This window comes from Corvus hawaiiensis, chromosome 26 (assembly GCF_020740725.1).
Source record: "Corvus hawaiiensis isolate bCorHaw1 chromosome 26, bCorHaw1.pri.cur, whole genome shotgun sequence".
Taxonomy (NCBI): Eukaryota; Metazoa; Chordata; class Aves; order Passeriformes; family Corvidae; genus Corvus; species Corvus hawaiiensis.
This window is the reverse complement of record NC_063238.1, coordinates 28,321,527-29,474,959: the sequence shown is the minus strand read 5'-3', so window position 1 is coordinate 29,474,959 and position 1,153,433 is coordinate 28,321,527. Positions and strand designations below refer to the sequence as shown.

At 36.2% G+C, this 1,153,433-nt stretch overlaps 2 protein-coding genes and 2 long non-coding RNA genes across 9 annotated transcripts; 1 reads left to right on the top strand and 3 right to left on the bottom strand.

Moving 5' to 3' along the window:
* Positions 1-134,257: 134,257 nt before the first annotated feature.
* Positions 134,258-165,378, bottom strand: LOC125317222. The gene is made up of 2 exons (XR_007199980.1): positions 165,043-165,378; positions 134,258-134,493 (listed from the first exon to the last, which is right to left on the bottom strand). It is a non-coding gene; the product is annotated as an uncharacterized LOC125317222 (long non-coding RNA).
* Positions 165,379-184,722: 19,344 nt separating this feature from the next.
* On the bottom strand, positions 184,723-186,302 carry LOC125317339. Its single transcript, XR_007200026.1, has 2 exons — positions 185,583-186,302; positions 184,723-185,159 (listed from the first exon to the last, which is right to left on the bottom strand). It is a non-coding gene; the product is annotated as an uncharacterized LOC125317339 (long non-coding RNA).
* A 46,247-nt stretch (positions 186,303-232,549) lies between these two features.
* On the top strand, positions 232,550-845,055 carry CSMD3 (CUB and Sushi multiple domains 3). Of its 6 annotated transcripts, none has more exons than XM_048286478.1 (71): positions 232,550-233,455; positions 313,506-313,728; positions 341,326-341,438; positions 385,743-385,937; positions 422,336-422,543; positions 453,182-453,294; positions 477,572-477,880; positions 489,664-489,741; positions 494,362-494,449; positions 505,956-506,080; positions 508,383-508,504; positions 527,830-527,933; positions 536,202-536,314; positions 582,084-582,266; positions 583,420-583,746; positions 591,572-591,766; positions 595,987-596,125; positions 600,854-601,041; positions 603,487-603,675; positions 611,733-611,849; positions 618,659-618,874; positions 619,476-619,664; positions 628,759-628,928; positions 636,853-637,009; positions 640,301-640,492; positions 641,250-641,376; positions 641,922-642,124; positions 659,565-659,756; positions 663,445-663,583; positions 665,652-665,839; positions 678,440-678,634; positions 698,841-698,957; positions 726,998-727,111; positions 727,902-727,997; positions 728,862-729,065; positions 732,359-732,483; positions 734,802-734,898; positions 735,825-735,929; positions 740,915-741,033; positions 743,051-743,120; positions 745,298-745,414; positions 750,376-750,585; positions 752,038-752,226; positions 755,381-755,558; positions 757,001-757,146; positions 760,115-760,195; positions 761,333-761,446; positions 765,612-765,800; positions 766,193-766,339; positions 768,874-769,062; positions 773,426-773,611; positions 774,967-775,161; positions 776,873-777,046; positions 787,154-787,327; positions 788,701-788,874; positions 792,387-792,572; positions 795,746-795,919; positions 801,668-801,850; positions 803,441-803,617; positions 807,295-807,474; positions 811,173-811,346; positions 817,846-818,019; positions 818,278-818,351; positions 826,524-826,635; positions 827,913-828,092; positions 831,397-831,462; positions 833,523-833,681; positions 836,901-837,013; positions 838,859-838,946; positions 841,382-841,517; positions 842,908-845,055. In XM_048286478.1, exons 1-71 carry the CDS (start codon positions 233,278-233,280, stop codon positions 843,065-843,067), a joined length of 11,121 nt encoding a protein of 3,706 aa, XP_048142435.1. In that variant the 5' UTR covers positions 232,550-233,277; the 3' UTR covers positions 843,068-845,055. The 6 variants fall into 6 exon arrangements, with proteins under 6 accessions (XP_048142435.1, XP_048142434.1, XP_048142438.1 ...); XM_048286477.1 differs by having other exon boundaries at positions 727,899-727,997; XM_048286481.1 differs by lacking the exon at positions 477,572-477,880.
* On the bottom strand, positions 702,318-705,184 carry LOC125316976. Its single transcript, XM_048286484.1, has 2 exons — positions 702,939-705,184; positions 702,318-702,562 (listed from the first exon to the last, which is right to left on the bottom strand). Exon 1 carries the CDS (start codon positions 704,663-704,665, stop codon positions 703,838-703,840), a length of 828 nt encoding a protein of 275 aa, XP_048142441.1. The 5' UTR covers positions 704,666-705,184; the 3' UTR covers positions 702,318-702,562; positions 702,939-703,837.
* Positions 845,056-1,153,433: the final 308,378 nt, after the last annotated feature.

The window sequence follows — 1,153,433 nt, the reverse complement described above, 5'->3', positions numbered from 1 at the left end:
CTACATGTATGTGGAAATAAAAGGCTATATCCGGTGGTGCTGGGAGATCTGGCTGCTCTCATCTTTAACAGGTCATGAAGAGAGAGGGAGTATTCCCAATAACAGGAGAAATGCACATATTGTACCTATCTTCCAAAAAGTCCAAAAGAACAGTCTGGGGAATTACAGATCAGTCATAATTTGCTCCCTGTGAAAATCATAGAACAAGGCATGTTGGAACTGCTTTTCCTCAGACTGTTTTATGTATTTTTACATTGGACGAGAGAGCTGACTGTCTTTGTCATTTCTCTGGTTTTCTTTTGCCTAAAGCTGCACAGAATGCTGCAGTAGTATCAATTGTTTGAGTTAAAGAAACAATTTTTAATGAATTAAAATAATTTAAAATTATTTTTATACGAATACATTTTAATATTAAAATTATAAAAATATATACAATTCTGCTGTCTTTATAAGTTGAATGACTTTCTATGTGACCCCTTCATACAGTCTCTAGAGACTCTATTCTACTTCAGTTACTGCCCACAATCACACCTTTAGGTTTAGTTCACAGCTGTATCTCTATGTTCCATTAGCAGGTGTTCCTTTTTTCCCACTACCTTCTAAAATTATTATTTTCCTTTCTGTGGACATCCTGGTAGTCCCAGTGCTGTCACTACTTCACTGCTTCTCATTATTTATGAGAGATTCCATGATACATCTACAAGACATAAGTTAGCTCCAAATATTCAGTTATGCCTACATGGAGTAACATAGCAGCTGTGGAAGAACTATTTCAGATTATCACTTATCCCCAGCGTGGTTTCTCAGCAAGATTATTGATTACTCAGTTGATGTAAAGCACTGCACTGACTCAGCCGTACCATACATAGTTATGGGACTAGCTCATATTTAACTAATTTAAATGTATCTGAATAGTTGCTATGCTACTTGGAGCAAATATTTCCTACATATCTAAAACTAAACAGGTTTTATATAAAAACAAACAAAACAAAACACTTAAGGAGTGTGTAAACCATGCAAATAACATCAAAACCACAGTAGATAGTATAGATAGTTTTAGAAAAGTAAAGCAAGAAATAAAATAACCATACACTGTCATTCGTAAAGAAATATCAGCATTTCACTTGGTGCCACTAAAAATGACTCTATTTGTCTTTCATTAGTAGTATGGTTGGAATTTTTAAAAGTAATATTCTTTAAATCACATGAATTAAGATATATTAAAATCACTATTCAATGAGAGAAGCATTTAAAAATATACTCCATTCTGTTCCCTATTCTATACCTTCATTCCTGTGTTAGACCCATTTTACTGTTTTCCAGTGAATTCACAAATCTTGAAACAATAAGTAGAGTCACGTATTAAAAAATATAGACATTTCTGTATAGAGTAGCTCAAAATAGCTCACAGTATGGGGTGTCTATTTTTTGTTTCTTCATTACTACCAACACTTTTTCCCCATGGAATTGTGTAAGTAAAATGTAACAGAATAGCAAGAGAGTTTCCAAAATGTACAGTAATTAATTAAAAGCAGGCAAGTCCTGCAGCATTTAGGCCGGGAGTCAAGATGATTCCATGTTCCAGTTTCAGCTATGGCAGTCACTGACTTTGGACAACTTTGCTGACTTTTTCTCCTTGTTCCTTATTCAGCTCAGCTGCACAGCTGAGTAAAAAGCAAGTCACAGTGACAGCTGCTGTGCCTAACCCATACTGTCTGGGGAAATAAATTGAAAAGGAATAGGGAGGGAAGAGAACACACAAAGCCACCTACTATCTCAAACCAGATAATTGCAGAGACCAAAAAAGTGTCTAAATAATGTGCACAATCTGAAAGTCCTTACTGAGCATCACCAAGATCCTTCTTGTTGAGGAGGCTTTTAACCTCATAAAAAGATACTCTTGCTGACATTTTATTGTGAGGTGACAAAGCACTGTTTAATACCTGGCACTTGTATTCTACCTTCTGTAAACCCTGGTTTCTGCTTATTATAATAAACATGTTTTATTTAAAATTTTATCAGGGCAATGCTAAACACAGCTAGTGCTTGACAGCCTATGTGTAGTCGATGAACTATGAGCAGTAAAAGTTTGTAACAATGTAAAACCTTGCTAAATTCCCACTGTCTCTCTAATCAGAATTGATTCAAACACTGTGAGAGCAGTTTCAGTGCTCCATCACTGAGCAATGTCAGGATTGAGACATACTGGTACAGCAGTGTGGAAAGCACAGCAGTGCTGATATCCCTTTTGCAGCAGACACCATTTCAGCTTCGGTAACATACTCATCATCAGATTGGCCTCACAAACAGTGGCAGCTTGTGTGTTTACCAGTGGGTTAATACCACCTATTTTGAGTTTTGTGCAGAATGAGAAGGAAGTGCAGTCTGCGGTTTGAAACTTTAGGTATACATATGATTTCAAGCAAATAAATAAATTTAGTTAGATGCCTAAAATTTGGTATCTGAATTACTAGTTAATAAATGACTACTCAGTGTGATGTTTTTCTCCAAGAGAAGGTAAAACCCCCAAATCTGTTACAAAAAGCAAGAAAGCTTTGTTTTGTTCTGTTTTACTTGGTACAGTTTATTTCTCAGTCCATGGTGAGTCTGTTTAGCAGAGAGAACAAGCATAAGGTGCCCATGAATGAAGGGCAGTAGGCAGTTTCTCTCATAGTGTGCCCTGCAAATGTTCACAGATTTCACGCTCCTCTTAGTCTTTAGCTTAGTCCTCAATGACAGGTCACAACCATAAGGACATCTGTACTTCAACTTGGTCCCTAGATCAAGTCTCAAATTTTTTTTTTTTTTTTCACTGCCATACGTGCTAGCAGTGCCATTCTGGCATTATGCCCAACTACACAATGTTTGTTTACAAAGTAGTTTTTAGAGTAACCAAAGGTAAGTAGCACACTTGCCCTTTATCACAACCTGCTTTATAGCACTATATGTAATTGTGAGCAGTTTATTGCAGAATTATTAATCCTACTTAAGACAGCAGAAGACAACATACTGCTGTGAGGCATCTTGCCAGAGACTGGTGATTTAAATGCTGTGATGTCAACACATTTTAAAGTTCACAGTTTAAGTGTCATTGTTATCTAACCTTTATTTATATCTTATGACTGGCAAACACCGAGGTACAGAACAAAACTCTGCATGATACAGATACAGCTGAAAATATAACACAGCCCAAGTATTGTCATTTCTGAATGAACTATAAACCTGATTTATTAAATGTACTCTATCAAGGCTACACCAGGAACAGAGTGGTTACAGAACCTCTTACATTGTAAGAATGTATAATTATGATTCCTCCTTAAGAAGAAAGGGGATTTTTTTATAACATACTTAGTATTTTTCAATGTGCTGGGCTGTGTAAAACTGATAATGAGTTGAAAATTAAGACTGTCAGCAGTACATTTTACAAAAGAGCACATAAGCCAGTCAAATCCAGAAGCTGTAATGAACATTTTGTTTGGGTTCTGGGAGGGAAATGGGCTGAGCTGAGCGATTTGGTTTTGGGGTTTTGTTCCCTTGTTTGGGAGGAGGACCAAAAAGGAGAAGCTCATGGGGAAAGGATATTGACCACCTTGTTACAGCTTTACAAAGCAACACTTGAATTTCTATGACAGAAAAAAATTTTGTCATTATCTTGCAATTTAAACTACTATAATAAACATCAATATTCAATAAACAATACTCTTACGATATATTCAATATTCAATAATATTCAATAAACAATAATCAATATGCTTTAGCCCTCCATCAGCTCAAATTCCCAATGGACTCAATGGTAACTTTGCATTTGTGAGGACAGATTATGGCATACGCCTCTCTGAAGGAGGCCAACACAAACTTTATGCAGCACTAAAATCTATCATATGTGTTATTTTGAAGGCTTATGTCCTATTTAGATGATATGAATATTTTTTTAATCTCAACCTGAAACCTGCAAGTTTTTCTCAGAAATTATACTTACCACTCTCGCTGTAGTAATCATCACCTTCTCATAGGTTTTTTAGTATGGCATGGCACCACATATGCCTCCCTTACTGTGATAGCAGTCTCATTTGACATAACCTGCTAATTTAACATGAAATCACTTGGGCTATGTTAATGTAAGGTATGAGAACACTCATTTCGATAGGATAATTATATTAATGAACAGTGAAAGATTTCACCCATTCATTAATTAGTAATAATAAAATGAAAGTCAGTTTTACAGAGATAACTGCAACAAAATAAATGTTCTTGGCATTAAGCACAGATATCCAACTACGTTTTAAGAAAAAAAATCGTAAGTGTTTTCTAGATCCATCTGCAAATGTAAATTATGTTAACACTCATTTTAATGATTTTCAATTTTTAGCTACTCAAATATTTATCAAATATTTTCTTTAATAATTGGCAGCATGTTCTACTGAGGTCATATTCTGTGTCAGTTACTGGACAAATTCTCTATGCACATTTTACTTGCATTGAGCTGGACATCTTGAGGAGTAAGATGCTATTTGATGACATGAATAAGATGTTAGAACATGTCTGCAAATGCTCAGGTAAACTAGAATTTGGTCACAGTTTAGCAGTAAATATTTTCAGAGAAATGATAAATAATCATGCAACTTTCATTTTATACTTTTATTTATCTCAGATGCAGCGCATTATTCTGAGTGAGGTTGGGGGAATACTAAGCAAAGAAAACTAAGTACCAGAGGTAAAGAAAAAAAATCACTCCTCTACAAAGGATAAGAGTATTAGGCCTGGACTTTTGATTCAATCTGTAAGTGATTAATACATATTATCAAGGAGATAGGTAGAAGCAATATGGTAACATGAACAGGAAATCTGAACTGATCTGAACTGGACAGATGAGTACTCTAAAAGCTTTTGATAGTAGTTGCTTGTGAAGATTTTTTATTTTCAAAGATATGGGAAGAATCATGCAGATTGCTGGGTAAGGGGGACAATTAAATAAGAATATACAAAGAACATTGTGAAAACAATGAGATTTGGGAAATCAATCAATATGGGAGATTCACTATAAAGAGAAATACATGGAAAAAGATTGTCAACAAGAAAATGTTTACACCAAAAAGGCAAAGTAGGTAGCAAGGTCTTAACTCATGTACCACCTTATTATCAGGATATTCATATTTTGGGGGAAAAAAGCAAAATTAAGTGAACAATTTATCTGCATGAACATCTGAAAGAAAAAAATGCTCACTCTTACCTACTTATTAATTCTAAATGCCCAAACAAGAAAGACCTCCAACTTGAATATATAAAAGAAGTACGAGTGGGATTCAATACATTATGTTCATAGAATCATCATCTTCCTTCTCATAATAACTTTTTTTAATCTGTTCTTATTTAGAGCTTCAGCTGCTGTCATATATGTTGTAATCATAGTGTGAGAGATACTCATGTGTAGCAATAAATTGTTTGTTAAAACATGCAGGGCAGTTTCTTTTATATCAGTGGGCATGTTTGTAGAAATGACAGATAAAAAGTTATATTAGAAATAAAGATATTAGAATAAAGAAATCATCAGCAGAACAGGAGAAGCAAACAATGTTCCGACAGAAGTCTAATACTTTCAAAATTAAAGACTGAAATGGATAAACGTGATAGTTGAATGTTAGATACTCATAAGGTTCATATTTCTTCAGTGAAAATATTATCTCCCAGTCTCTTGCAGCTCTAGCAGTGTACAGCTGAGAATGATGTTCATATTTTGGTTTTTAGTTCACTATAACTTTGTTAATCTATGAACACTTGGGTTTGTCTTCAACTTAACATCTACAACAAGATGTAAAATGAAACACTGAACTGATGACTAGATAAACACATATGACAAAGGACATGGTTGGTGTAATATTAGTGTATCACACCAAAATTATTACTCCACAGAAATATTAGACCCACTGCATTCAACTTATGAAGCAACTTTCTGTTGCTCATTCAACCAGAAGAGCATATTTATATTTTTCTTATTTAACACATTCTTAAATTAGCATTGTAAAAGTGTAAAGAACTCATAGAATGGAAATCATTGACAAAAAATGTTACCAGCTTTCAAATGTAGCATGTAAAAATAAGCCTTATGTTGGTGTTTACAAACAATTTCATACAATTATTCTAAGCCAATCACCACAACAGAGTTCACAGCTGCACAGAGATCACAATTTTTACCTTGAACCTTGCCTCCACAGCTCAAAGCTGTGAGCACTTTGTATGGCTGTCTTTCTGAAGTCAAATGGAATTTGGCAACCTGGTATATTTCCAGCTTTTATTTCGATGTACTAAAGATGAGTTCTTTTGACACTTTGCTTCTTAGTCCCTTAAGTATGCATTAACAGCATACCATGATTTAGAGGAGCTACAAATTACGAAATAAAGCTGCTTATGACATCAGTGTAAGTCAGCCTGTGAGTGTGAAAGATATTGGAACTTACAGTCTTTGAATCCTTTTTCAATTTAGTAGTTTATTTATTTATTTCCATGCATATATATTTTTATAACCTTGGATGAATAAATACATGTGCATACTAGTATGTCTGAAGCTTATTTGAAGCATTTTGAAGCTTATTATTAATGGGATTTGTAGACAAGCATCTCTGTCACTTGCTGTTAAAGGAGAGATTGCTCAAACTATGTATCTTCCAAGGAGAGGATACACATATAAATCCTTCCTTTTACTCATGTACAGATGTTAGTAGTGGAAGAGATTTTCTAGAGATGCATCTCATAACTATTAATATTCTCTGTCATAGTATAAAATTATAAATAGTTCTATTTATGTTATACAGATAAGGGGGTGTTTTTGTGTAAACCAAGACAGCCATTGACTCAAATTTCAAACCACTTACATTAAAGAAGACAGCTTTCTATTCGGACAGTCTTATGGCAAAGCCTACAGAATTTAAGTTACAGTTGTGGAATAAAAGGGTTTTGGGATGCCTATGTATGCATCCACTGCACTTGGTTATTTATTATTATAAACTAGGAGTTTCCCACTTTGTCTGCATAGAAGAGCCAACAAACCGGCCTGAGACAAAGGACTCATCTGCAACAACCTGAGATTCAGGCAGTCATAAAGATTCCCCCAGCAGCTCGTGCTGCATCTGCACAGACTGAAAGACATTGTTTGTGTGGTTGATTAACCCTCTGGATGGAGAATGTGGCCAGAGACAGCCATGGGCCATTCCTGATATAAAACTGTTGGAAATTGTATATAAAAAGGGTTCTTGTAAATAGCCAGTAGAAACTGTGCTTGCAGATACAAAATGTTCACATAAGACAATCCTCTTCACATAGATGAGATAGTTCAGAGATGTTTTGCACAAAGTTTAATACAAATAATAGAAATTAATCATGCTGAGGGGGTTGTGTGGGACCACGGCCCAGATGGACATAAGAACAGAGCAGATCAGCGGTTTGAGGAGCCCCGTTCAATCCAGCTGGATGTCATTGTAAGGACTCTTGCAACAAAGACTCCCATCACCCTCTGGACTGTGACCAACCATCCTGTCACAGAAATTCAATTCCCATTATAGTATTCAAAAGATCCCAACAAATTAGCTTTTGTTTGTTTGTTGTTTTGGGGTGGTTTTTTTTGTTTAATAGGCATTCTGACCATGAGTGAAACAGTGTTCAAGCCTGTGAAAAACATAAAAAGGAGAACACTGATGCAATACACATGCAAACAACACGGACATGGAAATTCTTGTACAACCTTTTCTTATGCTGACACATTTTCTGCTTCACTTCCTACCTGTGCTCAGAGCAGTAACTAGTGTTAAAGTAAATGGCAAACAGTGAACAGCAGATAAAAAAAAGGCGTGAAATTAGCATCAACTCTCCTTAAAGTAGAAGGTTTAACATCATCTTTAGAAAAAAGAACTGTACTTCTCTTTTATTCCTTTTATGAGGAAAAAATAATGATCAACTGTGCATCTGAATTAGTAGATTTTTTGCAGTGAACTTTATACAAATAGCTAGTGCTATCACAGGTCTTTGTGATGATTCCTTTAGAAAGATAATACAGATGAAAAATTCAGCAGATGAAGTGAAGTGAAGGTGAGGTAATTGTCAGAGTCTTCTCTAGGAGCTATTTCAAACTCAAGATCAGTAAAATAACAAGCAGTAGTCCAGGAAAATTATATCTACATTTCTGGAATAAGTTATGATCATTATTCAATATCTAGTCACACTTCAAGGTAAAGCTGAAAAACCATACCACTGTATTGTGCAGGAATAATATCTATCAGTCTATCAGAAACAGTATAATAAGATCACTATATCACATAATTACCCACTTGTAAATTCATTGCATCTATTTCTTATCTTGTTTTTCCTTTGAAAAGCCATAATGAATGAAAAGTAAAAATTGAGAATCCTTATTTTTAATTTAATATTGTACAATATATTCTATTTTCTTCCACGGAGAAAATCCCAGTAAAACTAATGGATTTGAATGGATCCAGTAATTTCATATCATAGCCTAATCTATCATAAGTTGTATTTTTAGATATGCAGTCCAGGAGCTGTAAAATTTCTCTTTTCTTGTAGGAAATTTTCCATCTGAAGAACAATCCAAAATAAAGCTTGGAGTATTTTACTCTTGTGAGATGCCTGGAATTTTTTGTTCCTGGTGCAGCATATCTTACAGCTGTCAAGACTTTTATCCTAAAATTTCTGTGTTGCATTTAAAAGCACTTTCCATTTTGTGAGTGCAAATGTAGGCAAAGAGGACCCAAAGCTATTGTGTTTTTATAGGTTTTATCTTTATATCAAGGAGAGAAAGAATGAAATTTATTAAGAATCAGACTGAATTACTGATTTAAAAAATAAGACATGGGGAGTGAGGGTGTTCCAGTTCAATATACCGATCATAAAATGAATGTGAGCACTTCAGGGATGAAATATGCTTGAACATACAGAGAAGTGACAAATAGAAACTTACAGTCACATTCAGAATTAAATTAATAATTCTTACCTGAAGTCCTCATCCTCTATTTTGCCTTCTAAGCACCTATAAAAGGTACAGTATGCTAGTCAAAGGTTCCACATATACCAAATTTGTTGTCCAGCTCCTGTTGGTACCTAGGGGGTTATCTACATGACATCTTGGTATGCAACACCTTGGTGTATTTTTCTATTACTCCAGCAACATGGTATCTTTTAAATTTTGCTTTTTCTATATGTCTGTCTCCTCACTAAATTGATTTATTTTATTGATTGGGTGTAAGCAATTGGTACAATTTGTGGATTATATAGTTTCTTTGCCATATTCTGTCATTTAGCCTGGTTATTCTCTATTTACATTTTTTTATTAAACATTTCACGTATGCTAGTGTCAGTGTGTTCCTTTCTTTCAGAATCTTATTTCCTTGTCAACAGGTCTTTGCTTGGACTTCTATTTTCTAAAGTATACAGGCAAATCCTTCTTTGTAATTCAGACTTGCAGACCTGGATCATTTTGTTTGCCCCCTTTCAATTTCAACAATGTATTCCTTATATTGAGAAGAATAAAATTGAATGTGATATAAAAAAAAATCAATTCAATTTTTAAACCATTATCTGGGGAGCAACATAAAGTGCATTATTAGCAGTGTATTTTTTCTTTGAAATCAGAATTTGTTGTGAGATGAATTTAGGTCTCCCTGACTGCAATAAAAGTAAATGGAATATAATGGGCCAAAGTGTTATACAGTACAAGCCTTTTCAAGCTAAATTTTGTCTCACTGTCAAGTGAGCCTGATATGTTACCACAGGCATTAGTACATCTAAATTTATAGTAAATGCAAACTCTAATGGGAGATAGGGTGCCAAATCAAAAGAATCTGTGCAAAACTGAAGTAAATCATTTTAGGTATCTATTGTAGTCTCCAGCTGGAGCTTTGTGTCATCATTAATATCAGGTTTTAAAGGTATCACATATATACAAGGTGTTGCATGGAACAAATTAAGTTAGGAAAGTCTAAATTTTATGATTATTCTGTGGCTTCAATTATATAGATCCTTGGAGTTGAAATTTATGTTGTGCATTAGAGTAGTGAAGTAACATTCAGAATTTTAGAGAAGGATGCAATGTAAAAGAGAATAAAAAAAGGATGATGAAGGAAATGACAATGAGCATCCTACCACTGTTCTTATTTAATTTTTGTATTGAAGTCTTACTGTTTCACTAAAATAGCAGAATTTAAGTTGATGATTAATTAATCCAATGAGAAAACAATATAAAGATTGGATCACTTCCTCTCTACCCTTCTCTACTTGCTGAACAAATTGATGGCTGCATTCCAACACGGTGATGTAATTCATTTGTATCTTAAAATGAAATCTTCGATATGACCCACACTGTTGGGTTTTTTTCATCTGAGACAACAGTACCATTAGATGGCACTCTGGGTAAAGTTGAAAAATTACTTTGTAAGGCTGTTGCAACTCAAGTGTTTAACAAAAGCACAATAAAAGAGAAAATAGCAAAATTTTAATCAAATGAGAATATATTCATATTCATTATACTTTCAAGAGTCTATGTTGAATGTCAAAGAATTATTTGGATATTATATTTGAAAACAACATTTTTATCACCTTTTTTTTCTTTTAAATGAGAGGTAGTGAATGCTTCCTGTAAGGAAGATATACTAAGTTGTTCTTTTTTAATCTCATTTTCAGACTTCCAGAGGAGATTTTAAAGGCAAAGGAAAGAATGTCTATATCTAATTATGTAAGACAAGTATCTCACAACATGAACATTTCACAGTATTATCACAGGGATTGAAAAAGTAAGTTACCTCTCAGATATATGTGATTATCTCATGCATATTTTATCTGAAAGTGAAAGCCTGAATTTTTTTTACTAATACTAAGTTTGGCTTTCCCTCACTTTGTATGTATAAGTATTAGAGTACAATAAAAACATGATTTTTAAGGATGTTTCAAGATTTTTTTTTTCTTGACAAAAGTCTCCATGTGAAAAAGAAGAAAGCAAAAATTCTGAAAGTCAAAGCAGTCAATTATTTAAGGGAAAAATTCCTCTCCTAGAACATCTAGACTAGTCTATCTTTTCATCTGAGTCTACCTGTACAGACATCCTACATCCTGGTAGAAACAAACCAAATAGAATATTTAAGTGATGATACACTAAATAAATATTTTAAATATTGTCCTTTAACTCCAAAATTGCCATTACTTAAACTCAAACAGCCATGATTCCAGTGGAATGCTGTGCAGTTCCAAAAGTACACTTTTGGATGCAGAGCTGGGTGAAGGCCTTAGTAATTAAACTGTTACCTGGCTTGTTTCCTATGAAAAGTTGGATTGCCAGAGTTAGAAAACCTTACACTTCAGAGGTTCAATTCTACTTTCAAGCTGTTCTTAATAACTTGTTTTCAACCAGTATTCAAAAATGATTCACCAGATGTAATCTCTAGACACCTCTATCCCAAATAAAGCATCACATGTATTTCAAGCAAGTGCCATGAATTCCAAACTAGACTTTTTATCATGAACACCAGCTAATATGCTTCAGTCTGCTCTATTTTGTGAAGAAGAGCACATGAAAGTTAAAGAGCTGGAAATGTCCTCCATATGCTTTTGGGGAGCAAAACATCCTCTGTAGTCTTCTTGTGCTTTAGCCATGTGAAGCTAAGTTACTAGAAAATCACATTCTGGAGGCTCTCCAACTTTTTAGGGTCAAGTTGTCAAATAATTTATGCCATGGGGACTTCTGGGTGCTTAGAAGTTCCTTAGGAAATTTTGAATAATTTATGATGGGTGAGTGATACTGTCTCCTTAACATAAGATAAGGAAAAATTTAGGATGTATTAGTATCCACTAATAGCATGTATTTAGTAGTAGTATCCACTCACAATAGGACATGTAACAATATCATCTAATAGGAAGATTGATTGATATTTCAAAATTAATCCCTGTGTTTTATACCTTCTTTCTATCCCCAGTTTTGGTGAACATTAATTTCTTCTCCTTCCCATCCACTAGATAATTTCCACAAGAAGTCCCATTCTCCAGCAATGATGGTCTTACTTGATATTCAGACACAGGTGTGAAGCTGCCTTTCTTTCTGTGTGCAGACTTCAAAAATTAAGTTCCACTCTGTTACTTCTACAGGAAGAAATCGCACAATTCTGACACCACTAGGGCACTGTAGGCTAGATCTAAGTCTTCAGTCATTCCCAGATGATCCAACTGAGCTCTGTTAGTGCTGTTATTCACTTTGCAAGTCTGTATTAAGAAAGTATAGAAATTAAACTAAAAAAGAGGAAAGAATATTTCAAGAAGAAATCTTTTAAAATTGGAAATTTTTCATTCACTGCACAGAATTTTTTCCTAGACTTTGGAAAGTCTAGGAAAATATAACTTCTCAGAGACTTATTCTTTCTTCTTCCTTTGCAATAGTCCCTTTGATGTCTTTTCTGTGGAATTCTTTTCTTGCCCTTGACTATTCTCAGCACAGAAATGTTTGCTCAGAGGTAGTATTTCTCCAGCTATTTGTTTCTTCTTCATTTTTTATTCAACCAGTCAATTAAGGTAAACAAATTTATTCAATTCAGTAGGCATTTCAGCAACTGGATCCACAAAGATATTTGATTTAAATTTCTATATGAATTTTCAGTGCTTTCTTTACAATGGAAACTCTAGTCTCCAAATACATACAGTAATTTTTGTGATGCTTCAGGATTCCATCAATGCATGAATGAACTAATCGAACTATTACCAATGTAAATCTCTCTATGCCATTTGGATGCAAATTTCAACCTTGTGGAATATCAGTACTTTTAAAGATAAAATAAAAAAAACAGCAGCACAACAGATTTTGCTTGTTTGGCTGGTTGGTTTTTTTCCAAGCCCTCTTTCTGTAGTGCAGGAGAAATGTGAATACAAAATGGCATAGAGAAAATGGAGCAGAGAGTTTTTTCTCTGCCTATCAGGACACAAAATACCATGTTATGCCTAGTTTGAGACAGAAAACTCTGCTGCAGTTCACCTAGTGGAATAATCACTTTGCCACTCAGCAGACTAAAGAGGAAAGACCCATCACATCAGGAGAGATGCTGGAGCTGAGTAAGACAGACCCACCTGCTCCCCGTACAGCAACCATCACAACTAAGTAAAGCCAAGGTGATAGCAGCAGGTGGCTCTTCTGAGAAGGATGGAGGCATCCACCTGCTGGCCTGCTGCACTCTTCTCTAGTGGTGAGCTCCTTACCAGGGGCTTCTATCAGGGCTGTTACCAGGACCACTTCTGTTTCCTGTCGGTGCCAATCATACACCCATGAGCAGCATGAGGAGTATCAAGGATTACAGAGTCTTGTGAGCAGTGATATGGGACTCAGAAGCACAGGTAGTTTTTTCATCAGTATTCCTGGTTTAAGGGAAGGATGTTGAAAGGGACATTCATATTTGGAGAATAAACAATGGTTACAGGACTGATGGCACAGCCAGGGGTTAAGAACTTAGACCATGCTGCTTGCTTTGAGAAACCTGTTCTGCTGAGGGTAGAGGGAACCCATATGTCAGAGAGGGGGAAAAACATCTTTGGTCACAGACTTGACAAGCTGGTCAAGAGGGCTTTAAGCAATAATTGGTGGATAAAGGGAACTTCATCCCACTCCTGTCAGTTTGATGCCAGTGACAGAATGAGATGCCCAGAGCCTAGAGCAGGGTTACACATTGTTCCATTTTGGCCAAATTTAGAAATATATCCTCTGAGAGAAGGCACAACCACCCCTCCCCCACCAGGTTCGAGAAAAAATAAATTTTCCTCAAAGGAAAGTGAAGGAGATAAAACTATTTATTTAACAAACACATGGTAAAAGGAAAATAATGCTAAATAATAAAATTTCGCTGTGGAGAAAAAACCTGGGAAAGTGTTAGAGTCCTCCCTTTGGTCTCCTCGGAGCTGGGGCTTGGCCCAGGGCCAGGCCCTCTGCACTCAGTGGAAAGTTCTCCTGATGTGTTCTAATATTGTAGCAGTCCAGTGGAAAAGGGAGAAAATCCGAAATTCCAAGGAAGGAAAAAAAAATTCAACTCTCAGTCTCTCTCCAGAGAAAAAGAAACTGGAAAAACTGGCCAAAAACTGACCTGGGTGCAGCAAGCCGGGTGCTTCCTCGCTCCCCTGCTGCAGCTGGAAAAAAAAATCTCTATCTCTGTGTGACCTTGAACAAGCTGCAAACTGCTTTGAAAAAGTTTTGCTCAGTTTTTTCCTTCCCCCTCTCAGGCTCAGTTTAGAGGCATAGAAAGGCACAAGAATTAATTTCTGGGCATAGGCAGTGATATGGGATACACATCATAAGGTCACCCCAAGACACAGATCAGCAGGAGAGCACCCAAAGAGCAACACAAAGGAATTCCAGCCACTCCAGACAATAAGGCAGCTTCTATGGGGGTCCAACTTAAATGTCTCTATGCAAATACACACAGAATGAAGAATAAACAGGAGGAGCTAGAGACATACACACATCTGCAGGGCTGTTATCTTATTGGAATCATGGAGATGTGGTAGTATGACTCTTATGACTGGAGTGCCAGAATGGAAGGATACAGGGTCTTTAGGAAGGACAGCTAGGTGAGACAAGGAAAGAGTGTTGCTCAGAATGATGGACACCATGGCAGGAAAGTTGGAACTAGATGATTTTTAATGTCTCTTCCAACCCAAATTATTGTATGATAACACAGAAAGCTAGAACACTGTGAGCCAAATGTCTCCTTAAGATTCTAGAAGAAAGCGATCAGTAGAAAGACAGCTACACTACACATTTACATGAAAATATAACAGAAAGTGACACTGACTTTCACAGAGTGTACTGACTATGTCTTTGTCATTAAGGTGCCAGACAAAAACCTCCATAACTATGAAATTCTCCAAAGGTCTTTTATCTGGTGCCTACCTCTTTTATTGATCTCATACAACTGCAAATCCCTCTGTCAACCAAATAACACTGTGTCTCTTTATGTTCATATCTTTCCCCTATCCTTGTCCTTTCACTCATAGTAGGCTATGCAGGAAGACCTGCAAGAGACATAGCAAGAAGTCTTCTGGTACCCTTAGCCTTTTGCATCACCTCCAGCAACCCCCAGAGCAGAGCAGCAACCATATCAGGAATGCTTTTCTACAAACCCCACAAAACTCTACATGCATATTCATACAAAGGTCAATTAGAAGCTTTTATTACTTTGCATAAATGAAAACACAGAGATATTAGCTAACCCCAGATTAAGCAGAGTTTAAAACTGGCCAACAGGAACCAGATGGCATCCTGTCTTTGTGTTCAGGATGGAGTCTGTCTATAGTTTACAATGTACAGCAGCGTAGTTTGTAGTACATACATTTCTAATTCCTGAGTGATGCTTAAAAAAAAGCATTCTGCTTTTGTTCTGTCTTTATTCAAACATCTTTACTCCTTTTTTTCTTCCAGGCTGATAGAGATATTAAAGGAAGTAATCAATATGCTAAATAATACCTTCTGGTATCTTAAAAAAAGAAGTGCAACATTTCATTATGTCTAATCATACGGAGTGAATGGCAAACTGACAAACTTTCTGGGGTTGTCACAAATCTTTACACCTACACTGCACAAGAATTCAAATATTGTAGCTTTTTTACAGTGAATTGTTAAAGTAAATATATTTCATTGTCTTTCTCATAATCTTCAATGAAACTGTAAGTCAATCGTCAAGTTTTGATGGACGTTTACTGTTTAACAATTATTTCTTAGGTAAGTGGCAAAATCATCATAATTATTATTAAATACTTATTATTATTATTATTTCATAGCCATAGGTATTTTTATTTAGTATTTCTGTAGTACCTATAACTAGACTTCCTCAAAAAGCAAGAACTTCATTTCATACAAAAAGTTAAGCTTTGGAATGCATTTTCATTTTGCATCAGGAAAAAAACAAACATATACAAACAACAACAACAACAGAACCACCATAAATAAAAACCAACCAAACAAAAAAACCTCTACAGAAAATACCATGAGAGAAATACAAAAAGAGTCCAAAATGACAAAAAGACAGGAATTAATACATACCCAAACAAGCAGCTGGATTACTACTAGTGTTGCTTACTGTGTGAGACAGCTTCCCACCTAATTCCTGCAGTGCATCTTATCCCTTTCCTTTTCCTACATTACCACAAACAGGACAAAAGTTGTGGAAACAGTAATAGTGACGCAAGTTTATAATTGGAAAGAAGTACAGATGCTGATTGCTACTGCTGCTACCTCTTCTCAAAATAGTTTCAATACGTTGATTATGCAGCCAGCTGGGAGGAATACTGATGATGTTTGGTTAGTCAAAGACTTACGTAAGCCCAGTGGAATGACCAGCAGGAATACATGGGTGGATGGACTAGCTTAGAGCTCCGAACTACATCCAAGCTCTCAAACAGCTGAACAGCACATACAGTCTCTTCTTAGCCATTGGTGGGCCCAGAAATAACTGATAAACTGTATCCATGCACACTTTGTTATGTAACATAGAGACTGTTCCTCTATCTAATATGTGGAATGATGGAAAGAGATGTCAATAGACTGGGCAAAAGGAAGAGAGGGAGAAGAAAAAAAAACTTAGGATATGTCAATATTAGAATTTAGTTTGGCCCTTGAGTAAAAGATCTATACATCAAGACAGATGGTGTTGAAGATCCAATATTCAACATCTGCTTTTCAGAGGGCTTCTTCAGATTAGCTGCTGTCTGCTCCTAAAAGATCAATGTTCATTAATGCTAAGAATGCGTTAGGTGTTCTCCTAGGATGCATTATCTTGTTTAGTTTCATCTAGAGGAATCTAGTTTGTGAGCTCCGAGCCTGCACTGTGATGCAATCTGAAATCCAATGACTGAGAACAGTAAGCAGATTTATTTTTCTTTCTTAATCTAAACAAATTGTAGACACACCCCTAGGCACTAGGAATTACTTTTTCATTTCTCTGGTTTTTGTCCAGTGTTTGCAGGCTGTATATAAACAGTGCACTGATTGTCAATGAGTATTTAGGATATTAGTAGGGACTAATGGAAATATTATAATTCAAGGTACATCCATTAAGAATTAGCTTAGTAACTGATTTTTCATTCTATGACTAAGAACCCTGTAAGTGATAATACTCTATTTCTTGCTTCAAAGATACAGATTGTGAAAGAGTGACTGAAATGTTCCTTGAGCATCATCACCCTTTGTTTCCTCATGATGCATGGAGAAGTGTGAAAGATGTGCCCAGGTCCTCTAAACTTGCTGCATTTTTTCAGTGTGGCCATTTCCTCCCAGACAGACTAACTTTTGCTGACTAGGTCAAAAATTCTCAAAACCTTGCCAGCTTGTTGAAGTTATCTGAAATGATGTGAAGAGTGTTCAACCCTAAATTTCCTGAAATACTATAACAGTTCAGAACTACACAAGTAATGAGGTGAGAATTGGCAACCTTATTTTATAGTTGGAGAAACATTATTTTATTTTACCTTTTTAACAGAAAAAAAAATCTATGTCAAAATGTTTGAAAATTTCACTGAATTGCCCCTGACATGAGTGTCAGAGGTCAGTGCTGTGGGACTGTAACTCCTTGCAATATTTTGCAAGAGGAGTGATAGAAAACTCCAAGAAGATCTTTAAGTTCCCAAGCACAGGATTCACTAACAACCCCTGAGATATAGAAGATGAATGGTGAGTGCTTTTCAAGTGCATTCTGTGAAAAAGATTTTTCACTTAACAACATGAGAATATGCAGCTTCAGAAATTTTAACCAAACAATGTTGAAAGCTGTTTAAAGCTGCCTAACAAAGAAATTTTAAAATAAACAATGTGATAATTTTTAATGTTCAAAAAATCTTTTTGATTTAATAAGATGAAGATCACCACTAATAGAGAATATACTCCCATAAGCATTTTACTGTACAATAAAAAGGGAGCATTATTCACATATTAATAGGGTAGAAATACATGCAAAGTAGTGACTTCTCTATGAGCAAAATGAGAAGATAGAAGCAGATAGATCATATTTAAACGTATTCTTACTCTGTTAGTTACATCATACCTTTTGGAATTAAAAGGTTGAATTGTACAAAACTAACGAAGTCACCAAAGATTTGAGTCTTAACAAATGCAATATCAAGAGTTTGAATTATCTTTGTGCTGGAAAACAATCTTTTCCCAAACAAAAAAATCATTAGAAGAGATTGCAATCTGATATTTTCTAAATTTATTCATTTTTGGTATTAAAATGATCTTGGAAGTTTAATTGAGAAATATGTTTTCAAAATACCATGCTAAACCATTCTGATTAATCCATCCTATCCAATGCTTAGGAAAGTCTTCTCCTTGCAAAGATAATAAAATAAACAAATGAGGAGTTTTTCTCAGGAACCTGACAAAATGTAGAAGGGAACAGAAATGACCTAAAATAATGTGGAGAAAATGAGTCAAGAAGAGTGTTTGATTTCTAGCCTGAAAACATTTATACTCTCTATTCAATATTTCAATTTAAGAAATACAGTCCTCTACCCAAGACACATATAAGCAAAATGTGATACAGACAATAGCTTACAGCTATTTGCAGTGCAGAACACTATATTCAAAAAAGTAAGATCACTCTTTTAATGTAACCACAGTGATCTGCTCTTTTACAATATTCGAATGGACGCTGGATTTTTACCAAGAGAAACACATATAGTTAATAACATTTTCAGGAGTGAATCAGGCAGAATGGAGAACACAAAGGATCAGTAGGAAAAAGGAAAACAGAGGATAGTATGCTGAGGTTGCAGATGGATTGTACGTGAAGACCTTTGATAGCCATATCTCATATTTCCTTCTCCAAACTTTGTCAGGCAGATGTGAGTTCTGAAATTTCCCTCCCAGTTTCAGTCTCCAGCACCAGCTCTACACACTCATTGAGGATGTTAATTTAATGAGATTAGTATAAGCAAAATTATGCATGTGAAGTTAAATATACTTGAAATAACTGTAAAAAACTTGGTATAAGAATTACTCTGGATGTATCAGTGCAATAGGTGTAAATTGAGAAGAGTAGCACAACCAAATAGGACTTTTTTTTAAAATTCTAAGTTAATTGATTTTTCTTTAACCCTAGCATCTCTATAGTACACTGCAGATTCCAAATGAGTATGACACTGAGGTCCTGGACCCAGAGACACAAACCTTTTTTCTTGCAAAGATGTCCAAGATCACTCACAGAGAGGATCTAACTATTGAGATACATCTGGTAGTATCTGGCACTTTCAGCACTGGTTATACAAAATTAGCAAATCTACATACAAATTGTAGACAATATATGTGTCTTCAGTTTCAGTTTTTAAAGGAATTTAAAATTCCTGTGAAATAAAAATAAGTAATCATTTCCATGTAGTCACACAGAGATGTGGTGCTAACACTGACTTGAATAGTTTCTTTTTCTGTAATAGTTTTCATGAATAGTACAATACTCACATACACAGTTATGACAGATTCCCTTTTCACGCATGGTGTTATAAATCAACTTTCATTCAATATTCAGAGTAACTTGAATAAACATTAACAGATATTCAAAAATTGTTTTCACTTTTGTGTATTAGATGATAGATGGGAAACAAAAGATCCAGAGAGTGGAGATACACTGGATTCTGCACCTGGAACGAGGGAACCCTGGTAGTGTGTACAGCCTGGGGAATGAAAGGCTGGAGAGCAGTGCCATGGAAAGGGACCTGGGGGTCCCAGTTGATGGAAAGATTAACATGAGTCAGCAATGCCCTGGCAGCCAGGATGGCCAGCCGTGTCCTGGGAGGCATCAGGCACAGCATCACCAGCTAGGCAAGGGAGGGGATTGTCCCTCTCTGCTCTGCACTGGGGCAGCCTCACCTCAAGTCCTGGCTGCAGTTTTGGGTGGCACAATATAGAAGACATTAAGTTATTAGGGAGCATCCAAAGGAGGGCAACAAGGATGGTGAAGGAAGGGAAGCCCTATGCAGAACAGCTGAGGTCACTTGGTTCACTCCAGGTTCAGCCTGGAGAAGAGACTGAGGTAAGACTTAATTGCAGCCTTCAACATTCCTCACAAGGAGCTCTTCTCTCCTGTGACCAGTGACAGGACTTGAGGAAATGGCATGATGCAGAATCAGGGAAGGTTTAGCTTGCATATCAGGAAAAGGTTTTTAACATTTTGGTGCCCGCCCTTTGGCACCAGTGGCTGGGCACTGGAACAGGCTCCACAGAGAAGTGGTCACAGCACCAAGACAACCTGAGTTCAAGAAGTGTTTGGGCAGTAATCTCTGGCACATTAAGTGATTCTTGGGGAATTCAGTGCAGGGCTAGGAGTTGAACTCGATGGTTCTGATGGGCTCCTTCCAACTCAGCATATTCTATGATTCTGCGTGGACTATTTCCTGAGCTCTTATTTTTAGATTTAACCAACCAAAGGTCATGAGTCAGCTATTTCAGATCTTCTCAGAACTCCCAATAAGTTCATCAAGGGAAAACTTGTATGTACAGTAAGAACTTCATTACAAGAAGCCTGTATTATCTCATTTATATTTGTTAGGTAGCAACATCTAAGACTGATATAATATGTCTGCTTCTACCTGGTAGATAATTAAGCAAAGTAAAGTTTAATTAAAATTACTTCTATCAATAAGTTTACTATTTATATTGTTAAAAATTTCTTCAGTACTATTCAGCAAAGACTTTAATTTAGGATACATTGCCTATATTATTAATAATACTAGAAATCTCTATATTAAACAATTCATTTCCTTTTATTCAGGCTATTTTATATTGTATTTTTAAATTTATTTTTTAAAAAATTTTATTTCTGTGCTAATTTTAATTAGCATAGGAAATTAATTTGGTAGGAATGCATACGGATTTTTCCAAGGTCATTTTTGTTCAGCATATATAGATTTAATATTAACAAAATTACCTTAAACTTGAGTGGGAGTGGAGAAAGCAGAAATCTTGTTTTCGAAGGCTTATTTCTCTGTTGTTTATTTTTGTGTTATTTAATAGCAATAGTCACTGCAAAGGTTGCTGTCTTGAGCAAAGTGAATTTGATTCAGCTGCTGCTAATCTTGTACAAACACAAACCTGCTAATTGAAAAGCTAATTATGATGATGGAGTGATGAGAAGCACATTGGGCAGGATGACATAAAAACCCATGAAACATCTATTGTAAACCACCTGGTATCCTTTGAAGCTAGGAGTATTATAGATTGCTTTCTTGTGTTAAAGCAGGAATATTAATGTTATTCCTTGCACAGTTAGCCATTTTTTAAAATCTGGAACTCTCAATAATGACAAACTTTAAGCTGTCAGAATACTCCATAATAATAATATGTACATCAGTTCTATCAATGTTGACTTTAATGGAAATGTTTAATAAACAGCAAAATGGGAGGCATATGAAGTGCTGATAAATAGTCCATAATAATAATGTATAGGTCAGTTCTATCATTGTTGACTTCAATGGAAATGTTGAATAAACAGGAAAATGGGAGGCATATTAAGTGCTGATAAATATGAAAAATGAGAAGTCATTAAGCAAGAACTCTATTTTTGCTTCAGTCATTGAATTTTTGGCAAGATACTGATTTGTATTTGAACACTACTTAAGAGGAAGGTCAGATGAACAAGAATTTGAATCCTTTTCTATTCAGACATTTGAGAAAGTTCTTACTAGGTTACAGTGGAAGTTTGTGCCAAAGAATCACCTAGCTGCAAATTTTCTTACTTGCTGTGGTAAGTATTGGACCAACCTTTTCGCCACAATGTGCCACCCAGCTGTCTAGCTCTGAGAAAGAAATCAGAGAAAGAGTAGAAATGGAGATCAGGTTCTTTTTCTTTAAGTATTTTACAGACAATAAAAGAGGCTTAATAATTCAGATGTTATAAATAAACCACTGTAAATATGTATTTCATTATAGTTCAATTGATTAAAAAAAACTTTTAACTCTGATATTAGAGTTAAAAAAAATTAAGTTAAAAAAAATAAAGGTGAAAGAAGTAGCCATGTTGGAGACTAACTTTTAGATATAAAATATGAACTGGGGAGTGATTAATACTTCTTGGCATATCTCTGCTGAATTTTCACCTGAAAGTTCTTTGTACTGTCTCATCAGGGAAAAAAACCTCTTGTTAAATCTTTTAACGACATCAAATAAGTCTTTCTTTTTGGAAGGTCAGTAAGGCTACTTACCCATACTCCACCACAAGAAGAAACATATGACTATTGTGGATATTCTCATAAAGCCACAAATATTCTTAAATTTCGATATATTCTAAGCATTTTTATTGGAAAAAAAATTGCTTGATGAATTTGACATGAAAATATTCACCAGAAATTATTGTAATGTCATACAAAAAAATTGTGACTAATTAACATCTGTACAGAAATGATAAAATGCAATTAAAGCAGTTGAGAGAAGATTTTAGACTGAATACCAAAGCACATCACATTTTCCTATGCAGATACAGATCTCACTTAAATCAGCACAACCCAGTTGTGATTAAGTAGCAGCTAGTAGGAACAAGCTTAATGGAAATAAGAAATATGTAACAGAAAGCATAAGCTAAACCAGAATCAAACCTGAAATTCAGTGTCTTCTTTAGTTTTATACCATTTTCTATTGATTTATTTATAGTAATATCTATTAGTTATCACAGCTGTGAATTATGGAGTCAGAGAACATATATCTGAGTGCATTGCCAATTTCTTCAATTCCTTTCTTCATGTATTTTTTATATTTATTTTAAATTTTATATTATTCTATATTTTATATTTAAGGTTCAAAATCTGTGTTTCTAAATCACCACGTGAACAATCCTGTACATTACTATCCATGAAATGTATTTTATAAAAAGTTGTGTGGATATGCCCTCACTTCTATCCACAGATTTTTGTGAGAAGGAACTCAGATTTAGAGCTTGAATTCTTCCAGTCTGCTTGATGTGGCTTTCACTCATTAACCTGATTTGGGGGAGTTAGCTCAGATCAAGTAGGTCAGAATCAGTGATAATTGTCTCCCTCACCCAGCTTCCATAAAGATGGAAGGTTTCCAAGCATGAAGGAAAACTCCAGCGTCGGTAGATAATTTCCTACATCTGTTTTGTGCACATACAGAAAATATTTTTAAGAGAATAGTGGTAAAACTGATCAGACCTACAAGCTAACTTCAGGAGCTGAAACCAATTCTCAAGGAACTAGAAAGTCTGATGGGCAGATTTTCCTGGGAATAGTTCACTTGGTCTTTTTGAAAGAACCAATCTCCTTAATTTGTGTACCAAAAAATTTTAACAATTTTAATTACGTTTCATATTTTGCTTCTCTGACTTCTCTGTGAATGTTTGACAGAGGTACAGAACTAAGAAAATACATCATGGATGTACATTTGTGAAAGAAATAAAATATACACTCACTGATAAGAGACCATGACTTTCCCATTTTTTAAGACTCTTTTTAGCATATCAAATTTCATGAGATTACATGGGGCATACCAATATATTTAAAGTTAGACCTCTTGATCAGACTTTTCCCAAGTATATCTGTTGCTCTGTCCTTGATGCAGGAACAAGAGTGCCAGAGTCTAATGAAATTTGACTGAACTTTGATTAAGATAATTGCACAGGGCTTTGAAATGCTAGCCTCAATAGAACGACTGGATCTATTATCTTCAGCAGTGTCTAGACTAGTAAATATTTGTTCAAAGTAACTCCAAATCAAAAAGCAGAAAAGCAAAACTGTAGTCTCATGCTCTGGGAAAAAAAAAACAAACCCGACGCATTCAATGAAGCAGTCTCTAAATAAAATTACTTTGAAAACATTCATTTGGTAAGAGACAGACCTGCTGAACTCTGTTCAGTGACACCATACGAGAAGTCAAGAAGATTGGTGAGAAAATGGAATGTGTACCTTATATTTAAAAAATATTTCACTATTTCTACAGAAATCACTGAATTATTATTGCTATGCTAATAAAGTCAGTTGGGTCACCTGAACAGTCTCCTTGCTATGTAATAAGTCTTTTAATAAATAAGTGAATTTCATCACAGGTTTGTGATATCTAGGCAAGTAATAAGGACTCTGTTGCACAGACAAAAATGCATGCCAACCAGCAAAAGTACTTTTAGGCAGAAAATAAGGAAAAGAGATTTCTAACCAGTGGCATTTAAAAATAATCTTTCAAAATAAAAGGACTGAAAAAAGGCCTGACTACTTTTAATATATAGATTTACAATCTGTATAAAGAAATACTGGATTATCCAAAGTCCTCCTTGTTCTACAGTTTTCACAGTTTTGTTCCATATATTCTTAAAAATCAAAGAAGTCAACATATTTCCAGCAGTTACTGAATAGAATTTGACTGTACTCTGTTAGAGGCTGTTACAAAATAGAAGAAAATTATTCTTTAATAGTGGCACCTCTACAAACAGACATTTTTCCTGAAATTGCAAAGACATAAACTACAAGATGATATAAAAGGTGACCCACGACATTAGAGTACTCAGAAGAATTGTCACTTTTCCAGTACCTTTGTACAAAATATCCAGACTTTTACAGTTACCTGAACCCACCCCCCCCCCCTTAAATTAGTATTTAAATTCTGTGTTTAGCCAAGTGCTAATAACCAATACAAATATATTACAATACTGTAACTTCCAAGTTAAAGCTGGGTGGTAGATGCCAAATTAAATTTCCTTTGGAGGCTTTCTTTTATAGAATGATTATTTATTTCATGTATGTAACATTCTCCAACCCTGCTTATGCTTCATTGCAATGTAATATTTTAGCCAACTAGGTCTTTCTGTCTTCCTCAACTCTAAAGTAGGTCAATAATTGAGTAAGGCAGCACTTACACTGGAGGTTTGAAGTTGCCCTGCCACTTCAGAGGATGCATTTGCTATAAGCAATTACAGTCATCACAGATTACAATTTTCACTTTGCTTTTCACAGGTAGGTACAATATTTGTGTTTTGAGAAGGTGGTTTCTGAATATTGAATGAGAAATATTCCCCAAACAGTTTTTCTTTCATCAAGCCAGAAGTAAGCTGAAAGAAATACATATCACTGTCAACACCCAAGGCTTTGTTTTTACAATTTGACAGGAGTATACAATCCTTACAACAATTTCTCCAATGAATGAAGAACAGAAAGCAGTGTATAATATGGCTTATGATATGGGTTTTGCTACTCTGAGTGCGTATTTTTCTGTTCTGTGACAATGACAATAGTATTAATGACAAAGCAAAGAAAAAGTGAAAATAAGTAAGATTATGAAATATATCTTACTTTTTTTCCTCTCTATTTTTCAGGACGAATACTTTCTAGCTGTAATTATATTTGCACATTCCTATGTGTATCATTTTATAAGCCTTAAAAAGACATAGTAGCATATGTTGGTATATTTGGTAAGAGTAATCAAATTTGGGAATAAAAACCTCAAGTCTTTTACAGATAAAGTGGGAAATACAATGTGTAAAGAATGGGAGATAATCAGTATTCCAGGCAAAGGTGTATTATGTAATTAGTACAAACTAGAAATGATCACTGTGTCACAAGAAAAATTTTCCTGATGTATTTGTGGTGAGAAACTTGAGCAAGAATCAGCTGAATTTACGCACACACTCCACTCCCCTTGTACTGAAGTACAATTTTTTTTTTTTTTTTTGTAGCCTTTAAAGTCCCCTGGCACATCATACTTCCCAGGAAGAAAATCACATAATTGTAAGTTCAGCTGGAACCTATGGAACAGCTCTCTGCTGATCTCAATGCCCCATCAGGAGTAAAGTTTAGAGGAAACTGTCTTTTTGGAACATGTATATTATATTTTTGAATCTGCCTTGCACTTCAAATGGCACCTGGAAAGGTCTGTGTGAATTAGCAGGGGGTTTTCTGAAGAATTCAACCTGTGTTGTAGAATAAAACTAGAATCTGGAGGGCACAAGAGTAAAAGAACCTTTACAGATGATCCTGTGAAAATTATTTCTTTTTTTAAAATCGCATTTAAAATATTACAGAATTTTGAATCTTATTCTTTTTCTTTTTTTTCCTTTTTTTTTTTTTACCTCCTGGTAATGATTTCTTACTGCAGATTTTATCCTTTCCTGACACTTTCTATTTTGGTATAATAAAAGACTTGCAGTACATCAATCTTTGTACACTAGGACCAAGTGCATATATGTTCAAATTCTTTTGGTTTCCTTAACAACTAAAAATGCTCTGTGGAAGAAGGGGATTTCTAGTCAGTTGCGGCAATATGATGGTCTGTTGGAAGAAAGATTGGAAAATATGATTTACCAAGTTTAAATTTTTTTGTCTGCATTTTCTTTTCTGTGATGTTGCCAGTGTTCATGATGATTAATTTTGCAAAGTCCACTTGAGAAATATTCAGTTCCAGTAAGATTTATGTGTATCAATTAGATAATACTATTTCAACCCACAACAATAAATGAGAGAATGCTGTGGCAGTTGTCACTGTCAAAAGCTGCCAAGGTGAAGTCCCACACCCTGTTTGAGATTCATTAGCCATGTCACCTTTGCTAACTATGGCACCAGGAACTAATTATCCTTTGTTTTGCCCATTACTTCACCCTTCTAAAGTCTTAAATATCCATCTAGACCAATGTGAACGTCTTTTCACTAAAAAATGCTGAGTGAGCAGTTGCTGTCTGTTGATGTTAACAGGTTATTGCCCTCAGATCTGCAACAAGTGTTGTCCTGTTCCCTTCTTTTCTTTCTCATCTTTCCAAGTGGTTAATATTCACTCAGACAATTTATTCAGTCATGCTTTTGATGTGCACAAGAATGTGAGAAGGATGGGAGGAGTTTCATCTGCCACTCTGTGTTTGCAGTAGTCTTAAAGGTAGCTCTTCTTCCAAATTCAAATTCATACATATATATCTATTATATATACTTATTAAAAAATAATTGCTTTCCACTATTAGCTTCTACTTGTGCACCATCAAGCACACATGCTTTGTCCTACCAAAATTTCTAATTATTATTGGAAATACACTAATCACTCATTACTGGTGGTGATTCACATTATTTGTATTTGTCCAGTTTTAACTATACGTATTTCTTTTGATTAAATCTCTGCAAAAATAATAAGAAGGAATGGCTCAACAGAAATATTTCTGATTAACAAAAGCTAGCTACAGGAAGGACAAATACTAGAGGTTAATAGGGTTTTTATTGTTTGAATTGATTGAAAAGGTCTCCCAGTTTTTTTCAAATTCAGTCTGGGTGGTGGGAGCCTGTTTATTGTACAGGAGACTTCTGTGTTTTCTTATGAATTCATTCTATACTTAATAGTAGAACAAGGCTAGACTTGCTAAGCTTGACATGTGACATCTTTCTTTGTTAAAAGATATTTTAAAATAGCAGGTGTAATGAAAGTATAATATAATAAACAAGTCTGCAGAGGAGAGCAAATTCATAGTACGGATGATGAATACAAATAAAACGAGCAGAGAATAAAATGCAGACAAGAAAATGCAATGACAAAAATTGAAGAATTTTCTTTGAAAATTCTCTTGAAATGTATTTATCATCATATGTCTCAGTGAACAGAAGCATTTCCTATCTCAAACTTCATTCCTATAGTAGAAAATTTTACTTTTCTATTGTTAGTCCTGAAAAAAAATTAAAACTACTAATCACCTGTAGAGAAAGTAGTTTAATATCTAGAATTTCAGTGAGAGAAACATAAGCAGCTTAAATCTGTCTCAGTCACCATGTCAATCACAGTCCAAATGAAATGTGATGCTATCATGGATAGCTATTGAGTTGATTTATAAAATATATGATAAGCATTAACGATTGTCACATTATCCACATAAAGGTTTTTAGGAACAATCACCTTTCAGTATTAAAATTGTGGGTCTCTAAATAATCCTTGAAATACCAGTTAGCATCTTTAAAATTTGCATATAAAGATAATGCATTATTCAAAGTGTAAAAGGATATAATTTTCCATTGGGCTCAATCTAAAAGTCTATAAGTAAATGTAATACATTAAAGTTACAATTCAAGGACTGTAAAATGACATAAATCAAATACTAGGAAGGTTGCAAATTTTCAAGTGTGTCATGTGATGTGCAACATTTTCTGCTATTACCAGCATTTTCAAAGGTGAGTGATTATATTAGCTGAATTTGTAACGGGCACTGCTATTGGATAAGACGCTACTAAATAGGAAGAAGTCAAGATGAATCAGACTGAAAACGTGCTTTAAGATCAGATGATAATTATTACACAGCCATGATTATTATGATAAAGGATGACAGATTCTGCTCTCTCATGCTATGCAAATCTAGAATCATTACATTTTTGGTAATGCAGACCTTTATTTTCTCATCAGAATGGCAGAAAGGAGGAAACCGTCCCAGAAAACTTAACTGAAAGAAGTAAATATGCCTCAAAGTGGGAATAGGTAATATTAGAAAAGACAGTGAAATAGTAACTGAGCAAGGAAGTAGAAAAAATGATTCTTCAGATTCAATATCCAGAAAATAAAATATAAGGACAAAGTGAAAAGGCACAATTTAATAATCAGGTTCTTTAAAATACTCACCAGAACAAAATGATCTAAGGTGGAAACACTTACAATGTTTCAAATATGAAATAAAAATAATACAGATCACACATGATGCAAATTATAGAAAATATTATACTGTTCGAATGATGTTTCAAATAATGATGAAGTGTCTCAGAGCATGCCTTAAAAAGTTCTGATCATTTCTTCTCAAAGGGATGTCATAGAAATAGGGAAACCACAAGAAAGGGCAGTGTGAAATACGCGGGAAACTCAAAATCTTCAAAAAGACTGGAGAAAACAGGCTTTGTTCTTAACCTTAAGATGGCAGCTAAGGTGGGATATTACTGCAGACAGCTATCTAATGCTGGCTTTCCTGGACATATTATAGAGTCATGAAATGGTTTGGGTATAGTGAAACTTTAGATATCACCCAGTCCAACTTCTCCTGCTGTGTGCAGGTACAACTTCCCTAGATTATGTTGCTCAAGGTCTCATCCAACCTGACTTTGAACATTTTTAATGATTAAGAGGCATTCAGAACTTCTCTGGGCAACCTGTTCCAGTGTCTCACCAGTATTATCATAACAGATTTCTTCCTTATATCCAACTAAAAGACTCTTTTAGTTTAAATCCATTGCTCCTTGTCCTGTTGCTATAGGCCCTGGTAGATGTCTTCCTCCATATTTCCTATAAGGCCCTTTCGAGTACTGAAAGGCCACAATGAAGTCACTCGGGAGCCTTCTCCTCTCCAGTTTGATCAATCAAAACTTTCTGAGCCTTCTGTTATAGAACAGGTGTTCTCTGATCATTTTCATGGCCCTCCTCTGGACCCACTCTAATCAATCCCTTCACGGATGTATACTATGAAAGGACAAAACCCAATGACAAAACCTACCAAAATAGATATTTGGTTAGGAAAAATTCTTCACAGTGAAGTTTGTCAAAGCCTGTAGCAGGTGCTCCAGTGAGACTGTGGAATTCTCGTCTTTGAAGATACTCTAAATTGACTGCCCAAGGCCACGTGCGGCCTCCTCTGATTTGGCCATTGACACTTTACCGTGCCGTAAATTAAGTCTCTCCTGATGGGAGAGAATTTGCTGAAAGTCCTTGCAAGGAGTTTGAGAGATAAACCGAGACGTCTCCTTTAGTTTCAATGCTTCCAGATAGTTGTTTATTAAGTCTTATCAGAGGAACAGAGCCACTAGCGTGACCCAGGTACAGCATAGAAGGAAGAAAAAGTAGGAGTGAGACCAATTATCAAGATTTACACAGCCTTTTAAAGATATTTTAACCAATGGTTACTAAAAACATACATTATTTTCACTCTCCTGCCAATTATTCAGAAACATGACTAGGAACTGTGGAATTTTCCATCCAATCATTCCAAACCGCTTTTACTGCAGAATATGGAGTAGTAGAAGAAGGAGAAGAAGGTTTAGAGAACAACAACAGTCCTCCATTTTGATATTTTTTACTCTTATCTATTTACTATAAAGAGAAGCCCAAAACCTCTAAATGTGACAATCTTACATAGTAGTCTATCACCTAATTCACACCACTGTATTTCCTAGTTGTTGTCTGACTGTTGGTAATTTTTTCCAAGGTTTGAAGCTAAAACAGTGTTGTTCAGGGGGGTAAGAACCCTTAAAAACAGGCAGAGAAATATTCTCGGTACTCTGGGTTCCTACAGCCATGATCTGGACAGAGGTCTGGATTAGATGATTTTCAGAGATCCCTTTCAACCTGTCTTTTTCTATGTCTGAATAGAACTGAGAAAACTGTTTGTCAAAAGAAGAGGTTAGTTTCTTCTACAACAATATTTCCTCATTTAATGACTGTCCAAAAGCGAGAGGAAAGTTGGTTGAGTTCAAAATTTTCCAATGCTAAACTCTGAAATCCTTAGTTGCTCCTCAAACTAGAAACCATTATTAAAGATCTTACTGCACATGTGGGAAATTGGTCACCTTAAGTGTTTCTCATGATGACTTGAAAATATCCGGATTAATCCTTTGAATCTGAGTACTATTTTCTTTAGGATATTCACAAAATGAGCCAAGTTCAAGATTCTTGCTGCAATAATTTTTCAGTTATTTGAATGCAATTTTCTAAAGTAAAAGAAAAGTATTTTTCATATCAGCCTAACTCAAAAATAGTTACTCTTTTGCTGAAACTTTACAAAAAGAAATTCCATTGTAATCATCATTAGTTTGAACATATTAGAAGTTTATAGTAGCATACTTAATATCTATAGTATTTGACCTGTCAACAAAAACAGCAAATGAGATTGAGTATGTTCTGGTGAATAGGGCTTTATTCCTGGTTTTCACATTATTCTGATATGCAAATTGTCTTGCTTAGGTTTTTCTCTATGTGCTTGATTTTTTACCTTTTGTTCATCTTTTCTGAACAGTGACACTGCATTCTTGCTTGTTCGTTTTCTTCCTAGTATAATAGAGCTTCTGTGGTTAGAACATCTAAATAATGCTGTAGTGAAAATTAGCGAGCAATAGTAATGTTACAGTCTCAGATATGTTACAAGTCTTACACAGGCCACCAGGTAAATTTAGTACAATAGAATTATGTTCGGTGATAAGAGCTGCTGATTTATGTCACTGAACTGAACTTCTGAAATTCTGACTTAAATAAGTCACTGTCACCTGAGCTCTTCAGCCAGACGAAGTAACTTTTTAAAATTGTCTCTTGCAACAGTTGTTAGAGTTCTCAATTTGTCGTTTTAGGCACTATACAGACACATAATAAGACTATGTGCCTTACTAACCAGATCTCTAAACAGCTTGATGTCTAAGTGAATAAGGCATATATTTTTTAAAAGAAGGCAAATACAAAATTAGTAGATGATGAGTGGAGGAAAAAGGTCAGATATAAAGGACACTGAATTCAGTAATCCAGCATCCCATGCAAAAAAGATTTTGGATTAGATTTTTAAACATCAGAGAATAAAACCTGGCTCTCCCACACCGAATTTATTAACAAGCCTGTCTCCTTTGGAAACTAAAATAATTTGATAGGATACAACAGTAGTGAAATAATACTGTTTGATCCATAAATTGAAAATATAAGGAAAGTGCATATTTCTTACAAGATTAAATTATGGATGAATTTATCCCTAAATTAGCAGGATAGCAAGTTGCTGGGAGGAAAGGGTTAAAAGAGGAAGAATGGTGAGGAGGATGGTAGATTCACTTAAGTGACCTTGCAGTTGGGAATGCTGAGGTCAGGAAAATAATAGTATGGGAAACCACACTATATTATGCCTACAGCTATTTATCCTCTTTCTGTTTCATGATGTAGAATCTCTGTGTAGAGATAACATAGGTGATTACAGAGACTTGTAGACACTCTCATGGACATGCTTGAACTCCCTGTCTTGGGAAAGAGATCAAAGCTCAGAGATCACAAAAAGCACAGAGGAGATCACGTTATGGTAAGAAACTGCATGCTTGGGCCCTTGATAAAATGGTGCAAACAGCAGCCCTGCCTTGCTCTAGGATGAACTGAGCCTAATGGTGCCTGAGTTCCCATTTGTGTGTCTCTGCCTGGGTGTTGCTTCAGGATCCTCCAGTCAGCAAGGTAATGAAATAAATTTACTCTGCATTTCAACCATGGTTTTGTGGTTGTTCTGGCCACATGACTGTTTTGACTCACATACAAGTCCTCTGCAATATCCCCTTCCACATTCCTGATTTCCTCTACCCACTACTGAAATAAGCTGTCAGTCAAAGACTTTCAGGTTTCAGTGGATTGGTGACTAGTTTGTCTATATATAATATTTCTGCAGTGATCTACATCTGCCAGCCAATACAGGAAACAGCAATTGCTTTAGACGTCTGCATCCAAGTGTTTTGACTTACATGTAAGCATCAGTCTCTTTTTTTTAGCAGAACTGAATTTCTTAAAAGGATTTCTACAGCTTACAAATTCTTTTGAAACCTCTCTTTACTGTGCATGGCATTTTTTCCCCACAGTGTTTAGGTGAATTTATGTTTGAAAATCAGTATATTGGCTTAAGATGTAACCTCATTCTCACTGTTTGTTACCACACCCACGTCTCTGTTGTGGTAACCAACTTTAAGGTCACCCTTAATCCCTTGGTACAAAGCATGTTTTTATAGCTTTAGGATACAGTTCTTGTATATTTTATTTGATGGATAAGCTCATGTTTGAATTCCTGGGCCTCTCTTCTCCCAGCTTTCCTTTCTAGATTCATTCTGCAGTTCCTTGTTTCTTCAGCTAGCCTGATTAAATTTGTGAAATGCTTCTGAAAATGTCATTGGTGATATATTTTGGGAAAAGCTTTCGTAGTGATTGTATGATGTCACATTTAGATTATTGTAAATTTTATGTGATTTTTTTCATCTATAGCAAAAATTGCTTGGTAACTTTTCTAAACACTAGCATATATTGTACTTTTGCTCTGAAAACATATCTGCAAAAAGATGCATTGGGAGCTGAAAAGAAGCAATTTGATCAGATAACTTAAAATGTTCTGTAAAACTATTAAAAGACCAATTTTCACTAATAATATGGCCAACTAATTTACTTGATCACTCCAAAGGGATATCTGAGTGGGTAGAAGTGGTTTCCTGAAAAATCTTGCTTTAGAGGAGTTCTCCTGTTACTCTGAGGATGCTCTAAGAGGTGGCTCTTCGAGTATGTAGTAAATTAAGCAGGTCACTAATTCATGTGTCTCTGTAGAAACTCAGCCACATTCTCCTGCCCCAGAGGCTTACCCAGTTAGAAATGTTTATTTCAATGATTGTGATCTGTGTTAAGACTTATATTTTATTTTATGATTTTATTTTACGATTTTATTTTATCCCTATTATATAAAACAATTATGTGGTTTGCAGGGAACACATGTAAGATTTAGGTATGGACACAGATATGGCAAAGGTGGAATGAAGATAGTGGGAGGCTAACAGCTGATGGTGTGAAAGGAGCAGAGAAGGTGACAAGAACTCCAGTAAGTGGAGGAAGGACTGAGATGTCAGGGGTCCAGGAGTCTTAAGGACATTGGAGGCCTGAAAGAGTGTGAGGGATTTTATATTTTATATTTATTTTATATTTTATATTTTATATTGTAGGATTGAGGTGTTTGCAGACCTGGAGTACAAGGTGTTGGGGTCTCCTCCCCCTGCCATGTAGCCCTGGGAGAGGGGCCCTGAGGGGAGGCACGGGGTTTCCCTGCCCCTGGTCAGCCTCATTCCCCACTGGTTGGTTTGTGTTCCCCTGTGTGGGCAAGGACCCTCGGGTCCTGTGACTGTAAGTGTTCCTCGAGAGAGCCCCAGCCATGCGGCTGGAGAAATAAACATCTCTGAAACATCTACCAAGAATCTGGCCATATATATTTCCTTTCCATGGGACTCCTGGTTTGATGTATGCATGTTACAGTAATCCCCACTGTAGCAAATAGTAGAGAATGCGGGCAGGACACCGATCCCTAAGGACAGAAAATTCGTGAGTAAAAAGCCACTCTAGATCTCTCTCTTCTCATCTTGGTTTGGATATTCTCTCTGGACTATGGAAGAATCATGGAAAGGAAATATATATGGCCAGATTCTTGGTAGATGTTTCATAAATGTTTATTTCTCCAGCCGAATGGCCGGGGCTCTCCCAAGGAACTCTTACAGTCACGGGACCCGAGGGTCCTTGCCCACACAGGGGAACACAAAACAACCAATAGGAAATGAGGCTGACCAGGGGCAGGGAAACCCTGTGCCTCCCCTCAGGGCCCCTCTCCCAGGGCTACATGGCAGGGGGAGGAGACCCCAACAACAAGGGACTCAAAAAATTCTGGGTTATGAAGAAGCAAGGTGTCACCATGATCCTTTACCCTTCCCTTCCCTGAACATTTCTAACAGCTCAGTCTGGGACACATATGTAAGTCACTATTGCCATCATTCTCTGTCACTCTGATCCTCATTCAGGTATAAATATGATGATTAAAAAGATACAACTGTTGAAATTTTTTACAAATTTGTCTTCTATGATGCCTAGAGATCTGCTATATATTTCAAAGGAGAGGCTAAGAACATAGATGCTTCTAATATTTACTTTTCAGTGAACAAAACTTTCCATGAAATAACGGATTGTGTAATGCCACTACAAATATACAAACACACCACATACAGGGCAGGTCTCTGCTTGCCAAAGTGGAGCTTATTCTTTGTTCCTTCTGCAGGAAGGGGAACCCAGCCCTTAAATAGGAGAAACCATAATTTTATGCACAGATGAAAATGGATGCATACTTCATCCTACCATTTTATGCTATGTAAGAGATTAGTCATTTGTCACCTTGGTTGGTTTTGTTGTAGCATTGTACAAAGAACTCTTCCCATTTAGTATGTACCGGAATGATAGTAAAACTTGTGTTCACTTATCTACCAGATAATTAAAACCTTCTGTGTACTTTGGTGGGCTCACTGACATAGCCCCATCTTAATAGTGTGTTGGAACCTTGCACAAAGAGTCTTATCTTTTACACAGACTTATTAAAGATTCAATATAAATTTCAATATAAATGCTCTAAATACACTTAAAACACTTTCATCTATATATGTGTACACATGCATCCATGCAATAGAACAGTAACACTTGAAATAAATTCATAATGCTATAAGCACTTTCCTTTTCCTGAAAAGGAGTTCCACATTTCAATTAAAAAAAAAGAAAGTTAAAAAGTGAATTAACTTCACTTCCTATAGGACTAAACATTTTAAGCTTTGATGGTTTTTTAAATACTTTTTTCCCTTTTTTTCTGTAGAATGTAAGAGGGAGATCACTCAGGCAGCCAAATTTCGCATAAATCTCATCATTCAGTACATATTATATCCAGGAGTATCCCATATTTTTTATTCTCCATAGTCACATTTTGATAACGATTCCCAGAAACTGTCTTAGATTTTAAACCTAAACCAAAAATCTCAAGAAGCACAAAATGTTTCTTTTTTGCTAGAGGAACAGATACACATTTGCAGTTCCAGTGTCCTTGCAGTAGCAGAGCATATCTTAGGTAAGAAGACCAAAAGACCTGGGAGAAAGATGCAATGGAAGAAGAGAAGAAATTTACCAACAAAATAACATCTCCTGGGAGCCCAGGAAAAGGTACACAAGTTTTATACTCTTATTCCAAATCAGAGCATGTGAGCAACACACAATTAGGCACAGGAATGATTTCTCAACAGTGTTTATTGTACATGACAGCTTTGTCTACTTCATCTCTTGCCTGCAACTATGAAACATAAAATGTATATGGCCTTGAAAAATAATTTAATATATTTTCAACTCAGTTTTCCATTAGGAATTAATTAGGAATCAAAATACTTCAGCAAAATCTCTCATGTTCCCAAGACAGATTAAATGAAATCAGCAAAGCTTTTTTCCTTTTTCCAATAAAAACATCCTCCTGGGGACTGCACATAATCGGAGGAAGTAGGGAAGCATTGACTCAGAAACTGAACTTTTGTGTTGGTATAGGATTCTGAAATCTCATTCATAAACTTTATAGATATAGTAATATCTATTATTTTCTTTATTCATTCTAATTAGCTATTGTTAAACGTAAATTTGTGTTTCCAGGAAAGACAGCAGGAAAATATTGGCTTGTTAAATCTGTTAACTTATTGTGTATTTCAGAACATTTCTGACATGAGCAAAAAGATGATTCACCATTGAGTTAGAATAAACAGGTATTTGTTCAACAAAGGATATTCAGTAATCTGGCCACCTAAATCTGCTACCTATGTGGCTGAATAAATTGAGCAAACTAAGTATGAATATTAAACTTGATTTTGCATGTGTGGGTAATTCTAGCAATATATAATTGCACTCAGGTCACAGAATCACCAAATAGGTAAGTTTGGAAGGGACCACAGTGGATCATCTCATCCAAATTCCCTGCATGGGATTGCATCCAGACAGTTCTTGGATATCTCCAAGTGAGGGAGACTCCACACCCTCTCTGGGCAATCTGTTCCAGTCCTCCACCATCTGCACAGTAAAGAAGTTCTTCTTCACATTCAATTGGAACTTCCTGTGCATCACTTTTGGCTTCTTGTTCTGTTGCTTGGTGCCACCCAGAAGAGCCTTACTCCGTCCTCTTGACACCCTCCCTTCAGGTACTGATAGACATTGATGACATCCCCTCTCACTCTGCTCTTCTCAAGACTGAAGTAAATTCCCAAGTCCTTCAGCCTGTCCTTGTAAGAGAGATGCTTCAGGCCCTTAATTATCTTTGTCTCTCTCCACTGGATTTGCTCCAGGAGCTCAGACACTGACGATTTTCAGCATCTATTTGCTTTAATTTTAATAATTTCATCCACTAAGAAATCCACTCAATAAATAAAATCAACTAAATCAATAAAATATTTATTTGCTTTATAATGCTTACATGAGCTTCTAATGAACTGAATCTTGAATAAGAACTGAAGAATATGTATGTTAATTTGAGAAAATTATTGAAAATATAAGGAAATAAACGCCCTTCTGTTGTATTGGCAAGGTATTTAAATAGTAGGATATTTAGATAGCAGCACTGATATATACATGTTTCTTTCCTTGTTACTCACAATCTTATATATTGTATATTAGCATAATACCTAATTCTAATGATTTTAGTAGGAGATAGCATATTTTTAAAGATGTCAGGATCTATTATTATGCACAATTAAAAACCTAAGTTAAATATGTAAGCATATTTTAAAAGGCAGTATTACAAATTATTTATTTTTTTTAGTTCTTTGGCTTAGGAATTAAGAATGATGTGTTTTGGATTCTGACCAAAGAAATTCAGAGAACAGCTTTTTTGGTGAACTTTCCATCCTCAGTCACTTTCAACCTATCAAGAGAATGTTGGCAGTACCTAGTTTCTGAAAAGTGACTTTTTTTAGCTTGCTCATCAGTCTACACAAACAAGTTTCTGTAACTAACTTATTTTAGTGACAGACAATTACCATTTTAATTAGCAAGCCTCTGTAACACTTAAAAAAAAAAAAGAAAAAACAAAACCATTTTGTCTTTTACTTGCATATGTATGTACCTCAAAGGGATAAGACTGATATAAAACTCTATCACAAACACAACATTTGGGAACTAAAAGTAATTTTGTTGTTAATCTTTCCTTCTTCTCTCTTTTCCACTATGTAATAAACACACAGAAAATAAAAAGTTTTCTTCTACCTATTTGAAACAATATGCAACTAGCTGCAAATGATAGCAGTAAGACTTGCACTCTGGAGCATAAGATAGGAGTCTGACAGTCAAGACTTTTATTTTATTCATAAAAATAAAATATAACTCAGGTTGCATTTAATTTGCTTCCGTCTTACTTCCACTTGAGAAGCTTTAGGAAACAAAGACCTAGAAATATTTTGGAAAATGGGAAAAAACAAACAAAAATAATGTGATAATTATTCACATATGTTCACATGCTCTGCAATAAAAATAAACACCAAGCAATATCTAAATATATCCATAGTAATTGTTTTCCTCAGCTATCACTCTAGAAATCTCCACTCATTTGCAGTCCCTTTTTCAAATACATAGACACAGCAAGAGTTTCTACACAGCTCTCTGCAGCCTCTTTGAACCCATCTGCAGATGTCTGAGCAGTCAGAGGACATGGCTCTACAGGAGTATCAGAAAGGGCCTGTTCCGATGCACAGTTAATTGATCCAGTTCTTTGATATAAATTCTGAAATCACATTTACAATCGTCATGATTAGCTCTACAGCCACGTATGCTATATATTTACTTATGGTGTTAGATAAGCCGGAAAAAACCTTTTTTTCTGAAGAACATCTTTCTTATTATTTATTGGCTCATGGCAGAAACAATGAAAGAAGTCTGCTTTTTTCATGAATAGTTGGTGACTGAAATACTTGGTGTACATGTTATTCTTTGCTTAAATGTATATAAGTAAATTATGTAGCTTCAATTAACAAAGAGGAATATAGCTATCAAGAAAAGAAAGTAAAGAAAAAAGAGGAGAAAGAAGGAAAGGAAAACAAAGCAAAAAGAGGAGAAAGGCAAAGGCAAGGCAAGGAAAGGAGATACAAAGCACAATTCTGGGGGACAAGATCCTCCCTGAAAATTCTCTTCCCTAGACTGAACAATCCCAGTGCTCTCAGCCTCTCCTTTTAGGGCACAAGCTCCAGTCCCTCAATCATTTTAGTAGACCTTCACTAGATGCACTTCTGTATGTCCCTGTTTCTCATATTGGGGAGCTCAGTCCTGGTTACACACATCTGTGTGACAAACACTTGGCACAGCACCCAGATTGTGTCCAACCAGGGCTAAGTAGAAGGGAAACGTCACCTCAGTCAACCTGCTGCCAAATGTTCTCCCTGATGCAGCCCAGGAGGCTGCTGACCTTTGCTGCAAGGGCACATTGCTGGCTAATGGTGAACTTGTCCACCAGTACCCCACGGCTGTTCTCCACTAAGTTGTTTTCCAGATGATTAGACGCAATGGGTATGACATCATGGCATTATTGTAATTTCATAAGGTTCTTGTTGGCTCACTCTTCCAATCTTTCCACGTCCTGCTGAATGGCAGCACAACCCTAAATGAACAAGTCGTTCCTGCCAGTCTTATCTGCTAACTTACTGAGGATCTGCTTAGTCATATCATTGGTGTCATTAAAGTGATGTTTAGCAGTACTGGCAAGTATTCATCTCTGGTATACCCCACCAGTGTCCAGCTTCCAGCTAGACTTTATGCTGCTGATCACAATTCTGTTCATGGTTTTTTTTCAGTATGCTGTCGCTGAAACCTTAAGGTTTACAAAAGATTGGTTTGTTAAAGACAAGAGGAAATGAGGAAAAATAAGAACATGAGAGATTTTCAAATTTTAGCTCATTTACGTATTAAGGCAGAAAAAAATACCTTTAAATTTAGCTGCTGAAATCAAAACAAATAATTTTGAGTTTTTAAATAATTTTCTTAACTAGTTTTAGTGTGTTAATTTTTGTGTTTTAGTGTGTTAATTATATGGTGATTTCTATTAGTGCCAAAATGTTAAAATTTCCACAGAAGTAAATACTTATTTTCTTTTGAAGTCAGAAAATGGTTGTTTTGAAGCATGCCTACTTCCCTTTTTACTGTTATCTCTCTTATTATAAAGATTTATGAACAGAGACAATTTAGGGACTGAGATAATTTTCCTTTATAAAGTTTATATTTTTAAATAATAATACTGGCCTTACAGTGACACATGCAGTTCTTGCTAAAACTTGGAACTGAAAACAAGCACTCTGCAGAATGAGACCTTTTTAAAGTAAACAACTGAAACCAGGGAGCTTCATTACATTTAAATCCTGTTTTCTTATTAGGACTGCAACTCCTTGCCAGCTGGAAGTGACAAGTGTTTAAGAAAGGCATTTGCTCTGCTACTACTTTAATTTTTATTTGTCAGTGTGCCAAGGCTTACCTCTTGGTTAGAGCATGGTGCTAATAATGCCAAGGGTGTGAGTTTGATCTCTGTATGGGCCATTCACTTAAGAGCTGGACCTGATGATCCTTGTGGGTCCCTTCCAAGTCAGAATATTCTGTGATCAGCATCAGCATCTCATTGCAGCCACAGACCTGAGAAGAGATAGGACTTGGCACTGGTTACTGTAGTAAAGAATGCCTCTTGTCAAGACTTCTTGAAAAAATTAGTGCCAGAAAAACTTGCCAGGGAGAAATCCATGCCCTTTTCTTGATTTTCTTTATTTAAATTTCCTATTATTTTCATTGTAAGAAAATAATGAAAATAAATCTTTCCAAAATATCATGAGAGAGGAAAGACCAACACAATCAACTTGAGAAACCTACCCAGCTGATCTGAGGATAAGAATCCTATTTCATAAACAATTCTGAAGCACTGCAATGTGTTTTTGCCATGCAATAAACAGAGACATTTATCTTTTTTCAACAAGGAAAAGAAAAAAATAAGGACCAAAGACTACACAACAGCAGAGCAGACCTCAAACTGATGTATCAAGAAGTCCAGTTGTTTCTGCAACTACATTTTGATGTATGAATTAAACTGTGATACAGATTGGAATTTGGATCTCTTACCTCTCAGAGAAATGCTTTTTGTTGGCCTTTTGTGAGAAGGAATATTGAGGAATTGAAGCACTGCCATAAGTTACCTATGGCTCTCCCTGCAGAAGGGGAATTAAGTGGCAATCTCTGTGCTAGGTTCAGTTTCCTAATATTAATTGATTTGTCTCCCTCAGCTACATAAAAAGAAACACTGGGTCTGCTTTAGTTTTAGCTGCTTTAACAGTTCCTTCTGCCAAGAGACAGGATGCATGAAAACAGACAAAAATGCGTGGCAAAGACACTGTCAAATGAGGTCACACCCTACTGCCAGAATAGCCATTTGGTTTGGGAACGCTGAGATAAAGGATAGTACACCAGGAATCAAGTACCCATCTCTAGGCCAGGCAGTTCAGAAGCATGAAAAAACTAAACCTATTTTTGTAAACTGTTTGTCTGGCACATAGATTAGCCAGCACTGAGAAACCAGCTTTTCTCTCCATAGGAAATTTATTTGTCCCAGCTTTGCTGGCAGTTTTTTCTAGTCCCTTGGCATGAACTTTCTGTTCACAATTTTATTCAGATCTTAAGGAACATATTATATGGAACACATTATTGTTCTTGTTGGTTAACATGCTATGACAGATAGTATCTGTGGAGTCCTAGCAGCTACAGTGAATAACAGCCTGAAATCTTACAATCTTTTAGGACACTGCTACAGTTAAGTGATTGTCTTCTCACATTCCTTCCCCTTTCCACTTCTTAAGATTTGCTGCTACTATGTTCATTGCTGATCCAGAAAAGGGTGCACTGCAGAAGTCTTAGCTAACCAAAATGGTGTTAGCATGAAATGCATACATGTTTTTCACCCATACATATCACCTAATTAATGGTTAATAATGATAATATTGTCAACAATAATAATTAAAACAACCTCCCTTAACAGGTAATATATATAAAAATTAATGTACTTTGTTTGACCAGCTGAGGTAGGTAAAGCATACAAAAGTTAAAGCAGAAAAAAGAGTTTTCATTTTTTAAAAATTTGTAAACTTGTCAGTGTCATTAGCACTTATGAAAGGGATTATATTGGAATTAGACCAAAGATAAGCTATCCCAAAATACAAAACTTTTCAGTTTTCCTGCCTGACTGTCTAGGCATTTCAATCTTTAGTTGGCATGCCCTGTATGTTACAGATCCATACATCTCAGAGATGAGTTCTGACAACTGGGATGGAAATATAATGTACATCTTATTCCAAACATCTAGTATGTCATATATCAAATCTTCTTTAAAAGGCAGTCAGCCAAACTGCTGTACAATGTCCAGCTTTGTGAGTTCTAAACTTGAAGGCAAAAGTCACTGAAGGCAGAAGGTGATGAAGAGAGAAAGAAGTTTACCTGACTATGTACTGAGAAGAGAATGGATTGTCCAGCAAAGTCTGGAAATGCACTTTTTAAAGACTTTCAATCTTCACTGTGGTTAGGACAACAAGATGATGTTTTCTACAAAGTAGATGACCAATTGGGAGGACACACTTGAGAATTTCAGAGTGAAGGGTTACTTGGATGATGGTGACAATAAAATGAGCACTTTAATGGAATTTAACACAGATAGAATTGTATCAAAATAATTTTTAAAAATACAATTATATACTTCAATAAACTTAGTGCATTTATTCAAAAATTGTTACAATGGATCAGTCTAAGAAAACAAATCTGGAATAAATTTTGAAAGTATAATAAAAGAGCATTCAAACAAAAGATGAGTTCAGTATACAACTCAGTCACAAAGATTAAAAATATGATTGCAAATGTTTGCTACAAGCTTGAGAGAAAAAATCAAATGAGTCACAAAGATGCAACAGTAAGCAGAAGCCAATTAGCAGCAGGAGGGAAAGCTAGAAGTGGGCTCATGTGCCACTCAGTGGAGAAGGAAAGCTATTGATAGTTAATATCAAATATATGAACTAATTTTTCCCATTTTTTTTATTTAAAAGCTAACTGAACTCAGCTATGACAATTATTTTCAGTTGCAGAAAGAGAAAACCAAAAAGAAATTATAACAGAGCAGGTTAGAGGGCTTAGTTAGATAAATTCAATGTAGTCAAGTTCATCAGCCATATCATTGTATGACATTTAGGCATCTGGCTGATGAAATTTAGAGAAAGGCATGGCCAGACTAAAGGAGGTCCAAAGGAGGACCACAAAGATGATTGAACATCTGGAAAACATGCCCAGTGTGTAATAACTAAAAATGTTAGGTCTTTTCTTCCGAGAGAAGGGAAGTCCCAGGACAGACCCACTCACAGCATTCCAGCTCTTAAAGAACAGCTACAAAGAGGAGGCTCACCCTTCCCCAGGAGGCACACAGAGATGACACCTAAGGACAACAGGTGAAAATTGTCCTGGGAGAGGTTTCATCCCTACATAAAAAAAAATATTTTCTATAATAAAAACAATCTTTTGGTGAAAGGGTACAGAGTTCCTGTCACTGGAGATTTTCCCTATGTGACTGAACAGAGTGTTGGATAATCTCATCTAGGCTTCTGTTCTCATGAATGGTTTGACCAGATAATATTTTGAGGTTTCTTCCAACCTGGTCTGTTCTAAGATGCTACAATTCTTTGATTCTATGGTCTTGTGAAACTCAGTGTTCCAATGATTTTCTTTACAAACTTTTGAAGGACAGGTTAATTTCCAGAGGACTCGGAAAAAAAGACATAAACTATGTCTTTAAAAAAAGAGCATATGGGATATTTAACAGACTCCTGATATTGATTTAAGTTTTCAAAGAAACACTAGGTGGCATCTTAAATTGCAAACAAACAAATAAACAACAACAAAAAACCTCACCCCACCTTTAAATAGTTCAAATGTGACAAGGAACTAAGGAAAAAAAAAGAGATTTATTAAGAACAAGGCTGGACAAATTCTAATTCTTTTACATGAGAGTTTAACAGCATTAGATGGAAGAAGGCATACAGAAGGGAAGAAATAAATAAAACCAAGACCAACGCAATGATGCATGTACAAGATTATGTTATTCAATAGAAAGAAAAATGCAAGATACCACATGTAGGAAGGAAGACTTTGAGCAAAAACAAGATGGTGAAAAATTAGCTAAATAGAATCCAATGCTTAGAGCAGATCAAACCTGTAAACAAGCTGACAAATGAAATGATGATGTTGAAAAGCTATGCAGGGCTTTGTAAACAACAGTACAGTACCCAGGATCATAAAGTAATCTTTCTGCTTTGTTCAATATTGGTAAGACACAAATAAAGTAATATAGAAAGATGGGGACTTACTAAGAAAATTGCACAAGAGATTGATAAAAATGATCAAAATATGCTGTCTGAAAACTGTTACCCGAACGAAGATTAAGGAGGGATATGATAACTGCTCTGAAGCATGTAAAAGGCTCCTGTGAATGCTTCATTTTTTTCATATTTATGGTGGAAAAGACAAAAAAATATAAATTTAAACTACAGAAAAGATACCTATAAATAAAACATCAGGGGGAAAAAAGCTTCCTATTGGTAATGCTGGTGAGACTTAGAAAGGGATTGCCTGAGTAGTTGTAGAGTGCTCATTATGGGAGATCATTAAGAAATCATTAAACAAACATTAGTCAGAAACAGCAGAGACATGTTTGATTCTTTTCTGTGTTGGAGGCAAAGACTATTTTGATGTCTTGAGTGACACCGAAACTGAAGAAGTTATCCTAATCCTTCTGTTTAAGTACGCCTATAAAGAGTGCTGAAATTGGAAAAGAACTGCACATTAATGTCATATTCTGATAGTTTCAAAGGATGATGTTCTTTGCCATACTGCATGTACTTACTTTGTTGCTAGCTTGGTAGATCTTTATAGGGACAGAAAAGGACTAACATAAAACTGTAGCGTAAGACTGAACTGGAAGTGAGTGAATTTGGAAGTGAGAAACTTCCTCTCTAATTAATTTGAGTATGTTGCATTTAGCTTTCACAGAGCTACTGGAAATTGTGGTCACTTGTTATACTAGTATGAATGTCCTGCTGCACTTCCTAAATACATAAAGATAGAAAGAATAAGGGAAATTTATGAAGTGACCTAGTGTTCAGGGATTTGATATAACTCCCAGCTCCGGAGAAAATCCGGTTGCTTATGCATGTTCAATAGACCTAAGAGTAAAAGAACTCTTCACATCTGCAAAGGAGCTGGTCATTTGGAAAGACTCATTCTCGTCTGAGAAAGGGGAAAAAAATAAAGATTAAAAAGGACTTAGGTACGACAGTGGGTCATTTGGGGAATATTCCCTCATCTGGGAATGGTGTCTTAGTATTTCTTTTTGTTCTTAGCTGTACTCATAATTTATTTCCTTATTTTTTATTTATTTTCTTCTCCCAGTCCCCCCAAAATGGTAAGTCTTAGCTTCATATGTACGAAGGGCAGGAAAGAGTTCAAAATCTCCAGAGATTTTGAAGTATTCCTCACATTAACTTCTCCACACATCAAAAGTTTCTTTAGTGCTGTAAATGGATTTACCTCAATGTGGTTTTCCATTATGTAACAACATATAAAGGCTTTTCTGCTTTATATTTAGATATACCTTCCTCCACTTGCTAATATTAATAGTTGCTCAAACGTGCATAATATGTAAACAAATAATTTTGCATATGGAATGGAATATTTTCTGTATAGGAAAAGTTTCTGAATGAAGTTTCAGAAAAGATAAACTGCCAACATTCAGTCTTCTGTAATGGAAGCCAATGAAAGAAAAAATCTTATTTATTTTGCTCAGCTCACTGAGAATGGTATCAAACTACCACTAACTTGAGCTCTGCAGCTTCTGTGCTGGAGTGTGAGGTGTTGCGATCTCTAAAAAGCATCTCCAAAGTGAAGCCACTCAGCAGGATCAGCTACCTACACTCACACACGCGTGCATGCACAAATGCACAGATAGCTTCAGTAATACGTGTCAACGGCAATGACGCAGGAAGGATCTTTGCATGGCATTCCACAGGAGCAGTTTATTGCTGTCACACTGCGAAGGGTTCCAGGGGCAAAGATGAGAACAATGGAAAGCTCAGGTTTAAGAATGGGAGTGGAGCAAGCACCAGAAACCAATGATCTGAGGGTACAGGGGCGGTGCAAAGGTGGGACTAGGGAATGGGGACCCATGGGGGAGCTCTGGGGGAGTGGCGATGGGGCAAGGGCCAATGGGGGGAACCTGGAGTGGAGAACCTTCTAGGACATGAAACAGGTAAGATAGCAAGGGGGCGGGGAGGCAAACAGCCAACCGGGGAAGCAGAACTGGGGGAGATTAACATAATAGAACAATGCATCCTGGGAGAAACCTTTCTAGTCACTCTAATCTGGGGAGGTTCTTTTGGTACTAGGGACTTGTCCCACCAGCACACTCTCTTTGTCCCTTGTACCACAGGCTAACTGGCCACCACATCAAACTTGAAATAGAAAAAAACCCCAAAATACATTCCCTAAGGATCACACATCTTAATTGCAGGAATGACGATAAAGTGACACACATTAATATTAATCTCTGGAAGCATATCAGGGCAATGACTCCCATGTATTAATAAAATACTGATTAAAAATTCTCATCACATATCAAAACATAGAACAATTCAAGAAGTTTAAAGTTCTGTGATAAACTTCTCTCAAAGCTCTAATTAAATAGCTTCCCCCCCTGCCAAAGTAATTATGTGGAAGAAAAATACTTCTGAACATTGTTTTCACTATTGAGTAATTTGAAGTCTGAATTATTCAGAAACATTGTACTTTATTAGATGAGTTGAATGGTTGAGATTTGTGTGGGTGTATGTTTTAGTTGAGTGTTTTTTTCTTTTTGCTACTGCTTTCCAATGCCTTCTACAAGTACTTCTCCTTCCACTACCCAAGTTTCAGATTTTACCCTCACTTTCCTTTTCTATCCAAAATACTGTTATTAAAAGAAAAAAACCCAACCAACCAAATGGAAACAAAACACATCCAAAAATCAAACCCACACACATAGTAGTTTTTGAACAAATAATCTTAGTCTGTCTGTTTTCAGTGCAATCTCCGTAAAGCTGATAGATCCTTGAATTCTTCTATGGGATACCTTTTAAAGTGGATTTTTGAGTGTCATGGTTTAGGAATGGTATTCTCTAATTTAGTACTCCAACTAAAAAGACCACATGACTTTCCCCTCCCTGGTCCAATGGATGCCAGAAAAGCTCAAGATGACTGGTTGAGATTCGAACAATTTACAGAAACAGCAATGAGATAAGAAAATGAACAGTAATGGTGGCAACAATAGTAATAACAAAAGGTATAAGAAAAACAAATTATTTACACAGAAGAACCCCTGAACTAAACAAACATACTGGAGTTCCACCTTCTCCACTGAAAGGAAAAGTCCCTTTGCCCTGACCCTGGAACTGACCAGAGGTCATATCAGATAATGATAGAATCCTGGCCACATGCACTCAGACACCTCACCTCCCAGCTCTTGCAAAAAATAACCCTGTTCTGGCTAAAACCAGGACAATGAGGTATCAATTATAGCTGAATGTGCATTTTATGAAAAATGAACAATAAAATTCTATTCAGTAAAATCTCATCTACCATAAAGTTTTTATTAAGTAGTTCTCAGTCTGTGTGTGATTAAATTGCTACCATCACTGCTCTCTGCCTTCAGATATTTACAAAGGATAATGTGAACAATTTGATAATAAAGTCATACACGTAACAAAAGTCTTCCCCCCAGTTAAAAAATTGTTATTCAGCTAAAATATGTAATATCCAGACTTGACTTTATCAAGCTGGCTTAAAGGTGATGATCACAAGCATGCACATTATTTCAAACACTTACGTCTCATATCTGGGTTTCATTGTATGTCAGCTGGATAATACTGCTATAACATGTGAAACAGTACTTGCTCCTTACATTTATAAATTGTAAATTTATAAAAAATTTCAAAGCTTTATTGAACAATATGAAAATTTAGTCCAAAACTGAGTTCCTTGCTGCAGCAAAAATATATTTCTCAAGTAAACATTTAAATATGTATGTTCCTCTGTTATCATTTTATAAGACTCTTTTCTAGGAGGTTCCAAATGCTTTCTGCTTTAATCTAAGAAAGTGTGTGATGCAAAAATCAGTATTGTGCTAATCCTTCCATATAGGTAATGCTGACTGAAAGATGTAAAATAAGGTTAATATTTATGTGACTTGCTGAACTAAACTAAACTCTGGTTCTTCAAAAGAGAATGTTCTCAGTAAATTACTTCTTGGAGTGTCAAAGGTTGGAAGATAGGTATAGGAATATACTGATAATGATGGAAGTTTAATTAATAATTCATACTTTTGTTGATATTAAGAATATTCCCAGCAGAAAGAAATCACAAACTAAATTTGTTTTAAGGAGATAAGTCTTCCAAGGCTTTCTATAGTCCTTAGAGAGATATTCTCTCAGAGAAAGACTCAAAGCCCCCACATCAGTTTTGCATTTTGAATCACTCTTTTAAATAACAGATTCTTTCTATCTGTATTGTCTAGTAGTTCAACTCCTTTAAGCTGAAAACAATTTCTGGGAACACCATGACCCCATCTGTAGAAGAAAATTACTAAATTTTGCGACTGCTGGCATAACTTTGCATGTGGTTTTTTTTTCCTGCTGAATTTTTATGAGGTGTTAGATCAAAAGTAGTAAAATAATTTATTTTGCCTTTTCATCTACTACTTCCCAAAGTGCTTAGGAGGAAAAACTGGACCAGGATTAGGTACTTCTGTAAACTAATCTCTTCTTTCAGGTCTTTATTCTCTCCATGTCATGTGGCTTAAGCTTGAACCCTAAGAGCCCAGACTGCATTATGTGAACACTGCAATACATTAAAATTTTGTTGAATAGAAATGGCAGAGGTAAAGCTCTCTATGCAGTGTGACTAAATATGTGTTTTGAACATTAATTCACCATCTAGTTTGCATTATATTTTCTCTCCTTTTAGTGTACTTTTTATATTGACCTCCTTTTACTTTTTATTCTGTGTTAAACTGTTGATTTCCCCACATGATCTTAAGACTGCTTTCTCTCACTTGTTCTTTTCACACTAAAATTAATTGTAACTCTTTTTAACTAGCATCCTGAGAATTTACTAGCAAATTTACAGGCTCTGATGCTCTGTCCCGACCTTCAGCAAAAGAGACTACTCAGCAGCTCCCGAAAATTAAGCTAGCAAAAACAAATTTTGAAAAAACAAAAAGAGGGTACGTGTGGATTTACCACAGTTCATCCAAAATAATTAGTCACTTTCAAAAAGCTTGATACAAGAATCTTATCTGAGTTATCCAGACGATTGAGTCTACTACTATGTGCGAGATGCTAAGCAGGATAAACATCTTTTATTCTAAATACCTTGATATCAGCAGAATCACCAGCAGTTGCAAATCTGTTCTCAGAATGTATAAAACCTCTATTGAATGAATGTTAAGCTGCCAGGCAATGACTATAGATATAAAAATTCTATGTTCATGAACTAATTGATGAACACAAGGAAATTATATACCTTTAGTTTTGAATTTGCTACACCAGGTAAAGGTCCAGATGCATTACAACTAATTTCAACTCAAAATGCTTGTCTTCACCGGGCTTTCCCTTGAAAAGACAACAGTACAAAATTTTTTGATCACAGTAGTATTTGGTAATTGTAGTGTGCAAATCATTTTGTTCCCACCACTGGCTTTCAGAAGCCATTTAGAATAATGCAGGTTTTGATATGGAAATTTCTCCATTTTCTACCAGCTTAGCAACACAGTCAGAAACAAAACAAAAAAAATCCTCTGAGAAGTGGTGAGGTCAACTGTTGTGAGAAACAGTTCCAGTTCAGTTAATTCAAGCTGTTAACAACACTTTAGATTGGTCTCTGAGTAAATAAGGCATAAAAAAAATTCTTTTATGAGATATGAGAAACTTCATTTGGAATTTTAGTAGGAAATCATTATTTTGTGCAATAATAATTAAATTTAGAAAAACAACGTTAAATTTTCACAAAATTCAACAAGGGACTAAGGGAAGATCAGAAGGACATCATGTGCAATAATAATTAAATTTAGAAAAATAACTTTAAATTTTCACAAAATTCAACAAGGGACTAAGGGAAGATCAGAAGGACATCATATAATGAAGCAAAGTACTAGCAACCTTGATTTTAATATTAGTTTTACATTAATAGTGAGTACTTAATTTTTAAAGAGGTGTGGTCACCTAAGTAAAATAAAAATGAAATGCAGAGAGGAAATTACTATTTCTTATAGTTTCTAATATGCTTGTAAAAGCATACAAATGAGCTCACATTTATATAGCACTTTTCATTCAAAAGATTCGTGAGGCTTTTAGCCAATATTTTCAAAGAATAGCTAAAAATTGAGATTCTTGACTGAATGGAGGTTGAAAGCTCAAAACATGTCATTCATAGTAACAACAATTCATGGATAAAGAAGAAATCAGTAACATATAAAATTTCATCATACAGGGAATAAAGTTCTATTTGCACAGTAAATACATAATGAGAGTTGAAGGGGAGCAGTTCCCTGACAGCATCTTTTACTGCAATCTACTGAAAAACCTAAGGGTTTTCTGAGCCATCCTAACAGTAATCAGAAGTCCTGTCCTCCAGAAGTGAAAGGACTGTAACTGCTATCTATGCCTCTGTTACAAAGTAAAACAGGAGTTGGGGCAGCTGTCTGTCCCTGAGGTTGAATGGCATCCACTACAAAAATGTCATGGCAAATACTACAACAGTGTTCTGCCCTGGGCCAGCACTGTGTCATAAGTGACACAACTTTAGCCCTAAGACAAAAACCTCTTGGTTCAAAAAGTCTGAATTAAAGGATATTTTCACAGAATGGAAATAATGGTGTTGCAGAATCAAGCAATATAGCATTTATAAAAGGTACAAGGCTTGTTAGGATAACATTTGACTCTGAATAGCCAAACCAAGTCCAGTCTTGCCCCTATAGCATTCTGGAAATAGTCTGCAATAGGATGTCCCAAACACTGCACCATCACTTAAAACTTCACGTTTTTGTAAATTTTAGGATGCTAGTAAAGTCATTAAGTGAGTGTCCTGGGTTGCAGTGTATTCTATTACCATCCTCATGAGCTGTTGAAATCAGGTGGGGCAGGTGTTTCCTTGCCTCCTCCCCCAGACTATCTTTCTGTTAATGGCCCATCATTGTCCTGCCACATGACTCAGAGATAACTCCGTCCAGACTATCTTCTGTTAATGAGCCTAATCAACACTTGGCCTCATGACTCATTACCCCATTGTGAGATGCTCCACCCAGAGGGAGGAACCAAGCATCCCATCGTGGATATAATCTGAGACTCTGAACACCAGAGACAACCCTTTCCACTGGAGTTCCAGAGGACAGGAGCTACACAGCCACCACTGGACCCTCTGAGGAAGAGCAGACCCTTTTCTACAGGATTACCGCTTCAGGAGGACTGCAGCCAACATTCTACTAGACTGCTAAAACAGGGACTCAGGTTGTATCTTGACTCTCTCAGTTTGAACCAGTGTTCTCTTTGTTTTTTTTTTTTTTCTTTTCTTTAATTTCCCCATTAAATTGTTATTCTGACTTGGTGCCTCCCACTGGTTTGTTTTCGAACTAGTACAGTGGATAAGGATAAGAATAAAAGTTTTCCTGTAATTATGTTGTCATTCGGTATTACAGCATCATGGATATCAGACTGTGTGCACACAGTGCACTTCAATCCCTGAGTGGTTTAGGAACTCCTCATCCTGTCTCTGAATAGATGAGACATCAAACTGATTTGGGACAAGGGACTCACCTGGGAGAAGGTAATTACTTGAACTCCCAGCTGCCCTCTCAGCAAAGCATTTGACTATGAAATGGGCATTGTATGTACATTTGATGTGTCAATTAACCTCCTGGGTGAAGAATTTATCAGTACCAGGAATTTAATGCTTCTGCGGACTCTTGACAATGAACATTTTCTTTGTTTCTTCTTTTGATATTTCTTTTTTTCCAAACTTTGACTAAAAGACTTACAAGACCCATAATATCTCACAAAGTTGAGGCTTCTTAAAATACCTATAAACATCTCTCAGTATCAACACCATTTCATAGTAATATTGATATTAATAAACAGAAATACTTGTACTCTAATATTAATAAAAGAATATTAATAAAATTAACATTCAACAGCAATAATATTTATAACACAGCAGCATAGTATTTATAATAACTAATACTCAAAAGTAATATTAATCCACATGAACATTGGGATCTAGAGAATGCATTTTATTTTGGACCCATGGTGTCTAAATTTAGTTCATTATCTAGTGTGGTACGACTAAAATTAATTAGCATTTTAGGTGATACTTAAATTTGAAATATGAACTAAGAAAAATTATCTTTTGCTAGCATTCTAAAATTTATAGGCACGTGAGGATTAAAAATTTTTTATTTTAATGGAATATACAAGATGCTATTTATATGTTCCTTTCAGGTAATAACTATGCTTTTTTAATTAATCTAAGGAGTTCTATCTGAATGTTTTTGGTAAAGTACTTTTAAACTTTTTTGTATGGATTCCTTTATATTTTTTTTTATAAGGTTCCTTATACTGTCTTGAACTCGTATTTGCTAGGGAAGTAAATTTCCCTGTATGAGATTACTGAGTATAATAACCATAATAAAAGAGTATTACAAGAGTATTTTCTGGTTTTTCAATGGAAACTTCCATAACGTATAATTAGATTTGATATATGTAATGTACATCAATTTTGCTGCCCTTCTAGCAAATTACATCCCCAGGACTGATCAAGTGTTTTGGTTTCTCTGATGAGACAACTGCCTCAATGGAAGAGGAAAGTTCTGTGCATATTATTTATCCTGATGTTAGAAAGGCTTTCCATTTAGTATCTCAGTATGTCCTTGCAATCAAACTATAGAGCTGTGGTTTTGAGAGTAAAACAAAGAACAGTGTGTGGGAAACTCACTGTACATCTTAACTGATAAGACTGTGATCAGCAGCAGGAAGATGGGCTGATGTCCAGTTACCACTGGCACTGATCAGGGTGCTGGTGCTGTTAAAACACCTTCAATAGTGACCAAGGTGATGTGGCAGAAGGGACCTTTTAAAAGCTCATAGCTGATACCCAACTGGGGAACATTTGATATGCTGGAGGGTAAGGCTGTGATCTTAACAGGTTGGAAAAGTTTCTGGCAAAGTATTAATGAATTCCTGCAAAGACAAATGCTAAGATCTGGGACAAAACAATCCTGTGTGACAGCACCTGCTGGGGAACAACTGGTTAGGAAGGACTTTTGCATAAAACAGGCCTGAGGGTCCTGATATACAACATGTTGAGCATGAGTAGGCAGTAAGCCCTTGTGGCAATGGGAGAGTACAGTAAATATAAGTATTTTGCATAGATGTGCCACACAGGACAAATATATAATCAGAAATATTGTTCCTCAAATATTTGTTGTGTTTTTTGTATTTAATTACACGTAAAGGTACCTGGAAAATAGATTTTATCCACAGATATGAATATCCAGGTACGTGTTCTGTCCTGGAACAAATGCTGAGAAAACTGTTCAATAATTCTATCCCTTCCAAATTATGGCAAGGCAAGGTTGTTTGGGTTTACTGGTTTTTATGGAATGGTACTCATGTAGCATCATCAAGCTGTTTCCTTGATACCTCATTTAAAAAATTCCTAAGTAAAATAGTGTTTACTAATTGTGGATAGAATGATCTGAATTGTTTATGCTTCCAATCCAGAAATGGGAGAGAAGTAACCAGAATTGCATCTTATGAATATATATGGGCAAAGCAATATAATTTTTGTTAGCCCTTCCTGGAAACAGCTGAACTATTTTATCTGAAACATCTCCAGAAACAATTAGCCTGAGGGAAGCATACTCCATGTAAAATATCAGCCAAATGGTTAGAGATTGGCAAAACTACAAGCAGTTGTATGAATGGTCCAGGTTTTAAAACAGACTATTAAGAGTAATGAAATGGGAAAAAATATATAACTGGTTTTGAGAAGAGCTTGATATATGTGGTACTATTGAGTTATGATACAGTTCCCGGCAAAAGCAAAGCCCTGGTTTGGAAGAGACATTAAGATTTGGTCAGCTATTGAGTCACATTTCAGAGCATAGATATAGAAAATATTTGAAAACAATAGACACACGTAATAGACACAATTAGCAGCTTCCTTTGGAAACAGTATAGAATATCATTGTTCTTCTTTGAATATGGAGAGCTCTCAGAGGGTACTTAGAGGAAATTTGAAAAAAAACCCAAGCAAATCAAAACACACACACACAAAAAACCAAAACAAAACCAAATTATGTCTTCTTATTTAGAAATTAGGAGGCTGTCACAACTACGATTCACTTTCACTTGATTGTGGAAATGCATTAACCAGCAGATAGAACTTTGTTTGTTTTCTGTTGTTTCATAGATTTTGAAAAGTGATCAGTCTTTGGGCCATGTCAAAAACCACTAAGCACCTCAAACATCATGGCAACTGTATTTTGATTTTTTTATTACAATACATTGGAAAGGCAAGATTTTTAAAGGTCTATCTAGAATGGCAGTAAAACAAAGTTTCTTTTAGGTCCTTCTGCACCAGATGACAAAGTATCTAGGGGATTCAATGAAAATACAAGTATTTTTGTTCATTTTTTGATCTCTCTATCTTTAGTATGGTCCTGAGGGAAATAAATACAAAATATATCATATAAATTCTGTCATATTTCTACCCATGAAACAAAAGTAAAATTTGAACATAAGAGCAAATTGAGTATATATTCAAACCACATTCTAAACCAAAAGGGATGAAAATTTTTCTTTCCCCAACAGAAAAAAAAGAAACCCTTTAGCCTAAGGCTTAGGAATTACTAGTAAATAAAATTTTCTATTTTCACTATTTCTTTTGGTTTATTAATCTGAGACATAATTAAAGAGAGTAGCTGAAAAGTTGGCACCACTGATCTTGTAAGGAACACATTAGCAATATTACTTCCCTTTTGCAGTTAGCACAATTGCCATTGTATGTTGTCACAGCACTTTAAATGTATTTCCTTCTATTCTCCAAAAATACTTTGGAGGAATTTGTTTTTTGTTGTTGTATAATAGCTTTTCCTTTTTGTCTTTGTCAACAGATGCTGTTCTTTTAAGACTAAACCTAAGAATCCAACTACAAGTTTTTCAGATATCTCCAGCTAATTGAGAACAAGATGGTTTACCCGATAACACTGCAATTACTGACCTGTACCAGTCCTGACCAGCACATAAGCAATATCGATGTACAAGTCACTGAACTAGTCTTAAGAATCCAGTACTAATTATAATTTGCTACTCTACACATAAATCATAAAAATGAAATATTTCCTTGTCATTTTCAGCTAATAACTCCACACATTATCTTATTACAAATTATTTATCTGTTTTCTGCTGAGTATAATTTGCTTAATAAGGTATCTGAAATGTGATGCTTTTTTATGTGCACCAGGACAACTTATTTGCAATACTTAACAAGCAAATAAATTATTACACTAGCAAAAACTGGGTGCAGCTTTTTAATGAAAATGAAGGCACAGATTAAGTTTAAGGCACACTAGTTTTCATCCTTTACCCTTTGCCTCCCCACAAAAAAAAGTAAGACTGCCAAAAGTACTTGTCTAACATCAAGTACAATCATCTCTCCTCAGAGACTTTAAAAAGGATCTAATATTCTATACTGATATTTTCCGTTACAATTCTTCTTGTTGTTGCTACTATTGGTCCTTGTAATATACCATTCTTGCAATTAGCATTCTCCAGCAGTTCTATTTGAAATTCCTGCCTTCCTATTTAATAATATTTAGTTTTATATAACCAGCTATTAAACAAAATATCCCTTGACATAGGCAAATGAATCTTAGAAGTTTGTGATTTGATCAGCATTTTGAAAAGCAAAATTAAAGTTGGCATCTGGAATTTCTCTTTTATTTTAAAGAAAACCAATGAATCAAAGACGATATTCTGGCAAAGGATCTTAGACAACAGTGAAACACTAGCTACTCCATGGTTTGGTTTTCAAACTGCTGATCAGAAGGTGATGGTCTCCTAGCTGTTCTTCTTCTTGTGTATGCAGTGCTATCAGTGTAGTAGTCAAAGCCCTGAAAAGCTCTTAAGGTTTAAAAAAGCTGCAGAAGAAAATCTCAGCTTTGAATCAAGGACCCTTTTACCAAAAAAGTACAAATCCTTGACAAATATGCTATGCATTGAAAGACTGATAGCTTTCTTAGACTGAGTTTACACCAAAATGTAGATCTACTTCATTAAAAGAATGTTATATAAAAAAGCCAAACTCAAACCATGGCGTATTTGATGCTACAGGGTAGTGACAACTTTCTATAGAACTTGAATGTTTCAAATACAAGTGAAAAATCTTCAAAAATAGTTCAGAACAATGGAATTGCAAATACTTATGAAAAAATTATCAGCTACCTTAATGTTTAGTCAGAATCAGGTAGAAGTATATTCTGTATTCTGATCTACGGCATAAAACAGACAAAATAATTACCTTCATTAATTCTTGCATTGTGACTCTAATTTCTGATACAGTTATAGTATGGTACTTAAGAACACAACTAATCTTCAGCCAATTTCATTTAATGTAAAGTCCTCTAGCTCTCTAGATACACTTCCCAATACTCTTTGTTAAAGTATACACTGTGTTTCTCAACTGAATTAGGTTTTTTTCCATTTCTACTTACTTATCCCATTATGTTGTTGTACTTACTCAAAAATACATTAGTATTCAGTTTATTTCAAACAAAACTTTCATGTTTTGTTTGCATTATATGCAGGTACTCATGAATATATTTCACAGAATCATCTGAAATATCAGTTGGAGAACATCTGGTTGGTTACAGCAGCCAAGATAGCACATTTTTAATTAAGAACTAGTCTACCAATCTGGAGTACAAAGAATCATATTTTCTTATCCTAACAATCACAAAGTTAGAATATAACAAGATGAAATTATTCCCTCACTCACCCTTTTTTGTACTTCTTTTGGAATGGAATACGGTTACGATAACAAAACTTTTTCCCCCTTGTCTCTTCAGGATCATATCAGATTGTATCATATAACCACCAAATAAAAATACTATGTAACAGATCAGTGGATTCCCTTCTGTTCATAAACTAAAACTGTGGATCTGAACTGTGAAATTACTTTTGTAGTTTTTATTTATTTGAAAAAGACAAAAGCTGGTAATAATTCTTCCTCTTGAGACTAATCTTATGACAAAGCTTGAACTTCTCTTAATGGAAAAATATTGAATGCTTAGAAAGCACCTGGAAACAGCCCTCCCATGAAAAAACTAATGTCTCTAACACATACTGAGAAAACATCTTCATAGGAGAGGTTCTCCAGCCCTCTGATCATCTTTGTGTCCCTCTGCTGGACTCATCGTCTGGACATCTTTCTTGTTTTGAGGACCCCAGGATGCAGGATTGCAGATAGGGTCTCACAAGGGCAATGGAGAGGGGCAGACTCACCTCCCTTGACCTGCTGACCTGCTGGCCACTCCACCACTTAACCTGCTGGCCACTCCTCTTTTGATGCAGGCCAGAATGTGGTTGGTTTTCTGGGCTGCAAGCTCACACTGTTGACTCATTTTCAGCACTTTATCCACAAGAACCTCCAAGTACCTCCCCACAGAACTGCTCTCAATGACTTCTTTTCCCAGTCTGTACTCATTTCTGGGATTGCCCTGACCCAGGTGCAGCACCTTTCACTCGGACTTGTTAATCTTCATGAAGTTCTTGTGGGCCTGCTTTTCATGTTGATCCTGGTCCCTCTGGATATCATCCCTTTCTTCTGTTGTGTCATCTGAACTGCTCAGCTTTGTGTCATCTGCAGACTTGCAGAGCGTGTGCACTCACTCTGTGTCATTGATGAAGATATAGAAGAGTACCCATCCCAAGACAGAGCTCTGAGGGAAATCACCCATCACCAGCTTCCATCTGGATATAGAACCATTGACCACAAGTCTCTGTCTGTGTCCATCTAGCCAATTCCTTATCCACTGAATAGTCAAAATCCATCCATCAAATCCATTTCTCTATAATTCTGAGGTTGTTATCTAGAAGAGTTATGTATTTACATTAATAAGGGAGGAGGTGACTAAGAAGAATGCATGGCCTATCTGGAGGTGTGGGATACATGAGTTTGAACTTGCTGCACAGAGAAATAAAGAAATTTTGTGATTACCCCTGCAAATGAAGAACAGTAGTTAGGCATGAAACAAATATTGACATTACTGACAGGTAGTTCCAGGAAACCACAAAGAGTGGCAATGAGGTATGTCCATAAAATTATTTTTCTTTTCTTTAAATGGCTTTTTGTCCTTTGCTTTTTATTGAAATGTCTAAAAATAAGAATTTCAAAATCAATTTTACTCCATCTCAACGTGAAATTAAACCAAGTATCATGCAGCCTATCAAATTCATATCAGAAAAAAATAATCAGATGTGTGTAGTTCCTTGCTTTTTAAACAAAAGTCTCGTTTTAAAAGTAAGACCTACACTACTATTCTGAGAACACAGATAATAAAAAAATTAGACATTTTATTCTAATGTCTAGCAGTATTTCTTCTGGGTTTGAACTGTTTAAATGAAAAAAAGGAAAATTCAATTTTTGTAAAGTATTTTCATTTAATAGAAAATTAATTTTTATTTAAATGTTAAATTCTTACCTACTTTTACCATCCATACTTAATTTCTTTTTCAATGCTACTGTTTCAATTTACATTTAGCTGAGATACTCTTACTTTTGCAATCTACTCATCAATCACACAGCATTTGTTACAGTGGTGCTCTGAAGCATACATTTCTAAAGTAATAAATGGAAGCCACAACAACTGAAAACACCATAGAACTTGTAGTTTTATTCATTTATAAAAACAATTTAAACCCACAGCTTTCACACATCTTAAATGAATTTCAATTTTCATGGTAATGAGGCTTGACATAAACAATGACTAAAGATGTAATTATTACCTACTACAGAATAAATAATTTCTACATATTAACTGTGTGTTGGGAGTTTTCACAGAAGCTCTCAAAAATTCAGTACTTTAGTTTAAACAGTTTTACGTCCTTTCCCTGGAGTATGATTCAGTAAGAGCACCTAAACCCTTTCTCCCCACACCACTGGCTGGGGCTCTGGAAGGTTTTGCCTTTATGTCGCTATGGCAGACAGGAAGAGTACAGCATGACATACCTATCCTGGATCCTATTGCAAAATTGCATCTTCTTTCCACAACTTACTTCTTGCTAATGCCTAAATTGTAAACAATAAACACCTAATGTCTTCCCAGTTTCAGGAGAGAAACCAGATGACTTCCAAAGGGGATAGGCTGCATACCATTACAATAAAGTTATTTCTAAAGTATATAATAAGGATCTGTCCCAATGTATGTACCTTCTGCATATTTCTTTTTTTTCTTCCCTTTTCAGGAAATTATTTTGTTCTGCTTTTTAGGTTACTGAAAGAGAAACTCTAGATTTACTGCAAAAATTGCATTTGGTTTAATGTTTATGAAAATGAATGAGACTGAAACTATTTTTAGGAAGAAAATAAAGGAAGCTTACAATCAAAATTAATGATCTTAATCATAATCAAGATGTTTAAAACATGATTAAAATAGTATATTTAAATGGCACTTCATAGAACAAAACTGAATTCCAGACCGGCACATGACAATGCTGTTCTATACAGAAGTCTCACACTTAGCTAAAGTCAAATTTAAATTAAAGTTGTTAGAGTTAGAAAACCTATCCTCAAAGAACTGTAAGTCTCACACACCCCCACTCAGAATTATAACCAGAGCAACAAAAAAAAGGTAAGTATTCTGGTAGGAAATGGAGGGAGAAGACTTTAGTTTATTCTCTCTTCACTAATACTTTCTTCAGTCTTACAGAAAAAAAAGCTCTCTTCAGATTTTATACCCAGAAGTGGACTATGGAGGGCAAAGATTGATTGCATTGAAGTCATAGATGAGACAAATTTCACTGCCTTTTTCAGAGATCTTTAAACATAGCATGCTGGTTCAGAGACAAGTCCACTTAAGGAATATAGACCTGAATGTGTTCCTGTGTAACCTGCTTTAGGTGACCCGTCCTTGGCAGGAGGATTGGACTAGATGATTTGTGGAGGTCTCTGTGATGATCTACCTTTGAGGGGAAGGAAGCACTTCCCTTGCAACCCTAACTATTCTGTGATTCTGTGAGCTTGATGATATTATACCTTTGCATGTTGAGTTTTAGCTTCAAAATGCAAAATATTTTTGCATTTTTATTACATTAAACAACTTAAAAAACCATATTTTAATCAGTTCCTCTTGTCCAGTGTCATGTTTTGGATAGTTCCAAGCTTAAAACACTTATCATTGAGTAAAGAATACCCAAAATCCGTGCTCAGATTGGTGAAATTTTGGCTCCATCTACCCAGCCCCAACTCATTCCTATGTTCAGGTATTTTCTGGAAAAACAAAGTACAGAAAATAGTTATGGGTAAGCCTTGTCAAAAGCTCTGACATGTACATCTGCTTTCTTGCAGTGCTTTAGCTTTCACAAGAAGGAACCAAAGAGGCATTCTAAAAAGCTTTACGTACTTGTAACACATTTATAGCAGGGAGCCAGAAACTAATTATAATCCAGGTAACAACTAGTTGGCCTGAGGGTAATATGAGCAGCAAGGCCACTGCAAGTTTTATAACTCTCCAGACTAAAAAGAAAGAGTGAAAAAAATAGCCTCTTTTGTTCCCCTTCACCGTAGGGGGACACATTTAAAACCATGTTAAAGCTGACTCCAGTGCAGAAGCACAATGTAAAAAGCCAGGCAGACCTTGTAGCACCTTCCAGTACCTAAAGGGGGGCTAGAAGAGACTTTGAGAGGGAGTGCTTACAAGGACATGTAGTGGCAAGACACTGGCTTTAAACTGAAAGAGGGTAGGTTTAGATTAGAGATTAGGAGGAAATTTCTCACTGTGAGGGTGGTGAGGCTCTGGCACAGGTTGCCCAGAGAAGTTGTGGATGCCCCATCCCTGGATGTGTTCAAGACCACGTTGGATGGGACCCTGAGAAATCTGGTCTACTGGAAGATGTCCATGGTCATGGCAGGGAGGTTGGAACTAGATGATCTTTAAGATGATCCAATTCAAGCCTTTCTATGATTCTGTGTACTCTTAGGTACCCTGCCAGCTACGGCGAGTGTCTTACTGCCTTGAATTCACAGTACTGGTCACAGCTGGACCAGAAGCATGGACTGATGTAAGCTTGCCCTGTATAGCGAGTGTGACTGTGTGACACACGTGCATGTTTTGTAGACCAGAAATCAAAACACACTAATTATATATATCCCATTCAGAAAGCAAATTTTAAAGATTTTTTTGCTAATGATTACTGTGCTTCTGTTTTTGAGATTTCCTCACTCCTAAACTCCTTCACATGAAACATAAAGTATGAGTTATTTGCACTATTCAGTCAACAAATCAAAACAAAGTTTCTGAAGCAATCCCATAAGTGGAATTCTACATGCACACATTTTGGTACCCCTTGATGGTACAAGAGAAAGTACAGAGTTTTCTTTAGTGAAACTAAATTGCAAGAATTTGTGTTTACTCTCAAATTAAAACAATCAGTGTTCCTATAAATAGCTCTTACATTGACAATTAGCAATGTGACTCTTATAAGGATGCTCTGGCACTTGAATGATTAATGTGCCTTTTACATATTAAAAATGTAGTTATGCTTTGTGTAAATTATAAGCTCCCATTCAAATGCAAGGGTGCCAAGGAAATTTTTTTATAGTTTAGTTTTCAGTTTCAAATTACTTCTTTTCAGTGTACAGCTAACAGGGTTCAAATATCTCTTCAGACTTTATATAAATATCTGTTCTGAACTAGCAAAGTTGTTTGTGTCCTAAACAAAACAAACTTTTTTCAGTGTTGCATACTTGCTACCATGATTCTCTTCACACATTATTCATTTGAATTTTAAAGTTCTCATTACCTTCCAATTGATAAATCACATTGTGTTCTTGGCCTTTCAAACAGATCTGCATTGGCATATATTGTTTCTCTTCTCCTTATTTAAATTTGATTAAAAATAGTTTTGCATGAATAAGTTCATAGAGAAAGTGAGTACTCTCGTGTATTTATGACTTTGGGGTATTGATTCCTCATATTAAAACTGATGAAACAAAGTGCAGAATTATGATTTACTATTTTTACATGTCAGTAGAAATCACACAAAAATCAAGACAAGATTGAAGGTTCCTTAGAAATATAAATATCTTAAGAGCATGAGAAAATAAGTGAAAAGAAAAACAAACCAAAACCACAAATCCCACAAAAAACCCAAACAAAAATACAAAACAAATATTTATTTACTTAAAGGAACATGTTTCTAGGGGATTCAATGATTACTGCTTTGAAAGTTAATTTAGTCATTTATGTACTTATTTTCTTAGTAATTTCTTAGTAACTTTCCTACTTTGCCAAATAAATGAGCACCTGAAGAAAGACTAAATTTTATCACCTAATTGCCTTAATACAAGATGTTAAGCACATTCTGCAAGTTACTTTGGTCATCTCTCATATTGGCAGAAATCATCTTAAAGATGATATTATCTCAGCACAGAGTTAATTTAGGCTGAATAAGTTCCTTCCGTGTTCAAGACACATGTACTCAGATGCTTCTGAGTGCTGTGGAATAATAGTTAAAACAGAAACAAGATCCTACAAAAGAAATTCTGCTTTTTTTGTCCTTTGTGTTACAAAAATATTATCAAATTACAAAGAATATTAATATCAAATCAACATACATGTTCTGTTACATGCATTTTTAAGGAAAAATTCTACTGCACAAATGTTTATTTTATAATACTGAAGAAACGTGCTTAAAACCATCAAAAATGATCTTGCATCTCTAATGTAATGTTTAGAAATTTTACTCGCAAGGTTTACTAGAGATGTTAATAGAAATGTTTTATTTGAGGCTTCAGAGAGACAAGACTGCAAAAGACAAATGTAAAATGTATTTTTTAACCACTGAAAGAATATTAAAAAATATTTAATGCATGACCGAGTAATAATAAAAAATATTAATGTATGTGAAAGTATATGCACATATGCTTCACTGTATCAGCATTTACCACTTGAAGTAGGAGTTTTAATAAGGGTAGAATATAAAAGTATGAACTAGAAATATATGCCATAAAAAATAATTTTTTCAGCGCATTAATCATCAAAACTGCTGCAGGGCAAGTGAAATCTCATAGCTAAAGTATTAAAAACAGAAAGTGGTATAAATTGGCTTAGCTGTTTTGACTTCAATGGTTGAATTCAGCAAATATTTACTAATGAACCTGGGTCAATAAAGGAAAGTCTTGTGAAGTCCAGTAGAATGTTTCAAAGATGTAATTTCTATGACTGAGGTAAATAGAGCCATCTTAAATAGTTTGTTATTTCCAAGCACTATTTAGAAAAAAACTTGTACAAATTGTTTTGAATATGGCAAAAGAGTAGGATTTAATACAATAACATGCTTTCCGTCTATTAGTTTTAAGAAAAACTTCACTACAGAAATGTTTTCTATTAGCAGTTGAGGCCCAGAGGAAGGAAAGAAAGTTCACAGGATTTTGCAGCAACACAACAGCAAACAAGGATATTGATTCACATTTTCTGGATTCCAGACTAACATTTATACTACTACAATGATAAACTCATACTTCACATAGTATGAGCATACTTCACATACTTCACATACTAGAGCACACATAATTGAAAAACATTGTCCATTTGTAAAACTATTTCTTTAAACTAGAATGAATAAGCCTATGTGATATTTCATAGACTGAAGCATTTCCTTTGCCTCAGTCTTCAATATCAAGACTGGTTGTCCTCAGGATATCCAGCCCTCAGAGCTGGAATTTAGGGACAGGGAGCTTAGTGAAGCCCCCATAATTCCGGAGGAAATGGTTAGTGACCTACTATGCCAATCAGACACCCGTCAGTTATAGGCCCTGATGGGAGCCACCCCAGAGTAATGAGGGAACTGCCAACAGAATTTGCCAGATCACTCTCAATGATCTACCAGCAGTCCTGGTTAACTGGGGAAGTTCTAGAAGACTAGAAATTAGCAAATGTAATGCCCATCTACAAGAAAGATTGTAAGGATGATCCAGGGAAATACAGGCCTGTCAGCCTAACCTCAGTTCCGGGCAAGGTTATGGAAAAGGTCATCCTGAGTGTGATTAGATAGCAAATGAAGGACAAAGAGGGAACCAAGCACAGCCAACATGGATTTATGAAAGGCAGGTCCTGCTTGACCAACCTGTTCTTCTATGACAAAGTGACCTGCTTAGTAGATGAGGGAAAGGCTGTGGACGTGGCCCGTCTAGACTTCAGTAAAGCATTTGACATCATCTCCCACAGTGTTTTCCTAGAAAAACTGGTTTCTCACAACCTGGATGGGTAGACATTTCGCTGGGTAAAAAACTGGCTTGCTGGTCAGGCCCACAGATTTGTGGTTAATGGAGCTAAATCCAGTTGGTGGCAGGTCCCTAGAGGTGTTCCCCAGGGCTCAGTTTTGGGGCAAGTTTAACATCTTTATTGATGATCTGGAGGTGGGGACCAGGAGCACCCTCAGTAAATTTGCAGAAAATACCAAGATGGGTGGGAGTGTTGGTTTGCTCAAAGGTAGGAAGGCTCTACAGAGCGACCTGGAAAGACTTCATCAGTGGGCAAAAGATAACTGCAGGAAGTTCAATAAGACAAAGTGCTGGGTCCTGCACTTGGCTTACAACAACCCTATGAAGCACTACAGGCTGGGGAGGAGTGGCTTGAGAGTTGTTTGGCAGAAAGGGACTTGGGGGTGCTGTTTGACAGCTGGCTCAGTAAGAGCCAGCAGTGTGCCCGGGTGGCCAAGAAGGCCAATGGCATCTTGGCGTCTATCATGAATACTGCAGCCAGCAGGACCAGGGAGGTGATCATCCCCCCCTGCACTTGGCAGTGGTGAGGCCACACGTGGAGTGCTGTGTTAAGTTCTGGGCCCCTCACTTTAAAAAGGACATTGAGGTGCTGGAGAGTGTCCAGAGAAGGGTGACTCATAAATGGTTTAGAAAACACGTCTTATGAGGAACGCTGGATTTGATTAGTATCAAGAGCGGGCTCAGGAAGGACGTCATCACTCTCTACAAGTACCTGAAAGGAGTTTGTAGTGAGGTGGGGGCCAGTCTATTCTGTCATGCCTGCAGTGAGAGGACCAGAGGAAATGGTCTTAAGCTGAGACAGGGGAGATTCAGATTAGCTATTAGAAAAAAAAAAAAAAATCACTGTTAGGGTGGTCAGGCACTGGAATAGGTTGCCCAGGGAGATGCTGGAGTCACTGTTCCTGGAGGTGTTAAAGAGGTGTCTGGATCTGGCACTGAATGATCTGGTTTGGTAGTTTAGGGTGTATAGTGGTAGTGCTGGGTTGGCAGTTGGAGTGGATGATTTTAAAGGACTCTTCCAACCTTGATTATTCTATGATTCTGTATCTACAGATTAGTGTAAGATCTCAAGTGTAATTTAGACATGCTCATGTTTTGCTTCCCAGACAAATAAACACTCTTTTTTAATATTTTTTTTCTTTACTACTTTCTGATTTTGCCTCATCTGCCTCCTTATTCCAGTGTATTTTTGGTAACCTTATAAAGAATAACATCGAGGATAGGGTCCTGCAGTTGAATGCTTTTTGCTCTGCAGCTGATAGAAATCCATAAGCACTCTGCGTTGAAGTGGGACATACAAAAGAAGTTAAACAGAAGAGTTTCAAACATAAAGCATTGAGTTCTGCTACGAGAAAAGTGTCCTTTGCTATAGGGATGTTGGTACTTTTATTTATAGATTTCATTGCCATGTCTTCTTTTTCCCACTTTCCCCTTCTTTTTCAGGTTGTAGTGATCCTTCTATACTAGTTTGGGGAGTTGGACTTTTTTTGAAAATTAATTAAGTAACTAATTTACTTATTTTCCATATTTTTCTTAGTAATTTCTTAATATTTTTTCTACTTCTCTGCCAAATAAATGAACACCTGAAGAAGGACTCTTTTATCATCTAATTGACTTAATATAACAGATTACGCAATTCTGCAAGTAACTTTCTACTTTGGGCATCTCTCATATTGGCATATTCTTCACTGTGGACTAATGAACAACAAAAAGGATAAGCAATGAGTAGAGATGTGTTTACAGATATGGTTTGCCTCTCTTATCTCAAAAATGTTCTTTGATACCTTTGTATTAATAGCCACAAGAAGCAAAAGTACTGTCTTATACCCTTCAAACACTTAAAACATTTTTTCACTATTCTCCGGTGAAGAGTTTTATGCTCAGAACAATGATTTTCATTTTTCTTTGTCCTAACATTTAATACTTTCATTGACTGTAACAGTCCAAGAAGATATTTCTTATATGTAGCTGGAATGAGCAGTGGACAACAGGTGGGGACATAAGTTACAGGAAACAATGTAATTCCTTCCCATTTCTGTAGTAGTTGCAGAATTTTCTTAATTCTTGTATAGTTGGAAGTTATGCCATTATTTTACCAAGATGTTTGTTGCTGGGCTTGTTATTTATGGTCTGAAGCTTACTTTCAGCTGATCCTCTAAATACTTCTAACCTTGCTCCTGTGTCATGATTCACCCTAAGACACAAAGAGATGTATTCACATGAATATTGGTGAGAAGAGTTTTAATTTGACAGCTTAGCCTATGGAAACCTCACAATCCTCACTTCCATGTAGATGTAGCTGCTAAAGTTTCCTCTTGTTTTCTTTTTGTACGTTTAAAACCTTCTATAAAATGCAAAAGGTATAAACATGTTTTCTTTGGCAGGGTTTTCAGAGAGCCCATAAAAATTAGCTATCCCTGTAGATGGAATGCCACTATGGCAAAGCACTCTGTCAAAGACTTTTATTTGCCTAATTCAGACTGATCTGGGATGAGAAGGTCTGCCCTAGATAAGTCAGGAGAGATACTGAAATAGGAGAATAAAATTTACAATTCTGGACCAGAAAGAGTGTCCCCTGGCCTGCAGCTAAACACCAGGTCACTTACAATTTTCAAATTCGACAGCTCATGGTTCAGTCAATATTTTTCACAAAATTCCATTTTCTGAGAACACCGTTTTCAGGAAGGTTTTCTCATTGTTCTACCATGGGAAAAAAAAATCAGTACATTTCAAAGCCTAAACACTTACTTCAGAATGACATTGATTTAGCAGTCAATTCTGGCAGCACCAGACACTCAGTAGCAGAAGGTTTGGGGGAACTTATAATTATTGTAGCACCAAATACAAGGCATCAAAAATTATAAATCAAGTCTCTAGAACCCATTGAATGCTTACATGACATCATATATTATTTCCTGAGTTGTGATTTTTCAGTTTTCTGGTTATTTTCTATATTGCATCATGTTTTTGAATCATAATCACTAGAAACTGGAGGAGAGATTTTAATGTTTAAAGGGAGGTTTCTTAGAGAGATGACATTATAATTTGGAAACTGTGCCTTACAGATTCACAGACATTTTGGTAAAGTCCTAAGCCCAATTAAGGTTAATACTTAAATAAAATGTCCCTTTTCACTATCATCTTCACCTGTGAATATCGGATATAAACTTTTTATCCTGGTCCCTCTCTCTGCACTTTAGAACTTGGTGGTGGTAAGGCACAGACAGGCTGTGTGGTCCATTCCGGAAACATGGCTGCAAAAAGGCATCTCCAGAACTGGGAATGACCAAAAGTAAATTGTTTACTCTTGCAAACTGTGGATCAAAAATTTGCCGCAAAAGTTTGACACATCCTGTGTCCTATTTCTATTGGCTGAAGTTGAAGTTCATGGCATAGTTATCATCTATGCATGTTTAACTCTGATCATGTTAGGTTGTATTTGATTTTAGACTCCAAGAGAAGGCATTTATAAGAGGTCTTAAAACCCCTCACCCCTTTGCCTGTGTCAATAAACATAATACAGGATATAAGTTAATTTGCACATATGTAACCTCATAATTTTCTTTGGAGAAGATAAATAAGCTTGGCTGTAGAAAAATCGAAGAAATGAATGTGAAATTAAACAACCAAGTTTTGAAAACTGCAAATGCTGATGAAAAAAACTGGCTATGAAAATTTCATCTTTCATTTTTGAATTGACTGTGTCTTACCATGTTTTCATGGCAAAATGATGCAATGACTGGCATATAAACCAGTTTCAACACTGTGATGCATTTTTTTAAGAGTTACCTTTATCATGTGATTGATTTAAAAAGTAATGTAAGGTTTATTTTACAATCATTAAGTGGGTAGGACTCCACATTTTGAGTTATCATGAAATTTTTATTTCATTTCTAAGAATATAAAGATGCTCCCATTAGTTAGATTGAGTTAAAAAAAAAAGGAAAATAAGAAATGTAGAGAATCAATTTCACAGATAGTGACAGGCAGTAGAGATTAGAGCATTTGCCACAACTGATAAAACTACAATAATTCTATAAAGTGTTCTTCTTCCCAGCTGACAGGCATGTAAATTAAAATAAACACATGGAATATAATTATACCTGTAAACCAACTGAAAGAGGGACTGTGGTTTGATTCATGAGTCTTGTCACACACAAAATCAAGAGAAGGCCAGATGCAGTTACAGTAACCATATAGAGACTACACAAGGACAATATCATTGATCCAAGCAAGTGGAAGCAGTGGAAGTACTGGAAGATGGTGCTAATACAAAGACCTCCTGTCCATCCAGGTAAATCACTTCCTGTCATACAAAAATTGAGTATCCCACAAGTATATTTGAGCTATTACATCCCCCTGAGGATCAGTCAGGCAAATGGTTATTCTACTCTACACCTTCAGGTATGAGAAAGGGTATAACCCTTGATATCGACATGTGCCACATCCAGTGAATAGCTCTCCTGCACACATGGAGGAAGCAAAAAACATTAATAGCCTCCTCATCTGTGATGATAGACCTAAATCCAACACATTTCTTAACTTTGTCACCCATCTGTACATTGGGCTCCCATGCATGTATTCTGCTTCTATTGAATATAACACATCTCTCTTTCCCCACATACCTCTACATACTGTATCAAAGCTCCCATTTATCCCTGCTCACTAACAACACATCTGTTATTTTAGTTTGCCTTAGATGTATTGGTGCATTCTTCGTGGGAAAAGCAACCTGTAGGAGACACTGAATCAGTGGATCCACATGGAGAGAGTGGAGGAAAATTATGCCCAGAGCCTACTCCAGAAGGATCCATTGAAGTCTTTCCTACAGCAATCATATGCATGTCCTTAATTCTTAACATTCTGGTTTAGATTTATTGATGCCTCAGCAATTCTCTTAGAATATCTTATTTAACTGTCATTACAGCTACACAAATATGAGATTCAGTCAGCCAAATTCATAGACTGGCTCACAAAAGACATCTGAAAAAACCTGGATTCCTGCAGCTGAAGCACCAGGGGATGAACTGAGTGAGATTAACCTTGTGGCATGTCCATACGAGTGCGAGTGTTGGGGTCCCTCCCCCCTGCCATGTGGTCCTGGGAGAGGGGCCCTGGGGGGGAGGCACGGGGTTTCCCTGCCCCTGGTCAGCCTCGTTCCCCATTGGTTGTTTTGTGTTCCCCTGCGTGGGTAAGGACCCTCGGGTCCCGGGATTGCCGCAGTTCCTCGGCAGAGCCCCGGCCATGCGGCTGGAGAAATAAACATCTCTCTGAGACATCTATCAAGAATCGGTCCATATATATTTTCTTTTCCACGGGCCTCGTCTGATACACGTGTTGCAGTATCAGCACTGTAACATGCGAGAATGAGCTATGACAGAATTTGTAAGGTCTTTTGCATTTCTCTGTCCTCTTGTACAGAGCTGAAAAACATTCTTTCCTTGGCAAATGTTTTGTAATGCAAAATTCAAACTTGTCAAACACAGGCTCTTGTGAGCCACAAGCAATCCCCTTGAAATATTGAGCCCTAAATAACTGTTTTTATTTCCTGAGCAAGAGTTTTTGTTATTTTCTTATCTTTTATTTCCATCCAGTGGACAATGCAGTGTTCTCACTAGAAGAGATCGTGAGAATGGACACAAATACAATGAATACAGATATAACTTTTAGAACAGGGAAGCTATTGTTGTTCATGTCAGTCCTAGGGTATTATTCCATTTAAAAAGGGAGGAGGGGAGGTCAGAGGAAGTGGAAGAAAAGTGATTTCAGGTATTATAAATCATATTTAACAACAATAAGTTAAAAAGAATAGCTTTTAGCTCTAAGTTTTAGATAACTGCAAAAATAAAAATTAGAAAATATTAATGATAACCATGTTTCTACTGTTAGAGGAGAAACTTACCACATAATTATTTCACCTAGAAACCATCAAATAGATACTATCAATACAAAACAGAAGAGCTCAGAAAGTCAAGAGGGATAACATTTGGACATGTTCTATGCTACCATCTGTGGAAAAAAGTCCAGTCATTCCATTTCAAGGACAATGACAAAGGAGTTACCAGAATTTGTTGGCTTTTGTCAACATACCTATCTATCCTGTTCTTAAACTAGGAATTGGACTACCAAGAACAATGTAATCAAGGTGTGGCCGGCAAAGCTTGTGTGGGAAACTAAATAGACAGCTGTGACAAGACCTATTTGCTGCTACTGCTATATTCTTCAATTCTCCAGATTAACACTTAGTTCACACATTCCCCAACAGTCTTTGTCACTTCTGTGTAATCCACTGGTTGTTTCACATCCAATTCCAATCTCAGTTCAGAGTTGTGTTTCTTTTCCTTTTATGTATCCTTGATCATAAATTGGTGAATATATCACTGCTGAATTTACAGCAAGGCTCTGATGGAATTCCAGTGACTGCATTCTGATCAAGTGACTTAAACTCATCTAAAGAGCTATGGTAAATCAATCAGCTGAATGGGGGGTTGCCACAACCTGCACCACACAAAGCCTGGGAGAATTCCTTATTGAAGGCCTCTTGAAAGAACTAGGTACGAAGGTGACGCCTATATTTATTTGCCCACCAGGAAATAAGTGTAAGGGGAAAGAGGCGGTGAGGAAAAGGGGAAGAGAAAGGAAGGAGAAAGAAACAAAGGGAAGGTGAGAAGGGAAAAAAAAAGCAGGAAGAAGAGATGGAAAGACAAGGATGAAAAGTAAAGGTGTGGGGCTTTTACATAAAATTACAGAAGAGAAAAAGGAAATAGGTACCAACATGATACAGAGCATTGTCTAATATGTGGGTATGAGATGTGTGATATAACACTAAGCAAGTTTATGTCTAATTTATGCTCAGGTTGTTACTTTAATTAACCAGTTAGCCATGCTCAAAGGTATTAAGCTCTATCTACACAGGACTGACTTGTAAGTTGTGGAAACTTTAAAGCATGAAGTGCTTTCCAAAGGGAAGGAAAAAAGACAGAAGCAGAGTAAGAATCTGGAGACAGAATCTGAGAGATCTTAAGCCTAGATCTCAAAGCAAGAGCAGATTTAACCCAATGGACACCAAAGAAAAGATATTTGAACATTTCAGAATTGCAGTTTCTAGAGGAAAGCATGCCTTTTTGATCAGTAGAGTCTTACAGCAGGTTTTCCCACTCTCTCTTTAAAGTCACTACCAAAAGGAACTTTCCTATTTTAAGCAGGTGGATATGAATGGTAATCATATTTATCTTACATAGGCATTTTTTACTTTTATTTTAGAAGTTAATAGAGAGACAGAAAAGCTTGTATTCAAACAATTACCTTAAATCAAGCAAAAACAATCTGCTTAATAATTAACAATAAAGAGAATATTATGTCTCCTTCTTTTCAATATTTTCATTTTCTGCTGTGGTTCTTGATAAGGAGCTACAGTGATGAAGGCAAAAAAAGAGATGTGCTTTTGCAGGAACTGCCATCAAGGTAAACTCCATAAGGATTGCTGCTCACAGCAAATGTGATGACTACTTGAAAAGATTGCACTATATATAGAACCATAGAATCATGGTTTGGAAGGACCTTAAAGATCACCTAATACCACCCCCTCCTCTCATGAGCAGAGATAGATGTCATGAGGTTGGATCCCAACAGGGACCCTATATGCACAAGTGCTGCAGGAATCTTCAGAGTTTTTTTCTTCTATTTGTGGAAAAAAATCATAGAATCACAGAATCACTTCAGCTGGAAAAGACCTTTAAGATCATGAAATCCAACTGTTAACCCAGCACTGCCAAGCCTACCACTAAACCATGTCTGTAAGTAACACATCTACACAACTTCTAAACACCTCCAGGAATGGTGACTCCAAGACTTCCCTGGAGAGCCTGTTACAAAGCGTGACAACCTTTTCAAGGAGGAATATTTTCCTAATATCCAATTTAGGCCTCCCCCGGCATAACTTCAGGCCATTTCCTCTCATCCTGTCACTTGTTACCTGGGAGAAGAGACCGATCCCCACCTGGCTACAGCCTTCTTTCAAGGGAGTTGTAGGGCGTGATAAGGTCTCCCCTGAGCCTCCTTTTCCCCAGGCTAAACACCCCCACCTCCCTCAGCTGCTCCTCATCAGAATTGTGCTCCAGACCCTTCACCAGCTCCATTGCCCTTCTCTAGACTCACTCCAGCCCCTCCAGCTCCTTGTAGTGAGGGGCCCAAAACTGAGCACAAAATTCAAGTTGCAGCCTCAGCAGTGCTGAGTACAGGGGAATGATCACTGCCTTAGTCATGCTGGACACATTAATAACTATTGATGAAGAATTAATAACTTCTTGGCTGCACTTATTGCCCACCTGAGAGCAAAATTTAAACAAAATCTGTGATTCTTTCATCCTTTCTCATATAAAAAATGGATTAGGGGTATATTAAACTTCCCAATGAAGAGGGAAAGAGTGAGTTTTCAGAGAAGTATTCAAGAGAATATATTACAAGAGCAAAATAAATTTGAGTAGTTTTCCATGTGAGAGAAAATGATACATGTCCTCTCCAAAATGTGTAATTGGTGGGAAAAAAAAAGAAATAATATGATGCTTGCCATTCTCTCTTCTTTTTAACCCCTTTCATAAATTACTTTTCTCTCTGTACTTTTCTCTTCCTCATGCCAGGTAGACAAACATAATTTTTGCAAAATTAAGTTTCAAAACCAGTAAAGTGATGACTAGATTGCATCAATATGCAAGCTTCCTGTAAAACTTTTCACTGAAAAGTAAAGGAAGATGACACATGCTACAGTGGGGATACTGTAACACGATGTATCAAACAAGGAGGCTGTGGAAAAGAAATATCTATGGACCGATTCTTGCTAGATGTTTCAGAGATGTTTATTTCTCCAGCCGCATGGCTGAGGATCTGCCCAGGAACTGTTACAGTCACGGGACCCGAGGGTCCTTGCCCGCGCAGGGGAACACAGAACAACCAATGGGGAACGAGGCTGACCAGGGGCAGGGAAACCCCGTATCTCCTGCCCAGGACTACATGGCAGGGGGGATGAACCCCAACACTTCACCCACTTATTTTAACAAAAAAAGATTTAAAAATTAACATTGAAAACAACTGGATAAACATAACAAGAACAGTTTTAAAACAAAACAAGCCACCCTCCTGAGTCTTTAAATGTCCAAACAGGTTCTCTGGAACATCTTAAGGCTGACAGAAGGGAGACAGGACTCTCCGAGCATGCTTTGTGGGGAAACTGAGGCAGGAGAGGGTATAATTTCTTCCCTCCCCCCCTTTTCATCCCCCACTCGGCATTGGAAAGGGATTTTTGGGGAAACAATTGGTAAAGGCATGGTTTTGTGAGGGAAACCATGGGTGAAAATGGATTGGGAATACACTGGGGATAATAGGACATAGAATAAAGGGGAAAGGTGGGATTAGGAAAGGGAGACTGTAGGGGGGGCTTACAATGGAGATATTGTCTAACATGACTATGATTTTTAGCATATATACTGCCTTTTACAGAAACACCATCAGGCCCAGTGACGTGCGATGCTTGTAACCCTTTTCTACCTCGTATAATTTTGAATTCTACCACCTCTCCATCTCCCAAGCTTGGGATGTATTTTTCAGGGTTATTCTTTTTAATAGCAGTTCTATGAACAAATATGTCTTCCTGGTCGTCACATCTCGTTATAAAACCATAATTTTGTTTAACATTATACCATTTTACTATTCCTAAAACCTTAGCTATGGTGATCTTTTCCTTTTTCCGAGTGGCTGCTGTTTTCTGTCTCGCTGCATTCTTGCTTTCTCTTTCGCTTGCTCCCATGTTGGAATTGCCAGGGCTGCTAGTGCTGCCGGGGCCGCCAGAGCTGCTCGTGCCTGCGTGCTCTTCCCGGGGTCGCATTCGGGGCCGTGCGGGCCGGGCCGGGCCGCGCCGCTCAGTTCTCTGTGCGTCGCCTCCTCTGGTCGCAGCTTTGCTGCCGATGCCAGGCGCTGCACCCACGTCTTGGCTGGGCCCCCAAGCGATGACTCCTCCACACCCTGCTCCAGCATGCGTTTCGGCTGAGTGCGGCTCCGCTCCACCACCACTGCCACCAGCTGCCGCCCGCGCGCCGCCCCTCTTGGTCGGGCATTCACAGGGCTTGCTCCACCACACACTGCATGGGGCCGGGTGGGCACCGCCGGGTCGCGCCACTCCCACTGCGCCTCGCTCCGACGACGACACTGCAGCTCGCGTGGCTCCACCCGCGCGCAGGAATTGCCTCGCTGATGCTCACAGAGCGCTCGGTCCATGTGGTCTGGGTCACACGGACTCTGAGGCAGGCTTCCCTTCACCAAGACACAGCTGACATTGCTCAACAGTCTCGGTAATTAAATAATATTCACGAAAATATTCTTCCATCGGCATATATTTTGACTCAAAAATTAACTGTGTCCAAACGGTGTTCCAAAAGTCTTTGGTAAGATTTAAATCCCAAGAAACATAGAAAAAGTTCTTAAACAACCATGAAAGGAAATGTTTCAGTTCCTTTTGAGCTTGAATTAAGCTAAAATTTACAAATCGTTGTTCAAGAATCTTTTCAAGTTTAAGATAAATGTCCATATGCGGCTCTGAGAGCCAAGAGTCTTTCCACGGTTCCTCCATAGTTTAGATATGGAATAGCAAAACAAAAACAAGAAGAGGAATCCAAAGTTTCTAGGGTTTACTCACACACATCAGTCGCTTAGGGATAGGGGATCATTCTGCCCACATTCTCTACCATTATGTTACAGTGGGGATTCTGTAACACGATGTATCAAACAAGGAGACCTGTGGAAAAGAAATATATACGGACCGATTCTTGCTAGATGTTTCAGAAATGTTTATTTCTCCAGCCGCATGGCTGAGGATCTGCCCAGGAACTGATACAGTCACAGGACCCGAGGGACCTTGCCCGCGCAGGGAGCACAAAACAACCAATGGGGAACGAGGCTGACCAGGGGCAGGGATACCCCGTGCCTCTCGCCCAGGGCTACATGACAGGGGGGATGAACCCCAACAGACACAATGAAATTTTAAAAGCAAACCAATTAGGCCTAGATACAGTGCACTATTTCTGGGTTTGTGACCTCTATTTAAATATAATTCCAACTTTCTTTGTCACTCTGTGAACATATGCTATTGTTTATGCTGCTTGCAGACAGATGGACTGTGTATTTGGCTACACAAATGGATAGGTAATAAGAAAAGCAGCTACTGAAACTTGTACAGATTCACGATTTCTTTTCAGAACTTTTTCTTACAACACCATCCAGGGATACTAATCAGGTTGCTGGGCTGAATTCTGTACAAAATGTGGACAGAATATATTCAATGAACAGATCTATCCATTAATTTACTGTACAATAATGACTATATTTTTAATACATATTTTTGAACATCTATTTATCTATATAGGTTTATGAGCTGAAGAGGGTTCATAAAAAGTATGACTGTTGCTAACTTCCTCTATTGTGAGTATAATAGCTCACACATTTATGAAAATACTGATGAATCACTGGATATGAAATTCAAACTTTCAGGATGCAATCCAAAATTCTCTAATGTTCTGCAAAATTTGATTTATGTGTTTATCAGCACAAAGTACAGTCAGATCAAATAGTCCAGCAGACTGATTAACATTAATCAACTAAAAGTATGAAAATCTGTTTTGAATGAAGCAGTACAAACAGGATATGAAGTTCTGTTCAAGTGTCTTTTGTTTCCTGACTATGGATAACCACATCTCTGGCAATGCCTCCTCCAGGTACAAGTGCTGACAAGGCAGGAATCTGTCACTGTGTCCAGCCAATTCAGTAAGCCAGAATCATTAATGGTGGATGAATGCATATGTTATGCTCTTCTTAAAGCCAAGATTTCCAAAGCTAGCTGCCTAAGCTTTTACTTAAATATCTGTTTTCAGCTGCTGTTTAACTCCATTCACAGTAAGCAATTAGAAACTTAATCTTATAATGTTTTTAAAATTTGAGTCTCTCATTTTTGCTTGTGTTGGTGTTCATATAGGAAAAATGTATGCTTTTCTTACAAAGAAATTGAAAGTTTGTTTCTTGTGCAATATAAGAGTATTTTTGAGATTTACAGTTGTGTTTTCTTTTACACATTTCTAACATGAACTTAAACCATCTTCACAGCTATGTTAAAATTATTGTGTTTTATGTAACTAAAAATAATAAAGCACATTGAAGAAAACAACAATGCATGCATATGAAATAGCTATAAATACAAGATTAGTTAGGAAAATTGGGTGAACTACAATTCTGCTTGCAGTGTTCTGTATCCAGACTGGACTTGACTAATTCTCTGCTTTTGGCTGGAGGCTCCAGATTTCCATCCCCACCTTCAGGCTTGCCAAGCCTCCTTCATCTGGTAGCTCTGCCATGCATCCGTCTGCCCAGCCGAGGTATCACATCCTGCTGATAGAACAGCCATAGCAGCCATTGGTTGCCACGGGCCTCGGTGGCACCTGCTCAGCCTGCAGCCATCTGACCTCCTTTCCCACCATCCCCCAACCCCTCCTGCAATCCTCACACAGTCGCAGAGCAGGTTTAAGATGTCCGAGCTTCTGATGCCACTGATGCAACCCTGTTCCCAGGCAGCAGGTTATATATCAGTCAGCCAGCCTCACAGCAGCCCCGTCAACCCATTTTTTGTCTTACCAGTCCTGTGTTTTCCCCACAGCTTCCAGTTCACCTGATCCAAAGAGTGTGCCTGCTGAAATAGCACTGCACGCGCAAGTTGCTCAGCCCTGTTGTCAGGTTCACATCAGTCACAAGTTTCATTCTTTGAAAACAGCCATACAACAGCTTCAGTTCCTAGTGCGCTGTCAACAGCAATTGTCAGTCTGTTATTTTCCATTTGGATTACAATGCTTCTGAACACAGAGCTTTTGCATTTACTTGATTTCTGATTTCTAAATGTCCAACCATGATTTCTTTGTTCTTATTTTAATTGGGATTTCCAGATAAAATTCAGTCCAAGCTACTTAATATTTAATAGCAGGAGAAATCATTTTTTCAAAGGGAACTACATTTAAATTTTTTTCCATCATTTATCCATGATAATAGAGAATTAAGAAGAAAAACCTCTTCCCAGTGAAAAAAAATAAGTAACCTACTTGGAACTGAAAGTTTTCTATGCCTATAAAGGAGGAGATTGATAATAGACATCCGGACAACAGCCACTTGCCTGCAGCTGTGTCATATGATGCAGAAGGACGTGTATTATCCTGGCTGAAGGATGGGGAATCCCTTTTGATAAATCTGAGTTTGACTGATGGTATCTTGAAGTATTCTGTATGCGATCTGATGCCAGTGTACTGATCACTGCTACAAGCAGCTCTTAGTATCGAGCAGAGGAAGAGATAAAATCCTTGATTCAGCAACAGCTTCATTTACAGGTTTTCACTTGGCTTCATAGTAAATGAAGAACAGGAGAAGGTTAAGGATGGGTTTAAACTGCCTTAATATTTCACATGTAAATAATTGTTAATTAACCAAAACTACATTAGGAAGCTAATAATGGACAATTATTTTTAATGAAAATGTTCTCACTACTTTGCAGTTTTGTCAAGGCATTCAGTACAGGCAGCATGTTAAATCATCACATTTTTCCAACAAGCTATTTGAAATCTGTGGCAGCCTTATTTGATTGATGCAGTGTACCAGACAGCATAAGTATTGCAGAAAATGCCATTTCAGAGTTCAAAGCAGTAGAAAAATTGCTGTTTAATAATTCAGCAGTGAAATGAAAATAATGTAAAGAAGATTAGCCATGGTCTTTTATTGGGTGGTATTCATAGTAACATCCTCATTTCTAGGCCTGTTTTTTCCAAGTTATATTTTTAATCAAATGCTATGAATGAAAGCTTTGTTCTTTTTATTGTGAGTGAGACCAGAGGGGGGACATCTTCTAAAACAATAAACTACCTTTTATTCAGCAATACAGCAGAAATAAAATTTATTCTGTGTGTTGTACTTTTCTTTTGTTTCTGTCATAATGATACACAAAACATTCAGCTGAAGTTTATGTCCCTCTAGAAGCTATTGTTTTCATTGTGTGAACTCTTCAAAAGCACTTGTAAACATTCAACTGCATCCTGTTCTAATATAGCCTAGATCAGAAGTGGAGTACTAGGAGAACTGTTCCATTTCAGAGTTTCTCCCATGTCCAGGGCTTCCTTTACACTCAAGATGAGCTGCTTGGCCGGCATACACCATGTCTCCTACACATTCCCATTTCCACCCAGTCACAATTCTCCCAGAAATCCTGAAAAGTAGGAATTCCTGAAAATTTGAAATATACTAAATTCATGACCTGCAGACCCTTTTATTTAGCACCTAAAGTAATAGGCTCCTGTGCCAATAACACTTCACACATTTCCAGGAAGACCTAAAAATTATGTAAATGCATATTCTTGAAAAAGCAAAACAAACTATTATCTCTTTGCAGTTATTTTCTCTACAACTGCATCCAGCGAAATAAATATTCAAAGCCATTTGAGCTTGCTTATCAGGCAGTTGGACAACCTGGTGAATTCTCAATTCTAAGAATTAAATGTCTGCGATTGTTCTGCAAATTGATCAGTTTCAAATGTTCATTGATCTGGTTGAATATCCTGGTTATTGGAAATCCAGTTTTCAGTGGAGTTTATTTACTAAATGCTCTGTATGTTTGAGAATACAAATACAGGGTACAAATATATTTTGGGGAATTGCCTCATCCTACACATTTTCCAGCATACCTTACGTGAGCCTTTTCCTATCAAAAATACAAAAGAACAACTTCCATAAGAATAATAATTCATGTCAGAGTATTTCTAAATTTCAACTGGTAAAAGTATCCAGTAAATTAATTCAGCCATTATTTTACTTGACAACAGGTTTATTAATGGAACTGATATGGATTACTGGAATTCCAAACACAGCTGTAACAATGGAAATTTTTTGCTGCAGTGTATATCCACTACTGTGCAAAAACATCCCCTAAGACATCAAAAGATTAAGCCAGCCTAGACCTGTTGTTTAAAGAAAACCACCAGCAGTCACTGCTCTATTTACCAGCCTGGAACAGCAGTTCTAGCAACTTCTGTTCTAGTACTTTGGTGCTGCTCAGAGATTGGATGGCCCCATTCATTACATCAGTCATCCTAGATACATTTTTGGGCTCATTGTGATCTCTGATTAGAAGATCTTCCAATTTCTAAAAATCTTCCAATTTATAAATATATTTTCAGCAGGTTTTCAAACAAGTTGGAAAAAGTAAGAAAAAAAGACCCATCCCCAAACATAAACTAGCAATATCTGTAATCTACCCTCCCTAAAGTATTTGGAAGAATGCAGATTAAGAGCTTTTTTCTCCCCAAGTTTACATTCCTCCTTTTTTTACTTGTGTAAAAAAAAAACTTGGGAATACAATTTTATAGATATTGTTTACAAATGGAAGGGTATAATAGAGGAACACTATTTGTCTTCTGTTTTATGAGAAAATAAAATAATAAATATTCTTTCCAGTCAAAATTCAAGACATTCAACATATAAATTGTGTCATGCGTTAGCAAGCATAGTCCCGGAAGTGATGATCTTGCAAAGGGGTGCTTACAGCTTCCTCTGTGACCTGACAGAACCTATCAGCTGGCCAGTTTGAATATGGACAATTCTCTAGGCCACTTAAAGTTGTGACCGCCTCTGTGATCCACACTTAAGAATAGACACCCCCCCCCTCCAGCTCTCTCTCGTTTCCGGCTCTGGGACAGGTGGCTGCAGGGCCCGTGTGGGGGCCAGTGGGCCTGGCCAAGGCCCTGCTCAGGCCAGGCCGGGCCACAGCTGTGCTGGAGCTGATGGGCCGTGTTCCACCTGCAGAACCACTCCACCCCCCAGCCCTGCTGTGGGCAGCCGGAGCGGCTCTCCAGTGCGGCCAAGATTCAGCTGAAGCTGCCCTGCTGTCTGGCAAAGGAACATGTGACCAACAGCGATAAGCGACATTCCAGATGCAAGGCCTGGGTGAGATTTAGATTTCAGCACTTCACACCCTTTTAGTGCTGTGAAGAGCTGAAAACCTGAGGGAGAAGAAAGAGAAGATGCTTAAAGCTGAAATTCTGTTGTAAAGCTATGATGCATCAGAGTACCTGTTGTAATTTCATGAAGGCATGGAGGTTGGAGCGTTCAACTTGTACTTGTGAGCAAAAGCACCTGTGCTGAGATAGGCAGATGCTGACGCAGCTGTAATTTAATGAGAAGTTTGAATAGGGAGAGATGGAAGCGATGAGGACTTTTGCTCCAAATGGAAAAGGAGAAGACCTCAGTTCCTAGAGATGCTCCCAGAGATAGTCCTAACGATGAAGATGAGGAGGACCCTTTGCTTCCAGGGAAGGAGAAGGGCCTCTGTTCTTAGAGATGAAATGCTCCCAGAGATGGGTGAAGAGAACTTTTGTTTCTGAACGGCTCAACATTAAATTTATACCCCAGTAATTCAAGAGTGGACCCTCGAAAGCAGTTGTGGGAAAAGCTGCAAGTCAGGGGAAGGGACTCACATGTGAGCAGAGAATCAACCCAGGCAGCTGTCTCGTTGTGATGTTTTCATAGCATGGGCAAGAGAGACTCCTCTTCCTAAATGGACTGAACAAGGTTATTATGGAAGTGGTAAACAGACTGAACATCTCAAAGGTTGTCTTTCTACATTGTCAGTGGGAGAAGGGAGGAAGGTGGGGGGGGGGGGGGAAGGAGAAGTGTTCTGAAGGTGTGGTTTGATTTTTTTTTCCTTCTTTTAGGTCTGTTAATAAACTTCTTTATATTCTTTCAAGTTTAGTGCCTGCTTTGCGTTTCTCCTAATTCTTATCTCACAGAAGGTAAATAGTAATGAGTATTTTGGACCAAACCACTTCAATTGCAAAGCTGTTTCTCAGTTCTGCAGGCAGCCATGTATACGGGTAAAGCAGTGTATGTGCAACAGTCTGAAAACATCAAGGGTTACCTCACAGGTTGATCTGACATAAACTGGAATGAAGCAGCACACAGCAAATACTTGTTCATAACACAGACGCTATACCGTGTCTTGCAGTTGCCAACAAATAACTTACATTTTGTTCTAAAGAAATCAGTGGAAAAAATGCTGACCTTTTTAAACAGACAATAGAATCACTTTCTGCCAGGAATATCACCCATTTAAATTTGCCCAGATGTTTAGTTGCTGTCATGAAACCATGCCAGCATGTCCAGCTTCTTTCATTATGAGGTGCATTGGAAACACTGCCACAGCAATTATTTAAGTTTTCAATAGAGATGGAAAAATGACTCAAGGAATTCTAAATAGGGCTTGTCGAAGTTTGGTTCTGAGTGCAGGGGAACCGGCCAGAGTCACGACACGAACACCGATATGATTTGAGCATCGTTCTCTCTGTTATTGTTTACTTACACTCACTTATATCTACTTTACAAACTTTCACGCCCTATTCCCATAGGACAGCCTCTAAGCAGCAGGGGAGCCGACCAGAGTGTAGCTTTTCCCAAGGCTGTTCAAGGCTGCCTGCTGTCAGGTGTCTTGCAAGCCTGTCTGCGGGCTGAGGCCCCTTCAGGGGTTCTTCTGCAGCAACCCTGGGGTGCCCAGACTGCCCAGACTGTCCTGGGGTATCATATGCCCCTGTTCCATGAGGAATCCTTCTACATCGAAGAACATGTTTCTTAGTCACGTATGACAAAACACTGAGAAACAAGAGCAGGTGATCAGAGATCACTAATTTAAAAGAATCACTGATTTAAATGAACAAAAAGTACTGTCCACAGTATTATCCACCTGTTACAATCCAGTTTTTAAAATTATTAGAGTGATGTCTCTGCCCGAATTAAGGTGTAAACAAGACCATATGCTGAAGTCAATAGTATGGATTTTATTTAACAATAAATTTGAGGTAGAGAGCGATAGCAAAAATAGAAAAAGAGGTGAGGGGGGAGAGAAAGAAAGTGGAAAAGATAGATTAAGTAGAAAATACCACCACTCCATGGATCCCAATAGCATCCTGTTTATCCTCTTTGTCTGGTCGTCTTGGTGGGTCCTGCAAAACACAGTCCAATGGATTAACATGTGTCTGGGCCGGGGGGAACGCTCAGGTACCTCCCCTGGCAGGGGAGAAGTTTGACACTGTCTCTTGCAACAGACTCTGGATCTGTTGAATCTCTTTGCATCACATGCAGCGCTCTAGGCTCAGCATTAAGTCTGGGGAGCACTTTGGGACGTCTTTGATGGATTATGACATCTCCTCAACTGCTTCTCACAGGAATGTCTGGTGTGTATGTGGCCTTTCCCTATTTGGCGGGGAGGGGAGGGTTACAGCTGAGCCAGTTTGTGCAAGGGAGGAAGGGTGTTCACTACCTCTGACCAGAAGTTATGCCACACACCCCAAAATGCTTCTCCTTCCCCCTGGTTGCAGGGAAGTGTGTGCAAACCCGGTCTCAGCAGATGAGTCTGTCGCCTGTCACCTTCCCCACCCTGAACCCAGCTAAGGGATGATTTTCAGGACAGGTGCTGGCTTTGGCTTCGGCGTCCTTGTGGATACATGTTTCTCCTCCAGCCTTGTTTACTTCTCCCTAGACCTGAGATAATCAGACAATAGTGTCACTTTTCGAGTCACTTTACCTCAAGTTCCAGTGGGCAGTTTAACTCACAGTCCAAAGTCCCAGTGAGGTGGCATATTCAGGGAGGGATGGGCTTTGGTGGTTGCAGCTTCTTTATACAGTTCTGCCATAATGGGCATAAAGTCCTTCATAACAATGTTTAGGCCATTAACCATAACATTTCAGTCTCTTACACCACCATACAAAATTATTCAATATTTTAATTAGGAGTAAGCTTTATAAGAAATGAAACAGAGTATAAAAAGAGCTGTGCACAGAACATAATTTTTTTCATTGAGTTTGTTAAAGAACTACATATTGGATTTTTTAGCACCAATTCTTGGAATCTCAAAGCAGTAATAAAGTTCATTTTTGAGGAATTCCATTAATCATTTTCCCTATGTAAACTTTATAAAACATTCCCCTAATGCAAACTCCTTCCTATTTAATGATTGTCTGTTTAAATCAAAAGGAATTGCTACTTTGGGATTTCAGAAGAAATATCAAACAATGTTTATCTAGACAAATAAAGGTAACTGTAATATTCAGAAAGAAGATGCAAAGTTTTTTATTCCGATTTTTATTAAGACAATGCTTCAAGATCTTGTAAACCTGTGCTTACTGAATGGACATTCTGCAACTAAGACTAGGTGATGCAACTGTACTGTGAATCAGCACGTGAATTTAATCTCTGCTGTGATGTGGGTACACATTCCTCACAAAGCTATTTAAAATGCCTCAGTTTTTACATCTGCAGAAATAAGTGCTGATTTACTAAATTACTGATAGTTGTGAAATATTCAGTAAATGGAAGAGGCAATAGAATTACAAAATAACTTTGAAATTACAGTATCATTTTTGTTGAAAGTGAGACTACCTAAACAACCAGCTTTCTCAGGAAGGGTCAGCTATAATAGGTTGCCTCAGACCACCTCTGGACAGGCTTTGAATATATCCATAATGGAGTCTCCACAACCATTCTGGTCAACCTGCGCCAGTATTTTACCAACCTCACAGTAAAAAAAAAACCAAAAAAACCCCAAACAAACGAACAAAAACCCAATCAAAACAAACAAAAAACAACCCATCAAAACCAACCAAAAAAAAAATTGAATCTGCCTATTTTTTAATTTGTGGCCATTGTCTCTCCTATCACTGTCTACTACTGAGAGGAGCCTGCTTATCACATCTTTAATTCTCCCATCAGGTGATTATACACACAGATGACAACCATTCAGAGTCCCACCTCTCTCAACCTGCTCACTCCAGTGCCTTAGTCATTTCTGCGGCCCTCAACTGGGAGATCTCCATAAAAGTCCATATCTTTCTTGTGCTGGGAAGTCCAGAAATGGCCTGGCATTCCAGATGTGTTTCATCAGGGCTGAGCAGAGAAGAAGGATGACTATCCTCAATTGCTGGCAACAACCCAGGAGGCTGTCAGCCTTCTTTTCCTCATAGGGCATTTCTGGCTCAAGGTCATCTTGTTGTCCACCAGGACCCCAAGTCTCATGTCTACAAATCTGCTTTACTGGTGCATAGGGATATTTCTTCCAGGGTGCAAGATTTTTCTTTTCCCTTTTTTGAACTTCATGAAATTCCTGTTGGTCCATTTCAAGACTGTCTAGGCCTCTGTGAATGGCAGCACAACTCTCTGGTGTCACAATTCGTACAACTTATTTCACGTTTTAGATCTCTGGAATTTAAGGGAGACGTCTCTGAGACATTACTATTTGCCTGACTTGGAAGATAGTCAAGTTTTTTGGACTCTGAATCCAAGGCAATAATCTGTGTTACAGTGGTTAAATTTGTATTGTTTTCTCCTTATTCAGTGTCCCTGTCTGCATGCAGAAACTCTTGAGTTCTTCCTGATTTAAAATAACAGTACTGAGCCTACCACAAAGCAGACCTTCAGCTGTGTTCAACAACATTACCAGGGGCAAGAACAAGCCTGACAAAGAGCTGACTTTGGTATTAATCTGGGAATTACAGTCATCACCCAGAAAATGGGGAGGTCTGGTCTCTTGGCCTTTTCAACCCTGAGTGATTTATACCAGCATTTTTCCTTCTTCAGACAGTCTCATTTTTTTTCCAAAAAGCCCCATACCAAATAAAGAAAAAACTACAAAGCAGGAAAGAAACTTGAGAAAAGAACTTAGGTCTGCCCTTTTTGATTTTTTTTTTAAACAGATTTCAGCCTCTGCCTAGATATTTCTCTTCTGTTTCCATGATAAATGAACTCTCAATGGTTACTTGATAACCTATTATTTGGGGAACACTCTAGAAAAATGGTTTGGTTCCTTTTGAAAGGAGACAGGCCTTTCACTAGTCTTCATTAAATTACATTTGAGTACTATAGAAGTGATACCTCCTGGAAACCATACTTAAAATCCTGCTCAATATATGCACTTGCAGAGAATTACTTCAGCAGTACGTTCCAAGGGGATGAGCATATTCATCCTGAAAGCAGCATAAACTTTCAAAGAAGCCAGCCTTTAAGTTCCAAAATTGGATTCAACAGTATTGATATAGATAGCCCTGCACTTGGCCTTTCTTACTGATTAATGCTAGGTCAGCCCTTTTGCAGTATATTCATCTTTTTGGATTGCACTTCGGAAGTGACAGATACTTCTAAATGATTGTGTGGGGAGCGCAGAGGTCTAACCCTGACTTTCTTGGAGCATTACTCAGATGAGAATGTTGAATTAGTCTCTGTGGATCTCACCTGAAGGTTGCATTTATTAGATGCTGCTCTTTACTTTCCTGCCTTTGGATAGAGTCCATTGTCAATATTTAACATCACTTTTAAAAGTAAGGAGAAAATACCATAATTATTATATATAAGAAGCCAAGCAAATGAGAAATGATCACAATATGAAAGTATTTTTTTTCTGATTCAGAACAACCTTGTAATACTTACATAATAGTTATGATCTTTCTTATGATAGTATCATCACTACTATTTTTATAACCAGAACTTTCACAATGCAAATTTCATATGGTTTTTTCCATGATGGATTTATATTAAATTCACTATTCAGTCAAAGCAACCAAAATGGAAAGGCATACCAATGACCATTGAGGGAAATAATGGAAAGTTTATATGATAGTAGTAAAGTCTATAAATGTCATGAATATGTCTTAGTTGCCAGATTTTCTCTTCATAAACCTGCACACTCAGGATTAAGTCCTGTAGCAGTAATGCTGCAAGTATATTAAAAATTAAATTCAATCTGAAGTGTTGCAGAAATGTTTTGGATCTCTGGTTTATCACCATGATAAGGCTGTATTTATATGTGTTTATACTTCTTGAAGAGGTACATGAAAAGTGGGGGAAGGCATGTCCTTGCCTTGGAAAGCTACCAAGGACTGAGAAAGCTCTGGCGAATGTGGTTAGGTGGAGAAGAGTCCCAGCATAGTCCCAAAGCCAACCTCTGAAGTGATGGAAAAATCTTCTTGCCAACCTAGGGGGCCTTAACAGAATGTGCTGCTATTCAGAAAGAGTATTAAAGCTGAAATGATTTGGGGATGGCATACCCACCTGGAATATAGGTAAGCAGGAGACATTTGTGTTTTAACCCTTTGTTAACTTACAGCAGGACAGTCAATAATTTATAAGTGCAAGATTTAGCCCAAAATTGTATTTCAGTCAATGTTCATTTCTGATGGTTTGCTTTTTTTTTTTCCCCGAGGAGACCCTTGTTACAGCCAGTCCCAGAAGGTGAGGATAACTTAAGGTCTTGTTAATAGATCCCTTGGGGTGGATTAAAGTGAAACAACACTGAATGATCAGTGTTTTTAAGTATATATATATAGGGTTTATTTTAGAATTGGCTGCAAAGGAAAAAAAAAGATGTGTACACATTTTGGGGTTTATTTTCTACAGTAATATAGCAATAGAGTAGTATAAAAATAACACTTAGGAAAACACATAAGGAAAAGAAAGGATAAACATTGAAAGATATATAATCACCACCCCTTGGATCCAGTGGCAAGACTGGGTTGTGCAATTCCAGTTTTCACTGGCCAAAGTGACAATCCATCAGTAGTAGAAGAAACCCCCAAAATTCAACAATTTCATGAATTATATGCACTCAGGTTCAGGTGGAAATGCCCAGTTCCACCCCCCCCCCCCCGAGACAGGGAGTTTTACACTGAATGATGTAATGCTGTGAGTCACAGGACACTTTTAGGAGTCTTTGATGGTCTAAGTTGTTACAGCTGCCTATGAGGTCAGTGCAGTTGAGTCTATTATGGCCCATTATGGTCCCTCAGCAGAGATTACTACCTTCAAGCTACCTGTGAATGTCCCAGTACTTCCCAGAAGGGGAGTTATCACAGCTGAGTTCACTTGTGTAAGGACAAAGAGACAGCACCTGCATCACAGGGTTTGCCTTTTTCTTATCTCAGCCAACACCCAGCTGTAGCCTGAGGTGGGTCTGTGCTCACTCTCTGCACCTGGGTGAGTACTTTGCACATCAGCAGGTTGTCCCCTGAATTTTTAGGCTATCAGCATTCCCATCTCTCTTCCAGTATCACCTGTGGATACATTCTTCTCCCCAGATCTGGGATGATTGGATAATAGTACCTGCTTTACCTCAAATTCCTGTCACAGTCCAAATTCCAGTTAGTTGGATTGTTTGGGGAGGGGCGGACTACAGTGGTCACAGATGAACAGCTACTTCTTTGCAGTTTGCTACAGTAGGCAAAAGTCCACAATTTTAGCAATGTTTAAGCCATTAACCATTTCAGTGTCTCACAACCATGATACATGGAACAACTTGCCAGAACTGTTTGCCTGTGCCTATAATTCTCACATCTTTACCTGTGCTCCTTCCACTGCAATACTCACATAAAAGCTGTCAACTTCTCATAATAAAACCAGCTGAGTTGGGCTTATGATTTTAATTATTTATAAATTATTTAAAACAATTAAATTTTGTACTTAGCTAATCAGTGTAACTAAATACCAGTACTATAGTCACTGTCATCTGCTCTTTTTCCTTCTTGTGTTCAAAGGGCACATTTCAAATTAGATGTTAATTCCTAATGGAAACTTTCCTTCATGTGCAAAGGACCACACTCTGAAAAAGGGATTTTATAACACGTTTATTAAATACATTTATTTGAGGTCACAGATTTGCCGGTGAAGTAAATGGCTAAATGCCATTAATGTCCTAGTGCTTTAAGAGTTCACAGAATTTCTAGTTCTATGTAATTTCCCTCTATTTCCCCAGGACTGGGAAGGCAAAAAGAGAACTGGTGTGGGATAAATCAGCAGATAGAGAACACAACTGTATAAGGAAATTGGCATTAAAAACAGCTTAGAGTTCCAAATTTCAGCAGAGGTAAACAAAGAACAAGAGAAATAGCTCATTACAATGAAAACATTTTGCAGCTTTCACTGCATCATAATGTTCACTCCCAACTGCAATGGCTGCAATAGAAGTCTTCATCTTCAAAGGGTGCTGTATAAACATAAGCTATATTATTTTTAATGCAGAAGGAAGTCTTTCAGAATCAAAGCGTAAAAAAGAGATTTATGAACATAATTTTTTGTGTAGTGCTCATTCAGTGCTGATTCCAGAAAAATATTCTAGATGTATTTCCAGATCGTATCCACTCTGCCTATTAGCAAAGGTTTTGCTTTGGCTATAAAATTTAAAATTGTCATAAATATTTTTTGTACTACATTTATTTATGGTGTGTCAGTGGTAGAACTATTCATATAGTAAAGATAATTCTCATAACAAGGATTGATAACTGACTTTCATTAAAGTCTCTAGAGTATGTCTATAAACCTTCAACTTACAGGAGCCTCACCTTCTGTTCCTTTTATCCTTCACAGAATGACACCACTTAAGACAATTTCCTAATAACTTTGTGTGTATTCGCCTCAAAGAGGCCAACCACTCTTTTGCTGAAATCCTACTCACCTTTATCTATTTTCTAGTCCTTCCCACGAGATGAAAGTATTAATTCCACAGTAAAACAATGTATATATAATTTACAGCATTTTCTGCACTACATTTCCAGTAATTTAGTCAACCTATAAACTCTTTTTCTCAACCTCCCTGGATTTTTATGACTGTATAAATGTATTCATACCCTAGCATCTATATAAGGAAGCTCTGCAGACAGGGGTATATCTTAAATTCTGATTCTGTCTGCATCTTGGTGTCTACCTCAGCAGCTCTTGAAGTCAGTTGCCTGAGTGAGAGATCTGTATGTCAGGCTTTTCCCTGAAAGTGGTTGTTCTTGTTCAAATCTAACTTATATAGGATGCATTAGATTCACTGTTGATATGAAAATCAATTGCTGCTTGGATCCACTGCTCATGTGCTGATCAGCATGCATGGAACAGCCATCACTTCCAGAAATCAATAGTTTGTTACCTGAAAATAATAATAAAAAAAGCACGTCAGATTGCCAGTACAAGAAGAAAGGTTCGCAAATCTGTTTCTGAAAATAGCACAGGGGCAGCTACTTTCATCTTTACCCCCATCTCCATCCTTCTCCAATCCACAGGGGCAGCTACTTTCATCTTTACCCCCATCTCCATCCTTCTCCAATCTAGCAGGTCCAAATGCAGAACCAGGTAATTAGGTTGAACATAGTTGGATCAATATTTTTGGTGCCTAACAGAATTCAAACTAAATTTTTTTCTATAGAACTGTTTGAACCACGTGTTGTTCTAAATGACCATCAGAAAACTTCAATGATTATAAAAAATGCCTGTGACATTTACAGTTTACCACATGCACTGATGTAATTGTATGATATAAACAGACACATTTTCAAAATAACAATGAAATGAGAGAAAACCTGCTTTTCTTCCATTTTAAGGACATCATTAAAAGAGATAAGTATCTTATATGCCACATAGGGGCAGCTGTCTCTGACATGATCATATTCTGTGAAATCTTTGAATCTTCATATTTAAAGGTGTCAGCCAGACACAGGGTATCGAGACATGCTGCAGAAAGGCTGAATGCTCACAAAAAATCTTGGGAACAATTAGGTCTTGATTCATTAAGGTAGACATTAAGTAATGTGACAGTAAGAATCGTGTTTTATGTTAAAATGTTTGGCTAGACTTTTCAGTACGTGTTACAGAGAAAAGAAATGTCTTGAAACATGAATATAGTAAAGCTTTACATAGCTTGAAATGTTCATGATAGCTGGAAGCCAAGTAACTTCTTCTATGTTATCCACATCCTAGCATACATATTTATTTACACATGTATACATGTAGATGTGTATTTCTAAGGTCTAAAGACAGGTAACACCCTTTTAGAGAAGATCTATTTTCCACCAAATAAAGTTACAGAAATGTATCAACAGAGCAGATTTTAGTCTTATGGTCAAGTTCTTTGATACCTAGCAGGGGTGCCTAATTAATTTGGGAGCACAAATCCCTTTCGTTTAACCCAAAATTTATAGGATTTCACAAAGAAACCACTGTCAGGAAGCAGGGATATGACTCAAGTTTAACAACAGGAAAAAATGAGTGAGAGGAAAAGGATGGCTGTCTGGGGGAAAAAAAAAAAGATGTAGAAAAGTTCAAAAAAAGTCAGTCAAATGAACAAGAAGGCTGTAGACAAGTGTTTCAAAAAAGTTCATTGAAGAGAAAACTAAGCTTCCAAAAATAAATGTAATAATTCTTGCAATAATATCAACTGAAAATTTCAGAAAGGGCAAATTTGAACATTTGAATAGTTTGATTCTCTGAGTTGGTATGTATCTATTAATGATTCCTTTCCCCCTCAGCCTCATCCCCCCCCCCCCTTAAAAAAGTCTCTTGAGATATCTCAAAAATATACAAAAGTCAAATAAGTCTAGATATTCATGAAAGTCTTTGTCATACTTTTGCACTTGCTAGGTGAGTTACAGTACTAGACCTCCAAATAACGTTTTAAATTGATTACTGTTACAGTAAGTTCAAAGTTAACAGATATCAGATAAAAGAAACCTCTCCTATCTCTCCAGCTTAAAGGATGGAATGTTTTTACATGGTGTACCTAGTATTCCAAATTTGTGTATCTTCTGATTCATGGACTGTCCAAATGTTACAGTGAGTGACATAGTTATTTTCTAAAGTTTTGTCTACTATCACAGTAAAGTCTTAGAAATACATGCAAATAGATAGATGAAAGTAATTCATTGCAAACACTAAAATTGTCTTTCTCTTTAAAGAAAGGTTGCTGAAATCAATACATCTTTTGTCCCTGTATGTCTCCATAGGTAGCACTGGACGTTCAGCTTATTACAATACATTACTTTGGTTCAGATAAAGGGCAGATTGTGGTGTGCGGTGGGTAACAATGTGTGACATAAGAGCACAGTGAACAGAGGTCAACAGTTTATCTGTGGAACACGTACATTTGCAAATCAAAATATCTCACTGACTTCTTTTATAAGTGGAAAATAGAAGTAAGATAGAAAAGTATTTCAAATCAGAATTCCTGCCATGAATTCTTATCCAAAAATCTTATTTTTAAAACTATTCCTAATAATATATGAGAAAGATTGATGCTCTGAGCTTGAGATGCAGTGCTTGTAAACATCTCTACCAATTCTCTAAATTTGGTCTGGAAATTCTCCATTCACCCTTAGGCTGAGAAGAGTGGAATTCTGCATACTGGCAATATAATATTAAGGCTTTTCATTTGCTTGTGAAAAATTTTCAGTTTATTCACACATTTGTGTATTACCATTGTTTATTTTTTCAATTAAAAAAAATTCATAAAGTTGCAGGATATATTTTTGGACAATTTTTTGAATTGTCTCAAGCCTACATAAAGGGCAGAGGTTTCTCTAAAATAAAAGCCATAGAGTAAACTTTTTTCACTGTTCTTTTGAAACATTTGGGAGAAGTATTATCTCTAGTAACAACTGTATTGATCAAAAATATAAAGAAGTTCTTAGATGTCCATTTCTAGATTTTGGTCCTAGTTGCCTTTATCAGCTTAGAGGTATTCAGTCTTTCTCTCCCAGCTTCAAAGTAGAAAGAAAAACTACAGTCAAAGACAGTGTCTGGAAAACCATTCAATTTCCTGCTAATGCAGATCAAAGTATTTCTGAATTATATTGGAATAAAAGATAAAGTCCCCAGAAGAACATTACTCTACTGGTAAGGGTCAAGTCATGGCAGTTGGAATGTGTGTGTAGATCAAGATAATTTATGTAATGAAAAACATATAGATACACATATGTATATACATATGTGCAAATTTTTATTATCCATTTCAAGCTTACTAAAATGAAATTTAGCAAATTTTCATTACAGGATGCTGTTTTTATTTTAAAATATATTTATCATCGATTCATATTGTAGGATAAGTGTCCTGTCTAATGTATAAAAGGAATGACTGACCAGCCAAAAAAAAAAAAAAAAAACCAAAAACCAATAATTAGGAAAGGGGGAAATGGCATAAACCCACCAACCATTAGGAAGAAAAACAGAGAATACAGTGCTGCTTCAGTTCTGATTTTTCTCATCAGAGATCTGACACACATGACTGCCTTGACTGGAGACTAAGACCCACCAAGGACTGCAGTCAAAAATGATCAGCAAATGGCATCAGATGTGGGATGTTTTGTTATTACATCTAAAATAGCATATGATTCCTTACTAAAGAGTAATACTTTTCTGCTGGTAGTGATGATGTTAATTAGAAGCACGAACTATGAAATAACAAAGTGTTGCTTAGGAATTAATTCAATTAAGTTTAGTTATAAACTGGTCTGATTGTTCAGTCTTCTAAACATTCCCATCCAAATGACCTCTGATTTCTTAACTGGCATATTGATAAATATGTATGTATGAAAACATGCATTTACTTGCCATAATGGGAAGGTAACTATTAGTAGAGTGGAGCTTGATTAGTGAAAACCAGACTGATTTAGTGTGTAAAATTTTTTTTTTATAATTTTTCCATCATGCTTTATATTCCTGGAATAGGTTCCTAAACTTACACATACCTAACTCTCTTCCTACATCCTATTAAAAATTATTAAATAACACAAGCCTAATTCATCTGAACTAACTTCTGTAATACTTAATTCCTGCAGTCAAAAAATAAACAAAAGTGATACATGAAGAAAAAACAAAGAAACAATCAGACAACAGATTACTTTGTGTAGATTCCCATTCACTGCTAGTGACTAGCTCATAAACCTTCATCTCATGCTTTCTCACATTCGCACTGACTGTCGTGCTTACAAATCCTCTACACTTGTGTATAAATGACTGTTGATTCTGCCATAGTATCTACTCCACTGGGAGAAAATATAAATCTGTTCTGATCTCTTTTCTGGCCCTTTGCACCTGAATTAGATTTATGTGTTCTATTATAGACAGCTGTGATCCTTTCTTATACCTGTGTGCTGCAAAACTAAAAAATTCCTGAATCTAGGTGATTGCTTGTCATTTGCTAGATGGATACTGTGGAAATACAGTTTTTACCGGCAAGTCTCGTAGTTCAATGCCTTAGAAAGCCTCGGGCAGCCTAGAGAGGTAGCATGGGCAGTCCAGCATTTCAGTAGCTCTAAAAGCGGCAAATAGTAGCTGCAAAGCTGATACCACCAGTGGAAGCAAAGAGGGAGAAATACAGTCTTCAGTTTGCCTAATTCCCGTGATTAGAAGCTTTCAAACAGAAACAGAGACACACAGATGTTCGCAGAAGGATTGCAAAGCCAAAGAGGGTGGGCCCCCTCTTGGGTCCTTCTTTTATTCGGAGAAGGGGAAAGGGGTGGACTGGGGGCGGACCCGGGGTGACCGGCCAATCAGACACTGCTAAAGAGTTTGAGTTACATTTCGTTTTGCCCGTGCTTGGAACAAAGCAGCACATGGCAGAGGCAAGTCCTGGCTTGTCTTGGGGAGGGGAAAGGAAAGCTCGGAACAGGCAGCAACAGGATACAGTTATCAGATTAGTATCGAACCATTAATTCTATAAAATAGTGAAGTTGAAAACTAAATTACTATATCCAAATGTTTGGGTTTTTTTACAGATCCTTTAGATTAAGAGTCTATTGTACAGAAATTCAGAATTTTTTTTACAGTAGATTAAAATGTTCTGTTATCACTTTATCTTGCGTTTCCATTTTCTGTTTTTCTGATAAATTTTTACTTCTTTCTTGATTAAATTGATATTTCTAGTAGAAATATTCTCATCCAAAGCCAAAATCTGCAGTATCATATGGGCTATGGCCTTTGCAACCTTGTTAAATATACCCTCAGTAAAACTAAACCAAGCCCAGTTCAAACCTATTCTTTACTTCTTGATTAAATTATCAGTTCATCTCTCTTTGTGGAAAAAAAAAAAAATAGAAAAAGAAAAACCTGAACCATTTCGCTATTTCATTGACAGATATCAAAAGCTGATCAAATACTTGAGACAGCTGACTAACTTAGAAAAAATTACCATATGTATTGGGTGTGCATGACAGGGTTTAGGTAGCAGGGAGACTAAAGGGGTGACTTCTGTGAGAAGCTGCTAGAAGCCTGCCCTGCATCCAACAGAGCCAATACCAGCCACCTCCAAGAAACACTGGCCACTGGCCAAGGCTCAGTCTATCAGCCACAGTGGCAGTAGAACCTCTGGGATGTATTTAAGAAGCAGGGAGGAGAAGGGAACGAACAAACACTGTAACAAAAACAAGCTTGCACAAAAGCACTTGCAGCCCCATAGAGGAGTGAGAATATGTGAGGGAAACAACTCTGCACACCAAAACCAGTGAAGAAGGAAGGGGAGGAGGTGCTTCAGGTGTCAGAGCAGACATTCCCCTGCAGCCCATCATGAAGACTATGGTCTTGGAGCTTAAGAGTGGAGCAGATACCCATAGAGGAGTACCCACTCGACCAGATGGTTGTGTCCAAAGGAGGCTGTGACCTCTGAAGCTCCTGGCAAGATCTGTAGACCCGTGGAGAGAGGAGCTCACACTGCAGCAGTTTCCTGGCAGGACTTGTGACCTCATGGGGGAACCACATTGGAGCAGCCTGTTCCTGAAGGACTGCACCTCATAGAAGGGACCCATACTGAAGCAGTTTGTGAAGAACTGCAGCCTGTGGCAAGGACTCATGCTGGAGAAGTTTGTAGAAGACTGTCTCCCATGGGAGGGACCCCATGCTGGAGCAGGGGAATAATGTGAGGAGTCCTCCTGCTGAGGAGGAAGGAGTGGCAGAGAAAACCTGCGATGAACTGACTGCAACCCCAGTCCCTGTCCTCATGTGCAGCTGGGCCAGAAGGATGTAGAGAATTTGAAAATAAAGCCCAAGAAGGGAGAGGTCAGAGGAAGGTGTTTGGCAATAAATTAAATCAATTTCCCCAAGCAGAGTCTGTTTTGCCTGTGACAGTAATTGCTGAGTGATCTCTCCTTGCCCTTATCTGGACTCCCAAGCCTTTCATTTTATCTTCTCTCCCCCATCCAGCTGAGGAAAGTGATAGAGTGGCTTTGGTGGATATCTGGCATTCAACCAGCATCAACCCTCCACACCAAAATTTCCAATTGCAAGCATAGTAAACTAGTGAGGAATTGATGTCTCATATTTTAGCTTTTCTGTCATTTTCATTATAGGGTTAAAATTTAAAGCTAACCGTGACAAAGTGATTTGGATTCTGGAAGACAAAAATACTCTTTGCATTTTGATGCACCACAGTTTTAGATATTTGCCTCCTAAATGGAATCCACTACATATATTATACATGCTAACTCCACATTTAAAGCCCAGAAGTACATAAATGCATTAGGAAAATTGAATTGCCAGAAAGACCATATTGAATGGAAGATGCCTGAAGTAGCCAGAAAAATTGCTGAGGACCAAGGCAGATGTTAAATTTTGCTGCTCTTCAGAGTTTATGTTACAGAAATAGATCTTCTCTCATTTTGTTTTATGCCTTTTTGGGACCAGGTGCAGAAGTCCTTATTTTACAACAGACAGATGGCAAAACTGGCACTATTTCCTTTGCTGTGCCCTTTTATTCAGTATCTGAACATTTACCCAAGACCTGGTTTCAGGTCCCAACAGCACCCTGATGAAATGAAAGTCACATCCACTACCCAACAGAAGCCTGACCTAACTACGGTGGTGCAGATCACCCCACACTGCTTGAGAAGATGATCCATCTTCTGTAATATAACTAAATAGCTACAAGAAGGTGTGACACTGGAGATATTCTTTACTCAAAGAGTAATTGGTGGAATTACCATCTGTGGAGGTGTTTAAGGAAATTTAGTGCCATGAGTTGTGACATAAATGCATTTAGTGCATTTAGTTGACATGGCAGTGTTTGGTCACAAGTTGGACTCAATGATCTCAGGGTTTTCTTCCAACTTAATTGATTCTGTGATTCAATGGCTTGATCCCCAAATGGGCCACAGAATTGCTAATGATCTTCATGTCAATTTTTAATCATGAGAGTGAAAATAAATGTCAAACACCCTTTGAAATAAGCGAGAGATTTTTTGTTAGCTAAGAAGTTCAAGTTACTAGACCTGGGCAGTGATTGACAGGTATATTTTTGTAAATGGTAGAACATATATAAAACTATAGGTAAGTTAAACTTGAGGAGGTATTGTGAATATGATTTGTTATATAATTTATATTTCATTAAAAATATATTTGATACAGATTGAAGAAAATTGACTGGAAGATTTTTTGATTTAATAAGTCTGACTGAATGAATTAAGGGACAGTTAACAGGGGTGAAACTGTTATGAGTTTTTACTACAGGTCACCTCATCAGGAAGAAGTTCATGAAGACTTTTATAGACATCTGGGTTTAGCTTCATGACTACAGGCCCTAGTTCTCATGGAGCACTTCAGCCACCCTGATATCTGCTGGAAAGATAACACAGATGAACATACACAGTCCAGGAGGTCCCTGTAGAGCATTGATGACAGCTTCTTGACACAGGTGCTGAAGGAGCACCTGTGTCAAGGAGGGAGAAATGTGCTGTTGGACCTTGTACTAACAAACAAACAAAGAAGGACTGGTTGGGAATGTGAAGGTTGGAGGGCGGCCTTGGCTTCGGTGACCATGAGATGGTAGAGTTTAGAATCCTGCATGGATGAAGCAGGGCAATAAGTAGGATTGCAACCCTGGACTTCAAGACAAGTAACTTTGTCCTCTTCTGGGACCTATTTGGCGGAATCCCATGGGATAGGGCTCTAGAAGGCAGGAGAGTCCATGAAAGCTGTTTAATACTCAAAGATCACTTCCTCCAAGCTCAAGATCAGTGTATCCCTATCAGTAAGAAATCAAGCAAAAAGGGCAGAAGGCCTGCATGGATAAGGAAAGAGCTTCTGATAAAACTCAAATAGAAGAAGAAAATGTGTGGAGTGTGGAAAAATAGACAGGCAACTTGGAAGGAATATAGAAACATTGTCAGAGAGTGCAGTGATGCAATGAGGAAGGATAAGGTCCACCTCTTTTGTGAGGAAAGGCTGAGGGAGCTGGGCCTGTTTACCCTGGAAAAGAAATTATTTTGAAGGGATCTTATTAATGCATACAAATATCTTAAGGGTGGGTGTCAAGAGGATGGGGCCTCTTTTCTGTAGTGCACAGCAACAGGGTAAGAGTGATCAGGCCCAAACTGAAACAGAGGAAGTTCTATCTGAACGTGAAAACCTTTTTGCTTTGAGGGTGACTGAGCACTAGAACAGGCTGTCCAGAGAGGTTATAGAGTCTCCTTCTCTGGAGATACTCAAACCCAGACATGATCCTGTGCAACGTGCTCTAGTGGACCCTGTTTTAACAGCAGGGTTGGACTAGATGATCACCAGAGGTCCCATTTTGTGATTCTGTAATTGTGTGACCAATGGAAAGAAAATAAAATATTTACTGTCCAGTATCTAATTACTTGGGTGAGGGAGAAAAGCAGGTAGTAGATCTACATTTTATGCTACCGAGGTTATTTATGACTAATGAAAACTTCTTTTAAATCTTTAGAGGAGTAAGATGGACATCTTTCCTGTAGTTTCAATAGAAAGCTTCCAGCACTATGTATGTACCATGCTTTTTGTTCTATTAGATAAAGTATATTGTATGCTTAGAAGAATTCCAGAGAATTTTGTTCTTGCTGTTGTAAATTAAATACAGAGCAACTCCTCAAAAGCTGAGGATACTTGGCATCTGTGACTTACCATACAAGTGCAGCAAGCCACAGCTTTATAAATATAGATAGTTAGTGGTACTTGGTATCAATATCAAAGGGAGAAAGAGTAGTACAAATGTTTTCACAAAACTGTATGCAGTCTTAGAAAGACAATGACTGACTAATTTTCTCCACATTTTGTAAAAAGTTATTAAATTGGAAAACAAAGTCAGAAGCAGAAGTCCAGAACTGAAACACCATGCATGAATTTATGTACAGAAAAAAGTGGGGTTTTTTTAAAGATAGACTTGAATAAGAAGTGGAATTAATTCAGACTGTACTACAATAAACATGTAGAAAATAGATGTCACAGTTACAACAACTAGCTTTTTGCAACGTAAATATCTAAAAATTACTGACGTTCATCAGCTGGGTACAATGCAGAGTTTAATAACCAAAGTTTTCTATTTTATATTGCTGGCATGATTGGTTTTTTTTCCTTCAGGTAAAAGTTTGGAAAGGTACAAAACCGATATAGTCAAGACCTCTAAGTTGTTCCTAAAATATCTCTTTCCTTGTTCTCCTCCCTGTAATCCTGTAACAATGTAATATGAACTATTCAACTTAATCTCAGAGAACTGAATGGATCTTGTGATTTTGCTATGTTCTAAACTTGCTACAATTAAAAAAAATGTGTGTGGTTTTAGTTTTGTGTGTGTGAAATTCAGACAGCAGTAAGTGATGCAGGATTTTATATTCCTTCAGTTTTCTAACTTCATAATTGTGAGTATTACACATTATCACTATGAGCTGACTGAGCAACTGCAGCATATGGTCAGCCCGTGATGCAGATCTGCACTGGTTAATTTTTATGTTTTACAATTTCTGAATCAATAAAAGTAAATAAAAGAAAATGCAACAACCACAAAACCATAAAGTGTCTTCTATGTCATTATTTTTACATTCATTCTCTGAAACTTTTCTAAAAAGTGAACTTTTTCAATCATTCAATCCCAAATGTAAAGTAAAACCAGTGAGTAAATTAACACCAAGTGAGCATTTAAGCTCTCAGAAGCATGGTAGACTGGTTTGCAATTGTGAAGGCTTAGCAAGCTCACCTGGCAAATGAGTTCTTCTTTGGATAGTTCAGCTTAAGCTGTCCAAAATCACACACCAGTGGAGAGATTAACAATGTTTGTGTCTGTCATTTTCAAGTATTCATTAAATATATTAAAACCTTTTCAGTCTTATTCACTGTGGGAGTGTTGTTTGTTTTCCTCTAGATGATACAAACAGTGTTATGCCATACTAATTGGAACAAAATAAGATATTTGTTGTGAATCACCTCCTACTGTAAAACTGCTAAGACTCCTGATATTACTTGACTGCCAAAACATTGATAGAAAATGCCTGATGCACATCTATCATTCATTCTGAAGTAGATGGACTGACTGATTATCAATTTTTAACCAGTGTAACATTTTGAGATGTCAGAGTTTAGAAAGATTTGGAAATATATTGAAATAGTCAAATTTCAAGGAATTTTGGGGCAAACCCCTGTTTTAATAAGGTTTGTATTACTATAGTGTCTGAATTTTGTTGATCCTTATTTTCCTCTTCCAAAATAATATAAAGGATATGAATTATAACTTTAGGGACTAATGAAATAGGTGACAGATCAATATTGTGGGGAAAGTATTTGTCAGAGAATACAGTTTTGAAAAAGACATGATAGTTGCTGGTGGCCAGTTAAAATTCATGAAAGATAATGCTTTTCTTCTTCATTATCTTGAGGTAATTACCAAATGACAATGAACTTAGAAGGTTAAGGTAAAGAATTAAACATTAGTGTAGAAGTTGACTGCATAAAATTGAGTGTCTTGAGAAATAAGACACCTCTTCATGCAAGTCCACCTGAGTTATAAATCACTAGATACTTGAATCTTTCACTGTAGCTGGAATTCAGCTTGGGCATTGAAGGTAATTTTGAAACATAGTTATGTTCCTACCACACTGTACAGAATAATGAAATTTCTTTCCAAGGTAATATATTGCCCATCAAAGGACTAACGATTGCTCACACAGCCAGTGCTTCACTCACCAATTTTCTTGAGCACCAAAGGTCAGAACATGACCAGAGCTACCAAAGGTAATGCTGTGAGGGTGGTGAGGCACTGATACAGGTTGCTGCGAAAAGCTGTGGTTGTCCCATCCCTGTAAGTCTTCAAAGGCCAGGTTGAAGGGGGCTTTGAGAATGTTGATTTAGTGAAAGGTGTCCTTGACCATAGCAGGAGGATTGGAGCTACAAGTTCCCATGGCATAATCGTTCAGGTCCTTTCCAACACAAACCATTATTGGGTTTGTTCAGCCTGGAAAAGAAAAGGCTTAGGGATCACTAATTGTGGCCTTCCAGTACCTGAAGGGAGCCCACAAAAAGGTGGAGAGCTTTTTACAAGAGTATGTAGGGACAGGACAAGGGGCAATGTCTTCAAACTGAAAAAGAGTAGGTTTAGATTAGATAATAGGAAGAAATTCTTTACTGTGAGGGTGGTGAGGCACTGGATAGGTTGCCAAGAGAAGTTGTGGATGCCACATCCCTGGAAGTGTTTAAGGCCAGATTGGATGGAGCCCTGAGCAACCTGCTCTAGTGAAAGGTGTCTCTGTCCACATCAGAGAGGTTGGAACTAGATAGTCTTTAGATCCTTTCCAACTCAAACCATTCTCTGATTCTCTGATTCTATGCTGTGTAACTATCTAGGATTCTGTGAAAAATAGTAGCAAAGGGAAAAATGTAGTCCCCACCTTTTGTTCTTTCAATTTACACTATTTTTAAAAGTTCATTTAGTTCATGACATGAAATAAAGAATTCAGCAATGAAGTTCATCCTAACTTATTTGAATCAAACTAGTTTTCTATAAAAACATATTAATGCTTTAGTCTACTTTGTCTCTTCCAAATAAGGAGTTAAGTCACAGTTTTCTGAATGAGTGTTAATGCTACCCTATGTTGTTATGTTGCTTCTGAAGATGTTCCTCAATCAAAGCATTCACCAGTTTATGTCATGAAATGTTTACTAAACCATACGCTGTTCTATGCAGATCCATGAATAAGCATTGTCTTTCCTAAGTTCATAGCCATCTCCTGCTGTCTAAACATAATTATACAGTATCACATTAACTGGACATTAATTCTTACCATTCAATAACATTTCAAAAGTAAGTTCTTAAGAAAAAAACAATAGCCCTTAAATACAACTGCCCAAGAGAGATGTTGGTTGCCTCATCTGCACCACTTCTGGTTTGGTAAGTGGCAAGGTTGAAGGTCTATTCCCAGAAGGCCTATGCACACAGAGCACATGCACATACCACATAAATACCTACACACATGGCCACAAAGATAATGAACTGACACACAGAGCCTTTGCACAAACACCCACAGCATCACTGACTTCATACTTCTTCCCTCTCTTGCTGAGCAAGTGGAGGTCTCCACTAGTGAGAATACATAGAGAATACATATGTACAATCTGGACTACTCCCAACCCAGCTGCTGGCACCCAGGCCTCCCTTGATCCAGTTCCTGACACCCTAACCACATGGGCCCCTATGACACATTGTACCACTACAGTCGCTGCTGCTTACAGTCACTCACTTCAGTCTCTCTGCCTGCTGGCACTGCAAGCACAGAGACCTTCTGACCCATGGACTGACTCCAGTTGTCACACTGATGCCCCCATACACACACATGCACACAGACTAGAAAGTCCATCAGCCAGGAAGGAGTTTGAAAATAATTCAGTTAGAAGATGGGACAGACTGTGCAGATCAGGTGTGGCTCATGGTGTTACGATCTGGTTTAAACTCAGAGAAGGAAAGCAAGCTAAGTCTCTCTGCATAAACCAGAAAGAACTTAGAAGGTTCAAAATATTCCCAGAAATGAGATTAAAACCAAACAAGGTTAGATGTTGATGCCAAAAAATGGATGTATTTTATTTACTAGTAGAGAGGCAAAGAGAAGGAAAGGGAAAAGAAAGAAAGAAATAGAAAAAGAAGTGTGCATGGGGGGGGTGGGGGAACAGGGAGAGGTGACAGGGGTTAGGTGGAAGCATATCACCCATCCGAGGGTCCCAATGACGTCTCGTTGCTCCCCTCCATCTGGTCTGCTGGTGGTGACAGCACACCGCTACACACTATGCCACGCCACGCCACCACACGCCGAAGAGTACAGAATTCTGTGGATTAATATACACCTTGGGCCAGGTGGGAATGCCCATGTGTCTCCCTTGCAGGGGCTAGCTTGACACTGTCCCTTGCAACACTGAGGGTCTGTTGCATCATCCCTGGTGCTCTGGTGCAGGGTCTGGGGACCCCTTTGAGGGAGGTCCCTTTGATGGGCCACGTCACCCCCTTCTGCTGTGGATAAGCTTCCCCCTCCCCCCCCGCCCCTGCCCGGTGAGGACCCCTCAGCTGGGCTCCTCTGCACAGTGGAGGATGGGCAGTCACTGTGCCTCTGACCAGTGGCTTTTCCCAGATACCCAAAGCCTCTCCTCCCCCCACCCTTTGGTGCAGGGGGTCTGTGTGAGCCTGGCAGCTGATTAGCCCTGGGGCTGTGGTCTTCACCTTGGAGGTGTTAAGCTTGTGCTTTGTGAGTGTCCCCAGCCCTGAGTTGCTACTTTATCTTATCTTCATCAGCGAGCAGTGTCAGGCCTCAGTCAGGGCCCCATTCAGGGTGCAGTAGTCTTTTTTGCAGCTTTTGTAATACAGTTTTTTTTTTTTAAAGTCCTTTAAGAAAATGTTTAAGTCATAAACTATAATATTTCAGTCTCTGACACATGGTCAGACAAGCGTATTGACCACCAAATTCTTTATATGTCTGGCACTTTTTACCCCCTTATCCTCTCTGTTCCCATACTTGTTCCTCCCCAAATCATCTGAATATATTCCTTCCCCCGCCTTTGGCCCATCCCTAAACATTCACATAATAACGCTCTTCAAAAGTGCTCTTCCTCTGCATCCTAATAACATGTCTGGTATTGACTCATCATGATGGCTTTCATACCCAGTCACTGGGGCTGAGGCTGTCCTGGGACTGTCCTGGGAGGCACTCAAACAGGGTGTCCCTTTCTCTGAGTCCTTGACTGTCTACCATAGTGCCCTTGTGATACTATGAATTTAAGATGATAAGCCTTATCATCTTATGGGCTTATGGTTCCTGTTTTGGCCCTGGTAATAGTCTGTCAGGGTGTTATTTGGGTTTCCCTGCTCCTCTGTGAATTTACAGATGAGTTTTTAGCACACAGCCTAACATAATCAAAGTACAAGATGCAAATAAAATATTTTAAAAGGCAAACCCCTGGAAATAAGTAATTTGGAGTCTTCATTTATTGCTATTGATCCTATTCCCTTTGTTATTCAACAACTGTTTTAATGGAATAATGCCTGCAATGGAACAATCATTCTCTTACAAAGAAACAGAGATGTATAGAAGCACCTCATATTAAGTTAGTCAGAAATACCTTATTGTCTATATAGGAGTTAGACATTATTTATTGGATAGTCTGTGATATTTGGAGGAATTTAGTATCATTTTAGTCAAATATGATGATCATCTAGGTCCACTTGATAGTTATCAGGAATAGACAGGCATTTATAAAGAGCAGATCATTCTGTAATTAGTGGAAGTTTTATGGGATGAATGTGTTTATAGAATTCTGTCTCTTTATAAGGCCTACTGCTGAGCAGGTAATTTAGCCTAGTGTCCTGGTTTCATCTGGGATAGATTTAAGTTTCTTCCTCATAGCTGATACAGTCTGGAGCTTTGGATTTAGGGTGAAAATAATGTTGATAACACACTAATGTTTCAGTCGTTGCTAAGCCGTGCTTACAATGTCAAGGTCTTTCCAACTGTTGAGGAGGCTGGGAGAGCACAAGCATCTTGGAGGGGACACAGCCAGGACAGCTAACCACAACTGGCCAAAGGGATATTCTATACCATATGTCATCATGCTCATTTTATAAGCCCTGGGAAAAGCTGGACAGGAACCACTGCTCAGAAAGTGGCTGTGCATCAATGAGTGGTGAGCACTTGCATTTGGGAAGCACTTCTTTTGTATATTCTATTATTATTATTATTATTATTATTATTATTATTATTTACATTCCCTTTCCTTTTCTGTCCAGTTAAAATGTCTTTATTTTGACCCAGAAATCTGACACACAATTCTCTTCCCCATCCTACTGCAGGAGGGAGGGAGGGTGGGTGTGGCTGTGCGGTGCTTAGCTGCCTGAGAGGTTACACCACACACCTGGAAACCTACCTTTGGGAAGCTGGAGACTGGGCGCTTTGTTTGAATCACAAATTCTGTTCCTGGCTGTGTGGAATTCTTTAGACATAATTCCATGAATCTCTTAGAATTTCTCTTCCAGTGTGAGTGCCATCTGCTGGCTCAGCTCTGGGTGCAAAGGGGAGGCAAATACACACCGCTTCAGGGTAACAATAATTGTCACACCTAATGATATTTGGAGGTTGGAAAAAAAAATGCCATCCCTGCCTGAAGGGAGAATACAGCATGTGATTCTGGTCTAATCAAACAGGTTTCCTTGAACAATGTTGGAGACTTGAAGCTTCCATTTTTCCAGTGATTTACAAAAAAATATGGTTCACAAAAACACTGTGCTACTTTTTAAAGCAAAACATGCAAGTTTGGTCTCCTAAAGATTCAGGTTGGCTTCTTTTATACTTATTTATTATCAGTGATGTCTCAATTAATGTTCTGCATTAATATCCATAACAGTGTTACCCCTTTTGTGTAGATGGTGCCTTAGAGAGCACTTCTGAGATGTTATTGCTCTCAGTAAGTAGGGGTGGTGATGCACATGATGAACAAAATGCAGCAGATTACAATTAACTTTCTTTTCTACTTTCTTGGCAAAGCTGTGCTAACAGTAAGTAATAAAATTAAAATTTATTTTCATTACTACAGTCTAATTATGATTCTGAATACACCACAGGTTCAGTCCTCTGATACAAAGAGGTGTCACTTTAAAAGATTTTTTAAAAGGAAAAAAAAATTATAATTTTTTTTTTTTAGAACTAGAAGTACACTTTTAATATTTAAACTCTTAGAAGTGGTTATTTTAGGAATAATTACCCACAATTAAGGACAAAAATATATGGCACATAGATTGTTTTATTTTTTTCAATTAATCTTCTAGTGAGCTGGTGAATTTTAACTATTTGGTAAATATTCAAAGAGTTGGTGAATATTAAAATTTCACACTTGCTTAAACATTTAATGAATGTCTTTTTTGTGACAACATACATCACAGCCTGTCCTTTAAGTAGAAATATGAGTTCAGATTAAGTAACTACAGTTATGTAAAGCCATTACCCCATACACTTCAGTCATCAATGACTGATGATGCCAGATATACTGGTCTCATACCAGATCCATACCAGTTAGGCAGGATTAGGATGAGCTTTTTACTGTTGTCACAGTGCAGACTACAAAAATATTGCAAAATTACAAAGAATGGGTTTGGGTTTTTTTCTCTCACACTAAACTCTGTCACGTCTATCTAAATGAGATAAGTTTTTCATCTGACATAAACATTTGGGCTCAAGCCAAAAGGCTTTTAATTTCAGTTCTAGTTAGGAGCTATTAATAGAGAGATTAGTCATATATATTATAGAATGTCTTATATAAGGTTTCGCCATATATATTTTCCTTAAAGGCTCAAAGTAGTTCATTGTTATTTGGCACCAAAGGTATGTTTCTTCAACATAAATATGTCTCCATATGAACTACCTTATTTTAATTGTATACTTTAAGTCACCTCAGCATTGACTATGTTGCAAAACTCCATTCTCCATATAACAGGTTCAACTGAATGACAGATGTAGAGAGTATAAAGTTGTTGATTTACCAATACAGTGAAAGACAGGCAGTGTTCAGCTCTTAAAATGGAAAAAAGGTATCAAGGATGAATTATTACGTGGCTAAAACACGCAGAGATCCAGTGCAATTGTGCTTTGAAGGAATTTCTCTGATCCACTGTGGAAATCTACAGCATCACATTCTCAGCTTAGCAATTATCATAGCACCATTTTATAGCCAAGGCGGAAGAATAGGCACTCACTGAAAAATAAATCTTATCCTAAAATGACCATATAAAATCTTATGTAAGGATTCTTCCTTGGACTATAAATGTAGCCTAGTGACTTTCTCATCTGTTGGTATCTACATTGCAAATATCTAAAATCATGTGACAAATTTAAAATTTAGAGTAGGATTTATTTTCCTAAATGGAAGTAACAGGTGACATTTGAGACATTCAAATCTTTGTGAGCTTGGGAGGCATCACAAAAACCTATAATTCTTGAGGGTCTTGGGATCAGGCTGCTTGAGGTCAGGCAGTGTACGTTACATACCTAGAGTTAAAACATCTGTTATGTCTCTGCAGACAGTAAAACCTCATCCTTGTTATCTCTTCATCTTCTATGATTTAACATGGAACAGGTGGGATATATTTCTCATACATTTGCAAGGAGGAATATATATTACATATTTGCAATGAACATCAGAGAATCTGGAGATGCAATATTGTAACTAAAATAAAAAGAAATTATTTGTGAGACCTTATAAATAGTTTCATGCTTTCTCAGGTATTGTTAGCACTAAATGGCAAAATTCAATGAGTAAGACCCAAGATAAAATAGTTTGACTTAATGGATATTCTCATACCAACAGGTATGATGCACTTGCTTTAGGTGGTAGAAGCTGTTACATTTTGTCTTTTTGCCAAAAGTGAATGTATTTATAAAACAAGTCTAAACTATCCTTCAAGGCTGAAAGCTCGGTCAACTACTGACAGATCATTACAGACAAAATCATGAGATTACTGATGTTGATACTGATACACTCATCCTCAATAAAAGCATTCTCCTTTCCTGTCTATTTTCTGCCTGTGAGAGAGAGCTCTGCAATTCTTCTGAGGACAAACTATCCCAGACTTTGACACCTGACTTCTTATTTCCATATATTACCTAAGAAAATGATGAATATTTAGTATTGCAGATGAAATTGAGCTTTAAATTAAAGGCAAAATTCCCTAAGGCACAAATACACAGGTGTATGTATGATGACAGAATAAAATTCTGGTTTATATTAAGGCAAAAAAAAGGGTTGTTATCTCACTGCAAAGGACATGAACATGCTAATTAAAAACTTCAAATTTAAACCTAAACTTCCATTATTTCAATATCTTGTTCCGCCTGTTCTTTAGAATTAGGTTTGCATCCAAGTACAATTTGGGTTTTAAACATGAGATGTGAGTTAGCTCTGGAACTTGAGGGTGTAGGGCTGGAGATGCTCTAGGTGCCCCCCAACCCACCTCTCTCTACCTGGGACAGTGGGACAGTCCTGGCTGCTAGACCCAGCCCCGCTGCCCCAGGGGAACCCCTCCATGCCCAGGTGCTGAGGCCACCCAACCCCATGTGCCCTGACACACCTGTACATTAACATCTGCCTTGACTGAAGGCAGTATTTCACAGTTCAAACACCTAAATGTATATCAGTAAAGTATAAAATGTTTATTATTATTATTAATTTACATTGATCCCATAAATGCCATGTAAGCTTTATGGAATAGATAAAAAGACATGGTCCATGAAATGAAAAGCTCACCATCTAATTTTAGAGAAGAGAGAGCCAGAGTAACCAAATAAGTCATACTGCTGAAGAGAGTAATGAGGATCGGTTTCCAGCTGCCAAAAAAGGTAAGCTGGTGTGGAGCAGCACATGTATGCTAGGAAAATGACAATATGAATCTCCTTAAGCTGAAAAGGTATACTGCCTAAGGCTCAACAGGAATAAAAAAATATATTTTCATGTGTTGGCACTGAAATCAAGCAAATGACTCTTTGTATGTGAATATCATGCATAAAAATAGGATTAAGGGAATACTGATTGTATCATTCTGACTTCATAAATGTGCAAATTAAATAATGAAACACAGCAATTTTATTTTAACAGAGAACACACTGTGAGAATACACAGAGTTCATTTCAGACAAATCCATTGGAGGAAATATGAAAATCTTACACTACTGGCTCTCACTAGGCACCTACATAATGCCAGATTTTTCATATCACACATTAAATAGTTTTTGGCAGCTCATACTAGGCAGTATTATTAATGAAAAGACTGTTTTTAAAAATTGGCAGCACTAGTGTGAAAGTGAAACTAATCATAACGGTGTGCTGTGGGAATTATTTCAAGACTGGTGGAAATATATCTGTTTCATTAACAGAGAGTCATTTTAAAAGGTAAAAATGCACAAGAAACATTTCTTGAAATAAACCGATCCAGTAGCCAATTAGATGCAACACCAACTTCCTGTAAATTTGTAGTTTTATAGATGCTCCATATTGAGCAACCTATAAAAATATGACATGGATTAAACCAGTTGGATGATTTCCAGTTACTATTCCAATTTTCCAAACACTTTTCTTAATGCAGATAATCCCTAACCCTTGTCAGACTGTCTCTGATTTCTTTTTGTGCATCATATAAGCATCAAGCTCAGTGTATGCTTCAGGATAGAGATCAAAGTTCTAATTATTTGGAAAAACCTGTGGACTTACTTATATTTATGTACTGAGGGTAGCATGTCTATGCTTTATAGGTAGTATACAGTGCATGAGGAGCAGATTTTATGTTTACAGCAATGGTGCAAAGCAAAGCAAAAACGCTACCAAGGAGTACTGAAAGCAGAGATGTTAAAGACAGGAGGGGTCATCCAGCCTGTCAATTTTTCACTGCACATTGCCCACTCTTGCCATTTCTTATAGGTTTTCTGTTTTAACATATATTCTGTTTTAAATTTTAGTTTTTCTTTCAAGTCTTCATCAGATCAGCTCATCTTTCAGTAGAAAAAATCATGTTCTTGAATCTTTGCCATTATTAACTTTAGCATTTGTATCTCAATAAAGTACTCATTGTATCTTAATAAAATACTTATCAGAGTATTCCTGATTATTGTCCAGAATATGATCCAAATCATGGATCCTTTTAGCCACATCTCAGCTGTGAAGTTCAGATTTGCCTGACTAGGCAAATAGTAGTCTTTTTCAAACTTAGGGCTGCTGTAGATGTTGAAAAGTAGTGTTTCCCATCTCTTTTTTTATGGGAATGTGTTGCAGTGGAGTATCTTCTGCAGTCTTGGGGGGAGAAACCTGAAGGCAATCATCCATGTGTGCTCAAAATGAAACTTTCTGCATTTGAAATTGCTCAGTTCCTCATGTTAACTACCACATCCCTGTTACCACATTGCTGCCAGCCTGCCCACAGCTGCAAGGAGGAGCAGAGCAACTCCTTCTGTTGCCGATGCTGCAGGAAACAACCTTCAGCATGTGCTTGCTGTAGTGCCCAGCAAACTGCAGCCACAGGACTTACCGAGTCCTGCAACGCCAAGCTGCATGGAAGGCTTTGCTCTGTGTTTGATAGGTTAAAATGATATATGTTTAACACACGTTTTCTCCTATGTGTGAAGAACCTTTATTACGTCTTTGACTGTATCTCATGGTTTCTACATTCCTTATGATATTTTGTCCTGTCCAGATTACTTGAATCCAACACAATTCTCATGTGCAGCACTGAAGACCTACAGTATAAATCATTACCCTGGCAGTTTCCTGAAGAAGATATTAAGTCCTTTAAAGGCTATAAAGTGATATTTCAGCAAATGTCCCTTTGGCCATCTGATTTTTACTGAAATAATGAAAATGTAACACAGGTTTTACAGATGAAGACTGTACTAACACTATGTGTTTGTAAGAGGAGTTTTGTCCTTCTCTAATATTGTAATATTTCATATAGAGTATTTACCTGATTCCTGCTGTTCTAGGTGTGGTGTGTTGGGTGCTGTTGCCCAGGTGCTGGTGGGGGGGACTGCAAGGGTGGCCTCTGTGGGGAGAGGTTAGTGACTGTCCCATGATGGGCACAGCTGGTTCCAGTCATCTCAGGTAGACCCGTGTCAGGCACAGCTGAGGTATCAGTGACATCAGTGACCTCTGTGGTAATTTAAACCCCAGTAATTTATATAAGGTTTAATAATTGAATATCAGTTAGGTTTGTACATAGGCACTGTAGGGCAATAATATTTCATTGTGCCATGGCAACTATGAAAGTTTGAGTACCATTCAAACTCTGCCTTCTAAGTACATTCTTGCAAAAGTGAGATTCCTTCTGCACAGCTCTTTTCCCATTTCAGCTGAAGCAGTTAAAATGGTGTGAACTACTAAAGAGTAGGTAGGCATAATAAAAAAGTTTTCTTTACATGCTGTGAGCACATTAGTGTTTTCCTTTAAAAAGACACACACCAAATTCTCAAATAGACATCATTTTACCATTATGTTCTAGGTCTCTGGAAAGACAATGTGTTAGAGTGGAATTGCTGACAAACAGATTAGTTCTAACTGTATTGGAATAATAACTAGATGTCTCTTTACATATCTTTGTAGCTTATAGTGAATTCTTAGAAGTTTCAGGTTTTCACATAGTATTCAATAAAAACTGAAGTGGACATCTTAAATACCTAAATATTTTCCATTAGAGAGGCTAATACTCTTTATGCATGAACACTTTTGTTGATTTATGATATCATATGATGCCAGGAGCTTATATTCTTCTGATAGATTCAGGTAAAAATTGTAGGCTAAAGGATTTTACAGCATACCTAGAAAATGTGACTAAGCTTAATGAGCAGAAAGTAAACTTTATCTCAATTACAACCTGAAGAAGGAAGGATGAGACACTAATATTATATACAATATTCAGTAATACATTTGGTAGCTCTTCCTTATTTTTTAAGAACCAGTATTTTGACTGTGACCTTGTATTTTAACTTCTGTGAAGACACACTCTCAAATAACATCGTTCTAAACTTATAAAAGCATGCTAGGAAATGGAACCACTCTGCCTACTGCCCACCAACATGTAGGATCTCAAAGGTTATGTGGTGCCACTGTTATATTCTGTCTGAGAGATTTTAATAAGGGGAGCTAAATTCTGATTAGTTTTGGCTTCTCAGTGGTCTCACAGAGATTGCAGAAATGCAATTTCAGGTGGAAAAAAACTACAATGAGATGTATCAAGGTTCATATGTGAAATACAATTCTACATTATGTGTAAAAAAGAAAGAAGGGAAAAATAAATAAAAAGCAATCTGATCTGAAACTACCACTGCCCAAGAGTAGCTGAAGGTTTAACGACACCTCCCTACAGGACAACATCCTATAGAAGCTCACATTCAGAGGGCACAGTATCCCTTGAGTCCTCATTTTTGTTTTCCAGCATACCAATAGTATAGGCAATTTATTGAGAACCAACTATGGTCTAGGAATCTAAAAGCATGAGACATGACTGTAAATCAAGGAATTAAGATCATTAGCTTAAAAGTTAACTCTGTCAAATCTCATTTTCCATAATACAGAGTCACAGAATTGTTTAAGTTGGAAAAGACCTCCAAGATCGAGTTCAACCTTTGACTAATCACCACCTTGTCAACTAGACCATGGCGCTAAGTGCTACATCCAGTCATTTTTTGGAGACCTCTGGGGATGGTGACTCCTGCACCTCCCTGGGCAGCCTGTTCCAATGCTTAAAAACACTTTTCATGAAGATATTCTTCCTAATGTCCAATTTAAACCTCCCCTGGCATAACTTGAGGCCATTTCCTCTTGTCTTATCACTTGTTACTTGGGAGAAGAGACCAACCCCCACTTCGCTATAGCCTCCTGTCAGGGAACTACAGAGACCAGTAAAGTGACCCCCTGAGCTTCCTTTTCTCCAGACTAAACAAACTCAACTCCCTCAGATGCTCCTCATAGGACTTACTGTTATGATATGTGGGCATGACGTTTGTTGTAAATTCTCATCAGGCTGAACAAAGACACTGGACCATGTGTCAGAGAACTCTTGTTGTACAGTTGCTTTAACTCTGGCAACTAGCCCACCATGTAGCCTCAAAGGTGTAGGCTAACGAGCTCTTAAATTCTCAATACACTTTGTAAAAAGTGGACACAAACAAGCCCTTAGACTTTGTACAGCACATTTCTGTAAGTTCTCAGCTCCCACAACACCACTTCTCAAAGGTGCTGGATGACAAGATGCAATACACCACCAAAGGTGCTGGCTAAGAAACCACAACACACCAATACTCAAAGGTGTTGGCTAACAGGCCACAACACACTTCTACAAGCTCCCCACTCCCACAACCAAGTTCAGTACAGAGTATGGGGTAGAAAACCACAGCTGTGTTTTGAACAGTCAAAGCAATGGAGGTGAGGAATAAAGACAGAAAAAGGAGAGAAAGAACAAAGAATATCACCAGTCCTTAGATCCCACATTCATCCTGCTGTGAGCATGGTCCAGAGCTGGAGTGAAAGAGAGGAAAAAGAGAGCGAGGGGTCCTAATCTGCTTCCTTTTATAGTTAAACTGGTGCACACCTCTTATGTAAACTAGATTATTTTGTGCTTTTTGCTCACATATGCACAATCATCCCTTTCAGCCTTCCTCCAGCAAGTGGGGTTGGGGGACACAACTGAGAGCAAGTCTCAAGGTAGAGCACGAAGCTGGTTCGAAAAAGCACTGCTCCATTTCCCTGGGATACTCTCCTCTGATCACATTTTTACTGTTGTAACAGACAGAATGTTTGAAACAAAACATGCTTAGGTCTTGTCCTTCCCCCTTACTCCCTAGACCATTCACCACCTTCATTGCCCTTCTCTGGACAAGCTCCAGCACCTCAATATCTTTTTTGAAGTGAGAGTCACAAAAGCGGACACAGTATTCAAGGTGTGGCCACACGAGTGCCAAGTATGGGGGGACAACCACTGCTCTGGTTCTGCTGGCCACACCATTTCTGATACAGGCCCAGGACACCATTGGTTTTCTTGGCCACCTGGGCCCACTGCTGGCTCATGTTCAGCTGCTGTCAACCAGCACTCTCAGGTCCTTTCCTATTGAGCAGCTTTCCAGCTACTTTCCCCCAGCCTGTAGCTCTTCATGGGGTTTTTGTGACCCAAGTGCAAGACCCAGCACTTTGCCCTGTGGAACCTTATACTGTCGACCTCAGCCCATTGATCCCATACACTAAAGGGAGGCATGGATACACAGTGTATTGGAAGAGGTTGCCCATTCCACCCAGACTCATTCACTCTTCTTCACTACCTTTAGCATTCCAGATGTTAACTATTACCAGGGTTAAAAAAATGTCTACATTTCTAGTTTTCATTTTTCCAATTTAACCTTGGGTTCTTTTGCTAGATTAAACTGACAATTTACAGTAAGTTATTTCCTTGGTACATTGTAGTAGCTGCTCAGGCAACTGAATAAATTTCTCTTCAATAAAATAAATTGATTGATTTCTTATATTTGTGTTAGAAATTATGTTTCCACAACCAAATACTTGATGTTGCAGTTTTCTGCATCTATAATGGTATTAAAAATTTTGCATATGGGCATCACAATAAGACTGTTCCCGTATATTCTCACACAAGCATTGGTTTCCCTATAATACTTTTTAGCTACTTAAAGAAGCAGATGTGGAAAGTTTCCTTAGACTGTCTATTTTTTATAAGTTGGACGTCAGTATTATAAATGATAAATTATCCAGTTCAGTTACAGGGTACCAAGTAGCTCCTGTCTGCTACTTTTGGAATTTTTTTAAGGTTGCTTATGTCATGGTTATTTCTGAGAGAAAAATAGGCTTGTCTTGGCACAGTAACCTGAGACAAAGAACAATTTACCCCTTGGAATTTCACTTTGAACTGAAATAGGTTAAAAAGAAAGTAGATTTCAGTTCAATTTTTGTCATGAGGGCGTTTTTTAGAATTCTAAAATCATATTCAAAGCATTTCTTCTGTCATAATATGTAACTAAAGTTGTAAGCGTACATTCAGTTCTATCTTACTTCTTTTTCTCTTTTCCTTATTCTATACTCTAAATGTCATTCATCTAAATGGAAACTTCAGAAGAAGCTTATTAAAAACTTTATCAAAATGTAATACACATTTCAGAAAAGAGATGGACTACATCTCTCAAGGAAGAGCATTCATCAGAAAGTTTTAAAATTAAAGGCAGGTTTCTAATATCTTTCAGACGTATAAAACAAAGGTCTTCATAAAAGAAAGTGTGTGCATATGAACTCTTTCCTTTTAAAAATATCCTCAAATTTAGAATATTTGCAATAAATGTAAAACGTCATACATAAAACAGTAGAAATTTTCCCTTTTTAAAAATAAATCTTTTTCACTTCACTGTTTTGCACCAAAGACCAAACTCAAATATTGCCAAAAGACATACAATGAAATACAGTTTACGTGAGAAAAAAATAGCAGTGAGTATGACAAATAATTAATGTAATGAAGTCTCTTACCATACTTATCCAATAATTCTGCCAACACCACACATGTATTTTAAAGTTAACTGGAAGTGGCACAAACGAGTTATGTTCAGTATTAAAATATTGCTTGAACCATTAGATTTGTCTTTATTCTTCCATATCTATACCTATATGTAGAATTGTCTGATTGACTAGCTATTTAATGATGGTTTGTGATAAGCTTGCTCTGAAGCAAATCTAGCAGAGTAAATTTGATGTGTTACTCCTCTCCAAAACCTCATCACCAAACTGCCTTTAGGCATCCGGCAATGGAAAGTAACTGTACAATAGGGCATACAAACACAACATGAAAAATATTTAATTACTTCTGGTTTTCACCTTTATGGACTAGAAATGTAAAGTAGAGGATGATTTATACAACAGAAACAGTCAGTAGCAAATGAACTGCTATGATGTTTCTCATACTTATTATTTCATTTAATAAAGATGAGTATGTGATTCAGCTACATGCTACACACATGAGGTAGGAAAGAAAAATGATGTAAAAAAAGCCAAGGAGAACAGAAAGAAGAAAGAAGATGCGCAATTTCATAAGGATCCCTTCTGATGTGAAGATACTCTATCAGGGATGGTGATCATGGCCTATATTCACCACATTCATAAAGTTGTAAAGTCATTGCCTTTGGTTGAAATGCAAATCTAATAAAAATTATTGTCAGTAATTATTTAAATAAAGAAGAAGAAATTTTAAAAAAACATAGTTCCAAATAACACTCTGACTGCTCTAATTTGGACCAGTGAAAATATCATCGCCTAATTTCATTTTGAATTTTAAGGGAGAGAAAAAAAGAAAGGACAGGACTTGGCAAGAGAGAAGAAAGGCTAAGAATGGGAAAAAGAGAAGAATATAAAAACACAGACTCGTGAGTCTGGCTCAGCTATCAAAACCTGTTTAATTGTTGATAGAATATATCTCTGAATTTAGCATGTATAGGAGATAGGAGTTTTGATTCAAGGAAAGGTAAATGCAAAAACTGCATGTAGAAATACTGAAAACCCATCAGTAATTCTAGTGCAAAGCAAGAACTGAAAATATTTTATTTTTCTGTAATATGTTTTAGGTTTCAATAGGAGCATCATATCAATGTATGAGCTACTGGCTGTTTTGCCATTTTGAAGTATAAGTCTGATTATAAATAGTGGAAAATCTCATAGCGGTAGCATGCAACATTCTTTAAAAATGTATGTAAAAGTATCAAATGCCACTGCACCTCGCTAATAAGTCATTCATACTCTAAGGGTAAGTGTAGGTATAGAATTCAAGCTCTTTGCCTGAATATTAAGTAGTTGTTAAACAGAAATTTACAGACAAAGGAAATTCACCATGTGTTTCTGAATTGCCAAGCATTATATTAATATTCAATTGGTGAGCTGCTGTGTAGAAAGAAAGACTTCCTAGAGGCTTAAAATGCTAAATGCATGTCTCAATTTACTGTAACTGCATACTAAAAGCATTTCTCTGTCATACATTAGAAAAAAAAGTTCAATAGCTGTTGTAATGTAGAAGTCCAAATGCTAGGTACTTGGTTTGAGTTCTTAGAATTAATTGAAGTCATAAGCACACTAAAGGAGGGGAAAAAATCCTTTGCCTACATGAATACATAGTACTTTTCTCCTTAAAATTATATCTCTTCTAGGCTTTTGTATTAATCAGTATTTTAAAAGATATCTGTTATAATTGAGTGAATTGTTCTGGTTGAATTAAAGCTTATTCAAACATTTTGTCATTACTTGCACTTTTTGAACCATACATGGTAACACTGAAATATGCTTGGCTACAGATTTCTTCTTGTTCTACCTAGGGAAAACAGAAGAAAACTAGAGTCTTCTTACTATGCTGAGTCCATCCACATGAATTCAATGACATCATATGATCTCAAAAGATGCTCAGGACAACCATACACAAACATTTCCCCTGTGATGCCAAAAGAGCACAATTACGAACTGGGAGGCATACCCAAATTTCATGCAAGTCATGTGCAAATCATAAGCAAAGTCTGATTAATCTACTTAATAATCAATATTATCCTTGCAGGTTGTCATCATGTAAGGGTTTGGTACCATAGTAATGTTAGTGACAATGTTATTAGCATCCATGCCAGTCTAATTGATTCAGAAGTTTACAGCACACTCATCAGTGTACTGCACAATTCTATTCAAATATTTAGGAAGGCTTTAAGAAATTTATTTTCTTCCAAGAAAAAAAGAATGCAAAAGCCTGAACAAAACTAGTATTTTATTTCTTCAGAGGTAGCTTGCCTCTTTCTCTGCAGTCCTATTTAAAAAGAAGCATATAGCTATATTGCCTCAGGAAGCATCAAGAAAAGATATTATTCTCTCACAAAGGCATGATTTCCTCCCTATTCTCTCATTACTCCCAGAGGTTAGCAATTTGTTACTAGCTCTGAACAATTCCAAATGCTGTCTCAGCAACACTGAACACCATATGGGACTTGGAGGGAAGGAGAGAGGAAAAATCATGGTTCCAGTTTTCCTTTTGTCCAGTTTCCTCACAGATGCAGAGACAAAGCAAGGTCTAATTCTACCCTCACTTTGCCCAGATTAGTTGTTGCAGCAAAGAGGCTGGGAAGACAGTTTGAAGTTTTATTTCTCAACATAAATAAGGATAATAATCTGAGATTCAGAATTATTATCAGTTTGTAGATACTGAATTAATAATTCTCTATACATGTGGGATAAAGCCTATAGCACAGAATTCTTCTACCTTAATTCATATTACTTTTATATTTGTTGAAATTTCTCTAATTCAGAAAAAAATTTATTTTTAGTCACTTGTTTGGGGAATATGAGTGATTCATCTCCTTCCCTTCCCCTTCCCCTTCTCCTTCCCCTTCTCCTTCCCCTTCCCCTTCCCTTCCCTTCCCATCCCTTCCCTTCCCAAATAGTTACCACACTAAGTTTTAGAAAGCATAACTTTTAAGTCCAATCTTCCCTTTTTACAAAAAGTGTTTAAAATCATTAGACTGTTCTAAGGAGAGCATATGAGAACAGGGCTGTTCTCGAGGCCTTAGAAATGTTTCAGTGGAATAACACCATCAATTTTCAGTCCAGGTTTTAGTGACAAGTGATTAAACCATGACAAAATATCCTTCTTCTAAAACAGCACTGCCTGGAAATATATTATTTTTATGATTAATGTGAAGTGTGTGCTGTAAGATACCTAATTCAGTTGTGTGCATTCAGAGAACTATCATTACTGTAATATATTAAAAGGTTTAAACTGCGACTGAAGAATGGTTGTGAGTTACAGACGAAAGGAGCTCTTAGAAGTCTTTTATACAAACAGGAGAACTAAACGCTGTTTCTGAAAGATGTTCCATTGAGCCTACTAAACACAGGTCTGTGCACCAGGGTATATTGCACAGAAGTTCCATAGACAAGCAGCTGTGACAGCAGACCAGAAGAATTCAGATCCCTTTTTCTTTGCAGCTGTAATATCAAAGAGTTGTAAGCTTAAAAACTTTTCAGGTATTAAAAAATAACATAATAGCAGTAATTAAAGAACATTTAGAAATTTTATTTTTGTCCATTTGCTGTACCTATACTATCATTAATATAGGCAAACCCATCGGGTTTAAAACAGAATTCTTTTAAAATAAGGAATTACAAATATTAATAATATTTTATAAATTCTCTGATATGAATCAGAGTATTTCAGTCCCACTTCAATAGTTGTAGGGAAAAACACATAACTCATCATTTATGCTGACAACCAGACAACAGCCTTTGTACAGGTTAGTTTTATAAAACCCTCAAAACATTGCTGAACATCATTGTACATTGGTCTCAACACATTCTGTTCCTAAAGGCTTAATTTTCTTCTAAGTCTAGTTTTTCTACAAGCAATTTTAGAAAGGCCTGAAAAATGAAACAAATTTTATTATTTATCCTGTGTTCTCAGTGGCCTCTGTAGCTTTCGTTATGTTTAAACAACACTAAACAACAATCTGGTATCTGGGATGGAGCTAATTTTCTTTGTAGCAGCCTGTATGGTGCAGTGTTTTGGATTTGTGACTAAAATAGGGTTGGTAACACATCTATTTTTTCACTGTTACTGGGCATTATAATGTCAAGGTTTTCTGTTTCTCACTCTGCCTCTATAACAAGGGAATAGGCCAGGAGTGGGCAAGAAGCTGGAAAGGGACACAGGAGGGACATCTCACCCTAAACTGCCAAAGGGATAGTCTAGGCCATGTGATGTCATGCTCAGCAAATAAAAAAAAAAAAAAAAAAAGAAGCAGGGATGATTCAATGTTGTAGTTGCTTTTCAGAGACTGACTGTACATCAGTCTGCTAACAGCCTTTGAATCACTTTTGTGCTTTGGTTTTGTTTTGTTGGTGGGTTTGGTTGTTTTGTTGGTTTTTTTTTTTTTGAGGGGGAGGGGGAATGTGTCTCTTTCTTTTGCTTACCAAACTGTCTTTATCTCAACTCATGAGTTTTCTTGGTTTTAGTCTTCCTATTCACTCTTCAGTCCAGTTGTGGGGGGAAGTGAGTGAGTGGCAGTGTGGGTGCTTAGCTGCTGTCCAGAGCCAGCCTTGAAGCATTTGTCAGGGTTGCAAGCACATGACTGGACTGCTGACCTGACCTAGGGCTGAAGTTAAGTGAGCAGGATGTGATAAACTGCTGGAGAAATAGCCAGACATGACAAATAGCAGTCTGAGAAGCAGCCAGGTGTTAAAGACAGTGCCATAAAGCAGAGATGCAGCTCACAAGTATTTAACGAAGAAAGAGGAAAGGGCTGAGCCTCACAGATCCCTTCAGGGAACACTGAGTCCCATTGGGAGTGTGTTTGCTCAAGGCCAGCACTGCCAGGATAACTGTGACAGTAATGCTGTGCACCACTGTCACCCATGTGGCGATAGCAAAAATACTAAACGGGGTATGGATATAGTGGAGAGGGGACTGAAGGACAAAAATATAAATCAGAGCAGGTTATGAGCGTGCAAGAGTGGTAAAAAAAGAATCAAGAACCAGAAAAAATTATAACAATTTATGTAAATCATGCCATCATCATCAGTGCTGTCCAGGGATACTTGGCAGGCAGCCCTGTGTTTGATGACACAGGCTGTGAGGGGTAAACCCTTAGGAGCGTAACGTGACTGTAAAGGGAGAAGGCCCAGTGGAGATGGGCAAGAGTGATGTGCCCATGAAGCTTAGAGAATAACTCAAAGGAGATAACTTTATCTCAAAACAGAGGGAGGTTGGCCTTTGTTTTAGTAAATAGCTATCAAGGTGAGTGTTTCAGCTGGTGTAAATGTTTCTCCTTTAGTTCATTACACGAGTGTGAAGTGTGATGCTCCCTCACCAATATTATGGAGAAAACTCCATGTCTCCTGACTGCAAGATTAAGTCAGACACCTGTGTTCTCATCAAAACATCGTTCTGGTCCAGGCTTTGCTGGTCAGATCAGGGCTGCTCACCAGGGACCTCCAAACAGCCCCACTCACAGGCTTTACTTCACCTTATAGTTAGGCTTTTCCCGCTATTTCTTCCTCATGGATAAATAATTCTCCTCCATTAAACTTTTTTCCCATTTATTCCAGTTTCACTGATTTTACATGCTTGGTTTAATTTTGGCCTTAGATACCAAACCCTTGGTGAGCCAGCAGCATCTGTCCCTCTATTTTTTTTTTGCTTCTTTTGCTTATATTCAACTCTATCACAACTTCCATAGTTTCTGCCTTTCCTGTCTTAGTAGTTTAGGCCCTGGTGTCTTGGGGTGACTTTATGATGTGTATCCCATATTGCTGTCCTATGCCCAGGAATTAATTTTGTGCCTTTCTATGCCTTTAAACTGAGCCTGAGAGGGGAAAGGAAAACTTGCGCAAAACTTCTTCAAAACAGTTTGCAGCTTGTTCAAGGTCACACAGAGATAGAGATTTTTTTTTTCAGCTGCGGCAGGGGAGCGAGGAATCACCCGGCTTGCTGCTTTCCAGTCAGCTTTTGGCCAGTTTTTTTCAGCTTCTTTTTCTCCGGAGAGAGACTGAGAGTTGAACTTTTTTTTCCTTCCCTGGAATTTTGGATTTCCTCCCTTTTCTATTGGACTGCTTCAACATCAGAGGATTTTCCACCAAGCACAGAGGGCCTGGCCCTGGGCTAAGCCGTAGCGCCAAGGAGACCAAAGGGAGGACTCTAACACTTTACCAGGTTTTTTCTCCACAGCGAGAGATTTTTATTATTTAGCATTATTTTCCTTCTCCTGTGTGTTTGTTAAATAAATAGATTTTATCTCTTTCGCTTTCCTTTGAGGAAAATTTATTTTTTCCCGAACCTGGTGGGGGAGGGGTGGTTTGTAACCTGCCTTCTCTCAGAGGATATATTTCTAAATTTGGCCAAACCAGCACACCTGGTCAGGTGGTGCAGCTATTTTTCCCCTTAGGTTTGCTGCAGGATACAGAAAATGGTCATCTTGAAACCCTAAGATGGAGCCCTGTGGAACTCCACTAGTGACATGTCACTAGTCTGATGTCACCCCATTCACTGTAATCCTTTGTGCCCAACCCGTGGGCCCGTTTATCACCCATAACACGATGTGTTTATCCAATTGTGTGCTGGACACTTTAATATAAAGAGCAGTGAACTTCTAAGGGTGCTTTAGTTGATGCTGGTAAGCACACTCAGATGGCATTTTCCATAGTTCCAGTACATTCCAAGACTCTTCCATATCTAGCTCCTTACACAGTGATTTTTATTTTGACTAGATGACCTATTAAAGAGGAAATCCCTGCTGTCACTTTGAAATTATGTCACATTGCTGTGAAACAGCAATTCAGACTATAAAGTAGTAAAGCACTGAAAGCTTTATATTGTACAAGTTTAAATCAAAAATTGTTTATTTGTATTTGCAGCAGTTACTACTTAAAACTTCAGATGAAAATTCCATTGTTCTATAAATAACTATAAATAACAATACTTCCTTAGACTTTTTTTGAAAAGTGTTCCCCTTCAACAATAACAAAAATATCATCTGTCATTCACAGAAAGACATACTGGTTAGAAGGTGAAAAATTACTTGTTTAGTTTCTTTCTTTGCTATTTGTTTTAATTCTTTTTTAAGCCTTTTTTTTGTTTGTTTTCTTTACATAAATTTGCAAGGTTGATGAAGCAATTAACCAGCTAGGACAGAGGCTAATTTCTCTGAATTACTCCTTAAGAGACCGCAGAACCCTGTAAAATCAGCTATAAACTGAAAAATCAGCTTTCATGAGTTGAGTGTGAGTTTTGAAAAATCACTGGAAATTAGTCCTGAAATAATATTAGCATAGTAGGACAATAAAAAGAAGCTGAGAAGTAAACTGAAAGTCCAGGGAGAAGAGCATAAGTTTTTTTATTTTGTGGACGTTACTTATGTGGGATATTATCAACTTCTTGTTGTGAGGAATTGCAACTTTAAGAAAAAACTGAGTTATTGCTCAGACAGTGCAGTGATAGCGATGACTGTTGTACTAGTTTGAAAACAAACCAGTGGGAGGCACCAAGTCAGAATAACAATTAAAAAAAAAAAAAAAATAAAGGCAGAAAACACTGAGTTAAACTGACAGAGTCAGGATACAACCTGACACCCTGTTAGTCAGGGTGGTGGTAGCAGTCCGATAAGATGGTGGCTGCAGTCCTCCTGAAGTGGTGGATGTGGTTCTGTCGAAGCAGTGATCCTGTAGAAAGGGGCTGCTCTTCCTCAGAAGGTCCAGTGGTGGCTGTGTAGCTCCTGTCCTCTGGGAATCCAGTGGAAAGGGTGTCTGTGGATTTTGGAATCTCGGATTATATCCAGGATGGAATTCTTGGTTCCTTCCTCTGGGTGGAGCATCTCACAGTGGGATGATGAGTCATGAGGCCAGGCGTTGATGGGCTCGTTAACAGAGGATGGTCAGGAGGGAGTTATCTCTGAGTCATGTGGCGTGGCATTGATGGGCCATTAACAGAAAGATAGTCCAGAGGGAGGAGGCAAGGAAACACTGCCCCACCTGGTTTCAACAGCTCATGAGGATGGTAATAGAATACAATGCAACCCAGGACACTGTGTAATTTTTTTCCTAAAGAAACAGCTACAGAGAAGAGTTTGTTTAAAGCATAAATAGCAACTTCTCTCTGTAGCCACTGAAATTAAAAAGTTAAGTAAGAGAGAATGTTAGTTGAGCAAATAATATATGAGTTTTGTGTTAAATAACTTATTAGCACATTATTAAATTATTACTCAAGAAGGCATACTAATAAACATAAATATGTAGCCAAAATCTTTTTGGAGATGGATGGAATTTCACCTTTTCTGCATCACAAATTGGAATAAAAATGTAAAATTTCAGTATTTTTTTGAAAAAACCTGTGTTATATTTTTGTTTGTTAAAGTAAAAAAATCTTGATAAGAAGAAAAAGTTTTACTTTGGTAGTATCATTTAGAATATATTATACAGTAGTCTAAATGACAATGCAAATATTATTGAGTCATAGATGTTAAAAGATGTCCAGCACCAGTCCTGATACTGATTCTTGATGAACACCATTCATCATTGCTCTGCGCTTGGACATTGAGCCGTTGACCACAATTCTATGAGTGCAACTCTTCATCCAATTCCTTGTCTGTTGAGTGGTCCATCTGTTAAATCCACGTCTGTCCAATTTACAGACAAGGATGACATGCAGGACAGTGTCAAATGCTCTGCACAAGTCCAGGGAGATGACATCAGTTGTTCTTCCCTTATCCATCAACACTGTAACCCCATCATAGAAGGGTCCAAATTTGTCAGGCACAGTTTGCCCTGAGTGAAGCCTTTGTGGCTGTCAACAATCACCTCCAGATTTTCCATGTGCCTTAGCATAATTTCCAAGAGGATCTGCTCCGTGACCTTCCCAGGCACAGAGGTGAGACTGTAGTTCCCCAAAATCTCACTTTTTAAAAACAGTGGTTATTTTTATAGTATTTATGCTTCCCTTTTTCCAATATGAAGTGTTTTGACACTACTGAGTCTGTTACAAAAATTCTGCTTATTTTTTTTGCAGTTTGGAGGTGTGGGAGAGAATCTGTCAGAGTACAATATAATACTAAGAAAATAACTGTCCTAAAAAAGGTATCAGCTAACAAATACTTTCATCAAGAGTATTGAACTGTGACATGGCAACTTCTATCAAAGTAATCAAAATAGAAGTGCAGGTGTTCAGCATTATCAAGTGTTGATATTAATAGCTAAAGGTGATTTTTTAGGCATTTATTAAACACTTTTTTTATAATTAAGGAGAGAGAAATTGGGTAAATTTGGGAAAATAAAGGTGTATTGTGATACAGTAGGAAATGTCACCACTTAAATAAAAGTTCTTTCTCTTCTCAATCTAGACAGTAAAATTTACTAATGAAGCTTCACAGAAAGGAGCAAAAAAAAAAAAAAACTGCTGTTTCAACAATTATGTTATCTAATTCACTGCAGATGAACTATGGATCATCATCAGTGGAGCAGGAAAGGAACCATTGCTTGTTTTAGTCATATCTGAAGAGCCAAATCAAACACAAAAATCTAAATCATTGAAATCATTCAGTCTCTCTTAAAACCTTGAGTCACCAGTTCTTAGATAAGTCATCATCATTCATAACATTACTATATCAGAGATGTGCATAGCACTTACAGTGTTCATTTAGAAAAATAGTTTCATCATCATCATTCTCCTAGTTTCACAACATCAAAAGTCTCTGCATTCTAATCAACCTTGACCAGATAAATTAATAGAATGTTTCTCGGAAGTGTTAAGAAAACACAATTCCTTTTGGTTTATAATAAAACTTCTAGGGAAGCAGAAGTACCTTTGCTATCAGCAAAATATTTTGTAAAAGTAAAAAAAAAGCCAACAAACCCCAACTTTACAATCCAGTTACAGGACAGCAGTATCATTCTGACAGAAGAGAGAAAATTTATTATTGTCAACAGTGATCCATGTCTACATGTGATCCTTTCCATATGTGTCTTTGAAAGCCATATACTGAACATAAGTGAAAACAAAATTATTTTCCATTAAAAATACAGATAAGAAACTTGGTTGAACACAGATGGTTGAAATTTTAACTTACATCTTGTGTGAAAAGAATAGGAAATATAAAAATTGAGGTGTATCTATTGTTAATGCACTCTACTACTAGAAAGTCCACCTGACTCTATGGGGGCTGGTCACAAGGCAACTAAGACTGCTGTCTGTTTAATGGTTAGACAACCTTCCTCCAGACAGAAGTAATAACAATCTGAAAAATATTCTCAGTGAAGAGTATTACACGTACTAAATAAAGAGATTTTGTAAAAAGTATTAATTTAAAAACTACAGAAATTTCATTAAGATGCTAAAATGTCAATTGCAAAAGTAAAAACAGTGTGTCACATTAAAAACATGGACGGATAAAAGAAATTTACCTTAGAAAAATGCAAATGGATATACCTGTTTAAAATAAATTCTGAAACCAAAGCAATAACTGTACCATCTCAACAGGCAATCCTGTAATATTACAGCTGGTGAGGGGTCAGTAGCTCTGACCGAGGAAGAGGTGACCGGTCCAGAGAGATGGTCCCCAAAGGAATCACCTTCCCGAGGTCCGGTGTCTTCCCTCAGCTGCTGGCAGGAGGGCCCGTGCAGAAGCTGTCAGCTCTTTAGTGATTATCAGCTCGTGATTCCAGCTCAGCTCTGCAGGGCAGCCTCCAGGCCAGACCAGGGAGAGAGACGAGAGGCTCGTGTAGCTGTTCCACACGAGGTGGCTTTATTGGTCCGGTGAAAGGGAGCCAGGGACGAGAGCTCTCCTCTCGCAGGGGCAGAGGGCAGCTTTTATAGGGATACAGGGAGTGGGTGTCAGAGGGTAAAGGCCAATGGGTTACAAAGGATCTGCATAGGGTCTCCCAGAGGATTCTGGGTCTGTCTTTTCTCGCTGTAAGTACAAGGTTAGCTGCCTTCCCAGGGAGTCCTGCTGGGAGATTGCTCCATCTCCTTATCTCAGCAGACATCCCTTCAGGGCAGTGGCTGGGCATAACCTACACTGTAAGAAGTTTTTGCCTTCAAAAAATACGGACTTCTTTCATTTAAAGATGTCTTAAATTGGTATTCCAGAGAAGCACTGAGACTAGCTGTGCTCTCAGTTCTGCTGACTGACACATATATGTTTGACAAGGCATTGATTCTGGTAATTCTTTTTCACCCCAGAGACAGTCACAGACAGATATCTCTGTGCTTGGGAATGATGTTCCAGTCTAGGAATTCACCAGAAGATGTTGGTCTGACAGAGAGACCTGAGGCACATACTTTGTGAGGAAGGGAAGGGACATTTACAAAATAGTTTATTCCCACTGAGTTTCTAAAACATAGGCTTTAAAAATTTAGAATTCTTTGTTGTTTTAGGAGCTAATCTTAAAGAAGAGGTGACAGAAACTCTTGCTAAAAACATTGACTGATTTGGAACCCAGTTACAGACGTACTAAAAGATGCTCTGGACCCTCTGTCCAGTAATTCCTTTTCTGTCTTGAACTGGACAACCCAGAACTGGAAACAGTACTTCAGATGCAGTCACACCAGGGCAGAGTAGAGGGGGAGTGTAACCTCCCTCAACCTTCTGGCCACACTCTTCCAACACTCAGCCACAGAACTTCCTGCTGCTACTACCACCTGCCTCACTGACTGAGTTTGTTCCACGGAACTGCTTTTCATTCTCTGTAATCAGAAATATCAGCTAGATTACTCTTCCTGTTCATGTTATTGATATGCTTGGGTTTTGCAAGGCTGATACTTCAAAAAATCTTTGATCGGTTAACTTTAATTTGAAAGGCAATAGATGATACACCAGACTTGAAGTAGCTAAAGGAATTCTACAAGAAAGAGGGAGAGGGACTTTTGACAATGGCATATAGAGATCAGACAAGGAGGGATGGCTTCAAACCGAAAGAGAGTAAGTTTAGATTAGATGCTCGGAGAAATTCTTTGCTGTGAGAGTGGTGAGGCACTGGAAGAGGCTTCCCAGAGAGGTTGTGGAGTCTCCTTTCCTGGTGACATCAAAAGTCCTCTGGACAAAATCCTGGGTAATGCACTCCAGGGGGCCCTACCTGAGCAGATTCTGTGGTTCTGTGACCATGATTTTCAAATAGCAAACCACTTCATCAATTTGCAACTAAAAGTATTGTTACTGTTTATTTATCCATGTATTTTGAGAAACCAACTTACCATTAAATCACTTTGTAATCAACATATTGAATCCAATCCATTCATTCTGCAGAAAGATGGGCAATTCACGTATATGTGTGCAGTTTTACTCAATACAGTTATGACATTGATTGTAAATTTTCAAATTTTATTGGGCTTTATTTCTATTTCAGTAGGTGAATTTCACTTCTACTAGGAAGAATAACTAGAATTAAGAAAGTCTTGTAGGTAGTTTGTGTCCAGCTCAGTACAGGGACATATGGGATGCAAACTTCTAACTCCATTAATCACTTCAAAACAAAAAATCTATCTTCAGGTAGCAGGTACCATGTCTATAATTACCTTTGAAATGGATTAATATACTTTTTCATATTCCTTTGGTCATGTAAGCTACATCTCTTGCAAACTCAGCCAATTTTCTTAAGACTCTATGAGCTACCAATTAACGCAAAAGACTTCTGTTGATACAGCACTCCAGACAGCAATTCAAGTCAGCTCCCTTTACAAGCAGCAACAACAACCTATCTCTCTTTGTTACATTTTCAGATACAATTGCACTTGAAAAGTGCCCCTAACTAACTACTGTGAATGGCAGTAATATTTTGAGACAGATATTTGTGGACGGCAAAGAAAGGACAGCAACCTTCTGCTTTTTGTCAGTGTGATTCAGCTTGAAGGCCCAAGTGAAACGTTAGCTTTATTTGTATAGGAGCACAGGCAAATGAATGAAATCTAAAAAGAATGTGTGTCATGAATACAACAATACACTTTTTGGCATATTGAATCTCCTTTTCTATTTCTACATATGTCCTGTGTATGGGTAGGTTTGCCTTACATCATGCCTGATTTTCAGATAAACCTATAGTTTATCTGAAAATATTTTTTTTCAGATAAAATATTTTATATTCAGATTTTATCACTGCTGTCACATAAAAAAGTATTTGTTCCCATTAAAATCACCTTGAAGTAAACTTCAGATTTATCTATCTTATATTATTGGCTGCATTCTGTGCTATTGCACAGCGAAAAGAGGAGGAAAAAGAGAATATAAATGTCAGAGCCCTAGTCTGAGACTAGACTCTTGAGAGCTTTCTTAGATCTTCAAGTTTAGACATAGTGAACGTGGTTACAGAACAAAGTAGCCATGTATATTCAACATCATTCAGCTCTTTTATATCTGGAAAAGCTAGACTTGGCCAAAACATGCTCAGTGTCTGCATTTTCAGGTATGGGGCAACTGGGTCACAGAAGATTGACATATTACTTCACCAAAATCCTGTACAGAAATGTAAACTCCTCAGGAACTGACCAAACACAAATTTTGGGGTAGAAAAAGCAGCAAGTGGATGATTAATCCTCCCATGACCCTGAAAAAAGTATAAAAACAGAGAGATAAAAAAGAAAAAAGGGAATAAATGAAATAAAAGGGGGGGGGGGGGGGAAGGAAAAGGGACTAAATGAAATAGTGAAAAATATCAGACTTGTAGTCCCTAAAGTTTTGATTCATTGCACATGATGCAGAGGAGTCTATAACAAAGAAGGATCTCTGTGTGATTTTGGCAATATACATCAATCTTGCGCACAGAACTATCTCTAAATACAAGTCGAGAAGCCACAGTGATTTCTTGCCTTTTAATTTTGCCATATAAGCAATGCTGTGAATTTGGTTTTTTAAGGCAGAAATACCTATGCACTATAAATTTAACTCATTTTATAATGGGTTGTTATCTGACCTGATGCAGATGTGAACTGAGAGTAAAAGACCCAATGCATTTTCAGAGCTCTGTGCAAAAATGAGTTTTCTCTTTGACCCAGTGCTTCAGAAGTAAATACATACCATCATTTTATCCCTTTAGCACTGAGAAAAGAATACTACATTGAGCATTCCTATTATATCCAAAGTAGTTAAAATAAATTCCACCTTTCAGGAAAACTATTAATTGAAGAAAATAAGAGTATATTGATTGTTATTTAATTTAGAAAAAATAGTACTAGAATTCTCTCTGTACACTTAAAAAAAATATTGTGGGAAAGTCACACTGTAAAGAAATTGAAATATATTTAAACTCAAGTAATTAAATTCCTGTGAACTACTTACTAAAAGAGTATCCAGCAAATTTTCCCTCATGATTAATATTTGTACATGCAAATAGAACTAGTAAGATATGTGTAGAATATCTGGAAGTATTAGGCAGAGGGTGTTTTTTCTGACTAGCTATTTCTGTAGGGTTCCATGTGAGCCTTATTTTCTTCATTAAAATTGTTAGGTTCTAGTTAAACTACTTTAAATTCACTTCCTTAAAACCCTCCCATTTTTTCTGAATTCTGGAAAGCAAATACCATGTTTATGCTAAAAGATAATCTTGATGGGTTATTTAATTTTTCCCCCTTCAAACTCTACCTCTTTACAAAAACAAAAAATTAGGTACTATACGAGATGTTGTATTCTAGATGATTTAGAAAATAGTTTCTGCAGTGTACTCTATGATTTACTGACTCAGAGTTTGAAATTCTTGCAAGTCACATATCCATATTATGTTTACAAATTAAAATAATAACATTCCCCAGAACTATAATGAGAATCTCTTAGTAGCATATTGCATTATAATTAGCTGTTTGTACTTGAATCTGAAGGGAAAAAAAACATTGCACAGATTTAAATGAAACTAATCTGATCTATAAATTAATTAGAAATCATTGTGAAGTTTAAGTAGCCACAACCAGTTGTTTTTTCAACAGTTATGTGAATAAATAGTTTAATTTTAAAATCTATCACTATTCAAAGAATTAATTCTCATTGTCCAAAAATTTTAGCTCAGTTTTTACTTTAAATTCTATTTTTAGTGTGGTAAGGATTTTAGTTAAAAACATGTATTTACAAATGCAAAAATATCAACCAATATGAAAACCCATCATCTCTACATGTTAATCATATTTCTCTTATTTGTTTCCATATGAATAATTCATTAATTGTAGCACACATGCCTGTGGCAGTTTTGGTTTCAATGGATCCTCATCTTTACAAATTTTTTTAAAATTCTTAACCTACTTCATTTTAATAACACCATACAAATTTACTGCTGTCAAATCATATTAAATCACAGTAGGCAAAGTCATAAGCATATTATGTCATCAGCTAATGTGTTTAATTTAGAATAGCTTCAGTTTGCAATTTGTCAGTTGAGGGTTTACATAACTTCTTTGTGGAGCAGGTGTTTGACATTGAATTATGCTTTTACATTGTGTAGTAATGTAAAATGTTCAGAGCATTTTTCTCCATTTCAGGCAACTGCCCATGATATTGACACTGATGTTCTAATGCAGCTCATTCCTGCCAGACATTTTAATCTTCTCTGCCTGGTTTTAAAAGACATTTAAGGAAAAGTATTCATCTTTATGCTGGCTCATACTACAATTATTACAAGGGTGGGAACTTGTAACAATGTGCTGCAGCCTGAGAATTATATGTTATTTATCAGCTTTGATCAGTGTTTTGGAGCTTCACTGCTAATGGAAGGGATAGATAGCAATTATATAGCACCACTGAGGTGCTATTCCAACTTGATCACAGTTTTGATTCTTTTTCTTCTTTTGCTCTAGAAACGAGTATGTTTTATGATACCTAATTTCCTTTTACATTATCACAATCGCTCTTTTCTGCTTCAGTTATAAACTATCAATAACAGAGCCTTAGTTATTTAATGCATTATGTGAAATATTTGTATAAGATATAGAAGACAGGTACATGCTTCAAAAGGGTGAGGACATTTTTACTTCTTTGTGAGGACACCCATATCCTTCTCCTCAGGGCTGCTCTCAAACCATTCTCCGTCTCCCTCTATATTTGTATTTCGGATTGTCCCAGCTCAGCTGCAGGATCTTGCACTTGGCCTTGTTGAACATCATGAGATTTGCACAGGCCCATTTCTCAAGCCTGCCCTGGCCCCTCTGGATGGCATCCCTTCCCTCCATCATGTTGACCACATCCCACAGTTTGGTGTTGTCGGCAAACGTGCTGAGGGTGCATTGGATCCCACTGTCCATGTCACTGACAAAGATGTTAAACAGTCATATAAAAACACATAAACAGCCATACCAACCCTTGAGGAATGCCACCAGAACATGCTTAAGTGTTATTCTTTGTTCTACAATTTTAGGATGTGGCTATCTTGTCCTTATTGTTTTGGTTACTGTTTTGTATAACATGTATTGATCACAGTGGGTTTTAGTTTTCTTTTCAGTGTATTCTGCAACCTTACAGTTTCAAACACCCTTTTTCCTTTTAAGTTATTTATTTTCCCAGAAAAATGCTGACAAGCACACCATGAAGTGTCTGTCGTGCACTGTGGGATTTGGCACCATGAAATCCCTCCTCGCCACCCCACTCCTGCCCGCAAGAGTGAGCGAAAAAGTAGGCATGGTTTCTATGATGATCTTCATCTTGTCAAGAGGAGAAATGAAATTTATAAATGTACCACAACAGGTACATTATTGTTAGGTTTCTAAGGTCAAGGGTGACCATTAGTGAAGACTCAACTCAAAACATTGCTAAAAAGTCATTTCAGTTCGGAGTACTGCATTATCCTGCCCACATCTAAACCAATAGATTTTGTTCAGACCAATTCTTCAGAGAGTATGATAAATCACTCCAACTGTGTGTCAAAAGTGAGTGCATATTTCTAAGAGACTTGAGGTTTAGTTTCTTCTCAGAATTAGATGTATTTTCCTTGTAACCTAGAGCCTCTGGATGCTCTCTGTGCTATGTCCCTCAGAGCTGAGAGAAGTCTCGTGGGAGAGAATTATAAAGAGACTTAGGAGAAATTACCATTTCCAATATCCAAGCAATCTTTACAACTCGACTGTACCATTACATGTTTTATGTCTTGCTTCCTGTCCCCTAAGGTGTAAGGAAGGTGAATCTATTGTGAGGAAAAATCTCAAGCTCAAGTATTAGATTAGAACCTATATTCTGCAGTTGCTTTGAAAAGATTAACATGATTTACACATAAACATCTTTTGGGTTACATGTTTTCTTTATGAAGGAATATAGGAACCAGAAGCAAGGCTTACAGGAAGTGTAAGTGCTTCTTCAAAGCATATGTACATTTATAGTAAATCCAAGAGACGAAAACAAATTGAAAAAGGGATTTTCTAAAGCATTACTTGATATAAATACTTCTGAAAAAATGTAAAGAAAATCAGTCTCAAAAATGGGATATACTATTTTTAAAATTAAGCCACTCAAAATTGAAACCCATTATTTGCATAATTTCATCCATATTTCCTGGATTTGAATGTAGTAAGAGCAAGAAATTTCAGCTCTGTTTAAAAGAGATTTAGTTTCTGACAGGATTCAAGTACAAAAATGCAAGAATGCACAGACCATGGAAATGATGTAACAGAAAAATGACAATGTTAAGAAAAGTGGTTTGTGTCAAGGGCTTAGAACTAATTTTTAAAGAAAAGGTTAAGCAATAAGATAATCAATGAGAAAAAAGACCAGGTGGAACATCCTTTAAAACTGTAAAATTTTCCTGTTCACATGCGCCATATTAAAAACAAGTGAGAGTAACAAAATGTCACAAGTAAAAATCAGTAAAAATAGCAATATATGTATTATTAGGACTATTACATCATTATATCAAAAAAACAGGGATAGATTTCAAACAACAGTATATTTGTTTCTGAAATAGAACCAATATTACTGGAAATATCACAAAAAATCAATAGGTATACATATGTGTTTAAAAAAATACAACTTCACTTTAAAGATTCAATTTAAGCAATGACATTCAGTAGGGTATAATTGGAAGGAGTAAAAAAGATGAATTAAATTTCCAAAGTTCATGTGTGTTAACAGACATTAACTAAAATCCTTAATGTTTTTCTAATAGATACAGAATGTCCTTATGACAGTTATGATTTTTTAAAAATTTTAGTTGACGGATCAAATAAGCTTAATAAATTTGTGTGAGAATAAGAATAGCTGTTAGGTTCCTATTTCATTTACATTAAAACTTCATGCTTCAGAGAGGTAATACTTGAGTGTTTCTTAGGTTTATCTTTTACTCTTGGATGTCTGGATCCGCTTTATATAATCCTTGCTCTTCCACTTTGCAGATGTTCTATTTGTAGTGGCAGACATTTTTCAAAAAAAGTGAAAGATCCATCAATTTGATTAGTAACTCTATAAATGTCTCAAAAAAGAAACAGTGAAGAAGAGGCAAAAATACCTAGAAATAAATTTACTAATTAGCATAGTATTTAGATAATTGAGTTACTTTTAAATGAGACAGTTTGGGCAATGGAAGCAAAATATTCTATCTTGGGCTCCACATTGCTATAGTGAGCCTAGCGTAAATTGGTTAGCTAGTTCTGGTATTTCATACATCATTATAAGATGATGGTCCTCAAACTGGATCTGGTTTCTGTGTCCGTACACCCCTGGGCAGGAAATCATCATCATCCCATGCCATGCCCTGGCCCTATCCCAGTTATGCCTCTTGCTTCTCTCCCATCAGCTTCATGTCTGACAGCCTTTCCATCCTTGTAGTTTGTTCTGTGAGGACTTCAAGTTATTTCATAAAATATGAAGAAAAAAGTGAGAAAGACAGATTAGGGGCCATTTAATTAATTAATTCAATATATATATAAAACCCAAATATTCATATTTAATATTGGAAAACAAAAAATACCATCACCTCCCAGACTGATGAAACATTCATGAAGGAAAATAGCAACATGACTAGAATGTGGATCTGAAGCTGTGTCTTACAGGAAAAGTAAAACACACATTTCACTTACTGTTTTCCTGAATGCCTTTTCAACTGCTGTCTAATAGATGGTTATATATTTGAAAACAACGCTCTTCACCCTAAGCAAGAAACAAATAATTTTCCCAGAATGGAAGTCTGATCCTTTCAAGTATGGGTTATATTTTTAGTCAGAAAAAGATATATTTTTAAAAATTTATTGTCTTATGAAATCCCTTGTTGGGCCAAAAATATAATGAGATATCATCTTTTATCTAGGTAGCAACATTAAGAGCTGATTCATGAATTCTCATTTACAGATAGTTTGATTTCTGATCCAAATACTGTCCCTAGTTCTACACTTGAGAAGATGCTGAGTAAGACTGCCATTCAACTAAAGATGCTATATATAGATAATCAAATACATTGACAAAATTTAATTGATGCAAAACTTCAGTTAAACTTTCCAAGGTTAAAAAAGAAGTTCTTAGTATGTTTTTAAAGTGACAGTTTGCTTTTACCATATATACATAGAGTGTGACTAGATTGCCCTACAAAAATGTAGGTTTTATACACCTTTCTTTGTATCCCTAAGTGTTGAATAATTTCAAGCATTAATTTACATTTCATTATTGATGCAACAAGCAATGACTTTCCATTAAAAGCGATTTGTTAATACATCTCTCTGTATTTCTAATCTTACTTTCTGATAGCTATCGTACATTTGCTAACCTTAGTGAGTGAAAATGTCAACAATTTAAACAATTTTGTTCAAATGAAGAATGGTTACTAGGAAGTGCTGGATGAAATCAACTACTATTTTAAAACCCAGGGTTTATTTTGAGGTATAATAATGTTTAATAACAATATCTACATAAAGTAAGTTTGTAGTTTAAAAATGAACTTCATACATGCAAAACCTAATCAATTTGTTTTAAAAGAGTAGTGATGTTTATTCAAAGATACAAACCATAATTTTTATTTTATTTTTAAACTCATGTCTTTTTAATACTTATTCCATAATGTCTATCCAAATGAAGAATGGGAGGGCAAGAACTTGGAAAAAAGGCACCTGGATGCTTCTTGGAGGAAAATGCCAAATTATAACAAGCCTCTCCAAGTTCCACCAGCTGCTGCTGCTTCATTATGGGAATGTTCTTGTTTTAGGGAGGAGATGTTGCCAACCATGTCTGGAAAAGCTGAAGGAATAGAGAATACCCTGTCAAACAACATTTTGTAGCAGTTCTTTGTTCCTAACCAATATGACTTAATTTTATAATTTCTACTCTTTTAAATTCAAATAATAAAAGAAATAAATCTGTCATCCATGTATGCCAATACCATACATCAATGAAAACCCCCATTTTGTTACAATACAATTGGGAAAGTGTCATCATACAAGACCAGCTACAGAGTCTCCTAAGTGTACATTCCAGTCAGAATATAGATAAGACATTGTGCGTGATAAATTGCAGTCAACCCCTTAAACCAAACTGCAATTCTTATTCTATGGATAAATATCCAACCTTTGAGCTTATTATCTGACACCGCACATAGAAACAAGTCTGTCTTGGGGTGACTTTATGATGTGTATCCCATATCGCTGCCTATGCCCAGAAATTAATTCTTGTGCCTTTCTATACCTATAAACTGAGCCTGAGAGGAGGAAGGAAAAACTGAGCAAAACTTTTTCAAAGCAGTTTGCAGCTTGTTCAAGGTCACACAGAGAGAGCGATTTTTTTTCCCAGCCAGCTTTCAGCCAGTTTTTCAGTTTCTTTTTCTCCGGAGAGAGACTGAGAGTTGAACTTTTTTTTCCTTCCCTGGAATTTCGGGTTTTTTCCCTTTTTCTGTGGATTGCTTCAATATCAGAACACATTGGGAGGACTTCCCACTGAGCACAGAGGGCCTGGCCCTGGGCCAAGCCCCAGCTCCAAGGAGACCAAAGGGGGGGCTCTAACACTTTACCAGGTTTTTTCTTCACAGCAAAAGATTTTATTATTTAGCATTATTTTCCTTTTCCCGTGTGTTTGTTAAATAAATAGTTTTTATCTCTTTCACTTTCCTTTGAGGAAAATTTATTTCTCCCGAACCTGGTGGGGGGAGGGGTGGTTGTGCCTAGAGAGGATATATCTCTAAATTTGACCAAACCGGAACAAAGTCAGACAACACTACCAACACATTTTTAAATGAAAGACTTCATAGGAATGAAATAAATTTATACAGGGAAACAACATAGTGGAAATGTACTAATTTCTTATTTCAAATCTCTTGACTGTTGAGTCTTAAGGCTTCATTTTCCACAGCTGTTGGTAGAATTGTAAGTATATTGGTAGTCTAGACAAATCAGAATATTAATGAAGAGAGATGTCCTATGAAAGTTTCCATATTTTTGTCTAAAAATATTTTTAGACTCCAAATGCATCTACCAACTTCTGCAGATTATAGTGTATAAGACTGAATACTCATATGTTTTTGTACAGGATTTGCTATGCAGGGGTGTTTCATTTGGGTCTACAAATCTTTAGACAACAGTGTCATCTTTTAATAACTTATATTTCCATTGTTTGAATGGTGTTTAAAGAGGATGCAAAGGTCCTTGAAGAAGTCCAGGGAAGGGCAACCAAGCTGGTGAAGTGGCTGGTAGGCACATCCTGTCAGGAGCAGCTGAGGACTTTGGGCTTTGTCTAGCTTAAAGAAAAGGAAGCTGAAGGATGACCTCATCATTTGCTACAGCTTCCTGAGGAGGTGAAATGGAGAGGGAGAGGCTGACCTCTTTTCCCTGATATCCAGAGGCAAGTGTGTGTGAATGGTTCAAAGCTGCATCAGAGAAGGCTCAGACTTGATGTGAGGAAACATTTCTTTACTAAGATGATCATCAAATACTAGAAAAAGCATCACAAAAAAGTCATCAATGCCTGTTACTGTTCAAAAGGCATTTGTACAATGTCCATAATATCATGCTTTAACTTTTGGTCAGTACTAAAGTGGTCAGGCAGAAGGACTAGAAAATAATTGTGGTAACTTCCAACTGAAACTGTTCTATTCTATTTTTGAGATAAATGTGTAGTTCTCTTATATTCAGAAAAAGTCTTAAATGAATACTCACATATAAGCTCAAAGGTTCAAACCTGGAAGTCATGAAAAAAAACTGTTATCAATACATTCATTCATGTATTCATTAAGATTTTTCATAAACTTAGAGGCTTGACTAATAATGTTTTAAATTTTGGCCTTGGAAAGAGTTTTAAACTACTCTTTAAGAAGAGTGGACATGTGTTATTTTCCTGAATTTTTGTTGAAGATTTTGGGCTGGGTCACAAGTGTTAGAATAGCCTCGGTTTTTAAACTGTGCACCTCCTGACATATGGTAGGATCCACAAGGGGAGAAATGTGTTCTTGTGGCAGCTACAAGTTACCATATAATCTTCCCAGACAACCTAAATTTTCTTAGAAGAACTATTATACAGTCAAATATCCTTCAAACACTTTTCCCATGTTGCTCTCTGGAATATTATGGATCAAAGTTTATTGATGTCCTTCCCTCCTGGACATTGGATCACTGGGCTTCATCACAGTAACTGTGTTAATGCTTACTCTCAACAGGACTGTTTGTATTTTGTGAGATGTTAAGAAATTCTTCTAAGTGATAATCCTTTGTTCTTGATACAGCTGTTGCAATAGGAATTATTTGAAGTAGATTAGCTGGTTGGTAAAATTTTTTACTATCCTAGAAGCAATTATGACACTGATTTTCTTCTTTTTATTAAAGATAAAACTTACAGATTTGAAAAAGTGCTTTAGTGAATGTTCCTGAATAATCTTTTTATATATACCTACTCTGAGCTCAGATTTTAAACAAAAGTCAGTGTTTTGTTCATGATTTGTATAGTGCTTTCATTTGTTTTTCTTTTTCTGTCTCCCTGTGTTTCTGCAACCTTGATTTACAGCTGGTTTGCCTTGATTAAGTCTTTTTAATATTCTAGAATATGTGGTCCCACAGCTCAGACATTTTTTTCCAGTAGTGAAATTTGCCAGCTGAAATTCTCCTTTTTTATTGCATTCTGCCTTTAAACACCTGCTTCTGGGAAATGATTGGATGCTTTTAAGCAAACTTCATCACATAAAAGACATTTATAGTAAAAAGAGTGACTTGTCTCAGCAGGAAATGCAATTTTCAAAGACATCAACCATAGGAGACGTCTACATTCAACTATGTATTATGACAAAGAATTTGGTTTCTAGCAGCAGGAATATCTCTGAGCTATAAGAAATCACAATGCTCTTTGAAACTGGAGAATATGCAATCTGTCCTATGCTGGAGATATATTTAAGACGTGATTAGACTTCTTTGTATAAAAGGGTAGCTGAAACAATGGCTGTCATCACATAAAAGGTGAAGAGTGTGAAGGTGGTCAAAAACTAAGTACACGGAATAAAAAATGGTTTCATTAAAATGTAATATTAAAAATAATGGATATGGATATGTCTGAATGTGGGAGCAATGCTAAAGGCATCAAGAGAAGAAAAATAAGATGAAAAAATGCACAGTATTCTGGGGGGAAATAAATTTGGGTTGCAATCCAGGAAGAGGATTTTGACTTGCTTTATGTTACATGTTCAGAAGAACTGAATTTTGTAACATTTTATGTATATAATAAGGACTGTGCCAAATATATTTCATCACTAATTTCTTCTTTTATTCAAAGGGACTTTAGAACTGGCATTCATAGTAATTAATTCAGTTGGTTAGAGCATGATGCTAATAAAGCCAAGACTGTGGGTTCAATCCCTGTGAAGGCCATTCTCTTGAGAGTTGGACACGATATGCTTGTGGGTCCCTTCCAACTCAGAATATTGCCTAATTTTAATGAATTAAGCTGAATGAAGTGCTGTACTAGCTCACAGACTGCTGAACAACTGCTCCTATGGTTTAACTGTTAGGGATCCCAGTTGCATGATTTATCCCACACCAAACCTCAACCTCCCAGACAACGCCTGAGTGTGGCTCAGGAGAATAATGGGCCAAAGGCATCATGAAGGAAGATACCTTTTTTTACTGTGGAAGAGAATACAACCATATGGAGATGAATTATACTAGGTCATTTGTTCGCTATCAAGCAACAGGGCCTGTCCCTTTTTACTTACTGGAATAGACACAACCTATGAGCCTTCATATCAGTCACCTGAAATCAGACATTGTGTTAGGTGCAAGGCGATGTTGCACAATGCCAACCACTTACAGCATGAACACTTAAATTGTCTTTTCCCAAACTATTAATACTGCACATTTACTGTATAGAAACAATTTTTAAAGTTTCAAATAATAATTGCCTAATTACAGAATCACAGAATCGCAGAATATGACAAGTTGGAAAGGACTCACAAGGATTATCGAGTTCAAGTCTTAACCCTTCACAGGACCCTCCCCAAGAGTTATACCATGTGCTCGAGAGCACTGTCTAAACTCTTCTTGAACTCTGTCAGGCTTCATGGTCAATATGGCCAAGACAGCTGCCAATCTCTAATTGCTCATGAGATTCACTCTGTTGACCAGCAGCAGATCAAGGAGCGTGTATTTCCAAGTTGGCTTCCTTAGGACCTCTTCCATAAAGCTGTCATCCGGGTTTTTTAGGAATCTTCTGGCCCAGGTTGTACCAGCTGTGTGATGCTCCCAGTTAATTTCTGGCAAGTTGAAGTCATCCATAAGGAAAAGGGCTGTTGACTTGGAAGTGTCCCTCAGTTCCTCAAAGAACAAATTCATGAGCATCATTGTCCTGGCTGGGAGGTCTACAGCAGACTCCTACAATGACATCTGCATTATCTGTTGGACCCGTGATTCTCACCCAGAGACTCTCAACTGTGCCATTGACCACTGTGAGCTCCATACATTCAAACCCTTCAAACACAGTGACAGTCCCCAGCTTTTTCTGCCCTGCCTGTGCCTCCTGAAGAGCCTGTAACCATCCAACAGGGCACTCCAGACACAGGACTCATCCCATCAGGTTTCGCTTACACCAGTAATGTCAACTCTCTGGGACTAGGCCAGAGCCTGAAAATCCTCTTGTTCACTCCTCATGCTATGTGCAATAGTGTAGAAACATTTCAGGTGTACTACATTGGAGCCAACACCTCATGAAGCAGACTGAGACATCCTGTTAGTGCTCATTTCCTCAACTTCTGGCACACCATCCCATCACTCATTACTGGCGAGCCTGGGTTTTAACCATTCCCCCTTTTAAACCAACTTTTAAATTAATACTTCTGATGAATGTGTTATTCATCCACTTTTTTTGCAAGAACTATTAAATCAGCATTTTATTTCAAGGTTTACAAAAGTTTAAAAGAAATAAAACAAAAAAAAAGAGAAATAAAAAACAAGCAAGCTTTTTTCTTCTTTTTTTGGTGAATTCAGTTGTCCTCAAAATATTCTCATATTTACTTTAACATTGTTTTATGCTGTAGTATTCCTGAACTAAATTGAACCAGTCTTCATTTATGGTAATCAGTGTATATGACTTAAACTTATATGCAGAATGAAGCCCTCTTTGTTCCAAAGAGATCCCAAACAAATGATTGTCATTGCTGTGACTATGGAGATGTCATGCAGAAAGTCCTTAGTCCTGCCTTACAGTATTAACTCAATCATCTTTCTTGGTTTTGCCCTAACATGAGAGTTTAGTGATGACACTCACATTTTAGTCTAACATGTCACTACTAATATTTATCCTGACATAAATGTTAAATACTTTGGTAGCCAAAACATTTTTGACTGGCCATTTTCCAGTGGGAAAAAAGGTATAGATCACAACCTGAGGAATGCAGAGAAAAGAATGATATCCCAGAAGAGCAAACTAAAAAATGCAGTAAGTTCTTGCCCAACTAGACAAATACTTTTCCTAAATTTAAGTTCTTTGAATGTCCCTTGCTACTTTCACCTCTCTGCTCAATACAGATCTGCCTTGCAATGAGATTTTCTTAGTGGATGACCAGAAGGGTACAGCCATCCCCAGTAAAGCCTCATGTATCAAAAATTCTGGTGGTGACTGCAGTAAAACTTGGAAATCCAGTTGAATATATTTTATGCATATATCATATGGTAACAACCAAAGTTCTTATAAGGTCTTGACATAAAACCAGAGAACACAAAAAATCATTTAGTCTTCAAACCAAGCAGTCATTTCCTGGCATCACAGTAAATCCACTGTTTTCCACAAATGTTCACTGGCATTTCTACATGCAATTTGTCCTGTGGTTTGTGCATAGAATTAAATTTCAGCCACTTCTACTGATCACATGGAGAACAAATGTAAAGTATAAACATATCCCTGCCAGAAGTAGAAGAGGCCTAGTCAAATCAACCTCTTGTCCAATTCTCATTATCAGTTCACTTTTGTATACAACTCTCTAAGTATTATATCCTGCAGTCTTCCTTGATGGGTTATGTAAATTTTGAGTCAAATCCATAAAGCTGAGGTAGTTGATGAAAACAGTTAGGAAATGGCCAGAAGGCAAATAAGATAGTAGAGGTACTGATTCTTCTTTCTCATTCTTCATTAGATTACTACATAGAGTCTAATTGCAAAGAAAGCATAGAATTGTTACGAAGTTCCATGCAAGGTTTAAAATATGTCATGTTTAACGGTGTCTCTTCCTCTCTCTTTTTTTCTCTGACAATGAAGTACAGAGAAATGACATATTTCTGACCCTGCAGGAAGCCAGGAGATCAGGGAGGCAACTGAAGGCAACCTATGACATTAGCAAGATGAACTCTTTAAACAGAAACTCTGTTAAACTGAAAGACAGTACTGTTTATTTTAAGCATATTCTTAAGTTAAACAGATGTCCTTTAAATAAATGACAACCAACCTTTGAATTTGTATAATAAAGGACTGCATACAAGGAGGAGGTATTGTGTTGGAAATTAATAAAAAATGTCATGCAGTTCATCATCTTACACAGTACAAGTTATGACAAGCTGAAAATTCTTGCAGCCTGCCACACAAACCTGGCGAAAATGAGAGATTTTAAATAATTAGGCTTATTTGATATTAAATATAACAACACATTGTGTCTCTCGTCTGGCAGCTAAGGTTCTGAGCACCTGATTAAGGCCTCTGAAACAAGTCTGTAGAATGTAGGCAGTTAGATCCCTTGAAAAGAGAATTCCAAATTTACATTAATATTTTAGTAGGGTAATCTGTGGTCCAGTCAGCATTGTCATTCCAGACCAGCAAGAGTTGCAAGCACCTTAGCTACTTTTATTTTTGCATGGGGCTTTTTATTTAATTGAGTCGCTAAACATTTACGTGTTTCAGTTCTGCTCTTACCTTTCGACAGAGCCTAGAGAGAAATTTAAATTCCCAAGAGGGTTTTGATATTGTCTGAACCTACTTAAAATATATTGAATTAAACAAAAAAAGCACATTAGATATTGGGTTTTTTTCCACTAACATTGCAGGCTAGAGAAGTTCTACTGCCTATATACAGCCTATAAGACACTGCAAAAATTTTGGAGACTGGACTTCAACTTTCATTCCTTTGTTTAAGTGTCTCCCTTTCTCAATATGTATCATACCCATAGTTTTTACTTCTTACATTTTATCTTCTAAACATATAAGCCTTCCTATTCCTTCTTCTAGGCAAGGAATAATGAAGAAATAAACAAAAGAAAGATTAGCTCCTTAGCTCAATGATTACTCCTCAATTACTTTTGGTGTGGTTTAATATGTAATTGGTTTAGTTTTTGACATTTCACCGACTAAAATGGATGCTTAGTTCTGGATTCAGGATCAGAATGTAAATATACATTTCTAGAAAAGTCTCATAAATATTGTTATATATCCCTGGGTTGCTACTTCTTTGCTATTCTACTATACTTATTGCCTCTGACTATCATATCCTTAGGTATTAACTGTTCCAAGCAAAACCCAACCTAGTTTTTTGTCTTTCTTATTCTTTTCTTTGCCACAGCTTGGTGGAAAAGGCTTTTTTTGCAGGGGAAAGCATTTCAGGTGAATAGGAAATTATAGGTAACATTTCTGATGATTAACTGGTGCAGTCGCACTAATCAGACTGTTAGAACACTGAATCATCTTTCTCTGCACCTCTCTCCATCCTTCAGCTGCTTTAATTATCTAAACAGCAAACCCTCTGAATCACTCACTCATAGGCAAATGTATGCATTTTAGGAACGCCTATATTAGTGTTCCTTATGTAGTGATTGCCTTGACAGTAATAGATTAATTTTGGAAGCATAGTCACAATCAAATATGTAAAAAAGACTGTATGGATATAGCTGAGCATAACATTCCAAGAAAATGCAGACAGTATCAAAGATCAATACAGTATCAAAATCAGAATTGATATTTGAAAGTTAAACAGAACTCATCAGATAAAGCAGTGACAGGTATCTTTAAAAGACCTGTGTTTAGATACGAATTCTGATCAGTTAGCATTTGGAAGAAGTTCCTGAACTCTTCCTGATACAGTGACTACAACAAGAAAAAAACGAGCTGGAGGAGGTTACAAAGAAATAATAAAGAGATATAATGTGAAGGAAATAAACTAAGACCTAGGTGCAGAAATGCAAACTCACACACACGCACACAGTAATGTGATCATTAATCCTTGTGAAGTCTTAGTGTAACATCAAATAGAATGAATGTCATATATGAAGTATGAAGGAATTTCAAGGCCCAGTTTTCAAATACAGATTTCTAAATATAACTTCTTGACTGTATATTTAGGCATTAACCATATGTGTTGGTCATAAATTAACGCTGACTAGCTAAAACATGTATCTGGATACCTAAGAAAACCCAAACACCTCCTCCCCTCTCCCAAGAAATATTTGAAAGTCAACAATAGAGAATTACAGAATTCAATTTCATATAAAACGAAAACAAAGTATGATCTGGATTTTATTAAATTATGCTTAAAATACAATACAGCTATTTGGAACTTGCATTATAAAGTGCCAGTAAAAGCATTGCCTAAAAATACCTTACCCATCCTCATTCCTTCTAATTATCTTAAGGTCAATTTAAAAAGAAAATAAAATAGGTGAACATGAAGGAACACTATAAATTCTAGACATAAATAGAGTGTCTTATACAACAAGCATTTGTAAAAATGTATTAAAAGAGGAATACATCATAATAAGGTTATAGAAAAAAGAAACCCTAAGGCAACAGTAAATATGATTGCTAATCTGGTTTAAAACCCAGCAGAAAAACTGACCTCACTCAAGCTGCACCTCTTCCCTTGCCCCTTTTCAACAGCAGGGGACAGACCCCAAGTGGGAATCACATTTCCTGAAAAACTCACAATAAACACAACAATATCAATAAAAGAAGGCACCAAAGAGACAATGCTCTACCCACAAGTGAGTATTCACCACCCAACAAACAAAAACACTTCTGAGAGAGATGGGGACGAGAGAGGAAGAGCCTGGCACTGTTTTGTAGACAAAGGCAAAATGCCATCTGTCCCCACGCAGCCCATCACATGGCGCCCGGGAGAACAAAGGCAGCATGAAGGACAGGCTCTTCCTGCTCACCTGCCTCTCCCCAGTCTGGACACAATGGAAGCCAGGGACAAAATAAAACCTGGGCAGCCGTTTCGAATGAGGAGTATTGCAGCCAAGCTGCTCACTCTACACTGCCCAGCCAGCTCCCTCTCAGCAGCTGTGGGGGTGCGGGTGCTGGTGTGGACTGGAGCTGCTCCAACCTGTAGTGGGCAGATTTATCCCAGTGCTGAGCAGCCACACAGTCCTGATCCTGGCCTGGCACATACCTCCCACAACAACAGCCCGACAAAGAGATGGACGCCCTTCCTCTTCCAGCCCCCTGGCGCTTCCTGCTGAAACCACGGCCCCACTGTGACTTGGGTCATACAGAATTAGACAGTGCTAGAAACACCACCCCTCTTTCCCTCTGGACCCAGGACAACTGCAATAGCCTTACACCTTTTGATATTATCAGAAGAGTTTTCTGCATTGGTTTTATTTTAATTTTTGTCAGTCATAGAAAACATAAAAAGTCTCTATGTTGTCATCTTTGGGGAACTTCACTTGGCTGAGGAAATTGTTTCTCCAGTGCAAAGGTTTCATCTTTTCATCTCAGCAAAAGTTTCTGAATTTATCTGGTGCATGGTCAATAAGACAAGAATTAAAAGACACTACCATTTCTAAACTAGATCAATTGTGTACTATTGCATTAAATATTAGTCTCTATTTAATCTTAAAGTGGCCCAGAGATATCCATTTACAGTATATTTAATTTTATAAATGTTGCTCTAATTATATATATTAATTCCTGTGAAGCAGAATTGTAAGCGCCTAGAAAGCTGTGTCAGCAAAGGCATCATGTGTTTGAAAAAACAATATGTGACACATCTGGCTGAGTTACAATACCAGTATCACTGAAAAGATCTTGAAGCAGTGGAGAAACCACAGCATCTTGTCACAGCCTCAAAGGCATTAACAGCTTCACCTGGGACCCTCACCCACCGTTGCACACAGACCTAGGACACCATTTCATCTCAGCTCTGGGGCTATTGCATCTCCCCAAACAATGCTGTAGAAGCACCAGTCTGCAGCCCTGTCCTGGTCCCCTGGATATACCCCCCAGCACTATGATTTGGCTTGCCTTCATCTGTCCTTGATTTCTTCTCCTTCTGCTCCCAGGTGAGATCCTGAACGTGGTTCATCGCTAGGCCTACTGATAGACCCTGTCACCTGTACTCAGCTCTGCCCCTGTGTTCAGTCCTTGCAGGATTTTCTCCCACCATCATCAGGAAAATGGCCTGCACAGAGCCAGCATTGGCTCTCAGATTCCCATCCCTTCAGTCCCTCACTTCTCCCTGGCACTACACTCTTAAAAAATCTTTACCTTTATGTAGTCTGAATTCCTCTAGTTTTCGATTTTTGAAGGCAGTTTTTGTTGTTCTGTAGTCCGCTAAGCTATCTTCTTTTCTGTTACAAGCAACTAGAGATCCAATGTTTATTTTTACTATTTCTCTTAAGTAATAATGCAGAGGTAGATAAATAAAAATAGGTTGGATTTTTTCCCCTTATGTGTCTGTTTTTATTGACCATGCCACAGATTTTGTGGTACAACTTGATACAAAATGTTACGAATGCTACTAAGAATTGAATTTTGCTTATGGCTATGGATGAATGAGCAGGATTGTTTGAGGATTTTCCTACAAAAACCTCTGAAAACTATTATTTTCCAACGACACCATAGGGATGAAAAACACTATTGGTTCTGCTACTACTATAGACAAAGGGATTTGGTGACACACAAATGTTACTAACACTTTTGAGTCTGTACTGAGCTAGAAACCAAAGTATGGTACTAGAGGGCACAGACTTGCTAGAAACATCACATTTTTGCATCAGGCATAAAAACATTAAATCAATGATTGTGAAAGTCTCATATTTGTGCAGACTTGAAAAGCATTAAAAAAAACCCTTTGGAAAATATTTTACCTTCTTGTACTGCAAATATCCATTTCCATCTTTTTGCTAGGTTTCTGAAATCCTGGAATGTGGTAATGTGGTTGTATGTTTTAATGGTTTAACCCAGTTACTCCCTTGCCCCCATTCCCAGTTGGTACACCCCGAACTCTAGCCACTTCCCCAGTGCTCCCCATATGGTTGTTCTCCTCCCCTTGTTCCAGTCAGTTCTCCATCAATCACCCAGACTCCTCCCGTTATTCCCAAAAGTTCGGTGTCCATCACCTAAGCCCTCCCTGTTTGTCCTTATATGGTCCTTGTCAATCCCCTGAGATCCTGCCCCTTCTGATACCTCCCCTCTGGAAATTCCCAAAACCTCAACGCCCCATTGGGGCATGTAATTCCTTTGCCTCCACCCCTTAAGACTATTGATCCACGTGAATGCCTATCCCTGTCCATATCTCTCCCCCAAAGACCCCTATTGGTCCCCTGTCGGGCCATCCCCGTTTATACCCTCCCTTTATAAGTTGTGGCGCTCATGGTCTGTGCTTGTGCTCCTTGGACTGCCTTTCGGCAATAAACTCGAAACTGTATCCAAAGGCAAGCCTCTCTGCAACCGTTTTATCCTCTCCCTCGTCCGGGCTGCTGACAGCCGCAGCACCTGGGGCTTCAGCTCCCCTGGGCAGAGCTGGACTCCAGAGGAGCAGCTTTAAAGCCTTGAGCCTTCGGCTGCTCCCCACTCCTGCTGCACACCGCAGGTGCTATCCAGGCTGAAGAAAGAGGTCACTGTGACACTGGAATATTTAGATGATATCTTTATTAACTGAATTTCTAATCTTATTTAAGATCATTAATTAATATTGCCTCACAACTCTCTCTCTGATATTGAGCCCTTTGTTACAACCCAAAAGAAGTCATATATGTTCATTTCAGAGATAAGGAACCTCTCATAATTGAACCATGCAGGTGCGAAAGTTGTCCTGTGCATTCCCAAGTATTTTCTCTGTAGTGCAATAATACAAGCATGTTCCTCAGGCAGGAGAGGCCCTGAGTCCGTATGTGGGTCCTTTAGTTAATCAAATTATAAATCTTTTCTGTAGAAAAGGTTCTATTCCCCTGAAGAGACTGTGGACTCCCACATAAGGGACTGTGGGGAGACACTGCAGACCAAAGCATGGAGGGCCTTGGCAGTGCCTAGCAGGCATCCTACTGTTGTAAACGAGGCTGAGACTTTTTGAAAAGAAAAGCCAACTCGTTTATTTATTAACAACTGAGAGTGGGAACCCAGGATAAGCCCACACTCTGCGCGACAAGCCAGAGTAAACCAACACACAAAAAGGACAGTGCAACCCACTGGGTGCTCACTTGCACCCCAAGTTCCGCAGGAGAACCCCAGATAAAGTCCCAGATCCGTTCTTATGCCCTCTGTTGGTTCACAATTGGTGGATTTTGGATCCTTCTTCTGATTGCCTTGCTTCCAGGGGTTCTATTGGTCTTTATCACGATGCATTTTTGTCCAATCATTTCCTGAGGGCGTCAAATGATTGGATAATCCTTTATCCAGTAGCAGTCCAAGATGTTGACATCACCTGCATGAGGTAATTTTCTAGTCCATCACATCATCAAATACCCAATTGCGTCTCCACCTGGTGCTCACACTCTGATATTACACCCGGACAGTCTCTCAATATCCTCAGTTAACGTGCTCATTTATTCAACTATCAACTCCTCTCTTTTATATCTCATCCAAACAGTGGCAATCAACACCCCAAAACCGATTCATTTATTACACTACTACACCTGGCAGAAGTAGCACTTAAGCTTTTGCAGTAGGGCTGGACACTGAGATGGACCAATTTGTCGTACTACAAATCATCTTAGGTGAGAAATTTAAGAGGGGAGGAAGAGCACGTTAGGAAATGCTGTGCTGGAGACCTGTCTGCAGATCACACAGCACAGAAGTGGTGACAGAATTTAAAAAGTGATGAGAAATAGTACTCTCACATTAAACTAAGTAAATTGAAAGGAGAAAAAATCAGCAAGTCTCACTGTCATTATCTGTAACTAAGGTTTCTGCTATGTATAATTATCAACATCATGAAGGTCATTATGGAAAAAAGGCAGCAGAAAGGGATCAGTGAACTGATAGCAAGAAGTTACTGGAATAGCATGTTAACAAATGCCCATCAGCCTTTCTGATGATTTATATTGCATTCTTAAAATAATTCAAAAGAATTTGGGGAAGTCACTTTATGAAATAATTTTTAAAAATTTACTTAAATATCTCTAGTTAGGACAGAGCTCTTCTCTACTGGTACCCACTCATGCTAGGAATAGGAATTCCTCTGTTTATTTTAACCAGAGACACTGGTCAGATTCATACCTCTATGAAGTCAATAGAAACACTTGTTATTTGGCATTATTTCTGATAAATCATCTGGCTTAATTGCTTAGAAGTTGTCAGGAAAGCCCTCCTCGGTATATTTTCAAAAACATAACTTGTATTTCAGCTGACATATGTTAGTTGACATAAAGCTATTATTTTTTGCTCTGAAAAATTGTCTATAGCCTAGTAAAAATACAGAAAATGTATCCCTTTCTACCTTTCCTAACATTCCCCTTTATGTTGCAATTGCCAGTCATCTTTATCTTTACATTATCTAATCAACTAACATAATTAAGTTAAATTTACAATATTTTTGGCTTGAAGTTTCCTCTTAACTTTAGAGAAGTGGAAAGACTTGTTTGTTCAACCTTTATTTTTCTTCTTTCTTCCCCCCTTCAAGCTATTTTATTTATATAGAAGGTATTACCTTATTCTACAAACTCTTGTCTCACTTTTATCCATAGAAATTAATGGCTTTTACAAAAGCAGCATCTAAAATTGGAACAGTGGTTACATGACCACCTTTTGCAGATCAGGTAGAAAAACACTGAGTATATTTTTCAGTGACCTTTAGTATTGCCCTATTGATCAAATCATTGTGTATTTTTGCCTGCATTCACAAGGTGTCCCTTTAAAATAATAAAATTTAAAGAAAAAAAAAAATAAATTTTTGGATTTTCAATATGATCTCACTTTGTTGATTATTTCCATGGAGAAAGAAATTATTTTACATGCTGGAAAGGTAATGATGAAGCTGTATTAAAAATGTATGTCAGAGATCCATTCTCCAATAAATTCCTTGTATTATTTCTTTAGAAATAACGTAAGAATTCTTGATACACTGTAGATATTGTGAGTGTTATACATTTCTTGTGAATAGTGTAATGATAAGCAAGAACTAATTAGATCTACTAACATGGCTTATCCTTTTTTTTTCTTTTATTATTGAAATAATTTGCCTGTAATTATAGAAAACAACAAAAGTAAGCAGTGTAAATAAATAGAGAAATTTATATAAAGATTCAGAATTATTAATTAATACAAACTTTTTAAAAATGCAGCAAATTTCAGATATTGCAAAGGAGAAAATAAATAAGGAAAAAATTCTATTTAGCCAAAAATTTTCAAAGGGTTGTCACACTAACATTGTGGAATTTTCTATTAAACACTTACAAACAATTTGACTTCAAGTACAAAATACAAAGTTATTTAGATAGGAGGACTGTCCACTTTTAGTGCCTTCAGTACTGAATAGACTTGAGCAGAAGAAATTAATTGCTTTATTTAAGAGAAAGAATAAGTTATCAGTTAATGCCATTTTTTGAAGCTGCATCATAACAAAATTCTTTTTTGTGGATGGGGCTTCACACCTAGAAATGTTTAACAATGGAGAACATTTATGTTAGGTGAGGTTATGGTACAGATGCACAGTATGTATTATGACATGAGAAATAAATCCTTTATCTGGATGCTCATGCTGCTGTTCTATTCTCAGTGACAGGTTTTACTGAAGGATTTCTCTACCTTTTCTTTTTTTTTTTTTAAGAGTTTAAAAATGATAAAAACAACACCTACTTCAATGAAAATTGAAGCCAAAGTTTATGTTCGAGAAGATCAAACAGACCCCTTGGTGGCCAGTGCTATGAACCTTGATGTTACAGTTTGCATCTTGGGATTTGGCTTTGGTTTTAAAAGTCTTGACATTTCTGACATCCAGTGACATTCAGCACAACTTCACTGAATTATGACAGAAACTAAACTATAACTGAAACTAAGAGCACATGCCAATCATTTATTGCCTTTTTTACCAGTCCATCTTTACATGGATTTTGACAATAAAATAACACTAGTTGAATATGGCCACTGTTACAAGCACCATTGCATTGGGTTTGCGTGGCAAAGTTTTGTTAGTGGGCCTACAGGGGTGGCTTCTGTGAAAGCTGCTGGGAGCTTTCCCCAGGTCTGATGGGGTCAATGCCAGCTTTGCTGACCAAGGCTGAGCCTATCAGTGACAGTATTAGCACCTCAGGAATCATGTATTTAAGAAGGGAAGGAAAAAGCTGTGGAACCACAAGACTGAGAATATGTAAGAGAAACAACTCTACACACACCAAGATCAGTGACGAAGGAGGGGAAGGAGGTGCTTCAGGTGCTAGAACAGAAATTCACCTGCAGCCCCTAGAGGATCCCACATTGGACAGGTAGATGTGCCCAAAGGATGCTGTGACCCTGTGGGAAGCCCACTCTGGGCAGGCCCCTGGCAGGGATCTACAGAATCATGGAGAGAGGATCCCACGCTGGAGCAGGCTTGCCAGCGGTAATTGTGACCCTGTTTCTGAAGCTTGTTTCTGAAGGACTGCACCCTGTGGAAGGGGATCATGCTGGAGCATTTTGTGAAGAACTGGTTCCCATGAGAGGGACACCACACTCGAGCAGGTGAAGAGTGTGGGGAGTCCTCCCCTTGAGGAGGAAGGAGCAGCAGAGAAAATGACTGATGACCTCAGCCCCCTGTTGGAGCCCTGTTGCAGCAGGGATTTCTGCAAAATGTATAGACAGCGAGGCCCATGGAAAGAAATAGGGACCGATTCTTGATGGAAGTTTCAGAGATGTTTATTTTCCAGCCACATGTCTGGGGGACTGCCGAAGAGCTCTGGCAATCACGGGACCACCAGGGTCCTTCCCGGGCAGGGGAACACAAAACAACCAGTGGGGAACAGGATTGACCAGGGAGTAGGGAAACCCTGTGGGCTGTGCCTCTGCTCCAGGGTCTCCTCCCCCCAGACCCCATGCCAGGGGGGAGGGACCCCAACAGAGCCCCATCCAGCCTGACCTCAGATGGGGAACCCAGAATTTCCCTGGGCAACATGGTCCAGTGTCTCACCAGCCTCACCATAAAAAATGTCTTCTTATGTCCAATTTAAATCTACCCTTTCTGTTTAAACCTATTGTCCCTTACCCTGTTATAGAGGCCTTGGAAAGAAGTCTCTCTCTGTCTTGCTTGTACTTTTCCTTTATATATTGAAGTCCTCTTTATACAGACAGCAGCAACATAACCATAAATGCAAATAATATTTTGCTTTTTAGTCTAATGCTCAGTCCAGTTGATAACAACTCCACATCACACTTTTGCAGAGATCAGGTTCAAGGCTTATTACTGTCTTCCATTGTCCTCCACTTCTGTGTAAAGTACAGAAGATTTACCTATCAGAAATGAGTAGGTAAATCATTGTCATGAGAGAAAATATGTTAGATTAGCATAGGAAAGTTGGTTTTTAAGTTTTATATTAAGAACGATTGGTTTAGAGTTGCCCACAATGAACAGAAGGTGGGTAGCTGAAAAACCCGATTAAACAAAAGACAAAATACAGATTTTTTTTTTTTTTTTCTAGGAGAAAAGATGAGAAAGAAAGGACAAAAATAACCAGAACATAAGAGAATAATATCCTTAGGCTGGAAGACATATCAACTCCCTGTGTTACACACGGAGCACAGAATGTCTTCATGCTCACACTCTGTTTCAAGCTGATAGAATTTATGGATGATAAGTTCGATTCCCAAGGACAATGTTTATAGAAGTAGTCTACAAGTTGAATTTCAAGGAGTCCATTGGCCTTATTTATTCTGCTCCAATATGGCAATCTTACTCATATCATCCACGAATCTGTCAATTTGGAACTTAATTTTTTTCATGTCATATTAGCTTGGAAATTTTATGTACTACTGGAAAAGTAAAACTAGACAATCTAGAACAGTATTTTCTAGAAGAGTATTGCTAGTAGATAACTTACTAATAAACACACCAAACTGGATGCATTAATGAAAGAACTCAGTATTTATTTATTATTTATTTATGTTATTTATATTATTTATATTATTTATATTATTTGTATTATTTATATTTATTATGGGTTTTGTATTTTTATTTATACTTACAGATTTAATATCAGATTATATAGAATATATATAAGTATCAGATTTTCTAATTTGACACTGTTTCTAAGAATTTATTATTCTAATTCACTCTTTGTGAAAATTAAAATTATTTGAAAAAAAAATTTTAAGTCTAGCAAATAAAAAAAATTAAGTTAAATTCCTTATAAATTCTCTAAATGGCAGATAGTCTAGCATTTCCAAGTTGCTGACCTCCAAAAGAAGTGTTCTTACTGGCACTAATTCTTTACTCATTCAAGTCAGCAAAAATAACTTTGTGCTGGTTTTGATTCTTTAAGTGAGCAACACAAATAGTGCCCTTCTTCATATTTATAAATATTATTGATCAATCTTCTTGTCTTGCTATACAATTATAAATGTTTAGAGGTGTGCATTGGCTCTGATGGACATCTTGCTAAGAAATTTTTCAAATTTTGTGGAGTTGGAAGAAGCAGTGTAACATACACTAGATGTTCAAGACAGTCTTGAAGTTATATTTCAGTCTTGAAATGTCAGGTAATGTGGGGGGAGCAGTCTGTCTGCACTTACTTGTTGTTCTCAGCTTAGCAGTTTTATCTGTTTCTGCTGAACCAGATTTATATGTATAAGTTTTGAAGAAACTAGTTTTAGAAAAATCTTTCTCACTGAACAATTTAAAACATAATAATAAAGAATTCAAGATGTTTCTTTTTTTCTTCTGTAAAACATACCAACAATTTGTACCCTGTTTGGAAGATATTAATGAAGTCAAAGTGCTAACTACATAAAAATATTGAACAATAGAGAAAAAAAAAATCAAAAAATTAACATGACTATTTCTCATTTAAAACATAATATGAACTATTATTTGAACATTGCTGATAGAACATTAATTTTGGTTTGCAAATTTGAGGACTTGATTAGTGCAACACTGAAAGTACATTGCTCATATTCACTAATATGTAGCAACTGCTTTTTATTTGACTTAATCAGCAAACCATTCCAGCTGTCAGAGGCAAGATTATCTGTGCCTCAAAATACTTGAACATGCTATCTTTAGGATATTAGTTTCTGGTAAGTAGTTTAAGAATCTACTGGGTTTAATTAAATCCTTATGGTTGCTCTCTTTGAGAAGCAGATTCTCAAAATTTTTTTTCAAGTATTTAAGAGAACAGGCTACCAACACAAGACAGCTATAAAAATATATCAGTTGTGCTTATTCCTGCAGAAGATCCTGAAAAGAACTTGGCCAGAATTGTCAGAACACAGCTAGAGATCCTGTAGAAGAATGATGCCTTAGCTGCTAGTTGCAAGTCCTCTTCACTATATATATTTTCAACAGCTTTATATTTTTAATACAAGAAGAAATAACATAATGGCGTTTTTCAAGTATGGCCCACCTACTACCCCACTATGCTTTTTTCTTAATTGAGAAATGAAAGAGGAACATTGAAAACTATATTAAAAATACTCAAATATAACTGTTTAGATCTTATACACAGTACTTATAAATAAATAAGAAGCTCAGAAAAGTTACATCTTGTACATAAAATTACTTGCATTTTAGTTTATCTGGAAGAAATAATGAATAGCCAAAAGAAATAGTCTACAGTGAAAATTCAGGAAGAATTGCAACTGTAAAAGAGCGAATGATGTGGCTGGAATAAATTAATTAGAAATAATATCTCTGTTATTTCTCAGAATATAGCATTTTTAATATCTGCATTGTCCGTGTCCCTCCATGATTCATTATAATTTAACTTTCCTAGCTAAATATTATTGTACTTAAAATTTTTGCAGAGGTTGAGTGGGCTGATAAGCGTTACATAGTAGCGATAAGCATTTTAGAGATGCAGGGTAAGCATGGTGTCCCGCAGTCGGATATCAAAACTAGAGTCTACAGAAGAGAGCTAATCCATCTTCTTGCACTAGCTAAATCCCACTGTTACTTCATTCCTCTCAGTGCAATGATTAATGCCTCTCCTGTTTATCACATGCATCCAAATAATGATACAGACCTATAAGCAAATTATATGAGGGAACCTAGAGATGTCCTCTACTCAGTATAAATGTCTGTCTGTTTAGCTAATACATAATGGAGGGCAGTTGACTCCTGAATTGAAGCTACTACTGAGAGCGTTCAAATAATAATGCAGAAATCTGATGTATATTTATTATGTATGCATGATTAATAGGTGTATTTGTATATTTATTGACTGAGCTCAAAAGGCATAACCATATCACCATATTCTTCTAATTTAACATGGATTTTCTTAAGTGTTCTATGCTACTATGTAATACAAGTACGACTGTTCAGAAATAAGAACAAAGTACGTTGCATCTAGAAGAATATAAATTGATATTTGGTAAAAAATACAACCTAATCTGAGTTGTGCAAATCCTGCAACAAGGCAGATGGTATTTTTATTTTTTTTTGTTTACACATAAAATGCTCTTATTTATGGTTCATTACCTTTATACTTACCAGCTAGGTTAAATTAATGGATTTAAATGCCCTTTTTACAGACTTTGTTCTCATTGTTCTCTGTGTTTGTTTGTTTTTTCTTAATTTGTAGTGATTCTCTTTTTGGTATTGGATGAGACATTGTGCTATCTCTTTCATCTCTCAAATATGTATTTGATTAATATCCAATTCAGCATCCAGGATGATAGACTTACATATAATAGATATATTTAAATGATAAAAAATCGTTAACATACTAGAAATTATCTCCATGACCATGGAAAAAAAGTCTTCACTAAAAGTATTTTGTAAAAAAACATGTCCATGGCCTCATACAGTCTGTAAATGCTGTCAAATATTTGTCTGTAATCTGATAAGTGGAACACTACATTATATATAGAGACAGAGAGATACATAGATATAGATATATAGACATATAGATGTAAATATAGATATAGACATAGATATAGATATATTGCAATTGTTAACTGTTGACAAAGAAATAGTAATCTGGGGAGTGAAGGGAGGAAAACCCCCCAAAAAAGCCCAACCACATAGATATTAATTAAGAGAACAGCTAAAGAAAAGGAAGTGAGAAGGAAAAGTAATTACATGCATGCAAAGCATCAAAGAAAGACTTTGGTAGTGTTTCTGTCCTTTTAAATCTAATCTACACCTGTGGTTCCAACACCTTTCATTACTATTTTTTTAAAATATATTAACTGACATGCATATGCCCCTTTGCCCTTTGCAAGCACCCTGTCACAAATTAACAAGGCTTCCATGACAAAATGTCCCTGGGAGCAAAGTGACAGTATTGTAGTAAAAAAAGGTTGAGTCTAGTTTCTCTTGGGCAAAACTGTTAGGCGTCATTTATCCTCAAAAGTATATTTACCATTTTACATAAGATATTAAACTTTCATAGCATCTGGTGATAACACTTTAACAGAATCAGACTGCATAATTTACATCAGTTAACTACTGAATTTCATAAATTTTTTTCACCTTTCTTCTCATTATGCTTCCTTCTCATATTTCATCCTGAAATTGTTGACTTGGGTTTATGGTACCGGGGAAAGACATTCATCTTTATTTTCTTTCCTCCCATCCTTTTCTTTCTTACATTTATTTCTTTACCTTCCAAATTTACCTCCCACTTTTCTGTTCATGCTGTGTGTGTCATTTATCAATTTCAAAATAATAACACATGAATTATTGTGTAAGTATAGACATTTGTGTCCCTGACTTGCTGTTGCACAGGTTTATGTTTTCAGTTCCATCACAAAATAATATTCCTGAAGATTTATATCTCTTACATATTACAAAAGAAATCTGAATAGGCTTACTGGTGTCAAGCTCAATTGCTGATGTCCTCTCACATAGCTTCCTCTTCATAGACATTATACATGTCTAATGATGCCTGCACTGTCATGAATAATATGCTTAATCTCAGTTTAAAGGATACTTGACCTCAGCTTTACCTTAATTATATCACATTACATTTTATTCCTTTATACAGCACTTTCAGTATCAAACACTGAGAGTGTGTTTCATTTTCAAAGGCTGTCCTTCCAGCATCAAGCTACATTACTTTTTACCTTGCCAATGGCTAGTAATTGCTTGATTAGCTATACTTTCTAACTGAGCGATGAACTTTTGTCTTCAGTTATTAAATATGCTATCACAAACCCTATTCTAGGACCACAGGTATAAATTACTTTAATAAATACATGGAAATGGATGAATACTCATGTATAAATATAAATATTTAAAGTTATATGGTGAAATTCTGTTAACAACAAGTGGTTGCATATATGAATAGGTTTGTGTCCTGACTTTAGCTGAGATAGACTCAACTCCATCTCAGTAGCTAGTACAGTGCTGTGCTTTAGATTCAGTATGAGAATAATGTTGATAACACACTGATGTTTTGGTTGTTGCTAAATTGTGTTAATCCTAAATCAAGGATTTTTTTAATGCCTTATGCTCTGCTAGTGAGAAGGTATGCAAAAAAAGCTGGGAGGGGCCATGGCTGGGATAGGTGCCCGAAATTGGCCCATGGGATATTCCTTACCATAGAACATCATGCCCAGTATATAAACTGGGCAAGTTATCTGGAAGAGGGCCTGATCAGGGTGTAGGACAGGGTCTAGCAGTGGTCAGTGGGTGGTGAGCAATTTTATTGTGCATCACTTGTTTTCCCTTGAGTTTTATTTTTTTCATTATCATTATTATTATTTAATATTTTTATTATTATATCTTACTTTGTTTCAATCATTAAAATGTTCTTATCTCAACCTAAAAGTTTTACTTTTAATTCTCCTCTGCATTCCACTGGGGACAGGGGGAGGGTGCAAGCAAGCAGCTGCATGGTGCTTAGTTGCTTAGCTGGGTTTCAACTGCAACAGTCCATTTTGGTGCCCAATGTGAGGCACAACGGGTTGAGATGACAGATCTGACCACAGTGTATTAAATGAAAGTTGTTATAAATGTTCATTGCATTGGTTCAATAGTTGCTGGTTATAATGTTGATTTGTTTGCTCTCACAGTTGTGTTTTATCCCAGGGTTTTGTACTGTAATAGCAGTAGTATCTTACTTGCAGTATGTGTCCCCTGTGGTAATGTTTATTGTCCTTGGGGCTTGGGCCAGGATTATCACTGAGGGGTATTTTGTAGTATTGGCTTATGATATTTGCTGGTCAGTAAACGTATTCAGTATTGCAAACACCTCTGTACTTTGGGACTCATCTACTGGCAATGATCTGCTGGGAATGATTAATAATCATACTTGTGGCCTTTTCTCCTCAGAAAGACAACCTGTGGGGGAGATACATTTCTACATCTTCCTTTCTTTTTCCTTCCTTCTCCTCCAGGCTGAGTACCATAGTGTTTGAAAATTTTAAAGATTTTGAATATCCTTTGAACACCCTTGAAACCAACCTGATCTTTTTGCTAGGAACCAGCATGTTGCTGCATATGTTTCAGGTCTTGTTTAAGGTCAGATAGTTAAGTAAGAATATCACCCAGAGATCTTCCCAAAGGGTGGCAGGGTGTGTGGGATGGTAGGGGCAAGTATCTAGGGCAGTGGGCACCTCCAACGTGTTTGCACCTTACCCCTGAACAAGTGCAGAATCAAAAATACTAGTAAAATATTTGAAAAAGGTGTGCTGTCAACCTGGCGTCCTAGAGAGGACTCAAATCACTGCAACATGCTGGTGCCTGGCCCAGGCCTATCAAGTGATGTTCAATGCTGTTCAGTACCCTCAGGGGGAGAAGGTCTCTGGATCTGATGATAACACAGCACACACTGCAGCTATTCTAACCATTTTGACAGACAGTATGGCTGCTTTAAACCCCAGTGACAGATCTGCCACTGAACCAGAGAATCAACATGTGCCAGTGTCAGTTTCCCCTGTAACAGAAACAGAAGAAATGCATGCAGAAGTCATACTGTAAAAAAGGTTTAGCAAAAGCAGTCAAGGAGGACAAGAAGGTCAGAGAAGGAAAAGAGAATGAAGAAGCATGGCCATCACGAGGGCTATTTCAATGCCATTACCAAGGCCATTACCAAGGGCCATCACAGGAAAAGGAAGAAGAGACAGAAGAGTCAACCACCACTCAATTCCTAACCTTGAGTGAGCTGCAAGGGATACAAAAAGATTTCCTGACTGTCCCAGAGGATCTGTGCATCCTTGGCGTAGAACATCTCAGAAGAGGATATTTCAAGGACCCAAAAGGGTACTGGTGAGCTTTTGGTATAACTGCCGCAGAGACAGAGGAAATTAAACAGTTGTCTACCTTGCCTGGTCTCTTGATAGCTCTTCTGTTCTGGGGTTGCTGAAGGTTGAAGAACAGCAGGTGCCAATAACTACCACGATGACGCACTGGAGGCAATATCACACCAACCAAAACTCCATTACTCCCACCCATAAATTAATTCATTCACTGGAAAGCCAAAGTGTGATCAGCAGGACCTGCTCACACCCTTCAGCAGCCCCATATGACAGTGTGAAATTCTAATGGGGAATGGAGGCTGACAGTAGACTATCATGGCCTCAATGAAGTCACACTGCCTCTGAGTTCTGCTGCTCCAGACATGCTGGAACTTTAATACAAACTGGAGTCAAAGGCAGCCAAGTGGGGCCACAACTGATATTGCTAAAGAGTTTTTCTCAATTCCTTTTGTGGCAGTTCAGGCCACAGTTTGCTTTCACATGGAGGGGAGGTCAGTACACCTGTCCTCGACTGCCCCAGGGGTGGAAACACAGCCTGACCATCTGCCATGTACTGATTCAGACTGGAACAGGGTGAAGCTCTGGAACACCTGAAACACACTTATGATGTTATTGTGTGGAGAAATACAGCAGCAGAAGTTTTTGAGAAGGGGAAGAAAATAGTCCAAATCCATCTGAAAGACAGTTTTCCCGTAAAATAAAGAAAAGGGTCCTGCACAGGAGATACAGCTTTTTGTAATAAAATGGGAAGATGGACATCATCAATCCCAACGGATGCTATTAGTAAGATAACAGCAATGTCTCCACCAACTAATAAGAAAGAAACACAAGCTTTTTAGATGTTGTGAGATTTCAGAGAATACACATTCCAAATTACAGTCTGGTTGTAACACCTCTCTATCAAGTGACCCTGAAGAAGAGTGATTTCATATGAGGCCCAGAGCAATGACAATTCTCTGAACAAATCAAGCAGTAAATAATTAATGTAGTTAAGCCCTTGGGAAGCTTAACCCAGGCTCCAACCATGACAGCTTTGAAGTAGAGTAGGGTTCAATATAGAAAGAAGAGACCATATACCATTATACCTAATATACTATTATTCCTGACTGAAGTCAGACTGTTTACTTGTATACTGTGCAACATTTTTTCCTGGGTAGTTAGTCAGACTCCAGACTACTTTGGCATTTTTTACTATTCATTTGTATACTGAATAATGTGATAGCTCTAAAGACAACAATAGACTCCTAAAACTTTCCTCATTCCCTCAAAATTACATTACTATAATGAAATGTATTGCTTCCTAAAAAAGAAAGAACCACAGTATAAATAATTTCTTTTTCTGTTACTAAAAGTGGTTTCACTCTGTTTTATGACAAAAATAAAGGCTATAGATAATAAAAAAAGATTTTGCCATTCAACACAATGAGAATTGGCTGATTTACTCTGTAAGGATTCCAATAGATCTTTATGATGTTTTGGGAGTCATGTCCTCAGAAGAGAGACTAGGAGTCCAAATGCAAGTATCTGGCAACAAATTATATGTGGAATAGGCTGGACAACAAAGACAGGGGAAAATGTGCAATGAGAAGGAAAAGTTAAAGAAAATTATAACAATTTAAGAAAAAGTGATGGAAGTAATGAATACAAGATGTTAGGATCCGATTAGAAGAGGTGCCTGCCTGAATCAAGGTGCAAACAAGACTAGTAAAAAGAAAGCAGAGATGAAAAAGAAATGGTGAAAGTAATATCAAACAGGAAATAATTTGCAAATTAGTATAAAAGCATAGTTAACATTTCAAGGAAATATTCAAATCTAACAGGAGAATTTATAATTTTGGCTATACTCCTGTAATTCTTAACTACATATATATAGGCAAGTATAGTGGGTTGACCCTGGCTGGATGCCAGGCACCCACCAAAGCTGCTCTATCACTCTGCTCTGCAACTGGACAGGGCAGAGAAAATACAACTAAAGGCTCATGAGTTCCAAGGCCTAGGAGAGACCACTCACCAAATACTATCATGGGCAAAGCAGAGTCAGCTTTGGGATATTAATTGAACTTATTACTAACAAAATCAGAACAGGATAATGAGAAGTAAAATAGATCTTAAAAACACCTTTCCACCACCTGTCCCTCCTTCCCAGCTCTACCTCCTCCCCAGCAGTGGTGCAGGGAAACAGAGAATAGGGGTTATGGTCAGTTCATCACACATTTTTCCTGCTGTTGCTCAGGAAAAAGAGTCTTCACCCTGTTCCAGCATGGAGTCCCTCCCGTAGGAGACAGTTCTCCATTAATTTCTCCAGTGTGAGTCCATCCCACAGGCAGCCATTCTTCATGAACTGCTCCAATGTGGGTCACTCTTCTACAGGGTGCAGTACTTGAGGCACAGCCTACTCCAGCGTGGGTCCTCTATGGGGTCACATGTCCTACCAGGAAACCTGCTCCAGCACAGGCTCCTCTCTCCAGGATTCTGCAGATCCCTGCCAGGAGCCTGCTCCAGCATGGGCCTCCCACGGATTCATAGCCCTCTCTCAGGCATCCACCTGCTCCAATGTGGATTTCCTCCAGGGACTGGAGGTGGATATCTGCTCCACATGGATCTCCATGGGCTGCAGGGGCACAGCTGCCTCACCATGGTCTTCACCAACAGCGGAAGGGGAATCTCAGCTTCAACGACTGGAGCACCTCCTGCCCCTCCTTCCTCACACTGACCTTGGTATCTGCATATTTGTTCCTCTCACATGTTCTCACTCCACTCTTCTCTGGCCACAATTACATCTGCAAAAAATTTTTCTTTTCCTTGTTAAATATGTTATCACAGAGGCATTACCACCATTTCCACTATTTCTGATAGGCCCAACCTTGGCCAGCAGCACATCTGTCTTGGAGTTGGCTAGCACTGGCTCTGCTGGTCATACAGGAAGCTTTCAGCATCTTCTCCCAGAAGCCACAACATGACCCCTGGTCATGCCAACCCAATACATCAAGAGAAGAGACTTCAGGCATAAGGTCCAAGAAGAAACCATAACATGGTACAACCAGGTTCTCTGGCAGATCTTAAAAGATTTGCCTGCTGGATAAAACCACCAGGAAGGTAGTTTGATGATGTCCATTTTAAGACAGAATTTGAAACTACATTTGCAGCTATTTTTGCCTTTCCTTTCTGTATTATTGACAATTTTTCCATGTAGGAGATACTTCTTTGGCTATGGGAAAATAGCACTTCCACTAAGTTTAGATCTTAAATAAATTTGAATTAGGGAGACATTTCCTACAAAAATAGTCTTCATTTATATAGTTCACTATAATGAAGCTCGGATGCCCTTTAAGGCATAGCTTTATGTATTTTGTAAAACAGTAAGAGAAATAAACACCATACATTTATTTACTCCAGAACAATTAAAATTTATGATTGTCCTGGGTAACCCAAAATGGTTTTGTATTCCATATCTATGTGTGCCCAAAAAATTTTTACTCTCTCTTTAAAGCCCAGCAGCGTGACCAGAACCAGAATTGTGTGGCAGTCAGGAGGTACCCGTGCCCTTAAAAGGCTGGGGCACCTGAGCTCCCTCTTTTGCCTGGCAGTGTTTGCTGAAGGCAGAGGCACTTCTTTGGAGGAGGTTTCCTCCTGCAGATTTCTGGTCTCACAACCAGAGCAACTCAGAAAAACTGCATTTCGCTATTAGAAACTGTTTTTGTAGGGAACTTCGCAAACCATATCAGCAGTGAAGCATGAGCCAGTCCCAGGTGGCTGTTTCAACCCAGTGTCAGCTCTGACAGAGTGGTCCTTTCCCCTTCCAACACGCCCACAGAGCAGGGGACGTCAGCACCAACACCGGCAGAGTCTGGCGTACAGCAGGAGGAAGCGGCAGGCAGCAGCACCGACCCCATGCACGCTGGCAAGTCTTCATCTGCTAGTAGAACTGCTCTGTAAGCTCCTACATTCCTCCATCTTGTCCCTTTGTTTCCCAGAGCACATGGTTGCCTGTGGCAGGCTCCACATTGGAAAGCGTCTGATGGCATTTTCTCTTTGTCTCTGTACACACAGTCAGCAGTGGGGCCATCTTGGAAGGGGGTGGTGCCCCACCGTTTTGGGTGACCCTTCCCAAGGAATTCCTAAGATTAAGTAATTTTGTACCTAGTGATTACTCACTGTTATTTTATGCCCATTGCTGTTTCATTTGTTAGTAAACTGTTATTTTTTGCCTTACATCTTCTCCTAATAGTTGCTTATTAGTGGAAAGGGATTGGTTGAAACAAAAATGAGGAAACTCATTTTAGAGTGTCCACCTCTTTAAATTGTCTTAAACCAAGACAATGGTAAAAGAGATTCTTTCCTACTTATGTAATTATTGCCTTACAAAAAAACGGTATCTGAAAATGGAACAAAACTTACACAAAATTTCACTTATTGTAAGAGGGTAGACAATAAGAGATCACATAAAATGGAACAAGACTACTAGATAAAATAATAAAAATGAGCTTCTATTTTGGAATTGTGCATAATATTAATGTTAATAATTATTAATAATATTAATTTTTTTTAAACTAATTTATGTAATTTTTCTTTAGTTCTCTGTTGATAGCCCCAGAAAGGATCTTCTCAACTAATTACTTTCAACTAATTTTCATGAGTCCTCAAACAAAATCTCACTCAGCAACTCAATATTCTTCACAAAGCATTTCTCTTTCCCTTTCCTGAAAGCTATTTTAAAAAATAATAACAGAAGTTTCCTTCCTTGAGTTGTCACAGAAATGTTCATGGTAACTGAAATTCTATTTTGACTAAAATAATAGTGCTTCTTATCATACTTCTTTCATGAAGCTTACAGTAGGAATTATATATAGGTCAATGTTTTATCTTTACAAATTTAAAGACAGGAAAAAGAGAAACTGAAAAATGAGTCACAGTACAATGAAACCAGACACACTACCAAAAAGATATAAAAGTCAAAATTTGAATGGGTATTGAAATGCAGTAAAACATTGTTATCCAAAAAAATTTTTGTGCAAGTTCTTATATACAATTTTGTCCAATTTGCTTATATGGATAGCATAATGTGTATGTCATTATTTGCATAACTAATTAATTGTATAAATTTAATGTTATTTAAACATTCTCAAATACACTGATAATTTACAAAATAGGTAAGTCCCAGTTTTCTACCAATAGGTACACACCATCATCATTCTATATTTAGATAAATCTTAAATCCTATGTAAGAAGAATTTCCTATCAACTTTGTCGTAAACACTATTCCTTCATTTTTGAATACAGTCTGTTCTGTACACTTAGGTGTGAAACTTTCATTTTTTTGAAATGTTTATTTGTACAATATGTTCACTGATTGGCTAGTTTTACAGACAATAAGTGAAGTAATTCTGAAAGCAATCCGGATATCTTTCTTTTTAGACTAAATGACATTGTGGTCTTTTGTTGGATCCAACTAAAATCTTTGAAGAGTTGAATTCACAGGGTATGGTAATCACTATGACAGCTACTAATTTTTGGTCACCTTAAAACTTGCTTTAATTCCCTCTTTCCTTAATATTTTATGGATAAGACTAGTAAAAAACCCCCCAAGAATAAGATTAACAAAACCCAGAACACTAAGTAGGAACACCAGTAGCTACAGCTTCAATATTTTGATATATAAGAAAATGATTAAACATCTCACTCCTCAGAACTTCATAAGCACACCCATTTCGTCATCATTAGCCACTTTTTATCTTCATATTTCCTCTGTGGTACCTTTATGCTACACCCATGAGTGTGTGAACAAGTTTCACAAAATGACGAGAACAAGGAGTTGACTTGAAAAATAAACCAGCAAAATACAATTAGGCTCCACAGAATTTCTCCAGCTTTTTAGTTTGTGCAATTTGTAGTTAGTTCCATGCTATAAAGCCCAAGAAATCCCAAAATACCATATAATTAGGGCATTAGAGAACTTTTATGTGTAACGTGGGCCCATATTTCCTCAGACAAATAAAGGATTTGAGTTTATATCTTCTATGTTCCATCTAACTACTCTTTTCTTCCCTAGAGTAGGTGATTGGTACAAATTCTTCTCAGAAACATTATACTAAATATTTTTTTCTCGATCTGTTTGCCTTGTTTTTTTTACTAAATCCCTGACTCTTTAAAGGAGTCTACCTCTGTAGAAAAGAATTTAAGTCAACCCCAAAATAATCTCTTTTCCTAATAAAAACAACAATGAAGACAACAGCATTCACAATCTATTTAGCTCTCCTGAAAGCAATCAGTTTTCTTTTTTGTTTGTTTTGTTTTGGTAATTGTTATGTATAATATGTAGTCACATCAGTGAAAAATTTTTGTCACAGTCTGGCCACCAAGAATTTCTCTCTGTGATATAAGTAAAGATGTGCTGTACTTTTTCCCGCAGTAATCTTTTCTGTTTAATTATTCTGGGTATTTTAGGGAAAATATTGATTGCTGAAAATCTGTATTGCTGTTAAGAGACCTCTGTGAAAACTGAAACTTCTTACACTGAAATGTTAATTCTACTGAAGTGGTGTCTATATAAGGTAAACAAGCTCTAATCCCCACATTATTTTAAATAGTTTTATCTCTACTGGAAGATAAGCCAGTCCAATCAGCTATAAATAAACTGTTTTACCGCTAAGTGAATTAAAATAGCAATTAGACAAAAAAGCAAACAGGAAGAAAAAACAGAAATCTCAGCCAGACTCCTATTTTGTTCCTCAAGGACACATATGCCCTTGAGTCATATCAGGTTCACATGCGGTAGAAAAATACCCTTTTTCTTACCAGTATTACACATGAGGTCGATTTGTAGATTCCTGTTCCATGTTAGAGGTTGCTTGACTGGGTAGCCTGATGGAGATGAGTCCGCTGTGCTCCCTGTTTCCAGAGTCCAGCTGGCAACAAGGCTCAGCACAAAATCCCCAATAAGAACACACACACTCACACCACACTCACAGCCTGCTACATGAACAGCCTGTCACACATACACACATCCAGCATGCACACAGCTGGCTGCACAGACAACACAGAGAGAAAACTGTGCCTTACCAGCACCTATGCAAATGTACAACATTCACATAAATATGAACAGCACAGATGGCTTGATTCTTTTCCTCCACAGTAGCAGGGTTTAGGAAAGTCTTCTGGTAGGATGGTAGAAACCCAGTGAGGTAGCTGATTGGGAAAATGCAGTATGCCTTTACCAATGCCAGACTCACCTGATCACCTTCTACAGCAAAATAGCATATTCTGTCAACATGAGCAGAGCACTTGCTTACTTCGACTTCAAGAAATCATTCAGCACCATTTCCCACAGCCTTTTCCTGGACAAACTGTCAAGGCACAGCTTGGATAGGTGGTCTGTGATTTGGGTATGGAATTGCTAACAGGCTGCACTCAGTGGTTGGTGATCAATGGTTTTCACTCAGGCTGGCAGCCTGTCACCAGTAAGGTCCCCCAGGGATCAATACTGGGTCCCATAATTTTAAGTATCTTCATAAATGAACTGGATGATGGGATTGAAAGCAGCCTCACCAAGTTTGCTGATGACACCAGACTGGTGGTGAGGCAGACATGAGAAGGAAGAGGCATCTTACAGAGAGACCTGGACAGGCTGGAGGAGCAGGCGAACAAGAACTGTATTGTGAGGTTAACAAAAACACCTGCAAAGTTCTGCTCCTGGGATGACACAACCAAAGAGCCCAGAGCAGGCCATGATCTGTGTGGCTGGGGAACAGTGTCACTGAAAGGGACCTGGGGGTCCTGGGGGACAAGAAGCTTACCATGAGTCAGCAGTGTGTGTGGCTGCAACAGTGAAAGCAAAATGGATGCTGGGCTGCATCTGCAGAAACATTATTAGCAGCAGTAGAGATCATCCCATTTTACCCAGAACTTGTAAGGCTACACTTGAAGTACTCTGTTCATTTCTGGAGCCCAAAATTTAAAAGAAGATATGGACAGACTGAGGACAGTCCAGTGGAGTGTCACCATGAAGATCAAGGGGCTGGAGAACTGGCCCTAAGAGGAGCAACTGAAGTTAGGTCTTTTGTTCCTGGAAAGAGAAGGCTCGTGGGAACCTCATAACACCATCCCTGTACTTAAAGGATAATTACAGAGAGGGGTGTCTCTCTTCATGACAGAAGCCACATGAGAAGTCCATGCCCAATGGGTACAAGTTGCAGACCAGGACAGATTTAATCTTGATACAAGAAATAAAGTTTTGCAGAGAGAACAGTCAATGACTAGAACAACCTCCCCAGAGACATGGTAAGGTCCCCATCACTGGAATTTTACAAGACATGATTTACAGGATGCTAGATAATCTCATCTAAGATGAGGAAATGTCATATCATGATGTCAAAAATTTCAGTATGAATATCCTGAAAAGCAATACTTAAAAGTATGAGAAACAGAAAATACTTGCATTGTTAGCATTTTTGTGTGAAAGATACCTTGAAATAAAAGTTATTTGTATTATATATTTGTTTTATGTTATTTTTCATAATATTTGAAATTTGATCATATTTAATCATTAATATATATCACATCATGTTAGATTACATTTTAATATTTTTATAAATTATTAATTTATTTATAGCAGAAAAAAATGCTATGTATTAAAACTATTGTAGATTTCTGATGAAAAGTGTTGTTCAAAAATTAGAATATAGACATGACTCTTCTTAGCAGTTTGAATGGTACCATATATTGATATGTGAAATAAATACCATATTGACTTCTTGCTGAAATCACTGACTGCACTCAGGATTCATGAGTCATTGCTTTATAAAACTACTTTCTGAGGAATAACAAAGGCTACTTAATATTAAGGTACTGCAAAAACATGAGAATCTTCCAGATAATCTTTCCAAACCATCAAAATCTTCATTTGTTACTGATAAAAATTGAATGACAAATACAATGTTTCCCAGATCTATAAAGAACTTTTTAGTGAAATGAAAACTGAAACAGTACTGAGTGCTTGATATCTTGATAAACTTATTTTCCTCAATGTTTTAGCCCAGTGGATTGTTAGGAAATTAACAGATTGGGACATATATTTAAGATGTGGAAAAAAAGAAGAAAGCATTCAATAGCCCACAGTATTTTTATATGATTGTCTGTCTAGTTTAACTCTAGGCATTAGGAAGAACTGAGAACCTACAGAGACCAGCTTAGTATAGCCACCCAAGTATGCCTCAGTTTTATTGAATAGTGTTTCCTTGGAACCTCACTGCTCTCTAGCCGTGCCAGGGTCGGTTTAGGTTGTCCTCCCCCTGGAAATGTAAAAATATGTATTTGGGTATGTGGACAGTAAAGGAGCCAACACATACCCCAAGGGGAATGGTAGGGAACCAGCACAGCTGGGCACATTGCGTAGTGCCCTAGTCAGTATTGACTCAGCTTTAGATGCCCGCTGCAGGAAAAGGTCGTTTCCCCTGTGGCAGCTCTCCTTCCAATAGTCAAAGCCTAAGGGTTTCATTAGATATGAAACTTTTAGATTATCTAACTTTTAGGTGAGCTGAATACCACCTTTATACTAAGCCACTCCAAAACAATGGAGACAAGCTCTATTAAGAAACTGAGCTTTATTCAGATACATTCTTGAGGTGTTAGCTTTCCTCTGCAGTTGGCTGTCCCATGTTTCTGGATCAATATGGTACCATACCAGTGATATTCATCAAAAGATTAAGAGCCTCTGAGGAAACAAATTACAACATTTTACAGTGTTAACTGCTTTTTCATATGTATAATGTAACATATGAGTATTCTGGATTAATATACAGTATTGCAGAAAACTAGACTACCCAGCAAAAAGTAATAACAACAGATGCAGAGAATGAATTTAGTCATGAACTGCAGAACGTGGGAATTTAAATCCAGCTTCAGCTGAAAGATCTCAAAAAACCTTAAGGACCTATTAGCTATGGATTTAATACTTATGCCTACATATTTTTCTTTCTAAGTAGGACATTCTTTTCTCTCTGTAAAGCATAACTTGATACTGATGCAACACTGTGGCTTTACACAACATGTGAAATTTTAATGATAAAAACACGATTCACAAATTAGACATCTATGCAGATGTACATGATTTATGCATTGAATTATTTCTGTGTTACACAGAAAGCACAAGCAGGTCCTTTTGACCCAAATTTGACTTTGATTTTGCTTTTTTAGCCATGACCTAATTTAGAGCTGTCTCAAGCATGTTTATAAAATACTTAGCATTTAGACCATATGGTGTAGTTAGAGGCACATCATTTGAACCTTCCCTAGAATCAGACTTCAAACTCTTTGTAGTGCTAACATTAAAACCTAACTTTTTAATTTAGTAAATACTATACAACATAGAAGTAATCCTAAAAGCTCCTCACACAGAAATCCACCATTAGACCTTCAAATTCTCTGAAAAACTGTCCATCTCTTTCTGATGTCTATAAATAGCATTGTTCATGAGAAGACAAGACTGATGCTTCTTAATTTATGTCTGAGTAATTAACTATTCATAAAACTAAATATCTGCTGCTGCATTTGACCTAAGAATTGTCTGCAAGTATTAAATCACACATTGTCTTTAACCAACAATTAGATGCATTTACAAAAACTCCAGAAATGAATGCGTTTTACTGCAAATAATCCCATTGATGCTGAAACTGTTATCGGCATAAGCAAATAGACAAATAAAACCTGTAGGCTAAAAAATTGCCACCTATTCTCACATCAATTTATATGTGCTAAGGAAAGAAGACACACAGGCAGGCATCTCAAGAGACTATCCAATCTTTCCAGCTGCCTCTGGCAGAACATTCTGTTCTATTATGTATAGACTATATAGATTCAAATTTGTGAGATGCTTTTTACTCCACTGTTGAAGATCCAATGAGAAGAATCCAACTCATTCCTAAGCAGGATTTTTAGTCAGCTTTGTTGTTCTAACTGATTCCTGCAAATCCCCATCTTTTTGGCAGTGAACTCAAGACCACAAGACAGACACAATTTTCTTGCCAGATTTACTGGAATTCCACCCTCAAGCTTTTTTGTTCAAACATTTTTTTTCTCAGCTTTCTTAGTACTATCATGAGGCACAATGTTAAAAGACTTTGAAAGCCAACTTATATGACTCTACTAATTCTGTTCTGTCTACAAGGGCTATTACCCTATTGCAGAAGTAAATTAGAGTGCTTTGAGGTGGTTTGTTACTGATACATCTCTTTTTGTCTATTGCTCTGCTCTTTCTTATTTGCAGGTACTCCAGGTTTGTTAGATTATTTGTTCCAGTTACTATTTAGAAATTGACATTGAAAGATGCACAGTTCCACAGCTCCTCCTTCTCTGCATTTTCTTTAAATGTGGCACAATTGCCTTTTTGATGTTTGATCTGTAAATTTTCAAAATAACTACTCTTTGTGGTCTGATTTCACCAGTCAATTCCTTAACTACATAGACTAAAAACCATCACACTTACAATATGAAAACACCTAACTTGTATAAGTAGTCTCTAGCTATTCTTGATTTATTTAACTATATTTACTTCTAGTTTACAGCTGATATTTTAGTCAAGAATTCTTAAAAAATAATTACTTAGCATGTTGACCTTCTTATCATCATCTGCCAAGAGTTTCCTACTCTCGTAATTGTGGACCCAGTATTAGTAAGCCAACTTTTTCATTCTCTGCATGCCTTCTTGTTATTTCAGTCAGTTAACAGTCAACCCAGTGATCTATTACTATATTTTTGGGAGGGATTAATTAATTTGGTGACATATAAATATCTATTATGACTACACTTTGCTGTATAGGTAATGTAGTGAATCAGATGCTCTTAGAATGCAATTCAGCACATAACCAAACTGCAGCAGACAGTGAGTAGTAGTTTTCTTCTACTGTCAGGAAGAGTGCTTAGAATTACCAGCTCCCGTGCAACCATCTCTACTGTGTATATCTGTAGTTATGTGAGATTGCTTACAAAAAAGCCTAACTCATGTGATCTCTCAGATTTACTGATCTATGGAGACTCCTATAATGTTAATGTTCCTTTTGTCCTGAATCATCACCCACAACATTTGCAAAAGCTTCATTTAAAGTTTCAGTGTAAGAATTTGTTCTTTATATTAGAATGCTCAGTTAGTCCCTCTTCTGTTGCCTTTCTTTTCTAGCAAATCATACCTCTTTCTTGGGCATAAAGGCACACTGCTGCCTCATGGACAGCCTGTTGTCCACCAGAATCTCTAGGTCCTTCACAAACCTGCTTTCTAGCAAGTCTTTCTTCCAGTCCTTAGGCACGTCTCTTGATCACCATGAACTTTCCAAGATGATCATGAGTGGCATAGCTATGGTGCTTGCCAGCTTTCTCAAAACTCATGGATCCATCCCGCCAGCGCCCATGAACCCAGGACCTAAAGAAAGGAAGAAAAAATAAGAACACAAAAACAATAAAAATAAACAAACCCGTTAAAAATTAATAAAATAAAATAAATTTTAAAAAATAATAAATAATAAATCAAAAATAAATAAACTCAGTAACAACTTTAACTCAACTCTATATTGATAAGAATAGTTAGCGAATGCTCTGCATCATCTTTGTGCGTTTTTTATTTTTAACTCTTCACTGATAAATGTTTTCTAAACAAGTATCCTTTCAACATTTTTTTCACCCTAGCATTTGCCCTCTGATATTTTCATTCATGATTAATGAATGGTTACTGAATGTTTAGTGCCATAAAATAGTTGTTGGTGGTTAGTTTCCATAGAAATGAGAAATACATTTATGCAGGTTTATCCCCAACCTCTGCAGAAAACTAAACCTGGGGAAAAAAACCCCAAACTTTACTTTATCACTTCTTAGAAAACCAATATTTTCAATAATTTTTCAGTATCTGCACAAAATCTTACTAGTTTTCTTCCTAAAGCTGCTTAGAAAAACTGAATCTTTTAAATTTATTAGAATATATTTCTGTTACTTATGACTTTGGTGAGAAACTTCTATGATACCTTATTTGGATAATGGTTACAGAATATTAATATCTTTTTTCCACTGGGAAAAAGACCCACAACCAAATGGAGTCCCAAAGAAAAATCTTTGTAAAAATTAGTCTGAGGTACCAAGAAAGTAAGAGTTTTAAATTCCTCTTAGTAGCCTGTATAGTTGTTTTCATATGTGTTCAAGTAGCAAAGGATACACGACTGACCAAGTTTTGGTTATAATGAAGTCATTATCCACGGTACATTAAGTACCACATTTCCCTTTATTCAAATTACACAGATAATTTTATATGTTCCATGCCTAAAACATATAAATTCTAACTAGCATAGATAATGTTTGCACTGGCACAAATGAATACTAACTATAGGTCTTGTCCTTTTCCAGTCAACCCAAATTTCCACAGATTTTCTTCCCTTCACTATTGTGCTAGAGTTAAGTATAGACTAAAGTTACATGAAACATCTAAGGTGACATATCTGAAAAGTAATTGAGTATAGATTTCAAAATTCTGTGAAACAATGGAAAACCTTTTTGTTTGTTTGTTTCTTTGATCCTGAACTCTCTTTATAATGTAACTTCAAAAAACATTTGCACTCACAACTTTTCCTTTGGAAATTATCTGTTCCTTACAACTCCCAATGAAAATCTTCATTGTATTCATTGCTTCAGTTGTTGTCAATATGCCTTTCTCTCTTTGTGTATTGTACTATGTATACTGTGTTGGATTTCTGTGGGGAGATAAATGCTCTTGACTTGTTTCCAAAAATCTTTTAACACGCTTTGGGAAATCTGCTAGTAATGTAAATCTAACAGGGCTCATGAGACCACTGCTGAAAATTTTCTTAAATTGCAACTTGAAATGGTCATTAGTCAGACATTTATTATGTTTATATGAAAACCTTATAAAAGAGCCTTTACACAAGGACTTTACACAAAAATGTTTCAATTTTGGCAGAAGATTAATTTTTCTGATGGGAGCTGAGAATTCTCACTGTATTTTATAACACTTTTGTATTATTTCAGCATCTCAGTAGAAATGTGTCATGTGAGCCTAAGTAGCTAAGGGTCTTGATGCACTGTAAATGTCAATGCTTATTACATTCTTTTGATAAATTTACTCTTCTCTGATGTGTAGAGCAGGCATATATAGACAGAGACCAAAGAATATAAAAATATTTAAATTATGCTGCAATTTACATAGACATTCAAATTTTCTAATACTTAAATTTTTTAATTCACCTTGGTAATTGAGAATGAAGGCAATGACAGGCAGAGATTACCAGAAAAGACTTTCTCGTTTTTTGATCTTCCCTAGGAAAATGTGGTATGTGTGGTAGTAATACATTTCCAGGGGGAGAGCAGGAAAAACTGAACCAAATGAAAATAGAAGATAACATTTCTCTTCTTGAAAGAAAAAAAAAAAAAAAATCAAAGTTCTGAGTAGAATTAGTATGGACAGCATGATAGCAATGGAAAATTATATAAATGCTTCTTCCTTGTCACCCACATTTGCCTTATCTTTCCCCTTTTCTGCAAAGGAATGTTATAAAATTGGGGAAGCGTTTTCATTCATATTAAACTGCCAGTCTTTAAAGGAAGGTAGTTTTGTGTCCTGGTTCCAGCCAGGACAGGGTTGATTTTTGCAGTAGCCAGGAGGGGGCCTGACCAGCACCCAGAAGTTATTCTGTACCACCTCATGTCATTGACAAGGGTAGGGGAAGGGAGTCTCTTATGAGGAAAAGGGGTTCCTTCTGGCTGAGTAAGAGTGGTAGAGGGAGAGGTGAGGTGGTGGCCCTGGTTTCAGGCTGGAGGGGACAGTTGGGTAGTGCTGGTTTCAAGCTGGAGTGAGTGTTGGGGTATTGTCTATTGTCAGGGCCTTTTACGGTGAGCAATAACATTTTCTTCCTTGTGTCCTCTGTCATTAATATTGCTGCTGTTACTGCTCAGTTTTCTCTCACTGCTTTTTCCAGGAAATTCCAGGAAATTGTTCTTATCTCAATTTGTGATCTTTACTTTTTGTGCCTCCAGTTCTCCTCTCCAGCCCACCCCGGGGTGGGAGGGGAAGGCAGTGGGGGGAGCAAGCGAGCAGTGCGTAGTTCGGAGAGTGGGAGTACTGAATGGGGGAGTATCATTCCTAAGCTGCGACATCTTACCAGACAAACACAATCAACAAAACTGTGGAGCAAATACTAAGCTACAGTTCCCTATGATGTTTGCACAGGCAGCAGTGCAATATGAGACAGGAGTAATCAATTCACAGATAAGTTTCTCAAGTATACTGCAACTCATCCATTTATTTTCTGTTGGAGCCTTTTGTAGTCTTCTAGAGAATTTACAGACCACTCTACCTACAATGCCATGTATAGGTTCCATATTAGGGTATGATGCAATTTTATATCAAAAAAAAGTCATTTGCAAAAATAGCCTAAGAGCCTCCTGAACTTTCAAAAACTCTGGTTTTGGGGTGAGAGAAGTCCAAGCAAGATCAGATGTGACTGCTACAGTCTTTCTATAATTTGGTCACGTGCATTCTTATTCCAAATAGATTAATAATTTTCTCTGAGAACAACAGAGCCCAGAAACATCTGTACATGTATAATTAATGTAACAACATATATAGTAGAACACTATAATATAATACAATAGTACAATAATGTGTATAGAAATCTTGTGATATTGCTGGGATATTTATTTAGTTTATGACCATGTATTGATACGAGTAAAAACGTAGTTGCTTTCTGGATGTAACAGTTGCATATATCTTGCCAAAATAAATTCTTATTCTACTAAGACTTAGCAGTAGTAACACACACTGATTTTAAAAGAAAAACATGTTGTATGTAGTTACAGTGTCATAGATTCAATTATTGGACACTCTGTGAAAAAAATTTTTCATTACTTTTTTGCTGGTAGTCTCAAGCATCCCCAGAGATGAAACAAGATGGTTCTGTTTCCTTGGTACAAAAACATGCTTGTTATTCTTTCAGGACAAGAGAGCATCTTCCCAGGCAAAATGTGAAACATTCTTGAAGTAACATATATTCAGAAATCTGCTACCTCAATCATAAGTGTCTACTCCAAACGGGCCCTGCTAGACTCCTCCTGAAGGGTCTACCCAGGAACAAAGAGTACAGAAGTGCTTTTCTCTGCTATTTTTCAAACCTGTTAAAGCCAAAGGCTGAAACAAACATAAATATGCTAATGTAGCTGCTAGTTTGGCAGTTAATTTTCAGCACCATCTTGCTACTCTTATTTCATTATCCCAACTGACATTTTATTCACTTAGTCACAATTACACTGCAGGAAAACTGTAACTGTGCTAACATAACTTAGAATGGAAAGGCACATCATACATTCCTACCTATTAACAATCAACAGTTGTTGGCTTTTTCCACAATGTTAAATGCAAAATCTTTAATTCCTAAATTGTATAATATGTTTAGTCTTTGCAACATGGTACATTTGCATATTGAAATGGGTGGAAAATAAAAATAATGAACCATGCTGGGAAATCTGAATATAAAGAATAAGGAAAAAAAATGTTTAAACTCCTTTATTCTTTTAATCCTTCGAGGATGTAGCTTCTGTATAAAATGTTTTGCTGGTAACAATCTATTTAATGATGTTGGTTTCAATAAACATTTAGACATGTCCAGATTAGACTCCAGAAATTTTCCATTAGAATGCAAAACCTCAGTTCATCCTGTGATTATAGTTTTTTTGTCAGTTTTGGAGACATATTTCCATTTAGGCCTTTCTCAGCTATTTTAAGGTTCCTTTCTTCATAGTCTCCAAAACAATTTTCAGCTTTTAATTTCTAAATTTTTCTGCATACCACTACCCAGTTTTCATCCAAAATGATCTTTAGGGGCCATAGAGTACTGTTTCTCTCCTCTTGATCCAAAACTACAACTAAAACAAACAGAATGCCAGAAAGAAGAATGTGAATGAACAAACAAAACACAACCGGACCAAACCAAACCCAACCCAAAACAACCTCTCCCCTGCCACCAACGTGAAGAAGGTTTTTTCACAGATAGAATATCCAGTCAGTTCATCCCATTTCATTCAGATTGCAATGCCTAAACCTTCTGGCAATTTGAAAGTATGTCAGCCATTGCACATTTTCTGAGCAAACCTTTAAATGACCTCCTTGCAATCCATAAAACCATAATGACTCTTAAGAATGTGGACTCTTTTCTCCTCCTCATTGCATTAGATATATACTTCTTAGAACTAAAACTGTATTTTGAACACTTCAGGAAATGACTTGTTTGCTGGGCTCCCACAGCTTCTACTGATGTCAAGGTTAGTTACCTTTTACATTGTCCTATTTCTTTCTCCAATACATTTACATGACAGAGCTACAACTTTATGATCATTAATAACAGTTACAACTATGCAAGCTAACATAATTACAATAAAATTGTATGCTTCAGGGCATAAATTGATAATCTGTGGGAGTCAGGAAAGAACTTTTCTTCCCTCATTATGACATTAAACAGTGGACAAGTGCTTTATGGTGGCTTTTGCTGTTATTTGAAGCATCAAGTATAGGCAGCTACTTATGGAATCAGAATGCCAGAGTAGGTTTAATAATGTCAGTAATCTAACATTACTTCTTTTATAGTCTGATAAAATCTCACCCATTATGTCTCTTATTGTAACAAATAACATTGATATTAGAATGAATTCAGAGGTCATTTTTATTCTGTCATTCCTATGGTAAAAAATTATTCCTCAGTGTTTCCATTTGGCAAGGTTGGTTTTTTAGGTTGTTTTTGGGTTTTGTTTTTTTAAAAAATAAGTAAATTCCAAGTAAATAATTCTGGAAGAAAATCTTAAAAAAAAAAGTGAAAAGTTGGTGGGAGGCAATGAAACTAAGAGTGTTAACTAAGTGCACATGATAAGTCTGTCAAATTGACTCCCAAAAATGTGTTCCAAAGCCATGTTTTCCTTTATTCCATTTCCTTTAGTATAGAGGAAGAGAGGGAACAAGAAACAAAAGAAAGCAATCCTTAAAAAAAAAAAAAAAAATTTCTTATAGAAACCATGATATAATGAGAGTGTAATACAATAAACACACCCTTGATGAACTTCTCCAGTTCTTTGGAGGATCTGTTTCCAGTGACAATTGACAATTTTGGATAACTGGGAAAATAAAACTTTTATTAATTTTAAAATGATTGATTTTTTATTCCTTCTAAATTATTATCGTACAATATTACTTCACAGCTTTGATCAAATGGTCAGTGAAATAAAAAATTAAGTTCATATTGGTAGATTTTCATCTTAGAACTAATATTATTAACTTGATATCCAGACAGAATTTTTCAAATCATTAACTACATCTTCCTTGTATCCTCAGTAGTGTACTATCCCTTGGGATAAATGCCTAGTTGTCTTCAATAGTGATAGAGGAATCAGAGGGAGTTTAAAATCACTGGGCCACAGTTAGCCTTTGGGGATATTTCCGTAGATTCTTAATTTTGTTGTTAAAATCAGGTGAAGTAAATTCTGATTCTGTATGTGAAACATGGAAACATGGAAAAATTTATTATTAGAAAATAAAGCACATTATTATTGCATGTGGATCCATAATAAAATAGGTCTAGTATCTTGGAGAGGGAGATGATCAGGAAACTGTTACCTTGGTTCCCCAGCAGCTTTTATCTAATGGAGAAACCATCCAGTACCAGACCATTTGCCTCTCTTCCATCCAGAAAATTGTTCTCATATCACAGTTTGATGTTTAGTTCCCAAATGAGGAATATTCAGTCAACCTGTTTCAGGTCTCTTGAGAGTGCTGTCATCATTCTCTGTCTTCAACATGTTATAATTTCAATTTCAGGTAATGCTTGAAAGAAAAGATAAAATGAGAGTTTGCTTAATTTCACTGACCTATCTAAGCACCCAGATCCCAAATTTCTGTGATACATTAGCCATATTATTGCTGTCAAGGTTATCTCTTACAGCTCTTTCCACTCCATTTTTTTTTCCACATCAGGCTGCCTTAATGAAAAAATTTAAGTTTGCAAAAGGTATTCATGCTTTCAAAAATGAGAGGAATTCCTGGTTAAAAACCTGCACAAATGAAGCTCTCTTGATAGCCCCATTTTATGCTCCTCTCACATAAAGAGAAGGCAGGTGTTTCTTTCTCTCTGAAGCTCTGTACATCTGTGCTTTCACTAAATTATTTAGGCAAACAAAACCCTCTTGCCCATCCTTCCAGTGGACCCACCAATGGGAATAGTCGTTCTTTAAAACTTGAGAACAGAGATATGGTTAGTTCGCAGTCCTGTACACTCAAATATCTGTACATTAGTCAAATCAAGAAAAAGCTATAATGTGTCTATAATTAGTCATACCCAATCCACAGAACCCAAATCTAAACCACTGCATATTTATAAAGTCCTGTTTGTTATTACCATGTGGAAAGAAAACCTACTTTTTTATAGACAGGCTTGAGAAAAATCACAATGTGCTCACTAGTACTGAGAAAAGGAGAAGAATTAATTTACCAAAACACTTGAATAAACTTCCAAACTCTGGCCAGGGTGAAAACATTTACTTTTGGCAGGGTCTCATAGAGATATTTTTAGGCTGTAATCTTTACAAAGAGTGTGTGTATCTATGTATAAAAGAAAAAATATTCAGATTAATTTGGGGGTGTAGAATTTTTACTACTGTTCATTTGATCTTAATTTACTCAGCTTGAAGCAGGATCCTGATTCAGTTTTCACAACTAAACTACAAACATAAATCTGAACAGACTCTAAATTCGGGACCAGTCTTTGTGGCTTAGGTATATTATTGCTTTAAAAACCAGTAAAAATCATCCTCAGAACACAGAACATAGAAATGCATTATCCATCTGAGTTGGTTATTCCTTGAAGGAATATTTTATATTAAAAAATCCCTTCAGAATAATATCTGAGAGATGGGATGGAAGAAAACATGAGGATTCTCTTTTGCATGTTGTTTAATTACCCCTGCTTTAAGCCAGAAAAATTAACTATTCCCTTTAGGATGTGATCTGCAATGTGAGCTATGCTAATCATGAAGGCTACTGCTGCTGATCTTTAAGGCGTGACTACAAATTTTTTTCTGAATTCAAAAAAGCTGAAATGGAAGTTATGTGCATCTTGGATCTCCAAAAGTTTAATGATGCATTTATTTGGTTAGAAGGCATTGCCACCCACTTTATATTTTCACTTACCATTTTTAAAATTAAAGTGTGTGTACCTTGCAAGTCCACCTTGAGAAGACTGCACAACTGCTTTATCTATAAATTCATAAAGATGCTTATAGATTTGTCATTATATATATATATTTTTACATTAATTGCTACATAGATGTCCTGACTGTTTTCAGTCCCAGTGAACACTAATAGCAGCTTAGGTCTGGTGATAAATTTAGAGGTCAAATACTTCCCCAGAAAGGTTCCACCATTGCAAAGAAAAATGAGAAAAGGAACGATGCTGCAAGTAGCTGAGCTATAGCTCAGCTGGAAACTACTGTCAATCTTCCTTTGGATTAAAAAGAATTTTCTTTGCCAAAGACAAGAGCTGGAAAACAGTAATTGTTAGAGAAATTAAAATACATATTATGCCCTGGGGGCTTGATATGAATACTTCAAGAAGAACTAAAAACTGACTCTGAGGTACTCAAATCTTTGCAACAAGAAATCATATTTTCCCAGAGAGTTTGTGGAGTCTCCCTCACTGGAGATATTCAAGAACCATTCAGACAATCCTGTGCAGTGTGCTCTGGGATGACCCTGCTTGTGCAGGGAGGTTGGACACAGAATGAGTAAGATTGGAAAGGTCCACAGTGGGTCATCTGGTCCAGCCTCCAGGTGACCCACTGTGGACCCTTCCAACCTTACTCATTCTGTGATTCTTTTATTTTAGCAGGAAGTTTCTAATGCATAAATGTAAAGTCTTTTGAAATTCAATGAGAAAAACAATAAATAAATAAAGTTTTAAGACACTGGCAAAATCATGCATGTATAAATAAAAACTGTTCAGAAGAAAAATTATCCCATCCAGTTGCCTTAAAAAATGGCAAATTTCCATCATAAAATGGATGCAATAAAATATACAGCAAATATTTTATTGAAAAATATTTTAAATTCTGCACAGTTTTCATTTGCATATTTCAATCTATTGCTAGTTGAAATTACTCTGCCTGGGAGCTGGCCCACTGAGTTTCCACACATTAATACAGTATAAGCAGTACAACCAACTCGGAAATGGAGTCTTCTGGAATTCAAATAACAGGCTATGGAAGGACCCAGATGTCAGTGTAATATTAACCATCAACATTTTTCCTTCATTTTTACTCTGGTGTACCCTGTAAACTAAAAGCCAAAAAACAATTGAAATTTTTAAACTCTGCTCCTTTCTACTTCATAGAAGTCTTGTGGTCACATAATAAGCAACAAATGTAAATTTAATGGGAAACAGGCTAGACTTAGTCAGTTAATCTGATTTTACTGTTGTTATTCTTGATCTCTTCTCTCTATGTGTTGCAGAAAGAAATAATAGAAGAATAAAGTTATTCTTGTTCAGTGTAGAATCCTCTAAAATATAAATAAATTCCTCAGTGTTACATCATTACAAATGATTATTATTATTCCCAAACAGTAAATTGAATTGACATCAGATTTCTTTTTAAATTTATATCTTATGAATGTAAAATATAATGAATATAGAGATTTTAAGGTCTTTTAGCATTTGTCATTCGTAATATAAATTGTTGCATTTAAATGTAATATATGACAATTTCAGTATTTTTGTCATACATGAAAGGAAACCACCCACCAAATGTCCAAATCTGCACATTTTTACTTGATTTTCTATGGGTATGCACTGCTACATTTTTGTGTCTTTATTCAAATATTTGTATGTCTTCTGCAATAAAGGCTGATTCTATTTCAACTAGAAAAACTACAGTCCTTTTACTAAGGAAATAAACCTTATGGAAAATTATCCAACCTCAATATTATGTTTTTTCATTTTGTATTTTAAAGAAATAAAAAATACAATAACTTTCACACCTAAATATTTATTTCTTTTTCCTACAAAAATCTGCAGAATGTGAAGGCATGAGGAAACTAACTATCTTCTAACTAAACCTACTATCTTCTACTATCAGAAGTATATTCTAAAATAAAATATTCTACCTCTAGCACCATACCATCACCTTTCTGTAAGCGGGTGTATTTAATAGATACATTTAAATAATTTGAAGTCAATGAAAGTATTCTCAGTTTCTTTAGTGACTTTGTATAAGGCTCAAAACCATTTGTTTCAACCATTTTAATTTTTTGTACATTTAACATATCTAGTTTACCTTCAGGACATAATTGATTGCAACTAATATTAGCCTTTTAAAGTGTTAGGTACTTAGGATGCCTCTGTGGTCAATTAAGATACCTGGCTGGGATATATATCACAGAAAGGTTAGATGTGCTTGTCTCTTGTTCCTAAATACCAATGAAGCCTAGATAGGTATTTGTCTCTAAATTTGTGGTAAGTACAAAGTTATTTAAGGAATCCAAATCTGTTGATTTTAGGGTCTTCTGTGTATTTAGAAATTACATATCCAGATCCCCAAACATACAGCCCAAATTTTTACGTACAATTAGTAAATTGTACATTGATGATAGCACTGAACTATTGAATCTGCTGTACATGCTAAAAAAAGTATCTTATTATTCCTAAAGATGGTCTTTTGATTAACATGCTAGACAGAGACTCAAGCTATCCTTACATTCACAGACAGCTTCACTGAACAGGAAGAGACTTTTGTTGGTCTTTAAAGCAGAGTGTTTTAAAAGAATTTCCCTTCCCTCTTTCCATTTCTTTTAACACAGAGCTCCTTACAAATTCAAATCCTTTGGCTTGTGGCATTTTTATTGGTGCCTATTAAATTAGAACTAATCACACTTGCTAATATATTATCATGCATAGTTATATTGACATATTCTCTGATTTTTCAGATATAATTTCAAAACTATGTTAAAATGTCTACATTCATTCATTAAAATTAGGATAGAAGTCATCTTTTATACAACATATATTCTGCTATTAAAGCACATAGCTAATGTTCCTCAATTCTGTAACAATACATGTCTTTTTTTTCTTCTTTTTTTTTTTCTCTCTCCAGAGCAGTATGGATTTATGCCCTTTTTTTCCTGGAATCACAGTAACAAGTGCAAATGATGTATGAAATGAAAAAAATCCCAGTCCAGTGTGCAGACAGAATATGGACAATGCTAGGCATTCTTAGACAGGACTTCCACAAGGAAAAAAAAGTGTGGAGGAAGAAAAAAAGGAAAAAAAAAGAATAGAATAAGCCAGAACACCTAAAGAGAAAACCAAAGTCCATTGTAGTCACAGAAAAGACTCTTATTAACCTCTGTAGACTTTGTATGTAGTGATTGTAGATGGTTTCTTTGAAGGGATGTCTTTTTTTTATCCCTTTTGTCAGACTTCTTTCTTTGAATCTTTAAAGCTTCTTGCAGTCATACAGGTCTAATACCCATGTTCCTTCAGACCCTGTATTTCAAATCACCTTCAACTGGAATATATATACAAGAAATTTCATAGAAAAATGACATAATCATAGAATAAGTCCGGGTTAGAAGGGAGCTCTGGGATCAGATGTTCACCTTTCTGTTGAAAGGAGGCGTTAAATTAGACTATTCATGGCTTTGTCAAAACTGTCTTGAATATTTCCAGCAAAGAAACGGAACCATTCCTCTGGACAATTTATTGCAAGATTTTGTTATTCCCACAGACATGATTATGTTTCTTATAGCCAAATGGGATTTTCCCTTGAAGAAACTCATGCATGTAGTCCTGCCACCATATATTCTTGCAAAGGAAATATCCCCATCTTTGCAGTAGTGATTTTCTAGGTGTTGGAAGACAGTGATTAGGCTCACACATGTCCGTCAGCAACCTCCTCTCATAATGAATGAAGCCGATTTCTTCAATATTTTCATGCATCAAGTTCTCCAGTCCTCTAATCATCAGAGTGGTGGGCGTCCACTGGGCCCTTCTCAATATTACAGTTTTTTCTCCTTATTTGAACTGGGGGAACCTACAGCTATACTCATTATTCATAGGTTTTGCCTATGAAGTTCCAAGTAGAGTGGACTAACCACATGCCTTTATCTGCTGGATTTTATCTTACAGATGCAGCACAGGCTTGCCTTCCTTGCTGCACTACCACACTGCTAATCAGTGTTCATTTTCCTGTCCACAGAGGCACTTTAGCAGAACTATACCTCAACCTGTATGTTTTTGGGGACTGTTCCCCTGTGCAGTACTTTCCATTTACCATTGTTAAACCTCATACAATTATTTCTAGCCCAAGCTTCCAGCCCATTGCCGTGTCTCCGTGCAGTGGCTTGTCCTTGCAGTGTATATACCTCTCCTCCCAGTCTGATGCTGCCTGCATTAGAGGCATACAGACCTGTAATCCAGATATTTTACAAGGATTTTGAATAGAATTGGACCCCATGTTGATCCTTTTATGGAGAAAATGCTTTTCTGAAAATGCTGATTTTTTCACAGCATGAGGACCAAAGAAAGCAGAAATCATTTTATTCTGATAGAATAATGCCTAACACAAAATCCAAAGGCATGAATGGGTACATCAACATTATACATCTAGTGAGTTAGAGAGACCTGTTTGGTGGCAATTTGCTTGTATCCATGCTCACAGTCCTGCACCATGCACCCAAGGGCACCACTGATATGCTCAGAACAGTTTCACTGCCAGTGGAGCCAGCGCTGAAGCCACAGAGCAGGGAGTCACTTAAAGCACCTCATGTGCCCCATGGATGCAAAGTTCTCCAGCTGCTCTTTCCATGTGTTCATGGCTTGTGCTAGGACCAGGATCTTGTGCAAAATTTATTGGTAATAACTACATGGTGGTCCTGGAACCATAGCACACCATGTTAAATCAAGTGTTTGACCTTCCTTCCTTGCACTGCAACTGACAATATTGTATCTGCATTCAGTAAGGACTATTGGATTCACTGTAATTTGAATTCACTGCAAACATCTAACTAAAAATCAGGAAATCTTTATTTCTTCCAGAGTGTCTTAGATTATCCTGCACAAAATACCTACTATTTGCACAGATAGATGAATTGTAAACCATTTGGAGCTAATGTAGCCCAGAAAATATATTATTGCTGTCCACAGTGTCTAAGTTAACTCTTCAGGGCATCAGGAGTAAAAATTTCCCAGATTGATCTTGGCCTGCCTAGAGGTGAAACTTGCTTTTTTCACTGCAACAACTACGTTGAATGCTACCTAACTCAATCTAGCCTAGCTGAATTTTCTACTGTTATTATACCTCTTGTTATAATTGTTGGGGTTCCTCCCGCCTGACATGGGGGGGTCCTGGGAGAGGGGCCCCAGGGTGGAGGCACGGGGTTTCCCTACTCCCTGGTCAACCTCATTCTCCATTGGTTGTTTTGTGTTCCCCTGCCCGGCAAGGACCCTCTGGTCCTGTGATTGCTACAGTTCCTTGGGAGTCGCTGGCCATGCAGCTGGAAAATAAACATCTCTCTGAAAACCTCTACCAAGAATCGGTCCTTATATTTCTTTTCCACAGGCCTTGCTATATATATGTGTTGTAGGAATCCCCACTACAATAATAATAACTTTTATAAATTTCTGTAAAAAAAAGATCTTCACAGCAATTAGGGGTTTTTTTATAACCTTAGAATAAAAATGAAATGCAGAAAATGACAAGTGTAAGATATTAGCAGAGGCTTTGAAAATGTGGGCACTAACTGAGCCTTCAAGCATAAACATCTAAACAATTATCAAATTTTTGTCAACAAGGGAATACAGTCCTTGAATAATTTCCTTCAAGGAACAGCTAAAAGACTTACACCCCTTAAATTAGCTCAGATCTCATATACTCAGTTTCTTAGGTTTGCTCTGTGGCAGAGTACTCTAGAAGTACCCAAAGCACAGTAAGGTTTTGGATCTTGAGTAGTTTGAATCATAGAGTAGTTGGAGTTGGAAAAGACCTTTGAAGGTCATTTAGTCCCATGCCCCTGCACTAACCAGGGACATCTTCCATAAGATAGATTGCTCAGAGCCCCATCAAGTGAAATCCACTTCCAAATTAAAACATTTATTCTTCTGCTCTGTAAGTATAGATTGCTTTATATCACACATGACAATCAATATTATATTATTATACATATAACATATATATGATAGTCAATATTAACCTTATATATTATAAAAGTTTCAGATGATACTGGTTTTTTTATTACTTCATAACCCATGTACACATCTTCCAGACAGGTATTTTGTGAATAACTTCTAACTGAATGATGCAATAATAAGAGGCAACCAGGTGATGGGAGTATTTTTTTTTCCCTATGATTACAAGTTAGAGGTAAGATGCCTCTTGACACTTAATAAACTGGCACTCAAATAAAGGACTGATTGTTTATTGCATAAAACAGTGTTTGATTTCTCTCCAATTATATTTTGGGTATTTTAACATTTACAATACAACTTTAACAACTTTTAGCTCATTGTGAATTCAAAATTATGTTACATGATATAAAGATGTGGATCTGCTCTATATCACTGAGCCCTTTAGGCTGACTGCTTTTTCTGTCAGGTTGAACTGTAGTTTAACAACTTTTATTTTGTTAAGCAAACTTGCTTGATAAAGATACCCAATAAACTTAGAATTCTGTGATTCTAGTTTTAAAGGAGCAATTGCATCAAATTTTATTGACGTATATTATGGCTTGCAATCTTCAAAAATGTGAAATATATAGAAAATCATCTCTCTAATTCTTATAGTCAGAAGTTGTATGTCCAGACTTCTTCATAGGGTACCGTACCTTTCTATCTTTTATACTGTAAAAGAACAACATTGAAAAGTTAGAAAAGAGGACTAAATCAACAGAGGATAACAAATGATAATGCAAATTTTTAAGGCATAAGTCATAGTTTTCAAAAAAGGATGATTAAAGTCAAGTTGCTAAGTTTATGTTCAAGGACAATTAAATCATAGGAACTTTCTAAGAGTTTTATTTTCGGGAACCCTTGTCATTTATACAGGCATAAAAAGAAAAGATTAATTTATATGGGTTTTAAGAAATTTTTTTTTTAATTTGGTTAACAAGTGCCTAAAATTGCATGAGTACAAATTGACTTTTGTCCCCTGTACATCTTATGTGCAAGGTATTTCATTTTCCAAATTTAAGTAACTCAGAAATTTATTACTTTGTTATTCTTTTAAAATTTTATTTATTTATTATTTATGGCTACTTTTCCTACCTTGGTTATAGTTAAGGCTGTGACTTGACATGGATTTCTCCTAGGCACATTTCAAGTGGCAGGGAGCCTCCAAATCCTGCACATGGCCTTCCCTTTGTAGCACCAGCTGTGTTGGTAGGAATTCTGGGGGGCTCCAGAAATGGCAGGTGAAGGAACTGATCTGCATAAAAGTAATTTTGAGAGAAACAAAAAAGTGAAACAAATAATAATTTTTTCCCCAATCCTTCCCCACAGATAATTGTATCAGTGGAAACAACAGGGGCAGGGCAGCTGTAAATGGCAGCAATGGAACTAGTTAAGGAATCCATGTCAAACCATATCCTGACTGTAAAAGGTTCAGCCCTTTGTGTCAGCCAGTTGATTGCTTTTTTCCCTTGATATTTCAATCTTCAAACAGAGGACTCTATACTATAAGCTTTACTTGGGTTAAGTAATAGCTATTAATTCAACCTTTCATACTGAAATGCCATTCAAGTTGGTGCCAGTAAATACCACATGGGTGTATTAAGGATTATGGCACTGGCCTCGCTTCCATTTGTTCAGAAACTGTTCAGTCAGCTGAAATTTATGACGTATAAATTACTCTGAATCTCAGGGTTTTGTTTGGTTTTCATTTACTAAACACATTCAAGTAGATACATCTAAGGCAAACAAAATTAAAAGATAATGTGAAAAAGTCAGTGAGTCATTCACTTTACTGACTTAGCAGCGCTTGAAATAGTAAACATTAGTATTAAAAGGGAATAGCACTAGTAGTCCTCAAGTAGGATAAGACATCTATCTACTTATTTCAAATAATGCATTATCTTACGATGCTCCACTCAAATGAAGGGGGATGCTTGTAGAGGGCTCCTCCAGAATCACAGGAAAAAGGAGAGAACATAGGGCTTGTTCTTAAAAAGACTTTTTAAGAATGAGACTTGTTAAGATATGGATGGTAGAATCTTAACAAATTCAAAAGTTTTGTTCATAGAAAAATGAAACATTTCAAATTTTCCTAATGCTTTTGATTATTTTGTCTCCATGGACAGAGGACAGATGAATTTAAACAGATGACTAACTTTTACTGACCTAACACTGAGAGGAAGTACTGAATGCTTACCTCTTGCAGTTACTGGTGATTTAATAGTGGCTTGGTGGAAGATTTCAAAGCACTTTCCATAACCAATAGCTTAGCTTTACTCTGCTGCCTCATAGAATTGATTCACTGTTTCACTTTATATAATTTTATCCCATAAAGGATAACAAGGAGAACATAATTTTTTCAATCATTCTTTGTTCCTCTCACAAGCCAAACAAAAGAAAAACAGCAACAACAAAAAAAAACAACAAAAAATCCTGGCCCCACTCTTAGAGCTGGCCCATTCAGACTTACCTCTCCTGGATATTGTTGACAATTTATGGTGAATGAATCATTGTTAGAGGTTGATTCCTGTTGGTTTAATCTGAATTGTGTTTCCTGAAGCCATGATCAGTTATTAATCAGATTCATGTAATCTCGAAAAATGAATCTTGTATGCATCAGAGCCACAAGGAGAGGAGAGTGAGAAGGACAAAAAAAGCAATTTGGCAAGCAAAAAAGGGCAAAGAAGAAAGAAGATGAAGGACTGTAGTCATCTGGGGAGTAAACACTAGGAATAAATGGAAAATGTTGGTAGAAGGAAAATATTATTAGAAACTTGCTACTGAATAAATTAATGTTTTTAATAAGTTTATTATTAAGATTATTATTTACTCTAGAAATTAAAGATTAGTGAAAATATTCCAGAAGTATCTCAGTGACAATGATGTAGTGAAAGAATATAAATCAGAAGGAAGCAAGGAAGGATGAAGGGGATGCAAAAATTACTTTAATGATAAACTTCAATTTAATAATAAACTTCAATTTGTTGCTGCAGTAATTTCTGTGATGGGGTTATCTGTCACAGCAGATGACTCAGGAAGTAGAAGGGCTTTCATAGTTAAAATCTCTGATCTGAGAAGAAAGAGGACATGAAAAGAAAAACAAAGGTCTTATGACCAGCTTTGAAACTTGTTCATGTGTCATATTAGGCAAGCAATCTCATTGCACCAGTACAAACATGAAAATTTGTAGATTAGATGACAGACAACATTGTAGTTTCTTTTCCTAAAATGACAGAAAAAAAAGCTAAATTACAGTTCAAGTTATAAATGAGGAGAATTTATGCCTTTGAATAGGTTGAAGTAGGGGACCATGGAAATTACAACAAAGTTCCAAAATATTAGAAGGATAAATTACACTGAATTTTATAAGCTTTTCAATAGGATTTTGAAAAATGTTAGTTTTTCTAGCACATTTGGCATAAGCTTTATCATTTTATTACCATCACAGGATGCATAATAATCTTGTGCCATTATTAAATAGCGTGGATTTTTAGATCACTTGCAAAGCCCATACTTGTGGGCTTGGATCAAATGGACTTACCATTTAAAGCCTGAGTTGATGAGTTTGGGGACAAGGCTATAACACACGTGCACGTGGCAGCAAACCGTGTTGCAAATTTCCTTATATTTCTTTTGTTTCATTTCAATTTAGAACTGTTTTACTTTGAAAATTAAAAGGAATTTTAAAATATTTATTATTTGAGGGTAGTAAGAAAAGAGTCTGCCTATGATGTACATATAAGTTACATCTTCCTCATAGAAGTAGGACCAACAGAACAAATTAAACTGCTGCATTCAATGTATTAGAACAATTTTTTTGTTTTCTTTTTCTAAGCAACAGATTCAAGGGACAGTTGAGTTTATAAGAGATCACTCACAGTTTCTCCTTGTTTTGGAACACAATAATGAGGCTGATCTTCTAACTTGAGTTAGAAGATCTAACTTCTAGCTCCTCTTGAGAAGTGCAGAATACAGCGAGAGCTGAGCTAAACTACAGAGATGAAAAACAGGTTTGAAGGAGTCAGAAAAACCAAATCTTTCTAGTTCACAGAGGCATTAGTTAATTAAATAATTTATAGGGCTCCTCTGAAACCTTGCGTGTAAGCTAGAACAAGATGAATCTTCAGCAAAGGAATCCTGCAGGACAGGCAGAAGGGAGGGGAGTTTGATGTTCTCTAGTCTTGTAGTATGTATTGCCCATAGGGTCTCATGTAGTCCTCTTAGTCGTGCTTCTCCTTAATTCTTCACACATATGGTATCTCTATCAGTTCTTCATTAGGAGATGCAAAATATAGTCATTTATAATTCACTTATTTCCCTTTTATCACCTGCAGTCTCCTCATTTCTCAGGGAGTTTGTTACAGTGCCAGAGGCAAATCACTCCAAATCCAGTGCAGGTTCTTTCTACTTACAGGTTTAGGCCTTATTCTGGATGAAAACCAGTAAAATCAGAGAAAAATTTTCTAAAGCAAAACACATTGTATTCAAAAGAAAGTTATGATTTAGTCCATTTTTAGCTCTTCTGAAATTAACTTATAGAAGAAATGAAAAGACACACAAATTCAAAAAACAAAGATCAATAAAGGAGACATTTCTCTCTCTAAAGCACCGTAGGAAAAACTGACAGCTGAGGGGAAATACATTCTTATCAGTGGTCACCAGGGAAATCAAGACAAGGCTTCAGAAAAGGAAACAATATGTTTTTAACAACCATAAATAAACTCCCTTAGAAAGAGTTTAAAATAGAGAGTTCAAGTGACTTTAAGAGATATTTTAGTTTGTTTATGGGTAGCAAGGGATGAAATAGAAAATTATGATTATCATATCCACTGAAAAAGACAAGTCTGTTGCAACAGATACCCTTTCAGACCTTTAAAGTGTTCTCTGTTAGATTATACTGCACCAAAATTATGGAATTGATAAAATGAGCAGCTTTATCCAAATGACTCATCACTTCACTTTTTTCTTTTTTTTTTTTTAAGATTTTTTTCCTTTGCTTTTTAAGATGGATGATATATTAGAATTTATTGATATATTTATTATTATTACTGTATATAAATTTAATACAAAAACTGTGAATTGGTTAAGAAGCCTTGCATTTTCGTATAGATTTGCTTGGTGTTTAACACCAGCAAATCATGCTGCGCTGGGAATAGAAGATAGGAAGCTTCTGGTGAGCTACAATACAATGATTGATTGTACTTTTCTAAAGTGAACACAATTTACCTGTGGTGCTGAGATTATTTACTTTGTTATTTACTTAGTATTTTTTGTTGATCAAAACTGCTGGCAGTTATTGCTGTCAATATACAAACCCATTGCTTAAATGTTGAAACTAAACACTCTATTTCTGATCACAATTTGATCACCGGTGTGAGTTTTTCTATACTGAGTTTATGCTTATGTGTCTACATTAATTTCTTTTTTGAAAAATGAAGTTCATTTCTGTATGAAGAGTTTTAGAGATTCAAAATTAGAAAAGATACTTCCTTAGATTTCTAAGTGGAACAACAGATTAAATGAGTAAGATGGATATTGATTCAGTATTCATCTTCATCGTCTTGACCATATGCAAAAAAAACCCCCAATTATACAGCAACATAGGGCCTAAAGTTTTTATTTTACTACTGGTATATGTCAGAGATAATTATTTACACAGTCCTGCAGTGGTGTTTGCATTCTAAGACTATTCAACTACTGAGGAACATGCTAGTGTTGTGTTTTAGAAAGTTATTGAAGTCTTGAAAATAAAAATACATTCATTCAAGATCTACCAGCGAGAAGAAACCATAATCTGATAGACAAAGAGAAAATTAATTATATAGAAAATTCCAATGAGCTTCCTTTCTATACTTTTTTATCCCCAAACACATAATTCTACCTACTTTATTTAGTAGGATCATGGAACATTAAGGTTGGAAAAGACCACTAAGATCATCAAGTCCAATCTTTGACTGAACACCACCATGCCAACTGTTCCTTTAGATGCAACTAAGAGGGTATTTCATCTTTCACAGTATTCCATGTATCATTACAGCAGTACTATGTAGTGGGCAGTGTCATTATATTCAGTTTGCAGACAAAGAGATTGTTTGGTTTTACCCCAGGTGGCAGCTCAGTTCCCCTGATGGAATGGGGGAGGGGATCTGAAGAGTAAAAGTGAGAAAATGCATTGGTTGAGATAAAGACAGTTTAATAGGGAAACCAGAAAGTGCACATGTAAGCAAAGCAAAGCAAAGCAGGGAGTTCATTCACCACTTCTAATGGACAAGCAGGTGCTCAGGAAAGCAGGGCTCCAACATACATAATAGCGACTTGAAAGACAAATACCATCACTCCAAAAGCACTGCCTTACTCCTTACTCCCCAGCTTTGTGAGCTGAGCATGATGCCATATGGTCTGGAATATCCTTTGGGTCAGTAGAGACCAGCTATCCTGGCTATGTCCCCTTCCAACTTCTTGTGTACCCCAACACCCTTGCTGGTGAGGTGTCTGAGAAGCAGAGAAGGCCTTTGTTCTGTGTAAGCACTGCTCAGCAATAATGAAAAATTCCCTGTGTTATCAACACTGTTTTCAACACAAATCCAAAACACAGCCCCATACCAGCTGTGAAGAAAATTATCCCAGCCAAACCAGAAGAGGGATAAACAGATAAACATTTAATTGCATGTCAGAGAAGACAGCTATGATAATTAAGACTTTGAAATTGTTTCAAGTGCTACATTTCTATTAGGTAAGACTTTATAAACTGAAAGCCAAGCTTTCATCCAGTTGTCTAAAATGAAAATGTCTTTTCAATTCAGTATTGCGCCAGAGAAACAGAAATTATACCAGAGCTTAATTTGCTTATTGACCTATGCATAAAGACTAGTATTTTAATTTTAAAAGAAGAACTACATCTTATTTTCATTCTTTTCAATAATAATAATAACAATAATAATAATCATAGTATTTGGTTCCATTACTGGTTGTATAGTTTTTACTGGCTTCTTGGGGAATTCCCCTGTAAACATTCCCCAATATTTCATGCTTTGTGAAATACATCAAAAAACAGTTCACTCGGAACTGGAAAATAAGAATTCAACCTGCATTAAGAAAAAAAGAAAAGGAAATAAATGCTGCTGTGTAGAGTAAAGCAAAATGAAGAAAAGATAAACTGTTTAAATTACAAAACACCTATCAAAAAGAAGAAAACACTTCAACAAAAGTAGATGTGAGAATGTAGATATTCTAAAAAAATTTACTTGGTGGAATTTTGCTATCATGAAAATAAATATAAGGTACAAAAAGTTTTATTTGGTTTCCTTTAGCATTGAATCACCATTGAAAAGCAGATTTGAAAATGCAATCTGAAAACCCAGTTACATGCTAAACATCAAATAACCTTAGTGCCATCATCAAAAACTATAAAATCCCTGCAGATAAAAAGAAAAGAAACATAAAGGTGTCAAGAAGTAGGAATGAGAGATAAGACAGTCTGGAGATTTTGATAGCAGAATAAACACTGCAGAACGTAGAAAGCCAGTACACCATTCCAGGAGCAAGGTTCAAAGAAATAAAGGAGCATTTCCAAAAGGAAAGAGGGAAGTTTGTATGTTTCACACTACAACATGAATTATAAAGTACATCAACAATAGTGGTAGATAGTTGTATCAACAAGACTTAGTCCAGTTCCTTTTTCTCTTTTTTTTTTTTCTTGTGAAAATAATAATTATTCCAAATCCAAGTTTTGAATGCTAGGCCATTATAGACATATATCATAGCTAAACTCAGACACGCTGACAGAGCACCTTAATCAGCATTCAGACTGTTGTACATTTTGTAACCTCTTTGAAGATAAGCAAACATGGTATTTGAGAGGCATCTATCTGGCACTCAGCATGAAATCTGCACAGAGAAAAAAATCACTAAAAAAGAACACACAACAAGAGACAGTTCCCCCTCCCCCCAATAAATAATTCAGAAAATAGAATCCTGAGCAGACAAAACACCATAATTTATCCTGCTCCTAGTAAAGCTCCCTTACATAAATATTTTATAGCTTTGTCATAGCATGATGTTAAACTTCTTTTCTGATTTTGGTATATCTGACCTTTTGGAGTCTTCAAAGCTGCCATATTTTAATCCTACTCCTTAGGGTTCTCTGATTTTCTTCACAGAGTAATTACTTCTTTCTTCATCCATAAAATAAATAGACTCTTGAAAAGCTTGGATTTACCCCTTACTTAAATGCCTAAACTGGACATGTAATTAATTAATTAGTACTAATTTAAAATATACTAAATACTTCTCACTGTGTTAATCATATTGCTCATAATAGTCCTTACAGATTAAAAAACAGAACTAGGAGGTATACAAATATCAGCAGGTTTCAAATATCTCACAGAGTGAATTTAGATATCAAGGAGAGTTTAAAAGAGAGCCCCCAAACACATAGGGAAAAAAAAAAAAAGGCATTAAATGAGTCCAGATTTTGACTTTTGTGCCACTATGAAAATTTTTCATCTGTGTTCTTTGTTTTCTCCATATTATCCATTCACCAGGTCTCAGCTGAGGAGCTAGCTCAACTTTTGGAAGGATACTTTTAGAACTTTTGTAGTGTTAGTTGAGACTTTTCCCAACTATTTTTCTGATTATGTTCCTGCTTACAAAGGCAAATATGACTAAGTCAGCTGATAACAATGCTTTAAAAAGGTGACATTTATGACTTTCACAACTTTCACAACAATGCAATACAAATAAAGCAGTTCAGCTTTAGCATAAGGCAGAGCAAAAATATAAAGTGGAATGTGGAGATTAGTTCAGTTCTCTAGATGTTTGAATTCAAAGTATATAAAACTATATCCCAACAGGTAATTTCTTCATTGGAAAGTAGTAAATTAGGACTAAATCTTTCTCCTTTTTTCACATTTTAGAAAGACACTGATAAATCTTCTTGAGATATTTAGCACTGAGAAACCCCAGAATAATCACTTAAAAGTTCTAGTCGAATAATTGATCAAAGCTTTTTTTCCTTGTTTGAAAAAAATGAGTGTTGCATTCAAAATCTTGTCATGGGCATGAAAAGTACACATTTTATTTGATAATCCAAGAACTTAGCCAATTAAAATGATTTGAACAGTCTAATCAAAGTATGGCAGATATAAAAATACAATAGAGCATGAGAGCAAGTCTTCAGAGTGCAAAAGTGTCTTCCAGCAGCTTGACTCTGGGTACTCTTGGTTGTCTATGTGTCCTTTTGTTCAGTGATTCCTGATTATTCAGGCTTTCGATGCCCCTTGTTAGCTTTAAAACAGATTTTATCATGGACAATACCTGGTTTGATTTGTGACTTCTGTTTGCAAACTAAGACTTTTTAGCTCTGTAGCTCAGTAAATATATGGTTGGCATTGTTAGTAACAGGCTGTGTAATGACTTAGTTGGGACTTCCAGACTGAGGCTTATGAAGTTTACTTTGTCTGATTTTGCTTAACCTGCCTGGAACTTTGTTTTTATCTGATTTTTCTTTAACAACAACTTTTCCAATGACTGGGGCTATGCCCAGCTTGGTTTATTTTCACTTATATTTGTATAGTGTAGCTGCAGTTTTTATACAGATTATAAGTACAAGCATGGGGGTGTCAAAGAGACAGAACACAGGCTCCAGACCTCAGGGCTATAAACAACTCAAATAAATGCAGACATAAGAGGTTTTTTGGGGGTTTGTTAATAAAGAGAACAAAGGAAAACTAAACTATACATATAAAATGCACCATATGTATGAAGTGGTTACAGACCAAAGGAGAAAGATCAAACTGCAAAGTGGGTCTAACAAAGGCATAAAAATAGCCCTAAGTAAATTCAGGAGAGAGAAGGAGGAAGAAACCATCATAATTAATTCCATATGAAATTCTTCCATATGAAAGGACTTAGGTTGCTGATGACTTGCAATACCCCAATTAGATTGAAGCCACTTACCTCAGGATACAGAGAAACAGTGAAAAGATGGTTGAAACTCAGAAAAAAAAAGGTTAGTACCAGGATGTGTGCATAATAATTTCAACTGTATTCTAAAAGATATTTTTTCGATAATGGTATTACTCTTTATTTTCTTACTCTGCAATAACAGAATCTGATAATAAATAAAATAAAATAATAAATCTTTGAACAAACTGTTAAGATTTCAACTGTATGAACAGTAAATTTTTTTGTCTGCATATATGACATTTTTACCCATAATAAGATTTCAGTACTAGAAAAGAGCCTCTGGTATCATTCTGTGTCCACTCATCCATACTACTCTTCATTCAGAGACAATTTAATCTGCACAGATTGATCTCACTATAAGGTAAAGCAAAATTTTTAAAAGTTACCTGATAATTAGACAACTGCTAATATATTTAAAAGAAAACAAGTACAAACACATCCTGAGTCCCCAAACCTGTGGCACTACTTGTAATGGCAATAACCTTATTTAAAGAAGATGATTGGATAAAGTGAAAAACACAGGAGATATGGATTAGTAAAAGTAATTGATAAGGAGAAATAGGAGAAAAGGGGTAAAAGGTGTGCGGGATAGGTGTACCATGGGGGTGAGATGAAGAAACAGTGTCGGTAGCTCTGATACCAAAAGAGACCGGTATTAGTGCACGTCACCTCAGCACTATGTCAAATACTACTGCAAAAGTCAGGGAAGAAGAGGGAATAATTTTTCATTCTGAATTTGCTAGCATCACTTGGGGCGTCACCAAGTGCTATATTCATAATTGTCACCTTTGCCACTTTAGGAAAACTTACCATTAATTTGCCTACTTATCATTGTTTTAGATAAAAGATCTACTTGTCAAAATAAGAGCTAGTCATAACTAAAATCAGATTGGGACTTTAATTCTTTTATCCCCAAGTGTGTAAGGTATCTTAGACTAATGTTTGGGTTAAAGTATATTCCTTGCCTCTCCAAACGAATTGTAATCAAGATAAGTGAACTGAAATAACTAAATGGCAAGGTGACCAGTTATTCCTTAGTCATATGAAGCACACTGATTCTACAAAGGCTATAGAAAATGTGTAGGTTTATTCTAATATATATATATTAAAAAGATAAAATATACCTAAATAAATTCTAGTAATTTCTGCACTTTTTAAGTGTAGCTTAATATACAGAAGAGCTCTTAGTTAACAGTGGAAGCTGAGCCCTTCTTTTCCATTCCACTGAAGAGACATAGTTCTTGGTAGTGATAAATCATTTCATATCTACTCGGAAGAACTTCACAACCTTTTCTAAATTAATTTAAAAAATCAATATAAAAAGCCAACTGTAGGTCCAAATACTGGAATTGATGTGTCACCAGAAAAGAAAGTTAATGAAGACAAGATACCAGTAAAAGGATTCAAGGTGTTACCAATGAATATTAAAGGCTCAGGCCTAACATCATCCAGACTTACATCAGCTTTTTATCAGCTGAGGTTCTGACCATGAACTTAAAAGCAACATGGGGCCAGATGCAGCCTACCTACCACATGAAAGTGGTTTCCTGGCTCCAGCAGGATTTCCTAATGAGGCAGCCAGACTCCTTCCACAGCTTCCCCAAAAAGGTCTTCTGGAAAAGTTACTTTTCTCTGCCAACATATTTCTCCACCTGCATTTCCAAGTGCTGTATCAACTAAAAGACCCAGGCAACAGAAAACATGAGTCACATCAAAATATTAAGAATAACTGTCTCATACTTTTTTGATCAAACAGGACCAGTGGAACAAACATAACAATTCTTTCACAGAGCAGTCTTGTAGTAATAGCACCTTAAGTACTTAAAGTAACAGAATAGAGACATTAAGTCTGGCCTGCCCTAAGAAGCCTTAAACTCAAAGCTCTGCTTTCTGAGAAAGTGTCTGAATTTACAAACTGCAGAGCCTGGGGCTGAGCAGTTAGCCTCCCTGATAAAAAGGAGACACTTTCAGTAACCAAATGCATTACCAGAAAAGTCATACAGACAGTAAGCAAAAAGAAGCCTGATTGCTTCCATAGGACATCTCTCTTCTGAGATGTAAGATTTTTCTTTTCTTCTGACCAATATTCCCAAGGGTAATAATGCATTTTATCCAATTAACTTTAAACGTTAAGTTCATAAACAATCTTTGACATAGAGTTCAGACTCTCATTCCCTCCCCTTTCCACAACCACCTTGCTGAATGACACAGTAAGAAATCCATGTTGGGAAGTATAAAATATTAGATAGAATAGCATGATCAAGGGCAAATTAAGAGTTTCCCATTACAGGATTTTTTTTCCAGGTGACACTGTTAATTGGATTTGTCCTAAATTCACAAATTTCACTGCTTAACACATTTTTAAAAATATTGATCATATTGATTAAGCCCTTTTTTTTCTTGACTGTAATAACAATATATCTGATGAAAAATAAAAATTATAGACATTATGTCTTTTATTTGGATTTTAGCTTTTGTAGTGTTTAGGGTTTTTTTGGTGGTTTTGGTTGTTTGTTTGGACTTTTTTTTTCAGCATTCCCTATAAATTTAAGAATTAATTTTGGCATATGTGAGTACATTTATAAAATGTATATTTTGTACAGAGAAATGCTATATTAAAGGTTAGACAACATTTTTTCATTATAATTATCACTTAAAGAAGCTGTAGTATGCAGGTGTATTTCAATGGGCAACATGCCTAGATTCTAATAGTCTTCTTACAATATAAGATTTTAAGCAAACTTTTCCATACCATACCATGCACTACATAAATTATATACAATTGTACTAGTTTGAAAACAAACCAGTGGGAGGCACCAAGTCAGAATAACAATTTAATGGAAATTAAAGAAAAAGGGAAAAAAAAAAGGTAAAAGAAAACACTGTCAAACTGACAGAGTCAAGGTACAACCTGACACCCTGTTAGGCAGGGTGGTGGTAGCAGTCTGGTAGAATGGTGGCTGCAGTCCTCTGAAGCAGTGATCCTGTAGTAAAACAGTCTGCTCTTCCTCAGGAAGTCCAATGGTGGCTGTGTAGCTCCTGTCCTCTGGAAATCCAGTAGGAAGCCAGTGTCTGTGGTGTTCAGCCTCAGATTATATCCACAATGGGATGCCTGGTTCCTCCCTCTGGGTGGAGCATCTCACAATGGGGTAATGAGTCATGAGGCAAAGTGTTGATTAGGCTCATTAACAGAAGATAGTCCGGAGGGAGTTATCTCTGAGTCAGGAGGCAGGACAATGATGGGCAATTAACAGAAAGATAGTCCAGAGGGAGGAGGCAAGGAAACACTGCCCCACCTGATTTCAACAGCTGATGGGGATGGTAATAGAATACACTGCAACCCAGGACAACAATATAATCAATTCATCATATATCTGTGTTTACACACAACTGGAATATGCACAGTGCATTATATTGGTTTTTTATTCCTTGAACAACTTCTGTGCATAAGGCCATGAATTGTCTTCTATCCCAGGAATGAAAATTAATTGAACGTCCCAAACTTACAGCACCATTTTGGAGGAGGCCTCCGAGTCTGCTTCTGCATTTTTGAGGTGGTTTCTTGGTGACAGCAAGGTCATTTAGTTCTGTTCTTATTAGAACTGGCTATACTTCTGAATCAGCACTTTCCTATAAAGCTGCAGTCAGTTTGTAACTATGACCTCATTAACATCCCTGGTTTGCCCGTTAGAATAAGGAACCTCTCAAACCAGTGTAGGAAATAGCTGGCATAATTTCAAATACTTGCTTTGCCCCATTCAGCTGAACAAGATATACCTAAATTCCATGATCCAGCCACATGTTATATCCAGTGAGCTATGGGTTTCTCTTCTTCATCTACTGATCACATTCTATTGATCAGGAAAAATGACTGAGAAAAGCAAGACAAACCAGTATCCAAATGGTCAAAGCAAACAAAAGGTGTTTCATGAAAAAGATTACTTTAATGTGAGAATAGAAAATAACAGGAAGACTTGAATCTGAATGTTTTCAGTTATTCCAACGTTTTCTTCAGCTTCACTGTTTCCTGATCCTGAAATTTTTTGTTCTGAAATTAAGAATTTCTCTTACTTACATTTTACATAAAATCAGTCTTCTTCTCTGGACATCTCTTGTCTTGACAAACTTGTATTGTCTAATAGAGCACATTTTGTTATTATACCAGTGTCTGCTTATAATACTTGTGTCTACCATCTCTAATAACAAATGCATGCCTGCAAGCTTCTCAGAATGATGGGTTTGAAGAGTCCTGAAGGAACAAAGCTGAAAAACCCCCCATTTTTAGAGTTAGAAACATAGATAAAGGATCCCTATTGCAAAATATTAATTTTTCAGACAACAGAAGAGACTTTTAAAGGAAAATAAAAAAATATGCAAATTAATAGTTAATCTAAATTTTTGTTTCATATACAGTGTGACAGTTAGTCTTGGAACCCTGGTGTAATAGTCTTCAGGATTTCAAGACAATCTTATTATACTGTATGATAGAATTCTGTGTGAAAATAGACTAAACTCTGATAATCTAACATGAATTCCCCATTTCAATGAAGTAGCTTTCAACACTTGTAAGAAAATGAAAGATATATTTTGTTAAGGCCCTAACAGCAAAAATTATTCTGATTCCATCTTATATTCAACCCTAAATCCAATTCCTAAATCCAGTCCATGGATTGAGTATTCTAGGAATATATCCTAAAAGCCAGATTAAATACTCAATTACTTTTACTTACTCCAGTATCTTTTTCCAAGCTAATGTCTTTATCAAACTATATTTAATGCTGAGCAGCTCTTCTCATGGTGGTCTGTTAAAACAGATTGTTTCCTCTTCTAGTTAGAGTTTCATTTGCATGAAGAGTATCTTTGATTAGAAGCATTTACATCTTATTTTTTACCATGGCCTTCTGTGAAATTACAATCATTTTCATAGCAATAATTTGAGATATCACAAACAGAAGATTATTAATTGAAGTAGAGACAATAAGCAGGTAAGATCCTCTTTTCATTCAAGGTTCTTGGCCATTTGGAAAATAAGGAAATGGGTTACATAAAACTGCACAGCATCAGCAGATACTGCAGTGAGAGCTCTGAAGACTGATGTTTATTTGCAGAGCAGGTGTCACTACTTTTAGCTTCTCACACAAACATACTGGTAGGTGTTTCAGTCTTGTTTTGGAAGAAGTGCATCTGAGAGAGAATGTGAAGGTCGTTGACTTCGTTCAACAAGAAAGGGTGACACAGAAGCCAGTTACTGTATGAGAATAACAGCTTCTTCTGAAAAACATTTGATGAATCACTGTATAGCTTGAGAAGAATAGAGATAATATAATTTATTTTTATTTTCAAATTCTAGTTTTCAGGCACAAATGTACAGGCACATCTTAGCACTCTTTAGGCAATACTTTGCTTATGAACAATGTAAACATTCTTTAATTTCTTTTTTAAAAACATGTTGCTTCATGCAGTGTTATCAAACACCTTAAAGGTAAATAGGATCTTTATTTTCTAACAGGTCATCTGTTCAGCCTGAATTTGTAATCATCTGTCCATGGTAATATAAATTGTTGGCAAAGCTTGTAGTTTTGAACTCATATATTTTGCACTGTTGGAAAATATTTTCATTGTTGTGCCTGTATTCTTGAATTTTAAGCCCTTTCTCATCAAACTTTTCATTAATTTTCTTTACCCTTGAGGTCATCTTGTAAGAGAAAGATTGTTTTCTAGAAGCTCACAAGGAGTAGACAGTTGATTTAAAAAATAAATTATTTTGTCAAAGGTCTTAAAGTATCAAGTTGTATCAAATGCCTACTGTTATTACCATCTGTGAATCATATAATTTTTGCAAAAAACTGATCTTGTAATTAATTAAGGACCTACATTCATTTGCACTTAGAATTATAAAATCACAGAATTGTTTAGGTTGGAAAAGACCTCTAAGATCATTGAGTCCAACCATTTATGAAGACAAGTACTCCAAGTCCACCTCTAAACCATGTCCTTAAACACCACATCTACACATCTTTAAATACCTCTGGGGTGGTGGCTCAACCACTTCCCTGGGCTGCCTCTTCCAATGCCTGAAAATCCTTTCAGTTGAGAATTTTTTCTTAATATCCAAATTAAATCTCCCCTGGTGCAACATGAGGTCATTTCCTCTTGTCTTATTGCTTGTTATTTGGGAGAAGAGACTGACCTCCACCTGGCTACAACCTCCTTCCAGGGAGCTGTAGAGATAAGGTCCCCCTTGTGTCTTCTTTTCCCCAGACTAAACAATCCCAGGTCCATCAGCAGCTCCTCATGAGACTGCTCTAGACCCTTCACCAGCTTTGTTGCCCTTCTTTGGACACATTTCAGCTCCTCAAGGTCTGTCTTGTAGTGAGGGGCTTAAAACTGATTTTTATTTCTATTTTAAAAAGTACTTATTCCCATCAGAATTACAGACCCATCACATCTCATAAAAATGCTACTATCCATGGAGGGCCATGTAAAACCTTTTACCCATGTAAAAGCGTTTAAGTAGGGAATATTTCCTGTTCATGGAAGCAGAGGCACAGAATCAAAAGCTAACGATTTACAGCAGCTTTACAAGTCACTGTTCATAAGGTGAGTTACAATAGACCATATGTGCACACTTAGCTCACCCTATCTTCTGAGGTAAAATGCATTAGTTTAAAGTAATTTCATGGGGGTATAAATTTTACCTTATCTTTTGGCAAGGTTAAGATGACGCCTAGTCCATTGCAGTGATATAGCATCTGTCTGCTGACTTGTTGGAAGGCTGTAACTCAGTCTGGATTGATCCAGATAAGGCTCTTAGACTATCAGCTTGACTTTTATAAAAGGTAATTTTTATTGATCTCAGTGATTGCACAACGATAAATCATCTCTTTCCAAAAAAATCCAGTCTTTATTCAAAGAGTAAGAAAGAGGAAGTGTTAGCATTTGTGAGAGACTGGAGAACATGATTAGTGGCTCTAAACAACAGAAGCATGTGTGTTGTGGGGGAGCAGTGCAAGTTCTGTGGAAGTGGGACATGCACTCCTCCACACCCCATCCCCCTGGAGCCTGTAGTCCAGCCCAGAATGGTTGTCAGTCACTGGCACACCTGGCACATGGGAAGCAATGCCCCCACCCCACCCCTGCAGCCCCAGTTGAGCCCCAGAGTGGCCACAGGTCTGGAAGCCCCATCTGGAGGGGGTGGCCACAAGAGGCCAGAGCAGATAAAACCCATTGCCCTGAGACACGTGGTTGCATCCCTATTGTCATTGGATTTTATGGCAGCTGAAACTATACCAGGATCTAAGACACTAGCTGTATTTTGCTTTTCTCTATTTTTTTTTCTCTTTCTCTTATATTCCACTCCTAATTCTGTCTTCTTGAAATATGGGTAATTTAAAGTTGGATGAGTAGAGTTTGCTAAGTCAATTCTAAGTGAAATACTTTATTTTGATTTAATGTTTTTATTTAAGTTTTCCCAAATTTCTGATCTTCTGAAGTTTGCCAGTAAAGCTTGGGTTTTTAACCTCCTGAGAATGTTGCTGCATTTCTTCCATGCACCCACCTCAGGGACCCCAAGACCCTTTTAAACAAACTTGCAAAGTGAGGACTGGGACTCCACACCATTTTCTACTTGACTGAATTGCATCTTCCCTTCATCAAAAAATGTACCTTTTATTTCTAATTTCACCAGGTTTTATAATTTCAAGCTAGGATTCTTTTATACCTGTCTCTAGCAGATTAAAAAAACCCACAAAACCAAAATCTCACTGGAACTTTCTGTACATTAAGACATTTATACATTATTTGCAGTTTCTTTGAAGACTGCCTTGTAATACATGTAATTTCTACAATAGCATCAGCTTCAGTGAAGGAAATCACTTTCAGAAATGTTTTTAAATTCATTCTTCAAATCTGCATTTGCGATATACATCTTCAGTTCTCTTCATCATTGTCCTGGTCAGAGGGATAGGAGGCAAAGTTTAGCACTACGTGGGGGATACCAAACTGTGTATTCCACACCCCTCTACATTACCTCAGTGGACTGTCTCTTCAGGGCAGCAGGCAGAAGCAGAAGGGTGGCCATTCCTCGCTGGCTGGAGGCGAGGAGAGGTGGCTGCTGCTGGACCACACCGTGGTGTTGGGAGAGCCCTGCTCACACCGACACCCCCACTGCTGCAGCAGTACCTCCACTGGCCACTGCTGCCCGGGGCCTCACACCAGCACCTCGGCAGAGTAAATCCCTTCAGACCAAATAGCCTTCTTTGATCTCCCGGCCACACGGCAATTTTGGTTTTGCCTGAGAAGTGGGGGGCCAGGTGGGGTTTTGCCTTTGCTGGTTTTGTAGGTAAACCATTTTCCTCTGTATTGTTTTCAAGTTTTGCTTCAGTAAAATTGTGACTCTAACATTTTTAACCTCTCACAGTCTTGAGGGGTGAGGCTTGAGCAGTCTTAACTTTTCTCCAGTGAGTTTTTAAAACCAGTACAATCATCAATACATACTTTTGATTTGTTATTTAATACTGACTATAAACATCAGTATAAACACAGCTTCCCAGTACAATAGCAAAGAGAGACACCTATGAATAGTTTTTCCAATATATTTTTAAAATGCAAGATTTTCAACAAATACAGGAACATGACCACGCAATTTACTTTTTTTCCTGTCCTCATTTTTTCCCGGTTTCCTACTTTTGGAATTAACAGGATCTTGTTATATTCCCCTTCAAAGCAGATTATGAATGCAGTTACTGGTGAAACTATATGGAAATATATCTTCCATTACTTTTACCACTTACATCTACTTAATCCAATATAAACTTTCAGATTCCATAATAAAAATAACACAGATATTAATCAGTCTAGGCACACCAAGTAACTATTCATTTTGCCAGATTTCTCTTAAAATACTATAATTTTCTTGTCTACTTTTATTTTTAGTTCAGGATCTTACAATAATCAGAATAATCAGATTTTTATTCCTAAATTCCTTATACAAACAAAGTCAGAATATGGATTTTTAAGCAATTTTTCATTGTTCCTGAATGAAGTATCATGAAATTCCTTCAACGTGAATATCTTCATTTCTTTGTGAGACTACATGGATTAAAATAGGAGTTTCTACAGTAAATTGAAGATGGGAAGAATGCACACAGCACATAAAAATATGGTTCTAATGATAATCAAGCCATGTATGAGTTCAGAGAACTTCTTGTCTGAAGACTGTAATCAAAGAACAACTGTTGTTCTCTCCTACAGCCAGCTTTTGAGGCAGTTAAAGGTCTTGTTAATCCTTACTTAGTCTCCTGTATTATGACTGCATCTCCTCTCAGGGTGATGGCAATGGTCTGAGAATGCATTAATGCCATGTTCCTTTTTTCCGTTGTACAGTGAATACCTACATCCATCTCAGTAAATGTTCATCTACTTAATGAAAGTGTACTCTGGCACATACTGAAGAAAGCATGATATGAGACATGAAACCTATGTTCCTAGAAGAAAAGAACGAGTGTACAACATGTAGATAACAAGTTTTTCTTGCTGTGCTGAGATACAATGAAATCTAACATGAATGTCTTCAAGATGAAGACTTAACTAAATATAAGTTATGTTTTTCCATTGCTCTGGGCAGTGACCAATATAGAAATCTGTAGCATCAGAGTGCCACTTTATCAACTTGAGAGCTTTCAGAGCTCTATTGAATATTTAAAATTTAGATTATTTTATACTTTAGATACTGGATGTAGCCATGATTTGTTTTATAATAAAAACCATAAATTATTTAAAAGAAAGTCTAGAGTTTTGAAAACAAATTGATGCTTTGGAAAACTGCCTTGCCTCTCAGTGTCAAGAGATTTATGTAAAGACAAGTGTCACTAGAGAAAGAATCTTGTAATACACTGGGGTTTTAAAAATTTTAAGTTTTTCAGGCATCACACGAATAAAGCAACCAAAAAATGTTAGCTCTCACCCTTATAAAATCCTGTAATATTTTAAAGAACTGTGAGAAAATACATAATTGTACTATTATATAAAACACCTGCACACCTAAATATTGTCATCACATATCTTTGCATTAAATATTAAGGTAAAAGACCTCTAAGGATTCTACAGAGAGATTGATAACCTACAAGTAAGACATGAACTATGTGATATTAGAGGGATGTATGTTTTCAGAAACTGGAAACCGTGGGTTGAAATTATTTCTGAATAATTGGAAAATAGTGAATTGTCTATCCCTAATGCCATTCAAATAAATTGATTTCATTGATATTCATGATATACACTAGGTTCAGCACAAAAGCTGAGCACATACTTACGTGTCCTATTGAGTTGAACAAGACTACTCAATACAACACAAGTGATATTTAACACATGACAGAATTAATCATTTTGTAAAACAGAGAACAACTATAATATTGGAGCATTGGTAGTCCTGTTAACTGAAAAAAATTTACAGGTACTCTGAGGAACAGGTTATGAAAGTTGCCAAAGAGATTTTACTTTGGGTTTCTTTAAAACACAGATGCCCCAGAAAAAAAAGCATTATTAGGTGTAAATAGAATCTTTAGTACAATACATACTGCACAAATATCAAGTTTTATCCTTGGAAGAAATTATTCAGAAATAAATTAAAATGAAACTTCAAAGATAATATTTTCTAAACAACAAAAAAAGCCATCTCAAATATTTTATAATTTTCTGTGTATTTAGAGGTCCTGTAATTTTTTAGTATTTCAAAAATGTATTAGTTGACTGGTTGTAATAAAGAAAAAAACCAATTTCCTAATATTAATGTCCATAGGAATATGGTATTTAGTTCTTTTGCATTTTTGTATGCTATATTATTTGCACAAATTAATAACCTTCCTTAAAAGTTTCAGTCATTCACATGGTCCTTATAGACATAACAAATTGATTAGCCAAACTACCCAAAGATGAAGCAATAACAATGAACAGGGAATAATTAATCAATAACACGTGGAGTATGAATTTGTACATCTGAACTGTTCAGCAGAAAGAAGACAGAAAAGATATTCAGTGACATCAGGCTATTTAAGCAAATAATCCTCAAGCACAGATTACAGGAGTGGGTTTTTTCTGTTCACATAACAGTTTATTCTCTTTTACTTAACAAACTTTAAGAGAACTATTAACCTTAATAAAAATAAAATTATAGGCATACTTAAAATTCTTTATACAGAGACTGTATATTGATTCAATTCACAGAACAGGCTGCTAGCAAACAGACACTGCAAAGGTAGATGGTTCCATGCTTAAATTTTTAATATCCTTAGAGCTTCTGGACCTCTAATTACAGTACTGCTGCCTGAATTTCTGAAAAAGAAGTTACTTATTCAAAGGTTGTCCCTACAATTATACTGTGTTGCATCAGACTTATTAGCTGTATGGATCATATCCTCATGGAGTAGGTGGCCTTCTTTTAATTTAGAAGTTATTGGCTAGTTTTAAAGTCCTTTAAACAAATAATAATTTATGATATTCTTTTTTATGCAGGTTGGTCTACTGATTTCATAAACTACTCTCTAAGGTCTGGCTAAGCAAGCCTTCAAGAAAAGAAAAAGGAGGTATGTTTCCACAGAGCCTTTAAGAGTGCTTTTGAATTAAACATGTTCCAGCAGGAAAGAAATAGATAATATAATGGTTGAAGAGATCCCATTCGGGGAGTTTCTTGGTTCTCCAGAAAGAAAAGTTAATGTTCCTCTTGAATTTTTATGAAGCGGATGTCTCCTTTTACTAGAATGCATGTATGCATATACTTGTGTACAATTTAGTGTATCTGATATCAAACAACACTTGACCTATACAAATTATGGATGCAAGTAGAAAAGTAAGCAATCAGACAATTCGTTTCACCTGTTGAATGTGTGCAAGGAAATCAGATGTACCTCAGTTTCATCTAAAGACTCAAAATATTTCAGTGAAATTTATATCATATTCAGTAACTTTTGAAAAAATGAAAAGTATTACAAGGTAAACTTCTTCAGTCAAACAAACCTTAATAAAAAGATAAAAAGTCATATTAGTGGCTCTATGATTTATGTCATTGAAAGAATGTAATGTATGCTCCCCTTACAAGTATTCTGTCATGCTTCAGCTAACAGTACTATGAGCCCAGAGAATAGCTTCATTAAGTACCCATCTAGAATTATTTCCCCATAAAACATATTGATCCATCAAAGATGAACTCCTAGAAAATACACACTTGACTGGGCTGCCCATATTCAGTATGCTAATTAATATTTTCTTTCCTCTAACTTCGTCAATCTCTGTATTATCCAGAGAAAGAAAATAAGGCAGTTGGCATTTTATCTGAGTCAGAAAAATAAATCAAGTGAATGTCAAAAATATTCAAAAGGCATCTTCAAAATATTTTAAAGGATCACTTTATATTCCAGATTTTTGATGAGTGGTTCATATTTTTAAGTTGAGCAACAAAAATCCATCATCTTTGCTCCGGAAGTCTTTGAGATCCTAGATGAAATTTCTCATTGAAGAAGTACTTTGCACTTAAAGGCCTTGGAAGCTTAGATGTTACTTCTTTTTAAACACTTTCCAAAGATGAAAGTATGGGCTTTGTAGCACCTAGTTATGTAAAAAATTCACATGAGAAATTTATCAAATCAAAGCACGTATGTTGTCTGCTCAATAAAAATCTTCTAAATCTCCTGTATTTGTAAAGTCATAGAGCATTACTGAAGATTCAGACGATGTTTTACAAGAAAAATACAATATTTTAGTGTTCAAATAAAATATGAAAGACTGTAAGCAGAATTGCACATAATAATGTTATTAGCTCAGAACCGTCAATTTACTTGCCAGCTTTGGACCTGAAATTAATTAATTTCATATGTATAACATGGGAAAATCCATTCTAAAAAGGAAAGGGAATGTGAAGATTGATGCAATAGTTTGATGTTTCCAGTTTCTGCTCACTTGTGGTCTTTTCTGTTTCCATTCTCCAATTTAATTTTCCTTTGGCTTTTCTTTTGCTCCTGTTAAGTAACCCTGAACAGTTCTATGACATCCTTACCTCTTTAGTGTACTTTAAAAAGTTAAAAAAAGTCTTTATCAGTCTACAAATTGATTAAGTTTTTAGTTTTCTGCAACAATTTCTTTGATTTATCTTCTCCAATTGCAGTTTTTTGAAAAAAAACATGGGGCAGGGGGGGTGGTTTCCCACTCTGTTTTAAGACAAAGAACATTTGTATGATTTTTATGAGGCCTTTAGGTACAATCATAAGATGAACAACATAAGTCACAATAACAGAAAGATATTAAGCATATGACCTTAAATAATATTTATGTATTTTTATCTGTTTTCAGTTTATGAACTTCATATATTTTGTCAAGCAACATTCACTCTGTATTCTGCAAGACAAAGATAATTTATTTACTTACACGAGAAAGATGATGACAAAGTAAACTACTCAAGTCATAACAAGAGGTGATGAGAAAGGAGCTATTGCTCTGCATTTTAGATGGCGTGCTATGGTACAGGGTATCATGTATTTTTAAAAAAAAAGGATATGTCTTGCATTCTTGTTGCAGTGTGCTAAAATGAAGCAGGTACAAATAAATAAAATAAATAAAATCCTTGGACCTAAGTAGTAATTTATGATGAATGATTGAATGGATCTTGAATAAATGTCTTCTCTCAAGGACATGTATACCTACAGCTACATATTTACGCATGTACGCACAGAAACCTAACAGGTTGAGCTACACACCTGCTTGTGGAAGCAGCCATTTTGCCAATACAGACCATAAAGTTTTGTAGGCATATTTCAATGAATTCGTATAATTAGCTGTTAAATCTCTTTTAAAAGCCCACATTGTTATTCTGAAGGCTTCGGAATAGAATTCTGGTTCCATTCTAGCAATAACACTGGTCTGTTTAGTAAGTCATACTTTTAGGAAAGGAGTGAGGATGATTCTTCCCTCAGGGTATTAATGATGAAAGAGCTCTAAAGTTCCTAGTTATTATAATCACTTTAGCATCAGCAGGTAGAATCCATCCCACATAGAAAAAAAAAAAAGAACAAAAAGTATTAATTTGATTATGTGGCTCTCTGAGATTCTCTAGGAGAATGTTTTTCAACATTGCTCCATCTTGTTAAAGAAATTCATACATTTCATTAGATCATTGCTGTAAGTGCAACCCCTCTAAAAAGCTCAGCAATTGCAAAGGACAGATATTTTACCTTTAGTTCAGTAATATTTTACCTTTAACCCCTGTCATATTTCTTTATTTTGCGACAGTTAGGTCTCAGAACAAATATGTCTGTATTCTATTACATTGTTCCCTAGTTTAACCTTATAAAGACAATTATACAATTCCAATGACCAGTGAATAGGAGCCTCTTTAGTATTTTAGTTCCTTAAACTCTGCAAAACCTCACACTCTGCTGGCATTCATTACCTGATATAATATTATGTTTATTTTTAATTAAAAGTCAGTGGAACCACAAACTACTCTGCCTTCTGGAAACTAGTAGATTTCTCTGAATTCTCAGTCATTACTTCTGTTAAAGGAACATATCAACCAATTTTTATTCCAGGAACATAGCACAGAGGTATCATTAAATATGTACTTAAAGAAAACTCTATTGAACACACTTTGCTTTCTACCACAAAGGTATGCTCTTCTGAAACATATTTGTTTGTGCTCAATTAGCAATGTTACCCCCAGCTACCATTCTTACCTATGATATCATCTGAATCCTAGACTGTGAACTTAGCCTATTGAGTAAGCTCAATCAGGTTGTGTTACAGCAGATAAATTGTTCCAAAAAATATTGATTATAGTAAAACTCCAATATTTTTAGTCACATGCTGAAACATAAAAATCACTATAGCTAGCACTGTTATGTGAAAATTTAGGAGCAATTTAAGAATTTAAAATAAGCCTTAATGGAAATTTTGATAGGTATTGTGGTTTAACTGCAAATGGCAACTTAGCCCCACAAAGCTGCTCCCTCCATGAGAGAGTGGGGGACAGAATTGGAAGGGTAAAAGCAAGAAATCTCATTGACTAAGACAAAGACAGTTTAAGAGGTAAAGCAAAAGCCTTACAAAAAAGCCAAGGAAAGCAAGGAATTAATTCACCACTTCCCATGGGCAGGCAGGTGTTTAGCCATCCCCAGGAAAGCAGAGCTCCATCATGAGCAACAGCGACTTGGTAAGACAAATGCCATCACTCTGAATGTCCCGCTCTTCCTTCTTCTTTCCTCAGCTTTATATGCTGAGCGTGATGCTGTACGTTATGGAATACCCTTTTGGTCAGTTGGGGTCAGCTGTCCTGGCTGTGTCTCCTCCCACCTCCTTGTGCACTCCCAGCCTCCTCGCTGGTGGGGTGAGGTGAGAAGCAGAAAAGGCTTTGGTGCTGTATAAGCACTGATTAGCAAAAATGAAGACAGTCCTGAATTACCAACACTGTTTCATCTGAACCTCTCCTGGAACTCCTTTGAAACATCCCCAGGTGTCCTGTCACTGGGTACCAAAGGGAAGAGCTCAGCATTTCGCTCTTCACTTCCCTTCCTCAGGAAGCTGTAGAGAGCAACAAGGTCGCCTTTCAGCCTTGTCCTCTACAAGCTGGGCAAACCCAGTGCCCTCAGTCACTTCCCAGAAGACACGCTTTCTGGCCCCTCCACAAGTTTAGTAACCCTCATTTGGATGTGTTCAAGTACCTTAACATCCTTTTTTATTGTGGGGTGCAATGTATGGGATTGCATTCCATATAGTATGGGAATGCAATTAGTACATCTATAACTAATTGTTTCAGGATGTGCTATGTCAGAATTAATTTGCCTTGTATGGCCTTCTGCAGAGAGCAAAAAATGGCCTTAAAATACACTGGCTAGGACTTCATTTTCAAAGCATATGTTTTAGCTCCTAAATTCCAAGATGTTTGAAATCCTTGCTGCTAAAAGACTGTCTTTTTTCTCAAAGCCCTTTGGATAGTGGCCACTCATGGCAAGGGAATTAATCTCTAGCCTCACTGTACCTGCTGATGTATCAGATCTGTGTTTGGATACATGCAAGGGCCCATCTTGTCACACTCAGCTTGAATCAAAATGTTGGCATTCTTTAACTGAATAGCCATAGTTTGATTGCTTTCTTCACTTACTGAATCTGTTTTGAAAATATATTACCATGTATGGGCTAGAAGATTGTTTTATTTACTTTTATTAATTGAAAGAAAAAGAATTTTAAAAATTCCTTTGTATCTAAAAATATTAACAGTAATTTCATCACACCAAGGTTCTCAAGTGGTTTCAGGTGGTTGTATAAAAACCAAAATCTTCACTTCTTTTTTGAAGATATCTTACAGGTGCATAGGGACTCTTACAGAGAAGCAGACGCTTTTCAGTGTCAGGTGACCATCTTGCCAGCCACCTTCTCACCCATATCAGCGTTATCAATGAGAACCTTACTCTTCACTCAAGGCCTGCAGAATTACTTTAAAATTTAGCAACCTTTATGCACACTCCCAGAGAGTAAAGAGCATTCTCACTAACCACATCACACTGACCACCACTGTTTCATCTCTTGTAGATTTTTCAGTTATCTGGGCTGATTTGGCACTTTTCCCAATTAAATTTCCAAATGGAAGCTTGCTAATGTCAGCTGTGGTTATTTTCTTTCCTGGAGGTAAACACCCATTTTTAAAGTGACTAGACTGACATCACCAGTGGCACGTTCAGAGTCCACCCACACAGTGGGTGCTCACCCAGCCAGTGGAGGGCTGGCTCCACTGGTCATGACCATATGGACTCTGGCAGGCTACTGATGGGTGATGGTATCCTTAACACATCTCAGGCTCCACCCTTCATGATCTGGTGTCATCAAATGTAGGTAACAGTAAAGTTCCTGGTCTGGTCTTCTGAATTTAGATTGCAGAAAACTATTGTTCAAGAAATAGGTTTCCTTGTCTACTTCGTATCCTGAATTTCATGCCATCCATGAGACAAAAAACAAGCTGTATCTCAGCCTTCTGTAGTGGGAGTAAGCTCTGCACTTCCTTGGCTCCATTTCCCAGGTGTTCTTACTCGTGCAAAACAGCCTGTGCTAGGATGGGCTCCAGGCTTGCTGCACTATCAGGAGCTGCCACTTTTCAGCTCTCTCTGCATGCAGTACAAGCATGGGGCAGGCATGACAGCACTTCTTGTGCATCACTGGCCGAGATGCACAGCAAAGCAAGTTTTTGAAGGCAAAAGGTATGCTTGTCACCAGTACGTGTCATACTTTCAAAAACACTCCAGAGAACCACACATCTCTTCAGTCTCACTGTGGTCAGTCCTGGTCATCATTCTTCAAGTTTCCACTCTTTGGGGAAAAGGGACCGATTGGTCTTGTATTGCTGCTGCTGCATTTTGTTGCTCTGTGACTTGCCTTTGTCAGACTGCAAGAGATATTTTTTCCAAGTGAAACTGAAGAATGAATCAGCCTCCTCTTGGCTACATCACCTTCTGTTAATGCTAATGAGCATCAGCTCTGAAGCAGATTCAGAAAAAAATAAAATAAAATAAAATAAAATAAAATAAAATAAAATAAAATAAAGTTTCCTTTTGTAATCTTTGTGATATGTGTCCTTGAAAGTGTTTTGGGAGCTGAAAAAACCCTGGCATTTCAGACAATTAACAATCTCTTCATCATTTGACTCACGGTGAGCTCAGGGAATAGGATGGGAAGGGATAACATAGAATAGGTTATGCTATGTAATGCCTCTAGGACCTAGGTATGAGGGGTCCATCCAGGAGTAAAGGTATTTGCAGTGCAGGTCCCACCCAGCAGACAAGCTCAGAGACAGGCACACAAACAAAATACCTCCAAGCAGGGACTAAAACATTCCTGTATTGTCAACACTGATTTTAACACAAACCCAAAACATAGCCCCACACAAGCTACCATGAAGAAAATTAACGCTATCCCAGCCAAAACCAGCACAATAGGGAATGATTGCTTGTTTATAATATCCCTTTGAAAATACATCTTAATGTTATTTTCACATTGTACAGAAAGTGTTCAGAATACTTTTTCTAATTAATTGCATTTCTACTCGCATTAACAATATTTATAGTAAGAACACTGTATGAGCACAAATTGTATTTGTACTTGCATTTCCTTCATCAATTTTTCAGTGTTTTGTCGAGCCATAATAAATCATGTTGAAATTCTGTTTTCTGTGACAGTCTCTGAGGACAAAACGAGTGAGAAACACACCTATCATCAAGCCAGAGGCAGCAGGTGAAACACACTTTTAACCATTTTATTTGAGTTCTAGTTCTTTGTGTAGATGTGGAAGGAAAAATGCACATTCACTGTCCCCTATGGAGCTCAATATATAGAAAAAGATTCAGCAACACTTGCTCTTTTTTTGGTAGATACTGTCTTTGTACGGGATACAGGTGTTAGACAGGAGATTAAAAAAAAAAAAAATCACACTCCACAGGGAAACAAAAACTTCTATAATTCAAAAATGTCTAGGGCAATAAGAAATTACAGTATGACATGAAGTTTGTGGCATTCAGTAGTCCAGAGTTTAAGAAGTTGGTGGGATACACACAGGTTCAAAAGTCAACACAGCATGAAAGAAAGCTTCATAAACTTTTTTTTTCAAAAAATGTCAGGCTTGGTGCCATGACCACTTCCCTGGGGAGCCTGCTCCAGTGACCAACCACCCTCTGGGTGAAGAACTTTTTCCTAATATCTAACCTTAATCTCCCCAGACACAGCATCATGCCATTGCCTTAGGTACTATCATTGCTCACCAGAGAGAAGAGTTTGATGCTTGGTCCTCTTCTTCCCTTTGTGAGGAAGCTGCAGAATCCACTACGGTTTTGGTCTCCTCTGCTCCAGGCTGAACAGACCAAGAGACCTCAGCTGCTCCTCATACGGCTTCCCCTCAAGGCTCTTCACCATCTTTGTTGTTCTCCTTTGGATGCCCTCTAATAGCTTAATATCTTTCTTATATTGTGCCACCCAAATATTCAAGGTGAGGCCATCCCAGTGCAGAGCAGAGCAGGACAATCCCCTCCCTTGCCCAGCTGGTGATGCTGTGCCTGATGCCCCCCAGGACACGGGTGGCCCTCCTGGCTGCCAGGGCACTGCTGACTCATGTTCAAATTGCCATCAGCCAGGACCCCAAGGTCCCTTTCCACGATGCTCCTCTCCAGTCTCTCATTCCCAGTCTGTCTGTACCTCCAGGGTTGCCCCATTTCAGGTGCAGAATCCAGCAATTGCCCTTAAACTTCACATGGTCGGTGATTGCCCAGTCCTCTAATTTGTTGAGGCCTCTCTGCCTTTGAGGGAGTCAACAGCTCCTCCTAATTTTGTATCATCAGCAAACTTACTTATGACATAGTATGATTTATTTTGATTGTCCTTTAAAGTGCTTACTAGAGAATACATTTTTCAACTTTTTTTTTTGTTTAAGAACATGATTAAATATATTATGAAAAAGACCAGCTAGTTAGGATCTACCTTCTTTGACTCTGCTGGGAGCATATTGATTTATGCTAGTTATCTAGCAAACTATCTTAACTAAATTAGTATGATACCATCTTAAATTAAGAATGTACATTTCTTTGAATGCTTTGAAACCTTGCACTAAGTAGCAACTAACAGCTGAATATGGAGCATCTAGGTTTTCATACTCTCAATATGTGAATGCTACAGGACAAATACATGTTCCTATGTCAAAAGAAAGCTGTCCTGGGTTGCAGTGTATTCTATTACCATCCCCATCAGCCGTTGAAATCAGGTGGGGCAGTGTTTCCTTGCCTCCTCCCCCCAGACTATTTTTCTGTTAATTGCCCATCATTGTCCTGCCGCCTGACTCAGAGATAACTCCCTCCGGACTATCTTCTGTTAATGAGCCTAATCAACACTTGGCCTCATGACTCGTTACCCCATTGTGAGATGCTCCACCCAGAGGGAGGAACCAAGCATCCCATCGTGGATATAATCTGAGGCTGAACACCAGAGACACTGGCTTCCCACTGGATTTCCAGAGGACAGGAGCTACACAGCCACCACTGGACTTCCTGAGGAAGAGCAGACTGTTTTACTACAGGATCACTGCTTCAGAGGACTGCAGCCACCATTTCTACCAGACTGCTACCACCACCCTGCCTAACAGGGTGTCAGGTTGTACCTTGACTCTGTCAGTTTGACAGTGTTTTTCTTTTACCTTTTTTCCCCTTTTCTTTAATTTCCATTAAATTGTTATTCTGACTTGGTGTCTCCCACTGGTTTGTTTTCAAACTAGTACAAAAGCTTATGAGTATCAACTCATATTGAAAAGTTTGTCAATTATGAGAGAAAATTAAAAACCCCAGGGTACTAGCACTTTCTATTAGTTACTGAAGAATAACTTTGTACAGAATATAATAGAATCCTTTACATAAAAGATACCAGTTATGCAACACATAGTGTAGAAATTCTGTGATGTCAAAGAAGGTTTGAGCACTGTTGGAGAGGATGGAAGTTTGGTAAGAAAGTTTCACAGGTATGTAGGCTTAGCAGAAAGATCTCTGAATGTAGAAACTGAGGATGAGATAGAAATGAAAGCAAGTTTTGATATAAAGTAAAAGATGTTTTGCTGAACCAGGGATCACTGAATAACTGAGAAGGCAAAGGTTGGAGATGAGTTGGAAGGAGATTTTTAGGAATAGGACAAAGGTATGTGACTACAAACAAAGACACGTTTTTCACCAAGTAAGTAAGTCTCAAGAAGAGCATAAGTAAATAGAAAACATGTCTTTACCAAAAAGAGAGATATGGCAGGCAAACAAGAAATGTCGATGCAGCAAGAAGAAGAGAGGTCTGAGAATTTTCCATTATAAGCTTAAATTGTAACTTACTTACTCTTGTGATTGGATAATAACGACTATAATATGGTGATGGCAGTAGCTATGATAGGCTATAGGCAAATGTAAAGGTATTGTGTATGGTGCTTAGTGGCTGTTATGTATTAAGATACTCAGCAAAGAAAAGTATATAATGCTTTGTAACTTGAATGGAAAGCAGCTTCAGGTATGCCTACAGCTGGAGCTGGCAGCTGTAGGGCTGGCTCTGGATACCCACTCCCTGAACTGCTCTAACTTCGCCTATGCAATAAACAGCTTTCAAGAGAGCCGCCTGAAGTTCAGACATCCTTTGTAGACACTTCTCCTATAGAGCATAACTTACTAGACCATTTTTAATTTTCTGTATGCATTTTGCCCTGTTTATTTTTTTATGACAATTTTTCACCCAAAAAAAAAAAAAAAAAAAAAAGTAATTTTCCTTTCATTTTTAGCTATGGTACATCAAAAATGTGTGAAATTTTCAATCCTGCTTTAAGGCCCTTGAGCATCGTAACTTATTCCAGAAAAGTTTTGAAATCTGAGTCTGTGCCTACAACATATTTGAGTGGACACTACTCATGTCATGGAAATAATTGTTTCTGTGGCTTTTATTTCTTAGACATATACTCAGGTGAATTACTCAATAATAGCCATCTCTTATTAAAATCTACACTTAGAGATTGCAAGTACTGGATAATTTGATTTTTTATTACATATAAATGTTTCTATTATTTTGCCAGTTTAGGAACTCTCCCTAATGAGCATCAGTCTCACACTTGAGGAAAAAAGATGTGCAACTCTAAGGTTTACAATGTTGGCTTTAGGCTTTTAAAGTAGAACACTTTTTTTTAAGTCCCTTGTGAAAGCCCGTTTTTTTTTTTTTCCTCTTTTTCTTTAAACCGTTTGAAGAGAATTTAGTGTTGATGAAAAGATGTATTGTAATAGTAATGGAAAGTGGGTTTCTTCTATGCTTAGAGAAAGTATACAAAGACATTAAAAATAAAGTAAAATTTAAAGCAACTAATTTACCCAATGAACTCATTTCATATGCCAGCATTTAATGATTTAAATGATGCTCATTTAAAGTTTCCCCTCTCTTCTTACTTTTTTTCCCAAGTATAGAAGTAAAAAGATCCCTTGTTAATTAGACTCCACAGGTCCTAGCATTTATGCATCTAACAACACCTACTTCAAATCCACTGAGGGATTTATGGTCCCTTTGATTTTGACATTTTCTTTCAATTTCCTGCTAAATCAACCATCAGAATTGCTAGATTCACAACAGTAGAACTGTCAGAAACATTGCTGATAATGTTTTCAACCAATCCAAAACTAATTGAAAATGTATGTCTTTCATTCTTCTTTCCCCTCCTAACCCAGAGAAGCAAATTCTGCATTTTTCTTGCTGTGGTTTTCCTACTTTTCACTGAGCATCACAATCAGACACAAAAGGCTTTGCATGGATTCATTAAAGGGCTAAAAGCTCTTCCAGCTCCAAACTGGAAGGCAAGAAATCATTGTGGAAAGATACAACAGCATGAAATAATCATTATTCAATCTACAGAGTGATACAGAGCCAGTCCATGATTACTATCTGCTGACCTAAAGTTGAAACAGAGAGTAGATATACCCTACACTGCATCCCTAATATAAACTCTTCAATGCCATCGCCATAATGATAGCGAAGTTAATTAATTCCTTGCTCAAAGGCAAAAAGGGGTCAAATCAAGAGAGGATATCATCAACAAACCAAACCTTTCCACTGGTATTAAATCTCACCTTCAGTCTTTTCTGGAAAAAATATATGTTAGCAGAAGACAATGTATCCTTTGGTGAGGACTGTAACAACTTTTTCTGCTATTCAGATCTCTTATTTTCCTCACACTAATTTATTAAATCCTTTTCTTACCTAGTTTGTTGGTGTTGTCTCATTCTCTATCCTATGTATCAGTGCTGCACACCACAGGAATGGCAGCAAATGGAGAAGGGGCTGTAGGTCACAATATCCACAGATAGATGTCCCAGCAACTAGAGAGACCTGACTGTGTTTATCTTTCCCCAGGGAATTTAATCCTGAACATATGTGTGTCATTTTTTAGCAAAGTTTGAGTCCTCTGTGTGTGTGTGTGTGTGTAGGTGTGTGTGTGTGTATAAGCATGTGCTCACATGTGGACTCCATGGGACACAGGCTCAGCCTCACTAGCTGCCAAACCCACAAACAGCAACAGCAGCAGCAGCAGCCATGGAAGCAGGATGGAGAGACCCCTGGGTTCCCAGGCTGCATCTGAGAGGGCTTCAGCAACTGCAAAGAAGAAACTCTGGCCCTGGAATCCACAGACTTCAACAACTCATAACTTGCTAAACATTTTCACTCTTACTACCTTTGAATTAGATATGCTTGTTTTGATTTGATTTGCTTTGAACACCTTTTACACAGACCTATTAAAAATACAAAACAACATTATTTTCATCTGTTTGACTCATATCTTGTTCAGAGGAACACAGCATCTGATGTAGAAGATCAGAGGTCCATTTAATCTAATTTTCAAACACTTTGTGCAGTGAGATGCTATGAAAGCTGTCATGTTCAATGGTTCTGTTAACAAACCCCTCATTTTAGAAATTATTAAATTATGGATCTAGGATTCTGTGAAGACTGGTAAGAATAGAAAATTCAGCACTAAGCATGGCACAAGAAGAGTGTCCTTCTGAGTGCAAGTATCCACAAGCTGAACAGCTGCTGCTTCAATGAGTATTACCAGCAAAAAAAGAATTTCCAAGTCCTTAGTGACAGCATGGAGAAGAGGCAACAGCAGCAATGAAGAGTCTGTGTGAGAAAGAAAGAAGGGTACACACTAAAATCTGGGGGTTCCAGAGGTGGAAACAATACCTGCAGAATATGAGTTGGCTGAAGGATGGTGCTCCTTCTCCAATGGTCAGTGCTTCAATGTTTAACTTTTAGACCATTGCTACATGTGTCTATGTATGTATGTGCACATATAGAATATATATATGTCTAACTATGCTTCAGTTAATTAAGAGAATGCTATATAGTGCTTAGAAGACTGAAAAATGAGGGCAGTTTTAAGCTTTAAACCCAAACTTTACTAAATTTACTCATTAACAACATATTTAATGCTAATAATTAGTTTTTCATTATTACTGATCACCACTTTGTATACAAAACTGCCAGTCAGTAACATTAATATGAGTGTTAATTAATTAATAAAATTAATAAATAAAATTAATTAATTAATGATTTCTATTATGAGTATACAACACCCAGGATCTCAAGATGACCCTGTGGGCTATGGAAGTTGTTGGTTCTCAGTTGCTGAGATTAAAATGATTAAGACCAAGAGACTTTGATGAGAGAATTTATAAATGAAGGGCATTAATTTTCTTTCTTTATATTCCCACTATGACTAATGTTTCTAGGCTATTTGGTTCTCCCAAGGGTAAGCATGGTCTCAACTGCTCCTGAATCTGCTTATATTGAGGTTTTTTTCTCGTTTTGTAAGTCATGCTTCTTGAGTATTCCCCAAATCATCCTGTATGCAAAAACACACATCTTTGTCCCTTTGATGATCACAGTCCTCACATACTTTGTGAAGTGGTTATGTCCAGTGTCTCATTCTGCCATCACAGAACTAACCAATACATAATATTAATGCCTTATTTTAGCTTTTTTTAGCACCCTTACACTTGAGTTCAAGGCAAGTTAATACAGATTACAGCACTTACAGTTTCTCATTGACATAGGCCTCTGCTTTGGCTACGAGGTATCTGGCACCAAGACAAGTTATTTAAACTGTAAACTCAAAGTCTTAGCTCCAGGCAAAATGCACAAAGAGACCTGGGCAGTCAATAATCAGATGCACTACAGCCAGTCCTCCGAGTACAGAGTTTCCAGAATTAGCAATTATAGAATGATGAAAAAATGCATCAAGAGTTTACGCACCTGATTCTCATCCAAAGGGAAATTATTTTATTCTGAGGATTATCAGCCTAGAATTCTCTCACAGATCTTGGTTCTTAAACAATTTCTTTAAGAAACACAGATGAGTCATTTATTCCAAAGGATGCCTGGAAGGAATTCTGCTTAGTAAAAATCTCAGGAGCAGACAGCTTGCCAGGATTTGGGAGTCAGACTGGATGCTCAGTATAGGAGACAGACTACCTAGAAAGTATAGACACTGATCAAAGGAGAAAAACATGCTTTGTCCCTTTGAGAAAGGTTCATGAATAAGTATTAGATGATTATTCACTTAAGAGAATAGTAACATGTGTCTAGTCCTAGTAAGTATAACATAAAAGTCTTACTAAACTGTCATTACAGAAAGTAAAATTTAGTAAGTTCCAACTTTTTCACGTATTCAGAAATATTTTCTCATCTCATATTTTTTCCATTCTATATTCACTCTGTTTCCCCTAAATTCTATTTGTAATGATGTGGGAAGAGAGGAAAGTAAGGCCATTATAATCTGTTATTGTGAAATGGCGTAATTTTACTTATGTCAGTTAAATTACATCTATCATGGAACAGGTCCTCCTGGAAACTCTGCTAAGGCACATGGAGAAAAGGGAAGGTGATTTGAGATAGCCAGCATGGCTTCTACCCAGGGCAAGTCCTGCCTAACCAAACTAGTGGCCTTCTGTGATGGAGTGACTCCATCAGAGGACAAGGGAAAGGCTACAGACATCATCTACCTGGACTCCTGTAAGGTCTTCGACACAGTCCCCCATAACATTCTTCTGTCGTAATTAGAGAGATATGGATTTGAGGGGTGAACTGTCCAATGGATGAATAATTGGTTGGACAGACACATCCAGAGGGTAATGGTCAATGGTCCAGTGTTCCGATGGACATCAGTGACACGTGGTGTCCCTCAGGGGTCTATATTAGTGCTATTTAACAACTCCATCAAGAAGACAAAGCGATTGAGTGCACCCTCAGCTAATCTGCAGATGATACCAAGATGAGTGGTGCTGTTGGCATTCCTGAAGGATGGGATCCATCCAGAGGGACCTGGACAAGCTCGAGAAGTGGGCCCACATGAACTTCATGAAGTTCAAAAAGGCCAAGTACAAGGTGCTGCACCTGGATCAGAGCAATCCCCAGTATCAATCCAGGCTGGGGATGAACATACTGAGAACAGCCCTGCTGAGAAGGACCTGGGGGTGCTGTTGGATAAAAGAGACTGAGCTGGCAATGTGTGTACGTAGCCCAGCCAGTCATGCTGTGTTTGATGCACCCCAGGATGCGGTTTGCTCTCACACCCAGTTTGGCACACTTCTGGTGTGCTCATGGCACACTGCTGGCTCCTGTTGAGGAGAGTCCTCTCTGCAGGGCTGCTCTCCAGCCATTCCCCTCCCAGTTTATACATGTGTCCACTGTTACTCTGTCCTAGGAGCAGAACCCAGCATTTGGTCTTGTTAAACCTCGTGCCACTGGTGACTGCCCAATGCTCCAATCTATGTAGATCCCACTGCAAGGCCTGTTGTCCCTCATGTGATTCAATGGCACCTCCCAGTTTGGTATCATCAGTAAGCTTACTAAGGGTGTATTCAACTCCTGCATCCAGATCACTGATAAAAATATTGAACAGAACTGGCCCTAGATTAAAGCCTGAGGAACACTGTTGGTGACAACCAGATGTAGCCCCACTCACTGCAATCTGTTCAGCCAGTTCTTCATTCAGTTCACTGTTGAACTTGCTCAGCCTACAGGTGGACAAGTGGTTGAGAAAGATGTTGTGAGGGACAGTATCAAAAGCCTCACTGACTCCAGAAAAACTACTTTGACCACCTTCCTGTAATCCAGTATGTGGGTGACCTTAATCAGAAAGGTACTGAATTAGGTAGAACTTTCCCTTTGTGAACCAAGTTTACTGTGCCTGATGATTGCATTGTTCTTTAAATGCCTTTCAATACCACCCAGTATAATCTTCTCCATAATATTTCCAGGACCTGAGGTTAGACTAACATGTCTGTAGTTCCCCAGGTCTTTCCTCACACCCTTTTTGTAGAGTGGAGTAACACTGGACAGCTGTCAGTCAGCAAGGACCTTGCTAAACTTCCAAGACTTGCAGTAGATGATCAAGAGGGGTCCTTCAATAACATCCACTAGCTCCTTCAGTACTCTGGGACAAATCTCATCAGGCTCATGCATTTATGGACATTCAACTGATACAAGCGCTCCCTTAAAACTTCAATGTCCACCCGTGGAAAATCACGGTTTCTGTATCTGTGGTCCTCCAACTCAGAGGATCAAGTAGCCCAAGGGCTACCAGTATTATTAAAGACTTGTTGGGGTCCCTCCCCTGCCATGGAGCCCTGGGAGAGGGGCCCTGAGGGCACAGACACGGGGTTTCCCTGCCCCTGCTCAGCCTCGTTCCCATTGGTTGGTTTGTGTTCCCTGCGCGGGCAGAAGGACCCTTGGTCCGGTGACTGTAACAGTTCCTCGGCAGAGCTCCGGCCATGCGGCTGGAGAAATAAACATCTCTGAAACATCTAGCAAGAATCTGTCTGTCCATATATATTTCCTTTCCACGGGACTCCTGGTTTGGTATATGCATGTTGCAGTATCCCCACTGCAACATAATGGTGGTGAATTGTGAGCAGAACGATCCCCGATCCCTAAGCGACTGATTTGTGTGAGTAAACCCTGGAAACTTTGGATTCCTCTTCTTGGTTTTGCTTTGCTATTCCATATCTAAACTATGGAGGAACGGTGGGAAGACTCTTGGCTCTCAGAGCCGCATATGGACATTTATCTTAAACTTAAAATGATTCTTGAACAACGATTTGTAAATTTTAGCTTGATTCAAGCTCAAAAAGAACTGAAACACTTCCTGGCATGGTTGTTTAAGAACTTTTTCTATGTTTCTTGGGATATAATTCTTACCAAGGGCTTTTGGAAAACCGTTTGGACACAGTTAATACTGGAGTCAAAATATATGCCGATGGAAGAATATTTTCGTGAATATTATTTAGTTACCGAGACTGTTGAGCAATGTCAGCTGTGTCCTGGCGAAGGGAAGCCTGGCGCAGGGACCGTGCGGCCCAGGCCACGTGCACCGAGCGCTCTGCGAGCAGCAGCGAGGCAGTTCCCGCGCGCGGGCGGAGCCACGCGAGCCGCAGTGTCGGTGGCGGAGCGAAGAGCGGCGGGAGCGGCAGGACCCGGCGGTGCCCGCCCGGCCCCGCGCAGCGCGTGGTGGAGCGAGCCCCGGGAACGCCCGACCGAGAGGGGCGGCGCGCGGGCGGCGGTGGCGGTGGAGCGGAGCCGCGCCCAGCCGAAACGCGCGCTGGAGCAGGGCGCGGGGGGGTCGTCGCTCGGGGGCCCGGCCGAGATGTGGGTGCAGCGCCCGGCAGCGGCAGCGAAGCTGTGACCAGAGGAGGCGACGCACGGAGAACTGAGCGGCGCGGCCCGGCCCGCGCAGCCCCGAACGCGACCCCGGGAAGAGCGCGCAGGCACGAGCAGCCCCGACAATTCCAACACGGGAGCGACCGAAGGAGAGAGCAAAGACGCAGTGAGACAGAAAACAGCAGCCACTCAGAAAAAGGAAAAGATCATAGTAACTAAGACCTTAGGGATAGTAAAATGGTATAATGTTAAGCAAAATTATGGTTTTATAACAAGGTGTGACAAGCAGCAAGACATATTCGTGCATAGAACTGCTATTAAAAAGAATAACCCTGAAAAAAGCATCCCAAGCTTGGGAGATGGAGAGGTGGTGCAATTCAAAATTATACGAGGTAGAAAAGGGTTACAAGCACCGCAGGTCACTGGGCCTGATGGTGTTTCTGTGAAAGGCAGTATATATGCTAAAAATCGTAGTCATGTTAGACAATATCTCCCTTGTAAACCCCCCCTACAGTCTCCCTTTCCTAATCCCACCTTTCCCTTTTACCCTATGTCTTATTACCCCCAGTGTATTCCCAATCCGTTTTTTCATCCATGGTTTCCCTCACAAAACCAGGCTTTTGCCAATTGTTTCCCCAAAAATCCCTTTCCAATGCCGAGTGGGGGATGAAAAAGGGGAGAGAAGAAGTTAAACCCTCTCCTGCCTCAGTTTCCCCACAAAGCATGCTCAGAGAGTTCTGTCTCCCTTCTGTCAGCCCTAAGATGTTCCACAGAATCTGTTTGGACATTTAAAGACTCAGGAGGGTGGCTTGTTTTGTTTTGAAACTGTTCTTGTTATGTTTATCCAGTTGTTTTCATTCTCCTTTTATTAAAATAAAATGGGTGAGGTGTTGGGGTCCCTCCCCTGCCATGGAGCCCTGGGAGAGGGGCCCTGAGGGGACAGACACGGGGTTTCCCTGCCCCTGCTCAGCCTCGTTCCCATTGGTTGGTTTGTGTTCCCTGCGCGGGCAGAAGGACCCTTGGTCCCGTGACTGGGACAGTTCCTCGGCAGAGCCCCGGCCATGCGGCTGGAGAAATAAACATCTCTGAAACAGCTAGCAAGAATCTGTCTGTCCATATATATTTCCTTTCCACGGGACTCCTGGTTTGATATATGCATGTTGCAGTATCCCCACTGCAACAAAGACTGAGGCAAAAAAACCCCAACATTGAATGCCTCCACCTTTTCTTTATCCCTATTTGTTAGGGGACCATCAAGTATCAATCAAACATTTTCCTTAGACCTCTCGTGCTATTAGTATATTTCAAAATGTCTTTTTTTGTTTTTGGACACAACACTGACCAGTTTCAGCTGTAACTAAGCTTTGGCCTTTTGTGCTTTCTCCCTGCATCTGGGAACTACATCTCTGTAATCTCCCTGTGAAGCCTAACCTTTCTTACAGAGATCATACAATTTCTTTTTCCTCTTGATTTCCAAGAGGAATTTTCTGTTCAGGCAAGTTAGTCTTCTACATCACCTGCTTGCTTTATTATACTATCTGTTAATATTAAAAAAAAATACTGAAAAATTATAAAGTTCCTATGGTATATATTGTAGTTTGCAGTTTCCATCTGATTCTAGGTATACTCCAACATTTTAATGTGATGAAAACACATTAATTATTTTGAGTAGCCTTTCAAATATTCAACATTATTTCCAACATATTTTCTTGAAATAACTCTGAAATATTTACAGTTAAATTTAACTTTCTCCATTTAATGACTGTAGAGCTACTAGATTCTTTTACAGTCACCTGAGTTAATTGTCAATTTTTCAATATATTCAATATTTAAGGAGCTCATTATTTTCTTTACTTGTAGCCCTTCAATGTTTCTAGTGCAAATATTTTTTCTCATTTAGGCTAAAATTTTTGTATACCATTTACTGGATCTCTAAAATACTTTTGCCAGAGGTTATTAGGATTTCAGACAAAAAAGTACTTGCTTATAAATGAAACAATTGCCTTAAAAAGATGAATAGACTGAGATGCATATAGTCATACATTCAGTAAGACAATACACTACAGTCTTATTTTTCTTTGTTTCTATAATAATGACAAACACATATATGGATAGACAACATGCCTGAAATAAAAAGTGTAACTGATTACTCTTCCAGAACTGTAGCTAACACTTTAATGGAAAACTGGAAATCCTAAAGCAGTAAAAATACATCAGTATGGAAAATAAAAAATTAGTGCCTCCAAATATTAATACTGTACTTTCTATTTATTGAAGTACTTTATTTTTAATAACTGAATTTGAAGGAGTTAATAGTTCATTCATGAGAATGGATAATATTATACATTCTATATTTTAATGTAAAAAACAGTAATTACAGAATAGTTCTAGAATCAAAACTAGTGTACATATCATGTAAACAAATTTTGCAACTAATGAAACCAATAAATAAGTAAGAAGCAGCACATTCAAGTGCACCAAACGACATAAACTATAGATGTATAGGACTGAAAAATGTAGCCCACCACCTGAAACACAGACTATGGTGCCAACAAGCAAACAAACTGTCAACAGGTCCCCTCTATCTTCTCTCACCATTTTTGTACATTTGTTCCTACCCAAACCGGCATGATCCCTTCATCTGCCCACCTTTGGTTCCTCCCCTAAACATTCCATAGTAAGTCTCACACGATCCCAGCATGCTCTTTCCCTATATCCCATGATGAGCCCTGTCCCCCAGGGCAGGGATCCCCCAGCCTGTGTGTTGTCCCAGAGGATGACCCCCAGGGACACGTGGTGCTGTGTCTCACCTGGGGCTAATGCTCTCCCAGGACAGCCCTGAGGAACTCAGGGCAAGGGCTCGTGTCTTCGTGCCCCTCTGTGTGGGGGAAGGTGAGCTTTTGATCACATCCCTTAACACAGGTCAGCTCAGATCTGCATTTCAAGCTAGTATCACCACATCAACACTCATTACTTTTAGCTCATCATTCTTCAAGTGACACGATGCCCATAAAGAGAAAGAAGCAAGAGACAGAGCTGGCTATGAAATGCTATTAAAATCAGCACCAATATACTCTTTGCTGTAATACTGCACTTGGCTAAAAAGGGGAAGGGATTCAAACATTATAAATCATTTTAGAGTGGAGTACAGAGAGAAATAGATAGCAAAAGGGTCTAGCTATGTTCATGCATACCAAGTATCTAGCTGAAACAAAATAGCTTGATACTAGTCCAATATTATTTTCCACACACTTTCTTTGACCCTCCCCCAGCTTTTAATCAATGTTTAACATTAAATAATATGAAGAAAAGTCTGAAATATTTTACTGTGACAAATTAATAATGCAGTTGTGAATAGAAATTAAATCTTAGCTGTTCATCAGATATACTTAAGTTCCAGTTTTGCCTGTCTTTTCTTCAAGATTATTAATTACAAACACTTGCTACCAAAATTTCCTAACTTATCTGTAACTTTATAATCTCAGCATATGGCATCTGAAAGGCATCAGTAGATGTTAGTTGTGTCCAGAAATATGTCTCTAAACCAGGTTATCAATTGTCTGCAATGTCGACAGTCTCTATATTCTTAAGTGTTTATTAAAGAATATACAGCAAGCAGATAGAATGCCCATTTTCTTTCTAGATACAAATAACTTATAAAGGTTCTTTATGTAATTTTTAGTCTGAAACTAGAGTCAGGGTTACCAATATTTTATGGGCTTAATTTATGTACAGCTCCATGCACAGAATTCTGTTTCAAGCCAAGGAGAATCCTTCATGAAGAATAACAGAAAAACAGAGGCCTTCTAAATTTGTTCTAGATTTGTTTCTCTTCCCTGGCATATGCCAGAATATTTTTATCTGTAACTTCTGCAAGTATCATCAAGAATAATGATTAATTTTATATCTACAGTGCTTATCTTCCCTGAAACTTCAAAAAACCATACAAAGACATTGAAAACATTACAACAGATAGTACAGAAAAAAACAGTCCCAGAAGTAATTAAAGCAAAACTTGAGACACAAGAAAACTTTTTTGTATGAACAATTCTTTTCACCCCATCAGCTAACAAATAGAAGTTTACTGAGAAAATCTACACTCATCAGTGGAATGCATTTCAGATTTGATCAATGAAGAATGATTGTACATACACTGCATTTCATTATTACCAAATTACAGTAAATAACTGACATGTTTAATATACCTTAACTATATCTCAATCCAATGCAAACAGAAAAGAGGAATTTGGAAGGATGGTTTAACATCCTCCCACCAGCTCACTGACTTTATGACCTACACAATCCACTAAATAAACAAAATTTTTGTCTTCCCCTTTCAGCACCTCCCTACCCTTTCCTGATTTCTTTTCCTCTACATACTGCAGTAGTACTATTATGACAGAAGGATAATATTTGATGCAATTCTGGATAATTCCCTTTTCTTATTATATTAGTGACAAAGCACAGCAATTTCCTAGCACATTTTTTTCCCTGCAATATTTACATTTTCTTCTCCTTTGTTATACTGTCACTGTGTGCAGTAATTTCCTATTATGGAAATTCCCTTTTTTATGTCCATGGTATACAGAACTCAAGGTGATAATCTACCCTGAAGTACATACTAAATAATTTTATTTGGTGCAATGATCATATTAAACGTATTTTCTAAATGTTCACCATTCAAGAGTCTTTTGGAAAGCTTCCACTGCACAATGGTGAACTGTATCACACTCATGTGGGAGCTATCATGTTGTTATGCTCTCTTTTACTAATATATCTCCACAAAGCAGTGCATTGGGCAGAACAAACACTGGCATTTTTGGTCACACACTGAAAGTCCTAAATTACTGGAGCTAAGGGGTAATACAACTAGTGTTCGAATAGGTATCTGAACAGATGCCACTCCATTACTAAAGACAGGGGGATCAAGATACAAATTCTGCCAAAGCTGATTGCACTGCACGTACTATGTAAAAAGTCATTCTGCCTGTGTAAAGAACTCAAGACACTTCTGCTTTTCACATACCCTACAGGATTCCCAAATCATCAAACTCTGCTGACAAGAGGTGGCAGAACACTACAGTAGTGACAGCTTTTGCTGAGAATGCCAGTTGTCTAAATCTCAGACAAACACAACTACATGCCAACATCATCTTGACTGACCATGACTGATACAACACAGTAAATTTAGTCACTAAGATAAGCAAAATCTTGTAGCAGTAGACCAAAACTAATTCCTTGGATTCCACTTGAAAACTAAGCGTTATATGGTACAACATCTAAACCAGGAAATGTTGCATAAAATAGAATTGCATTCTCTCTCATCTCCAAACAGATTTCACACGTGGCCTGTAGCAGAATACAAGGAACATTTAACAGGGAGTTAACAAAATCACAGCTAATTGTGATACTGAAACATATGAACACCATCTCCCTGCGCACAGAGCATCTGAAGGAAATATTCGTTAAGTCAGGACTGTAGTGGGTGCTCTTGTATATTGCTGCTATTCAGTTTTCTTGAACGGAGATATTTTGTGCTAGAGGCATCTTAGAACCTTACTTGCGAAAGCTTAAGTAGCCAAGAGGAGGACAGTATTATGGCACTTCCCCCTCCAGCTGTCTCCATCACTATATTTGCTTTAATGCATCTTTTCATTGTTTGGGTTGTATTATCCTTAATCTTCATTCTATGGCTGTATCCTGTACTGCGAATATGAAGCAGTAACAGCAGCAAATTAGTAACCCAATATTTGTGGAATGACCTCCACTCACTCTTTCCCATCGAAACTTTATTATCTGTTTCACGCAGTAAAACTACTCTAGTCTGAGTGAAGTGGGGGTGGCACAATGGTGTCCTCCTCTTTGTGACATCCCATGAAGGACTGCAACACATGTTCAAAAGCCTAAGTGAGGAAATGGAAGTTTACAGCATATTTGTAATACTCTCCTACTGTTTTCAAGAATGTGAGGTCTCATTGATAGACATGCAGTCTGGGTTCTGGGTCAGAGTTCAGACTAGCAATCATACTGGAGTTTATAACCAGTGGACTAAGTTATGGGAGTACAGAATATTCTGTATTTGGTCAGGATTTTCAAAAGGATTATGTGATATGAGTGAATGAGTTTTGTATCCCAAGTCAAATACTCATTTTTAAATATCACTGCCTATATGCTTTACACATGCCTACACATGCCTACATATGCTGTCTCTGCTTACAAGCATTGTGCACTGTATTATTCACAGCATTATTTGTCACAGAAGACCCCACTGCATTTTTTAAAGCAAAGCAATCAGTCTATCCACAATTTGAGTGAAGTTACCTGGAAGCAAAATGTAGGAGATATTTAACAAAATACGACTACCTTACACAAAAGTATATGACAGTGAATAAAGAATAACAAATGCAGCTGAAAATGTAGGAGGAATTCGTAATGTAATTATCAAAATTAAATTTGATCTGCCTTGGCAAAGTGAACAGGGAACTGGGAACGGAGAAAATGTGAATACCAATAGTAACATGTTATTCCATAGAACTATTTTGGTGTATTTATTTCTTGGAGATTCAGAGGCAAGAGTGCTTGCTTACAGATAGTGTAACTAAGGCATCACAGCCTGTCAGGTCTGTGATACAACTTTTCCACTAGCAGTGCTGATATTCATGTGCCTGACAGGTCAGACAGCTGAGTATCTGCCCATTTCTGATTTCAGCACATTTTAAAATTCTTGGGAGTATTTAATCATAGTGATTGACTTAATGGTCCTTGCCAAGTCACTTTCATCCTTGACTGATACCCAAATGATCAATAAGCTTGACCATGCCAAAAGTGAGAAAGGAGAGAGGAGAAAGAGAAAAAAAAAAGAGGGTGAGAAAGAAAAAGAACAAGGAAGAAAAAATAAAACACAAAGGGAGGAAGAAAAACAGAGTAAGAGAGCATAAGAAGGAAAGAGAGAAAGAAGGGAAGAAAGGGAGGAAAGAAATAAGAAATGGAGGGGAGAAAGGAAAGAAGGAGGGGAGAGAGAGGGAAGGAAGACAGGAAGGAAAACTAAGACAGAGGAGGAGGATATATTATGAACATGAAGCATACAGCATAATCTACAGCCTGAACCCAGAATCACACAAAAGGTTATGGGACACTAGTATTGAACAACAAATCAATCACAAGAAAAATACACCATCACAGTGTTGGGGTGTACTATAAAGAAATTCCAGTCCATCCCTAGCATTAATATTACCAAATGTGCCTACCATTTGCCTTAGTAGCTGAAATGCTATTTTTAAAATGCATTTAAATTACTTGGAAACCTAAGGGTCATTGAAAATTAGTAGGAATTTAACCACAAAAAAAATCCTTGGTCCCCTTTTTAACTGTAAGCATTTCTTTGTTCATGTTTAACATCTAACTGATGAGCCAAAATTTCATTTTCAGAAGTAATACAGATAACTTGTGGCATAAATCTTGCTGGATGTCAAACAGATGTGACTTCTAACAACATTAGAGTTAAGACCTCTAAATAAATTAAGTATTGAAGTACTGAGTAATGCAATGCATAAATTAGAAATAAGAAGTCTTCAATATCTATTTCTTTTACTCTACAACTGATAAAGTATTTACCCCCAAGGGATTCTGAATTTCAGAACTGGAAAATGTTCTTGGGGGAATAAAGGCAGAATTTTATTCCAAGGACACACACACCACAATATTAATACCCAAGGTGTAGCCATATATGCTGTTCTGAAAGCACAGGTCTCCAGTTTTGAATTTCTCTTGAAAAATGGATTCCAATTACATGCCTTCATATATGCCTAAATATAAATATATGTATACAGTAAAGAGAGAGATTCTGGAATTAATAAATACAGTAGACAGGTTTAGAATAGAGTGATTTTCACCTATCCCACTTTAGCTAAAACAGGGACCACTGAAATTTTGTCAGAACACTGATCCTAACATGGCACTGCCCTTAACACCAACACAAGGCTCACATCACTTATGCAATCACATTCTTCTGCCTTTGCAGAGGAAGCAAAGAGGCCTACCAAGTTCCAGTTACAGCAGTCACACTTCAAGATTTATGTGTCTGCAAGAGAAGGCTGTGGATGGTACACGAGGCAGTGAAATAGATACCTTTGCTTCTCCCCAGTAAAGAAACACGTACAGATCTAATGGGGCTGGTTAGCGTCAGCACTTGTAGCTGAAGATATTCCTTCCTCACGCATTAGCACTACAGAGGTGAGTTCAGCCACCAGACGCAGAGCCACACTTTGAATTGCTGTTGGCCCCGCTAAAAGAGGGTATGGTTTTAAGTACAGGTGGAAGGAAGGCACATACTGCTCACCCTGACACCCACGTGGGAGCAGAATTACAGCCATGCAAACCTCCTTTTTTTACATTGTGCTTTGGGAGTGAAGGGTAAATCATTACCTTTCCAGATTTCTTCAATACCATTATCTATGGTACTGTGATACTCTTACATATATCATGTATGTATAAAAACGTGGTCATACAAATTCATATATGCATGTACACCTACACAGAAAGCCTCCAATCATGTTCAAAACTTCCTAACGAGGAAATATCTTCCCATAAATGTACTCCATGCACATAAGACACCCCCCACACACTGTTCAACACAGGGAAATGCAAACCCCTGTGTGGACACACCTGCAAAGATCCATGCTTTGTGATGGGCCGCCAAATTTCCCAGCTGACACACTCATGTCCATTGGCACTTCAGATTATGCATTTACACAGCTCATGCATTTACTCACGTGCACACACGCGCACCATATGTACATCCATGCAAAAACTTATGCACACAAACCCGTGTGAATGAACAGTTGTGTGAACAAACCTACGTGCATACACATGCAAGGCAAAAGCACATCAGATGCACGCATGCTGACATGTAAGAACACATTCACAAAAACACACGTGTACAAAATACATGTATACACAGATGCACGGGGAAGACTCTGGGCACACCCTCTCACACACAGAGATGTGTGCGCATATCCACAAAAGACATATGCGGACATACCCACACCGAATCACACAAGCACCTGCACACACATACACACGCACAATCACACACCACACGTGTGCACATGTGCACTCACATCCAACACGGCAGCACATGGAAGCACACACACACGTGCAAGCGCAAACACTCACGGACACACGCGTACCCAAAAACACACTCCGCCCCCAAAAGAAACCTCCCACGCACGCACCGGCGGGCCCGACACACGCGCGCACCCATACGCACAGAAATGCACCCCTACCACCCCCGCACACCTGGGTAACACCTCCGCACCCACCCACGTGCCCACCTCCGCACGCCTCCGCACCGCAGGCGGTGCCTGCCCGCCCCCTCCACAGGCTTCCCGCAGCGGAGGAGACCGCCGCCCCGCGTAGCTTGCGCGGTGGTTGGGCGGGCAGAGGAGGGCAGCCCCAAGCGCGGGTGCCGAGCCCCGCAAGCCGGGGCGGTGCCGGTCCCCCCGCCCCCCGCAGCCGGGCTCCTCCCGCCCCCCGCAGCCGGGCTCCCCCCGTCCCCCCCAGCCGGGCTTCCCCCGCCCCCCGCCGCCGGGCTCCCCGCGCCGGGCTCCCCCCCGTCCCGCAGCCGGGCTCCCCCCGTCCCCCCCAGCCGGGCTCCCCCCGCGCAGCGCCCCCGCCCCCGCGCAGCGGCGCGGCCCCGGAGGCGCGGCGGCGCGGCCGGTAGGTGGCGCCAGCGCTCTTCCTGGCGGAGCCGCGGCCGCGCCGCCCCCGCTCCTGCCCGGCCCGGCCCGGCCCGGCCCGGCCCGCTGGGAGCCGCCGCCCGCCCGCCCGCGGCACCGCCGGGCCCGGCCCCCGCCCGCCGCGGCAAGGAGCCCCCTCAGCTGCGCGCACGGGGAGCAGGGCTGTCCCCGCAGCTCCCCCGCGGCGCCCGGCCTGTAATTAATGTCCCCGTGCAGAGCGATCAGCCTGCGCATCCTTGGGGGCCGCACACGCTGCCGCGCGGTCTGTGCCCGAAGGCGCGGGCGAGCCGGTGTGTGCGAGCCGGTGTGGCCATGGCAGCCCCGAGCACCGCACGTGCGTGGTTAATAACGAGGCTGTGACTGCTACCGCGAGCAGCGGCGGGATGGGCGAGCCCCGCCGCGCCGGCCGCCCCAGGCTCCTCCGGGCGGCGGGGGGACCCCGCCACTCCGTTATTTCCCGAGCCGTTCTCCCAGGCAGAACTGATCCTCCTGAGGGAATAAGGGGGTGGGGGGAGAGTCTCAATTGCAAATACTGTTTGGAGTTTATTGGAGAGAGAGTCTGAGCGTTGAGGTGCTCTCCCGTGGCTCCCGGTGGATGCTGTGAGGAGCCAGGATTGTGGTGGGTTTCGGCTGTGCAGGGAGTTGGGGTAGCGGGGGGGGTGGGGGGAGGAAAAGACACGATCGAGAGTAGCTGAGACTTTGTGCCCCCGTTGGAGAGATGGTTGAGTCCTCGTCAAGGTTGCTGTGGTATCCCAGAAACACCATTCACTCCGAGCTGTGACCGCGCACCATCAACAGCAACAACTCCGCTGCGCCTGGCCGAGGAACAGGAATTAGGAGCTCTCAAGAATAATATGAAAGGGATCTGCAGAGGGGAAATCCGTGCAAAGGAATCGAAATTAGCAGACTTTTGGGAAAGGGGATGTACTAAATGTGGCCGGCTGGACTTCATCCTGGTGAAGAAAATGGAGATTAAAAGTGGATTTACATTTTGGAACCTCGTCTTTTTATTGATGGTTTCGTGTGTGAAAGGTAGGGTAGTATTTGAGTGGTATATTTTTAGGGGTCCATTTGCTTTCGGTCAGGGCGTTGCAAGCTCTCGCCTTATACTAAGGTGTATTTCAAAATATATTCATCTCTTATTTTATATTTTTGCCCTGGGTACTTTGCAATGGAAATATATAAATGACTGCTAAAGCGGGGAGGAAAGAAGGAGTTGATTCAGAGCTCTCTTCGGAGATAGGAAATGTATTTGCTTGCCAGGGCTGGCGTTCAATGCAGTGAGTGAGCTGGGGCTCAATAAATATTCTTGCAGTATCCTCAAACGGAGACGTGAGTTGGTTGATATAGCCTCTAACTAGTGTATGTTCAAACAAATCCCACTGCTTCACTTTTTTAAGGTGACGATGATGGTAGTGCGGGGTGTGTGGAGGGATTACCTACAGTTCTGGTTTATCGGTCGAGCAGTGGGCTTTTTGCGGGAATGCCTGTATCGATGCACTTATTAGTTTAACCCGTTGCGTGGAGAAAGTTACGGCGAAGCCCAGCGTATGCGTAGCCGTCTCACAGCCCGAAATGCGCTTCACGCTCAGCTGTCTGTATGCATGCAGGGCTCCCAGGCTGTCGGAAAGGTGCATTGGTAATTCAGCCTTGAAGGCATGGTCTGTCGCTGGGTGCAAAGACTGACACCTTTTCTCTTCCCTCCCTTGGTCCCTTTTCTCTGATGTATGTGAGGGGATTTGGGTGGTCGGTTTTGTCTCTATTTTTTTTTAATTTTTTCGGGGCAGGGGCTATTTTTCTTTCTTCTTGCTTCTGTGTTCATGAAAGGAGAGCAAAAAGGAAATGTCTAGTTAGCAGCATAAATATCGCCACCAAGTCTGTGCTTGCAGACAGTTAAGGGAAATGCTACACATAGAGAAAAGAAGAAATATGTGGCTTGAATAATGTGCACCTGCAGAATTACCCAGGCATCGCTAAACAGTGAAGTGCCGATCCCATCACGCGTGCCTTCAGTAAAAGGATCTATTCTGCAACTCCCCACAGTCGGCTGCCTACCCGAAATAATCTCCCCTTGTTTGTGGCCAGTGATTAATATCCGATTAATCACACTTTTATCCCCCTCCTCATCCTCATCCCTCCTCCCCGCCACACTCATACACTCCCAGAATATTTAGTAGACATTATCGATCCTCTCCGAGTTTTTAGACTTGGTTATCGCCTACAGAGGTTGCCTGCACGGGTGGGAAGGAGGTGTCTTGTGGGGGTGGCATTCAAAGGCGTGCCTTCCTGAGCTGGCTCTGGCTTGGATGAAACAGTTTATTGTAGAGCTTTGCAGCTGCTTTTCCCCCCATTTGCATCGCGTAGAAAAGGCAATTCGCATTTCACGGGGAGGGTGTGGAGGGCTTTTACTTCATCCCGCGTTATCCTGACGCGGGGTATCCAAGGGGAAAGGGGTTGCCTGCGACGTTTATGCACATTTTAATTACATACAGCTTCTCTCTGTTTGCATCTATTGGAGGGAGCCGCTCCCGGCGCTCTGCCCCGGTCTGGAGACGGTTTGCAATCGGCACCGACCCGGGTCTTTTGGGGCATTTCTTTCCCACGGTTCAGCCTTCTGCCATTAGCGCTTTTACGGTGCGGGGTGCCAGCCCCGGGCTGGATGCCGGCCAGGCGCGCCCTGCGCTGCGCGGGGCCCCGCGGGCGCGGTGCGGGGGCGAGCGGGGGCTCCGGCGCGGCTCCGAGGCAGCTGCGTTGTGAGCGCGAGTCGCGGGGCGGCAGCATCCGACCGAGGGACGCGCTGGCGCGGCCGCGCAGCGGAGCGGCTTCCCCGGCACCTGTTGACAGCCGCCGCTTGCCCTCGGGGGTGGGGTAAGGAAAGAACGCTGGGCACTAAGGGCAAAAGCTGGGATGAAACATCAGAAACAGCCCAAGAAACAGAGAAAAAATGGGCTTTGCGAAACTGGACGTTTCTCCTCCTTCCCATTGTCAGGGCCTAAGCTTCCCCGGTGCCGATCCTGGCACCTTCCATAGACTTCCTTTGGACTAGGGCGGTTCTTCCAGAAGCTGCCGACCCAGGAGGTGAGATTTTACATTCTGGATGCGGGTTCCTTTAGGCAGCCAAGCTTCACAGAGCTGGCTTACACTCACTGCAGCACTGCATCTATTCTGGGCGTTTATATTTAGTTCTCTCTCCACTCCCGTGAATGAAAGCATTTTACTTCGATTTACATTCCCATTGTGTCAACACAGCTCCTGCCCGCAGAAAGCAGAGGCAAACGATGAATGAGTACCTGCCCACGTAAAACATTCCAGATGCTGGGACCAAGATGACTCTCCAGATCCTACATTTGCTCTACCATTGCCTGGCAAGGCGTTTTTACCACACCCCATCTCTGCAAGCTCTAGCCTATATCCTCCCTTGATTAAGCACTTCTACTGAACAGTCCAGCACCACATCATAACACCCAAACTGTTGCTGTCATTTCTGTCATCCAGACCACTTCCACAGCTTTGCTTGATATCTGCCTCTCAGGCTCTACCTATTTTTGTCATTGTCCTGTTATCATTTCCCCGGTCTTGTTCCACAGCTCTCCCAACATTACAGGTGCCAAACTATCCCAGGATGCTTAAGAAACCATGTTCATATCTGAATAATTAAACATTCCTTGCATGTATTAATATAGGCCAAAAAAAATCCTTTGCATTTATCTATAAATTCATGCTTCTTTGGAACCTTCAGCAATACTTGAAAGGGGTTAGAAAAGGGAGAAGAAAGCAGGAGAAGATGGAAGAAAGGAAATTGTCAGAACTGCTGAGGAAGGGGTGATAGGAAGAACTAAGTAAAGAGGAATTGTTCATTTTTCAATGAAAATATTGCTTACACAACATCCCATTATGCCATGGAACAATCTCCAACAAAATCTTCCTTCAATAGGCATGGAGTAAAAAAGCAAAGAAATGGCACCACTGAAAACTGTGAGAAACCATGAAAGACATTAAAACAAGCAAAAACATCCATGATCCAGCCTTTAGAAAAGGCCAAGCAGAGTGATTCCTGGTCAGCTACAGGGGGTGATGAATCCTATGCTCTTCCCTTTAGATGAACGAGACGCTCAGGAAAGCTCCCTCCCCTTCTCCCCCACCCCACACCATGGGAGGAATGAGAAGCAGCATTGAGGCACAGGAGATACAAACCAAGTTTGGAGGAGTAGGGAGTGGAAAACTCCACTGGCCAACTCCCTTACAGAAAGGGCAGAAGAAGGCATAAGAGAGGGGAAAAAATTAGGCAGCATCAGTGAGCTTTGCCTCCGCAAAAAAAACCCCCAAAACAACAAAACAAAAACAAAAACAAAAAACAAAAAACAAAAAAAAAAAAAAAAAACACCAAAAAAAAAACACCAAAACCAAAAAAGCCAAACCAAACCAAACAAAAAAAAATCCCCAAACCAAACCAAAACCCAAACAAACAAAAAAAATTGCGATCTGTTAGTGGAGGCAAATCAGAGGAAATCAAGCAAAATGACCAGATTCCACAAGACTCCTCCATCTCTTCTCTTTGGCTGTCGCTCCCAAGAGACAGAGCACCAAGGTCGACTTTTGTCTGCCTGACTAAAATGAAGCTTTGCCGCTGCTGTTGTTCCTCTGTTCCCCTCTTGCAGTTGTGACAAGCGGAACAAGGGCAGCTTTCAAAATGAAAGGGAGATGAAGCACTGAGATTTTAAACGGCTCATTGACAGAAGAAGTGATGAGAAAGTGAAAAGCATTCCCATTTCCAGTGATGTGTACCTGGCATGAGGGAGTATTTAGCAGGGACAAAGCATGCCCTGCTTCTTTTAGCCACCTCTGCAATCTCCCTTCTCCCCCATTCCAACCTCAATCCCGCTCCTTTAATGCTCTGTCAGCCCCTCCCCACCGCTTCCTTCCCAGTCACTTGATTTATGGTGTTGCCGAAGATGGGTATGGGATTACTGGCGGATGGCTTTCCTCAGTGGGGCACGGGTGAGCGCAGCGAGGTGCTGGCTCTGTCCCCGAAGCGGCAATGGTGGGGAGAGTAACAGCAGGTTCAGGTTTCCTCATTTCCAGATGGTCGATGCCGGTGCTGCCTGTGTGCGTGTGTGTTTGTGTGTTGGGTAAATTCGTGTGTTTGTGTGTATGTACTCATGCAGGGGGGCAGGGACACACTGACTGGAGCAGGGACAGCGTCGTCCTTCTTCCAACTCCTCCGGACACGCTCACCTCCTCTAGGGTACCTCTGCCACAAGCCCCCGCAGGTGACACAGGGCTCGCTGTGCTCAGCGGGCTGGGCACCGCGACTCACCGTTTTTTCAGGCTAAGCAGTTCTTCAGGGTTTCAGGCAAAGTTACCCTCTCTCACCCGCGCCTTTCTCAGGGCTAAAAGGAGGCACCGCTGTGCCCCCGCTTAGCGCTCCGTTCCTCCGCCTCCTCTCCTGCAGGGCAGCAGCGAAGAAGCACACGACCCCTCCCAGCAGCACCAGCAGGGACCGTTTCTCCCTTCCCTGCCGGTGCCACTCGGGACTCGCAAAGAGCACAGGAGAGCCCCACCTTCGCTTTCCGCTTTTAATTGTGAGAGGCAGCCGTCTCAAGGCGGAGCTGGCTCGGAGCGGCGACTGCCCGCCGGCTGCCTCCATTCGCGCCGGGCGGCGGCATCGCACCGGCCCCGCAGCCGTCTGAGGTGACCGCGCCTCCGGGCAGTCCTTCTGACACAGTCTTCTATCCTTTGGCTTTGCTTACTTTATCTCGGTGAATCCTGCACGTCTCTGGTTGACAAGTCTAAGGCAGCACTAGGGTGGTCGGTTGATTGGTTTGATTGGCTGCTACGCAGAAATAGCCCCTCACTCCCTAAGCACAACCAGCCCTTTCCTCTACGAGAGACTAGGCACTCCAGGCAGCCATACAGGATGGGGAGGGACAGGGTGTAGCTTCAACTCCATTATCAACATCTCAATTTGCAAGCACCAGGCCATGAAACCTAAAGAATTTGTGGATGTGTTTTAGAATCCCTCATTTTCCAAGACTTCTGTGCAGACACATAGCAGAAACTTGTAATCTACCTGCGGTTGTTTCCTTGTTTGTTTGTATGGAGGGGGTGTTTTTGAGCAATAAGTCTAGCAGGATCAATTGCCCATCTAGCTTAGTGCCCTTTATCTCACACTGTGACAATTAGCAGTGGTCTAGTGAAGGATTGGAGAAAACAGCAAGTGGAGTGATTAGCACATCCTGGATTTCAGCAGCCAGCAGTTTTGGGTCTCCTAAGATACAGGCTGCTGTTGAACCATCACATTTGAAAAGGCATGGACTGGCCTCTGTTCCACTCATTTGTCTGTTCTCTCTCATTCTGCTGGCCCTTTTCCCTTGCCTTGCCTTGCCTTCCTTCACTGTTCCATACCATGGCATTCATATGTATCCTCCATTCTTTACGCTCTTCATCTGGCTGAAAGCACTGGTTTTTATGAACACTTGTAATAAAATTGTTGTTGATGTGCTATGAAAGTCAACCCACAAAACTTGAGATTTTAAACCACTGAATGCACATGTGTCTAGTAACAAGAAAGAAAAGCACATTCTTGATCAGATAAATTGTAAAAGTTTTGAAATATCCTGTGGGGATGGCTCAATTTTCCTGATTGTAACAGCTTTTCAGAGAAAATGTTACGAAGAATAAGATAGCCTTGTGTCCTTCCTTTTTAAACCAATTAGTGTCTTAGACACTGTCTGATTTTCAGAGGTATTGAATATTTATAATTTCAGGTGGCTCTAGTAGGAGTCTGGGCAACATCTTAGCATCTCTGAAGCAAGGCTGAGTGAGTCCATCATTATGATACTGAGACAGAGAGAGTATAAGTAAAAGGAAAGCATCTATAAAATAAATTTTAAAAATATATAAAATGTTAATTTCTACAGAATCTGATAAATCAGAGTGGTAGGGATAACAAAGGCTTTTTGATCTGCTGTAAAATTAGTTTGGTTTTTTTTTTTCCTTTTCCACTAATAGGAAACTTCAAATCTAATTCCATGGGGTTGTGACAGCTTCAACTTCTTGCTGATGCATATTATTCAGCTTGTATTTCTGACCATAATGGTTAAGGTTGAAAGGATAGAACAAAGTCTTTGTGGAAAATTAGCTTACCAGTTTCTACAAAGCAATTTCCAGGAAAGAGCAGTCAGAGAACAGACAACTTGGTCTAAGTTTTGTTTTTTCTTTAGATCCTGATAATTTTAAGACAGTTCTTACTCTGTGAGATATTTGAAGAAGCAATATTTACATCACAAACCAGAGAGGCATCTGATAAAAGTAATTATTGCAAGGCTATAAACCTTACCTCATAATACATAGTATATGTAATTTCCATGCTAGGGTTTATTGCAGAACTCTTACAAGTTTTAGACATGTGCCTTTCAAACAACTTTACAGAAGAATGTTTCCTTGTCAATGAAATGGTACAATTTCTCTAAAAAAAAAAAAAAAAAAAAAAAAAAGAGACAATATTTGCCTTTATCTAAAATTCGAGGGGCAATATTTGGCAATTATCTTGGACCTAAATAGAACAGGGTGTGATACGTAATGTACCACTTTTCACTCTCCTTTTTATAAAAAAAAAAACCTAGTTGTATTAGAAAATGTTGAAGATCTCCTTCCCAGTATCCAGCTTTTCTTCTGGGAAGTAGAATGGTGAAGGATATTGGATTATAAGGAAGATTATTTAAAATACACATATACACACTGACACACCATTTACCTTTGTACTTGTTTACATTCAGTTGTTTACCTTTCCTGGGCAGATTGACATTCATTGTTGCATTGCTTTGTTCTCACAGAACGTGTAAGATTTACTACGGCTTCATAATTTCAGCATTACAGATGCTGAGTACTGCTGTAAATGTCAAAGAAGGAAATGGTGGGAATTCATCATGTCCTTCCCAGGGTCTGAAATCTTAGTTGGATAAGTTTATAGATATAGGAACAGTGTTACTCATAACGAGTGAGCCCTGGGGTACTGGAAAATGGCAAACAAGGGATTCCAGCAGGGCTGATCGTCTCATAGAGCTGTGTTGTCGAACAACAAGATGGGATGCAGCCAGCATTGATAGAGAGATGGACTGCCCATTTTCCCTTGGATTCTAAAAAATGCATCATAGTGTCATGTGTCATATTTGCATTGTATCATAGAAATAGTGAAAATAACTGTAAGTAACTTAACCACAGAAGCATTCCTGGGGTGATGAATTCTCACCCTACAAGGCCTGTAAATAACACAGACTGTCTTTGTAATAGAACTGAAAGAGTCCGGCGGCTATAGGCAGAAATGACTGATAATATATAATATGCATGTGTAGAAATTATATCCACATATTTGGTTTTGTATGAAGAAATTCAACAGACTGCATTGCTAGCTTACAAAGGAACAGGTAACAACTTGAAACTTATGTACTTCCTAAGTTATCTATTATCTCTTAATTTATTGTGTATTCCCAATCTGAGAAGGAAGTTCTACTATAATGCATAATTGATTTCACTAACAAAAGAAGAGTGATAGTAGTGATAGCTAGGAGTACATGTTAGGAGGAAAGCTTGATGAGAAGAAAAAACACTAGTTACTAAAATCAGTAATTAAAAACTGATCCTAGCATATTACAAATTGACTGACATATTTATTCCTACTGATTTAGTGATTTTTTTACCAAATATAGTTTCTATAAACTGTTTTTAGTATATTGAAAACCTCTAATCACCTTTAAGTATAGAAAAAAATGAACATTTCTGTGCTATTTTCTGGTTTATTTTAATACTAGTATTATCATTTGAAGAGGCTGACCTATCAGAAGTGTCTGTATTCACTGGCAGTTAAAATGAACCCTCTGCCGTCATTATCTCCTCATAGAGCTGGTTTCAAACCCAGCAAGCAGATACCTGCAAGTGTAGTTTGGAGTTCTTAGTGAAAATGAGCCACATAAATGCAAAGTATAGATATTCTCATTGAACATAGCACTGAGATGGAACTACTTGAATTACAAAACCTTTCCTCCACTATTTGATCTGACCCAGAACGAAAACTTCACAGTCTACTATAGTTAGCTTTCTTGATTGCTGTGCAGTTTTATTTGGGAACTGAAGCTTAGTCTAATTAAAAGTATTCTTTTAAAAGCCTACAATAACAGTTGCATTTTTGCTTCTGTGTATCAGCTTTGATCCAAAGGTAAATAGAAGTTATAAAACAGGATATAAAAAGAGCCTCTAAACTGCCTTTTGTTTGAGCCCACTGAAGGCAAAAGGAGAGTCCAGAATAAAATCTGTGAGTAGATTTGCCTGTTTCTTTTCATGCTGAATTTTGAATTACAATTTTCTGTACGTATATTTCATTTGACTGATAAATATTAATTATAATAAAAGCCATGTATTTCACAGTATATGCTAGATATTTTCATTAGAAGTGGTCTTTGGAAAACTCTTATTGCATTATAAACCTAAAGATTACAAAAGTAAATTGTTTATGATTAAGGGAAAATAAATTATATATTTGGATATGGTCAGAAAATGCTCTTTCATTTCATTGATGGTCACATCAGCAGTTCTCAGGATGAGTCCACTGGATTCAGTGTAATGACAGTATGCTAATACAATGTCAGGTGTAGTCCTTAAACCCCAGAATAGTCCTGTTTTTGTCAGGACATATGCTGAATTACAGCAACTTTTTTAGCCTGGTTTCAAAATTTCATATTAATTTTTTGTTTTCCAGTAAAATATTTTGGAATTTGCACAATGCTGCTAATGGCTGCAGAGGAACTAGGAGGACTTAAGAAAATAGATTGCAGTTTAGAATGATTCAAATTTAATCATAAATGCAAGTTGGTTTTACTTGTATCAGATTATCATATATTCCAGTATGTAGCTACATTTGAAAATGCTGACTTAGCTAGTAAAACCAAAGCACAAAAAGCGGGAAGTTTCCATCTTAGTTTTATTGCATTTATTTTCTAACACCTTCGTTTTTGCCAACTATCTTTAAACTAAGATGCCTTAGTTTAAAGACATCTAATATTCTGAGTCAAAATCACAAGAACTAAAATATAGTGGAAAACAAAGGTCCAAATCCTGACTTTTGGAAAGCCTACCTGGTTAGACAAAGACTGGGGGAAGAAAAGAATAGGTCTTTGGCCTCCTCACATAATCATGTCCATTGGCTTTGTGGTAATAGATGCTTTTTCTTGCATGTCAAGATCCATGCTGGAACAAAGACGCACCAGCACATCTGGTAGCAGGCAACTGTAACTGTGTCCTCTGTCAAGAAGAACTATGCCTGGTTCATGACTATGCTCATCTTCTGTGATTTCCCTTGAATATGTCTGTGCTGACACTTCAGTTATACCACTCCTACTGACTTGAGTAATGCTTGTTGCATAGAATGGCAGAACTGGTTGGGTCGGCAAAGACGTCAAAGACCATCAAGTCCAACTGTTAACCCAGAATTGCTGGGTGATGAGTGCCATGCATGACATGGCAGTTTTAATGACCACAAGAGAAGAAATAAGTATTCTTAATAATTCATAATAAAAGAGCAATCTTTGCATCAATATAGTGCTCACAAAAGTTCTCACCTGATTAGAGAATTTGTATCGGTATAATATATTGAAGTATATTGGCATTTGCATTGTCAGCAGTGGAAAGCTGCACCAGTCAACCCTATAAGACACAGTCTTTTTGAAAACATACTGAAAAATTTATGATTCAAAAGCGAAAATTTATCTGCTATAGAAACAGAATCAATGTTTAATATAGAACACATTCAATGTCATTGCTGACTCTTGCATACCTACCTCCATAACTTTCCTAAGGATATGCTTCAAAATTCCTAAATCTTTCTAGTACTACAATTGCAGGCCATTGAAATTTGTATGAGTTTCTACACTATTTTCAGCTGCTTTTAAATTAAGATACCCATAAAAACCCCCACCAATCTCCTAAGCTCTATCTATATTTTTACTACACTCAAATCTAACTCATCAACTAGCTCCTGTAATTTTTCCGAATTTATTCAGCCTCCTCTGTATTTCTGGGCTCCCTTCCCAAATTCTCTTCCCACTCCACAAGTACCACTGGAGAAGTCCCAAAAACATAAAGCCTGCAGTAAAATATAGAAAGTTCTCTTCAGTTTCCATGTCATTTGTAAAGTCCTTTTTTGGCCCAAAGTAATAATCATGTAAGGGTAATATGCTAGGAAATGAAATATCCTCCCAGCTTTACAGTCATAGATTAGACTTACTAACTTTTTCAGGAAGTTCTTTGGATTTTATATCATCTGCAAGAAAGCAAGATTGGAAGAGTGGTTTTTCAGTTATATTTCTTTTCATTCTTCAGTATATTGTGCCTGTCTACCTGATTATTTTTTGGTAACCAAAATAACACCCATTCACCCCAAACAAGAAAACTTCAAAACACATTTTTGAAAAAAGTTCAAAACATAATAGCAACTTATTCTTACACTTATTTGTGTACAAATAAACAGTATAGAATCAGATAGTTAAAATTTGAATACTTTATGTATTTTGGAAATCCAAGATACATCTTCTTGATTTTTCAAGCTCTAATGTATACAGTTAAATTGTTCATGTGCCATGGTAAGAGAAATATTAAAGATCAAATATTACTCCTGTATCCTTTACTAATATCATTGTTCTGGGATGACCACAAATGACTTGTTGGGACTCTGGATTCTACATAATATTGTAGATTAATAAAATAATTAAATAGAAAATGAAAAAAATCACATACGATAAAACAGGGCTAGGTTTGTAGGTATACTGTTACGTGCTCTTTCCCATTGACTCTGTGTATTCCAATGAAGTCAGGAGAGTTTGCTGTGTATCTGACTTGTGAAAGGTACTGTTCCAAATTGCTCCCTTTGGGGCCTCCTGTGTTTGTCACCTCTTTGAAATCCATTGACAGCTGAGTTAACACAAATGTCTAATCTGAGAGTCAGAGTGTGCCACAGATACCAACTAAGGAGAGAATCTGCTCATCAGAACCACCGTAATTATTTAGAAAACATGAATTACCTCCTAGAATTTATGATAAATCTGAGGTAACTGTACTGAAAATGGATAGTTTATTTTAGAATATTGTATCCAATACAGTGAGCATTGAATCATCACTTCTGAAAACATAACTGCACTCTAATGTTGAGGTGCTTTCAGAAGAATGTTTTCTTCATTCTTACAAGTTTTAATATTTTGCATTATTAAGCCAGCAGACAGTGTCCTGTAGGTAAACATCCTCTGGCCAAACTGATATGGATATATTTATTTGATCAACTTCTTGTCCTCGTCTGCTTCCTCCATGCTTCATGTGCATAAAATTTATTTGCACTATCTCTTTTGTGCCATACTTTTTTTGTGCCTTTAATTCACAGGTTGCTCTGGGCAACATTCATATTCTTTGTCTGGCACACTTGGATGATTGTGCACTTTTTAGAAGTTGCATCATTGATTTTTCCTCTTTTCCCATCTCTTATCAGTATTATAAATATACCCATTATTTACTTGAATTTCCCTATTTTGCAATCTTAGTGTCTTTTTTTTTTCCTACCTGACAATACTATTTTTCTATTTAATTTCTCTTGATGGCTCAATTAATGTTCCTAACAGTGTTTCTATTTCACACTGCTTGGTGGCTCTAAGTTTTCCCATTCAAAGCCTCTGACTTCGCAAGTGAGAAGTGTGCTTTTGAAAAAGAGTGATCATCCATGCAATTATAACCTTACTGAAATATTTACCAGTAGATTATTTCAGAGCTTGTCCCCACTGAACTGAAGAGAAGCTTTGTTATCAACTTTTAGCAGAACAGAGCAGATTGATACTAAAAAGCAAAATATCATTTCAATACAGAGGAGTTATTTAGGATGTGACAGCTCTACAAAAATGTTTATACCATGCATGGGACTGAACTGATGAAACTGAAAAGCTATAACAGGTGAACTCCACCAGATTCTTTTTGCCAGTACCCTAAAATGGTAGTAGAGCTAAGTGGCTAAGTTACTGACACTCTCAAAAACCTTACAGGCTCTGGTCCAATTCTGTTCACTGTCTTATGAGGGTAGTTAAATGAGTCGACAAAACAAATGTTTCAGACTGTAAGATTAATATCAGGTTTTATTATAGTTTTCAAATCCTATTTTAATTCATCATTCATTAATAAAGATGGCAGGAGGAAGACTACAGTTGCAAGATGACCAAAAATCTAAAATCCTTTTTAAAGCTTAAAGTAAATAATATCAAAATTTTAGAAGACACTGAGTCAACAGTTTATTAACCAATCACTTTTTTTTAACTGATTTGGTCTAGAATTTGGCAGAAACACATGAGAAGCCCTGAGAGTTTAAAGTTTCTGGCTGATCTCTAAATCTAAAACAGCTGAGCAGATTTAAATATTTTGTGTAAACAAATTTGCATCCAGGCTGCTAATCTGCATGCCAGCTTTCAGCTTGACATTTTCTGAAATGATGGAAAAATGCTAAGCCCTTAATACTAAATGGAGTTCATAATGGAAATGCTGACAGACCCTTAATTACCTGTATTGTGATTCTGCTGAAAGCTTCTTTATCTGTCTAATCTGTCACAATGCAATAAATTCTTGAAAGGTGGGAAAAAGGAAATTTGTGTTGGAAATGCTGAACTGTAGCAATGCTATATGTTCTTCTAGACATCCACTTAGCATCCATCCATGCAGCAGTGACAAAAAAATTATTTGAAGAAAAATGTAGCATTATCTGTGCAAATATAGAGGCAGCCAGTGATGCTTACAAGTGTAACTTAACCTCCATTTTTCAGTCTCTTTGAGTCACCTTTCTAGTAAATTATGACTAAACACATACAATCAACCATTTTTAATATGATAATGAGATATTATCATAGAAGAAATTTCTTATTGACTTGACATGGCAAAAAAACCACAACCAACAAAAACTACAGAAATTATCGTTTTGCTGCCCTAATACTGTGTTGCTGTGTTAAATTCTTCTGCACTGAATGGAGGAGGAACTAGAGGATAATATGAGAGAAAGGTCATTGTCTGGACTCTAACTTACAAATTCTGTAATGTAGAAACTCCGTTATCTGCCAACTTTAGAACAGAGTCCTTAAGATTCTCTTGAAGAGGTTTTTTTCAATGTTTTTTTTATTCCCCCCATGAAAATGTTCCCCAGTTTGTCCAGGCTATAACCACCTGAAAAGCTAGACAGTATTTGCTCTGCAGAGATTGCTTAGGTTGGATGACTTAGACATACCAGCCTTGCTCTGGCTCCAAGCACAATCTCTGTGCACCAGCCAGGGCACACAACTGTGCCTGTAGAGCAACTTTCACATATGACAGTAGCCTTTCAAGGAAACAGAATATCCTCTAGCACTTTTGCCTTTGTGGTTTGCTGGGAGAATGAAATCTATCTCTCTAAGGTTCCCACAGCAATGACAGACAAAACTCAAAGAAAATATCCTGAGTGAAAGGGAGAAATATACCCCTCTGATACCTTCTTTCCAGACTGCCGCCTTCTCCAAAAAGAGACCTGGAATTTTAATTTTTGCTGATGAAGCAACTACTTCAGTTCCAAGATCAGCTATTTGCCCATCTCTGTATTTTTACTATCATTCTGTCTTTCTTGACATAAGGAGATTAGAACTCCAGGCAGTGCTCAAGATAGGGGTACATCAGTGTTTTCTGGAGTGGTTGTTTCACTCTCACTGTCTTACTCTTCCTGATTGTGGAAGTGCCATGGAACATGAAGTCAATAATTTCAAAGAAATTCCAGTGACATGTCTGAGGTCAAAACTCTGAGTTCCAAGTTCAGCATCATGCAGATATCATTTAGTTATATTTTCCTATATGCATATTAATCTCTAAAACTTGCCTACTTATGCGTTTGCACACCCATTCATTACGTAAGGACATTCTGGAGTATCTTGACACTGGTGCATCATTTGATTACCCAGAAGATCTTAACAGTGCCAGTCTTACAGATTTCCCTGCATACTCCTTACCCTGTTGAGGATAAAAATGTGAGGAAAACTGATCCTATCACTGATCCAAAAGTGGAAAGTCCACTTTTGATTCATCATCTAAGCAAGTGATCATTGGGCCCTATTCTGTGTCTTATATTTTAACATCTTTAAGTTCATAAAACGGTTTTTCCATCTGTCCTGTGGTAAATTATTTTTAATAGCTTTTGGCAGTGAGCCTTGTCAAAAGATTTTTGCGTGTTAACAGTGACTGAACTTAAAAAGATTACTTTTTCTGATTAATGGATCTATACCCAGAATTTCCTTCTCCTGTATGACAGCTTTAACCAAAGACCAAAAACCACTGGAGAAAAGCTGCCTGTATATGCTGCCTTGTATGCTACACAGAAGAACCATCAATATTTTCTAAATCAGAGCACTTTTCATAGTGCTTTTGAGGTACAATGAGACTGTTTGGTACTTTAATAGCTGACTTAAAAATACATTACTGGAATTGTAGGAAATGGTGCTGTTTCTGTTGGAAACACTTTCTGGAATTTGAACTAAGCTACTATTCCAAGCAAAATGGTAGAGACACTGAGCTCTTGCAGTTGCCGCGTTTCAGATGAGATGTAGCTGGCATGTCTGGTCCTAAAAGATTGCATGGTATTTTTCACAGAAGATTGTTATTAGCCTTCATCTCCTGGCTGAATTCCAATTTGGATAATTACAGTCAGCTATCTAAATTCTCTAAGCAGAGTGTGTTAAATAACCTTCTACACTTCCTTTTCTAATCTTCTGAGGGGCATTTCTGAGAATTATTAAATAATAGATCTATTTAATCTAAAAGGAAGCTGTTTCTAAATATTTCTAAATGCTAGGGGGAAGTAACTGTTTTAGAAGGTGTGTTGACTACTCAGTGCTCAGTGAGAAATTACACAGTGGGATTGGTGTAGGAAATGCTCCTTAGCACCATACAAAACGATAAGGAAACTACCTCCTTAACAAGATTGCTGCAATTTAGTTAAGAGTTCATGGAAATATTTTAGATAAACAATACAATATGCTGTTCCAAGATGAGGAACATGAGCCTGAAGAAATCTACATAGAAAGTTTTGGAAAAGTTACAAGTTATTGAAGGTTGAAATAAAGATTTCGTATTCAAGATGAAGGATTAATACACACAAGTGTAGTACACAGGAGAATATAGAAAAGTGCAAATCTGTGCAAAGCTTTGAACTTTCTCAGATATGAAAAAAATCAAAGGGAAAAAATGGATCAGTTGGACCAGTCATGAAGTCAAGTCCCAGATTTGAAATAAATGGATGAAAAGGAAACGTTTCAGATTTAGTTGAATGCAACATTTTGCTAAGTACATAATAGTTCAGTTGTTTGTTTCAATGTGAGAAAAGAAGGGAAGGGAATTCAATATTAATCACAATTGCTTGACATGTTTTTGAACATCTGTAATTATTGGACTAATTTAAGGATAATTTGTTAAGCTTCAACTCATTAGTCCATCAAAAGTGGTGTTTGCTTCTCCCTCTCTGCCCCATGGTAAGTAGCAGCATTCAGTAAAATAAGAAAGAGATAGGAGGCAAATAGATGCCACAGAAATGTCTTGACTCAAAAGATGTTCTCACATTCACTATCTCCATCTTTTCTCGGGGCCTGTTGGCACAGATGTGTTAAACTAGAAAAAACCCTCTCCTGTACCATTTCTTCCAACCTCATTTACCTCCCACAGAATGCCCTCTATCAGGCCCAAAGGTTTTTGCTCTCCATGAAGAAAAGATGGCAGTGTCAACATTTTTGCTCATGGTTGTTCCACCCTGTATTTTGAAACCTCTGTACAGGTTCATGGCAAAATTTTTTGGGGGGGCTTTACAGAGAGCAATACAACATAGTTAATGCAACCACATAATAATTCTGTGACTCCTGGTACTGTTTGGCATTATTTTAGTTCAAGAAGAAAAACACCATACCCACTCATGTCTGCTCAAACTATGTCTAAGCTCAGTCCAATCTGTTTTAAAAAGCATAATAACAAGATCATTTTACATAATGTTACATGCAAATGAGGTATTCAGAGGATTGATGCATGTCTGGATTGAATGGAAGCAGAGGTTGTTTATAGCTCTTTGAGAAACAATTTAAATCTGGTTCTAAGAAAACTCTGTTATTACAGTGCAGATGGTTGAGTTGATTGTGATCTTGAAGATTGAGGATATCTCCATTTCTCTGATGTTACAGAAACACAGATAACTTTTTGGCCTGATTATCACTCGGACTTACTGTTACCAAAAATTGCATTAACTGCTGTTTTGGAGCCTCCTCAATACAGAATTTTCATTAGCATAGTTTCTTGTGTGAATACGATATTGGTAAATATGAGTGTAATACAGTTGTACAGTTCCAAACCAAGTAGAAGCATTCTTAGGATAACAATCAGGAGAAAAACTGAATGAGTTAATTTCTCTGTTAAATAGCTTCATTATCTGTTGGTTAGTGAAACTTCAGGTACTTTGGTGTGCAATTTACCACTATGTTGCCAAAAAATTCAGTATATATATTGCAGTTTGAAATGCACTTTGAAGTGTTCAGTTCTTTATAGTTGTGCAAGAAATTGGCTTCAAGGGAATTGCTACTATCCTTTGCTAGAGAAAAAACAAAAATAAAATCTTGAAGTTAGTGGGTCAAATTTCATCTGCTTTAATTACTTTAAACAGATGGAAATCATGAATAATTATTCATAAAAGCCTATTTATATGCCATTTCAAGGGGTATTACTGCAAGATTTTTTTCAGTTGCATAAATAGCAAAGTGAAAAAGAGCAAGTAATATCATCTCATATCTGCACATTAAGAAACAGCAATAAATGGTTTGTTTTATAACTGCTCTGAGAAGTTTCATGGGTCCAAATCTGGTGTAGACAGCACAAAAAATTTACTGTTTGAGATCAAACTTGATTGAAGGATTTATTTCCAAGCTTCTAATTATTTCTTCTTTTTATCGCTGTGTTTCACTAATGCATGCTGTTAAGTGGGCAACTGGGAATTAGTTTCTGAGAATTAGATTTTTCACTAGGAGAAAAAAAATATACCTCTTTTCAGATAAACTTTCAGATAATGCTTGATTTTTACCCGCTTCATGAGATTTAATTGTACATTTTACTAATGTTTCAGTATTGGAGCTGTTAATCTGTTACTGTACAGTCTGAGAATGAAACTGTGCAAATTTTCAAAATTTCCAGAATAAGGGTTCATTCATATATGAAAGCAATGTTCTTTTTCCTGATGATTACCCCACTTTCATAATTGTATTACATTTCATTTTACATTTATATATGGGTTATTTCTGATTTTGAGCTCACTAACATATCATGTTTCTGCATCTGAAATCAAACATTTTCCTGCTGACTACTGGAGTGAATAATCTTATATAAAATTCTGAAATATATTAAAAATTAAAACCACAGCCAAACAACTGTATCACCATGGGTATTTAGACCCATGCATCTGCTCAGTGTCCCACCCTTCTGAACTTGTTAACTATCTATATCAGCTTCTGAAAATTTCTCCATGTCTATTCTTATAATTCAGGGTATGCCACAGTATAAAAAACTTACCCTGTTAACAAGTGCTGAAATAATTTACTTCCTACAGTCCATTAGCGCATTTCGGCTAAGAGGCATCAGGTCCTCAAATTGCTGTTACACAACTACAAAATAGACATATGAGCATGTCTGTTGCCTCTTGTACTCGCTTGTGGTTTCGAACTCAGTCCCCTATAGTAGCATACTTTTTTTAAAGTTTTTTAAAATTTCTGTCAGTTCCAAAAAAAAAGAAAATTGAATTTCAGAAAATGGAAGAAAGAAAGGAAGATTATTCAAGTGCCTCTCATTCTATAGATTTCAAAGACTAAAATAAGAATTTGAGAAAATAACTTTTATATTTGTAAAACCTATAAGCAAAAGTAATTGTTGGTTGTTTCTGCACTTTAAGAAGAATGCACTGTATGTTGCTAGTTAACTGCAACTAAATTAGGAATCATAGTTTTGCCTTTGAAATATTACTTCTCCTCCCCAAGACAATTCAACACCTGTTTATCAAAACTGCTTAGGCAACCTCACCAAAATCAAGTTTCCTTACAGTTTTCATTATAAATCTTGTGGCAGGTTTTTGGTTGGTTGGTTGTTCTGCTCTTATCTGAGAAGTGGTTTATGAGTTCTTTTTGTTTCATCATAATTACGAGATTTTACAAGCAATGGATGACCTTCCCTGCTGGGATTGAGAAAGAAGGGAAAAAGAGCCAAGTGATCCTTCTCTAGGCATTTAGGGCAACATGTTCTGGCCTGACTCCAGAGATGCTGCTCTATAGAGACAGATAAAGGGCAGTCTGAATTTCAGTTCATTGTACAATTTGTGGTCCTTTGGGTTAAATGTTGCTACTTCCATGTAGTGTTATTTCAAAGCAAGCCACACAATTCTTTTAGGTATCTTTCTATTGTTTTCGGCTGGGAGGTTTATCTGCCAGCCTTCCTGCTCACCTGTACAGAGCAAGCAGACCTGCAGGGAGCAATGGATGTTCCTCCACAGAGCACAAAGCAGCCATGCAGAGTGGAGCATCCTCTCTGCTAAGTAGGCCATTTCCTACCATATTATAATAATTTCACACCACATTATATTGTGAGCCTTAAATGATTGAATGTCTCCTTTGAACATTCAAAGGTTCCCTACTCTACTAGCGCACTGTTACCGCTTTTTACATTGCCTCATGGCAAATTAGTTGAATATACTGTAAGGAAAAGAAGATCATCAACATCTTATTTGCATACAAACATCACATTATTTTCAAATTATCTTCTTTAAAGGTCGCATTTTCCTAGGATGTTTTCTTCTGCTTGTATGAAGTTTGCCCATTCTGTATGCATTCTCCTATTAGCGTTTTGTCGCATAACAGATTTGCCTTTGCACGTTTATTCTCTCCCTGGATATAAGCACTAAATTACCCAATGGTAAGAACATCAGCAATACTTCACAATTAGTTTTACCAACTTATACCAAGCTAGTCAGAAAAGTTAAGACAAAAGTGATACAAGATTAAAAAAAAAAAAAAAAATCAACTCTTCCCTTTCTCACTGCATAGGAAATTCTTGGATGGCTTGAATATTCCTATCATTGTCACTTTTCCTAAAACTTACAGAAAATTTCTCAGGCTCATAATGCCTTAGGCAGCAGCGCCTATGCTTTCCCCTCTCACAGAAAAGAAGAAAAGGCTTCCTTACCCTACACTCTTCATGGATCTCTTTGGCTCATGCCAGTAATTGTATTGTTTTTGTGTTGTATGACATTTTGTACTTTGAGGGACATGTACTTTAAAGGATAAGGGAATGGGAGATTATTCTTCTAAGAGGAACATAATGAAAGCAAGTTAATCTATGTACTGTTACAAGTGCCTCACTACTGACAATGTCTGAACTGCAGACATGCTGAGATGTAATAGGGAATCACAGCTTCAGGGAGCCATCTGTAGATCTCAATGCAAAATCATTCAACCCAGCAAAGTTAAAGCAGAACGAGATCTATTTGAGTTTTTTTTTTCTTCAGTTGGGAAAAGACTTTCTAAGGAAGATTACAGGAGAATTAATAGGTTTCAACTCTACCTTATTTATTCTTTCCCTTGACCAAACTTCTTTAGGCAATGATCTGGTTTTCATGCAGTACATAATATTAACATTATACCTCTCGTGGAGAAAATATTAATGTTATTCCTAAAAGGACATTTTCATTGCAGTTTTTGAAACATAGGGAAATATGTAATTATGACATTCCTTAAGTTTTACATTCTGGTGTTCACTACCTGAAAAATATCTCAGAGGGTATTAGTATTTCTAAAGGGAAGTGTCAGAACCTTACTGTGTTAGGACTGAGAAAAAGTTAAAATGCTCTTTGAAGCAGAATTCTGTCCATTGCTTCCTATCTGTACATGACAGATTAGCAAGAACCTAAAGTATGTACAAAGCAAAATGAAATAGTTACTTAATGAAACTGTTATTTGCCTCATATATTCTACATGTGGTAAGAACTTTAAAGTGAGGAAAAGTATAATGAAATAAAAGATCCCATGGCAAGTCTTTAAAACAAAGTGTCTAACAAAGACTGCCATACATAACACACTGTTTCTGAATTTCATGTATTTCCTTTCACTGTCAGGTACTGAACCAAACGTCACTATACTTAGCATTGCAAAGTTCATTGGGCCCATCGTTGACTTCATGGGGTTTCAGGTCCATAGCAAAACAGACATCACTGATATGAGTAGTGAAACGTATGTAAATCCATCACTAATTGCTTAGAACTATAAACCACACAAATAGTTCATTTCTAAGAAGGAATTACAATGTATGATCATATAATCGTGGTTTGACATTCAAAATAAGCCACAAATATTCTATGTTTGAAGTCATGGAAAGGAAAATTTTTAGGGGAGCAGGTGACACCTGGGCAGATTATCTGCCCATTGATTTGGCTATTTTTATTCTGAAATACAAGTTCTCTCTACCACTGATTAGGAACAGCATGCTTAAAAGCTGCAGTTCATGTGGTGTCAGCTAAATATTGTCACTGTTTTGAAATGTGAGTAAAGAAACATTATCTTTCACAGAACACTGGTTTTCTAATAATCTCTGACAGTTAACTTTCTCTTAAAGAATTTTAATAATGCTTCTTAGATATAAAAAAATGTGATAGTCATTTCTAGTTAGTGAATGTTGAAGTATGTTTAAAAAAATTTCAAGCTGGTTATGAGGGTTTTAATTGCTCTTGTTTTTCCAGTCTTTCTCAATATATTAACTGTCACATAAATTTATACTATTAGTGGGATATTACATTAAGTGGTAATTAAGATTCAGGTCCAATATTCTTAGTGGTCTTTCTTCATTGTATTCTCTCTTTCAAAGTGATTTGTTAAAACTGAGATTCTTTGTTAAATTCACTCTCTTTCCTAATAAGAGTTGCCTTACCTTACACATTTCTAACCGAATTGTTATACTCACATATCCAAAGCAGATTTCTCCATTTCAGGATAACAGCCTTTCTCTCAAATACTAACAAAGCAACAGTGATGCAAAGATGCTGTTATGAGAAATCCTAGTCCAAAAGACCTCTAAGATAATATGAAGTGTTAGTAAAATACAAATGCAGTATATGTGAAGCAGGACTGGTAAGAAGAAAAAGAGAATAGGAAAAATATTTCCAGAAAAAATACTAAGAGCAGCTGATCCAGAACAGATTGTTTAGACATAGTCTGTCATGTTTTAAGAGTATTTATGACTTTTTTTTATTATCTTCTATCATACAGTTTATTAACATTTATTAATTTTGTTATTAATTTATTAATTATGTTATTTCATCAGTATATTAAGTCCATGCAAAATCTTCAATCATTAGCAGTGCCATGCATTGAATTTACATCTGCTTCAATGGACATTTGAAATGTTTTTTTGATCTGATCAGTAGTTGTATAGAAAAGAGGATGGCCAACTCTGGACAAACAAAAAAACAAAACAGCGGAGACAAAGATAGGCTTTGAAATTAAACACAAACATATATTGACTTTTAATATAAAATACCTTTGTTACTACAGAATATCTGATAGATATATAGTGCATCAAAAAGAACGGAGAAAAGGAAAATATCTAGAGCTAAAACATGTTAGCCTAATGTGTGAAGGCAAGTAAATTGATACAAAGTACAGGTGATCTAGGACAGCGAGCATTCCAGACCATTTAACTTAAGATCTCGATTGCAAGTTTGGTTTCCTTTTGGTTTTTCTGTGTCTCAGATTCTTTCAACTCTTCTCAAGTTCCGTTCAAACCTTTTTCTCAATGCACTTAATCCTTTTTGTCTCAGTCTTTAAGGCACCTTTAATTCTGCAGTGTCATCTCTGGTACGGGCTGGGCACTACCGTCTGCAGTTTTCTAGATACGATTGCACCATTAATATTATGCAATGACATTTTTTAATGATCTGTCTTACATATTGATATACCATCCCATGATTTAATATCTAGCAATGCTATAATCTTTAATGCATGTTTCCTTATACCAATGTCAGAAGGGAATAGCATTACCTCTTACCTCGCTTGCAGATAGAAAATCTTTCTGCAAGTCAGTTATGGACCGGATTTGCTCAGGGTGTTTAGGTACCTAATGATCCAGGCAAGTTCCTAGTGGAACTGACAGAATCCTAAATGTCTAAGACCCATTATTTCAATAAGTATTAGGTACTACATTTTTCAAAGTCATGCTGTACCCTATCTGGAAAATACCTTTTAAAAATCTTAAAGAATTTTAAAAATGTCCCAAGTGACTTCCCAAAGTTACAGAAATCTTTGGTCAGGCAGAAACCTGAAGCCATGTCTCCTGATCTCAGGACACCTCTGTTATCAATGATCCATGATAAATCCTCTCCTTTTCTCTGAGTAAGTGTAAAATACTAACCGTGCTGTTAGTAGGTATAAAGGAACAACGTCCACGGGGTTTTTTATATTATTGTAAATTGCTACTTTTTTTGTAATAAGATGTTAGGTTTTATGCCACTTTTCAGTACTGATCTGCCTTCCATATTAAATAATCAGACTAATGCAATAATTCACAAAATGGAAGTGACACAAGTCTTTAATTTCTAGGTGTTGCTTTCTCTGACAAACTTTAAAAACTTGAGTGGACATATAAACTGATATACAGTCAAAGCCATTGGAAAAAGACACATATACAATGAATGCATATGAGAATCATTAGTATTGACTAAAATATACAAATAACTGTACTTCCATAACATATGTGCAGGATATAGTAAATGAGACTAGTAAAAAAGGAATTAATATAGGGTTTTTTAACATGAACTAGGATTGATTAGTTTTAAAGATTTTTCTTTGCTACAATTTCTCCAAACCTGGTACATGTCCAGCAGCTGGTGAGCTGAAACCACTGCACTTTCTTGTCATTAGCACCATCTTATTGTTTCTTTGTGCTCTGTCTGCATGTTAGTCTGCATGTTCTTATCCTGCCTAATCTGCATGAACTTGCAATATCCTGCATTCTGTTTATCCTGCAGTCTTCTCAAACTGAAATTGGTGTCTTTCCTGTCTCAGTGCAGTGTGTAACACAACATACACCTTGTATATGCCAATATTTTGGAAATATTGTCATGTAGTAATGGTGGAAACTATGCATGTAGTTGATTCAGAGGGTCTAATTATTGATTGCTTGTCACTTTTGAAAAGCAGAGTTGCTATAAATAAAACCAAATCATAATTTTGCATTTTCAATGACAATAGAAATTTATGTTCATTTTTCAAAGACATTAATGGCAAAAGGACATTCACAGAGATGAAAGACCAAACCTCATCTCTGTGGGATTCTTGGCCTGTAAATAAACCGGACATCAAAAGTTTTTAATCTCTTAAGCATGTTTCAGTAGACTGATTAAAGATTAAGCAAAATGCATGTAACAATAACCTAATTATCTTCAAAGTTAGTTTGGTTTTGGTTGGGATTTATTAATTATATTAAAGTCCAAAGTGGAAAATATTTCTCTTGAATGTCACAAACAACTTCATACTTTAACTGGAACTTTTTCATATTAAATCAATTATCAATCTGCAATGAAGAAAAATGTGATTGTTTATTGAAGGATTTGGTTTTTAAGCATGGACTTAGAACAATGAATTGTCACATTATAGGTTAGATATGCAGTAAAAATATGCCTACCAGTCTGTAAATATTCTGACTTCTCACATATGCATTGTGAAGCTCTGTATTCTTGTCTACATTCCATTTAATAAAAGTGGAACATATCTTTGCCAAATATTAATGATAATTTTGACATCTAAACACTGAACTTCCATTCCTGTATTGCAGAAAAATCCAACTAGCTACACAATACACTGAAGAGTGCAGAAATCTCAGAAAAAAAATAAACGGGCTAAACTTTCTTTACCGCCTTGGTATCCATTCTAATATGTATGTAAAGAGGCCAACCAAACAGCCAGTATGGAATTCTCTCTTGTAATAAAGAACATACTAAAGTATTTGTTATTAATATGCTTTTTCACTACATTCCTATTGTTTAGTCATGTCAGTAAGATACTAATTATTTTTTAAGCTCCATCCTTAAATTGTTCTTATAAAAATTTTGCGGTGATAAAACGGGTTGCAAGGTTGTAGAAAATCAGAGCAGATGCAAACTAATGAAGATTTAAGCTCTGGTATTTATCTTGCACATTTGCATGTTGGTGTCTCAGGTGTATGTAAATATTCTGTCTTGATATATATTTGCTATCCATTTCAAGTTCAAATTAATATAAAATTTAAATTATCTTTTTTTTCCCCTGAAGTTTGGAGGGTTTTGTCCATGTTTGCTGTAGTTGTATTGGCCAACAGCTATTATTAATACTCAAGGCAGGGAATTCTACTTGTGACTTTATAGCCATCTTTTAGTTTGATGTATAACTCAAGAGATACAGAAAGAAAAATTATTTAAGTGGTTATTAGTGCTTGAACCAAGGAAATTTTTTGGCTTGTATTCTTGGTCTTCCTTCCTGTCCAAATGTGTATAACAGTAGAATGACTACAAATGAAGGACTGAAGAAAGTCCAAAGATCATAGTCTGGTGTTTAGGAAAATCTCAAAGACAAGTGAATTCCCTCAGGAAGAATCAACAATTTCTGAACCAGGAAGAATACTATAGTTATAAGCTTCATTGTAGTGTTTCTATTTATTTTTTTCTCTCGGGGAGGTTTTGAGACTAGAAAGAGGAACAGAGTGTTACATTCAATTGATGTATTTTGAATAAATTTGTGACTCTAGTAAAATTTTCTAAAAATCACAAAATTACAGAATCATCAAGGTTGTAAGAGACCTTCAAGAACATCTAGTCTATCAATCCAGCATCATCATAATCACCCCTAAGCCATATCCACAAGTGCCACATCCAGACCCCTTTTAACACTTCCAGAGACAGTGACTCCGTGCTACCTCCCTGGGCAATTTCTCCCAGTGCCTAACCACTAATTCAGAGATTTTTTTTTTTTTTTTTCTAATAACTAATCTGAACCTCCCCTGGTACAACTGAAGGCCCTTTCCTCTCACTCTGTCACTTGAGACACGCCAGAAGAGACCAATCCCCTACTTCACTACAACTTCTTTCAGGTTGTTGTACAGAGCAATGAGGTGCCCCCTGAGCCTCCTGTTCTCCAGACAAAACTGTTCCAATTCCCTCAGCCTCTCCTGCTAAGATGTTTTCTAGACCCTTCACCATCCTTGTTACCCTTTTTTGGACACAACAGATCAGTATAGTTAAGAGACTTAGTCTATTAGATGTATTTTGAGAATGACTATTTTATGTTCTGAAGACATGAGAGAAAGGATGGCCTTAGTCCAGGCTAAGTATCAAAGAATTTCTCTGTGTCTCAACTCTATCATATTAAACCCCAAGCTTTTAAGTTTATTCTGTCCTTGGTTTTTGGTTTTATTTAAATGGTGGCCAAGCAGACTTTGAATGTTTCACATTCAAGATGCTCAAATCTTCAGAGGTACTTTGACTCCAGTTCCAGTTGCTTCAGTAGCTTAGAAGTAACTTATTTAATCCCCAATTTAGCACAGAACTTCTGTATGCCCAATACTTTCTAAAAATACTGTAGTTGAAAGGAATATTTGGATGACATCAACACTTATCCAGTAGACAGAATAAATCATGAACATGATTTGCTAGATATCTTTATGTATGTATCCATCGGTCTATGTTTGGGTGATCTGTAGGTGGAAAAACTGGAAAATGTTTTATTAAGGTTTTTCACTAAGTCAAAATAGCATGTAGTAATGATGCATCTTAATAAGCATGAAAAATATTTGACTCTACATACCTTGGCTTAAATTTCTTACATTGGGAATTTTTGTTAATAAGCAGGATTAAACAACTATTGCCGAATAATATATGGTTTGTTAAAGGAATTGCATTTGCTTATGACTTTTGTCTGTTTATTGGATGGGTATTTAAAGAAGTGTGTGTATCTTGTCTTCTTGTGGATGCTTATCCCTTCCTTCCCTCTGGTTTTGTAAATTCCCAAAATATGAATGCATCAGAAGTAATTCACTGGCCGTGCATGAAACGGCTACGTGCAACAACACAGTAACTGCTCTGTTTCTCATAGCTGAGTTCAAGCCAATGCAACTCTTTGTGCTATTAGGGATTAAACCTTCTCTATTTTGTGCTACAACGTCTGCAGAAAAACTTGGCATGCACATGGACCTTGTTTGTCATCTATATTGCTGGGAAAGAGAACTGCTTTCATTTACTGTACACGGCTGCTGAAACTAAACCAGCTGGACCTTGGTTTTGGTGTGAGTTTGTTGTTTGGTGTTTTTCGTAGGTTTGTTTGTTTGGTTGTCTGTTTTTAAGAAGAAATGTTCACAACAACAATACTAAAATATTATTTCAGTATTCAAGAAATAGTGGATACGGTTACTGTTCAGTTGTCACTGCATTTTGAAAATGGCAAGTCAGTCTCTCATCTCTTTAGTCTGCTGCTCTTGGCAGGCTTCTGACATTATTTATCCTGCATTTGATAATTCATCCTCATAAAGCTCACTTCTCTAAAAATCTTTGTTTGTGGGTCTAAGACATATGAGATGAATTCAGCCTGTGAATTCTGAATTGCATCAATTTCATCATATATAAAACATTCTTTTTACTCATTACACATAGATTTTCTTGTGTAAAAATTCTAATGCATAGTGTATAATAAAATAAATGCTCAAACCTTTATGTAAATTTCAATAATTCATTGCTGCAGCCTCACTTTTACTGAAAAATATTTTGTAAGCAGAGAAAATTCCTTTTCATTCCCTAAAATTATATAATAGGGACCAAATAATACTTGCAAAGGATTCTATGATTATGAACCAAAATAATAGGGAAAATGATGAAGTATCTGTAATGCAGCATAATACCTATCTGTATGTTCTTACATCTATGTCTGATCCTGCACATAAAAGTTTAATTTAATTTACAGTGAAGTAATCCTACTCTTTCCTGTTCTCTTCCTGTTGACCTGAATGGCAAAATTCCCACAGGACTTGAAGAACCAGACAAATTTCTTAATATGTAAAGTTAATTCTGTGGCTAGATTCAATTACACGGGTATCATAGAACAAACAGCTTTTACTTGCTCCCTTAATACTGTTGCCTTCCCTCCTTCCCTTCCAGAGGCCATCTAAAAAAAGCATGTTGTAAGCTAGAACAGAGCTGTTCTGCTCCTGTCTGTGTATGACTTGTGTTTAACTTATGTAAAAGCTTAGATTGCCTCCAGCTTTTTTTTTTTCAAAAATTCAATAGTCCTTTCTTCCAGATTTTACAGATTTCACAGAGTTCACCTGGCAGTCTGCACATCTACTTTTACCAAGCACTTAAAAAGCAGTAAAATGGACATGCAGTGCGTGCATATGCAGAGGATTGGTTTTCCCTTCAGAAATTAGCCAACATAATAAACAAAAGTGCTGATGGAAAAAAAAGCATTGAGTAAGAATATTTTCCATGTACCCATCAATTATATAATTATAAACTTGAAGTGATATTTTAATTACTATACCATAGAACATTTCAGTGTTGCATGCAAGAGCATATTTCAGAGAGACTATTTCCCAGAATATTTTAGAGCAAAAGCAATTCCATCTGAAAAAAAAATCCAATTTCTTTTCTTCTTATTTTTTAGAAGATGATTTTCAAAGCTTATTAGGTAAAGTGGAGGTGTAAAAAGCCACTTGAAACTACAAACAAATGAACAGGGAGGAGAAAAGCAAAGAAAAGCAAGGAAAATCAGAGTAAACAAATATTAACCCTTTACAGTAATACCTTGCTCCCATTTGGCAGCAGAAAATGTCTTCAATAGCCTTATGTATAAAGCTGAAGTTTCATTAAAATGCTTAGCAGTTCAGCACATACTTAAAATTAGGCAATTGAATTTAAATACTTCCTTGAATTACAGGCTTTTTTTTTTTTTTTTTACTTTTTCCAGAAGTTTCTCAGTTATTATCATATGAAATATCCCTGCATAACAGACAGCTTTTTCTACTCATGTGGTATTAAAAAAGCCTATGGTGGGTTCACCCCTGGTTGGACACCAGGCACCCATTAAAGCTGTTCTATCACTCCCCTCTTCAACTGGGCAGGGGGGAGAAAAGATAAAAAAGCTCATAGGTTGAGATCAAGGCAGGGAGAGATCATTCACTTGTTATCATAGGCAAAACAGATTTGACTTAGGAAAATTAATTTAATCACCAATCAAATCAGAGTAGCACAATGAGAAATAAAAGCAAATTTTAAAACACCTTCCCCCACCCCCCCTTCCTTCTTCCTGGGCTCAATTTCACACCCAGATTCTCTCCCTCCTTCTCCTCAGTGGTGAAGGGGACTGGGGAATGGGGCCTGTGGTCAGTTCATCATGTGTTTTCTCTGCCACTCCTTCATCCTCAAGAGGAGGACCCCTCACATTCTTACTCTGCTTCAGTGTGGAATCCCTTCCACGGGAGACAGACTTTGAAAACTCCTTTGATGTGTGGCCCTCCCATGGGATGCAGTTCTTCACAAACTGCTTCAGTGTGAGTTGCCCTCAGGGTCACAAGTCCTGCTAGGAAACCTTCTCCAGGGTGGGCTCCTCTCTCCCTGAGACCACAGGTCCTGCCCAGAGCCTGCTGTAGCACAGCACTTCCCCCAGAGTCACAGCATCATTGAAGCACATCCACCTACTCCAGCACTGGGTCTTCCATGGGCTGCAGTTGATTATTTTCTCCACAATGGCCCTCCATGGGCTGCAGGGGAACAGCCTGCCTCACAGAATCTAAGAATCATAAAATGGTTTGGACTGGAAGGGACCTTAAAGATCATCTGGTTCCATGCCCCCTCTGCTACGGACAGGGACACTTTCCACTAGAGCAGGTGTGTCAGAGCCCCATCCAGCCTGGCCTTGAACACCACCAGGTATGGAGCATCCACAACTTCTCTGGGAAATATGTTCCAGTGTCTTGTCACTCTTACAGTGAAGAAATATCTAATCTAAATCTATCCTCTTTCTGTTTAAAGCCATAAGCCCTTATCCTATCACCACATGTCCTTGCAAAAAGTCTCTGTTCAGGCTTCTTGTAGGCCTCCTGAAGGTGCTGGAAGACTGCTCTAATGTGAGCCCCATGCTGTGAAATCCCAACTCTCTCAGGCTCTCTTCATAGGAGAGGCATTCCAGCCCTCTGATCATCTCAATGGCCATCCTCTGGACTCTCTCTAGCAGTCCATGTCCTTTTTATGTTGGGGACCCCAGAGCTGGATGCAGTACTCCAGGTGAAGTCTCAAAAGAGCGAAGAAGAGGAGGAGAATTACCTTTCTGGATCTGCTGGTCATGTTCCTTTTGATGCAGGACACGGTTGGGTTTCTGGGTTGCAAGTGCACTTTGCCAGCTCATGTTGAGCTTCTCATCTACCAACACCCCTGAGTGTGGCTTCTCCTCAGGGCTGGTCTCAATACATTCTCTGCCCAGCCTGTATTTGTGCTTGGGATTGCCTTGATCCAGGTGGCAAGACCTTGCATATGGTCTTGCCGAACTTCATGAGGTTCACAAGGACCCACCTCTCAAACCTTTCCAGGTTCCTCTGGGTGGCATCCCTTCCCTCCTGAGTGTTGACCACACCACACAGCTTAGTGTTAGAAAACTTGCTGAGGGTGCACTGGATCCCACTGTACATGTCACCACTGAGTGGTCCACCCATCAAATCCAGGCCTCTCAAATTCAGAGACAAGGAAATTGTGCAGACCAGTGTCAAATACTTTGTTCAAGTCCGGGTAGATGAGGGCACTTGTTCTTCCCTTACCCACCAACACTGTAATCCTGTCATAGAAGACCATCAAATTTTTAGGCACAATTTGCCTTTACTGAAGCCATGTTGGTGGTCACCAATCATCTACTTATTTACCTTAGCATAGCTTCTAGGAGGTTCTGCTCTGTGATCTTGTCAAGCACAGGTGAGATTGGCTGGCCTGTAGTTTCCTCGATCTTCCTTATTGCCCTTTTTGAAAATGGGAGTTTTGTTTCCACTTTTCCAGTTAGTGGGACCTTCATGGGACTGTGAAGACTTTTCAACTGTGCTGGATAGTGGCTTAGCAATTTCAGCTGCCCATTCCCACAAGACCTGCAGATGCATCTCATCATGTCCCATGGACTTGTGCACCTTCAGGTTCCTTGGGTGGTCTTGAACTTGATCTTCTTATACACTGGACATTTATTCATTCCCCCAGTCACTTCCTTTGCCTTTTGTGACTTGGGTGGTGTGTCTGGAGCACTTGCCACTGAAAACTGATGCAAAAAAGTTGTTGAGTACTTCAACCTTCTCCATATTCTGGGTAACCAGGTCTGCTGTGTCTTTCCATAGAGTGCCCTCATTTTCCCTACTCTTTCTTTCACTGCTGACATACCTATAGAAGGTTTTCTTGTTGTCCTTGACCTCCCTGGCCAGATTTCTGTCAGTGCTGTAGCTTTCCTAACCTGATCACTTGCTGCTCAGACAATTTCTCTGTATTCTTTCCAGGCTGCCTGTCCTTGCTTCCATTCCGTATCTATTTGTGTTTCAGTTTGTCCAGGAGCTCCTTGTTCATCCATGCAGGCCTCTGACTTCCTCTTTGTTCGGATGCATCACTCCTGAGTTTGGAGGAGGTGATCCTTGAATACTAGCTAATTTCCTTGGGCCTGTTTCATCTCCAGGGCTTTATCCCATAGTACTCTACCAAGCAGATCCCTGAAGAAGCCAAAGTTTTCTCTCCTAAAGTCCAGGGGTGAGCTTGCTGCACCTCGTCCTCACTGCCCTAAGGATCTGAAACTCTACCAATTCATGGTCACTGCAGCCAAAGCTTTACATTCCTTCACAACCTTTAAACTTCAAATTGCCCACCAGCCCCTCCTTTTTGGTGAGAACAAGGTGCAGCATAGTACCTCTCCTTGCTGGCTCCTCTATTCCTTGGAGAAGGAAGTTATCATCAATACATTCTAGGAACCTCCTGGATTGGTTATGCCCTGCTGTGTTGTCCCTCCAACAGGTATCAGGTGGTCAAAGTCCTCCATGACAACCAGAACTTGTGAATGTACTGCTCCCATTTGTTTCTAGAGGGCCTCATACATTCAGTCTTCCCAGTTGCGTGGCCTGTAGCAGACCCCTGTGATTATGTCACCTGCCTTTGCCCTTGCTTTAATTCTGATCTGTAGGCTTTTGGTCTGCTCCTCATCTATCCTCAAGCAGAGGTCCATGAACTCCAGCTGCTCTTTGACAAAGAGGGCAACATCCCATCCTTGATGCCTCTGCTGGTCCTTCCTGAAAAGCATGTATCCTTTCATTTCAACACTCCAGTCATAGGAGACCTCCATCCCACCACATCTGCATGTCATACAAGTAAGATCACATCTCTGTAGGCATGTGCACATCTCTAACTCCCTTTGTTTATTCCCCATGGTGCTTGTGTTTGCATAGAGGCATTTGAGTTGGAGCCGCAGTGAAGCTGCCCTACTGTCTGGAGGGAATTCCTTTGTGCTGCTCTTCAGGTGTTCTCCTGCCGACCTGCAGTCCCTCTCCAGACTCTGGGCATCTCTTGCTGGCACTGGCGTCAAACTGGTAGAAGAGGGATGGACTGAGGTTCCTTTTCCCCGGCAGCTTCCATTGTTCCAACTTCCATAGCCCAACTGACAAATTAGAGCAAAATCTAACAATTCATTTCACTGAAAACTGCCAAAAAAGGTGTGTGAAGAATGCAGGCTACTAGCTTATGTAAACAAGCTATTTATAGTCTACAGAGTTAGTTTTTTGTCTTTTAAAAGAAAGAATGATTTTCTTTGTGGACACAATACAAATATGTAGATAGTGTGCTGCCTTTTTAAGGTGTACACTTTTTAGCTTGGCATAGTATAGGGGGTAAGATTTTGAAAGCCCTTAGTACTCACCTAATCTTGCTTTCATTTAAGATACTTCTAGTGACTATAAAAGAAGGGATTTCTGTCAGGCCTGAGTGCTACTGCAAATCCTATCTATTATTTTTAGTTATACTTGTTCACTTTGTGTTGCTTTATGAATATGAAGTCTCATATGAAAAATTTAATAGAAAAATTCATGACTTATGAGTTAGACATTTCATTAATGCCAACAGTGAATGACAAGAAACTGTATCTTCAGACAAACACTTACAGTACTGAAAGTGCCATCTATCCATTTCAGTTAAAATTGCCTCTACTGAACAAGGATGAATAGATTGATATGGCTTTGAGACAGACAAACAGGAAAGATGCTTGATGCTTGATTGTCACAAATATAGACTTATTCTGATAATTTTTTTATAACCAGTAACTTCTGCAGATATAATTTTTTATTTTAATTTAATTTAATTTTTAATTAAAATTTTACAATTTTTAAGTTAAACACTTTATAGTGTAATTTAAATGAGTAAGTAAATTTCAAGTAAAGCTATAGAACTTTTAAATCTCCTAATCAGACATAGGCCACTATATTTCTCATGAATTTTTGTATTGTATCCTCTGATCTAGATTTGGAATGAGTTCATTAAAAAATAAGTATTAAATTTGAATTGGAAAACTCTTCAACTGCATAAAAATATAACTGCTGTGCCTATTAGAGGTTGTCTGGATTTATATTTCTAATTTAAATTTCATTCCACTGTCCACTGGTGTCAGTCAGATTTACTTCCCTTCCTTCTTTCAGTGAAAGTACTTGAACAACATGAATGACAGGTAACTTGGTCTTTCATAAAAAAGAATATTTAGATTATTACAGAAATATGGGCATGGAGGAGATCTAGATCAAATTTTCTTAGCATTTTCAACATTTTGAAACATTTCAAAATCATGAACATCAGAGAGCCTGAAAGAAAGTCTTGAGAGTTCAAGTGTTCAGGGAGTACTGAGAATGACAGCGAGTACAGGGAGGGAGTAAAGATGGTGAGCTGCCTGTGTGGGGTTCTGCTACATTTGCACTTCTGAAGTTTTAAGCAGGATTCTTAATGAAAAATGCCCTTTTAGAATTGATTCCATCTTAACGCTTTTCTTGTGCTTTCTGATAGTGAATACCTACCTTGTTTCCACTTTTTTTTCCCATTTGTGTCATATTTTGGATAATGTAATAAAACATTGAGAGTATCCACTGTACTAATTCCATTTACACAGCCAATATTGCTACTGCTGACAGGTCTGATATAAGGAAGGATGGGCTTGGGAAGCACTCCAGGTCATACTACTGTGGATAGGATTGAGAAATTGCTGCTTTTATGTAGAAGACCAGAATCATGTAGCTTCCAGAAAAGTCAGTCTCTTTTAAGCTGTAGCACTCACTTTTATATTATTCGTGGTTTTCTTTAATTCTCTGTTTCTGTGCTGCTTTCTCTTTGTGTTTCTCCTCATCCCCCTTTCCCAAGAGGTAGTTAAGAGTTCTTCTCACCTTCCTAGGCATAAACAGCAGACTGATTTATTTCGGAGTGTTTATACAATTTTTCAAAGGTGAAGATACTTGGCTTTGGCTTAAATCTGTTGTAGAAGTGACCCTGCCAAAGACTGCTGTGGAACAACTGCAAGCAGAGTTCCCTGTGTGTATGTGCCAGGGCAACTGTCAAAGGAAGAAAGGGAAAACTGCAGGAATGGGAAAAGAAGTAAAATGGAACATTCAGATTTGCTCTAGATGATAAATCCTTACCTATTCAAATTTTTCTCTGGTTTTTTGGGGGTTTTTTTTGGTTTTTTGGCTTTTTTTTTAGATTTATATATTTATTCTTATTTGGAAATCAAATAAATAAGAAGCCAATATACTCACAACTGTCATTTGGGTAGAATAATATATAAACCATTCTCATTATAAATATCAACTTGGAAGACTAGACAAAAAGAATGAAAAGCTAGTACTTTTCAAAATAATAGGTAAAATTTTTATTAGGTAGAAATCAAAATAAAAAAAATCCAGGTCAGCTATGGTGTGATAACAAGGAAAGCTGAGGTAAGAAAAGGGAAACCAAATATAGTCAGCCCTGCATTAAATTCATGCTTTCCCCCAGTGGAAATGGTTATTAATCTTTCTGTCTTGGAAATAAAAGCATTCTTCACATTTCACCAATCCATCAGCTCTGCTTTATGACCCAGATATTTGTCCTATTAGTTTTTCATGTATGTAATGGGGCTGCAAGAGGCACACGTATTACTTGCTAAGGTCAATGACTTTGCTAATTTATTCTTACTTTAGGAATCCATCAATGACCAGCTTAATCTAGCGCAGGTTGGTTTCTTCTACTGAAGTATACTAATTTGGAACATAGAATTGTAGCATTGTTTCCAGCATCCATCTAATTTCCAATTAAAAATCAGTTACAATCTAAGTGGCATTGATTTAAGTACTTTATTTCAGCCTTCCCATTTGAAAATATTGCCTATGTCTAATTTTAGTTTAAAAATTTTCAATGGTTTAATTGAGTAACATATTAAACACTAAAATTAAATTTTTTAAATGGATAATCATTTTTAAAATGGTAAATCATTGCATCTATAAAATTTGCATTTATAATAATCTTCAGTGATATTACTTGACAATAAGGCTTCAAATATAAGCTAAAAATATCCACTTGTGTCTAATCTTTGCTGTCTTTTTGGTTGCCTATTCACTGTGATTTATTTCCATGCAACTTTCTAGTATTTTTAAATTGTAAAAGGAAACAAAGGGTCCTTTCAATGTTGGAATGACTTCATGCAGGTAGTGTTTATGTTTTTGATTGCCAATGTATACTGTATCAGCATTAAAATGACCATGCTATATATTTTCAGAAGGTTGTTGCAACTTATTTCACCTCCATTATGGAAATTTATTAATGCTATTAAGAGGATGTTGTTCTGGATTCAGTTAATCTTCAGCCTGGATAAAATGCTGCAACTTTACACATAGTGGTATCCTTGACATAGCTGCAGAGCAGATATAGGTTAATGTAATTGTTTGTGTGCAAGACCCTTGGTATTGACCTGAGAGACATCAAATTCTGCCTTTAGTAACACTCATATAAATCAGGAGTAGGTCCATTGATTTCAATTACTCATTATTTACAGTGAAATGAAGCTGAGAACATAATTTGCCCTATACATCTAAATTTAACCTTGACACAAACATGCACAGTCCCTATTTACTTGAATGAAGCAGTTATAGAATTCCAGGACCATATTGTAAGTGCTAAGCAATCATATCCCATACAGGTAAAAGTTAGAAAAAGTAGCTGAACAGCCATTAAAATTTATTGAAATTACAATTTTGTGTTTCCTTCTGCCCACAAAAATATAATCTGCTTTTAACTTTCATAATCTCTTACCACATGTAGCTGTATTTAGAGTCATCCTTTTGGGTGACTGTGGTACAGTATGGATTACTCTTAATTTTGTCTTCATGAAGAACTATTCTAAATTATGTACTTTTGTGTCTAGCTTCTGCTACTTAATTCCATTAAAATAGAAGAAGTTACTCTCTAGTCTCTTAGGAGAGATTGAAAATTCATCTAAACCAGAAAGCAGTTATTCTTACCATGGAGTTTTAGTATTTATAGTAAGTAGTGGTTAATCTAAGCCTTAAAAAATATATACAGAAACTGAGATTATGACGCTATGATTAAAATACAGCTTCAGGTTTATACATGTATAGTAGAGGAAACACAACAGATGTTGTCTTTCACCCAGTTTTGTAGACTAAAAATAAATATTCATCAGGTTTTTATATCTAATAAGGCTATAATTACTAGTCTACAAAATATTAAGGTTTTCCCAGGAAAAGAATCCACATCTTTGCTTATGCCTGCAAAGAACCAGGTAGATCACAGTGCTCTATAAACTATGATATTGGATATTCCTTGTGCCTCAACTTTGTCTGTTTCAGCTGACTAAAACTGAAAGTTTATTTTAAAGTCTACAGTATTCTCCACAGAAATTATTTTTATATCTTTTGCTTTCCAAATGTACTTTATTCTCTGTTCCATAAATAGCAATTCCTCGTGATATGGATATAATGATGTTTGCTAATTTTTTTTATATGTGGTTAATATTTTCTCATTTTCTGTAGCTGTCATTAAACTGTATTCCCTGTCCAGAATATAACAAAAGATTATAGCATGAAGTACCTATCTGGGTCATCACAATTAAATTGTATAGAAATAGATAAAAGAAAACTTTAAAGAAAATTGATTCCTTTCCTCTACAGAGACTTGTTCCTCCAGGGTTTCCTCAGGATGGGCATCTTTAATCTTTAAAACCTTTAAAAACTATGCTCCAGAATAAAAATATTTTTGTACAGTAAATACATTTTGCAAAACTGAGTATTGTAGCTGTCATATTCATCATGAAAACCTCAGTATGGAAAGTTATTTATTTCTCTGACTTTGAGCCTACACTTACACCCTCACACATCCTTCTGACTGGGAGATACAAACTTGTGCTGCTCCAGCTGGGTTGTGTTCTGGGGGTCTTTTGCTTGTCCCTCACGCACATAGGAATAAACTCTTGACTAATTCATTTTTTCATAACAACTAATGTATTTTGTTCTATAATAATCCTCTTGAAAGTAAAAAATATAAGTTTTTAAAGATAGAGAGATGACAGAAAATACAGATGTGCATCTAGTAATAATATCAGCAGCACTTAAATAATTAATTTACAGCTCTCTCTGCATCAGCAAAAGCCTAACCCTCAATTCAAAGGTCATTAAATTTTATGTAGACATAACAAGCAAGTGATAGAAAACTCACATTTAAATCTTAGTTTAAGGCTGAATGACCTGTTCTTTTATTCAGACATCATATCAAAAATCACTGAGCTCTTTCTCTGATTTTTATGTGGTACTGATAAGCATTTTCACTGGTATTAACATCACAGTCCCTTTTATATATCCACAGAAGTGCTTCCACTTTAAGAGCCAGGTATTTAATCTTGAAGAAATACATTCTGTATATCCTGGTGTTGTGAATTTTAACTTATAAAACCATGTCAAATTAAGATTAATTAAATTTGTACGTTTATATCTACTCAGTCCCTTAGAAGTTTAGAATAATCCCTTCTTCCTGCCTCAGAATTTACCATCTCTGCCTGTGGTGAGCAAGTTGAACAGAATTCCTAACATTTTGCAAGGCTTCTTGAATAAGGAGGGGCTGAAAAATCAGAACAAAAAATTGGTACAGGACTTCAGAGGATGCTAGATTGCTTTCTCACATGAATAATCCTTCTAGTAGGATGCTGTTTTCAGGCTGAATTAAAATAACAGAAGTATTTAATTGCCCTTCTAGTTTATCAGTGATATGTAGATAGCAGCTAATCTGTATATGTACTAATTTCATATAATTTACTTTGTAAATTTTACTAGCTAAACTTGAGGCTGAAATATGGCACTGTCTTATAATGCATTGATTTCTTCCTCTGTGAAGTAATGCAATATCAGAAATCTAATGTCATCAATCCCTTCCAATGCAAATTACCAAAAAAATTACTTCTGGATATGCTCACTCCTCAAAACTATCAGAATTTTGATGGGGAATGAAAATGAGCATATTAGAACTGAGTAATTTTTGACCCACCACCAAACTTGGAAAGTAACAAAACCCTGAGAGGAAAACTGAGAAACAATGCTGGGGGAATGTATGGTTATGGTGGAAAAGTTTTCAGTTTCACAGCAGGCTTATAAGCTAAGCAGCATTTTCATTATTCATCCACAAGGCCAATGAGTAGGGATAAGTAGCCTTCACACTACTGCTCAGTCTGAAGATAACATTGGAAAGAATTTTCTCATGAGTATCTGTTATATATATGAGGTCTATTGCACACAAAGTCTTGAAGCAATCCAAAAAGTAAGCATTTAATTACTAGAGAGTTAAAATAGATGGATGGGAATGGAGAAGGAATACATTGTTCAAAAAGCTACACTGCAAGATACTTCTGCTTCTCCTTCATAACCATAGAATTTTTTTTCATCTATAGCAATTTATGTCTCAGTGTGATAACCACTCAGAACAACACTCCACTGTTTAGGTATTTCTCTCACTGATTTTAATGCCCATCCTCATCAAGCACGCACTGTCATCACATGGAAGGATGAACTAGTTTATAAACTATGAAAAATAGTGTGTCTCTAAAGTATGTAGTCAGGCCCTGTGGGATACAGATGTTCTGCTGCTTAAACTACAGTGTCCAGCATATGTTTGGAAGAGGCAAGGAAAATTAATCCTAATTAGAGAAAGAGTTAAAAAAAATTGCAATATACTTACTGCCACCAGCTTTGTTTAAAAAGCAAAATTAGGAAAGAAAAATATTATATTATGTCATCATTTATCAAGGGAGTAGAGGGGAAAATATCTTGTAGTTCATGTATCCATGAGCCCTCTTGATGTTTTTAGCATTTCTTCCTTGACCTTGTCTCCATTACATCTTTTTTGTATTTCTTCTTGATTAGTTTCAATGAAACAAATATTTTCAATGCAAAGCAATGGTCTCATCCAAAATAATTTGGATTATTAGAGAGAGTAAACCAGAATAAAGATAGCAAAATAGGAGCAAATTAGAACTTTTAAATAGTTTCAGTTTATCATGGGTATAATTAAAAGAAATCTTATCAATTCAGCAGTAGCAAGAAACAGAATTTTTTATTGTGGAGGTTTGAATCTGACTGGATGGCAGATGCCCAGCAAAACCACTCTATCTATCACTCCTTGCAACTGGACAGGGGTGAGAAAATACAATGAAAAGCTGGTGGGTTGAGATAAGGGCAGGAGAGGTCACTCACTGATTACCATCATGGGCAAAACAGATTTGAATTAGGGAAATTAGTTGAATTTATTACCAAGCAAAATCAGGGCAGGATAATGAGAAGTAAAGCAAATCTCAAAAACACCTTCCTTCCAGCCCTCTGTATTTCCCAGCTCTACCTCCTCCCCCTCAGCATCACAGACAGACAAGGCATGGGGGTTACAGTCAGTTCATCACAGGTTGTTTCTCCTGCTGCTTCCTCCTCAGGGAGTGTCCTTCCCCTGCTCCAACATGAGGCCCCTCGCACAGGAGACAGTTCACGAACTTGTCAAAAGTGAGTCCTTCCCATGCGATGCAGTTCTTCACGAACTGCTCCATGGAGTGCAGTCCTTCAGGAACTCCTGCTCCAACATCAGTCCCCCACGGGGTCACAATTCCTGCCAGCAAACCTGCTCCAGTGTGGGCTCTTCTCTCCACGATTCTGCAGATCCCTGCCAGGAGCCTGCTCCAGCATGGGCTTCCCACGGGGTCACAGCCTTCTTTGCGTGCATCCACCTGCTCCAGTTTGGGTTCCTTCAGGGGCTGCAGGTGGATCTCTACTGCTCTGTGCGCTCCAAGGGCCACAGGGGAACAGCTGTCTCACCATAGGCTGCAGGAGAATCTTAGCTCTGGTACCTGAATCACCTTCCCCCACTCCTTCCTCACAGATCCTGTTTCTCTCATATATATCACTCTTTGTCTGCAATTACTTGCGTGCAATGACTTTTTTTCCCCCTTCTTAAATATGCTACTGCAGAGACATTATTACCATCTGTGATGGGCCCTGCCTTGGCCAGCCAAGGGGTTGTTCTTGGAGCTGGCTGGCATTGGCTCTGTCAGACACAGGGGGAGCTTCCAGCAGCTTCCCACTAAAGTCAGCCCTGTAGGCCCCCCATCTCCACCAAACCTTGCCATATAAACCCAACAGACTTATTAGAGAAAGTGATTATTGTGATCCATGAAAAGAACTGAAACTATTTGTTTACATATACAGTAAGTTATTACTGTTATACATAATATATTTTGTTCCTGTACTTTCTTTCTTTAATAATTGTGTTTTGGTTTGCTTTTATTTTCCCAACCTACACAGATACTTTCTGTTGAGATATTTTTAAAACTTACTTTTCATAGTACTAAAAGCAGTGAGTTCATATGTATCACATCTTTACTGAATGCCTGTTTTATGTTTAAATTTGGTGTCCTCTTCTCCCCTCTAAAAAACTATTGCGAAATAAAATTCTTTAGAAATATTAAGCATAAAAACACATGTCTTAAGTTCATAAATTTCCAAGGTATTTGACTGCAGAATATGCCAAGGAAGTTTTACTGCATGCTACCTTGTTTCACACTCTTCTCCATGAATTTAATTTACTGACTAAAGTATCATGCAGATAGGCCAGCCTAAGTTTTATTGGCTTCATTTTTAGGGCTGTAATGGCAATGTGAGGAAAATTATAGTTTTTAACAAATGCATGATTTCCAATTGCAAAAAACATGTGTAATATTACTCATGCCCCAGGTTATATTCATTGTGGTAAAAAAGCCTGTATTATTCTCCCATGATAAAAAAAAAGCTGAGATAAGAACATAAATTACCACTTCCTAAGAAAATAATTACTGTAAAAACATAAATTGTTGTAAAGGAATCCATGTTGCAAGGCCCATTAAAGAAATTGGCTTTGTTGCCCAATGTACACCTGAGAGGATGAATACATTTATGGGTACTTGTTTAAGCAAAATGTTTGCTTTTGAACCATGTGTTGTTATTAAATCACTAGTAGCAGAGGATTCAGGGTACCTAGGAAGGGTAATTGGTAGCCATTTTTTCTTCTGCACTGAAACTGGTGAAAGTTTAATATTACTGCTTTTAGTTTTTCTTAAGTTGTTTCCTTCAGTTTTCCAGGAAAGATTGTGATGTACAAGCACCCTCATAAAATAAAACTGTGTTTTCTTGTGTTTCTTTGTGAGAAGAGGTCAATGTATGTGAACTGAAATGCAAATTTTTCTTTTGTGCTCTTTGGTACTATGACCTGCCAGAGCTAATGAACGCATGGTTTCATTCAACAGCTCTGCGTGTGTTGGAGCTTTTTTACCTCTTCCTGGTCTTGTTTTGTGTTTTGATGCTTATGGAAATACTACATGCATAGTATTATGGTCTTTATTCTATTCACAATGTTCCAATTTCTTCATATGCTTTCCTCTTCGCAATTTTGGTGTGTTACATAGGGAGAAAGAAAACAAGTACCACTGCTGCTAGCATTTCATCTGCAAATATGCTGAGGGTATAATCTACACCATCACCCAGATAATTAATGAAGATGTTAAAGAGAATTGGGCTCAGAATTGACCCCTGGGGTGCATCACTAGTTACTGTACTGTAAGTACAGTTCATGCCACTGATCACCACCCTCTGGGTCCAGCCATCCAATTCGCCTCACTCTCTGCTTCTCTTACCCATACTTCAACATCTCTGTGAGGACTGGGAGAGATCAATCTGGGAAAAAGAAGTATTTCAGGAGTACCTTACGATGGGAAGATTGTCCTGCAGAAAATGCAGTCACTATATTGTAATTCTTTCTGTATTTTTTAAAGTAGAAAATAAAGAGTAATGACTGTTATCATCCTCAACTAAAAAATATGGAAAAACATTAGAAACCTTACTTTATCTCTACTGGAGGTCTGTTTAGGAAGTATAATGGGAAATTTCCACATTCCAGTAATTTCCCGATGCACAAGATTTTTACTAGTTTCTTTCTGAAAATTGTTGCTAACTGTAGTCAAATTACCCAGATTCCACAGTCTTTCAGGAAAGCATTAAAAAAAAAAAATAATTTCCAACGTATCAAAATCATAAAAAAATTCTTTATTAAATCTAAAATTTAGCATTTGAATTTCTAAATTGATAAACAAAAATTTAAATCTAAATCTATTATCTAAACAAGAATGTATTTGTTTAAGAACCATAACATAGTCTGTGAATGGCATCTTTTTTTTGAGGGAAAAGTTTTTGAGATTGCTTGTTCTTTCTTTGTACATTTTTATTTCTTGCTAACGTTTCTGGAATTTATCAACAAGTAGATAATAGATGATAAAAGAATTTTAAGGTTTAAGAGAAAGATAGTAAACACCTCGTAGTAAATATTAACATCTTCAACCAAGTTGTGTGTATCTTTTTGCACTCTATCACAATCCAGAAGTAAGAGCATGTTCTGTATTTTTTGGACTCTAGTTTTATACCAAGAAGTTAACACGACAGATGCAAAACAGAGAAAAGATACCCAAGTCTGTATGAATGCAGTTAAAAATACCCAGACATCTTTAATTTATGGAATCCCAAGCAGATGGTAAAATATGTTTACTGAACTCTTGTCTCTTTTCCTCTAAAGAACCAGAAGCTTTAAATATCACAGCATGTTTCAGAATTTGGCAGTGAGGACGTGAGTTTTCTCTGGTTTCTTCGTTTTTTTTTGTTTTTTTTTTTTGAAGTCCTAATAAGATGTTCTTCAATTTGGAGCACTGTTAAGATTTTGATACCTACAAATCTGAATCAAATTATTTCTTTGAGGTGTCTATGTGAAAAATTTATTTTTAAAAATGATACAAAAGAGAAAATGTTGTCTTACTATTTTCAGTGTCTGTACTACAATTTGGTTTAGAAATCATAAATTAACACTGTCAGAATCAGGCTGCTTTGAAAGCCAAAGCTACAATTAAAATTATATAGTTTTTATTCTTGTATAACAGGATTAGAATAAGATGATTTCATTATTTTTGCACATAAGGACAATGTGTTTTTTGTCTGAAACATATATTCCAGATAGACATTCATTCCTGCATTGAGACAACAAAAGACTGGAGTCCTGCAGTCACTAATGTTTTGTTTCAGTCACTTACTGAGGATCATCTTAAAACTGTTGCCTTTCCCTGGTCTTAAAATTAAGAACGGTTTAAGGGAAAAGGGGTTTTTACCTTGGTATTTACTGAAGGATCCTTAAGGTGCACCACTTCGTCCAGGTGGAATGCGCCAAAATGCACACCGAAATGCACACCCGCGATAGATCATGCATATGATTTATAGGCCTTGCAAATTAGCATATCTATCAAAGATTCCCCAATGAGAGGCTCAAATGAACCCCCCCATCCCAAGGAATATCCCCCTGGATGGCCCTATCTTAGTTTACAGGATGTTCTCAGGATAGCATAGGACTTTCTGGCCTCCAACTGTGAGGCCTCCAGGATGTTTGGTCTCCTGGCTTAACAGTATATTGGGTCTAAACTAAGTTATCAGACTAAACGGATTACAAGTATGCATGCTAAAAGCACTGGGGATACATAAAAGCTATATAAAAGGGTATATAAAAGGTATATATAAAAAAAGGCAAAAAATCATCATGGCATCAGAACATTCTTTTTATTTCCTTCAATTCAGTTCAGTCATGATGGTTTACATTTCCTTCATTTTTGTTGTTATTATTTCTTTTATTGTGAAGATTCTTGATCATAGTGTCAGAATTGAATAACATCATCTAGATGATTAAAGGAAGGGTAGTAGGAGAGAATCAAAACTGTTGTTACCTCATATCAGTAAGTGATACCAGATGCCACTATCGGATGTTTTGTACATCTATGTGGCTTTTACTAGTTTGAAAACAAACCAGTGGGAGATCACAAGTCAGAATTATAATTTAATAGGAAAATTAAAGTAAATGCGATAGTTCAAGAACACTGACAGAGTCAGGGTACAACCTGACACCCTGTTGGTCAGGTGGTGGTAGCAGTCAAGATGAAGTGGTTCTGTTGAAGTGGTGATCCTGTAGAAGGATCTGGTCTTCACCTGAAGGTTCAGTGGTAGCTCTTGTCCTCTGGGAATCCAGTAGGTAGGGCTGAGTGTGGTGTTCCACACTCAGATCACATCCAGGTAGGAATGCTTGGTTCCTCCCCCTGGGCGGAGCATCTCACAATGGGATGATGTAATTTTATGAGTCACACAGTGAGTCTAGATGACCCATCAACAGGGATGTGTCATGGAAGAGATAAAGAACACTTCCCTGCTTGGTTTTAATAGATGGTGATAGAATACATACTTTTGGTTACATCTTACATTGTAACCTAAGACAGGCTCCATGTTCAGGTTGCTGTTTTAGTAGTTTGCTAATATTCCTGTTTGAGGACTATACAATAGTAGTGTTCTACATAACTAGGTAATTATTAATGATTATACTGTGCTTTTGTGTCCCCCAGGTAGTCTCCAGTGTACTTGTTTTGAATTATTCTGAGAACTTATTTGACATTCAGAAGTTCCAAATTATTCAAAATTTTTTATTCCCACAATCTTCAAGATAATGAAGAATGCACTGTTGGATTTCCATATGAGGTTGTTGGTTTTTGCAAAGTGATTAGATGCAATATGTCTTAAAGGCTCTGTACAGCCTGTGTGAATCTGTCTGAAAAGATCGAGTTACAGTCTAGATCTTCTGAATACTTCTTTACAAAAGTGACTGTGACAGCTTCCTTAGAAGCCTGTCTAAACCAGAACAGGAGAGACCAAGCTGTGTGGCTGGGCAATGTGCAGGAAGGAAATAGCAGGCGGTTTCTCAGGTGACCATTCTTCAGGATTATTTCTATTAATAAATTCCTGAAGTTCAGTTTCCAGATGAAAGAAGGAAAACAGATTTTTGCAAGCTACATTTTTATGAGATTTTTAATGGATTCTGAAGGAACAGGCAACCTACAAGTGAAGCAGAATCAGAGCACTGATGTCATTACTCATGTTTCCAAGACTCAAAGTGAAACTCCTGTCCTTTATTTTAAAATTTTTGTGGGAATAACTGAATTTAATTTTTTCTTCAATTTCTGAAGATAGATAGTATCATGAGAACCAAAAACAAGAGAAAGTATTCTCATTCTGAGTGTTCTGAAGGAGAACTATAGTAGCAATTCAGGGACGACTAAGCCTCAAATTTGAGTAAGGATTGTATGTGCATGTGCATACATGTGTACATATCCCATTTTACGTATTGAAAAATACGGGGAACAGTGTGAAAGCTGAATTTGATCTTCCTCAATCCACAGGTTTTCCATTCAGCAAGTATAACCTTAATAAAAAGGAAGATAATTTTTAAATATGTAACACTGTAAAATTGAATTTGACAGCAGAGGAGAACACCGTGTGGTTTGGGGAATCAGGTTACAATAGTATGTAGAAGTGGAAGTATGCACTTTTAGGATGGAGATACATATATTTCAATATATGCTTTAATATATACATTATTGTGATCTGTGTAAAGACTTCATATTTTTCTTCATGCCTTCCTAAAATTTCCATTTTTTGATTCCACAATTTTAAAATAATAATTTATTTATTAACCATTATATTGATTCTTTAAAAATTTTTCTGACCTTCTAACTGCCTACAGTAACATCAGATATGTATAAACATAGGGTTATAAATAATATTTGACATTATTGACATGAGTAATTTAATTTATTCCTTTGAACAATGACCTCTGAAATGCTGACATTCTAAGCTTTTGAAACATGAATGCTGCTCTGTGAAAACTTCTACTTAATGGTTTCGGAGAAAGTGAGGGTGTGAAGAACTTACATTTAAAAGAAAGTTTGGAAACGTTTCTCCTGAAAAATCTGGTTGTGAGTATGGTGTTAATTGTCCTCTTAAATGTTCCATTAAGCATAAGGGTGAGAATCCACATCTTTTATTTGGATTAAGCACTTTTACTACCCTTTTGTGGTTGCTAGTTATAAGCATTTGAACTGTACACACAATTAAATATTTTTAAAATTAGCTGTTCTGGAACTCCAGTCTTTATTCTCAAAAATGTCTAGAACTAAATGTCGAGAACTTGACTACAAATAAAGGTAGGGATATGAGAACAGGATTTATGAAAAGCATGTTTTCAGCTGTGCTCACTTGTAACAAAGACATCGAAACATAACTTGTCATTGTCTCTTCCTCCATTTCATCCAGTGAATTAATAAGAGAAGCATTTTATTAAGGCAGTGTCCTTAATACAAAAGGTAAACAAATATTTTACAGCCTAGCAGGTATCACTTGTTTGGTGATTTTAGGATATGGAAATGCAGGTTAAGCAACCTGCATCTTAGTCTTTCTGGAGGAACCAAAACTCTTACCTGTGGTTGTGAATTACTTCATAGCAAGGCTTTTTTTTAGTATAATCAGAGTGGGGAAGTAAGCTGGTCAGAGGCATTTCATGCCTTGTCCCTGGCTTGCCTATGTCTTGCACAAGTGTTTTGACCAGAACTGCTGGAATTCCTTTCAAATAAGTTAAAATTATAATAACTTTCTTTATGAACAGTTTACCTGTACAGTCATACAAGTTATGGATTCTCTTATTTGCTTTTGAATTCTCAGTTTGTAAATCTGACCTATCTATTCTGTGCACATCGTCTTTCTGCTCCTGAGAGTATAGGAGCTGGACTTGTAATAGCGATCAGAATGCATTTTCTAAAGCTTTATTTTTTTTCCTTCTTTAACCTTGTTCCTTAATGCACAAGTCTTCAACAAGCCAAGGAAATGGATCTAGTCAACTGCTTATCTTCCTTACTTAAAAGTACATGGTTGTCTCTTAAAATAGTCACATAAGGGGAAAGGAAGGAAGCATCCTGATGATCTGAGAGATAATAAAATTTCACTTACAACATTTTCTGATTTTCCCATAAAAAGAAGCACTATCAAAAGGGGACAAAATGTCCAAGCAGTGGAAGGAAAACAAAGCGCTATGATAAAAGTAGAACTCAAATCTGTTGTTATAGAATATCTAAATATTTATTTGGACAATGATTTAAACTTGTACACTTGTAAACCTGTACAGTACACTTCAAGATCAAGACAGTAGACAGTCTAAATCTCATCTGTGTAGGATAAAATTCCTCCCAAATGCTGACTTTGTTTTTAAAACTCTCTTTCTGTATAAGTTTCTAAATAATAACACTAATTAAATGTGTTTCTTTTCTTTCTCTGAAGATTGTTAAGAAAAAACTCATTGCACATCTACCTTGTAATTAAGTGCATTAAGCATTGTTATACAGTATTTACACCATATTAGAGGAACTACCATTTGTTGGTTCTTAATTTATTTTTAAATTGTGATAATATCAAAGCTTGCAATAAGGAGTCTTTTCTTGCTGTGGAAAATTCTCTCTGCATAAACGTATATTTATATTTATGTGAGTATATAGCCATAGCCTTCAGTGCAGATGTAGTTTGGACAGCAAGGGATGCAACATCAAATAATAATTATTTTCTGTGACATTAATGTAAATTCAGCAACTATAGCCCAAATTCTGGGTTTAAATGATCTGAGAGACTTTTGAGGGGAAGATGAAAAAAGGAGGTGGTCAGGACTGCTAGCAGTCAGTCCAAGGTAATGTCAAAGAGGCAAAATATGATGTGTAGCTCAGCAGAGAATCTGGGCCATAATTACCAGGGGTAAATCACACCTGACTGATCTGATTTTCTTCTATGATAAAATGACTGGGTATGTAGATGGGGAGAGAGAAGTGGATGTCATTTACACTGACTTTAGCAGAACCTGTAACACTCTCACCCACATTAAACCTTACGATCTGGATCGGTGAGAAATCAGATGGGTAAAACCTGTTTGGATGACTGGACTCTGAGAACTGCGGTTAATGGGTTGGACACAGTGCAGAGGCTGATAACAAGAGTCTTTGCCACCTTTATCTATAAATGGAAGAAGGTTGTGGAGTTTCTCGGTGACACCAAAGTGGGAGGAAAAAAGTAAAAATCAATACTTAGTAAAACCTGTTTTGAAATGCTGTAATTCACCACAAAAACTAAATTACTTAGGATTTATTGGAAAGAATAGAGATAATTAATATGAATGTGATGTTACTTCATTAATCTATTATAAAATACAGCAAACAGTATATTCAGAAAGATACAATCTACAAAAAGATTAGCATAGTACAACTACAACTCATAAGTAATTTTCTGTTTTACTTAATTTAATAAGAATGTAGGGGAAATATCTTCCTATAACTCAGTTTCAAATGACAAGTTTTGGAAATGTAAATAGGACTTAAATAAAACTGTTCCAAATACGTAGTTAATGATCTGAATATATGACTTAAATTTTCAGTTTGGGAACACTCAGAATTTCACACTGAATTTGTAGATAAACTTCTAAAATGGCTCCTTTTTCTCTACTTAAAAAAAAAATTCCTTTGGTATTTAGCATGTGAAATCCATGTCTGTCTTTTACTCCCTTAACAGCTCAGCTGCTGTTAATGCAGCCGTTGTTTCAAAAACCTTATAAACTTTTATGAACCAAACCTGCTTCTGACTGGCCTCACTCAGTGCACAGTCTTTCAGTGGAACATTTCAGTATGAAAGCTTTTTTAATGGAGGAGAAAACTGAAGCAAGGTGTGTTGGCAGATATCACGCAATTAGTCATTATAGAGACTGCTAGATTTCAGGTTTAATCTATTATGCTCTCATCAGTCAGGTGGCACAAAGTTAAATAAAAAAAAACATTTCTTGAATGCCAATGTTATGCATCTCAAGTTAATTTAGGATTTTTTTGGTAAGTTTTATGTATAATATGGGCATAAAACTAAATTTCTCCACTATCATTTGGGTTTTGTTGCCATAAAACACTGAGGTTTAACTACACTCAGAGTTACTAACTTTGGTGGAAGTTCTTGATAAAATTAGATGGTATCGTATAATTTCCTATAAAATATTTTGTTTCCAAGTAGGTTATATTATCATTATGAATGCAGGTGAACTGAAATACCTTAGAAACTGTATACATTACTATAAAGTTAAACTCCTTGTAAAATTATTTGTAAAAACACCAAAAGAAGCAGGAATAAAGGATTACCCCTGCAAATACATTACCCCAGGCATACTAGAAAGAAAAAAACTTTTAGTTCATAATTCAGCACCTTTTTTTTAATAGAAAAAGTATGCTTCATTTCTGTTTTAATTGGAAATGTAATAGTCAATGAAATTGGGATTGGGGTGCAGAAGAAATAAATGAAAGCTCCTATCTTCCTTTTCCTTGTTTTCCTATCTTATTCTTGCTCTTATGTTCTTATTTTCAGCTCAGCTTCTTTTCCTCTGATGGGAATATTGTTAGAAATGTAGATTTTACAGGACGTTCAGAAAAAAATATACCTGTCCAATTCTTGTTACAAGTCATTAAAGAGCACAGTAAGGATTCAAGTGAAAAAACTGCTATTTGACTATTCATATAAATTATTGATAGAGATTGTTTTTAAGACCATGTTACCCATGGTTAGAGCTTCTGTCTGTCTTTACTTTCAGTTTTCTGGATCTTTCTATACAAATTCTCTTGACTGAACAGTAAGCTGAAAATACTGATAGAACTCCCAAAGTTGACAGCTCTTCTCCCCATTTTGTCCATGGAATACAGGACAGAGACATTTGAGCTCATGGGATGCCACTGGGGTTGCATAGCAACGGATGCGGGAAGCAGCTCATCTCTGCTCACTGTCAGACTCCCCGGACAGCAGAGGAAGTATTTCAGGGATTGCAACCCCAGATCTTTTAGACCCTTTAACCTTTTGTGTTTAAAAGAAAGAACTATTTTTAAACAGTACTGGATAAACATACATAGCTTTTCAGGTCCCACCAAGATGAGGAGATTTAAGCAGGAATATTAATACAACTTTTTAAAAAAGCTTTTTATTCTTCCTTGTACTTTCAGAGAATAAAGCTGCAGTTGGGAGAAAATTATGAAAGGAAATTAACATACTTTACTGTCCATTAGCAAAATGGTGCTACAATTAATTTTTGTCAATGATAGAAAACCACTAATTTTTTGTATTTTTCTACATCAATGGATTTTTTGTTGTGTAGTGGAGCAGTAAGAGATGCATGATACACACAGAATAATGAAAGGGTTGGAAAGAAGGATTGACACTTAAAGGTGACAGTGAAATGGTTGCATTTGGGACAGATAACACTGGTCACTAAGCAGGCAGCACTCAGAATTCTTAACATTTCTAATATTTTAGTTTCAGGATTTTCATACTTTACAAAGTAGAAGTGGGACTTTACAAGTTATTTTCATTTCTTTACAAAGAAAACATGTGAATCCCAATAACATTTTACAAGTCTATAACTGTTCCTTTAGAAGATTATAAAGCCCCTTAACAACACAAAGCAACAAAGTTTTGCAACAAATTACTCCCAGAAATGAACAGAAAACAAGTATGGCTCCACAGAGAAATAATTAAGACAAACTGGCACACTATTTAGATTGGAAATCATCATAGGATAAGATTGCCTTTTTAAGTCTCTAAAGAGCTTGAAGTGATAAATTAATTTGTCAATGAAATGTAGACACCTCCTGTGTTGAGTGAGGATTTTCAGGATCAGAAATCTGGATTTAGGTACCTAAATTTCCCAAATTTCCTGTGATCTAGAGTCCTTAACAATAAGTGACTTAAAACAAACTTTTAAGGGAATCAGTAGTTGTTTTTGTCAGTAACTGATCCAAGGTCCCAGGGGCTGAGTTCAGGAGCACTGACAGTTCCAATGGAGGCTGGCAGTACTGTGCTTTTGAACTTGTATAAACTCATGAAAGGTTGCATACTGTGAAGTAGTGTGAAAAATGATACGACTTAAAATATAAACATTGTAATTATTTTTAGATTTGAAGACTGTGATTAATTTCCTCTCCTGTAAACTGTATTAACTAATCTAGCATGGATATTTTTTGGTGAAGCCATACTTACAGTTTTGATAACTGATTCTTGTAGAAGAGTTGCTCTATCTGAGGCACAGGCACTGCATGTCGGTGGCGAAATTGTCTCTGCCATTTCACATACAGGTTTTTTTCTAATCTTTTCATATTGTTTTACTATCAGATTTTTTAAAAAAAACAAATTCTGAATGTTCATGCCTGATCTTTGCTTAAGAGGAATGGCATGCAATTCAAGAGGTGGCCAATTTGTTATGATCCCTGTCAACCAAAGGCTGGCCCAACTGGGCATGGTATCACCATCGCTGAAAATGACAGGTTTTGAACTGTTGCTGAGCAGACACAATTAAGGTCCTCATATCCCAAGACGAGAAAGTTAATTTCCATGCCTGTAAGCAAAAGTAGTGCCAAGTACTACAAGTGCCCCAAGGTGCAAGGGCTCCAAGACATTCTTACACAGATAAACAAAGCCTGGGATGCATTACATTAACTGCTAAATAGGTGGAGTGCAACACATTAGTAACATTCTTGCCCTCATAATGATGTTATATATTTTTAAAAAACTATATTAAATAACATACATAAAAAGCTAATTAAGAAAAGGATGTTTTGCCAAATGCATTAGCATTGCCATTCACAAATGATTTTGAAGTAAATACTGTGATTTCAGAACCGGTTTTCATTTTGGAAAGGAACACAAGACTGGAACCTTCTGTTTTCATAAAATTCACTGAATAAACTAAACTAACATTACTAAATAATTTCACTTGTTTGAAAATGTAAAGTACAGTTAATATTCACCTATGAAATTGAATATAACACTAGCTATACTATTTTAAATATGAAAATATTTGGTAAAGCTGACCATTTGATCTTTTTTGGTTTTTGCCAATATGACTTACCACATAACAAAAAAAAGTTCTATAACTAAGAGCTTCCAATATGTGAATATGTGACAATAGATTGTCCCAAATGACTTGCTCTGTATTAGCTTTACTACTGTCTAATGACAGGGATTTCTTCTGACCAAAAAATAATATATATATATGGTGGTAAATAAATTCACACCTTGGTTCACATTAAATAGAAGTTAAGATTTCTTTTTGTTTTAGTGTCAGTCTTGAAGACTATTGAATTTTTAATATGAAAGTAGAGCTCACAAAAATTTATCCATAAAAATTAAGTTACATACATGTTTATGGATGTGGATTTTTTAGGGTTTACGATAGTACCTTTCCTAGTATCAGATAATTTAGCAGCAGTGACCTTTAATATTTGGCAGTAGTACCATTTTCCCAAACAGTACTGGAGGAAATGAAAGACATGAAAAAATACTTAGCTTGTGTTTTGTGGAACTAACAATTTAAATATGTAAGCCTGAGGGAAAGATTTATTTTTAATAATCTATTTCTGTAAAAGGGATGCAGCGTCTTAAAAATTTATTTAAGACCACAACATAGTATAAAAAAAAATGATGGAATAATAACTGAGAGTAAATCTTAAAGAAATGTCAGTGATTTACTTGTTACTAAGTTCTTTTAGTCATAGAAATTTTCTCCTATATTCAGTGCTCTACTTTTCTAATCCTTGTTTCTACTCATAGAACTTACCTTATTCTTGCCTTTCTTAACTTCTTTTCATACTTATGCTTTCTCTCCACTTCTGCAATTGCTGAGAATTTTATGAAAGCACAGATGGAAGTATGTACTTGGCATGTAGTTAAGTATACATGTAGTATGTATTGTAAAACTGACTACTCACATTTTCTAGCATTTAATGACTAGAATAATTGTGAAAATAATATAGTCTTTTTCTGCCATCTGTCAGTAATATTTCAAGTAGAAAGAAGGAGTAAAATAAAGCTTTTGTTTTCCTTTTGATTTTTTCTCATAAATTTATTTTTCAAATATATGTAAGAAATATGACTTGTTCTTAAAAAGCCTTGAAGTATTTTCAGTTTGCCCATGTAAAGTCAAACATGCAATGATTTCAGTGGAACTACTCAACATGATTATGAAAAGGAGAATTACAGAGCCATACTGAACTCCCTTTTCATACAATCCTTGTTTATTATTTTCTAGCATTTGCTGTATATAAGTAAATAAGTATGGCAGCTTAGTTTATACTATTTTAACATATCTAAGCTTGCAAATTAAAGAACCTGTAGTATCAGAGCAGTTTTGAAACCTCTGTGTGAATGTCCAGATAAAGTTTGGTTTTCAGTTTTAAAAATATACTAGAGAAAGTAATATGTAGCACAGGATAGCTGCACACAATTTTCATCAACTGTTTTTCAATTCAAATATTTGAATTAAGTTCATGGTCCTCTGTCTTCAAAGAAAAATCAGAAGAAAAACACTGATGTGTTTGCTACAATGAAGTACTAAAATACTGATTTATTATAGGATTCTAGTTGAAATTGCACAGGCATCTTTCTCAGCATCTTTCTGTAAAATTAAGGCAAGAATACAGTACAGATAGATATCGATGTTTGCAAGTGTGCAGTAACAATATCCTTCTCTGGTATTTAGTGGCTTCCTGCCTCAGAAGTACTCTTTCCCTCTTGTCCCTTGCTACATGACATGAAAGTTTGTCATCTGCACTTGCCCAGAACTCAAAAGTAGAATCTACACATGGAAACTTTTGTCTGGAGATATTTTGACCTTTGATGTAATGATGTAGATTTTTGCTTTGCTGACTAATGCATCTCTTTATTGTTACCAAATCTATTTATTCCCAGAGCTGAGTTTGAGGTTCTTCAATAACATTGTTTTTCTTAGAAGATATAACAGAGAAGGAATGAGATGAGGGCTCTTATTGGTAGAAGGCTACAAGGAACACATCTGTTCCCAAACAATTTGTATTGCACAGTGTGAATTATTGAAGGTTTATAGCCATAACAATTATTAAATTCTGAGCAGGAAAGATACCGTGATAGGAGTTGGACAGAGGAGGGACTAAAAATAATTCTGGTATTTTGGACCCTTTTAACTTTTCCGCATGACTGATTCAGATTTTTCGGCATTTCCATAATTCTGTAACACAGAAATCCACAATATTCCAACTTCTGGAAGCTTAGAGATTTGCCAATTATGACTAGTTAAATGTGCATCATTTGACTAATATATGATCCTGTGTATGGTAGAAGTTACAGATGTCGTCTCAGAGAGTGTGCTTATGACAAATATTACTGATGCTACTGCTCAGTGTAGGTTTGCAGAGGAAAGTGAGAGCACCCTTCTCTGAGAGCCTGGGCGGTTCTGCATCTGTGCTGCGCGCCCGAGAGCCACCAGATGGAGCGGGTCAGTTAGCGGTGAATGAGGCTCCTCGCGGCTCCATCAGCGCAGCTGGCACCGGACCCTCCAGCACAGCAGTTAACACTTCTCCTTTTGAGCAGCAAATGCTTAAAAGCGTTCAAATGCGAAGCAACAGTGATGCAAAACATCTTACATTTCCAAATGTTATTTCTATAATATTATTACTGAATGTGAATACAGCTCTGTATCAAGTATACTTTCTATACATTCACAAAATTTAAGCTGTCTTATATAAATGTTATGCAAACTATCTAGTCCCTTGCAAAAATCTGTCCTTCAATTATACTGCATCTTTCTGGAAAGGACCGTTTTTTATTTTTCCAATATACATCATATGCATTGTGCTCTATTCGTAGACTTTTTAAATCTTTATTGGTTTAGGATAGATTTTCCATGTGCCATGTAGCAGAAACTAAGATTTATTTAATTTCTAGAGACTAAAATAGGCTTTACCTTGGATGTAGAGCTAGGGTAAAACAGTATGATGCGCAAAATTTAATCTTCATTCCTCTGTTGGTGCCACATATAATTTAAAAAAATAATTTGTACATTAAAATATGAATCACACTGTGAATCCTTCCAGTAAGTAGTGTAAGAAACTCAGACATCAAGGATCCAGCAACTCCTTGCCACCCCTATCCCACCCTTCCCACCATAAAGTGATCTCTCAGTGCAGAGGAGCTGACCGGGGCCTCTAACTTGCTGGTCATAAACTCATATAAAAATAAAGTTGTGATGTTACTTTATCTTGATATGTGTCTGAAATAGTATGAAGAAACATCAGTAATAATCATTGTATTTAAAAAAAAAAGTCCTTCAGAAATGCAAAGGCTAGCTTTTAAATTGAAAGAAAGCTTAAAAAAAATTATAGGTGTGGAGTTTTTTGTTTTTGTTTGAGGGGTGGTGCTTTGTTTTAGTTCATTTGGGAAGAAAATTAAAGTTCCTTGAAATTAGAAACATAGACTTTTTTCCCCTTTTTTTTCCTCTTTGGATTTATAGCTCCTGGGCCTGTTTAAACGTATGGACTTACCAGAAAACAAACAAATGCTTCATGGCATTAACCCCATAACACTCCACAAAGAAAACAAACTCCTTCCAAACAAATAAAGTCTGGATCTTTTTAGAGCAGTCAGTTAACAAAGGTACCTTCCATTCTTAAAGTTTATAATGATAGAAGGAATCATGTTAATATATCTTTCCTCATCTGACTAACATTAATTTTATCTGGAGGAATACTTCTGTGAATAAATCTTGGATGCAAAGTTGAGCAGAAATATTTTTGCAATATGATTTTTATCACGTCAGATATTTTTGTTTCTCTAGAAAATAATTTTTTACTGACATTTTTTGTATAACTTACTGCATTTCCTGTGCTCACAATTTGAATTCATAAAACCAAAATTCAGCTGTTTTATGTCAAAAATATTTTTTAAATTAACAGTGATAACAAAACAATGTTAGCAATATGTCAAGCTTAACACCATTCAGCTCTCTGAAAAAATTTTTATAATCAGTTTTGAATTAAAATGCTCCATCTTCCCTTCAGCAAAAATAAATCAAAAGAGTAATAGCATAAGAAAAAATATGATGAATAACAATGATAATATCTATTGTTTTTGTGTAGGAAGATATGAGTTGATGTCTTTGTCGTGGTTCATTGGTGGATTCATTACTTGGAGAAAAACCAAAACACATGTCCCTATTCTGCAGGAGTTACTATACAAGTTTTTTTTCTCTCTCTTTCAAACCAGAGAAGGAGTTGTAGAAAGGTAATGCTGACAGCAGGTTGACAAACCAGTTCAAAGTTATTCATACTGAAAATGTCAAATCTTACCCAGATTTCAAGATAAGTGTTTTTGAAAAAAAGCATATTGGAACTCTTCAAGATTTTATAGATAGGGATAAAGTTGTTAAAGCATTTTATTTTCTCCCATATGTTTATGAGAATCTGGACGAAGTTAGAGATACAAGTTTCCCTATTATTTCAGCCAACACCAGATTTTTTTCCCCCAATTCTTTATTTCCTTTGATGTCTGAGAGGCCGTCAGCGAGAACCTCTACTGTTTGATGGGGAGGATTGTATGCAATAGTAAGGAAAAGAGAAGGCATCTCTTTGTGTATAGAATAAAGGCACCTAAAAAAATTGATATAAATATATTTGATTAACAAAAAGGGAATCACAACCCAAAAAGTATAACACAATATTTACTAAGAAAAAAAAATCTGAAAGAAATGGGTGTGCAGATATTAATATGACAATGGCAGCAATCAAAGTGAGTGTATAATCTGGTACAATGATGTAGTATCACATTAATATAGAGAAGAAGTATAGGATAAACATATATAAGTTGGTGTTTTATTCCATTTTCTTTCATTGAGTTGATTTACAATATGCAGAGATTCAGAGGCTTTGATATAGTCACAATAGTCGTGTTTCATTTATTATTTGGACTGTATAATTTCATACTCATTATCATTGTGCAGTTGGGAAAGGAAAGAATAATTCATAGAAAGGTTTACTCTAGAGTGCCTTGTGGCGGAGCTACATCTGCCAGTCTGACTGCAGCTTCAGTTAGTATTTAATCCAAAATGTTTTTGTAGGATGCTCTAGGATTAAGAAAGAAGGAGATTTCTGAAGAAAGGGCTTTGGTATCTTTTTTAATCTTAGAAATTATAGAACTAGAGAAATTATTATGGAAAATTCAGTGGCTGTAATTTTGTAATCACATAATGTAGCGATAGGTATTAGCATGTGGACCATGACTGCTTGTATGCCTATGTAATGTAATCGTGGGAACTATTTTCTTTCCATTGAGATAGCTTATCTTGCATTTTTGCTAAATTCATGTGCTAAGTCTTTTCTTGCATGAAAAACTTCTACAGAACACTGGTTAAACAGAACTTTAAAATGTATAATTATCTTCTTTTAACATTCAAGAATTAGGCAAAATAATAATTTCAGAGCATCTTATCTGAACTGCCTGACCTATCATTTAATCACTCCATCATTTTATATACCTCATTCTTACTTATCACTTTTAAATTGCCTCCTTTCATTCATTCTCACAGTGTCTCTGCACATTTTTTTCTCATCATTCCCGTATTATTTCCAAAGAGAAATGTATGTAGTTGAACGTTATCAGCTATCTTTTATCTGTGTAACTTGTTGGGCTTCACTCAATTTATTCCAATATGTATCAGAAGAGGATGTGGTTTAGTACTTCAGGGAAAGAATTTTCAGGTGCATTGATCCAAAATAGAAAGATTAAATGAATTTTGCATGTTCACACAAATTTTTAACTAAAAAAAAAAATATTTTAGATCATTGCTTCAGTATAACTAAGATTTTGTTCAGATAAAAAAAATGATGTCTAGTTAAACCAGGTAATTTTCATTCAGAAGTGGGTTAAATCAAATCAAGCTATGCTCCTTTTCATCCACTTTCATTTTCTCAAATGCTTTTTTGTGGTCCTTACAAACATCCTCCTGATTTTTTCCATCCTCCATCTCTCAAATGATTTCACATCAGTAAAATACTGATACCTCCTCCTTTGCTCTTTTCAAAAATCAGTATCCATTTAATGAATAAAGAGCTGTGGTACAACATTCTTTCTCTCCACTCTTTAAACTCCACACAATTTACAGCCTGATACAAGTAGATACTATGTACACCAACTTTTGAAGGTATTTTGTATTCATACAAACATAGAACAATGAAATTCAATCTTTGCTTTGTTCATAGATGGCATAAACTCCTAAGAAGGGGTAGGCAAGGAAAGAAAGGCAGCAGGATAGCTCTGTATGTTAAGAAGAGTTTCAGTTTTCTGGAGTTTGAAGCTGGTGATGATAGGTTTGAGTGCTTCTAGGTAAGAATCGGGGGAAGACCAACAAAGCAGGTATCATGGCGGGAGGCTGCTATAGACCACCCACCAGGATGAAGAGATAGATGAAATATTCTATAAGAAGCTGGGAATACTATCATGATTAGTAGCTCTTGTGGGATACACTTTCCAGATGTCTGCTGGAAGTAAAATACAGCAGAGAGGAAGCAGCCTAGGCGATTCCTCGTATTTTTGGAAGATAACTTCCTGACACATCTGGTGAGGGAGACAGCTAGGGAAGGAACCTGTTTGAGAATGAAGAATTTGTGCGAGGTGTGATGGTTAGAGACCATCTTGGATGTAGTGATCACAAAATGATAGAGCTTTCTGTTCTCGGAGAAGTAAGGCGTGGGCCTGATAGAACTGCCACCTTGGACCTCAGAAAGGCAGACTCTGGCCTGTTTGGGAGACTGGTTGACAGAGTCCTTTGGGAGGTAGTCCTGAAGGGCAAAGGAGTCCAGGAAGACTGGACATTCTTCAAGAAGGAAATCCTAAATTTACAGGAGCAGGCCATCCCCATTCACTGAAAGACAATCCAGAGATGAAGACCATTCTAGATTAACAAAGAGCTTTGTTTAGAACTCAGGAATCAAAGGAGAGTTTATGACTTTTGAAAGAAGGACCAGACAACTCAGGAGGACCAAAAAGATGTTGTGAGATTATTCAGGGAGAAAATTAGAATGGCCAAAGCCCAACTAAAACTTAACCTGGCTACTGTTGTAAAAGAAAATAAGTGTTTCTAAAAATACATTAGCAACAAAAGGAGGACTAAGGAGAACCTCCATCCTTTTTTTGGATCCGGGGAGAAGCCCTGTGACAAAGGATGAGGAAAAGACTGAGGTACTTAAGGTCTTCTTTGCCTCAGTCTTTAACAGTAGAACCAGTTGTTCTCTGGTTCTCAGACCCTGGAGCTGGAAGACAGGGATGGGGAGCACAATGAAACCCCTCTAATCCAAGAGGAAATGATTAGTGACATACTACATTACAGCAAAATGTGACATCCATCTATAAGACGGGTCAAAAGGCAGATTCAGAGAAGCACAGGCCTGTCAGCCTGTCCTCTGAGACAGGGAAGGTCCTCGAGAAGATCATGTTCAGTGTCATGACACAGTATGTCAGGAGATGAGGCCCAGTCAGTGGGGGTCTGGGAATGGCAGGTCCTGCTTGACAAAACTGATCTCCATCTGCAGCAGGATGACCTGCTTAATCAGTGAAGGAAAGGTTGTGGATGTGTGTGTCTACGTGGACTTTAGTAAAGCATTTGACAATGGTTTCCCACATCATTTTTCTGGAGAAACTGTTCATGGCTTGGATGGGTGCCCTCTAAACAACTGGTTCTATGTCTGGACCCAGAGGGTGGTGGTGAATGGAGTTAAATCCAGCTGATGGACAGTCATAAGTGGTGTTCCCTAGGGCTCAATACTGGGGTCAGTTCTGTTTAATATCTTAATCAATGATTTGGTCAAGGGGATTGAGTGATTTTTCAGTCAATTTGAAGATGACATCAATCATCTTCTGGAGGGTGGGAACACTTTGCAGAGGGATGTCTACAAGCTAGATCAAGCTGGATATGCCAATTGTATCACTTTCATCATGGCCAAGTGTCATATCCTGCACTTGGGTCACAGCAACCCTATGCAGTGCTACATGCTTGGGACAGAGCATCTTGAATGTTACCCAGCAGAAAAGAACCTGGGACTGAACATGATGCCGTATGTGCCCAGGTGGCCAAGAAGGCCAATAGCTTCCTGGCTTGTATCAGCAGTAGTGTGGCCATTGGTACTAAGAAAGCAGTGATGCCCCTATACTTGGCACTGGTTAGGCCACATCTCAAACCTTGTGCCCAGTTTTGGTCTCCTCACTACAAGAATGACATGGAGGTGCTGGAGTGTGTCCAAAGAAGGGAAATAGAGCTGCTGAGGAAGATGGGAGAGTTTAGTCTGCAGAAAAGGAGGTTCAGAGGAACTTATGACTCTTCACAACTACCTGAAAGGAGGGTGTAGTGAGGTGGGAGTCAGTCTCTTCTCCCAAGTAACAATTGATAGGACATTGAAAAATGGCCTCGAGTTGTTCAGGGTTTAGACAGAATCTAAGGAAAAATTTCTTCCCAAAAAAGGTTGTCAGGTATTGGAAGAGGCTGCTCAGAGAATTTGTGGAGTCAACATCCCATGAGATATATAAAAGATGTGTAGATATGGTGGTAGATGTGGTGTTTAAGAACACAGTTTAGTGGTGGACTTGGCAGTGCTGGTTTAGCAGTTGGACTCAATGATCTTACAGGTCCTTTCCAATCTGAATGATTCTTTGAGTCTAGATGCCACCATAATAAACATGATCAAATATGTACTTCTATTCACTTCCTTATTACCCTCTGTATCAATGTATTATCTTTCACCCTGATGTGCTGATCAACTTAAGGTCTTCTAAGGCTTTTGCAAAGGACTTTTTTCCAAAGCTTTTCAGGCATTCAGATAAGTCATACCTGCTCTTTCTCCCCTGTGACCCTTTTTTGAACACTGCCATCTTCAAACACAATTTTTCTTTTTTTTTACTGTCTGGACAATGCTCTTCTGAATGTCATGACTTTCATTACAGTTTTTATCAGTTTTCCAAAACCCAAAGTACAAATGGCCCTTTAGCTACCAGTTTTCCTTAGAAGTCATGTTGAAATGATAGTGCTATCTAATTCATTGCATCTTAAATATCTTTTGAATGTCATTTGAAAAAAAAAAATTAACAGAGGATTTTATACCAGCTGAATAACATATGGTTTTTGTTTTCTTTTCCTGAAAGTAGAAGATTGGAGTGAGGGGCATGAAAGTTACCCACTGAGCATTTTTTGAGCAGAGGTCTTCCAAATCTAATGTAAACTTTTTAACTGCTAATCAAGTCTCTGCAGCCAGACTGTGTAAGACTGCAACACATACAGTTCTACTGTTTTGTTCTAAGTATCTTTTAGCTTCAAAAATTTAAAAAAAAAAAGAATTTTGTAATGCAATAAAGGAGGAAAAATAATAGCGGCAGAAATGAGAAGCACATTTTGTTTGGAAGTGCTTTGTGATTTTGCAGGTAGCAATTATTTCCTTTTCTTTCTCTTGGAGAATTTTTTTTTTTTTCTAATGAGTCATTTACAGATGTTTGAAGGGCAATGATCTTTATAGATATCATTGTGTAGAGCTGTAGTATCTTTTCTTCTCTGTTTTTTATTTTTTCCTAAGGCAAGGTGGCAATGGTTATCTTAGCTCAGAGTCAATGTCGCTATGTCATACTGCTATCAGTTCGGTCTGATCCTTATGAATTAATGATAATGATCTATGAACTCCTTTTCCTTAACTTTTTATATAAATGTTTTGCCATATAGAATCCCAAGGAACATTAATTTAGAGAAAATTAAAGAGAAAAGTGACCAGGAATGTCATAATTTGTGAACCCAGTAACAGCTCAGTGTAAATCTTTAAGTGTTCTTTCATCTTTCTTGAGCTCATTAGCTGTAATAATCTTCCTGATTCTGGGTCAGTCATTGAAGTGTAAAACTCTCAGGGATATGATTATATTTACCTGTTCTTAAGACAATTTTTTTTTTGACATCCAGGGACTGATGAGAAGGGTAACTAGATAATGCTTCTGCATTATTCCTTAGGCATTTTGCAAATCTTGTAACTCAGCCAGATGGAATATTTCAGTATGTTGCTCGACATTATCTCAATGTCATCTTCCCCTGTAGCAGGTAATGCAAGCCACAGAAAGGTTACTAACTTAAGTAGGCAATAAATTCCCATAACACGAAGTTTAGAAGGCAGATTAAGAGATGTTTTCTCTGATTATACGTTTTGAAAGAATTGTTGTTGACAATCATTATTTTTTTTATCTCATACCTAAAACTACTTATCTCCACTTTTTTTTCACACTTTTTTTCTTCATTTCCACAGTATTATGAAGATTAGAGATATAGTGTTTAAACAAATTGTCCAAAAATGCAGCATACAATTTATTACAGTGAAGACTTGTGTAAGAAAAGAATTAATGCAGAAACGAAGAAAATACTGAAAAAAAAATTGAGTAGATGATTGCAACTAATATGTAATGAAATGAAATAAATTAGTAAATATAAAACCATAGGGTTACCAAGATGTTAAAATATTGTCCATCATACACTGATAAAAAATATAGAAACTTTTACAATTTTTACTTATCTGGGAATTTTAATATTTGGTGTCCTAAGTTAAATTAATTATAAAACATAAGGATATGTAGAAATTGTCAATAAGTAATATACTTTTAATTTTTTTCTTGTATTGTTCATAGTATATTAAGGTAACTGGAAGAGAATATTTGCACTTAAATGCTCATTAAAGAAATGCATTTTATGGATGGCACAAATTGGGTACTATGTTATATCAAAAATTGAGATGTATTTAGTAAGTGCTTAATACTTAGAAGAAATCAGTTAAGCAGGTTGGAATTACCTGGTATTTTTTCCAAAGTATGGGTTTAGTATAATACTAGAGCCTTCAAAATTTATGGATTTTGTATTAAAATAAAATCAATATCATGTATCTTTATAAAAGTAGAATCCTTAATTGGTTGTGAATTCCAAGGAATAAGTTGGTTTGATTTACTCCCACTCACATGAAAAGAATCAATTCTGACTTTCATAGAGGCATGAACAATTTTAAACAGACTATTTCAATTATTCTTGCTGTTTATTAGTCTGCATGGGGTCATTAACCCTGTGATCATTTAGGATTACAGATTTACACAAGGAAAATATTAATCAAATATAGAGGCAAAGCAGAATAGAATGTCTCATGTCAAGGGTTTGCATAATTGTTTTGCTGAACAGGACCATCTAGGAAGTTGTTAGCCACAATTAATGATAGATTGTTTTTGACAAAGCATTGTAAATAAGAATACAGATTTTTCTGTGGTGTTGATAAAGTACAAAGAAAGGAAGTAAGTTAAACCTTCAGATTTTCTCCATGCTGGATATAATTTTAAAATATACCTCAGGGTTTTTAAACTATATATTTTATTAGATGGATAGGGTTGGAATTTGTTCATTGTTTTAAGATTTCTGCTGGATTATTGTGAGTTTTGGGCACAAGTGAAGAATTTTTTTGAGGTTGTTTTGTGACGAGAATCACAAAGTATACAAAGGAAACAAGATCTAAACAACATGTCTCACATTTTCTAAATGCAATCTAAAAGTATATTGATTTTTTCATGTAAATAAATAGTCTCCTTATCAGGAACAGCCTTATTCTCAGCATTTCTGAATATTTGGTATACACATTTTTGATATCTAATCTATTTCAAATTAAAGCTAATGGGTTAGTTTCATTTGGTGGCTAATACGTTAAGTCCAATGGCACTTAAAAAAAATTAAATCACAATTAAAATTGATTCTGTTCCCTCCTTTGATTCTTATAACATTTATCTGATAAAGATAGATGCAATGCACTCTAGCATTATCCTTTTCAAACAGCTTGGAGTGGTGATTTGTTTTGTTTTTGAAGTACTGAGAAGTCCTCTCTGAATTTTCTTACTGCACATATGATGAGCTTTCAGAGAGCTTTAATGAACTTCTAAGATTTGAAAAAAGGTTGCAGAATCTTTGCATGGAGATATCTATTCTTTAAATGGAGATCCTTTCAGCTTTCTGGTGAGTTCTAAGAGTTACTCTATTAATCAACTCAAATCAGTGTTTAGCCTTGATATAGCAGATCATCTTATGTATTCAAAAAGCCTTTCCAGTATTAACGATCACAATGTCTTAGTAGGACACAACTTTTTTATAGTCTAGCAATCTGGATTTTTGAATGCACTAAGAAGCAGTTGTATTCCCATCCCTGCAGCATCAATCATGTGCAGTTTGCCACCATGATTCAATAAAGTCAATAGATCCTTTACATCCAAGAAGAAAGCGGTATTTTTTAGAAGTTGTTGGGTTCACCGTGCATTGACTTCAGCTTATTACAGTGCGTTAATACCCTAGTCACATCCCTAAAATTACATACATAAAAATATAATTGTGTTTTGTTAGAAAATTTTGTAGTTTCCATGCAGACTAGGTAAATTATTCATACTGGATGTGGATTTCACTTTTGCTTTACTGCACTGATAGCCTAATCACAGAGTCCTAATTATAGAGATAGTAAATAAGAGAGAAAAGAATATGCCACCCTTTATTCCTGAAGAAATTTCTACTGGCACATTGAAGACTAATTAAAATTCATTATTGCATCACATTTTGCACCGATACAGGTTTTGTAGCATAAGACTTTGTGTGGGAAGGAAGGAGACAGAGGGTTACTGCTAGGATGCTTTTTCAGTAGTATTCTTGCTCTCTATAACTTGTTCAAATGCTTGAGATTGTTCCCACAAAGCTGTTGCTGTTGGTCCCTGGTGTAATGTGAACTGAGGTACTCTCAAAAGAAACCCAGTGCAGAGCATTCATTTGCAACAGCTGAAGCTAATACAATTTTCAGTTTCTCTTGAGGAGCTGGTTAAGCAGTATTGCTATCATGCACTGTTCTATTCACTGCCATCTCTCCACCAACTCCACCCTGCACACAGAAAGATCTGATTTGGGATCTGAGACAGAGGCAGAGAGCAGTTGAGCAGCCTACTTACCTTCCGAACTTCTTGGATCTGGGGGGGGGACTGTTATACAGAGCTGAAACAAACCAGCTTGATGGTCCTGCCATTACCAAGATGTGATGGCTTCAGTTATTACTGGAGGAAAATGCTGACAGATTTCTCCTTGCTATGCTGGCCATGTTGCATTCTCTTGCACATACTACAGTGGTGGCAGCAACGATGGCAACTCTGTGTTGTAATGTGCAAGTAGGAAATGGAGACCAGATGTTGGGCATGCACTGGTCAAGGACCTGACCCTCATCTCTTTCAGAAGAGGCAGAGGAAAAGAAAGCACTGTAAACCTTACAGGTAAAATTACAAGTAAATACTGAAGGTGATAAACACTTGTCCACTTTTCCCTGAATTTAATCCTGTCTTTGAGAAGAAAAAAGGCAATAATAGAATAGTTAGAAAGACCTAAAATATAGACGTATCTTAGGCAGGATTCCTTCATGTGATGTTAGGCACCTGGGGGAACAGGTGTTTAAGTTGATCTAGGTATTTAAATTTCTGTTATAGCAAACAGAACCTTTATGGAGTCAGTTTATTTCATTGCAGTCAGATATACAGGACTAAGCGTCACTGAATCTATTGTCCAGGACTCTACTAATAATAACAGGAGCCTTGCTGTTAGGACACTGTAAACACCCACATTTAATCAAATTCTGCTCTTTATATCTCATTTGTAAGCAGATGAGAGAAGAATAAATGTCAGTACTGGAACATAAAGATGACTTAAACCCCTGGATTGCATTCAGTAGTTAGAAGACTCTGGATACACTGGTAGAAAAGTTACTGGACATACAGTTAAGGCTGAAAAATAAATCTGCTTTTACAAAAACACTCTGCAAATTTGGATTCAATCCTAAGTAAAAACTTTAATGAGAACTAAGACACTCGAGAAGATATGAGCATGAAGCTGACTTGCAATTAACCTATGTCCGATACTCTGTGGGACACATAAATTGGGAGAACATAGAGATCAAGGACTTGAAATTGAGTTTAGTATACCCCAGTAATTACTGTGAACAGCTAGCTATTACATGGGATGTCACTCTCAGTTAGACCAGAAGTTCGTGTTGGCACTAAGAAACCCTAATTAAAATGTATTTGAATACACATTCAAAGGGGATTTGATTTAACAAATTTTTATTACATGGAAGTAAAAAAAAACCAAAAGAGATAAATAGTTATATCCAAACATTCTGATCAATTCTGCTTCCAACTGCGCCAACCATCACTGAAAAGATGGTGCCACACAAGGTGGTCACATCTTTTCTGAGATGGGTACTTTGATGCAATCAAAGCTTTTTCACTCTGGTGCAGTCTTTTACCATGTTCCACTTCTCTGGTATCTTTTTACCAAAACTCAACCCAAATTCCACTCTTACACCATATGCTGGGTGAGACTGAGCATTTCTTCATCACAGTGATCATTGTGGGTTATTAAACGGAATATTTAATTTCCTAGAGAAGTATTATAGATATGTGTATTTCCTGCCTTTTTATCTATCTGTCTATCTGCATTCACATACATGCATATATACAGAAACCAAATACTTTCAAAATGTTTCCCATGAAAAAGGCTGTCTCTGTATTCATATTTGCTCTCTTAGAAGCAGACATTTTCCTTTGCTGCTAAGAAGTAGGGAATCAGTAACTCACAATAACATATCTTCGGTTTAGGGAAAGAAAACAGCGTAAAAAAGAGGTGAAGTCCCTCATATTCTTACTAAGGTGCCAGGAGGATCCAATGCTTATTTTTTTAATGCCAAAATATAAATCAAAGTAAAAAAAAAAGTGCCTCCCTCCTGAAAATTTTGTTAGGTAAGACACTGCCATTATCTCATATTTAATAAATAGAATATGACCTGAGAAAGACACAAAGGTCTCTCTCCTCATTGTTTTCAATTGAACAAGCTTTAATACTCTACTGAGATTCTTTACCACTGGGAATATTTCAGTGCAGTACAATTTGTTTCAAAGTAATAGCTTTCCTGCTAGAGCTAGTTTGTCATGTCAGAGGGGATGATTATTCATGATAAGCCACTGGCAATATTACCAGCGATTTTTTAAAAATGGAGGGTACTGATTAATTTCAGAAATATTAGCTACTGAAAGCAGACATCAGTACTACAGAATGGATGAGACACTTGGAGTAACAGTTGCCAAAAGGTGAAATAAGCGAAAACCTGGGAACACATCAATTAAAGATGTAAAGTCACCCAATTTAATAGAAAATGACGTCTTTTGCTTACTTGATCAGAAAAACACTGGACCCTGCTGAGTATTAATGATTGGGAGGGAGGAACAAAATGTCCAAGACTGTTCTGTGGTCTATTATATAAAAAATTGCCATTAAGTCTCAAGAAATAATTAGCACTTTCTTTTCCTTTTTTTTTCTTTTCTCTTTTTTTTTTTGTTTTTTGTTTTTTGTGCTGATATAAGCTGAAACCCAAGAAGAAAGACTCAGTCTAGACATCTGCATTTTTTCCATGCATAAATTGTTGGCATGGGAGTAGTTATAGTGTAATAGTCTGTAAGGTGCATTAGTGAATACAAAATACCTAGCCCATTAGTAAAGTCTGTCTAAATTCCAATCAGCAGATATGGCAGAAAGTAAGTAATATGCCAGATTCCTTTGTCCCATACAAATGAACATGAGGACATTTTGCTAACAATATCTCAGTATTTACAATAATAATTTTTAAAAATAAAATTGTATAACTGTCCTCTAAAATAATTTTACATTCCAACTATGCTATCCAAGTCAGAGCTACTTACCTGAATATTTTTTCTTCCCATTTCTGTTACGTCAGTGCTTCTCTGTTTAACTTTATTCTTCTGGGTTTTTTCCCCCATCCTTAAACATTTTGTATAAATTCCTTTTTTCAGTCTAACTTTTCACATGACCTTTTTTGTCTAACTTTTTTTCTGCATCCCCAGTTCAGCATTTTTGGCCAGAAGATATTGTCAGCAGGAATATGGAAAAGGGTAACTGATCAGTTCTGGAGATCAAATGGGGTTTTCTTTGATGCTGAGCTGGTGTGGTTGGGTTTGTTTGTTTCTCTGTTTGCTATTTTCAATGGAGAAGGGAAAAGAAGACACCAATGATGCCATTAAATATTTATCCCTCTTTCCCCTTTCTTCAAATGGTCACAGTGTATCTTCAAGCTTTATCAAAACAGGTAGAGAGATAATTATTCTTTTCTTGATGGTGATGACTCTACATGATGATGTTAATCTCACATGGTAGGCTGGAAACATCAGCTGGGGTGGATGAATCAGTTCATGTTGTCTCTCTATACCTCAAAGTCATAGTAAGGGCAGCTGGCCAGGGGTACTGCTCATCAGCTGATTATTAAAACCAGGCTGTTCACACCAGCTCCGAACATTTTGCCATAATATATTGACTTCGTCTTTAACAACTTGGGGTATGAAGTTCACCTGTCTGCCTCTGCAATGAAACAGGTTTTCTCTAGAAACGACCAGAATAAATATTTAGAGTAATAGCAACAGTTTCAATAGTCCTGTGACTACTGGGACCAAAATAACATCTGAAACAACACTTGATTGTATTGCTTGGCTCGATAACATTTTAGCGTTGTTATCTCTACTAAATAGTCTAAAAAGATCAAGAAGCTAACAGTGCCAGAGACTTGGACAGATTTGTACACCTTTTGATGTAGAGCAGTATTTTCAGCAGTTCTAATACCTTGTCTAGAAATTTTTTCATGACTTTGAAGTGTTTTCCAGGGTATGGAGAAATAAATCTCCATAAATTTAATTTTTAGAAAATTATTTTATTTTTTAAATACTACGTATTTTAAAGACAAACTCTTTGTTGATGATGTTCACTTTTTAAATGGAAATAATAAATAGGAAGATATATATATATAAAATAGATAATATATAATAGATAATATAGATAATAGATAATATAGATTATATAAACAATGTTGATAATACTGAAGTTATTGTTTTTATGATATCAATAAATAAGGTACCATTAAAAAATCTTACAAGCTCAGATATTGCAGTAACTAACAGTGGTCTTTTGATCTTTCCTTAGTCTAAACTGTCTCAATGGACTACTGAAATTTAGATTCTGGCTTATGATACAAAAAAATATATTTATGACACATAGAAGTACATGGTAAAGATGTTTATAGTTTTATCTCCTGAAAATTCAGAAATGTACAGCATGAATTAATTCAAAATTAAAAACTGAGCAGAACTGGCAATATCTGAAAAATTGCTTTTGGATTCAGATACCTGAAACCATTGAAAAAATCATAGCAGTCTTTAGATTTTAAGATGAGAAGAATTAATTTTTTAATATATTAAAGGACTGTTTCAATCAAAAATTACCTTTTTTAGAAATTTTTGGTGTAAAAGATGGAATTAATTTCTGTTTGTAAAAGATGTTTAAATTTTTCCAAGATGTTTAAACTGTGCTCCCTTCATTTTTAGGAACTGACAGAAACTGTCCCATAATCCAAATCCTTCATGAGCAGTTCTCCTGATCTCCCTGCTTTCAGTTGGCCCTTATATAGTCTGTGTTTCTTTGAAGTGATTTTGGGTTATTTCCACTATTATGTGATCTAGAAAATGAAAAGCAGAAAACCCCCTGGAGTCTGGAGTATATCAAAGACTATAGTTGGATTTTCCTGCTGCTGCTTTCTTTAATTGTCAACACAGCTTTAATTTTGCTGCCCTCAGATAGTTTAGGTTGTTGTAGAGTACATGGAGTGCATTTGGTACAATGGTCCAAATCCTACAGTAACGGCATCACGGAGTAGCTATTGACATCAAGTTTTATATATGTCTCACTGTGAAAGGTGACATTTCACTGGAGAAGGTAATGTTTCAGAAGCATGAAACACTAGTTAGTTAATTATTATATAGCAATCTCAATTTTATAGCAGTCTCAAAGGTCTGAATTTCCCTGTGATTGGAAAGATTTGATTTTATTTTTTTAAAAATTATATTTCTTCTGAATGTCATCCCTGTGAGTGAATGAGGTGAACTTCTAGGCTGTTTATGTCTGGGGTAATCTGGGCTGCCATAGAAGGCTATCTTTTACTTTTTGGAAGAAGGGAACAGAATAAAGGAAGACTGTCTGTGGTAGTGTACAGTAAATACTGAGACATTCCTATGTTCAATTTCTACTGGCAGAAACTTTAAACAGAGCCTTATTTTTGTCCTGATTTTCCAAGCACTGAGTCTTCAAAATCTTTTCTAGTCTTTTTGAAGTCACTTCAAACCAGCATTGTATTTGTTTCCTAGTGCTTATTTCCAATCTGAATGCTTACAAAAAATTTTATCCTCATTCTGACTTTTTTACCCCTTCTCTCCACGCCCTTTTTGAGTTTGACTAAATCTATGATGTTTTAGAAGGTTTATGGGAACTGTTTCTTTCTTTCTCTAAAGATATATATGAATTTCAGCAGACTACTTAAATTTACAATAGTCTTTTCTGACACTTACCTGAAACTGCTGCAAGATTTCCAATACCAGAGGAAATATACTGTTTTCCTTCCCTTCCCTTACCTTTCCATTCCCCCCCTCCTCCTCTCTCCTGCTTTCTTTTCACTAGATTATGTCAATGTATAAATCTCTTTGGAGTGGTCCATATCTCAGATCCTAGATTTTAATGAACCAGGTATATAATCACAGAGGATTACTGTGTATTCCAATGGGCTTTAAAATTAGGGAATTCAGCTCAGCATTATATTGTCTGTTTTCCTGTCACATTGCAATTAATTTGAAATCTAATTAGTGCTATGGGACATTTGAACTTTAATTTTAAAGTGTAGTACTAAATATATCTTCATTTCTTCAGAAGTTACTTTTGTTTCAAGCATTATTTTATAGAGGGTATTTCCTTATATTCCACTATTGCTAAGAGCAAAGACTCTTCAAAAACCTTATTAAGTGACTGAATTCCCTTAATTAAGAATTCTCTTATTTACCAATTTTACCCTATAGTTAATTAATTATTCTGATATGGACAACTTAATTTACTCTTTATATTTTTGCAAATAAAATTTCTCCAATTTTGAGAAATAGTTATTTCTCCAAATATATCTATTTATATTCTAGAGACCCAAAGACCTGTACTTTACAACAAAGTAAATGATAAACTACTTTAGAAACTACAGTTTTACCTGCTACTGAAGTGGTTGTATTTTACAATTGTCTTAATGAAGTTGTCATGAAAAGAACTGACTACTTACCAGAACATTTTAATAAAATGAAAATTTTACTCGAAGGTATTTTATTTGATAATCAATTAGGAAATCTCTGTAGCTTAAGATTTTATTTCTAAAAGAACATAATATTTCAAAATATTATTGTCCGTACATACTGTTCTGTGAGTGGTCTTCCCTGTCATTTTGACTTGGTAGGAGACAGTTCCAAGCTAACATTACAAATATTACAATTTAATTATGAAATTGACAGTTTTTCAGATCACACATTTGAGTAAAAAAAAAGACAGCAAATAAAGAGCAGTAAACATCTTTGGACATGTGGTTAGCTTTGCAGAGAAAGGAACAGTGAAAAGGAAATGTAAAATAAATATAATCCTTTTGATAACTTATCTTTGCAATGGAACCTCTGTTCATGTCTTTTCCACAGAGTAAATTTCCTATGTTATCAAACACAAAATTTGCATGAATTCATTTTCAGACATGCTTTAGATATGATGTTCTCTTTAGGGCTGCTGGGAAGATTTCTGATGCAATTTCTGATTGTATGATGGTTACTTTCCACTTTTCAAGTAGAAAAATTGCAGGAAGAGCAGGTAGACACAGAAAAAAGACTGCAAGCTCAGAATACTAATGAAGGCACTTTTCACAATTAGTTCTAAAACAAGGAAGTCATAGCTCAAAACATTTATTCTTAAACACAGGAGTGAGAAGCAGGATGGCCAAATGTCATGGAGATGAGAAATTCCATTATTTGAAATCAAAATTATCTTTAAGAAAACCTCAAAACCCTTTAATATCTATTTACACTCTCCCCAAGCATAAAAAATTTTATTGCTCTGCAAGTCTGTAGTGCTAGCATGTATGAGGGGTATGAAATCTGGCAGGATTTCAATCACAGAGAGTATTTTTAATTTGTTCTGTGATGAGATTCCAAATGTCCTCTCTTGTTTTTATGTCTAGTTCTATTGCCCAGATGCTTGTCACATACGAGAGATTACCCTTATCTGGCTGAATGAGCAAGGAGGCAGTTGTTTTCAAACAGATCCCTTGTCTACAAGGCATTGAGGTATTATGTGAGGAATAGGAGAGAAGTATTGAAATATCCTTAGAAGGAAAGTTAATTACATACTGGGCATAAAATCCTGGGTATATTTCGGCTGACTTTGTTGAAACTAGACTTTCATCTGTGGTGGTGCTAGCAATGCTTTTAAAATAGAAGCAGAAGACTATTCTGTGTCAGAGAGTTATAAACCAACGTAATTAAATGCTTAAAGGCGAGTTAAAAACCCCTCTATTTTCCTGTCAAGGTGATAGTCTTATATTGAATGACTTAGAGGTTGCTAGATTTATGTTTAATCTTTTTTTAAAATTCCTCAAAGACTGACAACACTATTGAAGTTAAGCCGTCTTTGTTTGCAGTTATAGGAAATGACAAACAAGTTTTCTGTTGGAGAACAAGAAATACAAACAGTCTCAATAAATATTTATTCAATATATGTAATAAAAATGGTATGGGTACTTTTGTTACATGAGATCCAGTTTCTTATTTTGCCACCTTTCCAATTTAAGCCTTCTTCCGCTCAGGATGTCTTCCATGTGAACAGGAGTAGTCCTACTGGTTTTTAGACCTTATGTTTCTTTAAAGAAGTAACATATTCAATGTCGACAGGAGAGAACAGAAACTTTTGTCCTTCTAGTAGTTTTTAAAACTGAGACAAGTGAAAGACAAGACTAAGTAATACTTCTAAACCTCTTTCAGAAAATGTGTCTGAAACACACAGGAGGAAAAGCAGTAGCTCCAGAAAGTGTTTCAAATGTGGTGATAATATACAGTGATCATTTCTTTTTGACTGTACCAGTTCCACTGATTAAGTTATAGAGTTGCCAGTCAACCCTACCAAAAGACTAGAAAAGCAATTTTTGGTACCTTGTTAGAGCTTATGTAAGGGTGTTACGATCCGGTTTAAACCCAGAAAAGCGAAGCAAAGTAAGTCTCTGTGCATAAACCGAAAAGAGCTTAGAAGGTTCAAAATATCCCCAGAAATGAGATTAAAACCAAATGAGGTTAGATGTTGTTGCCAAAAAATGGATGTATTTTATTTAATAGTATAAGAGGCAAAGAGAAGGGAAGAGAAAACAGAGAGAAACAAATGGAAAAAAGAAGTGTGCGTGGGGGGTGGGGGAACAGGGAGAGGTGACAGGGGTTAGGTGGAAGCATATCACCCATCCAAGGGTCCCAACAATGTCTCGTTGCTCCCCTCCATCTGGTCTGCTGGTGGTGAAGGTTCCCCGGCCACACCGCTACATGCTGCCACACCACGCCGCCACACGCCGAAGAGTACAGAACTCTGTGGGTTAATATACACTTTGGGCCAGGTGGGAATGCCCATTGCAGGGGCTGGCTTGACACTGTCCCTTGCAACACTGAGGGTCTGTTGCATCATCTCTGGTGCTCTGGTGCAGGGTCTGGGCACTCCTTTGAGGGGGGCCCTGTGATGGGCCACGTCACCTCCTTCTGCTGTGGATAAGCTTCCCCCCCCCGTGAGGACCCCTCAGCTGGGCTCCTCTGCACAGTGGAGGATGGGCAGTCACTGTGCCTCTGACCAGTGGCTTTTTCACGATACCCAAAGCCTCTCCTCCCTCCACCCCTTGGTGCGAAGGTCTGTTCAAGCCTGGCAGCTGATAGCCCTGGGGCTGTGGTCCTCATCTTGGAGGTGTTAAGCCTGTGCTTAGTGAATGTCCCCAGCCCTGAGTTGTTACTTCATCTTATCTTCATCAGCGAGCAGTGTCAGGCCTCAGTCAGGGCCCCATTCAGGGTGTGGTAGTCCTCTCTTCAGCTTTTGCAACACAGCTTTAAAAGTCCTTTAAGAAAATGTTTAAGTCATAAAATATAATATTTCAGTCTTTGACAAAGGGCAAGAAAATCTACCTTACTCAGTTATTTGCCAAAAATATAACTGTCTTTTCTCACAGCCTTAAAATGATGCAAACCACAGATAAGACTTGAACTTCTTTTGAAAATTTCATGGTGTCTAAACTTCATAATATCCTGATTTCCAGTAAGTTGTGCAGAGAATAGGCATCAAAATATCTTGTTTGAGAAAGCAAATGATTTTAAGAACAAACTGAAATAAAGTGGCAATTTAGTTAAGAAATCCTCAATTACTTGGAACCCCTATGAGCTGATATTCAGAGAGGTTCTTCAATGTTATTTATGCACTTCACAAACACAAGATTTTTGTGGTTTTTTGTTTGTTTTTGTAATAAGGCTTTATTAAGCAGGTCTGAGATTTCCTTGGGCTAAAGAAAAGAGTCTAAAATCAAGGAAATAAGAAATATACGTAAAAACCCCAAGAATAATTTACAAAAATAGAAAGTAAAAAACAACCCAAAATGATAGACATAACCAAGAGAGAAGAAGTTGTAACCAAGAGAATTTGAGTGGTTTAGGCTTCAGGGACACTTTATAGAAACCTTCCAGTACCTAAAGGAACTCTACAAGAAAGCTGGAGCAGGATTTTTTAGAAGGATGTGTAGTAATAGGACAAAGGGAAATGGCTTTAAATTGAAAGAGGATTAGATATTAGGAAGAAATACTTTGCTGTGGGGGTAGTGAGATGCTGGAGAAGGGTTCCCCAAGTTTGGATTTTCCATCCTTGTAGTGTTCAAGGCCAGGTTGGGCAATCTGTTCTAAAGGAAGGTGTCCCTGCCCACAGCAGGTGTTTGGAAATATATGATCTTTAAGGTTCCTTCCAACCCAGAATATTTTATGATTCTAAGTTTTTATTACTTTGGGAACTTAAAATATATGACAGTAACAATTTTATGTGGTCAGGCAAAATATTAAATGTAGATTTTTCTCAGATGGTAGAAAGATCATTATAAAAGGAGCTGAGATAGAAGTGAGGATTCTTTGAAGTACAGAGTATTGAGTTAAACAGACACAGAGAATACAAGATAGTGTTTTCTGAAATAGCAGCAGCTCTGAAGCCTTGTGGCTGGCATGGATTCCCACCCCACTGTGAACAGATACCCAGGTGCAATGTACTTCTGTGCCAGTGTGCTGTGGTGCAGGGTTGCTTCTTGTATGTACAACTCCCATGCAAGCACAGGGGGAACAGGAGACTCGTGAAGAAAGAGGGGGTTATAATGTCCTGGTAGGAAGGCACACCAGTGAGTGTCCTTAGTGTAAAAGTCACCAGTCTTTTCATATGAAAACACAGTAGAATAAGAAAGAAACATGCAAGCTGCTGGACGCTTGGGGGGGGAAGACAAAAAGGTGGAGAGTAGGAAGGAACTAAGCCCAGTACATTAAAGGAGATGATTACCTTTCATATTTGTACTCATGTGAAAAAGTCAATAAAACTTTGTTTTATTGGAAGTTAAAGTTAATGAAAGGAGGCTCATTTTATGAAGAAAAGAGTCATAATGTGAAATGGAAAAGCATAAATTAAAGAGAATTAAGACATGATGAGAAGTGATAAAAGGTAAATTTCAAACACACTTCAAAGTAAAATGCAGTCATTACACCTGGTAAGAGCATCCTATTCTCATTTTTATAAATGGGCTCAAAGATCTGGGCGTGAGGCATGTCAGGACAATTAAAGTTGAGATAGAAATAAATATTAGAGTATTAGAAATAAATATTGAGTATATATTTTTCAAAACTGGGTAAGATTGATAGCAGAAGAAAAGGATTCACAGCATAGGGATGCATTCACATCACTGTGAAATTTGTCTCTGTTGAACTCTTTCTTTGAAGTGCTAACAAAAAGGATGAACATAGAGAAACCATAAAAACTAAGGTGATGATAATACAAGTGAACAAAAAATATAATATATGATAATACAAGTGAATCCAGAAAATAATTAACAGAACAGTCCATACTGATTTATGGTCAGCATGAAAAAAAACTACTCTTTGCTGCCAAATACAGTCAGGTAATCAAAGATCACAAACAGAAAAAGGTGTTTCAGAAAAACGCAATGAACATGAGGAGAGGCAAGTGAATAAAGTAAATGTATTCTGAATGGAAGAGAACTACCATTTATGGAGACAAGAATAATTTTGCAAATAGTTAAATTGCACAAAAAAGAGGGACATGAAAATGAATGACATGGCTAAGGAATACTTTAAGATAGGGTTGACTGTATTTTAAGATAGGTGCAAGTGAAAGAAATGAAAGGAGATCACGTTATCAGAAATGAAACTGAAGAAAAATGCTGCATATGAACAAATCATCTTCCATTTGCTTGGTTTGCTCTTAAAATAAAAGAAAGCAAGTATTAAAAACTTATTTAAAAGGAAATACACAAGTAACTTAGAAATGTACAAGTGTGTTAATCAATGCAGACTCAGTATAATTATCTTTGGTAATGACTATTATTAAAGTACACACTAAACAAGGGAGATTAAGACTTAATGAAAGGCGTGGAGTACTTGGAAGGTGAAAGGTGTGGAAATATGTTATTAAACAGTATAATTGAATGGTCAGGAGGAAGAGAAAAAGCCAAAGACAATCTTGTTGAGTATTGAGTGAGTATAATTATGGGACATTCAAGGGCAAGGGGTATGGATGTGATGTAAGTACTACTTGCTTTGTTGGAAGGCAATGAAAGTTGAATAAATGTATTAAGAACTGCTGTTACTGATGCTCACAATAATCCCGCAATGACTCAAAGGATGACTGAAATCAGGAAGAGGAGCTGTGTTTTCTGATTTCAAGAAGTATTTATCCATGTAAAATTGATGAGAATTAAACATCTGAATTTTAAAATCTAGTAGAAAACAATGCAATGGAAACTTTGAATCATACTAGCTATTAAGAGAATATCATGAGAGGTGTTGTCATCACACTTATTTCAACAAGAGTTTTTCTTTTCTAGTCTAACTTCAAGCTTTTCAAAATTCTTAATTGTGTGCTTTGAATAAAACCTTCCTTTTAATGAAAAGCAGTTTGCAAGTAAATTCTGCTTGGAATGCTGGTTCTGAAATCTAAATGAAAAAGATCACAGTATATGCTACTAGTTATTTCAGCATGAATTTTACCTCTTGAAAATAAATGTCATGTTTTCCACATCTGATCAGACCAGTCAGTTAATGCACGCTGCCTATTTTGATCATACCCAAGTTGGACTGCCAAGGTGAAGAGCATCACAGAATGTATTAACATACGAAAGCAGAGATTAAAGTGTGTGTTGTGCACATGGATCCTGTTGGCATGATTTTTTATTTTCTAGAAAAAAGAGTAGACCTATCAAAATCAAACTTCACTGTTGGTTCATTTGGGTTTTTTTTTCCAATCTTGGAATTAAAATTGTATATTCTGACACGTGCATAGCTGTGCTACATTCTGCTAGTCATCTCTGAAGAACATCCAAGTTATATCATCTTGCAGCATATGAATAATTCTCTTTTGTTACAGTTTGAATATGGAATAAAAGGAGTAATTAGAACTTTTATATGTCATGGATGTTTACATTTCATACCTAAATATGAATAGGACTAATTATTGGACTGAATATGAAGCATTGCACTGCTTAATAAGTAGCATGTTGTCTCACAGGGCTCTGTTCACTCACAGTTGTGGCTCTGGGGTTTTTGGTTGGGTTTTTTTTGGTTTTTTTGGGTTTTTTTAAATATAATTTTATTTTGGTATCAGAAGACCTATTATAGATGAGTTTTTCTTTATAGTTTGTATTGACTTAAAAGAATAGCCCACATGTAATTGAAAACATTTATGAAATAGGTACAGCAACAAAGGCTCTGCATTGTGGAGCTTTATTATGATCTTGAGTCAAAGTTTACACTGTGCTTTCCACACCTGGTCTGGAGAGATGCATGAAAATTAACAGTGCATGCTATTTAATTTTCAAGTCTTTCTCTAAGTTTCTTCTCTAATTCTATTGAAGTAGGTCTCAGCAAGAGATTTCTAGGAAAAACTAGATTGATAAATATGTACACAGAGCTATTTAATAAGACTTATTCCAGTGATTTTATTTGGTAGGAAGTGTTAAAGTTCGAGGATGTAGATCTTATGATGAGTAAATAACAGTTTATAGTTTCATTTTCTAAAGTGACTTGTGCACGAACTGTATTCCAAAAGACTTTTAAAGTGCTAAATAAAACATCTGAGCTTAAATAATAAATAATAACACATAAAGAGGATTTAAAAATAGTTCCAGTATATGAGGGAGTTGCAAAAAGTGATAAATAAAACAGGCTCCTAACAATGAAAGTTGTGCAGGCACTGATATGAGAATGAATTCTCTAAGCTAATTTGCAGCAGAAGGTAAAATTTGCTATACATGTCAGATGACATAAACAAATCCCTAATTACTTTCTAAGAGGATCTTTCCTTCCTGTTTTGTCCTATATATCTATGATACAGTGTTGTGTTAAAAGAGTAGTCATACTTCATAAGAGGCCTCTTTTCTCACCCTTGGAAATATATATGAAAAAGCTGAGGTAAAAATATTGTACATGCCACTCTTCTGTTGTCAAAAAAAGTTACTTTACAGCATAGCAATGTAAAGTGTAAAATTTCAAGAGATTTCTGCTTAGTACTTCAGGGAAAGAGGTCTCTGTACATTTAAATGCTCAATGCGAAGACAAGCTTGTGAATGTGCCATGAAGAAGATGATTTAATGAGCTCAAATATATACATGTGTGTATAATTTAAGAGTTGGCATCTGATTTGTTTGTTTGTAGTTTGTTATGAAATGTATATCATGTTTCTGTGAAAGAGGAACTCAGTGCGTTGTGCTTTCTCAGATGAAATCTCTCCACTAGAAGAGGGAGCTTGCTCTGAGCATCCTTGGGGAAGAGAAGATTTGGGAGTGCAAAAGGAAAAGCAGGAAAGCTGATCTAATATTTAAGCAAAAAGAGAGCAGAAAGCCTGGAGAGGGGATGTAGACCTACAGTCAGACTACAAAGCTGGTGGAAAATAAAAAATATCCCGCGGTCCCAAAAGAGTTAACTACCATAACAGCATTAGAACTTGAAACAAAAGCATAGAAAAGTACCCACCCTGCACAGTGCCTTGGGAGAGACCTTTTTACAGTTATTCTCTTCTTATTTTTCTCAGAAAATGGATTTTCTATATAAAAACTAAATTTTTTATAGTCCAAGAGAAATTAGGGTTTGAATGTAGGGGTAATTTTTTGATAGTTGAGGGTGTTCATTTTAAAAAGGATCTGTCAGCAGAGCAACCTTTCAGCTTTGACCCACTATACCGAATTTGGCTGGGATAGACTTAATTTTCTTCATGAGAGACTCTATGGTCTTATGTATTAGATTTGTGACCAAAACAATGTTTATAACACAAGAACATTTTATCAGTGCTTACACACACCATCCAGGCCTCCTCTGGTACTCATACTGCTGGGAGTTGGCAAGCAATTGGGAGGAGACACAGCTGGGACACAGATGACCCCAACCAATAAAAGGGATATTCTAGAACATATGGCAGCATGCTCAGTGATAAAAGCTGATGGAAAGAAGGAGGAAGGGACTGCATTCAGGGTTACGGTGTTTGTCTTCCCATGTAACCATTAGGCCTGGTGTAGGCCTGCTTTACTGAGGTGATTGAACACCTGCCGGCCAAAGCAGCCAATGAATTCCTTCATCTGCTTTGATTGCATGCACAGCTTTTGCTGTACCTATTAAAATGTCTTTGTCTCAACCCACGAGTTTCCTCACTGTTACTCTTCTTTCTCTCCTCCATCCCACTGCGGGGGAAGGGAGGCCGGGGTGTGGATGTGGTGTGTGAGGGAGAAGCTCTGGGGCCCTACCTGATCACTCTAGTTAAACAACATCCACGTAGGGTCAGTCAAAACATGTAAACTGTTAATCTTAATACTTACATGAGATAATATAATGATGCAACAGATGGTTATTTCAGATTGAGCCCTTAAGTACAGAGTTTCATAACCCAGAATTATTGTTTGGGAAAAGCTTGTTCATAGTAAATAGACTTCCAGCCTTTTCCAGAGCCAAAATGCATGGAGGAAAAGCACAAAGTTAGCTGGTTTAACCTGTATCAGAACTGTATCCAAAGAGGCTCATTTACTCTTCCCTTTGAAAAAAAAAAAGGGAATTGATGTGAATACTTACTTCATAGGCAAACAAATTTAGTCATAGATGTTGTTATATATATTTATTTTCAAAGTTGCTACCATATGTCTTTAGATAAACAGTATGGAAAACACATTTGTTAGGTGGGTGGGGTTGCTGTGCATTAAGTGGCCAGCATTTGTATTAAAACATTGTGTTTACCTTTCTAAATGCAGTACTTGCTAAGAAGCATTTTGATATTTTCTCAGAAATCATGAACTCTAGCGATGTATTTTGTTGAAGGTTGATATAAAAACAGATTACTAACTTTTGTTTCCTTGGTATTTTTTAGGATTTATTTATACCTGTGGTGGAACTTTAAAAGGACTTAATGGCACTATAGAAAGCCCTGGCTTCCCATATGGATATCCAAATGGTGCAAACTGTACCTGGGTTATTATAGCAGAAGAAAGAAACAGAATACAGATCGTCTTTCAGTCTTTTGCTCTAGAAGAAGAATATGATTATTTGTCATTATATGATGGGCATCCTCACCCTGCAAACTTTAGGACAAGGTAAATAATAAATATTATTACAATTTAACTTGTACTAATATATTAAAAAATATATGATAAAATAGTTAATGTTTTATTATGGATTCTTTCTCATTTAGTCTTTAAGGTGCACTTCCTTTAATTAATCATAGGTGTCAAAATGTATATCATGTGCTTTAATTCTAGTTAAAGTATGGGCTGAAATTAATGTAGCCCTCATAAAAGTTGTCTCAATGAAATGTAATTAATCAAGCATACGAGCATGGATAAATTAATGTAAAGTGAATATGAGATTGTAGAGGTCGCAGTTTGCATGATCTAGTAGCAGTGGAACTTTTGTAATCTTGTCAACAGGAGGCTTTTTATAAAAATCAGGAAAATATTAAGATAGACTAGGTAACTCTTCTGTGTGTGTTTGTATATGAGCATCTTCTAACAAAAAGGGATTACAAAAGTGAAAAAAAAAGTTTTTAAATATCAAGAGTGTGATGTGTCACAGAACATTTTCTATCAGAGCCTACTTCAGAATCTTAGCCCAAATGTTCAATTCTGGAAGGCTGCAGCTTATGGAATACACAATAATTCTACAATAGCAACAGATATATTAGTCATATATCTGCTAGTTATCTTTACTATCATCTACCTTGACTTCTGTATGTCAATTTGTCATCTACCTAGAGTTCTGTAAGGCCTTTGGCATGGCCACACAACATCTTTGCTGGTAAATAGGAGAGATTTGTACTTGATTGGGTGGACTGTTTGATGAATAACACAGTGGCCACATGGTCACACCCAAAATGTTGCAGTCAACAGCTTAAAGTCCACTTAGAATTAGCAACAAGTGGTGTCCCTCAGGGGGTCTGTATTCAGACAAATACTATTCAATATCTCTGTTAATGATATGGACAGTGGGATTGAGTGCACCCTCAGCAAGTTTGGAAATGGCGCTGAGTTGAGTGGTGCACTTGATTTGCTTGAGGGGAGGGATGCTCTCCAGAGGGGCATCCACAGGCCGGAGGAGTGGGCCAATGAGAACCTCATTGTCTTGGGGTGACACTCATGACATTCAGTGAGGCCAAGTGTAACATCCTGGTCAGTTCTCAGTATCAATAGTGACTAGGGGATCAAGGGATTTAGGACAGTCTTGCAGAGAAAGACTTGGGGATATTGGTAGATGAAGAACTGGACATGAACCAGTAACGTAGATGAGGATAGGAGCACCTCCCCTACAAAGACAGGCTGAGAAAACTGGGGCTGTTCAGTCTGGAGAAGGGAAGATTTTGTGGAGACTTGCAACCTCCAAGTATCTGAAGGGAGCCTACAGTGAAGTTGGAGAGAGACTCTTCATCAGGAATTGTAGTGATAGGTCAAGGGGGAATGGGTGCAATTGAAAGAAGGGAAATTCAGGTTTGTTATTAGGAAGAAATTTTTTACTATGAGGATGGTTAGACACTGGAACAGGCTGCGGATGCTCCAACCCTGGCAAGTGTTCAAAGACAGTTTGATAAAGCCTTGAGCAACCTTGTCTACTGGGAGGTGTCCCTGGGGGTGTTGGGACTAAATAATCTCAAAGGTCCATTCCAACCTCTTAAAATTCTCTGGTTCTATGATTAAGGTTGGATATGAGAAAGAAACTCTGTATAAAGAGTGCAGTAAGGTACTGGAACAAGTTACCCAGAAAAGCCCTTGCTTTGAGTAACCTGAAAGATGCCCCTTCCCATGGCAGTGGGGTTGGAACTAGGTGATCTTCCGAACCAAACCATTCCATGATTTTATTCTGCGATAAAGAATTGCAATACCTGTTCCTAATCAGGGAACATCCAGTTTAATTTTACTTTGCATAATGATGCTCAAAGAAAGGGATGTGTTTTCATAATATTGTACAGTAAGTGTTGATAAACTGGTAATGATTTTTTTAAACTATTGCATAAAAATCTGGCATCGGTTCACTAAAAGGAAAATGTAACTTGGTACTACAAGGAAACTAGAAAAGTAAAATTCTACGTCTCAAATTTGTGCTGGATAAAAATTCTCTTAAATGGTTAGCAGTCAGCAGATATGGAGAAACGCATCTCTAATGAAATTGTTTTTCTTTGTACTACTGTGTTTCCATTTCTATTTCCTGTTCCATGAGTGTTTGGATGCAATTCTGGTATCAGCTGCAGGAAAGAGGGAACCCATAGATGAAAGATTTGAGAGTTGTCTTCCACAACAAGTTTTTCTCCTTTCTATTCACTCCTTGAAAGATAAAACTGAGATTTTCTCAAATGTAGGAGCCTGAAAAGACCCTCACTGTCAGTCAAGACTTCTGTTGGTGAATCTACTCTAAGTTGCTATCTCAAGGAGTATGTGAACATTGCTGTACACAAATGCAAAAGAACAAAACTATTATTCCAGTTAGGAACCAATGGTCCTTACTGAGTTACAGTTTAAATAAGCATCGGGGAAAACAGGTGAAGATAGTTAGGAGGGTAAAGGGAAGATGAAAATAATATCTTGCAAAGGAAGAATTAGTTTTCTTTATGTCTTGTTCAAGCTGCTGAAAAGGTTTATATATATTTGTGTGCACATGTACCTTCACATATGTATAAGTATCTGGATACATGGTTATATAGATAGCTATATATGCATTTATAGATATATGTGTGCGAGATTTTTTTTAAATTGAACTAATTCTTCAATGCTGGAGATTTAGAATATGTTTTTTTAGAAGAAAGTCAAGGAAACCTGTTATGCTTAAAATTTTCAGTATTTTTTATTTAGGATGCTATTAGATTCTGGTGAAGAACAGTGTAAGAAGCTGTGTGGAAGAGAATAGAATCAGTCAGCACTTAAAAAGGAAAAGATGATTAAGCCTCAATATAGGGCTTGAAATAGACTACTTTTGCAAGATTTACAAGATCTTTCTACATTCCAGAGTGTGGGTGTGGAAGAATAGTACACATTTGTATGAGTGGAGAATTTGTTTTTAAATTAAGAAGGCATGATAGTGAAATTTTGCAAGCTTTACTAAATCTTTCATGATGACATTTATTTTCTCAGATTGCTGTAGTAATTAGTGAGGTGACGTTTCCCATTGTTTTCTTTTTACAAATAAGTGAAGTTTTACTGAGGTGCAGCTGCTTGTGGAAATTATTCTTCTAGCATGACAATGGATTTTGTCATTTTACTTAGTGAAATTAATGAAAGTGTAATCAGATTATACTTGTCACCCTCCCTTTAATTTTGTAACAGACAAATATTTTCAGGGGACTACACATGTGTATTTGAAAAAATATATAACTAGACAGCTTAAAAGGTTGTCTTGGATAGACAAAGTCACTACTTATGTTTTTTTACTTTGATATTGTGGAATAACTTTTATATTAATTAAATGATTTTGGGTTGACTATTTGTGAAGCTCATCACCTTTGACTCCCTCCTTGTCCAGTTTTGTACTTCATCTAATTGATCTCCTCAGAATTAAATCTTGTTGAAATTACATAATTGAATGTCCTCAGCTTTTAACTGATTTACCTGGCACTTAAATGGCAGCTAAACAATAACAAATCGAAAAAAAGCATGTCAGACATGACCGTTATGCAAAGTGCAGTCAGTATTTCATTTGCATCTTTGTGTTACTGTGTATGCTTGATTTAGTGTATTTCACGTGATAATCTGTGCCTCAAATTATAAATACAAAATAGCTTAACACAGTGAAATTTATGCCAAAAAAACGTTTTTTCATAAATCATATTTGCAATTACCTACAAAAAAAAGTTTGTTTTCAGAAAGACATTTTTACTTCCTGTATTTGAGCCAAGCTTCCAGCAAAATTTCATACTTGGGAGTATTGCCGGGTCATGTAACAGACACCATCTATTTTTAGAGCTTTCTTGTTGCCCACCCAATGCATATTTGTGATTTTTGTGTACCCTTTATTTCACATTTATACAACTAGCTCCCCTCAAAATAAATGATTGCTTTTAAAAACACTGTCTAGACCTTATTTTGGTAAGTAGCTAATACTTCCAACTCCGATTCAGAAGAAAAGAGTTGCATTTCCAGATTAAGACTACTGTTCAATTTTTTCCAAATTTCTGTCTTTCTCATTATTTTTATGTGGTACTAGATGAACCATTTCAGCTAAGCTGATAATATGTTTTCAGTTTTCTGAGTGCCCAGCTTGAGAAAAAAGGATTTTGTTTGCACTAGTGATAAGAAATCCCATGATTTAATGAAGTTAGCAGAAGGTATGCTTGAACCGATAAAACACCTCATAAATCAACTGCTTTGCAAAGCCAGTTGGAGTCATCTGATGATACCTATTGCGTGTTATGAAAATAGTCTTTAGTGCAACCTGCAAATAATTCACTGTACTAGCCTTATCTTAGGGAGTGGCAGGAAAAGAGCTGCTCCATGTAGGGCACAAGCTGGGAGCCAAGGAGACCCCACTCAGGCTGTGCTGTGAGGCACAGCCCTGCAGGGGCTGCACATGGAGAGCAGAGCTGGGACTCTGACAGGGTCCAACACAGCACCCCACACAGCCAGTGATGAACCAGTCCAGGGTCCCTCCAGACAGTGCAGCTGTGAGCTGCAGCAGGTCTGACCAGCTAAGCTCCCCACAGAGTAGGACTGAGAGGCTCATGCAGGAGGGAGGGATAGGGACAGAGCTGCAGCAGGTCTGGATGCCTCAGGGTGGGTTGAAACAGAGGCCCAGGAACCATGGACAATGGTGGGTGGCAGTGCCAACAGCTGAGGCTTGTCAGGGCCAGGAAGGGTTATTGATTTCCTCAGAGTCCTGATTCTGCCTAAAAGAATCCCGGAGAAAATTATTTAATACTTGCCTATAAAGCAAAAGATATGGACCGAACTATACAAGTTCTTCATTGTGTACTTTTCAGGTCAGTCCTTGAAAAATCACATAGAAACCATAATTAAACCATTTGCTTTGAGGCAGTGATATGGTGTATATATAAGTGGATGACAGAATGGCAATATGAACCGTGATATTTCCTTGCTTTTATTTTTCTTTGCAATTTGGATAAGATCTTGTTTTCTTCTTTCTTTTTGAAATAAATTTCTGAGCATAAGCATACTGTCAGTAAACATCCAAAAGTACGTTGGTAGTTTTCTTTTTTTTTTTAAATTAAGGAGTTGGGTGATTAGAATTGAATACTAATTTGAAACAAGGTATCATACTCAGCAGTTGTCTAAAACATTTTTTTTCTCTAATTAGCCACCCCAACTTGCAGTGAAGTGTTCAAAGAAGCTTTAAATATTTGAATAATAACATGACTATACATATATATATATATATATATATATATATATATACCCAAACTCTGTTCACAATTCCAAGGAAATATGTTTCCAGATTTACTAGTACTTAACCAGTTAATTAATTTAACCAGAAAATTTAATTGCCAGTTAAATGTTCATCACAAAATTAACACTGCATTGAAATCAATGAAATAAATTCAGATCTATTTTAAACAGAGAAATAAAATGCATCCCTTATGCAATTGTACTGGGCTAAGTTGTAGCATTTAATACAGTATATTTATGTCTCTTTGTGTCAACTAAAATAGTCTTTCATATGTTTATGCTCAGAAAGCAATTTTTTATTAGCCAAAACTATATTTTACAAAACTAAAAATAAAATTATTTTGGAAATGATTAGCCTACCGTAGTGTTCTGGTAAAAATCATCAGAAAATTCCATCATGTGTGTCTTCATAAGCACAGACATAGTATGAAAGTTTGGAAAGCTCCACTGTTAGAAATATGATATAATCATTTTGTGACAGCTATTAATTTTTTTGCATAAGTGAAAAAAAGTATGAATATGTTTATTTAACAATAATAGTAAGTGGAGCTGTGAGAAACTGCTGCAAAATGGAATTTTTGATCACTTAATAAATATATATTTTCCTTGTATTGAGAGCCTGCAAGATCAGCATGTATCTGCAAAGATATTTCTAAATGTTGATAATGTCAGTGTGTCCAAAGATTTAATTGTATTAAAATCTTCTTTCTAGCGACTGGTGGCTAATTTTCTCTTAGGAACTCTGAATGGAAGGAAGCTTCAAACATAGTGTTTAAAAAGGGAGTTAATACTCATAGTTTTTAATCTCTTGTATTTAAGCAAGATAAATCATCCTTTCATCTATACTCTCTGTTGAGGCCACCAAGAATTAAATGTACAGGTTACCTGATCAGTGCTGCTGAGCTGAATAGGAGAAATTAACTGAAATTACTGGAGACATCCGCTACCTGTTCTCTGTTGGTGAATTGGTCTCCTAAAATATCTGACTCCCTGATTATGCCTATGTTTTTAACACTTACTCCCCTTAGAGAGAAAAAATATTTTAAGTAGATTAATATGTAGTTCTTTAAAATTTCAGCATGCCTCTAGTGTTAAATATAATTTGGTATTGGCTCCTCACTCAAGTACTTCCAAAGGTTTGAATCTGGTACTTAATCAACAGACTCACGCTGACTATAAAATTAAAATTAATTTCTTTGGTCCAACTTTGGTAAAAGCAGAGAGAAAAATGACTGTAAAAATGTGTAAAATTACAATTAATCCTTAATATTCATTCATATTAAATACTGTTACAATTACAGGTAGCTGAATTTTCTGTTTGCTTGGCTCTGGGGAGAGGCTCTGGTAACTAAGAAGGGCATGGAAAACCATCAGACATGCCAGAACATCCTTTTCTCTACATCTAAAATTTTATTGAAAACCATTCAGGACACTGGATAAATAAAAACAAATCAAAACAATACCAACAACAAAATCCAAAGCAAAATTAAGAATACTTTGCTAATTTTATGTTCTTAAAATATAAAAAGCACTAAGTAAACTGCTAACAATCTCTAATTTTAAAAGGGGGAAAATATATTTCTAGAAGACTAGATTTTGCCTCTAAAACTTTCTATTTTTAAAGTGAAAGGATTATAATTTACATCTTCCATGTGCTAAATTGTCAAATTTATTTTACAGATTTTTTTATGAAGAAAGGCCAGCAAAGAATAAGTGTTGGCACTAGCAGAAGCTTCCAGTGCCCTCATTTAATAGTTCCGTTTGCTTTTGTATTTCTTATTCTGACACATATATTTTTCTCCTTTTAATAGATATCAGTCTGTGTCAAACAGGCAGCTATTAGGCTATTCTGTTAATACTGTCGTGTCAACTAATACCACCCTGGTAGCTACAGTAAGCCTCTTTTTCTGACTCAGACCCTTTCCTTCTCCTGGTCCTCAGAAATTTATCCATATTTTTTTCAGAACACTTATATATATGTATGTTGGATCCTTTACTATCTCCCAGCCAAGCTCCATACTTTATGTTTTTTGGGAAACTATTAAGCTATTATTATTGGAGCAAGTGCTCCAATCTTTCTCATATTCATTCTCCTCAAAACCAGAAGTCAAAAAAAGCCCCACATTTTTTCTTTGCTTTTACTTCCTTCCTCCTCTGTTTCTGCTATGTCAGGGTTTCCACTTATAGAATTTCCTGACTGTAAGACTTGTTTTACTTGCCCTGTCTTTTCTCACTTCCTCTCCCTTTAGGTGATCTACAGTACTACAAGATGTAGTGCAGGGTGCCCAAAACTAGTGCCAATGTCTTGTCTGGGCAAAACGCCACAACAATGTGTTGATTCTCCCTCCTGAATTCAAATTTTGTTGTATTAAACTCCATTTAACTTCATGCATGTGTATCCTTTTTTTCTTTTTGTTTCTCATATGAAAAATTCCTTCTTAAACCATATAAACACCCTTTCAGAGTATTTTATCAATTCATTTAGATTACTGCCATTTCAAACAGCAGTTGGAGTATCTAACTCCAAGTTAATTCTGTACCTTTCATTTACAAATATAACAGTTGCTCAAGTAAGAAGACTCTACTAACAAAATAAAGAAAAAAATGTCAGCTCTGTGAGGTTCTAGGTTAAATCTGGCAAGCTCTCTTTGATTTTTTGGTTATCAGGGCTTTAAGACATGTCACAGTGGAATATTTGCAGTCTTCATTCACAACTAACTCTGAAAATTGAAATTTACAAAGATTTCTTTTCACTCTCCTGCTTATGTCTTTTTGGATATTGATGTAGACCAGGACTTGTTGATAGGGAGACAATGAATCATTTACTGTACCTCAAAAAGTTCCATTATCAATCACAGCTCTGATTTTTTTCAGCTCAGGCTGTTTATTATGCCCTAAGAATACACATTTTTCTCCTCTCACCACTGTTCACTTTCTGTCCAAATTTTCAACCAGAGCAGATACTGTGAGCTGATTAGGATCAAATTAGGGATTCTCCACTTTTGAAAAAACTTCAAGTGTCTTATCTCATTGATTTTTATTTCAGCTGCTCCATGGCTCTCTAGACATTTCCATTATTTGCCTGGAAAGATAAGAAATAAAGGAATTTAATTTCAAAATTTAGGGACTAGTGAACAAAACCAAACAGGATGACACTCTCAGTTCTTAAAGAAAGTGAAAATATAAAAGGTATAAATCCTAGACAAAGACCAACGGGGAGATAAGGATACAGAAAGCAACAGGAACAAATACCAAAGCAGATGAAGGAGAGAAAAACGACAATTAAATAAAGAAAGAAGGCACCATCAACAAAAGTGGAAAACCGTGAGATAGGTAACAGAACTGAATGATTCTTAATAGGAAAATTTTCACTGCATGAACAAAAAAATAAATACTGCAAAGCTGTAAACAGAAGGTATGTAGAATCTTGAACTGAAAATTGATAGGGACACAACAATAAATATCTACAAGCAAAACTTGTAGATAAGAGAAACAGATAATTGAAAGAAATGTAACAGAATGAAATGTATAGGTAAACATATTCAGCTCTATATGGATTCTGAGTAGACAAGACATTTAAACAGATTTTTTTTTAGATCTGAAAAGTTTGCTTTATGAAAAAATACACTGAAGCAATAAAATTCTTGGCACTCTTCTTATAAATGCAAAGCTGAAACATATCAATTGTTCTATACTCTTAGGAATATTTTGATATGATTTTGAAAGTCTAGACACTGATTGAGAGAGAAAGGTATATAATTAAAACTGATAAAAGAATGTGCTAGCCCAGACAAGGTGCCACTTGTCTCTTGAATTTATGCTTACATTACTGCAAAGAAGCCAAGGTTTTTACAAGTTTGGAAAGAATAGCTAGCTAGAAGGGAAATCTGAAGTTAAACTGTAAGGATTTTGAACCCAAACCCAAAACCAAACCAAACCAAACTAAATGAAACACAAGCAACCAACTAAAACTTCAGCTATATTTTAAGGTGGAGGCAACTTTCTAGTAACAGACATTAGCAAGAGACTTTCCCATTATCAGCCTTCCATAGGATATCTTTCCTTGAACTGAATGGCCAGTTGAAGTGGCTGATGGATATTGGACTAGCTTGTTTACTTCTCATGTAGTGCAAGATAAACCTCTTTTACAACCTCTGAGTTTATTATCTATCTTTGGAAAAACTGGTAACTAGATTTAGCTGGTAACTACCTAAATATGAGGAGTGCACACGATAGTTTTGTAATGAGATGAGTGTGGTCATCTCTGAGAAACAAAAACTTTACTTATTCACTTTTCTTTGTGTCGTTAAATTGCTTAATGGCATTTGAAATAACCTAGGAAGAAAAGTTGATTTTTGTTGTGGAGGCCATCTTTGCACTGTAACACAACAGGCCAGCACTGTCTGTGGCCATTAGTTTTCCATCTATGTTTCAGTGATAGAAAGGAATAGAATGATCACAATAATAGTCTTGTCCCAGAAAGTTATAGTCTATGGGAAAGCATCATTCTATTACAGGGTTGTCTAACTGTTAGACCTGTTTACATGACATAAAGGTAACCCTTAAACCAGCTGTTAAATTCACCTTGTATTGTTGCAATTGACAGTATCAATAAAAATACCTTATAAAGTTGATAATTGAATCAGAATATATCTGGAACTAAATATATTGTCACTAAACTAAAACCTGAACATTTGGTTCCTGTGTGAATGGACTATTTCTATTATCTTTGGAGAAAGTCATGATCCTTCTAGTTTAACTGGTACGTCTGCAGAAAGCCAAAAGGAACCTTTGAGGTTTTGTGCAAATATAGGTGTGTACGTGTATTTACATATACACTAATTAGAAAGAAGATCAGGCATACAGCTTGACCTAGAGAACTTTTCTCTCTGTCTCTCTAATATTTCTCTTATATTATGATTGTGGTTCCTTATTTCTGAAAAGTGACTCCTATAGATTATGTTACATCGCACAGTTGGAAATTAATATTTTATCATTCAAATTGTTTTGATGCCTGAAACTTAAGAACAAATTAATGTCAATAATATACTGGAAATCCCTGAATATGTTGATATGGATGAGAGACATTGCCTACCAAAAAAACCCCAAACCAAAAAATCACAAAAACTAAACCAAAAACAATGCCAAAAAGCCACCACACCCCCGCCCCCCCGAGATCCTTTTTAAGGGTTAGTAGCATTAAAAAATTCTCTAAATCTGATGTCATTTCTTCTGTATCCAGTGCAAGTCTTTAGGATGTAAATGTAGCAAAAGAATTAGTTATGCAGAAGTGTCTTTTTCATTAAGATTTACAAATTCAGCCATGAAATTATAGCTTTTCTTATATAGTCCAATATGCTTCCATTTTGCATTGTAAAACATATATCCTACACATCTAGTTTTCAGTGTATAAAAAATTTAGCTTCTGTATGTCTGTAACCTATGTACAAAGAACTGAGGTAATTTTGCTCATTAAATGTTGCTGCCTTATAATATGAAACAAGCTGTGCACAGAAATGAATGTGTATTTTATCTAGTTTTAAAGAATATTAGAAGCTCCTCTGAGGTAAAATAGATTTGCTTTTCTTGCTGACACTCTCCATATATCCACCATACTAAAATTATATAAGTAAACTAAGTTTAACTGAGATTGTCTAATTCTAATCTTTTATTAGATAAATGCTGTTCATTCTCAACTGTGGTCTGAAAGAAACCAATAAAGACTTCTACTGCTAAAGTCTGCAGGTGGACATTTCTCTAACACTTTTTTACAAGGTGATTAAAGTTGTTGATGAGAGAGCTTCTCCAGAGTAATCAGCATCTATCTAGAAAGAATTGAGCTCATATTTTTGGGTGGAATGCTGGGTGCTGGAAAAAGAAAAATGAAAAGGGCCTAGTGTGATGATCTAAATAGTAAATGATACATACAAAACTGAGGAATGTTTTGGAGAGATATTACATAAGTAAGATATGAGAGGAATGAGAGGAGATAGGTGCTGTAAAGTGCATAGCAGACCTATATACTCCCGAAGGGAACTGACACACTTCAAAATGTCAATATCATGAGTGGTGACAACAACTGCATTTTTGGCTATTTCTGTACTGTTAATTTTCATATATTGCACTATTTCAATTGTCATTTAGAAAATAGTTGTCCATAATTCCAAAAAGATTTATACAGTTTGAAGGAAATGGTAAATACTAAAGGACATAATTTTCTAATAGAAACCACTGACATGCATTTTTTGTCATGGTAAAATCTGGAATTAAGTCAAAGTAATGTTTGGGTTTTTTTCCTAATTTGAAGCTCAGTAATTTCTTAGGTTACTGCCTTCATTACATACTATGATACTTGGTAATCCAGCTCTATAAATATAATCTGGATGAAAAAAGCACAGTGGCATGTTAATCATGGTAATATATTTCATAGCCTTTTGAATATTGATAACCGTAAAAATATTCTTTGCCTAGTTCCATTATAAACATGTTATACCAGACCATGTGAAAAAGAATCATGGCTGTAATAGTTCCTATTAATTATTTTTATTTCCTGTGTGATTTTGAATGAGTATGGGAAGTGAAAACATATTTAAATATAGAATTGAAAAAAATACTTAAAATGTAAAAACATCACAAGATCCTCCATTCCCCCCTCACACACAAAAAAAATAGAAAAATCAATTAAACCTCTTGACTGTCCAAAATACAAAGAAATATGAAAAATTACAGTATCCACTAAATAAATCAGTTAAACTTTTTCTCCCAAATGAAAGACTATAGTAAATATTACCAAAAAGTATTATGTTTCCACATATAAATACTATGGACAAGTCTCATTATCAGGAAGTGTATTATAAATTATACCAGTTTGGTTATAGGGAAGGTAAAAAATTATAATGGAGATATCTTGCTTTTCTGAAATTAGATGAAAATCTATGGATTTGACTACAGTTTTGCATGAAAAATAAGTACTGAATGTATTTGTAACTTCCTCTTTTCATAATATTACTTTCACTATCAAACTATTTTCTACAATTTATCTATTTCATTTCATTGAGCACTCAATAAAATTGTTTTATCCATTTCTATCCTACCTTTCTAAGACCCTCCTAATTAATCATTGTCTCATAATTTTTTTTTTTTTTACTTAACCATTCCATATTTGCAGTTCTATCTATGAATAATTTTTTTTTAACTTCACTTTTTTTTTTCAGGATATCAACTAAATTACTAAAATTATAAAATTACAAAAATCCCTCACCTACAAAAATGCTAGACAAGTTTCTATTTCTATCATAGTATTTGCACCTGTAATTAGCAATATGCTGGTAGGTTTTCAGCTTTGGGTATACTGAAAGTTGGAATTACATTTGAAACGATTGTTCAATTTTATGTGGAGGTTTTAGAAACCTTTTCTCTTGCCCTGTGTTTTGCCTGAAGTAGATTTAATCTTTCTGTATCTAAAGTTTTCTTTATGGTTGTCTAGGGAAATTAAATCTAGTTTGCTTGGGTTTTTTCCCAGTCTATTATTGGATATTGTTTTTTGTTTAAACATTTTGTTGTTTAGAACTGCACTATGTTATCGATCAACATGCTGTAACACCAGGTTACATTATTATGCTAATGTGATCCAGATATATATGGAAGCGGCTCTTAACAATGGTTTATGAGGTGCAGCTGTAAGAAATCTTTTAACTGATAGTAAGCCATGAAGAAGTCAAATCAAAAACATGAGTTACTTTTTAAAAAAATAATTATAACCTTTGGCACACAAGCAAATTTATTTATTTATTGTGCTTTATGTTTGGTTGTTGGTATGGCAGGTTTTTTAGCAAAAAATGTGTTTTCTTAGACAAAGTCTTTTTTTTCAGATTGGTATTTAGAGTAGTGGCCAGTTATTCTTGATATTGAATTCAAAGTTAAATTTGAAGAAAGGTTCAAATCAAGACCAACTTTGAATGTTCTAAAAAATCCTATTCACTTTCTGCCCTGTTGAATGGATTGTGTCGGAAGAATAATTTTGAACTGATTTCACACTTTGTATTATGAGACTTAGTGGTTTGAAGAACTTATATTTAACATTTTTATAAAGCATATATACATAAAATGTAAGGAAAATGGAAATGTTTTAAACTTTCTACATAGGGTTTTTTTTTACTGTGTTTATCAGTTCCAGTACTAAAAAGTAACAACTCTAACTCCTTATGTTGGTATGAAATGTAGGTATCTTTTTTGTGAGATATCCTGTTTACAGTAATGATTGTTTCCTTTAAAAGTCTTGTTTACTCCCCTATCTGATTCTGTTAATGTCAGTCAACATGGCTCTGATAGGGAATCAAGATAACACAGACTAACCTATCCTTTGATGACTGTAAATTGATCAGCTAAGTGGAATCCTATTTCTATTATAAATTAATTTTTATTTAAATCCATTTGTTAAAAGGCAAATGCTAGTTGCAGACCTGGCAGTCCAATTACTATCTACAGATACTCATTTTATGTGAACATAGCTATTATCCAATCCTAAATACAGAGACAAACACTAGTTGCATTTTCTTACCCGATTTCAGCAAAAGTAACAGAATCTTTTAAAATCTCTTTTCTGAAATTATTGTGGTTTTTCTTTCTTCATTTTGGAAGTACTTCTTCTTTGTTAGAACAGTTATTAGAAGATTATGAAAAGTGAAGGTTAGAATAAGGCAGCTAACACACTTCTGTAATATTATCTATACTTTCCAAGTTCAAATTTTTAATTCAGATTTTTGTCCCCTGAAAGTGGGACCTTATCTTCTATTTTAAACTCAAGTATCCTTTTCTTAAAAAATGCTATTCATTTTCCTGCTAGAAGTTTTGCTATGGCATTTCATATGTAGTAATCAATATAAAATTAATAATTTATCTGCTATGAGACTGAAAATTACATGGTTTTATTATTTATGTTTATATAGTACCTAAATTGTACTTATGTAATAGATACATTAATTTAGAACCCTTTATTTCACTATGTTTGTAAAGACCATTCTAGGGTCACATTTATGATATGATGGGATAAAAAACACCTCAAGAGCCACAACTTTTTTCCCTAGATCTGTCTTTTCCAGAATTTTAGATCTGCAAATGTAAAATATTTTCCACTATATCCTGGTTTTCTTATCTTCCACTTTGCGTTTAATTTGATCATCTGTTTCATTGCTTTTGTACCCACCACACCCCCAAGGGCATTTCACAATGGATATCAGAAATTCAGAGCTTAATTTCTCACTGCAGTGGTCAAAGAGGAAGTCTTTATTCATACTTATTTCTTCATTGCACTGGATTCAGGCTTTGCCTTGAAATACCATATGCTCCAAACCTCTACGTGTAAAGATAGACATTGGAGGAGAGACACCTTTACTCTAGCATCCTCTCTTCCCTCTCTTGCTCTTTCTTTCATACTCTGCTTATATGGTCTCCTTTAAAGTGACTGTGTGAAAATTAAGTTGGTTCCAACTCTGAGTGAAAGATTTGTGGAAGAATATGAATGAAATAAAGTCCATGGGATTTTGGTTTGCTTGTTTTAGCTATTGCAGCTAATTTAGCTGATGAACTGGTTGGTTTTATTCTATTGGTTGCCATTACTCAGTATTAAAAGACTGAGTTTTTCATATTAAAAGCATAGATTCTGAAATATATGCATACAGTTTGTTCTCTTTCATATGCCCTGCTACTACAAATTTATCTCTATACCAGAACAGAAATAAAGTGCGTGGTGATAATGTCACAAGCCTTTTGCTCATGGATGAATTCCAAAATGATGCAGAATATTTAGTATAAGTTGAAGCTGTTCTGGAAGTTCCTGGCACCTACACTGGTGATAAGCAAAATATGGCATCTCTCCTTTACATATTGTGCTATTTTCACACATTAAGGCAAAGTTACAAAAGATAGTCCAAATCATAAAAGCTTGTTGTCACTCACAGAAGCAAACTCGTCTCCCATGTTCCTCTGATTTTGGCTGTGGGATCCTTCTCTTTTTTCCATTGGCTCTGGCACTCATCAGGCATATCACTTTGTGAATATGCTTCCCTTTGCTAACTGAATTGACTCGGGTTTATTTTTAAAGCATTAGTTCTCCATTGGGGTGGTTAAATAAATTCAGAGAGAAGGGTGCAAATGACTAGCTCCAGTGTGAAGTCAGTGTTAGAACTCTGGGAAAACTGGAAGAAGCAGGTTCCTCTCCTTTGGTGCTTTGAAAGCTCCAAGATCTCCTAAAATATATTGTCAAGCTTTACCCAGTTTTAAGATGAGGACAACAGACTATATTGTCACAATGTTCCAGCTGCTCAAGGATAAAAATATGTACTGCTTACTTCATTTTTTTTTTTAATCTAGTTACTTTAAGGACCTAGGATTCTTTCAAGTTCTCTCAAGGTTATTGTTTTGATATGTTTTGTTCTTATCAGTTTTTCTCTCCAAGAAGCAGGGAAATCCACATCCTACAGATTTTTAAAGACTATTTGTATGTAGTGCAGTATCTCATTCTTCTTACTTATCATTTGAAGTTCTTGATATTTTTATGCCTTAAAACAAATTGACTGCTTTAGAAAAGATAATTAGTTATAAAATCTGTTTCATTTCTGATGCTAGAAAAAAGTGGAGAGTTGTATAATAAGTTTTACACTGATAATGGATGATGGCAGTTTTTAGAAACATGTTTTGTACAGAATATAGTGATCATACCAGAACCTGATGAGTGCTTTATTGTTTAGTTCAAAGCAGCTGTTCAATTAACAATGTTCAGCCTTGACCTATGATCATTGTTTTAAAATAGTAGATTGCATGAACAGTTTTGCATTTTGACAAGGAAAAATTATCATTTGACAAAAAAACAATTAGTTCATAAATCATATGTAAATTTGTTAATGACTTGTTGAATAAAGTATAAGATATTTTTATCACTATTTTCAGTGAGATTAAAACTTGAATCTAGTTGACCACTTCTGCTCAATCAAGTTTGCTTTGTTTTATAGACTATTAAATTCTGTTTACTTATTTTAGACCTACTGAATAGATGTATAAAAATTGTAGGAGTTACTCCTACTTATATTTTAATTAGAATACTTTTAAGGAAGCCTTTACATTTCTTACTTTCTTCCTGAGTCGATGGGTAAGTAACTGCTTCTTTAGAAGGAAAATTGAAAGACCAAAGATAACCTGAATTTTACCAGGATGTTGCACTTCAACCTTGCGATACTCTCAACTGCAGTTCAACACCTCTATTAACTTCTCAACATGTTCACATGAATGCACACAAGAATATCCAAATCAAACCCTGCAGGGAATTGAACTTAATTGTCCATTACTCAGTAGATAAGTGTTATCCTTTTCCAACACACTCCTGAGATTTAAAAGATGTTTGTTCTGAATTAGTGTGTAAGAAGGAACATAAGAGGCTGGGTTGGCTTTGGCTGGCTGCCAGATGCCCATCAGCCACTCCATCCCTCCCCCTCAACAGCAGGACAGCAAGAGAAAATAAGATTAAAATCTCCTGTGTCAAAAGATGAGGAGATCTTACCTTTACACCTGAACCCAATGCACACATGAAACTTACACGTTAAAGACCCTCAGTTTAATTCACTGCCTAAAAATTGATTGATTTCTTGAATCATGAGATTTTTATATCCCTCCTAAACCTTTAGCAATTCTATCAGTGATATATTCCTGAACTCTGAACTTACTTATTAGCTACATGTCCAATTCCTTTCTGAATACTTTTAAACCCCTGGATTAATTAAAGAACTAGTTCAACAAGGTAACTGAACTTCATCTTACCAGTTTTAGTTTGACACTTTCCAGTTTAATTAATAAATGTGAGTATATAACGAGTGAGAGACTTGATCACCATCATGAGTGATTGTGTCATTCAAATCATCTGAATTTTGGAGTTTATTTGATCCTCACTTGGATTAGCTACTAATGTTTGCTGACTTGCCCTTGCCATTCTTGGAACCTGCTATTAGGATATGGTCTTTTCTGCTCAAAGCTCAAAAAGGCATGGTTGCATAGGTGGGTGGCCAAGGCATGAAAGAGTTACTAAGGGAGATTAGTTTTACTCTGGAAGTTAGTAGAGTCATCAGAAAGATATGAACATGGAAATATTGTTGATGTTATCCATCAGATTAGATACAGAATTCTCAAATCTTCAGAAGCTTAAATTCTTATGCAAGATGTAAACAGTGTTATTTTGCTCTAAGAAATGTTGTGGTGTACTAATTTTAAAATATTCCTTTTTTTTTTTTTTTTTGAAGATGTAAAACTTCTTTTCATTTCATTCTTCAATCTAGAAAAGGAATAAAAAATTTAAAAAGTAACTCAGAAAACCCATCCCAAACATATACTGTAAACTTGTAGGGTGCTTTTGTGTGCCTGTAGAATCATACAATCATTGTGTTCCCTTGAGTCCTGACAGTGGTCACCACAGAGAAAGATCAGTGCCTGCCCCTCCTCTTCCCCTCAAGAGGAAGCTGCTGTAGACTGCAATGAGGTCCCCTCAGTCTCCTCTTCTCCAGGCTGAACAGACCAAGTGACCTCAGCCCCCATATAGCTTCCCCTCAAGGCCCTTAAATATCTTTGCTTCCCTCCTTTAGATGCTCTCTAATAGTGTTATACCCTTCTTATATTGTGGCCCCCAAAACTGTACATGGTACTCAAGTTGAGGCCACACCAGTGCAGAATAATGTGGGACAATCAACTCCCTCAACTGACAAATAATGCAGTGCTCGGTGCACTTTGTAGATCTACTTGATGTAGAAATGCTCTTGTAAGATTTATACAACAAATAAATAGTGGTAGTACTAACAAAGGTTTGATTTTTTCCCCTCCCCTCAGTTAGAGGTTTCAGGGACACCTTATTGTGGAAGAGGGCTTGTAAGAAAGAGGGGGAACACACTTTCAGTAGGGCATGTAATGATAGGACAAAGGTTAATAGTTTTAACTAAAAGAGTTTAGATTCAGACTGCATATAATGAAGACATTTTTTACAGTGAGGATGGTGAAACAGTGGGCCAGATTGCCCAGAGAGGTAGTAGATGTCCCATCCCTGGAAATATTCAAGGTGAGGTTGGATGGGATTCTGAGCAGCATCATCTAGTTGAATATGTCCCTGCTTGTCGCAAAGGACTTGGACTAGATGACTGTTAAAGGTGCCTCACAACCCAAAGCTTTCCATGCTTCTATGACTTTACTTACCGTAAGAACTGTGGAAAAGAACTGTCTCTCTGCAGAGAGTAGGGCTTTTAAAACAAGCCTGAATCCTGATATCCAATTCTCTGTACCTGTCCCTCCACTGGAAGAACAGCACTTTCTGACTTCAGTGTGACTTTGGTTATCAGACTAAAGATGTTAGAATTGGAAGGTCCTCTCTCCTGTGGTATTTGTGATCACTTAGGTCTTTTACAGAGATCAGGTGACAGAGCCTATTATCACACAGAATTGTTTGAATTTGATGTAGCGTGTCTCATGAATAGTTAAGGACTGGATATGACTGCCCAGAAGGCTGAGACACCTCCTCCTTTGTAGACTTTCAGGACTTACAAAGCCCTGAACCCCGTTTTGACCTCAGACCCACCCCTGCTTTGTTTGCTATCCTGTTATCTAGTGATGTGAAATGAATATTTTTTATATCCAAGCAATCTTTTTACAGTAACTTTCACAAGTATTTTTCATATTTTCAATATAAAAGCTTTTCTATTTATTTATTTGGGATGATTTATGTAATTTTGGAAACCTGCAAGGGAAAACCATAACAGGAGTGAGAAAAATCTTTCTTTTGTGGCATTCATGCTACTTTACAGTGGATATGGAGACAGTAAAAAATGCTAAAGCCATTAGAGCTGTGTCTCAAGCACTAGGCTGTGGAATTTGATATAGAAATCCGATAGCATGAGATGTACTTCAAACAGAGTGATCTGTATCCCTTTGTATATGGAATATGGACTATTCAGTTTCCAAGAAGGAGGAGAAGCATAGGTAAATATGTTCTGGACCACTTTAAAGGTTTTATTCAGAAGCAAAGATATTTGTACTTAACGCTTACAGGTAACTTTTAAAAATAATTTATTTTTTTTCTCTTTCATATGCTTAAAAGCATTGTTGATATTTAAATAATGTATTTAATGACATAGCATATATTTTATCAAGGATTTTGGTAGTGAAATACATAACTTAATTTTTAAAAGCATATTACCTTGCCTTTCCTAGCTTTTCTGTTGACTACCATTTATGGCTGACTGCTATTGCTACTTTTCAGTAGCTTTTGAAACAGCTTTTCACAGCTTTTGAAACTTTGTGCTGGTGGATGCTCAGTTTGCTGTTCAGAGATCAAAGAAACTGTTGTGGTTTAACCCAAGCTGGTGACTAAGCACCACACAGGCACTCTCACTCCCTCACCAGGGGGAAGAGGAAGAGAAATGGAAGGGTAAAAGTGATAAAACTCATAGATTGAGACAAAGACAGTTTAATAGGAAAGCCAAAGCCACACATGCAAGTAAAACAAAACAAGGAATTAATTCACCACTTCCACAGGCAGACAGGCAGGCGTTCAGCCGCCTCCAGGAGAGCAGGGCCCCATGAGGAGTAATGGTGATGCAGGAAGACAAATGCCATCATTCCAAACATCTCTCCTTCCTTCTTCTTCCCCAGCTTCATAAAATGAGCACACCACCATGTGATATGGGATATCCCTTGGGTCATTTGGAGTCAGCTATCCTGGCTGTGTCTCCTCCCAACTTCACATTCACCCCCAGCCCCCTTGTGAGTGTGACAGTATGAGATACAGCGAAGGCACTGCCCAGCAAGAACAAAAACATCCCTGTATTATCAACACTGTTTTCAGCACAAATACAAAACATAGCCCATGTTAATCAGTGTGAAGGGAATTAACTACTCCAGTCAAAATCAGCACAGATGCTTACATTCTGATGAATTATTATGGAAGCAACACAACAAGAAAAGAACACAGAACAGCCTGAAAGAGAAACAGATTCTAGATTTTACATTCCTATGAAAGAGGGCAACCAAAAAAATTATCAACCAAAATATGTGATGTCAAATTTGATACACTCAACATTTAAAATCCATACTTCATTAAGTAATCACATCTTCTCTTTAATACCTCAGTATTCAAAATAAGAAAATGCCATGATATGCAGAAGTAAGGGGATAGGGTTCTCAGAACCAAATATTTTATGAGTATTAGATGAAAACAAAATTGTGTCTAGAAAAAAATACTGAAGAAGGTTGTTATTTTAGTTGAGTAGATGCTGGTCACAGGAAATGCAGCAGCAAATTGGGTGAGAAGATCATGCTTTTATCTTAGAAAATGCAAATAAGCAAACCCTTCTATTGAGGACTTTATTTTTTTTTAATAATAATTAGAGCTAGTGGGAAAATGTTAAACAATATCTGGCAGGCAAAAGATCTCAGTAAATTTGAAATTGAATCAGTGTAGCATCACACTAGTCAGATGTTAAATCTAATCATCTGCTACTTAGAAAATTAATAGAAGTGTATATGAATACAAAACCACACAGATAGGGCTCCAGCAGCTAATAATTAATTCATTAACTTGTCCAACAAGACCAAGCCCCAACAGTACCTTACTAAGTTGAAGATGTATTTATTTGCTAAGTATTGACCAGTACTCTCTTCATAAATAACAGATAACAAGTTACTGGACAAACTAGCAAATAAAATGACTGGTATAAGGACAATAGTTAGCTAAATGGGAAAAATCCACTGGTGATGCAGCTTCATTTATATATGTGCTATGGATTTTAAGACTAATAGTCTCTGAAGATTACAAAATTAAGTATGTATCATTAAGACCAAAATTTCATAGTGGAAGGAAAAAAAAGTTACATTCATGTAAAAGAAAAAAAAAATAGAAATATTTTAACTGTTCTTTGAAAATATCAGATATTTCAGTTTCATGTAAACAGCTAAATACAGAATAAAATTCCTGTTGCCTTCAGAAAGTTTGGTTTTATTTCTGGGGAAGATTCTCAATTATAGTATACAAAAGTTCATTTTACCTACTTGTCTTTTATACTTGGCATTTTGCTTATTACACATATTTTTTTTCAGAATCCATCTTCTCCTTTTGACATTAAGAATAAACAGTTCTTGTGAGATCAAACTAAAAGTGAGAATGTATGGGCTTTGACAGTCTTTTTAATTTTACAGTCAAAGTTACAATAAGTTGACATGTTAACATGTTTTATGTTTCTGCATCATTTTGCCAAAATTAGGTACAAACATTTCTTGCACCGTTCAGATTAGACTAAAATTCTTCCTGTTGTAAAATTTCTATGAGCTAATCAAAAATTCATTGAGATCAAGTGAGACTGCTATTCACTTAAAAAAACTTTTTTGATTAATTTCTTCAGATACTATCCAATCCAAGCTGAAATATTCTACAGGAACTGTGTTTTCTTTGGAAGTCACTAACACACTATAGAAAAGATAGAATCTTGTGAACCTGAAAAGAAAACAAAACAAAGAAAAGAGCTGTTAAAATACCTTTTTAAAAATTACATATTTAAAAGCATAATCAACGCTTTGTCAAAAAGCTGATATCTAAGACCTACAAGAGAAGAGGAAATACAGTCATTTATCATGTCACCGTCTCAAGTAAACAATTTATCTAGGAGCACTTTTGTATGCCTAATCAAGATTGCTTTCCATAATTTTAACTTTGCAATTATGAAATGATTGCTCTATTTAGATCCTGAATCTGGGAGCTGGTCTTCCTTAAGGGCTGATGAGTTTATAGTTCAGCACGCAGCTTAAAGTTCACTTGACATACAATTAATGTTTTATCACAAGGACTACAGTAAAAGCAGAAAAAAAATGATTGATCAAACTGCAGAAATTTCCAGTCAAGAACTCTAAAATCTTGGAAACCACAAATCTAAGATGATTTGTCATTTTAAAATGATGTCATACGTGATTGAAAAAAGACAATGGGAGAGATTAAAATAGAGAGATTATAATTACTCTTGGAGTTGTAGTCTTTAAAAATATACTTAAAAAATGAAAAGAGATTCAACTGTGTAATGTATGTGCCTTCTTTTTTTGAATCTGTAGCACATGATAGAATATGGTAACCTACAGGAGGAAGAGACACAGTGACACACTCTGTAAATTACATGTTTGAAAGAAAATAATTATGTCATTTACAATCATTTATAATCCCAAAAAATATTACAATAAATTTTCCTATAGATTCAAACATTATCACTACTGCTCAGAAATTATTTATTATATTTGAATTAATGGTGACAGAATATTTAGAAATTCCTGTGTACATAAGACAATGATTTATTTCAGACTCCATTGGGCTTTTTCCATTACTGAAAAAATAAATAAGGTTGGAGTCAGAAGACACATAAAACACAGTGTGTTCACTGTGTTTCAAAACTAGTCTCTCACCTGGAAAATGAAACCCTTTAGTCACTTTTTTGTATGTCAAGAAATTTTCTGCATTTTCATCCTGAGAACTTATAGACATCTGAGGACTCAAATAAAATCTGTTTTATTTCACCAAGAAGTCTTAGAATAAATATATAATAACTGTTATATTCACTTCTAAATATAGAAGTGAATATAAAAGTTATTATTACTAGTCTGCTTACAATATTATTAAACCTCATACTCAAAGCAGCTAATTACTTAAAAAAAATACAGCTAAAATTGTACAGATTCTTCCTAGAATCTACCTCTTTTCTGTGGTGGTGTTCTGTGGTGCTTTTGATGTCCATTTAGACACTCATCACTTTGGTTTCCTTGGGAGGATAAAGATGGCACCATGGGATAGTTATGGCAAACAACCAGAAAGACTAATTCTTTGTCAAAGAGTATGATGGTGATGATTTTCTTCTCCTCAGTCTTGGGTCTACTTGGAGTAATTTAATCATGTATCTCATATGTCCTTTTCTCTGGCTCCAAGGCAATGGGTGTTTCTGTTCTCTGTTCTTATACTCTGACATGATTGCAAAAACATTGCCAGATTCACATTACTGAAACTACTTTACACAGCATTATAATTTTGCATGTAAATAATATATAAATTCTGAATACATATTGTGTTTCCAAATGATATATTCAATTTCACCATATTTACTACTGGAGTTTTAGAATCTCTATATACAATAATTTTTTTCAGGCTGAGCATCTGGTCTCTCCTCTGTAGAAAACTTGAATAAATAAAAATATCTCTTAACCTTTTCCTACACTCCCAGAAACATCTGTAGTCTTGGACTACATACATAACGTGTCCATTTCCTGTGGGTGTTAGGTGCCTGGCAAGCTTGTTAGACACACGAGCAAGAACAAAGCAAATATATTCATTCATATGCAGTGTATTCCTTTACAAATTTGTATCACTATTCTGTGTTTGATAACACTCTGTAGCTGAACTGCATAATCTAAATCAAATACTCAAGTAGAATGTCACAATTCAAAATTTGGGTTTTTAGGAGTTAAACCAGAAAGAAGTGTATTTTCCTCTCAGACCTCTCTAGACATTGTCTTTTAGTTCCCATGCTTTCCTATGGGTACCCAAGCCAGTATCAGTTACTTATGGGATCCCTTAATGAGGTCAGAGAGCACTAAATGAGATAATTCCAAAATCAAAAAGGGAAAGATGAAAAGGAACAGAGAATCCCACCAAAAAAAAAAAAAAAAAAAAATCAAAAAAGAAAGCACATCTGTTGTAGTACAAATTTTTTCTGCCAAAGTGGTAGATTATAAAGGCATGCTTGAAGAGCCTAGCACAAGATGCAGGCATGTCTAGAACCCTTAAGGAATCCTGCCTGGCCTCCATCTCTCCAGAAGCACATGGATCTCATGGTGGTACAATGCCATATCTACCAACTCTGTGCTGATGTTTCAAATATCTCACAGTGTCTAAAAACAGAAGTAGAGAGTCACCTGATAACTCCATTAGGTATTTTAAATTTGAAAAAAGTTGATACAAATGGAATGAGATATGCAAATGGCATGTAAGATGGAAAATTGCTGTGATAAAAAACCCCTCAGCTACGAGAGGAAATCTAAATTTTAAATGTATTTAATATGCATATGATATCTATTTAATGAGATGACTGCATATTTTGCATAATTGTTTCACCTAAAGTTTTACTTTTACCAGAGTACTCAGACATTTAGTTGTGACTGATCTGAATAAGTGACAATAGGATGTATGCACATAAATTATCATACAGATATTTTGCTTCTTACCTGCCGCCTCTCTCCTGCAGTTATGATGTGGTTGTTATGTTTCATTTTAAATGGCAATGAAAACTGTTCCAGATAACATTTAGGACAGTTTGTAGGGTTTAACATACAAATAAGACTTAAGATCTGAAGTCAATGTCCTTTTGTACCTAATAAATAATACTCAAGTATTAGGTTATTTCAATAGTCAGAATGAATTACATTACAGGTCTTTCTAAAAATCTGTAGTATTTTACTGAGTGAAATTTGAATGTTGAAGTTTTACTCATTAAAATTTTTGATTAATTTTGCATTCACTAAACCAAAAATATTATCTCTGAATTTCTTCATATCACCTTAAGTGTAGCAACCAAATTAAAGAAACAAGCTTATCTTTTTTGACTAAATGCAACATAATGATGCCCATAAAAGGTCCACCACTGAAAGCTAAATGGTATCCAACAGCTCTTATAATGATCTGTTTTGCATCAGGAGCAGTAATGTTTACTATGCTCATACATATGTGTTCATTTTAAAAATCCACTACCCATCTAAGCTGTGCCTACGTACCACTCACAAAATTGAACACTTTGGGATAACTGTGTATTTCTTTTCTGCTGGATATATGTTGATACCAAGAATTTTTTATATCGTTGATTAGCTAAATAGATACTAGCTAAATCTACCGTGAGATACAAGTTAGAGTTTTATTCAAATTATTGGTTTGATTTTACATTAGGCCAGCTTAAGTGTTGATACTTACCAATGAATTAGCGTATTGGTCAATGACCAAGCCATTGAAAAAAATGCTTTGATATTGACTTATTAAAAGACTATGCATATGCCATTTTGGGAGACGTAAGCATTTTATTAACTTTTTTTATTAATAGAACAAAAACATACCTTCCTATCAAATAAAAAATGCATTTCCTAAATCATAAATATTCTGTACATAATTCTCCATTTTTCATATTAACATAAATTCTTTAGTCTTTTTTTAATGATATTATTCATAAAGATGCCAATGACAAAACAAAAGATAGCTTTCTAAATACACCCACTGAGGACTTGAAACATATAAATATATGACTGTATACATCTTTAGGGGCCTTTGCTTCTTTTGTTCATGTTTTTAAATTTTCTGGTTATGTGATGCAAATACTATTATAATTTGGCTTTCATATCTGTCATGACTGTAACCAATGGCATAAATTGGCCATTGTATAGAGGAGGTTTTTCTTTTTGACTTTTTGTTTGTTTGTTTTTAAATTTTGTATTGTTTTCCAAAGATTGCTTAAGAAAAAACATCTATATAATATCCATTAGAGTATCTGTTAAGGACACCACGTATATAGTGATCAAAGAAAAACTTTTTATGATCCCCACAGCAAATAAGCTTCCTGGTAAATTAGTGGTACACTATATAGAACTCATCTAAATGTATCTTAAGGCTAAAAATAAGCAAAACATTAAATAAATGCTAATATTGCAATTACAGTATTTTTTTAGCAAATAATTTCCTGACCTTTTGAATTCTGGGCTTCTCATCACTCATATCCTTCCCTCTGATGAGACTAGAAATGCTGATAATGGCAGGACATAACTTATCAGTTAATTTGTGATTTCAGAAGAAGACTGAGACTGAATTTCAGAATAAGCAGCGGTAAACGTATTAAAACATCAGTAAACACCACTGGCATTTGTTCTTACATCAATCAAAATTAAAAATATATGTCATCTCTTCCAGTAAAATTGAGTTTATATATTTCTCAATGTGTGCTCCAGACCAGCCTAGGTAGCTGTAGATATAGCTGCATTTAAAAACAAACAAACAAATAAACAAACAAACAAACAAAATCTAAACACAAAAAACCTTCAAACAAACAAAAAATTTATTCTAACAATGAAAAGAGAAAACGTGTATCTTGGGTAACCTAGACTAACTCTGATTTTAAGGCCACTTTGAACAGTAGCTTGGACTATGTGGCCTCTATAGGTCCCTTTTGAGCTAAATTTTTCTGTAGTTCTAAATTCAAAATAAAATATAAAATAAGGGCTTATCTACAAACACATGAACATAATTTTAATCTCAATCATTAATAAAATATATCATCCTAATCTGCTACACAATTCACCACACATGGCTAACTGGGCTCCAAATGTATGTCTAGGTTTCACTGGTGTGTGTACATAGATAAATTCTTCAACTTGTTCTTTACGCATTTTTGACAGGTAAATATTATGGCCTTTGTTGGTTTGATATGAACCCTGATGAGGTTATTCTCCTAAAACTGAGGAAGATAAGTGTTGTCATATATACATCAAATGAATATGTAGAAATTAGTATCAGCAGATCTTATCAGCAGTGCCGAGTACACGAAAAAATTTTCTTTCGTGTCTCAAACATAGTGGTTTTAATAGAACAAACAAAACCAAACATACAAACAACAAAAACACAAACCTTAACAACCCTGTAACTCCTTTCAAGAGAGCTTTTATTACGGATCTGTTATTTCACAATGACGCTGTTCTTTGAGTTGAAATCAGAAATTTCTTCTCAGAGGCTAAAGTGCACAGTTTAAATAATACTAAAGTCCCTCATTAAAGTGAATCATGGTCCCTGTTCTTTCATCATGTTACTGTGGAAAAATTCAGCTAATACAAATTTTAATAGAAACCGGTGTAAGATATATAGTGCAATATATTTTTGAACATAACCCTAAAGAGTGTAAATTGTCTGGTGGACTGTGATTTCTTTGGTTGTTTTATTTTTTTCAGCTACTGATAATCTGAAATGTATTTAAGTACAGTTTCTACATCTTACTATCATCTATACTAAGCACAGTTTTATCAAACTGTTGTTTCAGTGTCCTTCAAAAATAGCCATTTTATAATCCTCAATTACTATATAAAAATAATTTTTTCAAGTAATGCAAGCTACATATTTTTAAGACAGCTGTCCTTTCCATGATCAAATACTATTCAGAGCAGCAGCCTTTCACATACGGTTTTGTTTTCCAAACAATTAACCATGAGTTGTGCTTTTTTGTTTCTTAGGTTAACAGGATTTCATCTTCCTCCACCTGTGACAAGTACAAAATCTGTATTTTCACTGCGCTTGACAAGTGACTTTGCAGTTAGTGCTCATGGGTTTAAAGTTTACTATGAAGGTAAGACATTCTTAACAAAATATTCTGTTTTTTTCCTCTGGTCTCTATACATACAAAACCTAAACATCCCACAGAAATATACAAAAATACACATACATAACTTTATCCAAGTTACAATATTTGCTTTTCATGTAAACATTCACAGATGCATAGAGTCATATGTCAAACCAAAATATTTAAAACCTTACAATGTATAGTCCGATCCAGACACAAATATTTTATGACCTCTAATAATGGCAAGTTCTTTAAATTCTGAAAAACTTAATTGTTATTGTTCTGGTCCTTCTGATGCATGCTTATTCAAATTAACATCAAGACATTACCAGCTAGTCTTGAATTTTGCTAGATAGTGGAATCTGAAAGTTTTGTGAATGGATTCCTTCTTATATGTTTGCACAGGAAAACTGCTGACTCAGTTCTCTGAATTGACATAAAGCTATTTCTCTATTACAGTTTTCACAATTTTCTATAATTTTCACACAGACACTGAAGTTAATGAGCTGGAACATGCATCCTTGAAGTCCAGAAGTTCATAGTATTGTATATGTACACATATGTGTTGTATGTGTATGTTCCAGGAAGGATCTTGTTTATGATCAAGTTCAATATAGTAGTGTTTGAAGAATTGGTTTATATCATGCATTCATTTTTTAAACACATTTCTTGGTATCAGGACTATGCACTCTGTTTATAGGATATAAACAGAAACTTTTGCTTTTTCTCTTTTTCTTTGCTATTGTGTTTTGTGTTTTGGTTTTTTTGTTTTTGGATTTTTCCCCCCTCTTTTTTAAGGATACTTGGCATTGAGACACTTGATTATTCTGTTTCCATTAAGTGTCTCTGTCAGCAAAGCAGGAGCTACAGTAAACAGCCTGGAGAAGTTCTGAGGCCATTGTTGTACTCTGCTTGGTCCCATCTGCAACAGAAACCAGTGTTTGAGGAAGTAACTAGATGAGTAACACTTTGCTAGCTAGGAAAATATCCAAAAATTGGTAATGCAATGAAGGGCTGCTGTAGAAATACAGCCCAGAATCGCTCTGTAGAAAAATGTCTTCAGCCATTGATATAGTTTACCTTCAGGTATGATGCATTAGAATGTTACTTCATATACAAATTCCCTCCTATATATCAAGATATGAAATGGAAAACATAAAATAATTTTTAGGTCCATCTTGTTCCTTGAGTTATTAGAGAAAATAGCTGAAATTATTACATACTATCGTTTTATTTTCTGGGTTGCACATAAAAAAGAGGTAGATTAGAAACGAGAAATTCAGGCTATATGTAACTGGTTTTGTCTAGATTATAGCCAGTCTGCAGTCGAGTCAATTTTTCAAGCATTTGGTAACTTAAGCATTATTAAAAAAATTTATATTAAAATGTACATTGCACTTCCGATGGTTTTTTAACTATGTAAAATAAAATATATGCTTCTCATGCTTGTCGAATTCATTATATATGGTATCATCTGTCCATCTTATAAACAGTTTACTGAAAAATTTTGCACTGCTAATGCTAACAGAAACATACTGTGCATTTCAGTTATGATAGAGAATAATTAAACCTAAAATGGAAGTTCGACAGTAGACTACAGCTTGCACATATGACTGACTCCTCACATAGTTCCTTTCTAGGTGAAAATAGCATGCTGATTGATAGAAATCAAGCTTCTAGGTCGCTATAAAGTTGGGGGAAATTTTACCTTTAACCACAGAAATCAGCATTTTAGAACAAAACATAAACTTGCTACCTTGAAATTGATACTCATCTTTTTTGAAACTGATGTTTTATTCTGTGAAATTAGGAATATTCAAAGTGTTAGGCTTTACACCAGAGCTTTAGTTCAATGGAGTCTCCCTTACAACAGTCAGATCTACTGTTTTAAGACATGAATCAAGGTAATTTCATTGTCAGAGAATTTTTCTTTCAATACCTGTTTTTTTTTGACTTCATGTGAAGTTATCCATCTTTATACCCAGATGACAAAGAAATGAAAACTCATTACATTACATTCATTTAATTCCTCTTTCCTTGATGTGAGAGAATAGATGTACTTAAATGATAATCACATCAGGGCAATTTCCATTTCTGTTCTTGTACTCTTTGTGAATGTGTATAGCCCTGCAATCAGCATTTTAAGATCTGGTTCTACCTGGTATCCAGTTTTCAAAAAATTTGATTGCCCAGTAGGTTCTTCTTAGCTTTTTGACGAAATGTCTCCATACTTAGAACGCCTAAATATCATGCCTCATAATTTAACGCTTCATTATGGATATGCAATTTGAAATTTAAGATAGAAATGATTAGCAACCTGTCATTGCAATAAAGCAAAATGATACATGTGACATGAGAGGATAGGGTGAGAAGTGGCAATATCTATCTGAAGGGATTAGACCCAGCTGTAATTTGAAAAAGAAGGAACATACCTTTCATAATCAGAGATAATTTAAAACACTTTCTTTTGAAATGCTTTGAAATAGATTAAATAGGTAAATGGATTCCCCATACATGGAATCAATTAATGTTCACTATCAAAAAAACAAAAAAACTCCCAAAGCCTCCAAACATCTATTTTTTCTGACTTCTCATCTGCTTGACAAATTTGCAGTTGAGCTGAAAGTTGACAAGAAACTGCAAAGTACCTGACAGAATCTGTGAGAAATACAAATCTATGGCGGACTTTCTTGATGAAACATATGGGAACATACTCATTTTTTGATCTCCTGAGAATAAAAATGTTTATGAATATATATAAAATTATATTATTAATAGAAAGAGTATGCTGAGCCACCATATGTAAGCCACTGCAATTGCATTCAGTCAAACCAAGTGCACTATAGACCATAAAAATATCAACTCTGGCCTGCTAAACATCAATATTATAAGCCTCAGTCTGCAAACTGTGTCACTCCATTCTTCTCTCCTCTCCTTCTTTCTCTTCTTCTCAAGCCCTCTTTTTTTCTTCTATATCAAGTGGCACATTTGAGTTATCTATGGTACCATTATGCACAAACTTCTCCATATTCAGCTTATTATTCAGAGAACACATCTGATAAACATACCTCCCTATATAGCACAATATCCCTGAAGAAAAATGATTTCGTGAGAGAAAACTGGAACAGATTACTCAAAAGTAATAGACTTCACTTACAGTGACAATAGAAAATGGTGAGGTTCAGTAAAAATTAAGGAGGGATTTAAAAAAACCCGTGGAGCTAATTTTATCACCGTCTAGTGACACAGCATTGCTGGTTGGAGTGAGAAATGGGGAAGTTCCAAGTCTGCTGATTCTGCACCTTTTGTTCTGGAGACACTTCTGTGGAGGTTATTCAGTACCTTTCAGGCTCTCTACAACATGTATAGGTATTAATATCTGGAGGAGGAATGCTATACTTAATGTCCTATTTGATAATTTAGGCTAAGTCACAGTGTAGCTGTGCCTTTTTATTTTATTTCTGATGAGATAATTTGGTTTTGGAATAGAAGAGTTAGATGCACTTTTCCATTTCCTGCTGTCCTAAGATACATAAGCAGCTTTATTCATTGAGAGTACAGGAGGGGAAATACAGCTGCTGAGAAAGAAAGCAGCGTAGCAGCTTGCCTATACAGCAAAGGCAATTCAGTGGACTTAGTCCTGCTTTGAACAGTGCTTTCTTCTGTTCTCACTGTTTTATTTTACAGCTATTAAACAGGTAGCTGACATTGCTAAAATCATTTACTTGTTTAAGAAATGTACTGCTAGAATTTATGGCAATCTTTATTCAAGTTAAATATGATAGACATTTTTGTGTTATCCTGTTGGCTATGGCAAAAAAAAAAAAAAAAATATATATATATATGTATATAGATTACCTTTATAGTGAAAACTCTGAATGCCCAGGAGGTGAATTGCAAATATTTATAATTGTGGTATGAAATATAACTTTATCTGGTTTGTGCTGCTGCACATAATTTTAAAGATGAGTTATAAAATTGCATTATAAGACTGTATAAGTAATGAAATGGTCTTCATGTTTGTACTGGAGTGCTGCTATGGAGTTCAGCAATTCTGCTGAAATGTTTTTGGGAGGGATTTGAGCGCAATGTTAAAAATTTCAAGAATGATCACAGCTTTATGGATAATGGGAGGTGGGGAAGGAAAGAAGGGAGCAGATGGGGTTTATCAACAGAATAGGATTTCCATCTAGTGACTTCTGTGGACTTATCATGCATTTCTTTCAGCAACATTAAGAAAAACTGGTAGCTGATGTGCAGGCTTATTGAAGCATGTAGGTAAGAAATACTAGTAAGATTTAAATGTGCCAGGATGTGGGTGCTAAAAATAATTTTGGCAGTTGGTATAAAGCTAGAGAATGTGAAAAAATGGGATATACTATTTTTAGCTCTCCTGCATATTGAATGCAGAAATGTGGCTACAGATAATCTAAATCTTGGATTCAGCTAAGTCCTAGCTGTATAATACTAATAATACCACTCCTAGCTTAATATAAAATTTGAAGGAGTACTAATGAATTATTGTTTAATGTTGGAGTTCTCTCTAAGAGAAATCCACTGAAAAATTGTTTGCCAGGTTGGGACTGTAGAAGCCACAGACTTTAAGCTCTAAGTTTGTCACCAGGCTTACTACCTGATGGATACTATAGGCTCTTTGTTGTTTCTGTTCACATTTTGCCATAACTACTGTGGGTATGGCTGCTTTCTGTCATTACATTGTTTCAGCAACACCTTAATAAAAATTGAAGAAAGGAGAGGAGAGGAGAGGAGAGGAGAGGAGAGGAGAGGAGAGGAGAGGAGAGGAGAGGAGAGGAGAGGAGAGGAGAGGAGAGGAGAGGAGAGGAGAGGAGAGGAGAGGAGAGGAGAGGAAAAAGGAAAGGAGAGAAAAAAAGGAAAAAGGAAAGGAAAAAGGAAAGGAAAAAGGAAAGGAAAAAGGAAGGAAAGGAAAAAGGAAAGGAAAAAGGAAGGAAAGGAAAAAGGAAAGGAAAAAGGTAAGGAAAAAGGAAAGGAAAAAGGAAAGGAAAAAGGAAAGGAAAAAGGAAAGGAAAGGAAAATCAAAACAGGGAATGATTAAATTGCAGAAACAGATACATTTAGATGAAACATACTAAATCTAACAAAGCAACATGCTAGATATAAGCCAATCTGTATTGTCTATTCTTACTTCTATTCAACATGTTGGATAACGAGAAAAAATAGGTGCTGGAGTTTCTGTCTTTTGTCTGAATGCATGAATATCTGCCACATTGTGTATGAAGTCACAGAAAATTATCTAACAAATACTTTTTGTCTTGGAATACTATCTTGGATGAAAAACATCCCACTAATGGCTGTATCTACTACAGACTTTCACGCCATTCCTAATGCCAGATGAACATGTAAAGCTGTAGTACAGAAGACAATCACTCTTTATAAAATCATTACCAGGTTGCCATGGTGCTTCTACCTATTTTACCTGTATGTTGTATTGGTACCACCATTCCTATATAAGTCCAAAGGAAGTAGAGAGAAAAATAGCTCTGTGGACTTAATCTGGTTAATTTTTGTAGCACTTCACACCATTTTCTTGATACCACAAACACAGATTTGGCTAAAGAATAACTTCTGGAAACAAATTTAGTTCTCTAAGACATCAAGCTTTAAGAAATCTTTCTTTCATCCCACTGATCACTCTGTCTCACTTAGAAGTAAAATTTTTAATTCTGATTTTTGAACTTCCAGTCACTGGCTTTTGTTCTGCTTTTATCTGCTGAATTATAGAGCCCTTATTATTAGCATCTGTGAGTTCTTATGGAGGTTCTTAAGTACTGCAATAAAATCACACACTTCAGAGTACTCTTTCTCTTTAATATGGGCTTTTGAAGCTTTAACATAAAGTAATTTTCCAACTAATTAATTATTTTGTGTCATTCTTCTGCATTTTCATCATTATGTGAGTGCTGTGTGAAAAAGGGCTCTGATCAGTACACTTGTCTGGCTGAGGCCTGCACCTGATCCTATTTTCTTTTTAACCTGTCTTTTCTATTTAACCTGTCCTATTTTCTTATTAAATAACTTTTAACTTTCAGAGAAATCTCATTCTCTGTCCTGCCTGTGTAAGGGTTTAAAGGGCTGAGTGCCAGCTACTGGAGCCAGGCTGGGGGTGTAGATAACCCTGGCCTGGTATCAACTACTGGAGAGACTGGGATCTCCGTGCCAGATCCTGGAGTGGGGGGGTCTCAGCTTCCACTCACTGGGGTGGGAATGGCGTTTGTCCCAAAAAATAACTATCAGGAGGAACCAGCATGAGTGAAGCAAGTGAGAGGCTCAATGCCAGCGCTTGGAGGAAGCCCTGTGACAGGTGCTGAGGCAGTGTGACGACAACTGTCTTCAGCTTCTCCATACTGGGCGTGCATGGGTCACTCACCAGCACATGTCCATCTGGATGAACCAGCAGGAAGGAGGTTCTGGATCTAGGGTAAAGTATCAGGTGGGTGGGGAGTCCATGCTTGACAAGTATGCCAGTACTGCATGTTTGCTAGTAACCATCAAACTGGACCAGCCAGTGATGAGGGGACCCCTGGGGCCAGTAAGACAGCCTGGGATCTGATCAGGGCTGCCAGGCAGACAGAAGGGTCATGCTGGTACTTATGGCACCTGTGAATGTATGTGTGCTCATGAACTCAGGTAATCCCTGTGTGTGCACCTCCATGAGTGACCTCCTGCATCTTCCAGACAAAGAGAGGGTTTGGCCACTGGTACTCATGTTCAGGGGGGTGCTGTCAAAGCAGTGTCGTGCCTGGGGCAGCCTATAGCCCATCCTGTTGGTGTCTTGTATGTGTCTGCGTGTTTCTCGGGGATACTTGCTCAGATGTGAAACTGGTTAAATCCACAAATGGGAAAGAAGCAAGAAAGTCCATTGGCTTGAGTCTTACATTTCCCAGTCTCAAGCTGCCCTGGCTTTGGGCTCCTGTGGCCAGGCAAGGAAATGCTCACATTTCAGAGCCGCTGGAAGCAGTGGCCACTTATAACACCCCTTCAGATGCTTAAACGTAATTTGGCTTTATCAAGCATGGTTTGCCCTTGATGAGTCTGTGCTAACTGTTCCCAAATAGCTTCATCCTTCAGGTGATGGAAAATGGATTACAAAAATGTGGTCTTTAGGCTAATTCCAGGAATTGAGCGAAGGATTACTAATTCATAGTGCCTGTAGTGATCCCTTTTGCTTTCATCAGGAAAAGTGTATCACTAGTCTGTCTAGTCATGAAGGACTACCACTGATTGCTATAAGTTTCCATGGATTACAGACGGCAGCTTTTCCGTCATGGTGGGACAGCTCTTCTGGTACCCTTGGGTGAATCTGTGAATGTGAATGTATCCAACTTTTCAATGTAAACCCAAAACCAATTACTGCTCTCCTTCCCAATTGGACTGCTACATGAACAGGTTACTCCTTATGAAGAACGATGCACACAAGGCATGGAGTTCTTTGGCCTTTTCTATATTGAATATTATTGGGTTTGCCACCTACTGGTGAATCTTCAATTCTCCCTGTCCTTTTTTTTGCCACTAGCATACTTGTACAACCTCTTTGTATAACCCATAAAACCCCTTCCTAATGTTACTCCCCTTGGACTTTGACCTTCTTCATTTTGTTCCTAAGCACCATTTCTACATACCTTTCTTGCCGTCCATCTTTTTTCCTTTATTTTTTTTTTTTTTTGTCTGTACTTCTTTGCATTTTAGTTCTTTAAGAAGCTCCCTTGTTAGCCTCATGAGTAATTTCCCAAAGTTCACTTCCCCTAAAAATATTTGGGATGTCATTTAAAAAATATCAGCCATCTCTCTGACTGCACTTCCTCCCCATAATTGCTTCCCAGGAGATTCTGCCTAACAATTCCCCAGATAAATCCAAATATGATGTCCTAAAGTCTAGTGTCCCAATTTTAGTACTTACTTCTCAGCCTGCCCTCTAAACCTGGGTGCAATTTTCTTCTACCCTGTAGTTAGGTGCCTGTCCCCTGAAAAGAGTATTTTTAAAGGTCGTCCTTCTGAGTTAAAAATGTCCACTTACGGTTATATTTTTATTTGCCTGGATCAGGTAGTTTCATTTTTTCCCAGCAGTCCTACTTCGTCTTCAGATGAGGTACTATGGTTACAAAGGCCAAACCCTTGGACTGTGCAACTAGGTATTGGTCTGCTAGATGCACTTGCAGCCAGAGCTTTTCTCCTAATCAGAAGGATTGAAATCGATACTAACACCACAGGGGATCACATGCCCCTCATTCTTCCCCTCAGAATCCCATACCAACCTCAGATCTGCTTAACGTTTCCCTTGGCCATGTTACTACCACTCAGATGGGTGAATAGCATGAAGTAGCAGTTGTGAAGCTGAAAACCAGCAATTTCTCTGTAAATTATGCTCCTGAGCTCCAGACAAGAAGTACACAGTCCAAGACTAGAGGTCTGGCTTGCAGGCAAGGGACTTTCCATGTAGGAGGGAGTATCTGACCACTAGAACCTCTCAAAAGCTCATTATGGAGGGCTGTGTCACTTTATTATCAGTATGCAAAAGTACAGTTAAAGATTGTTTCTGCTGCCAAATATTTGACATCCTATTTTTGGGAGAATATGTGATGAATTCATCTAAATAGACTTGTCTTTCTCTTCCCTGTTCTTTCATTTGAAAAATAACATATAATTTTTAGGAAAAAACTCATGCACATGTGCTTGATTATAGACCCAGTGTTTCAGTCTACCATAACTAGCAGTTAGACTTTAATGGTTGTTGAGTGCTAAATTTTCTTTGATAAATCTTTAAAAAGAAATAAATAAGTTGATTGATTAGAGAGCCAGAGAACATGCATAATTTTGTTTCAGACAAAATGAATGGAAATATATTTATTTGCTTTAACATTTGCAAAAAAAAGTCATTCTTTGAAATTTAAAAACCAATGAATAACCTATCATTTCTTCTGTCTTGAGAAAAACTTAATTATTGGAAAAATAAGATGTCTCTCCCTTAGTCTGGTAAAAATCCACTTACTATTTCAATGTTCTGTTTAATTTATTTCTTTCAGAATAATGTTGTTAAATAAGCCATATTTGTCAACTTATGGTACTGCAATTTATCATTTTGATACATGCCTCATACTGAAGTTTAACTAAGGCAGTGATTAATTTGAAATCTTAATTATATGCCAGCCTTACTTCAGGGTTGTTGGTTTTTTGTAATATATATTTTCAATGTAATTTTTCATTTAAAAAATAATTGAATATATGCTGCAAGTCTTGAAAAAAATTTCCCAAGGGATTCTAAGGTTTTCTTGGTGAACTTAGATTTTTCAGCTACTGGACTGTCATATTGTTAAGACAAGTACAATACCCTGACAAAAGCAAATCTTAAGGTAATCTAATTTAAGATTCACATTTTGATCCCATGTCTAGACAAGCAGTGATAACTGTAATCCAATATAGCTGAAACAGTATTCTGTAGGAACTGGAATATACTGCTCGTTAAAGTACCTAATTAAATGCAGCTCCATGTTTATAAGCAGGTGCTTCCTTCAAATTTTAAGTTACAGCTCAAGGAAATTTTAAATAGCTGTTCACAATAGCAGACTTTGAAATATCCATTTCATAAAAATGAAACTGATGATAAGTAACACACGTCTAGAACTACATAGCTTAATCCTTCAATCTGAATTTGATATTTGATAGCATTTTGGCTTTGATTTGTGTTAGCTTTGACAGAACTTCCGTATCAATACTATCAAAATATACAGATCTGCAAGAACAGGTTCAGTATGCCAGAACGCAATCTTAAAACTCTTCAAAAGACAGGAACTCTGCAGATGGAGACATTTATTTATGAAGGAACATAATACAGAATAATACAGAACTGTAACCTAAGAAGAGACTCATTTTGTCATCTTAACAGCTTTTCAAAGTTTGCAAGTGTTTCACGAGTTAAATTATAGATCATATTTGGACATATAGATCTATAAAAGATAGTCATACTGTAGTAGCTCCTACTAAGCTCAATACAAATTATGTGACATGTAAAATGCTTGGAAATAGGTGAACTTTAAGCATCCAGTTATGTCAGTCACTAACATCATCCTGAACAATACCAGTATAAACACTTAGTGTGATTATGACAACAATTATATTTCAATATGAAGAGAAGAGTAATTGTGTAGTGGTTTGGTCTAAAATACTCATTACTGTTTATCTTCTGTGGGATAAGAATTAGGAGAAACACAAAGCAGGCATAAAACTTGAAAGAATATAAAGAAGTTTATTAACAGACATAAAAGAAGGGAAAAAAAATTATATCACCTTCAGAACTCTCCTCCTCTCCCCACCTTCCTCCCTTCTCCCACTGACAATGTAAAAAGACAACCCTTAAGATGTTCAGTCTGTTTACCACTTCCATAATAACCTTGTTCAGTCCATGTAGAAAGAGAAGTCTCTTCTTGCTTGTGCTATGAAAACATTATCACAACGAGACAGCCGCCCACTTCCAAATATTGTTCTGTCCATTTAGGAAGAGGAGACTCTCTGCCTGCATGTGAGTCCCTTCCCCCGACTTGCAGCTTTTCCCGCAACTGCTTTCGAGGGTCCACTCTTGAAGTTTTTTGGGGTACACTTTTAAGGTTGAGCCGTTCAGAAACAAAAACAGAGGCCCTTCTCCTTCCCTGGGAGCAAAGAGTCTTCCTCATCTTCATTGTTAGGACTATCTCTGGGAGCATCTCTAGGAACTGAGGTTTTCTCCTTTCCCGTTTGGAGCAAAAGTCCTCATCTGGTCCATCTCTCCCTGTCCAAACTTCTCATGAAATTACAGCTGCGTCAGCATCTGCCTATCTCAGCGCAGGTGCTTTTGCTTACAAGTTGAACGCTCCACCCCCCATATCTTCATGAAATTGCAACAGGATACTCTGATATATCATAGCTTCACAACAGAATTTCAGCTTTAAGCATCTCCTCTCTCTCTTCCCTCAGGGTTTCAGCTCTTCACAGCAATAAAAGGGTTAATCTCATCTCAGCTTTGCAGCTTTGCAGCTGGAATGTTGAATTTTTCTTATCGAAGTGGAGAGGGGGGAGAGCCGAGCCGCTCTGGCTGCCCACGGCAAGGCAGTGGGGGGGGTTCCACGGCTGGAACAGGTCCATCGGCTCCAGGATGGCCGTGGCCCGGCCCGGCCCGGCCCAAGCAGGGCCTGGGCCAGGCCCACTGGCCCCCACACGGGGCCCGCAGCCACCTGTCCCAGCACTGGAAACGAGAGAGAGCTTGGGGGGGGTTTGTCTATTCTGAAGTGTGGATCACAGAGGCGGTCACAACTTTAAGTGGCTTAGAGAATTGTCCATATTCAAACTGGCCAGCTGATAGCTTCTATCAGGTCATAGAGGAAGCTGTAAGCACCCCTTTGCAAGAACATCCCTTCCGGGACTATGCTTGCTAACCTATGACAAATTGCTTATTCAGCACTGAAAATCTCTGCCCATTAAAATAAAATGAAATTTATTAGAAGTGTATTTTGAAGGATATTTAGTTTTATGATCAGCTCTTAGAGAACTACTCAATAGCCTATGAGGCTATACAAGCAAAACTAAGTGTAAATGTAGGCAACTTTGAGAGCAGATGGATAATAATACTGTGAACTAGATGGTCAGTCAAATGCCTTACAATTTGAAAAAAAAATAAAATAATTGAAAGCAATTTATAATTAAATCATATATATATATATATATGAAATAATTAAATAAAAGTTAATATTAATCTTCTGCCTGGAAGAGCCATTCTCCTTTGAATCCCTGAACACCATAAAGAAAAGGTCATTCCTTTGCCAGTTAGTTTACAGTAGGCCACTAACATCTCATGGACCATCAGTGGCAAGTTACAGCTAAAAATTGTTTAACCAAGCTGCTTATCCAAGATAAATGCTATAGATGTATTTGGAAAGGTCACAAAATATTGACAAAATTTTAAAACTTCTTTTTAAAATTTCAAAGCTAACGTATTTTTTTAAACACATATTTATTCTAAGAAAAAATTATAATGAATTCTTGATTTTAGGTGAATTGATGAATTCTTAATTAATTCTTGATAGATTTTTTAATGTAAAATCCTAGAAGATTACATACTAAAAAAATTAGTTCATTTCATGTAGAACATTTAAAAAGAATTTTCTGAAAATAATATCAATGGAATAATTAAAAGAAAACCCATTAAAATATCAGCTTAAGTTTTGGCACGGAATTCTTATACCTTCTTTTCTTTTGTTTTTAATTTTACATTCTGCAGTTTCCCTGCTATAAAATAGCATCTGAAGTGTGTGTTGAGAAAATGAAGAAACCTGAAAGGAAAACAATCCTACTTCTTTCATATAAAAAAATTGGAAGACTAGGAGACATCCTTATATATTTATTGCATGATTAAAGAAGAAACTAAAATATTAGTATCACAAAAGATTTTTTTTAAATTGAATTTAGTGTTTATGTTGTTTTTCTCTTACGCTTCTGTCTGTGTGTTGGTAAGCAAAAAGTGTTCTTAGCTCTTTTTAGGACCAGATACCATTGCCACTTGCAGCATTCCATCCCCAGTCTCTCTAAAGATATAATCAGCACTGATGTACTTATTGCCAGTGGTAGGGCTGATTTTGTGATGAAGATATGCATCCTATGGGAAACGACATGAAATCACCGGGTAAGAAAATGCCCCTAAATGGTGGCTTCTCAACATGAAGTCCAGGTCTGAACTGATGATGTAGAAATGCAAGTCTGTACTTAATGCTTATTCCTCTCAGCACCTCGTCACTCCAGATTACTAGTTAATAGTCAGTAGACAGATGACAAGATTTAAGATGTTTATAGGCAAGTATTGTTGTTAAATAACAATGTGCTGTGTCATCTTTAATTACAGTGTAGCATTGTTCAATTCTGTACTTGTCACGAGAGCTCATACTTCAAGAAATAAGCATGTGTTATTCTGGGCATGAAGCATCTTCATTTGGAAAAACTTTCTTCTTCCACCCACAATTCTGCTACTGTCACACCTAAAATACATTCCAGCTTCACATATTGTTGAGATGCAATGAAATACAGATTCCTCATCTTGTTCCAACCCCCAGCCATGGGCAGGGACACCTTCCACTAAACCAGGTTTCTCAGAGCTCCATCCAACCTGACCTGAAACACTTCCAGGGATGTAGCATTCACAACTTCTCTGGTCAACATGTTCCACTGACTCACCACTTTTACAGTAAAGCATTTTTCACAGAATCAAAGACTACTCTGGGTTGTAAGGAGCCCACAAGGACTATTGACTTCAACTCTTAAGTGAATGGCCCATACAAGGGCCTGTGACCTTGGCATTATTAGCACCATGCTCTTTATCATAAAATCTAATATAAACCCACAGTTTGAGTCACTTCTTTATAAATTAAATACATTTATTTATTTGCTATTCATAGGATACCTCTTAAGTGCAACATAAAATAACATTTAATAAAACCAGGAAAAGTTGCTCAAAACCAAGGAACTAATTGGAAAAAATAAATCAAAAGTAGAAATTCTTGAAAGATTAAAATGAAAAAGGAAACTACCTAAGCATTGATGAAACCGAGTAAGTTATAAATGCAAAGTGATAGGAAGATTCTTATAACACATTAATGTTAGTGGGCAACACATTTCAGTTTTGACCAATGGACCAAGACAAATAACCACAGTACAAGAGAAGTTTTCAGGGGGGTTACCATCAACTTGCTGAGATTAAGACAGAAGCAGAGAGAAGGCAAAGGAATTGAAAAAGCAGTAAAAAGAATATTTCTTTAATTTGTCACTATTACTTTTGAGATCCTACAGACTTAATCTGGTTCCTGCTGTCATGTTCCTTTCTCCCTCTCTGCTCAGCACTCACCAGGCTATGTAGGGAGAAATCTCAGGGAAATAATATGGATAAAACAAATTTTCTTGCATCTGTGTTATTCCCTCATCCTTTTCTCTGGTCCAGCCTGCTTTATGGCTCAAACCACCAATAGCAACCCAAGCAACCAAAGTCATAAATGAGATACACACAACTGATGGTGTGAGAAAACATTGACAAGAGCACATTTACTTTAATTTGAAACATTTATCAAATTGTATCTTGATGCAGCATGTGTAATGCAGAGTGACAATAGGAGGTTATAACAGTCTTAGAGTTGTTAATTGACCCACTCCTTAACTGCATTTCCATGCTTAAAACCTGCTGAGAGATTTACTGACACAAAACTGACTCTGTCCTTAGAAGAAAATGCATCACAGTATCTTGGATTTCCAAGATTGTTTTGAGTTGCAAAAGCTCCAAGAAGCAAGTTTGTCATGTTTGGGTTCGGGTCTTTCATGACAGGATTACACAGCATATCTGTTATATTCACTTGATTCCAGTGTGATCGCTATACAGAATTGAAATGACAGACTAAAAAATATAAAAAAAATCCCAAAGATTAAATTTGTATTACAGATAGAAAATAATCACGAAAGAGAAGATTAAGAATTTGAAATCTTAACACTGACTTTCCTTCTGACCAGTTTCAATTTCTCTTGAGATTTAGATCTCTTTTTTCCAACCTCTCACCTGGAACCCCTTTAGTTTTAAGCTTGGTTTTCCCACGTGATATATTTCAGAGTATACTTTCACTGCTCCCTTCTAAGAGATGTTGTTCTTTTCTTTTCTCCTGTCTCTATATTTTAGAACTTAAATTGGGTTTATTTATTTGATAGACAGAATGTTCTGAACTGTCCATGAAGATCACAATATGATCAGTCTTCACTCCCAGTATTACTTATGGCAAAAACACAAAACAAGGAAAAAAGAATACTGCCCTATTTTCTGGGATTAGTTTCCTTTCTTAGGAGTTGTTTTTTTTAACTTCCATTTTAATGCCATTGCTTCTATAGCTCTCTCCTTTAATCCCAGTGCACTATCTTGTAGGTGGCATTTTTAAAGACTGCTACATCAGTTTATAACTCCTACCATGTGTAAGGGATTAGGTGGTCAGGATTCACTACACGAGACTTCCAATACACATTACAGTGCTGATGTCAATATCCTGTATTGTCATTGCAGACATCCTGTATAGTAGTGGACAGAGGTAAACAATTCCAGAGTACTATGCCATTTTTTGTCCTCACTATTGACTATAAAGTAAGCATAGATGACTAGGCCCTGTAGGCACATAGGTAAGTCATACCTGGCCACAGTGCAACACACAGTTTTTTCTCTTCATTGGCATAATTGCACGTATTTGAGTATTAACATTTTTCATTCCATTCCCCAGAAATCTCAATCAGTTTTAAACTATTTTCATATAAGTATATGTGACATGTTGAAAAACATAAGTACTTATGGCATTATTGCTGTTCCTGCCTTTGGGTCACAGATGAGCATTGCATTGACTCCTAGTGCGCCTGGGACTTTCAACTTGTGGGAGTGCTGAAAGGTCACAGCAGTATTTCAATTAAATTTATCGTCTCCTCATCAGAGCATTAAAGAGGCAAAAACTCTTCCATACTGCTATCCTCAACCAATTTGTCTGATCATTTCATGTGTTAGTTGCTGGTGGATTTTTCCTATGATTTTTGCCTGTATGGAATAAAGGCAAGAGTAGCTTTCAGTCTTTTTCTGAATTTGTCCACTTTGAAAGTCTGAAGCTAGGAAACTTATTCACAGAATTTACTTGGGTTTGCTCTATATTTAATGATACGGTTTACAGATCTGGTCTAAACATGTGTGTCTTCATTCCTGATCAAAATTAGAACTTCATTACAATTCATCTGATCTGTTGACTCTTTTTTGTCTTTGAGAATAACTAAATTAATTAATAATTATATAAATTAATTTTGTTCATAGATCTTCTATGAGCAGGAAGAATTGAAAAATTCTACAGTTTGTTGCAAAGCCAAAGTGACTTTCCAGTATACTTCTTTTTATGGTAATGAGTATTGCTAATTGGGCTCACACCATTTGAAGAATAAAAATTTAAGATTAACACGTACATCATCCTCTAGTTTTAATCTGTCTAAACGTAGCATAGGAAGACATAAACATTGCATTTGCCACAGGAATTGCACAGAATTCTAAGGATGATTATCAACTGATTTTACTTCTCTTTCAACACAGAAGAAGATTTAGGAACAAAATAAAGGAACTAATATTAGTTGTAATAGACAGGGCATCAATTGAAAGTCACCTGTTTTCTATTCCGCAGCAACAATTCAGTCTGTTTGGTATACTAAACAAATTTATATATCCTTATATATCCACATGTTAAAGCAGTAGATTGTTAAAGGGCAATACCATTAGAGTTTTGAAACAAATTAAAGGCTTTATTTCAAGGCTTGAGCTACAGACCTTTGTCTTCCCAGTAAATATTGTAAGATACATCTAGTGTTGATTTTCACATAACAGAGAAGGTCACCCTTAGGGAAAAATAAACCAATAGCTTTTCTGTGATTCCAGTCTGACTCCTCTGAATAATTTTTTTTCTTTAGACTCTCATAGATATACTATACTCTCTTTTTAAAGAAAATTAGTATATCAGGAACTCCTGTTCTTGTCATTCATTTGAGCCTAAACTCATCTTTTCTGTTACTGGGTTGTTTTGGGAAAACACTAATAGAATATTCTTTTCTTGTAACAGGATAAACATAAGTTTCAACTACTTGTTGAATTCAACTTGTTGATTCAACAGTGCACCCAGGAAGCAATGGAAGATCATAGCATACTGGGTTGCATCAATGCAAGTGTAGTCAGTAAACTGGGGGAAGGAAATTTTTCCACAGCTCTTAAATCTGGAATATGGCATTCAGTGTTGGATCCTCAGTGCAAGAAAGATGCTGATAAATTGCAGCAAGTTCAGAGAAGGGTCACCATGAAGCACTTCCCCTCCAAGGAGACATGAAGGGAGATGTGTTCTTCAGCCTGGAGAAAAGTTGGCTGGGGACAGGGAGATGTATCAGAGCATTCTTCAAATACTTGTATGGAGCCTAGAGAGAAGGCTCTTCATTGAAGTGAGTGGAAAGACAGATATACTCACCAGAATTGTCTAGAGTGATCACGGAAACTCCCCTTTGAGATCTATTCTTCTAGTTGACCCTGCTTTGAGAAGGAGGTTGGACTAGACCCCTCCTGAGGTTTCTCTAACCTGAATTATTTTATGACTCTATACTAAGCAACTCATAGAAAGTAATCAAGAATAATAATTTTAGCTTCCTAGTTTAATATGAAAATCAAACATGCATTTCTGAAGAATTTATTTCCCGCAAATACAGACAGATTTTGAAGTTGTCTTGAAGTAGATCCAATTACCTGTAATTTTATTGTCAGAGAAAAGCAAAGGCTGGAAGACAAAGAACCTGAAACCAAGGGTCACTTTCACACAGGCAGTGCTCACTTCAGTGGGGCACAGTCCCTCAGGGGCTCAATATGGGTAACAGAACCAGGGGCTGGTACAGGGTGAGGGCCAGGCTGGAGATAAGGTACCAACATAGTGCTGAAAGCTCTTACAGGGCTAAGAACACTACATCACAGGGCCAAGGCCTCTGTGCTGCAATCTGAAGAGTGGCTGGAAGGCACTGATGGATCCAGACTGGGATGAGGTGGGACTCCTGGGCCTAGGGGCAGAAATGCAGATCCTAGTTAAGGCTGATAGAGTTCTATTGCTGCCTTCAGTTCCTTGGCATTTTATCTGTCTCAGGTTATTGAAGATATTTTTACTTTGTGTATATATGTTGTCCTTTTATTGGAACTGTGATAGCTGCAAGTGTACAGATCTGGCAGTTTCACTATGTATCTTAAAATCTGTAAATAAACAGACATGCTCTGTTAATCTTTACTGGGAAACATTGTCTCTTAATTTTGAGAACCAAAATAGGAACCTGACACCATGAGGATCTTGATAGATAGAAGACTCCACAGAGGGATCTGGTCAGGCTGGATTGATGGGCTGACACCAGTTATATGAGATTCCACACTGGGGTCCTGCCCTTGGCTCACAACAACCCCCTGTACCACTACAGGTTTGGGGCAGAATGTCCAGAAAGCTGCTGGGTGAAAACGGACTTGGGGGTGTTGGTCAACAGCCAGCTGAACATGAGCCAGCATGTCCCCAGGCGTCCAAGAAGTCTGGTGACATGCTGGCTTGTGTCAGGAGTTGTGTGGGCAGCAGGACCAGGGCAGTGAACATGTGATACTGAGCACAAACAAAATTAATCATTGATATTGATAGTGAATTTCCTTTCTTTTCAAAAGGTAATTGTACTGCTTTGTACTGCTATCTGGAGAAAGGAATTTAAGTGAATTGTATTTCGGATATTTTAAAAGTGTCATCAAATTACGTCATGTTTCAAAGTTGTAAAAAACACATTTCCTACCCCTGAAAGGTTTGCAAGTTGAATGTGTTACAGACCGTACTATACACAAGACAAAGAGCTGAGAGAGTATATTTCTACTGCAAGTTTATAAACTTAGATTAAATGTCTAAATTACATTACCAATACAGAATACATTTTGAATGTTCATTCCTCCTGGACCAGCATTAGAAAGAAAATTAATTAAATTCCATTAATTAAAGCTGCATAAACTCAATGCACCAACTTATTTGCATATTTTTGGCTAATTTTTCTGGCCAGCTAGCCAGAAAAAAAATAAATGTGGTTAAATGGTTATTACTATCAATAAGGATTGTGCCTTGTCCTGTTTAAACACTGTTATCTCTACCCTGTGGCACATTAGCTCTTTAAATAGACAGCTCATTCTTTTAGCTTTTCTGGAAGCGTTCATCTACTTCAACAAACCATTGAGAGCTTATTAGCAGAACTTGTTTGTCTGTGACTTGTTTTGTGAACAGAAGTGATTCAAAAACTAAAAGAAAAAAAAAAAGGCAATAGTGGTATATATTATAAAAGTCTTAAAGATTTTTTACTATTAACTTTTTTTTCTTTTCTCTTCTTTCTTTTTTGCTTTTTTGTATGATTTTTCCTTTAGTAATGGTCAAGTATTCTGTCATTTACTAGGAGTTATGAAAAAATCTTTGTAACTCATAGTACTATCATTAGAAATTCTACTTCAATATTAGACAGACCTAATTTCCAAAAGCATGGCTTCAAAACCTGAACCAGAAAAGTAAAGAAGTTGTCAGAAATATTGAAATATGACAAAAGGAAACAATATTTGGTCTTATCAAAGAACCTCAGCTAGAGAGACAGTGAATTATCATTGAACTGAGAGTTCATGGAAAACTGAGCAGTTCAAGAAAGATAACTGGATTATTGTGAACTGGAAAGTGTCTTGAAATGATCATAGGAATGGAAGAAGTCTACACAGTAGGAAAAAAAAATCTTCAGTTGATTTGTTGAAATTTTAAAATAGAAAAGGCGAATTTAAATCTTAGAGAGTAACTCATCTTCCTAATGTGGCTCAATCTTACAGTAACATACGGAAATGTCAAAATAATTTCTCATACAGAAGAACCAGATGCGGTAGATGAATAGCTTTGCAATCTGCAAAAGATACCTGTCAGCAGGTTGGGAATTCCTTGTATTGATTAGAAAACTCCTTCTTAAAGAACAGATCTAAATTTAAATTGCCACCCTGCTTGCAAATTTAGCTAAATTCAAAATGGGCACTTATTCAAGGTCTAGACTCTGTGAACCTGTTAATTAACAGATAATCTGCAGTGGGTGTCTCTCAGTCTAGATTGTTGCAGCTGTTCCACTTATATGGACAATTAGGTATTTATTTCATCAGGGATTTCAGTCTCTTCCATTCCAGGTGATTGTTCAAAGAAGCTCACTTCCTTTCTCAGCAAACCTGTCTAACCCAGTTAGATACTAGTTTTTATACCTTCTTTTCAGCTGTATTTAAAATGAGGAAATTTTCTTTCTCATTCAAAAATTTGGTGTTGACAATATTATCTTTTGCACAAAAATGTTTTTTTTTTAGTCTTTTCTGAGTTTGTTGTGATGAACTCTAGTAATTTTAAAAATTGTAGTTAAAAATCTGTGACAGAAAAGCATTAATTCATATGATCTGAATAGTATTAAAACAGAAGAATTAAATGCTTTGTATATTTCAAACATTCAAGCCATCTTAGTAAGAAAATACTCTTTGTTACATGAAATCCTTTTTTTGTAGTGCAGTAAAAAAAAATAAAAATTGTAAAAAAATCTTCTTGCCCAAATTAAATATAATTCCTTAAAACAGCAACATTTAAAAATGTGGTCCTATTGGGGATCATATTATCAATGCATAATGAGAGAGTATGTACAGCACAATGAATCATAGTAAGAGAGAGATGAAGATAAAGTAATATAATTAAATATTTGCATTTATAAATTAATTATGTTGTATAGTATTGTGATCTATTGATTATTCTTCTTTCCTGTATGGTTCACACAACTGAAATACAATTTTCATGCTATTATGTATTTATCTTAATGTATTTTCCTTCATTCAAAGAAGCCAAGTACCACTTTGAACACCCTGGTTTCTCATAGCAAGACCAAGGCAAGATTCAGAGTTTGTGTGGAGTCACAGACCTTATTAAAAAAAAAAAAAATCTGGGTGGTACACTGGTTCTTATTTCCCATACAGCCTTACTGAGTAGGGGGAGGCCTGATGGTGATTTCCAGTAAAGTTCCTAGTCTATTAAGGAGCAGCAAAACAGTAATGAACTTGAAGGCTTTTCTCATCCCCAGAACTCTGCCAGCACTTTGCTAAAGAACTCTTTGGCAATACAAACGGCTCGTGATATTTTTTTTCTTCTTTGCATAAAGGAGCTTTATATAATTTTATTGAAAATTAAAAGAAAGAAAGAAAAGGCATTGTAAGACACTTTTGCAAGTAATGTTAAAATAAACCCACCTCATTGTCTCCTTCAGCAGACCAGTCCAGGGGCTCATAGAATGTTATTGGAGACTGTGATTCAATAGCAGCATGATGTGGATTAAATCAGTTCTTGTCACTGTTCGGGATTTAACTTTATCCTGAGACTGCTAAACTGCTACAGGCAAGGTAGTAACTGCCAGAACTTCTACCCAGTGCACTGTAACTTTCTCCCCTACTTTTATTATGAACAGAACATTAGTGTGATGTCTTGAGCCAGCAAACTGAGGAAAAAAACTCCTAAATCCTACTATATCATACTAAGTTATTTCAAGAGCATAAACCGTATTGCATTTTAATTCTGTTATAAATGCAGTTTAAATACTTGTAATCAAGAGCATATTATTCTATTCAATTGATACATATTCCCATATGTTTTAGTTTAAATAAAATCATCTTTTTTATGTAGAGAATTTCACTGTGGTGATAGACATTGCTCTTTCATTGTCTTTGTAGGTATTCAATCAAGCTTTCAGTGTTGAAGCTGTTTTTTATCATAGTGAAAGTAAACTTTATTAAAGCATCTTTTTTCAAATGAAATGCTTACTGCATTCTACATTTACTACATTAAATTCTTGCAGAATTCAATTAACTCTTCATATGTTCTCTTTAATATATTTACCTATTTTAATTGAATTTTCCTCTCCTGGAATTTAGCAAATAAATATGAAAAGCAAAAGTGAACAAGTAGCATTTGGCTATACTGGCAAACAAAATGTTAACAATGAGAAAATTAGATACTCACTAAAGCCTGTGTGAAAAGCTCACTATTGAGGCTAAAAAATTGGCAAGATTAGGAAAAAAAAGGACTCAGTGTCTATGCAGTCACCCTCACCCCTACCCCAAGTCTGTAAAAGATGAGGAGAGATCCAGGACACTAGGAGTTCATTTTAGAAACAGTGATATTTTTTAAACGATCTCTACAGTGTCTATAACTGCAGCATGTCTGTCACAGAAAATCTAGAGGATTCTAGGTCACTTCTCTGCTGTGAACTGTTGAACAAAAGCTTTGAATTAAAAATGCTTCTCGTCAGCATTTCTACTACCTGCAATATAATAAGAGCAGCAAAATTTATAAAATACTTTTTAAATTGACAAGGAGAAACCATTCAGCCCCTTTCAGTTTTCAAGTGCCAAGAGTCCCAGGCCTTCAGCTCCAGGGCAGAACCTTGTATTTTTAGTTCTATAATATAGCTGTGAGGATTGCAGACGATCTGTGATATCTGGGAGCATTTGCTCAAGCTGACAAACACCAAAAGAAGTGGTCTTGTAAAAGAGACAGGAGAGTGAGCTAGGACTAGTCTTTAAAATCTTAATTTTATCAACTTCTTTTTTAATTACCATTTTATTTCCAGCTTATATTTGACATATGTACAAAAATGAAAAAGCAAATACTGACATGTAAAATTAATGACAACAGTCACACCTCTTGCCAGTTTGTTTTTGCCCAACTTCTATTTCTGTGAAAAGTACGCTTTGAGCTGCATCTGCCCTTCCTATCATTACCACTGGCAGAGTGTGCTTTATATTGCATGAAGGACTTGGAGTAGTAAATGAGATGCATCAACTAAAGCGTTCTAATATTGTAGCAAGGTAGAAATGTAAATGTAGTCTGTGTACAAAGCAATCTCCTTTTCAGGATAAGTGGTTTATTTTGGGTATGCACAGCTGGGATAGTCTCTTTCTGAAGTGACTAGGAAGGAATTCTGCTTATAGTAGTCATTGACAAAGACGGAAACTTTGATAGGACAGTATTAGTACAATGAACCTTAAGCAAGATGGGGAAGCAGTATTTGATATTTAAGTAGAAAAATACGTCAGATAAAGCTGAAACAAAAGTAGACAAAATGAAGAGTAAATAAACTGACACGCTACTTACATTCTGTTTTCTGTTTGCCCTGCTTCTGGATTGCAGGATTTTTTTGTTATGTCTGGAAAACAATAAAATTCTGATTGTAGGTTCTGGCAGAGTTTCCTACAAAGTGCACCTGAAGGCAAAGATAAAATCTAGTATTTAATCTGGAATGACTGACCCCAAGTTAAGATGACCAAATCATACTTGGTTTTGGCCATGAAATTATGTCAGAGTATTCAGCAGTCAGTATCATGGAAAAAAACCTTTCTTTTATAATTCAAAATTTCAGTGCTTTCACAGAACACCAAAAGCAAGAAAATATCCCCTAATGAAAATTTGCAGTTTCACAGTGCTCTAAAGGGCCACAGGACTTCTTGCCCTTGGTTCACTTGTACAGCTTATTACATTAATGTGAATTGTATGGGTGAATTAAAGGTATGATTATTGAGTAATTATCCTGACACTTGCACTGTGTATAACTTCTGCTGCACAGAAACCACACCAAGAGAGTTAGTTAAATGTATGCCAAAAATAATAAATGTATATGTAAAGTAGAAACAGGTATTTTGTATGTAATTCAGCTCTTTACAGGAAAGGGGATGAAAAAAATCTAGAGCACATTTCTGGCTTATTCCTGAAATCAGCTTCAATTTTTTGTTCTTTAAATATAACGGAAAAGGAGAATACTACAATGCAAATATTGCATTTCGTATGTTTCCATGAATGTTGTCATTATTATTTTATTGTTATTATTATTTTTTTATATTTTCTTCATAGTAAATCAATCATTTCTTATTTCTGTATATGTTAAAAATTCATTGCTTGTGCACTGAAATCAAAAGTTTTTTTCCAGCTTTATTGAAAGGCACTTATGTCAAAGACCTGTATTTATTTTGGCCTCTAAAGTCCCTATTCATGTCACGTTTCTGTATGTGTCTTGTGGTGTTTATAAATCCATTAAATATATTCTTCTTTCTAGACATCAAGCCCTGACCTCTCTGTCAAAAATTATAGAGTTCAAAATGAATTTTTATACATGGCGAAGTAATAAAATCAACTTCCAATAGGTGTATCTGATGAAGACAGACTGTATATCTTTTTACACAGGACACAGTACAGCCCCTTTTAATTTATTGTAGATTAAATAGAAAATCCTACCTGCACTATCTGTGGTAGTTAGTAATAGTAGTAATTATATATATTATCTGTAGTGGTTATTTTCACAGATGGAATCATTTTGAGTGGAAGATATCTAATCAATTTTACTGTGTGTTTAGCTAGAGCAGTTTCTTTGACTTCACCTTTGAGCAATGTGAAACCTACATTATATGCAGAAAAACTTAATGTGTAACTAAAAGTTTTATTTGGGGAAATAAAGGACAAGACTTACTTTTTATTTTCTAGTTTAGGTAAATGATGTTAAGGACTGCTATAACAGAATTGCTTACAGGTTGGGCCAATCTTATTTAAGTACAGTGGTTAACAATATTGATGTTTGAAGGTGAGCTTATTGCTGTTGTTTTTCTGTAAGTGGCAGGAAATAAAGCATGAGTCACCCAACTTGGTATAACACTGATGTCATTCATTAAGCTGATTAACTATATTTTAAAGATGCTGCTTACAACTAATAAATGAAATGCAGATGAACAGTTCATAAGCAACTACACTATAGATGTCTGATTTATCATAACCATCTGTTTTCCTGGAAAGTCTGGTTTTTTGCATCCTAGGGCTGTATTTTGTTAGCTTTATTTTGCTTTCATCTAAAGGCAATATTTCAGCACTTTCCTATCACAAAACAATGATGACTGATGCATAGGACTATGGAGCAGGAGTAGTTTTTTCATCTGTTGTGCCGTGTCTGTCTGTTGAGCAGGACTACTATCAGCATTATTAAACATGACCTGGGAAAAAAAACTTGAATTAAAGAGAACTATTGTTGCATGGTCACCTTTGGCTATGCTAAAAGGTTTATATCTGCCAACCATTCTGAAGAGTTCTTCGGGGTTAGCCATGTTCCTCAAATGACTTGTTTGTCATCTCTGTAACTCTGGTCATGCTGCCACAGTCAAATTCCAGAAGTATAACTGAACCAAAATTTTCACAGTGAAAGAAATAAAAATTCTCAGCAGGGATTTCACCTAAAAGTTCTTGAACAATTAAACTAGGAAAGATCAATTTGGGTTACCACCAATGAAAATAATTACATATGGTTTAAGCTTTTTCTGTAAATAATATTTGCAAATAATTTTTGCAAACAAATTTTTGCAAATAATATGCACGTTAGTGTCCACTGCATTGTTGTTTTTTTCCAAACCTGATGCATTCTTTAGTGTTTCTCCTCTCTCTGATACTTGAAAGGATGTGTAGTATGGTACTTGGAGGAAAAAAATAACCGTTGTGTTTATTTTAAACCAATTGTATTTGGTCATGGCAAAACTTATTGTTTAGCAGCCATGTTGTTTTTATTTCTTGGTCAAATAAAACTGGTTCTGGAAGCATTTTGGATACTCTTAGGCTTTTAAAGCTCTGAATTTATATGTCAAGATGTATAACATTAAAAGAAATTTTAGTCTTATAGTTTTGATTGGTGCCACTCTTCTTTTGGTAATATCTTTTTGTAATTTTTTTATTAAATAGAGGACCTGGATAGAAATGCTGATGTAATTTAGAAAATTAAAATTCAGCAAAGCATCTGGAATTCATCTGTTGAATAAATAGTTGGGAAACAGCACTGTATAATTCAAATTTTAAAAAAAACAAGTAACAAGTCAGAAAATGTTATGTTTACTTAATCTGAGGAAGAAAATGCCCAACCCCATTTTTTTTTTCTATTTTAGTTGTCTGTAAAGATGTGTAGAAATTCAAATGGTCTGATTAGATTCCAATGAAACAGATAAATCCCATGTCACCTAACTTTAGGCATCCATGGTGTACATATGACCTAGACACTGCTTCTTTTTGAGTTGGAGGAAAAAGGTGTGCTTCAAGAATGCGATGTATCCTCTCTCTGTACTCATTTACATTAGGAAGGTAAACTCCTACCTCGGCATCTTTCATCAGCCCTAGCAGCAGTCTTGCTGCCACACAGATTTTACTTCCCATCCAAATGGTGTCAAGACAAATAAACACAAGTATGTTTTCCCTACACATGTAGTGCTTGCCCCCCAAAATTTCCATTATTCTGGAAATTTAATTTCAAATTTTTGCTATAGGAGGCCTGCCTTCTGCTTAATCCTGCTATTAACAGTGATTCCCAGAGCCTCCTACATAGAGCTCTTGCTCAGAGAATGCATTTCTTCCATCCACATCACATCTGCCACTTGCAACTGCATCAAAATTAAAGATAAAACAGTGATCCTAGCTTGAGCTTTGTAAGAATAGTTTCACGGTTTTAATTAACAAGGAACCTAATTAGTGCAGATGGAAAGACATTTATGCAACACTGACTGAATCACTGCAGTCATATATACATTAGTAACCCAAATGTCTATAGGATCAGACTACACCCACCCTAGTATGTGATCATCTCTGCTATTTAATTGTAAAAATATTTGTTCCCTAGCATTTTTCCCATTTGTATAAATTAGTGCCCTGATACAATTCACAGGCATGATGTAGCAGATTGCACGTGTGGATGGGGCTGTCATGGTTTGGGAAAATACTAGAACATAAGAATCTTCACCATGGCTTTCCACTGGCTCTCAGAGTGGAGAATGATTGCTGACCTATTTCTTTACTAGCATACATGGAGTCTCAACCTCCCACCTGACAAACATATAAAAAGCACTTGCTGTGCATGCTTTTACTAGCTACCGAGTTCTGTATATTCCCATGGTCATTATCCATATCTAGCAACAATCTTTCCTTGGTACTTCATTTTTTCGTTGTGTAAGACACGGAACTAAGACATGGAATGCAGTTTTTTAGATTTTTACTTTGGAATATGGGTATTTAAAATCTAGATAAAGCAACACAGGATTTGGCAAATTTTTTACTATTAGATCATCATTTGATTTATTCTCAAAACCAATTCAAGGATAATTAGTTAACAATTTCACAATTATGGCAAGAAAAAGGGATAGTCACTTTTATCATGGCCTGGTAGCATTGGAAAAAAACAATCACCTCAAGGCACATATTCTTGGAGATGAAATAAAGTATCATTTATCTTAAGATGAAAGACTTTTATGAATTAATTTAATGATTTAGGAACAGTTCTTAAGCAGCTAGGAAAGGTGGATCCTTATGTTGGAAAAAGGGAGCAGGTATATGTCCAGCTGAGAAACAGTCATCTAAAAAAATAGATTGTTAGGTGTATGGCAGTTTAGCTTCCTGATAGACAGTTTAAGTTAATTAATATGCTTCTAGGTCATTAGGAAACTTTGCTTTGTCTGTAAAGTTTTATATGTTATACATTAAACATGAGAGAAGAAACAATTGCTGGTATAGTATCACAAAGCAATTGAATGCTGCTTAATAAATTTCATTTAATGCAAATCACCACTACTAGTAAATGAATGGTGTTAAGATAACCATCATTGCTTAATAAATAAATACTTTAATTTCAAAATTTGTGTTGTTATGTATAAAGCTACCAGATGGCATCTTAAAATACATCTAACTCTGTTGATTCGAGGTTTAAAAAACCCAAGTTTTAGGATGTTCGTGACATGTCACTTCTAACCTTAGACTCTGATTTCTCAAGTCATTCAAGAGATAACTGCTCTGGCAGACATAAAAAAAGAAACAAACTAAAAAACAGAAAGAAGGTAAATGAATGGGATGAGGGCAAATTATATGCTAACTGCAGAGAAATAACTGAATATTATATTAAGCTTCTATCTTCTTTTAGGCTATAAAATATATCAGGTTAAATCTGGTTTAATTTAAAATTGAGATAAATGCAAAATACTCTACAAGATACTGATGCTATTGATATTAATTTAACCTATGCCTTGGGGCAATTGCCCCAGTTTGAAATCAATACATCTACATAATTTCAAATTTACGGCAGCATTGATGAGATCTTTGCTTTGCTGCTCAACTTCATGAATAATATGAATATTATGAAGAATATTGCAATCAGTATCCTGAAATATATCAAGATCTGCATGATCACTAATGTTGTGAATCTGTGGCATTTGCAGAAAATGAAAGAAAAAAAAGAAAAAGAAAGTTTGCACATTAGGACACCATGGCTCCCTTATTTTTTCATTACCAAAGTTACATTTCATCACGAAAACATCACAAAATACCAAAGCAACTTATTACCCTTCCTCTGCTTCTTGTAGTAAAGAGAACATTGTCACTCTTTTCATTCCTACATTTAGAGAAACCAGACCCTGACTGCCACTTTCCTGCCCATGAGAGTACTTTACCAACTTTCTGTGTAGTAGAATTAACTACTAGTTAAAACCAAGAACTAATGCTTACTAACATCAAAGAAAAAATAAGGGAGGACATACAGATTATAGTAATAGAGTACAGAAATTTTCAGTTCTGCTGATCCTGCAACAGACCCTCTTCAGTTTTTATTTTCTATTTTACATCCTATTTAACATGCTTGGAACATGGAAGTATGTGCATCTCATAATTGAAATAGTCCCTACTATTAATTAAATATATATATATATATAGTGCCCTGAAAATCTCCTGCTGTTGCCTGTAGAAGCCTTCATGTCTGTGGCAGCAGGGCAGGTAGCAAGTTGCAATGAATAGCCTGATGATAATGAGAGAGCTACAGCAAGTCTTTGTATGTCTCAATTTATATGCAAAATCTCTATATTCTCCAGATTGCAGCTCAAAGACACATTTGCAATAGTTCTCCTCAGCTGTAATTTTTCCTTAGAGATAGCACTAAATTATGGGATTGCTAAATTAGTGTTATAATCAGAAAAATAGAAGTAGAATACAGATTCCAAGGAAACCTTTAAAAATGTCATGATACCTTCATGACAATACCAATATTAAATCCAATATCCAAGCCAATTACAGTATGATTAATTCATTCTGCTAAACTATTTTGAAATGAAAGGTATTTTCTAACCCAAGGTACAATGCCCTGATAATGTTCTTCATCTTAAATACCATGTTTTATCTGTGATTTCAAGATGTTACCCTGAGTTAAGACATTTTGGAAACAAACAAGTGAAGAAAAAATGGGATTTATCAGCTTTGTAAAAAATAGTTTAGCTAATTACTAAATCCAAAACAGTATTTAAGTAGAGCACCATACAATATAAAGTGTTTTCAAAAGAGCAGTTGAATTATATTTCCAGAATGACAAGGCAGTAGGTTTTGACCAGCAAAGGTTGCTGAAAGCAAGATTGTTGAAAGCCAAAATGCGAATAGACCAAACCCCAAGTAAACCCTGAATTGAGTAAAAAGTAACTCTGAATTCTAGGAAGATGTCATATTAATAAAAATACCAAAGCACCTTTAACAAAATAAAAGCTAATTAATTTCACCAGCTAAATGTTATTCAAATTAAAACCATCTCAAAATAGTTTGACTTCAATCAAAATAGTAATCTCTTTAAGAAATGGTCAAAGACAGATAAGAAATATTTTATGCAACAGAAAAGTTTGAGGTAATAATATATCGATGCATGAAACATATAATGATAAAGTTGATTAACAATACAGACACTTATCTGAATATTTTTCATGTCATATTTAAACGATTAAGTGAATCTTCTTGCCACAGTGTGCCATGTTTACAACATAACTTCATGGACTGCCTCTTCAGAACTGACTTTGAAGACGAGTCTTAAAAATTGTGTTCAGCTTATTTATAGTATCTATATGTAATATTTAGATTAAGAAACAGCTTCCCTTTGGAATATTGCAGAGTGGATTACTTATCATTATGTAGATGTATTTAATAAAGGGGTATCATATTTTCTGTTGTTTATAATGTTACACTTTAATTTTTCCCATTTTCCAAATTTTAATTTCTGGGAGGACGTTTTTTCCTCCTGTCTATAAACCTTGAAATGTTTTGTACATTTTATACATTCAAGAAGATCTTGAAAATTTGACAAGGTAAACTTTGTGCATTTTATTACCTTGTCTAATTATGGCTATCACACAGAAAAACTGTAGAGGTCAAGCTCAGTAGGACTGTCTAGGCAACCTCTGAGAGACTGTGGTTATGAAAAGACCAGTTACCAGAAAGACTATGTGTTTTCAAACCTTTGGAATGAAACTTTTGTGCTTCAATGATAAAGACTTCCTCAAACACTGAGAGTGAGATGAGGGGCCTTTCTCTCCTCTGATCCCAAGGATTCTGCTGCTGACACCAAGGACACATGATGCACTGCAAGGCCTATGACTGTTCTAAATGTCAGGAGCTACTTCTGGATTAAAGGAGGATGCAATTGAAGAAACTCCTTGTTCTTTCTTACAAAAATTGGAAGATGATCAGCATAATGAGAAGGAATGAAAGAATAAGCTTCTTTTGACAGATTTTTTTAAATGACATTTTTCCAGGCAATCACAACCTCTTTGTGCTTCACATATCTTAAAAATAATTTCTCCTTTCACAATTATTTTTGTTTCCTTGAAAATTATGAAATTCATTCCTATTGTCTAAAATTTATAGCTGAATAAAAATTTCACTTTTATTCCAGTAAGTTTGGTTTCCAGCTATAAAATCATTAGATTTTATAGCAGAGGTCCAAAGGTACATGGGTAATGTGTGTCATCTACTTATAGTATGATTAGCACAACAGATCTTAACTAGTCATTAAATAAGCAGCATCATTCTTGAGAAACTAAAATATGAAAGGTCTTTTAGAAAAAATCCACTATGTGAGCCCTCTAGACATTCTTGTAATTGTGCCACCATCTTCTACTGTATATCTTGGAAACTGTTGACTCATATAATTTATAATCCTCTAAAATGACTTGAGGCTAGTGTGGTTTTAACAAAGAAAACAGATAACCAAAAAGAATAATACCAGAAGGAGCTGATATGAGCATATAGATATATAGATTTGCTTCATAAATTAGGGGGTTTTTATTGTTGTACTTAGAGATGTTATCTTTTCAGAAAAAAAATCTATATTGTTCACGTTCAAAAGGAAAGCTTGTGTTGTGAATCATGTCATATATTCCACATACTATGTGCATACTTGTTAAGGGTAGGGAGATAAACACAATTTCTTAAACTGTAAGCAATCAGGATCCCCTGAATTAAAGAATTTTAATGTGCAGAAATTTGAAAAAGACATTAATTACATTGTCATATGAAGATTATGTAATCACCAATAGGTCATTCAAATGGATCCAGGATTAGTTAGGACTAAAATATATAGAATGGATCCATTATTGATCAGAAATGGATGGAATTTAGGAAAGGATTTCACCAGGAATTGAGGTGATGTATTTTGATTTCTTGAATTCAATAAGTGGATTGATATGTATTTGAGGTTGCCTTGACATCTGTTTCTAACCCCTTGTAAAAAAATTACCCTTTATTCCAGTGTTGTGGTGAAAAAGGCCACTTCAGTGCTGTATGATACTGTGACATGTACAAATTGAAAATAGTTGTAGTTATAAACAGTAACTGGCATTTCTGGACACTGCTGATACTTGGAATTTGAGTTTTGGCTATGAGCCAAAGGACTGCAAGGCTGAAACCAGCACTGATTTTTGAAGAGCGAGAATATGTGATGATGCAGCCAAACTCTTGAGGTGTTCTGGGGATTGTTTTCCTTTTATACCACCACGACCAGACTGATCTCAGCAAAGACTGAAGCAGAAAGCAGTGCAGAGAAAAGGATGTTCTTTTCCAAGAAAAGATATTATACTAGTTTGGCTTTGCATAGCCCAAATTACACTTGACCCATCTATTTTCAGGAACAAACTGTGTCTGAAACATTTTCTCTTATCTTTAATATTTAAATAAGTTTCTAAATACAATCCATGTAAACATATACATAGAATTATAGTAAATAATAATAATAAAAAGTTTTATTTCTTTATTCAGTCACAATAATTTTCATCAATAAGTAAGTCCTTATTCATGCAGAGCTTGATATCTAATCACATATTTAAGCTTTTGTTCAAACACAACTGAATAACTTAAAAGTTTTAATAGCTAAGTATTCCCATAAATTGTAATTTTGGTGAAAAACTACTTATATCAGCAATGTAGCAATGCAATGAAACAGCTGCTAAGGAAAGTTTGTAACTCCTGATTTTGTTAAATCACTTTATTACCAAATATATTTTATGTCACAAAAGCAAAAAAAAAAAGAAAAAAAAATTAAACAAATAAGAATTTTTATTCTCTGCTCTCAATCTAATTTTTGATGTTACAGAACTAATCTACCAGAGTTACTAGTGAAGCTTTCTCAACTTTATTTAATAAATGCTCTTTAAAACTGTGAATGAGGGACGATCACAGTATAAATTTGACATACTAATCTACAATTTATCTCCAGTTTGTAGACCTGATTAATTTAGATATTGTTACCTTTTTAAAACAGTGCTGCTGTCTACAACAGGAGTCAACTCTACCATAATGGTAGACTTTATACTTAAATCCTCCTGTAAATATAACATAGGAAGCAGAAATACACATACTTATTGCAGTTGAGATTATATATTTTTGCTTATGTCTCAGCATATTCCCAGTATCTTTTTGCAAAAGTTCCTGATGTAAGAGAAGGCAGAGTGCTACATTAAAGAAGTGAGAGACTTAAAATGGGATAAACTACTGGGAAAAAAAAAGAGACACAAAAGTATGATCAAAAAGTTCCAGTTTATATAAATATATAGATCTATTATAGTAAGAGTTAATAACTCAATTGTCTTCATATAACCTATACATAGAGGGAAGAAAATATGTTATAATGAAGCCTTGTTTGATCTTCTTTGAAATAAGGTGGATACTCCAGAAATCTCACCAAAACTGGAGTCCTGTCTATGTAGTGTCATACGTCTTTTAGTAAATATTTGATTAATTGATAAAGAATAAAATTCTTTCAGATATTCTCCCCAGATATCACAAACATCCGGGAAGTCTGCCAAACTTATTACAGCAGAATGTTGGGCCTAGCATTCAGGGTGCTGAGACACAAATAAGAATTCTGGGCATCTGTAAACTTCCTTGCTCTTGACTCAGTCCTTTTTTCCTTTTTTTTTTTTTTTTTTTAGTTTTCCTTATAGCCTTCTGTTTACATTTGGCCAAGACATTAATTCATAAAACATCTGATAACCAAGTCAATGTTAATTGCAAAAGTGCTTCAATTATTACAGATTTGTCTGATGAAAACAGACTTTTTCCCTGAATGAAGAGACATCTTTCTAAACTTGTTGAGAAAAAAAATTAAAAATGGATAATTCTCCTCATTTTTCTTGTTAACCTTTATTTTGCAGGGGAAAGAGGAGGAAAAACCTGAAATGTTCATTAGTTTGGTAGTGTCTGTCCAACAAAAATGGAAAAAATTAACCTGAAAATAGGGGTATTTGTCTGTTAACTGACACTTGCAGCTTTTTTTGTCCTTATACATTAATGTAGAACTCTATATCACATGATTGAGAGTGTCAGATATAGACCAGAGGATAGATCTCTGCGTATTGCCTACAATTTCACACTGTGTTAACAGCCTACTTGTATAACATATATTTCTTTGACGCTGTTTAGCTCTTCTAACACACCAACCTGTCACTCTTTGAAGAAGTTTTGCAAAGATCTCTACAAGATATATGATCTTTCAGTGAGTTAGCACCACAACGAACACTTCATAAGCTCTGTCAAACAGTGATTTGTGCGGTACTGCAGCAGGCTTTTCCTAGAACATTTTTCTTTTTCTCAATAAAAGCAGAGAATATTGAAAGTATTTAAAAGTAAAAGCTGACAGGGCGTTGTTCAAGTCATTTTTCAATACAGAAATACCAGTAAGTTCAGAGACATGACTGTCACAGCTGTTTCAGTATTAACCTGCCATGTAGAGACAGCCAGAGAAACGGTGGCCTACACAGACGTTTAATGTGAAGTTAAAGCAAATCTTGAGTTATTTTAATGATAATCCTTTATCTCCTTTAAAATTATGACCACTTCAACTCATTCCAATAACAAATTAGTCAAGAGAGGAATGACCCACAGAAGGTAACATGAAGGGATAGGAATAAAAGCAGTTGTTATTCTGGCTGCCAATATGAAGTCTGACTATGTTAATTCTAGCTTATATTAGTTACAAAAGGACACTTCGAAGAAAGAAAGTTTATATGTTTACGTCACATGAATTACTTGGCAGTTGCTCTCCTTCGTTACAGCTATAAAATATGATTAAATGCCTTTTACTGCTTATGTCTCAAACCAGATATTTTAAAGCAGGAAAAGCAAAGCAAGTTGTTTGATCTCTGATCCTACAAGACTCAGACTAGAAACGACAAATAACACTTTCTGATATTAAAATGTCTGGGGAGAAAAAATGATCCCCATGATAGCCTGTAGCCCAGAATCAACAGAGTACTGAATCATTCACACTGATATGTTATTTTCTTTCTCATTATTAGAAAGAGAAAGAAGTGTTAATTAACCACTTTTTTTCGAGCTCCACAAAGAATAGCTTATATAAAGCAATGCCCGCTATGCCAAGTGATACTTGCTTACGGAAGAATGTTGGTACATCAATCAGTTTGAAAGTTCTTTCTTTCTTCAGCCATTTGAAATAATTTCTGCATAACAAAATCATATTTCATCAAACAATACACTGCTTTCGTTCTCCCATGCTTCAGAATTCTGAAAATGTTTTTCCAAATGTGCCAGGGAACTTGGGAACTTGCCTCCAGCATAAGGCAAAGCACACAAATTTTGAGACTTGGGAGATGTTCTCTAAGAACTGCAGAAGCCCATGCAACGAAGGTGATAATAGAATGCTGAACACCAACACGAGGAAGAAATTCTTCACTGTGAGGGTGGTGAGGCACTGGAATAGGTTACCCTACCCAGAAAAGTTATGGATGACCCAACCCTGACAGAGTTCAGGGCCAGTTGCATGGGGTTTTGAGCAGCCTGGTCTACTGGAAGGTGTCCCTCCCCATGTTAGTGAACTCGATGATCTTTAAGGTCCAGCCAAACCGTTCTATGATTCTATGATTTTGCGCCCGCTTGAGACAAATTTGGAGGAGATTCTAATGTTAACTCTTGCAATAGGAAAATGATAGCATAATGCTGAAATAAAATAACAATTGCAGTTGATTGCTTCTCAAGTGAAGGACATCTGGATACTCATACTAAAAGTGAAAAGGAAATTTGGAATAGGTAGGAAAAGCAGATTTAAATTTTTTGTGTTTGCAGTAGAATGTACCTTTTCTCCCATGGGGAAAGATGACTATTTTGGAAGGTATGATATTGTGGGTGCACATCTCAGTACTGATTCATAAAACAAAATTTTTGTGGAATATAAGATATTCAAAGGTTTTGTGCTTGGTCTTGATGAGTGTCCTGTGGCAGATGTTTATTCACATTTCTATCCATTAATTTGATCATACCCTCTTTCTTGGTTAATGAATCATCATGTAAGTAATTTGGACAAGATCAGTAATGTTCTATTATTTCACCTTATGAAATGGAGTCAATAAGCCATAATGCATTTTGGCACTGTGAAATTATCAGGGTTAGTACCATTAAAAGCAGAATAATGCATATATCCTTCATCTACTATTTTTAAATGTTCTCACATCTGGACATTTTTAATGAAAATTTCATATTATACCTGAGATGAACATTAACCAGAGAGACCTTTTCTAGTAAATAGGACTTCATTAGGTAGCCATCTGCTTCAGACCTTGAATATATGATTGTGTTTAGAAAAAAGACTCTGAGTATAGCACTTCATTATCCAAGGTCTGCATTTTTGATGTATTTCAGAGTTGTATCATAAAAATTTAGAAAAATGGGCAAAATAAAGGAGCTTTACTACTGTTAGTTGTGCACTTTTAACCATAAATTTTCTCTTGCTTAATGTATCAACAGTGTTTTCAGCTATATTCTGAACACATGATCTTTGACTATAGTTTGATGTAAGCAAAAGGGATTACACTTCCATCCTAATCTAAAGTGGAGAATTCATTTCAGTATTTTGATAAAAATATTTTGGATCACCATAAGACCTATTTTAGAATGAAAAATTTGTAGCTCATTGTTTTTCTGCATTACCACAAATTTACATTCTTCAGAGTATGAATAAATATTAATGACAGATATGCAATGTAATAAAACATGGCTAACTGAATAAACTGTAGGGCAGCCATATATAGTATGAAAGATATGCTGTGCACCATGAAGTATTCACAAAAATACTTTAAATGGAAACTTGGAGTAAGGGTTTTAAATTTCAGTTGATGTTCTGAGACCTTGAGACATAAAAGGATAAAGAGTCTGAGTCTTCTAAAAAGATGATTTATTGTAAAAATAAGAACACTCAGAAAATTCATCCAGTAGTGTCTCAACAAAGGCACAGCCCAACCACCATGTATCCTACCTACTGAGGTGTATTCTCAACCCACCAGTCAAGATGCACTATGGAATATAAAAAAAGACCTCTGAAGAGTTGGGTAATGTCCTCATGACATCCCAGAAAGCTGATTATGACCCTTTGCCATCAAATACGATAAGGGCATTAATTCTATTAAGAAATGGTGTGCTGCAAAAACAACTGTGATAGAGATTTTGGAGAGAACAATGATTTTATCTTCTAAAGGAAAATTATAAACCATAGAACTTTCTAAACAAAAACTAAATTACAGAGCTAAGGCCATCTTTCTTTTCTCAAAATGGCTAAACCAGAAGCATTTAGAACATAAGCACAGGAATATAGATCTAACTCTGTTAACATGTCTCCTGTAACCACTGTTTTTACATGTTTTTCATACCAGCAGTAATGGTGGAAGCCAGATTGAAATTTCACTGTAAGAGACAGTATGGCCTCTGAGTAAAAGAAGCATGTAATCAATGAAGTGATCCAATTGCCCCAAACGTTTGGACTTCTAATAGGGCACTACAGTGTCCCCTAATAGTAATTCTACACATAAACATATATACAGCAAGAGATGCATACCAAGTATATGGAATAGATATGAAAATTTGAAATATTCTTACCTCTGAGATGCATACAGGAGGAAATGCTTGTTACTCTGCCAGGTCATACAATAGCTGTTTCAGGTGCCACCTAGTGCCCAGTTCTCATGTGTCAAAATCCCTTTCAGGAGAAAACTGGGGTTTTTTGTGCCCTTTTATGCCACTGTCCAATGACATAACCATGACATCCCATATCCACATTTTATGCTTTAAATTGCAATTTTAAACTCTGAGTGATCCACAGTAGCAGAAATAACTTTCTTTCTTTTTTTTTTTTTTTAAACAAGTTACAAACTTCAACATACAATAAGTTCTGCCTTTGTGTTAGGACACAACTTGTCAAGAAGGCCTATAGCAGGGAAACCTTGGCTAATAAGTCAGACATGAACCACGACTGATTAGCCATGTCACTGTATCCTCAGACTACACGCTGGTCAGTTCAGAAGACCTTTGCCAACAGGAAGCTGGAAGTGAAGTTACATTCTTTTTAAGGCTAGCCAGCCTCTAATTTATAATAATTTAAAACATAGATCTTCCAGATTATCCTTTGTAACAGCTGAAGAGTCAATTCATTAAATAGCAATGCTTATCAGTGCTCACTGAAACTTCTCTTATATTTCTTATTTTTTCCTTTAGAAGTCCCAGTACTTTTACATTAAATGTGCTATTTTATCCTGTTCTCTAGTTTCAGAATTTCTATTTTCTTCATATAAAAACTATGCACCTTCCTAGTATTTTTGTTACACCTTGGAACATAGATGTAACAAAAAATATAACCCTAATTTCAGTAGGAAACTAGATATGATAGTACATAAAATATATAAAATTAATGACTTTTATTTGACATATGTATCTATTTATGTGGAAATGCAGTCTATATAATACCACACAACTTGTTTGTGCTATGACATCCTCCTTCAGTGACAAAATCGATTTTTTCTAAATTCACTTTGCTTTTTACATATTCGGTTACTGTAAATTCTCCAGGTAAGAACAGCCAGTAACAATGCAACATTTATATTACCTAGCATAAGGTAAAATCAGGTGAGGCATTGAGGCTAAAGTGGAATGAAAATATAGTGCAATGATATAGCTGTTGCCATAATATTTCAGAAATTGAAACTTAAATTATTTTATAAAACTCTAAAAGACATAGTAAGAAGTACATATTTCACAAGGATTATCAATGCAGTATAAATTTTAGGATTATTTTTTACTTTAGATTGTCCTGGGCTCTGAAATAATCTTTTTTTTTTTGGTAGTTACAACAGCCTCTTCCCAGATGCCTCCAGAATACAGCCATATTAAAAAACTACTTGGAAAACACTACAGTCTAAAAGGAACAATCCCATTGTGACACATACATAGGCATATCTACACAGCCTTTGCATCGCAGGCAGGGTGCATGTATCTGGACTTCATCCACCTGAGAAGCTGAACAACTATCACATGTGGAAGATATAGTATCTCAGGCTTCAAGTTATACTGATTTGATGGAATAGTTTGATAACAGTGTGGATGCAGCAATCTTTGTGGTACTTGCAGCTCTACACTCAGGCCAAAACTTCATGTAATTTCCAATGGTCTTCCTCAGTCCATGCACTACGCGCATTTACCTTCTGACCATACTCGGGATTTAATTCGTACCCTAAGAAGCTGAGCAGGAATTTACTGCAGCTAAAGCTCTATTCAAGTGGAATTTGGTAAATGCAAGTAAGTGTGGCTGGTGCTGTTAACTACAGCTTTACTAACTCTTTGGTACTTGCCTGCTTGTCACTCCCTTCAGGGAGCACTTTAGAAGTGTATCTGATAGGGAAATGTCAGATTTAACTATACCTACTGAAGCATGTAGTCATCATTCTGCTTGTTTCACTTGGTTCCAGGTTATGCTGTACTGTGGTTAAATTAGTGACTGCCATTATTTTTTTGCATGGTCCTTCAGCTCTCTGGTGCTGTTCTGCATTTGCAGCTGATTTAAACAGATATTCTGAACAGTGTGAAGGGAACACATTGCAAACCCTGGACCATTTATTGCATTACATTTGTCATGCTCACTGTATTTATGTTACTACAGTATTGTAATTATCCCTTGTTCTTTTCACATATCCTGGAGATTTTTTTTCTGTACTTCTTGCTGTTCCCTTGCTTGGAGAAGAATTATGTTAATGCAGTTCTAAATTAATGCTGAAAGAAGTTTGCTCATTTAAAAATAGCATATGACTTTATGCTATAAATAGAAACATTCTTGTCTTACTGGCAAGGAAGACAAATCCAGTGATTGTTTCAATGTATTTTGAAACAAAATCAAATTCAGTATAAAAATCTACATATAAAGTTCCCTCAAGACAGGGTCCTCTGTCATTTTTTGACATGAAAATAATTTCAAAAGGAAGAAAAAAGCAAAATTATGTCATTCATTAAAAAATAGGTAAGAAACTGCAATGTAATTAGCTGTATTATCTTTAGTGAATGGTAGAGATCCCTAGTGAGGTTACTATTGCAGATATATTTACCAAGAAAGAGCAACTAGAATAGGAAAGGAAAATCATTCTTTTCCTTTGGGGAAACAATACCCCAAACATCTCTCTCTTGCTTGCCTATTTATAGTTAGACACAAGAATATGACAGTTTCTTTTGACTGATCTACAAAAAAATGCAGAAATTAAAAGAAAAGCTTCAGAAAAGTTTAGATTGTTAGACAAACAGTTTCTGTCACTATTGTCGACAAAAGTGAATTTCAGAATAGTGATTCTTCATTCTGCACTTGCATCTTAAGGTGACAGATTTGATGGAATCAAGGCATGACCATTTTTGTTGTTGAGCTTCTAGAAAGGAGAGACCTGGATTTTGGGGAGGGAATTTTTTTTAAATTCAGTAAGTGTTTTAATAGATCTGTGCTGTTTGCAATAGATTTTTCAAAGCATTCATATATAATGTGTCTTTACTCTCTGAATCCTACATTTTTGTGCAGTTAAATTGACAGTTCAATACTAAGTTTTCCATTTTTTTCCTTCACTGCACTCATATTGACTTCTCCAAATTTTTCTTGTGGTTTCCCTCACTCTGTAATCTCAAGTGCAACATCCATGTATATGTATATTTCAATATGTGTGTAGAAAGACAACAGTATTCCTAGACTCATCAGTTAATTCTTCTAGTTCCTACTAGATTTAAATCTAGACCATGCTTACTCACATATTCAGAGCACTGTGAATGAGGACAGAATAGAAAGTAAGCAAAATATAAGTTTTGAGAAAAAAGACAAAATATTATAAGTTGGAAGGTATGTATCTAAGTTACCTTTTTAGTTTATAAAACCTTTGGAAAACTATGGGCAGTAAAATAAACTATTACAAGATTCAATATAATTTCATTTTGGACAATGGAATTTCAGGCTACTTCTTATTTTTACAAAGACATCACCTGTCCTAGTATTTGGGACCTTTAGAATGTATAGCTCTCCCTATAGCCACACACATACTACATGCAGCACTTCTGAAATCAGCCTTGAACCTTCAATATGAAAGCATTCTTGCTTGTCAGTAAGTAAGAGGACATATGTGCAGCTTTTCCAAGGGATATCCATGTACAGACATATTCTAATATTTCCAGTACATCAAGTCCTGTTCCAAATGACAACTGGAGTGGTCCCCAGAATAACATATTCCCTGGGCCGTGTTCATGTTTTTATGGCAGAGGAATTACTGTTTGGAGTAGTAGACACAAGTGAACAAGCAGTCTAGGACTGGTACCATGCAGTAATAGGGGGATATATCCAAACTGGGAGTGTAGGGATACCAGGAGTATTTAATTTCAAAAGTACTACATGGAACAAGGATTATGTATTGGGATATTACACAGGTCTTTCAATAAGCGAGTACTCATGAAGATGTACGTATTGACAGCGCTTCTCATTTTATTTTGGGAAAAATGGGAGCATAATGATTTGCAATAGCTGCAAACAAAAACCATGAAAATATATTGATCAACCCTTTAAAAAAGAAAAAATTATTTATGTTCCAAAATTTATAATAAAATACTGTGTGAAGGACATTAGTATTCATAACTAAGCTTAATGGAATGCAACACTATGACAAATGCCTTTATTACTGGAATGTGTGGATATTTAGGCATCAAATTATAAATTTCATGTTTAAACATTTTAGGGAGGATAGTGCTACTCTTGATTTCATAAATATAACAGAAAAAAAATTTCCTGACTTAAAATCTGAATAAAAAGCAAGTACATTTGAAATTTCCATATCTGGTTCTGCTTTGTTTCTCAAGTGAATGCTGACAAAGGGAGTCTAAATTTCTGGTAGCCTTGTTTTTTGAAAAAAATATCAGAAATAAATTATATTTAATGTTGTTTAATTTGAATATCTTATTAATTAGTATCTATAAGTGGCTGAATTTCTGCTAATTAAAGTCTTTAAAGGAGTGTGTCCACTCCCAGATACATTTTACTCACAGCTTTTTAACAGAATTTCCATTGACATTAATAAGAATTAATTCAATAAAAACTTATTGAACAGCACAAATTTTAAGCATCACGATTTACCATTATGTAAAAAAAAAGAAGACAAATATGTTCATACATACCTTGTTTACAAAATTAAATCTAGGACAAAGAAAATTCCTGTTTGGAGAAAGATTGAAACAATTGGGACAGCTTGCTTTGAAAAGGAGATGAGAAATAGTACACAAAAATTTAAAAAAAGTGGGAAGGTGAAAAAAATTCAATTATGCTTATTTTCAGAGTACCTGAACAAGGAGAAGTTCAACCAAACTACAAGACAGCAAATCTAAAAGGAAACTTTTCCACCCTTCATATCGTTAGTGATTATCAGAATGTCACTGAAGTCAAGAATCTATGCAGAGCTGAATAAAAATTACAATCTAGTTTGGCAATTCCTGTGTTCTCTGACAGATGACAATCTTAGGGTGACAATCTGTAGCTTTAAATGTCAGGGAGTTGGTAGTACGGTGTCACATTCAGTTTGAAAATAGATACTACCTATCAAAGAAGACAAATGCAGTTACTTGGTGAATTATCTCCCTTTCGTCTCCCAATAAGGCACTTGTATATGTTCAAAATGAAAATACTCATAGAATAAATTAATACACTTAAAAGTGTACAATTTATTTTTTCTACTTTCTTGTCTAGAATCAGAAACAAAATGTCTTGAAGGGTTAGAAGTAGTAGCATACTCCCAGGCCATTTTTATAAAGTTAAAAAGTTAATGAAAAATGCCAAGCATTCCTTTTAGATGAGTCATATAGTATTGAAACTGGAAAATTGGTTTTATTTTAGATGGAGGGTGATTTTTAATTAGTGCTTTAAAATATAATATAATTTCGCAAGAATAAATTGCCTTCTGTGGGTAATTCTTGGTGAGACAGCAGTAAAAGTAAAGGACGCAATTTTAGGCAGCAACAGTTAAAGGCATTGCTAATCTTTATATTTTTTATTTCAAAGGACAGGGAATCTTTCTGTGACCTTTTTACAAAGCCCTAAGAGATACAGGCTTCTGAAAGACTTCATCTTCTTGGAAAAGTCAAAAATGAAAACACTGTGTACAGGCAGAGTTTTCTTGTTTATATAATATGATTCATATGATAACCAAAATCCACAGGATGATATTCTTACCTTCATTTTGACATACTGTGATGATAAATAACAAATTGAATAGCACTAAAAACTGTTAGAGGATTTAAAATAAATTATTTTGCACAAATAGGCAGGACTAGCTGCAGCATTGCCTTCTTTGTAGACCTTGCAAGCAGATTTGACGGCAGGGGATTGTTGTTTCAGCACAGAACACTTCAATAAAACAATGGTAAGAATATCAATTCTTTAGGTGAACTTTGAAGTGACCAAGATGAGATAGGCTACTGTCTTTTGGTTTGTGTCATTGTGCAAGGTAATGAAAGTCAAATCCAAACCCACAGTTTATTATGTAACAGAAAACAGGAAATAGCAGCAATGACATCAGCAACAAATATACATATTTAACATTTCACATCAAAACATGATTGGTATATCAGGTCTTGCAAATGAGCTCATTGTTAGCATATATCTTATATATAGTGTATGTATATGTATGGACATATAGAGAATACATTTATTATTATAGTGGATTCTGCCTTTTAATAACTGTTACATAGCTTTGTTTCATGGCTGATATCAGAAATCTAGTAGTATATCCTAGTTCTTGGTAGTTCTGGGCATTGAAGTTTGAGAATGTAATGAATGCTGTAAGACATACTGATTGTTTTAATAAGCATTTATATTTTTTTTCTTTAATTGAAACCCACTATAACAGCTTAGTTATTTAAATATGTTGTGCACACACTCATGAGCACATCAGGGATACTGAAAAATGATTTAGTCAAATAGAATTCAGGAAAAGAAATTAAAAAAATGCATACGTACCCCTCTCTTCTTCCATCATTTTCCTTACTTTTTATTTCAGGGGAATTTGGTATGAATCCAAATACAGGTTTATCTGATTTGCCTCTTCCCTGTTAGCATTAAGCTGATAATTGGTACAAGTTTTGAAGAGCTCAGAATGAGATTATGAAACATCTTTTGTTCACACTTGCATAAAATCTATGTTTTAATGTACGTTAACTGAAGGACTTTGGTAGTAAATGACTGAAAATATTGTAATCAAGTTATTTATGATGCTGAAACACCAGTCAAAAGAGTACACAGTTGAGGTGTGAGTGCCAGCTACTAAAACTGAACTCTAATTAATGACCTCAGAGATCAGACTAAGAGCGGCCATGAGTCATTTTGGATTCTCAGTGGTTTAAAGCCCTGTATTATAGTAGAAGTTACCAGACCTTTGGTATTTCACATGATTGAATTCACTAATCCTTTGCTCAGAAATACGTTACCCACAGTATCTCATCTGTTTTCCTCATTATCTAAAATCTATTAAATCATTAAACAGCTTCCTGATCATGCTCAGGCTTATGCTTGTTAAAATTTTCTCTTGTCTTGATTAATTTTACTTTTTCTTACAAATTTTGTTCAATTTGAATCTGATGTTCTTTCATGTGTGTATTACAATTTTGTTTATTGTTTTGCATTGGTGTAACTTGAAAGTCAGAAATATATCAAGTTGCTTGGTTTCCTGTTTGTAGGTAATGAATCCTTTTCTATCAATTTAACAAAAAATTTACATGAATATATAGACAGCTGTAGCTTAAGGAAAACCTCATGCTCATTACATTTGGATATGTGGGTACTTAAGCAGATGTTAAATACACTAAGTCAGCAATGGATTTTCAGTGTTAAGAGTTGTAGAATACCCATGAAAACACGCTATCTGTCCAAAGCTGCCTTAATTTATGTGTTCTTTTTTTTAAGAAAAATGAAATATTTATCTATGAAAACATTTAAAGTATAAAAACATTTTAAATCATAAATATGTATCTTTTCCAGAATTACAGAGTAGCTCCTGTGGCAATCCAGGAGTTCCACCAAAGGGTATTCTGTATGGTACAAGATTTGATGTTGGTGACAAAATCCGATACAGCTGTGTAACTGGATATATTTTGGATGGACACCCACATCTTACTTGCATAGCCAACTCTGTCAATACAGCATCGTGGGACTTCCCTGTTCCTATCTGTAGAGGTAAGAGAAATCCTACAGTAATGTTCTTGAATATATACATTAGTACTAACAATTTTTAATCTCTGGATTAATAATTACATTTTAAATTATGATTAAAGAACCCCACTTTTGAATATTTTGATCTCTTGCTCACATATATGATGTATCTCAGCATTTATACCTACTAATTTTACGGTCAATATTCTACTAAAATTATAGTTATCATTTATTTTAAATATATGTTATGTAATAAGAACTAGAAACCTAGTAAAAAGTAGAAGATAAACGTCTGTGTACAACATACTTGCAACTATGGGAATGTAGATTTGGGATCTGTTAGTACTTCCTAAGGACTGACTTTTTGTCTAGTACTAACCTGGCTATTGAGCAAACAGAAATGTGAAACTGTCAAAACAATTGTGCAACAGGGTCTTACCTCATTGTCATGTTTGATTATCTTAAGATTTCTATATAGGATATCTCTTGTATTATAACAAATATTGTAGGTCAAATCCTTTTCCCCTGCTCATATTAGAAATATAGCAGCAGTAGGGAACCTTTTATTATGGGTAAATCTTATTTTCTGAGAGAAATATTGTTAGAGAGAAATAATGTTTGCAGAGCAACAAATGGAGGTTGTGCTGACCAAATGAAGGCACTATCACTACTATACACAACCAAAACCAATAAAGATAGTATTTTGACGAAACATTTCTGTCAGACAACCTTGAGATCAGTTTCTAGTTTTACAGGTTAATTTTGCAAAATGCAACCTTTTTATTTGTAAAAAACCGTGGTGAAATATTGCAGAGGGTACAAAAACTTTCCAACTGAAATTACCATTCTAATAAATACAGATTGGTTAAAACATGTTTAACCAGCTCTGCAAAGAAGTAACTATGTATGAGAAAAGCGTGTCATTGGAAATACCCTACTTTCATTTTCTGTTGCTGGCTTAGAGCTATTTAATATATTTATCCATGGTCTTGAAAAAATTAGAAATTTATTTTTAACAATACTATTTCCCAGTAAAAATATTTATAACTGCTCAATATTCCTCTCCTACTTCCCAGAAAAATGCTCGCTGATAATGAAGGAGATAGAAAATCAAGGCATATATCCAACTCTTGTTTTCACAGATGAGAATGTAAAAGATTTGATGAGAATATGCTAGCCTGCAAAAGACTTATTTAACAAAATAGAAGTCTAATGGGCTCAATTGCAGACCATTGTTCAAATTCTCAATCTGCCAGTTTTGAAATGAATTGGCATAAAAATTGTGTTTTTAAATGAGTTACACATTCTTCTTTTTGATACAACATTTTTCAGGAGATGTTTGGATATATTTTGGTTTTGCTCCAAGGGGAGGTTAAAATATATTGTGTAAATTTGAACTGGTATGATAAACTCCCAAAGTAACCCCATGGTTAAACATTACTAGTGTGTAAGCAGAAGACTACTACATGAGAATATGAAAAACGTGTTTTTAAAACTCATAATTAGAGAGGTCATTATTTGAACAATGTCATTTCTTAAGGCAAAATAAAGTTAACAAAAGGATTCATAAAAAAAGGGAACAAGTTCTGTTAGATTTCAAAATTGTCATTTTGCCTAGAGACTGAAGGAACTCAAACTTTTCAGTGTATGTGAATGAGGATCAAGAAAATGGCTTGATTTACTGCAGAAACTGATGCAGAAGGGAAACAGGCTTTTTGAGAAGACAATTCTCTAATCAGTAGCAGTGAGGAAATTAAGAGGTAAAAGCTTGATGAATAAAAATAAAAAAAAACCCCAAACTACATATTTTAATAGTGGTGGTTACAAATTACTGAAACTTAAGAACGTGACAGATTCTTGATTTAAGTCTTAACATAATGGCTTAAAGCCTTAATGTACAAATTGCTGTTAAGGTATTTTTGGGCCATGTCCAATAAAAGAAAAATAACCAATTATTTTCAAGAGTTCCTTCTATGAATCAATGTTTTATATCAGAAACATCTAACTTTACATATAAAATGGACCCCTGTGATACCATTCAAATGAATCTCTCCTAATTTTGCCTAATACAATTATCCAACACAGAATTCTGCAGAAGGTTGCTAAATGTGGTTACAGACTAATGAGCTTCTTATCTCTTTCTCACTGTTTGCCGGACTCCCTTTGATTAAACACTCATCCTTAAAGATTTCCTGTGATAAATGTCTTATTGTTCCCTACCAATGGTCATTGCATCTGACATAGAGGATCCTGACACAAGGAAGAAAAACCCCAAGAACAGAACAAAAGTCTATTTTTTTCAATATTAATTTGAGGGTTGTTTGTTTGCTTGGTTTTTTTTACATTTCAGGAAAAAATTGAACAAAGCTCTGAATTTGAGGCACACTTAGAAGTCAGCAAACTTAAGATCATAGACTTCTGTAGATCATCTCTGTATAAATAACATTGTCATCTTCCTCTTGTCATTCAGAACAAGTACATTTGAGGAGGGTTTTTTTATTATTTTAGATCATTCCTCTTACACTGCCTTCACTTTGAATGAAGAGGAAGAGGTCATGTTTGTGCTTTAGCAATGTTATTATCATGGATTGATATCTCAAAATGGGGAATTTCATTGGAAACAACAGTGTTTTGTATTGTCACAAGCACATATACAGGACACCCTACTAAATACTTTATTTTTTAATTTGTTAAATTATACCAATATATGCATTTTTTAAAGTTATATATTTTTGGGCCAAATTTTATTCATGAAGAAAAGAGTTATTCCTCAAATAGGTTCTTATTCCTTTACTTGTCTCTATATGATTTCACTGAAAAATCAGCGGACATGTTTAATGATTGCTTTATTTCACATCCTGTTTCTAACTGAACATTGTTTGAATGCACAAAGTTTTTCACCTGCCTGTTCTGGTATTCATTAAAATAATGTTACTTTATTAGATTTTTTAGAAGTGAAAAAAAATGAAAGCTAAATTTTATTTATTTTTTATGGTCACCTATGTGGTGAAGTTGCTCTCTATATGAGAAAACAGTATGTACTGACCTCTGTCTTGGGGTGGACGATGAGCAAGTTGAAAGTTTATGGGCTCAGATCAAAGAGCATATTAGTAAGGGTGACACCGCTGTGGGAGCTTACAACAGGCTGCCTGATCAGATGGAGGAGGGGGATGAGGCTTTCTCCAGGCAGCTTGAAGCATCCTCAAAGTCGCAGGCATGGGTTCTTGTGAGGGACTTTATCTACCCTGACATATGCTGGAGAAGCAACACAGCAAAGCACAAACAGTTTAGGGAGTTCCTTTGAAAGCATTGATGACAACTTCCTGTCACCGGTAGTGGAGGATCCCACAAGGAATGGTGACCTGCTCGATCTCGAATTGACACCATCTCCTTTTTGGAGGTGTGAAGGCTGGAGGCAGGCTTGGCCGCAGTGACCATGAAAATTTGAGTTCAGTATCAGCAAAGGAGGAAAAAGGGCAGCAAGTAAGACTTCAGCCATGGACTTCAGGAGAGCTGATGTTAGCCGCTTCAGGGATGTTCTTGGAAGAGTCCCACTGAAACAGGCCCTGCAGGGAAGAGTGGTCCAAGAGAGTTAGTTGTTATCCAAAGATGACTTCCTCCAGAACCAATAATGATGCATACCAATGAACAAGAAATCAGGCAAAGGGGGAGAGAGACCTGCATTAATGAACAAAGAACTCCTGTCATTACTCAAGCATGAGCAGGAAATGCACAGGAGTTAGAAGCAGCATCAAGACACTTGGAATGAATATAGAGAGATTGTCAGAGTAAGTAGAAACGAGACCAGGAAGGCCAAGGCCCATGTGAAATATGGCCAAGGATGTCCAGGACAATGAGAAGGGCTCCTTAAAATACATCAATAACAAAAGAAAAACAAAAGGATAATGTGGGCCCACTAGTAAAAGCGAGGGGGGGGGGGGGAAGAGGACCCTGCTAACCTGCAGGGAAGGCAGAGTTATCAAATGCCTTCTTTGCATCAGGCTTCACTGACATGACCATCCCTCAGGGATCTCTGACACAGACCAGGGTAAAGGAGTCTTGGAAGGAAGACTTTTCCTTGGTGAAGGAGGATTGGGTTAGACAACAGCTTAGCAAACTTGACATCCACAAGTCCATGGACTCTAAGAGGATGTATCCACGAGTGCTGAGAGAGCTTCTGGACACCATAGCAAGGTCACTCAGTCACCTTTGCAAGGTCATGGCAATCAGGAGAGGTGCCTGGGGACTGGAAAAAAACAAATTTTACCCTGGTCTTCAAAAACGGCAAGAAGGACGACACAGGGAACTATTGGCCAGTCAGCCTCACTTCAATCCCTGGAAAGGTGATGGAGCACCTCATTCTGAAGGCCATCTGTATCTATATGGATGACAAGAAGGTAATCAGAAGTATTCAGCATGGATTCACTAAAGGCAAACCAGGCTTGACCAAGAAGATTGCCTTCTAAAATGAAACAACTACCTGGATCAATGAGGAGAGATTAATGGATACTGTCTATCTTGACTTCAGCAAGTCTCTCACAAAATCCTGATAGTGTTGACTGGATGAACGCCCAGAGGTCAACTAAAATCTGGGTGAATAGCAGATCCTGAGGGTTGTAATCAGTGGCACGGTGTCCAGTTTGTCACTAGTGCTGTCCTCAAAGGTTCCATACTGGGCCTAGTATTGTTTAATTTATTAATCGATGACTTGGATGAAGGGGCAGATGCCTTCTCAGCACGTTCACTGATGACACAAAGCTGGGAGTGGATGATACTCAGGCGCTGTGAGCCCTTTAGAAAGACCTTGACAGGCTGGAGAGATGGATGGAGAGGAACTGTCTGAAATTCAACAAAGGCAAGTGCAGGGTCCTGCACCTGGGGATAAAGAGCCCCATGCACCAGCACAGGCTGGGGCTGACCTGGAAGGCAGCTCTGTGGAGAAAGACTCGGGGGTCCTGGTGGATGCAATCCTGTGCCATGTGCTCTAAGATAAGCCTGCTTGAGCACGGAGGTTGGACCAGATCACCCACTGTGTTCCCTTTCAACCTTACCCGTTTTATGGTTCTTTGAATTATACTGTGCACAATCCATGACTAGTTTTTAAATAAAGCCTTCTCCCCTGACAAATTAATTTTCATAAGGTTGTTTTCAATCTTGAAATGTGACAGAAGCTTAATTATATCGCCTATTCCTGAGCTAATGTTGCAGCTTGCAGTTTCTCTATAATGCAGCCAGCTAGAAACAATTTACTGTGGGTAATAAGTAATGCTACATTTATATATTATATTTTCATTCTATAAAGGTTATAACAATCAGACAATTTCATAATCAAGGAAGTATCCTGACTTCTATATTTTTCAAGAATTTCCTATTCCATGCTAAAATAGGTGTTGTAAGAATCTTCATTCTAAATTTTTTTTAAAAAAATTCAGAAATTTCAAGAGCAGAATACAGCTGTATTCATATTCCTGGATGTTCTACTAAAATATTTGCACTATTGCCTGTACATATAGCTACAAAATATTTGTCAATATAAAACTTCTGTTTGTATTTTCAACAGAGACTTTGTTATTCTACTTGTCTAAATCAACATGTATTTCTATCAGAGAAGTGCACAACCCACTGACTAGCTTCATTTTTTCCATGTACAAAACATATTTTTGCTTTTTTGGCTATTTATCTGGGAGGACATTGAGTTATTTCTTGCATATATTGTGATGACTGGTAAAAGGCTGAAGAGTTGCATACTAAATTCCATGTCTGGTAATTCTGTAATTCCCTTGCAATACATATATATATATATATATATATATATAGATATATATATATAGATATATATATATATATTTATTTATGTTCGTATAAAGATATGGGGTTTTTTACTTATCTGTATAAATGTATACTTAATTTCTTCTTCTTCAGTTGATTTATTCCAAATGAATTGAATTAAGATACTTATAAACTCATATTTTTAAAAGTGATCTAGCAGGCTGTGTTAGATGCCACACAGGCATCAAATTTGAATTAGAATATTCAGCTCACTATTTAAATATTTTGACATTTCCTCTATGCAGACCCCACTGGACTGAAAATCTGTTAATTACTAGTCACTGGTATAATTATGTAACAACATAGATGCGTCACTATACATGTTTCAACTCCACAAGGTGTGTTTTAGGTCAGATAAAACAGAATAACTTCAAATGAAATTAAAGTGTCTTGTGGACCTTCCAACACACTTGAGTGCTTGTATTTGTTTATATATGGCGTAGAGTAGTATGGAATTTTGAAAAGTAAACGACTAAGATTAAACTTCACATAACTACCAAGAAACAATCATATAGCAATGTAAACATTTCGCGGACAGATACATTTGGTTGCAGATGGATTAATGATTTTATGAAATCATGTCAAATAGAACCTAGTAATATAAGCAGTAAAATAAGATGACTGCCTTTGCATCTTTGTTATAAGCTGGTCTTTGTAGGCTGTGGAAAGAACAAAGCAGGATATAAAGTCAAAGTACTGCACTTGATGCCATGTAGTGCATTAACTACTGGAACTGACAATATACACAGAGGAAAATAGAGTGCACTAACTTAAAAGCAGGAATGAGTTACATCTCACAGGGAATGAGCAGTATTTTGCCTGAAGCAAGTTCTTATATACAAACAGTTGTTATTGCTTATTCTTGGGAAAAGCCCCAGTATAGCTGTGTGTGTGTCTGGATAAGAAATATGTTGGATTATTTGAAAGGAAATGAAAATGAAAGGAAAGGAAAACAAAAAAAAAAATTCTAGAATGATGTATTTATATATAGCAATTATGTATGAGCAATTTTTCAGAGCTTGTTCTGCAGATCCTTTTTAGGACATAACTAATCAGTGGCTTAGAATGGCCAACACTCTTATGGTTGGTATCTAAAAAAAATATAAATGGTCTAGAAATGGCAATGATGCTCCCTAGAACTAGAGACATTAATTAAGATTCTTTGGGAGGAGGAAATGATGAAAAATGTCTATTGTTTTATTGAAATAGTAGAATAATGGTTGGGTGTTTTCAAGTACCATGCTGCATGATTTCAAGCAGGGCCCAGAAGATCTGCAAAATAACACCCAGAATGACTTTTTGAATAAAGAAATATAAATTACCTTTTGTTGCTTTGAATTTTTGCAATAAAAAAACTTTGTGCATTATTTTAGCCATCTTTAAAATGTGTATTTTTTATACCAATAGAATCAAACTTTATTTTTTGCATTTATAAAAAGCACTGAAATTGCTCACTACTGTATCCTACCATACTTGTATTTTCTCATTATATGAGTGTTAGTCTCAGGATAGTACCTGGTACTCACTATCAGGGACATTTAACATAAATGCAGAGTCTACTTACATGAAAAAATATACCTGAGCCTGAAGAATAGCAAATCCTGATGTGACTTTTAATGTGTGACCAGAATTATGGATTTCTTATCATTGTAAATATTGGTGAAATTTTGCTGAATTATGTGAATCTGTTTTAAGTCATTATTGAGGTGTTGTAAATCAGGAAATTGGTACAGAAATAGAGATGTTTATCATATTAGAATTATGATATATTCCTAATGTTAATGCTAAAATATACTAGTTTTACTGTATTAATAATAAAAACAATATTAGCATTACTAATATATATCGTGTCTGTTAAATGGAACTCACTGACAATATACCAGTAATATTAGTGATCTAACATTGTACATGCTCCTTAATCAAGCAACAATATTCACAAGAGTTCCAATTGGGTTTAATACAATGGAGTCATGTCTAAAACCTATGCTTCTTCATTTATGATAATGGTGGTCAAATAACGAAGTTCTTAGGACGGATGGAGAACTGCTCTCATGTGAAAATTTATGGCATGCTACTGTAGTAGTGATGATACTTCAAAAAAATCACAAATTTTCAGAAAGCAAACTTACTATGGAAACCTTTCTAACAAAAACAATTTCATTTTTATTAGCTTCATTTTTTAATCAGTATTTACATTTTCAAAGCTTTGAATATCTTATAATGTTTTTCTTACCTGTTCTTTCTTTAAAAATGTATGCATCCACATAAGAATATTCATCAGGACATCAGAGTCATGCTTCCATTTGGTTTACATAGTTTGGCTTTCCACGTCTTTATGTCATTTCAATAATTCCTATCAGTAGTGAAGGGACGTCTCCTAAGATCCATTAGAAATTTATATTAGCAGTGGACTAACCCTCAGGTGGTGTGATATAGTCCAGAATGAAAAGGTATATGCATCAAAGTAATTTAAACTCATCAGTGTGGTAACCATGTTAATTTGGAAAACAGGCCTCTTACATTACATCTCCAAACAGTATACAGAGAACTGGGGAAAGAAGAAGAAATGAACTGTTTCTAAATAAATTAAATTCTGCTTAAAGAAGAAAGAAAGTATATGCAATTATTCCAGGAAGAGAACGTTTGGAAAAAAGTTGTAGTTCACACCAAAGTAAGGAAAAGACAGACTTGCTACGTTTCACAGAAAAAGTACCAATAAGATCAAATTTAATTACAAAAGATTGTTACAATAATTGATAAAGGCAATGAAGAGGAAAAGAGAAAGATCAGGTTTTAAATTCAAGAAATCTAACCCAATACTGAACAAAATAAAACTTTTTGAATACTAAAATCTTCAATCCCACCATTGTGTTCAAACTGGGAATTAGGACTTCTGACACAAGTGGGTGGAAGTCACTTGGGTGGTTTATGAAAAGTTTCAAACACTAAAAACTGTTTTTATCTCCTGTTTTCTTAAATTGTTGTTTAATGAAGGAAAAAGGACATAGAAGTTGTGCTAATTGTTAATGGTAGCATATGCTATTGAAATTACATCGTGAAATTTTCACTGAGGACAACATAACAGTGAGAATTATACCTGAAACTGAAATTTCTTGACCTCCAGATTACTCTGAAGGTCAAGATGATTGAATGGGAAGAAGGAACCTGGAAAAGTAAAATATTGGTTTAGCATGCTGTTTATCATCAAAGCACAATACTAGAATTGTCAATTACAACAAAGACTCAGTCTTTCACATCTGGTTTAAAACTAATTTCTTTATTTGTTAGAAACACCTAACACCTATTTTAAGAGGATGGGTAATAAATGTATGACTAGCTTAATTCCAGTTTGGGCTAATAAATTCTGATTTTGCAAGGTTATTTTTTCCCTTTAACAACATCTGTTCTTTTAAGGTTAATTTTCTATATGGCATTCTTGGATAGATCCTTCATAGTTTTCAGTTAGAAGAAATAATATTTGTAAAATAATTTGAGATACTTTGAAAGTAATTACTGGTAAATCCCAGGTTCATTAACTCAATTTACTAAGCTGCTTAATCTAAAAAGCTTTGGCTGCCATGGGTTTTTAAACAGACTAGTATATTTTCCTTACATTATTGAAATTATGGCTTGATAAACCTTCCAATATCTTTGAGTTTCTGCCTAAAATGAGAATTTACCTGGATATAAATGGAAATTGTGAAAACATTGTTCAGTATTTAGCTATCACTTTGCAAACCCTGATTTATAACTGTCGTAATTACATGTGGAAGGCAGAAGTCATAGCAAATTAGTTTTCTGAGGAGTATTTATTTAAAGCCCTTCAAATATTTCTTTAAGAGAATAACTGATTGCCTGTAGTGGTTTTTGCAGGTGAGAGATTTCATTGCTAAAATTCTAGCATGACATTTTAGCATTCTTCAAGACTACATCTGTCCAAGACTGCATCTTTCTTAGCCTAAAGTTTGATTCACCTATGGAACATGAATCTTCCTCTTCAGCATTAATTAATCTTCTTCTTGTCATCATTAGCAGAAGTGTTGCTGGTTTATTTAAATATTAACACATCACTGTTGGGGTCTTGTGAAATGGCTTTCAGAACTGTAGCCTGTTCTTAAGTTCCAATATTTACAATTATACACTGATGAAGGAGTCTGAAGATGATTCAGTTGTGTTACTAAAATAAATTTGGAATTTCACAAAATTTATTCATCTTTTCATTCAGTTCTGAAAATTCAGTGTCTAAAACCAGTTTGCCTTAAATTGTCTTAACTCTGGAAGGGCATTTAAATGTAATGAAATTGCAGCAGTTTTACAACATATGTGTGAAAGATTCCAACAGCAAAGATTTAACTTCTTACAGAACTGACTGTAATGAACATACAGGTAAACAGTCTGTTTTGTTAATTTACTCATCTTGTATGAAGGCCTTCTGAGTTTTGTTCAGGATGAAACCTTTGATGGCAGACCTGTACAAGTGTAGTACATAAAATTTCTTTTGCATTTCAGTCAATCAGTGGAGGTGACCTTATCTCAGCTGCACCAAGCAGTTCGTGGGTAAAAGCTCTCTTTGCTGCACTACATCATAAAGTTAATTCTGGGTTCTTTTAAGACAAACTGAAAGGCGGTCAAAAACTTTAACTATGAGAATTTAGGATCACTAGCTGCTTCATCAATTTAACCTTCCTAATCCAAATACTCTTAACATTGCCTGATATTTTACAGTTTAGAGAAAGAAACTTCCTGGTATGCAGTTATGCATTAATTCTCTCCATGTCACAATTCCCTCTTGTCTTTCATTTTGAACTTTTTATATCATATCACAACATTATATAATTCACAGAATCACAGAATCATCAAGGTTGGAAGATACCTTCAAGATTATCCAGTCCAACCATCTACCAAGCACCACCATAACTACCCATAAACCATATCCCCAGGTGCCGCACCCAGACGCCTCTTGAGCACGTCCTGAGATGGTGACTCTATCACCTCCCTGGGAAATTTGTTCAAATGCCTAACCACTCTTTTGGTGAATTTTTTTTCCTAATATCTAATCTGAGATCTCCTCTGGCACAACTTGGGGCCATTTGCTCTTGAGACATGATAGAAGAGACAGACCCTCACAATTCACATTTTTTTCCAATATAATTGTAAGTATGTATATTTAAAATTTTTGTATAAATCTTAGAACTTTTACAAACTGTGTAACTAATAGTGAAAAAAAAAAGTCTTTGTTTTTGAAGCCTGCTAATTCCCAGTTTTGTCTTCTTTAGTGAACTGTGAGGGAAACCTTTTTCAGTATCAATACTTATATAATACTTTTATATAAGTTGAAAGGAAAATAACTTTAAACTAAGATCCATGGGAAACAGATACTTTGACCCATGTTTAAGTCAGGTAGCAGTGGACAGGGGTCAAAAACAAAGGATGCAGAATGATGGGCATGCAGGTGACATCAGAAATGATAAAGCAAGATGAAAGCATACCTGCCACAAGTCAGCCTGGGACACAAGCAGGAGTCACAGAAGAGCAACATTGTGGGAGTAACTGAGACATGGTAGGACAGCTCACATGGCTGGAATGTAACAAAGGATGTATGCAAACTTCTCAGAAAACAAAGATGCAGAATGGGCTGGTCGAGTTTGTGGATCAGGATGAGAGAACAGGGAACCCGTATTGTCAGTCTGTTACACACCAGTGGATAAGGGTAAGGAAATGTGTGAAGTGTTCTTTAAAGAGCTCAAGGAAGTTTCTAATTTGCACACTTTAGTTCTCACACACTTTAACCTTCCTGTTACTTGTTGAAATGGCAATAGGGCAGGATGAAAACTGTAAAGATTTCAGAAGATCTTAAAGAATCCATACCTGCATTTCACTGCAAGATTTATTCCCACTAGGTAATTGTCCAGATAGTTTTTAAAAATCTTCCCATTTTCCAAAGACAGTGGTTTTCTATATTTTGTATTTAATATTATTAGAAAGGACTTTTATAATTTACTCCACATGTATTTTTCCTGCTAAAATTTAAACATGCTGTCTTTCCCCCCACCCCGTACGTACTTTTGCACCTATACACATTAGAAACCAAATATTTTCTTCCTTTTTGCAACTTTCTTTTACATACTTAGTTTTGGTCTTTAATTACTGTAATACTAATGCTGTCTTACTTCACAACTCATGAGACCACTAGTAATGTTTGCTAATTTCCTCTTGATTGCTTTTAATTTATCCATGCTTTCTTTTGAAACAGTGGGCCCCAATTAACAAAGACTACCTAAGATTTTTTGTGCTTCATGGATCACGACTCATAGTTACAGCATGCTCTTTCTGGTCTCTGGATGTGTCCAGTTATTCACCTAGTTAATCTGTGATGGTTATTTTAATTCTTGTCCCACTTTTTAAATAATATTCTGGCTTTTAAATAACATTTTTAATGAAAAATATTTTGGTTTTAGTTTTCTTGTTGATTAGTTGGTTGGTTGGGTTTGTTTGGGTTTTTTTTCAAAACATTAGTTGTTGAATTTCAGGTAGATGGGCAAGGCTTTTATCCTTCTGTATTGTCCATGGAATGAAGCACTTGTGGTAAGGCACAAATAAAAAGGCTTCAACAGACAAATTTGGCCAAAGTCCCAGAATAATATGGTGTTTATTTGCTGCAATCTATAAATCTCTAGGTTGGCCAAAAATGGGGTGTCAGATTCCAATTTTCTAACTATCTGAAGTAAAAAGCAAAGTGCATGCATCTATAGGAAAAATGCGGCGGTTTAATTCTTCCTTTACTCTTATTTAATTTAATACAAATACTGAAAAAGTAATATTTGGAGATTCAGTCCTCCTGCATCTTTGGGCATGAAGTGAAAATGCTGAGGTAATGGTTTCTTCATGTCAAACTGAAAGAATGATAAAAATTATTTTCTACCTTTGTTTATCTGAACATCATTAAAAAAGCAGAAGTTTATTAGTAACAATGATTGTAACTTCATGAGCAAACATTCAGGAATTTTACTTTAATTGGAGATGAAAGCTCAAAGGTTTCTTCATTTATCCAAGTCATGGATATAATCCATACACCAAGGATTTATAAAGTGTTCAGTTTCTATCGCCACTAGGAATACCAAAGACTGAAGTCCAATTTTATAATCACTAACAAACACTAGCTTTCCATCACCTGAGTAAATCAAATTAAAATGACTGATACTCACTGAGCTAGGGTTTATCACCTATGAATGGTACAGCAAATGGATTGAGAGCACTCCTTCACTGAAGGGAGAAAGCAGAAGAACGGACAGCACAGTAACAAATAGCTGGCTCTCTGGATTCCCAAAGTACAGTAATGACAGTTTTTCTCTTTCCTAATTCCCTGACAAGGAAGTCAGTTCTTTCCAGATAACATGCAGTTATGCATTAGTCAGTGTATAAGATTAATAACTCCAGGGTTCTGTCATCTTCCTTGTTTAATTGCAAAGCTGCATTTAAAATACAGCTAAGTCAGCAAAGTGACTTGCCAACCATTTGCTTTTTCTAAATGTTCCAGGCAGCCACAGCAGGTCCAGTTATTTTGTTAGTCTAGGTGCATGGTGACTCCATTATCCTCTTTTGCAGGTAACTGTAACTGCTCAAGTAAGCTTGAGTTGTGTAAGAAAAACAAGTATATATAACAGCTATATGTGTGTCTGTAGAAAAATTCTTACTATTTAAAGAGACCTCTTAAAAGGGACTTTGATCTCCCATTTTGCATATTTATGACTTGCTTTCTGAGTCTGTAAACTCTTGCCTTAAACTAAAGCCAGCATCATACATCTCACACTCAGGCACAGTTTGATGGCACTTTTGGGACCTATTTTTCATGTTATTACAGGTTTAACATTTTATCACAGTCTTGGGCATCTTTTTGTTGTTTTTGTTTGGGTTTTTTTTTAATAAACAGAAATGTACTCAAATATAATCAGAAAACAAAATATAGATTCAACATATGATAAACATGTTCATGGTTCCTTTCACTTATTTTTCCTTCTGACAATCAGTATGTATCAGTAGAACAAGGTCCTCCCCTTTTGAACCTGTTTCATCTGGAGCTGTCTGGTAGAGTGGCTTGACATTTCAGTCATGTACAGTCGACACAGTAAGGCATGTTTCATTTCGCTTTCTAATGGCCTTATAATTATCAGATGAAAGATATTTTAAATTAGATATTTTCATTAAATATGTGGGACACAAGCTGAATACTATAATTCTGTTCTTTTTACTTCTGTAAGTACCAATTAAAAGGCATTTCCTTCTCTGTGCTAAGGATAATTCTCTTAAGTTTAAACCAAGAAGATGTCCTTTCCAAATTCCTTTACTGATGCAGCTGTTTGCACATGGTATAATCAGTTCATTAGCAAAATAGAGAAAAAAACACCAACCATCTTAATGATTTTTTAACATTGTTTTTCTCAGTTTCATTCCCAATAGTGACACATTTTTCATTTTTTCCAAAAAGCCTTGGTAAACCAGGAATTTCTTTTCACCTATGTAGTAATTTCCCACTACTCTTTTAAGAAGTGTAGTTATCAAAGAGATCAGAGTACACTCCATGCTTCTTGGACTGAATTTCAAACATTTCAGGATGACAATTTTAACCATTCATTTTGCGTAAGAATAAAGAAACAGCATCTAAGACTGAGATTTTCTATACTTTGAAAAGTTTATGATAGTTTTCAATGGCTTTTCTGTAGTGAACTTATCCATTCATAATTTCACAAAAGTACAAGTGCTTAAGACATTTGTAAGCGAGTTATATTTATTCTTCAGTAAGAATTTTTCCCTACACCCCTTGTTACTTGTATTTGGAAATTAAACTACCATATTTAAACAATATAGTGGGTAAGTGTATAAATTTAGACTTCCACAAAGTTTATGCAAGTAGTTTCCTTGGACAGACATTGATTTTAGTATCTCTTCTAGTAGGATTAAAAACCTAAAAAGAAACTAAGGAAATAGGTTTCATATATCTAAGAGTCTAAGAATCATAGAAGGAATGTATTTTTTAACCAAACCTTTTCTACATTTTTGTTTTTTGTTTTGGTTTTTTTTAAGGAATGTGGTATTAAAAACCTTGAATGCCCAATGAAAATTTTTTCTCTCATTTCTAAAAAAAGAAAAAATATAATTAGCCGTGGTCAATGAATTTACATTTTAAAAATATACTAATGGACTTCTTGAGTTCAATGAATTTACATTGTAAAAATATATTAATGGACTTCTAGATTATAACTGCCACATTTTGGATCATTTGCTGAAGCACATGAATTTTTTTCTGGGGGTTTGGAGTTTTCCATATTAGTCAGGGTATCCACTGCCCCTGCTGCTTAGCAGGTTCTGTTTAACTGGTCTTTCAGGGTTCTGTTACTCTTAAAAACAGCATTAGCATGTGCCAAACATGGTATCTGACTTCTTCTCTGAATTGCAACACTATCCTTAAAGCAGTCATATAGCTATGTAAGGGAATATTCATGTTCTTGCCATGCTGAGGTTCCTTCTGATTGCCTTTAGTTTTGACTGTTGATTCTTTCTGCATTATTATTTACCAAATATATTTTAAATAGTACATAAGCTACCAGGACATTATCAAAATGCAAAAACCTGCAGCTACATATCAGTTAAAAACAGCATAGGGTGAAATTTCTATATAACATAGATGTGTTGAGAGGGTAAGGAGAGATTATTCAGAATATCTTTTTCTTCGCCTCAAGGCATTGACACAGTATTTGGTGCAGAGATGTATCCTCCTAAACTATCGTGCAAGAAATAGATTCTATCAGTGTCTGGGTGTTGTAAAGCCTTGCTGTCTTTGTCCCTCTACCACCTCCCTGGGAAGCTTATTCCAAAGCCTGACGACAACTCACATGAAAAAATTTTTCCTAATAGCCAATCTTAACCTCCTCTGGTGCAACTTGAGAAAACTTTGTCTTGTCCTATCTCTTGTTACCTGGGAGAAGAAACCACCAGCCACCTCACTACAACTTCCTTTTCTCCAGGCTAAACAGCTCTCTCAGCTGCTCCTCATCAGACTTGTGCTCCAGTACCTTCACCAGCTCCAGTCCCTTCTCCAGCCCTCCTCTGGACATACTCCAGCCTCTCAATGTCTTTATTGTAGTGAGAGGCCCAGAACTTAACACAGGATTCGAGGTGTGGCCTTACCAGTGCTGAGTGCAGAGGTACAATCACTGCCCTGGTCCTGCTGACCACACAATCGCTGATACAGGCCAGAATGCCATTGACCTTCTTGGCCACCTAGGCTCACTGCTGGATCATGTTCAGCTGCTGTCCAACCAACGCCCCCAGGTCCTTTTCCACCAGGAACCTTTCCAGCCACTTCCCCAAGTTACAGTGAAGTGAATTGTGATGGCAAGGAGCAAAAAAAAAAAAAAAAAAACAAACAAAAAAAAAAAACAGAGGAAGTGAGCAAGACCAAGGGATTCAAAGGATTATGCTACAAAAGAGATATTGTGCTTCTGGGAAGGGTAAATATATATGCTATTTTAATAAACAAAGACTTCCTCTAGGAAGCCTACTACCTGACTTTCCTTTTAGTACAAATCTATATTAATTTTGTATAGTGGATCCATGGTCCCTTTTTCCATCCTACCTTTTACAGAGCTCCTAAGATGATTCTGGAAAAATGTATGTCAATCCAGGATGATATGCATCTGCACACAAATCTATCTTTCAGAAGTGTAGTTTTCAAGCATTCATTCTATCAAATGTCTGTCTCTCGACTCTGGAAGTATCCACAAGAAATGCAAGAAATTGCTTTAATTATAAGCTAATGTTGCTTTACAAACAGTATTTCTTCAACAGCAGTAATCTAGTTCTTAAAGACTCCAGATATAATTTCTAAGTTTGGCCAGCGAGGGAAATTACAGTTTTTCCAGGCTCAGTTTACTGGAAAAGCTACAGGGTAATCTGATTTTGCAGTATCTTCCTCAGTCTGTGATAGCACATTTTTGTTTATATACCTTATTTCTTCATTATGAATGCTACCCCTGCTCACCACCTAGAGCCTTAGATAAATTGCTTGACCAAGGGTTCATGTGGGCATGGAAGAGCCAGAAAAATGTGTCGTGTATCATGAAGTGCTAAGCCTGCCACTGCATGTTGATTCTGTTTGTTTTGTGCTGTGCCATATAGCCTTACAACCACTCTAATTTCAATTATCTTTGGATTATATTTGTTTGTGTATCATGTCTACCCTGCTGTTTGTAAGACTACCTGCCATTTTGAACAAGGATGTTATAATGATCTTGCTATTAGCCAAATAATTTTCTCTCAGACATAAATTCTAATGCTGCATATTATCCGCTTTGTGCCAGCACTCTGGAAGTGGTTTACAGACAATACTGATTTTGTAGCCCTCTAGTCCAAGAATAAATTAATGAATAATCTGCACAATGTCAGCATAGGAGTTGGCAGGCTTAGCAGATTCTGCTGCATTTCAGCCATTATCTGGCTAGGGTAGTACACAGAAGGTCCAATTAAGAGATTTGCTAAATGTGTACAACTAATTACACTAACAGCTCCCTTTTCCATCGTCCCCAGTATTTCACTCTTACAATCTTTCTAAAGATCAGACTTTTTTCTTAATTTTTGTACAATCATTTGCATAACAGTCTGAAAGATCTATGGTCCAAATCAAGAGGCTGCTAGCAAAGAGCTTTGCCATCAATATTTAGATATACTTGAAAAATAGCTTGAAATTTATCAGCAATTCTAGCACTCTAAGAGAAGACATTTATTTCTGGACACTGATCAGCTATCTCTGTTAGGTAAAAGCTTTCAGTTAGTGGATAAATATTACACACATTTATAGAAAAATATGTAAAATGTGAAGATATAAATATAAGCATTAAGACCCTACAAACAAAGAAACTTCACTAAGTTAATGATGTCTGTCATATAACTTGTACATTTAGGAAAGAACATGGAATTCTGGGACAAAAATGCATTTGTTCCTCTCCCTGTCATCTGTTTATTTAGGGAGTTCTGGAGATAAACTGTTCATGTCTAATTATAACATTTGTCATAGCTACTTCCAAAGATTTCATGTTGTTAAACTACCATTCCAGCTTTGTATCAAAATCTAAAGCAAATCCAAATAGCAAATGAAGATAAATGAACTGATTAAGCCACAGACACTTCTAGCCGGTAGGTAAACAGTCAACACATAATTTTCAAGGTCTCATAACAGTCCAGGTGCCCAGAAGCTGCACACCTAGGTGAAATTTATTTTGTGACTATCGATTAAAAACTGTGAAAACAATGGACAGTATTTTGACAGTATTTAATGTGAACAAATATTTGACAAGCAAAAGAGGCCTATGCAAACTGAAGCCTTATGCAGACTCTTAAGCTGAGGAGCATGTAAAGACTGTTTTGCAGAGCTGACTAATGAGGACAAGTATGAAAGTCCATCTAAGAATAAGACTGATACACAGGCTATCCCAAAGAAATAAATAAAGAAAGAAACTCAGGACAGCCCTCTCTCAAGGCATAGGGCTCAGATATCTATTTGTAAGTGTCTGGAGAGTTGGTGTATGCTGTTTTTCAGGACTCAAATCCACTGACAGCGATTTTAGGTTCAGTGTTTATGATGGGGTGTTTTTCATACAGGAAGAAAATCTAAAATTTTGTACATGCATATGTGTATATGCAGATTATTTCTTCTACTAAATATTCAGATAGATGAATGAGAGTATTCTCACTGAGTTTTTATAAAAAGAAAGCTATACTCTTTGCATAGATTGTCTTGATACCAAATGTGTCAGATGGCTGGGTGCAATTCAGCTTGAATAGATTTCAATATAAGGTTTTTTATAGGGTCACTTGGAACATTTTATATTCTATTGCTTCTTTAAAATTGGATCGTTTTCTATCTCAATTACTTAATTTCTTATTTTTTTAATATATTTAAATATATTTTTATATATTTAAAATGTGAAACAGTACAGTTGCAGTAAGTCAACCAGCAACATTATCTTGTCCTTCTGTGTAGGGTAGTTTCATGTTATATTGTTCTTCTTTTTATGAAATTTATCCTGTGTCTTTGTCAATATAAGTGTGGTATTAAGTGAAGATCTGTACTTGAAAAATAAAACAAGTTTTTGCCAAACAATTAGGAAACATTATGTGATCACCAGTTCTCTAGAGGATTCTATCCAGCACACTGACAGGGTTTCCATGGAAACAAGAACACTGTTAAAGACTCCAAAAAGTCCTGTCTTTCTCTGGTTTGTCCCCTTTCATCTTTTTTGAGGTAGTTTGTGTTGTGCATAAGCATTTCATTTCAAATCATGCAATAAATGAAAGAATTTAATCCCCTCATTAAATGGAATATATTCTTTTCTATAATAAGCTCTGAAATTCTGTGGATCTTGAGGTGCTGTCCTAATTTTAGGCAGTTTTACATTAACGGGATATGACTATTTGTTTACTGAGAGTGAATGAGAAATGTGACCTAGACTGCTATTTTTCTGTCACGCTCATTTTTTCTAGTAGCTTGAAGAAAAAAGAAAAAAAGAAAAGCAAGAAGAATGTGGCATGGGCATGTGACTTACATCAGCCTACTAACTTGCCTACTCTGTACCTGAATTTCCATAGTTCTTAAAGAATACTAACACTCAGAGTGTGAAGTTTCTTTCCTGGACTGAAATGTTTGCATTCTAGCATTTCTTCTGGGCTCCGAACTGCGTATGCAATTGAGATGTTTACCGACAACTGCAGAGAAATCATACTTGCAAAAATACAGTAATTTAGCTGAGAAAAGATTTTAATGAAAGATTCATTCAACAGGAAGGCACTAAATACGTTGTTAAATCTATCTTTGTAATGGAAATGAAACTGTGTTATCTTACTAATAGAACCATCATGTTATGTTCTGGGATTTTTGAAAAATAGAGCTTAAGTAAGACTGGTTTGGTTTTTTTTTCCTTTTCTCATAGGTCCCTTTCTTATGATAAGTCATTTTCATATTATATGACTAATTCACATTAATACCACATAATATTTTTAATTAATTTTATGGCAGTTTGCAAATTTTTAGTATTTAGGAATACTGTTAGATGACCAAAGAGTTAAACATCCTCCTGTACCATCAACTGAAGTGAAGTTACAAAGCAGAATGGTGTTTAGCTGGATTTGGAATAGACAGGATGAGAGAGATTCCTCCAAGCATCTTTAATATAGAAGTCTACATATTCACTATATTTCTATATTTTTAAGGCCGCAACAAAGAATAAAACACTTATGGTCCATCTTATGGTCTCTACCAAAAGAAATAATAGATTTGTGATACATGTAGATTGGTTGGAAGGGGCCTCAGGAGACCTTCTGTCCACAGCAAGGTCAACTACAATAATTTGCTTGGGCCCATATCTACTTTCAGTATCTTCCAAGATGAAACTCCACTGTCTCTAGACACTGTCTCCTGGCCCCCATTCCAGTGTCTGACTTCAATCATGGAAAATTTCTTTTTCCTTACATGAATCTGAATTTCTCGTTTCAGTTTATGTTCATTCTCTCTTGTCCTTTCGCTATTTACCTTTTAGAAGAAACTGTCTCCATGTTCTCAGTACTTTCCCATTTGGTAGTTGAAGACAACAGTAAGGTGCTCCATAAATCTTCTTTTCTCCAACCTGAACATACCCTTTTTTTACAGTTTCTCCTCTAGTCATATGCTCCAGCTCCCAAATCACTGTGGCAACCTTCTACTTGACTCAGTCCAGTATGCTTTTGTTTTTCCTGTTGTGGTGGGCTGACCCTGGCTGGATGCCAGGTGCTCACCAAGATGCTCTATCACTCCCCCTCCTCAGATGGGCAGGTGAGAGGAAATCTGATAAAAAGCTTATGGATCCAGGTAAGAACAGGGAGAGATCACCCAGGATTACTGTCACTGGCAAAACAGACTTGACTTGGGGAAATTAGTTTATTACCAATAAAATCTGAGCAGGATAATGAGAAAAATCAAATATTAAAGCACTTTCCCTCCCCCCCTCCCTTCTTCCCAGGCCTAACTTTACTCATGATTTTCTCTACCTCCTCCATCAAAACAGTGCAGGAACACAGAATGGGGGTCGACGCCAGTTCATCACACATTGTCTCTGCTATTCCTTCCTCCTCATGGGTAGGACTCCTCAGACTTTTTCTGCTCCAGGATGAGGTCCTTCCCATGGGAGAGAGTCCTAAAAAAACTTCTCCAGACTGAGTCATTCACACAGGCTGCACTTCTTCATGAACTCCTCCACCATGGGTCTCTTCCATGTGCTTCAGAAACAGTCTGCTCCAGTGTGGGATATCCCATGGGGTCACGAGTCCTAACAGAAAACCTGCTCTAGTGTGGGCTTCTCTCTGTCTCTATGGGGTCACAGGTTCTTCCAGGAGCCTACTTCAGTACAGCGTTCCCATGGGGCCAAGTCTCCTTCAGGTGCATCTACATGCTCCCGTACGAGGCTCTCCAGGGGCTGCAGGTGGATATCTGCTCCATCGTGGACCTCCATGAGGTACAGCCTCCCTGTCCATGATCTTCACCACAGACTGCAGGAGAGCTCTGCTGGGGTGTCTGAAGCACTTTGTCCCCCTCCTTTTTCACTACCTTGGTGTGGGCAGGGCCATTTCCCTCACGGTCTCATACTTCTGTCCAGCTAAAATTGCAGTTTTTATGCCTTTCTTGAATACATTATCCCAGAGGTGCTATCACTTTCACTGATGGGCATGTCCTTGGCCAGCTGTGGGTCCCTCTTAGAGCCAGCAGGCATTGGCTCTGTCAGATATGGGGGAAATTCCAGCAGCTTCTCACAGAAGCCACCCTTGCAGCCCACCTGGTTCCAAAACCTTGTCATTAAAGCCCTTTACACTCATACTGGACTTTTATTTGTTGCACTGTAAAAGTGTCTGTTTCTCATAAATGATTATGAAAGACCCTAAGGTGACTAGCTCAAATATAGAAGTCTAGTGCATATATATATGAATACTTAGGTGAGATTTCCAGTTCCATATGTTAAGTGGATCCTGCAAATGCAAAGTGAAAGAAATTGCTGGAAAAACGTATCTCTAAGTACCAGACTATGAAAAAGAAGAAGCATGAGAGAAGACAAGATACAGCAGGCAAGACGATTCTGAGAAAAGGAGCAGGCAATTTTGAAACTGTTAATGGAAAAAAAATCACCACAATTCAAAGATGGGACAGAAGACAAAATATAAGTAAGAAAAATACAATGATTATAGGGTATTGTTAAAGGACTAAATGAGAAGGTCAAAGCTGGGGGAATGGAGAGGGTGCACAAAAGGATATAAATATATACAACTGGAAACCAATTTTTCCAGGGCAAGAACAAGTTGTATGTTTCCTTGAATGCATATGAATCAGTTGTGAGAAAAAAACAACCAAATTTTTGAATATGAACTAGTCTGTATTTTATTTTCTCTTTTTCCTATTTTTGTCAACATATGATCATATTTAGAGGCTGCTGCTCTTCATTTATCAATAACCACTGTACTGTGTTCTGCCAAAAATGGTACATTTCCCTTTGCTGAATTGAGATAAAGATTTTTGCTATGTCAGGAAGACAAACATGAATATTATCTCGACCACAAATTAGCAGACTGAATGGCAAGTAATCTAATTGCATCAAAGAGGCAAGGGAAAAATTCATTCATTATAGCATAGCATTTTCTCAAAAAGAAAGTAAAAAAAAATCCAAAAGATAAACTTCATAAATCTGCTGCATTTTTAATGAATATTATGTATTTGCTAAAAAAAACTTATACATTTTTCGTATGTTTACTTCAAATAGTATTCATAAAGATATTAGTATTGAGTACATTATTTATACATATTATAAAAACATATTTTTATTAATAAATACGTAAATATATATTTATATAAACATTATGATGAAGTGACCTTCTATATGTATCTGTAGCCCTGTGATATTTTTGAGGTAATTTACTTTAGCAATATTTTTGAAATTTTATATCACAGGCTGAGAACTGTACTTTTAATTTTGTTCAAGTTTTAATATTTTAAAAGCATAACTCTCTGATCTTAATTTTTAATCATTTCTGCAGAAGTATAGGGAATTTCTGCATTAGAGAGAAGGGTAGGCAGTAAATAGAACATGGGTTCAAAAATAGTAGTAATTTTTGTAGGACCTCAGTACCTAAACGGAGACTACTAAAAGAAAGCTAGAGAGAGACTTTCCACAAGGGAGTGTAGTGGTAGGACAATAGGAGATGGCATTAAGATGAAGGAGGATAGGTTTAGATTAGATATTAGGAAGAAATTCTTTACTGTGAGGGTGGTGAGGCACTGGAACATGTTGCCCAGAGTCGTTGTGGATGTTCCATCCCTGGAGGTATTCAAGCCCAGGTCGGATGGGGCCCTGAGCAACTTGGTCTAATGGAAGGTGTCCCTGCTCATGGCAGGAGGGTTGGAACTAGATTATCTTTAAGATCTCTTCAAACCCAACCACTCTATGATTCTATGATTCACCCTCATTTAGCTGAGGTTATGGTAAATGCAGAGAAATACAACCACTTATAAAAAAACCTCCAGTTTAGAATATAAAAAAAAGTAATTAATAGAGTCAAAACTATCAAGGTTTTTTTCAACATTTAAAATCTAAAGTAAGAAAACTACTTAGCTATATTCAGGCTCTTATCTAGTCCTTCAAAAACAACCAAAATAAAAGAAAAACAAGGTAAAAATCTTTATTTTCTGTGGTGGTGGTTGTCTGTAACAAAAATATTGGCTTTCTAGTGATTTCCCTTCTGTGAATTTTCATTGTCTAATAGTATGACTGTATTTGCCCTCCAGTGTGTGAATTCTGCAATGGGATTAGTAATTTACATCTATACAGTTGCCTATTTTCAGGAAAATTTTAGCAGTGTTTTTCAAAATGTGTCACTACTGCTAAATATGTTAAAAGCTCAGCTATACATTCAAGAGGTGCTGGAGAGAGAAGTCAAACTGAAATTCTTGGTCAATTCAGCATCAAGTTTCAACAGTGCAGTCTGGGGCTTCTTTTGCATTTTGCTATACAAGAATCATATGTGCTGTGTTCTCCTAAGCATAATGTTTAATTTATATGACAATAATTTATGCTGTTGTTGAATTATTTAACTTTCAGGTAGTCTATGCTGTAATGTAAGGAATGTGTTTTTCTTTGATTCTGTTACGCTGTCATCATGATGAAAACAGCATGTTATGCAATTACTGTATAATTACATTGTGCGCTTTCAGAATTGTCACTTGATGCAAACACTTCGGCAGCCAATTAATTGCATGATGTTCTTCAGCCAATTTGTATTTTCTTGTTGATTTTCTTTGATGTTCTTTCACCGAAGGTGCCCAGACACATAAATGGTATTTGCGTTGTTGTCAGCATGACATTAAAACCCAATTCATTTTAGAATTAATCTTTTAAAATTCTTTTGATAGAAATTTAGTCTGCTGAACTCAGGTTTTTTCCTCATGTATTTCTAAATACATTCTTTTACTGAGTAAAAATATTGCTTTATTAAATCCTGTGTAGTGCCATTGGTCCAGATGGAATTGCAATCCTATCCATCAGTACACACACCATCCCACCATCTTCATAAATATTTCATAAATAATGTGATCTACCGCGTATTGGATGAGAAGTGTTACAATTGAATATATATAAATATGTCCACATGCATATATCAGGGTGTTGGGTCTTGAAAACATAACCTTGACAGTCATTCTCATATAATGGGCAGGACAGTAGTTAGTAGTTACTGGTGCTTATCTTACCTTACAAATTTTTTACATGGATGTCTCCTATGAGCAGCTGCAAACATCCATGTCCCTTTGGTGAATCATTCCCATACTTCTCAAAACCCTTTGTGTATTGTGTCTCTCTGGCAACACAACAACACAAAAACGCTTATGTACTACTGGTTATGCTGTTACATTGGCTACACTGTTTCAGTGCATTTATTTTGGGGGTCAAGGTAAGCAAATATTAATTATATCTTGATTAATGCACTTTAATTTATGCAACTAATAGATCTCACCTCAAGCTACAGGAATCAGAGTATGAAGTTGGTTACATTGAGATAAGATGTCCATACTGATTCCCTTTTGATATTTATTTCATCTAGGCACTTCGATAACATGATTCCTTTGTAATATGATATTTCATTTTCAACATGCTACCAATAAATATTTATCACAAATAATATCAGGATACCGATTTTAATATCTTTATCAGGACAGCAATTTGACAGCAACAATATGTACTCAGCTTTTTTAATACCCTGAAAAGGTTTTAAACTTAATAAGTTAGAGTGTACTTCACAAGAATCTATAAAACAAAATAGCTCCATATCTTGTATTTTGAAGGTGTCCCTGCCAGTGGTAGAGGGGTTGCAACTAGATGATGATTAAAACCCCTTCCAACCTAAACAATTGTTTGATTCTATATCCTGCTAGAGGATGAATAGGGAAATAAAGGATGAATATGGCAATAAACAGAAACTTTTTCAGAATTCAGAATTCTGATTTCAGCAAGGTGGTCTACTACAAGGTCTGTCATCAGCTCTGTTTTGTTTTAGGAAGTGTCTGTAACAGCTGTAGTCATACAGAGTGCTATGACTCTTAATATCAATAAACATATTGCAACATCCTTATTTGGAAACAGCACTAGAAAGATGTTTGTTATTTTTTATTTATGATTAGCTCAATTCTGCTATCACTGTTTTTTTCACACGGTCAGTATTACAAGTTTGGTATAAGTTTAAGTCCTGGCAATTGAATCTTCGAAATTTTCAGTAGCTGATAGCAAGCCAATGAAAATAAAAGATGAACATTTGAACCGTGATCCAATTACCTTCTTAATCTGAAGTAACAAAATAGACACCAGCCTGAGATTTTCAGTTGACTATTAGACATTCATTGCAATCTTCCAGGAAAAAATCTATAATGAATTCTGACACATATTTTTAATGCTTTGGATTTCTATCATAAACCAGAATGGCTCTGAAGATGCCATGACTACCTGTTGACTCAATGATGTGTGAAATAAGAAGGATGTATATTGTAGGCCTCAATGGCTCCAAAGGAAAGGCTTTTAAAAAGAACTGTTATGTATAACTTTTTTGATTAACGTCAAAGGGACAAAAAGCACAGATATAAAATATATGCATGTGTATGTGTATGTGTAAGTGTATGTATATGTATTCACTGTGCAATTTGTCATGGGGGAAAGGAATACCAAAAGATGTACTTGCCAGAGCTCAGTCTTTTAAGTAGAAGATCAGAGGAAATAGATGTGTCAGGGTGTAGCTTTTACCTGACTCACACTGAGGTATACCATGATCAGCCCTCTAGATCTGACGTCAGTTACATCCAGGGAGTCAATGCTCGTTCCAGCCACTCTCAGTGCTGGTGTTCATGCAGTGGCTGAGCTTTAATACAGTGCAGTTCTACTGTGGGCACTTTACTTCTGTGTGATTTTGTATGGCTGTATTAAAACATTTCCAGCAGATCTCTACAGACAAGGATCTTTGTAGGAAATCAGATCAGTTCACAATGACACACGTTATGCACATTTCCATTATTTTCTGGTATTGTTCTGACCATTGTTGGTCTGTGGCTACTGTCAATGCTCATTACACTCAATTTGTGTTTACAGTATGCTGGTTTCCATGGCTTTCCACAGTCTGCACTGTACTCAGTTTTTGACCTAGGAGAGGGCACAATATTCCCAGAATCACAGAAACAGACAGTATCTGAAACTGGATGGCACCTCTGAATATAATCAAGTTCAAGTCCCTCCACTCAAAGCAAGGCCACCTGGAGTGGGGTGATCAGAGCCATGTCCAGTTGAGTTTTGAGTATCTGCAGGATAGACACCCCACAGCCTCCCTGAATATGTTTGAATGTTCAATCAACCTTACAGTAGGAAAAAAGCATGTTTAACTGTTTTTCTTCTATTTCAATTTCTGCCAGATTTTCTCATTATTTCTCTTGGTACCATTCAGAAGAGCCTATCTCCATCTTTCCTGTCAAGTATTTATGAGCACTAATGATTCCTCTTGAACCTTCTTTACCCCAGGCTGAACATGCACTCCCTTAGATTCACTGGTATGTCTGCAGCTCCAGCCCCTGAATAATTTGTGACTCTTTGTGGGACTCCCTCTGTCCATGTCTCATACTGGGAAGCCATCACTGGGCACAGTACTCCAGGTGTGAGGGAACTGGTCTCTATCTGGACTTTATGTTGCTTCTTGTATTTCACCACCTTTCACGCATTTCACTGCCTGGCTCTTCAGCCACTTTTCAACACACATCACAGACACATCATCTACCCCATACTTTATCAGTTTGTCTATGAGAGTGTTACTGGCTAAAGTGAAGGAGATATATTCACCTTCTACTTGAAAAACTTTGTTCATCACTCAAGCAGAACACTGAAACTCCTATTTCTAAATGCTTCTGTGGTGTAAAAATCTTTTCCTTCCAGTTCTGATTTTAGTTTTCCAAATTTGAACATCTCTGTGAACTTTTCAAATGCAGGCAGACTTAAATTAAGTTTGATAAATTTTGGCAAATAAGGTAACAGAGCTGCCAAAGCAGTCATAAATTGGCTGAGAAAATGTCTTCAGAAGAGGTTAAGTCCTGCTGCTCTCTTCTGGTGAAGCAGTAGTCACAGTTCACATTCAGGAGTGCTGAATTTTAAGGTCTCTGCATAATTAAGCAACTACAGAAATCTTGACTCTGAAATCTTGGAAAAATTTTGTCATCATTTAGGCATTTTGTGCTGCAATAAAACAAAAATTCTTGTAGAAATGTAACATTACAGGAATAAAGAGATCACAAATATGCCACAGAAATTGTGCTTCTTGTTTTGTACAATGCTTGGTAAGAATACACCCTGATGTTTAGTGGTTTTACAAAAATGAGCATATGGAATTGCACATTTTAGGAAGAAATTTTGATGAACATTTGCGTTTTTCTTCAGTTCATAAAAGTAAATTATTTTAAGCTGCATGCTCCTTGTAATCCAGTTGCCGTTAGGCCAGAAGGTTCAAAGGACTAAACAATGAAAGTTATTATAGCCTCTTATGCCTCTAAAGTCTTATACTGAATGTAATAAAGAAAATTAGTATTAGTTGCTTGCTTGATGGTTTAGACACTGAAGTGGTCTCATTCCAACATTTTTAAAGCTAAGATAAAAATGACTGAAGATGTATGCATTGCAATCCTTTCTCCATTGAATGGTGAAATCTTAAAATTAGTGCACCTGTTCTGAGGAAAAAAAAAAGTACAACTTTTAATCAGGTCAAGAGAGTTGAAAATAAAATAAAGGAACTATTCTTTTTTCCCCTGATCTTGTTCTAGGTGTTCTCTTAGATTATGTGCAGGGAAATTTAAAAAATAGTGAGTGAATTCAAACAATACAAGTTCTTCACTGTTTTTGTTTTTCAATTTGCTTGGCTGTTATTTTTCCTTTCTATCTCTACGCTATCACAGAAATGAAAGGAGAACTTATTTTGGGACTGTAGGAGGTTATCAAATCCAACACACCTCTCAAGTCTGACTTTAAAGGCAGTTATATTTTCTCCGGGTCTTGTGCAGCTCACTTTTGAAAATTTCCAAGGCTGTAAGTTCCACAGCCTCTCCAGGCAAACATAAGCTCCCAGGAAATAACCTGCATCACCATGGCCTTCTTCGTCAGCTACAGGGGAACTTCTGCACCTGTAGCCTATGGTACCTTCTCCTTCTTCACCGGTCTTGGTGGCTTCAGGTTTGCATCTCTCATTTTCCTTATGCCTCCCTCTCTCTCTCTCCCGCTCTCTCTCTCTCTGCTGCTGCACAGCATCTTTCCCTCTTCCTAAACATGTTACCACAGAGGCACCACCAATATTGCTGATTGCCTCTGTTTTAGTCAGTGGTGGAGCTCCATCTTGAAGCATCCTGGAACTGGCTCCATGGGGGCAGCCCCTGACTTCTCCCAGAGGCCACTCCTGCAGCCCCCTGATACCAAAACCTTGTCATACTAACCCAGTATAACCTTCATTTGTGCTAGCTTTTTTCTTGGTGGCTTTCACATTCTGCCTGCTACACTCCTCAGAAGGTCTTTCAAACTAAGAGGTGTCAACTGATCCCAAAGGATGTGCTAACTCATCCTCTGTGCCTGTCAGATGACATTGGGTGCTCTGGTTAGGATTCAGCCTTCTTCCTGACTATATCACCTCATGTTTTTCACAAAACAGAAACAAACTTCTTTTGTACAGTAAAATATCAACAGATAAAACAAGTGCCACTTTGAATACTTAGTTACTCATTTGGAGTGAATGGCTGTGTGGTGCTTAGTTGTCAGCTGGGTTAAAACACAACATTGTCATTATTTTATACATTAGCATAAACTTTTTTTTTATTCAATTACAACAATTTAATTGTAATTCCTTTATGGTTCAGAGGCAAACTGCAAAACCAGGTGTAAAAATCAGCTATTGCCAAGCTCATATTTGATGTAGTTTCTCTCCTGAGAAATCAAAAAAACCTCAAAATCCACAAGACTCCTAGTAATTTCTAAAATCTCAACTATTATGTTATTTACCATCTTCCACATTTTTCATGCTTGGTTTAAAGACAAGACAAATTTTGAAGATAAAGTTACATTTATAAACCCTAGTAAAAACCATTCTTCCTTGTAGGTATTAAAAATAATTAGAAAGAAAGAATGGTTGAATTTCAAGTTGATGAACTGATCTATTCTAGGTATTTTTTTTCCTTTTCTTTGTTGAAGCAATGAATTTAAGTAATTGTGTTTTCCTCTGTATTCCATTTCTAATGAATTTACTCTTATGCCTTCTGCCCTTCAGCAACTCAAACAGTAAATATCAGGCTTGGGAACCATGAAATCTGAATTAATATCTTAATGCTGCAGAACTTCTAAGCTTTATTGTATCACAAAGTAACAGGAAACAGTTTGATCATCAAGAAATGTTTGTAATTCTTCTGTTGTGCTCATATTCATACAAGGCCTGTCCAAATATTTTAATTTAAATTACCTTGGTTTGTAAGCAATAAAAGCACTAATCCCTTCCCAAAGTTCATTTTTATGTGAGAAAAAGCAGTAATTTATTCTTTTGTTGGAAGACAGCAGTGAAGGAATGGTTGACTGATATACAGACTGGTTATTTTTGTTAAAAAAATCTTGTGAGTTAATCCATCAATTTCAAGTCCTGGTCTACTAAAAGAGAAAATAATAAAAAACCCTCATCTATGTACATTTTTAACTAAACATATAGGTAAGAGTTCAGGAGGCTACATCCTTTGGATTTTTTTTGTAAAAAAGGCAAAGTATTGGCTTTATGTGCCAAGATTTTACTTGTGTTTAAATGTTTCCTTCCTTCTTTATAGAATAAAGAACAATAAATGAGACTTCTGTGCACTGTTTACTAGAAAACAGTTTCTTTTCCTATCAGTGAAGGAGAGCCCAACTCGCCTAAATCACACCCACAACAGGACTTCTCCTTGGGAAAAAAAGGGGCAGCTCTGAGGATATCACTGAATTTTAATTTATTGCCAGGTAACATAAACATTTAGTTACTGATTCAGGATTTGCGAAAAGAAAAAGAAGACAGAATCTTAAAACCCGTAGAGAACAGAGATTTCCTCTGCCTTCACCTGGGTTCGATCCGTCCCTTCCCCGCGCTCCTGCCGCACCTCGCCTTCAGCCGGCCAGCGACCGGCGGCGAGGGGACAGCGCCCACGGCTCCGTTTGTCCTTCATCCTTCGCTGTGTCCTCACTTAATCTTGTCCTCCGGCGCTGCCCTCCGTGCCCGCCCGGCCCCGCTGTGCCTGCCGTGCTGCCCTCCGTGCCCGCCCGGCCCCGCTGTGCCTCAGCGCGGCCCAGCCGCGGCGCAGGTGAGGCTGTGCCCGGCCCGGGCAGTGCGCGGCCGCCTCCCTCAGGTGTTACCCCAGGCTGCCCAGTACAAGGCTCCAGGCAAGCACAGGCTGTGCGGGTATTGTAGTGTTTTCCCCTGGCATAGGTAATTTTTGTGGTTCTGTCTCAAAGGTGGCAGGTGGGAAGGCAATTTATTCCGTTTAACTTAAGCTCAAGCACCATTTAAGCTCCTCACCTCTTTAGCTACAGATGCATTATTTGATTGGTTTATTTTTATTATTTTTTGCTGGCTGTCAAATCTGTATAAATTTTACTGGTATACTGAGCACAAAAGTGAAAAGTGGGAGATTTGAGGATGTGAATCATGTCAATTTATAGTCATCACTGGGTTTATTTGGTATTTAAAATCTGTGAGTTTTACAAATCAATATAGAAGATAAGACTTCCATTTGTCCTCAAGAACTCTTTTATCTCCCTCTACTCAAAAGCTGGATGAACTTTATGTAAGTCAAAGATGAAAAATCTTCTGCAAAGCTATCCTGAAAGATTTTCAGTTGATGGATATTTTGCAATCTTTATATTTCAATTTCTGAAATCTTTAAAGTTATTCTTGTGAATAAATTATGAGGAAAGGCTACAATTTTTTTATTCCTGAAGATTTGTAGAAAAAGTCAACATATAAATGTTTCTCAGATATTATATCTTTATATACCTGTCTTACATTATATTTGGAGTTTTTAGAATGTATCAGAATATTATATAAAATAAATATACTATGAATTATACTACAAACACTGTTGTCTATACTGTATAGATGCATTATTTGATTCTCTGACTCTGAACATTATATTATTGAGACTAAATTGAAGAGCTAGTTTTTATTTAGCGGGACAAGATCTTGCTCTCCTAATGAGAAGGTCTTTAAACTGGGTTTTTGTGGTTGGTTACCAAAGCTTGCATGTTTATTGAGGAGCAGAGGATCAGGCAGAGTACACACAGAACAGAGTGATGAGGGATTTCCTTGCGCTCTTTTTGGTGAAGTGGGGTGACCAAAACCAGCTCTCAAGTGTCTGTACACAAACAAATGTGGCATGGGAAGCCCAAGAATTGCAACTTCACATGCAGTCAAAGATCAACAACATTTTTAAAATCACAGAGCCATAGCAAAACAGTTGGCACTGCTGGAGTCCTGTGATAGACATATACAGACTCTTCAAGAAAGGTGGGCAGGGAACAAAAGGACTAAATGTTTGTGCAAAGGAGGAAGCAGGGGGAGGTGGCATTGCCTATGGAGCTTCCTAAAGATATTTTTGCGCATATGGAATCTATTACTGTGCTCATTTGTGAGCTTCATAATCAGACTATAATACCACAGATTATAAAACTGAGTTTAACTTTTTAAGGTGCTTTTCACTTTAGCCTGTATAGTTTCTATTCTGCTGCTTGTCCGTAGCACAGACAATGAAGAAACAGAATAAGAAATTAAATTGAACCTGGGGTGTTTTTATGAAAGCAATATAGAATGTGCAGAAAATTTAACTGTTTAGTTCACTATTAATATCTTGATAGATAAGATGATGTGGTACATTGTGTACCAGATTAAAGATTGATCTACCAAGCAATCTCATTGAACTCTCAATGAAATCTATGAATTTGCATGTCCTATAAATCACTGATGATACTGCCTGTCTTTGATCACCTATTCTAATGAAATTTACAGTTCAATATTTATGTAACATTATTGTGAATATCACTGAAACCTACAAGAATAAGCAGAAAATTAAATGGAAAAAACTAGATAAATATATTTTCAAAATTTATTATAATAAATGAACAGTGAACAGCAAACCAGGAAGAAAATAAAAGATAAAATGTTGTGAAATCAGATTTCACCAGATTGTACACATGTACACATTTCACATTATTTTTTTTAATGGGTATTTAGTCATAAGATTGTAAAAGGAAAAAAAAAAGAGAGAGAGAAAAGCTGTCTGTATCTCTGAACATAAATAGAAACAATCTATACCCACAAAAAGAAAAAAAAAAACAAACCCCCAAACATTACTTTCATAATCATCATTCATCATAATATCAGTGATACTCCCTCTGCACAAGAGCCCTTATGCATATTCAAACAGAGATCTTAATTTGAATTCATAATACCTTGAAAAGCTTTTTTATGCCAAGTCCCCTCTTGCATATCGCTTTGAAAAGTCTTCCCCTTTCAGCATATGGTTAAGATCAGAGAAATATGTTAGGAAAATGACATCTTGGCAGTAAGTGTATTTTTTGCATTTATGCCTTCATATCACATTTGCAAGATTGTTATTGGATAAAATTTCCCTGTAGATGACCAAATCAATTTAATTTGAAAGTATGGAGTATGACTTTTAAAAGTAGGTTTTAAAAAAATATCAGTATTAGCTATGTATTTGTAATTGAACAATGTCAGATTCTATCAAGTCTTAACTGAAGCATTGTCTTCTTACAATTCCTGTGAATGTTTTTTTCTCATATTTGATAACTGGAAACTAAAAGGATGGGGATGCACCCAATTCTTTCAAGTCATTTAGGTGCTTAACCACTGTTTAGCTACTGCATTTTGATTGCAGTGATGCAGCACATACACATACAACTGAAACTGCTTCCTTAAACCCTCTTGATAACCAACAAACAGATAAATATATTCTCATTAACTACTATGTCCCATGCTTTCACAAACAGATATCATTTTACTGTTTCAAGGACTTCATCCACCCCTCCAGATGTCCAAAAATAGACCATGATTTTGGATCCATTCGTCAGGATGGGTGCTTAGGACAGGAGAAGCAGCACACTCGATCACTGGGCACCAACACTGGCCAGACCCAGGTCACTGCCATACTGTCCTTGCTCTTCCCAAAATTCACTCTTCATTGTTTCATGTCATTCCTGCTATTTTGCTCCCTACAACATTAAACTTACACCACAAATTATTTTTCCCCCAAGGTTAAATGTCCTTGAGGCACATATTGGGTTTCCCCATCCTACCACTTTAGCCACCAAGTATATCATGGTCCTTGAGCAAAGACAGTCCCATGAATGGACTTGCCTTTTCCTATGGGGAAAGGGGGTTAGGCACTTAAAAGTCTTTGAGGACTCCTACCTTGGTGGTTTGTTGGAGGTAATTCAGAAAGTTACAGAAAGGCAGGGCAAGAGATTACTGTGGATCTATACGAAAATCACAGCAAAGTTTTCTCTCCTCTCTTTCTTCCTTGTTCACATGTCCTTATTGGGCTTGTTGCGTGTTGATGAAAATCAGCCACTGTTAACTCTTCCTAAATGTATCCACACCAGTTATTATATTTTCAACATTTCATAGCTGACATCGAAGAAATTATGCTGCTCCAGTTGTGATAGAAATACAGGTGCTAAAATCAGGTTGCTCAAGATACAATTACTACATTTTCTTTTATTTGTCAGGGTCTTGTGCACTATGAAGTTAGTGGTAGAAGTCCTATCAACAGTGTTTGTCAATTTACTTGAAGATCAAATCTTTTTTTACTCTGTCTTCTCAACTTAAGGCATCAAACATTTGCATGGGCATAATGTTTTTCAGTCTTCTCCCAGATGTGAGCTTTTACCTATGGGGATCTGATTTCAAGACTTGAACCAAGCAGATTATATTGTAGGTGGAGGAAAATAAGAACACAGTAGTGTAATTCTGTTATTTATTGTTCTAATGCTCGTTGCTTCTAATGCAATACACTAAGATGATATCCAGCATGCTTTTGGTTATACTTGCAACACTTAAATGTAGATAATATTAATTGTATTTGTAGCAAATTTGCTACCTGAATCAGAATAAAAGCCATGAGGATTTGTTTGGTCCATTTTGTTGATGGTAGCAAAATCACACTTTGGCAAAAATCTCTAAGCAGCTGTGACTCAGAATAAAGGGCACACTCATTGACATTGTTTGTGTTTTTAAACAGTGCTGCACTAATATTTTTTAAGTTTTGGTAGACTATAGCAACATTTTTAGTAAATGGTTTATTTTGTTTCTAGGAACTAAGATATGTTTCTCCGTAATTCATTTGTGAAAAGAAAAGCATGAATTCTGCAATGCAGTAGGACAATTTGCTACTGTAAACTAGCAATTTAAAATTATTTTTCTGAATGTCCTTAATGCATGAAAACTTTTTTTTTTTAATTCCTTTCACAATAAAGGACCAGAACTTGTGATGTGATGAGATTTCTAAGTTTTATTGTATTCATTGGATTCAAAGTGCTCTGGCTAATGAGTGAGATTAAATTTAAGATATGTTTTTTGTTTGGTTTTTTTTTTTAATCTGGCATGGCATAATTTAGCAGAATTTTTAAGAGATAATTTTACATTCCTAAACTGCTGAAATTAGGCAGCTTCCTATAGTCATGATTTTTTTTTTTTTCTGTTAAAAGTGAGCCAATATGTGTGTCAGAATTCTTTAAACTTTTTGTTCTGTGATCCTATACTCCTTAAAGGGTTTTTTTTCCCATCCTTATCATTAATTTTTCATCAGTATTGACTGGGTTTTCAGACTCTGGGGCAAGTTTTATTCATGTTAGCACTCTAACTGAGCAGAAACAAGAATTGCTTTTCAAATATGCTTCAAACATTTGGATAATAAACTGAATAAGTAATGCAATATGGTATTTCCATTCAAGTTATTTGAAAGGTATTTCCATTTTTGAAAAAAAAGCACTAGATTTCCAATCAATTTTATTAGCTCACAGAAATAATTTTAAGATCCTCAAAAATAATTTTAGAGTTATTAGGCATATATACACTATTAATAAAGAAGATCCATAACATCAGCCATTTTAGAATTTTTTCATCATAGAATAAGTTATTTTAGAACTGATTTTGTGAATATCTAATGTTTGCCTGGTTTATACAGCATAAGATCACATGCTAAAAAATAGAGTATTTTTGGTTTCAGAGTCACCATAAAAAAAAAAAATCATTGTGATAATTGCTCAAATAATTTCACAGTTATTCATATGACATGAAAAATGTATTCCTATGGTAAAATTGTAAATATTTGATCTATGAAAACTTATTAATCTTAATTGTGATAGCATCTTGCATCTGACATTAAGAAATCACTCATGAATGGCTTTGGTTTGAAAACTGATCAGCTGCTTGAAAATGAGAAAATGATTTTTCAAGAATAAAGCTAATCACTAGATGCTTACTAAAATAAAATAATACAATTGGCATATAATGGGTAAGATTCTCATGCTTCTTTTCTCAGTATAATGTGACTGCTGCACATTATGTGTCAGACTGTATATGATAGGGATTGAACTCAACTTGATTTATGAAAACATTTTTGGTTAAAGCAAAAGAGGAAATAGTGTCATTTTTGCATGCTATTGTAAAGTGAGGGAAACAATTCTAATCCATGTATATAATTATTAATAAACAGTAGATTATAAAAATATGTGCTGGCACAAGTATAATAATCTTTAAATAACTGAAATTTGAAGCAATTATTTTTTTAACACCTTAATTTTGGAGCAGCATTCCAAGTCAAACATGTTAAAAAGTCTTAAGCAATTGTTCACCTAAACAGTCATAAATTCCTATTCTCAGCAAGAAAGTGTACATTTTTTAAGGGGTGATTTTAATTTTTTTGGGTTTTTTGACAGCTGAAGATGCTTGTGGAGGAACTATGAGAGGATCAAGTGGAATCATCTCAAGCCCTAACTTTCCTAATGAATATCATAATAATGCAGACTGCACATGGACAATTGTGGCAGAGCCTGGTGATACTATCTCACTCATCTTTACAGATTTCCAAATGGAAGAAAAATATGATTATTTGGAAATAGAAGGTTCTGAACCACCTACAATAGGGTAAGTCAAATATCAAAATTCTAAAGTGATAAAACAGAAAAAGATGATGAAAAGTGAAAGTACAACTTTTTGTTACTTTTCTTTTTGTGAATATATAGTCTTGCTGAAAAACACCCCTCACAATAATAATTGTGACTATGACATAATGTTGATATTCCAATTGCAGCTGTAAAATGGTTTTTAAAATATTCCAAACATGTAGCATCAAGATGAAGGGCACTGTAGACTCATTTGCCTCATTGTCTGTGTGCCTTACCATTTAACCACTACTGTATTAAAAATGTATATATTTAGAAACAGAATGGAACGGACTGTTGTACTAGTAAGGACTGGTGAAGCTTTCAGAGAGTTTAATGATGTCAGAAAGTGAATGGCATGGAGGCCATTCAGCACAGAGCTAGGGGGAATTAGCATTGGCCCCACCTGTTGGTCACTGTCTGTGGAGGATTTTCTGTACAGAGAGCTGTATGCATGGTCTCTAAATAATGTGCTGTGATACACTTACCTAGAAATTTCCATCTTGATCTGTGAGATAAAACACCCTGAGCTGAGTAGTCACAATACTTTTTGGCTCTGGTTTTACTCCAAATATAGCACCTTTTAGAAGAGTTTATGACTGTTTGGTTTTTTGTTGACTTAGCAGTAGTAACAATATTTTTGCTAGTCTGACTTCTGCAATTCTTGATCTGAGTGTAGATGCATTATGTAGATGTTGTAAAACAACTACAAGAAATAAAATAGTAAATAACCTCTTTCAAGATCAAATTCAGTTAAATAGGAAAAATAAATTACACATTCTGTGGCTTTCCAGTCTGGTAGTTTTATGGTAACACAGCATCACACTACTCAAGAAACATGTCAATATGACAAATCCTTGTGTTTGTTTTATTGGTTTAAATATGCTGTTGATTCACAGAAAATAAGTTGTATACAAACTCATAAATCACAGTTATGGTCTCCAGTAAAATCTTGATCTCTTAACTGGCTCATAAAGCTTTATGGAGGTTCTGTAAGACAGACAGAGGCATGTGAACAACAGGTGATACAAGTTGTTGGCTAGACACATTGAAGTCAGTAGAGTCTTCTTTTCTTCATATCAGCATAAAACTCCTCCAAACATAACATAGACCAAATAAAATGCTCTTGATTTTATAATGAGGAAAGATCCAAAATTGGATAATTATATTGTTTTAAAAGCATCAGTCTTGGTTTCTGTAAGTGTTGCTTATAAGTAATATATTTTTACTGCTTCAGGGTGTAATAAAAGTCTTTAAGTCTAAGCTTTAGCAAATAGTGTTTTATAAATTGAGTTAATTCATACTGCCACCTACATAGTTAATTGCCTGTATTAGAATATTAATTGATTGCCATTGAGTTTTTTCAGGCTCTTAAACTGAAATCTTTTGAACTAGCTGTCAGCTAAAATAAATTTTAAATAATAATTTATAATAATTAGTGAGGTAACACCAAGGACATACAGACATTGTGAATCACTTGAATAGCTGAATGTGCATTTGACTTTTCTTTTCATTATTCATTCATGAGCTTGAAACAATTATTTCATTTTTTGTTCTACAAAAGGCTTTGGCTGTATTCAAATGATATACTAAGATTACTTTATATATGGAAATTCCCATTATCTGTTTACAAAACATAAAAATTTACAATGCTAATTTAATAATTGTTCATGTAGAGAAGCAGACTGAGAGCATATTCTTTTTATAGCTTGTCATTTATATTCCCTAAATTATACTGATGTGTTCAATTATGGAAAAGTATCCCCCATATGTTGGGAAAAATGGATTTGGAAAGCTTAATTAACAACAATTTGTTAATTAGATTTAGAGTGGTGATGCTGTTTATGCCCTTAGACTATTGCTAATCCAAAACTAAACCCAGGTTCTTCATCTTTTCATTTTGGAAAAAAAAAAATTACATAATTTTAAAAATTACTAAAAACTTATTGATTGATCTGGGTAATAAGTATTATTATAATATAATTTCTTAGAACATTTGGTGCTTTATATGACTATTGCACCTAATGATTTAAAAAAAACCCCGCAAACTTTTCTTCTGCACATCTGCTGTGTAACAAAATATCCCTACTTTTTGTTTCTAAGTGAAATTAAGAGCCAGATTATGCATCAAGTAGATAGGCTGGGATTATCCATGAGACAAGACTTGGAATTCTTTATGAAGTGCTAACTTTCTGCAGTTTTCCAGTCAGTTACTATAATATTTCAGATACGACAGTCTTTTCTCTTAAGAAAATCTTGATAGGCCATTTTCATTTAAATAGTGGTGAAAAATTGTGTAGATGCCATTCAAGGTTCTTGTTTTGTTGTTTATTCTAATGTTTGCCAGGTTGAGTTGAATTATAGGATTGTTTACATTTTGGAAGTAAAAATGAAGGAAAATTATTAGTTTGAGGAAATTATTTTCTCTTTTTTTTTTTTTTTTGACAAAACAAAAAGCTGAAAGTAAATAAGATCTAGTGAAATGTTCCACTCTGTTCTCTCTGGATAAGAGTGCACTTCTGAGAAAACCTTTGTGTAGTGTTCTAATACTTGACCTACCACTGTCATGGTCATACAAAGTAGTAGGGCACCTAAGAACTCTGCTATCAAAACCAAATTTGAAACATGATGTAATTACTTCTTTTAAAATAAAATAATTCACCTAACTTCTCTCTTACTGTTACTATATTCCTGGATATTTAAAAGTAATTCCTAATATATTTTCCTAAAATGTAAGGGAAATGTAGAATTTTCTGTAATAAACTGAGGAATTGTCTAGACCATATGTCTGTGATTTTAGCCAAATTTTTTCATATATAAATCTAGATAAAATGTACAGTGATATACACTGAATGAAATGTATGATGTTGAAACCATAGGCAATTTATTTCTCTTCTGAAATATATTTAAATATTTCATTTTTTGATACTGCATATTTTGTGCATCATCTTAATTGCATTAAAATAGAAAGCTGTTAGAGAACAATGGCTAACAAAACTAATTTCTCCTTTGCAACTGTGATTTTGTGCATTCTTTCCCCAATAAAAATACTCCTTTTGAATTAATTTTAAATATTCTGTGAAGAATGAAATTAGAATTTTTGGAAAAAGTCTTTCACTTAACTAAGATGGGCAGAACTCCATCCAGTTTCAAGAGGTTTTATCTGAGATATTTAAAACTTTTGATTTTTATAATGATCTTTTTCAAGATAGCCTGTTAGCTAAAGACTTCCTTACAGATAGTACAAATGAGAAAGGATAAGAACTCAAAAATGTGGGTCCTTCTTTGGGTTTCCAAATCAGAATTTATTCCAAGTAACTAATTACTTTTTATCACTTTGGGCCTATTTGACCAGGGAACAATATTAGGTTTGTGTGGCAAGGTTTTTGTAGCAGGGGGCTACAGGAGTGGCTTCTGTGAGAAGCTGCTGGAAGCTTCCCCCATGTTCAGCAGAGGCAATGCCAGCCAGCTCCAACATGGACCCACTGCTGGCCAAGGCTGGCCCATCAGCCATGGAGGTAGCACCGCTGGGGTGATGTGCTTAAGAAAGGGTAAAAGAGCTACCCAATGCACTGCAGTTGCATCTGGAAAGAGGAGTGAGGGATACAACTCTCCAGACCAGGGTCTGTGAATCAGGAGGGGGAAGATGTACTTCAGACACCACAGCAAGGATTCTACCTCAGTCCTTGCTGCAGCCTGTGGTGAGGCAGCTGTCCCCGTATTGGTTCATGGCGGAACAGAGATCCGCCTGCAGCCTGGAAGGCCACACGCTGGAGCAGGAGTCCAACCTTTGACCAAACAAACATTATTTAGCTATTTGTTGTTAATTAGCATTTCGTGACTCTTAGTCTCATTTTACTAGTGCCATGAAAGAACAAAATGATAAACAGAAAGAAATATTAGAGAAGAAATATTAAGAAGAAATATTAGAGAAGAGTAAACTAACTAGTGGTAATTAAAAGCAAAGTGACGTTGAACAGGCAGACATTATCTATTATGAAAAAGGCTATTATTTGGGGTTGGGTTTTTTTGTGAGGAAAATGCAGTTATCCATGTTAAATATCTACATGGTAACTTTTATTGCCAGTTTGGTTACAACAGAAAGTAGCTTTTAGAAGGCATTTAAAAATTAAATGTACTGTTACAACAATTAAACCTAAAACAGATACATGCATTAATAAAACAGGTTCTCAATCAGATCTTTTTTAACAAGGTGGTTATTTTATTTATCTAGTGTCTGAATAAGTTAGATTTATTTTCAGTCAATGTACTTGGTTAAATAATGCTCATATCTAAGGCTACAGAGGAAAACCTCTGCCTGACATAAATGTGGCAGCACAGGGGTAGAAAATCACACCTCAATAGTACAAATACCAATGAAAATAATAATATGTTGAAGGAAAAAAAGCAAAACAGACAAAGCAAGAAGCAGAGGTTCTCATAAGAAGAGATTAAAACAGGAGGAAAAAAATCCCACCTCCGGCTCAGCATTTATTTTCTTGAAAAATTACTTCAAATTAGAAAGCGAGAAGAGTAGCAATCTCTTTTTTAGTAATGAAGACTGTTGACACTGCTTTAGATATTATTACTGTTTTCTCACTAATACAAATTTTTTAAATCTGTGTTTAATGCTCAGAGGAAGGACTCAGGAATGTAATGGTTATGAGTAATATGATTTTATTAAGGATGTTAAAAGCCCCAGATGAGAAAGTTTGTAATCTGATAACAGCTGAATTTAAAGAATAGTAGCAAAATTGATACTGCTTATCATCGAAAAAATGCTTTCAGAAGAATGTTGTTGTTGTAGCCAAATAGGTAGAAAAAATTATTCCATTAATAGGGCAAACAAAATGCAGTCATAAAAACCTCTTGTAATTAGCAAAGTATTTGTTTATTGATAGTGGATAGAATTATTTTTTGCTGGATTTAGTTGGGGAAAAAAAAATCACTGCAAAAAGCAGCCAAGTTTTGGAGGGCCTAAATCCTTCTCTCCTTCTGAAACAGGAAACAGAAAGTAACAGAGATAATGCTTCACTGTGGAATAGGGAGAGCAGAAAATCAGGAATAGGAGGAATACCAATGCTAAAAATATTATCTGGTTTGAGCCTTTGATAATCCATCCATTGAGTGTTATCATTTTTATCTTTTTTTGAAGGACTGAGAACAAAAAGGAAGTTCTTTGCTTTCTTGGAAACAAAAGCTTTCCATAGAAACCAGGCATTTCTGTCCTTTACTGTTTGCTTCTAGGGTTTAACTTTTTGCTTGGTGATTCAGCATTTCACCTGTGGCATTTTGATGAGGAATGGAATCCTCCAAGAAGCACAAGGCATTCTGTAATGTGTAGGGTTCAGGCACAATGATAGTGTTAGATGGGGAATTTGTTACTGTGACTGTGGAGGTTAACAGCATGTTTCTCATCATTCTATTGCATGATTCTATCTGGCAATCATTATCTGAAAAGGACTTTGAAACTGGCTTTACATCTGGTACTCTCAAAATTCTTACTGAAAAATGAGAAGGATTTGAATCTAAGAGAGGAATCAGATATCAAATCATATGTTTAACAGTAAAGGCAGAGGCTTTTCTGTTATTTTGTACTATTTGTTCTTGTATGTTTCTGAAAAAATAGAAGGCCCTTCCGTAGTGAGTACCCTGTTTTGATGGGGTTTTCTGCAGTCATTTTTCATGTTGTAGTTCAAAGTGCAGTGACAAATGTGTCTCAAACTTTGCAGGCAAAATAGACACATATAAACATGAGTTACATGATGAAAATCTGTCATTTAACAGTAGACCTTGAAGTCTATGCTTCTAATAAGAGTAACTTTGTGGCATTTAGATTCAGTGCTTAGTAAAAGGAGAATCTGACTTTAAGAAATTGTCATATCCATGGAAATACAAATCAACCTATGGTGTAAATCCAGAGTTTAATCCCAGAATTCAGTATGTTATGTATGCGTCCACATAACCAGGTTGCAAGGAAACACAAGACAGAATGACGAAAGCTTATAAGCAGGATAGTTCAGCATGGAAGGGAGCTCAGAATCTGACTAGTCCAGTCTACTAGTGAAAGCAGACTCAGCTCTCAGGTGAGGCGAGGTTGCTCAGGCCTTTATCCAGACTGTCTTAAGAACCTCCAAAGATGGAGTCTTGACAACCTATGTGGACAACTTTCTTAATTTCCTGACTGTCCTCATGGGAGGAAAAGATTTTTCATTTTTTCCTCATTTAGAAATCATTGCTTTCAGTCAGAATCAACACACAAGAATTTATTATTACCAAATATCTGTTTGAGGTACAAACATCTCCTGAGCTCTCTTTCTTCTTTATGGATAAGCAGTGGTATGACCTTTCTCCTGAGCAGGTTGGCTGATACAGCCAATCCTAGCTCATGAGTTGAAGATTTTCCTTCCTCAGGCTCCAGTTGTCCCATTCATCTTCCAGGGATATGTACATGACCAGAGATATGATTCGTCCTGTCTTTCTCTAGAATACTAAATGCTAAAGCTTATCTGGCACGTGTGATTTATAACTATATAATGGAGTTAAGCCTCAGTGAGAAAACTATCTGTTAAACTCCAGTGTATACTTGCATCAGGCAGGGAGTCAGATGCAGGCACAAAATCCCCTTGGCTCATTGTGGTACAAATGAACACTTTATATGACCACTGTGATGCTGCTTCTGAAAAAAAATATGTTCCCACTTCTATTTTTGACTCATCCCCTATCTTGTGTTGGCTCAGGCATTTACCCAGTCACAAAGGAACTGCACCAGGAAGTGATACAAGTGAAAACCAAGCTTTTTTTTCCCTCTTAGTGAGCAGGAAACACAAGAGTTGAAGAGAACAGCAAGGTACATAGGGAGTGGCATATTGTTTCTTCAAGGAATAGAACAACTTTATTGTCAAAATAAAGCCTGATCTGTTGTCTTCTCAGGTACTTGTATGTTGAATAACAGTACCCATGCACAGATCTACTTTTTTTCCCTTCTTACAGTATGTGCAGAGGCTTCACAGAGTTATTTGATTTCCTTTATATTTTTTATGCTGTATCCTTAATTTAATGCATTCTTATGATGGTATGAAATATTTTATTTTGATTGGTGTAGTCAATGTCAGGAAGACAGCATTTCATTGTTGCTGTAGCAAAAGGTGGTTAAATGAACTTCTTTTGAGGAAACCTTTCTGAAGCTGCTCTTAATTTCTTACTTTTCCTATGCTCAGGAGTATTGCAAAAGGAAACATTTGTAAGCCTTTTCTGAAGTTGCATGTTTTCATTATTCTGATAGTACTTCTTAATATGCATAAAGCTATTCTCATCTGGAGTCAAACGGATATTCACCAGCAGTTATCAAATAAGCAGTTATACATTGGATGGGCTTTTTATGTATATTCTCTACAGAGATAGGATTATATTATTTCACAAAGTCTTATCAACATTCCGAAACAAATTGAAAAACAGTTCTCTTGAATCTTGATATGCAAGAACTGTACTCTGGTTTTCCCACCATCCCTCTTAGACAAAGATTTACTGACTACTGTTTTTGCGCTTCCATGGGTCTCTTTAATCCTCCTTTGATGAAACAACCCAGAGTGCTTCCAGTGTGGCTTATTTGTAACTCTGCTTTGAAGAAACCAGGTAAATAATAGTGTAGACCTGGGGGATTTTCTAATGAATACTTAAAAAGTGTAATAAAAAGTAACAAAAGTAACAAAGAAAACCAGAAGTCTCTTACAGCAGTTTCGGGGAAAAAAATAGAAGTAGGAAGATGGCTTGATGATTTAACAGGGAGCACTTTCAGTGTGCTTACTCCAGCAGAATACTGCATTGTTTTGATGTGGTCATTTGCTATAGTCTCAGGATGGCAATTGTTGGAGTAGTGAAGGAGACTGATTACTCTTGTCCCAACTGAAACATCAGTGACTGAACTTACAAGTGAGTTTTATGCTGCCTGAGCTGTATGGTGGGGGAAAGTGTATTAGAATAGCATAAAGCTCAAGACAAGGCAAGGAAAAAACACCACAACCAACCCAAACCCCAAAGAATAACTAAACCAGAAAACATACAATTGCTTCATTTGTCATCCTAGAGTAATTAAAACTTCACATTTTCTTTTCATATGTTCTGAGTCCTTGCCATGTTTACTTCATTCAGCAAAGTAAGTGGCATGTTGTGGGAGAACAGTGATCCCTGAAGAGATAATCCCAAATCACTCTCATTTCTAGATTCTAAATTTAAAATTTTAGTTTGTTTTGTACATTGGGAAAAATATGTGCATTCATAATTCCATCTTTTATGTCTCAGGCTAAAACAGCAAAAAGTATAATATTTTGAATACATGAATGAAATCCTTTGCATTTATTAATAAATTCTGACAAGATAAAATATTATTTATATGGGCCCTACAAGCTAATCAGAACTTCACAAACTCATGCTTCTTTTTGTGATTGTCCATCTGTTTTGCCTGTGAGTATCACATTAGGATACTTAGGGTGCAAATTCACTTGTGAAATGAATCAGTGACTAAAACAAACAATTAAACATCCTTTGAACATGCTAATGCAGTTCCATTATATTAAGGACCAACACAACGTCAAACCAGTGTCAGAACAATTTTTTATTATTATGTACCATCCAGTTTGCAGGTGACCAGTGACAACCCACAACAGTCAATAAGAAATGAAAATAAACTAGTTATGTACATTTACTGTATGTTTATTTGTGCTGCATATAGTAGATCATGCAAAATTTCACTGTTAGGGTGGTCATGCTTTGGAATAGATTGCCCAGGGAGGTGGTGGAACCACCATCCCTGTCGCTGTTTAAGAGGTGTCTGGATCTGGCACTGGGTGATATTATTTCGTGGTTTGGGGATTAGAGTGGTAGTGCTGGGTTGATGGTTGGACTTGATCATCTTAAAGTTCTCTTCCAACCTTGATGATTCTATGATTAGGTGATTTCACCTGACATTTTCTAATGTTTAATCACAATGAATGATAATATGTAAACCATACTTTTAATGGCAGTTTTATTTGGTTGTTTTGTGAGGCTTTTTTGTAGCCAACTACTTTTCTATCCTGTACTAAAAAGCTTATTATGAAGATACATCTTGATTAAGTGAACTCCATTCCTCTTTCTTTGCTAAGTAGACTTTTTGGATATTTATGTAAGAGTCCACAAGTAAGTTGGTGGCAGCTTCACATCTCTCCATCAGCCTTTTTGATATCCAGACTTGTGTCTTTGAAACTGCAGAAAAATTACCTACTGCGCAGTACATACTCTTTCTTCCTGAAACGTATAACACGGGTTTTGACATCTTTCATGTGGATATATTGCACTGCTGCAGAAATTCTTCTCCCCATTATTTATTATGTCAGAGGACAAACTTTAACCATCATCTCTATTTTCTGAGCAAGAATGGACTGTCCTGAATGTCCTAAAGGAAGTTAAGTGTAAGGTGAAGGACTGTTTGAATAAGGTTTATTTTCTGTTTAGTAATTGACACTATGTCTTTCAAGAAAAATAATAAAACCAATTCTGAACTGAAATTTCCAACTTTTTAACAAAACTTTCCAATCCTGTATAACCTGTAGAATCTGAGATTCAATCCCAAGATGCATGCATCTTTGCTTGTTTGTGTTTTGGTTATTTTTGAGGAGCATGTTTTCCAGAGAGTTAATTATAAAAGGGGATTTGTGTAATAAGGTGGAATTAAGGAAGTGCTACAGTGTTGAATGCAATTTAAAGCAGAGTTCAGCTCCTGTGGGAGAGAAATGAGAGATGATTATGACAGAAGCAAAGGCTAACAGTCCTGAGAGTATTATTTTTTCATTTAGCTTTGAATTACAAATGAATCTACTAGCAAGACCTTCCACCAATTGTTAATGGATTTAAAATAGGTAGATGAAAGCTAAATTTATACTGAAAATTTCACTAACAATGAAGCTATAGCTTCGCTAGATGTGCTGGAAATAATTTTTATTACTGTAGTCTGTGCACCAGACATATATAGGCATAAACTGGAGTGTTACAGAAATGTTGCCATTTGGTTTTGGTGATTTTGGACACATGGTCCCAAAACTGTGAAGGAGAGCAGCACATTGTATTGCAATTTCAAGTATGTGTTGCTGTTTAAAAGTGATGCAAATTGAATTAAATAAAAGCCTGATCTATTTAATATAACTTTTCCTCTTAGTTTCTGCAAAGCTTGCTACTGATGCAGGAAAAGGGTAAAAGATGAACCTGGTGGTTTCAATAGCCTAGTTCAGTTTACACAGTGGAGTCCAGATTACTTTGCAACATATCCTGTATTACTGGCCTCTGATTTTCCTTTGGCTTCACCTGGAAACATGGGACATAGATTTAAACTTTAGCGGCTTAGAATTCATGGCAGAAGTATTTGTTGTGGTCCTCAGATTGAAAACCATTTGATACAACCAACTGGGTCATTCAAGAGAATGTACATATGTGTTTTCCATTAAAAAAAAGATCTAGGAACAAACACTGTGAACTGAAGTCTGCAACTAAACCTGAATCAGAGTTCAGAGTAGGATGCAGCTGGGGAGAATAACGTTCAGCCAGCTAAATAATAGGGGGGTTTTTGATACTAAATCAAATAGACAGAAAGGAAGGTACTATTTAAACAGGTATATATATTTGTTGGCATTGAGATAAGCAAAAATAAAAATGATACAACATATCTTTGGTATTATATTTTAATATATATCTGAATTGAAAAGAAAAGGAAAAGACTAGTTCTGCCACCAATGAATGTTTAAGTAGAAGAGCAAGGTGTTCTTTGCATTCTGAAAGATTGGAAAATAGATACATATAAAAGACTATTTCATAAAAAGAAGGATTTAATTTATCTGGAAATCAATTGAAAGAGCAGAATGGCATTTTATAGGTACACTTAAGTTTTTAGAAATAAGATTTTTGTTTCTTTTTTATGCAAAAAAAAGTATTTGTCTAAAAATATGCAGGATTAAGGCAATTTCAAGGGAATTTTATTATTGTTTATGGGTAAATAGACATCAATACTAAGGAAAAGGACATCAGACATTACAAGACCTACCAAAACAACTTCAAAAGAGAAGGGGTTAACATAATCCACAGGAGATCTGGCTCTAAGTGGAAGTGAATGTATCAAATACATAATAACAGGCTATCCTATTTCCAAAGAAAGATATAAATCATAATAAGAGACCTTTAAAACTCCTGGTGCAGTCATAAAGATACACAGAGCAGAAAGAAATTTTTCAAAAGGTGAGAAAAGAACCACATGACTAATGAATAAAAGCTTAAATACTAAGAAGACTTGAGAATACAGTAAGAAAGGCTATCACAGTTGCTGAATTACAATTACCAAAGGATATAAAAGAAAATGATGGAGAGACCTTGTAACTACATTACAAGTAAAGAGAAAACAAGAAAAATTGGTTCCTCACTGAAAAGAAAATAACAGAGAGCAAAGGACAGGGACACCTAGGAAGTTGTAATAGAGACAGTTAGCTCTGAACCCTGGAAAAATAATGGACTAAATGATGACAAATTATTCAATGAAAAAATAGAATTCTTTTAGTAACCCATTTTTTTATTACAAACTAGCAGAAAAAAGACTTGTTGTTGCCTCTAAATATGTGGTGTACTTAATTGGGAAAAGGCACACAAAGAATAGTTACTGGTTACTCTAAGTCAGGTTGTGTTGCGTCTAAAATGGATTAGGTCTGGGCCCAGTAATGATAAATATTTTTTCAATATCTTGGATAGTGGAAGAAGAATTATGCACAAATATCATTAATGGAACTGAACTGCGGAGGGTTACAGGCTTTTTAAAGGACAGCAATATACTTCAAAATAATGCTGATAAATCAAAATTAACTTGAACATGTGAAATTTACTTCAGAGAAGTATAAAAAGCTGTAGACTAAATAAGGCATAGGAGTAAAATCAAATAAGGAATAAGTACCCAGTCAGAGGACTAATTCTGATTAAATACATCAAGAAAACACAAAACAAATAAATATTCATAAGAAAAATTATTGAACAATGTGTCCTTGTGTGCACATGCTTTTATGTTTGCAAAAGTAAGTTGTTGTTATAGTATATGCCCTGCATTTATGCAGGCACACAACCTTCATAAGTTGCAGATAGGGTTAATAAAGATGCTGGAAAGGGTTGAATTCTTAATGAGCTGAAAAAAATGTGCATTGATGTTCATTTACAAATGTAAATGATATTTTATATTTATATAGCCTTTAAAACTGCATTAACAGTTAACACAAGTCTTTTCGTGTTTCCTAATCAGGTATTTCCTAGTATATCTTGATAAAATAAATCAAAAAACCATTTGAAACCATCTTAAATCATCAGCTGGCATTGTAGCTCAGTAGGCCCAACATTTGTTCAGTGTGTCATGCTAGGATGGGTATTAAGGGTTGGGACTAAAGAATACTGGCACAGCTGTGGAGCCTAAGCTTGCTTTCACCTGCCCATGTCTGGTTATCTTTCTAATAATTAGATTCTTATAAGTTAATACTTTAAAGGTCAGTCTTAATGTGTAGCATGTGAATTAGTGACCTATTACATTTTATCAGTTACTAGATTTGAGTATTTGCAAACTTTTCAACTGAGATTTTTCAGGAAAGTCATTCAGAGTGCTCAGATAACATTATCTCATTACCACTAATCAGTAAAAGCATCATACAAGAATTTAATAGATAATAGATTCTGATACAAGGTATTTTAAAACTGCTATTTTTGTCTTTTTAATGCATAATTTAAAATATATCACTTTCCAGTCAAATGTCATGAACAAAGGTTTCTTTTGGCAACTTCAGTTTTTGCAGTAGTACTTTATTTATATGGTAAAGTAAATAAAAATCATTATTCCAAGGAACGCTTACTTAAAATCTGCTCCAGTCTGGGAAATCTGCATAAGGAGCTAGCTGTTCAACTAGAGCACCAGAATTTCCTTGAGTATAAGATATTTTATCCTAAAACCACAGAATATTGGTATATTTTCTAAACTTTGTTCTCTAGCAGAGCTTTCATATTGTTAGTCAATATATTAAGTAATTCCATTAATTTTACTAAAAATAAATATGATAATAAATATTTTATGTTGCATATAAAAGCCAGCATTATTAAGCAGGTCTACTTTTTTCATTTTTGGTGGCAGAGGGAGAGGCAAAGGCATGAAGATTAAGAACAAATTACATTTGCTTATATGACAAGGAAAAGATTGCTTTTACATTCTAAGGCACAAACATTTATTTAAAATGGTTTTTGTCTCTTTCAGCTTTAAATTGAAGACTTTTGAATCCAAGGTGTTTTTCAAGTAACCCAGATTGATATACCAAAATCAATTTGAAGTATTTTGAATTATCAATCACCTTTCGTTTTTTAATAATATTAATTATCCACAATTAAAAGTAGACTATGGGATTTTATAGTATTGTGGAGAATCTTACACATTCTTTTTATTTCATAATTTCTTGTTGTATCATAGTTTTAGACATTTATTGCTCTTTAAATCTTCGGTACAGCCTCTATTAATGGAGAGTGTGATGTCTTTTTTGGAAAAGTTAAATAAAAAATATTCATTTCGGACACATGGTGTCAAATCATGGAGAGGTGAAAATGCTGTGTCATGGCTTGCTCACTGGCTGATTTACTGGAAACAGCAGGTGGCTAGCAGTTAGATCCATGCAGTATCCCAAAGCATATTCTCATCTCTGAGAGCAGCATTTACTTTTAGAAAAAAATAAATTATATTAATTGTGATTTTACACACACCTGTGTATTAAGAATTGACATAAATAATTTTTACACTTATACTTACTTATGCTTCAAATTAAGAAACAAAAATTCCAGGTCTCATTTTCCATAAGATTTGACACAAATGTTGCTTTTTAAAATTCTTTGTATAATATTTCTTTTTCTAAAATATATTAAACACACTGAAAGACTATGTCCTTGCTTTTTCTGGATATCCTAGCATATGTAAACTCAATAATCAATATATTGAGTCAGCAAACTGTAGAATCCTTTACAACATGATCTCTTGTCAGTCAGTAGAGTTTGGCCCAGACTCTCTTTACACACACATTAGTTCATGTTTATCTACAGGGTTGAGTTCAGCCTAGGTCTAGAATTGGAAGCAGCAAAGTTGCAACAATAGGAAACCTTGCTCAGTGCAATCATTCGTGCTTTTGAGTGCATGAGTATGTCTGAATGTTTTTTCAGTTTGAAACACAGGAGTGTTTTAACTCCAGCAAGTTAGCTATGTGGCACAAAGGGGAAGGACTGTGGGGCTCATTCATTCGGTATCTGATGTCCACATTGCATGCTCTCCAGTGGTTCAAACTGTAAAGCAGATGTGTGACGTTCAGAACTCAGATTTAATGAGATGCTTGGTGCTAACTTGAATATCTCAGAGGTGTTGCTCTTGATTGCCTAGCCATGCCAGTAATCTACAGAATATACACAGAACAGAAGAGGTCATTGATTCTGAGTAAAGAACAAAAGAGAGAACTTTAGTCACTAGTCTTGGGGGTCAGTAACAAAGGCATTGTTTTTGGATGAGAAAAGTAACTCTTCTAATTTTTAAAATTCAATATGTGTTTCATAGATACAGGATTTAGTGCCAGAAAGAACTAGTGGATAATCTAGTGCCCCCTCCTGTAAAAGAGAGGCTTGTGCATTTCATTTGCTTTTCTGTGCTAATTTAATAAAAAAACAAACAAAAAAACAACAACCTGTCTCTCTTAAAAGTCCTAAGTGATAAAATACCCAACTCTTCTTCTCCTTTATTTTTTTTTTTTTTTTAAATCTGCTCTGATAGTTACCATTGTTGCAAAAATAGAGGAAAAAATGCACTTTGTATGTCTTTATTGTTGACTTCAGCTGCTGGTATTTTCATGTCTTTGTCAGGTTAGAGAAAGAGATCTTCAGTGTTTTTACACTACTTTTCTGAGAACAGCTTCCCTCACCATTGTCTTCACCACAAGCTGCAGGAGAAATTTCTCCAACACCCAAGGCACCAGCTCTCTCTTCAGTGCCTTGGTGTCTGCAGAGCTGTTTTGCTCACATATTCTCACTCCTCTCTTCCAGCTGCGATTGTGCAGCAGTCTTTCCGTCTTCTAAATACTTTATCCCAGAGGTGTTACCACTGCCACTGGTGGGCTTGTCCTCAGCCTGCAGTGGATCCATCTTGCAGCCAACTGGCATATGTGCTGTTGGACATAGGGCAAGCTCCTAGCAGCTTCTCACAGAAGCCACCTCTGTAGCCACTCCACCTACCAAAACCTTGCTACTAAACCCCAGTGCATTCCTCCAAGTTTCACAGTTTCTGTTACAAGAGCCTCCTTTGACAAGGTCCGCAAGGGGAAAAAATTTAGACTTTTAAATCTCACCTAGTCATATAAATAGAAACAGATCATGTGTTCTTAATTGTTTACTTTGGAGTTTTTTTATTAGGAACCATCAAACTAGGAATTAGAGTCTAAAATCTTGTAAAGCGTAAAAGTAATTTCTCTCAAAATGAGGTGTTGTGCGTGCATGCTGATAATACTTGCCCAATTCTCTTCTCTCTTTTTAATTCTTATCTAATAGGGCTAAATGTGAACTGTCCTGTCCCTTATTACTCAGATAATTTCAAAGGCTTGGTCCTTTGTTTTAAAAGCATTTTATTCCTTACATGTCTGTGAAGTAAAAGTGATGGTTGTACAATATCCACATTTAATTTTATCATAACATCTTAAAAATTCTCCAAACAAAAAATGTTAGAAAGGTTTCCCTAAATGCAGTCAGAGAACATTTGGATATGAATGTTACAACTACAGTAAAGAGAAGTATGATCAAGTACACAGAACAACAATAAATTCATAATGTTGTTTAAAGGAGATCAATTGTTATAGAAAGCAGTTTTAATGACTAGACCAGTTTAATTGGGATATTTGAAGTCTATTTCTGTCTAGGTTTAACAGGGGCAAGGTGGGAACAACTGGGAGCCAAGGGGCCACATTTCCTATTCACTCACCTGTGGTATGCAGTCCTCCAGCAGCTGAACACAGGTGTCACAGCCAGGGACTTAAAAGTCAATTGATAGCCTTCAATGTGGTAAGTGATAAACCAGGCCCCAGATCCCTCCAGGAGCCCAGTCAAACAAAGACGACCAAGAACAGAACTGGAGCAGTCTTAGGCTGAGCTGGAATGGGGTTCCTGGGTCCAAGGCAGAGGCATAACAGAGTCCCCAGGTAGGGCTAGTCAGGGTCAAGAAGGTGCCCTTACAGCCCAGGAAGTTTCTGATTTTTTCTTAGATTTTTGTGGTTGAGAACAAAATATTGTCTATGTGTTGGAATTTTTTTAAATGATTATTTTTATTATATAAAAGATGGTACAGTTTCTTGGTATTTGTCAAATACTTCGAAATGAAAGTTGTATAAAATCAGTGAGTAAGAAATTTATTATCTTACAGATATATTGAAGAAGGGGGAAAAATCACTACAGATAAATGCAATCAATTAAAACAATTAAATGTCTAATGTTATAAATACAGTAGAATTAGAAGGAGGCACAATGTTGGGAATATAGAAGAAAGTTCTTGCACAATATATAACTGAGCAAAATATTAATCCACCTTCCATATAAGGTGGAAAGTAAGGTGAATGGCTCTGTGAGCAATCTGCGTGGATTCCTTGACTACAATTATATTTAAATTATGCAGTAAAATGAGCCTTTTTTGGCAGATTTCAGTATCTACCTTGATACATTTTCAAAGGGAAGAAACAAGAAGAAGTGAAGTCTCAGAAAAAGATCACCTGTAGTTTGAATTGAACTGTTTAATGTTTATCCTCTTACTTTGTATTGATGAGTTGTTCTTTAAAGGCATTTCAGGACTGTCTTATTATCACTCTTAAAAGATGAAATAGCATAACTGACTCAGACTTAAAATGACAGCATTTAGAATTTTTATTCTAATAAGGAACAACTCTTTTAAGATGTATTTGCATTTTGATTTAATATCTGAATATGAGTAACTACAGTGGCAGATACTCAGGAAAACTCAGATTCTAAAAGTACTTTTTCTTATAAGACCCATGGGGTTCTTAATTTTGCTGCAGTGTGGGAGTAATTTGACTTATATTTTAAACTTTATCACCATCCAGAGCTGCATGCCAATTTCCTTTCATGCAGTACAGAAAATACAATTAGAGTCTTTTACCAGTTTGACTACTGCATACCTATATGAGGTTTTCATTTTAACTAGTTACATGAAACACTAAGGATTAGGGAAAGAAGTTAAATGAGATATAGCTTCATGGAGAAGTACTCTTTGCTCCCTATTTCTAGTGCCTCCAAGTTTCTTTAGTGTGAATCTGCCCATACTGATAGCAACGGATAAGTCAGTAAATATGACTTTTGCCTGATTACTGGGAAGTGGCCGCAGGCCTTGTATCACCACGTATTGATCTGACAGCTGGATTCTCTTAGGACTCTTCTGAAGTGTCTTGACCTGAGCTGTTTTTATCTTGTCTTTGTCTACTGGTCAAATGACTATATGACTATCATGTATACCAAAGGTTTGACAACCCTAAGCAGTTGCTGTGCAATACACATTGGGCCTCTGTGTTAATTGGGTCTTGAGAAGGCTGGGAACCAATGAGAAAAAAAAAGATTCTGTTTAAGAAGCATCAGATAGCCCAAGTATGATTCAAGACTGAGGAAGGAGAGATGTATCATGATAATCTCAGGATACTGGTCATAGAATTATAGAATGTTGTGGGTTGGAAGGACCCTAAAGATGATCTAGTTCCAACCCCTCTGCTCTGGGCAGGGACACCATCCTCTAGACCAGGGTACTTGGAGCCCTATCCAGCCTGTCCATGAACACTCCCAGGGATGGGGTATCCACAGCTTCTGGCAACATGGTCCACCGCTTCACCATCCTTACAGCAAAAAATTTCTTCCTAATATCTGATCTAAACCCACTCTCTTTTAGTTTAACACCATTTTCCTTGTCCTACATGCCCCTGTCAAAGTTCCTTTCAAACTTTTTTGTAGGCTCCCCTCAGGTACTGAAAGGCCACAGTTAAGTCACCTGGGAGTCTTTCCTTCTCCAGGCTGAGAAGTCCCAATTCTCTCAGCCATTCCTCATCCCTCTAATCATTTTCATGGATCCCCTCTGTACTCCAACAGGCTTATGTCCTTCTTGTGCTGGGCACTCCAGAGCTGGATGCAGTATTCTGGGTGAGGCCTCACCAGAGCATACTAGAGGGGCAGAATGACTCACAATAATTTTTTTTCCTTTCTATTTGGGAAAGAATGAAGTGCTGACCTCAGGATGCTGAGGGACACTGAAAATTTGAACTTAACACTAGAGAAAAGGGATAGATATTAGAAAAATTTCTTTAATTGAAGAATTTACTGGTAGTATAAGACTTGTAACTATTTAGACTGTTAGTCTGTTAAAGCATTAATTTGACTCATAATAATTTTGACATGGGGCTATTCTTTTGCGTCCCAACAAGATTTTGTGTGTAACAAGTACTATCACAGAACATGAAATTGTAGTGCAAGTGTAATATTTTTAAGTTTTTAGTTTGGTTCATTTAATAACACTTACCAGAAGGGCTCAAGAACAAGCTTCCTTCCTCTATTCAGGCAATACTTGTAGGTATAACAATTTGTTATATAGAATTGAAAAGAAAACAGCTGGTTCAGAAACTGAATATGGCAACATTTTAAGAGAGGTAAACTATATAAGCCTCTCACAGGTAATGGTCCCAGTTATTCAGCTTGACTGTTACCCAAAGAAGTATTGGTAAGTGTAGTGGTTTGGTTCAAAATATCCATTACTTACTTATTTTCCTTCTGTGAGATACGAATTAGGAGAAAGCAAAGCAGGCACAAAACTTAAAAGAATATAAAGAAGTTTATTAACAGACCTAAAAGAAAGAAGAAAAAAGTCAGACTAAACCTGCAGAACACCTCTCCTACCACCACCTTTCTCCCTTCTCCCACTGACAATGTAAAAAAACAACCCTAGAGATTTTTTCAGTCAGTATGCCACCTCTATAATAATCTTTTTCAGTTCACTTAGGGAGAGGAGTCTCTCTTGCTCATGCTATGGAGGCATCTCCACAAGAAACAGTTCTCTCGTGGCTTCAATGTCACAGCGAGACAGCCGCACGGGTTGGTTCTCTGCTCGCATGTGAAAGTCCCTTCCCTCGATTCACAGCTTTCCCCACAACTGTTTTCAAGGGTCCAATCTTGAGCTACTGGGGTACCATTTTAAGGTTGAGCTGCTCAGAAACAAAGGTTCTCTTCACCTATCTCCGGGAGCATCTTCAGCTCCAGAAACAGAGGTCCTCCTCCTCCCCTGGGAGCAAGGGTCTTCATCACTTTCATCTTTCTCTGTTCAAGCTTCTCATCAATATCACAGCTACTTCAACATTTGCTTACTTCAGAACAGGTACTTTTGCTCACAATTGCAGTTTGAACGCTCCACCCCCATGCTTTCATGAAATTACAATGGGTACTCTGATGTATCAAAGTCCATCACCATAGCTTTACAACAGAATTTCAGCTTCTAGACTTGCAGCATCTCCTCTTTCTCCTCCCTCAGGGTTTCAGCTCTTCCTTCTTCACTGACTTTGGTGTCTTTATGGTGTTTTCTTCATGTGGCTTCACCTTTCCTTCTCCTTTGACTTGGGAGAGGATTGATGTCTGCAGGCTTCATCTGCTCTGGAGGAATTTTATAGCACTAAAAGCGTTAATCTCACCTGGGCCCTGCAGCTGGAATTCGCCTCTCAGTGTTGGTCACATGATCTTTGCTGGGCAGTGGTCTCGGATGAATTTTCAGCTGCACTGGGTGGGGGGCTGGCCTGGCCGAGCTGCGCTGCAGGGCTGCTTGCATGAAGCACGGCTGCGGGGGGACTGGCCCGCACTGAGGGCGCTGGGCCAGGTGTCCAGCGAGCAGAAGTGGCTGAGATCTTCTGCCAAGATGCGCCATGGCAGACCCGGCCGGGTTGCACCGAGCAGGGCCCGGCCTGGCCCCGCCGGGCCGCGCCACGACTCCTCAGTTACCTGTCCGAAAGCCGGAAGCAAGAGAGCTTTCCCGGGGTTTGTCCATTCTTAAATGTGGATCACAGAGGCATGCCAAGCTTCTTAAGTGGCTTAAAAAAGTTGCCAATATTCAAACTAGCCAGTTGATTGGTTCTGTTTGGTCATAGAGGAAGCTGTAAGCACCTCTTTGCAAGAGAATGACTTTCGTGCCTGAAGCCCTCTTTACTAAAAAACTACCTCTTTACTAAAAACCCAAACTATACTAAACCATGAATACAAGTTGTATTCAATTTAGTTTTATTTAGATTAGTTGTTAAAGTAAGGGGAAGAAGTGTGCAGGGTTCCATGGGAAATGCTCAGATAATCACATTCATCTTTATACTTGTCCAGGGTCCTCCACTCTCCAGCCAAGGCCCTCAGATTTGGGATTCTTGAAAGAGACAGTTTGCTTTAACATTTGCAGGAAAAAAACATCCTAGGACAGCTATTGGTGTCCACCTTATCATAGCTTCTGGGCCAGCAGGATCAGTGTCTTTGTGGGAGGCCTAAACTGCACAGCCTGCACCAGCTGGGCCTGTATCTTCTCAGTGGGGCATTAAGACTCATCTGCCTCTGCTCTTTGTTGACTGCCCTGAGCTTGGTCTCATCAATTACATCAAGGAGCTGTGTGTGCAACTTGCCACAGCTTGTGTGGTAGAAAGGTCTATGCGTTAACCACCATGTGCAGCCCAGGTGAAGTTAATATGTATTTATATTCCGTCCAAGACCCGCTCAGGGAAATTGAGTTGTAAGTGTGAGGTCACTTTGTGTGTATTTGAATCACATTTATGAAAAATTACTCCTTCTAAGGCCCTGACATTTATATGAAAATCAGCAGCTTGTAGTAGGCCTGCATGCAATCAGGACACAACAGTGTTCATCAGCGTTATTTACTTATGTCACAAAGACAAGACTACATGTGTCATAGGCTAGCAGTTGTGGGTTTAGAAGGCTCCTTTCCTCATACTTTATTATTCTGTCAAATCAAGAGATTATTTGGAAAACTTTGACATAGGAACATCTGGCTTTATAGGGTGCAATCAACTTCTGAAGTTAAAAAGTATTTCTTAATCTTGGCACTTTTCAACATTTCGCATGTCCAGTACTACAAACTTTCATTAATCATCACTTGGACTTTTATTCAGTCCTTAATGATCATACACAGGCTTCTCATAGAGTTGCTTTATATGACAGTTACTTTACTCCAGAATTGAACTTTTTCCAGCATTGCAAAGGCAAGACAAAGCTTCCACATATTTCAACACTGATATTTTTAAAACACTTTTTTTTGGTCTTTCAGACATCATCATGTACTTGACAAAAAGAGTCAAAGGGTGAATTATTTTTATCCCTCTAGATGAATAACTTTAAAATTAATCAATATATTATTAAAGTACTTTACAGAACAAGTATTTTTTTCAAGGTTAAATAATGTAGAACTTTTTTTCCTCTTCTTCCCAAACACTCGCTTATTTAAGTTTTCATTTTTTGTTTTATAAATCAGAAATAAGTGTTTGCAGTGAGGTTTCAACCTAAACCCTTAGTTTAGTTCTAAATAGCTCATGAGGTTAAATTTGAAGAGTGATAATTTAATGTTCTAAAAACAAAAACCAGCTTTTTGTCGTTCATTTGGCTGCAGTTCTGAGATATGGAAACAACAATTAATATAGTTTCAAATTTCTGAGTGTCCTCATTCTCAGATACATAAAATGCTCAGTCCTGCTATAAATATTGCAGGGACTGACCATAGGAATTAGGTCTTTTGCTAACTTCATAACCACTTAAAACTTGGGTTATACATTAACCTCAAACTGCTAGTAGAGTGTTAGATTTCAGACACTTTTCTTTTGGACATTTTTCCTTTACTTTTCTAATTAATATTTATCATTGAGAAGGAGCTTGTTTTAGGAAGAGAAGACTTTTTCTTCTTTCCTCTTTAAAGACTGAATTATTACCCTTAAAATTCTCCTTGGAATGATGTGTTCTGCCATTCCCTATGACTGGACATTGAACTATGGCAATGAAGAAGAATAACCCAATCCTCTTCTTTTGTTTTCATTTATATGCTTGTTTTATTTCCAAGGTAATCTTTCTCTTCCTGTGTTATTTCTTGTTTTCATGATTTGAAGACTCATCTAGAAAACTGCTTAGTTTGATATTGTAATTACCTTTCAAGTTAGTCTCTTTTCTGAAGCCAGTCTGTTATCTCACAAAATGGACAATTCCTTAATCATCCAGGGAATTAATGACTTGAGTGTACTGACTGCACACACAAGAGCAGCCCTGAGGCAACCCACCTGCAGTTTGAGTTTCATGCATACAATTAAATGAAAAACTCAACTTACATAAAAGTTCTATAGCTTCTGTCACAGAGACGTCTCATTTAGTCTTTTTCTGTAATACAGATATACCAATATTATACATGTTAATACTGCATAAATGTAAGATGCAATTAAAATTCTAGGGAAACCACATGTCTTAAAATACTTACTTTATATTGGAAATGCTTCACAGAAGCAAAATTTACAGCCAATTTTCCATTTTGTTGACCTTTGTTGTGATCCAAAGATAACTGAAAATGCCTATTAGCATTTAATATTTATTTGATATCTTAAAAAATTCAAATCTTGAGTTCTCAGACAGCAACAGATTTTGTAAGAAATACAAGAAGTTGGTGGAGCTTTTTTTTGCTTTTTGACAGTATAGGTCAGAGCAGTGTCCTTGCTTCAAAATGATTTAATATAATTTGGATAGAACATTTCCACGAAAAAAAAAAAAAACAGTACCCAAAGCTGTCATGCAACAGACATTCACATCTATAATGACTGCCATTAAGACCCATTAATCTCTCATCACTGAAATTGGAAACATAAAAAATATTGATATGCCTCGTCATACAAAATACTTACTATTACCGCAGGCCTGGTTCCTACGGTATATCACCGTGTCCCGCAGCCATAGGGAGGAGGAGGAGGAGAAATCCAGCAGGCAGGAATTGTGCAGCAAGATTGATTTATTTAATTATTTTACAAACTCTTTTATAGACTTTTTTCTTCATAGTCTAATTGGATAAAGGACCAGTCACCCCTTGGGGGTGATTGGCTAAAATCCTAAAACATCCATTGTCAAAATATTTTTCTACTATACCATAAACAAGACTTTCCAAGGTTGCAGGTGGCTTGGTTGTTTACATTCCCTGCTACCTCTTCTGTGAGAGAGAAAAATCTCTCACGGACTTAGAAAATAGCAAGAAAATCCTCGCTAGCAGCATTTTTGTACCTACAACTTACTCTTTTAGTGCTTGACCAAAGGATGAAGTTAGGTTAGTGTCTGAACTTCATTGTAAACATCATACAAACTGGGTTAATGGAACAGGGGGGATATGTTAACTTAATCATTAAATCCCTCAGGATCTTCCAAATCAAGTAATGTATTAAATATTCAGTTGGCATCAGGTTTGCTTCTCTAGTGTGCAACTGGTTGTTTCTAAACAGATCTGGATTTATTAAATGAGAGATCTGAGTTTTAATCTTGTGCCCTTTAATCTGCATTGTGGGGTGGATTCTTTGCAAAAGAGGTTTATTATGAAGCTTGCTACAGGAGTTGTTGCTTTATGGGATCGAGGCAGTCATGGGGAACAAAGGAATGGATGCCAGACATCTTTGCTAATGTGTATATGTTGTATACACAGGAGACACAATAATCTGCAAGTGGTTGATACTTCAAATTTATATTTAATACAAGTACTGCCTAATTTAACAAAAATTTAATCAAACCTGATAGGTCATTGATCAGGTACTGTTCTTTTGGGCATGTCTTTCCTCTCTTTTCAGAGCTACTCTCCTTTGTAGTGTATTATGCTGTGTAAGTATTAAGCCCCAGTAGCACATACATGAACATGCATAGGCCTTATCAAAATGTGTGATAATTTGCCCTTTTTTAATCAAAGCTTTTTTATGCAGTAGTTTTATTTCAACATGCAAATAATACCAATGAGAAAGAAACCACACAGCTGCAGTTTGCATCAAAACAAGCACTTAGGATTTTGTAGTGCATGTATATGAGTAATGAGATCTAGGTATGCACTTAGTCATGCTAAGATGTAAGTCTTTGTTATCCTAAGGCTTTGGTAGTATTACAGTGGGTTTCAGCACTGTTTATAGATGTGGTAGCAACCTCAATTTTTTTTTTTTCCTATTAATTCCACTTCTGTGAATCTCCTAGCATGTGAGGAAACATAGAAAATATATGCTTAATTTAAAAGTTTTAGGAAAAAACTTTGCTGTTTATTTAAAAAAAAAGCAAAACGTTTTATCTGTTTGGAATATATTTGGACATACTGAATGCCTAAATTAAGGCCTGCATTACATCATAGTAATCAGTGTATTGACAATTGTGACAATCAGTGATAATATGTTTGTAAGAACTGTAGTTTTAGATGATTTTTAGAAATTAAAGTTGGTTTGGTACATGAACAAGACAGGAATGTTTAAAGTACTTGTCAAGATTATAGCTATCTGACTGTACATTTCAAATATCAAAGTAAATGTATAGTGTTCCTTCTCTGGAAGAAATAGAGGACGTGCACTATGATATTAAAAAAAGAAAACACACCAAACCTGAATTCCACCACTTAAGGTGGCAATTATGTGTTAGAATTTTGAGGGCAAATGAAATAATAATTGACTTCACTGGATCAGAATTAGCCTAAAGCAGATTTTTTTTTTTTTTTTTTAAATTACTACCTAAATAATGTATAAAGGAAGGGAAAGGAGGCATGCTGTTGTAATGAAGTGCAAGAAGAATGAAATTTTGATTCTCAAAAATGTTAGTCCCCTATTGTTGGGGTCCCTCCCCCTGCCATGGAGCACTGGGAGAGGGGCCCTGGGGGGGAGACACGGGGTTTCCCTGCCCCTGCTCAGTCTCATTTCCCATTGGTTAGTGTGTGTTCCCTGGTGTGGCCAAGGACCCTTGGGCCCCGTGACTGGGGAGTTCTTGAGCAGAGCCCCGGCCATGTGGCTGGAGAAATAAACATCTCTGAAACATCTACCACGAATCTGTCCATATATACTTCGTTTCCACGGGACTCCTGGTTTGAAATATGCTTGTTGCAGTAATCCCCGCTGCAACAAACTGGTGGAGGAATGCCGGCAAGACACCGATCCCTGAGGAAGATTCGTGAGTAAAATAACCACTCTAGACCTCTCTCTTCTCATCTTGGTTTGAATATTCTCTCTGGACTATGGAAGAATTGTGGGAAATGGGGCTCTCTGAGCCACAGAAAGAAATGTACCTAGAAGTTAAAGGAATCCTTGAACAACAAAACAAGAAAGTAATGGAACCGGGAGATCTAGAACTTTTTTTTAACTGGCTTTTCAAAAATTTCTCCTATATTTCTCGAGACTTACTTTTTGATATCGAACCTCCTGGATCTTGTCAGGGGTGTTTTTGGGACGAGATCTTGTGGGAGATGAAAGATCAAACAGAACATGCATTAGTGATTGAACCCTTGCGTGGATCCCTCGTGGTCAGTGAAGCTATTCAGGAGCATTTATATGGTCCTATTACCCCTAAAGCAAAGGATGGCCATAGTCCCGCGGCCGAGGCTGCGTGGCCGCCATCCTGGGAGCACATGACTGCAGCCGTGCCAGCGGAGGTGCCTGCGCTGGATGCGCCCGGCCCCCTCGGGAGCGCGCGCCTTATGGCGGACCCCATCCCTGTCTCGGGGTCCCCAGCCACACGGCCACGAGTGAGGGAGCGATGCCGCAGGCGCTGCGGGTGCCGTGGGCCACGAGCAGCCAGGAACCAGGCATCGGCGTGGCAGGCTGCTCTGAGCGACTGGCTCAGAGAGCCCTGTGGACGGAGAAGCGGCGGTTTCCACAGTGACATGAGAAGCCGCACAGCGCAGCGCTGAGCCGAAACGGGGCCGCACTCAAAGCAGCGTGGAGTTGGCCGAGCGGAACCGCTCACAGGGCACGGAGCCAGCGGCGATGGCAACGCGGGGCCGCACAGAGCCCAGACACGCGCCGGAGCAGCGCTGCTCGGAGAGCGCGGAGCAGCCGCAACGCGGGGGCCCGGCCGAGACGTCAGAATTGGCGAGGCAGTGGCCACGCGGGACCAGCAGCCACGACGAACACGCAAGCACGTGATAGGAGGAGTTGTAGCAACTAAAATCACAGGAACTGTGAAATGGTACAGTGTAAAAAACAACTATGGATTTATAACACGAGATGATACAGGGGAAGATCTATTAATCCATAGAACTGCCATTAAAAGGAATAACCCTAAAAATTACCTGCAAAGTGTAGGAGATGGAGAAGTTGTACAATTTGATATAGTGCAAGGAAAGAAGGGTTTACAAGCAGCAAATGTTACTGGGCCTGGGGGTATTCCCGTCAAAGGCAGCCGTTATGCACAAAATTATAAACAATATCCATCCCAGCAACTTCCTTATCCACAGCCTACTTCCCCCTTTTATCCTATACCCAATATGAACCCTTTCCTAAGTTTACCCTATCCCCAGTTTATTCCTAATCCATTTTTCACCCCATGGCTTCCCTATACAATTCCATTTCCCTACAATTCCTCTCCGATGCTGAGGGGGGGATGAAAAGAGGGAAGGAAGAAATTAAACCCTCTCCTGCCTCAGTTTCCCCACAAAGCATGCCCGGAGAGTTCTGTCTCCCTTCTGTCAGCCCTATGTTGTTCCAGAGAATCTGTTTGGACATTTAAAGACTCAGGAGGGTGGCTTGTTTTGTCTTGAAACTGTTCTTGTTATGTTTATCCAGTTGTTTTCATTCTCCTTTTATTAAAATAAAATGGGTGAGATGTTGGGGTCCCTCCCCCTGCCGTGCAGCCCTGGGAGAGGGGCCCTGGGGGGAGACACGGGGTTTCCCTGCCCCTGGTCAGCCTCGTTCCCCATTGGTTGGTTTGTGTTCCCTGGTGTGGCCAAGGACCCTCGGTCCCGTGACTGCGGAGTTCCGGAGCTGAGCCCTGGCCATGCGGCTGGAGAAATAAACATCTCTGAAACATCTACCACGAATCTGTCCATATATACTTCGTTTCCATGGGACTCCTGGTTTGAAATATGCTTGTTGCAGTAATCCCCGCTGCAACACCCTATTTCTTCCATAAACTGTGGTTTACACACAAAGCAAATAAAGTGCATAGGTGGGAATTTCACTGGCATATCTACATGCACAGTCTTACACTTCTACAAATCCCTTGTTTAGCAACAAATGTGCATTGTTTCAGTAAGCGCTTCTTTTTTCAAATACATTTTGCAGTAGGTAAAAGTCAATGCTGTTGACTACACATAATGGTAAGATACTTTAAATCTCTGGTTCACAGCCAAGATTCTCCATGAACATTTTTAAGAGTTTATGAAAGACAGCTGCAGAAGGGAAGCCTACTCGCTGTTGACTGAAATGTACTATGCAGGATTCTGTGCAGCTTGAGAGTGAGCTACATCTTCTGAAATATAAAAGAACATGAGACAGCTGCATTTCCTTTATGGAAGATAGAGTGTTTTACTTTGAATTTTAGGAAAATATTGTAGATGACGCAGCATAACTATGCTTGGAATAGCAGCTGACACAGAAGTAGGTTGGGCTGCCAGTGGGTCACTGTAATGGTGAACAGCTTTATAATTTGCTGAGAAGATAAACTGACATTAGAAAAGGGGCAGTTATATCAACAGAATAAATTTTGTCCACTAACAAATCTACTTTCTGGGGAGAATGCCATAGAAACAATGAACTGTAAAAAATCAGATTGTAGAAATTGTGAATTTAATTAGAGGTTAGCATAGATCTAAGGATAGATGTGTTAATAAATACCTGATTTGATAGATAAAATAGATTTTTAGCTATTTTAGAAACAAAATTATTCTTTTACTGTGAGCTTATTTAAATGTCTAGGGTGACATTTTCTCATGCCTCAGAAAATAAACTCGCAATTTATTTTTCACATGGTTTTGTGATTATTAAAGAGAAACCTTCTTATAGGCATAATATATATGAGTCAAAATAGGTGTTAAGAAATGTGTTTTACAGCCTTATTTTATTACAATTGTTTAGTAAGACATCTTCCAGTAAAATGTTTATTCTAAAATATGCAAGCAGTGAAAGGTTGTTGCTTCTCTCTCTGTATTGCCTAACAATTATTTATAGAGTGAGAATTTAAACAAAAGAACTATTTCCTCTTGCGTCATTAGGTAATATTATTGTACAGAGAAATAGCTGTGCCAAAAAGGATACCTAAACCTCTACCTTCCAGAAAACAAGCCTCAAATTAAAGTATACTTCTTACATTTGCAACAAGAAATTTGTAGCAACTAAAGCCACTTTATGGCTGTTAGGAAGTGTGTTTCATTCTAAAATTCATCATGAAAATGCAGAAATATTTGATGTTTTCTAATTGAAAGGTGTAGACTTCTGCCTCTTACATTTTATACATATTCTAGATCAGTTCTGACTTTAATCGGTACAGAGCATTCACCACATCCTATTGCAATCTAATAGCACTGGGGTTTTTTTTGTTTGTTTGCTTGGGTTTTTTGTTTAAATTCATCATCAGGATTGCTTGGATCTAGGATTTGAAGTCAATTTCATAAGCTTAAAAAATTTAGATTCCATGTGTCATTCAACCGAAATGAATTGGATAACTAATGTGTTTCCACAGTATAAAAACATTCTTTTGCAAGTATTTAAAGGAGTTTTAATAGACTGTGGTGTCAGTCGAGCCTTTTGTCATTTATATAAGTGCCTGAGGGAACAAGGGTGCTAGTACAGTTTCAGAAATTTGGAAAGTGATCTTAAACATGTTTTGTTTTGAGGTAGAGTGGGTGGGAAAAGATGAAAAGAACACTAACTCTAAACTGTTATTTCAGAAGTCTTCCTCACAGAATGGTACCTATACAAGCTTATTAGTTATTTATTTAAGTAAGGTTTGGGGTTTTATTCCACTTAAAAAATTCACTTCAGAATTACTTGATTTATTATGAATAGAGTTTTTCTCAAAATAAAATAGGAATCCTTGATGTCTGAACATAAAATGGCACAGTTGTTGGCTAGTATTTTATTTTAACTACAGGAAGAGTTCTTTTTATAACTAAATGGAAGGACTAAATGGTATGTTGACATCCTGAAGATGTGACTTATCTTTCTGGTTTTGGTGAGAAATAGATCTTGTATTATTGGCTTGATGGAAGATTTTTCTATCTAAACTTTATTCACCTTCTTTATAACATGGCATCTCATCTAAAAATAAAATAAAAAAAGAAAACCCCCACAAAAACCCCCAAACAAAAAAAGAACTTAAATTCAGACTTCCTTAATGAGCAAGTCAAGATGAAAGACTACTATAATTGGAGCAATATCCTGAAGCTAAAAACCAAACAGAAAACCAAAACAATAAAAAATCCAGGTAATTTTGTATACTGGGTCTAATGGCTCGTAGTTAGTTTTTTCATAGAAGCCCATAAGGTGCTGTAGTTTGGATTTGTGATTAAACCGGAGTTGATAGCCCAACTATATATTGGGTACTTCTGAGCCGTTCTTGCACAGCATCAAGACTTTATTTTCCCCCTCCTCTGTCCCCACAGTGAGTAGACCAGGCATAGGCAGGATACTGGGAAGGAAAAAAAACTAGACAACAAACCCAGATTGACCAAAAGGATATTTCATACCACGTAACTAATGGTAAGCAATAAAAAAATTAGAGGGGCTGAAAGACAGCTGCTGATCATTGCTTGGAGACCATTTTGATTGATCCATTTGTGGAATATGGTGAATGATTGCTTTTGTATCACTTCCTTTTTTCTCAACTCTTCACTTATTAAACTGTCTTTTGAAGAGTCTTTCTTGCTTTTGCTCTTCCTGTTCTTTCCCCTTACGATTGCTGGGGGCAGGGAAGGGAGGGAGAGAGCAGCTGTGTGGTGCTTCGCTGCTAGCTGGGGTCAATCCACTAGAATTCCCTACTCTTCTTGTACATCTAATAACTAAATTTCAAATGCACACAAGTGATGGAATATTTCTTTCTTCTTTATACCCTGAATATAGAAAATTACTTACTCTTGAAAAGTAGATGTCTGTTTTATCATTTTAGATAGTAGTTTGCATTATCTAAGCTCTCTTCTTCCATATCTTGAATGTGAAAGTCACAGGGTACAAAACTTTCCCTGGTGCCCAGAGCAATGTTCTGTATAGCCCGTTATCTGACCTGTATAGACACAAATTCTTTCTATCCTGAGTACCATGTACTTCCATCCTGACAGTGCTGTGCCTGACCAATAACATGATTGTGTAGTTTCTAGCTTAGCACTGATTTGTATCCCATCACTTGGTCAGGCATAGTGTACAATTTTGTCTGTTCATGCTTGTTAGAACGCTACTAATTGATAAATAAAAAGCCCCACAGAGGGCATGTCAGTGAACGTTATGTTGAATATAAAAGTTTTCCTGATAATTTTGAAATCTTTTATTAATATTTTTTTATTTATTTGTTTTAATTCAGGCTCTCTGGAATGAATATACCTCCTCCAGTTATAAGCAACAAAAACTGGCTCAGACTACATTTTGTAACAGACAGCAACCACCGATACCGTGGATTTAGTGCTCACTACCAAGGTACATTTAAAGAAATACATTATTAGTTGTGGCTGTATTTGCTAGGAAAAATAGTGCCTGAAGTTGTAGGAAAAGGGAAGGGCCACTTAAAAAAAGCCCTTATAAGTATAGCCTGTTTTTCAACTTGCTATATCAAATTACAGTACATTAGATTATGGGCAGTGTATTATCTAGTGTATCTAAATTCAGTTACCAAAAAAAATTGCAGGAGATATCTGCTTTACTTGAACCTGCGCAAGTACTTAGCACAGGTCCTAATGTTCTGAAAGATACTGGTTAACAGTAACAGAAATAATGTCTTTATCATTAAAATATGGAATTGAATCTATAGTTGTATTAGTCATGTTTGTAAAGCAGTGAGTAAGTTTCTGTTTACTAATGTAGCATTTAATCTCTTTTACTTTTTACTATGTTTTGGAAGGCTTTGCGTTATTAAGGGTTTAATTAACCAGAAAGATTCTTACACACTGTTTTTATGAGCAAGCATTTATTTTGAGTAAGAGTAAAAGCATCTGAAGCATAATTTTGGGAATGTCACTGTTTGGAACAAGGTCCTTCTGATGATGAAGTGCCAATGAAAACTGAATGTCATTAGTGTATGGTAATACTGTAAATAATATTTTTCAATATCCACAGTGTATCAATGGATCTTCAGGGAACAGTAATCCTTTTTTGTGTTTTGTGCTTTTTCCATTTATCTGATGAAAAAACTAATCATGGCATTCCTATCAAGATTTAATTCAGGAATTTCTTTTGCAGTTTCTTATAGAAAATTTAGCATAGGAAGAGATTGCTTACATAAAATTTTGTAGAATCTGATAAAATTAGTCAAGTAATGTAAAAATTGCAATTAAGAAAAGCCTATGACTAATGTTTTTAAGTTGATCTTTGATAACAGCAAATTTTACAACTCTGTGTTGTAAAATGCCTCAGATAGCATATTCCATACAAGAACAGAAAAAATTGATTACTATTTTCAGCAAGTAATGTATATCTTGATTTGGACTTCCTGAGTTTATAGGTGTTCTTGAATGTGTATTCTGAGTGAATTTACATGAAAGAAAATTTCTTACTGTAGCTTCAGGGCTGCTATAATGATTTATAAAAAGCACTGCCTCATTTTTTGCATGATATTTTTCATACCACATATGATAAACCACACTCTTTAATAGGAAGCTGCTAGCTTATGGAACTGTTAAAAAGATAGAAAGTAGGACTTCTCTCTATTGAATCTACCCCACATTTGAGAAACCATGTGATAACTATTTTGGTGGTTTAAGTGAAGTAATTTGGAGTATTGAACTGTTTCTTTTGAACTAGTGAGAAAAGAAGAACAAACCATGTCTCATGGTACACATACATGCATTTCTGCCAAAAATGTGAGGTAATAGCTAATGAAAGGGAACAGGCTTATGTTTACTTTCAAAAATATGTTTTATGCAGGACACATAAAATATGTGAGTTGGTAGGTGTAGGAGATTTGAATATGCTGTGTGTCTTCTAGTTTTCTTTACTGCCTAATAATGTAGTGACTAAGTAATGGGGTTTTTACTATATTTGTTTGCTCATTTAATTTTTAATGGTGTATTGCTGAAGGTATGTTAAAGTGTACTCAACACTAAGCTGTCAAATGCTACAGTAACCCACCATACTTAAAATGAAGAAAATGTCTTCTGCAACTCTAAAATAAATGTAGGGAGTAAAAAAATTCAGCATGTAAAGGAATTAAATGTGCATACTCAAGCCTATATGATCAATAAAAAATAACCTTGATAGTAGAAAAATAGTAAAAATACATGGTCAGATAATAGGGGATGAGTAGTTTCTGGTAGGTTAATGGTAGACTAAAGGAGAGAGCATGAAGAAATTAAATAAATATTATAGAATTGTAGAATGGTTTAGGTTGAAAGGGACCTTAAAGATCATCTAGTTCCACCCTCTGTGCCATGAGCAGGGAACCTTCCACTAGACCAGGTTGCTCAAACCCTGCCATGAACACTTCTATGGATGGGATATATTAAAAACCTTTCATACATTTAGAAAATAAACAAAAATATATGACACAAATTTTTCAGTTTTTTGAGAACTGTAACTGTCGCTGTTATCCCCAGAGAATGGCAAAATCACGACATGAATCCAGGTCAGATGATATGGCCGATGCGACCTTGTTTAATCACCCATACCTTTTATAGCATGGTTTGCAAAAGAGAAATTACATGATTGGCCTATTGGCCCACCACCTCTCAAGGTGATAGATTGAGCAGTAAGACACCCATTTCCAAATATTATTCTTAGAGAAGGAAAATAATTTTCACAGTTCTCAAAACAACTTGCAGGTGTAGAAATGGTTTATATTCTCTTGAACTGTTGTCCATCCAGTTCGCATGAGAACAAAAGCTTTCACAGAGAAGCTGTGAGAAGCTGGATTTCTCTAACTGCTCTCTCATGAGAAAGAAAAGTTTCACAGGAAAATTCCTCTGCTCCTGCCTTTTAGCATCCACATGTAACCTTATTCTTTTTCAGTTAGAGATAACATTAAGCCTTTTTGTAATGACAATTTTCAAACTTTAATTTCACTGATGTTCTGACATGAGTTTTCTGAAAACCAGATAACTGAATAAAAATTTTAAAAGTGTTGCAGAAAGCCATGTAGTACAAGTGCTTGTTTTTCTTTTCAAGAGTTTATTTCTGCATTACTTTTGAGAGGGCATCTGTTAATTCTTTCAATAGCCTGTATTATCAGAGTGCTACATAGTAATAACTGTGTTAAAATCTTGCTCCTTCCCCTGCTTAATTAATGTAGATTGTCTGTAGCTTCTTTCTGAGTTTCCTCTTTGAAACATAATATTTGCTACATAGTACCACTACGACCAGAATTATTAATTTCTTAGTACTTCCTCTAGTTTTATTTTCTTTAGCCCATTGTTACATATTTTGAAGGACCTGGACTCCAAATTCTGAACTTCAGAATACTGCATAATTTTAGTCTGTCATTGTGTGGCACTTTTCAGCTAATCGCTCCCTTGGCTTACTGATTTTGTTTGCACAAATGTGCATTTTGTGCTAGTGTATTTGGGTGACGGTTTAACCCTGAGTAGAAGTGAAGCCCTCTCACCACCACCCATTCACTCCATCCTCACAGTACAACAGGGCAGAAAATAGGAAGAACAAGAGTGAAAAGTTTCATGGTTGAAATGAAGATGTGGCAAATCACTCATCAGCTACTCTCCTGGACAAAATGTCCTTATTTACTCTCCTCTTTGGACAGCTTATCTTCATTCCAAATACTTCCCCTTCCTCTATTCCACTACAGATTACCCTTTGTCTCTTTGGTGAGATAGCCAGTGCAGGAGGTTCAGGTCAAAGTGTAAGAGTTAATTTCTGCTACTCCTCATTTCTCACTCTTTTCCTCTGCCATTTCTTCCCTCTTACTCATTTCTTCTGCCTTGATGTACATTGACCATGGGCCATAGCCTCTTAGTGGAAGAACCTGCTCCAGTGTGAGTTACCCATGGATTCCAATCCCTTTGAGGGTATTACTAGCTCTGGAATGGAGCACTCATTCTCTGACCTTGTTCATTTCCCTCAGTGTTTATTGCCTTATCTTATATACATCTTCATAGAGTTGTCACAAATTCTACTGATGGACTCTGTTTTGTCCTGTGGTGGGTCCATTTTGGAGCCAGATGTGGCCAGTTGTGACTAGCATGGGACAGCTCAATGCCTCCTGAAGGCAGAGGTCACATGTTCAGCCCTACACCCCTCTGCTACCAAATCCCTGGCCTTTATACTAATTATAGTCTTATTCCCTTCTGTTCTCTTGATTTTATGAAAACTGGGTTTTAAGATTCTTTTTCATAAGGCAGCCTCGCATGGCCGAGCTTCAGTGTAATACCTAAAGCTATTTTGGCCTAAACATTTGAAAAGAATAAAAGTGATGCACTGGAAAATCAAAATACAGTTGCATATGGAAAAAAAAAACCCACAGCAACAAAAAAATAGAAAACCTAGGGTATTATGTAATTTTTTGTAAACAGACTTTTAATGTAATTAAACATATTTTCCTAATTTTCTGTTTAAGACCTTGCAAACAGGCAAAGAACTTTAAAGCATTTAAAAATTTTTTTAATTGGCTTATACAGAAAAAATGAAATCTGCTGAGGTAGATGAAACTGTGGAAAGATCTCAGTTTCTCTCAGTACATAGTCATGTGAGTTATGTGTATTACTTTCTTTAATAGGCAATTTTATTAATGAAAGGTATTAATTTATACAATATTTAAAAGACATTGGTAAACAATAACCAATGTGATTAGAAGAGAAATTTCAATAAGAAATTTCAATTAGAGGAGAATCAAAATGTTTCCCTACCTAGGTTGTGGTGTCATAACCCACTTACTCTTGCTTGCCTGGTCATCTGTGTTTCAGCACTTCTTTCTATTCACTGAGAGTTCCTTGTCTTGATGTTTTCTCTTCTTGTTGCTTTGTTGAAACTCCCTTTGAATCAGAAACTGTTGGCTGAAGTAGAACAAAAGCTTCTTTGGATCTTTTTGAAGCAGCTCCTTCCTTGGCACCAGTAATCCTCTTTTCCTGTTTCTAAAATTAGTTGTGCTTTTATACTCCTTCCATTTGCAGTTCCTTTTGGTTGCTGCTTTCTGTTGGTTACTTTTTGTACTCTTATCATTTATGTATGAATCTATAATATTATCTAAGTGGACAGAGGGGTTAAGTTAGCTTCCCAGCATCTGGTCTTACTGAATGGCATACACAAACTTCAATCTTCTTTATATCAAGCAAACCCAGATTCAGAAAAGGCTTTCAGAAAAAGAAAAAAATCTTCATTTTCTGATAGGCATTACTTTAAGCATCTATAACTTTTCTTTTTAGATTCAGCATCCTTTTCCTCTCACTCTCTACCTTCGTCCTCCCTTAAAGCTCTGGAAGGTTTCAACAGTAGCCCTACAATTTCTATTCATTTCACTTGCGAAATCCATTTCTTAACTGATTTTGTTTCCTTCCCCTGTTTGTTTTCCTCTGTTTAAGACATGTGCAAACTCATGTTTCCACTTTGAGCAAAATAGTATCAAATATGTAAACTGAGTGCACAAACACATTTGCCATCCATTAACAATCTTTGCTTATACGAAAATACAGATGAAGCTATGAAATATATCCATGAACTTTTCAAGATAGAATAAAATTTAGTTGTCCTGCTCATATGCAAATAGTTAGTCTCCTTCATACTTGACAACCAACTATGTGGAGCTGAGGTTGGATAAATGTGAGAACCTTGAATGTGGGATGAAATATGAAGAAAAAGATATTGAAAATTTCTTCTTGCTCTGCTTGATTTTCTATTGTTACTTTGTTTTTCCTTCTGTCACTTTTTTTATGAATAGAAATGTATCTTCATTCATAAATTATTTATGGAGTTATCTTTTCTTAAATTTTTTAGTTTGCTTTGCTTTCAGACAGAATGTAAAGCAATTGCCAATCAGGTAAAGAACAATAGTACTAAGCTGCCTTACAACATCATGGCTAGACTTGCGAGAAGGGGAAAACTGTCTATCACTTTTTCACAACATTTAAAAATTAAATCTGATTTTGTCATTCATTCCTTATTTCAAAAGCTATTGCAACAAACAGTATACTGTACTAGTGCTGAAAGACCAGCAGTTGTAACAGAGACATAGGTAAGATTTTTGTTTAGACATCTATAGGTGTCTATATACAGATTAAAGCTGGAGAGCTGTGAAGCACTGTACCTGTATATCTGTGCACTGATGGATCACTGAAATCACCCAGGGTACCCAAGATATTTCTGTGGCAGAAGTGCAGAAGCTCTTTGGCAGACAAACCAAGGTGTTACCAAGACATATGTTATGACGTTACAAAATTTCTGCAACTCAAATTATGTATGGGTAACTGAGCTTTCTCGATACCTTGCTAATCCTGCCAGTGTGGGTTGCAGAGTGATTCAGCTGACCACATGGTAGGTGTTGGGTAGAGGTGCTCTAGAGTAGAAGAGACATCTACATGGTGTTGGCAAGTTAGAACTTACAGATCACATGGTGTGTTTAGCATGTCTGACACCTAAACACTATGCAGATATTTGCTCCCAGAGAGACAGTAGAGAGAATCAGAAAAAAGGTAAAACTCATGGATTGGGATAAAGTCAATTTAACAGGACAGAAGAGGATGGGAAAGTAGTAATAATGACTAAAGAATATGCAAAACTAGTGATGCACAAAGCAACTCACCACCTGCCAGCCAATTTCCTTCCAGTCCCTGAGCACCTCCCAGACAAGTTCCCTCATCCGCTGTTTGGCATGATGTCATATGGTATGGAATAGTCCTTTGGCCAGTTGGGGTCAGCTCTCCCAGCTGTGTTCATTTTCAGCTTCTTGTGCACCCTCAGCCTCATTGCTGTCAGAGCAGCATGAGAAGCTGAAAAGTCCTTGACTCATGGTGAGCCCTGCTCAGCAAGAACTCAAACATCAGTGTGTTATTCTCATCCTAAATCCAAAACATGGCACTATAACAGCAACTAAGAAGAAAATTCACTCTATCCTAGCAAAAACCAGGACACCATGCAATTCTGGCATAGAAACTGAAAGACAGGAAGGAAGAAACAGCATATAGGCACCTGTTATATCCTGTCTTAGATGTGTGCTTTAAAATTAATTAAAACACTACATTCCACTGACTACAATGACTAGATTTCCATTTATTGTAATAGTTTGTATGCATAGTACAATTACAGACACACTGATGTAGATATTAATCTCAGTTTACATTTACTACTCACTTACTGAAATGGTTTTTTAATACCAGAATATTCAAGGGCTTGAGATTCCGTAGGAGAAAGAAAGGTACTCATCACTTGAGTCACATTTGTAGAGGTCTGCTACTTAGAAAAGGGATGTATTTTCTGCTTAGGCCAGGGAAAATAAGTTGCTGCTTTCACTGATATTATATTTGACAGATGACAGATTTTTACTTTTTTTTTTTAAGACAGATACTTAGTTATCAGAGTTGTGAATCTGTGACTTTTAAGACCTTGAACTTATTTTGTCAAAACAGCCCAGATGGCTACCTGATTCTGCAGTGGAGAGAGGAGAGAGGAATCCTCTCTTCATAGACTGAAATTACCAGAGTTTCTCAGAAGTTTGTTTTTTTTATTCACCTCCAGGCATACATTGTCACATTAGTAAATGTTTTTAGTGGATTCTCATACTCCTGGGTCTGTCAGCTACACTTTATCTCATATTGAGATATATTTTCTAAACACATTATTTTTCACCTTTTTACCCTTCAGATGTCTTTTATTCACAACTATACACCCACACAATTACAGTGCACAGAATGACATTGATTTTGTTGTAGTCAAGTTGTAGAGGAGAAAAAATGTTGCATTTTGTTGACCATCCCCAAATTTAAACAACTTATTTTTAGAATTCTCACAATGATAGGTTTTAATAACACAACTATTGGCAGTTAGTTCTGATACTGTGTATGGATCCAGAGAGATCTAATTTTAAAATTTTAATTCAACTTCTTTATTTCAAGTTAGATCATATTTCATTTTAAAAAAGTCAGTAGAACTAACGTTAAATATTAAGACATGATAGTCTGTGCTAATGTTTAATTTGATAGATGGTTACTTACTTCTGGAACAAGTGTTAACTGATGCAGTAAAGAGTCCTTTCCATTTTAATGATTTAACGGATGCATCTTCTTAATTTCAATTTACCATAAAGGAAAACCACTGATATTTTAGGGACATTCAAAAATTTTAATATCTTTGTTTCAGTTACTACTCTACATACTCCTCTTTATTGTTTACAAAAGAGCAAATGATAATATTTTATGTACTACTGACTGTAAGTAATTCCAACTCCTCTGCAGAAGATAGAAAAAAATAGTGAATTACTCTTTATTTCAATTTAGGTAATGCTTAGAAAGCATTTTCTTTACTTGGGTAACTTTTGTTGAAAGTTCAGGAATTTATAAACTGAAATGAAATAAAAGATTTCAAACAACTCTAAAAATCTAGGAAAATATTATATTGAAACTACGAAATCCATAGGCAATGTGAAGAGTCCTGGTTTCTGGAAGGGAAAAGAATTATTTAAACCTCAGTGTGGTTTTAGTGGTCCTATTTATATATATACACATATATATACATATATATACACACGTATATGTATATATATATATACCTATTTCAATATATTAATAAATTTTTAAATAAATATATAAAATGTATATAATATTTATATTTGGATTTTTACCTATATTAATGCATATCTCTCTCTGTATGTATATATATATTTTATACATCTACTGAAAATATTTCATCTAAGAAAATCCACCAAAATTCAAGGAAAATTAACTAGGAAAATAAATTTTCTATGGCAGTTGAAATCTTCTATTGATAGTACATAAACTCTAGAGTGTATAGGACCTTCAAAATACTTCATTTTGATAAGGTCAAATCATTAATTTGTTAACCTACACATCTGTATGCTTCATAGCTACCAAACAGCTTAATATGTTAATCTGTTCTTAATATGACAATCTGTTCATGTCAGAATGACAAAACAACTGAAAGAAAGACCTGGAATAAAACACTTGTTCACATTCAGAATATTTAGTGGTATTAAGATTAAATGTTGGAACATTTTGTTTCCTCTTGGAAAATTGTTGACATGGAAATGTTCTCATAATATACTTGGGCTTTTTTATTAAATTATTTATATTTTACTGCTGTGAAAATCCTTTCACAATAATTGAATGCAATTAGCCATTCAAGTTAGATTATTAATAGTTTTGACCATTATAAAGTTTACTGTACATTAAAGGAAACAAACCTGATGTGGTCTAACTTTAGAAAGTAGATTTTAAATGTTAAAACTAATAGTGTCACTGACATCAGATGCATTGGATTTATTTCTGCTGGAAGATTTATTCCCATTTCCTTCTCTCCCTCTTCCCTCACTCAGCATTTTCAACTTTTTTTTTAGTTCTAGGAGGTAATTTTACATTTCAGAGGGGTGATTTTCTACCATTAGAAAACACAAGGAAAGAAATAATTTTGATAAGAAAACAACAGGCAGAGGAAGAGAACTAGATAATGAAGTAACTAAATATGGCATTTTTTGTCTACCCTCACACTCAAATTTTCCCATGTACTTTCTAATCAACCTGCATAAATTATTATGCAGAAATATATTTTCTTTCTGTCTATCTTTATTCTCTTTAACCGAAATTGGGAATTGTTCATTATTTAGTTACTGAGAACACTTGCATTTGTGAGAGAAAGCATATCCTCATGGCCTTGAGGTTATAAACGCAGAGTAGTTATTTAATTTTAATTTTAACGTTAATTTTATGAACTGGCTAGGTATATGTTCAGGCATAAAATATGTGAAATACAGCTGCTGTGGTCTTTAAATGTTTCTCCCTGGTCTATTATTTGTAAAAACTAACCACACCATATGCATGAAGACTGAATAACATGCTGGATAACCTCCTGCCTAAAGATAGGAAAGTTACTATTTTTATAATAGGAAAAATAAATCCAAAATTCTGCTTTGGAATATGAATATGCAAGTGACCCATGCAAGATATTGTGTCAGAAGTTATTTCTTAGTGTTAAATGAGATGATACCGTTTTTACTCATTCCCAGTATAGATAAGGTTCGGGACGTTTGGCATTACTCTTTAAAATTAAGTCCAAGATTATCTAATTTGAGAAGTAAAAATACCTTTTGCAAAGTATCCCCCAGTAAATAAGGAGTCAAGTCTATTTAATGAAAAGTTAATCTTCTAATGATTCTTCAAGTAAGAAATATTAAATTTTCTGAACTACCTTTTTAATTCCCAGTTACACTTTCTCCACTTTAGTTCCAATGAATGGATCTCTTTATACTTTAAAACATTGATTGCTTTATTTGTGTACTGTATCAGTAGCAGTATGAGAAAGCTGAAAGAATTATTTTTTTTCCCCATTCACAAGCACCAGGAAATGATTAAAAATATATCTCTGTTCAACAAAAGGTTTTCACTTAAATGCAGCTGAGGCAATACACCTTGCATACTAGGGAATATTATTCTGTGGAATTTGTTAATGTGCAAAATCACTAATTAGTACCAAAGAGATTCTCAGTTATGTAATTTGTTTAGATCTTTATTATGGGAAATTTCAGTACCATTCATATTTAAAAGAAAACTTCATAAAAGTGCCCTGAGAACCATGGTGTTCAAACCTTCAAAGTCTGTCTGAAAATTGTCAGAGCAAACGTAGAATAGCAGTGTGAATACTGAAGTGTTTCTAGCATTGATATATGTTGTATTGTGTGTTTCTTTCTAATGTACTTACTTGCTTTGTTTTATAGATGTCAAAATGCATTTTTTTTTTGTCTGGATCCAGTCAATATGAACATTGAATGAAATTTTCTGAATATGTAGAAGAAACACAGAGAGGAAAGTAAAGTAGTTAGAGTGGAGAGCGAGGGATTGTAAGAGAAGGATTTAGCTGACAAGATGGGCAGTAATAAGGAGATTGAACCTGGAGGGATTCTCTTGAATAATTCTGACTTCTTGTATGATACATACCCCGGTTGGAATCTAGTCTGTGCTAGTTGGATTGAACAGTCAGCCAGGACAAATTTCTTTCCCAGGCTGAACAGTCTGAATTCTCTCAGCTTTCCTGCATAGGACAGGTGCTCCATCCATCTATTTATCTTCACGGCCCTGCTCTGGACCTTCTGTAACAGGTCTATGTTCTTCCTGTGTTGACGCCTCCAGATCTGGACTCAGCACTCCAGATGGGATCTCACAAGGGCGGAGAAGAGGAGCAAAATTGCCTCCCTGGCCCTGCTGCCCACACTGCTTTTGATGCAGCCCTGGATACAACTGGCCTTCAGGGCTGCAAGAGCACATTGTTGGGTCATGTCCAGTCTCTCATGCATCAACACCGCCAGGTCCTTGGCAGGGCTGCTCTCAATCCATTCATCTTCCAGGCTGTATTGATGCCAGGGGTTGCCCTGAGCCAGGTACAGCACCTTGCACTTGGCCTTGTTCAATTTAACGACCTTCTCATAGGCCATTCCTCAGGCTTGTCCAGGTCTCTATGAATGGTATCCTATCCCTCTGATGTGTCAGCCACAGCACTTTGCTTCTTGCAGTCTTCAAACTGGCTGAGGGTGCATTCAATGCCTCAGTTTATATCATTGATGAAGACGCTAAATAATACTGATCCCAGTATGGACCCCCAAGGGAAACCACCTTTCCACAATGTCTGTCAGAACACTAAACTATTGACCATTACCCTCTGGACACAACTGTCCAAGCAATTTGTCATCCATTGAACAGTTCACCCATAGAATCCATTTCTCTTCACTTTAGACAGAGGGGTGTTGTGAAGGATCCCATCCAAGGCTTTGCATAAGTCCAAATAGATGACATATGTGGCCCTTTGTTGATTGATGCAGTTGGTCCACCACTAGGTTGATTAGAGAGGACTTGCCCTTGGTGAAGCTGTGCTACTGCTCCAAATCACCTCCCTGTCATCCATGTGGCTTAGCACAGCTTCTAGGAGGATTCAGTTCCATGGTTTTCCCAGGCACAGAGGTGATGCTGACAAGTTCGTAGTTCCCAGAATCCTCCTTTCTACCCTTTCTAAAGATAGGTAAAATCTTTCCCCTTTTCCAGTCACGTGGGACTTTGCCTGACTGCCATGACTTTTCAAGTATCATGGACAGTGGCTTGGCAATTACATCAGCAAATTCCCTCAGGACTCTGGGACGCAGCTCATCAGGTCCCATAGACTTCTTTATGTTCTGGAGGTCATGAACCTGAACTTCTCTGACAGTGTAAGGGACTTTGGTCTTCCAGTCCCTGTCTTGAAGTCCATCCACATGAGGGGTGTGTGCCAGCGAAGACTGAGGCAAAAAAGATTGGAAATAAAATTATGAGATCTGTTGTTCATTTATATTGTCAGTAATATCAGCGACCTCTTATGCTCTAATTTAGTCAGTATACTAAGAGCACTCCACAGTCCTCAGGTCCATACTTAGAATGCTTAAAAAGCACACCTTAGTGCTTTTCAACCTAAATATTAGGGAAAGAATAGAGGACAGCGCGGAAAACATGCTGCTGTATAAATCAACCTTCACCTTGACTCCAGCTGTTGCTCTGGCCTCTCAGTATTTCCAAAGAATAGAGCAAAGTTGAAGAAAGTTCAGAGAAAGCAAAGGTAGCAAACACATATCCATGTGTTTCTGATTGAAAGTGATTGATCTGTGTTGTAACCTGCAGTTCAAAAAATGAATATATCTGTGGGAGGAGGCGAGATACACAGACGGTAAAGTTATGAATCACCATTGGAAATATTTATTAGATCTCTTTTGGATGTCAGAGTTGAGGCACATACTTTATAGTGATTTACCCAAAGTTACCAGAATGTTACCAGTGGAATAGGGCACCAGGTCTTTTGAGCCCTAATCCAGGGCAGTTGGAAGCTAGGTAACATTAACCCTTCCACTTCTCACAAAGCTAGCTGAATTGCTTCGATAATGCTGGTTTAGTTTATAGTACTGCCTTGGTACACTATGATATATGAAAATATTTGTGAAGAGAATCTTTGACTTGAAGGACATATATTCAAATTAAATCAGGCTGACTCAAATTCAAAAGGGAAGAGGGATATTGACTTTGTGAAAGTAAAACAAACTGCTGCTTTTTGTATTTTTCTTCACCTGTGACTCCTTTTCCTTCTCAGTTAATAGTAAACTTGGGATTAAAAGCCATACCTTTTAATTCCTAATATATATGTCTAGTGTATAAGTGTAACAGGCAGATAACGAACACAGATTTGTAATTGAAGATAAAAGAAGAAATGATTCTTCATTTGTTTGGTGGGTAGTTTGGCTTTTCATGAAAGATGTATAAGGCTTACATGCTTAAATAAAATTTTTCCCTAGAAAGTTCTCAAACCTATATAATTTAAACAAATTAATGATAGAAACATTACAGTTTTGAAAGAAATTTCAATTATAATAAATTAACCATCTGTTTGTTGAAGCCATTGGAGCACACTCTTTTGATACTTAGAGCAAACCAGTCAGTAGTACTTAAGCCAAGAATCATTCAAATTCCCAGTGACTGTAGTGGGAAATTATGAATATTAACCAACCTGAAAGAAATTGACAGAATCACAGAATGGATATCATAGAATCATGGAGTCATAGAATGGTTTGGGTTTGAAGGGACCTTAAAGCTCGTCTTGTTTCAAACTCCTGTCATGGGCAGAGACACCTTTCATTAGACCAGGTTGCTCAGAGCCCCATCCAGCTTGGCCATAGTAATGTTGGAAGCGACTACAGTGGAGTCATCTGGCCCAACTCCCTGCACAAGCAAGATCATCCTAGAGCACATTGCAGAGGATTGTGTCCAGATGGTTCTTGAATATCATATATTCATCCTTATACCACTTGTGGAGGCTATCACAGTCATTTTTGTGTGCATAATTAATATTTCAATATCCCATGGTTTTTGTACAGAGGCAAAATGTCTCTTTTTTTACTCTGTACTCACTTTTCCTAGAATTAATGTGATGTGGGGTTTTATTTGTTTATTTGTTTGGTTTTGAGGGGGTTTTAATTTATTATTTCCTCAGGGAACAAATTTAGTGCTGAAAACTCTCATTCACTGCTATCCAGCAACTTTTTCTTACGTGAAAGAAGTTACTTTGGAACTCTGTAGAATCTCTAAGAAACTCTCACCTCTGTAGAGATAGTCATACCATTTAATTTAGGTAAAGTAAATATCAAGCAATGACCATAAAACTGCTGACAGTTGTGAAAGTGGCTAAATTCTAAGATGCCTTTCAACCTCAACCATTCTGATGAAGTCTGAAATGTTCAGATATGGTGAGAAACCAGCTGTCTCAAAATTTGCCATTTTTTAGTTCTATCATCCAAGAAGTGTAAGAAGTATCCAAAACCTGCTGCTGTTTCTGAAAAATCACAGAATCACAGAATTGTAAGGGTTGGAAGGGACCTCTGGAGATCATCCAGTCCAACCCTTCTGCCAAGGCAGGGTCACTTAGAGCAGGTTACACAGGCGAACGTCCAGGTGGGTTTTGTGCGTCTCCAGACGCAGGCTCCCTGGGCAGCCTGTTCCAGTGCTCTTCCACCCTCAGTGTAAAGTTCTTCCTCCTGTTGAGGTGAAACTTCTTGTGTTTAAGTTTATGGCCATTGGTCCTTGTCCTTTCACTGGGTACCACTGAAAAGAGTCTGGCACCAACTTCTTGACACCTGCCTTTGAGATGTTTATATGTATTGATGAGATTCCCTCTCAGTCTTCTCTAAACTAAACAGTTCCAGCTCCTGCAGTTGCTCCTAATAAGAGAAATGCTCCAGACCCCTCATCCTCTTTTTTGCCATCCACTGCACCCTCTTCAGTAGCTCCTTGTCTTTCCTGTACTGAGGAGCCCAGAACTGCGCACAGCACTCCAGATATAGCTGCACTAGGGCCGAGTAGAAGCGGAGGATCACCTCCCTTGATCTGTTGAATGGCAGCACAGCCTTCAGGTGTATCAGTCACTCCCCCCAGTTTCATATCATCAGCAAACTTGCTGAGGGTGCATTCAATTCCTTCATCCAGGTCATTGATAAACAAGTTGCATAAGATTGGACCCAGTATTGATCCCTGGGGATCATCACTGAGTACAGGCCTCCAACTGGATTCTACTCTTCTGATCACAACCCTCTGAGCTCTGCCATTCAGCCTATTCTTGATCCACCTCACTGCCCATTTATCTAACACACATTTCGTGAGTTTACCGACTAGGATGTTACATAAGACAGTGTCAAATTACCCTGTTTTTAGATATGCCAGTGTATCATTTTCTTGTGGAAGTTGTCTTTGTGAGCATTTCTCTGGGCAACATAAAGGGGAAGAAAGATGCAGTAACTGAGCTATTTTGGATATTAGGAACCATTTTGGCTATTGAACAAGAACATTATCATTGTTATCATTGTATCGCAGTGCAAAATTGCCTGAAATGCTCACTAAGGCAATGCATATGTAATTCTTACAATGATTTTGAAATTTTAGTGTGTAAGCATTTACCTTAGGACATCTTGAAATTGTTGGCCAATGGATCACTGGGGTCATCTCACAGGGAAGATTTTTCTCAGGCGAAGCTCTTGTTTTGCACTGGATGCCAATTCATAGCTTAAAAGTTCACTAACTGCCCACTTGATGCTGACAGCACACAGTGTTCAGCAGGAAATAGCTTTATCTCTGTAAACTCTAGGTGGATTTTGAATCGGTTTTTATACCAAAGAAACATTTTTCCTTGCCAGAGAATTGTTTTCATCCCACTTAGGACCTGACCTTTCTTTAAAAGTATTATTTTTCAGTCTGTCCTGACCTTTTAGATAAAACCAAAAAATAAAAGACAGTAGTTTCATTTATAAATCATTCAACTTTGCTTTATAATTAACATTTATTCTGCTTAGAGATTAACTTTATTTATTCTGAGTGAGAAATAAGGGAAAAATAACACTTCTTGTTAAATGTAATGCTATGCTTTGCTCATAGGCATTGTATGAATATGAGACAAGCATAGGCCAACAGCTTCCTGAAGGCTTGAGAGCTCGGGGATCAGGGTTGAGACTGGCAGTGCAGGGCTTTTCAGCCAGTGTTGGTCCCCCTGCTGCAGGGAGCAGAGGAGGCTGCATCTGGAGGCAGACCAAACCTTGGGCTTTGGGCATCTCCATGGAAAACAGGACAGGCCAAGGCCAGGCAGGGACATTACCGCCATGGCTAGGTAGAACAGGAATGTGGGAAGAGGGGGACAAACACTGCTGTGGCATCACTGGGACAGGGAGTCACGGCTTCAGCCTTGAGGCCATGGACCCATAGGCATGGGTGGTGGGAGGCCCCAGGAAGGCTGGGCAGTCCTGTTTTGGCCCATTAGAGCCCTCAGAGTCCTGACAGTCATTGGAGAGCACTTCAGTGGTGTAAGATACATAGAGAAAATAGTGTATGTTTGGCATACAAAACTTACAGACCAAAAGTTAGTTGGGTTGTAATGGACTTACATAATATAACGTTTGCCACATAATCTTGTTATCACCAAAGGGAACACAATTTATTGTTATTCTAATTAATGTTTTAATGGTCTGATAGTCTAAATTATCTAATATAGAAAAGCATCAATAATAACAATAATGCATTTATAAAAGTTAAGAATTGCCTTTCTACTCTCCTCTGTATTTCTTTTGTCTTATTTTCACCCTTTTCTTTGTGTCCCTGGGTGGGGATTACAATGAATTGAAAGCATCCAAAGATCTGTTAGGAGGAGTTTGACACTCCTGGACATGAAGAAATGAACTTCCTCTTCATTCTTGGAGTTCAATTATTCATTTTTTTGGTATATTTTCTTAACATAGTCTGCTTCTTTCTCATTGTTCTTTACTAAAATATGAAAGTTGCACATTAGTCTCTCTTAGCCTCACTAAGTATGTTGCTTGCTATGCAGGGCTTATGTAGCTTTATCACATCATTACTGTATGCAGTATTATCAGAGCACAACATTCCTGAAATGCCATTAGGTCAAGAAATATTCACTTGACACCTATGAATTATCAAAAATAGTGAAAACAACCTCAGGCCAAGGCAAGCCCACATACAGAATTTATGTGTCAATGTAAATTCTGTGGCCTTGTATTACTAATGGCAAAATTTACTTACTACTTATACTTACTTATATATACTTACTAGTCTGCAGTCTCTGTTAATTTTGTGAGACATAGGTAAGGTAAACAATGAAAAATACATGCTTAAGTATTAAGATTTGTATTCAAGATACCTTTTCTGCAACCTTGTCTACCATTTGGCAAGTAAATGAACAAACTTTCTAAGGAGTTTACATTATTTCTAACAAGTACTAATCTGTTTAAAAACATGTAATAATTTAAAAAATATATTAAATATATTAGCTATTAAAATAATCTTCCCCATAGTGAAGATTACTATATTGGATAATTTATCTTAAATTAGTTTAGCAATCTTCTGTAATAATTTTAAGTCAAATAGCTTCTTGATGCCTAATACTGGATTTAGAATCAAAAATATGGGCATTTAGCTTGCTTAGGGCAAATATTAGTTAGACACTCAAGAGCAATGGTACAAACATTTTTTGCTGTTAATAATAAGTGAAAGAGATTATTACTGGGTTCAAGATTCATTATTTTCTCATGTATCTGAACTTCATTGAAAATATTAAAAAAAGGAGTGTCAGAGTCATATCAATATATAGTTCAAGGTTTAGCAAGTATTGTTCTGTCTGAAACTGTATATTTGATTTTAAAAAGCCACTTTGCTTGCTTATAACATTGAACAGATATTAGGCAACTAATACTAATATTCCTCTGGGAGTAAGAGGAAAGTGAGAATTTAATTTTATTGAAAAGAAATGAGAGCACTACAATATGATGGCGTATCCATGGTGATACAAGAAACAGAATTAGAAGTCAGAACCTTTAAATTTTAAGTGTATCTTTTTGTTAAATGGTTGCTATATAAATTTTAATGTACATAGTCTTTATAGTAATCATTCTTTTGGATTTGCTTATTTGATGTTATCCTATCCTTAAAAAGGGGAAATAACACTCCTGCACTATGATTCACAAAACTTTCAAAATTAGAAAGAAAATAAATATGTAAGACAATATTGGCAAGGCTTTTTACTTGACAAATACAATAAAGGTATTCTTTTTAAGGCCAAGAGATGTGAATACTTTCCTTTCCCAGCATTATATCATTCCTTTCATTAATTTTTGTAATATTATTGAGAGTCTTGAAGAATTTTTAAGTAGTATTTTTGTGGATTTTTTTGTATGTTTATGTTTGATTACACAGATTTATGTTACATTGATGCATATGTCTTTTGAAAAAAAAGAAAAGTATGACTATATGAAAATAATTATTTTGTATTTCAAATCACTCCTTTCTCATTTACTAACATTCGTGTTAAGTTTTGGTTTTGTTTTTTGTTTTTTTCTTAAAAGTAACAGGCTTTTCAGAAAGTACTTTCTCACTTTAAGTAAACCAACTGAAAGAACATTATCCATATGTGCACATATGTTGGGCATTTTCATATTTGCTTCTATTGAAAAAACATATATTGCTGCAATAAAAAAAAAAAATGGTAGCACTCTGTCCATGTCCTGATTTTAGTAGTAAGAAAACAAATCAGGTTAGAGCTGTTTGGCAATTTGTCTGAATTTCAGATTTCCAAATGTAATCAGTTTGCTAAAATTAAGATTCATAAATTTACCATATTTTTGGTATCTACTTAAAAAAGGTGATCTTAAGTTCACTGAGAGAGGCATATGGAAGATCACAGAGATATGCATTTGTCTGTACTGAAGTATGACATATCCCCTGCATCACTGAAAATTTCTGGTTGTTGCTTAATTGTCACTTTCAGACTGTTTTGGTATGTCTTACTGCAGCAATTGATTTACGTGTAAAACTTTACACAAAAAATAGAGAAAAAGAGAAGAAAGAGGTAACAATAAAGAGGTTCAAAAAAAGAGAGCAGAAAAAGGCAAGTTTAAAAAATTCATAAGACAATGCAGTAATGCAAAAAGGCAAGTTCTAGTACCAAAAGGAAATAAAAATGAAATTCTGAATCAACTCTCACAATTGTGGACAACACGAAAACAAAAGGAACCAGAAGGACTTTTTTAAAATTCTGGCTACACAGCTTTTGGAGTCTTTGCTATTTGTATAAGTTCAGGAATCATTGCCTGTTTGAACTAAAGTCTAGAAATTTGCTTTGAACTGTATCTTTTTCAGTCATGTGTTTCTTTAAAACTACAGTTTTATTTCTTTTCTGAATAGCTGGAAGTTGAAAATAGATTTTGTCAGATGAGTATTTTATGGCAGCCATTAATACTGATTTTATGTTCTAAAATATGTGTTTTATGTTATGTTTATGTATCTGTTTCTTTTCTATTACAATTTGATCCTAAGAACAGGTAAAGATACTAGAAATGTATGAATAATAAACAAAGTGATTTTTTAAAATAATAAGTCTGGAATGACATATGTTAAAAGAGTCAAATAAGCTGTAATGTCTACACAAACTTGAAAATTCCTTTAACAGATACAGAATATATTCTTCTAATTAGGTTTCTAACTTTATTGGAAATTTTTTGCAAGCATCAGATACTTAACGACAGAGAACATCAAAGAGAACAGTTAATTAAGATAGGGGAAAAAAAAAAGCATCTTTTTAATAGAATGCACGGGTCACTCCAAAATTAGTTAAGTATAGGAAGTTTTAAGTAAGGCAGTTAAATAAGCCTTGACTAAAAGTCCTTGAACATTTGAAAGAAGAATGAAGATACAGTTATTATTCTTTTTAAAAATTCTATTTATAATTGTAACTACCTCTTTTTCTCTTTAATGAAGTATGCATTTATTTTTTTGCTTGACTGTCTACACTTCTTTCCCAATTACCCATTGCAAAATGATAGACTGGCTTCTTGCTAATAAGATAGACAGGAAAAGTCCCAGGCTGACCTCATGACAGTCACCTTATTAGCACCTTCCTGTAGTCTGAGTCCCGTTTAGGGTCATCTGCATTAATGACCTTTAGCCTTGTTTGGGAAGTCTGTGGCTGGATCATATGTGTCACAAGAACTAATAAAGTCCTGTACCTTTATTCATCCTGAATAAACAGGACAGTGAATATTTCTATTTGCTTTCACATTTTGACTCAACATGGTTCTTAGGAGCTAATCAGCAAAACAAACTCTAATGAATTAGAATAGCTGTTGGACAGTAGCCTTAGATCCCATTTGGTCTTATGAACAATTTGCTTGTTTTTATCTGTTCTTCAAACACTGAAATAAAGAAAAATTAAATTTAGAATATAGTCATAAATGGGCCAGACTTTCTAGCTAGAGTGCAGGAACAAGTGGTATACTACAGATGTCTATTCTGATACAAGTTCTCTTCAATGTGTTTATCAATGAGCTTCAATCAATGACAGAGAGCAGTCTCACTGGATTTGCAGATGACACCAAAATATCAGTCATTATAGTCAAGGACCAACAGTCAATATAGTCGAGGACAGGCTTGCCATAGGGACACAGACAAGTTGGAAGAATGAGCCAACAGAAATCCAGTGAAAATCAGCAAGGGTCAGTGTAAAGTCCTGTAGTTGGGTAGGAAGAAACCTTGGCAACAGGACTGTCCGATAGCAATGACCTCTGCTGAATAGAGCCTGTGTGTTGTGGCAGACAGCAGGCTGAGCAAGACAGCAGTGTGCCCTGGAAAGAAAGAAGGCCAAAAGCGTCCTGAGTTATATTAATAAGAATGTCATCAGTAGATTTAAAGGGAAGGATTTTTGTCCTTGTCTCAACACTTCTGTGACCATAGCTGGAATAGTACATTAAGATTTGGGCTTCATGACAGGGAAGATGAGTTTTTCAGTGAAGCAAGTTCAGTGGAGGGTCACCAAGATGGTTGGGAGCTGGAGCACTTACCCTGTGAGGGAAGGAAGGCTGAGCAAACTGAGCTTTTTCAACCTAGAGAAGAGGGGACAACTTACAGGAAAGCTTTCCCAAGTCATAGTCCTCTAAAAAAATAAAAGATCATTTTCAACAAGGATTTTCACTCTGTTAGATACCGTTTTCTGCCTTATTTTTGTTTCTGGTGAATGCTTCTCAGAGTGGGCAAAGGTATTTATTATCTCCCTAGATTGTGCCCTCAGGAATCACTCATAAAAAGTTAGTCCATTAGATTAATTGCTAATTGAACTTCCACTATGAGTTTATCTGGGGTAAATTTCCTTTGGTATCATGTTTACAACAGGACCCCTGTGTATACTTGTAGCATATTGCATATGCAAAGTGTGTGCATCTAGCACAGATTCATAATCTATTTTTGGAACTTTGTTTCAGGCAAATGTCAAAGGCTCTTGCCTCTTTTCTTTACTAAAAATGATCCTGGAATCAAGAACAACTTCCACTTCTTTATAAATAGAAAGGCTTATGGGTCTCCCATATGTTTGCATTATCCTAAGTTTTAACAGTTGCAACACTTTTGAGTAGTGTCTTGTTAAGACTAGTTTTCTGAACGGAATTTCTCTGTAGATCATCAGCTTGATCTCTTTTCACTTCTACATAGCTCTAAGTTTTTACGAGTAAATACCACTTCCAATCTTTCCTTGTGTAAGGAGGCTAATTTGACACATGAAAGGTCCTCAGTTTTACTGGCTTTTGTCTGTTCTCCTTCCACAGAGACTTGCTTAGAGAAATGCTGGTCCAGTCTAGTAGGTCTCAGACTGTTTTGTGTGGGTTGGTTGGGTTCTCTTTCTTTGTGACGCCATGCCCTAAACAACAATTACTCTTTTTAACCCACTGTCCTCACTGCTTCCTCATATGATTCAGCCTAGCAGTTCCTCAAACTACACATCTTTTCTGGCTGATTGTGAATTCAAAGTGATTCTCTGCCTCTGAGTTGACTTCAGTAGACTGCAAAATTTTGGTTTAAGCTTTTCCCAAAAAGCAGAGATCAATCTTCCTTTCTTCCGTTTTGTGCCATTTATCATTAAAAGCTTTTCGTTCCTTTTTTTTCTTTTTCTTTTAAACCAGAGTATTAAAGTAAAACAATATAGGAGTATTTCTTTATTACATAGAAAAATACAATATTTAAAATAACCTCTTTGACAAACTGAAACGTCAGATGTTACTGGACAACACTGAAGTGGAGAGTATGGATTTAAAACGCCCATGCAACAAAGGTGCTTCAATTAGTCTAAGACTGTTTTCCCAAAATAAAGACCCCAAAATTCATACTTTTGCAGATTAAAAATTATATATACGGAAACATTGATGGATCTTTTCTGTGCAGTAGCTGATACTTACAAGATTGCTTATACATAACATTATTTTTTTCTCAAAATCTTCCATGTAAATCAAGCCATGTTTTTTAACTTTACTGATCTTCTGCATGAGTTCTTCAGTGTAAATGAATGTGAAAGCCTAACAAGTTAGGTGTTCTGTTTGAAAATTGCCTCTGTGTCAAAGCAGTACTTTTCAATGTGTAAGCTTTGTAGCTTTAAGTAAGTTTAATTTTTCTTGCTTTTTTCTTTTGAGATGAACTCTCCTTTAAGTTTTTCTCATTTAAAGTGCTGTGCCTATTTAAATAAATAGGATAGACCATGACATTTGATTGAGATTCTGAATATAGTTTTGCTTTGACCTTGATATTGGAAGCAGATGAATGCCTGTTCTTGTACATTTGCTTGCATGATAGAGATATGTTCACATAGATTTTGTTTTAATAGTAGTGATTATGTAACATACATTAAGTTTTCTTTGTTTTAAACAACATTTTTCTGTTCCAAAATATCTCTTGGCCATGCATTTGTATTTTCTGTGTTTTAAACTTGATACCAGTCTGTCAAAATTTATTGTATACTGAATCATAAGTAGTCTAGATTTTGATATTATGCACTGTTGTGACAATTTTCTTCTTTTATTATGAAATAAAGAATAAAAAATGTCTAGATCTATTTTAGTTACTTATATCACTGTCATCATAGGACAGTAAGTAGTTTTGAGTTTGGTCTCTGACACATAAACCTGGAGCTTACATGGTACTGCTAAGGTTTTTTAGTTTTGCAGGGGAAACCACCACTATGATTTAGAAGAGCTGTATTACACAACTGATGTTAGGACATTGAATGTCAGATAGCAAAAATAGTATTTACCCACATCAGCTTTATTTGTTTTCTTTATAAAGCTAACATATACTGTTATGTTAGTATTTTTAATAGTATGATAAAATAAACCATTTTTAGCCTAAAATTTCTGCAGTAATCAAAAGAGACTATTAGCAAGACTGAGTATTTTTGATATGAGAATCTCTTCCATTAATTTATACAGAACATTTGAGAACTCTGTCAAGAGATGTGATATACCTTGTGCATTAAATATACTATATAATGCTTAGTTAAGACTCCTCTGGGAGTCTCATTTCCATTTTCTAGTGGACAGGTTTTTCTAAAAGTGTGAAAACTCTCGTTGCTTTCCATCCTGACATCACCCACTACATTTAAAGGACAAGTCTCAAAGTATGAGAAGAGAGCGCAGAACCAAAAAGAGAAGTATGGAATATTATTGTTTGAATGACTGTTCAAGGGGCCCTAATCATTATTATGAAATAAAAAAGCCATGTTTTAAAGATACTAGTAAAATATAGTACAGTTTGTGCTACATCAGCTTTGTTCGACTATGGTTTTATGGTGAATTTTGTTATGCATTGCCCAGTCAATTATTCGTTCCAGTCAAGATGGAGTTTCTACTCTATTAAGATATTCTAAATGCTTACAGGTGAGAGACTTGGCTTCCAAACATTTGCAGCCAAATGTGGGGGATGGGGAAGAAAGAAAATGTTAACAAAATATGGAAAAATTGGCCCTATATTTTGAATAGTAGGGACCTTAAAAATGCTAACAATATTTTCACAAGCAGTGCATGGACAATTTTTTAGCTTATTGAAACATTTTATATGTGAGGGTTTTTAGTAAAATAATCTGGTCTATTACAGAATTTAGAGCGCAAAAAGAGAATTACATACGAAGCCTTTTTACAATGTTAAGTATAAATAATACTGCTGACAAGTTTTGTTTAAATGTGTACCTTTTATTATTCATCTACACCTGGTCTCATGTCAAGTCTAAATGAGCTTTTAGACCCCTGTCAAGGGATCTTTGATGAAAATAATGAGCATATCTGAGAGCCTTATTAGCAACTGGAGTATGGCAGATTTTTCTGCTACTTAGGTTAGTATATAATGCTGCCATTTCACTCCTCAATAGGATGGTTTCCTAGTAGGGGCCCTATTAATGATATAGCTGTATATTTTGCTCTAGCCATGCTCATTTCTGAATGTGCAGGGCTGGAAATTATGTGCTGTCATTAAGACTGGTAAAAAAGTTTAAGTTTTGAGGACATTTAAATCTTAACATGTAATATCACTATTATTACAAAATGTTCACTAGCATTAAACAATGTTCTGATTGCTTCAATTTTTTAAATAAAGCCTTTTGACTTTCCTCTTTTCATGTCAGTTGTCTTTACTATGTTAAACAGAGGGAAATTTAATTTTTTAGATTGATCAAGAAAACACAATTCAAAAGAAAAAGTTAGCATCCAGTACTACTGTGTGTCCTACAGGTTCTTCTACTTTCATCAAAACTGCCTCCACTGGTGAGTTAGAGGAGCATATTGCAGCCACTACTGGTGCCATTACTGTTGCTAGCACATCTGCTGATGTTGCTGTATCCAGTGCAGTGACCACCTGTAGACAATCTGCTGAAGAACAACGAGTACAAGCTATGAATACAAGAAAACCAATTCTGGAGTTGGCTGCTTACAAGGAAGCACTCTCTCTTCCTCAAGCAAATTTACAAAGCACAAGAAGACGACCAAGAAATGCTGAACAGATAGAAAGAGCTAAAGAACTTGCAGTTGTTACTCATAGAGGTATTGGATATTATTTTACTTGTGCACATGTAGTTATGAAAAAATATTTTGTATAAATTAAAAATGAAAGTTCAGGTATCCATTCAGGAAGTGTAATTGAACCAAATGGGAAAGGGATTAAATCTGCCTAAATTTGAGTTCTAGTAGGTCATTCAGATGGAAAAATGAAATTAGTAGTAATATTGTCTTCATTATTTAAATTGTTTTGATTTCTAAAAAGACAAAATGTACATATAAGGAATTTTCTTTTCATGTGGCTTTATAGCTTCTAGCATTATATTTCACAATAAAGCTTAGTGTAAGAGACATCTGATGGAAGTTTTGAGAATTGAGATTAGAATACTCATCTATTCTGCATATTTGATTAGACATAATTAACCATAGCATTAAAAATGTACTTTATAAATAGCTGCTGTTCTAAACCAGTAGGTGATGCAGTTGTATTCGTCTCCCTCCTGCTTAAAACTTCAGCAATATTTTGTTTTTTAAAACATCTGTACATTTTTATTCTATCAAACATGAAATCAATGATCAAAGCAACATTTAGAACACTAGGGAATTCAGCAAATATTAAAGTGCTAAAGCTAAAGATTTTATATATTTCTATATTGAGATGATCTAATCCGCATGCTAAAGTATTAATAATGAACAACATTTGGAATATAAAACAAGCATTGTTTGCTGCGTTAAAAAGTAAATGTTGATATCTGAAACATGAAGGTGACAAAAAGTAATGCTGGAATGTCTTAAGTTAACCAACAGATATTCAGAAAAAAATTGCATGTTGGTGTGTTTTTAGACATACACAATTTCAGAAGAGGATCAGCTTAATTTTGCAGGCTAATGTTGTTGAATACCATTTATTATACATTTTGAATTTTTATTGTGTGCTTCATGTTAATCAATTGTACATGAAAAATTCATAAACACAAATATATTGATGAGAAGCACCTTTTATAGCACAAGACATTTGTAGAAATCTCATTATATGTTTGATTTTTTGTAAAGAAGTTTTATTTGGAATCTGTTGTCTTACTGGATAGTCACCTGGTATAAGTTATTGTAGCTTCATTTACTAACACCTTTTGAAACAAGAGCTGCAGTTCTCCAGAATTTTAAAATATATAATTTAAATAGAGTAACTGAAAAACAAACACTGTATTTGGTTTGCATATGAAATAGAAACAATTAAACAGATGTTTATGTTTCATTTGCATTAATTTCAGTGGAAATCTGAAGTATTTTCTGGTTATTGACTGGTATAAATTAATCAACCGTTTGGTTTGTACTGGTTGTGTGGCTATGCATTAATTTCAAAATGTCTTTGGTCAAGTTTAAAAAAACAGGCTTGTTTTCAGTTATAAGGGAGTTTATGAGGATCTGTATTAATATCTTCTAATTTAAAGATGTAAGAATGTACTACTTTGGCAGCTAAATATGGCAGTAATTGTGATACACATACAGTTTTTTCCCATTTCCTGTTTGGAATCATTACACTACAGTGTCCTCCCCGCTGTTTTCTCAATGTTCCTTTCTTCTCTGACCTATTCTTTAATATAAGATACAGGTATGGCACATAATTCTAAATTATTTTATCATATTGAAGTGCTAAACATCAGATTATGAAAAAAAGGAGAATAATTTAGACACCAAGATACTGCTAAAATAATGTTATGGTGTTTATTTTTCACAAATTAAAATAGTACTACAGGTACGAAAAGGTACACATACAAGTGAAATCAGACTTGTATGGACCTCAGTGGAGAAGAAAGCCCATACCTAGTTCTGTGTGCATTTTATTCCCTCATGCAACATTGAAAGTCTTGATTTTGCTAGCATTCATTATACTAAATATTTAAATTTTTTTCCTGTGTCTGTGACTCACAGAACAGTATATGTATTCATGCTGTTAAAGGGATATTCCTATACTGAGTAAAAATTTACCATTTTTACTCAGCAAACATTTTGATAACAGCCATTAAAGCATACAAATGACCTTCAATAAATAACCTATAATTTTCTTCCACAAAATATTCCTTGCTAAAAAGACACAGACATATTTTGAAGGAATTTTTGTCAATGTGAGATAGCTGTTAATTGACTTGAAGAAATTTCCATTACGGAGGAACGTTCCAGAGGTATTTATATAGAGTTTTCTGTAGGTTACTACTTAAGTATTTTAATCTCTCTTTGAAAATGTATTATGCACAGAAGTCTAAAAACTCTGCATATTAAATAACTATGGAATTATATCTACTTAAGAATTTTATATTAAAACCTTCTAAAATTATTTCTCTGTTTAATAGATATTAAAAATTAGTTTTTACATTGGAAATGCATTTTTTGTAGTGCTCTAGATTGTAATTTAAGAATTACACTCCCAAATTATGCAAATTAATTCATAATTGAGAAGACAAAATTTTATATACTAAATATAATTACTAAAACTTACTGTTTCATATACACACTATGTATGTGTGAATATTTGAAATTGTAAAAATTTATTGTACATATAGATGTAACTGTAGGCTTTTTTGAGAATATTGCTAGTAAGACCAGAATAGTGCAGTTTTATGATACATTAGCATTGATGCAAAATCATAACTGCAGAAAAAGAGTAGTACTGTTGGCTTCCATGCGATTGTTCTGTGGATAAGGTCTTTCAGAATGAGTAGACAATAGCAACACTGTTTTGTTTTGCAAAAATTTTTTTGAAGTTTATGCATGAACGAGATGTATAGAGAGAACTAGAAGTCTATATGTACCCAAAATTCTACTGCTAGGTGTAAATTACCGTACTAGATACACTACCTGGACCTCAACAATAATTTAAATTGTGTCAAAGGCTGGCTGATGAATATCTTCTCTAAGCTTATTAGCTGGATAAAGAAACCCTAGGTGCATTTGGTGGAATATTTTCCTTAAAGGTAGGGAAGTACAAGTATCATTTTATAAGAAAGTAGTGAGATCTCTTGAGGAATACTGTACATGATTATAGTTTCTTCATCAACAAGAATTCAGACTGAATCAGATAAATAAAGGTAATGTAATGGTATAACATTTTCCTGATCATCCCACCTTACAAAATACCGTGTAAGACAGGATGAAAGCATAAATTTTGAAGTAAATGTCAGTATGTACAGAACTTAAATAAGGACAAGTTAGTACATAATATATAAAAATTTTTATTTGGGAGATGAGCAAGAAGAGTTCTTGTTATTGCAACAATGAAGCCTTGTAGAAGGAGGGAGTAACTAAGAATGAGAGGCTTACTTTCAAGATGCACCTTGATAGGCTAAAGAAAAATATATTTAGATAGGATAGCTGATAGTGAAACACAGCACCTTTTGGGTCCTCAGTTCTAATAAAACCAAGTGGTCAAATTCAGAAAAGTTTATCTCTTCTGTTCAGAAGGAGGGGGGAAAAAAGGAGATCCCTAAACCCTTCCACTCAGCTAAACCAAGGAACTTCAAATTCCCAGATTTTAGTAGAAATTCTTTCCTATCGTACAGTCACAGTTTCTAGTATGGTCCATATTTTTCAGATGTGAAAACAAGAAGGCAATTAAACATGATAGACACAAGATAGAAACATGATATTTCCATGTTTTTTTCTTTTTTCTTTTTTTTTCCTGTTAAATATTTAGGAATTGTTGGCTTCATCATGACTAAAGTAATAGAGGATAATCTGACATTTTTGTTTTCTACTATTTGTGTTTCATACAGTTTAGTAATGCTGTTAGTCCTTTTGAATTGTTCTATAATTTATATCAACTACATACTTTACTTATTAAGGCTCTAGAATTTTTATTTGTGTATATGCATTCACCATGAGAGAGATTTTAGAACATTTTCTTGTGAGGGCTTATATAGCATACTTTTACTGTCTAAAGATATGTTAAGAGGCATATGGCCAAAAGCTAAAAGGCATTTGTACAGTATACTTAATAATATGACTTAAATTTTGGTTAGCCCTGAAGTGGTCAGGCAGTTGACTATTGATTGTCATTGGTCCCTTCCAACTATTCTGTTTTTTCTATTCTATTCTATTCTATTCTATTCTGTTCTCAATGTTCATTTTAATATGGAAATACACATACATAGTAATTAAATGGCCGGAGAAACAAATGAGTACCAGGTGCAAACAATGCAAAAAGACCTCTAGTACAGTTCGTAAGTCATAAATTAAATTTAGAAAAAAAAACCAGTCTGAAAAAGAGATACAGTAGTTGAAGAAAAAAAATTGCTTAGCAGACTCAGGCTCAAATAGTGCCAGGAAGTCTTAATGGATGACTCCAGTCATCATCTAGCAGTTCAAAAGTGTCTCAGTGCTTTCTTTAGGAAAATTATTTTCAAGAGACCTCTGGATTCCAAAAAATTTCATGACTCCAAACTTCTCTTTTCAAAGAGCAGAAATGTCACTAAGTATTTGCAAATTTTTAACCATATATTCTCAGTTTGAGGAAATACATATGTTTTGATAATTTTACTTAACTGTTTCTTTACAAAATCTTATTAATTTTACTGATATCTCCATTCTCTTTCTCTATGTTTTCAGCTCTATTTTTTTATTACTTTCCTGTAAGCTTTTATAATTTCTCTGTCCTTTCCCCTTTCTTCTTTAAGAAGAGTTGTCTATCCCAGCTTGCCTTATGCTTTTTGATATCTGGCCTTATATAGCATCTTAGTAATGACCAGGACAAAATGAATCAGGGAGAAAAAATCTTGCTACTGGGTGTTCCCTATTAAAACAGCATTTCTTTTTCCTTCTGTCTTACAGGAGAATTTATGATGGTAGAAGGAAAGAAGATTTTAAGATTTGTTACAGGAAAATAAATAATTTGCTAATAAAACTTTTGAGAACAAAAGCATGTTAAGAGAAACTTATCTTGATTTTTTTTTCTTTTCTTTGAAAGATTATAATGAAAGAGTATGATAGGTCATTACATTGGGATTATTCAATATAAAACTTTTAAGGATTTGTTAGAAAATATGTATTCACATATCCTAATTTTTTGAGGTTTACTTAGAAGGAGCAAGAGGAAAGGAGGAGTAGGGACAGAGAGGTTTTTTGAACAGCTGTTAAATATTTTTAAGTCTAGTAGGTAATCAATGTGCATATGTCCTCAGGGTTTTTTTTTTTTCTTTGTTTTTGTAAGTGAAACCCAGAACTAAAAAGATGAGGGTTGAAGAAAGTAAATGTATTTGGCAGTAAGATTATTGCATTCTATATTTCTAAGATTATTTGTATATAAGAAGATTTGTATATAAGAAGTTTTCTTCTTGGAAAATTTTAAAAGTTTCAAGAAATAAGCATAACACAAACGTAATCTAGCACTCAAACACTTAATCCCTGAATTATATTTGTTTAATATTTCGTAATACTTTTGGAAATACCCACTTAACATGTGCAACAAATCACATAGATACATTCTGTTTGTTGGATGAACTTTATAATGGATGGTTTGTTAATGTTGAGATTTTTATTAGAGAAAAATTGACAATAATGTCCTAAACTTCTTGGTATCTTTGCACTTGGAAGTAGGAAAGGAGATAATTTGTCATCCAAAAGTCAAGTCTGGAGTGGTTAGAAGGGAAGAAAGGGAAAAAGAAAATCAGCCATACTGATTTCAAAAAATTAATTGTGTTAATGTTTTAATTGAATTATTGCCTTTTATACTTCCCTGTCAATTTTCTTCTATGAACTTGTTTTTCCTATTCATGTTTTTTTCAGTTCCTGCAGTTCTTAACTGTTCTTCCTTACGCTATTCATGTTTACTTCTATAATTGATATTTGTCTGATGTGTTGTGGCATTACTTTCCCTTGGTATTTCCAGTTTTCTTCTTTTGACCACAAATTGCTGGTATAAATCAGATGTATTTTAGTTAGAATGTAAAAACCAAATTATCAGTAGTGCAATTATAAATTAATATTAAAATACACATATTAACCATACTTCCTTCATTTTAAATAAATATTTTTTTCAAATTAGAGAAATTGATATACATAAAATATAGAAAATACTAGAAAAACTGTAATTTAGATCATTTTATATTAGTAATACAGTGCAGTAGTTCAATGTAGTAATGCAGTAGTTGCAGTAATTTGAAATATAAATCTTCTATACAATTTGATTTGACCAGGGGACTTTAGAGGTTAAAGGGGCAGAGGATATGGGGAAAAGGGTGGAGGGTGTGGGTAGTAAATGAAAAACTAAGATCAGCTCATGTAAAAAGTGAAAAATTTATTAGTATGAAAAGTGGATGTTTTCACCACTTTGTAGTCTGTTCATCTTCTGTATGGCTCTTCATATTTAAGAAATTGTTAATCCATGAAGTTCATGCTGTACTACAAAAACTAATGAAAATCCATGTTCTCTAATGCTGACTTTCAAGGTGCAGAAAGGTTGTAGAAGATAGTGCTACATTAGTTGGTGTGTTGGGTTACAGTGAAGTTTATTTGGGTAATCACTAGATTTAGAGATTTTTCACGTAAATTTCTAAAGCCTGAAGTGCCATCATATAAAAATTAAATAAGTTTCTATCTCTTTCCTCCCATGCCCACCCCATCTGTGCAATCCCTTAAAGTGGTGATCTCTAAGATACTTGGATATTCAATACTTGCATTGTTAGAATTTGGAAATGCTGGGTAATTAGTTGTATCACATGTGTAGTCAATATGATGTGAATATAAAGAAAACAAAAAAGGAACTGACTTTCATGAGAGTAGTAAGTTCAGTGCATTCAGGCGGCAGATGTACTTCTAGAGGAAATATAATGAAATAGACATATGCCAAAGAGGAACTGGAAGTATCATGCATAATGTATCTGGCATATTTGCACATGCACAGATAATGCTGGGGTCCAAAGTATGTGATGCATTTGTTTCTGTCACTAGAAATAGCAGTTGTTGTGAGTAAAATCTGCCATCATCATGTATCGAAGATTTTAAATAATCAGTGAATTACTGGTTCTGCACAAGTCAAAATCAGTTCTACGCTGTATTCCAAACAAATTTTTTTGGTCACTTCAGAAAGCAGATGATGAGTTAATTACTCTTTATTTCTCAGATAACTCATTTTCCAATAGTATGATATTTTTGCAGATGTAATTTAAGTAGGGATGTACATACAATCTTGAAATAATGGCTTTGCTGTTATCATATTGTTCTCCATCTCCGTTAGCTGAGTGATAGTGAGTATCAAGTAAGAGTAGTTCTGGAGAAGGAAAGGACTTTTTCCATTGTTCTGTATAGTTACTTGAAGTAATGCACCCTGAGTGCCTGCTTTGTATAAAACAGTGGTGGTTTAGTCCTCAGCATTTTAAATATTGTTTATATTTGATTTGAAAATTTACAAAGTATAGAAATGATGAGAGGGACACTTCCTTTACATAAATGCTGTTGCATAACCAAAACAAAGACGCGAATTTACAGGTTGACAGTGTTTTAAATAAATATCCTTCACTTGGCTATATACCCTGATGCTTCTATATTGTAGAATCAAATTTTTCTTGAAATTGATTTCTCATTTGGCTCTCAGGACACACTTTTTCAATGAAGTCAGAACTGTGTCAACTGAACAATCTTCATTCAAAATGAATTTTTTTTCTAGTGTTTGAGAGCTTGCTGTACTTAAGGTTGTTATTCAGATTTTACATCTAAGTGGGGGTTTTTATGATATATATACTTAAAACTTATTTACATGAGGCCCTTTTTTAATGCAGTACCTATCCTGAAGTATAAAATGCTGGAATTGTCAGACTTAGTCCTCTCTTACAAGTGTTTGTATGTAGCATGTCTGTATACATGCAAATATGAATTTGCATAAATATACACAATTACACAACCTTTTTATTAAAGAAAAAAAAGACAATATTTTAATTTTTACGTGTGCCTAAAATTTTCCCTGTAAGTGTTAGAATCTTCATTATCTTACATGGGAGACAATTTTTGGTGAAAAACTTCAAGAAAGTAATTCTGAACACATTTCACTTTTAATTGGCTGCTTGAAAAGTGTATGTGTCTCTCATTTGTCTATTGACTGAATGTTAGTTCACACATCTGTAACGCAAAAGTTCTTACCTGGACTTCCTTTGTTACTGGGACTGTTCATATCCTTCCCTCCTTAGTACAGCATTCAGTTCCATTTTCCTTATTTACAGAAAATATTGCGCCTTCTAGCCTTAGAAAAAGTTACAGAGAAAGAGTGTGAGAGAGAGAAAGGTGGGGCTGTTCAGTGTGAAGAAGTGAAGGCTTTGTGGAGACTTTGGAGCACCTTCAATTACCTGAAGAGGACCTACGAGAGAGCTGGAGGGGGGCTTTTTATATGGGCATGTAGCGATAGAGCAACAGGGGATGGCTTTAAGCTGAAAAAGGGTAGGTTTAGATTAGATATTAAAAAGTTCTTTACTATGAGGGTGATGAGGTACTTGAACAGGTTTCCCAGAGAAGCTGTGGATGCCCCATTCCTGGAAGTGTTCAAGGCCAGGCTGGATGGGGCTTTCATCAAGGTGTTATATTGGAAGGTGTCCCTGCCCACAGCAGGGGACTTGGCACTAGATGATCCTTAGGTCCCTTCCAACCCAAACCATTATATAATTCTATAATAATAATTCTGTATTTTTATTAAAGTGACTTGAACTACGAATAAAGCGTGAGCAGTGTTGAGCAGAAATCCCAAGATGGATGCTTAAATTATTTTCAGGGTTTTGACATAATCTCTGATTTGGTTTCACAGAGTTCCAATGCTACTTTATGCTTCATCCAGTCATGTGATCAAAAATAGATTCAGGATTGACAGAGATTTATTTGGGTAGATGTTCACCAGTGTTCCTTCTCCTCCAAAAATAAACAGCGCAAATAAACACACCTGCTGTCCTTATCTATAAATTTAAAACAAACCAACCAACCAAGCTAGAAGCCACATGTATTTAAAGCATTATTAAAAAAAATTTAAGCGTCTCCTTGCATTATAACACTGAACAATGGTTATGTCATATAGGGTTTTATAAATTTAGATTATTTTTTAAATATACTAATGTCTTATCACTGCCTTCCTATTATATTGGTATGTCTCCCCAGGAGTATCCTACTTCGTTGGTGTAATCTATTTTCTTGGCTCTTGGCTGTTCAAAAATATGAGAACATACTAGTCTAACCATATTTAACGATTTGTAGCATTGTTACATCTGAACTCTTTTTCTTGAGAGAAATGGGCATATAAACTCATCTCATGCAAAAGTAGGTATCTTAAGACCTGATGAACTGAACTCTTAATGTGTTTTTCTTTGTGGATGGGCTTAGATGCATACAACTACACAGTTTGCTGTCATGAATCCATCCTCTGAGACTTCTGGAAAGTGAAATCCACTTTCAGTACTTACTGTCATGTGTTTGACATGCAAAATAAGCACTATTTTGCCAAGTATAAAGTAATCTATTTATTGGGTAGGGGATGTTTTTTGTGATGGTGGGGTTGTTTTTATGTACATGCATTTGCAGCCCAACATATAGCTTAGTAGTGGCATGTTTGCCATACAAATATCTATAAATTCTCCTTCACAGTGTACTCAGAAACTACTGTTCAGTAAATCAAAATACAAACCCCAGTTAAGAGTAAAATTCTTCTCTTGTAAAGGTGCTTTAGAAAACTGGAATTGCTTGCTTACCTAATGATATTTAATAGCCTCAGCAAAGTGATGCAATGGATTATAAAAGTCTTTGACTGATTTCAATGCAGTCACCAAGACACTCTTTTAACTATTTTCTGTTCCACCTTACATCTTGTGAACTCTTCTTGTATACATAAACTAGGAATATGCCATTTAGGTGTTTCAGAACGAGTACAAACAAATGAACAAAAGTACAGGACAGTCTTCCTGCTTTAGTGTGTTGTTGTGATGACTTCTGAAAATAAAGGACAAACATGTCTCTAATGAGAGCATTTAAACCCATTCCAGCACCTGAGATCATATATTCAAGACCACTCCCATTTTGCTTAGGTGCTGGAAGAATAATTAAGCCTGTCTTCTGATTCATGAGGAGTTATTTTAGACTGATCCTCAAAGAAAGACAGAAGAGGGTCAGAGCTATAGTACAACATTCCTATTTACGTAGAAATAACATTTTAGAAAGCTCAGATAATGACAAGAAAGCATTACTGTTATTCCAGTATTGCTCTACTGTATGAAGGTAGAGTTGTTGGATCTATGATTTCCACTGAGGATAGAATTGTTTATGGACTTCTTTTAATTTGGAGAGGGGATGGGGCTTCTCCTATTAAGGGTAAAAAAACCCCAAAATCTTGTACTTTGTGGCAACATATATTTCACTTCTGCAAATAATGTATTTCCCAGAACCATTATCATATAATATATGACATTATTGCTGGGAAATTATCACATATATATATATATATATACACCATCAATGTTTATAAGTTACGTTATAATAACACACAAGTAAATTTGCATTTTGCCTTTTGAGATAATAGTGATTTTGTATTTATAAGGAAATATGGTCTCCAATCAGAAGTGTAAAAAAAATTTATTAACATATCCTGTACCTATCCTATAAATTGTCTTCCTTAGTAGTACCCTCTTTCTTCTGAATCTGGTTCTGCTCTTGTGATTAGTAATAATACTTTTATTTATAAAAAGATAACAACAGTATTTAGCTACTCTGTTATTTATATCTAATGTAAAGGTTCTTTGAATATCCATTGATTTTCTGTAAGACGTAATGGGTATGAAAAATTCTTTGACAACATACAGTCTATCTTCTTATGTTAAGTTCTCCTAGATGTAGTTGCTTTATTCTGTCTTCATCAGCAGTATTTGCTTGTAGCCAAGATAAAACATAATCTTCCATATAGCTTTTTAAAAATATATAGTTGCTATAGTGGCTATAAAGCCACTTAAGTAATAAATTATATATATATAAACCCACCTAAAATCAATTTATACTTAACATTTAGAATTGTTTAAGAAGGTCCATTTTAATTTATAATTCACTGCTCACATGCCAAGCATATTAGAGACGAGGCACGTAGTTTAATGACTGAGAAGGAAAGTTTCTTGTAGTGTTTTTGCTTATTCTTGCTTACATTTTTTATATATGTTAAGTTTTGGATTTATTCTCTTTTTATTAGTTTTTTCTTTCAAAGATATTTTGAGGCCACAAGGTTGGCCTGGATTAACTGTGTATATCATAAAGCCAGTCCACAAGAAGGACTTTTACAGAAACAAATGAGCTGTAGGCTTAGGGGAGAGGTGGGAGATAGCTACCTTCCATATCACATTTTGCAAATAACAGTTTTCAAGCTAGAAAGACCAGCTGCAGAACCAACAGCAGGACAGCAGACTGTATTTTATTTTCTATATTCAAATATCTTTTTTCTTCTTTTTGGTTCCCAACACAGAAGAAACAGCTATTTTAGAGCAAACATATTTATAATCCTTTTCATTTTCCAAGTTCCATAAGTGTGTGACAATGTTTTACACAATTATGTGGTGCATGGAAATAAAAACTTTTGGCCATACTTTTTTAAATTGGTTATGCAGGAGAACAATTAACTTGCAAATATCACTCCTTTCCTTTGTCAGGTATACAAATTGGTCTCAATATTTATTTTTGTAAATTGTTTCACACCAAAGGTATAAAATCTGAACTTGTGAGGTAGCCAGTACTCTAATTTGTATATACTACCATGATAAAATTTGTCAAATGAAATATTTTAGATTGTATTTCCTGATACATGTTTTTGTTTTTGTTTTTTTAACTAGTGAAAAAGGCCATAGATTTTAAATCTAGAGGATTTAAATTGTTTCCAGGGAAAGACAACAGCAACAAGTTTTCTATCTGTGAGTGTATTCCTTTTTTGTTACTTTTTTCTAGTGCAAGAGTGAACTTTGTGGTGTATTGTTTGTGTGTAATTATTTATGTATTTCTTATAATAGAACTGGTTTCTCCAGTCTGCATGGTGAATTTTTAAGCATGGTTCTACTCTAAAGACAGACTTTCTATAAATCTGGCATTGTAGAAGGACACATTATTTTGTCGATAATTTCACAATAAATTTACAGTATTTGCAAGGAAATAAATACTCAGCCTCCTAGGTGTCAGCTGTAAATTCAGCTGTGAATAGGAGATCTATTACTTTAATTGAACTCTAGTAGTAGCATCAAATGCTGTGCAAACTAAAGTATATCCTCATTTACAAGTGCACAACAACATATGAGGTCACTTTTTGACTTTTTTTTTTTTATTCATTAAGTTTGACATTTTAACTGATTAACTAGGTGTAGCTTTAAAAATTCTGGAGATGCTTGGTGCCTTCAATTTTAATTACAGAAATTAGAAACTGAAAGTGCTTGACGTCTCAGTGGACGAAGTCCTGATTAAATTGTAAGGAGGAGTCAGGCAACTTTCTAGCACAAATTAAATAGGTGTGTCTCTAAATATATTAAAAGGATACTTTTGAAAAAGAATGTGCCATTTTTATAGAGGCCTTTTTGGAATAGAACCACATTGTAAATATTTTAGAAGTAAATAAAATAGACTAAATATTTAACATATGTTGGATTATACTACATTTCATTATTCTTCACAGGACTGAAAGGACTTGCTTTTGAAGCTCCCTAGGTTGGACATGTTTGCACTAATTATTTGTTTAAAGTATCAATGATGGATTCAGTTTGCAGAATTTAGCAGGATACATTAGCACACATTTTAACTTTTGGTGTTAGATTTTAAACTGTCAAGGTATTAGATATGGTTTCTTTTTTTCAGAGAAAGATGTCTTTAGGAAGAAAGACTGTTTAACATTTACCAAGTCAGAAAAATAAAGCAAAGCACACTTCTGTTCAATTTTTGTAATGTCATGTATTGCCATATTCAACTTCCCTGTCAACTGCATCACCTAAATAGCTCTGTAAGACATTTCTGGTTTTTTTGAAAACTTTGTATCAAGACATTTAAAAACAAATATTCTTCTTATACCTATTGGGTGAATGGAAAACAGACTGATTATGCAAAAGAAATAACACTAAGATAATTACAGTAGTGTTTATAAAGTACATCACTTAGATCTCTGTCTGACGGCCCATCTGTGATTCTGTAGTTACAAACAGTAATACAATAATAATACAATGGATGATAAAAGAGATTGCTTATTTTGCACCAGTCATTACATTTTCAATTATATCAACTCTAACAGGAACTCCATATTTATAATGAAGTGCCAGGTACTCATTATATCCAAAGCTGATTATTATTAAATAAGCGATGAAATTTATCAACATATTTTTGAAGGTCTTTAGATAATTTCATATGTTATGATATTCTATATGAAGCTGGAAACTTTATCTTTTAAACTCTTCATCTTTTTTGTTGTTGATTATGCAGAATAGATTATCTATATGAGTCAATAAGTGAAGGTGAAAACCTTGGTGATTTGTACTTTTAGTGATCATAATCTTGTCATAAATAGATAACTAAGGTTTCATATTGTAATCTAGCATTTGATTCTCAAGTCACTTTGGTAGCTGAGGATGTTGAAGAGATAGTATTTTGTAAGAAGCTTATGTATTTGGCTGTTGACTAGATAATTTTCTCAGTGTGGCCTCAGCTGGGTCTGTACTTTCATTACAAAGGCAGATAGGGTCCTTTAAAAAACAATGACCAACATTCAACTCTTAGTGAAAATAATGATAAGTGAATATCTATTTTACATTATGCCTTGTATTAGCAATGTCTTTAGAAATTTTCATCTAGCATTCTAATCTGTATGTCCTTTCATTATTTTACATCTTTTTTTTAATTATTTTTTTTAAGTTGTATAACATTCAATACTAATGCACACGTGATTTGCACAGAGCAAAGCCAGAATGGTGATATTTGATATGATGATTCACTTTGAAACAAGTAGGCATCAGCTTCAGTTTAGAAGTGTTGACCCTAACAAATGAATTAATTGGCAGATCTAATTCAATCTGAATTAGAACTCTGAAGTTTCTTGATACCAGTTTCATGACCAGACTATGAATGAATGCTTTCCCTAGATGCATTTAATTTACTACAGGAAACCCTTTAATTGCTTATTGTCATATGAGCATCTAGGGTGTAAAACAAAAATATATTGACAGTTATCTGTGGAATTACATAGGGCTGGAGACTGAAAATTCAGGCATTATGTCTATAAAAGTTACATGAATACAAAAATCCTAAAATGTGAAATTACTTTTCACTAGGTACTTAACAGAATGGGTTTAAGATTGTGCAAATGCACTTTGCAATTGGGATCAAATCAGAAATCAATATTTACCTCTTTTTCTTTTGTATTTTTACTGCAGTATATGTATGAATTATTTTTAAAATTAATTATTTTATTGATTTTCTTTAAAACTAGCCTTTATATTTTTATTTATTAATATTGTTAATTCCATAAATTTAAAATTCTATTTTGTAGAGTATTTCTAGGAAGGAGACTTTATACAGAAGGTGTTGAAAACTAATAGGATTTTCAAGCTTCTATTTCTAGAAGAAATCAAGCTGATAGAAATTGAAGTGGATAATAGTTCTTCTGTCTTGCAATCCAGTAGAATGTTCTTTTTATGTGAATATTTGCTCTATTACCTGTGTATGGGGAGACATAATGTACAAAAACAAAATAAGTATTTGAAATATTAAAACATGAATTATAATAAATAGAAATAATATTGTTTAAACACTATTTCTATTTTTTACAGTAAAAATTTCTTCTGTGTGCATTGATATACAATGCATGGCCAAATGGCACCATTATAATTTCTATAATATTATTTTCAGACATCATGAATAATTTTTTAACTATAGGTTTAATATATATCTAATATTTGAAAAGTTTCAATGTCTTCTATATATATGTAGGCTACTTTTGATGATTCTGAGTTTCTCATGTCTCATAATGAAGCACCCAGATGTTTCAAAGAGAGAGTTAGTTCTAAATGCTTATCCAACAAGATGGCCTTGTTAAATGTAGTCTATGGAATTGCAGTTGTCAGAGAAAGATATCTATTCCAACACTAGCATTAACATGGGTTTCTGTAGCAAGTATGCTTTCATCACATGTGCACCTCTTGGAGGAGGAAAAGACTGAAATCTGAAACCAGGAGGAAGACTCCTCCTGGCCCAAAAGTCCCCTAACATGGAAATCCAGAGGAACAGAGATTGCCTTGGTTTGCTTTTAGAGCAACCTTTGACATATTACAGGTGTTTTGGGATGGAGGAGAGAAAATACTGTGGTTCCAGCTGACAAGTGCTGAGCTTGGTAGGTTTTTGGAGCAGTGTGCCACGTTGAGCTGTTTTCTGTTTAAGCCTCTACAACATTTGCATTTGGCCTTTGGCAGGGATGCAAAACTAATTCTTCCCTTTCTGTGTGTGCAAGAAGACAAATTTCAAGGAAGAGAAACCTCCAAGTATTCTGAATTATATTCCTCTTCATTAAAAGCTGAAATTTAATCAACACCCTTTAGAAATATAGTTAGAATACACTTTTTTTTTTTTAATCCAGTAGTAGGATTACCCTGATTGCATGCAAACCTCTTCCTTAAAGGGAAGTAAAATTCTAGTACTGCAAATCCACTGGTCTAGTTCATCAGTAACAAAGATGAATAAAGGTTAATGAAAATTACTTGGCTTCACGTCAACTTGTTTTTTTTTTTTAATATTTTTCCGTCAAGCCATGAATTCATCAAATAGCCTAGTAACTTCCTTTGCTAATTTTTCAGTTTTGTGCATAGGTGGTTGAATATGCTGAGGGTTAGATTGTTACATACAAATTTCTGGAAAAAATACGGAGAATGGTTCACAGGAAGTTTCTCTCTGAAACCATTTTAGTTTATTGAAAGACAAATTTATGCAAATCAAACTGGCATTTTGAGTTTTCCTTCAGATCACCATATTTTGGGAATATATACATTTTCAATACTGATTAAGGACAATTCTCTCAGCAGAAGCTTATGCATTCAAGTTTTATTATAATTCAAGGAGAAAAGGTCAGCTCTTAGTGGAGATGACATTTGTTAGCGTATGTTCAGAATAAAATCTTACAGCCCTAAACCTGATGAACACTCCTTTAAATGTTAATGTTTCTAGAGAAATAAAAATAACATTTCCATTCAGATTCAATAATATTGCAAACAAACAAAATAGCTGATTAATACATCTGATAAAAAACTTGTGTTACTTTTTTGGAAAAAAAATCAGAAAATGCATGCTTTTTTTATTATAGTGAGGAAAAACGTATGTATTGAAACCAGAGTTTATAAGGGTGATCATATTCTGTAGAAATTCTGTTTTAAAAGATCCAAAATGGAAAGAATATACTCTTTCATATATATATAATTGCTTACCTCTGTGTTTTCTAAAAACTTCATTATTTTATCTCTTCTTTTTTTGTTATTTTATTTTATTTTGTTGTTTTGTTTTTGTTTTTTTTCCAGTAAATGAGGGAGGTATTAAACAGGCGTCCAATTTGTGTCCAGATCCTGGAGAACCAGAAAATGGAAAACGGATAGGCTCAGATTTTAGGTAAAATATAAATTCTACCATTGTATCATTTCTCTAATACTGAACTTGGAAAATGAATATTTTAAAAATATATTACTGTTGCTGAGTACTCTTTCAAAACTGACTTTCTTAGTAAAAAGTGCGTTAGAATTCTGTACAAAATTATGTAATGTAATATAGCATGTACTTAGTATGCAAAAAGATAAAATACCTACTTAAAAGAGATCATGTATCTCTGAAAATCTGGCAAAAATTGGATTGAAGGTAAGTTTACGTTATTTTATCTTGTAATTACTGTGTTAGATTTATAAATATTGAGCATACATGTTGTACTGGAGGTTTTTGCAAAGGACAAAGCAAAACTGACTAGAAGACAAGAAGAACAATAAAACCTTAGAGAAGAAATTTTACATCTTACAGAAATATTCATTGGACCCTAAAAGAGAATACTGCATTTCCTGCAGTATGTTTATCAGGAACCCAGAAGTTTGATACATGCAGACGTATTTCCCTAATAGTCCTCACATTGGTTTAGCACTCTTATTACAGACTATTTTTTAAATTATTTTTTATGTATCCTCTTCTATTTGCAGATATCTTTCAAAGTCCTTATCTTGTAAGATAAAATAGGCTTTCAATACTCTTTCAAAACATTCCCATGTTTCCTCAGTGAACATGACTCCTAATTTCAGTATCACCAGTGGTTGATGAGCAGAGACATATACATAATGAATTTTTGAGAATGTTTTGGATTAATTTTAATCTCTTTTCTGGGTTTCTAATTTTTTTCCTTTTCGATTGTTGAACATTTATTTTAAAGGGTTAATATGCATATTATTTTATATTTGACATATAAAGACACTTAAGACTATAAAAAAATTAATCTAAAGCTATGTTCTTGTTTCACATCACATGCTAATTTCATATTATGTTTACAAAACTCTTCAACACACCTCAATGATGAAAGAAAAACAACAAAAGAAGTAGAAGGGAAATAATTTTAAAACTAATTGGTTTTATTACCTTCAGGTTTGTTTGCTACATCTTTTATATTGTATGTATCCCACAACACACTTCTAAGCATTTGAAGATAACTCTTAGAGTAATCTGAATGTACAAAGATCTTACAAAATTATGATACGTCATTCTTTTACATATCTTCTTGTGCATTTTTGTGTGAGTGTTTTGTCTTTTCTCCTTGTAATCAAACAGAAGACAGGACTGACAATTACATCCTAAGTAAATGTGCTAGCTAGAAAACAGTTATAATTTCTCAATTAGTCATAATAGTCTCCCTATTTCTCTAGTTTTGAAAAAAGCAAAAGTTCAATGTGCATTAGAGAAAGCTTTACAATTAATTTTAGAAAAATGTAATTTCTAATGCTAGCTGGCAAAAAAAAGTTGATATTTTCAAAGAAATAAAAAAAAATTAGCTGTATTTAACTGTCACACTTTCTAGAATCATTACTTTGGCTGGTGTATTGTATTTTAACTTCAAAAATATGGCTTGAGAGCAACAGCCTTTGACAGACAACCTGCCAGTTCTTTTCTAGTGTTATCTCTGCAAGTGATCATGAAAAGACCTACTTGCAAAGATTGTTCTAGTTAAACTTATGCGAGGGCAGTATCTCAAAGAAGATATGATGATGATCATGCCCTCATCTTTCTTTTTGGACCAAAATATAAGGATTTCAGTTAGCATTATATTTCACTGTACACTGGGATGATGTATCAGGCTTTCCTATTTCAAATGCATTTATGAGAAAATGAAAGGAGAAGACATTCAAATTACTGAACAATAGTATACAAGATATACAAGTAGAAGAGTCAATATATTTTCCAGTGATTTTTTTCTCTAATTTCTCACTAATCTCAGTGATTTTTTTTCTCTTAAAAAATAGAAAAGAATCCCCAAATTATCTGTTGGGATTTATACTAGTAAAGAACAACACTGGTGCACATTAGTAAAACGTACATTTATCTCAAGCTGAACACTTCATACATTGATAAAGGTCTTATGGGGAACAAAAGCAGACTAAAAATTTTCAGCACTTAATAAAATTCCTTTTTGATTTAACCTGGTTTTAGTTCTTGCCATTATCATAATGGTTGTTCAATTGCTTCATAAGCTTCCAAAGTAAGAAGGTTACAAATTATTTTAAATAAATAAGTTAGACATTTACATTTAGTTAAAAATATCCAGTAATATGGAAAATCTTTTCCGGGCTGTCTTATACCTGGCAGACAGAAAAATAGCACACTTTTGCCTTTCCCTTCTTGAAGTCACTTTCTCTGTAATGAAGGAAATAGCTTTACTTTAAGATTGTCTCTTTTTTTCCTTTCTGAAAAGAAAGTGACAATTCCAATTACAATGCCTTCATTTGAAAACATAGTATTTTGAAGAAGGGTTTAGTTCTATCTCTATTAATTTAATTTCTGTAAAATTTAATATATTTTAGAGAAGAACATGCTCTTGTCACATCTCCTCAGCTTTCTTCAAATGTGAAGGTGCAGGTTTGGAAACATTGTATTGCAGTTTTACTTCTGTTCTCATCTCAACACTACTTGCTCTCAGCACATGCATTTCCTCTTACATGGTTCTTACACAGGCTTAGAAAATCTGTAATGCAAGCTCTAAGACAAACTGGAGTATTCCACGACATTATTTGGGGCCTGTAATTTCATGTTTACCCTTTTGGATATTTTTTCTAATGTGAAAATTCCGCACAGCTGTCTTTTGGAGTATTAAAGGCATTGCTTCTGATGCTAGATGCCTATTTGAGCATACAAGATTTTGCATGTTGAAATAAAGTCAAGGAGACTTACTTATAGCTGCCAGCTTTTCCTGTACTGAGAAAAATATTTTACTTTAGAAAGAAAACTTCCCTTCCCCAGGAGTTTCTTAAAATTTTAGAAACAATAGTGATTATTCTGCTGAAATTTCAGATTTTACTTTACTTGTCACCTAGTAAAATAAACATATTTTCCACATGTCCAGTTTTAGAATCAATGCCACTCTGTAAAATATCATATGTAATAGATAAAAAGTTTTCATGGGGTCTTGTTTTTATTTTTCTTTGTTTCTATGGGAATAAATATATCCAGATGAATGATCCTTGAACAGGTGTTTTATTGTGAGGCAACCGTGTTCTTCCACCACCATCTCAAAGTTCTGTCTTCATGATATGGATGAATGAGCGCTTCTCTATCCCTCTACCTCTGTAGTGTGGTCCAACTAGGATTTAAAGATGAGATTCTGATCAAACTTGTATCACAACAAAGCAGTGAATACTGTTGGACAAAAATGCTCGTGTAGTCTTAAAAATACATATTATACTAAGAGAAGGAAAAATATGAAGTTTATGATAAGGACAATTTATTTTACCAACGGGTGACTTAAATGATAATATATTCTTTCATTTTATATTATAAATTAATTTATAGTTATTTTTTTTGGAAGAATGAAGTTCAACATTAATTGACTAGATTGACTAGAAGTTTCACTCTTGATTTTCCTTAAATCTTCTCTGAATCACCTATCATTCTCTGCAGATATGCAATGTGAGCTTCCAGACTCTGAAACTTGAAGCGAAACATCCTGAAAAATTAACAAAACTTGATTTGCAGTGTGCAATATGAGGCTAGTTTATAGGGGATCTGTGCACCTATCACTTTTTAACAGTTAAGTGGTTCCTTTTTCTAGGACAAGTATCTGACAGTACAAGCTTTGTGAGAAAAGATGACTTTTTTTTTAAAGATGAATTACCAATGACCTCTAGAGTGTCAGGAAATCCTCTGAAACTGAAATTTAGTTGTCACTTTAGCTTTTTCAGCATACAGTAAGGATTTTTCTTGATCAGAAGTTTGGAAGAGTTAGATATTCCAACACTATTATCATGGAATCCTAGCATTTTGCAGTAATATTTCCAAGTAATGTATCAACTGATCTACGAAAATGTTCCTATGGATGGTCTTGAGAGAGAAGCTGTGACTTAGCTCAGTTCTCATACTGTGACTCAAAGAGACAATAGCAGAACCTATCTGTATCTTGCACATAAACAATTGTGGATCAGTAGTGTGTAGAAAGTTGCTAGGTTAAAAAAAAAATATATTCACTGCACATAATCTTGAAAGCTTACATATTTTTAGTTTATTTTGCTGCCGGTGGAAGAAATAATATATGTGCTGAAATGCTGATTATTTCTTTATGCTGGCATTAAAATATATCATAAATTTGCAATTTGACAGAGATGGACTTTAAGAGCTGATGTTTAGTTATTTCTGGCTGTACATTTTCTTCTATGGCTAAAAATGGTCTCCTCAAATTTGTTCAGTTGCAAGTATGAGCAGAATAGGTTAATACATCAGAAAGATGGTTTTGATGCCTTGCATAATTGATTATTTCAACAATAATTTAAAGAACCTATCAAATAGTGGAGGAAAAGAACCTAAAATGAGGTAGTTTGCTACACAAATGCCAACTATTAAAATAATACTATTCAGTATAAATTTCATATGAATTTCAAAAGTTTCAACTTGCTCTTTCTCATCCTTTAGAGATTCTATAGCTTCATTTTGGACTCCTTACTGCTTTTAGTTTCTGTTGCTTAAAGAAGAATCTCAAACTTGAGGCACATGATGAAAACTTTAAAAACAAGATTAAAGTTTTGTCAAATTTGTATACTAACTTCCTTATTTAATATCTATTCATACTTTTTTCCTAATAAAAATGTATCCAAAGTTTGGGGTTTTTTTATGAAAATGCAAACCTAATGGCAATCATTTATTGTCCTATTAGAAATAGAAATTTGCAGATAAAGGTACTGAGAGACACAAGTCAAGCATTCATTTTTGGAGTTATGAACTACCTGAGCACATTATGTTGGATATGCAAAAGCTTTACATTAATTCAGGACAAATTAAGCGGCTTATGTGCATCATATAAATATTGATTGGAAGGGTCCTTCCAATCCAGAAGGCATCCAGTCCATCCTCCTGCCCAAAGCAGGACTTGATCAGCTGTGGCTTTGTTTAGCCAGTCCTGAAAACTCCCAAGATTGAAGATTTCACAAGAGTTTCAGTATGCTGTTCCAGCTCTGCGTGGCTTTATTGAAGGAAATTTCTTGTAAAGTAAAATCTGAATCTTCTAAACTGTTCCTTGTGTATTATCTGACACATTTAGAAAAGCTTGGCTTCATTATCTTTGTAATGGCTCCTAAAATAGTTATGCTCTGCTATCAGATAGTACCTTAGCTTTCTCTTTGTCAGACTAATTAAGCCTAGATGCCTTAACTTTTTACTGTAGATCCTGTGCTTTAAGCCTCTGACTAACCTCCAAACTCTTGAGTTTTTACCAGTCTCTCTCTTGAAGTGAGAGGCAAAATATTGGGCTTAATATTGCAGATATAGCTTCACCAGCTGAGTAATAAATTCACTTGATCTGCTGCCACCACTTCTAGTACTGTTAAATATAGTTTGTTTTATTCATGATGAGAACATATTACTGATCAATACTGCAGAACATTGTACCTCTACTTGTTGAGTTTCACGAGATTTCTGTTGGCCCAGTGCTGGACTCTGTCAGGCTTCTGAATTGAAGGTCTGCTCTTCAGTGTGTCAGCTACTTTTCCTACTTAATATGATCCATAAATATATAGATGCATAAATTCTGTCTCACCATCAAGACTGAGGATGAAAATATTAAACAGCATCAGACACCATATTGATTTCCTAATGCTCAGCTTATTACTATCCACCAGCTGAATTTGAAGCCATTGATTCCTACCCTTTAAGCACAGCTGCCAGGCCAATTTTGAATATATATCTATTCAGTGCATATTTTGTCAGCTCTCAAAACACACTGCTGTAAAAGGTGTTCTCAGAAACCTTGCTGATGTTAAACGCTGTTACACTAAGCACTGTTACATCTTCCACTTGGCCATGTAGCCAATCACTCTGTCATAGAAAACAATCAAGTTGATAAACTATAATTCAACTTTGGTAAATCTGTGTACATGTTCTTGATTTCCTGTTCATGCTTTACTAGAGCAGATGTTCTTTCCAGAGATCAATGTAAGATTCCTAGTATCTCCTTGCCCTTTTTAAAAGTTCATGTAATGTTAGCCTTTCTAAAATCAGTAGGAACATCTCATCATAGTTTTTCATAGATGATACTCACCTTGCTCAGACTCAGTCAGATTTTTCAGCACCTGTCACGAACTGCAGCTTGGCAGTGCTGGAGTGAGGTGCTGCGGCCTTCCGAAAAGCATCTCCAAGGCAAAGCTGCTTGGCAGGGCCACCGCACACTCACTCACGTGTGCACGCACACACACACGGATAGCTCCAGTAAATGGGTCGATGACAAAGAGCCATGAAGGGTCTTTGTATGGGGTTCCATGGGAGGATTTTAATGCAGCTGCACTCGTGAAGGGTTCCAGGGATGAAGTCAAAGAACATGGGAGGATCCAGGTTTATATACGGGAGCGGATCGAGCATCAGACACCAATGATCTGAGGGCACGGGGGCGGTACACAGGCAGGGCTAGGGCATGGGGGACAATGGGGAACGCTGAGGGAGTGACGATGGGGCAGGGCCAATGGGGGAACAGAGAGTGGAGAACTTTCTAGAGCATGGGACATATAAGGTAACAAAGGGGCGGAGAGGCCAATGGCCAACCAGGAAAGCAGAACTGGGGTACATTAACATAGCAAAGCAAAGCGCCTGGGGGAAGCCTTTCTTGTCACCCTAACCTGGAGGTTCTTTTGTACTTAGGGACAGTCCTACCAGTGGACTTTCTTTGTTCCATAGGCTCACCAGCTGCCACAAGCAGCCTTTGGTGAAAGCTATCTGGCCCCCTGCCCTTGAATACAGCTACTTCCTTTTACCTGTTATTTCCTAGTATTGGTTGTTACTCTTCTTCACAAATCATGTTGGTACATGCAGAAGCCTAGGAGTACATCTGCTGTAGAAATTGATGCAGAAAGGCATTTAATGCTTCTGCCTTTTCCATATTGTATTTCAGCACTACAAGATTGCTTCATCCATTTACAAATGAACCCACATTGTATATGAACTTCCTTTTGTGACCAATATACCCAAAGAAGCTCTTTTGCTTACCAATATGCCTTACCAGTCTTAGCTTTAGCTAGGCTCTCATCGAAAAAGTCTAATTTAGTCACTCAGGGATTTCTAAAATAATAGATCTAGTTCAGAAAGTTCATTAACCATAAATGATCAGAAGATGAACTATAAATGGTTCCTGTATTCTAAAGATTTTCTCTAAGCATTGGCTTTTCATCACTTACAGTGTTAGCATGCTGACCTAAATGAACCTATCTGGCCATTGAGTGCATCCACAGACAATTATTTTTATGAATATATTCTGCTTCTGAAATTTTTTGAGATTTTCATGCTCTCCTTGAGATTTTTCTTTTTTTGGTGATGTATATCTATATTGTGTACAACAATGAACAACTTCATAGCTCTATCATGCTTCACTTCTCTTGAGATTTACAAAGCAGATATAGTCTACTCACACTTTTAGGGGGCTTCATCTGGTAAGCAGTTTGGATCAAACATAAGTCAGGAAATCAAACCATCCTTATTTTTCCACATGATTTTTGGTCATTTGTTCCCACAATCTGTTTATGGACTACTCTGCCAGTTTTCTCTAAACTAATATTTCTCTAAAATAAAACCTGCCCACAGTTCAGAGGTTCCCCTAAAACCAGCTTCCATGATCTGATTTTCTCACTCCAAAATTTTTTAAATTCTCTTACATACCAGAAAGCTGAGATCAGATCTCTCACATGTCCTCCTACAGTACCTCTGGATATGTAATAGATATAATCAATTTTAGCCTATCGAGTATCTCCCTTTGTCCTATAACATGATGCTTAAATCATTTGGGATTCTGCCAAAGAAAAAGAAAATAAAAAATAAAAACTTAAAGCCCTACTGAAATTGCTGCTATGTCACCACACCACACAAACCCTAACCCTAACCCTTGGCCTATCTTTTTTTCATTTTGTCTTAGAGCTAATAATTATTTCCTGGTAATTTGCATGTCCTTTTTGAATCTTCATCATATTCACCCCATGTGCCTCATGCACCCTCCAGTGGAGGTACATAGAGGGTGTATATACTCTTCTTGTACTCAAGTTTCAAACTTCTTTTAGAGAAAGACGAATTTCAAACTGAAATCTTCCAGGTCACAGGTTAAAGGTATTGGAAAAAAAAATATCATCATCAGAAACAAGAAGGATCTCTCCTTTGATCATTGTATGGACCATTCACTTAAGAGTTGGACTCCATGATCCTTGTGGGTACTTTCCTACTCAGAATATTCTATGATTCTGTGATTCTCTGATACTAGACAATTTTGTAAGAATTGCTGGGTTTCCATTTTTAAGAGTGTATACATAGATAATGACAGCAAAATATTAAAAAATTGTAATCTTGACTATGCTTTTAAGTTCCCAAGAGATGCATTTTCTTAACATTTTCTTGACAAGCTCTCTGTCTTTTTTTAATTGATCCTCCATAGGAACTGATCCCATACTCTTCCATTTTCTTTCTTAGACTGGTACTTTATCATCTGCTTATCTAATTGCCCTTAGTAAGTCTCACTCACACAGCATTTGTGTCATAGATTTTGTAAATTATCCAGTCTCACTCTGAGTCCAGTCATATGCTTACAGTCATATACTATTGAATACCAGTTTAATATCAAAACTGATTTGAACAAGTAAAGTGGACTTCATAATGTAAGTGTTATTTATACTTTTGTAGGTGATAGAAATAATTATCATACTTGTACAGTCTTCATAATCATTCAGACCTCTGGGATTTTTTGCCCATTACACTTTTTTTACCATGAGTTAAATTCTCTTTGTAAGTGGTGTACTTCCTGCTCAGCATTTCCTCTTTAAATCAATCCATGGTTAGTTAAAGGAAATATATTTCCATGTTATTTTTCTTCAAGTGTTCCTTTTTTTTTCTAATAATCAAAGAGGCTCAGATTTTCTCAACATGGCTTTCTGAAGCAGATAGATCTTGAGAAAGATATTCTTGTCTTCCCAATTGCTACCTTTTGAACTTTCGTAACCATATAGTCCCTGTAGCAGCTGTGCATAATTTTTTACACTAGTGATAGATAATCTTTGTGTTTCACAGTTTTGAAATATCCTCCAACTCTATGATCTGCCTGGTGGCTCTTTTTCCTCAGTCGCATATCCTTACATTGTAAGGGCCTTTACATTATGTTTACTTTTTCTTTTTTTTTTTGGTTTTTCACTTTTATATCTCCCTTTCTTTTTTGGTGAATTCTGCAACTATTCTTTATCTCATTCTTTCACAAACATTCTTACACAAACAGGAACTGTTTTGGAATGGTTTAGAGCACTGTTATCCACTATCAAATTCTCCTTTTCTGAGATGTCTGTTTAGGTGACTGTATCATCTTTCATGTCCTCATTTCTTATTACCTATGTCTCTGTAAGGCCCAGGTGCTTCCCAGATTCCATCAGCTATTTTTTGCTGACACCATTCCTTTTCAAACATCTAACATTTCTAACTCCCTTAAGTTAATTCGTGTTCTGTTAAGTATCAATCTTCTTTAGTAGCTTTTTCCATCATAGATGCATTTGAATAGATAACCTAACAAAAGTTATTCTTTGGAATGTGTGCTCAGACTTTTTATTTTTCTCTCTGCCTTTGTGAATTGAAGAATTGCAGGACTAAAATGGCCATCTATATGGAAAGAAGAACAGGGCTCGTTCTTTGCAAGCCAAACCCTGCAGAGAAAAATTAATTTTAGTATGTGTTTTAGCGAAAATGAATTTCATACTTTGTGGGATCAAACCCAGATTTGAAGATTCCAGCCAAGTAAATACTGATACTTTGCTTAGAAAGATCTACAAAACATTTTTTTTACAAGTAGATAATGTATCAAACACAAGAAAATGTCATCTATCTGAGGAGGGTCAGGTAACTACATGGCTTAGAGTGTTATGCAGGAAGGCTGCTATAACAAACTCTTAGGGAGTTACTGCACATTTAATCTTAAAATACCCAGAACACTGTATTCACAGTGTAGCCAAGATCTTGTAAACCATGTCTATTTGTAAAACATTTTACACTTTACAGCTGTGACAGACAAGCTTTTAAACCCAGGAAATTGAAATTATGGAGTGTAAGATACTGATGTCAGAGAAAGACCTGATGTATTGGCTATTTTCAGCTGTAATCAGGATTTGAAACCATAATGATATTAAAGGAAAAGAATTATCTCAAGAATATACATTTATGTATTGAGTTATTCAACTTTTCCAAATTGGACCCCACTTCTCAGCCGTCCTCCTCCCTCACCCCCCAGTCCTCCTCTCAGAAAAACTTAACAACCAACCAAAAAAAAAACCAAAAAAAGTTTTTCTGGACTTATTTCTTGCTTTGTCCAGTGCTAAGTTTCCAACACCAGATGTCAGCTTCATATGAAAAGATACAAAATCTTTTCAAGCCAGCATTATAACTTCAGAAATAGTCATAGCTAAACACCTAGAAATATGTTTTTAGAAATACTTTGTTTTCTTCTACTAAATTGAGAAACATATGCCAGTTAAATGAGAAAATCCTTATATTCACATTGTAACTTTCATTATCTAGTAGTACATGTTACATTCAGTATCTTGTTACTGGCAAGAGTATAGAGACCACTTCTATGAAGTTAAGATTTCACTGCAAGCTTAATTAAAATCTTAAGCTACTAATCAAAATATAAAACGATGTTATTCTAGTATTTTTACAATAATCCAAATTAATATATTCCTCCTATTATTAATATTAATAGTTTCTCTTACTAATAAGAGGAAACTCTTATTAATATTATTCTACTTTTTAAATACAAGAAACATTATTCATATCTAGCCCTTCTCTCTGGTATTGTGCTCCCCCTTTCAATGCCCCCCAGTTTTAATGTCAAAACTCCAGATTTCCTCAAGAAGAATCAGAGGTGGGAGATATTCACAGCAAACCATTTCTGTCCTGAGGTCTTCACTGGGAGGAATAAAATGTTTATAATAGGGATTTCTTTTTCAGTCTTGTAGTTGACCTTTTGACTTTTCTTTTAGGTGATTCCCTTATATTGCTTTCACATGCTTTCCTAGCTTCAATTTACTTCAATAACTTCTTCTTCAATAGCTTCAATAACTACTTCTAGTTACACAGTGTCCAGGTTTGTCAAATTTTTAATATATGGAGGTCTTATGTTAGGCTATAAATAGTCACTTAACCTCCAAATGACAGTTAAAAGAAGTAAACCAGCTCCAGCCAAAGTAGGCCCAGAGGGGACTGAACGTTGTGTACAATTAGGCTAGTACATAGCTTTCAGCCTTTTACTACTGAGAGTAGAAATTTCTGGATTACATGTTTGTATCGTTTGTCAGGACTGTCATATCTAAAGGAATGGAAAAAATTGACTGCTATCTATTTTTTTTAAAATGCTTCTTTTTATGTCATTGTTTGATTTTAGCTTGGGAGCAACAGTACAGTTCTCCTGTGATGAAGATTATGTGCTACAAGGTTCCAAAAGTATCACCTGTCAAAGGATAGCTGAAGTTTTTGCTGCATGGAGTGATCATAGACCTGTGTGTAAAGGTAAACAAATTCTTACCCTCACAGTGATTTTTCCATTTTGCATCTATCCATTGTTTGATAGGGAATCCTATTAAATATTTTTTAAATACCTGAAATTTTAATCCTAGTGTTCCAGTTTCTTAGTTAAAAAGGATTTACCTATGCTGTTTTGTTTAACATGAACTTTGTATTTCAGTATGCTTGTTTAACTAGGCAGCTTACATTATGAATTTTGCTTCATAAGGAGTGGATGAAAACCTATCACATGCTAAATATTAGGGCTTATCAAGATGGATATCAAAATTGCAGTGATTTCATATAAAATCAGTAGTTCATGAAGTTTCTTCATTACCCATTTTACAAACAGATGAGAAATTCTTGAATTTATAATAGATAAGTAGTGGAGAAGTAAGTCTTCAACTGGTTTTGACTCTGAGCAAATGGATAAAGGGCAAGAAATTCAGTAAGAGAAGAAAAACACAAAGGAATTTTACTGAATATATTTGATATATTAAAATATATTAATATATTATAATAATATAATTATAATAATATATTTGACTTAATACAATGGCAAGTAGTATGATGAATAACTGAATCAAGGAATGAAGGTATTAGTGTATAGGTACATATCAGATATTAATACGTGTAATGAAAATATTAGTGTGCACAAATACATAGAAATTGTCATAAATACAATATTTTTTTTTCTGTATTTCAAACTTACAGTACTAAAAGCAAGTGTCTGTTAGGAATATTTCAAATTAGTATGAATAACAGACCTTGGAGGTCAAAGACTTAGATTTCATTCCACTATAGAATGACGTGGTTCCTTTGAGACCTTCACTATGTGGCTACACCTAGAAAAGGCAGCAAACAGAGCTCATAACTCTTCTGCAGCTGTGCTTTACATCCCAACTCTGCCCCAGAGGGTGGACTCACATGCTCAGATGGAGCAGCAAATTGTCTAGAACACTCACTGTTTTCCCCCTTCTGACTTACTTCCCACACATAGATACAGGCTGCAAGGAGTCATACAATTTCATATTAAATATATAAAGTCATGCTTGGCATTAGTGTCACTCATGACCTTAATGTCTTCAGCTACTGATCCTAAATGAGGAGCCTTCCTCTCACCTCTCCACTCTCTACTTGTTTCCAGGTGTCTAGTGTGACTTCAAACAAACTCATCACCAGAGTATTGTTTCTCTGAGGGTGGTACAAAAGTGACATTCTTTCTAGAGGCTAATGTGAGGGAAGGAACAAGCCTTCATCCAGCAGCAGCTGAATCTTCCTGTGTTCAGTATTGATCAAATAAACATGCTTTGTTAAAGCGTAATGCAGCTCTAGGATTATTTCACATATCTAAGTTTAATTTATTTATTCAATTACACAAGATGATCTGTCAGAATACAGTGGAAGAAATAGTTCTTTACCTTTTGCTGTTTATGTGGTGTCATAATAACCACTGGGGAAATAGGATAGGCTCATATTTACTTGAGGTTGCTTGTCAGTTTTACATCTTCATACAGAAAAAGTATATCAATAGAGCAATCAGCAAAGATCTGAATATCAAGGAAAGAACAATAAAAGTGTTAGTGACTTCAACAGACTAGGAATTTAGTGCCTTAAGAGTGTCATTTGCAAGCACACAGGACACAGTTTATATCCTTTGTATTGTGATAGAGATGCAAGCTATGTAAATAAGAATATTTGGTTTATATTTGACATGCTATTGTAAATAACCATACAGACTTTGATTTGAAAATAAATATCCTGTGTAGTCTTTAGAAATAGATAACATTGTTTTGTGCTAATCTAACTTTTACAGGTTTCCTTTAACCTTTTTGGTGCTTCGGCCATTGGTTTAATGGCTTGCACAGAGGTTATAGGAGAAAAAAATGCTGACATGCCACACACCAACAAATATGCACCAAAAAAGCACATATGCACAGTGATAAAAGTGATCTTTTTTTTCCTATTATTTAAATTTGTCTTTCAAGACCTTAATGATGGTGGGATAAGTTAGTCCTTGAAGTATTTTAAAAATAAATAGGGCAGTTCCGCTTACTGCAGTTGTTCTTTTTTCTCCAAATACTTTAAATTTTTTTTAAGATTATAAGCTTAGACACAAGAGAAGGTCTATTTAATTTTTTCAGAATAACTAAACATGAATGTTCTATTCTCTTGTAAGAGGTGATTCTATTTTTGTTCAATGGTATTTTAATTCTTTACATCTTGATTAGAGTAAGTTAGAGATTGGTTTATGAATCTGCTACATGCATTTTCTGTGTGAATTAAAAGGTGAACTTTCTTTTTGCAGTCAAAACTTGTGGATCCAATCTTCAGGGACCTGGAGGCACTTTCACATCACCCAATTTTCCATTTCAGTATGACAGCAATGCTCAATGTGTGTGGGTCATCACAGCTATCAATACTAATAAGGTAAGTTTAGTAGTCTGGCTTTGCTTTAAAAAAAAAAAAAACAAAAAAACCACAACCCAAAAACCCCCCACCCTCCCCCTCTAAAAAAAAAAACCCTAAACCAATCAAACAAAAGCACATGTAGACCATAACATTTTTCACTAATATGATTTATCTCTACAGTCCAGCTTTTGTACTAGGTGCATTTCAGACATTTTTAAGAAATGTCTGATATCAGATGAGTGTGGACAGGTGATAAAACCTCATGTTTTCCCTAAGATTGTTTTACTTTTTGTATGCCAAGTAGATGCTATCATGTTTTTATGTGGTTCTCTAAATTAATTCCCAGAAGCAACTATCCAATGGTATGAGGCAATGTCATGGGTCCACTAGTATTTTGTTACAACCAGAAGAGCTGCTTTGTGTATAAGACTGTTTATATCATGTTTGGCCTTCGACTGTGTGGGAAATCACTGAAGTTCTTGAATTCACTTTCCCTTCATGAGGAACTATCCTGAAGATGTTTATTTTATTGTCTGAACCACTGTATTAAAAATCCCATATACTTTATGCCTACACTTTAAAGCAAAAGTACTGACAGTTCTGATAATGCCAGATGAGTCAAAGTAGAGCAGTAAAGCTAAGTTACGACACCAGTTGTCTTTAATTTCAAGAACTAGACACCTGGCAGCAATGGCTGTATTCTATTTCCAGGTGTATCATTTTGTCTGAACAGAGTGTAATGGACTTGTTTAGATGTAATAGAACACAAATTAGCTGTGCAGATCAGGAATGTCTTATAAAAGACTACCAACATCTGGGTTTGCTGGTACAGGGATATATTCTACCTCTAATTTCTGTTTTATATTGTCATCTGCATCACACTCCATTAACTGATCAGACAGGCCTAGAAGGCCCACTCCTTTGCACCTGAGTTCATCAGAGGACGCAGTGAAAACCTGACTACATTTCAAAAACCATTTAGCTACACTGATGTATTTCTCACTCTAATTTTACAAAGTCCTGTGTGGAAGGCATCCTTATGTTCCACTTTGGTAGAAGAAAAGAGGATATTTATACAACTGATTAGAATTTGATAATAAAGATTATAAATGTGTTGAGGGAGGAGGTTGTCTGTTTGTTTGATCCTTGTCCCAAGGACTGCTAATCCAATTTATCCAATTTATAGATCATTAAAAAAGTATCAAGAGTCCTTGAAAAATGATGCAATCTCTGTTCCACAGATGGGCAGAAAGTTCAAAAGTAATAGTTAAGATCCATTACTCATTCCAAAGAATTTTCATATTTTTATTTCTTTAATTAAAACTATTTGTGAGCAAGATTAAATCTGTGTACACATCTAGAATTTCTGAAAGTTTTGTCAAATGTGCCAGCTGATAGAATTTAGTATCTTACTATTTGAGGAAATGAAAGACAGCTACTTCACTTTGAACAAGTTCTCTAAATGGCCTGAAAATCTCCACTGAGCAGTTGAATGAATTTAAGAGCCATATGGACATATTTTGCATTATATGGTTTCATTTCTTAAATGCACCAAGGGCATGTCTACATAACAAAAAAAAACCAAAAAACCAAAAAAAACCAAATAAGATTTTAGACATTCTACCAATGGTAGGACCAAAACTTTAAGCTCACAAACTGGTCTGTATGCACTGGCAAGTCACAGGTGCCAGCAAGATTAAGATATTAATAACTTAGAGATTGTTAAGGATTACACTCTGCTGGTGGTATTCATGTCTTAATGATGCCTTCCTCCTTCCTCCCTGCCAGTTCACAAGGTGGTGATGCAGTGTTATTTTCAAAACCTCGGAACTTCATTTTTACCAAAAATATTTTTACAAGAATATTCAAAATCATTATTCCTCAGTATTATTTTCCTTACAAATTTCCAGTTTCTGCATTTAAAGAACTGCAGAAAATTAAATGAACAAATGCTTTGTCTCTGGTTGTCAGTGTGGTTAACAGTTACAGAATGATTGAGGTTGGAATGAACCTCCAGAAATTCTGTAGTGGAACTCCACTCCTCAAGCAGAGTCACCTAGAGGCAGCTGTCCAGACAGTCTTTGAATATCTCAGAAGATGGTGACTCCATAACCTCTCTGGGCTAGTGCTCAGTTACCCCCACAGGGAAAAATTGTTTCCTGATGTTCAGAAAGAACTTCCTGTGTTTTAGTCTGTGCCCATTGCCTTCAGTCCTGTCACTGGGCACCACTGGATTGGTTTCATCTTCTTTACATCCTCCCATTAGGAGTTTATAGATGTTGAGATTCAGTGATCCTCTTCTTCTTTAGGGTAAGCAAGCCCAGCTGTCTCAACCTTGTATGAAAGAAGTTCCAATCCTCTTAGTGCCCCTTCACTGGACTCTTTTCAGTAGCTGCATATCTTGCTTGTACTGGGCAAGTGCAGTTGTCTTCCTTTCTCTCAAAATACTTGAAAGAACAAGTTATTCCGTATATAAAAATTCCAATTCTAATGAAAGTAAAATTGACCCTCTCTTTAGTCAGAGGTCATGACTGCTATAGATCAAATAAAATGTCGTTAAGTGTTATTGTACACTGATTTTTTTTTTCCTGAAACTGTAAATACTGCAAAATAGCATCTGACCATAACATGAAAACTGTTCTAGTACCTGAATGATAACACCATATAAGCATACACAGTTTTAATACTTGGGAATGGATCAAAACTCATAGGTTTAACCTCTGCTGGTTCAGTAAAATACTTCAGTGTATGCATGCTTCAGTTTGATTTGATTAGTATATGTGTTTTGAGTTTATTTACAAGCTAAGGTTTCAGTAGCAGGGATGGCTGTAGGGGTGACTTCTCTAGGAAGAGATCAGAAGTTGCCCCCATATCAGACTGAGACAGGTCTAGCTGGCTCCAAAACAGACCCACTACAGGACACAGCTGAGCAAATCAGGCAAGCTCATGGCACCTCTGTGATAACTTATAAGTAAGGGCAAAAAACACTGTACAACAGCAGATGGAGATGAATGAGAATACCTGAGAGAAATAACCCCACAGACGCCACAGGGAGAGCAGAAGGAGTGGAAGAAGGTACTCCAGGTGCTGGAGCAGGGATTCCCCTGGAACCTCTGCAGAGTGCCACTGATGCAGGTTGTCCCCTACAGCTCATAGAGGTCCATGGTGGAACAGAGATCCACTTGTGGTCTGTGTAGGACCTGTGTCTGAAGAGGTGGGTGTGCCTAAAGGAAGCTGTGACCCCGTGGAAAACCCAAGGGGAAACAGGTTTCTGGCAGGACCTGTGACCCCATGGGAGGACCATACTGAAACAGATTTTGAAGAACTGCAGATTGTGGGAGAGATCCATGTTGGAGAAGGGTGTAAAGAACTATTTCCTGTGGGAGGGCTGTGACTCTGGAGCAGGGAAAGAGCACGAGGAGGAAGCAACAGCACAGATGAAGTGTTACAAACTGACTGCAGTCCCCATTTCTTGTTCCCCTTTGCCACTTTGGGAGAGAGGAGGGGGCAGAAGAGTGAGGAACAAAAAAGTGAATTTGAGCCCATGAAGAAAGGTGTTGGGACGGTGGTGGGTTTAGTTTTTTGTCACTTTCCTACTCAATTTTTAATTGTCAGTAAATAAAATTATTTTTCCCTAAATTGAGTTTGTTTTGCCCATGACAGTAATTAGTGAGCAATCTCCCTGTCCTTATCTTGACTAATGGGCTTTTTTGTCCCGTTTTCTCATTCTGTCCTGCTGAGGGGTAGTGATAGAGTGATTTGGTGAGCATCTGACAGCCAGCCAAAGTTAAATTACCACACCTTGCGTATTTATCTGTCTCCTCATTTATTTAAATACTGTGAAGATATAGTGCAAGAGTGAAAACAATAATTAAGAACAAGTCACTTATTTAAAATTAAATATGAACTTTTAGATAAGGCCAAAACCAGGAATCCCCATTTGTTGATGGTACATTAACATCATACCAGTAATAAGTGCAAAGAAGTAATGTTAGCTTAAGCAAGTAATTTTATTTCAAAGCATAAGTTGGACACTATTTTCTGAATTTCTGTAATATACCACTGAAATTTCTATACTCTGAGTTAGATTCATCATGGATAGATTTTAGTGCTAGGACCTATATTATAATAGCTTTAACATTGCCCAGAAAATACTGTTCTTTGCTTGGTATTGGTTGGAATAATTATAACTCTTTGATATTGCAATGAAATGCAGATACACAGGAATTATGGAGTTTTTAAACTAAGGAATAGATAAAAGGTTTACAATGTTATCTGGAACAACATTCAGATCTGTTTATAGTTTTCAGCAAAGGTGTCTAGCATTGATTAGAAGAACCTAAACTTGTTGAGGTTAAAAGAAAATGAGATCGTTTTATGAGTTAGATCAACTTCTTTTTATGATATATTGAGAAACTTGCATGTATAAAATCTTTGATTATATCATCAGTGGTTTAATGTGTTTAGTTTTGTTTCATGCTAGTGTTGCCTTAGTGTTCTGAACACAATACTTCTGTCCTTGCATGACTGCTAGAAGGCATACTAATTGGGAGAAATAATGGGCAAAAGAAGTATTAAACCGGTTTATGAAGTAGAACAATAGTGGAGAACTCGTATCATAATTGGTCCAGGGGTGGATTTTTTCTAATTTGTTCTTTTGTTCTGTGTTGTGATGATGTTATTTGTGGATTTGATGTAGGGAACTTTTTCCTTCTTTTTTGTTTAGTTGGGGGTTTTTTTGTTGTTGCTCTAAGTGAAGATTGTATGTTGAATGTAGATTTTAATGATGGTTTGTGCCTTGAAGTCAAAACCTCACAGATGTATAAATGAAGATTTTCCGTTAAGAATTATTTATAATGACTACAACAAATAATGTGATAGTATTCATTATACCATGGCAATATTTACAATGTTTTATACCACAGCATTGAGGACCACCAGGACTTACTGATCCTGCTAGTTCAGAGCTGCTACTTCTTGCATCTTTTGCAACAAAATAGCTCAGAAATTAAGAATTTTTAAGGGAGAACGTAATAAATGAAAGACCCTGAAAGGCTCTTTAATTCTAGTGTAAATGGCTTTATCCAGGACTGAATCTAGCTAATTTTCTCCCTAATTGAATTCAGAAATAAGTTTGATAACAGCACCATATAGATGAAAGAAATATTCCCCAGTCAGTTATCTGCCTCCTTAGTTTTGTACTGCATTATAGTTGTCTCTTGCCTCATACAGTTAATCAGATATACTTTTCATGCCCAAGCCTTGTCGACAGTGGAGTAGGCCCATAATTAAAATCCTCAAACATGGACAGAGATGACAATGAGCTTACTATTGAAAAGTAGAATAAAAATTGTTTGTGAAAGGAAGGTCATGTGGATGGAGTAAAAAATAAAACTCATTGATGAAGGTGCACTGACACATCTGATGTTATCAGTGAGATGGCCACATTTCCATTGTTCTTGTAAATGTTTTTTGCATTCTTATTCTTATATCAGGATCTTGTTCTCTGGAGTTGATCTGTTTAAGAGAAAAAAACTAATTTTTTCAATTATTAATATTATGATTAGAATAATTATAATCTCTGATGTACAAAGTTCTGAATGGTGATTAGTGGAGGAAGAAGTGTGGGCAATTGATACCTAACTTTACAACAGTGAAATATCTGTGACTGCCTGTATGGCATCACACCAACATGTTCTTTAAACCTCCCTGATGGCTCATACCTTGCTTTGTTGCCCTCTTAGGAGGGCTGGTTGAAATTCTCAGTGAGGATCAGTACCTGCACGTGTAAGGCTTCTTCAACAATATGTGATGGAGGTAATTCATGGACTGTTTCCCCATTTCTGGATTGTCTTAACATGGTTTCCATATAGTGTTTTATACACACTACTGAAGTGATTGTTGTCACTTATATCCATGGCTAGTCTGGAATCAACCAGAGCTTTTTTGATCAAAAATAGCAAAGCTATAGTTCCAGGGACCTACCTGAAAGAACATTCAAGAAAATCATGCTTTTATGTGGAGCTCTGAAGATGCAACAAAATTTAAAATTCTTTACTTGTCCTCAACAGTGATGCATATATTGTTAAATCCTTGGGTCCCTTGAAAACGTTCTTGTGAATATCTGCACAGAAACGAGAACAAGGATTTCTCAGTTTGGACTCCATTTCATTAAATCTCTCACATCTAGTAAGGCAAATGATACCTGAATGTCTTGTGGGATATTGTATAAACTCATCAGTTGGGTTCTGGACCATGCTATGCATTGCCAGTAATTTATTCTGATGTTAAGTAATGGGATAATTTTATGTTTACACTTTGAGTAGCAAATCTTTGTATTTTCAAGATTTAATTCCCATCTCCTCCCCCGTGCATTTTTTTGTACTTCTTTTCTCCTAAAAAATTAAAACCTCTTCTCCTTTCATTGTTTTATACCAAAAAAAAAAGGAAGGAAGGACTACAAAATGATGAATTTTAAATTACATGCCAGGCTAAAATACCAGTGAAATTTGAATTAGGGCTAGAGTTAACCAGAGTTCAAGTCTTATGAATTATACTTGCTGATTTTTTTCTAATCCACAGTGACAGAAACACTGTGGAAAATGTCAGTGGTAGAATGACAGACTTTCTGACAGAACTCAGCCAGATTCACACCACATATCATTCATTACCAAGCATCAAGAAGGAGAAAAATAAGCAAAAGGGTTCCTTAAAAAAAAAAGTCAAGCTGTTTTTTTTGGGTTTTTTTCAGAATTGTAAGAAGAAATTAATATGTGAGCTGACTGCTAAATTTAGATGGATTAGAAATCTAGGTCCTGGTCTGTTAATTTTATATGACAGGAATTTAAAAAAAATAAATTTTACATGTATGTTATCTTTCATTTGTCACCATCATGTTCTAAATTTTATATTGAGTGTATTTCAAGCATAAAAGTCTTCTTACTGCTTGCATAAATATAGTCTTTAAAATGCAAGCTTTAGAATATAGGTTTTTGAAAGTTTGACAGTGTTCACATTCTTATACTTTATCTATTACATTTGGAAATAATTTTGAAGTCAAGAATGACATGCCTGAGAGCTGGGAGGTAGCTGACTTTTGATTTTGGCTTTAAGGGTTTTTTTATGTATTATTTTTGCTAGGGTTTTTTAGGGTTTGGAGTTTATTTGTTCATTTGGTTTCTTAGGGTTTTTTGTGGATGTCAATTATCTGTTAGGAAATCTGTAATCTGAATTTTGTTGCAGTGGCAGAGCTTACTGAAAATGTTTAACATCTCTTTCCAATTGCTGTAGTCCTTTACTTTTTAAGAAACTGTTGAAATAATTCAAAGTATCTGGGAAACTCCTCACATGACATTTTCTGCAAGTCTGGAGAATGATACTGAGGGAATAACTTGCAACTATTACTGAAATAATATTAAATATGGTTCTCATTTAATTACTTTGTATTAAAATAGTCTTTTTTCACTATGTTTTTATATTCCATTTTTCCCTTCCTCCTTCCTCATGTCATTAAGTTGCTGTTTTCTTCCTGCAAAAAAATGAATCTTTTAATTTCTGAGGTTTTTTTGCTTTTAGGCCAAGCCAGAAATAAGCAAAACAAATTTGGGAAACTGCTGAGTATTTACGTTTAATTCTCCACAGCTGTGTTATTTTGTTAACCATGTCAAAACTGTCAGTGGAACATATCCTAAGCTTGCTGTTAAGCCTAAACTCAGTTGCCATCCATATTTAATCAGGTTAACAGTATGAATCTCATGCAGGCAGGGTGCATCAGCATGAATTGAAAACCTCATTTTATGAAGTTTCTTTTGGTCAGGCTGTTGGAACAAACCACACTGTACCTCTTTTTGCAAGCAAATGCCTCAAACTTGGCTTTTCCTAAGCCTAGTGTGAAGCTGTACTGTGGGTGTTGCAATCAGTGACATGATTAGAAAGTATGAGCGTACTTAAGCTCACTCTAAACTATATATTTTAACCATAATTTTGTTCTCCATTCATGCAGATTAAAAAGGTTACTGTTGTATTTATCAATAATAGATAATGCATTTTTATCTTATATGAAACTAGAAAGTGTAAATATATTTCAGTTCTGTTCATAACACAACAAACTTCTTTGTAGTGTTGGCTACACTAGTCTTCCATATTGTTAATGTACATTTTGATCCAGTTAAAATATCTGAGTTACATATATACTATAGTTAAAAAATCCTAGAAATATATGTGGACAGAGGGGAGATTGTCTTAGCAGAATAAGAGTATAGAAGGGAATCCAGCTATTCCTATAATGGGAAGTTAACAGGTTTGGCTGTGAGGGAACAGAATAAATTTGTGAATAAGAAAATTTGGAGTCAAGAGGTATGTGCAGTTGTAGAGCGATAAATGGCTTGTCATTCCATCCCAAAATTTTGCTATAGCTCTTCATTACGAAAGGAGGACAGGTTCATTATCTTAATTATTGTAAATTTTTTTCCTGCCATGTCTGTGACTATAGGAGTGATGTTTCACATTCTGAAAATATGATCTACCCATAGGGAATGGTTGAGATTGTGGTTACTGCAATAGCTGAAACAAAAGCAATTATTTCTCTTTGAGCCATTAGCAATATTAGATTCTAGCCGTTGCCTGTATTTCAGCTATTAATTCCAGCTTTTGATAGAACTTTTGATAAAATTAAATGTTAAATTTGAGTTTTAGTTCTGTTTGGCTTTCTATAAGTTCCTAAATTGGGTCTCAGTTATGTCTCCCACCAATTTTGAATGCAAACTTTTCCTCTTATTTTACTTACCATGAATATGCACACCAAAACTAGAACTTTTAAAAAGATATAGGCATATGAATAAGAGACTTTGATACAAAATTTCCAGTGCTTGCACTGTGAGCATTTGAGATGCTTCAGTCTTTTTTGTTTGATGATGTTTTGGCACAGAGACTTGTCACTTTTCTCCATGGTTGAGTTCACTTGGTTGCTCTTGTGAGTGATCTTTATAGGATATTGTTCTGCTCAATATATATCTTTTTTTGTGAAACTAGACTGGGAAATAGAGCTAGTAGTAGTTTGTTTGTTTGTTTCCCTGTTTTCTGTGAAGGGACTCCTTCAAAGGCTCATGGTACCATTCTATGGTGTGTTAATATCGGCTGCCAGATGCCCAGTTTAGCGGGGGGGCGGTCCTGAGTGCAGGGGAGCCAGGCAGAGTAAAGACACAAACACTGATACAATTTGAGTATCGTTCTCCACTTTATTGTTTACTTTCACTAACTTATATCTACTTTGCAAAGATTCATGCCCTATTCCCATGAGACGGCCTCTAAGCAGCGGGGGAGCCGACCAGTGTATAACTTTGCCAAGGATTTTCAAGGCTGCCTGCTGCCAGGTGTCTTCCAGGCCTGCCTGCAGCCTGAGGCCAGTTCAGGGGTTCTTCCTCAGCAACCCTGGGTTGGCCAGATTGTCCTGGGGTATCATATGCCCCCGTTCCACGAGGGATCCCTCTACACATCCCCCGTTTTCTTTTTGGGCAACCCAGACCTGGTCGATGATCTTTCGCAGCCCCGCTTTAATGCAAGAAAAAGTACACCCAAATACTATTAAACCTAATATAACTACAAAAAGCAATCGGCAGCCTTCTACTACCAAGCTACGCAGCCATCTGGTGATACCCAGACCCTTAAGCCAATCTCCAATAGGGTCGTCTGTCTCCCGAAGGTTGTACAGGCCCCTCTGGAGGTCAGAGAGGTGCTTGTGAATTGAGACAGAGTGGTCAGAAAGATTCATACAGCACATACCCTGGAAATCTTCACAGCCGTGGCCATGGGCTAATAGTAGAAAATTAATGGCTGCCCTATTTTGTAATACTGCATGCCTAACACTAGTAACATCTGCGCTTAGCTTGTCAAGCATCTGTGAAGTTATGTTTAGCTCATGCCTCGGAAGTCTTGTGGGTTAAAATATGGGACCCTGATTAAACAGGTGCGAAATGGGTCCCCTGGTGTGGCCAGGCTCAGACACATGGAGTCTTGCCCTGTTAAATCAGGTAGGGTGACCCACATGAGTTGTCTCTTTTGGATTGCTGTCAACATTGTGCGGGACCCAGTTAGGATGCTTACGAGAAGCAAACCTCTCAGAATGTTTGCAGGCCCAGAGCTGCTTGGTCGCTGCCCAGCTCTCAGGGGCCACCACATGCTGCCGTGGGACACGAACCTGAGGCCAGTTCAGGGGTTCTTCCTCAGCAACCCTGGGTTGTCCAGATTGTCCTGGGGTATCATATGCCCCTGTTCCATAAGGAATCCCTCTACAGCCCACTAGGCTGCTCTATAATGCTCCGTCCTCAACAGGACAGGTGCAGAAAATATGAAGGAGAAGCTCACAGGTGAAGATATGGACAGAGAGATCACTCACTAGTTATTCTAGTATGCAAAGCAGACTCAACTTGGAGAAATTAATTAAATTTACTGCCAAATAAATTAGAATAGTTAAAGTAAGAATAGTTAAAATCTAAATCAGCCCCTTCCTCTCACCCTGCAGTGCCTCTGCTCCCAAAACTTTACCATGTAAACCCAAGACACGTTCAGAGTACAAACTGAAGGTTTGCACTGAGACCTAAGGCACAGTGTGATTCCCGTGTTTCTGTCCCTTTCAGGATGTGTGGCTGCCCATCAGGCGAGGCTGACATCACTTAGTGACCTCTACTTTCTTTTGGAACAGATGGCTTACTCTCTGTGGGATTAAAAAGGGCTGATTTCTATGTTAGATGCAAGGATATCCTTTCTGGGTAACTACTGAAAGGAAGAACTGGAGCAGGGGCAAGTCCTTTCATATGATTGCAATCATCTTGCTATTTGAGAATAGTAATTTTTTTCTCTTTGTAAACTCTGACACTGAGCTTAGTTTTGTGAGGGAAGGATGAGCATGATCTTTTCATTGTGGTTTTGCAGATTAGTTGATCTTTTTCCTGCACGAAAACATTTTAGAGTTTTCCTAAAATATTCCTTTGAAAGTAGCAAAATATATTGATGGCAATGCAGCTGAGAATAGTATTTGCCTTCTTTGCAACAAGGGCACATTGCTGGCTGATGTTCAACCTGGTGTCCACAAGAACCCCCACATACAATTCTGCAAAGCAGCTTTCCAGCTGGATGACCCGCAATAGGTATTGGTATGTGGGTAGTTCCTGCCCAGAGACTTGACTTTGCGCTTCCCTTTGTTGAACTTTGTGAGGTTCTTAATGGTCCATTTCTCCAGACCATTGATGTCCCTCTTCATGGCAGCATGACCCTCTGGCATATTAACCACTACTTTCTTCTTGCTCTTGTGGCAAACTTGCTAAGAGTATGCTCTGCCCTGTCATCCAGGTAACAAATAAAGATATTAAAGAAGACTTGTCCCATTGTTGACCCCTGAGATACACCACTAGTTACTGGCATCTGACTAGACTTTGTGCCACTGATAACCATCCTCTCTGCCCAGACTTTCATCCAGTTTTCAGTCCACCTCACTGTCTGCTCAGCCACCCATCAACGGCTTGTCTGTTAATATCTTGACGATGCCAAAGGCCTACATGAGGCCCAGGGAGACAATATCCACTGCTTTTCTCTGGTCTACCAGGCGAGTCATTTAATCATAGAAGTCTATCAAAGTTTTTCAAGCATGACTTCCCCTTGATAAAGCCATGCTGACTACTCCTGATGATTTTCTTGTCCTTAATTTTCCAGGAATTTTTTCCAGGATTAGCTGCACCATGGTAGCAGTAATATTAAATAATATTATACCTAGTATAAATAATTTAAATAAAATGATAACTAAGTCTTACAATAAATGATTGATTCAATATATTTTCCTGCTGAAACTATTCTTCTGTAATCAGATGTATGATAACACAATTCTTTTGATGAAGGGACCTGCAATTCTATAGAAGATTATGGAGGTAAAGCCGATCAATCAGACAGCAGTATTTCATTAGCTTGTACCATCAGATATAAATGCACATCATTTACTTTCTGGGAAGTAGTCAAATATTCTCAGCAAAAAAGCAAATAACCATCCTGAGGGCATATGAGGACACTCAGATGCAAACAGGATGTGTTTTCTTCTCCTTGCCTAGTTTCACTTCTACCAGTGACAAAGGCAACCAGAGATCATTAGCAGTCTTTGGGTAGCTTTTTTCTTGCTAGAGTAAACAGTGAAAAATGGAGAAAATAGGCATCTTGTGAATCTTTTTCAGTGAGGTGGATTTCTTGCTGTTGCTAGTATGTTTGGATCATTCATACCATGAGATTTTGCCAGATAATGTCTGCAGAAATGGTAGACCAATAACCAGTGTCCTGGAACTAGAAAGGTGCCAAGAATTTTCGAGTTCTAACATTTCTTCTCTTGCTATCTTCTAGGTACAAATGCTATTCGTATACCATCTTAAATTTAGTTACTAACCAGTTGTTTCCTTCAATGTCTAGATCAAAAGTTTTATCTTTTTTTCTAGTAGCTTAATAAAAATAAGTGAAAGTAACTTAATTTTAAGTACAACTGCTAGTAATTTTTATAAGTAGAATGTGACAGCATTTGCAAATATTAAGATATTTAATGTGAGAAAAAAATGGAAAATCCAATCTGAAATAATTGCCTAGAGGTTAATATTCTGTCTCCCAAGATAAAAGTTATCTAACAATTTTTATTGTTGGGAACATGATAAACAGAAACTTCAGTAAAAGACAATGTGTTTGGTTAATGATTTATTTGCACTCATTCATTTCCCTTTGGGGAAATATTGAAATTATTGTAGAATCCTGTATTGCTCTGAATAATTAATCTCAGAAACTCCTATAGTGAATTCAAGTCAACAAAATATAAGTCATACTTATATACAAACAGAAAACTATAACAGAAAAATAAAAAAATCTCTATGCTGTTAATTTAACATGCATTTGTTCTCAGGACAAGGGAGGACTATCCATTTGTTTTTAACTATAACTGCTCCAAATTAAAGGATTCAAAATGATATAATATAATAATATAATAAATTTATGTGACTTAAGTACATTTCAGTTGCCCTCAGCATAGATATCCATATATAAATGCCTAATCTCACTTTATAGACAAGACAAATAACAAATAGGTACTTCTTACCTGTTTGATCTAGTGTGAATTATCTACCTTTTGATGAAATAGATTACACTCTTGACAGGTTTTTTCACTGTTTTTGAAGAAGCCTACATCAAATACAGCTGTTTTCACTGTAGATGGCTACACTTAAATATGATGAATTTCCAAGAAAGGAAGTCAACAATAAAGTGACTATCCTTTTCAACTGGTGAGCATATATCACGTGTAATAATAATGAGCATTTATCTTGCAGCTTTTTTTTCTCTAATGTTCTGTGAACCTCCAGGTTTTCTTCTGTCTTTCTCCCCCCCACCTTTCTTCTTTCCCCCCCCTTCCAACCTTTTTCATGCAGTCTGACACTCAAAGATTTAATTAAATTTGAAGGGACAGAGGTGCTTACGATTTAGGCTGTTTCAGTTTGGATTATGTTTTGTTCATATAATATGTAACTACAAAAGAACCAATTAAACTATTCTTATGTTACACAACAGTTCTTAGATGTTAAATTCATGGAAGGATGTTTTAATTCATATTCATTTCTTAATATTATATAATATATAGCTCATTTAAGCTGTATCTTAGCTTATACTTAACTACTCTTGTAAGGAGAAAAGATTCATAACACCTTTAGAAACTTCATCATTATTTTACAGGTAGAATGTCCCATTTTATGGAGTGAAAATGTTACTATACATCTGAAAATTTTGTTAGAGTTACATTTGCATTGGAAAATTCAGGATAACGGATGCACATATAGAAGTACATGCAACTTGGTATCTTTACACTTCCTCTTCAGCAGTTCTGAAGAACATATACTTGCCTCTGTTGCACACCATTCTGCTTTGTATGTTTTGAAATTTTTAAAAGTTGAGTACTTTGCCTGGAACACTACTTTCTTTGAAAAATCTTGAGGGAGCTAATTTTATCAGGAACTAGATACACATGTTGAACAACTGTCTGGAAAACCTGTTGTCTGGAACACATCCTTTTGAGCACGTTCTCTCTGGAAAGCTGTAGGAAGTTCTCAAGGTAGTCATTAACTATTCAATAAAATCTTTTTCCATTTTACTTCTGAGCTGGAGTTTTGCCCAAAGAGGGGGTTCTAAAGGATATATTCCAAGGCACAGAAAGAAGGTACACCTACTGAAATTTGTTAGAAATTAGATCTCTGCCCCAATGATTCCTTTGAAAAAGTTCTTACAAAGTAATTGGAGACCAAAGTACATAATTATAATTTTCAGAAAGTTATTTTTTAAATAGGACTTTTTTTTTTTTCTGTAAAGACTGGATAATTATTATTAGTGTTACTGCCTTTTATTACTATTTTCTTCTGGTTTTATAACTTCAATTTAAGTCAGACATTAAAAGTTAATTGCTTTTGGGTTTATAAATAGCAAGAGCAGACTCAGAGGTAGAGAGACTGTTGCCTTCTGTTTATCTACTTTTGTATTTTTTTGTAGAGAATAAAGAGTGCACAGGTCAGCATATTTTATTGCAAATACTTTGGTTTCTTATATAGTGTGTATATGGAGGAAGAGAAAATAAAAGATTCCTTTTTCCTCGCAGTAGTGCATAGGGACATAGTTAATAATATCCTCTGAAACAAAATTCAAGATATTATTAGCTTGTATCAGAACAATTGTAGCTGATGTATAAATACCTGCTGGATTTATCACAAATGCTACTATAAAGGCACAAAACTTTTATGGACTACTGAATATCTTTTTCTAAAAAAGAAAATTATTGTAATTATTATATTGACTAATTTTAAGATATTCTTCTCAATTCTGAAGTCATAGAGATACATATCTGGTATCATTAGTCAACTCACTATGTGTAAAATAATAGATCAAGAATGGTGGCAAAGTGCCTGAGATGGAATCTTTGAAATTTGCTTCTTGTGCCTTCCAGAACCCACTTATTATACTATAATCCTTTTATCCAGAATCATGTAGCTCAGACACATCACTGGTGAAATATTTTTGTTCGTAGTGTTGTTCCCTGATGTTCCCTTGTCATTTGAAAATGTTTTCTGATCCCTCATTTTTTCTATTCAGCTTTGAATGAGATTGTGGGTCAGTGGATAAATGCAATAAATACATAAATATATTATAGCATGATCACTCTTTATATGCATCAATAAAACCCATGGATCTTATTTCATTTTTATTAATGCTTTAATCTTGCTCTGGGAAACTGGAAAAAAAGACTTTACTGGAATATATAGATCAAGAAAACTACTTGCCCCTGTGATTCTGATTACTATGCATCTACTAACCAGATCAATAGCACACTTTAGTAATGCTAGTCTGATTTAAAAATATGTAGAATATAGTAATAAATCATCACAGCTTTCTCTGAAGTGTTTATTCTTATGAGCAACAAACTAAAAAGTAGAATTACCCTCAGGTTTTACTCTAATGTTAAACTGATTCAAGGATGCCATCCAACTTTGGTTTTCCATTTATAGATTTTTCAGAAAAATGAAGAAAGACACTGTTAGATAACTGGTAAAAGCAGAATTTTTGGAAAGTTTATTAAAAAGTTTTAAGTTATTTACTCACCTAAATTTCAGTTTTTATTTTAAAAGGTTCCAGCATCATCAACTTTAAATGCTGATATCAGCAAAACACATTTTCAGTATTCTAAAATTTAATAAGCACTGCAAGTCTGACTGACTTTGAGTGTGATCAAACTGAAGCTGATGTTGTAAAACAAGGACTCTGAAAACATAGCCCTAAGACTACTTATTTTCTTGCTTGTTGGCATATTTAGAAGGACTTCAAGTACGTTTTGTATTGTAAATTGTGTGTGTACTTTGCATGTCAAAGATGAATTTCCATAAAGTATACAAGGTTTATTTTTACAGTAGAAACATATAAATCCTTGTACACTACATATTTAGTAAATTAGTTTCTTGTCTCTTGCATGTTGAATATTGACAGCTCTGCTGTTTCTATGTTACTTTGCTCTATTTTTGAAAATTCCCTTAAAATTAAATGTCTTCAATATCAGCTGACAAGCATATTTGTTAAATAAATGGCAAGTTTAATTTACCACTTCCAAAGTTAGTGCTGTAAATCATGTTAGGTTATGTTAAGCCTAAATTTGAAATGGGTTGTGTATTAACTGGTACATACAGCTTGTTTACCTTTTAATGACCTGGAGTTATGAAATACTTCTTTGATACTATAGAGTCGAGTAGCCATTAGCAACTGGTTTTAACCCTCTTCCAGCAGGGGTATGCATGGTAAACAAAATGATTTCCTGCCTCAAGGAATAATATTTTACTTTTTACTATACAGAAAATATGCTTCTATTTGGTGATTGCTGTTTCTTATTTTGATTTACTAGTGTCAATTTTGCGCAAAGATGAAGCATTTTCTAATTTTCTGTTGAATCAAAAACTTCTAAGAAGAAATCCTGGTAATACACCCACAAGAATAAGATTATCAAATGTAAATATTTCAAATTTCTTATAGCCAGTTGCTATATTTTATTTTTTTATATAGTCTTAAATTTTTGAAGTTATTAATGACATCACTGCTCCTTATTGTCTTATAACTGTGACTGTTTCCCAGAATCTGATACAAGACAAATGTAGACTAATCTATGCTCATGTGGCTTTATAGAACTACCATTTTCAGTGTCTTACCTATCTCATTATCACAGTTTTAGGTGACTTACAAAGAGAGAGAGACAAAAATCTTGTAATTAAACATCCTTTTCTGAAAACTACTAATGGAGAAGAAACAAGTTAGAAACTTTTTTTTTTTAATGTACATCTCTTTTGATTAAAAGTCAAAAAAAAAGCTCACTTTATCTCAGAAAAGAATTTCAGAGTGTAGAAAAGTGAGAGATTTTATCAGAGCAGCCAGATTACAACAGAATCATCAATAATTTGGGGATTCCCTAGAGACTAGTGGAAAGATTGAAGCTGAAGCCTATTATTTGAACAAGAAAATTAAATTTGCTTATTTTTTCTTGTTCCACAGTATTCCTTAATGAGACAGATGTTTTTCAGGAAGTTCTCTTACTTTTTATTTGTGAGCATTGTTAAAAAAGAATGACAAAAATCTTACATTTCTGCAGTGAAATAAAGAAAACCATTTTTTGTCATTCCTGATTTAAAAAAACATATCTTAAAACTTATATTTTCCTTAACCTCGGTCTTCTCTGATGAAATACACATCGCATGGGATAATGTTGAGTGTGCTAAAGAAAACTTGTTTTACCTTTCTAACACAACTTATATAGACAAATACTTGAATTGCAAAAAGAAAGATGGCTTGTATCAATTTAGTGGCACTCAACTAATATAAAATATCTAGGATATTAATTTAAAAAAATATCACTGTTGCACTTACCAAAAAAAAAATCTGATAATGAGATTAGATTTCTTCGTGTGTTTAATGGAAAACAGGATTAAGATTTCTGATCATGAATTAGTTATACAATTCTTTCGCTATCTCGGTTTTCTTCTTATTATGAGTATAGTATTGATGGTTTTGCTACAATGTTATTTCAAAATATATTTCACTGTTAATAAGTGAAATATACTTTCAAGTTGAATTCAACTTACATTATTTGCCCATGTTTTATTGTGGAGTCTGTTCTGTTCTGATGTAACTGCACATCTAATTGCACAGAATTTAAAAGTGGACCAAAAATGATGGCTTTTTTGTTTGGTTGGTTTGGGGGTTTTTTGTTTTTTGTTGGTTGGTTTTTCAAGTACTGAATATGTGTCACCCTTAAATTTAGTTATGGATTTCAGTTTAAATTCTTATGTCTAGTCTTACAAATTTTGTGGCTAGAACAGCACAAAATGTACAGAATATTTTTTTAAACTAAGAAGATTAAGAAGATTTATGTGTGGTTTTCTCCTCTTTACTCAATTAGAGCAAATCAGCTGCTTGCCTACACAATTTTCCATGTCCTTTCCATCTGCCCTCTCTTAACTCTCTGTACTTGACTACAGTCCCTGGGGTATGACACACATATATACATGTACACACATTCATTTGTATATGTGAATGTGCCACACTGGCTGTTCCTCAGTGTACTTATACCATCATTTACACCTGTAAAGGAAAGTGTTTCTCCTTCCTTTGGAACAAATTGCAGTCCTTGGAACATACGTCAGTTTTCCGACTTGCCTGTACTGGCTTTTGCTCATAGAAACATATTGTTCTTCAATTCCCAGAACCCCAGTGTAACAAAGTAATATGAGCTTTCAAGGACATGATAATAATCCATCATAATGGCATCCACATCTTTAAACACAAATGCTCTCAGCTCTCAATTATAACTGTAATAGAAGACAATTTATTACAGTATTAAAATTACTATGTATAAGTATTCTGTCATTTTTATCTATATGAAATTTTGAGGAACTAAAGACAGAGTTACCATGATTAATTCATGGGTGGAAACAATGTGCTTTCCCTCCCCTTCCCTTCCCTTCCCTTCCCTTCCCTTCCCTTCCCTTCCCTTCCCTTCCCTTCCCTTCCCTTCCCTTCCCTTCCCTTCCCTTCCCTTCCCTTCCCTTCCCTTCCCTTCCCTTCCCTTCCCTTACCTTCCCTTCCCTTCCCTCCTCTTTTTGTTCTAAATCAAAAAATGCATTCTTTTATTAAAATATAGCTGAAATTTTTATCCTTCAGCAGAAATATGCATAAAGCAATTTAATTTACAGGATATTAAGAATGGCTATTCTTCTGATAGTTGTATTTTACTCAACTTCATGAAATAAAATTACTTTTGCCTTTGATGCATCTTTGTCCTCCTTGAGTCAGATTATAGATGTCAGGAGTAAATCATATTCTTCACCTTCACGGAATTTACTCAGTGAGGTACAATTATTTAGTTGGTATTTGAAGACAGTGGTATTGCAAAAAATCCAGTTAGTTATCCTGCCCTTTGAGTATATAGTAATCAAAATGTAATGCAATTACCCAGAACTGTAATAAACATGTAACAACTACATAAATAAGTGAAATTGTGGCACTTCGAGGAGGTCAGCAGAGTGATGATACCTAAAAGTTATTATAATTCGTATTTCATGATCCAAACCTTTGGGGTTAATTACACTAATTTATTGTGAAATACACTAAACTTACATGCAATTATTAATTGGAAGATTGGTTTTATTTACATTGCTGAAAAGCTTAATTTACAGACTCATCTCTCCAGTACATTTATTTATTTATAAAATATATTTACTTACTTTATTTACTTATTTTATTTATATATGTAGGTTATTCAGATAAATTTTGAAGAATTTGATCTGGAGATTGGCTATGACACACTGACAATTGGTGATGGAGGAGAAGTGGGTGATCCTAAAACTGTGCTTCAAGTGTAAGTCTTTTGCGTTTACAGTTTGTATACATTGGAGAATGCCATTCATGTGTTTTGCTGAGACTAAATAATTATTAGAATCAGATAAATCTGAGCAAAAACTAATCTCGCTGAGCTTCTAAATTTACTAAAGGTGACAGTTTAAGTACACTGTTATGTGTTTACTGTTCTGAAGTCAGAAAGAGATGAAGTGGACATCACAAAAGAAAAAGATGAGCTAGAATCAGAAATTTGAAAGACATGGTACAGACACACGTAAATTTTAGGGACTATTGTGCTCCCTTTGTGTGTTCTCAAATTAAAAGTGTGTAAGAACATAATGGAAAATAGATACATGGGCAACTTGTGCACAAACTTTTATGGTCTCCTAGCAAGGTTATCATGACAAAAGATGTACTATAACATCTTGACTTTAATTTGCTTATTGACTATTATGGATAACTCAGAAGAGAAAGTTAACATAGTGAAGAAAATTACTACAAAGGCAGGCTGAATAGGGTGTTACCTAAACCACATGTTGCAAACCAGCATTGAGTATTGAATGAGATTTTTCTCATTCACAGACATTTTTCTAGAATGTGTGAACCCAGATATATAGATATGTAATATTCTTAACCATCATTGATTAACTTCAAAATCCATATTTCTCAAACACTTAGCTTGTGGCAATAATACTAACAACTGTCTCAAGAAGACAAACTCAGAATTGTATTACTTAGTTTGTAAAATTTTCAAGACAGTGTTATAAGTCAGCGATTCTATTCATTCCACAGTCACTTGTAAATATGCAGAACACTGTAATTAGGCCTTACTTATAATTCATCATTTTATGTAACTCTAGTTCTAGTCTAAATAAGTCAATATCATGTAGGAGAAATGAATGTCTCTTAAAGTTCATTGGATTTATTTTTTTCAAATCTGAGTCAATTTTATTTAAAAAAAAAAAGTTATCTAATGCTTAAAAACCATGCTTTGCTGTTGCAGTGGGGATCCTGCAACACGCATATATCAAACCAGGAGTCCCGCGGAAAGGAAATATATACGGACAGACAGATTCTTGATAGCTGTTTCAGAGATGTTTATTTCTCCAGCCGCGTGGCCGGAGCTCTGCCGAGGAACTGCTCCAGTCACGGGACCAAGGGTCCTTCTGCCCGCGCAGGGAACACAAACCAACCAATGGGAACGAGGCTGAGCAGGGACAGGGAAACCCCGTGTCTGTGCCCTCAGGGCCCCTCTCCCAGGGCTACACGGCAGGGGAGGGACCCCAACACCTCACCCGTTTTATTTTAATAAAAGGAGAATGAAAACAACTGGATAAACATAACAAGAACCGTTTCAAGACAAAACAAGCCACTCTCCTGAGTCTTTAAATGTCCAAACAGATTCTCTGGAACATCTTAGGGCTGACAGAAGGGAGACAGAACTCTGAGCATGCTTTGTGGGGAAACTGAGGCAGGAGAGGGTTTAACTTCTTCCCTCCCCCTTTTCATCCCCCACTCGGCATTGGAAAGGGATTTTTGGGGAAACAACTGGCAAAAGCATGGTTTTGTGAGGGAAACCATGGATGAAAAAGCGGATTAGGAATACACTGGGGGTAATAGGACATAGGATAAAAGGGAAAGGTGGGATTAGGAAAGGGAGACTGTAGGGGGGGTTTACAAGGGAGATACTGTCTAACATGACTACGATTTTTTGCATATATACTGCCTTTTACAGGAACACCGTCAGGCCCAGTGACCTGCGATGCTTGTAACCCTTTTCTACCTCGTATAATTTTGAATTCTACCACCTCTCCATCTCCCAAGCTTGGGATGCATTTTTCAGGGTTATTCTTTTTAACAGCAGTTCTATGCACGAATATGTCTTGCTGGTTGTCACACCTTGTTATAAAACCATAATTTTGCTTAACATTATACCATTTTACTATCCCTAAGGTCTTAGGTACAGTGATTTTTTCCTTTTTCCGAGTGGCTGCTGTTTTCTGTCTCGCTGCGTCTTTGCTCTCTCCTTCGGTCGCTCCCGTGTTGGAATTGTCGGAGCTGCTGGTGCCTGCGCGCTCTTCCCGGGGTCGCGTTCGGGGCTGCGTGGGCCGGGCCGGGCCGCGCCGCTCAGTTCTCCGTGCGTCGCCTCCTCTGGTCGCAGCTTCGCTGCCGCTGCCGGGCGCTGCACCCACGTCTCGGCCGGGCCCCTGAGCGACGACCCCCCCGCGCCCGGCTCCAGCGCGCGTCTCGGCTGGGCGCGGCTCCGTTCCACCACCATCGCCGCCAGCCGCCGCCCGCGTGCCGCCTCTCTCGGTCGGGCGTTCACGGGGCTCGCTCCACCACGCGCTGCACGGGGCCATTCGGGCACCGCCAGGTCCCGCCGCGCCTCGCTCCGCCACCGACACTGCGGCTCGCGTGGCTCCGCCCGCGCGCGGGAACTGCCTCACTGCTGCTCGCAGAGCGCTCAGTGCACGTGGCCTGGGCCGCACGGTCCCTGCGCCAGGCTTCCCTTCGCCAGGACACAGCTGACATTGCTCAACAGTCTCGGTAACTAAATAATATTCACGAAAATATTCTTCCATCGGCATATATTTTGACTCCAGTATTAACTGTGTCCAAACGGTTTTCCAAAAGCCCTTGGTAAGAATTATATCCCAAGAAACATAGAAAAAGTTCTTAAACAACCATGCCAGGAAGTGTTTCAGTTCTTTTTGAGCTTGAATCAAGCTAAAATTTACAAATCGTTGTTCAAGAATCATTTTAAGTTTAAGATAAATGTCCATATGCGGCTCTGAGAGCCAAGAGTCTTCCCACCGTTCCTCCATAGTTTAGATACGGAATAGCAAAGCAAAACCAAGAAGAGGAATCCAAAGTTTCCAGGGTTTACTCACACAAATCAGTCGCTTAGGGATCGGGGATCGTTCTGCCCGCATTCCCCACCATTTGTTGCAGTGGGGATACTGCAACACGCATATATCAAACCAGGAGTCCCATGGAAAGGAAATATATATATGGACAGACAGATTCTTGATAGGTGTTTCAGAGATGTTTATTTCTCCAGCTGCATGGCCGGAGCTCTGCCGAGGAACTGCTCCAGTCACGGGACCAAGGGTCCTTCTGCCCGCGCAGGGAACACAAACCAACCAATGGGAACGAGGCTGAGCAGGGGCAGGGAAACCCCGTGTCTGTGCCCTCAGGGCCCCTCTCCCAGGGCTACACGGCAGGGGAGGGACCCCAACACTTTGCATGTAAGGGATTGTCTGCTATTTAGAAAACATTTTTTAAAGGCCAAATAATATTTAGCTGTTAATTTTAAATAAACTGGCCTTTCTGCAAGTACCTGATGTTATCATTAGTTCAAATGATTTAGTAATTGAAACACAGATAAGAATGTGATACAAGTTTAGTACAAAATATATTTACATAACAAAAGAATAACAAAATTAGGATTCCTTAGAATGATATTCCCTGCAGTATATTTATTGGAAATCTATTAAAACAATTTTATATATTTCAGTTTTCCATTATTCACCATAAGAATGATATCAAGAATTAGTTTGAGTACACTAAACCCAAGGTCTGACTCTTTTTCTGTCCTAATTTCACCTCATTACTATTAGTAATTGCAAAACTTCGAACAGAACATACATTTTTTCTAAGATTTACAGATTTTTCTAATGAAATGCCCTTTATATTTATCATCCAGAGGATAGATTATCTGACCATCTATTTTTAGTTGTTTTTGTAATAATTCTATCCGTTTTGTTTTATTCTATTTTGTTTGATATCTTTATCGATGGTCTGGACAAGGGGTTTGAGTGCACCCTCAGTCAGTTTGCAGATGACACCAAGTTGGACAGGAGTGTCAATCTGCTGGAGGGCAAACACAGAGCTGAAGCTCACGGGTCTGTAGTTCCCTGGATCTTCCTTTCTCTCAGGAGTGGTTTCCCTCCTTCCAGTAACCACGTGATGGCCATGACTTTTTGAATAATGGAGAGTGGCCTGGCAACATCAGCTAGTTTCCTTATGATCCTGGGATGCATGTCATCAGGCCCCTTAGACTTGTGACTTTCCAGTTTCATCAAGTGGTCTTGAACCTGCTTTTTGCTTACAGTGCGAGTGACCTCTCTCCCCCAGCTCCCATGCAGAGGATCAAGGACTTGAAAGAAATGGGAAGCCTGACAGCCAGTGAAGACTGAGGCAAAGAACTCGCTGAAGTACCTCAGCCTTCTCCATCTCTGTTGTCACCAGCTCTCCCCTCTCGCTTATCAGGGGGCAGACACTCTCTTTGGCTTTTTTTTCTGACCAGTGTCAGAAGGATTGGACACTGTTTCAATGTCAGCCATTGGAAGAGGCTGCCCAGGGTGGTGTTGGAGTCGCCATCCCTGGAGGTGTTCAGATGTGTAGATGTGGTGTTTAAGGACATGGTTTAGTGGTGGACTTGGCAGTGTTGGTTTAACTGTTGTACTTGATGATCTTAAAGGTCTTTTCCAACCTAAATGTCTGATTCTAGGATTATTATCAATGAAAAGACCACCATTTGGCCAGGTATTTATGGTGCAATTGCTTTATGACAATTCAGTCTCTTAGTGGATTGCAGATGAGTTAATTGCTACTACTAATCAATTTGAGAAGTGTGGAAATACTGTAAATTCTACTTTTTAAGCAGTACCAATCATTCAAAAAATAGTGCTGATAATGCTGGAGTTCAGTTTCAGCTATTCTTAGATTCCTAAACTATGTGGAATATTCTCTCTTGTGGAAAGAAACTTTATTAAGTGCAAATTCATAAGTTCTTATTAAAGTTTAACTAAAGTATTGTTACTGAATTGCAGTAATGCATTAAGGCAAAGTGCAATAATATTTTAAATTTTGAGTCATGTGGTAGAACAGTCTGTCCAGATTGTATTTCATTGAAGATGTTCGCATTTTATAAAATGATTTCTGATGATGTACCTTAGGTTGGGGAGAAATGATGGAATTACCCTATTAAAAGTGTCACAAACATAAAAGAATCCTGAGTAATTTTTTTTTAAATTAAAAAAGTTAATTAGAATTGTCAAGTGTTAACATACGATAAGAGAATCTGTTCTGTAAATAACCAGGTAATTAATTTTAAAGAATTATTACTATGAAGATCCTGGAAAAGCAAAAAGATTCCCCATGAGGTTATGGGGGTTTAATATTAAGTAACATTATATACTAAGCCACAAGTATATGATGTTTTTTTAACAGTAGAATGATTATTCTGTGATCAGAAGTATCAATGGTGAAGTTATTAGGATTAAAATGCATAAAAAAATGACATAGAAGATGGAAGATAATTGGGTACTGTAAAAACCATGTAAAACTTTTCTCTCCTGTGAATCATGCAGACTTTGTCTGAGATATGATGCATAGCAAACAAATCAGCTGTTGTATAACTTAATTTTTGGATTTTAAATTTTAAAATAATTATCTTCCCCCCAGAAAATTGCTGAAGAACATTGGTTTAAATATGTCTGGTTTACATGTTAATAATGTGAAAACATTTGTCTTCCAACTTATCGGAGTTAATCAGGAAACCTACCCAAGTGTTTAATCTGATGGTTTTACTGGGCGCTGTTTGATAGGAAGGTGCAGAAGCAAAAACTGAAGTTAAGTGGCATTTCAATAGAATTATGCTTCCTAAATTGATAATTGCAGTCCTGATTATTCCTATTCTGCTGATGTTAATCACAGAAGTAGCTAAACTCCAATGCCTTTTCAGTACTTGCCATTAAGTTTCCCTGGGTGCCTATAATTCTGAGCCTGTATATCCATGCACCCAGCAATGCGACAGTCTGCTCCAGCCTGGTGAGCCTGGCACCCAAGTGAACTTAAACCTGATTGCTATATTTTTTTTAGTCTGTTTGACCAGATGACTAATATGAAGGCATTCTTAGTGCTTTCCTGTGGAACTAAGATTCAAGGTGGAACAGAATTAAGTGTTATTACCAAGGGATAGAGGGGAAGAAGGAGAAGAAATGGTGAGTTCTCCCTTCATGCATCAGTCACAGCACTTTATCAGGATATTTGGAAGTTTGGTTTCAGCAGTTTGGTCTGACATTTGCTGCAGGTGACTTTTAATACAATATCTATCTAGACACTGGTTCCTGTAACATGGAAAATCCAGTGTACAAGACATGAAACTCAATCTTTTAGTATGCTTGCTGTGTTGGCTGTGCATATGTCCAATCTCATATTACAGGCCATCTTCAGCAAATGGAGAGTGTTACAATCTTCTGAATATCCTCAAATCCAGTCTTCAGAGTACTCTCTCAGGGGGAGAATATATGTCACAAGTATGTGGGAGGAGTAGTTCTGGAGTCATAGAGAAAGAGGTGGAAAACACCCTGCTGAGTGTTGTAACTGTTAAGCTATTTAATAAAAAGGGAGACATCATAACCGCGTATTTCCATTTCTACTGCTGTCAGTGTTCACTATTCAGTTCTTAAAAGGGAACGTGTATTTCCAGGAGAGGAATCTAGGTAATGAGTCCGGGTAGAGGAAGCCACATAAACCCCCAGAAGGACAGAAAGAATAATTCTCAACTGCAGAGTTTCATTATGATCTTAAGTAGCTTCTTTCATATAATACTGTTTTTTCTGGATCATATTGCTCTGTGGCCCCTTCTCACATGTTTTACAGGGATCCCTAAGGACTTAAAAAATAGAGTAACAAGTGATTTTTGTGTTCTGTTGATTTATTCTTTCTATTTTTCTTTTTTAATGTATTTTAAAATGGTATTTTTTTTCCTACTGTACTATTTAATTGGAAAGCATTTCTTGTTAAAACTATGGATTTAAAAAATGTATTTATAATTAATTTCAGAAAATGGAAATGCTGAATGTTTTGATGGATTTTTATCATAGGAATTATTCTGTCTGACACAACAGAGATATTAATATTCTCAATTCCCTTGATATTCAAAATATGTACTGTCAGTCAACAGTGACAATTACAAAACTTTGTTAGCCGTTACATCAGTGTTGTTTCTCAGGAACATCCTGTTAATCTACTAATTTGGCAAAGACTGAACTCACTGAAGACACTTTCCCTTAGTGCAGGAATGAGCAGTTAATCTGTTATTTTGGCCAGGCATTTACTTGTTCAGTTCTGGCAAGAGTCTTTCTAGTAGCTCCATCTGTGAACACAGATGTGGGAAACAGACATGAATTTTTCCCACAGCAGACTATTTAATGCAGAAGGAAGCTAAAAAAGACCAGAGGGAAGAACTAAAATTAACTGTAAAATACATTTTAAATAGTCCATTTTAAGTTTCAGCTAGCTTTAAAGAATGGTTAGAACTTCAAAAAATGAACAGTTTTCACTGTTATAAAGCATTGGGCTTGTGATCCACTTTACAAGAGTGAAAAATATCTGGAAACTTTTCAGCATTTTGTTTAAGATAATAAGCTACAACCAAATTTGAGACAAAATTTTGGGAAAAAAATGCAATATAACATAAAACTGCAGCTTTCACAACATTCCTTTTTGCTATCACACTGTTCATTCAGCAAATAGAGTCAACATTTAGGATTGCACTGATTGACAGATTTTTGCAAACAATATTAAAATTTAAAAAAAAAAATTAAAAAGGAAAATCAAGTTTAGTTTTTTCTAGTTAATCAGCATCCTGTAACAGTTGAAGGCTTTAAGGTTTGACATTTGTTAGTTTTCTTAATGAAGGAATAGACAACATCTGAGTTTTGTCAGACTGTTCGTCCTTTGTTGTAAAAGAGGTGATGAGGGGAAGTGAGAGAGTGCAGGGAACACACGGACTTTCATAATAATGCTGCCTAAAAATAGCAACTTTCTTTTAAATATGCAAGGCATGTATTCCAAAGTGGGTAGTTGCATACCAGAAAAATCAAAGAATCACTGTAATGCCTCATATGGTCTTCTAGTGCCATTGATATGCTTTCATGTGCCTGAGTAATTGACACAGGATTGACAGATAAGGTTGAGGATTAGGGAGGTTTCATGTCTTTCTGGAGCAGCAACTGAAAGTGAGATGAACTACTTCAATACAACATAAGCAGCAGTTGCATATGTTTATAGGCTACTATCAAATTTCCAGTCATGAAATGTGAGAGTTGTCTTGGCTAGCCAGCCAGTAAATAACCAATTTAGTGTGAGCTGAGTGCAATGAATTTAAAAGCAAACATTAGAAAAATGCTTAATAGTTATTTAGATTTCTTACAAGAAGAAAGAAATCTACTTACTTAATGCTTAATAGCCTTACAGAATTTTTTTCTATCTGTAGGTTAACCGGGAGCTTCGTACCAGACTTAATTGTGAGCATGAGCAATCAGATGTGGTTGCACCTTCAAACAGATGAAAGTGTGGGCTCAATTGGTTTCAAGGTTAACTACAAAGGTAATGATACATCACTGGAAGCAAATGTAATGGTGTACCAAAAATTAGGCCGATATTATGAAATGTTTTTCTTTCATATTAGTGGATGCATTCTATTTCCAGTCCTGTCAGTTTTAAAAAGAGGAAAATGTAAGCTGAATTGAAAAAAAAAAAATTAAAAAATGTTCGCTTAAAGGTCTTATGTCACGTGAAACTGCACACATTTTGTTTGATGTGTTGTTACAGAGGCTGGGTTTTGGCATATAACTTTACTCTTATTTTTTGTTATTTAGTACTGACAACTATTAAAAATGAAATAATTCTGTGACTATTTAAAGATAAATGAGTAAAATAAATTAATACTTCCTACATTCTTTTGAAAATTATTGCCTATTAAAACATTAAAAAAACACTGCAAGCGAAGAATTTGAATGAGTGCTAAGTTTTGAGCCTAGACAAAGAAAAACCTAATAATGTTGTTCTTTATGGTTTTAAAGTGTATAATGCACTATATAAACCATCTGTTGCTATTTGATACTTCTGGAAGAACATACAGTTTTTATAGACCATGAACAACAGCAAAATCAACAAAAGCTAAAGTACAACATATATATACATATATATGCATTTCATATTGTTACAGAATTAGTCATATTTGTTATTTTTTATATTACATTTACAATAGAGCCATGTCTTTCTTACGAGAATTTTATTAATTGCATAGTTTCTGTCTAGCACCAGAAGCAGATAATAGAAATCGGACTATTCATCAGGAAATGAGAGAGGAGAAACAGAAGTTATACCAGTGACTGTGTGTATTAGAAACAGAGCTGATGTTGCTGAGGATCAGCAGATGGAGTGAAGAAGCATACCAGGAATAAACGTGCACAATGTGACTTGTTGGTTTTTTTCCTGTAGTGTAAAGTAAAGCTCCATGGTGGTAAGGTATGAGTGCACTTGTGCGCTCTTGATACTCAGATGTAGTGGACTAAGATAGGAAGATCTTAGTACTTTGTTGAATGCTAATCATTAAGACCTAGGATTTCCACATTCAGGCTGTTGAAAGGGGCAAGAGAATGATTAGTGAAAACAGGTTTAAGAATTTGCCAATACAGCAAAACTAGAACCATATTTGAGTGGAAAAGGATGAGTTTTAGATCTGAACTCTAATTTGCAGAGCTCAAGTTGTCTATTCTTTTATTTACACGATTCTCTCCTGATAAAATTAATTTTACTTGCAACAATTTTAGTTTGCAGAAAGCAGAGGGTTATTATCTATTCTTATATGGTATGCCTTATTTTATTCATGAGTTACATTTATTCTTAGAAGCTGTATTCTGCAAGAATAAAATTAACTGAATATGAATAGGTAGAAGGGTACAGACAGGGTGAACATTCACAACGGCATCTTCATATAATCAACTTTGTGACTGCATGCCTAGATATTGAATCTATTTCTCTCTTGCCCTACAATGGTACTTTACATTAGTTCACTAAATAGCACTTGAATGCAGCAAGCACTCAACAGATTGGTGTTCTGTGGTGGTGGTGGTGGGAGGGTGTAGGGTATGCCCATCCACTGCCCTGGAGGGACGTCTGCTGAGATAAGGAGATTGCTCAATCTCCCAGCAGAACTCCCCTGGAAAGGCAGCCACTTTGCAGTTACGGTGAGAAGAAGACAAACCCAGAATCCTCTGGGAGACCCTATGCAGATCTTTTGTAACCCATTGGCCTTTACCCTCTGACACCCACCCCCTGTATCCCTATAAGAGCTAGCCCCCTGTCCCTGCGAGGGCAGAGAGATGCTTGTCCCTGGCTCCCCTTCGCCGGAGTACGGATAATAAAGCTACCTTGTGCAGAACAGCTACATGAGCCTCTCATCTCTCTCTCCCTGGTCTGGCCTGGAGGCTGCCCTGCAGAGCTGAGCTGAAATCACGAGCTGACAATCACTAAAGAGCTGACAGCTTCTGCATGGGCCCTCCTAGCCAGCAGCTGAGGGAAGACACCGGGCTTTGGGAAGAGGATCTCTTTTGGGACCATCTCTCCGGACCGGTCACAGCTTCCTCGGTCAGAGCTACTGACCCCTCACCAGCTGTCATAGGAGGGGATTGCCTTTTTTTTTTCCTTTTTGTTTTGGTTTGAGTTTATTTTGTGGGTTCCCCCTCCCCCCCCCCCGCCACCTCACCCCCAATCCAGAGTATGGGATTATTTTTTGATCTAAATTGCCTTCATTTGATCCTTGAGAGGATGTGTTCATTAGGCTTATCAGAAATTGGGCAATGCTCATAAAATAAAATGGAAAGGGTAGCAAGGGCAAGTCAGGTTTGAAGGGGTTGCTATTTCTGTTGTTGTTTTTAAAACTTTGTATTCAAGTCCTTTCTAGTAATGATGGTAGGCACTGAAAACAAATGTGTAAATGGGTAGTATTTTGGATTAGCAGCTGTTCTGCAATTTAAGTTTTAGAATTTATGAACTGGAAGTTGAGAGAAAGTCCAATGAGGTACACTGAGTATTTGCATTAGAACAGTGCATTCAGGGCTATGACATAACACTGAATTATTTACTAGAATCAAAACATTGCAAAGAATTTTCCCTTTTCAGAGGATTTTTGGAAATACTTAAGAGAATGACGATTTCTAGAAGTCAGGGTCAACGGACATTTCAGTTTAAGCTATTTCATGAATTCTTTAGAATGTATGCCTAACTTTCTTGTTCATCTCTTGACTAGACCAAATGTATTCCTTTACCTTGACCCCTTCCACCTCACAAGTTCCGCTATGCGCTTAGACACCTAGCTAAGGCTGATACTCTATTTATACATATATTTATTATATGTTTAGGTCTTTTAAGTTTCTGCTTACATAAAAGGTACAATTACATTAGCATTTTAAATTAGATCTAGCAATTTGATTTTTGAATCTTCTTCTGATCATTCCCACTGCCCTTGTTTTAGTTTTCATCATGGAGCAATCTTGAAAGGCACAAGTTACACTCTTTTGAGGTAATTCATAAGATGCTATTGAATAGCATTAGGAATAGCATTCCTTCTGTGCTCCTGCTGCTAATGGGAATTTCTCAGGAACTTGTAAAGCTTTTCCAAAGTAAAACCACGAAACACAGTGAAATGTATATAGATAGTTGTTACAGTGGGGTTCTGTAACACGATGTATCAAACAAGGAGGCCCGTGGGAAAGAAACATACATGGACCGATTCTTGATAGATGTTTCAGAGAGATGTTTATTTCTCCAGCCGCATGGCCAGGGCTCTGCCGAGGAACTGAGGCAAACACGGGACCCGAGGGTCCTTGCCCGCGCAGGGGAACACAAAACGACCAATGGGGAACGAGGCTGACCAGGGGCAGGGAAACCCCGTGTCTCCCCCCCAGGATCCCCTCTCCCAGGACCACATAGCGGGAGGGAGGGACCCCAACAGATAGTATGGGTACTGTATCTTTTATTGTTTCACTTTACAGATCTGCTTATGTTGGAGTTAATTACTTGATATTGTACTTGATAAACAGTACTTACTAAAAGCTAAAATACTTTACTACTAAAAGGCTTTGATGCCTAAATATCTGTTTCTGTGCTTCTCAGACTCAACTTACTAGAGGTAGTGGAGATATATGCCTCATCCCATCAAAATTCATAAAGATGTTCTTCAATCTAAGTGACATTTGGGTCTGATTCTGGCAGGCATTTTTAAGATTGTTCCAAGTCCTACATGGAATATGACAGGAGGAACAAAAGATTATGGGATGTCATCACCCAGTGCCTTTTACTCATTGTCCCCCAAAATGGTATATTTGCTTACAGTGCAAGATAGAAGGTCACCTCCTTTCTGACTGGAACAAAACTGAATATGCCACATCATTTTTAGTGATAGAAATAGACAAATTATATTAAATACATCTGTATTTATCAGGGTTTAGCTGAGTAATGCTTTAAAATTTATGTTATTACAGGAACTAACAGTTGATCCTCTTTTATGTAACTACTGTTTGAGAGAATCTAGGAATTTTTTGTGAAATAATAAAAATCTTTGTCTACTTCTACATTAAGGTGTTGCGTATGGAGTTATTTTAGGGTTTTAATAGCTAGATAACATTATAAATATTTAAATATTAAAAATAGATTTAAATATTTGTTAAACTATGCTAAAGTAAATAAATTTTCATTGTTGTTTTGAAATCACTTTTCCAGTATCCCATAAAATAAAACTACTTAAAAAGGTAGAATAATGAATATCAGGATTAGGCAGGACAGAAATAAAAGCACTGCCTCACTAGAGATAATATTTTATTTGTTATCCAGTGTAGTATAAACTGGTTTGGGTTTTTTTCATGCTTCAAATGTATGTGTAGCATTATTGAGTAAAAACATGGAATATTTAGAAATCTGAAATTTTAAGTTAATTATTTTCACATCATAATTTTAGGGATTACTTGAAAACCGTAATCTTTTCTTTAGATATGAAATTAGACTTTGATGCTTGTGTAAATACCAAGTAAAACAAATAAATAATGGGTTATTTGCAGACTTTCCATATCAGTACTATGAAAAGAAACCACAAATGAATAGTTTTAACTGTTGACATGTTGCATGAATACTTAGAATCATTCAGTATTTCAGGAAATGGTGCCATATTGTCACAGTATCACTTCTATTCTCAAAGCCATGGTGAAGAGCAAAGAAGTATCTAGCTAAACAGTAGTAGAGAAACAATCTCTGACATATTCAAACACTGGAACTGAATGGTCTTCATCTATATTTGAGTAAAAAACAGCTGCACAAAATATGAGACAAACAAAATCATGGCAGAGCCTTCAAAAAAAATCATGGGAGAGCCTTCTTATCTAAGATTTTGCAGAATTGTGGATTTATTTTGATTCATAAAAAATTTATAATCTAGTGATGGAATATGATAGTTCTTGGAAAATTATATATGAGAATTTTAAGTGCAATAGCTTTCATATACACATCTCCTTTTTTAACTTTGGACATGTATGAAAGATTAAGTCCATGATTTTCCTTATACACTTTTTCACCATAAACTGTATGACAAAATTTCTGGGATTAACGAATAATGTAAATAGTCATGGTGTAGATTAATAGGAAAAATTGCTGTAGGGAATGAAATCAGTAATGTAAACATAGTACAAAACAATCCTCTATCAGCATCATGTGGAAAAGCTGAACTTGTGTTTAGGTCAGATTTGAGTCTTCTGGAACAGATAAAACTAACCTCAGGGCAGTCTAGTTCTGCTAGGTCCTGATATCACACCCTCAGTTTCTGTGCTCTGGCCAAATCTGAGAGATATTGTTCTCTTTTGGTGTAGCTGTTTTATTTTTCTCTATTCTTTGAAACCTCTTAAATCAGTAGGTTTTCCTAATATTCCTGCCTCCTATTAGGACAAAATCTGTTTATTAATACATCAGATATACTCCAATCTAATTGCATATGAAAATAAAGTTGAAGGTTACATTGACTGAAGTGCAATGATAGGTTGTAGAAGAGGATTATTTAAGATGCCAAGATAGATAGCAGTGTAGGTAAAAAGTGAATTTGAAGCAAAGTAGACTTGCTTATTCAATTTTCCACATCGATGATCTAATTTTAGGATATGGGATTTACACTCTGACACCCAGTATTTCAGAAGATTTCTTTTTACTTAAAGCATAACATTCATCTTGCTTCAAGCACTATGGCTTGTGTTCCTGAGTACTTGGGATACTAGTGCAGCCTGGGGTAGTGTTCTGGAGTTCATGATCCACATTTCATCCTATTTTCGTAGCAGTAAGCACTGAGTTTCAGACACATCTGAGGTTTTTTGGTGCAGATGGTGCAGAGATATTTTTTCTATGACTAACTGCCCAACAGCCATTGCTTTTCTATTGGACATAATACTGAATTATCTGAATTAGGCAGATAGTTTAATCCATTTTTAGTCCCCTAACTATGTCTAGAAACATGAATTTCAAATGTGTGAAATAAGATAGGTTGACCATAACACAGACTTCAGGAAGATCTCATTTTGACAAACTGTGAAAGTAGCTTATATATGAAACATATGCCTTCATGTTCATTCTACCAAGAAAAATACAGCTTTAATTCTTGCTGTTCTTATTATTGGCTAATTTAAAAAACCCAACAAAACATCAGTGAGATTGCAAACAGTTTCATTGTGTAGTTTCGGATTTCACAAGACAGTTGATGTGTTTCTTTAGTTAAATACTATGTAATCCCCCTTTTGTGAGACTGGGGGAAGTGAAGCTTTTCTGCTTTCTGCACATCAAAATCAGGAATTAAATCTATTACACAATTCTCCTTTCTGAGCTGTTCAATTTTATAAATTTCAGTATATATTCTCTTGTGGTATTTTCACTGTTCTAATGATTTCTGTTGTCTTTCTATCCACTCTTCTCTATGTTTCTCATCATGTTCTTGTTCTCTTTGTGTGTTTTGCAGTGCATTAACTAGACAGGATTATATAAATTACTTATTTAATTGGATTCTACCCCCAATTCTATTCCTTGTGTATCCTAACTTCATTTTGCAGAAAGAATGACATGCAGATATTCACACTAATGGTGTAAATCTGTGCAAATTATTTTAATCCATGTAAGTTTCATGATTAGTTCAAATGCTTACATGCAAATACTGCTTTGTATTTTAAAGAAATTAAAGACTTCTTTTTGTGCAACGCTGCTAACCAACAGTTTACTAATACAGGACAGATTTCTCTGTACTTATTCCATGTCTGCTGAAAGTTATTCCAAGTTTTATAATTCAAGATCATTTCCATTTCAGATATCTCTTGAACATATTGAGCAAAAGTGCATCCATTTCAGAAACTTGGGGCACTTTCCCTTGTTGACTTAATGCCAAGATGGTAATTGGTTTTGTATTTTACTCTTGTGTTCTTTCTCCTTTGTTGGCCACAACACAGTACTGAGTTTTTCTGACCCTACTCAGTCAGCATTATCCAAATATGTTAATAATATCTTAATCTAATTTTCAAACAATGCATTCAACATAAAATTTCTTGTTTGTAATCCCTAGATTATAAGAATATGAGGACAGTTATACAGAGCATAATAAACATTCATTTAACTGGGTGCAACATAAGGAAAAGAGAGCAAGCAATTATATGGTGACACTTCTACAAAATGTTTTCTTACTCCCTAACGGTTTGTAGCATAGAGACTTCCTGAATCCACTGTATTTAGAGTAGGTAAAACTTGAGAGATTTTTTCATCCTTGATTTCATCTGTTTTTCCTCTCATGCCCGCATACACCTTCAGTATTCTAAATATTTTATGGCAAGGACATTACAGTGAAGAAGTATTTCCTTTTGTTCACTGCAGTTCTACTAGCTTCATTGAATGCTTTTTCAGTTTTTTTCCTAGAAAATACAATGTATTTAATCTTCCATTTTACTGCTTACTTGGCTTTTCAGGACCTTCCTTTATTTCTTCACAGCTAATTGTCCTCATTACTGTTTTGTGTAAGCTATCATCAGCAAGCTTTGTCATTTCAGTGCTTGCTTTGTTTTCCATCTACTAATATATTATCAAACAATAACTTTAACTACCCTGACATCTGCTGGACAAGTGGCATGGCAAAGCACAAACAGTCCAGGAGAAACCTGGAAAGCATTGATGGCAGCTTTCTGACACGGGTACTGCAGGACCCCACAAGGAATGGTGTACTGCTTGACCTCATACTAATGAACTGGGAAGGCCTTTTGGGAGATATGAAGGTTGGGGGCAACCTTGCTGTAGTGACCATGAGATTGTGAAGTTCAATATTGGATGAGGAGGAGGCAGGGCAGCAAGTAAAATTACAGCCATTGATTTCAGAAGAGATGACTTCAGTCTTTTTGGGGATGTTCTTGGAAGAATCCCATGGCAAAAGACCCCATAGGGAAATGGGGTCCAAGAGAGTTGGTTGATATCCAAGGATCACTTCCAGCCCTGCACAAGAACGATGCATCCTAACCAGTAAGAAATTGGACAGAGGGGACAAGAGATGTATGTGGATAAATAAGGAACTCCTGTCATTACTCATGCATAAGCAGGAAGTACACAGGAGACAAAAGCAGGGATGGAAGAAGCCACTTGGAATGAATATAGAGGTATTGTGAGTATAAGTAGAAATGAGACTAGGAAGGCCAAGGCCCATCTGGAAGGAAATATGACCAAGGATGTCCAGGACAACAAGAAGGGCTTCTTAAAATACATCAATAACAGAAGTAAAACAAAAGGATAATGTGGGCCCATTAGTAAATGGAGGGGGGACCCTGGTAACAGAGGGCACAGAGAAAGCAGAGTTATCAAATACCTTCTTGGAATAAATCTTCACTGACACGACTAGCCCTCAGGGTTCTCTGACACAGACCAGGGTAAAGGATTCTTGGAAGGAAAACTTTTTCTTGGTGAAGGAAGGTTGGGTTAGACAACAGCTTAGCAAACTTGACAGGATGTGTCCACAAGTGCTGAGAGAGCTTCTCGACACCATAGCAAGGTCACTCACAGTCATCTTTGCAAGGTCATGGTGATGAGGAGAGGTGTCTGGGGACTAGAAAAAAGCAAATTTCACCCTGGTCTTCAAAAAGGGAGGACACAGGGTACTATTGGCCAATCAGCCTCACTTCAATCCCTAGAAAGGTGATGGAGCACCTCATTCTGGAGGCCATCTCTATTCATATAGATGACAAGAAGTGTTAGATTAAAAGTATTCAGTGTGGATTCACTAAAGGCTTGACCAAGCAGATTGCCTTCTGAAAAAACTACCTGGATCAATGAGAGGAGGGCAGTGGATACTGTCTACCTTGTCTTCCGCAAGGCTTTTGACACTGTCTCTCACAAAATCCTGATAGACAAAATCAGGAAGTGTTGACTGGATAAATGGGCAATGAGGTGGATTGAGAACTGGTTGAATGGCAGATCCCAGAGGGTCATAATCAGTGAAACTGGGTCTACTTGAAGGTTTTTCATTAATGGTGTCCTCCAAAGTTCCATACTGGGCCCAGTATTATTTAACTTATTCATCAGTGACTTGGATGAAGGGGCAGATGCCTCCTCAGCAAGTTTACTGATGACACAAAGCTTGGAGGAGTGGCCAACTCCCCAGAGGGCTATGAGCCCCTCAGAAGGACCTTGAGAGGTTGGAGAGATGGGCAAAGAACTGTTTGAAATTCAACAAAGGCAAGTGCAGGGTCCTGCACCTCGGGAAGAATAACCCCATGGACCAGCACAGGCTAGGGGCTGACATGCTGGGAAGCAGCTCTGCAGAGAAGGACCTGGGGGTCCTGGTGGAAAAAAACTGCCCACGAGCCCAGCAATGTGCCCATGTGGCCAAGAAGGTCAAAGGAATCCTGGGGTGCATTAGGAAGAGCACTGCCACCAGGTCAGCAGAGGTGATCCTGCCCCTCTACTCAGCCCTAGTGAGGCACATCTGGAGTTCTGTGTCCAGTTCTGGGGTCTTCAATGAAAAAGAGACATGGAGCTCTTGGAGCTGGTCCAGCGAAGGGCAAAAAAGATGATTAAGGGACTGGAGCATTTTCCTTGGAGACAGGCTGAGGGAACAGAGCCTGTTCAATCTTGAGAAGAGATGTTGGAGGGGGGCTCTCATCAATTTCTATCAGTACCTGAAGGGAGGGTGTCAGAAGATGAAGCCAGGCTCTTGGTGGTGCCAATCAATAGGACAAGAGGCAATGGGCAGGAACTAATGCACAGGAAGTTCCGCCTGAACATGAGGAAGAACTTCTTACTGTGCAGTGACTGTGCACTGGAACAGATTGCCCAGAGAGCTTGTGCAGTCTTCTTCACTGGAGATATTCAAGAGCCATCTGGACACAATCCTGCACAATGTGCTCTGGGATGACCGTGCCTGAGCAGGGAGGTTGGACCAGATGACTCACTGTGCTCCCTTCCAACCATACCCATTCTGTGATTCTGTGAAACAGATTAGATACTGAAGAAGTCCATTAGTGACTTCTCTCCTCTGGCAGAACTTTTTTACTTTTACCATCAACTAACTATATTTTTAGCAAACATGCAGAAAAAGCCTGTCATTTTATGAAAGAGTTCCTAATCTCTGTAAGAACCTTCCATTTGCTTTTCCTCTAATGCCCTTTTAGAACTGCAAATAGTATATCTAAACTGGATTTCTCTCATCTCGATGCCAGCTAATCTTGCTGGAAAGCATTGGTAAACTTATGATGCAGGACTTTGCTTTAAAAAAGCCATGCTGCTTTTGTGGATGTCATTTTTATCCATGTGTCAGATGAATTTAAGCTTAATTATAATTTCTACAGTCTTGTTACATCTCAGGTTTACATCTCTGTACTTTTCAGATGTCCTTTGGAATGCTTTCTGAAAATAGAAATTGTATTTTCATCTCTGTCCTACAGTACTAAAATCACCTTAAGAAAATGGACATTTCTTAAACCTTTTGACCTGCACTTTGGGTCACAACCCAAGTTCTTTCCATAGAATCATGGGTACAGAAAAATTACAGCTAGGCAAATTGGAAATTTTTTGTTCTTCTTTCTGATGGAGTACCTATGCTTTTTGATTATTAGTTGTTGGTAGTTTTGGGGGCTTATGAGGGGGCTGTTTACAAATGATCATGTGTTGTTCCTGGAAACCAAGTTCATCCAAAACTTTGATCCATAACGTCAGAAGAGGTTTTCTGTTTGTTTGTTTGGTTTCGTTGTTGTTGCTGTTGTTCTTTTTTGCTTGTTTGTTTTGTTGTTGTTGTTGGGATACTACCTTTAAATTACTAATTTCTTCCAGCTAGTTTTTTTTAACACTTCAATCTTCAATAGTTTATCTTCATTATTAGAAAAGTTCATGTTAGTTGTACTGCTGAAACAAGGAATTTCCTATCTTTATCAGGATATAAGTTTTGCATTTGGATTTGAGCAAAAAGACTACTGCTGCTACACTAGCCATTTTCTACCCTTAGTCAAGAGACTGCATGCAATTTTTTGTGTACATGTGTATTTAAACACACACAAATATACTTTTAATCCAACAAATAGTCAAATGTTAATATGCAATTTGTAATTTTTAGATATTCAAAATTATACACTTAATTCATAAAATTTATAGGGACAAATAGAAATCAGTGTTGCATCAGATTTGATCTTTCATAACACCTTACATGGTATTTCTGAGTACTTAAAAGGCTATGCAGGTTACATTATAAAGAAGGTCTTAAAAATTTCATGTAGTAGAGAGTTAAAGAATTATAACATTGTGTGCAGCCATTGGAATTTAGCTTTTCAATAAATTTTTATCAGTATTTCTTGTAACTTTAATTTTTCAAAGCAAATATATTGGTCTCAAGTCATTTAAAACTAATAATAAACTGTGTCTCTAAAAGCAGTTGCATCAGAATGTATTTGAGTGTGTGGTTTTTTGGATGCCTTTTAAAATAATTTCTGAGAGGTGTATATTTTTTCTATTGAGAAACTTCCACTTTTCTGTTAATTTTGTCAAATTGGTGAAAATAGGTCTTCAGTCTAAAACCAAGTTCTTAGAAAATGAAATTGTATGCTTTTTCTCCATTTTGCCTATCTATTTCCCAAAATATTTATTTACTCGTACTTATTGCTTCTTTTTGAATGTTGAGTTTTGAATCTGATTTGACTATTGGACTAGATGATCTCAGGTTGGACTAGGCCGTTGTCAGAGGTCTCTTCCTACCCTAACTATTCTGATTCTCCACATGTTAGTGCTCTTTAATATTATATTCTCCAAGTTGATTTAAAAATGAGGTTATTTGTCTTCAACAAGTCAATTTAATATTCATAATTCTACTTAACTGTTTTGTTTGGTTAAAAGGAAGGTGGCATATGACTTATGATCCTTTTCTTCAACACCCCTCTTGTCAGTGGAGAGCTGATCAGACAAGTTTTTATTTGAAGGTGACTCCTACGAGTCACTTTTTAATTTTGTTCAATAAAATTGTAGGTCATTCTTTCCGCTTTACAATATTTAATTAAAAGCATTTAGCAATCCAACCTTTTGTGATAGTGTTATCCATAAAGAAGCAGAAGGATTTTCACTGCTCTGACCTTAGTCTGCTGGGCAATATGAATACATTACATGTGGAAAGGTCATCTTTTGCTATGTCCCTAAGTATTAGCTACGGCTTAAACCAGGACACTGGGCTAAATGGCTGTTACTCTGATTTGTTCTCTGCAGTATTTCAGTGTGTATTTAATGCAATCGATTTTGTTGTCTTATGCATTAAGCATATATGTTGCAAGAGACTGGCTATTTATCTTTGATTTCAGGGCAAAAAATATACTCAAAACAACTTAAGTTAAAATTTTCTTAAAAGGACTTTTTGAACTTTATCTCTGTAACTGAAAGCAAAAACATATAGACAAATAATAAAGAGATTCATGCTTTTGGAAGATTCTCCTGGGAAAAGGGTAGAATTTAAACGCCCAACATGATAGAATAGCAGGTAGGGTATCTTGATCTGAAGATCTCTAAAAAGTGGCAGGAATATAGAGTTCTATGTCCATACTTAGTATCTTTCTTATCTCTGAGTGAATCTACCTCATTATTTACAGTACATAATTTTTGTGTTCTCCACCAACTGGCTGTGATTCCTGACTTCAAACCTGTCTCTTTTCTCCACACATTTTACAACACTGAGAATTTGCCATGCCTGATAGTCTCATTTACTACACTTGAATTTGAGTTGATGGAGGCCCCCTCCTGGCTGCACTGCATCAATTTTCTTGCAGTGGTGAAGGTCTGTGTGTGGCAGTCTCTGGAGATGTCTGCGTTCAAAACACTAAGATTCATTTCCTGCTACATCAGCCTGTGAAAGGGTGACAGCAATAAGATTTCCATCTGTTTGTCTACTGAAGTAACATCATGGCATAGTGTTTGCTTAATTTCTTCATCTGTTGGCATTGCATGAAACAGAGGGCTAAAAATGTATCTTACTTGGTTGGATGAAGAGTGGCGCTAGTTGTTTTGTTTTGTATATTTCAGTATGTTGGGTAGCTTTTAGCAGGTCAACACTATATTTAAAATACAGTCAGAACTTAAATTTAAAGAGTGTGTATGTATAGAGGTTTTTAAAAATGTTTCCAGATGAAACACTCAAAGGAATAATAAATTAAGATGTTGCACTTCTCTAACTTAGACTGCTGAGTTTTCCATATTGCCAAGCATATGCCCTGAGAATATTCTTTTTTTCCCTTCTTTTTCCTCCAAGTCAATACTTAATTTCTGTGAGTGCTATTATGCTAGAAAACAACTACATCAGTGGGCCTTTTCATCATGTATTTTCATGTTCTGAGAAACTTCTGTTAATTATACTGTATTAGAGCAGACTGTATCTTCCATTTATTGCTGGCTTATTATTTCAGTTTGCTGTTGGTTGGCATTTTGTGTAACATATTTCCAGAGAAAATGCCTATAAGCTATAATGCTTTAGATTTGCCTGACTGTTGCAGTTAACCCCAACAGGCAGCTAAATCCCACATGGCCACGTGCTCACACCCCTTGCAGCAGGATGGGGGAGAGAATAAAAAGGGAAAAAGTGAGATAACTCATGGACTGAGATAGAGTTTAATAGGTAAATCAAAAGCTGGACATAGAAGCAAAACAAAGCAAGGCACTCATTTTCCATTTCTCATTGTCAGGCAGATGTTTAGCTACTTCCAGAAAAGCAGGGCAACATTATGCATAATGGTTACTTGGGAATGCAAACTCTATAGGTCTGGATAGGTCTGGAAGTCCCTGCTCCCTCCTTCTCTTATTGCTGAGCATGACATCAAACGGCATGGGCTATCCCTTGGGTCAGTTGGGATCAGCTGTCCTGGCTGTGTCCTCTCCTGCTTGTGCTACCCCAGCCTCCTCACTGATAGGGTGGTGAGGAACAGCAAGGGCCTTAATCAGCAATCAAGGTAAAACTTGCAAGTGCAATCAAAATGCATTTGCAAGCACTGATCAGCAATAGGTGAAACATCAGTATCTTATCCATGCTATTTTCATTGCAAATCCAAAACAGAACCATGAGAGTCTGTGAAGGAAACTAACACTTACTCCAGGCAAAACTGTTACTCCAGCTTACTATATGATGATGCTTACTTCCAAAGATGGTGTGCAGATAATGCACTAATCATTAAATTACTTTGCATTAAATTCAGTGATTATTTTTATGACCTGATGAGCCTGTACTTTCAGTGTAATTGCCAATCTTTTGGTATGATTGAATAATCATCATATTTTGCTGGTGCTGAAGCAACAGTTTACTAAAAGCTAGTTTCTTTGTCACAGGGAACATTATGTGAATTTCTGCTTGATGTGCCTTTTTTTTTGCTTTTATAGTTTTTTTAAATTTTAATATTTTTAAATTGAAAATTATGCAAAAAACTATACAAAGAGAGTTTTAGCTTAAAAAAAAAGCTTATTTATGCTGATAATATATGTTGGTTATCTGAAATATTTATTGAATGTGCCATTTCATCATTGTATTTAAAGTAAGAAATGGAATAGAAATAAATTTTGCATTTTTCAATTAAAAATCCATAATCATGCTTTTTTTTCTGTCCCCTTTCTTTCAGTCCTGTGTGGTGTATATCTATACATAAAATATTTAATGACATATGGAATATGCTAGAATAACACATTGTTGATCCCCATGGTGCAAATCTGTTATTAATGTGAGATGTGTAGTGTGAATTTGCATTCCTTAAAACTAAGATAAAAATCCAATCTCTAATCTCAAGAGGATGTTTTTGTTTCTGTATTGTCACATCAAAAAATAGACAATCACCTTTATCCTTGAATTCTAAATCTAGACTTTTTTTTTTTTTTTTTTTTTTCTGGTAAAAAAAAAAGAGGGTGGTATCTATCTTTGCCTTTAGCTTTAGCTTCTTATTGTTTTTTATTTAACCACTAGCAGCATGTGCAAAATGCTGAAAGATTCAATGTTATTGGAAAACAAAATACTGTACTGACTAGCCAGGGCTCCAAGGTGGTGCTAAGGTGTCTAAACACTGAGTCTTTATTTTCTCTAAGCTTAAAATACATTTGTTGTCGTTATCATTATTATTGTTATTACATTCCTGTGTTTTAATGTCTGGTGATGTCTTTTCTCATTTGCAATGAATGGATTCTCCAGATACCATAGAAAAATCATTCCATTTATGCAAAAAGATCTGTTGGCCAGGCCCACTTTCTTCTCTCATTTATTCTCCCTTCTCTCCCAGTCCTTCTCCCTCTCTCCTTCCATCTCATTCTCCTCTCCTTTTCTTTTTTTTTTTTTTTCTCTCCCCTTCCTCTAGGCTGAAATATTTTGCATATTAATACGCTTGCAAATCATGCAAAAAGTGAACTGCTAAGCTGAAGTAACACAAGATGAGAGTACCTGATCTGAAATTCCTTGTAGCTTCAGGAATATTCATGAAGTCTGATTGAACACCTGAGAAAGTGGGTAGAAAAGTAACCCTAGGAAGCTTGAAGATTATATGACTAGGCAAATGTAACGGTTTTCAGACAACATGCTGTGGAATTTAGTGCTTCTGATGCAGTCTTTGGTCCCATTAACTCTAAAAATACAGTAAATATTCAGAAATAATTTTATTTTCTAGAATCTCTAAGTTTAAGTTTCTGCGCTTACAGATTCCAAAACTTACATTACTAGACTGAGACTATGATAACGTCTGAATTTGATATTACCAGCCATAATAATTCTAAAAAGTATTTTTTCATGTTAATTATGACACACCCTTTAAATAGACAGGCCATTTGTGAGAAGTAGAGAACAAATGAGTGAATTATCAATATTAATAATAATAATAATATCACATCCTCTGATGAAAACAATTAATGAAATACACCCCTATGAATAATATATCTCTGTTTACTTGTGTATACAAAACCAGTTGAATCCTTCTCTGGCCATCCAAAACCTGCCTAATGTTATCCCATTTTTGAACTTTTACACCTGCAATAGGAAGGAATTCTGTAACTTTCTGTTACTTGCTCTAAGCTACCCAGTACAAGAAATGTATTGACTTAGTGGAGCAAGTCACAGGGTCATAAAGATGAGGAATGTGCTGGAACAGCTTTCATATGAGAAGGGAGTGAGATCACTGGAGGTATTCAGACAAGACAGCAGAATGCATAGGAGCATCTTATGTATATAAGTACCTGATAGGAATGAATGAAGAAGATGGAGTCAGACTCTTCTCAGCAGCACCCAGAAGAAGCAATTGACACACATTAAAATATACTAAATTCCATTTGGATGTAAGAAAACACTCTTTTACTGTGAGGATGGCTAAGAACTGGGACAGATTGTCCAGAGAGGTTGCAGAGTACCCATTCTTGGAGATCATTCAAAACTTGACCAGACATGGTCCTGTACAAACTACTCTTAAGTGACCTTGTTGAGCAGGTGGGTTGGAATAGATAATCTCCAGAGGTCCCTTCCAACCTGAATATTTCTGAGAATCTATGATTCTGATATGAAAAATAAAACAAAATGCAAGAGACATATTTCTTGCTTTATTTGGTGGGGGAAGAAAGTAATGAGAGGGTAAAAAACTTTTTCCCTATGCTCTCCATGATAACTTCCTTCTATTACTCTGTTTCTAACTTTAGGTATCACAAAACACCTCAAGTTACAATAGAATTGTCAACATTTATATACTCTGTAATTCTGGAAATAATCTGGGAAACAAATATGTTTTCCTTTTTTAAGCAGGAAAAAAATGATGGATTTTGAAATATAAACTTGCACCTTTTTTTATGTCATTAATCTATAAATTAAGTTTTTTCTTGTTCTAAATTACTTGCCATAAGATTGACAAAAAAAATGTTTTATATCAATCCAGTGTCTTTTCTGTGGTTTAGTTTTGTCACATTGAGAACTACCAGGAAAATACCTGTTCCTTTATGGTCTGTAACAACCCAAGTTCTGTATTTTTCCTTTATCATGGAAAAAAAAATTACACTCCCTCAAGTGGGAACACTATTCAATGTAAAAAAAAAAAAAAAAAAGCACACACAGACATGTTTGAATAATCTAGAAGAATTACATGTATGTGCAATTTCAATTATTTGACCTACATGAAAGTACAGCTACATCATGAAAGTAAAACTGAATGAAGTTCTAATTTTGTGGTGAACTTTATCAATGCTGATTGACAGGTGATGGAGACAGCTAATGAAAGAAGACCACAGCTGACTACTGAGCTAGACTGAGTCTTGGGACACTGTTTTGAACTACTTTAAACTGGGGCTTAGGAGAGAATCACTTGAAATTAACGTGTCTTGGAAATTTGAAATTGTTTCAAGAAACTTCAGTGATGCAGAAAGGCATTTAAGGTCTTTGTTTTAATTTCTGCAGATTATAGGTTTTTTTCCTTTTAACTGTATCTGGAGATGGTAAGGGGTTTGGGGTTTTTTTAATGATTAACAAATATGGAAAAACATATAAAACCACAGGGTATAAGATCAATGAAATCTGCATTTTAAATTACTTGGAAAAATGTAGAGATACGAGCATGTGCCTCTAAACTAACAAATCTTGATTATTGCTTTTGTTAGTCACTTCAAACTTTTCATTTGAACTGTTTGGATTGTTACAGAGACCAATTTGAGAAGAAAATTAACTTTACTAAATAGGTGTCATGACCAATATTTTAATTAAATGGTAATTAAAGAGATATTATGACAACTTTCTCTGAGTATTAATGTAAATTAGTGAACAAATACAGAAGTTAACCTGATGAAATTAATTAGATGACATGAAACAAATGAGTTCACAAGTCAGCCTTAGAAGGTGATTTTTAGTAGGCATTTAATAACAATGGAAATTAGAGGATCTGTTGATGATGTTATTTAAAACTCAACTGAACTCTTGGAAATAGGGAAACAAACTGATATTATTCCAAATTTTAAAAAGGAACTTCAAAAATTTTTGCTTGGTGAAATTGTGAACATCTTGTCTCTAAAATCATCTTTGAATTCAAAAAGTGGGGCTTGAAATTCTTCTTTTTTGAAGAGGTATTTCAGAGAGGTGATCTGAAGAAACTAAGATGATGAGAGCTGTGTCATCCAGACAGCACAGGAAGGGATAGAAGAGCAACTCGCACTTCAGTGGAGTGATAAATTCAGTCTAAGCATAAGCAAAAGGGAACACAAAAAGAACTAAGGATTTCTTCTGTGTCTAATTCACATTTTAAGTCTAGCATTCAGATTGTCTAATTAACATATAGGAACCTTATTAACAATACACATAAGATGGCACATAACCTTCCTAGTATCTGCTCCTTTTCTCTGGAGTTAAGTTCCTTTAAGTTAAGCCTTTCCAGTGTTTTCTTGTGTCCTAACATTAATGTTTGCCTTCCACTTGCAGAGGGCAGTGGGGAGGAATGTACTACAATTTATCAGCATCCTGAGTTCAATGCTTGGAGGAGTATGATGATCCTAGTGGGATTCCCTTCTCCTTTGGGTCTCCTTAGGTAGTTATCCTTACATACTTCTTCAAACAGCCAGCTTGTTTGTGGTTGGGTTTTTTGTGTTATTTTGTTTTGTTTGTTTTATTTTTCTTTTATGATTCCCATTTACTGTTTTGAATTTGCAGAATACACTCCCCCACCTTGCACCCTCATTTCCACAACCACCACAGGCTGTTGAATATTATACAGTGTCTACCCCCATTAGTCAGAGCTTCACAGCATGTGACTGGCACAAAAGCTCAGACAGGATAAGTAATAGGTCACACCATTACCAAACAACTGCTGTTTTGGCTCAAACCAGTTAAAAGCAGCTCTGGCCAAGGCAAGCCCAGCCAAGCACTGAACCCTGCCATGACAGGTCATTGCAACACTTGTGGCCAATTAGTGGGGTAGGAACCACACTATGTAACTTTCTTAAAAAGAAACTTTAATTGCTTTCTAGACTTGGCCTCCAGAATCCAGAGTTCTCCCCAGGCTATTGCCTATGTGATGCTAGTAAATAGATCACATATAATTTTTTTTTTCCATATATAATAGCTATATATTAAAAACTGTGAAATATATAGTTGTCTGAATTAGTTCTGTGGAGAAAAATGATGTTAAATCCATTATTTCTTCAGTCTGAGGGAATAAAAAAAGTAATCAAAATCTTACATATGATGAGTTAGGGGTAAGGTAAAAGCCAGACAAGCGGTAGAGGTCACTATAATTAAAGAAATTGCTGGTTTTGTAGACCAGATTTACAGTAAATGCATGTAGGTGCATAGAGGAAATGGTTGCATTAAGAACTAGGAGTTTCAAAAGGGGAAAGACATTGTGCTTGACTATCTGAAAAATAGTGAATTATATAAAAAAGGTAAAGTTTTTTTTTGGAGTAACATTGCAGTAGTAATGAAGGAAAAAAATTAAAAGGAGCTTTCAGTTTAAAATTTTGGCTAAATTGAGGGGAAAAAAATTGTGATGGCCTTAACCGTGAGTGACAAAAATGGAGTGCACTGGTGAATACAGTCACTTTCTTGTTGGTAAGACCTAGAGGCTGTCACAAATTTATTATTTATTACATATACCCTTGCATTTTTTAGACTGCTATCTTGCAATTTATCAAAACAGATATAAATATAATAGCTGTAGGTTATGCACATAGCTGCAATAATAAATCTTATAACAAGCTTAACTGTAAGAAGTATGAAAAAAACCCCTAGAGCATAAGTGTTCTGGTTGCTTTCTACATGACATTTGTAGATTATATTTAAGTAAAAAAATACCTTTATATCTGATGATAGAAACCATTGAGAGCTATGGCTATCTAAAGATACTGTGTTGCAATTTGTTTATTCAAGTGTACTGTGCTAATATTATTTTCTCCTCACATGGGTTCTTTTTCTCCATATGCTTAACCACTTAAATGTATAGTAAGAAATAGATAAATTAAATTGAAAATAATCTTGAAAATGTCCATTGTGTTAGTGTACTTGGAAATGTGTATGGGAAAATGTCTTATACTTGGACAGTAGGAAGATACTATGTATTCAGTTAACATGATGATTACTACTGCTAACTTTTTATTTCAACCTAAAGGACACCTGTAATGTGACAGTCCAGCCTCAGGCTTCATAAAATGAAAGCACAGACACAGTGTAATAAATAACATTTAGCATAGCTGTATGGTGCATTATTTGCTACTTTAGCATTGCATTTAAAAAGACTAAAAGCTGCACATGACAGAATTTAAGCCTTGGGCATAGTTTTTTCTCAAAGTAAAAAAGTGTCTCTAAATATTACCACCAAGAAATAAGAATAATCCAAAAGCTTCAAGGCACCTTTTCTACAACTCTGTATAAACCAAATCATTTCATCTAGTGTGACATATGTACTGTAATATATAGTGTGCCAAGTCAATTAAATCACTAATTGTCTGTTTTTAAGAAAAACAGATGATGGGTCAAATTTTATTCACTTTCAACAATTTTAGGTCCCACACCTATTGGTGATATGCTCATATTACCCAGCAGGGAGTTGAAAGAAGATTGTCAATGCCTTTCTCAAACTGTTTGCTTTTTCTCCCCACTTCCACCCCTTCTTTAAGGAGGATTTAAAACTGGTTTTATTTTGTGGATTTTTCTACAAGTATCGGGGGGGGGGGGGGGGGGGGGGGGTGTTCTGTTTATCTATCCAAAATGTGGCTATAGGTTAGAAATAATCATATAAAGATGTAGAGTAGTGATTGGATGTTTGCTAGTTTTGATCTCTTCAACCAGTTATTAAGCATTATAAAATTAATTTGCTTTAACATGGCCTTATTACTCAGCTGACTGGTCCTAGAAATGTTTTCCCCATGATTTCTATAGTTTATTTAGTTCTTTTAAGTGCCTTTTGCAATATTCTAACAATGGCTACATTTAGGATATCTGACTAGACATGTGAACCATAATTAAAATAATTACATTTGTGGTGTGTTCTCAAATTTTTAAGTTTTGTTCTCTCTGTTCTCTAAGTAATAAGTAGTTATTACCTTCCATGCCAGGACAGCATTTTCTTAGAATAGAATCCTCAAGGTTGGAAGAGACATTCAAGATAATCCAATCCCACTCATTCAGCACTTCCACTGCAAACCGTAAACTACCAAACCAGATCATCCAGTGCCAGATCCAGATGCCTCTTAAACACCTCCAGGGATCGTGACTCCACCACCTCCCTGGGCAACCTATTCCAATGCCTGACAGCTCTAACAGGGAATTTTTTTATTCTAGTATCTAATGTGAATCTCCGCGTCTCAACTTTAGACCAGTTCCTCTGGTCCTGTCACTACAGAGCAGAAGAGACTGGCCCCCACCTCGCTATGCCCTCCTTTCAGGTACTTGTAGAGAGCAATGAGGTCCCCTCTGAGCATCCTCTTCTTGAGATTAAACAAACCCAAATCCCTCAGCTATTCCTGCTAAGACACATTTCGTAGACCTGCACAAGCCCTGTTGCCTTTTTCTGGACACACTCCAGCACCTCATTGTCCTTTTTAAAGTGAGTGGCACAGAACTGAATGCAGTACTTGAGGTGAGGCCTCACCAGTACTGAGTATAGTTGTTCCTGCAGATGCCCTCTTTTTACATGGGTATGTCCACTAAAGCAGAACTGTCTGTTAGGTATATTCTGGAGTATATACTTTCATTTAAATATTAGTCTTTTAAGACTAGAAAGTGGAAAAGTGTTATATTCCGTTAGTGTAAAGCTTTGTGCAGGTAATGTATGGACAGCCAACAAAAAACTAGCTTATTCCTTTTGTCTCTGTGGTTAGCAAGCCAGAGCTGACCTGACCAAAAGGATCACCATTCCATAGTCTTCCTCAGTGACTGTAAGCCTCCTGTTTCCAGTGAGACCAGTGCTACTGAAAAAACATCTCACCACAACATCTTACTTTGTATTTTCTTCAAAAACAGTAGAAATGAAGCAGAAATACCATGAAAGCATTTTTTCTTACTTTCTGTTCCTTTTGCCCCTCATACATATTTTCCATTCTTTTCCCATTAAGAGTATCAGAGGTTTTCTAAAAATCCAGGGTTTTCTCCCTTTAAATATGTTATGAGAAATGTTTTAAATTGACATCTTTATTTTAAAATATGGTGGTTTAGCTATACTTTTCATTCAGCAAGTGTGTGTGGGGGGGGAAGCCCTGACTTAGATAGTAATTTAAAAAGAAAAAGAAATCTAAAAAATTGGGATTTGCCCAAATTGGGCTATTCCTAAGACATTTGGAGAGACACAGCTTAATGTTACCTAAGATACTTTTGTATCAATTGAATTCTGGTTGGCTTTATGCCCATGGATGATTTGGTCATAAAGTCAGCATTCTATCTTTAATTTTCAATCTTTAATGCAGTCAAAATAAATGTATTTAAGTCTACTATTTCTGTGCTAAAGGATGTACTTATTGTCATCCATGATGTGCATGTGTTTACAAAAAAATTCATTTTCCCACTTTTTCTATTAGTTATGATATTTCTGAAAAGCCACATTTATTGTAAATAGGGAAGATTTCTTGTTGTTTGCTGACACAGTAGTTTTATTAATTTATTTTTCTGGAGCATTTCAAGTAACATTCTTGCCAGACTTAAATGCTCCTTTTATAAATTGTCATAATTCTAGGGTATGGTTGAACCCTAGACTGATTTATTGTGGGGAGGTAAGGAAGATTAGGAAGATTTTCGTGTTGTGGTTTGTCCCAAGCTGATAGTGAAGATGAATCATAGCAGCACAGGGTGATCTGGGCCCCGTGCAGCTGCAATTTCACATTACTCCTGTCCCTCTTCCACCATTACTGAACAACCAGTAATATACTTGACGTACTTAAGAAATGAATGTGGTTCAATAATGGTAGGTTTTGTTGCCACAGAAACCTCTTTTAATGAGCAGATTGCTTAGTGTATTTCAAGTATAAATTTACTTTGTATCCAGGTTTCTTTTGTTCAGTGAAATGCAGGTATACATAGAGTTTCCTTACAGGGTAAGAGCTTCAGTCCCTTGAGTAAAGGATAAAACAAGGTAGCTGATTTGTTGGGTTTTTCTTAGCTCCTTTTCAGCTTTTTATGGCAGCTTGTCTTCAGAATTTTTTCTGTGAAAGGAAATATTTAATGGCAGATATTAAGTTTTAGAGAAATAATGAACATTTTACTTAAGACCTAATTTCAAATTACTGTACTTTCATTAAAATAATTGGTAGAAAGTGAGGGTCAGTGTAAAGGACAGTCCTCCTTAAGTAATGGAGTTGGTGTGAACAATCAAATTTAGATCTTGAGAAGTTTCATAGAACTGTCTATTGAAAAGCAGGGGTGACACCCCACAGGAAAGCACAACCTCTCAATATCATAGTGTGGACATGGAATGGAAAATGTAAGAGACAAGGTGAATTATCAGTAAAAGGCAGATCACAAAGCATTTTATGCAGAGAAGTGTTCCATGTCCACCTATCTTGCAGAACTGAAATTTACTGGGTATTTTAGTGAAATTAAGTGTAGGTAACATCCCATTAGATCTCTTCTGAAAGGATCCAAGAATAAGTCACTCTTTAGACTTCTAATTTTTCATGCTTTCTAGTGTTATTTCATTTTTACGACTTTCCTACTTCTAAGCACCACTTACACCACTACTTTCAGTAGTAGAAGTGAGCTGATTATTCACGAAGTGAATATTTATTTTTCTCGCTAAGGAGTTCCAAATCTTGTTGGAGATTCCATTGTCATTTATGTTAGCCAGACCTTTCAAGTGAAAGTTTGGCCTGCTCAATACTGCCATCATGAGTTTGTATTTAACACTTGGCATTTATGAAATTAAATATGTAGGAATATATTTTTGTCACCTAGACTTGCTGAACCTGCTTTTGAGTAACTGGCATCTGCTTGAATGTATCTGACTTGTACTTTTTCTCTAATACCTGTCAGTCTTCAAATGCGCAAAATAGTTTCCAGCTGTAGAACACAGAGTCCGAAATTTGATTCCTTTCTGTCCATAGAGGTTCCCTTCAACAAAGGACATTTCTTATTTCTTTTGCCAGCTTCATTAAAACACTCTTCTTGTCGTCACAAAGGGAATGCAATTATTTCTTGCAGAATTTCTAAGTGACATTGAGGACCAACTTATGATGATATTATGTCTTTCCTTCTCTCACTCTTTCATTTTCTATTTCTTTGGTTAATTTTCAGGCTTCCATTAGATGACAATGGACATATACATGGTATATTCTTAGTCTCTAAACCCATAGCAAGCCCAGTTTCCACTCTGCCTCTTGAATCAGTGAATGTAATTCAATGAGATTAGGAATCCCTATTTAACTTCTATATCTAGAAATTATAGGGAGCTGTCACTAGTAAAACTCATTATAATAGAATGTTATAAAGCATAACTGAAATGCAATACTCAGCACTTGATGGTTTCTAGCTGGTTTTAAATCTGTTATTTTGGTTGTGTGCATGTGTTTCAAATCACTAGAAACAGTAAAGGCACTTAAAGGAATTCCAAGGGATGCAAGGAAGTCTAACTTATCTGAATTTAAATATCTTTCTTGGTGGTCATGAGGGGAATAGTTTTGTTTATAAGTTGAAGAGGAACACGTTATTTGTTGGAATTCATTGTTTTATATGCTTTTTCCTACTTTGAGGTCATTGTCTGCTTTTAATTTCCTTGTCATGACTCCATGACTGTTGCAAATGTTAATGTTCTGACCTTGAAATTGCAGGAATGATGTAGAGATAATTATGTCACACTTTTTTCTTCCTCCTGATCCTTACTGTAGGTCCAAATTATTTTTCTGTACGTGGTAACTCAAAAATTAGGCACATGATTTTCATTTAGTTTTTGTTTTGAAAAATGCATGATCCATGATTTTGCAGTTCTAGCAAATGAAGGAGGTTTGCAGGCTGCATAATTTCCAAAGTACGTCACATATCCTTCTTAAAAAGTGATCTACTTAATCTAAACTTCCATGGAAACCTGGAGAAGTTAAAAACTGTGGTGTCTCTCTGACAGCTCTTAGTCATGGGAACAGTCTTGCCTTCCAACCTTTATGGCAAAATTGGGGTTCTCTGAAAAAAAAATTAATAACTAGATACTGCCTATCATTGAAAAGCAACAGTTACTTTATTATTAGTCAGTCTGTGTTCAAAAGGTGGTCCATGAAGAGAGGTTCTGTCTTTTTGCAGTAAACTTTTTATACATGACTGAAGAGACTGTATATACTACATTATGTACATCAGTAAATATCACATTCATTTAAAAAATCCCAACAGCACAAGTTAAATTTACAATAAATGTTCTTGCAGTAGTTTTGGTATCTACTTTCTCCCCATAAACCATTGTTATGATCCAATTAGTGAGAGATGCCTCTGCCCAAATTAAAGCTCTAACGAGACTATATGCTAAAGTCAAAAATACAGAAGACAGTTACCACCCATGGATCCAGCAGCATCCCGCTGGCACTTCTTTACTGTGGGCGTCTCGATGGTGGGGTTCCCAGAGTTTTCTTCTGGGGGTACCACCTTTATACAGTCCAAGTGCCAGGTATCCACAGGGTGCAGATGCTGCTCCTATAACTTAGGGCAATATATGTACCCTGAGATCAGTTCACTTGGTGCTAATAATGCCAGTGTTGTGAACTCAATCCCTGTATGTGCCGTGCCGTTCACTTAAGAGTTGGACTCAATGATCCTTGTGGCCTCTTTCAACTCAGAATATTCTGTATTTCTCTGTATGAGCAGTTACTCTCTTTCCCACAGTTTTCCACAGTGGGAATTTTTGCTTGGATGCATTAACCAGGATTTGCCAACCAAGTTGTACCTCCATCAGGCCTAAAATCAGCACCTTCATGTTGCAAATTCCTCCCTTCTGTGCTTATCGCAAATTCCCACTGTGGTGGTTTATTTCCTTCTGTGGCCTTCACAGTGTTTTGAGAGAGGCAACTGTGCTCTTTAAGTCCTTAGAACCATTAAAAAGTGTAATATCTTAATTGGTAATATCCTGCCACATAACAAAATTCTAACTACAAAATCTAAGCAGATAATCTGATAACTGCTCATCTTTTTCTCAGATCTTTATAATCTTTAATACTTAGTTTTGATAAAAATATTGGAATGGTCATCACCATAAAAAAGCATATGGAAATCCCCAAAACTGATTTTATCTGAATGTTGTTCCATTGCAGGCCTTAACTAGATGAGTGACTAATACCTAACATAAACATACACAAACCTAATTGAATAACAATGTTTTGAAAGCAAGACCATTTCTTCATTAGATAACTGCCACCAGAAAAATCAACTTTTAAATGTAAGTGAGATTGGCTGTGTGCTGCTTCTCTTAAAATTTTGACATTTTAGATTTGTTACTGATATAGAATTATCTCTTTCATTATTTAAAAAAAACCAAACAACTATTTCTGTTGAGAAAATCAAGCTCAAATGTAATTGTTGTTTTAAATTCTGAGTCCATAATTACAGCTTAGAGGTATTTGAAGTGACCATTTCAGTAAAGAGCTAACTCATGCCCAGTACTATTTTATAAATCAGAGTTGTTTCTGTAGGAAGCAAAGCATGGAACAGAAACCTGTTTAGTCTTTCAAGACTTTTATGTTATTTCGGCACTTGAATGGGTGGTGTTTGAGAGTTGCATCAGCACAGGTCTGAGTGATCCTTTTCCACTGTGCTAGAATTAAGATTTCTCCACAACCAGTTTACCATTAGACCTCTGGTCTAGTCTGTGCCGCAGTAGTTCATTTTCAAAAACTACTAGTGAAATATAGTATGATAGAGGTGAAAAGTTTATCTAAACAATATGTGATGTTTCTGTCTTTAGCTTAACCTATCTATGGAGTGGATTGAATTCAAAAACTGTGGGATGGGTTTTATCGAAAGTAGTCCTTTTGCAAAGGCGATTTTTCAAAAAAATTAAGAAATGTCAGTATGTAAGTTACTCATGAAAGCATAATTCAGCCTCTGTGCACGAATTTATTAGCATAGTCTTTAATTACACAGTCACACAGTATTTCCCTTAGGCTCCCTGCCTCCTTCATTGCATTGGATGAATGGTGTCTTGAGTATGTGGCAGCTGTTGAATATTTTTAAGTTCATCATTCAAGTGTTGGCCTTTGCCTTATTTACTGCACACTCTTTTGAAGCCTGAAATAAGTACACAATTATTCTCTATCAGTTTTAACATATATATGACCTTTTTTTCGAATCATAACAAAGATTGTAATACTTTCTTCTCCGCTTGAAGAGAGAAAAAAAAATCATTATTATCCTAGTGTTATACATGGAGAAAATGGGATAAGAATAAATCAGAATTAGTGGCAAAACTACTGTTATAACTTGTTATTTCATGATGCAAAACTCAGGCTTTATTGCTGCTAACCAGACTGCAATATTAGGTGATGCCTTTCATCTCTCATGTACTTTCCTGATATTTTTATTGATCAGGCACTGGGATCTCAACCTAGACACTCCAAAAATTAAATTCATGTGGGAGATGGCCAAATGTTAAAAATGTGGTTTTTCATTCTCTCCAGGCTTATACATTAATTGGTATCATCCATTTAATGGTGTTAACATTTATATCGCATCACAGCCTCTAACTTCTTAGATTCTTCTCATCACATTTTTAACTGCAACAGTGCGCTCTTGTCTCCAGGTGGCTGGAATGACAATTTACTAGTTACTTTCTCTTCCCTGTAGACAATATCTCAAAAATTAACACCTCAGGCTGATTTAAAAACATAGTCAAACTTTTTGAACAAGAGTGACTGACATAAATAAAACTGTATTCATCCATAAAACTAGTATTTAAGAAACTGCTATAAATAAATTTACTCAATCAGCATTTTCCCTACAACAGTCCTTTCTGACTTTTTTTGTTGTACATATTTAATACCTATTTCTCAATATACTGATCTGCCTGCCTAGAAGGAACCCTTAGGGCCAAAGGAATTCTGCTTTCTTTGTATTGCAGGTATCTGTTAGTTTGCCTATATGCTTATTTCTCAGACCAAGCTTATAGTTACAATCAAGGAGTAACATATTGTCCTAACCTGATAGCTCCTCCCAATTTAGTTGTCCTTCATGTGTTTTTCAATAACTCCCAGAACAGTCTTCTCCATAGTTTTACCAGTCACTGAAGTGAGACTGACGGTAGTTTTCAGGGTCGTCCTTCTTGCCTTTCTTGAAAATTGGGATGCAATAGCCAGCTCCCAGTCAACTGGGACCTCTCCAGATTCCTAAGAAGAATGAAAAATCACTTAGAGAGGTTTCCCCATGACATCAGTCATTTCTTTGAGGGTTCTCAGATGAATCCCCCCAGATTTACGGAGATCCAGCTGGAGCAGCAGATCCCACGCAAGTTTGGAGTTTCCTGGGAGTTTATCATACCCACAGTCATGTCCCTCCAGCTCAGGACAATGGGAAACCCATAGCCCATAATCAGTTTTTAAGGCTGAAGCAAATAAAACATTAAACATCCCTGCCTTGTCTAAGTCCCTGTTTTTCAGGTGACCATCCTCATGCTGCAACAGGATCATATTAATTTTGCACTGCCTTTTGCTGTCAATGCATTTAAAAAAGCTCTTTTAACTATCCCACATAGTTCTGGCCAGCTTCAACTTTATTTGAGCTTTGGCCACATGAATTTTCTCTCTGCAGTGGCAAGTAGCCTCTCTGTATTCCTCCTGTGTCACCCGACCTTGCTTTCACTGGCCATACACTTAATTTTTTCACATTAACCCTAGAAAATCCCTGTTCAACCAAGTCGGCCCTCTGCCTTGCCTGCTTGACATTTTGGAATTGCCTGCTCTGGTGCACTAAGGAGGTGGCATTTCAAAAGTGACTAGCACTGATGAATCTCAGCAGCTTCAAAAGCATCTGCTCTTCTTAGAGGTGAAGTTTTCCTGATAGTTTTCCTCCTGTCACCAGAGATTATAAACCGAGATGCTGTATGGTTGCTGTAACCAATCAATTGATGATGGTCATCAATCACTGCTTCACCCATGAGCCAGTTATGATCCCACTTCTGACTCCAAAATAATGTTAGGATACAATTATTAAGAGATGCCTCTGCCCGAATTAAGGTGCAGACAAGACCAAAGTCAATAGTGCAGATTTTATTTAACAGTAAATGTGAGGTAGCAAGAGAGGTAGGAAGAGAAGAAAGGAAGCGGAGAGAGGGGGAAATGGAGGGGTGGGGAGAAGGGAAAGGGAGTGGAGGACAGAGTTGGGGGGAAGAGGAGGAGGAAAGAGAAGAGAAGGGGAGATGAGAGGTAGAGTGTGTGTAAACAAAAGATATCAGCACCACCTAGGTTCCTGCAGCATCCCATCAGCCCTTCTTCTTCTGGTCTTCTCAGTGGGGAGGCCGGGGAGAGGCACTTTTATACAGTCCAAGTCCCAGGTATCCACAGAGTGTAAATGCTGTTCCCAGAGCTTGGGCTGGCACGTGTATAAGGACTTGGCATCCTTTCTCACAGTTTGCCATGGTGGGAATTTTTGTCCAGACAGGTTACTGAGATCTGCCTCACCAGGTCTGGGATCTTCCTCTTGTTGCCATCTGTGCTTTTCCCACAGTCTGCACAGTGGAATTTTGTCCCGTGTGCTAATTCCAAACCTTCCCCTCTGTTATGTCTGGTATTAGCACCTTCCTGTTTGCCATCTGTACTTAAGTTCCTGTATGGTGGCTTATCTTATGGAAACTTCCTTCTTTTACAGTACTTGACAGTTCATTGTGCTCTTTAACTCTATTAACAAGCAACAAATCAAAGAGAACAATTTTTCTAGTCATCTCCTTTAGTACCTATACCAAGAAGTTATCAACCAGGTGTTCTAGGAATCTTCTGAACCTGTTTCTATCATCTGTGTGGTATTTACAGTTAACATCTGGAGTGTTGAAATCCCCATCTTCAGTTTGGTTGGAGAGACAGCCTTGATGCTGTACCAAGACCTCTCAGCAGTAGCCAAAACACTGGCGTGTCATCAACATGTTCTAACTACCAATACAAAGTACAGCCCTATGACATCTGCTCTGGGGAAAGGTGACTCCATTCCAGCCAGACCCAATACACTTTACACTGCTTATTGTTGGTGTGGAGGGTCTGTCTTGCACTGTTTTCTCCTGAGATTTTTCCATGTCAAAACAGGGATTAGTTTATTCTGCTGCACTAGGAAACAGCTTGTCCCCAGGTTACATTCTTAGACAATTCTCTTTGGAGTATGTGCTCCAGAGTGATAGCTAAGAGAGGATTTAATTCCTTCCTAGAAGAGAAATATACAGGGAAAGGTTTCATTGTTCTGAAAAGCATGAACTCATAGGGGAAGCAAATAATTTTCTGATGTTTTTCTTACAGAATAAAAAACAAACCCTAATGCTGCTGCTGATTAATCACTGCAGGTGAAATTATGTAACTCTTTTTTTTTTTTTTTCTGGAAAAAGGAGTTTTGAAATGCTCTACAGTTTGGTAGCACTTAGTGAATATCACAGAAGCCCAGCCTAAAACTTGCTTGCCAACCTTTGTATTAATTTAGGATAAAGTATGATTATGTTTATTTTACCTTGTGGTGTGGGCATATGCATAAATATTTTATCTGGATATGCACACCTTTAACTTTAGCTTTGTATTAGGATTCTATTACTGTTTTACCTAAGGTTGCTATGCTGACCTTCAGGAGCCTAACTCCATAATAACTTAAGTTTTAAGGTTGGAAAGAAATATTATTCACCTTTATTAACCATTAAGTACATTTTAAAAATAATTTCTAACTTAAAAATTTTTCCTAGTGGGGGAAGAAATTCCTATGTGTAATTTAGCAAGAAGCCTATGGCACTCTAGAACGTGAATGTCTTTCAAGACATTTTCTCTGAGTTTTTGTTTTGTAAGCTTTCTTTCAAATGTCTTGTGACATTTCAGTCTCTGCATTAGCTTAAGAGTAGCATAGTGACATTTTGTGGAACAACTCTTATTTTCAGGAAGCTGTCCAGTACTAAGGAGGTGATCCTTGAATCATTGTTAACTAAGGGCTCTTTTGAATATAATGCTTGGAAGAGTGGAACTCTAGCATAGCAGATGAGACAGTGACAGAAATACTACTTACCATTTATGGCAGGGCAATAATCAAGTGTTTCATGATAAAATTTTCCTACAATGCTGGTTAAAAGCTTTCCCTAAGTATGATAGTGTAAAGGAACAAATTGTAAAGGCAGTGCAGGCTCTAGGTCTTGTGTGAGATCGGAAAGTAAACAGCAATTTTTATCAGCTTCAGGTTGAACATCTAGTTCTGACAATGAGGGTAATTGCTGCATAATTGCTGTTTTGTTCTAAGAGTCTGTTGATTTGCTGAGGCCCAGGTGTATTATATTTGCTGGCATATCACTTGGAGTAATAAATCTATAATTATCTCCAGCTAATTTGTGAGGAAAACTCATGCTGTATTTGTAGTGTTACAGCAGAAGTGGCCCAAGGTGTTTGAGATCGTTAGGCTACCTTGTCAGGAAGTCATGCTCTTTCCCTTGAATCAGAAACAATAAACAAGAAGCTATAGTTGCTCTCTTGACTCTACTTGTAGTATTTATCACTACTTCGAAATCATTGAAGCTTCTGAGAAAGATAACGGATTTCTAAGTCTTAGATTAGAAAGATAAGATTTCTAAGTGCATTAGTTTCACTTTTTTCACTTAATCATCTGTATTATATTTTCATAAGTAAACAAAAATGGTAATAGGCAGCCTAAAGTAATCTTTATGGCCAGCAGGCTATTCACATTGTCATTTGCTTGAATCCTTTTAAATCGGCTATCAAGTGATATGTGCACAATCTGAATAAAAGTTATTGCTTCTTCAAGTGCTTTCACATAACTCCTTTAAATACAAGATTTTTATAGTATCATATAATGGTATGGCTTGGAAGGGACTTTAAAGATCATTTAGTGCCAACCCTTCCACTATAAGCAGGGATGCCACCCACTAGATCAGCTTTCTCAGGGCATCATTCAACACGTCCTTGAACACTTCCAGGGATTGGGCATCCACAACTTCATTGGGCAACTTGTTCCAGTGAGTCACAGTATAGAATTTCTTCCTAATGTCTGATCTAAATCTCTCCTCTTTCCATCTAAAGCTATTTCCCCTTGTCCTGTCAGAACATGCCCTTGTAAAAAGTCCCTCTTCAACTTCCATGTAGCCCTTTTAGATACTGGAAGCCTGCTGTAAAGTCCCCCTGAAACCTTCTCTAGGAAAAACAACCCCAACTTTGTCATCCTGTCTTCATAGGAGAGGTGCTCCATCTCTCTGATTATCTTAGTGGCCCTCCTCTGGACTTTCTCTAACAGGTTCATTCCTGCGCTGAGAACCCCAGAGATGGATACAGTACTCCAGTGGAGGTCTTACAAGATTAGAGGGGCAGAATCACCTTGACCTGCTGATCACATTCCTTGTGATGCAGCCCAGGATACAGCTGGCTTTCTGGGTTGTGAGAGCACTTTGCTGGTTATGTTGAGCTTTCTGTCAACACTCCCAAGTCATCCTCAGACCTGCTCTAAATACATTTTCTGCCCAGCCTGTATTTGTGCTTTTGGTTACCCTGATCCAGGTGCAAGACCTTGTACTTGGCCTTGTTGAACTCCATGAGGTTCACACAGGCTCAACTCTCAAGACTATTAAGTCCCACTGAATGACATCTCTTCTCCCTAGTGTGTCAATGGCACCACACAGCTCGGTGTTGGCAAACTTGCTACAGATGCCCACATTCTTGCTGTCCATGTCATATTAAGAGCTGGTCTCAATAACCAACCCTGGGGAACACCACTCACATATGATAATCAGCACTACTGTGTGGCAGTAAGGCAGTTAAAAGGCTGTGTCTAGTAAGCAAAATGAAGTAGTGTGTGCAGAGATTTGTGCCACAGGACAGTAAGCTATTTTTTGACTCTGTCTTGTAACTTACATGTGATGCTGTACTTTAATAAACATCATACATCTATAAGATTCCTGAAGAATATTTCCTGAATTATATGAACTGTATTTTGTCTTTTCTCATCAGATTTAATGGAAATGCCATTAATACAGACTATGAAAAATGAGGCTTAGACCTAAGACAAAGACATGGTATTGTGTATCAAGGCAAATTAAAAGGTTAATGAACAATTATAATTGAGTATGTTTTGAATCAGCCTGAATCAGTCCTTTTGTTTTCTGTGGTCCTAATTTATCTTATACTTCTGTTTCAATAAATAACATTACTATTTATATTCCAAATTGTATAAGCTATATAAGGAAGGTTTAGTACAGCAAAGGGATGGACATGAGAAGGAGAAAACAACAGGAAGAAGAAATGAGGTGCTCCTATATCTTTTTAGGTGGTTGTGTTCACTGTCCTGTAGTTGATCTACAATTTATATTTTAGAAAAACATTAAACAATCCATTAAGTATCTTTATAATTTAGAAACCAAACTCTCAGTTTCAGTCATTATTTATTTTTATCTTTAAAAATTTGGTATTAAATTGGATGTACATGGAATTTGGAATGATACACTTTTCTCTCATGCTCTTTAGATATTTCTTAGTCTTCTTTTAATGTGCAAATGTTCACTTAAAGCATGCAACTTATAGACACATTTATTTCAATACGTGGACTGGAAAAGTTATTCTTATCATGACATTGACATTTTTCCAATATTTTAATATTACAGCTTAGACACATAGTCATAGTAGTGAGCTTCCTGGTGTAGTGGAGAAGTTCCTTTCTAAATTTTACTTATTCATCTCCCATCTGTATGTAAATAAACTCTTTTCTCTAATTTTATCTTTTAACCATAATAGAGAGTGAAACAATAAAACATATTATTGGCAAAACCAATTCATTACTTTGAATTGTCACTTCCTAAGACAAGAACTAATTTATTGTTTACGGTTTAGAAACTCTGAACCTTAACTGGTTTTTGGGCTGAAATTATCTGTACTCAGTGGCTATCTCACTTGAAACGCTTATGAGCAAATTCAAGCAAAACACTTAGTAGCTTTGAAGACCATGATTTCAGGAAAATGCATTCCATTGTAGCAAGTAAAAAAAAAAAGGAAGACAACCTTTTTGATAAGTTCTAACTTTCTTGCACATTGAATCAGTAACCTGAAATTTGGCAAGGGGATATCTAACCAGATTCAGTTTGTAAAATTCTAATTTGCATAGGCTTACTCATTTGTTTAAGCGGATTTAGCTTACAGAAACTGAAATCCGCAAGAGCTTAGTCCGAGCTGCAGTCTTATCAGAGCTCCTAGCAACGTCTCAACGTCTCTCTCTCTTATTATTAGTTTATTTTGGGGGGCTAAGGGGTGTGTAAACACTCTATTTCTAACTTGGAAAATGTCTACATTCAACAACCAGGTTTAGAGAAAATTTACAGGCATCTCTGTGCTGGATAACCTTGTCTGACTGCAATAGGTCTACAAGGCTCCTCCCATTATCCCCCACAACAGAACAGGGGAAGAAAATAAGATGAAAAACTCATGGGTTGAGATGAGAATGGGAAAAAACTTACCAGTTACTGTCACAGACAGACTCAACTAGAGGAAGTTTAATTTGATTTATTGCCAAATAAAACCAAAGTAGAGTAGTGCAAAGTGAAAACAAACCTAAAAAATTTCCTCCACCACCTCTTTTTCCCAGACTCCACTCCTTTATTCTCATCTCTTCTTTTCCTTCACCCAAGCAGTAAGGGTGGATCAGGAATAGGGAATGGGGACTGTGGTCAGTTCATCACACTTGGTCTCTGCTACTCCTTCCTCCTCATGCTCTTCCCCTGCTTCATTGTGGTGTCTTTCCCATCAACTGCAGTTCTTTTAGAGCATGTGTCCTTTCCATGGGGTGTGGTCCTTCAGGAATGGACTGCTCCACTAGTTGCAGATCTTTTCAGGGCTTATCCACTTGGCGCAATATGGGGTCATCCACAGGCTCCAGCAGAGACCTCCATGTGCTGCAGACAGACAACCTGCTTCCCGTGGTCTTCACCATGGGCTGCAGGGGAATCTCTGCTCTGATGCCTGGAGCACCTCTTCCCTTCCTTCTCTGACCTTTGTGTTTGCAGGGCTGTTTCTTACCTACTTTTACTGATCCTCTGCCACAGTTGCTTTACAGCATTTTTTTACTCTTTCTCAAATATGTTATCACAAGGGCACCACCATTTCTGTTGGGTTCAACTTTGACCAGAAGTAGGTCTTTCTTAGAGCTGGTTCTGTCCAACATGGGAGCAGCCCCTTCTCACAGAGGTCACTTCTGCAGACCCCTGACTACCAAAACCTTGCTGTCTAAACCCAGTAAAAACACAATAAATGACTTTTGTTGGAGCAAACCCTGCTTTGTGTTCATAGAGTTGATCTGGGAACAGTTTTGTGTGTGTGTGTTTGGCAGAGAACAGTATTCTGGGTTTTGGGATTGGGGTTTTTTGTGGGTTTGGTTTTAGTCTGTTGTAGCTTCCTTTTGGAAAGATATGGTTACCTTGCCTCAGAAGGGAATAACTGATCAAACTAGAAAGAAGCAGGTTGAAGGATCATGGGACCAGAAGCTTGGGAAAGAAAACAAGCCATATAAATAAGTCTTGGTAACTCTTTATCTAGAGACTTTCCTTTTTGCTCTGTTCTGTGACCTTCTGAAAAAGGCAAAAGCAAGGTGGAACTAACAGTCTTACTTCCCTCCTAGATGTTTAGTTCAGCAAAACTGAAAAAGTTTAAGTGACTATAAAGTTGCAATCAAATTAAAACCTTGGTGGTGTAGTATAGTCACATGTATATTCAGAATATGATGCAGGGAACCATTATTTAAGGTATCAGAGGACAAAGTTATTAACTGCCATTAAAGAAGAATTGCAGAGCTGGTGCAGGTTGCCTTGATCAACAGATTTGAAAGGTTCTACAGATAACACACTATTTGCAAATAGATTCACTGTTGTCGCAGACCAACTCTGTATGTATCAAGAGGTACATTCTCCATTATAGCTTCAACAGTCTTGAGTTTGGACTTCTATCTGCACACATTTACCATTAAAGATGAAAAAGAAGAGCACTATTCATAGCAAAAGGATCAAAATTCTCTGTACAATGCTGACTCCCATAGTGCCAGAAAAAAATCTCCTGAATTAGTTAATTTTCATTTATATGTTCTTCAAAAGCATACTGACAGTTGGAGATTAAGCTATTTAGTCCAGTGAAACATTTTATTTTCCTAAAGATTTTCTAAAGAGGAGTGAAAGGCCTTAGTCAAATCATCAGTGACACAAATGAGATTCCTGTTACTCCTCATATTATTAAAATAGTGTATTGCATGTTCTTATATAACCTAGAATATTTTGTAAACATCAAAGGACCACATTCTCTACAGCTCAGTTTTTTTATGATGATTAACAACATGCTTACATTTTATTTAGTCTATGCAAGGAAACCATTCTTATTTTAAAATGAGAAAAGCCCCACCACTTAAATAAAGATGATTCAGGCACAGAAATTATATAATTTATGTAACTGCTAATAAATGGATTTTAGGCTTAGTGCTACCTTGAAAATTATTTCAGACATTTCTGCATATGGTGACTACCCATTCACATTCTTTTTCCCTTTTGACAGGCCAAGCAGTAACCACTGGTCCAAGGGATATTCTGTGTATTCACATTGAAACTTTTCATGCAAAGGATTGCAGACTTAGATAAAATTCCTCAGTATTATTTTCCATTTATTTTTCCTTGAGAGTGCCTAGTATCTGTAGTTCCATGAAGAAAGCTAGCAATGTAGTTGTCTGCTATTAAAAGTTGTATTAAGGGAGAGCTGCTGAAATTCATAGATGTTTTCTCTCTTTAACAAAACTATTTTTTGAGGCTTAAATATGTAATATAGCACTTTAGAATGTACAGTTGTATTTTAATCTTTAAATTTAAAAAGTTACATGAAACTTTCTTAATTATTTGGTGATCCATCGTTGGTCCAGCTACAGTCAAGTACATTAAGGAAAAGTCATCCTGAATTAGTTAACTATGCCCCAATATGGTTGCTCCAGGTTGAAGTAGCTGTGTTAATGAAAGCAAATGTAGCCTGCCTCTTTCCAAACCATTTTCTAGATCCTTGATAGAGGGAAATTAGCTGAAGAAGAAAGGTGTGATTAATTAAAAGCTACAGTGTTTGGGAAGCAAAGGGGATTGAATAGGCAAAGAGGAATGTAAAAATACATATATACACACTGCAGGTTCAGAAGAACACAATGTCTCTCTTGACATGCATCTTGACATCAAAATTATACTGAAACAATGCAAATATTACATCAATATGTCTGAAGAAGAAAGACCATACTGACAGGGTTTGGGACAATAAAGTTATGAAGGCAACAGAAATCTCTTGAGGCAGCATAGATGGAATACAAACATTGTTGCTCATTCTCAAAACTTAAACTAAAATTTTTTAAGTGATAAAATACCAGCTGTTTTTGCAAGCAAATCTGGAATTAACAAGACATGTGATTTAGCAATATGTCAACAGAAATTTAGGAAATACCCCAGTTTTTGTGAATTTTTTTATGAATGAGAAGTCCCATGGTGCTATTAAATTGTCTGTGTTGATAGTGTTCTACATAACAGTTCATTTTCTAAACCTAAATTAAGAGAGTAATTTATTTTATTGGAGGTGTGGCTATTATTTAAAGCCCCAGAGAGGTCATTCATTAGCTGGGCCAGCTTATTGCTGGCTAAGTAGTAAATAACTCTACTTTAGATATGGAACATGGTCCTGAATAGGAAGAGAAGGAATATATCCATAAAGTCTATAAGTACCTAAAATATGTAACAGAACATAATTATGAAATATTTTATGCTAGTAATAGAAAACTTCGGATAAATTATGCAATGAAAATCATGTTGCTATAACTGATGTCCCTCTGGAAAATCTGTTTTCGTGGAGAAAGGCTGTAACTTGATTTCTTTATACTAGAAATGTTGAGCACTTGTGATATACATAAAATATTACTTCTAATGGTGTCTGCCATTATTTTCTTACTTCATCCTCAGAGGAACCTCATCTAAATTTCCCATGAGTGTTGTTAGACAAATTATCCTCCTTTAATTAATTATCCCCCTTTTTTCTTTGTGAAAGATTCACATTCTGGCTCATCAATTTATATGATCAGGAAATGAGAAGTACCCTGGCAGTTGGCACAATTCAGCAAGGGTGAAGAAGGTTATCACCACCTACACAGTAGGAAAAGAACAACTCTTCTTTTATAGATTTTCTTCTCCCCATAGAATTTAGGCAGAATAGAACTGACTCTATACCCTTGAATGGCTGTTCTGTATAACACATTATAGACTAAACATCTTATGAGTTCATATAGGGAAAAGACTGTATGCTTAAATCCTCCTCCTCAGCTCCTTTCTTCCCTTTGCATATCTGTTTCTTCTGTAATGGGACCCAGGAGCACAGAGAAGGTGCTGCAACACTGTAATGGGTCTCTTTCTCACCTGGAGCAGTCAGGCACAGCTGGAGTTTTCTCATCATTTGGCTGCAGCATTGTTCCATCCCGTTTGTATTTAAAAACATGTAAGATTCATTCCCTATCTTCACGCTTGCCAATTGCTAAAAAAATAGCCACACTATTCATTAAATAAGAGTCTTCTTTCCTATCTTTTAGGAAAACAAGGAAGAAAAAAAGAGAATAAATATAAAACCTATTGTGGTCACAACTGAGGGAGAGAAAATCACACTAGTTTTTCTGGGTAAAAGTAGTGGTTAAGGTGAACATTTTTTTATATATATCTGGGTTTCCAAAGACATGAAATCTGTTGATTAAAATCTGATCATTAGAAGGAAATAAGGGTACTGGTAACCTTTAAAATATAACTGAATATCACATGGCAATAGACACTTTGTTCTCTTGCAAATGTACTTCCATCCTTTGTTTATAAAAATATTCACACTTTAACAGTAATAGGTAATAGATAAAACTGTCTCTTTTATTTGAAGATACATACAAATATTATATTTAGGAGAAGGTATCATCCGTTAGGTGATTCAAATTTCTGTTTATTTACTGATCACAGCAATACTTAAACCCTATTACAAATAAATGTAAACAATCTCCAATCTATTACCATGTAAATTGGTAAGCATAGGCTAAGACTGCTGAAACTGGTCAAAAACTGTTTGCCTGCTATGTATCTTTAAGATTATATGTTTTGAGTGTACATACTGTGAAGACAAATGGTGTAATTTACATTATTCATCATCCTTATTTACACTGAGAAGTATATATGTTCTTGATTCATAAGTTATTAATTTTTATTGTCCTGATTTCTGCTTTTTCAGTGCCTTTTTGTCCTCAATATTTAAGTTTGAATTTTCAAGATACGACAGATGATGTGGTGGATTGACTCTGGCTGAATGTCAGGTGCCCACCAAAGCGGCTCTATCACTCCACTCCTCAGCAGGACAGGGGAGATGAAATATAACAAAAAGCTTATTGGTTAAGATACGGGCAGGTTACCAGTTACCATCACATGCATCACAGTCTTGACTTGGGGAAATTAATTTAATTTGCTTCCAATCAAAATCAGCATAGGATAATGAGAAATAAATAACTAAATATTTAAACATTTCCTCCCCACTTCTCCCTTCTTCTTGGGCTTAACTTTATCCCTCCTCCCTCTCAGTGGCACCGAGGAACAGTCAGTTCACCATACGTTGTCTCTCCTGTTGCTTCCTCATGGGGAAGGACAAATTGCCTCCCTCACTGGAGATATTTGAGAACTGTCTAGACACAATCCTGTGCAATGTGGTCTGGGATGACCCTGCTTGAGCAGGGAGGTTGGACCAGATGACTCACTCTGCTCCCTTCCAGCCTTACCTATTCTGTGATTCTGTGAAATATATGATGGTATAATTTTCTAACTTTTTGAATAAGAAAAGCCTGCATTGGTAACATTAGCATAACAATTTCACAACTAAGTTAGATATATGTATGCAGTAATGTGTATAGAAATTGTACATACCATGATGTTTCAAAGTGAGATTTCATACATTTTTATGCATTATCTTGCAAAATGTCAGCGTGTCAATATACGGTGGCGAATGCTTGTAGCTTTTGCATAAAAAATTCAAATATCAAACAGCAAGCTTTGTCCTTTTTGAATCAAATACTTGAACTGTTTCTTTTCACATACTAGGATTTAGTTCATCCAGTATTCTTTGCTTCAAGAAATAGTATGTAATGAATTCAAATGCTCTTTTACTAATGACTAAACAAATCTATTTGTGTATCAAATTTCCTTTGATACGGTCAGTAAAATAGATAATGGGCATTAGTCTGAGATGTTGTTAAAGCAAAGAGTGATTGGTCTTTGCCTGGTGTTTCCCTGAAGGATTATAGATTTTGAATGTCTGCTGAAGTGATAGCAAGTCTTCAGTGTTGTACTTTTCTAGTGTGCACCAGTGATCTCTTTTCTTCCAAAATTGTTTTCCTTATAAGAATCACATTCTTATCTTTTATTTACCCCTGAGTTACAGGAAGGGAAAGATAGATGAGTTACCTTTCACACCCTAACTCCAGTGTGATTCTGTCAAAATGCATTTGTGTAGTAAGTGACCATTTCTTTTGCCCAAGGCCCCCTTTAGTCACCTCCAAGATGAGCCTGACTTTCACAAAGAGAAAGGGTAAGAGAAAAAGAACATGCCTATCTTGCTATCTCTGTACTAGGGGCTACTGTAGCCTGGGGCTCTCCCTTCAGTACATCTTGGTTAGAAACCTGCAAAATCTTTCAGTGAGATATACAAAAGTAATGTAAGGATAATTTTAAATGAAAGGAGATGGTTACCTTAATTTTCTTTATATTATTCTTTCAGTTTTCCCTTAACCTGATATGTTTTCTAGATATTTCTTGTTAGAAAATACTTTGGCAATTATTAACTTAATTCAGTGCTGTGCAACTGCAAACTGTACAGATTTATTTAGGATAACAGCTGTTTCCAAACTTAGTATCCTAAATAGTTTCAACAGGAGTTTATCTTTTCAAAAAAGATAGCTTTCTAACATCACCAGAAATCATGCCTCCTTTTACTGTTAATGTCCTTCTTTGTGAAATAATTTCTGAAAAAAAATGGATTTTCTTTTCTGTCTCAAAAACCTTAAAACACAAAAAAACATGCCTGATTCATTGTTAACATATTTAACAAATTTTATTTATGGTTAGAGTCCTTTCCTCTTTTTTTAAGGCTACAAAGGAAATAAGGACTATTTAACAGAAATAATATTAGCATAAGGTGTTGTATTTTCCTTAGGCACAAATAGCAATCCTAATTTTTTGTATCACAGTGGTAGTGATCACAGGAAAGCAAATACCCATCCTAGCCATCTCCTATTGTAGCTAACATGAAGTGCAAATCTCAAAAAGCAAAATAAATTGTAAAAGAGGGCACAAACCAATAGGTAAGACTAAAAAGTAACCAAAATGTAAAATAAAATACAAAAATGAGCTTAACCAATGAATTTATTTTTGAATTTTTGAGGTACCCTATGTATATAATAAACTTATTCCAAACGCTTACGCTAATATATTATAGAAATAGTGTTTCCACTAAAATATACTTTATAACAATTTCTGCTGTGAATTGCACCTTTTTTACATTTGCATTATATGAAAGAGATCATTATAATTACTAAAATTTTAGTCCAGCAAATAAACTAAGCAGTGGACTCTTACACACAGTTTTATAGATAGGCTTTCAAGTTATGTTCCAGGAGAATAGCCCATATGCCTTCTATTTCTCTTCACCATTTGGTGCCTCACACTGAAATTTCCAATTTTATAGTTGTGGGGTTTTTAAAGTTTTAGTTATGGCATTAATAATTAAGCTGTCTTAAAATTTACTGGGTTTCTGCTAATCTTAAAACAACTAAATTATTTCCATTTATCATGAATGAATTATTTACAGTGAGGGACTAGTATGAGTTTATCAAGAAGAGAGGCTCTGTCAGGCTCTGAACCTAACTACTTAGGAATTTTCGAAACAAATATGTAGTGCAGGGTAGCTGAAACACAAGCGGTAGAACTAGCATTAAAAAAATGTGAATACAATTTACTCCTTAGTGAATTAAAATAAATATGAATTCAAATAAATATTAATACACTTTCCTAAAATCAAGTTTTTTTAAAATGTGATTATCTGACAAAAGCTCAGGAAGCAGCTTGTTTTTTTCCTGTCTGTTTTAAAGGAAGTTTATTGACATTCTCTAAAGAAATCTAAAAAGTATTTGTTCTTCAATTAAAAAAATCCACTAAACTAAACAGCAACAGAACCCCAAACAAAACAAAAATCAAACCTTATAATTTCTGCTCCTTTGGAAAATTAAGGAATGACAGAAATAGTCCGTTTCAAATCCAGAGATGAACTGATGGTAATACAAAATTTAAAAATTATATAAAAGTGTTGCAAGCAATGCATTCAGGAAAGTTTTAAAGTAATGAAGGAAATATTTGCTATAAATGTAAGTGAATACAAATGGGGTTTAGGGATGGTTTAATTCATTTAAATCCATTATTCATATAACACTTTGTTCAACTTGATTTTGTTTACGAAAGCAAATTCAGTATAAGACTGTGGATGTAATCTCTCAAATGCACCAATCACATAGGATATTTTTTTCCAACTAGCTCCTGTAAATTATTTTACTCTGCCTAATAATTTTTGAATGCAGAACCAGTTCTTTTAAGTCCTAGAAGGGATAGGTGTTGTCAGCTATGTATCTTGTCAAATTTGAGAAAAAACATGGAAACCCTTTCCCAGCTACATCAAAATAGAAGCCCCAAAAGAGAGTAAATTGAAGTAGGCATGAATACATTTACTGCCTAGTATATATTGTTTGAGAAAGCTACATTAAATGAAATGATGTAGTCACTTGTTGGAGAATTAGTTTATAGAATACATTTATTTATAGAATATATTTGCTTTCCCAGATGAAATATGAAATTACTTAGACACTTAGAATAGTATTAATCTACCAGGACAGCCTAGGAAAACTTTGTATTTCTTTGGCCGTTAAAAACTGAACAGTTCCGTAGGTTTGATATAATAGTCTCACAAAACTTGAAGACAGTAGAGTGAGTTTGTGTGTTCTTTGGGATAGCTTATGTTGTTTCTTCGGGACAGCTTTAGCTTTTTTTTTGAGGTCTGTGAGCTCAGGATAAATTGAACCTGGTTTTATCCTTTTATAATGATGAATTATATCAACCATTTCCTAGAACTGTTTGGAAAAAAAAAAACCAAACAATAAGAATTGTTCATGATTTTTTGTGCTTTTTATTAAATGGTTTTCTTTTGTTGTTTTTGACTTTTCTTTAGCCAAACAGAATAATAAAGCCTTTCAAAACTCCGTGGAGTATTTTTTAAAATAATCTCTTTTTCAGTTTCTTGTTAAAATGGAATGTTCTTTATTTGCTTCTTATCACATTTTAATTGTATTTAGAACCTTAATATCGGAAAGCTTTGAGAAATCAAGTGTATGCTGCTGAAAATATTACCCTAGAAAAATTGTTTGTTAAAATCAAAACACTTGCTATTTTTCATTTATGTTTGGTTTTATTTTCCTTGTACTCAAACTATCATATATGGAAATGTGAAAAAAAAAAAAAAAATAGCTGCAAGAACTTTAAAGAGAAATCCTCAAACTATGGTACAGGGATATTTGTTGCTGTCATAACAGGTAATAAATTAATTTTCTTTTAAGGCTTCTATTCTTTTTATAGTTAGCATCTCTCATGAAAGAAGTATGTGGTATTTGGACTGGACAACTTAAAAACCAATTTTCTTCTGAATTTCTATTGCTTATGTATCCTGTTTCCTCTACTTGTAGATGAGTGTATTCATAAGTTTCTTATCTGGAGCACAATATTTTCTTTACAAGTTTCTGCATCCAAGGGTGCTAAGAGAACTGGTGAACCTCCGTCCAAGGCCACTTTCCTATCATCTTTGGCAGTTTGTCAAACTTAGGAGAGATACATAAAGACTGGAAACAAGTTTTATGACCTTTAACAAAAGCCTGGCCTGTGCAAATTTCAATGCTTGGGGAAAACACAGATCAAGTCTTCTTGGAAGCCATTTTCTGTTATGTGGAAGAAAGTGATTGTGAACAGATAATTTATTAGGGGTAAACCACACCTGAACAAGCTGATAGATCCTTTATAATAAGTTACTTGATCATTGGACAAGGGGACATCAGTGGATGTTGCCTACCTCAAACTTACCAAAGCTTTTCAGTTTGTCCACTCATCCAGAGTTGGATATGTGAACATAGTGTCCTGACTTGAATGAAAGAATTTTGTCAGAGAGAACTGATTAGAACAAAAAGGCAAAACAAAACACCAAAAGAAAAGCAACCAAAAAACAAACAAACAAATGCCCTAGCAAAACAAAGAAAAAAACTCCAAACAAACATTCCTTCCCTACAAAATACCCCTATAGATTGGATGATAGGATAGAAGGTAGTAGTAAATTGGTCATACTGTACTGAAGACCAGTTCATCCAGTTTTCAGACACCGATTAACTGAAGTAGGTTCTGCAGAGGCCTGTGGAGGTGAACAGGGGCTGGAGCACTTGCCCACTTGTGATGAGAGCCTTAGGGAGCTGTAGAAGTAGGGTCTAATATTGGCCTTTCAGTATCTATGAGGAGGTTTTTGGGAAGACAGAGGCAGGTTCTTTATGTTGGTACAGGATGGAAGGCTGGGGATACAATGCAATGGATGTAAGTTAGAACAAGACTAGATATAAGGAAAGACTTCTGTTTACCATGCAGACAGTCAATAAGTGAAACAGGATTCTCAGAACAGTCTTCATCGTGGGAGGTTTTCAAGATGCAACTGGATAAATCCCTGAGCAACCTGTCTTGGGTCAGAGCTGAGTCTGCCATGAACAGGAGCCTAAAGACCTCCTGAGGTCCCATCCAGGAAGTCTCTGATGGGGGATCAAGAAAGTCAGGGCACAGCTGGAGCTGAACCTGGCTCGTTAAATATAACGAGGATTTCTTTAGGTACATAAGACAACAAAGGAAGATGAAAGAAATTGTACCTGAAATAACGAGCAAAACAGAAGGTCTGGTTACAGCTAACAAGGAGAAAGCTAAAGGTTTTTTGCCTTGAGCTTCACTGGCAAGGGCTCTGGGCACATCACCCACCTCACAGAATGGGAATATGTATATATACCTATGTATTTATGTCTAGCCTCCTTTTTAATTTGGGCAATTCTTTTGGTGCCACCACTCCCTTATTTGCTGTATTGTTGGTACCTCAATTTGAGCTGTATTGCAACGTGGACAGTATTTACACATTGGGGACCTGGTCTCTGTTTCTACTTTTAAGAGTTCATGTTCTACTAGCAGTATTTTATTTAATGTCATTATTGTTTAAAATTTCATGAAATAAAACAGGGTATAAATACTTTTCCTCATATCCTTTCATTTTCAAGTATTTTATAAACATAAAGATTCTGATTTTTTCTAATCCCATCTAGTGGTTTAACTGTAGCCAACAACTAAGCCCAACATGACCACTCACTTATTCCCCCTGGTGGGATTCCTTATTGCAGAATTTCTTCCTTAAGAAGCTGGGGTGTAGAATCAAACTCACTGGTGCATTCTGACAACTGGTCTTATGTAGATGATTTTAATTTACTTAGAATTTTCTACATGTCAGCATATACATGCAGCAAGTTTGTTTTATTATTTATAAATAAATTCCTTATTTATTTCAACAGAAATTGAAAAAGAAAGCTGTGGGGATCCTGGAACACCACTGTATGGTATCAGAGAAGGGGATGGATTTTCTAATCGTGATGTTTTAAGGTTTGAGTGTCAGTTTGGATTTGAATTAATTGGAGAGAAATCTATCATTTGCCAAGAAAACAACCAGTGGTCTGCAAACATACCAATCTGTATTTGTATGTACCAAATATTTTCTTCTTATTATTTTTGAGGTATAACATTATGATAAGTTTTTACTTACAGGTCATAATTTGTATGACTGATTTTAGAATTAGTACAATGTAATTAACTCTCCTGATGGGATGAATTTACTTTTTTTTTTGCAGGTTTGCCTAATGTACATGCCAAAGGGACAAGTTCTAAAACTGCTAAAATATTTTTTTTTCTCTTAAACCAGTTGTCTTTGTGTGCTTTGATATAGTGGTGTATTATTGGCTTTTTTTTTGTTTGGTAGGATTCTTTTGATTCTATGATGTAAATTATGTGTGATACAATTTTGATAGCATGTTTTATAAATTAATATATTTCCTTAGATTAGAAGTTTGTGAATTGAAATAAAGGGTTTAAATTATTTACACTTTCCCCATGTATTATATATGAATACCTTTTAGAACTTAAATTATCACAGATATTTATAGTTCTCTTCTAGTTGCATTATATAGTATAAGTAAAACATTTTCAGTATATAGCATAAGTTGTGCTATATAGCGTAAGTAAATACAACGTTGTGATACTTATTTATGGCAGCACCTTTCCTAACTTTTCCACAAAAATAGTATGGATCACATATATTCAGAGTGCAATCAGTTCCTTTCATCTCTGCAACTCAATTTAATATGGCTTAACTGAATTGGCTGAACATAACATTATCCTGATAACAACAAAACACCTCTTGTCTCTTTGAGGCGTCTTAATTTCCTGGGCCTCTGCATGAACAATAAATGATAAGGGCACTATTGACATTTTTGCCCCTTTAATGCGCTCAGTGGGAGCTCTGCTCATATAAATAGTTCTCTACAAGAGAAAATAAGTGGTGCCAAGTGATTGTTATCAAGGGTAAATTGTAAGGACTGCCATGGATTTCCAATGCAACAAGAATGTTCTTTATTTCTCGTGGGCTCTGCTTGGGAGGTAGTTTTATTGAGAGGAAGGGAATATGAAGATGGAAACAACAACCTTCTTTCCAGATTCACATATCACCACAAATAATGAATTATTCAGTTGAAGCAATCAGCAAGTTTTAAGATCTTTTGCAAAAACATTGCACTAGAACAGTCCTTATTGAAGTGTTTTATTCTGTTATCTAATTTATCTCTCTTTTTTTGGCAGTTCCTTGTCTTTCCAATTTCACTGCACCGATGGGAACAGTTCTTTCACCTGATTATCCAGAGGGATATGGGAATAATTTAAACTGTATCTGGACCATAATTTCAGGCCCTGGGAGCCGAATTCATCTCTCCTTTAATGACTTTGACTTGGAATCTCAGTTTGACTTCCTTGCTGTTAAAGATGGCGACTCTCCAGATTCCCCCATAATTGGAACATTTACTGGTGCTGAAGTTCCTTCTCATCTTACCAGTAATGGTCATATTTTGCGTCTGGAATTTCAAGCTGACCATTCAATGTCAGGACGCGGATTTAACATCACTTATAACAGTGAGTATTTTTTTTTCTTGTGTGTCTGTTTTGTTTTCAACATACAGTCCAGGAGATAAGCATAAGTATTTAAAAATGACTCTATGGTAATGCACCTTCAAGCAGATTCTATATACCTAAATATTCCTAATTTAGGTGTTTAGATTATTGCTCAAATACTGTTCTAGGGCTGAAAATATGTATATAGTTCTCATTTATGGCTTTAGAAATCATTGGGATAGGAGTGTTTGGAAGACTGGTAAGTCAGGCCAGTTCTGAACTGTAGAGTAAGACTTCACGAAATTTGCTGACAGCGCAGTTTGTGCCACATAATATTAATCACCACCATTGCCTGTACAAAACTGTTGTTCTTGAAAACTCATATGTTCAGATGTGAACATTTGTAATATCCTGGAGCTGATGGCTGCAGTCTTTGCTAGCTCCTAATCACTGCAGTTGAATGAGCACCCATAGGAGCTCTTTGATCAGTCAAACCAAAATAGACTTGGGGTTTTTTTTGCTGTTTTACCTTTGTTATTTACTGACCACATAATAATTGAAGATGATGTTAAATATCTTCTCCAGTGCTAAATACCACTGGAATTTATTCACCTTCTTGCTGGCAAAATTGTTACATTTCTTCTGAAACACATATGAAGATCTGCCTACCTTGCATTGGTACCAAATGATTTGTCATTTATTCCATACTAAAATCCAGCCAGGGTATATTCCCATCTAGTGCAGACATGATGATGCAAGGCCACAGCATGAATAATTGCAAAATACAGTGTGAAACTTTCCTGGGAGCATATGCAAAATTAAATTTTGCCACTCTAGCAGTATCCTGAAATATTAGACTTCCTGTTATGTGTAGAGCATGGTAGGAATAAGAGAGCATCTAGTACAGGCTTCATCGTATCCTTCAGCCAGAGCTTCTCCACCTCATCAGTCCCCCCACATCTGGATATTTGGATTTCTTTCTTTTTCTTTTTTTCTGATGGTAATGGTAGCAGAGTAGTTTTCCATGCCAACAGATAGAAAAAATAAGCAAAATATGATAACTATTTCAATATTTCCAAAAGTCTGATGTCATGTGTAACTAGTCCCCTTCCTGTCTTTCTCCCTAACATCTGAGAGTATATATATTTCCAGAGGCTTACTTGAGATGTAAGAGAATCTACCACAGCATGATTCGAAGGAGAGCATGTCTCTGTCCCAGAAAAATGTGTTACCTGCTGGACTGTATGGAAAAAAACTTTGTATGGAAAAAATACTTTGTATGAAAAAAAATACTTTGTTGTTTAAGCTTTTTTGCTCTAAAAAAACCTAAACTAACCATTAAATCAAAGAGGAAATGAGAGATTAAGTGAGGTTGGTAATTGAGAGATCCAGACTCTACATTTTTCTCAAACGAATGTTAACAATTTATATTATATTAAATAACATTTCAAGAACTAAATTCCCCTGTCACTTTTTACTTTTCTCACATCATCTTTCACCTCTCCATCTTTTTTTGGTTTGGTTTGGTTTGGTTTAGGTTGTCAGTATTTCAGAGAACTCTTTATTAAGATCTACATTGAACATTGCTGTCTGAATAGGAAAGATAAACTGGCACCAGATTATTCTGTAAATATTGTTTTTCTGGTATTGTCTTATATTTCAGCTCTCAGCCCTCTGATTCATCCTCAGATCATTTGTCACAAATGTAGAATGTAAGCATGAAGAACATGTGGTATCTTCTTATGGGTTTCTATAGGTACAAGTCATCATTGCAAACTAACCTTTGACCGGTAGCTGCATATCTTAGTACCATAACTAAATATTGGAAAGTCAGCAGTTATTCAGACCTACCGAAATATGTAATCAGTTATAATGAAAATGGGATATTGAATCCATGTTTCTTTGCAGAAGTTTTCACATTTGCTCTATATTTTCTTTTTTTTTCATGTTCTTTTAACATTTATAACAGTTCTGCTTATTTAAAGTTTCATTGTGGTGTGCTCAATGCTGTCAAGCTTAAATCTAGTAATGAGAAAATGAAAATCAATTATTGGAGGATATAAGGTAGTATTCTAGGATAAATATTAAGGCTGTGTATAATAGGATTTTCTCAAGTCATCCCATTTTGCTCAACTAGAACTAAATATAGGTCAGTTAATGTAGAATTTATCGTAAAAATGAAAGATGTAGAAGTTTAGCATGGAATACTCCTTATATTTAGTTTTTATTTTGAAATAAACTAATTCATCGAACACTGTCAATACTTCAGATTTAGTATTTCAGTGACACAGAAATATGCTTACCTTACTTAAATTCTGAGTCTTTAAAAACTTTTCAGGCTTCCTTGGGCATGTAGTAGTCTAATCATGTCACTAAATTATGCACCAATAGTATCAAGTGATACAATTTTAATTTTATAGAGAAGCCACAATCCAATTTTTTTACCAGTTGTATGATGAAACCAATTAACTCTGAAAAGAATTTAAAGAAGTGTTTTACACATTTGAGCAATTTAACACATTGATATTTTTATTTCTTTGCATGGGTGTGTTTGTGCATGTGTTTGTTAAACTCTGTAGCTAAAATCTACTTAGAAAAGCAACGATATCTCCAAATAATGTCTCTACTATTTCTTCAGTGAAGACAGCTGCAATCTGATAAATCACAGAAGTAATCTTTCCATATTAAATAGTTTAAGGCCAAAAGAGATGATAAAAAAAGGAGTGAATAGAATTTCACTCTGTCTTAGCATTTGTAAACCCAAAGTTAATTAAAAATATCCATTTTCTGCTAACACTTCAGTCAATATATTCCAGACCTATCAGTCTCCTTTTGCCCCTTTCAAGAGTAGAAACACTATTTCACAGAAACAGTACATCTTGATCAATCTTTTCTAATAGAATATAGGCTAGTAATGTAAATAACTACATTGATGTTTATGAGGTGTAGGATAGAGAAGAATAAAACTGCGTTGCTGCTACATAATCTGGTTGTTTAATGGTATTTCTCAGAAACTATTTTAATGTGCGTATTTACTTTTATTACAGAAACGTGTCGTCTCAGATAATTGTTTTCCTTCCAGTAAAATTCAACATAAATCTAACTTTTGTTGGAAATAAGCAAAAATTAGATTTCAAATGTGTCATCTTTGAGTTATTTCACTAAGCCTAACAAAGATTTTCTAATTAGTTAAGTGTTAGGACTAGATAACAGATATATTTGACTTGAAAATGGATGATACAGAGAATGTTCCAATAACCAAAGGAATAGCAACTCAAAAGGCCGTGATTTTCTGTTTGGAAAATGAGGCAGAAGAGTGTTTTACTAGGTGCAGCAGAACACAGGGACATAGCAACCTAAAACTACATTGGTTTAAGTTGCTATGGAAATGCATACTTACAACCGATTCCTTGTTTTCCCTTTATATCCCAAACCCAGGAGCTGTTAATATTTCTAGTGCCTATGAAGATATTTATAAAGTCAGTCATAAGCTGTATGCATTGAACTCCACAGTTCAAGGGAAAGTATCAACCTTTTATCATATTTGTGACTCCTTTCTGAATGCTTCCCACTTTATATATATCTTTGTTTAATTACAGAGAACAGAGCTAGACATAGTATTGAATATAGTCCCATAAATTACAAGCAATAAATTTATATAGTCTCTTTGCTTCAGTCTAATCTATCTGTTCTGTTAGACAAAATGCACGCATTAAGTGCTGTGTCACAATTGGAGGCATGTGACAGAGAATGCATATTTACTTCCCATGACAAAGGAGTTAATGCAGAGGAGACTAAAATTTGCTAGGTCCATCCATGGGCAGGCATTCCACAAACCAGACTCATGCTAACCTCCCTTTGGGCTGAGGTGCATGAGTATTTTGAGGTGGAGAACATCTTCCAGATTGCTTGATTTATGCTAGCGGGTGGACTTCTTTGAGCTGTTGCTCATTGATTGGGGTGTAGGACATGCTGGGCATAAGCTTAGACCTGCTGTTTATCGCTATGTAGATATTTTTGTTACTGTTTTCATTACAGCTGTTTAATTGTGCTAGCAAAAACCTTATGAATTACATAGCAGCCTGACAAAGGTCAGCTATGGGCCTCTGACATCAGCCTAATTACTTGAGTCATTTCAGCTCAGTGGACAAAGGCACAGACAATCCCAGAGGATGTGTTTATATCCAAAGACTGATTTAGTGTGGTTTATTGCTGTGATAGGGTATGTTCATCACAGCACATTTTTCCTGACAGTCGCTCCTGTTAGACTTTTTCAGTCTCAGTACTTCTCAAGCTAGAATTCTTCAAAGTGCAATGTACTACAAAGTATGATGGTACTGAATGAGCCACGACTTGTTTACACACCTTTAAATAATCTTTCACAATCGTCCTTATTATGAAGTATATTATTTTCTATTCTCTTTTATTTTTTCAAACTTTTGGTTTTTCTCTGATATTTTCTTCTGAAAGTGCTACCTTTACTCCAAAGTTTTGCTACACTTACCAGCTAAAACTCTTGGCAGGGCAATCCACCAAAACAATTAACTGTGCCAGTGGACTTTCTGGCCCTATTTAAAGGACCTTTCCAAGCTGGCTTTAGATGATGTAGTGGTTTGGTCCAAAATACTCATTACTGTTTACCTTCTGTGAGATAAGAATTAGGAGAAACGCAAAGCAGGCAGAAAACTTGAAAGAATATAAAGAAGTTTATTAACAGACCTAAAAGAAGAAAAAAAAAAAATCATACCACACCTTCAGAACTCTTCTCCTCCCCCCACCTTTCTCCCTTCTCCCAGTGACAATGTAAAAAAGACAACCCTTGAGATGTTCAGTCTGTTTACCACTTCCATAATAACCTTGTTCAGTCCATTTAGGAAGAGGAGTCTCTCTTGTCCATGCTATGAACACATTATCACAATGAGACAGCCACCCGGGTTGGTTCTCTGCTCGCATGTGAGTCCCTTGCATGACTTGCAGCTTTTCCCACAACTGCTTTCGAGGGTCCACTCTTGAAATTACTGGGGTAAAATTTTAAGGTTGAACTGTTCAGAAAAAAAAGTTCTCTTCACCCATCTCTGGGAGCATTTCATCTCTAAGAACAGAGGCCCTTCTCCTTCCCTGGGAGCAAAAGGTCTTCTTCATCTTTAGGACTATCTCTAGGAGCATCTCTAGGAACTGAGGTTTTCTCCTTTTCCATTTGGAGCAAAAGTCCTCATCGCTTCCATCTCTCCCTGTTCAAACTTCTCATTAAATTACAGCTGCATCAGCATCTGCCTATCTCAGCGCAGGTGCTTCTGCTCACAAGTACAAGTTGAATGCTCCACCCCCCATGCCTTCATGAAATTACAATGGGTACTCTGATATATCATAGCTTTACAACAGACTTTCAGCTTTAAGCATCTCCTCTTTCTCTTCCCTCAGGTTTTCAGCTCTTCACAGCACTAAAAGGGTTAATCTCACCTAGGCCTTGCAGCTGGAATGCAGCTTATCGAAGTGGAGAGGGGGGAGATCGGAGCTGCTCCAGCTGCCCACAGCAGGGCTGGGGGGGGGGGGAGGGGGGGGGGGGCGGGGCGGGCGTGGTCCACAGGTGGAACAGGGCGCATCGGCTACAGGATGGCCGTGCATGGGGCCTGCAGCCACTTGTCCCAGCACCAGAAATGAGACAGAGAGACTCTGCCTCGGAGTTTCCTATTCTGAAGTGTGGATCACAGAGGCGGTCACAACTTTAAGTGGCTTAAAGAATTGTCCATATTCAAACTGGCCAGCTGATAGGTTCTGTCAGATCACAGAGGAAGCTGTAAGCACCCCTTTGCAAGAACATCACTTCCGGGGCTATGCTTGCTAACCCATGACAGATGAGATGAGTTGTGATTAGCTACATTCCTGCCTTCCTATCTCATGAGATCTCTGCAGTTCCTTCCCTTATATTTTTGTTTGGTTTTTTTGTTTGTTTGTTTTGTTTTTAATGCAAAATGAGTATTTTAATATTCTTCTGAGTTAATAGCAGAATATCACCATCACCCTGATATATTAATATATTTCCTGGCATTTTTCCTGATATTGCTTAATATACCTGTGCAGTCATGGTAGCTGATGAGTATAAATGCCAGGAAAACTGGATCTCCTCTTTACATGTAATAGTTCATAAGGAACTTTTCCATGGTTTCTTGATTTATTGATTATTAGTAAAATATTAATTTATGATATACCCATGTGTTCTTCTTTTAAGCCTAAGGCTTGTAGTTAATATTACAGCTCCACCATGAAGCTTTTTAGAAGTATCAGCAGACTGAATTGTGCTCATCAAGTAATGTAACTGTAGCCAGGCTAGACTAAGAGAGTGACTGCTGTTGGTGGGACAGATTGTCTTTCACTATCTTGCCTCCCAAAGTCATTCTGTGCAGTACAATTGATTTCATAGGAGCAGCAGTGGCAGCAGTTCCTGAGCTGAAATACAGAGCAATTAATTCATTTTTCAGCATTAATAAACTGGTGTCACACACAAACAAGCTAAAACTGGAGACAACATTTATCTACATTTATAGATAACAATATTGAAAATCTGTCTCTGGGTTGTCTGAAAGTAGTAAGAAAAACAGACAATCAATGCCTTCCCTAAAAGTGATGACTGTGAATAAAGTATTGGAAAAGTTTTTGTAACTCCTCTGAAAAAGTATGGGAATGCATAATTTTTAATGCCATCTTTGAATGATAGACAATTATTCAATGAAAGCACTATTTTCATTCCCAATATATATCTGGCATTGCCTAAGTCAAAATGTCAATAAATAAATGCTTTCTCTTGTCTGTTATGATTTAAAATACCTCTGTAATGGAACATCTGAGAAATCTTTCTGCTAAGTTATTGACATATTACTTTTTAAAAGAAGAAAAATTCATGGGGGGATTTGTATATGTTTTGTCTAGCAGACGCACCAGTAAAACTGCAGGGAAAAAAGTGAAAATCATATTTTTAGGACTTTGTCCATTCTGGTGTCTCCACATGTAAACATATTTATGAAGATACAATTTGCAGTCATCATATGTGAGGAAGGTGGATATTTGTTCTCACAGAAAAATCAACATTTTAAAAATGATGAGATGTATGTGCAGTATTCTTCATCAATAAAACAACAAAATACAATAACTAATGCATATAATTTAAAGATAATGCTACAAATATGACTTTTCTCATTTTTGGTAGGAAGATGGTCTTTCTTCTCCAAAAGCAAGGTATATTCTGTAGTAAAGGACATGAACAGTCTGTGTCATAGTATCTACATGTATACAGGGAAATAATTTTTTTCAGTTAACCCAGACCTAAACTTGAAATATTCAAAGTTTCAGGTTTTTTTTCTTTGCCAACATAACCGTTTTTGTCACTGTTCACCAGCTCTCAATACAGGAAACAAAATAAAAGATGGTAGGATCAAGCCCATGAAGGTCAGTATGGCTCAAATGGTGAGCTAGTGAATTACATAAACAAAAGATGAGTAAAGTTTTTGTATCATACATAGATGTTTGCCCTGCCCTTCTGAAGGAACATTCTGTCCCATTGTAACATCAAATAGGATGGGTGTTGATGGAAAGAAGAATTTAGCTATCCCTGAAATCTGCCAGCAACAAGCTGTCCAAGCTGAGATTCATTCTGGAATAACTTTATATTTTAAGTCATTAAGTATACTGTTCTACATTTTCTGCAGTTGAGCAAGTTTTTGTTTCTTATTTTCCCCTTTGTTTCCTAATATAAATTGTTTGTTCTTACTAGCAAACAAAATCTTAAAAATGTTGTCTTCTTTGCAAGAGTTCTATTTCCTCTCCCACTTTTCTTTTTTCTCTTAAAAAGCATTTGGACATAACGAGTGCCCGGATCCTGGAGTCCCGATCAATGCTCGGCGTTTTGGTGACAACTTTCAGCTGGGGAGCTCAATTTCTGTTATATGTGAAGAAGGATTTATTAAAACACAAGGAACTGAAACAATCACTTGTATGCTAATGGATGGAAAAGTAATGTGGAGTGGACCTATTCCTAAATGTGGAGGTATGTAAAATATTTCTAATTCAGAAGAACTTGATATAATGCATTTCAAATTGTCACCAAATGAAGTTGAGATTTTTGCAAATGAACAGCGCAGTGCTTCTGTTCTTGCTGATACAATATCAGATTAGAATGAAGATGTTGATTCCTTTGGGTCTTCGGCTATGGTATTTAAAGCTGTTTAAGATGTTTTAGCTCTCTGTTGCAGTACTTGTGTTTCTTCTATCCACAGTGACTCCTAGGCTGGGGAAGAGTTTCTTTGCAATTGATTTTTCTTTTTATAGAAATGAAGTACTTTCATACATTGCAGCCTAAAAACACAGTGTTATACATAGTTCCTTAGACTTGTTTATACTAATTGACACTAAAATATAATCTTTTCTTCATTACTTGTCTATACTCTAAGATCTTTGTACCTAAACGGGAAAAAAAATAATTCAGCTGTTTGTAATGATTAAAAAATTATTTAATCAATAATAATATAATCACTGCTTTATGGTTTGTTAGTTTCTACTTTAAACAAAAGCTTAGTTCTTATTTTCACTATGTGACTGCCTTCCTGACAAAATTTGCACAATTTTAATACATTAGTGTGACTGCTTATAATATGCTTTGCATCCATGTTTATTTTCTATGATGAATGATTATTGTTTCATAGGTATAAGGTGTGTCAGTTTCACTAGACAAGATAGGCTATAATACCTTTTCTTTATTATAAGATTCATGGATCTGTACAACATTGCTAATAAAATATAAAGTTGCATTTTCAATGTTACATTAAAATCTTAAATTACTGGGAATATTTTTAAGTGTCAGTCCATGCACAAGGATAATCTGATCCATAGGTGATCTGAGACTCTGAGTGGAACATATGTTGAAATCCTAAAGTTTGAGACACAGGTATATTTGAATTAGATGTTTTTTATCAGCTGTAGAATTAGATGTATTTTTTTAATTTACGATAAAAAAGGAAGGCAAATGAAAATATTTTTAAATTAACAATTTAGTTTGGTCTGTTAGGGTGTTCAGAAGTTTTATTGATTGTGTACACCTTTGTCTGTAAAACAGAGTTGTTTGATATAAGCTCTACTAATACCTCATAATTTCATTGTCACAGACATCAAGTCATATGCATAAACTCCACATACTGACTAGGAATGTGACTGATTTCCAGCTTTCCTTCCACTTCAGGAATGCCAGAAATTACAGTATGCAGGAGGGAACTTTTTAATAATCTGGTGCAGATGAACAGGGTCAACATACTTCTTTTTCAGGGCAATCCTGGCTAGCCTCTGCTGGGACTTCCTCCCAGCCCTGCCCATGGCCCAGGATCCTATTTCAGCTCAGACAGTCACTTGATTGCTTGATTGTCACCAGACCCCTTTACTCTAAGCAATTCACTCCTGCTCACATTTCTCAGGTGGCGCTGGATCTGTCTGTGAAGGCACTAACTCAGCTTGTGTGTGCGTGTGTGCGTGTGTGCGTGTGTGCGTGTGTGCGTGTGTGTGTGTGCATACAAGTGATCATCCCTGGTTCCTGGCTTCTTTTCTTTAGTGGAGGGGTCCTGCTTTTGCTACTCCCTGACAATTTTGAATTTGGGACTCTTGTTGTCATGCCTTTCATCTTTCCTGTGTGAGGGCTATATGGAGGATTTTCCCATAATCTCTTGTAATATTGTGCTGCTGTACCCATGCTGAAGCTCTAACCTTGGTCTTCCTGCATAACTCCTGCAAGGTTTAATATCTTGCCATTCCATAGCATTAGTGAAATCTCTTCAAAAAAAACCATTTAAAACTATGAATCTACAAGATGTTTAGTAATTCTGTGAATAGCCTGTTATCCTAAAAGCTTTTTTCATGCTCACATACAGAAATTTCCTTTTTCACCCCCTGCATCTTGCTATACAAAGAATTAAATACAAATGACTTTGTGAGAATTCTTAGATCAGACTAAGAATTTTTTTTTTGCTGTTTGGCATAGGTCTGTGTTTAAAGAGATTCTGCTTGATAACAACCTCTAGTTGTGTTATATTTCTAGAGTTTCATTTTGAACAAATGGGCATTGGGTATCAATCTGTCATACAACCATCAAATAGAACTATAAGAAAGAGCAAGGGATTAAAATCAGTGTAAAAAAGGTCAGGGAAACAATCCTTTGGCAAGATGTCTGGAGAGCTTTATTTTCTAAAAAACAAGGCTCTTTGAGATAAGCCTAGTAGCTCAGCTATTCTGAAGGGAACTACTCCTGGGTTTAGAAAACCAGCATGTGATGGTGAAAGTCAAATAAAAAAAATCCCTTGAATATTTATCTGCAAGAGCCAAAATCAGAGGAAGGTAAGAAACATTTTCTTTAAAGAAAACCAGAAACAAAACACTCCTAAATAAAAAAGAGAAACTATTCCAAATTTAGGCAATCTTCCAGTATGCATTATTTTTAATGCACTATTCATAGGAATATTTTTGTAATAGAGGTTTGGAGCTTTTTGTATTGTAAATGCAACCTGTGTCATGAAAATTTGGTGAGAATATGGAACTTTGTACAAGTTTAGTTATACTGTATTCTAACTATGGGAGTGTACTGGCTCAGAATAAGGCCACCTGGTTCCTATTCTTGTCAATATATTTTGTAGTTTACGGGCTGCATACATATTATGAATATTTAAAAGGGCATATATACAATAAAATATAGAGATTATGAATGCTGTAGAGTTAACCTTCTGGTTGTTGAGGTAAATATGAGTTTAAATACCTTCTTGTTTGACTGGCACTCTTTACTGAAGGTAGTATGCAAAAGAGACTCTAAGGTAAAAGGTGAGAAGCACCCACTTTAAATCCATCAGTGAGTAAAAAATGAAGCATACAGCTGCATATTTAGAAGTGTTTGCAACATACTGAATTCTGAACTCTATAACTTCTAGAACTCTATAACTTCCTTTTCCCTGCACAGTAAGGGAAAGATGGAACATTATGTCCTAAAAAAACCCCAAAAAAAGCTATTTACAACAATTCATAACTTTAATATAGGATCTTGGTATTCTCCTGAGAAAAATGAAGATCAGAAAAATGTGTAATAATTCATGGTCTTCAACTTGAAGTTGTGTCAAAGAGAGAAAAATTAATCTATTTTTTGTAATGGAGAAATCCATAATAATATAGACAATGATATGTTCTGTGCTCCTTTGTCTAAATGAGCAACCAAAAGGTTTTGCAGGCTGTATTTGGTGAAAAAATCACAACCAGAAATTTAATAAATAGCCATGTTTTTGTCAGAAAATGTTGTATATTTTACACTATTTTTAGTAGAGACACTAGTTTGTCAACAGTACAGTACGACCTTTCCAACTTCTTTGCGATACACACTAATAGGAATAGTCAGCTATGACACATAGCTTTTTTTTTTTTTTTTTTTTTTTTTGAGTAGCCTTGTGTGCATAAAGACCACTGGAACAATGATTTTATTAAACTCTATGGTGCAGCTTTCTCTTCCTTCAAAGTAACATGCTTCTGCTCTCTAAATGGAAAAGGCCCTGGGTGTCCTGGTGGATACCAAGTTAAACATGTGTCCTTGCAGTAAAGAAGGCCAGTGGCATCCTGGGAAGGATAAGGCAAGCTGTTGAGCAGGTTGAAGCAGGTGATCTTTCCCCTCTGCATGATTACTGCTTCCAGAAGTATATATTACAATATTTATATATATTTTCTAATTAAAAAATATCAACTAATCTTTGTAAGAATGGTAAGTGTGTCTTTTTCATGAATGAGGAATTTGAACTGCCAACATGCCATGCAAAATGTATGTGGTATGACAGTGGATTCATGTCAAACTTAACAGTTCTCTAGTTTCTAGCTTTATACTCAGCTGAAACTAGGAAGTTTTTCAAGTCTCTCTGTCCACAAGTACAAGCAAAAATAATGACACTTTGTAGAGACTATGTTTTGTTTATGTTCTTCAATGCAGGAAAATGTATTATACACATAAGAATACAGTAGGGGAAAAATTTTTTTCAGAATTATTGAACAGTTTGTTTTGTCTTTTTATTGTCTTAATTCAGTTATCTCCATCTAATTCTGAACACCATAGAGCCTGTCAGCTTTGAAGCCATTGCGTCTTCCTGCAACTGGATTTTCAATCTTTATTCATTCTAATTGTCCTATATTGAAAGTGATAATTATGAATTGCATTTAATAAATTTGGATTATTTACCTTTCTCTTTGTTTCACTTTTAGCTCCATGTGGTGGGCATTTTTCATCTCCAAGTGGAGTAATCCTTTCTCCAGGCTGGCCAGGGTATTATAAAGATTCCTTGAATTGTGAGTGGGTGATAGAAGCTGAACCTGGACACTCTATCAAAATTACATTTGAAAGGTCTTGGCTAATGTTTTTCTTATTTAATGTTTTCCAGTTTTTACTCAGAAGCAGGAGTTATTAGCTTTATCATAATATTAATTTGCACTATCTCTAAAGTCAAATAATTGTATTATCATGTAGGACTTTCTGAAACTCCTTCAGAGCATAGATACTATGTTCAGTGTAATTTCTAATTTGATGTGCTGAAAAGCATTTGAAATTTCTACCCTCTTGCCTATATTGAAGCCTGTTTTGCCCAGTTAAAAATGTTGTCTATTTTTAAATATTAGTATGTTTCATTTGCTTGTAACTATATTGCTATGATAAATTGCTAAGTTCTTTCTTTTCCCTCAATATCACATAATCTTCAACTCTGAAGAATTGAATCAACTGTGAAAACGAAATTAAATGCAGTCATATTTTTATCCACTCTGAATATTTAATTATCATATCAGCTGAGCTAGTGTTGTGAAAGGACTATGTGCTCTCAGGATGGAGTTCCAATGTCCCCAAATTACTGCAGCATTCCACTTTTCCCAGACTGATGTCTGTTACTAACATCCCTTCCTGATTCAAAGGATTGAAATGTGCTGAGCACCTTACATTTCTCATGGTAGCAAGATGTTTGCATTTAATTTGAGCACTTTATCAGAAAACAAGACAAAAAATGCAATAAAGAATGCTATTCTTCTTATGTTTTAGATGATTTTTAATTGTAAATATTAAAAAAATTACTTGACAATCCAGTAAAAAAGTGCCATTGATTATGAAAATTATAGTGTACAAATATCATACAAGTACTTTTCAGTTGATCTATATGCAGCATGTTTTGACTAGGCCTGCTCACACTTGACTTAAAAGAAGGTATTTCTTCATTTTAATGCAATTCAAAAGTTGTTTTTAGCAAGGGATGAAATTCATATTCTCTTAGCAAAATTTGTCACTGTGATAAGATTTTTAAAACCTTTTCTTTAGTACTATAGCTTACACTATATTAAAGTGTTCATGGAACAATATAAACAATCAAAGGACATGTAATATGTGCACTTCAAAGTTATTTTCTATCCTTACCATCACATGAAAGTTAGTCTTCCAAAATCACTAGTATCTCACTTAAAATAATGATTTGCCAAATTTTTGCCAATTAAGATACAATAAAAATTTCAGTAACTCCCTCCTGCTGAAACTTCTGTTAAGTTTTTGAAAAGAAAATTGTCATTTCAAATAGTTGATTTTTAATTCAGCAATTAATTTAAACTACACATTTGGTGTGGACAGTCATTTCAAAGTAAAAAGCATTTGCCTTTGTATTTGCAAAATACAATGCCAGCTGCATTTTTTCTTCGCGCCTGAGTTTTACTAAATCTGACAGTATCTTGCATACATTTTTTGTTCGCAATATATTAATGCCTTGTCATAAAATTGCACAACCTCTATTACTCTTGTGAGTAAGATCAATAAGAACAAGATGTGGTCTCTTTGGATCACAGAGAAAGCTTCTATCCTCTTTATAACACTTTTTTTTTTCCATTGCTGCTTATTTTTGACACTCTCATTACTTGTCAGAAATTGGTCTGATATGCATACTGCTCAGATGCAGCAATCCAGAGATGCCCTACTCACATATAAATGTTTACTTTTATGTATCTTTGTGAAGAAGTACACTTAAAAATACATCTAGGTATGTTCACACAGATGCACTTAGATATATATAGTTACGTCTGGATGCAAAGAAAAAGTTATTCTATAAATCAAATGATGAAAGAAATCTTTATAGTGTAATAAAAGAAAACATTTTGTAAAATACTGTCATTTTTTTATTTACACATTGTTATTTTTCACAGTTTAAATTTGCATTCTGAGTCATTTATACACTAGCTTTTTAAAGACTCATTCTAGTCTTGGCTACCCTTGTTCTGCTGCTCCTGCTTGCAAATTTTCAGCTACACTTTCTTAAAAGAACAGGATAATTTTTTTTGAAATATACACTTTTAAAACTATAGCCAAATCAGTTTCTTATACAATTAAAAAAACCAATTCATATTTTGCCCAGTTCTTTACATTTCAGCTTTGTCCTGAAAAACACACATACTTTTTCTAGCCTTTATTGGTGCAAATACCAAAACTTCCACTATACGTGTGGTTATTTGAAAGGTTTTTAATTTCTTGGTCAGGGAAAAACATTTATAGTACATGTCTAGAACTTTTAAATAATTTTTGGATTTTCTAAGTTTCCCACTTGCAGAGTAGTTCCCTTTTAACCTTCCCATCTTCCTATATCTTCTCTCTTACAACATTGGATAGGAGAAAGGTTCTGCATTCCATGACTGTATGCTAAAGTGTTCCTGTGCCAAGGAGATAGAGACATGTGAAAAGAAGATCTACACATAAAGCAAATAAAATAACTATGAACTTTTGTGCTTTCAGTGTGAAAAAATAACTTTTTCACATATTGTTATATGATTGTGCATGTATATTTTAAAAAGTTTATTTCTGTTCTACAGGCATAACTAAGATAGATAATCTGTTGGTATTTTGTTATAAATCAGTATCTTTTTAGGCTCAATTGAAAAGACAGAAGCGAGAAATGGCGATGCCATTCTTCATTGTAATGAAGTGTTTATCATGAAGCCTAATTATAAGTATTTAAATGTGAGAGATGCTGATAGCAAACCACTGATTGGAGTACTAGTCACACTTGTCTCTTGAGCATATACTGTGCAGCAGGAAATCCTGACACTGCATTGAGCTGATAAGGGTGTCTCTTAGAAATAAAGATGTGTTTTATAAATATTCAGGGACCTTTATCTATTCGAATAAGGCCTCTTAAAAAAAGTGTATGTGGCATCACCTGTGTTAAAACTTGTTTCACTCCTGTCTGCTTGTGAGTCCTCCGTAAGATTAGATGTCACATAGCAGTGAAGACATCCAGGTTAATTTAACAATAGTGATCAGTTAAGTAGGAAGGAACATTGGAAGGGTCTTACATGAGCACCGGGTATTTCTTACTCAGTTTTCTAAAAGCCCCTACTGTTTTCTCACACCAGAGAAAAAACAGTATGTAAATATAGCAGGTATGTTGAGCATCAAGAGGAGAGATATTGAAGGAAAAAGTGACATAAGCATCAGATTTATAAATTAAATTTAAATTGACCAGTTTTTAGCCAAATGACCAAGCAAAAGCATTGAACATAATCCCCCCTTCAAATTTGTTTCAGTTCATCTCACTTGAAAGTGGTTCTTACATTTTCTTTTTTGGGTGATTGTTAATTTTTTTCATCTTCATATTTTTCTGCTGTTTGCGGTGATGCATATAGACCGAGTACTTTTGAGAGGATTTCTATTATGTCTTTGGAGGTTCAACTTAATTTCAACTTGACTGGCCTGATAGTTGCATTGCATTTATAAGGTCTGTGGCTTTTTACACCTTCTGTCTAAAGTATGCTTTTGATACAGGTGCTAAGAAAGCTAAGCAAGACTAAATGATCTGTTTCCAAGATTTCTCTTGTGTTGTATGGATTGCTGGGAAAAAAAAAAAAAAAAAGAGCAAATTATTGCTTAGTAGCTTTTCAGCAGCATGTCATTGTGAGTTCATGTGGGAACTAACAAAACCCAAAATTTTCAGTTTTCCTGCTTCTAGGATTATCCCACTTCATTTCTGTAACTGTGTTTAGTGGGATCAGAACATCAGTAAAAGAAAACACATTTTTTAGATTTAATTTGTCTTCTTGTCTTTTGCCAGACTCCTTTAGATCTTTAGGATCAGATTCATGGGACGTAAATGCTGAAATACCAAGTTCCTCAGTATATTGGCTTTACTCATGCAGTTCTTTGAAAGGATTTTACAAAGCTGAATTAGGCATCTAAGTAAATCAGAGGGAGAATTAAGACTACCTGAAGGGTCTTTGTAAGATCCTGCTGTTAATTGTTGCTTTTTAATTCTGAAAATGTTTTTCAATAATCTATCAGAGTCCGTTATAAAGCAGTATGATTGATCTAAATTCTGTCATAGCAAGAAAGCGATAAACCACTGTCAAAATACCAGACAGGTGTTTGGAATTGCTGATACCATCTAAAACAACACAAGCAAGGAGATATCTAGCAGCACTATCACATGCAGCTTTTCCTTGCTAGGGAGAGCACACATGCTATATTTAAACAGGCATTTTGTTTTTCAGTGCTTTCTAAAAAGGATTTTTAGTTGTGGGGTTTTTTTCCCATAACTTCTGTGCCTATTTTGGGCTGAGTCTCAGCTGGCAGAAAGCCACTGGAGTCAAGGGTCAAGTAATTCTATCTCTGCTTATAGACAATTGTAAGGTAGGAGCTCCAGAGTGTGATTCTTTGATGTTACAAAGTACCTCGATGATATTTGTACCAAATGGATCAATAAACCCTCCATATAATTTAATTGATTATTCAAAATAGCAAAATAATTTTGTGTTATAAAATAGCATATGCAATTAATATTAATCTTTATTAACAAACTGTTTCTGGCTTTTGTTTCCTGCCATACAAACCAGCTCCAGTATTTTAAATTTATTTTGCATCTTTCCAAGGAACTAACCTGAAATTTTATTGTTGCATAAAATATAAAGGATAATTAATATTATTGCACTGATACTGCAAAATAGATTCGTGGAGAAAAAAATATTGTCAGGAAAGGCACATAGTTTAAAAATATGGGTTTATAGAATTTGTTTTAACTGTCTCTTAAATTTGTGCCTCTGTGTGTTCCCACAATTCCAGATTTCAGACTGAACTCAATTATGATGTTTTGGAAGTTCATGATGGACCAAACTTATTATCTCCACTTTTGGGATCTTACAATGGTACACAGGTCCCACAATTTCTGTTTAGCAGTAGCAATTTCATGTATCTTCTGTTTACAACTGATAACAGTCGTTCTAACAATGGATTCAAAATTCACTATGAAAGTAAGTAATTCTGTGTTGTATTATTTGATTTCCCTTCACCCTCAATGCTTACCTCAGTACAGATGTCATCTTGGGTAAATTCCTGTTATTTCTCAATCTGAGAAAAATTTAGTAATGTTAAACTGCAAAATGGATGACCATTAATTTTATTTATATTTAATGTCATTGATGTACTGCTCTGTGCTTTAAGAATCAAAAGATGAAAATGAGAAGCCAATACTTTTCTTCTGGTGTCTGCTTTTATGTCTTAATATTCTGATATTTTATACATTTTTGTGTGTGTAAAACGGCATGAGATAAGAAGGATTATGCAAATTTAAGAAAATAATTGAATTAGTGTTCTGATTAATGTATCTGCAGCTCTAACTGAAGGTAGGGGAAAATGCAGTTTATATAATGACTTGAAAATCAAGAAATTGAATTGGCTAATTATGAATTTTTAGGGTTCTAAAAGCCTGCCTATCAGATTTTTTTCTGACATATAAATATTCTTTTGTCCGTATTATATTCATATAAACTATGCTGCAGAAAGTATCTGTAAGATTTCATACTTTATGAATCATTAAAATTCCTACAAGTTGAAATATTACAATTCAATTTACATTTTGTTTTTCTAAATATAACTTCTGTTTTAATAATTCCTACTTATATGACAAATAATATTTTTACTGTAATCACTATCTGATTTGCTTAGTAAAGGTCATAAGCACATTGTTTGTCCATTCCTGTTTCATACTTCTACTTGTTGGAATTACCACCAAAAAATTTTCAGATGTTCTTAATTTTTAACATTATTTTTTGCAATTCTCACTATTGCTGACCACTAATGATAAGGATATTAAAAACAATATGCATGGAAGTGGTGTTGTCAGATAAAATTTGGATTGATTTGAACTCTAGTGAATGTTAAATTCAGGCTGTTTATTGAAAAAAAATCTATTATTCCAAAATGGTTAACTGTCCTAGCATTCATCCCCAAACTTCCATTTGTATCATCATCTGCATTATGAACAAGTGATGATTTTGTTAAGTTCTCATCCATGCTGAAGTTTGAAGGAAAGCTATCTTAACACATCAGGAAAACTAGATTAAGACTGCCAGCAGCGACCACTAAATTTGTAGAAGGACTGAATAATGTTAAATGGTAAAAATTATGCTTTGGGAATGTGAACAGAAAAAAGAGGAAATCTGCACTTCATACAAATAAATAATGTTTCAATTAAATAAAGTTGGAAAGGAAACCTGAAATTTCTTTATAAATAAATTCTTGAATTTCATTATAAAATCCCATATTTTGTAAAATTGATTCACACCCTACAGTTCTCTTTACACTAGTGGAGAATAAAAGCTAAATTTATGCTGTCAGAGAACATTGAAAATATATATTCTTAATATCTGTACACAAAATAAACAATTTTCAACAGTTGCTTTTCTGTTTAATAGCTCCTGTTTATGCACAGAAGTCTAGTATTCATTTTATTTTTGCTTAATTCTTACTGGTTTCTCATCTTCTGTTATCCGGTACAATCCAATTCTGTTTTCCTTTTTGGGTATATGAATAATAATGATCAATGGTCTCCTACTCATCATTTCTCCTCCCTTCAAATATTGTATTGAAAGCTTTTATATGGTCTTAATTTTCATGTTAATTATATGTTTCCACACTGAATTTCTTTGTAAGGAAGGATTTTTTATGACTTCTGTGTAGGAATAAAAGGAACGACACCCATTAAAAAACTTGCACTGAATACTTCTTATAATTTACTAACTTCAGTATTATTTGTAGAGGGTTGGAGTTTTTTCATTATTATTTTATAATGAACTTCTTTATATGAGCTTTTATATGAACATGTCAGTGGGAAATAATCTAAAAGGTTTCATTTTCTAGCACACATTGAAATTCCCTTTATCAAGTCAACTTCTCTTTACTCTTTTCTGCTATTCTTTATCTTCTCAATGTCTCACATATCACATAACACTAGGTATAAGTGTGATTTATGTAAATAATTGATCTATGTAAATATTTAAAATATCAATATCAAAAGAAATGAAAATAATTTTAGCTATGCTAGCAAATTTTGATCAGGAAAATATAAAGGCTGAAAATCAGAATTTTGATTATCAAATCATCAATTTTTGGTCATCAAAACTTTTCAATATCAGCATCAGGTACAAAATCATTTGATGTTACTGAGACAGCATCAAACTAAATTATGTGATCTTTTTCTTATTTTTTTCTGCAGCAGTGGCAGGATTCAAATTGTGATCCATATCTTGTAATGGTAACACAGAGAAGAATAGTGGAAAGATAATTCACAGTAAATGTGTAATAGTGAAGCCTTCACCTTCACTCACATCACAAGAAATTACTTAATTAATCAAAAAAAAAAATCTACAGTTTATTTAACTTTTTTCTTTTCTTTTCTTTTTCTTTTTTAAATCTAGGTGTAACTGTTAATACTTACTCTTGCTTGGATCCTGGCATACCAGTGCATGGACGTCGTTATGGACATGACTTCTCTATAGGTTCCACTGTCTCATTTAGTTGTGATCCAGGTTATAGGCTGAGTCATGAGGAGCCTTTATTATGTGAAAAAAATCACTGGTGGAGTCACCCACTCCCAACTTGTGATGGTAAGGATTAATAGATTTAGTAGAGAGTACTTTAAAATATACAAATTTTGCCAAACTATTTTTAGCCAAAATGAGTTAAATGCCAGAGGCTGTAAAACCTATATTTTTAGGAAAGAAAAAGAATAGTTCGAAGAAATAAATGTCATATATCTCTGTGATGAGACATATAATCATAAAAGCAGAGAATGATATATAGTTATTTAATTCTGCAGATTACTGACGGTATGTCTATTTGAATTGATGTAACTGTGACCTAACTGATTGCAAAATTTGTGTATATCTTATTGTAAAGCACTTATTGCAGCCTACAAATATTTTTGTTTGGTTATCCATCTATGGACACAGATTGCTGACATACAAAACATGAAATGAAGTTTATTTGTACCTGACTCAAAAACTGCATTTTCTCCTGTTTCATGGTGATCATTGTGTTTCTAGCTTGTTAACAGAACTTGACACCCTTCAATCACCGTGAGAATTTATTAGGGCCACATTATATCTGATGATTATTAAACTAGACAAAAGTGGGATCAACTAACAGGTCTCCACCATATCATTAAATCTGAAAAGTTACATAATATTTTCAGCCCTCTCTTGTAATCTGAATTGTTCATTTTAATATTTTCCCAGTTGGGGTCATATCAAATATATGTAATATTAAGAAAGTAGATTGTAATGTTCATTAAATTATGTTATTTAAGATGTTTGCTCCTTAAAACAGTTTCTGTCCTTGGAGCATGATACATTTTTTTGACGTTAAAAATGTTTTTAGGAATAATAGAACTATTTAATTCTAGGGTAGTATTTAACGAAAGAAAGTCTCCTGAGCTTTTATGAGGTACAGAATATACATGATATTGTATTTTTCTGATACAGTTCTTAGTGTCTCAGGACACTAATTTTGAAAGAAAAATCTGAATGAAGATTGATGAAGAAGCTCACTGAACCATGTGTGATTTGCCATATGGAAAACTATTCATTTCCACTGTATTATTTTATTTAAAAAATTGTAGGGATTTCCTTTGCCTTCACATTGTTTAGTTAGGAAATGCTTTAGGTTTTTAGATTTCAGTAAGTTGAAAGTGTCAGTATATGACAATACTCAAAATCTGTGGTGGTAGAAAGCGGTAAGAATGATCACATGCCTGAAAGTGGCCCTCTGTAGCTCTGCAAGCCCATTTTCTAAAAGATTCTGCATCTCAGTCAGGTTGTTGCAATGAAGAATTGCAGAGTTCCCACGGTTTGCAGTCAGGGGGACTATATTTTGCTGTATAGGCCACAAAACTAAGATGTGTTTTCTCGTGGTCATAGGCACTAGATGGTGACCATGTAAAACAGTATAAACACACTCCTTATGAATACTGTGCTCTGTTGTGAAATAAACTTACATAAGATAAATTTCTTCTTAAAGATGCTGAACTAGTATGCAATTCATTAAGTAAATGAGGTTTCTTTTTCTCCAGAGCACATTGCTAAATGGCAATTGTCCATTCAATAAATATGCTTTAAAGGTAGGATTTAGTACACTTATTCTACTAAATTTTATCAGTTTATGGTTGATATAATTTTAATTTCATTGCTGAATTTCTTCTTTGGGGGAATGTTTTTTAAAACAATCCAGAGCCCTTGCACCCCAGAGAAAATAGGGCATTTCCTAAATGGGCTGTTCTTTGCATAAACTACGAATATGGGTTTGTATTAATCATACCACTAATAAACACACCAGTCACTATTACTGCACATTCAATATGTTACTCTGATGGTTTCTGAGGAGACAAGTTCTTTTTTGGTTGTTCTTTTTGATATTTTCGTCTCTTTTTTATAATTACATTATGTAGTGATGTGGAGACAGGCCATGATAATTGTGCAGATAGGTCATGACAACTCATGAGTTTGTGTAGTTTGGAGAAATGAGTACAAAAGGAAAAAATTTTAGACTTCTTAAAGCAAGTTCTTCCTCAAAGAACATGGTGTTGACTGGAATTCTATTCTTTGAAGGAAAGTAATTTTTTCATTATGTGTTTGATGTTGCACAGGTAAACATCACCAAAAAAAGAGCTAAAATAGATGGTTATGAGCTTTGCTGAGAAAATATTGCTTGTATTGCATTTATACCATGCCAACTACTAACTATATATGATTCACTTTTTACCTATGTATCTGGAAAGCTCTGAATTTTTTAACTGTAATCACCACCCAGTGCTTAACTAAAAAGACCAAATTTTGTCTTATAATGTCCCTTCTATACAAATACTATAAGAGAATTTTGCTTTTAAGCTTTGAATATATGTGAGGAACCCTATTCTACCCAGTATACAAATTACTGGAATAATCCCATCAAAAATTACAGGAAAATTAATGTAAAAGTTAGATATCTAATTAAGAATGTAAAGTGCTCTTTATTCCCTTCATCATAACATGAAATTGAATGCTAATAGATAATCCTTATTCATTACTTGAATTAAAAATAAATATTGTCGTTCAACCTGATCGTCATTTACTTAAGAAAATTAATAAATAGAATGAAAATAATTCAAGCAAAATAAAAAACCTTTAATGCTTATATTGGAAACCCCTAGATGTCCAAATGAATTAGCAAATATGACTTATGCAGTATATGAGGAACATATTCAGGGAATAATGCAGAGGTGTTACCTCCTTTCTGTTGACATCTCTAAAATAAAAATAATACTTCCATTAAAACACAGATGTTAAAAAACCTGCTTCAAATATTCAGTGTGGTAGAGGCCAGAATTGGAAATGGAGAGCACGTCTGGTCTGTTTTAGATTTAAATAAGAAGGTAAAAATGCAAGTTTATATTGTGAGTAATCTAGGCTACATTAGATTCTATTAAACTAGTCTCTTGTGGAATATAACTCAAGTCCAAGGTTTCTTTCTTGAAGCTGAATATGTTAATTTGATGTCCATATCCTTATTTATTTACCCCTGCTGAACTACATCCCATTTTAAGATGCATTGCATTTTCTAAAATTTGGGAAGACAAATGCTGATGTTTCTTGGTCTATAAAACACAGTATGTAAGATTCAAACTCTAATTCACTGTTTCAATAATTTCAAACTATTTTATATGCCACTTTTATTATTCAATTGCACAATAAATGAAAATCATCTCAGAAATAAATTTTTAGTTGGAAGTTAGAGTCAAGCAAATGAATGTAACGAGGCTTCTGTGTGTTTGTTCACATATATATTTGTATTTAGACTTATATATCTACACAAACATATTTCCATACAAAGAGATTTTTTTTCTTTTTTTTTCTTTGCACTTCTTTCTAAACTAGCATGTGTTATTAGTCTTCTTTGATTATGCTTGAAATCTAAAATGAATTGTTATTACTAATCAATTATAATTGTGGGTTTTCTCTTCTCATTACTTCTGAAAACTAAATAGTTTTAAATTATTAGTATTAACAACAAATTGAACTTAGGGAAAAAAGTTGTGGTTTTTTTCTGAAAGCTTGTCTTCATCTTAAGAGTATTTTATCTTTCCAGAGAAAATTGAGATACATCATTGTATGTTAGTGTTTGAGCTGTGGTTAGTGATCTATGGCTAGTCTCTTGAAAAATCTCTACATAAGAAAATGATAGGTGATACCATTTGAAAATGTGAAAAATGCTGATTTCACAGACATCACCATCTTCAATCAGGCCCAAAAACAGTGGCGTTTTTTTGCTGAATTACTAGTGAACACTCTATGTTGAAATACATCGAAAAATGCATTTATATATATCTTTATCCATTTCTATATGTATATATATGTATTATTTTCACTTGATTTATTAAAATAACTGATATGTTTTCTTGATATTTTCTGTATTTTTTGGATATGGGCATCCCCTTCCTCTCACATCCAGATTTCTTGGCATTTCATATCACCATAGTCTTCATAACTCTGAGACTGACTTGTGTTACATAAAAACCAATTAGTTTTAAATAGATAGTAGCTTGTATTTGTAGAGCTCAGGTGACAGCAAACATAATCAGTCGTTGTTGAGTTTTATTGTAATGTATAAAAAGCAAAATTTAAGAGGGTTTCCTGTTAATAAGCATTAAGCTAGCTATACAGGATGCCACCTGCAGGAAGAGAATATACAAACTGACTTTGGCAGTAAAATATAAATATGTTAAAACTAGAACAGAGGGGATGTAATAATAAAATGGAAAGAAAAAACAAACAAACAAACAAATATAAGCAAACATGTCAAAATCTAATGTGAAGTGTCCTAGCAATATGTTTCTGTAGCATAGCTGCTTGACAAGGTAGCTAAGTACTTGCAATTGTTAATGCAGGGATTTTAGAGATGGAAAACATATCTTACTGAAGTAGATTAAAAAAACCTGTCTCATTACTGATCCAAAATCATAGATTCTTATGTGGTTTGCCAGCCTACCCCAGTGAGCCCCAAAAAGGAATAAAACATAATGACAGTTTAGCAGAAGATCAAATGGGTAAAAATAGATCATGAATAAATTTAAGCTAGAAATTATTAGGCTATTTCTAGTATTGCAAGATTGATTTCCTGTAACAGTTTTATAGTAGCATGAAATATGGCCTGAAGTGGAACTTTACTATGAATGACACAAGTCAAGTGTTTTTATTGCAATTATTCATGTACTTTAGGGATGAAGCACAGCCTGCGTATCTCCCACTGAGACATGAGTATCCTGACTAAAGATTCTGAAATTGTTTGGGCCAAAAATTGCTTTCAATATATATTGGGCCATTTTCTAAGCTAGGCTTGCTTGCTGTCACTTTTGTGATTGATCATGTTACTGAGAAAAATGAATGCAGTTGCAACAAAAAAAGTGTCAGTAATCAACCTAATATTGTAAGAATTTATTTCAGCTGAACATCTGATGTAGTCACCAAACTCCACTATTAAATTAGAGTCTTCACTCATAGTTATCCAAAACTTGCTTCTTAGATTGTTACATCATTTCTGATCTCCACAGTGCTGTGAAGGTGCTTTATACTATACTTCTAGGTACCTATCTGTATTTCATACAGTCACTTTTATGTTTTGTTCTCTTTACTTTTTGTTCTTTAGTTCTTGTTGTTTTGTGTTTAGTTTTGAGGTGTTTTGGGGTTTTTTTTATATTTTGTTTCTCACTATTTGGAAACAGTAATGCAGGCATGTCTTGATTCAGCTTCCCTGATTGCATAAAAAAAGAAATTTTTAATTAGTCTGTTAACATAATTTTCCATTTTCTACATTAGAAATCAAAAATAGTGCTTCAGTTATTTGCTTAAGTATTCATTCTACTTTTTCTCTTTCCTAGATTCCATCTCTGTGTAATTAGATAAAGTGAAAGACAGGTAGAATTTAGAAATATGCGTGTTTATCCTTTGCTGTTCTTATTTTTATGTGGTTCTGTTTTCCTTTGCACTCTGAAAAACAGTCAGATACTATTAGTGATATTACATGCTTGGGCTGTTAGCTATCTTATCAGGGCCAGTTGCATATCTACTATTTCAGATTTGTCAACTTGGCTTTATTTTCTAAAAGGCCGGTCCCTTGATGTCTTTTTCTGCCATCTGCTAGCCTTCATAGAGTTAAACTGAGGGCCTGATGGCATGCCATAGATGTTTTGTCACTATTTGCATTCCTGAAAGGTTTTCCAAACACCCCCTGTAAAATATATTATTTGTTTGGTCTATATCCCATTATTATAAAAACTGACTGTATTTTTTTTATTTAATGGATGAAGTAGTTACCATCAGAAGCTCCAATAACATGCTGTCACAGCCCTGATTATGTCTTGCTAATATCTAAATATAGCAAGATCAGATGATAGGGTGGCAGTGTTTGTCTTCACTGTCTGTTCATCAGAGAAGTAAGGAGGAAAATTAATATGGAAGGAGGTTATTTGCCTGTGGCAACAATGAAGAGATTGGGCAATTGTGGTCCTAAAATGCCTTATTTCAGCCTATAGTACGGGATTTGCAAATTTCCATCTTACAACTAGGCCAACAAAGGCTAGAAAGTTGGCAGGAGAAATAGCACATACAAAGCAATCAGGAGGCTATCCAGAGAAGTAAGCATGTTTAAAACAGAAATATAGTTAGTTAGAATGATGAGACAAATTTTAGCTAGGCAAGATAGGGCAGTCTTCATCCTAGGATATAGGATGAAATTCCATTTCAGATTTATAAAAAAAGTGTTATTAAGTGTATACTTCGTTTAGTGCCCTGAACACCGTGATGGTATGCAGGGCCATAAGCTCATTATGAAAAATAATTGATCTTTATGAAAACATTCCACAGTGCTACTGAAATGTCTGGAAAATGCCTGTATTTCATTGAAACAAATGTCTGGTTAGGTACAGGGTGAGATAGAAGGTACATTCTGGATAATCTCTTGATTTCCCTGTCTGCTGTATCCTCAAATCAGTTATGAATGTACATCTACGCAGAAAATTGTGACATGTCAATATATTCATTCTCAAATATATAACATTAAAAGCAAAAGGATAATGGGTATAACTTCCATCATTTACTCCATCAATGTATAGCAGAAATTGCCATAAGTAGCATAAATATCAAGATATAGCAGAAGAAACATCATGATGCATTAAATCACTCAGCATCTTTCTCCTGAAGTATGTGGATGTTGGAGCACATACTGAAAGGCCAAACTACTCCCCCCTTTACAAGTCATACTGTTGAGTGCTGCGTTAGTACTTGCTACTGGTGTTACAAGATGGGTAGGAGCAGGTTAAACCAGCTAGTGCAGGTGGGGCAGCATCTCTTAGAAAGAGTCATTGCTCCTCCAGCCTGAGACAGGCTCCTTCCCTCACCCTCATTGCTGTGGCGGCAATGTGGAAAGCACAGACATGAGCAAGAAATAGGTGAGTGACAGCTTATAGAACAAGAAGAGGGTTTGATATTTGTATCAACTGGAATTACAGACAAGTAGCTGCCATTTACATCTCTCCAAACCTGCCTTTCAAGACCTTTAACATGTGCAAAAGAGAAGAATTTGTATTCATTACTTTGGAAGGACTGCTCATGTGGAGAACTGCAATCAAATTTACTAGAATGGTCTAGATTATTTGACACGAATCTAGTGCCAGTAGTTCACATTGACTGGACTGTTTTTCTTTATTCTAAAATATTTCTACAAAATAATTTTTGTAGTGTGTATAATTAGGCCAAGGATAATAAAAGGAATAGATGCTTTTAATCTTGAGGAAAAGAAAATAGAACTACTCATTTGTTTTATAATGTATGCCCTTCTTAGATAATCTATATTCACAGAACTCTGATGTAATAACTTGGTACTGAATTTTAATAACTATTATTGATATATGATAATTCTAAGGTACAATAACCCTTACTAAAAATTACTTGATTAATGTTGTATTTCAAAAACCCTGGAATAGAAAATCATTGAACTATAAATTTTTGCCAGTGTTGTAATGACTAAATGTTTGTATTTTGCATTAATTCAAGATGTAGCTTATTTTTTGTATTGCTCAAATACTGATTGCTTTTATAAAGTTGCTAAGGAAACTATAGAAATGCTTATTCTTATATCGGAACCTGTCATTATCACTAGCAGCATAGATATAAACCCATAACCAATAGTTATAAGTATATACACAAACTCATGTCAACCTTCCCTGCACAAATATTTAAAGTAAATAATTCTTCAATAGCCAAGACATACCATTTTAGCTCTTCAACCTTGGCTTCTGCTTAATTGATATTGTTTGGCTCTGTATCATCTGCCTTCATCTCTCTGCTGAACTTAACGACTTTCACAGACTCTCCGGAAAACATGAAAAAACAGCTAATTAAACTTGATTTTGGTTCTCTAATGCATATTAAACACATATTAATTATTGATTGCATTTCATTTTACATTGTATAAAAATGGCCTGTAGTTATATTTGAAATTGCTAAATCATTTGAGTAACTACTTCTAAGTAATTTTAAAGGCAGAAATTTTTAGGTTTTCTCACATTTTCTCTTATCTGTATGTTTATTATTATTATTATTATTATTATTATTATTATTTTCTTTATTTCTAGCTTTATGTGGTGGAGATGTTAGAGGACCTAGTGGAACAATTTTATCCCCAGGTTATCCTGATCTATATCCAAATTCACTGAATTGCACATGGACTGTGGATGTTACCCACGGAAAAGGTAAATAAATCCTTTTCTCTTTTTCCATTTTTTTTTTTTTTTTTTTTTTTTTAATATATATAAGTCCAGTAGTCTGTGCTCTAGGACTAGACCTAAGTTAGCACCAAAGCACTGGGATTTCAATTCCTGTGTTTTGGGTTTGTTTAATTTTCTTGTAGAAACTCCTAGAATTCCAGAAGTGGACTAGGTCCTTATACTTCCCACAGAATGAAAAGTCAGTGAGAAAGAATTATACAATGACTGATCACAGAAGCTGAAGGACTGGAAGCTTTTAAGGAGAGGAAGTTATTTCTTGAAGGTAGATTTCAGGAAAAAGCTGTAATACTGATTTTAACTCTTCTCTGAGAGGTTAAATAATGCTTAGGGCACAATGCTTAGGCAGCAAAGTTTCCTAGAAATAGTGTGTCATAGTTGCTTTCCAATGAGAGGTTTTGGTACTAGATGAGATGGATCATACTTTTAGCTTTTTGTTGGTATTTTATATCAAATGTAGGAGCAACTGCATAGTACTCTTGTGCTATGGGTGGAAAGAGCTAGAGAGGCATAAGATTTAATGTTAGGGGAAGGAGACAGAAATAGATGTCGTGAGAGAAATTGAATACAAAGAGCGTAAACTGGTAAGAACACAAAAAAGAGAATTATATTGTGACACTGGCAAGAATACAGAAAAAGAAATGAAAGGGAGAAGAGGGAAGACAAGTTCAATTCTGAATTTCATCAATGTTCTCTGTGAGGGCATGAAATGTGACAAAGTATGCTGATGATGTATTCCTCTAAGAAAGAGTTATTGATAACATAAAAATAAGACTTCACATATAGAGAATTGTGCTGATCTGTGATCCCCTTATTCTATTTTGTACAAATAGTGTGATAGTTCCTCATCTAGATGTTAAATCACTCTGACTGGTTGTCCCATTTAAAACTCCTTAAAGCGTTAAAGTGGCAAAGTGTATCTCAAAATTATTGCTCCATCTGTTCCATAGTCTCTCTTATTACCAAGTGATGCCATTGTGTCAATGTAATTCGATTCTAAATATCCACAGTGAAAAAGCCTCCTGAACTTAGTGATGCTACATCACATACGACATTTGCCCTTATTACCTCTAGGGATGATACATGGCTTTTAGAGTTGTGGGAATATAAGTGACTGTGCATCTTTTCTTCTTGATATTCAAGAAAGACTAATAGAAAGTATAAAGAAACTGTTAGACCTGTAGTCATTTATCTTGCACTCTGTCTGAGAAGTCATTGGATAACTGCACAAGCTTTATAATCTGATAATTAAAGGCAAGTAGCAGAGATGGAGTTTAGCTTCATGGAGTAATACTTGACAGAAAATGATGTGAATTCTACAGAAAAAAGAGGTCAGATTAAGCCACTTTTTTCAGGATTCTTGAAAGACATTTTATTAACACTTTCATTTTTCTTAAATTAAAAATGTAAGTATGAAGAAAAGTACTGGGGAAGTTTTGGTTGGGTTTTTTTTGTTGTTTTCTTTTTCAGAAAATGAAGTAGCTTTTTTGTGGTTTATCTTTTTCCTTAAAACCTCAGCTAGAGAAGTACTTAAAAGTTGGGATGAATAAAAGCTGAAATTCTCAATGTTATAACATTTTATGTGAGGCTGTTAAGAAAACCCACCATATATAATGAGACTCCTGAGAAAACAAATTTACAGAAATAAAACGTGCAGGGGAAGAAATAATATTACAAAGGTTATTTATAAGCACATATACACTGATGAATATATGCACACATATTTATAGACTCACATTCTTGTTTGATTCAATGTCATGAAATGTTACAATCCTGGGGCAGAGTAGCTGGAAAGCTGCTCAGTGGAAAAAGACCTGAGGGTGCTGGTTGACAGCAGCTGAACACGATCCAGCAGTGAGCCCAGGTGGCCAAGAAGGCCAGTGCCATCCTGGCTTGTATCAGAAATCGTATGGCCAGCAGGACCAGGGCAATGATTGTATCTCTGTACTCAACAATGGTTGTCTTGAGTCCATTTCTGGGCCCCTCAGTACAAGAAAGACATTGAGATGCTGTAGCATGTCTAAATTTTGGACATTAGGAGAAAATTTCTTCATGGAAGGAGGTATCAAGCATTGGAACAGGCTGCCCAGGGAAGTGACATCCCTGAAGCTATGTAGAAAAACATGTAGATGTGGCACTTAAGGACATGGTTTAATGGTGGACTTGGCAGTGCTGGATTAGTGGTTAGACTCAATGATCTTAGAGGTCTTTTCCAACCTAAATGACCTATGATTCTGTAAGTTTTATATTATCGCATGGAAATGTCATGCAGGAAAAACATTAAGTATGAATACAATGTCACAATTGGACATTTTGATTTATGCTGCTCAAAGAGCTGCTGGAAAAAAATATAGAGTGGGTATTTGCTCTGAGTAGGAAATAGTGTGTGAAATCCTCATACTTTGTACTTGTTGGCAAAAAGCTATTAATTCTTTAAGCTCTTCCTGTTGTATTGCATGAGGAAGATAGCTCTCCTTTTATGACAGTAAGTCACAGGCTTACTTAATTTAAATTTCTAACAGTAAAATTCTATGTCAGTGAGCTAGTCAGTTAGGACACTTCTGTATTTAATGGACAAATGCATATATCTTCAGGATATGAGTCATTGCACCCTGAATAGGTATCTAAAGCAGATAGAATGAACTATCCTCTGAAGGCACCTGTTTATCTCTATCATCTAATGTCCGGGGGGTTAATACAGTCCCCAGAGGAAGTGTCTATGGGGAGACTGAGTGACTAAGTTTTACATACTAAGTTTTACCATTTAGAAAAATTAATCCCATACACATAAATGGGTTATTTTAATGAGAGGAAAAAAATAACTTCTTTCTGGAGATCTCATTTTCTCCTCTATTTCATGTCTAGCATAATTTCAACTTCAGAAACTCAAGGAGTATCTTCTACTGGCTACTAACTAGTGAGATCATTTCTACTTTAGACTATTTTGGGTTTTTTTACCAGAAAGTTTTATAGTTTCATGTCAGACTGCCAAGAAAAAGTATATAACTTGTAGCTCCAGAATACTGTGAGGTACTTTATATACACACATCTTTATGTTGCAACTTCATACTGATATTACATAATAACAGCTAATTAAATATATAGATTTAGTTATGATGTATATTTTATGTCTGGATATGTTGTGTTGCTAGGAAAAAGTTTCTGTGTTTGTATATACTGTTTTAAATAATAATATTGCAATATAAATACATGTGGTTTTAATTTTACTTTTTAAGTGTATCTAAAGTTTTAGAATTAATTTTTCAGTTGTGTTCATGTGGACCAGCATTATGATTCTTGAGTGTCTGTTACAACTTGATATAATTTTCTTTCATTTTTAAAAAAAAATTGTTAACTAGAGAACATTTATTTTAAATATAGTTAATATGTTTATTATTACTATTATGAAGAGAAAAGGAAACACCTCTTGACAATAATTATTGCATTTGGTCTGTGATTAGAATGCAATTTAAATATATGGTGAAATGAAATTTGTGGAGCATCAGCGGTATGTTTTAAAACATTTATTATTAGATCAGTTAATTTACCCATCCCCCAACAGTCTGGATTGTAACATTGAGAAGAGACATTTTACACTGTTATGTCTTCCTATCTTCATTTCAGATTTTAGATATTCCCCTTATAAAGAAAGCACATGTGAGGCAGAATGAGAAGGAATCTACCTGAACATATCTTTTAAAATTCTTCCCTGGAGAAGACACAATCTGTCACAGAGCATATATTAATGTGATTAGAATATTTTCTGAAGAAAACTAAATAGTACAGCTACTGCTGGATATACCTTGGGGTTTTGCTTAGAAATGTCATGGCAATCTGGAAAATTGATTGAAACATTCCCTTGAGTTAAACCTTGAGTCTGATGTTTGAACAATACTCAGTGAAGCTCAGCTGTGATTCACAGGAATTTCATTATTTTGGGTTACTACCATAAAATTTTCTTTGGCATTTCTGATTTTGTTGTTTCAGTATATATGCATGCACAAAAAAGGCCAAAATTAATTTGGACTGCAATAAATGCAACAAATATGAGCTGAATTTCAGTCTTATTCTGTATATATCACATGGGTCTTTTTAAGAGCTCCTTTCATGTCAAATCAGCACTGTGTCATACATGAACTAAGTTAAAAATCCCAGACATTTAAGAATTTATTAATTCCAAATATAAATTTATATACATTAGTTCAAAAGATATCCAACCCAATCTCAATTCCAGAATTCTGTGTGTGATTTTTGCCAATTTATTTTCACACAATCTCAGAGAATAAAAAGGATGATCAAAACAGATGAATGGCTTTGCTCATGTAATTAGTAAATTAAGAATTCTTAACAGCCAGAATAAATCTTTTGGATTATTTATTTTTACTAAAAGCATAAAATAATATTCCATCCAGTATTTTCTATACCAGTGCTACTAAGTAAGGATGTGTTTTTCTGGATCCAGAGGGAGAATGTGATGTGCATGGAGTTTTAAGAAGATAAGGAGGCATCTACTTGAAAAAGTTCTGAATGGTTCTCCAGTCTCTTTAAAGGGAAGTAAAAGATAGAGGTCTCCAAGATCCAAGGTTTTTATCTGATTGCTCCCATCTGTATGTCCAGCTGATGGCAAGACTAAGCATGTATTCCAAAGATGCCAATATATATGGCTGGTCACACAGATTAACAACGACAGAGGCAAGTGTCTTATTGGCACACATAGAAACACCAGCCGCACTGAAACAGACATGAACAGCACAGGCAACCAAATCCTATTTCTCCATCCAGGCTGAGGGGAAAAGGAGTTTGTTAGAAGTGACACTCACGTGCTCCCCCAACCTTCCATATTCTGACCCAGGAGCTGGACTCCAGATTCCATTCCTACTAGGTGCTGCCTGCTCTGTGACCAATGGCCTTTTTTCCAGTCTTCCCCTGATCTCATCCTGCTCCCCAGACAGTCCATACTAATATCCACTAGTGGTCACCCATGTGCTCACACTCTGGACAGAATATACATTTGCTCACCAGCCAGGAATAGAGGACAGGCTGTGCTGGTTAGGTGCAGGCGTTAGTGAGAGAGTCTTAACCCTCTCTCTTTTCCCACACTTTTTTCACTTTTACCCAGCATGACCCCTTCCCTTATCTTCCTTTGGCCCAAAACATCTCACAAAAAGTTTTGAGGTCTCCAACTACCATTTTAAAAAAATCTCATCTTCAGTTTTACATAATCTCACAAATTCCCTCAACTACTCCACAGTAAATTTCTAATTTTCATAAGACCCAAGATAGTATTTTGTCCCCCATTATCATCAATTACTAAGTTCTAATTTAACTGCTTTAGATTATGGTGATACATTTAATTTACCATCAGACAGAAACATAAGAATTCTGGTCCTTGTTAGTACCTCCACTTAATCCTGCTCATTAAAGATTATGTGAGTGTGTATACTATTCATTACTTCTCTCATTTCTTGTCTCTGCTTCCTGTACGGAAAAGTCCTTTACCAGGATTGTAAACCAAGTGTCCTTGCATTCCAGATACCCATACAAGCTGTATTTCTTAGGTGTGATTGAGTTGCATTAACATAAATGTTTAATGCTATTCAGACAATGTCAGGAATATTATATTAAAAAAAAGCAATCTGAAAACAGTAGCTGGCAATTGTACTGAGAGCTTCTAAAGCTGCATGTGAGGTCTAGAAAAGATAACTTACAACACCTGAAGGGGCACAATGTTTCTATACTTAAACAGATGAGTCAAGCAGAGTATATCTAGCTTGGATTTTGTTACCCCGTTTGGGAAATTTGGGGCTGGTGGTGGCGGGGGGAGGGCGAGTGCTGCAGTTTTGGGGCTGTAGGAAAGGGAACTATTTCTTTGCTTTTTGATTAAATTGTGTCTACTATTAAAAATCCATTGGCCAGGAGAGTACCCAAAGGTCATTAATCTTCATCTACTATGTTAATCTGCAATCACATGAACAGATCATCCTAAATATTACATCATCAGATAGACTTGAAGAGACTGAATCATTGATTTATGACTTCCATGATAAAACTGAAATGGATTACACTAGAGGTATCAGTAATCACTTCAGCTAGCTGATTGATTCTTCCATTTATTTTTCTTGGCCTTTCTGTGCATTCTACCTAAAGATCATGGTCTAACTCTTAGTAAAAAGTGATTTAATCATCTGTCTTGATCTTTAAGTCTTTTTATTGCTATTGTGTTCCAGGAGATATCTTCCTTTCTGGATGTGTGATTTATATATGATGATTGGCAAAAAAAGTATACTGTTGATGTATGTCTCTTATTAGGAGACCTCCCCTTTTTTGCGAGGAATTGGTGCTGCTACTCTATGTGCCATTAGAATTTAATATCATATATTTTATAATCTTTCCTTTCACTTCTGCTATTCAAGGATACTGGTGATTGTAAGAAATAAGCTTTATTTTTTCTATTCTGCCATTAACTGTTTGTAGTTTTGAACATACATAGTGCATCATTGGATTTTACACAAAAATGGAAACATATATCTTTAAATTCTATAAATCAGATGTCCATATTGCAGATAAAGGCAAAAGTGAAAGATGATGTCAAAATGAAACCTGCTGCAAAGATATTTTAATTCTAAAATCAGGAAAGATACTAAGTTTTTGAAAAATTTGATTATCTTCATTTTCTAAATGATGATTCATAATGAGATGCATGAATTTTAACCTTGGCTTAGTTACATGGATGTTAATAGGGTGATCTGTAAATCTAATTCTACTTTTTCTAACAGGTGTGCAGTTCACCTTCTACACGTTTCATTTGGAGGATCATCATGACTACTTACTAATAACAGAGAATGGCAGTTTCACACAGCCGCTGGCACGTCTGACTGGCTCAGAGCTTCCTTCACCAATCAATGCTGGTCTCTATGGAAATTTCAGGGCTCAGTTGCGCTTTATTTCAGATTTTTCAATATCATATGAAGGATTTAATATTTCTTTCTCTGGTAAGGAAAGACCTGTAATACCTGGCTCCTGAAAAAGTTGCTTTTTGGGGTTTTACTGCGTTGTATATAAGGAAAAAAAAAAAATTGAAATTTTTTTTTATGAATATATATACTGAAAAATTATATTATATAAATTGTTTCCTAAGCACAATAATTTCAAAGGAAGCAAATCTCTGTGCCTCTATAGAGGCAAAGGACACATTTGTGCTACATGATAAATAAGATGGCAATAACTGTAAGACACTTTATCAAGTGAGGGAAGGAAACAGAACTAGTCTAATTTCTGTTAGTGAAATTCCAGATAAGATCAAGTATCAACTATTTAGTTTTTGTTGTGCCAACATTTTAATTTGGTTTATTTATCTGAGTTATTTATGGCTCTTAAAAGAATGATAAATCATGTTGTGTTATGCATCTTTAAAACATTGTGAATGTATTAATTTGTCTTACTTTTTGAAATAGTATAATTATCAATTTAACATTCACACAATACTTTTGTTTTAAAATCTGATGCCTGAATTGATAGGTGGAAATTACAGAAATTACTAGACTGTAAGATTACATGTTGCTCTCATTCAAGCTGATTTGCTCTTGTTTTCAGAGTACAATCTTGAACCTTGTGAAGATCCTGGGATCCCACAATTTGGTAACAGAATAGGATTTAATTTTGGAGTTGGAGATATTCTGACCTTCTCCTGTTCATCTGGATATCGTTTAGAAGGAGCTTCAGAGGTTATTTGTCTCGGTGGTGGACGACGAGTATGGAGTGCACCTCTGCCAAGGTGTGTGGGTACGTGGTCAGCTGCTTTCATTTGCTTGTGTGTGTAGTCATTGTCCATGGACTTGCAGACTTACAGCATGGAAAAGCATGGTAATACACCTCTTTTTAATGTACTCTCATATTCTCCATATCTCCTTAGTCAATTTTTTTAACCTTTTTTTAAATATATTTAGTATAATAACTATCAGTGGACTTCATAGTCTAGACTTGAAAGCAATTCAAATTGAGGGCACAATGATTACTCTTCTTATTTTGATTAACAGATTAGGAAATCTGGGTATAAATTTAAATCAGCATTTACCAGTTCAGATATCTAGTAATCAAATATTTTCATCAATGCAAGCTTCCAAGTGATATCTGTATTATAAAATTGTAATTAGAACACTTAGACCAGATTTATTTCATAAAACTAGATCCATTTATAGGAGTACAGTCAACCTGGGCATCCTATGTAAGAACCATATCCTCAGAATATCCTTAGAACAATTATTCTGGTTTTAAAACGGTAGCTAAGATAACTGAGAAGAAACACTTTCTGATGATTCCTACCTAGCATTCTCCATTCACTGTAGAGGTAGCCTGTATGTGTGGCTTTGACTAGAAATTTAGCTTTAAATTGCTAAAGAATGTTGATTGAGCTGAATTCTTTCTAAATTATTTGGTTTTCAGTCCTGTTGAGAACTGTTAAAACAGTAAGATGTCTAAAAAGTAGGACAGTTACTTAAGTGTCTGCATTATTTTTATTTAAGAGTATATATTGCTGAAATGTGTTAACGAGTATGTACTGTATGGAAAGGTTTATAAATGAAAATATCTCTATCAGTGTGCATTTAAAACATTTTATATTTTCATACTAAATTGTATGTTAGTAAAACATAAATGTCTTTCGGATGTTAATTGCATAGTAAGTATGGATTGATTATGTGTTTCCTCTTACTTGTTGTTAGTTACTGTATCAAAGTTTTTAGGTCCAAACCACTCCTATGCCTACCTTGGTATAAGGAAAATTATGAATTTAGCATACACATTAGCAACATTTATATGTGTACCTACAGAAGAGGTGTTTTAGAAGATGATTCAGAGCAATGGATGAATAAAAGTTATTTCTGTGTTGGGGTTGATAAATTTTTAGCCATAAGAATAATAATGAATGTGTGCACAGTCGAGAAGACAGGTTAAATTTCAGTAATAAATTTCTGGAAGTGTTAATATACTGAAAATGAATTGGTAAATTATCAGCAAAAAGAAACTTCCACAGCAGCATAAATGAAAAAAAAATTGCTATATAGCTTTCATGACATAGAAAAATAATATTTATGTTTGTTTGTTGGGCGGAAAGAGAAAAGCTGTATAAGGAATATTTTTTTTTTCTAGTCAACATGTTTTCTCATTACTTTTGAAAATAAAAGATAGTCTCAACTAGAATGACTTAATTAGAAATTTTCCCCTCATAAGTATCCAGCCTTTGTCAATCTTGTGCTTAATTTATATGTCATAATAATGAAATTCAAACAAGACAACAATAGAAATTGCTGTTGACCACTTATATTAGATTCAAAATTTATGTATCATTACTGTTGCTCATATTTGGCTTTTTTGTCAAAATGATTAATAAGATTTAGTGCTCCTGATATCATGTGCACTTTCACATATGTACAGCATCAATTGGGAGCTAACCACTGCACACAGAATTTGTGTTCAGCTTGTCAACACAAGAATAAAATGCAAGAAAGAGAGATAAAGTAGAAGAAGTTTGATGGAAGGCCAAGCATCACTTTCTGGATACAATGAAGGCCAATGTGTTGGGTCTTGAAACAGAGTAGTCAATCATAATTCTAAACCAAATAATTTGCCAGAGAATTAGAAGCCTACTTTCCTTTTCTTATTTAGAAGATGGGTTAATATTTGTTATTTATTAATTAATGTTATTATTCAATCTATGAAGATATTTTTGCAAAGGATTTGACTTAAGACTTAAAAAGTGAAATTTTGAAATTAGGAATTATTAAATGGAAAAGTAATGTTCAAGTAGCAAAAAAATATATTTTTATATTTTATTTTTAAAGCTGAATTTCTCAACTGATGGTATTATCCCAATTCAGTTGCACTTGATGTTGTCCTGGAACAGTTTTTATAAAGGACTTTTCTAAAAAAGCATAAAGATTTTCCACTTTTTGTACAACATATGATGCAGTACTTCTTGGGGTAGATGTCTGTAGTCACTCACTGGGCAAGCACTGTTTGATAGTACTGAAACTTTGCTGTGTTATCCACACTGTTTCGGTTAACAAATCTAAAACGCTCTGTATGAGTTGCTACCAAGTAACTACAACACAGCCAATAGTACAAGTTGTAATAAATGGATGTATCTAATGACGACAGAAAAGAGTCCATAATCTTTGAATTGCTTGCTTTGAACATTTCCATGGACAGTGAAAAGAAAATGCCTTTTTGACTCTAAGTAATCACTTCTTAAAAAAATACCTACAGTAAGTATAAATGCTTGTTCACTTTTGATTTTTTATAAAGGCAAACTCTAAGCTCTGGTGTTCCTAAGGAATCAACATTTTCCTTAATATGCTAGGGGTTTGTCTCCAGCTTGTAATACAGAGCAGAAGAATCATCTTAAGTTTGTGAATGTGGAGTTGTTTTCATAGGGTTATAGTGCCTCTGAAGTGTTCCGATCCATTTGGAGATCAGATGTCTTTGCCTAGTTCTCTTTATAATTTTCAATGCCATAGATAGCTTACAAGAATTTTCCTGTAACGGTGTTACAGATAGGAACAAACAAGAGCAATTATTATTGCTTTAAAGGGAAAAATAGTGACATAGATAAAATTAAACTTTTCTTATAATCAATAATGGAATGAAGATGGTTAAAGAACTATTAGAATACTGTAATTCCTTAGTTTAATGGGTTATTTTCATGCTATATTCAAATATAACCAAATGCAGTGTTCATATTCAGCACACACATTTCTTTCTTGGAATTGCTTTTCCTTTCAGCGAAATGTAGAAAGCTGTCTCTATTATGCCAGGATTTCTTATGCCTTTTTTTTTTTTAATCTCCCCTGCCCTCTTCCAGTTTGTTTTTGCTTTCCTTATAAGGCTGTCCAATAGCCAAATTGTATTACTTTTCACTATAACTGTCGTTTATAGACTATAATTGTTTCTATGTCTATGTAAAATAATCTGTGTCTTCATAGCTTCTCAACTGTGTCAAGTCTTTTCCTTTAGCTTTCTTAGGGACATACAATTTCTTTCCAGACTGCTAAACCTTCCCTGGAAGACATTGAATTTAAAATTTTTTTCTTCTGTGCTACTTTAACATTTTCTGTTCATTCTTGTCAGTAGGTCCCAAACGGTCTCTAATCCTGGACTTACAGATTTTTAAGGAACTATGCACCTTGCAATTTTAAAAAACAGAGAAAAACCATAAAAAATCTACAGGCAAACTCATTAATTTATATCATGTTGCATACTTTTCAGATAATACTGTACATTAATTTTTGCTGGTAGAGATTTTTGCCAAGGTGTTCACTGATGTAGCTTCTTTGCCAAGCTTCAGTTAAGGTGCTTTTCAAAAAACACCAAGAACAGACAGAAATGTCTGAAAGGTTATATTGTATGAGAGAAAAATAAATTCAGTGTTCACTGGATATGCATAAATACGGAGCCAAGGAAGTGAAGGTTCTACCACAGATATATCCGTAGTAAATTCCTTAGTTAGCAGGAGAGCTATTAGTTACCTCTGCGCATCTTACTCTATATGCCATTAGTCTTGCTGCATCTGCATAGCTCCATTCATTTCTGTGCATATATAAAATTAAAGATAAAGGTTGCTTTTAATATATTTGGCTTGAAAACAATGTCCTTTTGCTAGCTTTGAGATTTCTTTTCATATGTGGACTGTTTGGGCAGCATGAATTCTGAGTTTAAGGACTGTGATATCCACTTCTATACGTCATTGATTCATCTCAGGACAAATGAATCATAAACTTTCTTCTGTTTGTCAGAAGTAAATTTATTCTCTTAAATATTTCTTCTATCGTGTGAATATGTTATATGTCTGTTATTTTCTTCGGGAGAGGATTCCTAAAAAAAGCAAAATACAGTCATTGAGGTCTCACCACATGTTAGTATAATAGCATTATAATGTGATAAGAAGTTTCTTAATGTTTCTTATGTATTTTAATATTTTTCATCAAGTTTTAACTGTCCCTGTTCCCTATGTGCAAATTTTTACTAAGCTCCAACAGTTCCAGCAATTCCTTAGTTATTTTGTGGAGGAGTTTTTTTGGTTGTTCATGTTGTGGGATATTTTTGGTGGTGGTGTTTTTTAAAAGAATATTAAGTTATTTTAAAGGAAAATCATGCACATTGGTACTTTAAATTCTCTTGATATAGAATGTGGGGTTTTTAATACAATTTGCCCTGTTAATGTTAATGCAGAAGCTCATTTGTCATGCTATTTCTTCATCCTCCTTTGATCAGTTGCAATGCAGGAGGACATTATTTAAAGTATATGGGACTCCTACCCATTCTTGTCAGCTGGAGCAATCAGTTATGAAAAATAATATTAATAATGTAAGTAATTCTTTCTAAGAAAGATTTCTTTTGTATTTGGCCATTGGCCATTTGGCCATTGATGTAGAAATAAATACAGGATCTTCCCAGATCTGGAAATACTGTCTTTCATTATAACATAAATAATGTAGTCATAAAGCAGCCAAAAAATTATTTGCAAAATATATTGAAAATAAGTTTAATACACAAATAGATAGATTAATCTTTTGATGTTCAGATCAGATAGGAAGTAGATACATGTATTGCAGATACATAATAAGAAATTTCTGTTAATCATTTTTGTCTATATGAAAGGAAGTCTTGTATTTTGGAACAATGTAAAATAAAAGGAAAATCCACTATTCTTCTTGATTCAAGAAGACAATGTTCTTTTCACTTTTTTCATCAGCATAGGGTTCCCTGTATTTAACCTGTCAGAATATAAAAACTGCCTGGAAAACTAGTCATAACCTTATAACTCATATTATTCACAGAAATAAAGCTCTAGTGATCACTTAATCCTTTCAGAATTTTTGTGTTATTGTCCATTTTGCTGCCTTGTTTTGACAAGAGTCTGTTTTCTGGTTTATGCTAGCCTTCAGTTGAAGAGGTAGAACATCTGAAGACAAACGGCTTTATAAGAAACCCTTTGTTGAGCACTGAATTTAGATACAGTTTCTGAAGTAACTGTTGATTTACAATCTAATACAGAGTTGTTTAAAGATAAAATCCTTTCTAGAATGCTTCTGCTTACTTGCCCAGTCAAGCCGTTGCAATACACAAGAGATACCTAACCAAGAGATACCATCTTTTCAAAGTACAGAACTGCTAGATGTAGCGCTTACCTTTTGATTCTGTGGGATCGTATTGAAGAAAACAATTTCATTCTGTCTGAATTTTGATCTGTAGGAGCACATCATGTTTTTTGACTGATAATTATTTATGGTGAGCATTTAATCAGCTAAATTGTTGAGAAATATTGCAATATTCTCCTATTGTATTATTTTTTTAAAGCTATTCAATTCATTGAAGAAGTGTATTCAAATGGTTCAAACTGATAAATTTCATTCCTTGGTTAGATCACAATGACATTTTGCTTGATTACAGAATTTAAATACACTAATAAACAGCAGTTAAAATTAATCTGTTTTATTATGGAAAGGTGCAATGAACACACATTCATAGCCAAAAGCATAACAATCTTTTATTGTAATTATCTTGTTATAGAAGGTTTTACTTTTCATTATTTTTCCTTTGAGGTTTTTGTTTATTTTCCTTTCTAATACTGAAATGAATCTATTATTTCTGCCAAAGTCTGGAAACAGTAATTCACTTCAGTAATTCACTTACTGTTACATCCTTCTACTTTATATTAGGCTGAATTAAACTCTTTGTGAAAATATATCTGGATGTGGAATATTTTTCCTTTTTTTTTTCCCTACAAGAAAAGTGTGTAGGGTAGATTCTAGGTTTCAGCTGAAACAAGTAGAGCTTTTTAAAGAAACAAAAACTTTATAAATAAAGCAACCTGATTTTTATCTCTTTTGAACAGGGAATATTACTAAAATGAAACATTAATTCAGTAAAGAAATATTTGTAAGTTCTGACAACAGCTCTAATTATGCTTTAAAGAATGGCTACAGACTCTCTGATCTGCTGTAATGTTTCCTTTACTTCTGAAATACTGTTTTGTCACTTCTTTTTTCTGTTCTATGTTTCCCTATTTACACATATTCCCTTAATTTTATCCTGGTTTTCCTTTTAAGTCTCTTTTACTCACTATAATGCCCCTTAAAATTATTTTCCAAACACTTTGAAAAAATTGCATGTGTTTAATATTTGGATTTATTTTAAACTTAAGAACTCTATTTACATTACTTTTCCTGACACTTTTTTTACTCAGCACTTAAATGCAAATAGAACGATTAGGGTCTCTTCTTATTTTTGCTCTAGTATTAATTATAGAATAGAAGGAAACTGTAAGTTCCATGAAGTTCCATGTGATTTTAAAAAATGCAGCCACCTGTTCATGTTTATAGATAGGAGTGGAGATTGTCAGATAGAACTATCTATGCTGCAGTTTGGAACACCTTACAATATTAATCGTGGACCTTACCAGTTTGATTTAGCACTTGTTCAGAAATATAATCCTAACTCCTGTTTTTCTGTGAGTATGTGCTTGATACTTTGTGGTTAGTTGTTCTGTTGTGGCTTTTTAAGACATAATTTGCACTGACAGGAGGCAAGGAGAGAAGCCAGGAACTAAAAGTTGATTTTGTCAGAATTCCTCTGACAAGTGTACAAAAGAAGCAGCTGTTGTAGGCTGGACTGTGTGCCTCCATGGAACTGTGATGATGCAATGGGAGAAATTCTATTATACTGTGGTTTTCGATACTGCTGTTGCTAAACTAGCTTTCTTGTCTGCTAACACAAGATACAAAAAAATCACATAATGGTTTGGGTTGGAAGGAACCTGTAAAGATCATGTAGTACATCTGTCTGCCATAGGCGGGAACATTTTTGACTCAATCAGGTTGCTCAAAGCCTCATTCAACCTGACTTTGAACACTTCCAGGGATGGGACATCCACAACTTGGAACACAATATTCTCTCTCTAAATTCAGAAAGTCATATTGATAAATATGATGACATAAAAAGTTTCCTTCTTTTTAACAGAAAACTTAGCCTGATTCTAAAACAGTAGTTAAAAATGTCCTAACAGTTAGCTGACTTCTGTGCTCAGATTTTAAAAAAATTGCTTTGAATTATATTTCTGACATAACCCAGAGTTGATGGATAAACCTAATACCATAATTACCTTGTGCCTTTTGGCTTTTTTATCTCTCTGGAATGGGAAAGGATATCTCACAGTCTTGAAATTATGATCATCTTACTCCTTTCTGTTGTAATTCAAAGTGACCTATGCATCTTTGAAATAGCAAATACCCATTTACTTGAGAGTGCAATAAAAGGATAGATGTGATCATGTGGACTAAAAGGTTTTCCACTTTTGCCTAGATTAAGTGTATCCAGCTATTCCAGTACAAAATAATATCACCTGAATTATTTGGGTACTTGTTCCATATCAGTGAATTAGATGTAGTCATCAAGCATTTGTTCTTCGTTCTGTGCCTTATTTGGCTTTCTGTGCAATGTCTGCTTTAGCTGCATACAGAAAGGGTAGTTAATCAAGTTGGGCTTTTTTTTTGTCATTGCTGTCCAAATTTCATATACAAAATATATATTCCAATATCCTGAATGTTGCTCAAACAAGTCTGGGGTGGGAATTATAATAATGTTAATAAAAATTAAAAGCTTTTAGAATAGATACTGTAGTTTGCTTAAGCATCTTTTCAAACTATTAAGATTATTGCATAGTTTTGCAGAACAACATTACTTACTCTGTGAAATTATAAATCAGTTAAATTCCCAGGTTAAAATAAATGAGATGCATTCTCATGAGACTGGGTAAAATAAGTGGCAAAAATATTGAAATAATCCTGAAAACAACCATAAAACCAGAAAATTTAGTGTTACAGTTAAATTTAAAATTAATCTAAATCTGTTAAAAAGAGAGGAAATACTCTTGTACTTTCACTATAATGGCCACATATCAAGACTAAATAAAAAGGGAAGCAAAGGATTATAAAAGTTTCTTAGTGTCTATTTAAAATACCTGGTAACTAAAGGCTAAAAGTTACCTAATTAAAATTATGCATATAGTCCAATATATGATAGGAAGTGAAAGTTAGTTAATAATGACTAATGAAGCATTGTCAAAAGTGTTTTATATTTCCAGGCTTTTTTTGATGATTAAATGAATTGCCAAAATCTTGAATTATAAGGCTTACTTCTTGAAATAATAGTATTATTTGAAAATACTTATTTATATTTTTATGTCTTAATCTTAAACCAATTTAATTCACTTTTTTTTTTCCTCCAGGAGTTACGTTTTTCTTCTTTTATGTTATTGAAATTGTTTTTTTCTATATTTATCTGGTAGATGTAACATAACTATTTTTCTACTGTAATTTACATGATTGACTATGTTGGTTATCATGGTTAAATAATATCTGAGGGAAAAAGAATCATTAATCTATGTGAAAATGCATGTATCTACATATATATATATTTATGCATGTGCATGTATATATAAATAAATACGCATATAAATTTATAGAATTCTTTTACTTTCATTTAATTTGCAAGTCTTTATGAATTTCAGTGTTGGAGAAGTTAAAACCAATACACCAAAATTCAAGGAAGATCCTTTAAAACAATATCATTATGAAATGTGTCATTAATATGATTTCAACTCTCTAAATTTTTTGACATACTTTTATTAAAGTATTGAAATTTAGAAATACTCTTGCAGCCTCCAATCACTGTCATGATTGTATACTTAAAATTAGATTTTAGATATTAATAAACATTAATAATGTTAAACTAGGTTACATTAACATTACCATTATCACCATTACTAAAAGTATTTAGGTGTTCTATTAAAATATGCCTTAACATTTTTTTTTAATTGCAGCTGAATGTGGAGCCTCCACGACAAATAATGAAGGAATCTTATTGTCCCCCAATTATCCTCTTAATTATGAAAACAACCATGAATGTATTTATAGCATTCAGGTACAAGCAGGGAAAGGAATCAATATTTCTGCCAGAACATTTCACTTAGCCCAAGGAGATGTTCTTAAGGTATGTAATCATGTAACTTATTTGTTATTTCTGAGCTTGTACTACCTCACATCATTGAGGTTTATCTGTCTGCAATACTACAGTACCAGGTAAGTGGATTTCAAGCATCTCTTAGAAAATATGTTACTAAATTTGTTCCATTTTAAAACGTTCAAAATTAGGCACTCTCAGGTACCTCTATAATCTGTTTCTTAGTGCATTTTTTTCTGACCAGAGAAAATTAAAAAAGAGGTTGAAATAATAAAAGAAATGTTGCCATAATGGTTATTTTTATTCAAGTTTTAGTGTTAAATATTCATCAGTTACATCTTTTGATTTGTTTACTTACTCAGTATCTTCATATCTTGAGCTGTGATCTAAACATAATAAAACATAACACCCATAACTTTAATTTAACACTGTCTACATATTGCCTTCTGTATATAAGGTTTATACTTTAAATTACTTTAATCTGGTGTGGTATATAACATCTGCAAAATGGTAATCACAGCAATTGCATGTGAATAGAATTTTTGCATTGAAAAAAGAAACCACAAAGGGGAAAGAAGGATACTAGAACCTAGCAGAGTTTTATAGAGCGATTTCACCCTTTGATTTGTTCATATGTTTTATTACTGTACTCCAAAAAGTACAGTTCTAGCTGCATGTATTACTTAGCCAGCTACACATTTAAAGCTGATGTTGATCAGGGTGCCTTTTTGCAAATCCCATCTGCTATAGCACACCAATGCAATAAGTTATCCGTGATTAAATAATTGTCCAATTGTTCAGAATTTGTAATTTAATTAAGTTTGCCTCTGTGAAATCAAAGGAACAAGAGGTACTATGCCAATCACATTTGATTTTTATAAGTTTTTCTGCCATATTCTTCCATGTACTTATTAAATGAGAAGGATTATGGAAATATATATTTCTAAGAAACAACTGTGATTCATACCGGGGTTTATCTCATCTAACTGCAGCCATCTGTACATTAGGGTAGGATTTCTGTCATTAGTTGTCAGATACAAGCCTTTTCAAAAGGGGCAAATTATACCTAAAATATAAGCAGACCTAAACAACTAATGTAAGATGAAATCAGGCAGCAAGAAGAAAAAAGTTATAATATGCTCTTCTTAAAGCAAAACACAAGCAAAGAAAAATAAACCAAAGGCTAATAGATACCCAGAATGCCCAGGGTATCAATTTTAAATTGAACTTGTTGCTTATTTCAGAACCAAGTAGATGCCTTTTAATTGTTACCTTAATTAATTTTGAAAGATTTTATTTGAAAGTTGATCAGTATGCATTAACATGTAAGTAATATGGAAAAAACCCTCAAACCAACCAATGAACCAACCAAACCATTCGCTCAAGGAACTATTAACCAATAAAAGCATATGGCTAGATTTTTCTCAAGACTTTTTTGATTGAAACCATTCAGCTCTATTATCTTAATTTAAATCATACCACTGTAGGAAGGGAGCTACAGTTATGTGCAGTTAGATAAATATAAATGAATATAAATATAAAGCAATTCAAATTTTTCTTCTTTTTCTTTTTTTAATTATTTAATGTACATATTTGGAAAGATCTATACACTTACGACTTTTCAAGTTCCATTTGAACCATATGCACTTCAGATGTTTAAGTTTAACAAGACAATATTAGCTCAGAAACTTAGAGAAGAAAATTCTGCTTTAATACTGCTACTCAATGTGAAATCAAGAGTAACGCAAAATTAATTATAAATAGAGGAAGGCCATCACTCAGCTGTAAATGTCAGTACATTTACAGACGCATTTGCTGTATTTTGCAGGTGTGTTTTTTAAATGAAACTAGTATTGTGTAATTAGAGTGTTTGTTTTTCAAGCCAGCAGCCTTGAATTATAATAAGGAGCTGGAGTTCCTCCTGATCTATTAAAAAAAAAAATAAAAAAAAGGTAAGAGGTATTCTTGATTATGGTTGTCTCTTTTTTCAGTCTATCTGGCATCATAGTGAGACAGAGGCACTCAACCTTTACAATTGTGGGAAGAAATATCTTTGGAACCCTCCATGTCTTTTCCTGCCTCCTTTCTTAGATGAGGTTCTCACAAACTTAAGCCTTAATTCTGTCCACTCTTTTTTCATGTGTTCATTTGATAAAGGAATTTTTTCAGGAAATACATTAGCAGTCACACAACCCAAACTTTCCTCCTGGAATCAGGTGTGAAGTTGTCTGTTGATCCCTATTTTTATTCTACTCTAAAAAAGTGAAAACACTGCTTAATTTGCCTGTTTTTTTGATTGTGGAGAATAAGCTTCTGGCTACAGGAATAGGACATTAGGGTTGTACTTTAGTCTTAAATAAATCAGTAATAGTCAACAAATGCTTTTAACCTAATATGTATATCTACTTTATAACTGGAAGGAACTTAAGTTTAAAAAAAAAAAATCATCCTGTCTTACAGAAAACAGCCAAGTGACATATAGTGAATACACAGTTCCCCATCAACTGTGAACTAGGGAGGGTATAGGAGTCCCCATTTTAAAATCAAGATACTTAAAACACCAGCTTCTAGAGAGGTCTTCCTTCCCCCAAACGCAAATTAAGTAACTCCATAATATTTCATGGCTAAAGCTCAGGTTTTCAGTGACGAACTTTGCTTGGATAATCCATCTCTTTTCATCAGAAGTGAGGGATGAAAATGCTGGCAAAGAAGTTAGTCATGTACTTTGTGGTACTTTTTCTTGCAGCTAGGATTTTTAGATTACTAGAGGTATGCAGCTAAAATTCCATTCAAAGTGATTAGACTGAGTATTCTAATAAAATTTTGACAAGCTCTTTAATGACATCATGAGGTCTGCTGCTTGCTACTTGAATTAACTGACCATGGATGACATTTATATCTGACAAGCACTGTGATTGAAACAATGAAACAGCTGTGCTGGGAATACAGCATTAGGGAGAAACAGCATATTTAACACAAGTAAATCACCACCCTTACTATTACTCCAGGGGCAGAGAAGGAGGAGTTCCCTTTTATCACTTCTGAACTGGTATAGAACTGAGGTTTCAGAGTATATAATTTGTTTTTCATTTGCTTCATTTAGCATGCAATTCTCTTGTTCTCTTTTTAATGTAACTGCTCTGGCGACTTACATTAACGGTGCAGTTCTTTTGGTGTTTTATTAGAAACTGTAACAAATATGTAAATATCTCTACTTTTTTTTTTGTGTGTGTGTGTGTGTTGGGATATAAGCCGCTCTTGACAGTGCCACATCTTGTTTTAATATTTCTGAAAGTTATATGAAGACATATGAAGAATTTAGGATCTGTATAATCACTACAGGCTAATCCATTTAATGTTAATCTCAGAAACTCTGTAACACTTGCTTCCTTCTTTGCAACTGTACTGATAACTGAGTTTGTGCACTATATTTCCAGAATTCAGTATTTTTAGAGTAATCTACCTATGTGGGAGGCAAAGATAAATAATGCATTTTTTCCAAAGTATGAAAATATTGCTAGCTGGTTTTTGTTCCTTGCTTTTATCTCCATCCCCAATTTTGCTTGTAAACTCTCTAGTCTCTGCTAGCTGTATGCAAATGCTTGAGATATACACAGAAAGAACAGAGTTGCCATTTTTCTGCTCGCCTGAATAGTCCATTGACAGTGGTGAACATGTTATTTGTGTTGAAATGTGTTGAATGTAGAAAATATTCTTTTATATCAAAGATATTTTAATATACTTTCTAATTTAGGGGAGAGGCACTTTTATTAAAATTGAAACTTGAACAAGGCTAATATGATTGTTTTCTTTATTTTAAGTAGATTTCAGCATAAATAAAAATGTACCTATGCATGGTACTAATTAATGGGTGGTTTTCTGGTAATGTTTAAATAAAAAAAAAACAAACCACCTCCAAAATTCTGCAGACAGTTTTCATTAGGTAAACCTAAAACACAAGAGAGAGGAACACCAAATATGAAAAGGACTGAGATAGAAAAAGAACATCAGTTGTTTCTGGGGATCTTAGTTCTCTTTTGTAGTAGACTATCTACTTGGCTTTATGTAGCGTGAGAGCTCCTGTGGTCAGTGATATTGCACCTATGTGGAAAAAATTGATTTAAGAATTATTTTTAATAATGCAATCAAGCGATCTTTCTTTTTCCTTTTACTAAAGCACTCACTGCAGCAACTAGCAGGTAACAGTGTGTCAGCAAACAGAACTGGCACTCAGGGTTCCCTTCGCCTCTGCTTGGCTCAGCACTGTTTGTACTCCTGCCAAATATAGAGGATTCAGTTTTACTGCATTTGTTCATTGTCTCCTCTATGAGCCAGATTATAAATGTGTATACATGATTCAGTTTTTGAGGGTTTTGGACAAAGACTTTGAAGGGATGTGATGTTTGGACCTTTTTGCTAATTTGTTTCTTAAGAATCTTCATGTTTGTAATAATAATACTTTTAGCAATATCATCCTGAATATAACACTTAGAAAAAGGTAATAAATGTAGGGGACAAAAAAACCCCCAAAACATATGGACCCTTTTCTGTCTTTATATTAGTGCTTCTATTCGCATGTGATATACATTTGACAGGGCGTTGACAGCCTCAGTTCTGAGCTGCTGATTTTATGTTATTTCTTCTCTTTATAAAGGAACAGATCTTCATATCCATATGCCTTTTATGTTTCAATGAAAAATCACAAAAATAGCTTGATTAAAATGCACAAATTTTACACATTCACTTATGATACTCTCTTGGTAAAATTTTATATAGTCAAATAAATTAGCAGAAAAAAAGGCATTATTTTCCATCTAAAATTTGTTAATAATGGAGCCACTTAAGAGATTAGCAAATTTTCTTTGCTCTCTAACTGTAAATGCAAACAACGCTTCCTTCAAAAATGGAATATAACTTCTATTAGTTGAAATATTTAGGTAGAGTGTTCACTATTAGCATCCTACCCTATAATATTTCTATATATTACTGTGGTATGAAGAACATTAACTCAACTTTCTGTGCCTTTGTTTTTCTTTATGAATTAATCATTTAAAGTATTGGGCCATAGAAAAAGTAATAAAGATGGACCTCTGTTTTCTAAATAGTTTGTTACTGGCATATCTAGGCATTATCCAGTCATGAACCAATTATCTTTGAACTAATGTTACACGATGTCTTTAAGAAAAATATATCCAACCAAATAGTATTTTTAAAATGATTATTCTTGGAATTACTTTTATCACCCAAGTGACTTAAATCTAGATGTGCTGGCAAGGCCTATAAGAAAATATATTTGTATATTAAAAATAAGCTAATTGTGCTACCTTAATTCGCATATAATATTACCTTCCAAAAAAACTATACAGCTGAATTACTAACTCATTCAAAATCATTATCTCCCACCTAATTTAACAAGGTTAGAAAGAAAATGTTGATTCTGCAAATCTCAGAAGGGTCTCCTACCACTTTATTGGCAAGTTAAATCGTATACTTTAAATGATTCTAAATATAGCCGGGTTTTTTCCTATTAACTCAAATGCAGCACAGAAATGAAAATGTGACTTAAATTGAGTTACACTACAAAAAAATTCATTAATTTATTGTCCTAAGGGAGACCCCAGTGTCTTAAGAAGAGGGGTACTTTGAATGTCTGAAAGACAGCAACCAAAAGAAAAAATAATTCAATTTAGTGTTTAAATGAATCAAAATCCTGCCTCAGCTAAATGCACTTCTCCTACTCAAATGAATTAGTTTCAGTAGTGTTAGATACTTTAAATTCTGTTCCTTCATAGAAATTATATAGGCTTAAAAATATTGTACAGTGTGACAGCTAGTTAGCCCATGAAATAGAATGAGTATTAACTAATGAGAGTGGAATAATGTGAAAGCGGACTAATGTGTTTGGACATCTAACAAAATTGGCAATAAAGGGTGTGTGGGGAAATTCTAACCTGAAGAAAATTGGTATCATGACATGGTTTATTCAAAGTTTTGGTGAGACATTGAGAATAGCTGGTATAACTTATTAACAGCTTCCTTTGGTTAAGTATTAGCAATACACACATAGAAGAAAATGGTTTACTCTTATCTAGTTTTTAAAAATAAAATAAATCCTGAATCCTTGGTTATTATTAATTATAAAAGGATTCAAGCTGGGTTTTGTTTAAGTCTGTCATGATGTAAATATCTCTTCTGCATAGCAGTAATTCTCCTGAAATGGATATTTTCCTTACAGTTGCTAAAACAAAATTAAGTGCATTTCAGAATTAATTTTCTAGGTTGGGTGGGGTTTTTTATTTGGATTTAGTTTTGGGGTTTTTTTTCTTGTTTTGTGGTTAGTTTTGGGATTTTTTTTTTGTGTTTCTGGCTTGTTTTATGATCTCAGTATCATTTTAAAGGAGTTTTTTAAAAAGATAAGACATCTATTTTAATACTGCTATATATATATATATCTTGAAATTATATTTTAGTTGATATGCATTAATTGCACTTTTTTTCTTCTTCTCTGATTTTTTTCCTTTTACTCCATATAAGGACATCGGCTTTTAAATTTAAATTTGCATGTAATTTATTTGTTGTGTCAGTAAAAACCAAGGAATTATGTCAAGTCATCTTGTTGTGCATCTTAAACTGCTGTACTCATTACAGATAGCTAGAAGTCACTTACTTGTTTTATTTCAGCATATCATTAAATGTAAAGTCTGTGTTATTACTGGAGACATGAGGATTTCTGGAAAATAGGATTTAGGTGTGCAACTCATTCTTACAGATGGGGAACAGGCATCATAATACTTCACATTTACTTTTTTGCCTTACTACTATTGCTGATGTATTTGTTTTGATTTCATTCTGATGAAAATTCCTGTCTAAAAATGAAAGCTTTAATTACATTTGTAATTAATAGAATTACAATAGAATTGAGAACTGCAGACAATTCTGTATACTTTAATAAGGCTTTATAATCTCCCTTTACTGCAATTCGAAAATTATTCACAGGTCAATTTACTGATTTGCAAGCGAAATTTTTCATAAACCACATTAATCAAAGTTTTAGTTAAATATTAGTTTAAATATATTTATTATATATAATATATATAATCTATATTATATTATATATTTATATTATATATATTATATATAGTATATATATTATAATATAGATTATATATATTATATATATATTATATATATATTATAATATATATATTAAATATAGTTAAATAAATCCTACAGGAAATAATGTTTGGATGAGCAATTATCATTAAATTTTAGGGGGTTTCTTTAGGAATTACAGGAATACAACAACCTTTGGTGTTTTAAAGCAACCAGATTTTTAGGGAAATTTCCTGAGAATTATTGGAAGATTGTTCGACATATTTAGTATTCTGATAGAAGGAAAAGAACAATACTCGAAGAAAAATAAAAATTCTGTACTATGATTTACATATAGATTACATTACTCTTTCAATTTATGGAAGCAGTTGTTAAATTTATTTCCTAGTCTCTTTTTACTTCACAGTTATATTTTAACCTGTCTTCACATGATAAAAAGCTACCACAGGTTTATTTAAGAGGACAAAATTGGGGATATGTGAGATTTTCTGTTATGTCACCTCAGACTTGGGGCAGATACACATTATAGGTGTTCACTGATAACATTACAATACTGACAGTGAAAGAGAAAACACAGAGATCTAAAAAAAACTGAGCTGCCCACTTCTATTGTTTTGTAAAAATTGAATTATTTTAAACTGCATTTGAAAAATCACCAAACTGAAGTCAATTTAAGTCAAGGGAGGCAAATAGTATATCTAAATAGTACTTCAGGTTGACTGGCAAAGATCTCCCTTGGCAGAGCTGTTCACCCTCTTAATGCAAATGCACAGAATTGTTTTGTAAATAAAATGTATCTTTTTTTCTTTCTTCCTAACTGTAAAACTCAAATTTTTTACAGATCTATGATGGCAAAGACAACACTGCTCACCTGCTGGGAGCATATACTGGGGCATCATTAAGAGGCCTGACACTAAGTAGCACTTCAAATCATTTATGGTTGGAATTTAACTCGGACATGGAGGGCACTGATGAAGGTTTTCAACTTGTGTATACCAGTAAGTATTTGAGAAAACAGTAGAAATAGATTTATGCTTTTAAAGGAATGAAAATTATTCTCTCTTAAGATAAAAATGCAGTTAAATGACAAATATGGAAGAAATTCAGAGCAAATCACTCATCAAAAGAGTATACTTTCATAGCTGTACCTCAAAAAACCCAAAACACATAGAACACTGAAACCTGGCTTTAACAGTCATTTCTTTAATCTGGTACGTAAATCACTCTTGTTTTTCTAGAGGGTTATTTTTCAATTTTGGAAAGCATAAGAAAAAACAGGGTAAATGTCAGTTGATTGTTTTAGCACATAAAAATATTGAAGCATGTGAGTAGTTTAAAAAGTGCAACCAAAGAACAATGCTTCATGAAGATAATTCATAAGTAAAGGAAATTTTCGTTCTTAAGACTCATCTTTGATAGTTAGTTTGCTTTTGTTTCTGAGCTAGGATTATTTTTCAGAATAATCCAATTTGGAACCAAAGTGATAAAGAAAGGTTCTTAACAAAAACCTATATGTGGACTTAAACTATAAAGATGAGGAGAAGAAAAACTGGTTCTGATCCCTGGCTTAGAGGGTATATGGAAGCAGCTATATACTTTTATTTACCAAGTGTCAGGTTCTGAAAATTGTAGCACATGACTATTGACACGTAGTGTATATGACTTTTTTAGTGTATAATTATTTCATCATCACTGAATTATTACGTAGAACTAATTTTTATCAAGCAGGACACTGTTATAAGGTAATTCTGCAATGCAGCTATCAACAGGTTTTTTTTTGTCCTTGTACTCAAATCGCTCCTTTTTCACCTGTTTAAAAATTGTTCTTTTAAAAACTAGACATAATGTTTTTAAAATTAATTCTAATTAAAAAATAACGTAATTCTTGCAGAAGGAAAGGAAAATATTTCAAGATAATAAAAGAGTAAGTAATTATTTTCCAGGTGAAAATTGCATAATTATACTCTGTAATAGCATGTGCTAGAATAGGACTGTACCCTATGATTAAAGATAGGACTTTCAGTGCTGTGTTACTATTGTAGTAGGTGTCAAGGTAAGTAATTTTTCTTATTTATGTAGGTACATCCAAGCCCAGCACTTGAACCTTATCAGTAATATTTCCTGTCTTTTGAGATATTCATATTGGACTACACTTTCCTAGCCTGAAGAATTCTTAGCCTGAACAGTGATGGATCTTCTTTTGTTGATATTGGTAAAATTGGAAGAAAAATACTAAGTCCAGATGAAGGCCACAAAGAGGATCGGAGTCCTGGAGCACCTCTCCTATTAAGAAAGGCTGAGAGAGTTGGGGCTGTTCAGCCTGGAAAAAAATAAGGCTCCTCATAGGACCTAAAGGGAGTGCCTAAAGGGAGCCTACAAGAAAGATAGAGAGGTACTCTTTATAAGGACAATGTAGTAATAGGACAAGGGGTGCTGGCCTTAAACTGAAAGAGGGTATGTTTAGGTTGGATACAAGGAAAGAGCGTAATCTGAGCTCTGTCTGGGTGGATCCATCAGCCAGGATAGATAGTGCAGACCTCCCAGTCAGAGATGCCATCTTTGCTCAGAGGAGTGCCCACCATCCTGCCTTGAGGGTCAGGTTGGATGAGCACCCTTGAGCTCTACAGATGGTCAAAAACTGGTGCTCCTTTGCTGAGTTATGAGGACTTCAAGTCTCTCTACTGGGCCAGTGGAAGCTTCACCCTTCAAAGAGGTGTTCTCCCTGTGTGCCCTCCTGCACAAACTGCCTCACCATGCCCTGGCTGAAGCACTCTGCCCTCTGCCTGCTCTGGTCACACCCAGTTAGGGCAGCAAAAATGCTGCTAGTTCCCATGGTTAGGCATTGGAGTTACGTGTTCCCCTTCAAGAGGGAGGTCATCAGTTAAAAAGCTGACTTGGGTTCTGCGTCTGTAAGGAAGCTTTCCAGAAATGAGGACATCTCAGGGATCAAGGCAGATCTGAACTTCTTTTCACATTGTTGTGGTCAGAAGTTGTCTCAGAAGACAGGAAATTCTAGCTGGTCAATAAGTGTCCAGACCAGCATTATCAAAAATGGTTCTTCATCTGGGACTCACTTTAATGTCTTTCAGAGGTTCTGCAGCACACACTGTACTAAGAAACCATAGTTTAGGAATGAGAAAAGTTCAGCTCAGAGGTTTTGGAGGCTCTTCAAAAGGTGAGACATGTTCAGTCACATATGAAATGAGCTGAAGGAAGAACCTGAAAGATACAGCATTTGACATGGTTTTTTTCCCCCCTTACATGAGCAGCCTTATCCAACGTTTACAATGCATTTGCAAGCATTTTGCCTGTAAAATAAAATAATCTTTTTTTCAATCAAGAATAGTAATGAAGCATCTGAGGAGAGATTGTGAAAGGCTACCAACTGTTGACCAGATGGCCACATACTGTGTCAATGATTTGTTGAACAAAGCAGACATGAAAACCCCTTCATTTCCTCCCATATTACCTATGTATAGGAATAGCAATCTGATGCAAAGTCTCTTTTTTTTTGCCTACAAGCATTCTAAGCTGCATGATATTGGTAAAAGTATTTGGTTTTGAACAAAGCGAGGTTTTGAGTTGCTTCACAGTTAATAACAGAAAACTTGATTTGGAATAGAAAATTTTTCTCCCAAATTGTGGTTTATGTTTCCTCATTTGTTAGTATACCTCCCTGTTTCCATATAATGAATTGATATTTTATTTTCTTCTTGCTTCATGTCTCCTAAGTCTCAAAAATGTCCAAGCTGTTTGGCTTGAATTCTCTGTATCATCATTGTCTTTGATTCCTGAATGTAGTTCTTAAATTTACGAACTACTGAACAAAAGATTAGGGTAGGGATTGATGAAAATTGCAGTTTTTCTTTGGTGCCACTGGTGCTATTGCACTGTCGTTGTTACTATGAAAAATAATGAGAAATCTGCTGTTAAGTTTTGTTTATGAGCCTTTAAATGTCTATTCACAAGTAAATGGACAGTCCCTTAACCTGCCCGATTTTAAGTTATCATAACATTTTAAAACTTATTGATAATTAGAATGATTTTTTTTCTGTCTTTAATTGAACTCTTAGGAAAATTGAATTAATAACACAGCTTGGTCATGCTCTAAGAAAGATGTATAGGCAGTTATCCTACTTAGACTGCTTAAAAACAGAGAAGAAATCCTAAAGGTGTTGTTACATGTAGTTTGAAAATGACTGATTTCCACTGAAAACCAGAAAATCTGAATGCCATTAATGTATTTTTCTGTTTGATTTTGTAAATACAACATTTTATTCTTCCCACAGGTTTTGAGCTGTCACATTGTGAGGACCCTGGTGTGCCACAGTTTGGATATAAAATCAGTGACCAAGGTCATTTTGCTGGAAGTACTATAATTTATGGATGCAATCCAGGTTACACACTCCATGGAAGTAGCCTTCTAAAGTGTATGACTGGGGAAAGAAGGGCATGGGACTATCCTCTACCATCATGCATTGGTATTACACTCATATATTTTTTATTTCTTTACTTACTTTTTGAATGCAAGAAAGAAAAAAAATTAAGGGTTATTAGATCTATGTAAAATCTGATGTGTATGATCTATTTACAGATCAATTTACACAGGCATTTATAGTTCTTTCTGCATAGATCTCATCTAAGTTTATCTGATTGGTGTTTCCTTTTTAGGTTAAAAAATAGTAATTATTAAACATTTGTGAATACTGAAAGTCCTAATACATGAAAATCCTGTTAATGTCAGCAAATAATCAACATAAAAAGACAGTTTAATCAGAAAGGCATTGTAAAACTAGTATTTTTTTTTACTTATATATAAATAAGCTAGAAAAATTTAGTATACTTACATGAAATAGATTAAAGAAAATATATGAAATTTAAAATATAAAGAGATATAAAGTTATTTTGTATTTTTGTCACTCCTGTTTTTTTACAATATTAACTTCCTAAGTTTTGCAGCTACTTACAGGAACAATTATTACCATAGGAGAGTGAAAAGAAGACAAGACTTAAATATTATAGTAGCTTTCTTTCTTTTTTGTCTTCATTTAAAGGAAATTGGCATTGAGTAAGTAGGTGAAGCAAGGAGTGGAATGCAGTCCTTATACACTGCTTTACAATATTATGGTATATGGTCAGTTTTATTGACCAATACCTGTTCAACAAAAGAGTAGATGTATAAATTGATTGCTCAGATGATTAGCTGGAAAATCATTCCATAATGTTGTTTTTTATTAGCTGAATGTGGAGGACGGTTTAAAGGAGAGTCATCAGGAAGAATCTTATCTCCTGGCTATCCTTTTCCCTATGACAACAATCTGCATTGCATGTGGGTGATTGAAGTAGACCCAGGAAATATTGTCAGGTACTGAAAATGAATCTTACAATTTTAACAAATGTCTTTTACTATAACAACCAAATATTATTCGAGTGCAAAAAAAGCATATCTACAGAAGATTGAGCTTTAAAATTGGTTATATTTTTGTGAAATGCTGGAGGCACAGAACTCTTTAGTGAAAGACTATATGAAAAAAAATGTGAACCAACGCAACCTTTAGCAGTTCTTTTTAGTTAATTTGCTTTGATGGGAATGTGATACATAATATTGTCTTAGGAAAACTGAAACTCTTTTCTGAAAATATTGTGTAGATGCTTATAGATTATTTGAATGGCTAAAGTAATACATTACTTCATGGTGTACAAATTCAATTATTGTAAGATTTTTTTCTTTCAAATTCATTTCAGTATTGGGCTTTCATGCATTAAAGATAAATGTGTGCAACATTATAGAAAATTACCCTTTGAAGTTAAATTTTATTTGCTTTTTTCTGTTGTTTGTTTAGTTTTGCTGTTAAAGTTACATTGTTGAGTAATATGAAAGCTGACAATAAAATCATGGTGTTCTTTCAGCCTCCAATTTCTTGCTTTTGATACTGAGGCATCCCATGACATTCTTCGAGTTTGGGATGGTCCACCTGAGAATGAGATGTTGCTCAAAGAAATTAGTGGCTCCCTTATTCTTGAAGGCATTCACAGTACACTCAACATAGTAACTATCCAGTTTGACACAGATTTTTATATCAGTAAATCTGGATTCGCCATACAGTTTTCAAGTAAGTTGATTAATTTTTTATTTATTTTATGAGATAGTTCACTCACAGATAATTGTAGTGCTGGAAACACTTGAAATCAGCGACAACATTTCTGATGTTTTTAGGGAAAGAATTGGCATAGACCTACAGATTTGTTGTAATGCGATATCTTTATCTTAAACAAACAAATAAACAAGAAAACCCAATAAAATATCATGTTCTTTGCTAGTTTTGGCTTTGTTTCAAGGGCAGCTGGGGCAGTGCCAGAATGCTTATAATTATGATTACTGTTTTTCACAAAGGAGGTGATGTAGGCATGTTAAAAGCTCCATCCTTTTCTAATCAGTAAGTTTCTGCTTTCAGGGACATCTGTGGGGAGTTTTTATTTCTGTTGTGGTTTATAGGATGAAACAGAAAAGAGCTCTACAGGAACAGCACTGTCTTTCTCCCTTTTGCCTTCTAGTGCTGTATCATCTTATTACAGGCAGCAGGATGACAAATCTAAACAGTTGCCTAACTGTTATTAAATCCCTTTAGACATTTTATTGCTGAAACTGAAGGAATCATTGAGCCAGGTCCATTTTGACCTTCTTTTTCCTCTGGTCAGTGAAATGTATATATATTTTTTCAAGATTACCAAGATCTAGTCTAGTATCATTTTGTGTAGCAATAGCAACAATTCTAACATGGGTTGACACAGCCACTCTTACTGTTAACACTATTTACCTCACCGTGCTTCCTGTGCTTGAAAGTTGTATTAGCCCTTGTTTTCCCCTGCCCTCGTTCTTTCTGTGTATGTGACAATTACCTGTCTGTGCATACAGTAATTTGAAGGAAGAATGAATTATGTAAATGAGAGTACAAAGTGAAAGATAATTTATTTGTAGTGAAAGAGTGCTTCTGCTCCATCAGCTGATTTTTGAAGCCATGAATAGAGATTTTAATCCCTTGGCTCCAAGGTATTTTTGCCATTTTACCACCACCTTACCTCCTTCCAGAGCCTGTCTGAGAGATTCTCACGTATGTGCTTTCCATTCTCAGACATGCTCCTATATTTAATGTTGAAGGCGGAGAGGGAGACCATTATGCACTGAATTTATTTAGGCAGTCATTTAAGCTGAGTGGAAAAATAGATTGATGCAGAACAAGAATGTAGTTAAAGGAAAAGGGATTGTACATAGGAGTAAAGTTATAAAACAGCTCCTGATGCACTTGCAGTGATTTATGTGAAAAGAGATTTTAGAGGTTTATCTGAAAGGAGAGGCTTTTTATTTTTTTCTCTGTGCTGTTGCAGTCTGTTGACTTCTAATGACAGTTTAAAGGATCCATGAAGTCTTACTGTCTCAGCATTTCTCTTACTCTTCAGTCCAGACTCTCAAAATCACAGCGATCCTTCTCAAATAGTTGATGTGGCACAGTTTGGGTGTACATTCCTAGTAGAATAACAGAGTTCTTTGGGTTTTTTTCCCTAAATTAAGATTGTAAAAGTAATGTGCAAATAGCTACACAACCTAAATAACAATGTTGCTCTATGGACATATTATTCCGCTGACCAATAAAGAAACATATTTGAGGAGACGGAAGAAAGAAGGACAATTCTTTTCAACTTTGTTTCAAGTATTCATATACTTTCTTTGAGTACGTAATGTTGTCTGAGTGAAACAGATGGTGTCTTCATACTCTAGCTACACTGTAATTAACAAACAGAAAGCTCACACAAGGGAGGTATCTGCTTTTACTTTCCTCTTGCCATTTTGTGAAATTGGGTAAGAGTATTTAACTGGCTTAGCAGCCCTTTTAGCTCAAGAGGAATGTTACTCAATGACAACAGATACTTTATGTTCAAACCCTTTTAAGACTTTGAATGCTTTATTTTCTTCTGTATTCTATTCTTATCCTTTAAGCAAAAAATATTTCCAAAAGTGGATTAACCTTATTAGTTCCTTACAGTTTTTTATTTCATTTTATCAACTGTTTTTACACAATTTTGCATCTGTCATTTAATGAGTGAAAATACCATTGATAGCATAATATAATTTATATTTGACTCCTCTATAAGCCATCCAATATAATCAGAAAAACAATTTTTATATGATAAATCAAAAGGCATGTGAGATACCATCCTTCACCAAACTAAAGAGGGAAGGCTGGAAGGGAAAACCTATAGAAGGTGAAATGTTACATTGAAAGTAGAAAGAAAATTATTATTTAATTAGTATTATGTATTACAAAAGGTAATATTAGAATTGTTTCTATCTAGGGCTGCCCAAAACAATCCTTTAAAAGGCATGGATGTTATTAATTTTGTAAAATTTAGAGGATCTGAAGGAAAAGGGTTTCACGATGATATTTTTCTTGCCCACTGTGTCAATTAGTCTGTTTTGTTTCTTTTTGTTAGCTTGCCTTTTTTGTGGAGGAAAAAAAAAAAACCAAAAACAAAAGGTTATTTGTATCTGAAATAGTAGAACTATTTTGATGGTTTAAACGTTCATAATCTCTTTCTGTAAGAAAATAATCACAGAATCATAGAATGGTCTGCATTGGAAGGGACCTTAAAGACAATCTAGTTTCAACCCTCCAACCCTCTCTCCATGGGAAGGGACACCTTTCCCTAGACTAGCTTGTTCAGAGCTCCATCCAGCCTGCCCTTGAACACTGCCAGATATGGGTCACCCACAACTTCTCTGGGCAGCCTGTTCCACTACCTCATCACCCTCATAGTAAAGAATTTCTTCTTAATATGTAATGTAAACCTACTATGAAACAACCTGTTTCAGTTTGCCCCTTGTCCTGTCACTACATGTCCTTGTCAAAAGTCGCTCTCCATCTTCCATGTAGTTTCCCTTCAGGTACTGGAAGGCCACAACTAAGACTCCCTGTAGCCTTCTCTTTTCCAGACACGTCAATCCCAGTTCTCTCAGCGTTTCCTCACAGGGAAGGTGTCCTCTCTAATCATCTTGGTGGCCTCCTCTGGACTCACTCCAACAGGCTGATGTCCTTAGTGTGCTGGGGACCACAGAGTTAGATGCAATACTCCAGCTGGGGTCTCACGAGACCAGAGTAGAAAGGCAAGAAACTATTTATTTTATGCTGAACTAAGGAATAATGGAGAGTTTCTTATGGTTGAAAAGGGTAATTTTTTTATTTAACACAATTGGACACTACTCTGAAAGGAAGGAGTGAAAGTGATGAATTTCAGATGAAATATGGGAACTCAGCCTGATTGTGCTTCACTACTTTCCTCCAATTATCCAGGGCTAGTGAAAGTACAGCTTCTTTTATACCTCTAATGTAAACAAAGAAATAAATGACTTCAAGAAATATTGTTTAGCAAGAAATATTGTTTAGTATCACTAGGCAGAGCGGAATTTTGGTCTAATATGTCTTTTGTCTTTTATGTGTCTTTGTCTTTCATTTTTGTGTTGGACCTCTGCAAATGACCACGACAGTATCTCTTAATTTAAACATTACAACATTTCAGTTTCTGCAGTCTTCTTTGAGACTACAATTAAATAACATGATAGAAAACAGAGCCCACAAATCCTGAAAATCAAAGTACCAAAAGATGTATAATAAAGCAGAATATTTCAAAAACTTTGTGTGTATGTGTAATAGGAAGATAAGAACCTCTGGTGATTCAACAGTAAGATTATAATTTGAAAATTTTGGAACATGTCTAAATGACGTGAATAATGTAGCTATAGAACAGATGCCAGAGGTCTATCCTTAAACTGGGAGAAGAGTGAAAAGTTGACAACAGGCCAGAAGCAATATGCAAACAGGAAATACCTGTTACAGCACATTTTCTCTCAACTGTCAGAGACAGAGCATGAAGACCCCAGTACATACTGGAAAAACACCAATTAAATAAGCAATAATTATTTTTAACAGTAAATTCTGCACAAAATAGAAAACTTAATCTTTGAGAAAAATGAAGGAGAAAGAGAAGGGAGCAATCATGTATTTGCCAGAGACATGAGCTGTTTATCTCAGGGTCAGGCCAAAATATTAGTCATATTAAAACATTTTCATCAGCTGACATTGCTTCATGTCACCAAGATGAAAGTATTAGTTGTGGAAAAAAAAGACAGAGAACTGAAAGTAGTTGAGTAAGAACACTAAAATGCAAAACATTTAATGATAATAATTGTTTGTGTGTTTAAAAGAATATTTTTAATCACTTTAATATCTGTGAAGTGTGTAATATCAGATCAGATCCTACTGAAGTTAATCAGATTCTTTCCATAGTTTTCAATGGCCTTTGAATCTGGTATTACAGGGATGTTTTCTGTCTGCTAACTTTAACATTTCAGGTGCCATTTATCTTTTATGCAGAAATGTATTCATCTTCCGTAGGCCATTATTTCACCACTAACAGCTGCACTACTGAGTGTCTCAGCATTACAGAATACATTCTGCTCAGGTCTAAGAGTGCAGTCACATTTCTGACTAATTAAACATCACACAGTATAGAGCATTTTTTGAGCTTTATAAGGCAGCCAGTGCAGAAGTAAGCTGTAAATATTTTTTGAGTTTTTGGAAGCTTTTGTGAATAGATGCTCTAGCAGTATTTTATATCATGTGACAACAATTTCTTATATAACAGGATATGCCTTAAAATGCTTGGATTTACTGTCAAGCTGTGGCTGTTCCTCCTTATTTTAAGACTGGTTGAATAGTCCTTTGAAGTTACTTGCCTCTATACACTATAGAAAAAGCCTAGAACACTTGAGGCAGATACCTGCTTGCATTGCTTCAGTCTGACAATATTAATTTTCAGTCTAGAATTATAAAGCATCATATTGCTTACTTTGATTGCTGTGATGATTAAATGCCTACAACTCAGCTTTCTATATTTATGATTTATAGCCACAGTGTCTTCTAAATGTTTTGTGTTCAAAACTTTTTGGTTGTTGTTTTCTTTTGTTGTCTTCTTGTTGTTCTTTTTTGATGGGATTTCTTTTGTTCAAAGACACACCTATTAGCCACAGTCACTTTAAGGAAGATTCTTTTGATGCTGAACACCCTCCTGTATTTTTGTTTTTTTCTTTTCTTCAGCTTTCCAGTAACAAAGATCTCTATTTCTGACATATTTACCCCAAAGGTGATTTGCAAATGAATATGGGGTATTTTACTGGTTTCTTTCTCAGAATGCTGTTTCCTACCACTGCTGGTGTAGGGATCACTTCCTAACATAACTTTTTCACTTTCTGAAGTCAGTAACATAGGATTTATTCTTCCTTGTGTCTATTCCATAGCAAAAAGAACTGTTGATCTAAAATATTTCCACACTCTGGTTCGCTGATTTCTTTCAACTTTGAGAGTAATCCTTTGCATTTAGAGATTTCAGGAGGACTACTTTCACATCAGAAATATCTTTGAATGTCCACACTTGTAAATTCAGCTCAGTGGTTTTGGTTTAGGTTTTTGTTTAGGTTTGCAGGGTGTGGTGTTGGTGTGTGTTTCCTTGTTTGGTTTTGGTTTTGGGGGTGGGTTTGCTTTGTTTTTAGTATCAAGATGCTTAAAAGAAAGAAACCATTTAACAGATTTGTTTCCTTCTATCTGCTGTTGCCTTTCTTTCAAGAAGCAGATATTAGTAAAAGGAATGACCATTTATGTCCTTCAGTGACAAAAATTCATTCCTGTCTGTCTTGGTTTGAAAGGCAGGTGTTTGCCAAGGAAGGCAGGAGCCTCCCTTGAAATGGAAAATGCAATCCCCTTCCCTCCAAATTATTATAATTTTGAAATTAAGGGGCTTTCAGGCAAAAATGTGAGGAATAGGAATAACAGTCCTTTACTAATATAGATATATGTATGACAAGGCAAACAAACAACAGTATCTATGGCAGTAACAGCAAACAGAACAACAAACCCAGTCCCAGCCTTCTCGGCTGTCGGGCCCTTTCCCCTCGGGTGCAGTTCCGCTCGCAGCCGGCAGGGGCGCTGGCGGCTCCCGGTGAGCAGGGCAGGTGCGATGGTTCCCCCGCGGCTGCAGGGGGCGCTCCGGAGTGAGCTTGGGGAGCACGCGGCAATGATGGCTTGGCCAAGCCAGGGAGGGATGGAACAAAGGCTTCACAAACCCCCCTGGGCAGCTGATCCCGGTGCCCGGCCGGACCCTCAGGAACAGCAAACTGGAGCAGCACGGACGAGCACAAATCGTGGGTGGCAGGCGAGATGTATCAAACCCTGGAGCTGCAGCAGGAACCCCCGGATGTCTGGGCAGGCAGGGCGTGTGGAGCTACAGTGTAGCGAAGGCTCAAAGCAATGACTGGGGCAGAGCGGCCATGGCCGGCTCCCAGCGGGGCAGGGAAAGGTGGGCTTGGAATCCCAGGGTTTTCCCTGAGGCACCGGAGCAGACAGTGAACAGGTCCCTCTTTCAGTAAGGTGGGGTGTTAGGGTCCCAGTGCAACAGCTGCTCCAGTGAGCAAGCTCCACTCACGGCAGAAGGAAGGCAGCCGAAAGCAGAAGCCTGCAGTGCTGACGAATTCCCTCCACAATGATGGCAGCCTCTCTCCTTCGGAATGCCCAGAGAAAAAACAGACCCCCAGGGACTGAACCTAACCCCTTTTTCCCAGTTCAAATCTCCTGGCATCCCCCACCCTACATGAGAAAACCCCAGAAGAAAGGGAGTATCCAGTTGGTCCCCTCCCCCTATGGCCAGGTCTTTTGTTTTTTCAAGTACCCAGTAATTTGTTCACCTGGCAACATATATGGGGAAAATTCTTTAAGAGAAAAAACAAGCAAAAGGAGAACTCCTAAAACCCCAACACTGTCACAAGTTCGTAAATGACAATAACTTTTTAGTAGCTGTCATGTCTTATTCCAGTAGCATAGAAGGCATATGCATTTTATGCAGGCAAATACTATGAGTTAATGCTTCCATGAAAAATGTCCTGGTAATGGCTTATAGCTAGAGAGACCTGGAGTTATGGTATTAATAAATGAAAGCTGAAAGGAAGTATCAAAAGAAATTGGTGACATAAGTAATTTTAACATTGTAAATAAACAAATCATCCTCTCAGCCATGTCACCATAAAATTAACTTATTTTAATTATATTTAAGATTGAAATTCCCTATTTTAAACCTCATGCAATATAGTTGGTCCAAACCCTTTTGATTTGTATCAATAGCAAGTCTTCTCACCTGCCCTAAATTTACATAAATAAAGTTGACTTTGTCTGACTTGTGACATGGCCTTTTAGAGAGATCAAGCTGATATGGTTCCAAATTTGGAATGTCATGTATCTCAGGTTAATATTTTAATTTCGTATATCAATTTTATAAGTGGGAAAGCTATTCTTTGAATCTGAAAAATCTAATGCTATGCTTTCTGTTAAAGAATAATAAAATTGAACACTGTGTTTTAAGTTTCTCAGGTAAAATTTTCAGTTCCAATGGGTTATTTTACTTGCAGAAGAAGCCCATTACAGATATTTATAATTGTGTATACAGCAAAGTGAATTTGGAAGTACAAAAGTATACTTTTGTGGTTCTTAATATTATAAATAAAATTACTTTTCTATTTCAGAAAAGGTTCTCTAACTTCCTCATCATTTTTTTTCATTGGTTAATCCAACCTCTTTCATTGAATTCTTTCAAGTCAAAAATGGATCAAAATACAGCACCAGACAGCCAAATATTTATATATAAATAATACAAATCCTTGAAATTATTTCAACTAAGATACTTTGGATATTTAATTAATAGCAAGCATATATTTTATTTTCTGTTTTGTATTAGTTACTAAAAATTTGTCATAAGTATATGGGTTGTATTATTTTGTGTACCAGGTACCTTCCTAATATTTGGGTGTGACACCAATAGAAAAGCTTTACGTTTTGGTCTACATCCACATCCACAATCATATGATTTTCTTCAAAGTACAAATGTAATAGAATCATTAATGCTGGAAAATTTCTAAGATCATCAAGTCCTACCATCAATGTAGCACAAACACCATGTTACAATGGAGTTGACTTCAAGTTTTGTCTGTTCCTACTTTCCCTCTTACCCCATTTCTTGCCAGGGATAGCTGTTTTGTAAGATAGTAATATAAAAGGGAGATTTTTGCTGCTATTTTTTTGTCAAAGAAATTTTATTTTTTCTTAATAGCATTCCAGTAATCTGCTTGGTCTCATAATTGACAGATATAGAAAAGACTCTTGACTGATGAATGCTCATCTTTCAGTCCTATGTGTATGAATGTGGAAAAAATTATTTGTGGACTGATGTCTTCAATTACTGACTGGACATATTCTGACATGCAGTCTGAGATACAGTTCATTTACATAGATGAATTTTAAAATCTTGCAAAAAATATAAAATCTTTCTTCTTATTTATATCCGTTGTTGTTTTGGTAAGATGTAATGTGTATAATGCTAAAGAAAACAAAAGTTATTCTTTGACAGTGTTCTGTAATTTTTTTCAAGTGACTATAGTATAGTATTTTCTTCAATAGAAAAAATTCATTGCTCTAGCAAAGATCAGGGTGATGACATTCAAGTGTATGGACAGAATGTTACCAAATAATGAGGCCAATTCTGTATCATTGCCAAACATAAATTACTGTATATCCCCCTCTGCAAGCCAACCCAACCCCCAAAAAAACAACAAACAAACATATATAAAGAATTAATGGAAACATTTAACGAAAGTAAAAAATTCAGACAGATTAAAGATTTGGCCCTATCTTTAAGAACTATCAAAATATTCTTGGTGGTTTGGAACTATAAAGCTATAATGCATATATACAATTTGTGAAACTAAAAGACAAAATAAAAAATTTAACTTTTAAGATAGGAACAATCTTCCCCTTTCCTCAGAAGATTTCAGTTAAAGGACAAGGCTTCAGTTAAAGGTACAACCGTATCCTTAGCAGTTGCAACAAAACAAGTTGCACACTATTCTGCAAACAAACAAATGAAATAGACATATTTTACCTCAAATCATCTTAATAATATTTTTAGTAGAAATGGTACTAAGAACTGAATGACCACTGGTAAGATTTTTCACTACATGGTCAGCCATTGTCTGTTGTCCAAGACTCTCATATTTTCTTCTTTTTGAGAAGGTATTTCTATCTTACTGTATTCATATGTATACATAAAGAAATATGCCATCTGACACGGGGATGGATCTGGTATAAAAAGCTTTAAAGAACCAAAAGGTTCCAAAAAACCCCAAGCTCTAAACATGCAGTCTAAATGAAATCAAGATTTTTCAAAACACTTCTTCCAGCTGGAATGTATTACCAACATGATTAGATATTGTCACAGTATCCATTTTCTACTGAGTTTCAGAAATTATCTGAAACCATATGTCAATGTATTTATTTGGGGCTGGGTTTCATACTCAGTGCCAAAGCTATGAGCAAATGCCTAAGAAATAATACCTGGTCCGAACTGAAGCGTGAATACTAATGGAAAAAGATTATTACTTAGGAACTGGAAATAATATAGCTCATAAGGATTCCACTAAGACACAGTAAGGGAAATGTAGTACTTCGGATGATTTTAACGACTAGTATAAATTGACAACAACAAAAACAATAAGAAAAAGTAAAATTATGTTATCTCATTAAACCTGTGTCAGTTATCTCCTGAAGAACTACAGCGTATCTAGTAGTAAGATCCATAACCTATCCTTTCTGATAACCTATCTATAATCCTATGTTACAGTAAAGTCAGATAAAGACCCTTAAGAAAGAACTTGATGTCCACTGTTCCCCTCTTCTCCCCATTCCCATCCCCTCAAAAAAGAGACTATACCAGGCTACAGTGTAAACAAGTTTAGTTGATGTCTGAGAGGGGGTCAAGCTGGTAAGGAAACTTGTTCTGACTGTGTGAGTGTGGGGTGTGTAGCTGTGAAGGAGTCTTGGCCCAAGTTTTGGTTGTGCAAGTGTGACTGCCAGAGTTGGTCCAGGACAGGGACATTTCCTTAACACAGAGACCTGCCTAGACAACTTAGAAAACCCTGGTTGTGCAAGATGTTGAAGTTATTTTGTGGAAGGGATGTGTTGTCCCAAATGAAATTCTGATTCTGTGATTTATTCTTAATATTTTCCCATTTTAATCTTCAAACAATAACTGACAAACTTAGATAGAATCCATGAAGTCATGCAAAATCAACAAATGGAGTCTGTGGTTAGAATTTACTTAAGAATTACAATGACTATGCTTCTAAATCTCTGTTAGATCTACAGCAGAAAAAAAGTTAAAAATAGATTAAAAAAGTGTTATCAGCAGTGTTTCTGTTGGCAGAAGACAATGAAAACGCTGTAGATAATTTATTCCTTCTTTTCCAGGAAAAGTTGCATAGAAGGTTGGCTTTGAGATAGCAAATACCAGGCTGACCTGGTTCTCAAACAGCATTAGAGATGCAGGGAGACTGCAGTGTCCATCCGGGTAAAGGTATTATGTGGCTTCTGAGACAAGCTTGAATTTTGAAGGCGCAGTCTGTCAGGACTGGTTCAGGCTGATGTGAGTTTGAAAGACCAGCAATACTAGAAACCCTTTATTTAAAGTTTGGAGAGTTTATTTATTTAAAAAGTTTGGAAGAATATGTTGATTTAAATAAGTTTATAATAATATTTCTGGCATGCTGTGTATTATGAAGAGCTTGAAATTTGGAAGGCTTGAAGCTGCTGACCTGATTGTGTGTTTTGGGGAAAAAAAAAGGAGAAAAAAAGAAAAAAAAAACCCCAAATTTCCTTTATTCTTCAAGTTTGGGATTGAGACTCTTTAATGATATTGGGCTTGGCATGCATTAGAACATTAAATTTAGAAATCATCGTTAACACCAAGAAATCCCACAACATTTATTATATTGTTTCCAGTATCAGTGGAGTCTATTAAAACCTTGTCACATTTTTAATGCCTTGTTCCAAGGTATCTTTCCTGCATGAGAATTGAGCTGTCCTTTTAAGACAATTCAGTCACCTATTAAATTTCTTGGGCTTATGAACTATCAGAAACTTTTTGACCCTGGCAGTAACTTACTGCTTTTGAAGCAGGAATGATCAATTTAGAATATTTAATTATCTGATTTATTGATTAAATATACTTCAGTCCCTTATTATTAAAAAGATGTATCAAAATGTTTTTATACCCCACATAAAGGACACTTGTAGAGATCTGTGTTTACATCTTTTCTGGGTACGATTGAACACTGGTTTAATGGCTTCTGTGGCTCTGTAGGAGCATTTGCACAGTATTGTACTGCTCGTAAAGAGATTTAGGACACTCCCTTGTCTCCACTGCTCAGAGCACATGAATCTGTTTATATGAATGGTCTTAGGAAAAATTAAAACAAGTTGTGGGGGGAACGGAACTGAATTTTTTGCATGTCCTGGCTGCAAAGATTCTGACCAAGATTCTGCCCCACTTCCTTCGAGTCACCTAGCAGAAATGGGGTAAGATAAGCAACTCTCCAGAGTAAATCCTTCTGCCTGTGCAATGGTACTTGTTTTCTGGAGGATTGGTGGTCTCATATTCAAAGTCTAAATTAAAGAATATGGTTATATGGCTATCTGAGATATTAAGTCTCACTTCTGGGTCCTTTGGTTATTTATGTGTTAGCACATCACACAGAAGAACTAAGAGGAGCTGAAACATAGATTGAAACAGCTGGTACTGAACTGCTGCTGGCAACGCTGTTCAGAAATATTCTTAGTTCAGAGTCATTCCACCACAGTTCAGTAGTATATCTTCAAATTTAGCTTCATCCGAATAAAAACAATTCATCTGCTCCAAAACCATGCCCCATTGCAAGCCAGAAGGCAATCTAGAGTTTTATTTTACAAACACACTCAGCTCAGAACTGTGTAATAACTGTTGAAATACTTTCTTTCACTCTGACCATGTAGAGAGGCATACAAGCTCAGTGTACCTAATATGTTCACTAATCTCTCACCTACTGAACACTTTCAACATGAGCCGCATTCATTCCATCCTGGAATTCTTGATCAAGAATTATCTCTTAATTCTTTATCTAGCCCAAATGGTTTGACTGATTGCAGTGTGATTACTCTAAACTAGAAGTTCCAAGAGAAAAAGTAAAATAGGTTTCTGCATTTCTCGATCTTCATTAGGGAGAAAAAGCTCTCAGATGATCACTCACAGGCTTTTGCTACAGAGTCACTCTTGTACCTGTTATGCTGCACATATTAGGTAATAGACACATTTGAGGTTTGTCTATTTCCTGTAAAAAAATGTCTTTTAATAGGAATTTAATTGATTACATTCACAAATCACAGCTTACTAGTTATTCAAGACAATATTTCCTAAACTCTGAGTTTCCAATTATGGTAATAGAATAGAACATGAGGTATTCTTTTCTTACTTTATCTATTCTAATAAGTCACAAAGAACTTTAGTTCTTATACGTGAACTTATGGGGAATTGTGATAGCCTGCTCCATTTATTTTGCAGAAAGCTGTCAAGATTGCATTGCAGGGACAATCAAAGACATCAGGGACTTTGTAATTCCCAAAATTTTTGCTTACTCCACAAACTTTCATGGGGAATGATGAAGGCAGTGATTGAGGTCCCTGAATATACAATAAGAAAATACCCCCCACTTCTTGTACTGGAATATACAGTTCATAAACAGTATTGGCACTTCAAAAGGAGAAAAAAAATAGGCTGAAAGTAGGTAATGAAAAGAAATATTAAAAAATAAACATTAAAGAGGCAAACAGGGTTGAGAATGCAGAATAGAACACACAGATAAGCTCTCTGAAATAAAAAACTGCAAACATACACAGCTTTTAATAGTAATAATGGTGGGCTAGAGTCAGGCACATGAAAAAAACCCTTATGACTACAGAAGACATGACAGAAAACTGCCATTAAGAAATTCAGTTTGAATATATGGGTAATATATGTTAACTCTCCAGAGATGCATTAGTTCTATAATTGCATACAGTACTGAGATAGTCCTTCTCCAGTTTCTTTCTTATGTAACTATTTCTTAATTTTTCCCTCAAAAAAAATGATAATTACATATTTGAGGATTCTTATTTTGAAAATTTTATTTATCAAAAAGAAAAATTCCACCTCCTTTTTGAGGTGAATATATGACAACAACCACGCAAAAATAGAATTTAACTAATAACAGATTTATTATTAAAATAGAGATTAAACACTTAATATAAATTACTAATACAGCATTTCCATCTCAATGGAAAAAAATCATGTGTTTCTTTCTGTTCCAGCCCATGAGAATGTTAAGTGCCGACATTAAGTAGAAGTTTCTCCCTTGTGGTACTTCCTGACTGCAGAGGGAATCTGGGAAACAAGCTTATTAATAAGATGCCTAACTTTTGCACAGCTAAGTTTAAGTTAATTCCACTCCTAATTAAGCAAGTTGAATTTAGACACATGTTTACAAAGAAATACATGTGGTTTTCAGAAATACCATGAAGGAATAACTTATTTATGCTTTAATCTCACTATAGTTGTGGAACTCTGGATACCTTCTCCTGGTTTATTATCTTTAAAGTTAATTAAACAGGAAAAAAGTGAAGATTAAGGAAATGGTCAATTTTTGGAATTCCGTAATGCTCACCTATTTCCACCACAAAGTATGGTAACACGTAATAAAAACAAACAAACAAAAATGTATATATATATATAAACTTCTACCATCATTTATATACATAAGCCTTTACCACCATTTAAAAATACAAAGTAAAATAACAGCTGAAATTTGGTATCTAAATCTTGTCAGTTCCAGTTGTTGAAATGCTTTGTAGAGGTATGTGTATATGCTGAAATGGAGGTGAAAGAGACAAAACATTGGAGTTCTTGCTTTCAACAACAGCAACAAAAAAATGCAGAATTTTATATATATATATATAAATAAATAGAAAAAATAGATTTTTATATATATTAAAAATTTTAATTTATATTAAAAATTTAGAGCAAAATATGTTTCAAAACCTTGTATATATATTTGAATTGAGCAGTATTCACACCTATCCAAAGTTATTACCTATTTTTACCATATCACATCTCCAAAGGCTGTGGGACAAATTATACTAAGTGCTCCAAGTTAGTAGCTTTGTAGCTTTACAGTGTGCTTTCACTAACAGTCAGCACTGTTTTATTGTCCTGATGATGATATTGAGGATAATGTCATGCAACTACATGAATAAATAAATCCCATATAATGTAGTAACAATATTATGCAGGGTTTTTTCTCTCTTCCTTTAAGTAGCACTTTACAGAGAATACAGAAACAAAATTTCCCACAGATTTTAGGCAAATCTAACCAAAATGATTATTTATTTACAATGAAGCAAAGTATATTCTGTACTTTTAATGGCATGCTGCATTCTTTCCCTTTCTTACATCCTGTTCATTTAGAATAAATTAATTTATTTCTTATCAGCCTGTTGAGAAGCTCACCTGGTCTTTCAAACCAATTCATAAATCCTTCAGTTAGAATTCATACTTTTAATAGAGTCTTGCAAAATGCTGAACAAACTCTGAAAGAAATGAGAATTAGACTTCTAGAAATCATCTACTTTAAAGCCTAAAACCCAGACGGTGAGATTGTGGGAACAGAGAATGTCTATTTTGTATTCTAGTGTTATAATGCAAAAATCAGTCTTAAAGCAATGGTTTTATTTTTAGATTTAAATTTAGTGTGAATTTGCAAAGTTTAAAAGTATTCATGGAATAGTTTAAGTTGCAAAGTACCTCTGGAGACACCTAGTGCAATTGCCTGCTCACAAAACAGTCAAACAGATAACAACCCCTCTGTAAAAAAAAAAAAAATTTGTTTGACCACAGTTATAGTGAACCAGAGTTTTCTTTTATGCAGCTGGAGTGCTGCTTGTTGCATCTTGTGATTGCTATGTTTGTGCTTTTGCTGCACACATGCTTCCTAGAAGAGTTTTTGTCTTTTCTATTCCTTTTCTGTAAAGTTGCTTTCTGGTAAATTGTTTCTTGGGATTCATTTGTTCCAGATGCAGGATTCTGCATTTCCTTTTTTGAACCTCATGAAGTTTCTCTCAGGCTTTTTCTCCACCCTACTGAAACCTCCCTAAATAGCATCCCTGCACTAGAGCATATCAACTGATCATCCAGTGTCTGTAAACTTGCCAAAAGCTAACTTTGTCTCATTGTCCCCATCTTTAATAAATATTGAAGTCAACAACCACCCCTGAGGGACACTGCTGCTAATCAGCTCCTGCCTAGGTTTTGGATCATGGACACTCTGAACCTGGCGCACCAACCTGTTTTCCATCCATTTCATTCTCCACTTACCCAATCCCTGCTTCATCAATTTGGCTTCACAGCCAAAAGACCAGGAGGTGGGTTGAGCAGGCATGCAAGCATGCAAGATGACTACTATACAGGGCAAATAAAGGTAAGGTTGTAAGTTTGGCACACAGACCTCATATTATAAAGTTCATTTGCATAAATATTACTAAGTGATTAAAAAACCCAAACAGATTGTATCAGAAATTCCTGTGTGGCCTCTTAATGTCTTTTTCAGCCATATTCATTTTTTTGCAGAATGTTGCAATCTAGTAAGAGCAATATGATGTATAGAAAATAAAAAGTTTATACCAACATCCTTCTCTTTTTGGCCCTTCAAGATTGATTACAAATTCTGAGTAAGAATCACCTCCCATTCTTCTGGAATTGCATGTTTTAGATAAAGCAGAGAAGTGGGGTTTTTTTTTTTTTTATGGCAAAATTCAAGGTAGGTAATATTAAAGTGGGCAGAACACAGTTTGTCTGCAATGTAGACTGCTCTGACTGCCACCACCAGTCAAAAGACAACAGTGTGTCCTGTATTCTCAGCAGGGAGGGATGCACATTAGTATATGACTGGGTTTGCTACTTGCTTCAGTCTAAGTTTACCTTAAGAATTTTTTCTTTTAGTTCTGACCTGCATTAACCTTATGAACCTTTTCATATTTGATGAAATTTGATTCCAGTGTAATCTAGCTCCAGTATCTTATTCTCTTGCATGTAACATTTACAAGAACTGCAAGTACAGTGCAGTGAATTTAGTAATTTCATATTTTAGTAATATTTTTTCTAAATTTAAACCCAGCAGCATATGTATAGATACAAACAGGAGTCATAGTAGTGCCTAAAGCAGAAGTTTTAAAAAATGGCATGTCAATATAAAAAAAAATCATTATCTTTCATTTATTATGAAACATTTTAAAGAATATTTATTTAATCTTTGAGGACTAAGAAGCAAAGTTTTCCCTTACTTCTGTAATACTTGATTTTTTGTGAGAATTTATTTGTGGGGATTTTTTTCCCTACAGTCAGTACTTTCTATGTGCAAAAACAACCCCAAAAATTCCCAGTAACTTTACGGAGCCAATTCTTATATTTTTTATTAAGTATGTCTTGGACAGAAAGAGACTTGGAGGGTTTTTTTTTTTTTAGATAAATAACATGTTTAGACCAAAATTTTCTCTTCAAAAAAAATGTTAATACAAAACCCACATACATTTTGGATGAATGGATTGCTGTCTGCTGATATTAACTCCCCAGAAAGAGGGCATCTGAATTAAATCTCAGCACTGCCACTTTGTGTTTATGTTACACAGATTGCTGAGCTCAGTGGGACTAGTTCTGACATTTGGTATTTATTTGTAATACATATAACATGCTTCAGTTCTATAATGTTAGTAGGAAATAATATTTACTTAAATAGACATTGATGTACTTACTTTTTGCTTAAGCATACATATTTTTGTGCATAACATATTTAATATGCTGATGAGAATATGTTCAATATGAGGAATTGATCTGTATATTTTTTATACTTTTCTTGTAGTCATTGTGATTGTATGTTATCTCAGTAATAATCCATACGTATGCATTATATATAGCTGTACATTCGCTCAGACTAAACCCTTGTACATTTTTTGTAGTGATTTCTTTATTATTACTACAAAAGTCTAGTGTTGTAGATAGGTCATGTGCAAGGGTATAGATATGAGTGATCAATAAATTAACTTCCAAGGTCACTGCTAAATGTTACACCATACATATATTTATGAACTATAAAATTGTGGAGAATTGAAGATGTGTGCAGGCATACTTTAATCAGAAAACGTTAAGTCCTTCATCTGGTTTTTCCTTTATTCATATCAAAAATTACTCTAAGTTAAAAGTGCTAAATAATGTCCAGGGTAATAGGAAATCTCCTACTTTCCTTTATATATATTGCAGTGCCTCACAGAATTAAAAAAAAACAAAACAGAAAAAATAGGAACTTTTAATAACTAAAGGAGGTAGCAAAAAATAATAGTATAAAAGCAGCAAATTGTTGGATGATTTCTCAACCTTTTTTAAGTGACTAGGAAAATTTTGAATTTGCAGAGCTTCCTGATTAGAAAAATGTAACAAAATGGAAAAAAAAGGATTGAAAAAATGTTTTTTTTCAAAAATTTATTTTTATTGTTTTCACTTTGCTGCTAGGTTCTGTAGCCACTGCCTGTCGTGATCCTGGTGTCCCCATGAATGGAACTAGAAATGGCGATGGAAGAGAACCTGGAGACACTGTAATTTTTCAATGTGACCCTGGCTATGAACTTCAAGGAGATGAGAGAATAACCTGCATTCAGGTAGAAAATCGGTACTTCTGGCAGCCAAACCCACCAGTCTGTATAGGTATGCAGAAAAAAAAATTAAATAATGCTTTCATAAAAATAGAAATCCTTATGTAATGAATCACACTGTTCTAGAAACTTGTTTAAAGAAAATACATTTACTGCACATCTTAGAAATTATTTTACATCAACCTCTGATAGTCATAACCAAAACCTTTCATCTGTAGTTCTTAGTATAATAGTTCTCATCCTTTCCCTCTAAGAGCCATCTCATTTATAACTTGATGATCTGGGACAGAAAAAGCAAAAAAGTCAATGTCAATGACTACTATCCTTGGTAGCCTATTCTTGGACAAACATTGCAGGGAGGAACTTGCCAGAGATTATAACTGCAAGGAGCACTGCACAGCTTTCAAACACACTCTTTCCTTTAATAACCTTAACTTGGCCTTACCTATTACAAGTAAAATCTGCATTCTATTTGCCTATGCATGCATGCACACCATCTACCCTGTTCATGCAGGACTACAGTACTGACTTGGTGTCTTGGCTATACAACTTAACATGTGAAAGTATTGTTTTCTCTGTTCTTACTCTACTTACTATGCCTTCCTGCATAGTGTGAGTGTATGGGCTTGAAGAAAAGAATTGTCTAGACTATTTTCTGGAAGACAGCAGTAAAGTAATATTTTATTGCTCATCTCTTATAATTCTTATATGTGAAAATATGTTTTATATTAATGATAACCGAACATCTGTAAATGTCTAAGTGAAAAAGTAAAAGGAATTCTAGGACTCTGGGCCCTATAGTTAAAATATTCTTTTATCATGCTGGCCTTATTTGATATTGTTGTTTCTAAAATTTAATTTTCAACTGAAAAATAATTGCCCTGCTATAAAGTAGTACCAGCAGTTTTAATCACTATCAATAGTGAGTTGATGATATTGTGAAAGAGATTAAATGTAGGTACTCAACTGGCATTCTGTCGATAGCACATATAAAAAAGGCATACACTTGTTTTTTACCTGCATGCATCCATTTATCTAATGCTGGTAAGTTCCACACCTCATGCAAAACACCTACTGTACACAGAGTAGCAAGAATGCTTATTATGATGATTTATTTGTCCAGCTATCAAGCATGAAGTTATCTACTATTGATTTCCTATAATGATACTTTCTTGGGGAATATGAACTGCTAATAGACTAAAATAGAGTGTGCAAACCTTGCCTTGGAGCTAAGTGATTTCAAAATTGTATGTTGTAGCTCAGTACACCCTGAAGTTCATTGATTTTTTTCTCCTAACTTGTAATATATTCATTAATTTTGCTCCCGCGACTGTGAATCCAAACTGTGCAATACTTACCCTACAGATAACGTCAACATCATCATGGTTTATCAAAGTTTTAGAAAAAAACAAACATAATTTTGATGAAAGAATAAGAAGGAGGGGTAATTCCTAAGGTGTATAGTTGTACCATATTCTAGATCTATTTTATTAGCTCTTTACACACCAGTGTCTTTTTGAACCTCCTAATTATTAATGCTCAAAACTGGGTAAATATACTTTTTAATTTTTCTTACCTGGGGGAGTGCCTTGGTTGTTTTGATTCCCTTAGTCTTGCCGCTAGCAAAATTTTAAGAATGTCTTCATTTCCAAGGTCATAGCAATGGGAAAATAACAAAGAATTAAATACTGAGTCATATATTTGAATGAAAGATAATAATTAGAAATTCTTCTATACTGAAGAATTTCTGACAAACTATAAATTGGAGAGCATGTCTCTGCCAAAAGACAGTCCTTTTCTTATGCCTGTGCTGCACAAAATAGCTACATGTTTTCCACTCCAAAAATTTTCTGGATCCAATCTTGCTGAGATACCAGAATCTTAAGTGATTGTGTTTCCTTAGTTTTCTCAGGGATGAGATTAAAAATTCTGACATGCAAAAAGACATTTTATAATTCAGGTTAACTATACATTTAGGGGAAGTATAGACTCTCTCCCAGAAGTTTCAGACTTTCTCCAGAAATTCATAGGTCAATTTTTTGGGGGTTTTTTTGGTGGGTTTGTTTTGCTTGTTTTTACTGTTTTGTTTCAAGCAAGGTCTTGTTTATCATATTTACATCTATAAAAAAGGTTTCATTGTAAACAGTTAATTCCAGTGGTGCTTTCTGCAAAATTATCTATATGAAACTAATAGGAAGTAAAATTTCAGAATTTTTTTCATATTTCTTTATGATTATTTAAATTTATCTTCAAACTAGATATATAGAAGAAATTTTTTACAGTTAGGGTGGTGAAGCCACCTGGCTTGTATCAGCACGGTATGGCTGGCAGGACCAGGGCAGTGATCATCCCCCTTTACTTGGCACTGGTGAGGCCACACCTCAAATCCTCTGTTAAGTCCTGGGCCCCTCACTATATGAAAGACATTGAGGTGATAGACTGAGTTCAGAGAAGGTCAACAAACCTGGTGAAGGGTCCAGGTAACAACATTATGAAGATCAGCTGAGGAAGCTGATGTGTAGCCTAGAGGAAAGTAGGCCCAGTGAAGACATTCCTCCACCCAGCTACCTGAAAGGAGGTTGTAATGAGGTGGGTATTCATTTCTTCACCCAAATAATGACAGAATGAAAGGAAATGGCCTCAAGTTGCATCATGGGAGGTTTAGGTTGGATATAGCAACAGATTTCTTCATCAGTAGGGTTACCAAGCATTGGAACAGGCTGACCAGGGAAGTGGTTGAGTCCCCACCCCTGGAGGTATTTCAAACAAGTGTAGATGTGGTACTTAGGGACATGGTTTGGTGGTGGACTTGACAGTGTTAGGTTTATGGTTGGACTCAATGATCTATATGACTCTATAAGAAATTTAAATAACCTTAGAGGTCACAGAATCTCTGTTACAGGAGACCTGAGTGATAAATTACTTTCCTAGGCCCAGATGATCACTTAGTAGAATTAAAATTTCCAAAATTATAAATTTTTATAATCTTACCTAGAATCTTTTGAATAACATTGTAAGAAGTTCTTTCAAAAAAGATCTTTAGAAAACCTGATTATTCTCTTGTTGCTGCATGAAGTCTCAGATAAGGAATGCTGAAGAAAAAAAATTCATTATAACTTCCTTCTTTTTACTATTTATTTTTCTGGACCAAAACTCCACAACATCTGGGAACCTCAAAATCTCATAGAGAAATGTGGTTGTTTAATTCTAATTGTACTTAACGCTATTTTACTTATCTCTGAGTTTGAAAAGTGCAATTACTTGAATATTTTTAAAATTTTATTTATATTATATGCATCTTGATCTGAATTACTAGTCAGTTTTTTCTGGTGAAAAGGCAGATAACTGCATTATCAATGTAAGTAGATCATTTTTCATAGCCTAAGGAAGTTCTTTTAGAATGCCTTTAACAAGAAGTAGAAAGTGGAAAGCTTATCCAGTCAAGTTTTTTTATGTCTGTAGCCAGAGCATTTTTCAAGTTCACAGTATGTTCAGAAAAGCCTTGACATAATATTATGCAAACAAAAGGACACAGATTTCAAAAAAAAGTAGTAATATTAGTATTTGTCTAAGGCAAAATGTGAATACTTTTTTTTTTCTTTCTATTAAAGCTTTGTAAATACCTCATTTGTTTCTTGTTTAACTTTTGGAGGACACTAAATGTCAGTGAACAGATTGCTGTTACTTGCTTCTTTGTTTCTTACCTTCTTTCCTCAAGTTCAATCCATTTTTATTCACAGCTCCCTGTGGAGGAAACCTGACTGGCTCATCAGGTTTTATACTTTCACCAAACTTCCCTCATCCTTATCCCCACAGTAGAGATTGTGACTGGACTATCACTGTTAATAGTGATTATGTTATATCATTAGCATTTATCAGGTAAGCTTCTAGTTATAATTTTTAAAGTTATGTTTATAAATTTATTATTGCCAGTTGTTCAGATCTCTGTAGGGTAATATATGTATACTTAATATGACTATCAAAGGGATTAGTAATCACTATCTTTGTTAAAAGTTACAATAAATATGTCAGAGTAGTCAATACACATACAGTTGGAGCTTGGAAACTCATTGCTGTTTCCTTAAAAGCACTCTGCTTACACTGGCTGATGATGGATGGTGCTCAATTTAACTAAGATTCAGCTCCTGAGAAGGCAGCATGGAGTAACTTGCTGAAATGTCTGCAGCTTGGGATGGTCTTTAATGATGAAACATATTGATTCATCATTTTTTGTATGTGAAACCTGCTATTTAGGCAAAATTTCAAAAGTAATCTTTAAATCTAGTTTTATTAGTCCATATAATTTCAGGATACTCAAGATACTTCCTGATGTTCTCGTTATTAAATGGAATTGTTCTAGAATTTTCCTTTATCACAATACAAGACTAAATAGAGCTTAATAGAATTCACAAAGGAACTTTTGCTGTCTGCGCTGTATGTAGCACATGGTGTAAATTAATATATCTATTATGTGTGAAAAATATGCATACCAACTGGGAAATATGCCACAGAAAAGATAAAAATGGTACTTGTGATGTCCCATCAAATTTAAGTTCTTATGCTGGGTGTTCTATAATAGTGTCTTTATTGTTCTGATCAGTCATAATGTGATGACTTCTTTAGAGGGGTAGGTCATATAGTGCTGAATGACATAGCATGTGTTTTGGTGAATTCATTCTAAGGAAATAAATCACGTAATTGTATTTACATAATTAACAATTTAACTATTTCGTTAGCGATTTCAAAATGTTATAAGTTGGTAAGGAAACTTTCTGTTGTGTAGTAGCACTTCTTTTTTTTGTTAAATATCATGAGCTCAATATATTTAACAATATTCTGGTTTTTATATTCTACATTTAGATATGAGATCCTCCATCTTAGAATAAAAAAAAATATTTTGCAGCGTGACCCCAGATACTATGAACTATGTCTGTCTATGTTTAGAGATCCCAAATTCTGCCAAGTTAAAAAAATCTCAAAATCTGGTCAATTGCTATGATTCTTTGATAGAAACTCAGAAGCTTAGTCTTGGTCAAAGTAGATTGCATCTTTACTGAGAATTGCCTCATTTATGACACAGAGACTGATATAGAGTGAGTAACACAAAATACTCCACTAAGTACTGTTAAATAGTCTTTTGAGTGGAACTTATTCCAGCTAATCCTTCTAAACTCAAGACAAACTACGGCACTTAACTGTTAACTTTTTACTTTTGCATGGAAATATTTTTGAAATAACCCAGAAGTTAAAAAATGAGCTCTATCAGGTCTTCAATGCCTCCAGTTTTTTCAGTCAGGGGCTACTGTCAAGTAGAGACAACATAGTTTGGATTTTCATTCTTTTACTAACAACCCTTTTTAAAAACTGGGCTTTTTTATTGGGACAATCTTGCAAGTGAAATTGGTTAACTCTCTGCCTTTAACTAAAATTGTTTGAACTTAACTAATTTAGTTAATGAACTATAATTTAGTTTGAAAGAAAATGTGATGTTTCAATACTTCATCTTAAACTGATCACAGGCAAAATTCTTCTTGCTCCCAGAGATGTGGGAAGATTATCCTCTAGCTGTGTGAAAGTGTTTAGTCTGGCTGGAAGCTGAGTGCATAATATCATAAAGCATTTCTGCCAAGGATTCCAATTGATCTAGATTGTTTATTTTTCTAAACCTTTAGAAATAAGTTATTAATTTTTTTCTCTATTTAAAAAGCTTTCCTTTTTTTCCTGGCTAGCAGGAAATTGTTGTTTCTAAGGAATGAAACAAAAGATATAGTATTTCTGTGTTTACTAATAAAACACTTCTACAAACCACTTTTTTCTGACAATGGAGGAATTTTTTTTCCTTTTATTAAAACAGTGGTAGTAAATTTAAAATTTAAGCTAATAAAAGTGAAAATGTTAGGCAAAGCATATTCCATCTGACATTTCCCTTTTGTTTTTTGTTCTCTAGCTTCAGTATAGAACCAAATTATGATTTTCTTTATATCTATGATGGGCCAGACAGTAATAGCCCATTGATTGGGAGCTTTCAAGATAGCAAACTGCCAGAGAGGATAGAGAGCAGTTCAAATACCATGCATCTGGCTTTTCGAAGCGATGGATCTGTTAGTTTTACTGGATTCCATCTGGAGTACAAAGGTAAATAAAATTATTTTTCTTACATATTTATAAAGTTCAATGCACAAGTGTAAATTTTGTTTTAATTTTCCATAGTTTTCTGCCTGGTAATGTTTTTGTTTTGCCTGAGAATATGATAATGTGAATAATCTATTCATACAAGTATAATGTTACAAGCTTGCTAACTTAAAATAAACTTTCAAGTATGATTTTGTTTACCTGTACTGTTGAATTCATGATTCCTTCCAGTCACAAAGCAGGCTTACAAGAAGGCTGGGCAGGCACTTTTCATGATGGCATGTAGTGATAGGACAAGGGAGAATGGCCTTAAGGTGAAGTAGGACAGATTTAGATTAGATATTAAGAAGAAATTCTTTGTTGTGAGGGTGGTGAGGCACTGGAACAAGATGCCCAGAGAGGTTGTGGACTCCCCACCCCTGGAGGTGTTCAAAACCATGCAGCTCTGAGCAACCTGGTCTAGTGGAAGGTTCCTTGCTCATGGCAGGAGCATTTGGAACTACATGATCTTTAAGATCCCTTCCAACCTAAATCATTCTATGAGTCTATGATTCTATGAAAAAATTGGAGACAGCAGTTTTCAGGTTTCAAAAATAATGATGCAGTGGCATTACTTAACAGCATATATACGTTTTATCCAGAATTTATTTCATTTTTATTTTACATAGCAGGTCATGTTGACTTAGGTGTATTTAAGGTCCTGTAAGATGAAATGATGTGTAGAATCTAGGGATTCAATACTGAAAATAAAAAAAATATTTTCTTCATTTCAAAAGGCTAGACCTTTGTATGATAGACCACAGTAGGGCCGTCTGCCTGTCTCAGATCTGAGGTCATAGCACAATAAACAAGAAAATATAAACTTGCAAGATATATAATCAGTAGGAACTTTCATAACTGCCTCTGCATGGCTTGATAAACAGAAATATTTGCTATTAGATGAATATGAAAATATTCTGTAAAGACAACCAGAAAGAAAATAGGGGTGATATAGACCTCCTTGGTCTTATTTTCTTCTCCATTTATTCTGAGACTGATTAGTAAGTGAAAATGTATAGAAGGGAAAGAATTATGTATTTATTGCTTTGTAAAACCCATGAAGCGCCTCCTTATACTTTCCTGCAGTCATTGGATTCTACAGATGTCAGGGAAGTTGTCACCACAGTGTGACCTAGTCCTGAAAAGTTAAAAGTAGGTCTCAACACGTTGATGGTGAGCCCAGATGTATGTAGTGCTTCAGTTCACTTAAATATATTCCTTCTTTTCAACTAAATTGAAGAATAATAAATGCAGATGGAAATGCTATAGGAAGTGATTCAGGGTCACAGAACCTCTGAAGGACAAGAAAAAAAATTATTTTCAAAGAGGCCAATCTTTTTCTTCTGTGCTGTTGAATGAAGTCTTGTCTCATGGAATCCAAAGGGCTTCTCCTATCCACCAATCCAAGTATGAAGGATATTTATTAGGGAGACAGTCTCTTCAAACTCTTGATCTAGGTTTAAAAAAAAAAGTGAACCGGTGTACTTTGTGAGAGGAACCAGTCTGATTTTTATTTATGCCTCAACATGTGTTATACATGAGGAGGAAAATTACTCCAGGGGCTGTACATGAGCTGGGAGTCCTGTCCCTGGGGACGCTTCGCCTGGCAGGCGATCAGGATAGAGAAAACTTCCATGATCAGTCTGGAAGCTACCCCGCTCACGAGGGGGCCAGATCCCTGGATGCCCAGGAAAAAACACTCGGGAAATCGGGCTATGGGAGGAGCCGTAGCACATAAACGCAGTTAACTGCGACAGAGCTGGGGGCCACTTTCTTTGGGTTTCTTGGAAGGAGCAGGGGATCTCCTGGAGGGTCAGCTTGGCTCCTCTCCCCGCTCCCCCTTCCCCCCAACCTTTTTCTCCCTGCGGTCCTGCTTCTTCCCTGGCTGTCTGTCCTGTTCGCACCTGTCCTGCCCTGCTTCGCCGCTTCCCCGGGGCAGCTTGACGCCGGGGCACCCCAGTGCTCCGCTGTTTCCCCGATGGAGCGGCCACCACCACCTGCAGCCGCTGCGCCCCAACCTTGAGAACCTGCAGTTGCTCCAGGAGCACATAGCCACGGCAGCCTGTTCTTCACCGACAGGAGGGACACACAGCCTGCTGCTGTTGGGAAATTGCGCCCAGCCTGTCCCTGGAACCACACAGACTCGCCGCAGCTTGCAGTTTACGCACTCCATCTGTTCAGCATGCTAAGAGGGCGCCCAGGGTACAGCGGTAACAATCTGTCCCGGTGTTCTGTTTCTCTCTCCGTCTTTCTTTTCCCCTCTTTGCTCCCTTTTCTCTCCCCCTTCAGTAGGAACACTTATCTTTCTTTATCAAGAAACAGTTCTCCAATATAATATTGCCGTGCTTATGCTTTATTTTCGTCTGAGAAATCTATCAAAAAGAATCCTCCCCAACTCCCCTTCTAGAGTGGGATGGGACACTTTGTAATCAAGGCAGAATACTATTTCGAACAATTCTGATAGGCCATGTGTGCCACTAAGATGTCTTTCTCTACTTCAAGGAGTTACTGTGCCAGAAAAGTGCTGTAGCTATCAGCACATTTTTAAAGGGACTCATAAGTAATGGGAGGATGCAGGTATGTGTTTATGTGTGTATCTGTAAGTGAGGGAAGCTGGAAAGTGGAATCAACCTAATCTTAATTTTCCTTGTTCACCTGAGAGGATTATAACTCCTGCTTTTCTCACAATAACTGGAGTATGCATTTCAACATCTTCTTAAAAAAAAAAGAGACATAAAAAGGAGGAACTATTTCAATTCACATAAAAATTTCAAGTACTATGAAATTTGGACAGCTCAAAATCCCTTAAGCAGATGACCAGCTTGCTTAGTGAATTTTCCCATTTTTACAGGGAATATCTGATAAATGTTCCTCTGCACTGTTTAATATAGGTGTATCATAAGAAGTCTTACTGTATGGCCATTCCTTGAATCCTGTGTTCAGTTTTGGACCCCTCACTACAGGAAAGATGTTGAGGTTCTGGAGCCGGGGCAGAGGATAATGGAGCTGGTGAGGGGTCCAGAGTAAAAGTCTTATGAGGTGCTGCTGAGGGAGCTGGCGTTGTTTAGTCTGGAGAAAAGGAAGGAGACCTTACATTCTCTACAACTACCTGAGAGGAGATTGTAGTGATGGGAGGGTTAGCCTTTTCTCACAAGTAACAAGCAATAGAACAAGATGATGATTTACCAAAAATTTGAGTATCGATCTAATATCAATATCCAACTGAGGCAGACAAAAACTCTCTAACAGTTTAGAGTTAGAAAGTGTATGTTTTATTTGGTGCCAGGCACTGCGTGGGACAGCTCCCTAAGACACAGGGCCCCGATACAAGCAAACACGATACCTTTTATTTCCAAATATTATGAATATCCAAAATACAAAATGTATATTCATAACATTAACACCTCCCATTCTCCACTTCATATGGAAATGAGCTTACATGTCATTAAGCATGCATAGTGTGTGTTCTGAATTGAGTCGGTGGTCTTGAATTGGGTCAGTGGTCCTAAGGAAGATGAAGTAACATCTTCCTTGCTTTGACCTTTTTGCCTTTCTGAGTTTTAACAATTCTAATTACTTTAGTGACCTCTAAGTTTCCTCGTGCGTTACTTTTGGATGGGCTCCCACAAAGGGAGGAAATTGGTAATTGTCTTTATTCTATACACCAGCTTATCAGTGTTTCTGCTCATTATTCTAAGCACATCTAAACAAACATGCAAATGACAGATCATCAGTTATTTGGTAATCAGTTACTAACATCTAAAATTCTATATCATCAATTACTTGGTAATCAGTTACTAACATCTAAAACTCTATTTCAGGTCCAGCTCTCCTAACTATTTTGATTAACCCTCACTGGGCCCAAGCCTACTGCTGAAATCCCAAGCAAAATGACTAAAATCTTTATATTTCCTCTAAATATGTGTTTCAAGGAAGTGGGCTTAAGTTACACCAGCCTAAACCAGAGAAGGTTTAGATTGAATCTTAGGAAAGGAAGTCTTCATGGGAGGGGTTGTCAGTTGTTGAACAGGCTGCCAGGGAAGTGGTAGGATCCTCAACCCTGGAAGTATTTGAAAGATGTGTAGATGTGGCACTTAGGGACATGGTTTAGTGGTGGATTTGGCAGTGCTGGGCTTACAGATGGGCTCAATGATCTTAGAGGTCTTTTCCAGCCTAAGTGATTCTATGGTTCTATTCTATTATTCTATAAATAACATGGGTAGAAAATCAGCTTGACTGCTGAGCTGAGGCTCTTGGCTAGTATTAATTGTGATTAATAATGCAGCCAGTATTCTCTTTGTTAACAACCTGTATGATGGGACAGAGCAAATTTGTGAACGACATCAGTTTGGAGGGATATGTCAGTGCTACTCAAAGGATCTTATGAGGTTATAGAATCAGACTGACAGGAGCCCTGAACTAAGTGTTCTGGTTTCAGCTGAGTTAAAGTTAATTTTCTTCCTAGCAGCTGGTGTAGTGCTGTATTTTGGATTTAGGATGAGAATAATGTGGATAACATGCTGTTTTGGTTGCCGCTGGCCAGTACTTAGACTAAGTCAAGGACTTAGCTTCTCATGCTGCTTTGCTGGTGAGGAGTCTGGGGAAGCACAAGAAGCTGGGAGGGAACACAGCCACAATAGCTGACCCCAACTTTTCACCGTGATATTCTGGCCTGGGGGAGACTACTTAGATACTGGATGGGCATCAGTCAGTTGGTGATGAGCAGTTGTTTTTCATTTACATGATTTGTTTTTCTGGGGTTTTATGTCTGTCTTTTTTTTCCCCCTTTCCATTAAAATTTATTATTATTTCTATTAATATTATTGCATTTTATTTAAACTGTTAAGCCATTCTTATTTCAATCCACAAATTTTCTCAGTTTAACCTTTCCAGTTCTCTCCCGCATACCACTGTGGATCCCACTGAGTGAGAAGTTGCATGGTCCTTGTTGCTGATGGGCTAAAACATAACAGTCCTTTTTGGCAAGTTGACTGCAGGTCTGACCAGAGTGTGTTAAAACAAATTTGTTTTAATAATCTATTATGTTAGTTTAATAGTCACTGATCACAATGTTGACTTATTTGGAGTCAGAGTTGTTGTGCTTGTTTTGAGAATAGGGTTATGTAACAACTTACTTTCTATGTTCTTTTTTTGTTACATCTGGGAACTGGATTAAGGACATAATTTTGATGGACTGTGTAACACTGGCTTAAAATATGATAAAATAAATCCTGCTTGTGAGACTAATCTGGTATTTTTGCTCACTATTGCTGTCATATCTGTACTTTTAGGGAACCACCTCTTGAAAACTATTAATAGTCCCAACCTTTATCTTTTCTCCTCAGAGAGCCAATCTATGGGGCAGATAAGGGGGAACACTTGCCCCACTCCTGCACCTTTCCTTTCATCTTCATCTTTCCATTCTCCTCCAGGCTAATTTCAATAGCTCTTGAGAATTTTGAATATCCTTGAGATGTTCAAACCAGCGTATTCATATTGTGGTGTCTCCTGAATGTGTTTCAGGTTTTGTTTGAGGCTAAACAATTATTTAGGAATACTGCTGAGACATATGCTCTGAAGCTGATCATTATAAGTTGCAGGCTGCATGGGATAGTATGGGTAAGTACCAAAGACAGTGGGCACCTCCAGTGTTTTGGTAGTTCAGCCCTGAACAAGTGCAGAATCCTGAAAAACTAGGAAAATATTTGGGAAAAGTATCTTGTCATACTAGCAATTCCAGAGAGACACAAATCATTGATATGTGCTGGGACCTGGCCCGGGCGTACCAAGCCCTGTTCAACATAATTCCCTATCCTCAAGTGGAGGAGGTCTCTGGATCTGACAGCAAAACAGTGGGAACCCTGGCTACTCCAGCTGCCATGACAGGCTTTGCAACTGAACCAGAAGAACAACCTGTGCTGCTATCAGTCACCCCTACACACAAACAGAAGGAGTATTGGATGCAAATGTCAGCTTGTTTGGTAAGGAAAGAAACTCCTAGTAAGAAGGAAAAGGAGGAGGAAGTGGATGAAGAGGGCTACTCCAGAGGGCCATCACAAGAGGAGGAGGAAGAGGAAGAACCCATAAACAAGTCAGTGACCATACAATCAGCAAATAGTCACCTTAGCTGCTCCAGTGCTGGGTTAACAGGGTCAGTAACCTCAAATTGAGGGTAACGTCCAGCACACAGAATCCCTTTCTAGGGAAGGGGGCATTAACAAACGGATTGAAGATGGGACACAAGCCCTCAGCTTCTGAAGGTGACTCCCTCCAGGCATGAGGACAAGGTTACCTTCTAAGAAGATACTCTAATCCATTCAGGCAAATGGATCACCATGAAGAGAGGTATCCAGTACCTGAAGGAATTAGCCATACTGCAGGGGATTTATGATGACCTGGATACTGAGCAGTTACCCAAAGATACGGAAGTCCAGTGCAAATGATCCATATGCTGTAAGTTTTTACAGAGCACATCGAATGACAGTTTAATATGGAAAACAAGAGCCATGCACACATACAGAGCAAAACAAGGAATTAATTTATCAATTCCCATGGGCAGGCAGATGTCCAGCCATCCCCAGTAAAGCAGGGGTCCATCACACATAATGGTGACTAGCGAAGACAAATGCATAACTTCAAATGTCCCTCCCTTCCTTCTTTTTGTCCCAAATTTATGTGCTGGACACGACATCATATGATATGTACCCCATACCATATGGTATGATCCAGCTTTGGTCATTTGGGGTCAGCTGTCCCAGCTGGGTTTGCTCCAACTGCCTAACGAGGGAGTGTTGCAAGGTGGTGGAGAATGCTGGCAAGACATCAATCCCTTGGGACAGCAACTGTGATTTGTGAGTAAACTCTGGATTTCTCTTCTTGTTTTTGTTTTGCTGTTCCACCTCTAAACTATGGAGGAACCGTGGAAGGACTCTTGGCTCTCAGAGCTGCATATGGACATTTATCTTAAACTTGAAAAGATTATTGAACAACGGTTTGTAAATTTTAGCTTAATTCAAGCTCAAAAGGAACTGAAACACTTCCTGGCATGGTTGTTTAAGAACTTTTTCTACATCTCTTGGGACTTGATTCTTACCAAAGACTTTTGGAACACCGTTTGGACACAGTTAATTTCTGAGTCAAAATATATGCCGATGGAAGAATATTTTCGTGAATATTATTTAATTACCGAGACTGTTGAACAATGTCAGCTGTGTCCTTGCAAATGGAAGCGTGCCTCAGGGACCGTGCGACCCAGGCCACGTGCGCCGAGCGCTCTGAGAGCAGCAGCGAGGCAGTTCCTGCAAGTGGGCAGAGTGACGCGAGCTGCAGTGTTGACAGCAGAGCGAGGCGTGGCGGGAGCAGCGCGACCTGGCGGTGCCCGCCCAGCCCCGCACAGCGCGTGGTGGAGCGAGCCCCATGAACGCCTGACCAAGAGGGGCGGTGCGCGGGCGGCGATGGCGGCGGAGCAGAGCTGCGTGAAGCCCAGGCACACACCAGGACGGAGCTGTTTGCAAGGCGTGGGGGGCCATCACTTGGAGGCCCGGTTGAGACGTGGGTGCGGTGCCAGGCAGTGGCAGCGCAGCTGCGACCAGAGGTGGCAGCAGCGGTGGCACGTGAGGAGCTGAGCTGAGCGGCGCGGCGTGGCCCAGCCCGTGCAGCCCCAAATGCGACCCCGGGAAGCCGAAACCCTGTGACGAGAGCATGTAGGCACAAGCAGCCCCAACGGCCCTGGCAGCCCTGGCAGCTCCAGCAGTTCCAACACGGGAGCAAGTGAAAGCAAAAACATAGCGAGACAGAAAACAGCAGCCACTCGGAAAAAGGAAAAGATCATCATAGCTAAGGTTTTAGGAATAGTAAAATGCTATAATGTTAAATAAAATTATGGTTTTATAACAAGATGTGACAACCAGGAAGACATATTCGTTCATAGAACTGCTATTAAAAAGAATAACCCCAAAAAATATATCCCAAGCTTAGGAGATGGAGAAGTAGTAGAGTTCAAGATTGTCCAAGGAAAGAAAGGGTTACAAGCAGCAGAGGTCACTGGGCCTGATGGTGTTTCTGTGAAAGGCAGTATATACGCTGCAAATCGTAGTCATGTTAGACAATATCCCCATTATAAACAGCCCATACAATCTCCCTTTCCTAATCCCACCTTTCCCTTTTATCCTGTATCCTATAAACCCCAGTGTGTTCCCAATCTGTTTTTTCACCCATGGTTTCCCTCACAAAACCATACCTTTACCAATAGTTTCACCAAAAATCCCTTTCCAATGCTGAGTGAAGGATGACGAGGGTGGGGAAAGAATTTAACTATTGTTGTTTAGAGTTCCAACAGGTACATATGGAAGAAACCTTCTCCTGCCTCAGTTTCCCCACAAAGCATACTCGGAGAGTCCTGTCTCCCTTCTGTCAGCCTTAAGATATTACAGAAAAAAAATCCGTTTGGACATTTAAGGACTCAGGAGGGTGGCTTGTTTTGTTTGAAACTGTTCTTCTTATGTTTATCCAGTTGTTTTCAATGTTAAGTTTTAAATCTCTTTTTGTTAAAAATAAACGGGTGAAGTGTTGGGGTTCCTCCCCCTTGCCATGTGGTCCTGGGAGAGGGGCCCCAGGGTAGAGGCAGGGCCTATGGGGTTTCTCTACTCCCTGGTCAGCCTCGTTCCCCATTGGTTGTTTTGTGTTCCCCTGCCCAGGAAGGACCCTCTGGTCCTGTGATTGTTCAGTTCCTCGGCAGTCACCGGCCACGTGGCTGGAAAATAAACATCTCTGAAAATATCTACCAAGAATCGGTCTGTATATTCTTTTCCATGGGCCTCGTTGTCTGATACACGTGTTGCAGGAATCCCCACTGCAACAGCAAGGTAGTGTTGAAAAGACAGAGCCAAGATCTTCTCAGGTGCACATAGTGATCAACTGAGAGCTAATGGACACAAGTTGAAATAAGAGAAATTTCAATTACATATTAAGAAAAAATTAATCACTCTGATGTTAGTCAAATGTTGGAACTGCTTGCCCTTAGATGATGTCATCTGAATCCTTTAAAATCATAACTGGACTGCACAGAGCCCTAGGTAACCTAATCAAATTGGCCCTGATGTTCATGGGGGTTGTACTACATCTCTTTCAACCTAAATTTTTCTGATGTGATGAAATTAAATTTTTTATACAAATTGTAACTCGTGCAGTTGTGGCCTATATGTACACTAATTCTATTTTAAGTGACAGTGTACTCAAGTTACACTTCATTGGTGGGCCGTATTTTTCAGATCCAAATCTCAGACTGACCCATGTCCCAGGTCTGATCTGTAACCATGTCTCTGGTTCAGTTTTATTCCCATTCTCTCTCCCTCACTTCATTTCTATGTTATAATGGAAGAAAAGCTTATTAGCCCTATTAAGCACTCTGGAGAATAATTATGGCATGCTTGCTATAGTTAGGTATGTCTGTAATATTATCTCTAAGAAGTCTATTATGGCTTTATTCTTTTCGAGATGTAGGGATGGACTAGTAAGTCATCACGTTCTGGACAAAGCACCTGCTTTTCTTGGCTTTCAATATTGTTTTCCATGCACTGAGATAGTAGTTTTCAGGAGGATTTTGGCATCATTACTCTATGTTATTCAACAGAGACTTCCTTGTTGATCTTGAGATTGAAACAGCATGTGTCACTGTTTTCAGCCTGTATTTCAGAGCCTTACTTGATCCGGTGGTGTGACAATGTTATCAGAGAAGTAAATGCTAGTTTGGTTGAAGCTTGTTGCAAAATTTTATTGTTTACAAAAGGAATTGATACCTGCTATGCACATCCAAGAGTGTAACGTTACTGTAACCCAAATCTGAACTGCCTAATGAAAAAAAAATATTTCCTGCCTACTTATTACAGAAAATAATTTTTAAAATGCTCCTATAGAAAAAAATCTTTATGTTAATACAGTACTTGCTCTGATGCTAAATCTGTCACTGCCCTTATGTGGTTTTAATTTAATGATACTAGTATTCTTGGGAAAAAACCAGGAAGGGCTACAGGGGTGTGGTAGTTTGGTGGTTTGTGTCAAACCACCTCAAGGGGTAATCAAGGTCTTGAGTTCCTCAGTTGGAGCAACATGACAGCAGTGGTGAAGAATTTTCCCTCCTGTCTCCTGGGAGCACTTAAAAATTTGCGGAAACAGTCTTCTTACTTGCTCTTTTTTTCACTGGTTCTCAGCCAGATCTGATGAATCCTTTTGCCACATTTGATTTATTCTTCATACACTGTAGTGTATTCTATTAACTTTTTTTACAACTTCACTTAGCAGTTCCTTCAGATTTGCAAAAGTAGTTTTAAGGTGCTTATTATTTCAGGCTTTATTTTTCAGAATTGGTATTAAGAAAATGTATTTCTACAGTGACATTGTTACTGTTTAGTCAGCAATTTCAGGAGCCTGTCACAACTATAATTTTGGGGAAAAGAAAATTACAGGGCTGTATTTTTTCCCTAGAGATAATTTGTGCTGTGACAGATCATTCTTTTCTCAATTTTTGATTTATGCACCAGACATAATAGATTACTTTATTTTTTCACTTTTTATTTTTTCATCTAGTACTAATATCTGCTTTATCTGTGTATCTTCTAGAATTATGAAACATTTTGAATTATTTTTGTCATAAACACGAGAATAATGATCTCACATTAGAAATTGTGAATCATTACAGGTGTAACAATATTGGTTCCATAAGAGGGAAAAATGATATTGTATTGATTTTCTAAAATATTAGTTGTAATCCTAAATTAGATTATCCTATTTTTTTTTCCTAAATTTGATAATTTGGACTTGAAAGAATTTGAAATTTGCCCTGACACCTGCCAGACTTCTCAAATGAAAATGTGGTTGGCTTACATAATGGTTATTAATATCTGTGTGATACCTTACAAACTTTCTAGTAAATTGCATCTTTCAACTTTTCGTTGTCCATCCAAATTTTTGAATGAGTGTTAAATAAGTTTTAGACACCACACTACAACTACCTGTATGAGTCAATATGAATATCTAATACCTGTTCTTAATGATTAAAGATGTACTGTAACTATTATTTGTTATTGTGTTGTTTTTCATATCAGAATCATGCTCTGTAGATTATATACACAAATCATAATAAATTTTTAAATGCATTAGGAGATCTTCATGTTCTTTTGGAAAATGTGAAATTGAAATTTCAAAAGAATTATTCTGTGTTTCCTTCTACAAATCCAAACACGATGTAATTATTTATCTCCTCTCAGAAATACTGAAACATAGAAGTGTCCTTGAGGGATGTACTTAGTTCATTAGCTTGGCTCTAGTAGGGACCAGTAGTTTATGTGTGGCCAAACTATATAAAAGTCAAATAAATAATAATTGTTCTTGCTTATCTGTAATTTTTCAGAAACTTCAGTTTAGGTACTGAAAGAATCAGATAAAGTGTCTTTTTATTTAAAACTCTTAAAAAGCCTTCCAGGAAGTTCAAAGCTCATATAGTCTTTTGGCAACCATACCTACCTGTAGCAGAAAGTTCCACAGTGCAAATATGCCTGGTAAATAAACACTTTTTTTGATGTATTTGAAAGCTGGCACTGATCTTGTAGAAAATGAAGAACTATTCCCTATTAGCTTTCTCCACAGCACCCTTAAATGTTAAAGAAAATCTGAAATTTCCATCTTCTGCTTGATAAATTATATTATTGCAGAGTCCATCCTGCACAGCACAAAATCATCTGCTTTACTCCAGCTTCTACATAATACATTTACTCTTTTTTCCTTAAAGGAAATTACATTTTTTTATCAAATGTTATACTTTTCTCACCTTCTGTATAATAATGCTGTTAATTAAAAATGTTGAGTATTTCTTTTTGTGCACTTTGTTACTGGACATTGGTATTCACATTATGGAAGTAAGAGGGAGGCAAATATAAAACCATATGCATGTGTTTGAATTTATTTCAATATTTTGAAACAAATAGGTATAAATGATCAAAATTGAGATACATTTAGAGAATATTTTATATTTTTTCCTCCAATGAGGGATAAATATGTATATGAAAATACACCATTATATCATATACACATAGAAATTCATTTGGGGTTTATTAATTTTGAAGAAATTCTTGTTTGCATACCTCTTATTTTGTAAAAAATTGCTCATATTGATGTCTTCCATTTACCAGTTTTCACATCACACATTTTAAAACCAGGATGTACCTTATCTACTGGAAAAATATCCATATATCTAAATTAATCTAACTACATAAATTTATAATTTATCACAATGAATTCTGAAAAAAAAATGGAGCATTATAGGAACTACCTTTAAAAAAGGACAAAAGACATAGTTTCAGTCACTATATAGTAATTTGTACAGTTGTTAGAATGAAGGAGAGAAAATATTTGATGGAAAGTCCTCTTAAAAAAACCTCAGGTTCTACAGGGTGCTCAAAGAAGACCTCAAGAGAACTCCAGGAAATACTTACTTAATTATATTTATTTTTATTATTTATTCATTCTAGATTATATTTAGAATTATATTCACATTTTTTTCCTCTACAGCAAAACTTCGTGAGTCTTGTTTTGATCCTGGAAATATAATGAATGGAACAAGACTTGGAATGGATTATAAACTGGGTTCCACTGTTACATATTACTGCGATGCAGGTTATGTTCTTCAAGGATACTCTACACTAACATGTATCATGGGAGATGACGGAAGACCTGGATGGAACCGAGCCCTGCCCAGCTGTCATGGTAAGAACAGTTTTTCGTTTATTTCAGTTGCTGTTGTCATTACTCTTGCTTTGTAATAGGCAAGAAATAAGTTAAAAATTGGAAGTGATTTTAATAATATTCTCTTTCAGGAAAAAGCCCTTTTCAATGATATATGTAATAAAAGATATATGTGACAACTCAGGAAACTACTGATTCAAGTTTTTATTAACATTGGATAAATAGTCTTATTATTGTGAATAGAGCTTAGTAGTAATGTCATTCTCCATGTCAACATGTGTTCTTCAATTAACTTACAGCAGAATATAGAGATATACACCATATATGTATTTAAATACAACATTAAGTATACTTTGGGTGTCACAATATATGCTTGTTTCTTTTTGTTATTACTGGTTTTGAAAACACTCCGATGAAATATTTTGTATATACCACATTACAACATTTAAGTTCTTGGGCATGTGGTCTGTAGAAAAGTTAAGCCTTGAAATGCAGGAAAGATCCAATTATTCAAACTTTTATGGATATGAAGTCTACTCATGACAAGATTCTTCTGACTTTCATTGTATGATCATTGACTGTCTCAAGCATCAGCATTTTCAGATTTAAACTCTAAGAAAAGATATGTTTTATTTTAGTGATTTAACAGAAATTGATAACTACTTGCAATTTTCACTTTTTGAAAATTCACATATTCTGTACGATCAAGCACAAAACTTCTCCCATGTATGCAGATATTAATAAAACTAACATTTATTTCAAAAATTAAAATAAAATCTAATTACCGTGTTACTTTACATTCCTTTTCACAACTTGAAGACAAAATACCTGTTAAATCCATTTCCAATTTGAAGTTCAAATAGTTTAAATAGAATATGGATTTTCTTTGTTGCATACTTAAATTTCTGTTGCAAGTGGATGGTAGAGTACCAGCAAAACCAAAACAAAAAAATCCTGAAATCTGAAGAATATCCAATATTATAAGCATTTGAAGAAGTTCAGTATTTCCATTATCTACCAAAACCGTCATACTACTGAATTCCAAAACTCAGTGGCATCAAATTGGGACACTGACCCTTGCAAGTGTTTGGAAGTTTGTTCAAACTTCTAAAATCTCTGCAATGGAAGTCAAAAGATTTTCCTCATTTTAAAATGAGAGATGAACATTGTTTTTTGGAGAGGAGTTGGTGAAGAAGGTTGCTGTATATCATAGGGAAAAGATTCCCTTTTTTTGGAAGGTCTTTTTGATAGGTAATGAAAGATAAAAAAATACTTTATGATGCAATAATTGTTTCTATTAGTGTCACTTATAATCTACTTAGAAATCTTCCAGTGTTGTCTGTTGGAAAATTCAGTAGTGTTTTGCTTGGAAGTATTGCCCTTGTAATAAAGGGGAAAAACAAATTTTATTATTAAAGAAGTAGTGGATGTCTCTCACTGATTCTAACTGGACCATTCTCTTTCCTGGATGAAAAAGGCCTGATTTCAAAGATAACAAACCCCATACTTCTTTAGAATATGATGGCACAGAATAGATATTTTCACTTGTTTTTCTTATATTGCTTTTTCCTCCAGTTAAGAGCCAATGGAGCTTTGTAGTTATGTTGTTGTGATATATTACAGTGTATTTGGACCACGTTATCAATGCTTTCCACTTTTGTGTGATTTACGTAGAGAAAAACAGAACTTTTATATAGATGTAAGAAAGATGATATCAGTTAATTAGCTTTCAGTTACACAGAGCTGGGAGAAAGAGTTGAAGAGATGAATTTAGCTCCTGAAAACCCGTCTCACCTACACAATAAAATTTGCATAGTAGAAGTCAGATTCCTCCATTCTGCAGTTTGTATTTTTGCAGCTCCATTGAAAGTGATAGAGTTACAATGAAATATACATCTCCGTGTGTATGGGGGGTTTATTTAGTTAATTAATTATTCACAAGAAAAAATATTGAGTCTGTGAAGTCCCTTTATACCTGTAATATTTTGATCTAATATTTTAGGTGTGGAGTAAAAATAGTTTTTATAAAGTTGCCTATTATGCTCTCTAAATCTTTACATCTTTAATATCAAGTTAGAATCCAGGGGGTTTTTTTAAATTCTTTTGAGCCATATTTAACCATATAGATTTATAGGGAGAGTGAGGCTGGTAAAAGGGAAATACTACAAATTAGTATTTTCATTCTGTGCATATTTCACACTAAGTAGGTTAAAGGAGAGGAAGGGAGAACCTTCAGCATTCCAGATGGCTCACAGCTCAAGGGAGATGCTTTACAGCAGATAGAACTGGTCTGGTAAAGAATCACAGAATTACAGAATATACTGAGATGGAAGGGATCCACAGGGATCATCGAGTCCACCTCCTGGCCCTGCACAGCACCAGGAGTCACATTTTGTGCCCGAGAGCATTGTCCAAACTCTTCTTGAACTCCGTCAGGCTTGTTGCTATGGGTGCTCTCACTTGCCTGTGGAGCCTGTCCCAGTGAGTGCCCAAAAACCCTCTGGGTGAAGAATGCTTTTCTAATATCCAACCTAAACTTCTAGTGACACAAATTCAGGCCATTCACTAGGGTCCTGTCACTGGTCACCACAAAGAAGAGCAGTGTCTGCCCATCCTCTTCTCCTCATGAGGAAGTTGTAACTGCAGTGACGTCTCCTCAGTCTCCTCTGGGTTCTCCAGGCTGAACACTTAGTGACCTCAGCTGCTCCTCATACGGCTTCCCCTCAAGGTCCTTCACCATCTTCACTGCTAAAAGCTGCAATTCTACCTTTATTCCCTAATACCTGTTTTGACCTAGTCTTACATTCATTAGGCATGACTTGCACTAGGTTGAAATAATTTTTTAAAATTACCTCAAACCTCTTTATTAAGTGTGGGAAGTGAACCAAATCATTGGCTTCATTCTTTTATGAACAGATGCTAAGATTATCTAGGCTAATATGCTAAGCTATTTGGTGTTTCACCATGGGTGTTAAGAACAGGGTGTAATGAACATATGCAGATGCATTATTAGTATGATTTCTCATAACTTCACCAACTATAGGTAATTTAAAATTTTTGGTAGCTAACAACAATTGTTTACAGAGTAGCAAAAAGCCCAGTAATGGGAAATCGTGTTCATAACTGAAAGTGAAAACCTTTTTCCTACCAGAAAAAATAATTTATTGATCACTAAAACATTTTATTACATTTCATTACAGATGTTGAATCCTTGGAAATATTTGAATCCAGGCTTCAACATAACTCCATCTGTAAGATATATCTAACAATATCCAATATTTTTATAACTGCCTATGATAATATGCCTATGCCTATGATTTAGTTACTTTTTTTTTGGTACCATAACCAATTCAGAATATTCTTTAAGTTTCTTTTGATCTGTATTAACTTATTATGGCTATTTGAGGCAGCTCAGATCAGGTTTATATCTGAAAAATTTAGGATAGAAGACTGCACAGAAAAGCATAATCATACTGCTTACTCTTCTGTAATATAATAAATGCTGACAACTTTTTCAGAAATCATTCAACATTAATTACTTAATGAGCATCTTTATAGGTCACATTTTTATGCACTTTTTATATAGTGACCATACGAAGAGCTGCTATTTAGGTCTATTTCAAAATTTGAATGAGGAATAAGTTGGGCAGCTGCAAAAGCCAGAATATTCCTGAAGCTAATGAAGCTGAATGTTACTGTTGATGAGATGCTCTTTGTCTATTTTATAGTTCCAAACTAATGGTCAGTTTAACCACTTAAGCAGCGTACTTTGCTCGAAATTGTCATATGTTGACTACTTACAAAGCATTTCTCACTTTCTTTTTGCCCAGAACAATGTTTGTTTTGTAGGATCACATAGACAATGCCCTGAGTACTTAAAAGTAGAACTGAAATCAATTAGAATTTTGCTTTGAATACAAAAGTGCTATTTAAGTTCTTAGTACTCTGAAAAGTTAATTCTTAACAGCCAAACTTGAAAAATTGATTGAAAGTCCTTTGAAAAAATTACAAAGTATTTTATTTTATTTTACTTTATTTTTATTGTGATTGAACTATCTTCAGAGTACTTAATTTTTGTTCCCAAGCTTCCACTGCCCATTTCTCACAAATCTATATCCATTGCTTTACCAGTCCAAGCTTTCCTTCCATATAGTCAGTGGAGAGAGAGACAGTCTTCTTAAAAGGTCATCAAAGGGGATTCAAAGAGCTTGTTAAGAAGGTATATTTTCCCATTTGTGTCTGGAGTGCATTAAGAGGATTTAATCTGCTTGCATGCTCAGCAGGATATGACTTAGAGAAACAACTTAGGAAATACTACATCTAGAGAAATATCTGAATATACTGTGTGGAAGCAGTACTGTTTGAGCTGAAAGCATACAACAAACTCTACTTTGGAGGGATGTATGTGTTAAAATTTAGCACTTAGATGTCCAAGTAAAGGAGTAGGCGTCTAAGTCCTATAAACCTCACACTACAGATGCTTTTTGGTATGAGCACACTCATTATTCCTCCTCTGTGGAAAGGAGGCCATTGCACACCAAGAACTATCAAGTCAAAAAGCCAAAATGAGAAAATCTAGCTTCCATATAGAGGATTTTGCAGGTACTGACTAGAGATTTAGTTACCAGTAAATACTTCTGGGAGACAGTAGCCTCCTTTTTCTGAACACATGCGACTGATTTTTTTACTGTAAAATACGCAAATTGTTTTGTGAATAGGAAACAAAATTAATATCTTTCTCTATGGCTATGCACACTGCTGGTATTTTGATGAAGACCCCAGGGTTTTTTCTAAATGTGATTGAGTTAAAATCTTAGCTTTTCTTAAAGATGTTCTTTCCATATCAGAAAAAGTTTGAAAATTTTACTGGAAATAACTATAAATATTAATAATTCTAGAAAGATTGGAAAAGAAAACTAAATGCAGACACATGCTTATATCCACAGCAAGCATTTCTCTGAGTGTCTGACCTTTTGCATATACATTTGGAATTCATAATATGGCTTTACAAAGTCCATTGAATAATAGATGTTGCGTGTAATTATTCCAAGCTTTCATTTAAGAAGTAATAATGTCATATAATGGTAAGTAAAGTATTAGAAATGAAGAAAGTTGTTAATTACAATGATCTTATTAAAATCATTTGCCAGAGAATCCTAATTCCCAATGAATTTAAGGGATTAGTTAAGTGGAGTGCATCATAAAACCAGGCACTTCATCTTCTTTTGAACTAAATCTGCAGCCAAATTTTTAGGAGCATAGTTTAATGAAGGAAACGTTAAAAAGAAGGAGAAATACTTTAAGCTATATAAAATAGGGGTTTTTTTCAGCTTTAATTTTTTATTTTCTTTACTATAAAATAAATTATTTGAAATCAAGCTTATCTATTCAAGCCATAATTTTAAATAGGTTTGCTTATATGCAACTGTTAGTATGAAAAAGCATCTTGAATTAGCAGGGAAAACACAACTTTAATATTTTTGAAAATAACATATAAATTATAAAATATGTAAATTAACTGATAGAGTTTCTACGTTGTTTGGCAATTAAAGTATACAAAAAGTACGAATGAAAATAGAGAATAAATTATGTGATCTTTATTCTATTTTAGAATATTAAACACTGACATCGTTTGTTTGCTTTGAATATGTAAATTTTCTACTAGAATATTGAAAAAATGTTACCTTAAAAAAAAAATTCTTTCATCATGTGTTTTGAGGTGGAGAGAAAAACAGTTTTTAGCAGTAGTTTACATAAATATGTGTTTGTTCCTGTATTTAGTGTTAGCACCATAGGTGCATATTTTTCTTTGAAGATTTTTTCAAACAGACAAGGTGACTTCAGGGTATTCTGTTCTTAGAAGGAAAAATATATCCCTACCATTTATTCACACAGATAAGCGAATATTTATTTTCCAAAGTCTGCGAGACACTGAATTGGGACAGGATTATGTAGTATCAGTTAATAATCATGGTAAATTAATTAATCACTGGAATGAAAGAAACTGATCCAGTCATCTGCACTGGCTATAGCTGACAAATATGCATATTTCTAACTTAACCTCAGGCAGCAGTCAGAACGTCCTCACTCTTGTCTAATAAGACCTCAGTAATCAACTGGAAGAAGATTTATTAGGTGGAATATGCTGGTGGTTACATCCAAAAGACTAATTTCATTCTTTGCACAAGTTTTGCCATCTCCACATTGTCTGTGACGGTGGAGACTGGGGAGTGGATGGTTCTGGGCAATAGAAAAAGACCTGCAATTAAGAGACTGCATTGTTTTAAAATTGAATTATATTTTGTTTTCCTTCTTGCCTGGGCTTCATATAGCATTTTTGCCAACATACAATAGGAATGGTAGGCAAGGACATTGTCCAGCTTAAAGAGGATAGCTCCCTCTTTTAGATCCCATGTTTCTTGACATTTAACTCAGAAGCTGATTGTGTTACAGCTTTTTTTTGTGTGGTGACACTCTTTTGAAGGAACAGTGTCTTCCACAACAAAATGTTACTCCTCGTTTTGAGGTTTTCACTGGAACCTTTTCATGATATAGTTCTATTTTATACCATAAAGAGTAGTTGTGTGTGTCATGGGTTAGCAAGCATAGTCCTGGAAGTGTTCTTGCAAAGGGGTGCTTACAGCTACCTCTGTGACCTGAGAAGTTAATACAGAGCATCACACCACCATGCAATATACATTTTTGTATTCCATCTATTGCAGAAGTTGTTTTGTTGCTATGAATTTAAAAGATTACAATTTATTCACTCTTGTAATGTACATTTTATATGTTTCTATTATTTTGTTAATCAGTTGCTGACTTAGCTGGTAGTTTAAAGCTTTACTTAGGTGATATGCTAGGAAATACACTGCTTTGGTTTGTGGATGAATTTTTAATAAAAATAAAGCTATTTTCAGACATTAAGCTATATTTATATTTACAGTTGAGAGTAAATATAAGTAATGGAAGGCCAGAGAACATTAATTTCATTGATATTTTAATTATCTTCGGTTCGAATACTGGTGATTCAGTTAACACCTTTTATTTCAGCATAACATAAAAGTATGAAATTAATAGAGAAGACAGCTGGCCCAAAGCAGAGCAGATTTGCTCAATGGGAGTAAATGTGACAATAGCATGCTCAAAAGGTGTCTGAAGTTTCTATAAAGCATTCAATTTGGACACCCTGGGAGGAAAGGAAGAGGAAAATTTTTTTTTTTTTTTTTTTTTTTTTTTTTTTTTTTTTTTTTACTTTTTTTGGGGAATAATATCAAACTAAGGAAGCTTGTTGAAATAGATTTGAAGACAACAGCAAAAAGGTAACTATTTACTGGTGACCTGGAATGATGTAAAAACACCATCTTATAGTATCACTAATCAGAATCAAAATCTAAATGGATCACCAAAAGAGGTGATGAAACAACACAGTCAGGGAATCTAATAGAAATTAGGATATATATTTCAGGAGAATGAAACCCTGTTCAAAAGTAGGTAGTAGAAAGTGTGGCCAATAGGGTTTTGAGAAAAAACTTTAAAACCTAATTTAGCCAGTAATACAGTTTTACAAAGATTAAAAAAGTGAGGAACTTACTAAAGAGTCAACAGCAGGTCAAAGCCAAAAATATATTCAAGGCCAATGTTTTTGAGTGGAAGGAAAAATAAGTAACTTATATATTATGTTATATTTCTTATATTACCTTACTGAGGTAACAGGAGAGGTAGTGCATTGGAACCATTCCTTTGGCTTGAAGGAACCGAGTCAAAATAAAAAAAATCAATAAACAGAACCATAGCAAGTTGTTCGGATAAGGTAGTCTATTCTGTGTAGTTCTGAAAGAGATAGATATGAAGTGTTTGAAGCACAAATGTTGACCTTGAGGTTAGCCTTTTATCGAAGCAGTGGGAGGTGATGAACCTGTCAGAAATCTTCCTTGATGAGCAGTTGGCCAATTGCCACAGTTAGAAAATTGGTAGAGGTTATTTAAAAAAAGGAAAAAAGAAAAGTTGAACTGGGAGGCACATTGTTCAACATGCTGCAGAAAAATCAATATAACTTTTGAAGAAGAATGTGAATCTTTTTGGGATGTCTTAGAGCTCAACAAGCATATGAATGAAATTAAAAACAGTTGATACTGTATCACTGAAGTTTTAAATATGTTTGGCAGTGTCCATGAAAAAAGATTATCTTTTAAGGGAAAAGCAATACAGTGCATTAGGATAATATTTGATTACAAGGTAAGATTTGAAAGTTGTTGATGTGATGTCCAGTTTATGTTATCTAAAAAAAAAAATCAATACAGGAAGGCTACCACAAAGATCCCATACATATTTTTTGTATGAATTTTGCTATCCAATACAAATTCACATAAAATTGAGATTACAAAGTTCACATCATCACAAAATTATATGGTATAATCATGTCTAGAGTAAAATGCACAGAGTAAAATGTACATCAACTTCACTTCTGTTAAATGCCTACAAAATGCTTATAGAAGAAATAACCCTAAGTATAGGCATGTGATGATAATTAGATTTTGGTTGTGAAGTATAGAATCACAGAATAGCTGATGTTGGAGGAGACCACAGAGGGTCACCTAGTCCAGCCTCCCTGCTCAAGCAAGGCCATCCCAGAGCACATGGCACAGGATTGTGTCTAGATGGTTCTTGAATATCTCCAATGAACAAGACTCCATAAGCTCTCTGGGCAGTCTGTTCCAGTGTGTGATCACCTGCACAGTAAAGAAGTTCTTCCTCATGTTCAGGTAGAACTTCCTGGCCATCAGTTTCTGCACATTGCCTCTTGTCCTGTTGCTTGCCACCACAGAGAAGAGCCTGGATCCATCCTCTTGACACCCTCCCTTCAGATACTGATAGAGAGTGATGTGGTCCTCTCTCAGTTGTCTCTTCTCAAGGCTGAACAAGCCCAGTTCCCTCAGCCTGTCGTTGTAAGAGACATTCTTCAGTCCAAGATAAATTATCTTGAAATCATTATTACTAGTCTTTTGCAGATTGGCAAAATTCTATCAGAATTATATTTAAGGATTTTTTTTTCTCACAGAGCATCCTAGCCCATAAGATATACTCTGATGAGGCAGTGTTAACAAAAAATAAACAACTATAACATGAAAGTCATATTTGCTTCTTGCCTGCAGATACAGGAGAGTCTATTTCTCAGCACTCATAGTTCAAGGAAAAATAGAATTGGAGTTTTAAATATAGTCCCTATTGCAAGGAAATAAAACAGTCTTAAATTTCTGAGAAATGTAATTAAAAATCTTTCTAATACTGAGAAAAAGATCTGTGCATCATTCAATCTTCTGCTTGGTGATTTGAAATCTAGTAAATAAGATTCCCTGTGTTGCTGATCACTAGAGATACCAGTGACATGTCTGCAAGTTTCCCAGTTACAAAAGTTTCATGGATTTTTTTCTTTGTCTTTTGCATGTTTTAAATGTGAATTCTATATTATTTTATTTTATATTTTCAATTGGTATTTGGGCTCATAGCTGTTCATTGACCAGCTATTTTGACTTTTTTTTATAATTCTTTCTGACCCTGCTTTTCTTTCCTGTGTTTCAGGAGTCCCTGTTCCTAACTTTCTTGCTTAGTTTTATTTACTTCTAACCTGACTGTGTCTTTAATTATGGATAGTTTCAGTCTTTTGTTCTTCCTTCTTTTTCATTTTCTTAAGTCTGAGTTTGAAAAGTGAGGATTTCTATCTTTTCAAAGTTAATTTAAAAGTCTGTGTTGCAAACCTAAACAGCAGTGATAGAAAACAAAGCTGAGATTGAGTGGATTACAATGACCTCAGTTAATTTATCATTAACTGTCAGATCTCAGATTTAAAATTACAATCATTAACTGTTCCTGCAGTTTCCTTTTAAACTGCTGATGCACACACACTCAAAATATTGAAAATCACTTGGAAACAAAGTTATCATCATTTGGAAACCTAAAGCTTCATTCTAGTATTGTAATAATATTTGCAGATGATTGGAAAAAAAATTTATTCTTTGTACCAGCTGTGATTCACTGCTAGTGCTTAAAAACTAATTTGGGTAAAAGAACATTCTAGAGACATGCAAATAGGCAGTATACAATAACATCAAGGGGTTTTGAATGGGCAATACACTCATTACAGCCTCCCCGACCCTAAAATTGTGAAAGTCCTATTACCAAAACAGGATTCAGGAGCTGATATCACTTATGAGCTCTATAGTAATAAGTAGATTCCTTGTTCTGTGAAGTTTGAAATGAACTCATAAAAGTTACTGAGTTCTAAGAAAGCTCATGATTTTAACTTTCAGCCTCACATTTTTTAGGTTTCTTCTTCTGCTTAGAAGCCGTCATCATGCTCTTTATCACATAATAGGAATGATTCCTAAACCAAATTAGTAATGAAATATCATTTAGATATGAAGAGTGCACAGATGAATAAATAAATAATAAGTAGGCTATATGGCCTTCAAAAAGAAAAAAAATAAAAAAAGGAAGTTTCTTGCTGGGAGGGATGTTTATTACTTGTGAAGAGATCTGTAAATCCTTACACATTTTTGATTCATATTTTCTAAAGCATCAGTGTCTCAATTCTGCTATTGTAGCTAAAATGTGTTAAGCTTTGCTAATCTCTGATTTATTTTTACTTCTACACATCTGTCATATAATGCTCTTTTCCTCTTGCTGTCTTAATATACTTGAAAGACTCTGAAACGGTCTTTCCCAGAAGACTGCCAATTTTATTTTCTCTTTTTATTCATTTAGTATGTTGGCAGTTAAATTGTTTTTAAATGATTGTTCTCATTCCCTCAGAAGTTCCTTAAATACCATGTCAAGTCTTTTCTGCAGACAGTTGACTTGAAAAGCATGTTTAAACTTTTATTTAGTTACTTTTTTTCAGTTGTGGAAACTAACACTGGTGTGCTCTTTCAAAGGAATGAAGCTGTGCTGTGGCACAGACTGACTGCAGAGACCTATTCCATCTCCATTTATTATAAGCAGAGACTGTTTCACTGCAAAGAATTTTATTCTAGCACAAAAGATGCTAGAAAACATTTTCTCCTATTTGATGGCTCCATTCTCAGAGCCTCCTACTTTAATTCAATTTTATTGGCAAAAGGAAACAAAACATTACTTAAATGAAGGAACACAACCTTATTAAGTGGGTGCTTCTGCAGTAACAGACTCCTAGAAAGGTATCACCCGGAGTTCTAATGGTTTTATCAACTGGAGCAGTGGGAAACATGAATGAGAGGAGAAACCTCACCATCCTCCAGCTTGCATGGGAACACCAAGACAGGGAGAACTCAGATCCAACCCCTTGTCTTAGAGGCAAGCAATATAAGAAGTTTTCATCAGCTGCACACAATTCCTTCAAAAGTTAAGAAAAATATTAATGCAGTAAACATCACTTAAGATCCTAGAAGACTATACCACACTGGAAATTAATTTAATCCACTGCTCTCTGTTGAAAGAAAGCTGTCTTTCAGAAAGCTATTTCTTGCACTATTAGCAAAAAAAATGAAGAATTAAGAATAATAGTTGTCTGCAATTTAGCTGTTTTAGATTCAAAATTTATTAATGCATCTCTTAAACAGGGATTTAAAAATTCCTATAATTTAAGACTAATTTTAATGTGGTTATTTTTTAGTTTTATTTATTAATTATTAATATATGAACCATATTTATTTGGCATCTGATTATGCTATGGAATATTTTGACATTTACATGCCACAGGCCTTGATAATAAATAATTTATGATGTGTAGCTCTACCCTGACATTTAAAAATGGAATCATTATATAGAATTAGATTTTGGGTTATAAAATTGGAAATCTGACTCTTCAAATTTCCTTTAATATTCTCTCTAGAGCTTTGACAATTCAAATAAGAACACACTATTTTGCATTTATGCTTGTTTACTTTATTGCTCGTCTAAAATGGACTTGAATTTACTCAGGGCAGAAACAGAAATATATCTAATTTCTAGCTAATTGCATTTGTTCAGAAAAATATAGGAAAAATAAATAAGGAAGAAATAATTTTGCAAACTGATAATATTTTGGATATTTGAATAACAGCCAATATTATGAAAGAGCTATCAGATGTGAACCCATTCTAAACCACAAAAAAAAAAGTAGTATTTTGACCTTCTGCCACATCTCAGTTTCTGTTAAAAAAGTTCATTTCATGCTTTTGTTACACTTGGCTAAAATGAGTAAATTTAGTGCACTACTTTTAAGCAACAGATGATTTCAGCACTTGAGAAAACTATATGGAACTTTTGAAAACTCTGTGCACCACAGTTCCTTAAGGAAAAATTAATATAATTGAGATTTGTAATTAATCATTAAATTGAGAGCAAATATTATTTCTAAATTTAGGTTTCCCCTGAAAATAAAAGTGTATCTTATAATCAGCTGTATAAAATCTGCTTTTTGTACCTTCAGAAAAATATCTGGTTTTGTTTAAAGGATTTAAAGAAACAGAAACTGAATATACAAAGTTATTTGGTTCTGGTGGTTTTAAAAGTAAAAGTTGATGAACTGTTAAATAAATTTACATAGAAATAATTTCATAGTGTGTTTGATTGCATTTTACGTATTTATATAAACTTTATGTATTAACATCAAAAACACTGCTAAATTTTCTGCTGCTTATCTTTATTTAAAAGAAAGAGGTATTTTCCTCTTGAAATGTACTTCTTAAAATGTACCTAATTGTTTCTCTGCTAATTATCTGCTATACAGATTCTGATCTCTTTTTCTCCTTACAAGACATATTTTATTGATTATACATCTTTTAGAAAACTTTGAAAATAGATGTAGGTTCTTGGTTTTCTGGGGCTTTTTTTTTAAGAATTGCCTTTAGGTGTTTTCCCATTTTGTACTTTTTTATTCATAATCTTTTTTTCTTTATGAGTTTCTCTTCTAGAAAATATAAAATAACCCATCACACTATTTCTTTCATTTGTGGGATAGCACTGCCAGCACCAAGAATATTGAAAAAACTTCCTTGTTATCCTAGTCAATTAATATAGATAGATCCATAACCAATTATAATAAACATTGTCTCTTGTCTACTTTGATATTCTTAACCCATTGTGACAGATGTTTATATCTCTCTTTCTTCGAGGAATCACACAAAAATTCATTAACTTCTCAAAAGTAGTTATGAGAATATCTCAAATTAATTTATTATATTGGAATTGCTGGCAGTTATTTCTCTAATCTTTATCTAAATCTACCACATCTGCAAAAAGTGACCAGACTGTCCATGTTCTCATTCTTCTATTTTGGAGACTAAAACCCCACTAGTATTTCAAAACTTTGTGCTAATATGATAGTAGAACTTGATTTTTTTTAAAGTGGCAAAAACTTGATGTGATGTTTTTGCTGAGACTTTACTGCTCTTATATGGAACAGAAATGTTACCTTCTATGTCTACATTAAAGCCTAGGTTAGAGATATCTTTCTTTACAGCACTGTTGTATTGAAACTCAAAATCTATCTTTGATCTGTTAAGTTTTTCTGCAACAGTTGCTAGCTGCTTTTGATCTTGCATTTCTACATTTGCTAATACTTTTTTTAAAAATTTCAACGTAGAATTTCTCTGGGATTTTTAGTTTGGGTTTGGTTTTGGTTTTTTTTTTGGTTATTGTTTTGGATTTTTTGGGTATTTTTTGTTGTTTTGTTTGTTTGTTTGTTTGTTTTGAGATAATGCCATCATTTCCCCAGTTTCTGTTAATGATTCAGGGCCTGCTTTAGTAAATTTCTGAATTCCTGAGGGGATTTTGCCTCTGTTTTAACTAACCACATCCAAATACTTTTACATATATTGGCCTGAGTTTCTCTCTCATTTTTTACATCAGTTTTGATGGCATAGTTAAACTCTGTTGTGAAGACTGAAGAGACCACAGTATGGAAATCTTCTATATTCTTCATTATATTTTTCTTTTTTTATACTGCTTTTCAACCTTATGATGTTGCACTGTCTCTCTCTCTCTGTATTTTTGGTGTCTTTTTTATTTCTGATGTATTTCTGCTTTTCCAAGTAGCAACTAAAACATACATTTCTATATCAGATTTTCTTTTATATATTCATTGTATTTTCAAAGCAGCTTTAGGTGCTTCATCAGCTTCACATTTACAGACTGATATCCACAATAAATATACCTTTAATTTGGAACTTTAGAATAAATATCTACCGTTCTTATATGTTAAAGTGTCCTCTGCATGACTTTTAAAATTATTTTATATCTAGGAGATGATATATCAGTCACTATATTTGTTTTCTTTTTACCTATAACCACTCAAGAAATCATTGCAACTGAAAATCTTGTAATTGGACAACAAAGGATAAATGGAATGATATTGTATTACATGAGATTAGGAAAAAGAGCATACCATGATTTAATGTATGTGGAAGTTTGGGCTGGTGTACAGTTAATTTTCTTCACAGTAGCTAGTAGGGCTTGTTTTGGATTTTTGCTGAAAAAAAAAACCAACAGAGGGTTTTCATTACTGCTGAGCAGTGTCTACACAGAGTCAAGGCCTTTGCTGCTCCTCATACCATCCCACCAGCAAACAGGCTGGAGGGGCGTAAGAAGCTGGGAGGTGACACAGCTGGGACAGCTGATCCCAAATGACCAAAGGGACATTCCATACCTTATGGCATCATGTTCAGCAATAATATAGGGGGACAGTTGGCCTGGGGCCACTGATCAGTAACTAGCAAGATACTGGTTGCTTGATGGTGAGCAAGTGTTTTCATTTGCATTACTTGTTTTTTGTGGATTACATTTCTCTGTTATTGTCCTTTTCTTTACAATTCCCAGTTTTACCCTTTCAATTCTCATTCCCCCAACAGGAGAGATGAGCAAGCAGGACTGTGTGGTGTTTAGTTTCCAGCTGGGGTTGAACAAAGATAATATATTAAATTTTATGAACATAAATCACGTCGCTATGTAATTATTTTTCGGAACATACTCACTTAGATGAATTGAATACTAGGTATCTTAGACTGGATTTTGAACAGTGACCAGTTTTTAGATAAAAAGTCAATATCTCATTACCAGTTCTTCAAGGAATTTTTCCCTCCTTTTTCAGACTGTATGCACAGTTTTTCTTATTTTCTGATTGTATTTGTAGCTGTGTAATGAAATTTATCTGCATGACATAAAGCCATATTGTGCCATTCATTTTTAAGCCGTATTTCCCATTAATTCCATTGAGAACTGCTGCTTAAAAATGGATGGTGCAATATTGCACTTAAATCTGCAAATATAATTAAATTATATTAGATCTTAGCTGTAGGAGCTAGAAAGTAGGTGATCTGAAAGCAGGAACAGGAATTAAAAACTTCAAGCTGCATAAAACAATATTTGATAGCAAAAATATTAATTTTTTTAAAATGTTAAGAAATTTGACATTGATTCTTACCTTTATGTAGTACATTCTTCACTTTTTTCCTAATAAACTTTCACCTCATGCATCCTTTCTTTTGGTTAAACTGCAAAGGCCTGATGAAAAACGTATCAGCAATAAGCACATGACTGGGGAATTTAACCCTGTATTGTTTTGCTGGAGGCACAGGAAATTTGACTTTATAGTGGTAGTTAGGCATAGAATCTGTTGTTCTGCTGGGTGATTTTCCCTGTGTGGTTTTCAACTACATTTCTTTTACAACTACCGAACGCTGAAATTTGAGAAAAGGTGTCACTCCGATGGTAATGCATTTTATATTGTATTCTCTACTTACTAATACACTGCCATAATGAGGTAGAATGTAGTTCTTTGACAAAGGTACATGAATACTAATGATCAAGGTGGGTAATGTTCCACAAAAATGCTTGCCAATTTACATACAGAATAGGTGATACTTTGTTGTTTTTGTGATCGGGTTTTTCAAGGGCTACACGGGATGCTATTTTACAAGGCAAGATGCCATTAAAGTTCAGCATACACACAGGAACTTCTTGCCATTAATGCTGAAAATGCTTCAAGGAAATAGTGTAGTGAGCAATGCATCAACACACTGATCATTATCACACTCTTACCATACTCAAGTCCCTTGCTTTCCTAGTAGTGCTCCATTGCTAACCCTGAAAAGCAGGACAAGGACAGCATACTGCATAACATTTTTGTGAATAAACTAGAATAAGCTAGAGCATAAATAAATACATAAGGGGATACAGTATTTCAGAGTCTAAGCAAACATTATTAAAAAATAATGAAATACTATTGGAGAATTACATTAGAAAATATCACTTGTCTCCTGAGGGGTTTTTTTGCTGGTTGGTTGGTTTGTTGGTTTATTTTATTCTGCAGGATGTTTTACATTCCCAAGGGAATGGTTCTCAGCATTTGTTGCATTTTTTTGTTTGTTTAAAAATTTATATTTGGGGTGTGAAGGGTTTGCTAGATTTTTTACTAGAGGTAGACTTTTCAATGCAGAGAATAATAATTAGACAAGTTGATTTTCACAACTTATAAGTCTTTGACTTTGTATTCATAAGGAAACGAAAAAAATCCTTGCACTATGAAACTGGAACAAAGGCAATGAGACATACTTAGCTGAATTAAGCATAAGTGAAAGTCAATGGCTAGCATGGTATAGTGGAACTTTTACATCCATCTAAGCAACTTGGTGCTAGCTGTTTTCTGGGGGCAAAAATATATTACATATTTGCATCAAGTTAATGTTTTCAATTCACTGTATCTATGGTTTCATGTTCATCTTTGATTTCTGAGCATTAATATTCAGTGTTGGTTAGGGTAGAATCTTCTCTTCTTGAAACTTTGTGGCATTTTAAATTAAACGTTTCCCAAAATGCAAGGAAGGAAATAAAATCAGTGAAGTCTATGAGTTTACAAAAATATCAAGCAAACCTTTTTCTCCTCCCTGATGCATTCAGAAATGTCTTGGTGGACCGTCTGGCTGCTATAAGAACTAAATGATTTACTGACTAATGATTTATGAAATTTAGCATTTTCTCAGCTTGTAAAGGTCAGCTGGTCACATATTAAACCAACTTCCCTTTATACTAGTTGTTTTTGAGACCCAGGAATGTGAATTCTTCTGAAGATAGAATCATTACAGAAGCAGTTGGAAAATAAGGTACACAATAAGGGAAAAGGTAAACTCAGAAAAGGCAGAGTGAAAAAGTCCAGAATGAGAAGACCAAGAACAGAAATTCAGGGAAAGAAGTACTCAACACAGGTATTTTGTTCTTGCTGCTGATTAAGTGTTGCATATGTCAGAGTGACAAACAGTTCATGTCTAATGCCAGTCTGTACTGAGCACATTGTTGCAAAGGCTGCAGACAACTCTTGTTGAAAGACTTTGCACCTAAAAGATCCTCACTGGAAATCCTGCTTCAGACTTGTCCTGTTTCTCTTCTCCCCTTGTGTGAGCAGATATATGCCAGCTTGTCTTGTGTGAATATATATATCCACATTATAAATCCAGTGCAGATGTATGTTGCTTTCATGGAGTTCAGTGCTTGGGAAAATTGTTTAGATGTTTCAGTTAATCTGTCATATAAACATTTTAATTATCAACTGTAAAAGAAAATGGTATTATATTCACCTTTTAGAGACTTGGAAGTTATTTTAACCATAATTCAGTATTTAGGAGAACTCTTGGGATTTTTGAAGGTGCTAGATTTTTTTCTTTTTTAATTTGCAAAAAATTTTGGGTTTAATCACCTTTAGAGATTTATAATCATTTGTCAATTAAATTATTTTGTGACTTTTTTTAGCACCAGCTGTCATAAACACTACTTTTCAAGTATCATGACATATTTTGTCTAGATCTATACATAGGTAAATATATTTTGCTCTGGTTTAAGCATACTAGTGCAAGAACCCTTTTTTACAATTAAGATAATGCCTTTACTAATTGCATAACCTGTAAGAATAAAAAAGAATCAGGGTATAATTTTTTCTTTATAGGTAAAGGTCCACTGTATGCTGAGGACTATATTTAGCTCTTAATTTTATTTTAGGTATTGTTTTTGTGTACTAAGACTTCAAGTTTCATTAAGGGTGAAATTCTCTTCCTTTTTGTGTCAATGCCATTGACTTTAGTGTAACTGTAGTTTTACCCTAAATTTGCACATTATTTATATCTGCTGATTAGGAAGGTATAATAATGATATGAGTGCTGGAGTGGGACAGTGATACTGGTCTTTGTTGCTTAATTATTCAACTCACAAACAGTGAAGAGGGAAATGGAGTTAGGGATAAGTTTTTTTGGCAATCTTATTTCTTTTATTTTAATGCTTTTGTTGCTTATATTCTTCCATATTCTTTTCTGTTTCATCCAAAATCTGGAACAGAAAATCTTGAGTACTTACAAGCTGGTAAGCAGGTCTGTTTTTATCACAAATATTCACCACATTTAAATAGTGAAGATTTTTTACTTTGTGTTTTTTCAATAACTCAAGGCAAATAAGTCTCTGCAAATGAAGCTCACCCAAGACACTTACTACTTCTTGGAAAAAGTCCCAATAGTTCTATCATCAAAATACATTTTCACAAGAAATCGTGAATTTCTGATGTTTCACATGGTGGTGGACTGGGGGAAGGCACTGAGATTATTCTTTTAGCCATAGAGAACAATCCTCCGTGTGTATGTGGCAGTCGGTGCTTACTCCGTGTGTCAGGGTGTGTGCCCATCCTGTGTATGAGCATCACCCAGACCGCATCCTGGTCTGGGTCCTGACAGATTTGCTTAGCTCTGATATATGTGCCACATCTTCCACATGCATACACATGTGCACAAGCAAAAGTCAAGACCCTTCTGTTGACATATTTCAAATACCATGACTTTCACACCAGCCCATTAAATCATTTCCAAATTGTGTATGCAAACTGGAGCAATAGGTGCCATCTGCTCCTGTTTCAGGTACGCAGTCTGTCAAACTCTGTAGTTACACCCTACCGAAAGGAATCCATGCTAATGCAAATTGCAGAAATCTCAAAATGATGAGGCCCACTTGCTACATTTTAAAGATGTGTTCTTTTCATGGTATACTCCACCAAATATTTTGTGTGAATTAAGTAAAAGTAGTTTTAAAATATATGATTTGTAGCTACACTATAAATATCTTGTATTTAGTATGACAAGCACTGAGATAGTCTTCTGAAATAATAGTAAGAAAACCATCTTTTTTTATTTAATACAATTCATGACTTATTAATGTTTTGATAAAATACCACAAAAACACCCAGATGTGTTTAGCAAATGAAACATTGAGTACCGCTTCATTTATTAATTCATGTCTCAACAGGAAATATATTTGTTAAATAGACAAGTTAGCACTAAACTCATTAAAAATGTTTTATAGTCCAAAAGAGAAAAAATATTCTAAAGAGATGCCATAGTCTTGAAAATGGATTAGGGTAAAATCTAAATTTAAGCCTTAAATTACTAAGTCTGTGTGAGAAGCAGGTAATAACATAGGAAACCACTAACATTGAATAATGGTTCATATATATGGACCTGTACATCTGATGAAAAAAAAAAAAAAAGAAATAACACTGTTTCTTGCTTGACAGTTTTGAATAATGCCAAATACTAAGTTTTGTTGTAAACCTTAGAAAAATAAATTATTGTGGTAAAAAGGATTTGTATCTATCTGCCATTTTATCAACTATTATAGCTGTGGTAGCATAAACATGATGTTTCTGTGATAAAGAAAAGTATGTGCTCATAACTTTATATATATAAGTTATAAATAACTGAGATATAAGTAAGTGGTACATCATGTTGAGCCAAGAAATCCTGACTTTCTTATTTCAGGAGTTGCAGACATTGTTTTGCATTATGAGTCTATTGGCATGAGTTAGAATTTACTAGTGTGCAAAAGGGCTGTATAATCTATGCTCTTATCATAGTATAAAGCATCATATGAATGAATAATAGATTTGTATTCTGTAAATAATAGCATACTGCATCTAAACCACATCATTATTTTTATTAAGATGGTTTATAAATTGTAAAGGAAAAAAAAAATTGATCTGGAAAACTGCAGAGTGCCATCAATTCTCTTTTGATATATGAGAAAATTGCACATACTCGGTATGTCACAGGATGTACAAATTTAATCCAGTGTTGAAGTGTAATAAAATTTCCTGTAATAGCATGTACCAACATACAACAAATCAATTTAAACTTATTTTTTAATGATATTACATTTTTTTAAAATTATTATCTTCACCTTCTAGCACCCTGTGGAAGCCGATCAACAGGTTCTGAGGGGACTGTATTATCACCAAACTACCCCAAGAATTACAGTGTTGGTCACAACTGTATTTACTCTATCACTGTTCCTAAGGAATTTGGTAAGTATGTCTGGTCTCATTCATATCTTTTTGTTGCATGGATACTTTCAGCAATTCTGGATGATTTGTATGGTTGCTTTTACATAAAAAATAGTAATGTGAAAAAGCTGTTTTAAGCTGATACTTCTATTAACACTTTTATCAATTTATAGTGCATTATTTTCTCAAAACCCTTACAATTGTCTTTATCTTTTGAAATTAGTGTTCAGTATTTTTGTTTCACTGTGATTACTAAAATGTAACTTAGAATATTACTGTGATGCTAACCAAATATATTAGGGGTACCACTTCAGGTTTCTTTTCACCCAAGGTGAGGTGCCTATGCTCTAGAAAGTTAAGCATAGCTCCAATAAGTCCATATAAGCAGGGGAAGCAATGTTTATCTTAAATATTTGGTACTGTTGCTTTTTTAAACCCTTGGCTTCTCTGCATCATGAGGCAATGGCATAGTCTTTATTGACAAATGAAATTAGAGCAGCATGTGACTGCTTGTTTTTTGTAGATTCTCTGAACCGCCATCAAAACTTCACTGCCATGCTAACATTTTTTCTGTTGACTGGACAAATATTTTAATAACATCTTCTGTCCCATACAAAGACAGGGCTTTTACAGCACTGTTTTATCTCCCTGGATTTATGAATTATTTTATCTCACTTTATTATTAAACAATGTCTATGATAACAGCTGATGGTTTGTTGTCCACTTTTACTTCTTGGTAAACAGTATGCCACGTATTGAGTATCATTTAAGCTTTAAATATCCATGCTTTCGATTTATGTTTGGATAAGCAGGACTTCATTCTGACCCATGGCTCACCTTTCAGTTTGTCAAATAAGAGGTGCCTGGGGATGGGGATGGGTATTTATTAACCTTCCTTCATGTTGATTCTGAAAACATCTTAGCCAAATTAAAGACAGTGCTTCAGCTGCAATGTGTCCATCTGCCATACTCATGATATCTGGACTCCCTCAATATCCAATTACCTTGTTCTTGTGTATAGTGTCGAGGTGCATAGACTACTACAAAATAAAAGGTTTTTAAAAGTATTGGCTCCTAAGTCATGCTAATCTCTCCTTATTCCTCAAATATTAAGAAAAAATTAAACACATTTGTACAATTCTTGATTTATTTCTAGCTGTTAGAAGCATGTGCTATTGACACAGCTAATTGTTTTTAGATAAACTGTAAATTTTATATCCTTCCATTTTCATGAAATCTGAAGTTACTGATTTGATATCAGTACACTGATACGTCTTAGTTTATGAAACGGATATCAACATGTAAAACCTTAAAATTACTACAGTAAATGATTCAAAATGTTAGTTCTTTGTACTTCATATTTTTGACATTCTGGTTTGAAATGTAGTTTTGTGATTTCCAGAAATAAAGCCAGATTTCCCAAAACAACACATAGAAATGAGGAAAATCCTACTGCTCTGCATAGTTATTTGGAGTAATTTGAGAAATAGTTGTTTTCTTATATACTAAGCATGATAGTAACAGTGTTAAGGAATTCTGTTTGACCGTTTCACAGTGATTAGACAAAAAAAACGCTGATGCAAAAAAATGGTTTCGATATGCTTAACCTTAGCATACAAGGATTTGGTGACACATTGCGGAATATAAATTTGATAGGATATCTAAACTTTTTTTATGTCCTACCTTGGGATAGACCTTTGCTTTTTTTTTCTTGTATTTAAATAGTGTATTTTGACAATTAGTTCAGGTACCTGTAGAGTATACCATGGATCTTATTTGATCCATTGTTCTCTGCATGCAGAAAACAAAAATGCCTGTGCGTTGAAAGAGAAAGGTAGAAAACACATCTGGTAGTAACCACTCAAAAAGAGGATGACATGACACATTGAAACAAATGCTAAAACAAATATTTCCATTTTAGCTGCTTTTTCTGATGATACTCCTACAGTAATAGGAAGCAGAATTCCTTGAACCCAAAAGCTCAGATTTTAAAATCTGAATCTTTCTTTGAATTGTACACTGGTGAACAATTTTTTTGCAAGTTATTAATATAGATTTTTTCCTGACCTGTGCTCTTCCTCTAATCTATCATTACTAAAATTATTCCAGTAAAAACTATTAAGAAAGGTAAAGTAATTCTGACAATTGATTTAACTGAAGTTTTTTACATTCAATAAAATTATTTGTCTTGGTCTAAAATTTTACCATATGAGTAATGAGTGTTTTATCTAATAGCTTTTATCTGTCACTCATCAAAATGTATTTAAGTACAGTTGCAGAAAAGAATAGCCATAAAATTGTTATTCTGAGCTTTTTCAGATTAATTTTAGGCAGTAGGAACTTTGTTCCTGTAACCTGGGTCCTGACAGATGACATTGCATTAAGAAAAGAGTCTCCACTTGCAATGCTTGATATGTAGGGATCACTCACTGACAAGATGGTTACAAAAAAAATCTGGACTTTGTGGAAAAAACACACCAAATTTCACATTCAATTCACTTGGTAGTATACATCACATCATGTAGATTTGACAGAGATGATTCACAACAACAAAGAGTCAAAATAACCTTTTTGAGAATGAAGGGGTACTCCAGCAAAGCTGCTGAGATTTAGATAATTTAAAAGTAATTTTCCTAAAGAAAACAGCAACAAATCTGTAACCATCTCTATGGCTCCAATTTTCAATGTGAAATATAGCAATCAAATATTTGCTGAATGGAAACTCTTCAAGAACTGTTTTGGCATCTGATACAGTAAATGAGAACTTATAACAAAGAACAGTTAAGAGAAAAAAAAGTGAAAACCTGGTTGTTGCATTTCTGTTGTTTGGTAACACGTCGCGACCTTTCCAAAAGCGCCTCCAAGAAAGCCTCTTGGTGCAGCCAGCACACTTGCACACACAGGCCAGATAGCTAGCTAAAACAGTCCGACGGTGAATGAACAGGAAGAGTTTTCACACAGGGTTTTACAGGAGAGATTTGATGCATCCGCACTCGTGCGAGGTTTCAGAGAAGTTCCGGGGTAGAGCAATGGGGAGTCCAGGGTAAGAGAACTAATCGAGAAACTCTGAGGACGTATCAGGTAACAACGGTTGTGGCGACCAACAGAGCCAACCAGGGGAGCAGAACTGGGGTACATTAACAGAACAGAACAAAGCATTCTGGGGAAGCTTTTCAGTCACCACAAGCTGGAAAGGAACCTAGGACTTATCCCACCATAGGACTCCTTTCATTCCTTGTCCAACAGGCCCACCGGCCTCCACAACTCCCCCTTCTATATTAATTAAAAGGGCTTTTCCTAGGGATCTCAAAATCAAAGGTTTTAAGCAACTGAACACACATAAACAACAAAAACGATTAAAAGAATCCATAATACAACTTTGAACAGGGAAGCTAAGCACTTAGCGAGTCCCCAGTGTCTCAGCAAGTCTTCAAACCACACAGGTGGTTTTTCTTTCTAAGTCTTTCATCTTTTGGATGCTGGTATGGATGCTTCCACTATATGTTCTCTTTGGGCTGCACTACCAACCATTCACGGCCAATACTGTCAGGAGCATCCAGAAAGGTGGCGAGGCAGGTGCTGGGCATCATAGTGTTAAGTGTTGGTACAGGCCCAGGTAGCTGCTTCTGTAGGGGGTTTTAAACAAGATTCTTAAAAAAAATTTGCAAAATTTCAGGAAGGGGGCTTTCTTTTCCCTCCCTCTTTTCATTTCCCTTTATTAATTAAAAGCTTGGGAAAAAGGGGGTGGTAGTAAGGTGACAGGGGTATTGGGTTACATGGCTGAGGAAGTGGTAATGAGGAGTAAATAAAAGGGGAGTGCAATGCAACAGAAAGCATCCCAGTAGGGGTATTGGGGAGTGTGGCTGAGGGAAGGGCAAAGCAGAGAGGTGGAGGTAGGGAATATTAGCTGGTGGGAAAGCAACAGGAGGAGGGGGTAGGAATTGCAATAATGAAGGCAATTTGGGAAAGACTTAAGGAGACACCACAACCGGTTAAACTTACCTGGTCGATGTCCTGGTTGAAGTTCTGGTGACAGGATGGTAGGTCGATGTATATAATGGAGATCTGCACTGTCTCTGCGCTGCATTTCTTTGGTGTTTAGATTGTTCTCTGTCGGTTTCAGGTGTGGTTGTGTCCATGGGGGCAGTGTTTGCTGGGCTGGTGTAAGGCTTGATGTTCTTTCTTGGAAGCTGCTTTGGGCTTGCAGGGATGCCCAGGGTGGAAAATGCCAGGAGGAAGTGTCAGATGGTATCTTTGGCCTTCTCTCTTGCGTGGGCTGAGGCAAACACTGCTCCAGAAAAGGTGTAACGCAAGGCTGTCCCGAGCTCTGCTGGGCATTTCTTGAATGCTGCTGGTGGTGGTGTGGGCACCCTACAGATCAATGGGAGTCTTTGGCTACACGGTGTTTTAGGCAGTCTTTTATAAAATGTCCAGGCTTTCTACAGTTAAAACATCTCTGCTTATCTCTTGATGATGCCACTAGGGCTTCAGCCACCCCTCTTGAGACCACTGTTGCTATTATGTGTTCAGTGATGCCAGTTTGGCACAGACTTCAATCATTTGGTCTATTGTAGGCTTAGGGTAAAAAGGGAGGGCCCTTAAAATTTTCTTACACTCTAAATTTGAGTTGGTCATTACCAGACTACATAAAATCTCTTTGTGGGCTTCTGCATTCTCGACTGCGTCTCAGTAGAGCTCTTTGGACAATCAATGAATTTAATAAGACTCTTCTGTGCCTTGTCTAATATCTGAAAAGTTCAGGGTGGGAGTGGTATCATCTGCGACCTGGAGCAGTGCTGCCTCTGCTGCTCTTTTAATGTCTCCTAGGACAGCCTCGGGGCTGATTTGAGCCTGGTCCTGGGGGCGCTCAAAGTCACGTTCTCCGCTCAGATGCTCGGCTGTCAAATGAGCTCTAGTACGGTCTCTTTGATATGTTTGTAGAAGCTGTCTTGTCTTTTCCATATCCATATCCATTCCCACAGCATATGTTCCATGGGGGAGAGGAGACATGACATAATGTTTTTAATGTCACGGGGCACTAGGGTGAAAGTGGAGAGAGTGACCTGGAGCAAGTTTTTAAAGTAGGGCGACTCCTGCCCATATTCCTTAGCAACCTTGCAAAGCTCTTTGATTTCTCTGTAGGGAATTGGCTCCCGTATTCTTTTAATTGTGGGTGCCCCCCGCCTCCCTTTTGTTAAAACGACTGGGAAGGTTGAAATCTTTTGGGCCAATTCCCAGTCTCCCTCCCGGGTGGCTTCTCTCTGTGTTTGTGTCCAGCGATAGTCAGGCTCTGATTCAGAGTCTGTGATGCTGCTGTCATCTTCTGGAAAGGAGGACCAGTTTTCCCTCGGGCAAGTCGTGGCAGCCTGGAGCTGAGCAGCGGGGGGAAAGCGTGACAGCTTTTGGATACCGTCACTGCCCAAACCAGGCTGGGGGCGGGAGTCGCGGAGGACCAGGAGTGCTGTGCTGGAGCGGGGGGCACATCCCGATGCAGAATGCAGCAGGCTGCCCCGCTCTGCCGCTGCGGCCCGGCGGGAGCCAGGGCCTCTCCCACCGAGCCGGGGCCGCTCCCACTTTGGGGTGAGGGAGCTGGGGGGGAGGGGCTGGCCAGGGGCGGCAGCGGGGATGGGGGACGCGTCGTGCGTGATGACGTGTACAGGAGAGGGCGGAGGGGGGGCGCGAGATTGTGAAATATCCGGCACCTCATGGCTGACGCCAGGTTCGGACATAGCTTGGAAAGTGGGCACAGGCGGGAGATTTGGGGAAGAGCTGGGGACAGCGTGACTGGTGCCACCCTGGGAAGGGGAAGCGCCAGGAAGACGGCAGCAGCCTCACGCCCCTGGGCGAGATCCGTCCCTCGATTCCCTCCAAGGCAGGGAAAGGGAGTCAGGAATACAGGGAGAGAAACACGGCGAGGGGGTTCTTAAACTGGGGATACCATTTCCCGAACACTCCTCAATGTCTTTAACGCATTTAACAATCGTTGCAAATAAAGGATAAAACTTTCCCACTGGTAAGTCCCCTCTCGATTGTAGAACACCCAACTTTGTCTTAACTTGATCCCAAAAGTCTTTAGAAAGGAGTGAATCCCGCGAAATGTAAGGAAAGTGTTTAAACAGCCAGTGAAATAAATGCTTCAGCTCCCCCCTTGAAAAACAGCAATTTCCCCGAACAAGAGCTGATTTGATTTAAATATAAACGTCCTGCTGGGAGTGGGTCAGTTTAGCTCCCATCTCCCCTCTTCTTAACAATAGAGAGAAAAAGAATAAAAGGAAAAGAGAGAAAAGTGACTTAGTATCTCTCTCACGAAACTCTGGGCTCAAAGAAAACTCTCGGGGGACCTCCCTGTGGTAGCGCGCAGTTTGCTGCTGCGGAAGCTGGAGGAGCTGTGTGGAGCGGCGGGTGAGGCGGCGCCACGTGGGAAGCTCATGGCGGAGCTGCACGGGGCTGGGTCTGCATCCCCGGCTCCATGCCGGAGAGCACCGGCTGGACTGTGACCTGCTGCCTATTCTTGGAGCGGGACGCGGGCGGCATTCAGCCTCTTCCTGCTTCCCCACCGCTGGCCGCTGCCGCTGCTGGTGGGCCCGGGGGAACGAGAAAGTGCCACCACCGCCCGTACGGCGCGGCCAACGGCGGCTCCCCCGGGCAGCAGGGGCGGGAGGCACAGGCACTGCTGCTGCTTCTGTAGCAGGAGCTGAAGGCTGTCACTTACTCGCTGCTGAAACGGCTGAAGGAGTGCTCACTGGACGCCTGCTGGAGGCGGTGGGATCCCGCGGGGGAATGCGCAGGAGCTGTGTCTTGGTGACCCACATCGAGGTGCGCCTGGGGGGTCTGGCGGCGCCCCCGCACTTTCTCCTGGGCAAGCTGTTTCGCCGGCTCTGACTGCTCCTGTAATCTTCGTCTTCAGTGAAGCGGCTGTGTCAAACGCGAACTTCCAGGAGTGCAGGCTGTTAGAGATGCTTCCAGGGGGTTCCAAGGAAGTCCGTGTTCGAGCACCATTTGTCGCGGTTTTGTTGTTTGGTAACATGTCGCGACCTTTCCAAAAGCGCCTCCAAGAAAGCCTCTTGGTGCAGCCAGCACACTTGCACACACAGGCCAGATAGCTAGCTAAAACAGTCCGACGGTGAATGAACAGGAAGAGTTTTCACATAGGGTTTTACAGGAGAGATTTGATGCATCCGCACTCGTGCGAGGTTTCAGAGAAGTTCCGGGGTAGAGCAATGGGGGGTCCAGGGTAAGAGAACTAATCGAGAAACTCTGAGGACGTATCAGGTAACAACGGTTGTGGCAGCCAACAGAGCCAACCAGGGGAGCAGAACTGGGGTACATTAACAGAACAGAACAAAGCATTCTGCGGAAGCTTTTCAGTCACCACAAGCTGGAAAGGAACCTAGGACTTATCCCACCATAGGACTCCTTTCGTTCCTTGTCCAGCAGGCCCACCGGCCTCCACACCTGGTCAATATAGACAAACCCCACGAACAATGTAGTAGCATATTCAGTGTGTAGAAGGGAACTCATTGGCCTGGATTAGTTTTTGATGGACTGAAAAGAAAACCTATTTCATATGCAGCTTCTCACGTTCTCAAGTCAAAAATTCGTTGGAAAAGTCATTTCAATGTGGACTTTTTCCCAGTGTTTCATTATTCTGTCATGCAGAATCACAGCTGTAATATTTCATACCATGACACTTTAAAGCTACAAGATAAATGATTCGCAAAAGCACATAGTGTGCCACAGGCAAAATCTTTTGTAAACATGGAAGACTCAGCTTCTTTGACATGCTCCCACTGATATTTTAAAGTGGTGTAATGATTGTTAATTGTTCAACCCTGAAGTACAGCTTTAGTTGCAATTAAAATGCAGATGTTTGAGATTTTATTTTTTTTTCCCTGATGGACATGACCTAATTTGTATGCTCTACTCTGTATAATGGTGTCATCTATTCTTCTTCTTCTTAAAATAATGTTTTTAACAGTAAAACAGATTTTATATTGGCCAGCCTTAGCAAATGGCTTTCCTTTTTGTTAGAGCAAAAAGATAGATTGAACATACACAGTAAGGTATATAAGTGTGGCTTTTACCTATGCTATCAGAAAATAAGTATATATTCTCAGTTGCCATCAAAAATTATGAAATTTAAATCAGAAATATCTTTTCTTACCAAGAAGCTAAAAAATTAATTGGGACAATGTCTAGTTTCCATGGAAACATTTGCTTTACAGTTACAGGAAAATATAATATTAAAAAAATTGCAAGAATTTTATTGGTAAGAATGACATTTTGAGACAAGATTTCTTAGAATTTTGGCAATAAAGGTAGATCCAGTAAACAGGGAAATTAAGTTCCACTATTCTCTTCAATTCTTGAATAATTGGCTTATATTCACAGATATATTTATGCCATTTTGAGCTTTTGATTATGTCTTTTCTTGAATTTCTAGGAGATAGTCCTGAGTTATTCAATATTAGCAACATCGAAAAGAAAGAACCAAACAGCTGAACTTTGGGGTTATTGTTATTATTATTAATAATATACTTGAAAGAATATTTTTTTGCCAATTACCGGAAGATAAACCTACAGATTTTATTCTGCCAGTGAAGATACGCATTGAGCAAACAATAGTGTCAACATGTGTTTTGTGTTAGACAGCTCACTGCATCTGGAATTGTTAGACAGCTTAACAGTCGTGTCACAGTAAAGTTATTTCAGTACTGTTTGATTTGATTTCAAACTCAGTTTACATTTGGAAAGAAAAAGATAGGCAAGGACAGATCATAAGCAGCAGAATGTGCCAAATGACAACCTCACATCAAGAGGGAATGAGAACCAAATGGTATTTATGATAATACTTAGCTGCATTACAGTAAAACATTTGCTTTAATAACTTGAATCCATCATCACTGCTTTTTACACCTTAATGTAATTTAAGAAACATGGCAGATGCATATGGACTGACTTTTTTAAAATGTGGAGGATTTAACTCTCCATCTCAAGTTAAAATGGATGGAAATGTCTGTCTGAATAGCTAGCATCAATATTTTTAAACATAAACTAAACAATTATTGAATTAAGCATTAGTTTGCTGACGGGGAGATAGAAATGAAAGAGTATGATCGAAAATATCAAAATGCTGCCATAGGCAGGAATCTGATTCTGCTCCAACCCTCTTTTTTATACAAGCAACCACTTCAAAGTCTGTGAGACTGCACTGTTCAAACAATGATTACTTGTCAACAAGATGGAGCGAAACCACACAGACTGCTCCAAATACTTGAGTGTCCAACTGTGTAAAGGTTCAAGACAGTATTTCAGAAGAAAGAGACAGTGATCCAGCTCGTACCATGTATTTTATAAAAAGTAAGTCAGCTCACCTTTCCTTCCCAAAAAGAGAATGACTTCAAATCAAAATGACTTCCAAGAAAAGTAACCATTTATTTATTTCCACTTTTTTTTTTTTTTTTTTTAGGTAGCCATAGAATGACTTTTTTAAGACAAAGTCTTCTATTTTTTTGTATTTCTTCACAAAATTTTTGCCTGAAAGCATAAAAACTGACTCTATCACAAGGCACTTCATATAAAAACTAAAAATGTTTGTAAAACATGTATCACTTAAACCAGAAATTTAATGAAATCCAGTTTAGTTGAGGATAAAAACTAGTTAGATTAGGAGTCTGGTAATTCAGTTTTTTAGTTTGTTTTCTCAGTTTTCTAAAGTACAGAGTGAACATCATGGAATCCTGACGATGTACGAAGTATTTATTGTTAAAAATTGGAAGAAGTACCTGCTGTGTAGTACCAATAGATGATAGAAAATTCAGACCTCATCCTTTTTTTTTGGCATTCTTTTAACTCTGTTGCCATGTTGTCATTTCTCTTAACACCATTCTGTTACTGCAATATTTTCAAAGAATCTTGTAGTAGTATCTGAAAACATCAGAATGATTCTTAGTAAATTCTTAAAACTGACCTTTAAGAGTTCAGCATTAAAAAGTTTATAGCAGTCCTTTTCTTCAATTTTCTCCAGTCAGCTAACTAAGTTTCATTCAAAAGTACATAAGCAGGAGTTTCATCTATGATAGACTTCAGCAACCCTGGCCAGAACTGTGAGATCATTGTGCAAAGGATATCAGGCAGACACAGTTTTCATTCCAAAGATAATAAGCTTAATAAAGGTAATATTTATATGTAATATTTAATTACAATTGCTGAAGTAATTTTTTGTAATGATGTATTATCATTATGGAAACATTCACAACTTCGGTGTAAATGCTGCTTTGTTAATGTAGCTCATTGCCAGAATTATTTTTATTTGAAAGTTCTCTGAGTAGACTTAACATGGTAGGTATATGTCTTTTCATTTGACTCTTTTTTAAATTTAATTTTGAGAGTTAATGAAGAGCACTGAAGAGGGTTAAGAATGGAGTCAGGTTGCTTAGAGTGAAAAGAATATGTAGGTTGTGCGCATTGTGCTTGAAACAAATTAATGCACACTCCTACCACAACAGAAATTGAATATTCTCAATGTTCATTCAATGTGCATTGAATGACTGAGAATGAATTTATTTTCCACTATTATTTTGATTAAATATGAAAAATGAACAATTTTTTTCTGAAATTTACAATACATAAAATTAACCATGCAAAGGCATGGTTCATTTCTTCCTTAAAATAAGAAGATGGTGTAGCTATATAATGAATACAATAAAAATGGGCAGAATCTGACTCATTGTATTCTGTGCAATTTAGCAAGCAAAGAATGTACAGGTGTTGAGCCAGAAACAAAAAGCTTAGAAGTCTATTTTCTACATACTAAATGGACATGAAAATCTTAATTAAAAAAAATCTTCATCCATAAATATAAGTTCTGGACTTTTGGAGTCAGATACAGTGACAGGATTTGTGTTTTAATTTGTATAATCCAAGTGAGGTTTATCTAAATCTGTGAATGTATCTTGTCTTGAAGTGCTACCCTTAAACACTGCAGATTTATGTGTATATGAATTTTAGGCTTGCATGCAAAGCACATAGGTATGTATACACATAACTGAATCCTATGCTGGAATATATTTCCTCTTGTTTTAGTTATACACCTAATTAAATAGACATCTTATCTAAGCCATTCTGGTCCTTGCTCTAATCAACAAAAAGGGATACATATTCCCATGGTGTGATCCATCCCATCTAAAATATCTATCTGCAATTTTTGGAATAAGATAATTTAATTGTAATGTAAAAGAAAGAGCACAGCCTTATTTTATCATATTTGTTCTGGCAGCTACCATGGGTTAAATGAATTAGAGAACATTGCTGCATATGTGATCTCCATCCATCCTGCAATCACAATGCACACACATAACTTCATGATTTTATCTTATGCATATGTAGTAAAGCTGGCAATTTCAGCTATGTTTCAGTGAGCAATGATTTAGTGGCTTGAGACTGGGTGATTCAAATTCAAGCTATTCTTAGTGGTGCCTCACCCTCAAATGTTTTAAACCTAACACTGGAGGTGAAGAAAATGTGTGTCTTATTATTAAGTGTATATTTGACAATAATATTTCTGCTTCTTTACGTGTTGTTGGACAAAATACTTAAGAAGAATTTCAGGTGATGGACTGCATTATTTTAGTTTTTCTGAAGGAACAGGGAGCCATGGCCTATAGCCTGTCTTCAGAATCAATACCTAATGGAATTATGTTCCCACCTGAAAAAGGAAAATGAAAGGCAGGATTGGTTATATGCTGGAAATAATTTTTTTTGTGGTTTTGGGAGGGACTTTAGTGAGTATTAAGTATTCTCTTCTCCAGAATATATAATATACCTACCTAAAAGTGCTATTAAAAATATAAATACTTTCAGAATTCGGTATAAACATCAGTATAGTACAAGAATTTAAGTTATATATACAAACTATGAAATTATTTACTCATAATGTAAGAATTTATTCATTTGAAGAATATTTTCCTACTTTTAATAAGGTTGTGCCAAATATTTTTATTTTTCATTTTATTTCAAGCACAGAGCAATCATACTAACTACTTTTATTGAAATATGAATATTGTATATCAAACATTTTTTATCATAAGTTCAAGTACACATGGATTACTGTGCTACAGGATTTCCGTGCAATAGCTGGAGCTTGCAGTCTAAGATGTTTTGAAGAATAGAGGTGAGCATTATTTGTATAACTATTAACTTCTGGTTTGCTTTTCTAATTCAAGGACAAGTTTGTGTCACTCAGATGCTAACTATATAAATTACAGAAGTACCAGAAGGTCATTTCTCATCACTTTCCACTTAATTATGAATCTCCTAGGTTCTGAGAGGAAGGGCTAGAAGGTTTTATGTACTCAAACTCACAGCTGGGGAGTATTTCATTCATTGGTTCAGTGCTTAACATGCTTGCCAAGCGAGCAGATGCCAATAAAAAGTCACCATAGGGTGACATTTAAAGGGCCTCAAACTATTCAGTGCATTTTTGAAAGGAAATTTAAAGAATTTGGTTGCTTCATATGATTTGAAGTCACTTTTTCAGTGCTGTTTTTAGATTTTTTCAATAAAAATGATTCGTTTTGGCTCAAATATTAATGATGTGTTTGAATATAATAATGCCCAATTTAATACAGACTGCTAAATAGCTTAAGCTATTGATTTTGAGTATAAACATATGGCACCACTATAGCTGTCTTTTTAATCACCTAAACCCGAAGTCGAATGTAAGACCACATCTGTGGTCTTCAAAGAAATTCATAATTCCCCAATAAGTAAAATAATTTGACTGTAAAGTGATTAAATTGATGAAAGATTACTAAAGATTTTTTCTTTTTTTTTTTCCCCCTAAGCAGTGTGACTCCAGCTGCTCCAAATATTTAATCATCAAATCTTGTTCACAGAAAAAGCTATTATTAAAATAGATGAAATTAGTCTGGGATTCTGGTTATTCCAAATACCAGAGGAAAAACTACATTACAATCGTCGTTTACAAGATTTCCAATACATGTTACTGTCCCAAGGAGAAGACTGAATGGTGGCATATTTTCTGAACAATTCTGTTTTCTATTAGATTTACTTCTTAGGACAAGACTGCAGTACTTCGGCAGGACAACAGCAAAATCTTGCATCTCCATTTATTAGGTCATTTTATCATAAAGTTATATTAATAATGAAGGTGTCAATTTTATTCTTAATCTCTACATGAGAATAAAGCTGCTTTCTCAGTCTTCAAGCTTGGCCAGTTGTGGGGACCAGGCCTTTCTTTCTCTTGGGCTTGTGGTTTTTTGGTTTTAGTGGTTTGGGTTATTTCCCTATGTTTCTCCCCCTCCAGTGCATTTTCCTATTTTGTAGCTCCAAAAATCAATAGGAAAATCATCCTAACAGAACAACTGCAGAAATTCCTGTGTCCCTGAAACATTTTTCACTTTTTGGCAGTAGGAGACAGACAGATCTGGACAAGGAAACCATGATAATTCAGTGTGACCATGGCCAAGTTTCCATCCTGAAATATTCTGATATATTTCATGGAAGGAGCTTATTAGGATCAGACTAAGATCAAGGAACTCCAAAAAATTATTTTACAAAACATCTTCTTCTTGTAAAATGGTTCACTATTAGGCCGTGTTCAGTATGGATCTGTAATGCATATTTCTCACTTTTCCTCTTCCTCTTATATTCCTTTGGATATAAGCCATTGCTCTCTCAAGTAAGATTATCTGTATTGACTCAAATATTTGTGTTCACCAGTGTGTACACAGACACAAAATTCAAGGATTCTGGATTTCTCTCAGTGATTTCTCTTTCCATACCTTTATTTAGAAAACAAATAAAAAAGTCTTTGCAATCCTCACTATATTTTGCTTTGTGTTTCTTCCATTTGTATTCCTGACTGCAGAACTGGGTGATTATTCCACATGCTTAAAAACAGAATCCCTGAACAATCTGTTTTACTGAAAAAAAGAGGAAGGGGTGTAAGCCATTTGCTGTTTGTATCCAATTGTTTATTTATACTAATTTTAAAACAAAATTTTCTAGTTGAATTTTAGATAGAACTGAATTGCATCTGCTCTGATACCGTGAGTAAATGTCAGGAAAATGTGAATAAGTTCTCTAAGGGGGAAAAAACAAACTTGGAAGTCAGGTGCTTGCACATATTTTGTGGCAAAAAAAATACCCACCTCTTTATAACAGTTTAGAACTAGAAATGTATTTTGGAAAGTCATGAAAATACTGTCAAAATATGGCTATTTGGTGAGAGGAAATTGCTTTGAGTTGTTACTTAGTGTTGAATTTCTGGTTTTGGAGGCCAGTGTGGAAACAATTGAAGGATGACAGTCCTATTGCTTCTGAGAGGTGACACCTAGGATATGTCAATAAAGCAGGAAATTGGAGAAGGACGATATAACAAGGGATGAATAGAGAAAGAAAGAATGGGAAGAGTAGGAAAAGTAGTTTATATACATATGTATGGTTACATATACATATTCATACATGTATACCTATAGTTTGTGAAAGGGTAAAGCCTCCCTGAAACCTACAGTTGGCTAATGAGACTTGCCCAGCTCTAACTGATTATGAGTGTTGCATGAGAAGAAAAAGGCAAACACAAATATTGTTATTGGCATAGGGTGAGACCTACCCAAGAGCACTGCTCTGATAAAGCACCTGTACCACATCTGTCCGGGTTTTGTAAATGTTTGGGATGATGTCAGAGCGATGTGGTTCTCTTGTTGTGACTATCACACCTCAAATTCCACTCTAACAGTGTAAGTATTAAATGTAATGTTGGAAGGAAGACTGCTTTTTGCTTTAGTATTTGGGGCCTGGACAGACATGTCATTTTAAAAAACATGTGATGGTAAACACCCACTTACACTGTTTAGAAGTTATAATAGACAATCAGAAATAGGCTTCTAAAAAACCTGTGTTTTGTGAGATTTCTCGTTCTCGAATCACCAAGTCAAACTTACTTCTCCAAGCCATCTGTTCCTCCTGTTCTTATCCTCCTTTCTCCCATTCCCATTTTCTATAAAGGACTTTGGATCCTAAAATGACAAGCTGATTGTTATGCAAGATTTGCTTTCTCCAAAAACACAAATTTCTCATTTAGGTCTTGAAACAGTCCTTAGGTTTTGACTTCACATTTCAGTTATAAACTCAGGCAGACTGGCAACACATCTGTTGCCAGACTGGAAACTGCTAAGTGGTTATATTTACTATAGAGATCATATTGATGAAGTCCTGGTTCTCCTATTTACTGCTATCAAATGGCTGGAATATTTTCACTTTTTCCTTTCACGGGTTTCCTTTATATAATTTTTTTTATGGTTTTGACTGTGAAGGATTTTTTTTTTAAGTATTCCACTAGGAGTTCTTTTGAGTTTGCCTACTAATGAAAAGATAAATAACTACTCAAATATTAATTTCATCCACATGATTCAGTAAACTGAAGTGATAATTTGTTTCAGCTGAATGAACTGATTAATCATCTGATCTAAACAATAACATTTACTAGTAGGATGATAAAAGATAATTATTATATGCAGAAAGCTGTTGTACTTTTAATTAGTACCTCTGAATTAGCTGAGAGGTGATTGAAGAAACAGAGTTTTTTCGAAGTGACTTTGCCATTAAATCTAGAACCCTTATTACATAATTAATAGTATGGCTTGAATTAAATCTCCTGTCTTAATAAGATTCTTTTTTATTTTGGCTTAATATTGTTCTATTATTGTATTCCTATTATTATTACTATTGTTACTCTAGAATTTAAATTGTTTATTCCTTCTATTATGTATGTTACTTAAGAGATTAATCTCCCTATGGTCCCTCCATATGCATTAAAGAGAGACTTAAACACAAACTTATTGAGGAAAGGCCAGCCTTCAAATTTGGGCACCTGATTTAAATAACTCATTAGCCAATTTCATGTTCCCTTGCTAATTTTTTTTTTTAATAATTTTCTTACATTAATAAGTCAGTTCTCCCTAGAACTGTAATGAAGGGGTTTGTATAATACAAAAAAAAATAGAAAATTAATTTGAACTTCATGTAATCTGTGCCTTCATAGATAATAGTTTTACGAATTATTTTATTTTAACTGTTACAAGAGACATCAATAAAAACAATTTTTCTTGATCTGTTGTCTCTTTGGATATTCCTTCTGTTATATACAGGCTACTATTAAGATCTACAGGAAAGCAACAAAAAGTTGCAGGTGTTTCCTTTCTTCTTCAGAGACTGTAATAGAAAAATCAACAATTAACAAAATTCAGGTGTTTTACTTTTACCAGTATACTCCTCTTTGCAGAAAATCTTGCTTTGACAGTCAGATGCTATGGAAGTGTGATTCAGATTTGTTTTCTCAAAGTGTATAAGCAATTGTATAAGAACACAATGAAGCAGGATTGGAAAATGCTGCCCATGTTCAAGATTAACAAGATCTTCACATTTCTGCGCTTCAGATCACTTTTGTAGTAGCAGGGAAATGGCTTCCTGCTTACTCTCAGCCTCATCTAACCTTTTCCACTCACTTTTCTCAATAAAATGGACCAATGAAATGACAGATCATGCAATGTGCACAACTGGTCTCGGAATGTTATTATCTGAGTAGTAGCTTCTTCAGCTTAAAGCAAATGTCAGTAGTTGTTAGCTGTACGGTCTTGGATTCTTTTCCTGTTCACACACTATTTTGCAAGAGACATAAAAAAAAAAAAAATCAGTAGGTTGCAATTACTGGGCCCAAATGAAAAGCTTTCCACCTAATTGTCTCGTCCATTTAAGAGAATCCTGAGTACTTGCACATCATAGCAGTAAAGAATTGTCTTTTATTTAGAAGAACAGAAATAATATAATCAATTATACTTTCAATTTTTTTTACTACTGTATTGCTCACTGATGGACTTTCAGAGAAGTGAAGACATAATTTTGCGCTTGCTATTCCCCTCAGAGTAGATTTGAAGCCAGAAGTTTAAACTGTACAAAATAATTAATTGCAAATTAGCAGCTAGGTCTGCAGCTTTGATTACTGCATTGGTAAAATAATCTCAGAAAACACAGACTGTGCAAAGTAGATGTGAAACAGTCTCTCATTCTTCTGCTTTATTTAGGTTTATAGCATTAATCACTGGTGGATCTGTGAGGCATTATTATAGATTTAAAATGTGTTTTGTTATATACCAAAATAATAGCTAATTAAAAAACATTACTAGTGACCAAAGACCTACTTTAGTTTCTAATAAAGACTAAATGTAGGACTGAAATAATATAGGAAGGTGTCTGCACACCTTCATTAAAGCATTTCAGTAGGATGTTTTGAAACTAGTGTACTTTTATATCAAAAAATATATTGCCTAACTTATCAGTAGGCTTCTCCATGCAGCTTTTATTCAGATTAAATTTCTAATTCTCACTCTAGCCAGTGCTCTAGGTCTGTTAACACACTCTCAGTCTGTTAAATAAAATATAATTACTGCTTAGGGCCATCTATATTTTTTTTGTCAAACTGTTCTACTTCATCTGTATTATCACTTCAACCCTCTTTCCCCTAGTTTAGAAATGACATTGGTAACATATGAGAGGTGTATTTTCCATGCAAGACATTGAGACTGACATTCTTCCAAAAATTTTTTTAAAAATTGAAAATAGCGAGTGAAGCAAAATTCTCAGTGTTCTGATTTGGGAAATTTAGTTCAATTAAGTGCTCCCACTAAAACCATACTGCCACTTGCTACCCCATTCCCCTTCCCTATTGTGGGTGACTGGAGGTAAGAACTGGAGGCACAAAAGATCATGCTTTGAGATAAGAACAATTCACTGTAAACGGCAAAGAGATAAGAATAAGATCAGTAGCAGAATGACAGAGGGCATAAGAAAAGAAACAATTCACATGGAAAAAAACCCAGATGATAATAGACAATACCAGATGGCTCCCTCTGCCAGGCTTACTGGACCTGAAGGAACCCCTTCTCCTCAAAGAGCCTTCCTTCCCCGAGCCCCCAACAATGACAGTGAGGTGATAAAGAACAACCTCCTGTCCTGGCCCTACCCCCTCCTGGCTGCTGCAAAATGTAACCCTGTCCTGGCTGAAACCAGGACACACAGGAACAGAGGGCTTCTTTCTTTTTAAATGTGGTGCTGTATTTCCTTCCACTCAGCAAAAATGTTGAATAATAAGGCGCAAAAAACTATCTCCTTTTTAGGTCAGTTAGGCAAAATGAGATAAATTCAACATCTCAGATATCAAATAATAAATCTGAAGAGCATTAAAGGAGTTAAAATTATAAGATACATTGTTTTTTTGGTCCATAGGGATAAATAAACCTATGTTACCTGGTGAAACAAATTGTAATAATAGATGTTTGAGTTTTAGTTGGGTAAAATCAAAACAAGTCAATTTAGAGAAAAGAAAGTTTGGTTTGATGCGTTCTTCAAGGTTCTGTAATAGATAGCAGATGCACATGCTCCTAACTTTTAAATTATTGCAAATAATATATTCTGTAATTAATAATATAATATAAAATAACATGATATAACTATCAGTAAATAAAAAATACTGTTTTAACTGTTTTCACTCTACTGTTGTGTTGTTGCAGATCCTGAAAGACCTTTACATGTATGCATGATGATTCAGGCCAGGAGAGAGAGGGGTGTGAGCAGCAGAAAGGGAGAAGAAGAAAGGGAGGCAGAGGTTTGAAGCCAGAGGAGAATGATAGTTTATGTAAAGTAATAAACTGCTGATTTTAGAAGAAAGTAGGAAATGTGTTAATTAGGAGAGTTCAGTCATCTTCCAGCTTCAGGAAAAGTCCTACATCTCACATTTATGTGGAATTATGCCCATTTGTGGAGAAATATGCATATAAACTTTTTTCTGTGCAGTTTCACATCACTTCCTCACGCTGTGCTTCTAGTGTTAATAACTGCCCCATCTTCTGTCCCCAAACATATTGTTTTTTCATATATTCAGATGAACATTTCCTTTTCTCAAACATGAAATACAGCAGATCCCATCTCCCTCTCCTAGTCTGAGAATGCAGGAATACAGTAACAGGAGAGAGGACAAATCGTCATGTTTCCATTCAACACTTCTCTTAGAGAATTAAAACAAAGGAAGAACAGCAGAGGATGGCTTGCAGCTCAGTCTATATGTGTGCTCTGCTTTTTGAGATCATAGAATGGAACAGCTATTTTCTTTATCTGTGGGAGGAAAACGGCACATGAGAGCTTTAAGAACCAGAACTCCTTTCTATCCTTCCTTACCTCTTCCTTGTTTGCAGAGAGAATAGTTTATTCTGCCTTTTCCTCCCTAATCGTCTGGATGTCATGCCAGGAAATGTAGGATTCCATTTGACATCTCCAGTTGAGACTGCCAAAGGAACACCAATAACACTCGATGAAAAGCAGATAATTCAGTAAAGGCTTTTTCCACAGACTAAGAGATTAAGGACTAGACAGTAGTGTAAGTCACATACATTGAGATAAACTAGAATAAATACAAATTAGTTCACCCTATTCAAGTACAGTTTACTGGCACATCTATGTGTGGTTTGGAAAACCTGCATGACTTTTATTTTGATCTCTCATATTAATTTGCTAATAACAGTAAATTTGTGCTATACATCTGATGATCTTGAAATAGAATCTGTTACATTTGAGGACTTTCGTAGGTCTGTCTTGTACAGTCATACTTTTATACACTGGGAAACTTGTGTGAAGCTAATCTATCATTCAGGAGCTATAGAAAATGTATATAGATATATATTGATGTGTGTTATACATATATCTATGTGTGTGGGGGTTCCTTTTTCCTATTGACAGCTTTAGCAACTTTTCAGTTATATAATTATTCTCTTTTATATCTGATTATTTTTTGTAGCATTAATATATCAAATCCATTTAGTTTAATTGCTCAGTCATTCAGCACCTCTCTGTACTTAACTCATGCCAGTAAGAATACCCCTTCCAATGGTTTACACATAAACCCCTCACTAGCCTTATTTTGCCATCTAGTCTGCAGTGCACCCAAGAGGCTCATACAGGTGGAATTAATTTTTACTTCTTCCAAGGTCAGGAGCACTAGACGACTGTTTTATTCTGTTATTTGCTTTGAAATGAATCAAGATTTACACAGCAGGATACTATTAGCAGGAACTCTACTTTGTATTCACAAACAATTAATAATTTTCCTGTTACAGCACATGCTAAGAAGTGTCAACCATTACAGAGAAATTTAACTGGTATCACTAAAGATTAGTTACAGACACAGAGTAGACTGAATGTATTAAAAGTAACTGGCAGACAACCAAATGTTTGGAAATGTAAGAGGAGAAACATTTTTAAAAAATGACACCTCTGCTACTATTTTCATTTAGAAGTGATAGTAGCAGTGCTAATTCAGACATACTTAGTGTTATGTCGAACTGAAGTATTACACTGAACAGTAAAAGATCAGTTCTTCTAATTCTTTCATGTGAGCTGGTCAAAATTAATTTAGGTTTCGTTACTGAGAGCAATATTCCTATCCATGAATTCTGTAACGTCATCTCTTTAGGGTGTCATCTTTCAATCTTTTCCTTCAAAAACCTTCTCACAGATTATTGAACAACTTCTCTTCAAAAAGCCCAACATACACTCAAATTATCTTGCAGTTTTACTGGACATTTTTCTCAGCAGAAGGGGGCTAATATCTGTTTGTTTGGTGTTTATGTGAGTATAACATAATTTTAAAATAGTGAGTCAGTCTGTAATTTGTATTTCTAGTTCAATGCATCACAGTGTATTGCTGGTTCATCCTAAATACAAAGGAAAACTTCATACATTTTTTCTTACCTGCTGTTTATTGTGAAGCCAAATATTTAAATGAAAGGAGTCATTTAAAGAGAAAGGCTATGTTCCAGTAGGAGGGGCAGATACAAGTTGCAACAGTAGGTAGCCTTTAACTTTTTTAACAGTATAGTAAAAGTAATTTTTCTGCTCGTCATAGATTAAGACAGCAAAGGGTCATAATAAGCCTTTGTACCAGATCATCTCTGAGTTTATTAAATACAATTTCCATTATTAAATTATGTTATGCAAGACTCTTGACTTGCAGTCAGTGAATGCTGAGCTACTTTATATAAATAATTGATGGACCTTAACTTCAAAATATTTCTAGATATTATGCTATTCATTTATGCATTTTATTTTTTTCAAGGCTACTCCATGGCTGGTTTGAGGTATCTTAAAAGTGACATCCAAAGAAAATCATGGAAGTGTAAAATTTAAGCAATGTCCCGTTTCTCACAAAAAAAGAAAAACCAAAAAAACCTCCAAAAAAACCACTCTTTCCTCCCCTCCTCTTCCTAAAAAAAACTAAAAAAGCCCCAAAAAATAAAAAAATCTGTAACTCCTGCAAAGAAAACTGGATCAAAGTGATTGTCATCATACTAGTGTAGTCAAATCTTAATGCAGGTGTCTATTTTGTGAAGAATTCCTCTCTTTCTTATGAGAATGGGCACAAGGGTTTTTCCTATCAGGTGATCATTTGATTGATGACACTAAAATGATCGACCATAAAGTCTTGCTGAGTCTTTCTCATTGAGAGAAAACCTCACACAGTAGTTTCCTGCATCCTGTAGTTATGCCTGAATCCTGTTTATATAAAGCATAGATTTTCTCCATTGTTGTTTATCATTTGGCTGACTGACCATGAACCACCACTTAGCACAGTGAATGGGGTCTTCAGATTTGGGTGTTAAGATGCATGAGAAATTCGCATTTCTGCTTTCTTAGTGCATACTTGTTTTCCTTAATCCCCAGAGACTTTTCTCTATTGAGAGATTTCTCTTTCTCTGTTTTTTAAAGAAGCTTCTCAAAAATGTGGACTTCTTTCTCTTTTTTTTCTTTCTCAAAGAAACAGTTAAATATGGTTTTGTAATTTCTTTATAGGCATTCATAGGAAAAAAAAAGCTGAATCATAAGCAAAAAGAGAATATCATCAGTGGAACAGACGTAGAAACATTTTTATGGGTTTTTTTCACTGTGAAATAAAATCTTCATATTTTGTTTGTTCATGTTGTGAACAAAACTCTCTTCTGTAAGTATTATTTAGACTGATGACAGAAATTGTTTGAAACTATAAGAAGTTAACTTCTTCAGAGTAACCTCAAATTCTGAGAAAGACCTCTAGCTCTAAAATTAGACCTGTTTTATACCACAACTGTTAGACACCTTAACACCTTAATTTTTCATTCACAGTTAGAAGAAACCTGTTTTAAATATGTTAGAGAAAATTATCTAAACTACCATTTTCAAGCACAATTTTAAATTATCATTCTTAACAAATCAGCTGATTCATCTGGGTCTTTTGTTTATTGGGATTTTGCTCAGTTCTTCAAACTGATTTCGTGCAAGAGAAACAGTGATGTTACTGTAGAAAATAATGACCATTATATAGCTCATGTATGCTTTTTCCAGACTGAAATAGATTCTGATTGGAGATACATATGTGTATTAAGAACTGTAAAGGTAATTTGGGTCCTATTATAGTAATACAGCTGATTTTAATTTTCTTTTGTCAGTTACTAAGACCTATCATTACAAATGCTGATTCAGCCTTTAAACAAATACCTGGACCCTCAACAGGAGGGCTTATATGTATTGCACATTTCACTTTCTGTAATAACAATGCTTAAACCATGTTAGTCCTTCTGGTATTTTCTTATAGGCAAGTGAATTACAATAGTAGTGGACTTGATTTTACACTAAAGCTTTCTTATTTCAATAAATCATTAGGCACACAAAAAATCTGTAAGAAGGGAAAACCCAGGGTGAAGAATTTATTATGGTCTTATTCCATTGTTATCCACGTAAGTTATTAGGAGTATTTCTTTAGATCCAATAGCTGGCATAATATATAAAATAAATATATTTTATCCAGGTAAATACTATTTGATCAGTACTAGCAGCAATGGCAATTATATGGTATCTATAAAGGTTTGAATTTGAGTTGGGTTTAATTCTTTACTGGGTCAGTGTAGTGGGTTGATCTTGGCTGGACATCAGGTGCCCACCAAGCCACTCTATCAGTCCCCTTCCCAGTGGAACAAGGGAGAGAGAGTACAGTGGAAAACAGCTAGCAGGTTTAAAGCAAAAAAAAGACAAGCACAAATTTGTGTGCTCATAAGCAAAGGGAAAAGTTAATCTCTACTTCCCATCAGAGAGCTATGTTTGAACATTTCCCAGGAAGCAGGGCCTCAGCACTCATAGCAGTGGCTCCAGAAGGCAAGCATTGTAAGATAACAAATGCCCCCCACAACCCAATACTCTTCTCTCGCTTAGCTTTTATATCTGATGGTATGGAATATCTTTGGTTAATTTGGGTCAGCTGTCCTGGTTGTGTCCCCTCCCAGGATCTTGCCACTCCCAGCCCCTTGTTAATACTGGTGTGTTATCAACACCCTTCCAGCTACCAATGCAAAGCACAACACTGTGAGGGCTGCTAAAAAAAAATGAACTCTATCTCAGTCAGACTCAATACAGACAGAAATGTGAGCAATTCAGGGATCTCTTTTGGAAGACTGTTATTGTACCTGGCCCTGGAGAGATGAGAAATCCAGGAAATACATTTCATTTTCAGGGATCACCACTTCAAGAAAAAAATGGTCCATGCTAATGATCAGACTATCAAACAAAGGTGGCAAAGAACCTGCACAGATGAACAAGGAGCTGCTGATAAAACTTGAACCTAAAAAAAAGAAAAATTCAAGAGGTTGAAGCAGGGTCAGATGTTTGAGGAGGAATATTAAAACTTGAAACACACTGAAAAGATGGGGTTAGGAAAGTCAAAACCCATGTAGAATTGAATCTGGGGTGAAATCTCTGAAGAAAAATGATGCAAAGAAACATGAATTAATAAATTTCTTCTGAACTACAGTCTTTACCAGTAAACCAATCTTGAACAATCTCAGAACGCTGAGACCAGCAGAAAAGTCTAGAGTAAGGATGACTTGGAGGAGGACTACATGAGGGAGAACTTAGACAAACTGGGCCAATGCAAACCCATGGGACATGATGGGTTGCATGGGAGGTCAATTACCCTTGAAAGGTCATGACAGCGGAGGGAGGTTCCCAAGGTCTGGAAGAAGACAACATTCCTATCCTAAAGAAAACCAAGGAGAAAGATCGAGGGAACTATTAGCCAGTTGGTCTCACCTCTGTACCTGGGAAGGTGGTAGAGAAAATAGTCCTGGTCACCTTCTGCAAATATTGGAGATGATCAAGATGATTAAAAGCAGAGAGTTGGGACTGTTCAGCCAAGGGAAAGAAAGGCAAGGCAAATCAAGGCAAGGGATAAAACCTGTAAATTAGGCAGGATGATGCTGGGTCAGGTTGATCAAAGAAGTTGTGGGATCTCCATCCCCATAGATATTCAAAACCTGATTATACATGGGCCAGAGCAACTGCTCTAAATTGCTATCCTGTCTGCAAAAGGACTGTACTAGATAATTGGTGAAGACTTCCAGTCTCAGTTATTTTCTAATTTTGTGACAGGAATTATACTGAGAATACTGTTCATAATCTAATACTATTTTAATTATATCAGTACTTTTTTTTTAACAGGTAGGCAGGTAGGTGTAATCTCTATACATGTATATTTTTTACTTCAAAAATGAAACTAAAATTTCTTTGATATTTTTAACTAGCAAACTATTTTTGGCCAATTCCATCTGTTGTTAGATGCTTTCCAAACTCTTTGAAAGTGTCCAGATATTACAGTGATGAAGGCCATAGAAACATCTAGATATTTAGAGGCATGGAAAGTCCGCTTGTCTAGCTCTTGCTTGTTTAAAAGGGAGCTTGCTTGTGAAGGCATATTTTGAATTAATGGATTCCCTCACTGTCTTAAATTACTGGCAGTATTAACATTACAGTGTGCCTGGAATTTTGACATTAAAAAAATCACACAAATGGAAATGTATAAAAAACCCTTTAGAAATGTATTTTGTTAATTTTTTGAGGAAATGCATAAGTTAGTTGTAACTATCAAAATTTCAAGAGAAAATCTTTTTTGAATAGCCTTGCATTTTTGATCTTGTAAAATAAAAGACAACTAAATATGTAAGTAAAATGTTAAACCATAAAACACAGGGGAAAATATATTTTATTTTAAATAGTATTGCTACAGAGCATTGAAGGCCAACATGAACATGAATTCAGAAATAATTTGCGGCCCAATTTTAGATGTCAAGTTTGGACAGGTGACTTTCAGTATTTCATGATAGTTGACAGGGGACAGCAAATGATTACGAATGAGTCATTATTTAGGGAGTATTTATCCATCCATCATTAAAGAAAAAAAAAAAAAATCACACCCAAATTCTTCAGTTGAAGTGATTTGATCTTTATTCGAACTGGATAGTAGTTTTCAGTTATTTGTTTCCTAAAGGCAAACTATACTGGATACTCATGTTACATTTTATCAACTTTTGTTAATTTAGAAGGTATTTTTTCATTGGCTTCAAATATGTTTGTTATTATTTAATTTTAAGAAAATTCTTTTTAAACACTAGAAAATAAAAGAATGAACACATGCCAAACGGAGTAGACAACAATGAGCACCAGAAAACACAGGAATAATGAACTGTTCTTTTTCTAATAATCAGAATTTCGTCTCTTGTAACATAATGTCAGCTGGTCAGGTATCAGTCACTATACATTGCAACATTTTGCAGTTTAATTAATAAAAAGAAAGTATCCTGGCACAGATAAAGGAAGGAACAGAATCTAAATTATTTCTTCCCAAGTGGCTGCAGCTTATTCCTGCTTAATTTGAGAAAGCAGCTTGACTCACGTAAATTGATCATAAAGGGCTCAAACCCCCTTACTTGAGCTTTCTGCTCTTCCATATTAACCCCTTTCTGGCAGTAAGTCCTCTGTCACTTCTTTTGATGTCTCAGCCACCTCATCTTAATCTATTTTATCTCAAGTCGATGAAACCTTTTGGTTTTGTTCTTGTATTTTTGTCTGTATTTTATTAAGAAATGCACAAATGATAGTGAAAAAAAAACAGTTATCAAAAATGATATATGGAGCTTTCTCTTTCTAAAGTGGCTGATTTTAAGTCACGTATTAGTTCACTTTCTTCATTGTTATACTTTTAGACAGAAGGGTTCACAAGACAAAGCTAGAGGTGAAACCAGGACTGAAATACTTAAAAAACGTACAAAAAGACCTTGGAATTTGACTCACTATATGGTAAAATTTCTGGGCAAATATTTTATAATAACCCACTGCAATACAATATAGCTTAACAATTCCATTTTTACAGTTTTCCCAGGATACAACTCTTGATAACAATTACGTGTGCTTGTTATGGTAGCTGTATCTCTTGCCTGAATTTTGTGTACATAGTTTGAAACATAATTCAAAATGGGAAATAGCAGTGTCTCCCCTGATCTCTTTTTTCCCAGGCAACGAGCACATGGCACAGCAGTGGAAGTCACAAGGAACTTTTCTTGTCTCAATGGCAAAATGAAATTCGCTGAGTATGAAAAAAGATTTGATAAAAGTAAAAATCTGATGGAAACAATTAGCTGGGTTAAAAGCTTGTTAGTTGTCTTTAGCAACACCAAAAAGAAAACTTGAATCCAGATGAATATTATTTTGAAAATAAGCAGAACTAATAAAAAATCAATTATGAATTTTGTGGAGATAGAAGAAGAAATTATGGACATAACTCAGCATGTCACTTATAGTTCCTCGTAAAAAATGGACAAGAATCTTTGGAAGTGTCTCAGAAACACTTTTGTTTCAAATTTTTGTAAATATAATGTCCAGTCTTTTCCTTCAAAAAAGGAAGGAAATATATTTGTAAATATAATGTCCAGTCTTTTCCTTCTTCTTAAAAAAGAGGCTTTTAAAAACTGAAACGGGTATATGATAAGATCATGAGTAAGGAACATGGAACTGCGTTTTTACGAAAATATCAGTCAAAAAAAAAGTCAACAATTTAAAGACAATGCAGTTTTAATATACTATTTTTAAAGCTTTAAGGGTGTGTAATGAACTGAAAGAACTGGAGGTGAGAGCTTCATCTTCTATAACTAAACCTAGCAAATGAAGATATTGTAGAACTTTGGGAAGACAAATATAACCTAGTAGCAACACACTGAAATATTTATTCCAAAATGTCTAACCTGAATAATGAATAAGAACTGCTTCTTTCTCTTTTAAGGTGTTCCAGTACGTAAAAATACCTGACTGCTTCCATCTTTATACATGTATAGTCCCTAAGTCATTTTCCCATCCACTGCTAGTAGTATTGGACATAAATGTTTTCTAGGTACTAGGGTCAGAACTAACCCAAAAAATTATTTTTCTTTTCATTGATTACTTGTATTAAAAGTGAAAACACCTCTGATTCAAATGGGCTATGCAGACCTTTGAACTTAAGTGCAAAAATAAATCTTCCATTGAGTTGCTCTACTAGAATGACTTTAAAACCAAGAATTTTTGTGATTCAATAGATGTATTCTGAAAAGTGTTGCCTTTAATCAGTTGCTCATTTATTTCACAAACACAAAGATATATTGAATGTTAATATTCTTTTAAAAAATGAAACATTCCAAGGTGAGTAAAAGTTACAGAGGGTTGTCAACAAAATCAATTAATAAAGCACAGTGTATAATAATATGCCTGGAATTATAAAGGAGAAAATTGCACTGAGAATTTAGATGCATGTTGGGTGGGGGAGGGCACAGAATTTGAAAGTATATTCAAGAGCAGAAAAATTGTTTTGTTCCCTAATTACTAGAATCTTTTAATGATTATATGTAAATGTATGGCTTCTGTACCTTCATTGTCTCTTTTAGATGTATTTTCGTCCTTTTACTGCTGTAATGGTATGAAAAACAACCTACATTCAGCACCAGGACGGCTGACTTAATTATTTTGAAACCATACATTAATGTATATTTTGTTCTCTCTTCCCCCCCCCTTTCCTATTCTGTTCCCTGTGTTTGGCTTTGGTTTTGTTTTTTGTCTTGGCTACTGGTGCCTCTTCCATCTTTTCCTTTCTATTTGGTCAGTTGTTTTTGGCCAGTTTGTGTTTTTCCAGACATCACTCCATGACGTAGTTGAAGTATATGATGGCCCAACTCTACAGTCATCTTTGTTATCCTCTCTCTCAGGATCTCATTCAGGTATCATTTAATAGAACTGTCAGTATATCATTATTTACTTTTCTTATGAACCTAGAAATATAATGTAGTCCAAAAAAAGAGGAAAAAAAGGATTTTCATGTTTGCTTAAATTAATCTCTGGCAAATATATGAAATCCATTTTTTGAACTAAACACTTCAAAATCTTTGCATTGATGAATAAAATGAAGAAATGAAGTAAAATTGCTTTTTTTTTTAATGTTTCTCTCTTTTGATATTTATCTATTATTGTGGGTATTAAGGACTTCTTACATTGTGCCTTTTTGGCTTTAGTGAGTAGTTTGAAATAGCTTGTAGATATTTTAAAGGGAAAGCAAGGTATATTTGTATCAAAGTAAAATTAAGTAGATTAGTTGCATGTTGACTCAATTTAAAGAGGTGGGGGGGTTGGAATTTTTGCTGTTTGTTTTTTTTTCAGTTTGTTTTTTGTTTTCTGGAGTTTTTTTGGGGGTGTGTGTGTTGTGGTGTGGTTTGTTTTTGTTGGGTTTTTTGGTGGTGGTTTGGTTTGGTTTTTTTGCAGGGGTTGGTTGTTTGTTTTTGTTAAAGGAAACAATCAACAAATATTCCTAGTAACTGAGATGAGTTTTAACACCTCTTTTCTAGAATGACATAATACTGTCAACATAAAATACTAAAAGTGCATATATCTTGCAAAGTTTCTTGAAGCAGAACAGGGTTTGCAGAGTATTATTTCTAGCTGCAAAGATGTTGACAGGTATTTTCTTTAGTAAAAAGTGGCTATGATAGCTTTGTATTTTCATTGTTTGAGTAGGTGAATCCCTTCCATTGAGCTCGGGGAACCAGATCACAGTCAGATTTACCTCAGTTGGACCAATAACAGCTAAAGGATTTCATTTTGTTTATCAAGGTGAGACAACCTAGAAAAATGTGTACATTTATTCTGTTCATCATAGTTTGTAAATCACCAGAGAGAAACAGACAGAGAATGAAGAGGAAAGTAATAGCCTTTTAACAATAGAACAAGTGTCATTATTTCTACATGTTTTGTAAAATGATAAAACTCTTCATCTCTATTTTAAAGCAGAGATCAAATACTTAAGCATAAGAGGGGTTCCAAATTTAAGAAGACAGTTACACAAAGCTGCTGTTTCTGTTTATTATCTGAATGACAAGTGGTAGATCCATCTGGGTGCTCTAACTGATTTATCTCTCAATTTAAATGTGAATATCTGAAAATGTTATTACCTGTGAGTTTAAAAGGATCTTACTGTTACTAAGATATTTTTCTTGATTTACATTATTTGCCTTTTTATGGGTCAAATGCATAAGTTTTTATATAGCAACACTTGCAGCTGCAATTCATTCTTTCATTACATATAAATCCTCATCTGACAGTCAGAATACACATTTAGAAATCCACATAAGTAAATGTAAACATCTGACACAAAATGTTATTTTGAAACCCTGTATTAGTTGAGTATCTCATGGAAGTATTTCTTGTAAGTGTCATTTTAGAAAGGCTTTCGTGTGGATTTCATGCATTTCTTCCAATCTTGGCAAGTATATCAGTACTATGCTCTCCTAAACAGTAACTCAAACATCAGAAGTGACCAATCTCTATTGTGAAAGTTTATTTGGGGATTATGGAAATATTCTTAACTGGGAAATAGCTGAAGGTTTCTTCCAGACATTTTAAATATTTGTGGTTCAATATCTGTATTCCCTCACCAAATCTAAAATTAAGAATCCACAATTGTTTGTATGTTCACAGCTGTTCCAAGAACAAGTGCAACACAGTGTAGCTCTGTGCCCGAACCAAGATTTGGAAAAAGGATTGGAAATGAATTTGCAGTTGGTTCACTGGTTCTTTTTGAGTGCAATCCAGGCTATATCCTCCATGGGTCAACAGCAATTAGATGTGATACAGTACCAAATGCATTGGCACAATGGAATGATTCACTCCCTACATGTGTTGGTGAGTTCCTAAGGCTTTTTAATAGAAATAATTACTGCTTAAAGTGTAGACCATTGTCTAGTTGAATGTATTTATTCTTTGTCATTGGTATAGTACTTTTTCTTGCTTACTTTAATTTACTGTCACTTTTAGTCAAGGTTAAGTTTTACTCTTCTTTCTATTCTAACCTTTCTATTCCATTTCTATTCTAACCTTGCTGTGACATTTCGCAAGTTTCATGAACATGCTCTGCTGCCATAAATTATGTGATAGCTACTCTTATATTAACATCACTGGGAATTCCTGGCTATCCCCCCTTAATGATGAATCAGAAATATTAGTTTGTGCCCTTACTTCTTGCAAGACTAAGATGATCTTACATTGCAGATCTCTAACAAGATATTGCAAGCCATTAGGAAGAATACTACTATATTAAAGACTTAGAAATAGTTACATTAATATTTCGTTACTTGCCAGGAAAAAGGCAGTAACTTTTCAGATCAGAAAATATACTTTGTCTGGTCATAGTCATACAAGATTAAATTCTCAAAATTAAATTCTTAAATTAATGTGCATCCGTTGGCATTTACAAACTGACTTGCACCAACTGGAAATCTAGTAATTGTGATGAAATTCCTCACTTTACTTTTCCTGATAGGGTAAAATGCATAGTGATAATGAATTCAACAGAGTACATAAACAGAGGTTTAGATGAGTTGATGAAAAACAATGAACATATTTTCATTAGGTTTATTTGTCACCTGCCTTGCTAACCAGCTGATGGTGCAAGGGAGAGTCTGACTGGTTTTTCGTAAATTAAAAGATTATCTCCAAAATACCAAAATCCTGATAGAGCTCAAGGCTAAGTATCAATGGGGTAATATTGATAAAATACAATTAACGAAGTTTTAAACAAATAATGTTGATTTAGACTGTTTCAGGCATAGCAATAGAACCACAATTTCTATATCAGTAAGAAGGTGAAGTATACAGTATATAGTATCTAATTTAGTCTCATAGATTACAGTTTAATCAGTAGAATTGTACTACTTTTCCCCTTGAAATACATTCCCTTTGTTTTTTTCAGATATAACACCTTGGCAAAGTGTTGAAGTCATTCTTTTGGACATTAATCACAATATATTATTGATAGTTTAATACATGATTTAGTCTATGGAAGAGAAACTTATCTGTCTCTAGACAAGCTGAACTGAGGAAGGGTTACAGGCCACCTTCTGTGTGAAAATCCCTGTGTCAATAAAGGTGATAAAATACATAGGAGGTGAAAATTGCATTAAACTAAATCAGTGTAATAATTGAAGTGGTGGACATGACTATGTTAAATTGCCTTCATTCTAGTGAATGTTTAAATATTACATATTCAGAAAATAGGCATAGAATCATTGAATCATAGAATCATTAAGGTCAGAAAAGACATCCAAGATCATCGAGTTCAACCTTTGACCAAACACACCATGTCAACTACAATACAGTACTAAGTGCCACATCCAGTCTTTTCTTGGACACTTACAGGGATGATGACTCCACCACTTCCCTGGACACCCCATTTGAATGCTTAACCACGCCTCCAGTGAAAAACTTCAACTGATGTCCAGTATGATCCTCCCCTGGCACAGCCTGAGGCAATGTCCTCTTGTCTTACTGCTTGTTGCGTGGGAGAAAAGGCCAACCCCCACGTGGCTACAAACTCCTTTCAGCTTGTAGAGTGAAAAGTCTCCCCAAGCCTTCTCTTCTCCAGGCTGAACAGCCCCAGCTCCCTCAGCCACTCCTCACATGATGTACTCTCTAGAGCTTTCACCAGCTTTGTTGCCCCTCTCTGCACTTGTTCCAGCACCTCAATGTCTTTCTTGTAGTTAGGGGCCCAAAAATTAACACAACACTCAAGGTGCAGCCTGGAATCAACCATTCTGTCTGTTCATCCTTTTATGAGTAATTGTTTAAACACTTTAAGTGACACTAGCTTTTAATTTATCCATGTAGTTCCAAACAGATTCTGTCAATTATATGCCATGCAATACATAGCTACAATATTTCTTATTAAGATAAGTTGCATTATATCGATTTTCTAAATCCTCATATTTGCAGCTCCTGAAATCCCTTCAGAATTTAGCAATGTTGCATAGAAGTGATACATTAGCTTCTAATGGACTTGATAAACCATCTCATCAATCTTTTCCTTCAACTTCTAAAATACCAACAGAATATCTTTGTGCAGATTAAGCTGTAATATTCTTTGTGTCTGTTAGAGCCTCCAATGATATAGACAAGATGCATTCAAGTTGAACATTCAAAAGAGAAACTTGATGGTTCTTAATGTATCTGTCCTGTTTCATGCATAACACTTTTATTAATCTGTAAACACAGATGTGATGAATGTAGTCTTACAAGGATCTTGAAAATTCTTCACTGATGCAATAGATCCACAGACTGTGATGGAATAACTCACACGAGCAGAGAACAGTCAAGGAGTTAAGACTGGTGTTATTAATTATTTAGAGAAGCAATATGAAGAAAGAATGTTACCTTTTTTTTTTTGGCACTTTTTATCTTTTATACTAATACAATCCATAACTTTTCAAACTTTAAGCCTTTAAAAATGCTTTATTTTTGTAAGACTACTAGGAGACAATGAAATGGATTTAACTTTGTAAAGGTCAAAAACATAAGGGGAATAACAGCATGATTCTGTCAGGTAGGAAACGGACATAATTCTAATTTTCTTCTATTCCTTTTTGGTCAGTTAAAAGAAGAGTTTTGGGATAAAAAATTTTATTTTCCTGAGGTGTCGGTGATTGAGGCACAGACCCAGATCAGCAGGGAATCTGAATTGTTTATTCAAAGAAATGAGCTGGTTTTATACACTTTTCCAAGGCACAGTATTTCCTTACATGGCAATTCTCACTACGTGACCTATCCCATGTCACCACATCAGCAACACCCTTTCTAAATGTCCTCCTATGGGATGATCACTCTCTGTTCACCCGTCCGTCAGCTCCCAGCAGGCTCCTCTCTGTAGGGGTTTGCCGTGTGACACCTCCTTCCTCCAGGGTCCGGTGGAGACAAGCTTCTCTCTGTGCTGCCACGTGCTCCTTTGTGCTGCCATGTGCCTCTGCAGGCACGTCCCACAGCCCAAACCCAATTCTATCCCATCTCTTCCCACACTGAGGCATATATATATTTTTTAATGTAGCATCTATTTAGAAAGTTTTCAGCCACAGTATAAGCTTTTATAATAAGTCTTCTCACTTCTGAAGTTTCATTCTTCTTTTCTTGCCTTATGCTTTTCCTTTCAGTGCCCTGTGGTGGTTTTTCAACAAAGCGCAAAGGGACCATTTTATCTCCTGGTTATCCTGAGCCTTATGACAACAATCTGAACTGTGTGTGGAAGATCACAGTACCAGAGGGAGCTGGGATTCAAGTAAGTGCACTTGCTATTTGCTTGCTATCACCATTTAGAACTGTTTTTCCTGATGCAAAAGCTGAAAAGATCATTTGTCTGTACAGTTTTTCTATCTCATTAATGATTCTGAAAGTGGACTTTATTGCACATCTTTTTATTTATGCAATGATTAAAAGTTATAAGATTTTAAAAAATCTTAAAAAATGCACTTTTAGCCTTTTACTTAGAAGAAAATCACCGTAACTTCCAAACATATTTTGATAGATCAGTGACTCCTTATAAGCCAAGGGAAATAGAGAGCCTTCCTAGGAATTCTTTTTTGCTCTCCCCAAATTTATATACCTCCTTTAACAGAGCAAAATTAAGTGAGTTGCTTTCAAGGACAAGTTATATATGTTTTCCTAGAAACTCTGCTATTTACTCTATATTTATGGAAGTTCACTGTGATGTAAAGATGCTTCAGTATGTTTCAACATTTATTCTTTAAAATAGTTTGAGAATTCTCGTTTACTTTCGTAAATTAAGAATTTCATAGAACACACAGTGGGAAAGTATCCATTAAGCTTAGTCATGTATATCTCTAGAGTTCACTAAAGAAACAGACAGAAATCCTTTTTTTGGAAAGGCAGTTGAGTTTAATAAATTAGGAGTTCTAAGCATCATCTGAACAGATTCCTAGCAAAACGCACATCAAGAAATTATGATAACAAGTTTCCTATGTCTATCCTAGTTCAAAATGTAACTGCTGTAGAAAATGAATAAATAAAGAGCTCAGTTTATGCAGGTAAAGACTTAATAATGAAAATCGGAAAAAATGTAGACAGTTTATTAAAGCTTTTTAATAAATTTCATCACAGAGATTTCAATAATATTTAATAATCTAAATCAGTTTTGAGATTGGTTTTGAGGAACACTACTTGATTTAAACAGTTGACTAGGACAGCTGACAGGATACTTTGTTCTGTGCATTTCTTATGCTAGGAAGATAGTTCAGAGGATTTAAATAAGGCATTAACTGTCATCCATCCTGACTTAGGCCGTCACTGTTGCTTTTTTGGAAGTGCTTATCTCTTATCACAGGCTGCATTTTTCAGAATCATTAATAAGGTGATTAAATTACTAACTTTGATTTCAATTTAGGTGTTTAATCTTCATGATATTCTTTCGCTACAGAGTTGTAGTAAGAAAAAATATATTTACTGTCTCCAAGTATCTGAAGCTTGCTAACAGTCAGGGCCTCTTCACTGCTTCACTTAAGAAAAAGAAATCCTTTGACTATAGTATCTGACCAATTCCCGCAGAAATAGGTATGGTATTTAAGGCCCCCATCCAAGAAATAGGTAGCCAACAGCCCATGACAACTGAACATTCATTTTATGTAGAACAAGGTCCAAGTAATATATTTCACATAGAAAATGACTGCATTACTTGGTTTTACTGGAACTGGTGTTTATTGCTTCTGTTGAAATGATTCCATTTAAAAAAAAAAAAAAAAAAGAATAATTGAGGCAAAAGAAGCATAATTCTCTAACTTAATGACTAAGGCACCCCTTTCTGAGTGTGGTTGGGGTTTCATCATGTCTCCGTCACTCTTTTAAAGCTTTTCAATAAACAGTTAAACAAAAAGCTAGCACCAGAAACTGTTCCCTACAAAACCATAAGAAGAATCTGCTATTTCTCTACTTTGTAAGGTGTGATTTGTGATTTCACTGTATGAGAACAGATATATCCTCCCTCTTACAGTTTATCTCCTTACCACTTTGCATCTCCTTATTGAGTGGAAGAATGTTGTCACCTCTGGAAGAAATGGGGTGACTATTCTGCCGTTTGCTTATAGCATGCTAGTGACAGCTCCTTCTGAGGAGATGAGTTGGTGATGAATGTAGCCAAACACAGCAGTTTTCTCTTACCTGGAGGCAGAATTTAAAATGGCAAAATAGATGAATCATCATGCATCCCTGTGGGACTAGTTTAGTGCCGGTGAAACGAGAGAGAAAAAAACTGCTGTAATTGAAAATACCGTGTGTCATCTTCTCCTCAATGTCTTCCAAACAAGAGAATCATATTCTATACCCATCTGATTTTCATGGTTGTGTGACTCTTGACAGAGGTAATATGTGGTTGTCACTTCGGGTTACAGGATTTATAGTTTGAATTGGTAATCACATAAAAAACAGTTGCCATTTTATTCACTTCATGATGATTTTCCATTCTCTTTGATGAGAGCAAGGTAACTTTTCATGACTGAAGGCAACAGAGGCTACAATTTAGAGTCATCTTTGAGCTTGAATACAGAGGAGAAGTTTACGTTCTTTACCTCACATTTTTCTTTATAGGTGCAAGTGGTGAGTTTTGCCACAGAACACAACTGGGATTCCTTAGATTTTTATGATGGTGCTGACAACAATGCTCCAAGACTTGGAAGTTATTCAGGTGACTGAGAAGATTTTACAATAAATGGTTCACAGATTCAACTCTTTACTGTAAAGATAGGTCTCTTTCTATGCGTGTAAGCATGCTTGAGCATGGTATGTGTGTTTGTTTCTCCCATAATTAGCAGCAGGTAATATTATTTCTGTTTTAATCAGTCATCATCACTTAGGAGACTTTCATAAACCTGTATATTTTAAAATGTTAGACATGAAATAACTTTCAGAGGATTCCAAACTAGATCTCTCGTAATCCAATCTTTTTTCTCGCACTTGTAGCAGGGTCCAGAAATACAGACCTCAAAAATAGGTATCTCCTAATATTGTACATGAAAAAAGGATGCATTCTCTATCCTTATTTTAGAAAAAGAAGACAGCCCTGGTTTTTTTGCCTTACTTTTTCTTGTGGTGTTTTGTTTTTTTTTCATTATACTAAAACCATGTGTATGTTAAGAGATCAGAGGCAATCATATTGTCTTGTGCTGAGACACAAATGAATCAATCACATTTCTAACAGTCCTGCAACATATTTTCAGAGCTGCTCGATATATGTGACTGTTATGTTTAGAATCATTCTGGTTACAGGATTTACTCTTAAGAAAACCCTAGTGAATATTTCTCCTTTTGTGGATAAAATCAAGTAGCATAAATTTATATTAACCTTTGCTTGTCTGTTGTTCATGTCTCCGATATTGCGGTGCACTGAAAATGTAATCAAACTTTTATAGGGACAGGAGTTTGATAGCATCCATGATGACAGAATATTGTAGAATTGGTTATGTGACCTATCTCCTGTCCCCACCCTCTTCCCCTTTCTTTTTTTTCTCTCCTTAACTCTGTTTATACACACACAAGAGACACACACATACTTACATGTGCATTTATTTAACTTTCTGTGCATTTCAATAATATTTTTAATTCTCTTTTCAGGAACGACCATACCTCCACTTCTAAACAGCACATCAAATAATCTGTACCTCAATTTTCAGTCTGATATCAGTGTTTCAGCCGCTGGATTTCACCTTGAGTATACAGGTAATTCAGAAATATTCAATTAATAAAGAGCACTTGCTGGTTCCAGACATCAGTTCTACCTAAACTATACAAGAGAGGAATAATTATTCCTATTGCACATAATAAGCTACATACTGTAACTTCAAAGTCATTAGTAAAATCCTCATTTAAATACAAGTGAGCAAATTCAGGCCTGAAAACTGTACTATAAGGACTGTGAAATTTAGTTTGTCTTGCTTTCATCCTCAAGTTGCTTTTGCTCTCTGAAAAACTCGTCTGAACCTACAGTAGCCAGAAATAAATGCAGATATGCTCATGTGACAATCCTAATCCATTGTTTCCAGTGCAACCCTGGTCTCTTCCCATAGATAACACACCTGCAGCTCCACACCCCACCACTTCTTGCCAAAATCTACAAATTATGCTCAATACAGTAATAAATGTGCTATACAGCATGAATGTGTAGGACACAAATACTAGTCACCCTTGGCAAAGAGGAGAGAAGGAATAATCTGAAAACAGCATTTGTGCTTCTTAACTGAGAAATGCCTGCAGGTTGGTGAGAACACTGAATTTTTTCAAACATTTTTTATTATCGCTGAGTACCTCACTAGTGGAAAAGGGTGCGATTATAAACGTGCTTTCTGTCTGAATGACTTTGTCTCAGCTGACTGACAGGAATTTTGGCAATCACCAGCTGTGCGGCTCCCTCTGCTTATATTGGTTCTGGTGTCTGATCTGCATAATTGTGTCACGGTTATTTCTTGTCAGTTTTACCATATGCAAATCCCATGCTCTGGTTGTCTGATTATCGAGATGGAGAACACAGCCTTGCAAAATTGCTGCCTGATCACTTGTCTATAACTAAACATTAATTATAGGTAGAGTTATCCTGCCACTTCTTGAAATGCAGATACTCTCTCACCTGCTTACAACTTCAGATGGGAAAAAACTGCAGGAAGTTATGAAAATGAAATAAAATGAGGTCGAATCCAATGAAAGTCAAAATGCACCTTTGTATTCCCACACATCCAAATAATATATGTAATATACTGCCTGTATACAGTTTCCACCTTTAAAAAAAGATTCACTGTATACTTTTTAAAGTATTGGTCCATGTCAAGAACAATAGCCAAATATGTGCATATGGATTTCTACAGGGATGTATGTGTGAATCTGTACAAATGTAATGTTTTCTATGTGAGTGTATAAACACAAAGTATATGTTGAAAATTTGTGATTCAGGAAATAATACTGATGTCCCTCGTAGATACCCAGTTAACCAGTGGCTCAGTGAAATATGCTGTTTTACAAGATAAATGATTAATTAACTTTTCTTGTGCAAGTGATAAAGATATATGATTACAACATCATACAGTCTGTGGTGATTTAATCCAGACAGCAGGTAAGCACCATAAAGCTGCTCGCTCACTTCCTTCCCCCCCCTCCCAAGGAGGATGGGAAAGAGATTTGGAAAAAAGTCAAATTTGTGGTTTGACATAAAGACAGTTTAATAGGACAGAAAAAGAAGGGGAAATAATAATAATAACATAAATAAATAATAATAATAAAATTAAACAAAACAAAACAAAACTACACAAAAAAACCACAAAAACACCCACCAAAAAACCCAAACAAACAAAAATTAAAAAAAAAAAAAAGAAAAACCCAAATTATGCACAATGCAATGTTCACCACACACTGACTGATGCCCAGCCAGTTCACAAGATGCAGCCTCCAGCCAGTTTTCCCCTTAGTTTATATGCTGAGCATGGTGTCATATGGTATGGAATTTCTTCAGTTGGGGTCAGCTGTGCTGAAACCCTATAGTTAATTGCTTAGTCTGGATTTCAAGCCCTAGGCACCAGCTGGTTTAGTCCTTGAATCCATGACTCTTACTCCCCCACTATTCTCCAAGAAAGTCACAGTTTCTATTACCTGTGGAAGTTTTATGATTTTTTTTTCCCATCTGTCATTCAATTGTTTTTCAAGAAGAGACTGTGGAAAATTCTGCATTGGGCTGAATCATGAATTTGAGACTGGAGATTAAGCTAAGGGACAACACTTTGTCATCATTGCTAGACAGGAAGACAACAGAAACTGTACCTTGTGCATCTTTTGGGTTTTTGTCTCTTTCATTTTTGTACAACAAAGAGACTGGATGTGTTCTTGTTATTGCAGAACTCACAAAACTGCTGTATTTGTGAAGAAATTTCTCCAGAAAGAAAGAGATACGAACAGAGTTCACTCTCTTCAGTTGTCCTTGTCATATCTAATTCTCAGACAACAGTCTCTGCTCTAAAAGCTGTGATTATGTTTATCAAGATAGTTAGTAAATGGAAAGTAATGGCCAGATTTTAATGTCAGTGTTTCATAAATTCATTGCATTTCATCGGAGCATATGCTGGCCGAGGACATCATGTGGAGTCAGCTAAATTAAAGTCTTGGTCTTTGAAGTATCAGTGCCTGGTTCTCATGCAAAATCACATCAGAGTTACATATTTATATTAAGCATTTTTCAAGTGAGTTTGCCATAAAGATTATTTTTATTCAATTTGTAGTGGATCTTCCAAGTCTATTTCACCTATTCTAGGTGACACAAGTCTGAGGGGAAGTGCACCCCATTTGCCAAAATGATTACTTTTTCATCTCAGCAACAATTTTCTATAGGAAGAATTCATTCTGTTTCATTTCCAATATCTCTTTTCATCCCTCACAAATAGTTTTTTTTCCTGTCCACTAGGGATTATCTTTTGAGCTCCTAAAAAATCTAAATGCTTATATAAAAGTAAAAGAAAACAAAAAGAACTTTATTTGTTGAAGAAATATCTTAACACCAAGTAAATGATACTTTGACATAAGGGTATAAGTGTTCCTGTTCTGAAGCTGAGTAGTGTTCTTATCTGTAATGTTTTTTCTAGCAAATTTTTACTTCTCTGTTGAATCCTTAAGTTGTTATTGCATCCATAACATTCATTTTGTGTATTCCAATGGTACCTTAAATACAAAAATACATTACATTGAAAATATATTACATCACCTGAAGTTTGTCAACAAAGAACACCACAGAATGGCTTGTTAAACACTTCCACAATGTTTATATGTTTTATACCACTATAAAAATTTTAATTTATTCCTCATTTTCTCTAATTAAAGTTTTGTATTATCCAAAATTTCATTGGTAGTATTTTGTATTGAGCATCACAGGAGCTGCTGGAGAAGGGCAAGGCAGCATCAAATAGCTTCTTTTTCCTTATATACAATTCTTCTTATCTGAAAATTGGAAGGTACAGAATGAATGTATATGTTAAAATCTTTATTGCCATTGGTTATGAAAGTTTAAGAATCTAACACATTTTACTGTGAGAGTAGTATAATGTAGTTCAAGAAACTATTCATGCACCACAAATAAATCAATAATGAACAGACTGTCTTTATTAATACATTTATGAATACCTTTAAGACCTGAGTAAATATCATGACACTCCAGAGACACAAGTTCTGAACTAGTCCTCAGCTGGGAAGGTGTCAAAATTTGTTTCAGTTTCTTGAAAGATATTTTAGATGTTCAGACTGTATTTTTTTCCCAAATATTATTTTATTAATTGAAGTGAGAGACAATAGGATGAATACCTGTGAATGTGGTTTGGGCTGCTAAGGTACCCTGAGAAAGGCATTTAAATGAACTCATTTCACTTTGCATGGCCTGAGTATTCACATAGCTAGGTTATGCATCTCAGCCGAAGGTTCAGTAATTGGAAACTGAAGCCTACTAATTCTTTGTTTAACTGTTCAAAACAGATTATAAGCAATCATCTGTGTAAGCCAAGCACACTTGTTATTTTGCATCTTCTGTACTTTTTACATGAACTGGATCACACTCTAACTGTCTGAAATGTAAAAAGTGGATCTAAGTCCATCAGCCATTTTCAAAACAGGTTCTTTGCTCTTCTCTAGTTTGAGAACAGAAAATAGAATTTGAAAGCTAAAAATTTTTGTTAGCTTTTGTCTTTAATATTGTATAAAAATGCACTATTTTAAGAGTCTTCAAATAATAGTTTTCGCTGAGTGAGAATCTTACATGAAGTGACCAGTTACATATAGTAAGTTTTAAAACATGCAGACTTTGATAATATTCTGAGGTACTAGGAGGCCATAATTGAATCCCAGTCAAATGTTTCCCTATTGTCCTGTGTACTGATGCCCAGTTGTGTAACAGACCTGACTTCACAACTAGGGTGTAATTCTTACAGTAGGCAAAGAAAGCAACTCAGCTGACTATGCTTAATGTTACACACATTCTTACATTCCTGGATCTTCCTGGGTAGATGCAAGGAAAAGAAAATTCTTTATCTTTTTGATGACCATGGAAAAAAGCATGTGGTCTCTTGGGAAACTGGCTTCTATTGCAATCAGAAATTCAATATATAAGTGTTATAGCTGTGTAGATACTTCTTTAAACATAGAAGATTAGATGAAATCTGATGCAAATATATATTCTGTGTGTGTATATATGTATACCTGAATGAAAGACTTGAGTCAGACCTGTGAAGGATGGAATGCAGGAGAGTACTTTTACTTGTACTGTTTTTCCTGTGTTTTGCACTTATATTTCAGCCAGCCTCCCCTGTAACACACGCTGGTAAAGGATAGTGGAGGTGCTCCCAGTCTGAATTATGTGGCTGTAATTAGGAGTGAGAGTGGATGTAGAAATGAATGAGTCTGTGCCAGGAGATAGTGGAATTTTAGAATTGAGAGTGCAGGTTGGGAAGTGTTTGTTGCCACACTGATTCTTTTCCTTTACTCAGGAAAGAAGATTTTATTTTCTGTTTATATACAGTTGTTCCAAAATAATATGTCACTTGTCCACTGACAACTGCTGATTCCCAAGAGTTCCCTAACACTTATCAATACAATGTGCCTATGTGCAATGTATGCAGTTCTGTCTGAACCTAAAATCTGGTTTTATGTTCATTAGAATGACTAAACTTCTCTATTTTTCTCAGCTATAGGTTTGGACTCTTGTCCTGAACCGCAGACCCCAAGTAATGGAATCAAAATTGGAGACAGATACATGGTTGGAGATGTGGTGTCTTTCCAGTGTGACCAGGGTTATTCTCTTCAGGTGAGCCAAGTTTCCAATTTCAAATGGTGCCTTTCAGTTTGTTAACATGGTTATGTTTGGGTCTCTCAATGCAAAATGGACACTGAACTCTTCAGGAATTATGAACACATGATAGGTTTGCAGGACTGTTTATTTTTCTGCCAGACAGTAAATTAGAAATTATCCAAATATTCCATCAGAAGTGTGTGCCTTGGTGCTTCCTCTGCATTAGTGATTATAGGTTGTTATCTATTGTTGATGGCATCTTTGGTATTCAGAGCTGAACCAAGAAGTGTTGGCAAATTAAGTTAAAATCACTTGATGAAGAATTAACAATAGTTCTCTATGCACAGGAGGAAAAAGAAAGTAAGTAAAGAGGGGGACTAAAAACAAACAAAGGGAAAGACATAATTGCTTTTCTTAGAAAATCAGATAGTTGGTTTCTTTCAGCAATTTCTTGGGTCTTTTTCTCCAAAATGTTTATCAAATAGGGGTGAATTTTTGCAATCTGTAAATTTGCAATGTCCTTACATTAGCAATAGGTATATCCAGGGGAAATGCAGTGATTTTAAATCACCAGTAGGAACTTCTCTGCCTATAGGAAAGATCTGGAAAATATTTTCAAAAACTTGTACAGTTATTCCATAGAATCAGATCCAAAACTGAGTATTGTTTTCACTTGAGACTGCTCAAAAAGACTGCAGATTCTACAGTCTTTCATTTATCTAGCACTTTGAGAGACAAAAGGACAGAAAATAATCACATTAACCAAGCACTCTAAAAAGAAAAGTCTTAAAAGAAGAAAATAATTTCTATGTAACAGCACATGATTAACTGCTCATGGAGTTATGTATACCTTTGGAGGGATATAGCAAAATATGCCAGAATGACCAAATACCATTAATATTAGTCTCACCTGTGACACCTGTTGATGAGTGTCACACTAATTAAATGAAATTTAAAAATGCTAATAATTTCAAATATTTGTTTCATATAATTCTGTGAAAACCTAGATACTAGGTTCATATGCACTGCATCAAAAATAGAAATCGAATTATATTCTTTGAAAAAAAAAGCCTAGTTTATGTATAGTGATAGAAACAAAATAGTTGTCTGCTTCTAGATTTCAACTGATGTTTGGGTTTGGGACCTGTATCCCAATTTCCCCTTCAAGACAGATTTCCTAGTCATGCCTGCAAATTTGTTGCATTTCAAGTATGGATGAAATACATGTTCTGTGCTTGCAGCTCTGAGAATGACTATTGAAGTTTTCTTCTAATATTGCCTGATTTTAACTGGTCACTCTAGGAAACAACCTATTTTTTGCTTCTTTGCTTTAATTTCCAACTTATATACAAGTGTGTGAACAGATAAGCCACAGTAAATGGCTGAAATAAAGAAAATACAAAATATAGAAAATAAAAAACTTAAGAGCATAGACTGTGCAAACACACATGTAAAGTTTCTTCCCTCCCCTATGGTTTTCTTGGCTTATGCAAGTCTGACTAGATGGTTTTGGAAGATATCCCAAGTACCATTTTCTCTTAAGATTTTCCTTTTGTTTGCTTTCTCTGGAAGACAATTACAATTACATGAGGCCAATGAACACAGAGGGTGTCTCTATTAAGAATTTAAGATGTAAAGTCAGCACTTACATAATTTGTATATTATGTATAGTTTTATCATGTTCAACAAATGATGTAAATCCATGCTATGTAAACATTGTTTCAGTTAGACCTGTAGTTTCCAGACCCTTGGTTTAAACTGAAGCATGCATAGAATTCAGCTGGATTCTGCTATACTGTAAGAAATAATTTTAATGGCATAGAAACCATCATCTAGTGGGCTAACAGACACAGTCTTCTCTGCTGTATTGAAGACATGATACAATTCACGGTGTACAATGTAATTACTATACCTTTCTGGTTTTGTATATTTTGATGATGTTTTAAATTATACATTCTTTTTGTTGAAATACTAATGTTGTGCTGTATACTGTATATTTTTATATGATTTAGCAAATATTGTGTCATTTTAGGGACATTCACATATCACTTGTATGCCTGGACCAGTAAGAAGATGGAATTATCCTATTCCAATATGTTTAGGTATGTTCAGCATACATCATTTTTCTTAAACATGTCAGAATGAGAAAACCGGAGAACTCTAATAGACACGTCGTGGAAAGAATTGGGAGAACTGGAGGAACTTAATAAAATGTGAAAATGGTCAAATTAAATTAAAGATTTTCAAAGGTTCCTGCACATTATGTTGGCAAATCTTTTCTGAAGTGTCCAAGCAGTAAAAGAAAGACGTATGTTGTCCCTTTCAACCCAAACTGTTCCATGATATGATTCTGTATGTTCTAGTCAGAAAATATCATCAATTCATTATCAGGGATGACACCTCCAGAGACCCTTGCAACACAACTAATTTATTTAGGACTCATTTCCCCAGAAGAGAATTGACAATTGTAGAAGATACTAAAATAGAAAAAACATTACATTTTCATCTCTAATGAGTTCAACATAAGCATGTCTACTAAATTTCAGAAGATACATTATTTTTCAAGGTAAATTATATATATTTCTATAAAATTATTGGAAAAAGCACTGAAAACCTGTCAGAAACCAAAATGAAACCTCTGAAGTGCAGTCAAATATACTCTTTTTATATGATGAATAAATGTGAGTAATGTAAAACTCCTTCTAGTTGTAATCTCTTTCACTGAATGGAAATGCCTTTTTGTTTGGGTTCTCTAACACTAAAAGTTATCAGGATTTGTAATCTTGAATGTAGGGAAAGCAGGATGCTTCAGATCTCATTAAAGATTTTTTTGCTTTGCTTTTCTTCAAAACAGTTAATATATATCCTCCTGAGCTGCCTCACATAATCCTGTTCTTAATCCTGTGGGGTGTTAAAAAGCTCCTATGAAGTACTGAGCTCCTTCAGCTTAGAATTTATAAATATTCAACAAGAATTTTTTCAAGAGGTAGTCTTCAGTTTTTGTCATTATGCATTAACATATGGTTAGGAAGTCTGATATAATTGCACTGCTCTTGGTAAATTCTGAAGATAAAGATGCTGTGCTAAAATTTTAGAGGGTTTTTTTTTTCCTTTTATTTTTCCTTCTTTTTTGCAAGTAATGATTTTTACTTGTGTTTCAAATGATGTAGCAAATTTTACTGGAACAAAAGTGCTAAACAAAATTCTGTTTATCATAATTACCATCTTTAAATGTAATATGGAAGTCTGAGTAATTTTTTTTACTGATGTCATGCCTGAAAATAAAAATAAAATTAAGAAATGAATTTAGCTTAATTTCTGGAAGTATATGTATGTGTACTTTTCTAAGTTTGTTTATTTTAACTCATTTTTAGAACAACAGGATACAACTGCAGTTTTTAAAAGGCCTCTTGAAACACTTTGAGTACAGAGTCTTTTTATAATAGATTATCTTATGTTATTCAGATGCTCCTTTACAAACTGATGCAGAATTGTCTCAGTGCTGATATAAGCTGATGCGTGCTGCTTGCCTCTCACAAGAGCAGTTCTTGTAGACAGGTTACAGAGTAAAAGTTAGGGGAAAAAAGCTTGGGAAAGGTCTGGAGCACACGTCTTACGAAGAGCAGCTGAGGGAGCTGGGGGTGTTTGGCCTGGAGAAAAGGAGGTTCAGGGAGGTTATCACTCTCTACAACTCTCTGAAAGGAGGCTGTAGCAAGGTGTGGGTTGGTCTCTTCTCCTGGGCAACAAGTGACAGGATGAGAGGTCAGAGTCTCAAGATGCACCTGGGGAGGTCCAGGCTGGACATCAGGAAGAATCTCTTTATGGAAAGGGTGGTCAGGAATTTCAGATCATTTCTTCACAGAATGGGCTGCCTACGACGTGGTGGAGTCAGCATCCCTGTGGATATTCAAGTGGCTGGATGTGGAATTTAGTGCCATAGTCTAATTGGCAAGGTAGTGATCGATCAGAGGTTGGACTCAATGGTCTTGGAGGTCTTTTCCAATCTAAATGATTCTGTGATTCTATGATTTGTTCTATTTTGGATGTGTGTATCCCCCAAGTTAAAGTCTACTCAATTCAGAATTGATACAAGTTTTTAAAGTGCTTACTTTTAAATGACTTTCTTACAGATATTTAGTGGTAAAGGTATGTTTGTTTATTTTTTTTAAATATAGCCTTAGGTATTATTATATTATTAATGCTATAAGGATCTTCAGTGTTCTGGATTAATTTTTACCTCAATTCACTCCTCTTAAAATTGTTTTTGCTTTTTTTTTAGCACAATGTGGTGGTACCATGTCAGACTTCAGTGGAGTGATACTCAGTCCGGGGTTTCCTGGCAACTATCCTAGCAGTTTGGATTGCACATGGACAATAAAACTGCCTGTTGGGTTTGGTATGTGTTCTTTTATGGATTTAAAATTGTTTTTTTATTGGTGCAAAACACTGAATATAGATTTTAAAATATTGTTAATCTTTATCCTAGCAAAAAACCAAAAGTAATTATAATTCCTTTGAAGAAGTTAACAAAACCTTAAAAGAAAGATACAGAATAGAAAAGCTACAAGGTTCTTGGTTTTTCATTTAATATATGCCACAATTTTCTGATAAAGGTGTAACTGTCTAATTAGAATTAAGCACAATTTTCTAACTTAACCGGATTGATTTCTCTTTTTGTTAAGTCATAAACCCACCAAAAATAAATGTTTTATGAATATTTTACACCAAGTCAATTTAGAAGTTCAAGTTACATTTTAATTAATTATTTTATCATTAAGCTTCTTTGCATATCCCAGGTGAAAATCACATCCGCATAGAAATGTTCTTTGAAAGGAAATGTAGAAGCCTGCCACCTAAAGTTGTCAAACTTCCCACTCAAGTAAAATTGTCAATAACACTGGACCAAGCCCATGACTGGTGGAACCTTCTCATTGGGGCTGCTACTCACCTAGTCAGTTCCCAGCCTGTAAAAGATAACGATGTTGTACTCCAGATGTAGAATTTTGAACCTCTCCTTGTGCAAACGTTATTTACTCTGTCCTTAAATTTTTTAGTGTTCTTCAGACAAAAATTGTGCCATTTAGGACATCATCCACAAGCCCTAGTTTAGTATCCTCCACACATTTGTTGAGGATGCATTCTCATTTTCCAAGTCTTTTCTGAAGGAATAAAACTATAAGCTCCCATAGCAACCCACATAACATTGTGCTTGTTACTGGCTGCCAGCAATTGAATGGCTGATTATCACCCTTGGAGCTTCAAAGTTATGTTAATTTTTAACCGACTTCCTTTCCATTCATCAAGCTCATGTATGTTCAGCTTCCAGATGAGAATGTTATAGACCTAGTCAAAAGCCAAAGCAGAGTGAAAGTATATTATATACACTTTTCTCCCTTTGTCAATTTAATAAAAGAAGGATATAATGTTTGATTAGCTGTTATTTTCTGTTAGTAAATCCATGTTGGCTGCTCCCAAGTGTCTTTTTGTCTTTTTTATGTTTGGAAATTGCCTCCAATTAACTAAGTTCCATAATTTTTCCAAGTACTGCAGCAAACTTTAGTTCCATTTCCCAGGTCCTCTTTGTTGTCTTAAAGGTGAATATATATTCAGACTTTTTCAAGTCACTAGAACTTCTCTTATTTCACCATGATTTTGTATAGGTATTATCAGCATTTTAATTACATTGGCTAACCCCTTGAGCAACTTTGGGTGGATCCTATACATATTTTATTGTGAAATCTTAATTCAAAGCTAGCCAGTAGAGCTGTCCTATCTAATTTGTTAACTTGTTGAACGTTTTTAGGAGCATGTGCACTTGGATTTTTTTCTTTATATGCTAGTTGAATGGTGTGCTGGTTTTCTTAGACAGGCCCCGTTGTTTTCTATTTTATACTTGCCATCTTCTGTCATACTCTTTACTTGATCGTACAGAATTTCTGGATCTTCCAGAGTGAGTGTGGAATCTCAAATAGTGTTCTCTTCTGCAGGAGTTCAGATTCTTTCCCTTTTCTTTTAAAATCAATTCTGTGGTATTTTTGATTAGAAATTCCATAGCCTAGTTCACTTATGATTTAAATGAAAGCCAATTGTTCTGCATGGGTTGTTTATATTGAAAAATATTAAACGTTCTGTAACATTGACATAACCAGATATATCTGGGGAAATACATTATATTAGAATAGGGATTTCTATATAGAACCCAATTTGTTTGTGTGCATTTTATTCAAAACACACAAGATTACAGTCAATAATTGTTTTTTTCTTTTTGTCTTAGTGTTTTATAGAAATAACATAGACACTTTAACTCTGCCACTACCTGAGTTTTTAGACAGCCTGATGGGACAATTTATAGTGCTTCATTACTAGTCATAATCCAGTCTAGAATCTCAAATAGATTTCTGCTCATTAAGTTATCAAAAAAAAGTTGTAGCAGTAGTAGGTGCATTAATCCTGGGTCAAATCTGCAAGAGAAAAGGATGTTCATAGCTATAAGGGAACAGGATACTTTGACAGATGGTTCCAAAGACATCTGCTAATAAAGAAGAAATAATAAAAATATGGAATATTGGTTACATTTCAAATTTAATAAAATGGTGTGTTCAACTGCATGCAGAACCTGCTGTCTTTTTATCCCAAATACATTGCAATCTGCCTCTTCTCTCAGTTTACTGCTATCCTGTCTCCATTCCCGTGCTGACTCCTTAACCCCATTTTCTATGCTTGCATTCTGTCAGGCTTATGTGTCCAATAATTCCAACTTAGCTCCTTAGACTGCTATTTACAGTTTACATTATTAACATACTGTTTAGTTTGACTTGTATCAGGCAGGAGATTCAGCTACTGAAGTTTTGGAAACAGTTTCTTGGATAAGTAAGTTTAACTCCATCAAAATCCATAGTTTGAACTGCTTTGTACTAACTGAAGGTTATTCACTGGATTTATGAATTGTTTTCCAGGAAAACTAAATGTTTAATTTTCTATAAGAAAACTAAGACTGCACAGATTGAAACATGCTTGACATTTTTCTAAGTGAGATACGTTTGAAACTAAATTGAATATTAAAATAAAATTTCACTGTAAAAAATGAAAAATATGACATTTGAAGAAGTGATGGCTAAAACTGGTTTTAGTGATGCTGTGACTGATCTGGTGGAGGCACTTAAATCCAATTCTTTTGTGTAGTAAATAGAAAAACTCAAGAAGACTATCATGGGAACCTTGTATAGACTTTCACTTGTTTAACTCTTTTTAGGAAGTCTTTCTCCCAATTATAAGTTACAGATCATAAGCTTCTCCACTGTATATTAGCTAATGGTGTAATGTAAACCAATGACACTGTGTTGATTTGCATATATAAATATATTAAATGCTCTTTCAAGCCGGGTCTCCAAACTGCAAAAAGTCATAGAAAAAAATATCAGTATAACAAGCTGAAGTCCCAGACAAATAGAGGCAGGTACTACTGGTGGAGCAAGGGATGAATACTTTGGAAGATTGATATAGTTCAGAAACTTGAAGAGAAAGACAGTACAATACAGAGAGCAGGATGATCAACAAAAATATATTTCTACATTTGTATCAAAGAAAGTTGGTGAAAGAGGAAAAAACTGACAGCAAGGTCATGTGAGATGGCAGTTATTAATGACAGCTTAAACTTTGGGCAACTGTATGGTTCAGAGCATCAAATGAAAGGCCAAAATATCATGATAGAGAAAAAGCAAAGTTTGAATATAACTTGATTCTCTGTGTAGGAAGTATTTGGAAGGCTGACAAAGTCAAGAATGACACTTCCAAGAAAAAGCTTTCTTATCTCTTAGAGTGTATTCAGATAAAGCAAGACAGAAATTATCAGGGTAACAAGTAATTTATTTATGCACCTAACTTACTTATAAAATGTTTCATGCTTCAGAAAATCATTCATAAACTTTACATGGTATCTGGAGGGAAGTCCTAAAAGACAGTGACAAACTCTATTTAGGTATTACAGTTTAGGAGTTACAGAACTATTAATGACTTTCAATAATTTATCTGTGGGCCGGTTTGGCCAAATTTAGAGATATATCCTCTGAGAGAAGGCAGGTCACCACCCCTCCCCCACCAGGTTCGGGAAAAATAAATTTTCCTCGAAGGAAAGTGAAGGAGATAAAAACTATTTATTTAACAAACACACAGGAAAAGGATAATAATGCTAAATGCTTAAATCTTTCCCTGTGGGGGAAAAACCTGGGAAAGTGTTAGAGTCCTCCCTTTGGCATCCTCAGAGCTGGGACTTGGCCCAGGGCCAGGCCCTCTGCGCTTGGTGGAAAGTTCTCCCGATGTGTTCTGATGTTGAAGCAGTCCAACAGAAAAGGGAGAAAATCCGAAATGCGAGGGAAGGAAAAAAGTTCAACTCTCAGTCTCTCTTCGGAGAAAAAGAAACTGAACAACTCGCCAAAAGCTGACTGGAAAACAGCAAGCCGGGTTCTTCCTCCCTCCCCCTGCAGCAGCTGGAAAAAAAAGTCGCTATCTCTGTATGACCTTGAACAAGCTGCAAACTGCTTTGAAAAAGTTTTGCTCAGTTTTTCCTTTCCCCTCTCAGGCTCAGTTTAAAGGCATAGAAAGGCACAAAAATTAATTTCTGGGCATAGGGCAGCAATATGGGATACACATCATAAAGTCACCCCAAGACAATCTGAAATTACATCTTTTATTTTCAGTTTTATATGAAAATGTGTTGATTGTCTTTGCCAGAAATACCAGTAGGACTCAATTGTCTTTCTAATGAAACTACTGCATTATCATGCCATAGTTGCAATAGATCCAGACAAAATACAAATTTTACTTTGTTGTAACTTATATACAAATATGTATAAACAGAAAAATGTTTAAGAGCCTCCAACTATTCAGTGATGATAATTTTCTTCTTATGCCAAATAATTTTTGTAATACATCACCTGGTTAGGAGAAATAACTTGGAAATGGATATTAAGCTGCCTTGCTATTCCTTACTGAACCAAAAAATCAGAAATTTCTGTCACCAAAGCCATCGTATACCACAGTGTGTGTGTGCAGCACTTACTCACATGTACTCTGCTTTCACAAGTCCTTGGTGTACCAGCAGAGGCTCTGTCTGCCTGATATCCTGAGCTGGGCCCAAGGCCTTTCTGCTCACCCACTATTCCAATTTAAAGTTTGCTAGCAGATGATAGATGTGCAGCCCCACACACATCAGGACTGGGGGATATACAGACACTTGCCAGATAGCACGTGGATTTCCACCTGGTTATCTTCTGCTATTATCAGTGCAAGATGTACACACTTTATTTTCCCTCCTGGTTTTGGTACTAGTGGTGTTTATTTAGTGACTGTGTTTTTCAGGTGTCCATTTGCAATTTTTGAATTTCTCAACGGAGACCATACACGATTACTTAGAAGTTAGGAGTGGATCCACAGAAACTAGCACTGTTATTGGGAGACTAAGTGGCCCCCAGCTACCAGCCTCTCTGTTCAGCACAACTCATGAAACCAGCTTATACTTTCACAGTGATTACTCACAGAACAAACAAGGATTTCATATTGTATATCAAGGTGAGATTTGGACATTCTTATGAGAGAACTAGGTGGCTATTAAAGATATTATGGAGTTTTGGGGATTCCTAAAAATAAATATGAAAGACTTTATGTGTTTCAGTCCGAAGCTTTAAACACTGAGATAAAACAGAAGAATGAAGAAAGTTAAGCTGAAAAAAGCAAATTAATTGCATATTTTCTTTAAAATCAGGTCAAATGTCAACAAACAGATAATTGCCAATATCTGAAGTTGATTGGCATATTAATTTACATTGCATGCCTTTACAAAGGAAGCATCTCTATTCTATGTTTGAAAGCATGCTAGAATTTTAATTTTGTGTAATGGGTTCTGGAAAGGATAGATCTAAATATTGTTTTGTATTACTGGATCAATGTAGGCTTGTGCAATTTAATGCCAACCCAAAAATCTCAAAATCCCTTTTATTTCCTAGTTCACCATTTCCCTGAAGGTTCTTGTTCTTTTGTACCCAAGTAGGTCATGCTGACCTGGTGAAGATCACGAGATCATAGTTCTATTTATAGAATTGCATATTCATTTAAAAGGGATTAGACCACCACTGTTCATGAAAAAAAGGTCAAATGTGTATTTTAAACTAGACACATTTTCATTATATGAATAACACCTAAGAGTGATTTAAAGAGTTTTTTCTTTAGAGCAGTCTCCTATTACTCTTTTAATAGTAACAAATCCAAATTGATTTGAACTCTTTGTAACATTCTGAAAGTGAGCCACTGTAAAAAGAATTAGCTTTTAAAGAAAAAGTCAATTTGTGGCTTAAACTGCTAAGGACAGTAAAAACGTAAGAGTATATACTCTTAATAGTAACAGTAATAATTTTTGAGATGCTGTCATTTGTCAAAATGCTGGAAAGTTCTTTTCTGTGTTTTAACCACATAAGACAGAACTGATTCTTTCAAGCATACACAACATGATATTCTTACACTGCAGACTGTGCACAGCTTATTTGTTCTCACATCAGTAATGAGAAGACAATGCTTCAAATCTTCGTGGAAAAAATCACCAAGATGTGTGAGAAAGGCTTGTTTTCAACTCTTGTTCACTAGAAAGTCTTTGATATTCTAATTCATTATAGAGCCTTTTAATTTTTCTGGGAAAAAACAAATAAAAGTATAGACATGTTTATTTCTCATTTTCCTTAAACATAAGGATGTAAAACCTGACAACTCCTATTGGATCAGAAAAGCACTTCATCTAGCTCACTATCTTCGAACAGCAAAAGGAAATGTTATTTAGCAGCACAGAAGCGTAGCTGGTTTCACTGTACTTCTCCAGGTGTAGGATCAATGATTTGGTCATCACCATCATGGAACTTTAGTTCCCAACATATGGGCTAGCCATGACTTTTAATTTTATTCTAATTAAAAGCTCTTATTTTTGAGATAATAAGAATTTGTATTTTACTAATTTTTCCACCGTTATTATTTCAGCATATCAGCTACAAAGCTGTCCTGATCCTCGACCATTTCGTAATGGTTTTGTTATTGGACATGACTTTACTGTAGGACAAACTATTTCATTTGAGTGTTTTCCTGGCTACACGTTAATTGGAAATTCAGCTCTGACTTGTCTTCATGGCATCAGCCGCAATTGGAATCATCCTCTCCCCAGATGTGAAGGTATGTTCCAGGTGACCTATAAACCCTTCATTATTTGAAAGTCTTTCTAAGACTGTTAACTGAAGTAATTTCAGCTTTTTGATTTTTAGAGGCCTGTATTTTTACAGTGTGGTCTTTGCAAAGGAAGTATTCAATTTTGCACATTAAAATTTTAGCAGAGAAGCTGAAATGCTTTGTAATATGAAATCTCTAAAAAGTTATCTGAGAAAATAAGTTTGCTTTTGGTAGGTTAGGCTTAAAGTCTGGATTGTGGAGACCCATGCTGCTTTTAATCTGGGTGAGGCAATGCAGTAAAAGCTCTGGGCTGAATTAGGAAAAAAGGCTTCAAAAATTGAATTTACAAATTATGGCCACTTGTGTTCTGTCTTGTCAGTTAGAAAGAAGTGGTAAAGGTGGTCTAGAGTGAAATTATCCTCCAGCCAGTGCTCTGTGAAATCATTTGTACATATGTATTTTCTGAATTGGATTTTTTTTTAATTACTTTTTTTTTTTAATTTTACATTTTTTTTTCACTCGTGCTTGAAACAAATAAGAAGGTTCAAGGAACTGTGACTTGCACACAGCTTAAATTTGCAGGAGACAGAATGACTGTGTCTGCTGATTCTGTAGAAGTGTTTATCTCATCCCTAGCTATGCTGAAAGAAACCTGTTTCTAAGCAGCAGGCCAAAGAAGGTTAGTCCTCCAGTTAATGGCCTCACTTCCCTCTATATTAAATGGTAAAACTCATCATGGAGAATGCGATCCTCAATACTGAGTATGCAGGAGAGAAATGCCTAAATAAAAACCCCTAGCAACAACACCCCACCCCAAAAAAACTGCTAAACCAAAAGCAACCACACAAACAGAAAATAAAAAGATTCTCTATTTTCTGGATTTCTGTATATTTTGCACCATATACCCAGATTTAGGTACTTAAATGAGAAGCTTCATTATTCAAAATTCCTGCTGGAGTCAGTGAGCCTTAGGAATTTCTGGGGGATGTGGTAGCTAAATGAAGACCTAACTGATACTGAATTCAAAAGGGGAAGCCTTATCATATAAAAGGGAGATGGCACTTACACTGTCTTTTTTTTTTTGAAAGAGGAGGAAGTTAATTAATTATAATTAAGTTTCAACACCCATTTTCTGGGTTGTATGGAATAGTAATAGCAGTTCATACCTTCACTGCTAAACACTCAGCTTTTCCTATTAGTTAGTTCGAGCTTTATTTTCTGTGCCTCACAATCAAAACAGTTTATTGAATGGAGTGATTCTGTTTCTTTGAAATACCTTAATGGAACCAAGAATTTAATTAGTAAATTCTAAAATGTACAAAGCATGTTGGTGTTCTGAGTGTCAATTTTTAAGAAGTTTTTGAACAATGGCTGAATGTTCTTTGTTTCTGCTTAATTTGATATGAAAAATTAAGATAAAAAAAATTCCACCAACTTGATAATAGACATTTAAGATGTGTGTTTGATGCATGATTACAGACTGTCAACACTACTCAGCTCCTAGACAAATTTCTTAAAATACATGGGGTTTTGTGCAGATACTTACTATGGTATTTTTAGTAAAGGGTTTGTGACATTTTTATATGCTACAGATCGTTTTGAGGTTTTTTTTTTTTTTTTCTTTACTGTTGTGGGAGAAGTATAATGACCTATCTTCTAGTTATACTTGGTTTGATTTGAGATAAAGGATTGGTATTCAAAAGCATTGAAGTGAATCTGGCTTTTTTGTATGTGCCTAGTCCTAGAAATACATGGCATGTCTTAAATTTGTATTTGCTTTAATGTCTTTATTGTAAGACAAGATATACCAAGGCTTGTTTAATTCCTCAGACTTCTTGAAGCAGACAATCTGAATTAAATATGAATAAACTTGCTTTCTGTTTAAACAGTTTTGTTCTCTTCTTGCATCCCCATGCACCTAATATTCCTTTCACCTGTGCTCAGAATCATCTAACACTCTCTGACCCTTCCTAACTCATCTCCCTTGCTTTAATCTGTTTGGATTCTGTTCCCTCTCCTTTTTCAAGAAATCTTGTTGCCTGACAGTCATCAGACCATGTCTTCACTCCCTTAAGACCTGGCTGCAAAACCATTTCTGTCTGTTCTGCTCAAACCCCCTTGAGACTTTAAGGCTAAAAGCTGAAGATAAGCAGTGCCCAGGCTGTTGAGTCTGAATGGTTTATGTGTGACTATGGAGGTCTCCTTACCCTACAGTTCAGCACCAAAGTCTATAAACATAAACCATAACACATGCTTTAGTGAAATACAAACAGTGCATAATTCCTGCATGTTAAACGTGTTTCCAACAACCTGCTCCGGTGAGAGATTTTAAAATATATTTTAGAAAATCTGTGTTGCCATACCATGCATGTTTTGTGGTGAAGTGGGCAAAATAAGTGTATGCAAAATAAAGCAAATTATACAGTTTTAAGATTCACTCACTTTTCTAGAGCTAGGCTCTGGAAACCAGGTGGTGGTATAACCAGGTGGTGTCATATTCAACATACATCTGAAATCTCTATGGAAAATATAATCTAATTTGGACTAATAGTTTTCCAGAAATACATAGTTACGAAAGTCCGGAATCTGTATGGTCACTCCTGCACTGTATGATGTCTAAAATTAGTACTCTTCAACATGAATTATTGAGAGAACTCTTACTTTATCTACCAGAATCTATATCCATAAATGCAAAATTACTATTCATACTGTAGGACACAATGTTTTCATTTTGAAGTTTCCCTCTAATCTTCACCCACCTCTCAACGTTGCATGTGCCTTCTCTCGTGTTAGTTTTGGTTGGCTATCTTCTTGTGACAATACATGAAAAGAATTAGTGTGATGTGTTGCTAATTTGTAGCTGGAATTTACATAAAGCCCTAACAAAGTAATTTTCAGTTGCACAGGGAATTTCACCACCAGTTCTGGTAGTATTTATGACATCAGAATTATGATTTTTTCTTTTATATTTGAGCAATACTGTCAAAATAGACTTCTGACTCTGCACAAAGCTGAATAAAATCTGTTTTCTTTACACAGCAATGGTCATATGCAATGAAGTTATAGTGTACCTAATGTGTTTCAAAGTAGGGCTTTTATATGGTTTGAGTAGAATGCAAAAAGCATCTATTCTCTTTTTTAAAAAGTGTCTTTTTTATAGCTCTGTGTGGAGGAAACATAACTGCAATGAACGGCACCATATACTCTCCAGGATACCCTGATGAGTACCCAAACTTTCAAGACTGCTTCTGGCTTGTAAGAGTACCACCTGGGAATGGAATCTACATCAATTTCACAGTTCTTCAAACAGAGCCAATATATGATTTCATAACTGTCTGGTAAGAAAACACTTTTGGCATTTATTTAATCTTCATGTGACACTCTGCAACCAAATATGAATTTAAAAGAATATTTTTGTGATTTTCCCCTTGAAACTAGTGCTCTCTCTAGGAAAAATGACCATGTTACACCAGTCTATGTTTTCCAATGGACCATTCTCTTTAGATAGCACTGGACAAGAATTCAAAAACAATGATAGTGTTCCTCAGTTTGTCAACAAAGAAAAGCATATAGAGGTATGCTATAATAGCTCACCAACAATCAAGAGAAATAATACTTAGAAAAGGAGTGATAATAAGTTTCAGATGTGTGTATTAGTGTTTTAGAGAAGGAGTACTTGAAACTAAAGTAGGGCAACACTTCATTCATTTCTTCCAAGTTGGCTTCTTTTACTCCTAAGAGTACATAAAATGAGAGGGTCTGTTTGTATTTGGCTATGACAGAAAGAATTGAGCTATCAGTAACTGTAAACAAATTATATTCTCTATGTACTTGAATCCATGGCTGTCAAGGCTCTGCATGATGACCCTCAGCAGCAGCCTATCACATTAGTCCCTCCAACACATATCTGAAGACATTTAATGGCTTTAGTCCTCATTTTTACGTGTCAAAATTGTATTATATATATGATGGCTATTTAATTATGCAGCTTATACCACTTCTAGGATACTATTTGTTTACAGAGCAGATCAAAAAAACTATAGAAATTTCCAATGGAAAAAACCCAACATTTTATTCACAATTAAAATGCTTCTTCAAAGCATACAATTTCCCTGTTAAAACAGAGGGGAGAGGGTCAATGTGCCATAATTTGGACCAAAAAAAGTGAGGTTAAAAATGCTGACATTAAAGCATATCTAAAAGTAACTTAAAATAAGCTTTGCAAATAAAATGTGGATTTATTAATGTCCACATGCAGTTTTCAAGGGGAATATTGTGTATTCACTAGACTGTAAGCATTTTGGTTTTATTTTTGCTAAGACAATTTCCATTCTTGTCTTTTCAAATTATTCTATTAATTAATTCTAACAACACTATCTCTTAATTTTCCTAGGAATTACCAATATCGAAAGACTGGGGGACATGAACAGTTTTAGTTTCATTTCTTTTCTGATAGCCACATTTGAAAGTATAGGTAGACAAATGTGATCAGACATTTTGGCAAGTAGATGAAGTAAAATCACAAATTCAATAGTTTTGAGTTAACTGCAATTTTTATTTGAAAATAAGAATGTGACTTTCAAAAGGTGGTTGAATTAGTATCCAGTCCACGTACAGGATATGAAAAGGTCTTCAGCCCTTGATGTCTGTTTTATCTTACTTTAGTTGTCTCATGCCTTATAGAACAATCTAGAGAAAATTTACTGCATTCACTTAAAATTTGAAGAAATTATATTAATTTTTGGACCAAAAAAAAACCCATTCTGTTTGTTTTTCTTAGGGATGGACCCGACCAAACTTCCCCTCAAATTGGACAATTTAGTGGCAACACTGCATTAGAATCAGTCTATAGCACGTCCAATCAGATTCTGATCAAGTTTCACAGTGACTTTACTACCAGTGGCTTCTTTGTACTTAGTTATCATGGTAAGTGTGACAAATTAAACTTTTCCACTGTTTATGCTGGTCACTGGAGGAAGACAAGGCATAAAAAAATGAGTTGGTTTTTCTAAGAGTTGCTATTATTAATATGATTGACCACTACTATGGTAATGCAAATATATGGAAGACTAACATAAATGATGAAAATAAGTTATTTTCTTGACAAGATATTAAATTTACTATTAGTCAAACAAAAAGACTGCACTATGATGAGACATGAACAAAGAAGGCAGCATCAAGACCCTAAAGTTCAAGGTGCACATACTTTTACTTTTTACAGTGTTTCTAAAATTCCTTTGAAACCTAAATGTTTTTGGAGGACACTGAATTTCTTTTACACATTTGGATACTTTGAAGAAAGTTTTGTTTTTGCAGAGACACCAATGATAGTCAACTATACCTATGATAAAATGTTTACTATACTATGTAGTTCAATGATAGTGAGCTACATAGTGTAGTTAACATTAATCTGCCCTTGAATTAAATACTGACTGAATGAAAATGTGTATGAATTAATGCACTGAATTCTACCTCTTTTTGTAGTCATCCAGACCCTCTGTGGCAAAGTGTCTTTTACCCTGCTATAATTAAAAGGAGACAGATTGAGAAGTAAGGGTGAGTTTAGGTGCTTTGTGAATGCCGATTGGATTGAATACTCTAGGAAACGTGAACAGACACAGCCTGTTTTCTGGATCCTTGTCAAATCTTGTGACTAGAAGACTTTCTTTTTGACTTACTAAAGACCATGGTGAATACAGATAGACAGAATTAATGGTATTAGAGGAACTTTAATCTAAGCAAAACAAAACAAAACAAATCCATAAAGCCTATAATGAAAAAAATCCACCAGCAATTGAATTTGGAGTAGAGACTCCAGCAGGGCTAGGTTGAGAGGGATCAGAATTTCCATTCCAGATCTTGGCATCTAAATTGCATGTATCAACTTGCAAAGGACAAAATGACATTTTTTATTCATTAATGAATTGATAGGTATTGATATCTATTAGTATATCAGTATATGACCAAAAATATGTTAAAATCCTCATAGAATCATAGAATTGTTCAGGTTGGAAAAGACATTCTATGTCCAGTTCAAGTCCAACAGTAAACCCAACACTGCCAATTCTATCAGTAAACCAGAATGATAAATAACACATTACATGTCTTGTAAATACCTCCAGGGATGGTAATTCCACCACCTCCCTGAGCAGCCTGTTTCAATGCTTGACAACCCTTTTGGTTAATACATTTTTATTATTATCCCGTCTAAATCTTATGTGAAGCAACTTCAGGCTATTTCTTGTGGTCTAATAATTTGCTAGTATTAAAGTGTCTCTAAAGATCTCCTTTTACTTGTTTTTTTTGTTGTGGAAATTGTCATACCACAGTTGTGGGCCCTAATGTACAAAAAAGATGCAAACTGAGTAGCACAAAGATTATTTATAAAGAAACTTAAAATGATTTTTGGTCTAATGTTGTCAAGATAAATAAATCTCTGAGTATCTTGGAGTCTATGATCCTTCATATCAGCTGCACAAAAATTATAGTAATAAAGACAAGGCAGTCAATGAGTCAAAAAAAGGCGAGGAGTCAAATTTATTTAAAACAAATAATGTTAGGATTAAAATTAATGATACTCCTGTTACCCAAAAATGAGAGACATTTGAGATTAATTATATGACTTGTTTATTAAATCAAATTTTAATTATGTTCATGATTTTTATTGTTATTTTTCTTAAGATGCAAACAGCACAGCTGTTTCATATTTAATTGGTGTGTTTTGTTTTAAATTGCTTTATTCTAAGGCTTTCTGACTCACTGATTTAAGTAGATCTTCATTATATGATTGACAAAATAGGAGTGTAATAGGAAGATATCAAATGAGGGTGACTCATCTGTAGTAACAAAAGGTAGTAGTAGTAACAATAGGTCTTATTTAAGGTATAAATTTTGTGATTGTTAGAAGTTTGACCAGTTAGAGTACTAAAGTATCTAATTACAGGAAGCAACCAAGAATGTGTATTATTGAAGCTGAACTGTCATCTGCCATAAGTAGTTGATGTTTCTGTGCTAAAGAGAAATGCTATAAAACACTGCTATATGAAAATGTAATACTAATGAAAACAAAGCATACTTTATCCTGAATGTACACTTTATAACAGGAGAGACTCGACTGTAGGTGTGAATATATCAATGTGCTTTCTTTCCCCAGATTTCTGTCCTAATTGTATTAAGATTAAATGGTGTTTTGTCCAAACGTGGGCCCATTTTCACTGGATCTCTGGGGGAAAAAAAAATCAATCTATGTAGCTTCTGCATACTCTTCCTACTTGTCTATTTATTTATTTCATCTAATTATTTTGCCTGACTGTTGCATCATGTGCTAAATCTCAGAAAATTATTTCATGTGAAGCTTCAAATGAGAACTTCGAAAGCAGGATTCTTCTCTGACCCTATCTGCAGGTGATGTGTGCTCCACAACTGTTTATTTACTGGGAAATTTCACATTCAAGATGCTTCTGTCCATAAGTTATGCTGCCTCTGGGTAGAATCTTTGAGATTCCAAAACTTGTATTTGTTACAAGGTTTCAAAAGTGGAAGAGTTCAACAGTAAAATTGTATTTTCAAAAAAAAAAACAAAAAAACAAACAAAACAATGATTGAAAAATACAAAAATATTTGCTTTTTAACTGGGATCACTTAAGTAAGAAAATTGGCAACCACTTCTAAGCTTCTTATTCCAGAAGAGGGTTTCACCACTAAAACTAAATAACTGAAAATGAAGACACAACTTCCAATGTTTTCATTTCCTTTCTTTTGATTCTTTTGAAAGTTTCAAAATAAATTAATGGAGTTTTTATTTTATCCTGCTAAGGTGGATATTAAATCAGTTATTGCATGGCTATGACAACTACGTTTGAGAATGTCAACTGTGCTTTGTTCCTGTTTATAGCCTATCAGCTCCGTGTCTGCCAGCCTCCAGCAAATATACCAAATGCCGAAATTGTAGCTGAGGATGATGAATTCGAAATAGGTAATATAAAGAAAAAAAAAAAAGGCAAAATTTGTTCATAAAGTAAACTTGCTGTGCACAGGATGCTTTTCAGAATGGAAATAGTACTTGTAATACTTCAGATTTTTATTTGATAATACATTTTTTAAGAAATCATTCCTCTTCCCTATGCATCCTGAATTCCATCTATGTTTCAGAGATTACATATAAATAATACAGTAACTCTTTGAAATTGACTTAATTTTAAAATACACTTTTCATACTGTTTAATATTAAACATTGTTTTACACTGAAACGAACAAACAAAACCCATAAGAAAACATGTAGACAATGTTGTATTCTATACCAGAATTAAGGTTCTGTGACCTAAAGAGTAAAATCAAATTTGTAAAAGTTAAAAGGATCAGAGAAGGGGGTGACATTCTGACTTTCTGAGACATGTCAATAATGTTACTATATTTCAAAGAAATATTATTTATATGATCTTATTTCAGATGTCTGGTTTTGCTCATGTGATGTCAAAGAAAAATAGGGGGTTTTTAGTATATACCAATATAAGATTAGTTATATAGGTCACAAAGAGAATTTTTTTTTTCCTTTTTTTCTCTGTAGTACGGACCAAAGAGAGGTGCTGGAACATGCCAATTTTTATTGGTACATAAAACTATACGAAGTACTGGTTTCTTAATTAAAAAATGACAATTCCTTATTCTCAGAGTGCCAAATTTAGATATCATCAACTAAATCCTGTTGCTATTTAATTTTTTTCCCCCTCAGGATTGTATGAACTACTGACTTGATCTTATACTTTTATTTAGTTCCATAATGGTTATACTATAAATTATATTGCTTAAAGGTTTGTGGACATTTGGTTCACATGGCATCAGTCAAGCCCAGATAAATAAGCAAACTATCTAACAAATAATGTGGTGGGAAAAAGTGATAGATGCAGCACAGTGTGCAACACAAAGCTCATTTAACACATTTCTTAGACTAATCAAAGCTGTTTATGCCAGAGGTCATTTAGCCCATTGTATAATATGGTGGTAAGAAACTTCATTAATCAATAATGTTTTCAAAGCTAAAAGTCCCAGTTAATTGCTGTTTAATGTTTCTTTTGTTTGTTTGTGTTTTGCCCTGTTTTGTTTTTCTGAACAGGAGACATAATAAGGTACCAGTGTCAGCCAGGCTTTACACTGGTTGGTAATGAGATTCTGACATGCCGACTAGGGGAAAGACTTCAGATGGATGGAGCACCACCTACTTGTCAAGGTTTTTCCACCTTTTTACTTTCCTGCTGTCAGACCAGTTCATTGGTGATTCCTTAAATAACCTCTGCATCTCTTTACATAAGACACCATACTGAAACTATTTCAGACTTTTGACAATTTATCCCAATATATCACTCTTTGTTTTGTTTCATATATGTCAGATATTAATGCAAAATATATAGCAATTTTTAATCAACTTTGCAAGTTCATGCTCTACTTTGTGAACATAATTTTATAGTTCCTTTTTTTTTTCAGGGAGTCTAATTCAGTAAATAATGAGACTTTCATTTTATCTACAACATAATAGTATGAAAATTTATATGGAAATTTTTTAAAATGCTAAATTAACATAGCATGGATTTGGGTGAACAAGTTCACAAAATAATTTTTCAGGGCAGTTTTAAGTACTTCCATTTTTATTCAATGTATTCTAAAAACCAGGTTTTATGTATGTGTGTGTGTGTGTGTGTGTGTGTGTATGCATTTGTTTGTTCATTTTTCTTCTTACTGAAAATTGCAAATAGATAATGCCATCTCATTGGTAAGCTCAAAACAAGATTGCATTCCTGCCAGTGACTAACATCACACTTTAGACCAGTCTTTATTAAGCTGAAATTTGATGTGTTACAGTAGAATATAATTTTTCTGTAATTTAAAAAAAAATGTGAGGTTTTTCTTTCATACCAAGCTGATTAGGGAGCTAATGAAGACAAGCCTTGCACATGCTTCATTTAAAAAATGGAATCTCTTTGCAGTTCCAGTGATGGGTATGAGTTTATGTTTTCTTACTAATTCTTCCATTTATATCTGGAAGGATGAATAAGGACCTACAGTTATAAACATGTATGATAAAGTCTTTTCAAGGAAAAAAGACCAAACTGAAACACCATAGCCTCATAAAAGTTTAAGTTATGTTAACAAAAGCCGTTTTGGATTCTGCTAGTTGCTGTGATATTCCTTTGTGATCCATCTGTTCCTGAGCTTAATATTCTAACATCTACAGCAGGATTAAAATACTTTCCCAAATCAGTCATAATAAGTGCATTTGATTTACATTTGTATTATATTAAAAATACTGCCATCTGTTTTTCCTACCAATCTAACGTTTTGGTGTGTCCTTCTCCAGTAATTTTAATTCATTAACATATCCATAAAACATTCACGATGAAAGATTTATTTTGCAAGAGTAAATTAATTGTGAATAAATCTACTACTTTTACAAGTAAAACTTTAATATTTTACTGTTTCTTGGCAATTTCTAAAGTTATAAAATGGTGTACAATATAGATGCTAGGAAATTAAACATCAGTTTATTAATTTTTAAGACTTTATTATTACTATAAAATTCACCTAAGCTTTGAGCTGAGAGTTAAAAAAAAGTCTTGTATAAATATACTGTGCTCCTCCATTCCTGGAAAACTGGAAGGGTCTACTATTACAGCTGATTAAACTGTTTTCTCCTGATTTTATGGACAAAACTATGCAGAAGTCAAAATAATTCACAGCAGTAAGTCTAGTTCTTAAAAATGCAAAGTGAAATTGAAATGTGAGCTTCATAAGAACTTTAACACTGATAATTTCTGAAAATCTATGCATTTAGTTGAGTACAAATGTGTCTAGAAATAGCTTCCAACACCCCAATTTAAGTTTAAACCCTAACTTGGCAGACTTACAGCATTTAATAGGTGGAAAACCATAGTAACCTCCAGGCATTGCTTTAAATGTTAAAATAATGTAATATTAGATAGGGCAAATAGAGACATATGTGCTGATCCTGAGGCATTCTCTCAGCGTGTGTTGCTGAAGGCATATTTGTATTCAGCGCAAGACCCAAGACAAAAACTCAGGAATGATGACTTCAGTTACCGTAGTTAATCTTTTATCTGTCAGATATGAATGCTAAACATTGGTTCCAATACTAAATATTAAATCAACGCTCTTATAATTTCCGTTCAAAGCAGAATGAAATTAACATGGTGTTCAAAGTTGGAGTCAGAAAATTAAAAAGAAAATTGCAAAGGAATTTGTCAAATTGTGTTAAAATGATCAGTTCAACTGGCAACCTAGAATAAACAGCAGCATATTTTCTATTTATTTATATAATGTCTAAGGTTGAAGATCTAAGCATATAAGTTAAATTTCAGTAATGAAAGATGAATAGAGAGCTTTGAAAAATATAAAGGTAGCAAAAATACATGCCAAAAATTTCTGTCTTTCATGATTTTACTTTATCATATTAGTCTATAGATAAGCTACCATACTTCATTGTGCAGACTATAACACACTACATAAGAGTCACTCCCAAGTAAAAAACTCAGTTCTTCTGTTGGTTCATATTAGTATTAGTTTACTAGTTCTTTTCACTGGGTAGACCATATGTTTGTTGTTGGACTTAACAGTGTTAGTTCCTGATGCTTTAACCTTGTGCATATGTTGTATGCTTTAGCCAGTGTAAAGTGAGATTTGATGGAATTTTTCTTTAATTTTCGACTTGAAAATAATTGATACCTACATTCAAAATTAATCCATAAGTAAATCTGAAGAATGCTGCTTATCAGAATTTAAGTAACAATATATTGATCTTGAAGTTAATGTATTGCAGTGAAGGTATACTTGACAAATGAGCTATTCCTAAGAAAAAATATTGAAGCAAAATAAGATTTATTTGGTAATTTTAATTATTACAGCTTAGTTTACATCACATTTAGCACTATTTTAAACTATGTCACTTTTTTTTTTTTTGTCTGTTTTTGTCTGGTGCGTGTTAGTTGAATGAGCATTTCTTAAAATTCTTGCAAATTTCCTTTAGATGTGAAAATAGTCACTAAATTCCACAAGTTTAGCCAATGCCTATCATCTTATTTTGTTAAAATAGAGCATTGTCCATACAAAACATGTAGCTTTTCCCTTAATTTTGCTTTAAATTAGCTTCTACTTTCAGGGTAAAATGAAAATTTCAGAGTAAGAAGATTCAAACTGTATTTTGCATCATAATTAGGAGACCTTGAGAAAATTCTTTAATGGTGACTTTTAACTATATCTCAGATACATTTTCTCTGATTCATAGAAAACTTAGCTACCCAATTCCCAAGCGAATCTGTTTAACAGAAACAAGTCTTTAAATTCTCTATAAAATTCCTGAGGGATGTTTAACTGAAAATCCTCAAATTAAGGACAGTTTGCAAGACAAAACCAGCTGCAGATAAATGAGTGCAGCCAGATTAGTTATGCTCTTCCTGCCCCACATTTTTATATAAATATATGTGTACGTACATATATCTGTATGTACATATAAAGCTAAGAGGATTACCTTGTTCATTTTCTTGAGATATGCACAGCACTGTAGTTTTACAGCCAGGTTCCATTCATATGAGTTTTATTAAGTGGGTGGAGGTGTTGTATTCAGTCTCTTCTTGAGTAATTGAAAAAAACACAGGACATAAGAAACAACTTTTTAAGTTTAACAACTAGATGCTAAATTGCAACTGAGATACAAATATTTTTAAAATACATGGGCAGATACAGATCAGTTTGGATGGGTTTGCAGAGGATTGGACTAGATGATCTTCAAACATTGCTTCCAACCCAAATATTCTGTGATTCTTACAAAGATTTTTAAGAAGATGAGTACTCTTTTTCTCTCCCATTCTCTGCTTTTCTGTGTTGTTTATCTCTCTTCATAGTCCAATAACTTTTTCAACACAAAACCTGATTTTTGTAATTAATGAGACACTATTATTTCCAGTATTCTTGAGAAAACTAAGATCCTATATTTTTTTCCTTGTGTAACTCAGGACTAACTCATTTTCATATAGGGGTGAGTTGTCAATATAAAAACCTTTCAACGCTCCTTTTTAGCAGTGTTAGGTTCTGAATATACTGAAGGCATTTGTTCATATATCATGAAGCAAACATATTTTTCAAAAAAAGTTCCAATAACATGGTGATATCAACTATTTCTATTTAATGAGATTATTATTCTGTGGAGACCTAGTGAATCCAGATAAATTCAAAATTAACTCCATCATATTTTAAATCACCATGTTGCTCAATTTAAGGAAATAGAATGAGTAATCCAGTTCTTTTAAACTCAATAAAATCTTGTCAATCACACGAAACAGAAATAATGGGCTTTAGACTGTTTTGCCAATTTTTCTGTTTCACAGTGCTATGTCCAGCCAATGAGATGCGTCTGGATTCAACAGGAGTAATACTGAGCCCTGGATATCCTGATAGCTACCCAAATCTCCAGATGTGTGCATGGACCATTACTGTGGAAAAGGGTTATAATATCAGCATGTTCTTCGAATTCTTCCAGACAGAAAAGGAATTTGATATACTTGAGGTTTTCGATGGTAACTATAAGATGCATAACTTTGGATGATACCTTGTCTATATCGTTGTATTTTTATATTGCATCTGTCTAATTACTATTGTTTATGCATATAATAATTTTTCAGTATAAAAAATCTTAAGCAAATATTTTGATTTGGTATGCTAAAAAAACCTGCTGGATTACTGTATTTTAAAATTGTACGTCACGTTATACATAGAAATAATTTTTGTTTTGAGCAAATACATAGCTTCCAGTTATAACATATAATTTCAATTTTAAATTCAAATTAATTTGCCATTTGCTTGAAGAATGTTTTACATGTATATTAATTGTGTGCATATGGTTCATTGTATGTTATTTTAAACTTTGTAACTCCTCTCTCTTTTCTTTTTTTCCTTCCTTGGTACCAAGGACCAAATAGTCATAGTCCATTGCTCATATCTCTCAGCGGGGACTATTCATCTTCTCTAAATATAACCAGCAATGGCCATGAAGTCTTTCTCCGATGGTCAGCAGATCATGGCACCAATAAAAAGGGTTTCAGGATAAGATATATAGGTATGCTAATGTGACTTTCTATAGTCCATAAAATTTCAATATGGAATATATGTTTATGTGAAAAGAGTAATATAAGCTATGTTTTGTATCCTTAATTAACCAAACTGAAAGGAAGTCAAACCTGTTCTATCTACATGAACCTGATGACCTCATCTTGTGAGGAAAAAAAACCCCACACGTTTTCTGTAGAGAATTAGTAAAAGACAGGGTTTCAAAATGGCATAAGCCAGTACTAAAGATAAAAGAAGCAGCTTCCTCCTTCTCTCTCCCATTTACTTGCACTTGTATGCCTCTTCATACTGAGGTGTTTTTCTAACTGGATCTTTATAGAATTCACCATTAAGAATTTTGGTGGAACAGGGGAAAGCACTGCAATAAGGCAGGAGTGAACACCTATAAAGTGGAAAAATATGAGACCCTGAAGGGTTGAACACTTTAATTTAAGGTTCAACAGAAGCAGCAAACAACATTAAAAGAGATAAATTAGTATGTAAAAAAGCCAGTGTTTTATGTATTATTAATTCAAATTAACATATTTATGAATAGTGTGTGGAAATGGTACCTGACAAAGTTAGATTTTAGTAAAATTGCTTTAACAGAATTATTATATAATATTAATTTTACTGGAAAATTATTTTAATTAACCAAGCTAAATTAGTTTTGTTGTAATTTACAGCAATTACACAAAATCTGTATTTGCTTTTTTTATGATGAACATAGATATGAAAGACACACAAGGAAGAGTACTGGGGATAGTATCTGCAGATATTAAAGAAGTTGTTGGCATAAAGCTGTTTCATTTCACAAAGTAGAGAAAGAAATAAAGAATAAGTATCAAATTCTTCTGCTGTGTGTTTTTGTTTTTCCTTACTTAATTTTTGGCTACTTCACAATTCAAGAAAAATAATTGGGATCAAAATATACTGTGAAACTGTATCAGTGTCATCTTTCCCTTTAGGAGAGGACAGTTTTCTCAGGCTTAAAATATCTGTTGTTAATGAGATAAAATTCACTGTTTAATAGACACAAAATAACATATTGTGGCAATTTTCATTGCACGTTATTACCTGTTGGATCTGTTAAAAGAGAAAGAAGAGAAAATTCTTCATAGTCTTTCCTTACAGGTACTGAGAGAACTGTTGAGAGGTAGACAGGAAATATTTTCTAGTGATTGCTTCACACTGAATATACTGGTATATTTTCTTATACACTAGAGAAGTAGAGGTGTCTGTATATTTGGTTCTTTCAAGAAAGGATAAGTCAGGAGAGATTTAGTGTAAGGAAGAAAATATTTTCATAGTATGTGGTCTGAAAGATATAGCAGTACTTCTCATTCTGCTCTTTGATTTAATATGTTTAATAAATATTTGTCATAAATGAACAGCCATGTAACTCCATTCTGGTCAGAGGAAGCTTTCACAGGAGAAAAACACTGACCTGAAGTAATTAATGAGACATGCAAAGTTTTAAAGAGAGAGTGAAGCAGCAGTTTGCTGTTTGCCTGAGAAAATAAATATCAATAGTTATCAACATTTTTCAAAGCATAAACGAAGCGCTTGGAAACAAACTTCCAACACAGTTTTCTTTTCTACAAAAAGGGAAAATGGCTGTGATGGCCAGCAGGAATTAATCAAATTAATCAGAGACCAAGTTAACCTCTTACACAAACAAAATTCATCTTAAACTGTTTACCAGGTTATAAGAGCCTTCTGGTTCGCTCCTTTGACAAGACAGACAAACCTAAATTACCTGGTACTCGATGAAAAAGGGAGATAAAGGAAACATAGTAGCGACTAGTGTTTAATAACAGAGTTGTTAAGTACATAAATAATTTCAGATGATAAAAACTGTAACTCTTAGAGATTTTATTTGCTCTCATAATTAGCTATGATTTTTTTCATAGTCTCTAGATAAGACTTCTGTAAGACTTAATGTGTTCTAAATTAATCAACAGCTAAAATCAGATTAAGTATTTTTTGCCATGGATTTATCGTGGCAGTCATCAATATCATTAAAATCTATTTTAATTGTTTCATTTCATTTCAATGTATCAGAAAACTTAAATGAAAGAGTTTATTTAGGACCATAAAGAAAGGACTATTTTAACAGTTATGTTCAGGATGTGCTAGATGTTTCCTTCTTTCAAAAATTTGTTTACTACTGAAATTTATAGATATATAATTTCAATATATTTCATCATAAACTAAAGTTCAGTAGATTATTTGATTTAAAAAGAAGATGGTAAAAAAAACCCAAACCGCAAAGCTATAGCCAGTTATAAAAGTGAGTTATCACTCTATTTTTTTGGAGGCTACTGAAACCCAAATCTTATAAAGTGCTTATAAAGCTCTTTTTTTATCACCTTTATATTTTGTGAAATTGCTCAATGCATGCATTATCAGCACAAGACACAACTTCTAGTAACATTTTCTCAGTGTCCTATCAGATGTCCACTGAGTTCAACAAGAATTTCTCAAGAATTGTTATCTGAATTCTAAACGCGTATTTTATTCATTCAATATTTATGTTTAAAGCTCTCTACTGCAGCACCCCGGAGTCGCCTCTGCATGGTTTCATTGTCAGTCAGACAGGTGGACAGCTCAACAGTATGGTTCGCTGGGCTTGCGATCGAGGCTTTCGGCTCATTGGGAAAAGTACTGCTGTATGCAGGAAGTCTCCATATGGTTATTACTCGTGGGATGTTCCAGTCCCAGCTTGTCAAGGTAAATTCTTTTATTCAAAAATATATACTCTAAGAAACTTTCTATTTCCTTTTGTAATGTAAGCCATCAGTTTTCTGACTTAAAATTAATAGCAGGTAAATATTTTATGGACATACTTCTGTGCCAAAATTTTTCAACCTCATAAAAACAAATGTACTTTGAAGAAACAGTATTTCAAGAGGATCTAATAAGCCTGACAGATACAAAAAATATTGCTTTAAGACATAGTGAAGAGTATTTAAGTACTTCATTCTGGTCTAATAATAATTTCTGAAATTTCAGGTAAGTCTTCAAAATGCTGGTGTTCTTTGAGAACTAATATAATTAAGGTCTTCTGTTTTCCAAGGTCTCTGTCTGGTTTTTTATGTATATCTTTGGAAGTGGAAATGTGTTCTGAAGTTTGTGAAAAAGGAATAGATTTTAATGTTTCAGTTTGATTCACAGTATTGCCCAAGCTGATGTACAGTGACCAAACATTTCTTTGATAGATTATTTTTAGGGAATTTTGGATAGTTCCTATTTGTCATTTTTTCCTGTCAAATTATCTGATGTGGCAATAACTTATCCTGATATTGTCACATTTTCCCCTAACTAAAAGATAATTTTCATAGAATCATACAAGGTTTTATGTCCGTTTCTCGCACTTTCACGTGTCGGAGGAAAATAACTTTCAGGGATGGGACTATGCAATTACACGAATTTATTGTTTAAAATAACAAATGCATCAGTCCAGGCATGAGATTTTACAACACCTCCGAGTAATGGCGACTAGTCACAAGATTTAGGGTTACATCGTAATTTATAACTTTCTAATCCAATAGATACTTAAAACGACACTTTGTTTTAGATTAATGACCTATCACCTGTGGCACTTCTCACTGCAATGCAGCTATGTCTTGACCAATAACTTCTCATGTCACGTACACACAGTTGTCTCTTTTATACCATCTACATTCTTAACTTAAACTATATAAAATCACACTATTATATTTTAAAACCCTTCACCAAAACACCCAGTGTACAATTTTACTTATAATGATAGGAACACAAGTTTGTAATCCTTTTGCTTAAAGTCCACAAATCTCTGTCAATTAAGCCAGACCTAGTCTCTTCCAGGGTTGTAAATCAAAGCGTCCTCTAATTGCAGGAGTTTCTACTCCTCTGTCTCCCACAGTTTTACTTGGAAGGGACCCTAAAGATCTAGTTCCAATCCCTCTGGGATGGGCAGGAACACTGTTCATTAGACCAGGTTGCTTAAAGCCAGTCCAACCTGGCCTAGAACACTTCCAAGGATGGGGCATCTACAATTTCTCTGGGCAGCTTTTCTGTGCAAGTTTCCACATATATGAAATTCAGGTCAAAACTGCTGTAAACTAAAATGTCATTGGGTGACCCTTGGGAGCTCTATTGTTTATATAAAAGTCTGTTATCAAGCATTTGGTGTGCTGGGTTGCATGTTGTTTCTTAAAAATTTAAGGTTAAGGGAGGGATTTATTTTTCTTGTGCCACAAGATTGACTGTTAACATGGATAATATGACTCAAAATTTGATAAGTCACTGATGGAGATTTTTGAATACTGAAGGAGTAATTAATCTCAATGGTAGATACAGAACATCTCAAGTTGTAGCCAGAATGTATCTGATATATATTTTACTGATTGGTAAAAGAGAGAGAATGTGAATTATGTGCATTATGTGAATAAACAATGTTGTAGAATTTGTTGGTGGTTAGGATTGTAATCAATGCTGTTTACATGTTACAAGTATTTTGCAAGTGGATATTCATTTTCTGTGCTGCTGAGTGCTGGCCCTGATGTAACGCAGTGGACATTGTTCTGGCAACTCTTGTTATTGTCTCAAAGTTCTTGTTATCATTAATATGTGCTTCTGAAGGAAGAGGTTAAGCTAGGCCAGTTATGCAGTAAACAGTGTTGTTTGGTTATACCTTGGTTATACAAGCATATTGTTATCATCTTGGAATTTGCCTAGTCTGCAATCCAAGCTGTTGAGGAATTTAAGAAGTAATAAACATGGTCACATGTTTTCATTTTAGTGTCATAGAAGTTGTTTCTTTCTTTGGTGATGGCAAGTGAAATAGTACAGTTTTATCAGATGTTCAGTAAAAGACGGAAGATGGATATTCTGGTTTAATTAACTTGCCTGTTTTTATCTGTCTGGCATCATGTCCTCAGACACTCTGGAATTTTGAATTCAATTACAGTTTCTTGGGGTCTTTCATTTCCTCATCAAATTTTCTTACTTTCTTTTAAATGTGTATTTGTCTCTAGGTGCCAGTAGATATTGTGACAGCCATTAGGTATATGTTCTTATAGTTGCCAAGATAGGGTGATAGAAAATTAGGAATAGTTTTCTGTGATCTTTTCAGCAGTGTGTCTGTACTGTGGTTTTTGGGGGTTTTTGTTGGTTTTTTTTTAAATTTACATGTCATGTGCAAGGGATTTTTTTATGGCAATGTGAGAATATTTTAACATTGATTCTTACACCCCTGGAAGTTGTTATAGGATTGGTGCTTTACCTGTGTCTTAGCTGTGATTATTAGCTTTGATACTGTGCCACATAGTTATTATATTGCTTATGAAGCAGATCAATTTTATGTCAGATCAGCTCCCAGTAGGGGCAAAAATAGATTGTGCTTTTTTTTTTCCAAGTATTTATACATAGTCTGAGAGGATTAATATTCCTGTGTGGGCATGATAGGTACTTTCTTAGGGCTCAAGATTTGACTTCAAAGTAAGGTACTTCAGACTTAAATGCCTAAGCCCTGTTTTTTCACTTTTTTTTTGATATGACCTACATTAGATATATGGTTTTAGAATGCGGAAAAGGGTTAGTTTTTATTTTTATTCCCAAAACAGACAGAACATTATTTAGAACCAGATCTTCTCTGAGTACATTACTTTTGTTAAAGAAAATTAATTAAGTAGTGGCTTACACTTTTATTTGTAGTTTTCAACTTGCTACTCTAAGAGAGAAAGGAGAGCCAGCAAGGAGAGGTGCTATGCTGGACCTTTTTCTCAGCATCAAGGAGGGGCTGATGAGGAATGTAAAGCTAGGAAAGGAAAGTGACTGTGACATTACAGAGTACAAAATCCTCAGAGCAGTGAGAAGGGTGGGCACTAGCTACTCTTGACTTCAGAAGAGCAGGATTTGGCCACTTCAGCGATTTGCTTGGTAGACTACCATGGAATAAAGCCTTAGATTTAAGAGGGAACCAAGAGACCTGGTTAATAGTCAGGGATCACTTGTTCCAAGGTCAGAAATGTCTCATCCTGTCAACGAGAAAGTCAAGTAGAAACTTCAGGACACCTGCCTGGATGAGCAAGGAGCTCTTGGACAAAATGAAACACAAGAACAAAGCCTAGGGAGGGTGGAAGTGAGGACAGGCACCGTAGGAGGAATACAAAGTGTCCAAGCAACCATGGATCAGGTTAGGAAAGCTAGAGATGTGATAAAATACATCTGTCAAGGGGAACAAGAACAGCTTCTAAAGATACATTGCTGTTAAAAGGAAGACTAGGCAAGTTGTGGGCCCTCTCCAGAAGGATACAGAAGACCTGGTTACCTGGGGCATGGAGACAGCTGAGATACTCAGCAGTGGTTTTGATTCAGTCTTCACTGACAAGTGTTTCAGCTGCACTTCCCAAGTCACTGATGACAAAGACGAGGGCTAAAACAAGCCTACAGGAAACCTGGAGAGGGACATTTTACAAGGGCATGCAGGCCTTAGGCCTTAATAGGATAGGTGGGAATGGCTTTAAAATGAAAGAGGATTGGTTCAAATCACACATCAGGAAGGAATTCCTTATTGTGAGGGTGGTGAGGCACTGGAACAGGTTGCCCAGGGGAGTTGTAGTTGCCCCATCACTGGAAGTGTTGAAGTCCAGGCTGGACAGAGTTTTAAGCAACCTAGTGAAAGATATTCCTGCCCATTGCAGAGGGATTGGAACTAGATCTTTAAGGTCCCTTTCACCCCAGGCCATTCTATGATTCTGTGATTCAATATTTTCAAAAGGGTATTTTCTTTCTGCTTTCCAGGTTGAAAAAATAGAATCTTGAAAGTTGCTTTTAGTGTTTTGCCAGAGGTCACAAAGTTTGAATGGTTAGCTGCAGAGTTATGAACCATTGTTCTTATTTTTTGCTTCCTCCATCAAAATGCAAAAGCTTCATTGGATTCAATTCCCTAAAATTTTAAGAGCATTTATTTGCCTGCTTAAAACACACATTAATGAGTTAAAAATTAATGAGTTAAAATTTTTTTATGAATTTAAGACTAGCGATGTTGCAATGCATAAGCTCTTTGAGGTCAGTGGATATAAAAACCTTTGTCTTTCTCTCTACTCAGCAATATCTTGTGGAATTCCTAAAGCTCCAGTAAATGGTGGGATATTAACTACAGATTACTTAGTTGGCACCCGTGTTACTTATTTTTGCAATGATGGATATAGGCTATCAGCCAAAGAGCTTACTACTGCAGTCTGCCAGCCGGATGGTACCTGGAGCAATCACAATAAAACACCTCGCTGTGTAGGTGAGTAACATGTAAAAAGTCTCTGGTGAGTAAAAAGCTGTCTGTACATTTTTTTTATTTACCCAGGGAACAAATCTTCACATGACTTAAACTTTCATCTTCAGGTTACTTCAATCTATGTATTATTGCTGGTATTAAATTACTATGAAATACATATATGAAATATACGTAACTAAGAGATGCTGAAACTTAACAGCATAAGCAGAATAATTATGCTAGAGCTTATAGAATACACTCAAACAGCAGAGTAAATATAGTAGAGCTTAAAGAATGCAATCAAACTAATAAGTCATTTACAGTTAAATCAAAGTTAATGGTTGTAGAGGTTTTTTGCAAAAGTCATCTCTTCAGTGAGAGCTGCACAATTCATATACTGTTAACAAACCCTTTTTTACTATCCAGAATTGCAAAACCTCTGTGATAATTGTTTGAAACTGCTGCTTATTATTTATATTCATCCCATCATTATAGTCCTACACCATCTAAACTTGGGGTATCATCACTGCAGAGAAAATGCATTTTATTCCCAAAAAGAAGTGAATATCAGCAGTTACAAATAGGATATGAAAACCCAGGTGATTGTAGAGACCGGTACAGGGATGTCAGTGTCTCATGCGCATTAGAATTTGGATTATCTCACCCAATGAATTTTGGAAATGAAAGTAAATTAACACTGGAGTATTTTTCAAGGATTTCCCCTTTCTCCTTTTTTTTCTTCTTGTTTTTGAAAATTTCATTCTGTCGTGAATTTTCCTCTTTCTCAAAAACCAATGAAAATAGAGAAAAACAAAGTAGGAAAAATTGTTATGCTTCTTATACTATTTTTTATTATATTAGTGTTGTGGAATGTTTTTTTTTCCATATCTGGAGGAAGAACACTTAGAATTAAGAAATGAGACAAAAATATATAGCTGTTGAATAACAACTTGGATATGGATATTATTTTATCTGTCACCAACGTGCAGTCTCTCAAATAAGTCTACCATATCTCACAGAGTTTACCTGGGTAAAAAAATAATTCCTCCATTTAATCTACTTGAAATTTTAGTAAAGATTCTGGTGCCTGATGTAAAGTGTCATGGAAGGTCTACCTACAGAGAATTCAACCATGGTATAGCTTCTATCTACACCAGCTGCATCACTCTGCATACACAATCCCTGCTCTCTCTGGATCATTATTAATTAAATGAGACAACTCATAACCTTCTAACCACAGGCAATTTCAAATACAGCCTTAGTTTTCAAAGATTATGTCACTGTGTTTAAAATACATTTATTGATTAATAATGGTACAGATTTTCCCAATTTGCCTGTACTAAGCCACCAATAACTATATGTTTTTGTTATTTTGGAAGTTGTTACATGTCCGAGCATCAATTCTTTTACCCTGGAACATGGAAGATGGAGAATAGTGAATGGTTCACATTATGAGTATAAAACAAAAGTAGTTTTCAGCTGTGATCCTGGGTATTATGGTTTGGGGCCAGCATCTATCGAGTGTCTTGCTAATGGCACCTGGAGTTGGAGAAATGAGCGGCCCTACTGCCAAAGTGAGTACATGTTGTATCTGCATCCGCTGTACAGATTTCAGGAAAAAATATTTTATTGGGTGAATTAGAAATTAACTAATTTAGTATTCAAAACAGCTAATTAGAAAAAGTGTTTCTTGGCTGGAATTCCTGGATATCCTAAAGGCTGTTATTTACAAATATAATACATTAGATTTAGTGACAAGGACATATCTGTAAGCACACTTCTGAGTTTTAAAGGTCCCTGAATTTATAAAAGTACATAGAAGTAGTAAGAGAATATTTTCCTATATATTTTTTTTAGGTCAGGAATGCTGTAAAGTCTTGAAAAACGCAAAACCTTTGTGTCCTGTCTGCATACTTGATAAATAAAATAATCTCTCCTTTCAGCTAGTTACCATGTAGCATGCATTTGCTCATATCCACATCATTCCTACCATTAGCTGGTATGCTGATAACCTGGAATAGTTAATTTTCAAAAAATAAATAATTAATATTCAGATATTTAAACCAACTAAAGATGTAGCTGCAATTGTTTTTCCCACTCCCACTGCTGTGAAAAGCACATTTCTTTATAAATTTAAATTTAGACATCTCGTTTTTCAAAACTGTGGTGTTTTGGTTACAGTTTGAAGCCGTAAAACTCTTTCTCTTTATGGAACACTGTGTGATGTATCTTCTGACAGTGGGATATAACTGTGCTTTTGGTACCTGTATCAAAAGTGTGTATCTGCATGTTTATGTATAAATCCACATATACCTAAAAAGTCTGTAGATAAGCCAGATAACTGTGGCTTAAAATATATTTCTAATTCATTCACAATACATATGAAAAAAAAAGTGGTTTAAAAAAGCAATTGCAAAGACAGATTAATTATACTGGAAATTAACCTTAATTTTGGGTTCTTTATAACTGGAAATATAATTTATAATTGAGAGAATTTTTAAAAGTTAATTGCAATATTTCATCTCTGCTAGTGTTAAAAATACTGTGTATATGTCTGTACCTATATCTCTCTCTCTGTATATATGTATATATTCTACATACTAAATTTGTATTTGTATCCCTCTTTGCTTTAAAATAAACTATTTTTAACTATGTTTTGTTTGAAATGTTATGACATTTTCTTCTAGGCATAAAGTGTGCTACCTAATTTCAGCCTCTTACTTACTAATAATAAATTGGCTTTGTTAATTATTAAAAGAAAATTGAAAAAGAAAAATACTATTTTGATTGAAAAAATGCTTCCAGTTGTAAATAAATGGCAAGGAATTCCATTAATATCATTCATTCTTTATAAAAATGTAATGTGTGAATGCTAGGGTAAGCATTTCATTATGACCTAGGTGATCCAAATGGCCTATTCCTAAAGAAATGTAACTTTAAAACTGATAGCACTGGTGAGGTTCCAATATGCAGAAAGTACTTGATAAAAAAAAGGTAATTAAACAGCATTTAATAATGTTTTGAGTGGCTTTTTTAACTTCACAGAAATTATTTTAATTGTTCTTCCCCCTCTCTTTCTTAAGTATAATTTCTGGGGAAGGAATAGTTTTTGTTTGCAGGTTTTTAATCTATGTTTTCTACAGATTTCTCCAAAATATTTCAAGGTGTGAAATTTATTTATCTGATCGACTGGTTGATAATTATTATTGGTTGTTAGGTATTATCGTATGTGTGTTTGTGATTCTCAGCTGTATACTTGTATTTTGTTTTTGTTTTGCCATGAAGTTATTTCCTGTGGAGAACTTCCTACACCTCCAAATGGAAATAAGATTGGAACTCAAATCACTTATGGATCTACAGCTATATTTACTTGTGACTCAGGATACATGCTAGTTGGCTCTGCAGTGAGGGAATGTCTGTCATCTGGACTCTGGAGAGGAATTGAAACCAGGTGTTTAGGTATGGATACTACTGTCACGACTTGTCTATTTTCTGTCTCTCTAGGAGACAAAAGTAAGCAAAGTGATCTCCTTGTCTTTTTCTATTAGCAGATACATTGAAGAGAGCTCTGCATGTGTGGCTGGGCTGAATTGTTTTTCTCAACAAATTATAACTATGTTTATATTTTCAGAAATATTAATATCTTCACAACATGCAAAATCAGTGTTACTGTATTTTTATTTATGTCTTTAAAGTAGAACTATACATAAACAGCAAGACAGGTTGATTCCATATGTGTCAGCTCTAATACATATCCTCAGTAAAATATCTGCACAGTAAACCTGAACTAAGTGGTTGTGTTATAGAATTAAACTGTATTCTTGAAAAGATACAGAAGGAGGAAAAAAAAGTTGGTGGAAACTTTGACAGGACCACTGCAGCCTTATTTCTAAGAGAAAGTCGCTATCCAGACACTTTTTTCAGAATTTGAGACCCTTTACTTGTACAAGTTTAGGTATCTTCTCTTATTTAAGGCAACGTCACAGTTGCCTGAATTATCTATTATAAAATGAACACCTGAAACAATTTCAGGGCTTCTTTCTGATTCATCATGTGTACCTTGAGCTGGGTTATTGTATTTACTGTAGAGACATTCATTTTAACTCTATATATAATCAAAATTTTAATTTCAGTTGAAATCAAAAGCATGCTAGTATTCCAATTTAGAGTGAAATATGTACGTCATATTGTTTTCTTGTCATTTGTGGAGGCATGAGTATATAACAGAATATCCATAAACTGATAATTTCAGAAAACTGAACTAGTGTATACACTAAATATAGGGATTTGTTGCAATATCTCTTTGTATGGATTGCCATTCTCTTTTTTAAACTACTTTCTATCCCAAATAATTTTTCTTCTGTAAAACTGTATTATTTGCTAATTTCACTTAAGTGAATGACTCATGAATGAGCAAAAGTGTTGCTTATCAAGCTACAGGTCTGAAGCTGGAATGTTCACTGGCATATAGCAGAGAGGGATACAGGCTTTGTTTATTTTATTTTCAAATTAAAAGAGGACCCCTACTTCTCAGAAGAGATTCATTATTATTTAGTTCATATGCTATAATGTCCAGTAACAGTAAACACTTAACAACTATATAACTAGAGGACGAATACAGTAACCTAAAACACACCTATTGTATCAGACTAATAGGACTACAATAAATCTTTAAATGCATATCTTTAAAGCTTTATTGTGGCAAATTGTTGAAGATGGCATGAAAACAAGTATTACTCAGAGAATTAGAATATACATCATATACAGCACACAAAAAATGTATACCTTGCAGAATAAAACAAAAAAGTAAAGCTAGTGACAGAGGAAATTTATAAAAGGTAGAGTAATGGCTGCCATAATTTCTCTTGCAACAACATTGCCTACTGTGTTACATTACTGTGCAGGAATGAGCTCCCTGCAGACTCAGAATTAACTCAGTTCAATTCTTGTTTCTTCCATAAGTAATTTGAGAATTAAGATAGAGGGATGAGTTCAGCTAATGACAAATCAGAAATAAGAAATATTTTTAAGAAAGTTGTTGTCAGAACGTGGAAGAAATGGAGGACATTAAAGAAATAGAATATGGGAGAAAGGAGATGAAATAGGGCAGGAAGACTTACAGAGTGGGTATTTTAATGGTTCAAGTAATTAATTTTCGTGCAACTTATCATTAAATTCTGGTGTTTGTTTTCAATAACTGAAAAATAGTAGGAAAAAAATTCACTTTCTATTTCTGATGTTTTACTGCTCTTAGCTGTAAACCTTTTTTATTATTTATCTTAGAGCCTTTCCACTTTTACTTTCTGAGAAATGTAGTTGTTCTGGAACTGAAGTGATTACCAGTGTATTTCTGTTTTAAGTTTTGAGGATGCCCTTAAAAGTACACTCAGATGACATACATGAAATCCTACAGGATAACATAATACCCTTTTCAAGTATTTTGTTTAAAAATTCAAGTTTTTTTGAAAGTGCTACTGAAATAATTGCATTTAATTGTTGGGTTAAATAGCCTGACTTTAATTCCAGTTATGTGTAATTCTAAGAATTTATGAAATGTGGAGTAAACAAGAATCTAAGTATCTGCAGTAGAACTTTAAACTAGTTCATGGTGAACCTAATCAGATATAGATGAGAATTAGAACTGAGGTAATGTTTAAATCACCGAAAATATTGACTAAAATCCAAGTTGTGTTACTGCACGACATTGTGAACAGCAGTGCATAATTTTGATAACAGCCATAATAGTGTGAGAATATTATGATAGGTTTCACAGCTCTTTTTTGTCTTTCTTTTCTCATTCTGGCATCTTTTATTAAAAGATGGACAACTTTCTGGGTGTTGAATCTGTGGCAAAAACTAGAACACTTAACACAACTGCCTTCTTTTCTCAATCTCACTTTTTTTTTTCTTTAAAGAATACCTAAATGACAAAGTAATACTTCATGAGTAATCCCATTATTATAATAGTAGGAAATTGATTTCTGGATCCTTATTCTCCATAGCTGATGAGAAGAAACAATGTTCAAATTGAAAAAAATAAATAAAAACAGAATAGAGCTTCTGAAGTAATTCTGTTGTCAAAGTTTAAAAACCTAAATGTCTCAGGACATTTTATTGTGAAAAAGTCACTTTTGTCTTTTAGAATAAAATAACAGGCAGAGATTAAAATCATGACAGTTGTGTCTCCAAGGTTACAAACTGCCTCTCACAATTTACTGTGCTTGATCTTTTTCTATACTGGTAACACTGCAACTGTCTATGTAATAAACCCTGAGAAACAGTCAGAAACATAGAATAGATTTTTACTGACTATCCTACTTATAAAAAGAGACTGACAAGTCTGCGATTTCTTTATACATTTTCCTCTTGGAAAAATATTTAAATATTCAACAAGAAATTGGTTATTGTCTGTTTACATGAAAACTTTGTATGTTTACAGTATTTACAGGTGACATATTTACAATTTTATATTTTACATTATTTCTTTTATTTATTAAATTGATTTTATTTGCTTTAATTTAATGTCAGGAATAACATTGATCATAAAAACATATATTATCATAATTATAAAAAGTTTTGATTTTTTTAGCATATTTATTTTAATGCCTGTAATCAGATAGACTCAGAAACTTCTGGAACAATGGTTTTTTTTAGTTCTGCATATTAGTATTAAATCTCAAATAAAGACAAATGATGAAATATGATTAAATTTTTAAAGGTCTGTAAGATCTCATATTTTGTTTTTAATTGTGACATGATTAAATGACGTTAATTCTGTTCATTTGGAGAACACCTTTATAACAGTGTCCCTATGTTTAAAATGCAAAAAGGAAGAATGAAGTTTATTTGAAGTGTGGCATAAGGCATAAGGAAGTGTGGTTCCAATACATGGCTAGTACTAGAGGAGCTTTCAATAAAGACAGATGGGTAGAAGAAAAGAGCTGTTAAGGTTAGTGTGTACATTAAATATCAACATTTGCACTTTCCAAACAATAACATCAGGAATACCTTTCATCTCTTCTCCTAAGAGAAAGGCTAGACTTCACATACTGTGTTTTTGTCTGAATTAACAAATAATCCAGCAGAATGATGAAATCATGAAACAAATAATTGATTCTAAATTATCTACATTTGCATTACATATGGCTCAGAGAATTTTCCTTGGACTATATCTGGTCCAGTCCTCTGGGCTATATGTCATCATTACTCATATGGTTCTAAGTAGACAAAAAGATCTGTCAATAATTTTGACCACTTTTTTTCCAAAAGGAGATGGAACACATGTTTTGTGCACCAAGCTGAGCTTCTCAATGTGCTTCCTCTGACAGGAAGCTAATTTGTTCATAGTAAAACCACTCAGCACATTTAAGACTTAGAAGGAAGATCTGAACCAAAATTCTTATGTAGACATGTTTGATGTGTTAGCTGGGGAATATTTATTCCAGTTTTACTCAACTCGTTTTTCATACAAAAATACCAGTTTAAAATGCTAATGAATCATTGTTGGCAGATTGTTACTCGTAAAGGAAAAACCAGTTATCTATCAGCTCTGTAGAGAACAATGCTGTTAATGGAGTAAAAAGAATTGCAGACATACCATCTGGGGCAAAGCAACCATGTAAGCTAACAGCAGAGAATGTTCACTGCATTAATCTATCAGTGGTAGTTTTTATATTTTCTCAATCAGCTTTCAGTCACTGAAAGGTTTCTGTGGCTCTATAACCCCTGAAGTGTAACCTCTCTTCCACTATATTCATTCTGGAAACTTCTGGAAAAATATATAAGCAACTAACTTCTTCATCTTCACTGTTTTTAAATATCTTTTTTAAACTCTTGGTATTTCAATTAAGGGGGATTCTGTATCTCTAGTGATACTGAATTAATATATCTAGAGTTAGCCATATGCTTCTCTTTGTTCTTCAGTACTGCTGCATAATAATAACAACTAGACTTTCAAATTAGGTATATGATGTTTCATCTTTAAAGAGCTATTCAGCTATTTCAAGGAATTCAGCAGAGAACTTCCCTCTGTGGGCCATGGATTAAAAATGATTTTAAATAACTTAACCATTCATCCTGAACAGTTTTAGTACAGCTTGAATAGCTGTCAAGATGAGGCTCTTCTGAAAATTGCAAGAGAAATGCCCCAAGCCCTGTTTTGTCCAGGGCTCTGCCTTCTTATATCTTTTTATGAAATGCAAGCCCTGTAAAGAAGAAAAAAAATGCCAGGAAATAATTCTTCCCTTTTCAGCTGAGGTCATCTTGATGGGTTAATTAACTTTGTTGAATAATAAATAACATAAATCTCTGTTTTCAATAATACATTGGTATGTAGATTTTTTTCACTACTGTGCTCATGTTTGACACTACTGACAACTAAAATAAGCATAGGCACATTTTTGCCATTTAATGTAAAGATTCTGTATTCATTTATTCTTACTCTTTTCATCTCATAAAACAACCTGCAGAAAAGAAACCTCATTTACAGCTATGGTTTCAAAGGTTCTGACACTAAGTTATTATGCTCATTCTTCATTGCTAGAGCTGGATTTCATGTCAAATTAGGTAATTTATTTGGTGCTCACAGGTTATTAATATCCTTTATTCCTACTCTTTGACTAATTTTGTTTTTTAATAATATTTCATGCCATTATTCTTCTCAAGTTTTTCTAGACTGGAAATTGAGAATGTTATATTTCTTATTTCCCCTCTCAAATCTGCTACACAGAAAAACCTTCACATTTAGTCTCTTTTAATATCTTTTTTTGCAGCTTTCACTTGTCTTTGCGAAAGTGGAATCTTTTGATTCAGCATTACAAGTTACAGGTTACATTAAGACCCAGGAGTCTCATCTGGATTCATAGAACTGCTACACAGGTCTTTTATATCCATGTCATAGAAAAAAATGGAACTGGTCTTATGGTACAGCATCAAAAGAGAGATATTGACAATGGACAAAGTGGTAATGGAAATAGTCTAGAATATCTTAGCCTAAAGAAGTCTCGAATTCTAATTTAGTGTGAAGTCCGCTATTTACTACTAGGATATTAGAATATACTTATTTGTCACAAAGCCCTTATAATAAGAGTTTCAATGAAAGTCCTGAGAAACAATTGCTATCAGAATTGATCATAAAAACTACCAGAATATACAGTAATAAATATGAGCATATCCTTAATGTATAATGAACATCTTGGAATTATTTTCTTAGGTAGCTTAATAGAAAAATGTTAAAGGTAAGAATTCTACTAAAATTAATGATAAAAATAAATAAACACCTTACTTTTAGAAGAAATGCAACAAATCCAGAATAGAATTGAAGAGAATTAAGTACTATTACTCATTCAAATACAGGTGTTGATGGTGATAGTTTTTGTTTGGGAGTTGTTTGGGTTTTTCTTCCTCTAGGCTTTTTTTTTTTTCCCTTGATGTTGGAGAAGTAATGATAGCAACTACTATAAGTTGAGGTCTTTATTTTCTCTGGCAGAAAACATCTGTATGGATGTGTGAAATACAGTGGGAAAATAAAGCAAAGAATAAAAGTTCTGGAAAATATTAATGAGTCTCTAACTTTATTGGATCTTAGGGAATTTACTCAGCTGCATGAATCAGTGGAAATTCCAGTAAAGTTCTCTAACGTTCTCTTAACAGGAACTATGTATACCATTATATACACTTTTCATAGCAAACATAGTGAACTGCTTACCACATGCACCTACATGACATATGTCAATTATTTTATTTGAAAATAAAACAAATAATACTGAACCCATCATTTTGGGGTGTTGGATTGTTTTGGTTTTGGTGGTTTTTTTCCCCCTTTTTTTTGTTTGGTTTCGTTTTAATGAGGTTTTTTTATATCCCTAAGTCACACTAAACTTCCCCTGGAAAGCAGAGTAAAATGGCAAAAAGCCCTGCAAGGTTTGGTTTGTTGTTTTTTTTTTTTAATTTCTTTTTAAATTTGAGATAAAAAGTGTGTCACAAGTCTGGTATATTCTGCTTTTAAATGATATTTAATTGCTTAACACTGTCACCAATTGATTTAGAATTCTGCTATGATAGAACTACAGTTCTATAACACAGCTTTATAGTATTCTTCATGCATTCAGATTTATTTCTTTTTCAGTTTAGAAATCTTACACAGGGATAGAAGTAGGCTCTATTGTTTTAAACATATCTTTCATTACTAGTAGTGAGAACTTCACAATTGGTCATGCAATATAGTTGGTGCTCCAAAGATATAACTGTTACACAGAGTGGGAGGAAATAATCAAGACAGAGGGACTTGAAGTAATAGAATCAGAACAGCCCAAGTTGGAAGGGAATTTGAAAAATCATCTGATCCAACATTTCATGGCAAAGGAAGCTGAGATGGGATTATCTAACAAACCTGTTTAGTCACGTTTTGAAAACATCCCTGGCTGGATAGGTTGTTCCAGGGAATGCTTGTTCTTACTGTCAAAAGAATTCTTTCTTATCTCATTATGGAACCTTTCCAAGTGCACCTTGCACCCATTGCCCCTTGTCCTCTCCATATGACTCAGTGTGAAGAGAGAGCCACCATTATCTTTGTAGCCACCCTCTAAGTACTGGAACACTGTGATGAGGCCCCGCCCGAGCCTTCTCTTCTTCAGGAACTAATGCCTTCAGCCTTTCCTCATAGAAGTTTTTCAGCCCTTTGATAATTTTCATAGCCCTCCTCTGCAGTCTGTCTGTGTTTCTCTGCATCTTTCATGTTCAGCCTGGCAAGCACTGAGTAGAGTGGGATGATCTCTACCACTGCTAATAATGTTTCTGCAGATGCAGCCCAGCATCCATTTTGCCTTCACTGTTGCAGCCACACACACTGCTGACTCATGGTAAGCTTCTTGTCCCCCAGGACCCCCAGGTCCCTTTCAGTGACACTGTTCCCCAGCCACACAGATCATGGCCTGCTCTGGGCTCTTTGGTTGTGTCATCCCAGGAGCAGAACCTTGCAGGTGTTTTTGTTAACCTCACAGTACAGTCCTTGCTAGCCTGCTCCTCCAGCCTGTCCAGGTGTCTCTATTAGATGTCTTTTCCTTCTCACATGTCTGCCTCACCACCAGTCTGGTGTCATCAGCAAACTTGGTGAGGCTGCTTTCAATCCCATCATCTAGTTCATTTATGAAGATATTCAACATCATGGGGCCCATTACTGATCCTTAGGGAATCCTGCTTGTGATAGGCTTCCAGCCTGAGTGAAAACCATTGATCACCACCCTTTTAGTGCAGCCTGTTAGCCAATTCTCTACCCATCTTAAAGACCACCCACCAATCTGTATCTTGCCTTTTTGTGCAGGAAAAGGCTGTGGGAAATGGTGTTGAATACTTTGCTGAATTGCAGGTATGCAACAGCCACTACCCCTCTCCTTGTAAATAGCAGATGTTGAAGAAAGTCAAAAGAAAAGAAAAAAGAAAGAAAAAAGAGAAATTCAAAAGTCAGAAGTCAAAACTAGGGTCTGAGAGGTTTATGATAGTGAAAGGAAGTAGGGTAAGAGGATGAGATTTTTAAATTACTTTAAATTTTCTGGAGCGAGACTGGGACATTACTGCAAGAGATACAGATGATTTGCAATGAATTTTCACCTGTTGAAGTTGTATGAGTTTTGTAAAGTCTATGCACAGTTGCAGAAACTGCACTGTGATCTTAGTTACCTCGCATGTTGAATTGCTTCAGTTTTATTCTCTCTGCACAGGAAACAGAGATTGGCCTTTCTGGCAAAGTACTCTGCTTCCACTCTGCCATAAAGCAACTGCCATAAAGCAACACTAAATTTTTAATTAAGAACTAAGCCATATATTTTAATTAAATGCAACTAGAAAAAAATTTCCTTGAGCATGGTCTGAATCACTTCAGACTGTCTGGTTGCACTTTTGATAGAAATTAATCTTTTACAGCTTAGTTTTTTTCCTCATCTGGTTAGTCCTGTTTATAATCGGAAATAGGGTAGGGAAATCAGTTCCTTTGGGGCATTTTCAGAACAGTCTACTGCATGCTGAATGGATTATGAATTTCTTGGACAAGCAAGAAATACTCCAGCAAAAATTTTTTAAACATGTGTTGCACCATCTTATCCTAGAAAACATAAATTTCATGTATGCTTCTTTTTTACATAAGACTGAGGGAAACAGGGAGGGAGCAAACAAGGGATAATATACCCTTGAACAGTATCAGATTTGGACTCCTGCCAAATACACGGAAGTCAAATTACAGTCATAATTTTAATATATGTGGAGGTTCATATACTACCTATACTGTAAATTCTGATTTTGTAATGATTCCTACAATGAAGTACAATACAAAGCTCAAGTTGTAAGAAAATGCAAGATTTTCAACTTTTTTTTAATAGGAAGTTTCTAGCCCCAAATGAATGAGGCAAAATGCAGAAAAATACATCAGAGTCTTAGAAGTATCTAAAATTTCAAAGGAAAAAACAATCCAGACCATATTGGTTCTAAATGTCTTTTCTTATTAGCAATCCCATGCTTTGGACATTTGTTTGTGGGCTTTATTTGAAGTAAAGTAGAAGAGAAAAGGAGAGCAGAGGAGTTTGGCTGGCTGGTAGTTTGGTTGTTTTTAATAAATACTAGCTGAAACACTGTTTGGTTTTTTTGCTTGTCTTATTCTTCTTTTTTGCCACGAGTTCTCTACCATATGTCACAGTCTTCGTGAAGTCAACCATTCTTAGAAGACTTTTCCATTACCACATTTTTTTCTGAATCACAGTGCCCATTTTCCAGAATTCATTACAAAAAAATAGTAACTACAAATAGTTTGGGGTTTTTTCCCAGCTTCTCTCTAGACTAAATATCTCTTTATGACCTTCACAGTGAAAATACAGTATTTCTTATATTTTGAGAATACAGAGTAGAGGATTAGGCCTAGGCATAGAAACATTTTTGGTTGCAGGACATTTGGCAGCTGTTGTACTGACTGCTTTCAACCAAAGGATGTTAATCTCTTTGCGATTCCACTGGAATCAGTAGGAGAGAAAGAATGGAAAATAGTACAGAGTCAAATTCCAGAAATAAATTGTCCCAGTTATTTTTTTTATATTGTGAAGAGGCTATATTTATAATGTCCATGTGGATTGATATCTATAATATTTATATTATTTTTATTTATGTGGAATTTTTATATTTAGTTAAATGTATGATACTTTAATGTTACCTTATTCATTTAATCATAGCCAAAATAAAACTAAGGTAAATAATATAGGGTTTTTTACATGTTACAATAAAAAGGAATTCTTCATATTTTTTTAAAGGAAATTTGTTAATATATATGACATTTCATCTCTTTACTACATCGTCTTTTTGTAATTTTTTTATATGTGTACAGTTCTACCTATACAAATGAATTACTGTGGTTTTTACCAAGCTAATATAAATAAAGCTTTGAATTAAATCAATAAAAAACCTGGAAAGGTATTAAACATTTCTTGGTTTTAGTTAAGGAGGTTTATTTAAAATTTCTCTGGCGTATTTACTGATAATTTTTTCTTTTTTTTTTTTTTTCTTTTTCTTTACTGTAAACAAATGTAGCTGGTCACTGTGGTATTCCAGATCTTATAGTCAATGGACAAGTAATAGGAGAAAATTATGGATATAGAGACACAGTTGTTTACCAGTGCAGTCCTGGTTTTCGGTTGATTGGTTCTTCTGTAAGAATATGTCAACAAGATCACAACTGGTCTGGTCAGCTTCCATCCTGTGTGCGTAAGTAAGCATGGCAACACGTACTGATTTATGTTACAGGAATATCTGTGTCAAACAAGGACTGAATGATCCTCAAAAGTATGTGGCCACATAAAGTCTACGATTCATCTATCAGGTGAAGTTAAGTGTTGTCAGTTAAAATTTCCACTACATCTTTTGGCTACTGAATACCTGCTGTAATGGATGTGAAACTTCTTCAAAAAGTGATAGGACTTAGGAATGCAGTATTCAAATATGAAAATGGCTTTATGACCCATAGTGGCTTTTGGAAATCTTTAATGTACATTTACTTTCACTGTTCTAGTTAGATTAGTAAATACTATTGAAGTACACTGTCAACACGGAAGATTAAAATGTTTTCTTTACCAAATTATATTTTCTTTTCTTCTTCTTCCTCACAGAGGTGCTGTTACTTTGATTTGTGGTTTTGGGGGTCTTTTGAGTGAATATTGTCCTCTGTTAATGAAGTTTCTTTTGCATGATGTGTGTCAACATATCACATGAAAGATCTTTGAGTAATAACAGAAAATGCTGTATTTAAAATTCAGGAAAATTTGAGATTCCTCTAAGCACTTTAAAGTAAATTACTGCCATTTTTCAGGTTCAGTAATATTAGTGTATTGAAACTGTATTAATCTGCCTGCAAATATTCTATAGCTCTATCTTTGCAGCAGAAATTCTCTTAATGCCAAGTCATAGTACACAATGTTAATTCATTTATTCTGTGATGTTTTATTTTTTAATTACTGATTAACCTTTTTTAAATCAACAGTTTGTTACAAAATAGAAGAAAATGTTTACAAAATGTTTTTGGATCATTTTGTGAATATTAATTTGTGTCTGATTTTCCTTAATTTTTTTTCATTTGGTTTTTGTGGGCGCAGAAAATAAACTTTACCTTCTGTAGTCAGTTTTTGTGTAAACATAAGAAAAATTTCACTGTGCCCATAATTCATTTTTTTTTTAAAAAATAGTCATAAATTTATAGCTTCACTAAGTATTTAGGCCACAAAGATAAAATATTGAGTTGATAATAAGACAAACTTGTAAGAAATAATACCTGAGGAACTAACATAGTGAAATATTTCCTTTCAATTTTAGACTATGCTTAATGAAAATCCAGTGCTTGTTTTTCTCGTGCTTCCTCAGAAGAGTTTTCTTCATTTGCTTTCATTACTGCATGTCAAATTCTATTAAGTTAAAAATTTAAGTAAGTTCTTGAACATGAATACATCATGGAAAGTGTGCAGTACCTTATAATATCAAAACTTGAAAATACTATTATGTAATGATTATCTATTGCATAATAAATAATGGAAAGTGATAACAGCTTGTTCTGTTTTTTGGGGTTTTTTTGATTGGTGCTATGCTAGCCATCAGCTGTGGTCACCCTGGTAGTCCTATTTATGGAAGAACAAGTGGAAATGGTTTCAACTTCAATGATGTTGTGACATTTTCATGCAATATGGGGTATGTTATGCAAGGACCAACCAAAGCACAGTGCCAAGCTAATAGGCAGTGGAGCCACCCGCCTCCAATATGCAAAGGTAAGAATGCAGCATTTACAGGTTTCTTACTAAGTGGTGTAAAATTAAGGCTGAAAAATAAACAGAGGTAAAGGAGCACTGTCAAGACAAAGTGATTCCTCTCTCACTAACAGAGAGACTGATTAACTAACACAATAATCTTATTATTAAAGACATTTTGTAATTCTATGATTTTTTATACTCAGGTTGCCAGGATAACAGTTGCAGAGAAACTTTCTTACGTGTCTGTAGATTGTATTGCTTTTTTAAAAATTTTTTCTACAAGTTACTTAAGTAAAATTATGGAAAGATAATTAAGAGCTTAAATCCTGAAATAATGTTCTCTGCATTTTTAGCCAACATAGTTCTAATAGACACGTAAGAAAACCTACTTTTTTTTTCATTTTAGCTTTCCATTGGTACTCCACTGAGCATCTGGACTTCGAAAATTGTTATTCTAATTCATTAATGTTGTCCATTTGTGTTGGTTCTCAGTGCTTCTAGATATTATATGCAAAATACTCTCACTTAGAAAAGTAATAGTATTAAATTAGTTCTGTTTGAGTTTTCATAAGCAGTTTTCAAAAGGTTTTGTCACCCCTGCCTTTTTAAAATCTCTTATGTGCTTTTTAAATAATTGGTTTTATTTAGAAAACTGTACCTTTTGCTGTAACCTGCATGTATGTATGCAGAAATTCTAATGATTGTTTTTCAGCATGTTCTCTGCAGCTTCTACAGGTTTTTATCTATACATAAAGTAAATCATGTTGCGTTTTCATAGCAATTTTATTGACTGTATTCTCTTTCCAATAGGTATTCTCCACTTTCATTTGATCACTTTCCCCTAAAAGATACTGCCCAATAATTTACAGAACTTAAATTTTCAAGGGATTCTTTGTTGATGAGAAGATACTATTTTCTAAATTTACAATACTAAACATGTACTGTGTGTTTAGGGTACCTGCTTAATCTCATTTTCAATCCAGTTGCTATCAGTCACCTTGGTATTCTGGTATTGCAGAGTAATGTGTCAAAGTGTCTGATAACTTACTGGCATGTAGGGATTGGTAAATATGTTGACCAGGTTATTCTTTGGAATTTTACACAGTCCTGGAATTGTATGTTGGTTTTAGAAGAGAGTCTAAAAACAAAAAGAATTAATCTTGTGTAGGGCATCATTAATCATGTCTGCAATGTGTAGTGAAATCCATTCTAATGATTTTGTTTTATTTTCTTTGAAGTTAAATAATAATAATAAAAGTGTTACCTTGCGTATTTGTAAACTGCCAAAAGTACAATATTATAGAAAAGGCTGCACACCTTTGTGAAGACTTTGCTTTTGTCGCATAACTTTTTCATATAAATTCAGCAGTGCACTTGCTGTTGTTTGTGGGGTATGCCCAGCCCCCGCCCTGGAGGGACGTCTGCTGAGATAAGGAGATTGCTCAGTCTCCCAGCAGGACTCCCCTTGGAAAGGGAGCCACTTTCAGTTATGGTGAGAAGAAGGAGAAGAAGACAAACCCCAGAATCCTCTGGGAGACCCTATGCAGATCCTTTGTAACCCATTGGCCCTTACCCTCTGACACCCACCCCCTGTATCCCTAAAAGGCCCCCTGCCCCTGCGAGGGCAGAGTGCTGCTCGTCCCTGGCTCCCCTTCGCCGGAGCATGGACTAATAAAGCTGCCTCGTGCGGAACAGCTACATGAGCCTCTTGTCTCTCTCCCTGGTCTGGCCTGGAGGCTGCCCTGCAGAGCTGAGCTGAAATCATGAGCTGACAATCACTAAAGAGCTGACAGCCTCTGCATGGGCCCTCCTAGCTAGCAGCTGAGGGAAGGCACCGGGCCCTGGGAAGAGGATCTCTTTCGGGCCCATATCTCTGGACCGGTCACAGCTGCCATAGTTTTTATACTGTTTACAACTTTGCTAAATATCTAGTTTCTTAGCTAACCATAATAATGGCGGGAAACAATTGAAATGGTCAAAGTTCCTTGTATTTTATTTCAAGTGTTCACTACTCCTGATTAATGAATAATTTATTTTCATTACTTTAAATACATGCTTAGTAACGTGAACATGGACAACATTCTCAAGCACATGGTGTGATTCTTGGGGCTGTCTGTGCAGGGCCAGGAGCTGGACTTCAGTGATCCTTGTGGGGGGAAAAAAAGACAGAAATGTAGCTCATATTCTCCTCCAAGAAAAAAAAAATATCAATATTATCCATCAATTTAACTAACAAACTGTTCTTTCATTTACTGTTAAAGAAGTCAAATACAAGCAGAAAGCTATTTCTGTCCTCAGAAAAAGCATGTTATCTAGGCCTAGTGTACCAATATTTGAGAACTACTAGAAGAAGCACACAAGCAGACTACAATAGTGGCTAGAGAGGACATGAGCCATAAAATGACTACAATGAGTGATTTAGGTGGGAAAAATGATCTTGAATTGTACCTGGCAATAACGTTTTTCCTTTGCAGATTACAGAGCTTTTCAGCCTATTTTGATAATTTTATATGCACACATCCATGCACGTTTACCTCTGAAATCCAACAAATGTGAATGCAGGGTCCTACACCATTGGAAGAGTAACCCCAGTAACCCCCATGCACCAGTACAGGCTGGGGGTGGCCTTCTGGAGAGCAGCTCTGCAGAGAAGGACCTAGGGGTCCTGGTAGACAACAAACTTTCCATGAGCCCAGCAGTATGCCTGTGCGGCCATGAACGCCAGTGTTGTCCTGGGCTGCATTAGGAAGAGCATTGCCAGCAGGTCGAGGGAGGTGATCCTGTCCCTCCACTCGGCCATGGTGAAGCACATCTGGAGAACCTGGAGTGGGTCCAATGGAGGGCTAAGAAGGTGGTTAAGGGACTGGAGCATCTCTCTATTATACTGAACTCACAGATAGATGTAAGGCACAAAAGAAAGGGGAAAAAATCCATCTTCAGAAGTTTTCAAAAATATAAATTTTAAAGTAGCTAAGAACTCAAAAAATTCATCAGTATTCTTAACCATTAAATTTAACCTCTATTTTTAAAAGCTCATACCCACTTGTAGAGATATGTTCTTATTCTATCAGATTCGCCACACTCTTACCTAACTGATCATGTGCCCTTTAGCTCAAACCATCTGTCTTAAAGATGACCCATTATCAAAATGTTAGTATAGGAACATATGTATGTTTGCATTTCTGTGTGAGTTAGACCAAAGGAACATCTAGCACCAAAATATGTTTCTATTTGTGGAAAATAGTGTATGTAAAGGTAAGAATATAAATTCATTTTAGTGGCCAAAAATTTTACAGTATCATCACACTGTAAAGAAGCATTTCCTTTTATTTGTGCTGGGTTTAACATCTTCTGGCTTTAGTGTCTCTCTGTTTCACATCTTCTTCCAAATTCACTATCATTATATAAAAAGTTAGGGTATATAAAACCAGGATATCAACACATTGGATATTTCTTATACAAAGAATAGGAGACCACTTTAGGAGACCATATTTATATGACTCTCAAGCCTGTGCTCTTTTTCTTTTTAGTGGTCAATTGTTCTGATCCTGGAATTCCTGCAAATTCTATAAGAGAAAGTAAAATCGAACATGGAAATTTCACGTATGGCACAGTGGTATTTTATGACTGCAATCCTGGATATTTTTTATTTGGCTCTTCAGTTTTAATTTGTCAACCAAATGGCCACTGGGACAAACCTCTACCTGAATGTATTAGTAAGTAGATAATGAGTTTGCTTCTACAAAGAATGTGGATACACTAGGTATTATTTTACACAACATTTCCATCAGTCTCACGACAGCAATTACGATAATCATATTTATATATGTGTGTGTGTGTGTGTGTGTGCAGTACTGATGGAGGGTCTCAGCAGCTGCTGAAGTAGCAGTTATATTGTTATTGTATGTAGCAAATAACTTATTAAATGCAATAGCCAAAGCAAACATCTCTGAATGCTCCAGCCTAATAATTCCTGATAGCAGGGATACAAGGTCAAAACCTGTCTGTTGAATTCACCAACATGTGGCTTCCATTGGCCACAGAGTTCTTATCACACCGAAACGTAAAACCTACAGTATGCAATTATTGACTTATATCAGGACAGGAGTTTCTGGACTTCTCTTGGGAAAACAGAAAGATCAGACTATCTATAAAGATACCAGGACTAATAGCACTGTAGAACACCTAACATGTCCTCTGGACAACGTCCTCAGTTTACCACACTAATAGATGTACCTGAACATCATACTCATATGCAACCTATTCACTAAGGGAAGTGGATTAACACAAGTAAGTTATTTTTATTCTGGCTTTTCATGAACAACTTTCTAACGGTGATGCAGATATAGCCAGAGATGTTTCTTATGTTTTTAATTGGCTGCAACAGCTGATTTACCTGGTTCTATTAGTCTGTGAAAAGGGTTTGGTTTAGGATCAATGTTTTTCACTGAGAAAGGCCTTTCTTCTAGGGATTAAAGGGAAAACAGTCTAAAGGTTCCTTATTCAGGAATCATGGACTGATATTTGCAATATTGTAGATATTTGTTCTTAGGAGGCTTCACTAGTTCTACTGTTACCTCTCTAAAAATAGGAAAAAAACCCAACTTTTTCTATTTTCTTATATTGCTAAAACTTTCAGTTATGGAACTTGTCCCTTTCTTTGATGGGATAAGTAGCTTGATTGCAAGTCACAGTTAAAACAAAGTGTCTATTGGTTTCACATTAAATTTAAAGGCAGCATTACCCTTTCAGAAAGACAAATATTGCTTAATAGTAAATTATCTCCAAAGAGAAATTAATTTAAAGGTAAACTTGCAAAGATTTCTTCTTTCTACATTTGTATTATAATCTCTTAGTCATTTTTATCTCATTTGTCATAAGTAATTTAATAATACAGCCTTTACTATTTTTTTAAAAGAGCTTTGGGAGTAAAAGTGCTATATGTACTTTTGAAAAGGGCATCTTCTGCTTTATTTCTGTCATTTATATAGAGGGGTCAGTGAATTCTATCTAAGTGGTATCCATGATATTTTGTAATCATAAGCTTAACAAAACTTTTTAAGAGCCTTTTTTTAAGAGCTTCTGGAGTGTTTTGCAAATTATCGCTGGAATGGGACTTTTTAAAATGGCACGTATTGATAGCACAAGGGGTAGTGGTTTAACCTAAAAAGGGTTCATTTATATTAGATAGAGAGAAGATTTTTTTTCAGTGAGGGTGGTAAAAGAGAAAGGAAGAAATGAATTAGTATTAGGAAAAAAAAAAAAGAAATTCAATCAACTTTTCATATGAAATCCCAGCTCAAAAACATTAATATCAAATCAAATTCTGTAAAATGCATAATCAAGTTAAGGGTAATATTAAGGGTGCTATAACTTTTTAAGTCAATTATTAGGGATCCAGGTCCTCTAGACATAAGTGTAAACAGAAAAGTGTGTATATGAAAGCCCAAAGCTGGAAACTGTAAGGCACCAGTATGAAATTAACTGTGTCCTGTATGACGTCTGAGTAGGGCAAAAGAATACATCAAGAACTCTACAGATAATAAAATATTCTGAAAAACTGTGAATGTTTTTCACAAGAAAAAGGTCTCTTTTTGTTGAAGCCTGCATGACCAACACGCCTTTTTATTAACAATGTTCTAAGTTTTCATTCTCAGCAATCATCCATAACTGATAGCAGATTTTAGTTAGAAGCAAGTGATTAAAAAAATAACATGCTGACAACAAGTGCTTGTTATGTATAGGTGACTATTCTGGCCATTTTACTCAAAGTCCTCAAAGCCTGCAGAATGGTCACAGGGGTCAGTGAGACTAGGTAGGAATCAAAGTCAGTCAATAACTTACCACATTCCTAAATCCTTTGTGCTCCTGTCAGGAAGGTTCTACACCATGAAAGTTGGACCTTTGGGAGAAAGTGTCAATAAATGCAAATCAGTGTATATATATATATATATATATATATATATATATCAGTATATATATATAAATATATATACACATATAAATTAAAGCTCTAAGACCAAAAATAACCATTTAAGAAAGACAAATTGTCATGATTGTCATGATTTTGGTCTTATGCTGTATTGTACAATCATTGTACGGTTGCATTTATCTGAAATGCCATGGAATTGAACATATGCTTAACCCTGATCAGGCTTCTGATCTGGATTTTTCTCTAATAAAAAAGTCCTGCTGAAAATAGTATTTAATACAATGAAGTTTTGATAAAAATTACATTTGTATGATTTAGTTACCTGTTCTACTATACTGATATTTGCAGCTCTAATTTGTGGGTTTCTTGGTACATAAATACAACTATCTCTGGCCAAGATAATCTACATGCCATGGACAGGTGTAAGATAAAAAGAAGTCAAACATCAGGCTCAGATTCAGTTTGTGTATATAGTGAATTTGGTTTATGAATTTTAACTGTGCATTTCCCACACTTGATTTATTTAGCTTGCTTTTAAATTAACTCCTTGCTCTTCATTATTAAAAGAGAGATGAAGTTCTGCATATTTTCTACCACAGCAGTGACTTTGGCAGATACAGTGTTCCTGTAATTTTTCTCTGAAGAGTACGAGCATGAATGCATGTTTTTGTGTGTGTGTAGGTTCATGCCATAAAGATCAACTTAGTGAATTAGTGGTTTTTAACATCAATATCTGTATCTGAAATACCTTTTTTTGACATCTCCAAACATTTCTCTCACAGCTTTTGGTTTGACGCATATTTTGTGTTCTAATCCCATGATGTTCCCCTTTCCCCCAAACCCTAAAAATGGTAACCCCTTCACAAAGTTTATGTGTGCAGTTATGAAAATGAAAACTACAAATTGTTTGATCAGTGATAATAACCTTCTTTCATCTCCAATAATTATGCATTGTAGTGATTGACTGTGGACATCCTGGAGTTCCTCCTAACGCAGTCCTGTCTGGAGATAAATACACCTTTGGTTCTACTGTTCATTATACCTGCACAGGGAGACGGTCACTGTTAGGGCAGTCATCTCGCACATGTCAGTTAAATGGACACTGGAGTGGATCTCTTCCTCATTGCTCAGGTAATAGTTGTGAATTAATCCTAAAGTTGTTTTAAATTTATTTTTCTTTTTCAGAAGGCCATTTAAAAATCTGTAAAATCATGTATAAAACTGAATTACCATCTCACTAGGAGTAAAAAATGTAAAACCAAAATATGAATAAAGTATTGGCAAGAAAATAATCTGGAAGAAGTAGACTTTCTTGGTGGCACTTAATATGAACAAAAAGTTTCACATTCAATTGACTGTTAACAAAATGAGCTTGTTTTGAAAATATTTTTATGTGATTTCTGGCAAGAGTATTAATTTCCACAATGAAATCTTGCAACATTGTCTCTTGAAGATAATGGGTTAATTTTTTTTTTTTTTCTTTTAACTTGTAAAATGTCTAGTGACTTGATGACACCTCAGATATAACTTGATTGTGTAATATGTCCATCTGTATAATAAGGCCAGGTGGGCTCCACATAATTTCAAGATAAGATGCTCAGTTTTTGAGGGAACACCATCTAATCCTTGTAATAGTTTAGCCCTCCCTGAAGTCAAGATATGTTTTCTGAAAAACTTATTGCTTAGGAATATTGTGTTTCACAGCTTCAGTTTGATTCACTTTAAGAGCAGGGATCAAGTGAAAAACAGAAATCGAAGTCACACACTAATTTGGGATTTGATTAAATCCCATTTGTTATTACAGACTATGTAAACAAATACTGTGATAAAGGTTAACCCTGTTATCAGTTTTAATTCTCAGTAAATACTGGTGGAAGTTCTTTCTTTTCCTGCTTATGTTTCATTATATGATTGAAGAAATCAGAGGGGTTTTGAATCTTATTTAAAGCTATGTAATTCAGAGAACTTAGACATGTTCAATGGCAGAAAGTAAGAAGAAAACAAGTGACATGATTTTCTTGGATTAGAGCTATGTCAAAACTAGAGGTGAAAATAACTGATATGCAAATCTGACTATGCTATACTAGTTTCACACTTAAAATCCAAGGTTCTTTACAGTATTAGTAAATAATAGAATCATAGAATGGTAGAAGTCAGAAGGACCTTTACAAATTTCCTAGTCCAACCTCCAGTCATAGGTAAGGATACCTTCCACTAGGATCATAGAATGGTTTGTGGTGGAAGGTACCTCCAAAGATCATCTAGTCCTCCCTTACTGCAATGAGAAGGGACGTACTCAGTTAGACCAGGTTACTCAAAGTCCTGTTTAACCTGACCTTGGAACACTTCCAGGGGTGTTGCATTAAGTTCTCTCGGCACCCTGTTCCAGTGACTCACAGCACACATTTTAAGAAATATCTGCTTTATGCCCAATCTAAATTTAGCCTCTTTCAGTTTAAAATTGTTCCCTCTTATCCCGTCACTACAGACCTTGATAAAAAGCTGCTCTATATATTTCTTCTATATTTTATATATTGAAAGGTCACAATAAGGTCTTCCAGAAGCGTTCCTTTCTTCAGGTTGAACAGCCCAAATCTTCTCAGCCTTTTTTGTGCAGCAGAGGTGTTCCAGCCCTCTGATCATATTTGTTAATTTCCTCTGGACCTGCTCTAACAGGTCTTTGTTCCTGTTGCACTGGAAACCTCAGAAATGGATACAGTAGTTCAAGTGGAGGTCTCACATATTCCAAATGTTTTTGGTTTTTTTTTTCTCCTGCCCTCATCTCTTCAGTGTATTCAGTTACAAACTGATTATCAACTGCAGGTTCAGAATATGAAATTTTACAGTCCATGGCACAGAAATAGTTGAAAATTAATATGAGATATTAAAATACAACTTCTTGGTTAAAATACTGCATTAAATTCTGAAGTGTTGGAAGAATTTTTCAATATCTGAACCTTCTCCTGCAAACTCTCAGGAACCTAGAATGTGACAAAACCTAGAAAAATGAACACCTAATTTAATCCTTAAACTTTCTATGAATAAAGCAGAAGGAAATTTGCCACAATTAGAACAAAGATCAAGTTCTTATAACCTGTGATTTTTAGAGGTATGCACTAGAAATCAAACTTTAATGTAAAATAGTCTTATATAATAAATAATGATATATTCCTGTGTTTGAAAATTTGAACTATTTTAATAAAAAGTGTTTATATAGTTAGCGTGAATCCATAGTTGTTTGGGGGAAAAAATCCTCTTTAAATAAAATCTAAGGCTACTTATTGCAGTTTTTCATAGTATTAATAAGAAAAACTATTTAAAAATATAAATTGTGAATTTCAAAAATAATTTTAGAAAGAGACAAAAATATCAAGGAATACAGATTGGAAGCCTAAAAATACACATGAAAATATCAAAGCAGCCCTACTGAAAACAGGACTATTCTATAGTATTTCTCCTACTAAATTAAAAAAGTGTTGAAATATCTTGGGATAACCAATTGTGAGTGAGGTACATGAAATTTTTTTTTTCTAATTATTGTTTTTGTACCTACACATAGGAAACTCTAATCAGATCTAATTCATTTTTCTTAATACTTGAAGAAACATTTCCTTGACATAGGAACATTTAAATGTTAATGAATCAGATTGTACAGAATACAAACTCTTATTTTCTTTAACTGTACTGTACCAAACTATAATTCTTAGTAAAATTTTGAGATTTTGCTTTCAAGGCTTATATCTGAAATGCTTTCTCATTATAAGTAATTTGCAGTTCATGATACAGAACTTCTATATTTTGCGTCTAAAATATGTAAAATCATCTGCTTTCATTATTAGCCTTTAAATTGATTTCTTAATTTTTAATGCATATTAAAGTCTTAAAATTTGCATGTTTGTTGATAGTACTTACAACATATAATATAGAATATTTAACTGGGAAAAGATACAGCATGCTTGTCCTTTTAATATATAAAAAAAATTAAAAAAGGAAACGCTAGATCAGTGAACATAAGGTAACTAAATTTTGTCACATCATCCATATGACAGTTTCTTATCACATGAAATGGAGCTAGAAGGAATTGTCATGTCCCATTGATAGATATTGGCATTCAGAAATAGTTTTCAATCATCATATGCATATCAGATGGAGTCAGAAATTTTTTGCAATGTAGAATTCCTCATAAGTACAGCAAGGGTTGTAAGTAGTCTAAATACCCTCCATTTCATCAAGATTAAATGTCAACTGAGAATTTGTTACACATGTGAGTGAAGGATGGCTCATAACTAACTGTAAAAATAATTTAGTTGAGTCTGCATGAGGTAATAAAAATATGTTCCCTTAGACTTCATCACAATACACAACCTCCCCATGAGGGGAAGAGGAGGGGCAGCACCGATCTCTTCTCTGTGCTGACCAGTGACAGAACCCTAAGGAATGGCCTGAAGTGTCAGGGGAGGTTTAGGTTGGATGCTAGAAAAAAGGTTCCAGAGGGTGGTTGGGCACTGGAACAGCTTCCCAGGGAAGTGGTCACAGGACCAAGCCTGACAGAGTTCAAGAAGTGTTTGGACAACGCTCTCGGGCATAAGGTGTGACTTGGGGATGGTGCTGTGCAGGGCCAGGAGTTGGACTCGATGATCCTTTTGGGTCCTTTCCAACTCATCATATTTTATGATTCTTTGATTCCATCACATCCTGATTGATTAGTCATTTAGAAAAATTATTTCTGTAACCTTCAATCAAAAGAGCTGGTGGTTAACCTTCCTAAAATAAAAAGTCTAATAGTCCACAGTAATAATTAGGCATTAAAAAAGAACACGTGATTTCATTTAGAAGAGGAATATGTGATTTCTATCTGGTATAGCAAATAACCTATTTTCATAATTAAATTCTTTTAGGCATAATGTCAAGTAACTTGCCAAAAACTGAACTATTATTGTGGAGACTTTACAAGTATAGAATAATGAGTAGGCCCTGTTCCAATTTTGTCATAATCTAACTATATACTACTAGAAAATATAAGGTACAGATTCCCAAAACAACACAAAACCCCACTTAATCTAGAAAACTTTAAAAATTACTTCAAAAATATGAAGCAGACTTTTTTCAAACTAGAGGGTTGTTAAGTCACCTAAGTACCTTGGACATAATTTTTTTTGAAAGCTTATAGAATTTTTTTGCTATAATTTGGAACGATTTGCAATTTCTTTTTTAACAGATCTGGCAAGCTGCTTTACTGATCTGTGTCACCTAATGAAATGGGTAAACAGAGAACAGCCTAACTTTGAGTCTGTGATTTTGAACCAGACAGTTAAGCCCTTATACTTGAGTATATTTATTATTTCTGAAATAATTTAAATACATAGTACCATGTATTTCTTGGTCATAGTGGACTAAGCCAAGTATTTGCTCATGCATGTTAGTTAGCAAAGCAAAGTAAGCCAGTTCAACTCCTCTTCTTTCACCATGCAGTTCTATACGTACTTTTGTCAGTAAAGAGTTGTGTCCAACCCTTCACTCCCAACAGCATTTTCACACATACACAGTGCCAACGAAGGCAGCAGAAGCTGTTTTTATCTGCATATACAAGTCCAGGGTCCTAACTTCTCATAGAACTCCTCTATAATGAGTTTGTCGCTTTTGGTCTTTTGTGTATTTAGAGTTTGCAAATTTTTTACTATTTCTGTGTAAAAATTTCTCTTATTATTGCAATTTAAGCTTAGATAAACCCCAGAAAAATACGGCTACTCTACATAACACATTATTTACATAATTGGATTAATTCTTTCTACCTGATTCTTGAAATTTTTCATCTTTACTTACAATAGTGTAACTAATTACAAAGTAATGCAGATATTCTCTCAAAAATATTATTATGTTTGATTTATTTTTTTCCTAGAAGACATTAAATTTTTTTGCAAGTTGTTGGAAAAAAACATGGGCTACGGGGAAAAACCTGAACAGTGGAGCTCTTCAGTATTGAAACTCAGTAATAGAATATGCCTTCATCTCTTTTTACATAGAAAACGATCTTAAAGATCTCTAATAAAATAGATGATACTAAGTAAATATTAAGTTTCAAACAAATGACCTGCTGTTCATATACTGTTACCTAGAACTTCCTAAAAGTTATCATAACTGAAGATTTAGATGTATAATCTTAAATACTATTATTACTTTTTATTATCACTATTATTGTGTTGATTATTCTATCATTTATATACAACAGATAGCATTTAACATTATCTATTTATTTATATATAAACACATTTAACATTACTCTCTATCTTAGAATTTTCTAAAACATTTATATCTGAGGGAGATTTTAGCTATCAGGCAGTTTTGACATGATGTTTCAACATTCCTAAAATTCAGGAAAATGCTTCATGTCTAGTACACATAACATTGTTGACTAGAACTGTAATTCAACGATAAAACTGTTCAAAATCTAGTGATATCATAAAACTAAGAAATACTGTATGAAAACTAGTTACACACAAAAAAGAAAATTGTCTTTGCAATCAGGACCTTGGTTTTCCTCAGAATTCCATATTTTAAATGAAATATGACCAAGGTTTTGTGCTTGTCTTTTTTTCCACTATTTTGTTTGATAATTCTGTTATCAAAAGTTTATCATGGTATTAGGGGAATTTGAGAAAATTATAATTATTTTTCTGTATTTCTATAAAATAAGTACAAAAAATTAGTGGAGCATCAAGTGATTTTGTAATTATAGGGACTCACACTCACTGATATATATGGGGATTTTTAAAAATAATATATACAAACACTTATTTATAAATACATAGAGATGCATTATACATGCAGTATCACAATAATATTTCATACCTATTCTGATCTTTGTGCTCTAAAATCTAGGTGATACAGCTGGTTCTTGTGGTGATCCAGGTATCCCAGGCCATGGGTCTAGAGAAGAAAACAATTTTAAAATTAAAAGCACGATACATTTCAGCTGTGATCTTGGATATATCCTCCATGGCTCAGAAGAAAGAACATGTTTGGCAAATGGAAGCTGGACAGGAAGACAACCTGAGTGCAAAGGTAAATCAAAGATCCACTCAATTTTTAAACTGTGTTTTTAATACTGTTGATCAGAAAACCAATTTTGCATTGCCAGCTTTGTATTGTGAATGGGATGCAGTTATTTTGGATGGACAATTAATTTTTTTCCAGTAAGTTGTTGCCCTATAGCAGTGGCTTGGTATCAGGTGACAAATTTGAAACCAGTTCCTGGCACCCATGAAACCGTATGTTTACGGGTTTTGAGGAAAAGAAAGAGATAAGCCTCTAGAACTCAATTTTTTGATGAATATTGTTTCACTTAAAAATCTCACCATAACCTGAACTTTAATCACAACAATTATACACCTGAATATCAGAAAAAAGAGCTCAGTTTTAGGAAAATATCAGAGTCAGAATTTCTTTAGATTTATACATCAATGTATAAATGGTTGACTTAAAATTTCATTTAATAATTCTGTTGACGTTATTATTTTTCAATAGAAAACAAAATGCTGAAATAAGTTTATTTGTAAAAAGTAATTCTGGAAATTTCAAGGTAGATGAATTATCATAACAGAAAGCTATAATGGGATATTTATGAAGAATCATTTATTGCCTAAATTACCTTGCTTCAGGATAGGAAATAATTCCCAACAGATTCTTTTGCAAATCAAAGTGTCTTGAAAAGAAGAAAATAATTTGAGAACCTGTTCTCTTACTTTCTACTTTATCACTGTTGACTGTGTTTTCTGTATGAAAAAGTAATTTTGTTTTAAAAACATGTTTCACAAACTGGTTTTGTAATATCCTTTCTACTGAATGATTGTCGACATTACTACATTAAGAAAAATACTTTATATATATGTGTGTGTGTGTGTATGTATATTTATATTTATGCTGGTTTTTATGCTGGTATCCAAAGGGATATGCTTTGCCCAACTGAACCATCTGCTATTTTTCTTTGACCTCATCTATTAGGGAAATGAATTAGGTCTTATACATTTTAAGATAGTTTTGATGATATTTCTTTCTTGAAATGGTAAGTATAGTTTACAGATATATATATAGGTGTGGGTAGTGCAGGCACAGGTATATTGTTCCAGTTCAGATCATGTAGATTGGGTGTATATATATGTAATCACATAAGAAGGACACATTCAAATTCCCAGGCTGAACATTAAAGAACTGGGAGACATAAGGGTTCCATCTGCCTGTGCAGTAAGAGTTGATTCCATTCAGTGCTTTGAATTAGGAAGAATATTTTGGTGATGCTAGAAATGCATGATTCAAATTAAATCTAAAATTATAATTGTAGATCAGATATTTTCTTATACTTGGAAGTTTGTTTTTGCAGCTAAATTTGCTTTTCACTAATGCAGACTATAAAGCTAAATTTGTAGGTTATGTTTCTCTACAAACCAAAGGGGAAAAAATAGTAATTCATGCACACAGTTTTTTACTGTACAATGTGCCTTATCGGTAGGTGGTGAAACTTACATTTTTAAGGACAAGAGAATGGATTTCTACCAAATAACGTTGCTGGCAGAAGGATTGTTCCTGCTCCCATTTTTCCTATTTCAAAAATCATTTTTACTGCATTTTGAAAGTTTTTCACATTTTCCTTTATAGCTGTGCAGTGTGGTAATCCAGGAACAACTGCTAATGGAAAAGTACTTCGTATTGATGGAACTACATTCTCTAATTCAGTAATTTATTCATGCATGGAAGGATACATACTTTCTGGGTCATCTGTAAGACAATGCACTGCCAATGGAACATGGTCTGGATCCTTGCCAAACTGCACAAGTAAGACACATTTCTAAAGAATAGTCTTTGTTTTTCCTCTCCTCTGAAGTAATAAATAAAGTAAAATATAGAAGCCACATGCCAGTAAATTTTCAGGTTTTTCTTGCACTATTTCCTACATACTTTTATATGCTAAATACTTTTAAAAACATAATGCTATGCATTATGAATAATATGTTTTTTAAAGGCACAGTATAGTAAAATGTATAGACTGCTTTTTCAGTTTAAGGGAGTTGTTTGGTTACATGATCTACCTACTTTAATTCTTTACTAGTACATATATTCAATCATGTTTATGTTTTGTGATATGACATATCCAGACATTTTTACTTTAATCACTTTGCTTCATCTTGAAAAATTAGCAGTATAATATTCTCTTCTTCCAGAGGGTAGAAAATAAAAGCCTTGTAATGAACACTTGAGAATCCTTTTCATAGTGACTCCAAGGTTAAAACTGTTGTCCCATTTTCACATATCATCTTCTGTTTGGCCTTTTCATTAACCTTAGACTTCCTTTAGCTACCCAAGTAACAGAAGCTATTTCAGCACCTCTCACATTCATAATGAGCATTTTGCAACACTTTATTTTCAAGCCCATCTGTTCCTGCTTTATTACATGTCCTAGTTCATCTTTTAGTAGCAATTATGAAAATTTTACATTTATATGATGCATGAGACTGCCTATCATTTTGAAGAAACATATCCTCATCAGAGGTATAGCAAACTGCTTTTAAATTTTGAACACACTTACAGCAACCCACATAGAAGCCAAAAGCTAGATGATAAAACTTCTTGTGTTGTTTTTAAATTCATCCTTAATGGATTTTTGCAGTCATAAAGCCTGAGAGAAAGCCCAGTGGTTTTTTTTTATTATTTATTATTTTCCAAATTAGAATGAGAACCAGATTAATTGTATCAAAGATAAAGGTGGTTTGTTGTTGCGATAAGGAGTGATGCAGATTCCCCAGGCAGGTGCAAAGGAGAGTCACTTTATAGCAAAAACCTGGCCTTTTTAAGCAATTAGCTGGTTATCAGTTTACACAGTTTTAAGGCATAACAAACATAATTCAACCAACAACCATACACATACATATGTGAGCATGCAACAGTCATGCAGCATGTTTTTCTACTCCTAATTTATCTGTGTCTCTTTCCCACACTCCTTTTCTCCTTAGCTGAATTAACAGGCCTGAGTCATGATTTTACAAAGGCAACAAGGTTTTTTATAAGGTTTTACCTATATGCAGCAGTTTGTGATATCAACTGCATCTATATTTTTTTCTTGTATTTTAGAATAACATTTTACTGAAACACATGCCAAAACAGTCTTCTCAAGACACATTACTCAGGTAGAAAGATGAGATTTTAACTTGAAATATGTTGACAGAAGAAGTATCCTAGTAAAACAAAGAGAGGCAGATTCAGGATATACCACTCTTGTTTAGTCAAGGTGTTACCAAAATTTACAGCCAGTCCATACTTATTACAGCTCCTTCTTGCAGATCATTGAAAATGCTGGGGTTTAGAGCTGACACTGTAAGAAGAGAATAGCATAGATAATCTTATGCTCCTGTACAGGCTGGGAGCTCTGGGCAGTGTACCATCAAACACGACTGACCCATGAGCAATGTCATACAGACCTTGACCATAGCAAGTCATTATAGGATTTTCTTAGAAAGAAACAACACTATAATTTCTACAGTCAAACAGAAACAATGTTCTCAGGAGAGCTTCTTGTTGCACTGCTAAATAAAAAGCAGGGCCATGCAGCCAGCAAGGTGTAATCACTGAGTGGGGGCTGCCTGTAGCACCTCTGTTGCCTTGAGCTGGCTGAGGCTGTGCCCTGGACAAGAGATCTGTGTGGCACAGCACAGGTATGAAGACCACGCTGGATGTTGCAGCACAGGCCTGAGGCTCCCCAGGTTAACTCTGTTGTGACTCACTGGCTCGTCACTGGTTAGCATCACTGCAACAATTTAAGATATTTTTCCCTAGCATAGTGACTTAAGTGAAGGTGGTCCAACTGAAATGAAACAGAGATTAGAGGGAAAAAGGATAAAAGCATTAGCTTTATATTTTAATTCAGTCAAAACAATAGTATACCTGGAAACATGTTGAGGATGATCTTAGTAAAATTTGCACATTAAGTATAGTAAATGGAATATGTCAAATAATGAAAGTTAGAACATACAGAGTATTTGAAAATACTTGTGTAAATAAGAGAAACAGTTCTTTCTTTCCCAGCTCTATATTGTTTGAAAAGTGACCAAGAAAAATCTATGGCTTTTTAGTTTTTAAATAATTTGAAATTACTGTGTTACTAGGTAAACTCAAATAGGCTGATCTCCAGTTTTCTTTATCAGTACATTAGCCACCTTTACGCTAACTCAGATAACCCTGTGGTATGTCTTCTAGTCTCTTCTTTATCCATACAGTGATTGCATGGGACATTTTAAGATTTTATGTATGCTGTGTAATTAGTATCTGCTCCCTCTGTAATTAGTATCTGCTCAGACCATGATAGACTGTAGAGAAGGCATACTAAATATACCTTGGATTCTCAGGTCCCGAGTTATTAGGTGAAGGGAGCTGGACAGAATACACCACAAATATGTAGTCACGGATTTCTGTGATTTTGGAGACCAGGATCCAGACAGGATGCCATTCACATCAGCCATGCTTTGGCATTGAGTTAGAAGTGGCCAGGGCATGTACTCTGCCCAGGAAACTGCTTCTCACAGTTTTCCAGAAGAAATAGCAATGCTGTAGGGTGATTGTCAAGTTTACTATAAAATAAACCATAAAACACATGGGATGCTATATTTTGTATTAAGTAGATTTTCCCCTTTTTCTTCCTGAAAACAACCACTTTTTATCATCGCCACTAGTGTTCTCTAGATTTCTTACTCTAAAAACTGTTCCAGAAATTCATAGATCCAGTTGACCAGATCTGAGGGAAATTTATCTGTTTTAACACTGTTCTCAGATTACAATGACATAAAACTTTTATGAGTATTTTATGTCATTAGGAGATTAAATTATCTCCTGACACTAGAAGTCATAAGACATTTTGTGACCACTCCCACACATTAAAGTACTATAGACCTAGTTTTTTATGTAAGCCATAGCCCATGTTTGGGGGTCACCTGAATATTCTCAACTGTTTATGTACATAGCAACTATGTGAGCATTTATAAAGTGGGAGGCTTTTGCAGGCATATATTTCAAATTTTCCAGATTTTGTTTCCTTTCAGAATATACCCATAGAAAAGTAAACTAAATAATAGGCATCTACTTTTCTTAAAAATGAAACTGAATTGATAGGAAAATTTGAGCATATCAAAGGGTGGTAGTGGCATATGGGTTGTTTCTTGCCTTTTTTTTTCATTTTGTAATCTTGAAATTTTGTTGATCAAAATTGTACAGTCCTTTACTACTACTGTTGAACAAAAGTATGTATGTTCTCCAAATATAACTATTATATAGCTCCACAAATGTTTGGCAGCTAATTAAGATAGCATATCTTTATCTTCTCTCAGTGGAGATAAGGTTTATGATACTTTTTCCTTCTCCTTTTTTTCCCCAATCGATGCCTAGTTTTGTCATGTTTTTTTCCCTCACATAGAGATAAATCTCACTTAGATTTTAAAATATGTTCCTCAACTATTTACTTACAGTTATCAGTTGTGGAGATCCAGGAGTCCCAGCCAATGGCATGAGATATGGTGATGATTATGTTGTTGGACAAAATGTTACTTACATGTGCCAACCTGGTTACACAATGGAAGCAAATAGCTCCTTAATTCGCACTTGTACTAGCAATGGTACGTGGAGTGGAGTAATCCCAACATGCAAAGGTACAACATTTATTTTGCTTGTCAGCTATTTCTTCTATGACATTTCCCTACTCTGTTTATTGCAAATTGTTAATTTATTGTGTATTTCCACAGAAACCTAAATTTATTTTTAATATGAATACATCGAATTGATTTTTTTTTGGCTGGAGAAACAGTGACTTCATCTTTTGCTTCTTTTCCCTTTTATGTTCCTACAAGCACAGTATATTGAACCATTTTTTTATAGTTCTGTAGAATACTTTACCACTTTGCTGCTAAATGGAACTACCCCATATGAAATGATGGTTTAGATTTGTTAATTGCAGTTAGCATGTCATATGAAAATAACCATATATATGTCCCTGCTTTTACAAAAAGAACACTCAAACATGTAAAAGACACCTCTGGGAAAGATCTACATATATAAAAACTCTGTCAAAGGCAAATTAATCTGGCTTTTTCTATAATACTAAGAGATTTTCCTCATCCCTCCTTTATTAGATGGGCACATTTAAGCATCACCTTGCTACAAAAAGACTAAATCCTTCTTGCAAATTTCCCAATAAAGATTTTTCTGCTTCATGTTATTTTCTCTACTGTGAAAACTGAAAGGATTAATCTCAAGATATTCCTTTTTTTCTCTTCTTCAAATTGCATACCTGATTTTTCTGGGGTTTTTGTTTGTTGGGGGTTTTTTGTTGTTGTTGTTGGGTTTGGGGTTTTTTAATGTACCCTGTTAAAATTTTAACAGCAGAAAATCTGAATATTACTGGAAGATTAACTTATCTGTCTCATCAAAAATATTTTCTCTCAGAAACTCACTTTCTAAACCCTAAAACAACTTCTCTCTAGAGTAATTTTTCTCACTCGTCCTGATACTACATCTGTGGAAAATTAGCATTACCATTTGGTGTTTTCTTTCTGGGTTCACACTAAGTATGTCTGTTCTCTGTTATTTCAAAACTTAGCTACATTTGTACTTACTTTGTTCTTATCCATCTTCCTTCTGTTTCATTTTAAGGAAGAAAAGTAACATACCTGCTAAGTGGCAGTCTTTTTCCTCCCCTGAATTTATTTGTCAAACTAGACCAATTTAATTTCAAATCTCCACCATATTTGCAATTACTTTCCTTGCTGAACACAGTTCCCCCAATATCAAGTCCAGTTTAATTCTAATTCACCTTTGACAGCATCAATTTTTTATTTTCCTGACACATTCTTAAGGACATCAAACTTTGAAAACCTCTTGACATTTCACTTTTTTTTCCTATTTGCGTTGTGCTCATAGGTAGTCTCAGTCTCAACTGAAAAATGATTTTAAGAACAGAAGAATGGCCACAGTGGTCTTATTGACCAAGTCTCCAAGTCTCCAAGAGTGGCTGTAAGTCAACAGCTAGAAGATCATAAGACAGAACAAGTATTCATGATAAAGTCTCTCAGCCTCAAATTCTTAGGGCCTACAGGACACCTAACTGGGACAAGGAGATCTAACTCTGATTTGATTCAAACAGAATTATACAAAGAAAGAATTTTACTGCCAATTATCTTTGAGTTTTTGAGTCTTTCTGGTTTTGGGTCATACATATTTAATGCTTGTCTAAATGCTAAATAATAATCCTATGAAGAATCTCTAGTCTTCTCAGAATCTCTAGTGTTCTCAGAATTTCATTCTACTTTATGTTGGTTTGTGTATGTACACTAGATAACTTAATAGTGTAATTAAAATAATATATAATTTGCAGTAATGTAAAATGCATAACAAGTAGTTTTTACTGTCAGAATGGAGTGCCAGGGTCCTTTGGTACTATTTAGTTAAAATAATTGGAAAATGAACTGGGCCAGATATGGATGCATAATTGTCACTGTGCCATTGAAAGGGAAGATACAAATACTGCTCTGCTATGCCTAGTTGGAAAAGGATGCATGCTCATCTGCAACTAAATATTCAGATATTCTAACTGTGTTTTTTGCAGACTTGTGTTTGTAATAGACTTGTAGTTCTTAAACTGAGAATGTTGTGGTATATATTTATGCCTAACTCTCTGACCAAAATCAAGAGGCATTCTGCCTTGTTGCTGGGTGTTGTTTTGTTTTGTTTTTCTTACCCTTAAATTCTGATGTTACATCTATTTTCTTCTACTTCTTCTCTACTTCCCCAATTATTCACCAATATTTCCTCCCTTATTAGTCAGCTCAGAGGTTAAAATATACAGACCTTTGACTATTTGTGAAGCTCTTGGAGAATGAGGACAGAATTCTGCTGCTTAGAGTACTTTTTTTGAATTACTTTTATTAAAACACCACAAAAGTGTGGCAAAAGCTATCATGTTCTTTTCTGGGACAAAACCAAGGCCCCAAAATCTAGATTGTGTTTATTGACTGGCAAAGGGTTATTTGATACTAGTATCCTGAAACAGCCATGAATGGTGCTGCAAAGTATCTTTATGGTACAAAATTGAGATTCTCTCACTGAAGAGAATAATAAGGATGGAGAGATGGTACATAGCGAACCTTCTGCAGGTTGCATTCAAATACACATTACTCATCATCTAGTGCCTCTGAATTGTTTTAAGCCTGCAAGATAACAGCTGTTCTAAACATAAGTTTAAAGGTTATGGGGGCAACATTTAACTTCTTCCATTGTTGTGACCTGTGTGTTCTCTGATCAATTTTTAAACGCATCTTCTCATTTATCCCAACTGGCTTTACCAGATTAAATTGTATTAGTTTTATTTGCTTTCATTCTCTTTTGCTAGCACAGTTTCTCCAAACTTTTCTCTATTTTGCCCTTTTGTCTAACACATTCATTCTATCAACTTGGCCTAAATTTCACCCTTTCTATATTTGGTTCAGGTTTTCTTTCATTTAGTTTCTGTAATACCTTTCCCCCTTAAGCTTTCAATTAGCAATTTTCTGTTACTACACTACTATCCAGTGAATAACACTTTTATCTTCATCACAACAGTTGTATCTCTCTACTTCTACTGCCTTCCTGTACTGTTTTTCAGTCCTCTTGCCCACAGCTGAAAAGAAGATGTTTCTATTTTTTTCTTAGGAGGCCTGGTGATTAAAAAATATACTGAAATACTTCTTCTTGACCTTCTTAGGTGTAGCAACACTAACAGTTTCAAGGAGTTGCAAATCCTTATGTTTTCTCACTCTTGCTAGAAACTAGATGCTTTTTGGTGATGAACTACTCATAAAGCAAATAGTAACCAAACTGTGGTACTTAGAAACAGGCTTTCAAGTAATATTTTAGAATAGTTGTCCTGGAATTTCATCCCTATTCATTAACATCTAGCAAATGCCTAAGCTGGTCAACAGGAAGAAAATATTTGATTATTGCCACACTAATAAAATATAATTGTACTCTATGTTGTCTTAACAGACAAAAAACATTGTAGTAGATTACCAGACATATCTTAAATGTTGTACACGTCATAGTTTCCATACTGATTTTTAGGTAGTCTTCCTGTTTGGTTTGATGCAGCATCCTGGTTTATTTAAGACACTTCATCAGTCATCCACTGCCTCCTAAATGAAGGAAACCAAAAGTACTAACTTCAGGAAATGTGGCAAGAATACAGTGAGAAAGATAGTATGTCCTGACTGTATTGTCCTCTAAAAAAGGTGAAATTAGCCCATATGGTTCTTCTAGTAACTGTGTACACCGGGGATATTTACAGCAGCTGGGCCTAATTATTTTGAAATTATTGCAGCTGTTACCTGCCCAACTCCTCCGCAGATCTCTAACGGAAGGTTGGAAGGAACAAACTTGGACTGGGGATTTAGCATTAGCTATGTCTGCTCTCCAGGATATGAACTCTCTTTTCCTGCTGTTTTGACTTGCGTTGGGAATGGAACATGGAGCGGTGAAGTACCTCAGTGCTTACGTATGTATTCACATTATAGTCTGTATTTTGCTGTTCAGCTATAATTGCTTTTTGCTCTAAAGTTTTGCCCCTCCCTTCCCCAGTGGTTCAATTAATTTCAAACTGGGGACAATTACAATCCTTCTAAAAATTTCTAAAATTTTCTAAAATTTTAATGTTAGTAGTACATTGAGAAGGTCATGGGAATATCTGTAAACCCTATGTCAGCATATAGGAGCCCTTAGACACAAACACACACACAAAAAAAAATTACAGGCAATATGTATAACATAATCCAAGGCAATTCAAGATTAAAAGGTGCTGTCTTGTTTTCAGATCCGGACGCATATGCGATAAGGTAACTTTCATTATAATCTCTTTTATTTCCTCATTACTCATCCTTCCTCCCTGTGATGTCACAGAGGAGTTTTTCTGGCTGTAATGCTGACTAGGCTCTGGGTGATTCTGTGACAATTATCTAATTTTCACCCTGCAGTAAATTAACATATAATTTTATGCAGTAAATTTTATTAATCTTAAAGTTATAAATAACATTGATGGATTTTTATATTGCTACAATTTTCATTACAATATCCAATCCCATTCTTTTTTTTTTTTTTTTTTTTAAGTGATTGTGATTCTTCTGAGGGATATTCAGTTGATTGAACTGAAGAAAGAGGTTTTGTAGTTATTTGTAGAATAATTATACCACTCTGTAATGGTCTTCAAAAAGGAGTCTGACTGGAAGAGGATAATATATTCATGGCTTTACAGTCTCTGAAATTTAATTTGAACTTGCCAAGTAGCTGTGCTTGCCAGGTAGCTTGCTAAATGTTGCAAAATGCACTTCTCTGTTCTTTCACTATTTTTTTCATCTCTCCCTGTCAAAAATGTTCTCTATTTTGGCTATATCCCAGTACCATGAAAACATATCATATAGATCATCTTTTCTTTTCTTTTTTTCCCCAATTATATTCTCATATCATCAACAACAGTTTTTGACTGCTGCTGAAACTCTGTGTGCCAGAGGTGGAACATGATGAAGGGCATTGTTTCTGGCAGAAAAAGAACAAGACCACTTTTTGTTGCTTAAATTCTCTATGTAGAGCTTTTCTAGAGTCCACTATACTGTGAACATCTGAGACTATGAAAAATTATTTTCATTATTTGTTCTTGATTGAAATATGGAGTCCTTCATTCATTTTTGGATACCACAAGCTATTTATGATTTTTAAAGTTGGAATACTCAATACTGCAATATACTCTGAAAAAGTGGGCTCTACCTTTAAAATTTTTAAATGGTATATTTAGCATGGAATGCAGCTGCCTGGGAATTAAAGGCTATTTCATGCAGATTACATTATCTGAATGTTGTTGATGTGCAATGGTTACCCATTGGCTTGCAAGAGAAAACAATTGGCAGCTAGTGCTTGTTGAAGAGTTTAAACTAGTTGCCATCTGGCAGAAATGAGAGAGAGCTGTTGAAAGTCATTCTCAATGAGCATCTTTAAGCACTTTTTGACATCAGAAATTTAGTTCCCAGCTTGGTTCCATAGAGCCTTTAGCTGAAGATATGAAAGGTATAGTTATGACATAGAATAATTATTCAAAATGGATTATGACCCTGTCCTTGGGTGAGTATTTGTCATCTATGACCCAGTAAATTTGTTTGCTTAATTACTCATGCAGTAATTTCAGTACAGGACTGCTGGTTTTATAAGCTTGGCAATAGATGGCAAAAATATAGACCTACGCCAGAAAATGCCTAACTGCAGATATAACTTAGAATAATAGAATTATCATAGAATATAATGAATTGGAAGAGACCCATAAAGATAATAGAAGTCCAGCTGCTGGCCCAGCACAGAACAACCCAAAGAGTTCTTTTTTTACTCCTGTACCTGAGAGCATTGTCCAAATGTTTCCCAAACCCTGTCAGGCTTGGTGCTGTGACCACTTCCCTGGGGAGCCTGTTCTACTGCCCAACTCCCTTGATACACAACCGAAACCTCCCTGACACATCTGCTTATCATTCCCTTGGGTCCTGTCACTGGTTACCACAGAGAAGACATCAGTGTCTGTCACTTTGCTTCACCTCATGAAGAAGCTGTAGGCCACAATGAGGTCTTGCCACAGTCCCTTCTCCTCTGGGCTGAACAAATCAAGTGACCTCAGACACTCCTCATGCAGCTTCCTCTCAAGGCCCTTCACTGTCTTTGTTGCCCTGCTTTGGATGCTTTTGGATCCTTCTTATATTGTGCCACCCAAAACTGCACACAATATTCAAGGTGCAGAGCAGAGCAGGACAATCCCTCCCTTGCCAGGCTGGCGATGCTGTGCCTAATGCCCCCCAGGACACAATTAGGCCTCCTGGCTGCTCACTCATATTCAACTTGCCTCCCACCAGGACCTCCAAGTCCCTTTCTGCAGTGCTGCTTTCCAGCAGCATTTTCCCATTCTGGATGTACATCCAGGGTTGTCCCATCCCAGGCACAGAATCATAACTTGCTGTTGTTAAACTTCATACGGTTGGTGATTGCCCAGTCCTCTGATCTGTCTGGGTCTTTATGCAGGGCACAGATGCCTTCAGGTGAGTCAACAGGTTCTCCCAATTTAGTGTCATTAGCATACTTACTTAGTATACCTTTGAGTCCAGGTGTTTTAGGAATCTTCTGGACCTGTTTGTACTAGCTGTGTGGTATTCACAGTTAGCATCTGGCAAGCTGAAGTCCCCTAAAAGACAACAGAAGTTGATTTAGAGGTCTCCCTTAGTTCACTGAAGAATTAATTTGCCAGTGTCGACATCCTGACTGTGTGTCCTATAGTAGACTCCCATAATAACATCCTCTTTGTTTGTGTGTCCCTTACTCCTTACCAAAGGCTCTTAACATGCCATATTGTCCTGGGTTTGGCCAGGACAGGGTTAATTTTTTTGCAGTAGCTGGGAGGGGGCAGGGCTAAGTCCCAGATGTTATTCTATAACTCCTTACATCACTACCAGGGGTGGGAGAAAGGATTCTTGCTTCTGAGGAGAAAGGCTTCCTTCCAGTCAGAAAAACATGACTCTGCTCAGGTCCAGTTGGGCGCCATGGTAAATATTTTGCATGTTAATCACCCTCTCTTTTGTACAGTTTTGTTATTAATATTGTTGCTGTTAGTTTGTTTTCTTATCTCATTGCTGTTTCCAGTAAATTGTTCTTATCTCTGCCCTTTGTGTCTGCAATTCTCAACCCCAGCCCCACACAGTGGGAAGGGGGAGGGGAAAACCTCGGAGAGTGAAAGAGAGCAGCAGGGTGCTTTTGGGGAACCTCGGTGGGGGCCCCTGAATTGGGCAGTGCCATTCCTAAACCAGGACACATAACCAACAGCAAGGTCTGCCACCCCTCCCCACTGCCTCATCCCCTACCTCACTTGGCCTGCCTGTCCCTCCTGAGGAGTGTGTAACCCTCCATACTGGCACACCAGTCACAGGACTTTTGTTTAGTCCAAGGATGTCATATTTCATGGGCTGAGTCAAGGCTTCTCGCTCCTCCTGGAGAAGACTGAAGGATCTCGCATGCTATCTATTGCATATCACAGATAAACCTGGTTTTTGTCCCTTTCTCTCATCCAGTGTAGTTTAAAACTCTACTGGTCAGCCCTTTGAATTCCTGCACAAAAATCCTTTTTCTTTTCTGAGAAGAGACAGTCTTCTGATTGCCATTAAATAGCAGCAGATCTGGTGTTGTATAGACCATAATATGATCAAAAAACCCAAAGTTCCTCTAATGACACCATCCTCAGAGCCATCTGTTGATCTGCTGGGTCTGCCTGCTCCTTTCAGTATTCTTCCCTGGTACTGAAAAGATTGAAGAAAGCACTAGATGTCCTCCTGATCCTTCAAACAATTGCTCTAAGGCCTTGAAATCTCTTTTGATTACCCTTGGACTTCTCTTTGCTACCTCATTGCTGTGGACATAAAGAACAGCAGATAATAATCAGAGGGTTGTACCAGACTAGACAGTTTTCTCGTAATGTCTCCTACCCAGGCCCCAAGGAGGCAGCAGGCTTTCCTATGGGTAAAGTCCAGTTGGCAGTTTGGGTCCTCGGTTTCCCTCAGAAGTTATTCACCTATGAAAACTACCATTTTTTATTTGACAGAAGTGGTGATGATGCAGGGGGTAGTGAATCAGAAAATTCAAAATCAGAATCAAAAAATAGTGAATCAAAAAAATCAGAAAAAAAAAAACCCTTCATCTGCATCTTAACTTGTCAGTCCATCCAGTTCCAGGGCCTCATACCTGTTGTATAAGGGCACCTGGGAAGATGAGGCAGGCTGGGAAGGGATTTGCCTGTCCCCTCAAGTAGTAACCTACTTCTATTTCCCCTCATCTCTTAGATCCGCTCCTTCTTCCTGGTGGTGAGAGTGTAGGGGATCCTTTGTTTCTTGTGTCATAGTCTAGGTTGTATACTATATCCATCTCAGGAATGGTAGAATATAATGCCACCAGTCAATCTCCTTGTCTGATGCTCCTCAGCCTGAATTCTTCCTCAGGAAGCGCAGTCACCAGGCTGAGCATCTCCTCTACCTGGGCACATCTCCAACAGGTGTGCTCACTGCTGCCATCAGACATTGACAAGAAATGTGCTGTTAATCAGTTAAATTTCTTCTAGGAATGAAACTAACCTCAGTCTCAGTGCCAGAACTCCATGGTCCCACTCTATTAAAGGCTCTCAGAGTTCTTAGGAAAATATTTCCATTCAGAGTGGAAACACTCATAGAGCTTTCAGTTCACTGCAACTTTAGTTTATTCTGTAGTCACCTGCTCTAGTATCAGAGGAAAACTGCTGTGTTTTGCCATGATGCCTGGTTTCCACATTTATTGATATAAGAGGCAGGTATTCAGTATTCAATGACTAGGTCAACTTGACTGACACCTAAGTGGTGGAGTTTACTTAGCTTTAGAAAAAATGAATAAATTTACCAAAAACTCATTTTTGAATGCGAGAATTGTTTTTCCCTTCAGGGTTGTTGTTACTTTGTCGGTGCAAAGAACCGTTAGGAGACAATTTCAAGCCTCTGTGTTAAAAAATTGTAAGCGTTTCATGTATTCTCAAATTAAGATGCAGAATTTTCTAGTGAATGCATAACAACCATGATCTGTCATTCACAAAAAAAAGTACACTGTGTGTACACTATGTGACACTATCCCCAACCCATAGATCTTTTCTGGAGTTGGCCCACAATTTTGCACAGTCCCCTGCCACCTAAAGCGGCAAAATTGTATACATTTCTGATATGTTACAGATTAAGCCCTTTTTCTTAACCAGTGTGGATGTGCATGGATTTCCCATACAGTCAGTGTCTGTAGAAAGAAGCAGAGGGCAGGAGCATTTCATGTGAGCAGGTCCTTTGGAAAGCTTAAAACATGGGTGACAAGGATAGAAACATTACAAATGCGTTTTGAAGTTGTTGTTTGAGAGACGTAATTTAAATTATGTTTGTAGATGAGAAAGATGGAGCACAAAATTCCACTGTTTGTACAGCATGTCTATTTAGAAACATATTATTGAACACGTATGGGTTAGGGGGTTTTATTATTATTGCTATTACTGTGTTTTCTGTCTGATATGAAATTAGGTTACACAGTATTGGAATTCATGGTGTGTCAAGGGATAATATAGTCTGATGACACAGGATTTGCCACAGCTGATTTAATTTCCTGGGTCAATTATTCAAAATCCAACTTCTGACGATATTCAGTACTTTATGCTGCAGAAAGCGGCCAGTAAATTTGCCAGCAGTGCATTTACTCAGTTATGACATGCTATAGACATAAGGAATCTTCAGGTGATAGGAATAAGGTAAAAATATCAATTTAAGAACAGATTTTTATCAGGGAAATTTATCCAGTATAATAACAGTTCATTAGTATTTGACTTTTAGATTGCTACAGAAGTTTCTTTATTAATTTTTTTTTGGTGTTTCTTTATTGTTAACTGTTCTAAATTTCAAGTATTGTACTTCCATACATACAAAATCTTACCTTTCAGTGAAGGATGTGGAAGCATGACTTTATGATTCCTAAAATCTATCTGATAAATCATTTAATCATACAAAAATGTTGAGCACTGGGTAGGTGGCAAGAAAGCAAGAGAGGAGGGAAGATTGACATGAAAGTTTGATACACTCTTTGATTGTTCTCTAAAGATTTGCAGATTGATGAGGTTTCGGTCATGGGTGAATTGTAGATATTTGGACTTTAATAAAATAAGTTGTCAACTTGATTTATTAAGTGTCATGTACTGACCAAGCACAATGTAGTCATTTTGAACAACTATCAGAACTACTGCAATCTGGCAGACTAAATATTATATATCTAGTCTCTCTGAATTCCTATTAAATGTTTCCATATTTGATCTGTGTTTAATAAAATAAATACAAAATTCGGAGTAATTTCTTCACGTGATTCAGTTAAGTGTTATTTTAATTTTTTTAAATAAATTACACATTCCATTTCTATCATGTCTTTTTTTACAGCAAAGTTTTGTGGTGACCCTGGAGTACCTGCTCAAGGGAAAAGAGAAGGCAAAAGCTTCATCTATCAGTCAGAAGTCTCTTTCAGCTGCAATCCTCCTTTAATTTTGGTTGGCTCTAGCACAAGGATTTGCCAAGCAGATGGAACATGGAGTGGTTCTTCTCCTCGATGTATAGGTATGATTATGCCCATGCACTAAAATTTCTTGAAATGCTTATTATTCCTCTTCTTGCTAAGTCAACCTAGGGTATTTCAGTTATTTTGAATTATCTTGGTGTTATTCTATACTCTCTTAAGGATCAAATCACTTTATTTTTGTCTTTGTGATTGGCTTATTGCATGTTGCTGAACAAGCCTTATTTTGTCATACATTCATGTATGTAATTAAAATACTGTAATTTGTTTTGTCTTTAATATATTGCAATTTTTTTTAGAACCTACTCGCACAGCATGTGAAAATCCAGGAGTCCCAAGGCATGGGTCACAAAACAACACATTTGGCTATCAGGTAGAGTATACTATTTTTTAAATTAACTTGCATATTTAAATGTTTTTATACTACCTCAAAGTCTAGAAACACCTGATTAGAGGTTCAGAGACTGCTTCTGTAAGAGTTGTTTGTTGATGTGTTGATGTGTTTCCTTATTTCTGGATGTTGGATTACACTAACCCTGTGTCCCTATCAACAATGCACTACATGAAAAACCTTGTGATCAAGTTCTGCTTGATTTCACCTTGAAGAATTTTAATATCTCCCACCAATATATAAGTTCTCCCTACAATTTATTAAATAGGCTTTTTCTGCTTAAAAATGTGTATACTGTGTGCCAAACTGCTAGTGTAGACATACTCTAAAAAGCAGGATTTTTTTTTCCTGAGAGAAATTCTGTTTGGAACCACAAATAGACTACAGAGTCACAGACCTGTTAGGAGAACTTCTAGTCCACTCCCCCTTCTCAAAGCTGGGTCAGTTAAAACAGGTTTATGAGGGCTGCGTCCAGGTGGTTTTGAATATTTGCAGGGATGGAGACTCAACATTGTCTCTGAGCATCCTGTTCCAAATGGATCACCCTTACATTGAAAATTAACACTTTTTTCTTAGTTTTAAAGAGAATTTCCTATGTTTCAATTTATACCTATTTCTTCTTGTCCTGTCACTGGGCACCACTGAAGAAAAGTCTGTTTCCATTGCTTGTCCTGCCCCTGGGGGTTTTTTTGCAGGCTGGATAACCCCAAGTCTTTCAGCTTCTGCTTGTATTCCAGATGCTATAGTCCCTTATCACTTTTGTGGCCCATCACTGGATGGGCCACAAAAGTATATATAGAGTATGTAGTGTATAGACAATATAGTATTGTCCTCATCTCTCTTGCACTGGTGAGCCCAGCACTCACTTGTGACTCTCTGGGGCTGAGCAGAGGGGAAGAAGCACCTCCCTTGACCATTTTTCCATGTTCTGCCTGATGCCTCCCAGGAGACTGTTGGCCACATTTTATACAAAGCTATGTTGTGGCAAACAGTGCTTGCATATGTTTCTGCTGGAAAAAGAATCATGAAACTGAAAATTATTTTGAACTGCTGATTTTCTGATTCACACAAAACAGTGATGTCAGTGAGATGTTTTCATGAGTGAATGGTTTAGGGATGCAAAAATGCACTTTATAATTTGCTAGGAATCTTGTAAACAAAGAGAGAGCCTAATCTATCTATCCTGTGACATCTGTGTTTGGTGTCAGGGCTGAAAGCTCCAGGCACATGAAAAGGAATGAACAGAAGAGTACCTAGCAGGTCCACAATTGCATGAGGTCATTGTCTAGTAGCAGAATAAAAACTGCAGTTTGCTGGAAATGAAGGAAAGGGTTGAGTGAAACTTGAACAAATGTACAAAATGAAATTAGTTTTTAAAAGCGAATTGTAGCTAAAGACTTTTCTAGTTCATGGCCAAAAATTTCTTTGGTTTATCCTTTTGATGGCCTTTATGCAGTACTACTCAGTCTTAGTTTTAGCAATATTTGGGTTTTCAGATTGTGCTAGATCACAATCATATGCAAGTGAAAATTGTCTCAGTTTTCTCTAGGAACTGAACGTGCTGCTTTGTGCCAAGATAGGATATGCAGGGGCAGTCCTTAGCCTAATTTTGTTTGGTTATAATACAATATTATGCTAGAGGGCAACTCTTTATTCAACTATGTAACAAATGAATAATTTATTAAGTATTTTCTATAATTTTATTGTCACAGTTTCACATATTAATGAGGTTTCATTGAAGAAGCTAATGCAGTCTTTCTCATTTGTACTGTAGTTTTGAGTAACACGTCACTCACAGCTAGCATTAGAACTGTCAAAATATCAAGCAAAATGTCAATTGACAAATCATTTGTAAAATAAGCGTAACTGCTGGCAGAGTTTACAACCTTGTAAATTCTAAAAAAACCCCAAATTGTAAACAGTTAGAAGGTTAGTGCCCAGTATATTTAAGATGTATGTGCTACAGTCTCTTTACCTAGCCAGCAACTTATTCTTACATTCACACAGTGAGTTTGATTTTATGTAGTAACTAAATTTGCAGTTTCTGGTTACTCTGATTGCTTAGTTAATACATAACAGTGTAGAAGTATCAGTCACACAGATGAAGCTGAGCTTAGTTCTTGATTGGGTGGAAACAATAGTGAAAATGATTGGTTCTAGACAAGTTATTGTCTGTAGATCCTGGAAAGAAATATTGCATTGTCTTATATTGTATAATGTTATGACTTCTTTAAACGACAAAAAATATTGTAAATGAATTTATATTATGCTATAATTAACTTCCGGTGTGAATGGGATTACAGTGATTTTTGCTTTTATCCATAGCAGGAAGGTAAGGAATGATTCTGAATTGTTCCAAAATACTGGTGTGGGTTTTTTGTTTTGGTTTGGTTGTTTTTTTGTTTGTTTTGCTTTATCTCTCCTAAATACTTAATATTTAAACTAATATTAATAAGGTAACTTAATTGACTTAATTGCCAAGGTTTAAATTTATTTCTCTGTCTCATAAAAAAATATCAAGCCATAGCCTTACACTAGAATTCAAGTCTTCATATGTGGAATCCTGTTTTAAGTGCTTTTCAACAAATGGCACTACCTCTTCTCTGACAAAAATCACTGACTGACACTTGCTTTTCACAATACTGATGTCAAGTTATGAACTTCCACAGCACTGTTGTTTTCATCCTGTTTTTTCCCCTGCTCTTGATTATCTGTTTTGCTATCTCATTGATTGCACTGAAAGTTCAGGCAAACACAAGATAATTCGAGGCTTGACAGAAAGGTGTATCTAAACCTAACATCCTGGAACCTACACTAACAAAAGCACAAATATCACCACCTCACATTTGAATGATGCTTCAACTATTAAATAAGAGCTTTGAAGAAAAAGAGGCAACAGAATTTTGCATCGATTTTTTTGTACAGTATTGAATTCTTCAATCAGAAGCTGATCAGTTTCTTATGTGTTCAAATAACATCAAAATACCATTTTAGGGCTACTTGGATATCTGGCATGGAATGGAAATGAGTAGCATCACATTCTTTAATTGTTATGAATACATACTTCTAGGATGTTTACCTTTCATCTGAGCATTTTTTATTTGAGAGATCTACCTTAGCAGTGTGTTACAATGGAGAAAAAATAACTTTAAAACTTAGTGAATACTGACTTCATCTGTAATCTGGAAAATAAATCTCTCCTTGAAAAGAAACTGTGGGGTTTGAAATACTTCTTCAGCTATATTGCTAGAAACATAGAAGAGTGCTTTATAGCACTTTCACCATAAACTGTTGTAACACAAGGTACTACTGAATTGAAGAAACAATTTAGAACTGCTTAGACCAGTCAGTCATATATACAAGATTTATTACTTCTCATACTTTTTCCAACTTTTTTTTGGTAGAAATTCAGCTATTTTCCCTCATATTGAGGCATAAATTGAGCCAAAGAGCAGTCTGAACTTAAAAAGGAAAATAGACAGAATGCAGTAGTGGTAGCCTTCTGCTAGCTCTTAGATTCTGTTTTATGAAATTCCATATGAAACTTGATCTGCAGATGTTGAGCAGCCTTGCAAATAATCTCCTGTGAATGTAATGCTGATATAAACTTCAATGTTGATTGAATTGTAGGATGAAATTCCAAGAGAAGTGCTATACTACCACAATATAGCTGTCTCCATTAGCACAGCTGGCACGATCACTGCATCCATGAAAATGTAATTTTTATCAGACACCATGTATTTTCCTGGTTCCTACTGCTTCTCATGGTCATGAGGTCTCTGGTGTCAGTGTGTTAGTGTCACAATCTGGAGTGCTTCACTGGCACAAATGTGATTTTTCTTTTTTTTTTTTTTTTTTTAGTCTCTGTCATTCGTGTTTCACCTGGGCTTATTTGTAATGTTTCTGACACACTTTTACACCACTCACACCACAGTTCCACACCATACACATTATATTTCTATCTATACTATAAGGTACATTTCACCTGTATTAGATAGTTGTTCTTTTTTACCTCTGAAACCTGATTCTGTCCAGGCCGGTATGTCTTTAAGGGTGAGTTGTTCACAGCAACAGGATCTCCAGTGCTCAGACTTTGTTGCATCTTTTATCATAGTCACACTGTAGTCTTCTTCACAGCAACCTGTTGGCTGCGTTTCTCAAGGGCTTTGCAGTCGTTCCAGCACCAGGCCTATATTTCTCTGTACCACATCACATTAATGAGAAATAGCTCATTCTGCACATAGTAGATTCTTTTTTTACTGCTGTGGATATAAAGCTGTGATTGTACCATATAAAGACAAAGAAAGGCATAAAAACTGGTCATAGCTACTTGATCACAGAAAATTTAAATTTTACAGCTAAATCAAGTTTAGAAACGAAACAAAACAAAACTAAAACTAACACAAAATTCCAGGCAGCTCAAGACTCTTTCAGACAGAGGAAGCCCGTCAAGCTGCTGTCCAGCAGTCTCGCAAACTCAAACCCCTGTTACAAGGGCAATAATGTATTACTGGGCTACCAAACTACAGATATAGTGAAGAGTTAATGATGTATGTTTTCATTCACTTAAAATATGATGCTAAAAGTTAGTGAAGAGAAATAACTGACATTCCCTTAGCTTCTTAGTTCTTTGGCACGAATTTCTGGGGATAGAGAAGTTTATTAGAGTATCTTCATGTTCTTTGGTAAACTGAAATCTAGAGAAAAAAACTGATTGTACAGTAACTCATGAGAGTTAGAAGTATCTTCTGTTTCTATAAGGAATATAAGAAATAACAAGGATAATAACTTACTATTATTGTTTTAATAATTATTATACATTATTATAATCTTATTTGGTGAAAAAATTATCTAGAGTACTTTATAAATGGATGCAGATTGGTATTTATGCATTTTCTTCTCAGATTGCTATTTCTCCTTTTAGAGAATAACAAATATATGGTCTTTGGGTTTTAGCCAAAAAAACCAAAAAAGTTATTGATGTTACTTTTGGGAATATCCAAACTATAACTGACACTATAGAAAACCAGCTATGGAACAGACATGATCAAGCACTATACAAGGAATTTTTTTTTTTTTTTATTGGATACAAACACTGTTGCCCAGAGTAATAATGCTTCTACTTGAGCTGTAGAACAAAAATTAGAACAAATCAGAACATCTCAGGACTGGGAATTTTTAGAGCATAGAATCCTGTATTGTAGCGCCACCTGGTGCCTCTGACACGAGTATTGCAAAGTAGACCAAGAAACTTAAAAAAAATTACTTCTATTTGTTCAGTAATTACTATACATATCCTATATAATTAATAAATATAATATATGGATTATTGCATATTGATTTTAATTTTTTTCATTTATTCATTACCTTGAACAGCATGGCAGCACCTATTAAACATCTTCCTCTCTTGGGCAACTGTTGCATTTTTAATGCTGCTTTGGGGCTTACATATAAAATAAAGGTTGTGTTTCTGGTAAAATCATAAAATAATCGAATGGTTTAGGTTGGAAGTCACCTTCAAGATAATCTAGTTTCAGTCCCCTGCCATGGATAGGGACACCTTCTAGTAGACCAGGTTGGTTAGAGCCCCATCCAGCCTCGCCATGGACACAGCCAGGTATGGGGCATCAACAGCTTCTCTGGGCAACTTGTACTAGTCTCTCACCACCGTCACAACAAAGAACTTCCTCCTAGTATCTAATCTAAACCTACTCTCTTTTGAATCTATTCTCCCTTGTCCTATCACTACATGTGTCTGTAAACAGTCCCTCTCTGTGTTTCTTTTAGGCTCCCTTCAGGTACTGGAAGGCCACAATTAGGCTAGATTGAAGCCTTCTTTCTTCCAGGCTTAACAAACACAGTTCTCTCAGCCTTTCCTCATAGGAGAATCCCTCAGAACATTTTGGTGTCCCTCCTCTGGATTTGCTTCAACAAGTCCATGGTTTTCTTGTGCTGAGACCCCCAAAGTGGGACACAGGACTCTGGGTGGGGTCTCATCAGAGCAGAATAGAGGGGCAGAATCACTTCCCTCAACCTGCTGCCCCATGCTGCTTTTGATGCATCCCTGGATACAACTGGCTTTTTGGGCTGCCAGTGCACATTGCTGTCTCATGTCCAGCCTCTCATCCACCAATACCCCAAGTCCATCTCGGCAGGGCTACTCTTGATCTGTTCATACCTCAGCCCAATCCTACTAAAAGGTCTAGTGCAGCACCTTATACTTGGTCTTACTAAACCTCAGGAGGTTCCCATGGGCCACTTCTCAAGTTTGTCCAGGTTCCTCTGGATGGATCCCATCCTTCAGATATGTCACCCACACCACTCAACTAAGTATCATCTACTAATTTACTGAGGGTGCACTGGATCCCTTTTTCTGTGTCATTAAGGAAGATATTAATTAACACTGGTCCCAGTACAGACCCCTGAGGGTCAGCATGTGTCATTGATGTCCACTGGGACTCTGAGACATTGACCACTACCCTCTGATTGTGACTGTCCAAACACTTTCTTATCCATCTAACAGTCCACTGATCAAATCCATCTTTGTCCAATTTAGAGAGAAGGACATTCTGGGAGACTGTGCCAAAAGCTTTACAGAAGTCCAGAAAAATGACATCTGTATTGCTTCCCTTGTCCACTGATGTAGTCATTTGAACACACCTTTCATAAGGCTAATACTTTTTTAAAGTAATATATTATTGATGTTGATTGTTTTAACTAAGATCTTTGCTACCAAAAAAAAAGCATTATAGCTTTTTGGTGCAGCTTCTAAAACTTGCAGTATTTTACTACTTTGTGCTTAATCATGCAAATGATTTAGTGTATTTTCTTCAAAATCTTTTAAAAGTAATTACATAGTCTAGTGAGCACAGAAAAGAGCAAAAAAGGGGAGATGAATTTTAAATCACATCCTGTGTTGATGAGCTACTATCTGTAGTTCATGGGTTATTATTAAATTTCATTCTGATGAGAAACTTGAGCTGAAATGGAATCGTACTATAAAGTTTCAAATGAATACTTGCAGCAGTGAAATGCTGTTTCCCTGTACTAAACTATCAGGAAAGAATCCACATTTTACCTTTGAGCATCAGTCTGAATCAAGTGTTATGCATTTAAACAAAATAATTTAAAAAATAAAACCCAAACCAGAACTATAAGTGTGCTGTCACAGATAGTTTCAAGTTTTCAACTTCTTGCTTAAACATGAGTTGATAAATATATTAATACAGGCCACTGGAGAACAATAGATACGATCTCTGCACCTTAATATTTTAGTTAACCACTCACACTGTGTAATACAATACTCTCTGAATGATATACTTCTAATCTAATTTCCTCGCTTTTGATGGAAACTAAGAATTATTTGCATTTTCATCAATTTCACCATGACTGGACATGCTGAACAAGTTATTCTGTGCAGAAACTGTAAGAAATCTATTTTCCTTTTTATGCAACACATATCCATAATAAGAATAATAATTAAAAGCTAATCTCAGATGAATTGCTATTTTAAATTAGAATGTACTTGTGTTCCGGTTTCTATTATCAAAGTGGTGTAAAGAGCAATTATTCTTTACCTCCTCTCATTAAAAAAAAATTAAAATATCATAGGAATATTCTGAAGCATGAGACAGTGTTGTTGACCAGCCCCATCTATTCTAATCAAATATTTCTCATTTTAACTTGTGAATGTATCCAGCATTCCACAAAGGGAACTTCTTTCTAAAAAAGTTCAGAAAAAGTCCTGCAGAATCTAATACCCATTTCAGTTCTGTGACTTCCCTTGTTTGTGGCAATTTTGCCCAACTGGCTCCTTCTTGGTCCAGAGTGGGGAAGGCACCACAAGCTTTGTTTCCAAACTCACAATTTGTTACCTGGTCCAAGCCCAAAGCAACACACTAGAGAGACCACAGAAAATGAGGATTTGATTTTCTTCCATGGAGGATCTAACTTTGGGGGGAGAGTAAATCTACTGAGAATGAGGCAGTTTTTTGTTTCATATCAAATTGTTCTCTGAAAATAATTTACTTTCTAGAGAAAGAGAATCACAACTTATCAATTCTATATTAAATGAAGGAATGATCAAATTTGGAAAAAAAATCCCAGCTAATAGTTGCTCCTAACAATATTATTGTGTTTTCTACTTTTCAACAGGTGGGAAATGTTGTTCAATTTCAGTGTAAAAAAGGACACCTGCTCCATGGTTCAACAACACGAACTTGCCTTCCTGATCTTACATGGAGTGGAATCCAGCCAGAATGCATACGTAAGAAACGATAATTTTTTTTTTCTCTCCTCAATTTTTTTTTATCTAGACTATTTAGCTGCAGTAAAATTGTCAGAAAGTTAATCTATATGACTTTATTAACTGAAAGGTAACAGAAATTTGCATTACTAGCTTACAGAAGCTAGAAATATGATTCTGAGTGAATTTTTCTATAAGAAACAATAGAATTAAAAAAAAAAAGAGAGAGAGAGAAAATTGGCAGATCTTCATCCAAAGTCACTTTCTATCTAAGAGGGTGCAACCCTTCCAACTCACAGGAGGTGTGAGAACAGGACGTATCAGAAGGCCCTATTCTAAAATATGTAGGAGAGCATATAATTAAAATGAGTTCTAGTAAACAGTTTGAACTGTTTCTCAAACAAGGAGTCAGGGTATTTTAAGATGGGGAAAAAAGAGTTTGCAATTGGAAATTTTTGAATCTGAAATAGAGAGAATCTTCTTCCAGTACAGACAGCAGCACTTCATTTCGTAGATCTTTTACACTTTGGTAAATAATGATAATTTACTGAAGATATAAGATCAAGGTTAGTCTTTCTAGTTCAGCTAGTCAGCTGTACTTTTCTGGAAATTGTCTTACCTTATAAGATCTGACCCTATAGAATTACTTCAGTGAATGGAGAACATATCCACAGAAGGAAACAGCATTAGTATTATTTCAGTTGGTGCTAGCATTAATCTTAAGCAAACAAAAAAACAGTAGCTCAGTGTGTTGAAAGGTGAACTCTGCTCTTGGAGGTATGCTGTCTTTGAGATAACACATAAATCTCACATTCTGGTGATTGTTAGACACTTCATATGAGATTAGAAATATTAATTTAATTTTTCTGGTATTTACAACTCACCTTCAATTTCTCCTTGACCCTTCATAGAGTTTTCCAACTGACCATTTATTTACTGTTATACAATGCTACATAGATATCATAAGTGATGTAAGTCACAAGCCATGATTGCTTTTAAGTCTGGTATGATGTGTGCTGTTTCTATTCTCATATGCAGACAACTGATCTTGTTCATGTAAGTGCATTTAAGTCAGTTATTGGTCCCTTGGAATTGAAAGGTCCATGTTTAAGAGTGTATTTACAGACTCACTGTAATATTTTATAGACTATATAGTAATTTATAATGTGAATGAAAACATATTAATATGTAATTTCTATTTATTTTTTACTTAGTTAACTGTCAGAATGAGCATATATTATCTTTTCAGAAGTATTTTCACCATTTCGACAGAAGGATATTTTATCTTTTCTTTGTAGCTCACAGCTGTAAACAACCAGAAACACCAAGTCACGCTAATGTTGCAGGAATGGATCTTCCATCACTTGGTTATACACTGATCTACACTTGTCAGCCAGGCTTCTTCTTGGCAGGAGGATCAGAGCATAGAGCCTGTAGGTCTGATGGCACATGGACTGGGAAGGTTCCAGTTTGTGAAGGTAAGCTCTTCTGTTTCCTGCTGCATCTGCCATCTGTCATATTTCAGTGCTTTTCTTTACTTGCAGTTGGCACACGCACGCCAACAATTTGATCGGGCCCAGTCAGCATTTTTTAACAAAAGGCAGGTCCTGCTTGATGAATCAAATCTACTGCTATAACAAAGTGACCTGCTTAGTGGTCACTCAGTACTTGGCACTGGTGTGACCACACCTTGAATAGTGTGTGCAGTTTTGGGCCCCTCACTCCAAGAAAGACATTGAGGTACTGGACTGTGCCCAAAGAAGAGGAATGAAGCTGGTGAAAGGTCTGCAGCACAAGGCTTATGAGGAGAGGCTGAGGAAGCTGGGGGTCTTTACCCTGGAGAAAAGGATGTTGAGGGGACACCATATTGCTCTCTATAACTACCTGAAAAGAGATTGTAGCAAGGTGAGTGTTGGTCTCTTCTTCAAATTAAGAAGTGGTGAGAGGAAAAGGCCTAAATCTGTGCCAGGGAAGGTTTAGGTTGGATATTAGGAAAAATTTTGAGGAAAATTTAGGAAGGGTTGTCAAGCATTGGAACAGGCTGCCCGGGGAAGTGCTGGAGTCACCATCCCTGGAGGTAGACATGTAGATGTGGCGTTTAGAGCCATAATATAGTGGAGGACTTGGTAGTGTTAGGTTAGCTATTGGCCTCTAAGATCTTAAGAGGTCTTTTCCAACCTAAATGATTAAATGATTCTGTAGTAATATTTGAGAAAGGTGCCTAAAGTTCAAGATGTCTGAATCACTGCGTGCAATTAATCCATAGGGTTTAATATTATTTCATATTTTTATGTAAGGAACTGTATACTACTAGAAAACAAAATGTATCTACTTTGTCCTTGCTGTTCCAACCTTTAATTTTGTTTCTAATTTTTACTACCTACTTTGTCACAGTAGGACATGAAAAACACCATATCCAAGTCATGGTGAGAAAGGTGGTTTTCATGTGACATAAGGAATATACTCAAGTGTAGGAACTGTTTGGAATTTTATTTCCTGAATAATTAAAGGCCTTTTCAGATTACTGTTACCTAATGTTTCAGATGTGGTTATCCCCAGGGCTCTTACAGAGGCATTCACAGGCTCTGTAGCCAAACACTGCTACTTGGAAGGGAAATAGGAAATGAATAGTTTGTATTACTAAAAAAACAGGTGTCCTGGAATTGCATGCCAGGCAAGTGCTGGGGGAAAATAAAGCAGAGCTTTGGGATAGTGCTAGAAAGCTAGCAGCCAGGAAGCTTATGACCTGTTCAGTACTTGGAAAGTATTATGGCAGGCCAAATGTGATTCATAGGTTGTATTTTGATTCAAGAATTTTCTGCTGCTGCTGTTGAAAGACGTAGCATTAGTTGTATTACCTGTTAGTAAGGAAGCTTTTTGAGATTTTTTTTTTTTTTAAGTATTAAGTAGTAGCTATGAGTGTATCTACATTGTCATATAGCTTAGTTTCCCAATGTCTTGAAAAAATGTTAGAGAAATTTTAAAAAATTTAGAAAGAGATGTGTTTCTTCTTCCTTTTTAGCAGTGGAGGAAGCTAATAATGAGCAATATATTGCAAAATGTTAACTCTAATTACATAAAGTAAAATATCTCCTAGGTAATTTCAGTTTTGGCTATAGGGCAAGGTGAAATATCTCTCTGATGGAGCATAGGAGAACACCAGATCAGGTTGTTCACCTTTTATTGTGAACTTCACAAAAATAACTTTGAAATGGATGAAAAAGAATAAAATGTTTGGAGCTGAGAGCTCTAAAGGGACGTGTAGGGGAATTAAACTAGAATTTGATCCTTTAACAGAGTTGAAATCTTGAAAGTCCTACTCAAATATCTGGACCTAGAAACTTTAACTTCACAGTTAACTAGTTTTAGTTTGGATTTGTATTTAACATTTGCATTTAAGTTTTACTTCGTGTTTCAAATTTCAGTTCTGGACTTGACTAGAAATTTATTCAACTTAAGGAGGCTAACTGGCTCATCATCTTTTTACGCTAAAGCCCAACTAGAAAGTGTAATCCAGATATTTCTAACCTGAATTTAATGTAGTTGGAAAGCATATGCTGTTGGACCATTTCCTCCAGGTCAACAATATATAGTGAAGTTCAGTATGTTTCTTTCGAAACAGAGAAGAAATTGAGGTTAATCAATCAGTAATAATAGACCATGAGAACCTTAGGTTGCATTTCAACCACTGCCCTTGCTTCTTTACAGTTTTAACATACATGACAAGAAAAGACCTTTTGAAAAAGCTAAAATTTATTCTCAAAAATATTCTCAGTCCTTGCAAAAGTTTCCTTTTTATGCAGAAAAATACTCAACTCAGGGGGGAAGTAGTTTCTTTTCTTGTGTATTTGTTTAGAACATGGATTGGAGAGAAAAGGCCTGGGTTCAAGGCCAAGACAATACAAAATATTGAAATTGCAATTGGAGCAAGGAATTGAGTCTAGTGCCACATGGACTATTTTATATTAGGAGACAGAATTATTTGTCTTCTTTATGTTCCAGTGAATCCAAATTAGTTTCTTCAAAATAAAATAGCTTCACCTCCAGGAAATTATAATGTCCTAGTGCATTTAGTTCATCATCTTCAGTGGTGGAAGAGTTCCTGCTCTAAGCAGAGAAGAAATTGTATTTTCCAACTTCCAGTTCTCATATCACCTGAGCAGTTGGCTATTCTGTGGACAGCCCCTTTGGTTTCTTTCTTTCTGTTGTTATTCTTCAAAGAATGAGTGACCTTCTCCTTCACTATTAAGAGATTATGTCAGCATCTATGGGTTTTCAGTCTTGAACACAAGATGTCTCACTCAGTACTGTTGAAGACAGTTAAGTCCTGGAGAGAAATGATTTCAAGCTCCCTTTGTTGTGTGTGTCTTCGCTGTTTGGTCTTACATTGCAGTCAATGCACTGTTCACTGTTCCTAATCCAAGTGACACAGCCAGGATTAGATGATATATTAGAAGGATCTCACATATTAGTGCACAGTCCAGGACTGTAAATTCTGAAACATGGATTCTGAAGTGAAACCCTGCACTGACTACTGAAAATGACTTGATAACATCCAGGTGCCTGATTTAGGAGGATAATGGGGGAACAGAAGAAATTTTTGTGTAAGTGCTCCTGTGATACTAAGGTTTGATACCAACTGAAATCTCATTCATATTTGAGTTCGAAACATAGTCTTATATGCTTTTTAACAAATAAATTTCATGATGGAAATTATTTTATTTGTTTCTGAGTAACATTTTGCTACTGAATTGTCTTTATATAATTTATTCTTTCTAACAGCTGGTTCTAAAATATTAGTGAAGGATCCCAGACCAGCATTGGGAACACCGAGTCCCAAACTAAGTGGTAAGTACTCCAAGGTTTATATAGTTATAAACCATTTCTGTAGAAAAGACAACGGGGATCAGTTTAATGAGATTGCACTGAGTGGTTTAGAATGTGTAAAGGATATTAGATTAGGCACTAGATTAACAAGGAGGGAAAATAATTAAATTATTCCCCAATTTTGAAGTCTGCTTACCATATGGTATAATTTATATCTATATACAATTTCTGTTATGAAATGAGAGTTTTATTGGTTTCACCGAAATCACGGTGTTCTCTGTAAGATTCTATGCAATTTACTTATTTAGAAACTGCACTACTCACCTTGAAATAATTTAAAGATGTTTTGCAGATTTCTTCAGTCCTGCACATTTTTACATATTGCTAATTTAAATTGCTTTACCTAAATACTAGCCTTCAACATAGCTTCCAAAAAAGCTAATTTTAGCTGAGACAAGGTAACTTCTCGAATTTTTGCTAAAGTCTCAGGTTTTAACAGATTTGCTGAAGACCATATTTGGATGTTCTGACAAGAGAAGCTCTCTGTCCGCTGACGAGATCTTTTGAAAAGAGCAGTCTCTGTAACTAAAATTAACCTTTGAGTATAATAAACCTATTGAATTTCTACTGATAATGAATAAGATTTAAAAGTAGTACTTTAGCATATGGGGATTTGGGGGCTTTTTTTTCTTAACATTTTGTGTACTAGTTCAAAACTATTTTTTTCAATGATGTGCTGCTGAGTGGTAGACATCAAGTTTTTAATTCAGAAAATTTTCATTCGTTTTGTGCAGTCCTGATTAACTGCCCATATAGCCCATAAAGATTAGTTTTCCTAAAAGTAGGGAAATATATTTCAGGCAGATTACAATCAACAGCATCAGAGCATTTGCACCATGCAATTTCCTTGCTTGCAGGTCCAGTATCTACATGTTTTTTTCAAGAAACATATACATATATATGTACATGTACAGAGATAGAAAAATTAGGAACGCTCCTTTGCCCTTCATGGAGAAGACAACCTGCCTTTGTGTTGCATAAAACAAGTAATGAAAGAAAACTGTGGATATTCCAGTAGGTCCCAGTCTTGGATTTAGGGGTATCCTGAGAGAGAAAAGGGCAAATATTCTTCTCTGCTTATCTGACGAGATGCCAATGCACACATGAACACAGAGCTTTAACTTCAGTATGAATGACTTCAAATAATGTGAAACTGCTGATTTGAAATAGTGATTCTTACAGGGCTAACTCTGATACGTTACTTTTTAAAGTGTAGTAAGCCCATCCTAAATCATGTTTAATTTAATTATTTAACAGGTATTTCATGTTAAGGTTTTAAAGATTTGCATGTATCAGTTTTTACTTCATAGGTATCTTTTTGTTGTTTTGGTGGAGTTTTTTTGTTGCTGGAAAGCATTACTTAAATGAATAATTTTACAGTTTGCTAATGATAAATATAAAATGTAAGGGTATAAATCTAGCATTTCAATTCCCCAGCAGACTATGATCTGTTTTAAATTTTAAATTAGAGAATTAATTTTTTTCTCCTGGTGAAGCTTATAATGTTTTTAAGCATTTGAAGACAAGACAAAACTCCTTATATAATTTTTTCATTAGAAAAATTGACCAGTTAATAAAGAAAATGCTTATATTTCATGTCATTTAAAGAAAATGCTTATGAAATTTTTTATATCTAAATTGATATTAATTTCTGCAAAATGTAATGCTAGGTATATGTCCCTAGCCATCTGTGCAGGCATAGAAAAGATTCTACAGTGAGTGGAATATGATCTTCTAGCCAAAGCTTTCAGAATTTTTGGAAATGATTTAACTCTGGGGCAGGTCCGTATTTTAGTAAAAAAGCAAATGAAGATGTAGTTGTGGTTGCGGTCTTCAGTGCAAATATGTTTCTTTCATAAATGTTCCTGACAGATTTGTATGTTTGATATCTGAAAATTAGGCCTAGTAGATTTATAAAAAGGAAAGAAAATGCTAATATTTATCATACATTTTGTTGGATATTTGACTTTGTAAGTACTAAATATTGCAATACGTATTGAAACATGTTTTTGTTTATATAGTTCCTGATGATGTATTTGCCCAAAATTATATATGGAAAGGATCTTACAATTACAAAAGCAAGAAGCAACCCATGACTTTGACAGTCACCAGTTTCAATGCAACTTCAGGAAGAGTAAATGCAACACTTACAAACAGCAATATGGAATTGCTGCTATCAGGTATGGGCTAAGGAAAACTAATTTCCTTTCTTTCCTTTTCCTGTCTTACATACTTTGGTTCCCTGTAACTTTCTGCATAACTTAAACTTTATTATTTTATCAAAGAAATTTTCATTGCATTTCAGTTCCTTTTCAAAGGTAGGGATTTTTCCACTTCTTTCCCTCCCCTTGTTTTTTTTTTTTAAAATTTTCCAGGTTTTTACTATATTTGGAGTTAATAGTCAATAAGGAGTGAAAGAATCATATTAATTCTCATGCCTCTCTTTTAAAAGTTTTAAATAAATTTCAAGTACTATTCCTGAGATTTTCTTAATTCTTAATTATAAAAATTACCCACAGTAGCCTAATGACTAATAACAAATATGATGAGATTGATATATGTTGACCTAGAAAGTCAGAGATACCTAATGAACATGGAAAGAAAGTAGAGCTGACACTTGTTAGATTTTCTAAGTAAAAAAAAGGAGGTAGAATCATAGAATTGTTTAGGTCTAAAAAGATTTCTAACATAACCAACTTAACCTAATACTGCCAAATCCACCACTAAACATGTCTCTAGAAGTGCCATATCTACACATCTTTTAAATACCTCCAGGGATGGTGACTCCACCACTTCCCTGGACAGCCTCTTCCAATGTCAGACAACCCTTTCAGTGAAGAATTTTTTCCTAAGATCCAATCTAAACCTCTTCTGGCACAACTTGAAGCCATTTCCTTTCACCCTACCACTTTCTGCTTGAGCAAAGTACCAAAACACCTCACTTCAACTTCTTTTCAGGTAATTGACGAGAGGATGTAGTCTGCCTTCAGTTTCCCTTTTTTCCAGACTAAACGACCCAAGTTTCCTCAGACTCTCTGCATAAGACTGGTGCTCCAGACCCTGCTCCAGCTCCATTGCCCTTCTCTGGACGTGCTCCAGAATTTCCATGTCTCTCTTGTAGTGAGGGGCCCAAAACTTAATGCAGGATTTGAGGTGTGGCCTCACCAGTGCAGAATAGGAGGGGATGATCACTGACCTGGTGCTGCTGACCACCCTATTTATTATACAAGCCAGGAAGCCATTGGCCTTCTTGGCCACCTGAGCACAATGAAGGATCATGTCTAGCCATGAACAGCACCCCCAGGGCCTCCCAAGCCTGTAGAGTTTCCTGGGGTTGTTGTGACCCAAGTGCAGGCCCATTGATCCAGCCTGTCCAGATCCTTCTGCAGAGCCTTCCTACTCTCTGGCAAAGCAACACTACTGCCCAACTTGGTGTCATCTGCAAACTGACTGAGGGTACCGTCAATGCCCTCATCCAGATTGTTGATAAACACATTAAACAGGACTAGCCCCAGTATTGAGCCCTGGGGAGCACCAGTTGTGACTGGCCACCAGCTGGATGTAACTCTAATCAACACAAATCTCTGAGCTCGTCCAACCTGTCAACTTTTTATTCAGTCCAACCCATGAACAGTCAGTTTCTCCAGGAGGATGCTGTTGGAAATGGTGTCAAAGCCTTTATGAAGTTCAGTGAGACAACATCCACAGCCTTTCATCGACTGAGTCACCTTATCATAGGACACCAGAGTAGTCAAGGAAGATCTGCCATTCATAAGACTATTTGGCTTGGCCTGATCTCCTGTTTGCTGAGAGGGGTGGTCTACAGGAAGGATGTAATGAGCCAAAGAATCTATGTTTCTGCTGAGGTCTTACTTCCCAGTATTGAGTAGAGTAGTAAATTCTTATCATTAGATTTGTCTGTGAAAGGAATTTTGTAGGTGTCCTTTGAAGAATCGTGCCTGAGAGTCTGGACTGAAAAACTCTTTGTCTTGGCTGTGTGTGAATTTTTTCTATTGTATTAATTTCATCCGTGTAATTTCCGTGAAGATATTAGGTACAGCAGATGTAGTACTTTGTATTTTTAGAATTAGAAAAGTAAACCATTGTGTTTTCTCACTCAAAACCCTCCTCCTCCAAATAAAAGGTTCATTTAACTAGACACAAATGTGATTCCAAATGCCCTTTTCAACTATATGTACAGGCATTACATATGTCATCAGGTAATTAATATTTTTTACTTCCCTGTTCTACAGATAGAACACTGAGATCCTGTATACTGAAAGGGTATCTTAGGGCCAGGGAAGTAGGGATGGATCAAAAAATACATTTACATGCCAGGAAGTTGAATTTACCTACACTCAATTTGTAGTTTTCTCAAATGAAACATGGTTTCATCCTCCTGCATCATTTACTGTTTTGCATTCCATCATTTGATGCATCTTTTTATACTTCTTTTTATTTTGACACCTGTGCTTGCTGTAATTATACATAGAATAAACCCATCTTGCCAAAGCACATTCATTTGAGCTCAGGGCAGTGTTAACATGAAAATAAGTCTTCTGATTAGCCCAGAGATTATTTATAGGTAATGATACCTCCTATAGGGCAGTCACGGATCCTTGATGTGGAGAAGGCTTTTGTTTTCTCAATTTAGGCAGGTACACAAGAAACATGAATTAGGAATCATTGCCCACAGAAGATGAAATCACTAAACATATTGTGGTATTTTATTTCCATTTCCAAATCAACAAATAATGATATTTGGGTTCTAAATAATTATTCTGCAGGAACAATAGTGAGTCAATTAATTATGTCTACAAAGCAAAGAAGGTTGGATCTTCCTTTCCTTTCATCTATCATATGGAAGAAACTGTGTTGTAAGTGACCATACTAACTGCTGAAGAACAATCCAATTTTTAAAAATATTCTCAAATTTGGTTTTTTTTTTTTTACATTTAGCAGCAGCTTTTGGAATAGAATTTGTATGTGGATCTTCCTATTATCACATTTTCTATGTAATGATTAAATTATATGTATTGAAAGTAGGGATGTGAGGTTTAAATACACACTTCCTGATTCAGAACAATATTTTCCATTTCAAATCAGATTGCTGTCAATGTTTGTTCTGCCTAAGGCTTGAAGTAACAGCTGTGTGTATGGGGTTTTCCTTCCCTTCTCTCCTCTCTACAGGCTAAGCTAAAAATGGTTTTTATTGAAATTTTATGATTATTGAAATAATTTCAAAATAGAGTGAATTTTTCTAAACAAACAATGTTGACAATTGGTACCTATTCTTCCTGCTTTTCCTCTTTAAGACAAGAGATGATGTGTTTATTCTCAAAGATGACATAATTTTTCAAGTCAACACAAATGTGAATTTTTAAAATTATATTCTACAGGAGTGTATAAAAGCCAGGAAGCTCGGCTAATGCTCCACATATATCTCATTAAAGCACCCTCCCATACATCTGCAAGCAAGTTGAAAGAGGAAAAATGGGCTATGGATGGTTTTGTGAGTATATTTCTGCTGCAAAAGAGAGGGAATTTTTTATTTGTATGATTGAAATCATGTTGGTTTTCACACCCAAAAAATCCTGAGACGTATCAAATGGAATCTTGTTAGCAAGGCCAATTCATTAAATTAAATGAAAATTTTCTTGTAAAATGCAGGAGACCAGTCCGAGGGAAAAGTATGGGAACAGTCATAGAGTGTAGGCAAAATTATAATGCGTGTTAGTACAGAAGCCTTTCTCATAGGTCTCTTATTCCTTGTTTAGCAACAAGCAAAAGACGAACTGTCACATGTATGTGGAAAACAAAATAGATTACTCCAATTTATCATTAGGCCCCTTGGGGTTCTGGGTCTGAGTTTATTCTTTGAAACAGAGAGGAAGAGAGACCATAACTGAGAGGAGGAGAGGTAAAGGAGAGGGTTAAATAGCCCAGGTTTCTGGGATGGATTAAGCCATGAAAAGGAAATGCCTTGCAAGAATAGATAGAGAAAAAAAGTAGATTTTTTAGAAAACAAAGAGCTTAAAATTATTTGGATGATGATAAACACTCGTACATCCTTACTACACCATCTAATTTTTCAAGGAATTTGTCTGTTTTCCTATGTTTCACCTATTGGTTAAGCACTACAGGGACAGCACTATGTGTACACATGCCAAAAGAAAAGAAGAAGTGTACATTGAATTGCACACACAAATTTATATTTTTATAACAAGTGGCACTGGTTGAACAATAATTTCTTAAAAAGGTGCAGAATGAAAACCTTAAACTAAATTCATTAAGCAACAAATGTTCTAGTAAAAAGGCTTAACTCTCTTGGCCCGTACAAAGTTTAGGCTTCATGAACATGCTCCTGAGGTAGCAAATGCAGGGAATTTATTTTCAGGCTTCTAAATATACAGAAGTAGACAGTATATTCCCTACATTCCATATGCTATTTACATACTGTTCTTACTTGACCTTTTTTCTCTTTGAATCTTGGAATAGCGCACAGAGACTGCTTTAGCCCAAAATAAAAAAATCACCTAAGAAAGGCACCCTGTGTTCAGTGAAAACATAGCTTCAGGTCACTGCTGAAGATATACTGTGTCTTGAGAAAGGGAAGCTTAAGGGAAAAGCTTGAGGGAAACTACACTGAATTTAAACCTAGTAACTATTCTTAGAAGCAAGTATCTGTCAAATTGTATACAGTGCACTACTTTAGATTGTACTTACTGTAATCAGAGAGGTAATCATAGGATTACAAACATCCCCTCCCTTCCACAAACCTTTTAGTTTATACTAGCATATTTTTCCCTTGTACCAAAGCCTTATTCAATGTTCTTCTGGTCCACGGCTGTATAATTAAGTACTTATTGGGATAAGCACTGAGAAAAATCAAAAGAACTGTCAATTAATGTGAGGTCTTTTTTATTTCATTTAAAACTAGCTATTAAAATGTCAATACTTGCATCCGTAGAATTATATGCAATATAACTTTTTCAATCTACTGCCTAAACAAAACAAAAAAATATGAAGTATAGAAATACAGTATTTTAGAAATACTGACATTTGAACTACTAGAAAATTTAGGTCTTACTGGTTTTAAAAAAATAAAGTTAAAGGTAGTATAATGTATCAGATGTGACTGTAAACCACCATGTCTAAGTTGTGCCTATAACAGTCCTATTTTTTCTTTTGAACTTTATATATAAATTTCCTAGAAAAAGAGGGTGTTTATAGTGGGGAATAACAGCTACCAGTCAAGTATAGTAGGATATAGAATAGAACAGCTCCCTTTCAAATAGATACATGTAACTTGCAACAAACTTTTCCCCATTTAATTCAAAGTACATTTTGCTTACAGGTTTCTGCTGAACCTGATGGAGCAACATATGTTTTTCAAGGATTCATCCAGGGTAAAGATTATGGACAATTTGGGCTTCAAAGAATAGGTATGCAACAAATTCTAGTTCTTTGCTAGTTCATTGTTCCATATTCTGTTTCATTATATCCAGTTGTATGAGGGTATGTGCAGGATGTTAACAGAAATTACATTTTATAGAATATTGAGATATTAATATCTTTAAAATGTCATTTAAGTGGTACTTACAAATAAATTGTAAGGAGCTATAGATGACTTGCAATGTACTGCTTAGTATACATATTCATTTGTAATATTTTGAGGAATGTTTTTATCCAAATACGTGTAAAAATTTAGTTTCGTATCTTAATAGCTATCTAGAAAATCCATGTTATAGAATGCTCTAATAGACTGATTTCTTGCTTAACATTTCACCTAAACATTATTAGAAGAGGGAAACTGGTAAATCTTTACAAGTAAATGCTTGTATTACTTTTAAGAAGAAAAAAAGTCTTACTTAGTTGATAAGCGCTTTTTTCCTAAAAATTGACTTCTTGTTTCTATACAAAGAGAGCTTTGGTAACAGAGCAGTGGAGACAACATTCTGTTGTGCTATTTAAGAAAAGAATTTAATTTTCTTTTCTAAAGTTGTCTTAAGAACAGTGATATTTCTCCTTCCATGAGAATTTGAATTTAGTTAATACTGAATTTTAAATGATAAAATACTGTTGGGAATGCCTTAGAAGAGGATTTCCTTTTCACTAGTATAATGGCTGTTTAGATAGACTGCTTACCTTCAGGTAAAATTCCTATATGTGGATGGAAAGTGATGTTTTTCAGCCACAAAATATTGTCCATTCTTTTTTTTTTTTTCTGTAAAATCAGGAAATTCTTTAATTCTTGAATGTGCTGGAAGGAAGGAATTTAAAGTCAATTTTTTCTCTTTTCATAGTTCTAAATCACAGTAAAATATACTGTTTGGGATCTTGTTTTTCACTGTAATTTCATATGAAAATTACTTTGCAAGAAATTTTAGCAATATCTTTATCGAGAAATGTTTCCTTTAAATGAATGTAAGAAGTTATTTTCCTATAACTTCTTTAACATCTTAAAATATTTGAAAGTCATCTAAGAAAAATTAAAATGCAAGATTTCTTTGGCAAATTGTTCTGATTATTATGAAAATGATATTTCTTCATTTGATTTTTGGAGGATATTTTTGATATTCTTTTCTGTAATATGTTGAAGATACTTTTTATTGGTGTATAACTTCGAGAAAAGAATGATTCACTCAGAGTCAAATTCTATACAATGTTTAATTGTAGCTAATATAGTCAATAATATCTCTATAAAGAGATTCACAATCTTTGTACAGATTTTGTTTACCATGCTTACCACTTCATTATTTCATGCACACAGACACAAACTTAGCTTCTCAAAAATAAAATGTTTTGATTGTTGTTCCCACACAATTTTCCTCACAGCCTGCATGGTTGTTTGGGGTCTTTTTTGTGTTTTGTTTTTCTGTTTTTTGGAGTTTTTTTTAATTTATGTATATTCTTATATGATCAAGAAATTCAGAAAACATTATGACCTAAGCAATTCTTAAAAGGTCCAGTTAAAATCTTGAAAATTAACTTTGAAGATGCATTACAGAATCACAGAATCATCTAGGTTGGAAAAGACCTTGATGATCATTGAGTCCAACGTATGACCTAACATCACCTTACCAACTAAACCATGGCACTGAGTGCCACATCCCGTCTTTCTTTAAATACCTCCAGGAATAGTGACTCCGCCACTTCCCTGGGCAGCTCATTCCAATGCCCAACCACTCTTTCTGTAAAGAATTTTTTTCTAATGTCTAGGTCATTGTTATAACCTTTCTTCACATTTAAAAGATGTATCACTTGTCTGTGTAGAAAATGTAGATAATGTTTTCTTCAGCCATGCAGGAGGTCATATTTCTATTTTTTCATCTATATCTGGCTTTAGCTATTCAAAATTGTTCCTATCTCTTTCACTCTGTGTATCCATAGCAGCACCTAAGGAAGTAATGAGTTTTCAATTTGCCTCTTTAGGTGATTGGCTTTTTCCTTGAAAGTATGTTTGGGTTTTATATATGTAGTATTTATTAATTAATGAAATAGACATATATAAACAGTAATATAATCAATCTAACATATGCATTATTATAAACTTGACCTTTTGTATGACAGTACAGTAATGTGTTTCCATTACATACAAAAGTTGAATCCTATGCTGAATTATGCTGTAAGGTATTTACTGTACCAGAGTATGTGTACTGTTCTGCCAACATGTGGCATCCACATATTAATCAGAATATGGTATAATATATTCAAATTCCGGGTGGTCTCAGCACACAGGTGTAGGTATGCAGCAGAACACATTATGATGACCCAGTAACAAGGTGTTACTGAATTACGAGGATTATGGAGTAGTATCAGTAGTTTGCTGATAACAGACATATAGGATATTACTTTTTTTTCTCTTTTCTTTTTTTAGGTCTTAACATGTCTGAGGGTTCAAATTCTTCTAATCAACCACATGGTACAAATAGTAGTTCAGTGGCCATTGCTATCCTTGTGCCTTTCTTTGCCCTTATATTTGCTGGTTTTGGCTTTTATCTTTATAAACAAAGGTAAGTACAAATTATATATACAGAATTCTTCTATTCCACTGCATGTTGGTGATTTTTTGTCTTCAGTTTTTGCTAGTGTAAATAAAGTTTTCTGTAAAACAAAAAAGACTTTGCAAAATATGCATGCAGGCAGTTCTTCCGACATCTATTAAGGTCTGGTATAATAACTATGAGATGAGTTTATTATACAGTGCTGTACTTTCATTCCTACCTATTTAAAATTTTATACATTTCTCTCTTTATGATAAAATAGATGCTATAAAGTATTGGCATATGCTGAATAATATAATTGGTAGATTTTGTGTGTATTTACAATAAATTGCCTTTATTCTTTTCTTCATGTGACAGAATGAATTCATATCCTGAGTAATTTATCTTAATGCCTGATCAGTTTATTTGCATAGAAGAATATGCAAGCATTATGTCACCAAGAGGTTTCATTTTGGAACTGTTTCTGCATCTGGAATTATTAGTTCATATGCAATTATGTTAAATAGCCACCAGTCTTTTCAGTTTCATTAGTCTAAGTTCAACCGTTTTGTTCATGTTACCGAGACCAGTATTAATTCTTTGGATGCAGTAAGCTTCTCCTGTAGCTTTAAAGCATTTGATGGCTAAAGAAACCTTAATCACTTTAATGCCAAGACGATTCATTGCATACTAATTGCCAAAATGGTGATTTACATCTGATAGTCTGACAATAATACTAGTAATATACATTACAGGATAACGTTAGTTTAAAACATGTACCATCATTTTTGATTAGTACTACTTGTTTTCAATTGCTGCAGCATATGAAAAATTGCCCATGTAATTTTTTATGTATTTGCTATTAGCTGCATGCTGTAAGCACTTGCCTTGGCATTTTATATTGATGATTTACAGTACAGTATGCATTTTGTATAGCAATATAGATAAAAAGCTTGTAAGGGTTTGAACTCCGATGTTTTTGAGTTATTTAGTGAAAAAGGGTGCATTTCAGCTGCAAACTCATTCTTGGTAAAATGACGGGGTCTCCAAAGGGAAAAAGAAAACCTCAGTCATCTGATTGAGGAATTACTGTGTCTTTTCAAGATTTTGTTGTACTCTATAATCTGATCATCCAAGTGGAATGGGTAACAACTTGGATAATGGATACAATAACAATGGATAGCCTCTTCTAAGGTTGTTAACTAAGTTTCTAAGTGAATGCCATTTTTAAGGAATCATGAAGCCCTTAAACTTCAATAAAGACAGTACTAATTCTTAGCTTAAATATTTTTTTAAAAATCAAGATATCATATTTAGCTCCTATAACTGGAATTGGGAACTAAATTCTGTTCTTATTCTTAAACCACCTTAAGTCATTGAGGAAAACTGCAGTAACAAATGTTCTGTCTTTCTTCTACAGGACTGCACCTAAAACACAGTACACAGGATGCTCTGTACATGAAAATAATAATGGACAAGCTGCTTTTGAAAACCCCATGTATGACACAAATGCAAAGTCAGTGGAAGGGAAAGCAGTACGATTTGACCCCAACTTGAACACTGTTTGCACAATGGTATAATGTGGTAATGATTTGTCTTCAAAGTCTGGAAATTGACACACAACACAGTGCACACACAGTTCACTGATTTAAAAACAAAAAAAGAAATGAAAAAAAAATTAAAGCACACTTTTCAGGATATAGTGGGTCACCTTTTCCTGAGGACGGTAGGAAAGTCTGGGTTGTAGTTATTTTGTTTTGATTTTGTTTTTCATAAACTGGATCAGAATTCTTCTTTGTGTATGCCACGGAGAGTTTTAAAAAATTTTGCTGCACTCCATGAGTGCTACTCACAGTTTATTTGCTTTTTTAAAAAAGGAGGTTATTCTAAAACATAAAACATATTTGCATATATTGGAGGAGCATCCACTATCAGTATTCTGTGCTTTATAAAAACTATAATAGAGGGACTGAGTTAAAAAAAAAAACCAACAGATATAGGTAGAAAATAAGAGCTATAGTTACAGGAGACAATAGGTCACCGATTTCTCTTTAACAGTCATATGCTACATTTTTCTCATGAGTTTGTATCTTTTTTCCTTTTTCAGCCCATTAAGTATTTTATTTTTCTCAGACCAGTTGAATTTCTAAGTCCAGGATGTAGTATTTAGAAATTGCGAGTATAACTTACTCTTTCCATATCACAGAAAAAAAATTTAAATTTCATGTTCTTATAAAATGAATTTTCTTCCCTGCTTCACATCTTGCTTCATTTTCATGTTCCAAGTCAAGCTTGTTTTCTCTGTTTCTATTAACAGTACCCACAAATTGTAACATTTATATATTTCTTTTGTCAATCATACATCTAGACAAATTTTGCAATGAAGAATCTAATATGAATTGAGCTTTGTATGTGCTTATGTTCCTTAATGTTGAAGAATGTTCAGGAGTGACCATCTTACATTTTTTTCAAAAGTTAAAACATAATTTAATATTTCCTATTAAAAAGTGCAGTTTACAGTAATATTAGTAATGAAATCCCTATATGAAAGATACGAGTCTATTTTTCAGTCCATGTTAGTTAAAACTAGGCCATATTCCACCTTTTTGTTCCTTCAGCATTTTGACAAAATGCATGCACAAAGCATGATGCGATCCCGTTGAGATTGATGGATTCTAAGAGACTTCAATGAACCTTGGATCAGATCTACAAGGCAATAGGGAGTTATAATTTGGAAATATTGTGTTTTCACATCTATTTTATCTATATATTCCGTACTCTATGGAAACAAATCCTTACAGCTCATTTAAAATTGAATATATTACCATAGTGCAATGAAAAAAAGTCTATATATATATATATATAAAGCCATGATTTTATTAGGGACAATCCATTCATTATAGGGACAATTCAGATTCCACAGCCCTCAAATACAAGTTTTAGACATTCCAAAATCACTTCTAAGGAAATGCAATTTTTAGTTTTACAGTTATTTCATATCAGAATTATTCAGTGGGAACTCAGTAATTTATTTGATGTAGGTCATTGTCTTCCATTCATAGCATGACTCACAAATGCTGTGTTTTAGCCAGTGTGAATTATCTGTTATTGTCCCTTTCAGACATTAATAATTCTGTGAAAATAACCTTTTTATTACCGTAATAGAGAGTGCCTACCAAAAATCATTGTACCCAGGATTGCTGCTTGGATTTCTATAATGTTTGATGAATTTCTTATAAATCATTTTACAACACTTTGTTTTGAATATTCATACAACTCTGTCAAACTGTATTCTACTAAAAGGATGCTGTTTTATATTTTATACCATTGGTTGTTATTTATTCTTGTTTATTCAAATGACTGCAATAACTATGATTCATTCATTAATGTTAAGGTTAATACATTTGAGATCGTTTAAAATGTTTCTTCTGCAACTGGCTACTCCTCTTATATTAATGCATACACTTTTGTAAAGAAGTATATTTTTATGAAAAAGGATTTGTAAAAGTATGATGTAAATTTTCAGTGCAATGTAAACAAAATAAAACCGGACAATTGCTTTTTTTAACCATGTCTCTTCTTTGGAAGATGAGCTTTAAACTTATTTAAGTTGGGAAGATAAGAAAATAACCAAATTAAGAATTCAAACTTGGTGTTCTTGTGAGTATTAAAATCGTTAATTTTTTTGAATCTTTCCGCAAATTTTAGGTGAAGCTGTAAGATTTAGATTACTTGCAAAAATAATTGATGAGCACAATGTTTAAAGCTATTTATTTGATAAAATTAATTTTCTGTTTTACTTGAAGAAGCAGTTTTACAGAAAAATGGTCTACCATTGTCAACCCAGTGGAAAGCACAGGAAAAAAATTATTTTAAAAGAAAAAAATAAGTTAGAAAATAAGTTAGTTTTGTATTCCTCAAGGCTGTAAATAGCCTACTTCATATATTATTTTGCTACCTCTTATCAGAAATATGCAGGATATATTAACAGGTAGTACCCGTGCATACAATATTTTTCTGTCATTAAAAACCCCCAGTGGTTCTTTTAATGACATTGAACTGGAAGGAGGGATGTTAATTATATTACTATAATATTGAAACTGTCTTTTAATGACCCTTTTCACTTACAAGCGTGGAAAGTGGATGGCAAATCCTGATCTGAGATTCTATCTGATGATAGAATAACTGGGGTGGGAGAATAGTCCAAAATTCATCTGCGAATTTGATGCTCTATATAAATTAAAGACACCCATTCAGGTCCATGTTGAAATTTCTGAAAATTGTGTTATTAAATACATTAGAGAAAGAAGCATGGAGTCAGTTTAAAAAGTATGAGGATTATGTTGACATGGGGGAGAAGGTGGTATTCTGGAGCAAATTAGTTAACTCTGCAAAACGAAAAAAAACCTGTTTCACAGTAGCCAAATTAGGAAATGGAGTTAAGCTCTTCGATTTTTGTTTATGCATTATATGTTTCAACATATAAAAGTAAATAAAACTTACATCAAATTAGTTCCACAATTCTGTTAATTAGCTTAGCCTAATATACCCAGCTTGCCCTTTTCAAGGATTATACTGACTTCATTGTTATAGAAAATGCCCTATTCAAAATAAAATGAATTTGGGGTTTAGTTAGTTTGTTTGCTTTTGTTTTGTACATTGGATCTGTTTGTTTGTGGTTTTTTCTTTTTTTTTTTTTGGGGGGGGGGGTGGGGAGTGTTGCTGTTTGAGGTGGTTTTCTGTTGTTTTTTTTTATTGTAGTTCCTGACATGTATGACTTATAAATTATGTGTGAACTGTTTGATTTTCTAGTAGCAGAATGGTCTGTTTTCACTGTGGCAGATGGAATTCCAAGTTTTGGTTGCTTTATTGGAGATTGTTAGCACAGTCTACTCACTGTCTTGTTTTTCTTGGGAAGGTAGCTGAATAGACTATACCGCTTTGGCCAAATTATTCAAGCAAACAGAGTACACAGAGAAAATGGGCATGAATAGAAATCATCATGCAACTCTGTGAGCCTTTTCAAGATTAAGACAGTTTCTGCAATATTATGGACTAAGTGTTAAAACTTTGTTTAAGATTCTATAACATTGAGCCCTTTTATTTCTGCATTGTCTGCATGTCAAGACCCATCTTGTCCAGTACATGCCATTAGATCACACTATGATCTGGTTCATTACAGGAATCCAGAAACTACATGGTTTCAACTAAACTCACCAAAATAGCAGTTCTAGTAGAACTTCTCAGAAGCATCATAAAATTGAGCTTAAAATCTCACATTTTACTTTGGTTTGTGAAACAGAATGGCATTGATATGAAGACATCTTATTGTGGAGGAATTCTTTGACAAAAGTAGAACAAGCTGTTCTTGTCAAGGAAATCATTTCATGGCTACAAATCTTACAGCTTCTTATGGAGAGCTAATGGGAAGTAAAGCAAGCCTGTAGACAAGTCATTAAACTCTTAAGTCCGTATGTGCTGCAGCATCCTTATTTACAGGATGATCAGAGTTGGAGAAAAATATGGCTTATAAAATTTGTTATATTAAAGCCCCACAGTCTTTGTTAGATTAAGTTATGAAAATATTTTCTAATTTCAGATTTTCAGTGGGGATTGATATAGGTACATGAATAGCCTGTACGACAACTCAAGGAATGGTAAATTCAGCCACTGAGTTCCAGAGCTCCTCTTACACACATTGCTTGTAGTCTTACTAGCCTTTCATGGTACATCAGAAAATATACTTAGCATCTCTCAAAATCCCCAACTTTCCTTTCATTTCTTTGTGTTTCAGTGATTTAATTTTTATTTAGTTGCCAAAAGTTCAGTTAAGCATGATGGAGAAAGATGCACTGGGTTGGTTTTCTGGTAATCTGTACTACTGGTTAGCAAATAAACATATTACTCTTCACTTCCTTTTTTATTATGAAATAATTTATTCTTACACGAGTATTCATATGAGGCAAGCATGATATAATGTTTAGGAATGCAATTAGGTTTCAAGATTCTTGATTTGTATATTTATTTTCCAAAATCTTTTTGTGATCCCAGATGTTAAACAAATGAGGCCCTGTCATTTCTGCACTTAGTTTCAGACTGTCTCCCACTGGCTGATCATTTTCTTCATCACCTATTATGTACTGATGTCCTAAGTGACAGCTAGGACAATGGAAAAATGATTCATCTTTTGGTTTCCTTATGTAATAAAAGAAGCGCAACAAGTAATAGCTCAGGCAAATAATTTTGAATAATTTTAATGTCATATATTATGCAGAACCAATATTAAATTAACATTTGATTACACAAAAATTATTTCAGTGAAGTATCTTTGTTCCCATTAATTATCTTCTTGTTTCTGAAACTAAGACAATAATATCCTGATTTTCTGAACTAGGAGTAAGTGCAGTAATAGTTCTGAAATGTAGGTCCCATCATTTTATGGAAAATTGTTGTTTAAGACAAAATTCACAGTAATTATCCAGTGAATATTTTCAGTATTCCATACTTTGCTGCATACCAATTCATGCAAAAGCAGCCAGATTAGGTTGATTAGGTCAAAATACATTTTGGCTAAAGTGTATTGAGAACACACTTGTAGAAAGTGCCCTAGCGGCAAAACAGGCTGAAGAGAAGGTAACTTCCAACAAAGGAAATATACATGCATTTTAAGGTAAAACCACATTAACTAGTGTCCAGAATTTTACAGTCTGGTTGCATGTTCACGTTTCTAAGTATAAAATTACATATCTTCAATTAATAAAAGTGGCCTGGTGTACAGAGCTTTCCAGTCAATAAAGAAATTGATAGCACATGTGAATGACCTAAGATAAATTGTCTATTTCTCTCTGAGAAAGAGATTAAATGGCATGAGGGAAATTCATGGGAACAGGCAACTGGCATCACCACAACCATGGGCTCCAGAGAATAATGTAAAGTGACAAAAGCAATTAAAGAAAATAAAGAGCTGATAGTTGAGGAGCCAACTAAGGTGAATGTCTCATATCATTCCTAAGCATCCAGAAGACACTGATGAGTATATATTTATATATGCTGGGTGTATATTTATGCATACACGGAGTGTATAAATACTATATAATAAATAATAAACCAGATATATCCATGCACACATCTAATTTAAAATCAAGCCAATTGTGGTGAGATTTTCCTTATTCTTTTTAATGGAAATCCAAACTATATACAATATAGAATATACTATATAAATATATTATTTGTAACTAGTATACTACTATATACAGCATAGGTAGCATATGCAATATGTAGTCTATATATATATTGCATATACTCAAATATATATACAATATCTAAATTTTTATATTTACTCATATTCTTTTACCTATGTGGCTAAGTCAATTTTGCAAGTAGAGTATCCTCATAAAACATTTATTGCTTCAAATTATAGTATATATGCCATATATTGATCCATAACAGTCTTAAGCATATCCAATGACTCAAGTAACATGCTATGTTTCATGTAAAAATAAGAGAAAAAGCTACTGTAACAAATGCCATAACATTAGTAGACATCTACAGCAATCTGAATAACTAGTAGCCTAATATTTTAAGAAATCTTAAAAACTTTTAATGATCCTTATAGTGTAGAAACACAATTCTATTCTTCATGCTTTAACTCTATTCTTCCATTCTAAAAATGTTAATAGTTTCTTTATACCACAATAAAAATAGCCAGCTACATGACACTCTGTCCTTTATCATAATTCTTGTTATCTCTAAGAGTAAGACCTGGATACCTGCCTATACGGGATGTCATGACCCTGACAGAGCTAGCTTTATTTTCCCAACTAAACTTCAATTTTACAAAAATTCAAGAGATCTGAAGCCTACTCTTATGCACCACAGAAATATGCAACAGAAAGTAATGTGCTACATGCCTTTTTTTATCTATTCTTTTCCACTTTTTAACATACTAGGACTAGGTTATCAGAAAACAAAACAAAATTTTCTTCCTTTCCATATATGAAATTGGCAGAACATGATGTTTAATGATAAAGCATTTTCTTCTTTACTGTGCTTTTAACTGCTGCTTCCTTAGTAAGCACAAAAGATGAAAAACAAACAAAAAAAAAAGAGATTAAAAAAAAGCATTGTCAGCCAAATCTTTCCCTAGCTGAGACACTAGAGAGGGAACAGATAATATATCTGCTGTTGGACTTGATGACCTTAAAGGTCTTTCCAACCTAAATGATTCTATGATTCAATGCTGTGTGCAACGTGAACAATATGAAAGAATTCTAGGACATCCATATAGCAGTTGTAAATGATACAGTAATATCGATCATAAAGGAGAGCAGATTTTCAGTTCTTCCTAGTCATAATAGCCCATGAAAGTCAGTAAGAAAACACTAATCCATTCTGTGACAGGTTTTGAAATTTCAAAGGCTTTTTCAGTGTTTAAGAGGAGATATGTGTCCAGCTAGAATCACAATTTGTATATTACTCTCCTGGGAATGATTGCTGTCCAAAAATACCTCCAGAACTTGACTTCTAGAGTCTGTGTGCTGAGACTCTCTAAGTAATAAATAAAGCTACCAGGTTTCTGACAGAATTGTGCTGGCATTTAAACTGCCTTTGTGAAATATTTGTGTTTTGACAGAGCAACAAATTCTGGGGGGGAAAAGATGGTTTTGTGGAAGTGTTCTCTCCTGAGAAGATGAGGCTATATAACTCATGTAAGATATAGAAACAAAATTATAAGTTCTCAAAACTAAAATAGACACATAAAACTCTCAGTGTTTCTTTCTAGTCAATTTTTAAAACTTCAAGTTCAAACTTCTTTTAACTATTGTGCAATAATGGAAAGCTGCAGTTATCATAGCCAGGAATATTACAATCGGGTAGGAAAGAATTTCAGACTACTGAAATAGTTCATTCTCCATCATAGAATCACAGGATTATATTATCATAGAGTAATTGGGGCTGGAAAGAACCTCAGAAGCTTTATCTAAGGTTTCTCATTTAACCATCCAATTGGGTCTTAAAAACCTCAATGAATGGAAACTGCACAACTTTTCTTTTAACCTCTTTTACATCCTAACTGTCCTCATTGGAGAAAAGTTTCTTTGTCTGTAAGGGTGGAGTTGTTCATGAATTTTGGCTGTTGTTTCTTGTCTTCCTGACATGTATTGCTGCAAAAATTTTGACTCTGTCTTCTTGAGGCTGTCTTTGCAGATATTTGGAAGACTGGCATTAGGTCCTCCCTGCAAACTTTTTTCTAGGCTAAATGAACTCAGGTCTCTGAATGCTCATAAAGCAAAATTTGCAGCCTCCAAACTTCTTGGTGGCCAAGCCAATTTATCAACATCTTTCTTGTCTTGAAAGTGTCTCGACTGGCTGCGGCATTCTAGGTGATGTCTAACAAATGTTGAATAAAAAGGAAATCCCTCATTCCACTATCTGTATTGCTATTAACTCAGGCCAGGATTCTTTTGGCCTGCTGCGGTGGAGCACACTGATGGCTCATAATCAGCTTGCTGCTTCCTGCAATGCCCAGGAGTTTTTCAGGAGAACTTTCTTCCCCTGCTGCTAGTCTCCGGCTTGTACTGTAGTCAGAGGAATGTATTTTCTAGGTGCAAGATATCCTATTTGTTCTTGATGAATTTCATAAGGTTCCAGTAATTGTATATCAGGTCCTTTTGGATGGCAGCACAGCCCTCAGCAGTATTGGCTGTCCTTCCCCTCACATTGTCATTTGTAAATTTGCTGAGAATTCAGTCTGTCAGCTCCTCTGGATCACTGATATGGATATTAAACAGGACAGGTTCCTGAATGGACCTATGAGGAACACCACCAGACCCTTTGGTTAGGGTAAACACTCTACTTTGATCCTGACCTCCCAAACAATTTTTTTTATTCATGTAGTTATCCAGCCATTCAAATGATAATGTCTTAACTTAGATACAGGAATATTTTGTGATACTTTAAAGACTTACTAAACTTAAGATAAATGACATTAGTACTCTTCCCTCATCTACTACAAATATAGTCAATTTTTATTATTAAAGGCAATCCATGTATTTGGGCAATATTTTTACTACAGGGGTGATCAAATACACTTAAAGGCTGCCCACAGAAATTGTAGAATCTCCATCCATCTCTGGAGATAATTCAGAAATCAACTAGACACATCCATAAACAACTAGATTTAACTGGCCCTAGTTTATGTAAGTCTTAGTCTAGGTGACTTCCAAACAATCCTTCCAACTATTTTTTTTCTATGTTTCTGTAGAAGTCACAGGGGAATGATAGGGCATTCAGGTAGAGAAGAAGTCAGGGAAAAGGTTGCTGAGTGCAGTCACATAGCTTGTTTACTGGAAATGAGGAAGCAAATCTTTTTTATTGGATTAGATGAGCTCTGTTCATTCTTTCTCATTCACACTTCATTATTAATATAACGAGTGAATAGTTGTCTCCCTTGTCATGCCATTCTAAGTTGCTTCTTCATCTCTAAATGTGCCCCTCTCTTTCCACCTTGAAAAAGTGGAGAAATGTGGTAAGGAAAAGGGAGGAAATTAAAGGCTAAAGGCATTTAAGTTCCAATCTACTTTGTTTGACCATTTCCTGGGAAGAACCCAAGGAAAGGCAACTGAGCAGGAATGGAATGATGTCCTAAGATTATGCAGGGAGAAAATTAGAAAGGCCAAAGAATTAGAATTTTATCTGACTACTAGTGCAAAAGTTAAAAAACATTTCTGTAAATAAATTAACAACAAAAAGAGAGCTAAGGAGAATCTCCATCCTTTATTGGATGTACGGGGAAACACAGTGACAAACGCTGAGGAAAATGCTGAGGTATTTGACGTCATCTTTGCCTCAGTCTCTTGTAGTAAGACCAGTTATTCTTGGAGTACCTGGCACTCTGACCTGGAAATGGAGAGCAGAATGAAGTCCCCATAATCCAAGGGGAAATGGTCACTGATCTGCTACACCATTTAGACTCACACAAGGCTGTGGGGCTGGATGGAATTCACCCAAAGGCACCGAGGGAGCTGGCAGAAGTGCTTGGTGAGCCACTTTCAATAATTTGCCAGCAATCCTGTCTAACTAGGGAGGTCCCAGTTGACTGGAGGTTAACAAATGCTGCAGCCATCTGTTACAAACTGGTTTAAACACAGAAGAGGAAAGAAAACTAAGCCTCTGTGAATAAAATTGAAAGAACTTTGAAGGTTTGAAATAGCAAAAAACAAGATAAAGACAAAATGAGATTAAATGTTGATGGCAAAAAATTGCTATATTTTTATTTAATAGTAGAAGAGGCAAAGAGAAAGAAAGAGAAAAGTAGAGAAAAGTTAGAAAAAGCTACGGTTACTTTAAAAAGCATAGGATAGGTCACCACCACATTGTGCTACCTTTGTTGCTGATGAGATGGGGTTGGGGAGGGAAGCAGTTTTTGCCTTTTATTCTGCCATTTGAAGTGTCTTATCTGCCTTCTCCAACCTCGGGAGCAGTTTGGTTGGTATGGCGGCCAAACCTCAGTCCACTTACAGTTCTCTCACCACAGACTGCAGGAGCAGGGACAGGGGGTTCCACAACTCACTCGTGACTTCAGTCCAGGGGTGCAGGATCAGGGGCTTCTCCCCAGGTGCATGGCATCAGCTCCAGGAGGCCTCAGGGTGTCCCGCAGCAGGCGATGGTAGTGGGACGAAAGGCAAAGGTTACGGATTCTTCCCCTCACTTTCCCCTCCACATTTTGTACCAGTTTCGACTTCCTTTTTATGGGCCTCAAGGCAGGCTACTCACAGTCCATTCCACAAGTAGTTTTCAGATGTTCAAGAATAATTATGACAAGCAGACATAAGGACGAAGCATTTTTTGAAACCTTTCTCTTATTATCAGGCTCTTACACCATCTACATTTTGAAACCTTTCTCTTATTATCAGGCTCTTACACCATCTACATCTACATCTACACCCTGGAAGGAGGAACCAGGGAAGTATAGGCCTGAGAGTCTGACCTTGGTTCAGGGGAAAGTCATGGAGATGATCATCTCGAGCACCATCATGTGCAAGAAAATCATGTGTGGTGGGTTGACCTTGGATGGATGTCAGGTGCCTACCAAAGCCACTGTATCACTCCACTCCTCACCTGGGCAGGGTAGAGAAGATATAACAAAAAGCTTTTGGGTTGAGATAAGGACAGGGAGAAATCATTCCCCTAATACCAAGAACAAGTAACAAAGAAAACAGACTTGACTCAGAGAAAATTAATTTAGTCTATTAAGAATAGTTAAGAGTTCAATAATGAGAAATAAAAACTAAATCTAAAGCTTAAACACTTGATTCCTTCTACTTTCCCACCTTGTTATTCCAAACTGTCACTAGTAAATATACTTGGAAGTGATAAAAATATTTGGAGTTATTTTTTCAGCCGAACAAAATAATAGCCTTCATTGTTATACCATCTAGGCAGCATATTTGCCTGTTTATTTGAGGCATGCAACATTAAGCTTTAGGGGAATCTGCAGAAGTAGGCAAGAGAAAAAGCTGAAGTAAAAAATAAAAAAAAACAAAACAAACAGCCGAGACAAAAATAAAACATGGCAGACTGACAATTTTACTGTTGTGACTATAGTGTACTTCTGTCTATTACCATCACCCAGGTTCTTATTTTGCTCTTGAGTTGGTAGCATGTGAAAACTGGATAACATTATGTGAAATCAAGTACATAAGTTAGACATAGTCCTAGAGAGAGAGACCACACAGTATACGTGGAATGTTTTTCTAAACTATTGAGAGCATTTGCTTTTAAGAAAAAAGAACCTAAAAATCTTTTAAAGTTCATTAAAAAAGTTTTTAGATGGAAACAGTTATTAAACACAATATGGCAGAGTAGGAAGCAAAATTCACTAGCTGTATTGCAAGGATTTTTATTAATTTCTGAAATTCTTCCTCAAATTTTCTAGGTGGAATAAATTATTCAGGTAAGATAACACATTTATGTAATATATTAGACCAGTATATGAATAAATTCTGATATACAGAAAAAATGGCAGAAGAAAACCACCTCTAGGGAATCTTGTACAGTGCTTTTAAGATGAATGAAGAGATGTATTTTTCCTGTTTCTTTAAGCTGTTAAACTTTGAGTCTTATTTTTCTAGTAACAACAGAGAGGCTTAGAGCATGAAAAAATATCACTTATATTTGAGCAGCTCGAAGTTCTTTAGTAGGATTTTTGTCTCAAAAAACCAAAAAGGCTATTTGATTATTTTTCCACTACGTAACATTATTCATTCTGTACACAGTCTAATGCCTAAGTGAGGGAGGTTTTCAATCTCCAAACGTGTTTTTGTGAGTAGAATAATAAGAAATCAAGGTACCTGTTCTTCACTGGAACAGGTTGCCCAGAGAAGTTTTGGATGCCTCATCCCTGGAAGTGTGCAAGGCCAGGTTGGATGGAGCTCTGAGCAACCCAGTCTAGTGAAATGTGTCACTGCCCATGGCAGAGAGGATGGAACTAGATGATCTTTAAGGTTCCTTCTAATTGTAACCATTTTATGAGTCTTTGTCTCTATAATTCTCTTAAGACAGGAAGTGCTAGGGTTCAACTGACATGGCAAAATCAAACAGTCTGAAGAAGATATTCTTGTCTTATTTAACTTTGGCATTATATATAGGGCAATACAGAATTGCACATGTTCAATGTGAGTGCTGGTGGAATATAATTTCTTTGCTGCTGTCCGCAGGAAGATAAATCAGCCACAATCACTTAACACATTTTACAGACTATAAATTAGCAAAGAGTGTTGAGGAAATATATTTAACGGGTAAGATTTTTACCAGAAGTAATTATGTCAAATCAAATTAGAAACAAAACAGATGTAGTTAAACTATCTGATGAAGTATTTATTGGTCTAAGAGTCAAAACCACCCACATATTACAGACTGAAGATGTTAATTTTCCCCATTTTCTATTTGGATTATCTTGCAGCTGAGTTCCCTGTGTCCCTGTAAAAATAATGGTATTTCACCAATTGCTCTTAAACTAGCAGCCTACATATACACCACTTTGGAAAACACACAGTCTGGTTTAGATGGCTGTTTAAGTGTTTGCTTTTCTCCATGCCAAATGTACCTCTTGGCAGATCTCATCACTGAAGAACAGCTGAAGAGTCATCAGGTAGAAATCATGAGTCACAGATATCCCTCAGTGGGGAAATCCCACACATGCCTTACTTGCAATGTGTATGAAATACATCTATCAGCTCTTGCAGCTAAATCTCATGGCCCACTCAGCAGATGGCACAATGACAAAGCCTTTCCTGGAAAGACTCTATGTATGTACAGGAGAAGCTGATGTGGTACACAGAATTATGGAAGTGCCTGCATTGCTCTTTGCTAATGGTCTCTAAGTAGTGAACTGACCAGAGGACACACAGGGCAAAGAGTACATTGTCTTTTGTCCAATATTCTACATTAAGATTTTTATTTAACACCAGGAGAATTGCAACATTTTGAAACCAACAAACTCTGCTTCCAGAAAAGCAAAAAAATTATGAAAGTATACATTCTTTGTGCTTAGAAAAGATTAAAAGATCCACAGTAAACTATTACCACAGCTTTAGCTTATGAGACAGAAGGCTGTGGAGATTTTATGAGTTTTGGTTTTTTTAATCTTCCTTCACTGAGTAACCTTTTCTGAGAAGACAGATCTTTTGTTTTGCTTCATGTGGGCGTGATCCTGCAAGCTCCGAACTTTTATGACAGTATCTCCACTCCTCTTGACTTCTTCTATAGTGGCAACTGAAGAATGATGCTGACCACCCACAGTGTTTAATAAGATTAGAGGAAAAATTAAAAAGTTCAGAGAGCAAAGACAAATGCATTTTTTTGCCTGTACTAAGAAAGAAAATAAACAAAAGAAATGTCTGCTGCAGAAAATCATGAAGAAAAAATTTCTAGTTGCATGAACAAATGTCCCACTCTGGTTAACAGAACTGTACTTCCTCATTGATTTGGCTCATTCTGCACTCATTTCTGGATCACATTGGGAAAACTAGCCCACTGGAGACAGCAGAGAGAAAAGCAAAGAAAAAGATTCACTGAACAGGGAAGGAGCTTCAGGCAAAAGTTTGGGGGTTATGGGATGACAAAAGATGTCCACTAAATTTTGTCCAAGATCAAGATTAATTGCTTATTATAGTAAAAAGTACCATAAGAAAAGTATCTGTCATCACAGGGCTACAGACATTAATTTTTCCAAACTCTGAAATATGAAATTTTATAATTTAATTCATGTCCTCATAGAAAACCAGTTGCTTTACAAAATAGTCGATAAAATAGAGCATTCATTTGTACTGAATATTTTAAGAAATATATTTTATTTCAGCAAATATAGACATTTAAAACAGTTTTGCATTGATCTGGAGAAAAATATATCATAGAAAAAGATAATCAGAGAAAAATTAATTACTCACAAGCAGCTGGTGGCTTTGCTGATCAAATGGTTTGGCATCCCTTGCAGAGAGTTGTCTAAACAATTTCACCATTTAAGATATCAGGAAAACCTTTGCTTATTGACTGTGAAAAAGGAATGTATCATTGCAGATCAACTGCATCCTTTTGACTGAGAACATTGAAAGAGAACAAAGTGATTAGAAGGTTCACTGCAAAATTTTTGAACATTTGTGAAACCCAGGAATGTATTAAGCAGGAGTCCTTGAAATACAGTAAAGATTTACATTGAGATATCTAGGTAATATTTCTTCACTAATTATCAATTATGTTGATAGTAAGCAGCTTGGTTCTAAGCATTCTTTCTGTAGCAAAGGACCCAAATACTTGTTTCTTCAAGGAAATTTTCAATTTTTATTGTTTTCTGTTCCACATGTGTTAGAATGCCTATGGTGTCACATTAAACAAATTTTTCTGTCAGAAATAAATCCTTGCAAATTTCCCTTCCTTCTTCTCCCATTCCCCAAAAATCTGAGCAGTGGATCAGGAAAAGTATAAAGAACAGCAGGATTCTTTTTTTCCCCCTCTATTTTTCACACCAAACTGGCTGACTATATTCAGGAACAGTTAGAGTGCTAAGTAAAAGAAATAGATTATAGACTGATTTGAGTGATTTTGTTTGGAGAATTCTAGAATGCTCAGTTATAATGATAAATTGCTGCAATGTTATCTCATTGTTATTGTTATTACTATTATTATCACTGCATTTCCTTAACAGATGGGGAAGTTACCGGCCAGTTATATGTAAATGGATGCTTAGAATGGGTAAATATGTAAAGCAAAGCATACAATTTCATATGAAATAGCTGTCAAAACACCACAATTCTGGATTATCCGGTGTCTATAGAGACATTGCAAGATTCTTAAAATCATCTTGTAAAAGAACAGGTCTTAAAAAAATAACCTTTTTAAATTTCTATTATAATTTTTATGATTATTTATTATTATTATAATTGCTCTTTTTTTTTCTGCCCGTCTTTAAGCAAGTTATGAATTCACTGATCATTCTTTAAAAATTGGTTTGGTGAGTTAATTTCTGTCAGTTTTACTCTTTACTGGTGACTTCAGAAGCAGAAAGACCTTGGTTGTGCATAATTTGAAGTAACGATTTTGTGTTATACAATATAGATGAGAATTTCATGTTAACATATTTGTCTTTCATCATAAAGAATCTCCTAATATTAGGGAAAATTAAGGTTCCCCCCGCCATTTTTGAGGTTTATCCATAGGATTCTGTGCTTTACTGAACTAATCTGCTGAAGTAGAGAATTAAAAATCAAACAAAAATCGGTTTTGATCAAGCACTGTGTAGTATTTCATTTGCTAATTAAATATGTTAAATATCCAACAAAGTCCACACATGTGACAAAAATTGCTTTGGTAATAAATAATGTGATAGGCTGCTAACACAGTTATACAAACCTATTATTTACTTATTATTTAAAAAAAGGTTATCTCTAAAGAGTGGAAAACCTTATTGCGCACAGTGGTGAGTTGGAATTATCAGATGAAACAGTAATATGCAGCTTCCTAGTGACTTAAGACTGAACAAGAAAAAGTGATTTAGTGACGTACTCCAACAACTGTCTTGTTTGAACAAATAGCTTCATGAGTAGAAAAGCTGCAAAGCTTACAAAAGCTTCATGTATGACTAAGGCATAAAAATCTACTAAATAGCATTGTTCTTCATAAATAATCTCAGTATAACTTGTTCAGTAAATGAATGGATCTGTATGGCTGAGGGCATCAAACCAGTACATCAGAAACTTGTTTCAAATTGTCATGTTGCTAAACTAACCAAAATAAATTTCTCTGCCATAATGAAATGATTCTGCATTTTTTGAAAGCAGATTAATATGCTTCGTTTAGGTACACTGTCTAGTGAATGTTTTATGGGAAAACATACCTTGAGTGTTTTAATACAAAAATTTAAAGCAAAATCATTTACCTTGCAGTAACATAACTGGTAATTAATCTTGTCTTGCTTTGTGCACTAATGTACATTGGTCTTGGAATCTTACTGTTCTCTACTCACACATAATGAATAAATCAACTAGCAATAGCTCTACTAATTACTCCATACTTCACTAAAAACACAGATTTGTGAGACAAAAGATTTATTAACAACTAGATAAAGCAAATTACTTCTAAAAGAATTTAGCATTTAGCAAAAATAGCTAATTAAATTTATTATAAAATGTTGATCCAAATAAGTGAAATGACAAAAAATAATGACAAAAAATAGAAATTTAAAAGACCCAGATGGATGTCAATTTCAAAAATTTTTAGAAAAATTGTATACAATTATTACAATAAAAACTAAATGCCTTATTTTTCTAAGAGACAGGAATACAGTTATCCTGGAAAGTACTTATACTGTTAGATAAGTAAAATGACACAGGTCTTTCTGAAGTGTAAGATTCTCATCAACTTTTGGAGATGGTTAATGAGGAATTAATGTAAAGACTGCACAGATTGTATTACGATGTACCACAAGACCTGTGGTATTTCCTCCTGTAATGGAGCTGAATTCAAAACTGGCATTCAAAACACTGAAAATTCTTTATTCAGACTTGTCATATTTATTTGCATAACTTAAATTACTTTTGATGAAACTTTTCCATAGAGTATTTGTAGAATCAAGATTTTTCACCCTGTGCTAGACTTTGTTATTCAAAGCTTAAAAGCCCCTGATAAATTTCTGATAAAGGTCTGATAAATATCTCAGGATGTCAGTATTCTGCATGCTGCCAAACAGCCTTTACATTCGTTAATCTTTATTTTGTATGCAGGAGAACTTAATTCTCCTGATATACCTCTTGATTTAGAAAGGTGTAATTGTCTTGACTTCAGTTAAGTTATTTCAGCAGGGATCTATACTGCTGTGTGGAAGAGGTGACCTTGTCCCTAAATATAATTCAAAAGCTTGAGTCATTGTTGATATACACAGGAAAGAGCAGGATGTTACAAGTTTCCATTATTTCGGTCTTCAATTTATGGCTTTGTTTCATTTTAGAGAGCTCCTGTAAGATTCTAATTACAGAAGGAAAAGGTAAAACATGCTGTCCATGAAGATAAGCAATAAGAGCCTTACACTTAGGTCCATACACTATGCTGATATTCTCCAAGTAGTGGACTTTTTTCAAAGGTCTGAATATAAATGCAATAAGACCTTTTTAGGTGAGAATACATTATTGGGGAACTTCAGAAATATATCATGGTAGCATTTATCAAGGTCTTTAAGAAAGTACATTCTAATTTGAACATTGTAACAAAAAAAGAAATGAGAAAATAGAACTTGTCATCAAACACTATTGAAAATCAGCGTTTTTGTAAATATGGAAAAAAATCCTACGAGGTGGCATTTTAATAACAGCTTCCTGTTGTTTGGCTGGAGGCTATCTATGGCACATGGAGAATAGGGAGGTGATTTGAGACAGCCAGCAGGGATTCACCAAGGGCAGGTCCTGACTGATCAACCTAATGGCCTTCTATGATGGAGTGATTGCATCAGTGGACAAGTGAAGCACTGCAGATGTCATTCTTCTGGACTTTTGTAAAGTCTTTGACATGGTCCCCCACAACATTCTTCTCTCTAAAACGCAGAAAGATGCATTCAATGAGTGGACTGTTAGATGGGTAAGAAAGTGATTGGACAGTTGCAGCCAGAGGGTAGTGGTCAATAGCTCTAAGTCGCAATGGACGACTGGTGTCCCTCAGGGGTCTATATTGGGACCAGTGTTATTTAACATCTTCATTAGCTCACAGACAAAGGGATCAAGTGCACTCTCAGCAGATTAGCAGACGACACCACTCTGAGTGGTGCTGTTAGCACACCTGAAGAACAGGATGCCATCCAGAGGGACCTGGACAAGCTCAAGAAGTGGGTCCATGGGAATCTCATCAAGTTTAAGAAAACCAAGTACAAGGTGCTACCCTGAGTATCCATCCAGGCTGAGGGGTGATCAGATTGAGAGCAGCCCTGCTGAGAAGGACTTGGGAGTGCTGGTGGATGAGAGCCCGGACATGAGACAGCAATGTGGACTTGCAGCCTAGGAAGCCAAACATGTCCTGGGCTGCCTCAAAAGCAGCATGGCCAGGAGGTGGAGAAGGGTGGGTCTGCCCCTCTACTTCATGCTGGTGTAGTCTCCACCTCAAGTACCATGTCCAGCTCTGGGGTCCTCAGTACAAGAAAGACACGGGCCTGCTGGAGCAAGTCCAGAGGAGGCCACCAAGATGATTAGATGGCTGGAGCAGCTGTTATATAAGGAAAGGCTGAGAGAATTGGATTTGTTCAGCCTGGAAAAGAGAAGGCTTCAGGGTTGATCAAACTGCAGCCTTTCAGTACCTGAAGGGAGCCTACAACACAAATGAAGACTTTTTTACAAGGGTACGTAGGACAAGAGGGAATGGCTTCAAACTGAAAGAGGGTAAGTTTACATTAGATATTGGGAAAAAATTCTTAACTTTGAGGGAATTGAGGCACTGAAACTGGTTGTCCAGAAAAGCTGTGGACACCCCATCCCTAGAACTGTTCAATATCAGGCTGGATGGAGATATGAGCACCCTATCCATGGGAGGGATGATGTTAGAGATCCCAGTCTACGATTCTATGATTCTGCATTAATAGTTTGCTTAGAAAATTATATATGCACTCATAAAATAAACACCATATTTCAAGTGACTTTTAATAGATTTGATTAGGCCATTGTAGTTCAGAAAGATGAAGATTTTAGGAGACACTGTAGTGAATGTAATGTTATTTCTCTCCCAAACAACAGACACTGAATTTAAAAGCAGTTTTCTAAAGAGCATGAAAAAAATATACAAAACTTGAAAAAAATTAAGCCCTTTAGTTGGCTGAAAGTAGGGAAAAAATGAGTGAAAGTCTATATAAATGAGAAATAATTCTGAAACTTCTAGGAAAGTTTTCAAAGTTTTCCTTTAATAACACAACTTCACATCCACTCCCACTCACTCTATTCTTTTTGTCAACCCTAACTAACTTTTCTGCTAACCTTTAGAAAACACCTAACTATTGCCCAGAGGAAAATATTGTTGAAGAACATTTCTCTTCTGCTACACAAAGGAGACTGAACAGTCTTGTGTGCAGAAATTTGTTGATGGAAACTATAGTGAACAGCATACATCAACTTGATGATGAAAGTTACCCCAACACCAAAAAAACCCCCAAACCCACAAAATTAACAGAGAGAAGGGGAAAGAGACAGTGAGACAGAGGAAACAGAAAAGGGAAAACTCTTCCCAGGTGCTCTGTTTGGGACAGGAGAAACATGGTCCCATATGAGCTCTCAACAGTGAAGCAAGTGATAATGATAAAAAATATGAAGATTATGATCTTTTGTAGATATTGTGCTTTACCTCAAGTTCAATAGACTTTCCATATAGAGAAGTATGCATGTACTACTGGTTGTGACACCTCAGGATTTTGTTAGTATTGACTGAAGTATGTTAATCAGAATTAACGCTGATCAGCTGTTAAGCTTCTGTTCACAATATTATTAGATGACATTTGTCAAGTACTGAAATTACTATTATTTTCTCAGTTGAGAATTGTGCTTTAGTTTCTTTAAAACAAGCCAAAGAACACAAGCAAGACATGTAAAGGAAGCAGGGACTAGGTGACTCAAAGCCTACAGTTATGTACTTCCCATGCATTACATTAAACAACAAAATAGAAATATGCAGGTGCATGCAAATGATAAAAACCCATATGAGACTAACAGCACTCAAAAGCAAAAATGTTGCTGTGCTGGAAAATGCTACCCACATAAATAAAAAGAAAGGTTACATAATTGCAGATAGTGTATCAGTAGCATTAATAAGGACAAGTCAAAAAGTTACCCGAGAGAACTTGCAACAAGAGAAGCCTTCTTTTTCTCTAAACCCTAAACTCAAACCCTTGTGCTTTACCCAAAGTCCCCAGCCATGGTCCCAGGGAAGAATGTCACATGGCCAGGGCTCCTTGGAAGCATGCTGTCCCCTTTCATAATGCCATGCCAGCTGTGTTTTGCATATGTAGCTCTGTTTTTCCCTGAACCCAGACCCTAACCCCAAGTTCAGGCTGAGACCAAGGCACTGGTTCTGTTGTAGTAGGGTTAGGTCTAACAGAATTTTTCCAGTAATTGTACTGTATGTGTTCTAGAAATTCTTTTTAAAGGTAAAAATTGATAAAAAAAAAAAAAAAAAACCAAAACCAAAGTAAACCAACCTGACACCCTACATGTAATGCATATTTTTTCCCTCAAGATATTTAACTTTGTTAAATGTTTGTATTACTGTGTTTCCATTTTTTTAATACATGGACCTGAAGAGGCAGATGGCTAAATGGTTTGCAGATGGTTGAAAATGATAAATGGCTGTGACAAGGTTAGTAATAGTACTTTTGTTCACTGTATTAGCACAATCTGTTTCTGCCTAGGAAGAAACCTGAACTATTAAGTGGACTTAACAAAATATTTTCCTCTGCTTTTTGCTCTAATATTTTATGGGTTTGTTTTCAATATAATTCATATTTATCTGTACTGAGTTCCATTTTAATACACTTGTAGTTTTACAGCTATTAGCTGTGTCTTGGGTGAAACCTGCTATTTTATCTGTGTATATTATCTAAATTTTTTACAGACACATTTCCAGGTTTTTGAGTTCATAGCATGTAACTAATGAAAAAAGAAAATCCATATAGCCTCACAGATGCATTCTGTAACTATCCTGAAAAACTGGTAGAGGGAAGTGCCTTGTATTTGGTTTCATTTTATTCCCTTGAAATAATATGTCAACTGTGATAACTGGGAATGGCAAGGTTACTAGTAAAACCAAAAAGTATTATGTATTCTTATTTTTCTGTGTATTTATCAAATTATTTCCCCTTTCCCAATTTACTAGACTGACAGTAAAGAAAGTAGCAAGCAATAAAGGATAATTAGGTAGTCAAAACATTGGTAAAAGGTGTGGAAAAGATTATTATATGAAAATGGAGGCTTACTGTGATTCAAACCAATGGCTTGTCTGGTTAGGCCTTTTTTACATGACAGTATACAGTACCATTTGTTTTCACAATAAGGTAGAGGAAAAACAGTGACATTCCCAGTAATTAAATGCAGTCTTAATTTCATCTCCATTCCATTTCTGGGCAATGGAATTTTTAACTAGAAAAATTTCTCAATAATCTCTTCATTAAAAACAAAACCAAACCAAACCAAACCAAAACAAATTATGAGCTCAAAATAAACAGATTTTGTCCAGACACTGCTTTGTATTTTGCAAGGTTTTGTTCTAGCACAATTTATGAGTGGCCTTGCCATTTTCAATTTTGGGAATTTTATATACCATTGTATTGTCCAAATCAGAAGTTTTATTAAATTCTTCAAACTCTTGACCATCTTCTCAGGTTTTGCTAAGAATTTTTACACACAAATATTTCTAACATCAATTCTACTCTGGACCCACCATTATAAACACAGCACAGTGGTGCAGTTAAAACAGCTACTTTGATTAATATTCTCCCTCCTCTTTTCTGGTTCCAATCAAGTACTGTAACTCTCATGTCCTTTACAATAAAATGATGTTCATGAGAGTTTGTGGGTAATGTTTTATCTATCTTATATGTCTGGCTCTTACATATTTATGTGACTTCTTTTGACAAATTTATGGCTTTCTCATTTGCTAGTCTATGATCACTGATGACCTACTCACCATACAGTTACCAAGTTCATTCCCTCAGCTCCTTTTGAATATTATTTTCTTAATTTTTCAGTCATCTGGTGTCAGGGTCCCTCCCCCCTCCATGTAGCCCTGGGAGAGGGGCCCTGGGGGGAGGCACGGAGTTTCCCTAGCCCCTGGTCAGCCTCATTCCCCATTGGTTATTTTGTGTTCCCCTGCGCGGGCAAGGACCCTCGGGTCCTGCGATTGAAGAGTTCCTCTGCAGATCCTCAGCCATGCGGCTGGGGAAATAAATATCTCTGAAACATCTATCAAGAATCAGTCCATATATATTTATGTCTATGGGCCTCCTGGTTTAATACATCGTGTTATAGTATCCCCAATGTAACAATCTGGTACTTTCATAAGTTCTTAAAAATCATTTCCAGTGAATAAAAGATATTGCCAGAAAGTTCTTAAAATACTGAATGTGGTTCTTCCAACCCTTCAGACTTTAAATATTTCTCCTATATCCATGAAACATACTCATTACTCACTGAAACTACAGAAGTCTCTCAAAGCCATGTAAACATAGCCCTGCTTCAGTCTGAATATAGACTAGAAATAGCTAATGGATAGTTCCATCTTTCAGCAATGTATCTGAGCAACCCTATGACATTTGCCTAGATTTAGATATACTGGAATTTGTTACCTTATTCATAATCTCAGCTTTATCTATCGTAATAGTCTAATATGGTACTGTGATATGCCACATTTATAAAATAGTCTTAAACAGATTATCCCACAGCATTGACACAGCTTAGTGCATCCGTTTAAAGACAGGTATTTTCAGAAGACAGCTAGGTGGAGGAAGTCCAGGAAGGACTGACTGAAGTCAAGTAGACCAGGAATTGGGTTTTGTGAAGAGAAAAGTTAGATAGGGTTGCCCTTTGGAAGAATTGAGACTTCCAAGAAGCAATAGGATTTAAAAAAACAAACAAACTACCAATGGATTACTTAAACACAGATAGCAGAGTTGCAATTCTACTTTGGAAAATGTGGACAGCTAATTCAAGCTACAATGTCAGAGTCAGAATCTGAGAACCTGTGATTCCAAGAGATTTAGTACATTTAAATTGAAAGTGATACTATTTCTAATAAATATGAGGATCCTTAAAGCTTTAATATTGAATGACAGGGAAGAAAATAAGTGATGTTTAGTTCCTAAATGCAATAGTATAATTTACATTAACCACTTCTAATAATTTTAATTTAAGACAAGAGTTTTTGGTGATCATATTATCTAGAGATGGCTATTACAAAAAGAAGTAACTCCCCTTCCAAGAACATCTTCTGGCCTGTAGAGTTACACTCCCCTTATTCACACATACACATATAAATAAAGGCCGTCTAAATCATATATGAATTTGAACATGGTTATGCATCATCTATCCTATTCTTAAAAAAAAGCGACAATAAATAAAAATCCAAATTGAATCTGTGAAATTTATTGAAATACAGACTTATCAATTTAAAATCCGCCTCAATTTTGAGCAGATCCCACCACCCAAATTTCCAGTGTGTGGGAATATTTCCATTAACATAGCCAAGAGCTGACTGTTGCCTGAAATTGTTAAGGTAATTACTTTAAAAATCCTTTGACCCCAGGATATTAGTCATGAACAGATACTTTGCATTCTGTCATCCATCTTTGTTCCACACATTTTGTCCACAGAGAGCAGTCTAGAAATTGCAAAATAACCTTTTATGAATTTAGCACTTACTGTGTGCTTTATTTGTACCATTCCCTCTCTCAAGCCTTTTGAAGGATGAATATTGCAATAATGCATACATATTCATAGGCAATATTGTAAGCTAATTCTCACAAGACTGTTATTATTCACAACTTATAAATGAATCCTTAATAGCCACTCAAATCTATAAATAACCATCATATAGTTGGTCAAATTAAGTCATTTAACTGCAGTACAATGACAAAAGAATATGAAGAATTGAATATGAAGTACATTCTTTTGACATGTAATTGGAAAAAATATGACAACAGCCCAAAACACATATTTGATGTGGAGCCATCAAACAGTATCTTATGCATTAACTTTTTTTGTTCATAAACTTGCATCTTACTACCACATTACAATGGATGTACATTGCTGTAAACCAATCAAGAATGCAGCCGACCAAATCCAGAGATTAGGCTTAAACTATTGCAATGTACCAGCGTTAGTATTCATCATGACCTCAGTAAGAAAGGCATTCAGACTCCAAATTCATTTAAACACCGTTTATTGAACCAAATGCTATAAAGAAAAAGAGGATAGATAATCATAGGTAGCATCATAGAATGTTTGGGGTTGAAGGGACATTAAAGATCACCTTATTCCATTCCCTGTGCCCTTGGCCTTCCACTAGATCAGGTTGCTCAAAGGCCCATCCAACCTGGCCTTGACACATTCAGGGGTGGGGCATCCACAACTCTGAGCAACCTGTTCCAGTGCCCCACCCTCACAATAAAGAATTTTTTTCTAATATCTAGTCCAAACCTACCTAGTTTAGAGCCACTACACCTTGTTCTGTTGTTACTTGTCCTTGTAAAAGGCCCTTTCCAGATCTCTTGTAGGCCCCTTTTATATACTGGAAAGATGTTATAAGGTCTCCCTGAAACCTTCTTTTCTTCACATTAATCCCAACTCTTTCAGCATATTTTCATAGGAGAGATGTTCTAGCCCTCTGATCATTGTCATGTTCCTCCTCAGGACTCTCTCCAACATGTCCAATTCCTTCTTATGTTAGGGGGCCCCAGAGCTGGACACAGAATTTCAGGGAGAGTCTCACAAGAGCAGAGTAGAGGAGAAGAATCACCTCTGCTGACCTGCTGGCCACACTGTTTTTGCTGGGAGTGCATTCAATCCCGCTGTTCATGTAACCAACAAAGATTTTAAACAGCACCAGGTCCTAAGGAATACCACTCAACACTGGTCTCCACTTGGACACTGAGCCACTGAGTGACGCAATCCAGCCAATTCCTTTTACAACCAAGTTGTCCGTTGTCCATTTGTCAAACCCATGTGTCCAGCTTAAGAACGTCATGTGGAAAAATGTCAAATGCTTTGCACAAGGCCAGGTAGATGACATCTGTTGCTCTTCCTTTATCTACCATCATTGTAAGGATCTACCCATCATAGAAGTTCACCAAATTTGTCAGGCATGACTTTGTCTTATTGAAGCCATGGTGGTTGTCACCAATCACCTCCTAATTTTCTATGTACCTTCTCATGGAGGATCCAGGACGATCTGCTCCATGATCTTGTTGGGCATAGAAGCAAGGCTGACTGGCCTGTAGTTACCTGTATCTTCCTTTTCCCCTTTTTAAAAATGAGGGTTATATTTCTCCTTCTCCAGCCAGCCAGAACTTCACCAAACTGCCATGACTTCTCAAATATGATGGATAATAGCTTAGCAAGTTCATTCTCCACTTTTCTCAGTGGTGATCACTCAGTGGTGATGCACCTCATCAGGTCTCATGGATTTGTGAACCTTCCAGTTTCTTAGATGTTCTCAAGCCTGATCTCCTCCTACAGTTCTACATTCTTGCGGGCCAGTTCCTGCCTTTTCCTTCCTTGGGTGGTATGATTGGAGCACTTGCTGGTGAAGACTGAGGCAAAAACATTGTTGAGTACCTCAGCCTTCTTCATGTCTTGGGTAACCACGGGTAACCAATCTTACGTGTCTTCAGTTGCTTGGAATCCTAAGTTGACCCCTGTTCAGCCACATTGTTGAGTACCTCAGCCTTCTCCATGTCTTGTGTAACCAGGGGTAGCTGTAATCCTATGTGTCTTCAGTTGCTTGGAATCCTAAATTGACCCCTGTTCAGCCAGGCGTCAATCTACTGAATAGAACTCCAGCCATCGTATAGCATGCTGCATGCCATGGAAAGGTTCACCAACATTATGGTCTTTAGAGCTCTTCTAAGATTTTCTTAGATGTAAAGAATTCTCTTCACCAAAAGGATACTGCTTGAGAATTTACTTCACTTTTAGATAGGGGAAAGGACTAATCTCTGAAGCCAGTACTGATGCCATGTGGGAGCTGTTTGCACGTTACTCCATTTCAACTAGTCAGCTAAGTTTATCCTGTGGCCAGATGACCATATCTCACTGTTTCTAAATCTGTTAGTTTTATCAGTCTGAGTTGGTGAGTTTGTTAAACATCATTCTAAACAATCATTAGGCAAAGCATGTCATTAAGCAAAAACTTAAGCTTCCATTTCTAATTAAAAATATAATTTCTACAGCTCATGATTAAATAATTGAAAGTGTAAAGTTGAAACATGAAAAAGCAAATGAAAAAATGTAGTTATTATCTTCTATATGTTATGGTTTTGGATAGGTAGGATTAGTTCAAGAGCTATGCCTGTATCAGTAAATTAGGAGGTACTCTGACCTATTCTTAAGTTAAACTCTTCCCACACAAATCACGACAATGTTTTCCAGAATATGTTTTGGGAATTCTTGACTAATTTATCCCCTAAAAAAGTCCTGGAACTTAGGAAAGTGCCAGCTGACCTGGGATGAAACTGCACCAGAAATTAAACAATTAAAAGATAACCTGATGGTAAATTTTCTTTTTGATTCCATAAAACATAGCTTTGAATTCTTGTCATTATCACTGACTCAGACAGTGAGAGAAAAGTAAGTGTGCAGGAAAAAAAAACCTGATCAATTTATTTTAAAGTAAATCAATTATGAGCGATATTTTGGAGCTTGTTTGTTTACATGCTATGGATGTGAATTTCAATAAGATAGCACACTCCCTAGAAGCTCACAAATAAAACTTCACATCTGTGGAAACTTTTCTAGTGAACAAAATTAGGGCTACGCAGTTTTTATCATGAAAGTGTGGTAAATAATCTGCGAATACAGAGATCGAAGTGTCTAGAAACAGTGAAAAACTCCAGTCTGTGGCCTCACTTGTACATACTAATCATAATCCTATGTACTTTTCCTTGAATTTAGTCAAATCTTTATCAGCAGTATTAATTGCCCTAGAAATTTTTAAGCTGTATCTAATATAACAAGTCGGGGTTTCAGTAGACTCTTCTGAAAAAGTCAGAGGTAAACTGAGATTTCCACCCATTTGGATTCCTTGTGTATATGTTCTTCTCATGTGTTAAAAACAGAATCAAGCAAAAGTCCTAAGAACTTCATCATTTTTAGATGAGGATATCTCATATGTTGAAAGGTTGAGAGAACTGGGACTGTTCAGCCTGGACAAGAGAAGGCTCTGGGGATCTTATCAATGTATATAAATTCCTACAGAGATTCTTTGAAGACAATAGAGCAAGGCTCCTCTCTGTGGTGCCTAGCGACAGGCAAGAGGTACAAATTGAAACAAAAGAGGTTCCCTTTGATCATGAAAATTGAAAGATTTTGAGAGTAACCAAACAGGTTGCTCAGGGAGGCCGTACTAGCTCCTTGAAGATATTCTAAAGCCATTTTGATGTGATCCTGGGCAGCCTGCTATATATGTGTCTGCTTGAGCAGAGAGACTGAACAAGATGCCCTCTTGAAGTGTCTTCCAACCTCAAATATTCTTTAATTCTATGAAAAAGAGCTATTATAGCTCTACCGCACACCTCTTGACAAAAAAATGGTGGGATCCTGCCCTACTCTGATGCTAGAGGCAAACCTGAACCTTAATGAGGAACAAATTATATTTTCTAAGACTCGTAGATCTATCTTTGAAGGTTGGCTTGAGGTGCCAATTTATTTTGGTTTACAAAGTCAGTAGAATTGGGTATACATTTGGCATTTTCTTGAGATCACTTTACTTAGGCAGTCTTCAAATAATAATCTGCATTCTGACAAAATAGAGGATTATGTTCTCCCTTACAGAATTAGAAACACAAACACTCTTGTTCCTTCCACCCTGTCTACTTCCCAAAGAAGAAAACGTCAAATAAGACTAAAAGTCATTTCATATTTTTTGTTTGGTTTATAATTCCTCAAAACATTCTCTTAGCTACCACAGGGTAGATAATGGTCATCAAACGTATCTCATCTTCAAAGCTGGACTCTGCCATGTATTAATTATCATCTGAAATTATTCTGCAAAATACTTCCTATTGTTTAACTTTCCTCTATTTAATCAATTTGAGGAAATAATTTTTTTTAGATTATTTTATTGGCATGCCTTCAGAATGTCAGTAAAACACAGCTCAGGATTATGTAGGGCTGTAATTTATACAACTACTTTAACCATGCTGCTTTCCTGTCTGTAAAAGGTATTTCAAACCCTTACCTCTAATTTTTAAAAACTTTGATTCACACAATTTTTTTTAATTTTTTCTGCATTATATGGAATTCATCAGATGGCCAAGGCAAGGGTTCAGTTTGATCAAATGCGCGCTGAAAGTACAGTCACTCAGTGTCATCACATAACTACATAACTACACAACATACCAATGTGCAGGACCTTTCTTGAAAGATTAATGTTAGCAAAAAAATTATATTGAAACTACAGACAAAATTATATTGATTCAGAAACTTTAAAAAAGGACTTTTATAAAAGGACTTTTTTTTTAAAGAATTACATACTAGTAAAAAATTTATTAAAAGAATGGGTGAATTATCTCTGAAGTGCTGAGAAACTCTGGAGAAGGAGCAGTAAGGCAGGCAGAAAGACAGATGAAAAAACCCAACTATATTCCATATTACTTAGTTTATTATTAGAGTATTACTATAGTATCAAAATATCTAGCATTCTTGTCATGTTGAAATGAATTTTCAGAAAATGAAAATCCAACTTTATTAAATCCAATACAAGACATGAAAAAAAAATCTTAGAGCAGAAAATGGATAGTGGAAATTAGAAACCCAAAGTGAACTTTTGAAATGCTAAGATGCTAAGAAGAGAACTGCGTGCCGTGGGTTACTCAGTTTAATAATTTGGAAAATTTGGTAAATATTAGCTCAATGCAACAGAATATCTTCCTGACCCATACTCTCTGAGGATAGCTCTATACAGGTAAGTTGTAATTCTGATTAAGAATAACAGTACTGACAAAAAATGAAACAATTTTTACAAAGGCATGAACTATCTTATCCTTCTTTTTAAGGGAATATCAGCAACTGAAACCTGAAAAAAAGGATGAGGCTAAAATCCATGTTTATATATGGATGTTAAAATTGATATTTACTACTTTTTAGTTATCTCAGAAATACCAAACTTTAAAGGAAAGTGTAAAAGTCATGTTCAAATGCACAAAAAAGAGATAAGCACCTCTGAGAATCTATATTTTACTGCATTTCTTCAGAAATCTTCAATAGTTCCTGATGTAAAATCTTTTGAGCTAAACAATGACAGTCTCATTTATTTCAAAAAGTGTTGAATTATCCTTGTTACAGGATATTTCCTTTGCAGCAATCAAGTGTGGAATGTGCAGATTGTATATAAAATCCTGTATAATAACTATAGTTCATATTTATACAATTATATGCCAAATATTTTTTCATGTAAGGGAACACTGAAAATCCTTAGGAAAGACAAAATATCCTTTCAATGAACCCAAACACTTCAGTGATAGCTGTGAGGATGCACCACTTTGCAGAGTGCAAGCTCAAAATGCTGCACATTCTGGCTGTCATTCCCTGGTCTCTTAGTCCTAGTTATACAATATAACTGTACCTGGACTACTGTTAATTTTTAGTAATAAGTGCCGTAATTCTACTGCGAATCTTTCTTCCATTGCAGGGCACATAGTACAGGTCACTGTGGGGTGAGACTGTGTAAGCAAAGAGGAAGGACACCTGCTGGGTTTGACCAGAAGAATGACCTTCAGGCTGAAAAGAAGGAAATGGAGAACATTAAATATCTGAGATTAAGGCATGAAGCCAAGACAATGAAAAAAACATAATGGAAGTGTTTCTCTAGTTGAGTAACTGAAGTAAAAATAGCTTCTATTTTCATTACTATTGAGCTTGTTGGTTTTCAGGTTTTTTTCCCCATGTAAGTTTTGAAGATTTTATAATGAAATTAAGAGGAACACAATGATACTACTTTGATTATACCACCCTGGGTTACAAAATTTTGCTCTACTGTCTGTACAACTGAATGTGCAATCATAAAAAAGAACAGCCTAGTGCAAGGAAAGGTGGGCTGACCTGTCACTGTATATATTTGCATTTGATACACAAACCAGAAGGAATTATATGCTAGAAGTTAGCCACCATTTCAAATATACAGGTCTGTCAGAACATCTGCTGCTTTAGACCAATAATGGTTTTAACTTTCCATTTTAAATCATTCCTTGCCATTTTACATTTTACTAGGTTGTCTTTCATTGTGTGTCAAATCACAATATAATTACATTTCAGAATAATGAAAAGCTAACATCCTGCTGGAAATTTGAAAGCATTTTTTGGCAATAAACCTTTTTTTGATAATAATATTCCTACTCTAGGAATTCAGGTAAACAGTCTTTTTTGAGACATTGACTAAGGCCTTGTCCATCTTGGAAAGTGGCTGTGCAGCCCAAATGTTACATAGCACCTCTTCCTCATGTTAACAGCAATTTATTTCCTATGTGACATATTTTAGTCCTTGGCTCTTATGATTCCAGTTGGAGTGATCAAAGATAAAACTTCTTTAGCTGCTTGGCTACTGCTCTGTACTGGAAACTCCCCAGTTCTTGATTGCGCCATATGAAAAGAACATACAAGAACTTAATCTACTTCAAACAAAATAGCCATCTTGTCTAAAAATATCCTTTAAAGCTTCAACACTTTGAAAGAGTAGAAGGAGGTTATCATTGCAACTTCTTTCCCTACCGAGTAGTTTACTCTCAAGCCTTGCCTAGTTAGTCACATAGGGTAAGGTATAGCAATTAGTAGATTTTTGGAAATTTAAATAGAGCAAAGTGCAAAAATGAAAACAGATAATAGAAGATTTTGTTTTTGTAGAAACTTTACATTTCATTTTATTGAGAAAAAAGGTATAAGCAGACAAAAAGATCAGTAAAAGTATACTTAAGGGTCAGGTGAGCCCTTCTGCTTTACACGTATGTAAAGAATATTTGCAAGCAAAGTAGATAAAGGAAAGGGGAAAAAACCAAATACTAATCACTGATTTTAACAGAAAGCATCTGTGATGCTAACTTTGAAACGAGTACAATAGGAGTCAGATTATTATAATGCCACATGTTGATCAGACTGTAATAATGCCCTTGTGATGGAGTGCAGATGTTGACCATACTTGAACAGGATGCTAATCTTCCCCAAGCAGAAACACTAAAAAGCCAGCTAAAAAAGAGTCCCTTGCTGGCTTTAAGCACAGTAGGAAATTTACGTAGCTTTTTTCAGCTAGAAGTCACTGTTTTGTACTTCGCATGCACTGCATTTGGCGGTTTTTAGTCTCAAATGAGAACTACCATACTAATAATCTTAAACAGCTCATTTTAAATGAACATAATGCAATTGTGAAGTATTTTCTATATAACTTTGTAATTTTCTCCTATCAACTGATGTGCCATTAACAGAGAATAACATTTTTCTGTGTCTTGTTCTATGATCATACTTGTAATGGAAGTACCCAAGCAGAATCCATCATGACTTTATATGAATTTTCAGAAGAACGTTTTTCTCTAGTCAAAGTCTTCTTTACTCTGCTTCCAAAAGAGTCAGCAGCCTATCCCTACATAGAAGATACATTTATTGAGACTTTGAGCATGTTACTATTTGAGGCTTTTCTGGGTGGTAACACCACTTGTTGAGAGAAAGAAACATTTCTCCAAAGTTCTGAAGAAACTTGATGCTTTTTCTTTTCAGTGTGCACAGAGACAATCTCTGGACACTGAGTACAGTGTTGCTCAGATTTAAAAGGATTTCAAATTATTTAACGCTATGGATATTGGAATAGAAGCATAAAAATTGCTGGGTTTTTTTTCTCCTTTGCTTTAGACATTTTTTTCTTGACGAAAACAAAATTACAGGGAAGAGTCATCCTTTGTTTCTCTTTGCATATACCAGGCTAATTATCAGAGCATTCAGTGACTCCTTTCTTACACTAGTAAATGGAAGACACATTTTCCTGAAATTGTCCTGAAAAAATGTCCTCTTCAGTGCCATTCCAAACTACATGAAGAGCTTAACAAAAAACTTCATTGTTTTAAAAGAAATCTATGTAAATGGGTGAATGAATTCTAAATTTACTATCCTTTTCTAGACTATTGCACTCTATTTAAAAACTTCATATATACTGAGAGCTTAGTTATTTGAAGATGGTGTGCTCAAAGCCAATCTCAAATTACTATCTTTGACACATCCAAGTGTAGCAGATGTAGAGAAGAACCATGCTGTCACAGGCACAGTACAAGCAAACCTATGCATACTGTATTTTTTTCTTACATTTTACTCACTATTTGGACCTCCATGTGAGTACTGTATACTGGTTTCCTTGCTGTCATAGAATTTTGAGTTATTTCAGTTATTGTCCTTTAGTTGTCTTCTAATTGAAATATAAGCAATTCTATATTCAAAGCAAAATATGCTTCAAATTCATCAAGCATTTTTCAATCAAAGCATTAGCAGCTGGGTATGATAAATAAAGAAAGATAGTAGAGCTTAAACACTGAATTTCTTATTAGGTCATTAGAAAAATATAATGCATATTTGATGGAAGATTTTTAAATGTGCAAGAAAGCAATCTCATTAGATTGCAAGGTAACAGAGGTAATTAGTAGAAGAAAAGCGAATGTAGCTGTTCATATAACACAAGCTATTTGAATTAGCTAAACCTTATCTCTGTTCTGCACTACTTATGAAGCTGCTCTGAATTTGAAGTGAGAATTTGTCATATTCACTGGAAAAGGTAGAAATCACTGGTAAAGTATTTGAAATTATACTTGGCTACTGCTGTTCTGTAGCCCATGGAAATCATGTTAAAAGACAATATATAAGCAAATGGTACATTTTACCTACAAAATAACTTAACTGAAGGCCTGGTCTGGGCTTACACAAGGGAGTTCTGTGTGAGACTGTTCAGGGCAATTAAGGCTTCATACTTAACTGGTGTGAGAGTACTTTCATATAGTTCTAGAAGTGAAGGACAGCATTCATTCCTGACAGTAAAATTAGTATTACAGCATTTCTGTAATCTTATGTATGGAAATACAGAGAATCATACAATAATTTGGAATGACACAAACCATGAGAGGCTGTTAGTCCCACCTCTAGCTTAAATCAGGGTCAGCCATAAAGTCAAATAAGGATGCCCCGGGCTGGAGACTCTCTAGACAAGCTGTACTACTTAATGACTGTGCTCATTACTTGCCTGTGATTGTTACTTAGAAGTTTTTATATACAGTCTGAACCTTTCTTCTTTTAACTTATGGCCTATTGTCCCATTAGGAACCACTGCAAAGATAGTTTTGTATCTTGATGACCTCCCCATAGATGTTTGGCTTCTAAGAGGTTTCCCCACATCGTCCTTTCTCCACACTGAATCAGCCTTTCCTCACAAGGAAAGTGCCCTGGCCTGCATAGTGGCTTTCCACTATACTGTCCCTAGATTATTTATTTCTTTCTGTGTGCAACCAAAAATTAGACATAGTATTATAGATGCAGTCTAATGAGAGCTGAATAAAGAAAACCAATAATTTCTCTTGATGGACTGGCTTTACTTCTGTTAACACAGCGCAGGAGGCTCTTGGCTCTCTTTGCTGCCAGTGCACACTGCTGGGTGATGATCAGCTTGCTGTCTGGCAAGACGCCCAGGGCCTTTTGAGTAGAGCTGCTTTCCAGGCCATCAGCCCCCACCCTGTAATGCTGTCAGGGATTCTTTCTTGCCAGGCACAGGATGTCCCGTTAAGGACAACCCATGGCTCCTGTTGATCCCCTCATCCAGCCTGTCTAGATTGTCCTTGATGGTACTCGTGTCCTCGAGCACAGTGACTAGTCCACCTACCAGTTTGGTGCCATCTGCAAACTCCTCTCAGTTACAAAGGCACTAAACAGGATCAGTCCTAGGACAAACCTCTGGGGCACTGCCCTTGTTACCAGCATCTAGGTGGAGTATCACCCATTAATCAGTACCCTGGGTCCAATAGTTCAAATACTTTTCTGTTTTTCCTTTTTCCTTTTCCTATATGGTTGTCCATGCATCCAAACAACATCCCTACCTGGGTACAAGAATACTGTTGTGACAGAATAGCAAAAGGCATCCTAAAGACCAAAAAAATGGCATCCAGTGCCCTCCTCTTATCTAGAAATCCAGGCATACCATAGAATGCAATTGAGTTTGTCAGGAATGGTTTGTCCTTGATAAACTCATGATGGCTGTTCCTAACCATCATGAGTTTATCAAGGATTTTTCTTTTCCAAGCTCCCAGAAATTTCAAAAGGATTCATTCTTTGATTTTCTCAGGGACTGTGGTGAGGCTGACCAACCTGCAGTTATATAAATTGTCTCCAAGCTTTTTAGTAGATGAGTGAAACATTTGTGTTCTTCCATTAATTGGAGATTCTCCTGATAAAAGTGACTTTTCAAAATGCTCGAGTTGCCTTGCAATGACACTGGCCAGCTCTCATCACCCTTGGATATAAGGCATCCATCCCACAGACTTACACGCTCAAGTTCTCTGAAGTGGTCCTTGACTCACACCTCATTCACTACTAGCAGATCTCTTCTTTGAATCCTGCTTTTTAACACAAGGGCCAGGGACACCTTGTAGGAGGAAGCTTTCCCTTTGCATCCCTTTGCTGAGCCAAAGAACACATTCATTGCCTCAGGCTTATCTGTCTCCAGTTTTAATCTATTCCTCCAATACAGTCCAGAAAATGCTTCTTTTAACACTTTGGGTTTTCAGCAAATAAAAGTATCAAACCCTTTACATTATGAGAAAAAAAAAAATTAATAATTTTAAAATGAAAGGGGTTTACTCTAAGTTTCCTGTAATAACCTACTGGAATGCTAACTTTAAATAGTGGGAGAATTATGTAGATGTTATAAAAATGTACAAACTATGAAACTTAGAAAGCTTTCCAAAAGTGTTGGTGCTCATAAATCATGCTTGAAGTAAAATGTCATTGTGATTTTGGAAAGCCTACAATTAATAAATCATTGCTCAGTAAAAGATTTTCTCCCTGCATGTAAGAGAGAATAGTGGGTACACTTCATATAATTGTAGCTTTTCCTTCAGAGGGAAGAGGGGGACAGAAGGGTTGTAAACCACACCCCTTTTAACAGGATATGCTTTAAAAGAATACTGAAAGTAACTGACTTATTTCGTGATGATTGGACAAAGTTACTCCTCTGTAAAAATTTTTCAGTTATTATTGCTATTGGAAAAAATATAAAATGCCCATCTTGATTTAATGGGATTTAATAATTTTATTTCATCCTTTTAATATCCTTTCCCTTCATGTTTTTGCTTAATCTCTCTGTTGTTGTCATTTCTTAATTAAGAATCACTGAGATCATCGAGTCCAACCTACAAACTCCTGCAATTGCTAGTGAGGAGAGTTTAAATTATCTTCTCCTTCCATAACATCAGCACAAACAAATGACAGCACATCACTTTGTAAGACAGGGTTCACAGTAGGAAGATCATTAAAAGTTTGCATTTTTCCCAGCTGAAAGAACACTAGACTTGAGAGAGCAACTAGCTTCATAATGAATTTGATTCCAGATGTTGTATTAAAACAATTTTGAACAACTTACTGTTGTTGCTGCTGCTGCTGCTGTCATTGCTGTTGTTGTTGACACTGATACAGACTGCCCAGAGAGCTTGTGGCTGCTCCATCCCTGGAATTGTTTAAGTCCAGGTTGGATGGAGCCCTGAGTAAACTCATCTAGCAGCAGTATCCCTTCCCATGGTGGGCCTTGGAATTATATGATCTTTAATGTCCCTTCCAACCTAAACCGTTCTATGATTCTATGGTAAGAACAGATAGTAGCAATGGCAGTAGTTGGAACAAAGAATACATCATAAAGTTTGAACAAGTGAAGAATTTTGTGTTTGATTCTTTGCAGCTGGTATACAGTAGTTCAGAAAAAAGCAAGTAAAGAAAGGATAAAAAAGTTAAAAAAGAAAGCTTACCTTTAAATGGAAATCTTCCAATTTATTTTGTTTTAACATTAGATATTAATAGTTTCCTGTTATAAAATCTTCTCCCTAAAACTCAGCTGCAGACTATCAGTGTGTCTACTGTACCATTTTCTGAACAAGCTGCTATTGCTAACATTCCTGTAATTGCTTCTAAAATACATCAATACAGCAGTGCAATGCTGCTGCTACTACCATCCAAATATCAATCTAAGTGTAATGTTCCCCATACTAGCCACAGGACAGGGAACAGCGAGGGCACGCTGAGCCAGGGGGAAGCCCGAAGGTCTGGCTGCATCCTCACTGACAGCAACTCTGCAGTCAGAGAGCGAGCTCCTCACCTGAGGGAGCTAGCCCTGAGCTAAGTTGTATGGGTATGTGGGCGAAGGCAAAGAAGAAAAAGGGACTCTCCTTATGGGTTCTACAAGCAGGTCTATTGCACATGAAGGATCAGGGACGAAGAGCACATTTTACAGACGCTCCAGGGATTTTATACTCAATCAGAGCGGAGAAAAGGGAGATAGTCAATAAGGAAGGGCAAGAGGGGAGGAGTAGGGAGTTAACCAATGGGGAATGCTTGTAGGAGGGGTAACAGAGAACAACCAATGGGACATTGAGAAACATAGAGCTTTCCAGAACTGATATATATTCAGCTAAAGGGATAAATATTTATGATCTTATACATGAAACTGGGGGGGAGGGGAAAGGGAAAACAGGAACCAACCAACTCAAAATAACCAAATTAAGGAGCCCAAGGATTCTGGGAGCTCGCCATCACCACAGAGGTGATCTTTAGACTTTGGTGCCTGACCACCAGGATTCGGATGTTGTTGTTTCCTCTGGAGTCATAGGGGCCACAGCCACATGCACCACAACAGAACAGAGCAAATAAAGAAAGAGTTTGATATGTTATCTCTAGTAAGTAATCAGTGACAGATAACTTGTGAAAATAATGAGGTAAAATGATAGTAAATTACATTAAACTGTGCTTATATACACATTGTGGGCCTAAACTTGAAAATGTTCGTTGTTCATAATATTTATTATCTTTTATGGGAATTTTGCATCCCTAGGAATTACAAGTTCATGTGCTGCTTTCTAAATTTATGAAAAGGAAGATTAATATGCTCAGAAATAGTAGAAAAAACATATTTGAGGGTATTAGCAGTGAGTAATGTTTACTGTTTATAATAATATGTAGACATAATAACTTACATCTTAAAGTATGTATTTCAGATTTAGTTTGGGGTCAGAATAAATTTTGAAGAAACATTGGAAATGAAAACTATGGGAAAGACAGTAGAAGTAACAAAGGAACAGTTGGTGGATAAGGGAAGTTTGTGGGGAAAAAACCAATTGGACAGTGACAACAGTGGAGGAGAACAAAAGAAATTATTTTACTGTGAACAAACTTTGCTAAATTCACTTATTTATCTTGTCCAATTACTTCAATGCACAGTAATATAATCAGCATATTTCAGAAATATTTAATGATCGATTTCTTTTTGCACATATGCACCAATTTCTACTGTTGAAAATTCATTTTTTATACTGTTATGTAATACTACTTATTACACAATATGAAGTCATAAATCCTTGATGTCTGCCCCCAAAATATGTGTATTTACAGGCAAGAGAGAGGGATATCTCAAAGCAGAATTATGCATTTCAAAACAAATATACAGACCAGGCACAAAATAATAATCAAAAGGATTTTAAAATATTATTTTTACTATTTACTAAATAAAAGGCAAAGAGAAACCTGTTTCTTTTCAAGAGTATGCAGCAGTGTTACACCAAACACACTAAGGTCTTTTACCAAAAACCCCTAAAAAAACTAAGGAAGATAGCTATCTTCCAGTTTAGGCTGCTTTCCATTATTTCTTAGACCTAAATATTTCTTAAACATAAATATTTCCTATTTACCCCTCTACTCTGCATTGGTGCTGCCTCACCTTGAGTCCTTAGTGCAGTTTTGGGCACCACAGTGTAAGATGGATATAAAGCTGTTTGAGAGCATCCCAAGGTGGGAGTCTGTGAAGATGGTGAAGAGCCTTGAGGGGAAGCTGAATGAAGAATGACTGAGGTCACTTGGTTTTTCCACCCTGAAGAAGAGGAGACTAAGGGAAAACCGCATTGGGGTCTGCAGCTTCCTTTTAAGGGGAAGTGGAGGGGCAAGCGCTGACCCCTTCTGTTTGGTGACCTGTGGTAGGACACAAGGGAATGGCAAGAAACTGTGTCAGGAGAGGTTTAGGTTAGATATTAGGAAAAAGGTTTTTCAGCCAGAGGGTGGTTGGGCACTGTAACAGGCTCCCCAAGGAAAGTGTCACAGCACCAAGCCTGACAGAGTTCAAGAAGTGTTTCGACAATGCTTTTGGGCACATGGTATGACTCTTGGGGATGCTCCTGTGCAGGGCCAGAAGATGGATTTTGGTGACCCTCGTGGTGCCTTCCAACTCAGAATAGTCTATGATTCTGTGATTAATCATGTATTCCAAAGTATGGTTTTGCTCAACTTTAGCTCATTCTTATTTAGATAGGAATAAATTTCAAGTGTGAAATATTTGTAGTAATAGGGGGTTTTGGATTTAAATTATGGTGATCTTTGTAGTGGATTATGGTATCAACGGATTGCTACACTTAGATTACATGTTATTTTCATTTCATCTCTAACTTCCCAAATGTCCACACATTTGAGGAGTTATTATTTTATCACCTTTTTTTTTTCCTCTTTGTACACCTTAATTATAGAATCCCATCAGAAAATGTGTTACACAGTCTTTGCTGTAGCTGCTATAAATGTTGTGAATCCAATCGTATTTGCAAATCATTGATCAAGTACAAAGGGGAGTTCAAATTATCTGTGAAGGAAAAATTTGTTGAGAATTGTTGACTACTTAGAAATATTGTTAAATTCCAGAAATTCCTGAGCAACTTAGCTTGTGCCTGGGGGAAATACATATGCTTGCATCGTTCTTATACTCCAACCATCTACTTTTTTACTACTTCTAGAGACAAGACACAAAGTATGGTGGGTATTTGATTTAAATCCATAAGTTTTCTTCATGATAGTATTACTTATTTCTGATACCTTCTAGTCTTTTTGTTTTGTTTTATCTGTTTTCATTTCTTGGTTGCTGTCAGTACAACAGGAATTCACTGCTGTAATCACAACCACCCATAGTGATAACTATTTTGTTGTTATCTTATTCTTAAAGTATAATCCATTTAAGGAGATAGTTTCCTATGATATGTACTTACATTTGAATTATCTTTTAAAGATGAAAAAGCAGTGGTGTTTTTTAGTAATGGAATTATTAAGACTATTATAAAAAAAGTGCATATACCAGAAAAACTGGTGTTTTAACTTCTCTTAAAATTCACCCCTCTTAAAGCATTTATTGAGACTTCTGTTCTTATGCCACTTCACACTAGAATCTAACTGGACACCCTGCAGAAATGTGTAATCACTGAATTTTACCATGAGTGATTAGAAAGATGGCCTCCTGTGTACAACAGTTAGCTAATTAATAAATTAATATATTGAACAAATGAAGATTTTAACAGAAGGGCACAGTAACCCAGACAAATGATCAACATAATGATATGAGAGATGTACAGGCAGTGCAGAAGATGTCAATGCAACTGCCTGAGGAGTCTGCCAATGAACCAGATGCTGCTGTAGAGAAAATATGTTTCTCAGATGGCATCAGGGTAGTGTTTGTCAACTGAAAGTGAAAATGACTTATGTTTGTAATGTGATAGGGCAAATAGCATTGTTCCATCACCATAGAGTCATCTTTATTAAGTGTCTTTGGAAATCCATTCTATATGTCGATTTTACATTTCATATTTCACTTGTGGCAGGACTACCTCATGTAAGTAATCATGGGAAAAGTATTTGATTGCATGATAGGTAAACAATCACACAGAGAAACGCGTTTTCTACTTTATCCTTAGGAAAATCTGGATTCTACCTTCGCATTTCAACAAATGCTTTTTCAGACTGTATGAGAGTAATAATTAATGTTCTCGCTCTTAAGACTGGACAAAGATGAAGTCAAAGAGGTGTCAATGACACTGAGATTCAGGGCCATTTTTCCTAGTTGAAAAATTCAGAAATGTCACTGGTTTTTTTTCTCTCTTTGTTTGTATCTATCTAGATCTAGATAAATACATTTACAGATATATGGATTTATATAAAAACACAGAGAATCCTAACTCCCTTCTAACTTCGTGTGAAAAAAACAGACTTCATTTTTCAACCTTTCTCCCACTAAAAGGCCTTCAAAACAAAATTATCAATGACCAAATGGCATTCTACTTCTGACGTTATGACAGGTCTGGAATTCTTTGGACTTCAGCAGAGTCTTAATGGCTTGGCAAGGAATTATGAACATAAAAAGGCCAAAAGTGTGTCTTAATTATATATCAAATTTCTATAAGAATGACTTATTTTAAAAATAATCACAGGCAAATTTAAGGTGACACTCTATGCTCCTTCACTGTAAAGAGATTTAGTGATAAATTACAAGCAAAAAAAGGCAACAGACAAAGTGAAATAGCTTTTTTTCCTGCTGGATTAAGTGTGACAAGTGAATGTAGAGCATAGAGTGAATTTTGAAAAAATGTTAAGGTTTTTATACAGATGAGAAATTTTAAGAAATTCATTGTATAGTGCAAAATTGACCATGGATTTTTTTGTTTGCAATACCTAACATCCTTAGCCATGTTGCATCGCCTCTGTGTATGTTTGAATATTTTAGTTGCAGTGTAAGTGACCATACTTTTGTACTTCCCCAACACTGAGTTTCTTTGAAGTACTAATAAAACTAGAGTGTTCTGTTTAGTAACAGAGAGTCTGGAATTGAAATAAACTATTTAATTGATTGACATTGCCAATACCTTGACCTAATGGCACTAGTCACAGCAAGATCATTTATGTTAAATACAGAAACAGGGAAGAACATAGGAGACATGGCAGACTGAACTGCACTGGGCCTGCCCACTCTTTAGACAATCTTCCAGCGGTTTTAGGGATTTTCTGATCTTGAAAAATGACTACAGGATAGAACCAAACCCACAAACATAGAAGGCCAAATCTAAATTCATTAAGGTAACTGTTATATGATATTTTCTTCCCCTTTTGAAAACATATGGACAATAATTTTACCATCTGAGAGATTCATCAAAGTAGATCTATGTTTTACCATGCTAATAATAAGTGTAATAAAAATTCTACCTTCCAGAATTACATGCAGTAGGTATGAAGCACAATTACTTTTGTACTATATCATAGAATCATAAAATAGCCCTTGAATGATCATCTGGTCCAACATCTCAAGGGAAAGGGAGTCTAGATGAGTGTATCCAACACCCTGTTCAGTCACTTCTTGAACAGGGGTTCACCACATGGTGACTTCACCACATCCTTGGGGAAGTTCTTCCAGTGTTTGATTGTTCTCACTGTAAAAAAATCCTTCTTTTATCACTATGAAACTGTGCAGTAAAACTTGCACTCATTGCCACTTGTCCTCTCCAAATAACAATCAGCTGTAGCAGATTAGCACAAGTGTGTTGAAGTAATTGGAACTGCACCATTTGAAGAAAGGTTTCCAGTAGCCCTGTTAACCTTTATACTCACTCTAATCTCCATTTAATAATTACATCAGGATCTGGATCTGTTCTTTAAAGTCCTAGAAAAATTTATTTTGCCTTAGTGACAAAATCCAAATAATGTAATCATTTTTGTATCAGAAGTTGACTCCAGTGAAGATTTCTACTTAAAAGCTGGTGCTGTGATATATTCTAAAATTATTTGGTAGAGTTAAGTCTGTTGACAAGAAACCATCCATGGGATAGCACTTCTATGACTCTGTAAATAATGTCCCGATGGAGGTTTTTTTTATGGAACTCTCAAAATCATTTGTAAACATAAGGTTTTATGTTAAAATTTAAGGAAAACCAAAATACAGGAGCCATTTAATATTTCAATAAAAATAATATTGTCATTTACTTCTTTATGAGTTTTGCTGTTTGGCTTGTATTCACATGTCCCTCCCACACCTAACTTACAATAGATGGGAAAAAAAAAAAAGATAAAATCAATAATTCTGATTTAGAGAATGAATTTTTATATTATTCAGGGATAAAATATTTCCAAGGCTATCTATTGCACCCATTATTCCAGTTTCTAAATGAAAAAAAATGAATTATTTCATTGTTCTACTGTGTTAATCCATTCTTGCAAAGCATCAGCTTTCTTAAGCAAGAATTTTGTTTGTCTGTGTATTGGAAAGCTTCTTCCCACTTTTACTGTAATATGGAAATAATTAATTATATTTTTTACAACGGTCACAAATGTTGGCAATGCTTGTGTTACAATGTTTTCTGATAAATTAAATGGCTATGTAGCATAAGTGTTACCACAGGTACCAGGAGATTTCAAGGATGAAACAGGACAATCTCAGTTTAAACATGTGGAATAATATAATAAAGTTAAAACAATTTCATTGAACTTGGGTTTTTCAAGTGTGATGAGGGCAGCGCTCCACTTAGAGCACTGTTTTGTGAACTTTGTAACTTGGAAAGGAATTTGTCAGCTGTGTTCAGCACCTGATAAAATATGGGTTCATTGAGAACTTTCCAACTGACAAGGATTCTACTTTAAAAAAATAAATAAAATACTGTATGTGGGTCAGTTCTATTAGAACATTTGATTGCTCTAGTGTGTTATCAAAAAACACACCAGAAATTTCCAGACTAGACTGCTCGGAAGAATGGAAGCCCATAAATAGTTTATCTTGTAAATAATTTAAGAATAATTACTAATTGTTCATGCAGTATTTCCAGAAGTATAATAGAGTGTCTTCCAAATAGTTTACAATAGGAATCCACTGATTCCACTAAAATCCACTAAAATTCTCTTTAGATACTTTTTAAAAAAAAATCAATTAAATATTTACATTATTCTAAATGAAATATAAATCCAATTCATTAAAATTAATAATGATAAATGTCCTTGTTTGCATGAAACAAAAATGCATAATCAGAGAAAAATAGACAAATTAATTTGTTTACAAAATTGGGAGATGGTGGTTATGTCAAACAGATGCAGGTAAATAAATGGTTGAATGAGTAGTACATTATCAATTCATATGGAGGCTCTTCTGCAACAGACATAACCATTTCTCTCAGTTCCATAGGGAATAATTAAAAATTTAAACTAAGTATTAAATTAATGTGTTGTTTTTTATGGAAAAATGAATATGCAAATGAACCTCACAGAGTATCACACAGTAGTAAAATCTAATTCAGCCTTACCTTTTCAGCTTTATTTATTAAACTCTTGAGATAACAAATGAAAATGAGAAAAATATTGATCAAGTGTTTCCCTTGTTTCCAGTTTTCCTTTAAAAGAAGGTGGTAAAATTTCTAAAATTTGGGGTGCTTATTTCTGAAATACCATACATGATTACTTCACAAAAAAGTTGTAATGCAAACTCTGAAATGCCTGCTGTGTGTGTTTCTATGTACTACTTCTGTTCTCTGATGAGCTGACTTTGTAACTAATGAACTCAGTGGGAAATTTGATTACCATAATCAAAATACAGCATTCCAAATTGCTTTCTGCAAATACAGGGCACAAGAGTTTAAAATGCCCATGAACACTCTTTCTAATACTGGCTGCAATACCTAACAAGTCATAATTTGTCACCAGTAACATTATTTTCTCACTGCATAATCTCATTGTCATTTTGCTTTATGTATTTTTCTTCCACTTATTTGGAATCCTCCAAAAACTTTATCAAGTCCAACATTGAATGTTATTTGCAGAGTTCTTGACACTTCATATTGCGTGAGGGACACTATTTGCTGCTGCCATAACAAAACCAGGAAATAATGATTTTAAAATTCTATTCAGTTGCCAGGAGTACTTGACACAGTGATAAATATAAAAGAATATGACTTTATTATTTAACGTGATTGAGAATGGGGCTTTACTGCCCTAGGCACCATACAAATAAGTGAAATCTGAATGAAGCAGTGGTGAGGATGGAGGTGTGTGGCCACCTTTCTGTCATAAGCAAGAGGAAATGATGTATCAGGAATGACAGTAAGCAGAAGCAGGACTGCTGGCTGCTCTCTGGCCAACAATGTGATGCAACAACAAAAGAAAATCTTTATCAGTCTGGTGCCTTGAGCCATTGGTAGAAATTGCCTTTTGTGAGTTTCTGAGCTATTGGCTACACTAGGCTGTGATTTTTCCACCTCCATATCTGCACTGCATGTTCCCAAAGACATGAGAATGCTCAAAACACATTTGCAAACAATGACTTTTTTTATGGGATGGAGAACTAAAAGGTCACTTTAAGGTCTGCTTCAGGAACTTCTTCGTCTTTGATGCTTTAATTTCCTGTAAGGAAATGATCCATATATATTTTCAAACTGAGCCAGTGGAAACAAAAACCTACATGACTAGGTTCTTACAATGCAAAATCAGCTCAGACTATCCATTCATTCAGTGTAATAGAATTTTGCAACAGGTGTGCCAGGACATTTTCCATGTTTATACCCATGGATGATTTTACAGAAACTGTCTGTGTGTCTTTAAGTAAAATTTAATTTTCTGCAAAAAACAACAGATTTAAAACTATGGTTCTCTTTTTAAAACTTTTTGCCTAACAAATTATGATTAATCTGAATAAAATTTCATTGCAATATAAACCAATAAAATCTTAGAGTTATGCAAATTTAAAAACCAAACCAAATCCTGGCATGGTTTAACCTAAGCAGGTAACTAAGCACCGTGAAGACACTTGCTTGTTCCCGCCAGTGGGATATGGGAGAGAATTGCAGGGTAAAATTGCAATCAGAAAGCCTTCCACAGCTTATTTCTCACAAGATAATATTTATTAGATTGAAATTTATTATAAATTTTACTTACTCAAACTTGGGTGATTTGAGTGGTGGAAAATCAAAGATTTTCAAAGAAAAGATAATGAGTCACATTGTTCAGATATAAAGTGAATTTCATTTATTTAAAGCATGTTTATCACCCAGATATAAATCACAAGGAAAACATCTAAATTATAGCCAAAAAATCCTTAATACAATTCTTTAATTCTTAGTTCCTCCTGTCTGTTGTTTGCAAAAATAGGGAAAATTACTTAAGCAAAATTTCTTTGTGGGGAAAAAAACCATTCAGCTGGGATCCATAGTGGCCCAATACAGTCTGACTGAGTAGCTGTCTGAGCTGGGGCTGTTTGTAACAGCACAGCAAAAAAAACAAAAGGGATATGTTTATAGTCCTGCCAAGCAAGTAGAATAGTCCCAGGGTATGAATAAAAATTACAATAATGTAATCATTTATACGAGAGAAAAGTCATAGAAAATATATTGTATTTACTTAATCCTGTCACCCCAGGCTTGCAAATGTAAAGGAAGTGACTTAGTGCTTAGTGATTTGTGTTATTCAGTGCTGTACTGTAGTCAAATGTTTGAGATTTAAGACAGATGTTGAAAGACAGCAGCATTAACCTTGTCCCCTCATCCCAGATTATGCAAAATAATTCGTCTTTCTGCTTCATTAGCTGCCTAAATCTACTCCTTTGGTATCTGTGATGTCTTTCAAGATATATGTTAGTTATCACTAACTCGATAGGCACTTGTCTGTTTGGTGAATGTGAACCAAATTATTTAAGGTAACAACATGATAGAAATTTCAGCTGAGACCTCTCTGGAGAGAAAATCTCAAGATAAGTGCTCCCCAGGTGCTAGCCTCAGAAAAGATCCTTCCATCTGCAACTATAGAGCACGTTTGGCTGTTTGAGGAGATATTAAAAATCTACATTTCTCTGTGAGCTGAAGCCTAACACAGATGTCCAGGGTGATTATCAGGCTGTCTGTTATGAGATATCTTGGTATATGCCTCTGGCAGATATTTCTACTCTATAATCAAAAGACTAAAGGAATTCTGAGAATAAAGAAATTTTTCATATTTTTTGTAAAAATGTTTTGAAACTTGGTCTTTCATATCCCTTTGGGAGGATGCTATCTCAAGGTAATGGATATTCAGGGCTAAGATGTTGACTATATTCTTTCAAAGACATGATAGATAGGAATCCAAAAGCTCTGTAATAACAGCTTAGGAGTAGAGGATAATCATCATCCTTGGCCTTTCAAAGCAGTTTCCAATTTTCCAGGCACAGTTTGGCCAGTATCCATTATTAAAAAAAATTTTCTTATACTAAAAATTTTGTTATGTAAAAAAAACCCACCTTATACATAAACACAGCAATTTATTGTTATTATTGTTAAAATCTTAGCAGCTGGATCATTTCCACTTGCCCTTACATTTCATTTCTCAGTAGTCCTTCTCCTATGGGTGGCCTGGAAAAGCTTATTCATCATGGAATTACAACTTGTTAATGAGATAGGCATTTGTTTCATTACTTCAGTGATGTTGCTTTTAAGAACAGAGCCTATGTGACTTTTCTGTTTGTTAGCTTCCTTTAAAGCTTAGGATGAAAGTTTTTGTCATCTCAGGCTTTGTTTCAATTATTCAACCTGGTGCAAGCTTAGTCATCCGTTGTGTTATGCTCTCAATATGTGGGCAGAGCTGGAGCACTATGGAGATGAGGCTGGCAGCCAGGAGATGCCAGGAGAATCTGAAGCTGTTGACGTGCACTCAGTAGTCTGGCTCTACCTTCCATAATACTTTCAGGTTGCACACAGTGGAAACTATGTGATACTCAGGTACCATGATCATGAACTCAGTCCAGAAACTACATAGCATGGAAGGCAGCGAGGTGTTATCTAATGCAAGGCAATAACACCAGTCGCAGCAGTGGCAGAGACAAGAGACAAGTTCACAGAGAGCTGTCCACGTTCTCAGACTTTCTGTGAAGGTGGGTTTTTGTTTGTTTTTCATGTTTCTACATTTCTGTAGAAAGCTATTGATGCACACTACTTGTGTGCATCGTTTTAGATTATCTAAGACCTCATTATTGGTCATCCAGACCCTGAAATAAAACATTTCCAGTATCTAAATTAATAGCTGTGTGAAAAGATTTAAATATGACAACACAGTAAATAGCATGTTGCATGTATTTTGAGACACTAAGTGTGCAATTTTAAGCTTCAGGGAAGCTTGAATTGTCAAGATTTCAAGGGGAAACAACACCAGGCTTTAGTTTGATTTCTGGTACACTCTGGGTTGCAATCCTTGGTGGACTTGAACAATCTTTATCTCTGTGCATGGGTTCTGCTCAGCTCCCATTTCCTGTACCCTACAGATGCCTGCCTTTGCAGGATTTTTTATCCTGCTTCAGTAATTGGAGTGTGGGATTTTGTGCTACACCTACTGAGTTACTGCTGAGATTGTATTTATTAATGGAATTTTGCTTTCTGACAGGCCCTGTTATAACCTGGCATGCACTCTTTGTGGTGATATGTTGGCCACAAGGTGTCCTTCTACAAAAATCATATGACCATGCAATCTTCCTTCAGAAGAGAGATATGCCCTTGTGAATCCCTTATGTGCATTTACCTAAGTGGCTTACTAGATTGGATTTCCTTCACCAAAGACAGAGAAAGTAAGAAAGAACTGTCCTTTACATTTTCTAGCATGCAGAAAAAGATGCTGGATACTTCTTAAAACTCTGCCAAAGGAAAAGAGATGCTTCTTCTGTCTATCCTTGACTTTTCTACATGACATAGAAAATGTAGTCTTATGAGAACGATAGTTATTACAACTGAATTTGTCATATTAGGTACATTTAGGATGTAATCTTTCAAGATACTGGAGGCCTTTTGCTAGCAGTAGTGAATTTCCAATAACATCTAACAATCTAAAAATCAAGTTCTCGTGAAAAATATGCTAGCCATGAATACTGATACAGCTTTAACTACATTTGTATTTCAAAACAGTACTGAAGCATAGAGGAATGAGGAATTAAGACACATTGAAGAAGTTGAACAGTAAATCAATACCTAAAGAAGAAATTGTTCAAGTCCAATTTTATTGGAAGTTTAAAACAGAAGGCAGCTAGGAAAGTATCGTCACTTCCTACAGTTTACAAGTCTACCTTCCATCTTTCACACCAGATACTAGAATAAAATATGAAGATAAGAGGAGAAGATTAAGTACCCTGGGTTCTTTCCTATTAAAATCAGATTATGAAATGTATCAGGAGAACTGTTCAAATACCCCAATTTGTCAGTCATCAAATCTGCAAGCCTGGGTTAAATAGCTACATGTAGAAATGTGCTGACATTTGCATACAAGCATAATTATGGATTTTTTAAAACATACTTTATATAATTCTTGTTTGACATGCCACACAACAGACCCTTCGAGAATCAGCTCCTCCTCAAGTGAGAGAGAAAGATAACATTTTGTCGTGTGTGCTTCTGTAGCACTTCAGACATGAACTGAATGGTGCTATCATCCTTTGGATTTTCTGATCCATGAATAGTGATAAACTGATACAGAACATCTGAGACTCCAGACATTTGGAGGAGTATAAAATGTCAGTTAGGTCTTTATTTACTATCATTAGCTTATGATCCAGTAAGCCTTCATCAGAGACACTGTTTTCGGGCTTTTTTCCCCCTACAGCTACAACACCTGGTCTCTCTTGGCAATAAGTTCTATGTGTTATACAGCAATTACCTCTGATACATAAAAAGCTTCCCTGAAATCTGGAGTGGAAAGCTAACTCATGGAGTCTTTTCACAGTCACCACAATATGTATTTAATTGACTATTTTACATGATTTTCAAAAAAAGTTTTGATGAATTCAGAACCTTTTATTGTAACTTTCAATCTATTTGGAATTCTAGTCAGGTTAATGAGGAACTCAAACACACTCCGAGATAGGAGAAGAAGAAAAACTAGAGTCTGGGACTTTATACATTGCACTGACTATTTGAATTCAATTCACTAAAATAAGCTGACAAAATGTTCCTGTAGTATAATATTTTTGTGTGTTTTGTATTTTTGGTTGGTTGTTTTGTATTTTAGACTAGTTCCCAGAGGTATGGAAGTTCCTGAAAATTCAGAAAGACATGTCACTGGAACAAAAATACTACTCATTTTTCAAAAGTAGCATTCTTTTACCAGAAATATATATTAAAATATTATTGGGATTCTATGCATTGTATTATTATGTAGGATTCTATGCATTGTATTATTATGTACTGACAGTAGCATGATGATGTTGTGCTTAATGGGACAGCTCCTCTGCTACTTTCACCAAGAATCCCTTTTAATTTTGAAGACCTGCAGTTTCGGTGAGCTGTCAGGGAATGAGATGCAGGGCTAGAGGGCAGGAACAGTATCACAGGGGATCTCAATGATCTCAGAGAGGAGTATAGCAGAGTTAGAAATGACATAGTGTGCATCAGCCTGAATAGAGAATAGGCAGAAGAATAGGGAATAAGCATAAAAAGCCAAGGGAATAGAAAATCAAAGTCAAGACTAAACATAATTCTTAGTCGGGGATGAACCTCAGGGTAGCTTGCACTACCTTTTAAGGAAAAAATCCAAACTATTTTGCTGATGTACTAGACTTTATTTGCTTTATTTATGTCATAATATTATTAATTAACCACAGAAGTGAAATATGAACTTTATCTTAAAAGGACTGGAACATATCAACAACTGTGTCAGAGCTGGAATTCCAGGAGTCTCAGGATTTGTTCCTTCTTTTGCAATGGTGCCCTAGTGTTAGGCAGTTTGTTATTTCTCCCTTTCTGGTCAACACCTAAATTGTGGAATCAGAAAACCTCTCCTCAACCCTTTCAGATGTGGCATAGGCACAGCATGAGTGCTGTTAATTTGCTGACCTCCTGTTGTCATATAAGACTGAATGTGGTGGTGTAACAGAGCTATCTTCTTGGAATTTAGATGTTGCAAACAGCACTTTAATATTCTAAATGTGGCAAGGTTTATTCTTTAAATGGATTGACAATTTTGTCTCTAGGCATAGACAAAATCGGCAATATGACACCCTGTGAAAACAGATCGACTGATTTATCATTTATCTAAGCTTGACTGGTTGATTACTACTTGATGAGAAAATTCAAATTGCAACTTCTCAGCAGTGGTAATTTGTGACACTAAAATAATCTGGAATGGAGGCCAAGAAGGCCCACCTACAGGAGGATTTAAATTGGCTGGAAGCAGGAATTCTAGAGACAGAGGGATGGACTCAGTTGAAGAGACAAGAAACAGAGAGCATTTACGTGTCCTGTAGCCATCCTACAATGTGAGAGTCATGAGCTACATTTGGGCAGCAGAGCTGACCTGGAGCTTGGACTAAAGGCTGAGCTAAGGTGGCCCACATCCGCATTCACAGGACTGGTGCTAATTCAAGCAGATATAATGAATCAGTTTAGCGTAGGACTCAACTGGGTTAGAAATAGTGTCATTTTTTTGCATAGCAGTGAATTGAGTGCATTTGGGCTTGCCTGTTGCTTTCCTAAGAATGCATCAATAGTAAAATATTTATTAAGGATAAAAAAATTACCTTATAACTGTGAGACAGAAAATATGTAATTATGCCATAGCTTTAAGTAGAAACATGTGGTCTCCAAAAGCAATGAACACTAAATATTTTTGGAATTTATATACAGGTATTTATGACAAGGATAGCTCCAGAGTAGAAGTCCAAAAATAATGTGCCATAAGAGCTTGAATCTTGTCCTCATTTTTCATATATTGATGGCAAAGTAGTTATAATTTAAAATTGGTCTCAAGAGAGGTACAGGTTTTGGAGTGCAACTTAAACTGAGTCTATCTTACATCAAAGAAATTGAAATATCATTAGCACACAGAAACCATCTCTCCAAGGTATAATAATGTACTCTACATGTCAGCCTTCTGCCCACAATGAATTCATATTGTCCCATTTATCACTTGTTTTATTATTTAGGGTCTTGAAATCAAAAGAAAATAGATACACTACTCCTTCCTTGGTTTTTCAGTAAAGTTATTGAAGAATTGTATATAAACAAATAAAAACAACCCAGATAACCAGTTGCTGAGAGGGTTTATATTAACATCTTGAAAAAAGACACCAAACTATAAATTAAATGTGTATATGTTTTATTAAAAATAATCATCAATTCTTATCACAATTGCAATTGGTCATTTTCACTAGTGCATGCAGCCAAATTGTTCTTGGCCTAGGACTATGAAAGACAAGGACAAAGTATTGATACTTTTACCTCTATGGCACACAGTTGCCAATAAACTCGTCTGATTTTCTAAAAGCTTGATCAGTTTTCATCATGGACATGATGTATCAATGGAAGAGTATGAAGGCCTGAAAGCAGAAGACACCTGACTATATCTCCCTCACAAGGAAAAAAATCTCATAATTATGTTCAATAGCATTCTATTTGCTTTGAGCTGTTGAATATCCCAGAGATAGTGAGCTCTAAACTAGCATTATATCTCAAACTGATAATACGTGGGTTTTGTTTTGTGGGACTATTTTAATATGGTCATATCACAGAATAACAGAATTACAGAATGGGTAAGGTGGGAAGTATCCACAGTGGATCATCTGATCCAACCTCCCTTCTCAAGCAGGGTAATCCCAGCACACATGGCACAGGATTGCATCCAGATTATTCTTAAATATCTCTGGTGAGGGAGACTCCACAGCTCCTCTGGATAATCTTTTCCAGTGTACAGTCACTGCCCAGTAAAGAAGTTCTTCCTCATGTTCAGATGGAACTTCCTGTGCATCAGTTTCTGCCCATTGCCTCTTGTCCTATTTCTTGGTACCACCAAGAAGAGCCTGGATCCATCCTCTGACACCCTCCCTTCAGATACTGGTAGATATTGATGTGGTCCCCTCTCCTCATCTCCTCTAGGCTGAACAGGCCAAACTCCCTTAGCCTGTCCTCTAAGGGTAATGCTCCAGTCCCTTAATCATCTTTGTCACCTTCCTCTGGACCCTCTCCAGGATCTCTCTTGTCCTGAGGAGCCCAGAACTGGACACAGCACTCCAGATGTGCCTCACAAGGGCTGAGTAGAGAGTCAGGATCACCTCCCTCAACCTGCTGGCAATGCTTTTCCTAATGCACTCCAGGATATCATTGGTGTTCTTGGCCATAAAGGCACTGCTGGGCTTGTGGTCTGTTTGTTGTCCACCAGGACCCCCAGGTCCTTCTCCATAGAGATGCTTCCTAGCAGGTCAACCCCAGCTTATACTGGTGCATATGTATTGCAACTATTTTTAAAAGACTTACATTCTTTCCAACTCTTAGAATGACTATAGACTATTTTTGGGTGGGAAGGAGGAGAAATTAAATTATAATGATATCAGAAATTAAAAAGTAATGCATATGTATAAGAGCTGGTTAGAATTGAGATAATAAATTTAGATTTGGATGAAAATTGGTAATTACATTTATTCATATGCAAAGTAGATTTTCATATGCCAATCTGCCAGCTGAATAACTAGCTTTAGTATGTCCGATAATCTGAAATTCAAATAAATCAGTATTTGAATAAGACAAAGTAAGCAAACAGATAATTTTAAAATGTAGTACAAATTTACAGGAAACATTAATCTGATGTCCTGGATTCCTTATTTTTTTATAAAGTGAGGTTGTGACAACCTCAATATAAATACTAGTTCCAGATTCCTAACATTTTTTAATCAAAAATGATGGTGTAATCCCATACATTGCAATACAAATTGAAAAATATGTTACACAAATGGATTTACAAATATTTCAAATGTGGTATGCAAACCATTCTATGATTCTGTAGTAGATAACAGAAAAAAACTGAACATTCCAGAAATGATCAGGAGCATGTATTACAGATGTCAGGCTGGATTTTTCATTCTCTATTGCTTCAAAGGATGCTAAAACGTTTTTAAAATTAACTGTATAATGTTAAATAGTGTCAGTTTTCTGGAATGCACGAAGAAATGAATGTGCCAGCCATTTGAGAAGCTCTGCAATGTTAAATTGAAGATGGATTGAGTCATTGTTGGAGATATAGGTGTGCCTTTTTTAATAAAGTAGAGCGGGTATCTACTAAACTTGCGATCGAGTATTACAGAAACTAGTGCAGCAGTCAGCCCAAGTAAATTTCTCTATTCTTTATATAGAATAGAGAGGATAGTTAGGGCAACAGAATCTCATCTGGAATTCTTTATAAACATCAGTCTTACCCATTAAATACAGACAGCCTGAACTATCTGAGATGATTCAGCTGCTTCTAGACATATATTAAAAATAGTTGTGCCTTTATAGTTAGATATGAAGATGGATTACAATTTAAATTGCACTTGAAATTCAAAAGGTCATTTTATAGTTGACTTTGCTACATGTGCTTTCTATGGTGATTTTTGTCACTTCAGTGAGAAACACAAACTTCCTACTTCTGACTGCAGATATTTTAGATGCAGTTGAAATGATTTTATAATTTGCAATTTTCTATTCTGAAAAGATTTTTCCTCTACTTTTAATAATGGGGTATGTTTTTCATACACCTCACTTATTGTTTTGAAGATTTTATATCTGTGTCTAAACATTCAAACTAAAATTTTTCATCCTGGATCTTTGCCTGAAAAATTATTAAACTTTCATGTTAAGTAATTCAGTTGCTTCTTCTAGTTCTAGAAAGTGTTACTTTTTTTATGTTTGAATTGCAGCAATTGGGATAGACATTTAGAATGCCTTTATCTGCAGAGTTGGGATAGACATTTAGAATGCTTTTATCTTAAATACACCTTTTGAGGTCTTCCTGGAACCTGCTGTCATCTGATGGAACTCACAAGCAGTTTAGAAATGTAATTTTTTTCCTCAGCAGAATAGCTCATGGTTTTGCTGCAGTTTCTAAGCATTCTTAGAACTGGTCTGTTCCCCAAAGCTCTATCAATACCATTCCTTGTGCCAGCATCACACAGCTCCTTCAAAAGCGTCAGTTCACTAAGAATGTGCCAAGATATAGGGGCAGTGATCAGATACGGAAGCTGGAAACGCAGTTAAAGGAAACTGGGAGTTCCTGTAACTCCATGAGAGCAAAAAACGAGAAACGTGACCTAGTTGTGCTGTTTGTCTCATCTCTTTGACAAGATACTAAAAAATTTGCACCTCTCTCCTACTTAGGTGGAGTCCTAAAAAAATAATGTCCCTATATCCTGACCTTGGGGGATATAAGTTTCTCTTCGTAGAAAAGAAGTGGAAACTTCTCAGGATATGCAGTTTGGATGGCTGATGGAGATGAGCAAAGGTGAAGTTAAGGCACTTTGGCTTTAAAAAAAAATAAATTAGGCTTTTCTCTGTTGGCTACACTTGGCTTTTTTTAATTTATGGTGGCTACCTCAGAGGCATTTGTCCATAAAGGATTCCTCAAACACATGCCCAGCCAATCTGTATATACCTAGTAGTTTAGATAAAGCCAAGAAATAGTTGTTATAATTCTTATGGTTGAAATCTTAAGTTTAGCCTACTAGTTCATACCAAATTGTTACAGAAAAATAACAAATAATAACATGGTTCAAATTATTACATAGCCCCTTTCTACCCCTTTCCTTTTATTATGTTCACCCTTTGCCCTTCTCTGTTTTCTAAGATTGCGGTTTCATGCTGATCATAGTGCTGGTGGGGTACTACAGTGAGTTGTCAGCTCCTAGACACCTTAACCACCAAGTGGAATATAATGTGCAAGTTGATGGTTTCTTCTTCCTCACTCTAGGATCCACTTGAAATAATTTTTTTTTTAATATTTGCTAACACAGTTTTACACCTACACTCTTTTTTCATTGGTCTGCATTTCTATGTTCTGTTCAAATTTACTAATTATAGTGGCTTTTACCTATGCTGGAGTCATTGTTCTTGTTCCTCTTAAAATAATTTTTCTCATATTTTCCATCTGGCTTCATGGAATACAATTTGATACAAACAAACAAATGTGCATCCATTTCAGCATTATCCACCTGTGCAGTGAGGTCATGCAACCCAGTTTCATTTCTGCTATTTATATTCCAGGTTAATTACAGCTATTTTGCAAGGGCCATCCATGTTTCTTAACACACCTTTTACTACGTATTAGTATCACATTGTCTGCTAGCTTGCTTTTGGCTCACTAGCTGAGGAAATCTGTTACAACTTTATTGTCAATATTTGAGCACCTGATACTGTGGGGATAACAACATATTTTAAGCCTAATAACACTAATGTTGAATGTTATGTCCAGCTGAATAAGGATATAAGGGTGATATAAAATGGCTATGTCAGGTACTTACTGATTCTCTTGCATCCTTTTATTGGATGGAAATGAAGCACTTTACACCAACAAAAAAAGCAGCTACTTTTTTCTCCTCTTTCCTGTGTTCTCCCATGCCTGCAGGATTTTTTTACATTTCAATTCTTATTTAAAGGTTTAATTATTTTTCAAATTACATTTACCCTCTTTGTTTAAAATAAAAACTTCCCACACTATAAAATTAAAAAAAAAAACTCTGTGGAAATTTCAAAATCTACACTAAATTTGTGTTGGAACATGACTATTACTCATGATCCTTTTCTTTTACCTATACATTTTTACATGGGGTTTTTTCTTGCAGGAAATAGTGGAGCTTTTTTCAAATTATTTACTGAAAAAAAAAAGCATTGTGGATATAAACATGAAGTCTTTCTCTCTTTTGTAAACACTTATTTCCAGAAGCTGGCCTCTTTGGAGAAAAAAAAACCCCAAACAAAAAATTCAAAATATTTGAAAAAAATTACAATTGCACACTGGGACCTGACAACATTTCAAGCAAGCACTCTCTGGGCAAGCAATTAAGAGGGGTTGGATTAAAACAAGGTAACACATTTGAAGTGACCTTTTTTCCAGAGATCCATCTGCTCCCTGCTGGTGGGAAAGTCAGGTTTGGAAGAGGCTCTACCTGTACAGCTGCTTGCAGAAGAGCTCCCCCTGGCAGTGCTGGATACAGAACTCAGCTAACAGAGGTTAGCATCTGAAAATCTGCAAGTACCCACTCTAATGTAAACAAAACTTCTATTAATTTCCACTCTAGCTGGATTTTTTTATGCTTCCATGTTGTTTTAATGAATATTTTTTCTGCATCTCTGTGTTCTCTGACAAAAAAAAAGAAGTAATAAAAGTTGATAAAAATGGCATTAAATATTCATTTCAATGTGTATACCTTTTTTTTTTTTTTTTTCCCAAATATTCAGGAGTGGAATACTCATATGCTAAAAACATCACCACCAGGAGATAAATAAAAGTATGATGTGGTATAAAAAATGGGAACAGGAAATTCCCAGAAGGAAAAAAAAAGAAGAAAGAAAGAAAATATCTGAAGGTAATGAGCAATTTAAAATATTAAAGTAAATCATCAATACTGTATTGGAAAACCTCATGCATTGTTATAGGAATAAATGAAACAACAGTGAACTCTACAGATCCTCAGTGTGAAAATCCAAGCCTTTTTTTTTTATAATATTGCATTTTACAATATGATATTTACACTTTGACATTACCTATTAAAACCCTGAAAGCAAAAGGCCTGATATCAGTACATAACCAGGTTTCACAGAGAATTAGAGATTGAAGCATAGCCCATAGACTGAAAAAAGGTTAGCCTCCATTATTCAGCACTTATTAGACCATATCTAGAATAGTGTGTCCAGTTTTGACCTCCCAGTATAGAAGAGACATATATAAACTGTCGTGAATTCATTGTGGGACCACCAAGCTGGCTGAGACTGAAGCACCTGTCCTGTGAGCAGAATCTAATGGACTTGATCAGCCTGCAGAAGGGCCAGTTTTGAGGGGTGGAGGACTGGTTGAAGATGCGACTTGATAAGAACAGTGCTTGGTGGGTGGATGAGCAATGATCATAAGTTGAATTTTTTCCCCACTAATGGAAGAGGCTGCTCAGAGGGTCTGTGTAGTCCCCACCCCTGGAGGCTTTTCCAGATTTGATTAAGCCAACTGGATAAAACCCATAGCAACCTAAATGGATCTCACACCTGACCTTGATGAACTAGAGATCTCCTGATTTCTCCTCCAGCCTAAATGATTCTACCTATGCTATCTTTAACTGCTGTAAAGTTAAAAGCAATATTCTGAAAGCCAGGTTTTTTCTGCTTATTCCAATATCACCTTCCAGTTGTTAATTATGTACTCAGCACTTTTCCTTTGATGTGTATTAACTGGCATGAAGTCAGTGTCATATTTTCCGTGACCCAGAAACTCTCTTCCGTGCAGCAAGAAATCTCTGGCTTCCAACAGTCAGCTGCCATGAACTGCCAAGCAAAAGGCAAAAGGATGCAGTAATAAACCATGACTTCTAACCTTTTCCACACCATTTTCATTAAAAATACATAAATGATAGGGCTAAAAGCCACACCACTGAAATGACACAGTATTTCATCCTCAGCCTCTACTATGTGTGTTAATTTAGACTATCATCCATAAATATTTAACCTATTTTGTTTAAAGCGTATGAGAAGGAATAAGATGTTTAGTAGATTTGCTCGTATCATGAGGTAAAGATAGATACGATAATTTCTGAAAAAGTTCTACTTAATTTCTTCCAGAGTTCAAAGATGTAATCATCAATTTGAAATTAAAATTGATTAAAACACTGAAAAAAAAAGTAATTAAAGTTAAATGTCATTAAGCTGTTTTAAATACAACAGTGTACTGACTGATGTGGTATTCCACCCTTAAGGGGATAGGAGCACCCAAGATTTATAAATGGCTGTCGTCGACAGGTACAAGTCATAGGGTCCACAAAACCTCACAGTTTTCTGAGCAAATTATACACTTGGCATGGAAATTGGTATGTTAGTGCTTGACCTACTATACAAGGACATAACAGTGGGTTTTGAAAAAAGGGGTAAGGTGAAAAAGAAGAGAGAAATAAAGAGATGAATTAAAGAGGACAAGACAGAAAAAGAGAAAGAGAGAGGAAGGCAGGCAGGCAGGAAGGAAGGCAGGCAGGAAGGAAGTCACTGTCTTCCCTAGAGACACTCCCTTCCTCCACACTTCGCCCTTGCCGCCACCCCCATCAATGACCTGAGGAGGTACAGAATAACCTCCAGGTCCCAGCCATGTTCCCTCCTGGCTACTGCAAAAGTTAACACTGCCCTGGCTGGAACCAAGACAAGATCCTTCCTGATTTTTGCTATAGGTGTATTTCAATTTTGTGTGTGCTGAAAAATCCCAAAATTGTCCCAATGGCAATAGCCAGATAAGCTGTGTCTTCTTGCTTCTTTCCTTCCCATTCTCTGCAGCTAAAAAGATAGAGAAAAGCACAACTTGTGCTCCCAATCCTTTAATCAGTTGTCACAAGGCCCTGAAGTCTATTTTGACCATCCGTAGGTTTCTCCCTTAACTACCTGTTAAGGAATCATTCCAAATGATTTAAATTAAATACTTTCTTAGGTCAACTAACTCATCAGCTAAGCATTTATTGTATCTACACACACATTATATTTCCATTGTGCATGTCATTTTTGGTACTTGTGTATCATTTTCTACATTTACTATTTTGATTGTTATAATGTGGTGAAGCTCCTAAAAGAACTAAATTTTTCTAGGATCAGACGTGAGTCTCTTTCGGTTTTAGGGTGAAGATCTGTCCATGACTGCATGGACAGGGGAACATATGAGCAGTCGTGCCAGCAGTTTAAGTATGCATGCTGTTATGTATTCAGAAGTTTTCACCACGTCTGAACAAAAAGAAAGTCATTACAGGTTGTTTATAATGTTTCTAATAACAAGTTTTGAAGAGTCAGGTATTTCTAAGAAATTCAAATGTGACTGTTATTTGAGGAGTGCACCCTGATGCCTGCAGCAAAATTTAGGATAAGACTATATATGCAAATTGAGCTGTTATTTGGGGTGTTTTCTAGTACTATTTTATTTAGTAGTGTAGAAAGAGCCTTAATAGGTTGAACGGCTGGGCCTGTACTTTCCAAAGATTTTCCTCAGACATAACTCTATACACTTGTCATGCGACTATATTCAGGTTTAGTGAATTCAGGGGGAGTGTGTGAGGTAAATGAAGATACAGAAGATGAAAATACACTGTCATTACACAGAAAATAGGACAAACTGCCTATCAGGGTGTTCGTCAGATGAAGAAAAATAAAAGCAGATACTATTCCTTTTGTATGTGAAACTCAAAATCTCTGAGGTCATGTCATTTGAAGGGTAAAATGAGATATTTTTGAAAAATAGTATGGGTTTCTTTCAAAATAAAGCCAACTTTCTTCTGCCTGTATTTAGTTTTTATATACTTTGAGAGCTTAAGTTCAGATTTTCTGTCTTCAAGCATCTTACTACTCACCTCTTCGAAGGACTTTTTTTTTTAATGGATAGTGTCCTGGAGAACAATTATGTGAATTATGCACAATTTCTGAAGCTAGTTAATGGGTCCCATTGAACTACCAAAGCTTTGGAAATACATCTTTAAAATGCCAATTTTAAAAAAATATAATTATGATGATATGAATTACTACATTATGACACAATTCTGTGAAATAAATGAGAGAATAATGAAAAAAGTTCAGAGGGCATATTTGTTTCCAACAATGAGAATCACATAGAAATGAAATAATATGATGTCCTACCTTTACTAGCTGTATGTCATGTACCTCAAGGCAAACTAAAGTAGTAAAATATGTAATAATCTTTTGAATAGATCATATCGGAGAAAAGTTTCATATTAGCAACAGGGGCTGATTTTATTTTCCCCAAGTATTTGACATACTGTGCTATGGAATTTTGGATTTTACTCTTGGGCAATATTGATCTTAACTACTTGAAAAAAGTTTTCCAAAAATATTGTTCCATTTCTCTGTATTTTAATGCTTCTGAAAGTATTTTTTACCTTTTTTTGTATACATAAAATGTTAATAACTTTGGTTTTTAAGGATGACAGTGTTCCAGAAATGAAGCTCTGTATTTTCCAGTGATCAGATACAGCCTCAATGATTTGTCATCTTAAGTTTCAACCTGATGAGAGAAGATTAATATGTAAGTGAAGTATTTGGAAGTGGAGATCATAGCAGTGCATGAGTGAAGCTGCAGTACATTTCCTATGATGATCCAAAGATTCCAGATGTCTCTCACAATCTCAGGTAGTCATAGCTCTATTCTTACACCAGTAGTGTATAATGTCAGTATCATCATCTGCTCCTCTACTTTTGAAATGGGAAAGCACACATATATTAACACTTAGCAACAAAATGCAATTTTGTTTTTTTTTGGTGGTGGTGTTTGGTTTGTTTTGCTTTTTCATTTTCCCCAGTTTGATAGGAAAAAAACCCTCTGGTGCCAATCTCAACTCTGGTTGATAAAATAGTGAAGCATGTAGGCAAACCTATTAAAACAAATACAAGCAAACCAACACAGATTAACCTGGCATGCCATAATGCCAATGTCATGGGTTAGCTAGCATGGTCTAGGAAGTGATGTTCTCACAAAGGAGTGCTTACAGCTTTTCCCATGACCTGATAGAACCTATCAGCTGGCCAGTTTGAATATGGACAATTCTTTAAGCCACTTAAAATTGTGACCGCCTCTGTGATACACACTTAAGAATTGCCAAACTCCCCCCCTCCCAGATCTGTCTCGTTTCCGGTGCTGGGACAGGTGGCTGCGGGCCCCATGTGGGGGGCAGTGGGCCCAGCCCAGGCCCTGCTCGGGCCAGGCCAGGCCAGACCACGGCCATCCTGGGGCCGATGGGCCCTGTTCCACCCACGAAACCCCTCCACAGCCTTGCTGTGGGCAGCCGAAGTGGCCTGGCTCTCCCCCCTCTCCACTATGATAAGCCACATTCCAGCTGCAAGGCTGAGGTGAGATTAACCCTTTTAGTGCTGTGAAGAGCTGAAAACCTGAGGGAAGAGAAAGAGGAGATGCTTAAAGCTGAAATTCTGTTGTGAAGCTATGATATGTCAGAGTATCCCGTTGTAATTTCATGAAGATATGGGGGGTGGAGTGTTCAACTCGTAAGCAAAAGCACCTGCGCTGAGATAGGCAGATGCTGACGCAGCTGTAATTTCATGAGAAGTTTGGACAGGGAGAGATGGAAACGATGAGGACTTTTGCTCCAAATGGGAAAGGAGAAACCTCAGTTCCTAGAGATGCTCCCAGAGATAGTCCTAAAGATGAAGATGAGGATGACCCTTTGCTCCCAGGGAAGGAGGAGGGCCTCTGTTCTTAGAGATGAAATGCTCCCAGAGATGGGTGAAGAGAACTTTTGTTTCTGAATGGCTCAACCTTAAAATTGTACCCCAAAAAACTTCAAGAGTGGACCCTCGAAAGCAGTTGTGGGAAAAGCTGCAAGTCGGGGGAAGGGACTCGCATGCGAGCAGAGAGACTCCTCTTCATAAATGAACTGAACAATATTTGGAAGTGGGCGGCTGTCTCGTTGTGATAATGTTTTCATAGCACGAGCAAGAAGAGACTTCTCTTTCTAAATGGACTGAACAAGGTTATTATGGAAGTGGTAAACAGACTGAACATCTCAAGGGTTGTCTTTTTACATTGTCAGTGGGAGAAGGGAGGAAGGTGGGGGGAGGAGAAGAGTTCTGAAGGTGTGGTATAATTTTTTTTCCCCCTCTTTTAGGTCTATTAATAAACTTCTTTATATTCTTTCAAGTTTGGTGCCTGCTTTGCGTTTCTCCTAATTCTTATCTCACAGAAGATAAACAGTAATGAGTATTTTGGACCAAACCACTACAACATACAAAAACTCCAAATGTAGGTGTTTGTTTTTTGTATAAAATGAATGAAAGTTACATGTACTTTGACCTAAAGTGAATCAGGATTTTATTAAAACCTTAGAGCCAAATTCTCCTTCTAGAGTCAACAGAAAAATTCCGGAGTGATTGAACATATTACAGCAGAAACAGTATCATTATTTGGCCTTACAGAAAGCCTTATGATCCTATGGATCAGCAAAATGCTGGACTGAAAAATGAGAATTTATTTCTAATCCTGCTTCTGCAAGTATTGTTAAAATGGTAGAATCAACTATTAGATTATGCAATTTTGCAGTTAAAATACAGAACCAGTGTTTTATACATGTGTAATTTCCATCCGTATTTAGTGCTATTTTTTTCCCTCAGTCATAGCAAAAACTTTTTCTAAATCTCTTGTATTAATTTGATGTGCCAAACAGTAATTTTACAGTAATAACAGTAATTTTAAGACAAACACTGGAATTGTTATTCTGAAGGGTTAAAATTAATTAATCAGCTCTGTCTGTTAAAATACTGAGATTTGAAGATAACAAAACATAACATAATTTTTCATTATTTTTAAAGTGTAGGGTTTTGGTTAATTGCTTTTTTGCTTGTGTTTGTCTTTTATCTTTTGGTTTCTAAGCTGTCAGGGTAAACAAACAAGATCATATTTTCAAAACTGTACAACTTATGCATTTAGTAAATATTTTTGAAATATTTGTAATGTATGTTGAAAAAGAAAAAACATAAACAAGGTTTTGAAAAGAGAGTGCAATCAAGAAAATACAGAGGAGGAAAAAAAATTGACATTGTACTTTATTAAAAAATTGTGTGAAGGATTAGCTACTGAGTTCACTTCAGAAATATTAAATATATATATGCATAAAAATATATACTGGTTTTGAAAATCCAGTTTAGTTAGCAGCTACACTAAATAGCTAGGTTGCTTTTTTTGCTTTATTTTGCCTCCCAAGAAGGCAAACCAATATACTTTTTTTTTTTTTTCTGGAACAAAATAGGCAACATTTTTACTAAATACACACAAGGATTGTTGTTTTTTGGGTATTTCATAGATAAGATGCATCTGTTTAATGTCACCTGGAATGATAATGCTTGAACTCACACTGTCTGAATCAATCTATAGATGCATCTTTATAAATCTAATTTTAACATATGGATAAGTCAAATTCATTCGGATGAAACTGAAATACACACATATTATTGTTTTTCTGAATTGTCTCATAAAGAGGAACATCTGTTTCTTTGCTTGAGGTTTTGCTTATTTCAACATTCACTTCTTTACTTCAATTTTCTCTATTTGGGCTGGAGGAAATTGTTTATTATCCATCATTGATTATAGATATGTCTTAGAGGACTATGTTATCAGGTGAATTTGATTACTATAAAATTTCAAGTGTTTATATAAATTCAGGGGATATCAGAGTAAGTTTTGCTTTTTTTTTTTTCTGTACTGTTCCTGGAGTCTAGCCAAGAATTCTTCAAAGGGCATGTATTTGGCCTGAAAAATATTCACAACATCTTGAAAGTTACTGAGTCATAGCACTGGAAAAAAGGCAAAGTACATGGTGATCAGGCATATAGCATGCCGGAATCCGAAATCCTTAGATATGATGGTGTTTGCTGTGAAATAAAGTAGGCTTTGGATCATTCACAGAACTTGAGGGTAGAAGCCTTGTAGTCATTTAGCTAAACTCTCACCCTGCTTCAGACAGGGATCTGTCATTCATCTTGCCTGAGAGGAACAAGCCTGGGAGTAGAATGTCTCCAAACATCATCTGGAAGAGTATTTGTTGATAAAGGCCAAAAACATTTCTGGAAGCATTTTGAAGTGGTGTTTAAAACACACATCTCTGTCTGCTTTATTAATTTAGAAATAGACATTTTATACAGCATGCACTGAGAATGGATCCATAAAAGCTACACAGTAAAGTGAGCACTGCTTAATTGAGCATTCCTAGTCAAGAGGAAACACCAGGGAAAAGGGTACTGTGGCTAACTGTGGCTAATCAGACTCTGCTATCACACTGCATGCCTCACTCTGCACTTAAAAGAAGCATCTTCCTGTGTTGGGGAAGATGAAACAGGAAAGCCTTATAAATATGATTGCCTGACAAAAGATCTTGGGAATATGAAAACTACAGGCAACATCGAAATGAAAGCCACTTTTGAAATACCAGGTCTTAGTTACTGAACAACTAGAAAACAATGGTATGGCCAACTGAAGGTAATCCCCTCTTGATGGAACAATACCCTCTGCTTGCAAGCAGGTCCAAGGGTCAGAGCAGACCCTACTAGCTCAGCAGAAGGGGTCCAAAGAGTAGTTTTTAGAAGTTAAGATGTAACACTCTATGGTAATATAAGAACTCTTATAGGCTGTATGTAAATGCTATAGGATTTGTATCTTGTATTAGATTGGTTAGTGACAATTAGAATATTCAGTACAGAAGATGATTTATTGTATTGTAACCAGGACTTCAGACATTCCTTACTACTTCTTCCACTCTTGCTCTCACTTCCACTCTTGCTCTTACACTCTCTCTCTCTCTCTCACCCGTTTACTCTCTTCCTCTCTTGGGCCTGCTCAGAGCTGAGTCTACCAGCTCTGAGCAGTGCCCCAATACCCACGCCCTTTGCAATAAACCCCATGTGTCCCAAGACCTGCCTATAGAGATCTCTTGTCACCGTCACCATCCGTCTCAGTCCCGCCTGTAACCTACATTCCTGGAATGAGAAGCAAGAGATTCATAATCCTACGAGGCCATGCACCTTGTTACTCCAAAGACAAAGTGCCATGGCACTTATTCAGGAGATCAAGATTCTACTGCCACTTTTCTTCTTGTGTGAAAGAAATTAACCCACAATTGGGTACAAGAAGTTAAGAAATATACACTAGTGTATGTTTCTTTATTTTTGTCATACTATGAATATTTAAATAGTTGCAAATTAGTTATTTCTGTAAAGGGCATTAATAAACACTTGTAGGGTGACTGCAGTGGCCAAGAATGATACCTATTTTTTTTTTTTTTAACTACAAAAATTTATGGCTAAAGAGTAGCTTTTTTCATAATATTTAGAACCCATGTAGAAGAAAGACAATGAAAAAGAAGGTAAGTAATGCACATCAGTAATATATTGTAAAATCGTTTCAAACCTCATTTAATATATATTTCCTCAGTAAGAATTTCCCAACAGCAAAGTAAGATTCAGTTCTTGTGAGGTAAAGGATGAATCAAAAAAAAGAAGAAAAAAATTAAAAGTTTGAGAAAGGTGTGATCTATTCTTTTGGAAGAAATTACTTAAATTGGAATTTGTCTTGTGTGCACACAAAACTTTCATTGAACTCATATGGTATCAAACCATAGTCTGTTGATACATTTCAGTAGGCCACCTTGATGCCTTAAGAGGCCTCCCATAAACAGAGTAAGGGAATAAAAGTAGGTATTTATTTGAAAGGCCTTCAAAGGTACACCCTGGGGAGCCTGAAGCTATTCTTAAGATGGACCCCAAGATGGACCCCAGGTCACGAGTTCTTCACTCTTTTATCGGTTTGGTTCATTTGCATAGCAGGGTTAATTCTCCAATTAAAGCTTCAGTTTTCCCCACAGCTTAACCCCTCTTCCCCCCCCCCCCCCACCCCTTAGCAGCTTTTTGGTTTATACTTTTGGCCTAGGACAGTCTTGGTGTCCTTGGAAAGCAGGGCTGGAGAGGCTTTGTTAGACTGTCTACCTAGCATGAGAGAGCAGAAATTAACAGGCTACCAGAAACTTTAGAGTCACACACCAAGCAGTACAGAATTTGAAAAATAAAAAGGTTAAAACCTAAGGCATCAACCTGAATTATTTGAAATTTGACAAAGCCAAAGATCATGGTCTTTCTTTGTAACCCCTTGTTTTAACTTTCTTCAAGATACTAAGTTTTGAAGTCTTACACAGGTCTCTGCTGTTCTGAAACTTAAAGCCCTTTTGTCCTGAATATCATCTTTTGAGGATAGACAGCTACCCCCATTCCTACTGTTCTTTAGCCATGCTTCATCTGGGCTATTAGGAGACTCGGTCCACACTCAGTGGGAATCCATTGTGTTACTCTTCTACTCTCCTAACAGTGCTTTTCTCCTGAATATACAGTAAAAGATATTCTGCCATCCAGTACTGTCTATTCTGCCCTCTGGTAACAACTCTCCTCCCTCACCATTCACAACAAAGACTCAGCGTGTCTCCTTTCTGGTTTTAATCGCTATCCTGTTCTATTCCTCTGCTCCAAATTATTTCATTTCATTCTCCTTTGATTCTTGTCATCTGTTCTTTTCATCTTGAACTGCTTCACTGAGCTTTCATGTTCACAGTTCATTTCCCTTTGACTCGGCGTGGAATAAAGTTCCACCCATCATCCAGTAGTAAGCTGGGATTGCAGCATGAGGCTAACATATCTCTGCTAGTCTGACACTGAAGTATATGTCTAGATATTTTTATAGTGGACCATATATTGGTTCTTTATAAAACCACTAGCATCTTCCAGCAGGTGGTTTTGGTTTTGTTCTGGCTTCCAGAAAAGCTGTCTTCCAGATTTTGGTTTTGTTTTGGTTTTGGTTGGTTGGTTGATGTTTTCTGGTAGGTTGATTGTTTATTTGTTTGTAGTTTTGTTTTGGTTTTTTTCTTTCTTTTTTTTTTTCCTTTTACTTCCCATGGAAGTCATCAGTTCTTTGAAGTTTTTCTTACTCAGAAACAGTCATCAGGACAACAATTTTGTTTTAAAAACATCACCAAAATATCTACCCCATTTTGAATGGGGTCTGGGTATTATTTTGTTTAGGTAGCTCTTTTGTCTAGTTATAACAGTTGAAGTTGTACATACTGTATCTTTCAAGACACAATTCAAAAAGAATGAAATTCCAAGCAAAAATTTTTTTCACTTGAGTGACAGTTATACATAATAGCCTGTCCTGAAACCTCAACAATTAAGGTTTGAGGAATGTTTTGGTTAAAAAAGGGTAGTATCATCAACATGGTCATTGTAAACTCCATGTGGATAAAAAAGTAACATTTTTATCTTGGACGTCCTGCAAGGGTAGGGGTTTAAGAAAAGGGCAATAAGAAGATGAACAGAGAGATACCAAGAATATAATTAGAAAATACCTACGACATGACAGACGTGTTAAAGAGCATATCTCAGTTGTCAAATCAGCTATTTTCATCGCAGTTTATAGATATCTGAAATGGAGTTCACAGAAAGGAATGTTAACCTAGACACAACACCATACTCAGAAGGCTGTTGGGCATTTGGATCAGAGCTAGTTCTATTTTCTCAATTTAGAGCTCAGTCAGGCTAAGCTCCACTGAGGTGCATGAACAAGTAGTTATGACTTTGAGTGATTGTAGTGGTTTAGTCCAAAATACTCATTACTGTTTACCTTCTGTGAGATAAGAATTAGGAGAAATGCAAAGCAGGCACAAAACTTGAAAGAATATAAAGAAGTTTATTAATAGACCTAAAAGAAGGAAAAAAAAAAAAATAAAATCATACCACACCTTCAGAACTCTTCTCCTCCCCCCACCTTTCTCCCTTCTCCCACTGACAATGTAAAAAGACAACCCTTGAGATGTTCAGTCTGTTTACCACTTCCATAATAACCTTGTTCAGTTCATTTAGGAAGAGGAGTCTCTCTTGCTGATACTATGGCGACATTATCACAATGAGACAGCTGCCCAGGTTGGTTCTCGGCTCACTTCAGTATCATGAGACAGCCACCCGGGCTGGTTCTCCGCTCGCATCATGTGAGAGTCCACTCCCACGACTTGCAGCTTTTTCCACAACTGCTTTCGAGGGTCCAATCTTGAGCTACTGGGATACAATTTTAAGGTTGAGCCGTTCAGAAACAAAATTTCTCTTCACCCATCTCTGGGAGCATTTTATCTCTAAGAACAGAGGCCCTGGGAGGAAAAGGGTCCTCATCATCTTCATCTCTAGGACCATCTCTGGGAGTATTTCTAGGAACAGAGGTCCTCTCCTTCCAATTGGAGCAAGAGTCCTCATCACTTCCATCTCTCCCTGTTCAAACTTCTCATCAAATTACAGCTGCTTCAGCATTTGCTTATTCCAGCACAGGTGCTTTTGCTCACAAGTACAGTTCGAATGCTCCACCTCCTGTGCTTTCATGAAATTACAACGGGTACTCTGATATAACATAGTCCGTCACCACCATAGCTTTACAACAGATTTTCAGCTTTAAGCATCTCCTCTTTCTCCTCCCTCAGGTTTTCAGCCCTTCACAGCACTAAAAGGGTTAATCTCACCCAGGCCTTACAGCTGGAATTTCGCTTATCGCTGTTGGTCACATGATCTTTGCCAGGCAGTGGGCAGCTTCAGCTGAATTCTTTGGCCGCACTGGAGAGGGGGCCACGCCATCTGCACATAGCAGGGCTGTGGGGGGCCGCGGGGGAACAGGGCTGCATGGCTCCAGGATGGCTGTGGCCCAGCCCGGCCCGACCCGAGCAGATCCTGGCAGGGTCCAGCAGGGCCCGGCAGGGCTGCTGGGCCCTGCACAGACCCAGCCCAGTTACCTGTCCTCCGGCTGGAAGCAAGAGAGAGAGCTTCCCAGGGTTTGCCCATTCTTAAATGTGGATCACAGAGGCGGTCAAAATTCTAAGTGGCTTAAAAAATTGTCCATATTCAAACTAGCCAGCTGATAGGTTCTGTCAGGTCATAGAGGAGCTGTAAGCACCCCTTTGCAAGAACATCACTTCCAAGACTATGCCTGCTAACCCATGACAGTGATTAAGACGCATCAGCCTTATCAGCCAGGCAGTTCATGGGCTAGTTAATTGTATGTTTTGATTAAAATTGCATTTTATCTCAGTAGTTACTCTTAAGCTGTTAAAATATTCTAAAAGGACTACCTTCGTACACAGTATTTAGAAAGTTAATAAATAGCATTATCTTCGGAAACTTGCCGACAATAATAATGCATTATCTGTATGTCTTCATCCTAGGATCAGCCTTCTCCATGCTTGGCTTTGATATGAAAAGAACTTGTGTGGGGGCTGGTAGGCCAGTGGTACAAGGAACAAGGAAAGTCCACTGGTGAGATAGTCCCTAGTATCAGAAATTCTCACCAGGTTAGGGTGACCGGAAAGGCTTCTCCCAGGATGCATTGTTCTGGTATGTTAATGTACCCCAGTTCTGCTTCCCGGGTTGGCCATTGGCCTCTCCTCCCCTTTGTTACCTTATATGTCCATTCCCTAGAAGGTTCTCCATTCCCTGTTCCTCCCATTAGCCCTTGCCCCATCGCAACTCCCCCAGAGTTTCCCTATTGTCTCGCTTAACCTAATCCCGCCTGTGTACTTCAGATCATTGGTCCCTGATGCTTGATCCACTCCCGTACTTAAACCTGGACTCCATTGTTCTCTGTCTTCGTCCCTGGACCCCTTCACAGTGTGGCTGCAATAAACCTCTGTCCATGGAACCCCATACGAAGATCCTTCCTGCCTCTTTGCTGTCAATTCATTTGGAGCTATCTGTGTGTGTCTGTGTGTGTGGATCTGTGTGCAAGTGTGGTGGCTGCACTGAGTGGCTTCCTCCTGGAGACGCTTTTGGGAGGGTCACGGCACTTTACCATCCAGCACCGCATCGTGACAAACTTGGGTTATGTGCACTGCATCTTCCTTAGGGCTTAAATATGAACATCATATTCATATAAAAGGAAGGGAGAAATGAAGTTTAAATGGATATTTTATTAACATATGTGAAACTCATGTGAATGCTTTCATTTTCTCTAAAAATAGTTATTATCACTGGTTTTTTCATCTCCAAAGATGTTGCATGTCCTCTGTTCTTTAAAGTTGTCATTATTTCATAGCTTATTTTTTGTTAAGAAAATGTTGCTTGCATATATACCCAAGAAAGGCATTCAGTGTAAAAACATAAAGTTCTCTAGTTACCTAATTTAATCCATTGAATTATCACAGCATCTGGCAGAGCTGTTAAAGATACAATTTCAGATTGAGAGGTTTACATTTGTAAATGAGCATATGAAAGGAGTTGGAAGTTTAGTAGGGACAGTGGTAAATTCAGAGAGAACAGATTAGGCCCTAGTGATTAGAAGTGATTAGTGTGTACTGGGGTTGTTGTTACCTCAGGCATTTTAAGGCCAGAAGAATCACACTGGTCTTCTTACTGAGTTGTTATATTAACTCTGCTGTGTAGGGCTTTTTGTTATTTCAACAATAAGATGAAATGTGAATTACACTACGGTCTTTGGCTTGTTTGGGGGAACGTAATTTTTGATTCAGCTATTCATGATTAACACAGTGTTAAAAATCTGAAGCTTGTATCAAGTCAGAATTCTCTAATTCCTAGTAATTGGATTTTGATTTGCTTTTGTCTATGAAATTAAATAACTCAATTATACAATATGTCATAAGACTGTGATGAAGTTGCTTCTAAGTCTTATTTGCAACAAACTATATAGTGATTTCCTTACATTTCTTATTAAGTAATCAGACCACAAAATACTTGAGACAGTTTTCAGATACTTATTAAACATTTTCTTATCGCTTTTGTAATGTTGCTTTTGATGTCTCCTGCTCCCTCTCCCCAGTGCTGTACAGTGTCACTAGTAGAAAAGGTTTTAGCATTGTGATGAAGGGCTGGAGAGCATTTTATGTTTTATTTTGTGTGAGTGTAGCTAAACTGTGATATTCTGTCTTCTCTAAATTTCAGTTACACAGGAAATTGAATTACAAAAACCTTGCCTCAGTGACTGTGGTTGTTCACTATGTTTTTGAATGCCTAACTGTATCTACCTTTCAAGTACTTGTCAATGCCGTGTAGGTAGATATTACCCTTCTTCATCACTGAATATTGTCCTCTTTTTTGACTTTTTAGAAGACTCACCTTCATGTAGAAAGATGTAGTTCTACAGTCAAGTATATAGTGATGCCTCTTCCCACAAAAATGTTCAGCTTATAACTTTTGCTCCAGTATCACGGCAATTTATCATTTCTTCCCCAGTTATGTGCAGAACAGTAGCTGGAAAGTCAGCAGAAATGAGAGCAAAGGATTTTAGAAAGTGTCCTTTGATTTCTGATTCTCTGAAATTTCTTTCTAAGCATTATTTTCATGTGTTTTGGCCAACTAACAGAGAAATAGTAACAAGATTCAGCTGGATTCAAAGGCAAGTCTGAATTCAAAGGATTTCAATAAATTAAATAAAAATACTGTAACATAACTCAGATGATCTATCCAAAAATGCCTCTGATAGAAATAAGCCTTTTCCCAGGCTTTAATGTCTTGCAATCAAGCTTTAGTCTGGGAATATCCTCAGATGGGAACAAATTAAAAGAATATTTAATGTTCCCTTCTCAGATATGTTAAACTTTCTTATTTCCTTTCTGGATTAGCCCAACTAGCCAACTTTTTTTCCCCTTTTTTCCTTCCCCATAGCTACAAAGTTTGTCAGGTGTACTGCAGTCTGTGTACATCTTATCTTCTTCTGTATTTATCTCTCTGAATCTAGAAGAAAAAAAAAATGCAACCTTTCTTTACATACACACAGAAAAAAAAATCATATATGGAGTTTAGGTTGAATAATTTGTCTTCTTCTAAAATACAGAACAGATTTAATTATGCCTTTTAATTCTTCTATATCTTTTACTTTCACTGAATGTGAATAATGTATTTTGACAGTGCAATACATTAAAATGTACTGTTATATTTAAATGCCAATCTTTTTTTTATTAACAGATTTCTTATCCAGAAAATATTATTACACAAAATCTAGGATTTATTTATTTATATGTGCGGTCATCTGAATTATTTAATGTGAGTGAAAATAGTTTTCTTTATCTAGCATGCATGTTTCTTAAAAAATTCAATCTTTTAATGACACTCTCGACAGCTTCGATGAGAGATCACTCTTCAATGTAAACCAGTGATGAGGAAAAAACCATCAGATTCTAGTAGGCCATTTACTCCCTCACTCACCAATGAAGAATTGTTGGATGTTTTACATTGTCAAGCATTTTGACTGGTCCAATTTTAAATGATTTGGTGATTGGCTACCCAATAATCTCTTTGCTAGACACATAGTTAAGCAGTATTTCCAGTGATGGCTTTATTTCTTTCTTTGTATTTCTGTCATTGTTCCTTGTTATGCCTCTCTGAAACAATTATTAGACTCTTATGTTCTGTTTCAACCTAATTTATATTTGCCTGATATTTTTTTGCATGAAGTACTCATCCTTCTGCCTTGCATTCTTCAGGTAAACAGAATAAAACAATACAAAGCAGTCACTTCAGCTCAGCAAGGGTAGAGAGAAATCTGACATTCACATCTTCAGTGTGCTGAAAAGCATCAACTATTGTGTGTATGTGGCTGTGGTGAGTTTTCATGGTCAATTTTTGGTAATTGGACAAATACCAGGGTGGCTTTTGTGAGAAGCTGCTGGAAGCTTCCCCTATGTCTGACAGAGCCAATGCCAGCTGACTCTGAGATGGACCCGATGCTGGCCATCAGTGGATGAGCCCATCAGTGATGATGGCTGAGGTGGGAGGATTTTATTTAAGAAGGGGAAAAGAACCTACGCAACAGCAAACACAGCTGAAGAGAGTTAGATTATGTGACAAAAGCAACTGTGCAGACCCCAAGCTCAGTGCGGATGGAGGGGTAGAAGGTGCTATAGGCACCAGAGAAGAGATTCCTCTGCAGCCTGTGGTGAAGACCATGGTGAAGCAGCTGTGCCCTTGCAGCCCATGAAAGTTCACGGGGGTGCAGAGATCCACCTGCAGCCCCTGGAGGAGCTCTCACTGGAACAGGTGGGTGCACCAGAATAGGCCTATGATAACATGGGGAGCCTGTGCTGGAACAGAGTGCTGGCAGGATTTGTGGACCCATGGAGACAGGAGCCCATGCTAGAACAGGTTTGCTCCACATTGGAGCAGTTTGTTGCTGAAGAGCTGTGCATCTGTACTTTGTGAGGAACTGCAGCACACATGAAGGATTCACACTGGAGAAGTTCAAGGAGAACTCTCTCTTATGGGACGAACCCCATAATGGAACAGGGAAAGAGTGTGAGGAGTCTGCCCCCTCAGAAGGATGGAGCAGCAGAAACAAAATGTGACCACAACCCACATTTCCTGTTCCCAGGCTCTACTGTGGAGGAGGAGATAGAGAAAATTAAGCGTGAAGTGGGTCCCAGAAAAAACGGAGGGCTGGGATGAAAGTTTTTTATGATTTTTTTTTATTTCTCATTACCTTACTCTGATTTGATTGGCAATAGATTAAATTAATTTCCTTGAGTCTGTTTTGTTTATGATAGTAATTGGTGAGGGAGTTGTCCCTGTCGTTATCTTGATCCATAAGCCTTTCATTGCATTTTTCTTCCCCTGTCAAGCTGAGGAGAAGTGATAGAGCAGTCTTGTGGGTACCTGGTGTCCAGGCAAGGTCAAGCCCACCACAATGACCTTTTAAAAAGCAGATGCTTAAGATCTTCTTAAATGTTAACAGTTGATTTCTACACCCAGATCACCTTCATGGCATTCACATTTCTTGCTAGCCAAACTACCACAACTTAATTCCAATACTACATTAAAATATACTATTTATTCTGAAAATTATTATTATCCTGCTAGGAGCAGGGACTTGGACTCAATGATCCTTAAGGGTCCCTTTCAACTTGAGATGTCCTCTGTTCACATGATACTTGTATATAACTATACTATTATATGTATACTTACTGGTTTTTGCTAAGAAACTGCTTTTAATATCACTTAATGTTGAAAATTAAAAAATAAACATAAATACAAATGAAAATGTATCTGTAAGTGCTATAAAGGACTAGAATAAAAGTTGCAAAAGGGAGTTCACAAGTAGTTTACATGAATAACATGTCTAGCTACAAATTAAGCAACAAGTCATGTTCATAAGAAAGCACTGGAACTCCTGAGAAAACCATTGGCATAAGATGTAGGGTGTCAGGAATTCGTGAAGAGCTTGATGACCTGCACAACATTGTGTATGTCCTGACTCTAGTAAAACAAAATATTGAAAGGGAAAAGAAGCCTTGAATGTTAAAAATAGCAGGAACATGCTGCTTAAATTTACAGAAAATATTTTTTTTTTTAAATCCAGCTCTTTTTTTCCCTCAAGTTTTAAAAAAGCAGCTTATAGCTAATATATTTAAATTTTGATAATATTTGTGATAACACTGGAAGATATGGGAGAAAAAAACCCCTCTGAATTTTGCAAATCATTGTTTGTTTGGTCTGTTGAAGAAACAGACACTAAGGAAGAAAAAACCAATCAATAATTTTATGGTTGATAATGGCCATATTGCACAACTGTTGTGCTTCACAGAATAATGATATGGAAGGAGGGGGTAGGCAACCTGTAACTGAAAATCACTGATTATTTCAGAGGAAAAAAAAAAAAAAAGCCAATAGAAAGAACATCAAGAATCTTAAAAATTGGATAGGAAAAAGTATGTCCCTTTGTCTGTGTATGTATAAGAGTATACAGAAATGCTTACAATTTCTCTCATAATTTCACTGGCTTTGGTTTTCCATAGTATAAAATGGAATATTGAAATTTCAGTCTCAACTTAGAGAGATGAAATAAACTATGCTTAAAACTGTATGTTCTCTTGCCCTTGACCATGCTGACAGTTCCACTTGCTCTCACCATCTCTGTTTTTCAATCCATCAGTAACTGTCTAATGAAGTCAAGTCTCTAAGGAACAGGAAGTTTTTCTAGAACTTCAAGACTTGGGGGGAAATAGAAAATAGAATACCAGAGAGAGGACAATGGAGGAATCCAAAACTTTTACTCATAGTGGGGCTGTTTCACGCCTGGTAAATTCTTTTGAAAACATATCACAGGATATGCTTTGACTCTTGGGTTTGGGAAGATACAATACCAAGAGAGTAAAATAATGGAAATGAGCGTCACATGGTGAGCTGGCAATACCAAATAAAATAAAACTCTGCTAAACTGTTGTTTGGCTAAAACAGGTCTAAGTGATTTTGTAGCAGTAGCAGTAGCACAGCCTGAAGCTGCCATAATGGTACTGTATTGAACAATGGGGTAAGACTGAAAATTAGATGACTTTGGCAGAAGTTTTTCTTTCTTTCAGTGCCACATGCTTTTGCTTTCTGTAAAAATTATCCGATTAATGTCCTATGTCATCAAGAACAGAACTTTCCTTATCATTATAAGGGAAAAGCTGTTCCCTGAGTACTTTCCCTCCTCTGACATATTGGAAAGGTGACATACTGCATATTCCATGGTGGGCTCTGCTTGCCTTCCTTTCCATTTCTTCTTTTTATTTTTTGTCTCACTGACTGAACTCATTGGTTAATTGAGATACTTTACCAAAGTGCTTTCCCTGAAACAGTATAAGCATAACACTCAATTACGACATAATGAGTCTCAGTTTGAAAATATCGGAAGAAGAAATCTGAATTAACCATGGACAAGAACTGTCCTTCACCATGGCTGATTAGGGTATAACTATGATTTACTATGTTTGGCAATAGGATTTATATGCCAAGCTGCCATTAAAATCTTATGATGTGAGATCTCAAGAGTCAGCACATTAGTCTTACTAATGTTATAACTTCAATAAGCATCGAATGAAAGCAAGGTCTTGAAGTTCAAGTAAAAGTTTTTTCCAAGATATTTAAAACTGAAACTTAAAATAAAAAAAAGACAGACTAATCTTTTCTGAAAGTTTTCTTAATACTTGGGAAAAGTCTAATTATCTTAACATATATAACCTTTTGGTCTTAACTAGGTTTTATGGACTACAGATTAACTACAAACTAATCTAGAAAGTACTTTTTAGTTTACATTCCTGGATAATTCAGTGCTAAAATTCAATCTTTACACATTTATTTGAGGATTTTTCTACATTTCTAGAATGGTTATCCTTTGGTTCTTACTGCAGTCCCTGGAAGACAGTCAAAACTACTAAGTAAGTAGAAAAGCAGCCATTAAAAAGCAGCAGAAGATTTAGCAATGCATTCTTCACTGTTTTTTGTATATACACGAGGTACAGGTGAGGGGAAGAGGAAACAAGATAGAAAAAGAATAAGAACCAGAATGAAAAAAAACCCCTAGATTGATAGTATGAATGGAGTCCACAAAAAAAAAAAAAAGCTTGTCTACCTTACTTCTGACCAAAAAAAGGAAAACATTTATTGCTGCTAGAGACAAAGCCAACTGCCAAAACTCAGACAATTTTGAAAGAGTAAAGCTTAGAATACAGTCACTTCAGTGTGACTCAGAGTATAGAAGCTGAACAGAAACAAAAGCTTATTGTGGCATGGCTCCTTCATTTAGCCTTAAGGATTTTTTTGCCTGGATTAATTTTTCACTTGTTTAAAAAACATCTCCATAGTTTTTAAAAGTCTAGACACAACTCTGAAGGAAGCCGCATGTATACATTTTCAATGGAAACGTACACCCACCTAGTGAATTATAGCTTGCAACTAGCTTCAAGTACTTGCTCATATTTGGTTTTATCTGGTTCACATAAAATAGTAGAAAAGCAGGTAGAGAGAAAGAGGAATCTTTGAAAAGGTCATGAGACCTCAAGCAAAAGCAATGCTAAGCTCTGTCCTGAAAAATATTAAGTTATTAAAAGATCAAGTGATCTGTAAAGCTTGCAAGAAAATTCCAGGTTTTGGTAAATGTATGACCAATACCGAACATTGAAAATGAAGCTGTAGCATGCAAAGGAGATTCAAAATACCAAAAACTGTAGTCAAAATATAGTTCAAAACCCAACTGTACTGAGTTATTGAATGAAAAATATAATCTCATAGATATATTTAACAAATTCAGTGTGAGTGCTGCTTCTCCATTTAAACAGTGCGTCATCATTAGCCATTAACACCATAAACTATCTTATAGTGCCTTATGAATTCAGTCCCAAATTTGGAATGCCCTTTATGTAATAATCAATAATCAGCATCAGGCTATTTAACCATAACATGGCTGGCACAATAAAAATTTCAGGGGGCAGAACAGGGTTGAGCACAGACTGGTTTTTGGATCTTCAAAAAGCTCTGTAAATCATCTCTAACAGGGTTGAGATACCTTTATTAAAATGTGTAAGCAAACTTTCTCCTGATGTCCTGGGTTGCAGTGTATTCTATTACCATCCTCATGAGCTGTTGAAATCAGGTGGGGCAGTGTTTCCTTACCTCCGTCCCCCAGACTATCTTTCTGTTAATGGCTCATCATTGTCCTGTTGCATGACTCAGAGATAACTCCCTCCAGACCATCTTCTGTTAATGAGCCTAATCAACACTTGGCCTCAGGACTCATTACCCCATTGTGAGATGCTCCACCCAGAGGGAGGAACCAAGCATCCCATCATGGATATAATGTGGGACTGAACACCAGAGACAACCCTTTCCACTGGATTTCCAGAGGACAGGAGCTACATAGTCACCACTGGACCTTCTGAGGAAGACCAGCCCCTTTTCTACAGGATCACCACTTCAGAGGACTGCAGCCACCGCCTTGGCTAACAGGGAGTCAGGTTGTATCTTGATTCTGTCAGTTTGAACCGGTGTTTTCTTTTATTTTTCCCTTTTCTTTAATTTCCCCATTAAATTGTTATTCTGACTTGGTGCCTCCCACTGGTTTGTTTTCAAACTAGTACACCTGATGATACCTATAATTATTTCCTGTAGTGCCTGGCAATTGTATGTCATAAGGACAACAATAGCAAGAACTGTATCCTATAGGTTACATTTTCACACCAGAAGGGTTCCTGCTAACACTGTTAGATAATGCATTATCTACCCTGACACACTTTTGTGTATGGCATATTTAACCTAAGAATCATGAATAGTCTTAAAATTTTTGTTTAAATAATAGTAATTAAAATTATTTTCTCAAGTGTTATCTTGACAGATTCATGCCAAATCATTTTTACTTTCATTTGCTGCATTCCAAAGGAATATAACATTTGGTAGAACCTGTCTTTGGCCACCAGAACAAGAGGCTGAGTCATGCACCCTGAAAATTTCAGTTAATATTTCTCTGCTGTAAAGTACAAAGTAGAATCCTTTTCTCTGTCAGGCCTGGTGCATTACTTTCACTGTCACTAAGAATCTATGATGTTTAGCACAGAATTAAATGAGGCATAAAAACATATCCAAAAGAACTCTTGATTTCTTCCTAGACAGGAAATAATCAGGCCTGTAAGGCACCTCCAAAGATATGCATGTGTTTCAATGAGAAATGAGAGGATGGGCATCTTTGGCAAAGTGTAAAGATGTCACATGTTATTTAAATTATATGATGAGCAAAGAGACACATTATCACCCAGGAGGTGCTCAGAGGTAATATAGTATTCATAGGCTTTAGCCATGTAACTTTATTGTCACATTCCATTATTTAGAATTACATGTTCTGGGTTGGGTTGGTTTCTTGGTTTGTGGGGTTTGCGGTTTTTATGTTGACAAGTCAAAAAATAAACTAATTTTGTTTGAGGAAAAAAAACTTTGAAAAAGCATCTCTATAAAATAAAGAATTGTATACAAAATATTTCATGTGTATGATACCTCTGTACTTCCATGCATTAGTGTATGCCCTATGTCTCAGCATTGTATGATGTGGTATTTTGTTTTCTATCTCATACTTCTCATAAAAGCCAGATATAACACACAGTTGTAACATGACATTGTATCTGGGCAGAAGAAAAAATCAGTTTGGTGTGAGTTTCAGTTCCACGTTTCTTACTGCCTCTTGGAAAATACTACTCTGGATTTTTAAATTTAAAATTACCTATATTTCAGGACAGCCTATACAACAGTGGAAAAAAAAAACCCCAACAAAACAAGCCCAAGTTTTGCTAGGTGATCAGCAAAATGTAAAGCATATTCCTCCAGAATGTTATTTTTTGAAAACAAGCAGAACAATTAAAAAAAAACTGTCTGAAAGAGAAGCATTGTAGAGTCATTGCTTTCTGAAAACTGGCTTCTTACACAACTGTAACCTCGCACTCATTAGCCTGGTGCTCATTGCCTGCTGTCCTTTGATGTTAATTAATAAACACCTTTCTATTTCTATTACTTTGTTTAATTCTGAATATGTCTTCAAACACTGCTATATTTTTGTCTCTTGTCTGTCCTGAAAAACAAAGGAAAACATTTATTTTTAGGTTTTCTCAGGCATACATAATAAATCAGAATATTCAGAAATTTTCTTCTGGAATCTTCTTGTACTTTATATTTGTCTAATTCCACATAATCCTTCACAACATAGTTATTTACACAAAACCAGCACATCATAATAAATTAGGTCTTCAAAAGTAGATCAGGTGAATTTTTGCATCCTTTTTCTTTCTGAGAAACATGTTCTTAATTTCTGACACAACAGATATACATAAATTGATTTTTTGGAAACAGGACTAATGGGGACAGAACAGTTGCAGGGAGCAGGGCAGGCTTCCTAAGGCAGCCCCAACCAGGGCATAAGGCACCTGCCTGGGGACAGGGCAGGTTGAGGCCAGTGCTGGCGTGCTGGTCAGGTCCAGTGAGAGAGGAATTGGGGTCAGACACAAACCTGGGCAGCTGAGGGGATGGCTGAAATCAGGCCAGGATGTCAGTGTGTGGGCAAGGATCACAATCAGAGTCCTAAGGCTGGGTGGGATCGGGCTGCAACACGGCAGGAGCTGCAACTCAGGGGAATCATGGCCAGGACCCTGGCAGGACATACCTTGCGGAAGGCAAAGCCCTCCACCTACTGCAACCACGTTAGTGACAAGTGTCTTCTACTTTCTAAAGCTTTGATAAACAAGTACAAAATGTTTCTTCTAGTGCCTGAGGCATAGCACACACCTGGTCATGCTGTGACCTGGATTAGAGTGACCTAACAGAAAAAACTGAGGAAAACAGATGCCAAAATCAGGACACATAATTATCTTCTTACCAAGTTAGCTATAGCAGCATGAGGTGATTCTGCATGAACCCTTTGAATGACTGCATTTGCCATCTGCTATTCTCTTGCAAAACATTGTGCTTCTGCTTAGCACTCCTCAATGCACGCAAGCAGCATCCAGCTACCTTCAACCATGCACAGGAGTGGTGTGGGCTATTCCTCTATAAAAGTAGCTCTCTTTGGGAATATGGCACCAGCATGGGATAGTAATGAGCAATTATTATTAAAATTGGTAAAAAATATCTATTTTGACTATAGTTTTCCAGTGTACAGAAATCACTGGTGTTTTGTGAACAAGATTTTCTTGTTTGTACATTTAGACTGGTGAGGGAAATTACATTCATCAATTATCATAATTCTAGCTGTTCTTTGGAATATTATTTGTGGCACTTTTCAAACAGGTGTTAGTCTGCTTGAGGTTTGAGATCTGTCGGCCTTTATAAATGAAGAAACCTAAAGTTTGAAGACTCTGTGTTGATCTGAAGACTGAATGCAGAAAAAGAAGCCTCTCTGCTCCCTTGACAAGACATGCACTTGGATGGGATTGGTTTACTGAAGCACAGATCAACATTCTGACTTTTCAGAATGTATTAAAAAGGAATCAAACCTCAGGGCAATTATAAGCATGCAACAGTAGTTCCCTGCTGACTTTCAAAGTATAATTTTTCCCTGTCAAGAAAAAAAAGAAAAACAGAAATAACCTACATAGAATATTTTTTTGGTACCTTTAAACATGTTTTTTTATTACAGAGAATGATTTTAAAAATAAAAATTATTTAACTGCTTGCTAAAATTCCTCTTATACACTACCCAGGCTTCTTCTAATATATATCATAATGTATGATTTCAATATAAAGTTTGTATTTGAAAACATTTAAAACATGTTTTTTATGTAGTTTTTTTTCCCCTAGGGCTGATTCTTTAATCTCTTTTTTCTCCTCCCAGAAACGTTGCTTGCAAATTCAGATGTTAAAAATAACTTCATAGCAACTGATTTGTCTTCACGTCCTGTGGAAGACCCCTCTGGAAACCATTACTGTCAGCATTCCAGCAGTCTTGTCAACAACTAACTGCTCTCAGTTGCTGATGAAGCCATCTAGAGCAGTTCAGTTATTAGAGTATGCATGTAATAATGTTAACACTGTGGATTTTTATAAATAGAAACCTACAAGGTAGAAGCCAAATAGTATTTTCAAGATATGGTTGCATTTAATGTAGAAGAGAAACTAGCAAGCTCTAAAATGCTACTTTGAAAAACATGTTTTCCAGAGTAGAATGATACCATAAGTGATTATTTAATTTTGAAATATAGGAAATAAACTTTTGGAGTAGATTTAGAAAAATCTTCCTGACAGTTTTTGAGTCAAATAGCAAAAATATATAAGCTTCCAAATGTTTTGTAATAGAGCTATTCTGTATTTTGTAATTGAGCTATTCTATCTATTACAAATGTTTTGTAATAGAGCTATTTTGTAATAGAGCTGTTCTGTGAACACAAATACGTTGGCACTACTTTCCTTTACTGTTAATAATAGTGACAACAATGGCAAGAAAGTAAACATATCTCAGGATATAATTTTGCAATAAGTTCTTTGCTTTTTTAATGGAGGATGGCATTTGATGTGACTTTGGTAGTTTTCCTCTAAAGTTCAGGATGCCCACTTTATGAAATTTAAGTATGCAAAACTCTTTTTAAGGGGAATTGCCTTCATGCCTCTATCCTGTAGCAACATTCTTCACTTAATCTGATTTACTGCTGGATTTTAATAGAAGAGTCTAGATGTAAATGAGGAACTTAATAGCCTTAAATTATTATTAAATAAATGGAGCAAATATGCTCAATTAAAACAAAATCAAATTAAAAATGTTTTTCTCAACTGTTGATGACATGTCACTTTGATACATTTTTTTGGGGGGGTTGCATATTCATGTTATTAAACCAAAGAGTTATTTTCTATCATATAGGCTGTAAATCACCTTGAGTTGAGTTCTTGTTTCACATGTTTTTCTGAGGTCTGCACTGGGAATACTAGGAGAAAAAAGATATGAACTTATAGTGTATTGGTTACAAACTAAATTTGCCTTCAAAACCAGATGTGAAGCTTTATAGGAAATGTGGATTCATGAAAAGGAATGAGGATCTTTAAAATTCAGGTAGTTTGGCCAGGTCAAAATTCACTAATTACTTTTTACTATTCTAGAAGTTAATTGTAAACTCATTCTGTTCCTCCCATTGCAAAATGTTTGTACTACTTCCACATTTTTTCACATTAAAAGAAAAGGCAATGCTACATTTTTTTTTTCTTGCAAATTATATTTTAAGATAATGTAGATGTGCATAACTTTTTTTTCACCTCCACCCTTCCTAGGGTAGAGTTCCCTAGAAATTATGGAAAACTAAGCTCTGACTCTGCTGAATAACTGAACACATAGTCAGCAAAAAAAGTTTTATGACTTCAGTTGTGCAGACTATGCAGCTTTCAATGGAAGATGAAATGTGATTCAAAATAATCTTTCCATCTTGCACCTTTTCATTTAAATAGTGACTGCTGTAAATTTCTACTTGCATAATGGAATGGGAAATTTAGTTTTCCTACTAATTCTTGATACTGAAGTTAGCATTTAACAGAGGTTTCCCTGCCTGACCAATTCAGTGACTAGAGGACAGGCTTTATTATTAAAAATATATCTTTACAAACAAACAAACACATGGTTCTGAATATTTTTGTATCGCCTTGGTTTCTTAGTTATTATTTGAATCTGTCATAGACTCAATTTTGAATATACCTTCAGGTAATATACAGATGAAAATGAAGCTAATACCTGATCTAATGATGCTTGTGGTTAATATGTCATGGGTAAAGTGGCAGAGTTGCATAGCTCTTATATAATCAGGAAAAAAGAATACGCTTAGAATAGGATGTGACCCATCCGCAGTAATACTGAATTACCAAAATGGGATATGATAATGATTCTGCATTGAGCTATGTGACTATATTGTTTCCAGAGGGAGATAACTAACCAAAGCATAAATATAATGATGCTTTGGGACTGAGCACAGTATCAGCCTGATTTAAAATGAAGGCACATTTGAAAGGTAGGTGTATATTAATAATTCCATGTGGTAAATCTGAATTAATAAACCTAGCTCCTCAGTCAGGGGAGGATTTTGTGCAAGAAGACAAATCCAGCAATTAATTTACTGGTCTCTACCAGTAGTGGCAGTTGGGTCAGTTTTGAGAAGAAGATACAAGGAGTCTATAAATAGACTCAGTTGAGTCAGTATTTTACTTTGCAGTTATACTGAGTTTTCAACATGCTACTGGGTCTATTCCTAATATAATTTTGGAGTACTTTCCTACACATGAGTAATGTATGGCATTACAGTCCTTTTACTATGAAAAACCAGGTTATCATATCTGTTTAGAGTCCATAACAAAATGGGAAACCTTGTATGCCTTATTTTGGCCAATCATAAGGAATATCCAAAGTGTCAGTTTATTTCTAGATAAAAGGAGTGACAGCTTATCTGTGGAGATAATAATATATTATCAGTCTACTTAAAGTGCAAAGAGTTTAATCAAAATAAAAAAGGTTAATAGTAAGAAAAATTCCAGTGATTTCCAGTTACAGCATTCAGTTCAAATGAACTTAGGAAAAACCTCTTTAATAACAGAGTTAACACTGTAAAAAAAAAAAAAGAGAAAAAACCTTAACAAACAAACCCACACAAATGAAAAAAAAAATATTTAGTTTAATCCCTTTTTCTTTGTGTTACTTTCACTTATCTAGTGTCCTTCTGAATCCCCATGTCAACATGTTTTAAAAAAAAAAAAGATGAGGGGTTAAAACCAGGTTAAAATAGCTCAGGAAAAGAAAAATCCAGAGAGTTCATGCAACCCAGCATGCATAAGTTAGTACAATGTCTGCAGAATTTTCTTAGGAGGGGGACAAAAAATCACATTTAGTTGGCTGTGTTGGGAAAGATCTGTGGAGTTTTTCTTCTCAACATAACAAACTAAACTGATGATAAAGTGAGATTTCATGTGAGATTCAAAGAGGGATCAGGGAACTGTATTAGTCTGTGAGTAGGAATGTGGTATACCAGTAGTTATTTCATAATTCAGTTAAAATGTAAATATAGATTTAGTCTTGATGGAGGTTTCATTTGACTCTTTTATACAATTTTAGTCAGGACTGGCCAAATGCACATCCTTCCCCAAGCCCCAAATCATTCATTCATGCATGTCATCTCTTGCTAACTTGAGTCTCAAGTTCTACATCTTTCACAAAACTGTAAAATTTCTTCTGGAAACTATAATATATTTTTATGTGTTTAAACTCACATCACATATGTCAGGTAAATGTGTGTGCATATGTATGTTCTTGTTCTTGATATGGAAATTTGAATTGATATCACTCTTTGCCAGTTGCAAACCTAAGATAACTGCAGTCTTGAGCTCCATGTATTTTGACATCATAACTCTTCTTAATGGGTTTTCCATGTGCCCAGTAGAATATATTCCACCCCACTGACAGCTGCATGCATATCTAAAATCTACTTTTTTGCATCTTATCTATCCAGGTAGTATTTTTTGGCTTATGCAAATCAACTATTGTCCCAAAGTGATGCACCTGAAATAATGAGACAATGAAGTCTCAAAGGAGAAAGCTTCTTCAGAAAAGGGGGAAGGTTTTCAAATAATTTGCAGAGTAACCATCTAAATGCACATTGTCTTGGCAGATATCTTGCAATGAAATGGAAAAAAAAATCTTTTACAGGCACCATGCCACTGGAAATATGGACAAAAATGTAAATAGACAAAAGATGAACTATGAGTAGGTTTATTAAAGGTAGGACAATCTTGCCAGACCTTCACAGGGCACCCTGAGGATATTGCTTTTATGAAGGACAATGTGCTATGTCTAATCAAGCTTCTCAATACATTGTATTTGTTATTGCCAAATAAAAAATCACCATCAGTGTTACACACAGGATTTCTGACTGTCGAGATGTGTTTGTTTCTGAGTCATTGTTATATGCTGTGGTGTAAAGCTGTCATTTAAGAGATTTTACCTTAATGTTATATATATATCCATGGAGTTCCTTGAAGAGTAATAACTCCTTCTCATATATATATTACAGTGTAGATTATAAAATAATTATTATAAAATTATAAAGAATGAGAAACTTTTTATATCTGTGATTTCCATATCTACCTTGAGGACTTAAAACACTAAGCAAATGACAAAAGTCAACTAATGACAATCTCTGTTGCACAACAGCTCATTGTCAAAGTGTAGTTGACCAAGTACAGTTACACAGCTTGCAGGTACAACATATCAGTGTGAGCAAAGAAAGATCATGTGGTAAATGGCATACTCACAGCTTACCTTTGGAAGAACAGAGAAGTTTCCCCAGGATGTGATTTGAAAAGACACTGAAACCTGGTGAATACACAATGAAGGAAAAAGCATTTTTTGACTAAGAAGGAAAATGGTTGTATTAAATCTGTCTTAGCCATAAGTTTCAGTGTGTTTAGGTGTCTCTGTTTAATGAGTTGCTGTGCTCCATTTGAATTTTTCTGCATTATATTAAGCATGGTGCTAAACAGATGACTGTAAACTTTATTAAGCTTCCTTTTTCATCAAATGTGTGTGTGTGATATACTAGGGGTTGGAGGGGGGGAAATTTTCATGGCAAGACCTAAAGATCACGTCACAAGGCCTTCATCATTTAGGATTGTGGAGAAACATAAGATACTAAGTTTGTGTAAAATTTAATTTTTTGCAATATGCCTTTGATCAAAAGTAGGTAAAATTCGTTATAAAACATTTCTGTGGGCAAGATATTTCCTAGTAGCTGCTTAGTCAAACTGATCTTATTGTCAATCTTTTTGCTGCTAGAAGAATTAGGGGATCTAAGAGAATGCTGGTTTTATTTAGCTTTTTAGAAAGTTCTAACATTGATGGCTAATTCTGTGAATTTAAAGGAAGCCACAGAGTTTGATCTGAAGTGAGCGGCTTAGTAAATTTGGCAGTGGTAGCTCCAGATGGGTTTTCCTCAGAGATCTAGAGATGAGCTAAGCTCCAAATAGAACATGAATTCTCAGGGCTTTCAGATGCCAAATATCAAAGGAGACTGCTTAGGTTACAGATATCCAGGCTTGGAAGTAGCCAGTGGTAGAGAATTTTAAGAAAGTTGTTGCAACATTTTGAAATATGAAAAAAGAATGCATTGCCCTAAATGCCAGAGGAATATACCCTTTAAATATGAAAAACTACTTTTGGTGAGATAATAGAACATTCTGTTCTATTATACAGACAGTCTTTTTCTTGGCTATAGATTCAAAGTTACTAAAAGCCTTGATGATAAAGCAGATCTGCTAAACTCTATTGGATATAGTTTCTATTACAGACCTGTATTACCGCAGGCCTGGTTCCTACGGTATATCACCGTGTCCTGCAGCCATAGGGAGGAGGAGGAGGAGAAGATCCAGCAGGCAGGAATTGTGCAGCAAGATTGATTTATTTAATTATTTTACAAACTCTTTTATAGACTTTTTTTCTTCATAGTCTAATTGGGCAAAGGACCAGCCACCCCTTGGGGGTGATTGGCCAAAATCCTAAAACATCCATTATCAAAATATTTTCTACTATACCATAAACAAGACTTTCCAAGGTTGCAGGTGGCTTGGTTGTTTACATTCCCTGCTACCTCTTCTGTGAGAGAGAAAAGTCTCTCACGGACTTAGAAAAATAACAAGAAGATCCTCACTAACAGCATTTTTGTACCTACAATTCCCCCTTTTTGTTTTATAAGATAACAACCCTACTATTAATCCTAAATAGAAATCTACATCAGTTATTAATTCTAAAAATGTCCTTAAGGCTTTAACTATCTGACTCCATAACAAGAAATTTAAAATTCAGTCTCTGCTTGTGGAAGGACCATCCCAGTCTCTGCTTGTAGAAGGACCATCTGCCTGATGGTTGACATCCTGGTCATCATCAGAAGAGTCATTAGGCTGATGATCTACATTCTGGTTGTCATTTGGATGGTTGGCGTTCTGGTCATCATTTGGAGGTTGCCTGTTCTGCCTCTGCTGCCGTAGGTCAGGGCGAACGCATTTTGAAGGTAGCCACCGTATCCCAGTATCTGTGGAAACCCAAGCATACCCACGACCCCAAACAATAAGCTCATGAGGGCCTTCCCACTGGTTAGTGAGTAAATTCCGTACCAGACTTTTGCCCGGCGCAGCTGTCTGTCGCCTGCAGACTGCAATGAGAGAAAATGATTCAGAATAACAGGATTATTTGAATTTTGTGGTACTGTAAGGTGATTAATTGTATACAAAGCTTTTGCTAGTCGGCTCTGTGAGGTTTCTCCATGCATTCCCCTTTTCTGTTTGTCCAAAACACGCTTCAAGGTACCATGAGCGCGTTCAACAATGGCTTGGCCAGTAGGAGAATGTGGGATACCAAAGGTATGGTCTACACCCCATAGGTGTAAAAACTGCCGCGTCTTCTCCGAGGCGTAGGCAGGACCATTATCTGTTTTCACAGAAGCTGGCATGCCCAGGACTGAGAAAGCCAATTTCCAATGGGCAATGACATCACGGCCCTTCTCTCCAGTGTGAGCAGTAGCCCACATAGCTGAGGAGAAAGTGTCAATAGACACGTGCACATATTTCAGCCGACCAAGTTCTGGGATGTGAGTTACATCTGTTTGCCAAATCTGCAAGGCTTTTAGCCCCCTGGGGTTTACCCCCGCTGGCAAAGACGCAGCGAGTCCGTGACAGTCAGCACAAGCGCTGACAATGTCGCGCGCCTCGGTTGGCGTTAAATGAAACTGCTTCTGCAGGGTATGTGCACTTTGATGGAAGAAACCGTGCGATGCCTTGGCTTGTGCAATTTTGTCAGGCTGAGGCCCTACCCACGCAGGGTTGGCCAGCATGTCAGCCCTGGCATTGCCTTCTGTTAGAAACCCTGGTAAATTGGTGTGGCTTCGAACGTGCAGAATGTAATACGGATGCACTCGAGCCTGAATTGCAGACCACAAGGTTTGCAACAGCAAAAACAGAGCTGCATTGTTCACCTCCTTCAGAAGTGAACAATCTAAGCGTTGGGTGATATCTGCTACATAAGCAGAGTCAGTAACCAAATTCAAAGGTTCCTGTGAGAATCGCTGAAAAGCCATGGTAACAGCCCTTAATTCAACTAACTGAGCAGAGTCTGACTCGGATTGGTATGTTAATCAACACTGCAAAGGCAGTGTAGGATGCTGTGCGCCCTTGCACACAGTGACCCCTGCTAAAAATTTGTCCCAATCCGTATGCCCCAAGCTGCCAACACATCCCGTCCCCAAAGGTTAAGGGGAGTGGTAGCAACATAAGGCCTAATTGTAGCTGTGTGCCCCTCTGAATCCTTCACCATCACAGGCTGTTGGCTTAAATAGCTCTGCGTGGATCCTCCTAATCCTGCGATGGCCGATCCCACAGGGGCTAAAGGCCATGAGGGAGGCCACGCAGAGAAGGAGATGATAGTTACATCAGCACCCGTATCAATCAAACCTCGAAGCTGAGTCCGGGGTGGACGGGCGTTCGGCAGGATCAGGGTACGTGTCATCTGTGGCCTCTGGTCAGAGATGTCTGCAGTCCAGAAGGCCTGTGGAAGTCCCGTAGATCCACTGCCGTTATCTTCATGAGTTTGTTGCACTATCCTGGGGACACAAGACTTAAAAGGCACTAATTTAGCAAGGCAGGTCTTTTCAGGAATAGTTACAGGGGGATTTTGAGTGGAGACCATAGCGCAAATCTGACCTTTAAAGTCAGCATCAATAACTCCTGAGTGCACTAAGATTCCTTGATGGGCAACATCAGGTTTTCCCACCAGCATCGCACTGGATCCCTGGGCTAAGGGTCCATATGCATCCAAGGGAACCTTACAAATACCACTAGAGTCTAAGACGACTGCAGCTGCAGTGTGGACATCAAACCCGTCTGATCCGTGGGTGCCGTCTGATCCCTGGGTGCTGTCTCTAGGATGGCTGGGTAGGCCTGTGCCTGTACCTGTGCCACTCTCTGGGGGAGAGACTGCATCGGAGAGCAATTCCCCCTCCTTGCACCCCAGCGGAAGTTTCCCAACAAAGGCCGACCATCGGCATGAGTCTGGGATCTACAGTAGCCCGTGCAATGCCCTGGCCTGCCACACCTCTTGCACTGGGGGATCGGTGTGTTCTCTTTTTGGCTCGGCTTAGGCCGCTTCCGTTTCTTCACCTGTTTTGGTTGCTTTGGTTCACGACTAGAAGATGCGTGAACAGGCTGCAGGAATGCAGCCAAAGCAGACCTTCTCTGGTTCCCAGATCCCACCTTAGCGCAGGCTTCGACCATGTCTGTTACCTCAGGATCCCCTGGTAAGGCATCTATGATTTTTCTGCACTCCTCGTTTGCGTTATCTCTCACTAATTGCCTTAACAACAACTGTCTTAACCCGTCATCCTCAACCTGCTTCTTGAGAGAAGCAGCGACTTTCTCTACAAAAGAGAGGAATGACTCTGATTTGCCTTGAGTTATTTCAGTATATCGCTTTCTGGGTGCTGACAACTCTATGGTTTTCAACAGGGCAGCCATGCCGCCCTGTTGAGCTTGCTGCAGGATGCTAGAGGGCAAGTTACCCTGTAGACTGGGATCAGAGAAGGGACCAGTCCCCATCAAAGCATCCACTCCTGCTGTCTGTCTAGGATCAGCAGCAGGGAGCTGCAAATTTGCTAATGCAGTCTTGTTGGCCAGCTTTCTCCAGGTTGTTTCAAAAACTGTAAATTGTACAGGTTGAAACAGAATTTGACCTAAGTGTCTGATATCAAATGGAGAAAGCAAATCTGTATTTATCACCCTTATTATCTGCATAACCTCAGCAGAACCTAGTCCATATTGTGCCACCTTGGATTGGAGGTCCCGGGCAACTTTCCAAGCAATTACCTCATGCTTGTCATGCTCTCCTGAATCTGGGAGAGCCTTATACACTGGGAAAGCATGGATCTCTTTTGGGGAACCAGTACCATCCTGAACTTCGGGCACAGCCTGCGGATGGAGTGTAACAGCTCCCCGGTTACCCCCAGAATCCTCAGATCTATTTGGCATTCCAAGGATTCCTAATAACCTCCAGTCACCCTCCCCCAATGCTTGCATCTTAAGAGACTCTAGGAATCGATTACGATGCGTCGGACGCACTGTTACCGTGCAGTCCGGAAAGGTCCAGGGGCAAGACCGGAGCAGCCTTTTTCTTCGCCGCGTGGCTACAGCTGCCTGACGACCTGGGGCCAGAACCTCATCTGCCTCACTGCCTGATGAGGAATCATCAGGCAAAGGCAACTTCGGGGTGCTGGGAGCGAACAGAAAAGTACGGGGAGGTGAGGCACTTTGGCTAAGTTCGCCAGAGCCAGAACAGACAGGACAGACTGCAGCTGGCTGCGCGGCAGTTTTTACAGCAGTTTCTTTACGGGAGGCCATCTCGGCCAGATCCGACCGAGCCGGTACTGAAGCTGCAGCCGACTCTGGGGCTACGGCTGCGCCCGGCGCCGCGGCCGTCTCCCGCACAGCAGCCACGTTCGGCGCGGTCGCCGCTTCTGCTGCTGTTTCGCGCTCCCCGGGCGCGCTCGGCGCCGCCGTCTCTGGCCAGCGCTCCACGGACGCGCCCAGCACCACTGCTGGTCCGTTCTCTGCGGACGCTCCCGGTGCCGCCGCCTCTGCCCGCCGCTCAGCAGCCGCCGCCGCTTCCGCGTTTTCCCGCGGCAGCACTGTTCCCGGTTTCGCCGCCAGCTGCGCCGTTTCTCGGCTCGGAGCTGCGGCTCCCGCTTCTGGCGGGGGGGGCGCGGGCGGCGCGGACGACACGTCTGGCGCTGGCGCCGCTTGCGGCGCAGGCTTGGGCATTCGCCGCTCTAACAGGCTGAGCAAGTCCTCCATCCTACGGGCTAGGTTTCGTAGCTCTGCCAGAAAGGGCAAATGCTGCATAAAAAGGTCCATGGTTCGGTTCTGCGACTGCGCAGAACAGTCCAGCGCCAGGGAGGGCAGCGGAGCACAGCCAGGCAGTCCCGGGAGGGGCACGCCCGGCGCAACGCCCGCTAAGTTAGATCCAGGTACATACGGAACCGAACTAGGAGCTGCTCTGGGGGTCCAGTTGGCTAAGCCGCTGATCTGCGGCCCTGGATAGGCCGTGGCTGCCGTCCAGCCGAACAGCAAGGCAGGCTGTGTGCCCTGCCTCTGCCCTGACCCCCCCGCCTCTGCTGGCGCGGGGTCCCTGGGGGCTGCGGAGTCCTGCGACTGTGCAGGGTGAGCCGGTGCAGGCTCTGCCTGTGGAGCCGGGGGGGGTTATTCCAAATCCACCATCACTTGCCCCGGAAGCCCAGTCAGCGGGGCCCCCCTCGGACATTCCTCCGTCACTCATCACCGAGACAGGCGATCCAGCCCTGCTATCACAGTCAAGGGCTGTCAGCAGAATAAATAACGACCGCCAGGTTTTGTATAATTCTAACGCTGCTGGCTCCCCAGTTGGGAGCTCGTGTCGGACAGTGCATCCGAGCTCTTGCCATAAGGAAAAGTCCAGGGCAGTTTCTCTGTCCATGGAAATCCCTTTTAAAGCAGCCCAGTCTAATAATTCCCGAACTGAGTTTTCAGGAATGGAGGTGTGCAATATGCTAAACACACCTTTCCAGACCAGTACGACAGTGTCGTTCTGTGAGCCGCTGTTCGCCATTTCTCAGTTCTGTCGGACCTCCCGGTCCCGGGGGGGTAAAGGAACAACGTACCTCTACAGGAATTCGGCTTGGCTCGCAGCATGCAGGACACGTCAGAGAGTGCAAATCACATCGGGCAGCACCAAATATTACCGCAGGCCTGGTTCCTACGGTATATCACCGTGTCCCGCAGCCATAGGGAGGAGGAGGAGGAGAAGATCCAGCAGGCAGGAATTGTGCAGCAAGATTGATTTATTTAATTATTTTACAAACTCTTTTATAGACTTTTTTTCTTCATAGTCTAATTGGGCAAAGGACCAGCCACCCCTTGGGGGTGATTGGCCAAAATCCTAAAACATCCATTATCAAAATATTTTCTACTATACCATAAACAAGACTTTCCAAGGTTGCAGGTGGCTTGGTTGTTTACATTCCCTGCTACCTCTTCTGTGAGAGAGAAAAGTCTCTCACGGACTTAGAAAAATAACAAGAAGATCCTCACTAACAGCATTTTTGTACCTACAGACCTGACATAGGGATCAGCATTTTAGCACACTGCAGAATTTGAAAAAAGATTCTGGGCTTTGCTTTAGGACAGATCCAAACTGTGATGTAAAGGAACTAATTAATGTAACATGTTAGGTTGCAAAGTAGTTATTTTCTTATCAAAATGTTTGAGATTTAGTTCTAATGTGTTCTCTTAGAAGTTAAACTAGAAAGAGAAAAAAGTTAAGTTTTTACTTGCCTCAGAAGCAAAATGCCCACGTACGGCTTTCTTATTTAATCTTAAGGTATTCTAAGAACTTGAAAGTCTGCAGAAATGCCTAAAAATATAGATATGTAATTCCTGATATGCTGCATTATGACCTGAACTGAGTTTTAGTTTGTTTCTGAGATACGGCTAATCCACAAAGCATATTCAAAGCATAACTGAAAAGAGCTAGACCTCTTTCAATTTTTCTCCAAATACATTTTCCATGCAATTATTGTCTGATAAAGAAGTTGAAACAATGCAGGAACCATGACCACCAAAAACTCCACTCTGCCGTTCAGTGGCATGCACCCTGCTTGTGAGACACCTACTCACAGAAGATGTGTAAGGACAGCCCAAGGACTCAAGGTAGCAGCACTCAGTGTGAAGCCTGAAGTGTCTCAACTGTACAGAGCACTGGAGTTTGCATGTGCCCTTCTTGTGCACAGCTCTTGGCCAGTGCTTGGTAGCTTATCTAGGCTTAGGGCAGTAGAAAGCCTTGACACAACAGGGATATTAGGTAGCAGGGTTTATAGCAGGTGAGAATTTATGGGAAGGAATGGATTACATAGAGAATGGTAGTAATAACCCAAATTTATTTTCTGAATTGGTTTGGAGACTGTTTGGGGGTTTTGTGTTTTGCTTTGTTGTTGGTTTGGTGGTTTGGGTTTTGTTGTGGTTTTGTTTTATTTTTACATTCTCCCTCACTAAAAATGACTATGTGGAAGTTTTCTAAAGTTTCAAATGTCATAGAATCTTCTAGCAGAACTCCATTCTAAATACTGTGGAAAATTATTTCCTTTTTCTGTCATGTGAAAATTCACTACATTAAACACACATAATCTTTATTAATATAATAATAATTTACATTAAAGAACTACAAACCTATAACTGAGAAAATATAATTACCTTTTTTCCCTATAGGTGAAATATGCTGAATGACACAGAAAAAAGAAATCCAGGCAAATCTTAGAAGTTCCCAGTTGAATCCAAATTTAATTTACAGTGACACACAAGCAATGTCCTTTGGAGGGAGAAGATGAAAATTTATTTTCACCTAATTAGCCCACCTAAAAATAAATTATCAAAATTAATCCCTTTCAAATTAGCTTTTATAGAGGCATTTCATGTTAAAGTTCAACAGACATAATGAATTAAATAGCCAGGACCACAGACAAGGAAAATCCTGCTGTCTTTATCAGCTTGCTCATAAACAATAGAATCTTGGTAAATCAACACAAGACCTCGTGGGTTCCATCATGTACCACTTAATTTAAATTTTCTTTACTTCAACATTCCCTCTACAGCGTGCAGTTCCCCCTTCATTTATCAAACATGGCATACATCCAGCACCCTAAATTAAGAAGTAAATTAAATTATTTGTATTTTAGAGACTCTTCTTTGTCAGGACATTAATTTATTTGTATAGAATAAAGCATGTTTAGCAAATAAAAAGCTCTTTGAAAATTCTAAAAATGTTATTAATGGCATTATAGTAGATAAAAAATAAAAATATTATTTTATAGAATCCTATCATATTTATTGTCTGTCATTCTGAGTGATTCAGAGAAAGTAAGGAGGAAAATAATTTTAAACTACCTTTGTGGACTTCTTTTTCTGGGATCATGCAGCAAATTGCTTAACAGAATGTCATAGGTTAGCAAGCTGAGTCTCGGAAGTGATATTCTTCTTACAGCTTCCTCTATGACCTGATAGAACCTGTCAGCTGGCCAGTTTGAATATGAACCATTCTTTAAGCCACTTAAAATTGTGACCGCCTCTGTGATCCACATTTAAGAATAGACAAACTCCCCCCCAGCTCTCTCTTGTTTCCAGTGCTGGGACAGGTGGCTGCGGGCCCTGTGCGGGGGCCAGTGGGCCCGGCCCAGGCCCTGCTTGGGCCAGGCCAGGCCGGGCCACGGCCATCCTGGAGCCGATGAACCTGTTCCAGCTGTGGAACCCCCCCCACTGCCTTGCTGTGGGCAGCCAGAGAGGCTTGGCTCCCCCCCTCTCTACTATGATAAGCCACATTCCAGCTGCAAGGCCAAGGTGAGATTAACCCTTTTAGTGCTGTGAAGAGCTGAAAACCTGAGGGAAGAGAAAGAGGAGATGCTTAAAGCTGAAATTCTGTTGTGAAGCTATGATATATCAGAGTATCCCGTTGTAATTTCATGAAGATACGGGGGGTGGAGTGTTCAACTCGTAAGCAAAAGCACCTGCGCTGAGATAGGCAGATGCTGACGCAGCTGTAATTTCATGAGAAGTTTGGACAGGGAGAGATGGAAACGATGAGGACTTTTGCTCCAAATGGGAAAGGAGAAACCTCAGTTCCTAGAGATGCTCCCAGAGATAGTCCTAAAGATGAAGATGAGGATGACCCTTTGCTCCCAGGGAAGGAGGAGGGCCTCTGTTCTTAGAGATGAAATGCTCCCAGAGATGGGTGAAGAGAACTTTTTTTTCTGAACGGCTCAACCTTAAAATTGTACCCCAAAAAACTTCAAGAGTGGACCCTCGAAAGCAGTTGTGGGAAAAGCTGCAAGTCGGGGGAAGGGACTCGCATGCAAGCAGAGAGACTCCTCTTCCTAAATGGACTGAACAATATTTGGAAGTGGGCGGCTGTCTCGTTGTGATAATGTTTTCATAGCACGAGCAAGAAGAGACTTCTCTTTCTAAATGGACTGAACAAGGTTATTATGGAAGTGGTAAACAGACTGAACATCTTAAGGGTTGTCTTTTTACATTGTCAGTGGGAGAAGGGAGGAAGGTGGGGGGAGAAGAGTTCTGAAGGTGTGGTATAATTTTTTTTTCCCCTCTTTTAGGTCTATTAATAAACTTCTTTATATTCTTTCAAGTTTGGTGCCTGCTTTGCGTTTCTCCTAATTCTTATCTCACAGAAGATAAACAGTAATGAGTATTTTGGACCAAACCACTACACTAAATTGGTGTTTCTGCCCGGTTACAAACCGAACCTGCGACACATATAAAGAATTTTTAAACACTTTCTCAATTGTTTCAACAATTGTATTTCAGGAAAGAGTTCATTAAGATCAGTCCTGAAACTCTATTCTGAAGATCTTGTTCCATCTTTCAATATGGAGCAGGATGTGGTTGTGTCTTGAATCCTCTTTTTGCCTGAAAATTTACTATCACAGTACATTCTCAACAGATTTTATTCTTTTTTTGTTTTGCTTCTTTTAAGACATTTTTCATTTTCAAAGAATGTGAAAGGCTCTTGTTGAAAATAGAAATACAGTTTTTTCATGTCAAAGACATGTAATAATATTTTAGAATTGCTTTTAAACTCTTTCATAGTGGAAAAATACCACATGCAAAAATTTTATGTAGTGCAGAGACAATGATAAAACTCCTATTGGAGAAAACTTCATGATCAAAGTATGGATGGAAATGTTCTTTGACATATCTGCCAATGGCATTTCAGTTAGTTATATTCAGAGAAAGCCCCATAAACTCCATGTTTTAAAGTGCTTTTGTAGTTCGTTGACATTTAAGCACAATGGTGCAGGGCACTTCTACTCTTCTCTTCTTAAATGTGAAATAAAGACAAACTTCATTCATTGAAGTTCTTTTCACACTGGGAAAAGGTCTATCTTTATTTCTTCCATAAGATATTCCAGTAAGAAATTAGTGGGAAAAAAGGTGCTAGTCTTACTTTTATTTCACTTTTATGATTGAAAGCAAAGCATCTACAGCCTCAAAAATAAATATATATTTTTTTAAGTCTCTCCTCCCAAAAATGAAATGGAATTGGAGATAGATTTTGCTAATACCCATGCTGAACATTGTAACAGAAAAAGCTAAATAATCAATGCTACTTTTAGGGTTGAATGTGTCATTGAATTTTTCATGTGTGATTGATGATAATGGTGGATGAAAAAGAGGTGGTGCAACAAATTCTCAGGTAACTGGAAAGCAAAGACAGCTCAGTGGTCTGAAAACTTTTAATGAAAATTCTTGCCTCATTTTCCTTGCAAAAATTGCAAGGAAATGTGAAAACCACTCTTTGTCTAAGAGTTTTGTCAATTTCATTAATTATGGTATCACATTTTGCAAGAATACGTAACATTGTGTGTTATAGAGTATATTAAAAGTGAAGAGAAAAAACTGTCTTCTTGTGACTACTGCTCAGTGATTCCAGCTAAGACACAAATGTGTTAGTTGTTTATGTTATCAGGGCTTTTTAAGAATTTAAAGTAACCAGAAATTTAAAAGGCCTCCAGACACATTTAATCAGCATTAGATATTTCTAAGTTATTTAAGTTATCTACTTAAAAGACATGAACAATTTACTTATGGGGTCTTACATATCCGTATAGATATGCAGGATGTTGAAATTTATTCAGTATACTTTATAAAACAGTATCTTATCCATTTGTTAAAGTAAATCCCTAGAAAGGTTAGTTTCATAATATGACTATTGGGTGGGGTCTTGTTTGCCCCTTCTTTTTTGTCAGTGAAACAGACTATGAATGAACAAAAAGCAAGTTATTGTATTAGAATTTCCTTTGGTGATACAGGAGCCTATTGGGAATTTCTGTGACATTCTTAGCACTTGTCTGTGTCTCACAAGACATGACTTATTTCCAGTCCCTGAGTGAAAGTGCCTGAGTGGCTGACTTAAAGCCTGATTATTTTATTTATTTATTTTACATGAACCAAAATAGCAAAGGGAAAATAGAGTGGACGATTATTATTGCAAATACTTTTCAAACTCAGACTGCAACTATCCACTACTAGAATAAAAGAGTTTGCCTAACTGCATGATATTGAGTCATTTATTGTTTTGTGTATGTTGGCAGTAAAGGTGGAAAAGTGTGATTAAGTTAATGTGTTTTTTTCAAATCTGGTAAACAACTCTACCCTGGGAACTGGATTATCAACTCACTTTGTGTGGGTCAGGAGATAGCTATCAGTCATAATTTTAGGGGTCTAGTCAAAAGGAAAATGCTGTCAATTTAAGTCCAATCCCACTCACAACACAAATTTGAGATAGACAGCATCTACGCTTGTCTACGCTCCTGTGGAATTTCTGGTCTTGTGCAGTAGATGTAAATTCTGGCAAGAGGTATGGCCAATTCCCTGTCTTGCTACACTAGTCATATTTGATACTGTTTTTCATAATTCTGTGTTAGAAGCAACCATGAGTTTCTCCACTGTCAGTTTGTATTATTTTGTTGTCTTCATTTTCCTTTAGCTCTTTATATTTGCAACCCCTAGTTTAATTATAAAAAGAAACCTATATTTCTTTCCAAATTTACGTAGTAAATAATTTTAGACTTCTTTTTTCCTTTTCTAAAAAAATTTTCTTTACCCTTTACTTTTTAACAGGCTTTTTCTGCATTTATTCCAGCTCAAATATATGTTTCTTAAATATTGGTTAAACAACAGTCCATCCTACACAGATGAGTTGCAATCAGTGCTTTGTACATTGACAGTAATATTACCTTATATCTATATTATGTTTACTATATACAAACATTACATTTGTTTACTTTCATACCTTCATAAGGTCGGTAGTTTACAACCACCTTATTATCAGTTCATAAATCCTGGTCTTATTTCTCCCCTGCTTCACTCTAATGAATGCCCTGTTCTTATTAGCATCGATTAAAGGACTAGGCATTGTTCCACTGAATTTCATACTTCTTTTTCCATCCCAAAAGATCATCCATCTCTTCATGAATAATATTCCAATTCTCTCATATCTTGTTCTTTCCTTTTAATTTTATGTTATAAATTAAGTACATTGTCATTCTTCTTCCATCAAGAAGGCTAACAAAAATTTCTATATTAATATGAGTAGTCCCAAGACATATTCTTTAGGAGTTCACCACATTGTTAATTCCCCAGTGTTATAATATCATGACTAAATCAATACATTTATTATGATCTCCTTCTAAAAGTGTCAGTAGCTTTGTAATACATTTATTTTAGTGTTACGGGAGGGAGGTTAGGCTACTCTCTGAAATAGTGTCAAACACAACACAGTTCCATAAGTACACTTCCATTTCCACCAGCTTTTCTACTTCTGCCCTGTGTTTGAAATTATCTTTTTTTCTGGTATCTGAATGAAGAATTCATGTAATTTTTAGGCAATACCTAGATTATCTGCAATCTCAATGCTCTCCGAGACACAATAGCATACATCTCTCATTGCATTTAAGGTTTGATAAATCATATTCCTCTTGCTTTAATTAAACTTTGTAAGATGTATTTTGAAAGACTTAGTGAAAGTCTTAAATTATAGTCTCATTTTCTACATTGTTTGGTAAAATGTGAAGTCAGTCATTTTTGTAAGTAAAGAAACTGGCCTAGATTTAAACCTCACAGTGAAATTCTATACCAAGCTCAAGCTCACCCTGCTATGTCTGTTTCCTTGGTCCTTGTTAGTTACATACATATTGAAAGACCCCTGTATGACTTCTATGGATGCTAATATGAAAAAGAATTCATTGGCTGTAGAAAGCAGAAATGTTACATCCTCTGTGTAGTACTTTGATATTTGAAATGGGATATGTTAAATTCTATTATAAACACATTAATTTCCTCAATTCAAGGAATTAAAAATAATGTTCCAAGATTTTAACAGACCATAAACAGCTTTTGTAGTCATTCTAATACAGGAACAACCGAAATACAGTGTTAAACAACCAATTTAAGCACAACTCTTAATCTCCATTATTTAGCTCATGACTGACTATATATTTAAAAAATTAGTCTAAATCCATAAAGAAAAAGTAAAATGAAATTAACCTTTTTAGAAAACAGACAGACAAAACTCAAACATCCAGCATTTCATTAGTTATACAAAAAAAAAAAAAAATCTTATGTGTGTTATTACTATATATTAACCAGTAAATTAGTTGTCATGGTAATACATAAAATCATCACATCTTACTAATTTTTTCAACTCTGTATTCTAATATTTCATTTTGAGGTTATCTGAGTCAGGAAAATGTCAGTGAAGTGGTTGTTATTGTCTCCATGTATGATTGATGGCTCATTTTAAATAATCCAGCAGCCTGATTCTACTAGCAGTGACACAAGATATATCAGAATATTTTAATAATATACACTCTTGTATTTTTGCTGCTTTGAAAAAAAAATGATGTTCATTTTATTTTTAGCACAGAGCTGAACATAATAAGGATTTCTAAATTAGGCCATGCCATTGGTATCTTTAACTTCCCTAGTAAATAGCAATGTATGTAAACAAAAAACTGAACCTCATATAGAAAGTATGTGATTTAAATTTGAAATGACAAAATCTCTTCCTGCAGGTTAAATAAATATGGAAGACTGACCACAGTTAAACTCTTCATGAAAAAAAGAGAAGACCCTGGACTCTTTATTTAATCTTCCTATATTCTCACAGGTTATATATCAATGAAAATTTGAAGAACTTATTATATTATGGGCTTTTTTAAAAGTCTCAAACATTTAAAACCCATGAAACACATAGATATTAGATATGCAAAAAAATTCTGACTTTTTAGTCCACCTTAGTGAAATTTCTGTATCACCTATATTGTTAATTATCCAGCAGTACTGCTTTGTAATCTAGCTGCTGATTTCTGAAACCCTCTCAAGTACTTGAAGTAAAAGTGCTTTCTTATGTATATCTTGTTTTTTATGCTTGACTTTAGTATAATTTTGAAATATTGGTGATGGAGCCTTATGCAACATTCAGCTAGGAATTCCAAGGAAGAGATTTCATCAATTTCTTTCAGTTCTTCAGGAAGGTAGTCAAAAATAGACAGAATCTGAAGACTTGCTGGTTGTCTACTGAATGCTTTTGAAGTAGTTTTCATGTTTCAAAAGGTGACAAACACATCTTCATAGAGATTTAGACTTCCTGTCCCCTTTAGCTAGCTTAACTACAAGATTATTTCTCTTTTGCTTGTAATTACCTCCTTCCTACATATTTCACTGCATATTTCATGTAAAAAAAAAAAAAAAAAGCTGGGAGAAGTCAAGAGACAATGTTTTTCTTCAAAACACAGCTGTAACATGTTCAAAGTCATGAGTCCTGAATCATGAAGAGTATGACATTTATGTTGTAGCTTTCTTCCTCATTAGTCTTGGGTCACTTGGGTCCATTTTTATGCTTGCTGAATGCAGTCTGTTCGTGTTGTCTTTCTTTTCTTTGTTTCCTAAATACTGATTTTTTCTGTTCTGTTTGTTATCAACAAAACTATTTTTGTCCGATTCACAAAACTGCACTGCTGCAGTGACCAGAAACTGAGCGCAGTATGTGGGACCATCTATGACCTGTAGTATGATCTCATTTCTCTGATTTTTGTTCTAGGATCACAGCTAGTTCATTCTACAGAGAATAACTACTCTTCCTATAAACTCAACCAAACTAAAAACAATTAAGGCAGAAATTTCCAGTTTGCAGCAGAGTTTTTAACGCAGAGAAAACAAGTACAGATTGGCTAAATTCATAGCAGTCTCATGCCCTGGACTGTCAATATGAAATCTGTACTAGCAAAAAAGACTGGGCTGCAGGAGATGAGTTTTTGAGTCAATTTGAAAAGTAGAGAGTCCTGCTGGCTATATTATATTCATGTCTCAATGACCTTCTCAGGAGACATTTTGAAATATTTTGGTACACCAGACATCTGCCACTTTAATGCAGTAAATGAGGCTGGATTTTCCTCTTTAAGTTGAAGTATATCAAAAAGTTAATTCTATCTGTTTCACAATTGCTATCTGAAAATGGAATAGTACTGAGGCCTTAAGTTTTTGGATGTCACTTAAAATTTTACAGTCTTTGGGTATTGTAGGTTCATCATTCTTTTCATCCACAACATAACAACTTAATTTATCTCCTTGTTCTTCTCATGACTGCTGTTCAACACCCTTTATCAACACCTGTTCAGATCATCTTGTTTTTCTTTCCTTGTGTTTTAATCCTATGACCCAGTCATGCAAAACGTCGACCCTGCTAAGACAAAGCATAAATATTGCTACACTGACTGCTAATATCTGACTTCTGCCCAAGGGGTTTTTTTTTTGGCCACAGGTAAGTCTTTATCTGTATATCCAAAATTCATATTTTCTCATTTGATGGTCAAGGTACCTATATGCTTCTTTTATACTGTACTATACTCAAAGGATTCACTGGCTAGTGTTTGATTTGCCAGATTACTTATTTTATTCATGAGTTACATTGTGAGTTGCATCCTTTGATATGTCCATATTTGGCTGTAAGGTATTCCATCAAGAAAGGGATTGACAGAATCAAAGACTTTTAGTATAAACTAGAAAATATTGGAATCCCAATCTGTGTTGTTCTGGGTCAACTATTTATTATAAAAGTTGCAAAAATTCTTCAGAACTCATTATTTGGCTGGAAATTTCAACTAATGAAAATCTTACGTGGGAATGTGGCAGGAGAACATTTGGACTTGAAGGCATACTGAGCTATGTAAGCTGCCTTTTTATATGAATTTTGGCTAAAACCACATAAGCTGAGTAACAAATACCCCTCAATAAAACACCAAATATCTGGATCTGCAGCTAGATGAAAGCATGAAAAACTGCACTGGAGCTTTCTGGGCAATTAGTTTTCTGATTTTATAGAAACATTAATTTAGGAAATTCCTGTGCTTCTCCTGCCTGTGTTACTATTTCTCACCTCTGCAACACAGATTGATGCTGTCCTATTTTGCCAATACTGTTTTCGCATGGGGGAAAGAAAGGAGAAATCATACCCCCAACCCCCAAAAAATACTAACCCATTTTCTCCCTGGGTTTTGGTGTATATGTACATATACATGCATATGACATTCATTAATCTAGCTCATGATCTTAAGCAGATGATAACGTCAGAGTCCTCATACTAAAAAATGTCCCTCCTTTACACGTATTTTGTATTATTGCTGTCATTAGTTATGTTATAATAATTCACAACAGCTGTGCACATAATATGTATATAAAAATTCTAATTCATACTTTACAATGAAAAGCAAAAACATATACAGAAAGAAATATGCTAGCGACAACACCAGTAATACAAAACATTAATAATTATCTTTAGGTTTTTTGGTTTGAATTTATGTTTGCTTCCTGAACAATTTAATGACTGTATCCTTTACCTGGAATTTTAGGAGATAGAACTTTTTCTTTCTTTAAGTAATTGAATTAAAGAAAGACCTACATACTGACTTCAGATGAACAGAGACTAGTATCCTCAATAAAGGTATTTTTGCTATTAAGAGGCAATAGTCATGCCCTTAGTCATAGGCTATTAATGAGGTACCTTAATGTTCTTGTCTTTACTTAGAGAAAACATAATTGTCTCAATGTTCAAATAGAGCTCAGATTTTTCAGACAACTGTAAGAAATATTCTAACCTAGTAATTAAATGTGGATATTGAGAAAATAAAAAGACCTGAAAGGCAAATGAACTACAGCAGAACTAACCATGTAAGAAAGAAAGATGGATTTGGGCCTCTATGTTTTCTTTTTCATTATCAAGACCAGATATATTTGCCTGGACACTGTTCCTTCAGTATTTGTTTGGTAATATTCTTTCTGCTGTGCTAGTGATTAGGAATTCATCTTTAGCTCTGTCAGGCAGTGTTTATGATTTGGGCTTTTTGTCAAAATTGCTCTTGCTACTCAATTCTAAATTTTGGTGTGCTGTCAATTCTCTGATCTTGAAGTAATTAAACAGATAATAGTATTTTCCCATTATAGATATCTGCAATATAAAATTAATAGAATATTTAGAATAAACTATGTATAACAACCAATAATTTTTCTTTGACTCATCATATCCTAAACACCATTTTTGGCTTTTAAATAACCTTAAAGAATATAGTCACCCTGGAAGTAACTTCTATTTGCACTAGATTATAATAGGCACCAAAAATTCTACCTCTCCTCAGACCTTTTACTGGAATATTGTCTAATGTTTTATTAGCCAAGTTGATGCCTTAGGTTTTAACTTTTTTGTTTTTCAAATCCTGTACTGCTTAGTGTGTAACTGAAGTTTAGGGTGGCCTGTTAGCTGCCATTGTCTCATGCTGGTTAGACATAACAAGCCTCTCTAGGTTTGCTCTTCAAGGACACCAGGCCCCAAAATGTGTAAACTAAAGCCTTGAGAGGGGTGGCAAACTTGGGGTAATTACATAATGAGCTGAGGTTATAATTGGAGAATTAACCCTGATATGCAAATGGACCACACTTGTAAAAGTGTGAAGAACCCGTGACCCAGGGTCCATCTTGGGTGTAGGCTTTTGACTGCCCAGGGTGTACCTTTGAAGGCCCTTCAAATAAATGCCTACTTTTATTCTCTTAATTTTGTCTAGCCTCTGTGTTTTAGGTGGCCACCTCAAGGCATCAAAGTTAATTAATTTTTGCTAACAGTTAATGGAAAACTCAAAATTAATTTTTTATCCATAGCATCTAGGCCTTTAATATTGATTAAGCATAAGCAAAGGCTTTGGTATTTGTCTGTATAATCATCTTTACTAGTTTTTCAGTAACTCTTAAACCTATATAAATTTTACCAAATGGACTACTGAATAAGTGTTTTTGATGGTTCTAATGTGAGAACTGAAATTTCTCATCATTTAATTGGAACTGTAATATTAGTAACTTTACCTACAGGATATTATTTCTTTCATCCTGCATAATCCTTACACAAATGACTGTGAAAACGCCCCTTATCATCAGAGACAAAATTCTGAACTCAAGAGACCTATAATGTGAGATAAGACAGCTGAAGTATCCAAGATGGGCATTTTGCAATGAGAGTGAACTATTTTGTTTTAATTCTGCTTATTCAGTCATGATATAAAATTTTAATTTCTGGATGCTGTTCAAGGAATCACAGATATTAGAGGAAAAGAAAACTCTCACTGGAGACTGAAGGACTTGTTCAGACTTTATTCTTGTTAGTACACATTCTTCGAATTTTAATGTCCTAGCATAAATAATACCTCTTTAATTTGTTCTTTTTTTCCAGTACTCATGATTAATGCTGCTGAGATCTGCATTTCTGTATTTATCTGAAGTTTTGTAGAGTGATCCTGCCTATGAAGAGTTGATTTAAATATGCAAGAAGGAATAAGAAAACAATAGGAAAAAAAAAGAAAACATTGAAGGAAATGCCAAAGAAAGAGATTGAAAGATGAAATTTCCAACAGTGGTGAGGAATCAGGGACTGGACTAGATGATATGGTGTTTTCTTCTATGAAAAACAAACAAACATCCAATTAACAGTGATGTTTAATGGGCTATGGGCTGAATTCACTAAAGTGAATATAGACAATTTAGTCTATTTTGTGTAGCACTATATATTTTACTGTGATTCCTGATGCTCCAGCTGGAAAACATGGAAAATAGGACCAGTTTCTCTCCACCCATCTGCTGCTGACAGCAAATACCACTGGACAAGAAGCTTCTGCAGTCAGCCTCCAAGATTATTGAAGCAGCCCTTACTATAGAAGCAATTAAATGAGCCTGTTTGGAGAGCAGTTAGTATCATCCACAGGCTTCAGAGGGAGCTTTCCAACATTTCTTAAATTCCAACGTTCTACGTAGTACACACACAAACAAACAAAAAACCCCACAGAAGTAAAGAAAACTCTCAGAAGATAGAATTGGTGACTAAAGAAATCCCCTGAAGAAAATATATCAGCATCTTAAAAGATTGAAACGAAGGATTTAAACTATCAAAATTTCTAGGTATTGCAAAGAAACAGCAGAAACTTTAGAGAATCAAAATATATAACAGGCACAAATCTACCCAACATCGCCCCAGGAGCATCACATCTTGTTTGTAATATGCTGAAAAGACCAAAAAGGCTCACATACTTCTGCAGTGTTAATTTTGCCTGAGGTTACAGCAACATGTAGAGATTGGTCAGGGCTTTCTTTCTCAAAAAAATCGCAAACTCTTCAAATGATACCATAAGCAATGGAATCACTAAAATAGCAGGAGACATAACAAATAATTGAATGTATGAAATGAGTGAAATATTTCTCAATATACTTGCTATATATTGAGATGAAAATACTGCAGATAATTAGTTCCTATGGTACAGGAAGGATACTTTTGCAATGGTTTTATATGAAATATGACATCAATTAACCAATCCTAAGAAGATACTATTTCATTCTTATAAATGAGAGCAGGACCCCATCTGCCTCTTGTAACTCTTCATCACAAATACTTGAAGGCATTTCTTTTACCATTCTGGTTTAATATATCAGTACTTTGGCCTCATCTCATTAACATTGTGCCTGTTTTATGTAGTCATTTGCTATTTCAAAACACTTCAAACAGAGCAATTTAAAGTATTAAAATGTGGTGCTATCCTCAGTAAAACTTCAAATCTCCTACACAGTTTGTCCAGATGATAAAAATTTTAAGTATAATCTCAACCTTTCAGAGACAGATCTATACTAACTCCATTTTTCTACCAGTGGGATCAAAAGTGCAGTCTGCTTTTGGGGGTTTTACAACATTCCTGTGGTTCTTAATGTGCAATTAAGAAACTATCTGTCCATGAAGATCCCTTAGACCTCAGGAGCAAGAGCTTTGACTGCAAGGACAACGTTTTATTGAAATGTATATATTTTATTTAGAAAATACCAAAACATATGGCCTGGCAGGAAAATATCAAATTTGAATCTGTTGTAAACAAACCTAACAAACTGAACACACTAAGTCTGATTTTTGTTGACACAAAACTTAATGAGTGTGGCATGAATGAAAGCCAAGGGAAATTCCTTCCCATATCAGATGTAAGGCTCCACTGGCTGACCTGACCTAGAGAAGTTTCCTGTTTGCTGGGGCTCAGACCAAGGACAACCTAGTCGGATGATTCTTGTTCAAACCTCAGAGCATTATGCACTGCTCGTCTTCCGTGTAGGTACTGACACTGCCATGGGAAAACCTGGAGAGTATCAAGCTTGCTTGCATGTCTCTAGAGGTGACAGCAAAGGGTGTAGAGGAATCACAGATTTTTGTCCTCAATCCTGTTGACAAAGGGAAATGTCTTGAGATTCGACAGAGTTCTGCAGGTCAACAGTAGCTTGCACACTTGGTGTTGACCAGAGTGTAAGGGTATAAGAAATTTCAAAGCATCAGGTTCTTTTGGTTCTCTGCTAAAGGACTATTTAGTACAACATAAAAGCAAATAAAAAGGAAACTGTTTAATTAAGCACACAGATCCACAGACGCTAAGTATTGTGTGGCAACAGGGACATCAGAGAAAATCAGAACCTATCAGCCACTGAGGGGAGAAGCTCAGGCGCTGCCTTGAAGAGGGTTGGCCTAAATTCATCACACATACAAAGGGAGAAACAAGAGTGACATGAGTATTTTGTTATATTTGCTGTGACTTCTGGAACTGTATAAATCTTACTGTTGGATATTTGAGGGGATTTGTGGAATATTCAGGTGAAGAACAAGCATGGTAAAAGAGGGACAAGGGGCCTAAAAGGGTTAATGGTTTTTAAGCCTGCAGCCAGCCAGTAAACCCATCTGACAGACCCCTACTCCTGAGGCAGCAGTCTGTCCTATCTTATGAAGTCTTACTATTTCTTAACTTTTTTCTTTGTAATCCCATTCTACCCTACATGTGAGAGCTGCAAAGTGTGTGAATAGTAGGAACTGGAAGAGAGGCCTTAAATTAGATGTCTTGTTATCTGTCTGGTATTCAGCTTAGAAGACAGCAGTTAGTGATCCAGACAATGGCTAATCCAGAGTCATATATCTGTGTGGTGGATAGCATCTGACCACTGCTTAATCAAGGTATATTCAATCAATAGTATAAGTAATTCTTGTATGCATAATCACTACATAATTAGTCAATGTGCATACAATGTGCATTTAATCATAACTATGCATAGAGTATTGTATTGTCCTCTTGAAATATTGTAGGAACTTGTTCATGACCTCAAAATTTTATAAGAACATTAGAGTGTGTTGTCCAAGGGAATGTTCAAAATTGTGGCCACATTCCAGATTTGATTGATGTCTGTGATTGATGGATCTGTTTTGTGAGTGAGGACCCATCAGAATACTAGTAAGTTTAATGAACAAACCACATCACAGATGGAATCTCTGCAGCATACCGTGCCCTGACCAGACGAACACTCAAGATTTTATCATCTTGGGGTCCCAGCGTCAGAATCTACACTCAAAGCTTAATTTTCCCTTTTCTCAGCACTTCCCCAGTGTGAAACAGCCTTGGTGTTAACAAATGGAGGGACTGGGTTGTCAATGTGCAGTGTAAAATGTGTTAAAAGGTATGAGTTCAGACAGCTGGAGACACCATAAACCACAGAACTCACAGGCTTGTATGCCAGCACTGAAGAGGACAGGGTGTATGCCAGCACTGAAGAGGACAGGGTGTATATGCATGAGAGGTCTAAATGCCAAGAGCGAGGATTATCTGGAAGTATGTACATTTCCTCAGTGAATTCAATCCTGCATGCATTAACACACGTTTGAGAAAACTCAGATAAGAACTAACTGAAGAGTGGGAGAAGACCTGTACCTGGAAAGATGCCTGAGCCAGTGGTTGGGTGAGTTCAGTCTCTGAGAATGGATATTAGGCAGACTAAGGCTCTGTTCCACAATGTGATTACAGAAGTGCTTCTGAGATGACTCTGCAGCATCAAGCTGGACTATCCAAAAAGTAGAAGACCTGTGTACTGGGTAAGGAAGCCCAGCATCTGAGCATGGGTATTAGATGACATTGCTGTGAAATATAAGCAAGATGCTTCCTGTCCTATGAATGTAGCGAAGTTATTCAGTCTTTATAGCACAAACAGGTGACACTAAGTCTTCTAACAGCAAAAAGTTATTGTAGTTAGAGAAGTAAATTGATAATTTATAAATTAACACCTACTCAAAGCAAAAAGAGGATTGTTCTTCCTGTATTTCTTGAGGAACATATTTCTAGGGCTAAGTCTGAGCAATTCCTAAATCGCTTATTAGAACAGGAGTAAATATTTGATATATACTATTTTTGTGCTTAATAGAGCTATCAACACCAGGGACACAAAAGTGTTTTCAGGATGCACATACAACAGCAAGTAGGGAAAATATTTTAAAATCAGATCCTGCTTTAAGATTATTAACTAAAATATTGCTTAAACATGAAGTTACTATTCTATATATTCTAATTTAGTTATAAGTACTTTTAGCAGTTTGATGTATTTAAGTCTATGTTTTTGTAACTAGGTTCCAAAAGAAATATCTTCTACTAATCTGAGACAGTAAAAATAGATGTGTTGATGTCTCACATTCTTCACAGTATCTACTATGGGTCTATGGGCTATGGTTTGGATTTGGGCTGAAAACAGTATTGATAACAGAGAGATGTTTTCATTATTACTGAGTGGTGTTTGCCCATCACCAAGGCCTTTTCTGCTTCTCACCCCAGCTCACCAGTGAGGGGACTGGGGGTGCACAAGAAGTTATGATGGGACACAGCCAGGAGACCTGACCTCAGCTGGCCACAGGGATATCCCATAACATATGGCATCATGCTCAGTATATAAAACTGGGGGAAGGAGGCAGAAAAGGAGGGATGTTTGGAGTGATGGCATTTGTCTTCCCAAGTAACTGTTTTGTGTAATGAAGCCCTTTTCCAGAGCTTTCTTGGAAATGGCTGAACACCTGCCTTCCCCATGGGAAGCAATGAATTAATTCCTTGTTTTGTTTTGCTTATGTGCACAGCTTTTACATTACTTACTAAACTGTCTTCATCAAAGTCCATGGTTTTCTCACTTCTATCCTTCTGATTTTCTCCCCACCAGAAATTTCCATAGCTCCCAACATATTAAAAGGCAGAAAATTCCTGTAGTCATACAAGTGCTCAGAAACAGAGCAATGTTGCCTTCAGTGAATAATTTCTTGTTCTTTTTAAAGCTGTTTTTACCATTGTTCATACTTTATGTAAATTGAAAGAGCTTGTATAGAGACTTGAATAGAGTATACTCTATTCATATACTTATTTCTAGTGATTCTACACTAATTTATATGTTGATAATATAACCTGTTAAACTTTTAAGTTATAAGATGTAATCTCAATCATTAGAGATATTTGAAAAGAATTATTCATGTTCTTTCATATTCACAAGAACACCTACTGAGTTGTTCTTGACATTTTAATGAAAATCGTATTCTGATCATCTTAAGAGTACTATCTTTTATCCTGACAATAATTATCTGTAATACCAAATTCCAAAACCATTGATTTAAAAACTTAGTTTTTAAAAAATTAAACCACTTGTTCCATCTCTTTTCATTGGTTATATTTGAGACATGCTGTAATTCATCAGTCTTTACTGTAATTCCTTCAGTGTTAAGCAGTACCAACTTCAAAGGCTACAGAAGGTCAAGAAAAAAAATTCTGAGATCAGAAAATTTATATGTAATTTTGTTTACTTAAAATAAAACACAAGGTATTATTGCATCATAAATTTTTACAATTTATTTTTAATCTACGCAATATTTCAACAGTTTAATAAAAACTCTTTAACCAGTTATGATGGTGCTAGCACTCACAGTCTGAAGTAATTAATACAAAATGTCTCTCTTAAACATTGCTGCAGTGAAAAGTTTACTGTCCTAGTATCTCTTATGTTTCCTTTGTGTTGCATTCACACTTGGACTGTTCCTGTGTGCTGATAGAAGATTGTGGAGCATGGCTATGACAAGTTGTGAGCCTCCTGATGTCTTTCCCAGGAATGCAATCATTGTCATAGCAAGAATTTCTTCCCTGTCTTTGTCTGGATGGCCATGATGTCAATGATGATAATTCATTCTTCTTTGCCCACTTAAGTCCATTTTTAACCTCTCTTCATAAATATTCATCTTTCTCCATCAGTTTGCAGCTCTCTGTTATTTTCAGCTTTACTGTATGCACAGCTTTTAATATGTGTTATATACTTATCTTTTTTTTTATTGCCCCTAAAAATGAGTTTTCCCACCTCCTGAGTTTACACTGTTACCACTGACTTACCATGCATGAGCTCTTGATAATTCTGAAGCCCTTTTTCATCTCTGGTATCATCTGGCCCATAGCTTCCAGGTGTCTGTTGTCACCCCAGTCTTGTATTTCTTCACATACATCATAACCTGTGTAGAGGATAGGGGAAAGAAAGGCTGTGGATGTTGTTTGCTTAAACTTTAGTTAAGCTTTTGACACTGTTTCTCACAAAATTCTCCTGGAGAAACTGGCTGCTCATGGTTTACACAGGTGTATTGTTTGCTGGGTAAACAACTGGCCAAATGGCCGAGCCCAGAGAGTGGTAGAGAATGGGCTTAAATCCAGTTGGCTGGTCAACGATGATGAGTTCTCAAGGGCTCCTTACTGTGGGCAGTTCTCTTTAACACCTTTATCAGTGATCTGGGTGAGGGAATTGAGCACACCCTCAGTAGGTTCACAGATCAAAGGAAGTTGTGTGGGGGTGTTGATGTGCTGAAGGGTAGGAAGGCTCTGCAGAGGAATATGGAGATGCTGGATTGATGGCTGGAGGCCAACTGTAAGAGGTTCAACAAGACCAAGTGCTAAATCCTGCACTCGGGTCACAGCAAACCCATGCAGTGCCCCAGTCTCTCTGGGGGCAGAGTAGTTGGAAAGTGGCCCAGAGGAAAAAGACCTGGGAATGTTGGTTGACAGCTGGCTGAGCAGGAGCCAGCTTGTGCCCAGTGGCCAGGAAAGTCAATGACATCCTGGCCTGTGTCACAAAAAGTGTGGCCAGGAGGACCAGAGTAGTGATTTTTCCCCCCTGTACTCACCACTGGTGAGGCAGCACCTCCAATACTGTGTTTGATTTTGGGCCCTTCTCTTCAAGAAACACATGGAGGTGCTGGAGCAGGTCCAGAGAAGAGCAAAGAAGCTGATTGAATGGTCTGAAACATAGGTCTTAAGAGGAGTAACAGAGGGAACTGGGGTTGTTTAGCCTGGAGAGGAGGAGGCTCAGGAGAGATCTTGGTGTCTATGACCACCTGAAATAAGGTTGTGGTGGGGTAGGTGTCTGTCTCTTCTCCAAATTAACATGTGATAGAACAAGAGGAAGTGACCTAAAGGTGCACCAGGGATGGTTTAGGTTGGATATTAGGAAAAAATTCTTTACAGAAAAAGTTATCAAGCTCATTACAATGAGCTGCTCAGGGAAGTGGTGAGTGTCCATCCTTGGACACATTTAAAGGAAATGTTGACATGGCACATGGGATGTGGTTTAGTGGTGGACTTGGCAGTGTTAGGCTAACAGTTGTATTCGATGATGTTAAGAGTCTTTTCATGCCTTAATGATTCCGTGACCCTATAATTCTGTTACTCTAGGACCACAGACAGTTCTTTCTACAAAGTGTAGCCAATTGCTATGTCTATCACAAACAAAAATAAGACATAAACTACACAATTACACAAAGGTTTAAAAATCACTGCATTGAACAAAAATGCAGACTTGCGCCCCTGTTGAAATTCTTGACCTTTTATAATTATCTTCTATTTTCCTCTTTTCCCATCAACCACAATACTAAGGTTTTTTTCACCAAATGCATTGGCAAAATTAACTTGTCAGTACAGCCGTCTGAAAGAAATGAAGGCTTGTTAATACCCTGTTTGACCTCAAAGATTCGCATCAGAATACATTACAGGACAATTTGACTCTCTCTGATTGATTTTGTTTGACCTTGTGTAAATAACAAGAAATTAAAATACTAAAAAAACCCACACAAAAGAAAACACCCCACAGTGCAATTCTTTCACTATTTTCTACATCATGCCTGTCTGGTTAAGTCAAAATTTTTTTGTCTGTAATGCAAGTTAACAGCAAGTTTTTAAAACTGACTTAAGACACTTTTAATATGGCAGTTGAATCCTATAGAGACAAGAACTCAAAAATATCTGAACATGGTGCAGATTCAAAGGAAAAAAAATTGTATCATTTTACTGGAAATAGGAAAGTAGAAGATAGATAAAAATCAGGACAGGAAACTGTCTTGAAAAAGACCACGCAGGAAGTCTGCAGAAAATCAAGTAAGATATCTTGTGAGTAATACTCCTACAGGCATCATTCCCTTGTTTCTTTCTATTCTGTATATTTTTATTTCCTCTGCACTGACACCAAACATGTCCATCATAGCTTAGACTCACCAACTTTTATTCCTAATTTTCTGTATGAAGAAAGGATTTTCTAATACTACTTTCACAATAACATAGTTCTTCTACCTACAGTTTAATTAGATCAATGTCATTCATTGTTTTCATTCTTCCTCAAAAAATAAATGTTTCCATTTTTTTTTCAAATCCTCCATCACAGTAATTGAATTCTGCTAAATGATTTTCCTGTCTGCATCTGCAATCTTTCCTTAAGAAAAAAGAAAAAAAAGAAAAAAGAAAAAAAGACGTGCCTGCCTCACTCTTTTCGGTAGATATAATAGAAAAACCCTAAAGGTGATAATCAGCTTTGTGCCAGGCTGAGTTGCAGAGAAACTGCTACTTCTATATCTTCTTAAAATATTCCAGGACTTAAATGGTTATCCCTGAAACTTTTCATGAAATTAAGCTATTAATTTTCTTTAATATTAATGTTTTCAGCTATTCTGTTGTAAGCACATTTATTGTAAAATCTGTTAATGTCAAAGAAGATACATGTATTGGGTTTGCATGGCCTGGTTTTGGTAGCAGGGGGGGCTACAGGGGTGGCTCTTGTTGGAAGCTGCTGGACACTTTATTGGTGTCCAAGTTTCTTAGAGCCAATCCCTGGTGGCTCCAAAGATGGAGGTACCACTGGTCAAGGCTGGGCCAATTAGAAATGGTGGTAACGCCTCTGAGATAACAGATTTAGGAAGAAATCAAAACAAAAAGTGCTGGCACAGTTTTAATTTCAGCCAGAGAAGAGCAGAGTGAGATCATGTGAGAAGAACAGCTCTGCAGACACCAAGGTCAGTGTAGGACGGGAAGGAGGCGCTCCAGACATTGGAGCCGAGATTTCCCTGCAGGCCTTGGTGATGACCAAGGTGAGGCAGCTACGCCCCTGCAACCATTGGAGGTCCATGGGGATGCAGAGATCCACCTGCAGCCCATGGAGGAGCCCCATGCTGGAGCAGGTGGATGCTTGAGAGGAGGCTGTGACCCTGTGGGAGACAAGTGGAGAGAGGGGCCCTGCTGCCATGCTGGAGCAGCCTGTCCTTGAAGGACTGCACCCTGTGGAAGAGTGACCTACACTGAGCAGTTTGTTGCCCGTGGGATGGATTCACATTGCAACAGTTCGCAGGGAGCTGTTGGTTGTGAGATGGAGCCATGTCAAAGAAGTTCATGGAGAACTGTCTCCCATGAGAGGGACCACATGGTGCAGCAGGGGAATGACTCTTCTACTTGAGCAGCAGGAGAAGCTTTGGATGATGAACTGACCATAACCCCCATTTCCTGTCTCCTTGTGCTGCTGGGGTAGGAGGTAGAGCTGGGAAGGAGGGAAGGCTGGGACGAAGGTGTTTTTAAGGGCTTGTTTTGCTTCTCATTATCCTGCTCTGATTTTTTTTAGTAGTAAATTCAAGTCATATCTCTAACTGAGCCTATTTTTCCCATGATGGTATTTGATGAATGATCTCTCCCATCCTTTATCTCAACTCATGAGCCCTTTGTTAAATTATCTCTCCTCTGTCCAGCTGCAGAGGCGAGTGAGTGAGCAGCTTTCGTGGGTGCCTGGCATCTGGCCAGTGTCAACCCACAATATGCTGTTTTTGCCTGTAGAATGCAGAATCAAGAACAAAGGTGGAAGACAGAAACATTATCTAACCAGGGAAAAACTCTCTGTATCCTTGAACCAAGGTGTATAAAATCAAGTTCCTAAGTGGAAATTTTGGAACGAAGATTAATAATCTGATTTTCAAAAATGGAGATAGCAGTGACTCCCACTGCTTTTCTGTGAAAGTCTATGTTGAAATTCTGCCTCATATAAAGATGAATACCTGCTATAAAGTGAATAACGCGGTCATTAACTCATCCTATCTTTGCCCCAAATCTGAAATGACCACCAAAACCAGCACACATTCATCCACATTTGCATTGGATCCTGTGTTTTTCTGTTTACACTATAGTTACAGAGTTGTTTGTTTTGTTTGTTCAATGCACATCAGATACAGTGGGATTTGTCTGGGCTCGCCTTAGCCAGAGCTGTTTTTCCTCCTTTGAAAAATTTTCTAATGGCTAAGTGACTCTTGATTAATTTGTCTGAAGTTTGTGTCTCTGACTATCAAATGTGGTAAAGTTCAAACAAACCCAGATAGTCACTTCATCACAAGTAATAGGCTTCCAGTGTTACTTGGAGTTGGCAGAGGCTCTTGTGCAATAAACAGTTCAGTCAAACTATAGCTGGGGATGAACAAAAAGCAAACAGGCTGGGATAAGGATGTCCATGACAGGAGCTCCATTGAGGAGATTGAGGAGCAAGGGACCTCACCATGAAAATCGTTTCTATGAAGTGAAGACTTCAGGACACTGAGTACTCCCTCTGACATTTCATCACCTCTCTGCATGGGAAAGACTGTTTCCATTGACCATGAAATCCAGAAAAACATTGGAAGGATGCACAATTAGAGGAAAAGGGTAGCTATTAGAAAGGAGATTTTTTTCTATAAAAATATTCATGTTGTCATTATTAGTAGTATTTTTGTATTAGTTTGAACTCTGAGTGTTTGAATTACTGTAAGTAGACTAAGAGGAGATGTTTCTTGTATTTTGATTTAAATGTTAAGATTTTAATTAGTCCAAAATTAAATTTTTGGCATCATGCATATATGACTTGCTTCCTTAGTGTGTTACCAAGATTAAAAGTGCAATTGGTGATTGCTGGGCTAAAGTTCAGGTATTTTTCTAATTATAAAACTTTGCATATCATGGAATGTTCAGAATTTTGGCCTGGGTCAATCTGATAATTACTTAGAAGAATGCTAGTTGTGATTATTAATTAGTTCCTCTTTCTTTTTGTGTATTTTTACGTCTGATAATTCCACTGCCATTTAAGACTATCTGAAATAGACTTTAACTAAGAAATATAATTAATTTATTATTAGTTTTGTTTATCTCTAAGTGATAAGATAGATTTTCAAGTTTTTGACAGCCCAAATGGAAGTGAAATTGACACACTAAGAACGTGCAGTGGCATTCACTTAAACCATCTGCATTTCAGTAAACTGGAAATAAAAGAAAGGACAGAGACAGGAATCGCCTGGGAGAAAGCATATAAAGTTTGTTTTCTTCTTTTCAAAGGAAGAAAATAAAGAGTTGGAAGAGCTGAGGAAAAATCTGGTGATGTAACTATATCGAGAGGGAAAAAGAATGGTAAGGAAGAGTTAACCTTGCATGTAGAAGAATGTAACAGAGAAAAGAAAGGGAAGTCTTCACATGAATAAAGTAAAAAACGCAACAGGTGAGGAAACTGATATTATTAGTGATCCTTATTATGATTATGATCCTTAAGTTCATGGAAAAGTCAATAAATGCCACATGACTGAAGAAAAGGCATTAAGGATGGAAAATGCTGGAGTTACACTGAATGTAGAGGTAATGGAATTTAGAAGAAATTAAGGGAAGAACAGTTTGACAAGGAAAATCAAAAGTCAACAAAACATTGCATCACAGATCAAGTACAGAAATTGAAAGTATTTTGTGTCTATTAAAACTGAGTTTACTAAACTTTAATGCAGTTATACAAAAAGGGAGAGACCCCCAGGTGTTTAACAGAAGCAAATGTGAAGTATAAATTAACTCTGTTAATGAAAAAAAAGGAAGTACTGGAAAATAAAAAATTAGGCACTGATAAAATAATGGACAGGACAATAATTAATGGATAAAATAATGGACAGAACAGTTAAAAAGTCCTGTTTAGAGCATTAATAAGAAGGAAAATAGCAGGAATGTATGAATAGAATGAGCTGCTGGTCAAAACAAATCACCTTTTTAATAGAAAAATCTGAGGATGAAATGTTGAAGAGTGGAATAGATGAGTATGACTAAGAATCATACAAGAAAATAAGGACAAGGAAAAATGGACTGGAGGGACATTTGTGACATGAATATGAATGTGAAAATCACCATCAATGAGGATGAAAGATTAGATTCTTCACTTTCGTGCTTTCTCTCAAATTCCTCCCATATCCCAGCTTGGTTGGACAAACTAAGTGCTTCTTCTTGCAAAACTTTGGCAATCTAGGCAAGAAACTTTGTTATGTGTAAAACTTTTGCATGTCACTAAGGGGCAAGTGTACACTCAGATTCCAAAAATGAAGCTGATTTAGGAAAATTAGTTCAAACTGTGCCTGCATTTAAGATCTCTAAGTTCAAGGGTCATAAACAAGAAAGTTAAAGTTCAAATAGTCAATAAACACAGATATGCAGATAACCATATTTATGAATTTAGAGACATCTTTGACAAAAACAAATTCAGGAACATGGATATACAGGAATAAATATTTTGTTGTAGAGTTTCTCGAAAATACTTGCTGATAAGCTGGCGATTTGGCTGAGAACAAAAGAAACCATATATTTTGTTAGTCCTTTGTAAACCTGGCAACTTCATCAGAGAGGCAATAATTCCAAAATTTCACTAACAAATGGGCCTCCTAGAATCTGGAAGGTTATCCAATTACAATTTAAAGAAATTTATAGTAAAGATGATTGACTAAAAGTCTCTGAAATTATTAGGAATAGAGAAGGAAGGAGCACTTCACTTTCCAATGTGAGTAAAGTGAGGAGAATTATATCTGTCCTTCAGCATTATGTTGAGTGGGAAAAGTTCCCTTCTCTCTCTCTCTCTCCCTCTGCTCCTTGCCTTCCCTCTCTCACCTGCCTCACTCTTCTATGTGTCAATCTCATACTTATATGAAAAATTTTATATTTACACATTAAACAAAAAGTGCTCTTCATGTAGAAGCTCTGAGTGCTGTCAACAGAAAATTAAAAATTGGTGTTAATCCTGGCCTGAGTCAAGGGAGTGGCAAACAGTTTCTTCTCCTGGGAACAAAGAAGGATTTCCAGAGAAGGACTACTTTGAAAATCTCATCCATATCAGGATTACCAGAAGCTAGCAGCTCCTTATGATCTAAAAGCTCTTCCTAGCTCTGTCTAGGCACTGAGAGTTGTCCACATAAGGAAACAGAGTTATCGTGCCTGAACGGAAAACTGCTTAATCATGCATTCCCATCCTATATGCATCAAAGCTATTGTGAACTCTGAACTAGCAGAGGAGAGTGTCCAGTTGATTCAGAAGTATTTAAGATTTACTGCTGATCAAACCCATTTCTTCTTTATCATTAATAGCTCCCATCCAACTCATCCTTAAGCATGGATGGAATAACCTTTCTTTTTAACACTCACAACTTCAGATCCGAACTTTTATTTCAGACACTCTCTCTACAAGTCAGTGGATTCCCTGGGCACAAGCAGGGAGCTCACCCTAACAAACTCAGTCATGATTCAATTGTTGAAAGTAAAAATTGTTTGCATTCCAGAATTTATAGAATCAATGTAAGAAAGGACATACCAGTGGCCTTTGAAAGCAAGATCCATATTTTACATACCTTTCCTATAACATATTTTCTATAGCTTACAGAAGGTTTTGATCTCTCCAGTATCTGGCATATTGCCCATATCTGGTTTGAAGCTTAAGATGCAGTCATTAAGCTTAGTACACTGTTCAAAAAAATGTCAAGATTATGTAGAATGGAGAAAGTATTCTGAAAATCTGCCATCTTGAGATATGTAAAAGAAAAGCCAAGATTTTGCTGTTCTACATACTCAAGAAAAAAGTTAATATTTTATAATCCTCTTCCTAATGTATGCCTTTTTATTCATGTTAAATTTCTGAATGCTGGTCTCACCAAAATGAACAAAATTTTCTTTCAAAGCAATTTACTATCATGTTTAATGGCTGAAACATGGTTTGGTATTTCTTGAGAAAAAGAGGAACCTAGAAACTTTTAGAAGTTACTTTAAGATTCCATTTGTTGAAGTTGTATTTGGCTTTGACACACTTCAATTTTGATCCTTGAAAAATATTTATTTCTTTTTACTTTTCTTCTAATCATTTGGAGAGAAAGGCAGACAGAAGTTTTCATAGTTTTACTTGTTGCTTTTTTCACCAGTAAACCAAAAGAAAATAATTTCTTACCATGAAATGCAGCATGTTTCACAGTAAATCACAAAATAAAGTATCTCTCCTTCAGGATATTTAGTCCCTTTGAGTTGATAGTCTGCACCAGCACTTGGAAGTAGAAAATATGGTCTGCCACCCTACTTAAAATAGTGAAAATTCCAGCAATTTCCATCACAATGGAAATACTCCTTCACTCTCTGTGTTTCAATAGTTCCAATAATTAAAAAATAGTCAATTTCCTATTAATAATGCTAACATTCAGCTGGCATTTGCAGTTTAAGCTGCTTACCAGTTTTCTACTAAATATGTTGCAATGACTTATTTACTACCTTGTTCAAATCATAATATACAGTTGTATGGGGATTACTCTGTACACCTGCTGAGATATAACAACTTTGGCATGGAATTTAGAGTCTATTCTAAGCATTCTGTCAAGGAAGTAGATTAGTTTAGGGACATGAAGATATTTAATTTATTATAAGGAAGTACAGAAAAGAAAATAATGTCATGTCATCTATGAAGTTTAAATAGAGGTATATCAGGATATTTCTTTTGTCAGGGTCTGATCAGAAGAAGTAACTAGAATATAATATGAAACCTTCATCAGTAAACTTGAAACAGACATCTCAAGAGGGAACAACAATTATGACAAATCTTCCCTTACTTGGCATATTTTGGGTGTCAGTATGAGATGAAACTATGCGCAAATTTAATTTTACAGACAAGACCTCACTGTCATTAGCAGCACATGGAGAAGTGCAGAAGCTCACTTTAATCTCTCACTGTCAAATAGGTTTTGCTACTTCCATGTTCTTTTGCAGTTTTGCAAGTTAATAATCTTGATTACTTCTACTCTACCAATTCCAAAATGTTTGCACTGATTCTTCCTATTACAGGAAATAATCAAAACCATGTAAATGGCATGTAAATGTCTGAAGCGGTTATAACATACCTAATATATCCAAACAAACAAGTTTCCTTTTAAAAAGATGTGAAGAATAGCTGTAAAAAAGAATGCAAAACAAATGGAGTCAGCAGTTGGCACCGTATGAATCTTTCCCTTACTAATAAAATATACTTCTGTATACTTCAAAAATATTAATTAAGAGATTCTTTTTTTTCCCCAGGCAGTTGACAACTCTTACCTGCACTTTCTTTTACAGAAAATTTGCTTCATGTTGAAGGGGAAACTGCCATCATAGTAGTCTGAGTAAATATGAGGATGAAATTATCTTTGAGCCTTCTTTGTCTATTGTACCTCTAAACAGATAGGATGTATACGTATTTTTTATAAATTTAATCATTTGGATACTCACATTTATATAAAAAATTAACTGGAAGAAAAGTGAAAAGCAAGCCTTTAATTTTCACATAATTGAACTGCAAAGGAAATTTAATATAGGAATATAAGACCTACAGATTTTAACTGGAGAAATCAATGTGCAAGCATTTTCTCGCTGACTTCAATATCTCACATGGGGGTCAATCTAGCCAGAAAATCTTTCATTTCTGAATTACTGTACTTCCAAAAAGCCTCTGATCTGGAGAAAAGCCATCTGAATCAGCACAAATCTTAAACCTCTGTGGAATTTCACTCCCTAAAGTAGATAAATAAAAGTTTAATGTATTTCAGAATCAATATCATTGCAAACTATAAGCCACCTAGAAGATGGGCTTAGGAAAAGTTTTTTTTCTTTTCTGTCCTTTGTGACTGAAACTCCCAAGATACTGCTAGCAGTTCAATTCCCAATCTCCTAGCAGGTCCCATGAGAAACACATGCTGCATTCCAGCTCAAAATCAGATTTTCCACAAGACTGCTGCCCTTTTCATATACGACAGAAGGAAAAGTCAAAACTTCAAAGATGGCAGAAGCAGCATGTAGTTAGAGTACTTTCCCGTACTTTCATGACTTAACTGGCTGAAATAAGTTGCTTCCAAAAATTTCTTAACAAATGTAATGCTGCCTGGTATTTGAAGAAAAGAGCTTTGTTTTAGTTTATGCCATAGGACTATTAAATAAACCATTAATAAGGTTAAGTTTAAAATATTTTCTTTTTGAAATGATTAGTGGGCTTGAGTATTCATCTTTGTACCAACAGAGCTTTACTTCAGAGCTTTTAGCAGTTATAGTAAGGCTGATGCTTTTCACTTCTCTTACTTTCACCTCAAATAAGTTTTAAATAAAACTTTTTCTTCTTTTAGGATTACAAGGGCATTTCAATAAATTCCTTTTTATTATGTCATCCTGATAGGTCTTTGTTTATGCAGATACAAGATGTTAGATACAATACATATGTGTAGATCCAGCTTCTGACCTGGAGTTTCCATCCTCTACTTTGTTTTAAGCCAATATCAAGTGTCTTAAGTGCCGTAGTACAGTCGAAAATTGGTACATTTCCAATACCAGCAATACAAGTCAAAAACCCAAAGGCTGACATACCTTTCATATTGCTTAATTTTTAAGGTATTATAGCTTCAATGCCAGAGAATCACACACATACAATAAGGAATATACGAAGTCCTAGCTTTTAGGAAGTCTTGCAGAAAATTTTGATAAATTCAACCAGAAATACCTTAGGTATTATTTGTGCAGATATGGTTATAGTTACACTGACTACAGTTGCATGTATGTATGATCCACCTGTATCATTTAAATTCAGCTGTAATTAAAGGTTTTACAGGTGTAGGAAACTGATAAATAATGATGTATCTGGTGGTGCTCATTGAAATTCTGACTGGAGGAAATGATAAGATAAATTAGGGACATCTGGTGCAATATAATGAAACTTGCAGAGAAGTATTTGTGAAAGCAAATAATTTCCATTATAGTCTTTATTGATTTTTCATGACAAGAGAGTGATTTTTTTCCCAAAAAAAATATTTAGAAAGTGAAAATCTTAAGAAACACCATAAGAATGTGAGAAAATGGAGAGAAACTTGATTACTGAATATTTGGTGGGCCACATGTGAGGGTAGGAAGGTATTTGTTTTTTCCTTGTAGACTTAGGAAAGTTTCAGTATCCATCCAACTGCAAAAATAGTGGAACTATTCAAAACTAAGACAACAAGCATCAGAAGAGTCAAAGGATATGTCAAGATGATGGGCAACTCATGAAATAAGTTAAAAACAACAATTCTAAAGCCAGAAAGAATGTATTATTTTCTTAGACATTTTTTAAGTCTGAGGTTTAGAAAATTTTAAATATTTCTTACAAATTATTTTAAAGTGATAATGTTTCAATTGTAAATCTATATATATGATTGCTATTACAAATATAGATCGCTATACTAGCATTTTGCACTGTTAAACAGAAAGTTTGTAGCTGAAAATGTTAGACTTTATTTTTGCAAGATTTATCGTATTTGTAGCTTTTTTCATATTTAACATTTTTTTCTTTTAAATTAATTTGGAAATATTAGTTCAATTATATCTGTATTTTGGATGTACTTTATTTTTGAACTTCAAAGAAAAACAGAGAACCAAACTGTATGCTGAGTATATGAGACAACTGAAAATTTTGAAAAGCACTAAACATGCAATCAGTACAACTTTCAAAATGCCCAGCTGACTTGAGATCAAATGAACAAAACATGGTAAAGGAGAATAAAAGCTTCTTGTGTTCAAGGTGGTAAACATAAGGCTTAAATTATATTAAAAAGTGTATCAAGACTATACATTCCAGTAATGAACTTGAACTAGATTTCAGAATTAAAAAAAGGTGGATGCTAGATTCATCTGCCAGGAGAGACCTGACAGATAAAGAACAGTCAAAAGCAAAACAATGAGAAAAGAAGATGCAGGGGAGTCAGGAAATGCATAAGACATGCTAGCAGGGAAAATTCACAAGAATAGTAAATAGACCTTTGATGGCACTTGAGGGCTGTGAGACTACAACTGACTGCAAGATGATAGCTACTGTTGTTAATAAAATAACATCAGAATTTTAAACAGCAAAAGACTGTTTAAATTAGTCTGAAAAAAGTCTGAAAAAATATCATGCCTGTAACGTAACTTGTGTTTTGTGTTTATTGTCTTTAAAATCAGAGCTGTATTATGGAAAAAAAATTTAAAAAAAGAACATTCCTCCTCCCCCAAATCATAAACAAATCCCTTCCTCCTGTGTATTTATGGAAGAAAAAAATTATAAGCAGCAGCATAAATTCCTTGATGCTTTAATGCTGGACTTGCATCAGAACAGATTGTCAAAAAAAACCCTGAAAGAAACCAGAGAGGGAAATATCATGTGCTACAGATGTACAAATACTGGAGAAATATGAAGCAGAGCTGTGATAAAATAAGTAAAGTTAACTGGCCACAAATGAAATAGAGAGGAATAAAATAAAAATGAAATAAATAAAAAAAATAATTTTAAAAGCTCCAACTTTTCTGCTGTCACAGGTCAGATATCATTTAAGAACTTAACAAGATGGGAGCAGCTTTGAAAGGCATAATAACAAGAAAAGAGGAAACCGGACAGGGGCAAATAAAGTCATCGCCACCAGTGCCAGAAAAGTTGAGGTCATAAGTATTACTGTTAAAAACAGTTGCAGCCGTATGTGATGACAACAGTAGAAATTGCTGACCCTTCTACCTCAAAGTCTTTTTTTCTAGCTATTCATCTGAAGCTTCAGCGCTATACTCTCCACTTCTAACCTTACAATTTTGAATTCAGTCAGCCTGTCATATTACCATATCTATCACTTTCACACAAAGCTAGAGCTCTCATCAGAAGCCCAATTATTTTAAAACATCTGATCCAAACCAACACATTATCTTACTGCTGCCCTGAAGTCCAAAAGTGAATGAGGCTTAATCCCAAGGTCATCTTGGAAGTTCTTAGAATTTGAAATATTAGGGATACTGTCTCCTATTCAGACAGATCCTGCATATCCTCACCTTTTCTCTTCCTACTGTATGTTCAGATGCTGCAGTGACTGACCCTCAGTGACAAACCCTTAAAGCCCAAAATGAGATGTCCCAGTTCAACTTCTGGTGTGTGACAAGAAATAAGAATCTTGGGACAGAACTAACACCAGCTATTTCAGTGAACAGTCAGATAGTGACACCAAGCAAATATAAAATGATTCTGGAAAAGGTTTGACTGAAATTGCTTTTTTCCCGGTGAATTAAAAACTGCAAGAGAGACTATTTGCATGGTGTCTGCAGTAAGAAACAACATTTCTGGCAGTCAAAGCTTCTACACTATTTTAAACAATAGCAAATAGAAGGTGCTTTAATTACACAGGAATTATAGCAATCTTTGAGTTTTGTTTGTTTGTTTTCCAGGATAACTAAGGACTAGGAATATTTGTTCAAGAAACAGACGATACCTACTAAATTTCTTTTTTATCTGCAAGGACCCAACGCCACATTTTTTTGTTTACTCAATCCTTTTTACATGGATACATTTAAGATAAAAATAATTCCCCAAAATTGAATTTACTATGAAAAAATTTATTATTGTTGTTGTTGTTGTTGATGTTGTTTTCACTGTTGTTATTATTATTATTATTATATAATGATTGTATTGTGTAGTTACATATTGGAAACTTTAAAAAATATATATTTTTACTTCACAATTGAGATAGCAATTCTAATTTATTTTTTCAGATTTTTCCCAGACAATCGCAAGATTTTCAAGATGTCACATGAATACCAAGAGAAATCAGCAGGAAAAAGAAGTAAGCTGAAGCAGTTACTAAAAAAAGAGGAATATACTGAGGTTTCAGCCCTCCAGCACTCCATGTCAAGAAAAGTCTGATCAAGAAAGGGAAATGAATACTTTTGACCTCCTGAGAATCCATTAGCGAACATTCCTCTTACACTGCTGAGGAAAAAAAAAAGAGAATAAGGTCCAACACACCTTTACTGACACCATTTGGTTGTATGTCACATTTCTAAAGCAGTAAATAGTAAATATTTCTTTTTTTTCTTTTCTTTTCTTTTAAGATGAAAAAACGATGTTTTTATGTTAAGGCCAGCTATGCTTCAAAATGTTTTTCTTGCATAACTCGTCAGTTTACACCTGGCACATATCTATGTGGTTCAATTGCTCTATCAGCTGAGTTTGAATGATGACAAGAAACCTGAACAACTCATTATCTGCCTATGCAATCTGTCTTCTACAGTGGCTAATCATTTATGTAGCAGACAGGCTTTGTATCCATTTTGATGATACATCTGTACGTGTTTAACAACTAGAATGACAGGAAGGTCAGTGAATCCAGCTATCCTTTGGCAGTTTCTCATCACATACAAATACTACCTGTGATTCAAGCTGAATTTTTGTGCCAGCAAATGCATGCAGAAAAATTGAAAATATGCCAGCCCTTAAAGGTATGCAATCAGGTGTATAATGAACACTAACACAGGTAGTGCAGTAGCTACTAGAATTAGTCACATAAAATCAAGCAAAAGCAAAGACTTTGGGTAGTGCTTTATAGAGTTGATATAGTGATGTTCCCAAAGATAGAAAAGGAAGCACACATACAGAAAAGCAAGAAGGAAAAATCTGCCAAGCAAGGACATAAATCATTGTTCTGAAGTGAAACTACACATACTCAAACTTCAGATTATGAGGCAAGAGAAAATTGACCTGTAAAGGTACTAATTGTGGCATTAATCCTGCAGTCCTAAAAGAAAAGTCAAAATGATGGAATTGCTAAGTGAAAATCTTGACAGAAGTTGTGAAATATTCCTTGTAGAGCTGGATATTTCAAACATCTCCATAAAGTAAAGAGACAACATTATGGCTTCAAAAATTAAATATTAATTACTCCCGGAAAAAAAGAGTTTCTGGGAAACCCTAAGTAATGTGGAGAATTTATGCTTTCTTTGGCCTCTATGTCTCACAACTGATAAAAACATTCTGTCTACAAAAGCAAAAAAAGGGGAAAGCAGTTTAGAAAAAATCATTGTGTCTTGGGCCCCATTTTGTGCTTTTGGTAAAGTTAATTCCATGGTGTCCTAATTGGAATTGGTGTCCTGATTAGAATTGCTGCAATTTTAATACATCTTCTTGCAATCATGAAATAAATCATACTTAGATAAGATTCTACTTCTTACATGTAGGATGTCATTTTATACTTTAATATCAATAAAATATGAAATGGTTGTAATTGCATGCAACATTTAGCTCTTAGGTAGAAAGTAATTTGCATTGAAATGTTTGTCTTTCATAAGCACCTAGAAATAGTCATGTTCATAATTTATATGATTGATACTAATAAAAAGATAACTCAGATTTTAAAATGTCAATAACCTTTTTCACAGGGTAATAATATTTCCTGCAGCTATAATGTTAGTGAAGTCTAATAGATCAATAGAAGTTGCTAATGCAAGATTTGTCCTGAGTGCAAGTTCCATTCCATTCTTATATTATATATTATTCTTATTAAAAAGAAAAGTCATTTGAGAAGACAAATTGTGTGTTTTTATTTTTTCCCCACATACATATCATATCCTGCTTGAATATATGAGCAAACCGTCAGTGCAACTCTTAAACATTTTATATGAGATGAGATTGTCTCACAACCTGTTCTAAAACATTTAAACGTATTTAACATATATTTACATATTCAAACACACACACAGAATTCAGTGGGGTTCAACTGTTCTAGTACTTTGTTAAGAAAATTATTTTACAGAACCACAGAAGGGTTAAGGGACCTTAAAGATCATTTGGTTGTAACCCTCCTGCCATGGGCAGGGATCCTTTCACTAGACCAGGAAGAAGAATTTAATTGTTTTAAATTTCTTAAAATGCTATAGGAAAACAAGTCTTGGACTCTTTGAACCATTTCATGCATATTAATTATTGCTTTCTTCCATACTATTCCTTTGACAAATTCAGAGAGCATATAAAATGCAGAAAGCCTCACTGGAAGAACATAATCTATACAAAGTTTACCCATTATGACATGGTAATCAGTATCATGATTTCCAAATAAAATTATCAGGAAGGATTTATATTCAGTTTTCTTTAATTTCAAATGTGAAATTGAGGTTGGGACTTGTTCACTTATGTATTTGAGTCATAGTCTATCAAAAAACATTATTTCAATTAGAAGTTGAAAATGTGACAATCTGCAAGCTGGAATTGTTAGATACACTAAAGCATTATGGAATCACAGGATGGTTGAGGATGGAAGTGCTGTCTAGATGTCTTCTGATCTAATCCCTTTGCTCAAGCAGGGGCACCTACAGCAAGTTGCCTAAGACCATATGCAGATGCCTTCTTTATCTCCAAGGAGGAGACTCCGCAACCTCCCTAGGAAACTTGTGCCAGTGCTCAGAAACCCTTGCAGGTAAACAGTGTTTCCTGATATTCAGACAGAACCACCTGTGTTCCAGTTTGTCCATCACTGGGCACTATTGCAGCTGGGTTGGGGTCTGTGGCTCAGACCCAGGAAGCCGTGACTGACCAGAGAGAGCGTCCTGCAAGGGACAGTCTGCCAGAGGTCTACAGTGTTCCCTCAGCCACCGGGGTGCCTCTGCAGAGGGGTGCCTGTCTCAGCAGGCTGTCAGCTCTCTAGTGATTTCAGTGAGAGTGTTTTCAGCTCTTGTTCTACGAGGCACCCCCAGGCCAGACCAGGAGGAGAGACACGAGAGGCTCGTTTAGCAGTTCCATAAGGGGCGGCTGTATTTATCCCGCACCCCGCGAAGGGTAGGCCAGGGACTAGATCTCTGATCTCTAAGGGGAATAGGGTAACTCTTACAGGGTTACAAGGGTGGGTGTGAGAGGGTAGAAGCCAATGGGTTACAAAGAATCTACATAGGGTCTCCCAGACGATCATGGTTCTGTTTTCTCTCACCCTCAACCGAGACCTGCTGCCTTTTCCAAGGGGATCTTTCTGGGGGGTTATGCAATCTCCTTATCTCAGCAGGCCTCCCTCCAAGGCAGAGGCTGGGCATACCCCACAGGGCACCACAGGACACAGTCTGGGTCTGTCTTCTGTACAGCCTCCTTTCAGGTATTTGTGCACTCTGATAAGATCCTCTCCAAGGTTTCTCTTCTTGAGGCTGCATAGTCCCATGTTTCTCAGCCTTTTGTTGTATGAGAGTTTCAGTCCCTTAATCATTTTCATGTCTCTTTATTGGACCCTGTGCAGTATGTTCACAACCCTTTTGTACTGACAAGACCAGAACTGGGTACATTACTCCAAGTGTGGACTTACCAGTGTTGAATAAAGGGGAAGGATCACTGTTGTGCTCATGCAGCTCAGGATACTACTAGTCTTTTTTTGAAGCAAGGGCCCATTTTCCTGGCTTAGTTCAACCTTGTTCACCAGGATCTCCAGGTCCTTTTCTGCCAAGCTGTTTTACAGCTGAGTGACTCACAGCATAAATTGGTACATGGGATTGTTCCTCCCCAGGTGTAACACTTTGCACTTCTCTGGCTGAACTTCCAGAGGTTCCTGTTAGGCCATTTCTCCAGTCTGTCAAGGTCCTTCTTCATGGCAGCAGCACCCTCTGGTGTAGGAGTAACTCCTCCCACCTTGTTGCTGAGGGCACACTGGGCTGTCACCCAGATCATTTATAAAGAAAGTAAAGCAGGTCAGCATCTAGTATTCATCTATGGGTTACATCACTAGTCATGAGCCTCCAATTAGACTTTGGATCACTATCACCACACTCTGGGCTTGACTACACTGCCAGTTTTCAATTCTTTGCTGTCTGCTCCTCCAGTCTATACACCAACAGCTTCTCTATGAGGTTATTATAAGAGACAGTGTCAAAAGGCTTGCTGAAGTCCAAGTATTCAACATCTACTGCTCTTGTCTCATTTACTAGGCCACTCATTTCATCATAGAAGTTTATCAAATCATCAAGCAGATTTCTGCTTGCTTAAGTCACACTTACCCACCCATACTGAGTATTTTCTCATCTTTAATGGGCATGGTCATGCTTTTCAGGATTAGCTGCTTCATCACCTTCCCAGGGAATGGGGTGAAACTGACTGGTCTGTAGTACCCTGAGTTCTCCCCAAACTTGCTTTCCTTCAGTTTTCTAGCACTTTACCCAATCACCATGATCAATAAAAGCGCAGCTCCCTCAACACTCGTGTGCATTCCATCAGGGCCCATGGACTAAATGCATATCCATTTTGCATAAGTGTTGCCTGATCTGGTGCTCTTCACCCAGTGTATATCTTTACTCCAGCCTTTTCCCTTTGTCTCTGGGATCTTGGTTTCCTGAAGGACAGTCTTGCTAGCAAAGACTGAGGCAAGTAAGACCTTTTATACCTCATTCTTTTCCAGGTCCCCATCTTGTTGAGCAATGGGCTCACATTTCCCCTAGTCTATCTTTAGTCACCTATGTGCTTATACAAGCTCTTCTTGTTTACTTTGACATCTCTGGCCAGATGCAATTCCGTTTGGCATTTAGATTTCCTAATTTCATCTCTTGGTGCTCAGACAATGCTTCCACATTCCTCCCATGTTATCACACCCTGCTTGCTTCGTACCCCTGTACAATTCCCTTTACCTGTTTGAGTTCGATGAGGAGCTCCTTGTTCATCCACACAGACCACCTGTTATTCTTGTCTAACTTCATATTTATTAGAATTTTTGGACACCATTAAGTATCAGTTACTATAAGCATGCAAGCTGCAAGTGTGTTTTTTCTTTTATTCCTTCTGGACAATATTTTGTTCATCTGGAACATTTAGAAACCTCTTTTCCAAAGTTCAGATTTGTGAAGCTGTGTGGCTTTTTTTTTTTTTTTCTCTTTAATAAGATTTTTCTGGCACAAGGAGAAGACTGCTCTCAGTAGTTTATTCATACTTCCTTCAGATGTGATTCATCCATTTATTATGAGGTATTACAGAATTAAATGCAGTTTGTGCTAGGTGTACGATGACTCAGAATCCTGCATAAATTAGAGTCTATTGTGCTGTGTGTTGTCACAGGGAGGAAAAGCAGCAGCGAGTTTTCATGTGCTTTTAAACATTATTTGTTCAGCATGAAAGAGCTGATATAAAATGCAGTGATACAGTGTTGCTTGTATATTTTTGTCTTTTGGAAAAGACAAACTGTATACAATTATAACCTTGCCATGATGTTCATCTTCAAACAAGGCATGAAAATATGTAACCACAGCAACATCAGTGACAGAGTGAGTAGTTTAACCTTTGTATGTGTTCTCCTACACCCACATCTCAGAACAACCTGCTGGATGCAAGATACCTTAATGCCCTGCAGTCACACTATAGATGTGATACAGAAGAGCTTGCAGCAACAGCATCTCCAGTGAAAAAAACTCTCAGGACTTTTGACATCTCTCCATTTAAGGCATAGTGTTACAAGGAGGTTTGGAAGAGACAGCCTCCTTTTTCCCCTCATGTATTAATAAGGCTTGTGAAAAAAAGCTATTCCAATCCAGGAGACATTTTTTTCCCTTTTTCCTGTCTGCTATACACACTGTGCTTATGTCTCTCGTAGAGAGAATAGAAACATTAAGCTATTAAAAGTATTTAATTTTTTTGAGAGATTGTTCTACCTACTCCTAGAATCCTCCATATAATTTTCTTGGAAATCTTTGACAGGAAAAAATGAGTAGTTGGAATCAAATTTTAAAATTAGGAGAAAAATAACTTTTACATTTTAGTTTTAACTACATATGTATGACAATGGTTTTGGTCAGCATCCAAATCAGAAGTAAATGTTCCATCTTCCCTTTTTAAAATGTATGTCCTAATGACATCAGCTATGAGATATTACATAAATTTAGCATTTTTCACAGCAGATGCTTCTGTCTGGGCTGCAACACAGTCAACACAGGCAATAAAAGATGACATCATGTAGACTAATATTTATATAAATATCTTGACTAATAGGATCTTCTCCTGGGAGTTAGAAGAGATTCATTAGCACCAGGTTGATAAAATAAGCCCCTTTTCTCTCCTTAGAAATTTTTAATAGGGACACAACTTCTGTTTGGAAGGAAGGGACAGTCCTAGAGTCCTAGAGTTTGTGTTAGAGAGATCCTAAACCTATGATTCAATGCCTATGGCTATTTTCCAGCACTGGGAAAGCACTGTGGGGGAAGGAGCTGTGTATGCAGCCAGCAGCAGATATATTTCCCTTCTAGCTCTTTCATAAGTGGACTGATCACTAATACAGAGCCAGTGGCATTTGAATTGTGTTTTCCTGAGACGTTTTTCATGTGCATTTTGCAGTTCAAAGCACTTAACATAATGAAAGAGTGATGCCTTTGATGAGAGGGCAATAGCACCATGTGTTGCCTTAGGGCACAGTGTGAGGGTAATGGTGACATGAGTGAAGTCCTGTTCAGAGCTCTGTAGAAGGTGGAAGCAGTCATGTATGACACATTCAGAGTATATGTTTGAGACAGACTGTGGAAGTTATACTGCCAATTCTGCCATGATTTTGTTTTGGAAGGAAATTTTTGGGTCAGTCCAGGGGAGAACCAAGGCCAAATGAACATGTACTCACAGGCGTAATTAAGGGATCAGGGCCCTAGACAGAAAAGGGGAGCAAGACAAGCAGGCAGTGAGAAAATATAGACCATATCTATACCACTAAATTAAACACACTAGCTCTACATGCCATTACTTCATATTATCAGGTTCTCTGATAAGAAATGCCCTGCTTATGTAGATTATACTATGAAGAAAACTAACTCTACCCAGGCCAAAGCCAGCACTGACAGAATGTGAGACAAGTTTATTTTATATAATAATAAAAAAAAGCCCTAAACAAAACAAAACTGAGAACCCCCTCCCTAAAGCCTACAATATTCTCAAATATGAATGAAAAAAATGTTAAATAGTTGGCTCATTTTTCAACTACAGTGATAAAATGTTCTTCAAAGAGGGATCTCCTCTAACTACATTTGAATTGAAAATTTTCTGCTCTATAGGCAAGAAATTATGCTTTCTCTGTTGTCATTGTGCATCTTAAGCAAATGAAAGAATCCATTTTGTGTTTTCTAACAAGCCTATTAGTTGCAAACCTTTTTCTACATGAACAGATGCATTATATATATACCAGTATTATTATTATTATGTATATACCAGTAGTATTCATGTTTTCTAAAAGAAATAGAAAGATAAAGCTTACTAGCTAATTAGAGATTTTGTAGTAATTTAAAAACAATGACTGTCTGAGGCAGTATTTAATGTATTTGAACTTTTCAGCATTTGAGGGTTGTTTAAAAATAAAATCAGTTAAAAAGTGATGTCATAGGCTAAATTTTCACCTAAGCACAGGGACACCAAGTTGTAGTCCAGGGAAAGAAATATGCTTCAGTCTCTTCTCCAGTGTAATTGCAAGTGGAATATTTTGTACCTGTCTTTTCATAGGAGCAAATTACTGACTTTTCCCCAGGCTTTAGTAGTAATATCAGGTATTGATAAAGAATAAAATTTTTGTTCCTTTCTTACTACTAGTCACTTTACCTGTGGTGTGAAGGTTCACAGCATATGTACAAATAAAAAACCAATACAAAAGCACAAGAAACCAACCAAACAAATACAAACAAACAAACAAACCCCAATCCCCTCTTACTTGAACAAGTTACCTACAGGGATATAAAATTTAATTCACCATAATTCAGAAAATGACCAAACAGGGAAACAGAAAGCCAAGACAACAAAATTTTAACATTCCAAAGGTCACCATAGACCATCTGCAAGTTTCCTAAATGTAGGCCAATATCTCTTTGAACTTGGCTGAATTTTGGATGAAGTTTGGTTGTAGAGCTGTCTTTTCTTAGTAGACATAATGCCCCTTTTTTTAAAAAAAATTCTATTTTAACGCTGTCCACATCATTAATTGTTGTCTTCCCTGATGGGGGAGATGTTCAGATTCCTGCCAGGTGAAAAAAGGAGGTGAATGGGACTCCATGCTTCTCAGTCTCCAGATAGGTGTTTATTAATTCTTATCTAAGGAGTACAAGCCACTGGCATGGCTTAGACATAGCACAGAGCAGAGAATGCAGCAAGAAGACAACTTATCAAGATTTCATGGCCTTTTTAAAGGTAAATTACCCAATGAAAGCTTAAAATGCAAGATATTTTCACTTTTTTACCAATGTCCAACAAGTTCCTAAATCACATAGACAGGAACTGCGGAATTCTTTATCCAATCATCTCAAACACTATTGCTGCAAAATATGGAGTTAGTGAAGAAGGAGAAAGAATCTTTAAACTACAACTTATTCTCCATTTTGAGGTTTTCTATCTATTTACTATGCAAATAGACCTAAAAACTCTAAATTTTTCACCCTGTGATAATCTCACATACTATTCTATCACCTAATTCAAACCATTGTAGATTCAAATTCTTCCCAGAGGCTAGGCAAATTTTCCCATGGACAAAGGTCAAAACCAGTACTGTCCAGGGGGGTAAAACCTTTCAAAACAGGCAGAGAAATATTCTCTGCATTCTAGGTTCCCACATATTTCATATTTTCATTTTATTTTGTTGCTTAAGTGGAACTTTTATTTTAACAGAAAGAAGCATAGCTAAGGTATCATAGGATCACTCCATTTTAAATAAAAATTTATAATCTTATTTTATGTAATTTTATACATTAAGTACATTACTGAATTGACACACCTTCACACTTTTATTAGCTATTACATTTGGTGAACATTAGAGCAGAATTGACCTAATCCAAATAGCTAGTCAGCCAGTGACTTCAGGTGAGTTCATTAGTCGAAGACATGATAAACTCTGGCTTTCCTTTGCAAAAAATTGGAAAGAAACCTATTATAATTTCTTGGAAAATATTTTCCTTAATATTTTCAGTAGTAATTAGTAGAGTTTGTATATTTCTTGTAATTATTTTAGTATTTTTCTATTCAGTGCATGATTTGACCAGGCTTTCTGCTCTTCAGGAGAGTTTCATTCTCATTAATCATAATTTAATTTTTCTTTCAGAAAACCCTTCATTTTTGTGTACACTTCAATGTTTGAATGTTATTACTGAGAATTATATGGTAGAATACAGAACAAAACAAAACTTGTTTTTTCTTCAAATTCTGGTTCCAAATTAAGAACATTCCTACCTCTATCCGTCATTCTAATGCATTTTGTTGTACTATAAATAAGTGAATTGACACTGCTGTGAAAATGGTTTGGATTATGGATGCATTATTCTTCCATCTGGTCCTTTCAAACTAATTTTTGTTTTCTGAGTTCAGCTACTCTTTCTTTCTGAATACCTTTTAAAGCCTTTTTTTACAAACTGCTCTTGAACTATTTTTCCATTCTTTTCCTGTCTGGCAACACTCATTGCTAGATCTGGTCAAACAGTGATATACCTGATGAATTATGAATTTCAAAAGCAAAAAATACTGCTTCATAATGTTATCATTAATTACTTTGTAGAGAATTGCAATTTTGTGAATGGAGAATGAATGTGAATATCTGGACAAAGGAGCACCAGAAGACTGAAGCTTATAACAATAACATATATTGATGCCAAATACACCAATAGGTCAACAGGATTACAACACATCTTTGTGCAGCTTCCTAGGACACACAGCCTGAGAAACAAAGGACTGCAGTTGCTGATGCAGAATGGAAAGACTCAACATTGTCATGTATCAAAGATTACAAAAAGATACTTCCAAACCCAGCACATTATAATCAGTTTAAGAAGAGCCAAGGAGATATGATGAGAACTTGATCCATGCCATCATCTGTCCTTCGCTTCATTGTGAGGTTACATGTGCAGACTGCACAAATACTTAAATCACACTGCCTGAAGGCCAGACAGATCACTTTGGTATTTGTATCCTGGAGTCTGAGTACTGAGCAAACTACTTAAGCACATGTTTCTTGGTGCTTATGAGTGTGCAAATATGAGAGTGAAAGCAAGTTAAATGACTTAAATAAATAAAAACTGTAATACTTCAGTTTTGTTTCCTAGAACTTAAAGGTCTTGTCCGCTCTCCAAATTGTACTCATGTGATGTTTCAAATTCAGGAGGTCTCTAGTCAAAGCTGAATCACTCATGAGGTCATTCCAGGTTGCCATTTATGTCTTAATCACTTACAAGGATGGAGACTGCACATTGTCCCTAGAGAACCTGTTTTCAATGCTCGACTCTCCTGATGATGAAGAAAGGTTTCCCCTTATATCCAGTCTGCACATCTCTTGTTTCCATTTCTGCCCATTAGCTTAATCTATGAATGTGGATTACAGGAGCTAGAACACATACTCTTGGTAGCTTGGACATAGAGAGCACAGATCCTTAGATTAGTACAACAATTTACTCTCTGGTTTTGTAGTCTTTTGGATAGGTTTATTGCTCATTAAATAACTCTATTATGTTTCATACCTGGACCATTTAATTATTTCCCTTAGTGAACTATAAAATGGACTTGTTTTTTTTTTTAGAGTCCATGTTCAAACATCATTGTATAAACCTTTCAGGAAAATAATAATAATTTATTGACTTTCTCTCCATCTGTTACTTAAAAAAATCTACTCTCTAAAGTACCTACTTTTGAAATACAATGCCAAGGTAAAAGTGTTTTGTGAGTATCAAAATACCTGAATATTACAACTTCATTAACAACTGTTAAATATGTGTTCTTTAAATAATTCTGTCATCTATATTATTAAATTTTTATATTATTAAAATGCCAGATGGATCCATGGCACAGATTTGGGCCACGCTAAAATCTGAGAGTTAACACAGGGAAGAAAACATTTCCAGTAGGCAGTCTGAGTGCAGGGCCAATGTATTGGAGAGTAAATGAATTATCCAGTAAGAATATTGGTAACTTTGTGCCATCCACTTCAGGGCTAGAGGATGGTCAAGGCATGTTTAATTTATACAGCTTCTGGATCTAGTAATTTGGCAACCCTTTTGGTAAAAAGTGTTCCAGAGAACATGGTGAAAGCAATGTCAGATATCATGTGAGAAAATATGTTCCTTACCACAGTATACTTTCTTTTGATACAGAAGACACATCAGCATTTTTTTTTATGTCTGGTTACAAGAGGACCAAGAGTCTGATTCTGCATTCAAAAAGCTCCCTGTATTGACTTGATTGTCATTCTTTTTTTTTTTTGCTGAATCAGCTAGCAGTACATCATTACCCATATTTCTATCACAAATGTGCCTTACATTTTACTTCTTTTCTTGCATCTCCCCTTTGAAAAAAAATTGAGAGATCAGATGCTCATAAAAATATAAGGACTGACATACTTATTTGCTTTTGGGTATAAAGATATCACATTCATGATCAGGCTAGTTTTGCTCAGGAGTGAGATTGTGAGGTATTTCTCCCAACTGTATTAATTTGATGCAGCATCTCATATTTGAATATCAATTAGCTTTGAATATATTGTCTCCTAAATGAATTTCTAGTTTTGGAAACTGAAATCAATATTGTTTTATTATAGACCTTCAAAGAAACTTTGGATAGCAGGAAGAGGAAAGAGGGAGAGAGAGAGAGAGAAGTCTTCCTTGGATCTGGGTAGAAAATGTACAGTATTATGTACTGCTGTCCAGCTTTTACGTCTACTGCTTTCACCATAATTTTCTGATTTATTAAAATTAAATTAGTTTTTTTCCAATATGCTCCTCTTTCATTTCCCACAGCTTTCTGTCAGATATTTATTTCAGATATTTATGTCAGATATATATTTTTCTCTACCTGTCTGCTTGTCCCAATTCTCAAGTCTCCAAAAGCTCAGACTGTGTCACACACTTATCTGAGGCCCTGAAGGACCTAAGCGCAAACATCTACAATGCTTAGTTTCTTAGAAAGTTCTAATAGTCCTTTGTATGACACTGTGCTTTATGTGCATAACAGTAACATGGAACTGGGAAGCAGATACAGAAAAAAAAAATCAAAAGAGAATGAAGTTTTATTTATGGCTATTTTAAACAAAATCTTCTGGGATATAAATTGGGGTCAATCCAGTCAAGGATGAACCCAAAGAATTTGCAAAGCATTCCTCAGGATGTCTTTAAAGCTCATTTTGTTAGCTAAAATAAGCCAACATGTGGAAAAAAGTGATATCATGATTTGAATATTGTTTGAAAATTGATATGGGTATTGTTAGGAGCAGCAAGGGAAGAAGTTTGTCTGTTCCCTTTAGCTTATATCAGAACTACTTTACTTCCATGGTTGGATGCCTAACAGAGAAGTGTGGATCCTGAGCAGCTTTCTGGGCTTTTCTCAAGTGTGATGAGCTTTCATTAGCCTGACCCATCAACCATCAAGAAGAGCAAAGTTCATTTTGTTCCAATTTTCCCTAAGCTCTTTTGCTATGAGATGTCTGTACCTGAGATGTCTGTTAATTCCTGCTGCACTGGAAGCTGCTGTAAGTGCACACCTTGTGCTCTGCTTGGGAGATTCTACTCTGCCTCAAAAAAACCATTAAGGCTTTAATTGGATCCAGAATGTCTATGAAGAAGAAGCTTTCTTAGTTCAATTATGCTGTGTGACTTATTCTGTTAAAGCTTGCCATCCTTACAATGAGATCTATACATAGTTATGTGTTTTTGGTTTTTTTCAGTATTGATATAAGTAATTAAAATTAAAAATATTTAAAAAATCCAGAGCAAGCAATATATTAGTTTTTTATGAGAAAACAATCCTAAAATACTTGGAATAAAACTATCTCCATCTATCTATCTCCATCTTCTATTTTTTTCCCCTTTATCTATGAGCAGACAGCTTCATGCCCTTGGTTTTTCAATCTACTAAGTACTTGAGAGTTTCTATTAAAATAACTTCTGGTTTATGGAAAATTTATGGAGAAGATTTTGTACTATAACTGAAAAGAACCTTCATTTTTATTGGCATTCCCATTGCTTATTATCATAGAATCACAGAATGGTTTGGGTGGGAAGGGGCCCTTACCTCTCGCCATGGACAGGGACACCTTCCTTTAGATGAGGTTTCTCAAAGCCCCATCCCGGCCTTATTCTCTAAGCTTCTTATTCTCCTATCATAAACTCTCAGTTCTCCACAATAAGATCTACCACACTCATGGTTTGAAATGTAGGTGTTGGGGTTTTAGTTTAGTCTTAGGTTTTCCTGTTAAAGGAATTTTCTCCCATATGCATGTTGCTAGGGGACAAATAGCTGTACTTAAGAAAGACAAAAAGGGGAGTGGGGCGGGCCTGGCTACTCTTTTGTCTACACCTGGGTGTGGGGACAGTTCGCTCTGAGCGTCCGGAGAGAGAAGCTGCAGAGAAAGGAGCTGCTGCTGCTTTCTTTTTGGCCGTTCTTTCTTCTTGCTGGAAGCAACGCCGGGACCCCAAAAGCCGCTTTCCCTGCCCTGCTGGAGACTGAGCTGTGGCTGCCCTGCCCCGCTGCTGCTTCGAGCTTTCGCTACGCTGTAGCCCTGCTCGCCCTGCCTGCCTGGGCCTCCGTTTTCCCATCTGGATACATCTCGCCTGCCACCCGGGATTTGCGTTCGTCCCTGCCATTCCAGCCTGCTGTTCCTGAGAGCCCGGGATCAGCTGCCCAGCGGTTTGTGAAGCCTTTGTTCCATCCCTTCCCGGGATCCCAGGGCACCAGAGCCGCGGGTTTCCCGAGCTCGCTCCGGAGCGCCCCCTGCAGCCGCGGGGGAACCATCGCACCTGCCCTGCTCACCAGGAGCCGCCAGCGCCCCTGCCGGCTGCGAGCGGAACTGCACCCGAGGGGAAATGGCCTGACAGCCGAGAAGGCTGGGACTGGGTTTGTGATTGCTGTTACTGCCAGAGTTGTTGTTGTTTTGTTTGACTGGTTATATACATATATATATATATAGTAAAGAACTGTTATTCCTATTTCCCACATCTTTGCCTAAAGGCCCTTGATTTCAAAATATAATAACTTGGAGGGAAAAGGGGTTATATCTGCCACTTCAAGGGGGGCCTCTGCCTTCCTTAGCAGACACCTGTCTTTCAAAACCGAGACAGATCTTGGCGCCCAACGTGGGGCCTGAGGGCATTAAGAGATAGAGGTGAAAAAGGAATAACAGTTCCTCGATAACTTTATTTTGTGTGCTGGATATTGGAACCTTGTTAGGCAGCACTATGTGGTCTAGTTTACCCTGGTTTGGGTGGCATGTAGCCGTGGCTATATTCTTCCCCTTTGCAGCTCCTTACTTGAATATGGGTCCTCTGACTAAGGCTACTATTGCTGTTATCCAGCTTGCGTTATGGGTCGAGAAGGTGAGGAATTCATGGGTTTTTAACTTCCTCCGGAATGTGGGCACATGGATAAACAGCTATCACACACTGAGCACATGTTTTTGGGGTTATGTTAACAATGGTACCTTCTGTGAGGAAATGACACCAGGGGAAGTTTTCTCCCAACCCCTCAACCAGTTCTTTGGGCCCACCCCATCAATTTTCGAAGGGTTTAAATTCCCTCTGAATACTAACCATCTGCTGCTGATAGGCCTACTCTATTTAGCATTCAAGGATAAGTTGAGATTGGCTTGGATATCTACCCGGACACCAGCCCCAGAGACTAGAGATCCTGCCCCAGAACCTGACATGGCCCCAGAGAGTAGAGTTCCTACTCCAGAGCCTGATCCTGCCCCAGAGCCTGACACGGCCCCAGACACTAGAGATCCTACCCCAGAGCCAGAGCCTGCCACAGCCCCAGACACTAGAGATCCCGCCCCACAGACTGATACTGCCCAACAGTCCACCTCAGAAATGGACTACCCAAACTGGGTGGGGGTACTGGCAAAAGGGATGCAGGAGATGTGCCAAGAGATGGGTCAGGTGCGCCAGGGGATATGCCAGGAGATGGGTCAGGTGCGCCAGGAGATATGCCAGGAGATGGGCCAGGTGCGCAAGGAGATGTGCCAGGAGATGGGCCAGGTGCGCCAGGAGATATGCCAATTGCTAAGGGAATACACCTCCTCAGCTAGTGAAAAACCCTCTCCCTGCCCCAAAGAGGGTGAGTCCGATGGTGCAGCAGTGGAACCCACGGATGTTACAACCGTCCAGGCTTCAGCTGAACCACAAGGACAACCACAGCCAGCAGCAGTCGCCCCTGTGCAAAGGAGGAAGTATAAGACCAAATCAGTACGACCAGTTAATGATGATGGGCAACCAGGGCCCTCACAACCAGCAGGAGAGCCAGAGCCAGAAGTCATCACTGAGTCCCTGTCGCACGACAGTCTCCGTGCTATGCGAAACGACATTGTGCGAAGGGGGCGTGAGCCTTATACCACCTGGCTGCTTCGGGTTTGGGACCTTATGGGCACAAGTGTGCAACTGGATAGTGGTGAGGCAAGGTATCTGGGATCGTTGACCCAGGACCCAGGTGTGGACCAGATATTTGTGAGGGAGCCAGGGCCTCTCTCTCTCTGGGAGCGGCTCTTAATGAGTGTGAGAGAAAGGTTCATTCACAAAGAAAGAATGCAGGAGTATCATCATAGAATGCAGTGGAAGACACTCGAGCAAGGGATCCAACAGCTAAGAGAGGTGGCAATATTAGAGGTACTCTTTGGGAAGGATGGACAGCATGATAATGACCCCAATAAGGTCAGGTGCACAGGACAGATGATGTGGAACCTGGCAAGGCTAGGGCCATCACAATACACCACCTTCATTGCAACGATTGATGCTGACAATACCCGAGAAACAGTGGGCTCTGTTGCCAACAGGCTCAGGCATTATGACAGCATGATCAATGGCCCGCTGAAAGCTCATGTCTCTGCTGTGGTCCAGGACCTCAAAGAGGAGATGAAGGAGATGAGGAAGGAAATGAGGGAGGAGATGAGGGAGGAGATGAGGGAGGAGATGAGGAGGGTCAGTGTGGCACCAGTGCGAGTCACAGGCCCCCAAGTCAGAGCCCGTCGTCCCCCTGCTAGAGAGAGAGGGTACACCCCACGAGCTGAGCTGTGGTTTTTCCTGTGTGAGCATGGGGAAGACATGAGAAGGTGGGATGGGAAACCCACCTCTGCCCTGGCAGCGCGGGTGCGTGAACTCAAGGAGGGAGGCACTAACCGAGGGGGTTCCGCTAAGGTGAAGGTAGCCTCAGCCTCCCGTGACCGAGCTGCCAGGTATTACAGAAGGGAGGATGATATGTCGGATCCCCTTGAAGGTACCTCGAGCATGTACGCCCAGGGAAAGAATGATAACCAGGGCTAGAGGGGCCCTGCCTCTAGCCAGGAAGAGGCACGGGAGAACCGAGTTTTCTGGACGGTGTGGATCCGATGGCCTGGCACATCAGAGCCACAAAAATATGATGCGTTGGTTGATACTGGGGCACAGTGTACTTTAATGCCATCGGGACATGTGGAGGCAGAACCTGTATCCATCGCTGGGGTGACCGGGGGATCACAGCAGTTGACCCTTTTGGAAGCTGAGGTGAGCCTGACTGGGAAGGAGTGGCAAAAGCATCCGATTGTGACCGGCCCAGAGGCCCCGTGTATTCTGGGCATAGACTTCCTCCGGAATGGCTACTACAAAGACCCAAAAGGACTCAGGTGGGCATTTGGGATTGCTGCTGTGGAGGCAGAGGGCATTAGGCAATTGAACACCCTGCCTGGACTATCTGAGAATCCTTCTGCAGTTGGGCTCCTGAAAGTGGAAGAGCAACGAGTGCCAATTGCCACCTCGACAGTGCACCGCCGGCAGTATCGGACAAATCGAGATGCTGTGATCCCCATCCACAAGATGATCCGCGAGCTGGAGAGTCAAGGGGTGGTCAACAAGACCCACTCACCCTTCAACAGCCCCATCTGGCCTGTGCGCAAGTCTGACGGGGAATGGAGATTGACTGTGGACTATCGTGCCCTGAATGAAGTGACTCCACCGTTGAGCGCTGCCGTGCCAGACATGTTGGAGCTCCAGTACGAGCTGGAGTCCAAAGCAGCAAAGTGGTACGCCACTATTGACATTGCCAATGCATTCTTCTCCATTCCTCTGGCAGCAGAGTGCAGGCCTCAGTTTGCCTTCACCTGGAGGGGCGTGCAGTACACCTGGAACCGACTGCCCCAGGGGTGGAAGCACAGTCCCACCATCTGTCATGGACTGATCCAGACTGCACTAGAAAAGAGTGAGGCTCCAGAACATCTGCAGTACATTGATGACATCATTGTGTGGGGGAACACTGCAACCGAAGTGTTTGAGAAAGGAGAGAGAATAATTCAAATTCTCCTGCAAGCTGGTTTTGCCATCAAGAAGAGCAAGGTCAAGGGACCTGCCCGAGAGATCCAGTTCCTGGGAGTAAAGTGGCAAGATGGACGACGTCAGATTCCCACTGAGGTCATCAATAAGATCACAGCAATGTCTCCGCCGACCAACAAGAAGGAAACACAAGCTTTCCTAGGTGCTATAGGTTTCTGGAGGATGCACATTCCCGAGTACAGCCAGATCGTGAGTCCTCTCTACCTGGTTACCCGCAAGAAGAATGATTTCCACTGGGGCCCTGAACAGCAGCAAGCCTTCGCCCAGATCAAACAGGAAATTGCTCACGCCGTAGCCCTTGGCCCAGTCAGGACAGGACCAGAGGTGAAGAACGTGCTCTACTCTGCAGCCGGGAACAATGGTCTGTCCTGGAGCCTCTGGCAGAAGGTGCCTGGTGAGACTCGGGGCTGACCACTGGGATTCTGGAGCCGAAGCTACAGAGGGTCTGAAGCCAACTACACTCCCACAGAGAAGGAAATCCTGGCAGCTTATGAAGGAGTCCAGGCTGCCTCAGAAGTAATCGGCACAGAGGCACAACTCCTCCTGGCACCCCGACTACCGGTGCTGGGGTGGATGTTCAGAGGAAAGGTTCCCTCCACGCATCACGCCACCGACGCTACTTGGAGCAAATGGATTGCCCTCATCACGCAGCGCGCCCGAATTGGAAACCCAAGTCGCCCTGGGATCTTGGAAATAATTACAAACTGGCCAGAAGGTGAGACTTTTGGGTTATCTTCTGAAGAAGAAGAGGAGCAGGTGACACGTGCCGAAGAAGCCCCACCATATAACGAGCTACCAGAGAGTGAAAGACAATACGCCCTCTTCACTGATGGTTCCTGCCGAATTGTAGGCGCTAGCCGGAAATGGAAAGCCGCTGTATGGAGCCCCACACGACAAGTTGCACAGGCCACTGAAGGAGAAGGTGGATCGAGCCAATTTGCTGAGCTCAAAGCTGTCCAATTAGCTCTGGACATAGCTGAAAGAGAGAAGTGGCCAAAGCTCTACCTCTACACCGATTCATGGATGGTAGCCAATGCTCTGTGGGGTTGGCTGGAAAGGTGGAAGAAGGCAAACTGGCAGCGCAGAGGAAAACCAATCTGGGCTGCTGAAGAGTGGAAAGACATTGCCACTCGGGTAGAGAAGCTATCCGTGAAGGTCCGTCATGTAGATGCTCACATCCCCAAGAGCCGGGCTAATGAAGAACATCGTAACAACAAACAGGTAGATCAGGCTGCGAAAATAGAGGTGTCCCAGATAGACTTGGATTGGCAACATAAAGGAGAACTGTTCCTAGCTCGATGGGCCCATGATGCCTCAGGCCATCAGGGCAGAGATGCCACCTATAAGTGGGCACGAGACCGAGGGGTGGATCTAACCATGGACAGTATCTCCCAGGTGATCCATGACTGTGAGACATGCGCTGCGATCAAGCAGGCCAAGCGGGTGAAGCCTCTGTGGTATGGCGGGCGATGGTCCAAATACAAGTATGGGGAGGCCTGGCAGATTGATTACATCACACTGCCTCAAACCCGCCAAGGCAAGCGCTATGTGCTCACAATGGTAGAAGCCACCACTGGGTGGCTGGAGACCTACCCTGTGCCTCATGCTACTGCCCGGAACACCATCCTGGGCCTGGAAAAGCAAGTCCTTTGGAGGCATGGCACCCCTGAGAGAATCGAGTCTGACAATGGGACTCATTTCAAGAACAGCCTTATAAACACCTGGGCTAGAGAACATGGCATAGAGTGGGTGTACCACATCCCTTACCATGCACCAGCAGCTGGGAAGGTTGAGCGGTGTAATGGACTGCTTAAAACCACCTTGAAGGCACTGGGTGGGGGGACTTTCAAAAACTGGGAGGTGCATTTAGCAAGAGCCACCTGGTTAGTTAACATTCGAGGTTCCACCAGCCGAGCAGGCCCTGCCCAATCCGAACCCCTACAAACAACAGATGGAGATAAGGTTCCAGTGGTGCACATGAGAGGTATGCTTGGAAAAACTGTTTGAGTAAAGTCTGCCTTGAGCAAAGACAAACCCATCCGTGGGGTTGTTTTTGCTCAGGGACCAGGTTGCACCTGGTGGGTGATGCAAAAGGATGGAGAGACCCGATGCTTACCTCAAGAGGACCTTGTTTTAGGGTGAACTACCCATGGCTCTGTACTTGTATCAATATCAGCATGTATATTTGTATATAATTTGGGTAATGCATAGATTTATATGGTTAAAAAAAAAAAAAAAGTTAAGTTTCATGTAACATGTTAGTATGGGAAAAATTCGGGGTGGATAATGTTGGGGTTTTAGTTTAGTCTTAGGTTTTCCTGTTAAAGGAATTTTCTCCCATATGCATGTTGCTAGGGGACAAATAGCTGTACTTAAAAAAGACAAAAAGGGGAGTGGGGCGGGCCTGGCTACTCTTTTGTCTACACCTGGGTGTGGGGACAGTTCGCTCTGAGCGTCCGGAGAGAGAAGCTGCAGAGAAAGGAGCTGCTGCTGCTTTCTTTTTGGCCGTTCTTTCTTCCTGCTGGAAGCAACGCCGGGACCCCAAAAGCCGCTTTCCCTGCCCTGCTGGAGACTGAGCTGTGGCTGCCCTGCCCCGCTGCTGCTTCGAGCTTTCGCTACGCTGTAGCCCTGCTCGCCCTGCCTGCCTGGGCCTCCGTTTTCCCATCTGGATACATCTCGCCTGCCACCCGGGATTTGCGTTCGTCCCTGCCATTCCAGCCTGCTGTTCCTGAGAGCCCGGGATCAGCTGCCCAGCGGTTTGTGAAGCCTTTGTTCCATCCCTTCCCGGGATCCCAGGGCACCAGAGCCGCGGGTTTCCCGAGCTCGCTCCGGAGCGCCCCCTGCAGCCGCGGGGGAACCATCGCACCTGCCCTGCTCACCAGGAGCCGCCAGCGCCCCTGCCGGCTGCGAGCGGAACTGCACCCGAGGGGAAATGGCCTGACAGCCGAGAAGGCTGGGACTGGGTTTGTGATTGCTGTTACTGCCAGAGTTGTTGTTGTTTTGTTTGACTGGTTATATACATATATATATATAGTAAAGAACTGTTATTCCTATTTCCCACATCTTTGCCTAAAGGCCCTTGATTTCAAAATATAATAACTTGGAGGGAAAAGGGGTTATATCTGCCACTTCAAGGGGGGCCTCTGCCTTCCTTAGCAGACACCTGTCTTTCAAAACCGAGACAGTAGGTGTCACAGATGTTGAAAAATTTAGTTCCTTCATCCTTCTTGCTTTTATTTTATCTGAGATTATGTCAAAAGACAGGATGACCAATAGTTGCATTCTCAAAATGTACTGTCACCATTTTCTTGTCCTTCTTTAACATTGTTTTCTTTTTGTTTGCTTTCTTAGAATTATAGAATTGTTTGGGTTGGAAGGTACCTTTGAACATCATCGAGCTCAAACCCCTGCAATGAATAGTGGCATCTTCAACTAAATCAGGACACTCTTGAAGAAAATTCTCTCACTGCAGAAAGGGCATCTTAGACTTCATGGTTGTAGCCTCATATGACCTCAGTTAGTTGTCTTAACCAGCACACTGACTCAGCATCTGTGCAAACAGAGTAAGAATACTTGTTTTTTTATACTTTTCCTTTTTTTCATAATGGACAATTTTCATTGCCTTTCCATACTCCTTTCAACAGACTGTTCATTTCACTACTTTGTTGACTGCTTTCTGGAATGTTTCCATTGCTTGGGATATTGTCCTACAGGTCCAATATTTTAATGGCCATGATTTGGTGGAATAATATGAGAGGTCTTTTTACCTTTCTAAATTATGTCTGCCGTCCAGGAGACCTTGCATCTTGCAGTCCTTGTTCCTACTATTATTGAGCACAAATGAAAATTCCAAAGAAAATCATTATGTAGTTCTGGAGTTCTAAATCCACCATTTTGTTTCAGTCTCGCAATTGCTATGGCTACTGGTAATAATACTAAATCAGAATTTTCTCTGTGATTTACATTCATACCGTGAAGTCCAGATGTTAGACTCTTTTTAAGGTCCTCCACTCTCTGTCAGATGATGTGGGACAAAAGATAAAGATAATTAAAATAATTAGAAAAGTTCAAGTATGAGATTTGTATTAAATATCACAGAAAATCCCAGTCTGTAGTAGGATATTGATATGTTAATTAGCTTGTACTTTCACTAAAAGAAAATATTAAATATCTCCAAACACTTTATAAGCAGAACAGCTTGAACAAGGCTTATCCTTAATCTAAGAAATATTTTTATGAAATAATCCTTTGTGCTTATTACCTCATTTTTACAGCAGTATAGTCTTATATTTGACAAAGTAAAATTATTATTAAATTTAATATTTGAATAGAAATATTTCTTTTTAGTTTTATAGGGTGTTCGTCATAGTGCTTTGGCTGAAAAAGGGAGATAGGAATTTGAAAATAATTTAGGCATGAGGCTGGGAATGTCACACCCTTGCTTATTGAACTAAGATACAAACCAAGTTTCAAGGACTACCTTTTGAGCTGCCACTTTGTGCTGATCTGCCATATTAGACATTTGTCTGCAATTGAGGTAAGAGATAAATTTATAATGCAGTCAGTTTTGTTATTGAAAATAATGCATCCATTCTCGTTCATTTAAAGAGGAATTTAGAATGTCTTTTTTCTGAAACTTCAGAAGGAGACAGTGCTAATAGCTATGTACACAGCTCCTGTTCCAGGCAGGAAACAAAGTTCTAAAACTATCCCATGATGTTGTAATGACATTTCTCTAATTTATTTTGTGTCTTTAATGTCTTTGTTTCTGCTTATTGTTCCCTTTCAACTTAGTCCTTTGGGTCTTTCATATATAAGAAAATTTCATCAAACAATACTCAATAAAATATCTATGACTAAATATGGTTCACGGATTAATTTTGTTTATTGATTTAAGAGATGCTTGAAGATCCATTTCATTATCAATTGCCTCTGCAGCAGGTTACCTGGTATGTAAAAAAATCAGATATGTTTTTGCAATTAATTGAATAAAAGGGTGCTTAATTATCCCCCACCCACACCAGAACTTATTTATTAGACAGTATGATCTGCATCTTTGATCGCACAGGACCATTTGAATGGAGCCTAACAGCCTCGGAAAGCAGTACATAGTTGGGTGGGAGAAGAGGGTCCTTTCACCACTGCAGCAGCTGCCACATGTACTGCAACCAGCATGCTCATATCTTGTATGTCTTTACCCTGTGACCATGCCATTTTGCTCTAGGAAAACACATAATCTATGTCTGAATATCACCTCCATGTGTGAACCTATGTTCAGGTTGTCAGAGGGGTTACAAAACTAAGCAAATTCCAACAGCTTTGATTTAGTTTTTGGGTTTTATTTATAAATAATCCCCTGAGAACTGCAATATCTGTGGACTCATCCAGCTCTGAAGCAAAGCGGCAGCTGCTCTTGATTCTAGGAATAAATGTGTTCTGAGATATTTCAGTATTATAATATCCCCATATCCCAATACTTCTGTCCAAAGGAAAGCTGGACCTAACTGATAAAGATTTTTTCTTTTAACATGGCTGTTACCATATGTAGTGGTTTGGTCCAAAATACTCATGACTGTTTACCTTCTGTGAGATAAGAATTAGGAGAAAAGCAAAGCAGGCACAAAACTTGAAAGAATATAAAGAAGTTTATTAACAGACCTAAAAGAAGGGAAAAAAAATAAAATCATACCACCCCTTCAGAACACTTCTCCTCCCCCCATCTTTCTTCCTTCTCCCACTGACAATGTAAAAAGACAACCCTTGAGATGTTCAGTCTGTTTACCACTTCCATAATAACCTTGTTCAGTTCATTTAGGAAGAGGAGTCTCTCTTGCTCATGCTATGGAGACATTATCATAATGAGACAGCTGCCCAGGTTGGTTCTCTGCTCGCTTCAGTATCACGAGACAGCCGCCCGGGTTGGTTCTCCGCTCGCATCATGTGAGAGTCCCCTCCCACGACTTGCAGCTTTTTCCACAACTGCTTTCGAGGGTCCAATCTTGAGCTACTGGGATACAATTTTAAGGTTGAGCCGTTCAGAAACAAAATTTCTCTTCACCCATCTCTGGGAGCATTTTCATCTCTGAGAACAGAGGCCCTCCCCCTTCCCTGGGAGAAAAAGGGTGCTCCTCATCTTCATCTCTAGGACTATCTCTGGGAGCATCTCTAGGAACTGAGGTCTTCTCCTTCCAATTTGGAGCAAGAGTCCTCATCACTTCCATCTCTCCATGTTCAAACTTCTCATCAAATTACAGCTGCTTCAGCATTTGCTTATTCCAGCACAGGTGCTTTTGCTCACAAGTACAGTTTGAATGCTCCACCCCCCCATGCCTTCATGAAATTACAATGGGTACTCTGATATATCATAGCTTTACAACAGAATTTCAGCTTTAAGCATGTCCTCTTTCTCCTCCCTCAGGTTTTCAGCTCTTCACAGCACTAAAAGGGTTAATCTCAGCCGGGCCTTACAGCTGGAATTTCGCTTATTGCTGTTGGTCACATGATCTTTGCTGGGCAGTGGGCAGCTTCAGCTGAATCTTCATCTTTGGCCGCACTGGAGAGGGGGCCGTGCCATCTGCACGTAGCAGGGCTGTGGGGGGACCACAGGGGAACAGGGCTGCACGGCTCCAGGATGGCTGTAGTCCGGCCTGGCCTGAGCAGAGCAGGTCCCGGCAGGGCCGAGCAGGTCCCAGCAGGGCCCAGCCTGGTTACCAGTCCTCTGGCCAGAAGCAAGAGAGAACACTTTCCGGGGTTTGTCCATTCTTAAGTGTGGATCACAGAGGCGGTCAAAATTTTAAGTGGCTTAAAGAATTGTCCATATTCAAACTAGCCAGCTGATAGGTTCTGTCAGGTCATAGAGGAGCTGTAAGCACCCCTTTGCAAGAACATCACTTCCGGGACTATTCTTGCTAACCCATGACACCATATCTCTTTCAAAAGGTAGCACCAAGTTTTCTGTGATTGTGAAGTTCTTCAGGACAAACATATACAAAAAGATGCTTGAACAATTCAGTAAATGAGAGAAGACAGCCAAAATTTTTCTTTTTTTGCCAGTTCAGTTCCTCAAATTCCATGCTTCTGTCTTTTAAAATAGGTATACTTTTATAATGGTATGATAAAAATTTAATTTTCAAATTTCAAAAATTCCAATAAATTTAAAAAATCTGAAACTCAATAAATGTCATTGGCTGATCTAGATCAAACAACACTAGAATATAACTTGGTTGTGTCACACATTGCATCCACTTTTGCCTGCCCCCAGCCTTTTCACCAAATCTGGGACAGGTTTTGCCTGATTTGATGAATTTGTAAGAACCTCGTGGGTTTGGTTTTTTACTCTGTCTCAAGTCACTCAAAATAGTAACTGAAATGTGTGATTCACTTCAAGATTGATTGACGGTTTTGCTGACAGGTTACAGAGTGCTAGATGGTGAAATAGAAACACCTAAAAGTAAAAGCACAATATGATAGCAACTTTCTTGAAAGTACTATAAGACAATAACAGAGGGTCCAGGGTAAAAAATAGTTGTGGTCAATTATGATCATTAAAAGATGAATACAACCCTGGGAGATGGACATACCTGTTCTCAGGAATAGCAGCAAGGAGCAAATCTTTAACGTATATAAAACACTCTCTGGGTAATAAAGCTCAGACACAGCCTGGAATTTATTGAGCAGTTGACAGGGAAAGTAATTAGACAGTGAAACAAACATAAAAAAGCCTCTAAAAAATTTCATGAATATACTGTTCTTGGTTATCTTTGGCTGAAATTAAGAAAAGCTGCCTCAGGGATCCTGGAGGCCTCACCCAGGCTTGGGGAGGGTTACTTTTTATGGATAGATTTCTTCACTTGGAAGATAGGTTTCTCAGGTTTTATGCAAATTAACTATCATGTGCAGTCCATTCTTTCAGACCATTCTGGAAATGAGTCAGATGGCTTCAAGGTCCTTGGTAGTCTTTATTCAACCCTACAGTCCATGCCCACTTCTTGGCCTAATTCTTGTGCTTATGCTGTACTGTGTTGTGCTTATCTCCAGGAACAACAAGGATATTTGTCCCAGAAAAGTGCTGCTAGGCCTGTCTGTCCCCTTGGACCCCCTTTTCCAGCCAAATCTTGTTCTTTTTTATGATGTGTTAATACCAACAGTCCTTGGTTGACTCCACAGCCATCCAGTTATCAGTGTTAGAGACATACACATTAACTCCCTTATCTTCTGGGAATTGAGAGCTCAAAGGTGTCACTATGGACCACTGTTTATAGGGTCCAAAGAGTGTGCTTTAGTTTTAGTAATTTTCCATCCTGGCCTCAATTTGACTCAGTAAATTTCTTTGAAGGTTCAATAACAAAAACATTATTCTACTTGGGGTTTTAATCAGGCAAGAAAAAGTAAGTTTTCAAGGCTGTTCATTGAAAAACAGGTGCTCATTAAGACAGCTGTTCTGGGACACACGCAGACAGTATTTCAGTTAAATTCAAGAGGGGCTTAGCCCAGAGGACCAGCAGGGGGAATACACCACCATAATCTACCCCATGAAAAAGTCAGCTTCTCTGGACCTCTGCATGAATTGATGCTTTGAGAGCAGGGGCTGAGAAATAAAATAACAGCCTATTTTGTTGCATTTTATAGAACAAGACAGAAATTGGTTCTTATACAGAAGAGATCCTGTTGACTTTCAGATGCTCACAGGTTAGAATGGAAATTCATGATTATCTAAGCAGAGCACTATGAATAAGTTAAAGCAACGCTTCACGACACTGAACCATTTTCCACGATTTTCATACAGTCAAAACGCTGCAAATTAAGTTCCATACAGATCAAAGGTCTGAAAAGAAGGTGAATCCTGAAGGGAGTTCACAGGCAGAAGAGAACAGTATCTTTCGTAAGATCTTAAATGTCTGTGTTAGTTCCTGGGTACACAACTAATTACCAGATAAATTTGGCCTCTATGTCCTCTGCTAACTGATTTTCTTTTACAGCAGGGGGTTCAGATTAGCTGTCAATCAGTGCCCTGCCAGTTCAGTCTGATCACATAATGTATCCCAAGCAAAAGCTGACTTCTTAGTCTTAGCATGTCATCTTTTTAGCAGGTTCTGTCGCATGTGATGAAACAAAATGGAAATAAATCCAGTTTAAAACACCCTTACAAATGTGTGAGAATTTGAAAGAGCTAGGCTTTTATAATTCTCTTTTCTCATCTCTCTCCAACAATTTTAATTATGGGTCTGACTGCATTGTTTCAATTAGATTTTATACTTTTATTAATCTACCCATGCTTTCATTAGGATTTTCAGGCAAGTACCTAAAAATAATATTTATCTATACCATAATTTTGCCTTATCGTGATTACTAATGCTTGTTTTACAATGAACTTAGTGCTCAAACTGCAAGCCAGAGAAAAAATAATACATGAAATCTCAATTTATTCTGTGGAAGAGCTGCAATAAAATTATGCTCTGAAACGTTCCCCATGGCACATATGCCCAGTGTCAGAAATATGAACACTTCATAACATGACTTTTATGAAGTGAGGACTGTAAAGGCTTTGCCTGCTTGTTTGCTCAGGGTGAGATAAATACTTAAATCTCCATTTCTAATCAGTCCTCATCTATTTGGAAGAGCTTGTCTGGAATTTTTTTCCTCCTTTTCTTCAGTGCTAACACTTAGCATTGCTATATATGACAAACATTTAGTAAATTAAAAGAACAGCCTTATTCCTCAAAGTCTGAAAATTTTCTGAGCTCAGTAACAATATCTGTCACCATAAATTCTAACTCCTAAAAGTGTGGAATTATGAACAAACGAGCAGGGAATACCAGTCTTGGATATTTATGATGCACTATGGCTGAAGTCCAGTTTAAATGGAAATATTAATAGGACATCTCAAGGTCTGCATGAATAGCAGATATCAAGGTCTGCGTAAGATTTTATCTCTTTCTGCCGTCAGACCCTATGTGCCACCTTCCTCCTCTAGTCTGGCAACATGTACTAATATTATAGAATCATCGAATCATCAAGGTTGGTTGGAAGAGACGTTTAAGATCATCAATTACAACCATGAACTCAGCACTACCACTGTAACCCCTAAACAACTAAACCACACCACCTGGCGCCAGATCCAAACATCTCTTAAACACCTCCAGGTAAGGTGACTCCAGAGAATCAATGATCCAGTTTGGCCAAATTTAGAAATATATCCTCTGAGAGAAGGCACAACCACCCCTCCCCCACCAGGTTCGGGGAAAATAAATTTTCCTCACAGGAAAGTGAAAGAGATAAAAACTATTTATTTAACAAACACACGGAAAAAGGAAAATAATGCTAAATAATAAAATCTCTCGCTGTGGAGAAAAAACCTGGGAAAAGTGTTAGAGTCCTTCCCTTTGGTCTCCTCAGAGCTGGGGCTTGGCCCAGGGCCAGGCCCTCTGTGCTCAGTGGAAAGTTCTCCCAATGTGCCCTGATATTGAAGCAGTCCAGTAGAAAAGGGAGAAAATCCGAAATTCCAGGGAAGGGAAAAAAATTCAACTCTCAGTCTCTCTCCGGAGAAAAAGAAACTGAACAACTGCCCAAAAGCTGACCAGGCAGCAGCAAGCCGGGTCCTTCCTCGCTCCCCTGCCACAGCTGGAAAAAAAAATTGCTATCTCTGTGTGACCTTGAACAAGCGGCAAACTGCTTTGAAAAAGTTTTGCTCAGTTTTTCCTTCCCCCTCTCAGGCTCAGTTTAGAGGCATAGAAAGGCACAAAATATAATTTCTGGGCATAGGGCAGCGATATGGGATACACATCATAAAGACACCCCAAGACAGTCAACAACCTCCCTGAGCAACCTATTCCAACGACTGACCACCGCAAGAGTGAAAAAACTTTTTCCCAGTATCTAAACTGAATCTCCCCTTTCTCAGCTTAAAGTCATTTTTCCCGGTCCTCTCACTGTAGGCACAGCAGAAGAGACCAGCTACAAACCTTGCTACATACTCCTTTCAGGTACTTGTAGAGAGCAGTGAGGTTCCCCCTGAGCCTCCTCGAGACCAAAGAAACCCTACTCCCTCAGCCATTGCTCATATGACATGTTTCCTAGACCCTTCACGAGGTGTCCTTGTTGCCCTTCTCTGGACATGCTCCAGCACCTCAATGTCCTTTTTAAAGTGAGGGGCCCAGAACTGAATTCAGCACTCCAGGTGTGGCCTCACCACTGCTGAGAAAAGCGAAATGATCACTTCCCTAGTCCTGCTGGCTGTACTATTCTTGATACACTCTGCACAGCACACACTGTTGGCTCATATATCTTTACGGAGTTGCTTAAATTGCTCATCAGGAGCCTGCCATATCATTACCTTACAGTCATACAAGCATTAGGTGTATCGTCACACTTCATTTCCTACTTGGAAGGATGAATTATGAGCACCTATCTTATGGAATGGGTCTGCAGGATGGTTTTCACTGGTGGTATCAAAGCACCTTTCTTTAGCAGTATGAAGTACAAGACTCAAGAGTTTACAAGATTCATAAATCAGCCTTAGATTCCCGTTTTTTGCTGTTGAGCTCTAAGACTTGTACAAGCTGAACTTGCCTATTTTGGGTCATATACCTGTCCTGAACTTTTTGCAAAAGAGAGATGCTGAGACTTAAACCAAAATAGTGTGAACAGTTCCTTCAATTATTGCTCAATTTAGTTTCAGTTTTTGAAAATTTTCTGGAATGTTTACCTGAAGATTTAAAAATAGCACATTTAGTTTTATAGTCTCTGTCTGTAAGGTTTCTATATTTAAAATATATAAATTAAAAACAAATTCAAGAATATGAAGAATCCATTTACTGTCCCTAATTATTTTGTTTGGTTGGTTGGTTGGTTGGTTTGGCTTGGTTTGCCTTGTTTTTGCTTGTTTCTGAGGGGGTTTTGGAGGGTGTTGTTTGTTTAGTGTGGTTTGTGTTTTGTTGGGGATTTTTTAAATCAGTTTTTAGTTTGTTTGTTTGTTTTGGTTTTGTTTTGGTTTTATTTTTAATTTTTCTCTGAAATACATTTAGGTGTCTAAGTCTTATGCAGTATCTGGTCTTCTGTTTATTATAAAGTTTGGTGAAATCCAAGACTTTTGAAGAACAAAATAAATAGCCAAATAGTTGGGGTTTTTTTTCCCCTCTCTCTATTTATCTATCACTGAGAGAGACACATCTGGACGTGTGTTCTTCTGCCAATCTCTTGTGGTTTTGGGTTTTTTCAAAATAGTTCCTATTTTGAAAACTCTTCTATAAATCAGATTACAATAGTCTGCATTGTGATGAATGAAAAAGAAATGCTGTAGCAGTAGGAGTACCATGGAGTTTAAAGCAAAATAAATAATTCATTTTTCAGTGAAATAAATGTTAACTTTTAAAGCTCAGTTTTAAAATTAAAACCTTGCTCATTTGCATTGCACCCAGAAATGCTACTTTTTAAAAGAAGTTAATTGGTTATTACTGTAACAGTATCAGTAAACTGGTTTCCAGAAGATAAAAAAAAAGAAAATCACACTGTACTATAAGCTGTACTTCCAAGAGATTATTTTCTTCAGACTTTATTTCTTAACACAGCAACTTCTTCTTGTTGGTCTTTAAAAACATCTTAATTTCTTTCATTCCCTTAAAACATAGACCAAAATTCAGAAGAGTAAGTATGCATACCCACACACAAACACACATAGAGATAAGATACTGTTATCTCTTTTTAAAATTTGCTATTAATATCCAGTAGCTCATTACTATCAGAAGGGCTACTGCTGGTAATTAACTCATTCTGAAAATATACAATGACTGGAGATACTTCTATAATGTCTTAAGAGGATCTTTAGGTCTCATTCTAATTCTTGTGATCTGTAAAATCTGCCATATTAGAACACCATAGATATTTGTTCACTATGAAGCTCTAGCAGTTGCACTAATAACTGCTTTAATATTGCAGATTATTTGCACCCTTAATGTATAAAAGTGCTTTCAGTTTTATGCAAATTGACACTTAGCCATAGTGTTTGCACAGTATTGCATCTGCAAACATCTTAGATCAGTCTCAGAAGCATTGGGCAAGACATCATATTGTAACAACTTTGACTTGTTTATTATTCTAATAGAAGTCAAAGAAATATCCATGCTCAATCCAAAAAGATTCAAAATAGACCATGAAAACTTCATAAAACTCCCACTTTGTTGTATGTGGCATTGTAACTCATATTTCTTTCATGTCACAGTTTTTGCTCTGAGTGACAGTTAATTCTACAATTACATTTGCTTTTGTTTATTATGAACCAAGTCCTGCAAAGAGGTGCCTTCAATTTAGATTGACTGCAAGGGAATAATTCCTTACAGATTGCTATGGTTTCTTAGAAACACAAAGATGATTACTATTTTTTTGGTCTGTTTTCCAAACACTATCCTGCTGGCTTTATGACCTAGAACCTTCTGGTAAAATTTTGTGTCTAGAACTTAATGATGCTGTTCTTTGTAATAAAATATAATCTTGCCTTTTTTTTTTTTTTTTTTGTTGTTGTTAGTGTTGGTGTTGTTGTTGGGTTGTTGTTGGTGGTTTTTGGGTTTTTTTTTAATTTTAGTTTTTATTTTTCCAATTCCAAAAGTGAGGCTGAGACATATTTGAGAGAGGATAAACTGATATTTATTGATGCATACAAGTGAATGTCTTGAGGAATCATGTTCTGGACCAAACATGCCAATGGTTTCTGTGTGGCCATGGTCAAATAAATTCTGTGGGCATGCAAGGCTGGCATTAAATTAGGAGAAGGACACTGGTAACCTGGAATAAATTTAGATTAAGTGGAGAAGATAACTATTGAAAAGATTTCTATAGAGACACAAGTGAAGATATTGCTCTGTGCTGTAGGAAAAGTTCCAAAGTTTTCTATGAAAGAGTAGAATGCAAAAACATCAGTTTTAGGCCAAACATTAAGCTTTTCATAACAGTCTTAAAAAATGGAAGTCTTATATTAAGTTGCTGTTGTGGAACTCATTAAAAAAAGCTTAGAATCTGATGTAAATGTATGCTTTCTGTCTAGTAAATCTATCAGGTGAGGGGATTCTGTATAGAAAGTTTTATTATTATTTTGTAATTATATGTTTAAAAAAAAAATTGAAGTAACTTTGAATGTTGCAATTCTGGAGCAAAAATAAAATTAGTAAGTTAATGGTGTCCAGCATTATGAGTGAAAAGGAAAACTTAGATGAAAACTGTATGAAAATATAATTGCTCTAAAATATAAATATGTATAACAAGTGACACAATTTTAGAGTGAATTTTAAAAACAAAGACAGCAAATAGCCTTTCCTGAAGTGCAGAAATATGACTTGACTTTTTTTGCTTTCACTCAACTTATAACTTCACGTCTACTATCTGCAAATCTTTGCTTTAAACCTTTAGATGCCAAGAGGATGCTGCTTAGTTTCCTTTAAGGCAGATCAGAGTCCAAAAGCTCTCAGGGGTATTAGCACTTCTAATTACAGGATGTGAATCAATGAACATTTTCCCCTTGCTCATGTTATCTATGTGCAATATTCAGGTTCAATGCAGTATTGCTTATTTCTAGACATGAAGTAATCTGGATTACAGTCTGGAATGAGAGAACTGAGAGTGCACTGTGGATTTGTTTGTAGACCCCATAGAGGGTGAACAGATTGTTAACTCTGTAGGTCTATCAGAGGTGTGAAACTGTTCTGGTTTGGCCAAATTTAGAAATACATACTCTGAGAGAAGGCACAACCACCCCTCCCCCACCAGGTTCGGGGAAAATAAATTTTCCTCGAAGGAAAGTGAAGGAGAGAAAACTACTTATTTACCAAAACACACGGGAAAAGGAAAATAATGCTAAATAATAAAATCTCTCACTGTGGAGCAAAAACCTGGGAAAAGTGTTAGAGTCCTTGGTCTCCTTGGAGCTGGGGCTTGGCCCAGGGCCAGGCCCTCTGTGCCCGGTGGAAAGTCCTCCTGATGTGCTCGGAGGTTGAAGCAGTCCAGTAGAAAAGGGAGAAAATCCGAAATTCAGGGGAAGGAAAAGCAAAGTTCAACTCTCAGTCTCTCTCCGGAGGGAAAAAAACCCCCAAAAAACAACTGGCCAAAAACTGACTGGAAAGCAGCAAGCCAGGTGCCTCCTCCCTCCCCTGCAGCAGCTGGGGAAAAAAACCTGCTATCTCTGTGTGACCTTGAACAAGCTGCAAACTGCTTTGAAAAAGTTTTGCTCAGTTTTTTCCTTCCCACTCTCAGGCTCAGTTTAGGGGTATAGAAAGGCACAAAGTTAATTTCTGGGCATAGGGCAGCGACATGGGATACACATCATAAAGTCACCCCAAGACAAAAACAAACCAGAGTTCTTTGCAGACTATGTGACACCATTTTATGAACACAGCATATTGAGCTGTAAACCATAGAATTGGTTCAAATAAAAGGGAATACTGTCCTGTGACCAAGGGTATGTGAGAAGGACTAAATCATTTGCATGTTTCAAATTCCATAAATTCATTGAACCTGATAAATTCTGTATGATATTTTTTCTTAAAGAGAATAAAAAAACCTGTTGCATGCATAATGACTTGAATCTTCCAAGTTTGGAATCAATTTCAAGATACCTTCTGTTGCACTAGCTCTGATAAGGCCATTCTTATTAGCCATAGAAATATTTTAGCAAATGGCAGGAGCACTTTATGGGGGATTCATGGGATGTTATCCCCTGTGTGTGTGTTACCCCTGAAATTAAAACAACATGAAAACAACAAAAATTTGAAAAAAAATTAATTTAAGTGAACTGAATAAAATTGAAAATAAAAGGGGAAATTCATATTTCTTGGGCATGCTGTGCAAGGAGTTCTTGATTACTGAGGGTCCTGTTCTATCATAGTCTCTAAATACAGCATTTATGTACAGTGCATTGGTAAATCTACAGACCACATTTAGAGAACAACAAAAACTATAACATATAAAAATATCTTGAGTTTTTCCATACAACTTTGATATCTAGCCTTGCATCCTGTTTCCATCAATGGCTATGTAAGTCACTTCCCAGGGAAATGTATCATTTTAGAATAATAGAATGGTTGGAAGGGACACCTTCCACTGGACCAGATTGGTCAGAGCCCCATTCAACCTGACCTTGAAAACTTCCAGTGATGGGCAGCCACTTCTGGACATGTTTCAGTGCCTCACCACCTGTAAAGGGTTTCTTCCTAGTATCTAATCTAAACCTACTTCCTTTCAGTTTAAAGCCATTCCCTCTTGGCCTATCACTGTACTCCATGATAAAGAGCCCTTTGCCATCTTTACTCTAACCCCTTTTAGGTACTGGAAAGCTGCTCTAAGGTCTCCCTGGACTCTTCTCCAGGCTGAACATTTCCAGCTCTCTCAGCCTCTCTAGAAGATCTGCTTGCTTCATGGACCTCCTCTGGACATACTTCAACAGGTCCACGTTTCTTATGCTGGGACTCCAGAGGTGGATGCAGAATTCCAGGTGGGGGTCTCATGAGGGGAGCAGAGGGGGAGAATTACATCCCCCCCCAGCCTGCTGGCCAAGCTTTTGATGCAGCCCAGGATGTGGTTGGCTCTCTGGGCTGTGAGCATTGCAGGCTCATATTCAGTTTTTCATTTACCAGTGTCTTCAAGTTCTTCTGCTCAAGGCTGCTCTCAATCTACTTTTTATGCAGCCTGAATCCATGTTTGGGATTGTGCAGAGTCAAATACAGGACTTGGCCTTCTGGCCTTCAGAAACTTTCTGAGGTTCACACACACCCGCCTCTCAAACCTCTCAAAGTCACTCAGGATGGCATCCCTTCCCTCTAGAGTATAACCACAGCATAAACCTGGTCATCCCCTTTTCCAGTCAGTGGAAACTTCACCCATCTATCATAGCTTTCCAAACATGAAGGAGAATGGCTTAGCTGTTGGCAGTTTTCTCAGGATACATCCTACCAGATCCCATGGACTTGTGCTGCTTCCAGTTCCTTAGGCGTTCTCAAACCTGGTCTTCTACAGTGGGCAGTACTTTACTCTCCCCGTCCCTGCCTTTTAATTCTCTGAATTGGATAGCGTGGCTGGAGCATTTGCTGGTGAAGACTGAAGCAAAAGAGTTATGGAGTACCTCAGCCTTCTCTATGTCAACTGTGTCCTGTTTCCCTGACCAGGTTGGGTTCAATTTCTCACATCTTTATTTGCTGTCCTGTGTACCTAAAGAAACCCTTGTTATTTTTCATATCCCTAGGCAACTTGAGCTCCAACTGATCCTTGGCTTACTGATCCCCATCTCTGCATTCTAGAGCTTTAATATTCCTGGAGTGCATATCCCTGCCTCCATTGCCCACATTTTAGTTTTGTGTTTTAGTTTGGCTAAGAGGTCTTAACTTAGCCAAGATGGCCTCCTGTGATGAACTGACCTTTGCTTGGATGAGCTGCCTGAACACTGCTGGCCTGGGACTGGTGTCTTTAAAAAAGTGCTTTTGCAGCAGATAAAGGAAAAGGCTGATAAGAAGCAGATACTGTGGAAATGGGGCAGTGCATTTTATTATGCCAATTTCCTCTATCCTGGTAAAGAAAACCTTTCCCCTAAGGAAGGTATCAGGACATTCACACATAAGCCTGAAGGTATTGGTATTCCTTCCTTCCTTCCTTCCTTCCTTCCTTGGCACAACTGGTACTACTACACTGTGATGAAAAGCAGGGCCAAACAGTGGTCATGTCATTAGAAAGGACCATAAACTATCAAAGACCTCTGAAATGTCCATTCTCCCTGATTACCACAGAGTTGCATCAGAGAAAGTCAAACCCCTCTCCATTCCCACACAGGCCTGAACGTGTATAGCCTGTCAAACTATGTGTTTTGTGGGACTCCATCCACAGCCCCAACGCATCAAGGCTGTGACCATCCCTCTGATCACAGACATCAAAATTGCAATGATCAAGTCCTGTGGCTGGATGCACAAGTGGTGATATCTTTCCTTTCCACTATCTACTCTTGTACTTTCCTTTTCTTTCTTTCTTTCCTTATATATTTTCTTCATGATATTTTTATATTTTTATAGAAAATAACCAAAATTATCACATAATTCGTTTCTGGTGCAACAAAATTATTTTAAAATAAACCTGCCTCATATATACTCTGGCCATTCAGTGTCATTTCACTCTAACTCACCCCAAGGGCTCTATTAACAAGAACATTATTTACCCTTCGTCATAACACCTCTTACATGCCCACATTGGGATTGAGAGCTCTTGCACACTAAGGAAGGTCCTTAAATATCTCCCATCTCTGGTTTGTTCCTTTGCCTCAGAGGGCAGGTTTCCAAGGGATCCCACATTCTAACCCCCTGAACAGCTGCAAGTTTGCCTTTATGAGGTTAGAATCCTGACTCTACTTCTCAGACTGAGGGTGGGGTTTCAGTCTAGCAGTGGGACACTTGGGCTGCAGGGGAAGAACATTTTGAAATCACACAGGACTTACTGGATGTTTACAGGAGAATACAAAATTGTGAAAAGATGATTTAGGCAAATTGAGGAGGAACAGAACAGTGAAATAGAGGCATAAGGGGATAATTGAAATACCTCTCTACACCTTGAGCAGGTAACTACTTTCACAGGGTGGAAGCGCTAGAACCAGGTTGCTATAAGAGTAAGGCATATTGATAAAGGAGGCTTTAGAAGTTTATATCTAGAGAAAGTCAAATAAAGAATAGTTTTTCACAGAATAGGTGATTAACTTCACAATAAAACACACAACAAAATGGTACAAAACCAAAGTCTTTTCTAAAAGGCATGCTGTAGGATAGGAGAAGTTATCAGGCAATAATTTGATTCAATATTAAAATTCAATAGACATTTGAACTAAAATATGCAATCTTACTGCTAAATATTGATTCTTTCTTTTTTGCCATGTTGGGTGCTTTTTTAAAATTACTACAAGCTTTTAGAAAATACAATGTCAATCACGTGATCATCAAAACTCTAACTTAGAAGAATACAAATTATCATTTTTTCTTGTACCTTAAAGACAAACTGTTTCTCAATAAGAAACTTGTGCCTATTATATAACAGGTGCCCAAGCCAAAATATTGAAAACAAGTGAAATAAATATTTTTTAGAATGTTATGCCCTCCAGATGCAAATTAATCCATTAAACTCCCTGACTATTTTACATGTCGTGACTGTGAACTGCTATTGCTAGACAAGTACAACACTCTTATGGAAAAGATTAACTGTTTAATGATTTATCTGACCATTGTTGCTGGTTATCTTGTTTGAACTCAGTGAGCTAAAATGGCAGCTATGATCCTGATGTGATACAGACTCTGCATGGCATCAAATCTCACAAAAAAATGATAAACAAGCAAATTTGTAACAAAAAGCTTGATGATAAATGAATGTGTCTTGGACATTCAGAATCCAAAAGAATGCAAACACTCACGTGTGTGTGGTCTTCCAAAAATTATGATGATATGAAGCAGTGACAAGCAAATATTCTTCATGAGTACTGACTATATGCAATTCTCAGAAACATGTCAGAAAAACTAACACAGAAAAGTGAAGTTCCTAAAGAAAGCCCTTCAAGAATAATTGTTTAATTTTAATTAACTGATCAATTCTTTCAAGCCCTTAAAAACAAATTGGTGGTAGTAGAATTTCAAACGGAGAGAAAAACACAACATGTATTCACAAAAGAAAGATATAAATTGAACGGTGCATCAAAAAGTAGCAGCAACACCAGAGTAATTCATGAAATGAGTGGTGTTGCCAAGTTTGCAACTAAAGATAATTACACTTAGACTTGTGCATTCAGCTATGAAGTCATTAAAATTAACTCAATTCCCACCCTGCTGCAGCAGTTATCACCTTAGCCACACTGCCATAAGATGACATTAATCCCTTTGAGCAGCTCTGAACTCTCAGCAGATAGCACACTTCCCCTGAAAATAGGACACTTGGATGCAAACCATGTTTCTTCTCTCCCATGAGAGGTACTTTAAACCTCAGGTCATAGCAGAGAGTAGGCTGTAAACAGTAAAGGAGGAAAGAAGAAACTCTAAACCCCTCTTGTTTACCTTTAGCTATTGTTTGGAAAGAAATACCTATTCATGGATTCAAGATGTGATGGAGAATGGTTTTATTGACTTTGTAAAGAAATTTACAAAGCTTGGGAAGGTGAGTGGCTTGACCCTGACCTGAAAGACATTTCTGAATCTTATCCATTAACCCTTACAGAAAAAGAGTCACCGCAATGTTAATGAATTCAAAATGTAGATGGCAAGATTCACTGTGGAAAGAGCTGATCCTGTCTAGATATGGCAGATAATTTAGTGATACACTACTGCATTTGGGTTCTGAAGGTTCTTAAGTACCTGTGTCAATGTTCTGGAGCCTAAGTGAATTTGATAGAAGTCAGATGTCATGTTCCTGAGAACGTGAAAGTGGTTGAAAATGTAGAGATACAACCATTGAGGATTCGTAAGTCAAACTGGAAGATGTCTTTAAGACTTTGGAATAATATGACTAGGTGTCAGCCATGTTTTTTGTTTTTACTTTATTGATGTACTAATATAGCTTCTGAAACCGTGATCCTTCTATGAAAAATACACAATCTAAAGAGATTGAGTTGGATGCAACATAAAGTAGAAATAATGACCAAATACTCAAATATATATATTTTCTAGAATAAAGTGAAATACGCAGGTTCTGAACATTAACTGTGGTTTTTAACTGAAATCTGTTACAAGGAAGCAACGACAGCTGAACAATAGTGATAAATAATATGTGTGATTTTGTAAAAATTGAGAAGGATAAATTAATGCAGCTAATTTCATAAAGTATATTATATGTATACACATATACATGTGTATGAAGCAGATGCAGCTATAATGGATGGATCCACACGGCCTAGTTGTTGCTCTGGTAAACTGTTGCATGTAAACTACAAGACAGATCTGGGACAGAAAATGAAGAGTATAGGTAATAGCTCCACAAAGAAATCAAGATGTGAAAAAGAAGACATGGATGGGGGTATCTAGAAATCCATATGACTATAATCACAGTTTCATTTCAGGGTAGGACAAAGATTTACTGTATTCTTTTTTTCTTTGAGTGTGTTCATTTGTAATTATGGAATACAAGCATCTGAAAGAAGATGTTAGAAAAAATGTATAAATATTGATTTTAAAAGAAGAAACATTAAATTAGACTTGCTTTATATTTTGATAGTTTCGGTTCAGCTGTTTTGGGAGTAGAAAATGTAAAGATGTAATGTTTTCACAATGCAGTTTGGTTTCAAAGCATTTGGGGCAAATTATTTCTTTCTAATTTGTAACTAACTTTAATTGTTTTTGTTTGTTTTGTTCTATTTCTTTTCCCTCTCTTTTTATCGCAATGGTTTTTAATTATGCGGAAAGTCGTGATCAGGATTTACAGAAAGATAACATGACAATCACAATGCAATTAACATCAGCTCCTGATAGAAGCTTCTCCACCTTTGATGAGGATTCTCTATTGCTTTCAGAATATAAGTTTAAAAACAGATTTCTTAACTCACTATTTGACTTTCATTATGTGAACACTGCATAATAGCAGTAGGATACCAATTTTGAGGTGACTAAAATTAGCCATTATTTCACACTTTTAGTCTTAGCAAAGAGAGACACGCAGTGGTGTAATAAAGATACAGACTCTATGGTTTCAACAATTTATAATTTTGTCTTTTGGAGAAAAATTAATAACTTAAAATTACATCCTATTAGAAGAATATGGTGCTGCAGTAACTTGATTACAGAATTAATCACTTCCACATAAGATTTGGGGAAAAAAATTAATCTACTGGCATGGAATTCATATGGTAAGTTAGTATATAACCATGCCCTCCAGGCACTGAATTTGTTTTCTTTTATCAGTTTTTAATTTCACTTTCAGTGAAGCTATTTGAAGGAACATATGATATACGAGGATGGTCAACTTTTCATAAACGTAAGGTCTGTCATACTCATTATCTTGTTATCTAAGCATATACAAAATTAAGATAATATTTTTCCCAACATTTTAGAGTTTACTTTATAAACACATCCTTAGCTAAAAAAAGTGATATGGCAATTCTCAAATTTACTTCAGTTGTTCCATAGCAGTCATGGGTAGATGGTTTTGCTGTGTAGAATGTGTACCACAGACTGCATGTCTTATAAAAGAAAACATTTGGAATTCTCACCTGACATTGGATGGGGAAGTGTCACAGTGAGCTGCAAAGGTTAGGATTAGAACTGTTTCAAGGCATTAAAAATAAGAGTAGACTGTCAGTAGGAATTTATTTGGAAAAGGTGATTATACAACCCAAAATCTTGTCTAGAAAGTCAGAAACTGACGTTACAGATCTTTAGCCTACAAATATGATCTCAATTCTGACAAACTTTTCTTTACTAGAACTACCTAGCCAGCCAAAAATTACTTGATTTTTCTCTAAATATTACTAGCTGTTATGTTTCTTTGCCGCAAAAAATGCTAGATGGTGTAGAGCCTGTTATTTGACTAGTTTCTAACTTCACTGTGCAGAACACTGGAAAAATTTCCATCAGTACCTGCACTTCTACTATTTAATTGATTGCATAGCCAGACAGGTCTTTGGAAAAAAAAATCTCATTATTTCTATTGTCAATTTTAAAAAAAGATTTTATATGTTCCATGTTTGCAAGTTATCCAGACCAAGAAGATGGAGTGAAACCTCTTGGAAGAAGCACAAGGAGGTTACACCAGCACTGGTTTCTGTTGTACCAGGAAATAATCATACGATCACATGGTTTGTTAGGGGACTTGAGTTCCTTTACATTTTGCAAGCAGTAATTGAGGTGAACTACTGAATGGAGTTGAACTGCACACTGTAAATAAGAAATGCTTACTTTCCAGGGAGTAGTGCTTTAGCTTCTTTTTAACGTCTGCTCTACATGGTCATGGGCACATTTTAGAATATGTGTTTCATCAGCTGATCAAACCAGGACCAAGAAAGTGAAAATTATAATTCTGAAATATCTGACTTGAGCTGCTGTCTATGTTTAGTTAGGTTGTCGGCATTGTGGTCATTTTCAGTAACAAACACATCTTTTCATTTCTGATGATAAACTGTTCTTCCTACCAGGATGTTCTTTACAACTTTAACAGGAATCAGAATAATAAAACAGTCAATCCTTTCTGAATGAAGCCTACTGACAGATGAAGTTGGCAACCCTCAGTGCTTAAATGAGTGTTTCACCAGTATTCTAAATGGAAGCAGATGGCAACTTCCCAGAGAATGTGCACATTCCCCAGGGGAGAGGAGAAATGTTACAGCACTCCACCACTGCACTGAAGCAGATAATTAGGCAATTAGATCTATTAAAAGCTGACAAAAGGAAAAGTATAGATGAACCTTCTCCTTAGGCTTCAGTATGGCAGCACTTGTAATAGGCTAGAAAAATTCAAAGTGAGCACATGATTTGTGAATCTTAAGACTGATTTGTTGCAAATTACATATGTATAATCCCATGCATACTTAATATATACTAGGTATATTTTACATATATCCATACGTGTTTACATATATAATACATGTGTGATTACAAATAATTGTCTTTTTTTCAGACAACGGTGAATTTGTTAAAAGTCCAAGGCAAAATTAGTTTATGCTCTAATTTTCCCCAGTGGACTTGATTCCACACAGATCTGTTTCAGGATGCCAAAATGTGAAGACTGGGAAGTATTCTGTCCCTCATGGAAGCCAGTTGTCTTTTCCAGTGCATCTGGGAGAGACAAATGTTTTCAGTATCATGAGTGGAGAGAGAGCTTCTCCATTTCTTAAGCAATAGATTTGCTAGGAAATGAACTGATCTCCAGCATGGACTCTGTGTGTGTCTGCACACATCCTTCAGCAGTAGTCAGATAAACCCAACTTAAACCCTTGCACCACAGGAAAAAAAACTGTTGTAAGGATTTAGTAAGAACTTTTAGTTTTGGGATGCGGCATAAAGCTACTTAAAAACCTGTGAAAATAAGTAGATTTTAGGAAAGGGGATCCTTGTCAGTGACATGTAGGATAAATTACACAAATAAGATCTGATCTATGTGACAGTTATGTCAGCAATTTCCTCGTCATATGATTTTGGAGTTAATAAAAAGATTGGTGGAACTGAAACAAATTTCACTCTCATATTTGTTGGGTTAAATGCTAACACTATCAATGGTACAAAATAATTGTATCAGTTAGACCTGATTACTTCTGGTGTATGAGTACAAATAATAGATTTCACAATTTGTTTCTTGTGTGTTCCTTCTGGTAGAAGGAAAAATGCATATTTAAAGGCCCTTCCCAATCTGCTCTTTTATTAGCTAAAAAAGGAAGATGCAACTATAAATGTCTCTGTCTCTTTCCATATATTCAGGCATACATAGACATTTTGTTAAAAATATATAGTTAATTAGATAATAATACACTCTCTATGTCTTGTGGTTTGAATATACTATACTATATATACTAGTATATATACTTTAAACGTACTATTTGCTAATATTATTAAATTATAGTTTATTTATTTAATTTATAATATTTTGATTTATTATATTTAGTTTATTTATAATATTATTGATATTATAGTTTATATGTTATGTTATGCCATGATTGAGGAGTCAGTCATTGTGCAAGGTACTATGCAAACAAAAAAAAGTGGATTAACCCACACTTTAAAAAATCTATACTGCACAGTATTTTAAGACATACACGTAGCTATAGGAACAAGAATAATAAATTAATTATGGATCATATAATAAAGTAAATTCACATCAAATAAATAGATAGGTCCTGATCACAAGGAAATTGAAAGAACCCAAAGCTAAAGTGACATCATGCAGAACATACCTTTTGATATCTGATGCAGTGCGGCACAGAAGGAAGAAATGAAAATACAAGAAATAACACAAAACCTTAGAAAGATAAATAATAAAAATAAGTAATATATAAATAAAAGTAAATAAAAAAATTCAAGCAACACTAGAGGAAGAGATAGCAAACAGCCACTAGGAGACAAAGCTATGGATAGGCTTCTTAAGACGTTTCAGAACTAAGTTAATTTAAAATAACTTTTCTTACTAAGAGGCCTATAGCTTTTAGCTTTTATGTTGCTTGAATACTGGGTTTATTCTACATCAACATTCTTCCTCTTGGGTTGCTCCTCTGCAAGAAAAGTGAAAAATTTCTTAGGTTATTTCTCTGCAAACAAGGAGATCTTTTTTCCTAAATTACTTTGCAGTTTCATTTACTTTTTAAAACATGGCATCCTTGAACTATTCCTACCTTGTTCTGAAAAGTGACAGTTTCACATGCTCTTCCATTAATTTCTGGACGGTTTCCAATTTCTAGGACATATTTGTGAGGCCAAGAATGCAAATATTCTCTCACCACTGCATTGTAATTCTAATGCCCAACTTTTTGCAGGTTTCAGAGAGATAGTTCATGAGCACACAAGTGGGTTTCATATATATATGGCTGTCATTGAGGAAAGAAATTAGGAAGATCTCACTGTCTTCCTTGTCCTCCTCCCTTCTTCAGTGAAAACTGTTCATTGCATTGGCAATGTCATCATTAATGCAGGAAATCTAATGTTTCTGTACTCTCTCAGAGTACCTTTTGAGAGTTTGATTTCCTTTCAAGCAAGGAGACTAGACTGACCTTCATCAGATCAAGCTAGCATCTTTGAAGTTTCCTTATATGACTTCTCATGGGAAAAAACAGAAGTGATAAAAACTCTAAGACTTTACAAGTAATTGGTCTTTATACAGATTAACTAAGAAAAAAATTAAAAAGTAGTTCAAGCCACACAACCCAATGATTCCTTCTGGTATTTAATTCAACATATCTGTGACTTATTCTTTAACTATTTCCCCTTTCTGCCTAAGCATTATGAATATATTACTGAACAATTGAAAAGGCACAAATGGAGTGAAAAGTCTGTGTAAAAAGCAACTAGTTCAGATGTTGCTTTAGTATAATTAACACATAGGTCTTGGAACTTGTACCAAAGTCATAAAAGTTGTTTGTCTATTATATGGAGGGCAATTTATGAAATTTTTGGTAAAAGGATAAGTTATATTTGAGATGCTGTAAGAGTCATAATGGATTTTGAATCCAGGAAATCAAGATAAAGAGACTTTCAATCAGGTTGAAATGAAATAATGTGGTAGCTAGTTGTCGTGGTTTAGCACAGCTTGGGTTTTAGTTAAGGAGAATTCCACCACCCACTGAAGTGATTTTTTTACAAGGGGCTGCAGACAGTTTCCTCTAGACCTGACAGAACCAATCAACTCTCTACTTTGAATATTGACAAATCTGTTAAACCACTTAAGAAGCTTGACACGCCTCTGTGTATACCATATTTAAGAAAGAACAAACCCCGGGAAAGCTCTCTAGCTCCCGGTTTTCGAACAGGCAACTGGGGGGCCCATGCGACCCAGCAGGGCCAGGCTGGGCCCCACTCGGTGCAGCCCAGCTGGGTTGGCAGCAGCGTGGCCTGGCTGAGATCTCAGCGGTTTCTGCTCGCTGGACACCCGGCGCAGCCCCCTCAGTGCAGCCACTGAAATGAAATTCTGCACCTCAAGAGCTCCAGCCACCACCAGGCAGAGATTAGGTGACCAACAGCAAGAGGCAAACTCCTGTTGCAAGGCCCAGGTGAGATTAACTCTTTTAGTGCTGTAAAATTCTTCAGAACAGGTGAAACCTAGAGACATCAATCCTCTCCCAAGTCAGAGGAAGAGGAAAGGTGAAGGCACGTAGAGAAAACACATAGAGACACCAAAGTCAGTGAAGAAAGAAAAGCTGAAGCCCAGAGAGAGGAGAAAGAGGAGATGCTTCAAACCTAGAAGCTGAAATTCTTTTGTAAAGCTATGGTGATGGACTATGATACATCAGAGTACCCGTTGTAATTTCATGAAAAGCATGGGGGGGTGGAGTGTTCAAACCCCAACCATGAGCAAAGGCACCTGTGCTGAAACAGGCAAATGTTGAAGTAGCTGTGATCTAATGAGAAGCTTGAACAGAGAAAGATGAGAGTAATGAAGACCGTTGCCCCCAGGGAAAGAGAAGAAGACCTCTGTTCCCAGAAATGAAGATGATCCCAGAGATAGATGAAGAAAACCTTTGCTTCTGAACAGCTCATCCTTAAAATGGTGCCCCATTAGCTAAAGATTTAACCCTCAAAAACAGTTGTGGGGAAAGCTGTGAGTCGAGGGAAGGGACTTTCACATGCGAGCAGAGAACCAACCTGAGCAGCTGTCTTGCTGTGACATTGAAGCCACGAGAGAGCTGTTTCTTGTGGAGATGTCTCCATAGCATGAGCAAGAGAAACTCCTCTCCCTAAGTGAACTGAAGAAAGACTAGTATAGAGTTGGAAAAATGACTGGAAAATCTCTTGTCAGTGGGAGAAGAGAGGAGAGGTGGGTGGAGGAGAAGTGTTCTGCAGGTTTATTCTGATTTTTTTTTCCTTTCATTTCTGTTAATAAACTTTTTTATATTCTTTAAAGTTTTGTGCCTGCTTCGCTTTCTCCTGATTCTTATCTCACAGAAGGAAAATAAGTAAGTAATGGATTTAAAACTAAACCACTACACTAGTGTAAAGTATAAAGTTAAGATTTTGATTACTTATAGAAAGTCAGGCAGTTTCAAGTTACAGAGTAACGAGTAGCTTAAAATACTATACACAATTAAATGAAGACTTTTGTATCAAGTTTAAATTTAATGTTCTTAGAATAAGAAGAATTCATGTTAGTTTTGTCAGCTGCTACTCAGTTTAAAAAGTTATATAAATTAAATAAATAAATAAATTTATTTAATTTATTTTTTAAATACACACTACTTCTATCATCATATAGAAGCTTGGTTTGGAATGGTTCTTTAATGCTACTAGAATATTTCTTTGTCTGTTGTTTTTCTTCAGTTCATAGAATGTCTGGATTGGAAGGGAGATCATGAACATATGTAACTCAGTTTCTGTTTAAGTATCTATAAGTTATTTTTGGCAGATGTTCTTTCTACTCTGTTTTAAACAGTGGTGGTGGAAGCTCCATAGCCTTGACAATATAGTTCAGTACTGTTCTATCCTTACCACTAGATGTCTCATCTCTTCAATTTCTTGGGTGTGATTATTATTGATTCTACACATGCATACACAGAAAGAAGGAAAACTGAAAAATATGGTTAGTTTAATTACTTGCTCCAAATATTTTTCAACAAACATATATTAGCCAGGTATATCTATATCTTGTAATTCCTCTTTTCTGATTTTATAAAAAATAGGGACCATAGAGCTTTAACCAGTCTTTCAAAATCTCAACAAATTTCCCTGAATTCTAAAGAGATAAATGACTTAGACTCTGAGATTTCATTACCCAAAGTCTGTTTTTATATGAAATTAACCTATAAAAGGAAAATGAGTGAATTAACCCGAGCACTTTCAAAGTTCTTTCTTGCTTGTTCCAAAGATTTTCTTTCTCATTGTAATTGCCATTTGTGTGTTCATCAAGTTAGTATACTGTGATTTACTTCATTTTTGTGGCATTAGTACAAATTTCAAAGTTTCCATCTTGCTGTTAACCTAGTTGCAGAATAACTGCTTGTGTAACTTTGTTCCATGGTATATTTAATTTGTGAAGTGGATTTTCTGATTTTCCTCAGGTCAGTTTATGCTTAGTACCTTGTCCTAGGCTTCAATTTTTCTACATAATCTCTTCTGTGTTTGAGGTTCATGAAAAAATATCCATATTTAGCCAACCTGACTTTTTTAAAAATATGCCCAAGTTTTCCTGGAGTAGGACTGTTTATACATGTATTTTCAATACCCAATCATTAAAAAACCCCCAATATTGTAAAACTTCTTTAGCACTTTCTGACCTAGTTCTTAGGATGTTTTACAAGCTTTCAGAGTTTATGAGTTCAACCAGTAAAATGATGTAACATTAAAATACAAAATATTTATATTTCCATAGTTCTAATAAAATAATATAATAGAAACAAAAGTATTTAAGTTTTTCATACACTATTTTTTTCTTTTTTTTCTTCTTAACACAAGAATTATGAACATATTCTCAATATTCCAATTTTTTGAATGATATGTAGGACAACTTGTTCTGGAGGTGTTACATTTAACTATATATTAAAATAATTTTGCTGGGATTCAGTTCACTAAACATTGCCTCTTTGTCAATAGCTACTACAGCTTCATCAGTCATCTAGGTTACATTTATAGTCTGTAAAGAAATGAAAAAGCCAATTTTAATGTTGTCAGTGATGTGATCTAGTGTAGGGCTTTTTTCCCCCCAGAGCCAGTTCAGCTGATAAGCACTAACCACTCATGCACTCAGAATTGGGAAGGCAAAATCCTACCCTACATGTCATGCTGTTCTACCTCTCACAGTACCATACCACGTAGCTAAAGCATCCCAACACCAATAATACCAAACCTTCACATGATTCTAACAGTTTATTAAAAAAAGCTGCATCTCCCACCCTTCTAGAATTGCCAGTGAAATCTTGTTATACAGTAATTTATTAATTTTCTTCTCAAATATCTATTGTTCTATATTTTACATTCCAGATGACATGTATTTGGCTCAGCATACAAGGAAAACACGGATTATTTATGAAGTCATCAAGGTCCATGCATGACCCAGTATTAGACCTCTTCATCTCCACTATTTTTGGTGAACTTTATACTTCCTTAGGCTTTTGTTAACACTATTTTGTTACTTACATAAAAGAAAAAGTATAATTGCACTGTGTCCTTCCATCATTCTTTCATAGGAATGCTGATTTTCTGCCTCCTTCTCTCATATGAATGATTATGTCTGTCATGTCCTCCATAACTGCATTTCTTCTGTATTGTATTTCCTCATTCAAAACTCCTTTTCATCTCACTTTTATAATGACAGCTTTTTTCCAGCTTGCCTAGATTTCCTAAAGCCAAAAGGTGTAAAAATGCAATGGATGAATGTATTAGTACCTGACTACATCTCTTACTTTGTGCTTAATATATATGCATAAACATATAAAGCTTATTTTTTAATTTCATACATATTATTTTATAGTTTTCATATATGTGTGTATATATATATATACTCACACATGCATACATACACACATACTTTTAGCCTTATCTGGCTTTTTTTTTCTTGTTTTTCAAAAATTTCATATCTTATTCATTTATTCTTTCACATTTTAAAATTTGGATTTCATGAACAAGCCATCTGTGCCTCTATCAGACAGTGAAAAAAGAATGAATTGGAAATTCACATTACTTTTCCCATAAACCTGTTTACTGTTAAACACTCTGATGAAATCTAGTTTATTACTTAAATATTCTCATGCACCTTTGAAATAAAACGTAGTCTGATTTCACAAAACTAATGCACAATAATTCAGAAATAAACTTCCATCCTGAGGCAATGATTCAATTCATGGTAAAAATTGAAATTGTCTAGTTTGATCCCACTTATGACATTAATGTATGTTCTTGTTTAGAAATTATCAGAGGTGTTAATTTAAATGGAAAAGATAAAGACATGAGAATTTTTCTTACTTTAAGTATAATTCTTTTATTTTCAAGTTAAAACTGAAGCTATTAAAGCTATCATGTAAAATCATGACTTAAGCTGTGCCCTCAAGGATCTTTTCACAAAAGCTTACTAGGTATTGTCTGAAGATCTCACTCTCTAATCTAAAATTAGACATCTTGAATGTATTTTCACAAATTACTCACAAAAAAAACTCTAGGAAAAAGTGCTGTCTTTTACAAATACTGATTCATCTATAACAATATTTTTTAAACAAATATAGGTTACTTTTCTGAAAAACGGGAACTATCCCACTTTTTAGGGCATCCATTATTTTTATTATTTTTTTCTGCTAATAGGTTTCTATAACTGTGTGTCCTAATCTGTCATCACTGGTGCCTTAACAAACTGCTACAGAAAAAGAAAACGTTAAACAGAATGCAAAGGAAATGCTAATGTCTCTCATGCACTGGCTTCAAAATGCGAATGAGGCAGATGATAAAAGCCTCATATTGGTATGTTCTACAAATCTTCTGTTAGCAGCTTTACAAGAGGTAGCACTTTCATCCATATAGCATGAAAATGCTTCATTTTCCCCAACTTGTCACAGTACATTAATTGACTCAATTATCGTTTGCTGGCCTCATTTGTTAGTTCCTGACATTTAAACAGAGAATTTTTAGCAGAGAATTTTGTATTAAACTAGAGTTTGTTTACTGTATACCTTGATGTTTGGTTTTTATGATGTAAGTGAATTGTTTATCTAAGTATACACAAATTTCCCTTGATCAAAGTATATTATTCACTTAAATCTGAAAATGTAACATCAACTAATATACCTAAAAGCACACGCATGTATATGCACATATACCTATGATGACTTTAAACATCAAAATTCTATTCTTTAAGTTCTTAACTTTACAAATTAAGCCCTCAAAACTTAGAAAATGAAAAAGTTGTTACTGCTTTCATTTTTTTCACTTATTTCATTCCTTAATTTGCTTACATATATTCTTTGCAATGCCATATTAATTAGATCATAAATGTATATTTTCTACAAGACCTCTGTCTTTTTTGCCTGCAAAAATACAATTGTTTAGTATGTGAATCTTGATAGTACCTATTATTTGGAAGAACACAGTGTTCCTTTGTTACTGAATCTTAAATTGAGTGGTTAGAGCCAGGACATTATATATAAACCTTTATAGTTAGTCGAATATTGTTTTGGAACTCTATATTAAACTTGAATTTGAGACATATTTTGCACATAATGCTGGGAAAAGCAGCCATAAAAAACTTTATATTTGTGTTTGGAATTTTGTGAATAAGTTTTTGAAAACCTATAAGAGAAGACAGCCAAGTTATTTGTTGAAATGCTATATTCCTAGCTTCCTCTGAACTCTAGAGAACTGCCTACATTTCTAAAAATATACTAAATTAAAAATAGAAGCATAAAATTGTTACAACTGGAAAAGATCTCCAAGATCACAGATCATCAAGTCACACCAGTAAAATACCATTGCCACCTTCACCAATGAACCATGTCTCCAAGTGCCACATCTAAATATATTTTGAACACTTCCAGGGATGGTGATTCCACCATACACCTCAGCATCTTGTTCCAATGCCTGACCACCATTTTGGTGAAGAATTTTTTCCTAATATCCAATCAAAACTTGTCCTGAAACAAGTGAGGCCATTTCTTCTCATCCTAATGCTTGTTACTTGGGAAAAGAGACTGACACCCACCAAGCTTTAACTTCCTTTCAGGCAGTTGTAAGAGAGAGAAGATCCTCCCAACCCTCCTTTACTCCAGGCTAAACAAACCCAGCTCTCTCAGGTGCTTTTTATGAGACCTGTGCTCCAGTCCCTTCACCAGCTTCATTGCCCTTCTCCGGACACTCTCCAGCCCCTCAACATCTTGTGTGTACTGAGGAGCTCAGAACACAAATTTGAGGTGAAGCCTCACCAGTCCTGAGTACAGGGGGATGATGTCTGCCTTCATACTGCTGGCCACTCTATTTTTGATACAGGCCAGGATGTCATTAGCCTTCTTGGCCACCCGGGCACTCAGTGGCTCATGTTCAGCCACTGTCAACCAGCACGCCCAGGTCTCTCTCTGCTGGGAAGCTTTCCAGACATTCTTCCCTCAGCCTGTAGCACTCACTATTGTGACCCAAGTGCAGGATCCAGCACTTTGCCTTGTTGAACCTCATACAATTAGCCTTGGCCTATAAATCCAGCCTCTCCAGGTCAGAACCTTTCTACTCTCCAGCAGGTCAAGACTCCCGCTCAATTTGGTGTCATCTGCAAACTTACTGAAGATGCATTTAATCCTCTCATCCAGGAGGAGAGATATTAAACAGGACTTGCCCCAATACTGAGCCTTGGGGAACTTGTGACAGCCACTAACTGGATTTAACTCCATTCACCACCACTTTCTGGGCCCCGTCATCCAGACAATTTTTTTACAAAATGAACATTGTACCTGTCCTAGCCATGAGCAACCAGACATTCTAGAAGAATGCTGTGGGAGACAGGGTCAATGACTTTACTAAAATCTAGGTAGCCAACATCCACAACCTTTCCCTCCTCTACCAAGTGGATCATTTTCTCCTAGAAGTAGTGTACCTGTCCTAGCCATGAGCAACCAGATATCCCAGAAGAATGCTGTGGGAGACAGTGTCAAAGACTTTGCTCAAATCTAGGTAGCCAACATCCACAACCTTTCCCTCCTCTACCAAGTGGATCATTTTCTCCTAGAAGTAGATCAGGCAGGTCAAGCAGGACCTCTCCTTCATAAACCCATACTTTCTGGGTCTGATCCCCTGGTTGTCTTGTACAACCTATGTGATGGCACTCAAGATGATCTGCTCCAGGATCTTCCCTGGCACTGAGGTCAGGCTGATAGGCCTGTAGTTCCCCAGATCCTCCTGCCAGACTGTCTTGCAGATGGGTATCATATTTTCTAATTTACAGTCAGCTGGGACCTCCTCAGTCAGCCAGAACTGCTAGTAAATGATTGAAAGTGGCCCAGTGAGCAGTTCCATCAGCTCTCTCAGTATTCTTGGGTGTATCTCACCCAGTCCTATAGACTTCTGCATGTCTAAGTGGTGTAGCAAATCTCTGATTGTTTCCTCCTTGTTCTATTGGGGTTTCATTCTGCTCCCTGGATTTCAGCTCATGAGGCTGGGCAACCTGAGGACAACTTGCACTGTTAAAGACTGAGGCAAAGAAGACATTAAGTATGTCAGACTTTTTCTCATCCCTTGTCACTGTGATTCCTCCCCTCAACATGTGAAGCGTGGAGATTGTCCTTAGCACTGCTTTTGTTGCTGACATATTTCTAAAAGTATTTTGTTGTTTTTTCACAGCTTTAATCAGATTAAGTTCTAGTTGAGTTTTGGCCATTTTAATTGTTTCCCTGCATAACCTCATGACACCCTTCTTAGTTCTGACTCATGATAGTTCTCCTGAGCTGACTGTTCTTCCAAAGGTGATAAAATAATGAAGACAAGAAATACTTCCAGACACTGGAGCTTGATGTCTTTAAGTTGGGAGAATTTTCCCACTTACAATACGGACTAGAAATTTGCACTTTAACCAGTAGTAACCTATGAGCCTCACTTGGGGCTTATCTGAGAAAGGTTTTGCAAATCCAAATTGGAGTTAGAGATAATTTCCAAAAGGCAGTTTTGACATGATAAAATGCTATTCAGAGAAATAAGATGAGGTAATTTAGACAATGGATGTTCTCCAGTAAAAGAGAATAGTCTAAGGTGAATGTAATTTTCAGTTGTAGATGCAGCATATAAAGCCTTTATATTTACCATTCCGTGTTATATAAGAAGCGGTCAAAAGCACACTTCAAGTTGAAAGATATTCTTGGTCATGAAAGAAAATGAATACTTATAGTCACAGAATACAACTTTTTTTTTTTTTAATCTAGACCGGCATAAGTTTCTTTCTTCTGGATATGATAAGAGGAAAATAAAATTCTCTAAGGAAAGACCTCCTAAAAAAGACTCAGTTTTCATGGTCTGGTCCAGCTGCTTAACAGGATGTTCATTACCAGCATCAATATTGTCCTGCTGTTTTTATCTCCCTTATGCTTAAGAGTAAAAAGATGAGGGGCTCATAGCAAATTTAAGAATATGATGCTACAATGAAAAAGAAAACCATTCCAGAATAGCCAGCCTCACAGTCAGAAAATAGTGTCAGGTATATTGAATTTACAAGTATGGATATAGATACATGCTGCCTAATAATACAAAATACTTTTCCTCAACATTGGGTCTTCAAGCCTTCAGACGATAAAATAAAAGATACTTTTAGTGTTAATCACTAAGCGCACAGATACAGAAAAAGACTTGTTCAGGCCTTAAATATAATAAAAGCTGAGCACTCCCTCTGCTCAGTAGGTCCTTGCACTGAAATTACCTATACACGTCACTGTTCCCTGCTTCTAGACATCTGACCTTCTTTAGCGCATATATATCTCAGCAGATACAGGCTATGTACATGCAGTCTGAGTTTCAGAAAACAGTAATAAACAGCTAAGCAGAGGAAAATGGCATTGTCTCAGAATCCAGTTTTTTAAGATGTTATTAGAAGAAATATACAGCATGCCAGAAGATTCAGAACATTTCAGAGATGTATTCAATATTGTATTTGCTTGTAAATGCAGCTCATTGTAGAGGAGGAAAAAGAGACACTTTTTATAGTGTCCCAGTGACCCAGTGTTTAGACCCTCTGTTCAAGAATTAGGAGAGCAGAAAATTCAGTGCCCTTCTTGGAGTCAGAGCTGTACAGCTTCTTAAAATATTTTTTAAGCACTTTAACAAGGTCAAGTGCACCTGGGAGAGGCCAACCCTGGTTCTGTGTGTAGAGTGGGGAACAAGAAGCTGGAGAGAAGCACTGCAGAAGGGCACCTGGGGGTCCTCATCGATGGCACATTTTACGTGAGTCAGCAGGGCCCTGGAAGCCAGGAGGGCCAGCCTTGTCCTGGGGGGCATCAGGCACAACATCGCCAGCCGGGCAAGGGAGGGATTGCCCTGCTCTGCTCTGCTCTGCACTGGGGTGGCCTCACCTCGAGTGCTGGGGGCAGTTTTGGGTGCCACAATATAAAGCAGGCATGAAGCTATTAGAGAATATCCAAAGGAGGGCAACAGAAATGGTGAAGGGTCTGGAGGAGAAGACGCATGAGGGACAACTGAGAACACTTGGTCCGTTCAGGCTGGAGGAGACTGAGGGGAGATTTCATTGAGATCTTCAACATGCTCAGGAGGGGAAGCAGAGGCTACTGACCTCTTCACTCTCATGACCAGTGATTGGACTTGAGGAAATGCCATGAAGCTGAATCAGGGGAGGTTTAGTTTAGATATCAGGAAAATGTTTTTCACCCAAAGACTTGTTGAGCTCTGGATCAGGCTCCCCAGGGAAGTGGTCATAGCACCAAGCCTGTCTGAGTTCAAGAAGCATTTGGACAACACTCTTGGTCACATGATGCGATTTTTGAGTTTTCCTGCACCACACTAGGAGTTTGACTTGATGATCCATTAACAAACCATTATATTTTGCAATACATTCTTTTGCAAACAGTAAATTTTCAACAAGACAAAAAATGACCATAAGCACAATCAATGTAAATTTAGCTGATCCATTACATTACCGTGAATGTTTTACAAGATAGACTTTTTATACTAAAATCTGGATTAAAAAAATACTAAGAATATAAGATGCATATTAATGAAAATAGGTGAAGTCATCAGAGAACCTGCTTCAAAGATTTAGAAGTCAACAACCAGATTTTCATTGACATCAGTGGATTTTGCATACAATTAGAAGCACTGTTTCTCTCTTTGTCATGCTTATTCCCTTCTCTCAGACACCAAAAAATTTGTCTGTCCCAATATGTGTGGCTCCGCATACATATATTGGAGATATGCAGAGCAAGAGGGAGTATAATATATTCTAGGGCAGAAGCCAGTAGATAGTTTATTTTCTAAACAAGTTAGCTACTATCACTGAGAACCAAATAAGAAGTTAGGTACATCAGGTTAGCCCAGTTTATTTGTTGGTATCTGAATCTTTAAGAAAGTTTCCTTTAAAAAAGGTTTAGATCTAAGATATAGACCAAAGAAGCATGTAGAATGCAATATCATGAAAAATGTCATTTATTTAAACTTAGTTGGGACATAAAATTCTCTACATTAGCAGTTTTAAGCAACATCATGCTTTGATATTAACTAGGGTGTATTTGCATCACAAATTGAGGTGGTCCTCTGTCCAACCCATCAGAGAATGTTGGTGGTACTGGATGCTGCAAAAAATATGAATGTGGCTGCTCTAAAATTTTGCAGTGTAATTCCAGAGGATGCAATTGCTTCAGTTTCAAATCTAGGTAAGAAAAATACCGTCTTCTATAACACTGCTTGAAGCACATCACAGGCCCTTGCACAGAAATTCTATTTCTGTGCGTGAAAGTCATCTTATATATTCTAACATTAAAAAGTCATTGTAAAATAACGTAAGACTATAAACTACTTGAAGCAAGTCTCTGCCTCCTACTCCCATGACTCTCTGGACAGCCTAGTGGAATACCAGATATTCTTTGCCTCTCTGTCTTTAATTATGACATGGAAATGTAACTGCTTCCATGTTAATGAGATGATAGAAGAGTGCTTTATAACATTACAATGAATAAAGAATCTATGAGGAGATATGAAAACTGGCTCAGAGTTCCTGCAGGGGCAGAGTAAACAAAATACTTACTCAGGGTCTAACTGCTCTGTAAAATCCATCTTGTAGTATCTTGAAGAAAAAGAGAGTTAGTAATTATTTCAAAATTTGGTGCAGGTATATGTAATTAGAAGAAGGACTGAAATATGAATATGGGAGTATATGACTAGAATGATGATGTGTTTAGCTCTTCCCTCTATGTTGTTTAGGTAGCTACCTCATGGTTTCGAAGTCATATAAGGACATTGGCTTCTAGTGAAATAATATTTTTACAATTTCAGCTTAATTTTCTTTTACTTTTAAGAACCATCTTCCTAAGACTTTGTTTATAGAAGATGTTGGAAAAAATTAAAATCATCATGAATGCATTGCATGTCCAAAAGATCCAAGGGAACTTATCCACTATCAAACTATTGAAAATACCAGGTTAATAATTCATTTCTTTCTCCATAAGGCAGAAATATTTAGTTGCAATTACTTAATACCATACTTGCAAAGTTGTTTAAAGAGCCAACACATATATGTGATTATATGATCAAGAATATTAATTATTCTGATTGATAATTTTTTGTGAATATTCACATTTCAGAGCATAATTTGATGAAGTTTTTTCAGGACCAAAAAGAGCAAAGCTGCAATTTATGCTATGAAAAATTTAAGAAGCCAAATCAGTTATTTGATTTCCATTGTGTTTTTAAACTTATTTTATGTCACCTGACATTCCTCATGATGTAGTAGGCAGTCAGCAAAGAGCACAGTAGGACAAATGGCATCAATTAGAATAGAGTACAGCAGAAAAACAGATGTCAGGACTTAGCCTTTATAAAGAATTTTCACTACCTATAGGTACTTTAGAAGCTGCATTTCTTTCAATATGTTATCCATAATTCTTCTCATACATTTTGAGCTGAGGCCAATAATCTTATCTCTCTATTTTGTAATGTTTTTGTGTTTTTTACATGAGAGTGAATGTAGACAATAACATATGGATTCTGTATTATTCTGTCTGACAAGTAGAGAGACTATACTGTTCCAAGTTGAAAATAAATATAAGAAAGGTAACCTTTATAAAGAAAGCAAATAATGGAAAAAAAAAAGAAAAAGATGAGTAGCTTGTTTTATAAGGTGGTACAGACACATCAAATTACAACATATATTAGCTGCTGATGTCATTCCAAAAAACAAAGTATAAGCCACAGGAGTAACTGCAAGTTCTGTTGCTAAGGTACCTACTGGGCTAGTGCAATGTCCTGGCACCGAGCAATCTTTTGCCTGCCCTGAGCGGAGACAAATGGAGTCCAGTCACAGCGCGGGGGAACGGGCGAATCACCAGCTCGGGTTCGCCTCACTGTCTGATGCCTAGGGCACGCGAAGGAGGTAGGATAAAGCAGAGGGACTCTCTTGGGGGAAGAGGGTTTATTTGGAGCAAAAATCCACAGAGAGAGACCCAGCCACGTGCCTGGCAGGACAGTTTTGTACCTCAACAGAATGGGCGTGGAAAACACACAGTAACCAATGATACTTCAACTAGGGTGTGTTACAGGGTTGGGGAGAAGGGATTACAGCAAATGGGGAAGGGGTAGGTGGGGAGGAGTAACAGAGACCAATTATCTGCCGAATAACCTAGATCTCTGTGGAAAAGCGGCCACATATGAGAAATATGGGGAAGGGAGAGCTGCAGCCACTGGTAAGGCACAGATTTATGCATTTTTTCACAGCTTTTTGGGTGTTCTGTTAAGGCTTTGGGCTGTAGAAGCATCAAACCAAAAGACTGGACCTTTCAGTCTCCTGGTCTGGCTGAACCTGGCTTTGGCCATGGTTCACTGCAACATTCCCTGTGTTAGTCTATAGCTTAATCATATAGTATAGTATTGCTAGAAGCAGTCTATGAATGATATACCAAGATTGCAAGAATAAGGACTAGGGTTGGCCAGGCTTGCTCTAAGTGAATTCATCAGTATCCCCAAAGTCCTCCTTCCTAAGGCTGCTCTCAACATATTCACTGTCCTGTCTGTATTGATACCGGGGATTGGTTTCCCGCACCCAGATGTAGGATCTTGCACTTGGCCTTGTTGAACTTCATGAGGTCCCTATTTCCCACTCCTTAAGCTTGTTCAGGTCCAGCTGGATGCTATCCCTCTGCTCAAGAATATCAACTGAACTACTCAGCTTGGTGTCACCTGCAAACTTGCTGAGCATGCCGTCAATCCCATCATCTATGTGATGAACTAAGATATTAAATATTGTTGGACCCATTATGGAGACTTGAGAAACACCACTGAGTGTTTTCCATTTGGACATTGAGCCATTGAGTGTATCCATACAGCCAATTCCTTCTCCATTGAATAGTTCATTCTTCAAATCCATATCTCTTCACTGTAGATGTAAGAATGTTGCAGACCACCATTATCAAGACAGACATCATTTGCGCTTCCCTTGTCTACTGATGCTATTCATTCCACTGTAGAAGTGATGTAGGGTAGAGAAATACAGGCCTGATAAGAAAGCACACTCCTAATACTGTCCCTGCTCGGCTCTGTGGGGTGCCACGTGCACCCACAGAAGCACGGGTGGGTTCAGTGTTACAGTCGGTAGCAAAGAGTCAAGAAGGGCATTTGTGTGCGTTCCGGCAGGAGCATTTATTGCTTTTACAGCATCAAAGGTTGCAGAGGCAAATACAAACACGATCCCGAAACTCACAGTTTTATCCAGGGATGGGGAAAAGGCAGGACTAGGGAACAGGGACCAATGGGGAAGCTCTGGGGGAGTGACGGGGGGGTAGAGGTTAGCAGCCAACTGGGGAATCCAAACTGGGATAGATTAACATAACAGAACAAGCATCCTGGGAGAAGCCTTTCTGGTCACCCTAACATGAAGTGGTTCTTGTGATACTAGGGACTTGTCTTACTGTGAATTCTCTGTCCTTTGTAATGTATGTTCACCGGCCACCACACACTCATTGAAAAGTGTGGAAACAGGATGCAGCATAGAGGAGTATAGGCATGGGACATAGGCTTTTCACTAGACCACCCTTGGCTGTAAACAACTTATCCATGAGCGGTTACAGAAACTGATTCTGAGGGTACCAAGGAAAACAGACGACTTGTACTAACATACCAGCACATACAGCCAATTTGGAGGTAGTCTGGAGATACAAGACGCTGAAGAAAGATCATGCTACCAAACATGAAAATGACTCCTTGGGGAGTGTAGAGAAAAAACTGTCTAGAAGAAACTATCAACAAAAACATCACATCTTTCTGTCTTGGCAATGTACTTCAGATATGAAAAATTCCCAGTAACACTCCATCACACACGCCAACACCAGAAAAAAACTTAGGACATAGGAGCAGGGGGAGGATAAACATAACACCAGGAGAAGTAGTAATAGCTGAGAAATGTGTATTTAACAATTTTAATTGTATTAGTATTTTTTATTATTCTGTAAAAATTATCTGGCCAATAAATACTAGATTTCAGTTATAACACTATCTGCTTTATATGTACATAAAGTGACCTTTTTCTTTGCCCATAAAAAAGATTTTGAGTTTAACAACCCATGCATTTCTCATCCTGGCATTAAAATTCTTGGGGATATTTTTAGAGAACTTTTTCAGCATGTATATTCCTTAAAAGGGACCCAGACATAGTAGAAAATCTGGGAGCAGGAGAATGACTGGGTGAGTCAGGAACACAGGAAAGAATAGCTTTGTTATTTGCATGCTATAGCGATGTTGGATAGCTGTATAAGGGATAATTTGACATGTACCTCTGTGCCAGAAAAGACACTTCAGCAAGTTCACACCATTTATTCAGTGAGTTTCTTTCTGAACTGAGTTTAGCTTCACAATATGACACTCCAGTGCCTGGACTGGAGTTACTCTTGATTTACACTGTGGTAAGTGTGATTAAAATTTGCTCTACTGCTTAAAACAAGCATTTAAGGAGGAGCTGATCATGCAGGAATAGATTCAAGTGACATCCAAAATATCATCCATGTTATGCAACTGGAAAAAGCAACAGTTAACAAGCCCAGTGAAGCAATAATAAACTGGGACTTGACATTCCTCCCTTGTCTCCAGGCTGTTGGCTTGTGCAGTAAAAAGAACTAACTGTCCATTCACTGAATTTTGTCAGTCTGATTATCTTTTTTTACCTGCAGGGACTATCCAGTGTAACAAGGCCTTAGAAAAAGATCATCATTCTTTTAGCTTTTTAAAGTAATTGAAGAGACAACTTCTAGATGGTTTAACCCCACTGCCCTTTTGCAAGATGAATACGTGGATGCCAGTGGGTCTCTGGAGTTTGTTGCTCTTTTATTCTGTAGCTATAACTCAAAGATGAAGCTCCCTGAATAATCATTACTCTTTTGTTCTTTTTACTGACAGTAATTTTACTGTTCTTATTATTCTCTTCAGTATCTGTTCCTCTCTACACAACATGGAAAGTATAAACACAGAACAACACTTCCCAGTCATCATCTAGTATGGAAAATTTGTATCTGTTAAAATACACAGTGTCTGTGCCCTGCAATCGTACTCTGAAATCTAGGCTGTAGACCTGATCATAAATACTTTGATAGGTAAAGCATTTGCCTAAAGGCCATATTAGAATGGCCTTACCAATTTCCAGTTAATGCGATTCATCTGAGGTTCCCCAAAAGACATAGCTTTAGTCTAACTTTGGTCTCAGTGAATATCTAGTTAACAAGTAATATCTCCCTTGAAGCTTAAGAAGTCACTTATTCACTTGTCTTTTTAAGCTGTTGCTTACCAGGACCTTGGACTCTTGATCTCCTTGCCTACATTTTTCCCTATCTTATTTTTCTGTTGATAACATGTTGGTTACTAAGCTGAAGATGATCACCAAAAAGAAATTGGGCAATTAATAGGTAATAGATTCCCAGGCTTGTGTTATATTTTCATATGTCTGCTAAACACTGTCACGTGTCCTATAGGTGATTTCTAAAGAACTATAACATTTGATAGGACAAGGTAGTTAAAATGAACATCAGAAAATCTGATGCCATGCTGTCAGTTCTTTGTAAGCCTTTCCGTTACTTTCAACAGTGCTGTAGAATGTATTAATTGGGAGGCAAATTGTGGATTTATAATAATTATATATCCTGTTCTTTTCAAATAACTTATTATTTGCTTTATTAATTGACACTGAAAACTGAATTGATGTTCACATGAATAATGTAATAATAGATAGCTTTTATATCCCCAAAGTTTCCCTTCTCATTATTAATGATCACATCATTTAAATAAATTTATTGATTAGTTCATTCATAAACAGAGAATCATAGAATCATAGTATCATAGAACAGTTTGGATTGGAAGGGACCTTTCTTATAAGCCACCTTTCTGGACCCAGTACTCCTTGTGGGATTTAATGTGAGAGGAGTGAGGGGGAGCATCACCTCCCTCGACCTGCTGGCCACACTGCTTTTGATACAACCCAGGATATGGTTGGCTTTCTGGATTGCCAGTTCTTACCCAGTTTTTCATTCACGATATCCACCTATCTGAGTAGTAATCAGAGACATCAATGTCTCCTTTAAGTGATAAATCTAATTCATCTTCTCCAGGACTCATGAGTGGCAACATAGAAATTTTCCAGCCTGCTAAACATAAATGAATGAACAGTGCCACCTTTGTCTTGTTGCCTTCTGCATCACGAAAACTCTTTCATAATCCTTAGCAATATAAGTTGTGTCACTTGAGTGTCCTTTTGCAGATCATCCTGGATAGCATTCAAATCATATCGTTTCAGGAAAATTATATGGAATGCCTTTTGGCATTTTAAGGATGAAAAAAGCCTGCAAAACTGATTGACCATATAACACTAGTTTTCACAGGCAACTTCTGTAGGAAAACTGAAATTTTATAGGCAATTTCACTAGGCGAAGATGTGAACATGTGCCTTCAATGTGTCACAAGAGCCTGGTATAACATATTTCGCAATGGCTGACAAACCAGGTAAACTATGGTCATGGACTCTGCAGGATATTTTGCCTCAGCAAAATATCCAATTTATGATTTTTCTCTATGTTCCCCTCTTCCACTTAAACTCAAATGCTGAAAAGTGCTCTGCTCTACTAGCAAATCTATTGCAGGATTGTATCCATATAAAATGCCTAATCCATCAAATCTAAGATGTTCCCAGGTATTTTTTTCACTATTTGGATAATAATGGGACTGCAGTATTTTATAGTACTGCTATACGATCAAGGATCTGAATAAATCCTTATCTCATAATCACTCTCACACTATAAACATTTATTTCTGCTTGCCTGGAGTCAGTAGTCAGAACAAATTATGAGCACAAAATGAATTGCTGGAAAGATGTGTATTATTTTTAGCATAATTTCATCCCTTCCAAGCAAGCTAAACTGGACTGAATATGAAGGAATTCAGATACAAAACCCCCTTAAATTATATTTTTTTAGTCTATTGAAATGTGAAATTTACCTTCTGAGCTAGATTTGTTTAAAAGTGTTCAGGGTGTTACTTTACCCATAATCACTCAATGAGCAAATGTCTGAAAAATCTTAAATAGTTTTCAAATTTTAAATGTGATGGCCAGATAGAAGTTGATTGATTACTGATTTTCTGCTTAGGAGACTATAATTCAAATCTTTGGGACATCAACCAATTTCATAGCTCTGACTGTATTTTAATAAATTGTCTAATTGTCCAAGATGTTAATCCATTTCCTGTGACTACAATCATCCTCTGCCTCCTTTCTCAATGGTAACTCATTTTTTTATTACACTATAACATAATATTTGGAACTTTTTAATGCCGTAAGGACTTAAAGAATACTGTTGCCTCTCTCAAAACACTGTCAAGGCCAAAGAAGGAAATTGCCATAAGATAAACCACCACAGCAGGAACTTGAGATAAACACAGACAGGAGAAATTTACAACACAAAGGTACTAATATCAAGCCTGGTGAGGCAGATTTGGTTAGCACATAATGGTTAATGCATCCAGACAAAAATTACCACTGTGGCAAACTGGGAAAGGAGGCAACTGCTTATACGTATATCATCAGTCAAACAAAGATCACCCCAAGTTATGGGAACAGCCTCTACATAAACTTGGAACAGCCTGAGAAGAGCCTCTCTGCATATCTGGAACTTGGACTATATAAAAGTGGTACCCCCAGAAGAAGAACTCTGGGACCCTCACCACCTAGAAGCCCAAAGCAAAGGAAGACCAAAGGGATCCCATTGGATCCATGGGTGCTGACTATCTTCTGCTTCTCTCTCTCTCTCTCTCTCCTTTCCTGAACCATCTCTTTTCTATTTCTTTCTATCTCTCTACCTCACATTTATTTTTAAATAGAATCCACATTATTAACTTCAGCATATGAAAAAGTTGTTCATAATCCTTAGCAATCTAAGTTGTGTCACTTGAGTGTTGTTTTGCAAACCATCCTGGAAGCATTCAAATCATACAGTTTCAGGAAAATAATGCTGATTGCCTTTTGGTATTTCAAGTGTGAAAAAGGCCTGCAAAAGTGACTGACCATATAACAATATTATTCATGGGCAACTTCACTAAGGAACACTAAAATGTTACCCTAACTCAGGAAGATGCACCTCTCACTAATTGGATCATAACAAATGTAATCTTTTTTCCTAGCTGCAAATAACATTTTAGACAAGACTGCAGTGACAAATACTTTTAAAAATAAATTTATTTATTCGTGATGTCTTTTAACTTAAGGAATGCAATGTAATGCCTCATAAAAATTCTAAATGAAGTCAATGACAAATTAAGTCTAATAACTTTAATCATATGCAACTATTGTAAAGCAGTGTCATGGATTAACTTCAGTCAGTACCAAAGCACAAAACAGCTACTCATTCACTTTCCATGGATAGGATGGGGGAAAGAATTTTAAGAATAAAAGTGAAAAAGACTTGTGAGTTGATGTCCTGGTTTTGTCTGCAATAGTTGGGTTTTTTTCTAGTAGCAGCTACAGTGCTGGTTTTTTGGTTTAGTAAAAGAATGATGCTACTAATAGACTGATGTTTTAGTTGTTGTTGAGCAGTGCTTGCACTGAGTCAAAGACTTTTCACTTTCCCATTCTACACCAGTGGGGAGTTACACCAGAAGCTGGGCTGCAGTATGGCCAGAACAGCTGACCCAAACTGGACTATTGATATTCCATACCATGTGACGCCATACTCAATCTATAAATTAGCGGGATCTGGCCAGGAGGGCCTGATCAGTGCTTGGGGAAAGGCTGGGCTTTGGCCAGCAGGTGGTGAGCAATTGTACGGTGTATCACTTTTTTTTCCTGTGTTTTGTTTCTCTCTTTTTTTTTCTTCTTTTAGATTTTTTCATTTTTATTCTGCTTATTCTTATTATTAAATTGTGTTTATTGTTCATGGGTTTTACCTTTTTCTTATCCTCCTCTCTGTCTCACCAGGGATGTGGGTGGAAAGTGGGAGAGTGGCTGCAATGGTTTAGTCACTGGATGGGTTTAAACCATGGTGGTTGAGATAAAGAGAGCTAATAGGTAAAGGAAAAGCCAAGCATAAAGCAAAGTAAACCACGGAATTAATTCACCGCTCCCCATGGGAAAGCAGGTATTCAGCCACCCCCCAGAAAGCAGGGCTCCATCATGCAGAATGATGACTTGGGAAGACAAAAGCCATCACCCTGAATGTCTCCCCCTTCCTTCTTCTTCCAGCTTTATATGCTAAGCACAACACCATATGGGTCTGGATTGTCCCTTCGGTTTGTTGGGGTCAGCTGTCCTGGCTCTGTCTCCTTGCAACTCCTTTTGCATCCCCAGCCTCCTCGCTGGTGGGGTGGGGTGAGAAGCAAAAAAGACCTTGACGCTGTTCAAACACTGCTCAGAAATAACCAGACCGTACCTGTGTTAGCAACACTATTTCCAGAAAAAGTCCAGAACATAGCCCCATACTATGTAGAATGAAGAAACTTAACTCTGAAGCAGCCAAAATCAGCCCAGGCAAAAATTTACTGCCTAGAAAATTAGTCCCTATCTGCTGGGGTTCCTCCCCCCTGTCATGTGGTCCTGGGAGAGGGGCCCTGGGGGGGAGACACAGGGTTTCCCGGCTCCCTGGTCAACCTTGTTCCCCATTGGTTGTTTTGTGTTCCCCTGCGCAGGCAAGGACCCTCAGGTCCCGTGATTGCCGCAGTTTTCCTCGGCATCCTCATCAGCCATGCGGCTGGGAAAATAAACATCTCTGAAAATATCTACCAAGTATTGGTCCATATATTTCTTTTCCACAGGCCTTGTTGTCTGATATATGTGTTGCAAGTATCCCCATTGCAATATTTGGTGGTGGAGAATGCTGGCAAGACACTAATCCCTAAGGACAGCGATTGATTTGTGAGTAAACTCTGGATTTCTCTTCTTGTTTTCGTTTTGCTGTTCCATCTGTAAGCTGTGGAGGAATCGTGGAAAGACTCTTGGCTCTCAGAGCTGCATATGGACATTTATCTTAAACTTGAAAAGATTATTGAACAACGGTTTGTAAATTTTAGCTTAATTCAAGCTCAAAAGGAACTGAAACACTTCCTGGCATGGTTGTTTAAGAACTTTTTCTATGTCTCTTGGGACTTGATTCTTACCAAAGACTTTTGGAAGACTGTTTGGACACAGTTAATTTCTGAGTCAAAATATATGCTGATGGAAGAATATTTTCGTGAATATCATTTAATTACCGAGACTGTTGAACAATGTCAGCTGTGTCCTTGCGAAGGGAAGCGTGCCTCAGGGTCTGTGAGACCCAGGCCACGTGCGCCTAGCCCTCTGTGAGCAGCAGCGAGGCAATTCCTGTGCACGGGCGGAACGATGCGAGTTGCAGTGTCAGCAGCAGAGCGAGGCGCGGCGGGAGCGGTGCGACCCGGCAGTGCCCACCTGGCCCCATGCAGTGCGTGTGGAGCGAGCCCCATGAACACCCGGCCAAGAGGGGAGGCATGTGGGTGGTGGCTGGTGGCAATGGCAGTGGAGAGGAGCCGTGCCTAGCCGAAACACACGCTGGAGCAGGGCGCGGGAGGGCCGCCGCTCGGGGGCCTGGCCAAGACGTGGGCGCAGCACCAGGCAGTGGCAGCGCAGCTGCAACCAGAGGCGCCAGCAGCGGTGGCGCGTGGGGAGCTGAGCATCACATCCCAGCAGAGCCCACACAGCCCCGAATGCGACCCCAGGAAGAGCGTGCAGGCACGAGCAGCCCTGAGGGCCCCAGCAGCCCTGGCAGTTCCAACAGGGGAGCAAGCGAAAGTGAAAGAGAAAGCAAAAACACAGCAAGACAGAAAACAGCAGCCACTTGGAAAAATGAAAAGATCATAGTAGCTAAGGTTTTTAGGAATAGTAAAAATGGTATAATGTTAAACAAAATCATGGTCTTATAACGAGATGTGACAACCAAGAAGACATATTCGTTCATAGAACTGTTATTAAAAAGAATAACCCTGAAAAATACATCCCAAGCTTGGGAGATGGAGAGGTGGTGGAATTCAAAATTGTACAAGGTAGAAAAGGCTTACAAGCCTACGGAGGTCACTGGGCCTGATGGTGTTTCTGTAAAAGGCAGTATAGATGCTAAAAATTGTAGTCATGTTAGACAATATCTCCATTATAAGCCCTCCTACAGTCTCTCTTTCCTAATCCCACCTTTCCCTTTTACCCTATATCCTATTACCCCCAATGTATTCCCAACCAGTTTTTCCACCCATGGTTTCCCTCACAAAACCATGCCTTTGCCAATTGTTTCCCCAAAAATCCCTTTCCAGTGCCAAGTGGGGGATGACAATGGAGAGAGAGAGAAATTAACTATTGTTGTTTAGAGTTCCAACAGGTACAAATGGAAGAAACCCTCTCCTGCCTCAGTTTCCCCACAAAGCATACTCAGAGAGTCCCATCTCCCTTCTGTCAGCCTTAAGATGTTCCAAAGGAAAAATCCGTTTGGACATTTAAAGACAGGAGGGTGGCTTGTTTTGTTTTGAAACTGTTCTTGTGATGTTTATCCAGTTGTTTTCAATGTTAAGTTTTAAATCTCTTTTGTTAAAAATAAATGGGTGAAGTGTTGGGGTTCCTCCCCCCTGCCATGTGGTCCTGGGAGAGGGGCCCTGGGGGGGAGACACAGGGTTTGCCTGCTCCCTGGTCAACCTTGTTCCCCATTGGTTGTTTTGTGTTCCCCTGCGCAGGCAAGGACCCTCGGGTCCCATGATTGCCGCAGTTTTCCTTGGCATCCTCAGCCATGCGGCTGGGAAAATAAACATCTCTGAAAATATCTACCAAGTATCGGTCCATATATATTTCTTTTCCACAGGCCTTGTTGTCTGATACACGTGTTGCAAGTATCCCCATTGCAACACCTATCCCACAGTTTTTCTTGTAAATTTGCTCCCTTATGATAACAGTGTATTGTACAGTTATGACAGTCTAGCTAAAGGAAGCATGACTTTTATTTGGGGAACCATTGTGACATGGCGTAATTAAATTATTATAACTGATAATAATTGTATATAGAAATTCTACATGGAAATCAGAAGAATAACTAAAAAGAAAAAAATTGAGTCATGAAAATTGTTTTAAGAGCAAGTGTTTTTTAATACACTAACACAGTATTCCATATTGCGCTCCCTGTGCTGAGTGTGATGCAGTTGTTGAATATGTATATTACACATCATTCTCTGGAATGAGTGACTTTGTAAAATCTTTATACAAATTATTACTTATTCTGTCTCTCTTGGTAATAAATCCTTACTACAAAAAGTTGTGAGTACTATCATATATTGTTTTCCTGTATTTTTTTTAACTTGTTGATACATTATTTTTGTGATTTTGAGTATGTACTCAAATAACTTTGTATTTGGATAGTTTAACAAATTTTGGAATAACTTTTGCTAATATATCGAGAAACCACAATCATAGGCTACTCAACAGTAATTGAATAAAAATCCATATTGCTAAAAGGTCAGGTGTAACATTCCTTTATTATAATATTCTCTGATATTATTTACATTCATACAAACACAAAAAATGTTTTGCAATGAGGTTAGATAGAAATCTAGCCATCGGTTGGCATGCACATTATATCATTTTACTTTCCCAGTACCACTGAATGCATGGGACAATGAATAGCCTCTAAGCAGAATGATAATGTTGTACATGCTGTTTTCACTGACACTAGTTTATAATTTGAAGCCAGAAGCTGTGATATAAAACTGGGTATTATCTACTATAGAGCAAGAAACTGGCGTTTACATTTTTATACAGTTTGTGAAAGACAGTCTCTTTTAACACTGAAGTGTTGCATTGCCTGCATCTGTCTTTTCAGCAAGACAAGTAATTATTTTCTAGGATTCAGTATATTGAGCATGATAACATTCATTTAACATGCTTCATTGTCTTTAATTTTGAAGTTTCAATGAATTTGGATTAGCTTCTTAAAGAAGACTAGACTGATATGCTAAATTCAATAACATAAGGTCTGGAAAATAAAGGTTTCTTTTCTTACATTCTTTTCTTTGCGAGTACTGTACATGCTTTGTAAGCAGTGACTTTTTTCTAGTTTAGATTATACTGTAGATTCTTATTCATGTTGTAGCACACCTTTCTTAAACCTATTGAAATCTTATAATTAAGTTTTCATTTTTATTGCTACCAAAGAGAGTTGAGCCAGACTTTCTTCCATCCTCCTTAAGTTCTTCGAGATTTTTGATTTTGCATCCAGAAAATAAGTCAGAAAGATAACAAGAAATAGTCCAGAAGCTATTAGGGTATGACACATCAATGATGAAGATGCTTACGGGCAAAGTGAGATTAAAAAAATTCTGTATTTTCTGCTTCATGCTAGTGATTTGCATATCAGTGCTAATCATTTTACGGAAGCATACTAGCCATTGATGCAGAATGATGTGGAATAGGAAAGGCCACTTCCTTTGCAAGAGAGGAAAGACCAATTATCTTGTTACTTTCTTAATCACTGACCTACAGCAATCTAGTGCTTTGGCTTTCTCAAAGAAAGAGAGGAGATTCAGAGTCCTTTTAAAACCTGTGTGACAACTTCTGTGTAAACATTAATGGTTTTTCTTTTGGTAACGCCATCAAAAATAAAAACTAGTCTGTTTTCTCATTACCTATAGAAATGTTGATGCTACACAGGAACTCAGGATAAATCTGTAGAAAGATAAATATATTCTCTTCTAATTTTTGGTATATTGTGCTATTGCGGTGGTTTAGATTAGGAGGTTTTAATTTATTTGAAATGAATACATTTTACTTAGAAATGCATTTAAACGTGTTCAGATTTCTCATGAAATGAGAGTAATGGATTAACTTTGCAAAAGGATTTAGTTTGTTGAAATATGGTTCACAAGTTTTGTAGAATCTTCCTTTGCAAAACTGATCATTTGCCAGGGCTGTGAGTGTTTCTCCTCAGGAGGGGCTTTGGTGGTGTGGGCTGATGGCCACCTCAGGCAGGTTCAAGAGGCAGTCTTTGTGATGCTCAGCAAAGTTCAGTGCCTCTTCTGCTTGGGACTTGCTTTAAAATTCAAAATCTTCTCTGACTAATTTGGCAGCTTTGCCTTGAAAAGGTCTCATATCTCTGACCTGGCCACCAGACATTCCTTTCTGTCTTGAGCCTGAACCTGCCCTGCATAAAGGGTGTGTCACTGAAACTGGACTCCAGTCTGCCCCAGTTGATGCCTCCAGAGCTGCCCTGCTCACCTTGTTCAGCCACACAGGACAGCGCCTTGCTGGCCTCAAGCCTTCCCTCTCTGTCCTATTGTGAGTCCCACTCCTCAGTTTCCTGGGTTTGCAGAGCCACTTTGCTCTGCTGCTCCTTGATGGAGCTGTGGGGAAGTAGAAACAAGCATGTGCATACGAAAATAAAAAGCCAAATTTCTAGATTTTCTCTGTCCACTTATAAACCCCCCAAACCTTTGTGTAGATAGAGTATGCCCATAGCATCATACTATATGAGGAGGGAAGAAGGTACAGTCAAAAATACTATTTTGTAAAATACTGCACCTATACATGCACTTTCTTTTTCAGTACTGGATGTTAAGACAATTTACAAGCATTAATAATCTGAACACTGGCAAAATAAGACTTCATCAATGATGTAGATTAGAACTAGAACTCTATTGATATAGCTTATTCCTATTACTTTTTGCTTCCTAACATACATTTCTCCTAAGAGTTGTATATATTGTAATTAGTTACAAAAAGTACAGTTACATTTTTTGAAACAACAATGCAGGTTATGAAAATGAAAAAAGAATTCAATTTTAATCAGTCACACAAATGGTGTACAGTAAAAAAAAATCACAATCTTGCTAAACCTGATATTTTATTCCATCTCTGTTAGAAGGTGTATATTTTTTGAAGAGTTTTTAATTTTTTTACATAATTCCAGCTTTCTTAAGTAAATTTTAAGCAGCTTTATTTTGAAAACTGAAATATGTTTTTAGGGTTTTCTGGTTCAGGATAATCTTCAGCATAAATCTTTTACCTAACAAACAAAACTGACGTACTTCTGTGAAAGATGCATCAGCTAGGCTCTGGTTAGCTTCCACTACCATCTTTATATATAAAGACTGAAGGAGCTCTCTGTAGTTTTAGTCTTCCCATGGAATTACCCTGAAGATTTATTAACTTAAAGGTTTGTTATAGGCTTCTTTAAGCATAAAGTCAAGAAAATAGGTCATTCGCATTTTTATATTTTAATTTTAAATAATGTTATTAGTTTAAAATCCAGGTGTATTTACTTGAAATTAATAGTTGTTTAATTAAAACTATTAATTCAAGAAAACCATCTGATATATAGCTACTATCAGTCCTATAGGGGTAATCAACGTTTAATTCCATTCCACTTGTTGCTGTTTTATTCTGAATATTAATAATGTAATATAAATAGCCATTTGTATTTTTGGATAAAGGTGTTACTAATGTTGTTTTAATTATTAGTCCAATTAGTCACCATGGCACAAAAGTTGGTAGTGTAGTGATGAAGTCTGCTGACAGCACTGAGTTGAGACATCAATACAGAGAAACAGGATATCACAGAAGAGGAAAATCTGGAGGATGAGAGAATAAAAACAGGACAAAAATTTGTATTAGAAATGCAAATTTACAGTCCTAGGTTCTATTAAAAATGCTATAAGCTCTCATGTTCATTAATTGGAAATAATTGAGTTGTGGGGAAGCTTTTTGATGAAAGGGAGTTATTAAGCCAGAATATTCCAAGACAAATACTTACATCAGGAACCAATGAGTACTACCTGTTTTATAAATGGGACCACTGAGAATTCATTTGAAATTCTGTACACAGCTCTGGTTCTTTGTTGTGATGAAGACAAACTGAACTGGAACAAGTGGAGAGAAAGACAGGCAGGATGACTAGGAAAATGAAACACCCATCTTATGAGAAAACACTGCCAAAAAAAAAGTCTAAGAAGGCACAGAATATATACTATATATAATTAGTCAATAGCTTGTTAAGGTAGGAACAAATTTTATGGCTTAAAACCTATATTAGAAACCTTAGGCAGTGATTTACAAAATCCTCTATTTCAAACATCATCTGCCTGTGATTATAGCTTAGATCTTCTACATTTTTTTTCTATTCTACATAGCTGACTATAATGTCATATGTGATAGTAATGTTGCTAAAATATACTGTATCTATACATTTGCTCGGTCTCTTAAGCAATTTTTACAATCTTGTTTAGAAAACAGAAAGAGGTTAAACTGTCTGAATCCAAGCTTGAGGATATTATTTATGATTTGCTGTTACTGATGGTCAAAGACCAGTATTACGAGAAAATAAATATCACTAAAAGCCCTACACATCCTCTATCTGCTTCAACACATCAAAATGAGTTATTCAGGTGCAAATCCTCTACGTTTGAAGCTTTAAAGTTTCATTGTCCCTTGTTTTAAAGACATTGGATGAAATAAAACTTTTCTGAAGGTAGCCAGATCACAATCAAAACCAAGGGCAGTCGGTGGTTACAAGTCAATACTTGCGCTAGATATTAGTGTCTAATTAGTAGTATAGCACTGACTTAAAATTTTCACTAACTCCCAAAATTGAGATTAAATTTCTTTATATTTTCAGAAACGGAAATTCTCATTAATATTTTACCTATTTTCTTGCTAATTCAGTTACATTTAAATTAAAGGATTATGTTTTTAATAAGTAATCTGTCAGTACTTATCAAAGTTGTTAATATCAGGCCAAATCTGAGACTTAGGGGAGCTCTTATCCCCAGTCTGTTTGCTGTGGTTCCACTTTGGATGATCCCATGGCAGCAAGCCTAAGCACGTCCAAAAATGTAGATAGACATGCACACAGTGCAGAGGTACAGATGTATGAATTGACACAGAGAACAATGATCTTCCCAGCACCCCCATAAACCCCATCAGAACTCCCAGCTGTGAACAACTCAGCCAGATCTTCTTCCTTTTCTTCACTTTATCATGTCAAGAGTTCCCCCATTATCACTTCCCCCATCCCCTAGACTCCCTTGATCTACTAACACATGCACATCTGCTGGTCTCTTAAATCCTGACTAGCCTGTGTCGGTCATATCTTCCCAGAGTACCCAGCCCATGTCTCTTGGGCTCTGTTTGTCCAGCCTTTAATCCTGACCCCAGCTTTTTCAGACTCTGAACAGTATTGACTTGCTGGGCAGTTCAGCTTGAGGAAAAAGAGCAAATTGCATAGAGAAACAGAATTCACATATGCAAACACATGCACTCACACAGAACAGAGCTGGTTGAACCTCTTTATGTCTGTGCTGTACCATTTCTTTAAAGTCCCAACTGTTACTGCACTAAGCTCTAGGGCACCTAGCCCTAGAGCTATATTTTCTTAAAAATACACTTTAGGTTATGGTTTATATATCAGGGCTTTTAAAATTTATTGGGTTTGCCTTTATTGTGAATAACTGTAACCAAGATATAAACCATACCCTTACAGATATATTGCTTGGTACATATTTTGGCTTGAAAGTGTTCATCACAGTAAATAAGTTTCAGGATGATTTTAGAGAGCAAATATGACACTCAGGGTGCAGTGACAAGTTTTCATCAACTGAAAAAAAGGTAGGAACAGAAACTTGGAATTCAAATGGCTACTAGAGCAGATAATTTTCTCTATCTCTGAGGACTGGCTAAAGTCATGACTTGTTTCAAAAAAGTAAACCCCATCAGCAGCTGATTGCTGGAGCTCCAATTTAAAAGCATTACAAAATAATTAAAATATCAGCCTGACCAGCAGGTTTTGGACATCTTTTCCTTGTTGGTAATTGTACAAGAAAGAAATGACTGCAGATAGTGAAAATCATACAGAAAAATCTCAGAGGCTAATAGTCTGTTAAGAGATTGCTCTTACTTGTTTCCCAGAAAGAGACTTTGAATTCACTGCACAAAGAGAAACACTTGTTCTAGTCTAACAAAAGAATTTTCTAACTTGCAAAATCACTAAGTTGTATATCTTATGCTCAAGCACATGCTTACACCTGAGTGAAATTTTTACATTAGCCCCCTGAAGTTCTTCTGGAAAATTAAAAAAGCAGTTTAGTTTTCGTCAGTGTATCAACTAGTGAGTTTGTAAATTCTTGTTTTGGTAGAAGACTAGAGGGCATTTAGATAATCTAATGTTTTCTTATGCATGCAAAGCTACTCTGTGTAGAGACACCCATCTTCTCCCTGAATTTCATATAAATAGTCACAAGTAAAATTTTTCAAGTCAATCTGCAAGATTTTTCCTCAGATGCTAGCAGTGGCAGAATTTCACCCAGGAATCATTACTTGTTTTAAAATGATCTTCATTCTGAGGTTTGATATTTTATTTCTCCTTTGGTCCTATAAACTGGGCTCTGTGTCATTTACCTTTGATATTTTTAAGCTGGTCAGTTGAATATGGTTACAGAGTTACGTAAATGGCTTCTTTGTGATTCATTAAGCACAACATAGCTTCCATAATTGAAGAAACCACATAAGTGACAAATACCAATTAATAGATATGGGAGAGAAATATCAACTGAGAACTGTACTCTAGGGTTTTATGGTACATAACACTGATTGCAGCTTCCTTGTGTTTAGAGAATGATAAAACTCTCCAGCGAGCTTGATGATGTCTAGTAAAAATGGACTTTACACAGAAAAAAGATCTGTAAGAATATCAACAAAGAGTTTCTGAACAAGAAGGCAAAATATAATCTTTTGCCTTCCACAGAGTTGCTAGTCCAAATCTACTTGAAAATTTTCAAAGTTTGCATGAACATGAGAACTAGAACTTGAACATTAGCAAACTTAAATGGCATCAAAAGCCAAGGAAAAAAAAAAAGCGAAGAAAGAGTAGGACATAGAAAATTCAGGAAGATAAGAAAAAAGAATAATAAGGAAAGAAAGAAGGAGATAGAATAAGCTGAAAGTGATGTACAGGCTTCTGTAATTGGTGGGGAACTACAGTTACCAAATAGGATACTTGTGAGAGACATACAGATTCAGTAGCATCATTGCCAGAAAATATGACACTATGGCTAAAAAAAGTTGCAGTTTTCAAAAGTTTTCAATATTATCTTTTGTCTATGAGTATGAGGGTTAATCAGACAGTTTTTTCCCCCCTGGTTCTTGTGAGACCTGTTAACAATGCAATATTTGTTATATTTGCATCTGTATATCTCTGTATTGATCTTTTTATTTTTCCAAAATTTTTTTCAGTAAACATAGGTAGGATATTATGTAACATTAAAGTGTTGAATTTTCTTTGTTTTCAATATTATGTTTGATGTAGTACTGTTACAGCGGGGATTACTGTAACAAGCATATATCAAACCAGGAGTCCCGTGGAAAAGAAGTATACATGGACAGATTCATGGTAGATGTTTAGAGATGTTTATTTCTCCAGCCGCATGGCCGGGCCTGTGCTCAGGAACTCCGCAGTCATGGGACCCGAGGGTCCTTGGCCACACCGGGGAACACAAACCAACCAATCGGGAAATGAGACTGAGCAGGGGCAGGGAAACCCTGTGTCTCCCCCCAGGGCCCATCTCCCAGGGCTCCATGTCAGGGGGGGGAGACCCCAACATAGTACTATCTCGAAAAACATTGGTATACCTTAATATACCATTATATTTATAACTTCTACAATGTTATGTTCTTTAAGAGGACATGTAGGCAACATGAAATGTACCATTAAATGTTTATGTTCAAAGTAAGTATATGATGACATTTACTGCATTTACTTTTAATCCATAGTCATGTAGGTTTAGATTACACTTCTTTTTAAACATTCTGAATTGTTGATAATTAATTTTTTCAGTAGGAACTCTATTCAGAGTTTGCAGTGATAAATCAATGTATGTTCCACACAGAATAAGATAACCTACAAAGCTTTAGAAAGGGTTTAGAAAGATTAAATAATCTCTAAGTTTTTAGAAGTGAACAGATTGTCTTAGTCTCAATGGTGTGGATGCTTTTCTGGTTGCATTACTATTTGATTTTCTATGATTGCTTTCTTTTTGGGCAGAAGAAATATTTTTATATCTGTTTGTACCACACATAAGAGCAAGGATCTTCAGTCCATGACTTCAAGCCACGTAGTTGTTGCTAGAATACACGAAATAAAACAACATCAATTGACAATAAAACCTAACCAAAGATGAGAGGTCAACAGACTAGGGGAGATGTCTCCAGCTGTGCATTGTTGCTATGGTGGCTTTGTTGTCAGGCAGTTTGATTCAAATTGCTGTTACTCTAAACATTCATTTGCATTAAATCATTTAAAGCAATTTGTTATTACATGTGGTTGATCTCCCATGTTTTTAGAATAAATCATATCTGTCTCACTCAAAAGATGCATGCAACTGGGACAAGCTTCAGCGTAATTAGTGTCAGAACTGTTCTTTTCCTCCAAGCTATTAAGAAAAATAAATTCAACTAAAACCTCCAACAGAACAAAATAAAATAGTCTGTTTGACAAAACAACTCAAAGTACTGCTACAATTAAAAGATTTCATGAAAATAGTGTAGAAAATCATGTTATGGAAAGGGATCTTTTTCATGGCCTGGGAGGCATGAAGTAATGCATTATTCATTTTCACCTAGACAGGAGTGCAGCCATAGATGTCTAGAGATTAAAAAACCAAACCAACCAACCAACCACTCAAACAAAAATCCCCGAAAATAAAAATGGAGAAATTGCTTACATAAAGAAGCAGATAGATATCATATCCATTCTCATGTATTTCTGATCATTTCTCAATGCATGTCTTTTCTAACTAACTTACGGCTATTCTAGAACTGCTGATAAAACCCCCATCCCTTAGATACTCCATATAAATCAACCTACACCTATTAAAAGAAAATCAAAACCAAAAGCAAATATACACACACAAAAAAAAAGCTACTTCACATCACAAGTTCATGGTTGTATAAACACTTTAAATACTTTACAATCCATTGATATTCCTCAGTGGCAGTGTCTTTTTGTGGTTATTCTGCTAGGATTTGATCTTTCATTTCGGTTTACAGAGAAATACTTCTGTTATTTTAAGACAACCAGGACCTAATGTAAAACACACCACAACTGGAAAACAAAGCCTGAGATGTGTAGTGTGTATCTCAATAATGAGGAGAATCCAGTCATTCAAATTCCAGTACTTTGATATTGTCATAGTAGAAACTGATGAAAACCTTCTGACCAATCTTATATACTTGAAGCTGTTGATATTGCAGTTATCTGTTACAGATCACTTATAAAACCTCTCTTCATATGTCCTATATTAAAATGATTTCACCAGATGCTTTCAAAATGAAAAAAAAAACCCACCCTCTTTCAGTGGTACCTTCCTTTCTTTTTCTGGCACACATAAAATATGTAATTTTGCACCTACAAGTTTCCAACAACAGAGCTGCATTTTCTATGAGATATTTTGAGCACAAATGACTATAACCTCCCCGTAGCTCTTTTATCACCAACAAACCTCCATTTCATTTTTTTCTCTAATAGTGTGAATTTTTCATTATTTATATCCACAAATCACTATGAAATACTAAAGTTAAGAAGGCTTTTCACCTACACCACTGAATGGCTAAAACCGCATGCTAACAGAGTAGCAAAGAGCATTGGAAAATCAAATATGACCAATTAATCCTAGGATTTTAACTCAATTAACTAAGCCTAACTATATTTCTGATATAAAAGAATAACTGAAAAGGTTAACTAAAGAGTAACTAAAAAGGTCTTTTTTACTGAAAATGTTGATAATATTTGCATCAGTCAAGAAAAATAAAGAATGATGTAGAATTAATCATGGTATTAATGATATTTATGTAAGGAAAAAAAGTAAAGAAATGCAGTTAGGAAATGGAAAACTGAGCCTGAGTGCTAATAGAATTCCAACTAGAAACATCTATGTCTGAGAAAATATCTCAAGAAAATCACTTGAGTTCAGTCAGTTGAGGTACATAGGGCTAGAATCTCTAAACAAAGCACTCAAAAAAATGCTGGACAAAACCACACTCAAAGAAATATGACAAGAATCTGGTTTACATGTTTTTTTAATTGAGTCATATCACTTAAATAAATACTACTATGCTTTATCACTAAATTTTGTATGGCAATTAGATAAAGGATCCATTGCAGTGGCTACATGGTAGATGGCAGAACTGGCCATATAAACTTTTCTTTCTTTAGCACATATGGATCATGTGTAAGTAGCAGGAATTGCTACTGTTTTTTAAACAAGTCTCAACACATATATATCATAGTCATAGTCAGTTATGTGGATTTAAGTAATTTTTGGGTAAAATAGCTTGTCCATTACTCTAATTCTTTTCATTATTTAGAAATATTGCTAGACCAATAGACTAAGCTCTGCTGATTCATTTTCAACAAAAAGTTGCTTCTGTTCTGGAAATCTGGGAGATTTATTAAGGAATTCTTTTCATGTGCTATTCACATGCCTCTAGCATGCAACAGCTAAATTTTACGTTATTCATCTTGAGCTGACCAAAAGCCATCCACTGTTCTCCCTTTGACACCTTGAAGTGGCTACCTGAAAACAGAGGCTACACAAGATTAAGAGAATAAAAGCAGGTATTTATTTGAAGGGACTTCAAAGATACACCCTGGGAGTCAAAAGCCTCTCAGGGGTTCCACCCAAGATGGACGCTGGGTCACGGGTTTTTCACACTTTTATAAGTTTTGTCTATTTGCATATCAGGGTTAATTCTCCAATTATAATTTCAGGTAATGATGTAATTACCCCAAGTTTGCTCCCCGTGGCCAGAGGCTCAGTTTAAATATTTCAGGGCCTGGGACAACAACGTGTCCTTGAGTTCAGGCCCAGAGAGGGTTTGTTATGTCTAACCAAAATGTGAGAACAGTAGGTAACTGTAGGTTATATGAAGTTTCAGAGTTACATACTAGGCAGTACAGGATCTGTAAAATATAAAACCTAAAATCTAAGGCATCACCTTCATCCACCAACTCAGGCATCCCATTCTAGTGAGTTATATGGTTGGTTAACCACAAATTCACCTTCGTAATTCTTGATCACCTTCTTGTGTTTAATGTGTTTAGAAATGGTCTCCAGGAAGATTTACTCCACCACCTCCCCTGGCACTGATGTGAGGCTGACCAACTTTTAGTTCACTGACCATCTCCCCCCACCATTTCATTTCTTGAAGATAGGAATCATATTTTGTTAATATAAATTGTCTTCACACTAGATGCAAAACATCAAGAGAAGAAAAACCATCAAAGAATTACAGTATTTTAGAACCAGAGAATATCACTAAATTCCAGGGATGGAAAACCTTTGTGCTCTGCTTGGGTTGCTTCTAACATTATAGCTACAGTGTCATATTAATATTAAGGGAAACTTTGTCATGGCAAATGGAGCGGATCAGCATAAATTAAAGCAGTCCTGAATTTTTTTGATAGTTCTAAATGGCAAAAGGCAGGCTTTTTATTTCCAATGAAAACAATCTATGCATTAAGATTGGACATGTTGCAAATCTTAATGTGAGTCATTACCTAGTGAAACAACTTCTTAGAAAATCTGGTGTATTTTCTATCACTTCAAGCATCCCAGAACCAGAGTGTGTAAGGTTGACCAGTGGGTCAACCTCCCTGCTCAGATAGTCATCCTAGAGCACATGGCACAGGATTGCATCCAAATAGTTCTTGAATATCTCCAGTGAAGAAGACTCCACGTCTCTGGGTCCAGTGGTCAGCCACCTGTGCAGTAAAGAACTTCTTCCTCATGTTCAGGTGGAACTTCCTGTCCATCAGTTTCTGTCCATTGCCTCTTGTCCTTTTGCCTCTTGTCCTTTTGCTTGGCACCACTGAGAAGAGCCTGGTACTTCCTCTTGACACCCTCCCTTCAGATACTGATGCACATTGATGAGGTCCCCTCTCAGTCATCTCTCAAGACTCAACAGGCACAGTTTCCTCAGCCTGTCTTTGTAAGGAAGATGCTCCAGTCCCTTAATCATCTTCGTGGCCCACTCTGGGAGTTCCAGGTCTCTCTTGTACTGAGGAGCCCAGAACTGGACACAGCACTCCAGACATGCCTCACCAGGGCTGAGCAGACAGGCAGAATCCCATCCCTTGATCTTCCAGCAATGCTCTTCCTAATGCACCCCAGGATTCCTTTGACCTTCTTGGCCACATGGGCACACTGCTGGGCTTGTGAACAGTTGTCTACCAGGACCCCCAGGTCCTTCTCTGCAGAGCTGCTTCCCAGCAGTCAGCCCCCAGCAAGTCAGCCCCCAGCCTGTGCTGGTCCATGGGGTTGTTCCTCCCCAGGTGCAGGATCCTGCACTTGCCTTTGTTGAATTTCAGAGAGTTCTCTGCCATCTCTCCAATCTGTCAAGATCCTTCTGAAGGGTTCACAACACTCTGGCGTGTTGGCCACTCCTCCCAACTTTCTGTCATCAGAGGATGTCATCCTGAGGAGGCATCTGCCCCTCTATCCGAGTCATTGGTGAATAACTTAAACAATACTGGGCCCAGTATGGAACTTCGGGGAATGCCACTAGTGACAGGCCTCTAAACTAGACACCCTACCACTGATTACGACCCTTCAGGATCTGATGTTCAGCCAGATCTCCATCGACCTCATTGCCTACTGATCCAGTCCACACTTCCTGAATTTGCCTATGAGGATTTTGTGACAGTGTTCACAGTCTTCCTGAGGACAATAGACATTGTTCTCCTCTTGTACATCCTGGTAATTGTTTCATTGTAGAAGATAATAAGGTTGGTGAAACATAATTTATGTTTAACTCATGCTGGCTATTCCTGATCACCATAGAAATGGCCTCCCCAATGAGGTGCTCCATCACCTTTCCAGGGATTGAAGTGAGACTGACTGGCCAGTAGTTCCTTGGTCCTTATTTCCCCTTTTGAAGACCAGGGTAACATTTGCGTTCTTCCAGTCCTCAGGTATCTCTTCTGATTGCCATGACCTTTCAAAGATGATCATGCAGGTATGGAATGTCCTCATTGAATGTATTTGGTGATGAAACTACTCAATGTGAATTTTTGCCCTATGCTCTATAGAAGACTGGATCATATTATCACAATAGAACTTTTCAAACCAAATGTCATTATTTTAATTGTTTTAAATTATACTTAAGAAAATTACACAAAACATTGAAGCATCTTGGATGAACGCTTGGAAATACATAACAATACTAATCTAAAGTTACTTAAATTCTCCAGCTGCTGTAGATATATTTACCCTAAAATCACTTGTTCCTTTCCATGCTTGTCAGAGACTGAATTATATTTTATGACTTAAACATTTTCTTAAAGGACTTTTAAAACTGTATTACAAAAGCTGCAGAGAAGACTGCCGCACCCTGAATGGGGCCCTGACTGAGGGCTTACACTGCTCGCTGATGAAGATAAGATAAAGTAACAACTCAGGGCTGGGGACATTCACAAAACACAAGCTTAACACCTCCAAAGTGGAGAGACCACCGCCCCAGCACTATCAGCTGCCAGGCTCACACAAACCCTCCACTAAAGGGCAGGGGGAAGAGAGGCTCTGGGTATCTTGGAAAAACCTGTGGTCAGAGGTGCAGTGACTGCCCATCCTCCACTGTGCAGAGGAGCCCAGCTGAGGGGTCTTCACCCGGGTGGGGGGAAGCTTATCCACAGCAGAAGGGGGTGACATGGCCCATCACAGGGGCCCCCAGACCCTGCACCAGAGCCCCTGAGATGATGCAACAGACCCTCAGTGTTGCAAGGGACAGTGTGTCAAGCTAGCCCCTGCAAGAAAAACACATGGGTGTTCCCACCTCACCCGAAGTGTATATTAATCCACGGAGTTCTGTACTCGTTGGCATGTGGTGTGGCGGCGTGTGGTGTGGTGGGGTGACATGGCGTGTGGCAGCATGTACCGGTGTGGCCACAGCGGTGACAGGGGACCCTCACCACCAGCAGACCGGATGGAGGGGAGCAACGAGACGTCATTGGGACCCTCAGATGGGTGACATGCTTCCACCTAACCCCTGTCACCTCTCCCTGTTCCCCAAGCCCCCACACACACTTCTTTTTCTTTCTCTCTTTCTTTTCTCTTCTCTTCCCTTCTCTTTGCCTCTTTTACTATTACATAAAATACATCCATTTTTTGGCAACAACATCTAACCTCGTTTGGTTTTAATCTTGTTTCTGGGAATATTTTGAACCTTTTAAGTTCTTTCCGGTTTATGCTCAGAGACTTAGCTTGCTTTGCTTTTCTGGGCCTAAACCAGATTGTAACAATGCTCCACTGCAACAACTGTCTCTTTTTTCAACCAAAGCTACCCAGTATTCCTGATCAGTTCTTTCTCCTTTGAAGTTTCAGGACCATCTATGAATCTTTAATAGTTCCTTACTAAAATGAATCAGTGAGTGTAGAATTTAGATATAAATTTTAGACTAAAATAGTGTGGGTCAGAGTTGTCCACTGAACTTTTTAACAACTCAGTTCATAACCTAACTTTTATAACAGTATTTTAAGTTATAGGGGTGGAGAAAAATACACAATTCCAAGACATTTTCTCTATCCCTAATTTTCGGTGATATTCTTACTTAAAAGTTCTTGTTCTCTGACCAACCAACAAATGCCTGAATCTGGGTAAGAAGCCTGATCAGCCCAATTATTTTCTAGAATAATGTAACAGAAGGGGTCCCTCAGCTTTTCCTCCTATTCTTAATTCAGTTACTAACATATCTAAAAAAGTGCTCTACATGTTAATAACACCAAAAACCATAGCAAAGGTAACAATAACAACAACAGAAACAATAACATGCATATTAACCAACATTATAGTGTAAATGTAATTTGAGAGTAATATTTGATACATTAAAAGTTGTATAGGGACTAATAAGCACCTTTGGCCTTAAAATTTATTGCTCTAGACTATGGTTATTGCCTCATAAACAAGAAAAACCCCTCAAATTACCATAATCAACTCTGCCACTTACCATGAGCAGAATGCTAAAATCTCTAGACTGGTTCAAAGTAAAATGAAACATAAATTCATTCATTTTGCAGTTTGGATCGTGCTTATCGTATATCTAAAGAGAAAAATATGTGTACCAACCACCAATTTATCGGAGCATTGCTAATTTGCATATCTAATTTCAAGCTGTACTAATTGCCTTTGAAAATGCCAAGCTTGTTTATTAGCCATTTCTTTTTTTCCTGAAGGAAGAGTCTATTTACACAGAAGCATTCACCATAACTGGAAAATCATTATCCTGGGACCTAAGGAAAAAAATAAACCAACATTTCAAATGCATCATGGCTAGGTACAGCTCTTTTGTCTTATATAATGAAATTTTACAATTAAGTTAGCAGATGCCTTTAGGCACGTCAGCTGGGGCATTATTTCTCTTAAGCGTTTCATCTGCTTTAAGTATCATAAATTTGAGTGTTTCAATTGCTTTGCAAGCAGCACATAAATATTTTGCTTTTATTTTTTTTATATGTGTCTCATTTAATGGTATAGGTCCAGACAAAAAACATTATGAAGTTCAATTCATTTGTGCTTATTCCATTTTAAAATAAATTGCATAATTACTAAGATGTCTCAGTCATGAAATGAATTTCCATATCTGCCCTCTCTGGTTTAACAGAATTCCTTTAGTCATTTACTTACTAAAAAGCCCAACCACAATAAAGTCAGTTTTACTATGTCTCCAATAGAAATAATTACATGTTTAATGTTTAATGTTTTACTTTTTTTCTGTGATAAGAAGATATAAACTGCTAAATTTAGTACTGCTGTTACTATACTAGAGACTAATATAAAAATAGAAACAACTGTGGTAATAGGGAAGTAAAACATTTAATAAACAACATTATACTTTCTAATCAAACCTGAGTAAGTATAATACCAATATTTTAGGAAAATCTAGAAAGCTTAATCCTACACTATGCCTCTGGATGGAAAACGTGAAAATTTAATTTCTAATTTTTATAAAATTTTCTATAAAATTTTGTCCATGTTCTTAAAACTGGGAAAAGCAAGAAGCAAAATGAGAACAGTTTTTGTAGAGAATGTTGATACTTAACTTTACATAAAATTCAGAACAGATACAGAAGCCCATTCTTATTCACCAGTTCTCACTATTAGCACAAGATAAATTAACAAGGTGGTAGCAACTGGTTTTAGTTGGGTTTTTACTCTTCATTCTTAAAGCAGGACATTTACCCTTTCTCGTTTTCCCACTCGTGCTGAGAAGAGAAAAAGAGGGAAGGGATGGGAAGGGAAGGGAAGGGAAGGGAAGGGAAGGGAAGGGAAGGGAAGGGAAGGGAAGGGAAGGGAAGGGAAGGGAAGGGAAGTAGAATACCATTTTTTTCATTCATATTACAAAGGTGATAGAGTTAAGAACTCAAATTCAAAGAACTGAACAAGTTAGGTTTTACAGAATCATAAAAGCATAGAATCATTGAAGCATAGAATCATTAAGGTTGGAAAACACTTCTAAGGTCACCAAGTCAAACCACCAACTTAGCGCCACCACTGTTCACCACTAAACCATGTCCTCAAGTGCAATATCCACATGGCAGTATACATTCAGTCCCACAACCGATGATTGAGGAACATGCAACAAAAAAATAAACACAGCAGAGACAGCTCTTATCAAAAGACAAATACATAATTGTCCTGATAGGTAAATTCCAGCAGCCTTAAAATTTGATTGAAATGTCTTCTTTTTTTATGGATTATAAATATAAGGGGTAGCATTAAAATTTTGTTATTCACAATCTGTTGTGATTATGATCTCAATCCTTTGCTCTGCAATATCAGAATCACAAGAACTCATAGAGATATGTGAGTTTGTGAAATCCAATCTTTTAATAGGATCCAGTTAATTTTGTCTTTAAAACCATACAAATTAATAGTACAAGAGGTACAAAAAATACCCTCAGGATGATTGAAACATATTGCAATTTTCCACCTAAAGTTTATAGTTTGAAACTTCATCTGTGTATATATTTTTGTACAAGAAACTAAAGTCTCACAGTTTGCAGTCATAGTTTATCTGTGATTATGGACATGGCACATAAAAATAGCAGCAGCACTTGTCAGGTTTATGCCACTTTAATAACTTTACAGTAATAATGAACTGTAGAGAGAGAAGGAGAATAAATAAAATGGGGGGGGAGCAAACCAAACATAAAATGAAAATATAACTGAGTACTTACTTGCCTCTGAGTCAGTGCTACAGAGTAGGAAGGGTTTGTAGTGAATATGGCTAAAGAAATACCTCACGCAACTGAATGTATCTCTGTGCTGTTATCAGAAGCTCAGTTATGACTTTTTATTTTCCCGAAGCTGAGCTACAAATCTCAGGACAGTAGAGCTTTACCTAACCTTCTATTGCATCACAGCCATTGAAAGTAATATACATATATAATACTTACTTTTGAAAGATTTTGTTCACAACAGTCTAGATAAATTAAATATTTCCAGGACGACTATATTGCTTAAATGCATTTAATCATGACATGATAATCATGATAACATATTGCGACATATCATATTTGTTATAAGAATCTTCTGAACTTTTCTGATAAAAATTTAACATTTTACCACCTTTGGTGCCTTTTAAGACTAATACTTCATTTTTTTTTTTAACTTCATTTTATTAGATGTCTTAGGAATAGCTTTGGTTCAGGAATAATTAGTAAATTGTGTGGCCTTTCCATTCCTACAAGAAAAAATGCTTACAGCTATTACATGCATTTTTAAATTAATAATTTGAACCAGTTGAGAGGTGTTCAAGTTTTTTCAAATCTCTAAAGAAAAAAAAAATATTTCTTCAAGTGCAATATTATTGGAAATGTGGAATTTTTCATCAAGAACTGACAAGTTAACAACTTTTAAAATAAATATTTATCAGTATCCTTGAGATCTGAAGATATTTTTGCTGAAAAAATTATTTGACCCTGTACTCATTAATCTACAAAATTCTGCCTGGAATTTTTTTTTTTTTTTCTTTTTTTGGTAGAATCATAGAATTATTTAGATGGGAAAAAACCTTTCAAATCATTGGGCCCAAGGTAAATCTAACACTGCCAAGTCACTGCTAAAACATGTCCCTAAGTGCCACATTTACATATCCTTTAAATACCTCCAGGAATGATGACTTAACCACTTCCCTGGACAACTTGTTCCAATGCCTCAAAAGCTTTTCAGTTAAGGGTTTTTTCCTAGTATGCAGTCTAAACCATTTCTGGGACAGCTTGAGTCTATTTCCTCTTGTCCTGTCACTCGTAACCTTGGAGAAGATGCCGACCCCCACCCAGCTACAAGCTCCTTTCAGGTATTTACAGAGCACAATGTGGTCTCCCCTGAGCTTCCTTTTTTCCAGGCTAACCAACCCAAGATCCTTCAGCTGTTCCTCATAAGTCTTGTGCTCCAGGTCTTTAATAATCTTTGTTGCCCTTCTTTGGACATGTTCCAGTCATTGTCTTTCTGGTAGTGAGGGGCCCAAAATTGAACACAGGATTTGACATCTTTCATTCATTCCGAAGTATCTTTCACATGCTGTTTACTAAGCTAAGTTTTTTTTATATTGTGTTAATTAAGCTCTACTGAGGACATTCCTTAATATATTACTGGGGAAATTTGTTGCTTTAATGAGTTCATGATTTAATATTTTAATCTTTATTGCCTGACTGAATTTAAGAGTGTCTAGAAAACGGTAGTACTATTGCTATGAGTAAAATCTGCAAGGTATTTTGTGCTACACAACAAATGCTTATAGCTTGTTTGGAGTTTAAAAAAAAAAAAAGAACAAGAATAATGCCATCTTCTTGCCAAAAAGAGCATAAGTAAATTCTAGTTAATTCAGAATCTCTTCAGGAATGAGGTACCTTTTCAACTGCTTTTTTTATGAGCTTTAACATCTTTAAAGAGAGATGTTTTCAAGAAAGAAAATGGCACACAGGCACAATACTCAAGGCAAATAGATGTAAAGTGTTAAACATGTTCGTATTTTATCTTGTTTACATTTTTCAATTTTATTTTATCTTTCCTTTATTTACCATATTTTACAATATTCAAAATGGACTATATTTCAGAAATATTAAGTGTTAAATTCCAATGTATAATAACTATCTTTATAGAACAAAATGTCTTGAGAGTTCACATCTTTATGTGATACAATTTCATCTGGAATCTGTCAGTGGAGCAGAAATGGGAGGACCCTGTCTGTCACTTCAAGAAATATGATCACTTTCTTATTATTCACTGTCATACCATCATAGTGCTGATCAGCACCATGTTTCTGTAATGTAAGGTTATGCACAATGAAAGAAACATCTATTATTTCTGTTACCTTCTGAAATTGTTTCATTTACAAAATAATTAATAATACTGATTATTTGACTACACGTGCTGGTTTTGGCTGGGTAGAGTTAATTTTCTTCACAGTGGCTGGTAGGGGGCTGTGTTATGGATTTGTGCTGAACACAGTGGTGATAATATAGAAATGTTTTCGTTATTGCTGAGCAGGGCTTACACAGAGCCAAGGCCCTTTGTGCTTTTTGTACTGCCACACTGACGAGGAGACTGGGAGTGCATGAGAAATTGAGAGGAGACACAACCGTGTCATGTGACCTACACTAACCAAAGGAATATTCCAGACCATATGAGATCATGCTCAGTATATAAAGTGGGGTCAGGAAGGAGGAAGAGAGGGACATTTGGAGCGATGGCGTTTGTCTTCCCAAGTCACCGTAATGCATGATGGAGCCCTGCTCTCCCGCAGATGTTTGAACATCTGCCTGTCCATGGGAAGAGGTGAATTAATTTCTGGCTTTGCCTTGCTTGTGTGCTTTTGCTTTTCCTATCAGCTGTCTTTATCTCAACTCATGAGCTTTCTGGTTTTTATCCTTCCAATTTTGTCTCCAGTCCTGCTGGTGGAGGAGTGAGCAAGCAGCTGCATGGTGCTTCGATGCTGGCAGGGGTTAAACCATGACAGTATGTCAACTATGGTTCAAAGTTTCATAAATAACAGGTGGTTATTCTTTTTCCCTTTGAGAACTGCTCTATTACCACATTTTTCTCTTACTTGTAGTAAGGTCTGCACATGCATGCACCTTGAAAATAGCAACTGTTCTGATGAGTTAATAAAAGCACAAAGAGTTGATTTTGTCCTCTGGTCAATAGAGACACCAACTCATACATGTTCAAGAGTATTAGATGAGTTAGAGGAGTTTTTTTATCTCACTAGGTAAGGCATCCGTGTTTCAAGAAGTGAAGCTCATAAGTACTACTCGAGATGCTACCGAGATGCGGTTGCATATGTTTTTTCTGTGTCTGATACTGTGAATTCTTTAAAATATATAACATATTTGAAGTTTTTTCAGTATTCTTGAGAGTGTAAATCTTGAGGCAATTGTGATATTTAAAAAATCCTTCTACTGAAATCAAATACAAAAATACCTATTTTGATTATTCTATTGTCTACTATAATAATTAAACATGTCTTTAAAAAGGGCATGAATTGCTTATTCTGAGTGCTTGACAAATTATAATGTTAGCATTTAGCGATGGTATACATGAGCACTAGCAATGCTGCAGACCGACAGTAAAATAAAACTGATCCATTAGTAAAAAACAACAGTCATTCAAACATAAATGTAGCGTTTTATATGATTTTAGGGTTTTTTTGCTTCCTGCTAAGCATAAATATTTTTTCATCCTTAATTTAACTTATAGTGAAACTTGAAGAGATCTATTTTTCATGGTAATGCTGTCTATTTGATAAAGCGCCTTTAGTTAAAAATGTGATAATTGGGCTGAATGAGACAGTCTGTTTTCATAATTGGAAACAAAAAATAAAGATATGTGCAAAATTCACTTTGGTTAAGCTACTTGCTTAATTCTTCATTCTGTAGGTAGGTATTGAAAATAGTAAGGAATTTATATTATGTGGGGTTTTTTTACTAAAATGTAACACAGCCTTTTAAAAAAGCCCTCAAGCCTATCACATCAAATTGCCATAATATATCAGCTTTGAAACCGTATCATGCATACTAAATGAATCCTTTGCATCAGTCTTTCCCCATGTGTCTGCTCAGGTTCTTAGAGGAACATCCTAGAATAACAGGTTAGAATAATTAATAGCATTTCAAAGTAACTAGGTTTCTAGAGTGTCTCAATCTATGTGCATCATTCCTGAGACAATTTAACAAGGGGCTAATATTGAGAAAGATTGCACCATACTTTCTTTATTCATCACTTCTGAGTATCTTGACCTTTATTTATTTGTCCCTGACTATTTTTTTACTGGTTAGCCTGCTTCAAAATTTCCATTTCTCAAAATTTGCTTACAAAATAAATTATCTCTACAACCTGTCTTCTAAAGCATGGTGCAAGATACATTATTGCACAGGGTAATGCAGGGAGAAAGGGGTTGAAAATGGAAGATTGACTGAGAAAAAAAAGAATAAGAGTTGTTTTCACTCAAAGATGGCCTTGCAGCTGGAAGATACTAAGAATATTCGGTGTGGGAATTTTCACGTTGTGGTTACCTTGGGCTGTTTTCTGTCTGCGTTGGGGAATGGAATTTCTGCAGAAGATAACAGGATGTTGTAAAAAAGACCTAAAAAGCATTCTTCACAGGCCTAGGCTTCCCAGTTGGGAGGGGAAAGAGAGATACAAAGCTTGAACGTTGTAAAAACAGTCTTGTGAAGGAATGCACATGTGCCAACTGCTATGATATGTTAAAGAAGGGAATAAGCATGCACTTTTTGCCCTTGATAAGAGGGAATAAGCTTAGCAGCCCATTTTGCCATTGCGATGATGGAATAAATCTACTCTTTAAGCACTTCATATGTGTTTTTTGGCCATATTGGTTACCTGCATATATTCAGTTTTCACAAGTATCTTCTTGTAGTTGTTACCAGAATGAAACCTATCTGCAGAAAAATGTGCCGTTTCCCAAAAATATTCCTTTAGTATGAACACCATTACTGTAAAGTGTATTTCTATTTTCCAAGTTTATCTTTTAAATGTTGTTACAGTGTATATTTGAAACTTTTATTGCAATAATTGCAAGTGACCATGTTCCCAATATTTGCACAACAAAAATACAAAGGGAAAAAGTTTTTAAGTAGGATTTCACACTCCTAATAATATCTAAATGTCATAGAGTACTGTGTGAAACTTTATTAAATCCCGTGTTCATTAATGCAAACCAGATCACATTTAAGAAGGAAGAAGGAAAGAATAGGCTATATTTCTGTATTAAACATAGCATTTGTGATGGCTAACCTTTTTGTCTTCCTCAATGTAGTCACCAATGGTAATTTTTCATTACATGTCACTTTGGGGATAAGTTAGACTCCGACCTTTTGTACATAACATACATTTTGGAGTGTTCTTCCCCCCAGTAGCTGCTGTATGTTAAAAGTTCATCTGTGAATTTACTAAGTTTTCTGCTCTTCAGGAGTAAATAATGCCTTTAGAAAAAATCATCTACACACCCACAGAACATCGATTATTCTGAAAAAAGGTACTGTGTATAGCATCTCTACATTAATTGAAGAGAGTTTCCATAAAAAAATGTGATAAAACTAAATCATAGTTGTAGGTACAAAAATGCTGTTAGTGAGGATTTTCTTGTTATTTTCTGAGTCCGTGAGAGACTTTTCTCTCTCACAGAAGAGGTAGCAGGGAATGTAAACAACCAAGCCACCTGCAACCTTGAAAAGTCTTGTTTATGGTATAGTAGAAAAATATTTTGACAATGGATGTTTCAGGATTTTAGCCAATCACCCCCAAGGGGTGGCTGGTCCTTTGCCCAATTAGACTATGAAGAAAAAGTCTATAAAAGAGTTTGTAAAATAATTAAATAAATCAATCTTGCTGCACAATTCCTGCCGGTTGGATCCTCTCTCCTCCTCCTCCCTATGGCTGCGGGACACGGTGATATATCGTAGGAACCAGGCCTGCGGTAATACGTAGTATGGTTTCATTGGAAGGGACCTTTAAAGGTCATCTAATCCAACCTCCAATAAATGAAGCCTAGATGGATGGGTGATAGACTTAGCTCTTCCTGTTTGCTATAACATGAATGATTAACAGTGGATAGCATCTCTGTAGGTAATGAATACAAGATTTTGATGCAATGAAATGCTTCAAACTCATAAAATTAGTAACAATATACTGCTCTACAGCAAAACATATGCACTGACCCATATTCCCACAAAACCAGGAAAGAAAAAGGAGAAAACCAACTTTCATTTTGATGCTATTCTCTACATTTGTAACATTTTCCAGAGTCTAGCAAGTAATTTCAAATTATTAGTTACAAAATGGCAGCCTCTATTTCCAAAGATTGCTTTTGGTGTGAATAGTTTATGAAGTCATCACACAATTTTTCTTCTGACATCTGGTTAACCAGATTTGGATTACAAATAAAGTAAGGATCCTATCTTTGTGTATTTTATGTTAGTTTAAATCAATCTGTCCAAGAAAGAAGCCACATTTTCAATCCTAAATTGGACTGAAATAAAACACTTTTTATACAGAAGATAATCTCTAGTTATGAATTTTTCCTGACAAATATTAGCATTGAACTTGGTGTTCTAGTAATGACATTTTCTTTAAACTCCATACCGGTAGTAAAATATTGTCTGTATTGACACCTCTTAAGCAGTTACTAAAAGACCATTTCAAATGTCAAACAATCTCCACAAGCTCTAACCCTCTGTAGTGTAAAGAATTGCAAAAAGATCACTTGAGATAATCTCAATAATTGGTTTCAGAACTGCATATGCATGTTAGAAACATATTACAAGGAAAGTAAATCCAGGGCAGATGGATGAAGCAAAATTTTCATTTCTTGTTTACAGGAAGCTATATTCTCTCCCTCCATTCAAAATCAGGTGGAAATGTATATAATGCTGATAATAAATAGCACACGTAGAAGACTGTATTATTATTGGTCACTAGCTCTTTTAAGATTCTGGTTTTTTTGGGTTTTTTGGTTATTTTTTTTTCTCCTGTCTATACCAGAGAAGTGACTCAGCTTGATGTCATCATCTTGAGGGGATGCCTCTGGCTCATAGGTTACAGGTACCTATGTTGCTCAACAGCTGTCAAGATGCTGTCTGAAAAAGATGGAAACAGTTTTCTTCATTTACTGTTTTAAATGAAAAATACATATTTCTCCCCATTTCTATCAAAGATTGAATGTCATTTTCCTATGCACTTAATAATTCTTTTTTTGTACTAAACTAAAATATTTTTACTTTTTGGTAAAGATAGTAAGTAATATGCATTTTATTTGTCTCTTTTTGTACAAATGAACATATAGTATATATACATATTACACATATATTACATATATACATATATATAGTATTACACATATATTTTTTATATACACATATTTTCTACTGGTTCCATCCTATACCATTATCTGTCTAAACTTTTGCTTATTTACACTTACGGTATTTAAATTTTAGTCTCCCTCAAGAATATTTTTCTTGCTTATATTGTCTAATACTCATCTAGAATGGCTCACCCAGGTGAAATACTACTATAAAACCAGATTCTGAACTGCTAGAATTAACTTGACAGCTCAGTTGAATGACTTTCAATACAAGTGGTCACAATACTTATACCACATCTTGTATAAGCCAGGATGTTAGGACAAGGGACTTCCTTATTTAATTTTTTTATTTTGATAAATAAAAAATGAAATTCTTCTTCCCCCATAGAGTGGTTAGTAGAAATTTTTAAAGTTATTTCTTAATGGGTAAGCTAGGCGTACTCTTAATCAGAAATATTAGTACTAGTCTGGATTATTTTCTATCTGCACACCTTATTAAAAGAAAGGGAGAAAACCCACACAATTGCACCCATTACTCCAACTTCCCAACAGACTTCAGATCAACTATCAGGCTTCTAATCTCTTTCATTTAGTTTAGAACAAAACAACAAAATCTACATTTCAGCAGTAATTACTCAACTAACATAGAGAGTCATAAATAGCTCATTTATAAATAATGTTTATAATATGCTAAAAGATTTTCTAAAACTACTTTAATCTTCCTGAAAAAGCATACCTTTTATTTTTAAATTTTTTTATCAGAGAAACCTCAATTTTTGGGCAGGCTAGATTAACTTCTTAACTTCCTATCTATTTACCAAGCTCTTCTTTCCATCTATTTGCATTAGTAAAAACACCTTTCTGATTATAGAGACACTAAGCCATTATCTATTACAGCAGCCACTAAGCCACAAAGCTAACATTTAACAGGTCTAAGTACCTACTTACCAGAATAGAAATAACATGTTACCTGTCCAAGTTGATTCTTGTTTTGCTAGTGCCATTTCTTATTGTCACACACATTTTTGCCTCCTTGTTCCTTGAGGGGTTTTTTGTCATGAGAGCAACAATCTGGTTTCTCTTGCTTCACAGGATATGAGGATTCTTCTTGTGTGAGCATTTCAGGCAAAATATCCAGTAGAAGAGTAAATAGTGAAGTATACTCAGAAGTGAAATAAATTATGTTTGCAGAGGTTTTCTGGAAAATAATGAATCTGTGCTAATTCAAGAACAGCCATGGGACCTCAAAGAAAGGTTAAGACCACTCCATGTCATCTAAGAAAGGAATGAGAGCACTGGTGGGAACCACAGCACCAGATAAATGAAAAGAATGCGGGTGCTAGAATCTCTCATTGCTGATATCTGAATATAAGTTTGTAACTAGAAGGGAAAGTTATACTGCATATTGTAATATAGTGGAAACAGGTTTTCTTCCAAGGTGATGAACATTCAGTATATGGTATCAACTTTTAACAAGTGGGGTTTCACAGGACTCTATCTTAGGTCCGGTGCTCTTCAACATTTTCACAAATGACTTGGACACAGGACTGAAAGGGATACTGAGCAAGTTCACTGATGACACAAAACTGGAAGAAGCTGTTGATTCTCTTGAAGCCACGGAAGCCCTGCAGAGAGATCTTGACAAATCAGAGGCCTGGAAAATCCCAAACAATGTGAAGTTCAATAGGGAAAGTGCCAGATTCTGTACCTAGAATGGGGCAACCCTGGATGTACAGACAGACTCAGGAATGAGATGCTGGAAAACAGTGCTGTGGAAAGAGACCTGGGGGTCCTGGTCAGTGGCAAGTTGAACAGGAGTCAGCAGTGCCGTGGCAGCCAGGGGGGACAACCGTGTCCCGGGGGGCATCAGGCACAGCATTGCAAGCCAGGCAAGGGAGAGGATTGTCCTGCTCTGCTCTGCACTGGGGCAGCCTCACCTCGGGTGCTGGGGGCAGTTTTGGTCACCACAATATAAGAAAGGTGACCTGTCACTAGTGTAAACTATTAGAGAATGTCCAAGGGAGGGCCACAAAGATGGTGAAGGGGCCTTTAGGGGAAGCTGTATGAGGAGCGGCTGAGGTCATCTGGTCTGTTCAGCCTGGAGGAGACTGAGAAGAGACCTCATTGCAGTCTACAACTTCCTTGTGAGGGGAAGAGGAGGGGAAGACACTGATCTCTCTGTGGTGATCCATGACAAGATCCAAGGGAATGGCCTGAAGTTGTGTCAGGGAAGGTTTAGGTTGGACATTAAAGAAAAGTTCTTCACCCAAAAGGTGATTGGTCACTGGAACAGGGTCCCCAGAGAAGTGGTCACAGCATCAAGCCTGACAGAGAAAGAAAAGTCCTTTGAAGTTGTGTCCTATACTATTAACTATGCAGTACAAGACAGTTCACAGTACTCTATAGCTCAACAGTGTGATGGCTGATTTAGCTACAGATAGCATTGTCTCCTTGAGAAGAAATTTCAGAATATTTCAGACCCTAAGTTATAGAATGATTTTCCATATAAATCATAGCCGATGAAAAATTAAAGATATATTCAGTCTGCTTTTGGAAGCAATTAATTTACTCCAACTGTGTTCATGATCATCAAGACCTTGATTGCAGGGTTACTAGAGACAGTGTGAAAAAAAAATTTTATTCATAACAGCTTGATTCTTAAGTTCATTCAGTCATCAGATGATACAGTATAATTGATTCTGCATCTTAATTTTAGTACATAATGGCAATTAACTTCAAATGTTAAATAAAAAGGATTGTTCAAAGATGTTTAGTGGATGTTAATGAAATAATAGCAAACTTAAAAAATAAGGAACTTTATATATTAAGCAAATTATTTTTGAAAAGCTGATATACATTTTTTTAATTTGTTCAATAATGTTTGGGTTTTATAAATCCAGAAATAAAAGTATTTTCATTTCATGTGGGGTTGTCTCTGGTTTGAATGTATAGGTTCTTACTGTTTCACAATATATGGCTGGGCTTATGCAAAATACTTAAATGGAGATCTTTTAAATAAGTAGTTATGACTTCTGTTGAAATTAGCAGAGTATCATGACTATATGTATAAATATCTGTAGCTATTAATTTATTTGGAGAATCTTAATTATTGAATTATCTTGATACATGATGGTGAATATTAAATAAGGACAAAATCATAATTCTATATTTAAAATTAGTCTATATTAAAATTAAAATTTAAAATTTAAAATTCTATATTTAAAATTAATAAAATTATATTTAAAATTTAAAATTAAATTAAAATCTAAATTTAAAATTAAAATTAAAATTCTATATTTAAAATTAAATTATATTTAAAATTAAAATATAGCTGTTCTATACTCTAATTTTATTTTATTTCAGTACTAAAATCTGTTACTCCAAACGATATGATATATATATTACATTCAATATAACCTCAAAAATCAATTACATGTAAAATATTTTAATGTCTGTTTTAACCTCTATTACCTTTATATAGTATTTGAACATGTTTGAACAGCTATCAGTGGTATAATTCACTGAAATCTGTCAGATGAGGTTTGATCCGTATCAGTTTCCATGTAAGTGTATTATGAACTCCCTTTGTGGAAAAAGTAAATACAAGAAAAAGAGGAAATATTATCTGTAGTTATATGTGTCATCCTGCCTTATCAATAATTATTGTACATATTAATTAGGGAAATTTATTAACAGCATTAAAGTATTGATTTTTTAATGTAGCTAATTAGAAGCATCTTATGTTTACTTACACAAATCATGCCTTTGATATTCCTAAAATAATACATAGAATGACTACTTCTTTAGACTAATATTAGTAATTTGCTGCTTTGGACAGAATTAGCACTTTTTAAAGCATTATATTCATGGAAATGATTAATTTTCTACAGGAAGGAACAGTTTTCATATGCAAAAATATAAAAGCTCTTTTCCCCAGAGATCTCTAATTGCTCTTCATTCTTTGTTTGATTTTTATGAAAGATGCAACCATTTCTCAATCCAGAATGTAATGATACCGCCAGAGCTCCGAACTCCATCCTCTTTCCATGTGTTATGGGTGAGGATAGACAAGATTGGTCTGGGTGAGTTTGTGGGTGTCTCCTATGGATCACCCGCCCAGGAATATCAAGCAGAGCAGGCCCTCCGCAGAGAGTTGGCAACAGCCTCACACTCACAGGCCTTGGCCCTCATGGGGGACTTCAGCCAACCTGAAACCTGCTGGAGGGAAAACACAGCAGGGCACAAGCAAGCCTCCATGAGGTTCCTGGAGAACTTTGATGACAACTTCTTGACTCAGATGAGAAAGGAGCCAAAAGAGAAGTATTTTGCTGGACCTTGTACTCACAGACAAGAAGACACTTACTGGGCACATAAAGGTGGAAGGCAGACTTGGCTGCAGTGACTATGGGATGATGGAATTAAGGATCCTGAGAGGAGGAAGCACAGCAAAAAGCAAGATCACAGTGTTGGACTTCAGGAAGGCAGGCTTTGGTCACTTCAAGGACCTTTTTAGCATAGTCCCAGGGAATAAGGTCCTAAAGGGAAGAGGGTTCAAGAGCAGTCCATCACAACAAGGAAGAAATCAGTCAAAAATACCAAGCCTACGTGGATGAACAAGTAGCATCTATTTAAAGACAAAAAGGAGGCATTCAGAGGGTGAATGCAAAGATGAGTAACTTGGGACTAAATGAAAAATTCAAAAGAAATTAAAATTATGCAAGTATTCAGAAAGGATAGATAAGATGATTTAAGTAATTCTAAAACTAATTAGCTTAATACTTTATTTCCAGTATATTAATAGAAATCCTGATATAGAATCAAATAAGGTATTAAAAAAAAGAATTAATAATAATTAGAATGGCTTTCTAGATAATATTTCTTCTAAAACTTGGCTCCTTTTTTCTGGCAAAGACATGATTGGAACATTGGTCAGCTCACAATTCAATGTCACAATTTTGACATTTTGATTTCAAAAACCTATTATTTTTTAAGAAAAGTAGGGTTGTGAAGATGATCAAGGCATTGGACAAAAGAAGTTGTGATAATAAAACCTTGGAAGAGGTTGACAAGAGGTTGTGCAAGTTATCAAGTCTCCTCTCAACTTGGTGATGTTCAAAACCTGATTATACATGGCCCTGAGTGTTATATATTAAATCCACCAAATTGGCCTTCGCATGTTAAGTGCCTTGATTTTGCATAAGATGTTAAATGTCCTAGTTTTGCATTTTGCATATTAAGTGTTTTAATTACCAAATTAGTATTTACATACTTTAAATGCCCATCAAAGTAGTTAAAGATATAAAGTTAAATTCTCAGAACCATTTAATCACACAGTTCCTAGTTAAAAATCCCTGTTGATAAAATATTCCCAAGTTTAATCCCTTCCTTAAGCCTTAAACTTCTAAATATCTTGTTTCCTGCATATACCCAAGTTATCCAAGTTAATGAGTATATTTTAAAAGATTCTTAAAGTGTTTATGGTTCAGTTTTAGAAGTTCCTTAAAATGACTGTTGATTGTTCTGTTTTAAAAGTTCCTTGAAGTATTTGTAGTGCAGCTTAATGCTTTTGTTAGTTGTCCTTAAGTTCCACAAGTTTCTAAGCCCAGCTCCAAGAAGCAGACTTCTAGCTGTCAAGAGCTATTTTTAGTCTCCTGTCCCTTAACCTGCAGCTCAGCTCCATGGCAACATGAATGTCAATGAGGACATTTTCCCGCCTTTCAAGCACCCGAGACAAGAAGCTATCCCATTGGCTGGTTCAAATGACCTCACTTCAAGACTCCACCAATTGCACCAGACCATGGGGCTGGACTGTGGGCGGACCTGGGCGGAGCATGGACATTATAAAATCAGTGCACAGGCACGGAGCTCGCATTTGCCTGGGATTAGCTGTGGGTGAAGCTGAATGCTGGTGACTCAGGCCTCTATCCCCCAGAGGGACCATTTTAATTATCTAACTTTGGAGTAGCCAAAGTTAACCCAGCGTTGCAGGCTTCCTGCACTGGGGCCTTGTGCCAGTTAGGCCTAAAGGTCTCTAATTGCTGCGGACCCAGGTTTTAGGATTTTTACTTGGGATTTTTACTTGTGGATTTTCCCAGACTGGATTATTTTAACTTTAATTATTTCTTTAATTATTCTTTTAATAAAACAGATGTTAATTTTTAATTAACATCAAGAGTGCTGTCATTCTTGACACTGAGTAAGGTGCTCTAGTTGCCCCACTTTTAAGCAGGAGAGTTTGGACTATACAGTCTCCGAAAGTGTTTTCAAATATCTTCCATTCTGGGATTCTGTAAATACCAGAAGACATTACTTGAAATAAGCCTTATTGGACTGATACATTTAAAAGCATAATTCTCAGAGAGGAATCATGTTTGAATAACTCTTTCTAGGGAAAGTCCAAACTGATTGATACTACAACCAAACCTGTTAGCACTTTAATCTGTGCTCTCGAAGTATCAGTTCAATGTTGATTACATTTTCAGATGGCTCAAAGATTGACAGAATCATAATTACTCATGAGAACAGAGTAAACATATAGCAAATTTTGTATTGAAACATGAACTCACCTTGTTCAAAGAATAAAGAACAAAATAAAATACTCTAAGAATAACATATGGAAATCATAACTGTAGATTAGGGAACAGTATCATGAAAAGTTGTCACTATAACAGGCTCTAGGGGTGATGTGATATCCTGTGCAGCACTGCAGAAAAGTAGACTGATCTTTAGAAGAATAAATAGAGTACTAAGAAAAATAAAAGTTAAGAGATTTGTGAATTGAGTTTAGTGCACACATTTTTAATGACAGAAATAAAAGTTGTTAAGGAATAAACAAAAAATTCCTCAAAAGAAATAGCATGGTTTCAAACATCTTGTGAGAAATAAGACAGCTTCCTGTAGAACTCAACAGAAAAAGTTGTGTTGAAAAAAACATAGTGTCCCCAGCTTAACTGAAAAACTCAAAAACAAGTGAAGTCTAAAGTTGATTTCTTTGTTGGTTTTGTGGGGGTTTTCCTGGGTTTTTTGGGGATTTTGTTGGTTTTTTTAAAAGAATGTTGAACTTCTCTAAAGAAAAACCACAAGAAAGGGTGAAATACCTGTGTTTTGGAAACTTCAAAATGTATAAGATGGTTTCATAAATGTAGTCTCACTGAAATACATGATCATGGGTTCCATACCCATACTACTGAACAAAAGATAAGGCAAGAAGATACACAGGATATGGGATAAACAGATGCATCTGCTTGCCTTATACTCTGTGCCTTGACTTAGGATAACTAGTAAAATCAAGGAACTTTCTACTTTCTATATAAATATATCTTATATGCAAATGTTGGGATCCTTCTGAAACCACAAAAATAATATTTTCAAGTATAAGATGAAATATTTCTAATCAGAACAGAAAACTCTTCAAGCATTTTCCAATAGGAAGAAGAAATAAAAGTAAGTCCTATGTCTTAAAAGCTAGTGTTACTATGAACCACTATTCTAGGAAAGATATAATACAAAATATATACTCACTTGAAATTCACATCACTTTACTCATAAGTTAGTTTACACAGTATAAAGAACTTTATAAAATCCAGTTTGACTTCCTGAATAACACAACTTACAATAACTTACTTTAATAATCTTATATTACTGTTACAAACTGTGTTAGAGTAAAGCTTAAGCTTCAGAAAATGTTTCATCTTATTGTGACATTATTAAGAAATGGACACCTTAGTGCAACAATTCCAAGGTCATTTTTTCAGGTAAGTCAATATTGTATACTGTCTGTTTTCAGCTGGGGTAGAGTTGGTTTTTCTTCTGAGTAGCTGGTACTGTGCTTTGTTTTGGATTTAGAATGAGAATAATATTGACAAACACACTGAAGTTTTGATTGTTATTAAGCAGTGCTTACTCTGAGGACTTTTCAGTGTTGCACACTCTGCCAGTGAGGAGCTGCACAAGAAATCAAGGAGGACCAAGCATAGCAACGACAGCTGACCCAAACTGATCAGAGGTCATCATACCCAGGATATAAACTGGTTTATACTGTAATATAATCTTTTTAATAAATTAAACATAGCAATGTTATCTTAAGGGCATTTTTCCAGTTCTTGTCTTGAACTTTTATTTATTAGCTATACCATGTTTATATGTACCAACCAGTAGAACCGTATTTATTAGTTATTGCACCATCACTTTTGCTGTCCTCAAATCTCAAATCTTCAGCATTTTTGCTGGAGATATTAAAACTCTTAATATTAGTCTTCACATTTATCAACCCTCTCACTATTCTCGTATTGATTCAACTAAACAAGATATAAATTATCACTCTGTTATAGCATTAAACAGAGTCCTTATGGTTTCTTTATTGTCCATCTTGTCATCTAAATCATTTTCAGAGCTTCTGCTCTTCAGTGTAACGTTCAGTGTGCTGTTCAACAGGTTTCAATCATCTGATGTATTATTCTAGAGCTTATTTTATATGTTATTCTAGAGTTCTACCTATTCTAGGTAGGCAGTTGCTGTTGCTGCAGAGATCTCCCTGACCAGAAAGCACTAAGGGATCAAAGCCACATCTTCTAAAGTACTGACTTCAATAGAATGATATTAAAAGAATTAGACCTTCCTCTATCCACTACTTCTGAGTTACTGGGTATGCAGAAAAATTGTGAGCATAGAAGAGCATATGAGTTCAACTTGTTCCAAATAATTCTGGTAAATCTTGCAGTACTAAGGTATATGTTTGAAGTCTACAGTGTTCATTGTTAAAGAAATAATGATAAATTAATTCATAAATTTAATAAGTGTAATTATACATCATTACAAATTACTATCCTAATTCCATAGATGGTGAACAGAGGCGGAGAGATTAACATATAAAAAGAACTCACTGAGGAAAGAGTGAAAAAACTTGTTCATGATTTTTTTTTCATTCAGTTAAGAGAGTACTGTGGATTTCCATCAGGTTCTCTGTCAGTAACAGCAATCCCTTCAGATCATTATTTTTGTTCAGCCTTGGGTAGCTCAGCGTGTGCTTCTCCAGTCTGCCTTGACTCAGGATTTCTGACAGTCTTCTACCTTGATACACTGCCTGCACCCAGCTCAGCCCATCTCAGAAATCTGATTCCCATTCTAACAGATTAACAGTGCAGAGGAGACAAAACTCCTTCCACCTTTTCTTGTGCAAAATTTTCATTCTCTGAATGAAGAAATGATACTGCTCATTTCCAGGGCAGAGGCTGCTTAGTCTGCATGACATCATGGCCAACTTATTTGTGATTTTCTATCAGGAACTATCTGAAAACAAGTAAGTTCAACTTTACCCATCCACAGTTAAGATTTTTATCTTAAAAAGAGAGACAGGAGGGAGAGATAACAGGGAGAAACCCCTTCTTTCAAATGTCAAATTGCAACTTTGAAATTCAGCATTGTTACAATTTATTAAAAACACACACAGAAGAAAAAAAAAACCAAACCAACACAAAACTACGAAACCCCAACATCCCTATAAATCTCCTAAAAGTATTCTGTATGCTTATGGATTGGTTCTGAATTTTTAGAAATAAGTGTACCTTACCCTGACATAGAAATGCACTGAAGAATTAAATCTAAACAAATGTTTAAAGAAAAGTTTATAATATATAAAAAGAAAAATTGCAATTGCTTTATGCTGTCATTACAAAAAAGAAAAGTATCAGAAAAATTCAGCAATGATAAACAGAAGTGATTTCAAATGCTAATAAGAACATTGAGAACATAATTTACAATGCTATGCTGGTATAACGGTACTATTAAGTAAATCATGAAATGCCACACAAGCTGTTTTCATGCTGAGACTATCTTTATAGTTACTGATGAGTTAGTATTTCACTTCAATTATATAGTTGAAAATCCTTAATAATTGCTAGCAATGACAAGAGTGAACTTCAAATAGCTCTAAATAAAATATTAATGCTGCAATTATTCAGAAGCATAACAAAAGCACCCTTTTAAAATTCTCACAGGATTTATGCTCATTATCATCAAATTTATGATTAACTAAAAATACCACCACTATAAATTCATTATATAAAATACCTTATTTAAATGTCCAACAAAAATTTTGAATTCATATTACATCCACGGTCATCAGCCATAACTTTCTAGCATTTGTGCAGTTCTCAAATTACATTTTAATAATGAGGATAGTAAAAGGGAACTATAGTTTCAGAAACAAACATTCAGTTTAGCCAGGTATCATATAGCTAGATGCATTCCCCTTTCATAGAATTTGAAATGTTCAGTGTTTCCACCATAAATATGATAAGGAAAAAAATGCAAGTCTTCTATGAATCTATTTTTATTGTATTTTTAACAATAACTTTTGCAGGGAACTTGACACTCTAAGACTGCCTCTCAAAACATGCACCTTAACAGCATATTCCATATATCTATTTTTAAGCATTTAGTTTAACATTCTAACATATTTTAAGGCCCAAAGTTACTGAAATGGCAGTAAAATGCACAATAAAAGAGCACCACTTACATGAATGTAAATTAAAACACTTTCTCATAAAAATATAAAGCAGTCTTGCTTGAAGTCACAACTTAGAATAAGTCCCTAAATACTTAATTTGTAAGGATACTGGCTACAGCTGCTCCACAACTGTCTGTTACAGTGAGGAATAGTCCTACTATCTGATCTTTATGGATTTCTATGCCTAAATTCCCATGATCATCTAGTCTCTTCTCTAGGAGCCAAGGGTAATATAATTTTGATAGCAGTTTAAGGGTAGTGTAAGAGATATAGTTAGAACATCATGAAGTTCAAATTAATGATCTGACTATATAGTGATACATGCCTGTCTGTCTTTTTTCCAACTGCTTCCATGTGGAACGAATTTTTATATGGTATCAGGTAAATTGTTTGGCCGAACAAGAAAAACAAAGGATAGTTTATTATAAGCTGAGTAATTCAAGCAAAAAAACCCCAGTAACAGCAACAGTAAAAGAGGTAGCTAAAAAGGAGAATTAAAATAACTGAGCAGTTCCTCACTAAGGGTTTTAAACAGTTTCCTACCCCAGGAACAATTATTTGTAACCAGCCATGGGCTGCCTTCTCTTCAGCTCATACCAGTATGTTCTTGTGCTCTTGACTTGAGCTTTAAGACATTTCAAAAGAAACAAACAACTCAAGCTAAATCACAGAAAAGGGTTCACCATAGGTAAAGGTTTTAAGCTCTCCTCTCTTCGTCTTTAGTAACAGTCTGGAAGATGAGTTTTCATTATTTCTGATGATTGTGTTAATCAATATGTGCTGTCAAAAGTATGATTCATTTTGAAGTGGTTGTGGTTATCCAACGGAAGTTGGGTTTTATCAAGTTTAAATTTATTAAAAAACTTTACCAAGCACACTTCATAAAAAACTTGCCTATCAGTTAAGGCAAAGCATATAATTTTCTCACAGTGTCAGACACACATTTTGAATTGATTAGTGCTGAAATAAGAGATCAATCTAGAAGCATCTGAAGTTAAGTAAAATACCCTGCTCCTTTCACTCGCATCTCTGGGTTTTGGTTTTTTTGTTTGTTATTATTAACACTATTATTAATAGTATTAATAATGATAATTGTTATTACTAATTTTCCATCCGATTATAAACTGCAATCTCTGACTTCCAATGGCTGCTTGAAGAAGTAAAGAATAAAGTTCCCTCATCTTGCCAGAACTCTATGATTATGCAAACTCCTGTCTTGCTTTTCTTATTGATCTCTTGTAAACTTTCAGCCTGAGATAGAATGCATTTTCTTTAGGGATAATAAAACTAAACCATAAAAAAGATAAAGATAAAATGCAAAATATAAAATATAAATAAACAAAACCAGCACACAAGAGCAATACTAGGAAGAAAGGTCCCCTACTCTCCTCCATCACACCTCTTTCCCACTATTAGCCTTTCCATTGCTGTTGAAGCAAGCGAAGAAAAATGTATTTTAAAAAAGGTGATTTGTTCCAACTCCAGCATTTGCAGATGCAGTAGTCTGAGTCTGATGGAGACACGAATGGAGCCAATATTTCAAAAGGTTGTTGCAATGAAACGCTTTTGAGGAATCGGTATAAGATTTCTGTATGTCAGAAAAAGAATTTAAAAATGTTGAGATAGGGTGTAAACCAGCAAAGAATAATAAGCAAAAATCAGTAAAAAGGAAAACGATTAAAACAAATTTGTTAGCAGTTGAAATGTTTCAAGAGGGTTTCTGGTTTCCAAATAAAAATTTAATTCACTTTATATGTATTTTACCAGGTATGTTACCATTTCATAGTTTTAAATCAAAGGTAGTTTCTGCATGATAGTAATTTCTAAATCAGCAGCACAGAATATATGAGTAGATAGTAATTCAGTATGAGAAAAAACTGACTCGTTGAATTTCAAGTTTCAAGAATAAAAATGTGATAAGTAAAGAGCTCATTAAACTGATACTGTATAGCATGTCTTTAGAAAAGGTGCTCTACAGCCCCAGGCTATCTGAGTGAAGATGAAAAAATTACTGTAGGCACATGTTTTGCTGTGAATATGTATTAACTCAGTATAGGATAGTATATTACATTTTTAATCAAAGTGTCAGATGATCTTATATGTCCCAAGTCCTTTATTGGGTAGAACTAAATGAGCTTTTGCTACTCTGGATAAGAAAGATGACAATTCCAAGTCCACTGGTATTTTGTACTGAGTAACTCCATTCTTTATACTAGTTTTTTCCTTAGTGCATAGTTTCGTAAAAAGAATCTTAAGGTGTCCAGCATTAGTGCTGCAGATGGATATTTGCAAGATGTCAAGGAGACAAACACATGCATCTAAGCCTGTGTAATGATAACAAAATAATTTAAATAATCTCTTCTTCATTTGACACTCCCATCTCACATAAGAAAACATATGGAATTATGGTCAGAGGTGCCACTGCAGAGAATTGTCCTTCCTCTAATCCCAAGATGAAACAATATTTCATTTAGCAATGATTTTTTATTGGCAATGACCGGTAGACACAGACCTCCTGCTACCTACTTGACTCTAAGCCACTATGTCTCCTGTGTGCAAACTGTGTAGGTGAAAGAAGTGTGGAGATATAGGGTGATTTCCTAATGTCTATTAATTCACCCCAGAACCTGTCATTTTTTAAGACCTGAGCATCTCCAACCCACATTGTCCTGACTGCTCTGACAGAGAACTTTAGAAGAATAATGTGCTTAGCTTTGGGACATGACCAGCCTGCAGAAGTAGCATAATTTAAATCCTCTAGAAGTTTTCAATTTGGGGATTTTTGAGTTTGGATCTTAACATATAATTAGTGTGCATTGTTCAGATACATTAGTAAGTATAGTATACATGGTTTAGATCAGTTAGTATATATTGTTCGGATCTACAAAATTTTCATATCAAGCTAGAGATGTATTTGTATTGGATATTATCTGTTCATGATAAAAGAAAATACTAACTGTACACAACTAGATGAAGGGCTAAGACTAGCAGATTTATCTGAAAACTGATGCTTGTTATGATGTTGATTAGTGTTTTAAGTGACTTTTACTTAATGATGATTAGTAGACTTTGAAAAATCCAAAGGGTATTAACTAGTATTAACTGACATGACAGCTCATTTTCTCACTAATCTTTTAAAGAAGACTGTAAACCTTCCTTCAGAGTTAAAACTGCCTGAGTATTAGTATCAGAAATAAAAGAAAGTGAAACAAATCTTAGCTTATGGGTTCCCTCAGGATTTTGGTATGTACTGGATGTCATACATGAAATCCCTATTTGTGCTTGGTCTTTGCATATTAAGTGCTTTAATTAATTAATTTTGAGTTAAATATTTTTAAATTGAATCTTAAAATTAACCCATCAGCCCAAGTACAAAAATCAAGTTCCATTATCAGTGTTTTCAATTGTTCAAAGTAGTTTATTAAGAGAGTTGCACCCTTCCCAGTTAAAAATTCCCCAGTTAAAAATCACCAACTTGCTCCCTTTTCAAACTTCAAACCACCTGTACACCATACGAGTTATCTTTCCTGTGTTTACTGTATACTTTTACAAGTGTTTTAAGATGTGTTGGATGTATTTTAATACTTTTTTTAGGTGTTTTTACTTGCACTTTGGTTCCAAGGCCAAAAACCCCAGTTCTAACAGCCAGCAGCTATTTTCAGCCCCACAACCATTACTCTGTAGGCAAGCTCCATGGCAACCTGAATTTTAATGAAGGCATTTTAGCTCCCTTATCTCAACTAATACCACCCCTCTGACAACGATGAGCCATTGGTGGATGGAGATGATCTATCAAAGGGAAAGCTTTAAACCGAAGGGGCGGGCTGTGGGTGGGCTGTGGGCGGACTGGGGTGGAGCAAAGACACTATAAAACAACAAGGCAGAGAGGCGGTCTCGCTCTCTCTCTCTGCAGGCTAGCTGTGGTGGACGCCTGTGCTGGGCGTTAAAAGCCTTACTCCTATTAAGGAGCCTTTAATAATTTTTTTTCCTGACTTTTAGACCAGCTAAAAGTCAGTCCAGCACTGCAAGTCTTTTTCTCTACCTGAGGTCTAGTGCTGTCTCAGCCAGAAGATCTCAAATCCCTGCGCTCCTGGGGCATACCATCTACTGAGCAATAGGATCCCATATTTTTATATTTTTCTAATTTCTGTAATTTTTCAATTTTTCTGTTTTCAATAAATTAATTTTTTTTACTAAGAGTTGTCTCATTTCTCACACTGGATATCAATCAGATCAGAAGACGAATTTGACAGACATAAATTAATAAATTTCTGACAGTTGGATTTTCAATCTGTTGGATTTAAGTGAGAGATCAGGATCCTAAGATCTGTGTGCCTTTTAGGACACACAGATTCAAGACATACAGAGCTGCTGATCTGAAAATGTTTATTCCTGACAGACATCATCTAATAGCCTTCTGTACTGCGAGAGGATTAGAGAAATATTTTGTATACAAAAGAAGCGTTCATGTCATAATGCTACTTTTCAAAAACAATTTTTTTTTAACATAATCCTTAACATATTTTCTATTCCTGTCTAATAATTGACTAAAAGCATTGCTACAACTGCTTTCCTGATACAGGATTGTTCTCTTTCTTTTATCTAGTTAAAGTATCACACAAGAGTAAACCAGTGATCCACAAATGTTTCAAGCCAGGGAAAATGATGTTGAACAAGTAAGATGCTGTAACAATAAAATTTGCTTTTCCACAATAATGTTCCTTGCGGTTTTTATTTTATGAAGATAGATAGATAGATAGATAGATAGATAAAAATAGACAGATAAAGATATATATGTATTTATATATACTAAAATTAGAGAACCTCACAGGTCTACCACATCTGAGCAACCAGATGCATAAGCAGTCAAAACCAGTGTCCATAAGGCTACAGAGCCATATTTCTTTTCTCTCTGGCATAATGAATCAAAAATCCACTGCTAAAAGGTCAAAGAAATATTCTAAGAAATAAAAAAATTTTAATCCTTTAAGCAGACAGAACATTAATTTCAAATCTTCAACACCCTAGAAATTATTTTAACATGTTTTACTACGCTGTGTTTTAAAAGTGATAGGCACTTCTCTTTTTAAACTTACTTTTAGAAGGAATAGCTGAAATAGCTACCCCATTCCAAATCATTGGTATGTATCTAAGGAAGTATGATGTATATGTTTCTTCTGTTGGTTGACTTGGCTGTCTTTCTATACAGCTCTATGGCTGTTGCAAACACCACTAAAATTTCCCCATGCACTTTGTGGAGACTTATTTACGTTTACTTTGAGGTGGGTTTGTTTTTTGGGGTTTTTTGTTTGTTTGTTTGGGGTTTTTTTGTTGTTGTTTTGTTTTTAGTTTTGTTGTTTTGGGGTTTTTTAATTGCTTGGTTGGTTTTGGTTTTGGGTTTTTTAGTGGCTATAGACCTTAAAGACCAGTCCAGGGTTTAAATGGACCCTTAGATAAACTAAGATGCAAGTTAGTTGAAGTATGACTTCTTTTGCTTAGGGATCTAAAGCTTTGAGAGGCACCTCCAGTCAAAGCTATTGCTGAACATGCATCTAATTCTTACCAAAGCCATACAAAATCCAAAAAAAAAAGGTAGTCCAGCATTTAAAACCTGATTTTTTGGAAAGCTTAGTCAGACTCATGGAATATTATAGGGTGAAAAGAACAGCTGGAAGTCATGTAGTCTGTTTTCTTAGACTAAGACTAGCTTTGAAGTTAGTGAAGGTTGCCCAGGGTCATATCTAGCTGAATTGTAAATATTTACAAGGGTAGAGATTCCACATACAACGGCCATCTCGTTGCAGTGAGCTTTGTATGATTTACTCTTCCTTATATCTAGCCAAAATTTTCAGTGTTGCAACTTGTTCTTACATATTTTATATTAAACAAACAACATTAAACACCTTCTTTGGTAAACAGTGCTATTTTCTAGTCACCTTTGGTGTCTACGAAATTTGACACCTGTTTTTGTAATGACCTAGCGTCCGTGGGAAAGATTTAATCTACTTTTCATTCTGATTACAAGGTCAGCTTCAAAGCACACATAGGTAGCCAGTTGCATAAAGCAACAAAGTGCCAGAGGCCTGACAAGCAGCAAATAACAACCCATTTAGGCCATTATGCACACCACTCTTTTAGATTAAAATAGCAGACAATGTGCCTAAGTCAATAACAACGTTTGAGATTCATTCCATTTTCCAAGAAGCCACACAGCAAAACTGAGCAAGTCCTTTCTCTGTTGTTTTTTACAGGCTTTTAAGCAGCTGACAGATACTGGAAATCACAGCCAAAACTTTTTTTTCTTTGCTGTTTTTTTCATGCAGAGTCTTATGCCGGCTAACTTTTAATCAGGTTACTTAAATGCATTTGCTAAATCTATAATTTTTTATTTAGCTTTGAGAAGGAAGGTTAAGACACATTTCAAGAATACAGCCGAGTATCAAAAATATGACAAAGCTAAGTGAACTATTTTCTGCCTTTTTTTCAGCTGACCATTTAATCTGCATTATTGAGTTGGTTTATTTTGCTTTGTACTTGCTGATGTGCATTACACAGTACATTTCTCAGACCAAATTTTTTTTCCATTTACTTGACAGAATTCACTTTTGTACATCATAAAGTGAAATATTTTAAGCAAAAAACACGTTCCCAAAAAGCAGTGTAGAGAAGATGCAGGAGGAATAGTTTGATTCTTCTAACTGTATGGTGATAAATAGTTTCCTTCTTTATCCTGTCGTCAATGAGTTTTAATGGCTCGCATTTAAAACCTTACTGAAACATAGCTCTTGCACTTAGACTTACTTTATTCTGCCTCCATTGGAAAGATTGCAATTGAGGTAGGTAAAACCATGAAGTAATTTTTAAAAATTATTTATCTTTTCTGCAAAAATAATTGAAAAGGCTGATAGTAGAAAGTCTGTACAGATCCCTGTCGATACCTGGTGAGAGAAGAATACCTACCAAACTTCTGTTCGATCATCTGAGAAATGCTGATTGGTAATGAAGAACGAGACTCACCAAGTGCATGTATCTGCAAGACTTGTTAATTATGACTTGTGCTGCAAGATATTGCTGTAGCTTGGATTTGCTCTTCATTTTGTGGTGGGGGTTTGTTTTGTTTCGTTTAGTTTTTTCTATAAGAAGTGTTTACAGGCAAGATGCTAATTTACATGTTAGGTAGTCAAGCATTGAAACATTGCCCAGGAGGGTGGTGGAGTCGCCATCCCTGCATGTGTTTAAGAGGTGTTTGGATCCGTCACTGGGTGATCTGTTTTATTCATTTAGGGGTTGCAGTAGAAGTGGTGCTGGGTTGATGATTGGACTGGACTGATCTTCCATGGCATTTTTTAAGGTTTTAAAGAGCAGGAAACAGAGACATTACAGAGACATTACTTAATTGAAGTGCAGGATTGCTCATGAGTATGTTGCAGTCTCTGGCTTGTTGGTGCCAGATAGTGAGGTGCCGTGACCTTCCTAAAAGCATCTCCAAGGTGAAGCCACTTGGTAGGACCACCACACACTCACACACGCGTGCACACACACACACATGGGTAGCTCCAGTAAATGGGTTGACGGCAAAGATGCAGGCAGGGTCTTCAAATGGAATTGCACAGGAGGGGTTTATTGCAGCCACACGCGTGAAGGGTTCCAGGGACTAAGACAAAGAACATTGGAGGGTCCAGGGTTACATACGGGAGCTGAGGGAGCACCAGAGACTAATGATCTGAGGGCATGGTGGCGGTACACAGGTAGGGCTAGGGTAAGGGAGCCAACGGGGAAGCTCTGAGGGAGTGGCAATGGGGCAAGGGCCAGTGGGGGAACAGGGAGTGAAGAATCTTCTAGATCAGGGGCATGTAGAGTAACAGGGGGTGGGGAGGCCAACAGGCCAACTGGGGAAACAGAACTGGGGTACCTTAACATAACAGAACAGAGCATCCTGGGGGAAGCCTTTTCAGTCACCCTAACCTGGGGAGGGTCTCTTTTACTTAGGGACTGTCCCATCAATGGACTCTCTTTGTCCCTTGTACCACAGGCTCACTGGCCACCACATGAGTACAGTAATACTAAAAAGAAACAGTTTTTCTTAATCTAAAGAAGCATTATTTCATGCTTCTTTCACGTATGTTTTTCATGTATTTCTAGGAACCTCCTTCGCAAACAAAGTGTATGATGGTAATCCTTAGTTCATGTAGAATATTTTTCATGAGGAAATTTTCAGATGTTTTTTAAAGAGGATTTAGTTATTCTGAATTTAAAAACCACATTTGTATTTTTGGGCTGGATGTAAAACTTTTGAAAAGGGACATTACATCACGTATATGTCAGACCTTCTAGTTTGCAGTTAAAATTCCAATGGAATCTTAAGACAAATGGTGTGACAGGCATTAAAAGACATCTCAAAATATTCAGAGATCATGCTGATCTTATAGACACTTTTAAGAATATATTAATTATTGGAGTCTGAGAGCAATTTACTTTCTGCTGTGGAATTAAAAATCAATTGGAGACAATCAAATTAAAATGTACAATAATTCAATGTTGTTAGAGAATACATTTTATAATGTTTTAATGTTTTCTTTCCCGAGAGAAGGAGCAAAAACTAACTTCATCTACCTCAAGTGTCCTGAATTTACAGTTCTTCCAGGACTGGCCAACACTGACACCACCTGATCCTGGACTAAAACAAAATCCCTTAGCATTAATAAAGATTTCACTAATAAGACCACAATTAGATGAGCACTGGTACCCAAGACAGATGTAGTTTATAATTGTGAGGTTATATTGAACAAGGATCACATTAATTACTGGCATTTTCCATTAGGAGAGCAGGCCAGATACTGGGTAATTTTATATCTACTTAGGCAAGCAAAATTTAATTTGGAATTATACAGATTTAAATTTAGAAGTGAATTACTCACTTGACCCAACTGAATTTTTTAAGAAATGAAACAGTTGGAGACTCTGAAGGTACTTAAGATAGTTGTCAGAGAACAGACAGGTACTGAAGAACTGAGGTCAGGTTTATGACTAATGGAAAGAAGAAAAGAAAAAAGAAAAAAGAAAAAAGAAAAAAAAGAAAAGAAAAGAAAAGAAAAGAAAAGAAAAGAAAAGAAAAGAAAAGAAAAGAAAAGAAAAGAAAAGAAAAGAAAAGAAAAGAAAAGAAAAGAAAAGAAAAGAAAAGAAAAAGAAGCGAAAAGAAAAGGGAAGGGAAGGGAAGGGAAGGGAAGGGAAGGGAAGGGAAGGGAAGGGAAGGGAAGGGAAGGGAAGGGAAGGGAAGGGAAGGGAAGGGAAGGGAAGGGAAGGGAAGGGAAGGGAAGGGAAGGGAAGATTTTGCAGCTGGGGGGGTGTGCAATGATCATCTAATCCAACTCCTTGACTACATCAGGGCTACGCAAAAGTTAAAGCATGTTTTCCAAATGCCTTTTGAACACTGACAGGCTTGGGGCATCAAACACCTCTCTCAGGAAGTCTGTTCCACTGTTTCATGATCCTTTCAGTAAATAAATGTTTCCTAATGTCCAGTCTAAATCTCATCCGGTGAAGCTTTGAACCACCATGTGTCCCAGAAAGAAAAATTCAGCACCTCTGTCTCTCCTTCTCCTCCTCAGGAAGCTGTAGAGAGCAACATGGTCTACCTTCAGCCCTCTTTTCTCTAAACCTGAGTCCTTAGCTCGTTGTCACAGGACATGCGTTCCAGCCCTATCACCTTCTCTGCCCTCCTGCTTTTGTTCCAATTAATCATACTAACAGAAAAAATGTGAAAACAGATAAAAGTCAGAACTTCATCTCTGGAGGAAACATCTGGAATTGTTCAGCCTATAGAAGAGAAGACTTGTGGGGGGATCTTATACATATATATAATTACCTGAAGGGAAGGTGCAGAGGGGATGGACCCAGACTCTTTTCAGTGGTGGGCAGTTACAGGACCAGCAGCAATGGGCACAACCTGAAAAAGAGAAAGCTCCCTCTGAACATCAGAAAACTGTTGACCTTTGTGTGTCAGCAACAGAATTTGGCCCATACCTCCACATGACACCACTAATGCCAGGAAATGATGAGTTCAGCATGGCAACCCTCACTAAATCAGTCATTATGATTACATAATTTGAAAAAGTTATATTTGCCATATAATTTTATAAATTTGGTTAACATTTACTTATATCCTATCTTAGTCTATTATACTAATTACTTAGATAGTAAATACATGTTTCTAACAAATATTTTAAAGCCCCACAAAATTAAAATCCTCCAATTTAATAACTTTTTAATTTTCATTTTATTTTTCATTTATTTTGGCTTGAGAAAATATTGGAGAAAATACGTAAGCATAACAGGGCTAACATTTATATGGCATTTATATTTTCTGGTAGCTGATACTAAAATATTTTTGTTTACTTTAAGTTAAAAGATAGTTTATGACTTATGATGAATCTTCTTCTTATGCCTCACATCCACATGGGCTTCAGGCAAAATGTGGGATGAAAAATGGAAAAGTCAGAGACTTTTGTGTTTCGGGATACTCTGTGATTCCTTTGATTCTTTCAGCAGGTTACAGAAGCTGTGATAAGCATTAAGATACATGTCATATTGCCATGTCTGCCTTTGTTTTTTTCCTGTTGTGTTTGCCTAAGTGGATTATATTTCATTCCTCTATATATTCCTAGCATTGAAGCTATGAGAGATTGGTTGATAAAGGCAAGTTTTACTTCTTTGAAAGTCTTGTTTCTCTTAGAACATCAACAATTGTCAGCTGTACATAGCCAATGCTGTATAAATCAAGATAGATATCACAGAGCAGTGGAGTGATATTGTCATTAACAATCTACAAAAAAAATGCTACATTAGATAACTTAATCATTTTTCTCTGTGTTTACTGTACAATGCTTATAATGATATGATGATGATTTTATTATAAACTTCAAATAGAATTTCTCTGATACATACTTACACTATACGTAATATGGGTAATAACAGTTCTTACAATAGCAATGGCACTGTGTGACTTCATTAACAAATACACGCATCAATGTGCTGAAGTGGAATCTGGTTTATTCACATCTCTATACAGATGATTAAAATGGGATGAGCTGGGATTAAACAGCTCATGTTCAATAGTTATAATGCACAGACTACATACTAGGTAATTTCTAGCTCCAGGAAAAGTCAAAGATACGCTGACCAAGTAAACATGGAGAGATATAGGACTTTATTTTTCAGTTTGCATGATGTAACAAGAAATATCTACTGCAAACCAGATCCCCAAGGTTTCAGGATATGCCTCATACAGTTATATTTCTGACAGAGAGCTTTTTCCTGATGCTATTATTCTGGTTATTATCACCTAACAAATTTAAAAGCTCATTAAATATGATTAAAATTACAATTTTGAAGGAAATAAAATAAAAAAGAAACCCAAAAATAAAAATACCGAACCAACAAAACCCAAATCAAACTCTAACACAAACCAAAACTAGGAAATACAAGAGCTGTACAAAGTGAATAAAATAAAGAAAGATACTAATAAATAGCTTTATTATTTGTCTTCATTTCACTCATATTGATTTGAAAGTATACAGTTAAAATATACAGACTCTGAAAATTAAGGGAAAGTTGACTACAAACCTAAGCCCACTTGTGTTATTTTTCAGTTTATCTACAAGTGCTATGCTACTATGACTAACAGATACTGTTTAAGTATGGCATCACAAGCCAGCCATTGAACACTGTTTTTATTCTTAGAAAAACTACTGCAAAATATGAAAGAGGAGGTTTTGTGATGAATGGAAGGAATATATAACAAATAAACAGCCTTGAAAACATTGTTCTTCATATTACAAGATCTGAAAAAGAACTTTTAATTATTCTAAGCATACTTCATGAGGGGAAAAAAAATTGGTTTTATGATAAATATAGCGCATAAATTCTTATTAGGAATGTCAGGTTGCCATCACAATATGTAGTCATGTATTTTGTTAAGAGAAGTAGCAAGCAGACATCTTTCTTACTTACAAAGGATATTTGACAATGAGCAAAGACAAGAGAGAAATTTGTTGGTCACTTATGACTTCCCCTCAGCAAAATTTAATACAAGAGAAAGACCACTTATGATATTTAAAAGTAAGTGACACAAATGTACATTCCTAAGGCAGTCTGTTTGCAAGTAATCTGTGACAGACAAAAGTGCTATGAAATAAAGTGAAGTTGACAGGGTCCATAAAACAAGCTGTGCACTTGCCTGAAGATGTAGAGTATCAGACAAAGGTCTGTAAATGCTGAAAGTCTAAATGCAGGCTGCTATGTCTTGTGCTTTTAAGGAGGCATAGATACATATAGAGAATTTTTAATATTTTCTGATGGAACAAAAACAGACTGTCTCTCCTTGGTTAGAATATAAGGTTAAGAGAAGAAAACAACAACAAAAAACCCCTAAATAAAACAGAAGTTCCAAGGACTGTGAGGGTTTGGGTAAATGCGGACTTATTTAGTCAGTTCAGGCATCTTGACTCTCAGTCAGAGAGTTTCAGTCATATGGAAATGATTACCCTCAGAAATTTGAAATTTCTGTAAGAGGTCTACTTTTCACAAGGTTTCTTTAAACACTTTCTGAAAATCAGAACTTCAGTATTTTCAATTGAAGATGCACGTACTGAGTTATAGAAAACACTGCTCACTCCTTTTTTTCCCTCTCCAGCCTTAATTTTTGTGCAGCTGGAAGAGACCCCCAATTTAAGTGTTTTACCAGCCTAGACCCTGCTCAAAGAGAATTTTTTTGAAGATAAATAAATGATACTATTCTATTAGTAGGACTGATTATGGTCCATTTTTAACTGCTATCTTCCTTTAGGCTTCTTTTGGATACTGCTCCTGCAGCTGCCCAAAATCCTAAAAGAAATAATTATTTTTGAATTTGTTCCTTTCCATTAGTGGTAGGAAAGACCACCATTTGGAGTTTTGTCATAAAAACACAGAGGAAAATTTGGACTTTAAATCAGGATAAGGCTCTGAGTTAGCATGATACTGAAAGCTAATAATAGGCTTGATGAACAAATCTATTCAGATCTGTTTGGTTAAACACGTGTTTCTACTTTTGGTGGCTGTCACGATGTTTGAAGCAAATTTCATGTTTTAACAGATGGTGAAACAGTAAACTGGACACAGAGCAGGAGTCCTGGCACAGTCCTACCATACGAGGACACTGTTAAGATTCAAGACCAACTTGACTTTTCCAGGAGGAAGCATTAACTATAAGCTGAGAAGAATGTGTATCATAATTTCTTGGTATACGTAAGAAACCCTGGTTGTTCCCATAATACTTCATTCAATGTTACTGCTTTTATTGACTTCCAAGTCTCATGTAATTTAAACATAATTGCTTTATAGCAGCTACATTCTCTTAAGTGACAATGACAAATATACTATTGCAATTTTTTACATAATCTGTCAAAGGGAGTTTTGATGAGTGAATGATGACCAAGACATCCTTTCTTGGAGAGACTATTTACAAGCACTTCAGATTAAAAATACTATCATCATTGTAATTTGAACAGCAATAAATTTTGAATAGACTATTAGCAATCTAATGAAACTATTAGTAAATTTCTGAATTGATGAGTGAGATATTTTCCTTTACCCTATGTGTCAGGTGTTTTTCAGTTCTAATTTGGATGCAGTGGTTGCACTACTCTGAAGAGGTTTTTGAGGTTTTGGTTGTGGATTTCTCTGTTTCCCCATTTCATTTTTATGTAGTGAGTTGTTCAGCTGTTTAGTGTCCCATCTTCTGGAATAGTGCTAACAATGGAGAAATAAGTTTAAGAAGGAAGTAAAGAGAAGAGTAATCATGGATGGCACTGATTGATGGATCAGCATTCAAAGATCTGTGGTAGTGGATCTTTGAGTGCAGTCAGGAAGGAAAAAGATTAATGTTTTAAATGACCTTTCCTAAGAAAGCTAATGGATGGGCTCAGCTACAAGGACAGTTCTTTTTATGGAGTAATGGTTGAACTTCTGTTGAAGACCTATAACTAGGGAAGAGATGTCTTTTATATCAAAGGAGGGGTTTATTTTTTTGGAAGATTATCCAAGCACAATTATCCCTCATCCCTTCAATCCCTCTTCTATGACAGTATTCACATCATGCTGCTCTCTTACTGTCTCCAACCTCAAAAGAGAAGAGAAAAAGAAATGAACAAAACCCACACCAAACCAAACAGTCAAGGAATAAAAGTTTATTACAGGGAAATTAAATTTGTAGGCAACTCTCTGTTACAAAAAATACAGAGTTGCTTTATAAATAGGTCAGTAGCATTTTATAGCTATAGACATTCTTATGTTTTGATTTCACTATAAAGCTAAAAAAGTGTTTGGAGTTCATTATTTCACAGTCTATTTTTTTTATGGGGGCCATTTTGTGCACTCTATTGATAGAGTTCTGTTTCCAGTCCATTTATTATCTGACATAATCTAGATATTTTAGCTCCATTTTTTGTCAGGAGTTCTTTCCTCTCCATTACCCACTACCTAGCTTATTAGCACACAAACTTGCTTCTTCCCTCATGAAATGGATGTCCATCAGATCATTAGAGGCATGGCTTCCTAATCTAAATGCCCATTTTTTTACATCTATGATATTAGTCTTCTAACTATTTCTTCAATGTCACATCCATTTTTACCCAGTGTGCATGTTAGACCAAGTAACTATTACACCACTGCCCATGTAGAGCATGAAGGAAAGATGTTGGGCAGCATTTTGGTGACAGCAAAGAAACTCATTTTATATACTACAACTCTGAAAACAGGATGCTTTGATGTGCAGAATTTAACAAAACAAATGAAAGACTTGATGAAAATAAGCCATACAGTAAAAAATGTAGATTGCTACCCAAAAGACTGAATGCTGAATTCATAATTCAGTCCTAAAAAACCCCAAACCCCCAAACAAACAAGAAACCAAATAAAACCCAAACCTCCAATCTCATGAAACTCTCAACAAAACAACACAAAGCAAAACCAACCAAATCCTCACTAGAAATATTGTCTATTTCTTTTCAGAAAGATATTTCAGGGAATTAACCTTCTCCCTTGGTAAAATTGCTTTAGAGAGGAGATGATTTTATTTTCTTAAAGAGGTGTGTTGATGGGTTTAGCACAGATGGCAAACATGACAGATATTTATTTGTTGAGTGTGTTTTCATATCAGGAACATGTTTTATGGAACAACAAGCTTAAAGACAGATTTACAAACCACAAATATATGATGCTCATATATTTTTTTTATCTTTTTGTGACATTATTGGAAGTTAGATATGAGATGCAGTTTCTCCCTTGATTATAAAATCTTTGTTTGCAGAACTACCCTAGAAACTGAGAGTATCGTTAACCAGCATTCCAAGATACTGTAAGAATGGTGACACATAGTTGTTCACTGAAAAGAAAAACAATCTGAAGTAATAGAAAGGAATTTAATATGCTGTTAAAGATATGTAGCCCGACAAAGGAAAGTCAAAGAACTGATTACATAACCTATTATGGTATCCATTATATTTCTCTCTTAATGTCTGACCACAAAACTTGGAACAAAAGAGGAAGGTGGTATCCTCTGTGAGGAATGAGACAACTCTCGGTTCTTAATTAAAATAATTAAGAACAATTTATTAAAAGATCAGCAAAAAAAAATTGCAAGTACAAAATCATTATAAAGTCAAAAAAAACCCCAGGTCTGCAGTGATTAGAGACCTTGTTGGCCGAACTGGCCCAAAAGTCCCAAGGCAGAGACCTTACAATGCTGAGGTGACTTCAGCTAGCCCAAAGTCAGAATGGTTAAATTGCCTCTTTAAAGAGGTAGAGGCCTGTGCTCCCAGCGTCAGACTTCACCAGCAGCTAATCTGAGGTGAAAGAGACCCCCTGACTTGTGTCCAGCAGTTTATAGAGTCTGGGTCCTGCCCATGACCGCCCACTGTCCAGCCTCCATGGTCCTGGATGATTGGTGGTGTCTTGAGGTGAGGTAATCTCAGTCTGCCAATGGCTCACTGTTGTCTAGGGGAAAAATGTCATCGGCTCTAAAGGCGGGAAAGTCTTCATTAAAATTCCAGGTTGCCACGGTGCTGAGTTGCAGGCCAATGGCCAGGTTCTAAAAATAGCTCCCTGTCAGTTAGAAGGTCTGCTTTTTGGCAAAGCTCAAAACTCACTTAAAATTTACAAAGGTTAAGAACACTTGTTAAAAGGTCTAAGACTGGGTTATAAGTATTTCAGAGAACTCGTAAAAACAGGGTAATTAACTTGGACACATACGGGAATTAAGACATTGTGGGTTTTTACACTTTTTAGGGACTAAAGAGGGCAACAAACTTGTGGAACTTTATTAAAAAGGGATTTTTAACGAGGAATTACGTAAAACACTCTTTGATCAACTAATCAGGGGAATAACTTTGGAACTTAGTAACTCTCAACTGGGTTGATGGGTAATTTGAATAAGCAATAATTAAACAATTAACAATTAAAAGTTGAAACACTTAATATGCAAAGGCCAACACTCCATTTCATATATGACACCCTCAAATATTTTTGGGGACTGATTTAGTTTAATATTTCCATTACTGATATGACACAAAAGAGAAATAATACCTTAAAAAATCAACAAAAATACTATATTTAAAACTGGGCTGTATTTTAAGAGAGAAAGGAAATAGAATCAATAAATTAAGTGCAGGTGTCTCAGTTTTAAAGACTAGTAAGAATTTAACAGATAAACTGAAATTTCACATTCTAAAATGTAAGCAGGGCAAGAAATATGTGAACATTTTAATTGATCAGAAAAGAACCATGATTCAATGGTATTAGGCAGTTATGAAAAGGACAAATTTAAACCTGGAATGAATTCTAGTACATATATTGAAGTATTTTGATTGCAGTATATGATGTTTTCTGAGGCTTGTATTTTTAATAATTTATTTTTAGGAGCAATAACTCCTTCAAAAGTTTAAGAAGCCTTACGTGAAATGTGACAGCCCCTGCTCAAAACTCCCCTGCTCACTCTGCTCAAAACTAACTGATGAACACATTGACTGTGTGTCACTAAGATTGTTGTTCAATCTTCATAACAAACTATTTTCTTTAGATTTTTTTTGCTCTTTTAACTTCTTGCTATATTAGAGGCTTCAACTTGAATTCTTAATTAATATGCTTTAATTCTTATTATGTTCTCTACATCATGGACTAGAGTGTATGTCATACAATAGGATAAGTCAGCATATTTTCCCTGAAGCATTTGTAATAAATTTATCCCCAGAGTCAATTATCCCCTCGTCATCTCAGTAATTGCTTTGTAACAATATTCCATGAGGCCATGCTGTGTGGAGTAAGACTTCCATTATCAAGAAAAAAAGCCATCTTTTCTTTGTCTTTCTTTCTATGGTAGCACTGTAGTTCAGGCAAGAACAAAACTCAGGTCTCATAGAAATATTTAAAAGACAGAAGGATCTTTCTTTTATCAAAGCCCTTTTGGCCCTGTAGTTATTAAATAAAGTACTGGTATTCACAATAACAGACTACTCCTTGTATTCAGCTAGCGTTGCATTCATCAGGCCTGGGCCTATCACAAGCATTTTCTCTGAACTTATCTTGTCTTTGTTACAGCTTTCTTTTAGCATATTTATTTATAAAAGTATTTGTGTAATAACCATATAGCTGTTCTTCAGCTTGCTTTAGTTGTGTTAAACTTGGAGTATAAAATTCTTATATTTTGGGTGTAATGTTTAACTTGAGGTATAATATTTTTTTAATTTTAACAAGCACTGTTAAAATTTTTTATGTAGACAGTAATAGCAAGTAGTTTTCCTTTGTGCTGGACCCTAAGACAAGGACAAGACTAAAGGAATTCAGGCATACAGTGAGAGTGGAAACTGTTAGCAGAGGATGATACTGGAAGTTTATCAAAGTCATCAGCAGCCATATATTTTCAGTAATGCAAATATAGAAGCTGGACAAAAATAGTTTTAGGTGCAATAAAAATTAAACCCAATCTCTACCTAATATATATAAAAAATGCCAATGGTAGCCAAGTGCAATATAACTTGGTGTTTCAATGAAGAAGACCACAAAAACAATCAGAACACTGGAACACCTCTCCCGTGAGAATAGGCTGAGAAAGGTGAGGGTTTTCAGAGTGGAGAAGACAAGTCTATAAAATTCTACTGACCTTATTACAGTCTTTTAATACTTAAAAGGGGCTGGTAAGAAAAATTGTGACAGGCTGGTTTTAAACTAAGAGAGTAGATCAGACTAGGTATAAGGAAGAAGTTTTTACTATGAGAGTGGTGAATAGATTGCCCAGAAAGGTGGTAGATGCCCCATGCAGGGAAACATTCAAGGTCAAGTTGAATGGGGCTCTGAGCAACCTGATCTAGTTGAAGATGTCCCTGCTTGTTGCAGGAAGTTTGGACTAGATTACTTTTAAAGGTCCCTTCCAAGTCAAACTATTCTATCATTCTGATTCTAAGAAAGAAGGTGTGAAACATGCAAATCAAACAATAGAAATAATCCTAAGCAAACCATAAGGTGAGGAAGAGAAAAATCTTGAATATTAATGTCTTCTTCCTACTACCAAAAGGGAAGGAACTTATCTCTGTACACAGCATGCTTGGGATGCTGACAACTTGTTGCAATTGTCTCCTCCCTACAGAGCTCTTGACATCAAGATCCAGAAGAGCAGTGAAAAGCTCAGAGCACAATGCCAATAAAAAAGGTGAAGATATTAGATAATATATTTCTTGTATAAGAACTTGCAATTTTAGTCTTGTTAATGAAATTTATTTAGAATTAATAAATTAGATAGCAAGTATTTGCATCATTCTAACTGGGTTAATATAACTGTCGGTTGTATTTTGGTTAGATTAGTAAATACTTCTTAAAAACCAGTAATAATTTTTTAGCTTCACTTAAAAGTGAAGTATTTACCTTTTTGTGCATCACTGTCTAAACCAAGGGAATGCAAGGAACTAGAGAACTGAAGTGAGCCAAATGCACACATCAAATACATCCAAGAAGTTATGTTAATCTTTAAAAATTCTCAGAGAGGCAATATATTAGAGAAGATGAGGGATTATCTGAATTACAAAACTGGAAGGAAAAGTAAAAATAATAAGGAAAATAATTAATCAATCCTTGAGACAGAATGCGGCCACTAAAACCTCTTAAAACTGTCTGATGACACTTGTGATTAAAGTCTCTTAAAAACCAGCATTTTCCATTCCTTCTGCAAACTTCAGGGTCTACTTGACTGTTTCTATAATTTCATTCTAATTCCATGGGAAGCAATATCCCTGTATTTGTGGGTTTTGCTTTCACAACAGTATTGCTATGCATTGCCACGGTCACCCATTTAGAAGTATCAGAAATATCAAATATGTGTACATATGTAGCAAAGCTGGAACTAATGGAAAAATAAAAAGTAATGAACTTATTCGGTAAGGGATGAGAGTGGCAAAGGAGGAAAAACCAGAGAAAAGAAACAGAGGAAATAGGGAATATAAGGAGTAGAAAATCATGTGATCTGTGCTGTTTGATGGTCCTTTTAAAGGACCATCTGAATACAGCAGTTTGGAACAGGACAGTAAATCCACTGTTCCACTCTGCATATGTCTGACCTAGTTCCAGTGTTTGGAGGGACCTGGCATGAGTGAATGATTAGGACAAGAACCATGAAGCACTACAAGGGATCAGAAAACCTGCCAACACTAAAAACAAAGTAAGAACTGCAAACTGGCAATATACAAGTCAGGAAAACTACCCATCAAGACAGGATGAAGATTAAGTATTTTAAAGCTACACTCATTGCTTCTTGGAGTAGTTACTTGGAAACTCACTTAGGAAAAAGTATCTGATTTAATCCTGAAAAGTGCTAGTTCAGATGTTAGAATCTAAAAGCCACCTTACATTAGAAAAAAGGAGAAGTACATAAACCCAGCTCTCTGGTAGTTGGGAAGGCCAAAATTTCTACTTTTGAGCTTTGAAAATGAAGAGGTACATTAGAAAGAAATTAAACTTCTCACCTGAAAGAATAAAATGCTTGTTCATTGCAACCTTGCTGAAGGATGCAATATTAAAAGCTCAGTGTAAATGTAGATTGCCATTCATAATGGCTTTTGAAAAAAACACATAAAGAAGGAACTAATTCCTCAGTATGATTAGAGAGAAGCCTATAAAAGGCTGTTAGTGGATAAAAGGTACCCTTCAAAGTAGAAACCATATCAAAATGAGTAGAATAGAAAAGAACCTTTAAGAGATTTTGAGAAGCAAATGCTCAAGACATTAAAACTAATAATAAAATGTTTCAACTCATAAAAAGCAAACAGCTTTCTACAAGCGAGTACTAACCCAGTGCATAGTTGAGATAAAAAGTAGCGCAAATAACAAAAACCATACTCAGGAAGAAAATTTCAGTGTTTACTACAGGGAATTGTAAGGAGTATCTGCAGCAGAGAAAGGAGAAGAAACCTGAGGAATTTCCTCAGATAGAAGTGTCAATAGAAGGTATTCAAAACTACTAATTCAAGTAATAGTAATGCACCACCACTTGAATATATTCACTGAAAAAATGCTACAGGAACACGAACTCACTGAAGTATAAATTATGATGTACAAAATACCTTTTAAATTCACCTCAAAATTAGAACAACATATGGAAAAAAAAAGGGTTCATAAAGATTTCCTGAGGGTTTCTGGAGAATTATAGACCAGCAATTTCTATTTGAAACTAACTCACTGTCCTAGAAAAAGAAATTAAATTTGAAGACATATGAATGAAGATTTCATTTTCAGATCTAAAGTTAGCTATAAGAACTTCCTGAAAGATTTCACAATACTGATCCATTGGTGGAAAAAAGAAAAAAAATCACTGAAATGGAATGTGGCTAGCAATAGTTATGCATGTAACAGGCAGGATCTTGGAAATACCAATCATGCAAAGTTGGTCCATCTTTCAACCTGCATTAGAACCAGTGCCACTAGAAAAGCCCAAAAAGTATTAGTAACTGAACATTCCTTATTGAGAGGCACTGAAGCACTCACTTGCCATACAGTCAATTTCTCTTGAGATCTTTTCTGCCAACTAGGAGCTCACCTTTGTGATGCCACCAATAGGCTGCTGAGGTTGGTGAGCCCCACCCCTACTACTCTGTGTAGGTCCCAATGATACTGTGACAAGGCAACTTAGGACTGTCAAAAGACACTATATGTCCCCTGAAGCAATGTTAAAAGGATCTGGAGCATTGGTGATATTCTCCTCTGTCCTACCAGTCAGAGGAAGAGATTTAGTTAAGATGATGCAATAACCAACAACACTAAGACAATAAGATAATAGGAAAGAAGACAATAATTTTTTTCACACAGGAAAAGAAGGCTGAGGGTTGATCTCACTGACTTTTACAGCTTCCCAAGAAGGGAAGATGAGAGAGTTGCTGATCTCTTTGCCCTGGTATCCACTGATAGGATGTATCGGAATCATTTTAAGCTGCATCACAGAAGGTTCAGGGTGGATATTAGGAAAAATTTGTTTACTGAGAGGGTGGTCAGACACTGGAACAGGCTTCCTAGAGAGTGGTTGATGTCCCAAACTTGTCACTGGATAGGAGGAAATGACACAATACCCTTAATAATATGCTTTAATTTTAGTCAGGACAAGATGATTGCTGTAGGTCCCTTCCAACTGAGCTATGGTATGCCTTTCTATTCTAGTTTAGTCTAGTCTAGTCTATTCTAATTTATTCTATTCTAGTCTAGTCTAGTCTAGTCTAGTCTGTTCTATTCCACACCATTCCATTCCATTCCATTCTAAATATTTCTGAAGAATTGTCAAAAAACCTTCAGAAAGCTTACTCTAAGTACTAGAGGTAGAAATTCCTAATAGGTCTCCTACTGGAATATATTTGCTCTGAATTTACTGCCTAGATTAAAAGCAAATTGTAAAATTCATTATTTTTTCACAACTTTTTTTTATAATTAAGATGTTGTACATGTGTTAGTTTTCTAACATAGAAACTACACCCAACTCCATTATTTTTAACTTGAATGAATTATGGAGAAATCCCTTAATTCAGAGTGAAAGAATTCTTTCAGGAGATAAGAATTCTATTTTGTGCTCACATTTAGAAGCTCCTTCCTTATTTTAACAAATAGTCTGTGTAAGGTTTTTTGAAGGGAAAAAGTCTTGTGCAGAGGTGGGTGGGAGTTTGTAAAGTGTTTTCATACTACTAAATTACTAATACCATGCTTTAAAATCTCCAGTTTTAAATGAGAATTGAAATGTTTTCTAAACCCATCAGTTCAGGACCCTCTGTTGTTAAGAAAATCCTAATGAAGCTAAGTGCCTTGGCTAGCAAACAATTTTGATTTTATATGAACATAAACCTAAATTCTTCCTCATTGCCCAAACTGCTTCGCAAAACCCTTCACTAGAAGTTGTGTAATGTCTAATGTGAAAAGAACTGGGCATAATTCATCTATCATTTTTATGTGTAAGATACAGGAAAACATGAAAATAAAGAAAACCTATTAACAACTGCTGAGTCTCAGATGGGTCTAAAGTGGATTGTTGTTAAGTTCATTGTACTTAGACTTTGTACAGACTACAGGTTGCTGTATGAAGTATTATAAGAAATCATTATGACCATGGTCTTCCAGAGTTTTTGAAGAAAAGAGAAAAGCTTACTCTGACTTAAACTGTACTTTACTGGAGCAATTTCACTTCGTTGAAATAGTAACAGAACTTTAATTTCCTGTATTTTTGTGTATTCATACTGTCTAGAATCTACCAGGAACTTCTATTTGCCAATTTTTTGAAAGCATGAAAATGAAATGATGATATACTAGCCTACCATCAAGGTTTATTACTTCAGACATACTGGAAGAAGCACCCAAAGACCGTGTTTCTGTTACTTTATAGAAAGACATTTTCATGATCTTTGGTTGCTTTTAGACACATTAATCCAGACAGTGTGAGATGAAGCTGAGAAATAATATTGCATTTTCTCTTTCCTCATGATCATATCAGTAATGAATTCAAAGCCTTGGTATTATTTTTTGGGATTGTGGATGTTTCTGCTAACAAAACCAACTTAGAATCTGCCTCTTTTTGATGCTCTCCAAGGAAATTTTTTTTTATCGAAGTTAGGGCTAAGCATTATGAAGTTTTGATACTGAAATGGAGAAACTTTACAGTGAGCCAGACAGCTAACACGAAATGTAAACCACAGCTAGGGAGTTTGCATGGCATAAAGCCACCTAAATATGTTATATGTCTGGAAGCATAGCCCAAATACTTTTGCAAAGCCAAACTTTTATTTGCTGCCTAAACCTGGAAAAAATATTTCCCTAGCCACATTGTCTTGAGTGAAGCAAATGTGTATGTGCCTATACACTGTACCAGATGTGAAAAGATTTGTCAAAAGCCAATGATCTCAAACAGCTACATTGTTTAAAGACAGAAGTTTTGAAGAATATATTATGCTGGTGCTGTGACACAAGAAGAATTCCTTAATGCAGAGAATGTGTTTCAGAAATACCTAGACTATTTTCTGCTAATATATTAGGTAGTCAAAAATCAAACCGAGCCTTATATTCATTTCATATGTTGCTGTAGCTGGGACGAGAAGGTTTCGAAGTAATACATCTTCTAATGGTTGAAACATCACAAACATTCCTGTTCTTTTGCCTTTCTCCCTCCTCTATTTTACCAGGTGCTCCACTTAGATGAAGAAGACTCTCTTGAAATCCATAGAGAACATTTCTTTAGCTACTATATGCACGTTTTCATGCACTTTAGAAATATTACAACAGCACCAAGGTATCAGTTAAGTGTGAAGACACCACTGAAAATGAGGAAAATAGGCCATTGAGAGATTTATAAAAACATTTTAACAGAAAAAGCTGGAGATAGACTTTTGATTTTGTTTTATTTTTCAACTCTTTGCAGATATTTGCTTTGATCTGGCCCTGAGGACATATTTAACAAAGAGAATTTCTCTAGAAAAGGTAAAATGTTAATTTCCAACAACCCTTGGATAGAAGATTTTGGAGAAAAAATATTGATATCTTCCAGTTTCTTAATCCTAATTAAGTAGCGAGGATACCTTGTGCTTCAAATTGTTGCCAGACTAATAAAGGCAATATGGCAGAGGGCAAGTACTAGCAAATACAGTAAAGTAAAATAATATGCTGTCATGGTGTGACACTGGCCAAACGTCAGGCACTCATGAAAGCCACTCACTTACCCTCTGCTGCTACAGCTTGATAGAGGAGAGAAAAAATTAATGACACGTTCATGAGTTAAGGACCGGGAGAAAACACTCCAAGGGAAAACAGGCTCAGCTTAGAAATACAAAGTAAACTTATTACTAACAAAATCAGAGGAGGAAAATGACAAGCAAAATAAGGTGTTATAAACACCTTTTCTTCCCCCAGCCCCTCCCTCCTTCCCACTAACAGCACAAGGAGACAGGGGCTGAGGATTTGGTTTGTTTGTTCCCCAAGGTTTTCTTCCACTGCGGGGGGAGAGGAGTCCTTCCCCTGCTGCACTGTGGGGTCCCTCCCATGGGAGGCAGTTCTCCGTGAAATACTCCAACATAGGCCCAATCTCATTAGCAGTAGTCCTCCCAAAACTGCTTAGTGTGGGTCACTCTTCCACGGGGTGCAGTCCTCCAAAGACAGGCTGCTCCAGCCTGGAAGCAAAGGCTCTCTCTCTACCAGGTCTCCCACTGACTCACAGCCTCCTCCAGGCATCCACCTGCTCTGGCACAGGCACCTCCCCCACAGGCTGCAGGTGGATCTCTGCATCTCCCATGTATCCCCACAGGCTGCAGGGGCACAGCTGCTTCACCATGGTCATCACCACAGCCTGCAGAGGAATCTCAGCTCCGGTGCCTGGAGCACCTCCTCCCCCTCGTTCTCTACTGACCTTGGTGTCGCCATGTTGTGTCCCTCACATGTTCTCACCTGCTCCTCTTCTCTGGCTGGAATTAAAACTGCACCACTACCTTTCTTTTGATTTCTTCTTAAATATATTATCACAGAGGTGTTACCATCATCTCTAATTGGCCTAGCCTCGGCCAGTGGCACATCCATTCTCAGAGTCATCAGGGATTGGCTCTGCCATAGTGGAAGCTTCTAGCAGCTTCTCACAGAAACCATCTTTGTGTCCCCCCTGCTACCAAAACCCAGCATCTGCAAAACCAACACATATGGTAATGGAAAGAAATTGTTTCCAAATACCACCCATATAAAAGAGAGAATACATTTTGCTAAATTTGAAATTTAATGGACCTTAAGAGAAAGGTGTCTGGTTACTGGCAGTAGAATCATAGAATATTTTAGGTTGGAAAAGATCTTTAAGATCATTGAGTCTAACCATAAATCAAGCACTGCCAAATCCACCACTAAATTGTGTCCTAAACTGCTGTATCTACATACCTCCATTGCTGGTGACTCAACTACTGCCCTAAGCAACCTGTTCCAATGCCTGACAACCCTTCCCATGAAGAAATGTTTCTCAATATCCAATCTAAACCTCCACAGGCACAACTTCAAGATATTTCCTTGAACCAATAAATCCTTTTGTCCCCCAGCCTGTTGGAGGTTGCCCCAGAGTTTGCCCCAAGATCTTGCACTTGACCTTGTTGAACCTTATGAGGTTTGTGTGGGCCCTCTGGATGGCCCTATTCTTCAGGTTTGTCACCTGCAACAGTAAGCTTAGTATTGTCTGCAAACTTGATGAGGGGGAATTTGATGTCACTGTCTGTGTCACTGATAAACAGTATTGGTCCCAGTTGAATGGGGGACACCACACACGTCCATCTGGACACTGAACCAGTCCTTCCAACGAAGACATCTCTCCTTTAGAGCAAAAAATTCTGTGGGGAATATCAAAGGCTTTTCAGAGGTCCATATAGATGACATTTGTAGCTCTTCCCTTTTCCACTGATACAGTCACTCTCACAGAAGCCCTCTAGGTTGGCCAGGTGAGATTGTCCTTGCCAAATTAAGGTTAAGCCATGCTGGCTGTCTAAAGGGCATTCAAGGAGAACTTGGGAAAAAACAGATATTCCAGGGGAACTTTTATATTAATCTTTCTTAATCATGTTTTTCCATCTTTGATACTGCTCTAAGTCCTAAGTTTTGCACATGTATAAAGATGCTTAGAAATCTGAAAACAGTAGCTACTTGCATAACTGACAACTTGTTGTTGAAATAGATTAATATTTTCCATATATGGGGCCTCCACAGTGGGTCAGTGTAATTCAAATCCTGAGACAAATGACATCTAAAATAGGGTTCCAGAATAACTAATTTATAGGCAAAGCAATATATAGAATTGCATCATCATAAACATTTGCTTTGTTTCGTGACATTAGCATTATCCCAGCTAAAGTAAATGATACTAGATGGGCTTGTACTGAGGGATATTCAAGGACAGTTCTGTTATATCTCTCCAGCCTAGACCCTAAGCATGGTTTAAGCAAATCTTTTTGTGTGTTTATACAGGTTGGAAATACCAACATGAGAAGCTAGCAGATTTAATTTAAGTGACTTCCCTATCAGTTCTTCAATGGAGTAGAGGTTCCTTCCTCACTTATGTATCATCAAGTTGTAAGTGTTGTAACTTCATCCATAAGAACCAAGTCCAGAGTAGTCTATAAGCTGTATTTGATACATAATTCATCAAGCATTAGTGCTTATCATCACAGAAAACAATACTCACAGAAGTGGTTGTCATAGCAATTAATTGCCAGCATTTATTTTTAGAGGTGAAGCAGGCTTGTCATCTGTGAAACTTCTTCACATCAGAACTCTGCATCGGATTCCTGAGGTATTAATTCCAAGATTTCAGTTTAATTAAAGCCAGTGCAATGGGTCTTTTTTTTTGTGTCTGCTGTGTTCAATCAATGACATCAACCAGTGTCTGTACAAGCTAGATTTTTGATTAGTAATGGATGGAGACTGTTCAATATACTTTCATTGCCATAAGGGAGAATTAGGTATTTACTTTGTCATTTATGATTCATACAGTGTTACAAGAATTAGATTTTATAGCTAGTTTTGTTTTATCTCATTGTCAGGTGATCCCAGTGATCCACAATTTTGCTTACTTAATTAAATAATATGCTCAACTCTTCCTGAGACTATTACTGAGCATTTAAATAAATCCATTTTTTGATAATGTGGATGGCTTGACTTCCTTCTAGACATTCATGAGTTTGCCAACATTCTACTTATACGTGTAAAATTTCAGATATTGCACAATGACTGGTCCAATTACCCAGGAAAAAAGTTGTATTTTGACATGATGATTTTACTCAATGAGAAAAAAAAAGGCACCTGGGTATCTGACAAGAAGATCTCACACAGAGTTTAGATATATGTCTTTCATCAGATTTAATTAGCTTGAACAGAAATATTGAAGTGTGTTTTTGCATATTTTCTTTTCAAATAAAGTGCCAAATCTGAAGACAAAATTATTGTCTTCTCTAAAAATTGTCTATCTTTCTAAAAACCATATATGATTATATTCATTTTAAAACCTTAGGATACAAGAATTAGTGGTGTCTTCATAGCTTCATGCAGACTTGAATATCAGTCAGGTGAGACGTGCGCAATACAATTTTTTTACCTTAGTCTAGGGCACAGCATTGTCTCAGCTTCTCAGAAGAGATACAAATTTGTCACTGCCTCAAACATACTACATTCTCTATCAAAATATGCAGTTCACCCCAAAGTGTCCCATATGTAAAATATAGGGAAGCAATCTTACAGATCATCTTTGATGATCTTGGCAAAATTCTGGAAATAATTTTGCTTGTTTTGCTGGCACTACCATTCATTAGAAAAACACACTGCTCTGAAAAACACTGTAAACAAAGGAAATGAAGCTGAAGCTAACCAGCAGCTACAGGGAGAGTGGCTTTCTGCATTCTGTCTGCCCCTGCTGTGGGGCCGCCTGAGAAACAAACGCTTCATCTCAGAAACCTCGCATGATGTATGCAGACCACAAATCATTCCCTGTGTGGAGGGGTTTTCAGCCACTAGGAGCTGGCAGAAGGGGATTTTACGCCTCGCGTGCCGACACAAAGAAGCCCAGAGATCAACGCTGAAACCCCTCTGGAAGGCGGCACTCAGTGCCCAACCCACAATGAAAAAGGAGCAGAGCTCCTCACCCAAAAGGGGCTGTATCCTCCTGTCGCTGTCAGGCAGGCACGCAGGCAAAGGCAAAGAAGTAAAGAGAGGGGACTCTCTGTATGTGTTCCATGCAGGCTTATTCCCATGAAAAGACAGGGACGAAGAGGCCAGTTGGTGGGAGGGTCCAGGGATCTTATACTGGGTACAGAATAGGTGGGGAAAGGGATCTCAGCCAATAGGATAGAGACAAGCAGGTGGGATTGACAGGAAGGGAACCAATGGGAACAACACATAGGAGGGACTCAGGGAAGGATCCAATGGAGCGTCAAGGAACAAAGAACTTTCTAGAACTAATACATACTAAAGAAGGAAAATGAATATACATAACTTCATACATAAAACAAGACAAAATATTAACCAATCAGGGGAAAACATGCAAAAGACAAAACAAGGGAATCATGGGTTCTCACCATGACTGAAAGTTACATGCTAAACTTGGGCTGCTAACAATCACAGCTGGTTGTCTGAGTTCTCCTCAGGAGAAAGAGTAGCTGCAGCCACCTGCACCGCTACACCTGTGAAGCAGAAAAATTCTAGAATTTTAGTGTTTAGGGTTTTAGTTTTTTGGTTTGATTAATTTTTTTTTTAAGTATTTCTTTACTGTACTGCTGTACATAGAAGGATCAGAAAGCTCATGTCTGCTACAGCTCTTTAGAACATGTTTCTCGTCTATATATCTGGACTGAAAAACCTGACATTCATTGGGGCAAAATGAGCAAGTGAATTTAGTGGACGTGAAGCAAGTTATTTTATTACAAGAAGAAAAGTTTATTTCAGAATCAGATGTTCAGAATCAGATTTTTTTTTTTACCATCCTTTTGTATCTAATGGATAGATATGAAAGTGTAAATAGCACCAAAGTGTAGCTTTTAAATTCTGATTTCACCTGAAATAATTATTCCTGAAAGGATTTTGTCAATGGGTTGTAGTTTTTTTCTGTTTGTTTCTTTGTTTACAGGCAAGTTTTGAGGTGTTTTTAGGATTCTCAGAATGAAGGTTTTCCATTTTTGTTTACAATGAACAGACCAAAATATTTTATGCAGTGGACATGAGAGATTTTCTTCTGTCTAAAAGTAGTTATTAGCCTATGTTCAAAACAAATACATATATATAGCTGTTTTATTGTCCATTGTTTTCCAACATTTCTTAAAACTATAGGGAAGAAATACAGGACAAGAAGGAAACCTTCAGGACAAAAGTTGCTAAAAGGAATTCAGAGGACAGATGCTCTGAAATGAGGTCGCAGCAGTGAACAGCTCCTCACATGTTAGGACTATTTTAGAATAATCAGTATTGCATGAAAAAAACTGTATTTTCATTGATATTTTCTCTTTCCACAATTTTTTAATTTTAAGCAAGTAAATGATAGCAACGCTATTTTAAATTTCTGGTGCAGAGTCCCTACCTATACCCTCCGTAATTCTCAAGGCATCACTAAAGACTGGAAAATAGGAAGTGAAGTAAAAATACCTTCTGGAGAAATGGTAAGAAATGAATATTTATGAATGGAGTTTTGCAGCACCATTAGTGTGATTACTTGAAACAAACAAGGCTGTTCAAGAATTACTCTAAAAAAACCAAACTAGTGTCAGAAGCACTGGTTTTGCTCATCTGTATTTTGTACCTAATTTCCTGAGATCTTTATGTGTAATGGACAGACAATATTAATGTTGAGCAATTTAACACACATCTGTTTATGAGAGGTTCTGGAGGAATTGTGTGTGAAATAGCCTTACACATGACTCAGTAAAATCTTACAGTTTATATGGTTCAATTAGGCCTGTGAAATCTGGAAGTATCACTGAAGAATGGAAACCAGACCTGCAGCTAAAGTGCAAGTGTTTTAACAGGTAGATGAAACCTCACTCTCAGAGAAGTGGCAAAGCCTAAAGGAAAATCATAGTCTAACTGGATAAATGTAACGTGATTGTATCAGGCAAAGCCCAGTGCTGGAGCAGTACATAATATTCTCTCATCTACAAAATAATTTCACAAATAGCTGAAAAATAACTAGCAGGAAAATCTCACCAGCTCACTGCTTAGCACCAAGTCCATCTCTCCTGGTGATCAAAGTTACAAAAATGAGGAAGCAATTTTTTTTTTCCCTAATTTGAGGAAGCAGGAATACTTTGTGTATGAACAAACATGACAGGAAGTGGATGACAGGAATTGTGTCCTCCTGTTAATTGTTCTGTGCATTAGCATGATTTCCCTTCCTGCTTTGCTGGAAGTTTCCTCTTGGGAATGGGAATGATTAGGGGAATTCTTCTTATATGAATATCTGAGTAGTTCTGTAACTGTTGGGGAAAAAAGCCATTACTGGGGAAAAAAAAACATTACTGGGACAAGTAATTCGCTGTTTTATGGTCCTGACCTAGCTTATCCTTCCTAAGGAAAAGGAGTTGCTCTCATGTCATTATTCTTCCATTGTTACAGAAGATATGGTAATACGGTGATGAATTTCAACAGTCTTTAAACTTTAAGGAGGAATAATTATATGATTTTCTTTCTTTGTGGTACAGTAGTTGAAGAAGAGCTGATACCAACATTCTGAACTGATGAGGCAATACAAGTTCTTTCCAGATAAGCACATTTTCCTAAGGATTAGTTTATGTCTGCCTTAAATATTTAGTTCTTTTCAACACTCTAAACCCAATAATTGGATCAATTATGAGAAAAGAGAAGGAAAAGGTAATTTCATTTTAATCAGAATGATTCCCCAGTACCCTATCATCTAAAGGCACAGTGCCCTCCCACGGTAAAAGCATCTGCCAGGGCAGGACTCAGGAATGTCTTGGCTCTGCTTGAACTCTGGAGGACACATATCCTTTTTATTGGTTGCCAAGTCAGCCTAGCTCATGGAACATGACCCCCTGGGCTGTCATATTCTTGATTATTTGCTCTTCCACGGGGCTGAAGGAATTAGGAAAAAAAAAAAAAATAGAAGAAAGGGTTGAAAGGATTCCTGGAACAGAAAAGCAATATATTCTACAATTGAAGTCAAGTTTTCTTAGATCATGTGCCAAAAAAGGCATAGTAACATGAAAGACCAATTATGATGAGATTAGCCTCTTCAAAAAGACTGATCAAATAGCTCATTAAGGGTAATGTATAGTGTAATAGCAATGCACTATGGCAAAACAAAAGGAATTCAGTATTACTTTGCATATCTAATCAAGATAATTTCAAAGCATTTCTACATTTAGACTGAAAATATTTTCTGTAAAAAATTACTAATACTTTTACAAGTTATTCAACTTTTTACTTGATAAAATCCTCATTTCTTTTTCATTAAGAATCATTTTCATAAAGGTTGGAAAAGACCTCTAAGAGCATTAAGTCCAACTGTAAAGCTAACAAGTACACCATTGAACCATGTCCCTAAGTGCCACATCTACATGTCTTTTAAATACCTCCAGGAATGGTGATTCAGCCACTTCCCTGGGCAGCCTGTTTCAATGCTTGACAACAATTTCAGTGGAGTACTGTTCCCTAATACCCATCTAAACCTCCCCTGCTGCAACTTGAGGCTATTTCCTCTTGCTCTGTCACTTGTTACTTGGGATAAGAGACCAACTCTCCACTCATAATCTCCATTCAGGTAGTTATTGAGAGCAATAAGGTCTCCCCTGAGCATCCTTTTCTCCAGGCTAATCAGCTCCAGTTCCCTCAGCTGCTCGTCATAAGACCTGTGCTCTAGACCCTTCACCTGCCTTTCATAAGTCTGTCCTGACCAGGCCCATTCACATGGTTGTTCTTACTGCGCTTCATTTTTTAAATAAAATTCAATCCAGACTTTTTAATATTTATTCAAAATATTTTTGTTGATTTATTGGGTAATTGTTACAGTGCAGATACTGTAACACGATGTATCAAACAAGGAGGCCCGTGGGAAAGAAACATATATGGACCAATTCTTGATAGATGTTTCAGAGAGATGTTGATTTCTCCAGCCGCATGGCCGGAGCTCTGCCGAGGAACTGCTACAGTCACGGGACCTGAGGGTCCTTGCCTGCGCAGGGGAACACAAAACAACCAATGGGGAACGAGGCTGACCAGGGGCAGGGAAACCCCATGTCTCCCCCCCAGGGCCCCTCTCCCAGGACTATATGGCAGGGGGGTAGGAACCTCGACATTTCACCTGTTTATTTTTAACAAAAAAGATTTAAAATTTAACATTGAAAACAACTGGATAAACATCACAAGAACAGTTTCAAAACAAAACAAGCCACCCTCCTGAGTCTTTAAATGTCCAAACAGATTCTGTGGAACATCTTAGGGCTGACAGAAGGGAGACAGGACTCTCTGGGCATGCTTTGTGGGGAAACTGAGGCAGGAGAGGGTTTAATTTCTTCCCTCCCCCTTTTCATCCCCCCCTTGGCATTGGAAAGGGATTTTTGGGGAAACAATTGGCAAAGGCACGGTTTTGTGAGGGAAACCATGGGTGGAAAAACTGATTGGGAATACACTGGGGGTAATAGGACATAGGGTAAAAGGGAAAGGTGGGATTAGAAAAGGGAGACTGTAGGGGGGGCTTACAATGGAGATACTGTCCAACATGACTACGATTTTTAGCATCTATACTGCCTTTTACAGAAACACCATCAGGCCCAGTGACCTCTGTAGGCTTGTAAGCCTTTTCTACCTTGTACAATTTTGAATTCCACCACCTCTCCATCTCCCAAGCTTGGGATGTATTTTTCAGGGTTATTCTTTTTAATAACAGTTCTATGAACGAATATGTCTTCTTGGTTGTCACATCTCGTTATAAGACCATGATTTTGTTTAACATTATACCATTTTTACTGTTCCTAAAACCTTAGCTATGGTGATCTTTTCCTTTTTACGAGTGGCTGCTGTTTTCTGTCTTGCTGCGTTTTTGCTTTCTCTTTCACTTTTGGGGCTGCTTGTGCCTGCGTGCTCTTCCTGGGGTCGCATTCGGGGCTGCGCGGGCTGGGCCGGGCTGCACCGCTCAGTTCTCCATGCATTGCCGCTTCTGCTCTCAGCTGCGCTGCCGCTGCCCGGTGCTGCACCCATGTCTCAGCCGGGCCCCCGAGCGATGACCCCCCTGCACCCTGCTCCAGCGTGCGTTTCGGCTGGGCGCGGCTCCGCTCCACCGCCGCCATCGCCAGACACCACCCGCACGCCTCCCCTCTCAGTTGGGCGTTCACGGGGCTTGCTCCACTACATGCTGTGCGGGGCCGGGCGGGCTCCGCCGGGTCACGCTGCTCCCGCCGCGCCTCGCTCCGCCGCCGACACTGCAGCTCGCGTCACTCCACCCACACGTGGGAATTGCCTCACTGCTGCTTGGAGAGGGCTCGGTCCATGTGGCCTGGGTCACACGGACTCTGAGGCAGGCTTCTATTCACCAAGACACAGCTTACATTGCTCAACAGTCTCAGCAATTAAATAATATTCATGAAAATATTCTTCCATCAGCATGTATTTTGACTCAGACATTAACTGTGTCCGAACAGTCTTCCAAAAGTCTTTGGTAAGAATTAAATCCCAAGAAACATAGAAAAAGTTCTTAAACAACCATGTCAGGAAGTGTTTCAGTTCCTTTTGAGCTTGAATTAAGCTAAAATTTACAAATCGTTGTTCAAGAATCTTTTCAAGTTTAAGATAAATGTCCATATGCAGCTCTGAGAGCCAAGAGTCTTTCCACAGTTCCTCCGTAGTTTAGAGATGGAATAGCAAAACAAAAACAAGAAAAAGGAATCCAAAGTTTCTAGGGTTTACTCACACAAATCAGTCGCTTAGGGATCGGGGATTGTTCTGCTCTCATTATCCACCATTATGTTACAGTGCGGATACTGTAACACAATGTATCGAACAAGGAGGCCCGTGGGAAAGAATATATATAGGGACCGATTCTTGATAGATGTTTCAGAGAGATGTTGATTTCTCCAGCTGCATGGCCGGAGCTCTGCCAAGGAACTGTTACAGTCACAGGACCTGAGGGTCCTTGCCCGCGCAGGGGAGCACAGAACAACCAATGGGGAACGAGGTTGACCAGGGGCAGGGAAACCCCATGTCTCCCCCCCCCCCCCAGGGCCCCTCTCCCAGGACTACATGGCAGGGGGGAAGGGACCCCGACATTTAATCAAAACTACAAATTGCCCACTTGATATGAGCTAGATAACACAAGTTACTAATACTCAAGCTAATAATAATACCTAAATGGTATTTTATATTTACACAATAGGAGTATCTAAAAATATACCTTATGTTAAATTTTTTTTTGCTCTCAGAAAACACATTAAATGATTTTGTGGCTAAGTGGTCCTCTATTCCTGCTCTAGTCTCATTGCTTGACCTTGTGTAAGTCACTTAGCTTCTTTTTTTCTTCATGTTCAGCCTGTAAGGTGACTAGTATGCATGTTTCCATTCTACACACCTTTTAATGCAAGGACATTAGTTCATTGTATTTTTCTACAACTAAGACCATGGAGGTTCCTGGTCTAAGCTACATAATCTGAATGCAGACATATGGCAGCAATGATACATGAAACCTTTCCTTCTGACTTGAAAGAGATCTGAGAATGACCTCATCAAATCAGACCTTTATTTAACTATTCTCCCAAATCCCTAAATCTTTACCAATGTGTTGCAGTGACCCAACCCACTGCGGGGCTGGGGCAGCGTGATGCCAATCAATCCCAGCCCATCCCCTGGATCAAGTTTTCTGAAGAGGCAGTCTCAGAGGGTGGGTCGAGGGGCGGCTCAGAAGCCTAAGCCGCACCCCCTGGGCGGTGCCCGGGCCCAAGTCACCTCCCCCGGTTCGGGAAAATTCCCGGTTACTTGGTTGTTCATTGGTTCTTTGTTGCATATCCCACCTCTCAGTTTTCCCCAGTGGTTCTTGTTACATTGTATCCTCCCCCGGCTTGTAACTCATTGGTTGTTTTCCCCTTTCACCACAGATTTCAAACGCTCTATAAAACTGAGGACAAGCCTTGGGGAAGCATCCCATCGCATTCCATCCCTTCTGAGCTTGTTCAGGTTGAGAAACCTCTAACAATAAACCTGTTAGAAGCTAGACCAGAACAGCCTCTCTCTTCGTCTCCGAGCTAACATGAGCTGATACCCTCGGCTCCTGCCTTGTTCCCTCTGCAAAGAAGCCAGCTAGCTAGCTCAGCCAGGAGCTCTTTTCCTGATGCCGAAGTCGCTTCAGCGATGCACAGAAGAACACAGTTGGACTCTCTTTGACCTGGGGCATGCTAGAGCTCATGCTTCGAGCACAAGTACTGCATTACCAATGTATTATATATGGTCATGGAAACAGGAATTACGTTTGAGTTCAGTGTGAGTTGGCTGTATTGAATAGATCTCAGATTTGTATGAAAATGCTTGTGAGCCACTGGAAAGAGTTGGAGACTTCAAGCAAGTAACTTACTTTTTCTTGAAATCTGCCAAGTATGAGACTATTGCATTTATTCTTGTAATGGCAATCCTCTTTAATAAATGCCAGATTACTAGAATGTAATTTGTGATCATATTAACATGATTACAGCTCTCAGAATCCCGCTGGAGCCTCTAGAAATATTATTAGGATTGTCAGTAGAAAGGAGTGTATGGTTTAAAGGGTTCTAAACTAATCATGGACTTATTAGTTATGGCCAAATTCCTGCTAACTCCCAGATGAGGGAGAAAACAAACCAGAACTAATTATTACAGTTGTGCACACAGGGGAATGTATCTGTAGTAGAAAAAGTAGAATAAAATAGCTCTCATGCCTATAATTGCTTTCTCCATTATGTCATTTTGAATTATTACAGGAAAAAAATAATAGTAGCATAGTAATATGAGGTGCTGATAGACTACAGCAATATAAAAATGGGTATCAAGGCAGCAGCTGCGGAATGTTACTCTGTGAAATAATCTGTACAGTTAGTAGAAACAGATTTATGAATCCATTTAGCAGGACAAATAGGTATACCTCTGACTTGAAAATAAGCAGATTCAGTAGCACTAAGACTCTGATTTCTATGTTCCATCTTTTTACTTTAAAAAAATGTCAGAATGACAAGTTTTTTTCTTTCAGAATATGAAAAATATGTTTACCACAGAAATAAACGTTAAAGGGAAAACACTCTTTTTAGAGGCCATCCTGATAACTTTCTATATGGTAAGGCAGCTTTTTAAAACCAGAATCTAATCGTTATGTTTTAATAAAATTATGGCACTTCAATAAAGATTATGTAATAATAAAATCTAGTAATTTAGATTTTCCAGGAAGATCATTCTTAAAACTTAATGTGCTGTTTCCAGCCATGACAGCAGTAATTTTTTGCAGTAGTCAGGAAGGGTCATGGTTAGGACCCAGAAGTTATTCTGTACCACGTCACATCATTGCTGGGGGTGGGGGGAAAGGGACGCTTCTGGGGACAAGGGGCTCTGTCCAGTTGAGAAAACATGCTGAAGAGAACCATCTGGTATTGTCTGTTGTTGGGTTTATTTTTCCACATGAATTGTTTCTTATAACCTTTGTTATTAATATTATTGTTGTTACTTTTCGTTTTCTTTTCTTGTTGCAGTTTCCAGTAAATTGTTCTTAACCTGTAATCTTTGCCTTTTGTGCCTCCAATTGGAGGGGGGAACGGGAGTGGCACATGGTTTTAGTAGGAGTACTAAATTGGAGAATACCATTCCTAAACCATGACAATCTATCTAAAAGAAATTACTCTTAATTTTATTCTGTGCTGTAGATGTTTGATATTAGATAATTAATCAGGTCTATAGTTCAATAAAGTTCTGAAATGAGGCCCCTCAGCTGTATTATAAAATTGTTGCAAAAAACAGCAACTTCATCACAAACCATCCAGATCATCTCTGTCTCTAATATCCTATGGCTTCGTGTTTTACTTTCTGCTCCAAGAAATGTAGATAAAACCTCCACTTGAGAGCTGCACATATCATTATCTTTATTTCAGTAACAATCTCTAGTGTGATGTCTGAATTATTGCAACAGAAGGAAACTGGGTCTTTTAGAAATCTCAAAAAAGAAGGATAGCTGCAAAGTTCAATCAATTAAGCATACAGTGCTCTCTCCAGTCCCTTATTTGGCCCCAGTGTTACATTTTCTGCTGATAAGATTCCTATATCAGATGTTCCTATGCTTTTCTCACTTGCAGGAATCAACTAATATGACTTTATGACCCTGATGAACAGGAAAAATGTCCATCAGAGAAAATGGTAGTGGTGACTTCCTTTCATCCGGTACTTGATCAGTGTTTATTCTGAATGTCACTGCTTTGGATTCAATTCCATCCTTAGGATTTCATTCCATCTGGAGCTGAGGCCTCATCTGCTCATTTCACTTGAAAATTGATATGCATCCATCTTACAACCTGCCACTGAGGTGGGGTAATTGAGCTTGTTAGTATATCCCTTGGGGAAGATTAGACTGAAACAACACTGCACAATCAGGGGGTGTGTATATATATATATACACACATGTATATATATATTTTAGAACAAATTGGTTGCAATGGAAAGGAGATATGTAGTTGTTTTGGTTATTAGCTATAATAAAATAACAGTATAGAAGTATGAAAATATTCAAGAAAATATATAAGAAAAAGAAAGAAAGGATAAGAATAGACAGAGGAGAGGAAAGATATCACTACCCAGGGATCCAGCAACAAGGAATTTAGATATCCATGGGTCACAGTCTTGATCCATCAGGTGTGAGGGAAGCCCTGGGAAAAAAAGAGTTCAGTGGGTTAATATACATTCAGGTTCAGGTGAGAAAACCCAGTACCTCCACTAGGGGAGGAGTGAGGGGAGCTTTAAGGACATGGATCATGTGCAGTCCTCTCATGGAAGGCCCCAGAAATTAGACTGGGGGTGCTTTGGTGGTCATTGATGTTCACAGAAGCCATTTGTCCCATAAATTGGGGCGATAAGTGTATGAGCACTTGCTTCTTTCCCCACAGTTTGCCACACTGGGAATTTTTTTCTAGATGCATTAACCAGGATGTGCTAACCAGATCTTGCCTCCAGGCATGGAATTAGCATCTTCCTGTTGAAAATTCCTTCCTTCTGTGTTTATCTCAGGCCACTGTGGTGGCTCATCTTATGGCAAGTTCCTTCTGTGCCCTTGACAGTGTTTGAGACAAGAAACTGTGCTCTGTAAGTCCTTACACCGTTCTGTGGATCGAACACTGTCTTCCAAAGACTTTTCATCAGTTCATGGTTTGTCCACCAGGGTTGATGCATATGTAGTGGAGAAAGGACAGAAAAAAAGGAAGACAGAAGAAGACAGATAAAGCAACTCACTGTCCAGTACAATGCGATTACCAAAACAACAAAATAAAACAGTAAGCATCAGAAGAACAACTACAGGATTATTCTAAGAATTGAGGGGATAAACCAGGATCTGAATATCTAAAATCACATCCCTTAACATTAACAAAGTTGCAAACACAGGTAAAGTTAAAAACCCTTAAGACAACGTGCTAGGAAATGTACTAGTACATCAGATATGTTCAAATGGCAATACAAGTCTGATTTACTTTGAAAAAATCCATTCCTGACAGGAGAATCCCACCATGGGTTCATCACAGAGGGAACAGAAGTTGCACTTTGTAATATAATGTCTAATGATCGAGTACATGTTTGGTTCCACAAACGGTTCCAGGTAGAGTTGCATGGGAGCTAGTAAAAGGCTTCTTTGTGTTCTATCCATGTCCCATTTTAGTCCATGACTGTCCTTCTTTCTGCTCTAGGAAGGGGGACTCAACCATGTTCCATGTAACATTTTCTTTTGTTTTGTTAAGACTATTAAGTTCACCCACTAATATCTCTGAAAAATTTAGCTAAATCATTATAAATCTAGAGGCAGAACTAGGAAGGTTAATACACGTTTTGACAAATTCCTCCCTTCTGTGCTTATCTCAAGTTCCTGCTGCAGCGGCTTATTTTATGGCAAGTTGTTTCTGTGCCCTTGACAATGTTTGAGACAGGAAAATGTGCTCTTTAAGTCCTTACAATCCACTGAACAGAACTGATTAGGATTTAAATATAAGTATAGGCACTAGATCTAATATGACCAATGACTGAAAGAGGCTGATCATAGGATTTACAGGGTGCTCTAGCAACTCACCGTATCAAAAACTGTGGGAACTGAAGTCAGAGATGTCTATAACAAACACACAACATTTATTTGAAGACATAGGCCTCTGTTGTAGTCGCTAGGTTTAGTTTCGTAGGCTGCAGCTTTCCTGAGAGCTCAGCGGAGATTCTTAGGGCAGTGCGACCACAGTCGCCCTCCCGTAGTCCATTTCGGACAGCCCCGCAGTTCTTGCTCCAGCAACTAGCAGCGCTACAACCAGTGATGGCAAAGGAGGCAGAGAAGGGTCTCCCATGAGGGTTTGAGAGGGTTTTTAATCACATCTTGTCCCGGCAACCCTCAGAGGTAGGGAGACCTCCTGATCCAGGTGCAGGGAGATTTCTCAGGGGTGGTACATGGGTGGAGTTGGGGTACAGGAACCAATAGGGAGAACCTGAGGGAGCGGCCAGGGCTAAGGGCAGGGGAGAGTGGGAGGGGGGATATGGGATCAGAAAAGCAGTGGGTAGACAGATCACCGCAGGCCTCTTTTCTGTAAAGGTTACTGATTTGAACATTTTCAGAAAACTTAAAATATCTGAGTTGAAGCTCCAGCCAACCTGATGATAGAACTTCTCTGTCTTTCAAATTCCAAGAACTTTTTCCTCATAAATCCACAGTTCAGCATATGAGGAAAGGGAAAGGGACATTCAAGAATACAGAATTTTTCTTTGCAGAAACACAAGTTCAAAAGTGTACAGTGTTATAATAATGCAGTTCATAAGTTGCTCATGACTCAATAATCAACACAGCTGAAATTAAACATCTCATTTACAGATGTTTTCTGATAATTATTGTTTTAACAGTGGGTGGATCACTGGAAAAACTGCACCACATCAACTTTAATATATCAGATTTCAAAACTCTACGTATAATTGTAAGAAAATGCACTAAATGCTTTAAAAGTGGATGCTGTACTGTCTTCTCAGAAATTCATTATAACCTACTCCAACTTTAAAACCTGCAATAAACATGGAATAAAATCTCTGCTTGCTCCAGAGATGCTCAATAGAGTATGCATTAGAATTTTTCTTTTGGTAACACAACCACGACAAGACCCAGCATTATTTTAGCTATTTAGATTATTTTTGCTAATTGGTTTTGTCTACAATTTATTTTGGGTTTCCTACTGTCACAGACAGTCTTTGGAAGATATTCATTAAAATGACAATCCAGTCAAATGAAGCTCTCCGTCTTAAACCTTTGATCTCCATCTCCATACTTATCCTGAAATTTAGGCAATTAACTAAATAAAAAATAAGTATGTAAATAGTAACTAAAATACATACCTTTTTTATCTTGTATGCCATAAAGTGGATTAATTGTAAGCAATTTTTTTCTAAATTTCAGTGAAGAAATAGCAAGCATGGAATGCATAACTTGGAAACAGCAGAAATGTCTTAAAAATAAGTAAACAATATAAAAAATTATTCCATACATAAAAATGAAAAAATGTATTTTATCTGAAGATCATTTTAATGTTCTGCTTCCTGGTTTTCCTTCTGGTAATGAAATACACAATATAGGTTTTAATACAGGAAATAGTGCTTCTTCTTACTTTTTGTTGGATGTATAAAATTAATCCTTCTTTTCAGTTAGCATGCAGAGAAACAGCAACTTAATTTGGCATATATCAACAGTAGAATAAAGACTGATACATTAATTCATACCATACTGAAAAGCATTACATCGGTGTAAGTCCATTTCCTGAGCACATGGATCTCTCCTTGCAATTTTAATTTCTGCCTTTGTGTTTATCTTTGTCCTTGTAGACATTCTTCCCTACCATTTTCAAATCTTACTTTTAAAAGAAGTATATGATAGTATTAAAAACTAAGCAATTAAATTAAAATAAGAATTTAAATCCCTGTTTACTTTTTCAGATAAGTTACTATTTCCAGGACAGTGCTATTATGGGAGAATTTAGCTGAATATTTAGTTTGCATGTATCATCTCTGTAAAGAAGTAAAACCTACTCTTTGTCTACGTGACAACATGAGGCAGTCTTCTGCAGTATTCTTCAACAATAGCTTATTTTTTAAATTGATCTGCTTTAAAACACCTAGCCATCAATATTAAAGAAGGAACTGCTTGCATGAGAATTATTTCAAACATTTTTTTTCTTAAGATGTATCGAACAGCTTTATGCAATGCATTTTGTATGCCAAAAGACATATATTGTGTTCAATTACCATAAGAAACATGGCAGAATAGCTGTAATAAGAAATTCTTGAGAACAGGCCTCAAAATAAACCTAAAGACACTGCTGAAGCAATAGCTCAAACTGGTATTAAATGAATGTGTTCTAATCCATGATGTACTATTATATACTGATTGCTGAAAGCTTTTCCAGTTGAGAGCAATATGTTGAACATGTATCTGACAGAGGCCTACACTGGTATAATATTACTTCACAGTTAGGTGATCACAAGCTGCCAAGTAATTTGTAGAGATAGCGAGGGAACAGGAGAAAGACATGTTCTTGCCCCGAGGCTTATCAGAAGGGCAGAAGGGCGATACTGACTGAGCAATGCGCAGCTACCAAAAAACATTTTCAATATTTTACTTGCTCAATACTTAGAAAATCTCCCCTTACCTGGTGACTGGGACCCAAATATACTTCAATATTGTAAAGGAGCAGGGAATAAAGTGGCATCTTTAGATATTCTTCAGAGTTTGCTTGCTTTTATTTCTGACCTTTTGGGTGAAGGAAAATCATAGCTTGTCTAGTTTTTAAGATAAGTCAGAAGACTGATACATGCATGAAACTATCACACACAGACAAATGCATACAGGTTAGATAAGACAGAGGACATCTCTCTGTCCATTGGTTAGGAAAAGAACAAAAGCAAGCAAGAAGTATAAGCCAAGGTACACAGGTTAGATGTGATTAGTGAACCCAATATGTAAAAAAAGTACATTAAAGAGTGACATTTTCTCCTATACTAAAGAATAAATACATATATGAAAAACTGAAACTCTATATGAAGAAATACATGTAGCTTTTTATGGAGAACTTATGAACATCTTAAACTGTCAAAAATACTAAATATAGCATTTTTCTTTTTTTTTTCAAACAGTTACAAAACCTAAAATTTTATCCCCATGGTTTATTTTTCATTGTTTTCTTTTAAAATTGTTTCTGGAATTTATGAAGATCCTTCATTCATTATTTGTATTATTTTCACCTAAGCTACTACACTCGCTACCAATATCCTATGAAAAAAAAGTAGAAAAGTCAGGAATTCCTTTATTACATTCTACTATCTCTATTTTTTTTTTTTTTTACAGAAATAATAAGCCAAAGCAAAATTTCTAATTAAATGTGATATCAAACCAAGGTAAAATCTGGTTTATTTGGAGCAGAGAAATCATATGCCACCACTCTTTCAAAGTAGAAGTCAATTGTTAGAGCAAGTTTTAAGGTCTAAAGTAACGTTATCCTGGTCCATTCTCTGCTGTGGTGCCCTACAATGTTTTGCAGCAACAAAGAAACAGTGTCATTATTTTAATGAGAATACTATTTAAACTAAAATAAATATTCCAAAACATGCCATCCAAGGTTACATCCTAGCAGAACTTTCAAGTTAGACTCAGAAAAATGAGTAATGTGGCCCCTAAAAAAAAAAACCCAGAACCTCAAAACAACTCAAGAAAAAATAACCTAGGATTATTTTTAAAAAGTATGCAATATTTTGGTGGGGAAAATCAAAAACAAATACACATGCAAAATGTTAATTGAACCAAAGGCTTCAAGTGACAGCCTCAAAAGGGAAGGCTTTTTCTCTCTTTTGGTTTTTTTTTGCTCGTTTCTAAGGTGTTTATTATATTTAATGCTTAAAGTCTATCTGCCATGAGTTCTAGATGTACAACTAAAAGCATAAAAAGTGATCCTGTAATGTTCCCACATATCTGAATCCTTGTCTAACTTGTGCAATCTCTTTGCAGTGTTGGTGGTCCTCCCTTTCTTATGGCTGAGTATCTCTGCACAATGTGATAGGACTCTGTCAGTGCTCCGAACAATGACTACATAATTTTCTTGAGGTAAATATAAAAAAAATAAAAACTATTTTAAATCTTTTAGCAGAGATGCTTAATTACAATATGAGCTAGAAGTGAACTTTAAACAGAGATACAGAAAGAAACATGTCTAGTAGTCAGATAATGAATTCAGATAAAGCACTTAAAAATAATTAAAAAAAAACTTTGAAACCAAATCTTGCATTTTGTCTTTCCTGCTGCATTTTACAAGACTTTACTCAAATCAGTAACTTCTGATGACTTTAAAAATAGCAATAGAAATAGCAATAGAAATAGAAAAGATAGCAATACGTTGTGTAGATGTGCTGGTTTTCACTGTGATAAATTTCTTCATAGTATCTTGGATGGGGTTATGTTTTGGAGATGTGATGAAAACAAGGTTGATAACACACCAATGTTTTAATTATTGTTTAACAGTGCTTACAGAGCGTCATAGCCTTTTCTATTTCTCACATCATCCCACCAGTGAGCAGGCTGGGGGTGCACTAGAATTTGGGAGGGGACACAGTTCTGGTGAAGAAGGAGAAATGGAGGAGATGTTCAGAGCTAGAGTTTGTCTTCCCAAGTCACAATTATGCAAGATGGAGCTTTGCTTTTCTGGAGAAAGTTGTGAATGGATTCCTTGTTTTGCCTTGCTTTTGTGTACAGCTTTTGTTCTACATATTACACTATCTTCATCTCAATCCTTGAGTTTTCTCACTTTTACCCATCTGATTTTCTCCCCCATCCCACCAGGGATGAGTGAGCGAGCAGCTATGTGGTGCAGAGTTGCTCACTGGGGTCACACTACAACCATAGAATAACTTCTAAAGTATTTCATTTAGATTTCTGATGCCATTGTAATGCTCCCCAACCCTGACATGCCTCGTGCCCATGGTCACACTATAGCACCAGGTAATGCTGGCTCCATATCAAGTCCAAAGGTTTTTCCAAGGTAAGCTTTAATACTTAAATCTCTCAGGAGAGAATTCATGTCATCCTCACCCACAAGAGAATGGCCTTCTATAGCCTTCTACTGTTCAGCTTATTATTTTATTGAACAAAGTTTAATATAAAACTGTATAGAGCAGATAGATAAAGAGAAAATAGGTCCTATCCGTCACAGCTGATTACACTATTCCTTGCCTGACAAGCAGGATCCTGACTGACACAAAATTAAAACTTTCTTCCCTAGTCCTCCTAGTGCACTCTGTCCCATAGCACACCTACCACACCTGACAAGCTAGTTATTCACACATCACACAGTCTTGAAATTGTATATCCAAACAAAGGGCACACAAGCATATATCTACCACATATCAGTAGTGTTCAAAAATCCTGCCATTGGTGCTTCCTATTCTTGTCTCTTTGCAAGTTTTTACTTAGAGAATCTCAGAACCACAGAATGACAGGGTGAGTCAAGGTTCTAAAGGGATAAAATTTTAGCTAAGAGTTGGAAGAAATTTGTATTAATTAAGATATAGAGTAGAGAAACAAAAGATAAGTTAATGATTAGTAGATGCCTAAGCTAGGGCTAAGTGATGTATTATTTGCCACTATATTTTAAGTTTTGTATTGTAGGGGGAAACAGAATAAATGAACTGTCATTAAAACAAATTGAAACTAATTGAAACCAATAGAACTAAGAACAGCACCTATGTTTCGTAATAACTAATCAAACGTAGGAGATCTTGGGGTGCACGAAGAGGTCATGAAGGCCTGCCAACAGCAACAAGGTAAAAATGTCACTATAAGGAAGACATTCCTGACTTCATCTTTCAGGACCACTGAACCAATTTGAGACCACCGACCCAATTCAAGAGAGAAACTGGGCATGCATGAAAGACCAATGATCTAATTTTAATACGAAGCGGAGGATGGGAAGTGCTGGGGTCATACATATGTAGAAGATGTAAAACTTTGTGTAATAAATAGAGAACGAAGAACCTTGTACTTTGCTGGGATGTCTTTAGGACACTACTCCCATGCTGCCTGCCGGTGCCTGAACAAACATACCACTTTCTAACTTTAATTAGTTAGACGGTCTTTTATCCATGGATATTGGGATTTAATGAATCAAGGGGCTGGAAGAGACATTTTCATCCATTCCAGCTGCCTTGTCTTGGGGTCACTTTATGATATGTATCCCCTATCACCTGCTCTACACCCAGACATGATTCCTGTGCCTTTCTGTGTCTTTAAAACTGGGTGTGAGAGAAAGAAAAAAAAAGGCCAGATGAACTTTTCAAAGCAGTTTGTGCTCCAAGGTCACACTACTCCTGTGTGTGCTTCTGCAGAGGCAAGCAAAGAGGAAGCATCCTTTCCTGCTTTTCAGCCGGCTTTTGGCTCTGTTTCAGCAGAGAGAGATGGAGAGTTAAACTTTTTTTCCTTGGGACTTCGGCTTCTTCTTCTTCTCTTCTGAAACTGTTCAGAACACCAGAACTCAGTGGGAGAGCTTTCCACTGAGGCCTGGAGGGGGCCCACATCAACCCAGCTCCAAAGAGGAGAGAGAGACCACACCCAAAGAAATGACTCTGAGAATTTACCAGATTCTCTCCACAGCGAGAGGTTTTATTATTTAGCATTATCCTTTTCCCATTGGGCATTGTGTCTGTTAAATAAATAGGTTTTTTTCCTTTCACTTTCCTCTGAGGAAAACTCTTTCCGAACCTGGTGGGGGAGTGGGGTCTAAAATCTACCATCTATGAGAGGACATTCATTTTGGACGTTCCTCTGAATTTGTCTCAAACCAGGACACTCCTCCATGAGCTGCATCATCTAGAACAGGTTGTCCAGGACAGTGTCCAGACAGCTTTTAAATATCTCCAAGAATGGAGAAGCCACAAATTCTCTGGGTTTTCTGTTCCAACCATATTGTTCTTCTTTTACCCTGTTCTTGATAATATAGATTCTGTGCTGAGTAACACCATTTAAAAGCCATGCATGGCACTGCGTACAATTCAGCAGTCATTTAAAAGCTTTCTTAAGGATTTCATTTGGAATTCTGACAATATACTTAAAGGATCCTGAATTAAGATCCTCCAAATATATAGGTGCTTCAATGTTATTTTGCGGCTATGTCACTTAGGTGTAATAATCTCATATTTAGAGGCTTAATGTTACGAGAATGAGTCATATAGAGACATAGAACTATAGCATCTTTTTGGTTGGAAAAGACCTTTAAGATCACTGAGTCCAAACATTAGCCTAACACTGAAGTTCACCACTAAACCATGTCCTTAATTGTCATTGCTACACGTATCTTAATTACCTCCAAGGATGGTGACTCAACCACTGACCTGGGCAGCCTGTTCCAATGCTTGACATATCCAATCCAAACCTCCTCTAGTGCAACTTGATGACCTTTCTTTGTGAGAAACAGGGTCAGGGTCATCTTTGAAAACTGGACATATGACCTCTTTTTAACTACCTCAAAAAATATGGCTCAGAGAGTTTTACAGAATTGTCTCATTTGTGTCTAGCCTTTTTTCCTTCTATCTGTCATGTGCTCCTGAAATGTAAGCAAACAGCCTCAATCATGCAATATTGTCAACAACCCTGTTATTTAGAAAGTGCATTTTGTTAAGTATTTGATTGTTAATAAAGGGTAGAACTTGTTTTAATTTTCTCTGCACTCTGGAGTCATATACCTTGGTCTTCTCATTCAACCTGGAACAAAAGTCATTCCTGCTTCATGTGACATTAGCAACTACTGAATAATTTCATATGCAGATTAAACACTGCATTACGGCCCTCTTCATGCCTAGAATGCCAAATAATTAAGAGCCTAATCCATAACTACTGCAGCCTCCAAACTGTCATGTAAAATACTAAGTTGCCCTGCCTGCTACTTCTGGTAGTGTCTATCCATTATTATAGACTATTATACAATTATATTTGTATTATTGTTTATAATGAGGTGAAAAGAAAGAGTATTGGTAATTACTTCTGACCTTTTTGGTGTAGACAGTCATTTTCTTGGAGTGTTTTTGAGGGATTTTTTTGAGGTTTTTTTTACTGTGATCCTCCTTTTCAAGATTCACATGTATGCTAATTATCAAGCATTTTCTATCACTTCCTTTCTTCTTCTAATCAATAAAAATGGATTATTAATTTTTTAAAAAGGCTTTTTTTCTGATTTTCCTTCAAATGCAATGCAAAACTAAATATGATTACCTGTTAGGTTTCTGAAATTTATCTCAAAGTCTCCAAACTTTTTCCTAGGTGAATGCTAATTCAACCAATATCAGAAAACACAGAAGTGATGAATTTTACACTTGCCATTGTCCAGTCACAGATATACAAGACAAATGGCAACCATTTCCTAGGAAGTCTAAATTTATCAGCTGTTGCTAATACTACCTCTAAATCTTGCAGACAATCTTACAGTAAGTTTATTTTTCATATGTTTGATTAATACAAACATTCATATATAAGATTGCAAGGAAAAAAAAATTAAAAATATATATAATATCAGTTCTTGAAGACTACTGAAAGAAAAAATCTCCATGGAAATCTGTGACTACCAGAAATTTCACAAAAGTCATATAGTCTCTGACATCAAAGTACTTCTCACAAGTATCCAGATGTCAATACATATATCTGAGTTTGCTCCATTGGGATTTACATGATTACTCTTAAGTCAATCAAACATAGATTTCTTTATCCTGAAAGCCTTTCAAAAATGGTTTTCCCTGGAATGGACTAAATGCACATTTATTAAAGAATGTGATGATTTAGAATATAATTAACTCAGCATAGTGTAAGACACAAGATCATTTCTTTGTGAAATCAACACTTGAGATTTCATTTAATAATTAAGACATCCACTTAAGTTCTTCCACATAATACTGCAAACCATTCAATAGTGGGAGCTTTTATTTAAAAAAAAAATTTTAAAAAAGGCTTTTTGTAGCAGTTTGAGGGACAGTTCAGTAATTTTCAGTCCTGTAGAAAACAAGCTTTTAAGAAATAATGAACAAATTGTTTCATCTGAACAGAAAACCATAAGACTTAGCCTTACAATTTAATTCCCAAATTCAACCATTTGTTTCTTCAGTTTCTTTTAACTAGGCTATTAAGGAATCTGCTGAGTTACAAAGTACAAAACACTTTTGGAAAATTATTTTTTTTCTTCCTAACCTTGCTGACCTTCTAGTGATATGTCCAACCTATCACTCAATTATGATGGAGGAGAGAAAATGTGTTACCTTACTCTTGTTGACTACTGGAATTCTGGAGTAATCATATTGCTAGATGCTGAGGTTAGAAGGTGATAAAAAGGAAGAAAATATAAAAATGTCTCTAGGCAGTAATTCAGGGAGCACTGGTTAAGTTTCTTTCCTTTTCCCATTTATTCTAGCAATCCAAAAAACTGCTGTCCTTGTTTTAGAGACCTTAGGTGCTTATCTTTACTTATTCTATCTCTTTATCACTGTTGCTCAAGGAATAAACAGGTACAAGATACTCTCTATTTTCAGTGAGAGGTACCTACTAAAGCAGAAGTGAAGAAAGTTCAGAATTCATTGGGAGAACACACTCAGAGATGGCCACAGTCATGCTTGCACTGACCCTGGGCAGTGAGCAGGCTGGGATAAAGGGTTCTCAGGAGGTCTGGGCTTCCTTAACCAGGCAGTCAGATCTCACAGCTGTGCCTGAGTTTGGACTTCTGTGTCTTCCAGGCTGCCATGCCAGGGACCTTCTAGAAGTTGAGGGCTGCCAGGTTGAGAGCTTTTAGGGGTGACTGCCTGAAGGCATCCCCACCAGATACCATCAGTTTTGCCTGTGCTGGATGACTTCCTCCAAGCAGTGTAGTCAAAATTCCCTGCCTCTGCTTTCTGCTGACTCCCCCAGTAGCGGCCAGGTCATCCTCTAGTCACAATTTGTCAAACTATGCATCAGCTCCAGCACTCTTCAGTCATATGGAATTAGAATATGCTAGAATTTTCAAGGGCAGAAACACCAAGGACTCTTAATGAAAAGTGGGCACAGAGAAAAAAATTTGCTCATGAGCTTATTAATCCAGCTGCTGGTGAAGTGAAAGAGAATTCCCCAATGATTAAGAAGGGAGTTCGGTACTTTTCTCCCTGTCTGGTATAATTTGAACATTACATTTAACCCTAATAATAGAGAGAAAATTGTTGTATATATGATTAAAGCCCCAAGAAAAGCACATCATTAAAATGGACATTTTAAATCTGACTAATTATATGGATAAAGTTAGAGGAAATGTTTTACTCATTCCTGGATACAAGTAGGGAGAAGCACACTTTTCTAACAGAGAGAAACAAATATGTTGTTTTCAGTTTCTTCCAGACTTAATGATAATGTAAGCTGGCTCCCAAGACAGGTATTGGTCCACCTCTGATTGCCTCCTGAAACATTTTTCACCTCTATAATGAAAAAAAGAATATTATGTAGCTATGGTTCAATCCATTTATTCTGGTTCCCTTTATATTTTCTTAGAATTAGCCTGGTAACATTACCATGTTCAATATCTAGAAAACCCTCCCTATAGGTCAATATCATGTCACAAATTTTTGTTTCAAAAATTGTACTTTAGCTGCAGACAAATAAAGATGACAATATTGATCTTTGGTCTTGAACCTGTATCATTTGGTTGAGTGCTGAAGGGACATAATATCGTGGCTTTCATTGGGAAAGTCTGAACCTCATGGTATACTGCCTTTTCAGTATATATGAATATACTAATTCACTTTTTCCGTATTTGACACTTTAAGTTTGTATATAGAGTTTTATGTTCATACATGCCTCAAAGATTTAAACCCAGAAAAGGATCAGATTTGATGCAGCTAATGAAAACTTCTAAGAACATTCTTAATGCACAGGAGCACTCATGCTCCAATGACAGAGAAATTATATTCTTAAATTAATGGTTAATACTTACATGATTATCCAGTGTATTTTTTCTAAAATGTACATCTGTGTGAATTTAAGGGTACAGAAAAAACTGTAGTATGGTTAAGAAAATACAGCAATGCTTTTTTTCAAAAACAAAGTTCATAAAGTTATTATTACATCTCATTTTGAGTATTCCTCAGTACTTTATCTATTTTCAATATTAGTCTTCATTTTTAGCATAAGTGAATATCTGCATTGTTTTACATTTTGTATAATTTTATCTACTTCCATAATTCCACAGATAAAAAAGAAATATGAAGTAAAGCAGGAGGCGTTTTGGAAAAAATCCTTATGTTTAAACAGTTAGTACACAAAGTCATGTTCTTTTTGTAGGCACAACTGTGAACTTCATTTATGTATGTTTTATCTGTAATTATCTATGTAGATTGGATAAACTGGTCTTGCATATAAATAGGCATTTAAGCCTACAGTTACCTGATTGGCATGTGCAATCAGGGTAACTGATCTTGCAACTGCACGTCTAATATATCTACAATGCAGGTCAATAAAATTCAGTTAATTTGCAATAATCTTTTGATATTAGAATCATCTTGGCCTTTTGCACAAGTAGCAAGCTGCCAAAAATAGAATACCTGAGCTGCATTTTCTGCACTGCCTTGTAAAGACAGGCTAAAATTTCTGCCTTTCAGCTCCACAAAACAAATCAGATCTGTTCTAAAGGTGATAGCAAAACACCAGTAAAATCAGGAATTTTCTTTTTACCAAACTACTTTACCTGATAAATAATTTGCTTAGCTGCTATTTCAACCTTTCCTGATGAACTTGATGGTAGTAAAAGCCACACAAAAAGCTACTGGATTTCTATTTCCCCTTCAGATTTTACTTCAGAGTAAAGGAAGTTTTAAATAAATGTGTTGTAAACTGGCAAACTATTCTTATTACTCTTAGCACTGATTAAAAAACAAAAGTGTGAAAAATTCACTTTTAGTATATTGCCAATAGCTTGGAGATTAGTTACGGAAGAGTTTCTCCTAGACATTTCAGGTTAATAATGATTTCATTAAAAAAAACCACCAAAAAAATTATGTTCTTCAGAAAGGAAAAGTAGCTGCAGGCTGGGGGTGCTTCTCCACAAAAGCACATTTTCTATAGATGCTATGCTCTTTGAATAGTGTGCTAGTGGCTGGTCAGATCACTGGGGGCAAGTCAGAAGGAATGCAAAAATGTGACTTTTAACTCACCTTTACATAACCTTCTCCTCTGAAAAGTCCATTTTCCTGCTGTCTTTAAATGACCCAAGGGCTCTTCCTTCTAAAGCTAGGCTGAAGAGGCCACTAAGGAGCATAAACATTGTTCAAGGAGCAGCACAGGATAAATGCAAGCAAAATATGCTCCTTTTTCTTCATCTGAAATGCTGAGAGAGTGAGTTAGACAAGAGCCATGTGTCATTTCTATCTACTGCATGAAATATGATACTTTTTGGAGAGTTAAGCACAAATAAATTTGATGAAAGTACAGAATACCAGTATATTTTTAATATCGCGCGTGTGTGTATATATATGCATATATTTGTCTTGCCACATATTTTCTCCTTCCACAAAAATGTATGTATTTACTTGGTAAAACTGTCTATACTCCAAGACCCATGTTAGACCTTTAACTGATTTGTCATACACCTGGGAAAAGATAGTTCCTAGAGCATATGCAATCTGGCCATGTCTAGACCTTCCCTACATGATCAGAGCTATTGTGCATTTTACTGTATCACAGAAGTGAGAAAGGAAGGCTAATGCATCTGGGAAATGAGCTTGTAGACATGGGAGGAACAACACAGTGCACATATTTCCATTAAGGGAATTCTAGACAGAAATATGCTACCTCTAGTCAGCAAGTTAACACAAAAAAATTACCAAAAGTGTGATGTGGCTGAACCACTTAAGGTTTTCTTATACATTTTAAGCCATGGTGGGAGCCACAGCATAATGGTTCATTGTGCCAGAGAGTCTGAACTTTCTTTGCTGAAACATATGATGCCTTCTGTAACATTTAATTTCTTGTTCTACAGAGCTTACTAATTTTGTGAAGAGTTGTTCAGAAAGTCCACTTTCAAAGCAATCTATAAGGCAGAAACAGATTAATATATTGTTATAACATGTAAAAAATAAGAACATGAAAACCAATTGATAAAGCTAAGTTGAACTCAGTACCGAACCATTGGATAGAGCAAGAAATTATTCCTATTGTTCCCTGACACCACCCCAAGAGAAGCCTAGTTCAACTTGATGTCTTCTGGGCAAAACATATAAGTAAAGCCCCTTGTTTGTCCTTTCCTACAATGGATATAAATTTTTCCCATCATAGCCATTTTTTACTCAGAGTGCTGTTTTCTAGGGAATATCACTTTTCCCAATGCTTAGAGAGTCCAAAGAATCCAACTGGAGTGTATACTCAGCTAGCTAGCAAAATGCCAAGAAATTGATATTTCACTATTTTAATTGTCTTTCTTAAGTCACTATTCCAGCTGTGGGAGAATATCTGATGCACTCTTCATCCAGAGACAGGTCTTGCATTCATCAAGGATGAATTTATCAGTAACCAATTGACCCATCTTATGTTAAAATCCAATAGAAAAAGCATGTATGTCACATAAAGCACTGAGCATAAAGAAACAAAAATTGTTTTGGTGATGAAAGAAGCTGCATATTACTAATTGCAAAGCAAACATCCTGGCAACAGACAGAGGGGAGGGGTGATACCTATACCTCTGATTTTGGAGTCAGTCATGGATCGTCATTATATGCTGATCTTTCACTTGTCTCTTATGTGTTATATAAAGACCTGAAAAGGAAATGTATTTGTACACGAATAACAATTCATTTATTTTATAGCCTGTTTCACTTTGTTGTCAGCTAATTAAATTCTGTCACTGAACCAAATATGATTGATTGTTACCTGCAGCTGTTCCCTGTAAATCTGTCTACAAATAGTTGCTCCAAGATGGTAAGCTTTCTGACACTCTCTAAAATACAGTCAGCAACAGAAACAGACAACCGTTGAAAATTTAATCTTAACAAGACTTCCACTAAACTCAGGGGGATACCATTTTTAATTAGAAAGAGAATGCCAGACTCTGAGTAGCTTGCTTAGCAAAGTTCACTAAGAAACATCTGATTAAAAGACATAAGGTGGACAGCTTTATTTTCCCTCTAGGAAAGCCAACAGCTACAAAAATTATTTCCTTCATAAGATGCATTTAGTCATCAAAATGACAGCCTTGTCAGACCATGTGGCAGATTACCTTTTATTTTTTTAGTTTGTTTCCTACTGATGTGTCAATAAAGAGAACACACTGCCAGCCAGTGAATTTTTTACGAACAATATCATGTATGATGGTGTGATGGGACAGAATGCCCTCTCAGAAATGCTGCAATGATGCAAAACTGGAAAAAGTGGTTCACCAGTGGTGGTGCTGCCGTTCAGACGGACCTTGAGAGGTTGTAGAAATGGATATTGTGAAACCTCATACAGTTCAACAAGAACTACTAATTGAACAATCACAGAATTATAGAATGGCTTGGGTTGGAAGGGACCTTAAAGATTATCTAGTTCCAACCCCCTTGACATAGGTAGGGATGCCACCCACTAAATCAGGTTACTCAGGGTCTCATCCAAACTGGCCTCGAACACTTCCTTGGATGGGCCAGTCACAACTTCTCTGGGAAATCTATTTCAGTCTCGCACTACTCTCACAGTAAAGAATATCTTCCTAACATCTAATCTAAATCTCTCTTAATTTAAAAACATTTCTCCTTGTCCTCTCACCACATATCCTTGGAAACAGCCCCTCTCCAGCTCACTTTTAGGCCCTTTCAGGTACTGGAAGGCTGCTATAATGTATCCTCATATCCTTCTCTTCTCTAAGTTTAACGAGTCCCACTCTCTTGGATGCTCCAGCCCTCAGATTGTCTTTGTGACCCTCTTCTGGAACCAGTTTAACAGTTCCATGTCTTTCTTGTCCTGAGGACTCCAGGGATGGACAGATACATTACTCCAACTGGGGCCTCTATGGGGCACAGTAGAAGGGGAGAATCTCCTCCTTTGACCTGCTGGCGACCCCTCTTTTTGTGCAGCTCAGGATGCGGTTGGCCTTTTTGGCTGTGAGTGCATGCTCTTGGCTAATATCCAGCTTTTCATCCACCAGTACCCCCAAGTCCTCTGCAGGAATTATCTCAGTGAGCTCTTCTCCCAGTCTGTACTCACATCTGGCATTCCCCTGACCCAGGCGCAGCACGTTACACTTGGACGTGTTGAACTTCATGAAGTTCTTGTGGGCCCACTTCTCCAGCTTCTTCAGGTTGCCCTGGATGGCACCCCACCCTGTTGTGTCAACTGAACTGCTCAGCTTCATGTCATCTGCAGACTTGCAGAGGGTGCACTTGATCTCACTCTCTGTGTCATTGATGAAGATATTGAAGAGTACTCATCCCAAGACAGAGTTCTGAGAGACATAATTCATCACCAGCCTCTACCTGGACATAGAGCCATTGATGATAACCTCTCTCTTTTGATTTTTTCTGATCCTCTCTAGTATCCCTCCCAATAAGGATAGGAGTTGTCTTCATGGTTCCTACTGACCTGTTTAAATTCTGGAAGGTAGAGAAGTTGATCATGCTATCCACCTTACACTACAGCACAGTTTAGCCTTCTCTGCAAACTGTGGACAAACATGTACTGTTGAGACAGTCTCTATGAAATTAGTGAAATTTGGGGTAGGGAAAGAACAGAGAGATGATAAAATATATCGAAACCGAATTTTAACTTTTTTGAAAATAACCATCACTGAAGCCTCCAATCCTTGATATCAGTGATTACTCGGTTTGGACACCGTTAATTGTTCACAGTACCTAACAGGAAATGATTGGTAATATCTTTAATATGGAAAGGTGAAACTTTCAAAAGTTTCAGTCTTAGAGCAGACACCAAGCAATATGATCCCTGTTGCATTTATTCTGGTAAATGTAATTTCTGTTTTCATACATTATAAATGATACCAGGAAATAACAGTATTAGTAATGAAGTGTTAATACTGCCATCTGGCTTCTTTAGTGTCTGTCTGAACTGGAAATGCAAATCAAACATACACATTTTTTCTCAAAATACAGATTTTTCACTAAGTAGCTATCTTAATTCTTGGCTATTTTTCTTCTGTATTTAGTTGAAGAACTTTTCGGCTATATGTGATAGCTTTTACTTGAACAAATTAGCTAACTCTTATATTGACTTAGAAGCTTGCTAGATCCTTATCTGTCCAGTACTTACTTACCCAGAAGCAATTCAGACCTGTAGTTTACTCATATTAAACTGTATTGTACTCCCCAAACAATTCTAGTGTTTAGCAGTGGTATTTTTGGAAGAAATTATCACCACATAAATGAAGAAAAGCAGAATTATGCCATTTTATAATCTGAGTGCTTGTTTTACTGAAAATTATTCTTTTTCTGTCAAAGTAATTGCCATTTATAACTTAAATAATTGCCTGGTCTCACTGAAGCAACCATACTCTCTGATGCAGAGTTGCACATGTACTCTGTGTGTACAAGGTTATACCCATCTCTGTATTTTACAGTCTTTATATAGTGTGAAGAAAAGGTAGATTCCAGGTCTGTGGAAGTAAGCACATCTAATACAGAAACCTATGACCTTTCACTCGTGCCTACACTTCTGTAGACATACCCACAATTAAAAGCTGAGAGACTACATCATCCCTATAATTATAATGCAAATGCAGGTTACTCAATACTAGAGAGCTTTTGGTCTAGAAAAAAAACCCACTGGTTTTTGCTGGGGAAATGACGAGAGGCATGCCTACATAACAACCGAGACACAAAGCTGTTCTGAAGCTCACAGTATTTGAAACCAGAAAGACCTATGCTGTTTGTCCATCTATGTGCTGGCTTGGCTGGGGTAGAGTTAATATCCTTTATAGTAGCTAGTATGAGGCTATGGTTTGGATTTGTGCTGAAACAGTGTTGATAACACACTGATGTTTTGTGACTGCTGAGAAATGCCTACATACCATCAAGCCCTTTTCTACCTCTCGCATTGCCCCACCAGTGAGGAGCCTGGGGTGCACAGTAGAGAGGCGACACAGCCAGGAGAGCTGACTCCAACTGACCCAAGGGACATTTCATACCATATGGTGTTGTGCTCAGCATATAAAACTGGGGGAAAATAAGAAAGGGGGGTACATTTGGAGTTGATGGTATTTGTCTCCACAAATAACTGCTTTTTCCTGGGGATGGAACACCTGTCTGCCCATGGAAAGTGATTAATGAATTCCTGATTTTGCTTAAATTCCTTGGTTTTTCTTTGCTTGTATGCATGGCTTTTGCTTTACTTACTAGACTGTCTTTATCTCAACTGCTGAGTTTTCTCACTTTTATTCTTCCAACTCTCTCCCCCATCTCACCCTCTCAGCAGGTGAGTGAGCAAGAGGCTGTGTGGGGTTTAGGTCTGAGCTGGGATTAAACCACAGCAATCTGGATTTAACCCTCTCTCAGCAAGGGTCAAAGATTCTACCTAGTGATTTTCCCATTCAGTCCATCATCCTTTCAAATAAAAACTATTTCTTTTTCTGCTCATAGAAATATTGTTTTCTTCCCTGAAGAATCTGTAAGTAGATCTTTTGGTCTGTTTTGTTCTCTCTATCCCCCAACACTTCTACAAAATAAAAGGCTATGAATCTGGACCTACAGAAATGTCCTTCCACTGACTAAAAAATAACACTCACAAAATTATTATTTCCTGTGTGTATTTTTAATGTATTTCAAAGTGCATTTTTGCTCTTTTCAGAGAAATTACTACCTTTTTCTTCCTTCACTAGTTAAAATAATTCAGAGACACAGAAAATATGTTAATCTATAGTGCATTTTCCGTAATCTTCTAAGTCTGTATTACCTCAATAAATATATATAGTTTATGTTAAAGTTCAGTTTTACAACATCTAACAGTTGTGAAGCTAGAGTTTCTACCCCAAAGCAACAATTCAGTAATTCTGTAATTGTTTTAATTCTGGGGAATTTCAAAGCTGAAGATTACTCTATTGTCTTTTTTTAATATTTTCTGGGCCCAAAAACTGACTTAGGCTGGAAACAAATTTCTTTAAACTTAAATACATTGAATCTTTTATTTTCATGACACTTGCACTACAGCCATCATGATAAACCTCTTAATCCTTGATTTTATGTCTTCAGTTTACTCACTGTCCTGTTTTAGTAATGCCTCTGAATGAAGTCAACCTATAACCTTGAATCTTAAAGGAGCTGAGCAGAACTTCCTATGAATGGAGAATACTTTCAGGAATCATAAGGGCTTCTTCAACAGTAACTGGAAAATATGAAAGAAACTTTTCCTGGGATCCCTTTGTCCTTTGATTTTCAAAGTTCTTCTAAGCCATAGATGTTTAATTTGACCATACAGCAATTTATGTTTGATATTCTGATTCTCATATACTAGCATTTTATTGGATATAGTTAACCTTCCTATTCATAAAAGTAACCTGAAAGTAAAGTCTGAGGAAATATGATAGGAAATGGAGTGTTAACACCTAACTGATTTTCAGAAATGATTATAAGTATCACATATTAACTAGGTGTGGGGAGAGAGGATGGAATAGAGCTGCAGGCTGTGGGATGCGCCTGCAGAATGCCATGGCAACTCAGAGAACCTTGTCTCCTCCTGACCTTGGGGGGACTAGATGCCACAAGGTAGAGCCCTGTGGAGAGGAGCCTGCCAGAAGCTGACAGACACCTGAAGGGCTCGTGATCACCCTCATATAAGGACATTAAGAAAGTGTGTTACTGACATGGCAATGTGTGATAGGTTGCTTAGTGAAAAATACCATAAAAGGAAATACTGTGTCTTGAAGAAATGTATAAAACCTGCTCGTTTCTTTGAATAAATGTCTCCAATTCCCTGCCTGTCTGAGTCTGTGCTTCAGTCATTACAACTAGGAATGGTACAAATACTGATTTTTTTTTTTTTTTTTTTTTTTTTACACACACCTAATATGCATCTATAAAATCTCTGGTTTTTAATCATGATATACCAATGTGAAATACTGTTGCAAAATGGATTTTTTTGATATGCTTACTAATTTGTCTTTAAAGGATTTCCAAATACAACAAAGCTGATTCTTACCAAGCAGAGAAACATCCTATTCAGAAATACTATCATTAACTGGAAAGATGATAGTAATAGCTAAAAGCTCATATCATACTAGCTGAAGCTTTGCTTTTTCTTTTTTTGTTTTTGTGCAGATGTTTTGCTTATATGAACTTTAACATTGCTTTTTATTTCACACTAAAACATAGTAATTTACCAATTTTTGATTGCAGAAACAAAGAAAAACATTTAAACAAATGAACTCAAGACTCTCCATGACAGCAGTTTTCATAGCTACAAACTTCATATACTATAGATTAATTGTTTTATAAAGGGTGATTATGGGAAGACAGAATTGAAAGTCAAGGGACTACATTCTTCTAGTGAAGAGATAGGATGGTAAGTTGAAACAATGATAATGAGAATGGCATAAGTACTAGAACTTAATAACAAGGATTACATATAGACAATACCACTTTATGCAAGGAAACACTCATACAGTAAATGATGAGCTGTAGATGTTTGATTCTGTGATTTGTCCCAGTGTGGTATGTAACTCCTTTAATTCTCATTGATAAGTATTGCCACTGAGGATATCCTGTATCTTTCAGAAACATTCAGCACATCACATGGCCATGAGTTTATGCAGCAGTGACTGGGCTGCAAAAGTCTATCCAGACCCGACACATGATCTAGAAACACGTGCTGCGTACCAGGGGCTCATACCAGGGATGTTGCCAAAAGACTACCAAATCTCATACAGAATCACAGAATCACCAGTTTGGAAGAGGCCTTCAAGATCACAGAGTCCAACCCATGCCCTAACACCACCTCAACTAAACCATGGTACTGAGTGCCACATCCAATCTTTTTTTAAACATATCCAGGGATGGTGACTCCAACACCTCCCCGGGCAGATGGTTCCAGTACTTTATCACTCTTTCAGTAAAAAACTTTTTCGTAACATCCAACCTAAATTTCCCTTGGTGCAGCTTAAGACTGTGTTCTCTTGTTCTATCAGTTGTTGCCTGGAAAAAGAGACCAACTCCCACCTGACTACAACCACCTTTCAGGTAGTTGTAGAGAGCCATAAGGTCACCTCTGAGTCTTCTTTTCTCCATACAGTCCACTGAATGCCATTATCTGCTGCTCTTGTTTCATGCGGACATCAGTAACACAGTCAGGAGCACCCTGAAGAGTACCATGAAGAATTATGGAATGCTGGAAGAAGAAGTAAGGGACTCTGGAGACAAGATTTTTTTTTTAATCAATCTTCCTGGGCAAAGGGAAGGTGTTTGAAAGGGCCAGTCTAATCTGGCTAATCAACAGATCAGTTACAGGACTGCTGCCACATCCAGAAGTTCAGCTACTTAGACCATGGGGCTTGCTTTGAGAAACCTGTACTGCTGGGGACAGATGGGGCCCATCTGTCAGAGAAGTGGGAGGGAATCTTTGGTCTAGGCTTGCTGAGTTGGTAAAGAGGGCTTTAAACTAAAATTTCTGGGGGAGGGGAACCTTGATTCATCCCACTTCAACTGGTTTGATGCCAGTTCCAGAACAAGATGCCCAGAGCCTAGAGAGGGCTTGCAGGCAGTAGGAATTGCAGCTGAAGGGCAACACAAAGGTGCCCCACTCAAATGCCTCTATGCAAAAGCACAAAGCATGGAGAATAAGCAAGAGGAGTTGGACATGAGCACACAGCTGCAGGACCATGGTCTTTTTTGCATTATGGAGATGTGTTGGGATGGCTCCTATGACTGGAGTGTTGGAATGGAAGGATACAGGCTTTTTGGGAAGAACAGGCAGGTGAAATGAAGAGAGAGTATCTATGTCAATGACCAGCTGGACTTCATCACGCTCCCCTAGGTATGGATAAGGAGTCAAATGAGGCCTTATGAGTCAGGATTAAAGAGAAGACCGGAACAGATGTCATTATAGTGAGGGTCTCCTACAGGCCACCCAATGGGGTAGACCAAGTGGATGAGGCCCTCCATAGACAAATAGGAGCAGCCTAATGTTACCAAGCCCTGGTCCCCATGGGAGCTTCAAGCACCCTAATACCTGTTGGAGGAAAAAAATGGCAGGGAGTAAGCAGTTCAGAAGATTCCTGAAATGTGCTGATGATAATTTTCTTCTCCAAATGATAGAGGAAACAAAGAGGACAGGTGCTATGCTGGACCTTATTCTCCCTAAAAAGGAGGGATTGGTGGGGAATGTGAAGCTCAAGGTCATCCTTGGCTGCAATGACCATTAATTAGATTAGGCATTAGGAAGAAATTCTTTGCTGTGAGAGCAGTGAGGCACTGGAACAGGTTTCCCAGAGATACTGTGGCTGCCTCATCAATGGAATTGTTCAAGGCAAGTTTGGAGGGAACATTCAGCAACATGTTCTAGTGACCCTGTTGATGGTGGGAGGGGTTGGTCCTAGATGATCTTTAAGCTCTCTTTCATCCCAAAGTGTTCTATGATTATGGAATAGGCTCCAGTTTAATTATTATCTATATTAGAGTTGAGCCTCAAATCCCAAATAAAATTAAGTTTCTATTATGCATGCATCTTGTTAGAGTCTTATAGTTGGAAAACAAAAGAGTCAAAAAGAAAATACTGGGGAAAGCTATGAAATTATTTCTTTGAGATCCTACAGTTAGTCAGTGGTGAAATGAAATCATTATGACCTCAAAATTTAATAAATTGCAGTAATCTGTTCACTAGATAATCTGTTCACTAGATAGCACTGCATTTCCTTTTAAGCTCTAGATGTGTTCTGTAAAGATGGTATTTGCTATGAATGTTCCTAGAAAATTTTTTTTTTCCTCTATATTGTCCCTCCCCAATGGCACTTCAAGATGCATCTGTGGCCCAAAATTAAAATCAGGGAAAATATCTCAACAGTCACTATTGTTATGTGCTAAATTGCATGGAGAAGACTCAGGACCTGGAAATGTTTGTCTAAGTAGAGATGGATTAAAGCTAAAATACGATTTTTGTACCTCAGATATCATGTAAGAGCAAAATCAGAAGAAGAAAAACAAAACAAAACAACCCCCTTAAAATTTAGATAAGAGAGATACGAAGCAATTATATTTCTCAGCTAAGTTCTTAGCAGGTAATTGACAATCACAGCCATCTCATTAGGCACTGTCTGAAATGGGCTTTTAGTGCTAGCCTTAGAAAACTAAATGAAGATTTATGAATAAAAAAAAAAAAAGAAGATATTGGTGACATTCTGAAAATGAGTAGGGAGCTTACTGCAGGACTGATCACCATTTCTACATCAGTGTATGTTTGCCTTATAGTTATACTAACCTTTGTGTGTTGAGTGTGGTAGTAAAATTAAGTGATACAGAAGAAGGCAGGGATCTTCTCATCTTTGTCTTAGCCACGAGATTGACTAACTGGATATTTTCTACTTGTTTGCTTTGCCTATTTTTTTTCCTGATTTATCTACCTTTCATTTATCTGTATATTGCAAGTTCTCTTTTGTTTTTTCAGACTAGGAGATAGAAAAAAATTTATCTTGTTTTCTAATTTACCTTTAGTATTGTGTTTCATTGTATGTTTCCTCTGTGACCCTATTTTTATTTTCAGTGAGAATGAATTTATGCTAAACTGATAAAATCTGCATATGAATGTGCAGACTTTCAGTTAACACTGTAGTTTTGACATTAAGGAGTTTCAAGCATAACCATATTGCTCATTGTTTGGTGTTCTTTCCTTTTTTTGTATCCTGTAATCGGTTATTCCACACAATTTCCTGACCTTTGTTTCAATTTGCATAAAAAATTGTGATCTCGCCCTAGTTTTATGCATCAAGTACATTAAGTTCATATCTATCCCAAAGCTGGAAACCATAAAAAGAACAACCAAGTATTAGGTTCTAGAAATTTATGTTACATATATTCATTAATAATTTAACCTTTTATTTTAATTCCCTGTAACTTGGTGTAACGATTAGCAGTTTATAGGCAGTCGATAACTGTGAATCACTACAGTACGGAACTATATAGTACTAGTGCATTTTGTTCAGTGGATAAGAAAAGCAGCAGCTACATAAGAAGTAAATAATGAGGGAGCTGGAATAAATCAAAATTCCATGATACCTGATGTCTAGGTGTAACCAGAATAATTGTTTTATTATAATGACCTTTGAAAGTCAAATTGAGAAATTTTCCTCAAAAATGTTCAGAAAGCAAGAGTAAACTATTCTTTACTTATCCATTTCAGTACTACTGAAATGTTTCAGTCTAAGGTAGAAACACAGGGTTAACATTTTATTCTTCCCATATTTTAATTGATTGAATATTGGCTATCAGACTGTGAAATATGTTGAATTGATATTATGATATAATTTTAATATCTAATATAAGGTTTTTAGCATAGAAATGAAAGAGTTCCATATTTTTGACATATCTAGTATAGATGGTCTCACTCTTGTTTCACCAGATTTTCTATTTTGTGCAAGAGTGCCTTTTGGATCTCATTTAGTAGCACTCAACACAAAATTTAAACTAGAAATTTCCCTTGGAGAAAAATTAATTCTGTTTTTACATTCTGGCCTCATGATATTATTAAAATGTTTTAAAACTGTTTTGATCTTAGGTTACTAATTTAGTTCTATTGCTGGGGTGCCGTTGCTGGCTAGCACGCTGCCCTGAGCACAGGGCAATATTCTGCCTGCCCCAAAGGGGAGGACGGGGGCCGATCACAGCGCAGGAGGGCAGGTGAAGCACCTGCTCGGGTTCGCCTTGCCCACCGATGGTGAAGGTGCGCAAAGGAGGTAGGAAAGAAGTGGAGTAACTTCTTTGGAGGGGAGAGGGTTTATTGAAGAACACAAGAAAACCACGGAGAAGCTGAGAAAATGGGACTGACATGGGGTTTTATATCCTTACAGAGTGGGCGTGGAAGACACGTGGTAACCAATAATACCTCAGCTAGGGAGCACTACAAAGGCGGGGAAGAGGAATTGTAACAAATGGCAGATGGAGTAGGCGGGGGGTGGAGTAGCAAGGACCAATTGACTACCGAAGAACATAGAACTCTCTGGAAAGACAACCAAATATGAGAAATAAGGGGAGGGGAGGGCAGCAGCCAATGGTAAGGCACAGATCCACATACTTTTCACAGCCCTTTGGGTGCTGCCTGTGACTTCAAGGCTTTTGGGCTGGGGAGGCATCAAACCAATGGACCTTTTGGTCCACTTGATCCAGCTGACCCTGGGGTTGGCCATGGTTCACCGCAACAGTCTATGTTCCTAGCTGTATTACTGAAGCTCTTAATAGTCTTCTGACTAACTTCTTTAAACTTTTCCACATTGCGTGTCTACAGGTGTGTTGAGATTTTTCACCGTTCGTGTCACATGTCCCAGTTTTGTCACTAAACTGGATAAAACACAGGAAGAGTTTTAGAGCAGAGACTTGAACCTTGGTTCCCTTAACCTCTTGGCAACTGTGTCCTGCTTTCTAGTCAGCATGCAACATTTCCTTCATCCTTTCTCCAAATCTGGCTTCAGTTTCTTTATTGAACTTGATTTATTTCCTTCATAGTGGCAAAGCTTTCTTTAAAGAGATGGATAGTGTTTCTTTATATGAATCAGACTAGCATATAACTAAAGGTGATGGCATCTTATAGAGGGAGAAAAGAACTGGTGCAATCTCCTTCAGCTGCTTTCCTGAGGTTGAACTTTAAAATAATGCTTTATGAAAAAAGTGTTGTTCTGGTTGCACTTTTAAAATACAAGTTTTTTCAAAGAATTATCACCCTTCTTCGGTAAGTCTTGTTGAAAAACGGCAGGGCACACTTGGGCTGGGTGGGATGAATTATCTTTAAAAACATTACAATTACTCATAAGAGAGATATAGATAACCTTAAGAGGTCAGACTTGGAAAACCCTAAATTGCAGCATTAGATCCTATGTTACAATGAGCTGTGTAGAGTTCAAAGTATCCCAGAATCCAGCTCATAACTGGGATAATTTCATATACATCTCAAATGAAATGTCTACATGTTGATACTCAAATAAAAAATAAGGAAAAAGGAAAGGTAATATATCATATAATATAATGCATCTTTTTTCTTCCTTTTGTTTTGTAAGAAGCCACAATCGACAATTAAGTTATAATCAAGACTAAATCTTTCTCTAAAAAAGCTTCAGGCCCTTACAAATATTTCCATAATACATATGAATATATATTTTTTGTAGAAAAAGATGAAGTAATAAAATGCACCTGCATTACTGAAATATATGTCAGGAAAGTTCAGCATAAGTTTGTCATGGTGCTGAGTGCCAAGGACACATTGATAAATGAACTCCTTAATGACATAAACCTGAAAACAAAAATTCAGTCTTATTGATGTCTAACACTAGTAAGAAAAAATATCTCAAAATTTAGTATTTCTGTAGCCTGCTCATTTGAAAAGACTGTGCAGACATCATAATTACATTGCCAGACTATAGAAAAAAAGCATAATTATGATCATGCTTAGCACTTATCTAGCACCTTTCATCCAAGCATCTAAAGTGCTTTGTAAACAATAGCTTATTAAATATCCTTATAACTTCTTTTCTGGTACAGACAAAAAAAATTAGTTCCCTTTCTTTATAAGTCTCTTTTATTTAATGGTGTTGGGTGACAGGTGGGAAGTAGGAAATTTCTTCTGATTAATGTTACATTGGCATGTTCATCTTTCATGCTTTGTCATTTTAGGAGGCTGTGCAACCACTGTTTTTATGCCTTTAGCACATCACACACAAAACCATCTTTGGGACTTCCACTGCCCTTTCTGAAAAGCTGTTTTGCCTCCTAGACATGTAGCAACTTTCTGTATTAAACTCATGTTTTTGTCCGTTACCTCATTGTACAACAGTGGAATGTCATAGAAAATCTTCATTAGACCATCTGTGATGGCATCCCTATAAAAATCTAAGAAAAAAAATACAGCTTTAATGCAATATAAATTCTTCTGAGTATTCTGGATTATTTTTGAAGCTCATTATGTAAAAAAAGACTCTTTACAGTAAAAAGCACAAAAGATCGACAGAAGATCCAGACAACATAACAAATGTGTTCTGTGGCCTCACTTCAGTTTTCTCACCATTCTACAACTGGGAAAGATTGAACACGTCCAGAAAATATCACTAGGCAACATTCAATTCATTCACATCACAGAATAAAAATAAGGGTAATGATTGCACACATGTAATCAAAGGACATTTTTCTCTCTCTGATTATAAATCTAGTGAATACAACATGGGAAGAAAGATTTGACTAGATATAAAGGCCTGGGAAACAAAGCAAAGAAGTAAGTGTGTGCAACCTTATGATAAATATATCTGTATACACATATGTTTATAGAACATTAGTCTGTGTCAATGAATGTATATAAACTCAAATACAGATATATACAGATATAAATGTATTAATTTATTAATTTATCCAAATATGCAATAAAAAAATTTAAAAAGTTAAAGAGGAAGAGGAAGAGAAGGAAAGATTCAAGTGCCAGAAGTTCATTGGATTTCCTTAACTGTCTCATTTAACTTTCAGGATGTACTTGTCTACTCACTAGAGTAGGTGGCTCATGTTTTGTTCTGGTGGTTTATGTCTTTTTAAAATTTCACACTGATTCTTCTGCAATACTTTGTCTGTCCCTTTTGTGGCTTGGAACACAGCTTTGTAAATGTTGTAGTTATATTCTGTGAATATTTAATACAACTGCTGTTTTCTTGTAGGAAAGATGAATCTAGGTTTTGCCTTAGGAGCTGGGAGATACTTTAAATATGCAACTGTTTTCTTCAAGTCATTCCTGTAGGCAAGAGGGAGCACATCTGCTCCTTAATAACTGGAAAAAAAAATCAATAAACAAAGCTGCATAAAGCCTTTTTTTTTTTTCAGGATTTCCATGAGATTTTCCTACAAACTAATATTAACAATTGCTGGAAGCTATTTTTAAAAAATAATTTTAAAAAAATCCAAAATTGAAAGAATGCATGTTTGAAAAGTATCAATATATCTGAGGTCTTTTTCATTATTATTATCTGTAATGGGATTTTTTTTTTTTTGGTGGGAAATAAGCAAAAGGAAAATATTTCTATTTACTCTTGATGTTCTAGTAAACAAGTCTAGAAGCCTTGTTTACTAGACACATGGCTTAGGGCTTAGAAGCCCTAAGACTTGTTCAAATTTAAAGACTAAGCTGAAGAACGGTTTGAAAGAAATGCAATGACTACAGATGAGAATTATCCACAGTAAAAAAATTATATTGGCATGTTGGTGGCTCACCCAGGCAATGAAAAGCCTACCCAGCTTCCAGTGAACACTTGGGTGACTTGTAGGCAGTGTTTTTGCTGCAATATTTCACATACCACTCATTATCAGAGGCAAGAAACAATAATTAAGACTTGAAAAAAATCTTAAAATTGAAGCCTAGCTCTGATATATGTCACCCAGCTTGATAATTTGATCAGACAAGAAAAAAAAGGCAGTAGAACCTGATATATTGAGAACTATTCTGATCCAACACATACCTTAAAAATACTATGAATGCGTTCAGCAGAATTCAGATCAGATGCAAAATTACTGCCATCCTGCCAGATGTTGTTAGTACAGCAACATCATTACAAGAGTGCCCGGAGACTGTAGACTAAATTGAGAGCCATTATGCTCAGTGTTATACATAGTACAAAATGGTATTTGATTGTCTAAACTAATAGTCTAAACTGCCAGGACAGGTGGAGGAAACAAGAGCACAGAAAGAGGCCAAAGACTGGCTGATTCCTCAAAGGTGGGTGTGAAAGCAGAAGAGGTGGATTCTGACCCAGCCAGCCAGGTACAAAGCAGTATTTGCCCAGGAGCTGAGTTACCAATGGGAGTGGAATATTTTAGGTAATTGTGCAAATGCATCTCAAAAAGTCTCTCTGTCTTCTAGACTGTAGTTGATTCATGTTGAGCTGCTGTGAAACATGGACAAGGCAAGCTTCATTTTTCATAGTACACACATTCCTGTGTTCCCCTGAACTTCTAAAGAAGCCATCATAGTGTCCAAAATCACAGTAACCTATGTTCCAACTCACTGCAGAGGTGACTTTCGCATAATGCAAATGGCCTAAATATGTCAGTTACATATCTTAGAAACTGACTAAAATTTAAATGTTTTTATTGAATAAGCAGCAATTAATTAATTTTTGTTATCATAAAATCAGCAAATCGTCATTTAGGTTTGAAGACACCTTTAAGATCATCAGATCTAACCAGTAACCCATCACTGTCACATCCACCACTGAACCATGTCCCTAAGTGCCACATCTACATGTCTTTTAAATACCTCCAGGGATGGTGATTCAGCCACTTCCCTGGCCAGGCTGTTGCAATGCTTGGCAACTTTTGGTGAAGAAATTTTTCCTAATATCCATCTAAATCTCCCCTGGTGCTACCTGAGGCCATTTCCTCTGGTCTTGTCACTTGTGACTTGGGAGAAGAGACCAACCCTCACCTCAATGCAACCTCTTTTCAGGCAGTTGTAGACAGTGATAACGTCTCCCCTGAGCCTCCTTTTCTCCAGACTTAATAAACTGAGCTCCTTCAGCTGTTCATCATTAGGCCTGTACTGCAGAAACTTTGCTGATTTTGTTGTCCTTCTCTCAACACACTACACCACCTCAATGTCTTTCTTGCAATAAAGGCCCAAAACTGAACACAGGATTTGAGGTGCAGCTTCACCAGTGCCAAATACAGGAGGATGATCGCTGCCCTGGTCCTGCTGGTCACAATATTGCTGATACAGGCCAGGATGTCAATGGCCTTTTTGGCCACCTGGGCACACGCTGGCTCATGTTCAGCTGCTGTCAACCAGCACACCCAGGTCTTTTTCCACTGGGCAGCTTTCTGGCCAATCTTCCTTCCCCAAGTCTGGAGCATTGCTTGGGGTTGTCATGACCCAAGTGCAAGACCCAGCACTCAGCCTTGTTGAACCCAATGCAATTGGCCTCAGTCCACTGATCCAACCTGTACAGATAATTTTGTAGAGCTTTCCTACCCTCAAGCATTTAAACATTCCTGCCCAGCTGTCTGCAAAATTACTGAGGATGTACTTGATCCTTTCGTCCAGGTCATTGAGAAAGATAGTAAAAAGGACTGGTCCCAAAGATGAGTTAATTCTGGTTAATTGCTTCTGAGTATTTAACTTTCCATTTTTTCTTGGAATTTTAATATTCAGCATGGACTAAATTACAAATCAATTGGCTGCCAGTGGTTTAAAAGAGCTCTGAAACCTTCTTTGATACAGGAGAAAGCAAGATAATTAATATATACAATGTTTTAATCTAAGAAAATGGACATATAGAAAGAAACAAATGTTGTTTGTTTCTGTGGTTTTTAATCGAATGAAAAATTGTTTAAGTTTACAAGTTGCTAATATATCCTACATGCTAAAGCTGTTAACTATTAAACTTCCAAATATGCTAAGATTGAACTCTACATCAAAATATCCAAAAAGGTTACTCTAAGTACTTTAGAAAGATACATAAGAAATTATGCTGTTTTATTTTGAGAAGTTAAGAAAAAATCTCATTTTCGTAAGTTGGAAATGCATTAAATTAAAACTTGAAAAACTAATGGGAAAAAAAAATGTTCAGGAATTTCCCACTCTTCAAGAAAAATAATCAGTAGTGAAAAGCTGTATTTACAGGATTTTAGTATCTATTATCTTTATATGTAAGCAAAAATGTTGTTTGTTCTTGAAATAAAGCTTTTACTACATTCTAGATGAGTGTGGGTATATCCATTATATACATATAATGACTTTAGCTGTTATAAACAATGTTAAGGACATTATAGGTGATATGGAAATATATAATTATTATGATGAATATATTATATTTTATTATGATGAAAAATATAAAAAATATTTTATAAAATTGTCATTGAGTAAAATGAATTTCACTCAAAATTGCAGCTCCATATTAGTATGCATTCAAACTACGAAATAGCTATATGAAGAATTACTCTGATGGTTATTCTGTTTACCCAGGAAGTACACCAATTTATTTACCTATTTTGATTTTTGCAGAATTGGAAAATCTTTAAATACTCTCAACAGTATTACTTTTCTCAAAGCGACTGTGCAAAATTTTAAATATGTATAAAGAATTTCCAAATTTTATTCCAGAATATGCTTTTTATTCAGTGCTGGCACTATGATTTTACTCTTGCGCCTTACTCTCTATGCAATCCCTAATTACTGGTTGAAGGTCAAGTGAGTGAGTTATGTCAATTGATTCTATTTTTGCTACACAATTTTTCTCACATTATTGCATTGACTATGTACTGTTACTAGCACATTGGAGTTGACCAATGCAGTAATATTTCAAAAGTTATTTCAACTTACTTTAAATTTGTATATATTTCTACCTAAACTATTCTTCTTGTGAGTAAACTTAAGAAAATGTCAGAATTACTCATTTCTGTAAAAAGTGTTGTAGCTGAACTCTTCTCAAGGGTAAGAAACTGATGCAGTTACTGAAAATTACATCTGAAGCCTACTATATAGGATCCTTTTAAAAGAGATCTTTAGCATTTACTTTTATGCTAACAGGCAGTGGAATAACATTACTAGGAGTCATATCAAAAATAATATGTTCAAAGGTCCTTTAAACTTAATTATAAATTATTTTAATTTAAACTGTGATAGTATTCAGTGAATGATTTATTACAGTATTATTAAATGTTCTTCTTCATAGTATAGCAATTTTCCACTTCATTGCTGCCATTTGAGAATGACGTCAGAAGTTGCTTCACTTATTCCTTCTTCTTAATGATTTATTGCCATGGTTGCAAAGCATTTCAGCTGGCTACTATAGTTTCTTCTTTCCCCACTGCAGTTAAAAAATACCTTGGTGTTTTCTCAGATTATGTTTAAAAAAACTATTTACCTTTTTAAGTTCTAATTGCTATGGTTCATCTAGACAGCAATGGAAAATTCAATATCGATGACTATGATGAAATTTTAATATGCAACACTAATTATCCTTTAATCCTCAGATACATTTGTTGACTATGTCACAATTTCCAATTGTTGTTAATGTCAAAATCTAAACAGTGTAAGAGAAAACAACAGGAAAGAATTTGCAAGGATTGTTCACACTCTTAACTTTGAGGCACAGTGGAGCTTCAGCTCCTAAATAATGGATGAATTTCTAACAAAATCTGATTTTTGCAGATTTGACTGCAGTGTTAGCTCATTCATTGCAAACCTGATTTTTACTTTTTTTATAATTAAACTTTGTTACATATATATATATACATACACAACATTACTACAACACCAAAAACCTGCCCAAGGATTGTTATTAAGAATAACCTCCCCTGAAGCAGGTTGCAAAGGCAGTCTAATGTAGTGTTCAACTATCCTTGCTGTTAAAATATTTTTCCTAGTTTCTAACCATAAAGTCCTTTGCCATACATTAGTTCTTACAGCAAGTCCAAATCAAAGAGAATGCAAACAAATAATCTTTCTTATAAAAAGGGAATTTAGTCTGTAGAAAAGTGTGGATTTCTTTGTTGATTTTCTTTTGTATTTTACTCAAGAAACCTGAAGAGTGGCTTTGTAAAAATGATCTAATGGTGCAGTCCCATCTGTCAAAATCAAAAATAGTCCAAGGTTTTTTATAAGCATCTAAATCATAAGAAAATATATTTATAATAGCCTTCCTGGTATTTTAAGCAAAATTTTACTTTTTAGGAACTTCAATAAAAAACAAGCATAGCGAATACTCAGTACAATGCTTATGTCATACAAAATTATGTGGTTTTTGCAGGTATAAGAACGTCAGAAAATAAAATTATGATGCTGAGTCTGAAAAATCTCCAGATTTTGAAGGCTAACCTGAGATAATTTTTCATATCATAGAATGTACAGAATAAATTATTAAATATTTTGAGATAAAAAACTTTTTCAGAAGGAGGTTACAAGAAAGAAGGTGGTGGAACATGGCCAAGAGGAGGGAGGAGAGGGGACATGGAACTGTGTTTCTACTCTGAGCCGCTGCATTGGTGAGCTGTTGTACAATTAATGTTAACATTGAAAGATACAGGCTACCACTCCCTTCAAGATCACTGAATTCTTACCTTAATTAAGAAGCAAGTTTAGCCTCTGCTACATGATGGCATAATTTTTCTTGTAGATTAAAGACCAACTATTGTTCCTGAATTACACCTGGATCTCTTCCAGAATAAAGCAACATATGAGAACTGGGACTGATGCCATAAATGCCTGCTTGACATACAGTAATTTACTTGCAAGCAAAAGAACAAGAAATAATCCATGTGATTACTGATAGCTGCTTAATCTTCATGATTGAAGTACTCAGACATTTTGGTTCCTTGGCAATATCTAATTCTAGGATATTTAGATAGTAAGCAAAGCTCTACTTCAATGTTTCTGACCATCTCCTGTCTTAAGACCTGAGACTTTCAAGCTGAGAATCCTGGAAGAGGTTCCTCAAGTCAGATGCTGAATGGTACAGTCAAAAGATTAACCTGGTAGTTTGAAGTGTATGAAATTATCCTCAAAATCCTTTTCCACTAGAAATTAAATGCATTTCCTGATGTCATTTATAAGTTAGTATTGATTAAAGAATCACCAAGGAATAATTAATCTGCAGATACAGACATTTCTCCCTTATACCTTATCTGTATTTAAAGTAAATATAAGAAAGATACAATTAAAACTATTATACCTAGCCTAGTGTCTAAAATCAGTACACTGAATTAATAAATGTAAATCAACAAGCACTAATGTTAAATAAATGTTAATTGGTGAAAAATTTTCTGTCACTATAGAAGATCAAATCATTTGTGGAAGATCTCTTGTACTGAACAGGAGGAACAGGCATTAATGAAAGAGGTTTTATTTTTTTCAGTATACAGTGATATACACGTCACTGGGAGACTTTGACCAGCATATAAAAATCCTAATCTTATTAAACACTAACAGTAGGTTCAGTGCTCTTGAGTGGTGTGGAATGCTGTATGGAAGCAGGCACTTCTTTGTCTTACCACATCCTTCATAAACTCTAGACTTGAAGCAACTGCTATAATCTTGCAGTTTGATCTCTGACTTAATGGGGGCCTAATGAGATTCCTGACAATTTGTCAGTTCTGCAGCTGTGCTAAACTAAAGCATGCTTTAGTTAAATGCTCTTGATATAAATTTTCCCAGCAAGAGAGAAGGCAGAAGAATTTTTCAGATATTGTTGCAATGGCTTGGAAAATGCAGCTGAATTTTTATGCCAAGTCGGAACTTGTCTTGCTTAGGTTGAAGTGATAGGATCATGCTATATGCTTGTGATCTAGCATGAAGAGCTTGCTATTTCTATTTTTATCCCTTCTGTAGGCTTTTATAGGTTGTGATCATGGCCTCACACCTTAGTTTTCTCTTAGATTTACTAACAGGTTGAATAGGTTGAACTTTTCTGATTTATTTACTCAGAGTCTAATTGACCCTTCTTTAAAATGTGATAAAAATTATTGTATTGCTAAGTAATGCCCACATTTGACAACTAATTTACAACCTGCTTGTCAGTAGATAACATGCCAAAACATTAACAGTACAAAAAGCACCATTCAGTAATACACATGACAGTAATTAAACCATATCCATAAGTATTTAGAACTGCAAAGGTGGAGAACCAATTGAAGCTGTAAATTACGTTCAGGTGTAAACACATCCCACGACACATATCTTCTTGTGTATTTCCTCATTCTCCTTTCATGTACAAATCTCTATTCTTATATTTTCAGCATACAGCATATTATGTCATGACACAGACATCATTGTTGTGATTTCAAGTGATTTGTGGATGGTTTGAGAGGCAGCAGCAGTTCTGTAACTTTGTGGCTACATTTAAAGGTATCACAGAAGTAAGTATCTCACCACTGCCCAGTGTCCCTATCTGCCTGAATCCTACTGTAGCAAAACAAAGGATATTAATCCCTGTTACAGCGGGGATACTGTAACATGCCTATATCAAACCAGGAGTCCCGTGGAAAGGAAATATATATGGACAGATTCTTGGTAGATGTTTCAGAGATGTTTATTTCTCCAGCCGCATGGCCGGGGCTCTGCTGAGGAACTGTTACAGTCACCGGACCAAGGGTCCTTCTGCCCGCGCAGGGAAACACAAACCAACAATGGGGAACGAGGCTGAGCAGGGGCAGGGAAACCCCGTGCGTCCCCTCAGGGCCCCTCTCCCAGGGCTACACGGCAGGGGAGGAGACCCCAACAAATCCCTTATCCTAATTTAGCATTAGAATTTAGGTGTGCTGAAGCCTTAGTCTGCAAGCTGTGATATGCTGAACTTTTACCTAGTTAACTAAAAGGAGGTCCCAGAGCTGGTTGGAGCTGGAAGATAAGGAAGAAAGAAGGTTGCTACACTCATAAGCAGAAGCTGCAACCTTAAATGTGAGAAAAGACCTGCCTAGAGACAATGAAGGGGTCCAAAGAGGAATGGGAAGACCTCAGACATGTATTGAGAGAGGTGGGGAATCTAGACTGTAGAATTGCACAGGGATTTCTTTGTTCAGGATCCATTTCTAGAGGCACCCAGCTCGAGGTTTCTACTGATTTATCACTGAAATAAATTACCTTATTGGACCTAAAGCCTGAGACTCTGCTACAGCATAGAGTGGATAAAATTCTTCAACACCTACCTATTTTTGTCCCTCACAATTTCATCTAATCCTTGCAAATTTTCCACTTACTTTTTCATGGGAAAGCATGATGTTTCCCTCTACTGTATTCTAATTCATTCCAAAGTTATCACTGGAGTTATTTAGGTACCTATTTACCCCAGGACACTAATGAATGTGTCATAGCTACTGGGTTCAGGTGCACGCTCAAACACCTCAGCTCCATTGAGATCCATTGATTGAGATCACTCTTACTTCTTCCATTACTTGCCTTCCATGAAAAAGACCTCAGCTGCCCTTGGATCCTTACGGCTTAAACTTTACAACCTGTTGATTTTTATATTTTTTTAGGTATAATGGGAGACATAAGGTAGAGTTCTGGAGAATTTAATAGTATGAAAGTTGATATTAGTAGTATGAAACTATGGAAAGGGAATAGGCAGACAGAAGGCTCAAACACTGTGCCAGAGAGATCCATGGGGAAAATACCACATATTACAGCCTGTAAGTACTTGTGGAAAAAGGACTTGAGGCAGCACTCTGTTGGTTACACTTAACAGGGGAACTCAGCAGGAGTTACAACACTGAAGGAAGCCAGTATAATTTGGCAGAAATGTCTTTGTCTTTATTGTCTAAATCAGCTATAACTGGATTTTATGCTTCTCCTATACTACAAAATGAAACCCTTTTTTCTTTTTCTCTTTGTTTCATTATAAAATTGATATTCCTGACTATGTTCTGAACAGCTAAAATGCCTGATGTGAGATTAAATGAATTCCTTTTATCTGAGAGAGCACCAATTTTCCTAATATTAGAAAGCACACAATATAAGGGTATGTAATTTAAAACACATTAGCAGCTGGATATTTCCCAATCCTTCATTGAGCTGTCTGTAATGGAAGTATATTGTGTAATAACTCCTTTCACTTGCTTATGCTCTGTATGACATGGCAAATCTGAGGACTGTCTTAAGGTGAGTCTCTGATAAGTACAGAATCTAGATTATAATCAAATCTTTTGATAGGAAGTTTAATAATACAGTGAAATAACATGACAATTATGAAGGATAGTTCAGGAGAAAGAAAGAATAAATTTTCCTATTATTTTGAATAACCTATGTTAAATTTTGGGAATGTGGTATGCAAATTAGACAAGAGTTCAGGAAAAATCAGGGAACCCAGGTCCTTTGAAGTAAAACTTCTGGCCTTAGGTCTTTAGAGTTTTTCTTCTGCTTCTAATTATTTTTTCAACTTCCAGAAAAGTGTCCTAGCAAGGCCCACCACTAATTCTTTGAATTACAGAATGCATTTTAATAGGTATTTTGAATGTTACCCGAGACAACATTGATGACTGCAAAAGCTGCAGTTGTAACAAACAAGCCCATTTTAGTAATCCAAGATCATTATATAGAGGTCTGTTTTCATACTATCGGAGCAGTTAACTCTAAAAGTACTATCATAACTAAAGTGAAATGTGATGGCCTCAAATGTAAAGGCCCCATTTTGAAGACATGCTACATCCAGATTCTGTTTTCAAAAATATATTGTACCCCCAATTATGCTCAATCTGATTTTTATTCATAATATTTTTGATAATAAAAAATTATAAAATGTAATGAGGAGAACCAAATAACTCAGCCCTGTATCTGTTCTCATCAAATGTGGTCATTTTTGTCTGCCTAAAACAAAGAATTTCAAATACAAAGCAGTAAGTTTCAATGGTTTCTCCAAAGAATAACACCTTTTTTTAAGCTTTAAAGTCGGTTGGATTTAAATGCTTACCTCTCTGTAAGGCTTGGAGCCTATCTATTCTGGCCAAAGATTTGCAGCAAGTCTGTAACAGCAGCCAGAAAAAGTCACAGAATTTTGTAATTGTCTCCAGTCCTTGAGTCACAAACCAGAAAAAAACCCTAATATGGGGAACTAATATGTCTTTTGCTACTTCTGGAATATAAACTGAGAAGAAAAATCAAGTAAGATTTGGTTTTCTGTTTCTGCATGCCCAGGCACTAGATTTACACTGGTGGAACCAGGCCAACAATTCCATGATGGAAAACAATTAAAAAAACCGAATTATGCGAGTCGTCCTCACAATCTTAGGCCTGTCTTCAAAATGAAAGTGGATTCTGATAATCTTGTGGCACCTATTTTTTGTCATATAAAATTCTAGTGAATTATAGTTGCCCAAGAGGCCTTATGCCATCTTTTATATTTCGTGGACCTATTAAAGGCAATAACGAAACTGATATTTTTGAGGAAATTTTTACTGTTCTTCTTTCCACCTATATGTAATTTGAAGCAAATAGATGCAGCAAATATTGGCTTTTCTTCCCTTCCCTTTCACTTACATGTAACTTGAAACCACTTGTCTCACTAACAACCACTAACTTTTTTTTCACATTAAACATAATGTCTATGTATTTTAAAATTAAATACAAAATTTCTGAATTTTTTCTTTTTTAAAAACTATAACCTTTAATTTTGTCCCAACACATATTCTTGCATCTAAAATATACATAAGTATTGCTAAGCAACGCTTAGCAGATGCTGTTTTTAGAAACTTCTGCTTATACAACAGCAACTCTTTAGTATTAATCATGCAAATTATAATGATGTTCTTCAATAGAAATCAAATTTTAGCCTGTTAATGACCTTTATAGACATTTTTGTGTCAGCAGCAATCATCTGTGCATGAAGTTCAACCACATCTGCATAAGGCGACTTTACAAGATCTTACCATTTAAATCAAAATGAAATCATCAATTGTAACTCATCTAATATCAGTCTAACATTATAATGCAGTAGAAATTTGTTCCTGCTTGCTACCACTGGCAGAACTAAGCAGCATAAAAATTATTGCGACAGATGTACAAGTAATCAGTAATGTCACCTTATTGATGCATTCATGATTACCCCTTAATGAGGCAGAATTTCTTAAGGGGGAGTACTTGTCCCTAATGAATGTTTCTTCAGATGCCAGATTTGTTTGTCTGCTTTCCTTATATGACCTGCTATCCTTAATTACTGTTTATAGGTACAGTGGAAAAGCAAAATTCTTGAAACAACAGTAGATAAAAGATCCCGCATTTCATTACAGGAAAACCGACTTCATGACAAAATAAAACGAGATACTGAGATGTGACCAAGGTCTTAATTCAAACAAACAAACAAATACAAAAAAAAAAGGATGAAAATACAATATAAGATTTTAATGCAAAATTAAGAATTGGCAGCCTTCTAATGGACTGCTGATGGAATTTGAAAAATCTATTTCTTGGTTTTCTGTCTTTCTCTTCAATTCAAAATCTGGAGCATAATTTACCAGGTACTAAATTTGTTCAGTTCCTCTTAATACTGAGTGGTTAGAAGACTGATGAAATAGCCAAAAAAGTCTGGTGGGGTGGAGAGAGGGCAGTGCTAGACAGCCCACTAACAAAATGGAATCAGGAAGTGACTTCAATAGAGTGGAATCCAGAGTCCTGTTATATAATAGAATTTCCTATATAGTATTTCATCTCATGAGAAAGGGGATATCTTGGCACCTGAAATGGGATTCAAAATCATCATTTATCTAAGAGAATGAAAAGTAAATTTGTTTTGTTTTGTTTCTGTGCATGTGTGGGGTTTTTTCTTTTATTTTTTTTTCTCCAAGTTTTATAATATATCTATGGGTATGACTGTAGAGAAGAACAAATTTTCATCTCCAAAGCCCTGAAGAGAACACTGTATTTATTTTAGAAATGCATTTATTAAAGCTGTGCTCCCCAAATCGAAGAATCCAGCTCTCTCTATTTTATGAAGCTGTCATGATCATTTAGTTGTAATTACTGTCTTTTAGTATTCCCTTTATGTCCTGCTGTAGAATGTACAGTTTTGAAATACCTTTTGACTTTTTTTTTAAATTGTTTGAAAAGCTCTTTTGACATTAATTATTTACTTGCTATGAAGTCTTACTGGTTTATTCAGTTTCTTATAAAATGTCACCTCAACCATTTTATTTTTATACAGATTTATACTTGTCAGACAATAGTATTTATATGATGACTTAATGAAAGCAGTGACAATTCATATTTCACTTCAAGGTAAAAATAAATATTTTATCTAATTCTCTACTTATTTCTAATGGAAAATTTGGCAATTAATAATCTTACTGATATTTTCATAGTGTATTCGTAGTAAATGCTAGGTGGTTGTAGAAATACTGTCATTATTGAAGACAATACACCTGCATGGGATAAGGGCCTTGCAAAGTACTTATTCACAATCATTCAGAATAATAGAAAAGCTGGGAATTGGACTTAATGATCCTTGTTGGTTGCCTTCCAACTCAGCTTACTCTGTCATTCTGTGAACAGTTGGTTGGACATTGGAGGAGCTGATCTGAGTGCTAGGTCATTCAGCCTTGTTTTTTTTCTAGGCAACTTGTGAAAAACCTCTAGTGGCAGAAACTGCATAATCTCTGACCAGTCTGTTTCTGCATTACTCTCCGGGTTTTCTTTCTGTTTTGTTTTTGTTTTTTAAATGTACAGTCTGAACTTCCCAAGCCACAGCTTATGGCTGCTTGCCATTGTTATATCATCTACCACAAATTCCTGTGAAAATCTGCACTGAGAATGAGTTTCAGTTTTGAAATATACACCTAACACTTGAATGGGCAAACATGAAAGAAGAATTACCCTTTTTTGCTGCATACAAATTTTTTATGACTCTTAGGCAGAATTACTTGTGGCTCTCTATGTCAACAATAAGATTTTGAAAGTACAAGTGCAGTAACAGTAGGGTTCTAGAATCACATTTTGACCTCTCAGGAGCTACCCTTCCACCAGAAGTACAGTCTGATCACCCTCAGCAAGTTCCTTGCTTGTAAAAAACAGCAAAGAAATCCACACTACAGTGATGTGATCAGTAATTAGTATGCACCTGCTGGCTTTGTCCTGGTAATTCATTATAGTGAAGTTATCATCAAAATCATGGTGTGTTGTTTACACATTAACTTTCATACATTACCAGTGGGCCAGTGAATTGATGATATATTACTGTAGAGTGTCAGGTAAGCACCAATTGTAAAATATCAGACATAAACTTTGTTGTTTATTTGTTTTTGTCAAAACAAGATAACTTGACAACAAAGACAATGGAGCAAGCATTATGCTATCAACATCCTTCATCACTGAACAATGGACATTGGACATAAAATTGGATGTGGGCCAGCAATGTGCACTTGCAGCCCACAAAACAGATCAGATTCTGGGATGCATTCAAAGTAGTATGGCCAGCAGGTTGAGGAAGATGTATCTCCCCATCTATTCTGCTTTCATGGGACCCCACTTGGAGTACTGCATTCAGATTTGGGGTCCCCAGCACAAGAAAGACCTGTTGGTGTGGACCAGGGAAAGGCCACAGAAATTATAAGAGGACTTGAACATCTCTCCTTTAATAAAAGAATGAGAGGGTTGGGGTTGTTCAGCCTAGAGAATGCTCTAAAAAGATTTCATAGCAGCTTTTTAATATATAGCAAGGCCTTGCAATGAAAATGGACAGAGACTTTCCTCAAGACCTGCAGTGACTGAACAAGGGTTAGCAGTTCTAAACTGAAAGATTTTAGAGCTCCAGAGTGGGGTTGCCTGCCATAAGGTCTCCTAGAAACTGCATTTCACAATCCTAAACTGTTTCAGAGCAACTTTCATAATACCTTTCTGCAGCCACAGCACAAACCAGGGCCAGTGGTGCCAGGGCTGCAGGTTTTGGTGTCTGGCAAGTCTGTTTTCTTCCCCCTGCAATGCAGCAACATCTCAGAACTGCAGCACTGATACCAGCTGGAAAGAAGCAGGGAAACCTACACTTGCAGGTTTGGAGTTGCTCCAGACAATGCCAGCAACCCCCATTGGCCACCAGAACTGCTTTGTAAGCTCCTACCTTCCCATTTTTGTTCCAGGAGGAAGGTTGAGCCCAGCAGGGTTTCTCTGCCATATTGTCTTTGTCTTCTGATCCACAGGTGTCTTGGGGTGACTTTATGATGTGTATCCCCTATCACCACTGTGCCTAGGCATGAATCCTGTGCCTCTCTGTGCCTTTAAGGCTGGCTAAGGGAGAGGGGTAAGAGCCAGTGGAATTCCTTTGGTGCTGTGTTTGAAACACAGATAAGCTGGCTTCTCCTGCTCAGCCGCTCCACTTCTGCAGCAGGAAGGAGAATTACATTCCTTTTCCTTTCTAGGTAACTTTTTGTTTGTTAACTAAAGCAAGTTTTCCTGGAACTCTGGTTTCTTCTTCTTCTCTTCTGGACTGTTCAACAACACCAAAGCATTGGCTGGGAGACCTTACACCTCAGCCTGGAGGGGCCCAAGCCAACCCAGCTCTGATGAGGAGAAAGCCACACCCACAAGGATTCTGAGAATTTACCAGGTTTCTCTCCACACCAATAGGTTTTATTATATAGCATTATTCTTTTCCCATTGTGCATTGTGTTTGTTAAATAAATAGTTTTTTCCTTTCATTTTCCTCTGAGGAATTTTTTTTTTTCACCCAAACCTGGTGGGGGAGGGTGATTGTAACCTGCCTTCTATCAGAGGATATTTTCCTCCAAATTTGTCTCAAACTGGCACAACAGGGTATTCCAAAGCAGCTGCCATTTTGAGGAAGGAGCTTCTCCACCATACTGTCTTTGTCTTCTGATCCATGCTGTCGGCTATGGTGGCCGCTATCCTGGGGGAGTGGCTTATCTGCCATCTTGTTTTCTTTGTTCCCGGAGAGTCCATGGGATTTAACACCTTTGTATCTTGTGATTATTACTGTTATCTTGGTTGTTGCTGTTTGATCTTTAGCAAACTGTTATTTTTTTCATTTTTATCTTCTTGCATTCATTTAAATCTACTTGCCTAATTGGTGAAAGGGGAGTGGTTAAAACTATAAAGGGGAGGTAACTAATTTTTGGAGTGTCCACCCCATACAATTGTCTTAAAATAAGAAAAAGAGTCAGAATTGCTCCCCATCTAGCCTGGCCCTGAACAACTCCAGGGGCTGGGAGTCTACCTACTCTCTGGGCAACCTGTTCCAGTGCTCCACCACCTTTATAGTAAATAATTTCTTCCTAATATCTAACCTAAACCTTCCTTCCTTCAGCTTAAGGCTGCTGCCCCTTGTTCTATCACTTCATTCCCATGTGAAAAGTCCTTATCTAGCCTTCTTTTAAGCTCATTTTATGTACTGGAAACTGCTCTAGGGTCTTCCCAGAGTCTCCTATTCGTCAGGTTGAACAGCCATAACTTTTTCAGTCTGTCTTCATAGGAGAGGTGTTCAACCCTATAATCAACTTAGTGATTCTCCTCTGGATTTCTTCCAACAGGTTGATGTTTTTCTTGTGATGAGGTCTAAGGTTAACAGAAAACACATAGATTGAGATAGATAGATAGATAGATAGATAGATGCATGCAAAGCTAATAATTTATAACTGTAAATGAAATTTTAACAGTCCCATTCAAGAATCATTGCTAGTCTAAATCTAACAACAGAAAGGCAAGAATAAAAATCTAAGTAGAAAAAAATCTATAAAGAAAAATTTTATGTAATAGTAATAATAGCACAATTAAAATTGTAACACACACTCAAAGATTTGTCCCTTTTTCACAGTGTCAATTTCACCCTTCAATTGTTTGCCTGGCTCATGGAATCATAGGATTATTTAGAATGGAAAAGACCTCTAAGATCATCGAGTCCAGTCATTAACACTGCCAAGTCCACAACTAAACCATGTCCCTAAGTGCCACATCTTTTAAATACCTCCAGGTACGGTGACTTGGCTACTTGGCGACTCAGCTACCTCCTTTTTATGTGTATTCCAATGCTTAAAAACTCTTGCCATGAAGAATCCTTTTTATAGTATCCAATCAAAACCTCCCCTGGCACAACTGGGGACCATTTACTCTTGTCCTTATGCTTGTTACCTGGGAGAAAAGACCAACACCCTTTTTACTACAATCTCTTCTCAGGTAGTTACGGAGAGTCATAAGGTCTCCTCTCAGCCTCATTTTCTCAAGGCCAAACACAACTGTCTCAGCCAATCCTCATTACACTTGTGCTTCACCATCCTTGTTGACCTTCTTTGGACATGCTTCAGCATTTGCACTTACATGGGTCAAAGTGCAGGATCTGGCACTTCACCTTGTTGAATATCATACAGTTGTACTCAGCTCATCAATCCAGCCTCTCCAGATTCCTCTGCAGAGCCTTCCTACCATCCAGCAGATCAATAATCCTGCCCAATTTGCTGTTGCCTGCAAACTGTCTGAGGGTGCACTCAATCCCCTCTTCCAGGTCATTGATAAAAGTATTAAACAGGACCAGCCTAAATACACTTGTGAACAGTCACCTGCTGAATCTCACTCCATTTACCAGCACTCTTTGGGCTCAGCCATCCAGCCGGTTTTTTACCCAGTGAACAGTACATCTGTCCAAGCCACTGTGGTGGTAATGACGCAGTCACAGTGAGCTTCCAGTACCATCTGTCACTGGTAGGAAAATGATGTTCATAGTGATGACTTGCTGACTTCGGCGGGGGAGGACATGCAGACAATCAATGTGATTAATAAAGCAAGCTTAGTTTATTTGCAATACAGAGGCACTTATATAGTATGAGAGTATATGCTTATCAGTTCTTTAATTGGTTTAAACTTACGAAAGCGCATTCTTACTTCTACATAATTGGGTTAGATAAAAGGCTACATTTGGCAAGCTTCTATTATTTATGTTTTGACTTGAGAAATCAAAGTTCTCCCTCCCTTCTCATGGTCAGTACATCTTATCAGCACAGCACTGTACCTCCTTAAAACTCTCTTTTGGTTCTCACACAGGCATTTTCTCATGCAGGCATTTTCTCATGCAGGCCTTTGCTCATGCAGGCCTTTGCTTGTACAGCTCTGTTATTGATCTGGCTTTATCAATGATCCATGTCCCTGATCCTCTAACCACTCTTCAACAGTGATGGTTCTTTTTTCTTGGCATGGGATATACCTGGGGTCATGTTTGCTAATATATTTTTATACCTTTACTCTTTCTTTATCATTCTGCAGCTCCACTTTACATCCAAGTTCACTAAATATTGTGTCTCTTACATATATTATTTTTGTTATCCCTAAACCCCATTTTGCCTAGATCCATGTCTGCATAGTGTTAATGACCATGGCTGAGTTTTTAAAGCTGTATGTTATGTCTTGACTTCTGAAGGACTCTGATACTGTAACAGGCCTGTGTTTTTCTACACTGCATCAGTTATATTAGAATTTAAACTATCCCATTCTACATAAAGTGCTTGCTGCTGCTTTTTACCTAAAATTGTGGTTGTAGCACACAAAAACAGATACAAGTAAAACAAATTAGTCATAGACACTTAGACGTTTGGACAAACTGTTGTCACAGCTAAGCCAAGTAAAGCATGACTGCAGGTAGGTCATACCATAACAGAGCATAACTGCTAAGCATTGGTCCTGGGGCCTGGCAAGCTCAGTACAGAGGTTATGGCCCATTAGGGCAATACCTTTAGGAATATATAGTTACACTCTGCAGTATTTCTGTGAACCCAGTTTTGTAACATTTTTATTTCAAATTAAACTTATTGTAAGATTGCTTCAAATATCAGCATGATATTTGTTTCTACAGCTGAGCAGGCAAGCCCAATACTAAACATAAAACCAGGAACAACTTCTGAAGATCATTATGTTTTCAGCTGTTGATGCATGTTGCAGCAATGCAGCTCATGCAAAGATTGCAACACCTCCAATACCAGAAGATATCATCATTCTTTCAAGTTCTACCTCTTCCTTAACGTAAAAGTAGTTGTGATCCTTTGTCTTCTAAAAGAAAAAGAGCAGCAGGTTTGTCTCAGGCATGAAAAACTACTGGTATTAGCAGTTATCTTTACATGCCCAGTCAATTAGGAAATATAGCAAGAAGAAAATAAAGGACACCTTATTTAAGTATCATGGACAGGACTATAATCAGTTTTAAAGAAATAATTAATCCAAACTATATTAGTGCAAGTCTAAAACATAACAATACGGAAACTCAGTAGAAAAATGAACAATTATAATTCATTAAAATTCACTTTGGAGAATTGAAGTTAAGAAGATATTGGAGAAGACATGTTTTCTGTGTAGAGGGCCAATTTATATGTATTTCCTGTATAAATATCTCAGTATATAGGATTGAGTACTGTTCAGAACAAAAGCAAGGAGTAATAAAGAGGACAAGAAAAAAAATAGTTTTTCATATTCTGACAAAAGAGTCTCACAAATTCTATCAGGTTTTGAAGAATACATGGAGCATGAATGTAATTCATGACACTGTCAGGAAAACTTTAAAAATATTAGTAATTTTACAAAATTTTGAAAATAATTGGAAATATTTGTCTTTTTAACAGCTAATATTCTGTCTCCTGTGGTACCTACTGATCTTCTGGGCAAAATATTTTGTGATACCCCCCTTATCTAAGCATACACATTTATGTCAAAGAAGCAAAAACTTAGGTCCTACAAAATTGAGGACATAAACGTGACTAAATCTTTCTGCAGTTTCTGAAGGAGATGTGGGAAGGATGAAAAACTCTGACCAAGTTCTACAGGATGCTGAAGACTGCTCCCCAGGCAGCCATTTTCCTTCCCCGCCCATTACAGCATACTGCACATTGATATGTTCAACACTTCATGTCACTCTCTCCATCAACAGGAAAATAAACTGAAACTTCATTTCTAGCTCCCACTTCAGCTCTAATGTACAAAAGTCTTTGCTTCTAATTATCTTGTTTTTGCAGACACAAGTATTAAATGAAGAACCACTCTATGCCAATTACAGTTCCCATCCTTCAGTGAGACTACAGCTTCATCTAAAATTGAGAATAATTCAGAGGAATAGTTTGTGAACGGTATTCCTCTGCAAAATGTCAGAGAAGAGGGAAATTATTCCATATATTAACTTCAAGCAACCCTAGCCAGTTGAAAAGACAGGTATTTAGTAATCATTAATTATGGTTAATGAAGCAGGGGTTTTTTATCTAACAACCAAAACAATTGTTAAAATAGACTTTAGATTGTATGAGACTTCAGTAACAGATAATGCTTCCTAAGCAATTTAGAAACAGAATGAAATAATTTTACAAGCTTCGATGTTTTAATTGAAATCCACCAAAATGTAATTATCTTTTTCTAATGAAAGTGTTTGAAAAGTGTAGATTAAGGCTTAGAAAAGTGTCGAATTGGAGTGTCATTATTCCTATGAAATGTCTTTCACATTTATTATGGAAAAGACCAGTTTGATAACCCATTATGAAAGGAAAGTTTGGTTACAGAAAATCAATAAGCTTTCATAAAAAAACTGAAGGACTTCTCTAGGAAATGGTTGAGTCTGTTTAAATTCTAATTAAACCATTTGTGTATTCATGGGGATTACATGCAGGA

What these genes read in the sequence shown, in the direction of transcription:
- CSMD3 (XM_048286477.1), top strand. Translation starts at nt 233,278, where the DNA reads ATGAAAGGGATCTGCAGAGGGGAAATCCGTGCAAAGGAATCGAAATTA. An exon ending in CAGCTATCAATACTAATAAG is followed by an intron (nt 508,505 to 527,829) that starts GTAAGTTTAGTA and finishes TTATATATGTAG; the next exon opens with GTTATTCAGATAAATTTTGA. An exon ending in ATCTCTTCCTCATTGCTCAG is followed by an intron (nt 795,920 to 801,667) that starts GTAATAGTTGTG and finishes TCTAAAATCTAG; the next exon opens with GTGATACAGCTGGTTCTTGT.
- LOC125316976 (XM_048286484.1), bottom strand. Translation starts at nt 704,665, where the DNA reads ATGTCCGAACCTGGCGTCAGCCATGAGGTGCCGGATATTTCACAATCT.